The sequence below is a fragment of the Caretta caretta genome, chromosome 15 (genome assembly GCF_965140235.1).
Source record: "Caretta caretta isolate rCarCar2 chromosome 15, rCarCar1.hap1, whole genome shotgun sequence".
Classification (NCBI taxonomy): Eukaryota; Metazoa; Chordata; order Testudines; family Cheloniidae; genus Caretta; species Caretta caretta.
Genome location: NC_134220.1, coordinates 20,382,300 through 21,418,939, shown reverse-complemented (window position 1 = coordinate 21,418,939; position 1,036,640 = coordinate 20,382,300). Strand labels below are relative to the sequence as shown.

Sequence of the window (1,036,640 nt, the reverse complement as noted above, 5' to 3'; positions counted from 1 at the left end):
AAATAGCCAGTTGCAATCTGTATCATTATCAGTGAATAAAATTAAAATGTCTGGAAATTACAGTGGCATTGGTAGTAAGTTCCATAGTTAAGGTTTCACTGAAATTTACACTTAAAGCGGTTAAATTTCTTCTGTTTCTCAATTTAACAGATGAATTTTGTCTCCATGTTTAACACACGGACTCTCCAGAGGAAAATTGAATTTTCTGTCTTTTTTTGTGGCAAAATATTTACAAACTTTTGCAGTACAATCATTTTTAAAATCCCCCCTTTTTGAAAATTTGCCTTGTCTTCTACACATTTTTCTAGCAGTTGCTCTAACTACAACCACCAAGCCCTGACAGCCTTCCTAAATACCAAATTTCTCTTTCCCCTCTCCCACCCCCACTCTGATAATAGTTCAGACACAAGCCAGTTTAACCTTTTCAAATAAAGCACATGCATGACAAGTCATCCCTTCTAGTCAGGATTAGAGCTGGTCAGATATATTCAAACAGCCATTTTCCATGAGAGAACACTGTTTAGAAGTCAAAATGCTTTGTGAAATTTTGCCAACGTTTCTTTTAGGAGAAAAAAAATTCTGACAATGTCAAAAGTGCTGTTTTGACATCTTGGAATTGAACTTTTTTATTTTTTATTTTGAAACAACTTTTCTTTTTGATTTTTTTATGTTATATAAAATTTAAATTTTGTAATATCAAATTAAAATGGTCCATTTTGTCAAAATAAAATATTTCAACCAACCCAAAGTTAAATTTTGTTCAGAATGTTCTTTTGCAGAAAATTTCAAAGGAGGAGGGGGGGGTTGGAAAAAGGCAAACATTGACCTCTCAAAATCCTTCATGAAATAGAGTTTCCATCCTCTGCACAGCTCTAGTCAGGATACACAAACTGAATTTTGCCAGCTGCCCTGGCTCAATTGTTTGGATACTTTCCTAAATCCATTCCTCACAATGGCCTCCTTAGTCAGACCCTCACCATAGCTGCCCAGACAGATTAACGAGGTTGGAGGCCCAGGGCTAATGTTTTTCAGGGGCCCCTTTTTCTTAACATGGTATTAATGAAAGCAATAAAGTACCCATCTTATGACAATCAACAAGTCCTATATATTACTGAATAAAAATGAAAAGAAAATTGAAGACAATGAACAGGTTATATACTGCCTAGAAAACATAAAAATATTGAAAGTCAAATGAAATGCCATGTGTTTAAACTGGCAAGCTTTAAGTGCCACAGATTCACTTATTGTATCCTCAGAAGACAATATGTGAAGTAAATCCCATTCAATTGACATGATAGCAAGAGCAATAAGCTTTGTTTCTACCATAGTTGACCGAGAACAATTTATTAAGGCAAGTTTGCTTCACAGCTGGCAATGAGAGCAGTCTCAATGTAATGAAAATATTTGGGAAGATATTACTCAGATCTTTGACGTACAAAAATGTGATGGTTTCAGTAGCACTCTTTTCTTGCATGTTACCATCTCTTATAAATGCTAGAAATTGATACATTCTGGCAAAAAACAGAGACTCTAGATCATTCAGGAAAGTGTCGAGGAGCATCCAAGAGCATGTTTTCATGTCCTCTTCACTGCATGCTTGATCAAGAGATGTAAGGAAGCCAAATCTTGTGGATAGTCCAGCATAGCATTTATTTCTACTTAATTCATAATTTAGCTTGTCGAGGAGAATATAAAAGCTCTCAACCTCGAATTTCCTTCTTCCTCAAAGTTTCATGTTACTTTTGCCATCTGGAAATTTTTGTGTTACAATACGTTTGTGTTCTTCCCAATAGGACTCATCAGCATCACTTCCCAATTCTTTTTTCTTGCTCCTCAAAATCATCAAACTGAGACAATAAGCTTGTGACAAACTCTTGCAAGGAAGTCAGCAAATTAAAAGCAACAACAAAATCCAGGCTTGGTTTTGAAGCCTTACACTAGTGTTGACAAACTTTTCTAGTATCACATTCCATAAGATACTCATAAATACAGCTCCCAGTCCCCATATTTTCTTGTACAATGATCGTGCTTCCCTTCGAGTTTCACTTTTTGCCTCAGCATTGTCCACGGTTTCCTTCAATGCCCTCATAGTTCACTGTAATTGATTTACAGGATTCAGCATGACAAGACCATCTCGTATCTGACAGAATTTTTAGGACAAGGAGAGTTCCTTGTTCACTCTTGCACAGAAGCTGCCATCAACTGAGACAACGCCTCAAAACAAAACCAAACAAAACCAAACGTAGTTTTTGAACAAAACTGAAAAAGTTTGTAATTTCCATGCAAGAATCAACTCTGCAAGTTCCAGCTTCAGTGAATGAACTCTACATGGCATGTACACAGTTAGTGGATTTAGTCTTTTGTTCTAAGCTTGAAGACCTTCATACAATAATGCAAGCAACATGTCTGGAAAGTATGACTGACCTTTGCAGTTTTCATTAGCAATGTCATTTGCTTCCAATAAAAGGATTTCACGCTCTGGAAGAGTGACTTGCCCATGTGGCTTTAAATCAGTATAAACCCAATGAAACACTCAGATATGGCACCATGTAAGCAGGATCAGACAACAGATAACTGATTAAAACAGCACTATCAGGAGTTGAAATCTACTATCAAAAAGATACTATCTACTATCAAAAATTTTGCCTGTTTGGCTTCAGTTACAATACACTAAAAAAAACAACAACAAAAAAACAACGTATGTCCCATTAGCTCAGTGAATTCATCACAGATTGGATTTAATATGTTCACTTAGAAACAGATCTAATTCGGCAATAGCTTCAAGAATATGTAGATGAATTCTGTTCTGAGGTGAGCTGATAACTTCCTCCCTTCCTCTAAATGCTAAACCACATTCAGCAAGAAGCTTACCAGATGTCATAATATGCCTTAAAACTTCCTGCCATAAACAGTTTGGATTAGAAGTAGCTATCACCCTGTTGATGCAATTGTCACACTGTCTGGAGTGGTTCACAACCATGAGTGCCAACCCCAGGGCAGACTGTCAAAAAGCAGGGTAGATACCCCTAACTGGTGGTATGAGTTATAACTATATTTCACCAACCTAGTAACAAATGCGAACTTCTGAAGTACTGTGACAGTCTCACCACAGAGTCACAGACGGTCCCCTGGGGCACTCCAGTCAATCTTGCCACCCAGGCAAGCTGGACTGAGTGATAAACGATCACTTGCACCAAAGATCACAAAATATTAAGCTTGCTTCCAAGTCCTAAGAGACCAGTCACTTACCCCAGGTCAATTTGTACCTTAGATCTCACACCAAAGACAATGCTTGTGTAAACTAAGGATTTATTAACTAGGAAAAAAGAACATTTATTTACAGTTTAAATCAGGCAACAAATATACACAAGTGAGTTACAGTCTATTGTTCCAGACAGTGACAGGATTGTAGTAATCTGTCAGCACTGAATGTCTTTTAGAGCTAACCCAGTTTGACCATGTGGATCTCTGCTTCTGTTTCCTATCTGCAACCCTGTGGGAGTCCAAACAGCAAAGGAGATGAAAAATTTTCATGTCAGCTATCTTTATTTCCCTTTTCCAGGGCAAGCCCTTCTTCACGTAGCAAAGTCTCTGTATAGTGATGTTTCACAATGGCCTACTTTGTTTTGATCATCCTCCTTGATGGGCGGGGGAACCACTCCTCCTGCCTGAGTTCAGAGTAGGCATTCTTACAGTTATAAAGCGAAACTTACATATGACCTTATAGCAGGGATGGGCAAACTTTTTGGCTGGAGGGCCACATTGGGGTTGCGCACCTGTATGGAGGGCCGGGTAGAGAAGGCTGTGCCTCCCCAAACAGCTTGGCCCCTGCCCCCTTCCACTTCCCGCCCCCCTCAGAATCCCTGACCCATCCAACCCCCCCTGCTCCTTGACCCCTAACCGCCACCCGGGACCCCACCCCCTATCCAAACCCACCCCCCCGCTCCCTGTCCCCTGACTGTCATGACCCCTATCCACACCCCCACCCCCTGACAGGCCCCCTGGGACTCCCATGCCTATCCAACCCCCCCATTCCCTGTCCCCTGACTGCCCCCCCAACCTCTGCCCCATCCAACCGCCCCCTGCTCCCTGTCCCTTGACTGCCCCTAGGGACCCCCTGCCCCTTATCCAACCTCCGCGCTCTCTGCCCCCTTACCATACCGGAGCCAGCCACGCCACTGTGCTGCCCAACAGGAGCGGCAGGCCAGAGTGCTGCCCGCATGGCTGCAGGGGTGAGGGGGACTGCGGGGGAGGGGCTGGGAGCTCAAGGGCCGGACAGGACGGTCCTGCAGGCCGGATGTGGCACACGGGCCGTAGTTTGCCCACCTCTGCCTTATAGGATGGGATACAGACATTACAAGCAAGATTAATGCACTTACAAGCATTTTATAGAGTCTAAACACTAACACATGCTTACAAGTCTAACACCTCTCTTGATCAATACTAACATACAGGTGAGCTGGTCTGGTTTCCAACTGTGAATTTGTCAGTGCTCAGCTGACACCTACAGCTGTGGCAAGAGCTGGCACCTGATTTACCAGCGACACGGTGATTCTTGCTTTGAAAATGTGCTAGCCATGCAAATGTGGTATTGTGACGTTCCACACTGAGTTCCTGAGAACATGGCTTCTCCTTTGCTTTTCTCCAGTCAGAAAAGTCTGGGGTTACAAATGTGCTATAGGGGATGAAAAGAGTTTGCACCCAAAACAGAATACTGCTCCTGTGGATTTAGAATACATCAACCAATGCCTCTGATAATGTTCTCCTCTAAATGGAGTTTTTGTCAGGAAAGTAGAGCTGACAGAGACAATTTCTGACGTTTGTACTGCTCTCAGGCCTTTCCCGATACACTGGGTGCGAAACTCCTCCGTTATGAACTGGATAACTGGATCTTGTTTGATGCTAATAGGACCAGTATTCTCTTCATCACTGCTATTCTAGCCAACTTTGGTACGGGCATGTAATAGGAAAAGTGGGTCATCCTTTTCATCATCACTTTTGTCCTGGATTACAGGAATTCTCGCATTTTCATCCGAACTCTCCTGAGGGCACAAGTCAATACCCATGTCTTCACTTTGATCATCATTTGCAAGATGATTCTGAAGCAATACTAGCAGAGAAATAGTAAATTTGGGTAACTTGCTTACAATTTTCTCTCTCTAACTTAACTTTCCTTTTTGCTGCTCTGCTTGGAAACTCTAGACCGGACATCCCGTTGAAGCAAGGTTAAAACACTACTGAGGAATTACTGTGCAGTGCTGTCATTAGCGACCTTTATGCCTCCTTATAGGCATGTCCCTTCTCCCTCTACGTGCCCTGGGAGTTCACCATGGAGTCCCAATCTGATAAAGCTCTTTGTGGTTCATCAGAACAGAGCTTTCCCTCTGGCAAACCATGGAAATTCATTATACACAGAGGCTGCCTCAGCTGTGGAATTCAGAGCTGGAACTCCGCCTGTGAGTTTCCCCCTCTCTCTGGCACTGGCTGCCAACTTCCTATCTGCAAACTCAACACATGAAAATTTCCGAACTGGCACATAAAGATCCAAAATGAACAGCACAAAGTGGGAAGAATGCTACTCACAATACCACAGAGAAGCGTTTGGAGTAAGACAAAATCCTTATTTCCAAAATTACCATAGAAATGAAGAGGAAACGTTTACTAGTGAGACCCGTTACACAGGCGCAAGCCTGACACATGGTGCAAATAACAGAATAGAGAACACGTACAGTCAAGCTACATACACTGCTCCTCAACTGTCCTTTATTAGGGCATAGCTTACCCATCAAGGATGCAAAGGGGGTCTCAACCAAAAGTCTGGAGTCAGTCTATATTAATCCTTCCATTCCCAAAAGTTAGTCATCATTTTTAATGTGTATAGATCAGGTGCCTGCCAATGCACACTGCACATGGCAGGAAGTGTGCCCCCCAGGAGACTGCTTCTTCAGTTATAGTTTCTATCTTGGAGGAATCCTTTGAGAGGATCAATCTAGTTTTCAAGGAGGTCTCAGAGGACGAGAGATAATTTACAATTAAGACTCGTCGTAATAATAATAGGATTCATATTATACTTACACAAAATCTAAAATTTTACACACACACACACACACACACACACACACACACACACACGCACCCCGAGTTTTGTCTTTAGTTAATCCTGCAAAAGCCCCCTGGGCTTCAACAGGTTTTATCCATTATGCTTATATCTAGAGAGAGCAATCAAGAATGTCATTGATATAACACTATTACCTTAAAAGCACAAACTATTTTAATGTAACATTAAACATTGAGATATAAAGCACTCATAAAATCATGAAATCCCAGGAGTTACAGTGTGCTGGTAGAAAGCATATTTTATTTTATAGATTAAACAGAAAAACATTAATGTGAGAACATTCCATTTAATAAGGAAAAGCCAAATAGAAAATACAACAGGTGGAATTAATGTTGCAGTAGAAAACTTAACTTAGAATTTCCTAAATTGAGTGCTTGATTTACAAAGTTTAACATTGCACAAAACAATTCACCTTCGCACAATTTCAGCCTTAAAGGAATTTTTTTCAGAAGTAATCAGCAACTGAAAAGCAGACCCTATAGCCAAACCATGTAGAACCCCCACGACAGAAAGCACAGGGAGCCAAACATATTGTACAAACCTCCACAGAGCTACCATTTTTAAAGGAGTTGTTTCAGTGTTAGGCTGTGCATCACAAGAGTTTAGGCTTTCCTGTGGGATTGCATGTGCTCTCTGGAACTGGCTGGGCTAGAAATGCCAAAAAGACAGTTGCATCTCATTGTTTTTGCCGATACAAACTAATATAGCTACTGCTCTGAAAAAAAGACAGTTATGTCTATTGCTATGTTGGCACTGCTCCTTCGGGCCCTCTCCAGAATCAGAGAGGTATGAAAATGAACGGATGGTCAAAGTTTGAACCTGGGCCTCAATTTGCAAATGGTCTCTAACTTTATAACACACCAAACCAAAATCCCAGAACTTTGGGGTTTTTGAAATCAACATCGGAATTTGGTGGCTTAGACATATCTCCAATATTTAAATACCTTTGGCAGCTCTTCTAAGGGAAATGGAAGACTAGCTAGAATTCTAGAAGCAATAGGACGTCATTTATGAAAAGCTAATTTCCCTTATATTAACTAACTTAAAAACTGACTAAATCAAAGGACTTACATAAAATAACTATGTCCCCAAGCAAGTGAGTGCTGTCAACAGAACTGCATATTTTGACAGGAATCTGAAAGTAGGGCTGGCCAGAAAACAGGAATTCTATTTTGTTAATTATACATAGGTTTTGACATTTATCATTCCACATTGGGATGAAGATGAGACATTTAAAAAAATTTCAGGTCTCTCTGTCTCATTTTCTCCTGTTGCAGCTGTTCCACTTTATATAAATAATTAAATATTGATTGAAACAGAGAGAGGAAGAGACACTGGCTCTACAGCCCACTGATTAGGGCATTCACTTGGGATGTGGGCACACACTCAGCTGAAAGGTGTGAGACAAAGATTCAAGTCCATGGTCTAAATCAGGCAGAGCAGGGACTTGAATGTAGTTTCGCAGCTGAGTGCCCTAACCACTGGGCTATTGGCTATTCAGGGATAAGGCTTTCTCTCTCAGATTCCATCCTGGACTTGAGAAACTTTCCAGTCTGCAAAAAGTTAGCTTTGGACAAATTGGCATTTTCCAACAAAAATGTTTTATCAAAAATGTTCTGTCCATCCTTTACCTGCAACACTGCTGTTGCAGTCGGATGCTAAATTCCAAAGCTGGGTTATTCAGACATATTTACTATATCAGTTCTTCCCATCCCAGCTAGAGGATGGTCTAGCAATCTAACCACCACAGGATGCATGGATACTCTCCTGAAATTAACATCTTTCATTCTCATCCATTTAAACAGTGGAATGAGAAACTTGGCACACCTTCTTCCCACAGTGACAGACTGGAAGTTATAATCCAGTGAGATAGAGAAGAGTTCTGTGAACTGAATATGCTTGAGTTGACATAGTAGTAGAAGTGCCTGTTTCTGAAGCCAAAAAAGGTCTCCAATTTGAATGCTGATGACTCTACCGCTTGATGTTGGAATATTAGCTGATTCTTACAAATGGACCCTGATGTTGACCTTGAATGAGTAATTCAGTTGTTACTCTCTGGCAAATGCAATTTCCAGTCTGTGAAACAGTTCATTTTGTCATGAATGAACAGAGTTAGGAAAATTGAATCAAACTGTGATGTGTTACATCTGCTAAATCTGTACATGAATATTTAACAGGCGAGTGCTCATGAAGCATTAAAACGCTGAGTAAATGGCAGAGTAAAAAAGGGTAAGTGTTGCCAAACACTGGAATATGTATTGATTTTTAAGTGAATGTTTAATGTTTGTGAACGGTACTAGACTGAGAGCCCTGGACAATGAAAACCTCTGTCCACAGAAGAGAGACAGCCTTGGTAGTAAAGTGGCAAGCTTCCCCCTGCCCTATTGCCTTGACAATGTGCCTCAATGTTATTTTAGAAGAACCATGTCTCAATGGATAAGAGTTAAGTTCTGTCTCTGTAACCCAGGCTCGTTCCCCTCAGTCATTCCATTCTCCCCATCTCCACACCAACCCAAGCCAGATTCAGCACCTAAAGAGGAGGACCGCAATTCCTTTTTGCCCTTGCCTGAATGTCCAAGCCAACATTCCAATCCTGATTCAGCCTCTTGTGGGGTCAGAGCTCAGACTCTTTTTCTGAAGGGCCTAACACCTGGCAACCCCAGTTTCACTCTCAGATTCATATACCGTAATGCCAAGAGAGACCACTCTGGTCCGCTAGCTCAATTGTCAGATGCTGGCCTGACTCCCCAGCCCAGGAAAGGCTGACATCACACCCAAAGTCTTTCAAGCTTTTCCTTTAGGGCACAGTTGTATTCTTTCAACACAGACCTTACAACCAAAGGAGACTGCAGGGCCCCATGGGCTATTCCCTTCATATCTTTTCCCCAACACCAGAGCCTGCCACACGAGCTAAACTCCTTCCTGCAGTACTCTCCGGTTGAGCTCTCCCAGTCCTTTATAGGGACCACCTTTCCCTTTTCCAGCAGGATCTGATAACTGAACAGGCTGCCTGGCCCAGGCCCCCTTGCCTTTAAGGGGCAGGCCACCCTGTTACCCTGACGTCCTGCATACAGCCAGCTGCGGCCCCCACACTCAGTTCCAGCAATATGAAATATATGTAACAGGTTTGGGCAAACAAACAGGAAGAAACATCACCAAGAAACAGTTAAGCAGATTATTGTCACTGACCCCTCTGCCTGGCATCAATGTGAGTGCTCAGGAAGCCCACTCCAAAAATCAACAACACTGCTGTGAAAAACGATCCTGCCCACCAGGGCCCTAACTCTCCACCCTCACAAACTCTGGCTGTCTGGAAAGCTGGCTGGAAATCCTATCCCTACTCCCTGCTGCCAGCTCTTCCGAGATTGGAGAAGGGACTGTGCAGGCTGCTGGGGAAGGCACATGAGGTGGTAGCAGCTGCTGCTGCAGGGACACAGCAGGCTGAGAGGCTGAGCTCTGGGCTGGGGACTGGGCCCAGGGAGCGGCCTGAGCACGTGGACTCTGTGAACTTGCACCATATGGGGGAAATCAACCAGAGTCCAGAGGAAAGAAAGCCCCTGATCAGTGACTGAGAGACTGATCCTGCGGGGCACTGGGGCTGGGACTATTGCTGACAAAGCCGAACGTTGGTTATTGTTAGTGGTGTAGGAGTGATGTTTGGGTGAATTCTTGCCTTCTTGAATTCTTGTAGGAGGGTTTCCACCCCAAGACAAGGGGTAGGAGTTTGGAACAGATGACCACAAAGGGGCACCCCTATACATGGGCTCTTTACAGAAATTTGGCATTCTGCGTACCACAAACTCAGAGGAGAGCACTTCAGGGCTCCAAACACTAGGTTCTACAGACTCTAGCCCTTCATGGGTTCCCATTAAACACACACACGCACACACACACGAAAACAAGACAGGATTATTTGCTAGGGCTGGCAGAAAAGAAAGGCTGCAGATGCCTGAGGCTCAATGGCTTTAAGGGTTACAATTAACTCAGTCCCTAGGGCAGCCCATTAGAGGGGTACATAGGTGATCATGCTCCATGGGGCTCTTTCAGCCTAGCTCAGAGGACATCCCTCCTAGTCCATATCCCTCTCTTGGAAGACAATTAAATGCAGGTTGGTAGGTCCCGCTGGCCCAGGCGGCACTTACCATAAGCAGTGGCATGTCCCCGTCTGGCTCCTACACAGAGGCATGGCCAGGCGGCTCTGCTGCTGCCCTTTCCACAGCCGCCGCCCCTGCAACTCCCATTCGCCACGGTTCATGGCCAATGGGAGGTGTGGGGGGGCAGCGCTTGGGATGGGAGCTGTGTGTTGAGCCCCCTGACTGCCCCAACCCATAGGAGCTGGAGGAGGAACATGCTGCTACTTCCGGGAGCTGCACGGAAAGCCCCCAAGCCCATTCGCTGGCTGGAGCGTGGAGTGGAGCAAGCCCTGGACCCCCTCCCCGGTGAGAGCTTGAGGGCCGGATTAAAAGGTCCAACAGGCCAGACATGGCCAGTGGGCCGTACTTTGCCCACCTCTGCTGTAGTGTCATGTACATAAGCTCTTAGATACCTAGTCAGGTTAAGCCAAATAAATAACTTATCGATCAGAAAGCCCTTTTGCTCACCCACTTACTACCAGCCTATTTGTGTACTCCAGCCTCTCTCTGAAAGTTTGTGCTAGGTACATCTGAGCAAAGTACATTTCTCTCTCTAATTTATACTTTCTTTCCTTGTGTGTGATAATTAAGTTTTTACCCAATGTTGACTCAATCTACAACAAACCAATATAGCTTTTGCTGGAGCAGAGATTAGACTATAATCTCCTTGGGGCAGGAACGATCATTTGGTTATGTGCTTGTACAGCCCCTAGCACAATGGTGTCCTGATCCCTGACTGGGGCTGCTGGATGTTACCACAATACAAATAAATAACTAAGTTTTACCTTTCAAAGAACAGGTTTTCCTATCATGTTGCTTTAAGTGAGTTTTTGCCTGTTTCATTGTTTAGGAGCTACTGATTTGTATTAAAGGTTTGCTTGCCAAATTTTGCTGATTACATTTGACCCTCAGATATTTCCATAAAAACCCAGAGGATGTTTTCCTTCAACACCTTTTGAAATATAGTCTATCATCACTATGCAGATAGAATACAGCCTGTTTCCTGAGATTCCAGGTGGGTGACATATATTTTATTGGACCAACTTCTGTTGGAAGAGAGACAAGCTTTTGAGTTTACACTGAGCACTTCTTGAGGTCTGGGATAAGCATAACAGCTAGAACCAGAGTGAGTTAAATAACTTATACTATGCTAAGAGCTACAATTCTCATCAGACAGGCAAGGCACGAGATGCCAGTCTCAATGCATGAGGTGTTAATAGCAACGTGATCACCAGTCTATTAGGAACGGGAATGGGATCACGAGACTAATTTCAAACAGCCTGTGGACATCTAGTCACTGCTTTCTTAGTCTGGATTTGAAAAAGTGACTTAGATAATAGGATTTGGAGCATTTCACTTCTATCTCTTGAACCACTCAGTCTACAAAATAGTGCAATAATCCAGTCCACTCGATCCTGCAAACATTTATTCCAATGGGAATTGTTCATGCTCATGCTTAGTAAGTGTTCACAGGACTAGAGCCCAATACAGTGATGATTTGGTAGATAAACCTCACAATTTATGTTTATGCCTATGATTTTCAGCTCATGCCCCCACCATTTTAATGTGTAGATATTATGTGATTTAATCATAAAACCAGAACACTCTAAAACCCCATAGAAATCAGAGAAGCCCATGACATTTGAAATTTGTGCTTGTCTCATCACCATTTCATACTGATATTTTTATGGACAATGTTACATATTTAAAACATTCCTCTGCAGTGCTGAAAACACAACACAGTGCAACAGAAACAGGAAGTTTCAGGAACAGAGTATAAACCAAAGATGTAACCATCTGGAGCTAAGTGCACAGAGTAAAAAGACTAAAACAGTGAAAAATGAATTACACATTCATGTGGAAAAAGAATGAGGAGTACTTGTGGCACCTTAGAGACTAACAAATTTATTTGTGCATAAGCTTTCGTGAGCTAAAACCCACCAAATTTATGACACTAATGATTAAAAAGATAAGCAAGAGTTTTAGAAGGGACAGAAACCTTCATGTTTCAGAGCATAAGGCAACCTGTAATTAATGGGGGTCAGGAAGAAAACTTCCCTGTGGACAGTTTCATCTCACATTTGCCTACTGCAAGGTTTTGCGTGCCTTCCTCTGAAGAATCTTGTATTTCCCACTGTTAGACATCATACTGGGCTAGGCATACAAGGAAAACTATTTTTATGGGAATTCTTTAAAGTAGTGTTATAAACCAACTGTGAGAACTTAGGGCATGTGACTTAACTATAAATTTTACCTTGGTCTTCTGGACAGACATAGAGGCACTTATCTTCTCTGAGGTCCTGGCCTCAGGTCTGCAGTTTAGAGGCTTCACTGAAGTTTCTTTTGCTTCCCTGCTGTTTGTTTTGGACTGTGGAGAATAAAACATTGATCTACCATTAGGGTATGTCAAGGTTCCTTCCCCACTCTGAACTCTAGGGTACAGATGTGGGGACCTGCATGAAAACCCCCCTAAGCTTATTTTTTACCAGCTTAGGTTAAAACTTCCCCAAGGTACAAACTATTTTACCTTTTGCCCTTGGACTTTACTGCTGCTAGAACAAAGCGTCTAACAAATATATAACAGGAAAAGAGCCCGCTTGGAAACTTCTTTCCCCCCAAAATCCTCCCCAAACCCCTTTCCTGGGGAGGGCTTGATAAAAATCCTCACCAATTTGCATAGGTGAACACAGACCCAAACCCTTGGATCTTAAAAACAATGAAAAAGCAATTAGGTTCTTAAAAGAAGAATTTTAATTGAAGAAAAAGTAAAAGTAAAAGAATCACCTCTGTAAAATCAGGATGGTAAATACCTTACAGGGTAATCAGATTCAAAACATAGAAAATCCCTCTAGGCAAAACCTTAAGTTGCAAAAAGACACAAAAACAGGAATATACATTCCATTCAGCACAACTTATTTTATCAGCCATTTAAACAAAACAGAAAAGGAGTACTTGTGGCACCTTAGAGACTAACCAATTTATTTGAGCATAAGCTTTGAGCATAAGCTGTAGCTCACGAAAGCTTATGCTCAAATAAATTGGTTAGTCTCTAAGGTGCCACAAGTACTCCTTTTCTTTTTGCAAATACAGACTAACACGGCTGTTACTCTGAAACCTGTCATTAAACAAAACAGAATCTAACGCATATCTAGCTAGATTACTTACTAAGTTCTAAGACTCCATTCCTTTTCTGTTCCTGGCAAAAACATCACACAGACTGAGAGAGAACCTTTGTTTCTTCCCCCCCGCCCAGCTTTGAAAGTATCTTGTCTCCTCATTGATCATTTTGGTCAGGTGCCAGCGAGGTTATCCTAGCTTCTTAACCCTTTACAGGTGAAAGGGTTTTTCCTCTGGCCAGGAGGGATTTTAAAGGTGTTTACCCTTCCCTTTATATTTATGACAGGGTATAAAACCAAAATACGTTTCCCGTTAAGAGCACCTAGTGGTGTGACTGGCATAATTTGTCATTGCATGGGAAATCCCAAGTTTTGGGGAGTGGCCTTGAAGTCAAAAAGGGCTGATAGCACATATTGCATATGGCACTCAGCCCGTGGATGAGAACATAAGATCTTTGGGGCCAGACTCATACTGTTTGTACAGTACCTAGCACAATGGGCCCCTGGCCCATGATTGCAGCTCCTCAGTGCTACTACACTACAAATGGCAAAGAGTCCTGTGGCACCTTATAGACTAACAGACGTATTGGAGCATAAGCTTTCGCGGGTGAATACCAGCTTCGCCAGATACACTACAAACAACTCCACTCTTAAAACACCCTCTAATAGTTATGTGTCACTGTATCTCCCTACCAGCTGCTAGGAAAGGGCAGTACTTGTGTGGAGCATCTATGTGGGTGAATGCTTGGGGACCTCCAGCTCATCAGAATTGTTAGCTATGGCTAACAGGGGGACAATGGATACCCTTTGTCACATGGTCTGATTGGACTTAAGTGTGATGAGAACACACGATACACAGGGATCTGAGCCCCCTGATGCTACCCAATATAGAATGAGAACAGAAGAAAAAAAAAAGTCAGCAGCTCTGTTCCAAGTGTATTAGAGGACTGGGTATTTATTTTTGAGATGTGGTGTACTGTTAAACTGCTGCATTTAGACTTTCTTTCCCTCACAAAAACATTACTTTGCCTTTAATTTTGCTACATGCTATGCTTATGAAGGGGAAAGACATAGCATTGGCTTGAGCAGGATATTCCACTGGAAGCTGTTGGACACACACACACAAAGCTTTGCAGCGTGCTGGCATCTTGAAAGAACTGCTAGTAAGGTAATCTGGGGTGAATCATTGGAACTGCCACTCATGCTGGATTGTACTGTCATTTGTGAAAACGTATTGTGTTGTGACATCTTCATCAAGCTCCTTTCCATGTGCCATGCAAGTCCCTTGAAAGCCATGCACTTTCCCATTTCATCACCTAGCCCCCTTGATAACTGGTAGGTATGCATCAGAATTAGAGCAGCTATGCCCTAAAAACACCTCTCTCTCCTCCCCATCATGCCCCCCGCCCCCAAGGGCTTGTCTACATGAACAATTAGTTCACTGCAAGCTGGGGCATAAATCTACGCCACACTAGCCAGCTGCCATGGATTAACACTTCCCTCGTGTGCTTTGATCTACTCCCATTTCAACATGGGACAGATCAAAGCAAGCGAGGGAACTGTTAGCGCATGGCAGCAGTGTCCACATGGACACCGAGTGAGATAGATGTATACCCCAGCTTGCTGTGAACTAAATGTCCATATGGAAAAACTCTGAGCATAAAAACCTATAAAGACACTACAGTTTCAGTCACATGATTTACACTTCTATAGCATCTTTCCTTCACTTCTCTCAATGTGCTTCACAAACCATAAATTTAGCCCCATTTTAGAGCTGAGGTGACAGAATTGCAGAAAAGCTAGAGGATTTGCCCAAGGTCACACAGGAAGTCTTTGGCAAGATTGAAAATAGAACCCAGCGGTCCTGACTTTCAGACCTGTGCGTTAACCACAAGGCCATCCTTTTTCCCACATTTTTCTTATATTTAGACTTATGCAGAGTACAATAAAAGAGCACCTATATAATGCCCTGGGCACTCTTAATTTTTGTTAAAAAATATTACACTAAAATAGTAGATACATGACTAAAGAATAACAATTCTACCTTAATTGTACATTGGGACACTTACTGGAGAGCTACTCAAGTTGGGGTTCTACCTCACATACCATCAGGTATGCATATCAGAAATACGCACAATGAAACATTACACATCAAAAGGATGCAATGCCATTTCCTCTCGAGCGCTCCTCTGGTGACTGAAAGCACCCCTGTATTCACCCCCTACATGCTATTGTAAGAATCTTTGTGCAAAATATGCCTTGTGAGGTATCATTTAAAATTAACACACTGATCATCAATATTCTTGTGCAATGTATGCACAAAATACATATTAAGAGTTATGAATATAAACTGAAAGTATGACTACAATGTGTTTACCTGACAAGTCTGGGGAGTGAGTAAACCAGTTTCTCAAAGACAAAGGACAAGCTGAAACCTTAGCCAGGTGCCATAAAAGTTGATTGGCAATCACCTGTCAATTGACCATTCTTTGGCAAGGAACGAGGGGCAAGAACAGATGGATCTGCATTTTAGCAAACAACCACATGCAACCTTTTTCACCATGAAAGCTCATGGTTCTGTCCTCACAGCTGGAATGAACTTTATCTAGGGGTAACCCTCAGGAAAATGCTTTTCAAAGGGTGACTGGACTGTAAAAGTGAGTCGCAAAAACACCCCAAGCTCTCTCTCGTCACCTAAGATGAAATTTCTAGCTCTGGCAAAGACTTCCAGTGTGACCCTGGGCAAATCACTTCAGTCTCTGCAGCTCAGTTCTCTGTCTGCCAAATTAATATTTCTTCTCTTTCATCTTTTGTATGTAGTGGGGGGAGGCAGGGATAGCTCAGTGGTTTGAGCATTGGCCTGCTAAACCCAGGGTTGTGAGTTCAATCCTTCAGGGGGCCATTTAGGGATCTGGGGAAAAAATTGGTCCTGCTTTGAGAAGGGATTTGGACTAGATGACCTCCTGAGGTCCCGTCCAACACTGATATTCTATGATTCTGTTTACACTGTAAGCCCTTCAGGGCAGAGATTGTCCCTTCCTATGAGTTTGTACAGTAGCTAGCACAATGGGATTACTAATTTTGGATGGGGCCGCTAGGAGATACCATAATACAAATTTATAATTATTAAGAGATACTTGTTATCTATAGTACAGCAGTACCCAAATGTGGAAGATAGCGAATCCTAGAAGATAGAGCACTGGACCTGAGCAAAGGAGTTCTTGGTTCTGTTCTTGGCTTTGCCACAGCTCTGCTGGGTGACCTTGGGCAAGTCATGTCCTCTCTGTACCTCAGTTTCCCCATCTATAAAATAGGGATAATGATCCTATTTCCTTTGTAAAGTGCTTTGACAGTTACTGATGAAAAGTGCTACATAAGAGCAAGGTGATATTATTTATTATTAGGACAATCCATGACTCAGAGAGCTTATGTATCTAAATAACGAAAAGACAAAGCAGGGATGGGATTCAACAGGCCAGCAAGACATGTTATTCACAGAAAAGGGATTTGGCTATTTGCATGTAATACTTTGTTCACTGGCCACATCCTCCTCTGTCCCTGCCTTTGAGGAAAGTCAGTCCCTCCTCTTTTCCCCCATTTATCCTGGTGTAGAGGAAGGCAAGCTGCAACTCTTGAGCCCAAAGGACAACAATGTATGAAATGACAGAGAGGCCCTGAAATGGATAAGCCCAAAGAGATTCCTTTTCGGTCAGACTGAAGCAGCCTGCTCACAGCTAAAAGCTTGTGCTGGCCAGGGGATTCCCAACAGGAAAGCGGCCACAGGCTCTTACTACCCACTCCAGGACCTTCTACTCTCTTGACATGCTGGCCTTTCCTTACTTTAGAAGGGAAGCTGGTGTTTGCTTATCCCTTTTATAGCAGGTTTAAAAAGGCACCTCGTATAATGGAGTTCCCAGCTCTCCCCCCTTTGCATGCTGCCTGACAGTCCCAGCAAGCAGCTGTTCCTTGTCTTTACCTAACACTTAATCTTGGTTTCAGAGTAACAGCCGTGTTAGTCTGTATTCGCAAAAAGAAAAGGAGTACTTGTGGCACCTTAGAGACTAATCAATTTATTTGAGCATGAGCTTTCGTGAGCTACAGCTCACTTCATCGGATGACCAAGAAAGCAGTGGAAGAGTAAACAAGAAGCGATTGACAGCAATGTCTCCCCAGCCCCCTGATCCCCGCTCTTGAGTCAGGTGGTTCAATGATATAGGCTGAGGCTATTTGGTCACCATGACCCGGTACTTGGTACAATTTAAAGAAGATGTTGATTGAATAGTGCAGATGAATTGATCTTTATTCTTTGAACTCAGCAATAGCAAATGAGAGGGCCTATTCAAAAGAGGGATTCTATAGGCTATTCTACCCTTAGTTCACCCCCCATGATGACAAAAATAACCCATTAGAATAAGATTGCAGCAGGAAAAAAAGCAGTAAAGCAAACTGGAGCTGGAGGGAGACAATAGGAGGGGTGAGTGAACTGTTTTGAATTAAGTAAGAATCCACCTGAATTAAGTAAGAATCCACCTTTCCAAGCAGATATTCTCCAACTGTTATCTGTGGAGCCCTGGTGGTCCTTGCAGTTGCTTCTGCTACGAAGACCAACTGTCAGTCAGTCTTCTACTAGTGATGCTTTCTGCTAGTTGTAGTCCAATCTATGATGCTTTGGAGAGTTCCAGAGGCTTTTGTCATCAATTAAACTAGAGAGGGGGGTGGGAAATGCACCTCTCTCTGTACCCTGTGCATCTGCTTCAGGTTTTTATCTGATGTTACTTAGTGTAAATCCACCAAATTTGCAGAGGACTCTGAAATTGCAGGGGTAGCAAACACACAGGAGGACAGAAGCAAAGTGACCTAAAGAGATTAGAACAGGGGAGCTGCAGGCAATGAGAAGAGATTCAGTACAAATAGATATACAAAATACTTTGCATGCATTCTTATGTGTATTAGTCAGTAGTATTTTTCTACAGGCATCTTAGCTAATCATTTGCTTTGCACAGGGAAGGATAGCTCTCAGTTTATATGCAGTATCTATCTTGCTTCAAGCATGAAAATCCATTATTTGATATCATAACACTAAATCTGGATAATAAAATCAGATATCAACAGAAATAGATAGGGATGGGCTCTTGCTGAATTACATATACATGCATACATATATTATATATATAAAAAATAAAATGAACAGTGGATGCAATTACCTACCCAATGCCACACTATTCTTAGCTGGAAATTAGTAGCAGGTATTTTTAAATTAATATTTCATAATATTTTCAGGGGAGGAAATATCAGTAATTTATGGCAAACCATAAATAAGTCAAAAGTACTGAGTCTATTTGGTTTAGTAATAAACATTATTAGTATATATGTTACACAGTCACATAGAATGCACTGTATAAATGTGTAATTAGCTATACAAGCAAGAAAGATGCACTGTTATATCTTACTGTCAAGGTTTGGCATAATCTAAGCCACCTGGATCCAAAACACGTTTGAACTCAGTAAAACAGTTTAGTTCCAGATTCAAATTTATAACTTGGGCCCATCTGTACTTACTACAAACATTTAAAACAACCTTAAAGATATATCTTTCATAATCAATGCTTTCCAAAATCTAATCAATGGTGTTTATGCAAATTATCATTTGAGGCACTGAAAATGGGCCTTATTTCAGCATTTAATGTGCACCTTATGAAAGGAAGGATCTGGTTTGCTGACAAAGGCTCAGTGCATGCAGGTATCCAGGTGTAACTAATTTACCCTCCCACATCTCTTTGATCCTATCAATTGCATGGTTCTTTCAATGTTGAACAATAGAATGAATTAACATGTGATCTAGTGGATAGAGCATCAGACTGAAAATCAGAATATCTGACTCCTATTCCTAGCTGAATAGGTTGGACAAGTGATGATTTAATTTCTCTGTGCCTGCATTTCCCAGTCTGTAAAGGGGGGGATAATTATATACACTCTTCTTGGTAAAGAATTTCAAGATCCCCTGATAAAAAGCATTTTAAGTATTTTGAGTTACTTAAACTCAGAACTTTTGGCCAACTTCCAAAGTTTTTATACCCTCTTATTTCCAAAAATTGCAACCCAGTTTTCTCCTCATCTTTATGTTGATTTTAGCAAGAACAAGAATGTAAGTGTAATCCAACATATGTATTAATTTTGACAATCACAATTCTACAATGGCTCAGATCCACTTTTTGTTTACATCCCTTGTAAAGGTTAATGTGTTCAACTGAACTATGAAAATCAATATGCAGCACAGTAATTGCAGTTTAAATATGACAGTAACTGACTGGTTCTTCTTTCATCCCTTAAAGATAATTTTTACAAATGTAATTAGTCATTTCAGATTTTTTCCCCTCCCTAGAGCAAAAGGCTAGAGAGTTTTAAGAGAGCACTCATTTGTGTCTGTGGAGGACAGAAAGCATGGTGATATCTCTAACCGAAAAACCCACAGAAGCACTCTGGTTAACAAGGCTACATGAGTCATTCTAAGTGGCAACAGCTTGCCTAAAGCTTAGCAACCAACTTTATTTACCTGGCTAGGGAACAAATGCAGAGAGCAACTAAATAATATAAAAACCATCTCTTCTATATGTGGATCTCCATTGTCCCTATTTGACCCCAGGAAAAGGTAAACAGCCACTGAGCCTGTACTGTTCTGGGCCCCACTTTCCAAGCTTGTTTGAGATTACAGTAATTTCCACTGTTACCAAGAAAGATAAAAAATTGTAATTAAATATAAATTCTATGCCTCTGCTGCTCAGTCAGTGGTTTCCTATCTTTTTATCTATTTCCTTGAAGGTATGCTGTGACTAATTTACAGCTAATGGATGTACTTGCCTCCTAGCACTAGGGAAATCATCTCCGAAGACATTCTGTAGAATCTGACAAGTAGCATCAGGGTTAGGTCATAGAATCATAGAATCATAGAATATAAGGGTTGGAAGGGACCCCAGAAGGTCATCTAGTCCAACCCCCTGCTCGAAGCAGGACCAATTCCCAGTTAAATCATCCCAGCCAGGGCTTTGTCAAGCCTGACCTTAAAAACCTCTAAGGAAGGAGATTCTACCACCTCCCTAGGTAACGCATTCCAGTGTTTCACCACCCTCTTAGTGAAAAAGTTTTTCCTAATATCCAATCTAAACCTCCCCCACTGCAACTTGAGACCATTACTCCACGTTCTGTCATCTGCTACCATTGAGAACAGTCTAGAGCCATCCTCTTTGGAACCCCCTTTCAGGTAGTTGAAAGCAGCTATCAAATCCCCCCTCATTCTTCTCTTCTGCAGGCTAAACAATCCCAGCTCCCTCAGCCTCTCCTCATAAGTCATGTGTTCCAGACCCCTAATCATTTTTGTTGCCCTTCGCTGGACTCTCTCCAATTTATCCACATCCTTCTTGAAGTGTGGGGCCCAAAACTGGACACAGTACTCCAGATGAGGCCTCACCAATGTCGAATAGAGGGGAACGATCACGTCCCTCAATCTGCTCGCTATGCCCCTACTTATACATCCCAAAATGCCATTGGCCTTCTTGGCAACAAGGGCACACTGCTGACTCATATCCAGCTTCTTGTCCACTGTCACCCCTAGGTCCTTTTCCGCAGAACTGCTGCCTAGCCATTCGGTCCCTAGTCTGTAGCTGTGCATAAATGTGACCAGCTGTCAGACTCTGGGACCTGTTCAGACCCACAGAGCCATTCTGGTGCCTCGCCCTAGCAGACAGACTAGGTGGGTCTCCAACTCAGGACCTGGGGCTGAAGCCAACATTTTCAAACCTGGGTGACCTACAGTTAAGCTCCCAGGTAGTGGTCTTGTTTTCAGGAGCACTGACCACAAAGTATCGTCCACTGATTATTTGCAGAGCTTTTGTTAAAATCGGGCCCCTCATTTTGGCACCCAAATATGGTCTCTAGGGAAGCTAATCTTAGCGTTCTATTTTTCAAAATCTTGGCCTGAGTACCCATGTGGGAGGGAGAGCTATTGGGAGGGACAGGAAGCCTTTGTATTTTAAGTAGAATCCTGATGTATAACATTTAAAGACAAACCACAGGATGGGGTGAGTTGTTTGGACAGCAGTACAGTCAGTGGGTACATTGTCAGTGCAGGGAATAGGGCATGGAGCAACCATTAAGAACAATGCAGATGCAGCAGTATTACACTGACAACATCCACTAGCCAGGAACTGTATCCACAGACCATATCTGAAGCTAGCAGGGGGCAGCCAGAATTTAACTGGTTAGCTAAGGTCTCCCAAGCTCTAGGACATCCCTGCTTTATGGCACAGAGAGCCTTTGGAGGTATGATTACAGCTTCAGTGTTAACTGCAATACGCCCTTTTTGTAACCAAAAACAAGGGAGATGAAAATATTATTTATTTAAGAGGCCACATGAATGGCTGAGTTCCTGGTTGCATTCAATGTGTCATCTGCCCTCCTACAGTGTACTCAAAGTTACTAGGCAGGCTGTGAAGTGGATTAGGTTATTCGCTGGACTGAAGACTATACATTACACACTTACCGGTTTAACCTCCTCCTGCTGTTTGCTTGAGGATTTTTCCACTTTTGGAACCGACTGAGACAGCTTGGGGGATTCAAGGACAGCATTGCCATGATCCAGATCATGCTTGATACTCTTCTCCTGTAACAGAAAGACGCAGTACTGATATCACCATGACAGCATTTAAACATCTATAGAGAGAAGCCAAATTCTGTCTTTCAGGACTTCCAAAGGGACACTCTTCCATGTAAGAAGGAAATGGGGGTTTGTCTACACTATTGTTTAAGGCAATTTAAGTTACGTTGTTTGCGGTGTGAAAAATCCACCCGTCTGAGTGATGTAACTTAAAGCAATTTAAAGCAATGTCTACACCGCACTATATTGGCAGGTGACGCTCTCCCGACGACACACAAGCCCAGAGATATTACCCCACAGAAATAGCTTTGAACTCTCCAAACTACTGGAGCTTCATAATCACCATTCCTCAGGAATACATGTATGAAGAACATTAACAGGGAAATAATAAATATCAGAACAATGTGCCCTTACCCTCTCCCTCCAAAAAATTACATTGCTTGCATTTCCTCTTACGTTTTCGCACTGGGGGAGACAGCTGGACCTCATTGACATTCCCTTCAAGTAAGCTGTACTCCACAGAATAGAATTGGGAAGGGTTGCAATAGGTGGATGCACTTCCTACTGAGACACAAGAGTCATAAGCAATCCTATAGGATCTGTGTTACCCTTTCTTTTTGAGCAAGTCTACTGCAGATTAAGGTGTATGGACAGGGTGATGCAGCCTGACCATTCTGCTCAGTGGAGATTTCCCTGCTGTAGAATTCATTCAGCCTCCCAGCCCATTGAAAGACCAGGTCTGGCAGCCTTCCAGGGACATCACATTTAAACAGACATCCTCAATTATTTGGTTTCAGAGTAGCAGCCGTGTTAGTCTGTATCCGCAAAAAGAAAAGGAGTACCTGTGGCACTTTAGAGACTAACAAATTTATTTGAGCATAAACTTTCGTGAGCATCGATGAAGTGAGCTGTAGCTCACGAAAGCTTATGCTCAAATAAATGTTAGTCTCTAAGGTGCCACAAGTCCTCCTTTTCTTTTTGCTCAATTATTTGCTAAGTGGTGGCAGGTAGGACAGCTATCAGTGGAACGGCAGGTTCCAATAGTTAGACTAAAGGCCTGGGGGACAGCACTGTGCCTCCCTCCCTGCTTTGGAGAGCAGCGAGCATAATAATGTCAGTGCTCAACAGATACTCTACCCCAGAGGGGTCCTCACACTTCATTGCACCACAACCCCCTTCTGACAACAAAAATTACTACAAGACCCCAGGATGGGGGACTGAAGCCTGAGCCTCCCGAGCGCCACTGCCCTGGATGGCAGGGGGGCCAAAGCTGAACCCCAAGGGCTTCAGCCCTGGGCAGGGGGGCTGTAACCTGAGCCCTGCCATCCAGGGCTGAAGCCCTTGGGCTTTGGCCCTGGGCAGCGGGGCTCAGTCTTTGACTTTGGCCCCAGACCCCCAAAAAATCTAACACCAGCCCTGGCGACCCCATTAAAATGGGGTCGCGACCCACAGTTTGGGAACTGCTGCTCTAGATAATGGAACAAACAAAGCATCTATTACAATCTTTCCCTGCTCCCAAGAATAGATTGATTGTACTTCGCTTTTTATAAAAATTGTGCCTTGAACCCATACAGCAAGGGACGGCAAAATCAGAGGTGCACTGAACTTAACCTACAGACAGTTCCCTGGGCCAGGGATCAGCGGTAGAGCTGGATGGAAAAAAGTTTTCCCCATCCCATGAAAATTTGAGATTTTGAAAATTTTCCCCATCGCAAACTGGAACAAATAGTTGAAATCTTGAAAAATTGTTTCTTGTAATACAGTATCATCTAGAGGCCCCATTGTGCACCCATTGTGCACATCTATAGGAAGAGACACACTCTGCCCTGAAGCATTCACACTACATAGACAAGGGGAAACAGAGGCACAGAGAAGGGAAGTGTTTTGCCCAAGGTAATACAGTAGGTCAGTGGCAGAAGCAGAAACAGCACCCAGATATCTCAAGCCCCAGTCCAATGCCCCATCTGCTGACCCACACCACCTCCTAGTTTATCCGTTACAGCATAAGAAGGGTAAAAAGAACAAGTAGGATGTGCTGTTTTGTTTGGCATTACCCGGAGTTTCATTAACATTCACACATATCAGGTGCTTCCCTTCTGTTGCGGGCGCCGGGGGATGGTGTCTGGGAACAAACTAACAGCTACCTTAGGTGCTTATCTGTCCCCTTTACCATGTTATCTGAACAAAGTCTTTAACATAGTTATCCATCAGCACCTCCATGAGGTAGGGCAGTGCTATTATTCCCATTTTACAGATGGGGAGGTGAGGCATGGAGAGACTAAATGACTTGCCCAATGTCACACAGTGTCTATGGCAGAGCAGGGAATTGAACCCAGGTCTCCCGAGTCCCAGGCTCTGTCTGAATCACTGGTGCTTGTTTCCTCCCTGGAAAGTCCTGGTGGAACAAGACGTAACTGTGCAGGATAGGTTTCATGTTTTCTGGGCTGCAGGGCATGGGCCATTTTAGATGGTTTCAGTGCATTTCCAGATTGATCAGACTCGCACCACGTGTTGGCTCATTACGCACAGACAAGCTGCTGACTTCATTCTGACACCAAACAACATTTAAAACACCCTGACTGTCAGAGTGACAGCCTAGCAGGCAGCACTGGTACCCCTACTGCTTCTGATGACTTCCCAGGCCAGCCATGACGCCACGACTCCACACGGGAGCAGGAGAGAGAAGCACAAAACATCAGTCAGCCCTCCAAAAACACCTCTGGTCTAAAAATATCAGCTACCAAAAGAGAAAAGTTGCTCAAAGAAGAATCACTTTAAGGAGAAGGAAACGGGAGCAAGGATAACTTGACAGCTTACATTAGTTTATGAATTACCACTCAGTAACTTGGTAGCCTTCAGAGGTTGGCTTTCCATAGATAAAACATCAGAAGACAGCAGGCCTTAGCTTCAGTTCATTCTATCCAATACAAGACTGGTCATCAGTAAAACCAGCAGAACCCATCCCACGATCTCAGATTAAACACATGCCCTTGCATACGCCCGCCCACAAAAAGAAACGCCTAGACTGGAACAGCTTCCTTCAGCCTTCTGGTCATTCAGTACAGTGGAAAACCAGAGAAGGGAAGGGAAGAGTAGTGAGCACATTTTTCACAGATTCACAGTCTCTAAGGTGCCACAAGTACTCCTTTTCTTTTTACAGATGGAGGGAAGGATCCTAGGCAAAGAATCACACCCACAAGGTATGCAAATCCCCAGGTGCATTTAGCATCAGTACCCTAGAGAGACACAGCCCATTCCACAGTCCTGCTCCCAGATCCAATAGAACTGTCCTGCCAGGGACCCCCAAATCTGCAAGACTTCACAGACACTACATTAACTCTCTTTGCAATCTCCATGGGGTAGGAAAGATGTGATATGCTACCTCATCCCCTCCCCACCTCCTTCATACCCCAACTGCATTCCCTGATCCCCCATGCACACCTCAAACTGCACAGAAAGCCCAACTTTCAGGGTTAGGACAGTTAAGCATCTATGGGGTAATGCTTCCTGTTCAGATTCTGGGGTGGGGGGTCATGAGCTGGGTTTATACAAGCTCAGACAGACCCAGACAGGAGGGCTGTGCTTGGGGGTAACCTTAGCTCCCCCCATGTGGAGAAGAGGAGCTCAATCTATGAAGTACCACTTCATGTGTGATTGTGTGTGTTTGGGGGGTGATCTGGGCCCACAGAAGCTCACAAAAACCCTGTAAAAATGAGTCACCACCTCCCAAGCGCCTTCTGATTGCTTGGGGTGGCTCTGCAGCACTCTGCTCTCCTGCAGGGCTCCTCAGTAGCTCCACCTAGTCCATAACGTTTAAAATGCCCCCCTTCTGGAAGGGGATCCAGTTATTTAGTTCATTCTCACACGGGTCCCATCCAGGCCCCAGCCCTTCCCCTTAGTAAAGGAGCCCACAGCCCTCCTTCCTGGAGTCATGTAGTACTTCATATCACCTTCACCCAGCTGGCCCCTGTAACCACTGGTTCCACAGTTCAAACAGTTCTCTCTCCTTGAATCAGGAGCCCCCAGCCCTCCTTCCTGGAGCTGGGTCATAATCCAAACCATTCCTTTATTCCCTACAGATGTTTCCTCAAGCCAGCTGCAGCCTCCCAAGGCCTTTGCCCCACTCAAGCATCTTACTCTCCCGCAAGCCTGGCCTAAGATAGTCATGTAACCTTCTTCTCACACGAAGAAATATTTTTCCCCCCATCTAGGAGGGGAGCTGATCTTGTCACTTAATCTTGGGAGCTGAGGCCAATCTCCCATTAAGGTGGCCAGCCGGAGACAGATGCAGATAGACCCCCAACCAGCAGTCTTCTGATTCCTGTGACTTGAGCAGGTCTCAGACCTTCCTCTCCAGCCTGTGTTGTTTTGCTCAGATGGTTCCTCCTGGCACTTTTTGAGTACTAGACTGATCTTTTAATCCTCACATTTGATGGTTTTCAACCAGCCCCTGAGATTTACTAATGTTAGTACAGATAAAAATTGCTGGATTGGCAGCCCTAAAGAATGAAGTCATTATTTATCCACAGAAAACTTACAGCAGAGGCAGTGGCAACACAAAATACGCACACACTGTGGACCCGTGAGGAGTGAAGGTAATTTAGTCTCAATGCCCATTCAGTCCTTGTGCTCTCTTCCAAGACCGTGAACATGGATTCCAACAGATACCATTGATAGATGTAGGTAATAGGTCTGTTAATAACTAGACCAGTACCAGCTCAGATCATTTCATTTCAAACACCAAATGGCCATCAAATGTCAAGAGTAATTTTCATTACTCCTGGTCTGGTTCAAACCAGTGACCTAAAGGAAAGGCTCTGTCTCCCACTGAAGAAGTGACAAAACAGGCAAGCATCCCTCCTGAATTCCTTCTTTCCATAGATGCTTCAAGTGCTGTGACAGAGTGGGAAAGGTCCTAATGTTTTCTCTGAATAATGGGCGTGCCTCAGTTTCCCCTATGTATTACTCAACTATCTAGGTGGTGGAATAAGGGTGTGTGATCATTGCAGAGACCCCAAGTGGGCAGATGTGATTGCTGACTGGGCACAGAATGGCTTACACTTTGTATCCTGGCAACTGGAGCCCATCCCCTACAAGGAGCCAACCAAAGGTGTTGGAGAACAAAAAAAAAAACAAAACAGGTGACCTGTTTGCCTGAGAGAAAGATAAAGGACAGAGGAGGGGCAACAGGGGGTCTGAGGCTGGGCTGCTGAAAGCAAGTCAGTCTCGGGAGGCGGGGGGACCCAGGGCCCTGGGCTCTGGATCCCCCCCAGGATGGGCTTCACTGAGTGTTCCTGATTTCTGTGCTAACAAGATCTGTTCTACGCTGTGTTCCTGATGACTAATAGACCCTTCTGTTTTACAACGTTGGCTGAGAGTCACTGCTGACTGCAAAGTTGGGTTGCATGGCCCTTTGGGGATGTGTAATGCTCCCCAGGTGTCCCATCCAGGCGGACTCACGGCAGGGAGCTCACGGTGTGAACGGGGTGTGCTGAACTATCCAAGGTCAGACTCAGGAAGCACTGAAGCTGAGGAGGCTTCTTGCCCTCCTGAGTGTGCGCCCTGAGGGGAGAGACACTGCACTAGAGTCCTGTCTGAATGTCCTTCAGAGCGGTTTCAGAGCACCAAGGCTGTGACTCCGTGGCAAAAGGATAGCAAAACAAAAAGCAGCTTTGTCTTCAATGGCAATAGCAATAAGCAAAAAATGGGTAAATATACTTTTTATTGTGCATATTGGCCAAAGGCAGCAGCTTTAAGATATGTCACACCCTCATACGTTTTTCTGCTTGGGCAACACCAGTGTAATGTACAGAGACACTAACTGGATATGCAGTATCACTTTTGTTTTGCTAATAATTTTGATTTATTCTGTCTGCCATGTCTATTTAGACCATCAACAGTTATGGTCTCATGGGCAAGGACTGCGTTTGCATAGTTAGTATGGTACCTAACACAGCAGGGTCCTGATGCTGGCTGAGACTTCAAATCACTAGCGTGAAAATACTGAAAACCCTCAGCAGGCAGAGATTTTTCACACTAACAGATAAGGCAAGTAGCTGAAGCTAGCCCTCAATATGTAAAAAGAAAAGGAGTACTTGTGGCACCTTACAGACTAACCAATTTATTTGAGCATGAGCTTTCGTGAGCTACAGCTCACTTCATCGGATGCATACCGTGGAAACTGCAGCAGACATTATATACACACACAGAGATCATGAAACAATACCTCCTCCCACCCCACTGTCCTGCTGGTAATAGCTTATCTAAAGTGATCATCAAGTTGGGCCATTTCCAGCACAAATCCAGGTTTTCTCACCCTCCACCCCCCCCCCCCACACACAAACTCACTCTCCTGCTGCAGTTTCCACAGTATGCATCCGATGAAGTGAGCTGTAGCTCACGAAAGCTCATGCTCAAATAAATTGGTTAGTCTCTAAGGTGCCACAAGTACTCCTTTTCTTTTTGCGAATACAGACTAACACGGCTGTTACTCTGAAACCTCAATATGTAGAAGTCAAACTGAATTTGGACTAGAAGGGGGTCCAACTTTCAGATCAGATCTCAAACCGCAGCAAAGATTTGAGCCCGAGTTTTGGGCCAGCTGTATATTAGATTTACACTATTAACTAAAGATATTAATGAAGCATAATAAGCACAGACTCTCCAGATAATCATTAGCATTCAATTTCTAAAATGCCTGAGCCATGTTTCAGAGTGTCCTTTTCTCTCCAAATTTGAAAGCTTAGGGGATCTCTAGTTCGTCTCTGTTCAACTGTTCTGGCAGCATTTTATTCTGAGCTTTTCAGCTTTGAAACTGGGTTTAAGAAAACAGTGCCCATAACCTACCTTTCCAATCTGTCCTGAGCCGCAGGCACACTGTCCCATTTAGAGACCAAAAAACCAAGAGTAGGTTCCCCAGGAAATCCCCATATGCATGGAGCATGAAGTTTCACCTATATCCAGGGAAGATTCAAGAATCACAAATGCAACAGGCAGCTCCTCATCAATTAAAACACTATCTTAAGGAGCTGGCAGCTGGCTTTCATTTCAGCAGCACTCGGTACAATAAAACCAGACTTTGCTTTGCTTTACTTTACAAAAAGCCTTTTTTACAATTCTGATTGATTTAAAAATCAAAAACTGACTGAGAATAGAAATATTTTATATATATTATCCCACCAAGGGAACTTTGACACTTTAATGTCAGAACAAACCCCAAAACAATTTGCAGAGTTAATGTAGATTCGAAAAAAGAGATTTATCTATAGAAGTGCCCTAGTGTCTTTCGCAGCAAAACTGTTTCCATAAACTCTTGCAGTGCAGTGTAGCATTGGTGCTTCACTTTTAAAGGAAAAGCATCTTCTGTCTAAAAATAAAATATAAGCAAACTGTTCTGTCACCAAGCCATCATATTACACATGCACAATTCTGATCCTCATGCTGAACCAATACAGTGAGGAAAATTATCCGTGCAGTCTTTGGTCACAGAAGAAGAGGTAGAGGGGTTCCATCTAAGCTTCCTGGATCAGGTGAAGAGAGAGACAAAATACAAAATGTGACTGCTCCGACCAAGCAAACACAGAGCTTTCTACCTAATGCATTCTCAGTTGTCCATGTGGGATTGAAAAGCTGATGTCTGTGGGATACAAATTAAAGACTCACTCTGAAGATACAAGCCCGCTAATGCCCAATGAGCTGTGTCATTTAATGTGGGTGTAAACACACTTACTGACATCCCGCTGCAGTCACTATCCATTGTATCATGCATTTTGTCGGAAAGGCAGAAGATGTATGGTTTCTGGTTAGCAAATCAAAAACATTCCTTGTGAATTTGCAGAGATGAAAGACGCTGTTCTGTTGTTGAATGAATTGTGCTCAGTGGCACCGTAGGTTAATGCAAAAGTCTTTCACCTTAGGAGACCTGGGTTTAAATCTCCTTTGCATTCAGCGCCTGATCCAAGTCCCTTTGAAGCCAATATGAATATTTCTATTGAGTTCATTGGGAGCTGAACTGGACCCTTAATGCTCGCTTCAGATCTCCCTGCCTGAGTAGTACTTCCCTCACCAACCAAGGGGGATCAGCAGCCCTGAGGAAAGAGTGCTGCCCCAAGACAGAGAGCGCCCTGCCTCTGCTTTTTTCAGTGGGAGCTGCACCTCAAAAGCTCTTTCTTACTTCAGCCTCTTTTAGCATGTATAATATCTCACCAGCTCATTTGTATATGTCCAGATTTTTCAGACACACTTAATGGCCCATTCTCAATAGCTACTTGTGCTAAGTCTTCATTACTTCTTAAATGGGACAGTTTAAAATTTGGTTTTCTTGTTAAGGAATTCAGTAGCTCTCACTCATTTTAGCATCAGTCTTTAGGGCTTCTTTGTGGGTAGACAGACTGTCCTGCTGGGAGAGCATTCAGAACTATTCTGTACTCACTGTCTCTCTCCATTTTCATTGGGCTTTCAGTAATATAGTAGAGACCACATGGAATAGACTTTGATTGCCTAAGAGGTCTTGCCCATGTATAAATTCTACCATATTCTAGGATTCTCCTGCTCTACCTTTCCAATTCCCATTATAGCTCCACTCCATTACAGATTCTCCATTCTGGACATTTGCTTTAAACACATACATTGTAGGCAAGAAATCAGTGGTCCAATCCAGCTTCCACGGATGTCAATGGAGACATGCTCATTGATCTAGCCCCAGATGAGCTGCTTCCAGAAAGCGGCACTACTGAAATATCCATAAGAGAAAAAATTATTTAGCTCTCCTCCCCAAAGCAGGAGAGATGCCAGCTACAAGACTTTGGAGCCTCCCTAAGAAAGGAGATTGAGATTGTTCTTAGAAACTTCTAAACACCAGAGAGTCATAACCTCAGCTGCTGTAAGCCAGCATAGTTTTATAGAAGTCAATGAAGCTATGCTTAGTTATACCAGCTGAGCAGCTTGCCCAGAACATGCCTCCCTGGGGCTTAGGTCTATCTAATACTCTGTGAAAACACTACTAATGACACGCCTGAGAAATGTGGTGCACTTTAATGGCTATTTTTAAAACATTTATTGAAAATACCAATGAGATTTGATAGTAAAATAGATGAATCATGTCTCAAATTTTGTTTACATTCCTCACTTTTCATAAAACTGTAAAAGGAGCGATATACACATGAAAACCTGGCAAAGTTTTTGTTTTTTAAACCTAGTTTTGAAACCAAACTTTCTCCTGACCCTCAGATTTTAGAAGAGGGAAAAAAAAAAAAAGTTCCCTGTGTGAGCCAAGCTTCCTTTGAAACAAGTTTTAACAGGTATCAAGGGAAATGCTGAAGCAAATGTTACTAGATGGATGCAAATGCACCAGTAATATAGTGTGTCTATAAAACCACACAGTATCTAATAGTCTGTTTTATTTCAGCCATAATACACTTGCTCCCAATATGGAGAGTGTTGTAAGAAAGATACAAGAACTAATGCTTCCACTCTATTCTAGTCTGTGCGGATTAGGCCTCAACTGGAATACTGTGGCTAGTTCTGGAAACCACATTTCAGGAAAGATGTGGCCAAATTGAAGAAAGTCCAGAGATGAGCAACAAAAATGATTGACGGCCTAGAAAACATGACCTATGAGGGAAAGATTGGAAATAGTGGGTTTATTTAGTCTGGAGAAAAGACGACTGAGAGGGGACATAGTTTTCAAGTATGTAAAAGGTTGGTACAAGGAGGAGGGAGAAAATTTGTTCTCTTTAACCTCTGAGGATAGGACAAGAAGCAATGGGCTTAAATTGTAGCAAGGGCAATTTAGGTTGGATATTAGGAAAAACTAATATCTTAGGAAAAACTAAGGGTGGTTAAGCACTAGAATAAATTGCCTAGGGAGTCTGTGGGATCTCCATCACTGGAGGTTTTTAAGAGCAGGTTAGACAAACACCTGCCAGGGATGGTCTAGATGATACTTAGTCCTGCCATGAGTGCAGGGGCGTGGACTAGATGACTTCTCGAGGTCCCTTCCAGTCCTATGATTCTATGTTGAAGACAGCTAAAGAGGACTATGTGCATTGTAAATAAGAGATCTCATCCTGCAGAGCTCTCTGCTCCAATGGACTACTTAAGTGAGTAAGGTTCTCTCAAATGAGTAAGACTGTGCAGGCTCAAGCCTTAGGTTTCTATCATGAGATTTTTCTACAACAAAGCCATTTCCGATATATTTTTTCTAATACAAACTAAATTGTATAGCAACACCGTGATTTATTGACAGGATGGCTGTTCCAAACAAGCATAATTAGAGAGCCTAATTATCTTCTAAATACCCATTGTATATAATGCTTCAGATAATTACTTCATTAGGTTTCAAAACACTGACCTTTATTTTCCCCTGAGATTCCACCTACTATCTCTCATATAAATGGTTTGCAAAAAGGAAAAGTCAGAAGCACAGTATAAATACATGCTGGAAATACAATTCATCTTCCTTTTAGAAACCTACCTTAGAACTAACATGCTGTGAAATGTTTTGCACCAGATTTTGGGACGGTTTAAAACTACTTTGATTTTGAGCATTCCAAATATTTCCAAACAACATTCGGTCATAAATTTGGTTAGTTTAATGTGTGTGATTGGAACTTTAAAAAGTAGGAATGGCCCAGCTCCAAGGGACAGGTTAGTCTTGATTTTATCCTGACTGTGTTTTATCCAAACACCTGCAAAGTGACAGACATAATCACTTACTTGGCACAAGTGCAGGAAGAGGGATCCAATAACCTCTGGATGCCAACTATAAGAGTACATAGGGATATGGAGGAAAACAGGGATCACCTGGGTTCATCAAAAGAATATCATGTAAGGTCTCTAATGAAAGCCTGTGTCACACTGGACATCATAATTGTTGCAAAATGTGTGTGTGGATGTAGTGTAAGGAATTATGACTATATACTGGAAATTACATTCTTAAGATTTGTGACAAGCGACTGGTCACCAGAAAGGTGAAAAGCCGGTTCTCTTTCAGGCAAGGGATGTTTATCTGTCTATTTACATGTAAATTAAGTATTGTACAGCTCACAATGGGCCTCCATTTACAGTCTGAGCTGAATGCTAATGAAGGATTGTGAAATCTTCAAAGAGGAAATTTACAGGAACAAGTGAACCATCAGGGGTCACTCTTGTTTACCAGCGAGGACAATGGACTTTTCAGGGTATAAGTAAGGGATTTGAAGGCACACCCTCATTCCTTTAATCTGTGAGGACAAGCTGCCAGCTGGCTTGATTTTAAGAGAAGGGTTCTCAGCAGTGGCATAGCTGGGAATGGAAATGTGGGTGGGCCCCGACTTTCGGGTGGAAGGGCAGTGACAAACTGTGCTACCTCAGCTTCTGCCCCAATGCCATGCCCTCCTCCTAGCCCAGGTGCTCCCAGACACAGGGCCTCACCTGCCAAGCTGAGCATGTGCATGCCTCACCTTGGACAATCACCACCAGCAGCTCTTTCGCTGCCGGGCTCAGCTCCCCTCTCCTGGGGGGAGCAATGGCACCTCCTCCTCACCTGCTGCAGCACTGGGCATAGTTGAAACTGGCAGAGACTCGGCCCAGCATCCCCATGTGCCCGCTACCCACTTTCCCTCAGAGCAGCTACCTGTGGGGGCCCAACCATTCCCCCTCCAGCGGAGCGGGGAGACATAGCATCCACCCCTCACTGTGCCTGGGGGTGATTTCCCGGCACAAACAGCCCATGCTGCTTTCTGTGTGGGTGAGGGCCCAGGCCCCATGCCCGGGGTGCTGGTTCCCATTGCCTCTTTTCCAATTTCAATCCTCTCCCCACCCCTGCGTTAGTGACCTAATGGTATGGCCAGACGGAGGCAGGGGGGGTGGGATGGCAGAACAGCTAGGGCACTAATATGTCTTTGCAGTGCTGTCCTTCGCCTTTTCATTGTGTGTGGCTGCTGCGTGCGCTCCTGTGGCTGGGCAGCCCCGAGAGGTCCGGGCAGCAGGGACCCTCTGGCCCGCAGCTCAGAAAATGGCAAGGCAGAGCTGCCGGAGAGTAGCTTTCAGAAAGGCAGGTGCATAGCTCCGTCCTGGATTTCAGGTGACCAAGTGACACCGTGGGCTGCTGTGGCAGCTTGACACCTCTGCTCAGATTTGGGTGGGTCTGGCTGCTAAGTAAGTGGGCCGCAGCCCACCCAGGCTCACCCGTGCCTACGCCCCGGATTCTCAGCTGAAGGGTTGAAAATCCTGTTGAAAGAACATGTGGTAAGTGGTCTTGTGGAGATAGGATAATGTCGTGTTGGTTAAGTTTAGCATGTTATGATTTTGTTTAATATGTAACTGGCTGTTTCCAACATTCTCACTCTCTGTCACTTGAATCTCCGTTCTTTGATGATAAATTTATTCCTGTTTTCACACTCTCTCTTTCTAAGTGCTGTGTGTTCAGTTGAGCGGTGGTCCTGAGTTGAATTGTACTAGTTGGTGTGTACAATTCCTTTGGGACTAGCGGATCTAAAAGTGATGTGAATGTTCAGTCGAACAGGAGCGCAGCACTCCAGAGGGACTCTTGAAGGGATTCTTTATAAAGTATTGATAAAAAATAGAACACAATGAAGACCTATGAGTCTCATCTACAGCAGCAATGTTTTGACAGTGGGAATAAATGTCCAGTTATATTAGCCAAGCTGAGTAACAAATTAAACATCCCCTGGCTACATTTCTTGGAGCACTTAGAAGACCGTGACAAACTATTTATCTTGGAAACTATCCACAACTGAATTTTAAATGCCACCAGAAGAGGACTCCATAGTCCAACATGGTAGTGCCATTTTATCACTCTGGAATGTTGTTTTTTTAAAATGATACTCAGGCCAAAATTCTGCCCCTGGATTTCCCATAACCTTCAGCCAAAAGATTTCACTGAGAGCCACAGACGTATCTGAGGGCAAAATTTACTTCTAAATATTTTGGGATTCACAATCTAGACCATTTTTAACAAAATGGGGTCACTCTGGAACACCGTTCATGCCTTGAAATCACACATTCCATCCTGCCTAACTAATCAAAGGGCAGCTACCAAGACCCCTGATGCTCTTCAGTGTTGCCATTACCCTCTTCTGTACATACACAACAAGACATGGATAGCATAAGAGAGCCTGAATACAGTGGCCTAACCAGAGGGAAAGCATCAGACCAAGCAGATAGAATAACTTTGGAGAAAATCATCATGCCTTGAAGCAAAGTGTTAAATTGAGAAGCCTTGTCCACACAAGGAAAAATTAATGTTTTTCTGCAACAGTGCATTTCCATCAACGCTGCCAACAGTGGAAACAAATGGCAAATGTTTTTACCGCTGTGTCATGGCAAAATTTCCCTTCTATGAGTAGTCAAATTCTTACCCTTCAGGATGGCAACAGGAAAATTTGATGATTCCAATATTAATAGGTTTCATTAACCAGGAAATCATACAACAAATCACTACTTTTCCATTCTTATGTTTTCATTATAAATCTTCTATTAGAAAACAAACACAAAACCATGGTACAGTCCCTCAGAAACATTTCTCAAATCCTGTCAAGAAACTGACATAAAAAAATTTGACCTCATATAGATGAGAAAGAGAAATGCAAATGCAGTTCTGGGTCACAGAAATATAGAAAGAGTGTCACGCTTCCCAGATCATGATTTTAAAGACAATAAAAAGAACACGTCCAATTTGTAAGCAGTCTAAATCAGAACAATTTATTCCATTGTGCAGTTGCTAGGACCAGGTTTACAATTCAACAGCTGCTACTGCAGTGAGTAATAAGTTGGACAAGATGCCCTACTGCAATAGACTTTGCAAAATTATTTTTAAAGGTACTATTACTGCAACATGTAAATCTCAAAACATTTTTTTCCCCAAACCTTTTCGCTAAAATGCTGCATTCAGGCTCTTCCTGCCACTGATTTCATTTGAGGGATTACTGAAATCCTCTACTTAACACACCTACAACTGAATACAATATTTACAAAACATTTCTAGATTGACAGTTCCGAAACCTGAAATTCTTCTTTTATCTACAGAACAAGGACAGCGTGGACAACAGCAGAGAAAACTTCCCTGCCAAGATGGGAAGTGGGAGCCAGGGCAATTTTGATGACAGCTCTTTTGGTGATGTTGTAATCTCTCCACTAGGCATTGAGCCACCAGCCTATTTTTAAGAGTCCACAATAAATAGCAGTCAGATAGTAACAATTTTTTCGTCATTATCAACTTGGCTTGAATTTCATCTACAAATGATGAAAAGCTCCATAATTTTGTAAGCTTCTGAATCGCTCAGGAAGCTGCTAAGTGTTGCTGTTTTTTTTTTTAAAGGGGGATGACAAAGGACGAGTTGCCCCATATGATATGAAGCAATTTTTTATATTTGACCAGAGCTGTTTAAACCAATTGCACCCACGCATGCAATATACAGTGTGCCTAACAAGCCTAAACCCTTCATATTTACTAGAGAGTAAAATATAAATCTGCTGGTTTTGACTTTCCCAGAATTCTTCACAGCACAGTTTGTAGTTGTTGAGAAACACCTGCCACTTACTTTTTAAAAAGGATGGTAGAACGGACCGTGAAACCACATCCCATGATCTTTATTCAAAATGAAGACTTCAGGGACCTTTCATGCTACTTCATGAAGCAGCTTTCCGAGTCAACACAGAAATAAATTTGAAGCACTTTAGTGGGTTGATGCTTCTTGCCCCTGCCATGAACTTTCAAAAGTTTTTGATAAAGTTTCTCACAAGTGGCCATTAAGGAAACTAAGTAGTCATGGGGCGAAAGGTAAGGTTACAGCGTGGATTAGAAACTGGCCCAAGCCAGATATAGAAAAAACAATCAATTTTCTACGCAGTAAAGGGTTAACAGTGAAGAGCCACAATGTTTGTGTTAGAAGTGGGATTTGTTTTAATATATGAATAATTGAAAAGTTGAAAAGCGAGAGCAGTGAAGGGACAATATCTGCTGCTGACAAAATTACTACATAGAAAAGGCTGTGAGGACAGGGATCTAACAAAACTAGTTGAATGGGCAGCAGAATGGTAGATGAAATACATTGCTGATAAATACAAGGTATTGCAGATCGGAAGGAATAATTTTAACTGTGCATACATATTGCTGGGTTCTAAATTAATTGTAGCCACTCAGGAAAAGACCTGGACACCATTGTGGATGGATCCACATGCCCTGATAAGTCAAAAACACAGATACAAAGAATAGCATAGAACAAATTGAAAATAATATGCTATATATCAAATCAATAAGATATAAAAACTCACATGCTTCTGGGCAAAAGCTAATCACTAACTGAAGAGGGTGAAAAAGATTTTTTCCAGGGATTAGTTTCCAAAACTCCGGTGTAATCAGTAAACATGCAGATTTTATACAGTCTTGGTGGTTCTTAGTTTTCCCTCTTATGATTCTGGTACTGGCCAATGGTGGAAACAGGATTCTAGGCTAGATGTACCACTGGTCTAAACCAGCATGACACCATTCTACACTACAGTGGGTTACTTGTGAAAACAAGCTTTAAACTATCTTTTCATAGATGTATCCAACATTCTACACTAAATTCCCTTAGAATGCACTGAGAGGCAAGTGTTGGAAGATATGGCCCCTATGTAATTTCCAGTTCCCTTCCTCCACTAGTTTATTACACTGTTGACCACCTAATATATTAAATACTGAAGCACCACAATATTGTGCAGAGCTCAATTCTGTGAACTGAGTAATGATCGTTAAAGAATATTCTAATGACTATGGTTTAAAAATAAATTTCCAACGATATTTCAGTTAGTCCAAGACATTTAGTTGATTCCTAACATTCCACTGTCTTCCTAGTTTATAAAATAAAATTACTTCTACAGAAACCATACCTCTTCAGTTGCATTTTCATGTCACACTTGTAGCCATCATTACTTGATGACCAAGACTAAGTGGATTGGATAATTAATAATTCCTGGCTGTTTCTTTTGCTTTGAGCTAATCACAGAGAGGACTTGAGTGCTCTATTCTAACTGTTAGGGCTTGATTTAGGCTTGCAGCAACAAAAAACTGAATCTCTGGCTAATCCTTACCACCAGTTCAGCAAAGAGGAGTGAGTGACAGTTTGATATTGAATCGGCAATTTACATTCCACTTGAATTCTTGGTTGCATCAATATGAGTCTGCCCTTCATTTTAAACTGTGCGATATACAATTCATCTGAATATCATCAGCAAGCATTGTGAATATCACAGAATAAGTAAGAGTTAATATTGTATGGAATAAACCCATAAATCCTGACTTAAAGCTCAAAATATAATGCCTAGGTTTTGTTAACCCATAGGATTACCTACGTGATCCTTTGACTATTTTGCTTTAGGTGGTCAGTCTTAGACATCTTTCTTAGAATGAACCAATGAGCTCTAGTGCTAAATTTCATTGCTTTTGTTGGTTTAAATCATCCCCTTTCTATATGGTCTTTCCTCTATAAGCTTTTGTATAAGCCTAATCTTCATTCTCAAAATTCTGTCCAGTTTAGGGTCCGGGGCTCTTTTACAGCTGACTAAAGCAAAAGCCTGCCTGGACATTAAAGATCCCCTGATATTTTTTGTAAAGATAAAGGGCTTGTGATCTTATCCTTAGGCAAAACACGCTTTCCTTTCCTCTTACTGCCACAGTTCTACAACAGCTGTCCATTTGACTGCTTCTTCTCACCATAGAAATAGGAATATCATAGTGATGAGGCACTTGTGATTTGTGAAGCATTTTGGGACCCTTCAGGATTAAAGGAAGTATATAAATATAAAATATATAGCTAGCATGATCAATCAGTTCTGTTACGCATGCCAGACTACCCACTGATAATTCAGCACTCCAAATGCAGAGTGCAGAATTATTCAGGCAGTTTCCATACACATCAGACTCAAAGCAATGCCCCCAGTTCACTGGAAGTCAGACCAATTAAATGGAAATCCTCCTTCTGTCAAGGCAGATCAAATGCATTTGGGGGAAAATATTGATTTTTCTCTGAGCCCCAAGAGATTTTGAGAGTAAAGTATGGGGAACCATGCAGATTCTGCAAAGTTAATATGGCATAACCTGATAACACTTATGCCCAAAGACTCATAGGTCACATGGGATTCAAGTATCCTGCCTAGGATTCATCCTCGGGTTCAAATCCTGATAGATAGCATGGTAGTAAAGAGAATCTATATTATCACAGAAATCCACATGCCCAAAATGGAATAGTTAAAGAGCAATAAGAACTCAAGACTATGCAGCTCCCATGATACAAGGGCTTGTGAGATACATGGGACCACAATCCACCATGAGCGTGAAAGCTACTCTTAAACCATATCTTACTCTATATTGTAAATATTTGCCGGAACAGGAGTGGGAAAATAGAAGGTCCCGGGCAACAAACATCTAAGAGGTCTCATTGATCCAGCCAGGATCAGGAAATTAAATCAAGCTGCCCACTTCCCCCATTTTTAAAAGCTTTGGATTAAATTAAAATAAAACAGGCTCTTAGAATACTAAGTATCCTTTATGAGAAAAGAGGGATCATGACAGGAAGCCAGCCACTACAATGGCAGGTCAAACTGCCAGGTATTTCAGTATTCCTTCCCCATGCACATCAGCAATCTAATGCGTTATTCTGTAGAAATTCTCAGGAGTAGCTGTATAAAAAGTAATATTGTACCACCCTGATAAAAAGCTCTACACTGTAACATGCTGATTTAAGTGATTAGAGCTGTCATAAATATAAAGGGAAGGGTAAACCCCTTTAAAATCCCTCCTGGCCAGAGGAAAACTCCTCTCACCTGTAAAGTGTTAAGAAGCTAAAGGTAACCTCGCTGGCACCTGACCAAAATGACCAATGAGGAGACAAGATACTTTCAAAAGCTGGGAGAAGGGAGAGAGACAAAGGATCTGTCTGTCTGTCTGTATGCTGCTTTTGTCGGGGATAGAACAGGAATGGAGTCTTAGAACTTTTAGTAAGTAATCTAGCTAGGTATGCATTAGATTATGATTTCTTTAAATGGCCGAGAAAAGAATTGTGCTGAATAGAATAACTATTTCTGTCTGTGTATCTTTTTTGTAAGGTTTTGCCTAGAGGGGTTCTCTATGTTTTGAATCTAATTACCCTGTAAGGTATCTACCATCCTGATTTTACAGAGGGGATTTCTTTACTCCTATTTCTATTAAAAGTCTTCTTGTAAGAAAACTGAATGCTTTTTCATTGTTCTCAGATCCAAGGGTTTGGGTCTGTGGTCACCTATGCAAATTGGTGAGGCTTTTTATCCAACATTTCCCAGGAAAGGGGGGGTGCAAGTGTTGGGAGGATTGTTCATTGTTCTTAAGATCCAAGGGTCTGGGTCTGTAGTCACCTAGGCAAATTGGTGAGGCTTTTTACCAAACCTTGTCCAGGAAGTGGGGTACAAGGTTTTGGGAAGTATTTGGGGGGGGAAAGACGTTTCCAAACAGCTCTTCCTCAGTAACCAGTATTTGTTTGGTAGTGGTAGCGGCCAATCCAAGGACAAAGGGTGGAATATTTTGTACCTTGGGGAACTTTTGACCTAAGCTGGTAAAGATAAGCTTAGGAGGTTTTCATACAGGTCCCCACATCTGTACCCTAGCGTTCAGAGTGGGGGAGGAACCTTGACAAGAGCAATCACATAAAACTGTTCTGAAGATGAACTATGGAGTGAAATAACATTTTTGCCAAGCACCAAATGAACAGGAGAAGTGGCAGAGGGAAGGGCTGTGACACGTCTGAATGTGTAATTGATGGAGGATTGGAACTGCTGTAAGGGGAAAAAAATGACACTTTCTGCCTCAGGACTAGGCATCTATACAGTCAATTGCACTCCCACCTTTATCCTAGCTTGGACAGGAGCTGAAGAGATACGGCATATCAGTTTTTCCAGGAGATTATCCATAACCATCCTTTGTAACTTTCAATAGGGGACTGATTCAGCCCTAAGGACATGTCTACACTACAAGGCCTACAGCAGCAAAGCTGCAGCTATAGCGTAGACACTGCAATGACAGCAGGGGTTTTTCCGTTGCTGTAGTAAATTCTCCCCCTTGGAGAGGCAGTAGCTAGGTTGACAGAAGAACTGTTCCTTTGGCCTAGCTGCAGCTACAGTGGGCATAGGTCAACCTAACTAAGTCACGCAAGATGTGAAATTTTTCACAGCCCTAAGCGATGTAGCTAGGTCAACCTATGTTTTAGGTGTAGAGCAGGCCCCAGTTACACTCGAATGATGGCTGGGAAGAGATCTAAGGTCCAGTGATTTAATCATGAGAACACCTGCCAGCTAGCCCAGGCATTGACACTAATTTCCTCTGTGGCCCTCAGCAAGTCTCTTTACCTCTCTACCTTGGCTCTACCCTTTGTAAAATGTGGATAACGTTTTAATCACAGTGGTGTGGTGGGGATTAGTGTTTATAAAGTAAGACACTTTGAGGATGAAGCCAGAGATTTTTCAAAAGCTGCCTAAGTAATTTGGACCCCCAGTTCCCAGTAATTAATATTATTCAGTGGGGTTGCAAGGTCCTAGCTGTTGACAGAATTAGGCCCTTGGGGTTACACATGTTTCCTTCCTCCAGCTGAAATAACCAGCAACATGCAACTGCTTACTTTGAAAAACGTTTTTTAGGAAACACGGTTGCGTGACAAAGTTCTACCACTGGTTGAGCTGGGAAAACAAGAATTCTTACAAGTTCTCGGTTCCTCGGCAATAGCTGTGAGGGCGCAGTATAAATATTAATTACCTCACTAAGATTATCCTTTATAAAATTCCATCACTTTCTTCTTGCTGGCCAAATTTAGGCAAAAAAATGAGGGTTTTCTTCTAATTACAAACTGAGGGGGAAGGATGGCTCAGTGCTTAGAGCAATAGGTTGAGCCTTGGGAGAACTTGATTTAGTTCTCTGCTCTTCCACGGTTTTCCTATGTGACCTTGGCCATGTCACTTAGTCCCTTTGTGCCTCAGCTACTCATCTGTAGAATAGGGATAATAGCACATCCCTGTTTCAGGGGCGTTGTCAGGATAAATGCACTAAAGATTGTGAGGTGTTCAAATACTAGGGTAATGGAGGCCATAGGTACCTTGGATAGAATTACAAGTGAAGCAGAATGGTGCCATTGACTTCCAGAATTGAAATACCATTCTCAGACTGTAGTATCTTACTTCACAAGCCCCATTGACTTCATGGGATAAGGTATTACTCAGCATGAGTAAGGAGATCACGATCTAGTCCACAGATAGTGAGCTAGAGCTTAAAAATAGGTTTTGTTTGTTTCCAGAATTACACTTCTCCAGCTTGTTAAAAATATCAAAACCCAGTTTTTAAAAGCTATTGGTAGGTTCATTTTTCAGCGCAGCTTACATTTCTAGCCTGGAATTTGCCCGTCAGAATAACCACCTTAAATTTTTAGCTAACAAAAGCTGGTCTATGATCAGGCAAGGCAACAGGTTCTCCTTGGGGCCAGATTCTGATTCTCAGAGGTTTTAGACAAATGTCACATTACTGAATTCAATTGACATTCTGAGATCATGCCAATATAACTCTATTGATGCAATATCCATCAATAGAATATTAAGTGATTATAGTGTAAAACCTGAGAGAGATCAGAATAAGGCCTTTGAACTAATCAGCTTTACACTTACTTTTGAGAGTTAGAGAAATTCAAGACTTCATGTTTCAGGGTACACCACCATTCCCTCAATGGATTACATAATTTAATCATAGAAGCTTTTAATCCATGCATTGATATTTATTGTGGATCATGTTAAACAATTCAGAAAATAAAAAAGAATTAAAACAGAAGTCATGAACATAATTTTTGTATGCATATCAGTTCTCCTATGCCCTGCCACCTACTCTCCGTGTACTACTCCGAGACTTGATTCCCATAATAGAACCCTATAGACTTGCAAACACTTGCATCAGTTTTCTTTTGAGCTTTTTTGGAATATTTCTCTTTCAGTTTAGCTGGAAATTGATTTTATAACCATGTGCCAAATCCCAGGTGAGAACTTTTGTAGTTTTCCTTACAACTACAAAAAGCCATGAGTTTGTATATACTCCATGGCAGTACCACACAAACATATAGCTGCAGTAACCTTGAGAAGTATCTGTTTAAACTGACTGCACGTTTATTGTAAGATTGCACAAAACAATTGCAACTGTGCTGTTACACAGGGTGGTGCATCTGTTGAGTCAATATACAGGCTGATGAATATTCTAAACTCATTAACTACACTGAACTCCCTGTACTGGTTTGAAGTAGGGCAGCTCTCTGTTTAGATTTGTTTTTCTCAAGTGACAGTAGCTCCCAGGTGGTGACAATCAAACATTTCCTTGTCCTTCATCTTATGACTGAACTTGTATAGAAAAATATCACTTACACACGAATTGTACAGTTGATGAAAGGTTTTGTTCCTAACCTACAATGAAAATAGTCTGAAATATATTTAGCTATTTGTAATTGGCAATAACTGTTACCCATTCAGCAGACACTTTACTATTACAGACATAATTCCCCTTATTCTCAGTGAATTAAGTTAATCTGAACACAGTATCTAACGGCAGTAAGAAACACACTGAATATAGTAAGTACCCATCTCAATAGTTTGACAATACTTACTATTTCCATCCTTTTTTCTTTTGGAAAAAATATCTATCCACGAAGCACTTTTGTTCTTGCACACCTGAGATTTCACTGTATATTCCTCAGATTATCTGGCCTTCATCCCAGACTGCTGTTTGTAAAGAGTTTGCTGTTTGCAGATTCAGACGCTGCATGTTTGATAGTGTTAACCAAAATAGTCTGTGACTGGCACTGTGTAATTGAAGAGCCAATCACTGTACGTGACAGAAAAGTTTGAGTTGCTTCACAGGTGCACAGGCTGACCCACTGACCCGACTCTGAGGAAGGGTGCCATGATTATTTTTAGAAAGGCACATGAGTCACAAGAACACATGAGAGTACATTTAATATTAGTTAACTGGAGTCTGAAGAACTTTCAAAGTAAATGTGCCTCAATTCCCATTTTGTGCCTGTTTGTCAAAGGAACAATATCAATGGTGGCAGTTTAAGAATGATAAATTTCAAGTGGGAAACAAATCTGCTTCCTCCACACATCCCCATTCAGCCATTCTATCTCCACCACTTTCTGGATTTCCCCTTTATTTTATTGTGCTTACATTCCTGAAAACACTGCAGTGCAGTACTAAAGGGATGCTTCACTGGAAAAGCTGTTGCCCTTAGATGCAACATGTAATAGTTGCTGGTATCCATCCAGGAGGAAGTTTCAAGTCTCACCCCAAACGTGTTTCTATTAGAGCGTAATACACTGAGTACAGGTACCTAATGTATTTTTCCAAATAAAAAAACTACAGCATAAGGCTTGTGTTCTAGTTAACATTCTCTTACAAATTAGCCAGACTCAAACATCCCATGCTGTGAGCATATCTGAATCTTACAAGCCTTTTTGGGATTGAACTAAAGCTGTTCAAGCATCCTCATTCAATCGTGAGGCAAGCTGTAAAGAATTCTAGGATAATCGTAATGTCCCAAACAAATATCTGATTGCAGACCCTACAAAAGAACTTCCAAGCTTCAACCTGGTCTGAAAATGGTTCGCATTGGACCATTTTAGAAAATTGCATGGCTGGTGTGGTTGTCTTTTTCATCTTCCAAAAGTGTAAGACAATGCACGTGACTGGATGCCAGTTGCAAATTATGGGCCATATTGTAAGTCAGTGCCAGCTTGAATCATTTGCCAGTTGCATCTCAGACTTACATCAATCCACTCCCAAAGCCACGACTGGCTCACTAATCTGGACTTGGTTATTTGAACATTGCTAGTCACCTCTCTTGCCATATGAAAGTAGTAGAGCGCATCACTACTGCATTTGTCAGTACAAATGTTGCAACAACCAGGATTCAAATTCAAGTACAACCTGACACTTAGAAATACATACTTACCTGAATAACCTGATGGAGTATTCTACTGAATTCCTTGGAACTACACACCTAAGTAAAGTTCCTCAGGTGTGTGTTTGCAAGATTGTACATTTAAATATCTTGAATATGGAAGTGGCTATGTATTCTTTATTCCCACAGAGCAAAAAATCTAATATGGAAAAATGAAGTTGCTGACTGGAGACTTAACATTAATGCCTAAAGATTGGGCTGTTCAAATTTGGTAATACAGGGCACAAAGTGAAGCAAAAGAAAGACTATTAATGTTGATTTTTTAAAAGAACATAGTTCAAATATTTTCTCTAATCCATTTCTTTTAATTTCTTGTACTCTTCCACAGATGCACTGCAATGAGGAGTACCACAGAAATGCCTGTATGAACAACAAAAAAATTGATTTTCATGTTTGGTAGCGCAGACCATTTGAAGAAAAGCAAACACTACTCCCAAGCTCTGACATTTCTGCCAGTCACTCAACCCTTTTCGATGGGGAAACCATTTAGCTTAACTGAATGCTAAGTTGAAAACCATTACATTCATATCCTATTTCTGACACCAAGGAGAAATCGCTTTAATTCAGACACAAGATTGTGCTATTAATCTTGTATTTTCATCTTGAGAGTGATTTCATGGAAAAGTGTATTTTAGTGCACATCAGAACTGTGAAGAGCCAATAAAAGGCAGCACCCGCTTCGAAGTGCACAGACTAAAGGAGAGGTTTCAGAGTAACAGCCATGTTAGTCTGTATTCGCAAAAAGAAAAGGAGTATTTGTGGCACCTTAGAGACTAACCAATTTATTTGAGCATAAGCTTTCGTGAGCTACAGCTCACTTCATCCGATGAAGTGAGCTGTAGCTCACGAAAGCTTATGCTCAAATAAATTGGTTAGTCTCTAAGGTGCCACAAGTACTCCTTTTCTTTTAGACTAAAGGAGACAGTGTTCAGTAGCTGGCATAAATGAGACCTGGTTAAGCAGAAATTTAGCCCTTTTGGCTGAGGGAAGGAAAAAGTTATCTTTTCTTTTTAAAGGAAAATAAAATTTCTTCTACCATTAAGGAAAACTTCTTTGTATAACACTGTTAATGTCTGGTTTGAAAGTCACCACTAGTGGGCAGAAATACTATACCTTTAGCAACCAGCATTCTGTTCTGGTGCCACTAAATTTCTGCATTCACACAGTAAAATTCTTATGATTCAACTCCATTAATTGTATTACACACCAAACAGATTAAATCAATATTATTAAAAGTTGCAAAATCAAGCACTCAAGAGCTAGGAAAAGCTAGAATTAAGGTTGCCTTTGCAACCTTAATTCAACCTGCTTGTACATATGAATTATTATGAACGCAATCTTTAATTACATGCTCACATACAATTTTTTCCCACTGGGCCCTGCATCATTCAGGATGGCTAATGTTCACTTAATGAGAAGTGATTCAATATTGTTTTATCTTCTTTGTGCAATGGATGGCCCCAGGCCTCATTTACTGTACACTACTCAAATTCTACTCTGAAGATAAATTTATAAATTTTATTATGGGCTTTTGTAGAATGCGTCACAAATATATGTGAAGATGAGAGGGTACGAAAATTAGTGCATATTTTGACCTTAATCTCCGTGGCCTGGTCTACACTGCGAGTTTATGTCGGATTTAGCAGCGCTAAATCCGAATTAACCCTGCACCTGTCCACACAACGAAGCCATTTTTTCGACATAAAGGGCTCTTAAAACCGATTTCTGTACTCCTCCCCAACAAGTGGATTAGCACTGAAATTGACATTTCAAATTAGGGTTCGTGTGGACACAATTCGAAGGTATTGGCTTCCGGGAGTTATCCCACAGTGCACCATTGTGACAGCTCTGGACAGCACTCTGAACTCGGATGCACTGGCCCGGTGTACAGGAAAAGCCCCAGGAACTTTTGAATCTCATTTCCCGTTTGGTCAGGCGAGCTCATCAGCACAGGTGACCATGCAGTCACAGAATCAAAAAAGAGCTCCAGCATGGACCATACGGAAGGTACTGGATCTGATCGCTGTATGGAGAGAGGAATCCGTGCTATCAGAACTATGTTCCAAAAGACAAAATGCCGAAGCATCTCAAAAAATCTCAGAGGCCATGAGGGACAGAGGCTACATCAGGGATGCAACACAGTGCCGCATGAAACTTAAGGAGCTCTCACAAGTGTACCAGAAAACCAAAGTATCAAACGGACGCTCCGGGACAGAGCCCTGGACATGCCGCTTCTATGCTGAGCTGCATGCAATTCTGGGGCGGGGGGGGTCGCCACCGCTACCCCACCCCTGTCCGTGGACTCCGATTAAGGGGTACTCTCTGCCATGGCTGAGGATTTTGCAGATGGGAAAGATGAGGAGGTGGAAGAGCTTGGGGAGAGCACTCAGCACACTGTCCTCCCCGACAGCCAGGATCTTTTTATCACCCTGACTGAAATACCCTCCCAACCCAATGAAGCTAGAGAAGGGACCTCTGGTGAGTGTACTTTTTTAAATATAATACATGTTATAAAAGCAAGTATTTTTTAATGATTAAGTAGCCCTGAGGACTTGGGATGCATTCGTGGCCAGTACTGCTACTGGAAAAGTCTGTTAACGTGTCTGGGGATGGAACAGAAATCCTCCAGGGACATCTCCATAAAGCTCTCCTGGAGGTACTCTAAAAGCCTTTGCAGAAGGTTTCTGGGGAGAGCAGCCTTATTCCGTCCTCCATGGTAGGACACTTTACCACACCATGCTAATAGCAAGTAATCTGGTATCATTGCATGACAAAGCCTGGCAGCGTATGGTCCCGGTGTTTGCTGGCATTCAAGCAACATCTGTTCTTTAGCTCTCTGTGTTATCCCCAGGGGGTTAGTTTGGTTTCTGCTGCTGCAAGTTAACAGGAAAACTGCAGCACTAAATGGTCAACTCAATGGGCTTTGCTTGGTATGGGAAAGGAGGGGGCTACTGTTATGAAGGGTGCAGAAGCCGAAAGACTATGGCTTACCATGGCTGCCTGCAAGCAAATTCTGTTGCCCGGCCCTGTATGTGGGATCTTTAACACCAAAGCCACAGGCACTCAATAAGATGCAAAATACGACCTTGTACCAAAATCACATGTGCTATGTAATGTGAATAGCGTTGTTCACTGTGGAAGAGTATAGCCATTGTTCTGTAAAATATATCTTTTTAAATACTTCACTCCCTTTTTTTCCTCCAGCAGCTGCAAATGTTTCAAGCCTCCCTCCTCCGTCCCAAAGGCTATCTCAGATAAGGCGGCAAAAAAAAAACTGCACACGCAATGATATGTTCTCTAAGCTCATGCAGTCGTCCGGCACTGACAGAGCTGTGTGGAGAGACACAATATCAGAGTTCAGGACAGTGGCCGATGAACGTGAGGAGAGGTGGCGGCAGGAAGATCAGAGGAGGCATGAGGAAATGCTGGGGCTACTGCGGGATCAAACGGACATGCTCTGGCGTCTGGTGGAGGTTCATGAACGGCAGCAGGATCACAGACTGCCACTGCAGCCCCTGCTTAACTGCCCTCCATCCTCCCCAAGTTCCATAGCGTCTTCACCCAATCCCCCAAGAACATGATGGGGGAGGTTCTGGCCACCCAACCACTCCACCCCAGTGGACAGCCCAAGCAACAGAAGGCTGTCATTCAAGAAGTTTTCAAGTGGCCTTTTCCTTCCCTCCTACCCTCCTCCCACACCCGACCCGGGCTACCTTGTAAGTTATCTCCCTATTTTCATAATCAATTAATAAAGAATACATGTTTTTTAAATGATAGTGACTTTATTTCCCTTGTAAGCAAACTGTGATTGAAGGGGGGAGGGCAGTGGGCTTACAGGGAATTTAGAGGCAACCAAAGGGGTGGGTTTTCATCAAGGAGAAACAAACAAGTGTCACACAGTACCCTGGCCAGTCATGAAACTGGTTTTCAAAGCTTCTCTGATGCGCACCGCTTCCTGCTGTGCTCTTCTAACCGCCCTGGTGTCTGGCTGCACGTATTCAGCGGCCAGGCGATTTGCATCAACCTCCCACCCCGCCATAAACGTCTCCCCCTTACTCTCACAGAGATTGTGGAGCACACAGCAAGCAGCAATAACAATGGGAATATTGGTTTTGCTGAGGTCTGAGCGAGTCAGTAAACTGCATCAGTGACCCTTTAAACGTCCATATGCACACTCTACCACCATTCTGCACTTGCTCAGCCTATAGTTGAACAGCTCCTTACTACTGTCCAGGGTGCCTGTGTACGGCTTCATGAGGCAGGGCATTAAGGGGTAGGCTGGGTCCCCAAGGATAACTATAGGCATTTCAACATCCCCAACAGTTATTTTCTGGTCTGGGAAGTAAATCCCTTCCTGCAGCCATTTAAACAGACCAGAGTTCCTGAAGACGCGAGCATCATGAGCCTTTCCCGGCCATCCTACGTTGATGTTGGTGAAACCTCCCTTGTGATCCACCAGTGCTTGCAGCACCATTGAAAAGAAACCCTTGCGGTTTATGTACTGGCTGCCCTGGTGGTCTGGTCCCAAGATAGGGATATGGATTCCGTCTATGGCCCCACCACAGTTAGGGAATCCCATTGAAGCAAAGCCATCCACTATGACCTGCACATTTCCCAGAGTCACTACCTTTGATAGCAGTAGCTCAATGATTGTGTTGGCTACTTGCATCACAGCAACCCCCACAGGAGAATTGCCCACTCTAAATTGATTACCGACTGACTGGTACCTGTCTGGTGTTGCAAGCTTCCACAGGGCTATTGCCACTCGCTTGCGAACTGTGAGGGCTGCTCTCATCTTGGTATTCTTGCGCTTCAGAGCAGGGGAAAGCAAGTCACAACATTCCATGAAAAGTGCCCTTATGTATGCAAAAGTTTCGGAGCCACTGGGAATCATCCCAGACCTGCAACACTATGCAGTCCCACCAGCCTGTGCTTGTTTCCCAGGCCCAGAATTGGCATTCCATGGCATGAGCCTGCCCCATTAACACCATGATCTCCAAATGGCTGGGGAACGCGGTTTTAGAGAAAAGCGTGTTCATGGCCTCATCACTGCGCTGCCGTCGCCTCCTTGCCTGTTTTTTCAGGTGCTGGTTCTGCATAAACTGCATGATAATACGTGAGGTGTTTACAATGGTCATAACTGCTGTGGCGAGCTGAACGGGCTCCATGCTTGCTGTGCTATGGCGTCTGCTCCTGCTTGGGCAATCTAGGGAAAGAGGCGTGAAACGATTGTTTGCCGTTGCTCTGGTAGAGGGAGGGGTGACTGACAACATGGCTTACAGGGTTGGCTTACAGGGAATTAAAATCAACAAAGGGGGTGGCTTTGTGAGAAACAGAATGGCCCCCTCAAGGATAGAGCTCAGAACCTCAAGGATAGAACTCAAAACTGGGTTTAGCAGGCCGTTGATTTCATGGAAGGAGGGAGGAGAAAATGAATACAAAACAAATCTGGTCTATTTCTTGTTTTGATCCACTTCATCTATCTTTATACATCTTGCTGGCAGCAGACTGAGCAGTACGACTGCTAGCCATCATCATCTCCTGGGTGCTCCACAGAAGACGGTGCAGTATGACTGCTGTCTATCGTCTTCTGCTGGCTGCTGATTAAAATACCGTGCACTGCCGGTAGGACTGAATCGCCATGAGACGAAACTTAAAAGGGAAATGACCTGGCTGAGTCACTCCCATGTTTGCTCAGGTGCCCCGACCTCACCGAGGTCGGTTAAAAAAAAAAGAGCACCCTGGACTACATCAACGACGGCTTACCAGTGATACTGCACTGTCTGCTGCCAAAAGGCAATAAACTGCTGCTGTGTAGCAATGCAGTATCGTGTCTGCCAGCACCCAGGAGACATACGGTGATGATTAGCTGAGCGGGCTCCATGCTTGCTGTGGTATGGCATCTGCACAGGTAACTAAAGAAAAAAGGTGCAAAACGATTGTCTGCCCTTGCTTTCAGAGGGAGGGAGGCCTGACTATATGTATCCAGAACCATGCGCAACAATGTTTTAGCCCCATCAGGCATTGGGATTTCTACCCAGAATTCAAATGGGCGGAGACTGCGGGAACTGTGGGATAGCCACCCAAAATGCAACGCTCTGGAAGTAGACTGTTGCCTCGGTACTGTGGACACACTCCGCCGACTACATGCACTTAGAGCATTTGTGTGGGGACACACACAATCAACTGTATAAAAATGCTTTCTACAAAACCGACTTCTATAAATTCAACCTAATTTCGTAGTGCAGACAAGGCCACTGTGCCCCAGTTCCTGTTTGTAAGCATAATGAAACTGTTCCTCTCAAGAACTTCACATAAGTATTTCAAGCTACAGAGTTTGTGCTTTTCCAACTAGGGAATTTAGCACCCACAACACCTGCTAGTTTAACAGCCCTAACTGATAGGGTGATTTGTGGCCAGAATGAAATACCTTTACTCATGTTGCATACCTTTGTCTGCTGGACATCCCATGGAACTCAATGTGGTGTTTTCATAGACTAAGCATTGTTCAATCAATCAGAATCTGACCATTAGTGATCTAAAATGACAAAGGCTATTTGGAAGCCGAGCTACGGATCCCAGCAAGGTTGAAAGTCATTCATCTAAGTTACATCAAGTACCTGACCCTTGACTGGGAGTCCTAGGTGCTATAGTAATACAAATAAATAAATTCTATGCAGTTAACAGGAGTCTTTCATCTGAGAGCAAAGGACCTGTCTGCTGTGCGTACATATTAAAGATACTATAGCTCACAAATAGTCAGAAGGAATTTGCTTGTTGTAGTGCTTAGTCAAAATTCCCAGCTGACAGCTCTGAGCTGCCCACTTGATCATTATGCAGCCGATGCACCTACATTAACTTATCCAAAAGAAAGGTCCAAGCAGAGTCTGCAGCTTCCTCATCAATTTGCATCAACTCTGACCTATATGGATTAAGCCTCTACTGTTGTCTTTATGTCCCTCCAACCCAGGTGACTCAGACTGATCAAAAAATGTGCCAGTTCTTGTTTGTCGATACTTGCCCATTAAGAACTGGATGAGAGAAAATTAATTTCACATAGGTCACTGAACAGCCCTTAGAATGGATGGTAACACCTTCTGGTCACTGCTAAATTTAGTTTACAGAACTGCATCTATCCAAGCATGTACAACCTAATTTCTAAAAATGTAAATAAAATCAGACAAAAATCAGCTATTAAAGTCCTCCTATTCCACCAAGAGTGAACTTCTACTGCTTCAACCCAAACAACAGATTTTGGAGTAGATGCGTAATCTAACGTTAAACCAGCAGCGTAGAGGTTAAAGATTTCATGTAGAATAACAGGCCGATACCACACTGCAGAGCCCTTCAGGAACTCCCCCTCCTTCCTGTGAGTTAGTAGGAATTTTTAACTTCAGTTTACAGTAAACATTATGAGGAATTTGAAAAAACAAACCAAGCACCTGAACCTGCAAACAGGAGTACCATTGCAAAAATGAGTAGCTCGACTGACTTCAAGATTTTGTTTGATAAAAATAATTGTTTTCCAGATTTTAAAAAAGTTACTGGGATTATTTCCTCTTCTAAAGTTACTCATATGTATTCATATGTGCAGTATTACTTCAGGACCTTATCAGGGATTTTTTTGAAAGGAAGTGCTTGATGCTATGGCTTATTCTCGCTCATTCCTATATACCTGTTTATTGGAACTTTAGAATTGCTTTGATAATCATACCACCCGCATTTAAGTATTTCCAATAGTCTGTATAAACATTTACAATAAACTCACCAACATAAAAGTAGTCACAAGTGAAATACTTGCATAGACAAATTTATTAGCGAATGGGAAATGTTATTTTCCATTTATTTAACTAGAAACCAGTTATTTGCTCCTGAAGTGACAAGGAAGTAAGCACGTGCACCTGTGTGCAATTTTAAATATACTTGTATATATTTTTAAATAAAATTGTGAGGCAAGTATATGAACAAAAAATATAAAGTCATAAATGACCCTTTCAATTTATATTCTGAACGGAGAATCTCTTGCAAATGAATGAAAAAAAAGTTACACGCTTCTTTTTTGGTTGATGTAGATAATCTCCTTCTATCAACAGCACTATCTGATATTTTTCTGATATAGAATAATCTGTACATTTCTATAAATATGGTTTATTACTAAATACTAGAAAACAAAGCTATTAAATAAAAAATACATTTTACTTAAGAACTGACCATTTCAAGTCTACCAACTGTTTCAGTATTTTGCATAAAGACCTCCATAGTCACTCATGGCTGTCCACACTTAAGAAAAGGTAAAGAAATTTGTTCATTAATTAAGATGAAAATTTCAATACATTTCTTGATAGCTGATTTGTAAGAGTCCATGAATAATCTTTTACAAGTGTTTTCAGGATAAAATTACTGAATCAGGATCTCATTTAGCAATCCCAAACACAATGCAACTAAAGAAGCCTATTTGTTCCTATCTGCTTTCACCATGGATCACCATTTGCAAAATACAATCTGAAAAGAATTTCACAGTATATTTGGACAGCATCAAGCAGGAATATCCTTCAACAGATGGCATACATTGTAAATCTTGCTAAACATTAAGAGGCATTTCAATTAATTACATTTTAATGTATAACTTGCTTCTCAGACATTTTAAATAAGAACATTTTAATGCGTAATGAGTCAGTAAGCTGTAGTACTAAAAAGTTGCAACATGTAACATTATCTAAAGCAAAACGATATTTGTCACCACCTGAAAACAGGAAAATGAAGAGATGTAAGCCACGTTTTAAGAAGGCACCTTTTCTTTTTTCAATTTCACTTTAAGTGTAACTATATCTACATATCTACATGAACATATTCAAATGAGAAATCAAAACACAAATTATAAATACTTTACACAGAAATGATACAAGAACAAAAATAACCTGTAACATTAAATTCAGCTATTTTGGTTAAGTTTGAAATGTTTAAAACTTTACAAGCTGCAATACGTCTGTTATGATAGCTATTACTAAACTCTTCATACTTGTTACATAAATTCACAAAAGTAAATTTCATAACAAATCAGTGTATTATTAGCAAATCCAAACACAATGCAATTAAAGAAGCCTATTCGTTACTATCTTTTCTCACCACCACTTGCAAACATTTGAAAATTAAGTCTTGATTTTTGCTCTTTAAGGAACAAGATGAACTGTGCCTTATGGCAATCTGGTCAAAGTTGTAAGGCTAAATTGCTCTGTTGAATTTGTTTTCATATGCACACCAAATTTTATTTTGGAATATCTTCCCAAAAAGTTCAAAAACTATATCTGTGCTTCATTACTGCATTTTTATACCAGGAAAATGTTGCAGCCACTGTCTTGATTATATAGATTAGACACACATTTTGAGCAATAAAGCACAATAAATCTCAAAGTAAATAGAACAATAAACTTCATAATAGAATAACTAGTGTTTTTTTTTAAAAATCTAAGAATTCTAACATAATGAAACAAGCAGAACTGGACTTAAGTGCAATCTTCTAAACAATCTTTACTGGAAGGTTTTTAAAAACAGTTCAAGTTTTATAGTCACTATTAACAGAACGTTATTTGGTTGCTTCATAAGCTTTCTGGAAGCAGGATTTTCCCCTTGAATTAAAAACACAATTTTATAATATCTTTAAACACAAATTGATTTTTAAAATAAAATGAGGCAGCACTAGTTGAAGAGGGAATTCTTTTCCCCTAAAAAACTGGATAGAGCAAGATGACTAACCAGCAAATGTTTTATTTAAAGTTATGGCTACATCTCCTACAAAACAGTGCTCAGAGAATCAATTATTTTGCTAACAAGACCACCACAAATGTGGTACTAAAATTCTTAATTAGAATTGCATTAGAAGTGGAAAAATTATACCAAATAGCCATAACTCAATAGTTTCACAATTCCCTAATTAAATTCTGCATTTATAACACTGAAATATCAAAAAATGGAATTCCCAAATCACTTTAGTTCAAAACCATTAAAAGCAGGTTTCACACTGGCAGATCCATGTAGTTTCTGATGAAAATCCAACTGATTTCCCATATACACTTTGATTTACAGATATGATTAAACATTAGGTGCCACTGTGTTTTCACCTTTAAATCAATAATGACAGGTCAGCATTGAACACCATGTAACATGGTGTAAGGCATCTTTTACCCAAGAAAAGGTTAGGATATTTGGTTTTATTGCAGATGTGATTTGGAGCCTGAAGATTCTTAAACTCTTGGAATGTGCTTGCTATGATAATGTAGCTGCTAGGATAATTCCAAGGATCACAAGCAAGACAGTTACACAAATAATTATGAATGTCATTTTCTGCAAAAAAGAGAAAAATGTAGATTAATGTATCATATCAGATTTTAAATCTATTTTCAGTAGTACATGCACATTCTAGAACCACAGCAAATAGTATATATGGATCAAAAATGTTGACATGTATTTGAAGATTTTGAAAAGCACCCCAATACAATGACACTTATTGCCAGTATTTCTCTTCCAAATTGTACATATAACTGCAGTCAATCACAGCAGACTTAATTTAACTTTTCAATATTTGCCTAACACCTGTGTGTTTTATTTCATGGAATACTCATGTTAAAATCCATAAACAAATTCTGTTGATAAATTACTGTTTGCTACATATGGAAGCTGAGAGTTGATAAAGCATGTTCATGTCTGCAGTCATAACTGGAGATTTGCGAAAACTGCTTATGTTCTCCTTTATTTGGATACTTGTTCATTCTTATTAACACATACTGAGCTGAATAAGAAAGTCAACAAACAACTATTATATATTTGATAGCTCACCAGTAATTACTGCAGGAACAAAATGGGTTCATTGGACTACATGTGTCAGATAGGCTAATGTAAGATTAAGTGCCCCTGATTCTATGGTTTAATATGCAAATGACAGTATTTACTAAATGACAAATTGAGATGGTATTGTATTAATAACTACAAAAAACACACTCCATGTTAAAAAAGTGATAGTTTAAATAACTTTTCCTGATGAACTGTTTGAAAGAGAATGCTGCACCTAATTATTTAAATATTTCCCGGTTTTAAAGATACAGAAGTAGCTATGGGTTGTTGTGAAGGCCAAAAGTATAACTGGGTTCACAAAAGAATAGGTAAGTTCATGAAGGATAGGCTGATCAATGGTTATAAGCCAAGATGGTCAGGAACGCAACCCTGCACTATGGATGTCTCAACCTCCAAATGCCAAAAGCTTGGCCTGGACAACAGGGGCTGGATCATTCAACTGTCCTGTTCTGTTCATTCTCTCTGAAGTGTCTGGCAATGGTCCCTGTCAGAAGACAGGATACCCAGCTAGATGGACTACTGTTCTGACCCAGTAGGACCATCCTTTTAGTATACAGACTACCTAAGAACATAAGTACAACAGAGTTTCTCTTTCAAGTTCTGAATCATGGACCTTTTCATCCTTGTAGATCATCCGTGTAGTTTGTGACTGAAGAAAATATTGCTGCGTAGAGGACAGTAACTTGTTCCGCTAATATAAAAAAAGGCTGAGAAGTCTCAAACCCACAAATTTGCATTGTTATTTTAGAGTTAGTATCTTGTGCAGATGCCCACTTCTAAATATCGCCATCTCAGAAAAAAAAGAGCGGATTAGAAAGCATACGATTTAAAAAGTCTGGTTTCTAACTGGGAAATCTTAACACACTGATTGCAAAACACACTCTGGCTTCAGAGTGACATATGTAATATGGGTCTGTCTTGAAAGCTCTTTATAATTGTAAACGCACTATGTGATAAAAGTTAAACTCCATGTGAAAATGATTTCTCATATTGGGCAGGTCCTCAGCTGGTGTAAACTGTCCATGTAATAGTTAACAGGCTTATGACAATTTACACCAGCTGAGGATCTGTCCCACTGATTTTTAAAACTCAAAGATCTTACATGAGGTTGAAATCTGTAAATTACATAAAATTACCACTAGATCTCAGTTTTCATAATTCAAAAGATATCTACTTTTGAACATACATTAGGGCTTTTATAGCAACTAGAAACTGACAAGATTCACTACTTCATCAGGTCCCCAGTCCCCCTGCCTGGTCATTACAGTATTACACTATATATGTGTTAAGGGTTGGTACAAAATAGCTTGTTTGCTTAGTGAGTTCTCAAAACTAAACAATAACAATGAAGCAAATTAGTTGATTAGTTACTTACTGCCGCATTGGCAGAGACATGCATGCTGAAGTTATCCAAACATCATCGAATACCAACTGACAAACCAACAATTAGAGCAATTATGGCAACCAACACCAGCGATAGAATGACAATTATCCACTTTTTCTGCCGAAGAAAAGCAAAGTGATTAGTTTCAGAACACAGTGTTAAATAGGATCTGGATTTATTCTCGATCTTTAGAAAAGAAATTCAGTCTTTTTAGTACCACCTTAATTTTTGAAGCCTGAAATGGTCCTGGCTACCATTTTTGGACTGCCACTTGGTTTCTTAAAAGGATCTCTATCTAGTGAGGCTAGAGTTTACTGCAAAAGTCAGAGTTATTAACTTTTTTGCCAACATTTACAAGGAAACATTTGGGCTCTCATATCTGATATCTACCTCATTTTAAACATATTAACAGTTCCCAATACGGAAAAAAAAATATATTTATGTAAAGGGTATTGGGACAGAGAATATATACACCTCAAACAGACTGTGTATAATCTGCTTTTGGAATTGAAGATTATTTATCTATAAATAATCCAAGTACAATTCCACAGTCTCTATCTAGAGTCAGGTCTTTTCATACGACTTGCCCTGCTCTGAAGCTACTTAACATGCCACGAACATAATGAAAAATCTTGCTGTAGTCTCCCTTGCCACCTCCCCCCTGCCCCACTTTATTATATAACTCACAAAATTCCACTGCAGTTTTAAAAGAATTTTAATATAATGCAGATGCTAAACTGCAAAACCATTAGTGTTCAGAGGTCAAAAAGCAATTGTTTTAGTAGATTACTGACTTCATCTTGGGGGCTGAAGGGAAGAAGCATATTGAAACACTGAAGCATTTTCAGTGTCAATGCCAGTCAATTAAATGCGGCTTTTAAAAATAAATCTTTCCAGTGAGATCACATCATTTTGTTTCTTTGAACCAGGTATGATGCCCATCAATTTATGATGATTCATACATTTATAGAAGTGCATGTCTTTGATAAACTATGGTCCCTGAATCTTTGAAAATAATATGGTATGAATGGAATTTCCACTTTTGCTGAAGGAGATTTACCATGCTAGCAGAAAAATCAAATTAATTTTAAATATAGGATTACAACCACATGTCCAGATAGGTCTTTCAATTACAGAGGTTTCTAAGCCTTTATAAACATATTTCACTCCTGAATAACTTTGTGCCACAGAAGTTACTTACCACTGACACATTTTAAACACTTCTTTTGGGTGTACAGTTTCTATGCATTCAAAAATAATTTGCTTTAATGGAAAAAGTCAATCTTTACTGTATGTGAATTGTGACCTATTCCCTTCCCACAAATTTCTACCCTTCAGAAGTAATATTCCAATTCACATTAAAGCCTATTCAGAACAAAATTTGATAAGCTATATCCTGTAATAATAAATGGAGTGTATAACAGACGGGAAGAGGAAATCTGATAAAGAAATTTACTTCACTTTTTAAGGACAGAGACCACGGACAACTTGAATATAAAATTTTCCAATCCCATTTCATTTGACCCATACATAGTAACTCTAAAAGAGCTAAGCGTTATTTCTTGTATGGTCACATGCTTACAATATAGAAACACAAGTAAAACAAAAACCAAAAAGGTTATTTACCTTTTCATAAATGTTGTTCTTCAAGATGTGCTGCATATTGTCCATTAAAGCATGGGGGCGGGGGGAGTGTATGTCCCTCACGCACTGGTGCTGAGGGTTTAGATGTACCACTCGGGATAGCCACACCCATGCCTGAGCTGCTCTTGCTCTTAAATGAGAAGTATGAAAGGAAGAACTGGCCAGTGCTTCCCTCAGTTCCTTCACAGTGGAATCCAACAGTAGACTTCACTGCACTGGGAAAGGAGAGTGGGTCTTCATTTGTCCCTGTGAGTACAAAGCTTTGGGAAGAAAACTGGCAAGTATATGTAGACTGATTCAGGTGGAAATCACACACTACTTTGGAGAGAAACGTAGCTAAACTTTGTCTTTGTAGAAAACTGTATATTACTGATCAATGACCAGGGCATTCTGTTCCTCTTCCTCCTAGTGGAGATAATAGCCATTAAGAAAGCTACTGTTGGTGAAAGGTGCAGAAGCAAGCATGATGCAAAAGGTTCAACAGAAGGGTTCATAAGAGTAGACAAAACTAAATTCAAATCTCAAGATAGTGCTGGATCTCCACAGGCAGAAATAATCTAGACCTTTCAGGAACCTGGTTGTGATAGAGTGAGTAAACAGAGTCTTACCATCAATTTGAGAATGAAATGCTGAGATGGCTGTCATGTGCACCTTAACAGAGTGAGAGCTAGGTCTGACTCCTTAAGAAGTGAAAGGTAGTCTAGAATCGATTGAATCATTTTCTGAATAGGTGGCATTATGGGAAGCCACCCAGATGGAGAACTGTTGCCACTTACTCAGGTAAGCCGCTCATGGGAAAGGTTTCCTTCTGTTAAGGAGAACATTCTGGACAGCCCCTGAGCAAAAAATATCTTGTGCATTCATTATTGATGAACCATGCCATGAGGTGCAGCACTAGGATTTGATCGAGCACCAAACCATGGTTCTGGGTGACAAGGTCTCTGGTTATTGGTAATGGGAAGGGTGGTCGGTGAATGGGTTACGTAGGTCTGAATACCATGGCTGTCTCAGACAGACTGGAGCTATGAGGATCATTCTGCCATGACCTTGTTGGGGCCTGAACATGACCCTGGGAAAAAGAGGCACTGGTGGATATGCATACAGCTTGGTCCTTGTCCCATGAAAAACAGAAAAGTGTTGGATATTGATTCTGGGCTGCGACCAACCCTGAAGCAGAATCAGGGACATTTTCTGCTTTGCTGTGTTGCAAATTGATCGGCCAACAGAAACCCTCCTATGAAGAACACAAACTAGAACGGCTGGGTTGAGAGACCATTTATGGTCTATGTTGAAGGATCTGCTCAGACAACCTGCCAAGCTATTTTGAATCTCCATCAAGCAACATGCTGAGAATGACGGAGCTCTGTATGCGGAAATTCCATAGCTTGACTGCCTCCTGGCACAGGCTATCTGACCTTGGGCCACCCATTTGTTCACATAAAATGCCACTGTGGTGGTGAGCACCTGGACAGTCTTGCCCTGAATGGGAGGTAGGAAACGCTGACGCAGATGGAATATTGCTTGCAACTTGAGGATAATTTGTAACCTGTATAGTCCACAAACCCTGAGTCTGAAGATCTCCCAGATGTGCTCTCCACCCCATGACTGAAGTTTCTATTACCAAAGTCATGGAAGGAAAGCAGTGCAGAGGGGGGAACACCCCTGCACACATTGTCTTGGCTCATCCACCAGCTAAGAGATGATGCTATCATGTCCAGAACGCATACTAGTTTGTCTAGATAACTCTGAGGGCAATAGACTGATCAGACCCATGCTCACAATGCTCTGAGATGCAGCCTGGCATTAGGAATAATAGATGTACATTTGGTCATGTGACCTAGGAGCCTTAAACGATTTCTCAGTCGTCTGTGGATGATCCTTGAGGGGGACACAGATATTGTGGAGTCTGTAATCTGGAAAGAGGCAGAAATGCCCTGGCAGAAGTCGAGTCCAGGACCACTCCTCTGAACTCTATTCTTTGCAGAGGCAGTAACGTGGGCATTTCTTTGCTTTGTTTCAGGCCCAGAGTATTGAACAGAGTTTGATGGACCACAGCCTGCACCTAGTGTCCGGAGCAACCCCGAAATAACCAGTCTTCCAGGTAAGCATAAACATGGATGTCTCTCTGGTGGAGGTAGGCTGCCACCACTGTCATGCACTTGGATAAAGATCCTCCGTGACAATGATAGACCGAATGGCAGCACGGTGAACTGGTAACGATCCTCCCCTGCCACGAACCTCAGAACTTCTTGTGGCCAGGTTTGATCGTCACATGGAAACAGGCATCTTGTAAATTGAGGGCAGCACACTCTCTCCCCTGGATCTAGGAAACGCCATGCAGAACTTCATGTTCTTGATATATTTGTTCAGGTTCCGAAGGTCTAGGATGGGTCTCAGACACCGTCTAGCCGTGGGTATTAGAAAACATTGAAGGGGAACCTCTTCTATGGCTCCCAAAGAACAAAGAGTTTGCACTTCTTGCCTTAGTGCAGACTCATGAGAGGGGGTCCCTGAAGAGGGACTGGAGGGTGAGGTTGGTGGACAGAAAGAAAATGCAGAGTATAATCCTGATTCCATCATGCTTCGCACACACACTTGTCTGGGGTGATGGACTGACTGCCAGGCATGCAGGAAATGGGATATTCTGTCCAGGGGGTGCAGATGGGTGAGGGGAAGGATCAGGTTGGTCCAGGTCTGGTAGTATACTGTCTTTGACAGAAGAGTCAAACCAATACTTTGAGGCCTGGGGATGTCTAGATGAAGAGACCAGGGAAACAGAGGGCAACAGCCTTCTGTTCTGTGACCTCCTTTGCCTTCCCTTAGAGCAGTCAGCCTGATGGAAGGGATAATACTGCTGTCTAGGCTGGAACTGAGGATGATAATTTTGTCTGCTTTGCAACCAAACTGTAGAGACCCAAGGACCTCAAAACCACTCAAGTCCTTCAGTGTGTGCAATACTTTGTTTGTTTTAGGTAATGTGACAAAGTTCCTCCTCTACCTTGGTGGGTCTTGCACTTATTGGTGGATTTGCTCGCCTTGGAGCTTCACGGCAGCCCTTACTTTGGCTGTTTTTCTGAACCCACAGTCCAGGACAACTCCTCCTGTGTCTGACCAGGAGTTGGGAGGTTTGGGGGGGGGGGGGAACCCGGGCCCGCCCTCTACTCTGGGTTCCAGCCCACAGCCCCGTGGAATGCAGCTGTCTAGAGTGCCCCCTTGAACAGCTGTGCGACAGCTACAACTCCCTGGGCTACTTCCCCATGGCCTCCTCCCAACACCTTCTTTATTCTCACTATAGGACCTTCCTCCTGGTGTCTGATAATCCTTGTACCCCTCAGTCCTCCAACAGTCCGCGTTCTCACTCTCAGCTCCTAGTGCCTCTTGCTCCCAGCTCCTCACACGCACCACAAACTGAAGTGAGCTCCTTTTTAAAGCCAGGTGCCCTGATTAGCCTGCCTTAATTGATTCTAGCAGCTTCTTGATAGGCTGATTAGAACACCTGCAGCCAATCTTAATTGTCTCCAGAAGGTTCCTGACTGTTCTGGAACTTTCCCTGTTACTTTACCCAGAGAAAAGGGACCTACTTAACCTGGGGCTAATATATCTGCCTTCTATTACTCTCCTGTAGCCATCTGGCCCAACCCGGTCACAGTAAGAACAAAGCACATTCCTTGAATGGAAGGTCCTCAATTGTCTGTTGCACCTCCACAGGGATCCCAAAGGACTGCAACCAGGAGCAATGATGCATAGTGAGTGCTGTCACCACAGCTCTCAATACAGAATCCGCCACATCCAAGGAGCCTGAAGAGCTGATAGAGAGACAAGGCAGCCCTCAGCAGCAAGGACTGAAGAACCCTGTTCTCTCAACCCCTTGTCACATTATTGGCAAACAGATTGCCTCCCAGTTAGAGTAGCCATTCATCACTAACTGCGCATACTGATTGACACTACAGAACTATAAACTTGCAAAAATACACAAATGCTCTGACAACTGACATGGATGGTCAGAAGGAACTCAAGGAGAGGTGGCTCCATCATTTATACCACTTTCTTCGAAGCACGAGGAGGTTGGGAATGGTTGAGGCTGCCCCCGAATATTGTTAGGGAAAACTCTGCAGCACCGGTGCATGGGACATGCACAGACCCACAGTGGAATGGACATATGCAAGTACTCAAAGAACATCAAGTTACAGCATGTGAAGTTAAAAACAATAAAAACTACCTTTTGTTATGCCATATTAACTGAGTTAATGAAAATCCAGAAAAAAAAACCTTACCCTTCGTGCTTTACTTTGATATTTAACTGCCTTTTTTGTCTCCTCTTTAGCATGTTCTACATAATCTGATGCATTCATCACATCCTTTTCTATGTTGTTGATCATTTCACCCTTAAAATAAAATTAAGACATTTTTTTTTTTACCACTACTGGAATTTTCTGGAGCCCTGCATAATGAACCTGAGTAAACATATCAAAATGATTTTCAACATGAAAAAGCGTTATGTATTAATGGCTGAAGTTTTTATTTTTGCATCCACATGTGATGGAAAAAAGGAATGGGAAGCAAGGTCTCATAGGAAAAATATTTTAACCTAAAAAGAAAAAAATATTGGTAAGGGCAGGTAGGGACAAAATACTGATAATTTAAAGCATATTCCTAAGAGAAAGGTATGCTTTAATAGCTAATCTACAACTGGCATACTAAAGAGTTCAGAAGTATCTGAAGCAGCATATGGAAACGGCAAGGATACCTACAAAACATTCATCCAAAATTATTCACAGGTTTTCAGGAGGTGGATTCCTCCAAGCTAACTACTTAGAATGCCAGTACATAATGAATTTTAGCTCAGTTATGATTAATGAACTTTGGGAATGAAATGCAAGGTCTGGAAAATATTACAGTAGATCTGTTACCTGTGTTTCTGTCCATCAGAAGACATAATCAGCAGCAGTGAACAGCAAAGCATTAAAAATGATGCACAAATAACTTGTTCATTTCTGTACAAGTTTATAACATACCAGTAATTTTCACGCTTATTCATTTTGTATCAAGGCAACATATCAGACTTGTAGAACGTGAAATCCTCCAAAAAAGAATATGCTAAATATAGGCTGATTATTCATAGTACTACCCACTGAATTGTTTCACAGTGGATCTAACAGTTTACTTTCACAGTAAAAAAAAAAAAAAAAAGTCAGTGAATCCCAAGAACAGAGTTTATTTCATATTTTTATAAATACTGCAAATAGAGTTAATTGCTTTTAACCCTAAATGATCTTTTCTTCCCACCTCCTTATTAAGATAAGATTTATGAAATTGAGAGGTGAGGATACTGGCTATCACTCTCCCACTTACGGACTTTGCTCCCTTTAACGTGAATGGAAATTATAACCAAGTATCACTGCCAATACACTTCTCACCCAATATTTAAACAACCACCACCACCACGTTAGTCTTCTGCAATAGCTAACAAATTCTGTTGGTTGGTTTTCAATATATTAACTGCCATTATGGCCTAGCTAGACCAAATTTACTCTTTATGATCTAAATCTAGATTTGCATTCAGGTCAGTGTATTCACCCACCATATTATCTAGCCCTGATCAAGAAATTACACTATTGCACTAAAAATAGTTTTACACTTGTACTTAAATATATCCTGCAAAAATCTCATCCTTTAGCATCTGACACATAGTTATTCACTATCCCTAGCAGATGTGATCAGACATGGAGCTTAGACTAGATAATGCCTTCTGGCCTTTTAAAAAAACATCTCTGATGTGTAATCTTTAGTAGTTTGCCTTTAGTTTTACAGGGTTGTGATTACAGTGTTTAAACAAAAAATGGTACCTATAAAAATGTTGCAGTTATCAAGACTATCCTGTATTGTTTTCACAGGAAAACTACAAAACATGCAAAGCACTTCATTACTAAGACAATATTTGAATTGGTTCATTTACCTGAGTCTCAACAAACATAGCCAGGTCCATAAACATGTCATGTAGCTCCCGTATACTGGATTCCAGTTTCATAATATCTTTGTGTCGTGACTCAATTTCATTGAGAGCTTGTCTAGTAATTTGGGAGTCTGATATAATCTTTGAAAGAGGAAAATAGGAAATAACTAATAAGTATGTGATTGACATATTCCTGAATTGAAGAAATAGAATAGGTCATAGCCATAAAGTGGGCTGTGAATACGTACATCAGAAGTGAAAATAGAAGTATTACCACTTTCTAACATTTCTTCCAGTTCTTCATCAGTGGTGGTTTTTCCAGCTAGAAAGAAAGTATATTTTAAGGTTATAAAGTAATAGTACTTTATCTATTCAACATAAAGGTATTTTGCTACACCTAGAAGCCTGAGAATTTACCACGAACAATAATCACATACAGCACAAAAACAACTTAAAATTTGTTAACTAAAAATTAACTAGTTGACTCTCTCAAACCCAAGTATTCATTGTGTTTATGGGGAAGTGGTAGCAATGAAGTTATATTACAATCTCAGGAAGAATGTGCTAAATCCAGAATTAGCATACAGGAGTTGATGGTTCACAATCCTATACTCAGACCTCCACTCCACAAAAAGTAACAGTTTTTAATAACAATTAGCATCCAAACCTCTTGCCATTAAGCACAGTATGAGAGATTCTTGCAGCATGAAAACATCTGCAGCTGTGATAACAGGACAGAAAACAAGGGAAAAAACCCACCTCCTGAAGGTAATGATTCTAGATTGTTGCATGGTCAAAACAATACCATTTTTTAAGGAAGCTATTTTCCATAATAATGTATTCCCCTATTACGGTGTCTCTATAAGGCTAAGACTGGGACTAAGAAACATGAGGTTTTTAAAGACAGTTTTCTACCGAAATGTGTCCTTGTGCTATTAAACTGTTATTCCTGAAGCTATTTCTGAGGATAAGTAGTATTGCAAGAATCAAATATTTTTGCAAACACACAATAGGAGGTTAAATATAATGAAAAACATAAAATCATGAAATTCAGTTTTCATGTTTTTGGTAAGCACAATAGGAAAAATTACTTTAATATAAAATTATAAGCTATTTAACATTCATGTTTGTTCAACTCCTATATTATATTGAAGATATTAAATCACATGAATATCTAGGGAATCTATTTTCAAAATAAGAATCTAATTTTTTCTGTGTATAAGTAATGAAACAGTATTACAAAGATGAGATTAAAATTATTTTAATACAGGATTCAGTTCATATTAGCACAGGGGTTCTCAAACTTTACTGCACCGCAACCCCCTTCTGACAACAAAAATTACATGACCCCAGGAGGGGGGCCCCAAACCCCAAATCCCAGGCAGGAGGCCTGTAACCTGAGCCCCTATGCCCTTGGGCTTCAGCCCCGGGTGGTGGGGCTCGGGCTTTGGCCCCAACAAGTCTAAGCCAGTCCTGGCGACCCCATTAAAATGGGGTTGCGACCCACTTTAGGGTTCCGACCCACACAGTTTGAGAACCACTGCATCAGCATATTAGAGAAAGTGATTGTCAGTTATATTATACTATAGAAATTCAAGTACTATGTTAAAGGTTAATATAGTTTATTATTCAGCACCTATGTGGACAGGGCTCAAAGTTTGCATAAACATGAAAAAGGAACTGAAACTCAAGTGTAGCAAAAAGGAGTACTTGTGGCACCTTAGAGACTAACCAATTTATTTGAGCATAAGCTTTCGTGAGCTACAGCTCACTTCATCGGATGCATAAAAGTGGAAAATGCAGTGAGGATCTTTTTATACACACGGACCATGAAAAAATGGGTGTTTATCACTTCAAAAGATTTTCTCCCCCCATCCCCCTTTCCTGCTGGTAATAGTTTATCTAAAGTGATCACTCTCCTTACAACGTGTATGATAATCAAGGTGGGCCATTTCTGGAAAGCTTATGCTCAAATAAATTGGTTAGTCTGTAAGGTGCCACAAGTACTCCTTTTCTTTCTGCGAATACAGACTAACACGGCTGCTACTCTGAAACCTGTCAAGTGTAGCAAAATTACCTCTTAGCACGTTCAAGTAGTTCATATTGTATAATTTTGTTAAACAATGAGCAGAGAATTCAAACAGAGGTTTCATATTCTACCTATCTTCCCACAGAAAAAGAAATTCTGCAGCACCTTATATAATTCTGCTTTCCCCAATGAAAACAAAAGCTATAATATCTAAGCAGTGCCTTACACTTAAATAAAGGGAGGCAGCTCCTGGAGAGTATCTAAGTCTTCAGTGCACACAAAATGCTAAAGACTCAACTCTAGTCAGATACAATAATTTAAATAACTTTAAATAAAAATAGCCATAACTTGTGATATGTTAGGATTTTTTGTTTGTGGGTGAGTGGAGAGGATGGTAAACTGCCAAAAAAAAATCCAATCAAAAAGTGCCATTTGCTTGGCAGGAGAAACCAACAGAAAGCAGCAACTCAGTTACAAGAGAACTCAGTTACTACAATAACAAAAGGAGCAGCAACCAAGAGTTTTAATTCTCCATTGCACCATAAGATCTTCCCTCTCTTTCCCATATAGTATGGTAGAGGGCTGATCAGATTTGCTGTCCTAGATTCATCTTAGGTCTCTTTGGTTTTACTGCTTTCCACATAGCTTCTCCCACTGAATAGTTGGGTTGCAGACCTTCCACTCAGATGTGTTAACTTGTGTTTATTTTGGTTGAACCATATTGCTTCTTGCACATATTTCTAATTCTACATGCAAGTCTCTGTTTTGTTCCTCTAGACCCACTGCTCTTTGCAACACCTCCTAATCAGTGTTGGCATCATAACATGGAGGACCCTAAGCTGATGGAAGGAGATGGGCAAGGAAAACACGCCCAAAAACAAAGGCATAAGTTTCCCCCTTTAGCAGTACCACTGCCAGAAGAGGGTTGGGATAGGATTTCTAGTAGTAAATTGTTTCCTCACTCTCTGGTTTCAATGGTGCAAGGAAGACTGGGTTGAGGAGTTCATCTTTTCTTTCCCCCACTGCATACCATTCCTGAGAGGGATACAGGACCAGCCTGTGAAATGAAGAACTTGCATGGGACACAGGACCCCCAGAAGACCTTACTTAGCTAGTGCTAAAGCAAGGACTAGTTTTAATTTGCCATCATTTGAGTATATTTATCTCTTCTGGTTATTGAAGTACAAAGTTTCCCAGAGATCTTAAATGTTAAAAGTAAACATACGAATAAAAGCCAGGGATAAACTTAAGGGATATTTATTTAGTTTAAAGACTATCAATTGTCTTCATTTCTATTACTACACCAGTCATAGCACATTTTGGCCACAAATGATTGTCATTTGTTGGCTGGTTCATCCTTGAATTATTTCTTCATTCCTCACTAAAAAACAAATATTTCATTTAAAGTATACAAGTATGAAACACTGAGTGGAGAGCAACAAGTTACAATGAAGTAATGCATTGGTGGCAGCCTATTGAAAACTCACAAGAAAAAGATTCAAATGATTTAGGATACCGCAACAACCAAATGACAATCGTTTTCAAGTTCTGTATAGTATCTAGAGATGTTTTACAGGTTCAGTGCAGGGTGAGGTAGTCATTTATGATCATTCAGTGCTAGAGGCAGGTTGAAGTGTAACAAATACTGTTTGTGGTAATAAGAACAGATCATGAAAGAAAGTGAAGAGCTGTTTAGAACTTGAATTTATCAGGCAAAAGAAACTTGGTTTTTAGAGCTATATATTACCAGATTGAATGTAATAGGAATTTCACATAGCACAAAGATCCAATCCTGGATGCAGAGATTTACAGACTGGTCTGTCAAACTCTGGTGGTTTGCTAATAGGGTCATACGGTGCTGGCTTCTTCCGCCTTACTCCAGAGTCCACACAAGTTGTGGTACATCAGAACTTACTGACCCCATTATTGGATTTGGCTTTAGTCACAAAAGGAACTCCACAAAATCCTGCCCAAGCTGTGCTTCCAGGCTTGGCTTCTCCTCTCCTAAGGCCCTCTCGTTAAGGACTGCTCAGCTACACCATATCTTAATGTTTCCCACCAGGATCATTTCCTGCGAAATGGTGGGATGGTTCAGGCAAATACAGCCAGACTGCTACCAATGCATTAAATAATTTCCTCATATTACTTTTTCATATAAGCAATTGCCATAGGGATGTAACAATCAAAAACTAGAGAGAGATGATGGTCTGTAAAATCATGAATGGATGGGCAGGAAGTCCACAAGAACCTCTGTATTAAGATGTTGTCCACAAAATAGCAGAGTGTATTAATTCCTGTTCAAAAAGTTTATTCGGCAATTTCTTTGAAGAATAAAGTTCTTGATTTTTGTTGTAACTTGACATGGTTCTGGTTAAGAAGGCAGAGAAAAAAGCAGCTAGAAATTATTTCACTACTTTCTAAAGTGGAAAACTTTGCTCCTCCATTAAGGTAGGTAGAGCTACCAGAAAGCAGTGATCCCCCACAAGTTTAATCATTCTATTTAAAGCACTTACAGTAACCGATATTGTAGCCAGGCAATGATAAACAAAGTTGAACAAACCAGAACAAACAAAATCTCAGATGTGATTTATACTTCCCACAAACATGTCATCTCAATTCATAAGTTTGGATACAACACAGTGAAGATTAATTGTTTTATCCAATTCATACTCTTTTAGATCAAATATTCAATGACTTGGGCAGCATCCCTACCAACATAGCCACACTCATTTAATGCTAGGATTTTCAAAGAAGCCAAAGGGGATGTCCAAAACCTACTGACTTTCAGGGATCTGATTCCCTTTGGCTTCTTTGAAAATCCCTGCCTTAAATTATAGGAGATGTACCTAAACAGTGAGGAAGGGAAAGCGAGTAGTGAAACTCCCAGTGTTACCAAAATAGTGATATTTCACTTCCTCCAGAGATATTCATCGATGGTTTTATGAATTACACTAATTGTTAAATAGCGAATAATTCAAGAAAAGTCGAACCAAGTTTTAAAAACCCCAACAATAGGATATCCAGTATCTTCTATTTTACACAAATAACCACACTGCACCTTTCAATGCGTGTGTGGAGGGGGGAACATTGTCTGGCTTGCCGGGGGAGAGGGAATAGTGCTTTACGGGCCAGGAAGGGAAGGGGAGGAAGGCTTAGAAGCTGCTGCAAAAGGGGGAAGAGAGTCAGCTTGGCAACACACACACACACCCACCCACCCACTCACCCCCGGGACTGGAAAGGCTAAGGAGGTCAAAAGGAGCAAGCCTGGCAGAGGAAGCCTCTTTTCCCCAGACCAGGCGGAGCACCACTCACCCTCCCTCCCACTGAGGTGGCAAAATAGGTTTGGTCAGGACCTCCTGTGGGCATCGCACTAGCCACTCCTTTCTAGGGGGGCTGGGAAGGAATTTTTCCCTCGCCACCAGATTGGCCTACGTGGAGTAGGGGGTTTTCCCACCTTCCCCACAGCAGGTTCAGGGAGTGCTGTGTTATGGTGAGGAAGGAAAGGTGTTAGGCTATTATGTCGCCACTCATTATATAAGTGCGCGCGGATGTACAGTGCTAGTACTCCAGAGGGAAGGGATACAGTGACCGAATAAATGGCTTGGTAAAGGACTTAAAAAGGAGGTGTTGGTTAAAGGAATAGAATGGGGGGGGGGAGAAGAGATCGGGGCTCCTATGACTGGTATGGCAGGGAGCCAACCCCGCTTTCTTATATGCCACCTTAATCCTCATTTGAGGGGTGCGGGGGGAATAGTAAAGTCCAAGGAATAGGTTGGCTGGTGGACCTGGATGGAAAAAAGAGGGGGGCTGGCAGAAAATATTAAATGAACATGAAGTTTCCTGCACTGTATACTTATCTGCCGGGTTGTTCCAGACATCTAATAATAAAGTTGTGGACTGATTAAAACCATATCAAGTGTTTCCTGTCCTTCTTTCGGTATAGCCAGACAATACAGGCTACAATTCTAAGAAGCAGGAGTGGTGTAAGAACATTCAACAGCACAGGTTGACAACCTTTCTGGGTAATAATTTGGCAACACTACAGTGAGTGAAATTCTCGTTCACTGAAGTCAATGGGATTTTTGCTATTGATTTGACTGTATATTCAGAATCCATGAAGATAACTTTAGTAAAAGAATATGTCTAGAAGTATCCATTAAGAACAAAATCAACATTTAAACTACTGTATATACTTGTTCATTAGCCCGTTCGTTTATAAGCCGACCCCCCAAGATGGATAGGTAAAAAAAAGTAAAAACTGTATGACCCTTTCACAAGCCGACCCTATATTTCAGGGGTTGGCAAACTTTGGCTCCCGGCCCGTCAGGGTAAGCCGCTGGTGGGTCAAGACGTTTTGTTTACCTGGAGCGTTCACAGGCATCGAACCCCTCAGCTCCCAGTGGCCGCGGTTCACCGTTCCCAGCCAATGGGAGCTGTGGGAAGTGGCACGCCACTGGGAGCTGAGGGGCTCCATTCCTGTGAATGCTCCAGGTTAACAAAATGACTATGTATTAGATATTCAATTAAATGATTTCATAGAATTTAAAATCATCAAATTTTGGTGTAGACCCATTTATAAGCCGACCCCCGCTCTTTGATGCGCCACTTTTTTTACCAAAAATATTCGGCTTATGAACAAGTATATACGGTAATCATTCTTCAGGTCAAGGTAAGTTCTTCCATATCAAAGTCTATTAGACAGTTACAATTTAACCAGCTATTTATATTATGTGTAACATAAAAAACAAACAAGTAGAAGCTTATGTGTGTTCATCATCTAAGGAGTTAAGTTCCAAAGGAGCAGCTACAGAGAAGTATACAGGACTATATACAGGTTTTTAAGGTCAGGCTTGACAAAGCCCTGGCTGGGATGATTTAGTTGGGGATTGGTCCTGCTTTGAGCAGGGGGTTGGACTAGATGACCTTCTGAGATCCCTTCCAATCCTGATATTTTATGATACATTGCCATTTTATTGAAAAAAAACCTTGTCTGGCGGTACAAAATAAGAACTGGAATACAGGAAAATAAAACTAGAAGACTGGGGGTATTATTTCAATTCTGTATAAACCAAAACAACAAAAAAGATGTCAAAAAACAAACAAACAAAGACCATTAAAAAAGTTAATTCAGCCATCTATATTGGAAGAAAATTCAGGTCACTTACTTATTTCTAACTGTCGCTGTATCCGTCCTTTGCTGCGTTCTCGAAACAGGGTCTGGGTCTCATTGTATTCTGTCATGACGTCCACAAACTTCCGGGACAATACCAAGTGCTAGTTTTGAGGAGTAAAAATATAGTACTTTATTTTACAACAAAATGCATTTTCAAAAAGTATAAAATAGTACATAGGCTCCAGGAAAGTCCAACTCTTCCCTCTCCCCACCCCACAATACTGTCTCTCTTCTGGAGCTTAGTTGACTTTGTTAAAATCCTCAGATTTCCCCATGCAGACTTTATGATCATACCTGTGTTTTTCGTATCCTGAGTTCAACTGATGTTCGATTAGCATTCCCATCTTGATCAGAACTTTGTTCAATAGCTAGGAAGAATATAAGAACTCATACTGTAAGGTGTTAAGAATGCAACATATAGTAAAAGTTTTAACATAAACATTTACTATTTTATAAATCATAATTAGTACCGTTTTCCTGTTTCCTACCCCAAAAAAGTAGTTTCTCTTTAGAAAGATTTTCACCACATAATAAAAACTAAATCTATTAATGACATAGAATGCAAGGTTAAGAATATAAAACTGTTTACACAGCCAAATTAAAAACAAATTTTTAAAAGTATCTGTTCGTTGATGGGTATTATGTCATCTTTTGTGCTTGGAAGGAGCCTAACAAATTGGGGTTGCTACTGCTATCTGAATAATAAATGTTGTTTACTGGACAGAAGAATTTTATTAAATATTACCCTTAAACCTAGAAATCTATCACTGAAGAAAAGAATGACCTTAATGTAATTTAGTGGCACTAGAAAAAAAACATTGTTATGTTTGAGTTAACACATGCTGAACAATTAAGACTCCTAAATTCTAAATTAGTTGCTAAATAAGGGGCCTGATTTTCAAGAGTACCCAAGAGCAGATATATGAATTTTGGGACAGACCTCAGCTGGGGTAATTTAGCATAGCTCCATGTCAGTTTGTACCATTTGAATATATGGCCCTTATTTTTAAATTGTTGATTAAATACATTAAACGCTGGGCAAATATTTCAAATCTACAATTCTTTTCTTTCATCTGATAAAGGGGCATGTCTTGATCATTTTTGATACAATAAGTGAAACTTATTTTAACATTCTGAGTTCCAAGATTTTCTGTAATAATATATTATATTTTCTTAAAGTTTGGAACATCCCACTATGATACAAGCTATGAAAACCAAATTTGTATATACATATATTGACCCCATTAATTACACTGAGGGGCAAATTCCAACGTTCTTGAGACTGTTCGAGCTCTCCTAATATCACAAATACATATATAAGGCTCCATATAATTATTAAATTATGGGGGGGGGGGTTGCACTTACCCTTTAACTTGGCTCGAATTTTATTAGCTATTTTCTTGATTTCTTTGTTCAGGTCCTCGAGTTCTTCCTTTGTTCCTTTTTTAAAGGAATGTGAAACATAGCTTTTAGAATAATTAGTGATTGATTCTAAGACATACTGATGAGCAAGTATACCTTTTGGAAGGTATCCAAACTATCTTTTGGGTATACAACCTAAAATTGACTACAAGCATTAAAGGATGGAAACTATACAAGTGGAGGACTGTTGGAGGGGATGGGCAGCCTGAATCTTTAAGTTACCTTGCTTACTTGTAGTGGATTTATTAAATTTTATTCTATACTTAAGATATTTGTGATGTATTTTAAATTATGTTGAGGGCACCCAAAATATATTAATAAATACCCTTTTTTCAGCATTTATATGCATCTCAATAAGTTAATTAACTTTCCAGTTAGCTGGGTAAAATAAAGTTAGTGAGAAAGTGTGGTGCGTGAATTCACTAAAAATTGTATCATTTTAAAAGAACAAGAAACCTCAGTCAGCCCCATGCCAGCTGCCTAGTCCTGTGCATAAAGCAATGGACAGGGAGACGAGATCTGGATTCTATGCCTGATTTGCCACTCTGTTGCATAAACATGGACAATTCACTCCCCCTCTCCCTGTGGCTTTGTTTTCCTAGCTGTAAAATAGGGGATAATACTTGTTTTCCTTTATTAAGTTCTTTGAGATCCTCAAGTAATAAGCTCTATAAGAGAGACAATTATATAATTAATGTGGAGTTCATCACTATTGTATTTCAGCTTCTTTCCACCGCTCATATCAATTTAATCATGTTTACTTAATGCAGACATTCACTCCTATTTTCCTGTTTATCATTCTGTTAGATACGCAAGAGGGTAATACACTAATTTGTGCGCCTTTAATAGAAGAAAACTGCGAAGATTAAAGCTTCATAGCCCTTAAAAGAAAAATAATACTGGAGAAAACACATTTGTCCAGAAGCGTTTGGATACTCAGCATCAAAACCAGAAAGAGGACTCTGACTTGAACGTATTTCTAGAGAAACACCATCTGACACTTCAGATCAGTTGTCCCCAAACAGCGGGGTAACGTTCAAAGGGTGCCGAAGGTGGGTGGGTGTGTGTGTGCGCGCGCAAGCCATCCCCCATGAGGGCAGGGATGGAGCATCAACCAGCCCTGCTCAGCCCTCAGCCCCACACCTGCCCCCAGCCTCGGCTCGCTTACCCATTCACATCCTGCCCCCAGAAGCCGTGGCCCTGCTCTCGGCACGCAGGTCAGGGTGTGGACAGAGGTAAGGGGTGCAACCCTGAAAAGTTTGGGGACCACTTCTTTAGATTTAGATGTAAGAGGATTTTAGTTTATATTAAAAGCTATTACTTTGGCCCACAGCAAAGGAAATCTGAAAAGGAAGGCATCATGATCTTTGTTGTATTATGTATTAAGACAAGATTTTACATAAAGTCAATCAAACAAAAGCTTAAAGTATAGATGTCTCTCTGCCATATTTCTTCCTGAATGCTGGTACAATTATACGAGGAAAAGTTATTGAAATTACAAAAACAATTATTTGTCAGAAAATGTTTGAGCGCTGATATGATCACTTTGTGGAGCCATCCACTATCATCCACTCCCAGCTTTGGGCAGTCAGAGGCTAGGGACACCCAGAGCATGGTGTTGTATCCCTTACCATTTTGGCAAATAGCCATTGATGGACCTATCCTCCATGAACTTATCTTATTCTTTTTTGAATTATACTTTTGACCTTCACAACATCCCTTGGCAATGAGTTCCACACGTTGACTGTGCGTTGTGTGAAGAAGTACTTCCTTATGTTCCCTACTGCCTATTAATTCCATTGGGTGACCCCTGGTTCTTCTGTTATGTGAAGGGGTAAACAACACTTCCTTTTTCACTTTCTCCACACCATTCATGATTTTATAGACCTCTATCATATTCCCTCCTTAGTTGTCTCTTTTCCAAGCTTAAAAGTCCCTGTCTCCTCATATGGAAGCTGTTCCACACCCTTAATTTTTCTTGCCCTTCTCTGTACTTTTTCCATTTCTAATATATCTTTTTTGAAATGAGGCAACTAGAACTGCATGCACTATTCAAGGTGCAGGCGTACCAAGTCTGATTACCTAAAGCTTTCCTAATGGTTCGTAACAGTTAGCTTTTTTGACTTTTGCTGCACATTGAGCGGATGTTTTCACAGAATTAACTAAAATGATTTGAAAATCTCTTTCTTGAGTTGTAACAGCTAATTTAGATATCATTTTGTATGTATAGCTGGGATGTTTTTCAATATGCATTTTGTGTATTTATCAACATGAAATTTCATCTGCCATTTTATTGCCCAGTCACTCAATATTGCAAGATCCCTTTGTAACTCTTTGCAGTCTCATTTGGACTTAACTATCTTGAGTAATTTTGTATCATCTGCAAATTTTGCCACCTCACTGTTTACCCCTTTTACCAGATCATTTATGAATATATTGAACAGCACGGTAACAGACAGATCCCTGGGGGACACCACTATTTATTGCTCTCCATTCTGAAACTGACCATTTATTCCTATCCTTTGTTTCCTGTCTTTCAACCAGTTACTGATACATGAGAGGACCTTCCCTCTTATCCCATGACTGTTTACTCTGCTTAAGAGCCTTAAGGGACCTTGTCAAAGGCTTTCTGAAAAGTCCAATTACACTATATTTACTGGACCACACATGTCCATATGTTTGTTAACCCCTTCAAAGAAGATGAATAGATTGGTGAGGCATGATTTTCCTTTCCAAAAGCTGTGCTGACTCTTATCCATCAAATCATGTTCATCGATGTACCTGATAATTCTGTTTTTTACTATAGTTTCAACTAATTTGCCTGCTACTCAAATTTAGTCTTACCAGACTGTAAATTACCCGGATTGCCTCTGGAGCCTTTTAAAAAAATTGCTTGTCACATTAGCTATCTTGCAGTCAACTGGTACAGAAGCTGATTTAAGCGATAGGTTACATATGAGCTAGTAGTTCTGCAATTTCATATGCAAGTTCCTTCAGTACTCTTGGGTGAAGACCATCTAATTCTGGTGACTTATTATTGTTTAATTTATTAATTTGTTCCAAAACCTTCTCCACTGACATCTCAAATTGGGGCAGTTCCTCAGATTTGTCACTTAAAAAGAATGGTTCAGTTGTGAGACTCTCCCTCACATCCTCTGCAGTGAAGCCCGATGCAAAGAACTAATTTAGCTTCTCTGCAAGGGGTTTATCTTCGAGTGCTCCTTTAACACTTCAATCATCCAGTGGCCCCACTTGTTATTTGGCAGCTTCCTATTTTTAATGTACTTAAATCATTCTTACGGTTAGGCTTTGATTCTTCAGCGAGCTGCTCTTAAACATTCTTTTTTGGCCTGTCCAATTCTACTATTTGTCAAAAACATTTCGCGCAACTCTAGATGTGGATGATCTAGAAAATGAGTAACTAGAAGATAAAGGAATCTTACAAAACTAAAAGTCTTTAGAAAGATATAGTTGACACTGAATAATTGCGATTGTTGTATAACATTTATATTTCCTTAGGAGATGTCCCTCAGAGGCACCCAGGGAGGGAGGGGGAAGGTATTAGAAAATTATGTTGTATAAAAAACTTTTTTTAAAAACAAAAAACAAGTGTGTCTGGAGAAAACCTAGTGAAAACAAATCAGAAGAAAACACAAGGAATTCCCCAACCTCATGAAGTTTATACCAGGTGCACATGTAACTTACATTTCTATCAACTGTAAGTGATATATATTTTTGTATCTATTCCCATAACAGAAGACAGACCTTATTTGTAATATATAATATAATTTGTAGTACCCCATGTGAACATTCATTTGAATTCATATTAAAGCTATTAAAGAAGCAAATATGTTTCTTGCATAATTCTAAGACAAATTTAATAAAACAAAGGACAGAAAGTAAACATGCAAGTTACCAGATATAGTGTGATGTTGTTCACTATTTTCAAATAATAAAGCTAGCTACTTGTCTTTTACTGTGTAATTTAATTTAATAAGTTTTAGTTGTACCACTGAGTACTGTAATTTCCATAAGTAAAAGCATATAAAGTTGGCCATAAACATATTTCTCTTCTGCAGAACTAGGTTCAGGTCAGATGAGATAGTAATTAACTGATGTTTCAGGTTGCAAATAGTCGTTAGAAGAAATTTCTGGAAATGTTCAGTAACATCTTAAATTAAAAAAAAAAACTTTTTATCCTAAATTAACAATACATATGCAGAGCTAAAGATTAAAACCCATCAGGCAAATTCTGCTCTTAAGATAAAAAAACAGGTATTTATAGTTATGTAAGTGAGATACTACCTTCTACTAAGCCCCCACAAACTTGAGTTTATCATTCTTCTTTCCCTCCTCCCCTCTTACATTTGAAATTTAAACTAATGTCTTTCACACCGGGGGGGGGGGTGGGGGGAGGTGGGAGAAGGTAATTTAAAAACATTCCCCTTAGAGCAAACTATTGTGTGTTTTCGGAAACTATTTCATTGAAATTATACAGCTTTCTCCACATACTTCCTTCCCTTCCCTTAGTTTCCCATTTCCTCTAGGCATAACACACAGCTTTTCCAAACGTTACCGCCATCATAAAAAAAAGTTAAACACACTCCTTTCACACAGCAGCTTCATCACAGGCCAGTATAAATGAACTCTTTATTCTGTCATGCACTTGTGGCTCATGTAAAATCCAGTTAGCTTTTATTTTTAACTTAAAATTATTTTTCCATCTTCTACAGCTGCAATGTTATTGGAACAAAATTAAAGCAGTCCCTTACCCAAGACTGCTTTCCTTGGTGACTTCCTAGTCCCTACTAACTCTTTTCAGTACAGGGTCACCATCTTACAGAAACAGCCGCCCTCACCCAGCAGCTGTGGCCCTGAAGTAGCCAATTTGTAACTTGCAATTATTTGTTGTATCTCCTCCTGTAACAGTAACCAGTTATATTCCCCACCCACCAAGTTTTCTGCTTTCCTCTTGCTGTCATCAACTACGTGCTGTGGGCCTGAGTCACCACTGCATTACTCCAGTTTTAGTGAAGTTACATTGCCATAAAAGCAGTGAAGTCACACCAGATTAAAACAAGAGAAATGCAGAGATGAATCAAGCCCTAAATCTGCATCTACAGTGAACATTTTAGATAAGTTTCGTATCATTGCTCCAGCATTTGTGCAAATTCACTGCTGCTGGTAACCACCAGTTTGTGGGAAAAATCAAAAGGGAAACACAAACGCTTTGTGAATCTTTACATACACAGTAAATTCAGTTGGCATAGGCAGACACAGAAAAGCAAAGATTCCTTGGGTGTGACACAAGACTAGTGCATATATCATCTAAACAAAATACTAATATTATGGCAAAATTAAATTTATAGGAGGTTAAATCTATTAATATCCACATATGAGTAAGGATATTTTGAGTTCTCATATAATGTTGCTTGTGCTGACAAATGGGAAAATAATCTTCACTAAAATTATTTTAACAAGGCAAACAAACAATAGAAATAAATTATATTGCTGATAAAATTTGTTTTAAATGAGATTGATCACTCTTATAACCAAGAAAGCTGAGGGCTATGTATGCTCAAACTTGTGATGTCACAGCATTGAGATTCAATGGAAGGCACACAAAGAAGGATCCTGGATGTCCAAATTCAACATCCTTCTTCTAAGTTTCAATATTTTTTAAAGGGCCTATATGATTTCACATTAGGAGCAGGTTAGTGTTTTTTATGTTTATGTTTGTCATGGAAGGTCTTTAAGCTTGGGATACTTTACGAAAAAACTCGCTAACCAAATCAAATCACAGCAATTCAAATCTAGTTCATTAAGAAGGTTACTTTTTTTAAAGTAGGATTTACTTTTTGGTCCAAATTTAAAGTTCAACAACTTAAAGTGCACTGAGTTTTTAATTAAGGGAAATTTTCAAGTAAGTTTTTTTTTTTCCTTATAAATAGTTCATTCTATACTTCCGTCTATCACTGATTCATTGTTTTCCCCCTAATCACATCACTGTACCAGGCACTGTCCATTTTTCACTTGAGAATACTGTATACAGCCTAATAAGGAGAGATTTAGCTAAGCCTCTACAGTGAATCTAAGCACAGGCAGCTATAATTAGCTTATGAATAATACCATTAGAGACATTTAAGGGTGAGATTTTCAAAGGAGCGTAAATTACTTGAGAGCACAAGCCCCACTGAAAGTTAGCAAGACTTGTGCTAAGTCACTTGAGCACTTTGGAAACTCTGGTCAATAATGCTGAACTCGCAAAAAGGCGTGAAAAGTGAGTTGTTTTTTTTTTTAAACCTAGAATGCATAAAAGTGATGTTTTAGGCAACTGTGTTGTAACTAAGCAGCTTTTCAAAAAATATGCAGTATTACAGTTTTAACTAGTTTCTCAAAGCTTGTTCTATGTCAGCATCTTCCACTGATTCTGAAGGCAATTTTATATTTTAAAGGCTATTTCTCACCAATGACCGCACATTGACTCCTGCATGTGAAAACAGTATCTAGCTATTAATAACACTTCAATAATTACAGTAAGTGTATGAGAGAAACATTGAGTGAAAGTAAACGTTATCAGTACCATTCAAATGAAAACAGTGTCTTATGCGGTATAATTTTCTTTGTAATAAATACACAGACGTTATTGTAAATATTCAGGTTGAAAACAAAGTTTCAAAAGATTAAGGATTCACAAATGGGCAAAACAGTAATTCTTCACCACTGAAAAGTAGTTTGTGTACACAACTACAAATGCAAAACACGCATATAGGCAGTGATACTGAAATTATGTACATCTGATCCTTTCGTCCATTAAAAAGAGAGCGTTACAAACTTGACCAAAGGAAGCTTCAAAACAAATTTAAGATAGGGATTACCAATATGACTATTTTGGGCCAATTATCAGGTCCCGTAAGATCCATTTGGGCTACTGACAGTGCAAAGGGACTGTAAAGCTGGTCTAAGAGGCCAACTAAGGATTCCCCCAGTATAGAGTAAATCCTCAAGTGGCATATCCAACCCTATACCACCCCTACAGCCATTGGAATAAGGAGTGTGACCAGAGTGCTTCAGTGATCTCCAGCTGTCAGAATGGCCATCAACGGGGACAATGCAGCTAGGTGCAACCGTGGGACTGGTCTAAATTCAACCTGGAGTTAATTCAGGCCCCTGCCACCTCTTAAATGTAGCTTTGCACCCATCCCCCACCTTGATTCTTAAGTCAAATACAGCTCAGTATGATCCAAGAACTGTGCCCATCTTATTTACATATCTTCTAAAAAGTCTTTATCTTGAAGCCTGCCAACCATGTACATTGCCAGTTTATGTAATTATGTGCACCTGTCACGCTTTTCTGCATCCTCCTGCCTCCAAACATTCCAAGAGTTTGTTCAAACCCATTTGTTGACTCTCGCCTTAACTTAGAGTTCAAGTTCTTAGGGGTAAGGGCTGCCTCTAAGCTAGGTGTTTGTACTGGTTCCAGACTAATGGAGTAAATATCACTGTGATTTCTTAGAAAACCAATATGAGGAGGTTTAAACAGTTATTTAGTAGCAACCAGTTTTGAAGATTCATTACATGATGATGTGAACAGAGCCCTTCCCCATCAAGTTTAAATTTAAAAAACAAACAAAAGATTCCATGTTTAAATAAAACCCTTTCTCTCCCCCCCATCATGAATTCATACTAATTCATTTCAAAATAAAGAAAGGGGGAAAACAGAACTGTGACCAAAAGAAAATTTAGAACAGAATACCAGTTGGTAGAAAAAGCCTACTAGTGAATGGAAAGAAATTAGCTTATAAACTCTTCTACTCACATCCAAAAGTATATAATTTTAGTAGTCTTACTATCCTCTAGATAATGAATACTTATATTTACAATATTATTTATGTTTTATCCTGTGGTTTATTTTGCTCTCAGCATCACAAATATCTCTTTCCCTAAGGCCCACCTTCAATATACCTGGTAAATGTGTTCCTTTGATAGATGAGGTCAAGGTGGTGGGCAGCTTTCACTGGAGACAACGTTCTTTGTTTTGAAAGTGCACCTTTGTCTCTAAGCTGAGGGCTACTACTTCCCAAGTTGGTGCTCCTGATCTGGGACTTCACCATTACTGCAGAACAGTAAAGTAGCTTAAGTGGGACAGTAGGTTCTCATTATTGGAAAATGGAGGAAGGAGTAATCAGTCTCACAATTCCAACAATGTGTCATTTACTTGAGATGTGAGACACTTTCAGACAGAAAAGAGATGTTGTCTTTGAGTTATTTTTAGAAAATTGATCAGGTTAAGTTTTAGACTGGCTTCTTGGAGCATTATGGAAACAATGTTTTGAAGACATTCCCTCTTTTAAATGTGATCTTAAAGCTGAAATGGGCGATTTCAATTTATTTTATATCTGAGGCATAAAAAAAATGTACCCCACATTTCATAAATTTTGCAATATTCACTCCTACTGAAAAGTTCTATTTTCAATTAATATGACCGCATAGCCATTAAGAGTACTCATTCAGGATCACTATCCATACATATTAAATACCTAAAAAAGTAAAATACTTACTGCCTTCAGGATTTGATGCAGACAAGATAATGCTGTGTTTCTTTTTAACTTCTTCCACATTTTGTGCTATTTTTGCTATACTGTTTCTGAGTTCCTCAACCTACAGGGAAAGAAAAATGTGGCAATGAAGATGCTAGAAAAAATTTATTGCCAACAGATTAGGAAGAAGAAATGCATCAGAAATGCTTAAAATCAAAAGGAGTGAAAGGATAACTAGTCATTAGGATTGTCTAAAGGAAGGAAATGCCATACCGTAAAACCATATGAAGGTCAAAAGAAAAATATCAGTATTGTAGATTCTTACATTACAAACCAAAGTTATTCAGATTTGAATACCAGGGACAAATGCTGATGGGCCAAAAATGCAGACCATGAGAAAACGCAAAGAACCTTTCAGATGAGCTGTAGCTCACGAAAGCTCATGCTCAAATAAATTGGTTAGTCTCTAAGGTGCCACAAGTACTCCTTTTCTTTTCGCAAAGAACCTTCTACATCTAAGGAACAATCAGTCATGATTTGTGTCTTTCCCAGACTGAGGGTACATCCATTTATGGTTTCCCAATATAGAGAAGGGAAATCCCTTTTTTCAAATACAGACCAGGTTCTGTCAGTATTTTAACACAGATAATATAAATAATTTAAGGTTAAAAAAACTACATGCTTAACATTAAGATCAGTAGGCAGGGTCAGGAAGAATCTTTCCAACCCCCCACACCAATATTGCACAATATTCCTCTGAAGCATCTGGCATTAGTAATTGCTTAAAACAGAATACTTTGTCACTGCCGGCATGAAAATTCCTACATACCTGAAACCGAAGGCAAGATATAGTAAAGGAAGTTTCTACCAAACAAATTTGACTTATGTATTTTGGGTTGGAATTTTTGTATTGTGAATAGACTGACTATTTCAAAGATCTCTCTTTTACAGTGTACATTAAAGTCATGGGAACCTCAGGGACTTAGTGGTGAGTTGACTTAACCTGAGGAACCATTTGAAACACCAGTTCAGAAAATCTTTCCTATTCAGATCAGCACTCAATCATATCCTTAACCTTAAGCATGTTTTAAACCAGGGGTCTCTAAGTGCCGGCCAACAGGCCATCTGCAGCCCAAGAACCTCCCCACTGTGGCTCACAGAAAGTTTTTAAAAAATTATTTCATCTAGTCCTCATGGCTGCCAGCCGAAGGGTGGGGGGCAGGAGAGATTCACATGCCCCTCCCTCCAACGTTGCTGCATCCTGCTGCTCCTGTGACTCTCCCAGTGGTTGCACGTGGCAACATGTCATTCACCTGGGGTGGCTCAGCTCCCTCAAGCAGTTCTCTATCCCTGCTGTTGCCCGCCAAGCTGTGAAGGAGAGACCCAGGCAGCCACGCTGCTAGCTGTCTGCTGCAGGCACAGCCCCCCACAGCTCCCACTGGCTGGGGAGCGGGACAGATATCATCACTAGTCGCTGGGCAGAGTCAGCCATGGAGACAGCCGTCACTAGTCGCTGGGCAGAGTCAGCTGGAGCAGCATGAGGCCAAGGGAGCGACGGAAAAGAGTGGGAAATGGGCTGAGAGGTGGCGTGAACACCATCGACCCGCTGGGAGGATTTGAAGACTGGCACTGGACCTAAGGTAAATTGAGTTTGAGACCCCTGATATAGATGAAGTAGTTGAAGCTGATAAAGAAAAAAAAGTGATAATAAAAAGCAAGATCCTTGAAGCGTTGGCTTGCTGCCTTTCTTTTGTAGCTGCTATGTGTTTGTTTCATTTGTTTAATTTCATTTTTCTTTTATAACTGTTTAGGTTTGAATGCCAATATAATATTGCTAAAGAAGGTGGTAATTATTCTTTCATTTTTGAGAACTTCATTTCATTGTTTCACATTTTTTTGAATTAAAATAATGTAGTTAAGGTACTTGTTTTTGTAATTAGGCATAAGTTTAAGGCTAAGCCTATTGGAGACCATAAAATCTTGCTTTTTTTGGTAACGTTTGTTGTTGTTTTAATAAGTTAGTGCATTAAGATAGGTTTCAGAGTAGCAGCCACGTTAGTTTGCATCTGCAAAAAGAACAGTAGTACTTGTGGCACCTTAGAGACTAACAAATTTATTAGAGCATAAGCTTTCGTGGGCTAGAGCCCACTTCGTCGGATGCACAGAATGGAACATATAGTAAGAAGTTATAATTATACACACATACAGAGAAGGTGGATGTTGCCATACAAACTGTAAGAGGCTAATTAAGATGAGCTATTATCAGCAGGAGAAAAAAAAACTTTTGTAGTGATAATCAAGATGGCCCATTTAGACAGGTGACAAGAAGGGGTGAGGTCCTTAGAATCTAGAATTGTAAAATTTAACCTTCTTCCCCAGTTAAGCATGAATTAAGTTAATTTTGAAAAAAGTCATGTCCCCCCGTATATTATGCAATTTCTTTGAACATGATTAAAACATAATCCTGAACATACATATGATTTTCTTGCTGAAAGATCTCTTGCTCTATAGTATCTGTTCACATTTTTACTACAACCTTTTTGCTCTAGCACAGAGCAGCACTTCTTAAAATAAATCAAATACCTAACTACCACATGAGAGCTTCCATCCATCTATAACAACGCAAAGCTTCACTCAGTTATATGATCTACCTGAAGTACCTGCTAAGTATATGTGTTTGACACTATACACTAAAGTAAGACTGGTGAGAACGTAGCTATGTTTCTACTTTACATTCCTAGAGGGAAGTTGTGCTAGAGTGATTTTAGTAGGAAGTCCTGCAATATATTGGCAAATAGTACTCTCAGTTTTGCTATTTGTTTGGTTTTGTATAGTGATTTTAGCCATCGTGGTTATACGCTATAATTTCTGCAGTATTATTTTTATATAATCCACATTTTCTTTATATTATGATGCCTCAACTTTTCCCTCCTGAACTGACAAAGTTGGCTGATATAACAAAAAGTAAGGCTTAGTTTATTTCGGATCAGAAGGAAACAGGAATAATTTACAGAATATGGTATTAAAAACGCTTTTTTAAAAAAGTTGAATAGTAAGAGAAAAACCATTCCTAAGACTGCAAAAAGAAAAGGAGTACTTGTGGCACCTTAGAGACTAACCAATTTATTTGAGCATGAACTTTCGTGAGCTACAGCTCACTTCATCAGATGTTTTATTACACATATTTTAAACTGGTAAGTGTTGGAGAAAATTATCTGCCCCTTGTTTCATTTTACCTGCTGGAAGAAATCCTCCATAAAATGATCTTTTTCAACAACAACAGTTGTCTCTCCATCTTCATTTTTTTTACACTGTAAAACAAAACAAAAAAGTGATTTAATTTGAGCACGCCTACAAAATGAAGCACGGGGACATGTTCTGAAGCAGAATTAAACTGATTACTTCTAGTTAAATAGGCATAGCAACAAAGCTATGACTAAGTACTACCGCTTTGCCCTCTTTCCATTTACACTTTCCATTCTAAATCTTCACCATAGCAGCCAACATTAGCAGTAAACATGAGCAATATAGGCAGTCAACATGAGCAATATAAGCTAATGTTTCCTCTGCCATACTTATGATTCATGGGCAAGTAGAAATGCAACAGCTTTTGCTGCAACACAGACACATTGGGGAAATAGTTATACATCAAAAGCTCTCTTGTATAGTTACAGTTCAATATACTTTCCCAATTAAACGATTCTTAGTGTTCAGGCTAAAATCATAATATAAAAATCAAATATTTGACTTTTATATTATATTTTTCTCTTTTTCCCTTCCTCAACAGAAAACATTCCCAAAGTTAGAAGTCACTGGAAAAAAATGTTACTATGGCCCAAATCCTGCAAACATTTACTTACATACTTAACTTTCCTGTTTTCACTGAGAATATTCACAGTAGTAGTTTAGCATATGCATAAATGTTTGCAGGATTTGGGTCTATATTACACCTTAAATATGTATGAGACAGGCTGGCTAAGTGACAGCCAACCAGTGATAGGAAAAAAAATGACAACTCCTCAGATATTATATTTGAAAGTTGTAAACACCCAGGAAATGTAGATAGTACAATGGATTAAAATGAAGAATAATAGGATGAAATCAAGTAAAGTTTAGTAAGGAAAAAATCCTAATGATAATTATAAAAACTATGGAAGAGTCTCCCATAGGAATTAGCAAAATCCTGAATCCTTGAGATATGTATAAACAGACAAAGCAAAGCACTAGAAGATATATCATAGGGATCCACTATGCACTACTGTCAAATTTATTGTCCTATCTAATAAATACATAAGAACATGGAAGAAGTCTATGTGTAATATCACCCATTATGTGCTAAGTGCTTTTCAAACATTTAAGAGCACAGTTTCTGCTACAAAGGGGCTCGTAATCTAAAAGATAAACAAGTAGACACATTGGGGAAAACTACATCTGACCAGTACAAAATTTCAAAAGCTAGAGTATTTTTTTCCCTTTACACAAAATACCTCAGACCAAAAAGAAAACCTACTGTGGATTTTACAGATTTTAGGATTCAAAACCACCACCAATACCAAAACAAAACCACCCACCAAAAGTTGCAGTTTCTGTATCATAACCCACATTTTACAAAGATACTAGTGGACTGACATAAGCACTGAAGATATTTTCACCTGAGAAGGCCATTCACATCAGGAAGGATAACAGCCTACTTCACTAATTTCCAGATATGAGGGCGTGTCAACTATTCTCACAAAATCATGTACCAAAAATGATGTAACTGCCTTCTCCATCAACTAGTCAATCTAATCTCTGTCCAAGAACACCTTAGCCAATAGAAGAAAATGGTGTCAACCTCTGCCTACTACCTTTAGTTCTTGGGTGCTCCATTCAGAACTGACATCCTACATTGATTCAGATGTGTTCACTGTGCCCATCCAAGACTGTTCGTGTATTATAAAGTTTTCTATAAAAAACAATTTTAACATTACACACAGTGTCCAATGAGGCCTACACCCACTGATGACAACAAGATCTACTATATCTTTCCATCACTGCTTTATCACGTATGTTAAAAGATAAATATCTTATTCCACATAAGGACTAAAACATTATAGTAAAAGCTGTGTTATCTGGCACTTTATCAACCAGAAAGCTATCTTAACTGGCATTTCTGATCTCTCCCAATAGAAATCTTCAATCTAGTAATCGGGACTAGTATATTGCCCAGGAGGTTATGCAATTCCACATTCTGCACTGTACTTTTATGCAAAAGAGGCAGAAGACAAGCAAGCTGCTATCAGGGATTTATTCAAAAAAGCAGCATCCAGGTTGTGTCATAGGGTCATTACAGATTCAGCCCAATCTCCTACACCTTCTACATCTACAGTGATAATTGATGTTGATAATGATGACCCTGAGGCACAGCACGATCCTGAAGTGCCTTCTGAATCATAAAAGAAAGATTAAATTATGTTCAGTACAGTTTTACTGTTAAGTGTATTTTTAGTGATCTGGGTGTACTCCATGTGCTGCTCATAGTAATATGTAGTGTCATAAGATAACCTACTGTATAGAAAACTTTACCTGTATACAGTACACCTAAGTGCTTCAAGAAACCAATCACTTGGCAGTGCAGGACTACTACTGGATTGGTGAGTAGCTGTATACTTTTTATAGTGTATTCATTTTATTGTATTCTAATTCTTTGAAAATTGGTATTCCATTGGTAAGTATAACTGTTAGTTAACTGGAATTTTTGACTAACTGGCACCCCTATTCCCCCAACATGCTGGATAACAAAGCTTTTACTGTAATAGTGTCACAAATGATAAATGAAAGTTAATATTTGTATTTCTACTATGGTTCTTTCTCCCCACAAATTCTGAGAAGCCACCTGAGCCCAATGCCTATGCTAGCATCATAAGCAATCCAATTTCTACGTTCAAGGGGAGCTATAATGTCCAAATTAAAATGAGCAGAAACCTACAGTTTTTGTTATCCTCCCTCCACAAAAGAGGCCTGTCTACAACACCAACTCTATCCAGGGGCGAGATCATATTATTATAAAGGCACTAGCTCTGTCTCCATAGTTAAGGTTGAGGTTGAATCCTTGTTTCAAGGGCAAAATGGAACACAACCTGTTAAAAAACACAGCATATTCTCCTCAAAATTACTGAGTATAAAATAAATTTTCTGAAAATTTATAAAAAAGCCTGTTTATATGTTAAAACTGGATCATTTAAGAAATTTAGCATCTGAAGGATCTTAATAATGGAATAAACTATCTTTAAACTTTCCATTTAGTTAAGACTCATTGAAATCTTGTGCAAAGACTATAGGTGAAGTTAGGGTGCAACTAAGCTAATTTATTAATAACTGTGTTATAGGTAGGGTCCTACCAAATTCACGGTCCATTTTGGTTAAATTCAAGATCAGCAGATTTTAAAAATAGTAAATTTCACAGTTTCAGATATTTAAATCTGAAATTTCCCCCTTGCAGCAGGAGAGAGCTAGGCCCTCAGAGAGAGCTGAGTACTGGTGGCTACTCTGAGGAGACTAACCCAGTTATGGATTATATAATAAAGAGCCCTGTAACACTGATGCAAGTTATGGGGTTTATGGTAAAGAAACCTGTGACCCCTGCACTGTAACCAATTAAATGCCTAGTACAGGAGAGTAAGGGAGATGGCAAGTAGCAACCCCTCCACAGTGTTAAAGTTTAACGAAAGTTGAGGCCTAGTGCTTAATTGCATGCATATGGGTGTTCTCATTTTGCCACTGTGTCCACATCAGTTACTCACTGCTCACTTTTAATTCTCTCTTCTTTAAGAGTACTGTGCATTAAAATAGCAGTCCTGTAAAATTCCAGCTTGATAATCATGGATAATGATGTCCTCTGCCTATTTATGCTAGATCCACTGCTCCCATTAAAAATACTTGAGGCTGTTGGCCCTTTTAACTCTGGGCTAGGACCCATTTACTGAATCTGTATTTTAGAACATGAAAAACATCACCACATACATGGTTTAAGGCTGGTTCAGACTAGTGCAAGTTAAACAGCTTAGACAGAGAGTGAATTGGATCAAACTATGTTTAAATCAATTAACATGAATTGTTTCATACACAGTTTAATTCCCAATATGGACTTTTACCATATAGGAACTGTTTATCTCAGAGAGATGAATGGCAGGAAAGTAAGCACAGGATCACCTGGGAGCTCCTGGAATAACTATAAGCTGGGGAAGGGAGAGGAAAGAAGGAGATAAACTAAGTTTCCTCACGGTCAGGCACAAGGCCATGGCTCCCATTCTCCTTAACCTTCTGTGGCACCACATGGGCCAGGAGCTACAATACAAAGTTCTATTATATATATGCAATTTAAAAAAAAAAAAAAAAAAACTTCCCCCCCTTTAAAAAGCATAGGGAAGCTGCATACTAAAAACCTACATTAAAAAGAAAGCTATTTAGGTTGCAAAAATCAAACACTAGAAAGATTTAAGTGCTAGATTTGTGGTTGCCCATCCAACCTTAATTCAACAACCTTGTGCAATATACAGGCTAGTCATTACATGAACACAAACTATTTTTATCCTAACACCCATGCCTCTCTCAGTACATAGGACGAGCACACAAGGGAGCAGAAGAGAGGTTGCATAGGCAACCATAAAACTGGCACTTCCTATCTTTCAAGTGCCTTGACTTTGCAACCTAAATAAACTTCTGTTAACATATGTAATTGCTTACATATTATATATACATTGTAGTGTATCTTAATGTAAGACTGTAAAATATATTTTTATTTAATATTTATACTTGATTTCTCAACTCTAAGTTTTCATTAATATCAATTTCTGCCTGCAAATTTTAACAATTAAAGCATTTCTTCAAACACACCACATGAAACACTGAGAGTCAGATTCCCCAAAAAGCACTGATCCAGATATCAATCAATATGCACAGATCGGAAAGGTCTTAAATATGTGATGTTAAAGTGTACAGAGACCTATTTACACTGACACTTGAATAAAAGACTTGCCAATTTATCAATCTACAGACAGTTTAATAGGTTTATCTCTATGCAAAGGAGCAAAGGAATCCTGTCCACAAGTTGAATGCTTTTTCATGTTCTTTGCACTGTTGCAATTCTACCAGTTACCACAGCATTCCAGGGATTTGTAGTTCATTTCTTCTCTCCCCCCAGCCCCATACTCCCAAACATATTTTACCAGTCATTAGTTAACATAAATTGCTTCATGTACATTTAAGATGCATTGTATTAAGAAACTATCAATATCTTCAGTTCTGTTCACCAAGTTACAATCCCTTTATATTTTAAAACTAAAGCACGATAAATAAATAAAAATGTATTTCCCAAAGGCATCAGTTACACTGATAAAGAAAAAGACACAGGGTAGGTTTACGAAGATGGCAGGATGCATTTAACATGATGCAAACAAAGCTCAAAGCAGACATGACAGATAATAGGATGGTAAGCTTTACACCAAATTGAGAAAAAATACACCAAACATTTAGCTTCCTTAAAAAAGAGAAGGTTTATATCTAGACTTTTTAGAGTGACTTTTTAAAATAGAAAGAAAAAGGTTTGCACATTTTATTGAACAGATTATTAAACGGTCGTTGGATTTTAAACCTTTATATTGCATGTGTATTCTGAGCTTGTTATTTTAATACAGACTATAAAAATACAAGATTTCTAAAATATATTACTATTCCTTTGGTGGGGCAGGTAGAAGGAATCCAAGACTGAACTGGATTAGGGTTAAAGATATTTAACACAAAGCTTTGGACTTGAGTTCCAGTGCAGTTCAATTCTTTCCTGGGATGCAAAAAAAGATCATTTTCAGTTTTAACCATCCACAGAGCAGACATTACAAAACTGCCAAGAATAATTTGGAAATATCCATACAAGAGAAATAAGACATAACCCCCCACAAAAAACAACAAACGCATCCAGGACCGTTTTCCTCTGGAAGGACATGTGTGACTACTGGGTATTCCTCAATACAATGAGGGAAAACTATGTACATTCATATCTGAATGTTCCAGTTGCTCTTTTCACATTTGTTCCGCTTTAGGAACTGTTTTAGCTAGTGTCACCATCCTATCCAAAAATTCCATAATTTTATTTGTCTAGAGACCAGACTTACCAATAGGGAAATACTTGTTAACCGTATCAAATTAATGTACTATCTATTTAAAAAACCACGACCCCCATAAATAACTTAATATTATAGTTGACAAAAGTAGAACATTTGCTCTCAGTAATATTTAAAGAGCAACCAAAAATTAGAAGTCCTAAATTTAACTACAGAGAATCTAGGATAGAAGCTTTCCCAAGGTGGTTGAAGTACTTTCACTAAATGTATTAATGTAGACTGGATAGAACACCATGACATCTTAAATTATTTATGCAGCATATCAAGCACATTGGCAGTGGGAAACAGACTATTTTACACTAAATTGATAATTTGCTTTTTTATAAACAAACTCCTTTCCCTCATGTAGGAATGCTAAGTGATTCCTGAAGGTTCCCCAGGCTTTGGCAGGTTACTGTTTAAAAACTACAGAATATAATCCTATTACACTTCAGTTAAAATATTTATTGAAATCAAAATGCAATGAAGCTATATTAAAACAAAGACAGGCTTAAAAACATAGGTAACAACATTCATATAGCTCCCACGATTTCTCCCGGTGGAGATTTAAAAAAACAAAACCAAAAAACCCAAAAAACCAAACCTATCATTTCTGTGCTTGAAAAAAAGCAGAAATGCACTCTGACAAAAAAGCTGATGTAGTGATGAAGACACTCATTAATATTAGCAAAAACTTGTCATTTGTGATATTACAGTGAGGAAAATTTTGGGGAGATGAGAGGGTGATGACTTGGTTGTCCAAGTTTTCTCTTGAAGTTAATTTAGCCTACATGATATCATCCAGCATGTGTTCTGTTTTACATGTGTCTCAGAAAGTAAAGCTACACATTTTTAAGTGATAAAGTTTGGGTTTTGATGGTTTTTGCTCTTCGGACTAAAATAAGTGTTGAAACACTGAAAAATTGTATGCAGGTCAATCCATAACAAGCACCTTGGGATTTTAAAATGAATTTTACAGACTGCACTTGAGTTACACTAAGGCAAGTATGAAGTATTTTACTACTACACATAGTGTTTACTCTAAAGTCATAATTACATAAGTGTCATACCTGTTTCATGTGTCTTTGAGTGAAGCATTACTAGATGCTAACCTACAAACTACTACAAATGGATAGCATTTTTTTTTTAAATTAAATGTCAAAGTTAACTCTGTTCTAAATGAAAACAACATTGTTACTTCCCCTCCCATTTCCCGTCAGACTGGGCTTTGAATATGCTAAGCATCACAGATCTAATTCAGATTGTTGCTGCTTTCTTCTCTCCCTGCCCCCTTTTAAAAGTGTGCACTATATTATAATTTGACACCATATAATCTGTAGAATGGAGGTTTAGAGTTAAAAAAAAAAGGAGAGAGAGAGAGAGAGAGAGTGGAGGAAGAAGAAAATCGCCTGAAAAAAATACACTTCTCATTAGGACAAAGACAATCCTGACACACAGTCTTTTCTGGTTAAGATTACTGTAATAAGCATTCCAAAAGGCCTCCCACCTGTACAGAGAATAGAGGAAAGAGACTACTTATTCTATTTACAAGCACAATTTCAATAGCTGAGTTTTTTCTATTCCAGAATACATTATTTTTAAGTCAACTGGTACCCAGTCCTGCAAGCAACTTGGCATAAGCGAACTCCTATACACACCTGGAGCCCTGACTGATTACAGAAACTCCATTTGATGTGCATTCTCCATTTTCCCCCTTCTGAAATATAATCAAAACATTCTTATTTTGTTGGAACCATATCCTGCTGAAGTCAAACAAAAGGCATTCTCCCCAAACTCCTTCCTCTCTTCTTTTCAGGATAAGAATGAGAGGAAGGAAAAGAATACAGAAACATACTCAACTACCACTTTGTAAATATATACAAAACATACAGCTGACTTAGACATCTTATTTCTTAATGGGATAACTTAAAACAAACAAAGAAAAAGAGACAAAGCCCTTCATTTCACTCTTGCATTTACTATCTCACGGTAGATAAGTCAAGCACACAAAAATTATTACCCGTTTCCTCTGTCACTCAAATATTAACATTTGGGTATGGGGGAGGGTCTTCACCACCACCTCAAAAAAAAAAAAAAAAACCACAGGATTTGAAGTTTGTACCAGGAGCCCCAAGAGCTTTCGAAAAGTCTCCCCATCTCTCAAGAGTGGATATCCCGCCTCCTCCTCCTCCCAGAGACGAGAGCTGGAAAGGAGCCTGGAGCGGCTCAGCGACCTCGCTGCCTCCAGGGACGTGTCTGGGGCGTTGCCTAAGCGGATCTTAGCAGAGAGGCTCGCGAAGGGTCCCCATCTCTGACCGCCAAGCCCTCCCCACGGAACCCCTGCCATCGCTGTCCCTGACTCGCTGCTTTTTGTCCCCTCCAGCACCCCCTCCGCCCGCTACCCCTCCCGGCCTGCCCCGCACCCCGGCCCGGTCCCTGAGCCAGCCCCCTCACCGCTGTCAGCTCAGCCAGCCGGTCCCTCATTCCCGCAGCCGCTCGGCGCCTCGCCCGCGCTTCACACCGTTACTCGTTGGCCGCCGCCTCCTGCCTCCTCCTCGGCAGGGCTCAGCGGACGGGCCGCGCCGCCTCCCCCCACACCGTCGGTGGCTCAAATCCCCCTCTTCCTATGCCTGCTGCCAAGGCAACCACCCCAGCCCAAACCCGCTCTGCGCATGCTCCGCGCTGCTGACTCAATCACAGCTGTGGGGGGAAGCGCCAGGACCACCCGCTGTGAGGAGGGCTGTGCAGAGGTGGGGGCGGAGCTATGCAAATATTAGCTTCCCAGCGCCGAGGGTGACATCAGCAGGTAAAGGGCAGCATGACCAAGAGCTGGTTGAAGCAGGACTCCTGGGTTCTAGACCCAGCTTTGGCACTGAATGTCTTTGGATTGGAGGTCTGTGTGCGCCACTGAAAAAAGTGGGGGTTTTGCCAAGGGGAGCAGAATCAGGGACTTGGAGAGCTCCAGCTAATTACTGCACCTGATTACACCTCATTTTCTCCCCCTGAGGTATCAATGAAATGTAACATGCATTCTTACAGGAAGAGAGCTTTATCTTAGGGATAGCAAAACGCTTCATGGCTCAGACAATCAGTGCAGAACTCTTCGTTGCACTTTCACCACGTCTTCAGGGGAGATAAAGCAGAATCTAAGACTGTGAAATTGCTTCAAATTTGCTCCAGACATAGAAGGCAATAGCTGCTATGACTGGGGTTGCCGGGGAGCCACACTGAGGTTACTTAATTAGGACAATCTGCACAGAATGGGGCAGACAATTCCCAAAGCTGGTGGTCCTTCCAGTACTTAGATCCAACAAGCTAGCCTCAAAACAGCTTTTATAATACCTTACTGGTTACCCAGACACCAAACCACAGTTCCATTAAAGCAATCCAGCCTTAGGCCTCCACCCAGACACCCAAGTCAAATATGATGAGGATACTGAAAATCTTATTCATCATCTAAGAAAGTTTTACCAATCCCAAAGGATTGTATACATTACCTCCCAAGTTTCAGAGTAGCATCCGTGTTAGTCTGTATTCACAAAAAGAAAAGGAGTACTTGTGGCATCTTAGAGACTAACAAATTTATTTGAGCATACGCTTTTGTGAGCTACAGCTCACTTCATCAGATGCATCCGATGAAGTGAGCTGTAGCTCACAAAAGCGTATGCTCAAATAAATTTGTTAGTCTCTAAGGTGCCACAAGTACTCCTTTTCTTATTACCTCCCAAGTTAATGAATATTTCAGATCTTACACAAATACATGCTTATAGCCAATTCTTTTTAAATAATATTTTTAGTTAATAAGAAAAGAGTATTGGTTAAAAGATCAGCATACATACAGACATGAGTACCATTCTGAGATAGGCTTTATAGTAGAGATGGTGAGTAGAGATGGTGAGCTTTGTAAAAGAATCATTTCAGAATTGGTTCATACGTTATATTCCAATGTTCATATTCAGGGTGATCCAGGTGGGAATGGAGATCTCAGTCTTACGACTCAAGCTTCCCCTACATAAAAGCATCAAGCACATCTGAGATGAAAGGATCAGGTCCCACAAGCCTTTTATACAGTTTTCTAGCAGCCTCTTGACCATGCAGTCCTGGGTGAACAATAGGCTTTTGATGTAACCTTCTGTTTCCTAAACATCACTGGTAATTAACTGCATGGATTAACATATGGTAATTTATCCATTTTTATCACAAACTTTAAAGAGACATATGGACAATGAAATTATTTCACCTAAGATTCATCTAAATGTTAATATTCACTTTTGATATCTGAATCAATGGTAATAGTATAGTAATAGACAGGAACTATCTGTTTACCATAACCATAAGGGTAGCCTAAAATTCCTCCTTACCTGTAAGGGGTTAAGAAGCTCAAATAACCTGGTTGGCACCTGACCAAAGGAACCAATGGGGACAAAAGATACTTTCAAATCTGGGGGGAAGAGGCTTTGTTTTGGGTTCTTTGTTCATTCGCTCTTGGGGCTAAGAGGGACTGGACATCAACCCATGTCCTCCAAACTATTCTGAACCAGTCTCTCATATTACAGAAATTCAGGTTTCAGAGTAGCAGCTGTGTTAGTCTGTATTCGCAAAAAGAAAAGGAGTACTAGTGGCACCTTAGAGACTAACCAATTTATTTGAGCATAAGCTTTCATAAGCTACAATAAATTGGTTAGTCTCTAGGTGCCACTAGTACTCCTTTTCTTATTACAGAAATTGTAAGTACAGCCAGGCAAGGTGTATTAGTTTATCTTTGTTTTCCCAACTTGTGAATTTTCCCTTTGCTGGAGGGAGGTTTATCCCTGTTTTGTTGTAACTTTGAAAGTAAGGCTAGAGGGGGTTCCTCTGTGTTTTGTGCATCTTTTGTTACCCCGTAAAGTTATCTTCCAATCTGATTTTACAGAGGGGATTTTTACTTTTTTTTTTTAATAAAATTCTTCTTTTAAGAACTGATTGATTTTTTTTTCCAGTGTCCAAAGATTTAGGGATTTGGGTCTGTGTTCACTTTGTAACCAATTGGTTAGGATATTATTCTCAAGCCTCCCCAGGAAAGGGGGTGTAAAGGGCTTGGGGGGATATTTTGGGGGAACAGGAACCCCAAGTGGTCCTTTCCCTGATTGTTTGTCTAAATCACTTGGTATGGCAACATACTGTTCAAGGACAAGGTGGAATTTTTGCCTTGGGAAAGTTTTTAACCTAAGCTGGTAAAAATAAGATTAGGGGGTCTTGCATGCGGGTCCCCACATCTGTACCCCAGAGTTCAGAGTAGGGAAGGAACCCTGACAACATGGCTAACATCTAACAAGATATAAGTAAACACATACAATCACCTTTATTTTTCTAACAATACAGGTTTGCATTTCAAAGCTCTAGCCTGTCTAACATGGAATGGCCTTAATTACCATTTACATACTTTTCTAACATGTCTCTAAAGGTTGAATCTGGGTTAATTAACCTGTGAGCTGCTTAACCCTTTCTGGCTATGTGTCACGGTTGCACATTCATACCCCTGGCATATCTCGCAACTCCTTTCCACTCCTACAACATTTCTGAGGGGACTTGGTAAATAACTTCACAGGGTATCTTGCTGGTCTTCCCTTTGCCTTGTTGAATAAGACCATTCTCAGCCTCTTAGTCACCCACCTTAGTATATAACATCAACAAGAGTCAGGACAGCCTAAAGTGGATGTAGAGATTATTATCCAACTGACCCCCAGTCACCTCTCCAACACTATACAAGCAAAACTGCAAATCCAAACTGGCAACATAATTTCCCCTCCCCTCCCCTCCAAAGCACAATTGCAAAGCCAAAGAGCCCTCCCCAGGCACTTCCAACCTCTGAGGTTCCCCCAAGCCTGGGAAGACTCTCAGGGAGAGAAAGTCAGAAATTCATATACAAAAAAAGCTACGATAGCCTCTTTGGAATATGAACAATAACCACTCGGGTTTTTTCCGAGTTCCATAGGCATAGCACCTGCAGTGTTCAGACCCTCAAGGAGAGGGCCTGTATCAAAAGCTGGGAAGCTGGCTAACCTGAGGAGGAAAAATTTGACACCTCATGATGAAATGCTTGCAGCTCTCATTTCAGAGTCCCAAGGAAAAATGAGAAAAAAAAAAAAAGAAAGATGGAGGCTGTACCTGACAATGGGGGGGGGGGGGGGGGGGGAAATGGAGCTCTCCCGAGAGATCACTGGAGTGGCCAAAGACAGAGTTACAGTGGCCCAGGACAGCACTGCCATGACAAAAGACAGTGCTGAAAAAGACAGCGATGCAGAGGCAACTTCCTGAGGCAATTCAGAGTCAGAATGCTCTGCTGCAGCACATGCTGCTGTTAGGGCAGAAGGCAATGCAGTGCTGTAAACCAGGACCTAGCCATATTCTGTAGCCTCTGGAAAACACAGGGTACTGGCCACATCAGCAACTCCTTCCTGCTAGATCCCTGTTGCTGTGCTCCCAGAGGCCAATCTTTCCATAGCACTAAGCTCAGGGCAGAGAACAGCTGCCGCTGGGACGGGAGCTCAGCTCTTTAGAGCCATCAAACACCCCCTAATAACTTTGAGCCTTGCCACACAACACCAGAAGGCCCAAAACCAAGAAGCATCAACAGCAAGGCATATACTCACCTGTGACCTGAATGTCCCCTCCCCTTGTTGTGTTCTGCCCTCCACCACATTGCATCACTTTGAGTTTGTTTCATAATTGTTTTAATGGAAGGTTTATTTCTGTTTCCAAATATAAACACATTGTTTCTAAATTTTAATGGTTTTTATTATTAAAGGGTCATCATTACATTTTACACAGAAAATACTCAAAAGTAAAAGCGACAGGTATCGCTGATAATATTACCTCGTTTCCATTTTCTATTGGACACCTTGCTGGTACTTTTCTGCACCTCAGCTTCCCATCCATTGTTAAGGCTTTCACCCTTACTCTCACAAATACAGTGCAATACATAACATGCTGCTGTAATCTTAGGCACTTTTTTCCAGCTACCAACTCATTCTAATCTTCGGCATGTTTTTTCAGCTACTAACCTATTCCACAAACAACACTACCTTTCTTTTAAATGGCCAAATGCACACTCCAGTACCATTCTGCAACTATGACACAGGAGTTAAAACAGTTCCTTTCTTCTGTCCAAATGGCCTGTGAATAGATTCATTAACCAGGGAGTCAGAGGTTAAGATGGATCTCCCAGGATAATTGGAACAATCTCTACACCATTAATGTCCATAGCAATCCTAGGAACAAACAGTCCTTTCTCCTTTAAGGTAAACAGAGCGAAATTCCAAAAGATCCTAGCATCCTGGAGCCTTCCAGATCACCCTGCTTTTACGTCTGCAAAGCTACCACAGTGGTCAACCAGCCCTTGGAACACGCCATAGGCTCCACTCACCCTTACAGCGCTTCTTCCTGGCTGGTCAGGGGATTAGTGCCATCCAGGTCCAGCACCACCTTTATTTACTCTCACTGGAACTCAGCATGTTCCCTCTTCATGATTTAGTTGTTCCCTTTCTTCATGGCTTAGTCCTCTTGCCAGGTTACTATCCATTTCCACCCTTCTGGGGTATCAAGGTCCCACAGGGCAAACCATCCCAGGGAGTCTTCAAATCTATTGATCTGACTGTGCCACTTCCCCAGTGGCTGGTAGGGGGAATCCAGGCCCACCCTCTATTCTGGGTTCTAGCTCAAGGACCCTATAATTAACAGCTAAGGTCTGTAACATCCCAACTTGCTGGTGTTTCTCTGAGCCTTTTCCTATTCCTCCTCTCAGACTTCTGCTCCACCACCCTTCTGGGTAAACCCTTCATTCAGGGCCTGGATCTCCTGGGTTTCCTCCTTTCCCACTCTAATACCCAGAGAGGGGCTGCAGGCTTCCTCACTGCAGCCTCTTTCTTTTCCTGCCATTTATAGTGTAGCAGTCTCAGCATGTGAGGCTATGACCCCTACCTACTTCCATTTTCACATAAGCTAAAAAACCTATATCCTCTCCCCCAGTACTGTATCCTTAAAAAAGCCCAGTACTCCCACTGATCCTTTTGGACAATATTTTTTCCACCTTGAGGCATATCAGTTCTTCATAAAGCATCTCCTTTGTATGTCAGTTTAGATGAGCTATTACCAGCAGGAGAGTGAGTTTGTGTGTGTATGGGGGTGGGGGGGATGTGAGAAAACCTGGATCTATGCAGGAAATAGCCCGACTTGATTATGTAAAGAGTTGTCACTTTGGATGGGCTAGCACCAGCAGGAGAGTGAATTTGTGTGGGGGGGTGGAGGGTGAGAAAACCTGGATTTGTGCTGGAAATGGCCCACCTGTTGATCACTTTAGATAAGCTATTACCAGCAGGACAGTGGGGTGGGAGGAGGTATTGTTTCATATTCTCTGTGTATATATAAAGTCTGCTGCAGTTTCCACGGTATGCATCTGATGAAGTGAGCTGTAGCTCACGAAAGCTCATGCTCAAATAAATTGGTTAGTCTCTAAAGTGCCACAAGTACTCCTTTTCCTTTGTATGTAGTTCTCCCTGCATTGCCACAGCAGCTGCTCAACTGTTTCTTGGATTTTGCATGTATTGCATAACCCAGCTTTATGCTGGTTTAGTAAATATAAGTTACAATTCAGATAACAGTGACCTGTTAGTGCTCTAAATATAGTTACTTCACTTCCTCTATCAAGTACACCATTATCTTCAAGATTAGGACATATTTCATAGAACCTTCAACTTTTTGTCTCAAAAGGTCATTGTTCTTGCCATTCCTTCTTAAGTTCTCTCTTAACCAAACTTTTGAAGTCCTGTTTATTCTGAGAGATCTTTATATCAACCTCCTCATTTTGAGGGCATTTTTTTGCTGTTTTATCTACCATTTCATTGCCTGGTATCCCAACATACACTAGAATCTGTGCTATTACTACATTATACTATCACCATAGTGAAGAACAATATTTCATTGAAGTCATTTTTGCTTTCTGGGGCTACCCCTTTCTGCTGCCAACTTCCTGGCTTTATACTAACCCCACCTGATCCTTCTCAACTGGGCTCCATCATCAGTACGGGTTACTTAGGCCACTTCATTCCCCTAAGGTGTGTCCTATCTGGTAAACTAGCCCTTTCTCAGCCTCATTTACCTTTCCCAGGCTAGCATGGGGTGAACATCCCATCACAGAACACAATGGAGAAATACATCTCTCTGTTTATAAATTCTGAGGGGGTGGAGGAGGAATAATAGGCACATGGGTCCTATCAGTTGCCCCAGTACAGTTTGGGAACGACATGCATGCAAAGCCATCAGTAAACTCCTGAGCGTTACCAAGTTTTAGAATCAGGTGCAACAGTACCTCTTCTGTGGCATCACATACCTGCATGACAATGGCTCCAATAGTTGATCTCCCCTTGCAAACTGGCTGGCTACAGACCAGTAGCATTCGAGGGATGGCCAACTTCTAGATGGCAATGGTAACCGTTTCTCCACAGGTGTGGCGCACCACATGTTGGTCGGCTGCTGCTTCTGCAGCTCCAGGGCTAGTTCGGCACGTATCTCAAAAAAGATTGCCCTTGCCATCCTGAAATTCTCTTGCCACTGCTGGTCATCCCAAGCCTGCAGAACAATTCTTTCCCACCATTTGATGCTGGTTTCCCAACCCCAGAAATGGCACTGCATGGCATGAAGCTGCTCTACAAACTGCTCCTCTAGTATCAGTTGCTTGGTCTGCTCCTCATTTTCTTCATCCTTGTCCTGCTTCCTCTGCCCCACTGAAGCTGCTGCCGCTGCCACCACCACATCTGTTTGGTGCAACCAGCGAAGTCTAATGCCAAATTGTCCAGCTATGAGTGCTGAAATACAACCCAAGCAGCTTCTGCATATTCAGAGTTGCCAGCATTGCAGCTGGAACATTGTTGGGTCGATGCTGGGCAATAGCACTAACCCACTCTGAAAGGAATCATGGGGTAGAGACAGCAGAAACATGGGAATTTTTTTTTCAGTTTGAACCTTTTTGGCTTCTGCTATGCATCCCACAATGCCCAGTGAGAAAATTCCCATAATGCACACTGCTCGGCAGCAAAGCAAAGGATCATCAGATATTCTCCAAGAACACCACATGCTTATTATACAGCAAGCTGCCAGTGTATGTACACAGTGATGCTGTCATGTATCAGGCCTGCAATCTAGTCAGTCTCCAGGTAACCTGAGGAGGGCAGCTAGTAGTAGGCTGCCTAATTGGCTACACTGCATGATTGGTTGGAAGAGTCAGCAGGCCAGCTGTTAAGATCAGCCGCAGCAACAATTTAGTGGCTGGCTGCTCAAAATATTTAATCCAGGACTGTGATAGTGCCTTGTCTTGCCTCGCCTCATTCTAGGTAACCTTGTTTTGACTCTCAGCTCTGATTTGTAACTTCCGACTCTGACCTTGGACTCTGAGGGTATATCTAACTAGCAAAGAAAAACCCATGGCTGACCTATGCCAACTGACTTCGGCTTGTAGGACTTGGGCTAAAAGAACAGGAGTACTTGTGGCACCTTAGAGACTAACAAGTGTATTTGACCATAAGCTTTTGTGGGCTACAGCCCACTTCACTGGATGCATAGAATGGTGCCTTGTAGATATCTAAGCTCAGGCTGGAGCCTGAGCTTTAGGACCCTCCCACTTCACAGGGGCCCCAGCCCAAGCCCAGACATCTACACCAGTGGTTCTCAACCTTTCCAGAGTACTGCACCCCTTTCAAGAGTCTGATTTGTCTTGTGTACCCCCAAGTTTCACCTCACTTAAAAACTACTTGCTTACAGAATCAGACATAATAATACAAAAGCGTCAGCACACTATTACTGAAAAATTGCTTACTTTCTCATTTTTTACCACATAACTATAAAGTACATTGATTGGAATATAAATATTGTACTTACATTTTAGCGTATAGTATACAGAGGAGTATAAACAAGTCAGTGTCTGTATGAAAGTTTAGCGTGTACTGACTTTGCTAGTGCTTTTTATGTAGCCTGTTGTAAAACCAGGCAAACATCTAGATTAGTTGATGTACCCTCTGGAAGATGTCTGTGTAACCCTAATGGAGAATCACTGATCTGCACAACAATGAAACAGCCTGGCAGCCCAAGCCCCACAAGCCTGAGTTGGCTGGCATGGGCCAGCTGTGGGTGTTTAGTTGCTGTGTAAACATATCCTGATTTGGGTTTTGACCCAGTACTCTGATGCCTCATGTCCTGGGTGCTGACAGATGTGAACAACAACAAGACACAGCTGTTCTGTCTGTATACCATTACTGCCAGTTATGTACTGCCAGTTAAAAAAAGTGTGTCAAATGAATCCAGTTTAATCCCTCCCACCCCCAGCATTGATTAAGCCTTTAGCTTCAGTTTTGAAAATCTAACATGTAGGTGCCTTGCTTCCTGATAGACTGCACAGTGATGGATTAGGTACCAGCCTCTTTATACAGTGAAAGGGGAGTGAGGTGGCTAAGACTGGAGTTCATAAAACCTAGCAAGTTTAGCTAGCGGGAAATTCTGAGGAGAGGGGTATCTAAACTCTGGACAGGTAGGAGGTGCCTTCCTCCACTTGAGATTCACATGAGTGAACCCTCACCTATATTTAGATGCCTCAGCCAGCTCAGCTCTTCCCACAAAATGAAGTGGTTTCCTTTTGTTCAGTGGTTATTGCACTCACCCAGGATGTGGGTTTAAATTCCCCCTACCTAATTCGTTGGGCCAGAAAGAGAGCCAGAATGACTCCAGGCCCAGCTCCAATGAATATTTGTAAGTATCTTACACAAAATGGAATAGCTCCAACAGGAGAGAATGAAAATAATCCAACCTATCTTACTTTAAAGCCTGGTGGTTAGGGCATCCTGATGGGAAAACTGGGTTCAAGTCCCTGCTCCAAATCAGAAAGAGTGGGGATTCAAAGCTGAGTCTCCCACATCCCAGGTGAGTGCTCTACCATTAGGCTAGAATGTGTAAGGGAGGGTGTGGCAGCATGTTTTGGGTGATGCCTGATCTAGTAGGTGGCATCTAGTCACACTTATTGGATCAGGCTAGATAGGTGAGAGAACACCTAGGTTAAGGATCTTGCTATGTCTTAGGGCATGTCTACACTTACCGTGGATCGATTTAGCGGGTCTAGTGAAGACCTGCTAAATCGACCACAGATCGCTCTCCCATTGACTCTGGTACTCCACTGAAACAAGAAGCCTAAGGTAAGTCGACGGGAGAGTTTTTCCCGTCAACCCAGTGTGGTGCAGACACCACAATAAGTCGACCTAAGCTATGTAGCTGCAGTTGCGTAACTTAGGTCGACTTAACCCTGTAGTGTAGACCTGCCCCTGAGGGCACTGATTTGCTCAGCAGTGTCAGGATTTAGGCCGCTTTGCACATCCCCGCCAAAAGAAATTTAGGCACCTTTCTTATTGGCAGAAACTTAACTGCTCAGGAAATGTAGGTGCCCCCGAGGGTTAAACATGGGCATGGGAAATTTTGAGGATATAAATTTTGGGACTTAAATCTCTTTGCGGATCTAATGTGGGGACAGATTATCCTACAACTGCCTCCAGCAGGGTTCTCATTCAATCCTCTGAACCATCTAGAATTGGCCATTGTCAGAGACAAAATACTGGCCTAGACAGAGACTGAAGCAGTATGGCACTCTGTATGTTCCTATTCATAGACAAATGGTCTTCCTTTTCCAAATCCACACTACTGTATTTCTCTTCCTCCTCCTCCCCCCCCCCGCCCAATCAGGCTATATCCATACGTAGAGATTCCCAGCTCTCTCAACTTGAAGTAGTGTGCTAACAATAACACAATGTAGCTGGGGTAGCACAGGAGGCATCTTGGGCTAGCAGCCCCGTGTATTTATCTCACTGGACTCCCTGCATATGTACTAGGTTGGCTAGCCCAACCTGCCACCCTGGCTCCACTGCTAATGGTAGCACACGAGAGCTAGTGCAGGTATGTAAGCTGGGAATCACACACCCCAGCTCCAAGTGCAGAGATAGCCTTAAGGAAGCCTTTCGTGCTCTCTAGCTCTCTGTATGTATGACCTGACAAAATGTAATATATATATTTTAATACACCCACAATTTTCTCTCTCTCTCTCTCTTTTATATATATATATATATATATATATATATATATAATCCTAAATCAACACATCTTCTGTGAACTAAGATCCTGAAATGTATTCACGGTATTTCTAAAGCATTTCAGATCACTGAATTAACTCAGAACATCATTCAATGACTCTGTTTGAAGTCAAACAACGTTTACTAATTACTCTGGACCAGTATTTAGAAACTCATAAAATCTGTATTTAACCACCATACAAATAAAGGTACAGACTGAAATGTTTTCTGTATTCTTGTTAAAAGCTGCTATAATGTTCATGCAATTTATTGTTATGGACTTCGGGTATTAAATACTTAGCTCCTACAGGCATACTTAGTTTTAAGGAAGAAAGATGTGACTCAAACGATCATTTGGTACAGGGGAGGAGTGCTTTATAAAGAATTCTGCTGTCCTGAAAGAATTTAAGGTGAAAAAAGCTATGTATACTGAATGTGATTAAAAAAATCTCTAAAACCAATTCCTTCTTGACCTCTAGAAGCAATGAGAAAAACTACTGTAGGGGAACAAGCTCTGTAATTCTTTACCAAAGGAAAACATCAGTAACACTTTGCATTTACAATACCATCTTAAATACATGGAAATGGCAACAAACAGTACAAGGCTTTTAAAACCTTGATCTTAAACTCAGTATACGTTATATGAAAATTATCCACATAGAAAACCAACAATAAATAATAGATTATGTTTAATAGCACAAAGGATCTGAAGCACTTAATAAATTATAGAAATGCTAAAGTGGTGCTATCTCTCAAGTAGGAATATGTCAACTAACTATTGCAAAGAATAGGACAAGGAGAGTATATTTTAGCCAAAGACCTATGGGAAAACCAATACACGTTTAACAAGGTTGCTGTCGGATCTTTGACGATGGGCCTTTTGATGTCCATAATCTCAAGGAAAACCCCTTAAACTACATGGAAGTTAGTTTATGACTGGTAGAACTGATCCTGCTAAGCTTTGAATGTGGGAAATGAGCTGTCTCAAGCCTGGTCTACACCAGGAGTTGAGGTCGAATTTAGCAGCGTTAAATCGATTTAACCCTGCACCCATCCACATGACGAAGCACTTTTTTTGGACTTAAAGGGCTCTTAAAATCAATTTCTTTACTCCACCCCCGACAAGGGGATTAGCGCTGAAATCGGCCTTGCCAGGTCGAATCTGGGGTAGTGTGGACGCAATTTGACAGTATTAGCCTCCGGGAGCTATCCCAGAGTGCTCCATTGTGACCGCTCTGGACAGCACTCTCAACTCAGATGCACTGGCCAGGTAGACAGGAAAAGGCCCGTGAACTTTGAATCTCATTTCCTGTTTGGCCAGCGTGGCAAGCTGCAGGTGAGTGCAGAGCTCATCAGCAGAGGTGACCATGATGGAGTCCCAGAATCACAAAAGAGCTCCAGTATGGACCGAACGGGAGGTATGGGATCTGATCGCTATATGGGGAGAGGAATCCGTGCTATCAGAACTACGATCCAGTTTTCGAAATGCCAAAACATCTTTCAAAATCTCCCAGGACATAAAGGACAGAGGCCATAACAGGGACCCGAAGCAGTGCCACGTGAAACTTAAGGAGCTGAGGCAAGCCTACCAGAAAACCAGAGAGGCAAACGGCCGCTCCAGGTCAGAGCCCCAAACATGCCGCTTCTATGATGAGCTGCATGCCATTTTAGGGGGTTCAGCCAACACTACCCCAACCCTGTGCTTTGACTCCGTCAGTGGAGTGGGAGGTAACACAGAAGCAGGTTTTGGGGACGAGGAAGATAGCTCACAGCAAGCAAGCGGAGAAACCGGTTTTCCCGACAGGAACTGTTTCTGACCCTGGATCTGGAGCCAATACCCCCAAATCCACCTAAGGCTGCCTCCCGGACCTGCCAGGCGGAGAAGGGACTTCTGGTGAGTGTACCTTTTTAAATAGTATACATGGTTTAAAAGCAAGCGTGATTAATGATTAATTTGCCCTGGCATTCGCTGCCAGTACAACTACTGGAAAAGTCTGTTAATGTGTCCGGAGGGGAAATCCTCCAGGGACATCTCCATAAAGCTCTTCTGGATGTACTCCTAAAGCCTTTGCAAAAGGTTTCTGGGAAGGGCAGCCTTATTCCGTCCACCATGGTAGGACACTTTACCACTCCAGGCCAGTAGCACGTAGTCGGGAATCATTGTACAACAAAGCATTGCAGCTTATGTTTGCTGGCATTCAAACAACATCCGTTCTTTATCTCCCTGTGTTATCCTCAGGAGAGTGATATCATTCATGGTCACCTGGTTGAAATAGGGTGCTTTTCTTAAGGGGACATTCAGAGGTGCCCGTTCCCTGCTGTTAGCCATGCCGTGGGGGGAAGCAAAGTGCGACCTTGTAACGAAAGCACATGTGCTACGTATGTAATGTTAACAGCAAGGTTTACCGTGAAAGAGTGTACCCATTGTTCTAGAAAATGTGTCTTTCTAAATACCACTGTCCCTTTTTTTTTCTCCACCACCTGCGTTTCAAGGATCACAGAATCTTCAAATTCCCAGAGGCTAGCGAAGATTAGAAGGCTAAAAAAAACCAGTTGCGATGAAATGTTCTCTGAGCTCATGCTGTCCTCCCACACTGACAGAGCACAGACGAATGCATGGAGGCAGACAATGTCAGAGTGCAGGAAAGCACAACATGAACGCGAGGAGAGGTGGCGGGCTGAAGACAGTAAGTAGTGGGCTGAAGAGAGGGCTGAAGATGATAGGTGGCAGCAGCGTGATGACAGGAGGCAGGATTCAATGCTGAGGCTGCTGGAGGATCAAACTAATATGCTCCAGCATATGGCTGAGCTGCAGGAAAGGCAGCTGGAGCACAGACCGCCGCTACAGCCCCTGTGTAACCAACCGCCCTCCTCCCCAAGTTCCATAGCCTCCTCACCCAGACGCCCAAGAACGCGGTGGGGGGGCCTCCGGCCACCCAGCCACTCCACCCCAGAGGATTGCCCAAGCAACAGAAGGCTGGCATTCAATAAGTTTTAAATTTTTTAAGTTTTAAAGTGCAGTGTGGCCTTGTCTTTCCCTCCTCCCCGACCCCTCCCAGGCTACCTTGGCAGTTATCCCACCATTTGTGTGATGAATTAATAAAGAATGCATGAATGTGAAGCAACAATGACTTTATTGCCTCTGCAAGTGGTGATCAAAGAGGGGAGGGGAGGGTGGTTCACTTACTGGGAAGTAGAGTGAACCAAGGGGATGGGGGTGTTTCATCAAAGAGAAACAAACAGAACTTTCACACAGTACCCTGGCCAGTCATGAAACTGGTTTTCACTGCTTCTCTGATGCGCAGCGCACCCTCCTGTGCTCTTCTAACTGCCCTGGTGTCTGGCTGCGTGTAACCAGCAGCCAGACGATTTGCCTCAACCTCCCACCCCACCATAAAGGTCTCTCCCTTACTCACAGATATTGTGGAGCGCACAGCAAGCAGTAATAACAGTGGGAATATTGGTTTTGCTGAGGTCTAAGTGAATCAATAAACTGCACCAGCGCGCTTTTAAACGTCCAAATGCACATTCTACCACCATTCTGCACTTGCTCAGCCTGCAGTTGAACAGCTCCTGAGTACTGTTCAGGCTGCCTGTGTACGGCTTCATGAGCCATGGCATTAAGGGGTAGGCTGGGTCCCCAAGGATAACTATAGGCATTTCAACATCCCCAACGGTTATTTTCTGGTCTGGGAAGAAAATCCCCTCCTGCCGCTTTTGAAACAGACCAGAGTTCCTGAAGACACGAGCATCATGTACCTTTCCCGGCCATCCCATGTTGATGTTGGTGAAATGTCCCTTGTGATCCACGGGTGCTTGCAGCAGTATTGAAAAGTACCCCTTGCATTTTATGTACTCGCTGGCTTGGTGCTCTGGTGCCAAAATAGGGAAATGGGTTCCATCTATCACCCCACCACAGTTAAGGAATCCCATTGCAGCAAAGCCATCCACTATGACCTGCACATTTCCCAGACTCACTACTCTTGATAGCAGCAGATCTTTGATTGCGTTGGCTACTTGCATCACAGCAGCCCTCACATTAGATTTGCCCACTCCAAATTGATTCCTGAGTGAGCGGTAGCTGCCTGGCATTGCAAGCTTCCACAGGGCTATCGCCACTCGCTTCTCAACTGTGAGGGCTGCTCTCATCTTGGTATTCTTGCGCTTCAGGTCAGGCGAAAGCAAGTCACAAAGTTCCATGAAAGTGCTCTTAAGCATGCGAAAGTTTCTCAAGCACTGGGAAGCGTCCCAGAGCCACAACACTATGCGGTCACACCAGTTTGTGCTTGTTTTCTGGGCCCATTAGCACCATGATGCCCACATTGCTAGAGCCCATGCTTTGCGAGAAGTCTGTGTCCATGTCCTCATCATAAGGCAGGGGCGTGGAGCGGACGAATTAATGGTGGGTGGCGGGTTGCACAGCGCGCGCAAACGGCGCACGCCCGCGTTCTGAGCACGGGCCACGAGCGAGCCCAGGACCAGAGCGAGCGTTCTACGTCACATCGCGTGGGCGGGGCGCGAGCGTCTTGATTCCCGCGTCTCTAGATCCGGAAGAGCGATTGATTCTCTTTTCCCTCTGTGCCGCTAACGTAGCGCTTGCGCGTGGTCTCCCAGCATTCCACCGGCGGTTAGAAAAACGCCTCCGGAAGCGGCGCGCGCTGTCAGAGGGAGGGAACTCACCGTCCACCCCTCCTATCACGTGACGCTAGACCACGCCCTCCTCTCACTGTGTCCGCGCGGCGTCGCACTCCGGGTATTTGAACCGCGCTTCCGCCATCTTTCCAGCGCCTAGTCACTGAGGGGAGCGACACCGAGAGACGTCTCGGGAAGGTAACGGGGCCAGGCCTCCTCCCTTTCCCCGTAGGGCTCGAGGGAAGTGGGTTGGGCTTAGGAAGGGATAGAGGGATGAGCGAGGGCGATGGTAGTCGCCGGTCGCTGCCTAGGAAGGGGGCTGGGGGGGGAGGTGAGGCCTGGCTGGGGGCCGCTCCCGTCTCCTTTCTTTCGCGATGGGGTGTCTGGGCCCGCTCGCCAGATGAGGCGCGGCAGAGGCCTGGCTGGAGGAGCAGAGCAGGAGCCTGATGCGGCCTGGGTACGGGCGGGGGGGGGAAGTGGCGCGCGCTGCTCTGTCATCGTGGCGCTGGGAGGCCGCGAGGCCCGTTGGAGGGGTGGGGGAGCGGCAGGCAGGTTGGGCCCCTCCGGAGTCCCAAGCCCGGGCCGACACTTGATAGGTACCGAGATGGTCTCCCGTGAGCGGCGGGATGGTGGCGCGGAAGGAGGGAACTGGGGCGGGCACCCCCGGGGGCGAGTCCAGGCTCATCTTCCCCGGGGGGCGCCTTGCAGGCCCCGTGGCTCAGTCCCCCCGTATGGAGCCTGGCGAAAGTGGGGTTCAGGCGGCTCCCTCTCTAGGATGGGGGCGGGGGGAAATGCGGCCGCCATTATCGCTCGTTCTCGCGCCCCATGCGGCGCGGCGCTTCCTGTCCCGATGAATGGGGCCGGGACCACGCGGGCAGTTGGCGGGCTGGGAGGAGCCCGGGCCCCTGCGCCGGAGGCGGCCGGTGAGCGCAGCGCAGAGCACCGGGCCCTGCGCTGTCTGGCGGGCTGAGCTCTCATGCTGCCATTTCTCCCGCAGACCCAGCATGGCCGCCCAAGGAGAGCCCCAAGTGCAGTTTAAGGTAAGGAGCTGGCGTTGTGCGGGCAGGTCTGACTCGCTGGTGTTAGGGCAGCCGTGGGTTTGGAGCGGAGGTTTTTACTCTACTTACCATTGTACAGTAAGTTTTCACAGGCTAGGGCCTAGAGTGAATTTCCATTATGCCATGCATGTTAGCTGTTGTTCCTAATTCGAATTGTAGTTTGTTTAAACTTTTTAAATCGTTGTGGTGCACAACATAAAATCTAAGCCGATTATGAATTAAAAGTACTTCCAAATGCTTCCTCTCCCTAGTTCCTTTGTCACTTTTTTGCTCTGAGGTAGTCTCCTAACTTACCCCATTACTTTCCTGTGTTGTGTGGAAATGTCAGATGGCAGGAAAAACTAATTTGAGGTAGTTTGCTGTTTAGTGCAGTGTTATAGCAAGGAGTCTGAGAGAGTGTGTATAAATCTTGGGTGTTTGTGGTTGTCTTCCTATTTTACACAAATTATTTATTATTTAATGTCCTATTAAACACTAGGGAAGGTAAATAGTTTTTTCTTTTCTAAAAACTCAAATACTGTTGCATATTTCTTGGTTTGGACAATGCAAGTCAACTTCATGCTGTGGCTCTAATGTGCTTGTCCAACACTTGTAGTGTTTGAATTACAGGCACTGTAGGAGGGTCTTGTTAACTGATTCAATTTTTTAAAATTGAAATGGTTCTATACAACATTCTAAGAAGATGTTCTTAAAGAACCTGCACTCTAAGGCCAAATCTAGAATGTTCTTTTATCTGGATTTAATAATCTGTAACTGATAGAACCAAATTTAACACTTTTATTTACATTGAAAGCTATATGGTGTTGCATAAGGCAACTTGAAATTGAGGTAATGTCAAAGAATGAAATATATAACAAGCTGGCCATTAACTGCTTTTAGGTAGCTTATAATTAAAAAAACGAAACCATGTAATCCCCCTACATGGAGAAAATTTATAGGATTGGTGTTTTAATTAAAAATTACCTAAAAGTGGTTAATAGGTGACAGTTATTTTATAAAGAGACTTCAAAATGTGTTGGCTTGATTTGTTTTCTGCAATCTTTCAACAGCTTGTCTTGGTTGGCGATGGTGGTACTGGTAAAACAACATTTGTAAAACGTCATTTGACTGGTGAATTTGAAAAGAAGTATGTAGGTATGTTTAAACACTTGGAGAATTCTAGTACTAGTTTCAAATATTACATAAGCAGTTTCTAAATTTAATGTTTTAATTACAGCTACACTGGGTGTTGAAGTCCATCCTCTGGTGTTCCACACCAACAGAGGCCCTATTAAATTTAACGTATGGGACACGGCTGGTCAGGAGAAATTTGGTGGTCTGCGGGATGGTTATTATATTCAGGGTAAGTGTAAAACTGCAGAATATTTACAGTAACTCCCCCATAACTTCACAGGGAGGGGTCAGAAATATGACAATAGTTGTACAAAAAAGAACATCCCACCCTAAGCAAATTGTAGCCATGTCAGCATGAGGAAGTAGTCACACTATTCTGTATATTGTTTTCTAATAATCTGTGGAACTCTCCAGTAAAGTTAAATGGCATAACAAACTAATCAAGAAATCACTTGCCAGACTTAAAGTGCCCCCTTAAAGAGAATTGGAAACTGCATTAAACAGGAGTTTTTCCCTTTAAATTTTTCTAAATTCCTTATGTATTTGACTCAGTTGAGCGTATTTAATTGTTTGCAGAACATCTTTAAAGAGTTTGTCCTCTTACCTGCCTTTAGAAATATGAGAAACAAAGTCTGGCCTCTTCGTTCTTTGAAAAGCTCCTTGGACTAGGGTGGGAGACAAGGTCATCCTGAGATGTACCATAAGCTCTCAAGTAGCTCAAGGCCAGAATAGGTTGTCTGAGACAGGGTTACACCTATTTGAATCATGTTTTTGATAAATATTTGGGCAAATCAAACTTCTTGGGGAAGCCTCTGTGTGTGCCCTATCCACGTAATACCATGGTTTTCAATAGGATTACTTGCATGAATACATTTACTGGGTGCCTTAGTGTTTGTAGGATTGGACCCTAAAATGCGAGCAGGCAAATAATCCTGGGCTGGCCTAAGGAACTCCTATATTCTTTTTGCTTATTAAGCAGGAGGTATCCTGACAGAATTCTTAGGCGGAAAATTAGAAGTGTGAAATAGAGTGGACGGATGGAGGGCTGTACTTACAGGAGGACCACCCATTCATATATCTTTCATCCAGCACTAGTATACATTTCAATAAATAAATAATATGAAAGCTTGAATTATCTTTCAGCTCAGTGTGCCATCATCATGTTTGATGTAACATCAAGAGTTACATACAAGAATGTACCTAACTGGCATAGAGATCTGGTACGAGTATGCGAAAACATCCCTATAGTGTTGTGTGGCAACAAAGTGGATATTAAGGACAGAAAAGTCAAGGCAAAGTCAATTGTCTTCCACAGGAAGAAGAATCTTCAGGTATGATGGCTGTCTGTTTTCAGGAATCTTACGTTTTGATTCTCGTCTATTGACCTAAACAGTACTATTGCAGCCCTTTTATTTTGAAGGTAAAATGCAATGCTGCGCACTTATGCATTTCTCATTACCAATGATAGTTAACTACAAATGCAGTAAAACATCAAATCGCTTCTTTTTTTCCATAAGAACAGAATTGAGGATCTTAACAATTGACTCAGATAGGAGATTAAAGGTGCTATATTCCCTTCATTAGGACTAATATTGACTTCTGCCTGAGATGTAGGACCCTGACCTCAGTCTTGATATAAAGCTCTTCATCATTTAAAGAAGCTGATAACACAGTAAAAAGGGTAACATAACATTCATTAGAATTTGATAAAAATTCAGAGCAGCCAAATGTGAACCTGTTCAGGGTGGACCTCTTCACAAAGCCTTGTGCACTTAAGAAAAATAAAAACAGATTCTTATTAGAATAAAAATCAAGGTTTAGGTCCAGAAATCTGTTGCCTTGATAGACAACTGAAATGTCTTAAATTGCTTTTTTGTTACGGGACTGTTTAGTGGCCTGTTTCTATCGTGTGCCAAACCACTTTAGCTTCCCAAAAATCACTGGGAGTAAAGCAGGTGAAGACCTTGCAGTTGAGATGCTGGTCAGAGCCAAACTTAGCTGTATAACAAGGTCTGACTTTCCAACAGTAGATGTGTTAACATATTTTGTGTGTGTATATATGACCGTTCTCTTTTGCAGTACTATGATATCTCAGCTAAGAGTAACTACAACTTTGAGAAGCCCTTCCTGTGGCTTGCCAGGAAGCTAATTGGAGATCCCAACTTGGAGTTTGTTGCCATGCCTGCTCTTGCACCCCCAGAGGTTGTTATGGACCCAGCATTGGCAGCACAGTATGAGCAAGACTTACAGGTAACTGCTCAAACAAAATGGTACAGAGTTGCAAATGTTTGTCCATTTCTCTAACATTGATGCCTGAGAAATCAACTGCTATAAGGAGTTCAAACTCTATAACTAGTTGTAAATATAATTTTCTCTGTTTCAGATTGCTCAGACCACTGCCCTGCCAGATGAAGATGATGACCTGTAAGGGATGAAGCTGGAGCCCAGCGTCAGAAGTCTAGTTTTATAGGCAACTGTCCTGTGATGTCAGTGGTGCAGCGTGTTTGCCACTTTATTATCTAGCTGAGCAGAACATGTGCTTAATCTTTGGGATGCTGAGAGATGAATGGGCTTCGGAGTGAATGTGGCAGTTTAAAAAAAAAAAAAATTCCTTCATATTTTGGACCTGCATATCTAGCTGTTTTTTTGGACTGCAATTACTTCCCCCTTGAGTTTCAAATCTAACTAAGACTGCTGCAGTCACATCACAGTATTCAGTGGTAAATCTTGTTTGTTACTGTCATTCCCATTCCTTTTTTGTTTAGATCATAATAAAGTTGTATTTCAAATATCTAAACAAGTGAACTTTCATGCATTGCTAGGAGTAATTTAAATGTCTCCTATCCTTGAATAGATGCTAATATAGTATTGAATGTTAATTTGATTTTTCACACTTGGAATACGTATGCAACAAGTAGTAAATTAAAAAGTAATCTAGTAAGCTCTTACAAGCTGCTCGAAGCCTATCTGATTTAAACACTGACTTTTAAAACCTGAAGTGTAACTTAACTAGGGAAAACAAAAGCAGGGAACACCTGAGGGCTTGTCTACAGGTTAAAGTAATGTGTGCTTGGGGGGGATTAGTCTGCATAGACCATGCTTGTGCACACTAAAAGTTCCCTGGTGTACGCAACAGGGAACTTGAAATGTGTACAAGTATGGCTGACATGGGCCAACTACTGCATGTGTTAATATGCTTTTTAAAATCACCACCCCCTTGTGCACATTACTTTACCATGTAGACAGTCCCTGAAGGATTGGCAAGTGTAAATGGATTGAAACAAGTGTAAAATGCAGGTCTAAACCTGTTCCTAATAGCTGGATTTGAAATACAGATACTGCTTGCAGAGATTCTTTTCTAGGAATACAGTACCAAGCTCAACCTCCATGCTGCCTTTTAAAAAAAACAAAAAAAAACAACTAAACAATTGCAAACCAGAACTGAAGATTGATCTATTAAAATGAACTTTGAAATTCAGAGGGCTCCATACTATAGCAACCAGAAACTAGTCCTCAATATACCTGTTTATATTAAGTGATGTACAAATTATAGCAGAGCTAGTGTTCTGCTATAGTTAAGGCTGAGTGTTCCTCAGTGCATACAGTGAAATGGGCTCTTTGCTAAGCATTGTAACTCACTTTCCACTGAAGTTACAATTAGTTAAAACTTGAGTCAAATTCCATGCTTGACTGAACTACATAAGTCTTTACCAAACCACACTGCAAGTTCTAAATTTGAAAATAGCTTATTGCAGCACAGATAGTGGAAAATGTCAACTTTAACACTAAACTTACTGGCACTTATACACACCAAAATGGAAGTTTTTAAGGGAAATAATTTTCAGTAGTGTTCAATTAAGTACATGAATCCATCAGTTTTGTATTTTTGGTTTCTTAATAAAGTGGAGCATTTCATTTATTCCTCAACTTGCATGTTTATGTACATAGTTATTACTGACAATGTTTTTTAAACTTGGATAATACCAACAACCTAAAGCACCCTTGTTACCAGCAACAAGTGGACTGTCATTGTCACATTTCCTTCCAAAAACATTTAGACATGATTAGTCAGATTTCTAATGGTCTAGATTCACTTTGGAAACTAGTTTACAAATAGTTATGGCTTAAGGGGAGGAGCTGAAAAGGTCCTTCACAGGCAGGATTAATGGTAGCCTTTTCATTCTGTATTTAATTTTATCTGCAGTCAAGATACCCAGGTTCTCTTCTAAAGCTTCAGCTGGACTGGTCTTTTCAATAGCAAAGTCTGCTTGAATCAAACAGCCCCTGGACATAGGCTTCTGCCTCATGTATTCTGCCACTAAGGTTTAGGCTATGGCTACAGTTTGAGGTAGGGCTGTGATTTGATTCCTAATTTGAAGAAAAAAGTGCTAGAATTGCACCCTAAACATGAGTGGTCACAGCAGCATGAGCAATGGGATGGGCTAGTTACATGGAATGTGGCTGTCCGAGACCCTACCCCTGCACTTCAGACAACTAGCCCCTTGCACTACTGTGGCTAAACTGCATTTAGCATGGTAGTTCAATCAGAATTAATGCATATTTTGCCTTGAAGTGGCAATCACACCCCCTAAATCAGTGGTCTCCAAGCTGGGGTGAGGCATGGAGGAACATTTAGGGGGGGCATAGCTGGACCTAAGCCACTGCCCATGGCTCTGACCCCAGCTGAGGCCCTGGGTTTGACCTTAACCCTAGCCCTTCTCATGGCTGTGGCCTCAGCTGCAGCTCTGGCTCGTGGAGTGTGGACAGGTTACATTATGGCTAAGTGGGGACCACTGCCCTAAATGAACACTATTCACTACTGCTGCCAGGTTTAACCTCACCGATTAGGTTCTACAACATAGATTTTTGCTTTTAAAGTTCACTAGTTCCTTGCTGGAAATAGATGAATTTCAGTCTTCATGTCTTGTTCCATCAGTACATACAACTAACTTTATGTACTAGTTAGTTTTCAAGTTGGCCCTAGCTGCCTGCCCTTTCTGCCACTCTTCCCCTCCTCCACCAAAGTGGTTTCTTGTCACCACTTTTACCCCTTAATTGTTTTAGCAGGAGAATCCCTAGTAGCCGTGACTTCTTTGTTTTGCATGTATTGTGGCTTCTGCAAAGTAGTGGAGTATAGCTACATCAGGGGTCAGCAACCTTTCAGAAGTGGTGTGCCGAGTCTTCATTTATTCACTCTAATTTAAGGTTTCGTGTGCCAGTACTACATTTTAACTTTTTTAGAAGGTCTCTATAAGTCCATAATATATAACTAAACTATTGTATGTAAAGTAAATAAGGTTTTAAAAATGTTTAAAATTAAAATGCAGAGCCCCTGGACCGCTGGCCAGAACCTGGGCAGTGTGAGTGCCACTGAAAATCAGCATGCGTGCCATAGGTTGCCTACTCCGAGCTACGTTATAGTTTTGTCTGATGTGCACATACTTTAAATGTAAGCTATCCAAAGCTCAAACAGAACGTCATGAAATAATGATTTTTCTAAAATGCCATACACTGGATCTTTCAGTTGCTGGAGTTTGACCTCTAGTGACCTTCCCATTCATCTCTCTCAAATCTATTAGTCTTCCTGGACCTTTTCACTGCAATATCATTTGGCCTAGTAAAGTAGGCTGAAATCTTTCTTGAAGTCTTATTGCAGGTTTTTCAGGTGACTGGAGGATGGTGCTGTAGAATAGCAAAGTTATTCCATGTTTATAGGGCTGAGTTCATGCTCTGTCCACAGCATTTCCAGGGTTGGTTAGACTAGGGACCTGATCTGATCCTGTGTCAATGAGGCCAATATAGTCTTAGTGGGTACCTGCACAATTACAACTTTTGTCAGATTTTTTTCATATACCCTATTGTGATTTGTAAGAAATAAGATTTGTTTTTGCTAATGTTTCAGGATTAGTTTGTGTTCGAGGCCCATTGTCTTGCTAAATTTAAAAGCATGATGAAAGTTTTAACAGTCTTATGATGGCAGCTTGTATATGTTGTTAAAGGGCTTAACTGAGTTATGTTTTAGAGCTTCCAGCTGATAGCATTACTTGAACGTATGCAAACATATAAGAGAAAATTAGGTAGAGCATTTCCTGATCATTCAACACACTCTGTATAACCATGTCTTTAAATCATTCAAATCCACTCATCTCAGCCTGAACTACTGTGGTGCTACCGCCGGATAATATTCTATTCTTCCTATATATATATAGCACCTTTTGTCCTAAAGTGATAAACTGTTGCAGGGATACTTTTATTCTATTTATTTTCTTTGGTTTTTTTTTTTCTTTCAAATGTTGATATTGCTTGTCCCTTAATAAATGGTCAGGAAAATAAAATGTTCCTTAAACTCTATGAATACCTCCACCTAGTGGTATGAGTTACACATTAGAACACAGTACTTCACTTATTCCAAATGAATGCCTTAATCAGTTAAAGCCAAACTTTTCACTTTTTGATATTCCACTTATACAGCTGCTGAATTTTCATATTAACTTGGGATACAAGAAGGGTCACTTCATATGCTGCCTATTTCAACTTTATTTAAGTTGGCAATCTGCCTCTGTATGAGATTTCTAGTTTTTGACATTTTGCAACCTGAACCAAATATGTTCATTTTTTAAAAGCTTTTTTATTTTGTCCTTGAGGTTCTGCATTTTTGTTCTAGCTTTCAAATATAGAGTGGGGTATTGGCAAATATATTATGCCTGGTAATGTGCTGAAGCTCCAGTATTTCTGATGCTAAATCTAATGGACATTGTTGAAAATAAAACGTGAAAATGAGGCAAAGATCCTGTACAAGATTTTTCTATTAAATTTGCTAATGATACTGAGCCATGCCCTGGGCTATGCTAAGCATTCATTTTACCACTCCCATTGGCAAAGGAGAGTGAAAGCTATTGAACATTTCCACAGGAAATCTATAACCAAGCACTGGAATGCGTTGTATGCTATTTTCACCCATTTTGGGCCGAAACATGTTTTTTGAAGCTCTGACCTTTGATCTTTTGTTGCTAAAATGGGAGGTTGTAGGGCAGGGCACAATTTGGACTGTCAGCTGCTTTATAAAAATACACATGCTTAAATTAAAACTATTTTATAAATTCAAGTGCTTTGAGCATGGTTCTTCTCTAACTTTAACTTCATTGCAACAGTGGAGGTATTCCTATTTATGCAATGGAACAGAATTGAGCCAGGGTCATTTTTGATGTATAAAGTTAAAATAGCATTTAAGTCAGTTTCTCTTTCTTGTCTGGTGTCATAACTTAGTATGGAGAAACTATATAGGATTATATATAGTGGGTACCTGCACAATTCCAACTTTTGTAAGAAATAGAATTAGTTTTTGTTGATGTTTCAGGCTTGATAGGATAACCAGCCTTGTGGATAGCGGGGAAGCGGTAGATCTGGTATATCTTGACTTTAGTAAGGCTTTTGATACTGTTCCGCCTGACCTCCTAAACAAACGAGAAGGGTATATCGAGTGGGGTCCTTTAGGGATCAATTCTAGGTCTGGTGCTGTTCAATATCTTCATCAGTGATTTAGGTCATGGCATAGAGAGTACACTTACAAAGTTTGTGGGCGATACCAAGTTGGGAGGGGTTGCAAGTGCTTTGGAGGATAGGATTAAAATTCAGAATGATCTGGACAAACTGGAGAAATGTTCTGAAGTAAATAGGATGAAATTCAATAAGGACAAATGCAAAGTACTTCACTTAGGAAGGAGCAATCAGTTGCACACAACAAAATGGAAAATGACTGCCTAGGAAGGAGTACAGTAACTCCTCACTTAACTTTGTAGTTATGTTCCTGAAAAATGCAACTTTAAGCAAAACAATGTTAAGCGAATCCAATTTCCCCATAGGAATTAATGTAAATAGGTGGGGTTAGGTTCCAGGGAAATTTTTTTCACCAGACAAAAACCTCTGTGTGTGTGTGTGTGTATACACACACAGTATAATTTATAAATTTTAAACAATTTAATACTGTAGACAGCAATGATGATTGTGAAGCTTGGTTGAGGTGGTGGAGTAAGAGGGTGGGATACTTCCCAGGGAATACCTTCCTGCTTAGTGATGAACTAGCATTTGGCTGAGCCCTCAAGGGTTAACACGTTGTTAATGTAGCCTCACACTCTACAAGGCAGCACGAATGGAGGGAGGGGAGACAGCATGGCAGACTGAGACACACACCCTGTGTGTGGGGGAGAGAGAGATAGATGCATTGCCCTTTAAGTACGCTGACCCCACTCTAAGTACATTGCCTTTTTAAGTAGACCAGCAAGTTGAGACAGCAGCTGCGGCCAGCAAGCTCCCTCCGTCGTGAGCCCTGTCATGTCCCCACTCTGCTCTATATGGAGAAGGGGTAAGTGGGGGTCAGGGGGGACGGGGACACCCTGACTTTAGCGCCCCCCCTCCCCCCAGCACAGCAAGCAGGAGGCTGCCAGGAGCAGTTCCAAGGCAGAGGGCAGGAGCAGCACAGGGCAGGTGGGGGAGGGACAGCTGAACTGCCCGCAATTGATAGCCTGCTGGGCAGCTGCCCACAGGGTACTTAGGGGAGCAGGGAGCTGAAAGAGGGGCTGCCAATCCACCCTGGTTCCAAGCCCCCCACCAGCTAGCTGCAACGGGCTGTTCTTCCTGCAAGCAGTGGACAAAGCAGGTGGCTGCCCAACGTTATAAGGGAGCATTGCGCAACTTTAAACGAGCATGTTCCCTAATTGATCAGCAACGAAACAATGTTAACTGGGATGACTTTAAGTGAGGAGTTACTGTACTGCAGGAACGGATCTGGGGGTTATAATGGATCATAAGCTAAATATGAGTCAACAGTGTGATACTATTGCAAAAAAACCCAAACATCATTCTGGGATGTATCAGCAGGAATGTTGTAAGAAAGACAAGAGAAGTATTTCTTCCACTCTGTGTTGCCAAGGCCTCAACTGAAGTATTGTGTCCTGCTCTGGATGCCACTCTTCAGGAAAGATGTGGACAAATTGGAGAAAGCCCAGGGGAGAGCAACACAAATTATTAAAGGTCTGTAACACATGACCTGTGAGGAAAGACTGAAAAAATTGGATTTGTTTAGTCTGGAGAAGAGAAGACTGATGAGGGACATGCAGTGGCGAATTAGCCACTGGACCAATGGGGCCTGCGCTCAGGAGCCCTGGCCAATTGGGGGGCCCTGGAAAAATGGGCACCCCTGGTGTCCCGCCCGGCTCCGCTCACCCGCCCAGCGCTCCTGCTGGGGAGTGAGGGAAGCACCTGTGCCCTGACCCTGCTCCCCGGCAGGAGTGCCAGGCGGGTGGGTCAGGGCCAGCCCCTGCACCCCAACCCTGCTCCCTGGCAGGAGCGCTGCACAGGTGGGGTGGGGCAAGCCCCCATGCCCTGACCCTGTTTCCCCAGCAGGAGTGCCAGGGATGGGAAGGGGACGACTGCCCCCACTTGCTCTGGCCCAGAGCCCCACAAACCCATAATCTGTCTCTGGGGACATGATAACATTTTTCAAGTACATAAAAAAAAACATATTGTTACAATAAGGTGGGTGAAAAATTGTTATCCTTAACCTCTGAGGATAGGACAAGAAGCAATGGGTTTAAATTGCAGCAACAGATTGCAGCTGCTACTCTGTTTCCTAACTGTCAGGTAGTTAAGCACTGAAACAAATTGCCTAGGGAGGCTGTGGAATCTCCGTCATTGAAGGTTTTTAGGAATAGGTTAGACACCTGTCAGGAATGATCTAGTTATTATTTAGTTCTGCTTTGAGTGCAGGGGACTGATTAGATGACCTATTGAGGTCTCTTCCAGTCCTACACTTCTATGATTCTACAATTAGTGTTTTCTTGTACATTAAGCTGTTTATCCATACAACAGCTTGCCAATGGAAACTAACTAGCCCTGATTATTTTCTCTTGGCTTCCATTTGACTGATTAAGGCATGGTAGGCTGGATCATGAAAAAACAGCCTGCGCAGTGGGGTTTGGCACAACTAGTTTCACAAATGATAGGATCTTGCAGAAGGTTAAATCCTGTGTTTCTTCTTTGTTTTGGCTTCTCCAGGTCGACCCCATGTGCAGTAGTTTACAGTTCTATTTCACTGAGGCTAAAAAATTGTTTGTTCTCAAGAACATTAAATTGCAGCAGATTTTCCTGACAAAATGTGATATATTTGAACATCTAAAAATTGGAAATTGATCTTGCATTGTGCATGGTGGAAACTCCAGGAGGTTTTTTATTATGCGCTCAACCAAAGAATGATGAATCAAATTGGGAGAAATTGATGGAAACATAAGAATTGTTATACCAGATCAGTCCTGTGTTTGAGTAGTTCAGTATTCTATCTCTGACAGCCCCCAGTTCCAGGTGCTTCAAAGGAAGGGTTTAACACACAACAGCAGGCAATTATGAAATAACCTAGCCATCGGGGAAATTTATTCCTAATTCCTGGCAGCAAGTGGTTGTCTTATGCCCTAAAACCTGAGGGTTTAAATCACCCATAAATATAATATCCTAGCTAATAGAATTGTGGCCTCCCCAACCTGCTCCCCATATCATCTCCTTGCTGTTATACCAGAGGTGGGGAGAAGGCTGGTGCAGGAAATGATGGAGCTGAATTTCCAGCTTCCACCATTGGAAAGTTTTCTGCGCAATGGGAGTTCTCTACTATCTGTCAGCAGTTGATTAAGGCCAATTTGTACGCTTATTTGGTGCAAAGGGGCCTTAATGGACCAGAAAAAGGGTGATATGAATTACTTAAAAAAAAAAAAGAAAAACAAATGATTACTTTTGTAACAAAAGAGATCACTAATGAAAAAAATACAGAAAATAATAGCATATTTTAACAGTGCGTAAATGTAAAAACACAGAAAAATTATAGAAAAGCAGTCATTTGAGAGAAATGACTTTGTTCTGTCTATATTTTTTATCCAACATATTAAACAGATACAATGGGGAAAAGAATTCAGTCTATAACTATGTCCTACAGTTCTATCACACTGTAATGGGATTCTGTCCGATCTCACAAGTTGGGTAGGGTCGGGAGAGGATGAAGGAGAGATCTCCAACAAAACCTGGTAGGTGCTGGGAGTAATGTCAGTGGATTAGTAAGGTTGGAAAGACACTTCATGTAAGTACTGATCCATTGGTCCATTATAGAGCGGGGGTCCTATCTTTTGAATGAGGCATAAAAGTCCAGATCAGATGCGGACATCAAATTCCCATGGCATCTATCTTGAGTAGGTACATTAATTAATGTCTTAACCAAATTCCAACTTGGGTCAATACATTATACCTACCTAATATTGTCCCAGCAGTATTCTTTATGTCCTTCCCTAAAATGTTAGGTAAGGTAACATTGGCATGCACTGTTAAAAAGCTATATTTCAATGTTGAGCAAAGCACTTGTTCATAATTTGTACAATGTTTTGGAATCCTTTGGGATGACAATAAATATATAAATGTAGGTTTTGATGATGATAGCAACTTTATTGTCACCAGCATTAAATGCCAAGGCAACTGGTACTATAGAAATACCTAAGATGAACAATTGCTGATAAATACATTCTTCAAAAAATCAGCTGCCCGTCTGAAACACGGAGAAGGCGGGTAGTCGAAGATAATAGCAAACCACAAAAAAGGGTTGCCAGCTCTAGAGATTATATCATACGTCTTGGAATATCTGGTGTTTTTCTTTAAGCCACAGCCCTTGAAACCTTGTGATTACCTGGGAATCTCAGCTTTTTAACTCTTGTGGTTGGAAATAACACAAATATAATAAACACAAATGTCAGGGTTTCTGAGTCTGCTTTGTTTGCATGTATATTAATATTATGCTGTATTCCTTCTGGCATAGACAGAGGGTAGCTAGAATGAAGATCTGATTAGTTTGCAGGAATAATTGTTTAGAGAAGGAGGAGATCATAGACATGAAGCTCTTGGGATTCATGAGTTTTAAAGGGCACTCTAATTGAAGCAAATAACTTTTAAGAAGAAATCTTTAAAGGTGTGCCTTCCTTCATAATCCAGATGGTGAGAACACTACTCATATTCCTTCAGTGCTGCCTGGCTCTTCCTGTATAACACCTATTCTGACTCCTCTGCCCAAAGTTTGGAGCAAAATAAAAGGACAAGGAATTTGGCTTAAACACACGCAAAGCAAGCAGCCACACAGGGCATGATGTCCTTTGCAAGATCTATAGTACATGAACTAGCCCTACTGCCTTTCTTTTCTCTCCATTTTATCTTTCTGTTCTATCTCTGTATTTGCCAGATGTCTCCAGCAGCTTCCCTCCCTCTTTAGAACACTAATAATTTCAACAAAAGTAGAAAGTAACTCTGCCAATTTCCTCATTTCTCAGCTTAGGTAAGTAACAAGGCTGGAGAGAAGCAATATTTCTTGTAAAGAGTGAAAGTACAGAAGGAAGAGAACTTGGTGGAAGTTTTTTATTGGATGATGATGCATGAACCAAAAGAACACAGCGTGAGTTTTAGATATCATGTGGGGTTTGCAAAGTTGGTACAACCAAAATAATTAATCTTGGACATCCAGAATCAGCGTTGAGGCCTTTCTACCCTACACATGGCTTGGAAGAGAGGAGCAGGCATCATCTGTGAGAAGGGAGGGGCAACTCCAGGCCTGCATTTTCCCTCTTCTTCCCATGAAAGTTAAGCTAATAAAAAACAATGAATGCGACTGTGGTACCACTTTTAACCACACGATGGGGCATGACATCCATGCAACTGCTGTAGCTGGGTTGCTCCGATCAAATGAAATTGTATTAAGTGGTCAAATGCTTTCCAGGTTGCACAAACATACGTTTCTGAGGGAAAAAAATGATATGGATGCTTTTAGGTTGATTAACAATAGCAAACGACTGCAATACACTTTCACAAGTTATTCAGTAGAGAAGAGCAGCTCCACATGTGTTAGCTGCCAGGACCAGTGAGGTGAACTAGATATGGGAGTTTAAAGTGGGCGGAAGAACAGTATCATATTCTTTATGCAATATTTCTATTCTTGGAAAATAAGCTAAATATAATGGTATTTTTTCCTAGTTACTTGTTCATCTTAAATTAAATCCACCCAGATGGCAAAATAGAACAACTTAGAGAATTACTGTTCTGCCATCCCACTGCTGCTGACAAAACATGGTTGAGTTATTGGCACCTTATACTAAGTCATGTTTTCCCGTCATGCTGCAAACGTAGAGTAAAAAAATGTAGGTCAGTAAATGGAACCCATCAAATATCTTGATAAATGATACTAATTCAAATAAATGTGGTGAGCTAATAAACCCACTAAAGAACCTGCTGACTCACTAATGTTGGTGCATAAAAGAATTATCCACGATGTACTCATCAAGTTTAATTCAATACAATCTCCTATAATATCTGAGTTAAGACTTAATCTTGCAGTCAAGACTCAACACAGGTGCCAGTGACCTTGCAGGATTGGGGTCTTAAATATTAACTATTCTCTCCCACTGCTAAGAGATTTATGCAAAGGAGAAAAGTTACATCTTTAGAGATCTGAAATAAGATAGAGGGGGAAGTCACCCCTGCACAGTGTCCACTCACTCCAGCTATGTTGAGACAAAGTAGCCAGAAAGGGGCCCAGAGAATATATCAAGCACAGGGGGCATCATAGCCTACATGCAGAAGACTATCACGCAGAGAATTTATTGGGGGTGGGAGAAGGTGTAGCTGAGGTGTTCCCTCACTTTGCAGTTGCAATGAGGCCCATAGATGCCATGACAGCCAGAGTGCAAATTTAGGGAAGCTCTAGCCAGCATGGGGGCCCAATCGCTACCTGGTATCCGCTGGAGCAGGAAAGGACGGGCAGCTTCCTCTCTCTCTCTGGTCCAGGCTGAATTCAGCCCAGAGAGTCAAGAAGGCAGAGAGACACAGGAGAGTGTTCCCTTTGGCAGGGACTTTGGAATAGGCAGCTCTGGCATTAAGAGGGGTGAGATTGTGAGAAGGGATACAGAGAAACACAGCTTGGTTTACAAGAAGGGCATCCAGCCTAAAAGTCCTGTATGAATTAATATGAAAAAAGTAAATTAGGGACATAGAATAAAATATCCTTTTATCTGCTGCAAGTTGTGGCTGCCACCCAGCTGCTAATGATTAACACACCACTCAGTAGCAAAACAAATTAGTAACAATTATGCTTAATAAGAACCTGACCTTAGACATCAAAACAAACTGAAGGAAGAGTGACAGCCCAAGGAAAAACTACACAGATTAGACGAGTGGGTGAAACATTAGGGGGAGGGAGAACTCTGCCCAGCGGATTGATACCATCAATGGGAATGTTGCTGCTTTAGGGAAAAAATTAACATCTTAATAATAAGGTCAGATCATCTCCCCAACAGAAGGCAAAAGCTGCCTAAGCCACCCATGACAGGAGCTAGTCATGTTGCTTCCATGCATTGTTGGAAAGCACTTAGATACTACACTGAAGATCACAGTGTAAAAACTTGAGGAGAAGAGATACACTGTAACGCTGAAATGTAGTTGGGCTACTTACTCAGCTGATTTGGATTGGCACTGGTCGACTGACTTCATTAGAACTTTGCAGATTTACCCCAGCTGAGAAGCTGTCCCAAAATTTCCCACGAGCTAAGGAAGCCTTGCAAAAGTGAGTAGTTCTCCGCAGTTTCTTGTAGCTGATAAACTCTTTTACTTTCCAGATCAAGCATTGTTTCTATAAATGGTGTGGATGTGTAAGAACTCTTAAAGGATGAATAATGCTATTACTGTAGACAAATACTTCTGTGCTACAGTTCAAGCTTTCATTCATCCCCAAGGCCATATATTTTCCTATGTCTGTTTTCATAAGTACTCCTTTTCTTTTTGTGAATACAGACTAACATGGCTGCTACTCTAAAATATGCCTGTTTTGTTATTTGCTTCTAGTTATGTGGGTTGATCTGTTTTCTAAGTGTTCAGTGCTACATACTATTATGCTGAGAGGTACTGGTGACTATATCCATCACAAATCTCTTTGAGGCTGTGTGTGAACATTACCTTTCAATTAACAAAACTGTCAGGATGAGTTAATGAGAAGCCGCCCAGACTGTGACAAAAGTGGGTGCTGAACCCACCTAGGAGTTTGGACTGTGGGAGCTTTTGCTGAAGATGGAGTGTATGCACAAAAGCCAAGCGGTACCCTATGACTGGAAAAAGAAAGCTTTTAGGTCTGCTCTGGGCTAAAGAGGCTTGAGGCTGTAAGCTATAAAACTGCTCCCTTTTTTCTTGGCTCCTCCACTGTTTAAAAAAACAGGAATTAATGTATTTCTTGTAAATAGATATGACTGTATCAAAGAAAATACCTGACTATCCCCCAATGTTTCCTTCTCACTTGAACATTCCTAGGGCCCTGAACTTTGGCTAGCCACTCAGGTCAAAAAGAGGCTACAATATGCAGAGACAGTAAACTTGTTTGGGAAAAGCCTGTCTTTTTTGATATATGTTTATGTGTGTACAGTGCCTAACATGAGAGAGACCTGATCCATGATTGGTGCCTATAGGTATTATAAAAAACAGTGCATTTTCATTAAAATACATATCAGCCTTGTAACATTGTTTAATGAAAACAAAAATTTACCAGCCCAGGTATAAAACCTACGATCCCACTTCACAGTAACGATAGAGAAAGGTAATCTCATTCACTTGGGTTGAGTGGTATTTTGCAAAACTGTTTTATATTTTAATTAGCTATTGCTCTGCAATAGAGTGGATACTTACGTAGCAGCCATACAGTATTTACAGAAGTCTAATAAATTAGCTCAGTAAAGTTGTTCCTACAGGTACCAGTTTATGGCTGTAATACTTAATAGAATGAAGCAAGGGATAAATGAATACAAAGATGAAAGGATATTAAGTCAGCACAGTAGGTATGCTCTGGATTGCCCTGGTTTTTGTTCCTTGTCTAAGTTTCTTGCTCCCTGTCCCAGCAGGGGCTGGGATTGATGCAGAGGCAGTATGACTGATAAACCCTAGAGAATGGAAAGGAATATCTAATCTCTTTGCAAAGCTCAACATTTTTGATTAATTAAGGACAGGTTTTGATCAGCTCTGAAGGAGGACCCATCAGTCTTCTTCAGCTGCAAGGGAATGACTGTGAGAGACACAAAGTTCTATGGGAGGGGAGATTTTAAAGCAAGAAAAATAGGGGGAACTGTCATGAGTTTGGAGGACCCTTCTGGAGAGGATGTTTTCATAACAGTATATTTGTCTAATCTTTGGTCTTATTTTGAAGCATAAACTTACCAGTAGGCTTAGAAACACCACTTAGAAACAGGGGTGCTGGAACAATTTGTATAGTTGGGGTTCTGAGAGCCATTGAACCAAACTGTTAACCCTATATATATAATAGAAACCACTTCAAGCCAGTAGGTGCAGCAGCACCCCTAGTTCCAGCACCATGCCACTAAATCTATTCAAGGAATGAATACACCCGTTTTGGCTCATTGGCTTCCTAAGCTAAGTGGAATGCCAGAAATTGCCAGGATGGGCTGATAACGATAAAAAATCACAAGTTTTGAGGAACTTTTTTTTTTTGGTTTACTTTTCTGCAGAGCACAAAGAGGATAGTGACAGGAAATAGAAAAATCAATAACTTAAACTGAGGCTCCAAAGGAACAAAATCCCTTACAGCAGCAATTTCAGCAGCAGATGAACTGACTGAATGTAGTAAATACATCATTATTTGCCATTGACCAGGTGTCATTAATATACTAATCTCTTTCCTTTGGAGCCCTAGATTCTGTTGTTTATGTCGCAAGTGATATGAGTTTGGAAGACTCAGACTGGTAGTAACTGGGTGTTTCTTTATCTTATACAAGGTACCCACCAGTTTATTACTTGTTAAGCACCGCCAGGGTGCTCAGTGCAATATAAGACTAAAACAAAGACATGGCTCTCAACTGACAAAAACCAGACAAGACTATCTGACTTGGGAGACCTGGAGGGTAATGGTAACACAGGATATCTTAATAAAATGTAATAGAAGGAACAGAATGAAAAAGACTCCTCTTAAGCCTGAAGCAACAGCTTATCACAGCATTGCTTACTGTCATGATTTTATCACAAACCTCATGATAATTGCTATTTTTCTTAAAACCCCAAATCCTGGAGTCATTATTATGTGAGAATCTCTGCTTTCATTTTTTAAAAAAAGGTAAGGTTAGTTGGTTGCAGAGCAAAGTTTGAAAAATGTGACTTCCTGCCCCAACAACACAAAGGCCAGAAGAAAAATAGAAAGAACCCCAAATATATTATTTTTAAAGAATTCCATATTTTTTTTTTTAGCCAGTCCCAAGAATTTTGGGGGCCTGACTTGTAAGTTTTGAATGCTTGGGATTGGCAGTGCAGCTATCACATCTAAGTGTTTTTCCAATCATGTGTACAGACTTACTGGGGTTTCTAATAGAAATGGGTGATGGGCCCAAACTAAAACACTAGATCTCAATATGCATGTTCTTTGTGTGAAAGAAAATCTGAACCAGGACCTGAATTTCACACCTGGCCCCCTCTGTTTATAATGAGTTAAACCAACACTCCAAATTTGAATATACCCAAACTTTGTGGGTTTCAAAATCTAGATCTGAACTCTGCTGCTCAAATCCATCTCTCCTTTCTAACTCATAACTTGATTACATTTCAAGTTTGGAACTAATCAGATCTTAACAAGAGCTTGGATTTGGCAGCCACTATGCCAATATTTAAGTCATCTATCTACTCCCCCCCCCAATAACTACTTAGAGATCTATGAACAAAATGGAGTTTATAAAAGGGAAGAATCATCTTTCTCACATAATAAATAGTCTTTTTAATGTTTAGATCTATCACAGGCTCAGATGTTCTTGCTGCAAAACAGTTTGCAGATTGGCTTCTGGGTTTATACTCCATTTGTGTTAGACTGAATGGTAAATTTAATTTACAGAGCAGCTGAATGAGATTTTCATGCATTTGTTTTCACTCAGAAGGGCAGCAGAGGAGTTAACATTGCAACAAAACAGAGGTACTGGCACAAATTCCAAAGGCAAAGGAAGCTTCATCATGGTATAATATTTTTCTGATTAAGAAAATCTGAAATTCATGAGTTGATGCCAGAAAATAATAGACAGCTAATACAGGCGGTGGCTTTTGGCAAATAAAATTTGGATTTTAATCATATAAACTTTTTTAAAAATCATGTTACATTTATTATAATACTAGCCAATTCTGTGTCGGCTTAGCATGTATCTCTTATTCCTAAAACAATAAGCCCAAGATCCTCAAAGGTATTTAGACACCAAACTTTAATAATAATAATGGGATATCTGTAAAACACTTGGGGGGCTTATATGTGTGGAAGAAAATAGCTTAGCACTGGTCTAAACCTCTCAACAGTTAACCAGTTCAATCCAAACCAGTTTTGTGCCAGTATGGGTACAAACAAACTGAAATGGTTCAATTTCTCCTTCTGCTGCCCCACAGAACATTGGTGTCCTTGTGAAATCTCTCGGAATGCACTGAGATAGGTACCCAGAAGGAATTAAAATTGAAATTGTTTTGAGGCAAATCACTAAACTTGTACAGTGTGGATGCACTTAACATGGTTCACTGCTCTAATGTAGCCAGTGCCTAATGAGCCAATGTTACTCATGGAATTGGTCAAAATTTTCATTTTTTTTTTAATGAAAAGTGGCCTTTTTCATAAGAAAAAATAATTTTCCTCAAAAGTTTCAATTTTTCTCAATAGAAAACTGAAAAAAAAATTTTTTTGGGCAAAAACAAACAGATAAATGGAAACCTTTGAAAGAAACTTCAATTTTTCCTTTAATTTAAATTTCTTTCACAGAAAATTTTTAACCAGCTCTAGTTACTGACTTTGAGATGAGATTTTAAAAGTCAGTCTCCCGTCTATTCTGCATAGACCTTAAGCACGTGACATCACAATGATGTGCTTAGTTAAGCAATCTAATATGTGTTAATTTTACCATGAGCTCCATGGCACCCTTTTGCCAGAATGTTTCCTATTCCCAGTTGTTATGCAGGATGCTGGCTGGTCACTGACTTCCGTGCGGGGGGACTTTCCCTTTAAGGGACAGTCTGGTCATAATCAAGGAGTGCCTTGCCCTCCCCTGCCCGAAAAACTGGAAAAGGAAGTGTGGGGGACACAGCAGGCTTGTTAGGCTCTAGATTGTTAGTCTCAGCTAGGTTTACAGACTTGTTTTTCTGATCATAAGTGTGGTTGCTCTGAGGTAAGGGCCTTATGACTTGTAGTAAGCAGCTCCTTCTCTGACTTGATGCCTAAGGGAAAGGGATAAAGCCTGCTTGTCTCCTAGAACAATAAGAGGACTAAACTCTGCTGGCTGGGGTCAGTTTGGGGGCATTGCTAAAAGGAATGTATTTTTTTGTTCATTTGAATTTGGTCTCTCTGTGCTTTTATCCTGTATACTCTTCCCCCTCCTGTGTACGCCTGAAGTTCAGTGTGTGGATGTGTGTATCATTTATTTATTTATTTTTAAAGTGCTTTGACTCATGGCTGTATCTATAATTTTGAAGATAACAATTGCATAGGCTGACAAATGTATTAAGAGTTACCTATTGTTAATCACACTGACCAATGTAGGGTTTTGTACAAGGCCTTATGCCTCACTTAAACCCAATTTAAATCTCTACCTGCAGTTGTGTAGGACCTCATGTGAGCCTTTTGCTGCCCTCTAATAATTAATAAAAGCCTGTCAAATAAATGCTGTCTTTTCTCCCCAAACTGGAGAGTCTCAAACTCACTGTCCCAAACCCCAGAATGGGAAATATTCAGTCATGGACTCATGATAGGTTTAAGGTCTACTAGTTCACAACTCTTCAGAACTAAAACTTTAAAAAGCAAAGCTATATATAATTAGAAAGCATGGAATCCCTCATTATTAATGATAGAAGACTTTTGTTCTAGCCCTGGTAAATGTCTGATATTGCTTGCTAAAAATCATGATATTAGTGTGTATGAAAAAGCTATTAAAGGGTCAGTTTTAGAGGTTTCTCATATGAATTATTTTTCTTTGTCTCTAATACCCTTATAATTGGACTCTTGGTACTAAAGTAGCCTGGATCTATAGTAGAGAGAGAACATCAAGAAACAATTCAAAAACATTTCTAAAATATGTGGGATATATGGGCCAGATTTTAAAAGGTATTTAGGTGCCTAAAGATGCAGATAGGCACCTAAGGGATTTTCAGAAGTGCCATCTGCATGTTTAGGCACCTGCATTTGTTTAAAATTCTGGTCTATCGAGAATACATGATTTTGGGCTCGGGAGTAAAGATTTTATTGGCACCCATCCTTTGTACCCCACTTTGTACCCCACTCATACAATAGCATTTTCTCTCTCTCTAACACACAGTATAGATTCGCAAAAAGAAAAGGAGTACTTGTGGCACCTTAGAGACTAACCAATTTATTTGAGCATGAGCTTTCGTGAGCTACAGCTCACTGATGAAGTGAGGTGCCACAAGTACTCCTTTTCTTTTTGCGAATACAGACTAACACGGCTGTTCCTCTGATACCTGTCAGTATAGATTTGGCAGACCTTAACTGTTTGTAAAACTAGTACAAAATCATTGTGTAATACTTTTCCAAATGGCCCCGAAGTCAGCAGCGGATTAAGCTGCTCTGTATTTATTCTCCTTTGTGTAGGTTGTTACTCGTAATGCCGTGAGGTTGTTTTTGTGTGCTTTGGTTTTAATCTTTTTGGCCATTTCTCTCTTGGCAGTCCAAATCAATTACGTTTTGGTACTCACCCTTGCTTGACAAAGTAACATTCTGATAATTCTTTAACCTCTTGTCTGCTGAAGAGAGTGGAAATTCTGACTGTTGAAATATTTACTACTTTTCCTTTTCTAAAGGTAGTACCACGTGGTGATAAGAAAAGCAGTGAAGAGGAAGAATATGTAAAGTATGTGAATGACCTTGTTAAAAAGGATCATTATCCCAAGATAAATTGAGTGCTACTAATACTGCGTAGTGTATAATAGCATGGGTGAGAGCAGGAAATAGCAGGGCCTCACAGCGTACAAAATTGATTAATGTCCTCACTGCTCCAAGAGTTTAAAACAATGTACAGTTTTGTGCATTTCATTATATATTTGAAAATGAGCCCATTTTCCCGGGATCTTTGCCAAGTTACTTGAGAAATTGTTCTTATTAATTTAAAAAAAAATTCTTTATTATTTGTACAACACCTATGGCAATGTGGTCCTGGTCCTTGACTGAGCTCCTAAGTGCTATAGCAATACAATCAATCTCAGATTGAATGGTCTTTGGAGCAATCAGTCAATTTTTGATGGGGGAAAAATATCCCATTTCAAGAGAATTGTGGCTTCAAAAGTCAAAATATGAAAGTCAAGCTCTGAATTTTTGCATGAAACTTTAAATACAAAAATAGCTCTTTTATTGATTTTTTTTTTTCCAGGAGAAAGATGCCCTATTTTTGGTCTACTACTCTTTTAAACTTTGACTTTGGTTGAATTTGAATCAATCCTCTGGTTATTCTCCTCCTTGCTTTTGGAATGATTGCCTCTTTCTTTCTCACATGTGCATGTTTTAGCATTTTGTTATTCTCTGTTAGAACCTTAGTGTTGTCCCTGCTGTCCATCTTTTCTCCCTGCCTTTCTCTAATGCTAAAACTCTTTCACATGTGACTTATTAATTGCAAAACTTATTGTTGACTTGACTGCAAACTGAAATAACCAATACCACTGTCTTCTTGCCATCCTTACTCAGTCAAAACTTCTCTTGAAGCTGCTGGGAAAGGACTAAAGGATAAGGCTTTAAAAGTTTTACTGTTTCAGTGCTGCTTAATATTCTACGAATGTGTGGCAAATTACACCTCCACTGCTGCCCTATCTACAGGTTCCCAGGGATAGTTAATATTTAAAAGAATATTGCCGTTTTCTGAGCAGTGTAGAGGTTGCAGCAAAGTCTTATAATGAAAGGGTTAATGCAATGCTACCAGATGCTGATACAGCTGCAAGGAGAAATACTAACTCAGAGTTTTGGGTTTTTTGTTTTGTTTTTTTAGACAAGAAAACCTCAGTTATGTCTCTTGGTTTTGCTTTGAATGTGCATTCCCATGCTATAAAACCAATAGGGGGCTCGCTATGTTTTGAATTAAAATAAAACATATTGTTGACTTGATTTTTCCCTGGTAGTTTAACATAATGCCCAGCAGGACTATGTAAGGGATAATAAACAAAAGGGATGTAGAAGTTGGATGCTTGAGAATAAAGGTCAAGTATTTCTTTCCAGCACCCAAGAAGAGTTATAATATATTACAATAGGTACCTGTCCATTTTTCCACAGGCAAAATAGAGGCAACTTAAATGCAGTATTGCCAGCCTCAATAGTTCAAAATTGGGAGTTGGGTGCCCCAAAATATCCTGAGATTGTCTTAATAAGCATGAGATTTTATAAAATAATGTTGAGGGATTTTTAATTTGTCTTTTGGTTTTTGAGGCTTTAGCACTGATATTTCACACTTTTCTCCATAAACATGAAATGAAAATGAAAGCTGGGATTCTTTCAGGATTTTATTGTGATCCTCTTGGTATTTTGGTGGTTTTCTTAAAGCCCCAGCTCCTGGAATCCTGTGACTAACGGCCAGATTCTTGTGCATCTGTGTGCTTGTGCAAAGAACATCTCTTCTTCCCCCACTCCTGCACCAGGGAATGCTAGGATCATAACAGAGTTAGTCCCTGCTGGTATCCCCATGAGTATTAAATATCTGAACAGAGGCAGGGTGACAGCATGACCATGGTTATTCAACATATCTAATACAGGTTGTTTTGTTTGTTTTGACACCTTTGGAGGGGATTTGGTGCAGTGTATTTAAATCCTGGGAGGCGTCTGCCAGAACACCAAAAGGCCAGCCTCCTCAGATGAGAGTGGGCCACAGAACCCAGAATTTAACCAAGGATGGGGAACAAAAAATGAACAAACTGGGACAGAGGTGCAGGTCATAGGATCGAAAAGAGGGCCAGGTTGACAGCTCTGATGACTGAAGTCCTCTGTTTATCCATGGAACACTTACAGCCCAATCAGCAGCAGTGCCTTCCTTTCTTTGCATGTTAACATTGTTGTGTTGGTGACCTCTCCAGGGGAGGAAGTAATTCATTCACCAAGGCTTTGGTCTCCCTGTTGAGAATGACCACACCAAAAGTTGCTGATATTTGGAAGGTGGCTGAGTTGCTACAACTAGTTAACCTTTTGGCCAGATGCTGCTTTCAATGAGTGTAATTCATTCCTATGCAGAGATCCAGCACACGCCTTCTGCACCACTAATGTGAGGCGTAAGCCCTTTTTTGAGGGTTTAGGTATATCAGCATAGCTATTTCCATGTGGGAAGGAGAATAAGCTATGCCATTATATGGTACCTCTATAACTCTGTGTATGCTAGGCGATCGTATAGTGTAACTATATGGGATAAAAAAAAAAAAGAAAAGAAAAAGCACACCCTTACCCAAAATATGACCAGTACAAAAACTGTGTGTAGAGCAGGCCTTAAATGATGCACGGGTCTTGTGCTGTTCCTCTCCACAGATAGCAATTTCATCCAGTTACATCAATGTAAATCTGGAGTAATACCAATTAAGTCAATAGTTACTCTGTATTTACATAGTTACAACTGAGAGCAGAATTTGCCACCAGGTATCCCTGATCCCCACAACTGCAATTAAATAAAAAACAACTTCTTGTTACTTCTTACGACATTGTGAGGCAAGCCAGGAAATTTAACATTAAAGCTACAACTTGTCAATTGCGAGTGTGTTTTAGAAATATTTTCCTATTGGTACTGTTTGTAAGTGACTTTAATATTAATCTATTACTAATTTAGAAATAGTCTCACTGGAGAGCCATTCAGCTGGAATGTTTAATGGAGTATCAGTATAGATGGGATATTAGACAGGTTTGAGATTAAATCCAACGGCTAGAAACTGCAGAGACTTTGTTCAACTGTTCTCTTCTATAACGTTTGTTAAATATTTCAGTGCCAAATATTTACTGAGATCCCCTGGACAGCTTTACCGAGGGGAGGAGTAATTCCAATAAAAACAGTTAGAAAATTGCTTTACAAATTTTCTGTCTTCTACAGTGAAAAATAAATTGGGTAAAAGAAGCTCTCTTTGCTTCTTCTTGCACACAGAATTTCAATTTAAGGGAATTTCAACATCAGGGTATTTTTCTTTTCCTGGTGTGTGTCTATCTGCTACAAAATTAGCTAATTTTCTCGCTTCTTAATATCATCACCCTGAATGTGCCTGTTGTGAACAAGGAGAGCTGAAATTGAAAATTTAAGTTTAATTGCCTTAGCTCACCATCTTTGTTTAATTTTAAAAACTGACACCCATTCTAATACATTATAAGCCTTGCAGAATTGTTATAATTGTCCTACCTCAGGCACAAAATCTACTTGCCAGCCCTGTGACATGACTGACTGTAATGAAAAGAAGTTTACTTTAACATTTAAAAAAAATTACTTGCTCAAGGCATGTAGAATTTTGCAAGGCTGGGTGCAATTCTCTGAACTCCCATGTGGACAGAGTAATTAGGCAGTATGTACTCTGGTGAATTAAATCCATGCATTCATCTACAGAGTAGGCTTCAGTTCAGTCTCTATATGGCCCTCCTTGGCCAATAACTCCATGGAATAGCAGCACCTGCCACTAGGTGGATTAGCTCAGATCCAGTGGCCCTTCACTGTGCTGTTCCCCACCCCCCAGCATTCCTCAGTATACTAGCATATCCAAAGCGGTCATGGATTCTGCCAGTTTGGCATACAAAGAGCGTAGAGCCCCTGCTCAGCTGCTCCAACCACCTCCTCCCTTAAGGGGGTACCACAGGTGTTATATGGTGCACTTGGCTCTTCACCAATGGAGGGATTTCATGCATTATTCTCAACTAAGCTATCAGAGTGAATAATTGATTCAATGGACTGAGTTTATTTTTCTGCTCAGATTGTCTGCAAGTGATCTAATTTATCTGATGATCAAAATTATCATCCAAGTACTTTCTGTGAATTGTGTTTGGTCTGAAGGTTGTTCAAGACCAGTTCACTGTGATTATTTGCCTTTTGAAATTCAAGTTGGGTTGGTTAGTTTTGACAGGACACACAAGGTGCCTGGTATTGCTTCAGTTTCTTGGTTGGAATAGTGTAACTCTTCAAATCAGGTTTCCAATGTATCACATGTACAAGTTTAAGATTTGCCTTTTGCAGATCTTCTCTGATATCTGTTTACAGTTTGCTATTTCCACACAAATTCCTACCAGTGAACGTGCTTGCTTTGATTCCAGCAGATTTTTTTTCTGTACGAACATCTACTTTCCCTTAATAGGCCTCTTTGCAAATATTGTAAATTCCTCTCTTTCACATTTTAGCTCTTCTCATGATTTTCAGCTGCAGCTGTTTATAATTTCTAGTAGAGCTGTCAAGCGATTAAAAAAAATTTATCGCGCGATTAATCGCACTGTTAAACAATAATAGAATACCATTTATTTTAATAGTTTTGGACGTTTTCTACATTTTCAAATATATTGATTTCAATTACAACACAGAATACAAAGTGTACAGTGCTCACTTTATATTTATTTTTTATTACAAATATTTGCGCTGTAAAAACCAAAAGAAATAGTATTTTTCAATTCACCTAATGCAGGTATTGTAGTGCGATCTCTTTGTCATGAAAGTTGAACTTACAAATGTAGAATTATGTACAAAAAATAAATGCTTTCAAAAATAAAACAATGTAAAACTTTACAGCCTACAAGTCCACCCAGTTCTACTTCAGCCAATTGCTCAAACAAACAGGTTTGTTTACATTTACGGGAGATGCTGCTGCCTGCTTCTTATTTATAATATCACCTGAAATTGAGAACAAGCATTTGCATGGTACCTTTTTAGCTGGGTTTGCAAGGTATTTACGTGCCAGATATACTACACATTTGTATGCCCCTTCATGCTTCAACCACCATTCAAGAGAACGTGTGTCCATGCTGATGATGGGTTCTACTTCATAATGATCCAAAGCAGAACGGACCAACGCATGTTTATTTTCCATCATCTGAGTCAGATGACACCAGCAGAAGGTTGATTATTTATTTATTTATTTATTTATTTTTGGTGATTCAGGTTCTGTAGTTTCCACATCTGTGTGTTGCTCTTTTAAGACTTCTGAAAGCATGCTCCACACCTCGTCCCTTTCAGATTTTGGACGGTACTTCAGGTTCTTAAACTCGGGGTAGAGTGCTGTAGCTCTTTTTAGAAATCTCACACATGTACCCTCTTTGCATGTTGTCAAATCTGCTGTGAAAATGTGCTTAAAATGAACATGTGCTGGGTCATCATCCGAGACTGCTATCACATGAAATATATGGCAGAATGTGGGTAAAACAGAACAGGAGACCTACAATTCTCCCCCAAAGCGTTCAGTTACAAATTTAATTAATGCGTTGTTTTTTTTGTTTGTTTGTTTTTTTTTGATGACCATCATCAGCATGGAAGCATGTCCTCTGGAATGTTGGCCGAAGCATGAAGGGGCATACGAATGTTTAGTATATCTGACACATAAATACCTCTTGCAACGCCTGCTACAAAAGTGCCATGCGAACGACTGTTCTCAATTTCAGGTGACATTGTAAATAAGATACGGCAGTAGTATCTCCCGTAAATGTAAACAAACTTACTTGTCTGAGCGATTGGCTGCACAAGAAGTAGAACTGAGTGGACTTGTAGACTGTAAAGTTTTACATTGTTTTGTTTTTGAGTGCAGTTCTGTAACAAAAAAAATCTACATTTGCAAAAAGTTACACTTTCACAATAAAGAGATTGATTGAAAAATACTGTTTCTTTTGTTTATCATTTTTACAGTGCAAATATTTGTAATAAAAGATAATATAAAGTGAGTACTGTACACTTTGTATTCTGTTGTAATTGAAATCAATATATTTGAAAATGTAGAAAAATATCTAAAGTATTTAATAAATTTCAATTGATGTTCTATTGTTTAACAGTGCGATTAATCACAATTAATTTTTTTAATTCTGATTAAATTTTTTGTGTTAATCGTGTGAGTTAACTGCGATTAATCGACAGCCTTAATTTCTAGGAGTGGTGTTACTTAGCAGTTAATGGTTTTGCAAAAATCTTAGCTTTTCTCCTAGGCAGCAAGGGACTTCTGGCTGTTGATAGCAGGTGGGGAATAGGGTTGAAAGATGTATGGTAAGATTCAAAAGGAGGGGAGGCAAGGGTCTGACAAGGGTAGAGCCACCTGGGGGATAGAATTTCAGTTCTGCAAACAAAACTTTAAGTTTTTGCACTTTTTTTTTTTTTGTTCCAAATTGGGATGAAAGGCCAAAAACTCAAATTTTTCACAGAACTGAAATTCTGAAGGATTCCATTTTGGAAACATTGAAATGTTCCTGCAGTGCAAATGTGTTTTGATGTAGCAGTCTACCAGGTATGCTGCTGGGGAGCCCAGAAGTCCAGGGGGCTGGGCAAGAAAGCTAACAGCAAAGCAGATGGCTGGCTGGCTAGCCTAGTTTCCATCAAAGCTTTTGAGGGCAATTGACACACTTCTGCAGAATGTTTCAGTTTTTTCACATCAGCATTTTCAAATGGAAAACTGTCTGTCAGGAAAAATTGTGACCAGCTCCAGACTAGAGGCCAGGAGGGGAAGAGTAAGGTGAAGCCAAGCACCAGAACTGGGTGAGTCAAGGAGGGCATAGGTACCAACTCTGTTGGAGCTTCGGGGCTCAAGCACCCACCACAGGGCCAGATTAATCTTTTGTGGGTCCTGGACTGTGGCCCGATTTCCCCCCTCTCCTCCCCCCCCGCTCTGCCTGCACTCTGTCCAAGGCTCTGCCCCTGCTTGGCCTCTTCTCCCCTCCCCCGCCCCCCGCCGAGGCCGTACCTGCTGCTCGCACCCCCTGTCAAAAACAAAAGTCCATGCCTGTGAAGGAGGGTTCAAGATCTGGAGGGGGTGGGCCTAAAGGAAGGCATCAAGGATTAGAAGTGGCTGGTACAGGGTCTTTGAAGGGGAGGAGTAAAGGGAGGGGTGTTGGGAGCAGGAAGGGGTAGTTTTCTGATGGGGGGGTTGGTCGGGGAGGCAGAGGAAACGGTGGAGGAAAAAGAGGATGGGGGAAAAAGGCACAAAACTGAAAATTGTCATCTTTTCTCTGAGAAAAACACAGAATTTTAAAACACAATTCTGTGGAAATTTGTTTTTGAAACAAGACCATTTTTGTCCAGAAAAGTGTAAAATGAAAATTTTGACCCATTCTAGTTATCAATGTTATGTTAAATACAAAATGACTGTTAGTGCACACAGTATAGGTTAGAGCAGTGGTTCTCACACTTTTGTACTGGTGATCCCTTTCACCCAGCAAGCCTCTGAATGCGACCTCCCCCTATAAATTTAAAACACTTTTTTTTTTATATTTAACACCCTTATAAATGCTGGAGGCGAAGCAGGATTTCGGGGGTGGAGGCTGACAGCTTGCAACTCCCCCACATAATAACCTTGTGACCCTCTGAGGGGTCATGACCCCCAGTTTGAGGAGCTCTGGGTTAGAATAAAACCGAGGATCTGAAAAAGGACTACTCGGGAAACCTGTTCAGTACAATTTATTCTATCAAAACTGAGGGCGAAGGGCTTGTGGCTAACGTACACAACTTGGCGTTAGAAGCGCTGGGTTCCATTTCCACATCTTCCATAACCTTCCTGTGTGATCTTGAGCAAATCAGTTAGACTCTCAGTGCCTTAATTTCCCTATTTATACACAGGGCTAATAAAACTTCCCTATCTCTCAGGAGTGCTGTGAAGCTTAACCACCTTACATATACTAATGACTTTAGTTCCTCAGAGACAAAAGCTCTGGATAAATGCTAAGTACTATAATAAACGGTTTGTTGATTGTCTCACAAAACTTGTGCCCCAACCTATTTTATGACTTTTAAGAATTTGAAATATTAATATTTGTACTGGCTTTGTTCCTTCTTTCAGTGTGCAAACTTGCAAGAAACAATTTGGGCAGTGGTTTCTTTAATCTGTTTTCTGAACTACATTGACTTATTTCCACATGTTCCTAGCAGGCTGGTGTTAGGACCCAGAAAGGAGACAGCAGCAACATGATATAAATAGAGTACGAGAATGGGACAAAGTTTGAGAAGAAAGCATGACATCACTCAGACTTTCTCTCCACCCAAAGAGATCTTGGATGAAGGTGCAAACGTGAGTCAGACAAGCAAGAAGTTCGCAACTCATTTCAATCCAGTTCCTATCCAGGAAATAGTGGGAGTTTGCCTTATGTACAATAAAGAGGTATTTTTTTAATTGAAGAACCAAAACTGACTTCGGATCTTTCACAAAGTGAAAACAGTTGAAAGTAAAAGACAACGATAGAAAGCAAAAGTTGAAAAATAAGATCTCTCTTTTTTGGCACCAACTGCAGCAGAATTGTATGCATTTTTTCTGTGGAACTGTACATTTTTGCAACTAATAGATTTCATCTTATAATTTTGCTCCAATCATAGTAATACATTTATGAATAACAAAAGGAATCCAAGTTTGAAGGAGGCAAATATTTCTGAAGGATCTGGAAGCATATTTTGCTGTCACTGAAGGAATGGACATCTTGAACCTGTGTGGAAAATGCCTCTTTTAAAAGAAAACAAAGTGGCAAAGGAAAATTTGTGTTTGTGATTGAAATCTCAAAGGAATTTGGTCTCAGTTGCACTTTTAACCTCGAAAAGACCATGAACAATTTGTTGTCTCTGCTCTGTCATTATTCCTTGCTGATTCTATTTCAGTCTAAATATCAGGTAATATTCTGAACATGATTAACATTAAGATTTATTTGGATTTCCTTTTAGTGATATGTTCACTTCACAATGTCTTGTTTTATGTGCAGGTGTATGGAAACAATTCACGACTATCCAAACACCCAGGTAAGAAATTTTTTGTTTTATCATTATTATTACTGTACGACCATCTTGTGCTTAATTGTTACAGTATGTTTACTAAAACTTTTGCTTTCTGATATGCACATCTCATTTTCTTACATGCATGAATAAGTACCGTGCTAAAATATAATGTAGGGCAATCAGTCTAGAATACTAGACTACCGTAATCTATTACAATTGCAGTTCTCACTACACTGACATTCTGCATAAACAAGTACAAAAGGAAATGCTGCTTGCATTTACACACACTAGTTTACAAACCATTGTGTTTTGAGACTCTGTTTACAACTTTTTGTTTTAACCTTGAGCTGCTCTTGGAATCGGCGCTGTGGTAGCATGCAGCACTTCAAATTCACTGACTTCTACCGCTAGAGATGCCAGTTTGTAAACTTTATGGTGCATTTGCATAGCTTCAGTCTTTCTTTCTTTCTTTTTATTTACAATTAAGTGTAATTTGCTCAGGACTGAACGTAAGCATGTTTTTCTTCTGAGCTCCAGTCATCTGTTTTCAATGCAAAAATCACTCTGACTAATTTTGTGTGTCTGTAACTGGAAAGATCTTCCATTCACACACACACACAGTTTAACCTCATGGTGGTGTACAAGTACAACCTTACTCTTTAACCAATCCACAGACTGCCTTGTGCTTTTAATTCCTACCCGTACGTATGTACGTATGTACTTACAAAATTAAAATCCTGCTTCTAGCAAGAAAAGCTCTATGGTGCTATTGCAATATGTCTGTCCCACCCCCGCCTTGTTATCTCAGTCCTAATTACAGTATGCCTAAACTATTGCCCTTGCTCATGTGAGTTTCTTTTGTTTCTCCTTCGTCTAGCAAATGTTAATTCATGGCCTCAATTCCTATAGATAAGGCTGGTCAACCTTTAGCTGGTGAAGCAATATAAGAAACCTAGGTTTTAGCTCAACTTTATATATTGGGCAACCCGGTTATAGAACAGTTACAATTTTGTAGTTTGGAAACCTAGTATGGGGATGTAGCATCACCCGGATCCCTAAATCATACTATGGATTTGAACTATGTTGTAATTTGGTCTTCTGGCTTGGTTCTATGGATAGCATAGACAGATCCTTAATGGTGGTTACAAAACAAAAGGGATATCCAGGGAGCAGGTATAGTAGTGGTTTTCAAACTGTTATAGCCCCCTCAGGATGGATTGGTCATCAGCTGGAGTGGCAGTGTGGCTTAATGCATAAGATGCTGGACTGGGAATCGGAAAGATCTGCATTCTAGTCCTGGCTCTGCCACTGGTCTGTTGTCTGATGCTAGGTAGGTCAGTTCCCCCTCTGTGTTTGTTTTCCCTCCCTAGGTTTGTCTGTTAGGACGGTAGGCTTTTGAGGTAGGGACTCTCCCGATGCGTTTGTAGAATGTTTTGCAAAATGGGGCTCTGATCTCAGTTGGGGCCTCTAGGTGCTAGTGTAATACAGCTAACGATAATGAAGTGCCGTGTTGTGTCGCGGTTAGTTATTCCTATCTGTTCATTTTCTCTTTGGCTTTTTTGATTTTCTTTGGTAGCTCTGAATCCCTTTTCTCATTCCTCACTCATTTGAAAATTAAATTTTATTGGGAGTGGTAGATATCTGCGCAAAGGAGCATCGCAAACCAGTATGCACGCTCTATGCTTTGCCCGGTTTGCTGTCAAAAAGAGTTGGAGCTGCTAGACTTCATGGGAAGCAGATAGAAAAATTGGGTCAGCATCATCTGCCCATGTAGAGTCTCCTGGTGCCCTGGAAAGCTGCTGCCCTCATTTCCTCTGGAGGGTGCCGGTGTATGCTCTTGGAAGACAGAACTAGGGCACATGCCAAAGCTTCAGGGACCCAAAGGAAAATAAGCCCCCTCCTAATCCTATACCTCATTCCCTTGGGATCCTTTTCACACCTAAACTCCCAGGAGGAGCAGGGGCTTTGGATGGTTGTTCAGGAAATTAGTTCAGATTACAAGAGTGCGTGTGTCTCTTGTGGTTTATCTTTCTGTCTCCCAGCTAGGTCATAGGTTTTGCAAGTATGCAAAGTAATATGTGTGGCACCATTTCGCCTCATCCACACCTGTATCACTGTGTACCAATGACATGCTTTCTCAGGCTGTAGTTTCTTTGAGAGAGGTTCTCTGACCACTGCAAATGTTTCTAGGCAAGGAGGGCAGATGGGGATTCTAGTTTCTTGTATAATCAGTGGTGTTAGATGGATGGTTAAACAGGATAATACTTGGGCTGGCAGGTTAGGTGTGAAGCAGGGCTGCAGCAAATGAAGCTGCCTTAGTTACACAGGCCTAAATTTACCACTTCTGATTGTTGCACAACCCTCCCCTGCCTCTGCTGTGGTGTTTAGTAATCACATCAGCACGATTCCCTAATCCAAAAGAACCCTACAGTCTTCAACCATTACAGCTCTGAAATTGTGTCAAGGGGACAGAGAAGAGAGCAAAATCTAAAGCAAGACATTCTTTGTGCTGGCTACGGTTTCACGGAAGGGGTGGACAAAACCCTTCAAGTTTACAATGAAAATGAAAAAAAATCCCTGTGTGTCCAAAACCTGGGTCCATATGATGACAGAACCCCTGTAACACTGTCAAGGTGAATGGAGCTTTGGGGATGAGCTGCAAGTGGCAGGGAAAATCTGCTTGTGGTTTGTTTTTAACTTACACACCCAAGTTTTATAAGGTCTTTGGAATGTTTGGCTAGCATACGTACTGTATGTTCATTTGGGCAAGTTCTGCACCCCTGTTACTATGCTCACTCTGTTTTCAACTTGCCTTTCTGTTTCCCACCCCCTGTCCTTCCTTAGGTCCCTGAGAGATTGCTAGGGAACCTAAAGAAATTCTAGACGAGTGAGAGTTATTTATATGAGAGGGCCACACTAAATCATTCTGATACCCTTTTTTGGGATCAGTAGTAGTACTTTACTACTTGGGTAATCCCACTGAAGCCACTTCTTACCTTTTGTGAGCTTCTCCTTATGTGAGCAGTCCTACTGGCTTACATGGGACTACTCTTGTTAATAAGAGTTTGCAGGACCAAGTCTTCAACTGGGCCTCCAAAGTGCAGTCCAAACATAATAGCAAATATGCATCGCAATAATATATGTTAGTGTGTGTGTGTGTACACATGTGAAAGGTAGGGAGGTAGGTTTTCTTGTAGTTGGCTTGTTTTGTTTTTCCTCTCTTTTACTCCTCTCTGCTGCTTTTTTGGCGGGGAAGAAATGAGGCAAGATGCTAACATGGAAAGGTTTAGCAGAAGTACTAGGTTTTGTGCAGGGAGCTGAAGAACGATAGGGCTATCATTTGGCAAGCAAGACCAGTGAGGGGGTTCTAGGCATGGAAGAAGATATAGTGACATGCCTGGGACAAAGAGCAGTTGGGTAGGGGGTGTGAGTACATTCTAGGCATTTAGCCATTGAAGGTGACTGGAAGACAACAGTTTGTCTTGTAGCTGGTTTTGAAATTTGTTTTTGTTCTGCATTGGAAGGAAAGACTTTTGTGTGTTTTGCTCTATAGTTGGGTGGTTAGGGCACTGGCTTACGCTGTGGGACTTCTAGGTTCAAGTCCTGCCTTCCCTGAACCAGGCTAGTGTTTTTCATCCCAGATCACTCCGATACCAGCAGAGTAGGGACTCAAACCTCGATCGCTTGCGTCCCAGCTAACCAGCCAGCTATAGTCTCTCTCTCCCCCGCCTCCCCCTTCGCCACAACAGTTTATTGGAAACTGATAAGTCCCTGCAAAATGTTTCATCTTCAATGAAAGAGCATATGTTGTTGAAATTTCATTTTGGCAAAAATGTTCCAACCAGCTCTACTATTCCTGGTGTATCTGTTTTGTGGTTTAATAGAAGACTTGGCTCTCTGGTACTTCCAAACTAGCACAAAATTCAATTGAAAACACAACTGAAAAAATAGTAAAAAAAAATGTAACCTCTGTAAATGCTGGATTTGTAGATGTCTTCCCCCACCCCACCCCACAAAAAAAGCATAAACAGATTAATTTATGCCAATAGAATTATTTGCCACCATGATGGACAAAAGAACCAACGCTCATTTGCAATAGCAAGAGGGTTTTACTGTATGACTGTTTCATTCTCCTACAACTTTCATTGCTCTGGTTGATTACACATTCTTTTCCAGCACAGCTTGCTAAATTAGTTATTCTAGGAATAAAAAAGTTTCTTACAAATAATAATATAACATAAAATACAATCTGTATTTGCCTTTATTATTAATGTTCGACCCTTAAAATAGAGCATTACCTTAACACGCCATTTAATTGCTCTGGCCAATCTGTTTCTGCTCCAGCTTGAGAATTCACATCTCCCTAAAGTGTTCTCTAGTTGACATCAATTAGATTCTCTAGATAAATCTGCCATTGGAAAATGGGAACCATCAGATGTTCTTCTTTTGTCAGCTTGTCCACCTGGAGCTCAGTGTAACCATCTGCAACTGAAGAAGACGTTTAGGGAAACAAAATGTTCCTGTTAGCCATAAGATTTATTTTTCACTTTTTGGGGAAAAGAAGGTTCTGAAGAAATAGCAGCTGCTGCATGCAGAGCAGTTAACTATTTTCCAATGCCACTAAATATTCTGGGACCCAGTCAGGAAACTCCTTCCAGTGAAGAGTGTAGTTCTGACATCTTAACCTATGCACCCTCCCAAAATCCCCATGGCGTATCCCTTGCCTGTGTTTCTGCTGCTGGTTTCCACCTCCCTGGCTTGCCCCAAAACCTGGACAACATGGCCCCTGCAGAATCCATGCTTCCAGCAGTCAATTTACTGGGGTTGCTCAACACCCATCAGTAGAGGAAGGTCTTCACAGGCTAGAAGTGAAAACCAAACAGATCAGTATAGCCTCAAGGTGTGTTAACTTGTGCTGCCTTCCCCTGTGGGTTTTGGGGAGAGGGGGAAGAGTCTTAAGGCACTCAGCTGCCTCTTCCATGCGCCCCTTGAATTCTGCAGAGCTGGAACACATGTGGAGAGGCTCCCACAGGTGTAAGAAAAGGAGAAAGGGTGCTGTAGAAAGGAAACTGCCATTCTGCACATTGCCCTGTATGACATTTGGGGCCCTCTCTGGATATTGTCCTTAAAATGATCTAAACATTGTGGCTTAAGCTTTATGGGTATGTGTGGGGGTGCATGAAATATAGAAATGTATTTGTTAAATTAAAATATTAGGATCAAATCCTCAGCTGGTATAAGTCAGAATGTGACTTCAGTACAGCCATGCTGATTTCCACCAGCTGAGGGTCAGGTCTTCTATCATTATGCAACATAGAATCAGAAATCTAGGACTGGACAGGTAATGAGGAAGTAGTCTAATCCAGGACCCTATGCTGAAGCAGGAGCAAGTAAACCTAGACCATCCGGGCTGGTGTCCATCTAACCTGTTCTTAAAAACTTCCAATGATGGGGATTCCATAACCTCCCTTGGAAACCTATTCCAGAGCTTAACTATCCTTATATTTAGAAAGTTTTTCCCTAATATCTAACCTAAATCTCCCTTGCTACTGATTTAGCCCATTACTTTGCGTCCTACCGTCAGTGAACATGGAGAACAACTAATCACTGTCCTCTTTATAACAGCACTTAATATATTTGAAGCCTTATCAGGTCCCCCATCAGTCTTCTTTTTCTCAAGACTAAACAAGCCCAGTTTTTTTTTTTTTAACTTTTGCTTCCTCATAGGTCAGGTTTTCTAAACTTCTTATCATTTTTTGTTGCTCTCATCTGGACTCTCTCTCCTGTTTGTCTACAAATTTTTCTGAAAGTGTGGTGCCCAGAACTGGAGATAGTACTCCAGCTAAGGCCTTATCCGTGCAAACCATCTTCTGAGTCTGATATACAACACCCTGTTAGGCTAATATCATTCTGAGTTGTATTTTTTTGCAACTGCATCATATTGTTGGCTCATGTTCAACTTGTGATTCACTGTACCCTCAGGTCCTTTTCAGTAACCGATTACTGACTAGTCAGTTATTCTCCATTTTGTAGTTAGGAAGGGGGGAAAATCAAATGCCCAAGTCTAGTACTTTGCACTTGTCTTTATTGAATGTCATCTTTTTAATTTCAGACCAATCCTCCTATTTGTAAAGATTGTTTTAAATTCTAACCCTGTCCTTCAAATGCTGGCAAATCCTCCCAGCTTGGTGTCATCCACAGATTTTATGAACATAATATCTTCTCCCTTATCCAAATCATTAAGCAAAATATTAATAGTCATAGACCCAGCACAGATCTTTATGGGACCCCACTATCCCCCCAATTTGACAGCGGACTGTTGATATGGTCTTTCAACCAGTTTTGCACCCACCTTATAGTAATTTCATCTAGACCACAGTTCCCTGATCTGCTTATGAGAATGTCATGCCAGACTATGTCAAAAGTCTTACTAAAATCAAGATAGACAATGTCCACAAGTTCCTCTCTAGCCACTAGGCCACAACCTGTTTCTACTGCAGCGAAGGTAGAGTAAGTACACAGCTTTTAAAAACGGGTCCCCCGCAATGTGCGATCAGAAATCTTGTTGCATAACACATGGCTTTAATCCCCATTGCTATTTATTTATTTTGCTCTATTTCAAATGCTCGCTCCTTGTATGCAGTGCATAGTTTACATAAAATGTTTTATTTTGCCTAACCATTTGATCCCCCTCTCTTTTTCTGGTTTCTACATTGAAGCATCTGTGGAGACTTGTTACACTTGACCTCGAATCCTGCGTTTCTGACCTTTTAAAATTTGTGTTTCCTTGAAAGGGTTTGAAGTTTTACAGACAGCGTCCCACTACTGGCCCCTGGAAGATATGGACGGAATCCATGAGTTTCGGGATACAAATGGAGGTAGAAGCAGGACTCGTGACAATGACAGTAACATAAGTATTTGTGAGAGTCAGTAAGTAGCAAGGGAGCTGGAGATATGAAAGCTAAATAGATTAGAGCTAAAGCCATGGCAGCTGAGATCTAATTATTCATCAAACGTTTTGACAGTCCAAATGATTTTGCATTTCAAAGCTGTAATTTTTTTTTTCAAAGTATTCTCAGACATTTTATGAGCATCCTACACATTCTTACGGTTATGAAGAGAAATTGTTGTGTGTTCCAAAGTGTCATTAAAATCCTATTATTGTTAGTTGCTTTGGTGTATACTTGCCCATGCACAAATACACAGAGTGGGTGGGATTTTCACTAGTCCCAAAGGAGTTCGGTGTCATATTGATTTACAATGGAAGTTGAATGCTTAACTCCTGTAGGCCCTGGGCTAGATTCACAAAGGGACTTAGGTGTTGCGAAAACTAACCTGAAATGCAGCTCTTAATAATTAATAATAATTAATAAGAGCAAGAAATACACAGTTGAGGCTAGGAAGTGCTCTTTTTCAAAAGGAGTGATAACTGCTGAAATTCAGAAGCCATTTCAAGCATATTCAAATAGTTCAATTTATAGGGCCTGATCCTAGAAACGTTCACTCATGGTGAAAAGCACTTGCTCACATGAACGCTTCTATTGCAATCAGTGGGATGACCTGTATGAATAAGGATTACTCGTGTCAGTGAAGGTTTCCAGGATTGGACCACAGTGTGTTTTCTGGAAGGGTGCCAAAAACATCAAAAAATGTTTGTTCTTTTGTGTGATTTTTTTTTCTGATGTTGAATTCTTTCCTTAATGTTGTTGTAGATAATCCCTTTTCTTAGTTTGCAGTTGCTTATATTCTATCCTCCAATACATGCATATAATTCCCATTGGCTTCAATGGGAGTTGCATGCCTGCATCTGAAGGCTGATTCTGAGACACAAGAAAGGGTTTCTTTATTGCTGTATTCTGCTGCAGGTTACCATTTTCCTGCTTTTTGATACCACTCTATGATTATGCAACTCTTTTATTCATTGCTAGAGTCTCTCATATTATTTTTTCCACTTGTAATTTCATGCAATTGTTTTCATCCCATGTTTCTTCTCATAAAACCTTGGAGCATCATAATCTTGTCCTTCATGTTAATCCATTTTATTTGTTGAAGTCATTGTGTGGCTGGAATCCAGTTTCATACCTCTCAACGGCTCACTGTTTTGGGAGTCAGTATCACCAAATTAGGTTATTTTTGTGCACTTTCCATACTGACTGGCTGTTATCTCGGGTCTATAGTGGTAATAGCCTAATGGCAGAACTGACTGAGGAAATTAAAGGGACATCCACTGATTTGGAATCTAGTGAATTAAAAAAAATCTAAAGGGTTTAAAGGTATTTTCAGGTGCTGCATCTGAACCTTTGTCCCTCTGCTAACTTTTTTCCTGCAGTTTTACATTGATATTTTTCTATTTTAAAATAAATTTTTTTCTCTTCTTTTGCTATATGAAATACTCCACTGATTTTGGGACTGATTCAAAGTCAACAAATGTCTTTCAATTGACTTCAATGGGCTTTGAATCAAGTCTTAACTGTCCGTGCAGGACAAACAGTGAAAATGACTGCATGCAAAATGCTGTCAAAAGTACAAAATAAGCAAATCAAAACAATAGAAATATGTTTTTCTCTAATAACTTTTATAATTTAGGACTCTTAAAATTATATAGGTAAAATATCTGCAGACCAAAATATGATTTTTTTTGATGCTGTCGTTTTGAAGTTACTGATAATGTCATCTGCATGTCAGTTTCCCTTAGGCTTGGTCTACATACAGATTTTGAACCAGAATAACTATGTTGGTTTCAGGAGATGATTATTATTATTATTTTTTTTTAAAAACTGATATATTTATACCAATACATCCCCTAGTGTGGATGCAGTTATAGTTTATTTCCCTTCCCCAAGGGAATAGCTACACTGGTGTAAAACATACAACTGTGTCTACGTTGCGGGCAGTTGTACCACTTTAACTATACTATCGTTAAAGTGGAACACCCTTTATGTGCAGACAAGCCCTTTGAGGGGAAAAAAAGATGGAGGATGTTATAGAATGCTAGAATGTTATAGTTTAAAGGGCCACTGAGTAACATTTGATCTATGCTGTGTTGAGAGATATGGACTGGACAATTCATATTGATTTTGTGTTTGTTCATTGTTTTGCTTATTTTCTTTTGTTGTTCCACCCAGCTTTAAGAATCCACAACTTCACTGTGCTTCCTTCCCATAATTCTACCTTTGTATATACCAATGACTCTGCCTACTCTAACTTCTCTGCAACCGTAGGTGAGGATTCAAGTATTTTTTTTCTGCATTTGTCAAACTTGGACTAGTCTGATAATGTTGGGTTCGAAGTTAACACTGTTCGGTTCATTCTTAAATGATCCTCTGGAGTTTATGGGCCAAATTCTGTTCTCAGTTATGCTGGCATAAATCTGGAAAAACTGCTGTGATGTTATTTAGTAACTCTGGCTTTACAGTGATGTAAGCAAGCAGAATTTGGCTTGGCTATGTACTGATCATGCAGTTCTTGCTCATCTGAGTGGTTCCACTGGGTTCAATGGAACTACTCACATAACTAAGGAGAGTAGGGTTTGTCCTCAAAAGCCCAATAAACCCCAAAACCTTTGAGATGAATTGTAAACATGGGCACTGAAAAAAAAAATCAGTTGGCATGAAATTTCAATGTAATTTGAACTATCTGTTTAAAGGAGTTAAACGTACTCTGTTTTTTATAAAGTTAAAAGAAAAAAGAGCTGTTTTTCTTCAATCTGTAGCCTTTAAAGTAACGTGTTAAAAAAAGAGAAACTTCAAACAATTCTGCAGGATGCAAGGGAAAATGGGAGCTACCCATCATGACATTTCTGATTAAAATAATAGAAAAAACAGGTGGAAGACATGCAGGTGTGTGTGGTGGGTGTTTTCATTGAAAACAACAACAACTGTTTTACGTCTACATCAGCCAATAGATCAAAGGGAGAATCAGCTGAGTGGAAAATGACTACCCCGGCAGGCACTTACGATAAAAACTTATTGGGAATCTTCGCTCACTTGCACCAGTATAAACCTGGATTCACTTCACGGAATTCAGTATGGTTTCTCTAAATTTATACTAATGTAACTGCAGTTGGAATCTGACCAGCTATCTACCTCAGAATTAGGTATCAATTTACAGCTGGCTGTTAGAAAAACATTTCTTGATTCACCCAGTAGATTTTGGGTGAATCAAGAAATGTTTTGGGCCAGATTCCCTGAAGGTGTCCTTTACACCTCCCTACACCAGCCTGTCCTCTTTGCCCCAGAGTGCGGAACCGGTTACTTGGCTGTTGGCTGCCCCACGTCTTGGTTTCAACTGAATATGGACAGCTTTAAGATTAGGCTCAAGAGACATAATATCCTCCAGTCACAGGGGGAATGCATATGTTGCACCATCTTTAGGGTGATAAAGCCCATTTCCTATAGCATACCTAGCCATCTCTCTGGATAAGTGTAGAGGGAAATGGGGCCATAGCCCTGCCTCTACATCTTTGGGGTGATTCAGGGGTGCCAGAGGGTCAAGACTCTGTATTCTCCTTGCGCATGGACTGTTATTGAGTTGGACCCAAGAACAGAGGGTACATATTAAAAAGGCTCCTTATGCCTTGGTCCTTCACCATGCATCTGTGCTAGGGCCATACACAATCTTTCCGTATCTCTATTGTTACATCCTGGTGATTGCAGATACCAACCATAGCCCTGTATCTGTATCTCTTAGCAGGAACAACACCAAATTACTCTTCCCACTGCCTGTCCATTGGACAACCCTAATCCTGAAAGTGCCTTTTTCAGAATGCAGTATTTTGGAGAAGACATAAAACAAAGATCCTGAATTCTCACTGTCATTATAGATCCATGGCACTGTTTGCAAAAGTGATGTTATTAACAGTACTGTCCAGGACAAATTCCAAATCAGGCAATTACATTCTTCCTCCCTAAACTGTAAATAAAGAAAATCCATGTGGTATTTTGTATCCTGCTGTATGAAGTGTTACTAAGAACTTGTCTTCAGTATTAAAAAACCTGCGTGTTTTACCTCTGGGTAACTAACGTGCATGAGTATCCTGAGGTAAAAACACAATGAAGTCAAAGCACTTCAGTTCTATTGCAAGGTAAATTTGCCAAGGTCCGCCCTATACCCAGGTCTGAGATTATCTGCGGCAAGTTTACCTCTTGATAAACCTAAAGTGCTGTGATTTTTACCTCTGGATAGCTCACCTCCATTAGTTAACCTGAGGTAAAAAACTGTGGGTTTTTTTTTAAAAGCAGTGAAGAAGATAGGCCCTAAGAAATCACAAGGAGTTACACATGATAAATGGAAACAGAGCCTTTTTGGATGCTAATAAAAAGTCATGCCCCTGGGTCTCTCAAAAGAACATACATGTATTTCTGCCTTCTTGCTAGAGTAGGTCTAATATCTTCCTTTAATATAGCCTTTTTGATCAAAAATGGTCAAAAAGCCATTTTCTAAAACAGAAATGTTTGTGGGAGGAAAAAATAAGTTTTTTGTCAAATTTTCTGAGGGGCGGGAGAGAAGAATTTCCTGATTAGCCAAAAATACCCTATAAAGTGCCGCTTGTTTTCAGAACTCTGGATACATAAACTTCACTCAGACTATTTTCAAGTAGTAATTTCTGGCCATGCTGGTTCAGCTATACAAATGATTTAGTTGAACAGGGGATTGGGGAGGGCAGATATCAATATCAATATCATTTTTACAGACTATACATGATAAGACTGTAAGCTGTACCTTTCATTTATTTTATCCTGAAAAAGGGGGATAGAAAGATAAACATATTAAAAATGCTTGAGTCATTTGAGTCATGTCCCAAGAAGCTGTCAGTGCACGAGAATGTTAAAGGACTACATTTTAATTTTCCTTCCTTAGATATTGTAGAAGGAATGGTCAACAAAGGAATTTACCTCACTGAACCAAAAAGAGTTACCTTTCTCATCTTTGGAAACTCCCAAAACTCTTGCATTAGTAATCCAGAAATGTGTGGACCTGAAGGTGAGTGCTTTGCCATCATTATTACTATTTGTTTTTATTATGCTGTAATCCTATCAGATGTCATGAGCTAAGTAGAGTTGGGTCATATCTGTATTTGGATGACAGATCATCTAGGATCCTCAAGATACTCTATTTTTTAAAGCCATTTTTTGCTGAAAAAACTTTGTTAAAAACAGCTCTAATTATTACACAGGGAACACAAAGTTATGAGGTGTAAGTAGTTAACACAAGGTCCTTATTTTGCAAATGGAAGTTCTCTCTAAAGTTCTAATTTCTGACTTTGCCAATTATTGAGTTAAAACAGTTTACAGCTAGATATGAAAAAAACCCACATAGATTTTTTTTATTCACGCATACCAGTTTAAATTAGGAGTAATTCCACTCAAATCAATGGAATTAGACAGCATTTAACTGGTTATTGTGAGAGCAGAATCAGGCCTCCTGTGTTCCAAAACAATGTCCCTTAGCACAGAGAGAACAGAAATGATCCTGCAAGCACTGCAGCATAACAAACGGATGTGTTGTCTTGCTGGTTTCAAATTTAGGAGACTAGTGTATGAAGTCCCTTTACCAAAGGTTGCTGTTCAGATTTAGAAGGGGGCTCTTCAGCATGCTAGTGACTAAGGACTTGGTATTATAGTCATGACAGTGAAGAGGAATTTTGCATTTATCATCACCGGGTGTAGGACTGGATCCTAAAGCTGTAGTACTGAGTTATGAAATTGACTACCTGTGATTTCTACAAAGCATCAGATGTGTCATTGCTGATTTTACTTATTAGCTAGAGTGCACTCGAGAGACAGGAATGGCATGATGCACAGAAAGTGCAGGAGTGTTCCGATTCATATTGCGAGTGTCACTTGATCAGTTCATGTGGAGAAGCCAAGACTCAGGAAAGGCTGTCTTGATTTACTTCTTGTTAGTGACTTGCAAAGGCTAGGAGACTGGCAGATAAATGTCCTTGGAGCGTTAGGGACTGTTCTCTGAAATAGGTCTAAAAACATGGTTTCCTTCCACCACTCTCACTTTTGTCGTTTTGCCAGACCTAAAAAACCCAAACAAACACAAGGATTTTGCCTCCCCAGATGTTTTTTAGAATTAACTTGTGTATTTTTAAAAGCCTCTTTGTGAATCCTCCTAAATGCCAACAAAGGCTGTGTTAGATCTCACAAGCTATGAGCTGGATGTGGCCAGCTGGAATATGTCCAAGACGCTGCAGATACTGGTGCTAGCAATTAAAAAAGGTGGTATTCTTCCCTCTGAATAAGAGTCAAATCAATATCCCAACAGGACATTGCATGAGAGCTGGGTGAAATTTTTTGGACAAAACTTTTTTTTGGAGAAAAATGCAGATTTGGCAACACAAATTTTGTGATTTTTGTGTCCGTTTTGCCAAATTGTTTGTGGCAAAAAGGGGGGTGGAAGAGAGGAATCCTGTGAAGGCAAAGCGTTACATTTTGAAATTTTTAGAAATGACTTTTTTGTTTTGAGATTTCATTTGACAGGAAACTAATATTTTTCTGACTCTAAGTTCACCTGAAATTTCAAAAAAAATTTCAATTCAATTTGTCCCAAACCAATTTTTTCCCCTGATTGATTTTTTTTTTTGAACTGCCAATGAACCAAAAAATCAGTTATTCACAGAGATCTGTATAGCACTGCTGCAGATGACTTTTTTAGGATGAGATGTAAAAACAAGGTCATATCCACTAATGATCCCAAAACACTTTTCAAAAGAATAAGGGTGTCCGTTAATAGGGACTCAAAGCGGTTAAGGGCAGGATAGCTTATACCAATTGCCAGTATGTTTAATTTATCTTCCTATCTAAAGTTCCCTTTTGGCCGCTTTCAGTGGATTTTCTTTTGTTTCTTGGCCCTATACAGTTGTGTTGTGTTGCTGGTGCTGCTAATGTGTACCGTTAGTCAATGGGAACTATTAACGGATTTCTGTGGGTGCAGAATAGGACCGCTAAATCTCACCCTGAACCTGGGATTTTGCTGGCAGGGGAAGTGAAGTTATCCCTGTAAGATATGTACCCAGGGCCCAATTCTGCACTTGGTTACACTGATGTAAATCCCCCTGAGCCAAACAGGCCACTGCAGTTGCCCGGAGCTGGGAAAGCTGGGTGAAATTCAATGGCCTGTGTTATACAGGTTAGTCCTAGATGATTAATGGTCCCTTCTGGCCTTAAAACCTGTGAGTCTCTGAATAAAGGGTTGTAAATAATATTTGTTGAGAATGTTGGCATTTTTTCCATGAGCAATTATCTCTGGATAAATAGTTTTATTATCCAGAGCACCTCCACAGAAGTCTATGACATTACTTTGGTTTTACACTGCGTAAATGAGAGCAGAAGGTGGCCCATTGCTTGTAATCCCATAATGTGATCTGAGGTTTGTGCAAGGCCCTCTATTAAATGAACAAACAATAGTGACGCAAAGTAAACCAAAGCCAGGTTGAAACTTTGGGCCTGCTATGTTTGAGAGGCCCCTTATTTTTGCATTTCAGGGTAGTTCTGACCTCCCCTGTGTCCCCACCGAATACTGTGAATACCCCATCTTAAACTCTTGCGCTTCGATAAAAAGATGGACAACACAATTCCACATGGCATCCTTAACTTGGTGCCGGTTATTGTGGGTTAGTCTCCATCCCCGGAATAACTAATAAAAATACCTCATAGGTTTAAAAGGGAAGAATTTACCCAAGGCAGCCTTGCCTAAAATCATGCAGCCTAGGTTTGGAGTCAAATGATTTTTTTTTTATATATGTGTGTACAATATGCAAGATCAACTTCCATGGCTCATAGACACTGGAGAGGCTGCTACAGGCTTTGCTGTAGCTGCAAGCCATCAGCATTCTCAACCTCTTCCCCCTGCCTCTCCCCCCGCTGTGATATAACATTTAATTTTTTTTCTTTTGTATTTTGTTACTGGATTCAAAAAACTGTCAACAGACAGCTAAAATATTTGCCAGATGTGTTATAGGGTTGGTTACACCAAGTGGGGTGTGGTTTAAATAAATACTACACAGACTGGGGGCCCAATCCAGGAGTTTTTACTCAGGCTAAACTGTGCTCTCTGCTTCCTTATCTCACTATGCACTGCTCCCTATGCCATGCTCCCTTCCTCTTATCTTTAGCAACACCTTTGTTTTCCTCATCTCTCCTCCCTTCTGCTTATTTTTCTCCCACAAATCCTATCTCTTCCTTTCCTCCCACCATATCACCGACCCCTTTTCTCTTAACTCTCCTCCAGTCCTCCTCCCCCCCCGCTCCCTGCACCCTCCAAATACTATCATTGGCAACTCCCATCAGCCCCCCGCCCACCAAATCAGGAAAATTCAGGAGGATGCTAAAGGGGACGATTTCTCAGTAAGCTTTTTTCTCACTGATATTTCCCTGCATTCATTCCATCAGGTGCAGAGGGGATTGATTACTCCCCACAAAACAGGCTTCAGGCTTGCCCTCAGACCAGATGGATCTCCAAGGATCTGCTTGGATCCCAGGGAATCAAGAGGGGGGCCAGGGACATTGTTCAAAGTTTCTCATGCCTCTCTGAGAATTCTGGGTGACCAGACACCCTTCCCTACAATGGGGTGGGGGGAAATCTGTATGCAGCGCGCTTTCTCCATGCATGGGTCTAGGGGATATGATTCAGCCCGTAAATTATAAATACAGGGGAGAAAAAAAGATACAGAACCATTAGGATGGTGCCTAAATAACCAAAGGAAACCACATGATCTTTTGTGGTAGCCCTTGCCCCTCCTCTCTATCCTTCCTATTTCTGTTGTTTTAATTAGTAATGTTGGATGGGATATTCAGAAGCACTTGTCATTTGGAATGTAGACATGCCCTGGGAGCAGGGTTAAGCCAGTGCTGAGCACTCTTGAAAATCCCTCCCATTATTTCTATTCCGAGGGACAGATCCTAAACATAGTTTATTCATGTAGTAAGTACTATATGGCTGGTAATCTGATGGAAGTACTTTGGTAGTAAGTGTTTGTAGGAGCAGGCATTGGCTTTTAGTTTGCAAGCTCTTCAGGGCACAGGATGGTTTTTTATTGGTCTGTAAAGCACCTAGCATGCTTTGGGTCCAGCAGTGTTGCCAACTTGCATGATTTTTACCATGAGTCTTGCAATACTGGATGCTTTTCTTAAAGCCTGAGCTGCTGGAGTTGTGTGAATACAGTACATCAGAATCTCATATTTCATTATTTAAAAAAAAGTTCTAGCCTTTGAGGTTGAAGAGAAAAGCTTGAAAATGAGACTCCTAAAGGGTGAAACACTAGAAGGCAAATGAAAGAACCTCAAACTTTATTTTAACAAGTCTCTTGATTTTTTTTTTTTTTTGAGGGTCTGGTCCTTATGACTTTTGAGTACCTGTGGCTGGCAATACTACCCATATCCTTTAAATCTACAGCATGCAAAGGCTTTATAAAAGTTGCAATACATTTCAGTGCTTCCTGAACATTAATTAAAAAAATACGCTTTGGAAAAATTATAAACTACAACACATGGTGGTTTTCATCTTTCGGTTGTTTTCACCCGTCTGTCCATCTATTGTTTGACTGTCTCCCCTAAGCAATTTTTTCCACTGAGAATATTTTAGAGCCCTCACAGTATGCTGATGCTGTAGAAGATTAAAATGACAAATAAAATTATGGTGCAAGTCACAAATTATCTGGTGCAATCAAGGTAATGATTTAGAGGAAAAGATTGAAAATGTTACATGAATGAACAAAACAACTATAAGATTGATGAAAAATGCATTGAAACTGTAGGGATCAATGTGGAATGGTGCATGTGATTTTTACATGGTGTAACTTCTGCAATACCTAAACTTAATGGGTAAGTTAAGTGGCAGTGTTAATACTGGATTTAGTTGCTTTGTTAATTTAGGCCATTCTTAAGTTACTGACAAGACATATGACAAGATTTTATTCATTCTGGCATGTATAGCAAATACTGTGTGTTACCACTTTTAAAAAACGGTAAAAATTCATACAACAATCAATACTTAGTTGCTACCTGAAAATGGAAGAGTAGAGATTATTCAGTATTCTGCTGCAGGCATATTTCTTTACACAATACCACATTTTATGTATATTTTTCATACCAGTGGGAAATAAAACCATCAATAAATCACATTATTTCTATAACTATAGTATAATAATCAGAGTAAATTTTATTTTTTATGGTGCCATTCCCAGCACCTCACAAACAAGAACATTAAAACCATAAAATACTGAAATATTCAGAAGATAAAAATGTGAAGAGAAGAATCACATAAATAGTTAATATTGAACCACAGCAGTGGGTAAACAATCTTTTCTAAAGGAGAGGTCTTCGTGCCTCCCTTAAACTAAACTAAATCTCTGGCAGTGATAGGCTGTAATTCTGTCCAAAATGATATCTTTCTTAAGATACAATAAACGTCTCAGTGTGCATTGGTTATAGTTGTACGGATTTGCTTTTAAGTAGAGCTGGGTGGGAAATGGTTTTCCAGTCCCATGAAAATTTTTGAGATGTCAATTTTTTTTTTCCTGTCCTGAATCCAGAGGAAAAGTTTGACCTCTTGAACACTTTTTTGAAATGAAAAAACTTTGGGTTTGGGACAATCAAAACTTTTGATTTCAATTTTGATTTTTTTAAAAATCCTTTTTTTGTCTTAATATACTAAAATTTTAAAAAAGAGAGTCCTTTTGACTCAAAAACCCAAAAGTTTCCAGTTTGAAAATGTCAAAATGAGATATTTGATAATTTTGCAACTTTTTCCAAACGTTATTCTAGTTGGGAGATTTGTCAAAAGTGACCCTGTTTTGCAAATGGTTTCGTTTTTGACAAATCAGCAATTTTCGGTGAAAAAATAGCTTGTTGAAAAATTCCTGACCAGTTCTATTTCTAAGTTTGCCCTAAATGTTGCACAAGAGAGTAATCCAAGTGCAGTTTCACAAGAGAAGGCCTTTCAGCGATCAGGTGGGAATGCAATAGGAAAGGTTGCAGCCAGCTAATATACCATACCTCAGATTAAAACGAAAAACGCCAACCTGACCATAATTGACCCTTAATCTTCTTAAATCAGACCCTGGACAAGAGCTGCCACATTTACACTGCACCTTGTCTCAGCCTGATGACACTTCTCTTCATCAAAATTTAGAGGCCTCAGGCAATTGTGTGCATCTGCCTTGGGTAGGTATGTAATCTCCATTATCCTAGTAATGGAGCGCCTCAGAATCTTTAACGTATTTATCCTCACAACACACCTGTGAAGCAGGGCAATACTAATATCCCCATTTTACAGATAGAGAATGGAGGCACAGGCTGACTAAGTGACTTGCCCAAGGTCACACAGAAAGTCTGTGGTGGAACAGGGACTTGGTCTTGGGTTCATGAGTTCCAGACTAGTGTCCTAACCACTGGACAATCCTCTCATCCCCTCTCCTCACGTCTCTCCTGCCAGAGCCTATCAATGTGAAGGAAAGTTTCTCCAAGATTGAATTTCTTACCATTCATAATACATTTGCTCAAGGAACATAGTTGGGGAAATGGAGAGTTGGAGACATAGACCGCTGGGTATTAGCAGCATTAACCTAAGCTGCACCTACACCAATGCATGACTCTTCTAATAACATTAGACACTATACCTGAGATTCTTAAAGCTGCCCCATGGGATTTGGATGCCCAAATCCTATTAGTTGTAATGGGAATTGGGCATCCAAATTCTAAAAAAATCTCAGCCTATATTACACTGTAGGCTCCATCGCTCTACCCTTATTCCTGTGGGGCCCTGGCTAGTGCTGTGTGAATTCAGAACTTGTCCCAGGTCACCAAAAAGTTCATGGAGGTTTGTAAACCTGGGGCAGGACTGTGCAAACATTTAGTCCTTCCTCCCAGGAAATTTTGGGGTGGGATGGTGTTTTGATTTGGGGTTAAAACCATGCTAAACTCTACAGTGTTGGAGGAGTTTTGTCTGACCTTTTTTTGGTTTATCCTAACTAAAATCTTAAAGGGGGAAGAAACAAACTTAGAGTAGGAGGACTTACATGACCTGAAATCAAGACGGGTTAGTGGAATTCCCAGATCCTTAAAGCTGATGACTATTGGTGCAGAACATAAGCAATAACCCAAATCTGTCTCAGGACTTGTCTATACAATAAGATTGTGTGCACTCTGCGGGTATGATTTCTAAACTGCACGAACATGTTGTGCATTAATTGGTCTTTGTAGACCCTGCTGGTTCTCTAGTGCGTTTTAACATAGTGCAGTACTACATTACATGACAGATGTTAATCGCATAGCTTAATGCACTAATGGAAGGCTGTCACATAGCACTGTACGGGCCCTGAATAAAATAGAATAGAAATGTTCCTGAGGACAGTAGTACACTTAGGTTTTCTTGTTTTTTGCCCCCCACTGTTGAGGTCATGAAACAACACATGAGAAGCAATGAAGGTGCATAAAAATGTAGGCACCTTCCTTAATGGTGAAGCTCTACTCTCATCTGAGCTGAGGACATTGTGAAGATTTTGGGTTTGATCTGGGGAAATCCTATGTACAATAAGCCTGTTGTAAATGACAAAGCTCTATAGTTCAACTCTCCCATTCCTTCCCCTCCTATCTATTTCTTTTCTTTTGTTTTATTTCACTGTGGAGGGGCTCCCTGCCTGGGGTTATTACAGACATCTGTCAAGACAGGATGTCATTTATATTTGACCATGAGGAATTTTTATATGCAGTCAAACTATATGGACAAAATGACTTTCCTAAATTCTAAGTGCATTTTTGTGATGAGATTTACAATGTGCTTATTTAGTTTCACTTTTAGGTTCATCATTTCAAAAAGCGATAAAGTGCATTTAAGGAGGATTTAAGGTTTTATTCTAAACTTCTGAGCTATAATTCTTCTTCATGGTGCTTATATGGCATATACTGGATGGTTCGGTAGTTCAGGTGTTAGCCTTGGACTAAGGAGACCTGGGAGTTCCCTACAATAGACACATAGCTGACCTCTGGGAAAATGTGTGGTAAGCCAAGGTGAAAGGACTATGATCTTTCACACTAAGCAGGGTCAGTACTTAGATGGCAGACATCCAAGGGAAACCCAAATCGGTATGGTGTTTTCAGCAGGTGACTCTATTTTCTCCGAGTTAGTATTGAATCAATGCCTCCGTCTTTTGTGAGAGTGCAGGGTCTTGCAGGAGCTGCTTTTCAGACAAGACATGAAACCAAAATCTGCTCTTGACTAGAGCTGTTCAAAACGTTGGCATCAGATCTCAAAGTCAATTGAAATGAGCCTTGGGCTGGGGGTTAACTGCATTCAGAAGCTTTGGCTCGTGCTGACGGAGATTTGGCAAACACGGGCTGATGTTGTTCGCATACTGATCAATAGCTAGGAAGCTGGTAAGAGCCAGCTAATATTTTAGTGGTGGGGAAAATGACTCCTTTCTATATAAATGTGTAAGGCACATTGGGAATGATGCTTAGATGCTATGTAGTGCTGGGTGCCATTAAAAGGACCTATACAGACAGACAAAGATAGATTAAATAGAAAGGCAAAATATACATATGATATTTATTCAGCAATAACAAACGCCCATATGACAACAGGAATATTAGGATTTTTGTAATAACTTGTCACTGGGTGCTCTGTTCCCCACTGGAGTACCTCCTTCTGGCCACATCTGGGATTACCTCTGCCAGTCCGACAACCCTTACTTCAGTAGCTTACTCCAGTCTAGCTCTTGCAGTCTCACTCCTTAGCTGCTCCTGCTTCGTGGCTTGGCCCACCAGCCAGCTCATTGTATTTTTCCCCTTCCTGGGTATCAAAGTCTCTTGAGACCCACTGTCCCAGGCAGTCTTTCTGTTCATTGCCCCTTAACGGCATCACTGCCCAATAAGGGAACCCAGGCCTGTCCCCTACATTGGGTTCCAACCCAGGGACCCTACAACAAGCAGTCACAGTCTGCACTGTCCTAAACCTTACTGATGTATCCTTAGGTTACTTCCTATGTGGCCTTCTCTCACCCTGAGTGACTGCAGCCCCCTTCTACTGTCAGCTACTGGGCTTTATCCAAGCCCCTCCTGTTCCTCTCCAGCTGAGCTTCATCTCTGATTAGTGCTCATTGCTCCCTGGTTTCTCTTCCAGGTGCAGCCTAGGTGGTTAATTGGCTCACCTAACCCCCTTAACCCCGTCATGCCTTCTGTGGGGTGCATACACCATCACAGAACTGTATGCAGGCAGCTGGTGGGGGAAAGAGGGCTTTTGAACACTGGAGTGGGTTGGGGTTTGCCTGAGCTTTCCCCAATACTAATAAGAATCAGGTAAACACCTATAAACATTCTATTGCACACCATCAGACTACCTGCTGGATTCAGACCTCAGCAGGGTTACTCTGGCATGATGCTACTGGGTAGCCTAAAGTCCTGTTTTATTTAGGCAGCCTATCAATACTTGCCACTAACTATAACTAAAATAATCAAGGCAGATGTTTTCACTGCACACAGCAAGTTTCTTTCCAGTCCGGTATTTTGTTTGTGGGCACTCATCTTAGGTTTTATTCCTCTTAGCACTTCATGCCATTATTCCCCAAGACCCATGTTTTTAGGAAGCAGTTAGTCTAGCCACTTTCTTTTTAATTGCTCCTGTCTGTCTGCTGAGCCTCTTTACTGCCATGCTGAGCTGTGAGGGATGCTTCCTTTGCTGTTTACAATTCAAGCAGCATTCCTAGGTCACCTTTATTAAAGAAACACAGCTATCATTGTGACAATTTGTGCAATTTTACAGTAGAAGAATATTCCAAAACCTTCCACTGAACTTAGTGGGACTAGTTGTGAGTGAAGCTACTCACGTGCAATTGTGCACCTGTAGTCAGGAGGGAATGTTTGATTTTTGTGCTGAGTTAAGAGTCTCAGATTGGGGAAAAGAAAGGTTTCTGGTTATGGTTTGTAAAAGCTGGTATCCTTTCCTGTAAACCAGTATCCCTTCCCATCACATTGATGCTCTGGTCCCTGCAATAACCAGAGGGAAGAGCCATGATGATCATAGGATTACAGGTTCAACACCTGTAAGAACTATAGCATAACCAGCTCCTTATTTATATAAGAGTTTTTTTAAAGTTTAAAAATATTAGTGTGGCTAATCTATTTTTTTAGTTATGACTAAAATGGGATACTTGGGTAGTAATGAGTATTATCATGTGCTTGGTATGTGCCAGTTTGTTATAAAACCAAGGGCAGATCCTTAGCTGGTGTAAATTGTCATCGCTCCATTGCTGTAAAAGTGCCCCACTGATGCCAGCATGAAGATCTGCCCCCACGAGCATATTCGCTGTGTGTACTCTAGGATGTTTGATGCTTTTTAATCCCACCTGTTTCTCATTAGGCACATCTCTTCTCTCATTTGCTTCCATCAGGAGTAACATTTTCCTTTTTCTGGAAGACTCAGGAGCAGAAGGCTAACTTTCCCCCCGCCTATGGTGGACAGGTCATTTCCAGTGGTTTCAAAATCTGCTCAAGTGAAGATGAAGGCTCTCTGGAATTTTATGCCCGTGGGAATTCAATGAAGTGGGAGGCAAGCTTTAGTCCCCCAGGTAACGTTCAGTTTCACTGTTGAGGGTTCGGAATGGAAATAAAGTAGTGATGAGCACAGCTCCCTTATCTGGATAGAAAGAGAAGATGAGGAAATAGGTGGATTGATGAAGGATGGATAGGCTTTAATTCCCAAGAGAGAAAGCAGGTATTAGAATATCAGGGACTTTGTGTACAGCACAGTTACAGTTCATATCACCATCCAAGGGTCTAATCCTGCACTCCCCAGTCCCTATTGAAGTAAAATTCTTATTGACATCAGTGGAAGAATAGGGGTTTACCTGGTGTCATAAATATAAAGGGAAGGGTAAACCCCTTTGAAATCCCTCCTGGCCAGGGGAAAACTCCTCTCACCTGTAAAGGGTTAAGAAGCTAAAGGTAACCTTGCTGGCACCTGACCAAAATGACCAATGAGGAGACAAGATACTTTCAAAAGCTGGGAGGAGGGAGAGAAACAAAGGATCTGTGTCTGTCTGTCTTATGCTGTCTTTGCCGGGGATAGACCAGGAATGGAGTCTTAGAACTTTTAGTAAGTAATCTAGCTAGGTATGTGTTAAATTATGATTTCTTTAAATGGCTGAGAAAAGAATTGTGCTGAATAGAATAACTATTTCTGACTGTGTATCTTTTTTGTAACTTAAGGTTTTGCCTAGAGGGGTTCTCTGTGTTTTGAATCTAATTACCCTGTAAGGTATCTACTATCCTGATTTTACAGAGGGGATTTCTTTACTTCTATTTACTCCTATTTCTATTAAAAGTCGTCTTGTAAGAAAACTGAATGCTTTTTCATTGTTCTCAGATCCAAGGGTTTGGGTCTGTGGTCACCTATGCAAATTGGTGAGGCTTTTTATCCAACATTTCCCAGGAAAGGGGGGAGTGCAAGTGTTGGGAGGATTGTTCATTGTTCTTAAGATCCAAGGGTCTGGATCTGTAGTCACCTAGGCAAATTGGTGAGGCTTATTACCAAACCTTGTCCAGGAAGTGGGGTGCAAGGTTTTGGGAAGTATTTTTGGGGGAAAGACGTTTCCAAACAGCTCTTCCCCAGTAACCAGTATTTGTCTGGTGGTGATAGCGGCCAATCCAAGGACAAAGGGTGGAATATTTTGTACCTTGGGGAAGTTTTGACCTAAGCTGGTAAAGATAAGCTTAGGAGGTTTTTCATGCAGGTCCCCACATCTGTACCCTAGCGTTCAGAGTGGGGAAGGAACCTTGACACCTGGGAAAGAGCGAGTGAGGAGTGCAGGATGAAGCCTTTGGAGTCCTCACTCAGTGCATTCGTAAGCTGGGAGTCCAACTTACCATTTTCTTTCATTTTAAACCTCTCTGGTAACCCTTTTGGGTAAGTATTCCATGCTTACATGATACAGTTGGCCATTTGTATGGTAAGAAGGAAGTCCTGGAAATGTATTTGCATGATTATTAATAATGTATTTTAAAATGAATATCTTATTTCTGTCTTCTGATCCAGAATGCAGGTTACTAATTGAGAGGCAATGGGGTCTAGTGGTTAGAAAAGAGCACTGGCTGATAGGACTTATGGATTGTAATTATGGCAGAGAAAGTCACTGAACCTTTCTTTGCCTCAATGTATCCACCTGTAAAATGGGGCTAATAATACTTCCTTACCTAACTCCTCTATAGCTGTGATGTTTAATAGTTTGTAAAAGTGTTTTGCAAGGAAAGCTGTTGCATGTATGTAGTTACTTTAATCCATGTGACAACTATTATAAACAATGTTTGGACCTCTTCAGCATAACATGTAATCTGCAGCAACCTTTAATTAGTCTTTATTTACATATTCTGTAGTACTGAAGTCCTTATGCAACCCTCACTGAAGTGGGAGTTCTGCCTGAGATAAGACTGAATAAGGACTTTAGATCTGGGCCCATAGTATAATTTATGCAATTGCAATGAGCCTGAGGAAGGATTCAGGCACAATGTCACTAAAGCCAATAGGGGTTCTTCCAAAGTATGGAGTGTCCCTTGTGAATAAAGAGTAATGTACATGATATCATTGCTCCATAATTCAGTATTGACACTTCCTTTATAGCTCCATTGCATTGCACAAATGAAACGCATTTTAACTGAGCTAAAATTTATTGAACGAGAAAGGCTGTAAATGAGGTTGATTCATGGATTTTACAGAGTTTTAATGTTTTGCAGGTCCTTTCTGGACTCATATTCTCTTCACATGGAAATCAAAAGAAGGTTTGAAAGTCTATGTCAATGGAACTCTAAACACCACCGACCCAAATGGGAAAGTTTCCTATAGCTATGGGGACCCCAACGCAAATCTGCTGACAGGGACAGAGAATGATCAGAGCAAACGCTATGTGAACGGGGCTTTTGATGAGTTTATCATATGGGAAAGGGCACTTACCCCCAAGGAAATTGAACAATACTTTACAGCTGCTATCGGTAAGTGGGAGCATACTCTGTATAAATGTTGATTTTTAAAAAGTTCATTAATTGAGATTTCATAAAGTTCAGCTGTTAAACCAGCTGTCTTAGTGGGCGATAATCTGCAGGCATAAATGTTTATAGGAATAAATGTTCATAGGAATCACTTTGTCAGTTTCAAGGGAGGTATTTTTCTCACGCTGGGGCACAGCCCCTCAGACGTGTCACCAAAGCACTCACTGAGTCTCACCTCATCTATTGGCTGGAAGAAAACCTCAGCAGAATCCAACCATTGCTAGGACAACCAAACCACTTCCTTTTAACTAATGTCAGAATAGCAAAGGGACCTATTTTTAAAAAAGTCATTCTTGTGATGGTCTTGGGAAAGCCTTCATTTGGTGCCTGAAATAGCAATAATATTTCAGTGTTATGTTTGAAAATATTAAAAAGATGTTTTAATAAATGTGTAATGTTTTAATCAGGTTGGCAAAAATTGCGGTGGTATCTGGTTGTTGTATCTATCACAACAAACAGGAGTTACTATAACACCATCAAATCCAAAGCTATTATAAATCTCACTTCCTGGATTAATATAACACAAGAATGTTGTGTTACTGAACTCAAGTGCTCTAGACTTTTAGATTGCCCCAGTCCATCTATATGTATGTGCTGTTTCACTGTCAGACAAGTATGGCTCTTGTATAAATATGCCAGAAGGATAGTAACTTTCATGAACACTGAAGAAGTTAAAGAATACACAAAAAGAACAGGAGTACTTGTGGCACCTTAGAGACTAACAAATTTATTTGAGCATAAGCTTTTGTGGGCTACAGCCCACTTCATCGGATGCTTAGAATGGAACATATAGTAAGAAGAGATATATATGTGTACACACACAGAACATGAAAAAGTGGAATAAGAGGCTAATTAATTAAGATGAGCTATTATCAGCAGGAGAAAAAAAAACTTTTGTAGTGATAATCAAGATGGCCTATTTAGACAGTTGACAAGAAGGTGTGAGGATACTTAACATGGGGAAATAGATTCAATATGTGTAATGACCTAGCCACTCCCAGTCTCTATTCAAACCCAAGTTAATAGTATCTAGTTTGCATATTAATTCAAGCTCAGCAGTTTCTCATTGGAGTCTGTTTTTGAAGCTTTTCTGTTGCAAAATTGCCACCTTTAAGTCTAGTACTGAGTGACCAGAGAGGTTGAAGTGTTCTCCTACCGGTTTTTGAATGTTATGATTCCTGATGTCAGATTTGTGTCCATTTATTCTTTTGCGTAGAGACTGTCCAGTTTGGCCAGTGTACATGGCAGAGGGGCATTGCTGGCACATGATGGCATATATCACATTGGTCGATGGGCAGGTGAACGAGCCCCTGATGGCGTGGCTAATGTGATTAGGTCCTATGATGGTGTCACTTGAATAAATATGTGGACAGAGTTGGCATCGGGCGTTGTTGCAGGGATTGGTTCCTGGGTTAGTGTTTTTGTTGTGTGGTATGTGGTTGCTGGAGAGTATTTGCTTCAGGTTGGGGGGCTGTCTGTAAGCGAGAACTGGTCTGTCTCTCAAGATCTGTGAGAGTGAGGGATCATTTTTCAGGATAGGCTGTAAATCTTTGATGATGCTCTGGAGAGGTTTTAGTTGGGTGCTGAAGGTGATGGCTCGTGGCGTTCTGTTATTTTTCTTCGTTGGGCCTGTCCTGTAGTAGGAGACTTCTGGGTACTCTTCTGGCTCTGTCAATCTGTTTTTTCATTTCAGCAGGTGGGTACTGTAGTTTTAAGAATGCTTGATAGAGATCTTGTAGGTGTTTGTCTCTGTCTGAGGGATTGGAGCAAATGGGGTTGTATCTTAGAGCTTGGCTGTAGACAATGGATCATGTGGTGTGTCCTGGATGGAAGCTGGAGGCATGTAGGTAAGTATAGCGGTCAGTAGGTTTCCGGTATAGGGTACAGTTATCATCCCCTCAAGTCCCCCACCTGCCTCCATGTACCATTCCAAATAGAGGTTGGAGCTTGGAAAGACTTTGCCGGGGATGTTCCCATGGTTGCAGTATGCAAAGTGTTAGTCTCATATTATTTGCTCCTAATTTTGCATTCTTTGGCTTAAATTTGAAAACCATGTGAGAAATTCAACCCTGCACCTAATATTGCAATAATGCTTACAATAGCTAGTTACAGACATTACCTATATTTTTGAAGAGTTACACAGGGTTTTAACTGTGAGAGATGCCCCCGCCCCCACCCCTGCTGATGTTCTGAGAAGAGACATGGATGCATCCCTAAGTGCTGCTTTGCAAGTTTGCGCTATGTTTCAAACTCTTGTGACTTTTTAAAAATAAATTCCAAGTCTCACAATATTTAATGTTTTTTTCTCCTTAAATCCCCAGTTCCTGATGATATGAGAGAATCTTGCCTTTCATTTAGAAAACAAAAGCAAGTTTCTAGTTCTCATGGTTACAGAGAAAAGTTTGACAAAAGTGCACCGTAAAGGCTCAGAAACTGGAAGGCAAAAAAAGACCCCAAATGTATTTATTTATTCTTTTTTTTAAGAAACCTTGGGATTTTTTTGTTTTTTTTTTAAAGCCAATTCCATTATATTTAGAGGCCTGGCTCATGATTTTTGAACACTTGTGGTGGCCATTACTGAGTATGCTTCTTTCTCATGGCTCTTTTCTCTAGCATGGATAGAACCCAGTGAATTAATCAGGCATTTTTATAGGCCATGAATCTCACTTTTTTTCCTTTTTTTTTTTTTTTTTAAATTCCCACAAGTGTTGATGTCCATGCAAGTTGATTGGTGAAATTGTGACACGATCCCTAGAAATGTCAGTGGTTGTTGATAATGGCAGGCTATATAATGAGCCAAAGTTATCCTTGGTGTAAATTCAGTGACCTCAGTGGAGTTTCACTAGAACAAATTTGGGCTAACTTTATTGAAAGCTTAATTAGGAAACCCACTTTTAAAAAAATTGAATGAATAGCTGTGCTATTTTAGATAACAAATACCACTAATATCTGACGATTCTGCCCAAATACCAAAATAATGAGCATGATTAAATTCTAAGAGAGAAAGTTTTACTTTTCTGGTCACAAATGATCCATAAATCCTGACACATGCAGAGGAATCAATATGTTTAACACTGGAACTGCTGGAGGGCATCCAAAAATCTAGTTTTATACTTTTTATCTAAGTAAATCATTTATGACATACTCGTATGGTAACCTTCACTGATGTAGTAACAGTGAGTGACATTTATTGGTAAAGCCAGGCTGACTAAAAGCAGCTTTCTGTGTTGCTTGAAGTCAACTCAAATAGCTAATGGAGACATTATCTGCAATGGTGCTCAGACTTCCATATTTTAAGTGCAAACTGGAATGTCAATTGGTTTGAGGCTTTATACTCCACTAGCTTTTGTTCAGGACTCACATGCTTGCTCATCAATAGCTGCCATCCGTTTGTTACGCTCTTTTTTTCTGACTTTGGGTAATATCCTGGTCCCATTGACTTCAGTAGGAACCTTTATTGATTTCTGTTGGGCTAGGGACTTCACCGTTTGCCTAGCTCTCAAAGATTTTTGTTCCTGAAGAGCCATCCATTGATTTGTTTTTAGTGTTTCAATGCTCCGGAAGGAATGTTCCTATTACCACCCCATCAAGAAATTTAGGCTCAAAATATAAATTCTTTCTTTCTTTGTATTACGTTACATTATTACCTAGAGGCCCCAACTCAGATTGGACCTCATTGTGTTAGGTGCTGTACATACACCTAATAAGAGACAATCCTTGTTGTGAAGATCTTCTAATCTAAATAGAAAAGATAGACAAAGTGTGGAAGAAAGGAGGTAGTACTATGTGGAGTACTGAGGCACAATTTACTTAAGTCTCATTGATTCGCTGTGGCAGAGCTGGGAGTTGAACTTGGATTTCCTGTCTCCTTATCCAAAAGGCCAACCTTCTTCTCTTTGTATAGATGTTTCCATGGATTTAAAATTTCATTGAAATCAGTTTTTTGTTTTAAATTTAAAAACACTCCCTTGCAGTGTTGGAAATCCAGCCAAAACAGCGTTGGCTAGTGTATAAGGACTGGAAAGTAAAACTGACTAGAAACAGGAAATGAAACTGATTAAATACACCAGTCTAGTTTCAATATTGGAAATCGGGAAAATGCAAAACAAATTGCATAGTCTTGGCTTGAATTTCTCAGAATTGCATTGTGAATGTTTCTCACAGATCTTTTTTGTTTTAGTTTTTTAAAATATATTTATTGCAGGAAACTTTTTTTTTTAAATTATAATTCCTTTTTCCTAGGCAAGCAACTTTTGCTTTCTTCAACACCTCTGTGGCCCATTATGACAACCACTACAAATCCCATGGTAGGAGAGTCGTCCTAACTCTTTTCTTTAACGTCAACAATAACTTCCCTTCTCAATCCTGTTTTGCTTTCTTGATATCAAAATGTATGTGTAATACAGAGAGGTAGCAGCCTTTCCATGGTTTAGGTAAGATTCGGTTTTCATTTTCATTTTACTCCCCTTATAACTCATTAGAGGTATCAGAGAAAGGGGAGGGATTTTTTTTTTTAAAGTGATTTATTTAACAGACTATTAGAGGGTCAAAGGGAAGAAATCCCTCTTCTGCTGTCTCTTTTTCAAAACTTTGTGAACATTTAAATTTTGGAAATAGTTTAAAAAAGAATGGGGAAAATCATGAAAATATGGCTAAATGTTTTTTCCCCTTTTTTAAAAAAAAATGGAATTTGAAACATTTAACCAGATTTACAACAGAACTTTTTCTTTCATCTGTTTAAGAGGTATTTGTATTAAATAGATGTTTTAAAATAAATACCAAAGTGTTTTATATAGTCTAAACAAAAATAAGTTCCCTTTTCAACCTGGCTGTATGATGTTGAAATCCTATTCGTTTTCTTCTTGTTCATAGAGCCTTTCAGGAAACCAGGGTAGACAGGACCTGAATTTCTAATGAAAAGAATAAGCAGACAACAAATTAATTTCAGCAGCATTTATTGGTTTCATGTCTTTTCTAGCTTTGTTACAGTGTGTGTGTGAATATCATAATGTATGTGCGTGCTATACTAATCTATTTATCTTCATTTGTTTATGGTCTATTATTCATAATCAGAGCCTTACAATTTACTCTGCCTCAGGCTACTGAAAGGGAGTCTCGGACCAGACTTTGAGTTATCTCCTGTGCAGGAAGAGACTGGATTAAGCAGTAAACCGTTTCTCCCTTTCTCTGGCTTTACTGCTAGAGAGGCACATCAGATCAGTCCTGGAGATGCATTGCTTGCGTAACATGTAAGGATTTGGAGGGAATTAGGCCCCAAATTGCTGCTTGACTTTTGTGTAGTTAAGTATGGAAATAATGGCTGGTTACCAAGACATGCAATGATGAGACAATGTTGTTGTCTTTTAGCTCTCCACAGATGCCTATCATCCTATCATAACTAAACTGACCGAGGAGAGGGGAAACTTCCAGTACCGAGGGGACCTGCTCCGCTATCTGAAAAACATGTCACTCAGTTTACCCAACAAATCCCTGTTGGAGAATACTGCCTTTAACTTGACAGAGGTCAGTTACTTTCAGTTTTTAGGGTGATGCCAAATGATCTTGTTTTTACTTCACATGCTGGAATGTAAAATGCAGCTTTGAAAGATTTTGTTGATCATAAAATATAAATATTTAAAAAACACTCAAGACAACTATTTTAATCAGTAGCAAAAGGTCAGCTGTCACTGGAAAAGACAAGTTTAATTACAGGGCGCATCAACTTGTTAAGATGTCATGTAATATTTGCACAAAATGGTAGCATCCCCAGGCATCATGGTTCTGGGTTAAATATAAATTTTTAGTTAGACGGATGACTGAGAAGGAGACAATCACTTCTTATGAAAATCTTTTCTGCTATGTTCAAAATGTAGGAATTCTGGAATGATGATAATCCTGAAAAAATTTCATTGTCTTTCTTATGTACTCTAATTTATCAAAATCCAGGCTCGATCCTGCAGTCCTCAATCAGGCAAATTTCCCACTGAAATTGGTGGAATGCAGGATCAGGTCCATAGTCCAACTGAAAGATTTATTCTGTTTGTTCTTTGTAGATTATTTTAAACATTACATGCAGTCTGAACTAATTGAGGACAAGAGGTCACTTCCTACTAACATGAATCCAGCCTCATTTGGAATGATGGGCAGCTAATTCCCTGATTTCAGCAAGCTAGAAAGCCATTATTACAGTAATCAGTGCTGGTCTTACCAGTGATTGTTTCTCTATCCCCATGGGTAATACCAGGGGGACGAGGATTATTTGGTCAGACAAAAGGCATAATAAAATGTTTCTGAAAAAACTGGGCAGAGACTGATAGTTTCGTGTAATGGATTGGAAAATATTAAGGCTCGGTGTGTGTGGATCACCAATGAATACTGAGCAGAAATCCTTCTGAAAGGCCTCATTATGCGCCGTTCTTTGTTTCACTGAAAATTTGGGATTGGAGCTAATTTGAAAACTGCCATTCATCCTCTGCGGTGTCACATAGTCTCATTTGCCATGTTATTGCTCATTCATGCTATCCCGCGGTACGTTGTGCGGCATGGAAAGTGGCGTGCAGACCGAAACAAGGCATGTGATAATCTGTAGCAAAGCTGCTTTGGGAATTATATGGCAGAGTCCTAATCATATGTGTGGACTTCGCCATTCACCTGATTGATTGGGTTAGGTCTTTTGTTTGTCTGTAGCTAATTCCCAGAGATACAGCCACTGAGTGTGCATATCATTTTCTATCAAGGATAACTTTGGGTCAGTTGTCTCAGGGCTAGTAGTCATATGCCTTGCAGGACAAAGGATTGCGAGTTAAGTGCTATGCAATAAACTTTCTGATTACAGCTACACATATAATGCATTAGTTCTGACAAACTCTGTTCATGTGCAGTTCTAATCTATCTTAGCCCAGCTCACTGTGAGTCCAGGGTGTAGGAGGAGGCCAAACATGGCTGCGCCAAGGATCTGATGCTCTGGGAATCCTCCCATTTCTCTTGCCCACCTCCCCCTCCCCCCCCGCACTCTCAGTGGCCTGAGATAGCCTCTGTGGAACAGCTTTGGTGCATTCTGTGGCCTGGAAAAGCATTCCTCTCTCCATCCTTCTGGCATCTGACTTAGCAATGCAGGTTGTGTACTGGGCCCAGGCTTCCATTTATACCCTCAGGCTGAAATTCTAGACTCAGTTTCTCAAAGGAGCAGGATGGTTCTTGCAGCCACGGGGAAAGAGGGGCCTCCTGATCCTGGGCTGCTCTGGAGGATGGAGATGCCCCTAACTTAGGCAGCCTTGGGGGCCTTGTCTGAGTCACAGAATAATTGAATCATAGAAATGCAGGGCTGGAAGGGACCGCAAGAAGTCATCTAGTCCACCACCCCGCGCTGTGGACCAAGTAAGCCGAGACTATCCCTGACAGGTTTTTGTCCAACCAGTTCTTAAACCCCCAGTGATGAGCATTCCACAACCTCGTTTGGAAGCCTGTTCCTGAGCTTAACTACTCAGAGGACAGCCTTATGAATGTCTTTCATGGTGTTTGCACCAGGAGAATCTTTGCCCAGTCAGAACCAGGGCTTTGAGGGCCCTTTTACACGATGTAAGATAAGATGGACTGGGAGAGGGATCTCACCTTTGATCCTGAAGTCCTTACACATGCATAACACCCACTTAAATCAGTGAGAAAATTTGGTGTGCACTGTGATTTCTAGATCAGTGTGGTCTCGAGGTTCAGATATTCAACTGGGGATCAGGAGATCTGGGTTGTGTTCCTAGCTCTGCCACTGATGTGCTGTGTGACCCTGGGGGAGTCACTTCCCCTCTTTGTGCCTGTTTCCCCTCCCACTGTTGAATTCTCTATTTAGATTGGATGCTCTCTGAGGCAGGGACAGTCACTCACTATGTGTTTGAACTGTGACTAGCCTCATCTGGAGCCTGTAGGTGCTAGTGTAACATAGATAATAATCAGGTTAAACAAATGGCAGGAGCCAGAGTTATACTGTGTGCTTCCTAATGGCCTGCTCTGAACTATTGGGCAAACATGCCCATTTCCACATGGATTTAGTTGGCTTCACTGGCAGAGTAATTTCAAGCTCCACTCAATTCCAGTGTTTTCAGTGGCCGTAGCTGGGGTGTAATAGATGTAATATAGGAGATAAACTATTACTTTTAAAATATTACCATACCAAAGATAATGAGTGAACTTCCAAGCAGGGAAGTGACTTCCATGAAAATGTGTCTGTCATTGTAAAATGAATCTTGGAACTCTTAATGGAAATCTACCTTGAATGTTTACCAGGGGATGTAGTGGATAAATCAGTAATCCTAAACTAATCAGATAATGTGGTCCTATTTATCTATAGGCTTTCTTGAAAGCTGTTGAAGATTTTCATTTTTTACCCAGCTTGACTGGCATATTGGAGGTAAGACACATGTTTTAAGTTTGCAGATTAAATTCAGGTGCATATTGGACAGTAATAACATTGGTTGCATCCATTATCCTTCAGCTTTGGGTTTCCAGCAGTACGCTCTCATCTCTCCATCCAAAGTAAAGATAGCAAATGTTAATTTTGTAATGGTTTGTTGAGAGTTAAAATAAGATAACTTCTGTGTTACTGCTCTGAGATATTTCATAAGGACTGGCGAAAAAGTATAAAAAATGAGGTTTGCAAAGGAATGGGCAATGTCAGTGAAACAGGTATTTAACAAAGATGATTTTTACAAGAATGTAGCCTACTTGGCAGTTTCTTCTTGAAAGTGGCCATGTAAAAGAATTAACACATCCCCTGCATCTGGATATTTATAGGACTTCTTTAAAGCATTTGCTTTTTCTTTTCCCCCCTCTCTCATTTTAAATTATATCTTGTGCCTGGGAAGCCATGTCCATATTTACAGAATGGATACCGCACAGGCAACAATGCTTCCCGATTAACACTCTGGGAAAGATCACATTTGAACTCGGAGCTGAGAGGATACTTTCGTCGTCATTCCTGTGCAGTGCTTGCTCTCAGCTTTCCTTTTAGTTACACTGGAGTAAACCAATAGTGGTGGTGGTCTGGATTTACACAAATGAAAGTGAGAACAGAATTTGACCTATGTGTGTTTGAACAGCTCTGTTAGCTCAGTTTCTCCTTCTGTGTATCTTGTTGCTGTGATGTCATAAACCAGTACTATGACATCACTGTACATTGAAATGGAAATGATTGTAGTGTGTAACAAGTTCAGTATTATGGACAGAGCTTCAGCTAATGTAAATCAGCAGAGCTCCATTGATTCTGGCTATATATAAGCTGAGAATCTGGCCACATGACTTTATTGAAATGTTAAGGGCCCACTCCTTCAGTCCTTGTTCATGTGTATCATCACATGAGTAAAGACTCTTCACCGGATTAAGGGTGTGCAGGATCTGACCTGTGGGTGTCGTTCTGTGCAGAGGGGTGCAAATGGGAAGTGCTCCGGAGTTTCTCAGGGTTTGTCAGGATCAAGTTTTAAGGAGCAAAGAATGTGGGATTGGACCTTAAAAAGGGAGGAGAAGTGGATGGGCCGTGACAAATCACGCTGTAGTTGAATCATAAATGCCTTTGGTGAAAGATGTGGAACACCAATGAATTTAAGTTCTTAGTCTGAAACTTGGCAGCTTTCTCCAACATGAAAGCAAGAAATAACCAAATGGACTTAATGTTTTACAATGTTTTAAAAACTATATACTCACTTGGAGATATTGTATACCAAGCTTCAGCCTGGAAGGATGCTTTCCAGCCAAAATACACACCCCTTGAAAATGTGTATTTGTTAGGGGAGTGCTGATGTAACTTTAATGATGGCCAAGATATACTTAAACTCCTGATCTGATGATGATGATATCTGCTTGTTGACTTAGACAACAGTTTCTGCCAGTCTTGATGTATGGAAACAAGCATTTAAATCATTCCCCAAATAACTTCTTTAATGCAAGGCTTGATCATGCTTGGTGGTGAACATCATCCATTCAACTGATGGCAATGGGAGTCAAGGTCCATTCAGCACTGTGGCGGGTTTTCTACCTCATAAACCCCTTTGATTCCAGGGGGAGCGAGGTTATCCCAGCCTCCCGGTTTCAATGCCTCCCTGGTGGTCAGGGCTGTATGGCCCAATGGCCAGAGTCCCTCTAAATCTTCTTCCCCTGGTGGGATAGTGCGGCCTAGCGGCTGGAGTCCCTATAGTGCACTCCTAAAGCAGTGTGGCACAATGGCCAGAGTCTCCCAAAACTCTGTTCCCCTGGTGGGATTCTGTGGCCTAGCAGCTGGAGTGTCTCTAGTGTGCTCCTAAAGCAGCGTGGCCCAAGGGCCAGAGTCCCTCTAAGTCCTCTTCCCCTCATAGGATAGTGCGGCCCAGCGGCTGGGGTTCATCAATCTCCTTTGAGGTAAGAGAGGGGTCGGTGAATTGTCATCACAAAAAAGGGGGGGGAGGTTTAAAGCCCCCAGTAGGGGAGCCTGGGCCCACCCGCCTTCACTGGGCTGCAACCCAGGGCCCTGTTATTGACGGCATGATCCGCCCCGGGTCAGCGGGGAATCCTACTGCAACACGCTGCCCTCAGAGTGGCGGGAGATACCACTTCCTTCCCTTTCCTGGGTCACTTCCTACCAGTTCTTCAAACGTAGCAGTCCCTGTCGCATCAGGGTCTTCAGATTCCTCAGCCCCCAGTGCTCCCTGGGGTTCCCACACCTGCCAGTCTCTGGTCCCACTTCCTGGCCCCTTGGCTTCCTCCTGTACGAGTCACCACTGCTGCTGGGTTGGAGCCTCCGCTGGACGTTGTCCTTCCTCAGCCGCCAGCCCTGACTGAGAAGCTCTGCAGGCTTTTATACTTGACTCCCTGTTGGAGCATGCCCAGCAGCGCCTCAGGGGCGTGGCTTCCTCCACCAGCAGGGAAGGGTTAACCCTCTCCGTCCCAGTGCGGGGCCAGTCTGCCCTGTCACAAGCACCAATCAGGAGATTCTCGGTACTTCGCAGGATCAGGCTCTGAGTGATATTAAATCATGCAGTATTTTTATTTTGTGTGGCCCTGAGAAGGGGAAATAAGATGCCATTAACATAAGCTGGGCACACTTACGTGATCAATAGAAACAGGATTTTAGACCAGCACTTTGCTTTATTATTGAGATGCCTTCCTTTTTCAGACTGCTCCTGTGATTGGAAGTTTAATTGAAACAATTGACAATGTGATGGTGCACATGGCCTGCAATCTGGGAGGAAACCCATTCGTTGTAACCGTTGAGGGCTCATCAACTGTAGCAGGTAGGGTGGAACAGCAACATTCAGAATATGTCTACACTGCAATAAAAACCCCACAGCACTGAATCTCAGAGCCTGGGTCAGCTTGGGCTGCGGGGCTAAAAAATTGCAGTGTAAGTGTTCAGGCTGGAACTGGAGCTCTGAGACCCACCTCTCTTGCAGGGTTTCAGAGCCTGGGCTCCTGCTTGAGCCTGAATGACTACACTGCAATTTTATAGCCCCAGAGCACAAGCCTGTCACCTGACATTGGCCAGCCATGGCCATGCTGCAGGCCTTTGATTGTAGGATAAACATATCTTCGGTTGCCTTCTAAACTGGCTGATTGTAATGAATACTTCTTCACCCGCCGTTTCTAACTTTTCAGTGCTGGGAAGGAAGTTGAAATAGATATTTTTTTGTCTCTTTTAATCCAACAAATTTGAGTACATTGCAGAAAGTTGATTATACAGTTAGTTTAGAGAAAGGTAATCACCTTGGCTCAACAATCTGGTTTACTTTTACCGTTGGCTTTTGGGGGCACTGAGTGGGTTGGGGGGAGAATGTAAATGCTCCTGTATATTATCTCTGGATTTAGTTTAGTGGTACATGAACAGTTAAAGTTCTGCCTAAGTCTTTTACGTAAGTGTCTGAAAGCTACAGAATTTAAATTTGAGGACAAGAGAATGGAAGGGCGGGACAAACTTTCATCTATCTTACACCAATTGCAAGTCCTTCATGGGCTGGGCGGCTCTCTCATAATATGTATATGTACAGCATCCAGCACAGTGGGGCCCTGATCTCAGTTTGCCTCCAGTTCTACAAAGAGAGCTTGATGAATAATTGATTTTTTTTTCAGTTTGGTGGCAATTCTGAAAAATCAGGAAATATTCAATTCTGGTTGAACTGAATTTGAATTTTTACAGAATTTTCAGTGAATCAGAAAAGTCTATTTCATGTCTGTTCCAGAACAGGGATTTGAGTCTGTCTCTCCCACATCTTAGTGAGTGCCCTAACCACTGGGCTAAAAGTTATAAGTGAGTGGTGGTAGGGGTGATGGCAGCAACACCAAGACCACCACCATGTCCTCCACGTCCACTTCCTGCCTGTTTTGAGAACAGCCAAAGCTACTAATGTCAAATTCATAGATAGTTGTGGGTTGATGAAAGCTGCATTTTTTTTCATTGAATAAGCTATTTGTCCAACACACTGCCCAGCTTTAGCTACAAATAATTGATTAGTTCTGGTATTCTTCCCTATTGCATTGTGAGCTACGTAAGAAAAGAGAAATCATGAATCACATGCAAATTGTCTCTTCCACCACACTGTCCTGGTCACTGACATTTTAAAATTGAGCAGTAAGGTTCTAAAATACTGTCTTTAAAATGTCAGGGGGGGAAAAAGAGAGAGGTATCAATCAATTTTTCTTACCTCAGTGCCTCATTAAGCTCAGTTTGTGCACATTGCCAAATGATCCATGGTATATTAACACCTCATATACTACTTTTTCGGCTCATAAAGAAGTCAGAACTTCTTGAAAGCAATTTTATTCTTTGATGGGAGTGGGGGATTACTCTTTTCCCCCTCCTCCCCAAACAGCTGGGGGTTTACAGTCAAGATTTGCAGTAGCTATTAAAAGAGCAAACTCTAGTTCTACGGTCAACTAGGTTGTAAACGTTCTTGATTTTATCATATTTTTTCTTTTGGGTTATTGTACAGATTACTCTTTGGTCAAAATGCGTCCTCAGACTTTGAATTTGTCACACTACCGCTTCCCATCACAAGGACGGAGTTATATTTCTATCCCCAGTGAAGCTTTTCATAACAAAGGTAAGGGCAAGATTTTCAGGGAGAAGTAGAACGGTGGCAGCCAATCCTGACAAGCACTCACTCCAGAAATGCTCTAACCAGAGTTAATCCAAAGCTCACTGAAGTCACTTTTCATTAATTTCTGTGGGGTTTGGATCAGGCCCTTAGCAAGGAGAATGCTCATCAGTTCCTCAGAAGGGGACCTCTGCCAGGATTGTTTCAGGGGAAAGGGCTCAGAGTCTGGGTGGCATGTTGGGACCTTAGCAAACCTTGCACCATCTGGGATTCCTCCAGAGACTCTTCTGCAAGGGCAGGTTGGTCCTCTTCAATACTGGGTACAAAATTAGTTACTTTACATAGCAGAGTAGTTACTGAAGTATTTCCCCACCACATGTGAGTTACCTGATTTATGATGACAGCTTTGCATCCTTGCACTGGCAGGGAGCTCATGCTTGTGATTTCTCTGGGAGTTCTGAGAAGCTTGAATTATTGAGAGCACAAGGTAATTTGAAATAACAAAAATACTACACAAAAGGACCTTTCCCCATCCCACTTACAGCTGCTCCCACCATGTGGCATTTTGTTATGGGACATTATTGTGTCCACTGGTTTGGACTGAATCCAAACTGTAAGACCTTTAACTTGCATCTTCTAGGGAGTTAGTTAGAAACTATCTAAAAGTTGAAAATGCCATTAATAAGATAACAGGCTACATTGCTAGGCTGTTCACATGAGCTAGCCTTTAAAATTTATTATTCCACTTTAAGTGACTGACATTCTAAATACTTGGAACCCATCAGACCAAAAACATAAAGGATGGTTGCATGGTTGACACTTGTAAGATGGGCATCCGTCTTTTCACTTAAGTGTTGGAGAAGCTGTAAATACTTCATATGCAGACAGCAAACAAAGAATAGAAACAAAAACTACACATCTGCGTTTATGAGCTTCTTAAGACGCCAGTGAATGTTGCTAGTAGTCAAGTAGTCCTTCTGATTATTCTAAGCATCCTGGATGCCCTGGTATGTCACATGGCCACTCTTAGCTGTCTTTTGTTCTGACATGACTTTATAATGGATGAATGATTAATTTAACAGTTTAACTCTATACTTTCATGGTGAGTAGATGTCAGGCTTTCTTTCATTATGTTCCTGATATCTGTTCCAAACATTGCACAGCAGCCTGCAGATTGCCTTCTAATTTCTTTATGGGAGCAATTGGAATTCCCATTAAAACAAAGGTGTGAAGGTTTGCAGAAGTCAGGATTCTAAATCAACATGGAGTTTCATACCTAGGTGAGGAAAGTGTCTCCCTCAGGATTGTCACACTGAAGTATAATCTCTCCTGTCAACTTTGTTCACAGCTTGGGTTACCATTGTGGGCCTTCTTTACCATAACATGCACCGTTTCTTCCAGGACATCAACCCTATGGACACCAAGTAAGTATCCTACACAGTGGTGTCCTTCAGAAACAGCTGGGGGTGGGGAGGAGGGTGAAGTTGTGTCAGCATGGCTCTTCCGCCTCCCTGCTGAGGCTGCTTGAGGGGGGGGTTAGTGAGTTGGCCCCATCCTGGAGGAGGGCGGGGAGGTGGTGGGGGGGGAGGAAGGGTGGAGGCAGGCAGGGGAGTGTGCCTCATCTACGGCTAGCCCAGGGCAGGGACTAGGACCCAGCTTGCTTTGCACTCAGCTCCAGCTCAGGCAACTGCTGCTGCTTCCTATCCAGCTGGTGGAGAGAGAGAGGGCGGTAACCATCCCCCTGCCCCATAGCGAATGATACCCCCAATCTTGAACTGCTGTGATAGTGTTATGATGGCCTCAGTGGGATACTAAGTACACATAGGCACAATTGTTCTTTACAACTGGTGCATCAGACATCATGGGCCTGGACGCTACTCCCAAGGGAGTTTAGCCATTGACTTTAGTGGCAGTGGAATGAAGCCCTTTGTTAGAGATGTGTTTCCTGATGGGGAAAAAAACTTTTTTTTTTGGTGACTTGTCTGTCTCTCTGCTTTCTCAACCTCTTCCACTACATACTTGGATTTATATTGAAGATTCATATATTTAATCCTTGAAATAATGCCTTATATGGAACTTAAATTTATGTTTCTTTTCTGCTGTCTCACAAAAAGGTGACATTTGTTTGTATTTAAATAATGCAGCAGTATATAACCTTTCTCTCTCCCCGAAAAGTGCTATGAATTTTAGTCCCATAAACCTGTAAACTAATTTTGCAATAATAAATCAGACAATACATAAAAAGCCTTTTTGTTTTATATACTGTGCCAATGAAATCATTAGCAGATAAGTTAAAATAAACTCGGAGCAATATACCTCTCAGAAAGCCAGTTTCCCAGGGAATTTTGCAAGGCAGTGCTGGTCAATCATTACATTTGCCTTTTAGGCTGGTCATTTTTTCAATCTCTGCTGATTGGGGCAGTGATTCTCAGTCTTTTCCATGCCAGGACCCCCTGCTACAGCAGAAGAAAGTTTCAGGACTCCAATTTCAATCTATTTCAGGGACTTCTTCCTCTCTAGCCATGTGCAAGGAAGGGGAGATTGCAACCTGCTGAAACCACTTGAACACCCCTAAATTAGGACCACTTATGATCGTGTTGAAGCAATGTTAAAAAGTTCACAGAAGAATTTTATGATTTCCTACTCGGTTTAATTTTATAAAAAAATACCATGCACCCTTCTCCCTGCAAAATTAATAAATAAATAAAGGTAATTCGCTGGAGTGAGTGAAAGAATTATATCAGCGGCATGCAATATTTCTTACTGATATGAAGAAATAGAGGCAATAATTTATGAGGGTTTAGCTTTTCAAGACGTAGGTTCGCTATGATTTATTAAGGGAAATAGACCATAATTTTAACCTCCCACAGAGAGAGAGAATTAATGTGGTCGTGACTCACAGGTTAAAGATTAGCAAGGATAAAGACAGTGTGTAAATACCTTCAGCCTAAAATCACTGAGTTCCGAGGTATTTTCATGGCTGTCTCTACTACAGTCTTGGGCTCTGATCCTGCACAGGGATCTGTCTGCACAACAGGCCCAATTTTGCCATTTTTAAGAATATTGAGTAGTTCTGTATTTCCATGTCTCAACTCCCACAGAGAGAGAACATGACAATACGGGGGGGGTGGGGGACCCATTCTTACTCCCATTGAAGTATATAGAAGATTTGCCACTGATTTCAGTGGGAGAAGGATCAGCCCCGAACATATAATTTTTAAGGAACGCATGGTTTAAAAGTGGTCTCTAGGTTTCTAATATTAACCTGGGCTACCTGAATTATTTGCAGTGTATCTAGTATTACGGAATCATGTCTCTGGAGCTGTAGATGGCTTGCCTTTCCAGAGGCCTGTTTTGAAACTTAATAATCCAAGGAATGCTGGCTTGGCAGTTTTCCTTTGTGGAATAAAGCACCGGATATCTGAGGAATGCTTGAAAAATAATAAGTGTGCAATTCCTTCTCCCTTGGTTTACTTTGGTGCGCTTTGCTATTGCATCTTTCTGGCTTAAGTCTCACCAAAATAATCTTTTCTAATGATGTTTTCCACAGAGGAGTAGTTTTAAAGATACCCTTTAAGGATTCTTTAGTCTCGGACTACTTGGGCACCTATAATTTACAGTCTGCCTGGTTGGTTCTTCGTGACAGAATTTCATTATCCTTGTGGCACATGTTGAATTTTCTTTGCGCTTTGTTGCCAGATGACTGTTCTATTTTCAGACCGTCTAACCAGAGCTCTCTGAAAGAGTCACTTTGGTCCTTTAAGAAGGGAGTCAAAGCCTAAAGAAGCTTTGAGCTCCACTTTGCTCTCAGTCCTACACTGCTGCAAATCTGGAGTCACTCCATGGAAGTTAGACAGGTTACAGGCCCTGCATCCTGTAACATTCATTAGTGTTGGACAGTGGTTCTGGGAATGTGGTGTTGTGGAGAGAAATGCCGGATTCTTATTTGTGTTTTAGTTTTTTTCACATGTATTCAGATTCATTAGAGTACTGCTCTGGGCCTTGTATTGCAGCATTACAAAATACTAAACTGAGTTAAACGATGGGATGTAATTTGAGATGAACTAAAGCCCTGGGTGTGAATACCTTTGAACATTGGGCAATTCAGCGCACACAGTCCTGGATCCAAATATCCCCAGACTTTGGGGAAGCAAGCTCAAAATTCAGGTACACATCTGGATCCAAACTTCACATTGTGAGCCCTTCTCTGACTATAACTCTACATCCTCTGGGGGCAAATTCTGCCCTTGGTTGCATGGATAAAACTCCTACTGAGTGCAATGGGAACAGAAATAATCCCTAATGATGCTAATATCATTTAAAGGTTATAGAACAGAGTTAGAACATATATCCTACAAATCTAGTTTAGTTTGTCTCAGTCAACCCAGCTGTGCAATTTGATGACATCAGTTAATGTCTGAAATGAACGCTTCTTAGTACGAGGAAAAAAACAAGAAACCACTGTGATATGTGGTATAGGTTTTTAAAGAAGTGAGTTTTTCTGATGGAAGTGAGATTGTGATGTGGAGAGTGAGTGATATGGTTATTGTGAGCAGCCAAACAGGCTAATGTGTTTTGCTTGGTAACCCAAGCTAATGAATAGTGAGTTCACCATGCATTTGCATTTGCCATTGTAGCTAGCACTCATCTGTCTGCATGATCTAATGCTAAGGAGAGAATGATGGAAGATGCTCTGCTAATGTAAACAGTGCTTGTTCTTGATCAATGGGACACTCTCTTTCAAATTTATGTCAGAATTCTACTCTGATCGAATGGATCTCAGCTCTTCCTAAATGTGCAGAGACCCAGATTTAAGATCCACCAAGAGCAGAATTTTGCCCAGCATTTTAACTGAACATTTAAAAAAAATGTTTTTGTTTTATGTATGGTCAAATTCACCAGGGCTAGAAAAATGTCTTGGCTAGCCAGCTTCCTAATCAGATGTTCAGTTAACTTCCATCAGCATTGTGGTTTGAATTATAATATCCTTAAGAAGAAAAACGTATTCTGGACAAGGATTTTTTCATAGCAAAATGATTTTTAAAAATGCCCCGACAAATTATTTATTTATATACTTACTTACACATGTATATATGTATGCATGCATTTACATAGGAATAGAGCATCTGCTCATGTAAGTATATCAAATTTTCTCTGCAGCAGAAAGGTATCCTTCAGTTACTCAGATTCATCATCATGCATTTGTGAGAGTCCATCCCATAGTATAATTGTCTCTAATAATCCAAAACACTTTTAAAAAGGCTTATAAAAACAGTAAAAGAGATGAGCTAAGCTAAGTAGAAACGGAACAAAGGAATACCTATGGTAATATCTAGCTACTAGAGCTGTTCCTGATCCTATGAGATCTTTATGGGCTGATCCTAGTGCCCATGCAAAACTTAAATGGGACTGGAGGTGCCATGGTCTGTTTACATGGACCTAATTCCAGGACTGGGATCTTGATTTTGATGAAAGGGGACTGAAATTATTGTGATTCTGGTATCTCATGTGTATATATTTGCTTATGATGTACAGGAAATATATTTACAAAACAGCAAATTATTAATGGTACACTTTAATCTTTTAAACAGTTTCATGCAGATACATGCATGGTCACAGTTTTGACTCTGCATTATCCATCTAAAGCTATATAATGAAGAAGGTTAATAGCTTCAGTGCATTGATTTAAGGTTAATTCTATTGTACATTTGTAGCTTACCATGAGCTGATTATATAATATAATACAATACAGCACAGAGACCTGTGGACGAGGTAAGTAAGTTAAATACTGAGCTGTAGAAGTCAAAAAGAAATAAACTTTACTTAAATGTGTTCTGCTCTTTGTTACACGGGGTCAGATTGTCAGCTGTTGTAAACTGGCATAGTTTTATTGACTTCCATGGAGCTGTGCTGATTTACATCAGCTGAGGGTATGGATCATCATTTTAAACTAAAAAACAGATTTAATTCTTTGTTACACTGAATTTGTAACTGTTTCAGAGGCAAGAGGCCACACTGATCTGTAGTGTAACTCCATTGATTTAACTTGAATTAAACTAGGGATGAATTTGACCCAGCAGGTTTGCATTTTCAGCTCTTACTTTTCTTTAACAGGCAGAGACAGCATTTAATACACAGCTCACCAGACAGGGCTCCACCTCTGCAGCTCAGCTAGGGTCCTTCAATTTGGACCTTCAGCCTATCCATGGAATTTGGCCCTAGCACAAGGCCTAACTCAGTGAATTCAGAGCAGTAGGTGCATATTGAAAGAGTAACTTTCTTCTGACCAAACTTAGATCAGCCCATAACAGTATGAACTGCAAATGCTAAAATGCTGTTTTACCCACTTTCTGGTATTTTTTGCTCTTCCTCTCCAAGGATTGCTGAGGCTGCTGCTTATAAAGGCTACAAGATCTCTGCAATGAGCTATGTTATTTCCCTGAAGGTGGAGCCACCGCCAACCTTGTCTCATAATCTGTCAGGATCTCCTCTTATTACCATTCAGCTCACCCATAAATTGGTAAGTGAAAATGAAATTTCCAGTTTATACTCTTACCATGACTGGTTGTTCCAATCTTTTTGCATCTGTGGAGGTTTCTCTGCATTGATGTTGTTGTTATGGCTATGTTAGTGATGACTCAGCTGATATCTATGATTGCAAAATATTGCATTTTCCCCAACTGCCATATTTCAGGGACTGTATCTGTTTGTATAGTGCCACAAAAGACTTACTAGTGACCCATTGATAAGAAGGTTAGGTAACAAGTATTGATTTTGATCCTTTTGGATATATGCTGTTTATGTATGTATGTATGTATGTATGTAACTTACCATATGATATGAATCACTGCATACTCCCTGAGAAAGGGGTATCATTGTTTGTTAATGATCCACTGGGTTCTTTTTCTTTCACAGTGGCAATGTAGAGCAGTATGTTCTGAAGGCAGAGGAGTTAGTGTGAAAAATGCAGTGAGCACTGACCTACTCAAGGAAGCGTTGAATAATATTGTTATTAGAGAGAGGTGAGAAATGGAAAAACGTGAAAATTTCCGTTACCCCACATTTTTCATTGAGGCTTCATTTAAATGGACATTTTCCAGCCCATTTATGATGATCCATAAATGTAAGTTTCCCCTCCCCCAGTTGCTCTGTTGTAGGTGCATGAGGCTAGAGAGAAAAAGTCTAAGAGCATAGATCTGAAGAGTTATTTTTTTGTTGTGTGTTTCTGAACAGGATGTTCTGAATGATGTCCCCAGTGGCCTCTAAGAGACAGGCACTTCGGGGGTGAGGGCTCTGGCTGTTGGATTTAAAGAAATATGTCTTGCTTCATTCATTCAGATTCCTCCTGATACTTTAATATGACGATTCACAAACTGCCCAAAAACTTGCCCTGTACTTTTTCTGTATTCCATTTGTCTGTCCTGGGGTAGGATCAAGATGCTGGTGTATGGATAGAATTGTTTGCTTTATCATTTGTTTCCTTCTCTGGTTTGACAGTTAACTCATTTAACCCAGAATATAGAGCATATGACTATCTAATCCAATATCTAATCTAATACACCGTTGTTTGCATGATAGTGAACTGTCATGTCAGTGATTATTTCAGGCAGAAGAAGCAAGCATACACATAAGATAGCCTTTGTGTATACATGTATATATTGGCAAGTAGCATTGAGGTGATAGAAGATACAAAAAATATGCATGTGCTTAATGAGGTTTTGGTAAAGTATCTGCAGTTTTCCTGAGCGTGGCACTGACCTCTATTTTAATGCTTGTCTCCTATTCGCTGTACAGCTTTTTATTACAAGGATAGGTTAAACACCTTAGCGCTGTGAGTCAGCTTCTGTAGCACAAAATTCATTGCTGGCAATTTGGATGCTGGGAACTGCTGGAATGAAAGGATTACTGTTTGTTTGTACTTTGTGTGTAACACTGTGTTTGGGAATCTTTGTCACACATGGGAATGAAGTCTGAGGATTTTTAGTGTCTTGTCTGTTTGGCAAATTATAGCAGTGTGTTCAGCTGTTTTAACCTACAGGCCTAAACTCAGGCATGTGTCAATTTTGGAAGTTAGAGGACAGAGGGGGTTTCTTTTATTGATGAAGATGCCTCATCTGCCGTTTTCGATGAAATAAGGAAGAAAGTTCCAGATCCAAAGGGTGATATAGTTCAGAGTTAAATACTCTGAGAATTTTCATGCCTCAATATCATGTCTGGGAGTTTCTCAAAGACTTTCATTGCTAGACCTTAGTACCAAGAGTGATGCATGAAGAATGAGGAGGCTTCTAAAATTCTTCAGGAGAGCTGGGAGAAATTCTTCAGCCAAAACTTTTTTTCAGTTGAGAAATGCAGATTCAGATCAACTGAAGCATTTTGTGAATATGGCTTGTATTCACCACATTGCTTTGATTTAAAAAAATACAAAAACAAACTGAAAAAATCAGAACATTTAATTTTGAAAAATTTGAAATGCAGTGTTTTTGATTTATTTTTCAATTCAAAGCACTTTTTAGGTTTCAGTTTTATCCTGATTTTATTTTAAAAAAGGTACCCCAAAACAAAATCAAGCATTTCAAATTACTAAGCAATCATTTATAAGCACCTAGATGTTAACAGGGTTCTAAGTAATAGCCAGCATGGATTTGTCAAAAACAAATCATGCCAAACCAACCTAATTTTCTTCTTTGACAGACTTAGTGGCCTAGTGGATAGGAAGAAACAAGTAGACGTGATCTATTTTGGTTTCAGTAAGGCTTTTGGTACAGTCCCACATGACGCTCTCATAAGCAAACTACAGAAATGTGGTCTGAATAAAATTACTATAAGGTGGGTACAAAATTGGTTGAAAAAACATACTCAAAGAATAGTTATCAACCGTTTTCTGTCAAACTGGGAGGGTATCTAGAGGAGTCCTGCAGGGGTCAGTCCTGGTTCCACTATTATTCAATATTTTCACTGGAGTGGAGAGTATAGTTATAAAATTAGTGGATGACACCAACCTTGGAGAGGTTGCAGGCACATTGGAGAACAGAATTAGAATTCAAAACAACCTTGACAAATTGGAGAACTGGTCTGAAATCAACAAGATGAAATTCAGTAAAGATAAGTGCAAAGTACTACGCATCGGAAGGAAAAAAAATCAAATGGCCAACTACAAAATGGGGAATACCTGGCTAGCTGGTAGTACTGCTGAAAAGGATCTGAGGGTTATGAGTCAACAGTGTAATGCAGTTGCAAAAACGGCTAATATCATTCTGGGATGTATTAACAGGAGTGTTGTATGTAAGACATGGGAGGTGATTTATCCTGCTCTACATGGCACTGGTGAGGCCTCAGCTGGAGTATTGTGTCCAGTTCTGGGCACCACACTTGAGGAATAATGTGAACAAATTGGAGAGAGTCCAGAGGAGAGCAACAAAAATGATCAAAGGTTTAGAAAACCTGACTTATGAGGAAAGGTTAAAAAAACTGGGCATGTTTAATCTTAAGAAGACTCAGTGGCGGACCTGATAAGTCTTCAGATATGTTGAATATGTTATAAAGAGGACAAGGATCAATTGTTCTCCATGTCCACAGACGGTAGGACAAACAGTAATGGGCTTAATTGGTAGCAAGAGAGATTTAGGTTTAGATATTAGGAAATACTTCGTAACTATATGGGAAGTTAGTCTCTGGAATAGACTTCCAAAGGAGGTTGTGGAATCCCCATCATTGGTGGTTTTTAAAAACCAGTTGGACAAACACCCGTTAGGGATGGTCTAGGTTTACTTGGTCCTGCCTCTGCACAGGGGGGCTGGACTTTGACCTTTTGAGGTCCCTTCCAGCCCTGCATTTCTATGATTGGACCCCAAACTATTTTTTCCCAAGTTCAGTGAAAACATTGAAGCAAAAATTCAGTTTTCTGTGAACCCAAAATGGATTTTTTTCAGGGTTTTTTTTTTTGGGGGGGGGGGCGGGAGTTCAGCCACCCAACCAAAAATCAGTTTCTCACACAGGTCTAATTGTAGGTTTCATGGGGTACCCCTGCAGGCAACTAGGCTGATCTCTCACTTGTCTCTTTTTGACAGGCTTATGAACAGAGAGATTTTCAATGCATTACAGCAGGGAGAGATAAATCTGCTCCTTTGGATTGTTTGGGATTGATTCTTAATAATACCATATCAAATTTACACAGTTTGCAAACAAAATGTTGCTGGTTAGTTTTATCTGCCAGCATGGCAAATTTAACCAGGGATCAGAATGCTATTGAGTGACCTCTGGATGGCTTCTAGCTGTGAATGACAGATGGGTATTCTCCTGAAGCATTAGCTCTGAAAATGACTGTGGGGGAATATCAGTGTAAAATGTCAGATCCCAAAACGGTCCTTTTTCCCCCCACCCCTCATGACTTCTTTAGATTTGAGGCAAGTATGAAAATGTTTACATATTTGTTGTAAACTGACCCATTCCCAATCCCAGACAATCCAATGGAGCATATTTGTCTGACCCTACTGTAATGCTTTTACCTTATTCAATCCATATGTTCTAAGTTCTGCAAAATGCCTTTATACCATCATATGGTTGTTGAAAAAAGAGAGATCAGTCCAGTTGCCTCCATGGGTTTCAGTCTTGCCTTCCAAAGAGAATTCCTTATTATAGATTCAATGAAACCCAAAAGGAGGCTGGGTTGGAAAGAATATAATAGTTTGGTTTGGGTGGGGTTCAGACTTGAAGTTCTGAGTAAATTTGAACATTGGGCACAGCCCAAATTGAGAAGAGAGATTATGCTTGTCATTCCTCATTACCCCAACATCATACGTGATGTTCCTGAGCTCCAAAAACTGTAAAACAACAAAACCAGTTTCAAATACTTGCCCTCGGCATGACCCTATCACTGCATATTCTAAAGTATAGCAACTGCTCTCATGCCTCTTGGTTTCTTTTAATGATAGAAGAGAACTACAGCAAAATTAATACTCTATATCTAAATTAGAACTGTCATGTCTAATTTGAATTAAGGTTGTCACCTATTAAGATTGGATCTGAGTACTTTGTTCTACTGGGGAAGGTGTGTATCTTGGATCTAAATGCAGGCAAGAAAAAGGGAGAAGGGAGAAATAAGAAAAGAGGGGAAGAAGAAGAGGTTAGAGGTGGAGGGAAGGGATATTGCCTATTTTTTCACCATTTTGGACCCTATGTGTAAATTGACATCACTGCTAGATTTGGCTTTTAACCTTTCCTGGAAATTTGGCCCTTAGCTCAGACTTCCCTGGAAGTTTTACTCTCCATCATGGCAATTAAAAACAAAACACTGTCAACATTCCAGTTACACACAGATGTCCTCCACATTTGTCCGCCTGGTGAGAAAAGGACCAGGAAGGTTTCTTCACTTGAGATTTTCTGGTATTTATCTTCACATGGTAAAAACTGTGGGAATTTCTCAAGAATGAGCAAAGAGAAAGCAGGGTGAACAGGTGACTCCTCTCTCTCTCCTCAAAAACTCTGGATCAAAATTTCTTACCTCCTAGCAGGGGTGTGCTGGCACTAGGGATGCTGGGGGTGTGGCAGCACCCCCTGGCTTGAAGTGGTTTCCATCATATACAGGGTTTACAGTTTTGCTCAATGGCTTTCAATGCCCCCACTATAAAAATTGTTCCAATGCCGCTCCCTCTTAGCTGGCTAATATGAGAGGAAACATCTAGTGCTAAGTGAATCAGGTGAATAAAATCCACCTGCTTTTCTAAAGTTACTTGAAGTTTTTCAGAAATTTCTAGCTGGAGAAAAATTTCCTCACTGGACAGTAAATCATGACCTTTCTCTCCCACTCTAGTGTTCTGCTCCTGCTGATGGGTGTCCTATAGTACCTCTTGTTTATGTTGCCTTCCCCCACCATGTTCTGATGTCCCTCTCATTGCAATGAACAATGCTGACAACACAGTCCCAAAACAAAGACTAGTTTAATGCTGCATCCCACTCTCTAGCTTTTAGTTTTCCGAGCAAGCAACCATTCTCACTGGCTCTAGAACACTATACTATAATTAACAAAGCAGTGACACACAACCACTGGTTCTGTCCTTGAACCTCCAGGAAAGTTTTAGTTAGGATGGCTTTTGAGCTTCTTTGGCGGTTGATATAACAGCAGCTCAAAACTAGCTAATCAGGTTCCTGAGAGCTTAGTTATATGAACCTCTTGCAACTAAAATGATGTTCAACTCTGCTAGCTATGGCAAAGTTTTGTGCAAAACCATTTTGATCCTGTGAAGCTTGTGGTGAAATGGAAAGAAAACTTTTTCCTGTCTTTGGACATGTACAGATTTTCTTTCTCTTGTGGATGAGTTTCATTGTACTGTTTTGTTTATTACAATAGTTGTGACTGGTGATCACATGGTATGTCGTCCAGGGTCAAAGTAACCATGGGAAAACCTTACAAATGCAGGTACAATAAGCAGATCTTAACTATATGCACTGTTTTTGTCTTGGATTTCCCCTTCACAATATTAAACTCAGCTGAACCTGAGACTCAGGGTTAAATGATGTGAACTACAATTGATTAAAAACCCATTGTGAACCAAACCTGGCAAGATTCACATAACCCAATTCAATGCTGCACTCCCATAGTTTCCCTAAAAGCTCATCCAAACTTGGAGGAAATATGTGGACACATGAAACTTTGCTACTTCTATAATTCAAAGCATGCTACTGCTTCCAGTGTGATAAATGCATAATTTATTCACTCAGTGTGTGAATAAGTTTAAGGCCAACTTTCTAAGTTTTAGAGGCAGAAGGGGCACTTTAGAAAAAAACCTTGGGTACAAGCTTCAAAAGGAGTCCAAGAATAGTTTAAATCTTTTGTGGGCAAAGTATTGTAGTTTTGCAGGACAAGAGAGAAGATCTTTTTGTAACTTAATAGCTGGGATTTCCAGCTGGATTTTAAAAATTGCTTCGGGCATATGGATGGCCAGTTCCGATTCATTTCTAATGGGAGATGGGTTTCAAACCCCATAGGCAACTTTGAGCCTCTTGGCCTCCTTACTCTACGTATAGTGCAGAAATCAGGATCTATTGTTAACCTCTTCTCATTGGTCCACAACTGAATTTTCTTTATTTGACAGTGAAACTATTTGCTTTCCTGGGGAAGGGAAGTGTGGCATCCCTAGAGTTTGGTTGCATGCAAAATAAAATACATTCACATTGAAACTTTGTCCTATTCTTTCAGGCTCAGGATGATTCAATATCGAAACAGCTAATTCTTAGGGGAAGTATTAACTGCTTTGAACTTTTATCAGTGATGTCTGAAATCCAACTGGAAAAAGTGATCTATAGATTCAACTGTCAATAGTCTGTTTTTAAAAAAAGTTTACCTTCAGAGGGGTAGCCATGTTAGTCTGAATCTGTGAAAGTGGCAAAGAGTCCTGTGGCACCTTATAGACTAGTCTAGCTGCCAGCTGGTGCTCTGAGGAGCAGAAAGCAGTCCCCAGCCATGCTGTCAGGGAAGTGCTCCGACCCACTCCGCAGCTGCTCCTCACCCCCCTGTGTGGGTGAGATCACAACTGCAACCGTGGCTCAGATGCTGGGTGGCTTGAGGCTGGTCCTGGTAGCAACACAAGGGCTGCCAGGACTTCGGCCACAAGTGCAGTGATCCACCAGGCTCCATGCCGGTGCCCAGCCCACACCTGCTGCTCCGTATCAGGCCCCCATAGACTCTGGTACCCAGGCATCCGCTGGCCCTGCTCCAGCTGTTAGAACACCACCATATCTGGGCTGTAGAGGTGTTGCCACTGTGTGGATGTGGAGCTCATCTGGAAAGGTGAGGGGGTTTCTGGAGGCCGGGGGGGGATGTAGGGTGCAGGGGGGCATGGCAAGGAGTGTGAGCTGGGCTGAGAGTCTGGAGGCAGGGGGTGGCCGTTGCGGGAGTCAGGTGTGATCAGTAAATTGAAAATTGTTATTGACATTGACATTTTCCCCACAGAAAACATGAATTTCAGTGAAAACTACATTTTCTAATGGGAAGATTTTTCAATAGAAAAATTTCAACCAGCTCTAATTAAAACATTTTAGGTTCAGTGTACATATGCAACTTCCTTTTTTGCTTTTATTTTGCATAAGAGGACTTGCTTATATTCAGTTTGAGACTATGATCATTTCTATTTAAAATACATAATAAAATCAGACTAAATATGAAATGTTTGCAGGCAAATTCAGTCAAGCTGCAATATGAGATCTAGGCAATGGAGATATGTATTGGTTGTCTGCTCTGCCATTTGCTATGGTCTTCTATTTTTCTGCTGTTCATAGAATCATAGAATATCAGGGTTGGAAGGGACCTCAGGAGGTCATCTAGTCCAACCCCCTGCTCAAAGCAGGACCAATCCCCAATTTTGGTCCTGCTTTGAGCAGGGGGTTGGACTAGATGACCTTCTGAGGTCCCTTCCAACCCTGATATTCTATGATTCAATCCCCAATTTTTGCTCCAGATCCCTAAATGGCCCCCTCAAGGATTGAACTCGCAACCCTAGGTGTAGCAGGCCAATGCTCAAACCACTGAACTATCTATCCCTTCCCCCACTGTGACTGCATGTTTCCCCTTTACTACTGATAGCACTAAGAAACTATTTGGGGGAGTGATTTTGAGGGGTGAGGAAAATGCACCCCAAATCAACAGTGAGAAATCTGGCTTCTGAGTGGGTGATGAAGAGTCTGATTATGGGCACAATCCTACAAGCCACTCAGTGGCTTCCATTCCCACTGAAATCAGTGGGAGTTGAGGGAACTCAGCACCAGTTATTTTTGTCCTTACAAGTGTATCCAATGTAAGTGCACAGGTCAGAACTTATTGGCCAGTCTCCCCTTCCCAGTTTGATCACTGACTCCCTTTTGATGTGAACTCACCACAAAGCTATGGACCGCTGAGCAATGGATAGCTTTGAACTGACCCAAATACCTCCGCATATCTTTTGATATAGAATCAAAATCCTCGGAGTAATCTTTGGAAACAAAGAAATAGAGCAGCTAGAATTATAGTGACTGCGTACCCTCAGGGAGAGATCCAAGGCAAAGAATTGTGGATAAAAGATGCGAGAGACTCTGCTGGACTGAACTAGCTGATATATACTTTTAACTCAATGAAAAGAGCACTTGCCTGAAGAGAGCATGGCCCTGGGAATAGCATCTCTGCTGACTTTTCTGTGGAAATTAATTAGCAGGCATGCCTGTTTTTGCGGGATGGATGAATGGATTGTGCTCTCTAACGATGCATATGTAAAGACAATGGGACAAATTCTGTTCTCATTTACACTAGTGTAACATCAGTGGAATTACTCTGAATTTACCCAAGTGTAACTGAAATCAGAATGGTTGTAGTGTGTCTCTTCAAGCTTTCAGGCTGTACCAACCCACAGCTAGCTTCCACTGATCTTACACTCATGTTACATAGTGCTTTGATCCAGGAGTGGTCCCATTGACTTCAATAGGGCTACTTATGGAATTAAGGTATAATCCAATATGGGCAAGAATATCAGAAGCTGGCTGCAAATAACTAAGGTGAAGGTCATTGTGGTTTTTTTTTTTAAAGTATGCATCATGTTTGAAAGGATAAAACCCAAGGCATTTATGTAACTCTGTGAGTAATCATAATGGGTAGAGCAAGGATATTAAAAATTGGCTTCGAAAAATATCGCATTCATTAACATACGACTTTCTTGTAATGCTGAAAAACAAATTTGAAGTGGCTGCCAATGACATTGTTATAGCTACATGTTAGTTTTACAGAATGTTCCCCATGTAACAGAAAGAAAGAAAAGTGGAGTAGAAAAACAAGGAGAAAAAGGTAGTATGACAAACAATTGTTCTCACTGAAGGTTCAACTGTGGGGCTGGATTCTTTATTCCATTTACTCTGATTTGGATCCGTACTAATTCCATTTACGTCTGTGGGGTCACAGCCCTGTAAAAGTGGGCTAAGAGAAAGGAGAATCAGGCCCACTGTGATACCAGAAAGGTTACTGAAGGGCTTTTATCCTTCCTTTCCAGTGGGTATAGGAAAAATGCCAGACGCTGATCTATAGAAAAAGAGTAAGGAGGGAAATAAAATGCACCTATTTTAGGGTACAGTTACAATAGTTAATAGTCCTTGCAATAAGTAGAGCCTTTTGAACGAAGGCCAAATGGAACGATTAATATACAAAAAGCAGACAATACTTAAAGCTTCCAAGTTTATTTGAAAATTGCACCCACATTTCTGAGAGTGTGTTTTGGAAGTGGGTGTTTGTTTCCTTTTCTGTTTGAACGCAAGCATTTTTACATGAGAGAATGGAGGCCAATGCCAAGCCATTTTGCAGCAACTAGATAGGAGCACTAGAGATGCTTAACTATAATGTACTCGTTCCCTCCTGTAGAGGAACTCGGCAAAATCCTGCTTCTACACTGAAGAGCTGTACAGGGGCAGGGGAGTTGAATGGCGGGCAGGAGGTTGAATGCTGGGTGGGGTGGGGGGTCAAATGGTTGGCAGAGGGCATGCACAAAGAAGGGACCAGAGTCATCTTGATGGTGCAGGACAGGATGGCTCAGAAAGGTTAAGGGAAAATGTGCTGCAGAGCATACCTTACTGCAATAGGCCCAAAATCTGGAGCATGTGCCTATGGTGGGGGGACCTAGATACATGTGCAACCTGACAGACCATGCACTTTTTGGCCAGGGGGAATCAGTGGGTGCATTAGCTGAACCCTTTTCCTTTTGCTCAAAGGAGCTGTATGGGTGTGTCTTGCTTTGCTGTTGTGGAGGTAAGTTGGGGAGGGGAGGCTCCCTGTTCCTGCTCATCCCTCAACACTCCTGTGCAACACAAAGGGGAAGAATGGTCCAGTATTCAGTGTGTGCAAACCTAGGAATTGGGAGACCTTGGGTCAGTTCCCTGCTCTGGAACTGGCTTCCCATGTGACCTTGGGCAAGTCACTTACACACTCTAATGCCTCAGTTCACCATCTGTAAAATAGTGATAATAGCACTGCCCTATCTCACAGGAGTGTTGTGAGAATAAATATATTAAAGATACCCAGATATTACGGTAAACAGAGGCCAGACAAGTATCATAAATCGATAGATGGAGCAGGATTTAGTCCATTGCATTAAGGCAGACACCATTGACGTGAATTATATTTCCTGCATACAGACTATAAGATATGATGTTAGCTAGACAGTATTTGCTTTGCATAATGTTCATGGACTGACAGCTGGACTCTTGAGGGAGGGTTATCAATTTTCAACCAGCTTGATTATCCAGTGAAACCTTTTTTGATTGAATGTAGCTTTTTAATTGAACAGAAATTTTCATTAAGAATTGTCCATTTTCATCCAAAAAATGGAAAAAAAAAATTCTTGGCCAACTCTTGTTACCAGCATCAGGCTCTGTAAGGGCAAGATGTATACAATGATTGTACTTTCAGTAGTAGTATACCAAATTGTTTAAATTGTCAGTGTTCTAATATCAAAGACTGTTTCTTGTGTGCTGAACGCTTCCCTGAAACCAGTGTTCTTTTGTAACTTTTTTCATGCTTTTTACTTTTTCTCTCATGGAAGTATTTGAATTAGCAGGCTCAGGCATGTGTCAACTATTTGGGATGAAATAACATCCAAACCTTTTCCCAGAACTCAAATTGAACTTTCTCTGAACTCAAAAATGTGAGTAAAAAATATATTTCCCCCCCCCACCACACACAATCTGTCCTCTCATTCTCACTCATTTTGGGGCATCTCTTCTTTTCTGTGTCCCATTCAGGACTGGGAGCTGGCAAACCAGAGTTCTGTGCATGGCACAGCCATTGCCTCATTGTACAACCTTGGGCAAGTCACTTCACTGTTCTGTGCCTCAGTTTTTCCTATCTGTGAAATTGAGATAATGATACTTATCCACTTTCATAAGATGATTTAATAGCTGTTTGTGAAAAACATTTCTTATAAGAGACAGGCCTGTGATGCAGGGTTTTGGGCTATTTAAATCTGTAGGGTTTTGCTCAGCCCTGTCTCTGTTTCTTACAGTACTGTGTCATCTAAACACTACATGTAAGGGGTTCTCTTTTAGTGATCTTCCTTTCACTCCCACTGCTTCAAACAAGATTCATGGGGGAATAGACACTGGAAATAAATGTTTTGCTAATCTTGGCTTGCATCACCAGACACTCTCATGCCGTTCTGTTGCAGTTCTATTATTTAGCTCCTTCACTGCTGGTGAGCTTTTGAGTCCCTTTTTAAAAATTTTAATTTATTCTACTGAATCAGGTTTTTTTTTCATTGCACAGAGCTTGCCAGTCAAAATACACCCACACAAGAAGCTTGTTGAGCTTTCTCCACATATACAGAATTTTTTTCCCTTTTGCAGTGCAAATCTTCATCATCTGACAAACTATCAAGCAGGGGCTGTTGTGCCAGAAAACAATGTTGATCGATTCCATAAGCTCTGGCAGCTAGTACAGTCTGTAAATGTAGAATATTTAATGCAAAACTGGATTTCCCTCTAAACTTTTCAACAGCATAATATTATAACTGTCTGATGAGTCCTGCTCTGGGCAGGGGGTTGGACTAGATGGCCTCCAGAGGTCCCTTCCAACTCTGTTTTTCTATGATTCTATGAGTCAAGACGCTGGTGGAATTGAGGTTATATTTCCGAAGAGGTTGTTGCTTAAGGGTAGGCCTACAAAACAAAGGGCTGCCTCCCACCCCACAGGGTTCTAGAGTCTGGGTTCCAGCCCAAGCCTGGAAGTCTACACAGCAATGAAACAGCCCCACAGCCTGAGCCCTGCGAACCTGAGTTGGCTGGCATGGGCCCGCCACAGGTTTTTCTTTGCTGTGTAGACAAACCCTAAAGAGGTTAATTTAGAAACCTGAACATTTCCTGCCCATCAAGGAAAATATATACAATTGAGAGAAAGGATGATCTAGGGAAATGGACTGCAGGATCCACTGGTTTGCATCTAGCCAAGGTACTAATAAGATCACCTGATGACTTATTTGTGGCTTATGTGACTTGGGTTGGTGGAATACGGCTAGCTCCTAGGCGACTGGTGCCCACAACAAACCTGCCACTGCAACTCCTATGAATTGGCACACGTTGGCAATCTTAGCAGAAAGTCCAGAGCCAGTTTCTGACCTGGTGTTGAGCATCACAACTCCATTTGTGTTAGATGATCCATTTACTTCAATAGACCTATGGTGACCTTTTCCGTTCTGGCCCTCAATATTGAATGGACATAGAATACAAGGGTGGAGGCAGATGGTAATTCTGTAGACTTTGCAAAACTACTAGGATTTTTTGGAAAAGCTTTGGAATTCACAGAACTTTTCTGACGGAAGCATATTCCACCTCAATTCAAACAAATTTTCATTTAAAGAAAAAAACATTTTCACGGGAAGCCCGTGCTATGAAAGCAACTCGGAAAACCTTGTTGTGCAAGCAATTTTTGGGATGACTAGCAGAATGAAATAAAAAGAAGTACACAGCAGCAATAAGTTCCATTTTTTCAGGACTGACCTGTTCAACTCATGCGGCTCCTCCACCTTTAAATGTCATCATGCGATGACTCAGTAGTGCCACCTGTCTATACCACTGACCTAGTATATAGAACCATAGGGTTAGAAGGGATCACAAGGGCCATCTAGTCTAACCCCCTGCCAAGATACAGGATTCGTTGCATCTAAACCATACAAGACAGATGGCTATCCAGACTCTCTTTGAAAACCTCCAATGGAAGGAGTTTCCACAAATTCCCTAGGCAATTTGTTCCATTGTGCTACTGTTCTTACAGTTAAGAAGTTTTTCCTGAGATTTAATCTAAATCTGCTATGCCATTGTCTCTTGTCCTGCCCTCTGTGGCAAGAGAGAATAATTTTCTCCATCTTTTTATGGCAGCCTTTCAAGTATTTGAAGACCACTATCATGCCTTCCCTTAATCTCCTCATTTCCAGCCTAAGCATACAGAGATCCTTCAGCCTTTGCTTACATGAAGTGTGTTCCATCTCTTTTTAATCATCTTTGTCGCTCATCTCTGGAAACTTTCCAGTTTCTCCACATCCTTTCTATACAGCGGTGATCACAATTGGACACAGTACTCCTGCTGAGGCCTGACCCGTGCTGAGGAGAGTGGTAGTATCCTCCCCCGCGCTTGCATGTTATGCTTCTCTTAATGCAACCCAAAATCGCATTTGCTTTTTTTGCAACAGCATTGCATTGACTCATGTGGAGTTTGTGATCCACCACTGCTCCCAAATCCTTCTCCAGCAGTGCTGCTTCCAAGCCACTTATCCCCCATTCTGTATTTGTGCATTTGGTTTTTCTTCCCCAAGTGTAGCATCTTACATTTGTCTTTTTGATTTTAATTTTGTTGTCTATCACCCAGTTCTCCATTTTATTAAGATCCCTTTGAATGTTAGCCCTATCCTCCAAAATGTTTGCACTGCCTCCTAGCTTTGTGTCATCTGTAAATTTGGTCAGTACGCTCTCTATTCCTACATCCAGGTCATTAATAAAGACGTTAAATAACACCAGACCCAGAACAGATTCCTTGAGACAACCTTCCAATCTGACATCATTCCATTCATAGTTACTCTTTGTTTGCAGTTGTGTAACCAATTATGTATCCCCTTAATGGTAGTTTTACCACATCTGCATTTCTCCAACTTACTGATGAGGGACTGTGTCAAAAGCTTTGCTAAAGTTTAGGTATATTATGTCCACTGCATTCCCCCATCCATCAAACCAGTTACCTTGTCAAAGAAGGAAATCAAGGTGGTTTGGCATGATCTGTTCTCAGTCAATCCATGCTGGCTGCTCGTGATCACCCTCCATCCTCAAGGTATTTGGAAATGGAATGTTTTAGACGCTGCTCTAGTTGCTTCCTAGGTGTCCAGGTCAGCTTGACAGGTCTATAGTTCCCTGGCTCTTCCTTTACCCCCTTTTTAAAGATGGGCCCTACATTAGCTCTTCTGCAGTCTTCTGGGACCTCTCCTTTCATCCATGAGTTTGCAAATATTATTGCCAGTGGCTCTGAGATTTTTTTCCAGCTAATTCCTTCAGCACCCTGGGGTGAATAGCATCAGGCCCTGCTGACTTGAATTAATTCAGATTAGTCAGACGATCTCTGATGTGTTCTTTACTTATCCTGATCTGCATAATTTCCCCTTTATTGTCTGTGATAACTTTGCTAGCAGCTGGTCACATGTTACTTTTTGTGTGAAAACTGAAGCAAAGTAGGTATCGAGCAACTCTGCTTTCTTATCTTCTGTTACCAGCTCAAGTTCTCCACTGAGCAGCAGACACCCCACACCACATCTTTCTTTTTTGTCTGACGTATTTGTAGAGTTCCTTGCCAAAGGCAAACTGAATTTGAACCACAAAATTTGAGAACTATCCTAAATTTGGAATCGGTGATTTTTTGAGCGAGTTCCAAATTTGGCCAAAAGATTTCGCTCATCCCTCTGTTGGAAACAGAGCTACCTTTTTCCACCTCCTCGTGTAAGTCTCTCCCAGTTAAAGGTATTACACATTGGCACAATTGCATGAAGAAACTGGTACTGTCACTGCCTCTTATCAATAAAGGACTTGAGTCTCTGTGACTGTCAACCTGGGACCTTTCACCAGCACTAAAGAAGTATAAAGTGTGTAAAGTAAACTACATTTGGTAATGGTGCTGTAATTATACCATCCCAGAGAAACTTCATGCAGGATTCCTGACCAAATCAAAATAAAATGGAAAACAATTTGTACATAAATTGCACAAGAGCTCAAGGTAGCTGATAATTTCTGCAGTTATTGTGAGGCATCAGTGTATGAATAGCAGAAGAGATTGGTAAAGTTTTTTAGGAGATATTACTAGGCAGGCCATAAAGTAGGGTAAATCTTGAGGCCCTGACGTAAGCTATGATTCTTCTCTCCCTTACGTTGATGTAAATCTGGTATGGTTCTGTTGTGTTTCAGTGGAGTTTCCCGGGTGTAAGAGGAAGGAGAATTAGATCGTCTGTATTTTATTCAGTGCTTACTGAGGCAAAATTCCATTGACTTCATCATAAAGGCTAATTAAAAAATGAGTAAGAACTTCAGAGTTTGGCATAGTGTTCTTCAAAACCCTCTACATTAGTTTTCAGTCTTTCTTCTAGTCTGCTAATTGTGCCCCTTTAAAGAGAGTTACTTTTTTACATTGGGTTGCAGTACTTGTTATAAAATAAACTTGTTGGTTCACCTGCAAAGATGCTTCTAATCGATGCCCTTTGAGCGGGGAAACAAAGTGGACATGGATGGCACGCAGTGCTATAAAATCTACTATCCAGGAACAACTAAATGAGAAACATCGAGATTCAACAATTATTGTTAGGGATGGCGATTCTCTGCTCTCAATGCATGGCAAAACTGATGTTAAAATAATCAGCTTTGTTAGCTTCAATGTATATGGCACCACATGAAGGCTGGTAGCAGTTTGAACTCCAAGAAGATTTAATCTTAACCCCCTCCTACCAACATGTCCATTTTTTTTATATGTCTGAATCAGCAATCCATTTTATAAAATGATCAGCATCAAGAAAATCCTTATCCTGGCAAGCAGATGCTGTTCACAGCAGGAGCCATCAGAGAAAAGCAACATTTCACTTACCTGATCCAAGAAATTACAGCAGATCATAGAAATTCACAAGAGATGAATGTCAGGAATGAAAACACATGTGGTGTGTCTAACAGAAAAGTTCACACAGTGCAGTTCTATTCCAGAACGACACTGAAATTATGTGACTTCTATATGGAGATGAGATATGAAGCCAGATCTTTGGCTCGTGCCACTAGAGTGCTGCAAAATGACCTTTAAATCTGTCCTAATAGGGCAATTGAATATTCCCTTAGCCTGGGGGAGTTATGGGATGGTGTGAAGCCAGCCCTATTGACTGTAGGGGGCATGATGAAGTTGGTGAGGCCAAAAGGCACTTTCATAATTGAGGAGGTGGAACTGGAGTATGATGTGCTTCACTGATCCCTGACTAATGACAAAAATTGGAGAGCACATTGCATTATGGCTGGCAGAAGGTTCTGTTCTAGCCAGTTCATTAGAGCAGCCCTTTAGGGATACTTTACTTTTAAGAAATAGTCAATTTTGTAGTCTTGCAGAATAGGCAGCAAAATACCTTTTTGCTACCTTTTTGGCTTATGTGGCACCTAATCTATTCCGCCAGAAGCAGGTATTTTAATAAAGAATGAAAGGAGGGTAATATAATTAATGCCAATCAACATAGGTTTATGGAAAATAGATCCTGTCTATCTAGGTATCTTTTTATTTTTATGAGCGTACAAGTTTGGTTGATAAAGGTAATAGTGTTTGATGTAATATACTTAGACGTCTGTAAGCCATTTGACATGATACCGCACAACGTTTTGATTGAAAAACTAGAACAACATAAAATAAACAAGGCACACATTAAAAGGATTAAACGTTAGCTAGCTGATGAGTCTCAAAATGTAATTATAAAGTGGGAATCTAGTGGGGTTCCACAGGGATTGGTTCTTGGCCCTATGCTATTTAACATTTTTATCAATTATCTGAAGAAAATATAAGATCATCACTGAGAAAGTTTGGAGATGATGCAAAAATTGGGAGAGTGGTAAATAATGAAGAGGACAGGTCACTGACACAAGCTATCTGGATCACTTGCTAAGATGGGGACAAAGGAAGAATATATGTTTTAATATGGCTAAATGTAAATGCCTACATCTAGGAACAAAGAGTGTGGGGCGTACTGGCAGGATGGAGGAAGCAGTGACTAAAAACGATGTGCGAGTTGAGGGACAATCAACTGAGCATGAGCTCGCAGTGCAATGCTATGACCAAAGGGGGAACCCTGTGTAGCAGTAGAGGTAAACTAACTCCCAAATCGTGTCTACATGGGGAAATAATATTTAATAAGGGCTCTCCAACCGAGCAGAGAGAGATATAACATGATCCAATGGCTGCAAGTTGAAGCTAGACAAATTCAGGCTGGAAATAAGGTATAAATGTTTAACAGTGAGGGTTATTAACCCCTGGAGCAACTCACCAAGGGTCATGGATGGATTCTCCATCACTAGCAATTTTCAAATCTAGATTGCATGTTTTCCTGAAAGATAGGAATTGTGTTGAGGAATTTCTAAGGACCCTGTGTTATACAGGAGGTCAGATTAGAATAATTGCAATGGTCCCTTCTAGCCTTGTAATCTGTGAATTTGTGCATGTTCCTAGCAATATCATTTTCTAACATAGGGCCTGGGATAGATACTGTCCCAGGATTTGAGGAAGGCTCCCTAAGTGCACCCTCATGGCTGCATATTCCTCTAGAGGGGATGGGAAGCACAGTGAGAAGACAGAGCCATGGCTCTGCTCCCCTCTACGTCAGCCTGCACCAGTGGGAGAAGACTGTGTGGTCCCTTTGCATTCCAGGGAGCTAAGATTAGGATTAAGGAGCAGTTACTCCCATGGTTCTTAGTAGAGCATGGTAGTGGTGCATCAGCCCCAACTGAGGACTGTCCCTAAAGGTATCTGACTCTGATCCTTCTTCTCGTTCTCTTTTTGCATGGCCCACAAAGCTTTATGTCTTCAGGTTCGTTTAAAGTGGTTGCCAATATGAAAAACAAAGTTATGGGAAAGCCAGTTCTTTGCTCAGATGTATTAGAGACACCACAGGGGACACAAATCGATGGGGAGCCAATTTAGTTTTATGGAAAGCTAAGTGTTGACTAACTGACGTATTGACCATGGAAAAACAATGGCTTTTGCCCACATCTGCATTTTCCCCATATGGCCTTTGCCACAGAAACTTGAAGAAAATATAATTAAGAGTGTAACCCCTACAGTGTGTGTAACAATTAAGTTAAAGAAATAAAAAACCTTGTAATTTAGGAATCAATAGAAAGTTCCGTACTTTGTTACATAAATTAAATCTTTACTATAAATTACATGGAAAATCCACTGAGTTCAAGTGAGAAATGTAAATAGTTTCAGCTAATTTTCCTGCTTCTGGGCAACCGTAAACTACTGACAGCCATTATGATGATATACAACACTTCTTAATAATACAGCAATCATTCTATACTGTTAATATTATTAACTGCTACATTCTTCTCAGAGGCTCTATTTTAAAAACCTTAGAAGGACACCGTAACAAAAAAAATATAGATTTTCATTAAATGGATTCAGAATTGCCAGTTGTAAGGACCGGGATTGCATTGTGATGAGCTGTAATTCACGGAAGGTTGTATCTCCATATTAAAAGACATATCAGCAATGTTTGGAGGCACCAGGTCCTTCAGATGTTCTCAGTCATTAGTTCCAGAGTAGCAGCCGTGTTAGTCTGTATTTGCAAAAAGAAAAGTACTCCTTTTCTTTTTGAGTCATTAGTTTGTAATTATGACATCCTTCGTGTTTGTGTATCAATATGTCTCTCCCTTTGAAGCGATGTTGTCACAGTAATGCGCTAAGGGACAATAAAGGGGTCTGTCTAGCGGTCTGAATGTTTTTTAGCTACATTCAAATAAAGTTTGCACTTTTGATTTTACAGTTTAGATGCTGAGGTTTAGTGTTCTCTAGGTACGTGGGTAATTTATCTGCCTGCCTCACTTTAGCTAATAGAAATTATACTGATTTAATTTCCTTCTTAAGAAATATAGAACCGACTAGAACCAAGTATTATTGGCATGAACTGAAAAGCTTCTGTTGTTTCTCTTTCTAGTCCTACCTGCAAGTGACAGTGCATCAGCATTCACAGATCAATCAATACTGAGCTAATCTTGCTGATTTATAAACCCATAACTGAATTCCATGGCTACCTTATTTTACAGAGCCATGGAATATTTTGTTACTTTGCTCTCCTCCTTTGATTCAATATTTGTCACTCCAAAGGAGAAGAGAAGATTATAGGGCTGATGACCAATACAATCAATTGGGCCAAAAGAAATCTGATGAGGTTCAATAAGGATAAGTGCAGGGTCCTGCACTTAGGACGGAAGAACCCAATGCACAGCTATAGACTAGGGACCGAATGGCTAGGCAGCAGTTCTGCGGAAAAGGACCTAGGGGTGACAGTGGACGAGAAGCTGGATATGAGTCAGCAGTGTGCCCTTGTTGCCAAGAAGGCCAATGGCATTTTGGGATGTATAAGTAGGGGCATAGCGAGCAGATGGAGGGACGTGATCGTCCCCCTCTATTCAACATTGGTGAGGCCTCATCTGGAGTACTGTGTCCAGTTTTGGGCCCCACACTACAAGAAGGATATGGATAAATGGGAGAGAGTCCAGCGAAGGGCAACAAAAATGATTAGGGGTCTGGAACACATGACTTATGAGGAGAGGCTGAGGGAACTGGGATTGTTTAGTCTGCAGAAGAGAAGAATGAGGGGGGATTTGATAGCTGCTTTCAACTACCTGAGAGGTAGTTCCAGAGAGGATGGTTCTAGACTATTCTCAGTGGTGGAAGAGGACAGGACAAGGAGTAATGGTCTCAAGTTGCAGTGGGGGAGGTTTAGGTTGGATATTAGGAAAAACTTTTTCACTAGGAGGGTGGTGAAACACTGGAATGTGTTGCCTAGGGAGGTGGTGGAATCTCCTTCCTTAGAAGTTTTTAAGGTCAGGCTTGACAAAGCCTTGGCTGGGATGATTTAATTGGGGATGGGTCCTGCTTTTGAGCAGGGGGTTGGACTAGATGACCTCCTGAGGTCCCTTCCAACCCTGATATTCTATGATTCTATGAAATCTAGCCTGATGATGCAGAATCTCACCCCCATCTCCACTCTGACTTTTAAAATTCTGTTTAGTTCTCCTTGTTTGAGTTCCTCACCAGGGACTAGATTCTTGGAGCAGCTTTGCATGTAGTGATGGATTGCTCTAGCAGTGCCAGCTAGCTGTGCTATGGTTAAAGTCTGTCAAGGTTTCTACTATAAAACCATACATTTTTCTGTACAATGTTAATGCAGATATGCATATTAAAACTGTTAGGAAAAGAAAGCACTGCAGAGGTGTAGCAGCTACATTTCAGATGTTTATAACTTGGCTGTTTAAACTACAAACAAAACAATAAGAATAACCTATTACAAGTTCTAATGCCTATTTTGAGCAAGCATCCTGCAAAATTTATCCTGATGAGATCAAGCTGTTTTGCAATAGCACAGGTGCACTGTAGCATTTGAAACCACTAAACATTTGATTTACATTCAAAATGGCCAAACTAACTTTGTTTAAAAAAAACAAAACAACAACAAAAAAACCCCAAATGCCAATAGCAAATTAACATCTGTAAGAAACTTTGGAAGAGTATACATCCTGAAGTATTTTGTCAAATGTTTGTTAAAGATAAGGGGCAAAATCCTAGCTCCTTTGAAGTCAAAACTTCCATTGACTCCCAAGGGGCAAGGATTTCACCCTTAGGGTCTGACTCTGATCTCACTTACATTGTTTTAACAGAGAGAGAATTCCATTAATCCTTGTTTACACTGATGTATGTGGTAACAGAATTGGGCTCAGTCTCATAGCAAAAGACTGTTTCAAACCGTTTCCCCACTGATTTTGCTGTCAGATGATGATTTCAATGAACCGACGCTTAATGCTAATATGTGGTGGGTAGTCCAGAAATTAAATTGAAAATAACCCAGATAAAAAGGACCAAGAGAGAGGGAATCTTCAGTCTGAGACTTGCCTTAAACTTTGCATTCTCACTGTATAGGCACATTCCACAGACCCAAATGTAATTGGATTTCCTCTTTACTTACATGTAAAGTATAATTCAGTAAAAAATAGAACCTTGTTTGAAACTGTAGATCCAGGAAACCTGATTCTGCTAGCTGTATGAGAAGCAGCCAACATTCCACTTTACAAAGATTATACCCTGTACTTATTTGCAACATTACTTGTGGCTTTCTAAACATCAACTGTTCTGGTGGGGGTGGAGGGGAGGAGAGGTATTTCTGAAAAGTTGCTGCTTAGACCCAGCTATTTGTAGCTTTGTAAATGTGTGTTGATTGCAATGGAAGGCTGCTGTGAAACAAGTCTGAATGGCTCACATCAGAAAATGTGAGCAGGATGATTCATTTGTATATTTCAGGAAAACTGAGAGCATTCCAATGCAAAATTTTCTACTCTTTCTTTCTGACAACTTCTTTCTCTTAAGAAGCTTCTTGTGGGATCTTATTCTTGTTGTTGTACTGGGTCATATTTCTAAGGGCTTGATGTTGGCCAGAAAAACTTGTCAATCTTGGCGTGTCTGTTTACTTTATTCCATCCATTGCTTTTTGTTTAAAGCTCTTTATACTGTAGTTCGTTATTCATTGTCTGATCTAAAATGAGAGGTAGGGGAGTATGTTCAAAAGTTGCTCCTTAGTACTGTGGCATTCTTTACCAGGAAGCTCATCTTGGATTTAAGAGATGTTGCCATTTATTTAAATATCACTAGTTCAAATCAGAAATAAATGACTTCTCTAATTCAGGAGTGAGAAAGTGTCATTTATTTTTCTTTCTTATTTACACACATGCACACACGAAATTCAGTGGCTCACATGAACTCCCCAAAACAACATTATCTAGAATTGTGCACACAATACTCAGAATTGTAAGAGGTTTCTATAAGCACAATGCTGTTACCCAGCGTGGAGATGCTAACTGTCTAAGCATCTGACTGGCACTCTTCAGACTCTCAGGACCCACATGTTCCATTCGTGGCAGGGTTAACGCAGCCCACCATTCTTTCAAGACCGATTGATTTGAGTTCCAGCTAGTTTGCTGTGAGATGGTCTTTTGGATGATATCTTGCAGAGCAAAGTCTTGTTTACTTTCCTTGGATGCTAGGAGCTTAATTTTTCACAGTGCAGCTGCAAAGTATTGTGTGAGCACAAGGCAAAAGTGATGAGCATAATGGGAAGCCCACAAGAAGATGATCCTCTGATGAGGTCACAGCTGTCATGTTACCGCTTCCTAATAGCTGCAGTGAGGCACAGAGGGGAGGAGATACGTAAGCAGCCTGAGACTTGAACTGAAGCCAATATATCCTTGAATTACTGACAGATATTGTCCACATCCAGCCCTTCTCCCCCTTCAATTTTTTCCCCTGTGCACTTGTGAGTAAGGGAATGGGCATGCACATAGGGCTTGACAACTGCTCTCACTTATTGTGGAGGACAAGACCTAGCACTTAACCTTACTCCAGCCTATATTTAGCTTCCACTCCCATTGGCACTGGCGTGCAACACTGCTGTGCTCACCACTACATACTGGTCAAGGAGCTGATGATCCAGTCCTAAAAGTTCAGGTGCAACCCATGCATGAAAAGGGGTTGGACCTTGAGTCTCTCCTTCCTTCTTTTGTGGTATTAGCTACTGTCCTCCACTGGTTAGCTACTGTTCTCCACTGGTATTCCAGTGGTGGTGCATTTGTGAAAGGCTCTTCTGGGTCCTTTTGCATGAGAGATGCTATATACATGTAAGATATCCTTTTCATATAGTGCTCAACATCTTTCACTTGCCGTTTTGTGTTGTTTTTGTTTTACTGTTGCAAAATTACAACAAATCACCAAACACAAAAATGAGCATTGCTATTTCTTCTAACCTGGGTGCATTCACTATTCAGCTGTGCTTTTCTTAAGGTGTTTGTTCCTGGGCTCTGGCCTGAGTTCAACAGATCAATAACAGGGAGATTGTAGGGCGGTTTGTTTGTTTGTTTTTTAGAGTTTCCTAATTGTGCAAACTGTGTCAAGTTATGGCAATACTGTAGTGCCTAGTGTACTGGGAGAGCCGTGGACATAATGGAGCAGGTTAAGTACTGAGTTCCGGTTATGACTTTGAATTTGTCTACTGTGGGTTCATCCTGATATTATTTGAAAATAGGGCTAGCTAGCGATTTCAGTTATACTAGTTTAAAGTAAATCCCCAGGCCTGGTTTTTATTTTATACTATGATATCTAAAATTAGAATCTGAATTGTATTAAGGATATTTTCAGTATAGACAATGCTACTAATTATACAGATGACACTTCGGGCCAAAATAATCTATTTTTTTTATACTACTCTTATCGCCAGTATGGCATATCTACTGTATCATATACCTCTTCCCTTTTCTACCTGATCAACTTTACTATACCAGATTGTGCTAATTATTCTTGCACCAATGGTAATTTTAAAATGTTGGCACTAAATCCCATGGATAGCAAATTACCCCCTTACCTGTGAGTTGATGGGCCTTCTGTTTGTGGTTAACCTAGCTATTAGTTTGTGCTTTGACACGCCTTGGTTTTAAGTACCAACCATATAACATACTTTGCACTCAAAGTCCTTGGTTTCTAACATATTTGGCAGTATGCCTATGAAACATCCAGCTGTTAATCTTGGAAGCAACGATTTGTATTGCGTGAGGGACCCATGTTTAAATTGAATATAAGTAAATAAGGCTCCAAAGCAGAAAATAGTAAATATGGTGACACAGTTCTTGTCATGCCAGATTTATCTCCTTCCACTCCCCCCACCCTGCCAAATATGTAAAAATGTGCTGAAAATGATGAGGTTATGAAGGGCTAAGCTATTGCAAAGATACAGCATGTTTGAAAACGGTGGTCTTGTATGTATGTAAGATGTTTTACAGTGCTCTGCTGGAAAGGTCACGAGCCACTTCTGCATTTTACAGTCCTGGAATCACTTCCTTTCATGTGTGTTCATCTCCTGATAAATCTTAGCCATTTGCTTGCTAGTAAAGGGAAATACATTCCAATGAATATATTTTTAAAATATATCAAGTCTTTTAAATCTCTATTTTAAATAGACGGGAAAAGTGTGAGTCAGATTCTGCCATTTTCTTATCAAATATTGATCTTTGGACACATTTGATCCCTGGCTAATTTTCTTAGCTACACAGAAAAACATTTAAAAATAAATTCTTAATCACACTTTTCTAACTATAGGGCATTGTAGGGGCATATAAAAAAAAGACTATTTTAGCAATTTATAGCCATTGATTAGATGTACTTTTCACAGCACTGTACTATTAAGAAACTACTAAGAGTGGTGCTTGCTGCCAGATGAGTTTAATCGACTACAGTGGATTACTCACATGCATAAGGGTTTGCACTGTTGGATCCTAAACACACTAAAGTAAATTCCCACAAGACTCATTGCGGGCCTAACTCTGCTCATTCGGCAGCTAGCCTACTGCTCCATTGTAAACAGAGCCTTCTTCTAGAAGTTAAGGCCTGACTTGACAAAGCCCTGGCTGGGATGATTTAGTTGGGGATTGGTCCTGCTTTGAGTGGGGGTTGGACTCGATGACCTCCTGAGGTCCCTTCCAACCCTGATCTTCTATGATTCTAAGTTCTTTGTAATGGTTTACAGGATAATTTTTGGTTAAGGTGTAAGTATGTATTCCAGTAACTGTCCCCTAATGGATTTAGTCTGGCTGATTTAGATTCACAATGGGCATTAAAAAAATATTCAAAGGTCAAGAAAAATACTCATTAGATTTGGATACATTGATGATATCCATTTGCAGTCTTATCTTGACAAATGCTACAATTATTTATGCATTCATCTTGAGAATATACATCATTACAGACACGTAAAGAATGAGAGTGTGATATTTCAGGCTGATCCCAACCTCAGGAAACTTTTTCTCATAGGATACAAAAGCTCGTATATCTAAAAACATTGTGAGAAAACAGCCAATGTGGCAATGTATGTTCTAAAAGTTAAACACTTACATATGTGTTCATAGGGTCAGGGCCTAGAATATATTACTTTTGACGTATTATGGAGGTTCTCCTTTAGCTCATGTGGAAGGGAGCTCTGGCTGTACTGGCCACCATGAAGTCTCTGCAGACTCAGTCGTAGCTTCATGGCTATCAGCTTTCTGACATTGGAATTATTATGGTACTTGCACGCTGGTATGGCTTATGCACCTCAAACATTCTGGGCTAATAGGTCTAGCAGTAGTGAATTTCTACTACAGAAGCTTGCCTGTAGCAGATCTGATTAATCTGTCAGTGCTCCTAACCTCAGTCAAAAACTGAGTCATAGTTTGTTAGCCAATAAGTCTATTTCTAGCCCACTTGAAACTGGAATTCCCTACCACTTGAAAGTGGTAAGCGTCTGGTGTGATTTGGGATCAGAAAGCTTGACACTAGCCAGTGGCAATTATATATGAATTAGGATTGCAAGGAGGAGCAGAAGATGATGGTTGGATGGACAGGAGCCCTCTCAGAGTGGGTTCAAACTTGTGTATTAAAAACAAAAAAGTTCAGATCCCTGACTGATCTGCATCTGATTCAGACAGTACAGGAGATCCACTTTTGGGAACACAGAATTGCCCTTTGTTCCTTGGCTAGAGGAGTGGCTGGGCACTCTGTGGTAATACAACTCAGTCACTGACGATGTGTGTGGAGGTGGGATTTATTGATGCACCACTGTCCTAGTGCTGCTGGCCAGTGATAAAGCCCTAAGTGGCAGTTTCCAAACAGAATGATGCAGAGCAGTTTAAGATTAACAAGGGGACAGTGAAAGAAGGGATGAAAACTCCATGAGCTTCCATGTAGCAAGCTGGCTTTCCTATAATATACTCACTGCCTTTGGAGGAAAGTACCTGGAGTATTACCCTGGACCACCGGCAGTGAAAAGAAACATCTGCTCCAAATTCTGGGTGGAGGCCCAGCAGCAATTTAAAAAATATTGTGGAGGGAAGGGAGGAACACACCTGCTATTCATACAACCCCAGTAGAAACAAAATACCCAGCCTAGCCGTTGGTGATTAGGGGTCGAAAGACAGTGAGTAACTATGTACAGATTTTGGTCCAAATTCTGGCCTTGCTTACACTCCTTATCTCTTATGTCCCATCTGCAATGGACGAATATAGCTTGGCTGCCAGTAGGGAATAGAGTCCTGTAGCTGTGGAGCGAGGGTTTGGCTTTTCCCTTTCTGGCAAAATTAAATAGATCCTTTCCATTGTACAATTTTAACAAGATAAACTTAAACAATCTGGCATTGTGTTGTGGTTGTAATTGTAATTATTAGAAGGGGCAGCCTGGCTGATTATAGGTTCTCTTACCATGAAGCTTCAGATCTAAAAATAATAGTTCCATGTAGTTTACATAATAGAAATAAAAGAAGGAGTTTGGCTTCAGAAACAGCATTCATGTTAGTTCAAGGAAGGCGTAAGAGACATACTCTAGAGAAATGTCGGTATGGTGAATTTCTGTTTGTTCTTGTCTCTACCCTGAAGCTTGTTATCTAGGATGTTTTAGCTAAATTCCCTCTGCTTTGCTGCAAAGCTCATAGATATCTAATGATATTTATGGTTATTAACAGTAAGTTGGAATTGTTTTCCCAACTGGAAATATGCAGCAGCTAAAGAGGGATTTTCCCTTTTAAAAATATGAAAAAGTCCTCCCTGATTTATGAGCATAACACCCCCAGGGTCAGCAACAGGATTGCTTTCAGGGTATAGCTAGCCAAGAGGAACTGCATTTCAGTGACTCATCCCAAGAACAGCTCTACACACCTTCCTCCTCTTCAATGACTCTCAACAGATTTTAGCACTCTGTTTCTTCAAGCTATCATTTAATGGCTTCCAAGAAGAAAGTGCACTTGAGATGGATGCAGGCGCTATATGATGTGATTTCATTATTTCAGCCAGAGCATCCTACTTGAGGAGAGACAGCCTCAGATCTCCTCTCTCCTAGACATTTCAGCTGCGGGGGGCAAAACGATTCCAAAGACTATTATTACTAGCAGAACTGGCTTGAGGTCACATCCCAGCCCCCTTGCTCTTGCTCACCCTGCCCTGCCCCCTCCAGCAGACCCAGAGAACCCCTCTCACCCTACGGTAAGGCTGTGATCCCTGCCAGACTGCTGACTGTCCACTCACTGTCTCCGACCGCTTCCTCTGCACTGCTGCTGATGCCTGGATCTCATTCCCCACCCAGCTGCTTGCTTCCCAGGGGAAATAAGAGTGGAATGCGGGCAGCAGCAGCAGTGGGGATGATGAAGCATTTGGCGCCAGCGAGCAGACAGCCAGCAGCCTGTCCCTGTCCTGCACATGCCCCAGGAGGTGCTTCCTCTGCCTTTCTGCTGCCCGGGCCCTGCTCCTCACACTGCTGCCTCCTCTCCAGGGAAGTGAGAGCATGGGTGTGGTGGGGAATGTGCCTCTGGTTGCTGACTCTTCACTTGCTTCCTCTGTGCAGCTGCCTCCACCAGATCCTGCTCCCCGTGCTTCTGCCTACGGCCCTGGAGAAGTGAGAGTGTGTGTGTGTGTGTGTGCGCCTCAAGGGCATACATGGTGCACCTCAACCCACCGTTAAGGAAACCCCTGCTTTAGCGAGTGGGGAAGGGGGGGGAGGGAAGGCGATAGAGGGGACAGAAGAAAAGAGACAAATTTACATAAGTTAATAAAATAGCTACACAGAAAGAGAAATCTCCTGCATCTGTAAAGGATAAATGCAAAATACTGACTCAGGATATTAACCTGGCAGGTCCTTTTTACTACTTCAGCCGAATTACTAATTTAAGTAATTACGAATTACTTAGAATTACTTCTAATTTTGGAGCACCTTTGGTTTTTGAACATCCAAAATGAGGCATCGTAGGCCTAATTTTCACAGGTGCTAAGTACCTGCTGCTGCCAATGGCTTTTGTCATAGTTGTGGGGACTCAATGCTTCCGAAAATTGGGTCCAAGATGGCCCCTCAAAACTGTGTTTCTCAAAATTAGTGGATAGTGTTGGAAATTTTGGCCTAAGTGACTTGCTCAACATCATGCAGCTAGTCAGTGACCCGTTAGAGCTTAGGAGTTGCTTGCATATGAGTTTGCAAACTTAAAAGGATTACTTTAGATACAGCACTGGAATACTTGAACACCGAAGCACTAGGGAAGGGCTACCCAGAATCAAGAAAGAGGGATGAACAGAAGTGGCAGATGGTCATAGCCATTCACTGTCGGGGCCCAATGCTAATATAATAATAGGAGAAGTGAAAAACTATCAGAGAATTGGAGTAAATAACTTTAGGGAAAGGGGAAAGTTTGAAACTGAGGTTTAGAGTGAGAAAAGCGAGAAAGAGCTTGAGGTAGGCAGGGAGCAAGCAGCAAAGGCACCATGTTCAGAAACCGCAATGATGGCCAAATTGTCATTAGGACTTGACTTTTAGTGGTTCTGAGCATCCACAACTCCTGCTGACTTAAATGGAAGTCACAAGTGTTCAACATCTTAAAAAAAGCAGGTGGTAAATGCAGATATAAGAAGACCGAAGACAATGGAAACAGTGCATTTTTGCTGCACAAGGGGCCAGATGAGTGGAAAACACATAAGGGCCTTTGCACATCTTTGTGTCCCACAAAAGAGACTTCTTTACTGGACAGCCCAGCGGTTGTGTGGGTGTGCTAGCCATCAGTCATTCCACATAACAAATCTACATGACCAAAACCCAGACTATGGTGGGCGAATTGGCCTGTTTCACGTGCTCTTCCCATGCCTTGTTCTAGCGACTGTGGTTCTGCTATGCAAATCCCTAAGTGCTAACGTATTTGTTTGTTGGGTTTGAGGAGTCTTTTCCTTAGACAAGCTATATTTTAATGTTTGGGCTTTATTTGCTCTGTTAGGGTTGGGGCCAAAGGAAACTCCAAATGCCTAGTGCCAGTATTCAGGTTTTTAGTATATAAAAGGAAACACCATTTTAGACTTACTGTCGATCTTGGAAAGAAGCCACAGATGTTAACTAAGGCGGAGCAGCTGCGGAACATCCCAGATCTAAAGGTTATATAACCTCCTGAGCTTTGGCAATGCTTATGAAGATAGATGCAGAAAGTAATGTCTCATAGGCTCTGGGGAAGAGAAAGTAGACTTTAGGGAGATATACAAAGACTTCTTGAAAGTTGGTTGAAGATGATTCTTGTCAAGAAAATGTCTGCGGAGTGACAATGAAGAATTTTAAAAGTGAATGACCTAACTGGTACCAGAAATGCATTATCCAACTAAAAGTAAAAGGTCAAAAGAAGTCACAAGATAAATTATGTGGCTTCTCGTTAGAGGAATGGAAAGAAGTGGTTTAGTAACGAGAGCTCTCTCTTATTTTATATACAGATACAAATATTCTGTTTTTGTTTGCATTTTATAGAAGTGACTGTTCTGCTCTATTCTGCCACTAAGCAGATTGTTACAGAAGAGCATATGCTATTTTGCTGTCCCCGTGACAAGATCACTGAGTGAGAATTTACTCATATGGAGCTTAGTAGATAGGTTCAAGTAACGTTTCCAAAGATTACAAAAGGGGAATCAATTTTATCCTGTAACAGGTACCACAGTGATTTGGTACATTTCGCATTGAGAAATACTTGGTATTTATCTTGAGTAGAGATTTTTGTTAAAATCATAGATCAGATTTTCAGAATAGAAGGGGAATTAAATAAATGCAAGTTCAACCCATGCATAACTTAAGTCCCACTTAAGCCATCGAAATAGGGTATTTTTGGGGCTTGAGCTTTGGGCTAGCCCTTTGCACTGAAGTGAATTTCACTTTAGAGTGAGTCTTATTTCTTGATGTCTATTTGTGCAACCTTTCTCTCTCTGTGTCATGTACTCCCTCAATCTTTTTCACTCATATAGCCTCCAATTTACCATCCCTATTCAGTATAGTACTTAAGCATGTGCCTAAAGTTAAGCACATACTTAAATCCCATTGCTTTAATGGGGCTTATGAATGTACTTAAGTGCTTTAGTGAATTGGGGCCACAATACTGCCATCCTGGAATTAAACATCTGCTAATATTAGCATTACTTGGTGTATTGTGGGAAGAGTTTATTTGGCTATGATTGGTAACCTCCCATGAGGTCTATGGATTTAGGGATTAAATTCATCCCTTGATGCATATCTGTCACAGAGTCTAATGGGAAATGTTTGCTTACTGTTCTCTGCACTCAGATGATCAGAATTCTTAGCTGGTGTAAATCAGTGTAGCACCATTAACTTTGTTTTACACCAACTGAGGATTTGCCTCATTCTTCAACTGTGTAGAGCATGGGATAGGAACAATATGGCTAAGACTTGTCTACTTGGCACCAGAGAGGTCTGATTTGTAGAGTGCTCTAGCTACCCCATGTAGACGCTGCTGGCATGCTCTAAAAGGTACCTACTTCACATTAACATAGTCCTGTTTGAAATGGGACTACATCAACACGAGTAAATTTCCTTTGTCTCCATAGGTTGGGGAGATTATAGGAGAACCCTAACTATGACTATATATTTATTGTGATTATGAGCTAAGGTATATTCGAATATGGGATTTTTTTTTAAATGGGTGCATGCACAGTGGTGTAAAAGCTCTCTTTCTCTGTTGCATATTTACTTATGGCTTTGAATATAAAACAGTCAATCAGAGTGGGCCATTAATTGAAGAAGATTTCTTATTAATAAAAGTTTATGAGCAGAGAAATAAATATGAATCAAGCTGCGTGAAATTGCTTTTGCAAAATTTTGACATCAACATTTTTACTAGCATAAAAACATGTTTTAAATAATTTGGTTAGTGATCATTTCAAGAGTACAACAGACTTTCTGTCTTGTGCTCTTTACTTTGGTCTGTTTGTAATAATTCAGACAAAATACTGATTGTTTGTACTGAACTAAGTACTGAACTAAGAGAAGGCACCAGAGATACCAGGGAATTTGTTTTTCCTGAGGAATGTTTGTAATAATTCAGCTACACTGATGAAATCTCACTTCTTGGTTCCCATTTGTGCTGGAAGGATTTGCTTTCATCTGTAATAATCAGTTGTGGAATTTCATATTTGGAAATGATTTTTCTTTATTTTCTAAACCAAGAAAATAATTTTGCTTGAGTGTTGCTTAGTGACAGGTAAATTATTTTATTGCTTGTGGGAGTGGTAATTAAAGCCACTTAGAACTTGATATACCTGTCTTGGTGATAAAATTAGCCTTGAAAATTTTAAATACCAATCAGGCCTCACTCCATCCTCTTAAAAAGACAGTATGGGATTTTGCTTGTACTCTAATATCTAATTTGCCAGACTCACTTTGTCCTCGGATTGTATGAAATGATCAATCTCTGATTGTTTCATTTCTTAACTTGTTCAGTAGATCTAGACTCTAGTGTATCATATTTTGTATCATGTAACATAAGACACCATTTCTGGTATTATATTATGTACCATATCCTCTTGACACAGTGATATCATATAAGGCTACACATATTGGTGAGGCATGCTGACGCTTCCCCAACAAGAGGCATGCTGACTCTTCCCCAACGTATTGTTAATCTATGTGTGTGATAATTCTGTTCTTTTCTATAGTTTCAACCAATTTTCCAGTACTGAAGTTAGGCTTGCTGGTCTATAATTGCCAGGATCACCTCTGGAGCCTTTTTTTAAAAATCGGCATTAAATTAGCTATCTGCAAGTCATCTGGTACCGAGGCTGATTTAAACAGTAGGTTACATACCACAGTGAAAAGTTCTGCCATTTCATGTTTGAGTTCCTTCAGAACTCCTGGGTGAATACCATCTGTTCCTGGTGACTTATTACTGTTAAATTAATCAGATTGTTCCAAAACCACCTCTTTTGACACCTCAATCTGGGACAGTTCCTCAGATTTGCTACCAAAAAAGAATGGCTCAGGTGTGGAAATCTCCCTCACATCTTATGCAGTGAAGACAAATGCAAAAAATTCATTTAGCTTCTTCACAAGGGGCTTGTCTTCCTGGAGTTCTCCTTTAGCAGTTCCATAGTCCAGTGGCCTCACTGAGTGTTTGGCAGGCTTCCTGCTTCTGATATACATTTTTTTTTTTTTTTTAGCTATTGGGGTGTTGGGATTTTTTTTTTTGTCGTTTGCCAGTTGCTCTTCAAAATCTTTTTTGGCATGTCCAATTATACTTTTACACTTGACTTCCCAGAATTTATCTTCCTTTTTGTTTTTCTCAGTAGGGTTTGAGTTTCAATTTTAAAAAAATATTTTTGTCTCTAACCACCTCTTTTACACTGTTTAATCAGGTGGCATTTTTTGGTCCTTTTATTTTTTTGTAGTTTGGGGGTATACACATAGTTTGAGCCTTTATTATGGTGTTTTTAGAAAGTTTCTATTTAACTTGCAGGCATTTCACTCTTGTGACTGTTCCTTTTAATTTCCGTTTAACTAGCCTCCTCATTTTTGTGTAGTTCCCCTTTTTGAAGTAAAATGCTATTGTGGTGGATTTCTTTAGTATTTTTCCCCTTACAAGGATGTTACATTTTATTACATTATGGTTGTTTTAACATACCAGTTCAGCTCTATTCACCTCTTCTATCAGACCCTGTGCAGCCCTTAGGAGTAAATCAAGAATTGCCTCTCCCATTGTGGGTTACAGGACTAGGTGCTCCAAGAAGCAGACATTAATGGTGTCTAGAAATTTTTATCTCTGCATCCCATGCTGAGGTGACATGTCACCAGTCGATATGGGGATAGTTGAAATCCCCCATTATTGTTGGATTTTCTGGTTTTGTAACCTCTCTAATCTCCCTGAGCATTTCACAATCTCCACCACCGTCCTAGTCAGTTGGTCACTACTATATTCCTACTGCTGTGCTCTTGGTATTCAAGCATGGAATTTCTACCCAGTAGAGATTCTATGCAGCTGCTTGATTCATTTAAGATTTTTACTATATTTGACTCTATGCTTTCTTCACATAGAGTGCCATTTCCCCACCAGTATGATCTACTCTGTCGTTCCTATATAATTTGTATCCTGGAATTACTGTGTCCCATTGATTATTTTCGTTCCATGAAGTTTCTCTGATGCCTATTATGTCAATAGTCTCATTTTAAAAACCAGGCACTCAATTCTCCCGTTTTAGTATTTCGGTGTATTGCATTTATATACAAGCACTTATAAAATTTGTCAGTATTTAGTCGTCTGCCTTCATGTGATGTAATTGAATGGGACTCTCTTTCATTTGACTGTTTTCTTCAGTTCCTACCTGTACTTTATCAAATTCTATCCTCTCCTCTTTATTAGGCATAGAGTATCCCCTTTAATAAACCCGCCCCAAGGGATGTCTCTGTCCAAACAGTGTGCTCCTCTACAGCTGTTGTCTTTTCCTCAGTTCTTTGTTTAAAAACTCCTTTATGACTTTTTAAATTTTACATGCCAGCAATCTGGTTCTGTTTTGCTTTAAATGGAGCCCATCTTTCCTGCGTTGGCTCCTCCTTTCCCAAATGGTTCCCCAGTTCCTAATAACCCTAAATCCCTCCTCTGAACACCGTCTCATCCACTCTCAGACCCCTGCAGTTCTGCCTGTCTAACTAGCCCTGCATGTGGAACCGGAAACATTTCAGAGAACGTTACTATGGATGTCCTGGACTTTAATCCCTTACCTAGCAGCCTAAATGTGGCCTCTAGGGTCTCTATACTGATTTATACCACCTGAGGGTCTCTGCCCTAGAACACAGTTTAAGGACTCTGAAAGTGAAAACAAGCCTTAAACTGGACTCGTTTGCCAAGTGGTAGCCTATGCGTAGGACTTTTCTACATGGTGCTGTAGCCTGCTTGCTTGCCTGCCTATCTTTTCTTACAGGTTTCTTCTTATCTTCTGATCAGATTAATTGACAAGCCGATAACCCATACTATCCAAGTTAATAACATTAACCTCTTAAATCAGGCACCAGTGCTTTAGTCCACACCAGTACTGTGCCCAGAAAGTGCTGAAACCCTGAAACAGCGTTATGGTAACATGCACTAGAGAGCATCGAGTGCGTTCCAGGATGGTCCATTCAGACCAGTTAGTGCACAACACACTAGTGCAGACAACAAAATTTATAACCCTGAGGTGTAGACTAAAGCACTATATAGACAAACCCTTAGGGCAGAGGAGTGTAATGATCATCCCTTCTCTTCCTAGTATCCGAGAATGCAGCATTCTGAGCCTTTCTTAATTGTCACCATGGAACTGTGAGGTAACCAGGTTGCATGCTTTCTCCTTGTAAAGCATTATGTTGTGTTTTTACTCAAAACCCTTCAAGGAGAAGAAATGTTTATACTGAAAATCCACCAAGACTTAGAGCAAGTGTTGGTGTGGGGAAAAAGGAAGAAAATGATCAAGGGAATAATCTAATCTAGCAAAAGACAACATCACAATCAGAATTTCTGTTTCAGAAAGGCATTATTCCCATGCCAGGATCAGTAGCCATTGTGTTCCAAATAGGCATAAAAAGCAATGTTCACATGCAGTGCTTGAACATGACCCTCTGATGTGCAGAAATCTTGAATCCTGCATATCCAAAGCATTTAATAAGTGTGGTTGAGTAAGATGCTCATGACCACATTTACAAGTGAACTTGCTATGGGAACCACGGCGGCAAACTGGGTGTGAGCACACACAAACCTACAGTTGCATGCACCAGCAAGTGCTTGTACAAACAGAATGGGTAATTGTGCATGCAAATGGGCATGTATACATGCAGTTGTCTATTTGGCACATGCGTGTTCTCACTCGTAGTCATAAATGCAGGTTTGTGTAGGCTCAATGGATACAAATGCATTTTTGCAGGCTTATCTTTTGCTTCTGCCTTTGAAATTTTTACTCTTACATTCTTACAAAGAGCGGTGTTATCTGTATAGCAGGAGGCGTTTTCTTTTCATTTCCTTTTGGGGCTTTCCCTTTAGCTAGTGAAATTTACAAGAAGGTCCCAGTAGCACAGTAATGTCCAGTGACGAGGGCTGAAATAAAACAGCGTTCACGAGCTATTGCACAATCCAGCTAGTTGATCTAATAATTCTATGTACCTCTGTGTTCCTTCTGAAGGGGGAGGTGGGGAGAAATAGAAAAACAATCTCCTGGACACAGTTGAGCCTAATTATTTCTTTCAAGGAATTTGTGACCTCAGACATACCTAACCCACTTGGGTTTTATGATCTCACTTTAATTCAGTGTTTACTTCTCATCCACCCACTCAAACAGGCCAACCCAACTAAATCCTGGAAATACCCAAACCTGACGAAACATTAGAAACACACCGCCACGAAAACTGCGTAATAGCAGCTGCAGATGCTCTGATACTTTATTATGGTGGTGCAAGGTGTGTCCAAGGGAACAAGAGACAGGCATAACTTCAGTAAACAGCAGACTTATGTACTGAGTATTTCCATGCTTGTAGGCCTGCTCCTGCAAATTATTGATTGCTCTCAACTACCTTTGAATTCAGTTGAGGATGTTTAGTGTATCCCAGGATTGGGCTTTTGGGTACTTGTTAAAAATTCTGTTTTGTCTTTCTCATTGTGATAATTAGAGCTAGATCAATGTCATAACAAAGTTCCATAAATGTTTTTGTTCCAATTTTTTAACAAACTCGCTTCAACTTTGCTAGCACCCCCTTTAGTGTTTTTTGTACAACTGCTTAGCAAATAAGTGTACTAGCAGAAATGTTTGGAAAAGCAGCAAATTAAGTAATTGCAGGATATTCCTGGAAAGGAAATTTCAAACAGGTATATTATTAACAAGCACCACCATAAGAACCTGATTTTAAGAATTATACTCTTTCATTGAGGAAACAAACAATAGCATGTGGTCTGTGCCCAAAAAAGCAGAAGAAATTTGGAGTTTTGCAGATTTCGTCCTTAAAATGAGCTGCTCACAAATAATCTATAGACCAAGAATATTTACAGAAATGATTTGGTGAATAATGGATAAATTTGAGAAAGCAGAGAACTTGGACAGGTCATGAACAGAAAAAAGAAACAAATTCTGCCAGCTACATTATTCACCCAGCCCTTTTGAAAGCACATCCTTAGCACATTCTGAATGGGTTCTCCTTTCACATTCTTGGAACAGTGCTTTGTGACCAACATGGCCAACGACTCTCATCGCCTGCTTGGGCCTTCAGCCTCTCAGCCTACAACTTTGTGTTCATCCCCTGCAACCTGATAGTAACATAGCTCCCTGGGACCAATACCTCCGCCAAGGCCTCTTGACTGACACTGTAGGTGTAGGTCCTAGAAACTTTGCCTTACCCTTCAACTTGTCTCCTTAGAGGACACAGGGCTCTCTCTTCTCCAGGGATGTCTGCTTAATATTACCCATATAATAGCAATATTAACCAAAGCAAGATTTATGAAAAGCAGAGGGAAGATAGAATTACAACAAAAGCAACAGTTTGCTTAATATATCTAGATTTACACTGTCCATAAGCCAAACTAGATTCGGTACCCTCATCTTAGTTACAGAGGAAAGAGAGGCAAAGAGTCCTGTGGCACCTTATAGACTAACAGATGTATTGGAGCGTAAGCTTTCGTGGGTGAATATCCACTTCATCGGATGCATGTAGTGGAAATTTCCAGAGGCAGGTATAAATATGCAAGCAAGAATCAGGCTAGGGATAACGAGGTTAGTTCAATCAAGGAGGATGAGGCCCTCTTCTAGCAGTTGAGGTGTGAACACCACGGGAGGAGAAACTGCTTTTGTAGTTGGCGAGCCAGTCACAGTCTTTGTTTAATCCTGAGCTGATGGTGTCAAATTTTCAAATGAACTGAAGCTCAGCAGTTTCTCTTCGAAGTCTGGTCCTGAAGTTTTTTTGCTGCAGGATGGCTGCCTTTAAATTTGCTATTGTGTGTCCAGCAAGGTTGAAGTGTTCGACAGGTTTTTGTATATTGCCATTCCTAATATCTGATTTGTGCTCAGACTCTATGCCGCCAGCACTCCCAGCTATCTCCATGACACCACTGATTTCCTGAGAAAACTACAATGCATTGGTGATCTATACAAAAACCTGTCGGAGAACAATTCAACACTTCATAAAGGAATCTTTGATCTGAGGCTCTGAGGAGGGAGGTGAAGCCAGGTTACTAATTACTATGCTCTCCAGTCCTTTGAGAGTTCCCTTCCCATTTTTTGCTGTCTTGAAAGCTGGAATGTCATAAACCCTAGGGATTGCCATTTCTTTGGATCAAGCAAAATGATCAACTTTCAATCTGTGCCAATGTCCTTTTTTGTCGGAGCTAGTTTATGGCCTGCTGCTGTATAAATGCGATCTCTGCCTCTGCTGGACACAGAGGTAGCTGGGATGTAACCCTTTTAAAACTTTTTCCTTTATGAATTTATCTTGTTATGGAATGTAAATTGACAGGCCCTGGATCCTCTGTCACAGTGCTGTTGCTTCAAATCAGGGAATGGATGAATACACAGTTCTGAATCTAAGCTCCTTACCTTGCAATGAGCTCTCCAGTGGCACAGGCGTTTACCTGGGTGGAGTTCATTACAGGAGCTTTAATTAATTAGCAAATTCCATTTCTATTGGAAAATAGGATTAATCATCCTTGACAGCTAACTTTCAGTGGGTTTTTCAGCATCCCATTCCTTCTGATCAGTGAACTTTTCCTCTCACATACTCTAGCCTCTTGGTGCTAGGTATAAGACTTCTCCTGAGCGCAGCAATGATATGTGCCATGGCCGTAGGTGTCAAGGAGTTAGTCAATTCATAAATGTAGAATGGAATAGTAAGCCAAAAAGCTAGAGGTGTATTTACTCCTTTTCCTGCTGGGTAAGGATCAGACAACACTCTGCTCCCTCCTACCATGGGCTGAGAGAGAGGAAGGCACTACCCTGGGGTTTGGGACACCTGGGTTCAGTTCCCTGCTCTGCCACACACTTCCTGTGTGACCTTGGGAAAGTCTTTTAGCCTCTCTGTGGCTCAGTTCCTTATCTGTAAACTGGGAATAATAGCACTGCCCTACTTCTCAGGAGTGTTGCAAAGATAAAATACATTAAAGATTGTGAGACACTCGGATACTATGGTGATGGGAGCCATATACTTACTTACCTTAAATAGGTAGCCGAAGATCACCTTGTTGCAGAGGGTCAAAGGGGTCACCTAATTACACATTCTGTTTTCACTAGAAATTATCTCTTTTTTTCAAGCCCCTCTTGTGTGTGCATATGTACAAGATAAAGTGATTTGTCTGGTCAATGGCCTCTGTTCCCATTAGCTGCTGAGAAGACTCTCTGTCCACATTTTGGACTGAGAGTGGAGTGCAACATTTAAGCTGGGCTTCTGAGAGAGGAGCAAAAAAAATAAAGAGAAAGGTCCCAAAAGTTCTTTATATTTTATTCATATATGTTTTGCATGACTGAATCAATTTTTTAAATGTTTTTCATGACACCTCGATTGTGAATCTTCAGCCAACAGCTATACACTTATTAAAGGAAAAATGTGTCCTGGAAACACTGAAGGATCACTGAGAGCCCACTGCATTTTTTTAAACGTATGGAAAGTGATGGCATCACCTGTATATAGATGAATTGTTCCAGTCGAAAATGGTGCATCTCTTCCATTTGTTTGACAGTACTTGCAGTTGCCCTGTATTGCCAATATTCTGAAAAGGGAACAGAAAGGCAGTAATGTGCCATGATGTTTTTAGTCAGGCATGCAAGCATACAGTTGTGGCCAAAATGATGGCCTCCCCTGTGTGGGGCATGCAAGGTCACGATGTGTGGAGGATTCAGTTTCGTCTCTGCGTTTGGGGGCAGGCGTACCACTGTAAAACTGAGTCATCTAGATCAAGTTCATGTGCCCACCTACCTATGCAGAAGGGGAAGTAGCAGCCCAGTGGATGGGGTTCTCTTCTGCATGCTGCTATCCAGTATATGAGTAGCTGCTGCAGAGCAGTGACCATCTTAACCAGGGTGTTCAATGATATCAGCATTGCCTACTGGAAATAGAATTCTTCTTCTCTTCCTTCTCTGAATTTTTGTATGTTAAATCACTGCCCTATTTCAGGCCAGCAGTAATGGCATATCAGTGGTGGGCGAAATGGTTCCTCGATCCATTATTGTTCATAATGAGCTTAAGAATGAAAGGCACAATATAAATGTCGGCTATTAGCATTTTTGTGAAATCTGCTTTTGTGCCCGTGTGGACATTCTGCAAACGTCAGTAAAATGTTAGTTAAATAAATAAAAAATAATGAACCTCAGAACGTTTTGAAAGGAAGGTTGTTCAATCACTGAACTATAAGAGCTGAACTGCATCTTTGTGTCTTGTATTTTAAGAATTCAGTCTATTTAATTCTCTTTAGTTTAGCTCAAGTCTGGTAAATAAAGCAACAACTGCTACAAAGCCTTTGAGATCTATGAATGGAAAAGCTGTATATAAGAATTAGGAGGGATTATTATGAATGACTTTCAGCCTGACCTCTCTAATCCCCTAGGATTTGAACACATGGCCCTTAAGGAGGAGTAAAATGATTGACCTTGGGGAAAGGCTGCAAAGCGAGGCAATTCTCCATGAGGTTCCCTGCCCTCTCATTGCAGAAGGATATATCTGGCTGCTATTCTAGCCAGTCCATAGCTGACATGCAGATCAGTAGTTTATATTGCAATGATAATATGTTGCAGTGCCAGTAACTTTTTATAACTCTCATAAAACTCCCTACCCTTGTGGGGAAACATTCCTTCAGCATGGGCAGTAAAATGATCACTTTCAGATGTCAGGGTGGACTTATATATTGATCATGTTGCCAAATCTATATAAAGGTGACCAGATTTTTTAGGTACCAAATCAAGGAGAAAGGAGTTTTGGAGAATGGAGGGAGGGAAAGCCCTGCCACATTCAGGATAACCCTCTACATATGAGCACAAGACAGGAGTGCCCTCTGCTCCTTCCCCGCCTACTCATCTGTCTTATCTTGAAAGTCAGATGTTAAATGACTATGATAAATGGCTACTGCAGCCTGATTTGGTTTTTGTTTTCAAAATTGGTTTGGTTTATAATTTAATATTTGCCCCACATTCTTTCAGCTTAATCTGTGCAAGTATTTTCCAGGATTCATTCTGTCCCGTGCATGCCAGCTACAAAAATGTCAGGCTTTTAGCAAAATTTCAGCAATGTGCATCAGCCCTTCCCAACACTCTGGCTGGTGGTGCCAGGCCATCCTGCAGATGGAATGTAGCATGCTGGACAGTCCTGGGCAATAAAGTTGATTTCCTCCTCAAAATGTTAATGTGAGTTAAACAAACCAAACACAACTCAAACATTACATCAGTTTAACTGTTTCACTTCAGCACCTACCAGCTCTTAGTGCCAGGCTCCTGGGCAATGAAACTGGTATATCTTTATTATGGGTTCAACTAACCTTATAACACCCCAGATATTTTCCTCCATTAACTTCCTATTTTGAATTTTTTTCTCAGATGCACCAAAAGTCACACAGGAGTCAGCCCAGTCAGATCTGATTTCAGGATTAGTGCCTAAAACTAGACATTGTGTAAAGGGTTACTCTCAAGGCTGTTAGGGCCAAAATTGAACTTTCCTTTTTTTCTTATATCTGTTTCCAAAGTATTTGTCATTGTAACTTTTCCAAGAGTGTCAATATTTCCACTCCCCACCCTCAAAATAAAATAAAATACACTATGCTAAGCAACTTTACAGTAACAAACCAGTATTGTCATGTAATGAAAAGGGGGGAAATGGTAGAGTCAATTTCAGGCTGAAATCATGAAAATACTTAGACATATGATTAAATTTTCTTATGTGAGCAGACAGATTGCAGGATTGCAGCCTCAGTTTTAAGCTCCCAGGGTTATTCTAAACAGCAATGCCCCATGTCTGCCTACCTATAGGGCTTAATCCAAAGCCCACTGAAGTCCATGGGAGTCGTACCACTGACTTCCATGGGTTTTGGATCAGGCCTTTCCCAGGCATGTCACCTGATGAAGTCATTGGGAACTGGGTCCATGCAAGTGAATTGAGCCCAAAGAATAAAAGATTTTTATTTAGATTAATAAAAACATTTTTAGCAATGTCCTTTGAATAGAATAATAGTCAAGAATAAAGTACTGGTAATCCTTCTACTCGGCTATACTTTAAATATAACTGTCTTGTGGTTCATGTAAGTACAAGTTATACAGGGAACTTTTCTTAGAAATGCTGTTTTTTTTCCCTCTGTTTATGGACGTAGAAATAGTGTTTTAGCTTTACGAGCAGTTCTTGGCAATGCTATAATTTTTTCTGCATTAGACTTCCTTTGTCTTGTTGGAACTAATTAGAGTTAATTTAAAACAGAAATAGCATCTTTTGGGACTACTCGTGCTTAAAATTAAGCATGTGTATACTTTTTTCAGAATCAGGGTGTAAGTTACTAGTGTCCAGTCCAGTTTATAGTAGACAAAGAAACACTTCACAAATCCACGAACAGAACTGACACCAATTGACACTCTTATTGGCAGTCACACAATAAGGGTCAAGGATTGAAAGGGATTGAAGAATAAAACTGGATGTATTTATATTCCCTAAAGGTGATCCTCCAGAAAAGCCTTAAGTGTCCAAGAGGTGAGAAAGGAATGTGGGTTGTGACTCTGTCTTCTGTACCTGCTGTGACAGGGTCAGACCAGATGGCTACACGAGAGTGATAGAAGGCAGATATATTAGCCCCAGGTTAAGTAGGTCCCTTTTCCCTGGGTAAGGTAACAGGGAAGGTTCCAGAACAAACAGGAACTTTCTGGAAACAATTAAGGCAGACAGGCTAATTAGAACACCTGCAGCCAATCAAGAAACTGCTAGAATAAATTAAGTCAGGCTAATCAGGGCACCTGGGTTTAAAAAGGAGCTCACTTCAGTTTGTGGTGCGCGTGTAAGGAGCTGGGAGCAAGAGGCGCTAGTAGCTGAGAGTGAGAACGCGGACTGTTGGAGGACTGAGGAGTACAAGCATTATCAGACACCAGGAGGAAGGTCCTATGGTGAGAATAAAGAAGGTGTGGGGAGGAGGCCATGGGGAAGTAGCCCAGGGAGATGTAGCTGTTGCACAGCTGTTCCAGGAGGCACTCTAGACAGCTGCATTCCACAGGGCCCTGAGCTGGAACCCGGAGTAGAGGGTGGGCCTGGGTTCCCCCCAAACCCCCAACTCCTGGTCAGATACAGGAGGAGTCGACCTGGACTGGGGGTTCAGAAAAACGGCCAAGCTGAGGGCTGCCGTGAAGCTCCAAGGCGAGCAAATCCACCAGTAAGCACAAGACCCACGAAGGTAGAGGAGGAACTTTGTCACACTGCCCTGTGACTGACTGGGAGACTTCACAATCTAGTGTTGTCAACCTGGAGCTTTTCGCAGACACTAAAACTCACTTAAATGAGAAAAAAAAAGTAGTTTTCTGCTGAGATTCGGTGTAATGGAAATAACCTCAGAACACAAACCCTGCCGAGAGCTGTTAAATTTACGTTATTGGAACTGTTCTTCATAAATTGTCAACGTGCTGTGGAGGTCACTCAAACAAAAATACAAATTAGGAACAACTCTTCTGAAAGAATAAATGCTCCATGCACCAAACTAAGGCATGTGCTGAAATCCTCCTACTCTTGCTAAGGGATCTTTAATGATGATGAGTGTCAAGGATAATGGTTTTAAATTTATATTCTGCAGCCACTGTCCATAACCTAATTCTGATCTTCCAAAGGAAAGCTGTCTACTGCAAATGTGAAATGACTCAGTAGACCTCTATAAGCATCCTCCTTTTCCAGAGCACAAGTCTCTGATCCCATCCAGCTTGATCACCATATACTGTATGGAAATTAACCTCTTGTGAAGAAACAAATTGAGAGATTCCCCCCCTTCCACACATGCGCGCACACACACATCTGTGAACTTATGAGAAAAACAAAACAAAGATAATTGAAAGCAGAAAAATACCTTTAAGAAATGTCAGTTGCAACAGAAACAAGGCCATTCACTTCCGGCGTGCCACGGATGCTCTATGAACCCTGTGTGATATGCTCTCGCACCCTGTGGGCTGCCAATACCTTAGAACTGTAGGCACGAACTACTCATGGGGCTTGACGTTGCTATTCTGATGTGTTCATTTCAGCTCAATGTGAGGGTCCTGTAATGCTGCCATTTAGGCTACATCAGGATTATTGCCATGGTTTTTGCTCTTCTTTCAAATTTTGCAAAATACAAGGGTCCAGATTTTCAGCTGGCATAAACTGACATAGCTCCACTGAAGTCAGCGGGGCTACATAGATTTACGCTAGCTGAGGATCTATCCTAATGTTTTTTCAGGCCCTCTTCCAAGATAAATTATTGGAGGAGGTTTTGTTGAAATCTGGCAGCCCCTCACGAGATTCACCCTGCTTTTTTCTTTTAGCAGCACTAGAAATGAAAATATCCATTATGTTTTAGAAAACACAGGCCTGGTTCAGATGGCGCTGTAAGAACGTACAACCGCCAGAGGCTCCAGTTCATGGCAGTGCCCCACATCAGCATGGATATGTTGAAATGCTGGTGGGATATGTATTGCTCATGCTTCACTGATTGCTGGGGGGGAGCACAAGCTGCTCCGAGCTGATTGACAGCTCTGTAGTGATACTCACTTGAGCCACTGTGGACTCTCCCTATGTCTAGGCCATGGTTGGGCACACGTAGTTTCTCCTTCCTTCTTTCTAACAGAAAACCTTCATCCACTTTCTCCCTAATTCCTTCCACATGTGTGGTTTGTATTAATTTAAATGGAAGATATGGGCCAAAGATATTAACATCATCCAATCACTATCCAACTTTAAATAGTGTTTAACAAGGGGCGGGGGGGGAGGGGGTTTGGCATACAGAGACCTCAGCCTACTTTGAACCATGGCAAACACATATTAAAAATCCTTTTACCTTTTATGAAAGATGCAGAAAAGAAGGAAAACCAGTTAAAGCCTTTGAAATGTGAAGTATTAAGTAAGGCTTTTATTTTAACAACAGCCTTTGTTCCCTTTCCCTTTAGTTGGTGGGAGTTTTAGAAAAAACCCCTCACCCCCGTGTTTCATAGTGTCTTGCATGGTATTAAAGATGGCCTTACCTGTTCTTGTGGGGAAAAGAGGAGAAGTGGGTGGGGATGGACTGGAGCTGTTGTTGTCCCTACTCTTGGTAAAGCCCAGTGCTGTTTCATGCCAGGCGCTGGTTGGGATGCAGCTGGAGTTGTCATGTGGCCGCTGTAGAAATCCCTGGCACACCCACACCTTGAATGCTGTATGCAGCTGGGGTTGCCCCATCTCAAAAGAGGTATAGTGGACTTAGAAAGGTTCAGAAAAGGGCAACAAAAATGATGAGGGGTATGGAACGGCTGCCATATGAGGAGAGATTAATAAGATAGGGACTTTTCAGGTTGGAAAAGAGATGACTAAGGGGGGATATGATTGAGGTCTATAAAATCATGACTGGTGTGGAGAAAGTAAATATGGAAGTGTTGTTTATGCCTTCTCATAACACAAGAACTAGGGGTCATCACATGAAATTAATAGGCAGCAGGTTTAAAACAAACAAAAGGAAGTATTTTTTCACAGAACGCACCGTCAACCTGTGGAACTCCTTGCCAGAGGATGTTGTGAAGGCCAAGACCATAACTGGGTTCAAAAAAGAACTAGATAAATTCATGGAGGTTAGGTCCATCAATGTTTATCATCCAGGATGGGCAGGAATGGTGTCCCTAGCCTCTGTTTGTCAGAAGCTGGGAATGGGCAACAGGAGATGGATCACTTGATGATTACCTGGTTTTGTTCATTCCCTCTGAAGCACCTGGCATTGGCCACTGTTAGAAGACAGGATACCGGGCTAGATGGACCTTTGGTCTGACCCAGTATGGCCATTCTTATGAGTTGGTGAAGGTGGGGGTGTCACCTGATCCCTCTCTTTGGCCTGAGCTGGTCAGGACAGCATCCAGGTTTAGGACAAAGAAGTCCCGGAGTCCCAGGAGATGGTGGGGGAGGCAGCTATGATGTAAAGCTTACTCCAGTAGCCTCTGTCTGCCCTTCCAGCTATTCCTTTACCCCTCAACCCCCGAGCCTCTCTCTTTAAGGACTCACAAAGGGAATGGTGGGTGGATTAGCCCATCCCCTCATTATTTTCGCCACAAATTATGCCCAGTTTTCAGAGTAGCAGCTGTGTTAGTCTGTATCCACAAAAAGAACAGGAGTACTTGTGGCACCTTAGAGACTAACAAATTTATTTGAGCTATAAGCTTTCGTGGGCTACAACCCACTTCATCGGATGCATAGAATGGAATATATAGTAAGAAGATATATGCACATATAGAGAACATGAAAAAGTGGAGTAAGAGGCTAATTAATTAAGATGAGCTACTAGCAGCAGGATAATAATCCCTTGGGAATTCCACCATGATTTCAACAATTTCTATCCCACTATCAACCTCAGCCTAGACCAGTCCGCACAAGCGGTCCATTTCCTGGACACTACAGTGCTAATAAGTGATGGTCACATAAACACCACCCTATACTGGAAACCTACCAACCGCTATACTTACCTACATGCCTCCAGCTTCCATCCAGGACACACCACACCATCCATTGTCTACATCCAAGCTCTAAGATACAAGATGCATTTGCTCCAATCCCTCAGACAGAGACAAACACCTACAAGATCTCTGTCAAGCATTCTTAAAACTACAGTACCCACCTGCGGAAGTGAAAAAACAGATTGACAGAGCCAGAAGAGTACCCAGAAGTCACCTACTACAGGACAGGCCCAATGAAGAAAATAACAGAACGCCACTCGCTGTCATCTTCAGCCCCCAACTAAAACCTCTCCAGCGCATCATTAAAGATCTACAACCTATCCTGAAAAATGATCCCTCACTCTCACAGATCTTGGGAGACAGACCAGTCCTCGGTTACAGACAACCCCTCAACCTGAAGCAAATACTCTCCAGCAACCACACACCACACAACAAAAACACTAACCCAGGAACCTATCCTTGCAACAAAGCCCGATGCTAACTCTGTCCACATATTTATTCAAGTGACACCATCATAGGACCTAATCACATTAGCCATGCCATCAGGGGCTCGTTCACCTGCCCATCGACCAATGTGATATATGCCATCATGTGCCAGCAATGTCCCTCTGCCATGTACATTGGCCAAACCGGACAGTCTCTACGCAAAAGAATAAATGGACACAAATCTGACATCAGGAATCATAACGTTCAAAAACCGGTAGGAGAACACTTCAACCTCTCTGGCCACTCAGTAACAGACTTAAAGGTGGCAATTTTGCAACTGAAAAGCTTCAAAAACAAACTTCAATGAGGAACTGCTGAGCTTGAATTAATATGCAAACTAGATTATGCCCAGTATCTGACACACCAATTTTGGTTCATTAATATCACCCTTCCCCCGCATTATCTGATTTTAACAAGCATAATTTCAACAGTCCTTAGATTATGCTAACGTGACCTTTTTAGTTTAAACTAATCCAGCCTCTCTGTCTGGTTTTCTTGATCCTATTTGCATCAACATTTGTTTTGGTAGGTTATTGTGACATATGAATTTACACTCACTTTTTATAGTCAAACTCACAATTAGGATAATTTGAGGTCCCATTTATCAGAATAGTGCACACACCAGTTAGGGACACCATTCCCTATTTACTGTACCCTTAAGAGGCTGCAACATTCTTTCTCTTTGTGGCATGGTATGGAGTTAGGAGGGTGCACCCTGATTGGACCTTCCAACCAGGGCCCCCCGTCCCGTGGCTTTGCAAGAAGCACCAGATTGATCTAAGCTGACTTTATAAAACATTTTATTCACTATTGTGTAGTCTGGTCTCTTTGTGATCATCGGTTTTGTGGGCCACCCACCGTGGCTGGATAGTCATCTGCATTCTTAGGCAATGCATTGCATTCTTAGGCAGTGTATTTGGAAATAACATCGGTGGGGGGGAACCCAGATACTTTAAAATAATGACCCATTTAAATTGTTCTTAACTTTGCTGGCCATTCTAGTGATAACATAAGCTCATCTTAACAATACATGGGAGTTCAGGTTTTCAGTGATTTGGAAGTTTGCAAGATGATAGGGCCCAAGAGGCCTTGACTGAACATGGGATTCTAACGATGTAACTCTTTTTTAATTAGTTTAGGAAGGACAGGGAGAAGGGAGTACTAGAAATACAAAGCTGGAAAAGTAACAGGGAGGATGCAGCCTGAATTTTGAACTGGAAGCATTAGTCATAAATATTAGGCTTAGTGTTTAGTCTCCTAGGGCATATGAAACTCATTACTGTCCAGACCTGCACTAAAACATCTTTCACATGCTTGACGGCTGGCTACACATGTCGGTGATTTGTCAGGTCTGACAGACAGACAGACAGACAGCAGTAGTGGCAATTTTTTCTGACTCTCTTCAGCTTTGGCCTAGAACCGTCCTGTTGTCCTGTACACACAGTGAGACATCTCTCATGCTGGCACTCTCCATTAAGATGGTTGGAACAGAGAAGTCTCTAAAGATGGCTCTGGGATGTCACAGAAGGTGCCTTGCATGGCAAAGTTTAATTCACACAGCACTCCAGCTTGTGCTTCAAGCCTGCTTGTAAAGCTGCCATTGACCCCAATCCAAAGTCTTGTCTTACTGCTTCATTTTTCATCAAGATGCTAAGAAGTTGGCAGTTATCTACAACGTGAAGGTACATCTGAATCAAAATGACTCACCTGCGAGTGCCAGGGCGTCTATGACCTTTGCTCTCATTTCAGCCAAGAAACCTTAAATCTAAATAGCTGTGGCCACATTTCACAAAATACCACCGAGTTAAGATGAGGTTTTAAGCGAGGAGAGCCCATCCCTCTTTCCCTGAATGTGCAATCATAGCCATCATGGAATGGAGCTGCAGGCGCTGGATTGACCAGTATCGGTGTGAAGATGTTAGGGGCCCAGCAAAGGAAATAACTGGAAATTATAGCAAATAAAGATGTCAGTTGTTCATTCAGTCATATACTCACTTGTGGCAGAACAGACCACAATCTGTTTCATGGATTAGCGGGCCTGTTCCCAAGATACCTCATTCATTTGTTTATAACACAGAACACATCTGTGGAACTATACCGGCCCCCAGATAGTATGATTTCATCAAGAGTGGTGGATGAAGGCCAAATGGGCGCTCTTGTTTTTCAGAGAGCCTGGGACTTTTCTCTTGCAAATTGTTTCATTCAGCTCTCCCGAGTAGGGCATATTCATGGGTAAATGTTTCTCATCTTTAACACGGTTAAGTCCGCACCTGCTGCTAAAACAACAGAAGCAAATAGGCTTCAAATGACGCAACATTATTTAGAAGAAAAACAGCCCGTCACTTACAAAGTATTTGGTTCTTTTATATTTTTCTGTGCTCTAAAATTAGCCTTTTTTGACAGTTCATATCATTACAAATTATAAACAGCTTTTTCTTGGACACACTTCTTTGGATGTATTATGCTGTTTGATTATGTTAAAGTGATTTGCTAAGTCAGGAATATATATACACTGAGAATACATGTTTCTATAAAAACACATGCAGAATTAGTTTGCAAAGATGGCTGATTTTTCATCTTTCATGAGTTTTGTTTCAGTGTGTTAACATTTAAGCACCTGTTATTTCTATTTTACACATTGCTGTATACGTACACAATGCACTGCAATAGGTAGGCATGCTAAACAAGGATGGAAAAACCATAGGACCGGATTCCCCATTGCCTCACATGTTGGATGTGCAATGTGGGTGTCAAATGCTACGATTCCAACATCATAAAATTTGACACCTGCTTTGGACAGGAACAGATGATGGCGTGTGGGTTGGGATTTGAAAAAGCACTCAGCATCGGCCTGTACCAGTTCCCAGTAAAGTCAGTTGGAAGGGAGTTAGGCCAGCAGTGAGGGCTGTTGAAAAGGTGCAAGGCAGTGGAGAATTGGACTTGTCATGTCTGCCCCAAACACCTCACAAAGGGTAGGTACAAAGAGCACATATAATAAGTGGAGAGAGAATGGTCCAGTGGTTAGCGCACGTTAGTCTGGGAGTCAGGACAGCCAAGTTAAATTCCCTGCTCTTCCATATGCTGTCTGAGTGACCTTGGGCAAGTCTCTTCTTTTCTGCTCCCCATTTGTAAAATGGGGATAATAGCACTTCCCTACCATGCAGGACTGTCGTGAGGGTAAATACCTTAATGATTGCCCAGCCCTCCACTGCTTGTAGTAACGAGGGCCATAGGAGTACCATAGATAGTCCTCTGATCACTGACTGCCTTCATGAATTTTGCCTGGAAGTTGGCAAAGTATTCATAGCAAAATGGGGTTTGATCCAGTTTTGCCTATTTTTGAGTTATGAAATATTCACAAGAGAAGAGAAATTGTGTGACATGCCAGTGAATTTCACTTGAATATTTTTGGGGGCCGGTACTATGAAGTGTAGTAGCAAACTCACATGTTGCTTTTTCAAAGTTTGAGCTGGGTTGCGTGGTTATGACTGGTCATGTGGCCCAATATCAGAGGATAGAAATGGCTCAAGTGACAGATTACTAGTTCTGGTTCCCTAACTGGCTGATCTGACCTGTCTAGTTGGAGGTTAAGTAGAATCCCTTTGTAACTCTTTTATTTTTTTTTTCTGAACTGGTCTAGCTGCTTTGTTGTGTGCTCCCGAACATATACAGGATTTCTTGCACCTTCTTCTGAAGCATTTGTTACTGCCTCTGCCAGAGACAGGATCCTGGATTAGGGGCCCGATTCAAAGCCCACTGAAATAAATAAAAGTCTTTTCATTGACTTCACTGGGTTTTGGATCAGGCATAAAATCACTGGTCTGATATGGTATGGCTGTTCCTATAAGCTGGAAGTTGAAATGAAGGAAGCAGTAAGAAGAATTAACTTGGGTGAAGATCAATGAGCAGGAGTATAGAAGGAGAATGAGGGTCAAGATGCAAGCAAGAGCGGCATCAGGGAGAACATGGAAAGCAAGGAGATGAGCAAGCAGAAGATCTGAAGCCCTTGCAGAAATTCTTTCTTTGTACACTGTGAATCCAGTGCAGATTGACCAATCCAAATATAAGCCTCCTCAAAGATAGAGGGGATTTGGATCAGAGCCACTATTCCAGTTCAGGCCCTAATTGCTATACATGCCTCAGTGGCTTGGCTGAGCTAATAGAAAGAATCCAGACCAATGTTGGAAAATAACATGAACTGGAGTTCTGTACTTGGGTATACAAGTAGTCCAGGAGATATGAAGGCACTCTGCATTTTCATTTACTTAATGGCTGTCTGAGAGCTCAATAATTGTACAAAAACACAGCAAGTCAACCGAGTGAACAGACGAGATTAATTCATGAGGGTTGGTTCACTTTTAAGAGACTGATTTGTGATTTAAACCTTCTCTAACAATGATCAGCCATAAAAAATCAGAGATCCTGGTTGGAGTCCAGCGCTGACTAAAGTGTGAAGTTGGCTGAATCACAGATTAGCTTCAATAAATTCCAGACCACATTTGGGGCAGTAGGCAGTTTGTACTCTGAGGCTCTCAGCCTACAATGCATATCCATACTCATTGCACTACTCTATGGTCCCTTAGGTCCAGGGTGAGGTACTTTGCAAAACTATGTAAGAAAACTCCCATAGTGACCTCTTTTGTTTTCATGAGTGACTAAACTGAAATCTGCAGTTTAAATTGCTTGGCTCAAAAGCAGTACATCCATATTTAAAACGGAAGATTGCCATTTTAGAAAAGAGCAGTGACAGACTCAGCTGTGCTGTTGTCACTTTCAGGCTCCACAGAACTTTTTGTGCCTGGCCATTTTAGATAGGATAAAGTTGGATGATTGCCAGTTGTCTGTATTTTAATAGTAATAAAATAAAGATCATGTTCATGGAGTTTTATAGGGGAATTTCACAGTCGGATCCTGATAATGGGCCTAAATCACCTCCCAGTGAAGTTGGAGAGTCTTTCCACTTACTCTAATGAGATTTGGGATTTGGTGTGAGCAACCTTAACTTCCTGCAACTGATACTGAGGCGGCTAGTTAAGAGGAACTCAGCTCCTTGTAGGATTGACTGCAAGGACTATACGTTTTGTACTGAAATCTCTTGAGTCTTGACTACACCAGTGCTTACACAGTTGCTAGTTCTGGAACAGCAGCACTGGTGTTGGTAAACTGGTATAAAATGTATTAGTATCGATGCAGCCAGGGTGACTTTCCCAATGCTCCAAAGGAAGTCAGTGCCAGAGCCCAGATTGATTGTGCTATGTATCGTCACCCCAGCTACTCTTGGTCTCACCTGCTGTGGGTAGGAATGTGCTGGTTCTTATTTCTGTTGGAAAACCAAAAACATGACTACAACAAGGAGTCTGGTGGCACCTGAAAGACTAACAGATTTATTTGGGCATGAGCTTTTGTGGGTAAAAAACCCACTTGCATCTGAAGAAGTGGGTTTTTTACCCACAAAAGCTCATGCCCAAATAAATCTGTTAGTCTTTAAGGTGCCACCAGACTCCTTGTTGTTTTTGTGGATACAGACTAACACGGCTACCCCCTAATACTTAAAAACGTGACTGACACACTCTCCAGGGCAAAGTCCCCTACTGTGATGGGCAGCCTTGATTAGGATGATGTTTAGTGGGTATCCCTCAAGCTATGGTGTTAACTAAGTGGCAACTCTGGCATTTTCATCTGGTTTTCCTTCTTTTTTTTTTTTTTTTTGCTCTACTTAATATGATGGATTGAATTGAAACCTACACTTAAAGCAATTGATTTAGTGGTGCAGGGCTATTTCCTTACCATTTATCTTCATTGCCAATCTTCCTTATCAAGTCAGTAACCATATGTGCAGGAGAAAGGGTAAAATTAGTCTATGCTGCATCATTTATTTACAGCACTATATATGCTAATAATCATTGCTAATATACTCAGGAGGCCCCTGTAAATCATTTTTTTTCAACATGCCCCAGGATTGAGTATAAAATCAATCTTTAACAACAAGTATATAGTATATAATATAAGAGGATGCTTGAAATAGTTAAGACAGGTCACAGAGGCAATGTGCATACAAAGTGAGTAATGGAATGTAAACCTTTTTAGAGCGTGTGTGTGTAATCTGATGGCATGAAATGTACTGAATTTGTGACAGTACTGTGTAGTTTTAGCATTGGCACAGAATGTACAAGTGTGATACCTCGTTACATATTTTAAAAAGTGATTCCACACTTGGAATGAAAATTAAGTAGGTCTAGCATGTATTATAATATCTGTCTCAGTGGGGCACAATGTTGTGATCCTCATTGTAGGAGGGTTCTTCAGGGTTTTTAGAAAAATCAAATGATTCTGGAAAAATGGGGACTATTGTAATCAATGCCCACTGGCAAGAAAGAGACTAGACTACCAAATGAATTGTCCTGTTTAATGCCATCTGTACAAAATCATAGGTTGGAAAAAGGAATAGAATGGATAATGAAAGATAATTGGTCAGATAGGACAGTTGTTCAAGGGCCAAAACTTTGTGAAAAGCTATATCATGCATTTGGGAGACAACCCTTGTGTACTAGATAGCCTCTTGAAGTTCCTTAGTTTCTATGATTCTATGTGCAAACTTGCCCATGCACCTATTTGCACCTGTAGTTTACATGTGTAAGTCCCTCCATGTCCACTAACGTTTGTGTATGCCCTTTGTGTATGCCCAGTAACGTTTGTGTATGTCTGATATCTGAATGTGTGTCTCCATTTAGAAAAAAATATGGATATTTACTAAGTCATCCTAAAGTTGGTATATAGGTGTAAGACCTCCGAGGTACCAAAATGATGGGATGGATTTGTGAACTACAAATGCATGATGATTATGAAGATCAAGTGGATGGATGAAATGAGAAGCAATATAATCAGGGATGCTGTGAAGCAGAGGTGGCTGTTAGAGGTGATGAAAGATAGGAAGTTTTCCTGGTCTATGACTTGGGTTCCTAAGCACTGTGATAATACAAATACACCTCTACCCTGATATAACGCAAGCCGATATAACATGAATTCGGATATAACGCGGTAAAGCAAAAATGGTTTTCTGTCTCGTCTACAACATTGGTTCTCAAACTGGGGGTTCATGATCCAGTTATGTGGGGGATCGCAAGCCCCGACCCCAGCTTGCGGTTGCAAGTTGTGAGCCCCGACCCTGGTGTGCGGCTGTGAGCCCCGACCCTGGGCTTGATGTGAAGGATGACATCAAATGCACCCTTTCTAAAACAACACCAAGAATAAAACTTTTTCTGTCAAATACTGTATTAATAATGGAAATGCTCGAGGCCAAAGCAAGTTCGATATAACACAGTTTCACCTATAATGTGGTAAGATTTTTTGGCTCCCAAGGACCGCGTTATATCGGGGTAGAGGTGTAATAAATAATAATAAGCCACATGATAAGGATGGAAGTGGAGAAATAACTAACTATGCGAGGTTATATGGAAGAATGACTGATCAGACTAAGAGATCTATTGCAGGAGATGAAGAGGTGTAGAGAAATTCTCCAAAGGGCTGGTTTTAGATTTGAGGAATGAGAGAGGGGTTGTTAATTGTGGACAAACTGGGCCAGACTTATCCACAGGGTCAGACCATTGATTTTAATGGGGTTACCGAGGGATGATTTTGGCTCATCCTCTGTAGGTCAGCGGAGAGGTACTGATGATACCAACTAGGAACGGCAGTGAAACTTGATGTGAAAAAATAGTAGGGGCTTGTCAACCTTTTCCTTTTTCCAGCTATTACACTTAAATGTGAATTCCTGTGCCATTCCTGGAACATAGTCAGTCTTTTCTCCCCTTCCAGTTGCTTTACAAATGGCCACCCATCAGTGGTTTGTGATCTTGGTCTCACTGGAAACTGGCAGTGCCATCCTTTTAACAGAATAAGTTCAGTGGGTCATGAGGCTTTATCTCTGATTTTAAATTAATAATTGAGCCTGTTTCATCCACATTTACTGAAAAGAGGGAACTGAATGGCTGGATTCGTGGTTTGTCATTCTTGTCATTAGCTACCTCATGACAATTTTTTATTCATAGCTGTTCATTTAACAAAGGCTTTATTTTCTGCATCTGGATGATTGCCAGGCTTATTCATCTACATAAAGGAGGCGACTGAATTAATCCATTTAATTATCATTCCGTTTCACTCCTTCCCACCTGGTCTCAGACCTTAGAAAAATTGTATGTGGATAGTTGTATAATTATAACAAGCCTCATAAAATCAGAAGCCATTGTCAGGCTTTCTGCTATATAGCACATGCATTTCTAAAGGTCATCAGATATCTCCCACCAAGCTTTCTAGCTCAGAATGCCAAATAACTGGTTAATCAATGCAAGGTCTCAGTCTTAAGTCTGATGTACCTGAGTGCATTGTATTGGTGCAATATTTAGTTTATTATAACCTGCCATATTTGTATTTTTAGTCTGTGATTTTCCTAAGGTAGTTAGGTGGCCAAAACCCCGTCTGGATACAAGGAAGGGGTCCTGGATCAATGACCCACCATCACTTATTTAAAAAGAGTGAAAATTATGCATTGCCTTTATGCTGGTTTTTTGACCCTGTTGAGCAATTTCATGAAGTTAAGTGGGAGTTAGGTACCTAATTCCCTGAGGCTTCATTGAAAATCCCATCCACAGTGACTTTGAAATCTTCTGATCTCAAGTAAGAGTTGCAAGGATGGCAGAAGGGTGAAGGCACAGCACTGTCTTGGGCTTTGGCTTTGTCCGGTCCATGGACAACACTGTTTCCCTCTCTGTGCCTCCTCTCATCTGTCTGCAAAATGTGTGTGCTGTCCACTGATTTTATTTACTGCACAATGGCCTGCCCTTGCACTCTTTTCTTCTACAACTATTCCTTACTCCCACGAGTAGACTCATTGCCTTCACTGAAATGACTTGAGTAAGGCTCAGAGAATTGGGCCTGAAGTTAATGTATCAGTAACCTGTAGCATGGCTCTTTGAGGCCGCTGAACTGTACCACCAAGGTGGCCTCAGGCGAAGCTGGGGAAGTTGAGAGAGCAGCTCTAGCCCCGGTCAGGGTGCTGGCCATGGAACAGTAACAGTAAGTACAAAAGCTGGTGTTTCCTAAGAGAGTTCAGTAGGGCTGGGTTGCCTAACTTCTTTACACCGCTTTGAAAACCCTGACCTAAACCACGAGCTATTTTCAACTCCTCTTTTTTCTCTTTCTTTTTTTTTTTTTTTTCCTTTTTCTGGTGCAAATGACTTGGATCGTCCTTACTTCCTGGTGAACTCTCAGGACCAGGAAAGACCTTTAGAACAGAGCATTGACCTACTACACCTCACAGGGGAGTTGTGGGGCCCAGTTCATTGTTGATAATCTCCTCTAAATAAAGGCTTTAAGTGTCTCACCCAAGGCCCATTGAAGTTACTGGAAATACTCCCATTGACTTACATGGTCTTTGGATCAGGCTCTACGTGTAACAAATCTTATGGGCTTTAATCAGGCAAAATCTTCCTGACTTCAGTGGGAGATGGGCCTGAGGGAGCACTGCAGAAATTGGCCTTACGGGTGCAAAGATTATTTTACATCAGCTTATTCAATTATTTAGAATCAGTTATGGGCTAGGCTGTGCTATTGGCCTCTTCAGCAACATTTTAGGGGTGTGGAGGAGCCAGACTGAAGCTAGATTCCCCAGGAGGAATCCTGACTGACTCAACCGGAAACGTGTCCGGGGGAGGACTCCTGGGTAGCGCTTGGAGAAGAGATGCAGCATACTCCCCAAACTGTGCTAGTTTTGCCGTCATCCTCCTGTTCCGCCCACTGTCAGGCAGCTAGTGCCTGCACAGGCATGAGGAGGGAGCAGGGACTGCGGTATCCAGCCGTGTACTATCTTGTTCCTAGCCCAGGGTGCCAGAGGAAACTGATTCCTTTCCTTTTTCACGCGCTGCGTTATGTGATGCAGAGGCCGTTGGTCGTGGCTGTGCAGAATGATGATCTAATGCCACCTTGTAGCTTGTCCCTTCTGTAAAATCTTCCTTCGAGCCTTAACTTGCCCATCAGCTTCCTCTTGTGTCATATATTGGAAGGGTGCATATGGCTCGTTGTAAGTATGGTATATGTGCAGGATCAGTCTCGCTGACACTAGCAGCAGTACTTGGGGGAAGGATGGTCTAGTGGGTAGGGCTTTGCAGGGGGACTTGGGAGAGCTAGGTTCAATTCCCTGCACATCTATAGACCTATGTAACTTTGGGCAAACATCTGCCTCAGTTTCCCATCTTTAATATGGGTCTAGTACCGCCTTGCTCCGTAAATATGCTATGAGGACAAAATCCATTAATGACTGTGACACGAAGAGGTTCTTATAATACCTAGATACAGAATCCTTCACAGTAACCTCCCACATCTAAACATCACCTTGTAGGGCAAGTACCCAGTAATCATACCATATTTCTCCTTTGAAAAAACAATAAGGTATAGGCAATATTGAGGGGAAAAAACATCCTGGTCTGAACATTTTTTAAAACAACAAAACAAATGAAATCCAATCAGCCTTGTAAATCAGAGCAGAAAGGAATTCCAGCACTAATGCCAGATCTAATGGCCATAATAAATAAAAGCACTGAAGTAGACTCCAAGGTCTCATACCATTCAGACCACCATAAAGACTAATTCACTGGATCTTCAGATGTGACTCAAAATGCAAAGAATGAGGGGATAAATAAAAGCAAATGGATTTTCTGTTACTGCTGAAAGTGTTATTTTGAACACAATACAAATTTTAATTTAAAATCAACACAGCCAGAGCAATTTTATGTTGGAAAGTCTTTTCTAATGGGTAAGAGTACTAGCTAAAGTGTTCAGTACAATCTGTACTGAACTCTATTAGGAATTTAATAAAATAGATCATTATACTAATCAGGTTACAATAACCTAGAACATGGATCATAGCCCTCACAATCAGTCCAAGACAATGGGGACTGAACTGTAGTGGTATTTCTTAGATCTTCCACCCAGAAATGTTTATATATATATATATATATATATATATATAATATATTATTCAACGAATAAGATGAAGTAAAATGCTGCACCCAAGTTTTCCACAACAACCTCAGCTATAACAGAACTACCATCCACCCAGTACTGTATACCAAGAGACTGATACACTGAGCTGTGATAAAGAGAGTGTGGTTTGTGGCTGCAGCAAATGGGTTGGATACTAGGAAAGTTTGTGGCTATGTTCTGTTTGAATAACCCAATCGTTGTGGGTGAAATTCACCCCTGTGCAAAGGCTAGCCCAAGATCTCACTTAAGTCCCACTGAGTCCTCTCAACCCGTAATCCTTTGTCTGGCCTTCTTCAAAAGCTGACAGCTTCACTTTACTTCCCTAGTACTTATTTCTCCCTACTGTTACTCACACCTTCTTGTCAACTGTCTGTAATGGGCCACTCTCTTATGATTTCAAAAGTTATTTTTCCTCCCTTGGTATCCTGCAGTTAATTGATCTATCTCGTTAGACTGACCTCACACTTGGTAAAGCAACCCCCCACCCTTTCATGTATTTATACCTGTTCTTGTATTTTCACTCCATACATCGGATGAGGTGGGTTCTAGCCCATGAAAGCTTATGCCCAAATAAATTTATTAGTCTCTAAGGTGTCACAAAGACTCCTTGTTGTTTTTGCTGATACAGACTAACACGGCTACCACTCTGAAAGCTTCACAATGTGACTTTGGTCAAGCTACTTGAACCTCTTGGTATGGGGCTCTGATGTCACTGAAAGAAAATCAGACAGAGGGACAGACTCTGACCACGCTCTTCCCTGTAGAACTCCACTGATGTTAGTAGAGTTACTCCTGATTAATACTAGGGTAAGTGAGATCAAAATCAAACCCCAATGCAGCAAAGCACCCAAACAGGTACTGAAAGCAACACACATGTTTCAGTGGTCTCCTGAGTCAGGCCTATGAGATTTGTATTGACACATTTAATTAAATAATGTTTATATTTGAATGACAAATATGGTGGATGAAAGGATATATTTATAGTCCTTTAAATGGTTTCCACTAGAATAACTGAACTACAATCAAGCCATAATTTGCACTTCCAAGTAGATTGAAACACCTGGGTTCATATTCAGAAGTGAAATTCTTTATTTTGGAAAAAAGGGTACATGTTTATTTCATTTCGCACGTGAAATACCATTTAACTAGTCTAAAATTGTTTCTGTAAAACGTAAAAGACACAAAAATGCAACATCCAACATTTCCTTGTTAGAGGTTGGGCTGTTTGTAACAATTTATTGGCATTCTATTAGTGCTAATGGCCATAGGACCTGAGGTCTTTTCTACACCGAGATTTTGCTTTGATTTCAGCCACCAGTATAACTGTCCCAGGGCAAATCTCTAGAGCAGACAAGGTAAACTGCTGTAAGCTGCTGTTTACACCATTTCATCTTACCTCTCTTTCAAATGGGGGGAAGTACCCCAGTGCAAATAGTGATTTTGTAGCTATACAGGTGGCTGGCAATCAGGGATGTAATAGGGGAAAATCCATCGGGGAGAGAAAGCTTTGGTGCTTTACAGGATTCTGTGGCTTGGGGACAAGATTCTTGGTTAGCAAAAACCGGGGTAGCTCTTGTGACTTCAACAGAACTACATCACTTACTCCAGCTAACAACATGGTGCTGATTCTTCACCGCCTTACACCTTTGTTTAATCATTTGCACTTGTGCAAAATGATGGTTAAAAGCCATTTTGTTTTGGTGCATTTGGCCCACTCACTTTGTTCAGGTGTTAATGACTACATCTGGGCAAAGCAGTGGAGGATCGCACCATACGAGGTACAATTTTCCCTTTGACTTTTAGACAGATTTTTCACGGTTTTTATTTGTTATGGTTTTATTTAACATTGATTTCGCAAATCATATTGCCATGCAGGGCCTCTGCTAGCAAAACATCTGTGACACCACAGCATTTCACTTGAGAAAATAACAATGTAGTAGTGATCCAGAATACAGTGAGCTGGGGGGGAATGCTGACTCAGCACAGACTATCTTATAAAAAGCCAGGGAAGGTATTAAAAAAAATGTGTATTGAAAAACCTAAAGCAAACAAAACTTTTTGGCAGCAAGTTAAATTACCAGTGTCGAGATTAAACATAACTTTTCAAAAAAGTCTTTGAAGTTTTGTGGAGTATGGTTACTTTTGCTACCCTGAAGGACTGATTATAAGAAGAGGGTGTGGGAAAATGGAATAAAATATATTTAAATGAGAACTGACCCAAACCTTTACCAAGATTGGAATCAAACAGAACCTGCAATTTTAACGAGGTTCAAAGAGATTTGGTTAACTTTTAAGAAAAAATAGTGTGAGCCTTTTTGGTTTGGGCTAGCAATGAACAGAGGAAAGCTATTCCTGTGGCATTTCAGACTCATTCCAAACCAGGCCCTACAGTAAATTGAATGCAAGAGTCCTGTTTTATGAGATTGACAATGACCCAGTTTCTATGGCAGACATGTTCAGATATACTCCAGATGAACAATCCCGTTTTGGGAGCTTTGCTCAAAATCTCTGAATTTTTTGAAGTTAAAATCAGAGAAAGTAGGGCTGGAAAAGACTCAGGGTATAGTTTGTCTTTCTGCCAGTTCGTACACCACTGTTCACTATTATTACATTTACTAATGATTTATCTATTCCACTTTTAAATAGGCTTAGTGTTATTCAGCCAAAATGTTTTCTTTCTTTAAATTCTAAAGCTGGTCAAAAATTTTCCCATGAAACCATTTTCCATCAAAATGGTGAGTCAACAAAATCATTAGCATATTTTCATAAAGAATATGGAATGAAACATCACAACTGTGCCCCAGATCTCTTTCAGCAATGCTCCTTCCCAGAGTTCTCCCTTCCCTTGGGGATGACTGCCCCATAGCTTCTCCAAATCCATACAGCACTAATTTAAAGATACTTTGTAAATAGAAACAATGAGGAGTCCTTGTGGCACCTTAGAGACTAACTAAATAGAGTGGACCTCAAATCTACCCTACTTTAAAATGGTTACACTTTGTTGGGGATGAAAAATGATATGATAAGGGTTAGATTGTGATTCTTTTGACCCTGCATGACTCTCCCACTGGTCACTGCATAGACTACCTGGACCTTAAGCCCAGGCACTTCTCGCCTACTTATTCCTCCCAACGAACAGATGGGTGGGGATTGGGCAGGGATGGGTATGGAATAGCTCTGCCTCCCCAAAGCATCAGCTAATGCAGGGGGTGTTTTAATTTGATGCTGACAAATGACCAGTGGCAAACAACGATTCCAGTGGAGCAAGCAGAGAGGAAATTGTGTGTCAGAAAGATGTCTGAGTCATAATGCATCTCAGGGTTGCTTCTGGCATGGTGCAGGCAAATGCACATCCCCTGGCACAGGGTTTGACACACTGTAGCCCACAATCACTCTCCTACTTGCCAAGTTATAATAATAGATAACAGGTGTAACTTGAATGTGATGCACCACAAAGCAATGTTTGTTTCCCTGCCTGCCTGTAGCAAGTAGCTCTGTTTCAATTGCTCTGCAAATTCATGCTGCCATGGTCAATATTGCCAGTGCTCCAAAAGAGAAATAAAAGAAAGGGAAATCTGTCGGTTTCTGCTCTAGTAAAAGATGGGTGGGAAAATTTGCCTTGTGAAGAACAAACTAAATAGAGTAGCTAGCAAATTCAGGTTTTGTGCTCATGAGGGTGGGCTATGAACAATGCAAGTTACAGCAAAATAATTACTAGTGTCCTTATAAGCAGTTTTAGCACAATAGCTATTAGTGTATGTGCTGCTTATAATTATTCAATAGGCCAGTCTTGCTTTGCTTCTGGCTCTTTATCAGACAATGACCCCTAATGTCTAATGAAACTTGGTGGTTAAATACTTGTGTAAGTTGCAGGTGGAACTGTGCTAGCTAAGGCCCTGATCAAGCAAACGGTCACGCACATAAAGTATGTGTAAATGTTTGCAGGATCATGGTCTAAGGCCCATCTCCGTATGGCTGAAATGGTGTAATCTCATGAAGCTTGTTCCGGGATTTGCTAGCATGGGAATCGGTGCCCAAGTCGTACTTCACTGAAAGTCCGTGGACATTGTCTGGATTCAGTAGTCCATGGTAACAGATCTCAATGCTGGATCAGGGCTCACTATGGTTAACTTCCTACTGTATGCTACTAGCTATGAGCATTTGGATGAGAGGACCTAGAGTGGTTTTGAAAAAAAACTTCAGTGACTCCAGGATGTCACCTCAGAAGTTAATGGGCATTTTGCCACTGGCTTCAGTGGGGGCAGGTGTCACTCCAGAACTTTAATTTGTAATTAAAATAGTAGAAAATATTCAGAAACATTCAGCAAATTACCTTCCTGAAAATCTCCACCTGACCTGTGGACTGACTGTTCATATACTGTCAAATGTCACTTGTATATGGAAAGCTTATCTCACAAAAGCAAATGAACAAAATTTAAAAAAATATTCCTAAGCAAAACTCTAAATTCCTAAAAATTCCTAAGCAAAACTGTAATTTAAAATCTGCAGTTCTGCCCCCTAAAGAGATAGCGAGACAGTTGTTATGAGCTATGTAATGAGCTGTGGTCAAGGGGCTGCAATCATTAATCTCTTTGCCCTTGATGCCAAACTTCTTATCTCTTTTGACATCACTCACAACTTTTTCCATCCCTCTTCTCATAACATCATCCAACCAAAATGATTCAACATAAAGTCTGGCTTTGCTGAGTTCTCACTCTACCTCCCCTTTCTCAAGAGGGCTGCAAAGGGCCGGCATTTATTACACATTTTGAAACCTAAGAGTTCTAGTTCTGTAGGAAAATTTAGATATCTGCTCTCTAACCGGACTCAAAAGTTTTCAGAATGGCTTTGTCCCTCCGTACTCTGATCTAAGAAACAAAAGGGCATGGATGATTTTCTATCGGTTCCAATTAGCACTTGTTGTTTTTCTTATTGGCTACACACAGCTTGCTAGAGATAGTGTTGCTGAAGTCATGTATAAAAATGCTTTAGTTCATAGTTGTACCCCTTGGAGCAGATGATCCGGACTGGCCGAACATGAACAAAAACCACAAAGATTTTTTAATGTGCTCTCTGGATTTGAAATGTTGGGCTATTACTGATGAATACCGTAGCCCACTTCAGTGGTACAAATGGAGTGGTTATAATTGTGAAATGAGAGGGGGGGGGGGGATGGCTTTATGATTAAGGCCCCTGGCCAGGAACCCAGAAAATCTGAGATACATTCCTGGATCTGGCATAGACTCCCTAATATGACCCTGGGTAGGTCATTTGGGGCAGATCCTCTGCTGGGATAACTTTTCATCACTTCAGTGGAGCTCTGACAAATTACCCCAGATAGGGATCTGCCCCTTAATCTCTCTGTGTCTCAGTTCCCCATCTCCCACTTTTGTCTGGCTTGTTAATTTAGATTGCAACCTGTTTGGGGCAGGGACTTTCTCTTACTCTGTGTGTATAGAACCTAGTATATTAGGGCCTATTGTAATACTAACAAATAATAAAATGGAGTAGGGATTTTATGGTAAACTTCAGTTGCTCCAAGGGCAGAGATTAAATGCAGAACTGGAATATGTTTGAACAAATCCTCCTTTTCAAATGTTTGTGTTATTTTTTAAAAAAACCCAAACCTGTACAAAGGCCAAATCCTGGTTCCACTAAAGTCAGTGACAAGGCTCCCATTGACTTCAATGAAATGAGGACTTGGCAGTTTATGCATATGCCTTTTTGTCAATAAAAATGAGCCAAACTAGCTGAAAACAATTTGGGTAGCTCACATAGTCACTGGTTCCCATATGCCACAAATATTTTACTATTTGGTTTGTGTCCATTTCTCACCATAAATTTGAATCTCATACTTGCTATTTAGCTTGATAGTAGGCCCTTTGGAAAAGAGGCCATTAAGCAGAAAATCTGGATTGGTGGTTATGTTGTATAAGATTATGTTTTTAAATGATTTCATGTTTGTAAAGAGCCATTCCATTTGCTACATGGTGGGATACATCAAAGAAACAGGGGCTGAAGGTTTTCTAATTGGATATTTGCAGTGTTTCTATGACAAACCTTTGTCTCCTGTTCCCTCCCCCCCCCCATTATTATTATAGTAACTTTGATTTCCTGGCAAATTGCCCATTTGGATAATTATAATCTGTCTGCCAAAGGACCCAATCCTATTATTCTGTGGAAAGACTCCCACTGACTTAAAGAGAGTTGACACATTCATAGATACCCACTGCAGTTTCAACTGGTTGGACCATTCTTCCTCAATCCCTCTTCCCAAATTACTGCATATAACTGTTCTGCCACTGTTTAACCAGCTGCCAGGTGTCACCCCGTATGTGGGAGAAGAGCTCTCCTTATATTTATAGTGACAACTTGTCCTCCTCTGGGGAGGGGGAAACTGAACTGTATCGACCTTCTGAGTCATCATCCCCATGGGGCCAGGTGGGTGACCTTCCCTATGCATAGAGCTCAAGGAAAGATGGGAAAGCCTGTTTTCCACTTCATGACTTCTGATCTTCGTTCTTGCCTCTCCGTGCAGCTACCTGTGCAGTACAGCCTGCATAGAAGCCATCAGTGACTATGTGAGCTACCCAAATTGTTTTCTGTTAGTTTGGCTCACTTCTATTTTTTTTAAAATGTATATGCATAAAAGGTGCTCCTAGTTCATTGAACTCTATGAGAACTTTGCATTGACTTAAGATGGAGCAGGATGTGGCCTTTACACAGTTTAAAAAAAAAAATGAATGTGTGCATATGAATAGGAAAACTTCTTAAAACAATATCAAACATTACTGTCCCATTCTGAAATTAAGATTGTGTTGTCTCTGGACCCAAACAGACATGCTTCTGGAGAGGGACAAAGTGAAGTGGGAACTACAGATGCAACAAACAGAGTTGACTCCTAGTGGAAACTACAGGCTTGACAGGAGACTGTACCATTTCCAGTACCTGCCCTGTATCTTTGCCCCTTTCTTCTCCTTGACACACCCCCTAAAATCAGTCTTTACATGGTTTTACATAGAGCAATTTCCACCATCTAGAGGAAGGGCGAATGCAATCCCCACAAACTTAAAGACAGGGGACTGTGTCTAGACTGATGGGGGGAAAATGGTAGTGGTTTCTTTAAGAGTCACCCCTCCTTGGGGTGGCTGGAAGGAGGGGGAAGGCATCACCTGAAGTTGTTGGGCAGACTGGTGGGGCCCTGCACACCCGTGGGAGGTATATTAACCCTGTACCTCCAGCCCCAGTGACATTATATAAGCACCTCCCCCATTTTCATGCTTTCCAGCCATGGGTTGCGTGAGTATGAGAAAGATCTTTGAAAGAGTTCTTTAACTGACAGTAACCTGACTTGTTCATTGTTATCTGTTAATGAAGAGATTTTTGTATAAGCATTTAGGATATTGTGAAAAATGTGTTTTGTACATCAAAAAAAGATTAAAATGCCATGGTCATCATTTTAGCGGCAGCTACCAGACAGATATCTGAGATGCTCCACTTCTTTTGAGAATGGGTTGAAAAATTTCTGTCAAAATATTTTCACAAAAGATGTTTTTGGGAAGAAAAATCCATGGTTTTGTCAAAAAATGTCAAGCTTTTATTGAAAACTGAAGCTCCCCTTCCCCGCCCCCCATTTGTTTTTTGACAAAAACCCAAAACATTTTGAGGAAATCTTTGATGAAAACAACAACAACAAAAACCCAAAACATTTTTTGGGGATTTTTTTTGCCGCCGACCAGCTCTACTTCTTTCTTGTAACTCAGGTACTGCAGGATAGTAACTGTGTGTTAGTAAATGGTGATAATCGAAAATAAATAAATTTTGTCTAGGAATTGTATGTTTTTTTATTAGTGGCACATGTGTTACAATAAAGACTTGAGACTTCCACCAAGATTGGGGCACTTATGTTACTGTCTAAACTTACCGAGAGATGGTCCTTGCCTCAAAGAGCATCCCATCTAAATAGACAAGGCAGAAAAGGGATGGGAGGGGAAAATAAGGCACAGAAATATGAAAAGAGATGCCAAGATGATACAGGAGGTCAATGGCAGAGCCAGGCATAGAATCCCGGTCTCCTGAGTCCCAGTGAAGTGCAGTCCACTACCCACTAGACCATTCTATTTCCCACTTTATTCCTATTCCTTCCCTACTGCCATAGATGAGCTGATCTGACCTATAGTTTTTAGAGTGCAATACGATTCTTCGAGAGGAAGGCACTATATAAGTGGAAGTTATTATTACTTCTATGACAGAGTTCTCCATTACTGCTAAGTTCAGGGGCTGTCAGCATTTCCATTCGAAAGCCTGTATTTTAGGTGGCTACAGTTTGCCCATGAAAATGTGCTCTGGGTTAAAACTTGGAATACTGGGAACCAGCCTGAAGTCCATTCCCGCCCCCCCAACCAAACTGAAAACAAACTATTTAGAAACCTTCAAGCCGTAAAAGTGCAAATAAATAAATGACATTGTCGGCATCAGATCATGATTTGTCATACTCCTATAACTCAAAAACAAATGGTTTTATTTTTTTTAAACGAAGATCTTTGAGTTATTTATCCAGGGTGAGATTGATCCTGGAGTGTTTACTCCCATGAGGTCAGTGGGTCTGATCCTGTTGCCACTGAAATCAGTAACAAAACTCCCATTGAAGTCCGTGGCAGCGCAGAGCTTTCCTAATGGAACAATTCAAGTGAGGGAAGGCTGCAGGATGATGCCCAGTGTAAACATTGCATCCAGAAAAAATGATAAATATTCATGTAGAGAATAGGCTGTGTGCCCCCATTGTGACAAAGTTCCTCCTCTACCTTGGTGGGTCTTGCGCTTATTGGCGGATTTGCTCGCCTTGGAGCTTCATGGCAGCCCTCAGCTTGGCCGTTTTTCTGAACCCCCAGTCCAGGTCAACTCCTCCTGTGTCTGACCAGGAGTTGGGAGGTTTGGGGGGAACCCGGGCCCGCCCTCTACTATGGGTTCCAGCCCAGGGCCCCGTGGAATGCAGCTATCTAGGGTGCCTTCTGGAATAGCTGTGCGACAGCTACAACTCCCTGGGCTACTTCCCCATGGCCTCCTCCCAGCGCCTTCTTTATTCTCACCATAGGACCTTCCTCCTGGTGTCTGATAATGCTTGTACTTCTCAGTCCTCCAACAGTCCGTGTTCTCACTCTCAGCTTCTAGCACCTCTTGCTCCCAGCTCCTTACACGCGCACCACAAACTGAAGTGAGCTCCTTTTTAAACCCAGGTGCCCCCATTAGCCTGCCTTAATTGATTCTCGGAGCTTCTTGATTGCCTGCAGGTGTTCTAATCAGCCTGTCTGTCTTAATTGTCTCCGGAAGGCTCCTGATTGCTCTGGAACCTTCCCTGGTACCTTACTCAGGGAAAAGGGACCTACTTAACCTGGGGCTAATATATCTGCCTTCTATCACTCTCCTGTAGCCATTTGGACTGACCCTGTCACACCATTTAAAAAAAAATGAAACTCCTTCCAGATTTTTTGTATAAATGAACTTTGTGCAAATGTGTTGGCAGCTGTCTTGACTCTAGACTGTGATGGTGGTTCCTGTGTCAATCGCTCATGAACAGTAGTTAAATGTGCCTTCAACATGGAAGGGTACATTTTCTGAAAAGAGGGTTATCCCTGGAATTTTTGGGTGCTGTATTACAACAACAGCAGGTTAAAAAGTAGAGAGGGGGTGATTAGAAGGTTTTTGTTTTGCATAGTTCATCATTTTTATTCCCCAAGTTTGGAAAAGTAATGATTTTTTATTAATTCATTTTGTTTTTGGTTTTTCACATCACTCTAAAACATAAAATAAATAAACAAAAAAATCAACCTTCCCCCTGAATAATGCTTCAGTTTTCAGTTTCATTGACAAAATTTCAGAATAAACAAATCTGTGAAAATCTCATTTTGATAAAGCAAATTTTTAATTAAAAAAGTTTCATTTGAAAATTTTCTCACAATTTTCCAGTGGGTTAACTCAGAAATGGGAGATATCATTCCTTTTTGCACTGGACATAATTTCACAAAGAGGCAAATTTCTGGTTTTTGTATGTGTAGAATGTTCCAAAATTCCATGTTTTTGCTGGGGAAAAATAATAAAATACAAATGGATAATTTCATACAGCTCCATCCTCAACCATGACTGAACTGGGTACAAACTTTCTGCAAATGGTCTTTTTTTCACATTTACATTTGCACATGTGATTTTTTTTTAAAGAGCTCATGATTCTTCGTGACAGCTCTTCCGATAAACCAGAGTCCAGTTAAATTTAAGCAGAATGAGTTTGTTACTGCTCCCTTTTCTGTGAACAGAATGTGTTCTGTGGGAACATCTCTCACGGTGTGCTGTACTCATCCCTATGTTTGCATAAGATGTAAATGCAATCAAAGTACTGTTTGCATTGTCCATGGAATGTAGATACAGTGTTTTTTGTCAGCAAACAGTTTCATACTGTGCCAAAACACATTCAGTTTTTCAGCTTGAAAAGATGGAATGATTCAGCCATTACAGCCATATTACTTTAGTACTAGATGCCAGTAGATCTATTTGTGCTTGAATTATACAAACATTTTCTCAACATGAATTGCTTATAAAATGGAAAAACATAAAAGTTCCCACCAAGCAATTTCTGCTACCCAGAGAGGGAGTGCTAACAAAGCTGAGTAGCACTAATTCTCTCCTGCCTTTTTTGAAGGATCATGTAAAAAAAAAAAAAGAAAGAAAACAATATTAAAGAAGCTTTTAAAAACAATAAAAAACAAATGGCAAATGTTAAAAAAAATCAAAATGAATAGAAAAACCACAGCTTGTAATTTTAGGACATCAGCACACTTCAGAGAGGTTTTTTTTTTTTTTGGAGGGATATTTTAAACATTGACTCAGACCTCAGTGTACAAGCAAACCACTTTGTATAGCTTTGTGTCAGATGATCTACATTAGTAATTGATGCTGGGGAGTACCAGAATGCTATGTCGAGGCTTCATGATTGCTATGCTTATCAGCTTGTGTACATTATTAATGGTTTGATGACAGTCCCCTGGTCTACCCTCTATTAAAGGCTGCTTGTGTTAATTACTGGGAAAGAGCGGGCAAACATAGGTATTTGTGAGGCCATTTTGTGACAGATTAAGTCAGAGTCCAAGCTTAGTGAGTACAGTAACCTATAATATCCTCTACCACATAACTGTATGCTGCAATTTATGAAACATATATAGCACAGTCTGCCGTAATTATATTCCATGGGGTGCATTACAACGTATGCTTTCATTTGTCTTGATTTAGATTTTTTTTCAATATTTTATCATTCCCCCTCCTCACTGAGAGAGAGAGATTGTCAAGCATGTTAGTGAAAAGAACCAAAAGAGGAGCCTTGCATTCCAGTTCTTATTGTGTATGAACTTGACAGTAAAATGTAATCTAGCTTTAGTCTCATTTATGCATGATAATTCAAGGATGAGAGTGGATTGCTGCTCTCAGACCTGCCCAAGACTGGAATTAGTTTCAGTGGTCCTTCTATTTAAATAAAAAAGAATGTGTGTGTTAGTAGGATTTTATTCCTTGGGGATGGGGAAAAAAGAAGAGCAAAAGTACTGGAGGTGGGAAGTGGATTTGTGCAGAAATGGGTCATTTGCAAAGCTCTGATTTTTTAAGTGTCAGGGTGATCCGATGCACATCTGAAACACAGACTCAGTTCTTCTACGTGTAGGATTGAAAACAACCTGAATGTGTATGTTTTACATTAAGTCTTTGGCTTTATTTTTGTATTCTCCTGCGGCTATTATGATTTTGTTCTTTGTACTACATAGACTTTCCCTAAACATCTTGACTGGCAGCAAACTAAAAACTATTGAACACGTTACATACTCAGGGCTTGCAAGCCCTGAAGCATGTGCATAATTTTAGTCCCAATGGGCTGACTTCAGTGGAGCTACTCAAGTGAGAAAAGCTACACATGTGCGAAAGTGTTTGCAGGATCAGGCCCTAAGCTGTGTCATCCGTGATGTGTAGTAAGCAAGGACCAGATCCAGTGCCAATGCACATCAGCCAGGCATAGGGCCCCTGCAAGGGGTTGAGGTGGCATAAGGTAGCTGCAAACTCTCCATCACTGGAAAGGGGAAGAGACAATAGCTAGAGCCTATGGAAGAGGAATCGCGGGCAACTCTTCTATGGAGTGAAAGCTCTTCTTCTCGGACATAACCACCGAGGGAAGAGGGTGGTACAAACCATGGTAGAATCCTTCCCTGGGATACTGCAGCCTATGCTGGTGCAGGGCAATGCGTTGAATCTGGATGAATCAAGGATAAAGACGTTAGAAAAACAGTTGAACCAGGAAGACCAAAACTTTGCAGCTTGTACTGTCTACACAGGCCAAGCCTTGGTGCCATCAAAGATTCTGGTGCCAGGGAAGAAGATCTGGACTCTTGGACTACAAACATTTTGAAGCAGTGAGACCTCGCAGCATCTCAGTCTCTTGTGATGGTCATGCAGAATTTCTGTCTTTGCGATAGGAATCCAGATCCAAAGCTCATTTAAGCCTATAGAAAAACACCCATTGACTTAAATGAACTTTGGATCAGGTTGGGTAGAACACCCTAGTATCTGCAGGAGTTTGTTTCTGGTTATCTGTGAGGAAACACAGTGAGAATCAGTTAGGAACTGAAAGCTTTGCCTAGTGTTATGAGATGACGTGTGCTCTTGTTTGGAGTAAGGGATGGGGCATTGATGGATGCCCAGTACCTTGTTTTGCGGAAGGATAATAAACAAAACCACGTTACTCTTATATATAAAATGCATTGGGGAAGTCCTGGAGGTGCTTAGGTGATTCCCTGAAGTGTTCTTTGCTATCAAATTTACGTGTTGGGAAAATGTGGCTTTAAATGTTCCAGTAACTACATAGTTGGATGATGCCAGGGTTACCTATCTATATTACAAAACAATTTTTTAAATTAAAAAGACATTAGTAAAAGTCCTATTAGTGGGTAAGAGATGTTGGGTATTTTCCTGTTACTTTTAAGACTTTTTTTTTTAAAGGATACATATACTCTTCAAAAATTCTACACGCACATAAAGTCAGGTGCACAGTTGAACCCAAGAGGAAAAGAATAATCTTTTTTGTGCTCTTTAATTTTGCATAGCACTTAGAGACCATGGTGAGAGGCTGGTCATAAAAACGTTCACTAGATAAACAAATAGATTGGGTTTAAGTTAGATCCCTTCTCCCTGAGTTGATTCTCCTCAGGCCTTTTTGCTTAGGTGCTTTTAACTCCTGATTTATTAGCAGGCATAAGACTGGTTATACTGCACGTGGTAGCCACTTAGTAAACTGCAGTCTGGAGATACAGTTTTATTAGGTTGTTTGTGTGTCATTGCCATTTAACTCCAAATTTGAAAGACCTCTGTCTTTTGTGTTCAGTATAGCTCAACAGTCCTAACTGTTCCTGAATAACTAGCTATAGTCTGGGGAGAATCCCTGGATTTGGGCTTTTAATACGTTCTCGCTAAGAAGTTCTTAGGCAGCATTTTTCTTACTTTGCTTACCTGTAAATTTTGATTGTCATCTTTGGAAATATTTTTTGTGGGTTTATGTGTACAATGAAATGGTCATTTACTGATACAAATCCAACCTTCCAAGCCTAGATATAAGCATGTTACGGACATGCACTGATGATTATAAGTATCTCAGCAGGTGTCACAAATGCTATGCGCCATGGTTATAAGTAACCTGTTGGACTTGATAACAGTCCACGACCATTAATTATTTGTTAAAAGTATCTTAATCATTTAGTTAACCTTTATAAAGTATTCATAACCGGACCCTTAATATAAAGCGTGACCCTCAATGGAAATATTTGCACGCACACACTCATATGAGTGAGTTAAAAAAGAGAATTTTGGAAGAGAGAGAAATTCTCATGCTTCAGTGAATAAAAGAGCCCCTAATTAATGGGGGTCAGGAGGAAACTCTCTCTGCATGAAATTCTTGGCCCATTGGAAGTCAGTGGGTGTTTTGCCATTGACTTCATTGACACATGGGTTTCACTCTCTATGGGAAGGTTATCCATTAACTACCTACTACAGGATTTCTGGGTTTTTTAAGCAGTTGATATCAGTTAATGTTGGAGACAAGATATGGAATTAGATGGTCAAGTGGTCTGATTGAGTACGGTCATTCTTATGTACAATTCCTGTGTTCTTAAAATTGGGCTTTTTTAAAAATGATTTTTACTCACAGTGCAACATAAAGATTTTGTCCTGTACCTACTGAAGTCACTGGAAATTTTGCTATTGATTTCAGTGAGAGCATGCCCTGTGAGTCCTTTAAAGCTGTAGGAGTTCTGGCTGTGACAAAGTAGCCTGCTGAGAGGTTTTTTTTCTTTTTTTCGTTTAATTACTGGAGTAAAATGAATTATTTTAGTAAATTAAATTGTGCAGTCAGCCATGTCTGTTTGACTATCATTGCAGTTTAATTATCTCTGAAAGTATTTTCCATGGTTTCCTTTATAATATGCATTTTCCTTAAAGGAAAAAATGCTAATGTGATACGCAGTGTGACTGTGTCACAAGAACTTTTCGGATGTGGCACTCTGATCTATTGCTTAACTACTGGCTATTGCATTTTGTTGAGATGCTTTAAAATCCAGATTACTAAACACCGACATTTCACTGCAGTTAAAAGGAGGAAGACGGTGAAACACTTTTCCAATTAAGGAGGAACATAACATTGCTCAGTCCTTGCCCATTTAAAATTGTTGTGCTAAGTAATCTGACAAGAGAGCTTGGAGTTTTAATAGAAAAACTTGCCAAGCCCTAATTACCATAGCTACATTCCTCAAACAATTAGATCAGTTTCCAGAGGGACCTGTCATTGATTTCAGGAATCACACGGAAAAATTGAGTTACGGACAAACAGAGTGAAATGGGGACTGAGTAATGTTGGACATGTTAGTATTTATGGACAAGAAGCCTTCATGTAGACCAGCAGGCAATAATCCTTTATCAGCGGGTTGTTTCTCTTCCTGGGTTTATCTGGAATTTGTTGTAGTGAGCTTTGTGTGTATTTGGCTCTGCATTTTGTACAGCTGATGTTCGGATGTACACTTAGGCCTTTACTGAAGAAAGAGAGGGAAAGCTCTGCTCTGGACTTTCTCCAATTTGTCCACATCTTGTAAAACAGTAAAAGACTTAAAGGCTGCTACAGATTTGGGGGCCGGGGTGGGGGGGTGGGGAGGAAGGGAAAGAGTAGCTTCAGGATGGGCCATGTGACTGCTCCCAGGATTGCAGTCTGGGATCTGGGAGTCACATCAGCTTCAGGTTGTTTTACAAGGAATGGTGTTGTACAGACTTAGTTTTAAAATACATCATCAAGGATTTGGGGCTGAATATTTAACTTGCTTTAAAACTGTTACAGCCTGATTACTGTGAGAGGAATCATGTGCTGTAAATTCAAAGGTTTAGATGCTCAGTTGAGCCAGGCCTCCGCTTGATGTCCCTGAGAAAAAGTGGCTTTAAGGTCAAGCTGTAACTTCCCAGTTGTGGAATGGAATACAGAGCACTCTGCCCATGTGCCCTCCAGCCCCTGGTATGCCTGCTCTACCAGGAGGGCAGTGGGTGCAGGAAGGGTTGGTGTAGAACTGATTATGCCAGCTTCATGGTCCCAAAGCAGCTACAGCATTAGCAAGAATTTGGCCTTAAATATTTACATTGCTATTTTTAATGTATTACAACAGCAGCGAGAATATATATATATATATATTTAAAAAATAAAACCCCTCAATATCCACTATGTTTGTGGAGCCCCCACCAAACTGTGGCCAGATTCTCAGCTGGCACAAAGTGGTGTAGATCCATTGACTTCCATTTAGTGATTTATACAAGTTTTGAGGATCTGGTCCAATGGTTCATGTCCTTTCAACTCACCTGTGTAGCTGAAACTGACAGACAAGTACTGTTTTCAGACTGGTTCTGACCTCATTGGATGTTGCTGATGCACAAATCAAATTGTTTTGACACACTAAAATGTTCTGTAACATAAGTCTGATGCTAAACAAAGTAGGTGTGTTAGTTTCAGCCCCTTTTGTGGGGTCGGATAAAAGAAAACTCGGGGTTGAGGAGACATAAAAATTAGCAGAAGAGAAATGTTCATGTAGATTTTTTTTTCAGCCACGGAGAGTAAAACTGAAAACTTTGGAAAGTTTTGGGCTCAATCCTGCCTCAAAGACTCACACAAGGGCATGCACTCCCGTTGGTCCAGATCCTCTCATCTACCAGTATTTCAGTGGAAAAGCAATGGGAGTTAGGTGCCTAAATACCTTTGAGGAGCTGGGACATCAAGGCTAGTAAGAGATCAGGAGATCAAGATCTGAAAGATGCCAAACCCTCCAGAGATACAAAGTCCTCTCTTGTTCCATGCTTTAGTTCTATGAACTAGATTGTACCCCAAAGAGTCAGCTCATAGTGCGGTGCTGTGCTGCCCAAGGAGTTTTTCTGTGAAGGATTTTTGACTTAGGGAGGAACAATTCCCTCACTACTACCATGGAGGTAGTAATCTGCTGCTGGCCTATGCCAGCAGAAAATTACTAACCTTACTCAATTCTGCTTAGTTCTTTTGGAAATTAAGGGACAGAGTCAAGACAGTGGAGGGCAGCCTGTGGGCCGCATGCAGCCCATCAGGGGTAATCTGATTTCGGGCTGCGAGACATTTTGCTGATGTTGACCATCCGCAGCTCCCAGTGATCTGCGATTCTCTGTTCCTGGCCAATGGGAGCTGTGGGAAGTGGTGGCCATAACGTCTCTGTGGCCCACTGCTTCCTGCAGCTTCCGTTGGCCGGAAACGGCGAATCATGGCCAGTGGGAGCTGCGGGAGGCGGGGCCGTCAACGTCAGCAAAATGTCTTGCAGCCCACAATCAGACTACCTTGATGGGCTGCAGGTTGTCCACCACTGGTCAAGACTGCACCCATCTGGTCTGGTGCAGGGTGGACATGACAGTAGTGACCTTCTTTTACTTGTGTCCCTGCACCAAAGACCTGGGTATCTCATATGGGGCCATAAAAGGAGTTCTGAGTCTGTCTTATGCTGCTGCTTGGGCATGGAGACTGAGGGATGATCTATCTCCTTGTATTTCAATGTGCTACTTATATAAATAAGGACTACTCACAAGAATAAGGGTTACAGGATCAGGCCCTATATTAACATTATTACAGTATCAAAGACCCTAACACAAACATATAGCAAGGGACAGTCTCTGCCCTATGATGACCTGCCCAGGGTCACACATCAGGTCAGTAGGAGAGCCAAGAATAGAACCCAGGTCTCCTGATTCCCAGTCCAGTGGACTATGCTGCTTTGCTGAGTTGATATAAAAACGTGCCCTGTTACACCTGCATATCTTGAATATCTTGAGCCTCAAGAATAAGTTTGTGTGCAGCATCTTCTAGTCTTGTTACAACACCTTTTCATGATGGTGATTTTTGTTGCGCCCTTTTGAGAACGTTTGTCACAAAATATGACAAATTGGAATGCTTCTTATACTCTGTCATTATTTACACTGCATGCCTTCCATTGACTGGCTATCCCACCCATTCTCCAGAGGTTAGCTGAGCCGGGAAAAGGATAAAGGATGACTGGCCAGTCAAGGGACGTAATCACTGAAAGGTCAAAAGTAAAAAATGTCCATCGCTATAATTCACAGAATATGAGGCATTATATTTCAGAGGCACCATTCTCATGGTCAGGAATTTAATGAGGATGGAAAAAGCTACCATATGAATCTAATCCCATAAAACACAACGTTAGCAACAAGTATAAGGAATGGTAAATATTTTTACTATTAGGCTTGGTACCCTGTCTTTGACCTATCTGTTATGCCTCCTCCTTAAAATACAATTCTTTCTAAAGGCCTATTAAATATACACCTCCCCTCGTACAAAAGTGTTAGCTAAGGAAATTAATATAAATATATACATATAAACTGTTTCAAAACCCTGCAAAATCCTGGAGTTTACAGGGCATGCACTATGGGCCTGATCCAGAATGGAGCTGATGGAAGGACTCCCCTTGACTTCAGTGGAAGCTGGATCTCACCCTAAATCTCAACGCTTCCTCATTATTATCATTTATATCGTGGTAGTTCAAGACCCCACAGGGCCAATGTCCTGTACAAACACAGAACAAAAAGACAGTCCCCTAGAGGCATGTCTACGCTGCATAGCTACATAGCTATGGTGCTGCAGCTGAAGCACTGCAGTGTAGATGCTTCCTACATCGATTAGAAAGGGTTTTGCCATCTCTATGAGAGGCCAGAGGTAGGTTGATGGACAAATTCTTCCACCAACCTAGCTGCATCTATACCTGGGGTGAGGTTGATCTAGCTACAGCGTTCAGGGCACAACATTTTTAACAGCCCTGATGATGTAGCTAGGTTGATCTAATTTTTAAGAGTAGACCAGGCCTGAGTAAATCACCAGACTCTTGCTATATCCATAGCCCATCTAACACCCTTCATCTTTATGCAGTCTAATGAGGCTAAGATTGTGCCGTTAAGCCACTGCTCACACTGAGTGGAATGACAGGAATGCACTTCAGCAGGTACCTTTGTGCAAACCCTGGCTGAGTCAGCTGGAATTCCTAATGGGGCTCTGGGAAGTCAACTCTGCACCAGGGGTCCTTCCACTCTTTGAAAGGGGGCAGTGCACACTCCCTTCACGTGGTACCATGCTCTTGCTCTGCCCTTGTTCCATCCTTCCCTGCTCACTTCTGGGTATCTAGCACTGGCAGCCCGGTAGTCCTAAAGTTCCCAGTGGGGAATTCCCTGCTCTGCAGGGCAAATGCTATTGAATATCACTGAGTGCCTATTAAAGAGAGAGACTTCAGGGCAGGTGGAGTTTTAATTATTCAGAGCTCTACGCTGTCAGAGTCCTCGTGCTCCTTGAATGGCAGGACCACGATTTTACTTGGTCCTTGTACAAAGGAACAAGGAGGGGGCTCCTCGTGTCTTCTCTTCTTCCCATTGTGTACTGAGAGGGGAAGTACTTGCTGATTCTTTGAATGGAATATTTTTGGGGAAAAGGACAATGCCTTCTTGTTGGCCAGTCACCCACTATGCCGTGAAGCTCCACAGATATAAATATTGACTGATTCTTGTTATAATTATGGCTTCCCATCTTGTGAAAATTTTTTTTTTTTGCTGATCCAACCTGCTGAATTTTATTGGCAGGAAGCAGGTAGAACACAAAAGTGCCAATGCTTGTTGCATTTGCTGCTGCTTGTTGTAGCTTCCTGTTATTCTTGACCTCAGTGGCACATCTCATTATTGTGATGCCTGTCCTGTCAGGTGGGCTGAGCTCCCTTTCAATTTTGTAACATGGAATAGTACAAAAATACATGAATCTGGAGTCATCCACTGGAATGCAGCACAATTCCCCAAATTATCCAGTAAAGCCCTGGGTTTAACTAAAGATGCAAAGGGTCTAAAAGCCCATGCCAAGCTTTATATTTGTTTTGACTGAGATCATTGGGAGCTTTTGTTATAGAAAATCTCAGGGGCACTTTCTTGTTGGAGATTTGGGTGCATAGGGCCTGATTTTGCAATGGGCTTGAGTGCCTTCAACTCCCCACTGAAATCGGGATCACCTGAGAGGATTCTCACACAGCTGCATGGCAAAGTGGACTAAACACAAGACTGGCACTTAGCAAATTCTGAGTTCTCATCCTAATTCTGTCACTGACTTGCTCAAGCAAAATGTTTAAATTCTCTTCCCAGGGGGGCTGTGAAAATCAGCCAGTTTATTCAGCACTTTGAAGACCCAAGAGCAGTTTAAATGTTAACTCTGAGTGGCTCTCTTTTGGTTCTCTTTTGATGCAAATGTTTCTCTTCTAGCAAAATGCCATAAGAAGGAAACATCAACGTTCTGTTTTGGAGACCAAGGCTTGTGGAGATATTAGCTAATAGGAAAAGTATTTTTAAAATGTCTCCACTCAGCTCTGAACATCACTGTATGGGATTATGCTTTCTGCTCCCTGTCACAGCACTTGTCATCACATTTACTTCCTGTTGCAGAGGACTACTGTGGGAGTGGATAGATGTATTGCAAAAGAGAACCCTTCTGAAATCACATGGATGGGGAGAAAGTCTCAGTCATTTGCCTCTTTCATTATGATTTTTTAAGGGTTAGGTAATGCGTCCTTTTTTGAACAGGCTTCTTGATTTTGTTCAAACCAACTGATCCCATTTAGTAATGCTGCAGATTCCATGAGTTAAGGAAAACAAACAGGAGGGGAGAAACAAATATGCAAACCAACATTTGTTTTTATGTTATGAAACATTGCATTTTAATATAATAATGTGGAGTAGCAGAAAGTGAGTATCAACAAAAAAAATCACATTGCTTCAACTCTCTCACTAGCAATCTAACGGTTTTGCAAAGTCATCGTGAATATGTACCGCATGCACACAAAATCCACTTTCTTGCCCGTGGTCTCATCAGAATGATGAAAAGCGATTGATATTTCACTCTCCCATAAAAAAAAAGGATGTATTCTAGGTGATCAGATGAGTGGAATTTTGCAAGGCTGCTGTATATGATGCACAGTCAACTTTATAAATATTTGTCTCGTTTAAAAACTAGTTGTTTTCAACCCTGCTGTGGAGAGTACTCAATAATGTAAGCAACTTTGTTGCAAACCACAATAATAAACATAACATGAGGTTACATGAAAACTTAACCTCAACAAGTAGAATCCCACAGGATGCCTTCTTGGGAGAGCCAGGGGCTGTATAATAGGAAAACAGGGATGGGCTCACGGTGAACAAATGGGATTTGGATCTGAGTTCTGAACATCGCCGGATTTAGGGTATATTTAGGGGATTCTTTGGAACAAAAATAACTTATTTCTGCTTCACTCATTTAACTCTGAGGTGCTAAAAATGATTGCAGTGTGAAAGGTTTAAAGGGCAGTTTAATTCTGGAAAAGTGGCAGTAAAAAGGAGCCTCATTGGGTTCCATGTTTATTGCCTCACAATAAATTTCACTTCAGATGTGTTCACAAGAAAAAAGAAGGGTTTCTTTTTTTTCCTAGCTGCTATCCCTGCAGATTTGCCATGAGCTGTGACAGCCAACCTGGATTCTTTTTATCTCAAGCCTAAAGGTTCTGCAGGCTAAATTATTCCCTCAATGGCATTTTTACAGTCTGATTGCTGTCATTAGTTTTGCACAGGTGTAATTTATTGGAGATTAGGGCCTAATCCAAGATCTAATTGAGGACAATGGAAAGACTCCCATTGACATCAATGGTTTGGGGATTCATAGAATCATAGAAGTGTAGGACTTGAAGGGACCTCAATAGGTCACCTAGTACAGTCCCTTGCACTCAAGGCAAGACTGAGGGTATGTCTACACTGGCAGGTTTCTGCGCCACAAGTTATACCACTTTTATTAAACCACTGGAATTAAACAGCTGTTGCGTGTCCACACTGTGCTCCTAGTGACGCTAGAGCGCATTCACGTAAGCAGCTCTTGCGACGGCAAAGGCAGCAGTGCATTGTGGTAGCTATCCCACTCTGCAGCTGGCCGCAGGGTGCTTTGGGAAGGGTTTGCAATGCCTCATGGGGAGGCACAGCATCAAATGATACAGGTTTCCCAATCCCATTGTTCCATGGGCATCCTACTACATTGCCAGCTGCTTTTCAACTGAAGGGGCGGGCGGTGGGGAAGTGAGCAACAGGGAGTGTGTGTGTGTGTATGGAGGGTGGGGAGAGACCACGTGTTTTGAGGGACAGAGGGTGTGTCAGCATGTTGTGTTGTAAGTTCAGACAGTGGCAGGAAGCAACCAGTCCTGAGGCAGGGGAAACCCTGACATCAGCCCCCACCTCCCTTACATGGGCTCTCTGCACAGCAATCTCTCTCTCTCTCTCTCTCTCATACACACTTGTGCATGTGCACACAAAGACACACACACATGGACACCTGCCTCTGTGTGCTTTGAAAGGGAAGGGGCGCCTATCTCCAGGGCAGCCAAGTTCAAAACAGTGAGCAGAGCGGTCACTTGAGGCATTATGGGACAGCTCCGGAGGCCAATTACAGCACAAAAAGCAATCAGTTGTCTACACTGGCAAAGGAGTGCTGGAGCCTCTGCGCAAATAGCCTTATGACTCTCGTTGAGATGGTTTTTTTGCAGCGCTGCAACAGAGGAGTTTCTGTGCACAAAGTGGCTTGGCAGCGTGTACACGTCTGCAGTTGAGCGCGAAAAGCTGCTTTACTGCACAGAAACTTGCCAGTGTAGACAAGCCCTAAGTAATAACTAAACCATTCCTGACAGGTGATGAATCTACTTCTTGTTATGGCTACTGTCCAGTGCTCCTGCATCTCTCATTTATTACCATGATTTACAACAATATTGTGAGTATTATCAATCCACACTGAAGTCAATGGGAACTTGGCATGATTTTTGCACTGCAGTATAGGGTCCTAAGTAGTTTTGGCTTCTAAGCAGGGAGTATTTGGCCCAGAAGTACCTGTTGTTAACTAGTGTGAGCAAGTATCTGCAAAATACTCTTTGTACTCATAAGCCCAGGAGAGAAAGGGGATGTGGAAAGGAGAAATAACATTTTTTTAATATGTTGATATTGTAAGGAATGACAGAGAGCGATGTCAGCTCCCACCATGCTCAGAGGTGCATACTAGACAGACAGGTGTGGTTTCGTGATCTGAACAGGGTACTTTGAGCCAGGAATTCCTGAGGTCTGACTGGCTTTGAACTGGTCACTTGGGCCCCAGATCTTCCAGCACGTTTTTAATTCTAAATAGGTGAATAATCTCAGATTGAAGTCAATGGGACTAATGAAAGTTAAACCCATACATACATGTTTTCAGGGTTGAGGCCTTAAACTCTCTACCACAATTTTTCTGTCTGTGAAATGGGGATAATCTGCAAGGGTGTTGAGAGGATCAGTTAGGTAATGTCAGCAGAGAAAAGAGCTAATTATTATGTGCATGGCTACAAAAATGATCCAACCTCCAACATGACTTCCCCATCATTTCCCTCCCACCCCCCCCAGATATTCAGATACTTCCATTATGAGAAAGTATTTGGTGGATTGCTATTGCAAATCAATTAGTTTCAAGGTGTTTTTGACTTAACTATCATTTTCTTTTCCCTCGTTATTTGATGCTCTGTTGTGTGAAGTGCTCAGAGTGATACAAACTTATATAAGTTTCATCTTTGGGTGGGAGGTTCTTGGCTGTAACATTTGAAGTCAGTTGGAAACCCTACCATGACTATACCAAAATCAAATCTGTGTTTGGAGAGATTTCAGAGCAAGGAATTTTTAACCTTTAGGCTTCAGCCATTTTCCAAGCTCAGAAGTGATTGGAACCTAGGAGCTCTCATTGAGGATGATGGGAGTTGCTGGGTGCTGAGCTTTGTTGGAGAAAACTGGCTACTAATGTATTATTTTATCTGAAGTTTCATGATGTTGAGCATCTGGAAAGAAGAAAGAGAGCTAGGACCATGTGACCTTTTTTGTTTATGGTTAGTTTTACAGTAGTGCCTAGATGCCCCAGTCTGGGATTGCAGCCCCATTGAGCTAGACCCTGTACATGAAGTAAAGAGACAGTCCTTGCCCTTACAATCTGGGTGGGTTAAACAAACATATTGAGAGGGACAAGAGCACCAGGCAACAATAATATTGTCATGCTAATGCAGGTCACTTCCGTGCAGGCAACAAGCAAGTGCTCTGTGGACCAGCAGGGCTCCACAGATCTTAGTTTGAGAACCCCCGAGAAGTGAATTGGGAGTCAATATATGTAAATGACTAGATGTTTCCCTTCCAGCCCTGAGAGGCAATCCCTGGTTCAGCACGACAGGAAAGGTGACTGAGATGTTGTTAAATGGATGCCTCTCATATAAAGGGAAAGGGCAGAATATTTAATGCTGGTACATCCAGAACTCATCAAACACAGGCTGCTAGGGATAATAACTAAACAGGAGAATTTAGAGTATTAGCCCCTTTCCTCCATCCCCTCCTTTTTTTCTTCCTTTCCAACCCAAGACACTGGCTGGTACAGAACACTGATAAGATGTTTTCCATTCCACTACCCACACATCTTGTCATCACTTTTCAATTTTTGCATTTTGCCCTCCTGATACAGCAGCTGTTAAATGTGGAATTCAGGGAACCAGGGAAGGCCACTAGTGTAGCATTTTATGAGCAAAACTTCTGGTGGAAATGTGATGTGTTGACTGGTTCTTACCTCAGGCAAAGGGAAATTTGAAAACAATCTATATTCACTATTATGGCAAGCTGTTCTAATTCCAGATGTCTTTGTAGTTTCTAATAATTCATTATCAGGTTTTCTTTTTCCTTCTGTTACTTGTCTGTCACAGGCTTCAATGCTTGGCAGTGTCCTAGGATTTTTTAAACCTGTGTTTGTAGTCTTAAGAAATGGGTTGAGGAAATGTTAATTTTGAACTCCTTGCCAAACTTTTTCATTAGCATATTAAAATCCATTAGGCCCAGAAACTCAGTTGGTATGCATTGGTGTAATAGCTGCATCAATGCCAATGGAGTTGTGCTGATTTACATGAGCTGAACTTTAAGTCCTAGTGTTTAGTAAAAAGAAAAGGAGTACTTGTGGCACCTTAGAGACTAACCAATTTATTTGAGCATAAGCTTTCGTGAGCTACAGCTCACTTCATCGGATGCATGCTGTGGAAAGTGTAGAAGATCTTTTTATATACACAAAAAGCATGAAAAAATACCTCCTCCCACCCCACTCTCCTGCTGGTAATAGCTTATCTAAAGTGATCACTCTCCTTACAATGTGTATGATAATCAAGTTGGGCCATTTCCAGCACAAACCCAGGTTTTCTCACCCCCCCCCCACACACACACAAACCCACTCTCCTGCTGGTAATAGCTTATCTAAAGTGACCACTCTCCTTACAATGTGTATGATAATCAAGGTGGGCCATTTCCAGCACAAATCCAGGGTTTAACAAGAACGTCTCGGGGGAGGGGGTGTGTGAGAAAACCTGGATTTGTGCTGGAAATGGCCCAACTTGATTATCATACACATTGTAAGGAGAGTGATCACTTTAGATAAGCTATTACCAGCAGGAGAGTGGGGTGGGAGGAGGTATTTTTTCATGCTTTGTGTGTATATAAAAAGATCTTCTACACTTTCCACAGTATGCATCCGATGAAGTGAGCTGTAGCTCACGAAAGCTTATGCTCAAATAAATTGGTTAGTCTCTAAGGTGCCACAAGTCCTCCTTTCCTTTTTGCAAATACAGACTAACACGGCTGCTACTCTGAAACCTGTCATTATGCAAGGCACTTAGTGTTTAATAAATTAATCTCAACTGTAGAAGAGACCCTACAAACATTTCATTGGGTGGATCTAATTTTTCCAGTATGTGTTCAGCTTATTTCTAAGGATGAATCAGTCAAATATGTTGTAAATCCATTTAGCTTGGTGGTCTCAGCCCAGATTCTGATACACTGTGCATCTCTCAGTTCTAAACCATCTCAGATCTGGAAAGAATGTAGCCAGCCAATGGCTGGAGGATTATTCTGAATGCTTTGTTGCACTGTTGGTGCAATGGGTGGATATGTGCAGCCTGAGATTCCTATTTTTCTGGGCAATAGAAAGAATGTGAAGGAAAATGTTATTACAGGTGGTTATGTGGAGGAGAAGGAAGTGGTCATGTGAAGGTACTGGTGATAGATGAGAACGTTGTGAGGAACACAGGAAATCCACAAACTGGAGGAAATGCTGTGCTTTGTAAGCAGGGATGAGTGAGCTCCAAATGGAACTCAATGGGCCAGATATTTCATTGGTGTAAATGGGCACAGGTCCATTAAAACTACAGGGAGCTACACCCAATTACACTAACTGATCACCTAGCTCAGTTTGCTTGGGCTGAGGTTATCCTCATTTACACCATCTGAGGATCTGGCCCACTAATTTCCTTTCTTTAATACAGGAGTAAAAGTACAGAAGGGGGAGGCCGTCTCCTCCTTGCTTTGTGGCCACCATAACTCAGCTTGGTACGTGTTTGCTCTTCAAAATAAAGGAAAAAAAGAGAAATTTATTCTCACAAACTGTCTGCCTACCCCTTGTTTGGCTCCCCTTCATTGGCAATTCTCCAAAGCAGACAACTGGCTGGCTCTATTCTTTTTTCAGTTGTCTAGTACTGAGGTCTTCTGCAAACACATTTTCCAGAAGGTACCCAGCATTCATGTTAGCCTTTTAGCCTGCCCCCCAACAACCTGGGGGATTTAATTGGGGATTGGTCCTGCTTTGAGCAGGGGGTTGGACTAGATGACCTCCTGAGGTCCCTTCCAACCCTGATATTCTATGAACCTAAGCCTCATGCCTACATCCTAGCATTCTAGCATTCTAATTACCCTAGACCTCCCTCCTCCTCCTCCCTCCAAGCCATCTCCACAGACACAATGTTTTTTGTGACTTAGTTGTCAGTCTTTAAGTGATAAGAATTTACCAAAGACCACTAACTCATGTTAGGGTTGCTGTACGGCAACACTGCTCCAGGCCGCGCTTGCAGAGGGATAGTTTCCTGTGAGGCAGTCCCTCCCTGAGCTGCCTGATATCTCTAGCTGTTGCACATGGGCACAAGGGGGAAAGTCTTATTGCATTCTTTCCAGTACAAAATATAAAGGCCAAGGACTGTCTAGCCCAAAGTCTGACGCTCACTCGCTCAGTGCAGATGACGTAAACCCTCACTTCATCCATGATTTCACTTTAAAGGAACCATTCTTCATGCCACTTCCACTCCCTGCCTCTAGAATTCTGGTTCTCAACCTTTTAGGGCTCAGGGCCCATTTGTAAATGTTTATGGCCTGTGAATAGTGAATAGTCTGGGGAGTGGAGGCGTTGGAGTGGTTTTGGTTGGGTCCGGCCCCCTGGGCGGGTTAGATCCTGCCTGACACTCACCCCATAGTGGCAGCTGCTCTAGCTCCTGGGCTGTGGGGCTGCCTGGGCTTGGCTCGTTGCTCTGGGTGTTGCAACCTCCGGGGTTGTGGTGCTACTCAGGTTTGGCCCTGACCGGACCAAGTTTGTGTGAGTGGAATTGTAACCTGGCTTATGGGGTGGTAATGCCACTCGCTCAAATTTGTTCTATCTGGACTCCCGTCATCATGACAGCTGGGCCAAATCTGAGTGGGACCCCAGAGGTTGCAGTGACTGGAGCAGGGAGGCGAGCCCAGCCAGCCCTGTGGGACAGGAACCACAGAAGCTGTCATGTGACCCTTTGAAACATTCTGGCAACCCAATTTTGGGTCCTGCTCTAGAAGGTAAGATAGAAACCCTGCTCTAGAAGGTAAGACAGCCTTGCTGCACTCATTCTCTGTCCAGGAGAGAAGACAGTTGACCATTTTCAAGACCAGTGGTAATGTTTCTCCGTAAATTAATATGCTGAGTTGCTTATAGAGCAGACACTCGACTGTCACACTCTGCCAAGGTCCTAGACTGCCAGCTGCAGCATGTATCAGAGTCCCAGGAATTTCTTGTTTCCAGAACTAAGGTTCCTGGTGTGCCAGGATGCTCCCTCCAAGCCACTGGGATCTACACGAACTTCCCTTTCACAAGTTTTTATAAACATGCAAGTGACTTAATCTGCTAACAAAAAAGCCTGCTTGCATATTAAATTTTCTGATATCAATGTTATTAAATCAAATATTCTTACTGCCACAGGATCCAGGTCACGATCTAAGTCATCGCACTCAGTTAAATTTAAGAAATAAATTATTGAAACGCAAGTCAAATTGCTTCTCATGGATTGGTGGTTATTTATTTTTCTTGATGGGGAATTATTGAAAATTGATGTATGCAGTTGAGAACTTTCTCCCTATTGTAACCAACCTTTTACAGGTTGGATAGATTATTGTTTTAATAGCAGAGACTTGCATTTTGTAAACAGATGATGATTGTTATTGTCTGATCTTATCTGCAGTTATAGCAAATATTTTATTTTTTTAAGCCACCTCGTCTCTATCTGCACACCATTTTTGATGACCGTTGACTCTTGAGAGTCATTAATAATAACCTCTAGCACTTATATAGCACTTTACTGCTCGACTGAGGTTCTTTGCCTACCATGGCACTAACTTAGAGGAACCATTGTATTTAGGACCTGTCAAATCACTGGAGAGCATAGTAGGCATCTTTCAAACAGAAAGGAAGGTTCCTTTTAAGTTCTCCACAAGAACAGAGAATGTGGGGCAAGAGCAATTTGGTAACGGAGCTTATCTGTTGGGTGGAAATTTGGAAGCTGTATAACCTAGAAATGTGTGGAAATTCAGCTGAGAGTCTCCTGACTGAGACAGGAAGTTTTGTTATCAGCTGGTGAGGAGGTAACTGTGTTGCCCTGTGCCTGACACTTCATGGTTGCTCTTGTGGGAGAGAAGACAGAAATCTCTGATTCAACTTTCTTGTATGAACTTTAGTTTTAGCTCTGTGTAAATTTATTTTAAATGCTGAACAAGGAGAGCAGCACTTGCTTATTTTCTGGTTGATAGCACTATTGGTCTTCTGTTGTAATGATCTGAGCGTTGGTAATTTTCCAGTCATTTTTTTTAATGGCGGTGACTCCTGAAATGAAGAATAGTCCTGAGATGGGGTCCAATACATAAGTGCAGTGCTGAATGTCATTAATGTAGCTCTGGATGCAGGTGGATGTTAGTGTATCAGTGTCAAAAGGAGAGGATGGAACAGGCTTTTGAAATTCTTCTGGGTAGGATATTTTGCCTGATTCTCTACTCCACTGCAATTGAATGGAGTTACACTGGTGTAACAGAGTAGAGAATGTGGCCCCAAGCCTTTCTGAATGGAGAGGATTGAGAAAGCAACTAATCTGTTTGCAGGAGTTGAGAATTAAGGCCCTGTATAAATGCCAAACTCGCTTAAAACTAAAGCTTGGAGGCTGGCATTGCTTTTTTAGTTGGATTATATGTGTAGTAATAATTACCATTCTGAAAATAAAATGTTTGCTGATCATTGTAGTGTACATGTCAGTGAGACTGATCCTAAAATGTCAATTTTTGTTACATTTGGCTTTCTTGTCAGCTATCCAAAAGGTATGTTGAAGAATAAGGTCCTAAATTTGCAAAGACTAACACACATGCTTAACTTTGTGCACAGTGAGTGGTCTTATTGAAGTCAACAGGTGGAATGATGGCCCCATTGAAGTCAATGGGAATTTTACCGTTGACTTGAGTGGGATTAGGGTTTCACCCAATGGACCTAGTCATGGTGCATAAAGTTAGCATGTGTGTAAGTCTTTGCATGGTTGGGGCCTATGTGTGTAGCAGAAAGAATCAAATATAATTGGCTACAGTCTGCTTTTAGTTACACTGGTGTTAATCTGTAATACTTCTGGTGAAGTCAATGGAATAATCATGACTGACACTGGTTAAACAGAGAGCAGAATGTGGCCTTTTTTACGTTGGCATCTCTTTTTAAATTTTTCTTCTTCAGGATGTGTATTTTTTTTTTCTTTCAGACTCCTCAGCAGTACAGCCAAGCAGTGAATGAAAGCCACAAAGTTAACCTGTATTGTGCATTTCTGGATTATAGGTATGTTAAGTGCTTCTAAATGTCTTTCTTGGATGTATTGTTACTGGTTACCTATGGCGAATGTGACATCATCAATGCATGCCAGACCTGACAAATATTCCCTTTTTCTTGTGTTCATGGGAATTATTAAAGCAATGAAACCACAGGGTTTACCACAAAAATAGCTTCATAGTCAGAGGAAAGAGGAAGAGAAAACAGCTTCCTCTTATTGTAGGTGGGGAAGTTCTCATTCTATTCACTGATTTCGGGATAAAGCAGATTATTGAGAGAATGAAAAACATTGAGATGAACACATAAGGATTGATTCTGGTTGCACTTGTATTGGTCTTTTGCAAGCATAACTCAGTTCGTCCGGAAACATGAGTGTTGTAAATCGGCATAGCTCTACTGAGGTAATTGTTTCCACTGGAGTTCCTCCTGATTCACATTGCGTACAAAGGAGATCAGAATGAGGTGTATCGTATGCATTTCAGAGCAGTGAGTCATGTCTGGTACATATTCAATGATGAAATCAAATGCCACTGAATGCAAAGCAGGGCAAAAGTGCGCCTTAAGTTGCACTGTGTAAACAGCAAATATCCACAAAGAGTGGCTATTTTTCTGCTCGCTTCGGGTAGCCAGGAATAGTATATCTGATGCATTGGCGATTTCTAAACATGCTGTTGATACTGAATTAATTGTGGAACAAGTCAAAATGAGCCCTGAGCCGGGACTGTCACATTTCTGAGTCATGGTATTCCAAGCACTACGCCGTGCAGCACTGGCAAGCAATTTTGTGATACCGCCTCTCCAATTCGCCTTTGGGCAAGATCAGCGTGCCTGTTTTATTAAAGTTTCACTGTGATTGCGTTGAGCTGTCCCAGCTGTAGTCACTAGCTTGTCCGCTTACTCACAAATTATAATAAATTAGAAACATGTTTTACTAAAGCTAGTCAATATGCTTCAGGGCATCATTCCCACAGTACGTGCTCTGGGGGATTAGGCCCTGGAGGCGTTGCCTGAGGATGAAAGACGATCGTGAAAGTCCCTCCTTCCAAAATGAGAGGTTTATTTACCTCAACACACTCTCTTTCTCAGATGTATTACTCCAATAAAAGGAGTCATTTGGCATTTGTATAATAGGAACAATATCGATACAATCCCCAGCTGGTATAATTCTGTGTAGCTCTGTTGAAGTCAACGGGCCAGGTCTTCAGCTAGTGTAAATTGGCATAGTTGTATTGAAGTCAATGAGCCAGATCTTTATATTGTTTATATTGGCATAGCTCCATGGAAGCCAATGGGCCAGCAAATTGGCATAGATCCAGTGAAAAGAGGTAACTAAATGCTGAATTTGACCCTCTCTCTCTCTCTATTGTTGTTAGCCCACAATAGTTTTTTCAGACTTGATATTGCCCAGCTTACTTGAATGTTGAGTTGTGGGTGATTCCACTGAAACCAATGGGAGTGTTCAAGGAGAGTGAGGCTGGTAAAAAACTGGTCCTTGGTAGTATTATTATTATTATTTTACTACACACAGCTGTTTGCCACCCAGACTAATATATTTTACTACACACAATCATTTGCCACTCTGAGTGCTGCAAACCACTCATCATTGCAGGCTTAGAAACACACCATGCAATATGGTTTACTGTGATTTGCTGCCATCACCATTAAACAGTCAGCATTTACTATCAGTTACTGTTCCACAGTATGTCAGAAACCACAATTATTTCCTGTGCTAAGTGTAAGGAGAAGCTGCTCTATCTCAGCGGTAACTGTCAGTAACTTTGGACTTTCTGATGTACTGAAATTGGAACATGAGTGCTGAGAGCATGTACTTTGGTTTAGATGTAATTAGGGTCCTGGGTAATATGAATGTTGATTACTAACTTCCATGATCAGCACACCAACTTCAGTGCTCAGATAAAGAATACCAGGCAAACCATTTAGTTCTAGGCTGCTATTTTCTTTCTTGTGTTGTATCTTTCTGGAGTGTTTTAATGTTTGAAAGTTGCATTGAAAAGTTGTTGTGACGTGCTTCATTCTTTCTGCTGATGGCTGCATATGGTTATTTCTTTCCCTTTTAAAATGATCTTTACATTTGCAGCAGAAATGTAGACTTAACCTGCATGTTTAGTGTTACAACTGCTTTGTCAAAGTTTATAAATGGACCTGTCAAAGGAAACCTCTGGTCTTTGTGCAGATATTTGCCTGGTTGATTCTTGGTAGCTAAACTTTAGAAAAGAATTTGTTTAAGAAAAATAAATCTTCTGTTTAATGAAATTCATGTCTAATTAGTGCCACGAGAGTCAATTTTAATAGGGATCTCTCTCCATTTCCTGTGTGCTTTGCAGCAATGGAAGTGCCATGTGGTCTAATGAAGGCTGCGTGCGTGATAGCGGGGACCTCAACTATTCCATCTGCCTGTGTAACCACCTCACCAACTTTGCCATTCTGATGCAAGTTGTACCCCTGAAGGTAAGAGTAAACAACGGAGTAAATCTGGGTGGTCAAAACTGAGCACAAACCAGTTCAGCCACTTGTATGGATTGAAATACTTTTTGAAGACAGAGATCCAAATTCAGCCCTTTTTTATATCTCACTTTCAGCCACACAATATAAGGTGGCGGGTGGCCGGAGAAGAATTGGGACCATTTTGCTCAAGTATCTAAGCTCTGTTGCAAAATTCAGAGTTTGCTCTTGGAAATGTTGTGTTCATATTTCTTTCATTCTTTTTCTTTTTTAACTGAAACGGAATGTGGGATGAAAGACACTGCAGTCAGTAGGAATCAATATGTGCTGTACTTAATTCTCATCCCACTGGTATTATAGCCCTTAAATAACTGGGCAGGAAAAGCACTTACAGACATGCTCCATAGAACACTCCTATACTGGCCAAGTGGTACATAGGCTAAAAGATGAGTGATAGGTCTTTTCTATCTCTAATTTCTTTGATTCAGTTTCAAGACAGAGGACATCTGAGACATGACTGTTTAGGGTTGGGGTGGCGAATCACATGGGGTGGATCAGGGAGGATTTACAGCAGCAGAGATATGTGATAAGTTGGGATTCCTGCCTGGAGCAAGTCCCAATCTCTTCTGCTTCCCAGCTGGTCCCCGAACATGTATTCTGCTAGTGACTGGGAAGCAGTGCGTCCCCTGCACTTATGTTCCATGATGCACATGATGCTCTTTCCTCACCTGGCTGCAAAGTTGGGTCTGGTTTGAGAAGAAACAGAATGGGATCAAGAACTTGGGAGAAAGAGAGTGGAGGATGAATATCCTTATCTACAGTTGCTCATTGTATTTACTTGACTTCTTTGTTCAAAGAGTTAATGATTATATGCTTTTTTCACTGTCAATATATAACCATTCCTATCAGCAGGGGATAGGCTTTTTGCTTCCTACTCACAGTACTGAATGGTTTCACAGAACTTGTCCAATGCCAGTTGGCGAGGCAAGGACTCTCTTGGCCAAATCTGTCTCCTCACTAACCTTATTTCTGAAATTGGCTTACCGGGAAATATGATCCCTAGTGGGACATACAGAGTTCTTTGTCAGACCTGATAGCACGGATGCATTGACTATGAAGTAGTGTGTCTGACTTCTGTGTTAATGGGTATGAATGATGAGTTTGCTGTTGTTTCAGATAGTGGCTTTGCCATGAGACTGCTGGCAGGTTTGCAAATGGGTACAACATACTCATGAGAACAGCACAGAATTTGTTGCTAACGGAAACACAATACAAATCAACTGGCAAATAGTGACCCAATTTAAAGGAATTTTAATCAGTACTAAACAGCACATCAAGGTTTTCAGAAAATGAATGATTCATAACGTATCTTGCTATCTTTTCAGGAGTAGATGCTATATTAATATTATAAGAAGTATTAATCAAATCTTGCTTTCAATAAGTCAGTGACAAACTCAATGTAACTCCACAGAAGTCGGAATCAGATTCTAGAATGGCAGTCACTCTAATACTTTGCTTTTTTTAGTGTCTTATCCAAAGAGCTTATTAAAGCCCCAGAACACTCCTGAATTATTATAGCTATTTAACAGATGAGAGAAATGAGGCATGGGGGGGAAGAGGGGTTAAGTAACTTGTGCAGGGTCACATGACTGTCATTGTGGAGGTGTCAGAGTAACAGCCGTGTTAGTCCGTATTCGCAAAAAGAAAAGGAGTACTTGTGGCACCTTAGAGACTAACCAATTTATTTGAGCATAAGCTTTCGTGAGCTACAGCTCACTTCATCGGATGCATAGTTTGTTTATTGCATCCGATGAAGTGAGCTGTAGCTCACGAAAGCTTATGCTCAAATAAATTGGTTAGTCTCTAAGGTGCCACAAGTCCTCCTTTTCTTATTGTGGAGGTGGTTATTAGTTCTGTAGTTAGCGACTTAGTTGTTTATTTACAAAAGCATCTAGAGGCCCAAGATGATATCAGGGCATCACTGTGCTAGTTGCTGTACATATACGTAATAAGTTCCTGCTCTGAAGAGCTTGACACCAAAAGAGACCAGAGGAACAAAGGGTGGCAGAAAGAAACTATTATTATCCCCTCGTTACAGAGGGGGAACCCAGGGACGAAGAGAGATTAAGTGACTCTCCCAGAATTACACTGGAGGTCTATAACAGAGCCGGGAGTTAAACCTAAATATCCTGAGTCCCACCCTAGTGCCTGAACCATCGGGCTAGAAGAAAGTGAGTTAGTGAAAGAGTTGGATGTAGCACTGAAGAATCTGATTCTCAGTTCTCCTGCTCTAACTAGTAAGCCACATTTCTAATATAATTTTATTTGTAATGTTTCTTTTGTTTAGTTGAGGAATAATTCAGACTCTCAGTCAAGTCACGCACAGCAGACAGCCCCCCCCCCCCATCCCCACACAGATATGAACAGGTTTGTATCCCCAGGCTTCCCAATAACTGTAGCTGGGCAACTCTCAGATGTGTTTTTGAGTTCCCTTGAAGCATGTTCAACATTTTTAGTTTGTTGATGCTAAAATGTATCATGACAGATATTATCCAACCAGTCAAATGCTGTGTGGTATTGTAAGATTAACTGATTCTATTCTTGGAAATGGTTCTGAATGGTCTAACACTTAAATGAATTGCCCAAACAGAATCCAGGAGTTATGATTAGCCAAAAGCTGGATTTAAGTTTTAATATTGTGAAATCTTGGCAACTGGGGATCAAGCTTGTGTATTTTGGCCAAACTCCTTGCAGTTGATCAAGCGTGTACCTTCTTAAGGAGAACTCAACGACAGTAAATAGAAAAGGCTGGAACCCTGAATAAATTGTCCTATTCCCCATAGTCACTTAATCATGATTTTGTTTTCAGTATTGTCACTGGTTTGCTTTTTCTCTCCCTGAATGTTCTGTCCTAGTGTGTGCCCCATTGCCAATGTTTGCATAAGTTCTCCGTATTTGTGTTACTCTGGAGTATTTTTTTCCCCCTTCTTTCTATAGAACTATTCAAAAAACAGCAGAAATGTTCCTGAGATGCTAAATGGGTGAGTGGGATGCTCAGACCTATCACTCTGATGCAAGGAAAACTTCCCTACGTTGTAATAGACAATGTCAGAGCTCTGGAAAATCTATCTGAATAGTTCTCCTGGACATTTAAAAAATCTGATTCCCTTAGGCCTCTACTGAATCCTTATGCCCTCTGCTTTGGAATACAATTTTCGACAAGGGGCATGAAGTGAATCAATAGCTCTTTAGCAGTCAGCAGAACGAGTGACGCACTGGAAGCTGAAAGGCATTGCCCTGTGATTGTGCGCCCATTGTGGAAACCATGTGTCCCTTGTGCAAATCTGAGAGATTTGGAAATGTTTGCAGCGGTTCAGAGTGGGCAGGTGAATGATGAGCTGCCAGATGCTCATTTCTAACCTCTCCAGGATCAGCCAAGGTTCAGACTTTGTTTCGAGAATTCAGAGTTAACCACTTGCCCACAAAACACAGGTTCCAGCCAGAGGGCTCAACCATGCCATTCAGATGCAGTTCTGGATTGGAAATTGTACAGAGTCAAAGTAGCCCAGGGAAAGTCGGCGAGGAATACTACTTCCTTGGCCCGTAGAGTGAGAATGCTTGCTGCCCCATCTCTTCAGATGGTGTGGAATATGTCCTCTTGCTTTGGTGTAGGGAGGTGGGTATGGGGAGTATATTTTGAGACAGGACCCCAGCATGCAAGGCTGTGGAGACAGGGCAGTCAGGGAAGGCTGCCATAACTTAGACAAATGCCCCCCTCCACCCTGGGCTATCTAAATTCCTCTGGGGGCTACTGTAGCCCCTGGAGCACCCCAGGATTGGAAGGGTTTAAAGCTTAAAGCTGCCTTAATCCCCTTTCTCACTGTGCTGTGAGTGCTGCCTCTGTGGGGCTTGGCACAAAATCCCACCCTGGAGTCTTAGAACTTTGACCAAAGAGCTTCATTTTGAATTGATAGCCCCAAATTATTTGTTTTTATTTATTAGTTAATTAAAAACAGATAATAAATCTAGATGGGGATGTAAAAATAAGAGGGCAAAATCAGCACCAGCTGGGAAAGCATCCATTGTGCTTGTCATGAAACCAAATCTGAGTTAAAACAAATTTGGTAATTGTTTCACCCATATTAAGATATCTTTACATTGTGTCTGGGGTGAGGTTATGTGGCAGACAAAGACAAAACCACCTAGTTACTGAGCTTTATAAACAGGCGATGCTCAGTAGTATCTTCCTAAGAAATTTCCTAAAGAGTTTTATCATGTGTCAAAACAAGAGAGCCTATTGGAACCATTAAATACTGTAATATCTTCCCCTCTACTCCCTAGAAGTCTGTCAGTGAATGATATAATACTGTGGGTTATAAATGTGTATAAATATTTATTCACCTTTGGAGCAATTTGGTGCTATCAAGTGCATGATATATGGTTTAAAAAAAATGCTGTAATCTCCTGTTTGCATGACAGACTGTCGAGGCTCCAAGGGAGTTGTTCTAGTCAAAAATATGTCAGATCTTGAATATTTATATATTCTTTTATGCCCCCCCTTCCCTTAAATTAGAACTTTCATATCGGCTTAGATATGAAAGAAAGGAATGTGAGTGACAGAAAATAGTTTGACTAAATGAAAACTTTCCTGAAAAGTGTCTGCTTTCCATGGAAAATTTTGATGCATGAAAAACAAAAAAAAAAATTTGGCTGAAAACTGAAATGTTTCCATTTATAATTCATGGGAGTTTAGTTCAGGTTCTGTATGGTCCAGTTTCCCTGCATGAGCAGGACAGACTAACCAGGCTACATCTGTCAAGACAGCCAGTGACACCTCTGATGTATGTCCTCCCTGCACCAAGAAGGGAGAAAGTCATGCATCATGGGAAATGTAGTTGGCCTGAAGTCAGTCACCCAAAATCATTGGTCTGTGCATCTACTCTGCCTGGCTTAAGGTGTAGTGATCTGGGGTTGCCATTTTAGAGACCACACAGGCATGCAGGTAGGTGGGGACACAAGTGAAGGGAGCTGACCAGATATAGGGGAACCTATGAAGTTGGTGACCTGCATGTACTTAGCAGCTTCAGCATTGGGGAAAATAGTCAGGAGGAAACTACATTCTTTGGTAAGAACTCTATATATTCCAGGGCAGGAGAGTAAACAGCAGGCAGGCAGAGGAGCTGTTCAAGCTTGTGATGGAGTTGGGACTCACCACCGCAGCACCTCCTGCTGTTCACTCTGGGAATCAGCTCAGTTCATGCAGAGCACCCTCTGCCGGTGGTGTCCTGTCCATCTCTCACCCTAGATTGGCATCTCAACCCACGTTGCTCCCAGCTTGCACCGTCCTCTTCAGGACACTGCCCTCTGGCAGTGCCCACTGCCCTGGTCTCACCCCCTTCCAGGGGTTTGGTGTTATCAGCAGTTCTTCTCTTTGCCCCAGCCACAATGGCCAACCACACCCCAAAGTCTAACCCTTTTTGGCAGGGGTCCAGTGCAGTCTGTGATGGCCACTCCTAATGGCCAGGTGGAAGTGCAAGGGGGGGACCCAGGCCCACCCTCTACTCTGGGTCCTGACCCAGGGTCCCTCTGGCAGCAGCCTTCCTGCCTGCCCTCCTTCTTTCCCTTTGTCCGTCTCTCTCCCTGGGCCGTTTCCCCTTCCCCTTTACATCAGCTAGGCCCTTTTTCTCCCTCCCCCCACCTGCGCTGCACTGGTGCTAGTCTCCTCACACAGGAGACAGACCTTCACCCTCTGAAAGCCTGGGAGAGACTGCCTGCTCCCTTCATGGGCAGCCTTTATATAGGGCCTAGCCTAGCCCTGATTGGCTGGCTGCAATACTGGCCCTGATTGGCTCTCTAACAGGCCCTCCCTGATTGGCTGCCGCCTTGCACAGCCGCTCTGGCCTTTTGTAGCCCAATCTGGCATGGGGGTGGGGCACTGCCCCACCACAAAGCTAAAGGACAATGTTGGCCTAAGGACAAATGGATATACACTGGCCATGAATAAATTTAGGCTTGAAGTTGGAAGAAGGTTTCTAACCATCAGAGGAGTGAATTTCTGGAACAACCTCCCACTTAGAGTTGTGGGGGCAAACAACTGAGCTAGCTTTCAGATGGAGCTTGATAAATTTATGGATGGGATTATGTGCTGGGCTGACCGCAACAACAGGGGACTAGTCTGAATGACCCAGAAGGTCCCTTCCAGTTCTGTGTCCTGTGTTCCTATGCAGTTCCATCTCGGAGCTACTAAAACTGTTTGCCTTTCTTTGGTAGGTTTTTCTTTTTTTAGCCACATCTCAGATATTTAGAGTGAACAATTTGCCATTCACAATCTGAGAAAGAGACAGCTTCTCCAAGCAGTGCAAAGCCAGGATCTCTCTGAGCCGGCAACGTTGGAAATCAGAGACACCCCTGGGTAATAACCTGCTATGTAAATTCTTACAGTGAGTGTATCTAATGATGGAAAATGCACAGAAAGTGGAGTGAAGACTTGTTAGTTGACAGCAGAGTGCCAAAGACAATGAATGTTTCTTCTGAATTTCTCAAAGCTTGAGCAGAAAATGGCAAAGGGAAGCAGGTGTTCAAGAGACTGGATGTGCAAGCATTGATTGCTATTAAAGGCTATGGCAAGCCGCTGGTCCAGCAGGGGGATTTTTACCTGGAGAATGGATTTCTACAGTCTGCCTTCAGATTTTGTTTTGCTTTGTTTATGTTCATAATTCTGAGAATCACACTAATGACTAGAAAAGGAGTACTTGTGGCACCTTAGAGACTAACCAATTTATTTGAGCATGAGCTTTCGTGAGCATCCGATGAAGTGAGCTGTAGCTCACGAAAGCTCATGCTCAAATAAATTGGTTAGTCTCTAAGGTGCCACAAGTACTCCTTTTCTTTTTGCGAATACAGACTAACACGGCTGTTACTCTGAAACTAATGACTAGGACTGTCACATTTCTGAGCTGATGACAATGAACTGTCTCTGTAGGGGTTTTGGTTTAGACCTTTTTCCTCAATGTGATTTCAATGTTATTATCTCCTAATGATTATATTGGAGAAGAAAGCAAATTGACATTTATAAAAAAAAAAAAGACAAAGATCCTTTGATTCCTCTCAGTCTGAATGGCTGATGGGTTAGATTCCAAAGGAATAAAAGAAAATATAAAATGCCCCACTCCACACACACCATCAAGGCATTCAGGTGATACCATCAGCCCTGAGAGTTCATGTCGTGTTCTTGGCCCCAGGATCCCAATGCAGACTTATAGTCTAATATTTGACCTAAAGATTTACGTATATTAAGGTTAACATAATGCTGCACATGGTTAAAAAGCTTCTCTGTGGTTAGTTTCATTTCTTTTTAGCCTTCCATATTCCAGGTCTCTGTCTTTTGTTCTCTACTGCAATAAGAGCATGAGCCAAAGTCCACTGGCTTCAATGTACTTTGGATCAGCCCTGATCTCCCCCACCTTGATAGTACTAATCCATTTCTTTCCATACCCAATGCTTTCTGAAAGCCACATACACATTTTTATGTATACTTTTCTAGGTCACTTTATTAGTAGGACTTTGGATACCAAATTATAATAATAAGGTTGTGACGCAGGGAGCGGGGAGTGTTGACCTGGGAATGCGGCAGGGGAGTTTCACTGGGGATGGGATACCTGAGAGCCTATAACCCGAGCCGGGAGGGGGAGGGGGAGGTAACACCTCTGCCCTGGAAACCGGACAAAGGCTGCAGGAGAGAGCCTGCTGGGGGGGGGGGGCAAGAGGGGGGCGTTGGTTGGTTTCAGTTTGGTGCTGGGTGGTGGAATGCAGGGAACCCCAGGGCTGGGGTCTGAGCTCCCTGCCCCCCCCCCCCCAGAAGGACTTGAATGAGAGGTCCTGGTGGTACCCACAAGCTCTGTTTTAGACTGTGTTCCTATTGTCGAATAAACCTTCCGCTTTACTGGCTGGCTGAGAGTCACAGTGAATCCCAGGAAGATGGGTGCAGGCCCTGGACTCCCCCACACTCTGTGACAAAAGTAAAGACCTTTCTTTGTGACGGGGCTGTGCGTTTAGGTTGTGCAGGAACCTATCTCAATATTTGTGTTTGTTTGTCCAATGGACTTTATTTTGCCCCAGGGAGCCATTTACAGGGTCAAAATTATATGAGCTATGATCTTCCCACAGTGTTTTCTCATCAGGAACTGAAGTGCCATGAGAATAAAAATATCAAATGCTTCTTTTAGAGCTGTATCGGCCAGACTCTCCACTGGGCTTAGTTTTGGCTGAGCTCAGCACAGCTGGGGGTCTAGCAGGGAACTGGTTATGGGTCCTTGATTCTCTGGCTATACCTCTGCCCCAGGGCAGGTTTGACCAGCCTGGGAGCTGCTCTAACTTATGCCTGCTGGTAGTGATCCCCAAGAAACCATTCCCCACGTAGGCATGCGAAAGTATCCATATCCCCATTTGTAGATGCAGAAACTGAAACACAATGAGGTAAAGAGGTAAATTTTAAAGTCTGGAAGCATAAGCTATACATCCTGAAATGAACCAGCACCCTTATTACAGTGCCCGGGGCAGCAGTTCATGGTGAATGGGGGCTTGGAGTGCCATTAGCTGAAGCTGAGAGCTTGGCCTACAAGTGTGCTTGAGCACTATTGCACATTTCAAACTAGTTTGAGCAACAGCAAAGACACACAAAGACAAGTCTTGCCAGAGCACTGAGTGCGAAGAAGGAATACTAATAATACTGCTGATCAGCTCAACAGCCATTTATATAGTTTAGCTGCCTTCAGTGAATGCCAGGAATTAACACTTGTAACAATTTTATTTCAGGAAAGAAGTAACAGTGCTGGAAAAATTTGCAACCATGTGGCACTCAGATGTTAGGCTGGCACCGGTCTGTTAGCTTAGTGATGAATTGGCACCAGGCAAAGCTGAAATTATTTGTCTTTATCACTCTGCTGTTATGTCCGTATCATGCTTGGCTGACATTCAGGTTTGCTGACTGAAACACATTTATCATATTGGTTTAAGGTTGAGAAGTAATAACATTTGCTAGAATTTTGTAACGAGTAGGCATTAATAAATAAAAAATACCCTACAAAGATAAGCCAAATATTCTTTAAAGGCCAAATTTCCCCCTTAATTTCATTAGTGGAGTTACATGGATGTAATTAAAGTCAGAACACGGCTAGAATTTGGAACTCGAGCGAGAAAAAAATCTGTTTACCTCTGTAATCGTGTTATTAAAAATAAGGCAGCTATAAATGAAGTCATATATACGGCTTTGTCTGCCTAGATTGGGCATTCTGAATATGCTGGGCAGATATTAACTAATTAATCTTGACAACAACCCTAGAAATTCAGTAAATATTATGAGCCCCCTTCTAAGCAATTTGTCCAAAGCCACGCAGCAAGTCAGTAACAAAGCTAAGATCTCAGGAATTCCTGGCTTTGTAACTCCTTGCTCAGCCTACCAGACTGTACTCTACTGCAGGCTTGGGGCCTGATCCAAGACTCATTGAAGCCAGTGGGAGTCTTTCCATTGACTTCAGTGGGCTTTGGATCAGGCTTATAATGGCTACTACCCTGCCTTTGAGTAGTGATGCAGTGATGGCAGCCAAAGAGATCTTCCACCTAGTTGAAGAGAATTCAAGGTTAGGGTTACCTTGACTTAAGTTTGCTTTTTGCTGGCATAAACCAGAGCGCAAGGTACCCACAGTGGCAAGGCCCCCCTGGGTGTGATTGCAGTAATGCATTATGGTGGCAATCCTTCCTACTGCCTGGAGAGAGCTAGCGCAGCCTGAAAGGTGGGTAGCAGTGGCATGTTGAGGTATGTGTGTTGATGTGGGGAAGCATTTTCTCAGTACCTCTCCTCGGCAGCCTCTGTTGGCAGCACTCCTATTGAAACCCCATACGAAGGCAAGTGGTGGTGGATCTTCCTGCCCCAGTCCACCACCAGGACACAACAGTCCTTGCCAGTTAAGGCAAATCCAGCCCCAAATAATCTGACAGCTTCAAGCACAGGGGGGAGAAAGAGGAGCATAAAATATGCACATGGTGGAAAGTTAAACTGGAGCCTGATAAATCTGATGCTGAAAGAAATTCCTGCTGAGGAGGAGCATGTCTGTCACAAGGAGCTTCTCAGGCAGCAGAAATGAAAAATAATGAGCAAGCCACAGTCCAAAGAAAGCTAAGGCACAATTATTTTATTTTGGGCAGCTCCACTTAGCCTTATCAGCCAGTGGTGCCCTCTGTCAGGTGCCAAGGAACATGCTAGCTGTCTGGCAGTTTTTATTTTTACAATGATCCAACAAATACGCATCATGCCAGGCTATTTGTACCATCTGTCACATAAATGTCATTTTAGCAAAAGGAGGGTGGACACCTGGGGATATCAGTGCTCAGACACCATTTGAAAGGGGAATTGCTGGCTTCTGCAGCAAAATAGGAGCCTTTATGGCCAGGAGATTGGCGCAAGTGTGACACAACAGTTCTCTTTGCGAGTCCTAGAGTATTCGTCTGAATTTTCTCCCAAGTGGTACTTCTCCTTTCACATTCTCTCTGGCATTACTGAGAATCCAAAGGGTGTGGGAGATGAATGTGAAAACACCAGGGCTCTGTGCTGAGTAAATGCTAGTTGATAGTCCAAAGGAAATGGTGCCACATGACATGGTGACACTAAAAAGCAAGTTGACAGAGATTCCTCCATAACACACTTGAAGTTCACATGTGGATTTACATTTCTATTTCATGTGGTTCTGAGCAAAGTGCATATAAAAGCCCTGGCTGCAGATGAATTGCTTTGTTCTCTTTGCTTCTTTAATGTCTTCAGCTTGTCAGAACAAAAAGAAAAGGAATGTCATGTCTTTGTGAAGCTGCACCTGTACCAGGGGCCATTGCCATGGTGTTCCTCCCATACCAGGCTGTGGTCCAATGTAACTATTGCTGGAACTGGCATGGGTGAGCCCAGGCCCACCCCAAGCTGAAAGACCCCTCCCTCAAATGAGGGGGAGGAACCACTGAGCCCAGTCAGCAAATGATTATGGGGGACAAACAATGAGAAAACAAGGACTGAAGTGAAGGTCACAGGGCCAGCAGAAGGGATCCAGTGGGGAACACTGAGCAGAGAATGCTGGAGAGCACCACAGTTTCTCAAAGGGGTCTGAGGAGATAGTGGACGTGACCCAGAGGAGCTCTGTCTGGATGCATGAAGTGACAAGGGACTGGAAGTAGGCCCCAAAGTCACGGAGCGGTCCTCCCGTCGAGCTTCCTCCTCCTCGTATGATGAATGGCCATCTTGCCATTGACAGGGAGGAGGTGGATGAGGAGCACTTGCAACACTGTGGGGCCACGTACGGTGCATGCAAATGCAAGGAGGGGTGGGGCGACGTGCAGCAATGACACACCCTACACATATGTGCACCAAAGACTCCCTTCTGTGGCCCAGTGTAGAGGGCAGACCCATCGGCTACACTCTAACCAGTCCCACAGCCAGCCCGCAGACAAACCCCTGGAGGCCTGCAGAGCCATCCTACCTAGCCTCTGCTTTCTGCCCATTCCCTGCATAATGCAAACTCAGCATTTTTTACCATTGTAGCATCAGAGAAGGAAATGGGGTTTATCTATAAGTGATGCAAGCAGAAAGGGATTCTGTTTTCTAGTGCCCTCTACTTACATTGTGAGCTTTTTAGGGCATGGACTGTCTTCTTGTTATGTGTTTGTACAGAACCTAGTACAGTGGCGTCCTCCTCCATGACTGAAGCCCCTAGGTGCTACCTCAACACAAATGCAAACAATAATTAACACCACCATCGCTATGCCCACCACTTTCTGACAGTAGATTACTTATTAGCACAGTTCATTGATTCAGGTTTTAGACCTCAATCTGGCAAAACACTTAAAGCGTGTGTTTAATTTTAAGCATGTGGGCACTCCTATTGAAATCAATTTAAGCAAACTTAATGTGAAATTATCACCTTGATTTAGGCTCAGAATAAAGCATGGTGGATTATCAACAGCACATCATGGGGTCATTGCTTGCAAATAACCACAGACCCACACATGTACTGTATACTACAGAATTAATTGCATGTAAACAGTCTTTAATTTTTAATGATAGTTGATGATTACATCCAAAGAAAATATTAGAAATCTTCCTTGTGGAAATTCTTTGTAATACCCCTGGAGGAAGGAGTTTGTCACAGGAGTAAAATATCAAGGAGAGTTAAACAAAATGGAGCAAAATCCTTCTGTTATTCAGACATAAAGCAGGGGTAATCCAACTCATCACCTCCACTGAAGTCAGTGGTAAACCAGGGATGAATTTAGCCTAGTCTGCTTCTATAGATCCTTTTTAGGTAACCTGTAGCTGTGAGAAATTGCTTGGTACTTAATCAAAGTAATAATGTTAAAATCCCCAGTAGAAATAGGGTTCAGATGATTAAAGAAGCGTTTTGCGTTTCGCGTTTCCGTAACTAACAAATGACTTTGTTTTTCAACCTGACAGTCTGTAGTGCTTGTTCCATAATTCAGAAGGGGGACTCAGTCAGTATGGTTCAGACTATCTGTCAGGAACCACAAAAGCATGTACGAACGGGGAAAAATATGAAGCTCCAGATCCTGCAGTTGGAACTATGTTGGCAGACCCTTGTGTCTATAGGAAAACCTGGGGCACAGAGACCTGGCTGTAGGGATCCAATTGCAAAATCAGAGCCATAACATTCTCTTTGTGAAGGTAAGTGGATGGTTTTATTTTTTTACTGTTACAGGTTGATATAGGTGACGCCAGTTTTAGATGGCATGGGTCGTGGAAGAAGAACAAAGTAATCTTTAAATAAAGTGTGCGTGCGTGCGTGTGTGTGTGTGTGTGTGTAAGTAAATGTATGGGTTTGGAACGTTATTTCCTTAAAGCAGATACTGCAGTTTTTACTAATCAAATACCACACTCAAAGGACCTGAGAAGTTACAGTCTAAAATGATAGCCTGTCTTCTCAAACTTTGTAGCAAGCTGAAATTCAAATTATGTGCTGTAATGGGACAATAAGTAATGGGACAATAAAATGGAACTGTCATGGCTTTCTCTCTGATCCCTGGTGTGCTGCAATTAATACTTTTCAGCCAGTTTCTCATTGTTGGGGATGTGAAAATGTCCTAGCTCAGTCATTTTTCCTTTGTGTTGCATATTTGAAAATTAGGTAAGCATTGTCATATTTTTCTCCCTTTTAATGACCAGTGACAGTAGCCAAACAGATCTTTTCAGACAGTTTGGACAAGCCTTACCCATCCAGTGAACAAAGACAAATCTGCCATCTCCCTTGTAGTTGTTCCAGGATTCCTCTATAAACAGATTTTCCCCCCTCTTTAAATGTTATCGTTGGAGATTTGCCATTAAAATGACCCTTGGATGAAAACAAGCCCTTTTCTGAAAATGGCATTGACTCTTAGAGGTGTCTTCTGCATTTTTTCATTTTCGTTGGGATTTCTGTGTATCATGTTTATTAGATCCCAACTTTTATCCACCTACAAGTTCAATGTGGATTTTTAATTATTTTTTTTAAATCACAGGCATCATTCCTCTACCACATGATTGCAGTTCTGCACTAGCATAACTCCATTCATTTCAATGGGGGCCACTTGCCTATACACCATAAATACCTCATGTAGGGTGACCAGATGTCCCGATTTTATAGGGACAGTCCTGATTTTGGGGTCTTTTTCTCACATAGGCACCAATTACCCGCCACTTCCTGTCCCGATTTTTGACACCTGCTATCTGGTCAGCCTAACCTCATGATCCGTTCTCCTGTATTCTCTGCTTGCAATCATGATTTCCATGGAGTTATATAGAGACAAAACTAGAATAATGCATTGGTGAACTGAGCTTATTTCTCCTTCAAACGTATTTGTTGGTACTCAGATGACAGAGTGAGTGCTTGGCGAGTACTGAATTTCCAATGGCAGAGGAGAAAGCTCACTGGTTTTTGTTTTTAATTTTTGGAAGGGCAGAAAAACCTAAAAGAACTATAGTGTAGTTTAAGTAAACTCTTCTGAATTAGGAATACTGACTAAAAATGCCTTTTTTATCTGCATACTGAGCAAAATAACACGGGCGTCCTCCACAACAAGGGTGGATGGTCCAAATCAATGCACTGTATCATTTAGACAATTGTTCTTCTTGCAGACTAAGTTGTCGTCTTCTGGGTCTTCTTCCCAAAAATGTTTTGTAATATTGCGGTTTGATTCCAAACTACTGTGTACTGCATCTCATCATAAGACACTCAGTGGGTGATCTGCCCTACCTCTGGCCCTTATATGTATAATGGTGTATAGAGACAATGAATAAACAGTCAGGGATCGGGAAAATTTCTCTGGTGCAGGAGCAGCATGGGGACAGCCTAAGTGACTGTGTGCTGCTTTCCCCTGCTCTCGTCCATAAGCCCTGGTGTATGGGGGCATGCTTGAGTCAGGGCCATAGTACCAAGTGCCATAGGAATTCTGGGCTGCAGTGCAATCCATAAGCAGCTATAGGCAGGCTGTCATAAGTTAGAGCAGATTTGAGACTTTTATAAATTATGTCATGTGACGATTTGGTCTCTGGAGCAGTTGAGAATCCAGAGGCCTCAAAGATGACCTAAAAGTACCATTATCCTGACCCCCAAAACTGTGTCTTTTGTGCTGTCTCTCACAGAGGCCATAGGACTGAATCTGCCCTTCAAATTACAATGCACTGCTTGGTGTAAAGGGCAGCGTGAGAGCATCCGTATGTGTGGCTCTCTCTGTGCGGCTGGGTGTGCACTCACAGGCGTAAACACAAATTACAAAGCGGGAGTGTACCACTACAGAGACACTCGTGTCCTGAAATGATTTGTTGCTGTCTTAGAGCAGATACTGTGGAATTAAAGTGAAGATAGAAACAGTCTCTGCTACTTTGAGCTAGCATAGCTGTTGGTTTAGCTCAGCTAGTGGGTCACTTTCCTAGAAGCCCAAGGAGCCATGGTTTTGTATTTCTTCTGTCAAACTACATTATTATTTGGCACAGATGCCGGCTCCTCTAGAGATGTACCCAGCAGTGACCACATCTGCTTGTGGTATAGGAACCTGTTGCTCTTGCAGCAGAATTGAGCTCACTTTTACCCCATGACACAAGCTGGGAAACATAATGTTGCTGCTTTCCATGTTGATATTGCTACATTTTTATTGCTTCCTCCTCCCACAGAAGACTTAAACAGCGAGTGTTCGCAGAGAAACACCACAGTTCTGTTTTCTGTGGGTCTTTATAGGGCTGGCAGAACTTGGAGAAGGCTAGAATTCTTTCTTTTTCTTTCTTTCTTTTCGTCTGTCATGCAGGGTGGGCCACTGTCAACTCCTGATGGCCCTAAATTCTAGCATGTATGGTTTCTAATTGCTTGTTATTATTTATTATTTATGGATTATCAATTTGTAATGTGGTGGTACTTAGGAGCCTCAGTCATGGACCAGGACCCTATTGTGTGAGGCTCTGTGCAAACACAAAACAAAAAGACAGTCCTTGCCTCAAACATTTTACAGTCTTGATGCATGGTCTCAGCTGTCCTGGTCTCACTAATATTCAGACTTCTGTCTTCTATCTTCCCTCAAGGGAGGTAGTGTGCTCTTATGGTTAAATTAGGAGATTGGGAGTTAAAGAGATTGGGGGGCCAGATTCTGGGCTTTATCCTCCTTTGAAAACTCAGCCTAAGAGTTTTGTGAAAGACACAGCCCTTCTTTCCCCAACCGAATGGTCCCTCACTGAGTTTTCTTCCCCTTGTGGGCCTCTCCCCTGGACTTCCTTGATCTGGCCCTTAATTGTGAAGAAGGAGACGAGGTATCAAGTTTATTCTGCTAGAAGCAGAAAGGGAAGAAGCAATCAGATATATAGCTTCCTGGTCTGTGGGCAAAAGTAGCTCCTTCAGTTTAACAGAGGGTAAATATTATGCTAGATTTACTAGTAAGACCAGACTGGCTGAGAACATTGTAAGCCGTAGGCCTGAAAGAAATAAAGAGAAAAATCAAGAAAGAAGCAAAACAATGTGTGCTACATAACCAGACTTACAAGGATGGGCTTATAAATATCTGCCTCACTGCTCTTCAAACACTATAATAATCTGGTGGTAATATTTCTTTGCAACTTGGCTCCATCCTCCCTACAGCTCTTCCTTACAGCTTCATTTAAACTAAAACCTCTCTATGTGAAAAGTTTAATGAGCAGATTACCTACTGTTTGATGACATCTTTCCCAGAACTCTTTTAAAAGACTACAAGGTCTCTTAAAAATGCTAATTAATAACTCGGCAGAAACCTTTGGAGACGTTAAGATTCGACTTGTCACAGTGAAAACTTTTTTAATAAGCAGCTGTGCAGCTGGGCTGCTGTGAAGAGAATGCTTCTTTAAAACATGACAAGTCCCCTCTATAGCACTTTATGTTGATCGCTAGGAGACAGCGAGCTAATGGAGAACATGAATTCAAAAGCAGAGCTGCTGGAAACAGCTGCTGTTGAGTGTCCTACTGCATAGTGTGACTCTCAGATGCTCCTTTACTTTATTCGTTTGGTATCTGATAAATTGTGGCTTCATTAAAAGAGAGTCTCTGTTGACTCTGTGTGGTGGACTTTTTCTTCTTTAAGTAGAAATTGTACAATGCCTGTGAGTTACGTACTTACTCCTCCCAACAAATTCTCCCCACAAATTTCATTTTGTGCATGTCAAAGACATACTTATGGTCTCAGCAGGTCTATTTCCAAAGGGAGCCTTATAAAGTAAGCTCAGAATGTTAATTTGAAAATTGTAGTCCAAGGTCCCTAAGCAAAGTGCTCTGGCAAGCTGAAGGAAATCAGCAATTTGTATTAGTTGGTATTTTGTTACTGTATAAATAAAGCCCCCTCTGGATTGAAAGTCAATTTTAGCAACCTTTCTGGAAGCAATCTGAAACATTTGCCTCATCAGCCAGGGCCGGCATTGCAATGTCTCTGAAATACTCTTGCCACCAAAGTTAATTATTCATCCCTTTCTTAATTTGATTAAGATTGCATTTGAGAGATGCATCTACAATAGGGGCAATTGGTTCCTAGTTTTTAACCCAACAGGCAGAAAAAAATGGTTTCACATGACATTTATTTTTGTTGGCACCTATTTAGAGTTGATTTACACCTAGGATGCAGTAGCCAGATTATCTTGGTAGATTACAGTTCAGTTGTACAAATAGGGTCGCAAAATATGTAATTGTATGTGACTTCATGATATTAATGATTCTTTTGAGAACAAAGGTTTTTATAAAGGCTGACCAGAGGGGGCAGTGAAATATAACCTGCTACTGTGTCTGCATTCAGAGCAAGACTATAATTACCATGCCCCTCATTTCTACCAGACAGTCAAGGGAAAAAACAGCCTCATATTTTTATGTACGTACCATATAAAAGCAAAATAAACCCAACCCCGAATCCAACACAAATCTTCCTCTTCTTAAATAATTTGTCTCACCACACAAGGAAAAACACAGGGTGTATTTCATACCAGTAAGTAACATTATAAAATGCAAACCCTAGTTTTGGGTAACATTCTCTACAGATTGCATTGTGCTCAGGGATCTTTTCTTGAGATCTTTAAAATCACTATTTTTTTGGGCCTTTTTTTTTAAGTCAGGAACTTGTCTTTAAAAAAAGACACATTGATAATTGGAAAGAAAAAGGACAAAATAGTTTAACAAATCAGCAAATGCCATTGGTTTTGGTGGCTATACTTGTAAAACTGTCAGCTGAAGTCTATAGCATTACAGATGTCTTCAGGATCAAAGCTGACAAAACACGACGCAAGTCTATAAGGTTTGGAAACTCAGCTCTCTGGCACTTTGTCTCTAAAGACAAATATTTTATATTATGAGATTTTTTAAAAAAAAGAATGTTTTAATTTAGTGATTTAATTTAATTTAGTGTGAAAAATTCTGGCCTGTTTGGTCCCCGTGTACAAAACCAATAAATATCTGGGGAAAAGTCCAAAGAAAACATGGGGATCAACTAATTGTGGGGGACAAAGATTGAGAAAGAAGGGACAGGAGTACAGATTAAGGCCCAAAACAAGGGATCCAGAAAGGGGCATAGAACAGAGAGTCCTGGACAATGCCCACTGCCCTGAGAGAGAATCTACAGCAGTGGTTCTCAAACTTATCTGATTCTGCCCCCCTTCTTTGTGTCTGTAGGCGTTTACGCCCCTGCCCGCCACCCAAGCACATGTGCTGATTAAAAAAACAAACAAACCATGCAACTCTCACTAAATATTAAAAACAGTAAGGCATTGATTCAGACAGAGCCAATGATCCATTGAAATAAGAGCAAGTCTACACTGTAGTTGATGCTTACAACTAAATGTACACACTGCGTCATAGCAAACGGATTCACGTACAGATGGCAACGACTTTGTATAATGCTATGCAAACTTAACAGAAATCTGTCAAAATGCACAGCGCCATCTAGAGTCAAAGGCACAGCACCATCTGAGGACCTGCTATGTCTGGAGGAATCAGCTTTGCTAGTTAATTCATTCCTCTGGGTAAAATTTGCTGTGTGCAGTAAGATATTTTTTCTCCCCTAAAGCTCCCCTTCCCCTCTGAATACATTCTGCCCCACACTCCTGTTGAGACCTCTGATCTAGGGAATCAGTGAATGCCAGTTTGACGGCCCTGGAGACTGAATCTTCTGTTTAAGCACAGAACAGATACAGCCTGGGTAAGCACAGTGTAATGTGCCCGAGCTCTCACCTGGAGGAGCCAGAGAGGATACTTCATAATTCCACGGCCCATTCCGTCTTTGGACAGTCTGAAGGGATCCCGAACATGATTGCCAGTTAGTGCCATATGTGCTGGTGGTTTCTGTGATCTGGCACTTGTCTGTTGGGAACTAGATTTATATCAACTAATTAATTTTGTAACAATTTTTTAACCACCCTTAGCTGGATTTGAACCAGTAACACAGAGGTGAAAGATATATTCTGTCCCATCATAGAATTATAGAAATGTAGGGCTGGAAGGCACCTCAAGAGGTCATTTAGTCCATTCCCCTTATGCTAAGGCAGGGTTAAATATACCTAGACCATCCCTGACAGATGCTTGTCTATCCTGTTCTTTAAAAACTCTAATGATAGGAATTCCACAACCTCGCTAGGTAACCAGTACCAGGTTTAACTATCCTTATAGCTAGAAAGTTTTTTTTCCCCCTAATAGCCAAATTAAATCTCCCTTGCTGCAAGCTAAGCTGAATACTTCTTTTCTGACCCTCAGTGGACCTGAAGAACAATTGTTCTTCCTCTTCTTTACAACAGACTTTATATATTTTGTCCCATCACCCTTAAGCGTCTCTTCTGTGACTAAACATGCCAATTCTTTCAACCTTTTCCCATAAGTTATGTTTTCTAAATATATCTTAATATTAACAACAATTATAACTTGCATTGGGTAATATTTTTGATTAGTGAGTAAAATTGTATTCGTTTTTTCATTATCATCATCATGATAAAGATAAGAGAATAAATGTTGTGCCTTAGGATTTCCAGGTTAGTTTTGTCCTTACAAGTCTCTGGAGTCATCTAGTCCCCTGAAACTTAGAGATAAATTTTTTACAGCCATGCAATGACTTTTCTTTCTTATGAGTAAATAACTGGGAAAAAATATCAGCAGAAAATAGATGCATTCAATAGATGGATACAACTATGAAACTGTTGAGTGTTTTTGCTATAGAGTTATGGGCATTTTCAGGGAGAAAGCTGTCAACATGGGGAAAAAAAAGATGGAAGATCATCTGGACAGTGAGCTTTTGTTTTGGTGTTTTGAGAGTCTGTAAAGAGTGCCACTGGGAAACATCTGTATTTTATGTATTTATGATTACTAACACCCAAGGCTATATCAACTTTCAACTTTCTACAGAGCGTTACACTGTATGAAAATGACCCATACGGTCAGAGAAGTCATGAAGCAAAATCCGTCACAAGCAAGGAAAAATTCTTTGGTGAAATGGAACAATCCTGAGCCTTGGTCTCATCAGAATTCTTCACAGATTGCTCAGGGTTGCCCTTGATGCTCTTTAATCTTCTTTCCTTTAGTTAGCTTCTTTGGAATGAAAAAGAAAGCCTTATGGTACAATATAATCTAGCTGCATCATTAATGGAACAGATGGTCATTTTTGTCTTGGACTACAAAATTGTATAGCTAGGTATCTGTCCTTTTTGGCAAGGTTACCTGCTTGAATTTCATGTTATACAATAAGCGATATTAAAAATCTGAAAAATCCACAAAAACATGACGAGGGGACAAATTTAAATGAAATCAGTGTATTAGGAATGATACTCTGTTTCCCCTCACCCTCAGGAAACTGTTTCTTTGTAACTCATGGTGCATGGTCATTTGTGGTTCCAGGTCCCCTTTTAAAAAAATATGTATGTTATATTTCATAATGAGATCTATGTCTGGTTGGAATGTGTCATTGAGATAACAGCAGGTATGTGCGAGAAGGCAGGAAAGAGCTGGTGCTTGAAATATGGCATATCTACTCTCCCGCACCATTTTCTATGGCTATTCCAGTCTTCTGGAATAAGGCCCTGAGCCCCAGAGATCATCCCATGCCTTCCTATAGCATTGCATCCCACTCCCTGGAATTCACGTGGTAAAGAGCTTTTCTGTGTAATACCCATGCCCATTGATCACTATTGTTACTAGTTGGCATGTAAACTTCTCTGTGTCTGTCTCTGATCTGATGGTTTAGTTTGTTTGTTTGAATGATAGCAGCCCACACATTTTTTCCAGCATATCCATGTGGCTGAAGGAGTATATTAATGGAAGATTGAGTACCAGAGCTTTGCCAGAGGCAGATCATTACAAGACAGAGCTGGGGATTTATTAAGGGCCTAAGAGGCTGAGTACTTTCAAATCTCCATGGCTTCAGTGAGCTGAGGGTACTTGCCACCTCACAGAACTGGGCCCTAAATGAACCATTTTAGGTTTTAATGTATTCCTCACATCAACCGTTGTTGTGGACAGTAGTTTTCTTTTCATTCCTTGTTCTGAGGAATATAGGTTCAAGCCTGGAAATCCTAGATGCATGGAGCTCTCCTTGCCTTTAATAGGACTGAGAGGTGTTGGGTGATTTGGAGTGTATACGTCATCTTAATTCATTACTGTGGATAATTTCTGAGACTCATAAATTAGAGATGGAAAAGGCTTGTTAGGTAATTCTTGTTTATCTTTAACTTAACAAGAGTGAAAAAACTGAAGGCTTTGCCTTTATAAAAAAATAAAATAAAATAACCTATGTTTACTTACTTCCACTAGGTGGATCCTCTGGCTCTCATATATTGACTCCCCAGACATGATAATAAGAGGCTACCTTTCAGTTACAGCCCTTGTCTGCATTCCTTAATGCAAATAGTATCCCATGGTAGTGTAAATTTCAATCACTGGTGAGCAACTGTGACCTCTGGGTTGGGCATTTTCTGGCAGTTGGTGTCTCGCTGGAGGTATGGAGAGCCCAAAGCAGAGCTCTTAACCACTAGGAAATGTTGAGCCCAGTGGTCCTGTTTATCCAGTTGAAACTTACACGGTAAAATCCTAGCTCCCACAAAGCCTATGGACCGGCAGGTGTCCCATAACAAAAGACATGAATGTCCTAGCAATCAGGGGATATGGTCTGTATGTTTTGTGCATGTACATCCCTGATCCAGAAACATCTCCTAAACTTTGCCCACCTCCCCCACAAATTATTCGTATTGCAGGAGTAATCTGAGGGGGATGGCACACAAGGGGGCACAGTTGGGATGTTTTTGTAGGGTTAATGTGCACTCCTCTCTGTGGTCCAACATTTTGACTCCATATTTGGAGCTAACCAAGTCAGTGGCAAGAAATGTGTCTTGTCTCTGGCTGAAAGAGAAAATACGAAAAGGCCATATCACATTTCCTGGGGACTGTAGTATCATAGCAACGGTTGTCTGTCTCACTCCTGTGCTGCTGTATCATTTAATGCTTCACAGCCTTTCCTCAAGGGTGGAATCCATGCCACTGTAAAAATTACTGCTCATGAATTGGTACAGTTGTTGGATAATTACAGTACAAAAAATGTATATCTACAAAATACATCATTATTGACTCTATTTAGAGTGAACGGTTGCTTCTGCATAAGAATACGGGATTTTATCTCCCCCTTCCCCCCCCCCAAGGACTTTTAATGGAAAGCTGATTATTAAAGCTGGTGAGAAATTTTTTGTCAAAATGCTTTTTGTTGGAAAATGCTAATTTGTTGAAACTGAAACCTTTAATGGTGAAGGATTGGTTTCCACAAATTTCCCACATCAAAAAAATTATGCCAAAAAAGTGTCAAGATTATTAAAACATCCTTATTTTATTAAAACATCCCTATTTCTACATTTTTCAAGTGACAAATTCACTTTTTTTGGTTTGAAACAACCTTTTGTTTAGAAATATAAATTAATTTGTTAGTTTTTTAAAAAGTGAAAAGACCGTAATTGAAATGAAATGTTTTGAATTATCTAAACAAAACATTTTGTTTGACCGGATCTAGATGTGGAGTTTATGACTTTTAAACTGATTTAGGATGGGGAATTTTTTATTTTTAATTCTTGCAGGATGGGAAAATGGTCCCCTGCCCAACTATCCTTTACTATATGTTAATAGTGCCTGGCTCCCTTAACTAGATGTGGCTTTTCTTGTCACTTTTCCTCCAAACTGAGGACTTTACATGGAAAATGAGAACACTGTTCCTGAATAATTTATGATCAACAGCAGAAACAGAGACTTTGTTCTACCCTAGCACTTGTGTTGGCAAAACTTTTGTTGGTCACAGGGGGTGTGAAAAAACACACCCCTGACCTACATAAGTTTCACCAACTAAAGCACTGGTGTGGACAGCGCTGTCAGTGGGAGATTCTCTCCCGCTGACATAGCTACTGCCACTCATTGGGGGTGGTTTAATTATCCCGGCGGGAGAGCTCTCTCCTGTCGGCATAGCGCAGCTGAAGCAATACAGATTTGCCGCTGTAAGGTCCGTAGTGTAGACATAGCCAGAGTCCCTGCCCTGAGGAACTAGAGAATATCCATGTCACAGAATGCATCACCTTAATGATCACCCTGATTAACATGGAGAGGCCAAGGATTCAGTGCTTATGGAAACTGAATTCCTCCTTTGCCCCTACAGAAGGTCCCTCCAGGTCAGAGTTGAGGGTGATGTGAGAGGTTCACATTTCTGCTGCCCATGCTTTAGCTTGTTCTGTGATTCTGTGGAGGACTTCATATCACTAGTGTCAATCTGGCTTCTTTAATGGGCACTACAAATACGACACATAAAAAAGATTACAGTATTGTTTGGAAACCACCTGTAAGCAGCCATGATTTACTGGCTGCCTTGGTTTGTCAGGTCTCACTATTGCGGAGCACTGACAGCATTTATACGATGTAAGTTATTGCAGTGTGAGAGCATTTGCAAAGTGTCATAAAAGTTTTAAAAAAGCTAAACAATCCTTGCCTTTGCTTGTACAGCCTGGATAAACTGCTTTCTATTGCGTTATCTAATCTCAGGGTTGACACTATCACAGCAATGTAGATTGAACCGAACCTCTTCTGAGGAAATACAGTCGTAGGAAATACAAGAGAGGAACCAAAATGACACAGAAATCTGAGAGCCCATGGTGTTTGACTTTAGGTTCAGATAGTTCAATACATTTCTCTTGCTAGAACTTGCTGATATAGGGATGTGTGCACTGGGGTGGAGCTACAGTCTAAGGAAGAACAAAGCCACATTACCTGAATTACCACATAGAGTGGGCAGACCTTCACCAGAATATATGGTTCTCTAGCATATTAAATCAATTAATAGATTACATTTTTGTTTTCCCTTTTTGCACAGCTGACTCCTCAACACCAGATGGTGCTGTCATCCATCACTTACATCGGCTGCTCCCTGTCCATCTTCTGTTTGACTATCACTCTGGTCACGTTTGCTATACTGTCGTGAGTAATTTTAACTGTATACCTGCTGAGCAAATATCACCCTAAAAGTCTGGCAGTTTAATGCAAACATTTTCATTTCAGACCACCGAACTGGATATTTTTAGGTGTTCAAAGGTTATTAATTCCCTAAGCCCCTTTAATTAGATTCTACACATAAATTTGTAACGGTTGGTTGTTCCTCAGTTTAATTTCCCAGAATGGGAAAGTCTTTAAATAGCAACTTACATCCTTGTAATATATATCTCGTTTTGCTCTGGTTTTAGAATTTGAAAAGAGGGTTTGAGGCTGGTATCAGGGCTGATACTGAGGTCGATGGGAGTTTAGCCTGAGTAAGGACTGCAGGACTGGGACTTCACGTTTGCCTTTATGTTCATCCGAAGCAAGGCTGTATAAAGAGGCATGACAGGATGCAGGGGCAATGCTTCCTTCTTGTCGCTCATCCTCTTGTGCTGCAGGCATTTGGGAAGGGGTTATTAGAACGGCCACCGAAAGCCCAGGGAGAAGAGACTGCTGTGGCAAAAACTCTCACGGTGAAACACTGCACCTTCTGAGGTCAAGTTGAGTTTTGCAGTTGCCTTCAATGGGGCCAGGGTAAGGAATGGTGGAAGCTCCCTAAAAGTCAGGGGGCCACCAGCGGCTGAACCATGGCCCTACTCCTTGTGCCGCCCCTTCTCCCTGAGCCCCCACCTTTGTGCTGCACCTTCCCCCGAGGCCCCACTCGTGCGCCACCTCTTTCCCCCAAGACTCTGCCCCCCTACCTCCCTGCTTGCTTCTCTCTGTCCCGTCCCCTCCCCGCCATCACTCGCCCTTATGGCTGCTTTTAAAAGTGATGGGGCCATGGCCCCCGCCTTTTCCGCGGCCCCGGCGAGGATTTTACCCTCAGGGTTTAAGTGTGATGGAAGTGCTGCAAAGGACTTCTGCTGGCCCCACTGCATGGGAATGAATTTCACAGCAGGCTGGGAAGAGATTTTAATTTTTGGTTACGATGTTCTTTGCTTTCAGTCCGCTGTGAATACATCGTTGCTTGCTGCTGCCTTATTTCTGTGGAGACGCTTCCCCACTCTTACTAAAGGCAATTTTATGGGGGTAACAATATAATTGTTAATCAGCTTCTCTCTAGGATGCTGAGACAGCTCGCTAGTTTGGGGACTGATGCAGAGCCTTGCGTGGTCCTTTTCACAGGGGTGAATTCCACCCATTATTTTTTCAAAGAGCTTCGTCATCTAGACGTAGGGAAATGCGTAGTCACTCTTTTTCCAGCTGGATTTGCCTGCTCTACCATGTTTCTTTCATAGTTTAAGTGGCTGCCACTAACTTGTACCTAAAATTAGGTTGAGTCAATCTTATACTGAGCCCGAAAAATTATCCAAGAGACTTCTCAAAGCAATTTCTGAGTTGTGTTACTTGAGCCTTGACTTAGACAGTGAACAAAATACAATGGGCAGCACACTGCAGTATAGAAACCAAAAACCAAGGTGATGAAAATGAGAATAGGATGCACTCAGAAAGGACCCACATCATGCCAGCCAATTTGTTTACCACAGTGAGAATTCAGACAGAGAGTGAGACTCCCAGGGATGGATACAGAATATAATTTGGGGAGGTAGCAATTAATGCTGCATTTCCATATTCATAGATAAGTCACTCACGTGTAGATACTAGCACAATGCAGTATTATAAAAATATGGAAATGATGGGATTGATTCTCCACTCACTCACTTTGGTGTAACTCCTTTGACTTCACTGGAGTTATTCCTGGTTTACATCTGTGTAAGTGAGATGAAAATCAAGCCCAGTGTAGTTAATTGTGAAGAGCGGTAAGATGATTTGGCTATGAAAGATACCAGATACAACCACATTAACACAGAAACTAATTGTTAAAAATGAAAATGGATTAAAATGCCATTTACATATTTAAAGAAAACCCCAACATCCCCAAATTGCTTGTTACTCTTCTGAAGAATCTATAGCCTAGACCCTGATCTCAAGTTTTATTGCCTAAAAGATGGTCTAGATAATACTTAGTCCTGCCATGAGTGCAGGGACCTGGACTAGACGACCTCTCAAGGTCCCTTCCAGTCCTATGATTCTATGTAGAACTTTAGAATTGACGCTGAAATATAAAATACTCAGTAGACTATAATATATAGGAATGGGCAAGATGATGGAATAAATCTTTCCTATCTCTAATTTATATGAATTTGGCGTATATTTTTCACACAGAACTGAAACAATTATATCACATCATCCTACCTTTGTTTTCAAGCTCTTACTCTACCTCTGCTGGCCTCGTTTTCAAACAGTCCCTTAGTAGGACAAACAAATCCAACAAACCAAGTGAAATTCACTCCAGTGCTTGTGCTAAAGCCCTCTGCACAACTTCAGCCTCCTGTTAGTAATATGAAAGCCCTTTAGTGGTCTCTCTGCACTGGAAGACTTTTGCCATCGAGCTCTTGAGACAGTTAGGAGGATGAAATAGACATTTATCATTGTTTATTATTTGTATAACAACAGTATCAACTGAAGTCAGGGCCCACTGTGCTCGGTGCTGTACAAACACACAGTAAGATACAGTCCTTGCCCCAAAGAGCTTACAATCTAAATAGATAAGGCAAAGGACGGGAAGGGAAACAGAGGCACAGAGAGAGGCAGTGACTTGCCCAAGGTCACACACCAAATCAGTGGCAGAGCTGGGAACAGAATCCTTGTCCATTGAGCCCAGTCCAGGGCCTTAGCCACTAGACCAACTGCCTCCTAATCATTCAAGGGCTTATCTGTTCACTCAAGTGTAATTTCTGAGCATCCTGTTAAGAGGACCAGGTTTAGAAGCTGGATTATATGAGGCGTTTATTGCCCTACAGCAACAACAAAACACTAGTTGTCATGTTTGTTTAGTTTGTTCCAACACTGTGATATTCCTTCTAAGTCTCCTGGTCTGAGAGGCCATGCATGGACGCACTGTGCCCAGCTGGAGCTCTGAGGCACTTTGATAATATAACACATGGAAACACCAGTTTCCAAAGGGCTCCAAAGGCTACATGTGTGTTCTTGGGCAGTCAGCACCTTTGCTAGTGGGAGATCTACTCCATGGATCCCTCACTGCTTCTGACTGTGAGAGCAGAACAGCGGATGGGAGAAGGTTTGGGAAGGAAAGGAGCTATGTTACTTCATACAGCTCCCAGGAAGACACCAGGGCTGTGGAGCCTATAGGGAAACGGGAAACATCAGAAGACTTAAAAGAAGAGCTTGGACACAGCTTATAGTCACAAGGCTGAGTTACACTATTCATACATAGCATTTCTTTGAAACCATGCCATGTCACTTAAAATAATTTGATTAGTTTTTACTGGAGGACAGGACCTCATTGGACAACTGAAGGGAAATGTTGCAAACTAGTTTTAAATGGCTGTGAGCTAAGCAGAGTGGAATCTGTTGAGTTCTTAGCTTCTGTACACACTGGCAACAGATGGCCAGTGTCTAAGAGTGCTGCAGCCTTACTTGCTTTCTGGATTGGTGATGCTTCAGTTTATGTCTACATGAAGTTCATAACTAGAAAGACACTGGCACTGTGCAACGCTACGTGTCTTTGAATTACTTGTAGGACATAGATAGACAGACCTCTATGTCTCTTCAATAAACCCTTGATATTCTAAATGGGTGTTGGCTAAAATGATGACAAAAAAAGCCAACACGACAAAAAAGCTGTACTTGTTTTCCACCTAGTCTGTGTCATTGTGTCATCTGGTGGCGGGCATTATATGATGTATCATCATGAGCAGTTGGCAATGCGGCGAGATGTGTAGGAAAGATGGAAGTGCCTATCTTTGTGTACGGACAGTACTATCATTCATGATGCCAAACATCCAGCCCAGTTACTGAAAGGGTTAAAACTGATAGATAGGGACTGGCAGACATTGGATTAAATAAGAAAATCTGCTGTCCCTAAATCTTCTTCTCTTTTTAGAATCAAATTATGTTGAGGATCTGAAATATTCAGACAAGTGGAGGTTTTTCACTTGCTGGTTGTGGCTGGGAAACGAAGCAAGAGTGCCAGAAAACTTTTAAGAAAGTGTGTTGTTCTCTTAGGATTTTCAGCCTGCTTTTCTAGAGCTAAGAGAGAAAGGTTCAGACTTTTTGTATTGTGTTAATGCCCAGGTGACCCTCACCAGGGTCAGGGCCCCACTGAGCTAGGTATTGCACAGATACACAGAAAGACACAGGGCCCGCCCTGCCCCGAAGCTGGCAATCTTATCCAAGTCAAACCTAAATCTGAGCCTTTTTAGGGTCACTCATTCCTACTGAAATAGGCATAAAATGCTTGTGTTGAATACAAGTTAAAATCAAGCTGTGATGTCATTTGGGCTGGATTCTGCAAGATGTGGAGGGTCTTCTGCAAGGTGCTGATCTGCCTCTGTGCCCACTGACATCCTTCAGTGCTCAGCACCTTGCAGGATCGGGCTCTTTATTAATACTCTTCCACCCATTACTAGTAGAGCTACTTAATGTGCACCTCGATCCTTTTGGTTTGTTCAGTGTTGTGTCAGCATATTGGGGAACCTGATTAAACACAGCTTAATCCTGAAGGAAGAAAGAACTCAAAACCGCATCATAAAAAATAACCCCATGCAAATAAATCACAAATGTATTACTGCTTCTTGGAATATTGTTTTACTCATAAGCCTTTCCTCCTTCGCCCAGATCTGTCAGCACCATGCGTAATCAACGCTACCACATCCACGCCAACCTGTCCTTTGCCATCCTGGTGGCTCAGATCCTGCTTCTCATCAGCTTTCAATTCAGCCCTGGAATGGTAAGTATTTAAAAGCACATTTTGCCTTTTTTTTTTTTTTTTTTTTGGCAAGTCACCTCCATGGACGTAAATATAGCATGCCAAGAGCAAGATTGTGTGTATTACAACCTTTCTCTTATTTTAAACACACCTCTAAGCCAAATATCCTAACCCACAGCACAAGACAAAGCAAGTTAAAGGCTTTTATATCCCCAAACTATTTTATCTCTGCATCCGTCCGTGCTTGGCATTTGAAAAATAAAAACAGAGATGCTGATCATCAAATGTATGAAACTATTTCTATTCTGTTCCATTCTACCTAGATTCTCATACTGCCCTCATCACCATAGTGTCCAAACACCTTAGTGCATTAATTAATCTAACTAACATCTATCACGTTTGGTTCATCCTTTCTCTCCAGGGAGGAAATTGCATGTGCTGTAGCATTTTGTATAGGTAGGATTTTTTCCCAGTATGTGCATATTGCATTAGACAAGGAAAATTGAAGAAGTGCCCCTTGCATTTTGAGTGGAAAGAGTTGAGGTTTCTGGTGGTCCTAGTTCCTGTGGCAGTTAAGTTCTTCAGTCTTGGACTAGCTCCTGAGAAAGCTCTGTCTCCTGCACAGATGAGCTTTACTTGTGTGGCAGAAAGTTCTGTTGTGCTAAGGAACATAATTGTTGACCACAGTCCTTATCCTGGAGTTTTAGATGATTTTTTGGCTGTCATGGCCTTAGGCAATTTGAGCAAATTGAAGATAAGGACCAAGACCTTAAACTTGATTCAGTATTCTATGGAAAACCAGTGCAGAGAGTGAAGACAGGTTTGATGTGCTTGGGATAGCCATGCTGCTGAAGAGACGCGCTGCAGGGTTCTGCACTGGCTGGAGTTTCCTAAGGGCTGATGGCTCCTTGCCCCAGGTATAAGCATTGTTGTAGTTCAGGTGGAAGGTGATGAAGGTGTGCATAACCAAAGCCAGGTCATCGTCTACCAATATGGGACAGAGTTTCTTAGCCAGGCAGAGATGGTAGAGAGCATTACTTGAGGGTGCTGCTTTGTGAGTATGGACTGAATTGACCAATTGTAGGTGTGTACCTGTTTTCAGGAAGGGACCGCTCCCACCTTGAAGTTCTTATAAGACTTTGAAAGCAATGTACTAATTTTTCATTTAAAACTATGGGCCATATTGAACTCTGAGATGTACTGGTCTTCAGTCTATGGACACATCCTGCAGATGAAAAGTTCCTTGCTCCAAGCAGCTGCAGGATCAGGACTGATACCATTTGTTAGACAAGAATAATAGGGATGTGCCAAGTTACCCACAACAGATGTAATGAGCAAATAGATCTGGCTTCCCACCAGAGGAAGAACATGTAATTTGTAACCATTGATGTACTTGTGTTTGTGGCTTTTATTAAAAAAAGCTATTTAAAATTAACACAGGATCCTAAGATGTAAATTCCCTCCTGCATCAGGAGAAAACAACATCTTATTTTTAGATAATGTTCCACAGCACTTCAGATTTTTAATAGAACAAAACTTGGCTGCTTTGGAGATCAGCGGCTGTACCATACTGCTTTTGACAACCAACATGCAGGTTCTTATTCATCTGTCATTCTTTCTGTTTTCAGTACAAGCACATATGAGAGTTGTGTGCTTTTCATTCGGGCAACACAAAACATAGGTAAATTTGTATTCAAATCAACTGGCATCCTGTGGGCTTCTGGTAAGTTGTTAATATCTGGCATTTACATAGTTTTCATCTGAGGATCTAAAAGCACTTTGTAAAACTGGGTATCCTTATTTTCATTTTACAGAAGAGTGATCTGAAACACAGAGAGGGCAAAAAGTAGTAGAAGATCACCCAGTGAATCAATAGCAGAGCCAGGAATAGAATATAGGGAATCCTGATTTCTAATATCACACCATCTGGAGTCATCATAGAATCTCAGGGTTGGAAGGGACCTCAGAGGTCATCTAGTCCAACCCCCTGCTCAAAGCAGGACCAATCCCCAATTTTTAGCTGAAATCCCTAAATGGCCCCTTCAAGGATTGAACTCAGAACCCTGGGTTTAGCAGGCCAAATGCTCAAACCACTAAGCTATCCCTCCCCCCGTGGGAGGGAAGGAAGGAAGGATAGTCCATGGGCTATACTTTTCTCACTAGTGGTCCATGCTGCCCTTCTCTCACCACATCTGCCAATATGGCCCTGTGTTTCTCATGTCTTGGCACCCTTGCATTAGATGATGATGATGATTTTCAGGAGCAGTGTCATTTGTGGAGCCATGGCATTTGTCTTTCCACCCATGTGTCAGTCCCTGACGTGCACAGCTCAGGGGTGAAGGTTGACATAAAAACATGAAAGAAAAATGAACAATTCACCCCAAATTTCCTATCAGCTGAAACCTTAGCAGGTCCTGAGTGAACATGATAAGGTGCTGGGGAGAAAATGACAGCGAATGGTTTAACTTTAGATGGAAAATAAAATGCAGACTGCAGAAAACAGCAACAGTGATACAATCTGAAATAGAAAACAAGGGAAGTCTCACACTAAAATAATGCTCAATAGATCAGGAAGGCTGCTAAAACTTCACCTAGAGGACAGTCTTGGGGGAAATAAAATACATATAGGGAATAAAACAACATTGACAAAAAAGATGATCTCATTGTCATGGTCTCTCTCTTGCAATTTCCACTGATACAGGGTTTTGAACAAAAGCCCTTTGGCTCCTCACCTGCTCTCCCCACCTAGTCTTTTAAAATGCTAAGAATTCTCAGTTGCCTTTCTGGTGAAGGCTCCTCCTTTATGGGTGGCTGTTGCCAAAGCTGACCATGTTCACCAAGCTCTTGGCCTCTTATGGGACTGTGGCCCTGTCTGCACGCATACGCGGATCGTTTAGTTAAGCTTATTCAGTGAAACCGATGCAAACTCCTGTGTAGACACTAATTTCATTTTAAGAGTTCTGTATTTCAGTTTAGCTTAAACCTTCTCCAAGTTGACTTGAGCTAAACTGAACTAAGCCTGCTTTAAACCAGAATTAGAACAATGCTGGTTTAACTGAACTGCTTTAATATCACCCCTTAAGTAAAGTGGAGCAACTCTGCCTACAGACAGTCTCTAAGCGGAAGCTCTGTAGGTGCAGGAGGAAATTTGCATCCTATGGCTTTGATTCTCCAATGCTCTGGGCTTTGTGCCGTCATTTAAATGGGCATGAAGTGCTTCCAAATCAGAAGGGTAGTACTGTACACTCACTTTGCCCTGATGTAAACATAATCTAGGGCAAGGGAGAAATCAGCCTGTCAAACTGTTACTCAAGTTTACTTTCCTTTTCTCCTTTGTATTTTTAGCTTCAGGTATTCCCAGCACACCTATTTTAGTTAGACAGGGCTCTAGATAGTGGGAAATTAAAGGCGCGAATTGATGTGAACCAATTTCAAGATAATTCCTTTCTTCCTTTCAACGCCTGCAACAATTTTTTTCAACATTTATTTAATTTCCCCTTTTGTGAGTCTAGAGGGGGCAGTCGGCGCCTACGATCTAATGGATGAGCTATAGTAATGGGGTCTTATTCTTTTTCTTCATCCAGCTCATACAATTAAAATAGCAATTAAGAATAATCAATTTTAAAATTAATAACAGCAGAATATGCAGTAAGTAAAAACTTTCAAGTACACGGTATGTTATTCCATGCACAAATATCAGCCATTTTCATTCTGTCACCCAGATTATATTTATTTTATATTAAGAAAGCAACAAAGCAAGGAAAAAAGTCTCCCTAAGAGAGCACAGTGTGCTTGTCTCCTCTATAGATGGCTGCAGCCAAGCACAAAATGGCCACTGCCTCCACAACAGTTAGGGGTCTTTTCTCCATTTAAAAGTACAGGAAACAGCATGTCATATATACCATATGAATTAAGGCCTGGATTTGTTCCTGGTTTTGCCATTTACTTTCTCTGAGACCTGAGCCAATGTATGTAGCCTCTCTGGGCTTCAGTTTCCCCACCAGTAAAATAAGGATAATTATATGTACGCATCATTATAAAGATCTTTAAGAGCTATGGATGAAAAGCTCCTTGTAAGTATTAACTACATGATTATTATTGTTTTCGTTTGTTGCTGTGTTTGGATGGAAGATCCTTGGTGTTACAATTCATCCTTCTTATTATTCATGTGTCCTTGAAAGCTTTTACTTACTGAGTATTCTGCGGTTACTAATTTTAAAACTGATTACCTTTAATTGCTATTTTAATTGCATGGGCTGGAGGATACTGCACAAGAGAGAGAGAATTTACTCTCGGTGCTGTGGTTTGCTTCATCTTCTCTTTCTGCTAGAGATGGGCCTATCTAGTTAAGGCAAAAAAATTTCTATAAATCCTATATGCAACACAATGGTGTCTCTCACCCTTCAAATCCAAGAAGCTGGGACAGGATATTAGGGGAATCACCCAAAATTGCCCTGTTCTGTTCATTCCTTTTGAAACATCTGGCACTGGCCACTGTCAGAAGACAGGATACTGCGATAGATGGACCATTGGTTTGAATATTTTTATGTTCTTATATTTTCAAATAAAGTGTCAGTTAGGTCCATGTAGCCAAACTAAGTACAGCAAAGGCCTGGGAGTGGCATTATGTCAACAGATGACGCAGCAATACCTGAAATTACCACTGCCCTTGGATTTTATTCAGGATCTCTCTAACCCACCATGGAATCTGGGTGCTTCAGTTAGATACCAAAGAGAGCTGCATGTAGCCCAGTGTTTGTGCCAATCAAGCAGATCTCAGTTACATTACTTGTCCATTTGCCATTTCTACTACATTAATTTCGTAGGGTGGGCACAAGTTTAGTCAATTCCATTATAACCATAAAACAGAGGAACTCTTTCCCTTAAATGTATTTAGCTCCTTGTAGAAAATTTAATCCCTAAGATTTAAACAATAGGGATAGAGTGGCATTATATGTTCTAGAGCTCTCAGTACGGAATTAATCCTAAAGTCACCTGGGCCATTTTCTTAGAGATGATAATTTCCGCACATACCATATTTTCTCCTACTGACAGGCACATCAAGCATCTTTGCCATCCAAACAGTGGCAGCCAGAGTGGATTTTTTTAAAAAATTAAAAATTTATGTTTTCACATGCTACAAAAAAAAAAAGAAAAGAAGAAGCAGCATCCAGCAGCATCCAGAGACCTGCATGTTTGTAAGGCAGAAGCACATGTATTTACACAAAATAAAATGAAGTCTACAGTGACCTAGAGGCAGTAAATAGCCTTATGTTTTACTGGCAAAACCCAGTGTGTATCAACAATTGTTTGAAGTTCTGCAGGTGGCATATTGAGCTGTTTTTCACTCTGTGCTCCTCTGAGCAGTACTGAACCACAGACACAGGAAAGAAAGGATAAAGCGAGTCCACAAGACGAGGAAAAAACAACTACCTTTACTTAGGCTACCGTCCTACGGGCATCTACCTAAACTGAAGATCAAATGAGGAGTATAGCAGTATATAGAAACAGCACATTTTCATGGTGGTGGGTTTTTTGGTTGTTTTTCTTTGGTACTGTAACAAAACTGCCACTCAAGTTAGAAGCACCATCACAAGCTGGATTCAGACAAGTTGCCCAAACGAACCTGTATTCATACTGCAGCCATGGATTGCGTCAGTCTTAATTTCCTTTGCTTCCACATTGGTTTTGCTTCGCTCAGCCACTTGCTGTTTCTGACACATCTGGTTGGCTGGGCAGCAAATGGATAGCTCACATTTTACAGATCTAGCCTCTATTGTAGGTTGGTTTTCTGTTGCATTTATTTTCTTTTGGGGGTGGGGGCAGCTTTCTTGTGTAAATCAGGTAGAATTTAAATGGACTCCATGTTATTGCTTGGCCTCTGATATTATGATAAAGAACTTAACCAGGATTTTTTTTGTAGGTTTCATCAATGAACAGATCAGTTGTGGTCCAATGTCACCAAAACATTTCAGAATTCCTTATGTATTAGTGGTATTGTTTGTTTGTATACTGATTTGGGCGTCTTGAAAGAATAGTGGGTCAGACACCAATCTCACACCCGTTAAATTCACCGTTATTTTGTTGCAGTCAGTGGAGTTTTTATGGATTTGTTATCAGTATATCAGAAAAACAGGAACTATGTCCCTGCTCCAGTGTAGAACCTCTAGAATGCAGCTCAGATAGGGCTAGGAGAGTTCAACTCTCATTACATTATCAAGTCTCTACACACCCACATAAAGGGTGAAATGCCACAACATGGCAGCTAAGCTAATACAACAAAGGGAGCTGCTTATCCACATTTGAAAGGAGTGGAGAGAGCAGACTGGTTCCCATTGGCAACGTTATTTCCGCACATAGGCATCCAGGCAATTGAAGCATGACTGTGTGCTTTGTCCAGGTGAAGGAAGGACACTAGGAAAGAAAATAATAACTGCTCTTTTGTCTTGTCACTTAAATGGGTTGTAAACTAGCAAAGGCCCCTGTGAAATGCAGTAGGTGTCTAAAGGGCTTTTTGAGTAACGTTGTCAAAGCAAAGCAATCCAGACATCATCAGTGTGCTGGAAAAGATGCAATATGGAGATGTATCTGGGATTTATTCCAAGAAGGAGGCCTAAAATATACCTTAACCTAAAGCAGACGAAACAAGTGTGTCCTGCAGTAAATAATCTGCAGCCACATCTATCAGATGGCCATGTAACGAGAGAAACTAGGTATGATGGGACAGCCTTGCAAAGCAATTAATGGTGGAAGAGCAATGGGCTGTGTGCATACATGAGGAGTGGGGAAGAGCAAGGGATTAGGTTTTGCTGTTTTTATAAGACAGGCAGTTATGGGATTTGGCACAAAAAGTATCTCTTTGAGGAATAATCAGCGATAACAGTTACGGTGTCAGCCCCTTAGGGAAAGTTGACAATTAAAGCCCATGCTCATATTGCCTGTATTCTGTATGACGCTCATGAACATTGTCTAATTCAGCTGAGTACGACCTAAGAAGAATGTTTCTAGTTCAGCTACATACTCCTAGCGCTGGCATTTCTTTCTTCGTCAAGAATTCATTTATCTTCAAAGCATTTTATAGATAAAACTGAAATTACTATTTCTCTTTACGTAAGTTGGACTCTCCTACTTTCTGGCTGCCATGTTGGCCTGTGAGACTATTTACTGTGTCCAACTGGGCTCTAAACGTTATATTATTCACAAAAATGCAGCCTCCCCTGGACCCTTCTCTATGGTCGTCACTTTTCCTTTCCCCAGAATTTCTCTGGCTCACTCTGCTACACACACCATCAAGGAGTGTCTGAAAGAACTCAGTAGCCATGACGTCTTGTCCTCCTTCTTGTCCACTAGGCCCCATTTCCGGCAAATATGGCTTTGAACACTGGCACTGTAACTTACTCTGGCAAATTGTTGCTGTTGGACAGGCAAGTGTGTAATACACGCTAGATGACTACCATAGGTCACTTATAACTCATGACCCAACTATGGCTCATTATAAGCCAATTCTGACACTTTTTAGCATGTAATATAGTGAATGGAGAATCTTGTGAGACTTGCTGAATTGCTAATAGTACAGACACAACTGGAAATACAATAAGTTTGAGTCCAAATGTCCTATTTTAAATATGAGGAACAGCAGACTAAGGAGGGACTCACTGGCAAGATAAAGTTAGAAACTAAGGCCCAGAGTTTTAAAGGTGTTTAGGCCTTGCTGTGCTTAGCATTGCAGTGCCTAACCGATTTAGGATAGTCAGTGGGATTTGGGCTCCTAAGTGCCTAAATCATGTTTGAAAATAAAACTTAGGCTCCTAAACCAGTTAGGTGTTGTAATGCTTCACACGGCAAAACACCTAAATAGCTTTTAAAAACCTGGACCTGAGTTAAATCTGTCACTTTGTTGAGGTTTCTCCTGAAAGCCACATGCACTGACTTTCACTAAACCCTTGGAGAAATTCAGCTTCTCCTCCTCCTTCCACAAGTCATGTCACCCCTTGCTTCCACATCTCCTATTTATCTCATAGTCAGTTGTCTCTAGAACTGCCTCACCAGGGGAGTTGATTCTGCACTCGAGTGCCTCTAACTCTCATTGACTTCAGCGGGAATGACTGGTATGTTATGGGGGAAGAGGCAGAAACAGGCCTGTGGTTTGGTTCTCTTAAGTCCATCTGGTACAAATGGGTTTGGCAACTAGTTTTTCTGATTACAGCATAGGCTCCTTAGATGTGTCACTTTGAGCTGTCTCTCTAATGCTTTATTATTTTTCTTTACTATCCTTTTACTCTAGTGTGTTTTTTTGTTTACTGTGAAAACACAAAAAACCCAAACTGTTTGTGGAAAAAATTCACCAAGAATTTTGACTAATTTTTTTTTTTTTTTTTTTTGCTTCATATGGTAGGTGCCTTGCAAAATCTTGGCCATTCTCCTTCATTTCTTCTTCCTGAGTGCTTTTGCTTGGATGCTGGTGGAAGGATTTCATCTCTACAGCATGGTGATCAAAGTGTTTGGGTCAGAAGAGAGCAAGCATTTATACTACTATGGGATTGGATGGGGTAAGTGTTTAATAACAATCTCATCCTCATCTCTTTTAAACCTGCGATAAGAGGTCATATATGAATCCTGGCCACCGAATTTATATAGTACAGATAAAGCTGAACTTTGGGACAGCATTAAATAATATGGTACAATGTGATTTTATCTGATGTGCCATCTCTCATATTAAAAGTGTCTCTAAAATTGACAAAAGAAGGAAGCAGCTGTAACAGTGATCACAGTCTGTTTTGCAAATAGCAGGTCTGTTAGGTAGGAAGATGCATCTTTTCTGACCACACTTTGAAGTATATAGATTCTAATCCAAATCCCATAGAAGCAAATGGAATCAATTCCTTTGACTTCTCTGTGAGCTGGATTCGATCCTTAGTCATAAAGCCAATATTGGACTAAGTGGGGCTCTTGCAATACCCCAGTGTTCTATTTCTGGTTCTGCCACTTACTCATTTTGTGACATTGGGAACATCACCCTGTACCCCCCTATTTCCCTACCTGTGAAATGGATATAACCGTTCAGGAGATTTCATTAGCGGATGATTGTAATACACTTTAACATCCTTATGTGAAAGGGGCTACATAAGAACCCAGATTTAAGACTAAAAATGTGATCATAGGATTCAAGAATACTGAGCAGGGCCATTCACTACTTTTTCAAATGCAGGATCCAAAATATGAGCTGCATGTATGGGGAAATGAATAAAAACAGCCCACTATGCCTATCTTATTCAAAACTCTTTACACAAGACAAAAGATATCTTGCTCTCATTGTTTTGGAGACATGTGAATGATGCTCGGCAAAGCTCCACAATTAGAAGAAGAAAAGAAAGTGATATACTGGGACAAAAGGAGGCGTGAGAAAAGATAACAAAGAATGGAATACCTATATCATTATGGATAAATTCAAAAATATTTTAAAAAAGGCATTATCTTTTCTCCACTGATTCATTTGGAAGCTGACTCAAAACCAATTATAACAATAATACAAACCTACTGCAGTCATAATTGGAATATTTAACACCTATTCCACACTGCAGGCCTTGGCAGTAACAATGCCATTCATTTACATGTTTCAGCTGCTCCTACTTTACGTTTTTTCAGCATGACCTTTTCATTCTGCTCATCACTTTCTTTTCCTTTTAAAAATGTTCTTCTAATGAATTTTCTTCCAGGTGCCTCTGGATACACATTCATGGGCAACATGGTCTCCATCATGTTGGGGGAGCAAACTCTAGATTAATTAGTTAAGACTCCCCGCCCCCCTTTGCCTCCCTGCAAAAGGTTAGAAATATCAAATCCATTGATAGCTTTGTCAGTTGCCTTGGAGAAAATCCCAGGGAGAACAGCTGGTGTTTCTTGGACATGCCAGCTAATCAGGGACTCTTTTAGATAATGGATGTCCTTGGAGAAAACAAACACTCTTATTGGTTGTTGGGGCATTTAATGCTCTTCTTATCATTCTCCAAATGTTCTTTAATTGGCTTGCGTGAGCTGTGACTCCCACCACCACTTGGTTCCACTGCTGATGGCCAATGAATGTTCCCCACTGGCCAGCCTTCACTGTTGTGTCTGGGTGAAAATAGAAGTCGATTTTTCATTTTGAGTCAGCTTTCAAGCAAAACTGTTCTAAGTTTGACTTCTAGTCAATCTTTTGAAAATCGCTTCATTTCGCAAGCTTTCTCAATGGTGCTACATTGTCTCTCCACCCTGCCCCCCCGTGTGGTTCTATTGACTCACGTAATAATAAACAAACATAGAATCAGTCACCCCAACTGGAACATTGGTTACAAACAGAACTTCACTGCACATTGGACACTGGATCTAAGCTGACTTTTTTTTAGGAGAAATAACCACCAAAAGAGAGACAGAAAGGGAGAAATCCTATTCTTTGTCCTTTTCCTAACTGATCTAAAATGAATTCAACAATCAGGAAAACAAATTCAGATAAGTTTTTTTTTTTGAGTCTGAATCTGCAGGTGAATATGAACCCTTGGGATAAGAGCTCTGAGAGAGGGATGGTTGAATGCAATAGTGCATTAAGCCATTGACCCTGAATTTCCATTTTCATACATGTTTGACCTGATTGTCTAAAGATTGTTTGTTGCTGTTACTTTTTCCACTTTATAAATTATAAGTGTACGAGCCTTTTGCATCTTGAAATTAAACTTACTTTGCTACTTCATCTGGCTGTTAGTGGACTGCCCATACTGTCCCTGATTTGAGGGAAAAGTCTGCACTCCTCACAGCAGATTTGTTAAACTTGCTGAATTTAATTTAACTTAGGGCTGGGAAGATGTCCCTGACTGTACCTTCCTCCTACCTCCTATGGAGATGGTTAATGGAATTAACGGGATTGTATTAACTAATGACAGCTGTGCAAATCACCATCTCTCCATGCCAACTTTCTATGAATTAATGTCACGTACAGACTTATGGAATGCATCCTTCAATCTGATTGGTTTAAATGAGTTGTGTTCCTTAAAGAATGACCAATTTACATGCCTACAATGCCAATCATGCATCTTACAGCTGCTGTTTTCCAAAAAAGTTTAAAGCTGTCCTACAGTGTTATCAGCAAAATCCTGTGAAATATTTTCAGAGAAACCAAAGAACCACCAAGAAAAACTCCCCCATTTTCAGGTTTTATTACAAACTTATACCAGGTTTACTGGGGTTCATAGATCATGTGTGTGAATTTAGGCCCAATCACAAGAAAACCTGAGCTCATTTGTGGTCTGGGGTTTAAATCACATGAGATTCATGTGGTTCACATTCTTTCAGTGCTGATGTGAGAGAAACCTGGCAATTTTGGATTGAGAGTTGATTTGAGATTTTTGAACCCCTAATGTCAGGAATGCAAACCCAAATGGATCGAAATCTAAGAAAATGTTCTTACAAACTGTTGGGAAGTGAAATTGGCAAGTTTCACATGGTTCTTGTTTGAAGAGGCTTTTTAAAATATCTATTATTATGAAGAATAAGGATATGAATCTCATTCACAGGGGAATTGGCTTACAGCATAAGCTTTGATACATTAATTAACAAATAATTAATCATTAACTGCTGCTTGAAGATACATTCTTATGCATACAAATCACAGACAAATGTAAGTTTAGCCTTTTTTTCCTGCTCCCCTATGCTTAATATTAGCATTTATTATTTGTAAAGTGGCAGTGGTCTGCCCAGTAGTGTACCCAACACAGGAAAACCATGGTGTCCAAGTCTGCAAACACTTATTGTCAAGCAAAGATAACTCACATGAGTGTGCCCCAGGCTATTGCAATGTGACCTGAAATACTGCAATATGATTGCTATAATTAAATAAATGCTAATTATTGCACTGTGGCCTAACCTATTGCAGTGTATACACAATGACTTATAAATAAACGCCTTGAGTAGAGGTTTGTAGGATTAGGCCCATGGCCTGGGGCCTAGGAACTTGCAGTGTAAATAGACATCTAACACAAAATTCACTAGGGAACAAATGGTGGAAGGTTCTATATTAGAACAGGGCCTTTGTGCATTTTTTTCCTAGTGGTGTTGTTCTTGGCAGATAGAGTGTAAGTCAGACATGTTGGCATGCACTGATTGTGCATAGATGCCTGTGAAGTGTAGCTAAGACTCAGGCAGACAGCAGATAAGAGCGCATCCAACAATGATAAATTCCCTCATGAAAAATTTGCATTGAACATTTTTTTTTACAGGTAGCTCAGTTTCTAAAATTGGTAGATTTTGACTGCCAATCCTACAGTGTTCTGAGACAAGTGAAATCTTCCCAAGGAATGTAAATGTCAGTACAAATCAGGTTGCCAGGAAATTGTTTTGTATTGCTTTAGAGAAACCTGCACTTGAACTGGCTGTTGGGTTTTCTTAATCACATTTGACATCATGTCATTGTTGAAAATGTGTCAAAACAGCCCTGAAATAATTTAACTAGTCAGGTGTACCCCAGACTATTTATCACTTGATGAATACCAGTGGGTACTTTCATAGTCTGTGCTATGAATACCATTCACTGCCTGTAATCTGGCTCTGGTATTCACTGAGTGGATAATGGATGCTGCTTAGTGGACCTCAGTATATAGATCATTTTAAATTTCATTAGTGTGTCAGAACTATAAAGTGAATAGAAACTACAGTATACTGTAGGAACAGAGAGGTTTAATGCCAAAGAAGAAAGGGAATGCTATTGAAGTAACTGCTGCTTGAATTAAGGTGGACGTGCTAGGAGATGTAATATCTTTTATTGGACCAACATCTGTGTGTGTGTGTGTGTGTGTGTGTGTATTATTCACATTACAGTCTCTCACTTCCATACTAAACATATAGGGCCATCAAAGGGACAGAAGTGATGCGAATGAACCTATCAGTTGCTAACCCATATTACTGGCATCTTGACTTTGCATGTGGATGGAAATGTTCAAGCCAGTCAATACTGCCTTCATTTGCAATGTGTTAATGGTTCTGTGTGCTCATGTATTAATGCACATAGAGGTTCAGTTTGAGTTGTTGTGTTCATGAACACAAGGGAGGAAGTATATAATTGATGAGGGGTTTATACATCTTAACCAAGACCTCTCAGCTCTGGGAAAAGACACTTGGCTCTGAAATAAGTGTTTGATAAATTGATAAATCAAGAACTGAACTGTGGTCATGCTTGTACTGGAGACATAAAAGCAGAGTCCCAAATGGATCTCTATTAGTCAAAAGAATCACAATGTGTTATTCCTCCCAACAGCAGCTGCTCTTTCTTTTTCTGACTTCTTAGAAGCTTTCACTGGTTGATATCTGCTTGCTAGACTTCCATTTTGGAGCAGAACAACTCATTGGTATAACAGTATAATTTAATACCAGAAAACTTTGAATCCTGTTGAGTATTTTGTTTTCAAAATATTGCATCTCCATAAATATTTACTGTAGAAGCCATAAAGGTTTTGTCTCTTCATACAAATCTGTGTTCAACTGTGGAAGTTGTAGCACGTGAGTGAGTGAACCTCTTTTGACCACTGCAGTGCAAACTAGCCTGTTGCCCTCAGACATTTGTGTATGTGAATTTCCTGATGTCTGACAGCTGTGGCCAGTTTTTCACCAACTGGAGCATGATACTGACCCAAAATGAATTAAAGCTGTTGAAGAGGATGACTCATCTTGGACCAGTCAAAGCAGGTTGCCCCTGTCTTCATCTTTCAGTCTTATCTCACATGTGAAGACGACCACCCTTTGCACATTCATAGGTCCTGGAGTGTGCAAAATGTGGGTCTGATTTTTACAAACCCAAGCAAATAGTCCTTGCATCAGCATTCCCATTGAATCTCTTGTGAGAGTACAGTTTTGCAGCATCTGGATTAATGAAGAGTTGAAACTAGGGGCAAAATCTGACAGGAGATGGGAACAAGTAAGCTCTGGATTGAATGTCAAGAAATATCCTACCGTATTCTGTGATGGCTGAGAGAAATTACTTCAGTAAAATGAATTCAGCAGAGAGACAGGTTACCAAATGTTCTGAATCATCTGAAGTCTCTGTGTATTATCATCAGTCCAAAGAGTGCTAGAATTAATTTGATACCTACAGTTGTCAGTAATTCAAAAGATGATTGATTCTAAGAAGGGAATACCTTTAAAAATAGCTAGAGACTGGTTGGAATAATGCTCTGTTGCCTTGGTGATTCAGGATAACATATAGAGATCAATATATCAAAACTTTCAAAACACCTTCCCTCTCTCACCCATTTGTCAGACATTGATGATATCGGTTGTTGTGTGGGAAGTTACTACAGTGGAATGTTGTACTTAACCCGTTCCCAGCATTGCAGACATTTTTCTTTTCCCTTCGATTACTAGTTAGAATTGGGCATTTAGTTTCCATCCATTTGAATGTCGATTATTTGCTGCCACTTGGTTGAGTTAGATCCAGCGCCCTTCTCTAGGGCTGGGATAACCCAATGGGAAAAAAAAATCGCATCAGATGAGATTAACTCTACTCCTGCTAAACAAATTAGAGAATATACTTTTCCCAGCCAGGCAATAAATGGGTCTTTCCAGGAGCTTGAAATAAATATGCTTCTTCTTTGAGTAGTATCCCAATGGGTGCTTCACTGTAAGCGCATGTGCACCCCTGCGCCTTTAATCAGAGATTTTGGGTAGCAGCGTCCATTGAGCCTGCACATGTGCTCTCCCTCCCTCGTGGCTATCTAGCCCTGCGCGGGCAAATTCCCCTCACTTCCTGCTCAACCGCCCTCCCAATTAATGAGGTGATTCTAGATCCTACCAAAGTCATCTGGCAGACACCAGCCTCCATTGCATCAACCAGAAATAAAAAATAATTAAGAAAAAAAATACTACATCCCTCCCAAAGAGGCAGACTGTTTCAATGTCTGCAACACAAATCCATCACAAGGGATGTGGTTAATGCATGAAGCAAGCAACATAATGCCAAATTGACCCCATATGATCGGGCTTGGCAAGATGGTGTATTTGTTGGCGACTTTACCAAATTGTCATGGCCAAATACAATTTCATTAATTATGGGAAACTCAGTGCATTTCTGGAACATTTACGGGAACACAAAAGGAACAGTTTCAGACCATTCTTAGAGAGGGTCAGTTAATAGCCAGACTGGTGCTAGAGACAGCACTGGATGTAGCTGATACAGCTGCCCGCTCGGTCTCCATGACAGTGGTACTGAGGTAGGCTTCTTGGCTACACCTTTCTGGATTGCCCAAAGAGCTGCAGAAGACTTCCAGTTTGAAGGGCCCAAACTCTTCATGGAGAAGACAGATTCTTCTCTCCACATCCTGAAGGATTCCTGGAGCACATTACGCTCTCTGGGAATCACTGCAGGACGGAAGAGAAGATGTATCTCTCAGCCACAGCACAGGTCACAACCTCCTCAATACCCACCATCTCCACGCTGTTACGAGCCACAGTGTAAGAGGACCAGGGTTCAAAAGCAGAAGCAGTCCGCAATCTCTCAAACCGCCTCTGCTAAGCACTTTTGACAGGTTGGTCGAGGGCCTGAACAATTATACCTTGCAACATCAGCTGCCATCTACACACCTGTCACACCCCTTCAGAAGTCATCTGGCCCTACTTCACAGCAGTTGGGAGAATATCACCTCTGACAGGTGGGTTCTGGAGATAATTTTGAAGAGTTATGCCATTCAATTAATGTCCCTCCCTGATTCCAACCCTTCTTCCCCATCCCCCTTCCAGGGACCCTTCTCATGAGAACCTACTTCATCAGGAAATATATCATTTGTTATGCCTAGGGGCACCTGAACCAGTCCCGGTGCAACTCAGGAGCAAGGGGTTTTACTCTCATTGTTTTCTGATCCCCAAGGCGAAGGGAAGTTGGAGGCCCATTCTAGATCTAAAGGCATTAAACAAATACAGGAAGGTGCAGATGTTCAAGATGAACACAAGAGGCAGCCATTATTCCAGCTCTAGAGCAAGGAGATTGATTTCCAGCACTCAACCTACAAGAAGTCTACTTCCATATCTCAATATAACCATTGTACGGGAGGTTTTCTATGGTTTACCTTTGGGGCAGGACCATTATCAGTACAGACTGCTCCACCCAGGATATTCTCCAAGGTTCTCTTCATTGTAGCGGTGCACTAACCCCAGTACAGTAACTGGAATTTATCAGCACCAACCTTGATGCAGTACAAGCGAGACATTCCTCCTGCTATGCAGACTCACCACCCTGGGATGGATGCCTCCCTAATAGGCTGGGGAGTTCACCTACACAATCACAAGGTTCAGGGCAAATGGCCTTCCAAAGAAGTGACCTTCCATAGCACTCTTTTGGAGCTAAGGGCTGTCAGGAATGCGTGTGCACACTTTCTGCCTTTCATCAAGAACACCCACATAAAAGTCATGACAGTCGTAATATGACCTGTATGTTTTACATAAATTGACAAGGGGGTGCCAGATCTCCCTCCTGCTGCAAGGAAGCACTCAAACTTTGGAATTGGTGCATCCACCACAATGTTCTCATCTCAGCTTGCTATCTACTAGGCATACAGAATGTGACAGCCGACAGTCTCGGTTGGAATTTTTGTCATGACCATGAGTGGGTATTGAACTCAGAGGTCCTTCAAGATATATTCGCCCTTTGGGGAACCCTGACTACCGATCTCTTTTCTACTTACCAGAACAAGAAATGTCCTCGTTACTGCTTCAGGGCTGGCCTGGGGAAACAGTCACTGGGAGATGCCCTCATCCTCCCATGGGACGGGACCCTCTTGTATGCCTTTTCCCAGTTTCCTCTTTTATTGAAGGTCCTGTTGAAAATTCAACAAGACAAAGGGAGAGTTATTCTGATTGCCCCTCCTGGCCATGACAAGTCTGGCTCCCTTACCTGACATAGATGGCAACATGCCCTCCTGTTCCTCTTTGGCCCATTCCTTACCTGCTCTCTCAAAACAATGGGCTGATCCTTCACCCCAACCTGTGGGTCTTCCGTCTCCAGGCACTCCTTCTTAGTTCCAAGGCTTAGCGGCACAATGCTCTGAGGAGCTGAAAGACATGTTGCAACACAGCCAAAAGCTGACTACTCAACATACCTACCTACAAAATGGAAACGATTCCAAGTTTGTTGTCATTCTAAAAACATAGACCCAACCTCGTCTTCCCTATCTCTGATTTTGCACTACATTTTAGACCTCAAGAGGTCAAAACTCTCACTCAGCTCTCTTAAGGTACATCTCGTAGTAGACAGATACTCGGTGTTTGCTTACCCACTGATGCGTAGATTCCTTAAGGGCATTGGGAATCTCTTCCCACATGAGACATCACCTGCTCACACCTAGGGCCTTAACCTAGTTCTCAGGGCTTTGACTAGACCTTCCTTTGAGTCCATAGCAACTTGCTCTCTCTCACACCTGTCCATGAAGACAGCATTTCTAATTGCCATCACCTCAGCTAGGCACATAGGAGAAATAAGAACAGGAGTACTTGTGGCACCTTAGAGACTAACAAATTTATTTGAGCATAAGCTTTCGTGGGCTACAGCCCGCTTCATCGGATGCATAGAATGAAACATATAGTAAGAAGATATTTAAACATACAGAGAACATGAAAAGGTGGAAGTACCCATACCAATTGTAAGAGGCTAATTAATTAAGAGGAGCTATTATCAGCAGGGAAAAAAAAACTTTTCAAGTGATAATCAAGATGGCCCATTCCCGACAGTTGACACGAAGGTGTGAGGATACTTAATATGGGGAAATAGATTCAATTAGTGTAATGACTGAGCCATTCCCAGTCTCTATTCAAACCTAAGTTAATGGTATCTAGTTTGCATATTAATATTAATAGATTTTCAGCCCAAGAAGTTCAGATACACTTTGGGTGACATCTGGGTGCTTATCTGAACTGAACCAAATGTCCTGAGGCTGACCCATCCTGGCTTATTCCCCAGAAGTCCAGAATTTGAGGCCATGTTGCAGTGTGGTTCATACTCACTTATTAATATGCAGTGCTGCATAGCATGCAGTGATACTACAGAGGAGTGCCTGTTGCAAATGCCACGGCTTAGATGACAGACTTGTGTAGGTACAATACCCTGTGTCTGATGCTGCCCTTCCTAACGTAAAGCATATCGTGTCATGTCGTACGTTTGAAGGGTGGGGGTAAGGCTGGTGAGCGTGTTTAGAGCATCGCAACCAAGGAAACAGTCAAATACAGTATAAAGGAAGCGCAACCGGCATTTTTACATGGATGATAAACAGTAGTACTAGCATTGCATTAGCACTTTTGCTGTTGTGTTCCTAGAATTAACAGGTATGAGATGTTGTCTGACTCTAACGCCTCATCTGCAGGTTTTCCTCACAAGCCCAGGATTGAGCAAATACCCTTAATATCTTCGTGTACTATATTATCCACAGAAGTGTTCCGGGCCAGATCAAATCTTGTGACCTCCTCAGGCTAAATATGTTTGATTCCTACCTTTACAGAATATCTCAGATGGTTGGTTCTTCAGAGAACAGTATGTTTCTTTCATTGTAACAAAATCCTAATTTATTTTAGATGCTAACCTCCACCCCCATCTATCTTTTAATAGTCTGTTACTGCAGAGTGAAGACAAATACTGCACTGTAGGCTGTAGACCATTTTACATTCATTGAATTAACTGTTCTTGTTATCCAGATGACTGCACTACGCTTCATCTGTGTACGTTTTATTATCTTGCTAGAGAACTCGGTATTTAATTTTCTTCTTCGTTGCAGATTAAAATGGATAAATAATCAAGTTAAATCCTGTGACTGTCTGAAATTTGCCACAGGCTAGCATCCTGAGGGATAGTAAGCACAAGTACTTTTTGTGTACGAGACAGATTATCTACATGTGAAGGCTGTTAGCCCTGGGAAGACAACTCATACCACAAGATTATTAGCCACTGCCAAGCAACTTCTTATTGTTATTTATATTACCGTAGCACCTAGGAGTTCCATTCCTGGACCAGGACCTCATTGTGCAAAGTGCTGTACCAACACACAAAAGAAAGACTCTCTCTGCCCCTTTAGGCTGTGTATACATTCAGTTAATTGGGTTTATTGAGTTTGAGTACCGTGCCTAGCCTAGCCGTGAGCAGTCACACTACAAAGCCATACCCATTACTGGGTTCTCAATGTTTCTACACTTGCCTGTGTGTGTCTGTGAGCATATCCCATGGTTCTCTGTGTTGAGATGCTCTATGGTTCCTTTTGTGGTCAGCTGTGTCAATTGTGGGAGAATTTGTCCTTTTCTTCTGGGGGAAATGTGGAAAGGGCATTGGAAGACCATCAGCACTCTACTGATTCACCACACGCCCCCACTACAAAGTGGATGGGTTTCAGCCCAAGTTAAGGTGGACCCCAGATCCTTCCTGAGTCCCCGAGCTGGGTCAGCTAGCCTGGTCTTCAGGCACTTCCAACCCCAGGTCAGTGATTTTTCTTTGGGCGGGGGGGAGAGGGGAGGGCCTTAGGACTAAAATCTGGGTAAATGGCCAGCTTAACTGTGCAGTGTAGACGTGCCCTTAGTCAGTTGTATTTGAAACAGTAAAAACCTGGGCTTTTGTCTTTCAGGGGTTGTCAAGAGTATGGCTTAGGTAAGATGTTATGGGCCTCGTTTCAGCCAAGCACTCAAATGTGATGAATCAGGGTCATGTACAATTGATTATTCTGGGTATCACATGTTAGTGAACAGGGTTTTCCATTGTTTAAAAATACGACTGTCTACGACAGTATTTTAGACTTTAGAATTCACTTTGTAGTGCGGCACTTAGGAGACCGTGGGCCTGATTCTGCTCTCATTTGCACTGATGTAATTCAGGAGTAACTCCACCCTGAAGTTATTCTGGTATAACACTGAAGCAAGCACGTTTACTTGCTGGCTGTTGAATATTTTTGTCATTGATAAATATGTATTGTTCCTGGCAATGATCACTTAAGAATTGAAACACCTCTGCCTAAAACTGCAGGTTTCCCCTTCTGGAAACATCCTATGGAATTTAATTGGGATGAAACCAATAAGGTTCTATGGAAATTAATTTTAAAAGGTTTTGTAGAAATTACTGCAAAACTCCATAGGTTTTATTACTGAATTATCTCCCTTCCATGGTATTTTTTTAAAAAACTTCTTGTACATCTTATTCTTTAGCAGGAGTATAGTTATTAAATCTATAAAATGATTTAAAAAGCCATCCTATTTCCACATTGTTTTCTATTCGCTACATGGGACATTTATAGGGGCCTGACAGACAATCCTTTGCTAGGTAAAGAGTTCCTGCTTTACCCTGTTCAAAACCGTTGGTAGCAGAAACCTTGCTTCCTTTCTAACTACTCTCTTGGAAAACTATTAAAGTGACACAACAAGACGTCATTATGCTCTGGGCCAGCTGCACGCAGTTACCATTGAAGGCAGAAGCACAGTAGCTTGAATCTGTATAATACTTACGTAACGTTGTCAAGCGTTCCCTCTCTCCTGGCAGAAATTATACGAAATGTAATTTATTTACTTTAAGCAAATACATCTCCCGCTAGAAATCTCTCATACCTTCATATTAGGAAACATACCCTCTGAGGGCATCTGAATGGGATCTTAACTTGGTTCAATTTATTCAAGACTCTCTCTCTCCCTATCCATTTGTGATGCTCAAAAGAGTAACTGGGTGTTGACATTTGTAGGCTATCTCAGTGCTAACCCTCCTGGGAGATTTGACTCTGTTTTCTAGGACTATTTTTGGATGCTTGGATTAGGATCATTGACTCGGCATGTATGACTGAAGTAGATAAGCCTGAAGAAGAGCTCTGTGTACGCTCGAAAGCTTCTCTGTCTCGCCAACAGAAGTTGGTCCAATAAAAGATATTACCTCACCTACCTTGTCTGTGTAATTTAGCTGCACAAAGGGCTCTACGGCACATGTAACTCTGAAACCCGTGAGCTGTTCGCTGCCTGTGAAGATTTCTTTTGGGCACATTGATTGAATTTACCTGGTTTTCTGAAGGGAAGCATCAGGTGCAGGTTTGACACTGTCGCCATCTCTGAATTTTGCAGGGTGCCCACTGGTAATCTGCATCATCTCTGCAGCTTCAGCCATGGACTATTATGGAGAACATGAGAAGTGAGTACAGAAAGATCTACCTCTGTTTAAAATATGAAAACAAGTAAGATATCAGGGGAGGGCAGGACTAATGCTAAATATCTTCCCACAGGGCCTGATTCTGGGCTCCAACAACTCCTATTGACTTCAGTGGGAATTGAGGGTGTCGAGCACTATTTATCGCTTATGCATTGCACATTAGGTCTATATATTGAGGCTATTTGCACATCTGCCAGGGATGGGCTCAACTTTGAAAGTTCAGATCCATAATCAGAGCTGAGTGTGAACTTCCTCAGAGTTTGGGGATGAGGTGGTGGAAGAGATTCTTAGATCTAGAGTTCCGGTTTGGATCCATCTCTTTGGGCACTACTGTAATACAACCAATAATAGTAATAAATACACATGCGTATGTAAGGGTATTTATATATGTTCACTTTTGTTTTGAGCATATTTATTTTACTAATAAAACTGAATTGCTCAAGGATTCTTTGTTTGGACTGAAACAGCTAACCAGCTCTCCTGCTCTTAGTCTTTATTGTTGATGTACTTTTCCCCATTTAAAATGTGTTAGGAAACAGCCACCCACAAATAGTTCTCTATGAGATTGCTCAACATTATAGAGTCCTGTTCCATAAAGAGATACGGCCTCCGGCAATAGTGATGGTGGATGTTCATGCTAGGTAATCTTTATTGTTTTTAACATGTATGTTACATCTGAACTCCAGTTTTGACTAAACACACTGATCAGAGAGCAACAAAACTAACCAAAATACTTGGTGTAAGCAATGTAGTTGTAGCCTATGACTGCAGAGGTGTTAATGGGCCACTCTAGCTTGAATAGTCCCTTACAATATGTGCTAACTACTTATGTTAAACAGTCTGGTCCATCTTGCATTTTGGTGTGACATTGGGGGTACCCTTCCCAGACCTGAAGAGGAGCCCTGTGTAAGCTCCCAAACTTGTCTCTCTGACCAGCAGAAGTTGGTCCAATAAAATATACAACCTCACCCACCCTGTCTCTCAAAATACTTGTTGTCAAGTCAGCTGGGAGGTCGCTCTTTGTTTCGATCTAATGTGCAGGGACAGGAGGAGTAGTGAGGCAGGATTGGAGGACTGAAGACGCCCTGGAGGACATAAAAGCTCTCTATAAATATATCTTATTGGGGAGCAGGATTTTGAGAAGGAAGAGCAATCTACCTCCAGGAATTGCAGGGCTTGGGGGGAGGGTTACTACCTCTGGCTTTTAGGGAAAGATATGGATCTAATTCAGTGAGGAAGTATTGGGGCCATTGCTGGAGATAATGATGCATCTTTTAAAAGGTGTAGTAAATGCTGCTTCTGAACCCTCTCCACTTCTAAATCACACCCGCTCAGCATAGCACTCTGCCCCCTCTACTGCTGGCTGAGCCACAGATAGAGCTTGATTAGCCAGGTACAGCCTTGGCTAACAGAGGTGGGCCTTTTATCTCAGGCAGTTGAGGCTCATGGGTTTAGAATAAAAGATTACAGGTTCAATCCCCATGGCTGACAACCTACCCAAGGGCCCGATATTACACACCCAGCAGTCCCTAGGCAGTATGACTTTCTCTATGTGGACACAAATGTTTCCATCCATCAGTGTTATACATGCTCTGAGAACCCCTCTGGCTGTGCTTTGTCAGAAGGATCCAATAATGTAGAGGCTGGGAATGTCTGTAGTAAGAGAAAAGATGATTGACTGATTAAACAAATTAGTAAAACAGATTTAGAGATGGTTTGGGGATTAAAATTCTGAACATGGAGTATGGGGCATTGTAAGCAGAAAAAGCAAACTGACCTGAGAGAATACCATAGGGCCTGATCCTTTCGATGGGTAAAGTTTCAGAGCGGTAGCCGTGTTAGTCTGTAGCAGCAAAAAAACAAACAAACAAAACGAGGAGTACTTGTTTGTGGCACCTTAGAGACTAACTATTTGGACTATTTATGCCCAAATAAATTTGTTATTCTCTAAGGTGCCACAAGTACTCCTCGGTTTTTTTGATGGGTAAGGTAATTCATGTGTTTAAGTCATTACAGGATGATACAGGTTTTTGTTAAATGAATGGATTACTCCTTTGTTCTGTTTTTGTCCATTCCAAACTGATGATGTAAGAACTAAGCTGAAAGTTGTCATCCCCTTTCCCAATCCCTTCCTCATCCCCCAGCAGCCTGAAGAACAAGAGAGGAAGTCTTCACTTTTGTTCTTGCTGCAAAGACAACGGGAATCCTCTCTTCTGATAAACACCATATTACACGGTGCAGTTGCCAGAAAGGACAGCTTAGGTATTCTCCGTCTCCTTCACACCATCTTGAAGCACACTACAGCAGATAATTACAGGCAGACTTCCCTATGCAATATACAAATCCAAGAGAGATCCTGCCGGAGACTCCTTGAATAGGAGGAGTGGGGGGAAGCAAGAAGATGCAATTAGCTCCATCCATGTTTCCTGTTTTAGAATTTCTCAGCCATTCTGTACCATACTTTCTTCTCTTTCTCATTAAGTGCATGGCTAATTCAATGACCTCATGTTTGATCTTCCACCAGTGAGTAGATAGTAACCATTCTGCCTTCTCCCTGCAGTTGCTGGCTTTCACTGAAGAACGGTGCAATCTGGGCTTTTGCAGCCCCAGCATTGTTTGTAATTGTGGTATGTATACTCCCTTGCTGCTGCCAGCCTCTCATTGCACATGCGTTTCAGTTCCACAGTACGGTTTTACTTGAAGGCACAGGCCTAAATTCCATCCTCAGTAACACTGGGCAGCCCCACTGAAGTCGATGGTATGGCATGGTGCCTGTCTGAGCTATTTTCTTTCTGTTCACTCAAATGCCCTCATTTTACTTTGATTGACATGTTACTATTTGTTTAGGTGAGCAGATTCCTACACGGCTCATTTCACTAGTTCCCAGTGCATGTCTTCATGCTGATAGGCCTTATGCTGCAACAGCCACCAGCCACTGAAATTCTAATGGGAAAAATTACATGAAAACTACCAGTAAAGCCTGCTGTAGTCTAAATGTACCATTGTACCTATGCCCCTCCAATCAAATGCTATGGTCTAGATTCACAAAGGGACTTAGGTGCCTAACTGCCACTTTAGGTGCCTGAATCCTAGAACCAGACACTGGTATTCACAAAACCACTCCTCAGCTGCCGCTGAACCCTGGAGATGCCTAAATTCACTTCGCACCTAAGTTTTTGCAGCATGTGCATTGCTACACCCTTTTGGTGTCTGGATGCCTAAGCCCCAGTGAGACTCACAAACCAGGGGAAGAGAGCTCTTCCTCCACTAACTCCCCTGCGGGGCCCAAGCCAGGAGGTACGCTCTGGTCATGCTTACCGCATTGGTCCCCTCATCTGAGCTCACCAAAATGGCTGGGGATGGGGAAAGAGGAGGAGCAGCAGGAGGCATGCACCCGGGAATTGAACCGGGCTCTCCCATCTCTCAGAGGACTGCTATAACTCCTGCGTTATGGGATAGTCCGATGTGGGGGCTCCATCAGCCTCTCCCATTGAAGCTGTGCCACCATGAAAACGACTCCATAGCCTGGTGGTCAGAGCACTCACCCAGGATCCAGTCCCCTTGCACCAATGACTCTTATCCAAAATGGAACAGAGCCTGGGGGAGCCTCACATCAGAATATCGCATAGCCCAGCAGTTAGGGCTCTCACCTGAGAGGTGGCAAATCCCTTCTCCCTGCCAGGCAGAGCGGGGACTTGAAGGAGGTTCCCACATCCCAAGTGCTTTTCTAACCACTGGGCTAAAAGTTTGGAGGGAGGTCTACTGCCACCTTGCAAGAAATTCCTTAGGTACCTCCTGACTCCAGGAGAGGTTTCACAGCTGAGACTCCCAAGCAGAGGAAGGTGTGTCCCTCCAGCCCAGTCTTAGGCACCAAACTCCCTGATAGCAGTGAGGCTTAGGACATGCCCCCTCTTCTTGGCATCTTCCATGGGCTAGCTTAGGCAGCTACCTCCCACAGTGTGCTGGCTTTTGTGAAACCCAGACTTAGGTACTTGTCTCCTTCCGTTCATTGCACAGGAAGCCTGAGAGCTGAATTCAGGATATGTGAAGCCCAGTCATTTTCTGAGTGCCGCACTTAGAAAAATTAGGCATGTCTGCAGATCGGCCTGATCCTAGAACATGGACTCTGACCCCATTCAAACTTTGAGGCTGGTCAGATTTGGATCCAAACTTCTCAGCTTAAGTTCATCTCTCTAAGATGAATCCAAAGCTCCTCCTCCTTTGTGGAGACTTGGGTCCAAATTCAAACTTCATGGCTCATTTCTATGTATGAAGTTCCATAGCCAGATCCTCAAAGTTATTTAGGTGCCTAGCTTCAAAACAATGGGATTGTTACCATGTTATTAAATTGTCTTTAGTGTTTATGGGACCAGTAGTAGTATCAGCCTTACTCATATGAATTACTCACATGAATAATGATCTTCAGTGTGAGTAATGGATGCATAGTTAGGCCCTATGTTATTAAAATAGCAATAATATATCTTTTAAATACATGTTACCAACATATTTAAAAAATGAAAAGTTCTGTATTAGTAAAGTCTCTTTTTCCCCCTCTGGTTTATTTATAAACAACATAATATGCAGTATTTGAAATAAACTGCAAATAAGAGCATAGCTATTTTTATCAATTATAGGAAAATCACAGATACTACTATATGCAGCTATTAAAGCAATAAAGTTTATTAATTTAAAACCAGAAACTATTTTGTTACTATAGTAACACTCAAATCAAACTATGGTGGCTGCCATTAAAATCTTTATAACCTTGCCTTTGCATGTACATTACATAATTGCAGTATTCAGTGTTCCATATTTGTAGTATTGAGAATACCTAGGTAATAATGCAAATACCATGGTAACAGTAACTACTTGCAAGAGAATTTATTGGAATTTTAATGGGAACCACTGTACACAAAGCATCTCAGCTAATAGCTATAAATTAGCACTAGAATACAGTCTTGTGATAATCAACGATCAGAAATTACATCTACAGGCCCTGCAGAAATGCCTAAGAAACATATAGTAATATGAGAGAGAGAGATTTAGTGGTTTACTGAACTGGTGGTAAAAAGTTCTATATAGCATTATTATTCACAACTGCTTCTTCAGCCACTAAGCAAGCATCAGAAACAAGTCTTAGTTCAAATCTAGCCCCGGTTATATAGTGACTAACACTCTAGAGGTGCATGGATCTATGTTTCTCTCCTGAGCCATCCAGTGTTTTAAAATACATATTCAAATAATCAAAGTAAATATTTATGATCAATAAACAAAACAAAATCTTTGCCCAAATAGTTGCCTGCTGGAGGAAACAGTAACATTGTAAATGTAAAAGTTAATTAAAAACATTCAAAGCAGAGGATATTAATGAGCATGGTTGAGCCATCATTTATTATGAATGCTATCGCTGTCAAGTGTAAGAGCAATTGAAATCCTCCTTGGCCAATGTTGACATCCGAGGAGAGAGAGGCAGGTATAGAAAGAAAATACCTGCAAACCACTTATACAGTGGATGCCTATTATATTTCATGGGCCAGATTCTCTGCCCTGCTCTACTCCCTTTGTGCCACTCTGGCAGTGCAAAGGGATCAGAGACTGGACCTGTCCCTCCAGCCAGGGATACCCTAGGTAATGTAGCTAGATCCTAAGCAACCCCCTGTGGTGTAGGGAGAGAGTTATTGGTGTGGCCAGAGCCGCAGCTGTTGGATGGTTCTTTGGGATCACTTACCCCCTGGTGGAGATCAGAGCAGCCCCCACATTGCTCTTAATTCTGAAAGAGTCAATGGTGGGGAAATTTGGGCAAAGTTACTGGAGCAAGCCTCTGCTCTTATGAACAAGTGACCTGGGATCATTAATGACTGTGCAGAACAGACAGCTCTTGGATTTTTAAATGTCTTATCAAAACGATCCCCACACAGAGCAAACTACAGGGCATGGATTTTCTGCACCTCAGAGGGCTGAGTCCCTTCACTAGTACTCAAATCTATTGTTCCTTCCATGCCTGGGTGTTCCAAACGTGGGGTTCTGTGCCCTCAAATCCCATTGCAGTCAGTGGGGTTTGGGGGCACTCAGCACATTGCAGAAATGGGTAACATCACTAGATGAGCTTTCCCACCAGCAGAATTCTGGGGACAGTATCATATAGTCTGCACATGCCCCTTCCCTGTAACCATGTGTTAGAACTATGCAATGATATGAGATTCAGGCTGTTCCTTCCACTTTGGAATGGAACATCAGGCACTACAGTTTAAACACTTGGTGAAGGAATGGCTTGTTAAAGCAGGCCTGTTATGTTCAGATGGCTGCTTTGGGTACATCTCTCGGTTGTAATGATTTTAATCTTTCCAGAGAAGAGTGCAGGTTCATGACTCAGTTACTGATACATGAATGTATTACAATGGTTTAATTATGCCCACACATTAAATTATAGTGAACTGGTGCTTCATCGCTTTGATTATTCGAGGAGTCAGGGTTGTTTTCTGGGATTAAGGAGAGCATTACTCGGCCGAAAACCTCTCTACAGCACCATCCTCTGATACTGTAATCAATGAGGCCTCTCTGACTCCTGTAGTAGGGTTGTGGGATCAGGACAATAATGCAAATGAGAAATAGATAAACATATTAATAAACACATCTACCAATGTGATATATGCCATCATGTGTCAGCAATGCCCCTTTGCCATGTACATTGGCCAAACTGGACAGTCTCTACGTAAAAGAATAAATGGACACAAATCAGACATCAAGAATTATAACATTCAAAAACCAGTCGGAGAACACTTCAATCTCTTTGGTCACTTGATTACAGACCTAAAAGTTGCAATTCTTCAACAAAAAAAACTTCAAAAACAGACTCCAACGAGAGACTGCTGAATTGGAATTAATTTGCAAACTGGCTACAATTAACTTAGGCTTGAATAAAGACTGGGAGTGGATGGGTCATTACACAAAGTAAAACTATTTCCCCATGTTTATCCTCCCCCCTGCCCCTGCTGTTCCTCACATGTTCTTGTCAACTGCTGGAAGTGGCCCACCTTGATTATCACTACAAAAGGTTTCCCCCACTCTCCCCCGGCTCTCCTGCTGGTAATAGCTCACCTTACCTGATCACTCCCGTTACAGTGTGTATGGTAACAGCCATTGTTTCATGTTCTCTATGTATATAAATCTCCCCACTGTATTTTCCACTGAATGCATCCGATGACGTGAGCTGTAGCTCACAAAAGTTTATGCTCAAATAAATTTGTTAGTCTCTAAGGTGCCACAAATCCTCCTTTTCTTTTTATATTGAGTAGAGTAACCACACTTCTGTGTTAAAGGCCTTACTTTGATTTTTAAGTCATGAGTCCAGATTCTGGGCCATCTTTTCAGTGTTGGAGAGGGGCTGAGTGGCATGGAATGCCCGTGGTCCAAGAGCTCTATGCCCCTTTCCTGCATGGACACTAGCGAGGTTGTCTGTGGTGGGGACTTGCAGGAGAGAGCAGGATGGAAATTGGAATCATGTTTTGCTAAAGGGGGAAATGGGAACAAGGAAATTGGAATCATGTTTTGCTAAAGAGGGAAATGGGAACAGGGAATGGGAGTAAGGAAATTGGAATCATGTTTGGCTAAGGGCAGGAATGGGAACAGGGACACAGGTGTAAGGCTCTGTGGTGTCAGAGCTGGGAAGGAGGATACTAAGGAAGGAAACTAGAATCATGCTTGCTGGAAGTTCATCCCAATAAACATCTAATTGTTTGCACCTTTGGACTTCGGGTATTGTTGCTCTCTGTTCATGCGAGAAGGACCAGGGAAGTAAGTGGGTGAAGGAATAAGCCGCCTAACAACTGGCAATGCCAAACTACACCTGTCCCCCACAAACTGTGCCTTCTGTGCACACTAAGGAGGCACAGCACAAAAATCATGCCCCCATTATTTTCCTGGAGGAGCAGCAGAATGGGGGCATCGACTTTACCATAATGGGCTAGAATAGCAAAAGGAAAGTTCCAGTGAGATGCCCCCAAATGCTCCTGCACCTAGAGAACCTCCCACCCATTGCATTTGCAAATGAGCATTGACACAAGCCAAGAGGAGAACTGCACATACACCATATTCACCACATCACGGCATTTTACAAGCATTTAAGGGCCTACAAAGGGCTTGATTCACTCATGGGAAACTGGCCATTACAGCTACACCCAAAGGGGGATGGCAGTTGGTGGTTCCGCTGCTTCCCTCTGCCAGTGGGGCTGCAGCCAGGCATCTGATGGAGTCTGGCTGCTGGAGAGTGGTCAGGAGATCTCATGAATCGGGACATTTCATGGGCAGTGTAGCTCAGCACCGCTCCCACTCACTCTACGTGCCGTGAAAAGTCATAGGGAGTTAATATGGATGGAAGCGCTTGCTAGGACTCTAGAGACATTTAACAGGCAAGGTGAAAAAGTTCATGTCTCAGTTTTGCAAGGCTGGTATGTTGACATGGCAGAAATTGCCTGATACCAACAGCTTAATGATGAGATTAATGGCATAGCTAAAGAATCCCAAGTGATAGGTGGAAAATTTCTCTGTCATGTTAAAGGAAAGCACGGATGTGCACGTGACAGCGTAGATGGGTATGGCAGAGTTGGTCGAAGAGTCCTGGGCTTGTTTTCATAACATGTTCATTTTTTTCGTGCGTGATGTAATTAAAACTGACCTAAGCCTAGGTGTAGACATTACCATGTTGATAGGAGAATTATTCTCTTGACCTACCTTCTGCCTCTTGGAGAGTTGGATTTACTAGAGCCCTTCTGTGGCTTTAGTAAGTGTCTACAGTACAATGCTGCAGTTGTGCCGCTGTAGTGTTTCAAGTGTAGAGAAACCCATAAATGGTGAAGGACTGAAATAATCCAATAGTCAAATTGTTTCCTCATTGACTCAGCACTTGCTGTCTTGCTGTGTAGGACATGTGAGGCAATCAGCATAATCAAGCCCTCCTATACTGATGCCCAAAGACAGCATTAAATACAAAGGGGAAGATGGTGAAGAACTTACTGCCAGGGGTGAATTTTGACATCAGCGGCACTGTTCGTCTGAGTAATTGCTCAGTTAGAATTAGAGCTAAACTACTTGGCCCTAACTTTTTATTTGTTAGACAGTATTCTTGGCAGGACAAGTTATATTCTTATGTGGATTCAAATATTTGAAGAAAGAAAGAGCGAGCCAAATGGAGGGAGAATAAATGAACTGGGGTAGTGTTCTTACAATAATTTGCAAAATATTCCAAATCCAGCTCAGCCCAAAAGAGCAGCAAATAGTGCCAACTGAATATTCTACTTGAGAAATGGATTAATACCCTAGGGAATAACAGCAAGGCTAACTTGTGTTTTCAATGTGTGTGTATTTGTATTTAGTCATCCTGTTATTTAGCAGCAAAAGCTCTTTAAGTAGCAAACTAGCCATTAGCTGCCTGAAATGTTGTTTTGCTAGGAAAGTACAGCTCAAAAGGCAGTATTTAAAAGCCTGACGGCTCCCAACCACAGGGTTCCCATGTAGGGGGCCTCAGCAGAGGAAAATGGCATATAGGCAATCATTCCATGGGGGGAGCAGGCTTTTCAGCCCCCTCCCGCATGGAATGGGTGCCTCTCTCCACAAGATCGGTGCAGCTCCTATGCCTCTGCCTGCCATGCTGCTAGAGCTGCTTCCACCAGGAGCTGCCCCCTTAAAAGGGAGTTACGGAGTGATGGGAGTTATGTCTGTGGAAAAAGTTAAAGCCTCTGGTAGTTTCCCCATAAGGGCAACAAATCGACCCACCACCTCTCACACTCTGACCACGTGTGGATTCGCAGCCCCCAAAAGTGCTCGCTTTAGGATTTAAGGCAAGGGACATGAGGGGATGGTGCCATGAAGAGCTGTAGGGCACCCTTCTAATCCCTAGATCTTAGGCCTTTAGGAACATGAAGAAACCCCCCATGCAGTATCCTGAAAATATCAAACTTTGCTATTCGCTCTTTCTGCTGATTTGAAAAGCAAATTAATCTTAGTCAGACTGTGCTCAAGGAAACATCTCTCCAAAAGAATCTGTATATTTGGAGCAAGGTAGTAAAGACTTCTGGCAGACGGCTTTGTTCATTATCAGGCATCTGTAACCCTTGGTGTGTTTTCATAGATATGATAGAGTTAAGGCAATTCTAGTGAAAAACCAAACTCCTGTGCTTCCTGGGTGATGGGTAGTAGCAAAGACATTGAACAGACCAAGAAGGTAGCAATCATGCTGAGGAAAATTTTGGACAGTAGTTTGCTGGTCCTTTATGTTGCTTTGACATAAATCATTACTTTCCTAGGCTGATCCCATCCCCTGTTACAATTCTCTTCAACACCAATTTTGTAGATGAGTGTGCACATCTGAGTAAAACGTCATCACAACAAAGAATTCTGTACCATGGTGACATGGGCTAATTGCTTTTTCATTAGTGGCCCAGACATTCCTTTGGGAATTGGGGCTCTTGTCTCACTGTGCAATCCATGCCTATGAATGGTACTACTTTGTAAATACTAAACACTAAAGGCAACTTGCTGACACACTCACGCTAAATAGTACCTAGTACCCAATTCTGTAATAACAGCTAGCTCTTACACAGCACTTTCCACAATAGGTCTCAAAGCAATTTACAAAGGAGGTCAATCTCATTATCCCCATTTTACTGATGGGAAAACAAAGGCACAGGAAGGTGAAGTGACTTGCCCAGGATCACAGGCAGAGCTGAGACTAGAACCCAAGACTCCCAAGTCCCAGTACAGTGTCCTACACTGAAATGCCTCCCTCCACTGACTTCAAGGTACTCTTTATTATGAGTAAGGGAGCACCTAGGGGGCAGATCACTCTGCGGGCCCGATGTTCTGCTCTTGTTCTCATTACATAGTGCCTTGCTCTGCAAGTAGCCTCACTGATTTAAGTCAGTCTGCTTGAGGAGTAAGTGGGGGACAGAACTTGGCCCCTAATGCTTAGAGGCCCTGAAGCAAGAAGGCACTTAAGCATATGCTTAATTTTAAGCAGGCAAATAGTTTCACTGAAGTCAAGCACATGCTAAGGTGCTTTGCTGGATGGGGGCACAACTCTCAGGAGTTGAGCTTCCTTAATTTTATCCACATCAGTGCCTGAGCCCTCACATTTTTTCTCGTTTAAAATAAAGCTCCTCATTCCTTTTTTTTCTACACAAAAACATGCAGCATTTTTGAAAAAATTAAACTGATGATAAGAAATCAAATGTGAAAGACTAAAGCTAGGAAAGACGACAAATAAGGGTCTGATTAGACCTTTCCATCAGTGCTTGCTTTACTGTATATCTCCTCCATTCCCAACCCTTCTGCCATGCCCTGACCGGTGAGGCAGAACTTCCCGGTGTGAATTCTTTAAGCTGCACTTGTGAAAATCCAAAGTAACTCCCTTTAAATCAACATAATGACCCCACAATTGGTCTGGGGTCGCTGAGAGCAAAATTAGGCCCCTTCTTCTTCCAACTTTGAACATCCATCTGCTTTAACTGATTAGCAGCAGATGGAAATGCATAACATTCACTACAGATTTCCCATGTGATTTAGCGATGGACCTCTGCCACAATAACTTGAGATGTTAGTGTTGCTATTAATGATGTCGTGATGACAAGAAAATTAACTCATGTCCCCAGGAAATACATTAAAGCTAAGGATGGGTGAATCTGTTCAGTTAACCCCCTGACATTTTGCTTGAAACTCATGTGGAACCTAAAAGAGTGTGTGTTTTAAAGAAGCTTGGTCAATGGATTTAATTAACTTAATGTATTGGAAACTTTTTTTGAATGTGTCTGCACCTTCCAGGGTCTGACCTAGAGTGGATGCAAAAGTCCCAAAATGCCAGGCATAAAGCTTTGTTCATGGAGTTTCTGGACTGCACAAGAGAAGCAACAAAAATCTAATGAGATTTGGAGGGAATCTGGATGAAACATAAATAAATTCAGACTAAAATTTTGGCTAAATAAAGGAAAGAGCCTGCTCCTGCCAAATTTCCAGCCCAGCTTTGTTGTAGACTTGTATTTCAGATGAACAACCTTTGGATTGTTACTCATCTCTAACTGGAACCTAAGCCCCATTGTAGTCAATGGCAAAACTCCCACTGACTTATTTTAGAGGCAGGATCCTGCAGTCAAGCCACCCCTTAGATACCTGTGGAAGATTTGACAAAGGCTTGCAGCATCAGGTCCTGCAACAGCAGACATTCCACTGGTTTCAGAGTAACAGCCGTGTTAGTCTGTATTCGCAAAAAAGAAAAGGAGTACTTGTGGCACCTTAGAGACTAACCAATTTATTTGAGCATGAGCTTTCGTGAGCTCATGTAGCTCACGAAAGCTCATGCTCAAATAAATTGGTTAGTCTCTAAGGTGCCACAAGTACTCCTTTTCTTTAGACATTCCACTGAAATTCCAGTTGTGGGGCCAAGCCTTGCTTGCCTGTTGGGGACCCTCTTCCCTTAAACAGAACTACTTTTTCATAGATTCATAGATATTTAGGTCAGAAGGGACCATTATGATCATCTAGTCTGACCTCCTGCACAATGCAGGCCACAGAATTTCACCCACCACTCCTACAAAAAAAACCCCTCACACCTATATCTGTGCTATTGAAGTCCTCAAATCGTAGTTTAAAGACTTCAAGGAGCAGAGAATCCTCCAGCAAGTGACCCGTGCCCCATGCTACACAGGAAGGCAAAAAACCTCCAGGGCCTTTTCCAATCTGCCCTGGAGGAAAATTCCTTCCCAACCCCAAATATGGCGATCAGCTAAACCCTGAGCATATGGGCAAGATTCATCAGCCAGATACTACAGAAAATTCTTTCCTGGATAACTCGGATCTCACCCCATTGGGCCTATTTACCATGAATATTTAATTACCAAAACCATGTTATCCCATCATACCATCTCCTCCATAAACTTATCGAGTTTAATCTTAAAACCAGATAGATCTTTTGTCCCCACTGCTTCCCTTGGAAGGCTATTCCAAAATTTCACTCCTCTGATGGTTAAAAACCTTCGTCTAATTTCTAGTCTAAATTTCCTAGTGGCCAGTTTATATCCATTTGTTCTTGTGTCCACTTGCATGAATAAGGACTGCAGGATGTGGCCCATATACTTCAACTTTTCAGAAACTGGTTCTGGGAAAAAAGTCTCATAAGAGAGAAAAGTGATGCTGAAAGGACTTAGAAACAGCCTTGGTTGCCTTTGTAACTGTGGTCCCAACCCTGCAGTCTTCACTCAGGTGAAATGTTCTTCAGCCTTATCCAAAGCTCATTGAAGTCTATGAGAGATTTGCCATGGACTTTGGCTCACCTGCCACTCCCACTCACTTTGCTTAGACTAGCAGCTGCTCATCACCTCCTAGGATTTATTCCATTGACTTTAATGGGAGTTTTGCCCGAATATAAGCCCTGTAAATCAGGAGATCTGGCTATTGTTATTAACTGTGTTTTTAAAAAAGCAGTACAAGCAAGTTCATGAGTAATTATAAGCAGAATAACTGCAAGTCTGAAGTCAATTCTGGTCTTTCAGAAAAATAAGAAATAGGAGCAGCATTCAATTCCCTTATCTAAACGTATATTCCTCTAGCTTCAACATTCTAATATGTGAGGCTTCTGTATGTGTGTCTCTCATATTTGGTTGTAAATCTGCAGCAATTTTAAGGTTGTGTTATTTTGTAAGTTAAAATACAATGGTGGTTCATCAACCCAACATTCTCCTATTCATATTGTTGACAAGGTATTAATGCCAGATGTCAAAAAAATCATCGGTGGAACAATTCAGTGGCTGAATTTCAGTTTCATATTATAATTGGAGTGCAATTGCTTCCATACTTTGCTTGCTAGCACATTAATAAAGTAAGAAGTTCATATCTAATCCGTTTATTCAGGCTAGATGTGAACACTAATTTCCCAAATAGCTTATCTGCCCTAAAACTACTTCTTAACGTTCTTGCACAAAACTCATTTCTTGATTTAACCCAGTGCTTTTAGAGAGCTTTCGTCCTCTGAGTATTGTAAGAAAATCCAAACTGTAGTGCAATTAGCCTTTGGGAATACAAGACATTTCAGCAGATGCAGGGTACAAGGCACTAAAGTATGGAGCTCTGGAAATTTAAGAATTTCTTTGCTGATTTTATGATGGGTCTTCATTTTTTTTGTAATAAGATCATAGTGTTCTCTTGCTATGTGATAGCAATCTCACTGACATACAGCAAAGGGGACATGGTGATAGCGACTTCACAGGAGGAGAAGATCAAAGAATTTATAAACAACTAGCATTTCAGAAGTCCCAAAATATCAGTGAAGTTCAGGCTTCAAATAGTTTTTCATTTATATATAATTCTGAAACTGAAATTCAGCTACAAATGCTAAACATCCTGTGTTTTAGAAAACAGGTTTTGTTTGCATTTGCTTTGAAAGTGCAGTCTACTGGACTTACTCACACAAGTGGTTTTGATAACTGGATCATATGGTCCATATTCAGTGTGGGCTCAATTCTGCAAGGTGTGGAGCATTTTCTGATTGATCCCACAACTTCCACTGAAGCTAATATGAGTTGAGGACGCTCTGCTCCTCTCAAGGAACAGTCAACACCACTGGGGGAACAGACCCTTTTCACTCAGCCCGTACCAAAGCAAACCTTGCATTGGCTACAATGGGAATTTTTCCTGAGTAAAATCTCAATAAAGACCTTAGCCATTGGCTTATTGCCTTCAGTTGGACTCTCACATGAATACAATCAGTACGATTTGACCCTGTGTTTGTGTACAAATATATGAAATAGAGATAGGGGGACCAAAACAATGAAATCTTTAACACATGCTTAAAATATCATCCACGATTAAAAGTAAGGATATGCAATGCAAAGGGTTTCGGAACAGATTGAAACAGCTTACATTAAATGGTAACTAGAACTGCTTCAGTGAATGGTGTACCTGTCAGATCAAAAGTAAGCTGCTCATGACTGCCCGTTACAGCCTGGTAAATAAAATAAAATTGTATTTCCAAATGATGGGGAAGGAGACAGGGAATGTCCAAATTCCTACTGAATAATATTCAGATTATCCAACTTCATAGAGACCAGTGAATGAAAATGGTGCCAGCTTTCACAAGGAATTATTCAAATGGCTCTAGATCCAGTCCAGAGTGGGATTCTTGATTTCCTACTACCTGTTGTCCAGCAGTAATGATGGGCCAGATCCTCAGCTGCTGTGAATAATCATAGCTATGACTGGCCACAAGAGCTGAGGATCTGCACCTACGTGCCTAAAGTCCACAAGAAACAGGGCTTGGGGGCAATGAAGGAAAAGATCTTGAGAAGCCTCAGTGGCCATTAAACTTCAAAAATCTTAAATATTTTCTCATTCTAAAAATTATTAAAGCACATATGTACAAATAACTACTTCTGCTCATTCTGAGGTGAAAAATAATTAGTAGCAGCCACTACAGTCTGCATCCCCCTCCTCCTCCTCCTGTTCAGACCTATTCTATTCTTCTTCCTTCATGGTACTTACTCTATGGTAAACAACACACACTGTAGTTAGGGCTGCCCCGGCAGTAATCGGACCCCCAAGGCTCCGCCCTGCCTCTTCCCCCAAGGTCCCATCCCTGCTTCATCACTTGCCCCAGGCCCCGCCACACCCCTCCTCTTCCCCACAGCCCTGCCCCTGCACGCCACAAGCCTTGTGAGCAACTTGGCCCTGGAGGTGGTGATGGCTGCTGCTGCTGCACTGCCTCCTTCCTTCTCCTTAGGGTTGCCACAGATTAAAAAAAACGGAGCTTGGGGCTTGTCAAATGGCCCCCGGACACTGGTGAAAACTGGACAGGCGGCAACACTAACTGTAGTTGGTGTCTGACTTTAGACTAGAAGGGGAAACTGTACTTTCTCTGCCTCTCAGCTCCCTCTTTCTCTCGCTCTCAAAAAGCTAAGGTGTTTTGACAGCAAGAGTGTCCCTCCAATAGTAAAGCTTCCTTCTCCTTTTCTTCACCTATGACTCTAGACGGGATGACAAACAAGCCTTTGTTCTGTCTTTCCATGTCAATCTTTTCAAGATTCCCTGGGAATTCTTTTCACTCCATGGATGTTTTTCTGCTGGGCCTGTCATCAAATGCAGCATGCCTTTGTGTAAAGCAGAGTTCAGGCTTAACATTTTTCCTTAATTCTGTTTCGAAATGATCTCATGCCAACATTGCAAGCAAATTTTGGTAAGTGGCAAGAATTCAGCACTGAAAGGTCTAAAAGAAGGTGCTTTCTAAAACACAGACGCACACACATTGCAGTTTCCATGGCCAGTTTGTCAGGTGCTGGTAGGAACCTAAGATATTCACATATAGAATAGGGTTTTTTGGCCTTGCAGTTGTGGTCAAATCCATACTTCTGATGATGGGATGCAAAGTTTCTAACTAATGGTCAGTTCTCATTCAGCACATCTAACCCAAATCTCAATGTGCAGATAGTGGACATCCATTATAAAAACAAACAAAGTCCCCAATAAGATGCTTTAAACAAGAAAAGTGGGTCCAGATCTTAGCCCCCCACTTCTGCTGCTTTGTGCAGAACAGCCAGAGAACCAGTGGGTTTAGGTTTCTTAGAATTTCCCCTGCACAGGGGAATTTGTGGGTGGCACAGAACTGCTAAAATGGCATCTAGGGGGAAAAGAGTACAAGCTACCAGAACTATCCTTGGGATCACTGTCAGCCTAGCCTAAGTAAGAACAGACCAAAATTATAGCCCTATGGTTGGAAAGTTAATATAAAAGGCAAAAGTTACCCTTTTCTGCTGGATTTGTAGAATACATACTCAGGGCACTCTGCATCCCTGACCAGGACGGCTCTAGGTAAAGCAAAGACGTGTTTGGGGCAGCACAATTCCAGGGGCAGCATTCCGGCTCCCCCCTGCCCCCCCCCTTCTTGGACAGTTGCGCTCTCTGAGCTTGGGGCAGCAAAAAACCTAGAGCCGGCCCTGCCTCTGACATATTCCATGCTCATTTCCCTGACTAAGCTCTGTTTTTTCTTATTTAGGTCAATATTGGCATTCTCATTGCCGTCACCAGAGTCATCTCGAGAATCAGCGCAGACAACTATAAGGTGCACGGAGATGCCAATGCAGTCAAGTAAGTCATTCTGTTCACATTGCTTTGCAATAAGGGACTCACCTAGAACGAGGTTAGGTCACAGATGGCTATATCATGTGCTCATCTCTGTACATTGGTAGGATGACTCAATAGGAAAAAAAAAAAAACAGTCACAGTCAGCAAATTAACCCCCCATTTTTAATGCAGGAACTGTGCTATGGAAGGGGGAAGCGAAGCTGGAGTTAACCCCTTGTTTGCCAGGAGCTAGGTAGTTCCCCTACCATCCCATCACAATCCCCTTCACATACCGACTCATGATTGTGTCTTCTATTAACACTTTGGTTTCTTTCCCCTTAGAGAATAAGTACATTCAAAAGTACATTGCACAGAATGCAACAGTCATTTAATTAGTTTACACTGGAACATTTCAATACTCCCTGGCTTTCTGAGGATAATCCCTGATTTTGACCCTAACTCAGCAAAATATTTAAGCATGTGTTTACCTCTAAGTCCATCCCTATTGAAAAGCACCTAGGCCCATGCTTAACTTTAATTTTGAGCTTAAGTCCTAACGCTCTTATATATCAAAGCAGTTTACACACTATGGTAGTGGCCTTTTTGATGGCCTAGCCAAAACACTGCCTTATTAAAGTGCCATCCCATCGCCAGAAGCTTGGAAGTGACACTTTAACTTAGATACATCTCTGATATCTGAACACATGGGGCTAAATTCTAACCTCAGTCCAAACCCATGGGGTTGCAGAATTTAGCCCACTGAATTTAAGTGAAACACAGTATTGTACAGTCCAGAGAGACATTCTTGTATCTCCTAAACATGCTTTCCTCCAAATATAAAGAGGACAGATTTAATGTGTCTATTACTGAGTCACTCTAAAATGTGTTGACAATTTGCTTTTTATGTTTCTGAGCCATGATGCACAGTACACTTAGGATTTGGTGAGGCTGTCCTGAAATTGTGACATGAAGAGTCATTTTAAGATTGAATTACTCACCTAATTTTTAAAGCACCAGCAACTTTCCAATATTGGTGGCACTGATCTAATTAAAGTGAACTTAGTTATTGTATATCTTCTGGAGTGAAGGGAAAAACAGTAAATATGTCTACACAAAAATCTATAAGATAATTATTCTGCAATTAATTCAGAACACTGGAAATTAAAAGGACTGGTGATTCGAGCCTGGGTGAGTCCCTGTACCTTCAGAAACATGAAGGAATTACAGTACCTAAGGAGACAAATGGCCATCTCTGCCAATAACTATTTTTATTTTCCATTAGAGCTATGAAAATAAAGAAACAGTGTCCATAAGTTAATACAAGCTATATAGATACCATTGAGTACCTAGATACTTTGGTGGCTGGTAAATATATATTGAGAGAGAGAGAGAGATTATGAATCAATACATACCATAGGAAGATGTATAAATCAACACATACCATTGGTATCTTTATGACACTTGTGAGCAGTGCAGGTGGGAGCATAGTGAAGTGCAAATGAGTAGCGCTTAAGGTCCTTTGTTTAAATAACACTAGGGACAGAGTTAGAATGCCTGACATACAGACTGAAAATGTGATTTTTTTTCTTCGTCCTGCTCTAGGCCATTTAGGGGTGTGGCCATCCACGAATCCGTGCATCCAACCTAAGTCTGCCTCTGACATTATCCTTACAGTTAATAGTATGCTGATGACATAGATAATTATTTCTTATTAATTTTTCAGTGTCCCAAACTGTGCTAGGCACCTGGCAGCACAGACAAAGATGCAGTCCTTTCTCATAGCAGCTTCCAAGCTTATTTATTATCATGTGTGCCAGTGGCCTCCAGAAACCCCAGTCATACACCAGGACCCCATGGTCCCAGGCACTGTAAAAACCGAACAAAAAAGCCCCCAGAGAACTTGCAATCTACTTTCAGACCTGATATAATGAGGAGGATTTAAAAAAAAAGAACAAAACAATAAGGAGGTGTGGCAGGAGATGCAAAGCAGTAGGATTATGAAGTTATTCAGTTATGGACTGTATATCATGGTAGCACAACTCTTCGGTTAAGTATAGGTAAAATCGATATTACAGAGACTGGGTGGGCAAGGTAATATCTGTTATTTGTCCAGCTTCTGTTGGTGAGAGACAAGTAGGTCCAATAAAATATATTACCTGATGATTACCTGTTCTGTTCATTCCCTCTCTGCCCCCTGGCTTCGGCCACTGTTGGAAGACAGGATACAGGGCTAGATGGACCTTTGGTCTGACCCAGTATGGCTGTTCTTATGTTACCTCACCCACCTAGTCTCTCTAATATCTTGGGACCAACATGGCTACAATCATGCTGCAGACAGTAATGTAAAATAGATATGTCATTGTTGGCTAATTTCCTGTGGGTGTTATTGCAGAAGTGGGTCTTCCGGAGAGATTTGAATGAGAAGATAAGTGGCTTTCAGGACCAGGTCCTGGAGTCCCTAATTCAGCAAAGCACTTAATCACATGCTTAACTTTCAGTTAAGGCACAAGTTTGTGTGTTATTGCTTTGCTGAATCAGGGCTTCCATGCTTAGAAGATGTCATGGAAAAGGGCACTGATGTGGGTTGTTGGAGAAATGAGGCGTTGAACCTGATGCTATTAGCAAAATCCAATTTCTTGCCTTTGCAGTTAGTATTCCTTGCATGCTTAGGGGAGTTTATACATTTTTGTGTTAAAGGAGAGACGATCCCTTTCATGTTAAAGTTTTCCCAGGAAGAAAAAAGCTAATCCCACCAAACCGAACAGGATTCTCTGGTGTTCTCACAGCTGCATGGGAGACTTTTTTCAGTATAAGATAAGAACCAAATACCAGAAAATCCTGGATGTTGATTAGCTGATTTATTATGTGAGCATGTTGGAGTGAGTGAGCATAGCAAGCTGAGACAATGACACAGAGCAAAGGGAAATAAAAATAAGGCAATAACCTCTGTAGTTTCCGTCAAGCTACTGTCACCAAGGACTACAAGGTAGCATTTGAGTCGACAAGTTAAATCAGTGGGGGAGAAATCACTGAAGGCTGCAAAATACTTCATGTAATGGCATCCTTAAAGAAAGGGCCTGTCAGGCATCCATCTGGATCGTACACTTCATTTGACATTAGCTGTGGTGGAAAGCGGATGATGTTAGAAAGAATTCATCAGGTGTATTTTTAGAAAATCCAGCTTGATTGCAATGGGACAAGGTGGGTTTTGCAAGACAAGGAAGCACTGAAAACAAGTTGAAATTTTTGCTGCAGTTATGTATTGTCTCGGGGGATAAGGGGATTTTGCAGGCACATAAAGTGCTCAGGGTATCAGAAACCATCAGACAAAGGTGAAAGGATAAGAATTACAGTACAGGGGAAATTGTGGTACCAGGGAAGGTCTGCCCAGTGCGGCAAATTGCCCTAGCTAAGGGGCAGAAAAAGAGGGAAGGATTTAACTTGTGTCTTTTCAAGATGGGAAGAAATTAAAGACAGGGAAGCCCAAGGGTGAATGCTGAGTTTTTGTCTGAAAGAATTTGGATGATGATATTTAAATAGAAAGATTTCTAAGTTGGCAGGTGATAATGAACTGGATGGCACAGCGCAATGAATGAAAAACAAATAAGAGGTGGCAGAAGGAATATAGCAGGGCTGCCAAATGCTTGCTCGCTTCTCCTTGGTAAGAAAATAGGGTCAACATTTACAAGTGTGGATGTGTAAAATATATCTATCGGCACCTAAATAAGTGGCCTGACTTGCAGACATTCTCAGTACCTACAACTCCCATTGACATCAGCATGAACGTAGGTCCTTAAATTTCGACATCCGAGTCTGAAAATTCTAGCCTGCAATTCTTAAGCCCACCTTCTTCCAGGTTTTGCTGCCAGAGGAAAACTTTAACCAGATTGAGGGGAGCTGATGTGCTATGTGAAAAGAAAGCCAATTAAAGGGATGCTATATTGTGGTCCAAAGAAAAAAATATCAAGTGATGGAGCCTCATGACAAAATGTAAAAGTTAACAAAGACTAACTGCACTAGAAGCACATTTTAGATGGTACATGGAACATAAAATAAAAGAAGAGATATATTTCTAGTTAATACAGGGCCTAATCTTCCAAGGTACCAAACACACTGGTTACAAGGTCTTGAGTGTTTTACACTTCCATTGAGTGCATTAGGACTGGAAGGCACTTAGTGCCTTGAAATATCAAGGTAGAGATTATCTGAAGTACTTGATAGACTAAGAATGCAATCATGATCACGATGATACCAGTCAGAAAGGATAATATATTGGTAGAGATGCGTTGGTTTGTCCATGGTGTATTTAGGTTCCCTAAAGATGAGGTTACTTGGCAATGCAAGTGGATATTACCAATGGGAGCCTGTTTCTCTTGGCAACAGACAGTAACAAACTGATGTAATTATTTATAGTAATTGATCATGATTTTCCATATGGCAGTGATCTGAGTCAGCATGCTGATTGGATTATGACTACAGAACAGCATATGCCAGCTCTTTGCTGTAAGTGCAACATGCATTGAAACCATATACAAGTTGGGCAGTTTGCTAGCTCTTCCTGCCTATGAAATACCCCAGTATAGTTCTTGTTCAGAAAGCTGGCATTTGCTTTTGGCAAACTGAATTTCCTCAAAAATTCAACTTTATGGGAAAAAGTCCTGAATTTCAAAACGAAAACAGTAGTACAAAAAGGGAGAAGGAAGTTGCTTTCTGTAATATTCAGAGTCTAGCTGTAAAGTGAATCAACTCCATGTCTTGTCCAATATTTAAATTCCTCTCGCAGCATGGTGCAATATGGGTGAAGTGACCTTCTCAGTTCCAGTTGTTGCATGTCCCACTGAAGGGAGCAGACATATCCTTAGCTAATCAGTTTACTCTAGTTTCAAAGACACAAGGCAGGTGCACATTAACCAACCCCTATGAACTAAATAAAAAAACAAAACCCAAATTAAAAAACTATTGGCTGAAGTTCAAGAAGAAACATCAAAGAGAAAAACTCATGTGTCTTTGGGATGCAAATGTGCAGGAATCATAGTAAAATTACCCATTTGAAGGTCCAATGCTTAAGACATTTTTTTGGAGCAAAAGGGGGGTTAAATTCAAGATTTCTGGAAATCTGATTCGAGTAGCAGTCCAGATATTAAATGTTCAGTAGGTAGGTTCTTTTTTTGGTCACAGTCTGGGCTTGTATCAAATCATCTATTCCTGCATGTGAAAATACTCAGAACTGGTCACTTTTATGGACATCTAAGGGGTGGCTGAATTCTAGCACAGAAATACAAACTAGTAATTAGGGCTGAGTGAAGAATTTCCCACAATTGTTTATTATCTGAATTTATTCAGTTGTTTCATGAATTATTTAATGATGTATGGTTTATTTACAGTTTCAGTAGTAGCTATCAGGAAAGGTGAGCTATTACCAGCAGGAGAGCTGGGGGGGAGGGGGGAGGGTTTGACCTTTTGTAGTGATTATAGCCCCCCCGCTCTCCTGCTGGTAATAGCTCACCTTAAGTGATCACACTCGTTACAGTGTGTATGGTAACACCCATTGTTTCATGTTCTCTGTGTATATAAATCTCCCCACTGTATTTTCCACGGAATGTACCCGATGAAGTGAGCTGTAGCTCACAAAAGCTTATGCTCAAATAAATTTGGTAGTCTCTAAGGTGCCACAAGTACTCCTTTTCTTTTTGGTTTATTTACAAATATTCAGAATATGAACTCTGTTGCTTAGTTGTGGTTGGTCAAACAAATCACACAAGCACTTCCAGCACAAATAATTTTGTGTATGAATTCAGATGTTGTGTTCCATGAATAATCTTGTTATACCTTTGTGATTTGCTCCCTGTGAACGTTTTTGCCACTGAAACGTAATCACCGTTCATAAGGAGCGAACACAGAATGGGCACAAGCATAGCTGAAGGGAATGCATTAAAATATCTAAAGGAATATTGATAGACTATTTTTTGCATTTTCCACCTAGCTCAAATAGGGTGAATTTTGGGAAAGTACTTAAGCATGTGCCTAACTTTAAGCACATGAATAGTTCCACTGAGTTCAATTAAATAGATGAGTTCAATGGGAGTACTCATGTGCTTAAGTACCTTCCTGAATCAGGGTCCTACTGAACAATTAAAATAAAAACCTCTTGTCTTTATTTATTCATGCAGTATGCAACTTCTTAAATGCAGGGTTCACACAGAGACACTGAGTTTTATTGCCTTTTTGTTTTATACATGTATCCACTTTATAATACATGATGTTAGAGCTGACTGAAGATTTGTAGACAATAGTTTTCTGCTAGAAAATGCTGATTTGAGAAAATTGAAATGTTTAATGCGAAGTATCAGTTTTGTCGAAATTTTGGTGGGAAATTATCAAAATGTTTGATTCCAATGAGGGTGAAAGATTTAATTTCAACATTATCACTTTTACTTTTATATTCTATTCTACCTGAAATTATTGTCAAATCAAAGCATTTTGACATTATTGAAAGGTCAAAAGAAATATTTCAAAAATATTTCATTTTGCAAAAAGTCCAGAGATTTAGAATTTTTGGCCAATTCAGGTGAAAACCAAATTTTTCAAAATACTGAATTTTGACGAGCCCTACATGGAGTAGTTGATCTTGGATGCAAATGTAAGAGTTCAAGGTCTCAGCTGGGGGAAGTTTGGGGTGAAATACTGGATGCTGAAAGAGAGATTTCCCCTAACGAAAACTTCAGTTTTTGGTGGGTTTACTGTAGAGATTGACTCCAACGTTCCCATAGCCTGCTGGGCACAGGACATGATTTTACAAAGCATTTAAGCACGTGCTTAAGTGTTCTGCTGAATTGGGGCCTTAGTGGAGTGGACATACTTCAGTTAAGATCCCACTTGCTTAACTGAACACCATATAAGCACCTTGAATCTGTTATAAAGCCCATCATAGTCAATGGAAAAACTCCCACTGACATCAGTGGGGCTGTGGATCCACTTTTCAGCACCTCATGGATGGAGATTGGGTGAGGGAGAGTTGCCTTCCTATGCTTGGGTGAGGAAAGATGTCCAGTTTGACTGTATTGTCATAAATAAACTTGATCAGAGAAAAGCCTCCTTTATCACATGTAATCATTTTCATCATATAAGTGGGGTGGGGCTTCTGAATATATTTGGGTTAAAAGAATGTGCAGTTTTTCAAAAAGACTTAATTACAATACTTTCAGGAGACATAGTGGACACACAAAAGTAAATACGAAATACAAAACGCCTTTCTCCATCTCTACTTCCACAGAAGTGGTTTTAGGCTTGAAACAAAGCTACTGGGCGTAGCTATATCATTGGGCTTCCCAGCATGCTCAATTTTACACCACATTTGTCCCACAGATAGAGTTTCATTAGCTTGCTCTCAAATAAACAGCCAAATCAAACTCTTGCTGACTGCTTCCCCACTGTCTTCTCAGAAATGGCCCAATGAGTTGGAACAATCAGTATCATTTATATAAAATGTAGACTTCATAAGCTAGTGAACCAGAAATGATAGCTATCACAATCAGCCAGGGAGAAAGCAATTACAATATAATTAGAAAATTTCCTTAGCGTTTTACTTTGTTTCACTATACACATTCTCTTTGTCCTGCGAAGCTCAATGTTCACTCAATAAAATGATCAAAACAGTCCCTTAGATCTCTAGAGAGGGAATAAGTTTTTTCCCCCATTTTGTTAAATTAATGATTGAAATCAGGAATACATGAAAAAATGGTTTGTTTTCCCATGATGGCTTGCAGTATAGACCCAATTCCGCTCCCATTGAAGCGAATACGGATTTTGCCATCAACTTCACTGAGAACAACTCATATGTTCCCTTTCCCAGAAAACTGTATGACAGATTTAGGATACATGTATCCATTTGGACATGTTTGACACAGGAGTTACATGTGTGCTATTATGTGTTGTGATTCACATAACCTTGAACCAAATTTTTGAAGGAATTTCTAACTCCTACATGAGGTGCTATTGCATTAGCAACCATGCAGAATTTTTTTTTTTTTAAATTAAAGAGACTCTTACTAAATTCTACAAAGCTAAACAGGCATAAAGTCACAGAAAATAAAAGCCAAGATATCTAATGTTGTTAAATCCTCCAGATAAAAAGAAAAAAAGAGGTCACTGGCTTAATTAAGTGCTTTGTTTTTTCTACTTACCTAAACAATAATAAAAAAAAAGGAAGCCTTGCGTTTTCTAATTTAGAATAGCTGCTCTATTATCTATTTACATTAGCTAAAGATTTACAGCTAAATCATTCACATGCTTTTCATTTCCTTGAACTATGCATTCTTATTTTCTGATAGGAGATACCCACACGTACCGTCTGCACACAGACACCCTCATTGATGGCACAGCTATTTGCGAGGGTTTTGCCAAACACACTGAGTTGCTCTTGTTCAAAGGCCTCCCAAATGTTTCTAAGAGCGCTTTTGTTGGTACATAGATATGTTTCCGTTTACTGTGGACAGGGCAGCGGATAGTGGAGTCTTTTAGTGGTCTGCACGCCAACAAAGGGAGGCAAGCACACTCTGCCATTTACCATTTGCTAAATTATTTGCACGTTCTTGTACACAACAGAATCCATTTCAGAGACATTTCCCTTAGAAGAAAAACAAGAAATGGATCCCCTCTGCTCATTCAAGTCCTATGTTTCTGTGTTTTGGATCAAGGCTGGAGTTCCTGGTGGGATGCGATGCCGTGGGAACCAGTTAATATAACCCCTTTGCTGGAGTGGGAACACGTCCCATCTACCTCTCCCCTGCCCTAAATGTAGTGCTGGTAGAAAGTGCCATATTGTTATCTGAGGAAATCTCCTGTGCACCACTGAATCAGATTACCACAGCTGTCATATTGATTTGGTGTCACTACTGAGACTTCCAGCACAGCTTCCAATGGCGCCAGCTGAGGCATGTAGACCTTCATCCATTAGGAACTGTGCTGAAATCCACTAACTCAGTGGTGCCCAACCTTATTACACAGGAGGGCCACATAAACATAAGCACAACCTCGTGTGGGCCAAACATATTAAGATTTAAAGTCACCTGTAACAATTCATATTTTAAGTTCTGCTTGTTTCGTATATGTTTAGATAGGTTGTTTTTATGTACAGTATCGTCTATTTACACACTTGCGTAAACTAAAATGATATAAACATGAAAAAACGCTAAAGAATCAGCTGTTAGCATATTGTGTTGAAGCAGGTCATGGGCCTTATGAAATGCTCTGGTGGGCTGAGTATGGCCCATGGGTTGGGCATCCCTGCACTAACTCATTGAGATCCCAGTTTTCAGGCCTAGACCACTGAAGAATCACAGAGGTCACAGGAAAAACATACATTTACATGGCTTTTAAATGTAATTTAACCTACTTTTTGGTTGTTTCAAAGAATAAGCAGACAAAGGGCTTGACCCAGTGCCCATGGAAGGTGGTGGGAGACCTTCCTTTGACTCAGATGGGAGCTGGATCAAGCACCCAATAAGCAATGCTGACTAAAGGTGCAAAAAACTCTTAGAAGGTAGAGAAACCAGTAGGCATTAGAAACATAGAGCATCCAGCATTTGCTGCAAAAACTGTTCAGCCACGCTGAAAACATATTCAAAGAGGTGCATGACACCTGGAAACGGCAGTTTGTTTTTTATTTCACCATGTACAAGGGCTCAATGTGTTAGGAATATGGAAGCGGGTACTATGCAACAGGATACATGACTGTGTATGCACACAAAGCTATTCCTCTCCCATGTCAGTTTTTAATTATGTTCTACATTTTAACTTTTGGCGTAGCAGCCACCTTTGCATTTGCTTTGGGTTTTCCCTGCATCTGTCAGTATTCATTGCTAAAGTGTTTCTTGCATGATCGGCTTTGGTATGCTTCACACAGAAAGTTTTCCTATCTATATAGATAGATAGCGATTAGTAAAGTTATCTTCTAACAGATGTAAGTAAAAGTGGGCTCTGCTCCAGCAGCTCACAATGCTGCACACATCCATAGGGTTTGTCCGTGGACTCGAACATTCCAAAGCACTTTGCAAAGCCATAAATTATATCCCAGAAGCATACTGATTGCATTAAGGCAAATTGCACATCCATTTTGTGAATGGTACATTGCCTGTCATGTTCTTCATGCCGGCCTCCAGCAGTGCACTCTGCTTATAAAGATTCCCCATCTTTCTTTCAGCACAGACACCTTTTGTCTCAGATCAGCGTAGAGGATGCCAAGTCACCTGATTATTTTTGCCAGCTTTGTTTTTTTCTCTAAGCAGGCATCAATCAATGAGGTACTGCTCTGTATATTTGTCTCCTTTTTTTTGTAAATGCTCCCACAAATAAGATGAAACGGGAGCTGGAAAACTTCTTTAAAGATTATCTTAATTCATCCTTTGCCCAATATCCACTGGTCAATCACAGCACCTCTTGGAAGCGGTGGATTGACCAATAGCAGCGTCTCTAGCGTCTGCATTGGCCAGAAGGTGCTGAGATACCACACTGTGATTGAATCCTGCCCCTCCGTGACAGCCATCTGTGAAATGCCTCTTCTGTAAGAAGATTAGCAATGAGTCTGGGTCCAAACTTTCTCATAGGGTTCAAGCTGTTTAAAAATGATCTGTGCCTCACTGGGCAATGAAAACTACAGATGCAACACTTAGTGCATTTAAAAAAAAAATTATCTGAGTTCCCGCTTATATTTGTTCCTTTAAAAATGAAAAGCAGCTTTTCCTGTTTGCTGAAGGAAATCTATCCACTAGAAAGAGCGCTCTGGCAAGTCAAATCTGCTTAAAGCAGCTATTTTTCTTGACAATTTCTAATGGCATGGAATCACATTCCCCACATATGGCTTCAAAGGGCATGAGGAATGTATCTCATTGAAGCTCTCTGAAGGGAGAGTAAGGGGGAGGACTATAAAGAAAATACATTGATGAGAGTATTAAGATGTTAATTAGTGACCTGAAGTCCTACTACTGATGATAATGTCTTAAATCTAATTAAATCTTTGGCTCATTGGATATGACAAAATAAAAATGCTGTTTGGGTCATATTTGATTAAACACATGGGGAAGAATCCAGAGATAAGTAAACATACATGAGTTTAAACATGAGCAATGGAAGAACTACCAGTGCAATGTTAATTTGCAAGGGACAGATTGAATTTATAAGTGTTTCCAGTTTGTCTATTTCCATGAGCCAAAATATTGAGTTATCACCATACTAAGGCTCCAGTTCAGCAAAATGTTTACGTATGTGTTTAAGTCCATCTCTCTTCAGCACTTGAGTTAGGTTTATGTTGAGAGAGCAAAACATTTTCCCATCCTAAATCAGGACCAAGAAAATCAATCTTGACATTTTTTGCAAATAAAATTTTTGAAAAAATTCAATTTGGATCAACTGAAATGTTTCATTTTTGATAATTTTGAAATGTTTTGTTTATATTTTGACTATTTAAAAATATAAGCAGCTTAAATTTCAAAACAAAGTTATTTTGTACTGTAAAGCTGGGATTTTCTACTTTAAAAATGTCAAAATATTTTGAAAATTTCAAATCTTTTTTCTGAAAATATTTTCAAATTGAAAAATTGGTCTAAACTGATCTGTTCCTGCAAAAAGTTTCAATTTCAACGAATCAGCATTTTCCTACGAAGAAAGTGTTTAGTGAAAAAATTTCCCAACCAGCTCTGTTTAGCACAGCACTTAAGAACATGCTTAAGGGATGTACCAAATGAGGATGGATTGCAACTTAAGTGTCACCAATGACTTAGCTGGAATTCAAACTGCTGACTTCCCCATCCTTTGAGTCATCCAGTCCCCTCTATCAGCGTGATAGAGTGATAGTTCTTACTTTAATACAAAAGGCTGGGATTTTCAAAGGAAACCTGTTAGGTGCCCAACTCTCATAAAAATTGAACAGGCGCTGGTGCCTAATACAAGGCCTGGGATTTTAAAAGGAATCATCTAATAAAGTTATTTTAAAATCTGAGTTTTCAGGGCCTGATCATATTGACTTAAATGGGCTTTGGCTCTGGCCCTTTATTTCTAAATCCCATGTGAATTGTACATTTTTGTAGGTAATACAACATAGCAACAAAAATAAGCAAGTACAGTGGATCTAGCTGAAAAATTTTGCTCTGCACAATACAATTTAAGACATACTATAGGAGATCTCCATTGTAATACACTGCGTACCATTCACCACAGAGATGACTGGCAGATATTTCTATTTGGTGTTTCATAGTTAAATGACTCCTATTCATCAGAGCTGAATGTAGATGAATTACAAGGAGGGTCACTGATGGAGAGAGAGTTGTTTTGTATGACTTTAGTACTGACAGACACCTGTACGTACAGAATGTACCAGCATGATTAAATATTCATGAAGCACTGGATTGTCTGAATAGAGAAATGTTGTAATTTTCATCAGGACTGCTTAATGTGTGTCTGCTTTCATATTTTAATGCCTAGAAAGAGCAGATTTTGTTAAAATTTGGTTAATTACATCCCTTTTATGAACCCCACAAATTGCTTTTGGCAAGGAGACAGAAATGGATGAGGACACATGCAAATTTAGAATCAAAGTGGCCAAAAGACTGCAACTAGAAGATTTGTTCTTGCAAGATGCTGAGCATTTATTGCAGGTGCTGAACAAGCTAAACTCCCCCTGAAGTCAGTGGGAGTTAAAGGGGCTCAGAAACCCAAAGGTGCGTGCAGGACCATGCCAGATCAATATCTTATTGAGCTGAATCTGGTGACCTAATCAGTGGGGACAGATAGAGGGCAAAGATAGAGAGGGAGCTTTCACCTAGCACCACTTTATATGGGTACGGCTGAGCCACCTGCCAGCTAGCCCTCACCTTTAATAGCTGGAGAGCACTGCACTACCATTCCTGGGTGGAGTCAGTCCTTTGATACAGACCCAACAATCAATAAGCTGTTGGTAACTCTGATATTACACCCCTGAGGGTAAAACAGACTCTCTGCAATTTGTCAACACAAAGCCTATGCACCACTTAAGACAACATAGAGTTTACGTGGCATTTAAATGGTAAGTGACCCTTGTGCTGGCCCCTTGCTGAAGCTGAATTGCATCCTGGGAGATTTGCTAAAACTCCAGAGGATTCAGCAAAGGAAGGGATCCATATTAAATTCCAGGGTACACATGACAGCTATGAGTGTTAAGGTTTCACCAGAAATCTGAAATTGTAATATTGGAACAAAAACCAACATGTTTTTTGAAAAAGAAAATTAGGAATAATCTTTAATATAATTTAAGTTGGATGGTAAAAATAGTGTGACTTTTTTGGCTTTTCTCTCATGATTTGTTATATTCAGAGCTTGTGTAGTTTCTCCAGATTTAACTGCTAGCATAATGATTTTTTTCCCCTTGGTGGAAGGTGCTCATGCTGGTTTTGCTGGCAAATCTCCCTTCAGTTTCACAGATAGGGAGTATTATTTTTGTTCCAGTTGAAGGAATCAAAGGCTTGGGATGGTCTGATTTATAAATAGTTCACTGCTTGATAAGAATAAATGCATTAGTGCAAATCTGCCCTCTCTACAACATAGCGTACATCCACGCTAGAGCTGGAGTGTAATTTCCAGCTCGGATAGACATACATGCATTAGCTTTGATCGAGCTAGCACACTCAAAAGAGAAGCATAGCCTCGGCAGCATGGGCAGCGGGATGGCTAAGTACTTAAGGTCCTAAGTGGGATTGTACTTGTGGTGGCTAGTCCATCCTGCCCTCTGCACCATTACGGCTTCATTTCCTTTTCATTATGGGCCTGATCTAAAGCCCATTCACTTCTATAGGTTTTGAGTTAGGCTCTGTTGGTTTATAGAGCATCCAGCGGAATATGATCCCAGTATTGACTGGGGACTCTAGGCACCACTGTAATACAAATAACATTTTAGATGTTAAGTATCAGAGGGGTAGCCGTGTTAGTCTGGATCTGTAAAAGCAGCAAAGAGTCCTGTGGCACCTTATAGGCTAACAGACGTATTGGAGCATAAGCTTTCGTGGGTGAATACACACGTCATCAGATGCATGTAGTGTTGAAATCTACAATGCATAGTGAAGGCCTTTGAAGCTCACATTCCTTTTTCACCCTAATTGGATTTAGTTTTCAGTCCTGAAGTATCCTGTTATTTTTTTGTTTATTACCCAAGAACTCTGATTTTGAGCTATGGAAATTTCAATAGGAGAAGGACAATGTTATATGAGGTGTATCTCTATGCATGGCACCACAATTAAACACTCATTGTTCATCGTGAAATGGTGCAACTCACGGTGAATAGCGATAACTTAAAACTTTGCTTGGAGTGTTACATTTACATTCTTGGCCCCATTTATAATCCTAGAACTCTATGTCAGCTTTATGCAGAATAATAAGACAAATATTAAAGTTATTCCATCACATAAAGTAAACACTTATTCAAACAAGCACCTTGTGCAGCACTGTAGACAACTACATAAATCACCCCAGAAGTCTGAAAAAGCTCTTAGCTACACTGTCTGATTTGCATATTTCCCCCGCACTGCTCTCTCAAAATAAGTAAACGAAAAACAGCAGAGAAAAGTTAATATTTTAGCATGAAAGTCCTTTCAAAGTCTTATGCCTTATTTTTGGATAAGTAATACGACTCCATTAACGGTAACTATTTTATGTGGGTTTCAGAAAAGAAACAGCCATGTATACATTGAAAATAAAATTCCCAACTGCTGCAAACTCAAAGAATAAAAGCAGGAACATTTATTTTACTGAAATATTGAATGAAAGCATTTTTCATTAAAGCCCATATTAGATATAATTCAGTTAAAAAAACAATTAATCAGAACATACGGATGCCTGATACGCTGGGATTTTCAAAATGGCATGAGGAAATGACTCTGTGAAGAACCATATTCTTTAACCCTACATTGGTTTTTCAAAGGTGTGTGTCACATCATTATGGTTTCACTCAATATATTTTCTACTTGAAACTTAGGGTCTGTCTACACAGCAAAGAAAATCTACAGCCGGCCTGTGCCAGCTGACTCAGGCTCTTGGGGTTCGGGCTGTGGGGCTGTTTCATTTCTGTGTAGATTTCTGGACTCAGGATGTACCCAGGCTCTAGGACCCTGCAGGGTGGGAGAGTCTCAGAGAGCCCATGATTGGAAGTCTATGCACCAATGAAACAGCCCCGCAGCCTGAGTTGGCTGGCACGAGCCAGTGGCGGGTTTTTCTTTGCTGTATAGACATACTCGTAGTCTCTTTGGAATTTCAGTTCTGGAAAGCAGTGCAGAGAGCCAAAGTTTTCAAAATTGAGCATGAGAACCAGCTTTGCCTGCAGTACTTCTGCATTTTTCCTGCAAGTTGGGAATTAAAAATGCAGTGGCCCCTGAAAATCACAATAACGTTTTTAATGTTTTCTAACATCTTTTGAACCTCATGACAATTCTGTCAGCTTGGACATCAGGTCTGATGAGAGTTGTGCAATAGGGGTTTAGGTTGACTCTTGTTTTGTCTGAACTGGTTCACCAGTCCCTAGGACCAACCTCCAAGAGCTGGAGATTGGTCACTGCTATCTAAACATAGCTTGGTAGGTTATTTTAGCAAATCCAGACGTGTTTTGAGGTCAAGATAGGAGACAATGAACAGATCCAGTCTGACATAAATAGACTTAGCGTGAGATATCCTCCTCAGTTCCACGTAGGGTCTGATCCGGCTCCCATTGAAGTCAATAGAAAGACTCCCATTGCCCTAAAGAGCAGTATGAGAAATCCTGATTTGTAAGCAAACTCCCCTTAAAAACAGAAGGCAAGCTTTTCAAGACTCAAACGTACCACCCTCTTCTTTTTCTTCTTCTTCCGCCTATGGATAGTATCTGACTTTTTTGTTCCCACTCTGGAACTATTTGGTGAATATTCACAGCTTCTCCTAGGGATCAGTGTTGCTTCACATTGATTGCAACAGACTCTGGGACCAGCCTAGAGTGCACTGAAGCTGTTAGCAGCAACAGTCCCTCCAAGTAGTACTGGCAATGGACCAGCCTGGTCCTCTACTGCGTATGCAGCGAAGGTCCCAGGTTGGCCACCTCATCTCAATAAAAATCCTGCTGAAACACGGAACATCCAAACTGAGGTAGCAGAACTAAGCAAAAACCTTGGGAGCTTCCATTTGAGCAGAGATTATAATGACTAGGATTATTTATTCAGAAAAGTAAGAGTGACCGGTAATGAGACACTGATAAATAAATAGGGAATGGAATAGAGAAGGCTGGTAAGGAACTGTTTTTGACCTTTTCTATAGAATAAGAGAATCAGTTGATTCTCTTTAGACTTAAAAGGCAAGAAATTAAAAATGAATGTTTAGGAAAGCTTTTTTTGTTTGTTTTTGCAATATGTAGGAAAACCTGTGGGACTCTCTGCTGCAGGATTTTATTGAAGCAAATAGCTAATAAAAGTTCAAAATCTTCAGACAATTATATGAATAACTTAGCATCTGCAGTTACACCAGCTAAGATAAATAATAAAAGCTATAAATTCCCATTTTTGTAATGTTTTTTAAGAACTGGGGTTAAGAAGAAACCCCCCTCCTTACATGCTACAATATTGCACAGTTAGATGTATTTATTTGGGTATATGTCACCCTCTGAAGCACTGGGTACTACTGATTGTTTTCAGAAACAGGGTACCAAGCTAGAAGAATTGTAGGACTGTTCCAGCAATTTTTTTCCTTATGTAAATTTAAAAAAGAAAGTTCAAGCAAATATATGCCTAATAATTTAGCAGCACTGCAGTTAAAGCTCATATGAGCTATTACATAGAAAATTACTTTCCTTTCTTTGTCAGTTTATATGCCTGACCTTGGTATCTTTGCTATTTACTAGCGCTGTTGTCATGGAAATGCAAAACCAACATTTTTGCTGGTATCATTTCATTAATAAAGATCATTAAGGCTGTTATGGTCAAGAAATCATTTTCAGAGTTCAGCTCCTGTGGCTGAGGTGTTATTTCTGCAGAAATGTCAGGCACAGGCTAAAACGATTTTTACTCCATTGGTCAATCTACAAGCATCATTGACCTCAAGGTAAGAAACAGAAACATTTGCTAAACCTATAGATTTCCAATAAACAGTTTTCTGATGCTTCTCTGTGAGGCTTTTCTCTCTGTCTTTTATTTCAACAACCTTTGCTGTTCTCAGATAATTCCCTAGCTCAGTTGTTAATCAACTGAGTAGCATAAGTAAGAAAGGAACAAGATGCACATTGTCTATGAAGTCTTCTCTGAGCACAATATTACAGATCTTTAATACAGGTCTGTCTACACTGTGATAAAAAACCTGCGGCACCGAGTCTCAGAACGCAGGCCCGCTGACTCAGGCTCATGGGGCTCAGGCTTGTGGGACTAAAAATTGCAGTTGTAGATATTTGGGCTCAGGCTGCGCTCTGAGCTCTAAGACCCTCTCCCCTTGCAGAGTCTCAAAGTCTGGTGTCTACCCCAAGCCTGAACATCTACACTGCAGTTTAGCCCCACACTCTAACCCCTGCAAGCCCAAGTCAGCTGACCTGGACCAGCCATGGCCCTGCCGAGGATCTTTGTGTAGACATACCCTACGAAATTTATACCAGCCTTGCTCTCCTCTGACTTATACCAGTGTAAATCAGTAGTAACTCCACTGAAACCAATACCATCACACCCACGTAAAGCTGGACTGAGTAAAGAATGAGGCCCAGAGGGCCAAGTATACAAGTGATATAAATGAATCTAAGCTGGTGTGATGTGCATTCTTCTAGCCACCTCAATGGGCTTATTTCACCAACATAAACTTCCTTTAGAGCAGGGGTTCTCAAACTGGGGGTTGGGACCCCTTAGGGGGTTGCAAGGTGGTCGTGAGTGGTCAGCCTACATCCCAAACCCCACTTTGCCTCCAGCATTTATAATAGTGTTAAATATATTAAAAAGTGTTTTTAATTTATAAGGGGGGGGTTCGCACTCAGAGGCTTGCTATGTGAAAGGGGGTCACCAGTACAAAAGTTTGAGAACCACTGCTCTAGACCCTGACTCAGAGTCGCAGGCAAACAGCTACTTATTGTGCATTGTACTCTTTCCCCCCTTACGTATCACCTATGGCCTACTGCCTCTAATTAGGTCTGATCGCACGAGAGCCTTAGGGATTATCGACACTACTGCTTACGTCAATGTAACTTACGTAACTCATGGGGGTGAAAAAATCACACACACACACACACACCCCCCGAGCAACGTAAGGCACACTGACTTCAAGCGGTGTCTACACTGCACTATGTTGGTGGGAGACACTCTCCTGCCAACATAGCTTCCATCTCTCGTTGCGGTGTAGTAATTACATTGACGGGAGAGCGCTCTCCCATCACTGTCTCTTCATCAGATGCACTGCAACGAGGCAGCAGTGCCAATGTAGCGCGATAGTGAAGACAAGCCCTAAGTTGGCCGCATGAGGAAGGGGCCAGAAGAGAGGCGCATAACAAGAAAGTCAGTTACCAGGAGAGTGTAAGAATATGCAAATTAAGAAAGGCCCCATCCTGCTTTAACATACATCTTTTCCCAACTCCGCATTGTGTAAGCTACACAAGCATAAAACTCCCTTGCACATGACTGAGGCTATGTCTTCACTTACCGGAGATTGACGCTGCTGTTATCGATACAACGGGTCTGGTACAGACCCGCTAAATCAATGGCAGAGTGCTCTCTGGTCGACTCTGGTACGCCACCAGAAGGAAAAGAGTAAAGTAAATCGATGGGAGTGTCTCCCGTCAATGCAGTGCAGTGGAGACACTGCGGTAAGTCGACTTAAGCTATGTCGACTCCAGTTAAGTTATTTACATAGCTGGAGTAGCGTAACTTAGGTCAACTTACCACAGTAGTGTAGACAAGGCCTAAGTGGCTGTAAAGGGTGTCTAACTTACACCATCTTACATGGTTCCTCTGAATTTGGCTTGGGTTCCCTGTCTTATGGTATTTTTCAGCATGCCCTTTGTGTTGAAACCTGCGTCACTGTTAGGTTTGATGTCAGCTGAATGCTTTCAGATTGCAAATGCCCTGTAAAAGGTAATGGCTTCACAATCACACCCTGTTTGTTAGAAGGAGAAAGGAGAGCACTAAGAGGTCTTTTTATAAAATAAATCTATAATTTGACAAGTCGTCTTTATGAAGTCTGGGTCTGCCATTCTGGTTTACTGCATGGAAACTAGAAAACAAAGATTTGTACTCCTGGTATAACAACTATAAAAAAGATTCAGATGGTTGTAAACAGACCAACTGTAAATAGCACAATGGGCCCAATTTCAGGATATCCTTTCATGATGACTCACAGAGATTTAGCCAATTTACTTTAATTAAAACTAGTAAGAATAGAGCTGCTACAGATCCATTCTTCAAACTGAGACTACACCCAGACAATAGAGAATGGATAGGGAGCTGTGATGAGGCGGAAGCTTCACCTTGAAACCATTTGATATTAGATGGGATAAAGCAAGGAAGAAATATATTGCAGGGAACTTATCCTGCAGAGATGGGGTAAGGAAGATGGCTCAGATAACCTAGAATGTTGTTTCCCTATCTAACTTTATGGTTCTATGATGAAAATTGTGATGAACAAACCAGATTTAAATTAGCTCTCCATTGCCTTGCCTTTACCAAGCAGCTCTCCTAATTGATGTAATGATTCTGGGCCCGATTCTCCAGCCCTTACTACCCTGAGACTGATAGCCCATCCCAAAAGGACATACATCCTATGCAAAATAATCTAAGTACTGTACTTTAATGCAAACAAATCCTCCTGCATATTTTTTGTTGTCTGGGCTGATAGAGAAATGTTGTACCACTCTGGAGTGCTTGCTGTGCAAGGTATAATCAGCCTGTGGAAACATGACTAATGATAATTACACATATTGCCTCCTACAAGATAAAAGCAAGTTGACCTATTGAAACATTGCAGTTTAGTTTTCTAACAATAAATGGAACCCCACTTCCCTGAGAAGAACAAAGTACCCCTAAGGAGAAAAAGGTTAATTTTCTTCTTGTCCTCTTTGCCTTATTTGCTACCTCCCCTGGCAGAAATTCCACTGACCGCTTTCGAACAGGGGCAAAACAATCAAGCTGGGGAAACAAACAAACAATGGGTGCATAGGAAATTAATAAATCTTCAACATTCTGAGAAACAGACCCTGTCCTGTTAAAAATTGCTTTTAGATTTCATGTGCATTTCTGAGCACTTGATTACTCTGACTTCTCGCCACCACCATCACTACCAGCTGCTAGGGGAATTCATACTTCTGTCACCCAATTTCAAGTCTCCTAATAAACTTCTCCATGTTATTTGCAACCACCATTGCACATTATTTGGACTCATGATTAACTAAACATGTTGCTGTGCAATAAAAAAAAACAGCCTGACAAGTCTGTTTTAAAGAACCATACCACTGATGACTGATTTGCTGTAAATGATCATTCCCTAAAAGTGGTATTCCAGTGGTAGCCCAACAGGGTGCTAGACAAACCTTGAGTGCTTTGCATTGCCCATTCTTGCAGTGGTCGGTATGGGGACAGGGAAGATGTATACTCAGTTACCCTGGGGCTGAGTCAGTGACTCAAGTGATTAGCAAATAGAGATGGGGCATGATAGGCAACACTATGCAAACACAAACACAGCTCTTGACTGCTTAAAGCACAAATATATGGCCAGTCTCCAAAAGGCTCAGCTCCCTGTGAGAACAATGGAGACCCTCCCCCCTTTCCACCTCATTCGTAACAATGCAAGCGGTTGGGTGCTGAGCTCTAGAAAGTCTTGTCTAAAGGATACAGAGTGGCGCAAAGACCCAAAACAGGAAACGTCATCAATCCCACCCTCCTGCCATGACAGACCCTATTGTTGGAAGCATAACAACCTCTGTGCTATGAGATTAGGTTCTTCAGTGTTTTCTCCCAGACCTTTCTTCAAAGGCAAAGGTTGGTGAAAAAGGAGAGTCATCCTTAGGCTTGGGTGCTGAGACCCAGGGAGTGATACAGAAGCTCACGAGCAGTAAGAGAGAGATGATGTCAGGAAAGCTGAGAAATGAAGGCGCTGTAGAAGCAATAGAAAAAGAGATGGAAAAGTCCCAGTTCAGAAAATGGATTTGCCCAGAGAGCTAACCCTTGAAAAATCCATCCAGCCAGGACAGTAAATCTGAGTGTTTGATATTCAGTTCCTGGCTTCAGATGGACAGAAGCTGGGGGGGAGGGGGGGGGAAGGAGGGGGAGTATTTTATTGCAACAAACATGACTTTCTGTGAAAAACAAGATTTGTGTTTTGTAGTTGAAGCACTGGGATGGGAGCGAGCAGACCTGGGTTCTATTCTTACCTCTGTCACTGATCTGCTGTGGGAACTTAAACAAGACTTTCTAGAGCTCAGCACCCAACAGCTTGTATTGTTACAAATGAGGTGGAACGGGGGGACGGTCTCCATTGTTCTGATTATATCACATATAATTCCTAATGTCTGTGTCCACACACATACACGTGCGTGCGTGCGGGCACCACCTTATATTGCTGTCTATACACATTCTAGAGCATTTTGGGGAATGCCAAAATGTTTGTCATCAGCAAATCAGCACTGAAGGGCTCCTGAAGATGCACATCACATCACATATCAGCAAAATATAATCCTCTGTAGTTCAGTTCAGACCAAAGAACTAATGGCAGCTTATTTCAAAGAGCAGGAGACTGAGTTCCTGCTCTCCCCAGCCAGACTCCAGTTGCAGGGAAGGAACCTTTTTTAATTTCATGTGTTGGACTGGATGCTAAAAACAGCTTTAGGTTTCTGGACACTGTGTAGGAACAGCCAACACTTCAGCAGAGCATCTGCTTTCCTCTGGATTCCTTGGTGACATGCTGGCTATTGTTCTCAAAGCCTCCCCAAAAAAGAAAAAAACAATTTCAGGAGCAGGTCCAGCAAGGGAAAAATTCTTTGCAGTTAGAAGCTGTAACAATTTGTACTAACAGCACCTTTCAACAGCACAAGCTGTGGGCCTGGGCCCTAGAATGCAGTAAGCAAAGGTTTTACAGTGTTTTACAAACATTATTAATTTAAGTCTCACAACACCCCTGCAAAGAAGGAAATAGCACCTCTCCCTGGGGAAACTGAGGCATAGTGAAGTCGAGGACCTGATTTTCAGAAGCACTGAGCATCTGCTACCAGTGACTTCATATATGGTTATTCTTTGTATTACTGTAGTGTTTAGAAGCCCCAGTCTTTCTTCATGGAGCTTACAGGCTAAATAGACAAAGGTGGGAGGGAAAATAGGTGCTAAAACTTGCCCAAGATCACCCAGCAGATCAGTGACAAAGCCAGAATTGAAAGCCAGGTCTCTTGATTCTGAGGCCAGGACTCTATCCACAAGACCAAGGGTCCGGGGTGAAAATAAGTCGAGTGACTTACCAGTATGCTGGAGCCAGCTCTGACCCCCGGAAAGGGCGGGGCCTAGGGCAGAAGGGGCGGAGTTGAAGGGGTCAGAGCCCGCCCCAGCCCACCCTATAATGTAAGTGCCGCCCCACCACCACCTGGGTAGTAGCAGCAGCAGCCCGGGGCTCTGGGGGCTATTTAAAGGGCCCGGGGCTCCCCTCTTCTACTGCCCCAGTCCTTTAAATAGCTGCTGGAGCTCCGCCGCTTCCCCAGGTAGAAGCAGGGGAGCCGCAGGCCCATAAATAGCCCCCGGAGCCCTAAGGAAGCAGTGGGGCTCCAGCAGCTATTTAAAGGACCGGGGCTGCAGAGGCAGCTGGAGCCCCTGCTACCCCAGGGCTCCGGGGACTATTTAAAGGGCCTGCGGCTCCCCTGCTTCTACTGCCCCGGTCCGTTAAATAGCTGCTGGAGCCCTGGGGAAGGAGCCCTAGCCCTTGAAATAGCGCCCGGAGGCCCCTCCCCACCCTACGGCTCTGGGGGCTATTTAAAGGGCCCGGGGCTCCCCTGCTTCTACCGCCCCAGCCCTTTAAATAGCCCCCAGAGCCCTGCAGCCACTACCCCAGGGCTCCAGCAGCGGGGTTCTGGAGGCAATTTAAAGGGCCTGGGGCTCCAGCCTCTGCTGGGAGCCCCAGGCCCTTTAAGTTGCCCCCTGGGGAAGCCGGGCTGCCCCAGCATGGCTCTTGCCAGTATCCCGTACCGGGGCGTACTGGCTTACTTTCACCTCTGCCAAGGGGTCTTCCAGAGTTCATAGATTAATTTAATTTCTGAAAATCATGCTCCAGTTGACTTGCTCAATGAGTTGGTGGTTGAGCTTGGAGGAGAACCAAGAAATTTTGACTCTGAACTCTCTCTTTTGACCCCTAGTTTACGTTCCTTGAGCTGGTCAAATTATTCATTGTGACTATTTTTGGGTGTGAATTTATCTCATTTTTTATTTTTAGGTCATAAAAGGCTTGGTCCCAAAGATTCCCATTGATGGGAACCAACTCTGGCTCAGGTCCAAATGGTTTGTAAATCTATCCACATTTCTGTGAATGTGTTGTAGCAACACACTGGCTAGGTTGCTCGAACAATTTCCAGCAAATGTTTTTTTCTAATACTGTTCAGCTGGACTATTTGTGGTGGGTAATTTTGCTCCCTGACTAGATGATTGAATAAATAATAGCAAACAACAACATGCTCTTGTTCACTCATGACTCCCACTCTGTGAAGAATAGCCATTCCTCATGCATCAAAGGGGATAAAATCCTGAAGACTGGTGAATACCAAGCATAAAAGGAGGTAAGAACATAGCTGAATTGAATGGCAGTTCTGACTGTGAAGGAAAGTTTGCAAACACTGTTTGTTTCACAGATTTTAATCAGCTCTTAGGTTGGAGTTTGGTGATTACAAGTTGTAGCAAATTGGAAACAGTCCAAGTTCATCTCCTTCCAGTATTAATCTGAACTCTGTTAGATTTTGAGAGACCTGTAAACCGCAAAAAGAGAAAATTCAGTTAAAAGGACTATTCATCAAAGTAACAATGTGACTTGCTATGGAAAAGTGTCTGCTTTTATAGACCATACCTCTTCCTGCTATTTATCTTGGTTTATGGGTCTCAATTTAGTCCCTAATTTAGCAGACAGGATGTCTGAAGTTGTGGAGGTCAGATGCCTTAAACGGATTAGCTCCTCATATATAACTAATAAAACTGATTCGTGAGTTATAGATCCCATTCTTAATAGCAATACAGTTTGCTTCCTGCAAGCAGTAAAGTTACTTCCTAGGGGCTGCTAGTTCAATCATCAGTATTTGATATGGACAGTGTCCTCAGAGCAGTAGGAAAGAGGGAAAAATTAAATAAGGGCAAGAAAAAAGCTATAGTGAGTAGAATTGTTCCAAACCAATTGCAAATATAATAAAACTATAAGGTCCGACCCTGCTCCTTGGCAAAAGTCCCAATTAATTTAACAGTAAGAAGATTGAACGCCTATTTCATATTATGTCGTTGACAGAAATGATATTCCCCAGGACCTGACCCCTACATTTCTTGCACACCTTGCCATCAATGCAGCAAAGATAGATTACACCAGCTCCAGGATCTTCCCCTCATGTTCCTATTAACCAGAATTTGGGACCAGGATTTCAGCTGGTATAAATAAGTGTAGCTTCAGTGACTTCACTGGAGCTACACCAGTTAGCACCAGCTGAAGATCTGGCATTGCCTATGCAAGTATTGGACGTTATGCAAAGTTGAACCATAAATAGGAACCGGAGAGTAAAACGAAGACTTAAGTGGGATGTCTCAGATAAGTAAGGTTACTCTCTTGAGTAAGGGTTATAGAATTGGCCCGTAAGGGGAGCAGGCAAAGGAGACAAGATTTTTGTTTTTTTAGATGGAGATTTAAAGAGATGGAGAGTCACTTAGACAGAAAACCCAGGAAAGGCTGATTGAGGCATCAGGAACTATAAAGAAAGTTGCAGGGTTCATACAGGTAGGCCCAGTGAATAGATTTTGCACAATTGCCAGCAACTACCCTGAAGGAACCCCACTGATTGTAAGGGACCCAGCTGCAGCATGATGGCCGTATGTAGTACAAGTTCGTTGCTGTTGGCTCTTAAAGTCAAAACCATTCTTTTGGCTCTGCATAGGAATTAAATCAGCCCACATCAAAGCATCTATTGCTGAATGATGCTTTGCACAGCTTGTGCCTTCTGTGTAACTTGTAACCCATCCATCCAGATTGTTATCATTTTGACACAGTGAGAAACAAGTCCTAGCAGTAAAACAGGCTGATAGATACACTGTGCACAAACAATAATATTCCAAAGGCTGCGAAACACAGACTGGATATACAAATGTAATCAGAACAAAAATAGCTCTGCAGTTTCCAGAAGTCACCTGGTAACGAAGGAATAAGTGGTACATATTTGTTAGAAGAAAACTGAAAAAGAAAGTAAAAAGGATGAAGAAAAGCAAATTCCCCCTTGGTGCCTGCTTTGTCTGCCTCCCAATCAATTCAGTGCAGGGCTGATCAACACACACACACACACGGAAGCTGGAAGCAAAGACAGTTTAACAGAGCTAGACTGCGAGAGAGCAATAGTGATTGAACTTTTATCAGCTTGTGTGAGAAATAAACCATTATATGGCTTCTAAAATTCTGTGGGCCAGCTCATCATCACCTAGAATGTGACCAAGCAGACGTCTAAGGGTGAGTAAGTCCTCCCTTTATGCTGCCTGCCCACATTTCTACTGCAAGCAGGGGGAGAAAGAGGAGGTTAAGGGCTAGATTCACCAAGGAACCAGCGATGCTTAGCGTGGCCACGGCTAACTTTTCAGCGCCTAGAAAATCACTGGGATTCACATCCTTGGGCTTCCTATCCAATGAATGCGGAACATTCACAAAGGGGTTCACAAAGGCCAGCAGGCTAGGTGGCTGCCCGCCTAAGATAGACAATGGGAGATGTTGAGGAGAAAGGAGTGTCCTAAATTCTGCCCCTCTCCGGGAGTTTGGCTTTTAAATCCAGGCTGCAGGGAGGCGCCTCCCTCTGCTTGGGATTCTCAGCTGCAAACTCTTGTTTGGAATTAGTCATCTACAGCATTTCTTGCAAGAAGCGGTGGGGCGGCACTCTCCCCCTATAACTTGTAGCCCAGTGGTTAGGGTACTCACCTGGGATGTGGGAGACTACGGGTTCAAATCCTCCCTCTGTCTGAGGGGGAGAAGGGATTTGACCAGGGATCCGCCAGTGCTCAGGTGAGCACCCTAAATGCTGGGCTATGAGATATTCTGATGCTCACAGTTTACCTGTGGGATTAGGCCTCACGGGCATGTTAGTCAGAAGAACACCTATCATCCCTTGGTTCATGCATTGCACTGGGGCAAGGCATCCAAACACCTGCTGGAGTGCTCATGTGCAGAGGCAGAAATGGAGGCACCTAAAGAACTTTGCAAAGAGTTAGATGCTGAATGAGCCTAGGCTCCTACTGGGTTCGGTTGCAGTTAAGTGGGGGTACTGTGAATACCAGTGGAGCCTAACCCTAGGATTTAGGTGTCTAAGTCCCTTTGTGAATCTAGCCCGCCATTGTCCTGTATTCCCTCCCTCCCCCTGGCACAAGATTCTATATTTGTACTGGCCAGGGGGAGTAGTGATCTGCTATTGGCATGGGAAAATAAGATAGTTAACCGTTCCCTGGGTTGTGCCTCTGAGCAGCATTCCTTACCTGGACTGCTTCTGGGGACAGCCAGCTACATGGCTACCTCTTTCTCTGCACTAGTGGTAAAAGACAACCTACACCTATATTAATTGCACAGGACATTGCTTATTGTCATCCAGCACAGCTGGGTGACAGAAATCAGGCTTTCCCATTCAGTATCTTGAGGTATCAAACTCAGTATTACATCATCCTCGTTACCAAACTTCATAGACAGCATCAAATCCAAAGGACCATGTTGATGCATTGTTAAAGTTGCTCAATCTGAATATTCAAACACTAGCTAAAGTTCCAAAAGCAACATGTACTTGGCTGTGTTGTATGGTTTAAATTATTAGGGCTAGTCTCCTCAACTATGCATGTAGCCAGAAACTCAGGAATAAAAAATAAGAACATATAAGTGCAATGCATTGGAATTAACATAGCTACGGGACCCATATCTTTTGCAATTTCTGAATTGTTTTGACCTTATTGTTGCTTAATGCAGCTTTTTGCATTTAATTTGCTACGCATTTTTTTTAAAGGTCAAAGAGGCAATGAAATGAAGTTTGGGGAAGTGGGGGCAGAGGAGGAGGGAAGAAAATAAAAAAGGTCAAGGAAAAAATGCTGCCAAGCTTCTAGCTTGGTTAGTGGAAGCTCATAACTCCTTGAACCAGTCATTCACACTTAGGGTGAAATTCACCCGTGCAACAGACTGGCATAAGATCTATGCAGCGCCTAAGCAAAATAGGTCTTAAATTGGATGCAAGTGACACACAGACCTTGTGCTGATCCTGTGCATGGGGTGAATTTCACCCCTAAACAGCACCCAGTCTAAATGGATGTGCACTTACAAAGATGCACATGTACCGAGTGCCTTCCTAATTAGTGTTCCTTCATCTCTTGCCCTCATACATTTTTCTACTGCACACGGTCAGTGTTCAGTCTTCAAAGGCCTATGATCTTTGTTAAATCAAAACCTGTTAAAAACAAAGGGCCAGATTTAGTGTTTAGGTGACTAAAGCCGTAGATAGATGCCTAACAGATAGGGATTTATAAAAGCACCTAACTGAATAAAGTATTTAACTCCCATTGACTGTCAGTGGGAGTTAAACACGTGACCTGCTTTGATGCTTTTGTACATTACACTACATGACTATCTATATCATTAGGCACCTTTATCACTTTGTAAAATCTGGCCCAAACTGATTAGTCCTCAATGAAAACTCTGTCTAGCCCACGTTTCAGTTACAGTTTTCATGTCATTCACTATTACTGAAGCATTGTTCGGATAGTGTGTTTAGAATAGTTTGCAATGGGAAAAGTGTATTTGTTGTGGTCTAACGACTCCAAATATGGCTGAAGGCATTTTGCTCAAACTTAAAATAAAAATTAAAACAAACTCCCCTTTATCCCAAAAGGCAAATTTCATAAAAATTGGATGTGTCTGAGACAGCAGAAGGGTAAGAGTGATGGGTTCATAATGGAAAGTGTTTTTCAATATCGGATTAGATGAGAGACCTAAAATGTCTAAATGCCCAGATTCCGTTTTCCACATGTTTGCTATGGCCCCTCTCCTGCAATGAGTCCTATGCAGGTGGACCCTCATCGAAATCAGTGGGGCTTAGCCCAGTCACAAGGTTTTTGTTTGGTTCCCCTCACCCCAACAAGAGTTCATTGCATTGGGTCCTTGGCATTGTGTCAGTGGGAAATATTTCCTGTGTTACTGTTGAAGTGAAGGACTTTAGCCTTGGGGAAAAAATATCATCCTTGCATTATGAAATAATTCTGCACCATTGATTAAGTTGCTCTCAAGACCGGATTCTTTGAAATGTATATTGTAAGTGAATAATAGACCTCAGGGTTTATTGTATTCCTTCAGTTCCTGGCTTTTGGATTTGGAGGCAGACCCTTTACAGATCAAAATGAATTGTACTGAAATATTTGTGGCTAAGGACACCAAGATTCTCCTCAATACACACATTTTAAGAAATCTAGGCTTTCTTCGGTGACCCATATTTTCCAGCAACCCTTGACCCCATGGCACTCAGTATTTAAAGAGATTTTTCCATTGAGTTATGTGATACGGCAGCCTCATTTTTCTCCTGTTGTTTTCTGTAATCATCATGGAGCCTTGCCCTAACAAAAGATATGCAGATGTAGGCACTGCTCTCCTGCACCTACACCCTAGCCCCACCAAAGGGGAAGTTAATATTGCTTGAGACAACATGATCTCCTGCATGGATTTCCTACTAGCAATCTGCAAGCTCCTCAGTGATGCAATAGTTGAGAGGGTGGGCTGATCCTTGGCTCCACCCTTCCCTCACTCAATATGCCCCCATCCTGACCTACTGATCCCCAACTTCACCACAGCCCCAGTTCAGTAAGGAATTTAACTTTAAGCATGTGCTTAAATCCCATTGGCCTCAATAGGAGTTAAGCATGTGCTTACATTTAAACACGTTTATGGGCAATGCTCACGAGGAATTGGATTACTCACTTGCTCTGGGGACTTGGGGCCATGTGCCTTTGTTAGGACTTAGACAGCTCTGGGAAGGAGTCTTTTTTCTCCACTTCCACTCTCCCCACCCCGGTTCCACCTGCTTTGCTTCCTTCTGCCAATGGAAGGCAGCATCTGGTCCTTGGTATCTTTCAGGATTTCAGTAATTTGAGGCATAGGGCATGCAAATCTCCTACATCCTTCCACCTTGCATAATAGAACTGCACAGGTACCAGTTAATAGGCTAATAGGCTTTGTGCCCATGGAGAAAACTAGGAGGTTTTGCCCCAATGACTTCCATGAAAGTTCTGAGTGAGCAAACCCTTGCTGTGGGAGGAGGTATTGTTTCATGGTCTCTGTGTGTATATAATGTCTTCTGCAGTTTCCACGGTATGCATCCGATGAAGTGAGCTGTAGCTCACGAAAGCTCATGCTCAAATAAATTGGTTAGTCTCTAAGGTGCCACAAGTACTCCTTTTCTTTTTGCGAATACAGACTAACACGGCTGTTACTCTGAAAAAAGAACAATATTGATGAAGTTCTTTCTTTGTGCTGTGAACATAAATAGGTCCTACTTCATTTTTTTTCCAGTGATCAAAAAAGGCTGACACAGCTACTCATTTATACAGCAATAAAGTTGAGCAACCATCCGATGGCAGTGTCTGTCAGAAGACTTTTTTTTTTTTTTTTGCACAATCACTCGTATGCCAAGAAATAATTGTTAAAAATCTCCCCTTGGATGTGTTAAAAACTTACTGTTTGCCTGGCAGTTCTGTTAAATTTCCTGTCATTTTATCTTTCAGGTTGACAGCTAAGGCAGTTGCTGTATTGTTACCTATCTTGGGAAGTTCATGGATCTTTGGAGTTCTAGCTGTCAATGACCATGCCGTAGTATTTCAGTACATGTTTGCAATATTCAATTCCTTGCAAGTACGTATATAATGCAGGCTCTGAGGGTTCAGACAACAGCTGTAGAGCACCACAAGCTTGCAACTGACAGATCTTTAGCAATGTTTTCATTTGTGTATATTTTTCTGATCTTCCATACCCCTTTATCTCATAAGCCTGTACAATCAATGATATTTCTCCAGTCTCTGCATAGACAGTGAAAATACTGAGCAATTGATTAAGGCTTCTAACAGCCACCAGATAAACAGGTACTGAACACTGCCCTTGACAGAGTTTATTCAAAGTTCATTTTCAAGAGTGAGGCATCAAGGACTAGATTTAACAGTGGATGCACCGCTGACATTTCTCAGGTTTGTAAAGTCAACTTAAGATTCTGTGATCCAGAAGGAGCCAAATAAGACAATCCTAAGTGGCTAGGTAGATCTCATCAGGTCGAGCAACAGGGTATGTGTGTTGCATTTGACAAAAGTTAGTAGAAAAGAGGCCCACTGATGCAGCATACAGCACTTGTGATAGGACGACAAGATAGAAGGGTCCTGATCCACTGAAAGCATCCCTAGCCAGGAAAGGACTTAAGAATCTGCCTAACTATAAGCAGGTGCTTGAGTACAGACATACAGTTACAGGCGTGTTTAAGTTCTTTCCTGGATCAGAGAGGTAAAAGCAGCACTTGTGAATTTTTTGCCATCTCACAAAGTAGTTCCACAGATAATCAAACCAACACTACATCAGAGGGTCCCAGCTAGAGCTGGTTGGAAAAGGGCTTTGATTGCCAACGACCAAAACATTTTTGATTTTTAAACTTTTGGATTTGGAGGCAGATACTTTCTGTGAAAATTTTGTTGAAAACCCAAGTTCCTTAAAAATAAAGTAAAAGTTTAGATGGAAAAATTTTGACCAGTCCTATCAATAGCCTAATGTTGTCACTGATTAAGTTAGGGAAGAATTTGACCCATTCGTGCTCAATTGTAAATCTCAGACTGTTGCACACATGCTTAGTACAATACTTCAAGTAACCTGTAATATTATTCTTCCCTTTTTTGTTTTATTTTAGGGATTTTTCATCTTCCTGTTTCACTGTCTTCTGAATTCAGAGGTATGTTCTTCCCTTCTCCCCCAATAAACATCCAGTAAGAGCTCCTTCTGTAGTAAAACCAAGAGCCAAATGATGCTAAAATATTGTTAGGATGGTATAAAGTTTGTAAATCAGCTTTGGTATTTTAGGAAACCCTTATTTAATGCTGTTGCTTTAAGTACTGCCCTTTATTCCTCAGTCACAGTTGCTTAGCAATGTGATTTTTTTTTATGTAGTCACTGTTATTACAATTTATGACATCTTCAGGAAAGTAGGAACTCAGTAAAAAACTCTAGTGCTCTGGGTGTAAAATAAACAGTGAATGAACCCATTATGGGCACTTTCTTTGTCACTGATATTTGTAAGTTTCTGTGTGAGAAACATGAAACTATCAGTGATTTTATGGTTCAGAGGACTCCTGGCCACACATGACCCCACTTTGTAGCAATGTATGTCATTTAGTGCATTTAACCTAAAGAAGCAGAGTTTCCTGATATGTGATAACAGATCAGAATTCAAGTCTAAGGGGAAAGATACTGCTTGGGCATGGATGGAGACTAGCATTCTATGGGCAACATTTCTGAAGTGAGAATTTTTGGGTTTCAGAGCCAGAAGGGAAAATAAATATTAATCTCAGCAAAACAAACTTTTAGAATCCCTTTATTAATGAGAAACCAGAATAGAACATTTCACACTTTTCTTGGCAGGATGCTAGGTCCTTTACAGTGGACTAAAGGGGGATCTTTTCATGTAAGGATTGTGTCATTGGATTGACTCCTTTAGAGCCAAAGCTTTAGCCAGATAAGTAGGCCTTGCACAGGAAATCTCTACATGGACTGGAGCTGCCAGAATGCTCCCCTCTCCCAGGGCACTGGGCACAAAAGCCCAGCAATATGCCATTGTTACTGTAAATCAAAGGCGGTGATGGAAGTCGCTGTCAGCACCATGTGGTTGTTTTAATCAGTGGATCAGCATATACACATATACCTCCTACTGACCACTCTTCTGCTTGTCCCATGCCTCTTCCCTCCATGCCGCACATAAACACTGGAACCATTCCATTCTGCAGCGTTAAGGGCCTTCTCTGCCAGCGCAGGAGCAGGCAGGACATGGTGTTTGCAATAATCAGGTATTTGCTGACCACCATCATCATGACCATTGTTGAATGGTCTCTGCCCCAGTGACTTCATAGTGCTGGGTACTGAATTCTCTAGCTGCACTGGGATCAGAAGGAGACACCAATATGTAAAGCTAGGAGGGCTGGTAAAAGTTAAGAAGGAAAAATATTTAAATATCCTATTGTTCCCTGTGCTCAGAGAGCCTCCTTCTCTCCATGACCCATCTGACTCCCAGACAAAACAATCCAATGGCCAGATATAAATATCTGGCCATTGGATTGTTTTGCTGACACCTACTAAGGAAGGGAATTCATAAAGTCCTCTGAGTGCTCTTAGAGGCACTAGGTACTGTACTTCAGAGTCTGAATCCCTGGCAAACAGCAGAAATGAGCAATTGCCTTTTGGAGAATATTTCTTACTAGCTCCACTGTACAGTCTCTGTGAGGTGTCTCTATTTAAAATACACCTTCCAAAAAAAAATTTTTTTAAATGCCTTACTCCTCAAAACTTTGTGTAACAGGGAATCCCAGACATAGGAAAGCAAAACCGCTAGCAATATTTCAAATCAGTAGGGTAAAGCAGAGATATCGGATTTTACAAGCAATACATAAGACCTGTATGAAGAAATACTGTGAAAAATGGCAGTACTTTTGATTGCCTGAGGACCTTGGCAATGCCAGAACTACAGAGCAGACTACATCCCTCCCCCCCCCCCCCAGTTATTTTTTGTTTTGTTTTTCAAAGTAAAAAGGAGAACAACAACAAAAGTAGAGGGAGAATATAAACAACAATTATCGCATGCAATCATAGTGGGAGAAATATAAAAAGGTGCATATACAGCACCACAGGAACTACAAATATACAGACCACCTTACCCTAATTTTAATTGTACCTGTCAGCAAAATAAGAATATGTTCACTTGTTTTAAAAATCCCCAACAATTGGCTCCCTTCTGCTTTCAGAATGGCAAAACTGCCACTCACTTCAAAGGGTGCCAGATCAATACAGTGATAATTAATTCTCTCCAGATTTACTAAATCTCACAGATTGACATGCCACTGAGCTAGTTAGTTAATTTTCCTGGTTTTTCTCCACTAGCAATTTAGCAATTAGCATTTTGTAAATCATGCTAGATTCTAACATCTAGGGGCAGTATGGCTTACTGACTAGAGCCATTCCTGGCTCTGGTTCTATTCCTGGCTCTGCCACTACCCTGCTGGGTGGCCTTGGGCAAGTCACTTCCCTGTTCTGTGCCTCCATTTCCCCATCTCTAAAATGGGGATACTAATATTGCCCCCATATTAGCATTTAAGGATCACATTTAGTTGCTTCATCACTGCCTTCTAAAATGGAAGCACAATAAACTCACATACACCCATCACCACATTTCTGGGTGGCGTGGTTTTACTTTATTCAACTAGAGAGGAGTTGAATTTCATTGGAAAGCATCATGTAGTTCATAAATATAAGGGTACATATAAAGCTGTAGCTAGGGTGGTGAGTATTTTGTTCCCTGCCACAAATGTGATCACTCAAGTGCCAAATTAAAGGCAATGCTTTTAGAGAACGACAAGGCAGAGCTAGGGCTTAATGACATGGACAGTCCCATTGACTTCAGGGGGACTGTTTGAATGAGAAAGGTGAGCTGGAGTGGCGTGGGGATATGATCCCTGTATTGTCACTATGAGGACATACTTCTTTAGAACTCCAGTGGAGTGGTGGGTATTTGGAGGATCACGGTGGGTGAGTTTTTCATTGACTTCAGTGGGCCAAGATTTCACCCTGTGTGTGCAAAGTGAACATTATTGTTAAAGTGTGAAATTCACCTCTGTCTGGACTGGCCAGCACCTTTAAGTCCCACTCAGGCTCTCCAGATAAGTGGTGCCTAGGCCTCATGCTGGAATTTTAGCTATGCCGCAGCCCTGCTCTGAAAAGTGACTAGATAAGATGGCACCTTTTGCTCAACAGATCCCTCTGCATTTCAGTGACAAAAATAGGTACTTCTTCCCATTTTTACTTCCATGGAGCTGACACAGCACTGGGGGAGCAGGCTGCATTCGAATCTGGCTCACAACCATCAACAGAATTATTTACTAAGCTCCCAGTGCTGGACCAAAGCCTCTCTGCACAGACACCTGTGCAGCCATAATGTAGAAGGTGATGGAATTGCACTCGTGTTACTTGATTATTAGAATCTGCAGGGCTGGCAGTTTGGAAAAAACAACAGCCTGGATCATCTCCCGCCAGGGAAAAAGTTGTCAGGATGGCTTCTGGAGGAGGAATTCCGCATGCCAGATCCCCTCATCCCATCAGAGAGGGATGGGTGTGCGTGTGCATTGTCAGAGTTTGCATCTAGTGAAAAAAGCCCACAGGGCCCACCACAAAGTTGGTGACTCACATAGAACCTAGGGGCTCCCCGGAAGGCCAGGATAAACTGCACAAGCCCCTTCGGTCTCTGGGGGTGCGCCTAGAGGCCAGAGCCATTGCTGGTTCCTGGCAGAGCAGTTATTTTGGGACTGCATGGAGTCTGGGGAACTGCCCCCCTGAGTGCACAGATTAGCTGACACAATCGGAGCTTATATTTTTACTTATTAAATGTGCAAATCTGATCATGGACCTATTGGACCTAAAATGGAACCCCATGATATTATTATTATTATTATTACACAGTAGAACGGCAAATATTCCACAGTAACATATGCGTATGAACCCTCGTCCATTTATAATGGAAAGACAATACTTTGTACCTGAGAAATAAATAAAACCAGATTAGGATCATCATTTCCTGACTGCCTTCTAATGCCTCTTTCCAAAGGTTAGAGCCGCCTTTAAGCACAAAACCAAGGTGTGGTCCCTCACCAGCAGTTCAATTCGAAACATCAATGTGAAACCCTTCAACTCCGATATCGTAAGTACTCCCATCAATGCCATTTTTATCCTATTGTACTGGCTGGAAGGTTGTAGAGCAAAGCTGTGAGACTAACTGATTTTTTGGTTCACTGGCAGTTCTAAAAAATCAGAAGAATTGTGTGATTTGGTCAAGATGAAGTTAAAAAAATATATTTTGGGGGAAGAGTGGGGGATTTTCAGCAAAGTGAAAATGTTGGGAAAACTTCATTTTGTGTGAAGGAAACGTTTTTGTTCAGCCTGAAACTATGTTTCATTTTGAACATAAGCAAAGGAGTTGAAGGGCTGCATTCACAAAACCAGGGAGCAGGAGGTATAGGATTCAACAAGAGATAGAGAGAGGCCCAATCCAGAATAGCCAATAGCCTGGTGGTTAGGACACACACCTGGGAGGGGAATGATGGGGGGTTGCAGTCCCTGCTCCTGAGCTGGGATTCAAACCTGAGTCTCTCACACCACCAGTGAGTGCCCGGAGCACGAGGCTAAAAGTTATGGGGGAGAGAAGGATGGTGACACCACCTTCTCCTTCACAGCTTTGTGTAGCCCAAAAAATTGAAATGTTTCATGTTTTCAAAATATTAAAACTATTTGTTTAGACGTTTCCAAACTTTTCTTTTGTTTTGACTGAAACATTTTGCCCAAATTGACACAAATTGTGGCAAAATATTTCATTGGATCCGGATTTGCTTTTTTTTTTTGGTGGAAAAAAAAGTTTCAGCTGAAAAATGTTGCCCAGCTCTGGAGTGATCTTGTGCAAAGAAAGATGACATGACGGGGGCACAGGAGTTAATTAGCACTTGTCTCTACTGTGTGTTCTACAGCCAGTTGCGATGGGCAAGGGTTGTGTGGTGACTATAGGAGATACTCTGAAAGCAGAGGACTAAATTCTGTTCTCTGATAAGTCAGTGCGTAAAATTTCTAAAAACATCAGACATGGGGCCTGATCCAAAGCCTACTGAAGTCAATGAGAGTCTTTCCATTGACTTCCACGACCTTTGAACCAGGCCCTTGAAGAATGTTCTCGTTATTAACTTCAGCTGATGACCATTGTTTTTGGTTAGGGTTAGAGCTGGTTGAAAGTCAGAATTTTTGTTTCATGGGAAATTTCGTTATATCAAAATTTTTGAAATTTTCAACCAAATGGAAATGTTGCAATCATGTTGGTTTCAGCCATCAGCTGGCAAGACTTCCAGGATCCGTGATTCCAGGGCAGCCCTGCCATGCAGACTCCCCCGAGGCCAGGGACTCCCTAGCTTCCAGGCTCCTGGGCCAGCTTGCTCTTCAATGCTCACAGTAGTTGGCTCCCCGACTGCTCAACTCTGACAACCTTGGAAGCCATCTGCCCCAAGATTTGGACAGGCCAAGGAACTGGCTGGCCCAAGATTTTGGAAGCTCGGAGGCCAGTCTGCCTGGTGGGTATGCCCTGGAACCACAGACCCTGAAGTCTGTTCCAGGACCTTCCAGACTCCCAGTTTTGTGGCAGGGAACCTGGAAGCCCTGTGCGCCCCATCTAGAGCCTGGCTGTCGGGCTTCTGTGCCAGCTGATTCCCCAGGCTGCCTGACTCGCAGGGCAACTGGCTCCCCAGCCTGCAGGGGTCAGTCAGTCCAGGGAGCCAACTGGCCTAAGAATCTGGAAGCCCTGGCATCCCCAACCCTGGGGACGGTCACCATCGCAAGGCTGGCCTGGAGCTGCAAATCCTGGAAGATCTGGAGTTCCGACTCCAAGGCAGTCCTTCAGATGTGTGGGCAAGGTAGCAGGGAGAGATGTGAAACCTGCCTGACAGGCCGGGTTCTGCCGGTGTTCCTTCATGAGACTTGTCAAAAGTGACAGGTTGGCGTGAAACATTTTGCTTTTGACGAACTGGCATTTTCTGATGCAAAATTGTTCCAGCAGACAATTTCCAACCAGCTCCAGACAGAATACCTTTACATTTGAGTCCCACGAATGAACATTTATATAAACAAATTAGTGTGTATATATGCATTCCCCTCTCTCTCCCCGACTCGAGGACAGCTTAAGATGTCTTGAGACAAAATAAATTTATTTTATGAGAAAACTGGCTATTAGAAATGATAGCTTCTGAAATGATTGGCAATGATCACTGAATAATACCTGACAATACATGTTAAATGGCTCCTTTATGGCTTGTGCTCTCAAGAGTCTAAGGTAATGTGGAGTCTAGATTGATGCTTTCAGGCTTTCATGTCCTCCATTCAATGGTGATTTACCAAAAGAAGTAAATCCAGTTTCAATACTATTTTGTCTTCCAGATGACTGGGAATAGGCCAGGTACAACTCCTACGAAGATGAACACCTGGGACAAGAGTACCAATTCAGCCAATCAGATTGATTTATCAGCAGTCTGATATTAGACCCAGATTCTCTCTGAAAAATCAAGCCATACCTTCAGGATCTCCAGTACAGTGCCCCCCCACCCAGTATTTTCTCACCATTAATGCCAGTAGGAACTGCTCTTCTAATCAATGCCTAATAAATTGGAATTTGCCATATTGCTTTGCCGAGTATGTACAAGTCTGTCTTCATCTGCCTCCCTTCCAGGGTGTAATGCAATCGACCATCAGCAATAGCTGCAGAGTAACTAGCACTACTGTACACTGGATGGTTTTGTCAGTGACGATGACAACACTAGGGATGGGACGGTTATTGCGATCTAAATCTAAAGGTCACGTATTTCAGGAAAAATGCATTTTTATGCTCTGAAAATGAAATGCTTCCAATTGTGATGTTGTAACAGGGCTATTCTTGTTTAGCTGTGCACTCTCTGTTTACATGTAATATCTTAAGTAATCCAATTATCCCAGAGAAACTTATTAACACCACATACTGCCAACAGGCATTTTATGGGAACACTGTAAAGAAGCCAGACCTTGAGGGGAAAAAAAGAAAAATTCCAGCCATTCAGCCCACTCTGTAGACTTGGGACCAGTGAAGCAGATATACACTAGGTCTACATACACACAAATCACGTGTGCACACACACAGACTGCTAACTTTTTAGATATTCCTTTTTCCAGATCTGCAATAGATATAAATGGCTCTGACTGCCCTGCTCCAATCCGCAATGTTAGTTTCATTTAAAGGGTGATTTCTGTCTGCTGACTAACCGTAATAGAAGCTAGTTGTCTCAGTCTTTCAGACAGATCAACAATGGTCCATCACACGCATTTCACAAATGGAATTGACCTGTAGCTTCTGGAAATCAAAACCCACACTGTGACTTATCTTTCTCCTTTTAGTGGTCAGAATGAGACACTGAATTCCAACAAAATACTGTGAAGGTAGCAAGACTGAAGATCGGTCTGTGTATTGGTATCTACAGACAGCTTTTAAACAGACCTCAAGACAGTCTTTTGTGGTTTAGACTCTACTCAGCATTCAGCAGCTTTTGCTTCTAATACAATTATGTGGTATCTTCATGGGGGGGAAAAAGACTCATTTTTCACTGGAGCAATGTCTTCCTGGTTCTTGTAGATTGTGTCAGTGGGTAATTCACTGAAGGTAGTTTGGACACACTGAGGCAGACCCTCAGCTGCACTATTATTGTGCCCACCCAGCGGGGTTGGTGGGGGAGAACAAGGTGGGTTTTGCCATGAATATGCCCCTATTATCTTGAGGCTGCCCAGGGGCTAATTTGGCCTCAAAAACATGCATCTTGCTCTATTTGCTCAGCAACAATGGTCCCAAAGGGAACACTCCACCAGCTCAGTCTGCTCAGACAAAAACGCCATTGCAGCCACGTCTTTTCTCCTCGCCATATTTCTAACACCCCCTCCCCATGCTGCCCCCATCTCACCCGGGGATTCCCCTTCAGTAGGCAAACCCCTAGGTAGTTGGTGCTTGCTTTCCCAATGCTTTGTGTCACCAGCTGTAAGGGGGCTGAGGATTTGAACCAGTATTTTCAAAGTATCTTTCCCTACTTAATTTAATGTTTATACCTTCCAAAGTTAAGGCCAAGGCTGATCCACTGAAGTCAGTGACAGTCTCCCATTGAAGTTAGTGGGAGTTTTATCATTGGTTTTAGGGGACCAGGATTTGTTCCCTAACTAACTAAAAAGTTAATCAAATTCTGCAGTTATTGCATTAACTTAAACAAATTTACTCCAGATTTACACAGGCAAAACAGAGCAGAATTTGGCCCACTGTGTCTATCATAAATACTTGTAAATACAACCATTTATTAATTCTAATCCTGTGAGCAGAATACTTCTATTTTGTTGACAGCTAAATGTAAAAGCAGGGAAAGAAGAAAGCTAAATATTTAAGTGGCTCTCTCTCTCTATTGGCTTTTGTGCATAGGCTTGCTCTTAGCTCTTTGAGCATTGGAATAATTATCACAACTGTGTAAATATAGCAGACCCTTCTGGAAAGAGAATGTCTGTTCCAAAAGATACAATAGAAAGAGCGACTGGAATATATGGAAGCAGGTTCTTGTAACAGAACTGTACTGTGATAACAGGGTTCAGAGTGTCTGTGTTGTGTGCTGATAAAATATTTAAACATATTTTTGATACCGGAGGACATTTTAAAAAAAAAACCTGTGACCATGGATATAGATTTTAACCCTATTAGGCGATTTCTATTCTAATCATTATGTTGTAGTAAAAGCGATGTTGTGAATGAGTCATAGAAAATACAGGGGTTTTAAGAAAAACCTGGATTTTAAAATATTTATAATTCCCACTGTGCCATTTCTCACTTTGAACGTTACTCCTACGCTAAATTTACAGCAGTCACCTAAGTTACTGTCAGTAACAATGATTATCATAGATCCATTTGAAAATAACATTTGACATACAGTACAACAGCATCTACTATAAAGGGTTAAGTCTATTTTTTTTACCCAGGTACAACATATAACATGGTCCCCAAAATACATCAGCAGACTCAATGAATCATGAACATGATTTTTTAAACATTTTGGACTATGACATAGATGTATTATATAAGGAGTGAACATTCATTAACCCATATGTATTGAGACCTATTGTAGATACTGCAATGTTTTCCAGTACATAACCTGTGTCCCATGCTTTATCTGTGCATTTTGAACATAAAGTAGTATATCTTGGTTATGTCACGTGAGTTTAGGAGTTAGAACACTGTATTATTAGTAATGGCAATGGAGTTTCTTTTGTTTGCCTCTTTAGTTTCTGATAAAGTAGTAAAAAACCCACAAGCATACTGTAAATGTCCATCCCCACCTAAGTCTGTTCATCTTGTTTGATTCTATGTATTTTTCATAGTTTTACTGAATGCAGAAAATATACTGAAATAGAAATGCTTGAAATGAATCTTATCCTCAGTCTTTTAAAGCATGAAAATCATGCAGTTTATTTATGGGCTTGCATATGGCAACTTTTGTAGTATTTCTTCAGGACAGCATCATTTTCTCAATGGTATGAAATCTTAATTGAATGAGATGTGAGTTTTAAAGTAGATTATGTAGCAAGAATGACTTTGCAAGTAAGTAATAATTAAATGTTTTTTTCCAAAATAAAACAAAACATTTAATTTTCTAACAAGATTTTGTGTTTGTTCCATTTATTCACATGGGATAAAGAACATTGGAAATATACAGTTTCTTAGGGAAGTACAAACACTGTGCCTTAGCATATCAATCCTTACTCATGTGAGAAATCCCCCTGAAGTACTCACAACATGTGGCCTAGTACAGTATCACCAGGATACTGTGTAGGCAACATTTTTGTTTTAAACTTTATATCCACAGAATATACTGGGGAATGTCATTCCCGCACCTTAAGAAGGAGCGTGTTTGCCGAGGCTGCAGTTGAAGGATTACTTTTTGTAACGTGGTCATTCCAATAGCCGAGCCAGGACTGATTCCTAGCGGGCCAATTGGCCTTCACATTGCAGGTTATGTTTGGATGACCTGATACCACTGAGATGATGGATAGTGATTGCTGTAATTGCCCTCATTCAGACAATGGGTGTGACAAATAGCATTCTGGTTTGTCATAGTAGGGTAGAGCGTCATCGTCCGTGGTAAAATCCGGAAAGGAGGAGATTTCTAGATGCATGAAGCTGCTCGGTGAGTTGGGACAGTGACCGCTCAGATGGTGGAGTGCCAGTGGCTCTGCACATCCAGCCAGCGATCTCTGAGAAATGTAGGAACATGCCCTGCACATACCTGGCTGGATACAACGAGCTCATGGCCCTTCTCTTATGCTAAAGCTCCCTGATCTCTTGTAAGCCCATTCTACCCCCATGCCATTGTCTCCCCCACAGAGACTGGAAACACCTAGCCTCTCCACTAGAGAGAGAGAGAAGGAGACAGAGAGGGTGTGTGTGAGTGTGTAAAATGCTACAGAACAGGAGAAGACTGATGCAAGGAGCACCAATTAACATTCCATGGCAATTTGCAGTCTTACTCCGGGGAGCCATCCCTGTTTTCCCACCACTTCCCATTCCATTTCCTTAGCTCCTTCCCCTCCTCTAGGCCCTGCAGTGAGAGAGAGAGCGTGCACCTGTTAACCACTGAGGGAGACACATTCTCCCTAACTTTTTACTTTGCTGTGTACATCCCCCCGAGGTGGCGGTCAGACTAATGAATGCACCATAGCACGCGAGCATGGAGGAGCAGGGCCCAGTAGATCAGCAAGGAGCCGTTAAATTTCCCACTACAGGAGGTCACAGAAGCAGCAAAAATGTACAGGTTTCAGAGTAACAGCCGTGTTAGTCTGTATTCGCAAAAAGAAAAGGAGTACTTGTGGCACCTTAGAGACTAACCAATTTATTTGCGCATAAGCTTTTGTGAGCTACAGAAGTGAGCTGTAGCTCACGAAAGCTCATGCTCAAATAAATTGGTTAGTCTCTAAGGTGCCACAAGTACTCCTTTTCTTTTTGCAAAAATGTACAGAAACCTATAGAATCAGCAGAGTAATGCCTGATGGGAAGGATTCAATGATTCCAAGGCCAGAAGGAACCGCTGTGATCATCCAGTCTAATCTCCTCTATAACACAAGCCATAGAACTCCTCCAAAATAATTTCTTAAGCATATATTTTTTTTTAAAAAAAAATCCAAACTTGATTTTAAAAATTACCAGTGATGGAGAATCCACCAAGACCCCTGGTATATTGTTCCAGTGGTTAATTACTCTCACCATTAAAAATGTACACCATATTTCCAGTCTGAACTTGTCTAGCTTCTAGCCAGTGGATTGTGTTATACCTTTCTCTGCCAGAGTGAAAAGCCCATCAGTAACTATTTGTTCCCCATGTAGATACTTACAGACCGTATTCAAGGATTCCCCTAATTGCTGCAGAATTCTCAACACGCAACCCCTGTGCTCAGGCTGTGAGCTATGCAGTGAAATTAAGGTGACCAGATGTTTCGATTTTATAGGGACAGTCCTGATACTCAGGGCTTTGTCTTATATTGGCCCCTATTGCCCCTCACCTCCTGTCCTGATTTTTTACACTTGCTATCTTGTCACTCTAGGTGAAATTCACCTGTGCAGAAGTGCAGCACAAGGTTTAGGTCTCACTTGAGCCCTCAGAAGTAGGACTTCAGTGGCACATGGGCCTCTTGCTGACCCTCTATACATGACAGAGTTTCATCCTGGAATGAGGATTCAGGCCATAACAAAGTATATCACAAAAGCTACAAGCTTTTGCCACCCCTTACTACTTTCACATTTTGGATCCAGTTTCTTTTTCCTCCTCCTTATTTTAAACAACAGATAATATAAACGTAGACCAGAAATACAATATCTCCATGATCAAACTCATACAGCTGCAAGAAGCTTAATCATCACACAAGTGCAAAAGCAGAGATGTCAAATGGTTTCAAGGTTAGAGAGAGATCTAGCATAATTAATACACCACACTAACTCAATTCCCACTGGGGGCTGTGTGGGTGTGTGTGTGTGTGTGTGAGAGAGAGAGAGAGAGAGCGCATAATTAGAGTGATTATATTCCAGGAAGTTAAAATGGAAGTTTGGGCTTTAGATGACAAGGATTCTACTGTAGGGACTGAAATACTCTCTGTATATGCTACAAAACCTTACTTCTTTTGCCTAAAGCAAAGCAGCAGGGAATATACTCTAGGTATCTTTTCCTTCTATCTTGTGAAATAAAGAGATTTTCTTTTACCTTTATCATCCCCAACAGAGTAATAAATGATATTATATTGTGTCTGATTTACAGCATGTTTGCCTTTGAAGTATTTTCATTACATCTTAGGTTATGCTTGTATGACCTGATACCATTTACGTCATGGATAGTTATTGCTGTAATTGCCCTTGTTCAGACAATTTTCTTCCTCAATAATTCCTTATGTTCTTTGAATTGGGAGACTATCTTTCATCTTGTGAGGGTTGGTTGCAATGCTAAATATGCTACAGACATCAGCATTTTCCCAGAGCTCGAATGCGTTAAATAAATTCTGAGTTGAAAGGATGGTTCTTGCTTACTGTTCAGCATGTAAATAACCAAGCAGCTTCCTTGATTGGATGACAATTCTCAGATAATTAGCCAATAAGAACCAGAAGAGAAAGGAACAGATTATCTAATTTACCCAGATTTTTGAAAAAAGGGTAATTTATCTTCCCCCACTATTCTCCGGTGCTTGTTGTGTGAAAATTGGATCGACTGGGAGTTTCACTTTCCCATTTGAGCATTCCCCTAGATGGGTATTTGCCTAACACCAAGCAAGCAGAATGATGCGTATAGCAGGCAAGGCACTAAAATCCGAAGCCAAGATTTCACTAGTGATTCTGAGCGCCCTACTTGATACTTGATATAAAGGGGCCAGATTTTCAGAGGGTGGGTAGTCAGCACCTTCTCAAAATCATGCCCTTTCAAGGTGTCTCAAGCTGGCCAACCGAAAACAGAGGCACCCAAAATCACTAGCCCTCTTTGAACATGTTGGTCTAATTTATTAGGACCTTGACATTTTAGAAAAAGGATTAGGACAACAATAGTATTGCTGCTTTCTGCAATTTTGTTTTTAAGACTCGCCCCCGACGACTTGACCAAGTGTAGGGAAGGCTTATCACTGAGCCCCAACCATTCATGCTCTATCCTCTAAAAACCAGTTATCGGGGGAATAGAGGACAATAGATTATTGGGAAAAAGACTCCAAAGCCCTGCTGTCACTGACTTAGAGCTCCAGGTTTTAATCTCTGGAGACAACAGAGTTGATGGCTGTTACAGTAACCTTCCTCACAGGAGGCTTAAGTAGTATTTGTCAAGGTTTCAGGGACGCTTAGAGGAATGAGAGATTATAAAAAAAACACCCAACTTTGTGCCTATGCTATATTTTGCGCACAATAAACTAAACATCGTGCATTAAGACTTGCAGATGACTAATAGAGAGCACTCTGCCTACATGCGATTTTATACATCTTTGAGGCAAATAAATAAATAAATCAGAGAGGCAAATATAAAACGCAGCATTTAGGGACACCCTGGAATGTGTCTTTCTTAGGGATCATTAGGTCCATGCATGAATTAATGTCCTGTGTTCGTTGATATGTACTTTTCCACTCTTGACAGTTCTCATAGGGAGATTATGCTTCAGTGATGAAATGCAATCAAAACAAGTTATTAATACAAATTTAAAATATTGATTTAATTATTTTTAAAAAACCCAACAAACCCACCCATAACACTTTCTGCTTTTTAATGCCTTTCATTTATGTGACTTGTATGCTACAGGCCACAAAATGCAGCAACCATTGCCACTTCATTTGGAACCTAACCTCTGGGACAGTGCGTGAAATTCGCCTATACACCACTTAAATCCTCAAGGTTAAATGCAAGGTGGAACAGATTATTTAGCATATTCTAAGTGACCATTCAAGGTAGAGTTGCCCTTTAACATCTCTGCAACAGACACACCAAACCCGCAAAAAACCCCACAGAAATTGGGCTTGTTTTTGGCTTAATTGGCTTGTGTGTTGCTTGTTGGCTAGTTTTTGGATTGTAGCTTTCTGCTTGTTTGGCTTGTAGCTTCTTTTTTTTGATCGGCTCCCGGAAAGCAGGGACAAAGGTGGAGGGGTGAGAATCAGGGGTGCACGGCAGGCCCACCACAGTCCCAGACTGCATGCCGGGGGATCTAATCACAGAGTGTTGGGGTTCTTAGGGATTGGCTTGTTTTGGCCTTGTTTTGAAATGGGATTAGCTTGATTTCTGGTTTATTGTGAAAGTCGGGGTGCTTATTTACCACGTGAAAGTTGGCAACTGTGCTCTGCAGTCATAGGACATAAAAAGTGGGGTAGTGGGTTCCAGACCTTGAATGGTCCATTAGAATATATACTAACTACTTATGCTAAACAATCTTTTCCACCTTGGATTTAGCTGCGATGTGGGAGTACCTTTCCCAGATCTGGAGAAGAGCTGTGTGTGGCTCAAAAGCTTGTCTCTCTCACCAACAGAAGTTGGCCTAATCAAAGATATTACCTCACCCACCTTGTCTCTCTCTAATATCCTGGGACCAACATGGCTACAACTATACTGCATACAACTTTTGGTATAGACTGTTTAGTACGGAATACATATGCCAGATTGACATCCTGTAGAGCTTCTGCAGAAATAGAACTAAATTTCTGATCATAGCTTCCAGCTGAGATGAGGAGCAATTTGCATCTGCAACAACTGTAAGATGAACACAATGACCTCAAAACTGATATAAACATCCCATTCCTGTGAAAACACAGAGAGAGGGGTCAAATTATCTCATTTGTGCAGTTTGTCTTCAAAAGGGTCAGATTTGGCCCGTGTGTTTTTGCAACCAGTTCTGTGCATAGAAGGGGGTCACTGTTGTCAATAACAGAGATCATTTGTCTAAATCTTTCAAGTCTGACTTTGAGAAATAATTCCCTCTTGTAACATCAGACTGTTCCTTTTTTGTCTGTCATCATTGCTGGGTTGGAGGTGGAAAGTGTACTATGCGTGGGTGTATCTAAAAAAACCAAACATGCAGAAGATTGCTCAACAATATGTTCTTCCAACACCAACAAGTAAATGCTACATTTAATATGCAGATGATCACTCAGCATCAGCCTTAAAAGCCAAATAATAAACACCACCCATAATTATTTTGTAAGATCACTGTATATAAAACAATGCCATACACACAACAGACTAAATGTTTAAATCGGAAAGCTGATTAACATCCAGCAAAATCAATTAGGTTAGTGCTGGCAAGTGTATACGCAACTTGACTAAGCCTTTGCCATTATTCATGAATTCCAGCTTGAAATAGAAGCTTTCGTAATGTTTTTGATTAGCTTATCTATGTCAGGCAAAATAGCCCACAGAGAAGTTTCTTGATCTAAAAGATTTGCATTGCATAAATAAAATAGTTTCTGTTCACTTCTAAGTAGTAACACATGGCAATCACATAATGAACTAAATATTACTAGTTTGAAGATCTGCATCTATAGATGAGTGGATAGATAATGAGGTGATTGAGACTCTCTAAATACACAGGGATGGGAAGATAGATGGATGTTTATTTTATAATGTTCAATGGACCATTGAGTGTGTCTAAGGGCTGGATCCAAAGCCCACTGAAACGAAGAGAATGACGTCCACTGACTTCAGTGGGCTTTGGGTCAAGGTTTAAGGTAGCAGCACTTATGACTTTTTAAAATTGCACAGATCTCTTGGTACGGGTCAGGCTGTGGATGGAATTTCCAAACATACATGCCCACTGTGCGTTCCTTTTGATACGTTTTTGTGCATTCCGTTCAGACTGCTCAAAAACCGGCAGCTGCTCCAACATACGCAACGCAGATAGGGGCGAGAAGTATGACCATTATTCATGATGATGAGCTCTATACCACTAATCCGTGGGCATAGACAACTGTGAGGCTGGGGAGGAGCTCTAGTTCCTCCTAAAATTTAAGGATAACGTTAAGAAAGGAAATCCTGTGTTTGGAACAGAAGCTCGTTTATCTCATTTTATTAAAAGTGGGAAAATTTAGTTATGGTACAAAACTACTCATTAAAGTGATGTCCAAAAGCTCTCATGTTAGCACATTTACACTAGCTCCCCCGGAATAAAAGAAAAAGGTTTCTTTGCCTCCATCTATCCAGGTGACTTCAAGTGCTGTACCTGAATGCAAGTGTTTCTTATTGTGAGTCCAGGTTGCACAATGGGTGCTTATTGTATCCAACTGTCCCCTACCCCCTCAGTTTGTATATCCTTATCATGAGTGATTCTCCCCTGCTCCCCCTCCCCCAAACCACTAAATACATGCAGCCCAGCAATACATGACCAGTGTGTATTGCTTACATTTTGTAGTGGGGATCAAGGCATATCATGGTGTGACACATCTGTATAGCAGGCATGTATCTACTTTGTTGACTGCCATAATATACATGCGAAGAACCTCTGCAATCCCTTTCCCTATTTTCTCTAAGCAACCTCCTCTCCATTGTGAGCTCTCTTTGGTAGCAGTTAAGGAAAATGAAGAATGATATCAATATATCTGTCACTGCTGAGAAAAAAACCAAACTATGTTTACGGAGCAGTGTAATCCAGTCATTGATTCTGGGACCAGGGATCCTCCAGGGAGCGCCACAAATCCACACAATGTTCTAGATTTTTTCACTTGGATCTGTGATTTAGCTGGAAAAATGTATAAAACAGCTCCCCATTGGTCTGAGGTGGCTCAGGAGTACAAGTCATTTCTTCCAAAGTCAGTGATATTTTACACTCCCTAAATTGCTGGATTCAGACACTGAAATAGGAATGGTATTTATTGTACAAAAACGAACAACAAAATAAGGGACAAAACCTGCCCCATACTCAACTATCACAAGACCAACGCTTATTTGGAGCAGAATAGCCACTTAGAAGGAAGCAGTGGGGTCTGAGCTAAGAGTCAGGAGTTAGCTCTCTCTCACCTGCTGTATGAACTTGGGCAAGTCACTTCACTTCTCTGGGCCTCTGTTTTCCCTCCCACCCGCCATCTGTCTTGTCTATTAAGACTCTGACATAAGCTCTTTGGGACAGGGACTCTCTCTCACTCTGTACAGTCTGTACAGCGCTCAGCACACTAAGTGCCGCTGCAGTACAAATCATAGTAACAATGAACACTGAGCAATCTAGGTCTGCTGAGGAGGCTACCATCAGCCTCTTGAAGGCATGACGTATTCCAAAGTAATGAGAGACGGTTCCAGTGTGAAAGACCCACCTGACTACACACAAAGGACACGATCCAGCTAATGCTTAATCACATGAGCAACGTTAAATGCATGAGTAAATCCTATTTAAGTCCGAGATGGTTGAAGTCAAAAGGAACTGCTTGTGTGCTTGAAGTCAGGCAGTTTGTTGGATTGAGCCACAAGGGCTGTTCCATGCACCAAATAACGTGAAAGAGAGAAAAACATTTCTTCTTCAATCTTTGTTGTTACTTTAGGTATTTCCAGACAAATATGCTTTTTATGGGGACATCATGCCCCTTTGGTTTCTGTGCGGTGTACATAAAACAGTGCTTTCTGCAAGAACAAAACAGTCCCTCTTGGATGTACAACAACTTATTGTGAAAAGAAACAGAAGAGAATTTTCTATCTGGGTATCAAAACTCTTAATGTAATAGAGCTGCTCTTCAGGTAATATACCTGGTGAATGGAGCTGTTTCTCTATGAACACTTCGGACAAACTGCCTAGAATTGGGTTTCCAAACAAATATGAAATTTGGCCCACACTTTCAAAAATTGGGACTTTCCAGTTTTGAGCAAATTTGGGCTGATGTACAACTGGCTTATCAAAAGCCATGTGAAATTTGTGTGTGTGTGGAATCTGCATTTTATGTCAAGAAAAATCATTTTGATGGAGAATTCCTCTACGCTGTTGATTCTAGAAAAGGGAGCAGCCACAATTCATTACAGCCCTGACTGATATCCCCCTATTCTCCACCCTGATGACAGCCCCCTGCATGTTCTGCCCTCTCCCGTGGGACAGGAATTCATGACAAGCAAAAGGAGCTAGCTGTATAAAGGTTAATGCTGCTGATCCTAGTGGATGTTTAATGTCCACCCTTGGGAAGAACTTCAGAGAGAGTTTGTTATGGGGAAGAGAACTGGAGGCCTGGTGCACATTGCTGTACATCTTGCTGGTGAGGGGTTTTGGTAGGGGCTCAAAAAGATCGGGCTGGTGTTCCCACTCCCTTGCTGCTCTGCAGCCCCCACCGATGGTTTAAAGGCCAGCCCTAGGAGGAGATCAGGCTGCTCTATGAGGGCTAGCACTGGTCTTCTCATAAAAGGCTAGAATTTGTGATGTGAAATTTCAACTTGTTTGGAGTTTGGGCTTGGCTTGGACTAAGCAGGGTGCTTATTCAAAGCTTGGCCAAGACACCTGAGTCTGCCAAATTGAGCTGGAAGTCTTCTGGGAAGAGTCTCTTCCACCAGATTTATGCTGTTTCTCATTTGTTGTTGGGATGCAAGAACAGCTAGGTGAGTTTTGGCCCTTCCAATTTCAGTTCGAGCCAGCACCTATAAGGCCCCTGGGCATAGCGAGATGAACAATAATGAAAACAAATGACTGACATTTAACACCCTTCAGTGCGCTTCAGTCCAATAATGGGTTTGGGCGAGAGGAAGACACAGGCAGGCAGACAGAGAGAGAATTAATAATTTTTCTGCCAGTAGGTAGTCTGCAAAAACTCCAGCATTCATTATAGTTATCTAGTCTCACTCATTTCAGCATAACTGGGAAGTCTTTGTGCAATAATTCTGCTGCATTTCATATACCCGCTACAGATGGTTCTTTTACTCCAATATTAATTTTACGGATTGATGGAGGCAGTTTAAGACAGTGGAAAGGCTATGCTCACAATGCTTCTACCTTCTGCTTTTTTGTTCCTACAGATGGTGTTTTTATACAGTAAAATCAATTACAAGGTAAATGTTGACCAACCAGGCTCTGTTCATGGTAATCACATTTATTTACAGTTCTTGTCCCCCTGTTCATTCTTTCAGGTATGAACCTCTTGTTATTTTATGTAACTTGCTCCCAGACACTTCTTCCTCCCCCACCCCCACCTTACAAATCAATTAGTTAGCCATTGTGGGAGTGAGTGTTAATAGCAGTTAGACTCCCCCTCTCCCTCTTTCACATTTACATCCATTGTTCTGCCACACAAGGGAAACAGATGTTGGGCCCCTGTGATAAAAATCTGAGGATGTCTATGAAGCAGATTAAGTGGTTTATTAGTAAAATGATTCATTTACTAATATAATCCTTGTAATTTAACTGGCCTTGAGTTTCCTCAAAATGTTGTCCTGATGAACCAAGCAGACACCAGACTCTAAGGTGTAGATCCTCAGCTGGCATAAACTATCATAAGTTCATTGGCTTCAGTTTATGCCCTTTGAGGATCAGCCCCTATGTAATTTGTATATTGATTAACAAATTGTATGTCCCTTATTTATTTATTTACTTACTCACAATAAATAACTGTGGGGCATAAAGAGAAGTAATGTATCTACCAACCCTAGATAAACTGATTAAGAACAAAGGGCCAAATCGTGATTCGGGGATTACACCATATCACTATCTTTTGTCCCCCAACAGAAGAAGGCAAAAGTCTATTCATTTAGGTCCCCTTTCTCCATACTGTGCTTGCTTGCCAAGTGCTGATTACTCCAGTTATTCAGGACCCAAACACTAAATGGCAGTCAATGCTTTGTGTGACACACCTTGGTGTGACATTGGATAGGTCATTAACGTACCATAACCATTTGAAGAAGATGGCAGCAAAACTCAGCACTAGAAACAACCTGCTCAGAAAATTGGCCAGTTCAACCTGGGGCGTGAGTGCCCAGTTGCTTAGAACACATCAGCCCTTGCCCTCTACTATTCAACAGCAGAGTACTGTGCTCCTGCCTGGTGTCACTTGTCTCATTCAAGGCTGGTCAATGTACAGCTGAACAAAGCTACCTGCATTGTTACTGGGACGGTACGTGCAATTCTGTTCCCAGGGCTACCAAAACTTAGTAACATAGCACTGCCCCATCTTCACTGTGAGAGGGCCTCTATCATGGTGCTGGCTAAGATCTGTGAGAACAGCGACCTGCATTTGTACACAGACCTCTTCAACCACCCGCCAGCTCGCCTGTCTTCTAGGCGCCCTGTATGGTCATTTATGCCACCACAGGACATGACGGTGTATCTGCTTGGCGCAACGAGTGCTCAGCGACAACAGCTGTTAATCACTCTCTCGTCACTGACCCAATCATCTGGCCACCAGGTTTTGCTCTGCCATGGTACCTGTGGTCATCTCTGAACCGGTTTTGCACAAGACAGGGCAACTGCGTGGCCAATCTCTTTAAATGGGGTTTTTCTAATGACCGGCGATGCCCCTGCAGTCAATTCAGACTATGTCACATTTCCTTGACAAGTGCTCACTGACTTATTTTGATGGTAGGCAACTGACTCACCTCCTGGCTGATGATGATGCCATCAAATGGCTGAGTAAATTGTGCCTATGCTGAGGTAGCTCATATTCAGTTGTGCAGTTTTGTATGAAATATGTTACAGATAGTTTGGACTCAGATAATATCAGTATCCAGGAAATGTATTTCTCCTGTACAGATGGATCTAGGACATATCCTTGCATTCAGTTGATTTGAACTGACACCCCCTTCAAAGGTTAAAAGTGCTGAAATGTCATAAACAAGGCACTCAAGCCTAGATTCACAAAAGTACTCAGCATCACAACACCTAAAACTTTAGTTGCATAGAAAAATCACAGGAATGCACTGCAATTCACAAAGCCTGAGTTGGGTGCCTGGCTCTCTACACAGTGAATGCGGAGAGAGAGGCATCAGATTGCAATTTACAAAAGCCAGCATGATAGATGGGAAGCTGCTTAAACTAGCCAATAGGAGATGCCACTGAGAGGGGAGTGTTCCTTGTGATGGCTGGATGGTTTGTAAGATGAGAGTTTTGAGAATTTATCTACAACTAAAAGCTATTCTTTGTAAGACTTCTTATCAGAGATTATTATTAATCTTCTCATGTGTAAATGACACAAATCGAGACCAGGGCTTCATTGTGCTAGGCTAACAAAATGATCCCATCTCCAAAGAGCCCAACATCTAAATACACAAGACCAAAAAATGGTGGGAGAAAGAAATGTTAATATCCCCATTTTATAGATGGAGAACTGAGGCCCAGAGAGATTAAGCTATGCGTCCAAGGTCACACAGGAAATCAGAGAGACAGCTGAGAATTGAATGAAGGCCACCTGTATCCCAATCCAATGCCAAAGGTATTGTTTATAACAGAGGTTTTTCTGAAGGGGGCAAGATATAGTCTTTCAGTAATCTAGTAATGGAATACATTAATATGAATTAGAGTTACTGGCTAGTAAATTCTCTTTATAAAATGGCCAGGAATGAGAAGGACGGTGGGGGAATTGACTTGTTAACTAAGGTTCCAACTTGTGTGATTACAAGAGAGCAATCATGAGGATTAGAACTGCTGAGTTTTATTTTTCCCCTTCCAGCACTAAAAGTCACTATTAAACTTCTCCATCCAGGATTTAGCTGGTAATTAACTGAGCCTTGTCTACACTGGCAATTTATAGCACTGCAACTTTCTCGCTCAGGGGTGTGGAAAAAAACACACCCCTGAGCACAGCAATTTTCAGTGCTGTAAAGCGCCCGTGTGCACAGCGCCCCAGCGCTGGATGCTACACCCCTGGTGGAGGTGGGTTTGTTTGTTTTTTATAAGAGTGCTGGGAGAGCTGTCTCCCAGCACCGCACTGCAACCACACAAGGCACGTGCTTTAGCATTGCTAGTGTAGACTAGCCCTGAATGTTTGTGACTGAAATTAAATTATCCAGGGCAGGGGTTAGTTGAAATCCAGAGTTCAGTTTCACTGTAGGTTTATGTTAACATATGTATAGTGAGAGAGAGAGAGAGTGTGTATCACAGTGGTGTGGGAAAAGATCTTCCGAACCTGTTCTCTTCCCATCCATTTTTCCCTCTGGGTGTCTGTTGGACGCCCCATCCTCTGTGCCACACGCTGCAATGATCTTCCTGGTGGAGAGCACTTAGAAGAAGGCCTTTTCAGAACCCCTTAGTGTTACTCCTTCTGTAGAATGACACTACCATCTCTTGGTTTGGGGGGCACTTTTGGAGTGAAACAATGGACCTAGGAATCAGACCCAGGGGCCTCGTGGTCCTGTTTCACAACAAGATTTTGAGCCTGATCCAAAGGCCATTGAAGTCAATGGAAATTTCTCGCATTGACTTCAGTGAGCTTTGGATCAAGCCATACCTCACGTTCCCTTCACTGGAATAACTTGCTTCACTAATACAGTGGGACATAACACTGACTAGAGGGCCCCCATGTTAAAGGGCCCAAAACTATCACTCTGAAAAGCAAAGGAGAATAAAATATTTTTCATTCCTGCTTCTTCTATTGCAGTATGAATTTATTTCCAATACCTCACTGAATGCCTAAACACTTTGTGGAAAAAGAGCCACCATGCATCCAACAGGAAAACCCTACCAGCCATTATATTATCCAGTGTTCTTGGGGGGTGGGAGGAGACACTGTTTGGGTTTATGATCCAAATACAGATAGGAGCTGGCAACAAAGCAAGTAGAATAAAAAATGTTCTCTCTTATAAAGCGCGGGGGGGGACTTTGTCAGTCATCTTGCTCAAAGCAGCCCAGTCCTCTGTCAGAAAAGGGGACGCTTATAATCGTAAGGAAAATGAGAGAAAAATAAGGGATGAAAAATAGTTGAAAAAAAAAGAGATGGGTTGTTCCTTCCCTGTGTAAGGCACCAATTCAGGAAAGCATCAACAGAGCACTTTCAGCATATGCTTAATTTTAAGCATATGGTTAAGCCCCATTGAAGTCAATGAACTTTAGTGATGCAAGTTCAGGACCTTCTTCTCCAAATATATGACACTGTTTGAGGCCCAAATTCAGCAAGGCACTTAAACATGTGCCTGATTTCAAGCACATGAGTAATCTCATGGAGATGCTTAAAGTTAGGTATTTGTCTAATCGGGACCATAATAAGGTTAAGGGTGAGCTGCTTTGGATAATGAAAATTGACCTGAACCTCCACCTCAAACTCACACTTGGAGCTTTGATTACACTGAAAAAGCTATGGTAACGTTTGATTTTTATGACATGCTAGGGCTGGAACCAACCCCCACTGACATGAATGGAAAGACTCTTTGCCTTCACTGGGTCAGTTAGGCTCTCAGTGCATCCAGCCAATTATAGCTGTCTCCTGCACATGTACATCAGAGGAACAAAAAGATTTCCTATTCCTTCTCCAGTTAGTGAAATTCCATGAGAGTGGTTATAACGAAGCCTAAATGTTCAATGTAGCTTTCACCAATTCCCTATTCCCTGGGATACTCAGTCTGACTTTAAAGTAGCATTCTCTGATATATATCCAAACATTTTCCTAATCTTATTCTATTACTCCTAGCTATAACACCACAGACTTTTCCCTTCCTGGTGTCTACATCTTTCAGATATCTGTAGCTGGTTATCATGTCCCTCTACTTTATAGTTAGGAGGAGGAATTAAGGGCTTATGTCCTGTTGGACATAACTGAATCATATAATATTGCTCTCAGATTCTGTTCAAATGAGTGATTTGTGATCACCCTCTCTTGGCCTCCCATCCAGCCAGAAAGTGTTAGGGAAGATTTAATCAAGAAAGAGTAACAAATTTGATAGAAACTAACCAAACAAACAAGATAATCATTTGACTCCTGCCTGTTATGCTCTCTGTTAAAAGAACCTGGATATTTTTAATTAATGTCTACTTTTTATATTAAGTTAATACAGCTTCCATTGTCAGTTTGATATGAACTCTTGATTCCAATCCATCCATAAGTCTGCTCTGTTACTCTTTAGATTTATTATATTTATATCTATCTTTCACACACACAAAATATACATATATATCTTTTCAATTACATTTAAGCTTGTGGCTTTAAAACCTGAGCTATATTAGGTCCTGAAAGATCAGTGTGTGTTATCTGAAAATCCACCCTGGTGCAAATCACAAATCCAGAAGTGCGGTGATGCCAGCACAGGATGCTTATGTAAGCTGCCAGGATTTAGAATGTGCAGTTTTTTCATACCAGCCAATCTTACTTGGCAAAAACTTGGATCTGGTGTTTGTTTGCTAAATAAGAACTGTAGGATTTGATTAACTGAATCTGACCTTGATCCATCCAGAGTAGTGTCCTGCCTCTTGCTACAGCCAATACCTGATGCTTAGAGATGGGTGACATATTCCCCACTTCCATAATCATCTGTATGGAAGGGTCCGCTACACAGTAACAAGTGCATGGGGATAAGAGCCTCTAAGAGCTTTCCTTCATGGAGTTTCTTCCTGATTGTTTTATTGGAGGTGGACAAGGTTTGTTCTGCCTATGAGGGGTCAGCCCCCAGATCCCCTGGCTCTAAGGTGATCCTGCAGAAGCCCTATGTCTCCACACTGCCTCCCAGCTCCCTGAAGCTGTCCCCATCCTTACCAGCACAGCTCAATAGGAGCCATTCTGACTGGGTCTATCCTGCTAGTAGCTTACCCAGGTACCCCCACTGCATGGGAAGATGCAGAGGGCAGGTCTGCATCAAAGCGGATACAGACTCAGCTAGTATTAAGTTTACCAAGGATTCTCTGCCAATTTCCAGAGGGACAATGTATGCAGTGTACCAATCCCACCCTTCACACAAGTCCTTCAGCTCAGAGGCAACATGTAACTGTGGATGGGAGGGTAACAACTGAAAGATTTTGGGGGTGCGTCACCGCCCCATGACTTTTCTCTGCCTCCATGCCCTGAAACTCGATATGTATGTAGACAACATACATTAGCAACTACCTCCTCCTCCTGCTCTCTGTCCTGCGGCTACCCTGCCCCTTGCAGGCAACCTCTCTGCCTGAACTATTCTCAATCAATTTAGCAAGAGTTCAAAACAAGATCAACAAAAGGGGCAACACAGCTGGGATGCACAGTCCTCCATGGACCATCGGGTGGGATGGTGCTTGGGGCTGGATCATCTCCGTTAACAAGAAGTCGGAGAATTATCAGTCACTTTTTTTTGGAGGGGTGAATACGACAACCCCAAATCGCCTTCACCTTGATAGACACATTGGAGGGTGCTACTGTTTCAATGCACCCTCAGCAGTAGCAGCAAGCACTGAAGCACCCAGCATCAGGATCTGTCCCCCCCCTTCCCTCTCTGTCCCCCGGGGCTCTTGTGCTGGATGGGACTCCCCCCGAGCTGCCGGGAGCTGAGCACCGCATTGCAGCTCCCGACCTTTTCCCAATCTCAAAGATCCCCCCCCCCGCCCCAACTCACCTCAGTGGGCAGTCTGCAAACCAGGCAGTGGGAAGCGCTTGGACTTCAGCGGCAGGGAAGGAGAAGCAGCCCCGTGTAGCAGGGAGGGGAACTCAGCCCGCAGCCAGCCTCCCTGCTGCGATCTCAGAATCCTCCCTCCCCACGCTGCATAGTAAATGCCAGCACCGCCAGGGGGAGCCTCTGCCTCCTCGCTGCTAGGCATCCCGGCTAGAGGTGGCCTGAGAAATCTGGGGGGGGGGGCGGCATGTGACCCCCGCTAGGGCAACCACCTGTCCCGGATTGGGTGGGACAGCCCCGAAATGCAGAGTTCAAGTACCAGTCCCGTGCTAAATGGCTCCGGGAGAGCATTTGTCCCAGATTTCCTGCAGTGTTGTTTCAGGCCTGCCCAAGGTTCAGGGGTGGCACCAGCCTCTTCCCAGTGGTGGTGGTGGTGGTGCGGGGGGGACACAGAAGGCTGAGGTGGGCCTTCACCCCCTGTCATAAATATAAAGGGAAGGGTAAACCACTTTAAAATCCCTCCTGGCCAGAGGAAAAATCCTCTCACCTGTAAAGGGTTAAGAAGCTAAAGGTAACCTCGCTGGCACCTGACCAAAATGAGCAATGAGGAGACAAGATACTTTCAAAAGCTGGGAGGAGGGAGAGAAACAAAGGGTCTGTGTCTGTCAGTATGCTGCTTTTGCTGGGGATAGACCAGGAATGGAGTCTTAGAACTTTTAGTAAGTAATCTAGCTAGGTATGTGTTAGATTATGATTTCTTTAAATGGCTGAGAAAAGAATAGTGCTGAATAGAATGACGATTTCTGTCTGTGTCTCTTTTTTGTAACTTAAGGTTTTGCCTAGAGGGATTCTCTATGTTTTGAATCTAATTACCCTGTAAGGTATCTACCATCCTGATTTTACAGGGTTGATTCCTTTACTTCTATTTACTTCTATTTCTATTAAAAGTCTTCTTGTAAGAAAACTGAATGCTTTTTCATTGTTCTCAGATCCAAGGGTTTGGGTCTGAGAACAATAGGGTGGTCACCTATGCAAATTGGTGAGGATTTTTACCAAACCTTGTCCAGGAAGTGGGGTGCAGGGGTTGGGAGGATTTTGGGGGGAAAGACGTGTCCAAACTACGTTTCCCAATAAACCCAGTTAGAGTTTGGTGGTGGCAGTGGATATTCCAAGGACAAAGGATAAAATTAATTTGTACCTTGGGGAAGTTTTAACCTAAGTTGGTAAACGTAAGCTTAGGAGGTTTTCATGCAGGTCCCCACATCTGTACCCTAGAGTTCAGAGTGGGGGAGGAACCTTGACACCCCCCTTGCCATGGGGCCCTGTCCCCTGGCTTGTCCTCTTTTCCGCAAGACCCTGCCCCCTGACCAGAGTGGTGTGCCCTGGGGGGGTGAGGACATGGGCTGGGGGCTGCTCTTGGTCCCCCATGCCTTCTGCCCATGGCAGGTAGAGGGTTCGGGTCTCCCCACAGAAACCTGGGGTCCCTGGGCAGCTCTTACCGTGGCCCTGCTCTGGCTTCCAGCCTGGCCATGGGGCGGGGCCTCAGAGGACGAGGAGGCGGAGCATCAGGGGAAGAGGAGAAGTGGGAGAGGGGCTCCTGCACGTGTCCCACTTTTGCCTTTTGGCAAGGTGGTCACCCTAGACCCTGCATGCCCCCCGCCACATGTCACCTCTGCCTCAGCTCCATCCTTCCCAATACACAGATCCCTGACCCTACAGAGAAGCGCTATTGGCATGGTCCAGACACAGCAGGTTAACAGCCTTCAGAGGTAACTGATCCCTTTTCGTACCCCTGGCTGAGCATCTAGTGGTGTTTTTCTCCCCATGCCTGTGGTTTGGTGCAATGTGGGGCACTGAGGCTGCCCATTTACGGCTGGTTTAGCTGTTGCCAGAAATGAAGCAGAGGACCTAGGACACTTAATGTGTCCATGCTTCAGGGAGAGCAGGCAGCTCTACCATCCGTGAGACTGACCCACGCTTCACTTGCTAATTATACCAGTGCTGTCTTAGTAACAATCCTCCCTTCCTGGGCAATAGGATAACCATTTTTGTACTAGCTCAATGCTTCAGCAAAAGTGCCAGCTGGACCAAATTGTGCTGAATGACAGCAATGCTTTTGAAATGCCAAATGTTATTCACAAGAGTCTGGCAGAGAGGTTATAAAGCTAATTTCACATCTAGTGGGTACACAGGCTGGAAGGAAACAGGCCATTATCCCAGAGGTGAAAAGCTGGTGGTTTGTCTGAAAATCCATCTTGTTGCACATCATAAAAACAGACATGCAAATGATACCGGTACTAAACTATCTCACTGCTTATGTAAGCTGAAAAACCTGGATATTTTACGGTACCACCCAAACTTGCTGTCTGGCCCAAAACCTCAGATTGAATATTTGCTGTCTAAATAGAAAGCATAGGATTTGCTGTACTGGTCAGTTAACCATTCAGAAAGGAATATTCAGTATGCGGGCAAAGAATAATTGGGCTGTTGTCAAATGCCAGTTAACACAAATTCCCTCTTGCTCTATTTGTTTCCAGGAAACAGAACTTTAAAAGATGGAGCCTTGTTTTTTTTCCTGCTCATAACTGCAGCAGTAGCATGTGCCTGGTGTGACCAGTGAAGATCATTATTGAAAGTGAATAACGTTGAACCAACAACATTGTTGAGCAATCAAAATGCTAGCGTCGAGTAGCAGAAGTTACCACATTGTTAATCTCCTTTTAAAAAGGTAAAGCCCTGATTCTGTTCTCACTTAGCCAGTGTAACCCTTCTGATTTCAAAGGGGTCATCCTTGGTTTACACCAATTTGAGAGCACAATCAGGTACTAAAGATCTAGAAGAGTGGGAAGCTCAGATCCAGGGGCAAGCTCGGCCCAGATCCAGGAAACTCACAATCTTAGGCCATGTCTACACTAGCAAGATTATGATGGCACAGCTGTATCCACACAGCTGCGCTGCTGTAAGATCGCTCCTGTTACCACTCTATGCCGATGGGAGAGAGCTCTCCTGTCAGCATAATACAACCACCTCCACGAGTGGCTATGTCGGCGGCAGAAGCTCTCCCACCGCCATAGCGCTGTGCACAATACCAATTATGTCAGAGAAATTGATGCCACTTCGGGAGTGTTATTTTCACACCCCTGAACGACATAAGTTTTGCCAATGTAAGTGGTAGACGTGGCCTAATATGTTCTCTTTAGGCCTCAGCTGAGCACTCACAAATTCATTGTTGGAAATCAGTCAGTGTCACCTGTGTGTTTGTATTGTTAAGATTGTTACAACTTCTATACCTATCTGTTTAGTTATCTAGTGTTTAGACATTATGAAAAGATTGTAAATTGCTGCATGCATTAATTTCACTTATAGCATGTGATAAAGAGATTATAACAGGCATGGGCAAACTTTTTGGCCCGAGGACCACATCGGGGTTGCACACCTGTATGGAAGGCCGGTAGGGAAGGCTGTGCTTCCCCAAACAGCCTGGCCCCCAGCCCCCTATCCACCCCTCCCACTTCCCACCCCCCTCAGAATCCCCGACCCATCCAACCCCCCTGCTCCTTGACCTCTGACTGCCCCCTCCCAGGACCCCTCACCTCCTATCCAACCTCCCCCACCCGTTCCCTGTCCCCTAACTGCCATGACCCCTATCCACACCCCGGGACCCTGCCCCCTATCCAACTCCCCCTGCCCCATCCAACCGCCCCCTGTTCCCTGACTGCCCCTGGGGACCTCCTACCCCTTATTCAACCCTCCCGCTCCCCGCCCCCTTACCATGCCGGAGCCAGCCACACCACCGTGCTGCCCAACAGGAGCAGCGGGCCAGAGAGCTGCCTGCATGGCAGCAGGGAAGGGGCTCCCCAGCCAGGAGCTCAAGGGACGGGCAGGACAGTCCCGTAGGCCAGATGTGATCCGCGGGCCATAGTTTGCCCACCTCTGTATTATAAGGTAGTATTTAGGTTTTTGCTTTATAACTGTAAAAAATAAGTTTACTCTGAAACTGTAAACCCCATCATGAGGGATCCTCTCCGGTCCATCAAGAAGCACTATCAAAACTAAATGGGCCATTGTGGAACATCATAATACAAAAACTTTGTTAATTGCTCCCTCATACCTCAAGAAAATGTTTAATCGCTTTTTCTGTTTGGACTCTCACAGGGCTGGAGCTATAAAACAGAAGCAGAGATTCCCCAGGGTCAACCTGGATTAACCCTAAAAGACATTCAGAGCTGACAGATAACTGTCACCTTTTAAAACCATCAACTGCAACTCATCTGTGTATATGTGTTTGCTTGCTTTAACCTAGTAATAATTCATTTCTTTTCTTCGTTAATAAATCCTTGGGTAGTTTACAATAGTATTGAATATAGGCATGGTTTTTGGTGTGAGATATAAGGTATAAATTAACCTGGGGTAAGTGACTGGTCTCTTGGGTCTGGAAGCAATCTGAATATTTTGTGATCTTTGGTGTAGCGCAATGGTTCTCAACTCGTAGCCCAAGTGTGTGCTTTAAAAAAAAAGAAAAAAAAATCTGGGTCCCCGCTGCCTGGCCCTGTGCATGGTGTGTTCCAGGTCCTGGCTGCCTGGCCCTGCTCTATGGAGGGGTCTCTGGGTGGGGGGCACTGGGATTCTCAGCCTATGGCCCACAATGATAAATAGGCTGAGAACCATTGCTGTATAGCAACCAACTATCACTAAGTCCAGCTTGCCTGGGGAGCAAGATCGACAGTAGCCTTGGACATTCCAGTTTGTGAGCACAATTGGGTACTAAAGGTCTATAAGAGTGGCAAGGTCAGCCCAGATCCAGGGAACTCAAAATCTTAGGCCATGCCTAGACTAGCAAACTTACAGTGGCACAGCCCTACCAATACAGCTGCATGCAGTTACATGGTAAGACGTTATAGCGCTTTCCAAGTTCACACTTGTTACTGGGGTGGTGAAATCTAATGATCAACACACAACCAGCTTGGGATCTGTGCCCTACTTCCTGACAGTCTGTCCTGAGGTTGGCACTTATGGTCATGAACCACTCCAGGCAGCATGACTCCCATAGTGAGGTCCAGGGTTCCCTTGAAGAGTGTCCGAGGACTTAAAGATAGAAACAGGGACAGATTAAATAAGAACAGCCCAAACTTGAATAAACTCTGATCCAAAATTTTACTGATATTAATGTATTTGAAGGGGATTGTGAAAATTCAGAATAATGCACTTCCAGGTTGCTGGAGAAAACAGGAGAAGATACAAAATTGGAGCTGTGTGGAGAAAGGTAATTCTGTTTCATAGAGGATTTCACTGGTTTTGAAATTTGGCTTCAATTAAGATTTGGAACCAAAACCAAAATCTGTGAAATTCTTCATGGAAGCAAATAGAGCCCTGTCTCTGGGGAAGTCTGCAACGAGGGCTTCCCCAGACCTGCAGACCCTGGAAGCTGCTAAGAAGCTACAAGCCTGGGAGCTGGAGCTCCCAGGGCTTTTGGGCTCCTTGTCCTCCTGCCTAATGAACTGGAAACTTGGAAGCCCTGAGAGTACTGGCTGAGCTGGGATTCTCAGACTTTGGCAGCTGTGGCTTGTAGGCCTTCCAACTAGTGGGTTGACAGGGAGCTGGAAATCTGGAACTCTCACTCCCCCTCAGCCTGTCAGGCAGGTGGTTGAAGAACTGGACAGGTTGCCTGGCAGGAAACCAGGCAAGTTTTGAAACCTGCCTGTGTTCTCTCAGAACTTCCTGGAAATTGAGCCATCTCCATAAAATGTTTCAATTATGACTGAACAACATTCCGCCAGAGAATTTCTGAGCAGCCACAGTGAAAATGCGATGAGAAAGACAATTCCCATAGCCTGACTGGCAGCATGAAGCACTTGAAATCTCATGGCATCTGTCATAAATATAAAGGGAAGGGTAACTACCTTTCTGTATACAGTGCTATAAAATCCCTCCTGGCCAGAGGCAAAACCCTTTCATCTGTAAAGGGTTAAGAAGCTAAGGTAACCTCACTGGCACCTGACCCAAAATGACTAATGAGGGGATAAGGTACTTTCAAATCTGGAGGTGGGGGGGAACAAAGGGTTCTGTCTGTTTGTGTGATGCTTTTGCTGGGAACAGATCAGAAATGCAAGCCTTCCAACTCCTGTTAAATTAGTAAGTAAGTAATCTAGCTAGAAAATGTGTTAGATTTTCTTTTGTTTCATGGCTGGTAAAATAAGCTGTGCTGGAGGGAATGTATATTCCTGTTTTTGAGCCTTTTTGTAACTTAAGGTTTTGCCTAGGGGGATTCTCTGTTTTGAATATGATTACTCTGTAAGGTATTTACCATCCTGATTTTACAGAGGTGATTCTTTTACCTTTTCTTTAATTAAAATTCTTCTTCTAAGAACCTGATTGATTTTTCATTGTTCTTAAGATCCAAGGGTTGGGGGTCTGTGTTCACCTTTACCAATTGGTGAGGATTATTATCAAGCCTTCCCCAGGAATGGGGGTGTACTGCTTGAGGGGGATATTTCAGGAGAAGACGTCTTCAAGTGGTCTCTTTCCCTATTCTTTGGTTAAAACGCTTGGTGGTAACAGCATACTGTTCAAGGACAAGGCAAAGTTTGTACCTTGGGGAAGCTTTTAACCTAAGCTGGTAAGAACAAGCTTAGGGGGTCTTTCATGCAGGTCCCCACATCTGTACCCAAGAGTTCAGAGTGGGGAAGGAACCTTGACAGCATCTGTGGTCCAGTTTTGCACATTCAAGAGGTCCAGACTCTTTGAATGCACATCTCATCTTTGGGTGCTTAAACAAACCTGAGGGCCATTTCCTGTGTTCCTTGCTTTTCCCAAACATCCATTTTGCAGGCTTGGGTTCCTGAACCCTGAATTGTTTAAGTAATAATAATTTGCTACAAACAACATATTCAATGAATATGGACTCCCCCGTTTTTCTGTTCCATTAACACCACGATCCAAAGCCTACTGAAGTAGATGGAAAGACTCACATTGACTTTCAATAGGCTTTGGATCATGCCCTAATTGTTGACAGAGCATGCCATTCTATTACTAGGATGATGCCATATAAACACCTAAAAACAGACTGAAATTTTCACTAATGACTTTCATTAATAATTCTTTTTCTGCAAATTGTTGCAAATATTCACAATTTGCAGTTTATGAGTTACATAAGTCATGGGGTATTTTCTATTCCTTGATTTTGATGACATATGTAATGACAGCACACACAGTGAATACTACAAATGAATACAAGCTGTGTCAGTTTCTTATGGTACATAACTCACATGATATTGCTTCTATTCCCTGATTGGATGATTTATATGACTAAATAGCAAAGCCTATTTCAAAATTTGCTCTTAGAGCTAAATAACTTTTCTTGAGCATTTGTGCTATTTAGGTCAAATACTTGAGTGCTCATACAAAGCAAACACAAAAGGGTCAAGGATACTGTTGAACCAAAAATTACTGCTAAATTCAAATAAATAAACTTAGTCAATTTTCTTGCATCATTCACCTTAGCACTATGCTTATATTTCACTCATTGCTATTATGGACTGCAGAACGAGCCATTTGGGCTTACATAAGACATCCATTAAAAGTCTGTTGCTTTTTACTTAAGAAAAAAAACATGCAAGAGCCCTTACAGAGAGAAGCAGTTTCCAAATGGAAATGTTAGGGGGAGGAGGGAAAGCATCAATAGAAAGCAAGCACAGGACGTTAAATCTTTAGAATATTGCTATACAGGATATGAAAGAATCTCTCTTTCTAGCTCAATATTAAAGGAGTACTTGTGGCACCTTAGAGACTAACCAATTTATTTGAGCATAAGCTTTCGTGAGCTACAGCTCACAAATAAATTGGTTAGTCTCTAAGGTGCCACAAGTACTCCTTTTCTTTTTGCGAATACAGACTAACACGGCTGCTACTCTGAAACCTAGCTCAATATTGTGCTTTAAAAACATTTCACCTCTCTTGATGCATATCCTGTTCTAGCACTGTGCCATGCTGTTCCTTTCCAGTCTCTAATGAATGCATTAGCGACATTACTGAGCAATCTGGAAGTTCAGAGGTGAAAGAAGAATCTTCTGTTGTGCTCAGGTATTTATTCTCCATAGTGCCACTTCTTTTCAGACCACATTTTATCATGAAGAATTCTCCTTCAGGACAAGGTCTTCTCATCTCAAAAGGGAATTACACAGCAGCCCAGCAGCCTTAAATCAGTTACTTTACACAGATAGATCTGTCCTGGGAACCATTCAAAATGAAATGCTTCCATTTGGGGGCCTGAATGATTTGGGTAAAAGGCAGCATTAAAGTCAGCATTAAGGAAGTCAATACTGGCTCCATATTCTCCTCAGACTCCTACTAGGCCAAAACAATTCAGAGAAAATGCAGTCTGTGCAATCATGCAGACACAGCAGAATATTTACTGAGTATAGGGCACTGGACTGGGAATCAGGACATCTGACTTCTAGGTCAGCTCTGCCACTGAACTGCTGTATGATCTGGAGCAAGTCACTTCACCTCATTCTGCCTCTGTTTCTCCTACCACCTTATCTGTCTGGATTGTCTATATTGAATTTGTAAGCACTTTGAACCAGTGTTCCCTATGCATTTTCTTTTACAGCACAATGTGTTTACAGCATAACACATTTTCTTTTACAGCACAACCAACCAATTTTAGTTGGTGATTCTAGACACTACCATAATACCAGTAATAATCACTCCCACAGAGACCACTGAAACCACATAATGCTATTCTACCCTTCTAGATCTCCTTCCAGAGGAGGATCTCAAAGCACTTTAAATTTATTAATTTGCCACTGACTTCAACAGAAGCAGTGTAAGGCCCTCAATGACATCCATCCACTAGGTAATTCACATAAATAAGAGGCAGATTTCCCCCCTCCCCCATGTCTTGCAGAACAGACAAGTATAAATTATTGGCTCAGTATCAAGTGTTACTAATGAAGGGATGTTATCCCTCTCTGCCTCATATTGTGGTAGTAACAAGATCTTCTCTTTCAGCTATTTGTGTTTCCTTAATCAGATCACGTCAAACAGTGTCAGTCTATTTTATTTCCAGGATGAACAGGAAGGAATAGACCTTGGTTACATTATCCAAGTAATAAACACATGAATTGGCCATTCTGGATACCTGCTCGGTGCACGATAACTATGAGGCACAAAGCCAAGTGCTTTAACTGCCTGAGAGAAGTGTGGGTGGCTGGTATCTGTGAAAACCTGAAGGACTCAATTGCTTTAACAAAATCTCTCTTCCATCTTCACTATGCTCCTGTCTTGTAAAAAGCACATCATACTAGAACCTCTCCTCCCTACCCCCACCATTCCCACAGTGGGAAGTCTCATCCACCAGCTACATTTCTTCTTTGACAAAATTCAGAGGTGTATGTGTGTGTGTGTGTGGGGGGGGAATAGAAATTGAATTAACCAGTCACATTTAGCTGTGCTAATCATTATTGTTTGATTCTTCACCTTACACACCCCAATTTGTTTTATCCGTCTCTAGTCACACGTAATGATCTTTATTTTGTGTGTGAACAATAGGACCCAGATACAGGAATAGCACCAAAAGGCCCAGATTCTTATTCAGTGAGTGTAGGTGCTATTATAATATAAATGAATTAAAATACTACTAATAATTTCCGAGTAATTACAAAGGTGCAGTTAGGGTTCATTTCTAGATATGATGCTTCCATTTCCCAAACCAGTTCACCACTCTTTAGCAGTGATCCTTTTCAACTTCCTTACAAAATACCACCCTTTCACTTGGTCCAGAATATAGAGAACCTGGGTAGATGTCAATCACAGTATGGATAGAGAATGGTTTTGGATTCACTTCTGCAGCAAGTGAAAGGGAAATATTTGGGCAGGGTGGCAAACCATCTCCATGCACTATAGACTACTAGGCAGTAACAGTACATATTGCTTAAATCTTCAGGAATGAATGGAAAACTGCCTATGGGGTACTTTTGTGGCCCTCATCACCATAGTACCTGAGCACCTCACAATCATTAAATCGAGTTTATCTTCACAACAACCCTCTGAAGCAGGGAAGTACTACACCCATTTTACAGATGGGGAACGGAGATATGGCGTCAATTAAACAATTTACCCAAGATCTTAGGTTTAGTGTGTCACAGAGCTGGGAATTAAACCCAGGTATCCCAAGCCCGCGTCCAGTAGCTTAACCCCAACACAGTACTCCCACTCCACCCTCGTCCAGTTCTAACATACATAATACAGCACATGCCTGATTGCCAAGACATGCACAAAGAGCTCAGCAGCAGAAACAGGGACAAGAATGTATTCAAACAAAGGCAGTTTTAATCTTGGGGAACCTTGTAGGCAACAAAGAAATTTTAGAAATAAATGAAGGCACCAAATACTTGCAAAAATTGCTCTTTGGTCAGAAATGGCAGCTAATATATTGCCTTTCCTTGCCTGGGTGCATTTGCAAATCTCTCATTTGAAACATAGGCAGCACTGAACTATTTTGAAGGAAAACTGTAGCACTCGTGTAACATATTGGAGACCTAGAAAGGATAATGTGGCTGGGTTAATAATTTATATTAATGCAGTTCTTTACTCTGAGAACACTCCAAGGAATTAAGAGTCACTTTTAGTGAAGTTTCTTATACTGTTATAGAACCTAAACAACAGATTTTTGTATACTTACTTTTTTTATTAAAGGGAAACAGAATTGTTGACAGTTCATATAATTTTCTTAGATAAGAAGCAAGAGTGGTGACAGACTGTAAAGAAAGGATTGTATTTATATAGCTTGATCAGGGGAACCTGAATTAAAATCCCCAGTAAAATATCCTGAGAATGTTTTGTATGTTTATGTGAACGGTGTGAATTCCTACTTCACGAAAAGGCCTGATTCTCAGTTACAATTAAATCCCTTTTACATCACTCTGTCCAAATAAAGGGGCTTTAAATTAGGCAGATATGGCCCCGAGAATACCACACGTTGAGATGGCCTCCCCAGCTTATGAACAGCTGGTCTAAGGGCTCTGTTCCCAGCCTCCACCACAGGATGCATCAGAGACATGGCTGGAATGCACTCCAATATGGCTATTTTCTTCCAGGCTCCAAAGGGAGCCATAGCATGCAAAGTAGAAGTTAAAGCAGCCCTGCGGTTTCTCTAAGTTAGAGTGGGGGCCTGGCAAGTCCCTCCACAGCTTCAGAACACGGGGGAGCACAAAGGGGACTTAAAAGTCATATTAACCCCTCCTCTCAGTCGCTGATGCTTCTTCCTACCCCTAAAAAGCTCCTGAACAAATGCAGAACTCTCCAGTCAGCAAAACAATAATAGAACAATTGATTTATTACCACCCAAGTGAAAGAGCAGACAGAACTTGCAGGCCAAAATGTTAGCATGTGCAACAAGTCGTCTTCCAGGTGAGCATGAGTAATCGAGATTATTGTGGATAACACCCCTATCTATTGCACAGTGTTCTGTTGTAATTTAGAAAGGTAGCTAAGGATGTGTCTACCTCACGATATGTCTACTCTGGAACTAGAGGTGTAATTTCCAGCTCAGGTAGAAATACCCATGCTAGCTCCTATTGAGCACTAAAAACAGACGCATAACCAGGATGGTACAAGCAGTGGGATGGACTAGCCACCTGAGTACATACATAGGGTTTCAGACAGGATCAGACTTGGGGTGGCTTCCTCTCCTGCTGCTTGTTCTGCTGAAGTTACACTGATATTTTGGGCGTGCTAGCTCGATGAGAGTGAGGATGGGTACACCTACCTGAGATGGAAATTACACCTCTAGCTATAGTGTAGACATACTCTTAGAAAAACATCACACATAGTGAGCCATGGTGGCATTAGATGGTCCCAAAAACATTGGAGATGTGGAGCATACAAGGCAAGGCATTCCTTTCTGTGCCTAAACGGTCCTCCCTGCACTTTCATCTCAAACTGCTGTCAAACAAAGCAGGGAGAAATTCACCATTTGCAGGATGATATACAGAACCTGATAACCATCTCAGATTCCTGTGATGGATTAGAGACCATTAAATAAATACCGTGATCACTTCTGTAGTTTACACTCAGACTTGAAATCAATAGGAGTTAGGTGCCTAACCTGCGTAGGTGCTTTTGAAAATCCCACTGCCAATATTAATCTTTAGATTTCTAAAGATCTTTAAAAATCTGGCTCAAGGTCTAAATCACATTTGAAAAAGGGACTTAAGCTCCTTTGAAAATGTTACTCCTAATCTCTGTTCCCACTCTGTAAAATGGGGATCGTAATGATACTTACTTTATACTCGCTATGTCTCTCACTTCTGAGGTTGTATTTATTTGAGCTGTAACATTCTTGAAAGGTATTATGCACTGAAGCCACAGCTAGGTGCCTGCAGATTTAACTCCAGTCTGGTAGAGATTTTTGTGTGGGAATTTATTTTGTATTCTCTTAGAGCTGTGTTTTATTTAAGTCCCTAAAGGAAGGGAAACTGAACTGCACTGCATTCAGGGCAGTTCATTTATTTCCAGAGCTCTTTGTATATCCTTTGAAAAAGGAAAATAAATCTTGTTCCAGGAGAAGAGAAAAGGGTTTTGTGATAGTTTCATTGTCTATTGGTCTGTGTAACCAAAACCAACCACCATTACCTATTATCTTGTGCAAGAAACAGTCCCTTTTCTCTCTTGAGCTGAACTGTCAATCCCTCTATGACAACAGAAATAGCATGATTCAGACTTGTTGGCCCATCCATTTGCTGTGGCAGAGCTGTGAGTCAGTCAAAGGGCAAGTTGCTGCATGATCCTTGGTGGTTTACTTTGAAGTCAAAAGCAAAGAAGGTGCATTTGTATGAAAGACTTAAAAAAAATCATTTAGATTCAGAAAGCCACTTAACTTACTCACTTAACTGGAAACCTGACTGTTCCAAAACATTGTGTGTGTTGGAGACAGGGGAGAGAACACCCACCCTTAGATGAAAGAGAGCTCCATTCCATTTCACAGCTCCTGTGGTCAGGATGACCTTACAGTAACCAGACTCCAGACGGAGATACATAGTGTTGAGCAACAGCATCTGTGTTCTTAGCCTGCTCATATTTAGTAGAATAAGTCTACTTTCAGACGAGGAGTCTTAAGCAGAGTTAAAGAAAATAATACAGAAGGGACTTGAAGGCAGTTTTCTTATTTGTTTGTTTTTAAAGAAAGCTTACAGTTCTAGATAATGTATTTTATACTAGTCTTATAATGTAACATATCAGAAAAATTACTTTGACTTTATGGTAATATGTAGTGTTACAACAACACAGTCAAAACAACTTTAGTTATTGGTAGGGAATCAATCCTGGCCATACAGGAACAAAGACACAGGTCTTTCCCTCTTGAACAAAAAAGGATATAAACTATATTCTATCTAGTTGGGGCTGGGAAGAAACTGTCCCAGTGGACGGATTATTCCGTAACTAACTATTGTAGGATTACATTCATCTTCCTTTGGAGCACCTGCTACTGCATGCTATTTGACACAGCGCCACTTACGCTATTACCAATGGGGATTTTATTCTGTATAGAATAGTGAATTTTAAAGACAGGACCAAATAATAATTTAGGATCTTAACATTCATACTCTGTGGAAGAGCCAAAACTAAAAAAGAACTTTGTTAAATTTTCAGGTGTTTTTCTACCCTGAAAATTTTTTAGCAACATTTTGCAACAAAACGTCATTTTGAAATGAAAAGTCAAAACATTGGATACAAAAGCCAAAATTAAACATTTTTACTTGTTGGGAATTTTTCTCCCCATATTTTTGGTGAACTATGCACCGAATTTGATCCAAATTTGCAAATAGTTTTGGCTGACCTGTAAACTGCATTTTTTGGATGAATCAACTATTTGTCTGAAAGTTTTGCCCAGCTCTAGATACGAACACGTTCAAGGCTCAGACTGATCTTATTCCATTGTCAGGCGCCTGCTACTGAAAACACTCCTCTTGCTCCCAGAGCCTGAATCTTGGCTTGTCTGGTTTCAGCATCCCTGTGCAATAAAGCTGTCTTTCTGGGTCGTGGATGGTTAGGTCTTCTCTGAGGTAACTGTAATCTCTTAAGGGCCTTATATAAAATGAAAATGACTTTGAATTGAATCCAGAAATGGGTAAGTAGCTAGTGCAGTTCACATATTCCTGCAGGATGCTCACATTGTCCGTTGTTGCTCGACAGCAAAAGGCAGCTAAGTGCTGTTGTAGTTTTCATGTTTCACATACATTTAATCTCAGACAGAGTGAAGCTCAGTGGCCTAAACTGGAGGCAATGAAGGCATGTATCATAGTGGCAAGGACACAGTGAGAGGAAAGGTCTGACTGAAGCGGGTCGAGAAAATTCCTTGCCAATGTTGAGATCTGTGTCTCTGGGCACATTTTAGCCCTCCTCCCCATGGGAATTTTTCACACCTAAAAAAGTGGTTATAATACAAACTGGTTTGCAACCTCAGCAGCAGTCACTACCACCCACGGTTACACTGTCCAGACTCTCCAGCCATCAGCTCGTCCTGATACTTCTTCCCAGCTGGATGGGCTTTCTGCCACCCAGGACCCTGCACCTAGTTTTCTCCCAGCAAAAGCCAGTGGGACCTGTTAAGTCAAGCCCACTGCATGAAGAGTAAGAATTCCAGCAATCATTAGTTTGAAGATGTGTCTTCACTATTTACAGGTATTTACACAAGGAACATCTGCATAAGCCAGACTGTCAAAAACAGCAGAAAATTTAGTATGATTCAATGTATGGTGGGGAAAACTGCTTCAGGGAGCTAAAATTGATTTCTATGCCCATTAATCTGGGAAAAAACAAGGAAAATCAATCAATAGTGGGAAAGACTTATGGCAAGTAAAACAGGTTTTTAGCTAGGTAAATTAAAACACAAGCTACTTGAGCAAGGCCTTTGAAAGAAAGTTACAGCAACAAGTCACAATCAATGTGACCACTTAGGGAACAGTCAGGTTTAACCTTCAGTTCTCTGCCAGCTATTTTGTAAAAATCAAGACGTTAAATCATGAAACTTGAACACAGGTTGAAAACACTTTAATTTCTGCAGAATCTGCAGGAGGGGGGAATAGCACTATTGTTAAACTGCTTAACCATCTGTGTTCCTTAGGTCTAGGACACACAGCTCCACACCTGAGAGAGGGCTTTAGAGTTGTTCCATAGAGAGGAAATACAAACACTGACCTGATTCCTCTGCCCTACTCTGTTAAAAACCACCATGCACGTACACAAAAAAAGAATAACTAATGGTCTACCTAGACATGTGGTATGCAAAACCCAGAAACAGCATAACATGGAATGTTGTACTTTAATAATGATGATAGAAGCTCCGATGCTAAAGTGATGAGTGCCAGAGAAATGCCCACAAACCAGTACTTTTACTAAGTGTATCATCTGGAGGCCTCAGACTGCTGTATAAACATTATCAGCCCTAATTCTAGAAGGGCTGTAGCTGTGATTTTCACAAGTCCTGGACAATTGCTATGCAATGGACACCCCACAAGGGTTAACTCAGGGAAATTCCTTGTCATTCTTCTCTCTGAGGGTGAAATAATCCCAGTAACCCCACTCCTTCTAGAAGTGGCTGAAGGGGGGGGGTGTTTCTGAGTGGGATCTGTTGGAAACAAGGAATTCTGGACCGAGGTCCCTTACCTCCATGCTGCTGCTGCTGCCCAAACCATCCTTTGCTGAACTCACTTCAGCCTCTACACCAGACGACTCATACAGGAGCTTTGCTTCCAGGACTTTCTCCTACTGCCAAATACTGCAAGAACTTCCCTCCCTGAGATGGGATCTAGACAGTGAAGGAGAAAACAGCATAAGTCCCTGTTGACTCCATCTATAGTCCCTTAAACTGGTTTCCCCCATTGGTTTATGGGAGGGACAATGAGGGAGATACACAAGACCACCACTCTCTCCATACCTGCAGAGATCCCTGGGAGTGCTTCCTGAGGGGCAGAGGCAGCAGTCTCGCCTTCTCTGCACAGGATTAAGGAATTTAGGATATGGCACTAAATGAATAACTACTACAGAATTTAGTAAGTGAATAATTCTGCTAAGTGCAGAATTCTCTATCTATTAGAGGTTTAACTATTATGCAATTTTGATTTACATTTAAATTGAAGTGGAGCCATTCAGCTCTGAGACAGAGTCCATAGAAGTTGTTAAAAGCATTTGCAATATTTCCAAATGCAAGGTAATAGTAATATTATGCTACAAAAGTACTTTCTGTTCCCGAGAGTAGCAATTGACAGTGATGTCTTTAGTGATCTTTAATTGATATGCCATTACCTCTACTATTTCAGTTTCGCTCAACAGGAGCATAACCAGATGTTGTATTTTCAGAACAGGAAAATGAGGTGTCAAAGCGAAGGGGTGGGAAGATGATTGCACCAACTCCCCAACACAGTAAAAGATAAGGTGAGAGCTGAGATCAGGGTGAAAGACAAAATAGCATAAGAAACATAGGACTTGTTACGAATTATACCTGGTAGGACATGCACAGGAACTGCTGCGAATTATACCTGGTAGGACATGCACAGGAACTGCTGTGAATTATACCCGATAGGTCATGCACAGTTCGAGTCTAGGCTGAGCCACGCGAACAAAGTCCACAACTGCAGAGTTCCCAAAAATACTAAGTTTATTACGCTCGAGCGTGGTGCCCCCCTGCTAATCAGGAGGGGACCCCGAATGCAGGTTATACAGAGCTTATATACCCTTTAGTAAAGCATGTTGCCCTCGTGCATCGGAAACCTTAGCCAATAGACAAACCCTTCCCTTATCTACCACCTATCCCTGCTAAGTGCATCCCCCATGCTAAACCATTACTTCAACTACACAACATGGTCCTAAAGCAATGCACCAGTAGCCTTTCTTATCAGGATGGGAGGCTCGCATCAAGGCCAGGAGGCAGGGAGTTAGGAACAGACAAAGAACAGAAACCGGGAGTCGAGACAGGCTGGAAACAAGGGGAGGGGAGTGTCACAGGAATGCAGTATCTAAGGAACACTCCTCCTGGTGCATGATGTGTTTGCTTTTCGACAATGGTGGGCCCCAAACCAAAATGAAGTCACATATGCACATATGCTAACTTTTCCTTAACAGACTGCTGCCTTTTGGTCAAAGCACAAGCCTGGGGACCAAAATATTTAGGTAGAGCTGTGTACAATGTCCAGCACAACACTCACTCGTGTTTTCGGATTCATTACAAAATTGAATTTCAGAAGAGGTTTAGAAAAATGGATAAACTAAGGTTCAAGTAAATGGGTCCTGATTTCTTGTGAACTCGGGCTGGGGAATGGTTGTGCATTGAAAATAACATGGAACTGAGGGGAAATACGAAGCACAGAGAGAGGCATAAAGCATTCACTACTTTTGAACTCTTAACTCGAAACAATTAAGACTTGATTTGCAGAGTGACTGAAGACTAGCATCTCAATTAGAACGAGTGCTCAGTATCCCTGTATAACAAATTGGGCACTCAAGTTTTGAGGTGCTCAGACTTAGTGGACATTTTTGAAAATGTAGACCTCTGTATGCCTCCCTTTGACATGGTGACAGGTGACTCTTCCGTGTGTATATGAATCTGGGAAATGTTTTTTTCCACACCTCTGAGCGATGTACCAGTAAGTTATGCCACCAAAAGTGCTAGTGCAGAACTCTCATAAAACAGAGGAAACAAGAAGCTCCCCAAAGTAAACATACCAAACAGGACTTCTAAAAATACCATTATCATCAGCTGGTTGTTAGATTTTCTGTCAGCCTCTTACTTTTTTTCTTGTCATATTAATAATAAAGGACGCAGGGCCAATCTTTATGCCCAGTTATATCAGTGTAAATCTAGAGTATCTCCATTTGCTCTTGTAACTATGAAATAACTGCACTGATTTCAGAGGAGTCACTATAGATTTACATTTCTGTGGCTGAGAGTAGAATTCCAAGGACACAATTTGGCCCACTGCATGCAAACAAATACACGTAAATGAAATCATCCTGCATTTATTAGCAACCAACTCAATTTGTGCCTTTTTAATGGTCATGTATTGCTCCATTACAATCCACAATGATGTCTTAACATTTAAGCTCTTGACTTTTTTTTTTTTTTTTTTTTAAAGTGGAAGACCAATCTAGATTTAAACTTGGGCAAGTACACTAGAGAGATTCATGCTTCAAGTCAAAACTGCAGCTCGCATTTAACCTATTTTTTTTTTTTAAATCTAAATAGGAAAGGTGATCACAAAGTTTTACTAGAACCAGGAAAAAGGAAGAATTGGAAGCAGCTTATTTTATTTAAACCATGTGGATGTACTTGACTCTGTCTGCAGGTCGAATAAAAATAATTTAAAGTGGTGATGAACGTGTACAGTAAAAAGAGGAATGATCTAACTAGAAGAAAATTGCCTCATCCTGCTTTCGTCTCAGAAGAAAGGACTGCAGCCAATTTTACTGCCACAATCTCCGCATCTACTTTTGGTTTAAAAACACACGCTCTTTAGCAGCACTGAAGTTTCTCACATCAGTGGTCATTTGCTCAGTCTATGCAGTAAACAGATTTAACCTATATTTTCTTTTCATTTCCTAGTTATAACATCAGCTCCTCATTCTCCTGTCAATTGCCAGCACGAAACATGAACTGGTCTCAATTCTATCTGATCCTTGGGACAAGCATAATGCTGGGACCCATGCATAATATACATCTCCATTCAGCTAGAAATTCTCACTATTTATGTACCACTTAAGTCCTATTGTGAGGGCTTCAACTGGACATCTGCTGAATGCTGAATTACACCCCAGATGCACTGTATGGGTTTGTATTTTGTGTGCCATTATCTAAAAGACACAGTCTCACAGCATGGACTAATTTTCATATCCAAGGTATTTGTTGTCACATCATACAATCTGGTTTTGCTGCTACTACGTTTATTCCTGTCGGAATATACATGCTCAGAGACAAACATAGGTGCTAGAGAATATGTATTCGGGCTATAGAAGTTACAGGCATCCAGGTAAGAAAAATAAAACCAGTGGCATGGGTTTTCCCATGACATGCGATGCCACAGAACAATCACACTGCTCCAATAACCAATAAAGAATACTTGCGATCAACAGTTCATAAGCAAAACAAGCCAGAGGCTGAATTTGGTCTCATTAATCACTCACAAAACTATTGTGAATAGCCAAAAAAAAAAAAGAAAAAGAAAAAGAAAAAGAGGCAAATCTAAACCAAAGTTACCAGACAATTCACCAAGCACTAACTTCATAGAATAAGTTATTCAACCAGCTCTAGTTTGATTTATCTATCCATATTAGGGTTTTTATAGAGCCCACCAACTTAGTATCTAAGCTGCTGTATTCTTTCCAGTTAGCTGACATTACTATGTTTTTCATTTTCCCCAAGGCTCATCATTCTGTGCATTTATAAGGAGTCCCTTCTGCCCCTCTGAATCTGGAATTATAAAATGATATATCTTGTTGTTTGATCAATACTAAGAAACGCTCACTTGTGGTTCATTATATTTTCTATGACCAGAGAGGGCATTTTATAATGCCAGAAAGAGACAGGCCTTATAATGATATTATTAGGTGTTGAAACACAGACAAGATAATGTCATTTTGTGAACAGACCAGGAGGAGGTAGTTATTTTAACATCCTGCAGTTTCTGCTATATTGGAATGTTCCAAACCAAATGCTCCTTATCTGTCCATTTGCCTCTTTTCAGTGCTGTTTTGACCACCACACCTTTTACAACTCTAACCTCCATATGAAGATTCTGTTGCATGAAATATCATTTCTTGGATATGAAGATGTACTTACAGTGTTAATGGTGTTGCAATTTGTGGGATTTCTCCAAGAGATTTAAAGTGAAATAACTTTACAAGAATCTGCATTTTGTTACTTTCAAAACCAATATACAGCAAGTATCAGCAGGTTCATGTCTTTTTTCCAAAATATAGAGAGTGCTCTATATTTTTTGAAGACTGTCAAATTGTTGAATTGGTTTATAATCTTTAACCTAAATACCTGTGTCATTTGAATAAGAGATCGGCAAGCCATTTGCAGCCATTATAAAAATGAATCCAAATAATACATGCTATGTTGGGAGCCATTACAACTGGACTACATTTCACTTGGGATTGATTTGTTTCATTTGGAATTAAGCCACAATCAGACTTTTCACTGGAGTAAAAGGAAACAGAGTGGGGGGGGGGGGAAATAAATAAAAAATGTATGTCTTCTGAAAAACCATCTGATTTTGTTTCAAATGAGCATAATTAGATTCAGTAAAAATGCCCTAGTGCTTTGACTGTTTTGTCCTAGACGGATAGTTCCCTGTCAGATACGCAACGCACTGGACCAGTAGAGGCAATCATGGCTGGTGTCTGGTGGCATCGACTATAACAGCTTCCCCACTAAAGGAGCTCTCCATTATCTCAAATGGTGTAACCGTGTGTTTGGCACTGAAGGTCACCGGATTCTGCTGATGAATGTGGTGTCTGTACGTGTATGGCCATGGAGCATTACAGATACACAGGGCCCAAAGCTTCTACTTTGCACATCTGTTTTTCCATATTCAAAGGGACAGCTGAACACATATTGGTTAGTTCAGGAACACAACTACCAAGTTTGCATGGGCAGATAGCCATACGCATGTATGGACAGTTTAGCTCATACAAATAAATACTCAGTCATGTTTTGGGGGCACATTAGTGTAAAATGTGAAAACTTGAGAACTGTACTTTACAGGCTCATATAAGCTATGAAAGTATCAGCAAGACTAAAGGCCACTGCAATATATGGGTGTTACCACTGGATACCTCAGCGTTGCCAAAAAGGCTGCACTGAAACTTGTGGACAATGTAGAAAGGAAGGCAATTTGGAAGCCAGCTGCAATCATGGCCATCTAGTTGCAAAATAAATAAATCCCAGTTTGCATTCCTGGCTGAGGCACTGGCTGACTGGGAAAAGGCATGGGGTGCTTAGTGTTTGGAAGCCCTATGCATTGTATTTTTGAGCTATAAATCTAAGCTATTTGATGTCAAACTCCAAACAGGATTGATGCAACTCTGCTTTTTAGATTGATGTCTGTGCAGTGAACATTGCATAAAATGATTAATGCATCTTGTCAAGTCTGAGGCATATTACTGAACTTATACTTTTAAGGGCCTGACTCCACAAGTCCCATGTCCTGCTTACATACTGTGAAAAAACAACACAACAAAACCTTCATAAAACTGTATATGACTCAGAAAATCAATTTCTGGAGCTCACAGATTTCCCTGTATAGAACTCAGAGTAAGCTTTTTTGCAGAAATGAGCCCTGTTACTTAAATCATCTGAAATGGCAATGGGAGGATGGCTATTATGCAGCTCTGCTGGCCAAAATGGGAGAGTGCAGAACCACAACACAAGCTACTGCAAAGTTCAGGCTCCATTAGTATTTGCAGAGCAATTCCACTTCCATCTTTGTCCATCCTTTAGATCCTTTCCACCCTGGCCGCTCACAAAATGAGGAGAGACCCTGCAAGGGGCCTGCGAGGTCATCCCCTGCTCAGGAAACATGGAAGAAGATACAGAGATAGGAGTGGGAGAACAAAAGACGTGTGGTGGTGAGGCTGGCAGTGTTGCTAAAGTGAAAGAGATGACGGGGAAGTAGCATAATTAATGAGCTCCAAGAGGTAGCCCAGGCTGCAAGGCCAAGCAAAGCTGCACAAGAGATTTGAGATGGTGGACAAGGGGGTGACATAGTCTAATTTCTGAGCAAAAAGGGCCAGCAGCAGCAGCAGAGAGAGAGTGTGTGTACACGTACGTACACGCACAGGCAAAGCAGAGAGCTGTACTTTGGCTGTAAGGATCAAACACGCCATAAACTGATAAAATATAAAGGGGAGACTATTATTATACTATTAATTCAGTATTACATCTGTATTTATTTAACAAGATATAGCTTTACTCGTTGAGGTTGTGAAAAAACAAAGTTGCTTCTGACACCTGCAGAATAGGAGCTTTGGAGGAGGGAGTGGCATTTCCACAGCAGTGCAGATGGAAAATAGCATTCTGATGGACAAGCAGACAGATGAGAATTTTATTATAAGGATCTGGTGTTTGGTTTGGTTTTTCCTCCGCCCCGCAAAAATGGAATTTACAAGATAAATGGAGGCTTTTGATCTTAAAAACAGATTTATTCTGATATGCAGTCTTCATTCAAGGGAGCACTACCAGATGGGATCAATCATTCTGAAAAAAAACTTCCAATTGTTCACTAATCAGTCTGTGTCTTTTCTTTTCCTTTTTCTTATTTTTATATGAATTTAGTACTGGTGTCAGCCTGAGAGTCATGGACACTGATGACATCTATTTACCAACAGAACAGGTAAAACGCAGGCAGTAGCAGTGCATGCTTCCCCACACTGAAATAAGCAATATGCTTCAAGCGCAGCTTGGTTGGATCATTTGTAAGGTCGAGAGGTGACTTCAACCTTCATGTCCATTGAGTCCTTGATGCCTCTGAGACGACAAACAGGCTCCAATCAGTGACATCAATCATAACTGTACATTAGCAACTGCTGCGAAACAGCTACCTCATTTCCCATAGGCCGCTAAATAGCCAAAGATGGCAACTAGTAGCTTGGCTTTTTCATATTTGGTATTTGACCTCAAAATAATATTTACTTGGTGTAAGGAGTATTGTTTGACAGATGCACCTGATAAACTATCAGCCGAAAAATGAAAGAATGATCCAATCTCTGGAATAAAGTGATGACACCTTTTCATTAAAGTGAGATTTGATGAATATGGTTATTATCTATTAAAACACAAGAGCATAATGAGAAAGCATTAGAAGACGGTGAACAAATTAATTTATAAAGCAGAGAGGTTGTTGTTATGATGGGGAGAGACAGATACAAATGGCTGGGTGCCTTTTCTTATCAATATGAACCTTTTGGTTTTAAGATTTGTGTAGAACACATTTCAGCTTTCAACTGGGTAGCAAAATGCTTCTTGCTTGAAAAGCTGAAGAACATATTTTGGAGAGAACAGATCAACTCATTCAGGATTTCTTAGCAGTTCTGATATTGTGATGGGTCTATAAACTCACTAATAAATGTACCACTGAAGTGGTTTGCAACAACAAGAGGTCCCTGAATTGAAGTTCTCAATGTAGACATAGTGAGATTTAGTTTGAAGCATGTCTCAAAAAAATGCAACACAATTTATATTGTGCAGAAAATATTAAGAAATATCCAAGGTGTGAGCTCAAATTCCTGAATGTTGATCCCTCCCTCCTGTACTTTCATGCTACTGCTCTGGGACGTAAGATACCAGCCTACTTGGATGAGTGGTTTGGTGGATAGAGCACTGGACTGAGCTCAGGAGACCTAGATTCTATTCCCAGGTCTGCCACTGACCTGTTGGGTAGCCTTGGGTAAGTCACTTCACCTACCTGTGCCTGGGTTTCCTCATCTGTAAAATGGGGATAATGATACTGACCTCCTTAGTAAAGTGCACTATAAAAGCACAGTATTATAACATCATTATCCTTCAAGTGCCAAGTGTGATGTAGTGCCCAGTTTACCCATTTTAGCAGTGTGCCACGGTCCCAAGAGAGTGTGGTAAGACAAATGCAAGGGGATAATAGAAGCTGCCAGCAGCAAGTTTAGAGGAAAGTGCATGGTGCTCTTTTAGGCCCTCCACTGACTTCAACGGGCTTTGGGTCAGAGCCCTGTGGAGCAGTAGTCAGGGTGCACTGCCCCCATGTCTTACCGTGCACATGCCAGATGGCTCAGGCATTCTCTGTGTAACTACGTTCACTCAGTTGTCCTGCTCACCCCCTCCATGCCTCACACCCAGAAGGGCAGAATTTTGCCATCAGTTCGCACAACAGTTCTACTGCTCTTGCACGTTAAGACTTCCTTGGAGGTGCTTTTAAGATGGTAGTTACTGGATTATGAATGCATTGTATTATTTTATTACCTACCGTGCTGGGACTGTTCCTCCAGACAGTCTACAATAACATCACTTCAGATTGTTTCAGGGTTGTAATGGTATGCTGTACATCATTCCATTATGAGCCCATATTCTAAGGTGCTTCTGAGTTAAGAAACTACATCCTGATTGAACTATATTCTGCTATGAGTTATACAGGTTTAAATCATGACATTACTTTGGATTTACACCAGAGTAAATCAGCCCCAAACCTAGCCCACTATCTTTTAGATATTGCTTATTTTCTGAGCCCAATAGAAACATATTTTTTAAAGTCTGATATAATTCCATTTGACTTATCAGATTGGAAAATGGCTTAGCCACTGAAAGCCACCATTTTTATAGAGACTTTCTTTTTTGGGCTCTGGGCTAACTTAAGAAATGGCCTTTTAAAAGCATTTCAAATTCTCCCCAATGCACACAAGTGCCTGTGGTGCAAATTAAGGGACAGATTTTCAAAAGAGCTTAAGAGCGAAAGTGCTATTGAAAAAAATAATCAATAGGATTTACACTCCTAAATCAGTTTGGAACTTTTGAAAGTCTCCCCCATAAGACATTTATTTTGGAAATAAAGTTACAATTTTAAAATCATGTTCTACATATACACAGCATGCTATTTCCAAATGCATTTTTGCTGACACCTTGATCTCTGGATATTCGCGCATGCAAGCGTGCAGGTATCTGGAGCTGTGTTTTATTTCAGCAATGAGAATGCTCATTGCCATGACAGGGTTAGTGCTCCCCGCCCCCACCCCACACACAGACAATTCCACATACATGTGAGATCATTCAAATAGATTCAGCCCAGTCAACTTATTTGAATCTCACCACAGAAATTTACTGCAGTATCCCCACCACCTCTCATACAAACACACCGTCTAACTTGACGGTAACATTTTCAGTTAACAGTAAAGTGTGCCCATCTCCTTGGTTACAGTAGATGGAATTTTTCAGATGCTGCATCAACACATCATTTGCTGAAGTCATTTAAATGCAGGTCGTTTTCTCTAAACTATTTCTTTAATAATCAAAATTGCTAATGCAATGCACTTCATTCTCCTTTATAACTTCCAGAGTATAAAATTAAAGAGTAATAAAACTAGGACATGCCATTATTTGACCAAAGAAGAGAAACCCCAGCTGGCCCTTGGCTGAAAGGCTGTTAGACTGTGCCAGTTTGCTATACCACACTACTCGGAACGCCAGACGTTGTCCCTCCTGCCTACGAGTTCTTGACCTTCACATTCCCTGCATGCTGTTACAACTGCATTCCTCCCTTACCAGTAAAATAGAGTAGATTCTGATACAAGGCTGAGGAAAGCCTATTGTAATGCAGAAAATCACCACTCACTACAACATATCATTTCTTGGTAACTAGCATAAATTAGTCCTCAAAGATATATTTACTTACGAGACAGCTGTACAGGAACAGAAGTGGCATGCCTCTGCCCATAGGTGGTGGTAAAAATGACATGCTATGTATCATTAGACTAGTGGAGGTTTAAAAGAGGAAAAAATGAAATTGTTCTCTGCAACGCTTTAAAACCATAGATAGTGCCTTTGCTAAATTATAGTGGGAGGCAAGATGCCAGACTAACAAGAAGTGCTGCTTAATTCATCTGCTGTGCCAGTCAGTACAAACGCATTAAAACAAAGGGGTCATTAAAATGCAATTCTTCAAATCTCTGTAATTAAAAAACCACCAAACAAAAACAGCCAAAACATTGTTAATGCACCTGCAAGAAGATTAGGGCCATGTGGCTGTACCACGGTTCTTGCCGAGTAACAGCACACTGCCGTGCACCTTGGTGTAAGAAGGTACACTGAATCTCCAAGCAGAACTTTACATTAAATTGTGACTATGTCCCAAATACAAAACTCACTTCCAGAGAGGTAATTGGGATTAGATCTTGTAGTTCTGTGCCTCTTTATCACCTCTGCTTTTACCCCTACATCAAAACATTTGGCCTTAATTGGCTAAACTCTGTGTCCCAGGTCCACAGCTGCAAGCCCTCTGACTGCTCCATCAGAGAACACAATTTGGCTCTCTCAAAAGGTTGCGAGAAAGGATTAACTAAGATAAGGGGCAGATTCTTGACTTGCTTGAAATGAAAATGTGCCAAGACAGACCAGGAGCAGAATCTAGGAATACTGAAAGCTAACAGGTTGCATGCACCATTAATTATTTACATAATACTACTGCTTTGTAGTAATAAAAATGACAATTCAATAATAATCAATAGTCATAATAATTTGTCCTTATGTAGTGCTTCTCATCCATGGATCTCAAAGTGTTTTGCCAACACTAACTGGCACTCTGATTTGGCAAAGTATTTAAGCACATGCTTAAGTCCATCCCTAGTTAGCAAAGCATTTAAGCATGTGCTTAAGTCTCATGAAGGTCACTGGGATTTAACCATTTGTTGAAGCGTTTTGATGAATTAGGACCTAAATCTTTCGACACCAGAGATCATTTGATCCACTGCTCACATGCAGAATACTGAGCATGTAGTCAAGAGAAGGAGAATGAGTGATAAACAGAACTAATTAATGTTGTGGAGGCCTTTCCAATTTCAGGGTTTCACTGGAATTTATGTGGATATATTTTCTACCAAGAACACAGTGTTCAAAGCCCAATTCCTACTGCTCTGAGCTGCTTCTTTGTAGGAATCTGGAAAGATTAATATCCAAATAAAGTGCATGGTCTTTATCATGCCTTGGGCCAATATTCCAGAAAGCCTCCATGGCTTTTATACTGTAGTAGTACAAGGGGAAGTATCATGGGGGTAGCCATGTGTCAAGGTTCCTCCCCCACTCTGAACTCTAGGATACAGATATGGGGACCTGCATGAAAACCTCTTAAGCTTACTTTTACCAGTTTAGGTTAAAACTTCCCCAAGGTACAAATTAATTTTACCCTTTGCCCTTGGAATTTTCACTGCCACCACCAAACTTTAACTGGGTTTACTGGGAAACGTAGTTTGGACACGTCTTTCCCCCCCAAATCCTCCCAATCCTTGCACCCCACTTCCTGGGGAAGGTTTGGTAAAAATCCTCACCAATTTGCATAGGTGACCACAGACCCAAACCCTTGGATCTTAGAATAATGAAAAAGCATTCAGTTCTCTTACAAGAAGACTTTTAATAGAAGTAAAGGAATCACCTCTGTAAAATCAGGATGGTAGATACCTTACAGGGTAATTAGATTCAAAACAGAGAAAAAAAAAACTTCTTCAGATGCATGGAGTGAAAATTACAGATACAGGCATTATACATAGACACATGAAGAGAAGGGAGTTACCTCACAAGTGGAGAACTAGTGTTGACAGGGCCAATTCGATCAGGGTGGATGTAGTCCACTCCCAATAATTGATGAAGAGGTGTCAATTCCAGGAGAGGCAAAGCTGCTTTTGTAGTGAGCCAGCCACTCCCAGTCCCTATTCAAGCCCAAGTTAATGCTGTTAAATTTGCAAATAAATTTTAGTTCTGCAGTTTCTCTTTGAAGTCTGTTTCTGAAGTTTTTTTGTTCAAGTATAGCTACTTTTAAATCGGTTATAGAATACCCAGGAAGAAACTGCAGAACTAAAATTCATTTGCAAATTTAACACCATTAATTTTCAGACCAGAGCTGGATGAAGTTTTTCCATTTGACCTGAAACAAAATGTCATTTGACTTTTTGGTTTACCAAAATTTTGAAAAATTTTCATGATGCTCTAGTGAAGACGGAAAGACAGATGCTCAAATTTGGCACTTTGAACTGTGGTTCGGTGCATCAGGTGCAAGCAGCAGTTCATCTTCTCTCTAATATAATTCTGCCCCTGCACGCATCTCTCTCTTCAAAATAATTGGAGAAAACCAGATCTTTTTATTGTGTTAGAAATGAAGAGTTTTACATTAAAACTAATCTACCTACATTCTAGTTGCTAGCTGTCCTAAGAAAGCACATATCCACCTGCCTCTCAGCTGTCCCTCATTTTAAGAAACGCTTCTTATTCTAGTCCCAGAGTTACCTATGTTCCACATCAATCTGGTGTTCTTCTTACTTCTATGCTGAGGAGTACTTACATCAGAAATACAGAATCATGAAACAGAGTTATATAATGACTCCCGCAACATTTTAACTTTCCTGCATAAACAGTTTCCCTCATTTTGAGTGTTTTTTCCATATGGAGTCTCACATGTGAATCTTAGCTGGTTGAGAGGCATAAGTATCCACACTGGAATGATTAATTTTTGCCAATCTCAACTTATGATCCAAACTTTGACCAATCTGCCAATTATTCCTAGAAATTTTCAGCCTGATCTTTCTGTATTTTGAACACACTTTGATAAAGGCCAAATACTATGAAAAATGATGAGTGGAATTCAGGTTGGCTTAATTGATGTATTTCACAAGGGGAAAAAATAGCTGCACATTAGGCCTTTTGATCTTTGCCTGGTTACTGACATATAGTTTCATTTCATATGCCATGTCGGAGATTGTAGATTTTCTAAGCATAAAAATAAAACTAAGAAAATGGCACGACTGATATTGTCTGTTTAAACAGACATTTGCTCCTGGGTTTTAAATGTAGTAGTCCTTTTATGTCTTTACCCTGGAACTTAGGCTCCATTTAGATGTTATTCTTTTAATGGGATTCTGCTTTGCCCAGTTTCTAACAGGGTTGATTTAGGCATAAAGGCTGAAATTTTCAAAGGGGTTGAAGGGAATTAGGCACTTTAGTCCCATTGAATTTCAGAGGCAATTGGGCACCTTATTCCCTTACCCCTACCCCCACCCCTCCTTTGGGGCCCCCATTGGCCACCCTCAACTTCTGCATAGCCCAGTGGAGCCAAATCTCACAGTGCACTCAGCAAACAGGATGGACCTGCTCTGGGAACAGATTAGGATTGTGTCGTAAAGCAGACTGTTGTCTTTAGGACTCTTGCTCTATTTGTTGCAGAAGTTGTAAGGTATGTTGTGAATGAAGCAGAGCACTGAATGGGTCAGGAAGAATTCCATTGGTCACCTGAACCTACAATTGGTCAGGTGAATTATTTAGGGGTTAGGGGAATTTGGTTTCCTCTGAAGCTTTAGGCCGTTTATACTGTAGCGTTTTAAGTGTAGACATTACCTATGCTGATGGAGGGGTTCTGCTGTCAGCAGAGCCATCCCTTGTGTAGGGCGAATCGGGGCACCCACCCCAGGCGATGTGCTTTGGGGGACCCCATGCTTTGATAAAATTGGGACTTGCCCAATATTTAGCCCTTTGTCCCGAATGATGTACGATCATTGCTCCACCTTTTGGGTGGTCTGAGCCCTAGGGGTGTGCAGCAAGGAGCATTTTCCATTGAAAGGAAAGTACAGGCACTCTCCTATTGCAGTTGGCCTCTGCCTATCCATGCAGGGACCAGCCAAAATTTGGCCCTAATATATTTTCCCTTTAGTACATCTTCTTCGAACACTTACACAAAAAGATGCTCACCTGCCATGATTACTAGTAGGCAGCATCTAAAAATCTCATGGATTTTAAAGAACAAACAATTGTCATAGCCCTGAGCAGGATGAAAAGAATCCTGGCCATCACTCCTCTGTCTTCTGAAAACCTATAAAACCCTCACCTATTTGTTCTGACTGTCAAAGAAACAAATCGTAACTTTCCTGAGAGTGTCACAGTCCTGTTTTAGTCATCATGATCCCAACTGCTTTGAAGTTTTGTCAGGCTCTTCTGGATACATTCTTCCCACACTATCATCATAACTTCATTTAGCAGGGCTGTGAGACATCCATCTGCTGTAACGTGGCTGCAGCTGTAGGTTCATGGCTGACAACTTCATCTTATGCCTTGAAGTGGGGAGAAGAAGAAAAAACACAACAGAAGAAAACCTTGTTCCAAACATGATGTGAAGACTTAGGGCAAGATACACCGATAAATGTATGCCTTCCTTATTTGCTTATTTCAGCCTTCTCACTAGTGCTTAGTATTTGGCAGATGGTCTGGATACTTAACATATGAAGTGTAACATCCTGACAATATCCTCTCCAGCTTCTGAACTAAGACTTTGGAACAATCAGAGAAGAGATTGCCCCCACAAAATTCTCACCAGGTTTTACACTGACCATAGAGCATGCGGGCACAGGACTGGGAGCTTAGAAAAGACTCACGAGGCTATGGTGTCAAATACCCAGCTTCTGCCGGATCTGGCCCACTTGATGTCTTTATGTGGCCCATGTGGTGTAGTAAGCTCTTTGGGGCCGGCACCATTTTTTGTTCTGTGTTAATACAACGCCGAGCACAATGGAGTCCTGTTACCGGGTTGGGGCACCTAGACGCTACTGCAACACAAAAGCATAAATAAGATTCTCCAGAATTTAAGTTTTTATTTAAGAATAAAAACATGTGCCTTGCCTTTATAGCTGCAAAGGTCACCTTCCAAATGTGAACTAAACTTTCAGCAGCTTGTTTAGAGACACTTGGATCTGAATCTCATTTACACTAAGGCCCCTTTACACCAGCCTGGGTATTAGAATGGGAGTACATCTTTACTTCCACTTTAATGTTCCTTACATGGCCTGAATACAGCTTCAATGTAAATGAGAATCAAACAATTGTCACTTGTCAAACAATTGCACACCACAATAAAAGGCACAGCTAAGGGCTTGTCTACACAGGAAAGTTAGCGTGCAGTAAGCTAGGTTGTGAATTTAAAGTGCACTAGCTACTCTGCACTAATTCCCCATGTGGATACACTTAAAGCTCACTAAGAGTGACCTTGGGTGGCTTAATGCACTTCTTTAAAAAAAAAAAAAGAAAAAAAAACATATATAGTGAAATTAACGGCAGTGATAAGAAACTGGAAGAGAAAATCTGAAAAGTTGTCATTCAATAAGTGACACAAAAATATTTGTACTTGTACTAGACTTTGGTAATGAATCATATTAAGCACTGTAAAAGGAAAAGCACAGAGGGAGGATACTGAAAACCTATTTAGAAGTAAAAAAAAAAAAATCCAAAGAAGATAGAAGCTTTAGCAAACTACTGAAGATAGGTGACTGATTTCAGTCTTCTCTCCAAAGTTAAAACTACATCTGACAATCTGCTGCTGGAAGAACTATGAATGAGGCTCATGTCAGAATGATGGATAGCAGACAGAGGATGAAGAGATACCCTTGCCTCTTCTCTCAGATTTAGATAGTTTGAGAATAAACACTAATGATGGCTCAGTGTATGAAGATGCAAAGCTGGAAGAAGGAAGAAAATACAGAAAGCATTCAAAAATAATTCAAATGTCAAAAGAGAAAATATATATAAAAACAGGCTCCATTTTACATGTGGTTTTAAAAAATCAGGGTTTATGGGTAAAGTCGCAGCACTTTATGGGTGTTTTGGATGAATATTCTGAATTGCTGTAGGTTAGAGTATGGATTATTCAAGAGCTGGAAGACAAAGTCATTGGCTGAAACCAGAGACCAATGGAGAAATTAAGGCTAATGGAATCACATTAGATCAGAAGGAAACTGCATAAGAGGGTAAGAAAGAGAAAATAGAAGAATATTAAGAAATATGAGCCATGGGCTGGTCTTCGCTACGGGGAGATAGACGCTGCTGTAATCCAGTCAACCCTGGTAATTCCAGCTCTCCGAGAAGAGTAAGGGAAGTCAACAGGAGAGTCTTTCCCGTTGACGTAGTGCAGTGAAGACACCGTGGTAAGTCGACCTAAGCTACGTTATTCATGTTATTCACGTAGCTGGAGTAGCATAACTTACCCCGGTAATGAAGACAAGCCCTGAGGAGGCCAAAGGGGCAGAAAACAAGGAAGTGCAAGGAAGGGAAATGTTTCATTAAAACTGGACCTCTGCGGTCAAGTATTTGTACTGCTGCTTGCAGGAACAGTTGGCCCGAGAGTTACCAAAAGAAACTACAGCATTTGCTCAAGAAACTCCCTGAAAAAGCACAAGATCAAATCCGCACAGACACACCCCTGGAACCCCGACCTGGGATATTCTATCTACTACCCAAGATCCATAAACCTGGAAATCCTGGGCGCCCCATCATCTCAGGCATTGGCCCTCTGACAGCAGGATTGTCTGGCTATGTAGACTCCCTCCTCAGGCCCTACACTACCAGCACTCCCAGCTACCTTCGAGACACCACTGACTTCCTGAGGAAACTACAATCCATTGGTGATCTTCCTGATAACACCATCCTGGCCACTATGGATGTAGAAGCCCTCTACACCAACATTCCACACAAAGATGGACTACAAACTGTCAAGAACACTATCCCCGATAATGTCACGGCTAACCTGGTGGCTGAACTTTGTGACTTTGTCCTTACCCATAACTATTTTATATTTGGGGACAATGTATACCTTCAAATCAGCGGCACTGCTATGGGTACCCGCATGGCCCCACAGTACGCCAACATTTTTATGGCTGACTTAGAACAACGCTTCCTCAGCTCTCGTCCCCTAACGCCCCTACTCTACTTGCGCTATATTGATGACATCTTCATCATCTAGACCCATGGAAAAGAAGCTCTTGAGGAATTCCACCATGATTTCAACAATTTCCATCCCACCACCAACCTCAGCCTGGTCCAGTCCACACAAGAGATCCACTTCCTGGACACTACAGTGCTCATAAACGATGGTCACATAAACACCACCCTATACCGGAAACCTACTGACCGCTATTCCTACCTACATGCCTCCAGCTTTCACCCTGACCACACCACACGATCCATTGTCTACAGCCAAGCTCTGTGATACAACCGCATTTGCTCCAACCCCTCAGACAGAGACAAAACACCTACAAGATCTCTATCAGGTTTCAGAGTAACAGCCGTGTTAGTCTGTATTCGCAAAAAGAAAAGGAGTACTTGTGGCACCTTAGAGATTAACCAATTTATTTGAGCATAAGCTTTCGTGAGCTACAGCATCCGATGAAGTGAGCTGTAGCTCACGAAAGCTTATGCTCAAATAAATTGGTTAGTCTCTAAGGTGCCACAAGTACTCCTTTTCTTTTTGCGAATACAGACTAACACGGCTGTTACTCTGAAACCTATAAATACATCCTGATTCAGATCCAGATATCACCAGCATCCAGATCCTGGGTCTGCGTCCAGGCCACTCTCTTTGTTTAACTGAATGAGAAAAGTTATCTGTTCATGGAGAAGAGGGATCAATAGACAGAGGAGGATCGATAATAAAGAAGACTGAATGCGCTGGTGAGAGCCGATGAGCTATACAAGATTTAAACGCAGAAAGAAAGTAGAATTACCAAGCATTGTACTAGGTGAAATACCCTAATCTGAACAACAAGGATGAATAATGGGAAGGTAGCAGGGGGGAAATGTCTTTTGTGAAGGCACAGCTGTAATTACATCAGCAAGCAGTATACAGCCTTGCTAACCTTTATATACTGCATGTACAATTAGACGATGCTATTTCATTCTTCTAATCCTTCCTCACTACAATTACCATCCAAGGCAGAACAGTTTAACAAACAGGTACTATTGTAAAGTGTTATAGTGAGGAGGTGTTATTGAGATGACTAAAAATCTTGTTCATGATGGCTACAGTCCCCTTGGGGCAGAGCTGATTCACTGCAAAGTCAATATCCATAGGATGCTGCAAATCTTTCTCACAGGATTACACAAGGAAACACACAATGCCTGAACCAGTGCCCACTGAAGCCCGTGCAATCACTTCCATTGGAATTAATGGGCCATGAATCAAGGCCCCATTCTGCTCCCACCGAAGTCATACCAAATCTCCCTTTGACTTTACTGACAGCAGGATTCAGCCTCATGTATGCATAGATTATGATAGGAGAGTCAATGGGAGTTGGCACCTCACTCACTTACAGACTTTTGTAAATCCCACTGAAAGGAAAAGTTCCACTGCCATATTTGAGTATTTCCAAATACTCTAGGAGGACCCTAGAAGTTACTTGTACGTGACAGGAGAACATAACCTGGTATTTATTCAAGAGCTAAAAAATACTGTTAAATAGCACTTTGCCTCGGAAGTCAGACGGCTGTGACTCAGCAGACAAAGGCACAGACTGGTCACTTTAGTATTTACTTTTAGTGCTGAGAACAAGACTAATAGGTATTAGTTGGCTTTGTGAGAAAACAGGAAGGATAGTCCCACCATGTTGCTCAATATTTTCATGTTGTTATCCAATAATGGCAAGAAGCACTAGCTTTGTGCTGTTTCTTATGTGGTCCTGCTGTGCGATACCACGGTCAGCCACTCTGTATTGTAGCAGCAATAATCAGTCTGCCCTCTTGCTAACATTAGATTGGTGTCAAATAACCTGCAGAGTCTGTTTGCTTTGCGTTTGGAAATGTATTATGTTTAGGACTAAGCTTTGATTTACACTTGTATGATAGTTGCAATGAGACATCAGTGAGATACAGAACAAGATACAAAAAAGAAAGTGCGCTAAATCTGAACAAGGGTAACCCCATCTTACTCTCCCTTACCCATGACTACTCTCCCCCTCTTTCATCAAGTTTTTCTACCGATATTTTTGCCAACCCCAAACACAATGAATTAGCCCAGCTCCCCAAGGTATTTTTAAAATCTCATGACTGTAAAGAAATAAGCGTTGGTCTTTACATTTGTCTTCTGGCTTTTGAGACGTTAGGGTTCACGTTTTCAAGCTTCTTACCCTAACCACGAAGGCTAGAAAAATACTGTTGTGCCTTTTGCTCTTTACACAACATACGAAATATGAAGAAATCATATAGAATCATATAGTCATAGAATCATAAGGTTGGAAGACACCTCATGAGGTCATCTAGTCCAACCCCCTGCTCAAAGCAGGACCAACCCCAACTAAATCATCCCAGCCAGGGCTTTGTCAAGCCAGGCCTTAAAAACCTCTAAGGATGGAGATTCCACCACTTCCCTAGGTAACCCATTCCAGTGCTTCACCACCCTCCTAGCGAAATAGTGTTTCCTAATATCCAACCTAGACCTCCCCCACTGCAACTTGAAATCATTGCTCCTTGTTCTGTCATCTGCCACCACTGACAACAGTCTAGCTCCATCCTCTTTGGAACCTCCCTTCAGGTAGTTGAAGGCTGCTATCAAATCCCCTCCCCCCAGTTCCCTCAACCTCTCCTCATAAGTCATGTGCCCAGCCCCCTAATCATTTTCATTGCCCTCTGCTGGACTCTATCCAATTTGTCCATCTCCTCTCTGTAGTGGAGGGCCCAAAACTGGATGCCATACTCCAGATGTGACCTCACCAGTGCCGAATAGTGGGGAATAATCACTTTCCTCGATCTGCTGGCAATGCTCCTACTAACGCAAATATCCAAGTTTACTAAACATACAAGGTCTAGCTACATATATACATCTAACTGCTGTTGTAAAGTTCTTGTGTCTCCAGAAATGTAGTGAGGGCCACTAAAAGGCTCGCAAATTATTTAAAGGAATATTTCCCAATTGCTACACAACACTTTACTGCTAAGAGTCTCATATAATTACATGACTCCATGGGTTGGGGCTTTTAGGCAATTGTCAGAGATTGTAATACTTGCAACGATCGTGGGAGTTGGCAACACTGGTCTCCTCCTAGTTGCTGCCCTCACCTCTGTGGGGCAAGTTAAGAAGAGCAACACATGAATCTATGCTAATAAACAGAACATGTCATCAGTTGGCCACACGGTAATTTTCAATTTAATGTTAACACAAATAAACAGTCACCCAAAATTCAACCAGTTCCATTGGTGTCTTAGTTTACACCGCATACTCTATTCTATGCCCAACTAGTCCTACTACAGAGAGCTAAGGCTGAGCCAGTATATTGTGCACCAAATGTATCTACAGTGGGTTAGCTGGTTTGCTGCAGGGTGGAGGGCTGTGCTGCTGACTTTTACATGGGCACCCTTTAGATAGATCACTTATGTCCAGTCTGGGTACAAATCCTGCACCCAGAACCACCCTGCCAACAACAAGAAAAGAGCCTGTAGCATAGAGCGCAGGGCAATAAGTAGTATTCAGGCTTGTAATTCCTAAAGCTCCAATTCATTAAGTTATTCAGGGTACCTGAAGTCAACAGACTACACATCTGCTTAAGCTAGTAGTCATGCTGAAATACCTTCCTGAATAGGGCCTAACCACACACTCAGACAACACTGTCCTCAAGTCCAACAAAAAGAATCTCTTTCACTTTAATTGCCGACCTCCAAATCAACTTGCACAGGTAGAGTAATGCATGACAAAATATATTCTTAACATTTATTTTCCCCCTAAAATGTGATTTCAGTTTTTCTTTGAAAATGCGCCATTTCCATTACTAGAGAGAGACAAGGTAGGGGAGGTAATACCTTGTATTGGACCAACTTCTGCTGGGGAGAGAGACAAGCTTTCGAACCACACAGATTTGAAGAGGAGCTCTGTGTGGCTCAAAAGCTTGTCTCTCCCCACAACAGAAGTTGGTCCAATACGAGATATTATCTCACCCACCTCGTCTCTATAATAGCCTGGGACTGACACGGCTACAACTATCGTGCACACACATTTCCATTAAGTCTTTTTAAATGGAAAGATAATCCATCAGATACAATCACTCCTCTGATTAGAATCATAGAATCATAGAATATAAGGGTTGGAAGGGACCCCAGAAGGTCATCTAGTCCAACCCCCTGCTCGAAGCAGGACCAATTCCCAGTTAAATCATCCCAGCCAGGGCTTTGTCAAGCCTGACCTTAAAAACCTCTAAGGAAGGAGATTCTACCACCTCCCTAGGTAACGCATTCCAGTGTTTCACCACCCTCTTAGTGAAAAAGTTTTTCCTAATATCCAATCTAAACCTCCCCCACTGCAGCTTGAGACCATTACTCCTCGTTCTGTCATCTGATACCATTGAGAACAGTCTAGAGCCATCCTCTTTGGAACCCCCTTTCAGGTAGTTGAAAGCAGCTATCAAATCCCCCCTCATTCTTCTCTTCTGCAGGCTAAACAATCCCAGCTCCCTCAGCCTCTCCTCATAACTCATGTGTTCCAGACCCCTAATCATTTTTGTTGCCATAATCATAATTACTCTCCCTCTGGTGTGTTCTTCTATCCTCAGCATTCAGAAGAGTTACTGCATAAAAACATAAAACTAACAATAAACATGTACAACACTCATGGGTGTCTGGCTCTAAGTTTCTCCTTATCTAATCAACACTCAGCTCCCCAGCTGAAGCAAGACATAATATTCACTTACCATAAACAATCCAATTTAAACACCATTTAGATTCCTTTGTATTCAAAGCTTTATTTTTTTTACCCTCTCCCTCCCCTCACTTAATAGGAATTTCTTTTCTTTTCTGCTCACAGGAATTCTCCATGGAACTCAGTCAAATAAAATGGCTACCCCTTGATTTCTCCTGACCCTTCCATGTCCTACTCCACATATCAACAAGGTAACCTTAAGCACATTAATAACTTTAATCAGGAGTAGCTCCCACTGGAGCGGATGGAACTGCTCATGTACTTCAGTCCTTTGCTGAATCAGAAATTTAATGGCTTAAGGCCTATCTAGAGTTGAAAGAGCCAATTTGGGAATAATTTTTAAAGAGTGAAACCCTCTGAAAGTTTTCATACCATGTTGATGTATGTTTCATTAAGTTGAAATTATTTTAATTGAACTGATTTGACAGTAGGTTCCTGATTTTCCACCTAACTGTTCATTTTCTCTTTCATTTGTGTGGTTAGGACTTGTTAGATGCCAGAGAGTGGGCAACGTCCAACCCATCATCCAGAAGCAGCTGCTTTTCCACCCAACAGATATTCTCCCAAATCCCTACTTTGACACTCAAATGCATTCATCGCCCTTTCCTACAGGGTCAGGAGATGAGGAGCTCTGACTAAGGCTGAAATTAGTACTGCTCAATGGGCAAGCTACTGTAAGTGGTGAGGAAAATGGTGTACTACACTAATCTGAGAAGCAGCCAGGATAGCCTATGTACTCTCCAGAGACCAAGGGTGAAATCCTGCCCTCACTGAAGTAACTGGCAAAACTTCCATTGACTTCAACAAGGTCAAGACTTATCCTGAGGATATGGTCTTCATGGAGCATTATTTCTACCAACAATGAGAACGAGTCTTGTACTTGTTCCTCAAGATGAGCCTCCAACGTATCTAGAGAGACCTTGTTTTTTCAGCATACTACACTATGATATGTTCCTTATTCTAAAGATCCAGAGAATTAATCTTCTGCTCCAGGTAATCATGTAGGCTCTGCAACTTTCTCACACAAGAAATAAAATGTGCTTAAATAACTTTGCAAATGTGCCCTTTGATCTAAAATTCCTGTTAGGTTCCATTATCCCAAATAGAGATGGTAATAGCTCCCCTGGGCACCATTATCTAACATATAAATGGAAACAATATATTGTTTTACTGTCTCCCTAGAGATTTTGTGAAAAAGATACTTCCACTGGAAAATCATTCAGCAATTGCATGTCTCATCATTATAGCTTCAATTCCGTGGGACAGTTGGTTAGATAGCTGATGACAAACATCAACACTTAGTTAAAAAATGAGATGACACAGATAAAATAAAGTGCAAATCTCCCTATTAAACCACATTCATTCATCATCCATAAGTAACAGTGTTTCTACTCCACCTCCTGTACCTATATGGATAGCTGCTTGTTTTGCTTTATGCAAAACAAGCAGAGGCTGGGAGTTTTAAAGACCACCTTCATTTCACCAGAGGGACTTAGCTAATTGTTATAACTACTCATGCCAGTAATACTAATGAATTCCATTCTGACTGGCACTGTAATTGCCCATGGCTATTTGACAACATTCTACAGGTGTTCTGTGAATTGCTCTGCAAACCTATTTCCTCAGATGTTCAATGTAATGAAAGAGGGTTTTAACTTATTGGTATTGGGGAAAAGAATTTTTAATGAAAACAACACTTCTCCTGTATCTTTCCAACTAGAGGATTCTTTTATCCCTAGGTCAGGAACAACAAACCCTAGAGCCTTTGTCACCTCTGCCCTCTGTCACTTATTAACATCCAGATACTGTATTTGTCATAGATTTGGTTGAAAAAGGAGGATTCTTGAAAAGTGATTCTTATTGGAGCAAACATTGATATGCAAAGGGTGCTTCTTTTAAACTGGGCTTGAACACTGAGCAAGCAGAAGGCTGGTCATATGGTTAAGAGACTAGATATGGAGATCAGAGATAAATTACAAGCTCTGTCACACACCAACTTCTGCAAAGCATTTAACCTTTCTGCAACTCCGTTCCCCACCTGTAAAGTGGGGATAATAGTACTTCCTTTTGCTAGACTTACTTCTCATAGTTTACCAGGCGGACTGGAAACCAGTGCTTCATATTTAGGTCCAAGTATGATGCCTGCAAATTGATTATTATGACCATCAGCTGCATAGCTACATTTTGAAGTAAAAATTCAAACATCAATATTAGCTTCTGTTGAAAACTTCAGTAGACAATTGTGACCTTGGCAGCATCCCAGTGCAAGAGGTTCACTGGTATATGGTGGTATGTTTCAGCTGGCCTGTCCAGTTGAGTGTACCCCAACTCACTGATGTCATAACTTGTATCAAATAGGTGTCATGAGAGATATCTATAGAAAGCTAAAATCATACTGATCATTATTATTATTATTATTGTGTGTATGAATAGAGGACAAATTAAAAATTACAAACACGCTGTAAAGTTTGTCTGCCAGGCAGGGCTAAAGTTACCTCAGCCTAGCAAAATCAATGTGATTTTGCCACCTTGAAACTATTTCCAAGGTATAAAGAGACAATGGGAATGCAATGTACGTAGAAGGTAAACAGGATCATCAAGGCAACAAGGGCAGGAGAAAGCCACTTAGTATCACAGCCTGGAGGAGACTGCAGGAAACAGATCAATTTGCATTTTAGCAAACACTAGCAGGGGAAGAAACCAGCATGAAACTTCCCTCACCAGGAGACTCCATGTCACCTTCCCCACAGCTTGAGTGATCTTCACTTTGTGGGGAAGGGTAACGGTCCAAAGAATCCATTTCAAGAGAGGGACAATGAACTGCAAGGCGTCCTTCATCTAAGACGACAAAGGAATTGAGCACTTTGGACTTTGTGGAAGATCCTGACCAGAGGGGTGGTCAGCCATCTTGCTGGAAGGTAGATTGGGAAGGAAACTACCTTGAAAAAAAATGTTGTTGTGTTAAGTCTTAGCACTTAGAAATGATAATAAAATAAAAGTGAAAACACTTGCATTTTATTATTAATCATTTCTAACTGGGGGACATGGATCAGTGTTCATGTTGCACTCCCCCCGCCCGGATCAGTACCCGGCCCAAGCTGGGGAAGTTAATGATCCATCTAGTGGACCAAATTCAGTGATGAATCCTGGTCATGTGCCACCTGAGGCACATATGCTAATAAGATTTATAACTATCTTTATACTTGACGTTAATTAAAATTCTATCTCCTTCTGTTAACGAACGTTTTACTTTTAATCTAAACCAACCCAGTGCTGTGTTTGAATTAAAGTGAATGTTAACTACGGTTGCTAACTCACTCCATCCCCCCTCCCTCAGTCACTCGCTCTCCCCCATTCTCACTCATTTTCACTGGGTGGGGCAGTGGGTTCAGGTGCGGGGGGGGGATTAGAAAGGAGAGGTTCAGGGTATGGGAGGGGCCTCCGGGCTAGGGCAGGGGGCTGTGGTGCGGGAAGAGGTGAGGGCTATGGCTGGGGCCGGGGATGAGGGGTCTGGGCTGTATGAGGGGGTATGGGGTGCGGGCTCTGGAAAGGAGTTTGGGTACAGGCTCTGGAATGGAGTTTGGGTGTGGGAGGTGGTTCCGAGCTGGATCAGGGGTTTGGGGTGCAGGCCCTGGCTGGGTGGTACTTATCTCACATGGCTCCCAGTTGGTGGTGCAGCATGGCTAAGGAGGGCTCCCTGCCTACCTTGGCACTGTGCGGCTCTCGGAAGCAGCCGGTACAGCACATGCCCACAGGTGCTGCCCCCACAGCTCTCATTGGCTGAAGTTCTCAGCCAATGGGAGCTGTGGGGGCAGCACTCAAGGCATGGCCACCCTGGCCCCTGAGCCTAGGAGTTGGACATGCTGGCTGGTTCCAGGAGCTGCTTGAAGCCAGAAAGCCTGCTTAGGCCTGCTGCGCCACCGACTGGACTTTTAGCGTCCCTGTCAGTGGTGCTGACCTGAGCCACCAGGGTCCCTTTTTGACCACGTGTCCCGGTCGAAAACGAGATGCCTGGCAACCCTAATGTTAATTCCAGTTAATGTGTCAAGTTGTTGGGCATTGCACCTTTAAAGGGCAAACAAACCTTAATCTCTTTTCCAATGGTCCAGGAGAGGGCTGGACATTGTAGAACATATGGCTTTGGGGAAATTTGGGACTTGGGTAGGGTGTTGGGGCCATGTTACTAGGTGTAACCACAGCTGGTGGAAGCCAGAATGTGGAAGTGGTGTAACAAGCAGGCCTCTGTTATCAGAGTTACTGAGTCAATGCTGCTTAACGCATGTGCACGTGCACACACCCACATGACTGTAAGGTGGCTGGAAGCATCCAGACACTGGTGGTACAGCAGCTGCGCACTGAGGCACTTAAGGTTACAGGACTGGCAGTGACATAACCCCTCACTGGTGCGACTGCATTCCAGAGGATGTCAATAAACAAATCAATGTTAACGCACGGTAAAGAAGAAAATCTCTTCAGAGGGCAAGGGAGAGAGGAAAGTAACAATAATTGTGTGGCCCATAATATTTGGCGTTAGCGTGCCATGAAACTACATTATGCGAAATCTAGGCAACTTGAAAAGCAATTCTAATTATGTGAGCACACTGCCCTGTATAATTAAGGGTCAAGCATCTTCATTGGTTTAAAAATTATTATTACTGTTCATGTTATACAGTCATATCTGCATGCACTCAGATCCTTTCAATAAGGAAATCAGTCTTAATTTACAAAGGATAATTTAAAGATGTCAAGTTTCCACATAGTTTTGTTTGACCTTTAATTAAAGACTAGTCTCTGTAAGGAACCAATTTTTGCTGGTTTATCAAACTGGCAGATGAAGAGGTGCACGAAAAACTGTTTTTTCAGTTCAGTAGCCATTCGAAAAAATTGTCGAACATGTTTTGTGAATTGAAGTCAAAACCAAATTTCACACTGGATCAACTGAAACACTTTGTTTCCATTTCAAGTACTTTTAAACATTTTTGAAGTTTTAAAAAGGTAAAAATCAAAGGAATTTCAAAATAAAAAGTCATTTCAAACAGAAAAAAATACTTCATAAAAAAAAGTGTCAAAACAACAGCTTTCTGGTTCTGTTTTGTCTTTTTCAGCACAAACAATTTGGTGAAACAGATAAGAATTCATGAAACATTTGGCGTTGCCAAATCTGCATTTTTCATCCAAGTGTTTTGGACAAATTTTTTTTACTCAGCTCAAGCCAGATGTTTCACTGTACTTACATAGAATCTCTGATCCTGCTATGATTTACATACATACCATCGTTAAACAGATTAATAGCCCCCTTGAGTTCAGTGGAGTGACTCATGTTTAGGCCTAAGCATATGCATAAATCTTTGCAGGATTACAAATGTCTATTTTATGCTTGTTAAACATAGAACCACAAACCACAAGTAGAATAGCTAATCTTAAAGCTACAATCCAACCAGGCTGAGTATCAGCTCTCTCATTCCTGTTTTTACTGGTGAGGGAGCCCAGTGTTAATTTTCATGTCTTGACCTTTCAGCAATTATTAAGGATCATTTTATTTAATTTTACAGACTGCAATAGTCTTTGCTTCTCACTCAAATTTTGGTACCTAGTCTGTGAGTTCCTAAGCAGAAAGCTCCATATAAAAAAAAAAGTTCAGGTCTGGAATATTAAAATAAAGCTTATTGACAATTGCCCCATGCCTGTGAGCTTCTTATTGGTTAAGTAAATATACAAACAAGCCAAAGTAAACAGTGAAACTGAAAGTTTTCATCTTCAGGAAAAGCTGTGGTACATTTAAAGAAGCCAGGAGTAGAATGGACCTGATAAAATGTTACATTTTCAGAAGTTATATATATTTTACTCCCTCACCAGATTATGCTTTTTGATATATTTATTTCCTTTCAGTTTAGAAGAAGATGCGTCCATACACAAGCTCTGAATGCTCTGCCAATTATTTAATATTAAAAAAAACTAATATAAATTTTAAATCAGCTCACCACGTCCACCAAGCAGCAGCTCTACATACAAACTACAGCACATTGTCCAGTACTTCAGTCTCCCTTAACTCTCTTCAAAGGCCAAGTGGGCCCTGCAACAGGACCTAAAAGTACAGTGTCACTTTCATAGTGTAACTAATTTTTTTTATTCATAAATTTTAAAGTCAAAAGGAAATACTGTGGTCTAATTTGACCTTCTGCCTGACACAGGCCATAGGACTTGAATTAATTGTTGTTTGAACTAGACCAGATCTTTTAGAAAATCATCAAATTCTGATTTAAAATTTTCTAGTGAAGGAGACTCCACTGTGCCCCTTGGGAACATGTTCCAGTGGTAAATTACCCTCACTATTAAAAATTTGCACCTTATTTTTATTGTGTTTGTGTCTAGCTTCAACTTCTAGCCATTAGATCTTGTTATACCTTTGTCTTCTAGACTGAAGATCCCTTTAACATCAAGTTTTTCCGTTCCCATGTAGGTAATTGTTAGACTGAACAAGTCACCCCTTAAACTTCTCTTTGTTAAACTAAACATATTGAGCTCCTTGTGTCCTTGTTGTTGTTGCTGCTTTCATGGTATAGAATGCAAGTTTGAATTAAGAAATTCTGAAAGATCATCTTCAAAAGTTGAATGTCTACACTACAAATTACTTTGGTATAATTTAAGTCGCTCGCGGTGTGAATAATCCATAGTCCCTGAGCGATATAAGTTATACCAACCTAAGCACCAGAATGGACCGTGCTAGGTCTATCACCATATCTAGCATCTCTTGCAGAAGCAGGAGTTAAGCTGATGGGAGAGATCTGTCCGATCGGTTTAGAACAGCTTCACCAGAAGTGCTACAGTTGTAGCTAGTGTACTGCTGACAGTCTCAGTGGGGGCCTAGCAGGGCCATACTGCATATTGCCATCTATCTCTTAGTAGCTCAGTGCGGGTCTGCTGGTCTATAATTTTAGAGGATACCTACCTGCCTTTGCAGGTGGTTAAAGGCCAATTGATGGCAGAGGCAAGATTCCAGTATATTTCCATGGGCTTTGAATCAAATGCTTAAAAGCATATTATTTTTATTAGTAACTTTACACAGCACGGTGTATATGCTCAGCAATTAAAAGGAAATGTCACACCATGTTCCTGAGAGAATGAACAGCAACTTTATTACTTAAGCCATTTCAAATTTTTAAATGAGGATCACCCTCCCACAGTGCCTGAATACCCCAGTGACTGTCCTTAAGAACTTGATTCTTCAACCATTTCCCAATCTTCCTTGGCTCAGACCCGGAATTCAATCCAAATTCGTTCCCTGATTTTAGGTCCAACCCTGTAGCCATACCAGCAGTCAAATCCAAATGGTAGCTTTTGAAAAGACAACTGCCTCTAGCTTGTAACAGACACAAAGTCCACAATTAATTGTGTTGCAATAATGCCAAGAAATTGGTTTTGAGTTTGCATGTAAAACTAAAATATAGATCAGATGTGTTGTTTTAACTCCAAGAGTGAGCCCACTATGACTTACATGATTTCAGATAGGGTAAAACAAAACAGTGTGTCATCTAATTTCACCCGAAGTTTTTTTAAAAAAAAAAAAAAAAAAGTCAGAGCTTGGAGCTGTGTGGGTTACACACTTCCCCTAACTGAGGAAACACGTCCCGAGATTCAGTGTCTTCCCAGCTGAAATCTCGGACGAGCCCCCAATTGTAACACTGACCTACAGATACTGGTCATCGACAGGGCGGGATTGAACTGGGGACCTCTGGAGCTTAGTGCATGAATCTCTACAAGATGAGCTAAAAGCCAACTGGCTGCTAGGTAAGGCCATAGAGCAGACTCATTTTATCTCTTTTTCTGAGTGGTCTCGGTGCCACTAGATGGGACAGAACACCACACCCAGAAGGTGTGTGGGTTACACATGTACAGTGCCCACCTCTGTAGTCTACACTGCATCCCAGTGTAGACAGCCTGTTAATACCTGTAAGGAAGTCTCCTGCGGGGGAGGGCAGCTGGCGGAAGGATGAAGTTGGCTGACTGGAGGAGGAGCGGGAAAGCTAGGATGATCGTTCAATGGCTCCCCAGTTACGTGAACAAGCCAGCTCCCTACTCGTCAAATCTTCACAAGCATGGGATAAGGCAGTGGAAGGGCCACAGGAGGCGCCAGCTGTGCACCTGTTTTATATCCTACCACACAATCGGCCTAACGATAAAGGCATTGGAGCCTGGGCTGCTGCTGGCCCTGACACATTTGGCCTGATCCCTTACTCACACATACTGGTGGTAACACCACTGACATCCATTTGCACTGGTGTGGTGGTGGAGGAGGAGAATGAGGCAACAGAGTGAGGCTTGGTAGGAGTCATCATAAAGATTCTGCTGGTCCTCCGAGTGCCAATGAGTTTGATTTGGGTGCAGGAATAGAAAGGCACGTAGGAGTAGAGAGAGAAAAACGTAAGAGGAATAAAGGAGAGAGAAGAACAAAAGCCAGAGGGAACCTGCCCTGGGGCTGGGATGGACTTCAGTATAGAAGCTATAAGAATCAGACTCCCATCTTCAGTGTCTGTGGGTCACACTTGTGGTGCATAGATAGGAGCGGATAAATACTACATAGCCACCACACTGAACTGCGCAGTCCTTTATATCCACTTTTCTCCAGCTTCAAAGAGGGGAGGCGGTTCAGGTGGGGGAGCAGGCACTTGTAGCAACACGCTGCAACTCACGCAACAAATTATCTCCTGTTGCAGCCACACATTTCCATCTGAAGCTTCCACTCCCACCACATCGCGGAACCATGCACAGTGGGGAATCCAATCAATGAGCAGCACAGTAGGGGAAGGTGCTCTACAAAGGAGCCCTGAAGGCTATGGGATGGGGACTGGCCTTCCCTGCCGGTTCTAAAGCTCTACATGGTAAGAAGGCCGCATCACCTCCATATCACGCACTCCTGTTAATCCCACTCATAGGACGGGGTGGGGCAGAAATATCCATGCCTGCCATCGTGTACATTTTTTGATGTAGGATTTTTCAGTAGGAGGGCAGGCAGACACACTCAAGAGACCCAAGTTCTATTTTCGGCTCTGCCACAGATCTACTGGGTAACCTGGGGTAAGTCTCTTCTCCGTCTCTCAGTTTCCCCATTTGTAAATCCGGAATAATGATCTCCGTTGTAAAGTGCTTTGAAAGCTACTGATGAAAGATTTTAGGTATTCTACAGCCGTATGAGTCTAATGGATGGATTGGGATCTCACTCATAGCAGCACAGCTCAAGCAAAGTCAAAGGTGTTATATCAGGGTAAAACGGGTGTGAAATCAGAGTCTGAAATTGCAGTCAGCAAAGCCCCATCTTCACTTCAACATCTTAACTACAAAAAAGCAATATATGGCTACCTACTCTCCAATGCATTTACCCTTTTAACTCCTATTAATTGCTAACTTGTATATTACAAATTAATTATATTATAAATCCATAAATCAGTACCTTTTCATTGTATTATAACAGTCCTGCAATAATTACAAACAGCTATAGAAAGAGCTCTTTCTGGTGGGAATTAAAATTGAAACAAAACAAAATAAAATCAACATTGTTTGAATGGCAAAACAATGTAATATTGTAGAGAAAGCAGAAAAGAAATTCTACTTGTCCTGCTGCATGCTTTTGCGCCCGTAAATCCAATCTATCTAGGTTGACCTACATCCATTACCATCGCTCCTGGTTAAAATTCCTTTCAAGGTTTTGAAAAAAAATGAAATATGTATTAACTTCAAATGGAAAATATCACAAACCCTAAACTGTTTAAAGCATTCAGACCATTAGCGTCTCGTTCTACCATTCTTTCCAATTTCTCTTCAGTCCTGATGTCTTTCTGTTGTCAATTTAAATCATTTTATTATATATATATATTTTAAAGCAAAAATGCCTAGTTTGTGCATACATTTTCTCTACCAGTTGGTATCCTAGTGTCTTCCAAATGTCACTGACACAGTCAACAGCGGCTTTTTATAACCCAAAACACTTTCTGCAGGTGTATCACATACTGTCATCATTCTGATTGCAAAATTAGCTCTTATTGGAGATTTCCAGCTCAGCCACTTGGCAAGCAATATTCTTACATAATAGCAAAGTAAAGGAACCATTCCCCAGGGAGCAATGAGGGAAAGAAAAGGGAAAAAAGGTGAAAATTAACACGCACCAAAAGGCAGGTTCCAAACGATGTCAATCAAGGCAATTCCTCTGTCTCTTAGGTCACCTGTTTGAGTCAATCCTAATCACACAATATTCCCAACTGTTTTCAAATATTATTTTTTAGCCCCCTCAGGATGAACTCATCAATGACCTAAATAAATAGTATTAATTAACAATAATCCTGTGTGGCCAGAAATTATAAGAATGGAAAGTTCCACTGCTCCATTTAGAAAAGTCTTGCCCTCAATCCATCCTATGCAGTTAAAAACAAACAAACAAACAAAAAAAAAAAAACCAAACCACACACACACACACCCCAAATCACAAGTTTCACTCTGAAATGATACAAACTTGTAAGAAAATAGCTCATGGTTCCTGTTGGGACCACTTCTGCCAGATGTCAGGGTTCTGGGAAACCTTTTAGAAAATTCAGGCCATGGGCTGACACTATGAACGTGTTCTCCTGCAAGTACACTCCCCAGTCAGTGAAGCTGATGGTCAGCAGGGTGATTTCAAAGAGATACAAGATGAGTGAATGTCCTTGCTACCAGCACTCCAACTTAGAATAACGTGCTGCGGAGTCATTCCTCCCCAGTCATGGCAGGAATCTGGAGAAGGGACATGAAGGTCTCTGTGTATTTTCACATCTTTACAGTGTAAAGGTTTACTCTGGGTTGAGTAATAGGAAGTGAGGGTGGGGGGGTTATCTGGCTTACAAATCCCTCATTTTCTGCCAGGTCTGCTACAGTAGCAAATAGCGTTGCCAGGTGTCTGGTTTTCGACTGGAAAGTCCTGTCGAAAGGGTACCTGTGTAGTGTCCAGTTACTACTGCTGATGGGACACCAAAAGTCCAATTACCACAGTAACTGCAATCGGCCTCTTCCACTGGCAGGGTGGGAAGACCAGCTGTGGCTGGAGGAGGAGGGATCCCAATGTGCATGTGTGGAGTTTGAGGAGCTGGGCCAGTGGCTGGGCTCGCCACCTTAGACAGCCTCCTGACAGCTCTCTCTGGCCCCTCCCTCCATGGACTGACCCCTCCCTGTGAACGAGAAAATAGTGTCCGATTTTGAAAAATTGGCAACCCTACTAGCAAATAGGTCTTTAAACCAGCGGGAACCAGGGATTAACTCTGAGATTCAACAAAGCACTTAAAAGCACATATTAAGGGCTTGCCTACATCAGAAGCTTAATTCAGATTAAGGCAGGGTGTGAATTTAAAGCATAGGAGCTATTCCAGAATAATTCCATGTGTGGACAAGCCCTAAGGATTTTGCCAAACTAACTCAGATGACTGGCGCCCAGGTGTGAGCAGCAAAGCCTCCTCACTGGTGATGCACTCTCGTGTGCATGTCACGAGCACTCCTAGGGGCATATCCCACGGGTCTTTGTGCTGCAATAAGATGAGCTGCTCTGATTCTTTCCCAGTGAATCATGGGGCAACAGGTCTGTCCTTCTGGGCACAGGAAGGGGAAACTGTGGGAAAGCACTGGAGGACTATCAGCACTTGAGTGTTTTAGCAGGTGTCCTCACTGCAAAGTGGGAGGGTTATCAGCCTGAAGGAAAGTAGCATCCAGGCTCCAGCCTACACCCCCAGTCAGGCCAGCAAGCCTGGGTTTAAAATTCAGGTGCAAAGGTTGTTTGTGTGGACAGGAGAGGGGTTGGGGCAACATCCGAATAAGACCCTGAGTTAACTCTGCAGTGAAGACAAATCCCAGGTGCTTTGCTGAAGGGGGGCCTCAGGAAAAGGAGAAACTGATCCATTCTCTCTCTCGTGCCCTTTGCTACAAATATCTTTGATAACAGCTAGGCAAATGTAGAGCTGTTATTGCTACTATCGACTAAGAATAGGTGTATCCTCTTACATTTCATTGTTAGCCCTTTTACCCCGCTTCATCCCAGCCTGCTTCTTTGTCTCCTCACCCATTTGGTCTTGTTTAGACTGCAAGATCTTTGAGGCAGTGATTGTCAATGATCATGTGTTTGTCTAGCACCTATTACAATGGGGCCTAATCTGCTTGTGGCCTGTTGTGTTAATTTTGATGGAATATGTGGGCTCAAAGAGTCAGTGTAAACATGATCCTGTAACTGTCCAACATTAAACAGGGTTAAACAAGGTTCGTGGATTGTTATAGAGACCTCAACCTGCGTAATACCATGGCAAACACAATATTAAAAAAAACCCAAACATCTTTTCAACCTTCTATTAGAGATACTGAAAAGAAGGAAAAGCAGTTAAAGCCGCTGTTGACTGTGTCAGTGACATTTGGAAGGCATTAGAATACCAACTGGTAGAGAAAATGTATGCATACAACTAGGCATTTTTGCTTTAAAATATATAGAAAATAAAATTATTTAAATCGACAACAGAAAGACATCAGGACTGAACTAGGGATGTTATGGAGTATTAAGTCAAGCTTTCATTTGCAAAAATCAGTAGGAGCCACAAGTATGTAAAGAACAAATATGCAAAGTTATCACGGCTTGAAAAAAGGTCATACTACTTGGTAGACTTCATATTATAGGTGATCTCAATAGCGCACATCCCCCCAGTAACGTAGGATTATATAAATTTCACTTTTAGAACAAAATTTGTGCGTCATTCACAAAGTAGTGGCAATAGAAATAGGGCAAGAGTCTGACTTAGCCTGCACACCCCTTAGGCTAATTAGACCTTGGGTACAGCGCAAAGGGGTAAGGTAACCTGCATACATTTGCTTTATAAGTGGACAGGAATCGGTGGAGCCGTGGCTATGCCTTCCAACATTCCAGTCAGCACAGCTGAGCTGGCGTGCTGGTGACTTGCTGCTGGCATAAGCCCTGCTGGTGCAAACAGGGGAACAGAGAGGGGATTGAGTCTCCATATAAGCTGCACCCATAGAATTCAGTCTAGACCCTAATAAACTGGTAGAACTGAGCTCAGCTTCATATAGTATTGGTAACGTAAAAGGTGTGTTTAGTCCATGAGAGTGTGCATTAGACTAAAAATAAAAAAGTCCAACAGATTGGTGTCCCAGGAACTGTAAGGTCAAGCACTATAAAGCTAGCTCATTTTTCCTTCTTCACATCACACCATTGCAGGAAGACCCCAAGTGTTACAGAACATGGCAATATTGGCCACGCAAACCCACTAAAAGCAATTTGAGGAGGGTTCAGCTGTGCGGAGCAGGTCATATTGCCAATGCACAAACATTTCACAAGTGGTTTGGCAACTACATTATTAACAACAACAACAAAATTGAGCCATAGGATAGAATTATGCTTTCAAATCAGGGAGCCAGAAAAGCCTTCTACATATCGTAATGTGCTGAATTTCAAGTCTCTGTTTGGGGGCCAATTCGTATTGGTCCCATTGTTGATACTTATTTAGGGATTTAGGAATAGCTCATACCCTATGTTTGACAGTGACTAATACCATATCCTTCAGAAGGAGGCTCTAGGGTCCACATAATGCACAGGCAATTGCTTCCTAAATCCAGCCAGTTAGTTGAAGCAGAGGTTTCATATCCCCTTTTTTACTCTAATTTACTCTGCTCTATTCGGTCCTTGCGTCAGTGGACGTCAAGCCAGTCACTGTAGTGGACTGTTTAGCTCACCGCTGGTGTCACACTCTGGATTAAGTCACTACATAACAGCACATGCTCAGCATCTGATAGTGTTTCTTCTCTGAAATCTCTCTGCAGCACAAAACAAAAAGAAAAAGCCCAGAAAAGTCAATATGTAGGTATGGTGACCAATTCCACTCCAGTCCAGCTTCTCTCATGAAATGGAACCCGCAGTCCCTAGTTAGATAGAAGAGAGAAAAACTAGATCCCCTCTTATGCCACAATCCAGGTGGATAGCTCAGGGACCTAAGAGAGTACATCTACACTACAGCATAGCCGTGGCCGGCACAGGCCCGGAAACACTGTGCTGTAGGTTTTTTATTGCAGTGTAGATAACAGAGGTGCAGCAGTCTGGCCACATGCTATCAACTGTAAAATTGGGACCTAAAATAGGATGGGAAGTGGAGGGACATTGTCCTGGTACAGAACAAATTCTATAATTATTAATGGGATTCCACCCCCCTCCCCTCCAATTTTTCCTGGAGAAACACCTCCATCAAAAGAGCATAGGGTTTGGCAAAGGTACAAAACCCCATTATAGGCCAAAGAAAATGACAAGAAGTCTATACCCTAAATGCCTGAATTTCCAGCTCTGCATGAGTGATGCCCTGGCATCCTCCTCCCTCCTGTATGAATCAAAAGCAATCCTTGAAACCAGAGCCTTCTCAGAAACAGTGTTGTTTTAGCTTTGGGTAAGTAAATACACTCAAGGACTACTAATAATTCACATTTTTAGAACCCAGAGAAAGTAAGGTACTCCTGTGTTTTTCTGCCCTCCGGAGCACACCCAAGTAGATTTGATCTTTTATTGTAGAATCATTTATTTCTCTGAGTTATTAGAGGGCTTATAAAAAAAATGAACCAGTTTCCCCTTTCTGATTCTTCTCCTCATGCTCCTAAACAATCGTTTGACTCTGAAAGTCTCTTTTCCTCCAGAAGAGACTCTTTTTCCTTCTGACTAGAAAAGCATTAAACCTTAACAGAAAGTGACCTTACTTCCCTCCACCCCCCAAAAAGGTTACATTCCTGTCAGTAAATAAAAATTAAAACTCCAGCACTGGCATTTAAGAAAGAAAATTCTCATTTCATCAGATAAACATTACTTGCCACTTCTGCAGTGAGCAGGTACCAAGGGAAAGCTCAATAAGATGTATTCTGTATGTCAACATGAGTTTTCAGAGTTCACTTGCCACATCTCAGGTACACACAGAGACACCCCTCTCCTGCGGTTATGGAGCAGTGGGCATTGTTTCATTACCTGGATCACCACCTGGAAACCTCATGACATTCTTCTGAAAGTAACTAGCTGAAGCCAAAGAATAGGATGCTGATTTTCTGTTCATGGAGGTCACAGCACACCTTTATACTCTGTGTTGACATGTAGCTACACCACCTAGGAGCAGGCCAGGTGATGTTCCTTTCTGCTCCTCCTTTGCTGCAATGAGGGAGTAAAGATACTTCACTGCTGTCTGTGAAGCAGTTGTGTGCACAGTCAGTTTCTCTTGCTGATAAGGAGGAGGATGGGATCAAGGCTCCTCCCACTTTCCATCTCCTTCCTTCCCATAGGATGGGGAGCGGCAGGTGAGTGGACGCTGCTATCTCCCGCAAAACAGTTACTCCCCAACTCTTACTTCTCTAGGTCCTCGACATGGTGACTACATACCCCCAAAAACAAGCATTAGGGAAGGAGCAGTTAAATGGAAGAGTAGAAGATCATCAAGGAAGGGTACTAAAATATCTTTAATACGGCTTTTCAGAACAAAAGCCTCGCTTGTCATATAGGAGAGGAACTAAGTCAGTGACACAAAGGGAGTGGCACAGTGCAGCATAGTCTAGTCTCCACTCCTTGCGGAATTTTATCCAGGAAACATGTTGGATTAAAAAGAGGCAGCTCTCTCTTTGATTGCTCTTTATTTCCTTTTTGTGGCTGAATCTCTAGGTAGAGCCTATGCTCCTGTCTGATGTCACTGGGACATTTGCAAACAATCTCAGCCTCTCCTGCTGCCATGAAACTGTATCATTCTGACACAGACCTATTACTGACACGCCCTTTAAAGCCAACACCAGGACACTGACGCTTATGTTTGTGATTTACTTACTGAGCACTTTCTGAAATTAATGGTCCCAAGCAGTAAGCATGCCGAGATACCAATCCATTAAGGGCGCTGCCAGCGGCTCATTTTTTAAGAGGAATGGATGGAAACTCCGACAACAGCTGAATTGGTTGAGGTTTGTTTGGTTTTGAAGTACTGTGTAATGCAGTCAGCATCCCATCCCCCGATTGCTTTGTCCAGGACTTTGCTCTCTTGTGCTGCACACGGTGCCTCCGTGGGGTGTGCCTCAAGCTATGGGCCAGAGCGCCAACAATTTCTGGACCAGATTCTTGGTGGGTGTAAAAACCAGTGCAGCTCCATGTACAGTAATGGATGACAAGAGGCTTAACTTGAATGATTTACACCCGCTGAGCATCTGGCTCTGTGTGACCAGCATCCTAAGTAACATACGCACACTGTACTTGCTACACCCAAACCCTGCCAGGGTGTTTGATCTGGGGGTAACTGGTAGATCTGTTTATTTGTTAGTGAATTTTAAGTGCTTGTTAGAACAAGACACTCCTAATCCAAAGTTGAGGAGTATAGAAAAAGAAAAAAACCACCAACCCCCCTGCAAACCCATATATACATACAACTGCTCACCAGATGTCTGTTTCTTCATACAAACCCATGTGAAAAATTAAAATCCATCAGTAGGAAAAAATAATAAAAAGAGGAAATTCTGGAAACAAATATACAAGACAGAATCCCAGTTTCCAGGAGAATTTGAAGACTGAGGCTTCAAGGTTTGTCTAATTTCAAAGTGCTTAAAAGTCTTTTGTAAATACGCTGCGACTGGGATTTATTTTGAAGTTAACCGGACACGCTTCTGCAGTGTTTGTTTTCCTAGTCAAGGGCTGGAACGTTTCATGCCATCAAATCAGAGCAAGGGCTTGGGGATTTCAGGCAACATGGTGATGAACCGGATAGGGAGCTGTAGCTCACGAAAGCTTATGCTCAAATAAATTTGTTAGTCTCTACGGTGCCACAAGTACTCCTTTTCTTTCTGTAGATAGGGTTATGTGTACCGCTGCCCTCTGTTGGCTAGAATCAGAACTGCTCCAGCGTACTCACATTCTCCTTTAGCTTAAGTGCCAGGGGTCTGTGCTTTTGGAGCACAACATCGTGAGTTCTATTCCCACTTTCTCTATACAGTTTCAGTGGTGACACCTAAAAGATGTGTCTGTGTCTCTTAAATCGTTAGAATACGAGTTCCTTGAATGAAGGGCATAATAGCTCAAAAACCATGGTCCTGTCCAAAACAGCCTCTGACATGAACCACAATATGCTGTCAAGACAATAAAGAAACCGGCCCTATGGTAACTGGCAGCAAAAAAGCATTCCAACTGCAAAATAATTTGAAAGCCATTGTGCTGCTTAAAAAGGAACCAGTCATGACAAAGTTCCTAGATGGTCATGGATTTGTTACACTTATAGTCTGCCTCTTTCTTGGGTAGGAATCATTAAGAGTCTCATAAAAATAAAAAAAAAAGCTTAGAAGTCCAGCAGGAGTCGACTGATCTCTGCTGCAGCAGAATCATCAGCCTTTCTGCATCATAGCCAGTCTCCAAGCCAGCATTCTCATCTAGCTGATGCAGAAATTCTTGTTCTTTCATTTGTTTAATCCCATTTAGAGGATTTTAATGTCACTTTTACTAGTCTCTGTGCACACACAATTAACAGACTTTAACTAGTAATGCTGCTGCTGGGATACTGTCTGGCAACAGATGAAGTAATCACGTAACTCCAGTTCTGGATCAGTTACATGGATTGCCCGGGGGCAGGAAGGTGCTTTAGTTTCAAGATGCACTTCTGAATCTCCAAATCCTTCAGAATCTCAGTCCATTTTCTCTTGCTCAACCTTGCTTTCCTAAATGCAATCTTAGACGATCTTGGGAGTCTCTAGACATGCCACCCTAGGGGGGCTTTACTTCAGACTCTATCTTCCCTGAAGCCTCCTGTCTAAAGATATTGAGACACTGCCACCCTTCCTTTCACTCCTTAAATGAAAGTGGGATTTTTGTCATAAATATACTCAGGAATGCCAGCTTCTATGGCTCATAAGTTATATGGTATTAGGCAATCCCAAACATTCAAAAGCGAGAGTCAGGTTCCCAAAATCATAAGACTGGTTTTAAAAAAGCACTAAATGATTTTAACATATAAAATGAGATATATATATATATATATATATATATAAATAGGAGTCTTTATTTATGTAAGGGGACTGTTGCCCCTTTACTAACATTCAGTGGGGGTGTTTTAGTTGCTAGCTTCCAGTACTAAAAGGGGAAGGGTCGATGGGAAATCAGGACCCTGACACTGACAGCCCCCAGGAACAATGGGGAGAGGCCAATGCTCCAGGTCAGCCTGAATGACAGGGCAGGCAGGCTAATCAGAAAGTCAGAGGCCAGGGAGGTCCCAGCCTCGTCCTCAGTATGAGCTGGACTTGCCTGGGTCAGACAAAGTGGGGCCGAGCTAAGGAGAAAGCAGGGGTCCAAGCTGAGCTGGGGAGCAGAGCTGGGCCAGATCCAGAGAGAGCAGATCCTGTCCTGGGAGCAGAGCTGGAGCCCCAAAGCCAGAGGCACAGCCAAGAGAGAGCAAACTTGCCCTGGGAGCAGAGCTGCAGCAACCAGAGCCAGAGGGGCCAGAAAAGCAGCCCAGGAAGCAGGTCCGTGCTGGGAGCAGAGTCACAGAAGCAGCCTGCAGAGCAGACCTGTGCTGGGAGCAGAGCTGCAGCAACCAGAGCCAGAGGGGCCAGAGAAGCAGCCCAGGGAGCTGGAGGCAGAGCAGCAGCAGCGCCGAGACCGAGTGGTGGAGCTGGGGCTGGAGCTGTCCGGAGCTGGGTGCGGTGAGCAGCTGGGGAAACCGAGGGGGACCCTGGGCAGCGGCCCCAGCACAGGGAGACGCCTCAGCCAAGAGGCTCTGCGGGCCACGCTTGGATCGTAACCCCGACAGGAAGGGGGCGACACTGGGAAGAAGGGTCCTACCACTTAGAGCCTGAGAGCGTGTGGCCACCACCAGAGCAAGTGTCCAACCCACAGCATCCCTGCAGCACAGCCAGGGCCTGAGCAGGAGGCCTGGGACTTACAAGGAACAGACTGTGAACTGCCCGGACCTTCCAGAGACACTGTTTGTGAGGTTCCCTGCCACAGAGCGGGTCGATGTGTTTCCTTGAACCTTTCCCATTTTTCCTTATTCTTTTTCAAATTAATTGTTGATTAAATAACTTGCATTTGCTTTAAATTGTATGTAATGGTCAGTGGGTCAGAGAAGTGCCCAGTGCAGAGAGAGTACCCCAGAGAGGGGACACCCTAGCCCCTGTCCTAGGTGACCACAGCAGGGTTGGGGGTCGAGCCCCCCAGGAATCCTGGGCCCAGCCTTATTGGGGTTACAAAGACTCTGCCAGGCAGGAGAGTGGAAGGGGAGTCCTCAAGGGCAGGGAGGCCACTGGGTAAAGGAAGTGGGAGTGAGAACTCAGATCCTTTCGCTAGCCCACTTCACAGGGTAGTGCAGAAGCTAGGAAAGTTCCTCACAATAGCGGGACTATTCCCCCGCTTACATTTACCTTCTAACTTTGAGCCTTTAGGATTCAAGTTTAAAAGCTTTTCTCTGCAACCTTGAAGGCTAAAGCCTTACTCTTAAAGAAAATGAAAGCTGAGATTCTCACATAAAATCATATGACTCCAGGGGCTGGGGTTTGATGTAAACAATACAATCATTGTAATTAGCAATGTTGAGCTACAAGTGAGTGAGCATCCCCTTTTCCTCTGACTCCCTGAAAAAGGAGGAAGAATGGAAGCAATGGACTCAGAGGCGTGCTTCTAAGTCAGAATGTTCTCTAGACCCACTGCTGGGACAGGGCACAGTTCCATGCCTCACTCAGAGACATGCACAACCAGGGCCTAGCCCTAACTACAAAGTATACATTTCATGGTAAGTAAATAGGCTTGGTACAATTTGATATTTATACTTTTGACTGATATTGACCATTTTTTTTTAAAACACAACCCCCTTTTCTTTACATGTGCACACCTGTGGAAAATTACAGAGGGATCAGACAATTATTTAATGACAGATTCTGAACTGCAAAAAGTTGCATCTTCCTCACTGTTACAACACAAATCATCATCACTCCATATCACAACATGCAAATAAGTGTCCTTAAATCAAACCAAGACATTCTAAAGCAGCATTTTTCTTACTTTGCCTATCTGTAAAGGTCACTTATTAGCGATGAAATTTGTTTCGGCCGTGTGTGTGTGTGTAGTTAAATTGATGTTTACCAACATTTACTGATAAAAATATCTTCCAAACCTAAATATAAAACATAACCTACTGTGTATTTCCAAGGTTTTGGGGTACATTTTATTTTGGACTCCTTGATTTCCACAAAAAATGAGAAGCAACTCTATTGTGCAGCCTTAAGAAAACACTTGCTCAGGAGTCTTCAGACAGGCCATTTGAAGTACTCCATTACTGTTACTGCATAGAACTCCAGCTAGCATGCATACATGTTAATGTTAATAAGGGAATTGTTAGAGGCTTATCCATATCACTCCAGATAGATTACTGAAAATCTCAGTTTTCTAGTCTCCTAGCTCCACTGCATGTCTTTTATGAAAGTTCAAATTCTGAGACTCTACTTCTATCTATAGCTAAGACTAGGTGTCCCACTAAATGACTCTAGCAATAAAGGAACTTCACTGATTCCTGTTTAGCAGCACAATGGCTTTCAAATTATTTTGCAGTTGGAATGCTTTTTTGCTCCCGTTTACCATAAGGACTGTTTCTTTATTATCTTCGCAGCATATTGTGGTTCATGTCAGAGGCTGTTTTGGGCAGGACCTCGCTTTTGTGGTATTATGCCCTTCATTCGAGGAACTCTTAAGTTGTCAGAATACCAGACCCAGACATATATTTTAGCTGTCACTTTTTCCTTAAACTGTTTTGTAAAGTGTCCTGTGATGTTTTGCAGGCATAGTATAATTCGGACTGATGGATTGAAACTAGCAGCCTGGGAAGCTGAGCACATGTCTAGTTATCCCTTTTATATTGGGTAATCTGTTCAAATCTAACCTAAACACTGGTAGAAACTTTGCCTATTTAGGCCATAAGCTCTTTGGGCCAAGACTGTCATCCTCATTCCCATCTGTACACCTGGCACCTAGTACATTGCCAGTGCTATAGAAAATCCCAAATAAAATAAACCATAAGTTAAAAAAAAAACAATTCCAGTAAAAACTTGAAGCCCCTTTTAAGATGAGACCCTTCTTGTGCTATACAAACACATAGTAAAATAGTGTTCCTCCCATGAGGAGCTGATAGTCTGAAGAGACACCAACAAGAGAAGTATGATCCTTTTTTTACAGATGGGGAACTGGGGCACAGAAAGATTATTGGTCATGTTTTCAGAATTGCTACTCACCCACCAGCCCCCTCTGTTCCCAACACAGAACACTTTTGGAAGTCTGGCCGTAAGTGACTTGACCAAAGTCACAGAGCAAGTCTGTGGCAGAACCAAGAAATTAACTCAGATCTCCTGAATCCCAATCCATGGTCTTAACCACAGTAATATAACAATATCACATAGCCCTCTACATCTGTAGATCTCAAAGCAATTTACTAAAATGGTCAGGATCATAATCTCCCCTTTACAGATTGGGAAACTGAGGCAAAGTGAGTTGTCAAGGTCACTCAGGAAACCAGAAGCAGAGCCAGGAACTGAACGCAGGTCTCCTGAGTCCCAGGCCAATTCTTGCCAATATTTTTTATATATATATATATAAGAGAGAGAGAGAGAGAGAGAGAATATGAATATCTTTCCGGGGTAGTTTGGAGTTTTATGTGCTTAGTATGACCTCCACTAAAAAGAAGCGTTCTGTGTTTTCTTTATAGATGCCATACCAGCATGGCACATTATACAGCCTAAATATATATTTAAAATACGTCAACGGTGTCTTAATATACTAGGATGTTTGCAAATTATCTGATATTTTAAATATTTTATGCAACACCATATATTTCAGATAGACACTTCATGCAACAAGTCTCATATGTAGCGCATGGATAGTGTAGCATTACTCCACATGAGCGGTCACGAGGTGTACAGCAAAAAGCTGTACAAGCTTCCCAACTTCACAAGAATCTGCATTCACAAGGGTAAGGCAGCATGATGAAGAGCCTAGAAAAGGCACATCTCACAGGCCAGGCAGACAGGAACTGACAAGCAGCGTGCATTTGCTTTAAAGAGTCATACCAGCTGTGCTGATTTGTCAGTCAGCCAGCCTCTATGAATATCCTACCCCTACTTCACTTTGCCTTTGCCTTCCAGGGGAGACTACCCATTCCCTTATGTAAATCAAGACAGAAAGGACTCTCAAATATAGATCCTCCCATCTTTGTTTGCTTTATGGCTGATTGCTTTAAGCACTCCTCAGGCCACACTAAACATACAGATAAATCAGGGCAACAGTAGGTATGTTCAGACGATACTTTAAAGCATCATCATGTTAAGCCACTCTCTGGTCCAGCTACCAGCACAAGTATGTAATTAACCCAGAGACAGGTAGAGGGGGATATTGTTTAGTTGCTCAATATAAATTATTCCATGGTGTGCTTGTTTGCAATTTAATTTATGCTCAGTTGCCTCATCTGAGAGAAAAATCCATTGTCAGGTCAAAATGCAACAGTTAAGTTTTCACACAGACCGTGTGCTCAATATCACACTCTATCTTAGATAGTTCCATATTGTGAACCCCTTACTTGCAGCTGTTACTTACAAGAAACGTCTCGTTGCCTAACCTGCATGCCCTACGAATGCTTGTATCAGCACTGATATGGGATTACTACCGCAAACACAAAGGCATTTCTGATTATTTAACATTTATATTGCAATAGCACCCAGAGACTTCAACCCAGTTCCTGCCCCATTGCACTAGGTACTGCACAAACATACAGGAAGTGACAGTGCCTGTCCCGAAGAGCTCTTCTTACTAATTTTAGTAATTTAATTAAATGTGGTCTAGTTACTGGGGGCAAAATTCATCCCTGCATAGAGAACCTGAGAAAGACCCTGGGCCATGAACTACTTCAGACTCAGGGCACAAGTTTACATACACACAAACACTCACACACCCCCACCCACCACAGGCAACTTGAGTTTGTTTAGGGCTGAAAGCGTGGTTTGCAGCTCAGCCCAGCTGGAAAAAGCTGGCATTCAGTGGGGTGCTCTTGCATAGTCCAATGCAAGCTTCATTGAAGTCTAACTGAAAGTAATTAGACTGACTGAGATGGCATGGACTCTTAACTGGATCATTAGAATGGTTAAAGGGGAGTTGCTGAGAGCTAACATTACTAATTGGAAGTACAAAGTTTTGTACTAACGGAAAGTCTCCCATTACCTGTCCTAGTCACAATGAGAAAGTTGTTAAAGTAGTGCCTGGGAGTGGAAAGACCCTAGGAACTGTGACAGAACAACACAGAATTTCAGCCCAAAATGATTTTTAAGGGGACTATACCCACTCTGAAAATGGCGATTTACAGGCAACAGACATTTAACTTAAACCAATGGCCTGATCCTAGAATCCTTGTGTAGCCCATGCCAGATTCTGCGCTGTGCCTCTCAAGACATGATGCACAAAAGGCCCCAAGGAGACAACACAGGAGGCTTTAAGCCTCCCAGATTCTGGGCCATTGTGTCCAGTTCAGCTGTAGCTTAAGTTAAAGCAGCCATAAGGGTTTCCCTAACTTACAACAGCCTAGGCTGCCTATGGAATTGATCAGAGTCTATTCCCATCCCAGTCTTGTCCAACTCCTGGTATAGGGATAAGCTGCCAGGGGGTGCTCTATGCTGTCCCAGTGCTGGGGGAGTTACCCAGGGTGCCATTCTGCTTCTCACCCCATCCCATGGCCTCCGTACACCACTGGAATAGCCTAAAGGCTTCTGATTAAATGGGATTTTTGAGTGCTCAAGGAATGCCAATGGGTCTCCCAAACTGCATTACTGGGCACCAATGTAGAAAACAAAACTGGCACTCAAAATGTAACTTTTCATTGGTCTAGGAGGTAGACCCCATACAATTGTTATCTCATCAAATCAAGTTTGGGATTTGCATAAATGATCCCCATTAACCGAGTGTCAATGTTACTACATACATCTGACGAAGTGGGTATTCACCCACAAAAGCTTATGCTCCAAAACATCTGTTAGTCTATAAGGTGCCACAGGACTCTTTGCTGCTGTTACTCAAGGGAAATTCACTGTCATAATCACTAAAATACACCCTCAAGGAAATCACAAGTTGAGGCAACATTCACATTATTTCACATGCTATGCCATCCCAAGAATGTATGGGGGGCGGGAGGGTCAAACCCTTGGCTTTTCCATAGTAAGATGAGGGCTTCACTCTACAAATTACTGATATGCCAGTGAAAGAGGTGCACAGTACAAAATTTCTTGCAAATGGATGCTCAAGGTTTCAAATTGAATCTCATAAAAACAGATAATAGAAGAGTATCACTCAAATTCATTGCTAGGATTGTCCTGAATGATTGCAGGTAGGATGCAGAGCATCTCAAGTATTCAGCAATATCATGGTAGTAATGAGAGAATTATAGCTATATTCCTATACTTCATTGAAGTTATTAATAGAAAAGGTGTTCTACACCAAAGGAGTCAATAAATAAGACAACTCTCTCTGGACCAAGTATGGCAAAAATCAAATTTAAAATTACTAAGTGTAGAAGCACTAAGTGAGATGCATATTGGTAGACACTTACCTACCTAGTCTCACGTACATTATTCTTGAAGCATGTTAAAACATTCTTTAAGCACTCCAGAATTGCTAAGGTTTCCTTTATTTTCTCTCTCTCTCATAACTCTAGTGCTAACCAGGGGAACTTTGTTTACACAAAAAGAACAGGAGTACTTGTGGCACCTTAGAGACTAACCAATTTATTTGAGCATAAGCTTTCGTAAGCTGCAGCTCACTTCTTCTGTATTTTCCACAGTATGCATCCGATGATGTTTGTTTTTATACACACAAATCATGAAAAAATGGGTGTTCATCATTACAAAAGGTTTTCCCTCCCCCCACCCCACTCTCCTGCTGGTAATAGCTTATGTAAAGTGATCACTCTCCTTACAATGTGTATGATAATCAAGGTGGGCCATCTCCAGCACAAATCCAGGTTTTCTCCCGCACCCCCTCCCCAAACAAACCCACTCTCCTGTTGGTAATAGCTTGGGTTTGTTTGGGGAGGGGGTGCGGGGCGGGGGAGAAAACCTGGATTTGTGCTGGAAATGGCCCACCTTGATTATCATACACATTGTAAGGAGAGTGATCACTTTACATAAGTTATTACCAGCAGGAGAGTGGGGTGGGGGGGAGAGAAAACCTTTTGTAGTGATAAACACCCATTTTTTCATGATTTGTGTGTATAAAAACAAACATCTTCTGTATTTTCCACAGTATGCATCCGATGAAGTGAGCTGCAGCTCACGAAAGCTTATGCTCAAATAAATTGGTTAGTCTCTAAGGTGCCACAAGTACTACTCTTTTTTTTTGCGAATACAGACTAGCACGGCTGTTACTCTGAAACCTTTGTTTACACAGCAAGCATAGCCAATGAATTCTTATCTACAGTGTGATGGTAAACTAAGGGTACCCAATTCTATTTGTGCATCTGACCTTTAAAATTAAAAACAAGTTGATTAAGGTTAATGAGTCAATTAATTTTGCACCTGGTTTCAGGACTAGTGGGTAACATTCTGTGCTTTTTGTCCTAGACAATAAACAAAAGGACCCAAGGCTATTCCTAAAAAGAACAGAAGAATGAGAATGGATAAACTGGCTTAGGAAAAAGTACTGCTATCCCTACCTCTCTCAAACCTGGAACCATACCCAAATCACAGCTTTTCAGAACATTCCGATGATGGTTTTGTGTTTGTTTTTAAATCACTATTATTTCCAGTACCCAGCCAGTCCACACCTGAAAATGCAAAAAAAGGAGAGAGAAAAGCTGTTCCATCTCCAGCCATGTCAGAAATCTCATGAGAAAGTATAATTTCTTTAGTTTTGCAGTCCTTTTCTACTGGTTTATATGGCCAGATTCTCAGCTCGAGAAAATTGGCATAGTTCTATGACCTTAATGGGGCTATGACAAGTTCTACCATCTGAGGATCTGGCTTATAATATTCCTGTAGTTTGGAAAAGTATTAGAAAAATTGGCTTGTATCAAAATAGAGAGGTAGTGGTATTACAATACTGTCTCAAATCCCAGCTGCCATAGCCCCAGCAGTGCTACGCATTGTTCAAATAGATAATAAACACTCCCAGCCCTACAGAGCTTACAGGACAGGAGTCATGTATCAGGTCAGCGGCAGTGCTGGGATTAGAGCCTGCCTTGTGCCCTAGACCATTCCAACTCTGGCACTTTGTCCATTGCTACTGCAGACTGCATATTGTAATGAACAAGACTCTCTTTACTCTAAAGTACAGAAGCATAGAAATCAAAGTGGGAAAGAAAAGGATTAATAAATAAAGAGAAAAAGAAAAAAGTGATAATGAATTAAACGAGCGAGCAAGAACTAAACAATGCCATGTCCTTTTAACATAGATTTGCATGAGGGGTCTGAGCCAACATCTATGAATTAAACTGAAGGACTTTAATGACGATTAGATCAGGCCCAAACTGCAGATGGAAGCAACTCTCTTCTAGGAAATCCAGAATTCCATTAATTTCCAAATGCTGTTCGAGTGCACAGCATATGAATAATTTCTCAAATCTTATGGACTCGCGTCACTCATCTCCATGAGCCATTCACATTAAGACAGCTGCATAAAACCTTTCATTTCAGTGATATATACAAAACTCACCTCCTGCTCAAAACAGATTTGCAAATACAGTAACAGTCTTAAAGTACCAATATTGCAGACTTAAATTTTACTAGGACTAATAGCTAAATCAATAAAGCAATTTTAATTTGATTCCCTTGGGATAAATATTACAAATCATTATCATGGACAGTCTGTAGTTCTTGCTTGCTTTTTTTTTTTTTAAATTGCTTAATCCTTTAAAAAAGGAGGCTTATATTTGATGGGTGACTATTCATAAATGAGCATGCAGCCTTGGACAAAACAGTTATGCAGGAGGCTAATTTATAAATGCATCTTATGTTAGATAGAAATCGGAGTTGCAAATGATGTTAATGCATTCAGAAATATAGAAGGCTTAGGAATCCTATTTCTTAAAGTATCACTGTACAAAAGGCATTATGGAGTTCCATGTTGATCTCAGTGACATTCTGAACAGATTTGCTTTAAAACTGTTCTCATTATCAGCCTTGTACATTTAACCTGTAACCTAAGCAAGGTTCTACCCTTCTCATACGTCATAATCAGCAGCCCTCACCAACCTGAGGTGTATTAGAGGGTAGGGGAGTGCAGCAGAGTTTGTCAGCTCTAGTGAAGAATAAAGAAATCTTTGCCAAGCAACTAAGCTGACTGACCTACAGAACGGTAGGGAAGTAATTGGAACTGCTGACTGACAAAAACATGAATGTCTGATTCACAAGAAATGGGCTAGATTTGTCACAATCTTCCACTGTGGCAACAGCAACATGGAAGATGAAAGACATACCTCTCACCAGCTGGTGGAAACACAAATTGGAATCCAGAATATAGAGCTGATACCAGCCTAGGCAAAACCCCCCCTAAAACTCTGAATGTCCCTGAGGCTAGGGATGCAAAAGTTTAACCAGCTAACTAATAAGCAATCTTATTGGTTTCGGTTCACAATTAAACCCCGCTGCCGGCCAGAGCCCAGGAGTCTGCTGCTGCCTCGAGGAGCAGCATCCAGTAGGGATCCCTGGGCACAGGGGGTGCTGCAGCGGGGATTCCCGTGTGCAGGGGGTGGGTGGGGGGTGCAGCACCCCCCGCACCCATAGTTCCCCAGTTAAATGTTTAACCATGTAACTGATACAATTTTAATCGGTTACATGGTTATTTTTTTTCAAACCGCTATTTACATCCCTACCTGAGGCCAGTATATCCAGGGGCTTATCTTACCTATATTTAGACCCATGACAGGTGTATCCCCTCACCTAGTAGTTTGGCCAGAATTGACTTGTGCAGCAGCCTCCAGTGCTGCCCAAATCTCAAGGTAAAAAGTTGATTAACTCTCACAGGAGACTTGACTAAGAGGGAATATTAAACCTGTAAGTGAACAATTGCTTCACTGAAAAGTTTCTCTCTTGTTCCACATCATACTGTTTTTGGACCGGGGGGGAGGTGTCTCTGAATTCTCTATCTTCATGCCTCAGAACGTCAACTTGTGGAACTCATTGCCAGAGGATGTTGTGACGGCCAAAACTATAACAGGGTTCAAAAAAGAACTAGATAATTTCATAGAGGGTACGTCCATCAATGGCTATTAGCCAGGATGGTCAGGGATGCAACCCCATGCTCTTAGTGTCCCAAGCCTCTGTTTGTCAGAAACTGGGAGTGGATGACATGGGACGGATCACTCTATGATTGCCTATTCTGTTCATTCCCCCAGTGGCCAATGCCAGGTGCTTCAGTCAGAAGACAGGATATTTGGCTAGATGGACCATTGCTCTGACCCAGTATGGCCATTCTTATGTTCTTCCTTTTTCCTATATCTAGACTTGCATCATACAGAGTGTGGTTCACAAGAACTCTCCAGCTGTTTTCACTAGAAAGCTAAAAGAGAGAGAACCACACAATTTGTTAAAGCCAATATTTAAAAAGACCAACATTTCTACCACTGATCTACCTTCTGCAGTTCTCTCTAGTTGGATTATCTGAGACAAAAGATAAACAGGAAAGAATATAACTTTGTAGAAGGTCAAAGCACAAGTAGCTGGAATTGTGACTCACAAAATAGAACAATTCAGTGTCCTCCCCTCCTACTCACTTTTTTAGAATTGTATCTGCCTGTGTCATTGCACTGCAAGATTACTTCCCATTAACTCCACATGCTGCACTTGGCCAACGTAACCAGAGCCTAACCATGGTTCGTGTGTTTTTCAGGATGTTCAGTCATGGTGAGGGATATTAGCACAGGAATACGAGATCTTTCCTCTCATCCCTCTTTTGGTAGTCCCACTCCCCTCCCCTCCTTCTCAGAGAGAGAGAGAGAGAGAGAGAGAGAGAAATGGAATTGGTTCTTCCTGGGATCTCATGCTGCTTCTTTTCATTTAATGCCTAACAAGGTTCAGTGCATAAAGTTTCCTTATGTCACAAATGGGGTGGAGCAAGCCCCTTTGTGTGAGGAGAGCACATCAGAAGAATAGCAAATAATTTTGTTTGGTTAAAATAATAATACTATTTAGCATTTATATCGCTTTCCCGCACCCCCTCAGAGCTCCCAAGCACTGTAATGAGGCCAGCAAACATCATTTATAAAAAAGGCAAGTGAGGTGCAGAGAGGCACCACCATTTCTTGAAGACTGTATGGTGAATAAGATGTAGAACAATAAATGGAACTCAGAGATCCTGACCCCCAGCCCCATACCCTATCCATTGAGCCAGGCTGTCCCCCACAAGCAAAGGCAAAGCAAAAGTGGGAAAAAAAACAAACAAAACTCCACCTCAAAGAGGACACTTAGAGACATGATCCCTAGATCAGGATCCATTATGGGGTTTGACACGAATGGTCTCAAAATTGTGGGGTGAAATTCCCATCCAAATGTTGTACAGTTTAGTCAGCATTCAAAATCTGGCCCATTATTAAGGCAAATTGGAGATGTGAACTCGGTCCAATCTGATAAAGAAAGAGGCTTGGGTTGTTGTAGTGGAGGAGACATAAAGACTGTCGGTTGTTCACAGCCTGAATGTTAAGTACATTGTACAATAAAGGAGCAGGTGCAGGTATCTGTGCTCAGCATATCCTTCTACTCCATTTCTGGGCTGTGAACAGCAGTTTATTCTACCCAGTTTATTTATTCTACCATTCATCTATCCTTCCCTACAGGGACACACACACACACTTCTTCTTTCTCCTCATCGTTACAGGGAGAAGAGAAGACAAACAGCGAATCTCACATAACAAGCAGCAAAAGAATACTGCACAAAGGGAAACTTTCTGTATCATTTTTTCCTTTACATGTTCCTGTCTAATGCTGAGCCCATTCATCTGTCCTGAGGCTCTCTCCACCTGCCACCCCCTCTTTCTCTAACATTCAACAGCGTAATTCCAAAGCAGAGCTACTCTATTTACTGAGAGACAGAACGTGCATTAGTGAATTCATCCAACTGAAATGTGCTGTTAAATAACAGTAAGTAGACTAATGTAATGGTGAGCACAAAAGGACATTATTGAAGTTAATGATCTGTTTGCATTACCACTTCGAAGTTAACATAACTGTAATAGTGAGGAAACTGAAGAACACAGAGTAACTTGGCTCTGAATGTCAAGAGCTACATTTTTGCCATGCATCTTATAACACCCATTTATTTAAACAACTGGACCTTTATGAAGGGCCATAGCACTGTACTAGCATGTTAGACAAGACTATTTGCTTTGGGGATTCATTCAGCCCTCAGCAGGAAGTAGTGCGTAAGATGCACCATGCCAGGAGTAGCTCTAGGAAGTGATGCTAAGCATGGTACGGAGAAGTAGACAGTCCCTACCCCAAAGGGCTTCGGGTATGTCTACCCCATAGCTGAAAGTGAGCCTCCCAGCCTGGGTATTCAGACTCACGTTAAACACTAAAAGTAGCCGTTTGGACGTTGTGTTGAGTGCTAGCCACTCCAGCTGGAACTGGGGAGGTGGGCTTGAGCTCGGGTGGCTAACCTGAGCCTCTGCCAGGGCAGTGATGTCCACAGAGCTATTTTTAGCATGAGGCTCACTAGCACAAGTCTGTCTACATGGGCTGGGAGGCTCGTTGCAAGCTGCAGTGCAGACACACCCTTAAAATCTAACTAGCCAAGAAAAACACAGGGTAGGGGAAGGGCTAGAACGCACAGGAAGAGTTAACAATGTGATGGCAGCAAATGCCACATTAGCTCCACAAGTTTTTCCTGTTTAATGGTGGGGGGGGGTACTTAGGAGGGGTCAACTAACTGGAATGGGAAAGTAAGAGGGGTAACAGGGACAGAGCAGGGAGTGGAAGAGAAGGAGGAGGCAGTTAGAGCAAACAGCCAGTCAGCACAAGGCACAGAGAGTCCAGTCAAACCTGTAAAATGTTCCTCAAATCGTCAAAGATCTTTGCTTTAGCTGCTTCTGCGCCTACCTGCTCTCTGCAGTTTTAACCCAAAGTCACAGGAGAGTAGAGGTCACTGTGACCTGGGTCCTGTTGCCCCCAGAGTTGGGGAGGGGGGGCTCTCCCCTGGGTCCCGAGGTTTGCTGGGAAAGGTGGGGAAGCCCTGACTGGGCACTATTTTTCCCCCCTCCCCCAGTGCAGCAGTTTTTGCTTTGCTATATTACAGTAAGAGAATAAGTACAACCTCAGTTAAATGCTCACATGCTATGGTTGTGAGTGCAGTACAAATACCTAGGCCTAGTCTACACCTAAAACTTAGGTTGACATAGCTACGTTGCATGTAGACACCACTAGGTGGATGGAAGAATTTGTCTGTCAGCTTAGCTACTGCCTCTTGAGGGGCTGGATTTACTACAGCAACAGAAAAACCCTTTCCATTACTGTATAATAAGTGTTTACACTACAGTGACACAGCTTAGACAGGAGAAGAATAAGGAACTAAATTCTACTCACAGTGAAAACAGATACAGCCGTTTTAGCCTCAATAGAGTTATGCCATCTTACAGCACAGCTGAATTAGCCCTCATCCAGGGGTCCTTTCAGCAGCTGTCCCCTTTCACTAGCCTAGTGAAGTTTTCCCCCATTCTGCCAATAATCATTTAGTTCTGTGTCTGGTGGTTTCTTGTTATGGCTCCAGCCAGGTCATTCGTTGCCTCTCTCCTTCCAGGGCAACAAAAAGAGTTTGATGTCCCAGGGAGTCTTATGTGCCCAGCAAAGGGTCAATAGTCCTAGGCTCCCACAGGGTCTTGACCCCTTTTCTCTAAAGTCCTTACTATCCCCTCTGCTAGGGATGGCAGGGGATCCTAAGCCCACCCAATTCTCTGGGTTTTAGCCCAGGGATCCTGTATGAAGCAGCTGAAACCAGTTCCTCCCAATCCTTTGTTGCTTCCTTTCTTATCTCTCCTTTAAGCTTTTCCCAGACTCACAATCTGAATCTCCCACTCTGGAAGTCCAGTTCTTGAGTATCTTCTTACCAGTCTGTTGCTAAAGGAGTCCTTTCTTAGAAAACCCTCATCTCTCTAGTAGCTACAGCTGTGCTTTGATCTGCAGTCTTTATATCCCCCCAGCTGTTACCAATCCAGCAATTAGCCTCAGCTTAGGCAACAGCTAATTTCTCAGTTAACCCCTTAGTGGCTGGAGTAGCATGGGGAATACACCCCATGTCAAGCCCATTGGGGGTTTTGGAAGATAAGTGACACAGAGCCAGATTTTCCCTGGTACTTTCATGCCAAAAGATTCAGACAGGCACCTTCTGGGATTTTTAAAAGCACCCAAGCAGGTTAGGCACCTAAGTCCCATTGTAATCATTGGGAGTTAGGTGCCTAAGGCTTTTGAAAATCCAGGTAAGCACCTATCTGCATGTTGAAGTGCCTAAATATTTTCAAAATTCCCTAAATGACTTAAGGGGCTAAATGCCATTGATTTTCAATGATACTCTCAGTTGCCAATGTCTCTTTTGAAAATAGGATTTAGGTGCCCAAATCACATAGACACTTTAAAAAAAAATTACCCTAAATCTCTTCAATTATTTTGAAAATGTTTACCAACGGAAGACTGATCACTCAATAATTGCCCTGTTCTGTTCACTCTCCCTGGGGCATCTGACATTAGCCATTGTCAGAAGACAAGACACTGGGCTAGATGGACCATTGGTCTGACTTCATATGGACATTCTTATGTTCTTACATCAACAGAGAGAGACTATGAGTGTTCTAGTCCACCTACAAATGTGACCTGGAATAAGAAAATCAAGTGATATACTTTCTAGTACTGAAAATTCTGCAATCAGAACACATCGGACAATTCTGTTGATGATGGACAAAGTGGAAGAGAATCCAGCTCATCCTCCCATGCCCTATGTTGGCTCTTCTTTGAAAACATTAGGTGGAAAAGGTATGTGTTTTGTCTATAAAGCAGAGTAAACAGATGTCCTGCAAAGCCACCCAAAGAGCTATTCTGTTGAGTGGGAACATGTCATTTTAGTATAGTTACTTTTCTGACTGTAACCACAGTTCAGAAGACAAGGGGTAAAGTCTGAAGCATATATACTTTTAGATCTTTTGTGCTTCTCTAGATGGATAGATAGATACCGGTAGATCGATAGATAGATAAAGTGGGCTTTTGAAAACTGTAAATTTCAACAAGTCACTTCAACACACAGTGCTTGTAAATAGACAAGTTAAAAAATGCTGTTTTAGGTGTCCTACAGCTGAGAATATCTGGTGATGCACTTTTGGTTCACTGCTAATTAACTTGGTTCAATATAAATGTAAGTATAAACAATACATGAGTTTAAGAGGCACAACCGTTAAAGTAACAAGTGACAACTCGCTTGCATGACACATAAGCAGCACTGGGATTTGTCAATAATAGCCCTGATTCCTACATGCATTAGCTATCAAGAGGTCCATCCATTGTGCAAATGAAGCTCATCCATCCAGCCTTGTATTTTGCACAGTTCTATTATTGGATACTCATTCTGAGATCAACTGTGATTCATTTTTAGCTGATTTAAAGTTTCTTTCCAGCTACCAGTCAGAATTTAATTTAGACAAAGAGACTGCTGCTGGGACAGACTCTACAGCTATGTCTAAACTACTAGCTATGTCAGCAAAACTTATGTCACTCAAGGATGTGAATATTCCACCCCTGAACTGGAAACCACTTGATCTTACTTGCAGCATGAACTAATAGCCACGACTTCCAGCAACGAGTCAGACTTTAAAATCTAACAGTAACTGTTAAATGCGGTTGAAAGATAAACACATGAAGGAATGCTGCTTTATTTTCACTAGTACAATACTCAGCAGATATTGCAATCTAAATTATTTGTCCCTAATTATTTCCAGTGTATTCAGAAAAGTGGAGTTGGAATTGTTATAATAAAATAATGATAAATACCTAGCTCTTATACAGCACTTTTCATCTATAGATCTCAAACTGCTTTATAAAGCAAGCCAGTATTATCTGTATTTACAGATGGGGAAATTGAGGTACAGAGAGAAGAACTGACTTGGCCAAAATCACCCAGCAGGCCAATGGCAGAAGTATGAATAGAACATAGGTCTCTTGAGTCCCAGGCTAGTGCTCTCTCCACTAGGCCATGCTACGGCCCATTTTATTTGATACCCTTCTCACTCTCAGCATGGCCATGCTATATAACCCCCAGCTATAAATGGCTCCTCATTGACAGACCTAGAGAACTCCCATTAATTGACTGAGCATAGGGACTAAACTCCTTTTTCATGCTTGTGGTTATCCCTCCACCCTGTGGTTGAGGCACATTGGTGGCAAAGGTTAGAGAAGCTTGCACTGTCCTGTCTCATCCTGTAGGAGTTCTGAGGATAAAGAGATGACTGCTTTTTACAGGTGTCAGTCATGTCCCTTTCACAAGTAACACAATCTCTCTTTTGAACAGAGCATGGAGGGTTGTTGTTTTTTTTTTAAAAAAAAAACAGCCTCCATTTTAATTCCCTAAAAATGAACATTTTAATGACTGCATCATGTATGTGCTCACACACACATGTAATCCAGTGGCCATAGGCTAAGATGGGTTGAAAATTTTCAGTCTAAATAGTTTTTCAGTGGATAATTGGGTTTTCAATCGAATAAGGTTTTTTCTTCTGAAAAGTGTCTGCTTTCAGCAAAAAAATTCTGTAGAAAAATGGAGTGATGAAAAATCAAAACGTTTTTGGATTTTTGCCCCCAATATGAAAAATTTCAGGAAAATACCAACATATTTTGGTTTGGACATACCAATGTTGGGCCTTGTGGGAATTATAGTTCTGGTGCTTCATGCCCCCATTCTCCTCTATGGAACATGTTTCCTAGCTGGGCTATATCTCCCATGGCATATCATGGCCAGGGATACACATGAGGCACTGCAATGCTCAGCAAGAGGGGAGGATCATGGTGCAAAATGGGAGATGCAGTCTGGCCAGGGAGTCCAGCCCAGGAAGGAGAATGGGGACATGAGGCACTGCAGCTGGCATTTCAGAATCTAAATTTTTGATTTTCCGCAGAAAGATTTTAGCTTTTGATTTTTCACTGAGAAGTCAAAATTTTCCAGACAAACCCCACTCCCCATTTCCCGACCAGCTCTACTACATACATACTCACAGCATATTCATTGTATATAAATAAAGTAAAAGGGCAAATACATTATGAATGGCAGTTGCTCTAAACAGTGATGCAAATATAAGGCCTAAAACCACTATCCTGCTGGCTTTCACAAGGAGGGGAAGAGAAGAACAGTGAAGTACTGCAAAATCCTATCTGCTCCTGAACAGACAGAGAGAAGGGAAAAAACCCAGTCTCTACGAGTATATTCTCCTGGGTTTATGTAATTTTTGCAAGGTGCTCAGTTACCATGGAGACAGGCATGAGACAGAGGAGATTATTTCTCTACTCGAGGAAAACTCCCATTAAAGGCACTGGCAATTTTGCCAGAGTTCAGACTGCAGGGTTTGGCCCACAATTATTATTTTTGTCTTGAAGAGACCAGAATGCACAATAGATTACGTTTCCGTGAGCGTGTTCAGATGCAGGGCAGGGTGATAACGCTGCCTAGGAAAGAGATAAGGAGAAGTCTTAAAGTGTGCTGCTGATTACGGCCTTGATCCAAAGCCAGGGGTGAAAGTAATTTAAAGGACTTACCAGTACTCCGGAGTCCTGAGCAGGGGGCATGGCCTCGACCGGAAGAGGCGTGGCCTCAACTGGAAGACACCACTGGCCCTACAGGCCACAACAATCCATCATATTCATTGTCTCAGTAAAATTGCCTGTGTAGAAAGAATGTAAATTCTGTAATATAAGTAGCAATAGCTGAACATGTGTTTAGCATACTAGACATATTAGTGTCATAATCACAGGATAAATAAAACCATATTACTGACTGCACCGCACCAAATTTGCTAATATAAACTTTTCCTACCTGAAAGCTACAGGGCCTAAGCAAATATGCTTCCATTTGAAAGATAAAGTGAGGGAAAGAGCAGCGTGAGCTGATTTATAATGAATGTTCAGTCATGAAGTGAAAACAAAAGGGAAGCCGGCAAGCAGGTAAACAAATGTTAAGACAAGTACAGGGACCCTTTTAGGAAGCCTCTGAAACTAGATGTAAAATGGCACAAGGGGGACTACTGCATTAGAGTCTGAAGCAGTTTAGAATCGTGATGCTAATAGAGTACAAACACTACAGTCTGGAAGTAGACAAATGAGCGGAATTAGGGGCAATCTACACTAGCAAATTTTGCTGCTTTAACGCTACTGGTATCGTTAAAGTGGCAAAACCCAACTAGCACAGATGTAGCTGTACTGGTATCAAAAGTGCTTATACTGGTATCGTTTATTCTAGTTCAGAAAGAGGAATAAGTTTTACTGGATTAAGGCATCTTCATAGTGGTTTAGCTGCATCCACACTAGGGCTTATATGAGAATAAATGTATCAGTAAAAAATCCACACCACTAACCAATATTTTTATCCTGGTACTACTTTTCTCGTGTAGACCAGTGCTTAGGTGACTTGCCTTCAAAGTCTTAGGCTACACTGATGGACAGTTCAGGCTACTCATCCAAATTTGATATAAAGGGAGACATCACCAGAACAGGGCTGGATCATGCTCCCAATACCTTTAGTGAAAGGAGGACTAGACCAACGTTAGGCAATCTGGGGATGTATAGATTAGACAAAGCTAGTATAGACAGAAATTAGGTAACTATTCTTAGAGAAGAAAGAGTGTTGTGTGGTTAAAGCACTGGAGAGATTCTTTGGACACAAGGGCTCAGTTCTTAGCTCTGCCAGAGATTTCTAAGGGACTTTGAGCAAATCACTCTCTCTCTCTGTGGCTGGGTTGCCCATCTATAAAATGGGGAAAATAAGACTTCCTTTCTCTACCTCTTTGTCTGTCTTGTCTATTTAGATGGTAAACTCTTCAGAGTGAGGATTGTCTTTTACCATGTGTCTGTACAGCACTCTAACACAGTGGGACCTGGTCTTGGGAGACCTGCTACAGTAATATATATAAGTAATAAAATATATCCTGGCAGATAATTTATAAATGTGTTGGGGCTTGATTCTCCACAAACGTGTGCTGATTTAAAACCAGTATAAACCCATTGTCTTCCACTAAGTTAATCTTGATTTACCCAGTTTGTGAGATCCCTATGCATGAATTTTGATAAATAAAAAGCTATTGTTTAAGAACATCAGAGAGAAAAACAAGTATATACTTGTTTAAAGTGGATATTAGTTTCTAGAGGCTTGAACCACTCTTCTGGGGGACTGTCACCACCTGAATGTGTATTTATAATGGTTTGTGAATGAATACTGCTTATCCACTACAGAACAGGTCTGTAGGGTAAATGAAGGTTTGAGCCGATCATAAAAATGCCTTCCAGAATTCCAAGGAAAAGACTGCTGCACACATACATAAGACCATTTTAATATCTTTGCCATTATACATGATAGCTTAATTTTTAAATCAAAAGAAAGAGAAAATCGATATATTATGGAGGGAACTTATTGCCAGGCCAGTTTGATTATTTTACTGATTTGGAAATTAAGAGTTTCCAAACCCAGCAAAATCCTTTTATTTTTCTTTAATGATATTGACAAATGAACAAACACTTGTGACTTTTAGCCAGATCCTCAGCAGGTGTAAACTGGGATAGCTCCAACACTGGAGAGATGCTGATTCACTCCAGACCTAGGATCTGGCCCTTTATTTTTAAATAGTAGGATGAAAGTAGGAATTAGGAATAACAGAGAAGTTTGGTTAGCGAAGAGGAGAATAATAAATAGTAATAAATAAATAATTAAACATTACTTCTTTTTATGCTCTTTGCTACTCCTTCCTTGACTATGAGCCTAATCCAAAGCCCACTGAGATCAAGACAAAGAATCCATTGACTTCAGTAGACTTTGACTCAAGTCCAACGTCACTACTCTTATTTCATCCTTCATCCAGTGCCTCTAAATCCTTGGCCCCTTTTGTAGTCTCCTGTTCCCATTGTCAGTTTCATGCATTCTCGTATCCCAATTCCAGTGCTTGGAATAGCCTTGCACTGTCAGTGAGCCATTCAGCTTCAAATAGCTCTTTAATAGTCTCCACTTATTCAACAAGCTTCCCTATTGATCTCATCACTGATGATGCCACCACATATTTGGCCATGTGCCCTATTGGCTTCTGTATTGTATTAATCTTGGCCAGGGCCTGATTCTGGTGCTGGCACTTTAAGGAGTCAGGGGGACTCCTCACAGTAATAGAAGCTCTGTGCCAGCTAGTACGTTTGTGCAGGATCAAGTCCGCTGATTGTAAATTCCTTGTGGCAGGGACTTTGTCCTTTTTCTGGTTTGTAAAGCAGGCTAAAAATACCAGTGTGGGTGCTGTGGCACGCGCGGCAGCTTGGGCTAGCTGCTCAAGTCTAAGCCTGCCCAACCTTTGGGTCCAAGATCGGGTGGCTAGTCCAAGCGGCCGCCTGTGCTGCAAAGCCCACACTGCTATTTTTAGCATGATAGCTTGAACAGAGCTAGCAGACATCCGTGTCTGTCTGCACCGGGAATCACACCTCCTAGCTCAGCTGCTGTTTTCACAGAGAACTAGAAGACTGTCTAGTCTTGAACGGGTTCAGAACTATAAGCGTATCTGCCTGGATTTTATCTCACATGTTGTTTCCAGGCTGTATTCAAAACAAAACACACTGAAGCTGTGTTCCCTAATGTATAACACACAGCTCAAGCTTACATCTAAGGGGAGGTATTATCTCTTCCAAGAAAGACACTGAGAAAACTTCCAGTGGAGCATGTTCTTTTGTTGTATGCATCACCATTTTCTACAGCCATAGAGGTTAATTCTCTTAGGCTTGTACAAGAAAGGGGTAGGGACAAAGGTTGGATCTGTTTTGAATGTTGATCTCATAAATGGATAATCCAATAATACAGTATATGGATGTGAACAGGATTGTAGTTATTCTTCAGCTGCTTTGGAATTTTTAAAAATCAATGCATTTTGAAGCAATAGGACTCTGTATTAAGTAAGAGCAACCTTTTCCAAATGAGTTAGAGTTTTATGTTTAATTTCTTCTGAGCCACAAATGAACTCACAGACCAAAATTAAAATATGTAAAAATCCAATCCCATGCCAATATTCAGACCTCTCAGATGATATTTTTAGGAAATGGATTTTTCTCCTCAGGTTATTTCATCTTTTCTTCTATTTTTATTTTCCCATACAACTGCCCCTCCCTCTTCCTGTCCCTCTCCCTTTCCCTTCCCCATCACTTTTATCCACTTTGAAGGCTTTGATGCAGTCCCCCGTCAGTCTCTGGGGCTAGACTGACACTGCTTTCAAGAGGCATGGAGTGGTAAGACATGATGCTAGAAGTCAGGATGTCTGGGCAAGCTACTTCACCTCTTTATACCTTGGTTCCCTCACCTACCCTTTGTCTGTTTAGAGTGGAAGATCATCAGAGCAGAGACTTTGGGTACAATGTGCTGTGCATACAGTGCCTAGCACCATGGGGTTCCAATCCTGGTTGAAGTGCTATTGTTATACAAATAATACTTTGTCTTTCTCCTTCCCCTATCGCATTTGCAGCTTGTCTGTCTCTCCACCAAAGCACATAAATGCTGACTCGTTACCATTCAACTGTGAGCACCTGGCAGCACTGGGCCGATGACACACAACTGAACCCACAATAATGGATATTTTCTCCTTCGAGTGAGTAAGGAGAATTTGCTGATGAATAGGTAATTGATCTAAACATCTTACTGTGGTATCATGCACTAAAGGCAGGCAAGCATTAGCAAGATCTTTCAACAGGAGTTGTGCTCCACAAATCAATTAGGCAAATCCCACCTTGTGCCTTTCTTTTTCAGGATTAAGAATCCAGGCCTTCCAATGCTAAGAGTCTCACATAGTGAAAAATGAGAGAAACTACTGAAATCATAGATAGTCCTTTAGATGATGACAAGGTCCAAGGGAAATCCACTTTACACTGTGATTTACAACCTTAGCAGATGGGTTGAAAGTCAGGTCAGCTTATTTTATTGTGGTTATGTTAAGCTTGTCATTTTCAGGGTCTCTGTCTCTCTCCCCGCCCCCCCCGCCCCCCCCACACACACAAATATATTCCCTTCTCTGTACTTTCTCTGCTAAGTGCTAAGGTACTAAGTGAAGCAGTGAACATTAAAATGTCATTTTGAGATGAACAAGAAAACTGGCACACACACAAAATTCACAAAGCATTTTATGTTGCTGTCGATAAATTTAGCAGAGATTCTTTCCGTTGCTATGTGTATTCTTTCTAGCTAACCTGCTTCAAAAAATATTTAAAATTCCCCCCTTCTCCTTCCAAACTAAAACAGTGTGACTCCTCCCCAGCCCCCAATAAAGGATAATACAAATAAGCTATGATGTTTTGGCTAGTTGAATTCACCAATACTCTACCTATTAAGAGCTGGATATCCTAGAGCTAGGCATTTTATCCATATTTAGGCACCTAAATAAGTAGCTTAATTTCCAGAGGTGCTGATTAGCTCCCAAACCCAATAACTTTCTAAGGAGCTGCAGATATTCCACCATCTGAAAACAACACAATGTATAAAGAATTTGGGCCTGCTGTTCCAGGAAGCCTAGGTAAACCAAAGTAGAGGTTTACACTTCTTATCTGAGGGATTTGTGTGAACAGACTACTAAATTACATGCCTTAAATGCAGAAAAATAAGCCAATTTTGCATTGCTCAGGGGTCGTCCTTTTGCACAGGGTGAGGGTTGTACCGATAATACTTACACAAATAAATAACAAGAATGGATACTTAGTTTTATAAAGGTGAGGAAGTATTATCCTCATTTCAGATATATGGAAATAAAAGCATTAACTAGCCCTTACTATGCCCTGCTGGTCTCCATTTTGCAGAAGGGAAGAATGGTGCAGCAAGGTGAAGTGACTTGCCCAAGGCTACACAGCAACCTAGCAGTCACATGAAGATAAGAACTCAGACCCCAAATCAGCCAAGTTTTCAAGCACATGCTTTACTGAATCAGTGTCTCGGGAAGGTCTAGTCCTCAACCCTGAGCTCATACTTGCAGACAGCTTTGCCTCTTTTCTGAAACCAGAGACTTTACTTTTGATACTTGTTTTTTCCTAAAAATCTAAAAATGTAATCTCTGTGGTATATCTTTCTTTTAAAAAAGCCCCATGCTGTGCAGTGCTGAGAGCCCTCACCTCCTATTGGAAGCAATCGGGTTGAAGTGCTCAGCACTGCATAGGACTGAGACCTAAGTGCTTAACAAACACCTTGCCTGCTCCTCGGAGATGCCGAGAGAGGACAGCTCCCATCCTGCTGAATGATAGTATCTAGTGTCTATTGACTTTGAAGGGAGCTGTAGGGGCTCAGCTCCATTTAGGGCCAGAATGACTGTCTTTATGGTTGTCTTGCTACATAGCCATGCACTTAAGATTGTCATTCTATGTCAGCACTTTCCAGCTAGGACTGAAGTGAATCGGGAAGAGCAGAAGGGGCTGTGAAAATGAAAAATAATAAGGGAAGTTCATACTTTGTCAAGCCTCTAGTACCCTTGTCAACACCCCTTACACTCACACCCACGCTTGGCTTCACTTTAGCTTTTGTACAAGTTTTGGAGAGGCTGTTCTGTAATCAAATCAGTGTGCCTATCCCAGTCCCATAGGTAACACTCTGTTATTCAGTATGATTCCTAAACATTTCTAGTAAAGGCTGCAATCAAGAGTATGGCTCTGTTGTACTAGGCACACTACAAACACTGATGAAGAGACAGTAAGCATTGCAGCACAGGAACTGTCATCTGCTATGTACCTCATCCTACTCCGACTAAAATAAATGACAAAATCCCACTGATTTCAATCAAGCAGAATTAGGCCCTATATGGCAGTTTAAGCAGTAAGTTGCTGCTCTGATTGAAGTCAATGGAATAGGGTATTGGACTGGGAATCAGGAGAGTAGGGTTATATTCCCAACTCTACCGCTGACCTGGTGTGAGCTCTGGCAAATTGCTTCCCCTCTCGGTGCCTTCATTTCCCCTCCCACCCTTTCTCCCTCTTGTCTAGATTGTAAAGCTCGCAGTGCGTTTGTAGAGCACCCAGCACAGCGGGCCCCCTGTCTAAGCTAGGCCCTGTAGGCACACAGCTGGAGTACAAAATAAACAAGGAAGAAAAGGATCACATGAAACATCCTTTGCTATTCTCTTTAGCATCTCACTGTCTCCAACAGAGAATCTGGTTCCCCATTTTTTGCGAGACTTGAGGGTTGGGGCGGGGGAGATGTGTGTGTGTGTGGGGGTCACTTCATGGAATTAGCTAGCTCTTTTGCCTATTATCTACAGGGGAAAACAAAACACCTTCATGGTGGGAATGTGGTGATTGCTACAATCTGGTCTCTTTGAAATACTGTCACGGAGTCCCTGGGCGATGCTCTGGAACTGCTCCCCATGAAGTCAGTCAGGACTCTGGGGTAGTCGCCTTTCTGTGAGCAGACTGTCTTCAGGACACACAGCTCACACAGCTTCCACCTTCCTGGGTCTGACCTCGGAGCATTCAGCATCCTCTGCCTCTCCGTGCGCTTTCCCCCAGCGAGTCCGCTCAGGCGGGGCTCCTGGGGAAGCCAGAGGGACCTGCACCCCAACTTCGCAGTCAGACGTGACTCTCAGCCAGCCAGTAAAACAGAAGGTTTATTAGACGACAGGAACATGGTCTAAAACAGAGTTTGTAGGTGCAGAGAACGGGACCCCTCAGCTGGGTCCATTCTGGGGGGCAGTGAGCCAGACAACCACGTCTGCACTTCACTCCATGTCCCAGCCAGCCCCAAACTGAAAACCCCCTCCAGCCCCTCCTCCTCTGGGCTTTGTTCCTTTCCCGGGCCAGGTGGTCACCTGATTCCTTTGTTCTCCAACCCTTTAGCTCTCACCTTGCAGGGGGGAAGGGCCCAGGCCATCAGTTGCCAGGAAACAGGGTGTTGGCCATTCTCTGTGTCCAGACTCCTGCACACACCTGCCCTCTAGGGCTCTGCAATGATCATACACCCTTACCCCACCCCCTAGATACTTAAGAACTGCCTAGGGGAAACTGAGGCACCCCCACACTATTCAGAGGAAACATTAAGAACAGTCCCACTTCGTCACAAATACCATAAGAGAAGATGCTTCTGTGGGGTTTCCCTTTGAAACGCTGCCAGAGAGCTCTATCTTGTGACAGTTTGTGTGAGATGAAAGATAGCAGAATCAAGCATAGTTGCAGGGTCTAAATTTTTTTTCCTGTTACTTCTGTATTTTAAACACACAAATTCATCAAAGCGAAGGTCATTTGACTTTCAAATAAAATAAAGTTTCCTTAGAGAGCTCATGGATGGAATCTCTCCTTGCAGGAGGCCTGCTGTGGATGATGGTTTCACAAGGGTTTAGAAGGCTCTGACAAAGACCAGTCCCCTTTCAGTTTTTAAGCTGAACATGAAATATAAAGCCCTTGTTTACTGTTGCAAAGGAAAGAGATCTTTTTCTGTCCTTGTTTTATAGTCTCATTTCATCCAGGGCTCTGCAAAGCCCAGTGGTTTCTCCTCACTGAAACATTTGCTTGGCCTGATTTTCAGTGGATTCGGACCCTCAGTTTAACATTGTCCTTTGGATTCAGACTGATGTTTCATGCTGAAACCATGAATGTCACCCGATTATGATGTAGAACCATAATCAGCCCAGCACAAAAGTGGGCTCAGGGTCATTCAAAACTCACTCAAAAAGGTGTCTGAACATAGCAAACCTTTAGACAAACATCACACACATTTCAAACTTCCAGTGAAGAAGGAAGCAAGTTGAATTTTGGATGGATTCACATTTCTTTCTGAACATTTTCCACAGTTCTGATTTTGGTATACTTGCTCTGAATTCTACAGTTTGTTCCCCATAGGCATGTCACTTTTCAACCTTTGTGAGATTTCCTGTCTTATTGCTGCTAAATTATATATGCCAAAAATAAGGAATAAAAGAATGGAAACACTGATAAGATCCTGAAGTGCAGAAGCACCTGAGAACAATACCTTCGGTATAGAGCCCCAGCATCACACACAATTTGTAATCAATACTATTATACACAGGTAATCAGACATAATTAATTGAATTCTATTAAATGTTCCCTGTCCTAAAGGAAATGCAGGGAGGTTTCAACTGAAAGGATTTTATTAAGGCAGCATTCATTCAGTGCTCTAAATAGTCAGTCAGTTCTCATTTCCAGTGTAATTCTGAGGCAGCAAAGGTGGTGAAAGCCACCTGGGATGACTTAACCAAAGGAAGTGTCAGCCCTGAAGGTGGTGCTACTCCAGGAATGGGAAGACAGCACTAAACAGGTGTTGTCATAACCTATTTGCTCTAACCAGAAACAATGCTCCTAGTTTGAACCGTTATGTTAACATTGCCCTAGTGATGTTCAGCATGGTGTTACCATATTTCTAGTGCATGCATATATGGAATTATATGGCCTACTCATGGCTTAGGGACAGACTTTGATCTCATTTAGACTGGTGTAAGTATGGAATAAATCTGTTGATTAAAATGAAGTTGCTCTAGATTTAGACTTATGGTAGTAAAATAAGAATCTGATCCTTAAGTTTTTATTTTGCAATGTGCAGAGGACGGAAATTCTCTTTTGTGGAGGATTGGAAGATTTCCAAACTTCGCTTTATTCTTATTTGGGTCAAAGCCTGAAATTTTTGAAATCCTGTTTCAAAGAAAATTCTGGGAAAAAATGGTTTTAGAGAGGATCTTGAGAAGGATTATATAATTATTACAAATAGAGGACATGAGAGTGACTAAGGAAACATGATGGGCCAGATCCAGCTTGTGTTGGCCAGGATACAGGGCGCCCCAACGGATCACTGTAAGGTGTTCACAATACCACTTTGCTAGGCATGATTTCAGCCAGTCAGGAAGGCCTCCAAAGAGGGTGGGACGGGTCAGCAGGAGCAATTTATCTGGCAAATGTACGGAATTATGAACAGCTGAGTCAGACATGCTGAAACAAGTAGCCTTCACTGACAGGGCTCTTGTGTAAAGCTGCCATCTCACAGTGGAGCTCTTTAGAAAGAGGCAGTAGCACCAGCTCACAAGGGGTGAATGCTCCTTGCAGTGTAGCTGCCCCCTGCTGGTGCAAGAGAGGTGCATAGTTTGCATCCCTTGGACCAAAGGATAAAAAAAATCAAGTGTTGATTGTATAGCTCTGATAATGAAGGAATAGTATAACTGACGATATTTGCTTAAGAGGTACCAGTATAAAGGAGGGGGATGGGATAGTTCGATCTGCTGTTGAGACTATCAATATGAGAAGAAATGGCTGAGAACTAAAAGAAAGGAAAGCTTTTAAGTAAGAAATCAGAAAAAGTTTCTTACAAGTTTCTTCAAACAACAGGATGTTAGAGTGGCAGCTGTAGCCATAACCCCCCAAAAGATTAAGAATGGAATAGATAAAACACAGCCATGTGGAGAAAATTGAAGCTCCATAAAAGAACTTTGGACTGAATAACCCAGGTGGTCTCTTCCAGCCTGATGCTCTGTGGAAGACTAAGCATCATGTTCATTGTCCTAGGCCTGGTTTATGCTCCAAATGTTTTAGCTGGTGCCTGTTTATATACCAGAGCCTGGACTAATCACTGCCCATTTTACGTTATAAAGTTCCCAACTCTGATTCCAATACAATCAATACAACCTACAATTATACTACTAGAGATGGTTAGAAATTTTCCAGCACAATGTTTTCCTGCAAGAAAATGCTTATTTGTCTAAAGCAAAATGTTTCACAAAAATGTCAGCTTGGATGAAATTTCATTCTGGGTAGGGGGGAAAGGACCAGAGCATTCTGATAAGGCTGAAATGGAGTCTTCTGACATTTTCCAAATGGAATGTTTCAAATTTTCTGTTTCAAAATAACATTTTTGTTTCAATTTATAATATATAATGAATGAAACATTGCAATGAAATACTTCAGTCTACTTTGCACAATTATTTCTCTGGTATTTAATTTTGTTGGAAATTTTGAATTTTTTTTTGTTTTGGATCCATTTCAGAATGGGAAAAATTTTGAAATTATGCAATTTCACATGAAATGGAAATCTTGTTCCTGCCCAGCTCTATATACAGTGAAATCATAAACAAGTTAGGAAAATAACTAGAGAGGATGAACAAAAATAACTATGAATGATGGTCTAGAACCTCAGCTGTTGGAAACTGGTGTAGCTCTATTAAAGGCAATGGAAATCCTCACCTGCTGTAAATTAGCATAGGCAATGGAACTATGCTACTTTAAGGCAGCTAAGGATCTGGCCCAGTCTTGCTAACAACTGGATAATGAAACATGTCTTACACCCAAGCTGATGCAGTATGCAAGACAGAGAACCCTTCCTCCCTCCCCAAAAAAATAGAAAAGGGGAAGGAGAGAAAGTGGCCAGATTTGCCCCCAAAATGATAGATGGTAGGATTACATGGAAGTATCTCAGGAAGTATCTTTGCTTAAAGATCGTTGTGTATGAAAACTGAGAGTCTCATGAGTCTGTATGAATTGATTCCAGCTCCTATAGGATGGCAACTTTGTAATATACTTACTGCTGCCAAAAATGAGGAGGGTCATTAATGCTCTCAGGAAAGTGCCTCTGCGTGGAATGACTACTCTAATACCCAGCTGCAATGCATTAAGATTTGAAGACCTAGTGAGGAAGAGAAGCAGCTTATTTCCTTGGATGATCAAAGCATCCAGTGAATTAGTTTCTGCAGTCCCTACTCAGACAGAAATCCCATTGACCTGGAGTAAGTTTCTCCCAAACTAAGATCTAAGGGCATAATCCTAAAGGTCGATGAGCTCTCTGCCCCAATCCAGTATTTAAGTGTGTGTTTAAATGTGAGATTACTCACATTTGGAGCTGGGTGGGAAATGGTCCTGTGAAAATTTTTGAGAGCTCAAAATATTTCCTGTTCCACATCAGGATAAAACCAAGGTTTACCAATTTTTTTTTTTTTTTTTTTTTTTTACAGAAAAATAGACAGATTCCCCATCTCAGAGTCATTAATAGATTCATGGTTTGGGCACCCACGTAGGTCTCCCACATTGTAAGTGAGTGCCATATCCACCAGGCTATTCTGCTCTCTGGTTTTGATCAAAAAAGTCCATTCTGGACCCAAGAGACCTTTCCCGACAAAATCTTCATCAAAACTGACCCTTTCCCACAAAAAAGTTTCCCACAAAACATTTTGTTGAGAAATGCCTGAGCAGTTCTACTCAATGTTTAAAGTTAAGTGTATGCTTTGGTACTTTGGTGGATGTCAGGTTTGTAGGTTTGAGCCCTTAAGGCCCATTTCAACTCAGATTGGAGTTGGAGCCCATCAGAGTCAGTGGAAAGATTCCAATTGGTTTCAGAGGGGGATGGGCTGGGCTAGAAATCCTATGGCCCCAATTCTCCCACCCACAGGACAGGAATAAGCCTGGATGACTCCTAACAGGAATTATCTGTATCCTGCAATGGAAGAATAGTGCCTGTAAGATTTTGTACTTGAACCAATTACTTAGTAGATTATATTTTTAAAACAAATATGAACAAAGACCGGAAGATAGAAACTGGAGATGGGCCAACATAGGAAAATACATAGGCCCTAATAGAATTGATTATTCTGGCATCTGGAAACCCCAAAACCAAATGATGTAGCTTGGCACAACCCAAAACTTCCTCCAATTTGCCCAACAAACAACAGAAAAGGGAGCAAGGACGCGGTTGTCAAATGCATGTAAGGTGATTAGGTGCCCACCTCTCCCTGAAATAAAAGGGGAATTGGATGCTTACATCACATCAGCGTCTTTGAAAATTGTGGTCTATAAGAGTTAGGGTGGAATGTTGATTTAAGAGTCCATTTATTTGGCCAATACTGACTATACATTAGTTTAATCCATACACATATACACAACTGGAATTTGTAAACTATCTGGTAACCCACTTGTTAAATATAAATGACTTCAAACGCACCACTGAGATTTTCAATTTAATGTTCTATCGAAAAGCAGTTTGGGTGAAACTACTGTGATTCACCATAAAAGGAGTGCTCCAGACAAAAGGTTAATTAACACATGAAACACATTATCACACAGATTCAACGGAGCAAAGTGTTTTAATGAGTTTGAGAAGCAGCCTGAGCAGTGCTTAAACAGTGGCAAATCAGAAAGTATGGAGTAGAGAAGAAGTTGAGGATTAATCATTTAGGCAAGGTACCCCACATATTGCTAAGCTGGCTCCATTCTACCGGCTTCTCTGTATAACCTGCACTCTGATATAAAGTTCAGTTTCTATAGACTCCAGCTGTGACCCTGATCCTGTAAAGATTTAAGCATATGCTTGAATCTAGGCACATAAGAAATCCCACAGAACTCCTTGAGGCTATGCGTGCACTTAAAGTTGAGCACATGCTTAAATCTGCCTTTCTTATTTAGAACCTCTTTGCAGATCCTTTCAGCAACACTTTTCTATAATCATTAAAGCACTTGGCTCCTGTAGATGCTATTATGGAGTGCAGTGCAGCAATCTGGTGCATTGAGCACCAATTTTTATGAGTACTTTGAATTAAGAATAAAACCAACATAAGTATAATTTTGATCTGTGTTTAGCTGAGCCGCACTGTATCCTAAATCTGATTGCTGCTCATTTGTATATTACAGTTAATACACCCAATTGTATTCCTGCTCACTGCAATAGTCTATAATGAGGGAAGTGAACTAGCTTTAAAAAATAAATGCTTCTGAAGGACACAGAACTCAAGGCCAGGTCCTGATCCTATTGAAGTCAATTGCAGAACTCCCAGTGACTTCACTGGACCAGAATTTGGCTCTCATTGCCTGCAGGTCAGGCTTAACCCTTTGAATTTCTTCCTAGAACTTGGGATGTCAGCTCTTCTATGAAACAGCTGGGAACTGGATAAGCATTTGGAATAGCAGCATACAAAAACCCACTATGCATCCACTTTTCTTTAAATATCACAGCATCTGTCTCATTGTCATCAGTTGTAAAGCTCACCTCGCACACTTTCCCAAAGAAAGTAAAAATCCTCCTACAGTTCAATGCTCTAGATTTTCAGCCCCTTCGATCCCTGCTTTCAAAATACACCAGCTGATTCAGACCTTGGGCATTTAAATTAATTAATTGAAGTCAGTAGCAATTTATTGAATACTCTGCCTTGATTCTGTGTGATTTTTACATTCAAACATTTTTCAGCAAGCATTTAAATTGAACAGTGAGTATGAGCAGCTATCATTACAGCAAAGCCATAATAAAGGTCACACATTGGTTAGATTGAAAGCGACATTAATACCTTTCAAATTCTTATTAGAAAAGTTCCATCATGGTTCCATTTTCCTGGGGAGTAATAGGTCACCTGTCAAATCTATCACCATGTCTGTCTCCATTCTTCCTACTTTAAAGCAAGGATCAAAGAAAATAGAAAAGAATCAAAAGAAGTACACTTCTCAAGAGCGTCAATTTGACAAGTTTCATTAAAGTCACGAGTTCAAACATATGGTAATCCATTACCTGAAATCCTGGAGTAGATACTGCATGGTACACTGACCTAAAGCAAATGAATGCGAAGACTGAGGGAGCACACTCAGAGTCCCTATCCTTACGTACCTAACTGTTCAAATAATATGAATGAGAATCAGTTCTGTGACACACTGTGTTGGGTTTTTTTAAACAAAGAGCTAGATTGTGTGAGATTCAGACTGAACATCTGCACAAGGGAGTGAGATCCCACCTCTGCATCCCTATCTGCGCTACCCAGGCCTCAGATGCAAGCACGTATGAGTAAGAGGGCTTATTCTCCTTCTTACTCCCTCCCTGGATCAGGTGGGCAGGGAGGTATGGAACTCTTGCTTCACTCTATACCCATTCCCATACAAACCACAGTCCCTTAATCAGAGCAGGAGGGGTGGTCATTTACTGCTCTATTACTGGGGCGAGGAGGATGTGCGGGTGAAACCAGTATGTCTATGAGCAACAGTGAAGCTTATTCACACCCCTTCTGCTTCATGTCACAGACTAACCCTAATAGCCAGATCCTCAGCTCACATAAACCAACATAGCTCCATTTAAGCCAATTGAGCTATGCTAGTTTACCCCAGCTGAGGATTTGACCCTTTATGTCCTACCATGACTAAAATGGGCCTCACATGCCAAACACTGCAACATTTGGTCAACAGATCAGTACATTATTTTTAAAAAGTGTTTTTATAACATGAGAAAAACAACAAAATGGAAAACACCGTTTAAAAAGACATATTTCAAATAAACAGCTGTGCTTCAGATTTTAAACGTCATGACAATTGGCAAATGATGTTGTATATTGTTACCTGTATTTTATGTTTATCTGCATGGTGCTTTATGGAGCACATAAAATTATATAGATGGAAAAATATATTATTTTTAGCAAGTAAAGACAAGTCAAGAGAGAGAAGAAAAGGAGGACACTATTTCTGAATCACCTGTCATTCAAAGGTAACTGCTCTCCTCTTATCAGTAAATATAGGGTTTTTTAAAAAGGCTTAAGAGAAGAAAATCCATAATTTAGAAGGAAGATTAGGCACCTCTGAGGAGAAATAGAAGGGATATACAGATGCTGATCTCAATGTCTCTGACCTTAATATCTGTAAATATCTATGTCACCAGTATAAATCTGAAATAATTTAACTGACTTCACTGGCCTCTCCTCTCATTGTTCTTGGGGACTGTCAGTCTCAGGGTCCTGATTTCCCATCGATCCCTCCCTTTTCTTTTGGTACTGGGAGCTAACCAGACCAAAAAACCCCGCTGAGTTTTAGCAAGGGGCCAACAGTCCCCTTACATAAAGTATGATCCCTTGCCTGTAGGTTTCACAGACATCTTCTGGAATTCTGTAACAGGGATGACATTCTACAGAATGCTTTAAGCAACTTCTAAAAAGGTTATGATTTTCTATTCCATTCTATGAGACTTTTCTATAAGGGGAGAAGGAGGGATCAGTTGGTATAAATCAGTGTGACTTCAATGGATCAATCCCAATTTATAGCAGCTGAAGTTCTGGGTATTTATTCTGTAATAGATCTGAACCAAAACCCCATAGCTCAACCACCCCAAAATCCAAATCCAGACTTAAATTGTGGGGCTAGGTCCAATTCTGATATAGAGAGCCATTTGGGGCAGTAATCTGAATGCTTGGACATAAAATTATCTGACAACCTCAGTATAAGGTTGTGATTTAGTGAGAAAATATATTCTGTGTCCCTTCAGCAGCAGCACGACCCTGAAATGTTGACACTGACAAATATAAGATTTCTAAAAGCTGTAACAGAAAGAATCTCCCTTATAAAACCTGTTTTTCCTATTTCTGACTACAGGCTATACATTTAGTTTCTTTATATCTGAGACAATCTATTAATAAACTCTTTCAAAAATAAGGTGAAGTTGAATTTTGGTTAGCTAAGCAGTTTGAAATGGTTTATAATTGTGATGCACGGAAAAGGGAACATAAAGTTGGCTATTTAGGGATATAAGTTCCCTGTAAGCTGCATGGTCACACAGCAGCCTATTTAGCGCCATGCAGGCGCTCAGAGAACCCACCCAGCCGGAACCTGCCGTGGCCGGGTGAGGGGCAGCCTGAACGCAGCGCCAGCTAGACCTACCACGGCCGGGCACCCCTCCCCTGGCCCAAACCCAGCCCTGGTCAGGACCTGCTGCGGCCGGGGGAGGGGTGCCTCTCCCCCCCAGCCCATGTGCTGTGGGGAGAAAGAGCTGGGGGGAGTCCTCTCTACCTACTGTAGCCCCAGAGCACCCCAAACCCCTCATCCCCAGCCCCACCCCAGAGCCTGCACCCCCAGCTGGAGACCTCACCTCCCCACACCCCAACCCTCTGCCCCAGCCCTGAGCCCCCTCCCACACTCCGAACCCCTCGGCCCCACCCCGCCACATGCATTTTTTTATGTGTACAAATGTGGAGGTGATGTGTCACATATCGCCTCCATATTGGTTCACATAAAAAAATTCATTCTGCACATGTGTGGGGAAAAATTAGAGGGAATACTGGATACAAATCATTTGAATGAAAACTTATATGAAAAAAATGGCTTCTCTAAGAACATAGATAGACGGTCTTCCATATTACGTAGGTATGAAGGTGTTAGACAAATAGGATTTATTTTTGACCCAAATAATCTAATATCAATTTAGAGATTCCTTTGATACACATGTATGGTACAGGTTCAGCTTCCAGGAATGCAATAGACATCTTCATAAAGTGCCATATGGGATTAAGCTGTTATCGACAAAATAGACATAAGAAGGAGAAAGGATGTAATGAAACTAGAGCAAATCTAGTGAATAGGCATGTAGGAGAAAGAAATTCTTCTTAGAGGCATAAAGAATTATAGCATTATAGTTAGAGTTGTGGAAATATTTCCTCTCTCAAGGGTTTAAAGCCCCCACTACAAAAATTCAGGATTCTGTTCTCTACTACTCCATAAAATGACCCAAGAAGCAAGGAGACTTCGTATACCTTTAGCGTGTAGTAATTCCAGCAACTTCTGCGGTTCAGCCACTACAGGATGCTACACACAAAGCCTCTACTAAGCTATTGCTACTTTTCTTTCCAGTTGTTGAGCACTAATGCTGTGACACTACTGCAAAACCTCTTTGAGCTGGTGTAGATTAGTATTATAGCATCAGCCAGACGCTTCCCTTGCTTTAGTTGAATCTTATTGAGAAACAGCAGGTAGTTGTATTTCATTGTAGTACTGTGTGTTTAAAAATCAAGCAATACATATTATTTGTCAGGTTCCCCATGAGGTGGATGTTACTACAGGTCACCCACCAAAAAATCTTCTTTTATTTATTATATATAAAGAAAGGCTGAAATCTGTCATCTGAGCAAATTCTACTCTTATGTAAATATTGATCAAACAATCATGGCCAATGATAGAACTCTGTAAGTGAATTAGACGAATGTTCCCACGTGGCTATCAATTTAATTTCTGAAGCCATTTTAAGGAAGATAAATTGTTCAGTGACACCAATGTCCATTACAATTACTACTTTATTCCTGTGCGTGCTGTTCTGCATAACATACCTGGACTTTGCGAGGGTATTTTGTCAGTATAGGGTGGTGAGTTTATAAGGCACTGTCCACATAGCACTGACCTTGCTATAAGTTATTTTTATCCACTGTCTCTAAAATCTGTAAAAGCTACAGTAAATGGTGTCCAGTTATAAACCAGAGTAATCCCCCTCTTGCACATCTTTAAACATAGCAGTCCAAATTCATCTTTGCTTGTAAATCCATAAATGGAATTGGACTTACACCAGGGACAATGAATTTAGCAGAATCGTGTTTAGAATTTAAAACAGAAGGTCACAGTAGCCAGCTGAATGTTAGCTCATAAAAATGAAAAGCCAGAAAATTCTAAAATGACCCTTTACCAAGGAAGAGAGAAGAAAAGCAGATTGAACACCTGTAAACAGTAACTAGTGGGTCATTACAGTAGCTTTCTTCAATGGAAACAAAAGTGCATTGGGATTTAGCTGAAATGGCTGTTGAAAGGGAGAATCGATGCAGTTGACATCTGAGGAATCAGTCTGTTCCTTTTCTCACGCTTGCTTTCCCCCTCAGGACCGGATTCAGTGCCCACTGAAGTCAACAGGAGTCCTCCAATGACTTCTGTGGACTTTGGAAGACCCTATGTGAAGTCTTGTATCCTTTAATATTTATCAATATTATTCATTAGTGATGATTTATTGACTTTGGAGATGCAGAAAGGCCCCTTAAAATGAGTCCTGGACAAAGGACCATGTATAGAGGTACATTTCAGAGTTGTAGGAAGCTTTGAAGGAAAAGAAGCAAGATGTACAACTCTGTCTCATTAACTGCTATGTTCACCTATGGAATTATAGACATGATGCAAGTATATAGTAAATTTTAACAACTGGAGTGATCTGAAAAGCAGAGGAAGGCAAGTACATAGACATACAAAAGTCTAGTTTATGTATGGTTTCAGAGTAGCAGCCGTGTTAGTCTGTATTCGCAAAAAGAAAAGGAGTACTTGTCCCACCTTAGAGACTAGCACATTTATTTGAGCATAAGCTTTCGTGAGGTACAGCTCACTTCATCGGATGAAGCCACAAGTACTCCTTTTTTTTTAGTTTATGTATGAAATCCTGGCCCCACTGAAGTCAAGGGACTTCACCCTGTGTAGACATACTGACACGTAGGAATTGCTTTTCTGGATTAGACCAGTGGTCCATCTAGTCTAGACAGCTTGTCTTCGATAACGGCCAGCCCTAGATGCTTCACAGGTAGGTTCAAGCAACCCTGCAGTTGCAGTTATCGGTTGACAACTATGGGATAATATGCCTCAAGGAAGAGTGAGTCTTTTAACAGTTAGGGGTTGGCTTATGCACTGAAGTATGAGCTGTTATGTTCCTTCCCAGACGTTTTTTGCTTTTACCGTTTTAACTCTGGATATGCTCGATATCTATATACATGGCCAGTCTTGTTAAATGTTGCAGCATTTTTTTATGATAAAGCTCACTGTATTTCCACTTGTGCTACCTTTCAATGGCAATTTGAGAAGGGAGTAACCCTGCCATCCAGCACAAAGCTGTGCGTGGAATCTCTGTTGAATTGCAACGCACATAATTCACTAGCGGAACTATTGCGCGCTTAAGTGCTCTCTTACCATCTATGAATCCCAGATGCCAACATATTCACAGGCCAATCAGAGCTTCTTTAGACATTGGACTTCACTCACCTTCCCTGAATGGGTTAGCTCCATCAGGCATATGGCTAAGAGTTTTACTGGTTTGGTTGCATCAATGTCAGTAATGGTCAACCAGAGCGATTGGAAATTGTGTCATTAAATTCTTCGGACCCTTACATTAGTCTTAACAAAAATCACAATGTACTGGGTAGTTTTGAATATACCTTCTACGCCATACCTATTTGCTTGCCTAGCTGTTTAGAAAAATCACACATGTGAACACCGAGTTTAGAAACAATTGGCTTGACCTTGGGCAGGGCTAAGCCCATAACTCCCAATAAAATTCCTAGCACCTCCCAGAGTCAGGCCCTTGCTATCACCTGGCAAGCAGACACTATTCCCAGCCTTCTCTGCAAACAGTCCACATGTTATCCAAAGTCCAAACTCCTTCTGGAGCTTCACTTCATTAACATGGAAAACAACAGTAAGATGAAAGCTTATCTCAAACCTCCTCTACACCCCTGGTGGCTCCTTCTAGAATTCCCTTCCTAAGGCTTGGCCTTACTAGATTCACTCTCTCTCCAAAGCCCCCCCTCTACCTCCCTTATCTCCAGGGGGGTGTTCTGCCTTAGTGCATCAGCAAACCAACGTAACCCTTTCCTGGCATGATCACACATACTAACAGGGAGGGGGTTTCAGGACAAAACTGCAGCCTTGTTATACAACTTTCCAGTGAATCCTATATAGGCACATCTCTTACTAGAAAGGCATTGGCACTTTTTTTCTGGTCAGTGTAGGAAGGAACTATACAATTATCTTATAGTTTATAGACAAGCACTGTAGCCACATACTCTTTCTCCTTCAAGAGACTTGCAACTACTGTTTAAATGACCAAGTCTTACATTAAAAAAAGAAAGTTTTACCACTGTTCTGTCATGTCAATGCATGTATGGATCTCCTAGCAGGAACAGAGCACAGCATGCATCTCACAGCCTTGTGGTGACTTTATGCAGAAGCAGAGAGTAAAAAGGGAAAAGGTTATAGAGGCAATTTGTGTATTGCATTTACAGTTGAATGACCCACTCCTTTGTGCGGCCATGGCCTTCATTTCTACTCCATTGTATTGTGACAATTGTTATTTCAAGGACTGTGGTATCTGGACATTGAAATGACTAGGGTTTAATTCATAAGCAAGCTGACAATTGTTTCTTTTATTAAAGCTGCCACATATCTTACCATGTTGCGTACACCACTCACTGCTCCAGTGCACTCCCTCACAGCATCACGGGGCCCTGCAGCAGCTCTACCTCAGTTTCCCTTTAGTCAGCCTTTGGCCTAACCATAGCAGTGACTTGACCCTCCAGTCAAGTCTCCTTAAAGCATTTAACCCCTTCTGAGGTAATGGAGTCCTTTAGATGCAGTCCAATAAACAAAATGCAGAACCAAGTGATTCTTTGGCCCAGCCAGGCTCCATGCCCAACCCCCTACAAAGGGCTCCAGCTAGCCACAGTCCTCAGCCATCTTCCTGGCCCTCAACTAGCCCACCTCACTGCAGTCTTTTCTCCACTGGTGTAGCAGGGTCTCCTGCAGGCGCCTTCTTGCTCTCTGCCACCCTTACCACCATCTACTGCGGGGCTTTTTTCTTTTTATGTCCCACACACTGTCCTGGGAAGTGGGTGGGGTTAACTGAACAGGGCCAACTGACCAAAAGTCTCTTGGCCCTCAAAGGAGCAGGACATCCAGTTACACGTATATATGACCCTCTTGTCAAAGGCCACAACTACACTGGGATTCCAGGCAAATGCATTAAGAGATCACATTGCTGGTTGAGCATCTAAAAACACACCAAGCAAAGAGCATCTGGAAATTCACGTGAGTTTCAGGCAACATCCCTGAGATCAAGCACTTCCCAGATCAACTGCTAAAACCATGTCCCTAGCCTCTGTTTGTCAGAGGGTGGAGATGGATGGCAGGAGAGAGATCGCTAGATCATTACCTGTTAGTTTCACTCCCTCTGGGGTACCTGGCATTGGCCACTGTTGGTAGACAGGATACTGGGCTGAATGGACATTTGGTCTGACCCAGTATGGCCATTCTTATGTTCTTATACTTTTTAATAGCACTGCAGTGTAAACGCTAGCAAAAATGGTAATCCCTTACTCTGCATCACATGATTGTAAATAATTCAAACATAACCCCACCAGTCAGAAAGGCAGGGCCTAATGAATCTTTCTGTCTCCTGGGCAGTCAAGATGGAGCTGTTATATAAAGATCCAAGAGTGGGATCAGGAACCTAGAACGCCTGAATGCTAAGCCTTTTGGGCACGGACTGGGTCTAATTCTGTGTAGTTAAAGCACCTTGTTCAATGGGGCCTATTCCTGATTGTAGCCACTAGATGCTAGAGTAATATAAATGCTAACTATTAATGACTGTGGAAACCCACTGTCAGAGTGCATTGTGTGTCCCTCTCTTGTACCAGATCCACAGAGGATGCAAATTTCCTCCAGCTGTCTTCCAGAGACACTGTCTATTTAGCTGAAGTTGTAGAGACTCATGCTTTCAGCTTTGAAGGTCCCAGGTTCAATCTCTGGTATATTAGCCTACACAGTATGTGACCCATTGTATCTGAGGCAGCCTACACTGGAAATGCCAAGGTCAGGGCAGGCTGCAAAAGGGAGAGCAGATACTCCCAAGAATGATGGGTAACACTGAAGTTAAACTCCTCAACCAGTCACAAACTGTGCTTCTTATCCCTCACACTGGTAATCAAGAAGCAAAAAAAAAAAAGATATCACACAGCTCTCTTTATTGTATTCCAGTCTCTGGCTCCCAATCAGCACCTAGATCTAGTACAGTGAGAAGTTATTTTAAACTCTGCTTACATATACAAAATGTTCTTCCAACTCCAAAGGGTCAGCCACATTACCAGGTCAGTATAGGTTTGGACCTTACCCAAAATACCACGCTGCCAGCCAGTCCTTTAGTGTCTAAAACTAAAGGTTTATTATAAAGAAAAAAGAAAGAACGAGAAGAGAGATGTTAAATGGTAAAGCAGTCACATACGTACAAAGACTTCAAAGTCCATATAGCAGGTTCCTAGCAGTATTGGTGAGTCTGCTGGCTTGAAAGTCCCTTTGGAACACATCCATGGCTTTGGTGGGTCATTCAGTCCTTTGTTCAGAGCTTCAGTTTGTAGCAAAGTTCTTCCAGAGGTAAGAAGCAGGATTGAAGACCAAAGGGAGAAGATGCAGCTGCCTTTTATAGTCTTTTGCCATGCAGCCTATGATTCCTTTGTTTCAAGCACATGGCTTGAAAGCCTTAGAGTTCTCTCCATAGGCATGCCCCTACATGCCTTGCTGAGTCATAAGGTGTATCTGCCTTCTCTCAATGGGTCAGTTTATAGCTGATGGTCCTTAATGGGCCATCAAGCAGGCTAGGTAGTGCCGATGCCAAACTGTCTGTGGGTGTCACCCAGAAGCATAGCACAAGTTTGAAATACAGACATACATATCTATAACTCATAATACAAAGGTGATACAACCACATAAATGAGGTTATCATATCTGCTAAATTATAACATTTTTGCAGATACCTTACATGGCCTATCTGGCATAACTCATTACAATTTTTTAATGTTAATATTCATAATATCCTCAAGTGTCGCCCAGATGCCATAGAGCATCACATGGTAGCCATCAGAAGTGCAGCCATGATAAAGATTCTTTGAGCGAGCCTTAGAAAATTATGTAACCTTTCTACTGTGGATACTACCACCAGTTTCACAAGGGTGCCATGAGGCTGAATTCATTCAAGTCTGTAAATTACTACAGCAAGTATTGTTATTATATCCCTACTAGAGATCATCTGAAAAAAGGTGTTTCCTTTCCGCAGGAAATTGTGACGTATCAAAATCTGTTTTAATTCCCAACTGGAACAAAAAGCTGAAATACTGAAATTTCCTGCAGCACAAAAATTCAAAGTATTTCTTTTTGGAACCATCGAAAAAGTCTATATGGAATTAATTGAAACAAAATTGAAACAAAATGCTTCAACTTTATTGAAATGAAACGAGAAAGTCAAAACAATTCATTTGAACTTTTCCTGTCTAAACCGACATGTTTCCGTGAAACATTTGGATTTGGATGAAAATGCATTTTCTGGTGGAAAACTGTCCTATCAAAAACATTTGGACCATCTCTACTTCCAGCGCTAGCAAAAGAATAATCCTGTAGGGGCAGGCCAAAGGGGAGGTTGATTCTGACCCACTAACCTCAAAATGCAGTCAGAGCATGGAGGCTTTATATGGTGCACTTCTCTTTTAACAAATTATTTCAAATTGAGATTACACAACTGTGGCTTTTGCTGGTTTTATTTTTTTCATTTCTGTCATCCGCTAGCTCATCCATTTCAACAGATATTATTCAGCCTCCTAATCAATTTGATTTTTTTTCATCAGCATTATTATTTTCTGGCAGGTCTGAGGCTTGTTCACATACATAATTGATTATGTTTTCCATAACAGTACATAGAAATTAATTTCTATGTAATCGTTCATTTCCTTTTTAATTTTGGAATCCTCCATACCACCAAAATATTTCTGGTCTCTTGGGTGTGTTAATATCTCTGATGTGATTAGGTGAACAAATTATAGGATAGCATTATCGTGCATTCCTGACAGCATGGTTGGTAGCCAATCGGCCCTCTACATTGGAAGCCGCATGATATGATTCATTAATCCTGGGTATTGGCTCTGATTCTGATTTTCTGTTACTGTTGGACATCTCTGCACCTTACTTTCTCTATCCATAAAGGGAGACAATACTTGCCAGGACCCAACAGGGGCATTCTGAAGCTTGATCCATCAATGCCTGTGAAACTGCCTTAAGATTATTGGATGGAGCGGAGGGCATTATAGAAGGTCTAATTGCTATATGATTACGATGTTATTAATTAGTCCAATCTGGCATAGAAATTATGCACCAAGTCTTTGGCCTCGGCTTTCCTTCCTTTGCACCATTCCTGCAGCACAAAGGGAGCAATTCCATCCTGGGCCTCCACTATGGGGGAGGTGTGACAGATGCGAGATCCCTAAGATATTATTGCAAGTGAGCACAAGTTAGAGCAATTCCGAGGCTGCTGTAACTTGAATTTAGGGCAGAACTGGCCCCCCAAATCAGAAGTGTGCAAAAGCGGCTCCCTCACCCTGTGCACTGAATGGAGTGCTCTGGCATACCTAAAGATATAGGCAATTTTTGTAACTTCTTCTTTGCTGTGCACTTGTCTATTTGTTTTTAATTTGTCCGCAAGGAATAGCTAAGGAAAGTAGCCTGCCATCTTTTATAATATAGTTTCAATAAAAAAGGAAGAAAACTGCTCAGGTTCTTGACACAGAAAATAGAATGCTGCAGTTAATGTGCAAGACTGTAAAGATGTGGTCATTGAGCAGCAGCTTGAAAAAGAGTATTTGGAAAAGGCAACTTTCAGAGACTGATGGAATTAACCAAAATTAATCAAGATAATTGAAAAAACCAAAAAGGCCAGATAACAATAATTAGTTTATTAACCTAGCCAACCCTTTGTAGCTCCCTCTTCTTTGGGCTAGCTGCTCCATTTATCTTGGATTGGTTGCCTATGGGTTAGATTGGATTTTTCAAACTTGGTCCAAAATGGATTTTTTAATATGCAGTACATAAAATCATATTGCATGAACTTAACAATACTCTAATGTAAGTGGCATTCCAAGACCTTTCAACACACATTCTGTGTGAATTTTCTATTGACTTCAACAGGAACAGAGTTAGGCCAATGCTGAATGATTTTGAAAAATCCCATCCCACGTACACAGAGTACACACACATTTAAAAATGCCATTGTGATATTCGCAGGTGGACCCATTTGTGTATGCAGAATGCCACAAACTACATACAATGGAGGCATTTAAGCATGGTAATTGCGTGACTGAAATACAAAAGGGCCAATATATATGAAAAATCCCCACTTTGGGCATGAGCAATTGCTGGCTTAAGAGCTGCAAAGTGATGTGGCCACAAACCCTGACGGTAACTTTTTAGAAACTCTTTGGAAACTTGGCTCTGAAAATTCAAGATGGAAGGAACCAAGGATCCATCGTCCTCTTCTTTTTTCATCAAGAACCCATATTTAGTAGGTGGTCCCTGTGATACTACTATTCCTTAAACAGCTAGTTTGGGTTCACACTTGCTTGCAGTACCATTATCACTATACCATACAGTAGAGCATTCCACATGCTAATCATTTTATTAGTGAACAAAGGTTTTACTATATTGGCACTCAATTCTTTGATGGGATAAACTGAAGTACCAGTGAAGTCAGTAAAACTGCATCAATTTACACCAGCAAAGAATTCAGCCATATATTCTCAATCTCTCCTCCCTAGCTCTCAGTTCATAGCCCCCAAATTATTCTCCTATGCCATCTTATAAATAGATCATTTTGTAGGCCATTTTAAACCTGTTCATCCTTTAATCACATGTTTTTCTTGATCAGGTCACCATGTAATTTTTTTTTTTTGAGCAAAATATTTTTAGCTTAATAAGTCCTTAGTCATAAGAATTTGATGCTATTGACTTCACAATATTCATGGAAGCTCATATTGTTTTCCCAGCAAATGCTCGCTGTTTTAGACAATTTAGAGAAAGCCCCCAATATTACAATGCACGGAAACACATACAAATCAACTTCAGACTGTAAAATTCTTCAGTCAACCCGCTATGAAGCACATAGGTTGATAATAACTGACAGCATAGTAGGGAGGAATGATCAGAGGAGGGGATGAGGGGAAGTTAGGGAAATCTAAGATCTAATCTTGGCTGCCAGTGACTTGTTGTCAAGCCTTGAGCAAATAATGTAACTCTTCTGTCTCAGTTCCCCTTTTGGAAATTGGGCAAAATGATACCTGTATCTCAGGAGTCGTGTGTACAGTGTTTTAAGCATGTAAAGCACCAGAGCGTGGCCAAGTATTTTTGGTATGACTATTAATTTTTCAACTCCTGTTTTTCCTATGGGCCCTGCAGAAGTGCTATGTTCAACAGCTTCATGTTCCTGAGTATCAAGGTAAAACTTGCTTCAAAGGAGCCAAACAAGCATACATATATTGTAGAGTAGAAGTACTTCGCGTAGACCACAGTGCCGTTGTTATAGCACAGTATAGCTTAAGAATAGTAAGTTACGGAGGGGAAAAAATGGTTTCTAAATAAACAGCCTGCCCTCAACATTTGGTATTTCCATTAGTAAATATTTTTTAAAGGTTCTGACTTGTAACTGGAAGTGCTGAAATACTCAGTGGATTTCCAGCATGTTTAAATCAGCTGTGCAAACCTGACCAGACCTTTGGGTGCTTATTTAAACCAAAACTCCCATGCAACATAAATCCAAACTTTTGCAGAGGTGATGCATTTGAGGCTGGCATTGAGTACGTGACTCAGAATGGCACTGACTGCTTGAGTTTGGAAAAGGAAGGAAGGCTGTGCCCACTGCAAACACTACAGGGACACAAGAAGTAGTTCCTTCACTGTAATTAATTCTTCTCAAGTATTTCAAAACGTATGTTGGAACTCCGTAAAGGGACTTGATCAAAATCAAAACAACTTTAGGTACAAGTCCCCTGTCACTCATAGGTTACTACCAGTTTCTAATTTCAGTCTCAACCTCACTTATAAAACAGCATAAATGTAATCACTGAATTTAAATTGCATAGTCCCTAAGGTTTTGGAGCAGCAATTGTTGTTAATTTAATACAGAATCCAAGTGCTTTACATGAAGTCATAGCGCTTCTCAAAAACCCTAAAAAATGTTATCAAACTGTATTTTACTTTCTAATGATCCTTTCCATGCTTACATTATCTTATTATTCGTTTCAGAGTAGCAGCCGTGTTAGTCTGTACCACAAAAAGAAAAGGAGTACCCGTGGCAACTTAGAGTCTTTAAGGTGCCACAAGTACTCCTTTTCTTATTATTAGTATTAGGCATTTCACCAGCATAAATGTCTTTAATAAGATATCACTCGTTAAAATACAACAAAATTAGTTTTCAAACTGCAAAAGCACTTCCAATTCTCAAGATTCAGAACTATTCCATTAGAGTAAAAATCTAGATAGAGTATTCCCAGCTCTTCCCAGTAGTACTCTGAGCTTTCAGTCTATTTCCATGTTTAGTTGCCTCGCTGTATGAAGACTTACATTTGAAATGATATTTGAGTCTCTGAAACTAAAAAAAGACAACGAATTCAGTATCCAAAGAGTGTCTCACTGTCTGTTAATCTCTGTAGCCCGTTGTAATACCTTGCTGTAAATTCTCAAATGTAGGAAGCATACATTAATTATAGACCTTTCTAATTCAGGTGATACTGGGCACCTTCCCACATAGAGATACCTATCTATATCTGCAAAAAAGACTGGAAATCTGACTCCTCTGTAAGATCAATACACTAATTATCTTTGAAAATGATAGCGTATGTCATGGCAATAGGCATCTTTTATGCAGTCAGAAATATGATGTTATGACTGAAAGGATTGGTATTGTGGTGGTATTTGTAAGTGATATCACAGAAGACAGCAATTCCAAACACCCAGCATAGCCACTGGTAAACTAAATATTTGTAACATAGATGGATCCCAAGCAAAACTTCAGGGCAGTTCAGATTTGGAGCTAGATCCTAATTTCCTGTATAATCCAAATCATTATAGTGGACAAAATCAAAACTCTAGGTCCAAACAGCCCCAAAACTTCAGAAAAGTTCAGCTATCTATTGCAGTCTGACTGTTGTAAATCATCTTTAACTTGTAGGCAAGCTTAAAAGTTGTCTAATGGACAAACCTGATAGGTCAAATCTTGGTTAATCTGTCTGTCCAACTTAAATACTCAGCAAAAACGTAACAGGCCATGGCAGAATCTCAAGCTCTAAACATCTGTCATGTTAATACCCCTGCAGAGTCACAATTTGTTTTTAAGAAGGAGACCTAAAATCCTGTTTCCACAGCAGTTAGTTATGGGATGATGCAGATTGATTATATGGGAGACATGAACACATAGGAAGCTTTCAAGCATTGGACATGTGTGACGATGACCAGTGTAGAGGAACAAACGAGACAGTAAAAAACAAACTTTAAAAATAAAATGATGTTATGAATCAAATAAGATTCAGCATGAGCTTTGGTGAAACAGCAGTGGTTATAACGTATGTGCACCAGCTCTCTAGTTCACACACACAGAGATATGCAAAGCTGTCTTCCACCTTACATAGTCATTTGTCCCTCTGGAAAGTGCATGTACAATGCTACCATTCTTTTTTCACTATTTGGGTACAGAGCTGTAGAAAATCAGGCCCACGGATACGACAAAGCAGTTAGCTTCACAGAGAGGGATCCAGCTGAATTTGCTATCTGATAAAGAAGAATAAAAAAAGGCTAGAGAAAAGTGATACTTAAGCGATCTCTGAGCTCTAAGAAAAAACACTCCAAAAGGGTGACCCCAAACATGCCCCATGTCAAATCCTAGTGGGATAAATATGATGGGCCTGGCAAGGAAACAAATGCAATCAATGAGGAGGTTTCAATTTGTTTTAAAACAGTGTCAAACAAACAAACAAATCAACGGTCCAGAACGTTTTCTGCGAAAATAAATCTAGCACCATTGATTTTTCTACAATTGCTGTCTGCAGGTAGAAGGAAGGGCCTTAGCTGTGCAAAATACTTGCTCAGTGTGACCAACTGCAAGCAGATATGCTCCAAACATTAAGCATATGGCATAGTAAAGTCTTCTAGCATCCTGGGGTTTTTGAGAAGTAGGTCACAGCACTAGGACAGGTCAAAAAATTCCATTTTTTTAAAAAAACAGAAAATTGGATTTTCAACTAAATAACTTTTTTCATGGAAAGTATCTGCTTTCTGTAGAAAAATTTTGCTTTTTGTCAAAATAAGGAATCAAACAGTTTTTAGTCAAAACCCAAACACTTTTGGCTGAAAACCAAAATTTTTGCGTAAAAAATGCCACTATGGGGCCTTGCTCCCCCATTCTTCCTATAGGTCAGACTCCCCTGACAGACTATGTCTCTCATGATGCACCACGGCCATGATGAGTACCATGATGCACTGTGGTGGCTCAGCAAGATGGTTCAACATGTGAAATGTAGTCTGGCCAAGGAGCCTGGCCCACAGAGGAGAATGGGGGCATTGGACTGGCAGTCAGGAAATCAGGGATCTCTTCCTGGCACTGACCTGCTCTGTGAAACTGGGCACTTCATTTTACTTCAGTTTCCTCTCTCACCCTTTGTCAGTACTATTTATTTAGATTGTCAACTCACAGAGGCCGGGACTGTCTCTCACTATGTGTTTGTAAAGGGCCTAACACAATGGGGCCCTGATCTCAGTGACAGGAATCACTGTAATACAAAATATATATATATGATATAAAAAGATCTTCTACACTTTCCACAGTATGCATCCGATGAAGTGAGCTGTAGCTCACGAAAGCTTATGCTCAAATAAATTGGTTAGTCTCTAAGGTGCCACAAGTACTCCTTTTCTTTTTGCGAATACAGACTAACACGGCTGCTACTCTGAAACCTGTAAAACAAATATAGCAATAGTTCCACTAGAGTCACTTACTGATTGATTTACATCAGTACGAGGATCCAAGTGCTTAAAGTTAGTCACCTGTGTAAGGCACCAGGTAAATTTTGGCAAAAGACAATCACCACCATGCACAAGGAAAGTCAATTAGTCAGGAGAGGTGGCGGCCCAAAAGCTGGAGCAGCACAAGGACCACGGTAATTGTGAAGAGAAAGTTACAGTCCTTGGGAGGGATGCAAAGAATGAATTTCATTCACTTGCCACATTTAACTAAAAGTATTACTGTGGCAGCTGCTGTACCTGCCTCCGAGAAATATTAGAAATGCCACCACAACAGTTAGGAAAAGTTCAGGATCTAATGATGAATCTATTTACAGCAACAACTGCCCTTTTTTCAAAGAAATACACTCACATCTGGAATTAAGTTTCTGCGACCCCCGAAAGAAACCTATGCTATTGCAGAGAAACATAGATGACCACTCTGGTGTTCAGTCTGAATCTCCTGCAGTAAGATCATAAAGATATTGAATATTTTGGAAGTGTCTATCCCAGTCCAGTTCCAGTGGTCAGACCTTCAGACACCAGCCCCCCCACTGCCAAAAAAACCAAAACAAAACACACAAAACCCCCACCATTAGAAATTGCATTTTTGTTGGCAATCTTAGCAAAGTATTAAGGCTAAATTTTTCAAGGATACTGTACCTAAATGATTCGGATGTCCAATTTCCATTAAAATTAAACCGGGTGTCCAAATCCCATCCTAACCATGACTCAGGGAGACTCACCTTTAGAACTGTTTTTTTGCATATCAGAGTCAAGTAGCGTGGGCTGAAAAAACAAAATTTCATTTGAGGTTTCAACATTTTGTTTCTATTCCAATGCAGAATGAATCTAGGGCCTTTGTTTTTCTTTTGTAAACAAAAAAATTCAAAAAAGAGACTTAGCCCAGGGTCTCCCATGTTCCAAGTGAACCTTAACCACCAGTCTATAGAGTCAGACTCTCCCTCTGTCATTCTCTTCTATTGGAGCTGTTCCACTTTGCACAAATAATTAAATATTCAGTAGGGCAGAGAAAGAGAGAGTGCTCTCTAGCCCAGTGCTTAGGGCAATCTCTGCTCTGCCTGATTCATACCAAAGAGTGGACTTAAACCTGGATCTCCTATCTCCCAGGTGAGCGCCCTAACCACTGGGCTTTCGACTATTTTGAGGTGGGGCTCTCTCCCTGGTTTTGACCAAAACATTCATCCTGGGCTTTAGGAAAATTTAATCAAAATGGAAGTTCTCAGGGAATGCAAATTACTGCAGTGTAAGGTTTGTCTTTATCTAATGGCCACTCTTTTGGAGTTTGACTTTAATGCTTTTTCATTTGACGCAATGTACCACAAAAGCAAAATGCAGCTGAAATAAATTGCTCTAAGAGAGGAACTTGAGTTATTTCAGCTTTGTGATGCTTACTTCTTTCAATCAGGTAGTTCTCAGCTTTGCAGATAAAGTTGTCTCTCATAGCTACGTGGCGGTTCTCCCATAAAATCTTAGTGTGTATGGTTTCACAGCACCACAGTATGAGTGACAGAAATTATTTCTTAGATCATCTAGTCCATTCCCTTTTCAATGCAAATTTATATCCTTAGTCTCTAATGCTTTCTTGAACAAATGACTCAAGCAATGGGAACCCCATCTTGAGAGACTATGGGCCTGATTCTCTCGCCTACACCACTGTAAATCCCCTGATCAACTATTCCTGGTTTGCAGAGATGGAAGGGACAGGAGAATCGGCTCCATTACTTCAGGACATCTATTTCAGTCTGTGATAAAAAAGTTCTGGTTATGGATCTAGTGTTTCCAGCTCTGTTTGTTCGACAGCACAACGAGAACCTGAACATTTTCAGTGTGTTAGCTCACCTCCACCATCACAGTTCACCAAAACAATTAACAAATGACAAGGCACATGTCCTTCAGTCTTTACAATGTAGATTTCAATCAGCTGTGATGTAATGGTAAATGAAGGACTTTTGTTTGTACAGACCATGAAAAATTTTATCTCAATCTTCTGAAGATTGGGTTTTTTCCTTTGAAAGTTTCTGGTACAAAATAAGCCTCTGCATCTCCCGCTTCCCCACCCCCACACCTCTCTGGAAACAATGACAGACTCATTATCCCAGGAGAACTGTTTTAATTTGCAAGGCTATCTTTGTGAACCTTAAAATAGCATTCAAATTATGTGCATTCCTTTTCATCCAGATTTGAAATGCAGAAAGGAGTTGGCCTTTTTCTCTTGGGTTTGCAGTACTCTGCGCCTCAGTCCCCACATAAATAAGACAAGGGAGAGAAACAAATGTAAGTGGGAATACAGCTCCTAAAAATCCTAAATATGTCATTCATAACAACCCTCTCAAGATTTTAAGAGCCAAATACATGGAGATGACAAAGGATGTTATGCTTAAAAAACAAAAGCATTTATCTGAAGCTGGATTTTTTTTCTTAGCCAGTGTGGGGTAAGTCATTTTGCACCCCAGTTTTCTTCCAGGCCATTTGGACCTGGCCAATATATTTTCAAAGCAGAATTTTCTTTTCCCCTTGAAAGACATGGGATCCTCAAATGCCAAGGGCAGAGTGGAACTCCAGTGAATAGCCATGACGTGCTTTTTGTTCTGCACCGATGGAAGCTCATTCCATAGAGGAAGAGAGTCATGGCACTTGCACTCTTCTGGCTAATTCTCAGGGCACCACTGGTGACAGCTTCACCTGCCTCTGCCTTCAGTGAGATGTCAGCAATCCAGAGAGGGAGACAAAGAGAGGAAAAGAATTCAAAACAGACAACTGTTCTAAAAACTCCTCTGAAATCATGGTTGGCACACCTGCCAGGGCAATCCCAGAAATCTGGATTTAACTCTTAGCTCTGCCACAAACTCTCTGTTTGACCTTGGGCAAATCACTTAATCACTCTGTGCCTCAATTTCCTATCTGTAGAAAGGGGAAGATACTTCCTTTCTTCCACCCTGTGTCTATCTTGTCTATTTACATTGTAAGCTCTTCAGGACAGGGACTGCCTGTTATTCTGGGCCAAATTTTCAAAACTGCACAATGGCTGTATACTGGGTTAGTCTACGCAACAATTGAACTCCCGCGACTAACTCAAGTCAGCTGACTCAGGATTGTGGAGCTAAAAATTGCTGTGTAGACATTAGAGCCTGGACTCCAGCCCAAGCCTGAATATTTACACAGGAATTCAGAGTAGCAGCCGTGTTAGTCTGTGTCCGCAAAAAGAAAAGGAGTACTTGTGGCACCTTAGAGACTAACAAATTTATTTGAGCATAAGCTTTCGTGATGCATCGGATACATCCAATGAAGTGAGCTGTAGCTCACGAAAGCTCATGCTCAAATAAATTTGTTAGTCTCTAAGGTGCCACAAGTACTCCTTTTCTTTTTACAAAGGAATTTTTAGCCTTGCAGCCCAAGCCCCATGAACCTGAGTCAGCTGACCTGGGCCAGCCACAGCCAAGCAGCAGGTCTTTTATTTCAGTGTAGATGAACCCACTGAGAGCTAAGCTCTTTTGAAATCTGCCATAGGAGTCACAATGGGAGCTGCTGGATACTGGGAATTTTGGAGTATCTGACTCTTATTTAAATATCTGAATGGCAACTGAGATCTTTTCAAAATCTGGCTGCAATTGTGGTTGCAAAACCCAGGGAAATCCAGCCCTGAGCTGTTTTGAAAATCTGTTTCCTTGTGTTTGTGCAGTGCCTGGCACGATGGGGGCATGATGCATTCCCACAATATGCATAATAGTAACAAAAGGGTTTTGCAGGCATGTGAGCATTTCAGTGGTGCTCAAAACTGAGTTAATCACCACTGGCTCAGAAATACTGACATGTTCAGTTTTACTTTAGCTTGGGGGTTGGGTTGGAAGTATAGGAAAGAAAATATGTATAACAACTCCTCTCTCTCGATAGATAGATAGATAGACAGATAGATAGATAGATATTCTGTCTACATTAAAGCAGAGTGATTCTGGAGAATTCATATTAATAATGTAGGACAAATACATCTTGAGTTCTCATTTAAGTACTACCATTCCTGAAAATTTAAAAAAGAAAAAAAATCAATGTTAATTGAATGTGTTTCTTAGAAATACTCCATATGACTCTATTAAAAAACCCCCACCATGTCTGGGGAAGCAGACCCTGTTGTGAATATTAATAGACTGTCTAATAGTGCTACTCTCTGTTTATTATCTCCTTTATTCTCTCTCCCCATGTTTCCACGTGGAAACTCTGCAATAGTGAGAAAATTGACTACATGAACTCATTCTGTCTTAATCTCTCCTCATTAGGACTAGGGATAAAATGTATCTGTCATTTTTGTAGGCTCACTCTCTCTCATCATTATGGCCTCTATCATCCTCTTTAGTACAAAAATGTAAGCAGATGTGCATAAAGATGTACCACTAATGAGAGTCATGACCTACAGATGACATTCACCCCTGATAAGCTGGGATAAACTCTCTATATGCAGGTAGGAAGAGGACAAGTTCTTTGGGGCACTGTAAGATAGCACGAGGATGAAGGGATGCAAAAGAACAGACATACAAGATGGTAGCCACTCAGCTCGACCCAGCAACTGGAGATGGAAATCATACGAGACTGGTTGCCAAGCAGTTAAGTTTGTGGCCCCACATCACCTGTTGCTGAACAAGTAAGCAATAGGAACTATGCATGTGAGAAAGGATAACCTCAGTGGGAGTTTCACAGATTCGTTAGTCTCTAAGGTGCCACAAGTACTCCTTTTCTTTTTGCGAATACAGACTAACACGGCTGTTCCTCTGAAACAGATGGAGTGTTTGCAGAATTCATAGGCTGCAATAATTCAGTCTGACCTCCTGTATAACACAGGCCATAGAGATTCCCCAAAATAATTCCTAGAGCAAGCTTTTGGATCAGGATATTTACTTAGGAAGTGCTTCTTCAATGAGCTTGGGGAGACCAACCAGAGGCTCAAAAATGCAGGAAGTCCACTTTTTAAATTGCGCAATCACTCCAAAAGGAGAGTATCCAGCTCTTCAATATCATAGTGTTAAGTACTATATTAATATCAATAAGCACAGATGGGTTGGGTATAAATAATGAGGGTCAAAAATACATCTGACAAAGGTAAAGCGTTTGATTCTTATTTAAACAAAGGCCCCTTTAGACCTCTCTGGCAGCGTAAAGGGACCTTAAACTGGATGTTGCATAAATGAAAATCAGGTTCAAAATATCTATGTATCTTAGGTATTTATAGGCACCGATCACCTTGGTGTATAAGCACCAAGTGGCTAAAACCCAGAGTTTGCAAAGTCACAGCATACCTGACCAGACCACAAACGTGAAATGGCATTCTCCTCTGATCCTTGGGGAACCACCATCTGTGAGGCAAGATGCTTCCTGACCAGCCCATTAGTGCCTCTGCATTGCAATCAACCCTTTGCTAACCTTTGGGCTGTTCACTAAATGAGTGTGCATCACAATGCATCTGTAGGCACAGTTTGATTGTGCTCTCTCTGGCTGATCACCTACTGCTGTGCTCAGTATGGCTCTGTTCTATTGCAAATTTGCTGCTTGTATGTGCGGCTGCTGGGGTAGGAGGATGCAGAGCAGGGTTATCCCTCAAGTCAAAGGAAGCTCTGAGCATGAAGCTTTTACCAGACTAGACTGCAGTGTTTATACCAGGCTAACCTTAATTGCAGATAAATATTGTTAGGTTCAACAATTTCCCACCTCCCCCTTTCTTTATTCATGTTGCTAACAAGACACGATGACTTAAATGGGACCATAATATACTATTCAATGAGAGTCAGGAAATCAGACTCTGGTCCTATATCCTTTAGCCATAAAAAGTTACAGATAAATCCAAGCCATATATCCCAATCTCCCCACTTCAATTAAAATATGACTGCAACAAAACCAAATCCCAACCGACAAGGTTTTATAAAACCTAACACAATCCATTCCCTCTCTCCCATAACTATGGTAATAAAAACGTACATCACACTCAGTCACATGAGCTTGTGGGCAAGTCTCATGGGGCTGTAAACTAAGCAGAAATAATAGTGCAGAACATTCCTGCCCACCAATTTTTGCTCAAATTTAACAAGGAAGGGCAAACAAAACATTTTTAAGGGTAGTCCAACTGTAAATATAACTGGTGCATAAAAGCAGCTGCTGTTTATGGTTGTGAAATACTGGGAGGTTTTTTTCTTTTTTCCTTTTTACCATACAGGAGAGAATAATTAAATCCATTTGAACAGAAATAGGTACTATAAAAGCTACCCTCAAAAATGACATAAAACTGAATCTGTCAGGAGAAAGTCAAGAACGTATTATTTTCGCCATGCATCTTCATTTCTACAGTGAAAATTCCTGAAATGCAGCAAGTGGCATGGGAGAAAAAAAAAAAAAAGACACCATCGCTAGGATAGCAAACCCAGAACAAGTATTTGGTATATAACATGTTCAAGCTGAACTAAGCTGTTCCCCATAAAACAGGTCTATTCTAATCAATGGTGGGCACGAAGAGATGTCCCCATCAAAACTACTGTTATTGGAAAAAAAGAACATAATGTAACCTCAGGACAGTCAATTCATAAACTGACTCAGAATACTTAATACAGATCCAGTGAAGGATGAGTTTGTCATGAAATTGAATCGTGTCTCAGGAAAGGAGGAGGATTGTAACAGCTGCCTGATGGCCAATTTATAGTTTGTCATTGCAGCTGACTATAGAGGAAGGTAAAGAATGATTTACTGAGGGGTTTTTTTCTCCCACTAAAAAGAAATATAAAATGCTCCTATAAAGGGAGTTAGTTTGTCAGTGAAAGATCCACTGCGAGCTTACAAACCAGTTTTCCTTCTCTCAGAGTAGAGGCTACCCCCAAACTGTGTAATAGGGGAGGATTAAATTTTGGAGTAAATTAGACCAGTAATGGTATCTAGTTGGCATATTAATTCAAGCTCAGCAGTTTCTCGTTGGAGTCTGTTTTTGAAGCTTTTCTGTTGCAAAATTGCCACCCTTAAGTCTTTTACTGAGTGGCCAGAGAGGTTGAAGTGTTCTCCTACCGGTTTTTGAATGTTATGATTCCTGATGTCAGATTTGTGTCCATTTATTCTTTTGCGTAGAGACTGTCCGGTTTGGCCAAACCGGTAGGAGAACACTTCAAATTAGATACCATTAACTTGGGTTTGAATAGAGACTGGGAGTGGCTGGGTCATTACACTAATTGAATCTATTTCCCCATGTTAAGTATCCTCACACCTTCTTGTCAACTGTCTAAATGGGCCATCTTGATTATCGCTACAAAAGTTTTTTTCTCCTGCTGATAATCGCTCATCTTAATTAATTAGCCTCTTACAGTTTGTTGCTAACTTCCACCTTTTCTGTATGTATATATGTAATCTTCTTACTATATGTTCCATTCTATGCATCTGATGAAGTGGGCTGTAGCCCATGAAACCTTATGCTCTAATAAATTTGTTAGTCTTTAAGGTGCCACAAGTAACCAGGGGTTTGTGATTTAATGAGCAGCTGCATCAATGAAAATAAACCGTGAAATGCTAAAGGTTCAGCACAACAAATACCCTCCTCCCATCTCCCCTGGCAATGTATAATGATTAAAAGAGGACAAAGAAGAAAGAACAAACAAACAAAAAACCCAAGCTAATCTGCAAATAGGGAGAGGAACTGAAATGTACATGCCTGCCTACAGAAAAGGGATGTGAAATAAATGGGGAAGTAAACACGGCTGAGGAGAAAACAGAATTGAACGGCTAGAAAGGAGAAAAGTAGCACAAGGTATGTCAGGAAATGAGAATAATGAAAAGGAGATTAAGAAATTAAAATAAGCGAGTGGGAGCACATAGCATGCAATTTAAAATGTAAATACCATGCAGATGCAACACAGCTCTGCAGAACATCCAAAGGGCACTGACTGATTAGAAACAGAAAGCCCTGTGTATTCTGAACATCGCTACTTTTTGACACACAGCGTAACAATGAAATAGCCCCACACATCACTGGGTTCTGTCATTTTTGATCTGGAAGTGGAGTCTTGCGGCTTGCTTCAAATATGGTGTATGCTTTATAGCAACAGCACCCTACCCATCTGGGGATCGAGGCAACCAGGCTAACATTCAGCCATGCCAGCCATTTCCCCAATGCATCCCCTTCAGCTACATGTGACCTGACCTGTGATGGAGCTTGGGGTCCTCAAAATCTTGAGACTAGCATTTGGAGCAATACTAGATGAATTTTGAATTGAGAACCTTAACAACAGTATTAATAAATTATTATATATAGTAGCCATATTATGGTAATCCCTCTCTAATTTGAGGTAATTAGTACGGTAACTGGGGGTCGTGTATTTTGAGTACCTCAAAAACTTATTTAAATGAATTTATCCTCACGACAGCCCAGTACTATTATTCCCATTTTACAGATGGAAAACCAAAGCAGAAAGATAGACTAACTGGCATGGCGAAGCAGGGAATTGAGTCTGGGTCTCCTAGGTCCCAGGGTAGCAGCCTAATTACTGAACCATCCCTCCTCTCCAATTTTTAACAGTACAGTACCAAAGGCGCCAACCTAAAGGCACCAACTGATATCGGGACCCAGTTATGCTCGTCACTGTATGTACAGATAGTGAGAAACAGACCTTGCCCTACAGAGTTTACAGTTTAAGGGCCAGATTCACCAATACTCACAATGAATAGTACCATGCTTCTGAATAGCCCCATTAATTTCACCGAGGCTCTTTGCAGTGTAAAGTACTACTTGATGTGAGTAAGAGTGGAATAATTTGGCCCTGAGTTAGCAAAACAGACCAAGGATGGGAGATAAGAGGTATATGCTGGCTTCTTTCTCTGATCCTCAGAACCTTACATTTCACATATAACTCATTCCCCAAAGCAGGTGTTTTTCTAAGGACATCAACAAGTGGCAGCTAGTGTTTTTCCTAACACAACTGTTACTGCTTGCACTAAGGACTCCACTGAACCTGTGTGTTTCTGTAACATCATGTTGTTGCCGTTCAGTCTCTAAGCAATTATAGTTTACAATCCTCTGCTGAAGTGCAAAATTACACACAAGCAAGAGTTAGCTGTGCTAATTTATGACTGTGCGTCAAAGTGAATCATTCCACATCCTCACCCACCCCTCTCATATTATGTTAAATTAATAAAACAATCTGCAGTGACACTATTGATTAATTTAATAGCTTAACTCAAATGTTATACAGTACTGAACTCTGGGAATTATGTTAAAAAAAAGAGAGACACACAATTACCATGATGGCAAAGGTGTAGTTTTCCTTATATGAACCACCACTGCATGAAGCAAACATAAAACCACAGCTCTGCACCTCTTTCCAGAGCATTATTTCACTTCATATTATTTGCAATTAGGGCTCAATTGAGTAACAAAGTTTTCAAGCTGGCTGTCCTGCACTGTATATAGATTTGGTCTGGGACGTGATGGTGGTGGAGAGGCTTCTGCAGCTGTTCATAGTATAAAGGGGTGGATGATTTTTAAAAAATCCATTCTAATATTTTGGATCGAATTTATCTCCTGACTAATCATAGATTAATACTGTGAATGGAAAGAATACTATGTCTTTGCTGCATTGGTGTACCTGCGGCCATACCAACTTGGGCTGAAATCCACTCACATCTTAAACCGTCACCAAGGTAGTGGTGGGTCAGGATTTCCCTGGCCCATCTTTGAGGAACACCTGGAATATGTGGCGGTTTCCCTGTGCGTTGAGACTGAGCATGTTAGGGTGGCTGTGCTGCCATCTTTCAGATCAGAGGGTAACTGAGTTCCTGAGCCCCTGCAGTCATTAAACATCATGATATGTTTTAGAAGTGTAGCCCAGTGTGCGTGTTAATTCCTCTCATAGGCATGTCATCCAAGTACCGCCTAGCCCTTTGTGAACTTGGAAGCTGAAAGGGGCTATGTGTGGCCTAGATTCCAATAGCTGCTCTGCAGTAGTTCCATATCAATGTTGCATAGTAACTGTCAGCTTCCAAAGTCACAGAGTGCTAGACTGTTACTTAGACTTAGACAACAAGTCCATAGAGGGGAGTACGAGGGATTTAAAAGGTTTGAGTAGGGAACCCTAAACATGCTGCCCAGCGCAGCTGAGCCTGTGTGGAGGAGGAAGTACTTTGTTCCTGGTACGAACTCCTAGCCATTTACTTCTGGAGCAAAAGAGGAATCAGAGAGATCATTCTGATTCTCAGTGTCCATTTCCTGGTCTGCCCCTGGAGCAGTGCAACTACATATTGCCCCTAGTTTCGGGCAAAATATCGATCACCTGGTAAACAATACTCTGTGCAAACCTAGCTCAAGTTTGGAGGCTAGCTGACCAACACTGTCAGACGGACCAATAGCATCCCACAGTTTCCTTGTGCTCCCCTGTTTACCTGTCTGCATCCACCTGTTGTCCTATATATAGATTGTACTATTGGGGCGGAGACTGTTTCTGTGTTTGTACAGCCTCTAGCACAACGGCATTCTGGCCTGTGACTGGAGTTCCGCCGCAATACAAGTAATAAATAATGATGCTGCACAAACCAAATTGGCACAGTCAGTCTATGTTCAGGAAAAGTCCAAGGCTGGAATAGCAGGGATGATGTATGTTGGGAGCAAAGGACATTGACAGATCTGTTCAATGGCTTTCCTTTGACCATGTGATCTGTTTCTGACTTTTATGGGCACCAGAGTTCCCTCCCAGTATTTAGTCCTAAATAAATGGCAAGGAGAATTACTTTTTAAATTATTTATGTTTCAGTCGCTGGATGAGAAAAATGCACTGCTGCTTGGGAATAAAACGTCGCCTTCAAGATGCCAGGCAGTTCTCTCGGTGTTTATTACAGATATTATTATTACTTGTGAACAATGAGACCAACTGCATGGCTACAGGGACCAATTTCTTGGTTTTTATTAAATGGGTTCAATGCCATTTATCATATCGGTTAACATTATGGGGTAAATCCAGCTCTACAGTGCACAAGGCGCTCGCTGCATTGGAACTGGAGTGGCTCCTCTTTGGAGGGGTGGCCATGGGGGAGTAAGCATCTCTAGCGCACTGCGCTGATAGAGGCAGGGGAGTGGACCAGTCTCTCCCCAGGAAAGGATGGGAGTAAGCTCAGTGGATCTTGGACAGGATCTAGGACCAGCCACTCCCCCGCTGGAGTGGAGATGTAAAACCAGAGCAAAAGTTACTGAGGACCTATAACTGTAAGTAGTGGCTACAAAGCAGCTATGGAGTGGGGTTTGGAATTATTTCCCCCTTTCCCTCTCCTCTGACCTTCACATCCCAATTACACAAATGTAGGTTGTCCTCTGAGTTCACTGGCAGCTCTAAAGTCTAAATTCCCAGACTTGGCAGATGTAAGAGGCAAGAGTTGAAATGTATAGTTCACATTTTAGAGGGCTCAGTGACTGGATAAACAACATAAACCAATATTATCTAAGTCTGTGGATAGAAAACCAACTCCACAAAATTAACTAAATATATGTGTTGTGTAATGCTTGTGGAGAGGAAGATTGGCTGTATAAATATTTGGATTATAAACACTGCTCTTGATTCACTTAAAAAGAGCTCTTTGTATCTTTTTAACTTCTTCCTCCCCGCCCCCAACCAATGCTATCAAAAAATACTAAAAAGGCACTATTCCTCAGCAACAGCTACACAACAAATGAAATGTGGAATTTTTAGGCCAAGTTGTTTTAGAAATATAAGACTAAAAAAGAGTCATTACAATTTGAACTAGTAAACTACAGCTATACTTCCAATAGGAAGGATGGTTTTGCAGCTAAGACCCAGGGCTGGGGGTAAGAAGAACTAGGTTCAATGTTTGGCTCTGCCACAGACATACTATAGGACCTTTGGCAAATCACTTCACCTCTCTGCGTCTCAGTCCCCATTCATAAAAGAGATAATAATAATAGTCTGTGTCTGTCTTGTCTATTTAACAGCAAGCTCGTTGTGATAGGGACTGTCTCACACTCTGTGCTGAGCTGTTTTGAAAATCCAGCTGTAAGCATTTGCATTTTCCTCAGTCTCAAAACAGGCTGAGCCATTTTAGCTCAAATTTTACATAAAGAGAAGCCAGGCCTGGAACGTTTCAGTCTGAAAGGAAGAGCTAAGCACCTGGAATGGGACTTTAACATGACCTCTCACTCTGTAGTCCAGGTATAAGATAGAGCTATGCATAACAGAATAGGGAAAAGGCACTTTATATATATATATATATATATATATATATATATATATATATATATATATAAACAACATGCAACCATTTGAAAGCAGCCCAGTCAACTTTCATGACCCTAGTAGGAAATTCTTGGGTCAGATTCTGCATGACTAAATCAATGACAGTTTTGCCTGAGTAAATACTGTGCAGAGAGACAAGGTGGGTGAGGTAATATCTTTTATTGGACCAGCTTATGTTGGTCAAAGAGACAAGCTTTCAAGCTGTTGTATAGATCAAAAGCTTGTGTCTTTCACCAACAGAAGTTGGTCATACAAGATGTTACCTCACCCACCTTGTCTCTCTAATATCCTGGGACCAACACGGCTACAACAACTCTAAGTACTGTGAAGTCAGTCACACCTATAGTCCTTTTTATTAAAATGGGCCAGATTCTTGATACACTCATTCATGACGAATACCATCTTACTGTGCAAGTGGCCCTATGGAAGCCTACAGTCTAGATTCTGATGCATCCAAGGTCTCTTGGATCGGAATGGAACTCCTAGCAGACACAGGTATTACTCAATGTGAGCATGGTTAGTAAATTTTGACCAGTGGTACCACTTATGGCATAAAGTAATAATCAATGTGTGAACAAGAACCTTGAAATCTGACCCCAGAATCTTTTCTAAGAATCTTTTCTAGTTCTCTTCAGGAGGGGAGGCTCAGCAACGTAATAATTCCACCAGAGCTCAAAGGGCTCCTTGTTGGATACTACTTGTGAAATGTTAAAAAGCACGCACGAGAACAAGATCTTCACAACACAACCACGAAATCTGTCTATACAACTGTCCCGATAAACAAAAATATTTCAGAATTAATTAACACAATTCAGAGACTAGCATTCCAATTTCATCCCTGATCCATAAATTTAGTGTTAAAGAAAGTGTTCAGTACATTATATTTAGATTAAAATTTGCAGTAAGAAATTGCTGCAGAATTTGCAGTAAGAATTGTCAGAGAACCAGTAGCACCGATCTTGTATGCTAAAAGCCACCAAGGGACTAGCAACATGACAGAAGCAAAATGCATTGATTAACGTTGATGAGTTTCAGAGATACTGTGGTTTTTCCATAGATAGGAGTGTTTGTAATGTAGGGTTTAAGGATATAATTCTTAAGGATATAAATCAGTATAATTATATATGGCTACTGCAGTGGAGAAGCTGAGAAATCTTTTCTTCCACCCATCCAGGCTTTCACAGACTGGTAGATAATTGTTACGTATTTGTAGGGTGATCAGATGGCAAATGTGAAACATCGGGACAGGGTGGGGGGATAATCGGTGCCTATATAAGAAAAAGCCCCAAATATCGGGACTGTCCCTATAAAATCGAGACATCTGGTTACCCTACATATTTGTATTGTATTCTAGGCCTCAAGAATTAAGAAAATATCACATCAGACTTAGTTCACTTAGGAGTTCCAGTTTCACAAACAAAAAAAAACTAGTTTCAGAGGAACAGCCGTGTTAGTCTGTATTCGCAAAAAGAAAAGGAGTACTTGTGGCACCTTAGAGACTAACCAATTTATTTGAGCATGAGCTTTCGTGAGCTACAGCTCATGCTCAAATAAATTGGTTAGTCTCTAAGGTGCCACAAGTACTCCTTTTCTTTTTGGGAAAAAAAAAACTAAAAACAAAAATCACTTAGATGTTGACTGGTGTTTGCTGAAAGGTTCATAAACCTTCTGGGAAATCTGAGCTAATTTTTGGTTATTTAACAAAACCTGAAATCAGGTGAAGAGAACCCCTTGTTAAGGAACAAAAACTAACCCTTGTTCTTTTATTCTCACTCCTACCTTTTATACCCTGTATCTGTACCAGGTGCTCTGCAGAATGAAGTCAGTTATAGCGAGAGAGTGTTTTTTGAGTTCTGGAGGGGAAAATTAAAGATGAATTATGGCAACACTTAACAAGCCTCTTGTTATTTGCCTAATTTTTCAGGACTAAGACTTTTTACCCAGAGCTCTCTTGATATCCTGGTAGCATGTTTAAGGGGCAGTCATGGAAGATTGCTGCCCCCTATCTTTATTTAGCTTCTCTTTACAGTTACCAACAACGGACATTTGGGCTTGGGTCCAGTCTCCACTGAAGTCAATGGAAAGGTTCCCACTGATTTCAGTGTACATGGGATCAGGCCTCTGGTAAAGAAGAATGACAAACCAAGTTTACTCTTAAATAAAAAAAACCAACTATGAACAGTATATTTCAGTCCTTTGGTTAATAACCAACAAGGACATTTCATGATGTTTACTGTTCCATTAATCTCTCCTAAAACGTTTAAGATGCACTCTGAAGAGTATTCAGGAAGGCACTTACGTATATGTTCAACTTCAAGCATGTGCTTAACTCCAATTGACTTCAAAGTAAAGCAGATGTGTAAATGGTTTCCTGAATAGGGATGCTTTCCTGAATCAGAGCCATACATTGAGACCTTTGAAAAGTAAGTAACTGTACAGCATCCATCTATAAAGCCTTAACACTAGTGATGAGCCAATCTCAAAAGCTTCCAATGTTTGATTCTGTTTGATTCGGTAACCAACCTCTAGGGACAATAGACAAAGCTGGAAATCTTAAAGACCAGAGTTCTTCATTTGAACAGAGTTTTTAAGACTTCCTGGTTTGAGTCCAGTAAAACATATTTAGGGCTAGTTTGTGCCACAAGGACATTGCCCATAGTAAGGGACAGCATACTGGATGGTGCATCACCCCAGGAATGCTACAATTCCCTTCTTGTTCTTCCGCTTGCTCCAGAGGGTAGTGAATTTGCTACTGTCTGATGCCTGTGGGGAGTGGCAGAGTAAAGGTTCCATCCTTCATTACCCCTCCATCTGCTCTGGGAAGGGGAGTAGTGGCTGTGCATGGACCCAAGGCTAGAGTATATAACACAGGGGCATGAGAAAGGTTCCTAATCCCCACTATGCCCCATCATAGGTGTGCAGTTAGGGTACAACCTAGAACTTAGAAAACACTTGACTCTGTTGTTTCAGTTCAGTGAAAGGTTTGGGTGGCTTGTTATTCTGCCCAATCTGGCTTATCCGTCATTACTTAAGACACAATTCTGATCATTTGCAATTGCCTGCAGATGGAAACTATGACATCTCTTACCAGACCCTGGATACTGAATATCAATAATTCTATATCTGATTGTATCACTTTAAACACATTTTGAGAATTGAAGGTTGGCTTTTAAAAAATGCTTGATTTTATATCAAGCAGAATGAATATTTGACCATCAGAGTACATGTGTATTGACTCATGACTGACAGAGACAATGAACTATCTTGCATGATGGGTTTCCATCCCTTTTTCTTGATCGCTTTACAGTTTTAATTTTAATAACAATGTTTGGCTTTTTACAATATTGGCTTTTAATTTTAGGGTTCAAGTTTTTGAAAATTCTGATTTGTTCAAAACTCTTTATTTAACAGGAGAGCCAGATAGACATAAGGATCGCATACCTCTTTGTCTATCTTCCCCCATCTCTCTATAGCCCCAGTTCAGCAAGGTAATGTGCATGACTTTAACCATAGAGTTAGTTCCAATGAAGTCAATAGGCCTACTCATGTGTTTAAATGTATGCATGGCTATATACACATGCAGCTGTGTGGTGTAGTGGACAGAGCACTAGACTGTGACTCAGAAGACCTGGGCTCTGTTCCTCTCTCTGCCACTGGCATACTGAGTGACCTTAGGCAAGCCTTTCCCTCCTCTCTATCTCTGTTTCCTCACCAGTAGAACAGGGATAACAATACCCATCTCCTTTTGTAAATCGCTGTTGAAAGAAACTGTTTTAGAGCTAAGTATTATCATCATGTGCTTAAGTGCTTTACTGAATCGGGTCCATACTGCGCATATATTATAACTGGGCTACATTCTCTTGCTTTGTTCTATAGAACCAGTCTGAGCAGGTCTTGACAATATCCCCTGTCCAATACCCAGTTTGCATCACTGCACATTTAATAATTCTATAGAATATTGCTTCTTTCAATCAGTTACTCTAGGCAAAAATTCCTACTGGGAGACAGTACAAAGCATGCCTTTGTCAGCTTTATAGTCAGTTAGGGAGAAAAACATGCATCAGGAAGAAATGTATAATTCTATAAAGTGATAAAAAGTAAAAAAAATCTATTCCCCTCTCCCATTCTCTTTGTTCTAATAACTTGAGAGATGTCAGTTAAATAATCTATAGACCAATTTCTGTCTTCAAATACACACATGCACACTCCTCTCATTAACTTCTAATTCCGTCTTCAGCTGTTATTGAAATCAATAAGAGGTACATACTTGGGTCTGTAGATAGGATTTTGCCCCATACATAAACTAGACAACATAATCCATGGGAATATCGCCACAAACACTGTGTAAACAGTATAATATACCAGTATGCAAAGAGATTTACACATGCTACACGTTAGATGTATATAAGGTCAGCTCCTGCCCTCAAACATATGCCACTTTCCACTGATTTTGATGGGAATTGTGCATGCATATCTGAAGACATCATGCAAAATCAATGAACAGAATATGGACTCAAAATTATGACTTTCAAGTTATAAAAATGCAACAGTTGTACGGACAGTGTCTATGTCTTATTCCGTAAGTTACAGACAACACAGATGAAGCAGCACAGGGAGGACTGAACATGAATTCAGAGCTGGGAGCTGTAAGAAAGTAAATGCCACCAAGATTTAATAATATTTCATTCTCTTCCCTCTCCAATTTGTGGGTTATATTTTCACAAGGTGCAGGCAGTGTGCATCTTTGTACAGTGCAGTATAAAATCTTTGTGCATCCAAATACCAGTGCAATATAAATTAAATGGATATTTGGCACTTAACGTAAATTTGTTTTCAATTAGTTATATGAGAAGGTGGAGTAATTACTCAAATGTAGCAGAAAAGGTCCACTTCCTATGATTATCTCAACTTACTAATGGCCCCTGGATTACTTCCGCAGACTCCTTAAAATAGAGTTTAATTTTTTGTTATAGAAATAATTAGTCCACTAAAAGCTGTTCCTTTCTCCAAATTCTTTATGGGTCACCTAATCTTGCCATGGAAATGGGAAGCCAAACTCATACAAGACAGAACTCAGTACTGAGTACAAACAATAAAACCACAGGTATCATAGAAAGGGACTCTGCCAGGGCTGGGTGAGAGGGGGAAAGCATGTTTCAGGAGGTCACAAACATTCTCTTTGTTTTCTTCAAAAAATTAAGGTGGGAGTGGGGTCCCAATTCTTTTTCTGCGGAACACGGGGTCACAGTATGAAAAAGGTTGAGAACCCCTGTATTACACAATGACTATGAAAGAAAAAAAGGAGGGGACTGAAAGAGAGCAAAAGATAAACAAGGAGAGTGGGGACCTTATTCCACTCTTTAGCATCTCACTGACTTGGGTTATGGTCTCCCTGTGTCAAACTGAGAAGTGGATGAAACAGTAGCCGTCAGGCCAAGCGGTTGGAACAGCAGCGGTCACACCGAGTGCTCAGGCTGGGGACCAGAGCCAGGGGTCAGAGCAAGAATCAAGGACAGGGTTAAAACAAGGCTAGGCCAGGAGAGAGAATGGGCTGGGCTTGGGATGGAGCAGGAACAGTCTGCCAGAACCACCACGTGGCAGGGGACATTCCCAGTGAGATAGCAATGTTGAAGAGATGAGAGTGGCTGCTCTCATTGGGCCTTGGGCTCACCTGCTGAAGCTCTGTGTCTGTGGATTGGCTAAGCCCTGGTGGATTGCCGTGGAGCCCTCAAGTAGTCAGGCTCAGTGATGACTCATTGCCCCCTGTGCTCAGGTGGGAGCTAACTTGAACAGGCTAGTTTTGCGAAGCTTTCCCTTCTCCAGTCTTTACTAAGCCCTGCACAGTGTATTGAATTTTCACTTAAAAACGTACATTACCTCACGCATCAGAGGAGAAATGTCCAGTTACCACGTCCTGTTGTCAGTAGTAAAATTGCCGCAAGTCAGCTGTTAGAGAAACCATCAATGAGATTTACTACAATGGCTGGGTTGTGAAGTGTTTATGACTCAAATAACTTAAAACAGCATTCAAAACCTCAAATAACCCCAAAACACCTTTCCCGTAATGAAAAGCTACCTTTGATCTGCACTTACTGCTGCTAACTGAAAATACTTTGTCAACCCCCCCCCCCCCAATCCTAGCATAAATACTTTATTTTAATCATTTGGGCTAAACAGGTTATTTAAAGTATTAATCACATACATTTGACACTTCAAACTTGATGACAGGGGAGAACTATCAAAATATCAGACTGCCACTTGCATGTTTCTTTAACTTAGAACATTTGCAGCAATCTCAGACACAGTCTGGTTTCATTGAATTGTCCTTGATATGATGATTACGGCTGCAGCATGCAATAACTATGGGGGAAATCTTATTTTGAATGGTGGAGATCCAAAAACACCACCCGCTTTTTTGGACATACACAAGGGAAACAGATCTTCGTAGACTGAGATTCTCTAAGTATTTTTAAATGTTTTTCTTGAGTTCAGCTACATTTTTAAAAATGTTTTTGCAATTTATGTTTCTGTTCTTTATGTAAGTGATTGGCCTCCCCTTTCCTGAATGAAGCATTTCTCCTAATCATAATGCAGCTCCTAAAACCCATTAAAATCAGAGAGACAGTGTTAAAATGTCAAGTGTGTAATTGATGTGTGAAATAAATGGACTCTCAGGGCTATGGGAAGGGTGAACAGTCATTCTGAAGGGTACTTCAAATCAATGCCACAGTAGTGTCTATTCAAATACAACAGAATTACATTGCAGGGAATGTTTTTAACCACTCTTTGCCACCATCGTTCTTGTTTCCTCCCTGACAACAGTTCTAAACAACAAACAAAAACTCAAGAAATATAGTATTTCACTTGCACCAAATTCTGCTGCAAATCCGTTGCCTTTCTGAAACAGATGTAAGGTGACAAGAGGAGCAGGAACAGATGTCTGGTCAGGCAGACACTCTATATCACCCTATGCTAATGGCAGCTGATCATGAAATTTAAGTGTGCTTCACCTTCCTTTTCCCCCCAAGATTGTGCCTTAATAAAAAACTATCAATAAATGCTACAGCACAAGGGATGGGAAGGAAGAAATACGAAGTCAGTTAAACGGTAACTTTGAAGAAGTTCAGTTTACAGTTCTGTCAAAAACTGAGTAATAAATATTGATCTTATTCAAATGAAATTTCTATCTCTCAGACATGTTTTGACCTAATCTTCCAACACTGCTATAGCAACACTGCAAACAACTTGTTCTCTTTCGTCAGTCCAGTAGGGATATTTTTCTTTATAGTGGAAAGCTATTAAATACTTATGATTGCCTGCGAAGCATCAATTCTATATTTAAAAGATTTAGAAATTAATTTCTATACTCAAGCAAATCCTTTCCATTAATAAATATTCTTATATTTTAAGGAGTTCATGCCTTTTCAAACTAAGCTAAAAAGAATATAAGCTATTCTAGTTTCAAAGGCACAGATGAATGCCTTTAAATACCTCAACAGGATAGATAGCTACAGGGATAATGTATAGATGGATGGATGGATTAATGGATATTAACCTTGTTCTAATCAGTTTGAGAATTTTAATTTCCATTACCACCAGCAGAATCCAAATGTGTGATTAACTGCAGAAATGATGACAGCTACCATACTTTCTATCGCTACACCCTTTATGAATATTCATGAAAGAATAATGACTGCAAATAGATTGTCAACGGACTAGACAGACAGTCTAACATTCTCCATCATCATCATAAACGACACTTTCATAGCATCTCCCATCCAATGTCTGTGATGGCTCTTCCTCCTCAAACGGAAAGAAAACATTGGAATACTCTCCCATTACTACAGGGAAAAGACCAACAGAGGAAGGATGGTCTCTGAGCAGAAAGGATCGGTCTTGTAGTTAAGCACTGAACTGGGATATCTGGGATCAATGCTTAGCTCTGGCAGAGGCTCCTTGCATGACCTTGGGAAAATCACTCTCTCAGTTCCACACACTATGGGTGCTAAAAGACTCATTTTCGTTTTCCTGGCTTCAGTCGCCTAAAAGAGGGGACACCTAACAAAAGCTAAACATCCTATCACATGACACCAGTGGATGCTGTTACGGTAAGGAAGAGAAACTGAATACACAGAGTTTGTTGATAGAGGACACAATCACTTTAGTTGTTGGTCTGCATTCAAGATTCTTTCATTTTAAAGAAACATGGAATGTAGATATTTCAAACACGTCAGTGTTTGTATCTATCCTGACACACAAATCCCCACCCCCATTAACATTAATGGGAATTAACATGATTAAAGAGAAGAACATAATCTCTCCTTCTTCAAAATCCACTTCAACCAGGACACCTACAAGGAAAACAGCCTTTGTCCATCTCTTGTCATCTTAGACAGAAAGAACTTTGGGGCAGGGATTGTGTCTTCTAAGCAGCGGTGAGCACAATGTGGGCACTACTGTGTCACACAGCCCTGATAACACTCTTCCAGCTGGACACTCACCAGGCTGCTGTGTTCGGGTCCCACCTCACTAGACCCATGTGCTCTCATACTTCCTTTGGTCGGAATAGGCTGCAGCACTGTCTTTTCTTGGTCTCCCCGGCATGTTTCCTGGGCACAGGCTCTATTTGTTACCTTTTCACCAAAATGGGACCAAACAACCCAGCTGCCCTAGGCCTCAGGACCAGTGCTGACTCCCCACTAGCTTAAGCACGGCCTTTGCCAGACTTCCTGCCTTGTGGGAGTTCAGCTCTCCAGGGATATGTACTAGTGAAACACACAGAAACTCAAGCTTGGGAAAGGTTCCCTCCAAATCAGTCACTCTTTACTTCAGCTTGCACAAGAAATATACAGATCTAGACAAAATAATAAAGGCCTACATCCAGTTCTCTGCCTCAGTTTCCTCACCAGTGGTGGTGCTAATAGGGTGCAAGGGCAGGAGGGAGTGGTGCCTTTTCAAACACATTATGCACAGAGGCTGCCTTAGGCATAAGCAAGCTAGGCAGCTGCCTAGGGCAGCAGATTCACAGCAAGATGGGGTGTGACCTGCCCCACACTAGCTTTCAAGGGTATTGACTAACTGTCCATGTGCACCCTGACATGCATTAACATTTCCTTAATCTAGTCCTCTTTGAAATGCAACCAGATCAAAGTGCACTAACAAACTCTTAATGCACATCAGCTGGGTGCACACAGTGTGTACATTAACACATGTGCAGAGGCCTTAGACTGGACCATGTGGCTGGAGGTCCTGGCCTAACAGGAGCAGCCTGGGGGGGAACCCACAGACCAGACCAGACCAGCCCTGTCCCTGGCAGCCTCTTCCTGAATGAGCCCAAGCCCTCCCCCCCATTTATTGTGTGGAGAATGAACTTAAGGTGTCATTTAGAATTAGAAATATTCTGAACTGTTTTTTGTTTTTTAAAAATAATCCTTTGAAAGAAGCTACACAATTTTAGCAGTCAGGCTTTACAGCTTATCTGGAAGCTTCCATCCATAGCAGCGGTCATATTAATCTTTTATGATATCATTAAAGAAATTAAATTAATGTTGTAGTTTCACATTAAACTAGGCACTAATGGATACATACATAGGTAGTAACTTTTAAAGGTATTTTAAATTTTTAAATGAAAACATGATGATATTATTCTTCCCTTCACAGCCTGCTGTCATTGGCACATGTTGAGGAAAACTCACCTCTGCTTTTTATAATCTTCTCCACTGATGAGAAATGCAAAGCCTTAGGTATGGCTGCTATATCCCTTTCAAAAACCAAAAGTTCTCTAAGAAACAACCTTCTCGGATTACAGTGGATTAAGTTGCACTGTATGTAACAGAGCAATATGATTGCTCAGAGCTCCAGTCTGAAACTGGAGAAAAGCCTGTTGAGAGTCTTTTGGTTAAGTTTAGAGGCGAGAGCAACAAGGGTGATGTCGTGGTGGGCGTCTGCTATAGACCACCAGACCAGGAGGATGAAGTAGACGAGGCTTTCTTCGGACAACTATTAGAAGTTTCCAGATCACAGATCCTGGTTCTCATGGGGGACTTCAATCACCCTGACATCTGCTGGGAGAGCAATACAGCAGTGGACAGACAATCCAGGAAGTTTTTGAGGCTGTTGGGGACAACTTTCTGGTGCAAGTGCTGGAGGAACCAACTAGGGGCCGTGCTCCTCTTGACCTGCTGCTCACAAACAGGGAAGAATTGGTAGGGGAAGTAGAAGTGGGTGGCAACCTGGGCAGCAGTGACCATGAGATGGTTGAGTTCAGGATCCTGACAAAAGGAAGAAAGGAAAGCAGCAGAATATGGATATGGACCCTGGACTTCAGAAAAGCAGACTTTGACTCCATCAGGGAACTGATGGGCAGGATCTTCTGGGAGACTAATATAATGGGAAAGGAGTCCACAACAGCTGGCTGTATTTTAAAGAAGACTTATTAAGGGCACAGGAACAAACCATCCCCATGTGCAGAAAGAATACCAAATATGGCAGGCGACCAGCTTGGCTTAACAAAGAAATCTTCGGTGAGCTTAAACACAAAAAGGAAGCTTATAAGAAGTGGAAACTTAGACAGATGACTAGGGGGGAGTATAAAGATATTGCTTGAGCATGCAGGGATGTAACCAGGAATGCCAAAGCACAACTGGAGTTGCAGCTAGCAAGGGATGTGAAGGGAACAAGAAGGGTTTCTAAAGGTATGTTAGCAACAAGAAGAAGGTCAAGGAAAGTGTGGGAGCCTTACTGGATGAGGGGGGCAACCTAGTGACAGATGATGTGGAAAAGTTGAAGTACTCAATGCTTTTTTTGCCTCGGTCTTCACAGACAAGGTCAGCTCCCAGACTTTCTGCACTGGGCAGCACAGTATGGGGAGGAAGTGAGCAGCCCTCAGTGGTGAAAGCACAGGCCAAGGACTATTTAGAAAATCTGGACATGCATAAGTCCACGGGTCCAGATCTAATGCATCTGAGGGTGCTGAGGGAGTTGGCTGATGTGATTGCAGAGACATTGGCCATTATCTTTGAAAATTTGTGGTGATCGGGGGAGGTCCCAGAGATTGGAAAAAGGCAAATATAGTGCCCATCTTTAAAAAAGGGAAGAAGGAGATTTCAGGGAACTATAGACCAGTCAGCCTCACCTCAGTCCCTGGAAAAATCATGGAGCAAGTCCTCAAGGAATCCATTTTGAAACACTGGGAGGAGAGGAAGGTGATCAGGAACAGTCACCATGGATTCATCAAGGGCAAGATATTCCTGACCAACCTGATTGCCTTCTATGATGAGATAACTGGCTCTGTGGATATGGGGAAAGCGGTGGACACAATATATCTTGATTTTAGCAAAGCTTTTGATACGGTCTCCCACAGTATTCTTGACAGCAAGTTAAAAAAGTATGGATTGGATGAATGGACTATAAGGTGGATAGAAAGCTGGATAGATTGTTGGGCTCAATGGGTAGTGATCAATGACTTAATGTCTAGTTGGCAGCCAGTATCAAGCGGAGTGCCCCAGGGGTCTGTCCTGGGGCTGGTTTTGTTCAACGTCTTCATTAATGATCTGAATGATGGGATGGACTGCACCCTCAGCAAGTTTGCGGATGACAGTAAGCTAGGGGGAGAGGTAGATATGCTGAAGGGTAGGGATAGGGTCCAGGGTGCCCTAGACAAATTGGAGGATTGAGCTAAAAGAAATGTGATGAGGTTCAACAAGGACAAGTGCAGAGTCCTGCACTTAGGACGGAAGAATCCCATGCACTGCTACAGGCCGGAGACCAACTGGCTAAACAGCACTTCTGCAGAACAGGACTTGGGGATTACAGTGGACGAGAAGCTGGATATGCGTCAACTGTGTGCCCTTTTTGCCAAGAAGGCTAATGGCATATTGGGCTGCATTAGTAGGAGCGTTGCTAGCAGATCAAGGGAAGTGATTATTCCCCTCTATTCGGCACTGGTGACGCCACATCTGGAGTATTGCATCCAGTTTTGCACTCCCCACTATAGAAAGGATGTGGAAAAATTGGAGACAGTCCAGTGGAAGGCAAAGAAAATGTTTAGGGGGCTGGGGCACATGACTTATGAGGAAAGGCTGAGGGAACTGGGCTTATTTAGTCTACACAAGAGAAGAGTGAGGGGGGATTTAATAGCAGCCTTCAACTAACTGAAGAGGGCTTCCAAAGAGGATGCAGCTCGGCTGTTCTCTGTGGTGTCAGATTGTCAGAACAAGGAGCAATGGTCTCAAGTTGCAATGGGGGAGGTCTATGTTGGATATTAAGAAAAATTATTTCACTAGGAAGGGTGGTGAAACACTGGAATGGGTTACCTAGGGAGGTGGTGGAATCTCCCTCAGAGATTTTTAGGGCCCAGCTTTACAAAGCCTTGGCTGGGATGATTTAGTTGGGGTGGTCTTGCTTTGAGCAGGGAGTTGGACTAGATGACCTCCTGAGGTCTCTTCCAACCCTAATCTTCTATGATTCTATGAAATGCACAAGGGGCTCTGATCTGCACTGTTAATGATCAAATAAAGTTTGTTTGTTTTTTTGGTCCTGATCTTGTAAACACTTATTGACACAAGTAATTTTAAGCACATGAAGAGGCCCATTCACATTACTCATTTGTGTAAAATTTCTCACCTTCTTGAAGAGCTTTAATACTTCATTATGCTGTTTTTATCTTTGTCTCAACCTCACATTGCAATGGTAGTTTTTGACCTGTTGCTCTGAGGGTAAGCAATGAGCTGTCCCTAAGGACAAATCTTGCACCGCCTTTATCCCCTACATTTTAACAAGTACAGATAGCTCTGGAGACAATGGAACAGGGGCAGTTCCATTGTATGTGGCTAGGGGGCAAGATGTTTGCACTCTACTGGCAGGTTCATATACTACATACCCTAAACTGTGAAGTCCAGTTATGCGTGGCCTCCCTTCTGCAGTGCTACAAAAGAAAGCTTAGGGGTGGGGCAGCCATTTTCCCCCCTGAAGAGGGAACACAGCAGTCATTAGGGACTACTGCAGCTCTGGTACAGCTTGTGGGGAGGATTCTTCACCTTCTGATGCCTGTGAGTTGGGTCCATCTACTTGGGGTTTGGTGCAGGATTTGCCTCTTAATGCTTGTACCACAACTCATATGAGCAGACGTATGCAGTGTTGTTGTAGCCATGTTGATCCCAAGATATTAGACACAAGGTGGGTGAGGTAATATACTTTATTAGACCAATGTCTGATGGTGGGAAACAAGCTTTCAAGCTTACACAGAGCTCTTCTTCAGGTCTGGGAAACGTATTCAAAGTGCCACAGTTAAATACAAGGGTGGAACAGATTGTTTAGCATAAGTAGTTAACACATATTTCAAAGTTACCCATAATGATTATTCCTATCCATCAGGCTAAAAGTTTTACTCTTCATGGACTAAAATCTGTAACCCTATTTCAAAACTGAGTCTGAAATCCACCCAGGAGACTTCATTTGCCCGTGCGAAAAGCCGTTGACTTAAATGGGAATTGACATGGGTGTAAGAGTCTCCCAATCTCTATCAGACATAAGATTGGGTCCTTATAGTACATTATAACCCATGCATTGCAGCATCTGAGCAATAAATGTCACCACGCTGCCTTTGATTTTTCAGTCATGTTCCTTAAGCCAACTCATTGATTCAAGCATTGAGAATCCTTATTCAAATCTGTAAATTCACCCTTCTATCGAGAGAATCTTTAGCTCTTGTAGTACTATGTGTAGGGCATAATTCCTCTTGAATAGTCTTTTCCCATTAGGCAGTCATTGATTTTTCTCCCCAGTATCTAATGAAACTTGAAATTAACATGACATTTCTGTTTATTTGCTTGTTGGTATTACAACAGCAACATTGCGGCTCTTAAAATAATTTGTGTTTTTTAAATTAACTTACACTCGTTTTGCAGCAGCTGAATGAAAAGCACTGTAGGTTCAACCTAAACAATGAAGGTTACTTGTATGAGTTTTATTTTCCTTTTTAATAAAAATTCTCGGTCACAAAAAGAGAGGATTTTTTTAAAAGGTCACACTTAGGTTCAAAATTATGTGTGATTTTTTAAAAGCATGAACAGGGATACATTTATATCTAAAAGCTTCCTGGAATACAGATAAAAGGTGAGATCCTCCCCTGTGAAAGTCAGCATGACTCCACCGACATTAATAAAGCTGGGCTGATTTATACCAGCTGAAGACGTGGCACTGAATGCCGGACAGTACCTGAAATATGATACATTTCCTTTTGTTTTTTAAAAAAATCCTTTCTATGTTTATAATCCTTTGAAAGTTACTATAAAGTGTTTACTTGCCAAGAAGATATGATATTTTCCAGGCAAAGTTAATCACATTTATTGCCTTTAGTTTTGAGATGATGACATTACACTGCTGAAAATAGTGTGGATGGGGGAGGCGCTGCTTGGGTATGTAGGGCCAAGTAGGGTATGTACTTTAAGGGTGCAGGCCTGTCTGTATTCTACTCGCGCAAGCAGTGCCTCACTGCCTACACTGCTATTTATACTCATGCTAGTGGGGCACGTAGTGTATGTAAGAAGTATACAGCGTACACATACCCTCTGAGACACACTTCCCTCCCTGCTTCCTCTTTGCTCAGGGATTTAGTCATTTGCTGCTGGCCTATGTGGCTAGCAAGGTGTGTTAAGGACATTATGCAAACCCATAAATATCACTTTGTAGCTGCAATTAATTGTTATGCATGCTAGACAATATGTTGAGTAGGAACAGCAAGTTGAAGCAATGGACTCCATATATAAGCCTTGGAAGGGTCAGGTAGAAATGTTGTTGAGGCAAATAGCACAGATCTGATCCCTCACTGCCATGTGGATGCACAAACAACACATAGCCAAGAGCCATAATGTACACTGGCTAAATGTACATGCATCGTGTAACACAATGTCAGGGCTGTTCATCTGAATTACTATTTAGGTTTGCTTTGTTTGCAAGATTAAGGTGGAGATTTGTGATCTGAATTGTGGCAGCTGTAACCAATTCAAATATAGCTAGAATAAAAATATATATATATTTTAAAAATTGGGTTCTGTTCTTTTTGGATTAGGTGATACTGCTGATGGTTGCTGTTAGTGCCAATTTATCGGCTGCAGGGGTCTGTGACAAATCTGGTTTGGCCAAATTAATTTAGTCAATTGCTTTAGAAACCTGCTTGTTTTCAGATAAACAAGTTTTTTTCCATCTCCCTCTGACTTTCTATCAGCATTTCTAGGAATTCTAAGAAATTTATGTCAAGCCAATTTCTTTCATTCTCTCCTGAAAAAACTGCCCCTTGCTTGAAGAGCAGCTTGCAGAAAAAGTATTTGATCTTTGTCTGTGACATAGTTAAGGATTTTTTTTTGCACTCTTCAGTTATCAATTCCCCTGGGGCATATAATGTTCCTTCTGCATCTCTCCTCTTTCTGATATTTTTAAAACACTGAGCCAAATTCAATCTGTAGTATAACAGCACTGAAATCTACACCAGTGATGAATTTGGCCCACTGTTTCTTGTTTAACAAGTAACTGCTGATCCTTGAACAGACCACTGATACTTCCAAGAATTCAAACTAGATTTTCATGTCCCCTGAAAGTATAAAGGTTGATCTCATTATCCCCCTAGAAAAGATGGAAGATATCCTGGGGTCTATTAATTTGAAGAATTAAAAGAAGAGTCATTTAAAGCTAGATCTGTTATTTTATTATGAACCTAAATTGCCTGGAACACACCTCCCTTCAGATTTTGTTGCTAACCTGAAACTCATCATGGGTGCATTAACAGTTTCACAGCAGTCCTTGCACCTTTCAAGTGGAAAAGTTGTAGTTTTGAGAGTCTAATTAATGCTTTAGTGTTGTGGTCAATTATTTTGAACAAGCTTCACCTTGAGATTTTGATTCCACTTAAAGCTGAAACTCAAAGTGAAATTGGGAGATGCCAGTCCCCACAAATGAAGACAAAATACATTATTTCCATGAACCCCTGAAATCACAGCAGCTGCACTATATGCATGTCTTTTATATTGAACTACATAAAGCACTAGAAATGATAGAATTCAGAGCCAGGGATTAGACAATTTAGAGATGGGAACTTTCCTGATTTACTCTCCCCCCTGAAAATCAAATGCACAAAATCATAAATGCACAAAAATCAAATGTACAACTACAATATAATTGTACAACTACAATAACTGGCTGGATGGTAGTACTGCTGAAAAGGATCTGGGAATTATAGTGGATCACAAATTCAATATGAGCCAACAATGTGATGTAGTTGTGAAAAAGGCTAATATAATTCTGGGGTGTGTTCATGGGAATGTTGTATGTAAGACATGGGAAGTATTTGTCCTGCTCTACTTCACACTGGTGAGGCGTTTGCTGGAGTACTGTGTCCACTTCTGGACACCACACTTTAGGAAAGATGTGGACAAATCGAGACAGTCCAGAGGAGAGCGACAAAAATGATAAAAGGTTTAAAAACCCTTACATAGGAGGAAATGTTAAAAAACCTTGGCCTGTTTAGTCTTGAGAAGAGAGGACTAAGACCTGACAATAGTCTTCCAATATATTAAGGCCTGTTATAAAGAGGACGGTGATCCATTGTTCTCCATATCCACCGAAGGTAGGACAAGAAGTAATGGGCTTAATCTGCAGCAAGGGAGATTTAGGTTAGAGACTAGGAAAAACTTCCTAACTATACGAATAGTTACACTCTGGAACAGGCTTCTAAGGGAGACTGTGGAGCCCCCATCACTGGAGGTTTTTAAGAACAGGTTGGACAAACACCTGTTAGGGATGATCCTGCCTCCGCACCTAGGACTGGACTTGATGACTTTAGAGATCCCTTCCAGCTCTACATTTCTGTCATTCTGTGATTTTAATTAATTTTAATTGAAAGTGCAGACACCAAAGATGTAGCATGTATAGGATATTAGAGGTGGTTTAATATGTTACTTAATTAATTGTTCTCCTTAATTTATTCAGTGAGCAAAATTTTCTGGCATTTGAAGAGCTCTATGAAACATCCAAGTCAATGTAGCTGGAGGTCAGTTAGAGAGGAAGTACAGTATAGTGAATAGGACACTGAACTAAGAATCAGGAGACCTAGGTTATATATAAATTTGTTAGTCTCTAAGGTGCCACAAGTATTCCTTTTCTTTCTAGGTTATATGGGCTCTGCTACTTGCCCACATCTTATCTATTTATATTATATCTTTGCCTCATCTGTTTAGACTGTTTGGACTGTCTCTCATTATGTGTTTGTATGGTGCTTAGCACAATTGGGCCCCACTTTTGTTGGGTCCTCTACGCGCTACTGTAATACCCAGATCACTGGCTGAGCTAGTAGAGAAGAAAAGCCCAAGCAAATATATTCTCTCTCTCTCTCTCTCACAAACACACACCCTCACTTGCAATCCATCATTAATTTGCTGTTTCAGTTTTTCATCTCCATCCCTATCTTGTTGCTTTTGCAAAAGGCTGGGGCTCACTTAATTAGGCCTGCAATTGCTTGGATGTTTGTGTTTAGAGGGAAGAGGAGCTTCAATTTATATAAATCAAACTATACAAAGATCAGGACAATTGAATACCCTGGTGTGAAGTATTCAGACAATCACTACAAATATCAATTAAGCTGGATGTTAAAATTTAGCATCGCAGACACACAGCCTTTTGTTTTCAAGCCATCAGCAAGACAACTCAACAGCAAGGGAGTTAATGATAAATGAAATTTGTTCTTTCGGGGCTATGGAATAAATGTTAACTCAGAGAGCGTTTCAATTTCACCTCTAATGAGGAACCCTGTTTTCCTCCCTACCACTTTGGAAGGGGGAAAGTGCTGGCATTTCTGCTCTTTCCCAATACCCTGTCTCAGAGCTCATTCTTTTGTATCAGTCCCTGGCTACTGGGCATCTTACACATTTTAAGCTTCACCACCACCAGAGCTGCAGGAAGGGAAAAAGAACATTCTGTCCCACTCCCTCCAGAAGATCTTGGGTGTTGCAAATGGAGCAGGTCACCAGTATCCTGCTCTTCTCTCAGACACTTGGCAGCTGCAAGTGGGAGCGGAGGGATGGCGGTACCCAGTACATCCTTAGCACCATTTTGCAGCTCCCCTGGTGGGTATAGCCCTGTAGTTTTAAAAGTGCTCACCGTCGAGGGCTGCAGAAGTTTATAGTCTACGCATGTGTGGGTTTTGAGTGTGAACTTGAATTATTTCCCTTTCTAAAGGGCTTTTTCTTTAAGTAAGTCCCAAATCCTGACAACTGCAGTACATAAAAGCTTGTTCAAAGGAGATATGGCTACTGACAAGTCAGAGTAGGTAAGTATTGATCTACATAATGAATCATGGAGAGATTCGGTTGTAACTCTGCAACAGATATAGGAGATAGCAGCTCTTTTAATAGCCTTAACATTTTTAAATCAAGACCCTGGCCATGTTCAATTACATGGAGTCCTGAGCTCTCTGGATCTTTCTTATCTCGTAAACATCTTTGTTGAGCTTGTGACCCAATGTTGAGCCATGTTGCCATTTGAGGGAACCTTTGGGCTACTCCCTCACACTCCCTTTAAGCTAATTAGCATTGAACTGGAGGTTTCTCCAGTACCCACCAGTATGTTAGATGAAGATCCTAAAGATAAAATTGTGGACAGATTTTATTCAGTACTGTGCACTAAATGGTTACAGTATTGCTAGGAGCAGTAATCATACCAGTGCTCTCAAAGGTAGGCATTCTTAATGGTTGTGCATTAAGATGAAATAAAAATGATTCAGCTGATAGGCAATGCTTTGCCCTACATTTACATCTCAGTGCATCTGGTAGGAGGAGGGAATTTAGATGATTTCAGCTTCACTAATTTCTGTGACCCAATGATTCCTGTGAACCTAGAATGAGTTAATTATCCTTCCAATGATATCATTCAATCTCGGAGATGGAACATTACTATCCTAACCTTTCTCTCTCTCACAAGGATGTTGAAACAACATGAACTAGTCATTCAAAAACAAAGGGGTATCAAAGAGCTCTGGTTGAAACAGCAGAGTGTCAGTCTGAGAAAAATATACTTCAGGTAAACTGAGGTTTGCTGATTCATTCAGCACCTAAAGGGAGACTAACCACTCCAGTGTTTTAGACTTGGCCCATCATCTGAGCTGTACGTGGCACTTGGTGTTTGTCACACTTGCAATATGAGGGTCATATGATCTGCTGGCATAGCACCATTGATTGACATGGAGTTACACCAACTGTAGATTTGGTCCACACAGGGACACTTTTGATTAGTACCGAATTAAGGGATCTACAGAGTTGATGGCCTAACAGAATTGAGCCTTCTAATAAAGGCAGAGCACATTTGTACACAGTGCATTTAGGAATACTTTGGGTGAGCTAGTTGAAAAAAGAGCTGGCATAATGAGGCTGGTCTCATGTACTGAGGAGAAGGATGGTTCAGTGGCTAGCGTGTTAGCCTGGGACTTTGGAGACCTTGGTTCAGCTTTCTGTTCTGCCACAGACTGCTTGTGTGACCTTGGACAAATCACCATGTTCTTTCTGTGCCTCCGTTCCCCATCTGTGAAATGCGGATAATAGCATTGCCCTACTTCACAAGGATACTGGGAGGATAAATACAAGACTGAAATGCTTAGGTACTACTGTAATAGGAGCCATATAGGAAGCAGGTTCAGTTCTCCTGGCACCCCCAAAACTACCTCTATTAATAATAGGGTTGTTTACAAGCTAGAACTCTCACATCTAAAATTCCACCTACCAATTTCAACTTGTTTTTCAGATACCATGGTGTACCTCTCATCTTTTGTTGCAGCCATAGCATTCCAGGTACTAATAGGTATGAGGGTATCTCCTAAGTTTATACCTATGGCAGAACATTAATGTATTTTGTCTTTGACAGCTTTCCAATTTTCTAATAGAAAAGCTGAATTGATCTTTGCAAAGTATGGTGGGATACTTGACATGGGTGAACAGAATTGTGGGACTGGCATAATACTTTCAGTTAACAACTTCACAACTGTGTGTGTGCGTATATATAATGTATAATAATTAGGGTTGCGCGTCTGTCATGCAGGTCACGGAAGTAACGGATTCTGTGACTTTCCATGACCTCCCTGACTTCTGCAGCAGCCAGTGTGGCTGATTCAGGGGCTGCCCCTCGGGCAGTCCCGGGCCAGCAGCAGCAGCAGTTTGGGTGTGTGGGAGGGGGATCAGGGCTGGGGCAGGGTGTTGGGATGCAGGGCGGCGTTTACCTTGTGGGTTGAGGGGGCTCCCACTGGCATGTCCCTACAGCTCTTAGGCAGAGGGGTCAGGGTCTCAGTGCACTGCTCTTGCTCACAGGCGCCGCCCCTGCAGCTCCCATTAGCTGCAGTTCCCAGCCAATGGAAGCTGCAGAGCTGGCGCTTGTGGGGGGAGCAGTGCGTGGAGCCCCCATGGCCACGCCTCCCACTTGGAGCTGCAGGGACATGCCGGTGGGAACCGGGTACGGAGCCAGCCCTCCCACACCAGCACCAGCATTGGTCCCGAGCCACGAGTCATGGCCAGCCTCCCCCCACACCAGCAGGTGTCCTGGGCCGCCAGCCACCCCTCCCCCCACCAGCAGGGGTCCCGGGCTGTGCGCCGCCGCTCACCTCTGCCCCAGCACCAGCAGGGGTCCTGGGTCAACACCCCCCCCCAGTACCTACGGCGCTCCCAGAGCGCCCCCCCAGAGCACCCGCAGCCCGCCCCCCTGGCCAAAGTTTTAGTTAGGGGTATATAGTAAAAGTCATGGATAGGTAATGGGCCGTGAATTTTTGTTTACTGCCCGTGACCTGTCCATGACTTTTACTAAAAATACTCTTGACTAAAACATAGCCTTAATAATAATATATATCATGCATAAGATAGGAGAAGGGATGTATTACCACCCACATTTTGCAGATGGGAAACTGTAGCGCAGAGTTTAGGTGACTTGACTAAGATCACAGAAGGAGCCTGTGGCAGAACTGGGAATTATATCCAGATCTCCTGAATTTCAGCCCAGTGCCTTAAACACAAGACCTCCTCCCTCTCCAATGGGAGGATAAGTAGAAAATTTTAACAAAAGAGTAGATGCAGCCCATAATTACCTCAGTTTAAATGATACACACCACCCATGAGTCATAGACCACCATATGGTAATGAGTTTAGGTTCCTACAGATCTAGCTTGTATTTGAAAAGATGATGTAGAGGTGAAAGATGACAATTTTATTTTTTTGAGGACAGCATTATATTTCTGAGAAAGAAACTGATATTTTTCATACTAGGGCTGAAGCTGGCCAAATACATTCTCTCTAAAATATTATTCTGCTCTAGACAGGGACTTGTGCCAGGTGAAACTATCTAATTGCATCACAATTTCCCATTCTATGGGAAAGAAATACTGTAACTTCTATTTATTGCCTGTGTCTCAAAGCACTTGTTATTTTATCATATTTGATAGCTGCATATTGTGTTGCTGTCACTTCTAACAGAGCATGCATAAATATTCCAATGTTGATTACTTAAAACAAACTGCTAATAGCTTTAATCATCAAATAATGTGCTATTACGTATAATTCTGTATTGTGGTCTCTGCTTCTTACTGGAATCTGTAAGAAAATTAACAGATTTAGAATAAGATATTGCATGGAGTCACACCACAAATTAGGATTGGGTATCACTGATGAAATGGGAAATGTAGTCAATAATTCCTATTTTAGGCACTGAAATACATCTATGAAAATACAGTATACATCCATCAGACTGCCGTTTTCAGAGAATAGTTATCTCACTAATTTTTACTTTTATAAAACAACAAACAGCCAGATCAAGCTCCCCCAATCCCATTTCTGCCAAAGCACTGTGATTCTTATTTTTACCACCACTACCCAGTTACAGTCCAGCCCGCAACCCAACCCAACCCCCCAACACTCTCCGTCAGCCCTAACAATTGCTCTGCCAGTCCAGTGTCTGATCTGCAGCACTCTTGCTAGGCTACCTTCCTTGTGCCAAACTATATGGTGATTCTGTGAAGTGCACATATTTGGGATATGTGTGAACTAGGATTTCAATGGCTAGATCGCTACTTGATCTGTGATACAATCAGAATTTCTGTCCCAGGGAAAAATTTGCTTTTCCAAAAAGTAATGAAAGCAAAATTTTCCACAGAACAGAATTTTTTGAACAATTCCATTTTGGAAGAATTGAAACAGGTTTTTTTTTTTTTTTTTTTTTTTGTAAATTTCCTGACCAGCAACCTCGGGAACTAGACTGCAAGGAGAGACTGGGATATCAGGGGAACAAGCTGGCAGGAACTGGTCAGTCTGTCTACCTGCCTGGTCTTAATCAAAAATTTTGATGGAAAGAACACTTTTACACAGAATATTTTGATTCCTTCACTACAGCATTTTCTGACTTGCTCCCTTGCTATTATGCCTGTCATATAGCAACATCTGGAGCCTGTCCTACTTTTATTTCTTCTGTGTTTTTCTTGGACGTATTTTCACAGTGGTATACGAAACTGCTTCTGGGTCTAATTGACCTCTTCCTTGCACTGGGGTAAACCAGAAATAGCTCCCTTTCAGATAAAGTGAGAGGATGGCCAAGCCCTCTGTCTTTGTGTCTTATTCTGTATGCTGTATGTCTCACTTTTAGCCTTTTCTAGTTGTTCTCTTGCAATTGTGATTTGGCATGTTGAAGACAGCCCGCTAATTGCCCATTATGAGAACAAACATGTTTTTAGTGATGGGTTATGTTTATTTTGGGTGCACATTCAGAACATCCAAAAGGTATAATATGGTTTTAATCTATACATCTTAACTCAGTGAAGGCAGATAGCTTATGTAGTGCATTTCCATTTATATTATCTATCCCACTTTGTTTGTGCACAAGCATTCAGAAAAATCCAGTGAGAAAAGACCACATATAAATACATTCAATACAAACAGCTCCAGCAACAAAAGCTATTGTTTTATAAATATATTGTACAAAAAGCATGATGTATATACAATGTTAGATGTAGCAAGAATCATAGGTGATGAGTTGCATAGGACTTCATGTGCCAGCTAGTCATTTCACCTGAAGGAACACTTTTGCTGTAGGTGTCCAACCCCTCCCCCCCCCCCTCCCCCCCGCGCAACCCCAAATATAGAGTCTTTCACCATGGCATCTGAGCACTCTAGGCCCATTGAAGTGAATGGAAATATTCCCAAGAGCTTTGGATCAGACCCTATATGAAACTGACATAACAAACAGGAAACACTTCAGATGGCATAATAATATATAGGGTAATGTCTAAAAATGCTATATAAAGACATGCATGAAGGTAGAAGTAGTTGAAATGGTTAATGTTGTTCAAAGATTTTAAGGTCAATAAAAAGTTAGTGATGTTTTCTCAAGTAAAGCAAAGGTGTGCACATTTACAGAGAGGGTAATAGGTGGATTTATCTGTGAGTACCACCAGCATGTCAAGTTGCAGTTTTCTTTCAGACAGCACTTCCTTAGTGCTGGTATCTCTGTGAATAATAATTTACACCAGTCCAAAGTGAGTACATTACCATTCTGATTTCTAAAACCCAAGGAGCAAAAATTCAAGTTCTGTTCAAAGTCCAATAAATCCAAAGTCTAATAAAGAGAACATAATGGATTTGTTTTTTTTTTCAGACTGACAGAAACCCCAAACTAAAGCAACTTTTGAGTTATGAAAGAAATGTTGGGTCAGACCCTCAACTGGTGTAAGTTGACCATTTTTAATGCAGCGAGGCCAATTTTCACCAGCCCGGGATATGGCCCATTGAGTTTTTTAGGAAAATGCTAAAGCTTAGGAGTATGACACTACTAGCTTTCTGGAGACTCCCAAACTGTGGGCTTTTTCATGAGGAGCCACTTCTTCTTGCTCACAATGTGCCTGTGTTTTAACATACACTAAAATTTGCTTCAAAAATTAGAGTCATTATTATTAGCCAATACTCAAAACAGAGTTTGACAAAATAGTTTTTTACCCAATTTAAATTATGCAATTCAGTTTAAACTAATTGTAGTTTAGTAGGTTAGTTTTCTAGAAATAAAAATGTGAACATATCTGTCTCCATTTGCAATCATTCTGACAATTGGATTAATTACCTCATGTCATTCTATTACACATAAATGGTTTTGTATGTCTTTCTTTAGGGAGTTGCGTCATCATTTTGTCTTATTAGTCTTGACATTTCAGTCACTGTATTACAGTATGCTCCAAAGAAAGAATAAATAACTTTTCCTTGTCTCCTTGACAGGAGAGCACTTAGTGACTGATGAGATTAGTTGGTGTCTTTAAAAACTGCAGGGAAAAAAAGCTCCTCAGTGAGGAAGGTCTGAAGTATCTGGTCATGATTTCTGTATCACATGAAAACTAAGTGTGATCTACAAATCTTGACAGTGAGGAACTCAGTCCAATCTACTTGGTATGTTGCCAGCAGAAACAAACATATCTGTCTCAGAGGCTGTGATGGCTGCTTACCAAGCCAATGGAAGGCAAGTTGCAGCTACTTTGCACTTACTCAGGCTCCTTCTCAAATGGACTTTCTTGCAGAGACCTCTGCCAAGCTTTCACTGGCAGGGATCTGGGTTCAGTCTCACTCAGTAATCATGACCTGTGATTTGTGGTCTAATAATTCAAAGGTTGCATTTCACCTATCCAGGAACCTGTACAACTCCTAATTAAGAGTGGGATGCTATTCTCAAATGAAGAGGGTCTGCTGGCTGGTGATCAAAAGTATCATCACAGAAGTCACTAGGAAGCAATAACACATAAATGAGGCTTCTCTGTTCTATTATAGCTTTCCAGTTTTCTCAGTGTTTTCACTTCCACAAGGCATCCACACTAAGGATCAGTGAATGCACATTAATGATGATAATGGATTATTATAGCTAGGCTTGGTAGAATTTGATTTTTATTCTTTTATCATTCTTATGGATAATATCCATGTTTATTTTAAGCATTCTTTATTTTTATCAATTTAAATTTTCACAGTTGCATGAAATTATTCAGGGGTTAGGCAATAATTATTTAATGACAGTAGATGTTGAGATTCAAAATGTTAACATTATCTGTTAAAATATACAAATTAAATATCCCTAAATCAAACTCTGAGTTCTCAACAGCATTTTTCTTACTTTGTCTCACTGTACATCTTGATTATTACTGATAGAAATATTTTTTCATTGGTTTGTGTGTGTATGGTAAAATGGACCTATATTGACATTAACTGATTAAAATGGAATCCTTCCAAGCCTACTTATAGTATACATATTTCTGAATTGCCCAAATCACATTGCCAAAGGCTCAGCCATGTGTGTTAAGAAACACATTGTATAACTACAGGACCCTGGCACCCTTCTCAGACAACACTGCATTAAAGGCATGATCCAACTTCCACAGAAGTTCCATAGTGTTCTTCCATTGTTTTCAAATCTGATTTGGATTGGGCCCTAATTGATTTTTTCACACTGCATTACATGGACCTAAACACAATTTACTGACTGTATAAGTAAGCAGTCATGGAATAAAAAAGAAGGTCCTCTCATGGATCAATAACTGATTAAAAGATGGGAAACAAAGGGTAGAAACAAATGGTCAGTTTTCAGAATGGAGAGAGGTAAATAGCGGTCTCCTCCAGAGATCTGTACTGGGACCAGTGCTGTTCAGTATATTCATAAAAGATCTGGGAAAAAGGGTTAACAATGAGGTGGCAAAGTTTGCAGATGATATAAAATTACTTGATAGTTAAGTCCAAAGCTGACTGCACAGGGACTCAAAGAGATCTCACAAAACTGGGTGACTGGGCAACAAAATGGCAAATGAAATTCAGTGTTGATAAATGCAAAGTAATGTATATTGGAAAACATAATCCCAACTATACATACAAAATGATGGGGTCTAAATTAGTTGTTACCACTCAAGAAAGAGATCTTGCAGTCACATAGTTCTCCAAAAACATCTGTTCAATGTGCAGCAGTGGTCAAAAAAGCTAATGTTAGGAACCATTAGGAAAGGGATAGATACCAAGACAGCAAATACCTTGCCACTATATAAATCCATAGTATGCCCGCACCTTGAATATCACATGCAGTTCTGGTCGCCCCGTCTCAAAATAGACATATTAGAATTGGAAAAGGTATAGAGAAGGGCAACAAAAGTGCTTAGGTGTTTGGAACATCTTCTGTAGGAGGAGAGATTAAAAAGACTGGGACTGTTCAGTTTGGAAAAGAGATGACTAAGACGGGAGATAACAGAGGTCTATAAAATCATGACTGGTGGGGAGACAGTGCATAAGGAAGGGTTATTTATCCCTTCACATAACACAAGAACCAGGGGTCACCCAATGAAATTAATAGGCAGCAGATGTAAAACAAACATAAGGAAATACTTCTTCACACAATGCACAGTCAATCTGTGGAACTCATTACCAGGCGAGGTTTTGAAGGCCACAGGTATAACGGGGTTCAAAAAAGAATTAGATAAGTTCATGGAGGATAGATCCAGCAATGGCTATTTGCAAAGATGGCCAGGGATGCAAACACATGCTCTAGGAGCCCATGAGCCTCTGACTGCCAGAAGCTGGGACTGGACGATAGGGGACAGATCACTTGATATCACTGTTCTGGTATTGGCTGCTGTCAGAAGACAGGATACTGGGCTAGATGGACCATTGGTCTGACCCAATACGGCCGTTCTTATGCTGCTGCAGTTCTAGCTTTCAAACCTCTTGCTTCGTCAATGAAATGCCATGCCATGATTTAGTTATTTCCTTACCAGTTTCATTCCACCGCTGCAAGGCTTCTACACCTTACAAGTTTATTTTTTAAAAACTTCTCGACAGCTATTCAATAATCTAGAAATTCTTCTTCTGGTCCTCACTCTTTAAATATTTCTGGGCAGCAAGTTTTCACTTTAAAAATACTATTTCTGGGTCAGACCCTTAGCTGGTGTAAACTGGCATATCTCCATTAGAGTAAATGGGTCTATGTAGAGATGCACCAGCTGAAGATCTGACCCTCTGTGTCTTTTTTTTTACCCCCTTGATATTAACAGAAAAGGGTGAGGGGGAGAGTTTCAGTTCAAATACATCTAAAAGGTCAGGTCCTTATTCAAAGCTTCTCTGAAATTCCTTTGGCTGGAATCTCATGAGAAGTGTATGTATGAGGATTTCTAATATACACTGGTTTTATTTTGACTGGGTAGGAAATGTAGTTCTGTAAGAATAGGTTCTTGGATGACATTGCCATGCTTTAAACCAACAAATGCAGCAGTCTGTGGTCCATTTACAATGACAACAAACAATTAACAAAACTTTTCAAACTTAAACAAAAAAATTTGTTTGGTACTGCACAATAGATGGTGTAGATCGTATCCTATCCAAACTGTTTTGCCCATCCTTGATTGCTATAAACCTCACTTGTGTCCAGATCTGTAGAGAGAAGAAATAAATATATACAAATCCCCCCACCTTTTTCCTTGCAGTGGATATGTGTAAAAATGCACCTGAATAAGACCCTGATCCACCCAAACATTTAATGATATGAGCAATTTCATTAAATGCATTGAAAGTGTTCAAGTGCTTAAAGTTAAGCACATCCTTAAAGTTAAACACGTAATAAGTGTTTTGCTGGGTCATGAACTCATATATTTTCTGCTTCTGCTAAAGAGGCAAGAATTCAATATTTTTTCCTGGGCTTTGCCTAAAATGAGTTGGTTTTTTTGTTTGTTTGTTTGTTTTTAACAACAACCCTTTGTGTCACTGTAGCATGCATTTAAATTGTCAGGATAAAAAATGGAAGATCAGCTCCGTTGGACATGCATGTATTATTTTAAAAACAATATCTTACTTTTCCCCACTGTCCTTGGCATTCCTCGCTCATCTCTTCACTCCCCAAAACCCTCTAAACATGAATCATTTGTCAAGCTAGGAAATAAGGGCATAAGTGAACAGCAATAGGAAATGTTTTTTAAACATTAATGCACCACTATCAACATTTTATACATAATGGCAGCTCTTTCTTTGTGTCGTATTTACAAAATTATTGAGCACCTTACAAAGGTTAACTTTTTTTATTTTTAAGAAATAAAACTGGCAGGTGGCACAATTCAAACACAAACATCTCAGGAGAGAACAGAAATTAGCCATTGGTCTGAGACAAAAAAACTCCAAAAACAGACTCCAACGAGAAACAGCAGAACTGGAATTAATCTGCAAACTGGACACCATTAAATTAGGCTTGAATAAAGATTGGGAGTGGATGAGTCATTACACTAACTAAAAACTATTTCCCTATGCTAATTTTCCCCCTCCTGTTACTCACACCTTCTTGTCAACTATTTAAAATGAGCCATCCTGATTATCACTACAAAAGTCTTTTTCCCCCTCCTGCTGATAATAGCCCACTTTAATTGACTGGTCTCATTAAGAGTTGATATGGCAACCCCCATTTTTTCATGTTCTCTGTGTATCTATCTATCTAATCAATCTATCTATCTTCCTACTGTATTTTCCACAAAAGCTTATACTCAAATAAATTTGTTAGTCTCTAAGGTGCCACACCGCGTTCTTCCCCCAATAACTAGCTCACCTCTAAGGAGAGAGTGCCACATTTTATCCAGACCAAGTTCCTTTGCTTTTTCAGTTCCTGGGTTTTTTAGGTCTGCTTGGTGAAACAGGTTTTATAACCTGGCTGGAGTCAGGCGATAGAATCATCACAACTCGTAGCTTGGGCATGGTCTCTTAAGAACCCTGAAGTGTTTTCCTGCGGGAGGGTGTTTTACTTTCAGACATTGTTTCCCCTTCCTGCTTGTTTCCCAGCAGCCCTTGATGTAACACAGTGTTTGCATACAGCAAACATCCCAATAACTGGGTCAACATACAGTATTAATAAGTTATTGCAGAGCCGCTCTACATCCATCACACCTCCACTATGTGTAACTCATCCTAATAATCTGCTGCTTCCTTCTTCCTAAGAGACAGTTCAACTGTGATACTCCCTGAGCCTGTTTAAGCCTGAGCTACTGCTAAGTCTGAGCCTCCTTAAAACGGGTGATTCATCCCTGAACTACCTCTGAGCCTGAGTTTGCTTAAGCCTGATGAGCTATCGCTGTGGCAGAGAATGCCCCTGGCAATTACCTACAGATCTTGTGGGAGGCCTCATGCCATTCAACCAGAGTTCAGCCAATCCACAGGTATGGACCCCCACCTAGATGATCACAAAGCAGATATATGGGTCCCTAAGAGGAGCAGTCTCTCTCCAGTCTGCTCAGTGACACTACTTGGCTAGGAACACAGGTAGTTTCAACCACCTGTCCCTGCCAAGTCTGTTTCCATGCCAACCAGTCTCTACTCCAGCCTGCACCTGCTCCTCCCTCAGCATAGAGCCAGTGACTGTGACACAAACCCCCAGTGGAAATGGTGTTAAGTCTAGTGCAAATCATATGTAGCTGGTGGTTTGATAAGAGCAGTTGAAAAAGGATCACTTTTAGTATCAATGAAAAGTTTAGATTCAGATTTGGGGCCCTTCAATGCCTGCTTGGCTTTATGAACCTGGAAGGCTCCTGCTTCTCTGAGAAATGGAATTCAGCACCATGAACAGTTCAAAGACTCTCATGGGGCTTTCGCTAGGGCTACTTCTTCCTCTTAGTTAAGTTTACATATATTATCTACTTCCCAGTTGACTACAACCTTGAGTTAGTGTTTCTCTATTTTATGAAGATCCTTATTTCACACTCATCCCTGTGGTATCTAACTGCCTTCCCTTATTTTGCCCTATTTTTAAAATGTCCTCAAATACCTCCCTCCACCCAACACTTTTAATATTAATGTGAGGTAAGGATATGTTAAGTGTGTTTGAAAACTTGTCTGACCTGTCATACACATTCTGTGAACACTGAAAAATATTGTACCAACAAATGCTGCTCTGGCAGGACAATGATGTACGTGTGCAATGGGTCCTTTTAATGATTCTATAAGAGATCATTGTCATAAAATTGAAGGCCAGAAGGGACCACCAGATCATCGAGTCTGTATATATCAGAGGCCACTGAACCCCACTCAGTCACCTGCACGCTGGCCCAACAACCAGAATTGGACCAAATACAGGCCTAAGGAAACTAAATTATTGTGTGTCATTTGCAGAGAACAGGAGGGACCGAGGTGCACCAATGTCTGAGGCCCCTGCAATGGCAGGGAATTGATTATGTGAGATATGCCCAGATGATCCTAGCAAGTGACTCACACCTCATGTGGCAGAGGAAGGCTACTCTGCTCCCTCCCACCCCCCATCCCTATCAATCTGACCTGGGGGAAAATTCCTCCCAACACCACTTATGGTAACAGTTAGATCCTGAGCACGTGAGCAAGACCCATTAGCCAAGCACCTGAGAAAGAGAATTCTCAGGACATCAAAGCATTGGCCCACCTTTTCCAAAGTTTCAGGTTCAGCTGTGACCATCTCTGATGCTTCGGAGGAAGGCTTTTAGGAACATAAGACATGAACTAGAGGTGACTCCTCTCCCTAAGGGCTGCTGAGCCCAGATCCCAATCACCACAGGCAACCCCTATTTTTTCCCTCCTTTTCAAAAACGATGATGAAAATTACCACCAGAGGAGATATGAGAGTAAAACAGAGTCTGGTAAAGTTGAATCTGTCTTCTATCCACCAAAACCTGATTGTTTACTGTTAAACCTTCTAAGTTCTCATTCCATCCTTAAATATCTCAGCAATGTCAAATCACCTAATGACTTGAAAATTGCTGAGCTGTGTCTTTCTCTTGATTCAATATTTTAAATGAAAAATTAACTACTGGACTGGACCCTTGTATATTTTTAAATATTTTTTAAACTATCAATTTAACAGAGTCCTCTAAAAAGTGTGGTTTATTATTACAATGGCAACATTAGCAGAAGACGATAGCACTGCTAGCTGGGATCAGAACACCACCACCACAAATCGATCACTAAGAAAGAGTCAGGAAGGTGATGTACTTAGGATATTTTTCTTCAGTCAAGCATTTTAAATGTTTAAAGAGGATGTAGAATGCATTTGTTTTAGGGACATTTAATTTTCTTTTCCAAAGTAAATAAAAAAATAGCAGAGACATTTATTACATTGTGCTGTTTGATCCATGCTAAGATCAGACGTTTTTCATTAAAAAATGCTAATGATAGTTACGTTGAAGAACGACACATGAGCTATTGCCATAGAATCAGTTGCTGATATAATGTCACTCTTCATTTATCTTTATCATAAGTAAATCTACTTAGGAAATCAGAAATAACCCCCTCAATTTTATTAATTTCTGCCAAAAATGATGACATTAATTGTGAGGTTACTTTTTTTTTTTTTAAAGAAAAAGCTCTATATTTTCCTCAACTAAGAACCGCAACAAAACTAGGAGAAGTGAATGCTAAGAAAAACAACAAAGTACAAGGAAAGCAGTAATCCTGCACTGGGCAGGGGATGAGCTGGATTACTTGAAAGGCCTTTTCCATCTGGAATGTCTTTGTTCTATGAAAAATTAAGAATGAAATCTATCATGAAATGAATTCTGCCTGTAAAGGCATCATATTTGCTGTGGTCAAAATAAGAGTATTTTAGAGTCTAATGACAAATTAGAAAAACAACAATAAAACCTGATTTTAATAGAAACTGCACAAGAGGAGAATTCCTTTATCTATTTCAATCCACTGAAACTTCACCTACCAGCAGGAGATCAATTTAAAAGCATTGTATTATTAACATAAATTCTCGTTGGCTGACCTTAATCCAAGGTATGACCATGTGGAATCAATACCTTTACACAAATTAACTCTTTCATAAGAAGAAAAGGAGTACTTGTGGCACCTTAGAGACTAACCAATTTATTTGAGCATAAGCTTTCGTGAGCTACAGCTCACTTCATCGGATGCATACTGTGGAAACTGCAGAAGACATTATATACACAGAGACCATGAAACAATACCTCCTCCCACCCCACTCTCCTGCTGGTAATAGCTTATCTAAAGTGATCACTCTCCTTACAATGTGTATGATAATCAAATTGGGCCATTTCCAGCACAAATCCAGGTGAGTTTGTGTGTGTGGTTTTTGGAAAAAAAGGGGGGGGTGTGAGAAAACCTGGATTTGTGCTGGAAATGGCCCACCTTGATTATCATACGCATTGTAAAGAGAGTGGTCACTTTGGATGGGCTATTACCAGCAGGAGAGTGAGTTTGTGGGGGGGGGGGGGGGGGCGCGGAGGGTGAGAAAACATGGATTTGTGCTGGAAATGGCCCAACTTGATTATCATACACATTGTAAGGAGAGTGATCACTTTAGATAAGCTATTACCAGCAGGAGAGTGGGGTGGGAGGAGGTATTGTTTCATGGTCTCTGTGTATATAATGTCTTCTGCAGTTTCCACAGTATGCATCTGATGAAGTGAGCTGTAGCTCACGAAAGCTTATGCTCAAATAAATTGGTTAGTCTCTAAGGTGCCACAAGTACTCCTTTTCTTTTTGCGAATACAGACTAACACGGCTGTTACTCTGAAATCTTTCATAAAGTGTCACATAAAATACCATAAAACATCTCAATGCATATGATCTTAAGGGAGAAAAATAACATCTGCAGGGTCCAATCCATCTCTCACTAAAGTCAATGGAAAGGTTCCCATTACTTTCCAGTTAAAGTTGGGTTTGACCCAAACAGTACAAGATGGCATTCTGATTCCATAGAGAGTCAGGTTTGAGGGGAGGCACTCCAGTCCCTCCCTCCATTAGAAAATGGGCCATTCAGTAGTTACCAACACATACTTTCATGGATTAATGTCATCCCAGAGTCCTTTTAGGACAGAATTAATATATATTTGCTCAGTCAAGATAAAACCCTGAATATAAATAAAAAGATAATATTTGATTTTTTTTGGTAATTCTTCTCCTAATACTAATGAACAAGATTATTTGTTTCATCAGATTAAAATAATGGAAGATTTGCAGAACTAGACTAAAAAATGCATATGCCATACGTAACTCTTCTTAAATATGAATAGAAAGAGTGTTATTTTTGGTTTGTTACCAGTAGATGTCTCAAGTCCACTAAAATATATTATTGGAAAACGTCTTAATCTGTAGGAACATTTTTAGGCCAGTTGAAGATGACCTTTCTAATATATTTTAAATATTGTTTAATAATTTATGGCTGGGGATTAATTATTCAGGGGCATATTTTATGTACACAGTGCTTCAGAGAATCAAGAAATCTGTTAATTGGAGAAATTATGCAATTAAATAATCAGAAAGGGAACACCCACAAGCAACCTTCCTTCGGAGACAACATCATGGAGACTGTCCACTGCTTGTTTGATAAACGAATGTTAAAGTTTTAAAAGGAAAGTCTTTGTCTAAGATTTAATTAAATCTTTAAAATTGAGGTCGAAAAAGCATCACAATTATTCCCCATCATCCATTTCTATTGCAACTGCCACATTGAATCTGGAAGACTGGAGCTTATCTGACAATTAACTTTTTGCACTGAACAGTGTTAAAAGTCTGTGGAAAGGGAAAAGTTCCTGCATGAGCAGTCAGAGGACATTCATGTCACCTTCCATTTATGCTACAGCCACTAGGGGTGGCAGAGGCAGATTTACAGTGAAACACAGGGTGCCCTGGCATGGGGCCCCCCAATGACAAGGGGCCCCAGGGCTGGGCAGCTGCAGGGGGAGAAGCTCGGTTCATCCAGCTCCTGGGACCCATCAGCAGCCAAGCTCCCCCCTCCCTTCATCGTGCCGTATTCCCGCCCCTCCCCCACCGCCGAACAGCTGTTTGCCAGCTCTCGGGGCACTATAGGAGGGAGGGGGAGGAGCAGAGCAGCAGCGCACTCGGGGGAGGAGGTGGAGACGAGGTGGTGGCAGGGCCTTGGAGAAGGGGGTGGAATCGGGGCAGGGCGGAGCAAAGGGGGGCTCCCACACTCCCCCTACACATACCTCCCCCAGCACCCTGCCGTGAGCCACTCAGGGGGGCAGGGGGCAGGGGGCTGGGAGCACCCCACACACATCCCCAGCCCCCCCCACACCCCATGCCCCGATTCCTGTACCCCCCACATCTCCACCCCACCGCCCGAGCACCAAATAGGAGCTCCTGCATCACCCCATTCCCACCTGCACCCCTCGCATCAAATGGGAGCTGTCCCAGGTAAGTGCTCCACACCCCAACCCCTGCCCCAGCTCTTTGAGCCCCCTTCCGCACCATAACTCCTGGCCAGACCCCGTACCCCAACCCCCAGGCTGCTCCTTCACCTAACTTCCTCCCAGACTCTGCACCCCCAGCCCTGAGCCCCCCCCCACACCCTTAGTCCTGGCCAGACCCTGTACCCCAACATTTTTTTACATTTTTTTTAATAAAGCACTCTAATCCAAAGCGCTTTACAATAGATAGCTAACAGTACAAACAATATTTGGAAACATCATTAAGTGATCCGCCCAGACCCTCAGCGATTTTCAAGTGGTCTGTGAAAAAATAAGTTAGAATACAAAAACAATCAAGGTACCTCACTTTATTTTCATTTACTTCCTATTACTTATAGGAGGAGGATGAAAAAAAAAAGAATGAAAAACGTGGACGGGGGGAGCGTGGTGAGACCAGAGAGAATGTTCTTTTTCTTGGCTGGAGTCCCAAGGAGGGACCCCAAAAATGAAGCTGAGCACAGGGCCCCACTAACTCAAAATCTGCCACTGGGGGGTGTGGTACATTGCTGCCTCTTTGAAAAACACAAGGCCACCATGACAGATCGGGCGTGTGCAGGAAATGAGCCGAGGTTGGCTGTCATCATTCCATTGGCACGAGCACGACAACAGACAAGAAGAATGTTCCCTTTGCTTAGCTCCACATTGTACTGACATTTTGACCCAGAGGCGGTAGTTTTGTGCAGTCTGAAAAGGAGCTCCTTAATTGTTTTTACTATCACTATTAGCAACGTTTGGTCGTGCTGGAGAGAAAATGTCATTTTCCCTAATTTGTGTAGCTTTATACCTTTTTACAAGGTTAGTTTAAGAGAATGTTTCATCCAAGACTCAAATCCCATTCATATTGAGAATCAGTGGAGTTCCGCTACAATATCTTTCAGAGTAACAGCCGTGTTAGTCTGTATTCGCAAAAAGAAAAGGAGTACTTGTGGCACCTTAGAGACTAACCAATTTATTTGAGCATGAGCTTTCGTGAGCTACAGCTCACTTCATCGGATGCATACCGTGGAAACTGCAGCAGACTTTATATATACACAGAGAATATGAAACAATACCTCCTCCCACCCCTTGTTTTCTATCTGCTATGATGTTCTCTGTTGTATTTCTTATTTAAACATATGTTATAGAATTGGTTATTTCAACAATAAAAATCTCTCTTATGGGAAACTAAGAATGATGGGGGCGGGGTGAGGGCTGGAAAGCACACAATTAATGGCTCCAAGGGCCTTTGATAAATCTGTCAATTACAGCTCATATAAAATGAGTCTCCTAAACCTTCATGGCACTTGTAAAACTCATAACAGTATGCATCCGATGAAGTGAGCTGTAGCTCACGAAAGCTTATGCTCAAATAAATTGGTTAGTCTCTAAGGTGGCACAAGTACTCCTTTTAATTTTGGAGTTCGGAGCTGTTCAGACTTTTTCTCTATGCCTTGCTATATTGGATTCTAGCTGGGTGTGGGACTGGAAGTGGATTTCCTGAAAGTATTGTGAGAAAGGCTGTTTGAATGAGATCTCCAGCTGAATATCCAAGTTCAGACAGTTTGGCTTATGCATCTGCTCTTTTGTGTGCATGACAGAAATGACCCCCAAACACCCAGCGTGTTTAATTGAATTTTTACTGATGAGAGATGTCAAATTGAAACTGTGGAGAGCACGGCCTTCTGTTCATACACATGACATGTACAACCTGGGCAACAGCAGTGCACAAAATGCCCCACCAGTGTCCCTCAACCTTCCACTAGCAGAACTGCCTCAGGGATGAGAGAGGGTAGTTCAATCTTCTCTGGCATCTCTGCTGAGGTTGCCGACATGTGTGTAATGATGGTGGATTTTGTTACTTGGACCCCTGTGCACTCGGACCTCAACTAAGACACACTATCTCATTTCACATAGGCACAGGCTATTAATCGGCTGTCAAATTGGAACAACTTTCAGTCACTGCATTACAGCCAGTGGCACAGCTATAAAAGGATCTATATCTCATTGCAAGCTCCAGGAACCATCAAGTATTTGAGGTTTACTCTACACTTCTGAAAATATCACATGAAATAATGAATGACACACTCAGTCTGTTAGTACCAGACCCAACACGTTTGCTGGGCCCCACATTGCCCAGGTCAGGTGTCTGTTAGATTGTTAATATATTACGAAAACATGGAACTATTATTGCATTTCCTTCATGATTATCCCAAATGAATTCAGTGGATGTAGTGAGTTTTTTTTCCCCAAGCACAGAAGGATTTTTTGAATGACCCACTGTGCCAGAGGTGATTGTATATGCTGCTGATGTTTATAATATCCTCTCAGTTTCACACCTTCTGACTGTTACAAATCTCTGAAAATGTATTTGCAAAACAGAACAAGGAGATTTTCAGATTGTAGTGGGGAAAAATGATTAGATTCCCTCCCCCTCTTTTTATAAAACAAAGCTTGAGATGTAGGCTCCTCTACAACTGATGGCAATTTCCCTTTTGTATTAACTTTTCAGATCTCACATATGCATTATATCAGGAATTTGCTGCCAGTGATGATCTGGAAGGGGCTCATGGGAACCTCTTGAAAAAAGAGCTGCTTTTGGGCCCCATGAAAGGAAATCTCAGCTTTTATTTTAAAAAGACTTAGCCCTGGTGTTGTTGACTCCATTGACTGAAAAGGAGTTGCAGCTGTTTACCCCAGGGCTGAACTGGGCTCCTTTCTCTAACTGTAGGCCATTACAAGGAAGCCTGTGCTGACAATAACTGTGATGTATCCACTGTGTTAATAAATAAAGGATATTGGTTTTCAGGGCCTTCAGCACGGCACCTTCTATCAACGCATAATCCACTTTAAAAAACTTTCAGAGAATTATCTGTCTGGAATTGACATAGTGCTACACAAAATTACCCAGTGAGATTTGGAGAGGACTGACACAGGAGCTGCAGTTTAAATCTAGAAAGATCTTTGAAACAAAATCTATTACTGGGACAAAATTACTTTGGGACAAATGTAACCAGCTCTAGCTTTCAGTGTAAGTGATAATGCCATTAACTTTTAGATGCAAGATGTATAACATTGAAGGATGATGGCGCCCTGAGCATCCCATAAATACTGGTGGAAGACCTAGTCTGCTTCCTTATTTTTTCCCAACAGTTTACCTGGCTTGACTTCCCACTGGATGCAACCGAAATGTACATATTGATTTTCCTCTTTGGAATTTTAAAATGAACAAATAACGTGTGTGTTTGCACATGCTTGTGGGAGAGCAATAAATATCAGAAAGGTTATGTGATAAATTCATTCAAGTTTGTTCCATATTGGACTTATCAGCCAACCAAACTTTTTTCGAAGTTTGGTGAGTCTGACTTCAAACCCTTGCTATACTGCCTAATGACAGAATTAAGCCAACATGATGCCACCCAATCCAATTACAGGGTCTTGTTGCACATTAAAAATGAGCAGTAGCAAAGGAGAACAAGCAAGTTTTGCTGTCAAGTAATACAATTAGCAGAAGAACAGTAGTTATGTAGATGCTGGTAGCGCCTGACCTTAAAAGCAGATCAAGGGACATGAAGTGAATGGGCTAAATGGGATAGTGGGGAAAGACATAGAGATAGGAAAGATGTGCAAGGTGCATTTTACAGGCACAAAATGTGACCTCACAGAAAAATGACACCAGAGTGAAATGTTCATTAAAAGTCGTCTCCTTTAAACTTGTTTTATAACTGTTATGTCCAAGAGACTGGAAACCTCACAGAATGTACCAGCAGCTCATACCAATACTGGCTAAACAAAACTCCCTGTGCTTACTGTCAAAGGGGCAGTCTCTACAGTCAGTTGCAGGCATCTACAGGCAGATAAAGACCCAGGAGCATGACACTTCCCTGTTTCTGGGGAGATCGAGGAATGGCAAAGATGTGGAACTAGCCCTCTAACTTGCTTATTGGTAGGCCTATAATAAAAGAGCAGTTTCTTCCATGAGTGCCCTCTTGTGAGATTCTGAAAGGTCAGCATTAACATGCTGGACTGCAGCCAAAAGCTCTCCACTTCTCCAGAAGAAATATATATCCCCAAAACCTCCTACAGCATCTCTCCTGATGCCCCTAGGTAAATCCTAATCTTTACTCCCTACCCCTATTGCCCCTTTCCTAAGTATAGCTAACATGCAGCTTTTCCTGCCTCACTTGCAAAGGGCTTAGTGTTCTAAGTTGCTGTTTACGTAATTGAGAGCTATGCTCCTAACTCCCCCCGGTGTTTTGAAAAATCCCACCCTACGTTTATAAAAGGGGCTAGCGTTTTGACAGTTATTGCTAGGGGGAACGAAGAGCATTCACTAGTAAAGAGCTTTCTGTGAGGGAAACCTTCACAGGGAGAGGGGTTTTGTTTGTTTGTTTGTTTTACAAAAATTGAGCCTAGTGTGGTGTGGAAATCCTGAAAAGGAGGCTCTTCTCCCACCCAAAGGAGTAGGAAGGATCTGAAGAAGGACACTTCAGTATAGCAAAGGGATGTTGCTCTCTGCCATATTAAGCCTCTCATTGGAGACAAATTTACTCAACTAGTTTATCCTGGGATAGGCTCAGAAATAAACCATATACACTCCTGCTAGAGTTAAGGGTCACTATCGTCTATATGATTATAAGGGGTGGAATTGTCTGACTTCAATCCAATAGTAACAGTTGGTTTGATGCTGGGTTGATGCTCTTATAGAGCCAAGCTGTCTTGTTCTCTTCTTGTCATAGTCATAATGCAGGCACTAGATATTTGGTCTATGTTTGCCATCTCATCTGCTTTCTGACCATGCTCTGAGGGGCAACCTTCATTTCTGTTTGATCAACAATTTCCTTAATCAATATCAAAGGCAAAGAAAATTACAGATGGATTACAGCTCTTAAGACACGTTCTACCATCAATAAATGCCATGCCAACATCATAATTTTCAACTTAACCCTGATTCCTCCTTGCACTTAATAAAGTGTTTAATACCTTGATTGCAAAGGATGTCTCTAATTAATTTCTATAATCTAATGTATTATTAATCTAAATAGATAAAAACATCTAAATTATTTGAATAGTCTGATTCAATCCACAAAAGCAATAAAATTTAGAGGATTTGAGTTTGTAGCCTGAGGACGATGTGCAATGAGTTGGTGGCCTTAGCCCACATGCTAAAGGGCAGATACCCACCACCACTATTTGAACCCTCGCTAACATCTCAGCAGAGAGGACAAGAATGGATTAGGATTGGAGAACAAATTTTCCTCGCTCCTAGAGATGGCCCCTCCCAGGTAGGATTGAGACACATTGGCTGGGCAATGTGTGGAAGCTTGGACATGTTTTACCTTTGATGTGGATAATTTAGGATCTCATTCTCTTAGATGGCCATTCTAACATCATAACCACTACAGTTACTTTAGGGGAAGGATGAGTCAAGCAACAACAAACTCTCAGCTGTACATATAGGGGTTCAGTTTTTTAGGGAAGGATATTTTTGAAAGCTACCACTGAGAACACTCTAATTCCCTGATTTCTATGTCTGACACATCCGAGTCCTACTACTTTACCCCCATCATCCACAGTTGAAAATGTAATCTGTCTTTGCTTTTTCTGTAGCAATCTTTGACATCAACGGACTTTGGATCAAGCTTTAAGTGCTAAATTGAATTAAGATACTTGAAATTAGAAGACACTTCAAACTCACACAGAGTGAATCTTCTCTTTGGGTTCAGTATAAGGAAAATGGCACATTTTTTGCATGCTGCACATCAAGTATGAATATGATTTTAAGTAACTACCTCCTAATATGCCAAGGAGACGGTCTAACAGTTATGGGGCATTTCAGTTCTTAAAATTATATTTTTATTATTTTGTGCATAAAACTACAAATATGTCCACATGCAATAACAATAATGCACCAAGAAATATATTATAGGAGTATAATCTTTTCTAGGCTGTCACATTAACGTAATAAGATAAAAAAGAATGTAAACTGAGGATAATTATGTTAGTCACTGCACCAAAATCAATTTTATACGTTGGTATATAATTCTAATCTCATCTTCTCCATAAACCAAATATCTTTATTTTTAGAGCCAACCACTTCATTCAGGTGTGACATTTTGCAGAACTGCTACTTGTACTGCTACAGACACACAGAAGACAATGATAGAGGAAATCTGCAAAGCAATTGAGAAAGAAAGCACAGAGAAAAAGAAAATATTAGACAATAGAGAGAAAACAACAAAGAACACAGGCTGCTGCAAGCCAGTGCCCAAGATGCCATTAACCATTATGCCATCAACTTGTGTATCAGTGGTGTTTGTTCTAATGAAATTTATACATTTCCCCCAAATTGGTTACATTTTGATAAGTTATCTAGTGATTTATATATCAAACATTACTGACAGATCAGTGTAGCTTTCTACTTGATTATCTTCTGCCTATTTATGTAGCCCACCATGGTACCAGAGCATCGCCTCAAAACCATTCATTGGCTGCTGCTTTGCTTTTACTTCAGGTTCAAGATCCTCTTATGCTCTGCATCCTAGCTGCCATTTCAGCTCCACTTTCTAGCTTTACTCCATGCTACCTCTAACAGGAACAGCTTCCCACTTCTACTTTATCAAGCACTATCAAGTCTTCCTATACTGATTTGCTCACCAACAACCATTTCATACCATTTCTGTGGAAAAACTTTGGCTCTTAGTGTCAAAGGCATCTAATGATTTTGGGTGCCCAAATTGAAGGGCCTTATTTTCAGAATGCTCTTGGCCCTCAAACTCTAAAAATCAGCATGTCAAATTGAGCATACAAAATTTGAGGCACCCAAAATACAAGAGCCGGGCAATTTACTTCAGTGAACGGAATTTTTTTTTTAAAAAGACTTCTTTTAGGTATGAATAAGAAATAATTTCAACTGAAAAAACGCTGACTTCCTTTGGAAAAAATTATAACATTTTGTTTCGACTATTTCAAAATGCTGACTTTTTGTTTCTAAATTTCATTTGTAGTCAGACTTGGCCAGTTAAAAAAACCACACACACACACAAAGGATGAACACCCCCTTAGTGGACAAATCAAATAGAAATACTGAAATTTTTAATTTCGAGTCAACCTGAAAAGCATCCATAAGCAAACACACAATCCCATGTGTTTTGAAGACATTTGCCTTTGTATCCAACATCCTTGTGAACACAATGTCATTCACACAAATGTTTTGGAAAAGGGAACAAAAGAGTTCTAGAAACTGTCAGAACGAATTAGCAGTGCTTATCAGATCTAATACCTACCAACATTTTGGGAAATATTTGCTCTGTGTCTGAATTCTCATCTCCACTATAGCACGGACAGCCATAGGCCTGTCATATAATTTTTATGCATTTCAGTTTCCACATCCACACAATGTTCATAATTATATTTTCTTGCCTAGCTTTATAAATTGATATATTTAATTAAATAATGATCTCACTTCCCAGGATTGTTGTGAGCATGAGTTAATTAATGGTTGTCTACTTCTTTAAAGATGTTAAACACTACATATGATTATTATGTAGGCATAGTCAAGTGAGTTTCATTACATTAATTAACTGTGCTCTGATTTTATAACACTAGAGAAGAGAATGTTTAATGCCTATATACATGTCTTCCAGTACACTAGCCCTAGGAGCCAGCTTTTCCATTTTACTCACTATAGTTCTGAAGAGGTTGAACCTAGGATTAAGGATAAGCATGCCAATGTAATGATGATTACAATGTGCAATTTAGAAATGGAACCAAATCCTGCTGACCCTACTTGGACAAAATTCCCATTGCAGTCAGTGAGAGTAAAATCAGATTGAAAACAGACTAGAAACTTTAGGATTTGACCGAATCCCTCCAAGTACAAGTAATATTTTTTCATTATGTTCTGTGTTTGTCCCAAATTATTAATTTGCCACAGAAATCTCAACAAAAGGAGACTGACAAGATTTGCACAAAAAGTCTAAGAACATTAGTTCATGTATACTAGTCCCTGAATACTATACTAAATGGACTATATTTATTTGGTCAAATGATCCCAAAATAATAAGGATAGGATTGTGAATCAGAGTTTAACTAGACAGAGAAATTATTCCAATGCATATCAACAAACAAAAAAACTGTTAGTGAAATCAGTAACAGTAACAGAAGATAAACAGTTACTTTTCCATTATAGTTTAACACATGGAGAATACATCTATACTTTTATGTTAATGGAATTTGCCAAGGATATTTGACTCACAATAAATACCCAGATAAATGTCTGATGTTAATATGCCAAGTTCCAATGTATATTAGCTGGCAATAAACTGCTTTTGGTATTAAAATGATTTCCATGTCTATAGCTTTAAAAAAAGATTATTTCTCCAGTTAGATGCTTGATCAGTATGGGACATTAACTTCGTAGTCAATTGGGGCCTGTCATTTCATTGTACAGTATTAATGACATTCAGATTGGCCACATATTCATTTCATCTAGCCCCAAAAGTGCAATCAATCTTAACAGCAAAGCAATCATCTATCATTTTCCATTAGAAAATCAGTTCTACAGACTGAGCTCATGTCACAGTATGGAATATACAGTAATAGCTGCCATCAAAACTGCTGCTTTATGAGCAGATGAAGAGCATGTTATGTAAGACACCACTCCATTTATTCAACAAATAAAGGCTATAAAGGTGTTGGATCATATTAAAGAAGTTCTGTATTAAAATCACAAATGAGTTTGATTCCCCATAGTTTAAATTCCAGGGTATTACTAATTAAGAGGTCTCTTGGTTTTTGGTACTGTTTCTCTCCCTCTATGTGTGAAACTTGCAAGCTGCTAATTGTGTTAGTACATTCTAAGACACAGTCTGTTCTCAAAGCAATTCTTTGTAACAACAACTACTCACACAGAGAGAGACTCGAAGCAATACTCTGTAACAACAGAAACAGCATCCAGAGACTCCCCGTCCTTTTGTTGTATTCATCTCGCTATGTTAACAATTGTGATTAAAATAGAGCTAGAGGATGTATGTGGATGGATGCTTGGTGTGGATAATAACTGAATGATCAGGGAGGTGCCAGCCTAAGAATCCAGTGTCCATCGGCTGAAGAAGGCGTCAAGTGGAAATAACCAGAGGACCCCCGGAGGGCAGACTGGAATCCACCCAACAGCCTCAAGAATAGGAGAACCAAAGAACAAGATAACATCTGGCAGCACGGAGCCGTCAGGAATGTGCCATCTGCTGATTGATTCAGCAACAGCATGATGAAGCAATGCCCATAGACTGGCATAGGAAGAAATTCCTATAAAAATGGACTCTAGGAAGTGAGAACTTTGGGGTCTGATTCCGCAAACCAACTTCCAGAAGCATCAGATGAGCATCTGACAAGGCCCTGCTCCCTCCTCGTGTCCAGGCCACCTGGCCAGTGGCTTTGCAAGAGCAACTCTAAGGCTGGTAACTATGATAACAACCTTGCAGAACCTGTGTGTGTACGAATGAATGTGTGAATATGAAATTGAATGGAATGTTATAGCTGTAACTAACTGCTTACTATGATTCTTTCTGTATTCACAATAAATGTGGTATTTTGCCTTTTCTTCTTTAATAAGATCCTGCTGGTTTTTATTTTATTGGTATAACAAAGGGGCCTGGATTCTCCTCTCCAGCCTGGCTTCATGCCAGTGCAACTCCGTTGATTTCAGAGGAGTTACTCCTGACCACTGTTCCCTCTAAGCTGTGTGTGCACACACAGATCCTAAACCCCGCGCAGATGGCAAAACACCACGCGCACAAAAATTTGCACAGAAGCACAACAATTTGCACAGAAGAAATTTTTTGCGCACATGGACTGTCAAAAATTAGAGGGAACATTGCTCCTGACAAACACAAGTGTAAGTGAGAAGAGAATCTGGCCCCCAGTCTTTTATTAAGGCTTTATTTTATAACTCTGAAATGCACTAAACGCACATACATACACACAGAGAGCTGGAGAGCAGTGGCTCTCAACCTTTCCAGCTTACTGTACCCCTTTCAGGAGTCTGATTTGTCTTGCGTATCCCCAAGTTTCACCTCACTTAAAAACTAATTGTTACAAAATTAGACATAAAAATACAAAAGTAGCACAGCACACTATTACTGAACAATTGTTGACTTTCTCATTTTTACCATATCATTATAAAATAAATCAATTGGAATATAAATATTGTCCTTACATTTCAGTGTATAATATATAGAGCAGTACAAACAAGTCATTGTCTGTATGAAATTTTAGTTTCTACTGACTTTGCTAGCACTTTTTATGTAGCCTGTTGTAAAACTAGGCAAATATCTAGATGAGTTGATGTACCCCCAGAAGACCACTGCGTACCCCCAGACGTACGCATACTCCTGGTTGAGAAGTACTGCCGTAGAGGGAGGACACACAGAGTTGAAGCTTTACAAAACATAAAATATTGATGAAAATGGCCTTTGAGGGCAGAGCCATGGTGAACTATCACAAATGTTTTTTACGTCTGTAGTTGTAGGTTCAGATCTGGTGCATTTGCCTCTCTCTATTAACAAGGTAAAAATTATATTAAAGGTCTCGCAAGTATTCAGAAGCCAGCTATCAAAAGGAAAGAGCCTCTTCTATCTATGACTAAAAGCCAATTTATTTTCTGATGTCACTTTTATAGAATGGGCTTATGGGTAAAAGCTCAGAGATGCATATATAAAATTTGAGAGAAGCACTATGGGAAAACCCATTCTCCCCTCACGTTCCTCTGTGTAAACCAGGGGTAAGTCCACTGCAGGCAATGAAACTACACCAGTAAAAAACCAGCCCTGAGTGGCATAAGAGAGTAGCGTAAGAGATTTTACCTGTGGTTTGGGTGAGAACTGAAAAATATAGTGACTCTATCCCTTGCTGGAGTTATCACATTCAGCCCTTGAGGGCCTATAATAGTTAGAAATCATGTCAATCGCTTTTTCCTCGGGTTAGAATTTTCTACATTTTTGGTTCATCGTGATCTTTCGGGAAAGACATGTCTGCAACAGCAAAAGGGAGTGATTTGAGGAGAGGACTGAGAACCAGGTCTCCTGAGTTTTATTTTTGGCTTTGTCATTGTCACATTGTCTTGGACAAATTGCAAACTCTCTGAGCCTCAGTTTTTTCCATCGGTAAACCAATCATGATGATACTGACCTACCTCAGACAAGTATGATGAGGCTCCGTTAATTAATGTTAGAAAGGGGCACTTGGCAAGCCCTGGAAGAATGGAACTGAAGAAGATCCAATAATTTTTTTAATAATTTATTGTTGTCTTAGAATAATTCAGTTACCATCCAATCATGATTTTTCAGCTTTATCAGAGGTGAAAATAAAGGGAAGGTTGGGGAACCCTAGCAATATATGCTAATTAACGTATGATTGATTTGTAAAGGGACAAATTTTCAAAGTGGGCATGAGAAACACCCCCTCAAAACCCACATTTGTGTCCATAAATGGGTATTTCATTTTGCAAGCCAGGCACTTATGGACCAGCTCCTGCAATGTGCCATACTCTTTCCTCTCAGTAATACTACTGTGCATAGAATAGGTAGGGGAGCAAGGAATTCATTCAACTGTCCCCATGAATGAAGTACTGCACAGTGGGATGCCCCAGTGGGGCAGGGAGAGATGGTTTACAAACTCCTCAGTTCAGGAAGGTGGAGGTCTGCGTGTCTATTGATCCCTTCTGTACATGTATTTAAGACAAGTGGGTAAGTATGTGGGGTGCACATTGGCAGGCCAAACTGATATCTGTTGTTTGAGAAAGCAGCAAACTCTGTACAAACGTATGTGATGTATGCAACTCATACTGAGTTGAGAGAGGGTGAATCACTGACTGAGGTCATAGCCACTGGCAATGGAAAAATCTGACATGATCGAGTGAGTGGATTGTACATGGATACTTACCTTACGGCACAAACTTCAGGAGGGGTATCCTGTATCATCTTTTGCTGCCTCGGGCTCAGAGCTGTAAGTTGGGAGGCCGAAAACATTGAATACTGTTTTTCAAAATCCACTTTACTTGAGCTGGAAAAGTTGAGAGAAACAAAGAAGTAGATAGCTATGCCTCCCCACCCCCACCCCGTAATAGGTATTTTTGCTACTGAATGAACATTTAGGTAGGATTATTGAATATATCTGATGCGATGGATAATGGTGGCTACAGTTTCCTCAATCAATGAAATTATGCATTCCTTGAAGAGGAGATCATCTGGACAACATGAAACGTTTGGTGACCTCAGTCCAATTCCAAGTGGTACAGGACCCTCACCGCACAAAACACTACCACACCTGGCACCCTTGTTCGCAGTCACCAGACAGGAGAAAGACTGGACTAAAGCACTGCTCCATCTCTCTTGGTGATTTCTCCTGGTCCGAGATGAGGCAGTTTGAGAAACCTGCTGTGGCAGAGACAGGAATGGAACCCTGGTCTCCGGACACTCCGCCCTGTCCTGTAACCATTAGTTCTCCCTCTCCCACTTATTTACTCTGAAGGATGATACGTTTACTTCCACGTTTTAAAGGCAGCAGCACAATGCTGCACCTGATCAGTGGACAAGAGGACTTCAGACTCCAGTGCTGTCATTTTGGTACCTTTCATCATCACTAAAGTGTTTAATTTGTGCATAATATTTTAATTCATCCAAATAGAAACAAAGAGAAAAAGAAAAGATTTCCCCCTCCTCACTCCTTACACTGGAGCATGAGCTGCAGTCTCTCAGTTGGGTAAGTTGCCTTTTTACAGTTGCATGGAATATTGTTTCATCGATTAAACATCCAAGACAATTAAAAAAAAAGATTTTTTTAATCAATGCAGCTTTTCCCTGTGCGGTTGTTCTGTCAAATTGAAGGAGGGAAGGATCCTAAATAAAGCCATAATAATTGGACATGTATAATAAAGCTAAGCAAGGAGGAGGTGCTGGAACTGAACATCAATTAGCATAGTCTAGCAATGAGGGAGGAGATCACAGAATGAATGGACAGAGCTGCACAGACAAGCAGAAGGCTACTGAACTCTGATTAATCACAATGTAGCTTTCATTAGTTCTACTCAGCAGAACTGACATTGTGGCGGAATTATCTCATTATTTTGCAGCACAAAACATGAGACATCAAGACAAATCTGAAGGCCTTCTGTACTGCACTTAACGTCTGTTGGGGAACGGGAGGTGATATATTTCAGCAGCTGGCCATCTCTTATACAGATGTTACTGTACAGGTAACGTATTTGATTTATGGCCTGTTTAATCAACCAGGACAAAAAATGTTTTTAACTTCACAGACATACATCTTCTCAAGGTATGTTATATGTCTGATGGCTGTTAAAAATGCTAGCTTTTTTATCGTATGCTAGTTAAGGGATAATATTATGTCTGTGGTTGTATCCCTGGGAACCATGGGCACTTAGCCTGGGCATTTGAAAACACTAAGTGCTCGCTGGATAATGGCAGTAAAGGAATCACATGCTTCCTTGTAAAGAAGTTTTATGCCACTTTATTCCAAATTTGGAAATGGAAACTGAGCTCTTTCTTCAGAATATATAGGGGGCAGAGAGAGGGCTCCTGGTTCAAGAACAGGGTTCAAAGTCAGAAAGCTCTGTGGTGAAATCCTGGCCCACTGAAGTCAGTGGAAATTTTTCATTGGGACCAGGGTTTCACCTCCGGATACTATACCTGATACTGACATGCTGTGGGATCTTGGACAAGTCCCTTAGCAGCTCTGCACCTCAGTTTCCCCATCTGTACAATAGTGAGGACAGAAAGTATTTTCTGAACCTGAGATGGAAGGTGGTATATAAGAATGATCCATCACTATTATATCTATGCGTACATGAGGACATTCAGATTGTGCTTTGAATCTGTAAGGAACATTTAGCAAACCTTTGCAATAAGTGGCCAACCTTTTATTACAGTGCTGACAGGTGTGACACATGGAAATCAATTGCAGTGAATGCTTGAAACAGTGTATTTTGTGTTAAACAGAAACTCCATAACATAACCAAGATCCCCAAAGACACCAGAAACTGCACTGTAGTGTCCTGGTTGCCTGAGGCTGGCAGTGAACAACTCCCATTGACTTCAGTGGAAATTGCTCATACTGGTTGAAATTCACTGTTGTGTGCAGAGGATCCAGACAGGCCCTATGACAGATTAGGAGGGACTTGTGCTGGACCCCACTGCAGAGACACAAAATTTTGCCTTTAGACGATGCGATCTTTCTTACTGAACCATTTCATCCTGTGTGGAAACACCTGGTCCAGCATTTATTGGGGATCATTTAAATGAGAAAAGGTAGCTAACAAATTTCATATTTAATGGCATTTCTCAGCCTGGTAAGTCATCTCAAATAAGAAAATTCATCCCCTTTTGTGATCACATGAAATAAGTTCAGAGGATGTAGTATTTAGACAATATTATATAATAGGCAGTCAATCAATTTTACTTCCTAAGACAGGCATTGTAAGTGAAAAACAATTCAACAATTGCTACATTGAAATAGAACTGCATGTCTAAACCTTACTCAGGCAAAATCCCATTAAAGCCATTTTTGAGTTGATAATACAGCATCTATAACCCAGCCTGTGCTACCTAGTCACCTGTGTCCACTTTCCACCAACAAAGCAAGGAGAGAGACACTCTGATCCCAAGCATGGAGTCTGCAAAGCAGAGCGACCCTCCACTGAGGTTCTCATTTAACCTCTAAGGGCCATTGAACAGGACAGGAGTAGTCCTGAGACTGACCACTGTGCCTGGTAATAAGCATCAATCAGATTCCCTTCGTTTGACCCTTTGACCGCACTTCTGTTCCTGTTATTTTATTAGTTGTCCCACGAAATCACTTGGCTTCCAGGTCCTGTGGATCCCCCCTTAGGCTGGGGGGGGGATCCTTTAGCAGTGTGCGAGCTTCTGCCCGCCCACTTCCTGGATCCCAATAGGAATAAGCATTTGCAGGATTGGCTTTTAAAGCAGTATTAGTGACAAACGTTTGGCTTTATATACATGGATATCCAAAAACTGAGATAGTGTATTGTATATGTACACGTTATTGAAATCAAGCCCTGGTAGTTGGACTCTCCCTTTGCAATTTTGTTTTCACTTTTGCATTCAAGCAGTACGTTTTTGCTTAGTCATAATTTACATGGGTTACCATGGTAACACCTGTAGGGTGTAATTCCCCTATTCATTAGAGGAATAGCATACTTTAGAATTATTAGAAGCTAATTAGTATTAGAAGATAATTTTCTGTTTACATTTTCTTGCAACTATTTTGGTGCCCCATAGATTGTGACAAATATTTGCAAGCTCAAAATCCTTGAAACAATTCCCCTTCATGCCCAAGATCAAGCAACCTCTTGAAATCTGTGAATAAAGCACAGTTCACAGTGAAGTCCTGATCAATTATGATGGGCTCCAATTATATAGGGTTAAAACCCAAGGAATCTAACAAGACTATTATCTGCAGGTAATTTAACTCAAGCTACAGTACATAGAACCCAATGCACTGAACAGCCTTGTAAAAGTGAGTTATTTTTATAAATGAGAATGTCCTAATCCCAAGATATATAAGACCCAGGAAAAATATGATCTACCACTGTAAATCCCTTTAAAAGCATACAACTAAGTTAGTTACTTACATTAAACAGAAAAATATACCTCAGAGAAGCTTAATTTAAAATGAAATTGCAAAGCTATTTTTAAATCAAAGGTCAATACTGAAAACTATCCCTTAGGAGTAAAATTAAAATCAATAAAAAGAATTTTTGAAAGGTTTTTAAAATCAGCAACTATTTTTAATGTCAAAGTATAAAGATGGAGCAAAGGGAATAATTCTTCATGTTGTGGATTTGCAATGAACAAATACATACTTTGCAACAAATAATTTATGAAATACAGTTTACTTCTTTTTCTGCTCCTGGAATATCTGCAAGCAAACTTTGATTTCCTTGAATTTCTTATTTGAAGTTATGACACATTTTAAAAAAATTCTATCTATGAATTGTTTATAAATAGTTCTCTGCACGGATTTTATTTTATTTGTGTTTGCCCTTCAAGTTGTACTTATTAGATTAATCATCAATGTCTATTAAAGTCTTTCCATTGACTTCAACTAGCTCACAATTAGGTCCAGAGGATAAGTAAGCATTTCAGAGGTGAATATGTGTATGTACAAATTTAAGACCCAGATGCTGTAAACACTTGTGTAACTTTACTCCTGTGAGTAGTCCCATTGACTTCACTGGTGTATAAAGTTAAGTATATGCACAAGGGCTTGCGAATTGGGGCCTAAAATACAGTTTCTCTGAATATTTGCACACGGATCTTTAAAATTCAAATTCCAGAATCATTTGTGTCAGTAAGAATGAAATGTTCAAAAGTGGAAAGAAAACTGGAAGGAATATGCCCACAATTAATTCACTTAAAAATTAAAATGAATAACTGCTGAAAGTATTTTGCATCTAGCTCAATTGGCAACATAGTAATTCACTTTGCCCATGTGATAGAAAAGGGGCCCCTTTTGATTTAAACATTAGTAAAATGCAGAAAATTCAGAACTATGGTTCTGAATCGGGTTGAAATGCAAAAAGATCAAGTTTTCCCCTTTTCTTCTCTTGTTACACATATTTCATGCCCTTCCAGTATTTCTGATTAAAGAATGGGATTGGAAAGAATTACCCTATAGGGTTCTATATTTTATTTTCTCTCTGAGAATTTAATATAAAAAACATTTTGCTTACATGTCTAAAAAACATTTTTGTATCTGACAAGCAATATTGTCAAGGAGTGCTGTCTATCAGACAGATTTGTCCATCTGACAAACAAATTCTCTATTGCAAGCTCCATCTGTTGTCTTGAAAATCAAGGTGTGTTTTTACTTCTGTATGCATCATCAGCTATCCAAATTCTGAGAGCAGCAATCATTTGCACACAAGTCAGGAAACAACACAGCCTATCCTGCTGCTATTATGCTGGTTCTGCGGTGAAGACTTCAATACAATTCAGCAGTGGTTCTGCCATTATAGGGCACTGACCACTCAGGAAAATGAGAAAATAAAGTCAAAGTAAAATAAATGCATCTTCTTCCCCACTTTGATACTCATCGATTTAACAGCAAAGCTCTCCCAGCTGTATTTCCCATTTTATGTTAAGATCAGCCAAGATTTGACAGAAAATATCTATATTAGAGTTCAATAACAGTGTCATCATAATGTTATCGGAGGTTTTCTGCCGTAGTCTGGCTCCCTGCCTCAAACTCTAGAGTAGCCACTATTCAACTCCCATGTGATAGATGCTATAAAAATTTGTGATAGGGCAGGACCTAGGGTCAGGGATTTAGCTGGGCATTTATGCACCCAACCTAGCAATGGTCACTACATTCACACACTTGCCAATGCAAACTCTCTCTAATTACATTCTCCTTCTTGGACAGAGTGGCTCTTTACCATATTAGTCCAACACTGAGTCTGTGCACAACTGTTTGGTGATTTTCCAGCAACGTAGGAAGCTCGTGTCTGACAGTCAAAGTCCTGACACCCCCAGGAGAGAACAGCAGGTCTGAATCCCAAAGAATAAGCAATTGAATCAACTAGTTGTATACGTTATTGTGTACAAAAATATGTTGAGTAAGGTCTTTTATGAAAGCTTGTAATGTTCTGAACTTGATGATCATGAGATACATATACAGACTGTAGTTATGAATCTATATATTTCTGTATATAGAAAACTGTGCTCATAACTAAGGCTCTGTGTTGGTCACGGAAGTCACGGATTCCGTGGTTCCCAGCCAATGGGAGCTGCAGAACTGGGGCTTGGGGCGGAGCAGAGGCAGCACGTGGAGCTAGGAGCTGGAGGTCATTATTTCCCAGAAGCTGGGTAGGGAGTCTGCACCACCAACCCCCCGCCAGCACCCACGGCATCCCTCCCTAGGCTGTGCCGCACCCTTACCCCATGAGCACTTGTGGCATCCCCTGGGCCGCCCCCACCCCCCCAACGCACCCTGCCCCAAGTTTTAGTCAGGGGAATATAATAAAAGTCATGGACGGGTCATGGACAATGAATTTTTGTTTACTGCCCATGACCTGTCCATGACTTTTACTAAAAATACCCATGACTAAAACATAGCCTTACAATCTGAGGTACAATTTGAATTATACCCCGAAGCAGTAAGGGGGCACTTCCAAGTCAGGTGTTTGCATAAAGCCAGATGAAGGTAATTATCCACTGAACAACACAGGAAAAGGCAACAAATGTTTCATCTTTGAATCTGTGATTTTTCTATTAAATAGACCTTTTTGTTTATTTACCCCAAGTAGGTCTCTGTTGTGCAAATGGTATGAAGTGTATGTGCCAAAGCAAGCTGATGTCTGCAGGGCTGGTTTCGTGCCTTTCTGGTGATGAACCAGAGGGGAAAAGTCAGAGTGCCTGGTAGCTAAGAACTTGGAGTGGGTGGATTTGGTGAGACCTGGGACTGGAAGAGCTGTTGGAGTCCCCCTGCAAGGAATAATGAGGCTGGTGGAAGTCCAGGTGAGACCTTGTATTTGTGAGCAGACTACTCATGTCAGAGCTCTGAACCAAAGTTGCAGAGCATAAAGGCACCTGAGGTTACAAGGCAGGCGGTGACAGAAGCCCTACTGGTCTGGGGGATCCCCAAAACATCATGTTGTGGATCTCACAAGACATCTAGAGGAGTGGGAGGAGCTTGTGGTCATGGTATACGTTGGTACCAATTATGTAGGAAGGTGTAAAAGAGAGGTCCCGTGAGTTGTTTAGATAATTAGGAAAAGGGTTTAAATCCAGAGCTTCTATAGTAGCTTTCTCTGAAAAGACCCTCTGGCCTGCTCCATTGTGGGTATTCCTGTCATCCTCTTACCTCACGCACCAATGTAACATAGTGAAGTAAATAGGTTCGGTTTAATAAAATTTAAGTACAGTGGCCAATGTAAGACATTACATAAATGATGGTGACTGAATTTAAACTAGTTCAGTTAATGAAGAACATAGCCACTCTGATGATTTCTAATACTAAGGGGTACATGTGCACAGCCTCGTGCTCTTAAGAGAGACTTTCAGTCGTGGAGCTACAAACCATGTCAGTGATTAATAGCAAAGTGCTGTGAGTTTCTCTAGCTCAGTATGCTAGATGCTGTTGAGAACAGTGGGGATCTAATCAGAGGTAGGGAATATTGAGTCCTCAGCATGTTTGAGAAAGCCTGATCTTAACTAATTCTGATACAGAGCTGCTAATTAAATGCAGAAGATTTTCCCTTTGAGAGCGATGCCTCCTATGGTTCTCTATTTGATTGTTGTCATGATCACTACACTCCTGGGCCTGTTAGGACAGAAAGTTTCATAAGATAACACAGAAACACCATGAGCCAGATTCTGTCTGCAAATTGCATATGTGTAAAGCTGGCATAAGGGGGAAACCTGGGGGAAGTGGTGGAAGGCATTTAAAATGTTAATGCTGTAGGTCTTATTACATCCAGACACTGCAAAACAAAATACAACAGGGAAGAAGTGTTGGACCCATGAGATGGTTATGCAACCCTTCCACAGGTGTTCTTCAAATGAAGCTGCAAAAGGACATTCTGGGACAGACTGGAAGTCTGCACGTTTTAAGACATGAATCCATTGATCAAAGCCCATGTGCCACTACTCTATTTGGTTTCCACCTGCACCTATCAGGAGTAATCTGCACAGGCATATTGTACATGGGGCAGGGCTGGCCACAATATACAATACCATACTTGGGACCAAGGCTGGTAGAACACAGACTCACAATTGTCATAATTAACATGTGCTGAAAGAATGCCAGAATTTGGCCCTTAATACAAGGTATTAGGTACAACAGTCATAATGTTGGAGCACAGCCATGCTTTGGTTGATTGCATAGTAATTGCGTCTGCCACACTAGTACTTAACATAACAGCATCTGAGTAATAGATGTGAGGGCAGCAATATGTGAGAATTAAAAAAGAAACTAAATTACTTTGATAACATGGATCAAGATACATTAAAAATAACTAGGAGAGTGAATTTAATCTAAAGGTTAAAAGACAGCTGACAAGGTCACTCTCTACTGTTCTCCCAGTGAGTTTGAAGCATGGCAGAGAAATTCAGCCCTTTGGGTTGTATTCTAAACCCTTCAGAAATCAATTGCAGAGCAGAAGCTAGAATATGCCAAATGAACTGTATGTCAGAATGATACAGAGCCTTGCATACAGTTTACATTCCAAAAATTCTGAAGGACTCACATACAGAACCATATTTTCATGGGAGGTTGACACCACTATTTGGTTTTAGCTTTCTGATTATTATCACTGTACTATGGGAATGAATCAATAGTTGTCTCCAGAGACAGTATTTCTCTTTTTTGTAGTGCACAGTACACAAAACAATTTTTTTGTTCTTGAAGCGTTTATTTAAAAAAATAGAGAAGTGAAAAGAGAAAGACAAGAGATGAAACTGCTTTCAGTGCTCTATGCACTTGCTTCACACATCTCTGATTAAAGTAATTTGTACACTATGCATAAGTTGTAAGTATTATTGAAACGTATGACCTTCAAAGAATTAATACATATTGATGCTGACGAATTATAGCCTAGAATGAAAAAGAGGTTTATAGTAAATTGCACTATTACTGCAATCAAAAATTTTAGCTTTTGAAAAGCAAAGGTGTAGAACATACAGCTAAAATAATTGAGGTTCTTCTGAGAGGAGAGTTTGGATGCTTTATGAATGCAAAGCAACCTTTCTGGTGGCATCACATTTAACACAACAGTAACAAAAGTAATTGATTTCATATTTTCTAGTCTTCATTTTTCATTACTGGCCAAAGGCATCAATCATCTCATTTCAATACAAAAAATGACCATTATTACTTATTACTACAAGCAATACTAAAAAGCTTATAGTTTCTTTAATTATCTGGATCTCTCTCAAGTGTTCCCAGAAGCCTTTTTAGTTGTAAGTCAACATTTCACATATACTTGAATGGGTTTTTGTCTTCCTGACACGTTCTACTGCACAGATGGATGAATCCCAAAAGTTCTGAAGTGCAGATTCAGTTAGAGTCACGACCCAAAGCACAGGATGCTTATTCAAATATTATCTCAACTTCCTGATTTTACCAGTCAGTCCTGGAGATCTTAGGAGTACAGATTTCCTTGTAAGATTCTCAGCACTGGTACATGCCAGAAATACTCTTCTGATAAGAACAGCATTTCTTGGGGAAGATCCTCAGCAAAACACTTAAGCATGAATGGAGTTAAGCATGTGCTTAAGTGCTCTGCTGAGTCAGGACCTGAAGGTGGGATTTTCAAAAGCACCTAAGTGATATAGGAGCAGATGTTCCTTTGACTTTCAGTGGGACTCCCAGCTCCTAAGTCACAGAAGCATTTCTGAAAATCCCAATGTTAACCATCAATCAACCCATTTTCATTTTCTTTGTTTTTCCAGAAAGATCATTTTAAAACTGTCTAAGGGAATAAAACCCCTACCTGATGGGAATAAATTATCCATGAAGGTAAATTTACAGACAAGAGGGTTATAACAAACACGTAGCTCGAGAACTGAAAACAGCTGATAACTGGCAAAAAGTATTCCTTAAACCGATTATTTTTTAAAACGATGACACAATTGCTTCTGTGTCAGAGTAGCTTCTTTGTTATATTTGAGTAGAATATAACAAGTGAACGAGTCAAAAAGCAATAATTAAAGTTAAACAGCATATGGGTCATGGGTCTCCTCTCACTCTTGTTTTAGGCTCATGTACCTGCATCAGCTTCAACTGAGTTACTATGGATTTAGGCCCAGATTCAAAACACAGCGCTTAAGCACGTGCTTTATTTTAAAACCCATTCACTGTGTCCTGTGCATTGCCAAATATACTTTCTGTGTACAACAATAAATATTAGTGGTAAGAATGTATGGTGTGGAGCCATAAATTGTCTGCTTTATAATACATATCCACTGCACTATTGAAATTTGGTTAACCATGCATATATATTTTTACCAAAATAGTACACAATATGTCACAGTCACTCAAGAAATAGTGTATTGTGCACTGTATGTACAATATGATTGATAATACTTTCCCCCAAGAGCATTATCCATTCTTTCCTTCATGCCACATGTAAATCCAACTTATGCACAGTGGCTGAGTTTCTATGATTTGCTCTATTTTGTGTAGAGACCTTACAATTCTCTGTAAGCCTGTCAATAGATGAATTGCTCCATTCTGACTGGGATAAAGAAGCAGAACTGACAAAGCTAATATCTTTTCATCTTGATAATGTGGAAATAGAATAAATACAACACCACTCAACCTGCAGTATGCAACCTATCAGATTTGTTTTAATCTACTTTTCCCCCAAGGCAGCACACAAAAACAACCCTGCAGCCTCTCAGCCTTTAATCTTTTCTAATAAAGCATCATTTGAGGGGAATAGCATCAACGCAACAAGACACAGAATGTATTTTTCAACAGGGCTGACCTTCTACCATTTCTACCTTCTAGAAATAACTACTCTTGAAGCCCTACTAGTTGATTAATTATGTCTTACAACTGGAGTCGTCAATTTGCTTTAGTCAGGCAAATAGCAGAATTGAATTCTTGTCAGTATTTTTCAGCCTATCATGACCAATAGTGATAATTTTATATTTGGTTAACAGATTATATGCAGAGCTGACCACGCCATTTGTCATGATACTCTCTCCATGATAAATGTAATCCCTTTGGGGTTTGTAAATGGTTCTCTAAGCAATCTGGATTGCCTTCACATGTATTTGTAATTTGTAAGTGTTCACTTGGGTGAAATTTGTCCCTGTGCAGAGGGCTAGGGCATGGTCTATACGCACCACCTAAATTCACCAAAAATGGCTTTAATAGAAATTTAAGGAGTGCATAAACCCTGTGCTGGCCCTGTCCATGGGGTGAATTTTATGCATGCTAATTTGGACAAATAATTTTCAGAGTATGGGAGACTCAGTTTGGCTATTTGCTAGTGTTATTCAATGTGTGACTGGTCATCAGATTATCTTCATGGCAAATCCCAAAGGGACTCAGCCTCCTTGCAGATGGAGCACCACCCAGATTGATCTCTAGCTAGATCCTTAAGGGGTCTGGATGGGTATTCAGTTTATGTCAGTCACTGGCGATCTTATCTCACCACTGAAGCTTTGGTGCCCACGTGATTGCCAGTCATGTAGCAGCATTCCTTGGTAAATGAGCTTTGGAATTGGTTGGTCTTCCATTCTAATACGTCTGAACCAAGAAAGCCCCTGAAACCAAACCAGTGCTGATGGAGGTGATTGCTGGGCTTGGCTGCGAACATTCTCATTTGCTGATCCTATCCTGCCACTTAACATGGAGCAACTGACAAAGATGATGAGAATCAAAAATGTCAATCTGCTGCTCTTCACCCTTCCTCAGTGCCCATTTTTCACTGCTGTCCATGGAGTTAGTATAACCATGGCTTTATAGAGCCCACATCTAGTAGCAAGTTTGACGCCATGACATCCCCCTGGAGGCTCCTAAAGGGCCCGAAACATTGCAGCAGCTTCTGCTGTAGGAGTCATCTAAGTCACATGGTATCTTCTTACTATTAATATTGAGGTAGCACCTAGTGGTCAACTGGATTTAAGTACTTAGGTGCTTTGCCAAAGGAGGACTGTAATCTATTGCTGTTATAAGACAGTTATTCTATATTCTTCCTTTTTCAGACCACGTCTATGGACAAGCTACTGGCATAACTGATACATCATTGACCTGTCCACACTTTAGTTAGGAGAGCTCAGAGGAAGGATGTCATCCATGGGACGGAAGGACAATATCCTATGATGTGACTCTTTAAGGGAGAACGAACCACCGGCTACACACTCTCCTTGCATTGTAATAACAACATTTGTATTTTTGCACTGTGGCATGCTGAATGCTCCTTTCCTACTAGAGCTGCAAGAGCTCTGCTTTTAAATTATACTGAGACATGCTATACTATAACAGGTCTTTATGGTATTTTTACAACAGAAAGTGATATGGTTATAAAAAGCAAGGCTGACAGGAGAAATAACTTGACAGGCATCTGTTTCCTCTCTACTGGCCAGTAGGCACTGGTATAGTGTAAACAAGAAAAACAGGCTTTGTGTACTGTATTTACAGGCTCTAACAGTTATTTCTATACCACAAGGACCACCTGTTGTTTTGTGAACACATTTGTTCAGACTAGCACTTGTAATGGAAAGATAGATGGTTAGCAATAATTTTGTGACACTTGCCTACTGCAGGGTTTTTTGCACCTATCCCTAAAGCAGCTGTCTAACAGAGACAAAAAACTGGAATAGAGGGACCCCTGGTCTGATCCAGCATGGTAGTTCCTTTATCTCTGTATCATATGATCCCATTGTTATAATCGGAGAGACCAACAAGGTTACAGCAAATCTGTTTACTGCTGCTTATTATTATGGATTGCTAGTTCTTTTGCTAGTATTCAAAAGCCCCAGTCAAGATCAGGGCTCCATATGCTAGCTGCTGTACAAAACACTTAGTCAGCCAATGACGCAACCAGCTGGGCAAAGATGAAAAGATTTTTCTTGAATATCCATTCAAGTTTGAAAATTAACTTTTGATTGGACCATTTTTGCAATCCATTTGTATTTACTTCTATTATAAAAAAGCAGAAGTTTTCATGCTTTTGGTGTTTGCAAAAACAACCTGTCTTTGTAGTTTTCAGGTGTTTAACCAGGGTCAAAACAGGGACAGAAAGTGATGGTACCAGTTTCAAGTTCCACCTCAATTTCAATGCTTGGATGTTTTTGCTGAAGGTATCATAGGTTACTTTTCAGAGGAACAGCCGTGTTAGTCTGTATTCGCAAAAAGAAAAGGAGGACTTGTGGCACCTTAGAGACTAACCAATTTATTTGAGCATGAGCTTTCGTGAGCTACAGCTCACTTCATCACTTTATCGCTTCTAGTTTAATGCTAAGATAAATCACACTTTTCACACTTTATTTAAAACCATCGTTCCAGTATATATGCAGCCTGAAAACAAGTGCTACACTAGGACATAGTTGGAGGGCTTTCTTTATAAACAGAAAGACTAGAAACTCTCTGAAGAAATACAGGACTTCTATACAAGCGTGTCAGGATAGCATATCACAGTGAAGTAGATCAAACTGACCTCTGCTTATAAGTAAGCTCAAGAGAGAGCTACTGAGTGCTTTGTACATTGCACAATAATGAATATTACTCCTTAATTACGGAAGCATTTCAAATGGCCAATGAGATCAAAGATAATTTTATTATTAAGTCCTAATTTTGTACTGCTGTGGTTTTTCTTTATGAGTCTTTGAAGAATATTATACAAAACAGATGGGAAGGACCTCATACCCACTGCCATAAATAAGTTTTATGTCCAAACTTTCTGAACATTTCACTAGAAAGCACAGTGGTAATTCTACCAGACGTTAAAGTTTGCTTAAAAATACACAGCAACATTTTGAAATGCCTTGAGAGGAGATTTAATGAGAGAAATCAGAAAGAGAAGATTAAACTAAAAAAGAGAAAAGGGGATACTGAAACGTCTGCCAAATGGTTTATTAGTGGTGTGGGGTGAAGGGACGGAGAGAGAGAAAGCTTTGCTTTCATAATGTGGTTCCAAGAGGAAACACTTGATAAGTAACTGCAGTAGGTAAATGTGGCAAAGTAAAATATTTAAGTGATCACTCTACTGCACATATTAAGTATAAATGATGCATTGTAATGTGCCATGTATTTTTAATGACTGTCCTCTGGTCAGTCATAATAGTTTCGTAACAGATGTAGCTTATTTGAACAATTCTGGAAGAAGAGGAGGAAAGATTTGTCCTTTGTCGAGATGATAAGAAAAATAGGACCGAGGTTGCTTTACTTTTTTCAGATTAAGAAAAGACATGATTAAGGGATGCAATAATTTCAAAGAAGTTCCTGAGCCTATGTCAAGGTACCTTCCCCACTCCGAAATCTAGGGTACAGATGTGGGGACCTGCATGAAAGACCCCCTAAGATTATTCTTACCAGCTTAGGTTAAAACTTCCCCAAGGTACAAACTTTTACCTTTTGTCCTTGGACCTTATGCTGCCACCACCAAGTGTGTTAAACAAAGAACAGGGAAAGAGACCACTTGGAGACATCTTCCCTCCAAATATCCCCCCCCCCAAGTCCTACACCCCCTTTCCTGGGGAAGGCTTGATAAAAATCCTCACCAATTTGCATAGGTGAACACAGACCCAAACTCTTGGATCTTAAGAACAATGAAAAAGCAATCAGGTTCTTAAAAGAGAGTTTTAGTTAAAGAAAAAGTAAAAGAATCACCTCTGTAAAATCAGGATGGTAAATACCTTACAGGGTAATCAGATTCAAAACATAGAGAATCCCTCTAGGCAAAACCTTACGTTACAAAAAGACACAAAAACAGGAATATACATCCCATTCAGCACAACTTATTTTATCAACCATTTAAACAAAACAGAATCTAACGCATATCTAGCTAGATTGCTTACTAACTGTTTATAGGAGTTCTGACCTGCATTCATGCTCTGGTCCCGGCAAAAGCATCACACACACAGACAGAACCTTTGTTTCCTCCCCCACCTTCAGCTTTGAAAGTAACTTGTCTCCTCATTGGTTATTTTGGTCAGGTGCCAGCGAGGTTATCTTAGCTTCTTAACCCTTTATAGGTGAAAGTGTTTTGCCTCTGGCCAGGAGGGATTTTATAGTTTTGTATACAGAAAGATGGTTACCCTTCCCTTTATATTTATGACAGCCTATTTCATTGCAGCAGGGATAAATAGGATAACGGATAGAGATGGTAGAGACTGCAGGATGATGAGAATCTGAAGATGGGAGCTGAGAGAAAGTACTGGATTTTAACTGCATCCTCAAACCATAGATGTACACTCTATAGGTACAGGCATAAAAGCAGCATCTATTCTTAGGAGTGGTTATGATTAAGTTAAGCTCAATTAAAGTAGCCATTCTACTGAAGAAACTACCAACATTTGGTACCTCTATGTTTCTGATTGCATATTTGTTTCTTGTCTAAAATATCATGGCCTACTAAAATGACACAAGAAAAGGAAAAGGTTGTATAATGGAGACTGGTTTCATAAGGTTAAATGCATAAAATAACTTTCCACTGAAAAGTCACCATTTTTGCTCTCTTGTTGTGAAGTTTAGTCCAAGTGTTTTAAATTTAGCACGCCTAGTAAATGATAAACATAAATGATAAACAAAATGAGAACCTAAGTAATAAAATGCTTCTCAACCTTGGATAATTCTCTCATAGTGAGGAAAACTTAAAGCCATAATTAAGCCAAATTCACCCATATAGGCCTATTGTCTCTCTCTACATAGCTGCTGAAATCTTTGGCTCTTGGGCAGAAACTGCATTTATTAAAGTAGGATATAAAAGGTTCTTCCAAGTAATAGGAAATGCTGGGCTCTGCCTGGATTTTGTTTGGAAATTAAAGCTGTTCCCTGAGTTCACTGGTAGTTTCAGTTTTGCTGGGAAGGCAGTATCAGGCTGAAAATGAAGTGGCATCAAATCCACAGTGGCAAATCTCTCTCTCTCTAATTGGGAAAATATAAAGTTCTTAGAAGAAGTAAGATGATCTTACCACAAAAGTATCTTTCTGAATGATAGAAGCTATAGAAAAGTACATGGAGAAAAACCTATTTAAAAGGAGAATAGCGCCCATTTTACCCATTTCTGAAGTGTGCAAGTTTCACACTTTAAAGTACTATTCACCAAATATTTTTTTAAAAAGACCCTGATTCTCCATTGCCTTGCACCTTGGATGGTCTTTTACATATACATAAAGTGGGTATAAAATGCTAAAATGCTAATGGGTGGAGAATTCTGATTTGATAACATTTTATACTCATTTTGCACAGATGCAAGGCTCCAACTCAGCAAAGCACTTAAGCATGTGCCTACTTTGAAGTATGTGCTTAAGACCCATTGGCTTTAAGATGAACAATACTTTTCAATATTTGACTTGGGCCTTTGACTTCAGTGGGACTTTTAAACAGAGGCTTATGTGTTTTGCTGAACTGGAGTCTAAATGACTAAGGTTAAGGTAGTGGAGAATCAGGCCCAAGATATTTAGTTACACATGTTTTTCTGAAGTTGTGGTTGAAAACTGATATCATTTGTGACACCTGCATTAGAATCATAGAATAACAGAGTTGGAAGGGACCTCTGGAGGCCATCTAGTCCAATCCCCTGCCCAAAGCAGGACCAATCCCAACTAAATCATCCCAGCCAGGGCTTTGTCAAGCCTGACCTTAAAAACTTCTAAGGAAGGGGATTCCACCACCTCCGTAGGTAATGCATTCCAGTGTTTCACCACCCTCCTAGTGAAAAAGTTTTTCCTAATATCCAACCTAAATCTCCCACACTGCAGCTTGAGACCATTACTCCTTGTCCTGTCATCTGCTACCACTGAGAATAGTCTAGATCCATCCTCTTTGGATCCACCTTTCAGGTAGTTAAAAGCAGCTATCAAATCCCCCCTCATTCTTCTCTTCTGCAGACTAAACAATCCCAGTTCCCTCAGCCTCTCCTCATAAGTCATGTGTTCCAGACCCCTAATCATTTTTGTTGCCCTTCACTGGACGCTCTCCAATTTCTCCGCATCCTTCTTGTAGTGTTGGGCCAGAACTGGACACAGTACTCCAGATGAGGCCTCACCAGTGTCGAATAGAGGGGAACGATCACATCTCTCGATCTGCTGGCAATGCCCCTACTTATACACCCGAAAATGCCATTGGCCTTCTTGGCAACAAGGGCACACTGTTGACTCATACCCAGCTTCTCGTCCACTGTCACCCCTAGGTCCTTCTCTGCAGAACTGCTGCTTAGCCATTCGGTCCCTAGTCTGTAGCGGTGCATTGGATTCTTCCGTCCTAAGTGCAGGACTCCGCACTTGAACCTCATCAGATTTCTTTTGGCCCAATCCTCCAATTTGTCTAGGGCCCTCTATATCCTATCCCTACCCTCCAGTGTATCTACCACTCCTCCCAGTTTAGTGTCATCCGCAAACTTGCTGAGGGTGCAATCCACACCATCCTCCAGATCATTAATGAAGATATTGAACAAAACCGGCCCCAGGACCGACCTTTGGGGCACTAGATACCGGCTGCCAACTAGACATGGAGCCATTGATCACTACCCTTTGAGCCCGACAATCTAGCCAACTTTCTACCCACCTTGTAGTGCATCCATCCAGCCCATACTTTTTTAACTTGCTGACAAGAATACTGTGGGAGACCGTGTCAAAAGCTTTGCTAAAGTCGAGGAATAACACGTCCACTGCTTTCCCTTCATCCACAGAACCAGTTATCTCATCATAGAAGGCAATTAGATTAGTCAGGCATGACTTTCCCTTGGTGAATCTATGCTAACTGTTCCTGATCACTTTCCTCTCGTCTAAGTGCTTCAGAATTGAGTCCTTGAGGACATGCTCCATGATTTTTCCGGGGACTGAGGTGAGGCTGACCAGCCTGTAGTTCCCAGGATCCTCCTTCTTCCCTTTTTCAAAGATGGGCACTACTTTAGCCTTTTTCCAATCTTTCAGGACTTCCCCCAATCGCCATGATTTTTCAAAGATAATGTCCAATGGCTCTGCAATCACATCCGCCAATTCCTTTAGCACTCTCGGATGCAACGCATCTGGCCCCATGGACTTGTGCATGTCCAGTTTTTCTAAATAGTCCTGAACCATTTCTTCCTCCACAGAGGGCTGGCCACCTCCTCCCCATGCTGTGCTGCCCAGTGCAGTAGTCTGGGAGCTGACCTTGTTAGTGAAGACAGAGGCAAAAAAAGCATTGAGTACATTAGCTTTTTCCACATCCTCTGTCACTAGGTTGCCTCCCTCATTCAGTAAGGGGCCCACACTTTCCCTGGCTTTCTTCTTATTGCCAACATACCTGAAGAAACCCTTCTTGTTACTCTTAACATCCCTCACTAGCTGCAACTCCAGGTATGATTTAGCCTTCCTGATTTCATTCTTACATGCCCGAGCAATATTTATATACTCATCCCTGGTCATTTGTCCAATCTTCCACTTCTTATAAGCCTCTTTTTTGTGTTTAAGATCAGCAAGGATTTCACTGTTAAGCCAAGCTGGTCGCCTGCCATATTTACTATTCTTTCTACACATTGGGACGGTTTGTCCCTGTAACCTCAATAAGGATTCTTTAAAATACAGCCAGCTCTCCTGGACTCCTTTCCCCCTCATGTTATTCTCCCAGGGGATCTTGCCCATCAGTTCCCTGAGGGAGTCAAAGTCTGCTTTTCTGAAGTCCAGGGTCCGTATTCTGCTGCTTTCCTTTCTTCCTTGTGTCAGGATCCTGAACTCGACCATCTCATGGTCACTGCCTCCCAGGTTCCCATCCACTTTTGCTTCCCCTACTAATTCTTCCCGGTTTGTGAGCAGCAGGTCAAGAAGAGCTCAGCCCCTAGTTGGTTTCTCCAGCACTTGCACCAGGAAATTGTCCCCTACACTTTCCAAAAACTTCCTGGATTGTCTGTGCACCGCTGTATTGCTCTCCCAGCAGATATCAGGATGATTGAAGTCGCCCATGAGAACCAGGGCGTGCGATCTAGTAGCTTCTGCGAGTTGCCGGAAGAAAGCCTCGTCCACCTCATCCCCCTGGTCCGGTGGTCTATAGCAGACTCCCATCACGACATCACCCTTGTTGCTCACGCTTCTAAACTTAATCCAGAGACTCTCAGGTTTTTCTGCAGTTTCATACTTGAGCTCTGAGCAGTCATACTGCTCCCTTACATACAGTGCAACTCCCCCACCTTTTCTGGCCTCCCTGTCCTTTCTGAACAGTTTATACCCATCCATGACAGTTTCCATCCTATTTAAATAGTTTAACAATCAGAAGAACGTAAGTATTTAAACATTAAGCATTTCTGTTAAATATTTAACAATAAGAGTTATCCTCTTGGTTCTTTTAATCTGTATTCAGCTTTCATAACATTAAAAATGAACTAAGAAAGTTTCAGCATGAAATATTTACATCGCTTAAATAGGAAACAGAAATTGGGAGCAGAACATCAGGGACACCACCTCATTTGTGTAACTATTTCAGACTGTGACTGTAAAAGAAACTATGACAGGTTTCTAGAATGGCTGGCTCACAGTCTCAGATAAGCATCATCTCTGACACAACTGATGAACAAACCACAGCATGGACAGAGGATCAATCTGGTTAAAACCCCAAAAGTTTAGGTTAGTTCATTTTGAGCTGTGTGCAAACAGATGGACAAGTTCATAAATCATCTGAATTGGTTCACCCGGCTCTAGTTAATAGTTCTAGCATTTGTTTACTTTATGATTAAAAAGGAGATTTTGATTTTAAATTCTTTTTAGGCTACAAATGCTGAAACGGGTAGTGCAGGTTTCTTTGGGGGAGTGATAGGTGAAGTTCAACAAGTTCAGTTTGGATAAAGCAGCCAACAGTTTGGAAGCCTGTCTGATAGGGCTTGTCTACATGGCCCCACAGTTCAGACTCTGGGAGTGCAAATTGCTGTGTTGTAACTCCCCAGTGTGCATGTAACAGGCATGAACCAAAGGACCCAAGTTCACATTAATTTAGTCCTCTTTAAACAGGACTATATTAATATGAAGTAGGTACCTTTTAGTTTGCACCCACAATGGCCACAAGGGAGAGATACTGTGCAACACACTAGTGTGTGCTGCAAATCCCCTGGTCCGAACTGTGGGGCTGTGTAGACATAGCCTAAATCTTTTAACAGTGAAGAAATCAATAAGGAAATCTCAACAGACCAAGCTTTCACACAAAGTTACTTTTCAATTTCAGCCAACTGGAAAATCCTGAGAAAATAGCTTCTCAATGGGCCATATTATACCATCACTTTGACTAGCATGTCAAGTTCTAGGTAACTCATCTCAAAAAGGATATAACTGAAAGAGAAGCTGTCCAGAGAGGACAATGGCAATTATTACAGGCCTAGAAAGATTGCCACATCAGGTGAGATTTTAAAGACTGGATCTATTTCGTTTAGACAGCTGATTACTAAGAAGGGACATAGCAGAGGCATATAAAATAAGAGAGGTAGAGAAAAGGTCTCTTGTACATTTTTGTTCATCTTTTTTCAGAATAGGAAAATAAAGGGGAACACAATGAAATTAAAAGGTGACACGTTTAAAACTCATAACACAACATGTAATTACCCAGTGGAACTCAAAGCCACAAGATATTGAGACAAGGACCCAAGTAGGAATCAAAAAAGGATTAGCCCTTTGTATGAATAATGCAAATATCCTCAGCGGCATTCATTGGGATAAAAATATATAAGGGATATACATGTTTGTGGTTCAAGGCTTACGCCAACAAAAGCTAGCTGCCTGAGGTTAGGTGGAAACTTCCCCATGGGCATGTTACAGCTTAAATGTCCATTATAAGGGGTTTAAAACCTTTCTTGCAAATATCTGGAACTGGCCAAAACCAGACAAGATATTGGACTATATGCAGTGTTGGCCTGGTCTGCTATGGCATTTCCTGAGTTCCTGATTTGAAATGGAGTCTCCTAGAGATAATGTGGAATCCCCCCCCCCCCCCACACACACACACACACCATGCTGCTTTTTACCAACTCACTTTTTAGAGTATAACTGCCCAATACCGCAAGACCAGGGCAAGCAGGAACCCTCACACATGAACCCTGGCTCCCAGTGGTGTACACTCCAAGCTCATGCACTAAGCAGAAACAATAATTTCCTCTCTAAATCACAAAACGAGACCTTTATCTATCAGAATGGTGTACAAAAATTCCTGCATTTCTTTTTGAAGAGAAGCTTTGTAAGCATGGTCTCATTCTGATACATAGCAGTCTAACGTATATTGCTTATTCCCTGCCCATAAAAGAAATGATTATGCCCTAGGGGGTGACACCAGCTATTCATGACCGAAAAGCCATCAAGTCAATGGAGTACTTCTACTAAGTCAACCCAGTGAGTAATCCCACCATGACACAAAGCGTCTCATTAACTGCTGTATCTACTGTATCTTATTTCAGAGGACTGTTCACTGTTATGACAACATTTTGGATCCATGTTTTGTACCGTCCCTCCTTATTTTTGTAACAGATCTCTCATTGGGAAGTAGACCCAGGAGTCAGGAAACCTAAGCTCTATTCTCAGCTTTGACTTCAGGCAAGTCACATTAACTCTCTATGCCTCAATTCCCCTATGTGCAAAACAGGGACAATGATACTTACTATCCTTTGTAAAGTGCTTTGACATGTATGGACAAAAAAGTGCTATACAGCAGCTAAACAACCCCCTGCCCTGTTAATCTCTTTGGATTACAGGAGGCTGTGCTATTATGATGTTATTTCCTTGTATATTTTAAATTATTCTTTATCGTTTTCTCCAGGATCTTAAGTGCCCCAAAGTGGGCTGCGCAGCTTTCTGAATAAAACACCAGCCGGGGCCGGGGCTGGGCCAGGTGCACGCCGCTGCCACCCCGGAGCCGCTTTAGGTAAGCGACGCCGGGCCAAAGCCCGAACCCCTCCTGCACCCCCGCCCCACAACTCCCTGCCTGCAGCTTGAACCCCTCCTGCACCCCAGCCCCCTGCCCTGAGCCCCCTGCCTGCACCTCGTACCCCTCCTGCCCTGAGTCCCTGCTGTGCCCCGCACCCCCATGCACCTCAACCCCCTGCCCTGAGCCCCCTGCCTGCACCTTGTACCCCTACTGCACCCAACCCCCTGCCCTGAGCCCTTGCCACACCCCTGTGCACCCCAAATCACTGCCCTGAGCCCCCTGCCGCACCCTGCACCCCAGCCCCCTGCCCTGAGCTCCCTCCCGCAGTCTGTGCCCCTCCTGCACCCCAACCCTCTTCCCTGAGCCCCCTCATACACCCCACACCCCTCCTCTGCCCCAATCCCTTGCCCTGAGCCCGTTCCGGCACACTGCACCCCCTCCCACACCCCCAACCCCCTGCCCCAGCCCTGCATACAATTTCCCCACCCAGATGTGGCCCTCGGCCCAAAAAGTTTGCCCACCCCTGCGCTAGACATACAAACAGTGTTTATCCTGATAAAGGAGCAAGGAAAGAAAAGTGTGTGTGTCTCACTGGCAGGTTCACATGGTCCTCCAATGTTCATTGCTATAGCTTTTTCCCTCCCCCATTTGACACTTATCTTTATCTGCTTTAGTGCACATTATCCTGGTGGCTGCTAGGTTTAAAACTGTCAGTTTTATGAATAAAGAAATTTCTTCCCTTCCATTTGTCTTGAAGAGGGGAATATTAATATGCAAAAAGCACTATAAATTACATCTGGGGTTTGGAAACTAACTTACCCAGTAGTATTCTGCAATAAAATTGGAAATATATATTATAAATTTGGGTTAAAAAAAAAGAGGGGATGGGAGGACAGGACTCACTTTTCATTAAAGCTGCAGTGATGGATTTGGCCACAGCCTTCCCATCAGTTACTTGAGAGACTTGAACTTCAGAGGATGAAATAGGGACACTCCATCGGTTTGGAGCAGTGGGTATCCTATCACATGGCTGTATATCCAAAGAAAAACCTCCATCCCGATTGAGGTTTATCTGTCACTAACCTTTTAAAATCTTACTGATATCATAGGTTTCAGAGTAACAGCCGTGTTAGTCTGTATTCGCAAAAAGAAAAGGAGTACTTGTGGCACCTTAGAGACTAACCAATTTATTTGAGCATAAGCTTTTGTGAGCTACAGCTCACTTCATCGGATGCATACTGTGGACAGTGTAGAAGATCTTTTTATACACCCAAAGCATGAAAAAATACCTCTTACCCCTGTAAATTTATTTGAACAAAAATACCTCTTCCCACCCCACTCTCCTGCTGATAATAGCTTATCTAAAGTGATCACTCTCCTTACAATGTGTATGATAATCAAGTTGGGCCATTTCCAGCACAAATCCAGGTTTTCTCACCCTCCTCCCCCCCCCCCAAATCCACTCTCCTGCTGGTAATAGCTTATCTAAAATGACCACTCTCCTTACAATGTGTATGATAATCAAGGTGGGCCATTTCCAGCACAAATCCAGGGTTTAACAAGAACGTCTCGGGGGAGGGGGGGAAGTGGGGGGGTAGGAAAAAACAAGGGGAAATAGGTTACCTTGCATAATAACTTAGGCTTGAATAGAGACTGGGAGTGGCTAAGTCATTATGCAAGGTAACCTATTTCCCCTTGTTTTTTCCCTTCCCCCAGCCAAGCAAGGGGCTCTTTCCTTTAGTCTTGGAGTTGAGAGCTGAGGTGAAATCTGAGGGTTCAAAGGGCACCCCCAAAAAGCCAGGACTCTTTAGCAGAGTCCCAGGTTCTCCACACAACTCCATGGATCTTTCCTTTGGTTCGCCACCTCTACTATTTCACTCAATATAATCAGAATGATTGACACCTATCGGATACCTTTTATCCAAAGATCACAGTGATTCATATAAACTTTATCCACTAATTACATACTTTGGCCTAAATTCTCTGCCTTAATCCATCTTCAAAAGATACTCTGCTCTTCTTACATGTACAGAATCCCCATGGGCACTGCCTTTAAAAGATGTACAGCAGCACTACCTAATTCCTGACAGAAAGCAAAGATCAGTGCTTCCAGTGGAAAACATCCCCAGTTTCTCAGTAGGGAAGATGTGAAATTAAGAACATAAGATTGTTTCTCTTCTTAATGCATTATTCAACATGCTGGCCTAATTGTACTCAGGTACACCCATTCAGCCCCATTTGACTTCAATGGGGTTAAATGGGTGTAACAGAGAAGAATAGTAGGGTCAAATTCAGGGGTGACATAAATGGTGGTATAAATTGATACACATGGTGGCACAGCAGTGAAGGGGCAAAGCAGGGCTGAGTAGAGTGCAATCCAGTGACACTCTAATGCCAACCAGAAGAGGACACAGGTGGCACATAGGGTTTTACAGAGATTCCCTGAGTTGGATAGCTGCATAATAGTTCATCGAGGGATGGCATGCAAGGTTTCTACTCAGAGCCAGTAGCCCACTGATCATCATAATCATTTCAAAATGTGTACATGGATAATATTTAAGGAGTTATGTATTTATACTGAAAATTATGCCCTTAAAGTCTTGGAGTTAAGGCAGGTCACCAGGAGATGACGTACCTCGGAAATATTCTTTTCAGGCAAGAGGAAATGGACCCCTGTCTGGCTATTTGGGTACTGTGCATTGTACAGCTCAAGCTGCATGCCTATTTACATATTGAGCCAGGCGTGAACTGAGAGATGGCAAAATCCACAAGAAAGGAAATCTACACGATGAAACAAACAGCGGTAGAGTGTATTGTTTATGCATAAAGACAATGGATTGGTCTGGTATATCTTGGAGGGCAAAGAGACACAGAATCCTTCACCTAGAAAGCAAATTGACAGAGTAATGTCTTATGAAAGAAGGGTCACAACCCACCTGGCTTTAAAGTATTACAAGGATCCTTTAAAGGCAGTGCCCCTGGGGATTCTGTATGTGTGAGCAATACCTGGTTAGATTTGAGAATATCTTGTTAATTAAGCCTAGTCTCTAGAATGCATGTCACGATTTTATTTTATAGGTAGCCATTTGTTTCCAATACTTCTACTTGCCCCCAAAATCTCTATGCTTTATTAAACAAACGTATATTTGATTTCACAATAAATCTAAGTGCTGTGAGTTCAGCAGAGCAGTGATCTGAGGTGGAACTGGCAAGCTAGGGGATGCACTATTTTTTGGAAGCAACGGCTCAGTGAATACTGTGAGTATCCAGCAGACCGGGGGCTGGACACTCCAAGGGGACACTGGATGGGGTTGAGCATTGGAGTGTGCCTATCACTAACCCGCAGAGGGATTGTGGGTCCTGCTAGGCCAAGAGGAGGATGCTTGCATTGCCTGTGGCTGGTAGAGTTGGGGACCTGACCCCCAGCAGGCACAGACAAGGCTTTCTTATGCTAAGGGCAGGTGGTAGTGAGGTGCCTCACAGGCCTGGGTACTCCCAGGAAATGTCACAGACCGTAACAGAAAAAGAAACTAATAGGAGAAGGTAAGCAGCATCCCCTTCCCACTAGCACAGCCTCAGCCACACACACAGTGAGTTACATCCTCCTGCTGTTTGTTTTTTCTGCCAATTTACAGAAGTTACACGCACTCACCCTGATTTACTTACATGTAATCTCTCTGGATTTAGCTCTAGGGACAGATCCCCAGCAAACATAAATCGGTGTGACTGCATTGACGCCAGTAGACCTAAACCACTTTACAGTAGCTGGGAACATGGCCCCAGGCATCTTAAATATGCTTTTTGAAAGTTTCACTCAAAAGTAATTTCATCTGAACTTTATTTTATTAAAAAAAAACATACACTCAAGTCCTAGGTGGCTCATTGAATGGGAGCTTCTGTACTTTCATCCTCTGTGGGTCAGAGGCGCGTTGGGAGCTGAAGCATGAGATTAATACTGGAAGGTCTGGGTCTCAGCAGGGGCATTTCAAGAGGTCACTTCCCTCGCAAATGATGATATGGACTAGCCACTGCCACTGGGGAGCAATGGAAAACTGAATTGAAAATCATAGCATGAGCTGCAAGTCCTCTCTGTGGGGAACCATAATTCTTGAATTTATTAAGATAGCTGTTGAGACACCTACAATTGAGCTTTCCTCTTTCCTTCATAAAAAGGATGCTAATGGATTAGATAATCAGCATCTGATACATTTCTGCATGAGATTGGGAGTTTGTTGCCTTTCTCTCTGGTTCTATTTTACAAAAACAAACCAAGAAACAAAAAAACACACCCTTTTTAATGTGAAAGCAATTTGGAATCATAATTTGTTTTTAAAATATATGACTTGCTGTATAAAAACAAACTCCAGGCTATACAAATATTTAGTGGATCACATGTTAAACATGAGTCAGCAGTGTGACACTGTTGCAAAAAAAAGCAAAGATCATTCTGGGATGTATTAGCAGGAGTGTTCTAAACCAGACACGAAAAGTAATTCTTCTGCTGTATTCTGTGCTGATTAGGCTGGAGTATTGTGTCCAGTTCTGAGTGCCACATTTCCAAAAAGATGTACAAATTGGAGAAAGTCCAGAGAAGAGTGACAAAAATTATTAAAAAGAAAAGGTGGACTTGTGGCACCTTAGAGACTAACAAATTTATTTGAGCATAAGCTTTTGTGAGCTACAGCTCACTTCATCGGATGGACTAGAAAACATGACCTATGAGGAAAGATTGAAAAAATTGGGTTTGTTTAGTCTGGGGAAGAGAAGACTGAGAGGGGACATGATAACAGTTTTCAAGTACATAAAAAGTTGTTCCAAGGAGGAGAGAGGTAAATTGTTCTTATTAACCTCTGAGTATAGGACAAGAAGCAGTGGGCTTAAATTGTAGCTAGGGGGTTTAGGTTGGACATTAGGAAAAACTTTCTAATTGTCAGGGTAATCAAGCACTAGAATAAATTGCCCAGGAAGGTTATGGAATCTCCCTCATTGGAGATTTTTAAGAGCAGGTTAGACAAACACCTGTCAGGGATGGTCTAGATAATACTTAGTCCTGCCATGAGTGCAGGGGACTGGACTGATGACCTCTCTAGGTCACTTCCAGTCCTACGATTCTATGATTTTTTGCATCTTCCTGTGTCAATTGTACAATTTGCTCTGGTTCTAGTACACTGGTAGTAAGACAGTGGGGAAAACTTTCAGAGTCTGATCCAGCAGTGTGTTACTCAAGGTATATGGTGGCATAACTATTGATTTGAATGGAGTTGCTCCAGTGTAGAACAGGGATAATGCTGTCGTGAACCAAGTCCTGTGTATTCGTGTTGCATGAACAAATCATTGGGTTGTCTGATCAGACTGCTCTTTAGTTAGAACCTGCCAAGGGAACTTCCCACTATACTTTGCTACCCATTATCCATTGCTAGTAAATAATGTGGCTAAAGCCAATATATTGTATGTGTTAGGTTCTTAATTTCCTGTATTTTTCATCTCCCTGAATATCTAAATGGTATTCTTTAAAACGAATGCCTAGAACGGACCTCTACCATTATCACCGATAGAATTCATATTCTAGAGCTAGAACAGACCAAGAAGCTATCCAGTCTGGTATCCAGTCTTTGACTGCAGTCAGTGCTGGAAAGCATAAAGTCCACATAACACACACACTTGGGCTAAAGGTTAGGCCTGGTCAGCAGTACTTGGACGAGATATCTCCAAGGGCAACCCGTGTGCTGCGGACAGTGACGCTGGTGATTCAGCGGGTGGCCTGGAGTCAGAATCAGTGCTTCACAGTCTGAGTTCTATGGCAACATCCAGCACGCTTGAGAGCATGCATATCTAAGTACATGAGTGTTCCCATGGATTTCAATAGGGCTATTCAGAATGTGCTTAAGTGCCGCACTAGATTGGGGAAGTGCTGTCTTTTAGATCAGATATAAAACCCAAACAGGGTTACACAGCACAGGGGTCAGAGTGTTTGAACTCTGTCTTCACGCATGGTCCCACCTGCACGGTAAGCTGTGGGGAGCTGCACCCGTGGTAACATAACATGGGAACTTTCCGGAACAGTTCCAGCTTGGACACAACCTTATTTAGAGCAGATATTGTAGCCACTAGTAACAATCCCAAGGGAGTGGCAGACTTTTTCCACTGCCATAAAAAATTTCAGTACCAGTGCCATAAACCTAACAGCTCTGAAGGCGGAGTTCTTATTTTCTCTTGTACATAAGTTCAATATCTAGAGGGAAAATAAAAATAAGCAATGCCCATCATTTGACCTACTGTCTTTGTAGTCAGACCAAACTCCTTTTTTCTTTTAATATTGACTCATTCTGGCTCCATTTCACTCTCTGTGTGAGAGAAATGTCATTTGAATTGAATTTCAATTAATTGAATTAAAACATTTCCGATAATGTTTAACTGTGCTCACTGCTGCTGACCGTGCTGCCCTCATTTTAATTACAATCTCGGGAATTTTTCTTATGGTTATTCTTCTTTCTGGCTCCAAACTTTTCTGAAGGTTGGGACATGGAGAGGATGTAAGAGAAGGGAAACAAATACATGGCTCAGTCATAGGTATCTAAAGACTATTTAAGCCCAAGAATTGATTTATATCTTTGCAATATTTTAATGCACCAATAGATAATAAAAATGACATTCTCTAAGGGTATAAATCAGGAAGTCTTGAAAATAGCAGCCATGATACCAATTCTTCTTTGTGCCTTAATATTTTTTGAAAGTTTAGATCACTAGGAAAGCCTGAGGAGATATACTTCTCATTTTTATGAGACTCGCAGGTATACAATATAGGCTGACAAAGGGAATTTGAAAAGCCAGATATTTTCCTCTCAGTTGGCTTCTCCCCAACCCTTGGTTTTCTCTCTACCATTTGGAGATTAGGATGATAGATGGATAGACAGATAGATCTAACCACTTTTAAAAAAAATCAGGAAATAAACTATGCCTTACTTAGGTGAATTCAGACAACGACGTGACCTACTAACTTAAGTACTGACTTCTTTGTGGTCTACCTTGTCTCATGCTCAAATAAATTGGTTAGTCTCTAAGGTGCCACAAGTACTCCTTTTCTTTTTGCGAATAGAGACTAACACGGCTGTTACTCTGAAATCTACCTTGTCTCTGTATTCCTCTCTACTCTATTAATTGCCTATTTATATCTCTTTATTGCACCACCAAGAGTTCTGAGAACCAAAGTAATCCTCCAAAAGCCTGAGACTAAAAAAACATGGCCCAAAGAGGGCACAATGGCAATTGTGCAATTTTGCTCCAGCAGGAATTGGTTGGACTACATGTAATGACATTTTTAAAGAACTTTCAAATAAATCAGTAAAGCTGAGGTATATGTCTCAGAAACACAGTGACTGGCGTACACTAACAATATAATGCAGGATGTTGCCTAAAGTAGCAAGCAACAGCATTGAGCAATACCAATTTCAGTTACCTGTAATAATCCTAGATTGTTTTATATTGGATCTTTGGAAAGAAAACAAAACAGTAGGTGCTCCAGGCTTTGCAATGCTAGGGTCAAATCCTCCTCCCCTTACCTATGCAAGCACTCCTGGAAGTGAACTGGACTGCTTGCATGAGTGTGGTGAGCATGATTTTTGCCTTTATAACAATGTGCTAGGAAGGAGGATTTGGGGCTAGTGCTTCAGTGTAATCTGAGACCTAATGGAACTTCAGTCCAGAGGGTTTTGAGAAAATTGCTGTTATTTTCTTGTTTATTTCACAGGTGACAGCAAAAAAGAAACAAAGCCATCAATTCCCACCTACTTAGCTATGTGTCTTATCTAGGGCTCACTGTAGAGCCAAGTGCCTCATAGTGCACCCAGTAACTGAAAGCAGTGGTGGCTGGAGTCGGGCTTCATATATTCCTTTGTTTCCTTGGAGTTTACATTCAGAAGAACAAAGTGATCCTCAACCCATATAGGGAATGGAAGATTTCAGGGATTAATCTTCCTGAACTTGTATGCTTATGCATGGAACCTTCACTGGAAATAAGGGAAATTAAAAAAAAACAAACTTTGAAAGAAAAGAGATCAAGCCCTGCGAGTAGGCAGCTGCTTTATTCTTTCCGTTCCTGCACTAGATTTTTTTGTCCATTTCTCTCTTTTAAATTCTCCAGTGATTTTAATTAAATTCACTAGGTTTGAAAGGAAGGGTCACCACCTCCCACATCTGACAGGTACCATTAATGGCGACTTTGCAATACTCCAAAACAGGGTTAATGAACACAGTGAAGGAAAAGCATGCTCCTGATCTTAGCAAGAGGTAGCGTGGAGATAATGTTTTAGTCTCTCCCTTAGAAACTTAATTTAAATTGCTGTGTGCTGGAAACACTAATGGGGGGGGGGGGAGAGACGACAGGAAGGGAGGTTAAATACTTGCATTCCTTCCTTGTGCACAGCTAGGCAAGATGGATGAAACTAATCATGGTGGGGTTGTTGTGTGTTTTTTGTCGGCTTATTTTTATTTTTTCCTTCTGAATTGTCAGGGAAAATACACATGGCCAGAATAAAAGTTGTTCCTATCTCTTCACTTAGTACTTGACCATATGTCTGTCCCCCTTTTATCTCCCCATTCATTCTCCCTTCCCCTCCCAGTCTTTCCCCTTCCCTACTACCTATGCTCTCTTTCTATCCTGGCCTTTCTTTCTCCCATTAATGACCAAATGAGTTCTGCAGCAAGCTGTGACTGTCACATTACTTGTCTTTTCAGATAGTGTGGTTGTTTTCTCCAGGCATCCATTTACCTCTAAAATGTGTGTCAGTTTTGAGAATGTTTTTACCCACCAGGAGATCCACATACACTTCTGAATAGAAGCCTATAATGCAAATTGTTTGTCCACCGGTTTATTTCTCTGAACATGAAGAAAAGGATATATTGTCTATGCCAAGCCATCATGTACATGCCTATCAAATTCTTTTCCATTTACTACTGGTTTTGCAAAAAATCCTGTTTTATATGCTGAATGCCCCAAACTTATGGGCTGGATGAACTATAAGCAGTGAACAACTTAGTCCTCAAACATAGCCCTTTTACTGACCATCAATTATGATTTTTAAAGACTGGTTTATTATCTGAAATGGTTCAAAAATAATTTGTATAAACCAAAAGTAGTTTATATGAACCAATTTTACACCTATGGAGTTTGTGTCAAATGATTACGATGAATATTTGCTCTTTGTCACCTAAGTCGCATGGCATTCTTTCAGATTTCTGATTCAGTGACCTAAACCTTATACAAAGGCTTTTTTTGTGCTCTCAGTTAATTGTACAAATCTATTCTGTGAATAAAATAAGAATATTAAAAGTGAAAAAAAAAGTTTGCATAGCCCTCTGCCAGCCAAACTTTTTGCACAGCTCAGATTGCAACGCCTCCAGATACTAAGAAGCAGAGGCTGAAAATCAAGCAAAATACAAAATGTAATGTAAGAAAGTACAATTATGGCACTTTCATAGCAGTTTCCATTAAAAGATTTAAAGTGCTTTAAGAAGAAGGGTTTGATTATCCATGTTTTACAGATGGGGACACACAGAGGATAAAGCACACATCCTCAAAGAATGATCACTGATTTGGTTTTCCCAGTTTTGCGATGGCCAACCTGAGACACTGTGGGTCCCTTTTTCCCCAGAGGTGCCAGCCTCCTGCAGCTGCTGTAAACCTCAGTGGAGTTACTGATGTTCAGCATCCCTGAAAGTCGGGCCTTAGACGTCTGAAGTTGGGCACCCGAATTTGGGGACACTTCTTAAATGTAGGCCTTAGTTCCGGGTGGGAAAACTACAGCTGTCGGCCCGCGAGCTCCCGCTGGGGAGTGGCGTCTGGGGCTTGCCTCGCTCCGGCACTCCAGCTGGGGCGCTGGGTGGGGGGCCATACCATACAGCTCGGCCCCGCTCCGGCAGTCCAGCCAGGGCACAGGCCGCACCACGTGACTCGACCCCTCTCCAATGCTCCGGCCAGGGCGAAGGCCGCACCACGCGGCTCGGCCCCGCTCTGGCGCTTCAGCTGGGGTGCAGGGTCGGGGGCTGCACTATGCAGCTCCCAGAAACAGTGGCATGGCCCTGCTCCGGCTCCTATGTGCTCCAATGGGAGCTGCAGGCGCGGTGCCTGTGGATGGGGCAGTGTACAGAGCTGCCTGGCTGCGCCTCTACGTAGGTGCCAGGGAAGGGACATGCCACTGCTTCTGGGAGCCGCTTGAGGTAAGCGCCGCTCGGAGCCTGCGCCCCTGAGCCTCTCTCCACGCCCCAACCCCCTGCCCAAGCCCTGATCACCCTCTAGCTCTCCAAACCCCTCGTTCCCAGCCTGGTGCACCCTCCCGAGCCCCACCCCAGAGCCTGCAGCCCCAGCCAAAACCTGCACCTTTTCCCCCACCCCTGCCACAGCCCTGATCCCCCTCCCGCCCTCTGAACCCCTCGATCCCAGCCCAGAGCACCCTCCTACAACCCAAATTCCCCATCCCTAATCCCACCCCAGAGCCAGCACCCCCAACCCCTCTCACACTCCAACCTCCAATTTTGTGAGCCTTCATGGCCCGCCATACAATTTCTATTCCCAGATGTGGCCCTCTGGCCACAAAGTTTGCCCACCCCTGCCTTAGTTACTTGCCCCCAAATCATACTGCAAATCAATGGCAGAGCTAGGAATAGAACCTAAGTCCCCTTATTTCTGCTTAGGCCATGCTGCCTTAAGTAGGGAAGAGCGGACTGCTGAGAAGTGTACCACACAATCTTTCTAGAAACTCATTTTATTACAAAAAGGGTGTAGCTGTGAGCTACTGTGGCTCTGAGGTGTATCTACAATAACCCTTAGTGTTACCGAACTATTCAAAAGTTGCTTCAAAGCATCATTTGTGTATATTCGCCCAAATTATTTTATTGGTAATATAGAACTAATTCTCATGTTAGACAGAAAAAGTGTAATATTAACAGAAAACTGAGATGTTCGGAGTTCTGTTACTGGATGAGCCACTTGGTGTGTTTCTTAATAACCAGATACAGTTAACTTAAATAATGCATCTCAAGGCAATGTGAGCAATACTAAAATGGTTTAGATTATGTATCATCCCAATTTAAAAAGCTATAGATTATTTATTACCTTAATTTCCCTCTTAATGCAGACACATTTAATAATACATTTTACCTATATTAATTTCACGCAGCTGTTTGTGCATTGCATTGATCCCCAAGTTGTTTTGTAAATCCATGGTGGTTCTCACAGCAAAGAAATATAATGAGAGCAATAGCACTGAAGGATAGACAGTTCAAAAGCCAAAAACATTATCCTATAGATAGTAGTATCTCTAAAAGAGTGGAGGAATGCCTCTCACAAACACTGAAAGATACAGACTGGACAAGAGGAGAGGCAATTCAGATGCATTGATGAAATGAAAAACCATGAACTAATTAACTACCAGCAACATAAAAAGAGGTTAGGTTACAGAAACTAGAGAGTCATTGAAAAAGCCTGAAGTAGAGACACACGGTGTAATTTTCAAAAGCACTCAGCACTGGCTGATGGGCAAGTTGAACACCCCACCAAAAAGAAAAAAAAAATCAAGACACCCCAAATCTCCAGTCACTTTTACTAATGACCCAGAGCATTTTGTAAGGGTACTTTCCTCCGGTGTTGGTGCTAGGTCTTTACGCTCAGTAAAACAAAACAAGAGAAGGTGCAGCCACAGAGTAGGCAAAACTTAAAACATGTTCTGCAGCTAATGCATAATAAACATCCCTCTGTCACCAAACATCCATTCATTAGCAATGACCCATCAACCAATTATTACAGATCTTTCCCCCTTCGGCAAGATTATTAATCTAGGGATTCGTGCTTGCTGGGTTTTTTTCCGAAGCAGGTCACGGGAATGGAGGAGCAGACAGCGCTGGCATTGCCAGTAAAAGACCAACAGCTGCTATAAAATTTTGAGGGAGTCTCCATTGCTATTGGCACATCACAATATAACATGGTCTGTGTCTGTGTACACATACCTACATATACACAGACACGGCCTACAAGCTTGATTGTGGATTTTTTTTTCCTGACAGAAAATTATGTTTTAGTAGCTGAGACTATACTTTGCCTAAAGTATGTCTGGCAGCCCTAATGACAGTTAATGTTAGTGCTCCTGAGAGTATAGCAGGCTGGGCTACAAGTGACCAGCAGAATTGGGAGGATTTCCCCTGGTGAGCACAGATGAGGTACTCTCACACTAAGAAAAGGAGTACTTGTGGCACCTTAGAGACTAACCAATTTATTTGAGCATGAGCTTTCGTGAGCTACAGCTCACTTCATCAGATGCATACCGTGGAAAATGCAGCAGACTTTATATACACACAGAGAATATGAAACAATACCTCCTCCCACCCCACTGTCCTGCTGGTAATAGCTTATCTAAAGTGATCATCAAGTTGGGCCATTTCCAGCACACTTTGGATGGGCTATCACCAGCAGGAGAGTGAATTTGTTTGTGGGGGGGAGGGTGAGAAAACCTGGATTTGTGCTGGAAATGGCCCAACTTGATGATCACTTTAGATAAGCTATTACCAGCAGGACAGTGGGGTGGGAGGAGGTATTGTTTCATATTCTTTGTGTGTATATAAAGTCTGCTGCAGTTTCCACGGTATGCATCCGATGAAGTGAGCTGTAGCTCACAAAAGCTCATGCTCAAATAAATTGGTTAGTCTCTAAGGTGCCACAAGTACTCCTTTTCTTTTTGCGAATACAGACTAACACGGCTGCTACTCTGAATACTCTCACACTGTAAGCAGGTGGCAGTCATTCCCCTTCAGACACCTTGGGTAACCCTGAAAAGTATCAAGGGGGGGGGGCGGGGTGAGTTTTGTATATTCTTATGTAATGGGCCATAACACTGACTTAGCAATCAACCAAGGCAGCAAACACCTTCCAATCATATCCTAAACAGGAGTTATGCCAATTAGCCCTACAATGTCAGTGAACCACAGTCATTGCCCTGTGCTTTCTTCTGCACAGCAAGCTTGTCATCCAGGACATACAGAGATTGATGGCAAGTAATACTCTGGTTTTTACATTTGATGTGGTTCAAGGCATTTCTGTTTATTAGAATTTTATTATGCAACAAGGTGACTTATACATCAGGTATATTATACAATGGGCCACATGCTTACCTGATGGAAATCAGATGGCTCCAATGACTTGTTATCCTAACTGACGAGCTGTCCTGTTGTATTTGGTGCAGCAGCTGCATTATCCATCTCCTCAAAATATGGAGATTAAGGAAGCTATTGCCAAACTATGACATTCACATTATCAAAAATAACATAACTGTCTAGTTCCATGTACCAGTGGCACAAAGGTTTGTGCATATGTATTATAGAGATGCTGTCCTGTAATAATGCTACAAGGGAAAACCAAATGAATGATTCTTTAAAAATCAGTTAAATCTAATTTGGGATTACAAAAACACTAAAATGCATTAATCATAATTGTTTGATATTGCATGTCATCACTCTAGGACAGAGTTGAATTTGTGTGGGTGTCTTAGCTGTGCATTTCCTACCTTAGCATGTCTGGTTTACTTTTGCATGTAACTTTAACTCTGAATTACCTTGGTTTGTAATGCTTGGTTTCGGGATAATTACAATATCCCTGTAATGTTTTTACCCTTAAATTACTGCTACATACTCCCAACCATAACTCCACCCTAGTGTCGTTTTTTGTCTGGAAATACACAATGAACACACACCAAGGGAATGCTTAATGTTACCCATGAGGTACCCCATCAAATGAAAATGATGGTTTTTCTCTTGGCAGCTGTCGCACCAATATACTCAGTTAAAACCTCTGATACTTTTTGGAGGGCAGTCTCACAGAACACTAGGAAATCTCCATTTCCTTTAACCTTACCACTTTTCTGTTGAGAAAGAGCCCACAGAGAAAACATATTGCAAAGTAAGTAACATAATCAAGACAAGCCCCTGCAGGAGTAGTTGGTTTTAGATTCCCAAGCAGGATTAGTTGGTTTTAGAGTCTCTTAATTTATTGTTTAATGCTGAGTGTGTGGTTAGATATGTATAAGACAAAGGAATATGACCCTGGCCCCAGGATGTTTGTAATCTAAATAGACAGACAACAGACGAATGTACAGGGAGATCCAGAGGATGCATTAGTTTAGGGCTTGATTGCTGAAGGCACTGATTGTTTCCTAAGAGATGCTGCCCAGCTGCAACTCTCATTGAACTAAATGAGACTTTGGAGGATTCAGGACTTCAGTGTCAGCCCTTAGCCTGAAATATACAGTGCTACGTAAGGAATCTGGTCACCCAATTCAAAATTAATGGCGATTGGGTGTCCAAATCCAATAAGTGTCTTTGAAAATCCCACCCATGACAGTTTGTGTTCCTATCTTATTTAATGGAGTGGAGGCATCTCTTTCTAAAATGGTTAATCCTTTGGGAGTCTCATGGAAGAAATGAGACTGAAGGATAGATTTGTTTGAAAGAATGGTGGATGGCCATGGAACTGTACCCGTCTTTTTTCAAAGATCAGTAATAAGTCAGATTCCAACATGGGCCAGTGCTGATGTTCCAGGATGGCTAGCAACCCATGATGATAGCATAAGTCAGTACACCAGCAATGGTCATTCAACCAATGAGTGGATTAACTTATTATATAAATGATGGACTCCATTTTAGTTGGTTGAAAATGCCTAGTAATAGTAATACTATGCCTAGTAATATTATATATTTATCAATATATCCTCACATTACTATTAGGAGCAGTTTATTATCCATGAGCATTGTACATCTTCCCTCATCATTCAGGACAATTTATTTATTAAAGAGAATTCTTTAAGGAGCACTGTTTACTGAGGTGCAAAATGATTGTGATATTTCATGTGTTGGTGACTGGCTTGACATACTGCACTTCTCTTTCCACACAGCTTTATATTAAAAGAGTTGCCAGCGAGTTGACCTTCACTTTTCAAGGTTAATGGATTGTAATCTCTAAATTAGTTTTTGCTTTATGCCTTGGGTTATGAGCTCCAAAGCTGGTTTTTGTGCTCTCTCCTTCCACTTTGTTTCAGAAATCAGGTAAAAAGCACCTCTCATTGCAACACGGACTGAACCCACAATGGGAAGAAGCACTGCAGAAATAAATGGAATTGACATTGGGTTTTAGAAACCCTTCCTCTACAGAGCACACACGGTTGTTTCTGTCAGCATGGTCAAGGCTTTGCTAGAACTTGCTGTGATGTCACTGTCTAGCAGAGCTGCCAAATGCCCATATGGCTACAATCTACAAAGCACTAGGGTGACCTCCCTTGTCCAGCACAGAAAGATCTAGAGCAAAGGGACTGAATGGAGAGAGTGGCTTTATTGATTAATAAGGTACACGTAATTATTGTAAATGCTGGAAACAACTTAACAGTAGGATAATTTTATAATATGTGCCTTCATTATCATTATAGAGCAGCCTGTGGCTAGGAGCTGATTATCCAAAAGCCACTGCCCTGACATTTTTCATCCTGTTACAGTGCAATGAGAGAAAACAAGAGCTAATACTGCGTTTGATCTTGGGAGGGGATGTGCAGTCTCACATCCAGCTGAGGACAGCGTGAGCTGAGAGTGTTCAGCACTACCTTGCAGCATCGGCAGAAGGTTTTCCTATTTTCTAATGGTGTGTCACTTAAGCCCAGATTTCTAAAGGTAACCCAGGCATTGCTCCTCTCAGCATTTCAAGGCATAAGTGATTTAGATGGCTAAATCCCACTTTCAAATGTGATTTACACACTTGGGTTTGTGTATGCTTCAATGAGCAGCAAGACAGAATGTGAATCTATAATGTTTAATGATGTCGATTTTGTATTTAGTGCTTTTCATCAGCAGATCTCAACATGCTCCAGTCTTTAACATATTTAACATCACAATGTGCCTGTGATGTAGGGAAATGCTGTTATCCCCTTTTTACAGATGGGGAGCTGAGGTGAAGAGAGGCTAAATGACTCGCTCAACATTACACAGGAAGTCAATGTCAGAATAGGGAATTGAACCTGTCTCTCCCATGTCCGAAACCAGCACTCCAGCCACTGTGTACTAATTCACTATGTGGATAATGCTTCAGTGCAATAAAAGTTCTGGTGTGCAGCTTGTCCACATGGCACGTTAGTGGCAATAACTGGTGCACTGTAGATTCACACCCTGGCTTGCTGTGGACTAATTTGCCATGCAGACAAACTCTTAGGCACATAAGGAGAGCTCAGTGAAATAAAGGATTTTTCAGTTTGTTTGCCAACAAAGAATATGAAAAACATATGAAAATGTTTAGTGCAACCTCAAATTATTTTTTGTCAGATTTTTCATTGTCTCATTTTCAATTTTTTTTTATCATTTTGTTTTTTTAAAAATAAAACCAGCTAAACTTTGACATGCAAAATCAAAGCCTTTCATTTATAAAATGTCAACAAAACATTCTGATGTTTTAAAAAGTTTTTCATTTTTTCCCAGCCAACACAATTCACCACATTAAACCAAAATTTGTAAATAGTTTCAGCTGACACAAAAATCCATTTTTTGGAAAATAAACTATTCATCTGAAAAATGTTGCCCAGCTTTATTTAGGAGCCTAAGATGAATTGAAAATCAATGAGACTTAGGAGACTTAAGTGTCTAAGTCGCTTTTGAAAATGAGACTTAGGCAATGCTGACCAAAGAAATGCCTAAATGCTTTTAAAAATCTGGGAGGTAGTTCTTTACTGGTTAATTCATACTTCCCCCTAAAACTATGGTAGAAATTCATGGCTCGTAGATGACAGGGGTTTAATGATGTATTACAGCTCTCTAACTGTACAAGTGCTTTGGAGCTATGGGATACATTAGAGCAGTGGTCCCCAACATAGCATATTGCTATTTCCAGAAGACTGTGGCGGGTGCCGGACACCCCGCCAGAGAAGCGTCGCCGCCGAAATGCGCAGAGTATTATAAATTGTTAATTTATTTAATTTTGTTTAAAAGAGATTTTATCATGCTATTTTGTTAGCAAACAAAGCCATTATGAACTGTATAGTTGCCTGATTCTCCTTTCACATCAGTGAAAATCAGGAGTATGTTCTATTAAAGCCAATGTAAAGCTGATATAATAGAGAGGAGAAACAGTTCATTAACAAGGAATAGAAACACAGATAATAAGAAGTTACCAGTATGCTGAACTGATGTTGTGCGCAGCAAATATGCAAAACAATCATGGATTGTACTTTGCAGCTGAGTAAGCAAGTTTGGGAAACACGTTTAGGAATAAATTGTGACCTCAGATACTCAATCACATCTTCTAATGAAGTCAACAGGAGTTATTGTTAAGTAATAAAGGACAGAATGGCACAAAGAATGGAATGCTACAGGTATGTGTAAAATCTACAGTAACTCTAGTACCTGCTCATCACTTTACTAACAGGTAACTCTTTAGATATGGTGGGCTAGATTCTTTGTTAGACAAAATAATGGACCAAATTCGTTGTTACTGTAAATTAACACAGCTCTATTGAAGTCACCAAGCAGAACTGGAGACTTGAAGTCAATGGAGCTAAGTAGATGTATACCCACAGAGAATTAACCTTTAATATAGCACCTGTTGGAACGCATCATAAATTTTCCTTTCCTTCACAAAAAAAAATCCTATGCATTTTCTTCCTGTGGTCTAGTCAGCTATCTACCCCGGTTCTTATACTGATGGCCATCAATATAAAGATCAAAATGCAACTATATTTTATTTTTGCTTTTTAAAGATTTGGAGGTTCTCAGCAATTGTCGTGTTTTATTTCTTCTCTTTCTGATTATGGAAAGCAGTTTTCAGATCTCTACTTAGATACATATTTGTATTATCTTAAAGTTCCCTCTGTTCAATTTCATTTGTTACTGTTAGGATTTTTTTTTTAAATCTTAGGATTAAAAATAAGACCAGATGGCCATGCTTTCCCATCATTGTGTTTTTGATTGCTTTGCCTTCTTTATCGATTTTTATCTTACAGTTATTTTTTTTGCTTACATTTCACTTCCCTTCTATAGTATCACTATTATATACAGTGCACTGTAATTGCAGGTCTGATTAATCAAAATCATTGACTTATCTCCACAAGATTCTCATGTTACTTTCCAGAAAAAAAGGCACCTACTTTCAGTGCTATCTGCACTATGTAAGTGGGTTTTGCCATAGGAACATATGACTGGCTTTGAAAATATGTAACCACATGAGCCATTGAAAGTCAACCAGGGTCTGTGTACTTATTAATTGTTAAAATAATTTGATTCTAGAGTAACTTTCTCTCTTACAATTTATTGTTTCATTTCCCCTGAAATGAGAAGTACAAGCTTTTGGCTATTCAATATATACTATTCTCCTTTCTTTCTTTGTTGAAATTCCTTTTCTTACAGACACTGTTCACAGAATCACAGCAGATGTACCTAGGACTCCTACACTGCCAGTAAATTACTGGAACTGTAATTTGTCTGTCTACAGCAGGGGAAGGACATCAATGCCACACCAAAGGTTACACTGAGGGCAATGTCCCGGTCTATTCTGATTCTAATCATTCTTCCACTTAGGGTCCCAGGTTAACATTTTCAAAAGCACCCAAGAGACTTAGGAGCCTCCACCCCATTTACTTTCAACAAGAAGGCCATGATTTTCAAAAATGATGGGTGATTTTTGACTGCCTCAGTTTGTGGGGCCCAGCTTCAGACACTTCTAAAAGCACCCACCTTCTGGGGGAAAAAACAACCCCTTTAACGCATCTTGGTGCATCTCAGGTTGGACAACCAAGTTATGAGGGGCCCAAAATCACTAAGCAATTCTGAAAATTTAGACCAGGGTCCCAAATGCCTAGGTGACTTTTGAAAATGGGATTGAGGAGCTTTAGGAAGAGTTGCCTGCAGTCCTGATCTCCTTAGACAAAACTCCTACTAAATATAATAGAAGTGTTCTCTGAATAATAAGCCTGAGTAGGAACCCTAAAATGAAGGCCTAAAAGCATAAATGGTCCATTTATGATGCTGAACTTGTAAAGAAGACAAAAAGCTTTGGGATTAAAGAGAAAGAATTCAGCACTGCTAAATTTCCATCAGAATAAGTCAAGCTGGTAAAACTATCATTTCTTTTGCCATTCTACAAAATGTAAATGGGTTAAAGAGACAAGACTTTCATTATCTAAATTAAAATTATACGCTATTTATTGCATCCCAGAAAGCTAGTGTGCTGTTATATGCAATAGTCTTGTTATGGAATATTAGGTTTTGTATTCACACAGTTTCACACTGTGTTATTAATTATATGTGTATAAACTCTGACAAGAAATATATATTGCAGATAATGTTTGTTTTAGTGGTCTCTGTTTGTTTTTTGGGGGGGAGTATTTTTATTTCTACTACCACTACTACTGTGGATGCACAGAGTTTATTCTGTTAAACAATGTTTTAAAGTTGATTCTCTCAAGTTTCTCATTCAAAAATGTTTTGTGATGATTATTCTGAATGTCAAAGTCATCAGCTCCTTGCACAGCTGTTTAGTACAGTGGATTTCAAGACCGGGCAGAGTATCTTACATTTTAAATGCCTTACCAAGGTAAGAGTGGTATTATGTAGTGGTGATCCTTAACAGATTTCAAATACCTTAAAGACACAAAAAAAAATTCTGAATCTAAAGGACCAAATCCTGTTTTTTGGTACTTTGTCTGTCCTCTAGCTTAGCTCCCATGGATTGATAAGGAATCTAAGGCCAGCAAGATTTACCCTGAAGTTTAAAACTTATCTATTTACGTGATTACTGTATTACTCTACCCTACTTCAATACAGATATGGAAGTATTTTAAGTGTCATAGGAACAGCTGGTCAAACCTCAGAATTTCCATTCCACGTGAAATTCTAACATTTTGAAATTTGTTTTAATTCCGAAGTGTAACAAAACCATTTTAAAAAGATTTCCTATAACAGCAAATTTGAAAACAAAAAATTAGTTCAGGTGAATCAAAATGTTTTGTTCCAATTTTGAATTTTATTTTACGTTATAATTTATAACGTAAAATAAAACAAGGAATTAAATCCTGAAGTGATCGTATTCTGATTACTAATCATTTCTTTAATGATTATCACAGCAAATAATCTGGTTCACTAAGCTTCTCTGTAGCCCCTCTTGTTCCTAGCACATGTCGAAGTTGACTGACTGTTGGTTGGAAGTAGTCGGGGAGCATGGCGAATGGGAGCAGGAAATAAGAGAGAGAACATGGATGTGCAATGGACAGAGAAAAGAGAGAGAACAGCAGTGAAGAGAGGAACAGAAGGAGGGCAAAGGGATAAATTACCATGAGGAGAGAGCAACAAAGGAAAGTGGAAAAGGGAGAAAAAAATATTTTCTACCTCATTTTACAGAATTGTGCCTGTAATAAGAACTGCCTCTGCAGAGCTGACATAAGGGAAAAATTACTTGGTCTGTTCATTCATTCCATAAGAAATCATTGTTCCAACTCACAGGGAAGTTTTTCAATATGGTTCTTAGGGATATGTAGCCACTTGAATCCCGTTAATGGTAAAACTGCTCATAAGTGACTCTGACCCTCATGGCAATGGAAGTCACTTAGTCAGGCTTCTGCTGAGACTCCAGATATTGTGAGCCCCTCAACAGAATGTTAATGTTATTTTGGCCCAGAACCTTGCATAATATTACAGCTGGGCAGGGTGAGGGAGAAATTTGCACCTTCCCTCCAAGGATCTCACCACACTTTAATAGATAGGAAGTTAGCCTCAACATCTCTATGAGGTAATTATTACTATTCCCATTTAACATGAGGTATTAACCCAGGCACAGTGAGATTAAATGATTAACCCAAAGTTGCATCAACTGTCAGCAGAACCAGGAATAAATCTGAGAACATCAAATCTCCAAAATGTCAGCATGTGCAAACCCTGATGCAGGAGCAGAAGCAGGTAAATAGCCTGTATGTGGACCAGCCATTAAAGGGAGCCATAGCACATTTAGCATTTCTATAAAGTGTGATAAAATGCATACATTAAATATAGAGAGTCCTACAATAAAGAATCCTACAAAATACAGAGTCTTATACAATATATAGAGAGTCCTATATAAAGAGTCCTACAAAAAGTGGAAACTAGGTCAAATTACAAAAGGATGAAAATAAGGAAATAACACAAGTATGTAGGAACAAAATTAGAAAGGCCAAGTCACAAGATGAGATTAAATTAATTAGAGACATAAAGGGTAACAAGAAAACATTCTACAGATACACTAGAAGCAAGAGGAAGACCAAGGATGGGGTAGGCCCATTACCCAATGGGGGAGGGGGGCAATAACAGAAAATATAGAAATGGCAGACGTGCTAAATGACTTTTTTGTTTCAGTTTTCACCAAAAAGGTTAGCAGTGACTGGGCATCTAACATAGTGAATACCAGTGAAAATGAGGTAGGATCAGATGCTAAAATAGGGAAAGAATTAAAAGTTACTTAGGCAAGTTAGATGTCTTCAAATTACCAGGGCCTGATGAAATACATCCTAGAATACTCAAGAAGCTGACTGAGGAGATATTTGAGCCATTAGTGATTATCTTCAAAAAGTCATGGAAGATGGAAGAGATTCCAAAGGACTGAAAAAGGGCAAATATGGACAACCCAGGGAATTATAGACCAGTCAGCTTAACTTCAGTACCCAGAAAGATAAGGGAGCAAATAATTAAGAAATCAAATTGCAAACACCTAGAAGATAATAAGATGATAAGTAACAGTCAGCATGGATCTGTCAAGAACAAATCATGTCAAACAACCTAATAGCTTTCTTTGACAGGGCAACAAGCTTTGTGGATGAGGGGGGAGGCAGAAGATATGGCAACCCTTACTGAAGTCAAGATATTTGATCCTGGCTCACATGACCTACTCATAAACAAACTAGGGAAATACAACCTAGATGAGCTACTATAAAGTGGGTGCACAACTGGTTGGAAAACCATTCCCAGAGAGTACTTATCAGTGATTCACAGTCATGCTGGATGGGCATAACAAGTGGGTCCCGCAGGGATCAGTTCTGGGTCTGGTCCTATTCAACATCTTCATCAATGATTTATATAATCGCATAGAGAGTACATTTATAAAGTTTGTGAACAATACCAAGGATAGGATTAAAGTTCAAAATGAGCTGGACAAACTAGAGAAATGGTCTGAAGTAAATAGGATGAAATTCAATAAGGACAAATGCAAAGTATTCCACTTAGGAAAGAACAATCAGTTGCACACATACAAAATTGGAAATGACTGCCTAGGAAGGAGTCCTGTGGAAATGGATCTGAGGGTCACAAGCTAAATACAAGTCAAGAGTGTAACACTTTTGCAAAAAAAGTGAACATAATTCTGGGATGTATTAGCAGGAATGTTGTAAGCAAGACACGAGAAGTAATTCTTCCGCTCTACTCTGCACTGATTAAGCCTCAGCTGGAATACTATGTTCAGTTCTAGGTGCCACATTTCAGGAAAGATGTGGACAAATTGGAGAAAGTCCAAAGAGGAGCAATAAAAATGATTAAAGGTCGAGAAAAATGACCTATGAGAGAAAACTGAAAAAACTGAGTTTGTTTGGAGAAGAGAAGACTGAGAGGGGACATGATAACAGTTTTCAAGTACTTAAAAGGTTGTTACAAGGAGGAGGGAGGTAAATTGTTCTCATTAATCTCTGAGTACCGGACAAGAAGTGAAGGGCTAAAATTCATATGCTGTTTATGTTACAACCTGATATATAGCCAGTGACAGCTCTTTTTACAGGCCCAAAATCCAGAGTTTGGTCAAGAAGACAGAGGCCTAGCAAATAGAGAACAATATTAGCTAAGAAGCAGAACAAACAAAGGACAACCTTGCTTTTTGCTAATATAAGCTTGGTCAGCAAGAAGCCAGGTAGAAATTATAATTGGGGGCTTTATCTCAAAGTTGCAAACAGACCTAAGGAATGAAAGAAGCCCTGTTTCTTCTGTAGAAGAGGTGCCTTCCTACACACCAACCTTGAGTTTATGGAAGAGGTTCAAACATGTCAGTATGAGATATGATATCCTCCCTCTCACAGATGTGCACCTCTCCTCCAAGCCATTGCCACTGCCTGCCTTAGAAACACAAATGAACTAAAAGACAATCTTTATTGCTATATACTTTTTATTTGTCCTTTTGCTTGAACTCCTAGGTGTGTACCTGTCGGACAATCAGGGGAGCTACTTCATTCCTATGGACCCCAAATCAGAATTCAACGTATATATTTTATACTAACACACTCTATATATTGTTTAAAGGAAAACACCTGTGTACTAATTAAGTGTCCTGTGTTAACCTGAAACCATGGGCGGAGACATTATGTAACCTTTTGACCATTGACTACTGTGATTATCTTGCCTTGCTACTAGACCTATCCAGGGGTTTGGGACTGCCTACCCCGTCATTTCCCTCTGCCCATGGAAAATCCATATAATTCATTGTAATCAATTGTTTGGCAGTGTCTCTGAGCCTAATAAGCAAGGTGACACTCCACCAGCACTGTGCGTAATAAACCCACGTGCTTGATTCTACCCTGTGTCCATATTTTGTTCCTTCAAGAAGCAAAGGGCTTAAATTACAGCAAGGGTAGTTTAGGTTAGACATTAGGAAAAACTTCCTGCCTGTCAGGATGGAATAAGCACTGGAATAAATTGCCTAGAGAAGTTGTGGAATCTCCACCATTGGAGATTATTAAGAGCTGGTTAGACAAGTACCTGTCAGGTATGGTCTAGATAATACTTAGTCCTGCCATGAGCTCAGGGGATTGGACTAGATGACCTCTTGAGGTCCCTTCCAGTACTATGATTCTATAAATATTTAACACACTAGCTGAGCGTAAAGGATCTTTTAATGAAAAACAAATCAAATCAAGAAGTAGTTCATAATGAAAAGAGCTATAAACCTTTTGGGACAGGAACTGTAATGTCTTGTGTGCGTGGTTCCTAGCAACACAAACCCAAACCTAAAACCTAGGTGCCCTAGAGAGTGCTGATCTCTCTACCCTTTCCCCTGCACATTGCACTTGTGTCCTGGAATGAATATCAATAATTCTGACTCAACAGAAATGTTAGAGACAAAAGACCAAATGCTATGCCCAAGGAAATACCCAGCCTTTAGCAAGCAACATCTGATTACAGAGTTACCCTGTGTTATGTTGATCTGATTCAGTGCTACCACCACATGCATGGTGACTACGTGGCAATTGTAATAAATATAATTCAGCCACTGATTCACAGTAAATAGGCACTTAAATGCATTTTTGCCTCTGGTTAGATGTTTGTGGTGGAGAAAAGCTATGTGGGAGCATTGACCCCAGTGCATTTACTGAATTACTTCTGAAAAATTACAGTCTTTCCTTTCCCACCCAATTCACACACAATCTCTTTCTCTAACACACACACTCATACACAGCTTTGTTTGAAGCCAGATGCTTTTTAAATTTCTCTTATGCATGCTCTTTGAAAAGTGTGGGTTTTTTAAAATATTCAATTGAGCTGGATTTTGGCACCTGAAGATCTGTGTTTAAGGCCTACCTCCGCAACCGTATGGGATCTCCCACATGTGATATAGCCGCAAATTAAGGGACGATCCTGTCCCCTACTCTGCAGGGTTATGGAGGGACCTACTGACAGTGGAGCTGACAGCTCTACCAGGCAGGGTCAGGAAGAATTTGTGGAGCCAGAGCAGGTGTGTGAATACCTTGTGTGTGCCACATAGAGAGTACTTGTGTGGGTGAGTGGGTTGGTGGATTTACAGTGACATGCATCCACTGGATTTTGTCCCCCCATGGATGGGTGATGCAGCTGGCACAAAGGCTATTCCAAGCCCGGCAGCTGAAATAGTGGGGATTAGAGTTGGCTGGAAACTTAAATTCCCATTCAGCAGAAAATTCAAAAATTAAAAAAAAAATGTTCTGAAACAAAGAAAAATGAAACTGTGAGATTTCCTGCAGAACTGGAATTCCAAACTTTTCATCTTGAAAAATTAATTTTCATCTTTCTGAAATGCTTCCAAGAATCCCTGGACTGCCTGGAGCCCCAGCAGCCCCCAGACGCCAGACACTGCACCAACCAGACAGCCCCAGAGCCAGGGACCCTGGGCTGCTGAGGAGCCAAGAACAGGGAAGCCCAGGTTTCCAGGCTCTCAGCTCTCTATCAGCCCACCAGGAAGACTGCCAAGAAGCCATGCAGGTGAGCTGGCAGGAAACCAGGCAGGCAGGTTTCTGTAGCAAACCTGTTTGGTTTCCATCAGAATTTCCTAGAAATTGACACATTCCTGTGGAATGTTTTGAATTTGACAAATCATCATTTTCCAATGGAAAAAATTTTCTGCTGAAAAATTTGCAACTCTCTCTAGTGGCCTTTCCGTAGCCTGTTTCTGTGGTCTGGGGTTGTGGGGTGGACAGCGCCTTTCACTCCAGCCCCAAGGAGGTCTCCAGGACACAACTTGGCTGGGCCAGAGAGAGAGAGAGAATTTGGGGATATATAAGGGACCTGGGGCTGTTGCTGCTCAGGACAATAATCAGCCCTCTGTTAGGCAGAGAAAATAGGAGAGACTGTAGGAGATGACAGAGAAAATGAGGAGATGCCACCCCCTCCCTCAAATCCAAAAGCTAGCCCTGATCACAGGCCAAGAACAATTTTTACACCTGGCTTTGAAAACATAACGATGTCCTAAAACTTTCCTTGTGCAGAAGAATACATGGCTAGTGTGACTACAAAACTGTAATTCACTTTTGGGGCTCTATAGACATCATCAGCCCTGTGATTTATAGACCCTACCACAGTTCAGAGAGTGAACATGGCCTCCTAATCAGACTAGCACCACCTGCCATTATTTATCCAAAGCACGTTTCAATGCTGACTGTATAAGCCTTAAGTTTCTTAAACTGATGTAAACCATTCATGATTCAACTGCTTCAGAAGAGGCATTGAAGAAAGTGTGTAACAGGGCAGGTCAGGGTGGACTGGCCCAACCTCAGCCCAAATCTTGACGCAAATCCAGAAAATAGTTTTCTTAAATAATCTCCCACCAGCTGACAGAAAATGCTGTGCCTTTACTAAAATCTGTCAGAGTTGTGACTTGATAGCAACTCTGGAAGCTTTTGCAGAGCTTACCTGTATCAAATTCCAAATGTGTTGGTTTGCCTCCAGTCAGTGTGGGGTGTATCAGATCTGGACAATCCCTGGGGTATGAGGAAGTGGAATTAGGCAATAGGGAAGAGATCAGCATAAAGAGCAATGGAACTAATATACCCTCCCTATTCTGCTAGTGGAAAGTCATCAAATATAGGAGCCCCGTCCAAGGGTCCAAGATAGGAAACTGGGAGACAAGTGAAAGAAACAATTGGTTTGGGGAAAACAGCTGTCTGAGTGGAGAGAGGGAAGGATGGACAATGCAGATATTACAAGAAGAGGTAATTAGATTAGGGTCTAAGTGATCGCTATATGCAGGGTGGGGAAGGAATCTTCCCCAAATCAGATTGGAAGTGACCTTCTGGGGTTTTCACCTTCCTCTGAAGCTTGTGGGTGTGGTCACTTGCCAGAATTATCTGGATATATCGCAATCATTTCCCTGCCATTACAGGGATCTCGGGCACTGGTGCAACTCAGACCCTCCTATTCCCTGCCTGTGTCACGTAATAGTCTAGTCTCCTGTGGGCTGTAATACTTTGGTCTAGTTCTGGTTGTTGGGTTTAGCATGCAGATGCTGGGTGGCGTCGGTGGCTCCACAGGATGGCAGACTAGATGATCTGAAGGTCCCTTCTGGCCTTAAACGCTGTGACTCAAAGTTGTTTTTTGAACTGTTAATTCTTTCTGAGCTCATGCATTGCTAATTACAAATCACGTCCAGTGCTGGCACTGAGTGTTACACATATTTGTCTCTGGGATTAAAAGCTACTGTCTATTTCCCGCAGCATGTAAGAGAGAAGTAAAGTGGTAAATTGTATAGCAACAGCGAGCAATAGCTAAAGGTCTGTCAGGATTTGCATTGCAAACTAAAGAGAGCCTTGGCTGCTAAATCCAAATTCAGATTTTGAAACGTTAAAGACTTGCGGGTGTTCGGAGTGTGGGGCAGGGGGAAGAGGAAGAAGTTGGTTTGGGGCTCAATCGTATTATAAAAGCCAGCTTTCTGGAGCTTTATATTGTCGTTGGGGGTGGAGAGGAGAAAGGGGAATATTGCATATTTACCTTGAAGGAATAAGTCCTTCAGAAATTAATAGGGATGAAGCCAATAAGGTTCTGTAGAAAGTACTTTGAAAACCTGCTTGCTTTAATAGAGAATGATTTTTGAACCATCCTATACAATTTGACAGCAGGAATAAAACTATTAAATTCTATTACATGTTCCCCACAAAACCAATTACAAAGTTATGATTTTCTATTAAATTCTCATAAGGGTATAACTTCTTAAAACTCAAGAGTAACAGTCTTTCTCATCCAGTTTAGATAGAAATCAGTTTGGATAATTTCAACTTCCTTTCTTTTTTTTCATGTTCAACATTAGAAGCATTCTGTGGGTATTAACACATGCTTTGCCTGCAGACTTTTAGCTACTGCGTAATGCAAACCTGATCCCAATCACACCAAAGTCAAATGACAAAAACTCCATTCAGTTAAATGATGCAAGAGTGAGATCCTGACACCATGACTCTGCAATCAGTTTCATGTATTTACCTTTATACTCAAGGAGGCCCATTTACTTCACATGTCCAGTTAGTCATGTGTGTAAAAGCCTCTGAAAATATATCCTAATGTTTTATTTTTACAATAGTTTTTTAGAAGTTCAAACAATGTTCAGATTTTTATTTTTTAAGTTTACAAAAGCCAAAGATCAGTGTTTTTTTCTGTCATAACCAGCTGGCTTGTCCTCAGCTTTTATGTCTTGGAGTTCTAGTGGATTGCTTAAGTCAATTTCATGGAACACTCTAATGGCATAAACTTTAAATGTTCCAGCAGAATTTAAGAAGTTCAAGGTTAGTTATGGGCATTCATTCCAGGAGGCCAGATCCTCAGCTGCTCTAAATTGGTGTAGCTCCACTGAAGTTTTGGGCCCCACACTTCAAGAAGGATGTGGATAAATTGGAGAGAGTCCAGCGAAGGGCAACAAAAATGATTAGGGGTCTGGAACACATGAGTTATGAGGAGAGGCTGAGGGAGCTGGGATTGTTTAGCCTGCAGAAGAGAAGAATGAGGGGGGATTTGATAGCTGCTTTCAACTACCTGAAAGGGGGTTCCAAAGAGGATGGCTCTAGACTGTTCTCAATGGTATCAGATGACAGAACGAGGAGTAATGGTCTCAAGCTGCAGTGGGGGAGGTTTAGATTGGATATTAGGAAAAACTTTTTCACTAAGAGGGTGGTGAAACACTGGAATGCGTTACCTAGGGAGGTGGTAGAATCTCCTTCCTTAGAGGTTTTTAAGGTCAGGCTTGACAAAGCCCTGGCTGGGATGATTTAACTGGGAATTGGTCCTGCTTCGAGCAGGGGGTTGGACTAGATGACCTTCTGGGGTCCCTTCCAACCCTTATATTCTATGATTCTATGATTCTATGATTCTAAGTCAATGGAGCTACTTAGTTTACACCAACTGAGACTCTAGCCAAGCCTTTGCATTTACAATGTATTTGAAAACTGTTTACAAAACTTTAAAAGCCCATTTTGCGTTGTGATCACTCTGTAGATTATGATTACGAGTTACACACAAAAGTACTGCCAGTGTTGAATTCTGATGATTGAGAGTTAGGAGAGCTGGAGACTGTTTGACTTTCACCTTTTACATCAAACCTGGAGAATAGCATCTATTGAAAATGAAACATTTCTGACTTGATCACTACACAGAAAATACATAGTTGACCAAACAGCATTCAGGCACAATTGCCATTGAAATCTCTAGGTTCATTAGTTAGAGAGTTAGTAGCACTTACCTATTACACCAAATCCAATTTTGGTCCATGGTATCATTAAAAGGAGAACATATTCTGTAAAATATTTTTGCATGAAGATGCTAAAGACCTGATCCAGCTGGGAATGTTTCTACTTCCTTGCAGTGAAATTGGATCTTGTCCAATTCAGCAAAGGATAATTTATTTTTATATTGAAAGTAAAAAGAATATATTAGAAATACTGAACAGGCTACCTCAAACTTTGGCCGCAATTGCAGCTAATATTGCCATAGCTATTCTATTATCAAGTTTCATTTTGAGACCGCTAGTATCTCTGTCATTTTGAATTGCACTGGAATGAAACTTGGTATTAAGAAATTGTCAGCACAAATGTGAATTACTATTATTAACAAAAATAGTAAATCCATTAAGCTACATTTTACTCAGAGGCTGCAACAACATCATTTGGAACAGGGCTCACTCATATATTTTGCCAAACTCTCAGTGTAAAAACTTTAATGGGAACAAACGAAAAATAGAAATGCAGTGTTCCATGCATTCAGCAAGCCTTTTAAGCAATTTCAAGGCAAAAAAAAAAAGATTGAAACACCAGAAATATTTAATGGTGAATAATTAGCTAATGTGTTTGATAACAGCAGTATTTTTCATAACAATTTTTCTGCAGTACAATTTCATTATTCACGGAGAGTGCAGGTCACACTTAAGAAAATTCAGACTTCATGGATTCAGCGTATGGAGACAATGTTCTGCTTGGTGACGGACAATGCTAATAGTGTCACAGTTTTACTGAAGATAAGCAATCAATATTTAGGTGCTTGTCTGAAAGTCTGTTGAATTCAATAGGCTTTCGGTAGCACTATATATGAATCAATTTTTCTATCCAAACCTCTTAAGGTGCAAAAATTCAGCTAAAGGTTTCATAAGAAATCTATTTGATTGCAAGATTCCTAATGCTTCCTCCATCATGATTTGCTGTAAATATCACAACAGAATCTGGCATGCCATTTCTGCATGTATAGCATCCCATCAGAGGAAGGAGTGAAAGCTGTTAATGGTGCAAACGGCCGAACAAACTGAGACCAAAGACCTATGATCAGAACTAAATTACCTGATGTTAAACACTTTTATAAATGTTTTGGGAATAAAGAATCAGAATGAATTTAACTGTTTCTGAAGGATCCTTAACTTGGTCCGAGAGGGTTCTAGCACTTTTGAATTTACTGTCTTCATATTCATATTTACTTTCATATCCTTTGGTCACAATAGTGAGCTTCCCTTCATGCATACTGCTCACATTCCATGTTCCTGTTCTGATGTTTCACTTAGGAAGGTTCAAGTCAATCTTTTCCTGAAGGATTTGATACAGCACCATCATAACCACAGCCTATACTCTTAATGGTCATTGAAGAATACAAACAAAAATTACTGGGGATTATTCCTTTAAAAGAAAATTACAAGTTGTTATGCCAGGGGAAATCTGTTTTTGAGAAAGAACACTTGAGAGATGAAGAAGCTTCTCAGCAGAATTAATGTAGACATACCACCCTGTTCTCATAAAACTCTATGGTGTTTGCAGGAGCTTAAAGAGCTTTCTGTTTTATTATTAAAATTTAGGTGAAATTATGCAAAACCAGGTTGAGAAATCTGGCTCATGTTTTTTACATGAATATATGGAATGAATCTTATCAAACTCTCACTTATAAAGCCTTCTGTAAGTGTTGGAGATACACAATGATGTTGTTCGCAAAGGAGAATGAATAATTTCCATCTATTACTCTGCCGTGCTGTGTTTTACTCTGCTGGCAATATTTATAATGGAAGCACTTGAGTTCTAAAACAACTGGTTATAATTGCTTTTGCTACACACCAAAGCACATCTAAAAGTACAGCAGGACAATTCAGGAAGCCCACAGATTAAGCTGGTTATTACTGTACAATGTCCCAGCCCCAGCACTGTCTTCAGCAGGGTTCACTGTGGGTGCCCACTGGAGAATTGGTGCCCTTTTAGTTCACTTGGAAAACCAAAGTCAGAGTGATAGGGTTACAGCAAGACAGCTACTGGAACCCCTAGCTCACCATCTTGGGGCTTACAGTGCTGGTAGATGTAACTCCTGTAGGCCCACAAATGCCTTCTCTCTCCTGCTGCATAAAGGGTTCCTCTGGGAAGACAGGCCTAGGAGACCCCATAAGCACAGCCCTAGGACTGCTCTCAGAAGGGGGTTCCTAAATGTCACTCAACAGCCTCCTGAACGTGAGGCATGTATCACTGAAATGGGCTTCCTTTCCCACCTCCCCTGGTTATCAGGGTGGGGAGATGGGAGAAAGGATTTCAGCACAATGTTCCCCATTTCAGGGCTGCCTACTGTGGGGCTGCATGGCCCAAACATTCAGCTCACTATCAGTCAGCTAGTGCAGAACCTATCTCCCTCTTGAGATGACAAAGGAGGCACTGCACATGCTCTGTGCCTCCCCCTAACAGCATCCCCACAAGGTTGATTGCCTTATATAAGGGTCAGCCAGATGGATCCTCCATCACTGGGTAAGGAGACGAGAAGCCGTGCCAGCAGTTACCCAACAAAAAGAGGAAGCAGCTATTTAGATAGGCAGTGCAGAGACAGGTTAATAAAATGAACTCACACTGGTAATCTGTTCTTAGTGAGTGATGTGCTTCATTTAGCTAAAATTATCTGATCCAAGAAAAATTACCATGTTAGTGCTTGTCTTCTGGTTGCAACTCGTCATCTCACCCAGTACATACATAGTAGAGGGAAAGATCATTATTGGCTGGGATTGAAAATCTCACACAAGCACCATCAAAATAGTTACACTCCCCACATCCACTACTGCTCTGGAGGAAATCGACCTGTTATAAGTGCTTGGCCACTACTTCAACAGAAAAAATTAGAAATGTGTACAATAACTGCCTGAAGAAAAGCGAATGCACAGTAATCACCCAGTGTAGCCAAACAAAAGAGGAAAATGTCTGTGAATAACAAGTTACACACAAAAGAAACAACTCACGGGATAGTGAATTTACTCATTGGGAATAAAGAAAAAGCCATGACACAGATAGTGAAGGGTAAAAAAGAAATGTGCTACCCTAACACAGAATTGTCTTAAAGGTACAGAAGCAATGTATTCCTTAACCTTCTGGCCCCCTTAGCAACATTATGCTTTTAACTTACACATTCCTTGTTACCAAACATCAGAGGCAGCTGATATTGAAAGAGAAAAATCAATACAACTTTGTGTATGAGACATCTTTATCTAGCTACACCTCAGAGTAATCTTATTTGTTTTAATCCAGTTGTTTGCTGTTGCAAAGCTTTCCCTTTTCTTTCTACTTAAAATTGAAAAGGAAATTGCTTTTGAACCTCTATATTTATCCGTACATAGATAAACATATGTTTTTTAATTCTGACTTTTTCCATCTCTGGATAAAATTGTTTTGTATGTGTGAATGGTCAATCCAACTGCTTCTACAGTGCTCAAAAGAAATAAACAATATATAAGAAATATGCCTAGGTTTACCTTGCTAGACCTATCCCAGAATTTACAGCAAACTACACACCCATGCCCGGTGCCCCAATTCAATGTCTACATTCAATGCACTAATGCTTGAAAAGTCTAATTTGCTTACAAAGTAAAATATCTAATATTCCACTGCTACTATGAAAATGATTTCAGCCATCTGTGCCAAGAAATTAAGCCCAGTCTATCCATTGCAAAGCCCAGAATGTAATGACAAAAAGTACATTTTAAACACACACAAACATGCCCTTCAGCTATTCCAGAATACATTCTTATGTATGCACCACCACCAAAAATAATGGGCAATTATTTATAGTAGTGTCCGCATTAGTGAAACTTGATTAAAAAAATTAATGGAGAGAAAAACAATTTCATATGGACCTACTTATTACTCTTATCACTGCTAGAGAGAGACAGAGAGAGAGAGACCACTCGCACATCCTGGTATTCTTGCAATTTTATTTTGTTTTGCTGTTGCTGCACAATAAATAGCCATCCCACATACCACATTTTAGCATAAGTGAAAATCTAAACCAGCATGATAAATTGATATTTCTCTTAAAGTCTTCTTGAGAAGCTACACAGCAGAAGTGACCGGAAAGGGCTGTTGGGCTTGTTTTTACTCTTAAGTCATAGTCAGCAGTTATGCCACATACAGCACATTTCCATCCAAGTTGCAAGGCAATTTACTCAGTGCCATCCTGACCCACTGGACCGAAAATCCCCACAGCTTATATTTCCAGCAGAAGTTTAAACTTCATTTACCAGGTTTTCCAGTGAGATTGCCTCTCCCTCAGATGCAAATCAGAACACAACTAGCTTTTAGTCTAATAAAACGTTAGTAGCAGTGCAAAGACTATTAACTCCATAGATTAAAAAAAACTCAACAGAATAAAAAACTTTAATGTTGTCATAAATATAAAAGGAAGGGTAACCACCTTTCTGTCCACAGTGCTATAAAATCCCTCTTGGCCAGAGGCAAAACACTTTCACCTGTAAAGGGTTAAGAAGCTAAGATAACCTCGCTGGCACCTGACCAAAATGATCAATGAGGAGACAAGATACTTTCAAAGCTGGAGAGTGGGGAACAAAGGGTCTGGCTGTCTGTGTGATGCTTTTGCCGGGAACAGATCAGGAATGCAGCTCAGAACTCTTGTAAAGAGTTAATAAGTAATCTAGCTAGAAATGCGTCAGATTTCCTTTTGTTTAATGGCTGGTAAAATAGCTGTGCTGAATGGAATGTATATTCCTGTTTTTGTGTCTTTTTGTAACTGAAGGTTTTGCCTAGAGGGATTCTCTGTGTTTTGAATCTGATTACCCTGTAAGGTATTTACCATCCTGATTTTACAGAGGTGATTCTTTTACGTTTTCTTTAATTAAAATTTTTCTTTTAAGAACCTGATTGTTTTTTCATTGTTCTTAAAATCCAAGGGTTTCGGTCTGTGTTCACCTGTGCAAATTGGTGAGGATTTTTATCAAGCCTGCCCCAGGAAAGGGGGTGTATGGCTTGGGGGGATATTTGGAGGGAAGACGTCTCCAAGTGAGCTCTTTCCCTGTTCTTTGTTTAACACGCTTGGTGGTGGCAGCAAAGGGTTCAAGGACAAGGCAAAGTTTGTACCTTGGGGAAGTTTTTAACCTAAGCTGGTAAGAATAATCTTAGGGGGTCTTTCATGCAGGTCCCCACATCTGTACCCTAGAATTCAGAGTGGGGAAAGAACCTTGACAAACGTGTAGAATGTTCTGTACTTTCATAAAACAAAAGGTCAGTGTAGGTCCACAGTAGTTCTCATATTGGTTCATACTGGGTAGAATTCACCCTGTTCAGAGGGACAACCAAAGGCCAATAGAACTTCAGCAGGACTTTAATGGTGGCCGGCTGATCCTCTGCAAAGGGGTAAATTTCATCTCACGGAGAGTAGTTATGACAACATTCAGGTAACTAACCTAACTCCTCCAGCTGTCAGGATGATAAATAGTGACTTTATGAAGGTCCTGATCCAAAACTCTCACAGGGCTTTGGAATTGGGCACAAATGATTTTAGGGTGGGATTGTCCAAAGTGTTTTCATATGGCCTCATGTGAAGTCAATGATCAAACTCTCATTAAATTAAATGTTAATGCAACGGGGTTCTGAAAATTCCACCCTTAATGTTTTAGGAGCAGTGAAGAACTATTACAGTGCTGTTCTAGCTGATACTTATACTTGGTGTTTTCAGCAATAGTGGGACCGATTCTGACACACATATCCTATGTAAATCAGGATTTGAAAGGTATTTAGATTATTGACCATGGCATCGTTTTATTTTTACCCTGCCAGTTCCATCTACAGGTGTGCTAATGCAAGTTCAAACTATCCCTTTATTGTGGCTGTTGATCCTTGAGAAGCTGCTACTGTAAGGGATTATGAAAAAAAAGGAATTAGATGCTGTGACTGAATAACAGTGCCAGAAATGTGTGACCTATCACCTCTGGTGTGTGGTACAGCATGCAGTTATGATTGAAGACCAATTGTAATCCACATGGGGCCTTTCAGATGCTAAAGGTTAGTTGACGCTAAGAAACTGGATGGGATTTTTCATGGTAATAGTCATATCCTATGCTGATTTTGGGAATGCTCAGCATTACCAAGAATCAAAAGAAATAAAATAGCTCTTTTGCCAGCAATTTTGTCATTAGTGGGGATGAGCCTGTTTTTAAAAGTTATTTCAAAATATCAGCTTCAATTTGAAACAAGGCATCTCAGATCCGTCAAGGTCTTAGGCAGTCTATCAGCGCTGGGATATTATCAGCAGATTTCAACTTCTGCAGTCAGAACACTTCATCCCTTTTTCTCTGCAGTGTCAAAATTACAGTACAGCTTGTTACTTAAAGCAAGCACATCTGCATTTCTAAAACGCAAATGAGCATGACTAAATTAGGAGTCCAATTGTACAATTTCCAATTAAATATAATGTAAGTGCTCTGGAGTCCTTAGTTCTAAATCTGCAGCCTTCTCCATTAGTAGTAGCAGTTTCTGTAGTTTTTCTGATCAGCTGATTCATGCTCAATAGTTTCTCTGATGTAGTGGATTTATTCACACCATAAAGAACTAAAGCCTAAAATCATTAGTTTTCATTTTGTAGTACAGGTGACGATTGGTTGTTTAGACTAATGTGCATATAGTATTTAAAGTGCAGTTTTTATAAAAATGATTAATGGTTGGATTTTCTCTCTGAAACGGAACAGAGCAGCTGGCCAGGCATTTTGACTCTTCTTTTTATAACGCTAATAGGACTGCAGTTCTATTCTTTCTGTTGGCAAATCTCAGACTATTCAGACTGATGTCTGGTTAATCAGAATCATTACAAGTACCACAAGTTTCTCCACAAATGATCAGAGTCACCTAAGCGTTGATAGTACTGTTTGCTTTTAATGAATGAATGTTACGATGATCAACCATGAGTCTCTTCTCTCACTCCTGTAATTCACTGGACTTAATGGAGTTACACCAGGATAAAATGGGTGTGCGATCAGAATCACACACCCTGAGAGTAATAGGCAGGAGAAACTAAGAAACTCCAACCTGGACCTCCTGTTTTTATGAAGCAGCAGACACAAGGGAGTTAATGCTCTGGTTTTTACCTCTGAATTTTATTAAAATCTGAATATATTGTTCAATGGAGGTCATCCACCCTCAGCTTTTCATTGAGGCAACAGCTTCTTCAGCAAAAAGCTAATTGAACCTTATTGATGTGCAATAATTAGCTGTGAGTTTAACTTGACATGGGTTTGTGTCAATGTGGGAGAATATTTTGCATAATGGAGAAAAACCATGTTCTTATTAGAGTGAATAATCCTTTGTATTCACAGAGGGCCAGATGGAACACTGGTCACAACTGCACCTAAGTATTTTCAAAATTACTCGGAGCAAGTGTAAATTCCTTTTTATTACAACTGTATTTTTTGCAATGTAGCAATGACATTGAATGTAATTTCAAAGGTGTCTTGTCTACCTTACACTGTTCTGTCCCTCATTAACAAGTAATCAGGATAAACTGTAGGAAGCAATTGTCACTGTCCTTAGATGTTTAACTTTGGGGGAAAATTGTGATTTGCTGGGTACTCTTAAGATTGCGATCTAATGTCTCAGATCTTTACCTTATTAACATAAGCAGATCAAAATGTAACACAGAATTAAACAGTTCTTCCTTTTGTGAAAATTCAGGAACTCAGCAGGGATAAAATTCTATTTATTCCATACCATACTCATATTGCAAAGGGTTTTGTCGTCATCCTGACATAAAAAATAAAGTGGCTGAGAATTGTTTGATCTTCTGCTCTGGCCTCAACCATCAACAGCATTAAAAAACACACTGTAATCACAGTGGAGTTCAGTATGATTGCATCATAAGCAGTCCTTCTACTAGTTTAACTTTTATCACTTCTGATTTGCATGGAGTGGGATCTTTCTCTAACATTGTGTATCCAGCACATTTGTCTGGCTTTGAGTCAGACTCAATGTTTCTTTATTTTAAGATTTTGTGACAGAAAGTGTGTGTGTTTTTAATTAAAAATGCTTTACTCATACTTTAAAATAAAACAAATATTATATTAGGCTTGTGTGTGAATCTTACATACAGTGAAACTTGTCTTAAGCAATCCCAGAAGAGACCAAGAAAAATGGTTGCTTAATGGAGGTAGCCTTCAAACAAAAATGGAGCAGGACTGAACTCATTGGTCAAGGTCAGATTTATCAACTGATGTAAACTGCTGTAGTTGCATTCATGACAACAGAACTGTGCTGATTTACACCAGCGAAGGATTTGGCCTGATATGTTTAGAGATTCTTTGCAGTAGTCTTAAAGTAGATTAATATGAGTCACCTCTTGCATAGATTTAGCTGTGTACTTATCTCATGTACAGTATTTCATGGTAAGATCATTATAAACATTGCAAAATGAAGTACTCAAAAGCAAGGAATTTCAAAATTAAGGTTGCATGGGCAAGCTTAATTCTGTCCCATTATATATATGTAGGGCTCCATGTCAGTCACAGAGGTTGTGGAAATCACGGATTCCGTGACTTTTTGCAACCTCTGTGACTTCTGCAGGGGCCAGTGTGGCTGACTCCAGGGCCACCCAAGCAGCTGGCTGCGGGGGCCAGATGCTCAGGTGGCCCCTGGGAAGAGCCACACCAGCCACTGCTCCAGTGGCCCTGGACAGTGGTCCCCAGCCAGCCAAAGCAGTCATGGACTGCAGCCCCAGGCAGCTGGTGCCGCTGGTCCCGGGCGCCCCCGTTTCAGCATCGCCTCCCTCCCCACCGCCCCAGGCCCTTTCAAGATTTAATCACAGGTATTTTTAGTATAAGTCATGGATAGGTCATGGGCTGTGAATTTTTGTTTATTGCCCATGACCTGTCCACGACTTTTATTAAAAATACCTATGACTAAATCGTAGCCTTATATATATTCATATTGATGCAGTCTTTAATTACATGATCACGTGCTATTTCTTTTTCTACAGGACCCCTGCCTCATCCAGTGCACAGTGCATCCAGCCTTTGTCATCTCCCAGAAACAAAGCTCTACCCTATTCAGAAAGATGGTCAGGGTAACTAGAATAGGAAATGCTTATCTCACAGGTGAAATGAGTGGCCTGGTGTGTATTGTAAGGAATTCACACGTGAACAGGAGCAACCCAAAGTCCTTCATATTGTCTCCCTTCTGCCCGTTGGTAGCAGGCATTTGGGATTGGTAGGTCGACATCTAGTTTGGAGGAGAAATCAGTGATGTGGAGTCTGAGTATATTCTTTGTGTAACTTGTTTATTTTAAGCATATACACCAGTCCTTGAACAGAATGGTCACAAATAGCATGCAGGCAATCTCTTCTTTCTGGAATAGAACCAAACAGCAAAGCCTAGTTCCCAGGGAGCAATTCTGCCCCCTAAATTGACTCTAGTTAGGGAAATTAAAGCAAAGAGCAACCTCCCTTGATGCTTGCCACTGCTCTCCCACAGAAACTATATCACCAAGTCAACAGGACCACAAGCCCTTCTTCAAAAGATAGCACTCTGCCTGCCTGCTTAGAAAAAGAATTTATATGACTACCTATAACAGCATCATCTGGTTGCCCCTGACATAAATTATACAGTACCTTGTTAGTCTCACTCCACTTCCACTTGCCTTTAACCGTCTCATTTCAACTATTCCTTGTCTCAGTTCTTTGCAGGCTGAGAAACACTGGCATAATGAAAAAAGAAAAGGAGTACTTGTGGCACCTTAGAGACTAACCAATTTATTTGAGCATAAGCTTTCGTGAGCTACCGCTCACTTCATCGGATGCATACTGTGGAAACTGCAGAAGACATTATATACACAGAGACCATGAAACAATACCTCCTCCCACCCCACTCTCCTGCTGATAATAGCTTATCTAAAGTGATCACTCTCCTTACAATGTGTATGATAATCAAGTTGGGCCATTTCCAGCACAAATCCAGGTGAGTTTGTGTGTGTGGTTTTTGGAAAAAAAGGGGGGGGTGTGAGAAAACCTGGATTTGTGCTGGAAATGGCCCACCTTGATTATCATACACATTGTAAAGAGAGTGGTCACTTTGGATGGGCTATTACCAGCAGGAGAGTGAGTTTGTGTGTGAGGGGGCGGAGGGTGAGAAAACCTGGATTTGTGCTGGAAATGGCCCAACTTGATTATCATACACATTGTAAGGAGAGTGATCACTTTAGATAAGCTATTACCAGCAGGAGAGTGGTGTGGGAGGAGGTATTGTTTCATGGTCTCTGTGTATATAATGTCTTCTGCAGTTTCAACAGTATGCATCCGATGAAGTGAGCTGTAGCTCACGAAAGCTTATGCTCAAATAAATTGGTTAGTCTCTAAGGTGCCACAAGTACTCCTTTTCTTTTTGCGAATACAGACTAACACGGCTGTTACTCTGAAACCTGGCATAATGAAAGACAGCCCTTATTACCAGCTTTATAGGTCTAATTATTAGGTCCCTAATATGGAGAAGATGGACTCATCGTGTTAATTTTCTTTCACTCCATCTTACCTCATTGCTTAAATGTACATGCATCACTGCTAAATGCAAGAAGGTTAGACATGCAGAGCTACATCCTGCTTTCACTTCCCCAGAGTAATCCCAGAATGACTCCATTTTCGTCAATGGAGCTACTCCATATTTACAGTGGTATCTGCTAGAACGGTCAAGGTTTCGGTTTTTCTATTCATTTCGGACATTATGTATTAGTAATCCTATCATTTGTCAGTTGTGAATGAGCATTAGACTATATTAAGTCACTGTTCTTTATCCATTCCTAACTGGCCTCTAAGCAGATAATGCACACCCTGATTAGTAAATTCAGACCATTTCGCCAGACAAACTCTCTCTGTTCCTGCCATCTAATGTTAAAAATGCTTACTTTTCCCCACCCATCCAGTGAATCAATAAATATACTTAAACAATTTGACTAAGACCGAATATTGAAACAACTAATCAAATTCCATCAGTGAACAATGACAGATGCAGAATTTCATTGAAACGAGGGTTACAACCAACACTGAGTGAAGTTAATAGAATGATCCCCACTGGCTCCAATGGGTATTGGATTGTGCTCCATTTTCTTTATGTACCTGGAACCAGCTCTGAAAAATGGACACTGTACTAACAGAAAAACAAAAGTTGGAGAACATGCAGAGGCCCAGGCGGTAGCCAGCCAAAAAAACCATCCCAAATATGTATTAGGCTTGAGCTGTGTATTAATTGTTATTCCAAGCTATATACATTCTGAGCCAAAAAGACTGTGCTAATTTTGGCAGAGCAGATATAATAGTTATATACTATGTTATGGCAGTTTGTTTGTTTGTTTGTTAATTATAAACAAAATGGCAGCTATCGCTGTATTAGTGTATCAGAAACTTTTTTAAAATTCCTCTCTTACAATTAGTAAGTTGGTCTGCTCAAGTATTTGTTGTTTTTTTCTGGAAATGAACACTGCCATATTAATATTGAGCTAAACAATAGCATCGACAAGAGGGCTGAATGTGATTCCTCTCATTTTCTGCTAACTGAATTTCAGTAATAAAATTGGTGACTTTGCAATACATGCTCCTAATATTAAATCTTTATACAGGTGAACCTAGAGACATCTTTGCAATGCATGGTAGTAGAAGGCACTTGCATTGTGTTCAGCTGTGCAGCCAACTGGAAATTATAATCCTGCTTAGTTTAGTAGATATTTAATTGAATTGGAGTTAAAATTATCACTGTGATGAGTAAATGGACTACTTACTATAATGACTGCAAGTCACCCAGGATTTTGAGGAAGGGGTAAATAAAACTGTTTTAAAAGTTGCATATTAAAATGGTTTGCTTTCATGGTTCATCAATATTCAACAGACTATTTCATGATTGAACAAAAACATTTTAATGGTGTAAATTAACAGTTTGTAACATACTGGAAGAGAGAGTTTATTGCAAAAATAAAAAAGGGGGGGGTTGCTTTAAAACGTATCCAACTAGAAAGCAGCTGATTTGGTCCCAAATGTGAATCCACTCTCTTACACACCCACAATTACAACACAAGCTGTTACAGCAACTACTGTAGCCTACAGGGGGAATAGGGGATTTTTTTTTGTGAGTCATGAGATTTCAAGTCCAATTTTGCAAACTCAGAAGTTTAAGCTAATGCAGTTGAGCTTGAGATAAGAATCCAGAAGGAAGAACTCTTGAGATTCACAATTCATTAGGTGTTACATAAATTGAAATCCCTTTCCTTCTCCCTGTACAGGCAAGTTCTCAGTGCCCAGCTTTCATTTTCTTTACCATATTAGATTTAGATTTAAAGGATGGGAGACCCACATCTGGAACTCAGAATTGCAGCCTCAAATTCACAGCGATCATATCATGCAGAGTTGTGACAAGCATGAAGTGCCTACTGGAACATGGATTTGTTAAGGTATCTAATCTTTATTTATGAACTTCAGGGGGTTTTGGCTAGAGCTTTGCAGAGTTTGCCTAGGTTCACAAAGGTTTGTGCATACATTTTATTTGGTTTGAATCAGATGGGGGTCTCATGAACTGAGTTTCACTTGAATTTTGGTTTCAAACAACCCCAAAACCCCCCAAAGGAAACTGAGTCCAAACTGCTGAATTCACCTGATTTTGATGTCATGCCATAAACTTAACTGGTCTGCAGATCTTAGCGAGCCATTCACCCTACTCAGAACTTGTAATAAAACCACAATCCAGACAAGTTTCATACAGGTTCAGGATTTAGTGGAAATATTTTGCACAACTCTTATATTCCTCATCACTCTGCTGTTATGGTCAAGGGACTCAATTTCCTTTTGGGGATTTTGGGGATGTTTGAAACCAAAATTCAAAGCAAAACTTGGTTCATGAGTCCCCATGTGGTTCAAACCAAAGAAATTGTAAGCACAAACCTTGCAAACTGAATGAGTTGGACTTGTACGAGTGACCACAGTGAAAGGTTTTATATGCCATTACTAATATATGAGCCATCCAGTCCCGCAGAGAACACTTCCATGTGGAAAATCTGCATGATCAGTAACAAGAGGAATGTATAAGTTATGGATGCCCTGCAGTACAATGCTACCTGCGGATCAGCTACAAATTAGTTTGTGTGAATAATACACAGAATCTCATCCATCAAAGAGGCATGTCTGGGAAAAGGTGTCACAGCAACAAAAATGCTAACAGGTTGGGGATAAAATTTAATCCTTTCAAGCTCCAGGTTTTGGAAGCAAAAGCATTCCAGCATAGCATAGCCATGCAAGGTCAGCTATTCTGATATTTACAACACCTTAATCTACCCCTTGCTAGCATTTCAGTTTCCATCCATCCATCTTCCAAACATACTAATATATTGAAAACTAATTCTGAAGGTGCAGCAAACAGGAAAATAATACAAACTCACATGCAGAGGTCTGTAAAGTGGTTTTTCACTCTCTTTTTCTCTGGGTGTACCTGACAATATATCACCAGCAAAAATACAAATTCACCTTCACAATGCCAGTCAGTCTAGATTTCTGTCAAAGCACATGGGGAAACCTAAAACTGTAAGCTCTTTGGGGCAGAGATTGTCTCTTTGTTACATGTTTATTAATATGGAATGGATGGGTGGTCCATGAACCATATTTTCCCCCTATTGAGAATGGTAAGTGAGGAGGCAGAGATAGAAGAATAGTGAAGACAACTGTCTGCTATTGTTAGTTTATTTTAAAAAATAAACTAAGCCTAAGGTTACTTAAATGGTGGATGAAGTTTTGGAACCATCTTAAAGATGAAAAGCACTATATTGATTTTAAATATTATCATAAAACAAAAGTCTGACTTCATTCTAATGACTAAAAATATCTCACTAATGGCTCTATCATTCCTGCTATGAATTAGAAGGCATCCAGCACATTCTCTTTAAAAGCATTTATGGCTTGAGAAGAATTTCAAGGTGGATGTTTTTGAAGAAATATTTTCCAATGAACATTGCATAGGACTTTGGACACAGTAAGTCTCAGATAACAGTGCATGTCATTATAACATCTGTTACTTCTCTTGCACTTGATTCTTATTTTGATGTAAGGTTCATGGGTGTTTTATATTATGTGCATGGAGAGACTGTGGGTGTGAAAAGTTGTAAGAGTTTTAATGGACTGGAATGATTGTGTAGTGTAGGTGTCTCTCACCAGTGCACAGAAAACTTTTATATTTCATTATATTGCTGTGTACTTTGTTTATGCCACATGGCACTGAAAAACTAACTGGAGGAATGTTTTGGAGAGAATTTTTTTAAAAAGTGTTATTGGATTATTTCTTGTATCCCACTGCATACAAAATCAGGTGCCTTAGTTACCATGAGTCCAACTATACTAGCTTTAGTTTTTCTCTCTGAGCCCTGTAAACACCTCTGAAAGTGACGTCAAATAGCTTTGCTCTACCTAAAAATGCAACGACTTAAAAGGCTGATACCCTGGGGGCTTCTAGGGCTAGAAATAACTGCTCATTACTGTGTGACTCATTAGAAAGATGTAACCTCTTCTTTTCAATAGTGAAATCTCATGTTTCTAACCCGTCAACAGATCTCAGACTTTTTTAAAAAAATGATATTTTGTATTTTTAGAGAACTTTGACTCCGGCCTGAGACTGAAATTTCCCAGAGTTTCACCCAAGTGTAATTTGTGGGGGGAGTGGAAGAAGGGGATTGCGAAATTCTACATTTTGTGGAAGAAGGCAAAAGCATTCCCTTAGCAGTTAATTTTTTGGTTTGTTTTTCAAAGAGCAACCTTGTGAAGATGCTCAGGGGTCTGGAGAAATGGAACAGATCCCCAGGAACTGGATTAATGGAAAGCAATATCCTGTGAAATTTGCCACATCTTTCAACTCTGCCTATAATAGATTAGATATATATCTTCAGGAAGCCTGAAGTGAAGATTAGCAATGGAATGCAGAAGAAAGGAGTGAGTTTTGAGATGTCTCATTTTCCACTATAGAACACTACTGCTCAAACCACAGGAAGCTGTGGTAATTTTAATAATTGGGCCTGTATTTTCCAAGGGCAGCTGCCATTTTGGCTGCATTTCCTGTCAATCTTGAGGAAGAAGAGAGAGGCAAACCCCTCTCCCCCTCACACACACACATTATCAGGATCAGATGTGCCACGCAGGTAAAGCCTGTGTTTATGAATTCACATAGGGGAAAGGAAATACACTGTTATTGCTAAGGCCTTGTGTACCTAGGGGATTTGCCCCAATTCTAGCCATCCATACAGTTGCACCAGTGCTCACACTTTATACCGAAAGGCACTTGGGAGCTTACTCCTGCTTGAAACCCGGAGCTCCAGTATGCACAGGACTAAAGTGTCTGCATTATCCTATATAAATCCTATCTGCATTAGGGATTTACGCCCCTACCGCTAAAGCAGTATTGGTCACTGATGGCTGCCACTGAGGCAAATGCCCAGCATAGACAGGGTATTCTAATGCTGAGAGATTACAAACCCCCATGTAGTTTCCTGCACTACTGCAATGAGATTGAAGGCGTGGAACAGTCACCGGAGGAGAAGTGACACTGCCTTGGATAAACCCCAGCACTAGAACAGTAACAACCACCTCTACTGCAAGGCAGATCAGCATGGAAAATGCTATGCAATTACTTTGTATCCATTAGGAGACAATGCAAGAATAATGCATACAATTAACACAAAACACAGCACTAACTGGCTGTCACTTATATAACTACCTGTTAAGATACCAAACCCAGGAGTATAAGAGGGCTTGGAACATCTCTCTGAGGCAGACCCTAGGGGCATGTAGGGGGGGTCCTCTCCTCTCTTATTTTGCACTATACCCAGGAAGGAGTATAGGCTGGCCTCAGCCAGTTTACCTAGCAGTAAAACTGAAATATCTTCTCTTCACTGTGTTAAAGGTAACAAACAACAATGAAACACGAACCTCAGCATTAGCTTTCTTGTGCACTTGGCTGCTCCTGGGTTTCTCTGCAGGATCCCTTCCTAACTGCCCCTAGTTCTGCCTCAAAGAGGTGCTCCAAGCCCTCTGTAGAGCCAGGCTCTGAGACTCTCTGCCATAGGGTTGTGTTTTTTGCAGTGTATACCCTTATACTCCTGGGTTTGAACAAACAGGGCCTATCTGACCTGATATCAGAGTCTGCAAAAATATACATGGTTCAAGCACTGATACCAAACTGAATAAGCAAAACAAATGAACCTGCCACCCTGGTACACCAATATATGTACTAGATGGCCAAAGGGGACTCTTAATTTATTATTTGTATAATCATCTACCAGTGTTTTGTATGGTGATTTTCTAAATCTAAACCTTGAATATCAAGGAGAGATTTTACTTTTCATCTGCAGAAATCTAATTCTCCCAGTGGCTTTGAGGTTTATTAACTTTGCAAAGATGTGCATCAGTAATTTTTGTTGTATTAAATTTTCATGAACAAAAAATAAGCGTATTCATTTGACAATCAAGTTAAGAATTCAAACATCAAGAAGTGAAGAATTCAAGTTTGAAAGCTCAGCTTTAACTCTGCAGTACTTCCTTGTGCTTATGCCTTCACATATGGTCTCTCTCTGTCATTGTACATTATTTGTTAAAAGCAGAAAATGCAAACTGAAATGTTATATACCTACTATCACACTGTAACATATACACACCTGCACATGAATTGATTTTTAAGTATCAATGCGATCTACTAAAAAGCCATGTTTGAAAAAAATTTGTCGATGTGTTGTATAAATTTGTTACTGATTCTGTAGATTAGCAAGATATTGAAACAGAAAAGAACATGAGTCTGAAAGGGCCAATGCTACCTGCAAAAAAAAGCTATCAATGCCATGCACTGTAGAGATTTCAATTCATTACCATTTAAAGAAATTGGCTCCTTAAAATTATTCCTGATAATTGCATCCTTTATTTCAATTTCAATTCAAGAGTTAAAACTAAAAAGTTCTTCTATCCTAATGTTCACTCTTTGTTCTAATATGAACCATGCTTTACTACAGCTACATCTACACCACCTACCCCTAGTGGCGACGTGTAGTCTAGGTGTTTCTACACGTCCGTGAAAAGCACACCGTGCCCACACAGCAGTGTGTAGCTGGACATGGCAGTGAAAAGCTCTTGCAGCAGGGGAGAGTCTTCAGTACCACCTTGCTGCCAGATTCATTCCCCTCTGCTTCAGTTTTTCCATGATGTGGAGAAAGGCTCCTGCAACAGGGAGCTGGCAGAGCCTTTCTCCGCAGTTGGAGTCTTTCCCCACAGCTGAGAAAGACTCCAGCATCAGGGAGACAGTGGGACACCACACAACTAAAAATAGCAATATAGACAGAGAGACATGACAGGGGGCAGTAGAGAATGATTTGTCACATGTGTTTGCCATTCTATTCTATCTTATCCAGTTTCTTGCATCACTCACATCACTGGAGTATTTGTGCACCCTCCTATTGTGCATTAAGTGAGATACCAAGCCTGCATCTTGCAAGCCTGGGCTCCTAGCTAACCAGGCTATGAAGAACTAAATAGTCATTAACTTGAGCACTTCATCACTAGAGAACTTTAAACAGATACATTTTTACAATTCTGGAATTGAAAATATGTGGGTGTCTGGCAATATTCGCAGCTCTGACACAAAAACAGCTTTTCTTCACTTTTGCACTATCAACTCAAATTCCAATATATAGCAGCTACCGTGCTCTAGGGCTCAGGCAGTCAAAACATAGTTTCTGCTACTGTTCATTGGTTGAACTCCAGGGGCTCAGAGCTCTCAGGAGGAGGATGCAATAATTCAGCATTCACCTGCCAAATACCGAGTCCTAAACTTCATTCCTCACCACCATTTGCAAATTCAGGGCCAGAAAGCTAGCTGAAATTACGAGCCAGAGGGTTGGGAAAAGAAAAAGCAGACACTGAGGAAACATAGATTAGACAGGTATTCTGAAGGCTGGAGATATAGCATATGAAGAGAGAAAATCTGAAGAGTGCTGGGAAGAAGACATACAGGAAGCAGGTAACTAAAATAATGAGGCGCGCATGAGAGAGAGTTTCAGAGTAGCAGCCGTGTTAGTCTGTATCCGCAAAAAGAAAAGGAGTACTTGTGGCACCTTAGAAACTAACAAATTTATTTGAGCATAAGCTTTCATGAGCTACAGCTCACTTCATCGGATGCATGTCTCTAAGGTGCCACAAGTCCTCCTTTTCTTTATGAGAGAGAGTGTGCATGAGCGTGCCCCAGCAGAATAAGGAAGGGAGCTCAAACAGCTACTGCTGTACATTCTGAAGCAGGACTGACAGCAAGAGCAATCAGTTCAGACCAAGGGAGATAAAGGGTCAAAGGAGAAAAAGAAAACCACTTCCAAGTTTGCTGACTCTGTTATTGCACTCAGATGACTTAAGTGAGATGAGGACAGCTGAATAAACTCAATGATGTGCAGTGGTTCCTGCCTACTTGTACTTTCCCAAGGCAAAATAAAAACTCTAGTAGAGATTATGTATCAGTCACTTCAAGGCCAAAAATAATTATAAAAATGTTGTAATTGTCCCCAAAATAAGATTAAAAACTATAGAACTTCAGTCAAAATGAAATGTACAAGAAGTCTAAATATTTTTAAGGTTCAGAAATGCAAAGTGTAGACATTCAATCTTGACCCCTAACTAAAAGTTGGAGGCCAATGTAGATTTGTATGTGCCCTTCAGAACAGAACCATTCAGCTGCTCATCTAAAAGATAATTTCTCTCTAGGTTTAATAATATTAAAAAACTGTAAACTCAGTATAGTCCCCAATGCTGATGACGCTTTGGCATGTGAATTTTCCCACTAATGATGGCCTAAGGTGCTATGTACAGTATAAAGGAATTACTAAATCTAAGGCAGAGACTCTACTAAGATTACAAAACTACAATGAAGGTCCTTGTTTGGTGTAATTCAGAAGTCTATTCTCTGCTTTACTGGGCCGGGAAGTGGAGACTGTGTGTTCTCTCCTCCCTCCCCCCAGATATCGCTTTGGACAAATCCTTCTTCGCAGTGTTCTTGTCACATCTCCAATGGACTGCTTTTGTTTATCTGTTTCTCAGTGGAACCTGACAAGTGTGTCTTAGGCCTGGTCTACACTACGAGTTTATGTCAGATTTTGTAGCATTAAATCGAATTAACCCTGCACCCGTCCACATTTTTTTTCAACATAAAGGGCTCTTAAAACTGATTTCTGTACTCCTCCCCAATGAGGAGATTAGCGCTGAAATCGACATCACCGTTTCAAATTAGAATTAGTGTGGACGCAATTCAAAGGTATTGGCCTCCGGGAGCTATCCCACAGTGCACCATTGTGACTGCTCTGGACAGCATTCTGAACTCGGATGCACTGGCCAGGTGGACAGGAAAAGCCCCAGGAACTTTTGAATCTCATTTCCTGTTTGGCTAGGTGAGCTCATCAGCACAGGTGACCATGCACCCAGAATCCAGAAAGAGCTCCAGCATGGACCGAACGTGAGGTACTGGATCTGATCGCTGTATGGGGAGAGGAATCCGTGCTATCAGAACTACATTCCCAAAGACGAAATGCCAAAAATGTTCAAAAAAATCTCAGAGGCCATGAGGGACAGAGGCCACAGGAGGGACACAACACAGTGCCACGTGAAACTTAAGGAGCTCAGACAAGCATACCAGAAAACCAAAGAATCAAATGGACACTCCAGGACAGAGCCCCAGACATGCTGCTTCTATGTTGAGCTGCATGCAATTCTAGGGGGGATGCCAACCACTACCCCACCCCTGTCCGTGGACTCTGATGATGGGGTACTCTCTGCCATGCCTGAAGATTTTGCGGACGGGGAAGATGATGATGAGGAGGACAAGCTTGAGGAGGGCACACAGCACACCATTCTCCCCGACAGCCAGGATCTTTTTATCACCCTGACTGAAATACCCTCCCAATCCAACGAAGCCGGAGAAGGGACCTCTGGTGAGTGTACCTTTTTAAATAAAATACATGTTATATAAGCAAGCATTTTTTAATGATTAAGTAGCCCTGAGGACTTGGGATGCATTTGTGGCCAGTACAGCTACTGGAAAAGTCTGTTAACGTGTCTGGGGATGGAGCGGAAATCCTCCAGGGACATCTCCGTGAAGCTCTCCTGGAGGTACTCTAAAAGCCTTTGCAGAAGGTTTCTGGGGAGAGCAGCCTTATTCCGTCCTCCATGGTAGGACACTTTACCACACCATGCTAGTAGCAAGTAATCTGGTATCATTGCATGACAAAGCCTGGCAGCGTATGGTCCTGGTGTTTGCTGGCATTCAAGCAACATCCATTCTTTATCTCTCTGTGTTATCCTTAGGAGAGTGATATTGTTCATGGTAACCTGGTTGAAATAGAGGAATTTAATTAAGGGGACATTCAGAGGTGGCTGTTCCTACTGGGCTGTTTGCCTGTGCCTGAAAAGAAATCCTCCCCACAGTTAGCAATGCGGTGTGTGTGGGGGGGGGGGGGGGGGCATTGGCACTGAGCTGTTCACCTTTGGCTAGCAGGGATCTTCCCCGATACCAGATACGCGGTGGGGTGAGGGGTAAAGCAATCATCCCAGAGAACTAGATGGCAGGGGAGGGTTAGTTTGGTTTGTGCTGCTGCACGTTATCAGGAAAACTGCAACACTAAATGGCCAACTCAATGGGCTTTGCTTGGTATGGGAGAGGAGGGCGCTGCTGTTATGAAGGTTGCAGAAGCCAAAACGTTATAGCTTACCATGGCCGCCTGCAAGCTGAATTCTGTTGCCCGGCACTGTATGTGTGATCTCTAACACCAAAGCCTCAGGCACTCAATATAAGATGCAAAATGCAACCTTGTGTCAAAATCACATGTGCTGTGTAATGTGAATAGCGTTGTTCACCATGAAAGAGTGGAGCTATTGTTCTGTAAATGTATCTTTTTAAATACTTCACTCCCTTTTTTTCCTCCAGCAGCTGCAAATGTTTCAAGCCTCCCACCTCCGTCCCAAAGGCTCTCTCAGATAAGGTGGCAAAAAAACGCATATGCAATGAAATGTTCTCTGAGCTCATGCAGTCGTCCGGCACTGACAGAGCTCAGCAGAATGTGTGCAGGGAAACAATAGCAGAGTACAGGAAAGTGGCCGATGAACATGAAGAGAGGTGGCGGCAGGAAGATCAGAGGAGGCATGAGGCAACGCTGGGGCTACTGCGGGATCAGACGGACGTGCTCCGGCGTCTGGTGGAGGTTCATGAACAGTAGCAGGATCACAGACTGCCACTGCAGCCCCTGTTTAACCGCTCTCCCTCCTCCCCAAGTTCCATAGCCTCCTCACCCAGATGCCCAAGAATGCGCGGGGGTGGGGGGGAGGGAGGGCACCCAACCACTCCACCCCAGTGGACAGCCCAAGCAACAGAAGCCTGTCATTCAAAAAGTTTTAAAGTGGTGTTTTCCTTCCCTCCTCCCACACCCCACCCAGGCTACCTTGTTAGTTATCTCCCTATTTTTTTAAAATGATAGTGACTTTATTTCCTTTGCAAGCAAGTTGTGATCAAAGCGGGGAGGACGGGTGGCTTACAGGGAATTTAGAGGCAACCAAGAGGGTGGGTTTTCATCAAGGAGAAACAAACAGAAGCGTCACACAGTATCCTGGCCAGTCATGAAACTGGTTTTCAAAGCTTCTCTGATGCGCAGCACTTCCTGCTGTGCTCTTCTAACCACCCTGGTGTCTGGCTGCGCATATTCAGCAGCCAGGCGATTTGCCTCAACCTCCCACCCCGCCATAAACGTCTCCCCGTTACTCTCACAGAGATTGTGGAGGGCACAGCAAGCAGCAATAACAATGGGAATATTGATTTCGCTGAGGTCTGAGCGAGTCAGTAAACTGCATCAGCGACCCTTTAAATGTCCAAATGCACACTCTACCACCATTCTGCACTTGCTCAGCCCATAGTTGAACAGCTCCTTACTACTGTCCAGGGTGCCTGTGTACGGCTTCATGAGCCAGGGCATTAAGGGGTAGGCTGGGTCCCCAAAGATAACTATAGGCATTTCAACATCCCCAACAGTTATTTTCTGGTCTGGGAAGTAAATCCCTTCCTGCAGCCGTTTGAACAGATCAGAGTTCCTGAAGACGCGAGCGACATGAACCTTTCCCGGCCATCCCACATTGATGTTGGTGAAACCTCCCTTGTGATCCACCAGTGCTTGCAGCACCATTGAAAAGCACCTCTTGCGGTTTATGTACTGGCTGCCCTGGTGGTCCGGTCCCAAGATAGGGATATGCGTTCCGTCTATAGCCCCACCACAGTTAGGGAATCCCATTGCAGCAAAGCCATCTAGTATGACCTGCACATTTCCCAGAGTCACTACCTTTGATAGCAGCAGCTCAATGATTGCGTTGGCTACTTGCATCACAGAAACCTGCAAGTAGATTTGCCCACTCCAAATTGATTCCCGACTAACTGGTAGCTGTCTGGTGTTGCAAGCTTCCACAGGGCTATTGCCGCTCACTTGTGAACTGTGAGGGCTGCTTTCATCTTGGTATTCTTGTGCTTCAGGGCAAGGGAAAGCAAGTCACAAAGTTCCATGAAAGTGCCCTTACACATGCGAAAGTTTCGGAGCCACTGAGAATCATCCCAAACCTGCAACACTATGTGGTCCCACCACTCTGTGCTTGTTTCCCGGGCCCAGAATCGGCATTCCACAGCATGAGCCTGCCCCAGTAACACCAGGATCTCCAAATTGCTGGGGACCGCAGTTTTAGAGAAATCTGTGTTCATGTCTTCATCACCGCGATGCCGTCGCCTCCTCGCCTGGTTTTTCAGGTGCTGGTTCTGCATAAACTGCACGATAATGCGCAAGGTGTTTACAATGGTCATAACTGCTGCAGTGAGCTGAAAGGGCTCCATGCTTGCTGTGCTATGGCGTCTGCTCAGGCAATCCAGGGAAAAGCACGTGAAATGATTGTCTGCTGTTGCTTTCATGGAGGGAGGGAGGGTTGACTGATGACATTTACCCATAACCACCCACGACAAATTTTTGGCCCCATCAGGCATTGGGAGCTCAGCCCAGAATTCCAATGGGCAGCTGGGACAGCAGGAACTGTGGGATAGCTACCCACAGTGCACCGCTCAGAATGTCGATGCTTGCCACGGTACTGTGGAAGCACACCGCCGAATTAATGTGTTTAGTGTGAATGCATGCACTCAACTTTATACAATCTGTTCCCAAAAATCGACTTCTGTAAAATCGGAGTACTTTCGTAGTGTAGACATGGCCTTATTTTCTTTTTCATTACCCCCTTTACTTACATCTGTTCCTTTTATTTTTATATTCAGCTCCATTTCCCAGGTGAAAATAGAAGCCTGCAAAAAGAGCTAGCTTGCCCAAAGGGGTCTATAGAATTCAGATACCTTTACTGTTTGATTTAAAAAGCGATTCCACCCCCGCCCCCTTTTTAAGTTCTCAGAAGTTCTTAACTGACAGCTTTTTCTTTTAACTAACAGAACGGGGGCAGCACATTCAGCAGCAGGGCAGACTACCCAGATTGCCCTTTAGTCTTATTCTGGATGTACCATCTTGGTTGAGTCCCCGTACCCATTCAGGAGCCCTGACTGTTTCCTGAAATGTGTTCGACACCCTCCATAGTTAAAATGAGTAGATGACGGAGCTCAGCACTTTGCAGGTGGTACTCTGCATTTGGCAGAATCACACCAAGAATCTGTTGCTGAGACTATAACATGGATAGCTCTAAGAGGTGGTACCTCCAGGTCACTGCTAAGGTAGACTGTCTTCAGCCCAGAGGAGCTTACACGGTTGCTGCCCAGGCTTTACTTGGTTTGTTAATGGCAGTGATCAAGCCTGCCAGTCTAACACTCTTTTTGGGAGCTGCAACAGGACCTTATGGCACTCCCGGCACTTTTTAAGTACAGGACTCACTCACTGGTTGATGGACAAGGGCCTCTCAAACCAGCACCATGCTCAGACAAAAGCATATCCCAAATTAGATTACACAAAAAGGCATTTATGAAAGCCCAAGGCAGCTCTTTCCAGCCCCACGTGAACCAACAGTTGTCATTTACATATCCTGAGTTCACATCACTGGTACAAGTTTGTCCGAATGATTATTTTTAGTACTAGGCAATGAAACCTTTAATAAAAAAGTAGGTATTGATATGCAAACAAGCAAACCTATCAATGTTTTAATCTTGCTTTAAATCTGTCATCTCCAGATCAAAGAAGATTTACTTTTATTTTATATGCATATCTGCCAATGTATAGAGCATTTCAGCTCTTTGTCTTCCTCCCCCCACCACCAACTCTTCCCCACTATCTCCTTCCTTGATCATGGTGGACAAGCCCACCATCCTGCCTATCACTCAGGCCCATACACTAGGTATCATCTTTGACTTGGATCTCTTTTCTGGATGTGAGATATCTCTCTAAATCTTGCAGATTCTTTCTGCATGATGTCGCTAAGATACAGCCATTCCTATCCATCCACACAGGTGAACAACTCTTGTCTAGGCATTCATCATCTCATGTCTCAGTTACGGCAACATCTTTCTCTCTGGCACTGACAAATGAAATTGTGCCTCACACATATCCATGCAGAATGCCACTACAGTGATCATTCTTAGATAGCCCATCATTTTGATTGTGTCACACCTCTCTTTTCATCCCCCCCATTGGGTCCTCCCTGTCTACTGCATCAAACAAGCTACTTGTTTTCACTTTCAAGGCCCTTCGTGGCATTTCCCCACTCTCCCTCTCACGTCTCATTTACTATGTGGCTTGTGCGGAAATCAACATGTGGAAATATTTGATATTGGCAGCAAACGTTTCAGAAGCCACCCCACTCTCTACCCGTCATGGTGCATAATCAACTGGAAACAGCCCCAGGGACAAGTCAAGACTGTTGACTATCCCAGACCTCTGCCACCAGCCATTGGAGCAGCAGCACAAGGAAGCAGAGAGAGAGGAATTCTCCATAGTCTTACCCTCCAGATGTCACCTAAGGCATGTGGTCACCATCATCTTCCTGTTACATAATAAGAGACCCCTCTGCTATCCCACCTCAGCTTTCTTAGCTCTCTGTCCACCTCACCCCTTTCCCCAATGCCTCCATCATCCATTTCCTCCACTCCCTCATTATCCTTTCCTTCTCTGCCGACTCCCAAGGCTGTCCCTTTATCCTTTCTCCCCCACATGCCCACAGAGAAGATACAAAAGCAGCAACTATTATCATATCTGTTCTTCAAAATCCTAACTAACGGCATTGATCACGCTACTTGAGCCATAAACCTAAGTAACATAATAAGCTTCCCATTGCAACCTTCTTCCCCTTCATCTTGCCTCCTCCATTCTATTCAGCTTAAATATACTTATATGTATATTTTATACAAACAAAAAATTACATTTGGGCACATACCTTCCATTAATTTCAAAGAAAGATATCTACATATCTGTTTGCCTCAGGTACTTATACGGTCCCCAAATACCACAGTGTCTGAGTGGCTCACAATCTTCTCATGTATTCAGCCTCACAACAGCTTTATGAGGCAGGGCGATGCTATTATCCCTTCTCTACAGATGGGGCACAGAGAGACCTAGTGACTGGCCCAAGATCATACAGGACATCTGTGGTGGAGCAGGAAACAGAACCCGGGTCTTTCAAATCCCAGGTTAGCATCCTAATCGATCTCCCTTCCTCTTTCTGTCCATACTATATCCTCAGCTGGTGTAAACTGGTGCAGCTCTATTGAAATCAATAAGCTAACCCTTAGTCTCTACATCCCCTAGAAACATTTGCAATTTCAACCTGTATTTTTTTAATTTGGCTCTACAGCACCTCTGGTGCTCAGTGAAAGAATAATAATTTACCATTCATTCCTAAATAGTATAAACGATTACTTTTATTACGCCCTTTTCTGATATTGCTTTTTAATTACATTAAATACTGAATAATAACGCTATCATGAAATGTTTGCTGTTACAGGCATAAAAGATTACCTCTTATATCTACATATTTTCACGCTAATGGAGTACAGTAACCATGTTTCATGCAGTGGGTGAACTATTACTATGTGTTTTAACATTATTGAAAGGTTATGAAGAGAATAGCAAGTATAAATTATAATAAAGGGAAAAGCTATCTGCTGATGTTTATTTGGCTTCTCTAGGCAAGGAAATTGGCAACAGCAGACAGAAAGACAAACAGTGGTCTCCCAAAATAATTGTTTTACATGTTTGCAAGAAAGGGAACGACAACTATGATATGTCTTCCAAGCATTAATTCTTTCACTTTATTTACTGTTGGATTTCAGTTTATGGATTTTTTCCTCACTTTGGTTTTAAACAGAATAAACAGAAGTTGTGATTTATAGCATGTAAAATCGTCAGGAAGAGACTTTACAGAATAGGATCAGTTCATGTTTCTGATCCATTTTGATTAATAAAAAAGCTTTCCTGCATTGACTCTCTGGAGCTATCTCCTCTGTGTTGGTTTCTTTGTGCTTCAGTGTCCAGTACAAACAAATGGAGGAGAATTTTATGTGAATGCCAGAAGCTGTGGGACTTGGACATTTTTTCCCCGTTTTCTAAAGTTGGCTTTCTGAATTATTCTGGCTGCTAAGCCTTCTGCTTTTTGCAAAGAGATTTTTTTCTTGAGCAGAAAATGGATGAACATTGCATGAAACTCCTTTCGCTGGCTCTTACAGAGCCACTAAAGGATTTCTTGTAACTGTTTAACGTAATTATTTTTCCCATTGAGTGTTTCAACAATAATAGAACACTCAGTGGAATTGCTGTAAGACAGACTATTGGGGAGAGTTGATAAACACCTTGGCCTGCTATTTTGGTGGAAGAGAAGACAATTAACATCCTAACCAACACACTATCAACACTTAATTATTGCTAAAAAGGTGAGTGATTTTTCCTGGGGTATACACATTTGAAATACTAGTCCTACTGTACTATATTATACTTTACTTACAATTATTAGAAAATTGTTAGGTTATTAGAAAAGTAGCCTTAAAGATCTCTTTCCAGCTGCCTCATTTGGATTCTCAAAATAATTTACTAACTGAATATACCCTCTCTAGTCACCTCAGGAACCTAAACAATAGCAGACTTGAATTACAGTTTAAAAGAGGCAATCTCTCACCCCTTTTGTTAGTTCAGGCAAAACTGAAGCTGCCTGGATTACTTCCAGGTTGGCTCTAAATCTGTTTGAAGAGGGAAGGGAGGAAAATGGTGTTTGCATTTTAATAAAAGTGATTCCAGCTAAAGAAAAGTTGCGACCCCTCCATAATTCATTGGAAGGTGATTTGCGCACTGAGGAGGAACAGCTCTTCAATGTCAATGGTGAGAGCCTCGGCCAGGAGCACCAATGTATTGAGTGGACTTTTATTATGGTAAGTGTGGGAGGTAACTTTGAAGCTTTTGCAATCTGACACAAATAAAGGGTCTGACCTTACTCCCAATGGCAAAATTGACATAGATTTCAATACAAGCAGGATTAGGCCCCTGACTAGGTCAGATTCAGAAAGGTGAATAAAGATACAGATGCGTAGTGGGATTAAAAGAGTTGGGTGCCTAACCCCCATTGGAAATCAATGAAGTCATTGGTAGTTAGGCACCCAACTCACTTAGCTGCTTTTGAAAATCCCAGGAGGTGTCTGTCTGTATCTTTAGGCATCCAAACCCCTTTGTAAATCTGGCCCTGGGGCCAAAATGGCAGACATCTGACCCAAAGAACTTCCCCTCCTGACGACTGTCCCTATTAAATGGCTTCTTTCTTAATAAATGGTATTCTGCATATTTTATTCCCAGTCAAGTCAAGTCCTGACAGTAACTAATAATTACAATGATTGGCTGCTACCGTATCTAGCGCTTCGCTTCTTTAAAGCATTGCATAGGTATTATGTAATCCTCACAACCCCCCTGCAGAAGAGGTAATATTGATATTAGATTTAGGCTACACGAAATGATACGCATGCATTATAAATCTAAACAAATACGAACTCTGGATCTGAACTGCCCCAGAGTTTGGGGGTGGGGGATCCAAGATCTTGATTTAGGTCCAATTCAAAATCTGAATGGGACTGTACCTTTTTGAATGATGAAAAAAAAATAACGTGCATGGTTTTATCTCCGTGGCCTATAATGCCAACCAAGGCATGCTGTCGTCACCCAGGAATGCCGGATCTGTCAATCTGTTACTTAGATCAGTTCCTACTCAATAATAGGAATCAACAATTCACTGCAACGAACATTTGGAATTGAAATGTCACAGTTTCCTAACTAACCTGCATGGCTGTTATTTGTTGGCTTAGCTTTCACAGTTCTACAGTCTCACTTACTTAACTGCTTCTTCTCAATAACTTAATAACATGCCGTTACAGTATTGTCATGCCAGGATGGATCGATAGTAACAAGAAACCAAACTTTCAAACAAACAGTAAATATTAAATATTCAGGATACTTAAATATAAAATGGAAGGTTTCAGGTGAATGTAACGGCAATGCTGGAGTCCTTGTAGAGAATATCTGACAGTTGATAGGATTTCACAAAACACTTTCAGTAATTAAACATGATTTTAACTTTATCATTCATATAGCTGAGAAAGCAAAGTGTCCACAGGCATGTGTTGGTGCAACACATAAGAACAGCAGGCACAGAACAAAGGACTGGATTTTCAAAACTACCAAAGGGATTCAAGAACCCACATGTGATGATTTGGAGAACCAGTCTGTGCAACTTATGAATGCTGGTTGATGCTATGAAATTGTTCTTATGAAACTGCCGTACAAATTAATTGCCTCTTGTGCATGTGGAATCCATCCTTTTGCTGACAAGGGCTGTGTCACGTCCCTTTCAGTCCATGCACAATGAAGGGTTGTTACACACTTATTGGCCACTTTTTCAGGTGGAAGCACCTTGAGACAATGGATGAATTCAAACCTAGGAGAAACACTTTTCTCCTACCTCTCTGCAGGGGGCTACCATTTGGAGAATGGAAAATCCCCAAACACAGGACAAAGAAACCAAATTGTTGATGCTAGCCTTCACCAACCGCATAGGCGGGGTGGGTCGTGGGAACACTCATGGAGCCATACAGAAAGTTTTGGGTAAAAGCAGGAAAGAGGTGGACTGGCTTTTGTAGCATAGGGGCAGGTCCTGTTTAATTATCTATCAACCGAGACCAGAAAAGGCTCCATAATTTGGAAGAGGAGAGAAGTTATGCAGCTGCAGGGGAAGGATCTTGGGCACTGCAGAAGACCCTGCCCAAGCCCAAAGAACTCTCCAGAGTGGTGAGGAAACTCAGGCAGGGTAAATGCATATAGCTGCGCTTTTATAGTTTTGTCTAGATTTGTCTCTCTTGTTCTGCTAAGTAAAGAGCAAAGGTATTTTAGAATCCTGTGCAAACTCTGTGTCTAGTTACTTTCACTATCCTATGTCCCTGAAGAGGTAAACTGTAAAACCAGAGCACCCACAGAGCTGGAGTTCTGCCAGAGGATGTGTTTAAGCTGTGGGGGAGTCTGAAAGTCAGCACTGTCCCAGGGCTAGGCAGTTGGATCATGGGGGGTGGCAGAGGGAGGTTCTCAGGAGGGGATGCTAGATAGAGGATCTGCAGTCCAAGAGTGTGCCTAGAGACCCCATGTCAGGGACAGTGCCTGGAGTCTGTTCACACTCTGGAGATCTAAAGTACATGAGGATTCAGCATTTGGATCCCCTCACCACAGTCTGGTGAGTGGCCAAGAGGGAACTTAATAGATCTGTGACAACAAATTCCATTGAAAATCAAAGGAACTTGTGCTCCTATATTAGGCTCTTTTGAAAATGCCACCCACTTATGTGCTTAACTTTAAGCCTCTGCTTAAAACTAGAGCTCACCAAAACATTTTGATGGAACGGTTTTCCATTCAAAAATGCAGTTTCATCTAAATGTTTCATGGGACCATGTTGATTTATTGAAATGTTTTGATTAATTTATACTTTTATATTATTAATTTTAATATTATATGTTGCAGGTACTGTATTTACTATTTCAATATAATGTAAAGGTCTAAATGAAACATATCAGTGGCCCCAAATCAAAACATTCTGGAATTTTCATTTCTCAGGAAATTGTGAAATTTCAACTTTTCATTCCGATTCAGAGCTAATTTATTTTCCTCCAGAAATATTGGAATTTCTTGCAGAACACAAATAATTTCTAACAGTTCTGCTTAAGAACCACATGTTTCATATGCTTAAATGACTTCCTGAATTGGGGCTATAATGCCTAAGATTCGATTATTAAATTAATCAAGAGTGTAACTCCACTGAAACCAGTGGAGTTCGTAAAGTCCGTGGGGTTACAACCTAATGAACTTGGCCCGATTGCTAGGCATCATCTAACTGCCAGTAAATTAAATGAGAGTTCCAGGTACTTGGGCATCTCAGGATGATATCCTATATTTTAGGAAGGAACACACAACATTCCTGCTGTTCATATTGTTTTCGTGGCACCACCTTTCACTTCGACAATCAATTACTGAAGCAATATAAAAATGGTTTAATTAAAACATGTCACCCCTGTTCAGATGGTATTATGGATGTTTCTCTGAATTATCTTGGTTAAAGGCCATTCATAATAAACAGTTCAGGAACTCTTCAGGCTATCAGTGAAATTTTAATTACTTTATTTAGCCTTTCAGACTTTATTACTCCAATTTTACTATGCTTCTTTTCTGAGTGTTCACTGCTAAAGCATAAAGCAAATGACTCTGGTCTTCTTAACATTGCATGAAAGCAGCATTTACCTATAGAAAATCTTGAGGTTTTAAAAATGATGAACCAGATCCTCCGGTACTGTGAACTGGCACAGAGCTCCATTGGAGTCATGCTGATTTATATCAGCTGAAGATGACCTATTATTTTAAATGCGACACCCAGACATACTTTGAAATTTTCTCATAAAAACTCAGTTATAAAACAAACAGCTACTTCTTTAAGATCTGAAAATGTGTGTAAATTTAACCTGAGACTTTTGTTAGTATAATGCAAACCACTCAAGCACTACTAATACACTTCAAGTCTGATCTGACAAATGGTGCTATTCTGATGTTGGCCCTTTCATGAGCAGATATTTTCCAAAATGTCAAACTGTGTAGTCACTGGGGATTTTTTTGGATGAGGAAAAATATCTGCCAAGAACAACAGAGTAGAGGATCTAAGGGTGAGTGCAAAAGATAATAATCATATTTGTTTCAGATTTAAGTTATCAGTCAACCCAAACTCTTCCCCTAATTTGGCCAAATAATCACTGCTACCTAGAGCAGGCCTCGAAGGCCTGCTGGAAAAACACTGTAAAATAAGCCTTTGGGGTGAAATCCTGACCCTGTTGAAGTCAATGGTGAAGTTCCCATTGACGTCAGTAGGACTAAAGCATCATCCTCCATTTGAAACAACATGGCCACACACCCGGCTGCCATCACAGTCCTAAATAACTAGCAGTCCTTTGAAACACTCTAGTTGCCCTGAAGGCCTTCTAGTCAACATAATTTTTGAAGGAAATTTCTGGGGGCTTTGGCACGTGGGATGTAGAAGTGGAAAGGAATCTTCCCTTCCCAGTGTTCATTTTTATGCCTTCAGTTCATCTGAGTACTTGAGACAGTCTTACAAAAGTTGCCAGGCAGTCAACCAGGCACAGGTCCTACACCCTATAAAAAGTTTTGGGTGTTTTTTCCTTCTTTCAATTCTAATCCCAGTCTGTCAAGTCTATGGGGACTGGTCTTCATATGTAGGCTGTGCATATATTACCATATTTTGCAGTAAAAGTGCCTGGAGTTTTCTGTATCTGTTCAGCCCAACACTGCCTGGTTATATATCCTGTTCTATTCATGGAATAACAGCTTAAGACATTTTTTATAAAAACGTGTACAATTGGAGGTTATGCCATGCTTCCTTAAATAAGTGTGGTATAAATGTGCATGAATAAATTACAATATTATTATTATTCATATACTGTACTACAGTAGAGTCCAAGTCCTCAGTAAGGATCAGGGCCCTATTGTGCTAAGTACTGTACAAACCTGGAGGTTAGGCACAGGCCCTGTCCTGAAAAGATTTAATGGGACAGATCTGTGCAGATTCATTCATCCCCAGTAGTATAATTGGGGTATGGAAAGGGGCATTTGGAGGTCTGAACTATGGGAAGCCTATAGACTGGAATAGTGGGGACACAGGGACTGCACTGCCTCTGAATTGGCAGGGTGGATTTCACTTTCCTAAAACCTCTGGGTTCCCACACACGAAGCCTGGATTAGTTGGGCTTGGTGTGGAAAACAATGAAGTGCACTCCTAATCACTCATATTACCCATCATTCCTTAAAACCGGAAAAGAACCATCCTGCTGAGAATGGTCTGAAACCATCTATTGTTAAAATGGAGCTAACCGTCTAGTCTAGTCTGGCATAGCATGGACATTTCCATGATGCAAAACTTCCCCATTTTATTCCACTGAGGTACCTAAACCAACCTGTAAAGCTCGTGCTCTGCTGGCTCTGAGCATCCCTGAAGCCGAGACTGCTAATTATTACAAACAATGCAGTGGTTTGGAGACATGGAGCAAGTGCCACTATTAATTAGAGGCTACAGCAATACCATTTTACACAGAATTGCCAACCCCACAGGGCCCAAAGGCTCTTACAAACTGCTATACAAACCACAGTGCAGAGAGAAATCTATCGCCCACTGCATTCAGCCACCCCTTGGATGGAAACAGTAACCCAGAAGCTGTTTAACAGCATGCAGCAACATTACAGAGCAGCTTAGGTCAGGAAGGGATGCCATATCCAGGCTCAAATCACAGAGGTATAGTACATGTAGCAACTATTTAATTAACTGAGCTGAAATTGGACTAGCACCCCAGGACTTGAAACCCTGCTCTTTCCTCAATGATCCCTGTATCTTTAATACCCACCAACAGTTAGTATGTTAGTCTTTCAGCTCCTCCAAAACACATGTGTAAAGGTGCAGTGCTTCCCAATTCAGGACAGAGCACCATTCCCTACCAACTGAGAAGGAAAAGTGCCTCTTGTTAGCCTCACCTTGCTTAGTTGGTGCACTACGGCTGTGAAAATGTTTGAGGCCACTAATCTCCTTTTTAGTGACATCCAAATTAGTACAATTATGGAAAAAGCTGTGAAGAAATTAACAGAAAATGATAAACTTTCTACAATGGCTTTAAAATCATGCTATAGAATTTATTAGACATTTATATCCTTGCTATAGAATTCTAGATGGTTCAAATAACCTATAGAGTATCTGATGGATCCTATTCGCAGTTAAATTATATAGCTCTTTTAGGTAATTTCTAAAGAATGCCATTACATTTATGTAGAATTCCATGGGTTTCATCAACATTAAATTCTTAGGGATTTAGGCACAAGGGTGGACCTGATCCCAGGTCACAAAAGGAGATCTTAATTAACATGGTAAAATGAACAGAAACATCTTCTCGGTTTTGATTAATACACTCATGAATCCACAGCAGATAAAATTACAGTCAAGGAATAACTTTTATATATTACCTCAGTTCTGCTAGAAAACTGTACTGTTTTCTATCACTGGAAGCAACCTTTATGCACCAGTCAATGCCTCACTATAGACAGAGGTGCTACATATTAAATTTTCTGTTTGGACTAACATTAAGGTGTATTGGTTTTTAAAGTCCGACCCTGACTGCCTTCACCCCTGACAGCTTAATAACTTTATATTAAACATATAAAACCACAGAAATGAAATTTTTTTTAAAAGAGAGAGACTCTATTTGTTCTCCATGCTGGTGCAGCCACATAGGTTCTCACCAGGTTACGTGAAAAGAACTTTTAGCTGTTGGCTCACAAATAATGTTGCTCGTATCAATATTTAAAATGAAAAAAAAAAGTGGGAGTGGGAGAAAGAGGAGGTTTATGAGCTCCCTGTTTAACATGGGAGCCAGAAGGTTTCATTTATCATCTCTTTCCTGTGGTGGCCAATGAATACTTGAATGTCTAAGAAAAGAAAAATATGGATAGCTGAAAAGCAAACGGAAATAAACTGCATCCATCCCAAAGCGAGTGCTGTATTTATTATTATTTTCACAGCTAGTTTCAATAACAAGCAATCCACATCTCATGGGCAATGATTCACAAATTATAAAGGCTTGTGGTAGGCTACAGCATTAAAGAAAAATGTGGAAGTTGTCCAAGAAGTATCAGGCTCCTAGATTTATGAATGACATAACTGTATTTAATAAAATGTAACCTGGAAGTAAATTAAATCCCTTAACGCTTGTGTGCCATTGAGACTGAAGAAAATGGAAGGGATAAGATAGCTGTGTTGCTCAATTAGACATTGAAGAATTAGGGCACAGACTACAGAAAGTTACAATCATGTACATATATTAGAGATGGATGGAAATCAAATCCCATCCAAACTGATCTTAACCCTGTTACTGAGGAATTCTTGACCCTACCAGAGCCCTAACTGAAATTAGTAACCAAAGACCAGACCTAGTTCAGCAACTGTGGCTGTCCCACAGCTCTTTGTGAGTCTGTACATCCACCTTCCCAGATTCTTGGTACACCTCACCACTGAAAGTGGAGAGAGAGAAGGGAGAAGCCCCATGAATAGTAACACCCCAGATAGCAACCAGCACCTAGTCCCAAACACCAATCTCCAACCCCCACATACTGCCAATCAACCACTTACTCAGCACAAACTCCTATACCTCAACCCAACACTAGTTCCAAAAATACCATGGTTTGCTCAGTGCACAAAGCCAGCCATTTATTTTTTAACCACAAAATCCACCCTATAATCCTCTACAAGGGATAGGATGGGCTGCAGCAAGAAGCCACAATGATTTTTTTGGAGCTGTAGTGGAAAAAGTCTTAGTATACTTTTTAAGCTCGGGGTTATCTTAGGTACTTCTACAACCCACATTACTGCAGCATCTAAGCATCTCACAGTCTTTAATGTATTTATCGTCACAACATTCGTGTGAGGTAGGGCAGTGCTATTATTCCCATTTTTACAGATAGGAACTAAGGCACAGTGAGACTAAGTCACTTGCCCGAGATCACTCAGGAAGTCTGTGATGACGCAAAGTCACAAGCTACCAGACTTGAATTCTCCCTCGAATGTAATACTGTACAATGTACAACCCAAACAAATTAAGGTTTTCAAGCACTAAAGTAAACTTCTGCATTTCCTGGGTTTTTGTCATTTTAATTGCGCAGCAGCAAGTGTCGCCGTAGCACTTTTTTGTGTATTCCTCTTTTATGTACACAGTACCATATAAACCTATAAAAGATTATAGTTTATTTCCCCCACCCCCCTCAAATATGTGAATATTTAAATATATCCATTTTAGGCACAGGCTGCTGTACTGAATCATGACTATGTGAATTTTCTAAATGAGCAAAACTAGCATCCACATAATATTACTAATAATGATCAGGATGGAAAATAGATAAGCAATGCAATTTGTTAGCTTCTTCTATGTGCAATATATGAAGTCATATAACTGTTTTGCTAAGCAAGTTGTGTCCTCTTAGCAAGGTTTCCAATACCAACTTACAATGCTGACAGCATTCCCCAGTCACATTTCCATGATTATATGTAAATATTTCCTAAATTAGACATGTTTCAAGCTCTATTTTAAATTTAATATAATGGGGTTAGTTTCAAAATATGCAAGGCAGAAAATGGCTATGGGGAATCTACCCATTTATATAAAGTTTATGAATTTTAATTTCCAAGGAGAGGAACAAAAAGTATCTATTCTAGATAATGTCTTCAACAATACAGCATGAAGCTAGTTCCGGTTACACTGTTGCAAGTAGAAAAGGAGTACTGGTGGCACCTTTGGATTGTAATGCGTCTCTTGCGTAAAGTTCACTTCATGAAATTCCCTGTAACCTTGGAAGCTATTCTAACAACTTATTCTGAGTGCCAAATGCTAATATGTAGCCTCACTTGGCTTCAAACTAATTGTGATATAGATCACTGTGTCCTTTACACGAGTATGATAAATTAAGCCATTTAGGCGATAAGAACGTTAGATGTAAAATAATGGCATATGGATGAATGTGTTAATAATAAAACCCTCAGACTTTTCTATTGCTCTGTGCAAAAGTCCCAGTCGGTATTAAAAAAAAAAAAAAGAGGTAAAGCTCTCCATTTTGGACTCACATTTGTTTAATTTACTGTGAGTTAAAGCCAGAGTCACTTTATTTCTGAATATTCAAACTCTTCAGAGAAGTGCTAGGAAAGTATTCAAAAGGACTGGGTCAACCGTGAGAGTCTCAAACTTAAGACAGTTTTGCTCTGGGCATAAAAGCATGAAGTAAGAATTCTTCCTTATTTCACCAGTGTGAAAAAAAACAACACCAAATAATAGATAGTATAGAGAGCAAAACCTTTTTCATGACAGGAAAAGAGGGAAGATGTTAAATACTCAGGAAAAGACTTGAGAGAAGCCAAATGTTTGGGGGTGGTGGGTGGAAAGCTGTACAGTAGGAGCGAGAATGCAGAACTAGCTGGGCTAGTTTTACAAGGTGGTACTGCCCTAACTGACATTCACACACAGCAAACACTGAATGGCCGGTTTTGAGTCATGGCCAAGGACAGGGCAAACAAGCTAGAGCAGCAATATTACTCCCTACACCAAATCCGCACCCATTTACAGAATCATGTTTTTGAGTTTCCTGGTGCCAAAGACGACCAGGAGCACCCAAGTCTTACAGCCGGACTGGAACTCTTCCCAGGATTCCTGAACTCTGAGAGTAGACACGGCGCTCAACATCTATCCTTTTATATCATGGTACCACTGGGCCCAGGGATCCTCGATCCTGTTTTACCACTCTTCCTATCTTTCCCCCCCCCCCCCGTTGTTTTTCTTCATTCATTCATTCCTCTGTAAATAAATATGACCCTTTCCTATATTCATTGTACTATTCTGGTCTCTCTGCTATTTTTTAAACATTTCTTCAGCTTGCTACTTAGTGGGGCACCCAGGCACATTAATTCCACGCTGCCACTTGCTATTATATCTTACTAAAGATGATGCACCAGACCACTCTTGGAAAGATTTCATTACTCATGATAAGGAGAGAAAATGTCAGCTGAAGAGCAATGTGATAAGGATCTGTTCTGATGAACAGTAAATTACTGTCCAGGACACGAGGTGGACCTTGGTGTTTGGATTTAATGGTCAGAGCTGTGGGGGTAGTCGGGCTTGGCGGTTCGAGTGGAACTGACCTGGAGTCATGGAAGGCCGTGGGACACCTGTGGGCATAGTCAAGAGCACAGCTGAGGGCCAGAACCAAGGATCAGAAGCAGAAAGCCAGAGCCAATAAGTGAGCTGGAGACTTGGTCAGGAAGCAGAGCCAGGGGTCAGAGCCATTGGTGTCAAGGTTGGAGAAGGGTAGGGGCTGAAGCAAGCACAAGAGCTAGTGGGGCAGGAGCAGGTACAGGAAGCAGGAGCAAGCACCACTGGGGGCATGGAACATGCTGAGCAGCCAGCAAGTGCAGCCAATCAAGCAGCCTGTGTAAGGGTCAGCTGTGTCCAGTGTGCTGCTAGGAGACTGCACCTGCTGCAGCTGGCTCCCTGACAACTGCAAAGGCCGGGGTTGCAGTCAGGTTTCATTTTCAATAGGCAGGAATTTCAATGGAGTCAGTTCACCAGTTCCTGTTGGGTTTTGAAAATAAACAGTTTTAATCTTTAATCAAATAACCTTGTAGAACTATTGGCATGCTAAAAGATTACGGGAACTACAAGTGCTTAGTACCCTCTTGCTGATAAGCAAACTCCAATGGGACTACTGCATAACTTCACTGGTATCTTATTACTGGCCTTTGAATTAAGTGATAATAGCAAGCAGCCCGCATGCTAGACTTTTAGGTGTATTACACATCACAGCCAATTCCATCATCAGATCTTCACAGTATGGTGGAGCTCAAAGAAGAAATGAACAATCCCTTAAATGATCCTCGAATGAAGCATAAAGATCACTTGTTTCATGTATTATTTGTCCCTAAATAATGTGTCTTGAATTATACCATCTGCTGTTTCAAGAACAAATTCTTTCTTCATTTTTCATAAATTTTGTTTTAAGGACATCTAGGAAGGTGGTTGCCTCTAATAATTCTACATTTCCAGGACAGATGCCAGCAAACATTTATCATGGCAATAATAACCCACTGGAAGGCCCAGGAGCACAACTTTACTTTATAACGTTATTCTGAAAAATGGAAGGGAGAAATAATCAGTGTGAACCAAAGGGAAGTGAATTCACTGTAGTTATAAAGTGAATAGTGTCAGAAACACTTCGCAAAGGCTCTTTGAGTTGATGATACAATTTGCCTTTACACAGTAGTTAAAAGAGAATATAGTGTGCCATGTTCTTAAGAAAAAATATTGTGCACAGGGGAATTTTTCCTGGTCTCCTAATGTTTGCCAAGCTTTCCAGGCTCAGATATCTTGCTTACATTTTGTGATGGATGTGATTGCACCAAATAAGGTTTCCCTACAAGTGATCCTAGGTTTTTGCCAATCCCAAGAGTTCAAACACCATGAATCAGCTCTTCCCCCAATAATGAAATTGCATTAAAATAGATTTTATTTGCCTTCTGGTTTTTGAGCATTTAATGTTCATATTTTCAACGTTCTCTCTGAAATCATGGGGGCTAGATATTTTTAAAACAAAAAGTTCAGATCCTCACATAATTACCTAATTCTAGGAACTGGGCTTTAAAGAAAAAATACCAAAAATGAAAAGACTTGCAGCAAAAGTCATGAGAGTTGGGGCAACACTGGAAAGCAATGAAATGATTATCCAAGACAACAGGGATGATAAAGCCTTGCACATGGCATAAAGTCAATATTTTAAAAAGACTGAGGGGGACCAAAAAAGGTGGGGCCTGCTGTATGATGGTTGATGAAGGCCTGTGCAGGCAGCAGAAGAATCTGTCTCCAATGATCCCCTAAACCACACCTCCTCTCCCCAAAGATATATACTTCTAGCAGACAGATGTCCCAAGAAAATAATTAAAAAGTTATTTCACACACAAGAGTGCTTCAGGCTTGCAGTGTGAGAAGCCTGTCCATTTGCCAGTGAAGGCTTGGCTGCTTAAACAGACAAAACTGAGAAGGCCAAAGAATATTGATTGACCACTGAAATGGATAACAAGGAGGTAATCTCTAAATACAAGATTTGAGCAGAGAAGGGGGATAGAGTATCTGGGCTGGATGCTCCTTTTGATTACACCAGAGTAACTTCTGTGGCACAAATGCACTTATACCATCACAAAGAAGTGTGAAAAGAAAGTTAGACCCACTGTGCTGGAAACTGATTTGGGAGAAACAGCAGAGAGAGAAATGGATCTGCAGCTCCAAATGGACAATACAGAAAATGGAGAGAGAAGAAACAAATTCAGAATCGAGGGGGTCTCTGAAAATAGTGAAGGTGGAATTCCTACTCGGCATGCACAAATCTGCATGTCAGCAAGCACAAATTAAGGAGTTGTTGAATTTGACCTCTGTTCAAGAGGTGAAAATAGATGGAACACAGGACTGGTAATAGACTTGTAGAAGATTTCAGGAGTAACGTCTCAAAGAGGAAAATGAAAGAGTTCAATGAAGGCTGGGGAGAAATTTTTTAAAAAATAAAAAACAAAAAACAGACAGGCTATACATAGCCTGGTGGATGTTTCACTAGCCAGGGAAGGGAAGCAACTCTGTGCCCAGGTCCTTTTTATTCACAGACTTTAAGGCCAAATAGGACCACTACACAAGTCTTCCAGAAAGGCATCCAGTCTTGATGGAAAGACATCAACAATAGAGAATTCACCACTTCCCTTGGCAGGTTAAGTGTTAGATCACCCTCACTGCTAAAAATTTATGCACTATTTCTGCTTTGAATTTGTTGGGCTTCAGCTTCCAGCCATTGGTCATGTTCTAGCTTTCTCCTCTAGATTAATGAGCCCTTGAATACATACTTTTTAGGACCCTTTCCTCAGGGCACCATTTATTGTTTACAACAAAGGTCACAAACTAAACAAAATAACTGAAAACATGACTCGTAGTCGCCAGAAGGTTTGCTCTGCCTTCTTGGAGAATTCAGAATCTTGGAGCAAAATTATCTGTTGATATAACTCCACTGACCCTGGATCTTGAGCTGAATTTTGTAGCATCAGTCCCCCATTGGTTTGGAGTGGATCTGCTCTTTTTTATAAAAAAGAAGAAAAATCCCATAGGCTTTTCAATTTTATGTATTATTTATTTTTTCTTCAGAAAAGAAAGTCTGCAGAATCTTTTCACAGATTTCCAGTGGCCCTAGCAAAGTGCAAACCTCAAAGGATTTGGTTCAGATAAGCCTCACAAAATCTGGACGTTTACTTGTATATTTGGGGGTGTTTCCACCTTTTTCCATATCCCAACTAGACCGATGTGGAATGTTGATGACAAAATGCAAAACTATTCAAAACCAAAGATTCACTGTATTTCATCACCCAGCGCAGAAATGATTTCCATAACAATCTTTCGTAAATAATAGAAATGTTTGAAGAAAATAAATCACAAAAACCAAATCATCATACAACCTTCTCTCACAAACTGATCCATTTTTCAAGCAAAAGTTACTTTTGCACTAAAGACCATGCAGAAATATGTCCACGTTAGATACCAAAACACTTATATCATTGGAATTGTGAATCAAAGGTAATTTGAGGAGCTGAAAAGTCATGCAAAAACAAGAACAACTTTTGTGGAAAATTCCACAAACCAAAATTATAAATGTCATTCAGCTCTGATACCATCCTTCATCCTCCTTCTCTCCCTAACTAGGTCTTTCACAGTTACTTAAATCTCCAATTCAATATTCTGTTTGAACACACACACACACACAGACATAAATGAAAGGCAAAGAAAGGGATATGAAATAAAGAGGTGCTTAAATGAATGTTTCTTTCTTTTCCTCCATTGATCTGAAATATGTGCTTAATGAATCCAAAATGGAGCTGCAAAGCTTGAAGCTTATTTTCTCTTTCATTTTTTTTTCTTCCAAATCTCACTAGTCTGACCCCCAGGACCAAGTTTTGGCTCTCACTTACAACCATTAAACCCCTATTGATATTCAGGGAGTTGCACAGGCATAACTACAGGCAGAATTTAATCAACAGTACCTGTGCTGGGTTCAACATACAGTTATACTGGTGAATTAGACAGCCACCTCAAATTTTACATTCCTTTAACTCAAGATAATCCATACAATTACCTAAATTGCCTAATCACAGGTTCAGTTCTGAATAGATTAGGTTCTTGTGACTTTTCTCTAATGTAATAGAGTAATTGCAATGGTTCCTGGTGAATAAAAATAGAAATCTACGGAAGTTATTGGGGAAAAAAATCTTCTGCACAACATGTTCTTCACAGTACACCATCAGACATTAAGAATTTATACAGGACAATCAATGTAAAAGGAAACAGTGTGGAAATGGGACATGTGCAAAATAGTAATGTATGTATTAATTTAGGAGACTAAAGAGGACTTTTTTTTAAATTAACGTATTCGAATTATTATATGAACTGTCCAGGAAGATCCAAAAGGTCAACAAGGGGAAGACATGTGGCTGTATCCTTCCCCACCTGAAGAAATCCAACCACTAGCTTTTGTGCTATATCTTCCTAAAATCGTATATAACTGTTCAAATATTTCACACACACACACTCCACAGATTTATGTACTTATGACTGTGCTTGGCCGTTACAATTTCTGCTTGTGTAGGGACAAATCCTGTAGTCTTTTTCCCAAAAAAGAACTTTCAGGCTTACTTTTGTCACTAACACCTGCAGGAATTGAGTAAAAGGTAATGAAAGGCTTCCATTAACATCAGTGGGAAATCCAAATATGAGCAGCTGGTGGGACTGACAACAGGAGGTCTGTGCACAAAGGAATTGCAGGATTGACTCCCCAAGGTGACAGAAATACTCTGTTTTTGTTTTTTCTCTTTCTCATATTGGATGAATCTGCTGAGCAGAAGACTCTGTTTTCTCCCTTCACAACCCAGGGTCATATCAGGATCCAGCCAATAGAATGAGCATGGTGGAAATGCTTTAAAAGGCTCTGTCATAGGAAGGGAAATCTCTCTGGGGATCCAACAGTACCAACAGGAGGCAGCCTGAGCCTAGGGGACCAGATGAGAAGATGATAGCAGAGCAGTGGAACCAGCAGCTTCTGCCAGCCATATAACACAAACCTGTGAAGAAGCAGCAGAGAGTAGGGCAGGGACCATGGAGCCAGACCGCTGAAAAGACTAGTCCTGAAAGGGGTTCACAGGAGCACATAGGCAACAGCCTTCAAAGGCTCTTAAAGGGGCAGTTATTGGAAATAAGCTGAGATAGCCAAGAGAACAAAGGGGATTGATCTAGAAAGTGTCAGTGTGATCAGACAGTACATGAGGCCCTAAGGAAAGAGGCCAATGTATTGGGCATCCATAACAGGGACTGTAGGGTGGGGCTTGCAGCTGACTTGTCACCACAGGGAAAGCAGCCTTCAGGCAAGAGATACGTGTCAGCTGCTATATCTGGATAGCCGTTTGAAGAGGCCCCGAACAAACTAACAGAGTGAAGAACTTGACGCTGGTCAGTGGGACCTCAGGGTGATTCCTAAGTATCCTTGAACAGAGGAATGGACTAAAAGAGGCACTCAAAGTATTTGGCCTCAGGAGCCATAACCATCTTTTGGGCTGTGTGACAGGGTGTGCATACCCCGCACTAGGCAAGATAGCGTTAATCCCACATTATAGGCAGTGGAAGTCCTGCCCCTCAGACCATGCTGGGCATGCTCCAGCTGCTGCCTCTGTATAAAAGGGAAAAGCCCAGCTCATTCTGGGCTGACCGTTGTGGAGAAAGGATGCTCAATGGAGGCTCCATCCCAGGAGCCACTTCAGCCTCTGACTGCAGGAACCAGAGACCCTGAGGCCCAGACAGGAGACCGGTTGCCTACAGCCAGCCGACAGGACTCAGAGTCCCAACAAACTACCAGCACTGGGAAGCTCGGAGACCCCGATGACGAATGGACCCCAGCTCCAGGACTCACGTAGGAAGTGGCCCAGAGAGGTGGAGTGAGTGGCATCTCCCATCCGACGAAAGTCAGCGTGTTGTGGTAGTATCCCCAATGACTGGATGGTGACCACACTCACTGCCGACAGGCCCCTGGGCCGGAGCCCAGTGGAGAGGGAGGGCCCAGGTTCCCCTACCCCAGCCACCACCCACCCCTAGGTGGGGGGCCCACCTCACTGACTCTGGCCATTAGGCTGCACAGCCCTGAACTCAAGGGCAGCTGCACTGACTCTGGCCACTAGGGCAGCTATATAGAGTCCAGAAATTAGGCCATCAGGCCCTTTGCCTGAGGGCAGCCATCTTGGCTCTGACCACTGAGCAGTGCTGCCTTCAGCCTAAGGATCGTCTGAAAGATAGTAGTCGCAGTGATATCTCAACTCCACCTCACCCTGAAACAGGACGGGGTATGCATACTCCACTACAGGCTGCCTCCCAGAGGCCAACTTAGAAATCACTGTCTTAACTCTGTTTAAGCCACTGTACCTAGGATACTTACGGTATATAGATATGAGGGATGGTCCAGTGGTTAGGGACCTAGCTCGGCTCTTAGGAGATCTGCATTCAGGTTCCCACTCCACCACAGATTTCCTGTGTGATCTTGGGCAAACCACTTAGCCTGTCTGTGCCTCACTTCCTCTCTGTAAAACGGTGAAATAGCATTGCCCTATCTCACAGCGGTGGTGTGAGGATAATAAATACATTAAAAGATTGTGAAGTTCTCAGATACTATGGTGATAGGAGCCACATATGGTAGGTATTATCAACCTTTTCTTTCTGCTACACCTAATAAGCAAACCATTCATTTGAGCCAGGCATCTTAGCGCTCACTGGGAGAGCCTGCTAGGTTTTAGAACATAGAGGGCCTATTAGCTGAAGGGCCTTCAGGATTTGCCTGAGTGTCATGGTACACAAGGTATGCTACCAAGTTCTGCATGTGAAATAATTCTGGTGTACCACACTAGAGCATCAGTGCCATCAGGTAGGCACATTACAGTACCTGAAGTTTTGAACATGCCACTAGATACATCTGCAAATGCTAGTAGGATATTAATGTAAACCATCTGAATATTAGTCACAGTAGCTTTTGTAAAAAATAAGTGACTGTATTGATGGGAATGGATTTATTACATATCATACATTTTGTGCCTTCACTACTTTTGATAGTTTTCTTGGGTTAGTTTTTGCTTCCCCACCCCCCTCCACCTCCCAGAAAGACAGCAAAAAGAGGTAGCTATAACAGTTAATGAGAGAAGCATATTTTCTGCAAGTTCTATCAGTTGGGAATACAAAAAGAAGCCCTTCTGAGCCAAAAGTAAATGAATAAGAGTTTAATTATCTAATATGTTAAAAAGCAAGGCTTCATTACAGCCTGAAATGTATATTCACATTCTGCACCTATACTTGTGAATAGATCTATTACTAACCTATCAAGTACAGACACACAGGGTAAAAGATTTTAAAATAAAGGGCATTAAAATATCAGACAGTGCCCTGATAAAACTATCAATCTCATTAACTGAAAAAACCAGCAAGATACGATACTTAGGTGGAGAAATAATTTTACTACAAAACCCTCGTCATGTTAATGATCTAAAAGCTACACAGCGGGGCCATTTAGACAACAATGATAACGGCACGGGAACAGATGAAATGCTTTGAGACACAGCCAAAGTGATAAGAAACAAAATAACAGAGAGATCTGACACACTGAAAACAACAAACAACAGCTTTCCAAAAAAAGAACACACAGTAGGTATGAAAGAGCTAAGACCTTGTTTCATCTTAATGATCTGCAAGGGCAAGTAAACCTAACAGAGCTGGGCAAAAAATTCTGGAGTAGTTTAATTGCCAAAAATGCAGTTTTGGTCAACCCCAAACTCTCCATCTTGGAGAGCAGATTTAATAAAGAAACCTGACCCTACCTAGAAAAGAGAAGGGAATTCAAAAATGGAGGACATTTTTGGAGAATGAGCCCCTCTGTAGAAGAGTATCTCCCTGGCTGGCATGCTCCCTCATGGCTGGGCATGGTGTACTGAGGCTCTCCTCCTCTGGCACCCCTTGCCAATAGCTACTCTGGCCCTGTGGTAGTCATCTACTTCTTGGCCATGTGGTCAGGTCACTTTCAGTCCCACACCTTTGGGATAACAGAGTCCCACAAATAACGACCCAAGAACCTTACGCCAAGTCTGGGCCCAGGGTTCCTTACAGCTCTTGCTCTCGGCTTTCAATAGCCCTTATCCCCTTATATCAGGAGGTTTCACATCACCTTTTTCAGTGACTGATAGGAAAACCTAGGCCCTCCCTCTGCTCTGGGTTCCAGTTTAGAGACCTGTAGCAAGCAACTATGGTCTGCTCCCTCATATTCCTTGCTGCTTCCCTGGATGACTTCCTACCTTGGTTATTGCTAGGATCTTTTCCCCAGCTCCTTTCTGGGTTCCATAGAGTTCTTTCTGGCTCTTATAGCAAGCCAACCCTTCCAGTCCCAGGTTTTCTCCCTGGAGGTCCAGTTCCTGCCTTTTTATCAAAGCTCAATGCGCTCAGCCAGGTTTATTGTCAACGAAACATGGTAATAGCACTTTATACTAAGACATGTATGCCCGTTACAATGGACAAACTCAGTAAGTTGTGGGACTTTCTGTTCTCCCCTAGGCCAAAGGTTTAAGGCAAGGCATCCCAACATTTATAGATTATTTGTCTCAATCTGGGATAAATAGCGTACATCCCACCTTACGTGTTTCATGACATTTTTGTTACCTCCCCTTGTACCTTTCTCCTTATGTTTCAGATGAAACATCCCTATTCATCACTTCTGTCAAACCATTTTATCTTGCACTAGGTTGGGGTGTACTTGTGCTAGCCTGTTGGAATGTGTTTACATATTCAGTGTGTTTTAGCAATGTTACCAGTTCCTGTGCCAAGTTCACATACTGGACAGTGAACCTGCAAGCAGACATCTGCTTTGTAACAGGGCCTGACTTTTGCTCATAGTCTGACTCTTGCTAACTTTGCTTTATATTAGCAGGACCTGACTTTAGTTCAGGCCTTAGGCCTCATACCAGGCTCTCTCTCCTTACTACAGCCTCTGTAGAGTACCGACTGTTTGCCAGCCTTTCAAATGAACAGCTAAGATGAGACCAAACTTTCCCTGTGTTGTGCTACCCTTATAAAAGTAAGACAGGAACTAAGGTGCCAAACACGGTCTTTACTGGAAATAGTTCACAGAAGATATTGGAATGCTATAAATAGTAAAGACAAATGGGTAGTGATGGCATGGAATAATCTGTTGTATAATCCAGATGTTGCCTCTGAACAGCAGTGTTCTATTGCCTTATACAAAATATTTATTAGGGGGAAGAATCAGACATTGGAGTACAAGAATGTGAGCTATTGCAATGGGATTTTCTTTTCTTTAAAGGAAGAAGCAAATTATTTATACATGGATGAGAGCGAGATGGCAGAGGTAGGGTGGAACGGAGCTGGGAATTTACTGTGATATTAATTATGTAGCTCTTGTAAGTTTTATATATATATATATATATATATATATATATATGTTGTAGTACATCTGTTTGCTGGTTTGACATCTGGATTCATATCTCAAAGAAGACAGGGAGCTGATAACAGTAGAGGCACTTGTATTTCTGGATTCTGGAGGATTCCCCCAGGAAACACCACAAAGCTGCTACATGTACAAATTTTTGCAAAGTCTATCTTCTACAGTACAACTCCACTTTGTGCTCTAAGTGGTATTTAACCATTGCTTCCTCACAATATCCATCGACAAAAATAGAGGAATGCCAATAAATGAAGTAGTGGTTTGCTGCCCCAGATAGCAATGGATCATGAGAAGGATAGTGAAAAAGCTGAGAACAAGCAAGCCATCTTCATTTGTCCCCTGCTGTCTTTTATATCCAGTAGTTCCTCCTCCTCCTCTTCTTCTAAACTGTAGGGCAGAGCTAAGAGGCACTGAAGTGTACTTGTCAAAAATACCCTTCAGAAAACAAACATCAGGCTCCTTGTCTCCTTCCTGGAAGCCTACTTAAGGAACAAGAAAATGCTACCAGCATAGGAAGGTCCCCTGTGTAACACTTTCCGAAACAAGACACTTAGCTTGCCTTGTCAAAGTAGGCAAGGTATGCCTCCTCCAGAATTTCTTTGCAACACTCAGCAGGGCTGGGAATAGTGGCACAAACCCAACAAGCAAGTAATATGGAAACAATGGACACAATATTAATGAGGTAAAACATAGGACACTTTCATCTCAGAGATTCAACTGCTGCTACTGGTTGTACAGTGCAGATATTGATACAGTTTGACCCTGACAGTGATAAGCACAGGGGGCAATGTCAGTTCAAGGCAGGAAGGTATAACACAGGACAGAACCCTCTTAATGAGAATCCCACAGTGCTGTAAAATGCAGCACTCAACAGTCCAGAATGACTGCAGAGATGTCTCTCACAAACCTGATATTGCAGTAAATTACATTACTGAGAATCTGGTTACAATTTTTAAAAAGTTTCTACCTAATCCCAGGCAGTTTAGCGGATGCTTGAAACCCTGAAGCATCACGGTTTATATCCCTTACCAATTGTTGATCCTGTCTAATGTAACTGGCTTAAAAAAAAAGAAAGAAAGAAAGAACCCTAACAAACATCTATTGAAGGAGCATTTCTAGCTTTCTTGTCAGCAACATTACACAAAGTGACCAAGCATATGGTGTTATGCTCTGCTGTTCAAAGGGTAGTGGCCCATATTTCCTGATGGTAATTCGCACACACTACATTCATTAATGATAGGAAAACCTCAGAGTAGGAATGTACAAAAAGGAGAAACTCTCACAAAGAAAGTTTTTATATTATTTTATATTTTCAAAAATGTTCTAATTTAGTTTAAAAAACAAACTAGGAAATCAGTTCTAAGTTTTGATTGGAAAAAAATTCAAAACGTTGCAATTGAAAATATGAAAATTTAACTTTGGAAAGAAATCAGTTCTTGTTACATCACAGCCATGCAACATTTTGAATTTCACATTTCTCGGGGGGCAAAGGGGGATGAAAGGATTATTTCACCAACCTAGAAAAAGCATGACCCCCAAGTCCCAGGTCTTAGACCCAAACTTCTGGAAAAATTGTATCTAGCTCTGTAGGTGAGGTTCAAATACATCCCTAATCTAAACTGTTATCTACCAGGCAATCCCTATACTTGACATGCAGAATCACAACCCTGGAGTCAGTGTTGAACAGCAACATGCTTGTCCCGAACACTTCTGCAAGAGCCAGAGCCCCAGCTGGTGAGAAATTGACATAGCTCCACGGAGGTTTAAACTAGCTGAAGGTCTGGCCCCAAATGTTTTTATTATTTCACATCACCTTAATTTTTCCATGTTTAAATCCTTTGTTGGTTTTAATTAATTTGTCCCCCGAGGCGCGTGAGCTGGAAATTCTTTATTTAAAGAGCAAGAGCAGACACCTGTACACAAGGCAGACTTTTTCCCCCAAGGTCAATCAGCTTTAACAATTCTAGCTGAAGGGGAGTTTCAGGTCACTGAGTAGTCTCAATGTTGTTATGCATTTTGTTTTCTTCTTATCAGCGCCATGTATGCTATCTTTCGTCTGGGTATTTTGAGACCTTTTCTCAAGTGTGCTTGAGACTTGAGACTGACTGAGTTTTCAGTCTTTATTCCACAAACATGCTGAAATGAATCCAAGGCAAGGGGAAAAATCCTACCAACACTACCTGCACAGGACTGAATCAGGGTACAGGTATGTTCACCATGTTCTTTACAGTAGCTAGCTCTAGACGCTTCAGCGCAATCTAGATCAGTCTTCACTGCAGAGTTAGTCTGGGCTTTTACTCAGGTGTTATCCCTAGCCCGACCTCTCAGCCACAAACAAAAACCTCTGAGGCGAGTTTGATGGTGCTTTCCACCTGAGTTAGCAAGCTTGTCCAAGGCTATAAGCTAATGCCGAGGTTCTGCTTTCCCTCAGGGTGGTTAACCCCTCACCCCCAATTTGCAGTGAGGACACAGGCTAATGCCATGTATACACTACAGCAGCACAGCTATGTGTATCTGCAGCTCCCCCTGCATTGACAGAAGGGTTTTGTTTTTTTTCCTGTTAATGTCGGTAATCCACCTCTCCAAGAGGTGGTGACTAGGTCGACTGAAGAATTCTGCCATCGACCGAGCTGTGTCCACAGTGGGCGTTAGGTTGACCTAACTACATCGCACAGGGCATAATATTTTTCGCAGCTCTGAGCAATATAGCTTTTGATCTAATTTTTAAGTGTAGATCATGCCTAAAATCATTTAAGTTCTGATCTTCCATCGTTTTCCTACAATCCACCCCATATGCCCAGAAAGACAGACAAGTCGTCCCACAATTCACTGGGAAAGAATCAAAGCAATTCAGATTACTGCAGCATGAGTAACCATAGGATGTGCCCCCCAGAAGTCCTAGTGATACACAGAGGTGAGTGCAGTGCCGGTGAGGACAGAGCGATTTGAACATTGTACTGTGGCTGATTACACCAAGTGCTGAACACCTGGTTTAGCTCTGCAGTGGAAATATGCCGTACATGGCTACAAAAACCAACCCCCAAAATAGATTAGAGTAGTTAAAAAGTGACAAATGAATAGTTTTGTGAGGTCATGAGGACCTAGATGCATTTACAGCCTTATTCACAGTTTGTCTGTTTAAGTTTGAAAGATCATACAAGATATTACACAAAAAACATTTTGACTGAAAACATCCACAGCACGAAGTGTGCCCTACTCTTCCACATGCTTGTTAGTTTTGTATGAAATGTAATCGCTTAGGCATTTCTTATTAGAGGAACAAGAATTGGCAGATTTTTCATATGTACTTTTTTTTTTATTTCCATGACAGCTATGGAGCTGCTGCTGTTGACTATGAGACAGGAGCAAGGTCCTAAGATACAGCTAAGCAAATAATCAGCATTTATTTTATTTATTTACATACATCAACCCTGTTGGTTAAAATACAAAAGTTGTTTAGGTTTTCCCTGTGCATAAAGTCATTTATAGATATGGTGTCACAGATATGAAAATAGGATTTATTTTTTCATCTCCTGGGCCTTCTGCTGCCTTCCTGAAAGTTTTACCACAGAAATGCAAAGTTATTCTTATTTATATTGTAGTAGGACCTAGTAGCACCAGGACCCCATTGTATAGGCACTGTACAAACACAGAACAAAAAAAAAAGTTTCTACCTGTATTTGGCTAGTTGCTAAAGGTCTTTCTTTCACAGACTGTGGCCTGTGCAGACTCTGTGGTATAACAAAGGAGGACTTGTGGCACCTTAGAGACTAACCAATTTATTTGAGGATAAGCTTTCATGAGCTACAGCTCACTTCATCCACTTTATGCATCCGATGAAGTGAGCTGTAGCTCACGAAAGCTTATGCTCAAATAAATTGGTTAGTCTCTAAGGTGCCACAAGTCCTCCTGTTCTTTTTGCGAATACAGACTAACACGGCTGCTACTCTGAAACCTATGGTATAACAGATAATTAAAGTCTTATTTCAAGAAGAATTGAGTTAAGAATTAACTACAACCACTCTCTGATGTTTGAGGCAGTGCCAACAGAAGCTGTTTTATGCTTTGTTTCAATTCCAAAGCAGATGGCTATACTAGGAACTGAAACACCAAAGTTATGAAATATCATTGATCCTTCCATTCCAATGAGTTTCCAACATCTGCAGTAGAAAAAAAGAAAGTCTGCCCTCAGGACAGCTCAAACCTAGCCCAGTAAAGGTCTGATACAATTTCTATTAAAGTTTAATTGCCAGAAGTTTTATTGAAAAGGTTCTCTCTAAATTGGCTGAAGTACTGTGAAGTACAGTGGATACAGTCTATTAAAGAACAGTTATACTTTAGCTTGCAGGTAACACTGATCGCACAGTTGTACTTTGTTTGTAATGGTGGAAATGGTTTATTTATATTACCAAACATTAAAAATCTCAGCTAGATTTATCAGCAAACATGCGCCAACACTTATCTTTAGGCTTAGGTGTTCAGCCCCTTTTATTTTTCTATAAAGGTCGACGTTTGGAGAAAAGCATTGAGTGTTACAGATAACTAATAGCAGGAGAGGCAAATACCACAAAAAGTGGTTCACACAAGTACTAGAGCAGTTCATTTCAAAAGCTCGCCTCCTGATCGTTCCAAGTCATTCTCTTCACAGTAGTCTCAATTTTGCCAAATAATATCCAGTGGGACTTTGTACTCATACCCTGGGCACTACAGCACGACAATCTGGAAAGCTGGAAGTAATAGTTCAAAGCTATTCACCACATCCAGTTGACTTAGATAGTTCCATACAGTAATAATACAGTTTGCCTGTAACTCCATAACCTTTTGCTTCCTTTTAGCAGGAAAGTATAATGTGAAACACCTCCTTTAATTTTTCTGAAATTGTGACATTATGAAAAGCCAGTAGAGCAATAAGACTCCCTGTGTAATTAACTTTGCTTCGATAGCAATGAACAGCGATGTAGTATAATTATAATGCAGAGCAAAATTCCTAAAATAATTTTGCTGAGGAAATGCTCTACTATATTGGGAAGAATTAATACTGCAATATAATGTTTTATGTAATACGAGTGCTACAAGATGTTACTAAGTCCAGGGCTTAAATTAGAAGTTTTATTGCTCATTCAGTAGTTTTTAAAACTTAAATCCAATTTACATAATCTTTGTAGGATTTATATTTTTTATGGCTATGTGGCAATCAGAATCAAATTTAAAACTAAGGAATAAGACTATCTGAACTGCCTTCTTTGCTGCTGCAACGTGGATCTGTTCTGGGAGCAACAGAAATCAAGAGATCCAAGTTATGGCCAGTCGTATTAGGCAGATACATTAACTGGCTGGATCTGGAATGTTGCTGAGCAGAGGTTAAAAATGTTGATCTTGAAGCTTAAACTTGTAGGTTCTTGAGTCTTGACTTCAGAAAGCTGGTACAATAAAAGCAGAGGTGCTAAGCCAACTGTGTGACCAGCAAAGGAGTTATCCAATGATTACAGCATAAATTAAATCTTTTTGCCTTTGTGCTGATTTAGCCTGCAGAAGAGAGGGAAGCAAACTGTGCCCCTTTCTATAATGCAGCCCATTCAGTAGTGTAGTTGACAGGAAATGGAGTTCCCCCATTTCCCATTTGGGGAGTATGGAGTTTACCCACTGAGCCCATTGACTTCATGAATTTTTGGCTAGAGCTAGAGTATAGAATCATAGAAGATTAGGGTTGGAAGAGACCTCAGGAGGTCATCTAGTCCAACCCCCTGCTCAAAGCACATAGGAAGTACACAGGAAGGTCAAGAGGGGGAGGAGTAGAAATGATACATAGACAGTTTTCACCGTGTGACACTCCATGGCTTTCCCCAAAGTTTTACCCCCCTAAGCATAGCGTGGCAGAGGGAGACAGTGCAGAGGCATTAAGTTTTCCTTGGTGAATAAGGGATTGCAGACAGATGCTCAGTGCAGGGTTTATAACAGTGAAAGCTTGGGAGACACAGCAACAACAATGCCTTTGGAAAATCCAACTCCTGGGCTGATAGGAGTGCGTTGAACCCTGTAGTGGAGCATTTGTTCTTTGTTTATTTTAGTCTTACTTTGCTTTCTTGTTCTAAACAGTCTTTAAAGGAGAAAACCCTGCTGAATGCCACTATGTTTTTTCCTTCTGGGTCATTTCATCATCTTACAGGGCCCATGGTTCCTTTGAAAGAATAACCTTATCCCTGCCTCAGCCACTCCCAACAATTTGTGGATCATGATCCTCCACGAGGAATAATTGAGTTCAATTAAAAGGAGATTCATGGAACTTTGCTTTAAGGACAAACCCAAAGCTGGATATGGTAACTGTTCTTCCTTTACTCATAAAAAGTACATGAAATCTTTGAAACTCATTTGATTATTGCCTAAAGAATCTCTACAACCTCAAGTGGAATAGCAGAATTACTAATATTTCAGCCAAGTTCAAGGCATACCTCTTGGATCTCTTTGCCTCTATGCAACAAGCATTTCTCCACTTTGATGTCACTCACATGTAATTAGTTCCCCAGTCAGCACCTCCAATCATTAGTCTGGTAAATCTGTTTTTTGTCTGCTCTAACCTATTGTCTGCTTTAATCATGCACATTATAAGTGAAGTGAAGTGTAATATGATAAATTACTAGGTTGCAATGGCAAATCTCTAATACAGTAAATCTTTAATGTCATATTAGGAACACAGTCTTGGCATTATAGAACATAGGACTAAAATGTCCCTGCACATTTTGAATAGAAATGAGTAAACAGACTATGCAGGGGTCACCAAAATTCTCATGGGAAAGAAAAAAAAAAGTGGCACTTGAAAACTCTGTGTTAAACGATTGGAAATTAACAGGTGAATGAGCTTGCATTGGTGGATTTGGTACCTTGGATCCAGACTGATAACTTTAATGTTACCAAGCAACCATAGCAGTGAGCTAAGGAGACATGACTAAAGATGACATGACTAAACACATAGGGAAGAGATATATGGGAAACTGAAATGACAAGGGTGCTGAGGTAGATTGGTTACTGTTGTAATTGGGAGGTAGCTTGTCAGTGCTGTGTTGTGATTTATAAATACATAATAAACCGCTACGTTTACACAGTGCTCTTCAGAGACAGACCCAAGGTGCTTTGCAGTTCAAACGCAGCTTAAAGCAGCAAACACCAAGATACCTTTTCAATTTTTACTTTAAAAATAAACTACCACAAAAACCACCACTCTAGAACAGATCCAGCTTCACCAGTATAGAAAAGGAAGATGATTCCTTAACCAAAAGGGAATAAAACAGCACAATTGCTAGCCTCAAACACCTTCAAATTTCAATTAGAACAGACCAGAGGATTGGCTGACTTTGGAAGTTAGTAATAATCTATTAAGCTGGTTCAAGTCCAGCCAGGTTTGAAGTGACCAAAAGTGACAAGACAGATATTTGTACTGCTATGTATATGAAATTAGTTCATTACAATTTAAGATAGCACCTACCCACGCTCAAAGGGTAGTTCTACACTGCAATCAGAGGTGTGATTGCTGCTAGCTTTAATCTAACTAGCACAGCTAAAAATAACAGTGAAAATGCGGCAGCAGAGACCCCAGAGTGGACTAGCAATGCTTGTATAGCCTGCGGCAGGGTCCATGCCACTACTTCCTCACGACTATTTTTAACCACACTCGCTATATTAAAGCGAGCAGGAGTATGTCTACCTGAGCTACAATCAGAAGAACTTCAGTGGCAGAGCAGATATACCCTAAGCACCATCCAAGGATTTGACACAATATCTTTAATCCACACAAAATACAAACACAAAGATTCGGCCAGGCCTCCATACAACACAGATCACATGGAAACAATAAGAGGTATTAAACCCCAGCACATACCTCTCATGGAGCAGGCCCTGGAATGGGTTCTTATCCTTCCTGCAACAGGGTTCAGACTCAACTGGCACCTCTCGGTCTTGTTCTCCAGTACTTCGGCTGTCATTACAGTTGTAAGCCTCTAAGCTGTTGCAGTGGTGAAGAACATCTGAAAAAATATGAACCAGCTGTAACAGATGCACAGGAGTCTAAATGAGGCTGCAGAGAGTCTGGGACAGCAGCTTTGAGAGGTGCCAACTTCCCCATTCATCCCCCATGAGCTGCTAATGAAGATGCAAAACTTGCCTAGCCCTGGTGCGGGAAATGGAGAGGGCTGCCTGAGGTACGTTTTTAGGGCTTGGAGCTCATTAGGGTATAGGAGGTTCCTCCATGCAGTCTATTTTTTCACATTTGTTTGACTACTTTTGATTAATGCTGTGGTTTACATTTTGTACCTTCCTTAGAAAGTGCCTTAGAGTGTGCAGATAAATGCAAACAGAAACAAAATGTAAACAACACAGGTCAGAAAACTTAAAAATAATGAATTTCAACAATCAAGCAACAACAAAGGGAATCAATTAACATCTCTCAAGGTCTACCAAAGTGTCTACTTGCTTAGAGATCAAGACCGAACAGTTAAGGCAGTATTATACAGTTTAGGAAAAGGAAAAATTTTCAGACAGTATTTTCTTCTCTTTCTTTTTAGTTTGCAAGTTTCATTGGCTTTTGCTGTTGTTATTGTTTTTTAAAATCAATTAACTGAAGTGATCAATTCATTGAAATTCTAATCAGGCCTCAATATACCTGGCTAACATAGCGTTTACAAACAAACAGAAAAAGGAGACTTCATCTGTAATCATTAATATGAAATTAGAAATGTTGCAGTGCTAATTTAGCCTTTTTTGTTAGCCAGCTGTTCACTGATCCTCCCTGGTCCTTCAATATATTTGTTATCCTCATATGTCCACCGAGTGGTTTGAATGAGTAATTTTCAGACCATGAGTTGTATGTGAACTGGTCACTTAGGCTGTTTGCTATGCATTAATTGTGTTGTGCAGTTGATCACCCATGTCACATGGATGTTGGTTTTGCCCTCTGATTGGATGGCTGAAACTTTTTAAGTGGGAGAATAATGAATAGCTAAGAATTTTTGTAGGAATAACCATTCATTGCTAACTTTTATGAAGATATTGGGATTCACAAACATTTTCCTGAATTAAATGGGGTCTTGAGAATCCTCACAAAACCCAAATAATAGTCCTCCATCAAGCACAGCAAACTGAACTCAGCACTTTTAGTTGCAAAATTATCCAGTCATTTTGTTGTTGTTATTCAGACGGGTCTACTGAAGATTACGGATTAAATTCATGCCTTTGTAGTGGGGTCAGCACAGCTATCCTAAGCCCTCAAATATTGGCATGATCAGGATTTGAGTGGCACATGAATGTTGATCCTCAGCAGAGGGGTGAATTTCACTCATCGCTTATTACTACACCATGGTGGTCTGTTGTGTTACTCTGGGGCTCGGTAATGAAGAGCAACGTCTCTAGTACTTATCTGGGATTACAGGACTAAAGAGAAGCTCAAGGAAAAAAGTTCAGCATCAAATTTATTCTTTCCCAGAGTTTCAAGGTATGTGGCTGCACAGGTTGGTTCAGCCCATGAGGGACTAGCCACAATGATCTGATCTGGCACCAAACTTCCAAGCTGAGGTGTGCTTTGAGTCAGGGTTTCAACTGGGGCTCATCTCTAAACAGACCCATTAAAAAGCACAACACTTAAAGGTGACCTAATTTTTCTTAGTGCATTCATTCTAATTCTGATTCATTCCTCTCTAAGTAGATGAGGCACACTCATATAAGAATAACAGCTGGTCTTTAACCACAGAGAAAGAAGTCCAATAGCCAATTTGGGAGATACGCTACTCTGCTCTCTCTGTTGCTGACAGGATAGAACTATGCTGGTAACACTTTAATAGAAACCTCACTTTTATCTCATTTCTTTAAATTTAAAGTCTGAAGTTTGGCATTCTTCCACTGCTGCTTCATTATCATGTGCATATTACCAGCAGACAGATGGGAGAATGACACACAGGGTTGAGCTGTTAAGTGGGTAGAGTCACATAGCTAATGCTTCTTCTGCATTTGATGTGTACTTGAAAATCCAAGAGGACTGAATATTACCAATGGATGAGTTTGAAAAAAAAAAAAACCATAGGAGAAGGAACAGGGATTGGAATAAAGAACCTGACATGCCTATTAGCTAATACGAATACTCTGTGCACAAACTCTTCAGTGTTTATGAACAAATACGAATTAATTCAGCCTTGAAACACTCCCAGGAGGTTGGTGTTAGAGTTGATCCAAAATCCAAATTTTGAAGTTTTTCCAACAGGAGGAAAAAAATGGAGATTTTTGGGTGAAAATCTTCATAAAAAGTATCTCCATTCTGTGACAGACACTATCCTCATTTTGTGTCTGAAGAAACAGACACTGCCACTCTCATTTGCCTTGCGTCTTGCCTAATTATTTACATTTGTGCAAAGCAAATGCCAAGCACGAGTAACTGGATTAGAATGGTAGTTTTGCCACTTCCCCTGGTGGAAATGGCTACATAAGATGCAAAGCAGTGGAGACAATGTCTCAGCTGGCTTATAACAGCCTGATTTTCAGAAGTGCTGAAATCCCACCAATTGCAGTTGAGTTACAGGTGCTGAACGACTCTGAAAACCAGGCCTTGCTTTGATCAAAGCTATACAGAAGGACAAACAAGATTAGAACATAGGATAGGAGGTTCATAGTCCTCTGCTCCTCCACAACCCTATTATGGCCGCACTGCTAGCCATCAGTGCAATAAGCCACTGTTACAGTTTCAGGATTGCTTTAAAATAAATGCAAATGGCAGATTTTCCCCTAAGGAGCTATTGATAGACTTCTATAAATCAGCCTTTTCCTCTGTACACCTATAGATTACTCTTGATAGAAGGAGACTCATTTGCCCTCCAGTTGTTCAACTTCCTGGCTGTGTCAAGAATCTGAAGTCACATAGCCATACTATGACAGGAACTGGGCTAGTCAAATTTCTGTTGTGCACTGGTCCCCAATTCAGTGTGTCCTTTCAATCTTAATTTTATCTGATTTGACCAACAGATTCTGAGCTTGCAGGATCCATGTTTCAAAGTATTCTGTGGGATATTTGCCTTTTCCCCCCTCCAGCAACCCGAATATCTTTTCTACAGCCCCTATTTTTCAGATCTTCCACTTTTTCAGTCAATGTTTTGACTTGAGACTCCAGGGCTGCAAGTCTCAGGAATGAGAGCCAGGCTCTGGGCAACCTAACAAGCCCAGCTGGACTGTAGTAGGCTGCCTGATTAGCTATACCACCTGGTTGGTTTGAAGGGTTTGCAGACTGTCTCTTGAGCCCGGCAGTAGCAGATGATCGGTAGCTGTTCAGAACATTTGTCCATGGCTGCCAGAGCGCCTGTACCTGCTTGTTCTCAGCGTGGCTCCCGCCCCGCCTTCGATCCAGCCCTGCTCCTGGACTCTGATCTCTGACTTTGGGCCGTGACCCTGGACTCTGGCATCTGGCCTCTGATCCCAGTTCTGACTCTGGGGTCCAACTTCTGGCTTCTGACTCTTAGCTCAGGCACCTGACTGCTGACTCCTGCTCTGACCACTAGGCCTGAGTGACCACCTTCCAGTGACTGATAGCAAATCTGTCCTCCTGACTCTGCCTGTCCTCTTCAATGCCGGTGATTCTAATCTCCGTGTCTGCAAAGGCTACTCCTCGTTTGACTATTCACTGTGTGCAGTTTGTCCTTTACGTTCTCTTCAGACTTGCTGAACTGTGTTTCCAGCACCACACTTAGGCTGGCAGTAATCTGTGCCACTATTTTATTAGCAACCCCCATGGCTGCTGAGTCATCTTCTTCCAGCTCCGACACCTTGGCTCACATTTATCCTCTTTTCTTTTCCTTTCCTTTCTCCTTCTTTGTGTTTTTCCTCCAGAGTTGCCAGCCATTGCCCACATTTCTGGGATAGACGTTAACTGTGAGGCCACCTGCTGTACCCCTCAGTCCTACCCTCTATATATTCTGGCACAGCTGCTCTCTGGAATCTCCAAGTAGGGTAGTCCTCCCAGTCCCTCCACTCCTCAGCTTTCTGACAGGAGAACAAAGCAGGCTCTTGCTGGCTGCAGGATCAAGAAGTTCTGGAGGAAAAAGGGGAAGAGAGTCCTTGCAGTCCTGTGGAGGGAGATGGGCCATGTGTTCACTTCTTTTTTAAATCTTCCCAGCAAACAGGGAGAGCTTGTCTCAGAGTCCTGCTACCAGACTGTCAGGTAAGGGTGGGGGTGAAACCACTGCCTTTCCCTATATATCCCAGCTGCAAGTGGGCCTCTTGTTCGCCTCCAGCAGCGCTGACAGTGTAGCTCCAGTTAGTGGCTGGGGAGGAAAGGCCTCCACCCTACTCTGATCTTCTCTGGTCCTGCCCCTTACACTCTATTCTCACCTGTCCCCTGCTCTCCTGGACTCCCTCAGATCTAATCAGAGGCATTAGATCCCATGGCAGGTCTCTGCTGCAAATGTTGCTGAAAATTAGGGAAGGGGTGAGTCAGAGCTCACGGAGTCCAATTCCTCACTCTACCATGACAGTCATGTGACCCACAATAAGCCACCACTAAATATATTGGCATTTACATGCAAAGGGTTATTTTCACACACCATTAATTTTCAGGGCACACCCAGATCTACAGTAAAGCAAGACATTCAAAGACAAGATTGAAGCTTTGCTTTTAGCTCATTTTTTTCTGCTTCCTTTTCCTAAGCATTCTGGGCAAGAAAATAAAGCATCACTAGCTACAAAGGTAACAGTCATGAGGATTTGCCTACATGAGTCTGCTGGGGGACCTAAGTATGCTACCAGGATACTGCATGATTTTGGGACCAGATCCTTGGGTCTGGCCAAACTTTGAAAAGTGCAGTTTGGGCTGAGGTGTAGGGGAGGAGTCGCAAAGTGGTGCAAACATTGCATAAAATCTTACTTTTGTACTGTCTCAGCACTGAAGAGTCTATAGGGCCTATCCCCCAGTATAAATCAGACCAGCCTAAGGACTGCTGTAATGAATACACAGGTTCCAATGGACAACCCTAAGAGGTTGAAATGGTAACTGGGGAGTAGCATTGGGGCTCTCCGACCCCATTCACTTTGACCATGAAATATCCCATATGCCAGCAGCAGGGAGAGGTATTGGAAAGGATCCTCTACTCTGGCTGTACTCCAGCAGAGCATCCCCCCTTGCACCAGGTAATGATGCAGACACTGTCTGCCAATGGGGCAATGCAAAGCAGCCCAACACATTGGAGGATCTGACCTACTGTTTTTCTATGGGTAGATCAACAGCATGTTAGAAAGAACGTATTTAAACGTCCACACTGACGGAAAATGTACTAGACAAGTTCATGAAATGCACATTTATTTAGACTTTTCCAGAAACACTAGGTGGTGCTGTCCTCTGTCTTTTGTTTCGTCGTTCACTCTCAATTGACTGAACACTGCCCTGGTGGAATCAAATTCTTATATCATCTTTTCTATCTGCCCTTTGCTCAACCACAAAAATCATACTACTATATATGTGGGCAACCTTATTTCCATGCCTTCCTACCTGCCAATATGGCCAATGTTATCTAGCTGGATGCCTTTTTTTTAAACCATGACTGCATTCCTAAAAATATAGCTTCCCTGCCCTTGGCATTTGGAATGGAAGGGAGGAGTCTGCATTGTTGACCGCTGACCATTTCAGTAAAGAAAACAGGACAGATGACGGATAACTAGGTAACAAACAGTAAAGAATCACAGGAAATCATTTTCTTCTAACACTGAACAAGGAATTTTATTCTCATAGAAGAAAATATAATATGCTTAAAGCTACAGTCTCTCTCTCTCTACCCTCCCCACGTCCTCACAGTAGAGCTTCTGCCTAGGACCTTTCCCAACTCCTCCTACCTGTCATTATTTGTATTCCAGTGGTACCAAGAGGTCACCACTGAAATCAGGGCCCCATTGTCCCAAGTGCTGTACAAATGTAAAAGGCAGTCCCTGCTCAAGAGAGCTTTCAATCTAAGTAGAAAAGACAAAGGCTAGGAGGGAAAATAGAGGTGAAGCAATTTGCCCAATCCGCTCGACCAGCCACATACCTAAGGCAATAGTACACTTTTTCATAACAGTTTCATATGGGTCTTCTCTGAGATATGGTCCAGACATACCTTTTTTATGCATATATGGGGTCTAACATATTATCCTAGTATGGGATCAATAGCCCTTGGAAGCTGAACTGATCAGAAAAAACTTTGCCAAATAAAAAAATATAAGGCATTTTTGGTCTGAAAACTTTGTGGGGTTTTGAAGATGTAAAAATAAATTATTACTGTGGCATAAGCCCTGAAGAGATTTGCACTGATATGATAAAGCTGCTAGCCATACCAGTTGTACTTAAAGCAAACAATGTACCATGGAGTAAAAACTGTATGTTTTAAAATAGCACACACACGAGACATAACTAATATAGCGGAGCAGGAAAAGGTTTTCCCATCCCATGAAAATTTTCAAGATTCTAAATTTTCCCCCCTATTCTACTTCAGGACAAAACCAAAACCTTTCAGAGTTATTCGTGAAAAAAAGGAAGAGACAGACATTCACCTCAGAATAGCCAAAGATTGGTAGTTAATACAGGTGAATGCACTATCAGCATGAACCTTTTCCCAGGAACATTATGGCAATTTTAATAGAGATTTTTTTATTCTTTTCTGAGGGGATGGTGGTAGCTTCTGATAATATTGTATGTGATGTTTCATCTGCCCTTTTAAAAAAATATATAAACTCCTTTAAGCAATTTTTTGTATAATTGGAACATATGTGAGAATGTATGGCTGAGGAACACCATAAATATGGAGAGAGATTGCACAAAGTAAAGGCAATTTTATTCAACACCCTTATTTTTCTGGAGGGCTTACAATAGTCTGCTTGCTTGGAGGTCAGAAGAAAAGTAAGAGTATGCAGACAAAAGTATATTAGCAAATATAATCGCATTTCAAGGACAAAGGGAACCTTTTTCTTTATATGGCACTATATGCTCAGATTCTGAAAAGGAGGAGGAGGGGGAAAGCAACATTTCTAATGATTCCTGATTCAGTCGTTGCTTTATGAGATCCTGTTGTGGCAGAAATGTTATTTTTGTATTACCGAAGTATTTAGCTGATCTGATTCAGGATATGGTTCTTCTAAACTCATGGGCTCAAATTTAGGCTCTTAAATCCATATTTAGAAGCCTAAGTGAGTGGCCTGATTTTCATAGGCACCCAGCAACTCTCAGTGAGGGTATTGGTATGATTTTAGAAAGATTCTAAGGGACTTAAGAGCACAGTTCCCCTTTCAAAATCAATGGCTCTTGTGTTCTTAAGTCCCATATCTACCCGTGACATTATAATCATGTTTTTAACTTGTATTAACACACACAAAATCAAATTCTACTGTAGACGGGACACAGATGTCTGTTTCTAGTTGCACTTAATTCTAAGCTGCAGCATAAGTACAAAGGTTTGAGTTCTGTCTAAACTAGATTTTACACACTAGCCTCGTGTTAAACTTTAGTAGACATACACTGGCACGAATGGGACCTTCTGGATGCTCAGCACTTTGGGAGTTTTGGGTCACATATATAAGTTCCTAAATATGGACTTCGGAGAAAAATGTTAGACATCCTTTCATGAAAATCTTGGCATGCAACTTACTCCATCCACAATGTAGCTTAAAAAAAAAAAAGTGGGGGGCAACTTTCCACTCTCCTATAGAATTTTTTTGGCACTTCTTCCTCTTGTATAAGATGTACAGGTTCATTAAATCCTTTAATTACAAAGAAGATTTTTTTGGACCTTAATTTTCAGACTTTCATCAGTCTCTGTTAGACAGTTGTATTAATAAGTGATTATATTCAAATTCCTCAGCCATTAGCATTTTATTTTTAATATTAGGCATCTCTTCAGGACTCCTGCTGCAAGAGTGAGAAAATGTTGTTGGTTATGAAAAAGCAAAATCTAAGTGATGATGATTTAATACTGAGCTTATGTGGTAGAAAATGACAGATGCTACCTTGTGAGTCAGTGATCCTATGATAAATTACCCTTTTAAGCAAGTATCCAGCTTTTACTAGCTGAAATCAGCAGATATAATCGGTTCTCCTGCCAATGGCTTTCTGGCCCTTCCCTTTAGGAGTTCAAATGACATAGTTAACATGGTTAGTATTGTCCTTGTGATCATTAAGGCCTCAATTATGGTCTCCTGTAAGTCTGTTCTTAAGGATGTCCATTAGTTGCCTTGTACATAATGGCATTCTGCACCTAACTGGAAATGACACCAGCATCATTGTGGGCATTTTTTCCCCCCAGAATATACATTACTCTAAGAATGAAATTCAATAAACATGGGTAATCCAATTGTATCCTGAACACTCGTAACATCTGCCCCTTCTAATCAAAACTTGTAATTAGAGATGATGGCTTGTTCAACAGGCAGCAAGCATCCTCAGTATTTAAACAGAGGTATTCTTTATCCCTAACAGACATGATGGCAATAGGGCTCTTTGGGGTCCATTTAATAGATTTTAGGATCAGAAGCATGGAAGGACATAGACAAGAAGATCAATCCATTACCAAACTCAGAGAAATTAACTCCACCTTAAATATACTCTTCATAAAACACTTGCAATGAACCAAAAAAGTACATGAAGCAGAAACATTACAGACAGGTTGGTAGTTTTTGTTTTAACCCCTTTCTAGTAGTGCCTCTGGATTTGATTTTGCAAGATGCTGAGCTCTCTGGCCCCAACCCAGGAAAGTTTTAAAGCACAAGGGATGGATTTCAGTGGAACCAAGTATTCACATATATTAATTATATGATGATGTGCATGGCAGGATTGAAGTCAGAGTGCTCAGTGCTTTGCAAGACTGAACTCTTTAAATGTATCCGGACCTGAATATGAACATCTCAGGAGAACCCAGTTCCAGGAGCCCTCAACAAATGCTGAAGCCCTCAATGAAGATTTAAGTTGGTGGCAAGCACTCGCCTAATAAACTGTGCAGATTCTACTGTTAATGTTAACAATAAAGAGTTTGGGGAGACAAGACAGAAGAGGACATCCTCTTTCCTCCTTGCAAGCTGCAAAATATGAGCAGGACATTGTAATAGGTTAGAACACAATAAAGAATTCTGTTTTCAGCTGAAATGCTACGAAAAACATACATAGGCTAAAAACAATACAGAAAACTGCAATTTTTATCCCCCTCACAAAAAGGGCCACAGGTGTCTTTCATGATCAAGTGGTCAGGAACTTGACAAGGACATGGACCTCTTCCCCCAAAAAAGCCTCAAGCAGCACACTGTCCCCTACACACCTAGCTGGGACACATACATCAATATAGCCCCAAAAGAAAAGAGTGACACCAACACCTCTTCTTGTAGCGCCTTGGTATTTCCTCAAAGGTCTTCCACCGAAGCACCAACCAAGCATTTATCGGACTCCACTCTCATCTTGTGAGATCTGTTGTGATCACAGCTTAAGGTAGTTGGAGAAGATATAGTGATAAAAGAGAGAGCATCTGTTTTCAAAAGCAAAGTTGATAACTTTAAAAATCAAACTGTTTTTTTTTTACGGGTCGGATCAAGAAGAGAATGAATTTAGAAATGTTCTTTTGCCTCAACACCCAGATCTTGATTTTTATGGAGATTTCACACCAAAATCTTTGCACACCCTAGGTAAAGAGCTCTTCAGAACTGGGCTTTTCAGACTTTTTCAGACTTCTCTCTCAACAGACTATGTGCAGCATTTTTTGTCTCCTCAGATCAGCTTTAACAACAACAAAAATAGGAACTGGCTCCCTGTCCTGCATTGTATACATCATGGCTATCCATAACACAGTGAGAACAAATGAAAATGGCATATCAAGTCCAGCTACTATATGTATTAAATTACTTTTTAAATTTTATGATCTTTAAAGCAAAACAAGATAGACTGCTGCTTCTTAAAAGCTTTTTATATTTACTGTAGTCACATAGAAAGAAATTAAATTATCAAGATTTGTTGCTTAACAGACAAATGCAAAGGAGGAAGGGAGATGGTTTTTCCCATTTAATTAAGAGGAGGTTTTTATGCCTCAGTCACCACTGTATTTCAGATGATGTAATTCCTGTAAGAATTTAAAGCACTGCGTATTCAACTAAATCTACATAACACTTACAAAACTCATAAAATTTACAACAAACAAAACCAAATTTAAATAAGATGTGAAACACCTCTATATCTGATCAAATATTTCCATTACAGTTTAACTCTTATTCTTTTTCTCAAGGCTCTATTTAGGTACTTAATTGAATCCTAAAGCAGCAGTATTAAGGATTCAATCACTTATTAAGAGAACAATTAAAATGAAATATAAGTTATAGTGTTACTATCAGTTTCAAAATCAAAGCACCAAAACTTTGGAAGCCTACTTATCCTTTGCCTGAAAACAACAGCGTTAATCTCTATGTAGACATATGCACATGTAGTAGGAAAGCACTCTACACATGTCGGAATTACAGAATTAACTACCACTTGAGGACTGTCCCACATTCATCTCCACCGGGTGTCCAGCTCTCACTTGAAACTGCTTGAACAGCTGTGCCACCATCTGTTCCACTGACTCAGCTAAATGCACCAAAGTCACTAGTGACGTTGGTTGTATGTTGTCTGTTTAGGAAGACTCTTGCTGCGGGACTTCTGCAAGAGACAAGTACCATCTGCTAGCATTACATTCTGCGTGTCACTCATGGCACTGGTCCTAAACATGGACTTGCTAGGAGACTTCTAGACTTTCCTCAAGTGATCTTGAATTTAATTGGATGATAATTTTTCAGCTCAGCAGCTACCCTATGCCAATCCATTCACATACAGTTGGAAAATGTAATTATGGAATTGGGGCTTGAAAGCCCATTGGAGACGGATGAGTTACTTCTTATCATGTCCTAGTGCTGCTTCCCACCACATGCATGCGCATGTCATTCCCCTATTATTGCACTCTGCTAGGTCACTGGAAAATAATTTGCATTCAAGCAGCTGGCATCGCAGGAAATGCTTCATATTTTGAGGTTCTCTGCTGCAGTCACAGATATTCAGGCCAGTGAGGTAGCCCCACTTGATCATCGCATCTCTAGACTGGCCAACTCCAGTATGGCACGTCACTAAATGGCCAGTGAGGATGCTATTGCAAACTAGGGGCCAAATTCCAGTTCTTCACTCTGGAAAACTCCTATGGAAACCAGGTAGAGTCTGCCAGAGCAAGGATTGAATAACAATCTGGGGGTTTGGTCCTACATATGCAAAACAAAATAAAATGATCTAGGAGCCCAGTGGAGAATTGAAGTGGCAACGTTCTGGATGACTGAGCAGCCTTTTATAAAACCATCCGACGTATAAGAATAGGAAATGTACCTTGAACATTGTCCTTTTCCTCACAAAGTAGTCGTGTCACAGCTGACTGGTTATCTTAATGAGGCAAAAATGTTAGCAAAAATCCAAATGACCTCTGCATCATTGCATGAAACAGAGTATTGCCCCTGCATGCACACAGGCTGATTCTCTCTGCACCACAATACAGTCCCCATCATTGCGATATGTAAGCAACACACTTGACGCCATGAACAGCTGCAGTTATCAGTCGTAACAAAACAACATATACATATATTCTGCCTGTCTTAATTTAATCTTCCCAAAGTGAAGAGCCAATAATATTTAAATTATTCAGTTATACATGGGGAATAAGATTAATATTAGCAAAATGATATTTACACTATATCCCAATTAATCTGTGCGCAATATGCACATAATACATGTGTCATGACTCATGACCTCAGGTTTGCTACGCTCCGGGCTTAGGTACCTGCTGCCACCACCACCTTCATACTTGGAAATTTTATATCATGTCACCCCTCATTCTTCCCCCTTATGGCAAAGACACTGACCCCAAGGGTGGGAGGCTCGTTGATGAAAATGTTGGGTCTTTTCCTAGGCCACTGCAGGAAAACTCAGTCACCACATCTCCATTCCAGATTTGAGTAACAATCAAACACTTACTTTATTACAGGTACACTCACGAACTAACTCATTTACCATTCATCAAGAGGTACCCTCTTTACCCACTCAAGCACAGAAAAGTCTTATTATAGATCCCAGTTCAGACTTTCTACTCAGAAGCTGTTGGATCCTATGTCCGCTGAACCTGGTCTCAGTGCCACCTTGTCAGTAGCCTGGACTCCTACAGTACCATGTAGACTTGCCTGGGGTGTCTTTTTAGTCCAGTCCTGGCACCTTCAGCAATATCCTGGAAATAAATCAACTTCTAGCTTGCAAGCTTCAACTCACCCCTTCTCACTGATACTTGCCCACCTGCTAGCATTTGAACCAACAATCTAGGGTGGCTTCTAGCAAACAAATGGGTCTTTACAGAGTCGAGCCAAAGCTTTTATTCTCAGAACTCCTTCTATAAAAACAACATTAGCTACCTGCATTACCTAACATTTTCATTGCATGTATGATTCAGATTTCCAAACACTGGACTGCAATATTGTAAGGTGTGCTTCTACGCAAACAGTCACTCATTTTTGGAAAGTGTCCCAAACATATTGCCTCTCTTTTCCAATTCTGTTCCCCTTAAGCTAGTCTTCTGAGAAATAGAAAGCCCGTTTGCCTCTAACAGCAAGTGAGGATTTTACAAATGATGTTAAAACTAAACTGATTTGGGGGCGGGGGGTAATTTAGTTTCTCTGCATTGCACTTTGCAAATGCTGGATCAAGTCCATGACTAGGGCTCCTAGGTGCTATGGTAATAAAAATAATAAATAATACATGTTGTGCTGAAAAGCTGTTAAATCCCAATCATTTATCCCTCAATTAGCTAGCAGAGAATAAATAATAAAGGTAGCCAGCAATTCTCCAAGCTAGCTAACATAATGGGATCAGAAAACTTTTCTAGTTTGAAATAACCTCACATTTAAGATACTGCTTTAACAGATACAATAGATCTCATTACAGCTGCAGTTCCTGAATTTCCAATACTATTTCTTGTTTTCTGTGTAACAAAATAAGTGTGTCCTCATTTTCTTTTGGGTATCAGCTGGCCTTATATCAGAGGTCTGGAAAGTCTCACAAAACGTAGCTATCAGAGTAAGATCATTTGTTCAGCCTGGAAATTGTAACTCCTTTTCACTAGGCGTAACTCATATGACACAGTCACCTAGCTTTTAAAGGGCCTCAGGTTGACACAGTTAGAAGTCCACATTTAAAAATGCAGAAACTAAGGCCATGTCTATAGGCACAGCACTGCAGCGGTGCAGCTGTACCAGTACAGATGTGCCACTGCAGAACATCTGGTGAAGACATTCTATGCCCATGGGAGCAAGCTCTCCCATCGCATGATAAAACCACCTCCGCGAGTGGCAGAAGCTGTGTAGACAGGAGAAGCTCTCCTCCTGCCATAGTGCTGTGCACACCAACACTTATGTCAGTGTAACGTAAGTTGCTCAGGGGTGTAAGTTTTTTCACACCCTAGAGGACATAAGCTATGTCTACACTACAGCCTAAGAAGAAAACTTTTAAATGTTTTAAATTTCTCCCCTTTTCATGCAAAGGCAGGTGAAAAATCATAAATATTGAGCAATCTGTATCAGAAAATTTCACCAATTTAAAATGTGAAAAGACATCCACAGAGATCCCCTTGTTCACATTCATCCCTAGAGTGAGTGCATGCCATCAGTCACAGCTGCTCCTGCTTACAGCAAGTTAATATTTGGTTAAGCAAGTGTAGATTTTCCAGATTTTTTAATTTTTTTACTTTCCAATCTCCATATAATAGCCCGGAAAGAGAACAAATGACCAAAGTAAATGATACCTCTCCTACCACTTTCGTCTTCCAATTCACTTTGCTGCCAGACATGTACTTTAAAATCCATATAATACACTGGTCCAGTGCATGTGAATATCTCTCCTGTTAATTATTGTCCCCAGTGACTATAACAGCCTGCTATTTTCTCAAGCTAAAGGTGTTCCCCTTGAGCTCTAGTGGTAAAAGCTTAGCTTAGCTTGTTACTATTGATAGTTTTAGATTCAATCCTTGTAAATGATAGCTCTGTATATGCAGCCATGGTTCATTACATACATATAAGCCGGGAAGTATATATTTAGGCTTGTAATCATGCAGAATAATAAACAACAACTACATAAAGAAAAATAGAACACTTTTTAAAAAAAAAAATTTCTCGAGAATTATTAAGGCAACAGTAGCAATTTTTAAGCAAACAGTAGTCCCTCCCCCTACCTTCCACCTCCCACCCCGATCTACTATGATTCCTAAATGAAACTTATTGGAAAATGTTCCCCCATCCTTATGGAAAATGTTGCCGTTTTGGTGAAAAATGGAAAACCAAAATATTTAGATTCAGAAATGGTGTTTCATGGGAGTTGTAGTTTGGGTGCCTCATGTTCACATTGTCCATTATAGGCCAGGCTCCCTGGTTGGACTACATGTCCCATGACATACCATAGTCTCCCTCTTGGGGGGCACTGCATAGAGTAATTGGATTTGCATTTCCTTTCCCTACTCATATGAGTACAAACTTCAAAGATGCTTTTGCTTCCTACCTTCATTAGGAGCCTAGCCTAAGCACTGTACTTAAAACAGCATGGTTGTGCCTTTGCAATAGATAGGACTGAGCCACCAGTTTTGTTTCCCAAAGCAGAACATTATGGGATAACTAGATTTGCTCTATAAGCCCACAGCCACTTGAATTCAGAGAAAGATAGCAAGCAAAATATTCAAAAGCACCTAAGTGACTTAGGAGCCTAAATATTTTCCAAAGTGATGTAGGCACTTGGAGGAAGTCTTTTGTAAGGCGTCTTGATTCTGGTTCCAATTCAGGAAAGCACTTAAGCATGTGCTTGAGGTCTCGCTCTAAATGTAGATCTTAGATATTTATATGGCCCCCATTACCATCATATTTGAGTGCCTCAAAATCTTCAATGTATTTATCACCATAACCCAGCTCTGTGAAGAAGAGAAATACCTTTCATCATCATTCAAATGTATCTGCTGAAATATTCTACTTTTCCTCCTTTCAAACATTTCAAACAATATTTGACTAGCGAACCTTGAACCCATTTCTTGTGTTGCATAAACCTTTAGGGAGTTTTGAACATCACTTGCATAGGAAATCATTCAAAAATTGGGATGATTTGCAAAAACAACGTGGATACAATATCAAAAGTAACCACTTCAGCTCTTAAAGTGACAGTGTGCTATTAATATATACACTCTGTGGATATATAAAAATATAACCACTGTTATATATATATAAAACCACTGTAATAAAAATATAACCACTGCATGATTATGCAAGAACTGTTAATTCAGCATCAGTATTCCAGACAAAATTTTAGAAGGTTTTCTAGTCCACACATAGACATTAAAAACAATATGAGGAAAAACACAGCACAGAAATGAGACAAAATGTGAATCTGGTAAACGTGCTCTCACCATCAAAATTGCTGCAAACGTGTTTACTGGGAGAAGAGAATAAAGGTTTTATACATAATTTATGCTTCCACTTGAACAAAAAAACACAACATAAAAGAAGTTCAATTAATTGATTTTCAGTAGGTACATTTAGGGCTGAAAAGTCAGCCCTTATGAAGACTGAGATTTTATTGACACAGAATGAGAAAGATGCTCCACTCCTAAGACACCAGTACCTCTCTCTTCAGAGTTATACAGCCACCCATCCTGTAGTATCTGAGTGCCTTCCGTGTAAAATCATAAGCAATATTGAAGTCCCTAGTGGGTTTCAAGGAGTTTCTGGATCACTTCCCTTTTCAGGGTAAAAATTCTGCTTGGGGTATTTTGGGGATTTGGTTCCTGTTTGAAGAGGACTACACTAATGCAGACTAGGAACTTTTTAGTTCACGCCCACAGCGTCACATAGGGGAGTTGCCAGCACAGCACTTTGGTGCAGACTGCTCTTCATACCCCCATAGTCCGAACTGCAGGGGATTGCAGACAAGGCCTATGAGAACCTTATGAACATCTCCCACCCTTCAAACCCTTACACTCTTCCTTTCCAGGAGTTAGTGACTATCCATTTATTGTATCAAGAACCATCCGGAGAGTCCCATAGTTCTGAATATGAAGTACACGTTGACACTTGAATAGATTGGATTGCTTTGCGTACAGCTACCTACAACTATGATTTGTGAAGTCGTTCCTGGGGCCAAGAATGTGCCCTGAAATACAAAAGTTCAAGATGGAACATGATTCAGACACAAAGTAGATGAAGGCAGTAAGGAACTGAACAGCTATTCATCTGCACTCCAATTTCCTTTAGGATGGTTATTTTCTCCAGTGTCTGAGATGGCTCAGTTCAGAAAGCTCTACTATAAATATTTCTAAACACTTGTTCTATCCCGGGGGGTAGACGGGGGGGGGGGGGGGCGAGAGCCAGAGAAAGGGGGAAGGGAAAGCAGCTGTGGCTTAAATACTAAAAGGCAACTACAAATTAAGCTCTAAAAGCTTAAATATTATTTAATCAGCAGCAGACAGAAGTTTCCTTTCAACACGCATCTCGCTTACAATCCATTATAACATTATGTTTCACGTGCGCCTTTGCTTTGCGTGATCATTCGTCAAACCAACATTGCAAACCAACTTTTCTGGATTACGTTATTCTGAGGGCTTGTCTACATGGTGGGACAATGCGCACAATAGGGAATGATTTCTGAAGCGCACGAATGTGTTGTTCATTAATTGGCGCATACTTTAAATGTTCACTGGCGCGCTACAGCACTATATAAAGTGCAGCAGGGAACATTTAGTGTGCACCATCAGGACCTACCTGGACCAATTAATGAGCAACACATTAGTGCACTTTAGAAATCACACCCCAGTAGTGCACATTGCCCCACCTTGTAGACAAGCCCTTAGCTGTTTCATAGTAGTTTCCTTCAGAGTATTTCCTTAGCCTCGTCACAAAGAGCTGCATTCCTTTCCCACCTAACGACGATGTCACTCTATCAACATAGAATCATACTGGTGTAAATGAGAGGAGAATTTTGCCCACAGTGTAACAGCATAAATTAAGCCAAAGTAACAAATCCCCCTGGAAGTAATGGAGATTCAAAGACATGATCTGAAATATGGTTTAACACGATTTTTAAATGTGTGTTTCAGCAGCCAGGGATTCAACACTGAACAGAATGGCAATGCATCACCTCTCAAAGGGAAGAAACTGAAACCATTTCTGTAGAAGCTGAATCGTGTTCCTCAGATATGTGGAAAAGAATGTAACCACATTCAATGGAATCTGACGGACATTAATTTGCATAATAAAAGACATGAGGGGCTGCCAAAAGAAACCCCAAACTGTATATGCATATTAGAAGCCAATAACTGGTAGAAGGTCTTGTAGGTTCAGGCAGATGTTAATGAAACAGCCGCTGGGTCAGAGGATGGCTGTAGAAGTATGCATTTTGCTGTTTATCATGCTGAGGTCTGTGTGCATCTGTTCTGTGTTACGAAGAGTCTGACTCAAAGGTCACCGAAGCCCGTGGGAGCCTTTCCAGTGACTTCAATAGCCTTTGGCTCAGGCCCTAGACCAGTTCAAAGCAAGAGTGATGACCTTTGAATTGAAGTTGTGTGATGTCCTTTGGGACCCATGTTTACTACACCTGCCCATATTACTTCACTCAAATTGTGCTATCCCATCAGGAGGAAGTCATAAATAAGGTGTCTCAGTACACTATGCATCACTATGCCGTAACAGTTAACATTATAATGTTATAGCTGTAGGTCAGAGTTATGCATTAAAGCTCACAGATTGCACATAATTATTATTGAATTATCTGTGCACAGTGGATTTCTAGTATTCCTTTCATAAGCCTGCTTCTTATGCCAAAGGACAAATAGGTGGCTGTACTTATTGCAACTAATATATACGTGGCAGTTAATTATCTTAAGTGTGAATATATGTTACTATAGTGAAGGAGGAGGGAGTATCACTCATTTCTAAAAATGATAATGAGATTCATACTAAAGACTCCTGCTTTCAAAAACTTGGACTTTTAGAGTTGATCATGGAATTCTTATTAGTGCAAGTACACCGGTCCTATTTCTTCCATGGGTAAGGTTATGAGGATTGAGCTCCTACCTAGTCAAGTGTCTGCTTCCTTGTTCAGCTGATAGATGAATATCAGACCTGCTTATTTACGATCAGCAGAGGGCAGTGATACACATGTACACAAACCAGTAAGATCATAGGAGAATGAGAGCCAGTGGCTATCATAGCATTTTTCCCCATATTCTGATTCAAGCAGGAAGTGCTTGAACAAAACAAAGTTAAAAAAAACAAACTATGCCTGACTTAAAAGAAGCCTCATCCTGAAACATTTATGAACAGTGAAGACTTGTTCCTTGTAGGGATTTTGGCTGTTCCTTGGGGGTGAGGTTGGGAAGCTTCAGAATAAAAGCAGTTTTATTAGATTATCATCTATGATATCAAATAAGTCACAATTCAGAGGCTGAACCTGGGCTTTTCAAGAGCCATTAACTGTGGGGGTCTGAGATCAGTCGCCTGGAAACTAGGCACACTGAGATGAGAAGAGATGTTTTGACATTGAACCTACACAAATAAAAAATTAACAAAACCAGGTAATGATCTCCAATAGGCACCATATAGTACCATACAGAAACAGATTTTAAAAAGAGATGTGAATCAGGCAGTTAGCATTTAAACCATGGTTTCTTCAAAACCATTTAGTTTAAATCATACTCCTATGTCTTTAAAGTTCTGAAAGGGGCTCAGACAGTACTATTCATGCCCTGAAAAAGAAGAGCTAAATTACAGAATCCAGCTAAGGGCTAGGAGACTTTCTATTACATCATATTGAATTCATCTGATGTAGCTTCATTATCTTAGGAAAAAACTGTGCTAAAAAAAACCTCTTTTATTTGACATGGCATTTGGGAAACAGATTGTGAGACCTTCCTTCCATGTTTGGAAACTTAAAGACAAGTTCAAGGCAGAATATTACATGTTTTGGTTTAATTTTTAGTGAAAGGTTAAGACACTTGAATGGTGATTTTTGCCACAGGACTATTTGGTGAGGATGTGAGGGCAATATAAGGCAGCTTGCAGCTTCTTTTACTTTATTTACAGGGCTACAAACTTTTGCTGGATAGAATTGGCTTGAATTTCTTTTATTTCTTTTTTTAAAAGATATTGTTCATGTTCATTTGATGTAAATATGAGTTAGAAATACCACACAGATGGCAGTCTTACCTTGGGAATTGTCACACCATAATAAATTTAATCCCACCTAGTCCAGCATCCTATTTCTGAGTAGCCAAAAGAAGGTCCTAATCCCCCTCTCCTCCCAGTAATGTACCCAACTGAATAATATTGTACCAATGTTGGGAAGCTCCTCAGTCCATCTCCCCTTAAATTGAATTGGAGTCTTTCTAACAACTTTGTAGATCATACCTAAATTGATCAAGTTAACACGTTAAGCTTTGAAGCATGGGGACTGACAGCCCTTAAAACAGCTATACTTGCTAGTATCATAGTACACAATATTCTTTTCCACATCTAGTAAAGACCAGATACTGTTGTCATTGAAGTCAGTGGTGAAACTCTCATTGGCATCAGTAAAAGTAAGCTTCTGACCCTTGTTGTAAAGTTTAGTAAATTTCTGAAATTTATCAAGTTACATTAACTCAGTAATATCCTGCAGCAGTGAATTCCACAGATCAAGCACTTCAAGAAAGCATTTCCTTCTATCCATTTAAAATGTAATGAATTTTCATTGGATTAAGTGCCCTGTTATTTTGTATTATAGGAAGGGGTAAATATAAGCAGAAGTTTATCCTTCTTTATACACCATTAATTATTTTAATATTAAAAATACTATCTATCCACATGGGTTCCCAACACCACAGCACCTATGTACATTTGCACTCTGGATAGCTGGGTGGAAAAACAGAGGAAGGGAGCAAGCTGGAGGCCATGAGGAAGGGGAAAGTAAAGAGTTGGAACAGCCAAGGGCCACAGGGGAGAGAATGTTTGGAGTGGTAACTGCAGAGAGCAGCCCAATGACCTTATGTGTGCTCTACGGTCCTGGCTAAATTGCAGCTTCAGCTACTCTGCTTGCTCCAGGCTCTGGCTGGCTCCCTCCTGCAGTGTTTTTCCCAAAGCCTACATGGCATGGGGTTGGAGAAGTGCCGTATGGCTTCTGGTGCCCCCATGGTGTCCTCCCCTGCACAATTCTGGTCCACAGGTCTTGCGGGGAAGGTGGTCCTGAATAACTCCCATTTTACCCTCTCCCCACCTAGCGCAATACTACGGGCTTGAAAGGCTATTTGCAGCTGCTCAGCCTGCTTCCATTAATTACATAATCTGTTACAGACTATAACTGAGACACTGTTCTTTTGAATCCTAAAACAGGAGTACAATATAACATAACAGGTTGTCATGTAATGGATATTGCATTCTGGATCCAGTATCCATTGTCTATTTATGCCACACATATCCCATCTGAACAGATGAGTAACCTGGTGCCCTTGAACAATGTTCAAAGACAGATCTTATCTCCTTGCTTCCAGAAAAGGCCTACGGGGAATAGTAATTTTTGAGTTTAACAAGTATGGGGAGGTTTAATAAGAAAGGGCAAGTGAGGATGCATAGCAGATTCCTTCTATCCAAGAATGGGTAGATGAAGCCTGCAGCGGCATAGAAGCAGATACTGCAAAAATCAAGAGCAAGATAGATGTTAATGATGACCCCATCAACTAAGATATTATTAAATTCATATCTTTTATTGGACCAACTTATGTTGGTGAAAGGCACAAGCTTTCAAGCTTACACAGAGCTCTTCTTCAGGTCAAAAGCTTGTCTCTTTCACCAACAGAAGTTGGTCCAATAAAATAAATTACCTCACCCACCAGGTCTCTCTAACATCCTGGGACCAACATGGCTGCAACAACACTGCAAACATTAGTTTAAATATTCAATTTTAATCAATGAGACCTAAACTAAACTTTCAGATGCAAAAATGTTTCCCATTCAAGACATCAACCAACTAAAATGGCAAGACTTTTTCGTGCCTAGCCATCAGTCTGAGAATTTTCTCAGCATTTGCTGAACCATCTCAGTAATTTTTAAAATTTGAGGGTCAGAACTTTTACAAAGCAAAGACAACAATATTTCCCCAACTCAGCTTTTCTCCTGAATCTTTCAGCACAGCTCCCCACAGCGTTCCTAGCTACATTAATCCCTAAAAATCTTTCTATTTAGTTTTGGCACCTTAGAGACTAACAAATTTATTTGAGCATAAGCTTTCGTGAGCTACAGCTCACTTCATCGGATGCATTCAGCGGAAAATACAGTGGGGAGATTTATATACATAGAGAGCATGAAACAATGGGTGTTACCATACGCACTGTAACCAGAGTGATCACTTAAGGTGAGCTACTACCAGCGGGGGTAGGGTGGACACCTTTTGTAGTGATAATCAAGGTGGGTCATTTCCAGCAGTTGACAAGAACGTCAGAGGAACAGTGGGGGGTGGGGGTGGGGATAAACATGGGGAAATAGTTTTACTTTGTGTAATGACACATCCACTCCCAGTCTCTATTCAAGCCTAAGTTAATTGTATCCAGTTTGCAAATTAATTCCAATTCAGCAGTCTCTCGTTGGAGTCTGTTTTTGAAGTTATTTTGTTGAAGTATTGCCACTTTTAGGTCTGTAATCGAGTGACCAGGGAGGTTGAAGTGTTCTCCAACTGGTTTTTGAATGTTATAATTCTTGACGTCTGATTTGTGTCCATTTATTCTTTTACGTAGAGACTGTCCAGTTTGGCCAGTGTACATGGCAGAGGGGTATTGCTGGCACATATCACATTGGTAGATGTGCAGATGAACGAGCCTCTGATAGTGTGGCTGATGTGATTAGGCCCTATGATGGTGTCCCCTGAATATATATGTGGACACAGTTGGCAACGGGCTTTGTTGCAAGGATAGGTTCCTGGGTTAGTGGTTCTGTTGTGTGGTGTGTAGTTGCTGGTGAGTATTTACTTCAGGTTGGGGGGCTGTCTGTAAGCAAGAAGCTCTCCTACCGGCATAGCTACTGCCACTCATTGAGGTCATTTTATGATGTCAGCAGGAGAGTTCTCTCCCATCGGCATAGAGCGGCTACACGAGCGATCTTACAGCAGTGCAGCTGCATCGGTACAGCTGTGCAGTTGTAAGTTCACTAGCATAGACATGGCCTAAAGTTTTCATTTATTTTAGATATCAGTCACAATTAAGAACTGCAGGTCTCCCAGAAGATATTGTTCTGGTCTCAAGTCCCCTGGTGGGCTGAGAGGTACTGGTGACTGCATGAAGCACAAACCTCTTTGAGGCTGGACACTTCAATTAATATAACTGTCAGGGTGAGTTAATTAGAATCTCATCCCCACCCCAGGCAAAAGGGGGTTGTGAACTGGCCCAGGAGTTTGGACTGAGTGGGTGGAGGGGTTTTGTTGCATGGGTGTAAGTAAAAGACAAGCTGGAAACTGAGCAAGACTTGTAGGAGGAAGAAAGCCAATCAGCAGCCTGTGAGCATAGTGTGACCCTGGAAAAAGCTAACGACAGTGAGCTTTTGCGTCTGGTGTTAGCTGAAGAGTGTTCTTGGTGATGTGAACAAAAGAAGTTGTTTCTTGCTATTTGATGCCTTCTGCGTTCAGAGGCATAGGATTTTGTACATTCTTTGTAAATAAACAAAACTGCAGAGAAATATCTGATTATCACCAATTCCTACTCCCAATTGGAACACCCCCAGGACCGCAATCTTTGACTAGCTGCTTGGGTCAAAATGGGGCAACATTATTGCCAGTAGTGGGATCCAGTTTCCAAGGAGAGAGATTGTAAGCCTGGTGTTCCTGTTGAACAAGATGGAACAAATAACAGAGATATTTGCAGAAATCAGAAATGGCCAACAGGAATTAAAACATGAGCTGGAGATTTCACAAAAGGAATTAAGACACGACCTAAATTAAAACAAGAACTGGAGGCTTTCCAGAAAGGGCTCAGAGAGGATTTCCAGCTGAGATGAGATCTCTATTGGAGCAGCAACTACAAAGTGCCTGGACAGATTCAGAAACCCAACTGCAACATACCAGGCTGGAATGGTAAAATGGATTGATGAGATGAGAACCAACCTGACTGTCATAGACTAGAAGATCTTCCATGAAATAGCAGAGACCAAGCAGGCTTTGACCAGTTTGAAACCTGCTAACCAAGATGGGTTGCAGCTTAAGGAACTAAAATTTCAGCTGCAGGATATCAAAGGGTCACAAGACCACAGTGGATGGCAGCTGCCTGAATGAAGAATTGGGCCAGTCAGAGGACTTGGACAACAGTTTTCTACTCCATTTGTAATTTATAGGGACCCAGAAGGAAGAGGCCAGGTTGTCACAGCTCAAGTGATGCAAAAACTCTGGGAGGCTTATTTGGCTTAATTCAACTTTATACATTAAATGAATGGCTGGAAAGAAGGACAGAAAGGGGGGTTTCTATCAGCCAATTTGGGTGTCCCTGGACTGATAGCACTGCAGAAATTACCCACCCAAAGGAGAGATGGAGTTATCCAGATGTGGTACAAGCCTTTGACATTAAGTTTGGAGCTAGCCATCAATCTCAGCTGGCCAGGGCACAGCAAAGAGGTAGAGGAGCGGGAAAGAAGAAAACCCACCTGAACTGGAAGAGGATCTGTGGAGACCTGGGCTTCTGGCCTACCCAGAAACTACTGAGGCCTTCCAGGATAGACTGGCAATGGACCAACGTATAGATGCTGGACTTCGGCTTGTAGGAACAAATCAGCAAAAGGTGAACAACACCTCTGAGAGGCTGTGGATTTTGCCACAGAATTTTAATCTTTTCTTCCAACAGTTCACTGGAAGCAGCTGCTAATGAGGAAGATGGAAACTGACTGCCGTAAGTCCTGTAAGTACAACTGTCTCTAATGTGTATGATGAAAGAAGGGATTCTAATCTGGTTCATGACTGTATTGAACAATTAGAACAAATGATAAATTTAGTTTGCAAAAGAAGGGAAAGTGGCAATAAACTAAAGAAAGCAATTCAGTTAAATGCTGGTACTGTAACAAAATTGGCCACAAAAACAATTGTTAATTATTTAAGACAGATCAAGACAGGGTGTCACAAATCTCTAGTGATAGTCTCTTGCTAAGTTTGGGAAATGGGGAAACACCAAGCTGAAAGGGCAATGTTTGGAGGCACAAGGGTCAGCCCCGCAGATTTTGTTTAGATCTAGGCAGTTCAACAACAATATTGGGAGTTTGGCTACTGAGTGTATAATATGATCTGTAAAATGCACAGTGGTGATTGACATTGGCTCAAACATAGCAGTCATCAAACCAGACATGCTAAAAGGCTAGAGAGTCGGGGATCCAAAGCTGAACCACCTAATTGGTCCCAAATGGAGACAGTGACTGGGGCAAGGGCATCCATCTAAAAATTGGGTTTGAAAATTGGACATCTGGAATTAGTGCTGGAAGTCTGGGTGGTTGAAATAGTGGATAAGCTAATAATTGGGTTGGACTTCATTATGGCTAATAACTGCATAATCAATGCCAGGAAAGGTGTCTTACAAATTCAGTCTATGGAAATTCCCTTTAAAGGTGGGACAAATGGTTTCAGCAACTGGTTTGCTGTGAATGAAATGTCCTGCCCTGGGAGAAAAAAGTACGGTCAGAAGAAACCATTATAACAGCTACATGCTGTGGTAGGTTTCGAGAGAGGGAGAGATGAGGAGTGGTTGAAACCTGTTTTGAGATCCACGGTCTCCGGGGAATCTTAGCTGCTAACGCTTTTGTGGATGCCAAACAAGAACCGATCCCTGTGTGTTTGCTGAATGTTTCTGATAAGCAGCAAAGAGTAAGAAAGGGAAATCATTTCAGTGGTCAGCAGGGGCTGATTTAGCACTTTCAAAGTTGAAAAAGGCTCTTTGACTGCTTTTGTCTTGGCCTATCCATGTTTCAATACCCATTTCATATTGGGCACAGATGCTAGTGCTTATACTTCAGGAGACAAAAATTCAGTTTGGCTGCCCCCCAGAATCTGAGGCTGTAGCTGTGGGAGTTGAGGCTAGAAAAATTGCTACAGAGATGAATACCCCATTCAGATAGAATGGGTGGGGTCTGCCTCAGCCAGCAAGTTCCACAGAATCCATAGCTCTTCCTCAGGGGCTGAATGAAAGGGGCGGCTCCTTGGTGATTGAAAAAGTCCTCTGGGAGCATAAGATCCCACAGGAATTTGGGTGGGTATAAAAATCAATTTGGGTTGTGGATATGAAAACATCTTGACAGAAGGATATTGTACCTTTGTAGATAGTTAAACTTGTATAATTTTTAGTTGGCTAAACAGTTTATTTTCTTTGGGATGGGTCACACAGGGCATCACCATTTGGGATGCCATCGGGGTGATGGGTGGAGCTAACGTAAGGGGCAGTGTTATGCCAACAGGTACTGGTGACTGTCTGAATCACAAACCTCTTTCAGACTGGGTGGGAGGGAATGCACCCTCCAGGTAACATTACTGCCAGCCAGAATGACTTCATCAAAAGCAATTCCCCCATCTAAGACAAAAAGGGACTGTGAATCCACCCAGGAGTTTGGACAGAGTGGGCAGTGGGGTTTTGCTGAGTATTTCATGAGAGAGAATAACAGACAGAGAGGCTGGAAACAGAGAAACTCAGAGGAGGAAGAAAGCCAAGCAGCAGCCTGTGAGTACAGCGTTATCCTGGAAAAAGAGTGAGAGCTTTTGGATCTGGTGTTGGCTGGTGGTGCCGGAACAAAAATAAAGCAGTTTTCTGTTATTTGACTGTTTCTGTGTTGAGAAACACAGGTCTTCATACAGCCTTTGTAAATAAACAAAGTGGCAAGAGAAATACCTGGCCATCACCAGTTTCTACTCCCAACTGGAACATTCTCAGGGCTCGAAACTTTGGCTAGCGCTTGGGTTGAAAAAGGGCAGCCATCCTCTTCAGCTTGCAGTGGCACTGTACACACTTGTAGAACTTCCCTTGAGGTTTGCTAAGCTGATTAGGAGAGTGTTTTAAGGCTTTCTAGCATTAATCAAGCCTTCCTTACAGTATTTTGCAAATATAGTGTCTTTTCATCGTGTCTGAAATTGAGCCCTTCAGTACTTACAAATGTATTTTTTTCCTGTCTTGGAAATTGGGTTTATATTTGGGTGAAAATAAACTTTATTTATAAGTCATCCTTGATATAATCAAGATTTTAATCTATCTTATGTATGTAATTTATATTCTTACATAACCGTTCATATTTACATCTGAAGAGTTTTGTATAGTTCATATAATATATTTCACTCTGTGTGTATACAAACACCCCCAACCAACCTAACAAACCTATGGGTTTTGTGTGTGTGTGTGTGTAAACACATGCTCATGCAGACCAATAGGGTGCTACAGAAATTATTCTTAATAGAGACTAACTTCTATATTTTAATCATCCCAGAGAATTCTATAGCAGGGATACAATTCCCTTAAATTCTACAGCATGGTTCATCAAAACTTAGAAATAATGTTTTCTATTAAATTATATAGAATTTTTCCACACAGATGGTTTAACAAAATACACTGAAGTTTCTAGGAATTCAGTTTAGATTATAAAGACCGGATGTTCAAGAGCTCAGTTCTCAACTGGGCATCTACAGAAGCTACTGGACTTTAGAAAGAAATTGAAACCCAATATGCTGAGCTCTTTGAAAAATTTGACCTAGTTGTAGGCTAAGCAATTGTAAAATCTACCCTATGTGACCACAAGGCAGCAGGAGAGTGATTTAGGACAGATATGTAAGTCCCAGGATGAGAAGAAGTTTTATTCCCTATAGAGGGAAGAAAGGTTTCTATAGATTAATTAAAAGCACCTGAAGCCAATTAGACCACCTGAAGCTAGTCACCTGATAAAAACCCCCTTGCTTCAATCAGCCAGGGAAGGAGTTGGAGCAGAGTGCAGTTTGGAGAAGTGCTGTGGCTGGCTAGAAGACCAAGACCCTAGGTAAAGAAACACCCAGCTTGTGCAGAGAGAGACGGCAGGAAGCCCCACAAGCTGAAGAGCAGGAAAGGGAAGTAGCCCAGGGGAAGGAAGCACTTCAAGTGGTTTACCACTATGCCTAGGGCCCCTGGGCTGGGACCCAGAGTAGAGGGCAGGCCTGGGTCCCTCCCTCTCCACTACCCTTCTCTGGGTTACTAGTGGGACAGTAAATACCTTAGTTCAGGGGGCAGGAAACTGTGCCCTGAACCCCCTCCCACCCCCAAAGAAGAGGAAGTGCAGGACCCATGATAATCGTACCGGCAATTTGCCGCACCTAGTATACATACGCCAATGTGTATGGGTGTAAAGTGAATAAAAATAAGGTATTATACATTTGTATATATAGGACATGTATTATTTTCTATTCTATATTCTGTACAATAACAAGTTTTTGGATCCATCCTATCAAATTTAATCAAAAATTATATTCTGGGTATTCGCAAAAAGAAAAGGAGTACTTGTGGCACCTTAGAGACTAACCAATTTATTTGAGCATGAGCTTTCGTGGCTCACGAAAGCTCATGCTCAAATAAATTGGTTAGTCTCTAAGGTGCCACAAGTACTCCTTTTCTTTTTGCGAATACAGACTAACACGGCTGTTCCTCTGAATTCTGGGTATTAAATTCTAAAACATGGTTACAAAAAATGAATGAAGGGGTATATACACTATTAAAAGTAAATAAATTTCCAGGAAATTTTATTGGTTTCATCCCATTACATTCTACAGGACTTGTCCATAAGGGATACAAACTCATAAATGTTGTCTGAGGTAATAGGTACAAGATTTCCTTTTTAAAAATAGTTGCTTCCCCAGTGGCATTCTGCTCTGTGCTTTGGCAGCAGTTGAATGAGTTTGAAAGAAGAATCTCAGTCCCCAGTGGAGAGAATGCTAGCAGTGTTCAGACACACAGTACTCAATGCTCTCTCTCTGCTTTCTTGTGCATGACGGGCAGTCACACAAAAAATGATGCAGCACTTTTCCAACTAGGTAGAGAGGCCAAGACCTGATTGTGAAGGGAGAGAGAAAACAGCAAGATACCAGAAAGAAAGGTGAGGGGAAAAGTAGTTTTAAAAGGTGATCGAATCAGTGGAAGTTCTGCATTTAGCTGATTAAAAAAATGGCTTTAAGCAAGTGCAAATCTTGTCAACATAGTCAAGACTCCCAATGACTTCAATGGGCTTTGGATAAGACCTTCACATTTTTGGCCATTTGCCTACTTTTATTTGACTCCTTAGCCTGACAGAGTGTTAAATTTTCCATAATTTGTTTCCAGTCCAATGCTGTCTCCTCCTTCACTCCAGCTGTAATTCCTAACCTATCCTTTAATGCTGGAGAGGGAGATAATTTTGTTGGTGATATCCTTAACAGATGGCTTCATCCAACCAGAGTACTCCTGAGGCTCTGCAACCAGCCCCCAGGTCCTAATTTCATGCTCCCAAACATCATCAATGTGCCAGCCTTGTAGCTCCACTTTTCTTATGGTGAAGCCCCGTCCCTTCTGCACAGCGTCTCCCAAAGAATTACCCAGTACCAAACAGATTTAACTCCTTCCGTATGCTTCTTTCTTATCCCTGGATTGAAACATTAAAATTCATCCTGTCCAGTTTACCCTATACATGAAAAATGGAACAATTTAAACCTAATGCAAAGGCCCTGGATTTAAGCTGTCTTCCTAGGACTATAAATTTAGCTTTCAGTACCTCTTTCTTGCACTTTCATGTATTATTGGTAGCGATACATACCATGACCATGGTCTCCTCCTCAGGATTCACTACAGGTCTCTATAGATGCCTCATGGATTGTCTACCTTCACACCAGGTAGCTAAGTCACTGAATAGTTCTTACTGTTATCACGTACCCTGTACAACTATTAAGTATTCTATGGTCTCAGAAATGTAGCTACACTGGATAGATAGTATAGCCTTGTGCATTTGGAGTATTCAGTTCTAAGAATTTAACTAGTCAAAATATAGTGGTTTAAAGAAAAACAGCTGCTTTGTACAATTAAATTTTCCATCATACTTTTTAGCACGCCAACACATATACTGGGCATTGTTTACCATGTGGATTTGAAACTCTATATTGATATCTATAGCTATAGCTATATATGGCTATATATAGCTATATATGGCTATATATAGCTATATATGTATATATAGCTATATATGTATATATAGCTATAGATATCAATATAGAGTTTCAAATCCACATGGTAAACAATGCCCAGTATATGTGTTGGCGTGCTAAAACGTATGATGCTATAGCTATATATATAGCTATATAGCTATATATTAAATATCTTCATGCATACATATTTGGCAGAGCCATTCCTATGTGAAGTAGCAAAAGCATTGATTCAATATCTTTAGGTACTTATTGGAATGATAGAGCATAATATGGATTACTGCACTTGCAACTTCCTGATTAAATGGTTGCAAAACACTAATCACAATGAATTGAAATGGTATATTGTAGTTTATCCGAATGTCTACATGCCTTGACTCCGAACTGAAACCAAAGACTCCCGGTTACAACCACAAAAAGTTAATGCCTTAAAAATAGTCATAAAAATTAAGAATGGCTGAGATGATGAGCATTTTATATGGACAGATTAAATCCTTAAACACTTCCACTGAGATAATTTGCTTTCTATTTATTAAAATCCCATTATAAAAGAAATTAACACCAAAAAACAGTGTTAGAAAACACTAGAGCTGACATAATGAGCAATAACTAACTGTACATGACTAACAGAACTATGCTTCTGGAAGGGGGATCTCAGACAAAACATAAATATGAGGACCTGACCACTTAAGGTCATTGCAAATCCTACAGCAGTTTTCACAAGACTGTCTCAATATCCTCCCCAAGTTCCAGGTTGCCCACCACTGATGTAAACGCAAGGTATTATCTGAATGATTTTATTAAAATTCCAATATCCCATTTTCGAGGCTGATTGTATATTTAAGCACCGAAACACACGTACAAATACAACATAATCGCAGATCCCTACTATATCCTGCTCAGTTTTAATGCCTTGTTATATTTAAATTAGACCTTTAAAAATAATTGAGAGAAATATTTGCAGTTTCTAAAAATTGAGTATCTTATTATTTTCAAAGTACCAGTCATGTCACCATCTGTCTAAGTCTTACTATTGATAAGTTTCAGAGTAACAGCCGTGTTAGTCTGTATTCGCAAAAAGAAAAGGAGTACTTGTGGCACCTTAGAGACTAACCAATTTATTTGAGCATGAGTTTTCGTGAGCTACAGCTCACTTCATCGGATGCATACTGTGGAAACTGCAGAAGACATTATATACACAGAGACCATGAAACAATACCTCCTCCCACCCCACTCTCCTGCTGGTAATAGCTTATCTAAAGTGATCATCAAGTTGGGCCACACACACACACACAAACTCACTCTCCTGCTGGTAATAGCTCATCCAAAGTGACCACTCTCCCTACAATGTGCATGATAATCAAGGTGGGCCAAACCTGGATTTGTGCTGGAAATGGCCCACCTTGATTATCATGCACATTGTAGGGAGAGTGGTCACTTTGGATGAGCTATTACCAGCAGGAGAGTGAGTTTGTGTGTGTGTGTGTGTGTGGCCCAACTTGATGATCACTTTAGATAAGCTATTACCAGCAGGAGAGTGGGGTGGGAGGAGGTATTGTTTCATGGTCTCTGTGTATATAATGTCTTCTGCAGTTTCCACGGTATGCATCCGATGAAGTGAGCGGTAGCTCACGAAAACTCATGCTCAAATAAATTGGTTAGTCTCTAAGGTGCCACAAGTACTCCTTTTCTTTTTATTGATAAGTTAATTTTCAGGATTAGCTTTGTAATTTGCTGAATTTCCTCAAGATCTATCTTTGATAAACTGATTACTTCAAACTTACTGGATACTCAGCAGTTTAATTACCTGATTTTCAAGACTGAACAGCTAGTGTAGGAACCATCTATTGACAAATAAATATCTGGGGGAGGCTGGTTTGAATGTTTTCTCACTCTGTTTCCCGCACATTCTTTTGGTCTCGGACAGCATCCAATGGTCCAGGGACATCTACATCGAACAAATCACTGGCCACCGACAGTACCAGGAGGTGTGAGCCGGAATGATATCATGATATTTTTCTAGCATTTGTGAATCCTGTGTATTAATGTAAACAACAATTCCTATATTTAGCATGCTTTAGCATAGATGATGCACGTGATTATAGAAAAGGGCTCCTTCTGTTCAAGTTTCTCCCTGGGAGACACTGTTAAACTCCCTACATTTCCTGACCCAAACATTTTCAGCACTGAAGACTATTCCTCTAAATAAAAAATTTTAGACGGAGTTTGGGCCACACTTTATTACTCAAACCTCCATCCACTCACAGGCACCGACTTTCCAATGTGCCGGGGGGAGCTCGACCCCAGCTCTGCCATAGGCCCCACCCCCAACTCCACCCCTTGCTCCGCCTCTTCCTGTCCCCACTCCTCTGCCCCACTTCTTCTCAGCCCCGCTACACCCATGCCTTGCCTCTTCCTGCCCTGTTCTGGTCCCTCCCCCAAGCATGCCATACTCTCGCTCCTCCCCTCTTCCCCTCTCCTCCCCCACAGCCTCCTGCATGCCGTGAAACAACTGATCTCGGCGGGTGGGAGGTACAGGGAGAGACGGGAAAGTGCTAATCGCCAGGATCCGCTGGCAGGCAGAAGATGCTGGGGGGGGGGGGGAAGAGGGGAGCTGATAGGGGAGTTGCCAGTGGGTGGTCAGCACCCACCACTTTTTCCCCAGGCCTACGGAGTCGGCACCTATGCATCCACTACTTTCCTTTTCCCTTCCTTTGCTTTCTTTCTTTGGTTTTCTAGCTCTGCTTGATGTACGTGGCATGCTTTTTGAACAGGGACAGTCTCTTTTTTTAACTCTCTACAAAAGCACCATGAAAAGTTATGTCACTATATCAATATTTAATCATCATCCTTAACTTTTATTACATCTGTCACTACTCAGCGAAGCCTATTTTTTTAACCCTCTGCCCAGGTGTTAGCTTTCCTGGCTATTTCACTTGCATTTACTTTTCAAACCTTTTATTATAAACAAATATTTTTAAAAACCCAATTTTCTTCCACCTCCCTCATTTACAGAGATGAGCTGAAGAAAAGTGCCCCATCCAGGGTAGATGCAAGCCCAGGTTGATTTGCACTAAATTACATTGCACTCCTTTAACTCTTTATTAATCAAGTCCTGAATCAACCTCTCCATTATCTTGCACGGGATCAATGTCAGGCTGACAGGCCTATGACCACACAGGTAATCCTGTTTCCCCTGTTTACAAACTGGCACCACATTAGCTTTCTTCCAGTCTTCTGAACTTCCCTAGCAAGCCAAGACTTATTAAAAAGCAATATTAATAGTTCAGATAGCTCTTCAGAGAGATTTTTGAAAACTCGAGTGCAAGTTATCTGGACCTGCTGACTTAAAAATGTCTCACTTTGGTAGCTTCTGTTTAACATCAAAGCCCACCAATTCAAAACCCTCGGAATGTTGAATCCCAGGTTTTCATCCAAGGGGTCATGAGACCACCCTCTCTCAATCTGGGACATTAGAGATGGGGCCACAAAAGTAATTACTGTTGTAGCATGGAGTCATAAGGAAAAGGTTGACAACCACCAAGCTTGACCTTCTTGGGGTTGGGGGGTGCAGTTTTTAAGAGCCTGATTTCAAGAGGTACCAAACACATTCCAGGCTTGTTGATTTAAGTGGGCATAATGGGCTCTCAACACCTCCCTAAAATCAATGGGAATTAGGCACCTAACCTGCTTGGGTGCTTTTGTAAATCCTACTAGGTGCCTATCTGCATCTGTAGGCACCGAAGTACCTTTGAAAATCAGGTTTTCAGTCCTTTATCATTTATCCAGTCATGCCACACATTCATGCCCTGCTCAAAAATCCTTTTTCTGTCCTTTCTTTCAAATCTATTTTAGAACAGAAAGGAACTGCCTTTACTTTACAGAATTATATATGTCCCTTGAAGAGGAACTAAGCAGTGTAAGTAGCAGAGCTGTTTTTAAATAATGGACTTTACCCATGTATATGTGCCTTTATTTTATTAATTAAAACACTTTTTGCCAGGGCAGGTCCAGAGGGGCAGTTTTATCAAACACATCACAAAGTCAGTTGTAGGAAAAACTGAATTTAATATGATCAAATGATAGCTCTCTAATGGATTCTCTGACTGCAAATTTAAATATATATTTCCATAGCTCTAAAGACAAAGAGCATAACTCGAGTCTCCAAATCCCAAATGACACTGGCCTTTTTAATGTGTCTGACAAAAACCACAAAGTGAAGTACACAGATACAAAAACAACAGGAGGAAATTTGAGAGGCTTATTCTTTTAACGGAGACTAAGATTTCTGTAAAAAATTGTTTCTTAAATGTTGCATTTCTGATGTTCATAATTTAGTGGGGAAACAGCAAACAGCAGCAGATTTGTGTGGGAGGCAGATAAATTTGGGAACTAAAAATCAGTGTTGTTCCTACTAATGAGACACAGCTGAGAGATAAGATTGTGAGTCAGCTCTCATGCTGAGGACTGCGGTTTAAAGATTATAGCTTCAATGTACATGCATGGGCACACACACATGTATTCACACTACAAGTGATATAGTTTTTCTTTTCCTTTTCAGTTAGAAAGGGTCTAAATAAGGGTTTGTCTACATCGTGAAATAAACTGGAATAGTTACTGAGGTAATAAGCTCCTTGAGCAGACACACACTTCAACAATCAAAGCCTTTTTTTCCTAGAATAATTAATGCACTTCCAAAGCGGAATAATTATTATGGAATACAATATTTTTTATCCTGGAACAGAGGGTCCACACAGAGAACTGTTTCAGAACAGGTATTGTGGAATAGCTGATTCCAGTCAATTTGCTGTTGTAGACAAGGCCTAAGTGAAAATGTGTTGATCAGGTGGATCCAGTGTCTCAGACGACAACCTCTCTTATGACACATTTAAAGATGGGAAGTCTCCAGTCAGTAGTAGGTATCAGCAAGTAACTAATTGGGAAGAGTCAACATGCAATGATCTAACAAACGCTTCTTATGAATATTAGTGGCTAATATCAGTACTATCAATGGCCCAGGAATTTGGACTAAGTACAAGCTGTCTCATCTGAAAAGAGTAAAGGAGATGGAGCCAGAGGCAGGCGCAGAAGGAACTGAGGATGTGGGGAAGTGGCCCATGGAATAGAGACAGTGAGCTGAAAAGAAAAGGCAGCTGGAAGCTGCTGTTTGCAGGGTCCTTGGGCCAGAGCCTGGAGTAGTGGGCAGGCCTGGGTACCCCCACCCCTCAACTTGCCACTGAAGGAGTGGCCCAGCTGTGGTCTGCCAAGCCGCTGCGAGGAGTGGCTGGACTCTTGTTGGAGGAGTCCCCCGGCATAGAGAGAAAACCAGATGGTGACACGGCCGGAGGGCTGTGCCATGAAGCAGAGGCTGAGAGAAGGGAGCCATAACAGGTCTGGAGACAAAGACGGGACAGCCACCATTACCTTAGGACATGCCCAGTGGGGCTGAACTAATTCCTGAAACACCCAGCAAGAGGTGCCAGTGTGGTGAAAGACCCCATGTCAGTGGCTAAAAATCACAAAAATTGGCAGGGGAACTCAAACAGGAATGTGTGTAATGACATTTGAAGTGTTGTAGCCATGTTGGCCTCATAATATTGAGACACACGGTAATATCTTTTATTGGACCAACTTCTGTTAGTGAAAGAGACAAGCTATAGATCTTACACAGAGCTCTTCTTCAGGTCTGGGAAAGGTACTCAGCACATCAACAGCTAAATACAAGGTAGAACAGATTGTTTACCATAAGGAGTTAGCATGTTGTAAGAGACCATTCAAGGTGAAGTGGGACATTAATTCTGCAATCCAAGGACAAAAGAGGGTTAGTGGGTTGTTGTAATAAGCCATAAATCCAGTGTCTTTATTAAGTCCATGATTTTTAGCATCTAACAAAATTATGAATTTAAACTCTGACTTGTCTTTTGAAGGTGTTGTGCAGGTTTCCTTTCACGACAAAGACAGAGCTCAGATATAGAGTGATCGTTTTGTGAGAAGTGTTTGCCCAGAGATGATATGGTGTTTTTATCTTATTGTTTTTCTGTATGCGCTCATTCAACAGCATAGTGATTGTCTGTTTTCACCCACACAATTGTTGAGGCATTTAGTGCACTGGATGAGGTATACCACACGTTGCGATAGGCACATGTGGGACCTATGGATCTTGAAAGGCATTTTGTGGGGGGTATTGATCATTGTAGTAGAGAAGAGGTTAGCAGGTTTTGAATCTGTTATGGCAGGCTCTGCTGCCACTGGGCGTTGGTGCATTCTGGTCCGTGGGGAGTTTGCTTCTGATAGTGAGCTTGGTGAGGCTAGCGGGTTGTTTGAAGGCCAAAGTGGGAGTTCAGGAAAGATTTCTTACAGGATGCGGTCCTCATTGAATATGGGTTGTAATTGTTTAAATGATACCCCATAGGGGTTCCAGTGTGGAGTGGTAGGTGACAATGGTGGGATCTGCAATCCAAGGTTGTTTTTCCCCCCCATATTGAAACAGGTTCTCTCAGGGTATTTGTCTGGCCCATTCCATGATGCGATCTACTTTTCTGACAGTGTCCTTCTTTGGAGAAGGTGGTTTTAAGTATGTTAAGGTGTGTATATTGAACTTTCTTTTTAGAGCATATTCTGTGATATGTTTAATTATAGTATGTTAGAGAGCCCATAGATGTCTCTGTGCATGCTGAATAGATTTACAGGCAGGATGTAGTCTCTGGAAACAAAGGAGACAGAAAGGAAAGGAAACTGTAAAGCAAACCTATTTGTGTGTCTATTTTGTATTTGTTGTCTTTAATAAATGCCTCCTGTTTGAGGCAGGCTGAGATTTCATGTATCATGACAATGCCTAACATTTTTTACTCATATTTCATTCTTGAATAGAATTCAATTTGACAGGATCCCTTTAAGTCTTTTCATGTTAAACAATTAAAAAAAAACAAAACAACTTGATCCACCTGAGTAGAGTTCTGCTGATCAATTTTCAGTGGGGGGTGGGAAAAAAATCTAATTTTCTGCTCAGATAATCACAATTACCATTGTTCCGTGTCATCTATCAATGAAAAGCTGCCTAAGTATTTAAAGAGGCAAACTATTCTGGTGTGAATATAATTTTAAAGTGACAGCCTTATTATTCTCTATGGATAAATATTCTCTGGCGATTTTTGTCTAGAGGCTAAGTTTCAGTTACATGTTTCACATTATTTAAATTTATTTTTCATTTGAAATTTAAAGTAAATAGTTTCTTGTTCCCCAAAGGAGTTTAGAAGTGTCAGCCTCTATTTCAGAGTGCAAGAAAGAAAGTGGATTCTTGTCAGTTAACAAGTTCTCAGTCCTTTGATTTGTCAATTACTCAACAAACCGTACTCCATAATACACACAGAATTTCACTTTAGCGTTTACTTTTCTTGATCCCTTTTAAACAAACATTCTCCTGTCATGCACATCTTCCCCCCTCGCAACCCTACAGAGTAGTGCAAGAGGAAGAAATTAAAGTGAAGGGAAGGGGATAGGATCCTTTGTAATGCTTATACTCAAGGTAAAAGCAGAACACGATAGGAAGCTATGCTCCCAGGATGCTGGAGCTTATTACCACACAACATGACAAAGTTGTGGTGATTTGGGTAGGAGGAGGAGTCTTGCAGACAGGAACTAAAAAGGGCAAAATTATCAAAGAGAGATGAAAGAATAAGTTTTCCTGTATTGATTAAGCAATTCTTTTAAAAGGAAGAACCTTTCTGCCATGCTGTTCAACATAAAGATCCAGCCGAAGCCATAATGACTAGCAGCAGAAGTACAAGAAAACCACAAAGAAAACCTTTTCTTTTGAGATTCCCAGCCCCAAGATGTTCAGGTGGCTTGGGTACGTCTCAGGTAACCATCTGAACTGAACTCCAGATCCCTCATTGTTGGCATTCATAAGAATTGCCATGTCAGATGAGATACTATACTAAATGGACCCAGGTATCCTGTGTCTGACTGTTGGCAGAACTGGCTGCATCAGAGGAAAGTCCCTGCTGTCTGCAATTCAGGTGACATTGACCTAGAAAACTAGACATATGAACTTCTCTCATTTTCCACTATTCTACCCCATTTCAGTTTTAGGCTAAAAACAAAAAACAAGCCCTCACAAACCAGTGACAATTATCCAGAACTGCTGACTTGTCCTCATCCTCTCAACTTCTTAAAGTGGTTAGTCCTGCTTTCAGCAAATCATTGGCATGCCAGCTCAGACTATGCCAGCCTTGAACGCTGGTTTGCTTGGTACCTCACCAAGCTTTAATTATTCCATGCCTGAGTAAGCTTCTACACTCAGTATTGGAGTTTGGCTGCTTTCCACTGAAGGCTTCCCATTTCCCCCACCTGTTTATCTCATTTCACGCATACTCTCATTTCATAAAATAAAAGTGAACAATACCTGATTACACATGCATCACTACACCACAGTGCTCTCACAACAAGCATCTAACTTAATGAATAAATAAAGCCAGAAATCAAAACCGTAGCATAAATGCCACTATATGCTCTCTTTATTTGGTTGGAAATCCTATGTCATAATGTATCTGCCAATTAAAATTAGCCATTTGCAGTCACTTCGATGTGATTCTCATAAAAATTAGGACAATTTCTTGTAGCTCCCTATTTCAGCTTTGCCTTGTAAAAATTTTTCTGTTTGCTTCTGAATTTAATCTACTTCTCCAAGGTTTCCTCAGAAATATTGTAAAGGACAGTAACACAAACAAGTGTGCCATGTATGCACTTGTACACCATTGAATCAAGCTGCAATTGTTAGCCAATAACTTTTGTTAGATTCTTCTTTCCAGTTATTTTCATGAACTTTTTGTCCTTTTTCCAATAAAAAGGAAACTTTGGAGATCTCACTCTCTCCTGGCTAGGCTATATATACACACAACAGGCCGATTTTTAAGATCAATATTTAGGGTTACCCAAAAGTGTCATTTGAACAGGTAAATTGTTACTTGGTAAACAAGATCTAGTTTACAGCCTAATAATAGGGGTATTTAAGGGCTGAAGTACCAATTTCGGTGCCGAGATTCAGCATGGAAGAAGAATTTTGCTTTGTTTTAAGGAGAATCAGGAAATCTGGCTATAATTTATTACGTGTGGTGGCTATTCTTTCTCAGTAGTCTGATCATTACCAGCACATATTTAAAGTTTTTTAAGTTGGGAGGGAAGAGAAATTTGGGATCTTGCCATTCCCACATTTTTTCTATCTGCAAAGGCCCTCCCCTCTTTGTCAAACCAACATGCACTTCATTCAAGCTGAGGAGGCTAATCCAGATTTCGAAGGCACACTCCATGGCTCAGCCACAGGGATTTTGCTCCACACAGCCAGAGACATCTGCTCAAGAGCAATTCAGCTCCCGGGGCCCTGCTAGCTAGCAGCATTTGAATTTGCACTGCTGGCAGATAGACTGCAGGAGGACTCCTGTGGCTTTAATGATCTCTTCTAAAACACTGACTGACCTTTAGCTGCCAAATTGACTTTAATAAAATGGTCTGGCTGGATTTGTTTAACCGGTACTTTCTGAGAACCTATAATCAATATGCACTAAATCTGCACTTGCTGAGGTAAAGGGCAGCCTCCATGTGGACTAACACCACCAATGACACTTTTCCCTTTCTGGATACCAGCACGAGGAATCAATTGCACACATAAGCCATGGAGGAAACGGAATAGCAGTAAGTAGCATGCAAAACGTAAATATATGAATCCTTGTAACGGCATTGGCACCCACTTTTTGTGAGTGCCCCCTTCTGGTTGGGCATGTCTGCATTCTTTAGTTCTGGTGACCCCTTTCAGTGGTTCTCAGGAGGGTTTGTCAACAACACATTGCTCTGGCTGAGTTACACTGTCTGCATGTTAACCAGCACAAACCCTTTCCGTGGTAAACGGTCCACCACGGCCTATCTTAGTATCCCTCTGGTGGTGCCTCTCCCCAGCCTTCCCTGCGCTGTGGTGTTTAAGAAGTCCAGCCATGGTATATAGGGCTGTATCCCCAGGGCTTCCTCCCTGGAGACACTATCTTCCTGCAGTCCTCCCCAGGCTCAGTCCCTACTCAGTCCTAGCAACCAGCCAGGCGCTCCCTCAATGCTCCTCCGGTGCCTGATAACAAACCGTCCACAGCCCTGCTGCTCTTCCAGGCACCAGGCCTGCAGTCCTTTCTTCTCCTGCTCCAACCAGCAACTAACTACTGCTCCGCAGCTCCTTTTATATGGCTTTCCTGGGCCCTGATTGGCTACTTCCTCTGCAGCCACTTTAGCCTGCTTGGACCTCTCCACTGCTCCTTCCCTGGGATGGGTGTGGCAGAACCGTGAGGCCTCCAGCAGGGGACCTCTGGGCCTAGTCCACACCATGACAATCCTGGCATGTAAGAGTTTTGTGGGATAAACTTTATTTATACAAAGTTGCTGAAGTAAAGACATAGTGATTAATTCTAAGGGAAATGTGATATAGGAGTAACAATACATTTGTGTATGCACTATCCCATTAATTTATCTGAGAATCTATGGATTGTCTTTTAGACGTAGAATCCTGCCAATTCCTTTTTTTAAAAAAACCTATGTCGATTTCACAAAATGATGGCACCACTAGCCTGTAAACCTCCAGAATATCTGTCGCAACAAAAGAAAAAAAATGGAGCAAAGTACGATATTTATAATGACTTTACTAAGCAAACAAAACTTTTTCCTTCCATATGACAACTGATCTCAGAAAAGAGACAAAGATCAGTGAAAGAAGCATCAAATAAATCTGCTACAGAGTCAATAGAAAGTAACAAGAAGAGGGGAAATAAGTTGTATTGCTTCATTAAGAAACATCTTGAAAGCTGTGCTCTGCAGAGGTGGGGCAAGAAACGAAGTTAAAGAGCAAAATTCTGAATTATGGGAAACACATACACATTAGAGATGGGACCATTCCAAAGAGATCAAATCCAGATTTGAATTCAGGGTGTTCAGATCAATGGAAATGATTTGGGGCTCACTCTTATTTGGCTTTACTAATAGTATGCACTGATTGCACTTGTACATGGCACAAATACATTTGGGGCAAGAGTACCCCGAGACATAATTTTGACTCCAGCAATGCACTTGTACAGGGGATTAACAGGGTGCAAGGAGCCCCCCATGCACTACTGTAATAATTTATCTGTATTGTGGGTAGCACCATGTGGGACAAAACAGCCTCCGTGGGGAAGCTGCATCCCCTTCTCCATGTAGGGAGAAGCCTTGATTCTATCCCGGTTGCACCAGCCAGCACAACTGAGCAGGTGCAGAGTGACAGTAAGCTGTGCCAAGTAAAGGAGCAAAGAAGAAACCTGGCACCAGACTATGGCTCCCAGGTGTCACCATCTGATCCCCTGTACTTGGGGCAGTGAAGCTTCACATTGCAACATTCCTGGGACTTGTGGCAAAAGCACTACATAGCCCCTACAACGTAAATTGTACAAAGCATTGATAGAGACTCTCATAATGCGCAGTATGAGAGAGAGAGAGAGTCAACTGTAGGATAACAGAAAGAAAGTTTTAAAGAGAAGATTTAAAGAGAATAATAATAATACCACCCCCTCAGACTTACATAGCACTTCTCATCAGTAGATATCAAAACACTTTATAAAAGGTAAACACTGAGGCACAGAGGTGCAGTGACTTGCCCTAGGTCACCCAGTAGGCCTGTGGAAGATCAGGAGTAGAACCCAGATCTCCTGAGTCCCAGTCTAGTGCTCCATCCACTATGCAACACAACCTCAATTTATTTAGTTTGGGTCACAGTCTGCCAGTTTCACAACCACAGATCAGCTTCTGAGCTTACAGTTGTGTAAAAGTGGAGAACACCCCACCACACACACAACACCACAGGGAAGACACAGGAAGATGGCAAAGAAAGATCCTGTCGGTTGCCAGCAGGAGGGGAGGGAAGCGAAGCAGGTGGATATCTGAGGATTCCTGCACCAAGTGCCTCCTATAGTGTAAAATCAGCTGGGTGTTTTGGTTTGTTTTTGGGGGTGGAGGTTGTAGGATAACCCCTCCCGCACACTCTTAACTTAAAACAAAACTGGAAAAGAAATGTAAATGATAGTTTATGGGCCCAGTACTCATGCAGGGATAGTGGGCAGTGCAGAGCTGCACCATGCCTTGGGCAGCCCCAGCAGGGACTGTGTGCTCAGAGGATACCCAAGGCTGCATCAGCCCCATCAGATAATGCAGTACAATCCACTTGCTGCTCCACAGGCTGGGGCTGCAGGGGTATGACCTCCCTTCTCCTACACATCCATGTGGAATGCCCCTGAGGGTGCCTGGAGGGAGCAGTCCATGCACTCGGAGGAGTTTGTTTGACTACAGATTGAATATGAATTCAGTACAGACTTAAATATGTGGTTTTCTGTAGGTCATCTCCCTCCTCATGCCATCACACTATTTGTATTAGTTAGCATCTTGGGACCCCAATCAAGATCAGGCCCCATTGTACTCTGCTGGCTGAGTTTCTGGGTGGGTTACTTTGGCAAGGTCCCAGGTCCCCATTATAGCGCAGCTGTATCTGCTTCAGGTGCTTGTGTCTTCTCCACACTTCACCACCAACACTCCTTCCCTGACTCACTTTATTATCTAACATTATAACGTATTCTATTGAAGCACCCTAGGGAGTGCACTGTTTGACTATAGCATGGCTTCAGATCACAGTTTTAACAGAGTTTGGAACCATGTTTGGTGAGGACTCTAACCCTGCATTAGACTGAAAACACTTTCAGTCAAGGACTGTATGCTACTCTGTATTTGTACGGCACCTACCACATTGGGGTCTCTAGGTACGTCTGTAATAATGATAATAAATATCACCACCCTCCTGGAATCTGTAACCATGTTTGTATGGTAAGAAGCTACCATCTTCACAATCTGGTGTAAAGCAGGCTAGAGAGAATGCAAAACCTATTTGAACAGGTTATGGAGGACTTATAAGTAGTATGTGTAAATGGGTGAAGGGTTAAAGAAAAATTGTTGTTAATTTAAAAGTGGTTTTGGTCAATTCGTTTTTTTTTTTGGGGGGGGGGGTTTGAAGGCACAAGGGAAGAATCTTAGAATACTGACGATTCAAAAATCAGTTCATTATTCTTAGTCCTTCTCTAGAACAGGCTAAACATGACAACTCACTGATTATCTTAAATATAATACAAAAGAAATTAGCACTTAAACATTTTCAGTAATGCACCCTTCATTGTAATTAGATGTAGTGATCAGAATATGCTTTCAATTGCATGGCAGTTTTCCCTTAATATCAAAGCTCAGCGATGCTAGTTATTTACATAATTATCAGCAGCGGTAATACAACTTAACACACAGTTGCCATTTTTTCCAGTGGAGCTTCCATATAATTACCACGTAGCTCCTGCCAAATACCCTGAAGTGTTGTGGGGTGACTATGTAAATAACCTGGTTCACTCTTATCAGTAGAATTTATTCCTGCTCTATTAAATACACACCAATGTTTTCAAATAACTTCTCTATAAGCACTTGTAACTGAGATGAGCTGATCCTGTAGGAAAGAACCCCTTCTGCATCATCAAGAAATGGCAAACTACTACTGACAGCCTGTCTCGCAGAGTGTCTCTATAGTACTTAGGTTTTAGTCACATCCTAGGCCATGCCATCCTCCGCTATCTGCAGGACTGGGAAGTGATTTTAGCATTTTTGGCTTACCATCAATGTTTGATGGAGAATTAATGATAGGCATGGGTAAATAAAAGTGCTCCCCCACCAGTCCTCCCAAGGAGGGCTTTAAAAAAAAAAAAAGGTAGCTAAACCATTTGTCAACATTTGTAAGCATTTAGTTTCCTATTTTCTGCAGCAATCTGTCCTTTCTTAATAAGCTATGCCAAAAAAAAGAGTCACTCGGAACAGTAATTTGTGGAATGATTTTTTGCTTACTAAATTTTTCAAAATGGAAATCATGTCAGCACATGAGTTATGTCCCAGCAAAGCAATATTCCTCAATATCTTTCTAGTCACATCCTGTAGGAAAACAATTTCAGCTTCAAGAAATATGGGTGAGTTTCTTAGCTTCTGACTCTCAGTGTCTGAGTGTAGCTAAATGACAATGATGCTCTTGATCAAGGTCTAAATTGTATTTTGCTCTATGTGCTCTGTATCTAGATTTCCTGGACCATAAGATAAGGCAGGCACTTTAATACAGATGTTTTACCCCTATCCTCTTGGTAGGATCTCTGCTAATTTATTCAAATATTGTTTTCTGTTTGACCCATTCATAGTTCCAATGGTACCAATTTCTTTATCCCAAATATCAGTTCAGGCCAACAATGCTCCTATGGGGTTATGCTTGAGCTTTCTACTATTAGAAGAGTGGATAAAATATGCCCACCATGCATGACAAGCTCGATTGGGCACCCAATTAAGAATGAGCTGACAGAAAATATTTAAAACCCTCTCTCCACAAAGGTGGGAGTGGATGACGGAACAGAAATGAATGAGGACCGTGTGTTATGCACAGGATATTTTTTCTGAATAGGACGGTCAGTTCAGGAAAGACGACGACAGAGTCTTGCACAAAGACCGACCATTTCCAGAACCAAGCAGTGAAAAGATGAGGCTGCCCAGAAGACAGGAAGAGATGATGGAGATAGCCAGGGACTGGAGCTGAAGGAAAAATAAGGACAAAATGTACAGGACACAAGTCAGGGGAACCCAATTTCCATTCCAGAATACTGAAAGAACTAGAACATGAGACTGCTAGTCTGGTAGCAAGTATTCTTAATACATTTATTCACGGATAGCACCATCTAACTGCAGAATAGCTAATATTGTACCTATATTTAAGAAAGGGAAAAAATGTTCCAAGCAATTACAGATCTGTTAGTATAATCTCAAGTATGCAAGACTTTGGAACAAATTGTGAAGGAAAGAATAATTAAATTCAAAACAGTAAATGGAAAAGGGGATGTAATGCATCATGGTTTACCAAAGGTAGATCAAGCCAGATTAAATGGATTTCCTCCTCTGATAAAACAACTGATTTATTTTAGATAAGGGAAATCTTTATGGAAATCCAAAAATCATTTGACACAGTACCACACGAGAAAATATTAGTTAAATTTGAGACGATGGGGATTAGAACAAGAATTGTAGGTTGGATAAGGAACCAATGAAAAGGGAGAAGGCTTTAGGTTGTGCTGAAAGGTGAACTATAGGATTGGAGTGAAGTTACTAGTGGACTTCTTTGAGGATCAATCTTGGGACCAATCTTGTTCAGTATTTTTATTAATGACTTTGGCACAAAAAGTGAGTGCACTTTAATGAAACTTTCTGATGATAAAGTTAGGGGGCATCAGTGATACAGAGGAGGATCAGAAATGATAAACTAAAATGAACCATTTCAGGAATGCCAAAATGTTTAAAAATGAAATAAAAAATAAAATTTATTTTGGAAATGTTTTCTCAGCTCAGCATTCCACAAAATGTTTTAATATTTCAAACTTTCATCCCAACTTGGGAGGAAAACAAATGTCAAAATACCAGAATTTTCCGCAGGCTGGAAATTCCATATTTCAGTCTGCTCCTGCATTTTGCATCATTGAACACGTGTGTGCGAAATTGAAATGCAGCTCTGTATTAAGCCTGCTGAAGTCCTGCAGCGGATATGAGCATAGCCAGGGTGAGTCTGTCTGAGGATTGGGGAAGTAAAGGTGCAAACTTCTCCATATAGAATTCACAAGATTTCTAAAATTTCATATTCATTTTAGTGCTTGGGCTGAGGTTTACAGTGGGATCCCTAGTTGCCCTTTCAATCAATGTCCCTGAACAGAGAATTGTGGGACAAGAAGGGTTAACATCCCAAATGTGTTCTTGCAATTAAGGCAATAGAATGGGGCTTAGGATATCTATATTCATTTCCTGGCTCTGCTACAGACACCTTGCTGTGGGAAAAGCCTGCAGGTGAAGGGGCCACAGGGACAATCTGGCTGCTGCTCCCCACAGCTCCCATTGGCTGGGAACAGAGAACCATGGCCACTGGGAGCTGCTGGGGGCAGTGCCTGAGGATGGTCAACATCAGCAAAACGTCTCATGGCCCACAATCAGATTACCCTGATGGGCGGCATGTGGCCCATGGCCGCAGGTTGCCCACCACTGCTGTAAACTCTTTGGGCAGGGACTGTCTCATGCTATAGTGTTTTCTACAATGGACCCTGATTTTGATTGGGAAATATAGCTTATACTGTAGTACAATAATAATAAGCTATTGTTGCTGATACAGTCTGTGCTCTATTGTAGCTTTCCCTAAAGCTCACTTCACAAAGCACCTGTTAAATGTCAACATACCCACATTACCATCTCATCCCTGCAGTGCCACCATAGTCAATAACAGCAAATCAAAGAACAGCATGATGCTAAATGAAAACCTTATTGCTCAAGACCTTTCTTTACTCTTGGAGTCTAGGTTTAACGAAGAGGCTATTTGAAGAAAAAAAAAGTTCATAGGTTTAAGGGCATTGCCTATAGAGGCTTCAACAACTGACATACTGCTATGCCAGCTTCTACTTTGTAATCCAAACAGCTGAGAGTGGGAAACTCTTATCCACATTTATCAACTGACAAATGACGTGCAAAATGAAAAGGTAAAGCACTTACTGTAATTGCAGAGAGCAACATGATTTTCATGTGACAACTTGGGAATTTTCCCCATGGATTCAGCACTGTATCCCCATCTGCATATATTGATCTCCTTTAAATCCACATAAGAAATTAACACAAGCCTGATTATATACATTTGAAGGCAGTTTTTCGGTTCCCATTTACGTTGATGGTTAGTATTAGTGTAGTAAGAGCAAAATGGCATTTTATAGCAGGCACAGAAAGATTCAAGCACTCCCTAAAGCTTTTTATACTACAGAACCAAGTATCCCTTCTTTCTACAAAACCTATGACCCCGCCCCCTTCCATGGGGCCACCCTAAAGGTTACTGACTGAAAGCTTAATTGTGAGTAAGAGGCAGCACCTAGTAGCATTGCCACAGGATTATATCAAGAACAGAATGTGACTCAGGCCATGTCTACACTACAAAATTATGTCAGGCCATTAAAAGTCCGGTTGGTGGCACAGCGGAACCAAGGCAGCTCCTGCAAGCAATTGGCATGTCCCTGTGGCTCTTAGGTGCAGGGATAATCAGGGCAACTCCTCATGCTGCCCGTGCCCCAAGCTCCGCCTCCGCAGCTCCCATGGGCCGGGAACTGCGGCGAATGGGAGCTGCAGGGGCAGCACCTACGGGCTGCAGGGACATGCGGGCCGCTTCCAGGAGCTGAGCGGAACCAGGACAGGTAGGGAGCCTGCCTTAGCCCTGCTGTGCTGCCAACCAGGAGCTGCTTGAGGTAAGCAGCACCAGGCTGGAGCCTGCACCCTGAACTTCCTGCCGCAGGTCAGAACCCCCTCCCATACCCTATCTGCCTCCCAGAGCCCGCACCCCGCATCCCCTCCCTACCCCAATCCTCTTCCCCAGCTCTGAGCCCCCTCCTGCACCCAAACTCCCTCCTGGAGCCTGCACTATGCACCCCCTCCCACAATCCAAACCCCTTGGCCCCAGCCTGGGGCCCCCTCCTGCACCCCAAACTCCTCATCCCCAGCCTTTTCCCAGAGCCCGCACCCCAACCCCATCCCAGCCCAGAGCCCCCTCCCACACTTGAACTGCTCATTTCTGTCCCCACCCTGGAGCCGCACCCCTAGCTGGATCCCTCACCCCTCCCAAACCCCAACCCCCAGGCCCACTCTGGTGCGAGTGAGGGTGGGGGAGAGTGAGCCACAGAGGGAGGGGGGGAATGGAGTGAGCAGGGGTGGGGCAGGGATGTTCAGTTTTGTACAATTAGAAAGTTGGCAACCCTAATATTTGGAAGGGACAGGCAAGGCAAGTCTATGTCCCCTTCCCAACCCTGCTCACCTCTCCTCACCGACCTATGCAGGAAAGAAAGTAGCAGCCCCACAAAGGTTGCTTCATAGAATCATCCTGCTTCTCCTCAATACGCATAGCCCATGCAAGGGAGCACAGGGATACTAAATTAGATCCAATTAGTACCCTGCACAGGCACACAGGCTGACTGGAGATCTCACTCTGAAACATCAGTAGTTCTGCTATCTGAGTTGTATCTGACCAAAGTCATCCACTCTTACACAGTACACCCCACATGGCAGTAGACTAGAGCTGGTCAGGAATTTTCCAACGGAAAATGTTCTTTTCACAAACAAATAAAAAATAAAATAAAATAAAATATTTCTGCTGGAAAATTTCAGTTTTTCCAAAACATGTTGATGTTTCCAGTGGGAAAAAATCAAACTGATAGCTCCTTGGCTTCCCTCCTGGAAGGCTGTCAGTTTCACTTTCTGCCTCTCCAGCAGGGCTGGGGGAGAAAGAGGGAGCCTACCAGCTGGAGACAAGGCAGACTGAGTGAAATTGACAAGGACCTTCCATGCAGGCAGGCGCAAACTGAAAAAGTCCTTTTCTGTTTTCCCAAAATGGACTTTTTCCAGAAACCCCTTCCCATGAAAAACTTCACATCTTTGACTTTTCATCAGGATTCAGGATGGAAATTGATCGTTTTTTGCTTGCAGACATTGCCATTTTCTAGGGGAGACCCATAAACAGGAAAGTGACTCTTAAACATTTTCTTTCTTCCATCATCACCGGTTTCCTCAATCTGTCTGACAAACTCTGTTGTTGGGGTTTTATTTTCTTTAGTTCAAAACCTTCCCCTGTGGCAGAATCAGTTCTGAATGCTGTGAGAAACATAACTATGCTTTCTTTTTTTAACCATTCTATTCTTCAGTATTGTTATTTTTGGTCCCAACTTGTAGAATCCTGAGTTTCCAATATATTAGACCAAGCAGTGGCCGCTTGTTCACCTCTGGCCTTTGCTTCCAAATCTATGGATATCTTGGCTCAAGTCCCAGCATTTCACATTAACCTGGCTCATTAGGGAAGGGAATCTGTTAAGCATTGGAGACAGTATTGAATTTGGCTTACTTTCAGGCACCCTAATAAATTTGGCCCCTCCACACACTTTTTTTCATTTGCACACAGCTGAAAGTAATAAGCATTTTATCCCAGGGCAATATCTTTAAGATGGTGGTGTCTTCCTAGTCTCATATCAATCTCCTCTACACCTATCTGCCCCATTCCAAATGGAAACACAAACCTTTGAACACATCACTTCTGATCCTCTGGGCTGAAATTACAATATATTAGAGAATGGCCACACATCTGTGTATTGTCTTTTAATTCAACCACACTAAGACAATGGCCCTAATTCAGGAAAGCATAATTATTCAGGAAGGGCTCTTATGCACATGCTTAAGTACCACTGAAGTCAATGTAATTTAAGCACTAGCTTAGAGTTAAGTATGAGTATGTATGGACAAAATTAGAAAAGCCAAGGCACAAAATGAGATCAAACTAGCTAGGGACATAAAAGGAAACAAGAAAACATTCTACAAATATATTAGAAGCAAGGACAGAGTTACTCAATGAGTGGGGGAAAGACAATAACCGAAAATGTGGAAATGGCAGAGGTGTTTAATGACTTCTTTGTTTCGGTTTTCACCAAGAAGTTTGGTGGCAATTGGACATCTAACATAGTGAATGCCAGTGAAAATGAGGTAGGATCAGGAGTCTAAAATATGGAAAGAACAAGACAAAAATTACTTAGACAAGTTAGATGCCTTCAAATTACCAGGGCCTGACGAAATGCATCCTAGAATGCTCAAAGAGAATCATAGAATCATAGAATATCAGGGTTGGAAGGGACCTCAGGAGGTCATCTAGTCCAACCCCCTGCTCAAAGCGAGACCGATCCCCAATTAAATCATCCCAGCCAGGGCTTTGTCAAGCCTGACCTTAAAAACTTCTAGGGAAGGAGATTCCACCACCTCCCTAGGTAAAGCATTCCAGTGTTTCACCACCCTCCTAGTGAAAAAGTTTTTCCTAATATCCAACCTAAATCTCCCCCACTGCAACTTGAGACCATTACTCCTTGTTCTGTCATCTGCTACCACTGAAAACAGTCTAGAGCCATCCTCTTTGGAACCCCCTTTCAGGTAGTTGAAAGCAGCTATCAAATCCCCACTCATTCTTCTCTTCCGTAGACTAAACATCCCCAGTTCCCCTCAGCCTCTCCTCATAACTCATGTGTTCCAGTCCCCTAATCATTTTTGTTGCCCTCCACTGGACTCTTTCCAATTTTTCCACATCCTTCTTGTAGTGTGGGGCCCAAAACTGGACACTGTACTACAGATGAGGCCTCACAGTGTCAAATAGAGCTGACTGAGGAGATATCTGAGCCATTAGCAATTAACTTTGAAAAGTCATGCAAGATGGGAGACATTCCAGAAGACTGGAAAGGGGCAAATATAGTGCCCATCTATAAAAAGGGAAATAAGGACAACCTGGAGAATTACAGACCAGTCAGCATAACTTCCGTACCCGGAAAGATAATGGAGCAAATAATTAAGCAATCAATTTGCAAACACCTAGAAGATAATAAGGTGATAAATAACAGTCAGCATGGATTTGTCAAGAACAAATCATGTCAAACCAAATGGATAGCTTTCTTTGACAGGGTAACAAGCCTTGTGGATAGGGGGAAGCGGTAGATGTGGTATATCTTGACTTTAGTAAGGCTTTTCATACCGTCTCGCATGACCTTCTCATAAACAAACTACGAAAATACAACCTAGATGGAGCTACTATAAAGTGGGTGCATAAGTGGTTGGAAAATCATTCCCAGAGAGTAGTTACCAGTGGTTCACAGTCATGCTGGAAAGGCATAATGAGTGAGGTCCCGCAGGAATCAGTTCTGGGTCCGGTTCTGTTCAATATCTTCATTAATGATTTAGATAATGGCATAGAGAGTACACTTAAAAAGTTTGAGGACGATATTAAGCTGGGAGGGGTTGCAAGTGCTTTTGAGGATAGGACTAAAATACAAAATGATCTGGACAAACTGGAGAAATGGTCTGAAGCAAATAGGATGAAATTCAATAAGGACAAATGCAAAAGTATTCCACTTAGGAAGGAACAATCAGTTGCACACATACAAAATGGGAAATGACTGCCTAGGAAGGAGTACTGAGGAAAGGGATCTGGGGGGTCATAGTGGATCACAAGCTAAATATGAGTCAGTGTAATGCTGGTGCAAAAAAAAGTGAACATCATTCTGGGATGTATTAGCAGGAGTATTGTAAGCAAGACACAAGAAGTAATTCTTCTGCTCTGCTCCGTGCTGATTAGGCCTCAACTGGAATATTGTGTCCAGTTCTGGGCGCCACATTTCAGGAAAGATGTGGACAAAGTCCAAAGAAGAGCAACAAAAATGATTAAAGGTCTAGAAAATATGACCTCTGAGGGAAGATTGAAAAAATTGGGCTTGGTTAGTCTGGAAAAGAGAAGACTGAGAGGGGACATGATAACAGTTTTCAAGTACATAAAAGGTTATTACAAGGAGGAGAGAGAAAATTTGTTTTCTTAACCTCTGAGGATAGGGGAAGAAGAAATGGGCTTAAATTGCAGCAACGGCGGTTTAGGTTGGACAATAGGAAAAACGTCCTAACTGCAGAATGATTAAGCACTGGAATAAATCATCTAGGGGGGTGGCAGAATCTCTGTCATTCGGTATTTTTAAGAGCAGCTTGGACAAACACCTGTCAGGGATGGTCTAGATAATACTTAGTCCTGCTTTGAGTGCAGGGGACTGGACTAGATGACCTCTCAAGGTCCCTTCCAGTTCTATGATTGTATAAGCTTAAGTGCTTTCCTGAATCTGGGTCTTTATCTTTGCCACCAAGAGACAGCTGAATGTTCTAACCATGGGGATGTAGCCCTCAAAAATGGATCACACTTGCTGTATCACTACACCATGGGCCTGTCTCCCATATATATTAAGTCTCCTTTTAAACTGCTCTGCCAATGTAAAGGGGGCGTAAAAGTGCCCACTTTAAGTCCCATTTACACTTCCCTACTAATGGGAAGGGACCTTAATGTAAATGAGAAAAAGTCCCTGCATCATTTTGCAATAGGATTCAGTTTAACTGGAGCAGAGCCTAATGCTAACAATGGATGCTGTTTCATATTAAAAAGCTCTTTCGCTGCCAAGTTCTCAGAGATATCTTCATTTTCTGTCCTTTTACTAGTTAGTGGCAAATGGTGTTTCCCTAGCAACTTATACACCCTTCCCTCAAAACATTTCCCATATGTGTTCTATAAGCAACTGATGGAAGATGACAGGTTAGATAACAATTGCTAGATACAACACTTCACCACACTGCAAAATGTCACTCCCCATTTATGGTTCAAAAAGGGCATGCTGAATGTATTAGTTCTACTAATCAACAACATATCTCTGTGCGCTTCCATCATTCACAGAGCTCAGAGTGTAGCTATTAACCTAACTTACTTTCCTTTGGAGGAAAGTTCCTTTGTAGCTTTACGTTATTCAGGAACGTCCATAAAGCGTTGACTGGTAGCTCCCATTCTTTATTATTAGAGTTGAGCAAACAAACAATTTACTCATTGAGTTTCTCCTTTTTTTTTTTTTCAAGCGTGTCAGACATTTGTGAGCAGGTTACAGTATTGCTCAGATTTCTCAGTTCTCTAATACTATTCACTCTGTTTTGTGCAACACATTTTCCCTTGCATCAATAATTCAACTGCAAATATTTTAAATTTGTGCAGTGGTGGTAAGTTACATACTGTACATCATTCCTGCTCCCTGACTGGGTCATTTATGTAACCAACCAACATAGCTCCAAGTTCTAACATTATAATAGAATAGTTAATTGGAAGTTTGCTTTTGCTGAATAGTTACACTTAGTTCACCTTTTGCAAATGTGTGCACTAGGCAGTACAATACATGCAGGCAAACCTTGTACAGCATTAATGAGAACGCTGCTGCATAGCAGGCAAGTTACTCCCACCTCGTGGACTGAAGTCAGACAATGGAGCTTGTAAATAAGTGACTTATTAGCATGATGAGGATCAGGCTTCAAGAACACATCCTCTCAGAACTGCTCCCATAATGCCCTTTATGCCCTACTGATGTTTGAAGATCAGGTGTGCAAAGAAATTGAGACTACAACACACAGAGGAAATAGGTAGGATGATATTACTCAAGATGAACTTTAGTCAGGGCTCCAAAGTTCACACACAATGAATATGCTTTAGTCAAACACAAAACAGGGGGAAATGGGTGAAATTCTATGGCTTCTGTTATACAGCAGGTCCGACTAATCATCTAATGGCCTCTTCTGGCCTTAAACCCTGTGAATCTTACAAGTAGCCATGGGATCATTAGTGAATGCAAATGGATCTCTGTTTTACATCTGTTCAAAAGACAGCACCCGTGGCAGCGCTCTGTCCTCTATTGCTGGAATATTGGCTCAGTACTGAGTTAGAAGGATGAGCACCAACTCCGCAAAACCCACTTCCCACAAGACTTAAAGTGTTCCTTGGAGACCTCCCACCCAAGTGTCGACTCACTCAGCCCCATTTAGCCAACTTCAGTCATAGCCCAAAGGGCAGAAACACACGAAGAGTAAATGCATTATGACTGGCTGGATACAAACTGCAGATACATGCTGACAATTCTCCAGCGTGTTTTTGCTGAGGGAAGGTGGTCAGTGAAAGACAAACAGATACATCTAGGGGATGAACAAGGCCACATGGCATTTACAGAAGCTGAACACACGCTGGCAGAGAATTATTGACAAAACTCCTGCATGCACACCGTGGCACCTGGACCCCACCCCAGGAAGGCTGGTGTCCAGTAGCACTGTGAGGTTTCACCAAGGAAGCCTTGCACCTGCTTGGATCCCAAGAGTTTCCCACGAGACCAGCGACCTCTGCTGAGGCACCACTGCTAAATGCAGGTAAGGGAAGAATACACCAATTCAGACCTCCACGTCCGGGGTGGAGGCAACTGGGGCACAATGGTGTGTATCCCTGGCACAGCCTGTTCCTGTGGGAGAAATGGACAATGGTGCAGGTGCTCCCACTACACGTGAGGGATGTTATTTTCCAGCCCTCCCAAAGGCACACCCAGGTTTCAAGAGTGAATGTTCTGCCTCCCCGCTCCTTTCTACTACAACAGCTTCTTTTTATAGCTGCCTGTCGAATGAGGGACCTAATCCCAAACTGCTCCCCTCTCTTATTGGTCTAACTCTGTGGACTTGTAACACAGTCCAGAGCAGCCCCCCAATTCAGGAGAGCACTTAAAGTTAAAGCATGTGCTTTCTTAAGCACATGCTTAAGTGCTTTCCTGAACTAGAACCTCTACGTGGAATTGCTAATACATCTCCACGAGACAATCCAAGATCCCTGTATAGGCCAGGCAGTCCTAGTCACTGATTGCCAGAAGTCAAACCTCCAGGTTCAGGATGTACATTTCCCTCTTTGTAGCCAACAAGCAAACTATCTCCCCAGCAAAGATAGTGAAATGCATCCGTGTTTTCTGTTCATGGTGCTACTTGCTCTGAAGTGGCTAGAGTGGGGTGAGCAAACTTTTTGGCCCAAGGGCCACATCTGGGGGGGGAAATTGCATGCAGGGCCATGAATGTAGGGATTGGGGCAGGGAGCTGGGGTGCAGGAGGGAATGCAGGGTGTGGGAGGGGGTGCAGGAAAGGGCTGTGGCCAAGTGGTTGGGGAAGAGAAGGGGTGCGGGGTGTACGATGGAGCTCAAGACAGGGGTTTGGGGTGCAGGAGGGGGTGCAGAGTGTGGCAGGGGGCTCAGGGCAGGGGGTTGGGGTGCAGAAGGGGTGCGGCAGGGGGCTTAGGGCAGGGGGTTGGGGTTCGGGCTCTGGCCTTGCACCGCTCTCCTGGAGCGGCTCCAGGATGGCAGAGGCACACAGCAGGGCTAAGGGCAGGCTTCCTACCTGCCCTTGCCCCTCACCACTCCCGGAAGCGGCCGGCACCATGTCCCTGTGGCCCCTGGAGGAGGAGGATGCAAAGGGCTCCTCACGCTGCCCTCGCCTGTGGGTACCTCCCCCGAAGCTCCCATTGGCCGTGGTTCCCCATTCTTGGTCAATGGGAGCTGCGGGGGGCAGTGCCTGCAGGCAAGGGCAGCGCGTGGAGCCCTCTGCCCTCCCTGCAGGGGCCATGGGCCGTAGTTTACCCACCCCTGGGCTAGAGGGTGGGTGAGCCAAACTAAACACTATAGGTCTAAGTGGAATAAGCTAGCATCCAGACATGGATGGGATTCAGTTTTAGCCATGATTTTATAGTGTTTTCCATATCTCATTGATTTTAAGTTCAGTATGCCTATGAATCTTTTAACCCTGGAAGAAAGTTATCTAAGGAAACAAGATCCATTTAAAGAAAGCCAGAGCATCCTTCCCTTTCCTTTCCCCTCCCTGCCACAAAAAAAGGTCTGGTAAAAGTTTTAAACCCATATTGCTCACAGGCACATTTTTAAAATGTGTGGTATTTGGTTTTACAGTTTGGTGGGGGGCTGAAAGAAGGGGAAGGAAGAGCTCTGCATCTTCCTCGACATACTGAAAGATATGCTTCAGAACATCAAGCTCCATGTGTCAAAATGGTAACAATTAGTCAAGATGAGACATCACATGAGTAGCCTCTGCTCTTTAACGTCTGACCCTGTATGTGGATGATCCTCACCTCTTAACAGCAGTAAACCAAAGCTATATTTTACGTACACACAGTGCTTGATTCTTCACCTCCTGCTTACTGATGAGAAGAACTGATCAGGGGAAAAAAAAACCCAAAAACACTCTTGGTCCCAGTCATCGTGGAACTTACACATGCAAACAGTGCCAGCGAGGTCAATGGAACTACTCAAGGAAAGGACAACAGAATGAGGTGCAAAGTACATGTAATCTACTTTGATTTTTACTATGCTAGGAGAAAAAAGACCCTCTTGCACCATTAAGTTTGAGAATTCTTCCTTTCAGATTAAAGAAGCTTTTTAGGACTGTTTCAATTATGCTTCTAAATCAGCTGTTTCACATATGATGAGATAATCAACTCTTCTGTGAGATTTTCTTTGATTTGCATTTTAATATGCTCATCAACCTAATGGGGACTGGGGAATGTATGTGTGGTGGGGAACCACATTTCCGAGAAATAGGACAATAAGAATGCTCAATGTCAAATATAGTGCTCTACTTGCATAATGCAAAAACCTTTAAATCCCCCCAACCCCACAAACTGTTCCTCACACGTTCTTGTCAACTGCTGGAAATGGCCCACCTTGATTATCACTACAAAAGGTTCTCCTCCTTCCCCTCACCCCCCTCCCGCCCCCCCGCTCTCCTGCTGGTAATAGCTCACCTTACCTGATCACTCTCTACAGTGTGTATGGTAACACCCATTGTTTCATGTTCTCTGTGTATATAAATCTCCCCACTGTATTTTCCACTGCATGCATCCGATGAAGTGAGCTGTAGCTCACAAAAGCTTACGCTCAAATAAATTCGTTAGTCTCTAAGGTGCCACAAGTCCTCCTTTTCTTTAAATACTAGGTTCTCAGTCATCCAGTGAGTAAACATTCATTCCCACAGCCCTTTGCACCCACCTTTAATGTCAATCAAGCACTCAGAGTTTTCAGGCATTGTCACCAAACCAATGGCAGCCTGAAATAGCTACCTTCAGAGCAGAGCACACATTACTAAGTGAACAGCAATTACAAAGCAATGAGCAAGGTTCATTTCTACTCTTGTTTGGGGGTGGGAAAGCAATTATTTACAAAAAGTACAGGTTGTTCTTAATACTTATTTCATTTTAAATTGCCAACATGATTCTAATGGAGTTGCCTTAGCTTTTTGGATTCTACTGTCTAATATATTGAGTGTCAGTCATTTCCCCCCCTCCTTCCTGCCAAGACTCTTGTATTCAGAGTTGGGTTTTTGTTTGTTTTTACACAGCGGTTCTACAAACCCACTGCTCTAATCTGAGTGTTGTACATAATTCCTTGCTGTGAAACAATCCCTGCTTCTAGGGACTGCGTGAACAGCTGACGTTCATATTTAAGCTCTACCAAACAAGGGTACTTAGCTAGTATTCTTCCAAATTTCCCTTTTCTACTGTTGAGCTACCTGAGTCTTTGAATTGAAGTCCAGCTTTTTTCTGCTTGATCCTGCAATGAAACTATAATTCTGTTCTTAAAACTGCATAGTCTGTTGCCAGGGAACCTGTGATAAGCCCTTGCCATTATATCATTATAATAATACTTTGTACTGTTCAACTGAAGATCTCAAGTCACTATACACACACCGATTAACTGAGCCTCACTACATAGGTCAGTGTTATGGTAATACCCATTTAACAGGTGAGGAAACCAGAGTCACAGAGAAGTTAAGCGAGTTGCCTGTGTCACAGTGGCAAAGTCAGGAAGATAACCACGGGATTCTGATCCCCCATTTCCTACTTTCATAGAAGATTAGGGTTGGAAGAGACCTCAGGAGGTCATCTAGTCCAATCCCCTGCTCAAAGCAGGACCAGCCCCAACTATATCATACTTTAAGCACTAGACCAGTCTAATTTCAGAATTATGACTGGCTCTGTGCAAATATTGACAGTAACACTTGTGACATCTTTGCAGAATTTCACTTCAGGAATTATGTTGCCTCAAGCATTACTAACATGCAACTCACTCTATAAACAAGAAGTTAGGAAGCAAACAATCATGTGGTGGTGGTAGGGTGAGGGCTTGAAAAGGTGAAATTTCACAAACGTTTGTTTGCATCCACCAGCAGAACTAGGAGGGTGGCCATCACAGAACATTTCTGTTGATGCAACATGAGACAAGAGGAGAGAGGTAGTTTATGTACCACCCCCTCCAGGAGAAAAGGGAGGGGGAGACAGAATTTAGCAACCTCTCTGAATCCCCCTCCCCCCCACACACACACACTTGACACATTTATGGTGAAAGATGGAAAAGCGGCAAGGACATGAGCAGCAAAGAGAAAGAGGCTTCCACCACTGATGTGGGTGAAGATGGATAAGATAGTCAGAATGCATCATACCCTGTAAGCAGGACAGCTGGTTGTGTTCTAAGCATCAGATTTCAATACTTGGTTGCTTTGGTACCACATCCTGGCAGGGTCATCTCAACCCTTCACCCTTCTCAAGTTCACTGCATCTAGGACTTTTGAGGATGACCTTAAAAAACATGTTTGTTTGCTCTGAATGGGAATTAATGATCTTGCAGCTCTTTTCATTAAGAGGTTTGACCTAATGTCCTCAGCCAGAACTTCTCCCCTCACTCATATTTAGTGCACTATATGCCAGTGTATTGTTTAAATGCCACTCTCCACCCCAGAGGTGGCCATATTTCTGGCAGTGTAGGCATGACACTGAGACAAAATTGTCAAAAAAATTATATAAATAAAAATGATTTCCTTTAACAGAGACATAACCAACCAAGCATGAGCTTTTAGTGAGCTAAGAACAGAAATGGAGGGCAAGACAGCAGATGGGAAAGTATAGTCTCTCTTCTAAGCTCCCTAAGGAATACCACCACCAAGCTCAGAAGCCTTTACACATCTGTTAGCAATGCCCCTGAGGCAGGAAGGGAGTGACTCCAGTATTACTGTAGACTTAGCCTGGAGGAGTGACAGCTGTTTTTAATCTCTCCCACTCACCTACAAGGCTATTCTCACACACTGTCAACGCTATTCCATTGCAGCAATGTCATATCCTTCACAGGCTAGAGATGTACCTGCAACATATGGTGCATGTCCTAAAAAGCATAGCTTGCCTTGGTTCCAATCCATTACATGAGGGATAAATAATTTTGTGTTATCTCTTCTAATTAACATATGAAAATATTAAATATGCACCATAAATCTTTAGCCAAAACAAAATTCCAATTGAAGAGTCATGCTTGGCGTGTTTTCATGGTCAGAGTCTATAATCTGGGATGAAAAAACCAAACACAATAACTTCCTATGCTCAGTATGTCCTGAATTCCATAATCATTTTACTTATAATAGGTTTAGTGACAAGCTCTGGTTGGTTATTGGTAAGCAGAGCACACCATTAGCATCCCTGTGCATGCAATGCTAACCTATGGGATTGCTTTTACTCTTAATCAGAAACAGAGAGAATTAACAAATCATGCTGTCGATGGCGTTTTCCCTCCCAATGGAGGAAAGCAGTGTACTTTTAAGAGCAGGGAGGGGAATGTTCAGATCCATAATAGGTTTCCAGAATATTTTCTGCTGATACTTGGCATATGTGGTCACCCAGGTCCAGGTTTTAATGATATGTGGGCACTTAAAGATGTAATCATCCTCTGAGGAGATTTTTTTCCAAAAACACCTGACAGGGTTAGGCATCTAACTGATTTAAATCAATAGGATTTAGACCTCTAAGACACTTAGGCACTTTTGAAAATCTCACTAAACCCCTCATATGCATCTTTCAGCTCGTAAATACCTTTGAAAATCTGGCCCCCTCGCCCAGCAAGGTTTGCTGCTATAAATGGGCAACTCCCTTACCCTAGCCCTGTGCGCTCCGGGTAACTCTCAGATCCATGTTATAAAGCAGAAGTGGGAGCAGCATATTCCAGTTAATGCCAGTGGGGCTGAGGAAGAGAACAGGATAGTATGGCTATGTTCCCCTGAAACACTTTACCAGGGAATATTTTAAGCTTGGGGGAGAGAGAGCCAACATGGCTGCAACCCAAAATTGGCAGGATGGGGTTGGTGAACAGGCTAACAGGTCACTCTTCAAACAGTCCTGAGCCTTCCCCAAAAGATCCAAGAAGGGGAGGAAGGATGGTCTTATGGTTAAAGTGCTGAGCTGGAACTCTGGAGATGTGGGTCCATTTGCCAGCTGTGCCCCAGAGTCCCTAGGTGACCTATGTTAAGTCACACAGGACCAGATTTCCGGAAGAGTTCAGCTCCCATTTATGGCCAGATGTTCAGAATTGCTCAGCACTCAGAAAAATGGGAGCTGCTGTGCACTTCTGAAAGTCTGGCCATTCATCTGTGCCCCGTCTATAACATGGGTAGAGCAATGCCTCCTTTCTACCAGCCTTTGCCTGTCCATGTTGTCTCATTAGATTGCAAGCTTTTGGGGACACACATGGCTTCTTCCATGTGTGCGCACAGCACCTAGCACATTGGGGCCCGATCTCTATGAGGCCTCTAGGTGCTAGCTTAATACAAGCAAGCGAGCAAAACAAACATGCAGTGATGTGCTAGACAGGTTCCCAGCAGTCCCTTGTTAAACTTCTGCTGCCAAACTGTAGGGAAGGTTGAGATATTTCCCTGTGTCTGGCAGAGTCCTTCCCTTTTATATGCTGCTACATTCTCACTGAAACAGGAGTTGTCTGTTGAACATAGGCCAGCTGGTGCCAAATGGCAAGTATTTTCTGTATATTTTCTGGGGTGCAAGGAGCAAGGGTAAAATGGGAAAAGATATGGCCTTTACACAACCTCCCTGTTCCACTCTGCACACACCCTTGGGGCAGCCATACAGAATTCTTTGCTTCTTGTGTGTCCCTTTTTCCTCCTTCTATTCCTTCCCATCTTGAATGCCACATCCATTTCATCATCTCAGCCTGACTAAAAATACATATCCATCCATCTCCTGAATAACCCAGCACCATATCCTCTTACCAGTTTTTAAGCACAGCTTCCAGTGTCATCAATGAGGAGTTCTGCCTAAAAACGGATGACCCCAAGTTATTCATCATCAGCCTCAATCATTTAAAAAAAAACTATTTAATCAACCAGACACCACCTGCAGGTGAAAGCCAGATGGATGGGGCAGGGGAAGAAAGAATCACATGCCAAGCCAATAGCTCCAGTAGCTTAACTGTATTCCCCAGTTTAAGCTGGAGTTACTCCCTGGGACATCTTATTCTGTAAATTAAAGAGCAAGTCAATTAATTATAAAGTTTCAGTAAACTACCTAAATTAAATTTGACTTGTATAGCAGAGAAGACTGTCAGATGAAATGATGAGGATTTATGTTAGATACTCACTTGAAAAAGTCCATATCAGCATGATCTGTTGATTTTCAGGGAGAGATGTGCCAGATCGTTCATTACTCTTTTATTAGTATTCCACTCAGCACTCTGGGTTTGCAAGTGGTGCAAACATTTTCAGAGCTTGCATTTCTTGAGCAGAAAAACCCAACATTCTTTTCTAAAAATTTATGAGGCTGAGCATCACATTACATTTTGAGCCACAATATGTAATGAGTCAAACTTTTTAAAGCATTTTTTAAAAAAGTATTATGCACTGTATTTCATTTCATCTCCACTTATCACTTAGTTCATGAAATATTATTTTCGAAGCATGCATTTTTTCCCCTTGAGCAAATATTCACCTATTAAAGTGGGTTCCACAGCCTAACTTCTTATCAATTCAGGTATCACTGGAAATAAATACTCAGCACTTTTCCCATCCATGGATCTAAGGCCCTAATCCTGTAATCACTTATGCACATGCTTAACTTTGCATATGAGACTAGATTTAATTAAAATCAACAGGATTGCTTATGTGTATAAAGATAACCAAGGCCCGGATTTTTTAAAAGGTATTTAGGTATTGCCATGCTCAGCATGGTCACACCTGATTTAGGAGCCTATGTCTCATTCTCAAAGTGATTCAGCTATTTAGAATATTGATTGTTCATTGGATTTAGGCTCCTAAATCCCTAAATCACCTTTGAAAACGAGACTTAGGCATTGTGACACTGAGCATCGCAAAACCTATGTTCCTTTAAAAATCTGGACCTAAGTATAGTGAAGAATCGGGACCTACGTGTTTTAACAAAGGAATGTATGCTACAAATGAGGAAACTGAGGCACAATAGAGGTTAATGCTAAGATTTGCAAAGGATCCTAAAGGATTTAGGTGCCTCTCTCTCTCTTTTATACAGTACACCTATAACAGCTATCATTCTGACTTGATAGCATTTCACTCTCCCTTTGCAAATAAATACATAAAGGTGCAAGGCAATGAGCCCCTGTTATTTTGTTGTTTAGAAAAAGATAGTGGGAGAGATTCTTAGCTGGTGTAAACTGGCAGAGATAAATTGATCTACATTAACTGAGGATATGACCTATTGCCATTATCGATGCAAGCTAGGGTTTTTCAGCAGGAACTTCAGCAAAAGACAGAAACAGAACTGAAGAGAGGCTCATGGAGAATTGGATATTTGGACATTCTGTGTAGTTACAACAGATGAAGTTGAAATGTTTCTCATACCCCCTTTTTTCTTGTTAACAAAAACACTTTATTTAAAAGTTGTGTGTGTGTGTGTCTGTGTCTTAATTTTTTGGTTTACTGGGCACCTTGCCTTTCTCTTTCCATACTTGTGAAGAGTCCTTATTCATTATCTGGGCTATTCCGAGAGAGATGCCCTCAATAGAGCCCATCATCTATGCAATAAAAAGGACACTAGATGCCAACAAGTTGGATCTACATTTAATTTCTTACCTAGCTGGCAGTTCATTCAAACACCTACCCCTTGAGAAAAAGTTACTAAACTTAATCTGACCTTTGGTATCTCAAGTTTAATGCAGTGCTCAGCTTAATCTTCATCAGGTTTTGCTATTACCTAATTGTTACTAATGGCATGGGGTAGTGCTAATTAAATACAGCTTAATGTCTTTTAAACACAGATTCAGTGGTGCAGTTTTTCACAAATGCTTAAGAAGAGAGCCTCAACCAAATCTCAGTTCAAACAGATGTCTGTCTGCCTTGCAGGCAAAACATGAATTTTAGTCTGAGTTTTAGACTTTGAGCTATTTTTTTTTTTAAAGCAGATCATCACCACATTTTGTGGGAAATTAAATCAGTCTGTCCCAGGGTTTACTCATAATGCCAGTTCATCCACCGCTGTCCTGTGAACACATTACCCTGACAACCTGCTCAACCCCTGGTGTCAGAACACAACCAAATGTGCAGTACTGGTCACCAATCTGGTACTATTCACACAATCCCTTTGAAAGCTGAAGGGAACACTCATTAACCTGTAGTCGTCCATTCCGTATAGCACTTGAGGCACTTATACCTATGTGTTTCCTGTTCAATACTTTTTAAACTGCTATAAATCTTTGCCATTTACCATGACCATGAGATCTCTAGGGATGTTTGAACTATTTATTTAAAATATTGATTGCAGTCACTGAATTATTTATAACTCTTTTCGAGAATTACCACCACAGAGACGATAATGCATTAAGTTAGGCTCAGCTCCCTTTCTATATCCAGGTCTACAGCTCCATTGATAACTTAACAGAGTACAGGGATTTGATTTTGTTGTTGTTGTTCAAGAAGAAGAATGAGATCTGCAGGAACACGGTGTCCTTTAACTCCATGCCACACAGTAACAGCCAGATTAATTGGATTCTTGTTGACTGTTAGCATTAATTGTGTATGGATTTCATTTACGGGAAGACCACAAAACAGCTATTATTTTACCTGGCTGCTCCTTGTTAAAGAAATTTCATGAAGACTGATTAAAAGGGGGGGGGGGGAGGGAGAATTTGTTCTTCAGTCTTGGTGCTGCTGTCTCATCTAATATTTCTGAGAATGTGTTCAGCCAATCCTTATTTTTACGTTCATAGTGTAAGTGCATTGATTAGTTCCAGAGAAAATTTTATCCTCTTCAAAAGCTATGCGGTTTCAAATGACTTTGAAATACGAGATTGGAAAATGGATGCCATTTTTTTCTGCAGGGGAGGGGAGAGAATAAGTGTGTATATGAAATGTAACTTTTGAATCAATACAGTAAATCAACTTCTCCTTCCATTCCCCATACCTGACATTGGCAAAATGCCCATCTGTACACACAGAGTGCAGCTGTGCTTCCTGGAGATGCTCCCTGGATAGCCTTGGGAGAACAGCATCCCAACTATTTAATGTTTCCATATCCACATGGATCTTAAGAGTTATGCATACAAATTCAGCTACCCTAGAGAGCAGCCTTCTACTCAGAAGCCTGGAAACCATGTGAGAAAGGCTAGGAATCTCATCTCTACTATCATTATCTATTACTTAGGAGTGCTTTCAGTCAGTGCTAGAGACCTCCTCACAGGAACCACGATTGGTCCTTGACCAGTGGGCACTGTCTTTAGTGAAAAGGACAGAGCACAGTTCCATCTTGACTCTTTCAGCTTTTATTGTGTGGTAGCATGCAAGTGATTAGCCCAGAAGTGAAAATTCATTAGCGTTGTAATTAAGTTAATCTAACTAATTTCTTCATATCTCTGAATGCTTTTCAAAAAGCTCTAGCAATAACAGCTTAATTTTTAGAATATAAAATCTCTGCAGGTAGTTAAGACCTTAATAGTGCCTGATTAAAAAACAACAGCAGTATTTAATTATATAAAAATTAGCTGCTAAGCATGCTCTCCTCATGACTTCTTTAGTGCACTTCTTCTGGTCTCTGTCTAATGGTTGGATCCTCAGAGGAATGCCTGTCCCCAGGGTCAATAGGCCCTTGACTGACCTGTTGTACTCGAGTGTCTGCTTTTTGGCCATCGCTTTGTCTGCAACAGGTCTCGCTGCATTGGTAACAGGGTTTTGGTCCTCTGTCCCATCAGTGCCCACACTGGACAGGTTTGGCACCTCTGGGATGGGGTCTGAACAAGAAGAAGCTGCCTTGTGTAACAGTCTCTTAGCTGTTTTCACAGCTGATTCCACCTTATCATTACTCTATGTGTATACTAGGGAAGAGGTGTGGTGGTCAAACTCCCATTCATATGCAAAATCCTTGAATTTGTCCAAGGCAAATTGGGGCCCATTGTCAGTGAATATCATGTCTGGAATGCCATATTTCACAAACTAGGTCTTCAGTTTGCCAATCACTGATTTGCTTCTTCTATTACATAAGGCATCAACCTTCCAAAAGTTTGAATAGTAGTCCACTGAAATAAAGTCCTGATTTTCTCTGAAGGTAAAAATAAGTCCACCCCCACTTTCTCCCATGGTTTGGCAGGCAGCTCATGTGGTAACAGTCTCTTTGTGCTGGCAGTTACCACATGACTGGCAGATGTAACACCTCTCTATCAAGGAACAGAGTTGTGTATGCATTCTTGGCCAATAAACATACTCTTGAACCCATCTAAGATATGTCTTACACCTGAACATTGACAGTATTTTTGCTTGACTTTTGTCTTCTGGCCACCCTGCTACTGTTGTTCTCTTAACTTCCTGTACTTGGATGTCCTTTTCCAGAGCCTCTTTGGTTTCCAACAGCTTTGCTGATGAAACTGAGAGACTGAATCCATGAACATGCTGCACTGTGTCCAAATCCCCTTCCCACAACTCACTAACACTTGGTTTATACATATATCTCCTGCTCAGCAATCAACAGCAAGGGTGTCAGCAAACAACAGTGATCATCCTGGACAATACATGGCTATCTGACCTCTATCTGGTTGTGCTGTAGGTGCATCAACATGTGCCGCAAATCTCTTTGGAGCACTAAGGAGGAGCTTTGCCATGACTGTCTTTAGGGGGCTTTTGGGCTGACTGTGTTAGTACTGTATGGCCATAGGTGTGCTGATGGAATCATTCCATTCCCAATACCACAAGCCAGAAGCTCTTTTTTTATTTGGGCGTAACCCTACTCAATCGAACAGGGCTGTGCTGGGATAAACAACCAGCAGATCCTGCAAAAGAGCTCCTCTCCTCTCTCTAATATATCATGCAGGCGTGTTAATGGCTCTCCTGGCTGGTGGTACTTCACTGCCCCCTTTTGCTTCTTGCACTGTAGCTATAAAATTCTAATACTGCATTCTGATCAGATCCATGGCTTGTATGGCTGTACTCCCTAGAGGGATCTGTGGTGCTTACCATCCAGTACCAACTGAAGTTTGTAGTAATGTTTTATTTCTCAAGCTAGTTACCATGAGGTCACATTTTCCTATGGACTGCATTATGCTCTAATTGTAAGTTATTAGATTGCATGCACCTACTCTTTATAATGGGTGTGCTTGAGTCCAATTCACCCAGGGAATCTCAGTGCAGGAGGACTGTTATCCAGCTGAAATCTCACAGGATGATTCCCTATTAACCTCTGTGCATGCAACAGTTTTCGTATTGTCCCTTGGTAGTTTGTTCTAGCTTAGTTTAGACATATACAAACACACTGGAGAAGGGCTGTGATATGGAAAAGCTAATTAGCATATCACTTTCACAGCTCAGACAGCCCACTGTTCTACTTCTCCACCAGACTGATTCTCTCTTTGCGACTGTGCTTTAACTCCTCCCCAAACACACAAAACTTTTCTGGTGGAGTGCACACCCATACTATCACTGAAAGTCAGTCATGGACACCAAGCCATTTGAATGGGCTTCATCCAAAACTACATTGAGGGCTGGCATATCTAAGGATGTGGTGTCTTCCAGGTGCTAAGATACGGGATGTAGACCTGAGGTTGAAAAGGATCCTTAAGGGTGCAGGAAAGAATTCCCTAATTATCCTTCACGTGGGAACAAATGATATGGCTAGATTCTCGCTAGAAAGTATTAAGGGAGACTATGCTAGGCTGGGGAAGACGCTTAAGGAAATCGAGGCTCAGGTAATCTTTAGTGGGATTCTGCCTGTTCCTAGAGAAGGGCAACAAAGGTGTGACAAGATTATGACTATCAACAGATGGCTTAGGCAGTGGTGCTATAAGGAGGGCTTTGGGATGTATGGCCACTGGGAGGCATTCATGGACAGAGGACAGTTCTCTCGGGATGGACTTCATCTGAGTAGGGAAGGAAATAGACTTCTAGGATGGAGGCTGGCACAACTGATTAAGAGAGCTTTAAACTAGGAATCTGGGGGAGATGGTTGGGAGATGTCCAGGTAATCTCCACGCCGGATTTTAGCATTGCGAGGGAAGAAAACGAAGTAAGAAAGGATACAGCCGTGGGTAGCAGAATGGCTATAAGGAGGAAGGGCAGTGTGGACACCAGTCTAATAGGTGATACTGGCTGTAGAGTGACTGTGCCTAATAGGGTACAGAATGTGAGCCAGGCCAAACAGCCAAAATTAAGATGTTTGTACACCAGTGCGAGGAGCCTCGGTAACAAAATGGAGGAACTAGAGCTACTGGTGCAGGAAGTGAAACCATATATTCTAGGGATAACAGAAACAGGGTGGAATAGTAGTCATGACTGGACTACAGGTATTGAAGGGTATGTGCTGTTTAGGAAAGACCGAAATAAAGATAAAGGTGGTGGAGTAGCATTGTCTATCAACGATGAGGTAGAATGTAAAGAAATAAGAAGCGATGGAATGGATAAGACAAAGTCCGTCTGGGAAAAAATTACATTGGGGAAGACAACTTTTAGAGCCTCACCTGGGATAGTGCTTGGGGTGTGCTATAGACCGCGGGGATCTAATTTGGATATGGATAAAGCCCTTTTTAATGTTTTTAATAAAGTAAATACTAATGGAAACTGCGTGATCATGGGAGACTTTAACTTCCCAGATATAGACTGGAGGACGAGTGCTAGTAATAATAATAGGGCTCAGATTTTCCTAGATGCGATAGTTGATGGATTCCTTCATCAAGTCGTTGCTGAACCGACTAGAGGGGATGCCATTTTAGATTTGGTTTTGGTGAGTAGTGAGGACCTCATAGAAGAAATGGTTGTAGGGGATAATCTTGGTTCAAGTGATCATGAGCTAATTCAGTTCAAACTGAACGGAAGGATTAACAAAAATAAATCTGCAACTAGGGTTTTTGATTTCAAAAGGGCTGACTTTCAAAAATTAAGGAAATTAGTTAGGGAAGTGAAGAACTTATGGATCTAAAGATAGAGGAGGCCTGGGATTACTTTAAATCAAAGCTGCAGAAGCTATCGGAAGCCTGCATCCCAAGAAAGGGGAAAAAATTCATAGGCAGGAGTTGTAGACCAAGCTGGATGAGCAAGCATCTCAGAGAGGTGATTAAGAAAAAGCAGAAAGCATACAGGGAGTGGAAGATGGGAGGGATCAGCAAGGAAAGCTACCTTATTGAGGTCAGAACATGTTGGGATAAAGTGAGACAGGCTAAAAGTCAAGTAGGGTTGGACCTTGCAAGGGAATTAAAACCAATAGTAAAAGGTTCTATAGCCATACAAATAAGAAGAAAACAAAGAAAGAAGAAGTGGGACCGCTAAACACTGAGGATGGAGTGGAGGTTAAGGATAATCTAGGCATGGCCCAATATCTAAACAAATACTTTGCCTTAGTCTTTAATAAGGCTATAGAGGATCTTAGGGATAATGGTAGCATGACAAATGGGAATGAGGATATGGAGGTAGATATTACCATATCTGAGGTAGAAACAAAACTCAAACAGCTAAATGGGACTAAATCGGGGGGCCCAGATAATGTTCATCCAAGAATATTAAAGGAATTGGCACCCGAAATTGCAAGCCCATTTGCAAGAATTTTTAATGAATCTGTAAACTCAGGAATTGTACCGTATGACTGGAGAATTGCTAACGTAGTTCCTATTTTTAAGAAAGGAAAAAAACGTGATCCGGGTAACTACAGGCCTGTTAGTTTGACATCTGTAGTATGCAAGGTCTTGGAAAAAATTTTGAAGGAGAAAGTAGTTAAGGACATTGAAGTCAATGGTAAATGGGACAAAATACAACATGGTTTTACAAAAGGTAGATCATGACAAACCAACCTGATCTTCTTTGTTGAGAAAGTAACAGATTTTTTTAGGCAAAGGAAACGCAGTGGATCTAATTTACCTAGATTTCAGTAAGGCGTTTGATACCGTGCCACATGGGGAATTAATAGTTAAATTGGAAAAGATGGAGATCAATATGAACATTGAAAGGTGGATAAGGAATTGGTTAAAGGGGAGACTACAACAGGTCCTACTGAAAGGTGACCTGTCAGGCTGGAGGGAGGTTACCAGTGGAATTCCTCAGGGATTGGTTTTGGGACCAATCTTATTTAATCTTTGTATTACTGACCTCGGCACAAAAAGTGAGAGTGTGCTAATAAAGTTTGCGGATGATACAAAGCTGGGAGGTATTGCCAATTTAGAGAAGGACCGGGATATCATACAGGAGGATCTGGATGACCTTGTAAACTGGAGTAATAGTAATAGGATGAAATTTAATAGTGAGAAGTGTAAGGTCATGCATTTAGGGATTAATAACAAGCATTTTAGTTATAAGCTGGGGACGCATCAATTAGAAGTAACGGAGAAGGAGAAGGACCTTGGAGTATTGGTTGATCATAGGATGACTATGAGCCGCCAATGTGATATGGCTGTGAAGAAAGCTAATGCGGTCTTGGAATGCACCAGGAGAGGTATTTCCAGTAGGGATAAGGAGGTGTTAGTACCTTTATACAAGGCACTGGTGAGACCTCACCTGGAATACTGTGTGCAGTTCTGGTCTCCCATGTTTAAGAAGGATGAATTCAAACTGGAACAGGTACAGAGAAGGGCTACTAGGATGAGCAGAGGAATGGAAAACTTGTCTTATGAAAGGAGACTCTCAAGGAGCTTGGCTTGTTTAGCCTAACTAAAAGAAGGTTGAGGGGAGATATGATTGCTCTCTATAAATATATCAGAGGGATAAATACTGGAGAGGGAGAGGAATTATTTAAGCTCAGTACCAATGTAGACACAAGAACAAATGGATATAAACTGGCCACTGGGAAGTTTAGACTTGAAATTAGACGAAGGTTTCTAACCATCAGAGGAGTGAAGTTTTGGAATAGCCTTGAAGGGAAGCAGTGGGGGCAAAAGATCTATCTGGCTTTAAGATTAAACTCAATAAGTTTATGGAGGAGATGGTATGATGGGATAACATGATTTTGGTAATTAATTGATCTTTAAATATTCATGGTAAATAGGCCTAATGGCCTGTGATGGGATGTTAGATGGGGTGGGATCTGATTTACCCAGGAAACAATTTTCTGTAGAATCTGGCTGGTGAATCTTGCCCATATGCTCAGGGTTTAGATGATAGCCATATTTGGGGTCGGGAAGGAATTTTCCTCCAGGGCAGATTTTAAGAGACAGCACTACTTGGAAAAAAGAAAAGGAGGACTTGTGGCACCTTAGAGACTAACCAATTTATTTGAGCATGAGCTTTCGTGAGCTACAGCTCACTTCATCGGTGTTGCATCCGATGAAGTGAGCTGTAGCTCACGAAAGCTCATGCTCAAATAAATTGGTTAGTCTCTAAGGTGCCACAAGTACTCCTTTTCTTTTTGCGAATACAGACTAACACGGCTGTTACTCTGAAACCTGTCATTACTTGGAAATGACTGTCATAATATATCAACCAATTCAGCACAGTCATGATCTTCATTTATACAGCATCTTTCATTCAAAATGAACCCAAAACACTTTACAACCTACATACAGGCATCACTTCATCCACTGCTGATTTGCACTGGGGTGGGATCTGACTCATATTTAACAGTGCACACTAACATCACACAACCATTTTATGGCAAAGCTATATTCTGCTTGAGACTGCAGGGGGAAATTAGATATTCAGATTTTAGTTACCAAGGTCAGATCTGGTACAAACACAAGGGTGAGCAGCCTACTCATGACTTTTTATTGACCACAGATGCACAGGAATTGAGATGAAAGTTTCATCTCAACTACAGTATTGTCAGCAACATAGCACATATTATTGATCCATTAGTTCAAAACTGGGGGATGAGTAACACCTACTGAATCACTAGTATTCTGTTCCTTACAAGTCTCATTATTCATTGACCTTTCTTGTGACATTTCATAGAATCCCATTGCAAACTGTTATTGCTGTAGATTATGCAAAGTATTCATTGCAAAGAAGCTTGGCCACTATTTAACAGAGAAAAAAGTGACATTTTCACAATAAGTTTGTGTAGAAGTCATTCGCAGTAAAGATGTTCTCCATTATGGCATTTACTCTTTTCTTAATTAGCCCAGTTGTGTTTAGAAATGGCAGCTCTCACCGCCACTATTCTGTAACCATAAAACAGTGGGCGCTGACTCATCTCATTTTTTGCTTCTTCTATTTACATATCTTTCAATACAGGATTAAATGAACTGGAGTAACTAGGCATGAACAGAAGGGTTCAGGAGATAGCAGCCACTTTAAGGAGCATCCCTTCCCCCTTTCTCTGTCTCACTAGTAGAAAAACTGAAATCTCATTTCACACATTAAGGTAGCCTAGAATTGCTGAGCCTGTTCATTGCCAAATTGGAAGAAACAAGGTCAGATTATAAAATCTTAAGGATGACTGATTTGCCTTATGTTACCAAAAAGACAGTTGTAAATTGTGCCAGCATTTCAGGTCAAATGCTGAACTGCAGTAACTTCCACAGAGACAAGATGAATGAGAATTGTCACTGTGTGAATAAAGAGGACACACCACACATCTTGCAAGCTAAAACTGGGGTTCTTCTTAGCCTCTGTAGAGCGTCCAACCCATCGCACTTTAGCTTGTCCTAAATTATTGTTTCCTCTGGAGTTCCAAAGGCTATGTCAAATATCAGCCAAAGATGAAATATTACCTGCTTTACTGTCAACGGGTACCCTTCAAAACCAAGCCTGTTTCCTCCACTGCCTCCCACCTTGCACAGTCATTTGTACCTGTGCAAAGTGGTTATGAAACTCTACCATTCAGACTTGGCAGTTTTTACCCTCTGCTTTGCATACGTCTAAGCAACTATACCAAGTGCGAGGCAGTGGAGAATCAGGACCTATATTCTCTCATCACATTGAAGTAGTGAACTAACTCACTCATTGAAGAGGATGTCAGAGAATCAAAGTACCACTTTATTGGCAGATTTTCCAAATAGGACATTGACACCTGCCTGAGGTGACCTCTCAAGGTCTTTTCCAGCCCTATATTTATATGATTAGCTAGTACTTTAGGAGGGAGATCACATAAAGGAAAATACCCATCATACTAGCAGTCTCCCACACAACCCTGTTTATGCAAGTGCCCGAAGAGAGCACACAAAGTAGAACAGAGTACACACAGTTTATGAAAACACAACTGTGAAATGTAAGTTAGGTGCCAGATAGTATGGTAAGGAACACTGTATTAGTGAATAAATCAGATAGAAAAGAAAAGGTTTCTAACTTTCCTACTGTCCACTACTGCTTCCTAAAGAGATGGGAGTCAGGACAACTTGTCCTTTTCAAGCTCATAGTCACTCATGGAACAAAAGAAAGTTCCAGCATGACTGAATTGAAAATACACCTGACTGAATCCAGATGCTGAACCTAACAAGTGTTACATTCTCTTTCAGGTCAGATTTGTCATCTATAATAACTGTGTATTTCTATTATAAAAAAAAAGTAGAGATCCTCATCTTTGACACAACAGTAAATTAGAAACTGAACAAACAGATCTGAAGAGCTAGAACATTCTGGATACCTAAAAAGAAGTCAAGTCAGGTTTATTAGGACTGCTTCTACAGAAGGGGAAATTGTTGTTAAAGACAATGGCCTGTTGGGTGCTGGCATACGTAATGAGAAAAAAAATGCACTACGGTCAGAATTTTCATGTTAACATTCAGCAAAGGTGTGCTGATATGGTACGGCAGGACTAATAGCTGGAGCTGTGCAAAATCTTTCAGAGGAATAGTTTATTAAACCAAAACTGCAGTTTTGGTCAAACCAAAACTATTCGTGAATTTGACGCTGTTAGCGTCGGCCATTTACAAAACTGCCACAGGAGGATGAGGTGGTTGCGCTGACCCCTTAAAAGCTTTAGACCAGTGGCTAGGGCACTCCCCTAGAACATGGGACATCCAAATTCAAATTTTGAACATACTCAAAATAGACTTCTTCAATTCACCAAAGATTCAAAAAATTTCCAGATTCAATTCAGCCTGAACCAAAATTGTTTTTCAATTTTTCAGAACTGCCACCAAACTGGAAAATAAGTTATTGTCCCAGCTTTACTCATAAGGAGGCAATGAGGTAAATTTCTAGATTGTGCCAAGAAAAAAAAAGTTTTGACTCCTGAACAAAAGGGAGCAGCATCTACGGTGAGTAGAAAAAGGCAGCATACCCAAAGCCTTTCTGCCTATGCTATAGGAATGTGCAACAACAACATAGGCTGGAATATCAACAGGACCCTAACTCCCCTGAGGATTTACAGCCTGCCATATGACCTTGCATTTGTGCAGCATATTTAGTCCAAGAGTTTCCGAGCATTTCACAAACAAAGGAAGTAAATCCCATAATTCCCCTATTCGGATGGTAAATATTATCCCATTTTACAAATGAAATACAAATGTTTCTGCCACTTTATTTATGCTGAGTAATACCGTACTCTGCCAAAAAAAAAGAAAAGAAAGAAAGAAAGAGAGATCCAGAATAATTTTGTTTATTTTTGAATGGACAGCAGAGAACATTTTACAAGAAGCATTAAATATGAATATATGCACCTGCAACTCCCAAGTAAAGTCAAGAGATGAAAGTGTAATGAGCATTTTGGGTGCATATTTAAACATAGGCTCTTGCCCACATTGTTAACTTTATTTAATGTAAGGTCCTGACTGAGGTTCACTTGCCAAGCATACATACACACACACACACACACCCCTATGCACAGAAACTACTTGTGAATCTGTATGAGTGGCAGAGTTATAAGTTAGCCTCCTTTACTAATGAAGAAATATCTCACACAAAGATTATTACCCTTTTCTACATTGTCATCTAGTGTACAGTTTGAAGGATTATTCCCATCAACTGCTGAAAACATGTCACTTCTACACTGAAGAAAAACTCATCCTATGCTGACAATATACATTATGGCCAATTTAATGGTCTTTTGTATTTTTAAAGATGGATCATCTTTCTCCACATATCCAAATGCCCAGCATTCAGTATGAACGGATCACTGTCTGTTCAGGTTAACGAGAACATAAATTAAGACCCGTGAACCATTTCAGTGGAGAATAACTTTGATTTTAAGGATGGGAGAATTTTAAAAGGTAGTCATGTTCCAAATGACTTTGAAAGTATTTGCACAAGTAGTTTTGGAGCTTCATGAAAAATTGAGAAGGGCAGGGGAGGGGAAGGGGGACTAACCTGGCAAAATGTTTTCCACGTAAGAACGTAAGTGAGAATGGAGTTGGAAAAAAGAAAAAAAAAAAGCTCTCCTCTAGCCTATGACTTTACTGTATTCTTATCTAGTAACTGAAGACACCTCCCAGTAGATATCCAGATGAATGGTTCAGGTATTCAGCTTGGCAGCTCTCTCTCTTATCCCTTAAGAATATGTCTATACTGCAGGATTAATCTGGATTTTTATCTGGGTGTTAGCCCAAACACATAGAAAAATCCCTGACCTAGGTGCGGAGGTGCTTTAAGCCTCCGCTTACTTGGCTAGGGAAGGTGAAGTAGAAAGGGAGGAAAGCAGGGTTAGAACCCAGGCTCCACTTTAAATCAGGCTGGAACCTGCCCACTTTGCACTGAGGGTGCAGGCAACACCTTCTCCACTCCCTGCAAAGGACCCAGACACGTTCTTGAAAGTGCGTCTCAGCACAAAGAATCACTGAATATGCCCCCAGGCACACCTGGGCAAGTGCAGAAACAGTAAGAACCCAGGAATACAGGTAGGTCTTTGCTGTTAGTATGCTCACACTTGGACTAGCCTAACCTGGGGGGCCACACCTGGGTGCCAATCACCTGTATTAGCTGTGCAGTGAAGATATACCCCAAGTCTTCTTTCCTTTCCCCTCCCTTCTCCAAGGTCTTGCTTCTACCCAACGTCTGGAAAGCTTCAGCAGAGATTTTAAGGCCAAATGCTCATACCCTAGTTTGTGTCTGTCATGCTTTCTATAACAAAAATACTATGAAGGAACTGCATGGGCATGGTAGGGTCCAAATAACTATATTTACTAATGATATACAACATACAGAGCCTAGCTATATACACTTTGCTGCTCTGTCTGGTTTCAATCAGCTTCCAAAACACAGCTAGCTCCGCTGGAGGGCTCACAGACTACTTGCAGGAACACTGCCCTATTCCTATATACTACATTACTTATGTTGAATAGTACCTTATGCCAGAAAACAGTTTCACTGGGTGAGTTTTGGCCAGGGGCATTAGCCATTGACTTCAATGGGGCCTGGATTTTGCCTGCTGACTTCAGTGGGAGTCATACAGAGAAACTACTCAGCACAAATAAAGGTGACAGACTCTGGCTTGCAATGAGACTCCTCACCAGGCAGAAGCTGCCCCTGAACTTACAACCTCAACACTTTGGTCCGTTTCAAGCCAGGTGTTGGGCCCCTCCATGCTTCCCCAGCTATTACGTCTCCTGACAGTAAATGTGTTGGCTAGAATGTTGACATACAACACCACACACCGCAAGGGGCACGGTTACGGACTAAGTGAATTAGAACAAATGTTCTCAAGTGCTTTTTGCCAGCATTCACCTAGCTCTGCAGCATTATTTTTAAAAGCATTTTTAAATATACGTTTTGGTGTGATCAGAAATTCTGTTTAACATTCTCAGTCAGCTAGTGGAAATTGGCATATGCTTTATTTTATATTCTTTAGCTTAAGGTAAGCAACCCAAAGTTTTATATTCCACATTTTAGGATGAAATAGAGGGTAGTAAAATATTGGATGAGATATGGTATCCCATAAGTCTCATCCATTAAAATGCTTTCTGATGAATCTATCACAAATTTCACCAGTGTGAAGGGTTGATTTCATAGCTCTATGCCTCCTCTAGGGAGCTTGTGTCATAGTACAAGGATCTACAGCTAAGAGGAGAACAGATTTAACAAAAGGTGTGTTTCCCAATATCCATATTGGATGAGTGATGATAAAAACCACTGAGACTAATGAGACAAGGTGGATGAGGTCATATCTTTCACTAGACCAATTTCCGTTGGTGAGAGAGACAAGCTTTTGAGCTTACACAGAGCTCTTCTTCAGGACCACCTATAGATAGGGACTAGTGATTAGATTACAATGAGAGACTATCCAAAATGGCTTGAAACACTATCAGATATGCAGCTTGACCCAATTAATTTTAAGATTAAATTATTTCCGCTTTGTCTCTCAAATGGCTCAGACAATGGGACAGGAGGGATTTTAGCTTCATAAATACAATAATAGAAAATGAAAGAAACTGTCTCTGATAAGTATTTCAATACAATGCTCCCAGAAATTACTGGGGGGACGGGACTTTTTTTTTTTTTTTGCATGAATACATTGGAAAAGTTACCAAGTACACTGTTAGTAAAAGAAACTCAGGACAAAGGTTAATTTTATGCAAGCTATATCCCGTAACTGTTACACTACAGAAAATCAATGCCCGTAACCATATGAGATGTCAACAGGACAAATGAAATTAGGATTTTATTCAATAAGCATTTTGTAACTTTGATTCTGAACAAGTAATAGTTACAATCAAAACTGATTAAGAGTGATCAGATTTTTTATTTACTTCTGATCTACATGTTTAAGGTCTTCTGTAACTTTAATGTTCAAAAGAGAGCACCATAGTTTTGCAGCCAATGCAGTGCATCTTAAAGCAGTGTAAGCTACTTTCCAATTTATTTAAAGTGCTTTATTCAGTCAGATCTTCCCTGTGTAATGCATTCAGTATCCAGAAAACTCCTAGATACTTTCGGAAGTGCCAAAGATATGTCCAGATAGGACCAGCAGATTCAAAACCCAGCCTCCCTCTCCTGTGAACATTGGGAACGTTTGAGCCTCTCTCTATAATGAATGGAGCTAGAACACCAAATCCAAATACCACCAAGTTTTGGTAAAGTTCAAATCAGATCTGGATCTTAAGTTCAGAACTCAGGTCCATCTCTATTCCAAAGTGAGGTTTACACTGAGGAACTGTGACAGATGTTAGTCGCAACAGTGAATACACTCAAACACTACAGTGATGAGCATGGCATGAGAACCTATGTAGGCTAGAACAGAAATCAGGCTATGCCTCATTTTAATCTGTGTATGCTCTTTGTACCATGTGTGTTAGAAATCCCCCTCCCTCAAAAATGACCAAATAAAATAAAAAGAAGAATGACAGAAGGAACACCCTAAAAAAAAAATACTACCTTGCTGATTCAGGGCAATGCAGCTTTGATGGATCAGGGCACTGGAAAGGAGGCAATTTCCTTTTAAATATTTTCAAGCTTTTTTTTTTTTAAAGGAAATAAAATACTATGCTGGATAAAGATACAAGAACAATTGTATTTGCTACCTTTCATCTTTATTTAGCAACATCTGTATTAATAAACCAGAGTTCACAGTTTCATACCTCTGACACCCAATGTAACTCCTAACATCTGCCTGATTACCACTACAGCACTTGGCACTAGCTAAATGAAACCCCACTATGAAGAATGTTTGCTGACATTGTACCAAGTAAGTAAAAGTCATTACTGTCCACTAGCATTGGGCTAAAGCTGCTCCTTACCGGATGCCCCAGTAAAGTTGGCATCACAATTCATTTATCTTCCTGATTAAGGGAAGTAATACTATCCGTACTGTTGAAATTGGGCAATATTGGTGGAAAATTTCAAAGAGGGATTCTTCTCCCACCTCCAATAGATAAGCACTTTGCAATCTATTGCAAGATTTATCCTGTGGCAACAAATCAGTCACATCTGAATTATGAAGTTTCAAAAATATCAGTCTTTACAGCTGCACAAGTAACAGCAATTTCAATAACCTAGAAGGACACATCAAGGTCTGTAATACACCATTTTTATAAAGTTCATTTTTTTCCTCCCAGCAGCCATCTGTTTGTACATCAAGAAGACCAATGAAAGTGACAATGGCATACTTTTCACTGACAATCTTTAAAAAAAAAATGATGCAAGTTAGTTTACTCTTAAAGCTATAAATTTAGTTTATCATAAATATTGATGCCCTAAGGGGACACATTGTTTTGATTTCACTCAGTGGAGGCCCTGGACAGCGACAAAGACCAAGGGGATGATTTTGAAAGCGGTTTAAGCAGCTGCCACATCTCAGCTAGTGGCACAAGCTCCAAAGGGGACCCCAACTCACAGATTTACCAGCTGGAGAGATCAAAGCACCAGGCAGCTGAAATAAGGTCTGATCCTGGAAGGCGCAGAGTGTCAAATCAATGGGTCATGAGGCCAGTCAGTGTGCAGCCGTACGTGCGCAGCACCTTGCAGCATCAGGCCGCATGGAGACCTCCCTCGTTACTGCCAGCCCATGATCAAAAGAGTGGTTTAGATATTGGCTCTGGTGAGGGGGCTGCTCCCGCTGGATTCTGGATTCTGATGATGGGCCAGCCGTTCATGGCAAGTTAACAGCTGTGCCCATCCCACAGCTGATGCAGCCTCTGATGACCTGGGCTGCACCAAATTAAATCTGAATTTCTGTCTTTCAGCAGAGGTTTCCTCTGAAAGGATGTGATTTTTCCAGGGAAGAGATAAAGCTGGAGGATATTACTGACACTACCATCCTCCTCCCCACCACAAGGCCCCATCTGTGGGCCATCATGGACTCCTCCCTCCACTCCAAACTCAGGCTCTGGCCAAATCCCTTTGCTCGCTTTTCCACAACATTTATGGAACACCCATTCCTTCCCTGACATTCTAATGACCACATTGCTTTTCCATAAGTCATCTCCTACCTCAATTGCTGCACTCTTCTCCTCTCGAGTTCTTATGACATTAACCTCTTTCTCCTCTACTCTATCCAGAATGCTGCTACCAAAAATCATCTGTCTCACCCACGGCTGTGACCATGTCACCCCCTCTCAGAGTGTCTATACTGGCTCCCCTTTAAGTTGGCCCTCACTTTCAATCTACTCGCCTTTGCCTTAGGTCACAGAGCCCTTACCTAAATCTCTAACCTGGTGTCCTTTCATGCTCCCTCTCTTTGTTTTGCCAATGACACCAGCCATGATTCCCTCTTTGCTTTTCTTCTCCCAGGTGTGTCCGCATCTTCTGCCATGCTGCCTTTCACACTTGGAGCACCCTCTCCAAACCCATTTGCTGGCCACCCTCCTTATCACATTCAAATCCTTCCTGAAAACTCACTTCTGCTGATTCTTGCCTACCAGAAGGAAGGAGTGGAAGCAGGAAGACTAGCGAAAGAGTAATAAAATAAGAGAACTGACAAGATGCATCTATGCCACGCTGAGCAATTTTGTTACATGAGTGGCCTTCCTCTAATTCACATTCATCTGGTCCCCCCATCCCCCATTTTATCTCACTTGTGGCACTGTCATATTTAGATTGTATGCACCTAGAGACAGGGACCATGAATAAAATTTTCTAAGGAGCCTAACTCCTATTTTCAAATGTCACTTCGGAGCCTAAGTTCCACTGAAACATCAGCTCCTAAATCACTTTTGGAAACAAGACTTAAGTGCGTTTGAAAATTTTGCCCCATGTCTTCCTATATTCTGAGGTGCACAACATCTCATCAGGTGCTTGAAAGCAATAATTAGGATGTAAGAACTTACGAGCAGCCATGCATTTTTACTCTGACCTTCCTATTAGAATTAATTGTAAGCGTCTTTGAGAAGCCCCACAGAGAAAATCTGCACTATAATTAATTGTGGCATTTGACGAAAGAAAATAATGTATATTTCTGTTAACTGAGCTCAGTGCAAAGAGAATTGATTTTTGATGTTATTTGATGTAAACATACTGCATTATCTTAATTAATCTTGCTTCTTTCCCCAGAACACACATCAACAAATAAGCTGGTTTTATCTTCACTGCCTCAGATATGACAGGAGAGTTTAAGTGTTTTGATCAGAGATTCCCTGGATCCGAGACCCATCAACCCTGCACACATCACCCCGTGACCACATCCCTCAACAACACTTGCATCCCAGGCACACTTTAAGGGTGTAGTGTAAATGGGCCTTGGAGCTATCGTCCATTAGTAAAACCTTTGGCATACTCCTCCTATCCAGCACACTGGTTCTCGGCAACTGGCACCCAAGATGATTATAGGATTGTGGCCCCCGCATGCCCAAAACCCAGTCCCTTCTGCATGGGCCCTCATAGTTTTCTGCAGTACTGTTTCTAGAACTTGCTGCAGCCAATCTCCATCTGCCTTGCTACCGCAGAAGAAATTTCTCTACCTCCCCACTATGATCTCCGTGAGGCGCTTAAAAAATGAAACAGATGCCAGATGATTTCATAGGCACAATCCTATTTACCTCTCGCCAGCACACCGGCTCTCGTCTCTTGGCTGTCAAACTACATATTCATTTTAAAGATTAAAACATTTAAACCCAGTTCCTATAGTTGTGGGACTTTACCTGCCTCTCGTTTACACAGATTATAAAACTTATGCAAACATTGCTCCACTAAGCATTACAAGGCCTAAGTGATTTAGATAGCTACAAGCCATTTTCAAAAATGACTTAGAAGCCCACATCTCATTGAAAGGCAACAGGCTTTAGCTCCTTATTTACTTTTGAAAATGGGACTTAGCCTGAATGGAGCAACGCCTCCAGACCTTTAAAAATCTGGCCCTTCTCCTGCTCCATCACTGCACAGCACAGAGATGAGCAAGAGAGCATTAGTCACCCATACAGTGAGGTCCACGCAGAGCGGTGAGGCAGTGACATGGCCTGCCACCCCCAACCCATCAATCCTTCCGCACCTCTCAGCATGCAATGCTCCCTCCTCCCCATCCTCTCTAGGAGGTAGCCCTACCTGGAAGCTGTTCCCAGCAGCTGCGGTGGCAGACAGGTTGTCCTGCAGCCTCTAGCCCTTTGGCAGTCGCTTTGCTGAGGAGCAGGACCCGCCTGGTGGTGGTGGCTGAGAACTGGACCCCTCCTCATTCTTGAGCCGAGTGAGTTGCCCTGGCTAGTGGTGTATGTGTGAGGTGAAGCCCAGGGAGTTAACGAGGCTCCAAGCACCCTCAGCGTCTCTCTGATTCTAAACAAACAAGTGGGGGAGGGGTAGAGGTGGCAGCGCTCCCATTCAGGGCAGCAGCTTGGCCCCGACCTCCTCCTCACAGGAATGGCCAGCGCAGGGGTGGGGCAAGACTAGATATGACACATTCCCCCTGTTCCGGTGTAGGTGTAGGAGTGGCCCTTTGCCGCAGCTGCTGTAGCATTAGCATCCTTGCCTACAACACGCAGGCTCAGCCTGCGTCTCCCAGGCTATGTCGACACTGCAACTAGACACCCACGGCTGACTCATACTAGCTGACTCGGAGATGGAGAGCTAAGGAGATGTTTAATTGCAGTGTAGAATAAATTGGTTAGTCTCTAAGGTGCCACAAGTACTCCTTTTCTTTTTGCAAATACAGACTAACACGGCTGTTCCTCTGAAAAGTGTAGACATTGGGGCTCAGACTGCAGCCTGAGTTCTGGGACCCACACAGGGTCCTAGAGCCCAAATGTCTACACTGCAAATAATGGCCCATCTTGATTATCATACACATTGTAAGGAGAGTGATCACTTTAGATAAGCTATTACCAGCAGGAGAGTAGGGTGGGGGGAGAGAAAGCCTTTTGTAGTGATAAACACCCATTTTTTCATGGTTTGTGTGTATTTTCCACAGCGTGCATCCGATGAAGTGAGCTGTAGCTCACGAAAGCTTATGCTCAAATAAATTGGTTAGTCTCTAAAGTGCCACAAGTCCTCCTTTTCTTTTTGCAAATACAGACTAACACGGCTGTTACTCTGAAAACTGCAAATAAATAGTCCCTTAGCCCGAGCCTGAGTCAGCTGGCACTGGCCAGCCACGGGTTTTTATACCCAGAGAGGGAGGAAAGTTTTATCCTGCAGAACCAGCTTTAGGATTTTCAGGTGGGCCTGCTAATCTTTTTTGCCACCATCCCTCCCTGCTCCACTCCAATTTAATGGCCACACCTGCTGCTCCCTCCAGCCACTCAGAATAGATGGGTGTTGGTGGAGATAATACAATACATTTGATGTGGCTATCATGGGCTCTTACATTTTGCTGGTTTACAGAGAAAGGTTCAATGTAATCCTTCATACCAATGTGTTCTTCACACCTAAGAATTTGTTTTCTTTTTACTATGGAAGGGAATGTCATTTGGTGCTTAGAGCAGACCACTGGCAGTCAGGACACCTGGGTTCTCTTTCAGGCTCTGCTACTTATTCACTGTGTGACCCTGGGCAATTACTTAACCTCTCCACCTGGGTTTACTCATCTGTAACTTACCTCACAGACCCTTTCAGTTTAAAATGAATAAATATTAGCACACTACACTGTGTATCAGTGAAGGATTTGAAACTGAACCCCCGCCCCAAAAATGAAATTGAGAATGTGAACTTCGAGGCCCCTTTTAACTGATTAATACTCAACCTAATTAACACCTTTACTTGAAAAAATCCTTAGAAAATTCAAGCTTTACTTGTAGATTATGTGCTGAAATTCTAGGGTAAATGCACAGTGTTTTTTATACAGAAACAGAGGTGGAACTCCCGCTTTAAGTGCAAAGGAGACCCCCCCAACCCTAAGCGTGGTGTCCTTATTAACCTTCCAAAATGTACTGCGTGCATTGAAATGCTTTAATGAAAGATGTTATTTGCATATTATCCAGTGTGCTAACTAAAAAAAAAAAGTAACATTCAGGCTTTATTCCTTCTTCCACTAATATTGTTCTCTCTCATCGAGTATGTTCTGAAAGCAGAGAATCATACTCCATCATATTGTAGTCCCCCTGTTGTGAAGCTATTTATTGTAACACGTCAGCCTTCCCCTATTATCTTTTCGCATTAATATTGACGTGGATGGGGGTGAAAACGATGGTAATGTGCCATGTACTCACCATCTGCTAGATTCCACATTCCCTGCCACATCTTTTAATGGCAGCTGAGCAAATGTCACATTAATACAGAAAGTTGAAAATTTTGATGACAGTAGAAAAAATGAGAATGAGATGCATAGGCCTCTAAAGTACAGATAAAACCAGATTCAATTAGTTTTATTTTTCTTAAGCAATATTTAAAGTAGCAGATATTGCAAGCTGTCCGCTAATTTGGAATAAAATTTGCTTCCAGTAATTTGCCTTAATCAGCCAACACTTAGTCTGCACTTTTATGGTTTTGACCTTTTAGAAACTGCACAGAGTGCCACTGACAGTAGCAATTCCATCGTGAGGTTAGATTGAGGCTACTTATTTACAGTAATTTTCCACCCAATCTCCATTTGATTTTATAACTGTTACTGTTTCATTCCTTCCCCCATTTGAAAAACTAAGTGGTAACGAATAAGCCGTATCACACCGCACTGTTGAATGAGCCGATGTTTAGAAGATTGAAAGTCTTGAAAGCTGTAGTAGTAGAATTTTAAAGTTAATGGGAATTATGCTTGAACAAGGGGGAATACAATACAAATCTTTTGTTACTAAGAATTCTAGCCACTTGGGATGGTTAAAATCTTGTTTGTAGTTCAACGGGGTTTGGTTATATTTTCTTTTGATTATTATAGGCTGAACAATTTTTCCAATCCAGTGTGCTTATTAAAAGATAAATTTTACCTTATGGGTTGACAAGAACCACCACAAATATTATGACAGTAACTGTTCTTACAAGCTTTCTAGTTAGATTTTGTGGTCCCAAAGAGGTTTGTAGAAATAAAGAACTTCTGGATGGTGACCTAAACTGAGTATTTTGGGGTTCACTGGTCACCTGTAGTTACAGGTGTCAAGGTAAGCAACCAAAACAAAGGAATGGAACTCCATCCTAAGTGCTACCTTTTCAACACTGCCACTGACTCCCCTCTGTGACCTTGGACAAGCCACTTAGGCCAAGATTTTCAGAAGTGATTCTAGGTGTTGAATGTAAGACACCTTAAAGGAGCCTGGTTTTCACAATGTGCTAAACATCAACACTCTGAACTTCAGGCTCCTTCAAGCAGTCTCAATTTGGGCAACCAAAAATGAAGGTACCCCAAAATCACTTGTCACTACCAAAAAAAAAAAAAAAAAATCTAGGTCCATTTTTATCTCTATTTTCCCTAACTGTAAGATGGAGGAGAACAATATTTATCAGCTCCACGGGGTCCAGTGAAAATTAACTAGCGAATATAAACAAGGCACTTGCAAGACGAAAAGCATTATCACCATCTTTTTATGAATGTGTGACATATTTAAAGCCTGTTTTCACCAGCAGTGCCAGCCTACCCTAAAAATACATCATTTTCTATCTACGAGCCTTCAGATAAGGGCTCAATTCTCTGGTAAAAACGAGGTTTGCAGTCACCTCATGAATTCTTGAAAATATAGCAGCAGACAGAATTGAGAGCACTTGGGCATAGTTCCACAGGGTTCAGCTTCCCCTTCAGCTCCATTCCCCTTGGAACGGACTTAAAATACCACTAGATGGTAAGAATGAGGATTTGGGTTTGATGCATTTGCCAGGCTGTTTAAAGAGAGAGCTGCTGTGCTAAACAAATCACAATATTTGTTTCTAATCATTGAGCAAGTCCTCAAAACCCCCACTATAACTCACAAAAGGAAAAATACAGGATACCAAGAATGAGAATGTTAATGATCATAACCTGACCTGCAGTATGCTCATTGAATTCTCCATGACCTGGACAGATTCACAGCACCCGGAGACAATGGGATGAAATAAGACATTTTCTGGGTAGTAAGACAAAAAACTGCCACATCCATTTCATTTAAGACCCATACCAAATTTCTGCTGAGACAAAAAGCTCCCACACAGACTCACTTAGACTGCTTTTCTTTTAACAACAAATGGAAAAAAGGCTAAAGGCACACTGTCAAGATTAAAAAGACATGATTTTTTTTTTTTTTTGGTAAAAGTTTTCTTTGCACTGCTAACAAGAGCTGCAAGAAACATGGGCCTCAAACCTGCACTGAGCTCCTTGTATGTAAATTGTTGTGCTCACAAGGAGGCCCACGGAAGTCCATAGAGCTCACCTGGGGGCAGTGCAGGATCAGGGCTATCTTGACTTTAGTTTACACAGATTTTTTCTTCCAGTTAATGTCCCAACTCCCCAGAGGTTCACTTTGAAAGTTTATGTTTCTTTGAACCCAAAATTCAAACTCAAGCTCAGCCAAAACAGCCAAACTTCCCTGGTTTGGGGGTAAAACAAAAACACAACCCTGTGGTTGCCTCTTCTGAATTATAATTTGATCCAATTTTACCCTAAACTCATCCCAGATTGTTCATAACCCCAAGTAACTAGACACAAACATCAGCTGGTAAATGTATCCCATGTCTATTCAGAAGAATGTTTATAAATACTCTACTGTTCGTCAATTTGGGCTCTTTGTTTTGCATCTTAGCTCAGACAAGATACTGTAAGTAGAGGGGCCCATTTGTCTTCTCAGGCACTAGCAAAAGTACTGTTGTGTTTGGGTTCAAAACATCGCAGATGGATTTCCTGTAGCCAGCCCCCTTCTCAGGAAACAAACACACACACAATCCCCCATCCCACCAACATTTCTATTCATTTGGGCTTACAAAAGACATGTTGGTGATGCTGATATGCTATTGGATAGTATATTGGCTCTTGTAAAGACTGAAAAATTTTCTTTGATTTTTATTTGCCAGACACTTCTTTAATTCCAAGTATCACTGTTCTTCATAGCTGGTAAGGCTGAAATTTTCAAATTGCCTATGGAATTTGGATGACAAATTTACTATCAAAGTTAATAGATACTGAGCATCCCAATCTTCATAAGTGGCTTTGAAAAATCCCACCCCAAATCCATTTTTTATTTACACTCAAAGACATTGACTCAGACCTTCCGCTACAGCTAAGTGCGCACTGCAGCCCAGAAGGGTGGCAAGCAAGTGGCTTTTGTATTTTCCCCACTCCTGCACTGAACTGAATTCAGGCTACTGTAAGACCCTAATGAAATTTTTCAGCTGAAACTTTTTTTTGCCCCTCCTCTTAAAAAAAATGCAGCTATGGGTCAATCAAAACATTTCACCAATTCATTCAGAGTTTGCCAAATTTTCAGAAAGTAAACAAATAAATAAATCTCTCCCCCCCTCCCATTTATTTTTGACATTTTCAAAATGGAATGTTTGATTTTTTTTTCCCCACTTTGAAATTATTTTGTTTAAAAATGTACTTCAATGTTATTTTTATTTTTAAAAAAAGAAAAAATGTTTTAACAATCTCAAAACCTTTGCTTTGGGCCAAAATGAAACATTTTATTCAACCCCATTTTTTTTTATTTTACTTTTAGGTTTGCGGAAAAATTTGGAAACCTTTCATTTTGGGTTGACCCGAAACAATTTTTCCCTCCTGACTTTTTAGAATGCACAGCAAGCAAAAGAAGCAGTTATTCACATAACTGTAGTTCTAAGTTATCTTTACAGTTATAGAGGTGATATGGCAGCTCAAGATTGTCTAGGTGGGAGGAAGCTCCAGCCTTGCTCAGCTGCACACTAATTCCAGCCATGTATAGGAGCCACTAGACTCATGAGAGCATCCTTCTACACAAGGGTGACCCTCCAATGACCAGCTATGCCAGCTCTAAATCTGCTTTACACTGGTGAAGCAGCACAAAGCAGGCACTCTGCAGCATTTCAGAGTGGCAGCCGTGTTAGTCTGTATCAGCAAAAAGAATGAGGAGGACTTGTGGCAAATTTATTTGGGCATAAGCTTTCGTGGGCTAAGTCTCGTTCTTTTTACTCTGCAGCATGTTGGCCACCTAATCTCCTTTGTGATTTCACTACGGACACCACCCCTGGGTCTAATTTGTGCAAAAATACACCTGGGAATTATTTAGCCTTTGTGACCAAATCTTGAAAATTATATGTTTGTTTTGATAGCACTAATCTTAACACATGTAATGAAAGAGTGCTGACTTATAAGAGAAATAATTTCTCTACTGTTTACGTCAAACATACCTAGTGAACATCTCTGAAGCCTTTATTCATAACAATTTCATTCATTCAAATGCATAATCATCATCAATCTCTTGCTCTCTCTCAACACCAAAGGAGGAGGGAATTCATATAAGACCAAAGTAACACAGAAGGATTGTTGTATAATGAGAAGAATGAAGGCAAAGGGAATTCATTGTGAAAGGATCACCTAGGAGGTCATCATTACACATGTGATTTCCATATCATTGGTAAGGATCAGCATTTTAATACCTTTTCACCTATAGGTCTCAGATCATCTATCATTATCTCCATTTTATAGATGGGGAAACTGGGGCACAGAGAGGGGAAGTGACTAGTAGGGTTTATGAAAATTTTCCTTTGAAACTGTTTTTCAATGGAAAATAGGATTTTTAACTCTTTTTTTTTTTAAAGGGTTTTGTTTCCATAGAAAATTTGGATATTTGGTTGAAATACTGATCTTTGGCTGTAAACCAAAACTCTTAATGAAGGGAGTGAGTGCATCATGGGAGTTCCTGCACATGGTACATCATGGGAGATGCAGTCCAGTCTGAGAGCCTGGCTCCTACAGGAGAATGGGAGCATGAGGTACCCAAACTACAACTCCCAGGAAGGACTATAACACCATTTTTAATACAATTATTTCAGTTTTTGGCCAAATAACGTCACTGCAAATTCAACGTTTTCCAAGGAAAATTTTGATAAAAACAAAATAATTTTCTCTATTTTTTCCCCACAGGAAAAAAAGAATATAAAAATAACTATAACTATAATATTATCTATAATAACTAGATCTGGTTGGAAAATAAGTCTTCCAGCCAGATCTAGCAATTCCCACAATCCCCCACTGCTGACATACTCTAAGCTACCATTGGCTCAAGTTTTGGGTTCAACAGAATTCAGGACAGCATAAAAAAAAATTTTTTTATCAATTCATTCAGACAATCAATCAGACAATCAAGACAATCAAAAGGCCAATTTTGGTTTTAGATTCCACCCAGAAGAGAAGAGCAACAAGCCAATTTTGGATCCAAATCCCTGTGAAATTTGAAAAAGTTCAAATATCAGGGTTTGGCTTTGGCCATGCATCTCCATGTAATGTTAGAATAATTAAATTTTACACTCTACAGAGCAGGATCAAGCCCATATACTTCTAGCCTGAAAGTGATGACTAGTTAATACTGTAATAAAGCTGTGACATACAGCTGAGCTGGCAGGAGACCTATCTTTATATCTTGACCTCAGTTATAAGACATGTGTGAGGGTTACTAAATATTATACCACCCCACACCATGGCAGAGATGTGGAGATGGTATAATAGGGAGATGACATGACAAGGGCCTACTATTAACAGATTCCACAAGTCATATAATATATATTACACAAAAAAATCTATGTTAAAACAACATTAAAGTTGCAAAGACAAGAGCTCAAAAGTTAGAAAAAGCCAATACAAAGGTTGCCCATGCAACCTTAATTCACCCCTCTTGTGCACATACATTGTGATAAACTTTTAATTACATGATTACATACTATTTTTTCTACTAGATGCCTGCCTCATTCATATTGTTTTTGTTGAACAGAAAAATTCAGCATGAAGCAGATACCTGGCATGTAAACTTTCAGCTCAGTTTGGCAGTTGTAAGCAACTGAAAACAGGGTTTTATGATGAGAAGTGTGGGGAAACCTTCTACCAGCTACACCTAGAATTACACATTTTAAGTACATAGATATACCCGACAAATAGAATTTCACTGCTAGTGTTGAGGATAACATCCGAGGTTGAACTGAATTTTCTCCTTTTTATGGGCTTAAGGCAGGTCATTTGAGGTAAACTCAAAAGCAGGGCAGAGAGATTTAGCAACACAGATCTCAGGGCATGATCCAAAGCCCATTGAATTCAGTGGGAGCTTTTCCATAGACTTCACTGGTCTTGGGACCAGGCCATCTTTACATTTAATAAGAGCCAAACTGCTAAATCCCTCTGCTCATTGCTCAGCTGGATTTTGTATCTTTTAGAGGGCTGGGCCATTAAATTGAGAGTGCAGCTTTATGTGGAGAAATACAAAATAATAAATTGAAGGACAATAAATCAAAATAGAAAGTGCCCATTCAGTGAAACCGGCTTTCAACAGAGTGGTCAAGAAGAGATTTATGAGACATTGACGCCATCAGCCTTGTGAATGGTAGCGACAAACAAGGCTCATTAGCTGAGGAAGAGAATACAAATCAGACCGATTGTTATTAAGCGAAGTACAGGCTGGTTTCCCTTTGTCTAGGACACAGTGTTCGGGTTGGATTCAGTTTCAGACAGAGAACATTCTAGTGCCCTCTGGAGAAGATAACACTTAAAAATGATCTTGGATTTTCAGAGTATTTGTCCTGAGGGTTGACAGCGAGCACAATTCTTAAAAAAAGGAAGAGGAAGGATTTTGAGGGGACCTAACTGAAAGAGTTGAAAATGATCAAGGAAAACAAGTAAGCTGCTCTCACAAGTAAAAGGTAAAATCCTAAGAGGATCTAAACATTAGGACTCTAAGAGCAAATGGTTGCAATACTTGACAGAGGTTTATGAGTGATATGGAACAAGCCGTAAGCAGTAACACTGAAAGCAATTGTGCAAAAGAATCTTACAAGCAGACTAGAATAACAAAGTAATCGGAAAAGCTTGATTGCAATAAGCCTTTAGGAGAAGGCTTGCTTGTAGAAGAAATGGCCTTTTAATCTATTCAAACAGCTCCTTTATGCCATAATTTAATTAAATTTACCCATGACCCTGGACTCACCAGAGTCTGGCAATCATGGAGATTATACACAAATCTTCTGTAAATTGTCATAGCTTTACTCAGAATACATGGGTGGTGGATACTCACCTCTGATCCCAGTCCTGCACTGAGCTCCCTCTATGCCCCGTACCCATCTGAGGCCACTTTGTCTTTGACCAATCTAGGGACCTCTATGGACTTCACTGGTGTGGTATCTGAGCATCTCACAAAGATTAATGAATGTATCCTCACAATACCCCCCGGGAGGTAAGGAAGCATTATCCTCATTTTACAGATGGGGAACTGAGGCACAGAGCAGACAAAGAGATGTGCCTGTGGTCATGCACAAAATCTGCGGATGAGCCAGAAAGTGAACCCAGGTTTGAGTTTCAGTCCAGTGCCTTAACAAGACCATTCACCCTGTCCCACCTCAGTGGGGTATTATGCTGGTGCAGGGGTCCAGCTGCACAGATCTCGTTGCTGGATTGGGGCCTAAACCATTAAAATACCATGACTGCCCTATAAAGGGTACCTTACTGTTGTTATATCCTGAGTCTCAAATGAGAAAAGGCTTTGCATAGATGGTAAAGAGAACACAGGAAAAAGTGATATACTCACATGAATGGAGATGTGTGTTCTGGTGACCTTATGGTAATTATGAGGGTGAAATTCAAGTGGTTTGTGATGATCTCAACAGGATCATGAGGGTGGGTATAGTGGGATGTACCACTTTAAGTCTGGTTATATCTATGGAAAAAAAACCACACTCCTGACTGACATAAGTTTCACTGCGAAAAGCGCTGGTGTGGACAGTGCTATATTGGAGGGAGACACGGGAGACCTTACAGCTGCACAGCTGCAGCGGTCCACCTAATCTGCTACTCATCGAGTAGCACCTTACGTAATGGTATCAAAATCTGCACCTATTGATTTAAAATGATTAAATGTTTATGTTAAGGTATCACCCAGAAGTCCCATTCAAGAACAGGGACACAATGTGGTAGATACCACACAACACACAAAGACATTGTCCCTGACTTGAAGAAACCTGCTGTAATAAAGTTCTGAGGTTTCCTTGCACTAAGCAAGAAAGAAAGAAGAAGAGGAGAAACTTTGCAGCTCTTAAACAGGACATTTTTGCTCACTGGCAGTGGGAGATTTGCTTTTGGGAATATTAAATGTATAATAGTATGGAAGTTTGGCTTTTCTAGATAGATTCCCCTCGAGGATTCATAAGGGTAATTTACCTAGGCTTCTATAATTCATTTAACACTGCAATACCAAAACTGTCATGCCACACTGGTTTTCTTCAAGAGCTTTACAAACTGCACTGACAACGAAGAAGTCTTATATACCTATCAGAATGTAAGGAAGATTTTTTTTAAACTTATTTAAAAGTTCAGTCCAGGTACCAGGAACCTATTTCCATTTAATTTCATTTTGAGTCAGCATTGACAGAAGAGTTCCTTCTCTCTAAGACAAAAGTGAAGAGTTGTGTAAAGAAAAATACTGTTTTCAGGGAGCAGTAAGATAAAATGTGCCCACATCTCATATCATTCTATTTCAATGGAAGACACTTCTATATCTCCATAGCTAACTAGTCCTCCTGCCTCAACCACCAAACTATCAACATCAGCGTGTCATTTCAGCCTTGCACACCCTCTTCTTTGGTGGAGAATGCTGTAAAATCTCATCTCCCAGCCCAGCCACAGAGGCCGGTGTGTAACAAAGCACAATGACCAACAGAATGGAGAAGAGGAGAGAGGCCTGCAAGGAAAGGAAAATGGTTGTCAACAATTCCAGAAATCTGAGCCTCACTTGCTTAGTGGGTTCTTCAGTTTCAATTATACTCAACCTTGCCCTGGTCTGAGGATCATCCCATTACCTCCCTGATTCTCACAGCCTCAACCAGCCTGGACTTTCCCACTGACTTGCAATCTGCCAAGTCTTCAGATCATTTACAGAAAATTATTCAATCAACTAAGAAAACAAGGGTCATAATTTATAGTAGTGGTGGTTGGACCCCTCAGCTGGGATCAGAGCCCCTGTTTCACTAGGTGCTGTACATACACGAAAGCTGGGTCTACACCGTAAAGTTTTGTCAGTATCATTATGTCGGTCAGCAGTATGAAAAAAAAACCCACACCGCCTAGCCAACACACCTGTGCCAGCAAAAGCCCCAGCTCATGATGGTGCACTATGCCAACGGACAAACTCCTCCTGTTGGCGTACATAGCATTTACACTAATGGGCTCTGGCAGCTTAGCTATAAAGGCATAGTTATACCAGCAAAGCATTTGTGGAGTAGAAAGACCACAATAAATGTAAAATCTAAATAGATACAACAGACAAAGGGTGGGAGCAAGACAATACTATCCCCATTTCACAGAACTGAACTGAAACACTGAGAAATTAAGTGACTTGCCTAAGGTCACACTGGAATTTTGTGGTAGAGCTGGGAATTGAACACTCATATTTGGAGTCCCAGCCTAGCAATCAAACTAGTAGCCCACGCTTTCTGCTCTATACTTTGCTCATATTAGAGGAGTATTATGAATAAGTTTTTACCTGGCATATGTAAAGCTGAGGACTAACACAATCCATGTGGGCGATGGAAAAACACATGCTCCATTCTGATGTCAGAGGTACTGACCAGCTGGAATAATTATTACTTTTTGTGACACGATACAGAACTTGTGCCTGTATAGTGGCAGGCATGGAGCTCATTTTCTCCTTGCTTATATCTTCCACACATGCACTAGGTTTAATAGTGAAGTAGGGCCAGAATCATAGGTCAGAAATTATCTTTGAGGTTTGATATCAATGACGACTTATGCAAGCTCTGTTCCTTTTCCTTGACAATTATTGTCACATCCTGGGATATCAGGGACTACTTAGTGGGGAGACAGCTATTGAAATTACAAGAGGCTTGTGTTAGAATGATCAAAGGAGTTCCATTGGCAGGAATTCTACAATTTGATTTACAGAAGAGCCCATCATCATGGGAGTTGACTTGTCTTTCAACCACAGTGGATCATCAACAGTGTCTTATTACAAATCTTTACATGAGAGTGGCTTCCTGATTGATTTAACCAGGTTTAAGGTTCAGTACAGACACACGCTGATAACTATTCAGAAAAGGTAGAAAGGTAATTGTCATCTTATGTATTTATAGAGTTTTCTATGGCAATGACTATTATGGCATCTATAAATTTACCCTTGCAACACCCCGGGAGGCAGAGAAGTTTTGTTACCCCTATTTTAATGGAGAGGGAAACTGAGGCACAGAAAAGCATGTGATTTCCTAACGGTCTTACCTGATCTAACAAGAGCCTTCCATTATTTGGGCTCTGTTGCCACTCAGCTCTTGACCCCTTTGCTAAGTCTGGGAGGTTTCTTATGGGTGTCAGATGCTCATGATTTGCAGGGTTGGACTTGAACTGGTGCCCCAGAGAAGAAATGCTCTAGATCTTATTGCCAATAATATGAACCATCCAATTTAACAAGGTCTCTAGCCCACTAATTTCTACTTTATTTGGGGGGAGGGAGTGAAAAAACAACAGAAACTGGGTTCCAAAAGTATAGTGGGGTTTGTTCTTTGGGACTTCTTTTGGTTTTACTTCTTAAATAAGAAAACTGAAAAATGTAATCATTTAATTAGTCATACGACTTTCAAAAAAAAAATCCAACCAACCAACACCGAATTACAGCTTTGAAGGGATGTCAATTAAATTGCGCTTCAGAATCCTAGGATACTTGCCGTCTTCTAAAGAGCAAAGCAAATAACTTTCAAAAATACAATCCTTGCAAACAAATCCAGAATGGTCAGGGCAAATCTGGGTGGAATTGTGACAGATTAGAGCCTTGGGAGTCTGTGGGGTTGACTTTAGTCCTTGGAAGGGGTGGTACCAACCCACTTTTTCTCTTCCACACAAGGCCTCAATCCTGCCATTTACACCATGTGGGTGGACTGCTGCACTAGTATGTGTTCCAAGTGGGATACAGCAGCTCCACTCCAATTAAAATAGGAGTAAATTGCAAGATCAGTGCCCAAATGCCACTTCCAGCAGCTTTTCTCCAAATGGGGAGACTACTCTACACCTTGCAGTAACTATTAATTAGCAAATACATTATTGAATAGGAAGATACAATTAAGATAGTCAGTCAGTAATAAACCCTATTTACCACTGCATTCAATGTCAAATACATAATTAATTCTTAAAAATTAACTATGTAGTACCTATCACTGTGATTCATTTACTGCTTGAACTTGTTAACCTTCCTTTGCTCCCCCGCTTGTTGAAGTCAATGGGAGTTTGCCTTGATTAAAGAGAGCTGAATAAGACCTTAAATAAACAATGTTATTGAACCAGAAATATTCACTAGCACTAGCTACTTTATTATGAATAGTTAACTACACATAATACAGAGCATAAGGTAAAATGTTATCCAGCCAACTGTAATTACAAAGATGTGACACATCCAAATCTTAAGTTGCCAGAAAGATTTCTTGTGCAAACAATGCCTGATATTAACAAGGGATTCAATACAGAGAAGAAAATCCATTCCTGACCCTCCTTATCTTTCTTCTATCACATTACAGTATCTAATATGGGCTTCTGGAACAGATTCCTGTTTTCACAGCTCTCTTTTGGGGTGGTGAAATGCAGTAAATATCCTTCACAGCGGAGTCTCAGAGTTTCAGCATTTACTGGAGCTGGTTTTGCTGCCAATCATATTTGTTTTGCATTTATTGTTCTCTGCTTGTCACATTTAGAAGGCTGCAAATGGCTAAACAAAACAATGAAAAAGCAGCCAGAACATCTGTATGATTTTAATTAAAAGGGAGAAATCAGAAGAATAGCAGCCAGCCAAGGAAGTGTAAGTGAAAAATTTGCTACCTCTGGAAGTAACTCTCAGTATAAGGTAACAAAATATCTGGCACTTGGGGTTTATTGTGAAATGAATCATACGTCTGCTGCTGCCTGCTGATCACGGCGCATCTCTTCCACACAGGCTTCAGTCAATAAAATCACCGCCTTCAACAGATGCAAATGGATCTCGTTTTAGGCTGACTAACACTGCCTTCACATTTATCCCCTCTAGCTGTCTAGACTCTGCCAGGAGACTAAAATTCTTGCTTAAGCCTCCTCTTGTTCTTCTTGTCACTGGTGACAGAGAAAGCCAAGATATCTCTGTCCTTTGAGACTCGGACATGCTGAGCAGTTCTTGCAGCTCCTTGGCTAGGGAATGGATTTCATCTGTCATTTACATGATACTTAATCATTCTCGTCTGGCTTTGAAAAATAAGTAAGGTACTAAACTAGCTTTAATCGTAGCAGGCTGTGAAACTGACAGGTTTGTTTGTTTGTTTGTTTTTAAAGGTAGTAATAAGGGCACTGCAAAAGTGCATTTAATTATTTCTGGTGTGGTTGCTTAAGATCCACAGACAGGGATTAGGGTCCCATTGTGACACTGCAAACAAATACCAAAACAAAAGTCCTTGCCCTGGAGAGTTCACAATTTAGGCTTTACGCCACACTCAACGAGAGCCTGATCCAGTGCCCATTGAATTCAGTGAGTCTTTCCATTGATTTCATAGGAGTTGGAGTAGGATATCAGAAAGGTTGGATAATCCAGTGGTTAGCATGCTAGCCTGGGAACTAAGAGACTTGGGTTCAAGTTGCTGCTCTGCCACAGACTTCCTGTGTAATGTTGAGCAAGTCACTTTGTTTCTCTCTTAAAATGGATATATAGTATATCCCTACCTCACTGGGGAGACAGGAGAATAAATACATTAAAGATTGTGAGGCCTCCCCTCAGACACTGCAGTAATCAGCGGCCCTATTCGGAGAGGATAAACAGGGGGTTCCTCCAGAACAGTGTGGAGGCATGTTTGCAGGACTGCTGCTAGAAGCTTGTACGGTTATCGCCAAGGTGGCAAAACGTGTAATCATTCTGTGGAAAGAATGAGCAGCGGAGCTGGGCAGAGAAAGGTCATTCCATTTCAGGGAGGATTTTGATACTTTGAAATTTGATTTCATTCCTGTTTGGAACAAACCTCCAATTTTCACAGTTCTCCACAGCAGGAAATGAAGCCTCAGTTCCAAGCCAGCCCATGTGGCAGGCTACACTGGAGTGGTGCACCCTGGAACTCTGCGGCCCTGGAAGCCTCGGCTGCAGAGGAGCCAGAAGTCTGGGAGCTCAAGCTGTCATGGTTTCCGGGCTAGCAGCTCCCCATCAGACCTTCAGATTGGATGCTGAGGAGCTGATCAGGTGAAGTGAGGACAGGAAAGTGAGACAGATTTCCAAGAAAACCCCGCCTCAAAATCCATTGGAACTGCCTCAAAATCACCCTCTCCACACAGCATTTTGATATTTACTAATATGTCAATTCTAATGAATAAAAGGTGTTGTCACACTTTCTCCATCCAGCTCTACTGAGCATTTCACTGTTCATGACTGTGTGCCGGGCCCTTTTACCATGACTACTTTGCCATGCAAAAACCCAGTGAGAGCTGAATTACCTCGCACTGAGAATTATGTCCATACAGCAGTTATTTGACTGCGAAGCTCACTGCAGCTCTGTAAATAATACGAACTTTTAACTGGGTTTCAAAAATAAATTCTGCTAAAATACTATTGTCTCAGGCTGCCGCAATATAGAAAATTGTCCACAGAGGTCTCAAAATCCATTTGATGCTTATCAAAGACCCCATTGTGTGCTTCGTACAGGCTCTGCAAGGATCCAGTCAAATTACTGCCAGTGACTGGCTTTTGAAACTTTTTGTTACAGATCATAAACAGCGGGACCTCTGCTCGCATTGGCTGCAATGCCAATTACACAGCAGAATGAGGAGCGATGGCCGACGATTATCAGTACACAGCACCAGTACCTTGTGCACTGAGATTCTGAGTCTGTGATGGGATAGAGAAGGATGCGTCTTGAACACCCCCAGAAGCAGGCCACTTGTCCAACACTTCCAGTAAGCAAGCAGGTAGCTTGCAGTGGGTACTTCACATACTCAGTGTTTTTCAAGACTTGCTTAATTACTGTTGTTCCTTGTAGCTCTTTGCAGAAAGGTGACACTGAAAGCAGAAGGTGGGGGGGTCTTTAGAAGGCACATGGAGACAACTTGGTATGCTGTACTCTGAATTTTATGCAGTCAGTTTGGAAGTCTAATAATCACTGAATTCCAAAATGCCTGCAAAACCTGCCCTTAAACAGTTATTCCTGATGAGGGTTTGCCACTGAGAGATGTCACAGATAGATAAATGCAAGATGTCTCCCAGATCAGCAAGTTACTGCATTCTGATCTGAGGCTTCCTTCTAATCATTACAATTTCTCCCACTAGATGTGAGTCAGGCTGCTAAGGTTTCGCTCAGTGGGGGGTGCACCATGGAGTGGGATGAATTATTTTTCAAAGTGCTGACGGATGGGTCTGGGGAAAAAAGCATTGCTCACTGACATTGGCCCAAACTGATGATCTTTCTGAACAAGACTTCCTTCGCTGCCCCCAAAGGCCTTATTATGAAGGCAGGAGGGGCACCCAGGTTTGACACTTCTAAACATAGTGTTTTGAACCTTCATCCTAGGAATTTCAAATGCTTTACAAACACTAAATACTCATGAGTTCAGATTCTGGCTCCCTGTGTAACCTTGAGTCATTCAACCTCTGGGTGCCTCTGTTTCCTCGCCTATAAACTTGTATGACAAATTGACACCTACCTGCTTGCCTCTCTGGTGGTGCTGCAAGGTTTAATTAATGGGAAAGTGTTTTGAGATCTCCCATGAAATGTAGTAGCCAATGCAAAGCATTGATTATTGAACGCTCTAATTCACCAGCTGTGCTCTCAGGCGCAAACCTTTTGCACAGCTCGGGTATTAACCACTCTTGCTCTTTCTGAGCAGCAACTGTGTGTAACTCTGGACCTTTATTCAGGATTTCTGCTGCTCAGTTACCCCTCTAACACGAGCTGAACCACCCTGTGGCAGATATGCTCAGCTGGTCTTGAGTTGCTGATGATCTAGCCATGGTACACAATTTACCACATCCCAAGTGCTTTCACTGTTGGTGAATTGAGAGGGAATTTAATTATGCTCTGAGCATAATTACAGAAACCACATTTATTTCCGCTACTGATACAGTTTTTCCCCTATCCTTAATATAATTTTACCATCTGATCTGTCTAGGCTCTCCCTAGGCTTGAAAGCTCAGATATCTTTAGTAAAATAGAGCCTCCTGTTTTATTTACAGGCAGTTATTCCCAAAATAATCCAGTTGCCCCCAAAGGGACCAAGTATCTCACTACCATCTATGCTTTGTCATGGCAATATATTGGAACTGTTACTTGGCTTGGATTTTCTAAATGCTCAGGTCAGGTACATCCAACCCAAGAGAATTTTGTTTTAATTCCAGCCACCATATGACTTAATTTCACTGTTTGCACACGGCCCCTTTAGAACATCAACCATTTAAAAGTAATGGATCAGACTGAAGCCCTTTGCAGACAGAGAAACAAAATTAAATGTGTTGTTTCTTTTAACTGTGTTTTGTTATTTACCTCTTGGTAGATTTCAATTAATTAAATCCTTCAGAAAGCTACCCCTTGTGTATGTTAATTATACATAACTGCTTTGAGTAGGAGTAAGCAAAAGAGGTTAATTAAGAAAAATATCCCTTAAATTGACCTCTTTAATTATTGAGGCTTGCATTGTCAATTATGTATTCTGCTATGGATTTGTCAAATTTAAATTTAATAGTCAAATATTCTAGATGGGATTCTGGAACAATAAAACATAGCACTGCCTCATGCAGCCACAGGCTAGAGTTATGACTGAGTTGCTTCCTTTTATCTTTTTATTTATTTATTTTATGGTTAACCTTATTTTACCAGTCAACCTTCCCTTTCGCCTCCCCAAATAATAAAAGGGACTTAAGAACACCTGAGCTGAAATCCTGGCCCTACTGAAGCCAATGGCAACACTCTCATTGACTTCACTGGGAGCAAGATATGCCCCTTGGATCTTTATTGCTCCTGACATATTCAAGACAATGTTGTGTTCTCTATAACTGTAGGCCTTGACCAAGGGCCTGCTCCAGCTTCCTTTGAAATCAAGCTGAGTCTTCCTAGTGACTTCAAAGGGGAGTCAGATCAAGTCTCTCTCTCTTTTTTTTTCTTTTGCTTTTGATTCACTAAATTCTTTTTGCTCACTAAAGGTACAAGTCTGATCAAACATTCATTTCTGTAAAAGGACAAAGAGAGAATAATTGGAAGACCGCCGAAAAACTCATGCATCTAACAGGTTTCATATTCAGTGAACGAAAGAGGTTACAGCTGACTTTACTGGTCTGCTTGGGGTAGGTGAAGGAGCAGCCCAAATTAAACATATCTGAGAAAGTGTCACACTCTTTTCCCATTACTACTGCTTAAAGTCATTTGTACTTACACTTGAAACAGAAAGCTTATAAAATCTGTATCTATTTTGCCACATATTTAACACACCTTTGGTTAATAGTAAAACTTAGATTGCGTTTCTTGTATTATACTAGAGAAATTGATTTTTTTATCCAGTTAACATTTCTTTCTTTTCAAAGGTTCCATTAGAGTATAAATGGAACCTTTCTACAACTTTGTTTTCCACAGGGCTCTGCCTTCCTAGGCTTCTTCAGTCAGTTTTTAAACTCTGTTATTCTAAAAAAGTATAAAACTGCTTTCTTTCTCATTCTCACCTCTTCTGGAGGATATACAGTGGGTACAATTCTGACCTCCTTACACCACCAAAACTTCTGTGGCTTTTAATAGATCAACAAGAGCACTAGGCTCACTATCCAAAAACTAGATCCGTGCAAGCTACGAGTCCCAAACGGATACCAGAGTCACCTGGATTGAATTTTTGTTACCAATTAAAAACTCAAATAAATATCCACTTAAGAGTGGGATTTTCCAAAGTACCTGAGTGATTTAAGAGCATAAGTCCCATTGGCTTTCAATGGAACTTGTGCTCCTAAATCATGTTGGTGTTAACCCCACCCACTAAATGGCTGCTAAGGTTCACAGCACTCTCCAACTAGCCTAGGAGAACATGGGGATGAGTGCAATATAAAAGCAAAGAGCTGTGTGTGACATCCTCACACACCCTTATTCACCGCTGCCATATAATTAGGATATGTTTTGCACAAAGTATGCCTTGTGAGGTATCATTCTAAAAGTCTTGATCTGATAGACAGTAATATCTCATTGGATTGTATGTGCTACCGTCGTATGTGAAGTTATGAAGTTTGACTAGGTATTTGTTACTGAAACATGTTGTGAGGGTGAAAATACCCACAAGCAACCTTTCAGGTACAACAGTAAAAAGGCCAAACACTGTTAATGGCGTATTGAGGAAATGCACACAAGGATTACCCCAGGAACTGTGTACAATAGAAACCTCTCAGAGAGAGCACTACACAATGGGAACTGTTTGACCCAGGTCAGAGCAAAAGAGTTTTCCAGCAAGTGGGAAGAAGATATAAAAGGGGGAAATTACATTATGGGGGACCTCACGCTTCCTACAACAACACACCTGGAAACACCTGAGGAACAAAGACTGAACTGAGGGAAGTGATGGTCCCAGGCTAAAGAGATTTCTATACTATTTATGAAAACCTGGGAAACCCAAGCTGCAAAGCAAAGGCGGCTTGTGCCTTAAGAATCTGCCAGCCTATTTATCACTAAAGATGAGAATTTGCTAATTCATATCCTACCTATCTAGTATGTTAAGCTCAGTTTGCGCTTTTGTTTATTTACTAGGCAATCTGCTTTGATGTGTTTGCGATCACTTATAATCACTTAAACTCTATCTTTTTGTAGTTAATAAACTTATTTTGTGTTTTAAATCCAAACCAGTGTTTGACTAAGGTGTCTGGGGAAAATCTTAGCTTGGTTACAAGTGTGCATGGTCCTCTTCACATTGGAGGGAGAGGCGGACCAGGTGCTAAATCCATATACTGGCCAGCTTGGACCAGGGCACGACTGTACTGCTCTGAGGTCCACTGCAGTTGGGTGTGTCCCTACCTGTGCGAATGCTGGTGAAAGTGCAAGCTTGAATGGCTTTGCAACTTGTCACAGCAGCACAGTGAGAGAGGGAGCCCAGGCTGGAGGCCGGGGGGGCTCAGCGGTACCCCAGTTCCAGGTGGCACCCCAGGGAAACCCGTCACAGTGGGATTTTACAAAAGGGCTCAGTGTTGGCCTAACTCTGGTCGCAGTGAAGTCAGGGATAAAGCTCCCATTGACTCCAGTGACAGCCCCGTTAGGTCAATGCTGAACCCTTTTGAGAATCTCACCCGAGAGATAGAACATTGGTCTCAGTAGATGTTTATGGTTCTTATTTACTGTATTCAGGTTGTTATTGCCTAGGTCTGGCACAGTGGTGTCTGAGCACAAATCTATGTCACAGCTGGGGTTTCAAGGTAAAACCATTTGGAATTCACTAGTTTAATGTGATCTGTACCTTTAACATTTGGAGTTCGGTCAAGTAGAACACCAGACCCAGAACCCCGTGCAGAAGGTGGCAATAGAGTCACTAAAATGAAACAAACAGGATTTTGTTCTGACTGCATCAAATAGTAGCGGGAGGGAAACTGCAGTAATGGGATTAATGCTGCTGTTCACACTAACGCTGCATCAAATCTCCCAGCTCTCTATCATGAACTGAAAATGCTGGGTCCACTTTTTCTCTTTAGTGCGACAAAGAAGTTTGCAGATTAGCATCCCCTGCTACTGCAGCAATCACTCAGAGGGGGAGCTCAGTTTGCCTAGATGGACAAACATGAATCCCCTGCCCTTCTCAGGCACTTCACGAGAAAGATTTAATGCCCAAGTCAGTGCAATCTTCTGACATGTCATTTGTCCATCCCCCCGCACACCCACACGCTCCAGAGATATAGAAATAAGGTCTTATTACGTTGCTGTTGCTTCTCTTGTCTATCATAGCGCACTGAAGCCCTAGCAGGTTTGTGGATTTCTTTTTTGGCAGGTTCCAGCAGAGTGGCAAGAAGAGAGAACCGCATGTGTCCACCAAAACGTGCAATTCATGCACATTACAGTGTGCTCAGAGAAAGCCCAAGGGCTCTGGAGGCAGAATACTGTGCAACAGAGACAGAGGGAGCCAGTTGAAATATCTTCACAAAAATCCACCCCAGGTTTTTCCCTTTAAAAAAAAAAAATCCCTTTTCTTTGCTCCTTTGCTTTGGCTCCCACATTCCACTGTCAAGCAAACTATCATACCAGCTTTTGTGTTGATTTATTGGTTGGCTCATGGGAAACTGGAAATGAGTTGGATAATGTGTAGGTGCATCTTCTCTGCGTTATTTCCTTCATACGTCCATGGCTAGTGAGGAAGATACCCACTAAAGGGTAATTCCATCTGCCTGCAAAAATGTATGACATTGATTCTTGACTCAGCTGTTTCCTTGAGTGAACAAGGATGATATTATATGAGCCTGTAGGAAGAGATCAGGCTTTCAGAACATTATATGCGCTTAGTTTCCCATCTGCAACTCTGTAAGAGATTACATTAACTGCAATCTACAAATGGAGGAAGCTGTGACATCCCCTATTGAGTGGGGGGAAACAAATGATCCAAAAGGGAGTTTCCCTGGTTGGGTACCTGGGATTGTCTGATAGAGCTTTTCATGGCACAGGTACTAGCAGACCTGCACAGGTCAGGATTTAATAATTAATGGTTAAAAAAAGTTTAAGTAACAAGGAACAAATTTCAGGGAGCGCAGCTTCATGAGGCAGCCGAAGTTAAAAGACAGAGCCACCTGCCTTGCAACGCACCAGTGATGCGTAAGTATTAGCTCAATTGCACACCGGCTTTTGGTAGATCGTCATCACATCCTTTTTAGAACCTTAGACATTTTTGACATGTTGATTAAAGTTAAAAACAAACGCAGAAAATTATTTTTGTGATGTAGCCGGATGGTCTGCTGTGCTGAGAGATCTGTCTGTACAACTTATATATCCTCACTGATATTATGAAAGTGTAGCTATGAAATTCACTGTTCCATGAATGCCCCTCTGTAGGTGTATCCACCATGAGCTGCCAGATCAAGGAGAATAGTGGGTCATAAGCACTCAGTGACTGCCGACTGAAGTAGAAACAGCTTGGATCAAGAGGCGGCTCCCTGCCCTGAAAGAACAGTTTTCTCTTACCCAGAGTTCGGAGAATTAGAAGTTACAAACACAGAACAAAGCAGACAAAGTGTTGGTGCAGGCATATATAAACCTTCTCACAGAGTGACACAGGGAAGCTTGAGGTGAGACAGACAGGAAGTTTGTTTCAGAGTAGCAGCCGTGTTAGTCTGTATCCGCAAAAGAACCAGGAGTACTTGTGACACCTTAGAGACTAACAAATTTATTTGAGCATAAGCTTTCGTGGGCTACAGCCAGTGATGAGCTGCCAGAAGCTGAAGAACTGGTTCCTTCAGTCGCTCCAAGCCTTCAGCGGCACATCCTTCAGTCACTCCGGGTCTTCAATGGCACTGAAGGACCCGCCGCCGAAGTGCCACCGAAGGCTCAGAGTGCCGCCGGGTGAGTAAAAATTCACAGGGGGGCCTCCCCAGCCGAGAGCTCAGGCAGGACGGACAGGACGGTCCCGCGGGCTGCATGTGGCCCGTGGGCCGGAGTTTGCCCACCCCTTTAACAACCGGTTCTAAACCAGCTTCAAAATTTAACAACCAGTTCGGCTCCAGCTCACCACTGGCTACAGCCCACTTCATCGTATGCATAGAATGGAACATATAGTAAGAAGACATATATATACACACACACACACACACACACACACACATAAAGAGAACATGAAAAGGTGGAAGTAGCCATACCAACTGTACGAGGCTAATTAATTAAGATGAGCGATTATCAGCAGGAGAAAAAAATTTTTTGTAGTGATAATCAAGGTGGCCCATTTAGACAGTAGACAAGAAGGTGTGAGGATACTTAACAATGGGAAATAGATTCAATATGTGTAATGACCCAGCCACTCCCAGTCTCTGTTCAAACCCAAGGTAATGGTATCTAGTTTGCATATTAATTCAAACTCAGCAGTTTCTCGCTGGAGTTTGTTTTTGAAGCTTTTCTGTTTGTTTGGAAGGAAAGGCATGGACTGGCCAAGGTTGGAGGAAACAAGCTGACCAAGGGAAAGGCAGCTCCACATTTCAGCACACAAACCACACCATGGAGCAGGACGAGTGTGGGTGGGCCCAAAGGAACATGGCCCTGTCCTAAGAATGCCCTGGAGTAGTGAGGAAATGCGTGTAGCGTTTATAGATAGATCGGTGTATTTCTCATGTGATTAAGTAAAGTGCAGTAATGTGTTAGACTTCTGTGCCAAGTGTCTGTGTGTGTGTTTTATGCTACATCTACCCCTTGAAGAGGTAAACCAGAAGGCTTACACTTTCAGTGTGATTCTGGGAGAGGATGTGATTCAGGGAGAAGTCAGCACTGGTGCTAGGGGCTGGGCAGGGGACCACATGGTCACAGCTCTGAGGATGGGGTGTTAGACAAACTTCACTGTGAGTGGGTGCCTAGGGACCCCAAGACAGGGATAGAACCTGAGCGCTGTTCAAACTTCACAGGCTTAACACACCTGGGGATCCAGCAACTGGGCCTCCTCTCAGCAATCTTGTGGGCTTTCAGCCAGGGGGCCTGACCAGATTTGTGACAGCAGCATACCTCTGCCTCAGATGTTTTGTGGTCTGTTTGTTGTCTACTGTTACCCTTTTCTCTCAATATGAGGCAACCCCCTTGGCTCGGTTGGAAGGCGGCAAAGGCTAGGGAACCTGCCACAGCCACATAGGCAACTGCCATGATCAGATAAAACAGCTAACAGAGCCAGTCCCAATGCTGACCACAATTGGCTGATGAAGGGGTGCAGTGACACCCATAAAAAGAAACAGGAGCTGGACAAAAGCATCTCTTTCCTGCCTTGCCCACTTCCTCCTGCAGCGGTAGCCATTCTCCCATACTTGTGGTTACCCCCACACTATAACAGAACGCTGTTGTTTTACTTTGATCTCCCAGTGTGTTTTGTTGTATGATTGGACTGTGGATGCGGCTTGGAGGTTTGTACAATTCCATCTGCTTTGTGGGGTTTGAGACTGGTAGGAACATGGGTGCAAGTCACATTGTGTGGTAACAGGTCAGACTAGATCAGGGGTTCTCAAACTGGGAGTTGTGGCCCCTCAGGGGGTCATGAGGTTCTTACATGGGGGGTCACGAGCTGTCAGCCTCCACCCCAAACCCCGCTTTGCATCCAGCATTTATAATGGTGTTAAATAGATTAAAACATGTTTTTAATAATATAAGGGGGGTTGCACTCAGAGGCTTGCTATGTGAAAGGGGTCACCAGTACAAAAGTTTGAGAATCACTGGACGAGATGATAATAATAACCCCGCTTGGACTTAAAATTCCTTGATCTATGAAATGTAAACCACCACTGATTTCAAACCAAGATTGTATTTTTAAATGGATGCTTAAAGCCAGACTCCTCAGTCCACATGTAGGCATCAGTTGTCCTAGCTAGGGTGACTAACAGAGGCCCAGTCGCCACTGGGACTGGCCTGGTTTTCAGAAGTGCTGACAACCTAGCAGCTCCCACTGAAATCACTCAAACCCTCTGCATATTTTTACATATCTGTAAAAATGGGGGTGATCATTCCTATTGTCTCCCAGTGATGTTACATGGCTCCAATATTCAACACCTGTAAAGTTCTTGGACAGTTTCCTATAAAACCCACTGGGCAAATGCAAAGTATTAAGGTATGAGAAACACATGTAAAAGCAACAATATATATATATAAAAAAAGAGCACTTGCCTTCCACGCAGTATATTTCTTTGCATATTCCTCTTCCAACTATGTATGCCAGCCTCCAGCCAAAAAACCCTAAAGTGACTATTGGATGGACTTGGGTATCAGATCCATGCCCACTGTTACATCCATGAATCATTTGCTGTCCATTTGGGAAGTGTTCATTCTCCCATCATTGATCTAACAAAACAAAAATAAGGAGAGAAGCAAATTAGCTGCGAGCCCATTGCTAATTTAAACTTAGATACCGCACGGAGTATAAAAGTTTTGATTATACTGTTTGATTCATTCATAGCAATATGGATCCAGGCACTGCTGTGTATTTTATGGTTGTGTTGAAGTGATGCCCAGACTCCTGGTATTTTACAGCTTTCTGCAACAAAAATTGCTAATTAAAAATGAAAATACAGTTCTTGTAAAATCTTTTAAAACAAACATACAGTATTAATATTATTGTACCTTTAATATACATAGCAGTGTGGTTTTCATGGGAGTGATCAGAATATTCATAATAGGACAGTTGCAGCAAGTGAGTGGTACAATAGTCTCCATTTTGCTTGTACAAATCGAGAAGGTTGCAGAAGAATTATTCTGCAATATTTTTAAAGGCCTGCTCACGGCTGGAAGCCTAGTTCTACTTTATATGTTTCAGCTAGTCAATACCTCTAAAACTCCTAATCACTGCTCGCATAAGTTGCATATTAAGGGGGTTGGTTAACCACTGGAAATAACAGACATGAGCACAACTCAGCAGGCAGAATGCTTGGGAGGAGGCTTGAAAACTCAAAAACCTAGTGCCATAGGACGACACCTTTACTCATGCTGGAGTAAGGTGATACTCTGAAGTGGTCTTATTTAAGTTAAGGGGACTATTGGCAGAGGGCTAAATCCTGTGAGATGCCGAGCGCCAGCCATTTCCACTGACTTCATTTGGGATGATGATGGTATGTGTCATGCAGGATTGAGGCCAGAGTGGGGTTCTATTTAAAGCGAGTAAAGCCTGCCATGTGGTGTCCATCCCAATAGCACAGTACCTGCTGGTGTTGTGGTGTTGTTTCTGTGCACGAGGAGGAGAAGAGAAACTTCTGTGTATAGGTGCTAGAACTACTGTTGCACCTCCTGGCTTGCAGTGGTTTCCAGCATATCCAGGGTTTACAGTTTGGTACAATGGCTCTTAGCACCTTCCCTGCCACTATACAAATTGTTCCAGCCCCTACTTCTGCATAGTCACCCACACACATAGCTCCTTCATATGCAATGAGGCCCAGATCCACAGGGATTTAGGGTTTGCAACATTCAGCATCACGGCACCTAGGAAATCATAGGACCAACACTGCGATCCACAACGCTGAGGTAGGCATCTAAACAATGAACGGGTAGCAATAGGCACCTTAGAATGCAGTCCACATAGCCAGCATGCTACGCGAGGAGCGGCCTGAGCTAGCCAATGGGAGATGCTGATGATAGGGGTGTGTGCTAAGCTCTTGCGGCACTGAGAAGCCCAGTATTCATAGCCTACACTCGACTGTAATAATCTTTGTACAAATCTTCCTTTTTGGAGGCATCATCTGAAAGCAAATTAACAGATCGTTAATATTCTTGCATGAGGTCTGTACATGATGTGCACAAAGAGTTATGAATATATGCTGGAATTATGACTAACATGTGCAACCACCAGATGTGTCGGGGGAGTTGTTAAACAAAGAACTTGGTGTCTACCTCAATTTGCATATAAGCAGTGAACAGGACCATCAAGACAACAGCAGGAGGAGGAGGGGGCAGGAAACAGAACAATTTGTATTTCAGCAAAACAGCACCAGAGGAAGATAGATCACGGAGCTTCCTTCACCACCAGACTCCATGTCACCTTCCTCACAGCGTGAATAAACTTTACTTTGAGGGGTAACCCTCAGAAGAATCCATTTCAAAGGTTTACTGGTCTATAAAGACCAGGGGCTGAACCTCAAGTGATGGGCAATTGAATCAACTGTTTGTATACAATATTACTCTATTATAAGAATGTATCATGTGAGGTGTTTTCTGAAAGCACATGACACATTGGTGATTAATATCACTGTGAAATATATGTATTAATACTAAATATCGATACTTTATGATATTGTTTTAAATTTTGTGGCCAAACAGGAAGAAACAGGTTCCCTCCCAGACAGCCGAGAAGGCAGCTATCTATCTGTCTCCTATATAAATTAACTATGGTGGATTCAAAACAATGGAAGCTTCATTTACATGCAGTGGAATGGGAAGCCCTCAAAAAGGGGAAAAACAGCATAACATCATCCTGCCTCTTGAAACAAACCACTGAACTTCGGAAGATATAAGCAAAGACAAAAACCATCTTTGGCATCCAACACTAGACAGACAAAAGGGAACCGAGCTCTTGCAAGCTAAGAAAGACGGGTCCTTCAGCTAAGGAGGGAGGGGGTTGAAGTCTCTGGAAACTGAGTGTATGTTAGAAACCATCTTGACCAAAGCCTGTATCTTGCTAGATTAAGTTTTAGACTTTTAGATGTGTTTTCACTTTTATTTGCTTATAATCCTTTTTTAATTGGGGTGCTGTACAAACAAGGCAAGATCATATGAATGCAGTAATAGGAAGGAGTCGGTGGGAGGGAGTGACAGTGATAGGAACCTGCTTTGAACACCAGATTCATAGAACTTGATGGTTCTGATGTTCCAGAAACAAAAGTAAATATAAATCTATTTTTCATAACATTGTTAAGTCACTGTTTGTTAAGCAGGTTTGCATACATCTGTAGGAACCCTTGGGAAAATATACCCTGGATTCCAATTTGTTACAATGGAGGCTTCTGTCATTGTAAACAATGAGCTAAAATTTGTCTTTGTTGTAATTCAGCTGACGTCAACAAGTAACACCAGAGATTCGTCCGGGTAAATGTGAATTATATTTCCCCAGCTCTTGCTACTATAATCTTATATTGAAAGAGAACAGAACAACCTTGAGTTTGATTGTTGCAAGTTAGTACAGAAATAACCCTCCTGCCCAATGAAATACTCAGCAGGTACTGCACACAAAGAACCAAGGGTAAAAAATTTTCTCATTAGCTGAAAGCAGCAAAAATGAACTGGGAGCATCATGGTATATTTGCATTTTACGACCGGAGTTTCACGGACACCCTAACATTGTTCCATGTTATGCTCACGTCTTCCCACGTGCATTTCCGAAGTCAGGTTCCGTTCAGGTGTAACAATGTGCAATAGCATTAGTGCAGAGCGAAGAGATTTGTAAAGGCTTGCAACAGATGCCATCGTCAGTGTCTACAGGGCAATCGGGGAGGTGGAGATGGGGGTGATTGCAGCTCATGTAGACGTTGCTTTAATCTAGCTAGTTTGGGTACCAATAGCAGTGAAACCATGGCAACACAAAGGGCTAGAATAAGCCCATCTGAGTAAATATTAGAATGCCAGGCGGGTTTGCACAGTCAGGGCTGAACCCACACTGCCACGACTGCACTGCTACTCGTACCCAAACTAACTAGGTTAAAGCCATGTGTACAACGATGTCCGTTGTTTTGTTCCTTGTAGGACAATGTCTATACTACACAGCTTCTAGCAACATGGCTGTGTCTCCACAGCTGTGCCCCAAAAGTCACGCAGCGTAGCTGCTGTTTGTTGGCTCTCCTGCCGACAAAAAACTTCTAAACCAACGAGCAGCGTTCGTGTTGCCGACGGGAGAGCACTCCTGCCAACAATGCGCTGTTCACTGGCACTTGCCACGGCAAATCTTTGTCTTTCGGGGGGGGGGGGGGGGGGGGGAGGGGAGAAGGAGTTTAACATCTCTGAAAGACCAAAGTTTTGTCGTTCAATTGCCAGCGTAGACATAGCCTAGGTCTTGTCCCCCTTTCCTCATTCAGGGTATACATTTATCTAGTTAGTTTCTTTGGGGCATGATCTGAAGCCCACTGAAGTCATCACAATGAGTTTTGGATTAGGGCTTTCCTTATTTGACAGATGAGAGTTTATTGTAAGACACTGCGATTGCATTTCATACAGCATACAGACTCCAACAATTTGTTACATGGCCAGATCATGAAATTCATACACACACTTTCCTCAGGCAAGATTCCCCACTGAAGCTAGGGGACTTTTTACCAGAAAGAGGGCAGATCCTCAGCCTATTTAAGTCAATAGAGCGATGACAATTTATACCAGATAAGGATCTACACCATGGGATACAGGATTTGATGCATAGTATTATCCCATGCTGTTCTGAGTTAGTTTTTATTTGCTATATTCATTCTTTTGGAACGTACTCCACATTTCAGCTAGGCATTGAGGTCACATACTTAGACCCCAATCCAGCAAAGTACATACTTAACCTTACGCATGTGTGCAACCCCATTAAAATCAACAGGACTTTAAGTTAAGCATATTCCTATGGTGGAAGTATCTCTTTAGCTACTACAGCAATCAGTGCTATGGAAACAACTGAGAGAGACAGCATACTCCCATATAGCATCAAAAGATCAAAGTTAGAATAAAAACCTGTCAGAACTAAAGTTTAAAACAGCAGAGAGATGTGCTGGCACTAAGGGAAGCATTTTTGGCTTTCAGAGTAGCTTTTCCCTTGTGATTCCGCTTCACCCCATTTATATGTTCCTTTTATATCTTGCAGCATTTTTTCCTCTTTTTATTTTACTCTGATTCTTATAGTAACCGCATCCCTCAGCTTCTTGTTTTACTTCTTATATTCCCACCTTGCTTTTTACCTATCAATTTGCTCTTTTCCTGCAAGCAGGACAGGTAGGAAACCAATGTAAAAGTTACAATTTGCCACAGTCTTAAGCACCTAATTTATCTGCTGCGTAATTTTTGCTTGTCGAAAGGCTCCGTTTTTCCTTAGTTTCACCTCCCTTCATTGATTCTGGGGTCCTGACAGATTCTGGTTACAGGAACTTGCCAGTGGAATGACTTCTTAGGCCTTGTCGACACTACGGGGGTAAATTGACGTGAATACCGTAGCTGGGGTCAACATAGCTTAGGTTGACTTAGCGCAGTGTTTACACGGTGCTGAGTTGACGGGAGACACTCTCCCGTCTACTTACCTTATGCTTCTCGTTCCAGTGGAGTAGTAGAGTTGATAGGAGAGTGATCTATGGTTGATTTAGCAGGTCTTCACTAGACCTGCTAAATTGACCCCTGGTGCATAGATCGCCGCAGCATTGAGCTCCAGTAACCGTAGACATGCCCTCAGAGAAGTTCCTGTTCCATCATAAATACCATTATGGCTGCTAGGAAAGTGAAGGTGCTATATGATTTGCTTTTTCTGTGTGCTCTTCCCTTGTTTCTCAAGAGGAGAATTCAACCACTTCAGGAAGCCGGCACAAGGCTCTACAGAGCTGTTATTCTTTTTGTAAATCTTAGGTTTCTAAACTAACTGTCTCTCTCTCTCTCTCTCTCTACACCCTAGGATGTGAACTCCTCAGTCATTAATGATTGAGGCAGGGCATTATTATCTCCATTTTCAGATGGGGAACTGAAGCAGAGCGATAACACATGGTTTACCTGCGGTTACCTAGGAAGTCTATGGCTGAGCCAAGGAATGAATCCGGATCTCCTGACTCTCAGACCAGTACCTAAGGCACGAGATCATCTTTCCTCTTAGCAGCTTGTATGGGCTGGCTGTTCTGGAGGCCAAGGACTATAGCATTCAACTAGGCAGCTGCTCTCCTGATCATGAGACAATGTCATGAAAGGGCTAATATGGGCATGAGGGACCACTTAACCTGCCTGCTTGCACCTGGAGAGTGGGCCAAGCCCAATTGGAGATAAAGCCCAGCTGCAGGAGAGCTGGATTCGCTCCCCCACACACCCACCCCAAAAAAGAGCTGAGAGACAGCTTGACACAGCAGTGCAATGTGAAAGGGAGCCCAGGCTGGTGGGTCAGGGGGCTCAGTGGTTCCCCAGTGATAGGTGGCACCCTGGGAGGAACCCGTCACATGGCATTACTACTTCTGTTCCTCACTTGAGTGAAATTGAGAGAACAATGGAAGACTGAGCTGTAGTGACTCCCGCAGTTGCGATGGCATTCAGAAGCATGCTTTGAAGGCAGTGATCACTTTGGATGTCTCATTACACTTTGGCATGTCCCTCTGCGTCAATAACCGTTCTCTCACTAAATCCATGGTTACACAATGAAAGCTGCAAAGAAAAGGTGACATGCTTGATAGTTCTTAAAGGCAATGGACATGAGCGCAGGGAGCCAGGGGAACACAGACAGGAAATCCTTCAGAGAGATTTTGCTTTGGATTATACAGAAATAAGCCCGGCTTAATGAGATGATGCTCCAGCCTGCTGGATCCTTGCAATAGGGCTATGTTCCAAATGCCATCGTTAAGACAAATAGCGGGCTGACATTACAGGAAGTCAGTTTCACTAGCTGTCACTGGGAAAGAGAACTGTAGTATCTTTCAACATGGTAGACTAAAAGCATGTGTTACAACAGAAAAACCAGACTGACACTTGCACCATCTAGGTTCTTATACTAGTGCCCGTCACGGTAGTGTCTGAACACTAGTTTCATCTCCTTGATGCCTATAATCCATCGTGCTGCCTATTCCGATTTCTTGATTTACAGCCTCACCAGCCTAGGTAGAAGAAATAGCAGTGTATCAAAATAATTTGAGGTCAATTAAATGAAGCATTAAAGTTTTTGGATTAGAGGATGGTCTTGTCCACTCAAAGATGGCAAGGAGAACAATAACTAGCCTCACAGGGCTCCCGCTCTGAGGCCAGAGAAGAACAGAATCAGAACATTTGAAATTTTCTCCTCATTGAACATGCATGGGGAAAATTCTTCTTTGATGTTACTGGGGGAACTCCACTGAAGTCAATGGAGTTGCATAAGTGGAAGTGAGAGGAGACTTTGATCATAAATAGGAAGTTTTATTCCCTTGTCTTGAATGCACATGACAGTTAGCCATTTGAAAGTGTAAAAGGATTCTCAAAGTTGATTGAAGTGAATTACTAAGTCCTTAATTGACCAAAAGCTCACTGTCATCAACATGGTGGTTGTGCTCAATGTTTTTAATTAAATAAAAAAAAGGAAAACACACACACACACAAAAAAAAAACCCACAGAGCACAGATTTTGGCCCTAAAATTTCAATAAATTGCTTTTTCTCTTCAATATAATTGTACAGTTATAGATAATGTTGCAATTAAGTTTCTAGGTTATCTACCACACCCTTTGATTGTATGCAGAAGTATCCTCTGCTAGCTTCAAGATTCCGAGTCAAAGCTCTTCTGTAAGATTATATGTATTCCATGGTGCTCTTACTGACGACACGCAGAGTTCTACCATTTCTGAAACTGATCTTTGTAATTTTACAGGCTCCTCATTTTGCAGTCTCCAAAGCCTAGCAGATACATTTTCCATACTCTTGCACTAATGCTAATTGAAGAACTAGAGTGGATGTGAGGGATTACACAGAAAGATCTTGTACAAGCCTCTAACATGCTCCCGGCGTGTCACTCTTTCAATTAGATATATAGCTTTACCGGCTTTTCAATTTTATCAGGTTAGAACTACACAAATTGATTCTAGCTCCTTCTCCTATACTCAAGTTATACAAGAGAAGTTGTATAAAGATCAAGTGGCAGTATCCATGGTGAGCTATACAAAATTTATTGAAACAGTAAAATGGATGAGGTAAGCTATAAAGGAACTATAAAGCTATAAAGATTATTAGTAACTGTATTGCAATTAAAATGTTGTTCTTTGCCTCGTTATGGAACAGTAGGAAGAATGTTCAGAATGATGAGAGAACGTTCATGTCTATGGGTAACCAGGCTTGCATATTTTTTCCCCAATAAATATCAGTCTATAAATGTATTTACTGACGTTTTACTGCTGTGTCATGCTTTATAACAGGCTGTCACTGTTATTACTCCATTTTAGGGTATTATAATATATAGTATTTAAGCACCTTCCATTTAAAATCAAGAGCAATAGTGAAATCCCAAATGGATTCATGCAGTCTCTGTCATTTCCCCCTTTACGGGGGAAGGTTGTTGTGGTTTTTAGGATCTTTATCTACTTTCTGTAGCTATATCTGTACCTATCAATTGGTCCTGAAGTCTTTGGTCATATGAAGAGATGCCACGTGTTACTATGATTAATGTGCCAAATTCAGTGGGGACATCAAATGGCAGTGGACGTTCTGTGGTGAGGTCAGAGGCAAAGCAATGTATAATTAACAGATTTTTTGTATTCTCTCAAAACCACATTCAGCCCAGACATAAGTGGATGCGACTGTTATTGAAGTCACAGAAAGAAAGACCAGTACACATAATGTGCACTCTCAAGCCATCAAGAGCGGGCTTAATGGTGCATAGGTGTGTTGGCCCTCTGTCAGGGAGGGAATTTCACACATGATGTGAAAGTGATTTCAAGAGTAAAAGAAGAGGTTGGGTTTTTTTTATTCACTTTAAAAAAGTCATTTAGTTCTGTTTAGTCATAGGTTTTATGACAGCAACTTTATCATTCAATCTTTCAGAAATAGGGGAAAACACCTTTTAATTTGAGTTCCAAATAGTCGAGCAGCAAGATACTACTTGTATACTACTTCACTGAATTAACTGGTACTTAAGTAAGACTCAGAGACACACCAAATCTGTACTTGCAGCACTGAACTCCTTTTCATGTACTGCCAGAAAGGACAACGTGTCCTTGTTGCTAACTTGTGAAACCTGCAGTCTGATTCACTGAACTTTGAAAGGCTTCACAATCTTTATTTACCATCTGCAAACACATCTCTACGGATTATTTTCTCGCCCTTTCAAATGCTAATTGCAAATGATAAACACAAGAACTACATATCTATTAACTGGGTTTAAAAATGAGGGTGATTGTATAAAACAGGTGACAAATGGCAGAAAAGTAATATTCTAGCAGAAGGACCCAGATGTGGCTGTCAGTTGAAAACACCACGAGAGAGACAATGTTTTCTGCTACAGCTTTCATAAATACAAAAAATAAAATAAATAAAGACCAAAAGCTTCTTTCCTTGACAACAGTGAAGTTTCTGTACAGTACCAATTTTCTCTACTGCTAACAATGGGTCCCCAGTCACACACACAAGCCAAGTAATGAATATGTCATTTCAAAGCAGTATGGAATAAAAGTCCTTGTGCAGTACTGTTACATGAGATAACTCAAGTCAACGGGAAGCTCATGGGCTTATGTTAAAAAAATGTAAGCCTTCCAGTTAAAAAAAATAGTCTCATGCTACTTATAGCTGAACAAATGAAACTCCTCTGAATGCTAAGTGGGCACTGACACTTTTGGCATAACATCCCAAATCCATGAAGTGACATTTGGTGGTTCAGCTACCCCGAAGAGGAGGTCCATTAAACATCCTGTCATTTAAGCCCAGTTCCTCAAAGACACCTAGTTACCTCACTCCCATTGATTTAGATGGGAGTGAGATGCCTAAATACGTTTAAGGATCTGGGCCTTAGTGTGTTCCCTTCCAATTGTCTCACATCCTCTCCCACTTTGGTTTGGTTGGCTATAGGCCTCATTATTCCTATTTTACAGGATAGATAATTTAAGGTATAGAGATGTCAAGTGACTTGCTAAAGACCACACAAAAGACAGTGGCAGAGCAAGGAACAGAACCCAGGTGTCCGGACTTCTAGCCCCTATGAACTCATTTCAATGGCTTGGTTCATCTCTTTACATCAACATACTATGTGTAAATGCCAAAACAAAAGCAAACAAAACAGGTCCAGAGAGTGTAATCAACACCCTCTAAGAGCTCCAAAGCCATCTATCCAACCTTATTGAGCCTACTGCTTTGTGTACTCATGATAAACTGCCCCATCGCTCAGATGAAAGGGTGAATTTGGGATCCATTCAGCATTTTGAATTTCCCCCAATGCATTGCAATTACAGAAACACCTGGTCTGAATAATTTCTGTCAAACTCTATTGTCAAAATTCAGCGCTCAACAGACCTAAAAATTTCACATCAGTCTTCAGTATTAATAATGCACATCCAATGGTCCCATGTGTCTTTAGTTAGTATCTTAGGCAAGGCACAACTGAAAAGGGGAAAGAGATTTGTAAAGCTGCTCATGATGAAGCAATGGGAATTCCAAATATGGATAAATTTAGGGCTTATACAAACCTTTTTGTTCTGGTTGTAAAGCTGGAATTGTCTTTTTGGAACCGAGTAGTTTTCACCACTGACATGAGAGCTCGTTATCCAGCAGTGTGTGGTGGGACTAGCAACAGCCTTAAAAGTATATGAAGAGATTGAATAAAAAAAGCTGGCATAAATGGACGATGTGGCATTGAGGGGATTCTCATACCATATGACTCCAACACGGTATACTTCTTACTTCTTATAACTTCTAAGTTATAATTCTTAGTGCATCATAATGGGTGTGTTGATATTATGACCAATGAGGTTCTCTCATATGGTAAAGAGAAAGGGGTGTGTTCATAAGTAGGAGTGCCAGAAACTCCCGAGTTCTAATCCTGACTCTGATATCAATTCCACTTGAGGCATTGGATAAATCAGCAAAATCTGGGGTTTGACACACTGAATTGGGAGTCAGACAGAATGTGCTGGATTTCCAGTTCTCCTCAGACATGCTGTCTCATCTTGGGCCAAGGTTTCCAAAGGAGTCCACTCATTTTGGATGAAGACAATATCGGAAGGCAACAGCAGCCACACAGGGTCTCTGAAGAGCATCCTTCTGACATCCCCTTCTGAGCACCAAAAGTGGAGACAATTGTAATTAGTAGATGTTTGAAAACGTTGGCTTTCACTTCTGTTCACCTCAATCTCCCATCAGTTGAGCAGGAATAGTACTTACCTAGTTCACCTGGGGCCTTGTGAGAGCAAACATTTGTGGAGGATTACTACATTTAATGCAGGTTTCATGAATTAATGTCTATTCGCTCCGATTCTATCATGGAGGGTGATAGAGATATGCGGGTTTCAGAGTAACAGCCGTGTTAGTCTGTATTCGCAAAAAGAAAAGGAGGACTTGTGGCACCTTAGAGATATGCAGGAGTAATATTGCTATACAAGCCATTTACCCTCAGTCTCAGCTCTCCCTTCCTGATGGAGATCACTACAGGATATTGTACACTGGAGACAAAAACCTACTCCAGCAGTGAACAATGTATTGCTTACCGGCATTTTACATAATTATTACAGCAATAGAATGTATAATGCTGTAACATACAGCCAAGATTGATGTACCCTTTAAAAGCCAGTAAATAAAATAATTGCAATAACTAATTGACAACTGATGACTGCAGTTATTTTGATGCACCAGTGTCAGGAAGAGGAATCCTTTCTCTAATATCATAGACTGAGAAGGAGCCCTTTTCTGGGTTGCCTTTTTTTTTTTTCCTAGCAAACGTACAGAACCTCCCTGATTACCACTAGTGATGAAGAAATCCATTGCAAGTTACTGAATGTTATGATTTAGCAAACAAATCTAAGAAATGCACTGAAAGTGCCTCAAAGTGCATCTTTGTTCATTGATTTGATGAGAGCAGCTAAGTGTTAATTATGGCAGTATTCTAGTAAGTGGTCTCAGATATTTTGCAAAAGTAATAACGCTTTAATAAAGCCCTAAGTACTTTGGAACCTGAGAAACTGCCTCTCTCCTTGTGACAGACTGCCATAGCTGCTTTCAGTTGAGGCACTGAACGGGGAGATACAAATAAAGAGATAGGGTATTCTTTGCTTGGGAAGTCCTCTACTGCAGAACTCACTGCTCTCTTTGGTCAGCCAGAGCCCAGATTTGATAATCTTCCAGACGTGCTGCAAAGCCCATCTTATGTCTCTCTTCTCTAAGGCTGTTGGGGAGAGTATGAGCTGGAAAATTTATGGGTAGATCTTTTTCCTTATGCTGTGGTTTTAATTTATGACATAGGTGCTCAGAACAGAGCTGGGGCGACTAGAGTTACGGTTTAGAAACTTGACCCAGGGACCAGGGGGACAAATAAACAAATAAATGAGGTCAGACTGTCTCTATCTATTTAGTCTACTCTGGGAAGAAGGGGGAGACTCATTTCATGTAGGCAAGTTGTGGGATGTACAGATTAGCTAGGTGCAACTAGCCAAGTTTTTAAGCGTACTCTATGAGACTGATTTACAAAAAGTCAAACTTTTCTTCAGTCTTGGAGCCCAAGCATGTTTAATAATTGCTTCATCTCCCCTGTTCCAATGAGGCAGGGACTAATGGCTGTACAAAACCCCCATTGATCATAGCTGGAGCAGCTACAGGATCTACATCCTGTAACTTCAGATTCCCTTGGATGATTCAGAAGTGTGGTGAGACGTTTATCTCCTTTCATTATCCAACATCACTGATCAAGCCTTAACTCCAAGTTCATTTGATAGTCAAAGCCATTGTCTGTTTTTCTTTTTAACATTGCAGAGAGGCTCAAGGGCTGGACATTTCCTGTCATAGCTGAGGAAAAGTGATAGGAATGGACAAACTACCAAGGATTCAGGGTTTGTTCAATAAGAGATGGACAAACATCAAGACACCTCCTTCTCCAAAACAGTCCCTTCCCTATAAAGTGTTTGAAAGCCAGATCTGGACCCCTCTCTAGATAGCACCCAAAAGTTCAGATGGTGGCAGAAGCCAGCAGGCTTCCTCCTTGTTACTGATCCTGGTTCTTTCAAACTTTAGATTCTGCTTCCACTGAAGTCAATAGGAGTAGGCCCTAGGTTTTGTAGCATTCATCCATGTCCCGAAGTGCATGGCAGACTATGCAACTGAAGTCCCAGAGCTATTCAAATCTGATTAGCACTAATGCTTCAAAGAGTCTCTAGACTCAGCATTATGGGGATATCCCCCCAATTTAAACTGATATTGACATCACCACCATAGAACTAGACCATGTGCACATGGTACCAGCTCACCCTAGAAAATCAGTTCTGTGCTAGAGATGAAAAGAGGACTGAACTATTATGAAAAACAGAACAATAGACAAGTTAAGATTTGGCTTGAGGAGAGCCAATCAGGCTCTGAATATGAGACAAGCATTGCCTGGCATTGATCCGAACAAACGCTTCATCTGAACACTGCAAACAGAGAGATTCCTATGGCTTTCTTATGATGTACTTGCATGGAGAGTGGACAGCAATGATTACTTACTACAGAGTTTAAATGTGCTCAGAACCAGGGGTTTGATTTGGGCCACATCTCTGAGCTGGCACATCTGAAAGAACAGAGGTGTCCACCCTCACCGTGAAAAGCTCCGAGAGAGAAAAATCCCTTGAAGCATCTTTATTAAAAGAGAAAGATACTGAGGCAATTGTTCTAGTCTATGGACTAGAATAGCAGACACTGCCCCACTTCAAGGGCTGCTAGCCACTGGATTCGCATAGTCCAGGTCCAGTAGTCTCTTCCCCAGTGTTGTTATATTCTGAGCCCGCATGGAGCCTGTCCTCCAGCATACAGAGACCCATTCACGTATTCACCCTACTTGTGTGGCTACTTCAGCGGTGCCCTAAGCCCCTGTACAAGGAAACTATGGGGTTCAGTATGGTGCAGGCCTTTTGTGGGCCTATCAAGAGGAGAATTCCACTTGGGATAATGGCTAATAGCAGCCAGGGACAAGTCTACAACCCATAAACATTGACTTATGTCTCTTTTGGATGGGAGGTAAGATGCCAGCTGACTAGAGCTGGGCTGATGCTGAGTGCTTTTGACAATCCTTCCCTAATGGTCTTTGAATATGGATTTTCATTTTTTTAAGCTTGCCTTAATTAGACCATTATTTAATGTTTCCTTACCTCCCACCCAAAATGTTCAAAGCCTAGCACTGTTAAGATGCAATATGCATAAGAACCCATCATTTAAAACCAGACAAAACAGCATTATTAAAAAGGTACCAAGTTCATCCAAATCGGGGGGCAGGGAGGAGAAGGGAAAGGAAAGAAGAAAAGAGGGAGGAGTCAGTATTAACATGGCTGCATGGCTCATGCTAATAAGCTGCTTGGTAGAGTCATCTTTGAGATGTTCCTCCTCTTCGTGGTCTAATCCTACAGTTCATATGCAGGTAAAACTCCCATTGACTTGGATTTTACTCCTATAAGGAATCTAGGTTCAGGCCGATTATCTACTTAATTTCTTAGCCCCCAAAATACAGGAGCTCTAGTACTCAGGCAGCAGGATGGCTGGAGGAGGTGCACAAGACCTCTTATTAATTGCAAAACCATGGTTCAAATTCAGTCTGCTCAGGCTTCTGGAAATGTTTGGTTCACACGGAGCATGCTCAGGTCTGGAAAGGAAGGATGGGTGCCAACTTTCCAGTGTGTCACGGGGGTGCTCGACCCCTGGGTCTACCCCAAGCCCCACCCCCATTCCACCCCTTCCCCCAAGACCCCACCCACCTCTTCCCTCTCCTGCTCCGGCCCCGCCCACCTCTTCCAGCCCCATTCCACCCCTTCCCCGAGCGTGCCATGTCCTTGCTCCTCCCCCCACAGAGCCTCCTGCATGCCACGAAACAGCTGCAAGTTGGCACCTATGATGGGTGCAGTGGTAAAGGGACTAGCTTAGGGCATGGGCATCCTGAGTTCACTTCCCTGCTGTGCCACAGACTTCCTGTGTGATCTTGGGCAAGTCACAGTCTATCTGTAAAAGGAGGGTAGTAGCACTGCCCTGCCCCACAGACATGTTTTGAGGATCAGTACATTCAAGATTGTGTGGTGCTTACTACAGTGATGGGGGCCATATAAATACCTAAGATAGAGAACATATATATTAGCATATTCATTCCCATACTAACATATCATCTTATTTGCATAGTAACATGATTCCTTTCTGATTTAGTTTCTCTCACCATACACTGACTTTTTCATTTTAAGCACCCCAGCCCCCAAAAAAACAAAAAGCAAACACAGACCTGCTACAAGCTCCCACTCATATATATACTCTGAGAGGATGCTTATGCACCTGAAAACGTACTCCTGTTTTCACTGGACATGAGAAACACACAGAGACCAAAGGATTTATTCAAAGACTAAACTGGTAACAGGGCCAACATTTGACTCAGGCACAGATAAGCATGCACACTGTGCAGAGAATGAGCCTATGTTTCCTTAATAATAGAAATGTAGCTTTGTGCAATGCTACATGATGGAACGGGACCTGTCAGTCCATTTACAAATGACTTACAAGTTCAAGGTTATTTCTTTCCATGTAAGTCAGCCTTGCACTGTCAGCAGCTTAGACAAATGTGCTAATCTGCATATGCAGCCATTCCATCAGGACATTCTGCCATGCTCAGGTCTATAAACCTCAGAACTTTATTAATGCTTAGCTGGGAAAAAGTCCCCTCCCGTAACCATCAAGTTTTTCACCCATGTACTCTCACCTTTATCAGATGACAAGTTTGCAGACAACACAAAGTTGTTCAAGACAATTAAGTCCAGAGCTGACTGCGAGGAGCTACAGAGGAAAAATCAAACTGAGGAAGAGTTCGTTGTAGCTCAAAAGCTTGTCTCTCTCATCCACAGAAGTTGGTCCAATAAAAGATATTACCTCCCTTACCATGTATGGGCAACAAAATGGCAGATGAAATTCAACACTGATCAGAGTAAAGTAATGGACACTGGAAAAAAACATCCCAAATAAACATCCCAAATATATATAATGATAGGTTCTAAATTAGCTGTTACCACTCAAGAAAGAGATCTTAGAGTCATCCTGGATAGTTCTCTAAAAATTTCAGCTCAACGGGACGCAGCAGTTTAAAAGACTAACAGATTGTTAGGAACTATTAGCAAAGAGAGAGAAAATAAAACAGAAAATATCATAATGCCACTATATAAATCCATGGTGTGTCCTCCCTTTGAATACTGCATGCAGTTCTGGTCACTGCATCTCTAGAAAGATATAACGCAACTGGTAAAGGTTCGGAGAAGGGCAACAAAGCTGATAAAGGGAATGGACTGGCTTCCGTACAAGGCTAGACTAAAAAGGTTAGGACTGTTCCGTTTAGGAAAGAAATGATTATGGGCAGATATGATAGAGGTCTATAAAATCATGAATGGAGTGTAGAAAGTGAATGGAGAAATGTTATTTATGCCTTCCCACCATCCAAAAAAATCACAAAAATTAATTACCCAATGAAATTAATAGGCAGCAAGTTTAATACAAACAAGAGGAAGTACTTTTTCCACACAACACACAAAAATATTTATCATACATACACCATAAGCATTAGAATGCAGCTACCAGACCGAAAAGCAAGATACTTTCCCACACTATTTTACTTCACCTGTAACAACCTCCTGTTTCTCCTCTGAGGCTTAGACACCTGCCCTGAGAGTCACCAGACCAGCTCTTGGCTTGGGGACTGGCTGGAGCCTAGCACAGAAATGACTCATCAATGCATGTGGCTTAATCAGGCTCTAGTTCAATGATAACTCATCATCTTACAGTTGACCTAATTATATTCCCCTTGAAATCATGGCACATAATTAGGCCAGTTCTCTCTGCTATTAAAAATCCCATCCATAGCCTTTTACCCCTTTATTTGGCATATGCACTAAGGGAACACATCTTCCTTAGATGTATTCATATTCAAAACATGACCATTCTATTGCAATTTGTTTAGTACAAATTGATTGTGAACAATCCTGTGAATATCTAGCCTTTGCTGCTCAAGGGGTGTTGAGTAACTGCTATTGATCAAAGAAAAAAGAAAAGGAGTACTTGTGGCACCTTAGAGACTAACCAATTTATTTGAGCATGAGCTTTCGTGAGCTACAGCTCACTTCATCAGATGTGTACCGTGGAAACTGCAGCAGACTTTATATACACACAGAGAATATGAAACAATACCTCCTCCCACCCCACTGTCCTGCTGGTAATAGCTTATCTAAAGTGATCAACAGGTGGGCCATTTCCAGCACAAATCGAGGTTTTCTCACCCTCCACACAAATTCACTCTCCTGCTGGTGCTAGCCCATCCAAAGTGACAACTCTTTACATAATCAAGTCGGGCTATTTCCTGCATAGATCCAGGTTTTCTCACATCCCCCCCCACCCCCATACACACACAAACTCACTCTCCTGCTGGTAATAGCTCATCTAAACTGACCACTCTCCAAGTTTAAATCTATTGATCAGGTAATTAACAAGGCTTTGCTTCCACTCCCTGAATGGAGAGTGCTAAAGCTTTTCTGGTTTAGATACTCATGACTGCACATTTCTAGACTGATCCTAGGAAACAGATGACCTTGAGGTTTCCTTTTCTTCAACCAGGAAGACTTGATCATAGGAATCTTCATAGAAAGCAAACACAAGGAGCATAAGCTTGGCTGAAGCAAATTCATTTTTAAAATAGAGGAACATAGGAACAGCCTTGCAAGACGAGTGCTTCACCTAGTCCAATATCCTATATTTTAATAGTAGCCGATACCGTCTGAAGCAGACGGTATGTGCAAGAAACCTTGCAGTGAACAATTATGGAGAAACTTATTTATAGGGGAAATCTCCTTCTAACTTCCCAATGGCTAGTGCTTGGCTCAAGCCCTGAATCACCATCCCCTTCTCTTTTAAGCCTGATTTGGGCATTTGCATGGCTATAAACAGGGATAGAAGATTTGGCCATTTGCATGGCTATGAATAGGGTCCTACTAAAGCTCATAGCCTCAACAATATCCTATGGCAGCGTTCCACAAGTTAATTATGTGCTCTGCAAAAATATTTTCTGCTGTCCATATATATATATATTCCTTATGTTGGGCTTGCACACTGCTTCCTCAGAGGCTGATAGGGGGACTCAGGCCCACCCTGTACTCCTCTCTGAGCTCCAGACCAGAGGCCCTGTATTAAACAGCTAAATCTGCTTCTTCAGACATGCTGTTGTATCCTGGGCTGCTTGCTACCTCCAAGCCCCCTTGTGCTGCTTTTGCACAGCCTGTGCTTAACAAAGCCTCCCTTTGGTTCTCATGCCTGTGCGTAGGTCCTCCCAGTTTCTCCTTTCTCTGCTGAACTCTTCTGCCCATCTCAGGCTCCACTGAAGGGCTTTTACTGATCCTACCTCAGGGCCTCCCTCACAGCAGCCTAACCTGCTCCCTGTAGATCATCCTGCCTGTTAAAATCCTATTTGAGGGCTCCCTCCTGCTCTCTGTGGGTTTCTCTCCATAGGAGAGTCCCATTTGTTCTGCAATCCCTCCCCACCCTCAGTTCCTTCCAGTTTCTAATCAAGCCAAGCTGTCTAATGATTCTTACCTAGCTCTTCCTCCTCTGGCCAGGAGGCAATCCCTCAGGCACAGGTGTGCTCACTGCTCTTAACCTCTTGCCTAACAGGTGATGGGAGTATGCCCCATCACAACGCCCTTTTTCACCCAGTGCAAAATGGAGTCCAATATCCCCAAGCAAAGACAGGTCTGGCTCATGAGTGATCTGCAATTTTATTTCTTTGGCACCATTTAGACATGCTGGAAACAGACTTGGTGCTCAAATTATTGTGAGCAACCGTGCCAAGAGATAAACATTGCAGACCATACGTTGCGCTGGTCTTGCATACACAACTCCCAGTCACGTAAAGAGGAATGGTGGGTGTGTGGCTCTGCAGCATGGGTCCTGCATGAAGTCACACTGTCCTTCCTATGACACTCAGTCTTGGGAGGCACTAAGGTTCTAGAGGGATAAGTGCCATAGAAATACGCACAATTCAATAACCGGACAAGAAAGACACATCCCTTGCTTATAGCTCACATGAGTTATAGTATAGTTTTTAACACCAAAGCCATTGGAGACTCTTGTAGGGGCTGCATTGACCATGCACCTGCTCTCTTTGCATCATTCCTCAGAGCGTCTCTGATTCTCTCTAATTCCCTGCTTACACAGGAAGTTTCTTGATGCTGTAACTTTCCCACTGAGGAGGTTGCCTCCTTCAGCACTCCTCTGATCATGGATTCCAGCATCTATATTCACTGCGACAGATGGCAGCATCTCTGCTTCCTGGCTGTGAGCTTGCCATGGGATAAGCAAGACGTGAAGAAGTCCAGTTTGGCCAGTTTATAATTTGTTCACTGCCAATTTTTCTTGCTAAATCCTTGAGCTGAACCCAGCCTCTAGCACAGAGAACACTCATCTTGGATACTTAACCAAAGATCTTATTGTGCCCTGATGCATGCCTCATGTAACCTCATTGAGTTCAACAGGGTTACACAGGGTGTAAGTTAGAACCCAATTTTTGGCCTCAGGTTATTAAATCCTTGAGCTATCACATAGTTTGGAGCCTATTTAGAATACATGATATCTTAGCTGGTTAGCTCTCTTCCCACATGAACAGGGAGGCAGGGCGGTGTTATTTCAGCTAACAATTGTACATTCAAGTAAAAAAACCTTAGTTAACAAGTCAGTTTAGTTTCTAGACACTCAGCCAAGCCCTCGGTATCTCTCTTCTACTGAGGCTGCCTTCAGAGGCTACTGACAGGTGAGAAAATGAAAACTGTAAAGGGAAAAAAACAATTTAAAATGCAAATGCTGTTTCATTACATTGGGAGCTGGGGGCTGCATGACGTGTGTCTTTTGCTATGCAAAGAGCTTCACACCAGGAATGTATTCTTGAGATATTTGCCACTGTATGTGCTTAGAGTAACGTACATTTTACTGTGGCAGGATTAATTTTTGCAATACGTCTGATATTTAATTTCCATGTCTCTTGTAATCCATAGAGATGGTGATCTACCTAGTGAAATACTTAAAGCCAGCACTGTTCCCTGTTTCACCTCCTGCAAAATGGGGATTCCCACCTACCTGCAAAAGGGGTTTTGAAGATTACAGACAAACTGAAGAGTTTTGCCAACGAATAATTGCTAAGTGTTATTACTCGTGTACGTGCATACCGTGGGGTCTAGTCACTGGATACAGCACTGGACTGGGAGTCAGGACACCTAGGTTCTGCTATTGATCTACTCTGTGTTCTTGGGTAATTCATTGGATTTCTCTATGCCTCCATGTCCCTGCCCATCCTGTCTCTGTCTTATACAGTTCTTCCAGACAGGGGCTGTCTCTTATTGTGAGTCTGTACAGTGCCTAGCAAAATGGGACATGATTTCAAGTTGGGCCTCTAGATTCTACCAGGATACCTGCAGTGGAATCCATTCCATCAAAATGCTCTCTTTTTGATTACGTACTGTGATATGCTAACTGCTCTATACCTTGCTGTGCAGTGGGTAAGTCTAACAAACAGCCTGATAAACATTGAAATAGACAGAATCAGAGTTCAGATCTCCAAAGTATCTGAACTTCCACAGTAATCTGATCAATATTGACATTCAAATCCTGAAGAAAAACATCCTTTCTCTTAGAAAACTGTATATTTTCTTGTCTACAATGATACAAGAGGTAGTTTGCATGAGCCAGTCCAATTTGTTGAATAAGTTGAATGTGTTTCTCCAAAATTTCACTTCTGAAAGTAATTCCTAAGGAAATGTCCTTGTCTTAATAACCAGTTTACCTTCTTCCCCTTACCCCAGCCTCCCAACACTCATATTCTCTGGAACTATTGTTTATCTAGTTCCATGATTCTGACAGATTAAGGAAACTGCTAAACAGTGTCCCCAATATTGGGACAGGAGTAAAGAGAACAAGAATGAGCAATGAAGCCAGAATGGACTAACAGATTGATCCCAGGGCTAAGAACCAAGAATGCCTGGGTTCTAGACTTATCTGTGCCATTGACTTGCTGTGTAGCCTGGGGTAAATCAATTAATCTGTGCCTCAGTTTCCCTTCACAGCAACTGTAAAATGGGGCTCTTCACACTTGCCTGCATTCCTGTGTGTTCCAAGGATGAATTAGTTAATGTCTGTAAAATCTCTGAATGTTGAGTGGTAAATATTGTTATTAAAAGCCTTGCAGCTTCAAAGCAAAATTACCAGTGTGGGTGTTTATATAGTTCTAGGCACAGAGCCTTTGCATGGTAATCAACAGCAGCTTCTATTAGAATAGCTACCACTCAACACTGTATGCACAATTATTTTAGCTCCAAGCATCCACTCTACACTAAAGATTTCCTGAAGGCTGGTTAGCAAAGTCCATCTTGAATAGGCAGGCTTCAGACTAATCACGTTCAGGGCTCAATCATTCTATTACCTAAAATCTTGCAAGAACCTCATCTCATGAATATTTTACTCCCTGTGATATTAATAAGGGATGCTATGACACAGAGAGCTGGCAATGGGAAATTTCTAACTGTACTTATCATAGAATCATAGAAGATCAGATTTGGAAGAGACTTCAGGAGGTCATCTAGTCCAACCCCCTGTTTAAAGCAGGACCAACCCCAACTAAATCATCCCAGTCAGGGCTTTGTCAAGCCAGGCCTTAAAAACCTCTAAGGAAGGAGATTCCACCACCTCCCTAGGTAATCCATTCCAGTGCTTCACCACCCTCCTAGTGAAATAGTTTTTCCTAATATCCAACCTAGACCTCCCCCACTGCAACTTGAGACCATTGCTTCTTGTTCTGTCATCTGCCACCACTGAGAACAGCCTACTCCATCCTCTTTGGAACCCTCCTTCAGGTAGTTGGAGGCTGCTATCAAATCCCGCCTCATTCTTCTCTTCTGCAGACTAAATAAGCCCAGTTCCCTCAGCCTTTCCTCATAAGTCATGTGCCTCAGCCCCTTAATCATTTTCATTGCCCTCCACTGGACTCTCTCCAATTTTTCCACATCCTTTCTGTAGTGGGGGACCCAAAACTGGATGCAATACTCCAGATGTGGCCTCACCAGTGCCAAACAGAGGGGAATAATCACTTCCCTCGATCTTCTGGCAATGCTTCTACTAATGCAGCCCAATATGCCATTAGCGTTCTTGGCAACAAGGGCACACTGTTGACTCATATCCAGCTTCTCGTCCACTGTAATCCCCAGGTCCTTTTCTGCAGAACTGCTGCTTAGCCAGTTGGTCCCTAGTCTGTAGCGGTGCATGGGATTCTTCCATCCTAAGTTCAGGACTCTGCACTTGTCCTTGATGAACCTCATCAGATTTCTTTTGGCCCAATCCTCCAATTGTCTAGGTCACTCTGGACCCTATCCCTACCCTCCAGCGTATCTACCTCTCCCCCCAGCATAGTGTCATCCATGAACTTGCTGAGGGTGCAATCCATCCCATCATCCAGATCATTAATGAAGATGTTGAACAAACATACTTTTGAGGTGGCCTGACTCCATAGCCTCCTTGTAGTGAGGCGATGTGGTTCCCTGTCACCCTGGAGAGAGACAAGCCCCTCCAGACACCAGAGTGGGCAGAGCCAGGGAGCTCTGAGCTTGCCCCCTAGAGGGTCAGGCGCTGCCCCAGAAGTATAAAGGCCCGACCTCAGGGCTCACTGGAGAAGCAGCCGCTGGGGAGGCCAGATGCCTCTGGCCTAGCTTGCGAGTGGGAAAGCCCAGCAGTCTGCAGAAGATCTGAGGATGGGCCTGACCTGCCCTGCGCCCGCTGCCTGGAGAAGTTGCCAAGCCTGCCCCACTCCAGCTACCCAGAGGAGTTGCTGAGCCTGCCCCATGCCAGCTATCCCAAGGAACCCATGTGCTGCATCCCCCTGAGGACACCACCCTGACCCAGGTACCTCAAGAGGGGGAGTCTGGAAGTAGCCATGGGGCAGCCGACCCTACTCTGGCTGCAGCACTGCCAGAGTCCATGTCAGTGTGTTGCGGCCGGGATCCCCACTGACTCAGCAGAAGGTCTTCTGCCGCGGCTAGGGCCCCGGGCTGGGACGCAGTGGAGCGGGAGGGCCTGCGTCCCCCCTGCCACCCAACTCACGGGTGGCCGTCTCCCCCTCTGCCAGGCCCTTTGGAACCTAGGACCTGGGTCTGTTATTATATACTGTTACTGCTCAGCCCCTGCCTGAGCACCTGACTCACCAGTGCCCCGCCCTGACCTAGGATCTGGATTTGTTATCATACTGTTACTGCTCAGCCCCTGCCTGAGGGCCTGAGCTCCTGACTCACCAGTGCCCCGCCCTGACCCAGGGCCTGGGCTCACTGTGTTCATTTGTATCTTCACTTAGGCCATAGACTAGAGAAAGACTCCCGCGGCCCGACTAATTCCCCACAAGAGCTATTCCCAAAGGGAGTGAGGCGGTGTGGTTCCCTCCTGCCCTGAGAGAGAGACGAGTCCTGGCTTAGCCTCTCTACACTCCTACGTACAGTTAATAAGTCATCTAGTTGCCCAGTGGACCTCAATCCTGTGCAAAGGTCATCAGGTGGCAATGCCGTAACTTGATACTTAGGAATCCCATAGCTGTTCGTGGGTCTCCTCATTAAATAATCAGCAAGGTGACATTTAACACCCGTGTGTTGGCTTTATTATTAACAAAGCAGGAAGTGTCCTGCCATTTTAAGGTCCTTAATAGGAGGCCAGACCTGGATTCTTTTTTTCATCAAACATTAGGAGTTCCTAATATCCAGTTTCTCACTCCTCCGCTTTACCCCAAAGTGGTACAGTTTCTCCATGCAGCAAGGGGATAAGCTGCAGCCGTTCCTCCCAATACCTGTGTTCTTTCTTTGTAGGAGCCTCCCAGTAGAACAGAAGAGGAAAAATTCTTTCTGAGAAAGACCATCAGCTTGTGACCACCTCCCCTTAATTTCCTCCAACCTTAAAAACCATCAGCTGAAGGGTGCTCTTTTCCCACAAGTGGCAGCACTAGTAGTTTTGCCAGAGCGGGAGGCGGGTCCTCTCCCTTTCGCCACCTTCCTGGCCTAGGTGCAGAGTAAGCACACCTCATGTTCTTTCCCTGGTGGTGTCCCTTTAAGGTTTTCTCAGAGTGTTGGGTAAAGCACTTCTGGGTTGCAAAATAAACACCCTGGAAGGCTTTGGAAACTAGCAGTGAAAGGTCCATTGAGATAAAGCAGGCCAATAACTCAAGTGGCAGCCACTAGCTCAAGGCGGTAGCAGAGAATCACCAGGCGTACATCAATGACCCTACGTTCGCACAGAGTCAGAGTCATCATTTACTCAAGAGGGGTTCCATGGGATAGGGAAGAGCATGTCTCCTTCTCTGGCAACATGCTCCCTGACTGGAAAAACCACAGCCCTACTGGAGAGCAGCTCTTCAGGTCCACGCTGGACATTTACTGTGGGACTAGTTTTGAGCATCACTGGGTTTTAGAAACAGCTGAAAGCTATTTAAACATGAGTCCCTGACAGTGTTTCGACACAGGCTGATGATCTCACTAAATGTCAAGGTAACACTGATAGTGGGGTGCTACAGGAAATGTCACCTTTTGGGTGCCCTGACTCATTTCTTGTGACACCATACAACATGTTAGAACTGGATCAAGATTAGTTTTGCTTTCCCAAGCATACTTCTGTTTGTGGCTCCTTTTACAACAGATTTCCTGTATTTAATTAAACTGTAAATTATATTTAGGTAAGGTGTAGTGGAAAGGGGGTGGGAACCAGCAAACCACAGCATGAGGGGAAAGATTAGAATAGCTATTGAAATACGTCATGGTTTGTTATCATGGTTTATCTGTCTATTTTAATGGATCATCAGTTTACAAATCCTCTTAGTATAAATTAAAATGGGTTCTGAATCAATGTATCATCCATTATAAATCTGTACATAAGCTCTCAGCCATAATTAGCAAGTGAATTGAGATTTAGGTAGGAAAACAATATTTAGAAGTTAGGCAGGCTGACAAGCTCAGTATTCAGCACACGACGTACTTGTTAATCATAGCAGGTATTAGAACCATAAGAGGATATGAGATTTCTTATTTTTCTGAAGCAGCACCCACAAGTCACATTCTCTTCTCAGACTTAAAAGGAAATAACAGCTGAATTCTTTCCCTGACTCTGGCCCGTGGCCTCCCTCCACTCCCATCCATTTTTATGCCAAGCGTAGCTCATAATTCATCCGGAATAGAGAGTCTGGCCCAATGTAATTCCACTGGCTTCAGTGGGATTAGTCCCCAACAAGGGGATAATCACGTAGCCATGGCTTTAGTTAACATCCTGACCCTGCCACATGAGTAGCTCCACTGGAGTCCCGAGAGACAGCATGGTCCAGGGAACTGGCACTAGGTCTCCAGGGGTGCCATTTAAAGTATGTCTACATGGCACAAATCTAATGGTGGCGTGTAGAGTACATACACTACATGTCCCCGTAGCACAGGTATAAATAGCGGTGAGGCACTGCTTAGGCAAGTAAAGATGCCCCAGACCCTGAGGTTATGTACCATACATAGCCTTCTACACACCTAAGCAGTGCCTTCCCCGTCTACACTGATATTTTTACCACTATAGTATTCCACTATCTCTGCATCACCGGAGCCTTTTCTCACTGCCTCTCCTCAGCCAGAGCCTTTCACAGCCACTTATAGCTGCATGCTTTTCATTGTGCCACGTAGCTACACGTACCCTACACGATGGCGCCAGTGTAGACAAGGCCTTAGGTCAGGCGGGGGTGGGGAGAGGAGTTGCACCCAAGGCCCCCAAGCTTCATACCCTCTGTTAATTTTAGTTTTAAAAATTGTCTGTTTGTCCTGTGTTGGTAATTTTGTTGTAGTAAACCTATACACGTGTTGTTATTTCCTTTATTTTTAATAACAATAAATGCTCCCAAAATAGACTGATTTTTTCCAAGAGCTTCAAGGATCCTAAATGGCCCCTGGAACCCCCTCCCCCACCCCCCGAAAAAAATTGCCCCCTCTATTGAAATCTGAAATGGCACCACCACTGGGTTCTGTTGTTAGATCTTTTATTGACCATATGCAAGGCACAACCTGCTCTGTGGTTCTGTTTCCCCTCCCTCCCTTTGTTTTGTCTTTTTAGATTGTAAGCGCTATAGGGCACTAAGTTTTTTGGGTACCTAGAACAATGGGACCCGATTTTCTATTCTCACCTCTGAGTGCTACTATAATAAAAACAGCAGATGATGATGATGATGATGATGTCATCCATGGGACTACTTGAACTTAGAGTTAAACATTAAGGCTTCAATGTACTTCTCAATATCAGACATTTTGGAACTGGGAAAACATTTTGCAAAATTTTGTAGCTAATGATTTTAGTATCCATTTATTATGTGATATTATGATCAATCAATATATATTACATAGATTCACTGTATGTTAATTAGAGTTGATTTGTAGGATTATAAAAGTGTAAGATTGATCAATATTTAGAGGAACTATGTAGTGGACATGACTAAGACAAGCTGAAATGCAAAAGCCTGTAGGCCGAGGCCTGCAAGACTGTAGCTTAGCTATTTTAGGCCTTGGAGACAAGAAATGAGGGAGCCAGTCAATGACCGAGAAATAACCTGAAAGATGATGGGAAAGTGGTACTAATCAGTAACATTGCAAAAGTATAGTTGGGAAGATTAAAATTAAATCATAAAATACTGTAACATCATATATTGTCTCTAACATGTGTCCTAACTGCAGACAAAGGTGGTACATCAAAACCTACCCAGCCTATAGAATTTGGGGTCCCTTGTGTTTCCAGGGGACACAAACCAATAAGAAAGAGAGGGCTGACACTTTCATGTACATATACAGAATGTAGGTATAAACAGACTCACAGTATAAAAAGAGGTGCCCAGAGCAGGGAAATTGGGCTTCCTATGGGAAACTCCAGCAGGAACCACTCCCATATTGATGGTCAATTCATGAGAGGGCCAACAGACTCATACTCACATCCTCCTAGATGGATAGATGCTCTTGTAATTGTATGTGTTATTTACCTATGGTTTCATGTGTTCCTATGAACTCTAAATCTAGAACAAACCGAGGTAATTCTGTTGAACTTGAGACGGTAGCCACCAGAGCCAAACTCACTGAGATATGATTAATATTAAACAGAATAAAAGGCTACAATTTCATATCTTTTAAAAATGTTTCTTAATTTCATTTGAAAAGATCTAACTAAAAACAGATTTTGTTTTTCAATTCAAACATCTCCCTGTAGTTCTGTGAACTTAACCATGACATCAGTAGGCTAGTACACATGAACCAGACTAGAAAAAGCTGACTGGTTTAATTAATCGTCTCAGTGAAACGGTAGTCTAAGACCCCAAAACAATATTGAGAAATAGAAAATATAAAGGCCTGGTTGCACTTAGAGCTATTTAGATAGTCCCTGGGACAGAAAGCTTACAATCTTTTTGTTCTATGTACAGCACCTAGCACAATGGACTTGTGGTCTCTGATTGGGGCTCTTAGGTGCTACTGAAATGCAAATTAATAAAAATACTGGTAATAATAATTCACTGCTGCTCTGCACCTTGTGCAGTCATTTCACCAATACAAAGTGAGTGTAGGACGCTACTAGATCACAATGATAGTGTTTTATATCCACATTGCATGAGTGTAATTGACAAGACAACCAAAAGCTCAGACAAGCAAGAGTTAATTTTTTTAAAATATTCAGTTCTATTAAGCTAAAGTGTAGTTAATAACTCATGAATGTCTTCCAACTATTTAAAATACTTTATTGATTTTTTTTCATAAAAGACACGAACCACATAAAAGTAGAACCCAGATACATATTAGAAGCCATTCGCTATGCTACATTATGTTTTTGTACTAATCTAAGAGGAAGTCTTATGGATTTAATTTAAACCTCATGAGTAAATACTGACAGAGCTAGCTGTTCATGCTGTCGCTGCTGGTGGTGGCAATTTTTCTTTTCTTGGCACTATCCCTTTAATATCTGACCTAACTCTCATTGAAAATCAGCGGCAAAATTCCACTGAGTTCAATAGAAACAGGAATCGGCTCCATTGCATTTAGTGTCCAGGGAACAGGATTGTAGTTTGATAAACATGTAAATGGACTGTATTAATTATCTGCTTTATTTCACTGTCTTCCTTAAAAGTTACCCTAAATTCCTGGATGCTTTCTGTAGAGAATTTGCTTCCTATTGTCTGTTTAAGCCAATAAATACATCAAAGACATCTGCAGTACCATCACTGATGTCAGTGACAGAAGACTGCTGAACTAGTAAAATCAGTGGTACAACTAGATATAGGCTGGAGGACAAGCGCTAGTAATAATAATAGGGCTCAGATTTTCCTAGATGCGATAGCTGATGGATTCCTTCATCAAGTCGTTGCTGAACCGACTAGAGGGGATGCCATTTTAGATTTGGTTTTGGTGAGTAGTGAGGACCTCATAGAAGAAATGGTTGTAGGGGACAACCTTGGTTCAAGTGATCATGAGCTAATTCAGTTCAAACTGAACGGAAGGATAAACAAAAATAAATCTGCGACTAGGGTTTTTGATTTCAAAAGGGCTGACTTTCAAAAATTAAGGAAATTAGTTAGGGAAGTGGATGGACTGAAGAACTTATGGATCTAAAGGCAGAGGAGGCCTGGGATTACTTCAAGTCAAAGCTGCAGAAGCTATCGGAAGCCTGCATTCCAAGAAAGGGGAAAAAATTCATAGGCAGGAGTTGTAGACCAAGCTGGATGAGCAAGCATCTCAGAGAGGTGATTAAGAAAAAGCAGAAAGCATACAGGGAGTGGAAGATGGGAGGGATCAGCAAGGAGAGCTACCTTATTGAGGTCAGAACATGTTGGGATAAAGTGAGACAGGCTAAAAGTCAAGTAGGGTTGGACCTTGCAAGGGAATTAAAACCAATAGTAAAAGGTTCTATAGCCATAGAAATAAGAACAAAACAAAGAAAGAAGAAGTGGGACCACTAAACACTGAGGATGAAGTGGAGGTTAAGGATAATCTAGACATGGCCCAATATCTAAACAAATACTTTGCCTCGGTCTTTAATGAGGCTAATGAGGACCTTAGGGATAATGGTAGCATGACAAATGAGGATATGGAGGTAGATATTACCATAGCTGAGGTAGAAGCGAAACTCGAACAGCTTAATGGGACTAAATCGGGGGGCCCGGATAATCTTCATCCAAGAATATTAAAGGAATTAGCACATGAAATTGCAAGCCCATTAGCAAGAATTTTTAATGAATCTGTAAACTCAGGAATTGTACCGTATGACTGGAGAATTGCTAACATACTTCCTATTTTTAAGAAAGGAAAAAAACATGATTCGGGTAACTACAGGCCTGTTAGCTTGACATCTGTAGTATGCAAGGTCTTGGAAAAAATTTTGACGGAGAAAGTAGTTAAGGACATTGAAGTCAATGGTAAATGGGACAAAATACAACATGGTTTTACAAAAGGTAGATCATGACAAACCAACCTGATCTTCTTTGAGAAAGTAACAGATTTTTTAGACAAAGGAAACACAGTGGATCTAATTTACCTAGATTTCAGTAAGGCGTTTGATACCGTGCCACATGGGGAATTATTAGTTAAATTGGAAAAGATGGAGATCAATATGAACATTGAAATGTGGATAAGGAATTGGTTAAAGGGGAGACTACAGCGGGTCTTACTGAAAGGTGGCCTGTCAGGCTGGAGGGAGGTTACCAGTGGAATTCCTCAGGGATCAGTTTTGGGACCAATCTTATTTAATCTTTTTATTACTGACCTTGACACAAAAAGTGGGAGTGTGCTAATAAAGTTTGCAGATGATACAAAGCTGGGAGGTATTGCCAATTTAGAGAAGGACCGGGATATCATACAGGAGGATCTGGATGACCTTGTAAACTGGAGTAATAGTAATAGGATGAAATTTAATAGTGAGAAGTGTAAGGTCATGCATTTAGGGATTAATAACAAGAATTTTAGTTATAAGCTGGGGACGCATCAATTAGAAGTAACGGAGGAGGAGAAGGACCTTGGAGTATTGGTTGACCACAGGATGACTATGAGCCGCCAATGTGATATGGCCATGAAAAAAGCTAATGCGGTCTTGGAATGCACCAGGAGAGGTATTTCCAGTAGAGATATGGAGGTGTTAGTACCATTATACAAGGCACTGGTGAGACCTCACCTGGAATACTGTGTGCAGTTCTGGTCTCCCATGTTTAAGAAGGATGAATTCAAACTGGAACAGGTACAGAGAAGGGCTACTAGGACGATCCGAGGAATGGAAAACCTGTCTTATGAAAGGAGACTCAAGGAGCTTGGCTTGTTTAGCCTAACCAAAAGAAGGTTGAGGGGAGATATGATTGCTCTCTATAAATATATCAGAGGGATAAATACTGGAGAGGGAGAGGAATTATTTAAGCTCAGTGCCAATGTGGACACAAGAACAAATGGATATAAACTGGCCATCGGGAAGTTTAGACTTGAAATTAGACAAAGGTTTCTAACCATCAGAGGAGTGAAGTTCTGGAATAGCCTTCCAAGGGAAGCAGTGGGGGCAAAAGACCTATCTGGCTTCAAGACTAAACTCGATAAGTTTATGGAGGAGATGGTATGATGGGATAACACGATTTTGGCAATTAATTGATCTTTAACTATTCATGGTAAATAGGCCCAATGGTCTGTGATCAGATGTTAGATGGGGTGGGATCTGAGTTACTACAGAGAATTCTTTCCTGGGTATCTGGGTGGTGATTCTTGCCCACATGCTCAGGGTTCAGCTGATCGCCATATTTGGGGTCGAGAAGGAATTTTCCTCCAGGGCAGATTGGAACAGGTCCTGGGGGTTTTTTGTCTCCCTCTGTAGCATGGGGCATGGGTCACTTGCTGGAGGATTTTCTGCACCTTGAAGTCTTTAAACCATCATTTGAGGACTTCAATAGCTCAGACATAGGTGAGAGGTTTATTGCAGGAATGGGTGGGTGAGATTCTGTGGCCTGCATTGTGCAGGAGGTCAGACTAGATGATCACAATGGTCCCTTCTGACCTTAATATCTATGAGTCTGTGATTTCTGCAAGACAGGATCTGACCCTAAATGTAAACTTTTCCAAATTTTGATTTTAAAAAATTGTTTGAAATTTCAAACTTTGACCAAAAAAGAGAAAAGATGTCAAGAAAATTATTGCTAAACTTTTATTCCATTTTTCAACAAGCTGTAATACACAAAGGACAAGGACCATCCCACTGCATTGATCTTATTATTGGGGAAAGCACCATGGTAAGTCTTCAGGTGGTAATGAGTTCCAAGAGGGTAGATATTTGGTTTTAGGGTGGGTTAAAGTTGCCCTATGTTATTTGGCTGACAATGTTCTACAGCTTGGGCAGAGCAAACATGCAGCTGTTCATAGAATATCAGGGTTAGTAGGGACTTCAGAAAGTCATCTAGTCTAACCCCCTGCTCAAAGCAGGACCAATCCCCGATTTTTGGCCCAGATCCCCAAATGATTGAGGTCACAACCCTGGGTTTAGCCGGCCAATGTTCAAACCACTGAGCTATCCCTCCCCACCCCCCCCACCTTGCAGAAGATTACACACTTTCAAGAAGCTGACAGCAATAAATGAGCTCCTATCCCTAGTGTTCACATATCAGAGTTTACAGTGTATCTTCCTTACCTGTTATTCAAGATGAAAGAAAACAAAAACAAAAACTATTCTCGAGGCCATCTGAAGAATATCGTCTTGAAAGTATCATTATCAGTGGGGTTTTCAAATTTTTCACAGCCTGCTGAGCAGCCAGGATGATTTCATAGCATGAGTTTGTTTGGAAATACATAAAAAGGGCTTTCAATGCCGTGAAAGTTAGATAAGAAAGTGCAGTGTCACATCACTTCATCAAAATATTGTCAAACACAAACCAGGTCTCCAGCCGAAGAGACGAAACATGAATGCACAATGGTGCTTTAAAACTTTTAAATATTTCAAATCTGTGCTATTTTGAAATGACAGAGAATGCATCATTTTAAATACAACTTTAGTTCACATGCACAAAAACTGTATTACAATAGTTTAGCCAATTATATATAATCATATAATTATGTAATCAATGTATAGGTAATAGATTAGATTTGAGTTGTAGGTTTAAGTGGTAAAGTGTAAGTATGTATTTCTGATGAGTGTGTATTAGGTATGTAAGTCAGATAAGGCTGTAACACAAGGCCTACAGGCTTTAGGTCTGTAACCTGAAATGGGTTGACATAACTAATTGACTGTATCAGTAAATTGTAAAATTAAAGTAAAAGATGAGTTAAGTGTTAATGTTCTGGAAACTGTGAAGCAATAGACTGGAAAATATGTCGCAATGGATCAGTTAATATTGCAAGATGACCAGTAGTAACATCTTGGGAAATTTTAACTTTACCACAAGTTGCTATGGTAACTATTTGACATAAAATGAGGTAAAAAAGGCATTAATGAGGTAGCCTATGAAAATAGGGCAGCCCTATTAGTGGGGTATGGAAGTATGGATAAGTAAATAGGGGTAGAAGGAATTTTAGTAGGTATATTTGTAACTCAGGTGTTGCATGTCCTGTGTACTGGGGGGAGGGAAACGCACAGGGAGATGCCAGGATGAGAAGGACAGGTGATGACAATGACAATGAAGATGATGATGATGAAGAAGAAGATGACTGATGCTCCTGGGTCCCCCAGCAGGAGCTGTGAGTGATGCCAATTGTAGGGCTTTGCACTCTTTCTCTCTCTGCTGTTGTATTTCAGCATTTGTGGGATTGTTTATCTGTTTAGCAGATTTGTTAATAAAGGGACTTTGTGATAAATTCCAATTGTTTCTTGTGTGCTTCTAGGACCTCTCATTCTAATGTTAGTGATCATAATATTCCCCATATCTGTAGACCTCAGGAGACCATACATTTATTGATCACTGAGGTCTAAGAGATTAAGCAATAATCAATATATCAGCCCATCAATCAGGCTACAATAGCAAACCCTTGCTGTTGGGTAGGTGTAACCCATGCTTACACTATGTGTTTCTTTGTCCCCCATCTAGTGGCTACAACATGTATGGAGCTTTATGAGCTTGTTACTGCCTCTGAGCTAATGTGACCCTTTACCTCCAGCAGTACAGGCCCTGGCATTTAAAACCTGGATTCAAAGTGCTTGTAGCCCATCTGACTGTGGGCATCACTACACTGTGGTAGGGTGGGCTTCACAAGCATAGCGTTCTGAGCCAGAGTTATCTTGCCTCTGGCTAGTCCCTGGAAAGAAACTCTGCTACTCCTGCTTGTCCTATAATACTTATCTTCGTGATCCGCAGATGCTTAAGCAAGTGGATTGGTTGCTGACCTTCAGTTGGCTCCAGGAGCTCAGAGTCCAACCAGCAAGTAAGGACTCTAGCCCACACAAAAGAGCTGGGTGATTCTTCTGTGTGTTGGACTGTTTATGTTTCTTTATATACACAGACATACAAGAGTCCTCCGAATTGGGTCCCTCAAGAGCACATTTGCAGTTAGTTACAGTCTTCCGGCATGGCCATCAGTGCAGAACATAGCCTGAAATACACTCATTATGGTTTCATCTAAACCAATTGGTGCTATAATTTATTGTTTTTTCTGGGTTACAGCAGAATGACTCACAAATTAAATGGAACCCATAATAAACAAGTGTCTATTCCAACCCCACTTCATGGGCTCTTAAACACCTCATCACATTTAGCTTCAGCTTCATGTTTGGAGAACGTCTGTTTACATTTAAGCAAGACTATTTGTTATTAAATCTAACAGGTGAGCAATGAATGTGCTTAGGCTGATTGTATCTTGCGCAGCACGCAAATTAGCATTAAAACAGGCAAATAAGTGTTTTGCATTTATCATAGCTGGACGTGTGCAGCTCTTGACGGCCAAGCGTTAAGAAGTACAAAGATGTCTAGGTAGGCACAAGGGTTTTGTTATTCTTTGCAAAACCTACATCATCCATAGATTAAAGCCGCAAATGGGTTGATTTATTAGGAAGCAAGGAGCAAAATGTATATAGATCAACAATGCTTAAGAGTTCATGATTACAGTCAAAAAGTGCTAAGGGATGCAAGTATTAGGTAAGGAAGGAGAGGAATTCTTTAGAAGTTATGTGGTCAGTACAAGGCAATGGGATGAGGAGTCAGGACTCCTGGGCTCAATTCTGGGCTCTGGCATTCAACTGCCTGGGGATGAAATTTACCTCTGTATCACAGCATGACATTTATACACCATTCACGCCCTGAAAACCATCAAAGCAGGACTTACATCATACATAGGACTTAAACTAGCCCACTGTGCAGGGGTGAGTTTCATCCTGAGTGACCAAGGATGAGTCACTTCACTGTGCTTCTGCTTTCCCCATGTGTAAAATGGAGATAACATTTTCCCATCTCACAGAAGTGCAGAGGATTTAATTAGCGTTTGCAAAGCATTTTTTGTTTTGTTTTGAGATCATTGAAGGTGCTCTGTGAGTGTATAACCAGGAGTTATGCAATAGTATTCAGAAAAGGCTGAATATCAGGCAAAATCATACTAAGGTTGAAAGCTATGAAATAATCTCCTCTGGGAAATAGTGGAAATTCCACCATCCAAAACATTTAAAATTAACTAGACAAAGCAATAGAAAAAGTGTTTCAGGGAATAATCCTTCACTGACAGGGGAATGGATGTGTGATGTGTGATGATGCAATGTTCCTTGCAATGCAAATGCAAATGTGATGCAATTGTTCCTTCCCATTGTGACCCAGGGACTCCTGGTCCCAACTGGCAGAAGGCACAGGGGGCTCATGGGGTCCCCGGGGTCAGGTATATGTATAGTAGTTCTCCAAAGAATAGCATGTGAGGTCTCTACTAAGAGCCAGAAGCCCACTGGTTGTCATGTTAATTGCTAAATGTGTGTGTGTTTATGTAACTATAATGAAAACTATACTCTACTTAAAGTCTTGGGAGATGACGTACCTCAGAAATGTTCCTTTCAGGCAGAAGGTAACAGACACCTATCTCCCTGTCTCACCATTTGTGTATTGTGTGCCTTATGACATAGGCCCATTGGCAGACTAAGCCCTATGGAAAAGAAGAGATTGTGAAATCTAAAGGATGTAACAAGCAGCAAGGTGGTGTCCTGCTTATGAATAAAAGCAATGGATGTCCTGGTATATCTTGGAGTGCAAAGCAACACTTGGGATCCTTCATCGAGGATGCAACTGGCAGAGTGCTTGTCTCATGAAAGGATGGTCACAGTCAACCTGGCTGTAAAGCACTGCAAGGATTTTGGGTGCACAATACTTCATTAGACATGAGAGTATCTTATTAATTAAGTCTAGGCTCTAGCATGTGTGTTATGATTTTATTTCATATGTAACCATTTATTTCCAATACATCTACTTATTACTAATTGAATCTCTGTGCTTTGTTAAATTAACGTAAACTTGATTTCACTATGAACACATCTAAATGCTTGTGTGTTAAGGGGACTGGTGGTCTGAGGTGTGACTGCTAAACTGGGTTGGGCTGTTTCTTTGGAAGTAGCGAATCTACCAATACTGTGAGTGTCCAGTACATCCGAGGCTGGATGCTCCAGGGTGATGTTCGGAAGGCTCAAGGGTTGGGGTGTGCCAGTAGCTAATCTGTAAAGTAACAGCAGGGCCTGCAAGGCCTAGAAGAAAGTACTCGTGTTGCTCATGGCCAGTGCAGTAGGGGAGCTGACTCACGATAGGCACAGAATGGGCTTTATCATGCTAAGAACAGTTGGTAGCAAAGTGTCTCACAGCCCTGGGTACTCCTGGGAAGTGTCACACCCATCCCCAACTGCAATGATTCCGCAATATTTGGCCCTATGAAATGAGGCCCTACGCTCAACGTCATGGTATGTCTCTGTTTGTCTGTCTGTAACATGACAACTTTGGAATGTCATATCCAATCAATTCTAAAATTTCAGGGAATGTTGCAGGCATCGGTAGACAGAACCCTATTGATTTTGGCAAAAATCAGAAGACTAGAAAAGCCTGAATCAGAGGAAAATCAGGGTCCCCCAAACAGCAGGGCAGTGCAAGCCATGGATTTGATTGCAGTACAACACTAGAACATCCTCAATGTGAGAGGCTCTGTGGAAGGAGATTGAGTCTATCAACATGCTACAGTACCTTGGCACCTCTGATGGGAGGCTCCAGGCAATCCAGCAAAGCACCAGACGGGATGGGCTGCTACCTGCAGTTAAATAATCCATGCCATTGGATCACAAGAAGCAAGTGTCACAGGAGTTTACCCCTGCAACCTAGTAAGGGATGAGCTGTGTGTGCAAGGTGGGATTTTGTTTAAAGGGGACCAAGCAGTAATCCCAGAAGATATAAGAGCTGACATAATGAGATGGATACACACGTCACACTTAGAGACAGAGGCATGTCTCAGACAAGCCATGGAGAGTATCTACTGGCCAGGCACTAATGCCCAATTGACCACATATGTGGAACAGTGAAAGATGTGCAAAGTGTGTAGTGATTGACAACAGAAGGAGACGCCGCTTCCCACAGCTCCCATTGGCCGGGAATGGCGAACCGTGGCCACTGGGAGCTGTAGGCGGCCGTGCCTGTGGATGGTCAATGTAAACAAACTGTCTCGCGGCCCCCCAGCAGATTACCCTGATAGGCCACGTGTGGCATGTGGGCCGCAGGTTGCCCACCACTGCTCTAAATGCAGTGGCAAAAGACAGCATCCAAGCTACAGCAGGATACAGGTGATGAGAGGTAGCTATAGACTCAGGAAGTGAAAGTGAAACAGTGGCAGTGAAACAGAAGACAATTGCAGAGTAGTGGCTGGCATCTGGCATGGCCAGGACTGAGAGGACTTAGAGTCTCAGCCATCAGCTGGCCTGGCATAGGAGAGTCAGAAGAAAAGGGGTATATGATCACTAAAGAGGACCAACAGGAAGCCACCCAATAGAATGCAGACATCCACAACGTGGAAGTAAGTCCCCCTCCATCAGCAATAACAAACACAAGAAGTGGGAGCTTGGCTCAAAGCCCAGCAAACTTGAAGGGCAATGAGGTCTAACAAGCCACAGCGGGACAGTAGTAAATGTCATGTCTCTGTGGTGCACTACAGACTATTAAGCTCTGGTCCCGGCGAGTCAGCAAACACTTGCACGAAAGACACAAAAATTATTAAAAAGAAATATGCAGCAACCTGCGTGGAACTAGGAGGGAGGGGTACAGGTTCGAGGAAAGAAGAGTTTGCAGGAGGAACAGTACCAGGAAGTCAATCTGTAGACACAAGGCTAAAATACTAGCTGCAGTTGCATTGTCTCTGTAAATAATTCTCTTAATAAAGAGCCAATTTAATTGTAAAGAGTCCCCATGTAATCACCCAGCACCTGGTATATTCAATAGGAGGAACTAAAGGCCCAGAGAGGAGTTGGAGGGAAGCGGTGGTGATAAGAGAAGCAGGGACCCAGAAAGGGGGAAGTGGGTGGATAAGGGGGTGGAAGCAGGGATCCAGGGTCTGGGTTTCTCAGCTCAACCATCAGAAATATTGACTTTGGAAGGAGAAAGGTTGTGTATTGGGGGTAGAGGGGTGTAGTGATTCCAAGTCAGGGTTGAAGGGTGAAGGAGAGTTCTGGCGGGGAAGAGGGTCCATGTTAATGAGTCACTGGAGGGTAAAACGCAAAGCAGCTCTGAATGCAGAGGCTGGCTGTGTCTAACTCCCATGATCCCTGTATCCGCTCTTTTAAGTGCTGTTACCCATCCCCCAGACCCTGCATATCCCTTCCCTCCACTCTGCATACAGAGGAACCTCTCTGCCCTGCCCTATGCATATCACTTGCAGCAGCTTAATGTATTGCTCTCCATGGTGTATAATAATCAATTACAAGTTTGTATGTATATGTCCATATTCATGGGATCGCTCTAAAGACAGCACAATAATGCAGCTAGTTTTAAAACCCGAACAGTCCCGTCAGACGGATGGAACTAACCATGTCAGGTCAACAGAGAAAAGTAAGGAATGGCCCTGCTTCACTAGCAGATGTCCTTGAAAATCCCTCTAAAATACATTCAGATACTCAAATTTATACTTTACCTTATCAACACTGTCTCCTCAGAGTAAATAAATGCATTTCTCATAGGTTATTGGCATGCTGTAGAATAGAAATCTGAAGGAGATGTTCTAGAATTCATATGGTTAGAAATAAATAGGATAATCTGGATGGTTGCTGCAGTCACTAAAACAGATGTGATACTTTTATCTGTAATCCTATATGTATGTTTAGTTTATCAGTGCAATTACAGGCAAGAGAGATTATATTTATCTTTGCTTTCTCCTGAATTGGAAAAGGAAGAAATTTTTTATCTTCTAAAAGACTTGAATTAGATGGAAATTGAAAATATACCTGTTGTGATAAATAGGCAAGGTTTATTTTTTAATCTGGAATATCAAGACAGAACGGATAAACAACAGCTACAAACTACACCAAGAAACCAGACAATTGAAGTATATTAAAATAGTTCTCTCATTTATGCAAAACAAAAGTGGATAGTAAATGTGGATTTATAATGCTTAGCATATAGCCTGTTGTGAGTATCCTGGGTTATCCGCCAGGAAGCTTTAAGTGTTATCACTTTTTGTACACCTACTAGACTGAGTCACAACCACATTGCAAGGCAGGGAGTGAGACTTGTCTCCCACATCCCACAAAGTGGCTGCAGTCAGCCAGTGACAACCCTGACTTGTGAGGCCACTTCTGCTCAACTAGCTGCATGGCTGGATGGCTGGATAGCCGGTCAATGGATCATACCTTATATAAGGAAGTTTTTGGAAAGCGTAGGGGACAATTTCCTGGCGCAAGTGCTAGAGGAGCCAACTAGGGGGGGCGCTTTTCTTGACCTGCTGCTCACAAACCGGGTAGAATTAGTGGGGGAAGCAAAAGTGGATGGGAATCTGAGAGGCAGTGACCATGAGTTGGTTGAGTTCAGGATCCTGACACAGGGAAGAAAGGTAAGCAGCACGATACGGACCCTGGACTTCAGGAAAGCAGACTTCGACTCCCTCAGGGAACGGATGGCCAGGATCCCCTGGGGGACTAACTTGAAGGGGAAAGGAGTCCAGGAGAGCTGGCTGTATTTCAAGGAATCCCTGTTGAGGTTACAGGGACAAACCATCCCGATGAGTCAAAAGAATAGTAAATATGGCAGGCGACCAGCTTGGCTTAATGGTGAAATCTTAGCGGATCTTAAACATAAAAAAGAAGCTTACAAGAAGTGGAAGGTTGGACATATGACCAGGGAAGAGTATAAAAATATTGCTCGGGCATGTAGGAATGTTATCAAGAGGGCCAAATCGCACCTGGAGCTGCAGCTAGCCAGAGATGTCAAGAGTAACAAGAAGGGTTTCTTCAGGTATGTTGGCAACAAGAAGAAAGCCAAGGAATGTGTGGGCCCCTTACTGAATGAGGGAGGCAAACTAGTGACAGAGGATGTGGAAAAAGCTAATGTACTCAATGCTTTTTTTGCCTCTGTTTTCACTAACAAGGTCAGCTCCCAGACTGCTACGCTGGGCATCACAAAATGGGGAAGAGATGGCCAGCCCTCTGTGGAGATAGAGGTGGTTAGGGACTATTTAGAAAAGCTGGACGTGCACAAGTCCATGGGGCCGGACGAGTTGCATCCGAGAGTGCTGAAGGAACTGGCGGCTGTGATTGCAGAGCCATTGGCCATTATCTTTGAAAACTCGTGGCGAACCGGGGAAGTCCCGGATGACTGGAAAAAGGCTAATGTAGTGCCAATCTTTAAAAAAGGGAAGAAGGAGGATCCTGGGAACTACAGGCCAGTCAGCCTCACTTCAGTCCCTGGAAAAATCATGGAGCAGGTCCTCAAAGAATCAATCCTGAAGCACTTGCATGAGAGGAAAGTGATCAGGAACAGCCAGCATGGATTCACCAAGGGAAGGTCATGCCTGACTAATCTAATCGCCTTTTATGATGAGATTACTGGTTCTGTGGATGAAGGGAAAGCAGTGGATGTATTGTTTCTTGACTTTAGCAAAGCTTTTGACACGGTCTCCCACAGTATTCTTGTCAGCAAGTTAAGGAAGTATGGGCTGGATGAATGCACTACAAGGTGTGTAGAAAGCTGGCTAGATTGTCGGGCTCAACGGGTAGTGATCAATGGCTCCATATCTAGTTGGCAGCCGGTATCAAGTGGAGTACCCCAAGGGTCGGTCCTGGGGCCGGTTTTGTTCAATATCTTCATAAATGATCTGGAGGATGGTGTGGATTGCACTCTCAGCAAATTTGCGGATGATACTAAACTGGGAGGAGTGGTAGATACGCTGGAGGGGAGGGATAGGATACAGAAAGACCTAGACAAATTGGAGGATTGGGCCAAAAGAAATCTGATGAGGTTCAATAAGGATAAGTGCAGGGTCCTGCACTTAGGACGGAAGAACCCAATGCACAGCTACAGACTAGGGACCGAATGGCTAGGCAGCAGTTCTGCGGAAAAGGACCTAGGGGTGACAGTGGACGAGAAGCTGGATATGAGTCAGCAGTGTGCCCTTGTTGCCAAGAAGGCCAATGGCATTTTGGGATGTATAAGTAGGGGCATAGCGAGCAGATCGAGGGACGTGATCGTTCCCCTCTATTCGACATTGGTGAGGCCTCATCTGGAGTACTGTGTCCAGTTTTGGGCCCCACACTACAAGAAGGATGTGGATAAATTGGAGAGAGTCCAGCGAAGGGCAACAAAAATGATTAGGGGACTGGAACACATGAGTTATGAGGAGAGGCTGAGGGAGCTGGGATTGTTTAGCCTGCAGAAGAGAAGAATGAGGGGGGATTTGATAGCTGCTTTCAACTACCTGAAAGGGGGTTCCAAAGAGGATGGCTCTAGACTGTTCTCAATTGTAGCAGATGACAGAACGAGGAGTAATGGTCTCAAGTTGCAGTGGGGGAGGTTTAGATTGGATATTAGGAAAAACTTTTTCACTAAGAGGGTGGTGAAACACTGGAATGCGTTACCTAGGGAGGTGGTAGAATCTCCTTCCTTAGAGGTTTTTAAGGTCAGGCTTGACGAAGCCCTGGCTGGGATGATTTAACTGGGAATTGGTCCTGCTTTGAGCAGGGGGTTGGACTAGATGACCTTCTGGGGTCCCTTCCAACCCTGATATTCTATGATTATATGATTCTAAGTCTGACTATGCTGGGTAACTTCCCCTTCCTCTGGCAGCCAGTCAAAAACTTTGTGGTAGCTACTATGGACAATATTCTGTTCTTGTACAATTCATCTGCATTTCCCTACCATTCCTAATGGTTGCAGATTTGTTGGTATTAGGGATCCACTGAGTTTCCCGCCTCTTCCTATCCCTGTTCTGACCCTTCCTATCCCTGTTCGGACCCTTCCTGCAGGCTCCCACCACAGCTCTTATTTGCAATAGCAAATACACTATAACTATGTGGGAAATTACTGGGACTTAATGCCAAAGGAAAGGGTATTGCCAATTGCCCTTCTTTCAGCGAGTGTTAACTATAGTGGGCACTCAGATACTACAATGGTGAGGGCTGTACAAGTAACCACACAGATGGACCCAGCTCTTTTAGTGTATTCCACAATGTCTTTGAAGCCAATTTTCACATTCGTGTCTCAATAGCACATTCAAAAGGTGCATTTGTACCCGCAAGATGGCACTTCAGCATGAAAACACCACTTGCTTGTGGTTAAATCTATTACAGTCAATGGGACAAGGAGGAGCATTCTTTCTATTGACTTCAGTGGGTGTTGGATTGGTCCCTTGAGCACAGATCTGAGTGTCCACAGTGAAGGATTTGAGAAGCCTGTTAAGGAAGCCATGTTAGAAAGATTCTCTCGTAGTGGGACTGATAGATACTAGGATGTCTTTTGGGGAAGTACTATATCATGGATCGACAGCTTCAGATATCAGAATCTGCCACATGGGGTACCCTTAACCACCATTCAAAGGTAGCTCTGACAGGCAAAATGTCCCCCTTTTAGTCAGAGTCACCGGCTCAGATATGAAGTGTAGAGATTAGTCTCCCCAGCTCCTGTTAACAATGCATATAGCAACACACACACATATTATATATAACTTCACAAGCCATATTATTTAAAAGGTTCCTAAAAATGTCTTAAGCAGCTTTCACTGCATGGCATTCCTAACCCAACATAAAATCTCCAGCAGCCCTGCGTAAATACTTCTCACTTTTATCTGCTTGCACTGGAAGAGTCATTCAAGGCTTGGTAGGTTTGTTCAGATATTGCAGCAAGCTGTAAAACTTCAGTGCACAAGAAATGCATTTGTTTACCACTCTTGCTGCCTTAAAAGGTGTTCATATCAAAGGGCTCCCTGCTAGTACGCACATTGTAGTTTTTGTTGCAAATGCCTTTAACAGTCAGCTTCCAATAACAGATGTTTTCTGTAGGGAACTCGCTATACTGAACAGATGTATTCCTCTTTAAAACTCTTCGTTCTGTAATTGAGTCATTTTTGTGTCTGTGTTTCTGGGAGATCCTGGATCAGAAACCAGAGAGACACTATTGAATGTCACAGCTGTGAGCTTTGCTGAACACCCTTGTACTGCACAAGTATGGGTGGCCAACCTGTGGCCCCCACATGCGGCTCTTCAGAAGTTAATATGCGGCTCCTTGTATAGGCACCGACTCCGGGGCTGGAGCTAAAGATGCCAACTTTCCAATGTGCCAGGGGTGCTCACTGCTCAACCCCTGGCTCTGCCATGGGCCCTGCCCCCACCCACCCCTTCATGCCCCCTCCCCTGAGCCTGCTGTGCCCTCGCTCCTCCCGCATGCCCCCCCCGAACCTCCTGCACACCACGGAACAGGTGATCGGGAGATTTGGGGAGGGAGTGGGAGCCGCTGATCAGTGGGGCTGCTGGTGGGCAGGAGCCGCTGGGAGCCAGGTGTGGGGGGGAGCTGATGTGGGGCTGCTGACATATTACTGTGGCTCTTTGGCAATGTACATTGGTAAATTCTGGCTCCTTCTCAGGCTCAGGTTGGCCACCCCTGTGCACAAGTATCTACACAGCACTGCCTAAGGCAGAGGAGGGCAAACTATGGCCCGTGGGCCACATCTGGCCTGTGAGACCATCCTGCCCGGCCCCTGAGCTCCTGCCCTGGGAGGCTGTCCCCACTCCCCTGCAGCCACGCCGCCACACAGCACCATGCTCTGGGCAGAGGGGCTGCAGAGCCCGGCTTGACCCGGTGCTCTGTGCTGCGGGGCACAGCACGCCTGCCTGTCCTGGTGCAGCCATGCTGCCAGCCACCGCGGTAAGGGGGCAGGGAGCAGGGAGGGGGGTTGGGTAGAGGGCAGGGGAGTTCAGGGGGTGGTCAGGAGCATGAATAGGGGTCTGGGCGGTCAGAGGGTGGGGAACGGGGGTTGAATGGGGCAGGGATCCCGGGGGGGGCAGTCAGGAAGGAAAGAAGAGGTTGGATGGGGCGGCGGAGGGCGGTCAGGAGACAGGGAGCAGGGGGGGTGGATGGGGCAGGGGTCCCAGGAGGGGCAGTCAGAAAGGAGAGTAGGTTGAATGGGGCAGTTAGGGGTGAGGAGTCCGGGGGGCAGTCAGGGAGAAGGGGTGGTTGGATGGGACAGGGATCCCATGGGGGCAGTCAGGAAGGAGGGGGGCGTTGGATAAGGTGACAGGGGGCAGTTAGGGGCGGGGAGTCTGGGAGCGGTCAGGGGACCGAGAGCAGGGTGGAGGTGGATGGGGCAGGGGTCCCCGGGGGGCTGTCAGGGAATCGGAGGGTTGGATAGGGCAGGAGTCCCAGGGGGGCCGTTAGGGGGCGAGAAGTGGGGGGGTCAGATAGGGAGCAGGGGCTGGGCCATGCCTGGCTGTTTGGGGAGGCATAGCTTCCCCTAACCAGCCTTCCATACAATTTCAGAAACCCAGTGCGGCCCTCAGGCCAAAAAGTTTGCCTGCCCCTGGCCTAAGGTAAAGTTTTAAAAAGTGACCTCTTCTCTTGGCTACCCTGTATTAGACACCTGGGGCCAGATCTTTAGGAGAGCTCAGGGCTAGATTCTCAGGACTACAGCACCCAAAACTGGGACCAGATTTTCAAGACTGCCTTGCTCCCATTTACTGAGCACTTTTGAACATCAAGTCACTTAGGTGTTTGAATGGGAGCCAAATACTTTTGAAAAATCTGGCCCTAATAGTGGATGTTGAGCTCTTTCCAAGATTTGGTCCCTAAGCTGGATATTTCAAAACTGAATAGGCACAAGTAGGGAGAAAGGAGCGTAGGCCTTGATCCAAAGCCCATTGAAGTCAATGGAAAGACGACTATTAACTGCAGCAGGCTTTGGATCGTGCTTATAATTAGGCATATCCGGGAACATCTTGTCCCTAGAGAATTTGCAAAATGTTGTTTAGGTACTTTCAAGGCACTGGGTTGTGTGCCTGGCTTTGGTGCATTATGGGAATAGCCAAGAGGTTAGACACCCTACAGAGATTTCCAAACTAGGCGGTGGGGAATTCACATGATACGTTTCATGGACAGATAAGTTAGGACATCTTAGGGCAAGCTCATGTAGTTAGGTGTTAGCTGGGTTTTCTCCTTGGTGCGAGGGCTGCAGAGGCTGCCTGTGGTGAACTCCCAAATATGTCTGGTAACGGGGCAAAGAGGATTAATCCAAGAAAGCACAGACAATGACGAATGATCTTTATCTGGAAAAAATAATCAAGGGGTTGCAGAAAACAGGAGGTTAAAGTCACACCAGTGAATATAAAAGTGACCAGTATGGAAAGTATGGGCTCATTTCTGTCTCAACAGCTCTTACACCAGCACGTTGGTACCCAGACCTGAGCTGCTGCCTCTTGGAAGCTGAACCGGGGAATTTGGCTCTCCCGGTGCTGGTGGCAGTGAGGAAAGACTTTAAAGGCTACACTTCAGCCATGCTGAGTTGTAGGGCCGCTGCCAGAGCATGAGACGGACTCACTGAACTCTTTGCAAGTGGAGCAGACGCCAGTAGGAGTGTCTCGTTGCAGGCTCCCCACAGGGCCTGTGCCACATTGTATGCAGGAAGCTCCACTTTGGGCCTGCAAGACGGTGCAGCATCAGTTCACCATTCTCCTCGCAAGGGCCACCTGCTCTTTGACCCCCGCCCTGCCTCAATGCTCCGTTTCCTGAAGGATCTAAATCCAGCACCTCCCTCTGTCATGCATTAAAGCCTCTGGGGGTGCAGGCACTGGGCCCTGCTGCCACTTTCTGCTTAGCAGCTACTGAACCCCTTGACTCCACGGGGAGATTCCCCACATGTAGTGGAGTGGAGAATAGGCCCTACATGTATGTGGGTGAGGGAGAGGAAAGAAAGTGATAACAAAGCACAGACAAGTGAGCCATTCTAATGGCCACTCCTGCTAATATGCACTAGCTGAATCCTGGAGTGATCACCTAGAAGAGATGGTTTTACCACTTCTAACATTGTAGGGCTATCCATGACTCTGTAAAACTGTTTTCCCTTCCCCCTGTTCAAGCAGGGTACCCACACATCATTGTTTTTTATATCCCTCATTCAAGCTGACTATATCAATTCCTGCTGTATGGATTTCCAGCATCTCTCTCCCTACCCTTTTACTTAAGGATTTTATTTGATTTCTTATTGTCATGTTTAATTCCATACTGTCAGGTTTATTTTGTCTTAATTGCCAAGAATTTCTGAGCAAACCATTCAGTTGCATCCTTCAGTTTGCAGATATGCTGTTTTAAAATTGATTTCTTTGTGCAGGGACTTAAAAACAATGGTATATCAAAACCATCATGGCCATGCCTTTAAAAAAGGAATGATGGCTTCATGCCAAGGGTGAGGTTGCTATGGATCCAATCACACAAGATTTTGCATTGCTACTTAAGACAAGAAAGGGAGCAATATCAAAATAAAAATATTTGGACCATACAATTGCTTAACACATTGATTTTTATAAAGCAGGTTTGAAGAAAGTTGGGGCAGTTTTTAAACCTAGATTATCTGCTGGAATGATGTGTACCTCAATATTTCTGTGTATCCAACAGAAAACCCATTAGAAAAGAGCAGGTGTCCTTATTTCATTCTCTCTCTCTAGACAATCTTATCATGCCAGAGCCTCTGTTGGCGTAAATCTGTGTGGTTTCATGTGACTTCACTGAAGCTATGTTGATTTGTACCAGCTGAGTATCTGATCTATCGAGTCTACCTGTCACGCCATGTCCACCAATGGAAACAGACCAGCAAGGCCAGAACTGTTGGCAGTCCCTAGTCTAGGATGAACAGGAACTAGAGCCTTCTTCATCAGAGGACCATGGCTCCAGAATCCTTCACCAGACACCTTTCCAAGGCTCAAGGATTTTCTTTTACTTCTTTAGCTTGTGCTGTAATTAAGCACCTGTGTGGCACTTTCAAAACATTAGATCGGCTCAACCTTTTTAAATTTCAAAATTGTTAACATTTCAAATTTGGGGTAGGGGGGAACCAGGAAAATGTACTGTGATATTTTTCCCCTTTTTTGACAAGTTCTAACAAACATTAGTTAGTTATTAACACTTTATATTTTAATATGCCTTCCATCCAACAATCTAAATCCTTTAGAATATCACATCAGCCTCATAATCCCCTGTGGGGTAGATGTGTATTATTATGTCCATTTTATAGAGGAAAAATGGAGATAGAAAGAGGTTGAGAGCCTGATTTGCAAAGATGCCAAGCACCTACAACTCCCATCGTTTTCACCCCATGTAAAAATGAGATCCTTTAAGGCACATGGCTGAGGTCAAAGAGCCAGGACCTTGTAGCTCTTAGTCCCATAATCAGTCCAATACAGAATGATATGTATTATTTGTTGTGTCACTTAAAGCCAAACTCTGCAATCCTTACTCAAACTGAGTAGGATTTACTCAAGCAAGTAATGCCTTTTGATCTTCAATAACACTACTTACCTAAGTAAGTGCTACACAGTGTAAAGGTTGCAGAATCAGACCCTCCTTGCATATTGGAGACTGATAGCTGAGGAGTGGGATGGTGGTATTTTACTGCTTCTGGACTTCTTGAGAATTGCCCATTGGAAATTAAAGGCCTTTGTGCTTAGGCATTTATATTGATTGTGTATTATTTATCATTAAATTATTTTTTTTCAACTGGCAATAGTTATAATTGTAAACAAACAGCACTAGGTATGCTCAGTTAGGTTTATAAGTAGGTAACAGTATCCTAGAGATCAACTCAGTCACTACTGATAGTTTGTTAATTAAATGGCCTGATGAAACGTAACAGTAGTCACCTTACCACTTTGATAAACCAGTTATAGGTCTTGTAGCAATGAAGGACAATTTGAATAAATCATTGCTGTTTACTCTATCCTCATTTAAAATTCAAAATACCTATATTTCACTATATTTCTGCAATAGGAAATGAATGTGCTAAAGTTTTAAAGCTATTGTGATTTGATAGCATTATATATCATTCAGTGAAAACTGGCATGACAACAGATCACCTGGGAAATACGGTGAAAGCATGCTAGACCAAATTCACCCCTGCTGCAAATCCTAGAATCAAAGTCCTTAGAGATGAAAAGACCTATTATATCTCCAGCTCCATTACCCAATCAATGTAAGGTTTCAGAGGAGCAGTCGTGTTAGTCTGTATTCGCAAAAAGAAAAGGAGTACTAATTTGTTAGTCTCTAAGGTGCTACAAGTACTCCTTTTCTTTTTGCCAATCAATGTAAAATTGTCACCTAGTACAGACTTCAATGGGTATGAACGTAGCCCATTGTCTACAAATGATTCCTGTTACTGTCCTGACTCCCTTTAAGGATCCCACTGAATTTCTCTTGTAGTCCTGCAGGCAGGTGTATTTGTGCTGGCTGTCTAAGCAAATGAAAATGAAGCTTGACTGCTAAAGAAATCATTCCCTCACTGCTAACAAAGTCCTACACTCCCCCTGCATTCCTAAAGAGGGAATACTGTGCCTTGCAAGTTACCTTGATACATGAGGCTGAAATTAACAATGACAGTACATTTTCCATTGTAATTATTGTGATAGCAGTAATAAATACAGGTCAGGCACCTCCTGGGCTGAGATTGATGTGCTTGATTTTAAACAATAATTTAGTTTTCGTTAATGATCCTTGTAATTTTTAAATAGCACCCTTTTCTACCACAGTAAGTGGTGCAAAAAGTTTAACATGTGATTAATTTTAAAAAATGACAGTGGCTCTGGGATCTTTCATCAATTCACTGGACAACAGTGGAGCTGGGGCTCTGGCAAAGATTTCCAGTTATTAAAAATTACAGTCAATTAAACAGGCCAAAGACAACTATTCATTTTTTTCTTCAGTTCCAGAGTGATTCATCATTAAATATTATCTAGTCTGAAGCAGCTGGTATCCAGGGGCTGGGTTGTGATAAAGACCTTTGCATTTTTTTTTCCCCCACCCAGAGCTGGGCAGTCTTCAAGAACTGTAGAAGAACTGAAGACAGTCTCTGTTCTCCTCTCCTGCCAGCCTTCCTCATGAAAGTCACAATTTGTCTAATGAGAAATCACAAGCCACATGTCTTTGTTACCACACAGGGCTGTGGAGTTGTCAGATGAGTGATGCAATGAGCATTTGCAGTGTGTTAACACTGGATTCTGAAAACCATAAAACCTTTGTTCCTTATGTCAGGGGAACCTCCGCATTGTTCCATCAGAGCAATTACTTTTTATTGCCTCAGGTTAGCTCTAAATCAACCCCTTGTATTCCATCTTGGCAGCTCAGATCAGACCTTTCTTATTCCATCCAAGCAGCCCCAATCCATCCCACATCTTTCCACCTACTCAGCCCCTTATCAAACAGTCTTTTCAATCAACGAAATTCCTTCTTACCTAGTAGGGTAGCCCTGGACAAGCCAAGTAAATCCTGTATCTTCCTTCCAGGTCAATTCCAGTTATCCCACTCTCATTCCATTAGGACTGTCCCACCCAAACACATTGTACCATATTTCATCAAGCCAATTATTATCTACCATTTGGCCATTTAAGGACAGAATGTGGATTAACCAACCGTGGCTGCATTCAGGGAGTGGAAGCATACCATATCAGAGGCAGTTCCTGGAGTTGTTCTTCCTGGGGAAAACAGAAACAGGTAGGAGTTTTTCCAGGAGTACTGGAAGACTGATGATTCCTACACCTTTATAAAGAGTCAGTGTACTATACGCCTTGCCCCCTCATCCCACTGCAGTCACCAGAACCAGCCCCAGTCCTGGATCTTTAGCCAAATACCGATAGAGACATGATCACATTATACCCTACCCCTTCAGCGTTTCCACTGCTACTGGAAAGTACTATGTTCAATTCTTTCCCTGTGCCAAGCTTTACAACCTTAAATGGATGTGCAGAGCTATTCTGCTGACTCACCCTGGCAGTCAGACCAGGTAAGTCCTTTTATATCCAACTCAGCTATGTAAGTCTGAGTAGCTCTCAAAGGTGGAAGGAGCTAAGAGGGAAGACCCAACAACCTGCCAATCAGCCATTGTAGGGGTTTGTTACTTCATTTATAAATAAAGGCAAACTCCAGGAAAGGGATTAGTATTTGGATAACACCTGTGGCAAGTATGGAGGAGACAACATGAAAATGCCACCTGCTTACAAGACCTAAGTTGCAGGTAGGATGGTCAAGGCTTCCCATTACCCCCTTCTCTCCTGTGCCACCAGCTCCTTCCCTCATAAGCCCCCAGAATATGGTCCTTAACATACAACCTATATTTTTTCATGTAGTTTAATGAAATTTGTGCTGAGAGCAACAAAATATTTCAATAAAGCACAGTAAAATTAAATAACTTCAGCTTTAACACATACAGTGCTAAGGCAAAAGAAAGGGCTTGACTATTCATCGCTTTAGGAAAGCAGTTCTGGTCTTTAAGTAACCACATCATGGGTGAGGAGGGAATAGAAGGCCCTGTGTCACAGACATTAAATGTATTCCTAAGTACCCCATAAATATTCCATTATGAATAAATGTTGCCAGTCTGGCATAAGATATCTGACTACTCCAATATATCATTCTTATTTACTAAGAACTCACAGCTTATACCTGGAAATTCCAATCTTTGTAGCCTCTCTCCACTTCTCTCTAAATAATCGCTGCATATCCATTTGGTTGCAACTATTCCATCTATATAATTATCATACATTGTTCATAACCTGCAGTGGTTCTTTTGAATGCTGTTCATTTTCAAAAAGTCCCTAGCATATAATCATAGCAGAAAAACAGCTTGATTAAGAAATCATCAATTAGAGCTGGCTGGGAAATTTTTGTTGAAATAATTTTCCTTCGGGATACATTATTTCATAAAAGCAGAATTTTTGCAAAATCATATCAATTGACAAAATTTCTCCCAAAACCAAATAATTTTCTAAATGAGAAAATTTTCATTTTGGAAGAAGTCATTCAAGTAAAACTTTTAAATTTCATTTCTAAATTAGAGTTATTTTATTTTACATTTTTTTAATTTTGTTATCACTTGCGTAATATTTACATTGTTTCATGAAGTGTGAATATTAGTGTGCATAATATGACATCATATGCCAAGTCATATCATATTCATGACTACTATTCACATCATGAAACAATGTAAACATAACAAAAGTAATCTCAAAATGAAAGAACCATAAAATAAATTTCAAAATAAAAAATTAGTTTTGAAATGAAATTCCAAATTTCTGAAACAAAGTTCTCTACATGAAATTTTTTCAGAATTTCCAATTTGAAGAAAATGTGAAAAATAATTGCTTTCGTTCCAATTTGGAATGAAAAAAAAGTCATTATTTCCTGAGAAAGAGAAATTCTGAATTATGACCTGCTCTAGCCCTAACGTAAAGATAAACTCATATCCTCTAGGTCTGATACAAAACAATATGTAAGGTGATTGATGGGATCAGAAATAACATTCGAAGTTGCCCTTTGAAAAAATGGTTAACACTAATGAAGCTCTAAATGGTTACCAGCCAACAAAATGCTAGGCAATTTGGGAGTCCCATGCAGTATGACAGAGGTTCCCAGATGGGGTCGCACCATCAGTAGATGGGAATGCAGTGATCCTTAGTGTGCAGAGAATGCCATTTTGCTCTGCACAACATGACCTCTTGTGTACGGTGTGTGGGAGGTCACGGTGCATGGAGGACGCCATTTTGCTATACAAAATGGTGTCCTTGCACAGCGTAACCTTGCATACACCATACGTACAAGGTTACGCGGAGCAGAGGATTCTATTTTGCTCTTCAAAATGGTATCCTCCATGCTGTTGGGAGTTGGGAGGAAAAATATTTCTTAATATGTGGTCATGCCAGCAAAAAGTTTGGGAACCACTGTAGTATGAGGTGAAGGCATGGTTTAAAGCTAAATGCAATCATATTCATAGCAGCAGAAAGAGCTTTGTGCTTCACTAATTCACCATTAATACCTAAAACCGGCCTCTTACATTTGTTTTCTTTACAAAATACACAGTCTTTATCTTTATTTTTTCCTCTGGCCTTTGTTTGACCCTTGAAATAACAGGATTATGAAAATTATGTTGCAAAACAAATTGAGTTGCCCAATTCATGCAAAATCTCCAGACTAATAATCCAGCAAAAAGTTTGCAAGGAAACAGATCTTCAAACCAAACATAATAAGGGAAAACTGTATTGTGAATTTCAATTCCTGAAACTAGCCATGGCAAAAGGACAAGGAAGATTATTGTTTTTCTTGTGATGTAAGTCATCTCCATCAGAACAGCTCATCATAATGAGCTTTTACAGTGGACCCTAAATCTGTGCACTAGAAAATATAAAATAAGGAATCTAGGTGTTTGAGTAGGGTTGCTCCCAGAACTGTACATGTGTATTCAAAACATGCAATAATGAAGCAAAAACAGCTGTAGACTCTTTCACCAGTGAATTTGTCACCATGTGCATTTTAGATACCATTGGCTTTACTATACAAGATCAGAACGCTGGTTTGTCCAGTCCAGTATTCTGCATGGCTCATCTGACATGCCTCAGAGAGAGATGAGTCTCCCATATGATCTATTTGAAGTGATTAGGATTTTCACAGCCCTGACAACACCTAGCTAATATTCTGCAATGCTGAAAATAGAGGTGTGTGTTGGGGCAATTCCTTCATGACCCTTACAGTAATTGTCTCGTACCCTGAAACATGAGACTAGTTTCCCCTTAACATATGTCATAACCAATTAACATTCATGACTGTATAAAATTCACACCACCACACCTACACATTAGAGCATTCATAACAGTGAACAAACTTGATGGTGATGATGACGATGAGTTGAATTACGTAGCATTACGTTCTTTACACTGCTCTGTCAGTGCAACTCACTGACAGAGCATTAACCTATTCTAGGGATACAAGAAAAGTTCAGTCTGCAAGGTCCATTTACTCCTTGGCCTCTCTCTGGCACTACAAACTAGAGAGTGGAGGTCCTTATGATGCAGACAGCTGTCTATGTCAAACTAGAAGCTGCTTGATAACATTCAGTCACCACAAACCCTGCTTAGAGTCTAACTGGCAACCTAGAGATGAAATGTCTCCTTAACTTATTACTAACCATCTAAATCACCCAGCCCTTGAAAAGATTTTTTTTACAGGGCATTTTAAGGACATTTCAGACAATTGCTAGATTTGCTGACTGAAGGAACAAGACCTCTTGCTATTGCCAATGACTGAGCTGTGTTCGTCAGTAGATCTTATATTCCCTGAATCATAAGTTCTGTAAAGAGAAGAATTAATTACAGCTCATATAATAATGATCTTGAAGAAAGCCTGTTTAGGGGATGACCACTAACCTTAGATCATAGAAATGTGATGGGGACTCAGACTCAAAGGCTAAACTGGTGGAAAGAGAAATATCATTATGAAATGGGATTTTCCCCCCCTCAAATCCAAATTGTAATTAAATAATAACAAAGCCAAAGCATCATGCAGGAAGTTGCAGAAAACTGGTAGTTTCAGCACAATTAAGTGGAACATTTAACTCTGACTAAAGACAGATAATGCTTAGGCCAGATCTAAAATTAGAGGGAGGGTGAACAAAAGAAACTTTAATTATATTAAAAGTGCATTGTTAATGTGATGTTAAACCTCAGAATGTAGGGGGGTTTTTTTGCAGGAAGTAATGGCTTTAATGTGAAAATAAATTGCTCTGTCCCTCTTCTTTTTGTGTATCTGTCGAATGCTTGCAGTAGTAATTGAGCTAGCTAATTGCATCCCTTTATTAGATGAAAATGTGGCCAGGCTGTTAGCTCCCCTATTATCCAACAACTTGATAGAGTAAAACTCACTTAATTTTCCTTTGTAGTGTTATTTTTTTTTAAGTTTGATGAATTTACTGAGGATTGCTCTCTCTCTAGCTTGTTGTGACTCCTTTTCAAAGAAATATCCTTTCAATTGATGAGACTTGTTTTAAAAGTGAAATCCCTAGATATCACTTGAAATGTGATAATCAAGGGTCTTGTACAAAGAACATTTAATTTGTCAGTGGAACTGATCAATTGTGCTGGGCCTCTGTCCCACCATGTGGCTAATTTGGTAATGATCACCATATGAAAAAGACAGTAGAGTAATGTGTTCCTCTTCACTAATTTCTTATACAGTAAAGGACACTAGATGTTATGAAACATTTCTTACTGTTAAGGCAATTTGAAGACGAAAACAGGTATATATGGTAAATGCTACAGGTTAGTCAGCCATCTTTATGTGGCAACATTGGTCAATAAACCCTTTTCCACTGGTTGATGAGGTTGTAAGTGGAATAGGAATGGTTTGGCCCCTAAGCACATAGGACAATGCAGATATCCAAAGGCAGTCTGTCAGAACTACCAGATGTCCAGGAGTATCCTCAGGAAGGTAGCAGCACTGAGCAGACTGGAGTGGCTGCTTTCATTAGGAACTTATATACCTGCCTGGGGGACAACTCGTTAGACCCTTACTTGTGGATTTGCTGGACCCTTAGGGCTCAAAGGGAATTACCTCAGATGACTCATCAGGCTTAGAACACTCATTATGCTGGCCATGTGTGGCAAGGACTATCCCTGAAGCCCATATGAGCAGCTAAATGCGCCCTTCTTTTGCTGCCATCTTAAAAAAATATATAAATAAACAAACTTTGCCAACTCCACACACACACAAAATGCATCATATAAGAACCAATATATAGACAGGAGATGTCATCCCTGAGTTAGATGAGGTGCAGCTGTCTTTAGTAGCTACAAGCCATAGTACGTGACATTATTCAGCCAGCACTGAGAGATTCATGCTCTGTGTTCCTATGGGAGTCTGAAGACAAAAAGAGCATTTCTAAACTCCTCATTCTTTCACTAATATACTGTAATCCTTCACTGTCGGGGAGTCAAACACCATCACAAATCGTTTTCCTTTTAAACTCCTAGGAAAGGAGGTGGAGGAAGACAGCAGAACTATATAAAATGACCATTGGCTTCCTTCAGAAACACAGCAATAAAGCCAACCTAAGAACAATATACAGAGATTTAAAGCTGAATGAACACACACTTTGGTATTGACTTTAATTTGCATATCAAATAAAACTGGTTTCCTCTAGAAAGACAGCAAAAAACACATTCCCATTTCTAAATGTAATTTTCATTACTTAGCTGAATGTGACACTAAACATTTTTACCAATGTACTAAATAATTTTACCCATGGTGCATCTGTTTGAATTATCCCTACCCAGAGCATGAGGGATAGTCACATCCTGGTTCCTACAGTAGCATGTTGTCATGAAGGTGATGAAATGCACTCGTGCTTTTAAGGGTTTAGCATTAATATTAGATGCCATCTAACTAGGTCACCTAGCTGTGAAAAAATATTAGGACACAAAGTTAATCCCAGCAAACTTACATTCATATTAGTTTAGCAGAAGGGCAAAAGTGTTACAATTCTTTGACATTCTTATAGATATACATTAATAGGAAGAGAAGAATGAATTTAGAAGCACAGGAATTACCATGTTAGATCAAACCAGTGGCCACTCTAACCCAGGCTCCTTGATTCAGTAATGGACAGAATAAGATGGTTCTGAAGAAGAGGCAATAAAACCTCCAAATGGATTCCATAACTACTTAGGGGGAAGGCTCTTCCTAACCTCAGGCAGTCAATGATTGTCTCATACCATAAAAACTCCCAATTTAACTAATCACTTAAATAAGTTCTTGACTATAAGCAAGAATGAAGTCCTATTCAGGTCAGTGGGACTACTCAAATCCTTAATGTTAGGCATATGCTTGAGTGCTTGGCTGAATCAGAGCCTAAAGCCTGAGGACTTGTATTCCTTATAATTTTTTATCCTATTTTGTGTAACTGAGAATGTTCTTATCCATTTAAGCCTCCAGCACTCTTTTTAATCCTACTAAACTCTTGGCCATAACAACATCTGGCAGCAATGAGTTAAGAGTAATGAGAGTTAAGCGTCGTGTAACTAAAGTATTTCCTTTAATGGGTTTTGCCTTTGAATTTCATTGAATGCCCCCTTGTTCTTGTATTTTGAGAAAGCACAAATAGAAACACCTATTTCGCCCTCTCTAGACCATTCATGAGTTTATACACATCTATCATTATCCTTATTTATTCATCTGCTTTCCAAAGCAATCCTAACCTTTCTAATCTCTCCTCATGTGAAGTCTCTGCATAACTTGAAGCAGTAATTGAAACTGCAGGAAATGAAATAATTATTCAAATTGGAATTTGGCTAAGACACTGGAGACAACACCCCGTCGCCTGTGAAAAGTGCATAGGATCTTGAATTCACAAAACTATATAAAATGAGGTCTTGTCTAATCATAAAGACAGCACTTCCAGAAGCACAGTGCCCTTAATATGTGCCAGAGCATGGAATCAGTAATGACTCAGAGAAGTGTAGACTTGCCAACATCATCCAGAGTGAAAACAAAACTGGTTTAACCCAAAGAAATTCTGTCTCTGAACAGGGAAACTGAATTTTTTACAGGTAAACACCAGTGGGTAACTTCAGCTTGCTGTGTCACCTGGTTTCAATTAAAAAGATATGCAAACTTCACAGGGTTCACTTCTAAAAGGGATCCACTGGTGATGAAAGTGAATCAGTCCCTGCATGTTCAATGAATGCTGATGAACCTGTAGCATGGGGTTAAAAAATGCCCCCTGACCACCTTCAATGAAGCCCCCTCCCACCCTTCCACCAGAAAAAGACCACTAACCATACCCTTATCTAGAGAAAGATACTGCTGTCACAGGGGAAGTGCAGTCCCATCCCTTCCCTCTGCCACCATGCCAGCACACATGGTGCTGCCTTTGGCACCACTGAATTCAATGGGAGCTGACCTCTTGGACTTGAGTAGGTGCAGGGTCGAGCCCATGGAGAGCAATTCTAATGCAGTAGGGCTATGGTTGGTATGTATTTGTCCTCACATTAGCCACGCACTACAGCGATGAAAGTTACAATGGCTTGAACGTTCACCTAGTAGGCACCCAACTCTTACTGACTTTCAGTATGCTTGCCCATGACCCCCATTGCTATGGTCTCCAAGTGCTTCCCAGGCTTTACTGTATTTATCTCCACCCCACCCCCATGGGGCAGGGCAGTGTTATTATTTCCATGTCACACCTGGGGAACTGAGGCACAGAGGGTATGTCTATACAGCTGCTGGAAGCGAGTCTCACACCCCAGCTGGACATTCCAGCTCAGGCTCTGCAGCCCACCCTCTCCCTAGGCTTCAGAGCCCAAGCTGGAACATCAAAGCAACCTCTACACAGCTATTTTTAGAGCACTAGCCTGAGCCTGGCACAGCAAACCGTTGGACCTGGCTCCAACTCTCTCCCAGCAGCTGGGTAGACTTACACAGAGAGACATAAGGACTTGCCCATGGTCCCAGAGAAATCTGTGGTGAAGCCATGATTTGAACCTGTCTCCCCCAATTCTAGGCTAGTGCCCTAAACACTACACTGTCCTTTCTTTACCTAATATCTTTAGGCACTTATATAAATCCTCTCCAACTACCCCCCTCCCTCCCCAAGTTTGCTCTGTCACCTAATACATAGCTGTTTGTTCAGTTCAGCCCATGTCAGTGTTTTATCCTTAACACCCGGTAGATTTTGAGAACAGAAATTAAAGAAAACAAGGGGTTAGAGTGGAACCCTGGTGTTGCCTGTCCAGAAAACCAACCATGCAAGATGCTGAATGCCTCCTGTGAGCTACTCCGCCTCTGTAGGGATTGAGCCTCATGCACACAGGCTTTCCTTCATACATTGGTTTTTTAGGTGCCTTACTGTCTGCTTGCTGCTGCAGCAGGATGATGCCCCTCTCCCCAAAACCAAATGTGTCTCTCCCAATGCCAGGAAAAGAAACATGGTTTTAATCCCTAACTTGCCTCTCAGCGGTTTTTGGTGGATTTTGAAAACTTTGCTGGAATTTAACTCACTGCTAATAATGTTTCCAATGTCTTTGTAACTTAAAAAAAGAAAAGATGCAGAGAAAAGATATTTGTACCTACCTCTATTCCCTCTAAATTTCTTATACGCTATTGGCAATAAATTCAACTGGCTAGTTTTCAGTTGCATCAAAACACTAAATTACAAATCTAATGACTTTTCCATTGATTTTCAAGGCAATTTTTTTCCTGAGGAAAGATATCTTGCTTTCAATAAACCATAATAAACAGTGCACTGCAGTATTGTATCTACATAATCGCTATCTTTCTCTTACGAATCTGTAACTAGAAGATCTATGGTTGAGCTGTAATCATTTGGATGGATGATTATGTAATAAATGCTATAAAAACCATATGTTACATGCAGGTAGCACTTATCCAGAATGATCTCAAGGTGCTTGACTAACTATGGGTGAAATCCTCTAGTTCCTTATTTCGTTGCACAAGGCCCAGTGATGCAGTAGATCCACCATGGAAACAGGAGCTGTGAAGGGGAAGACCATAGGTGAGATAGTACAGAAGGGGGTTGTCAGCAGACAGGCAGAGAGCTGTGATGGTTTGAGTATTTGCTTGAGCTTCAGCTGTGCTTATTCACAACCCACTAAACCCCCACTCAGTGTGAGGGTCACATAAGATCAGCTGTGTAGATACTATCAGCATTGCCTCTGGCTTGGGCTGAAGGGAGCACTATAGATAGACAGAATACACACAAACCCTGCACAATCTCCTCTCCATTTATACATCTGGTAAAAGGACAGTATTTTAACAACTAATATGTTTCACGTTAGTGGGAGCTCCCTAAATCAAAGCACTGAGGTGCCATAGAGAGGTACATGGCTATTAGTTTTGTTGATCATAGGCCAATTTAGGAACCTAAAGACGCACATAAGTGAATAGTGGGATTTACAAAACCACCTAAACACATTAAGTGCCTAATTCCCCGTGAAAATCAATGGGAATTCAGCACCTAATTCACGGAGGCGCTTTTGTAAATCACATTATTTGCCTATCTGCTTCTATAGGTGCCTATTTACTTGTGAAATCTGGCCCCCTGAACATTCACACACCACTAACTAGATAGCCCAATGTATGCTAAGACATCATTTTTGGTTAATGCAAAATCTGGGAATGATTCTCTAGGGAAAGCCACCTCTTTGATTTTTTCCAAAGTCCTAATGCAGAAACTGAAGGAGATTTCTCCAGATCTTTTTCAAATAAATGCATTTAATTACTCGTTTAAATTATGTCACTAAATTAAGCTGATGTTTGTACTGCAAGCTCTTCACAATGTATTTTTTGTTTTTTCCCATGCCATCACATGGTCTTTAAATAGCCATTAAAATCAGTAATGTGCGTAACATTTATTTAAAAAAAAAAAAACAGAAAAAGCTGAAGTGCAATACAGAAATGTGATTGGCACTCTGCATAACTTTTGACAAGGTCAGGTTTTCACTGAGTTCAATGAAGAGTTCTGGAAATCCAGGATTTCAGAAATTAATAAATCCTCCCAAAATAGATTTTAGTGGATAAAGCCAGACACTGTCTCCCCAAAGCTCAGTCATTTTCAGTGATGTCAGCCTCAGAGAGGATTTGGAACTATAATCAGCTGCCACACTTAGTAGATAGAGTGAATGTTAAATATCTAAAACCAAAGTGTTTAAGGGAAAAAAATATTTTCTCAAGCATTTAGCTCACGGCTGGCTAAATGCCATGACACATTAAAGAGTTGTCATGTTGGTCTAGGTATTCACACCAAACTACAATTCAGTGGTTAGTATCACTAATCAGGTCTATCTCTAGAATTGTCTGCTATGGATTTAACCATTCAAGACCCAAAGCAAAACTATTGATAGCCATTTAGGTTACTCAAGGTGACAGTTTAAACAATTTTCATTGGGCATGCACGTGAAGCAGATGAATGAAAAGTTAAATGTCCTTGAAATATGAGGTGTTGAAGGAAATGAGTTCAGGATCCAATTGTGGGGAAGGAGAAAATTGAAGGAATTGGTATCGTGGTCAAAGCTGATACCCTGGAGTAGCTCCATCACCAAGATGTCTGCAATACAAAAGTCTTTTGGCAGCAAATGAATCTCCTTCCCAGCTAGTAGCTGCAACATACTGTATGCTATGGCATTGTTAAGGAAAAGTTAGCACATGTGACTCCATTTTGGTTTGGGGCCCACCTTTGTTTAAATGCCAGCACATCATACACCAGGAGGAGTGATCCTTAGATACTGAATCCCTGTGAAAATCCTCCTCCTTGTCTCCAGCCTGCCTTGACTCCCAGTATCTGGTTTTTGTTAGTCTCTAACTCCCTGTCTCTTGGCCTTGATGTGAGGCCTCCCATTCTAATAATAAAAGTGTCTTTTGGGAACTCTGCAGTTGTGGACTTTGTTTCTGTGCCTCAGCCTAGATTCGAACTGTGCGTGACCTATCAGATATAATTCGCAGCATTGGTGTGCGTGTCCCATCAGGTGTAATTCGCAGCATTGGTGTGCGTGTCCTATCAGGTGTAATTCGTAACATTGGTGTGCGTGTCCCATCAGGTATAATTCGCAGCATTGGTGTGCGTGTCCTATCAGGTGTAATTCGTAACATTGGTGTGTGTGTCCTATCAGGTGTAATTCGCAGCAGTTGTATGCGTGTCCTACCAGGTGTAATTCGCAGCATTTGTGTGCGTGTCCTACAAGGTATAATTCGCAGCAGTTGTATGCGTGTCCTACCAGGTGTAATTCGTAACAGTTTTGGCGACCACGAAGGGACTCTAGGCTCGCCCCAACAAGCGAGACTACACTCCTCCTCTCGGACAGCTCCAACCGGCACAGGGTGAGTTCACCTTTGAGAACTCCGGGGGGGGGGGGGGGGGGTGAGCTGTCGCTTAGGCGATAAGGTGGCACATTTTGTGTTCTTTTGGTAGCCCATTATGGGTTCTGGGCAGAGTATAAGTAAGGGGACCCCTTTGGCTGAAATTCTCGAGAATTGGGGGAATATTTCTGGCACCCAGGGGTTAGGTAGAAAAAAAGCTGTTATTTTATGTAAAGTTGAGTGGCCAGCACTAACAACTCAAACATCTGTTGAATGGCCACTGGATGGGTCCTTTGCTGGGGATACATTAACAGCGCTTAGAAAAAGGCTGGAGAACAAAGCTCCAGCCCAGATGAATTATTGGTATGTATGGGACAACTGGGCTTATGCGCGTGCGAAAGGACGTCCTCTTTCCTCCTCCTTTTCCTATTTATCGCAGGGGTCTTCAGCCCCGCTCTGTGCTGTGCCTGTTTCTTCTCCTCCCCGACCTGCTTCTGCCCCTCCCCCAGCTTACCCTCGGCTTTCTGACATATGCCTATCATCTCCTTGCTCGTTACCCCCCTGTCCGTGCAAGCCCACCATTGACCCACCGGTTACTCTGCAAGCTCCCCTCATTCAGCAACCCCTTGTTACTCATGGTACGGACGGGAGTGAACGGTTCGCCTTTCCCTGTGTTCACCGCCCCTTTGGCCCAGGCGATTTAATAACATGGCAACAGCAGATGCCTCGCCTGCGTGACGATCCAGAGAAGGTTCTTCAGACCATTCGGTCTGTATTTACCGCATTTAATCCTACATGGGGAAATGTCCAGGTAATCCTGGACACACTTTTTACCCCTGACAAGAAATATTCCATTCTGGATGCTAATAGGCGCTGGGCAGGGGAGGACAGTACTCGGACTTCTTGGCCCCTGACTGATCCCAATTGGAATCCTAATGCGCCTACTCAAATGGGCCTTTTAAAGGCGGGTAGAAACGGCCTTTTAGAAGCTGTACATAAAGCTGGTAGTAAAACGGGCTAACTGGTCTAAAATTCGCGAATGTCGGCAAGAGCTTACTGAGCACCCCTCCGCCTTTTTGGCCCGGTTGTCCAAACAAGTTCGTGTATATGGGGGCAGTATAAACCCTGAGGCAGAGGAAAACCGTCCTATGATGGTCTCCTTTTATGTTAATCAAGCAGCATCAAATATAAAAAAATATTTTTCTAAGCATGTGCCCGATTGGCCAGGAAAACCCCTCCAAGAGGTAGTCCGCCTGGCCACCTTTGTATTTAACGGCAGGGACGAGAAGAAAGCACGGGAAAAACGTAAACAAAAAAAAAAAAAAAGGTAAATATGTTAGCTGCTGCCTTGCAGGCCCCTTCGGGAAACCAGCATTGGCAAGGGCGCGAAGAGATGAGGGGAAGGGGGCATGGACGGGAAACAAACAAACAAAAATTAAAATAAAATAAAAAACAAAAATTATAATTATTGTAAGCAACCAGGGCACTTGAGGAGGGAGTGTCCCCTGCTTCCCCGAGGGGCTCCTTTGAAGAGCCAGGTAGAGGCTAATCCTTCTTTTCTCCCTAACGCCCCCCAGAACCTTGTTAACCCCCAGTGACTAAAGGCGGAGGTTTTGGGGACTTTGGGAGAGTTGGAATGGGACTAGGGGTTACAGTCACAAATTTATTTAAAAGTTGGGGAACACCTTGTGCCTTTCCTAGTAAATACTGGGGCCACCCTCTCCACTTTAACTTTTGTTCCGGGCTCTCTGTCCGATACCAGAGTTTGGGTGCAGGGTATAGAAGGCAATCCCTGCCTGGCTCCTTTATCCTACCCTGTCCTATCGAGCTTGGTTCTTTAAAGCTATCACATAGGTTTGTTGTAATGCCAGAGGGCCCCGCGAACCTCCTCGGGTGGGATGTGCTGGGCAAATTGGGGGTACACATATATTGCGCCCCCGAGGGGCTCCGCATGTCCGTCCCAGACTCGGCAGTTGCTTCTCTTATGGCATCAGTTACCCCTATTCCTGGTGTGCCCTCTGAATTGTCCAGTGTTCCCCACACTTTGTGGAGCACAAATCCTACTGATGTAGGTCTTCTTAAATCAGCAGTTCCAGTGAGTCTGAAAACAAGGGGCGGACCGCCTCCGTCCGTAAAACAATACCCGTTGCCGAGGGAGGCGAAAGAAGGCATCTCACTTCTTATGGACAGCTATTTGACTCAGGGGGTTTTAGTCCCCTGCAGTTCACCCTGTAATACTCCCATTCTTCCAGTAAGGAAGCCTAAACCAGGACCAGACGGGCGTCCAGTCTATCGATTTGTTCAGGACCTACGGGCTATAAATAGTTATGTTATAGCCCCCCATCCAGTTGTCCCTGATCCGAGCACTATTCTGACACTGATTCCTCAGTCAGCCACTTGCTTTACTGTTATAGATTTGTGTGCAGCATTTTTCAGTATCCCTTTGCACCCTGATTCTCAATATTTATTCACATTTACCTGGAAGGGTCAGCAGCTAACATGTACGCGTCTTCCCCAGGGGTTCTCAGGATCCCCCACTATTTTTTCCCGAATTTTCACCAAAAATTTAAAAAATATTGTTTTGCCTAGTTCGTCTGTCCTGGTTCAGTATATAAATGATTTGTTAATTGCTGCCTCAAATCATAACGCATGTTTAATTGACTCTGTTGTTTTGTTTACTGCATTAGCTAATAAGGGTCATCGTGCATCTCCATCCAAGTTGCAGCTGTGCCTAGATCAGGTAATTTATTTGGGCTTTGTAATTAGGCCTGGGGAGCGCTTACTCTCCCCTGATAGGGTGCGGGCAATCCAGGATTACCCGCGTCCGACTACCAAAAAGCAGTTACGGGCTTTCCTGGGGGCTGCGGGGTTCTGCCGACCCTGGGTCGTGGCTTTCGGGAAATTGGTGAAACCGTTAGTTCAAGCTACTACAACACTAACCCTCAATCCTGTCTCCTGGACCCCGGAAATAAAAGACACTTTTAAATCCATTAAAAAGGCTCCGATCTCTGCGCCCGCCTTGGGATTCCCGGATTACGGTAAACCATTTTCTCTTTTCACTCACGAACGGCAGGGGGTGGCTAGCGGCGTCCTTTTGCAATACCTGGGGGATCGCCCACGCTCCGTAGCCTATTACTCAGTACAACTGGACCCTGTTATTCAGGGCTCTGTCTCCTGTGTACAGTCTGTTGCTGCTGCTGCTGTCATGGTTAAACGGTCACGACCGATTGTTTTGGGGCACCCTCTGACTGTCTGGGTCCCTCATGAGGTTGAAATTCTTTTAAAACAGCATTCTACACAAGCATTGTCTCCACAGCGGGCTCATAAATATGAACTAATCCTGTTGGCCGCTGACAACGTTACTTTACGCCGCTGTAACGTCCTCAATCCAACCACAATGCTACCCCTCCCAGAGGACGGTACCCCTCACCATGTATGCATGGATGTCGTCACGCAGGATGGTAAGCCCCGCCCGGATTTAGCGGACTCCCCTTTAGTTGAGCCCGATTTACTTCTTTTCACAAATGGGTCCTCGTACTATTTAAATGGCCACCGAGTCTCGGGCTATTCGGTTATCTCTCAAGCAGACGTTATCGAGGCTTCCCCCCTACCACCTTCCTTCAGCGCCCAGGGTGCAGAGTTACACGCGCTGACCCGGGCTTGCTTATTGTCTTCAAAAAAAACTGTTACCATCTATATGAACTCTAAGTATGCTTTTGGGGTTTGTCATGCTACAGGCCAGCTCTAAAAGCAACAAGGATTTTTAAAAAGAAAAGGAGTACTTGTGGCACCTTAGAGTCTAACCAATTTATCTGAGCATAAGCTTTCGTGAGCTACAGCTCACTTCATCGGATGTGATTTTTAACCTCCTCAGGCACAAACATCGCTAATGGCCCTCTAATCTCTGCCCTTTTAAAAGCTATTCAGGCCCCTCGCCAGGTGGTGGTAGTTCATTGTTATGCGCACAGGCAGTCTAACGGTTTTGTATCTCAGAGCAATGCATTAGCTAATTCAGCCGCAAAGGCTGCAGCTCTACAGCCCCTTCTGGTTTCGGCTTCCCTCCGCCTGGATCCGCCCTTCCCACCTGCTGACTGGACGCTGCTGTATGCTGATGTATCCTCGGAGGAGCTGCACGACTGGAAATGCTGGGAGGGATCTGAGGGCCCCAATAAGGTTTGGCGAATCGGGAACAAACCTATTCTCCCCCCGCCATTATTTACTTGCAGCTGCTCATTATTTTCATTCCCTAGGTCACGCTGGTATTCAGGGCACAGTGGCTGCCATACTAAAGTTCTGGGCAGCACCGCATATTTATCCAGCGGTAAAGCGAGTTCTTGGCTCCTGCCCTACTTGCCTGGCCTTCTCTGCTAAAACTCGGCTTGATGCCAACTCAAAAGGGGGGAGACCCTGGGCAAACTTCCCGTTTCAGCACTTGCAGATGGACTACGCAGAAATGCCTAAATGCTCAGTTTCACCACCTCCTTGTTATAGTGGACCAACTTTCCGGATGGCCTGAAGCAATACCAACCAGAAAGGCAGATGCAAGATCTGTGGTCAAGTTCTTAATGAAAGACATTGTACCCAGGTTTGGTGTCCCTGAAGTCACTGATTCAGATCGGGGCTCACACTTTACTGCAAAGATTTTGGAGGAACTGTACCGGTGCTTGGGGATTACTCGACAATTACACACCCCGTACCACCCCCAGTTTGCAGGTCAGGTGGAACGCATGAACCGAACAATAAAGACAATGGTAGCAAAGTTTTGTAAGGAAACTGGACTTAAGTGGCCAGAGTTTTATGGCATATAAGATGAACCTTGCCTATAGTTTTATGGCATATAAGACGAACGCCACGCATGCCCCTAGGCCTGTCCCCATTTGAGGTGCTGTTTGGGAGACCAGCTTTAGTCCCGGGAACTTATGTTCCTGTACATGCTAGCGTCTTGGATGGAGATGAAACTTTGGCCAGATACGTTGCTAGACTGCAAAAGGAGCTGACTGACAATCAGTCTGAAGCTCAGTTGTTTCAAACTGCCCCCTTAGGGTTACAGGTTCATTTCTTTAAGCCAGGGGGTGGGTAATGGTAAAAAAGATCCCCCGCACCAACCCCCTGGAACCCCGGTGGGAGGGGCCGTACCAGGTTCTGTTATGTACTTATTCTGCTTTAAAAGTTGCAGGTAAAGGTTCCTGAATTCACCATAGCTACGTCAAGTTGGCGACAGGAGCCCCACCTGACCCTGGCGAGCCAGCAGACGAGCTACTTCACGAATGAACACTACAACCAACCCATGGACTGAGCTTTCCAGCTACTGGGACCTTCACAGCCCACCAGGACTTTTTGTGTTCCTGTTTATTGGACTTACATTGGGGGTAGTGTTTTTTGTATGGTACAGGGGAGAATGTCGACATTGGTATGGTTTGCCTGGGGGGTCCTCTCCCTATTCCCAAGTCCAGTACAAGGATGGGAGGGCAATAGCTTCTTGAATTTAACCCGTGCTATCAAATAGGGTGTAAATCGAACGCAGTATTGGATTTGTATTCATACCCCCACATATATAGGTCAAGGGGTCCCAATGGTAGGGGTACCTATCTCCCTTAATCGAACACTCCAAGCTAAGCTATGGGCAAACACTACATTTAACTGAAATGTTACAATCCAAATATGGTCTATTAATATGGTGGCCCAGGGTAATTATGCTTTATGTGTGTCATGACATAAGGGCATAGAAAATACAGTTTTTGTAGGGAATTTTGTAGGGTGCAAGGACACCACCCAAATCAGCTCTGGTGCAGGAGGCCCCTCTACCTACTCCAGAACCCCGTGGCCGGTCCCCGAGGGGTCTGGCTGGTATTGGTTATGCAATCACACAGCCTATAAGGTTTTCCCAGCAGGATGGTGTGGTACATGTACCTTAGGGGCTATAGTACCCGCCGTGACAGTATACCAGAACCTGACCCGAAAAGAGTTCCGCAATCTAGTATGAAGGGACCGACAAAGTATTCCTTTAAACCCCCTTTCTTATCGGCCCAAAGGCTTTCACTCCTTTGTGCATTGGTTTCTGCCGTGGTTGAAAGTAAGCAAGCTAAAAAAAGCTATAGTTAACATTTCAGCTGCTTTGAAACTAATGGCAAATGCTACTGCAGATGCTCTCTCTGCCCTTCAAATTGAAGTCACCCAGCTATCCCAAACTACATTGCAAAACCGCCTAGCCCTGGATTATCAACTTGCAAATCAGGGCGGGGTTTGTGCTCTGGTCAATTCAAGATGTTGTGTATTTGTAAATCAGCACCATAGGGTGGAAACTGACATCCACATCCTCAAGCAACAGGCAGCCCTATTCCACCACATCAGCCTCGACACTACCAACGCCGGATTCCAGGAGTTCTGGGACTGGCTCACCTCATGGCTACCGGATGTGGGGACTTGGGGACGGCGTATTTTGTATTTACTTTTTTTGACTGTTATTGTTTTTGCATTATTTTTTGTATGCCTACAATGCTGCAGTATGTGCTGTCGGCAGTTGCTAACCCTGCAGCGCGGTTACTCAGCCCCAATATAGCTTACTGATGTACAAAAAAAAAGGGAGGACTGTTAAGGAAAAGTTAGCACATGTGACTCCATTTTGGTTTGGGGCCCACCTTTGTTTAAATGCCAGCACATCATACACCAGGAGGAGTGATCCTTAAATACTGAATCCCTGTGAAAATCCTCCTCCTTGTCTCCAGCCTGCCTTGACTCCCAGTATCTGGTTTTTGTTAGTCTCTAACTCCCTGTCTCTTGGCCTTGATGTAAGGCCTCCCATTCTAATAATAAAAGTTACTAATGCATGGCTTTAAGACCATGCTGTGTGTCATAAATATAAAGGGAAGGGTAAACCCCTTTGAAATCCCTCCTGGCCAGGGGAAAGCTCCTCTCACCTGTAAAGGGTTAAGAAGCTAAAGGTAACCTCGCTGGCACCTGACCAAAATGACCAATGAGGAGACAAGATACTTTCAAAAGCTGGGAGGAGGGAGAGAAACAAAGGGTCTGTGTCTGTCTGTATGCTGGGTCTTTGCCGGGGATAGACCAGGAATGGAGTCTTAGAACTTTTAGTAAGTAATCTAGCTAGGTATGTGTTAGATTATGATTTCTTTAAATGGCTGAGAAAAGAATTGTGCTGAATAGAATAACTATTTCTGTCTGTGTATCTTTTTTGTAACTTAAGGTTTTGCCTAGAGGGGTTCTCTATGTTTTTGAATCTAATTACCCTGTAAGATATCTACCATCCTGATTTTACAGGGGGGATTTCTTTATTTCTATTTACTTCTATTTTTTATTAAAAGTCTTCTTGTAAAAAACTGAATGCTTTTTCATTGTTCTCAGATCCAAGGGTTTGGGTCTGTGGTCACCTATGCAAATTGGTGAGGCTTTTTACCCAACATTTCCCAGGAAAGGGGGGGTGCAAGTGTTGGGAGGATTGTTCATTGTTCTTAAGATCCAAGAGTCTGGGTCTGTAGTCACCTAGGCAAATTGGTGAGGCTTTTTACCAAACCTTGTCCAGGAAGTGGGGTGCAAGGTTTTGGGAAGTATTTTGGGGGGAAGGACGCGTCCAAACAGCTCTTCCCCAGTAACCAGTATTAGTTTGGTGGTGGTAGCGGCCAGTCCAAGGACAACGGGTGTAATATTTTGTACCTTGGGGAAGTTTTGACCTAAGCTGGTAAAGATAAGCTTAGGAGGTTTTTCATGCAGGTCCCCACATCTGTACCCTAGAGTTCAGAGTGGGGGAGGAACCTTGACACTGTGTAATTAATATACTGGTATAGCACAAAAAATGCACCAAGCAGGGATAGGTGGTAGATAAGACAAGGGTTTGTTTGTTGGCTAAGGTTTCCGATGCATGAGGGCAACATGCTTTGCTAAAAAGTATATAAGCTTTGTATAATCTGTATTCAGGGTCCCCCCCTGGCTAGCAGGGGGGCACCATGCTCGAGCGTAATAAACTTAGTGTCTTTTGGGAACTCTGCAGTTGTGGACTTTGTTTCTGTGCCTCAGCCTAGATTCGAACTGTGCGTGTCCTATCAGGTGTAATTCGCAGCATTGGTGTGCGTGTCCTATCAGGTGTAATTCGCAGCATTGGTGTGCGTGTCCTACCAGGTGTAATTCGTAACAGCATGGACCAGAGAGTTGAGAGACCTAAGGCACAATGGGATCCTAATAGGGCATGGGGACAAAGTAATTCCCCCAAGTACTGTTGTCAATTCTCCCATTGTTTCACTATGCAAGTTTGGACAAATTGAGCTGGTTGGAAAATGGGTTTCTTTTCCTGCGGAAAATTTTGGGTTTGTGGTGAAAAATCAAAAATTGAAATTTTTTTTATAAAATGCTACTGCCTCGTGGGAGTTGTAGTTCAAGTGCCTCGTGTTCCCAATCTCTTTGATAGGCTGGGCTCCCTGGTTGGACTAAATCTTTCATAATGCAGCAAGGTATTCCCTGTTTAGTGAGGGAAGGTTGTGTCTCATAGCAGTTATGTGGCCATGGCGCATTATGGAAGAGGAAGTCTAGGCTGCATTGTGGTTTTCAGGAATTCCACTTTTTGACAAACAAATTGATGATTTCCAGAGAAAGCACACTGTTTAACAAAAATTTTTGTTTTGTTGAAAATCCAATTTTCATTGAAATTTTTAACAGAATGTTTTTGACCAACCCTACTTATGGAGCCAACCAGTATCACTTAAAAAAATCAATTTTAATTTTTTAATCAGATTTATTTATTTAAATTAAATATATTTTTCTTTTTAAAAACACACCTAAGTAAAATTAAATTTGAAATTATGACAACCTATGTTAAGGCCTAAACTTACTATAATCTATTAAAATAATTTGAATACAAATATTATATTCAAGTAGTAAGTGTTTTCTGGTAAATTTTTAAAGAAAGTCAAATGACTAAATTGGTAGAAGTTACCAGCTAAGCACCTGGAACCAGAGTTTGCTGATTATGCTAAATCAGAATTTGACAGCAGTAGCTTCTTCTGCAGGTGGAGAGAGAATATTTGCTTAATTTCAGTTTATTTAATAGTTCATTCAAAGTTGAGAAACTGTTGGGAGTTGAACAGACAGGAAAGCTTGTTTTCCTCTGCCAAACTATAAATAAAAAATTACATGAGAGGATGAGATTTACTAGTTTTAAAATCTTGAATGACATGGTGACCAGAAACAATCAATTCAATTGATTAATTACAGCTGATACTTCCTTTGTTTAATACATCAGTAAGTTTTAAATATAAAACCTGTTTTGATAAATTTATTTTCCCTTATGTATACAGCACAGTTAATGTAGTTTTATTTAAGTACTGTAGTAAATAAATTTAAAATTTTGCTTTTGTGCTATTTTAATTGCAGTCCTATTTCTATCCAAATGCTGCTTAACGCAAATCTTTAGTAAAACAATCATCATCTAGTAAATAAGAAACATGCCTTCCTAGTTTCTACCAGAATAAAAAATATGAAAATTAAGGATCTGATTGAATGTATGTTAAGCTATATATAACTGCTTAAACAAATGTGTGTAAATGTAGTGTATCCTCCTAGTTAGCAAAAAGTAGTACCAAATTACACCAACCAGTGAGAATAAATTTTGCTTTAGGAAAATAACTAAAAAGTACAAATGCAATATAGGGTTAAAAATTAATGATATAATCACTTATTTAAATCAACTCAGAACACAACCAATACTACTGCATAATTCCTTTGCCAAAAATAAGCATTTCACCTTTCTAATGAAATCTGACTTACTGATTAACCATATGGTGTGTATAAGAAGAAGCAGGGCCACACAATGAGGGCCAAATTCTGGTCTTAGTTACACTGGTGTAAATCTGTAGCACTCCTGAATTCAGGGATTAGTATTAGGCCATGTATCATTTATAAATTAGAAAATATGGGCCAAACTCAGACCTTGTATAAAAGGTGCATCTCCATTGACATCAGTAGATTTGCACCCTCTTGCATTAGGTCTGAATTTATCCCCATGTTGATGGTTAACACAAGCTGAATCTTGCATTTTATCTTTCCTTTTAAAACTACCTTGCAGGTCTTCCACAGCATTTTAAAGAAGACTACCATAACAAAAAACTGGAATGATTTGATTAATCGCATTTCAAGGTTCACACACTAACTGCAGCAACCCTTCAAGGTTTCTTCTCTTTCTAATTTGCATAAGTAATTAATAGTTTCCCAACAGCAGATTTGGGCAAATTTATTCAGCTTAATTAATAACCAACCCAAACTGTCATCCAGAACCAAACTTCTGCCCAAATATTCAAAGAAATTCATAATAATTAGAAACCAGGGTGGGAAAGTGTTCTTTGTTACTACAATGCAAATAAATATTAACAGCAGCAATTAGTGATTCTTTACCAATCCCATTATTTTTCCATTTTCATATACTTATTGCACTTCCTGGCTCTGGAAGTGGAAATGCCAAAAATACTGTGGGAGATTTCCAGGCCAATTTTGCAGACCCCATCAAATTGAGATAAGGATGCAGACTTTAGAGTTATTATCTCAACTGAGCCATCAGTCTTCCTGAAGTTCATTCCTCACTGTTATTATTAAGTAATATTAATCTATTCCTCGCAACTCCACATGGCACTTGGCAGAGACTGATAAAAACACAATGCCATGCCCTTCTAAACCTGGCCACTAAGTAAGATGGGTACACAAAAAGGAGAGTAAAGAGAAATCAACTGACAATTATGTGAGTCCTAGTACAGAGCATGTAAACTGTAGAAGCCCTGATATTTTGAAGAACAGGCTGAGGTAGGGTAAACGGGCCAGGAGATAGCACACAGTGGAAGTCGCTATGAGAGGAGGCATTTGAAGGACAATGAGGATGGTCCTGATCAAAAAAAGGGATGTCATTCGAGATATGTGGACTAGAATGAGACAGAACTTTGAGGCAGGAGCAGAAAGGCAGCAGGCAAAGGCGGGAAGTGATGGGAGATGAAAGATGGGACAGAGCTGAGCCGTGATACTTAGAAGTGAAATTGATGAGTCTGAACTTTATGTGGAAAGAGGGCACCAGTGAAAGATCTTGAGGAGTAATGATAAGGTCAGAGTAGCAGGAGATCTTGTTCTGAATGTCAGAGGCTATGGTAGCTCAGGTGAGATAATGCCATTTGATGAAGGAGGTTCTGATTATGGACAATCACATGCCAACAACTCATGCATAACACACGAGGCACAGTTGCTACATATCAACTAGGGGCTTGATCCTGAGGTTTGAAGGTGGTGGGAGTACTATATTTCTACTCAGGATAAGAGCCCGATTAAAAACCAACCAACAAAAAAATTCCAAACTCCACCCCTCAATAAATAATAAAACAAAACCCAAACAAACCCATTACTGTTCACTCGCATGGGGCCCAAAACAAACCCCCAACTTCAGCCACCTTTGAACTTCGCACACACTGTGGCTTGGGCTCAGCTCTATTGTACACAGGTGTATAAAATCGGCCTGAATGTGATTAGATGGCTATTAGGTGACTTAGAATTCTAATGCAGGTTATGCATTTCAAGAGTTCTGAGATGTGAAATAGCTTCTTCCAGAAGGCTGAGCTCTGAGACCTCAGAAGCATTACAGCCCTGTGTCCGACTTATATGATCCATCTTTACTTGCCTTCCTGCTCCGGACACAGCTTTTCTTATTGAACACCAGATTGCTGGCATAAAGTGAGAACTTGACATGCTTTCTGGCTCTGTACTCTCTTGGCATGCCAAAACAAGCAGTCAAAGGGGGTAGGTCTGACAGAGTTCAGGGTGCAATCCAGACCAGTGAGAGGTTGTCCTGCAATCCTGGGTACCTCACAAAGCTTTGCTGCTGTAGTGCCCTATCTGGGAGGCTCACAACCAGCCTAACAGCATGCACTGAATGTCTGTGTGCTAGAAATCCTCGCTCAGCAGCTCTGACCCCAGCAGCCTGTCTACAGCCCCACAATCACACTCTGGCTTCCACCAGCCTTGGTTACAACCAGCAAGGTGACCCCAACACACTCCCAATCCCAAATTTTCCCCAAACTGTGTACTCTGCAATGTCCTGCCCTCTCCTGGACAGTTCAAAATAATAATATTGTTCATTTGTCCCTCTAAAGACACAAAAACACATCACAACTTGTTAGCTGGGGTCCATTTAAACACAGCACTGAGTTGGTTTATAAAAAGAATAAAACAAACTTATTAACAACAGGACATAGGTTTAGTGATTCCAAATAAAAGGAATACGGTAGAAATGGTTACAAGTAAAACAAAAATGAAACCAGGCATCTAAAAGTCTACAGCTTAATTTGGCAAAGGACAATCTTTTCCTAAGCAGGTTTCTCATCTATATTCATTTCGCAGAAACTGCAGTCCCTCCCTTGGTTGAAGGACTTATCTTTCTCAGCTTGCAAGGGCTCTGTTCCCTTGTGACTATCCAGTGACAGATGCAAAAGATGGCTTCTGTCTTTGCTTATATCTTCCAAAGTTCAATGACTTTGTTTCAAGAGGCAAGATGACCTCATGCTGTTCTTCCCGTCCTGTTGGCTGCACTTCCCTGTTCCCGGACAATGGGAGCTTCAGGGGAGGTACCCACAGGCAAGAACAGCTCACAGAGTTCTCCGCTTCCCCTCCTGCCGGGGCCATAGGGAAGCGGTGCCCACTGCTTCCCGGAGTGATGCGGGGCCCTCAGCACCATGGGGTTGGCAAATCCGCCAGCCGGATCCAAAACCCTGAGGGAGATGGATGGAGGGGGCCCAAGGGGAGCTTGGTGGGCCACGTGTTTGAGACCCCTGATCTAGTGCAAACCTGTTTACAAACTCCCTCTGCCATACCTGGTTTACACACACACAGTAATAAATCACCATATCTTGATAACTCTTAATACACATTGCATACATATGTCAAGCAAGAATATTAATGATCAGTGAGTTACTAGTTTTCACATGATACCTCACAAGGCATATTTTGTACAAAGGTTATTACAAATAGTGTGAATACAGGGATCTTTAGTGTCATGGGCGGGGGGTGGGGGCTGGTAGGAAATGCTGATGCACTTTAGTGGGGGAATATGAATGGAGCTGCTCAGAAGCTCCTCTCAAGGTCATTGTTGCTATACCAGACTCCTATTGCCATACAATAACAGCTCAATGCAGCTCCCTCCAATCCCTGTCCCCTGCAGCTTCCTCTGGAAGATTTTCATCTGTCACTTTATGGCTTCAAAGAAAAACCTTGGCAGAATTAGCTTAGCTCCCTTTAGCACCCAAATGATTTATAGCCTTCTGAACACAAGGCCTTACAGCTGAAAAGGTATGTGTATTCCCTGAGATCTCAGACAACAGGAGAACATCTAAGGGTCTGTGTTCAGAATACATATTTGATCCACTGTCATAAGACATTAGGAAATGTGTGAGTCAGTTGCAGCTTTGTTTTCTGAATAGACCACGCCAACCACATCCAACAGCATAATGATGGGTGAATGTATCCTTGTGCATTGGATCAAGATGGCCAGTCCTACACAAGGCACGAGCTTGATTGAAAAGGGATCCAAAACTTTGGGGGAGGTGGCTTGCTATGTTAGCACCCTTACCTAGGACCCCCAACACCTGCTGGCTCACCAGGACCCTTCCCAATCCTATATATATACATATATATAAACATGGCTATTAATCCACCACAGCTACCTGATCTAGTTCTTTCTCCAGCTGCCAAACTCTGCCTGCTGCACAAGTGTAGATTTCCTTCTCCTCATGAGGAAGACTTCACACAGGGCCACCCTGAGGATGAGGTACCTAAAGCACAGGGACAGCTGTGAGGATAGTTTCCTAGTCTCCTGCAATTCAGAGCAAACAGTGCAAGGAACAAATTGTTCCTTGATTCTTGGCATGGAAAGGGACTAAAGCCATGAAACATTTTAAAGTTCAGTTTGCAAAGCTGACCCCTGTCTCATTCTTTACTTGCAGTTCCCCATCTGTCTGTATCCATCTGTTGTTTCTTGACTGACTTTTAATTTCCTTGAGGTACGGACTGTCTTTTTGTTCTGTGTACAGTGCCTATCACAGTGGAATCCTGGTCCATAATTAGGATTCCTAGGTGCTATGGTAACACAATTAATTAATTAACAATGATTTATATTCCAGGGTTCCAGGGAAAGAACAAGGCAACCACTGGGAAAGGGGTAAGTGGTGTTTGTTATCTGTCTGTGTGAACACCATCAGACCACATTACCTGAACTTTCATGAATATGTACTTGTGTGTAATGACTAGAGAGCACTTCAAACCCAAGACTTAGCTTAAGGGTGTTTGAGACTTGATCCATGTGACTAATTCACATAATTGTGAATTGTGTACAGTCCCTAGCACAATGTCAGGGTGACTGGGATTTCTAGGTACTATTGCAAAACAAACAAATAACAGCAAAATGTTAGCAGAGCACACTTAACTGGCAGGTTAAAGACCAGGTGAGGACAGAGACAGAACACTGAAGAAGCTAAAAAGGGTTGAAATATGGGCAGAGAATGAAAGGATGCAAGCTCATGTATCTGGGAGAGCACTCTCAAGTGCATATGCTCAGTGAGCAAGAGACATCTAGGGAGCAGTGACACTGGAAGAGACCTAGGAATTATAAAGTTAGACACAAGTTATATGACAGCAGCAAATGTCAACGCAATTTAGGGCTGTGTAGACTGAGGTTTCATTCACATTACAGTCCTTGTTCTCTCTGGGTATGTCTAAACATCCCCCGCTGGCCCATGTCAGCTGACATAGGTTCATGGGGCTCAGGTTGTGGAGCTATATAATTGCGGAGTAGACTCTGGGGCCCTCCCCCATTATGGGGGCAAAGCTAAAATACAGAAAGCTTATGTTTAATTTCAGGAAGAGGTTTGTGATGACAAGATCTATTTCACAGTGTAACATTCTCCTCAAGGGAAGCTGTGGGAGTCCCATCATTTGGCATGACTGAAAACTCGGTTGCGGGAAATCAGTAGGAAAATTCTGCAGGGAGAATTTGGCTCTGTGATGCTGCACAGGAGAGAAACAAATTGTGGTATTTCAAAGACTGTTTTTCTATTTCCCATTCTTGTTGGGGGGGGAACATTTCTTCCCTTGCCTTCACACTTTTTTAACTGTACAAAGACTTTTTCTGTGCTAAAACACTTCTTTAATGAAGTGTCCAGTTCATTCTCGACTCCTCCTTGACACTGCACCCCATATTCTTCATAGAGATATTATTATTATATGCTTATGGCATAATTATTATGCATTTTATGCAAGATGAGTCATATAAGATGTCATTGGAAAAGTTATGATTTGCTGAATACAACTATCCTATTTGTATGCATGTATCATTTTTGTATCTGAAGTTCTGAATATTGACTATGTATCTGTATTTCAAATGTAATTACACTTGGGTGACACCCACTCGGCAAGATGCTTTCAGTCTAGACAGTGGTGGGGAAGGGCCTATTCTGGGTAATGGGCCATTAGGAAAAACAATAGGCCTTAGGAGAAGTTTATCCCCCACCTGGTGAGCCTTCCTGAGAATGCTCCAGACAGCCTGTAAGGAATGGCTGCTAACACTGCAAGGGCATGACCAGACCACATGTCTCTGGACTCCATCTTGGGATGTCAGTATTTTTCCACAAACCGGTCTGGGAACCAAGTTGTGAAACAAAGGGTTCCTGCCATATGCTAAAGCTATATAAGGCAGGGAGTGACATCATCTGTGGGTCTTCACTCCCCACACAAGACGACTCCTGGAAACACCTGAGGAACAAAGACTGAACTGGTTGAAGTGCTGAACCCAGGCTAAAGAGATTTCTAGCCTGTGTATGAAACACCTGTGGATTCCAAGCTGCAAAGCAAGTGTAGCTTGTGCCTTAAGAAACTGCAGCCCACTTGTATCATCAGCCAGGGTGACAGATTGTTAATTCAAATCTGATCTTTCTAATATGTTAAGCTCAGTTTGTGTTTTTGTTTATTTACTAAGGTAATCTGCTTTGATCTATTTGCTATCACTTATAATGACTTAAAATCTATCTTTTGAAGTTAGTAAATGTATTTTATGTTTTAATCTAAACCAGTGAGTTTGGAATGAAGTGCCTGGAAATCTTAACTCAAGGGGCAGGGGCTGTTGCATATTTCTCTCCACACTGAGGGAGAGGTGAACTGGATAATAAATTCCTACTGGTTGGGGTTTGGACCAGGGCAGGACGGTACCGCTCTGAGGTCCGAAGCTGATGGTTATTTTCACTGTAGCCTTTCTATTGATTCACATGCAGTGGCTGGTCAGAGAGCCTGCACGTAACTGCAGCTGGGTGTGCCCCTACCTGTGTGTATGCTGGTGGAAGTGTAAGACCGGGAGCGTGTCTGCATCTTGTCACAGCAGCACAGTGTGAGAGGGAGCCAAGGCTGATGGGTCAGAGGGCTCAGTGGTACCCTAGTTCCAGGTGGCACCCTGGGGGGAACCTGTCACATCCTCCTTCCCTTAGTCTGAGCAAAGAGACGGGAGTTATTTGCTCAACTGAGTCCATACGGAAAGACTGTCTTCAGCTGCCTTTTTTTAAGGCTTGCTGCAATGTGATCAAAACAGTTGATTGATTTGTGCTTGTGTCGCAGCTTTTCAAAAGGATTTAGCTTATCCAAATAGTTCATGTTTTGAAACCCAGCTCACAAACAGCTTTTACACTGGTTTGATATCACTATCCTCTTGTTCTTTTCATGATGCTTCATCAACTTCTGGTTAAAATGAGAAAGAATTCAGAGAAAAGTTTTCTGCTCTGAGGAAAATATCCCCAACTGTTCTTTTGATCTTTGTTTTAAATGGCTTAATTTCCCAACTCATTATCGTCTTCATTCAAAACTGAATTTATTTCTATTTCCTGGAAAATATTGGTTAGTTTCTTTCCTTTCCTTTCACCACCAAGTGTTGTTTCTTTACCATGTCATGGCTTCAGCAATCAAGTGCAACTCTAGTGATTTTCTTACATGTAAAGCTACCCACCGATGTCTTGGGCAAGGTCAAAATTTCAATCTATTTTATTTTGTCCCAAGAAGTTATAATAGTATCTCTGGGACTTTTCAGCTGTGAGAGCCCAGAATTTCACGATGAACTGCTTCCTTGGGGTCAGATTTGACGTAGTTTTCAGTGAAGATGTCCATGATTTCTTGGGTACTTTGAGATCCCATCCCCCTTGGAGTTCTGGCCCCTATTTACCTTGGATGCTCAAAGCAAATGCTATCTATATTGCCTTCATTGACAAACATTATCACTACTTTTAAGACTCAATCCTCTTAGGTACCAAGAATTCTCTGCTGTCACAGGATTAGGACCCTAATTCAAACTCAGTAGAACTGGCCCTGAGCAATGTTCCCTCTAATTTTTCCCATGTGCACCAATTTGGAGTTGATGTGTGGCGGGGTGGGGCTGAGGGATTTGGAGTGTGGGAGGGGGCTCAGGGCTAGGGCAGAGGGTTAGGGTGAACAGGGGTGAGGGTTATGGCTGGGGGTGCAGGCTCTGGGGTGGGGCTGGGGATGAGGAGTTCAGGGTGTGGGAGGGGCCTCAGGACTGGGACAGAGGGGTTTGGGGTGCAGGCTGCCCAGGAGCCATGGTGAGGAGAGAGGACTCCCTCCAGCCCTCTCTCACCACAGCAGCTCCAAGGCTGGGGCCAGGGGAGAGGCACCTCTCCCCAGCAGCAGCAGCAGCTCTGGGGCTGGGGCAGGGTGGTGCCTCTCCCTGCCACGGCAGCTCTGGGCTGCTGCGTAGCCACACAGCTCGGAGAGAACTTAGGCCCTGAGTGAGGGAAGGGAGCCAACCATCCTCAGACATAGGGGGTTTTTTCTTTCTCCTCAAGAAACCATCATTTCCTGTGCGTGAGCTATTGAATCTGTGTCAAAATTAAGCCTCCACTTTTTGGAGAAGGTGACTGGAAGGACAGTAGCTCTGTAGCTCCAGCATCATGAAGACAAAGAATAACATAGGTAGGTTACAGCCTACATTCTGGCCTCTTTCTCAAGAGGAGACTCTACTTTGCAGAGTCCCACATTAACTGACGCTACCTTCAGTTGAGCTTCCTTGACAATCCTGCTCATACTAGACCTGTCAGCAATATGACAAGGGTCTGTTGCTGAAGCAATTAAGGAGCATGGTTGAGGTCTCTGGAATGACGCTTAACTGGCTGCAATTGGATGTACAAGATAAGAGTAAATCACTGCCAATGGCCCATCGTGTGTCACTCACCACACAGGGATTTGAAACGTGGTAACCCTCACAGATCTCATATTGCTCAAGCTGTGAGGCTTCTAGCCGAGATAATTTCTAATCACAGGGCAGAAGTTGTCACCCTGTTTGGAGTGGCTCACGACCAGGAGTGCCAACCTCAGGGCAGACTCTCAAGAAGCAGGGCAAAAACCACAAACTGGTTGTATGTTCTATAGATAGATTTCACTAACCCAGAAACAAGGGTGAACGCTTAAAGCACTATAACGTCTTACCATGGAGCCACAGACAGTACCCTTGGGTATTCCAGTCTATCTCGCCACCCAGGCAAATTGGACTATGCGATGGATGGTGACTTACACCAAAAATCACAATATTCAGGTTACTTCCAGTCCCAAAGGACCAGTCACTTACCCCAGGTCAATTGTATCTCAAATCTCAAACCAAAGACAACATCTGTAGCCAACCCTGTAATAAACTAACTAAAGATTTATTCACTAAGAAAAAGAAATAAGAGAGTTACTTACAAGGTTAAAGAGGGTATCACACACACAAATGAGTATCAATCTTGAGTTTCAAAAGATAATAGAAACTTCTATCATAAGCAGACTCAATATGTCCTTTGGGGATAACACAGGCTAACAGGTCTTCTGCTTATGCTTAGAGATTCTTGCTCCTTTAGAGTCCAAGCAGCAAAAACAACCAAGTTTCTCCTTGTCAGGGATTTTTATCCCTGGCACTCCAGAGTCCAAGCTGATGGGATGAGCTCATGTGCAGGTCTCCCCTTCCTGGAGGTGGTGAAGAATGTAATCAACAATGGCTTATTTGTTTTCAATGGGCCTTCTTCTGTGCAGGATAAGCCCTTTTCTTTAATTAGTGCTTTTTTCCTCTTCGGTGAGTTACACAATTATAGAGGTTTACAATGCAACATTGGCTATTGCTCTATAACATGGGGTTAGTAAGACTAATACATGCAGCATCCTACAAGTCACGCATAAGGTCTAAACACATTCTGACCAACTCAACGTCCATTTTCACAATGACCCAGACTGGTTTCCAGCTATGCATTTGCCAGTGTTCAGGGAGGCCTGAGGCCTGTGCATGAACTGGGACTAGTCTGCCAGAGTCACAGAAGTATCACCCACACATTGGTTCCCAGCTGTGTAGCTTTTTGCCTTGTGAATCCTGCAAATGCAGTCTCAGGTCTGGAGAAGTGTTCACCTGACATTGCCTGCTGGTGCCTCAGAGCTATCTCCTCCTCACCCTGAGAGACAGAAATGTCACTGGTGGAGAGAAGCTTGCCATCGTACGGATGCTGTCTCTTCTTTTGGGTCCCCATTTGGGGCCTGATCCTAAAAAGTCCTGAGCACCTAAAGACAGAGATACTCTGGCTGTGTGGCTGAGCGATTTGTATGTGCTTAGTAGTGATGGGTCATTTTGTTCATACCAAATAAGTTGCTTCCCTTAATTCCACCTTACCAGTTTGAAGCAGAATGGCATTTGGATGCTGAGGGCTGGGAAGATGTTATGGGGCCTCATTTATTCTGGCTCTTTCCTTTTATTCCAGCAGTTTCCTTCCCTTCCCCCCAACCTCCTTCTGGTCTTAGGTGTTAGTTTTAGGCTAGCTCATTGCCTTTTAACTTTTAGAACCCAGTTTCTAGATGTTTAATTGTGGCAACACAATTTTGAGCTCAGAGCAGTTCTTGCATTAATCTTTGCCAGCTACAAAGTTTACCAGGAAGCAACAACACAGGTATTGTTGGGAGCCAGTGTAACCTAGTGTAACACTGGCCCAGGACTCAGAAGACTTGAATTCTGTTCCAAGCTCTGCTACTGGCCTGCTTGGTGACTATGGATAAGTCATGTCACTTTTGTGCTTCAGTTTCCACACCTGTAAAATGGAGATAATGACATCTACTCATGAGAAGTTCTAGGTATTATTAGTATTGCCACTCAAGTTCTGGAAGTTTAGTATTATTTGTAAATACAAGCAGCATTGAATAGCCTGGAGCTTATCTCCATGAACAGGGAGTAAATGACACTTTAGTACTCACTTTAGGGGAATGTTGCCATTTTCTGGTCCTGTTCAGTGTTTATTTTGTAAAGAGAGATTATTAAAAATTGAGGATCGCTGCACCTTTCAGTTTAAATTGAAAGCCATCTCTATTTATGATAAAATTATTATATTGCTTTGTGCATAGACCTCATGTACCTTTTGTGCTGCGATAAACTATCCCCAACTGTGCGTTTTAGATAAAAATTGGCTTAATTTCCCGCCTCACAATCTATGGTCCTCAGCATCTTCATTAAAGATTGAATTTAGCTTTTATGCAAAAAATACAATGAATTTGTTTTCTGTGTCTGCTCTTTACTCTTTAATTAGCGTCTCCCTCTCTGAGGTCTTTTGTACCTCTGCCCACAGCCTCACTTTTGGAGTAACATCTGAGCCCCATCAACTCCAGCTTTGGAACCAGCCACTGCTCTGTGCTGCCACAGTGGTTCAGAGTAGTTCAGTGGTTCAGTTACAATTTGTTTTCTTCGTGCTAGAGACTTACCAGTAGCAACAGCTGCTGTTCAGAACTTGGGCCCAGAATGCCCAAGACAGATTCGCAATAGCGATTCATTGGTCTTGGCTTGACTCTGCTTTCCAGCACCTGCATTTCTGCTGCTCCAGATTTAAGAGGAACTTTAAGACTTACTCACCCCTTGAAAACTCTACTGACTTCGGGGTCACTCGTGATGATATGCCATGCACCCTCAAGGAAAGGAAGGGGTACACACAGATGGAGAGGTGGGCTAGATGGACTCCATTACATTATGATCAGACCTTGCTTTCAGAGCACATAAGACAAAAAGAAAGAAAGCTCTTCCCAAGAGCCCTGAGCCAAAGGAGAAAAACAAAAACCAGTGGAGCCTGAAAGTGGCTGGACCAGAGATAAGAGCTCCCTGGAGTGGGTGAAACCTAGCTAAAGACAGAGCTGGCTGGAGCAAGCCACCCCCTTCTTACAAGGGAGAGGCAATCACCTAGTAACAGAGGGGCCACTTTGTCCTTAAAGTCCTTCATTAATTAATCCTTAGCACGCCTGCAAGATAGGTAAGTCTAGTCATACCCATTTTACAGATGAGTAAACCAACCCACAGAGAATTTAAGGAAGGGATTTTCAAATAGCCTGAGACACTTAAATGCCAAATGCCACCAAAAAAATCAGTGGGAGTTGGACATCTAACTTCTTTCGACTGCTGGAAACACTAGGCAGAACTAGGGCAAGAACCCAGGAGTCCTGACTTTCAATTCACCCCCTTCCAAGTGTGACGGGTGAAACAAGCTGGGGAAGGCCACGTAAGTTCATATTATTCAAGATGTCCTTAGCTGAATCGGTTTCCCCCAGCTTGTTTGTTTAGTGTTCCTGGATGACACAAAATACATTAGGTATAAACCTTATCTACCGCGGTTTTAATACATAACATACAAGTCTCTCCTCACTTGGGACACATGCTGCATGATCAAACGCATCACTAATGCAACAGAAAACAAACAGGCAAAAATATCTACTCTGGAAGCAAATAGCAGAGTAATGTGGGCAGCACAGCTCATGAAAAATTATATCATGATTAATTTAATATGAAACAGTTTCCCCATAAATTAAAATTAGAGCTAATCTCTTAGCAAAATTGAGCAACTTTAATCTAATTAATTAAAGGACAAAGCAGACAATCAGAGGTGGTCTAATTCTATTCATTAGTTGGGGGGGGTGGGGGGTTAAAAATATTTTAACACTCTCTCCCCCCTCCTAGAATGAGAAATTCTATTAAAAGCCTTACTGGCACCCATTTAAATAGCTAATTATATCTAACACCAGTCAAAATGTCTAATTACTCATTTATTCACTCTGAGTGGTATATAATGGGACAAGAAATTATTCAGAAGAAATTAGATCAAGGGATAACGTAAAAGTATTTTATAATATCATAGATGAGAGAAGATGAACAGAGGAAAAAAAGAGAAGAGCGAGACAAGATAGCTACATCTCTAGAAGCATTCAGCATCTGTTCCCTTTAGCCCTCAGCCTCTTTTATCTCTATATATTCATGTGTGTTATATTTTTTGGAGAACCATGGCAGACTAATACAGTCAGAGTATTTAATAGGCTTTCATAATGCACCAAAAGTTGGATGCCATTATTCTTATTGCATCTAGAAGAGTAAAATATAAAACCCCAAGCAAAAGGCAGCAGAAGAATCATAGGGAACTATATTAAAACCAAACCAATGCCACTATTTTCACGGGGCTGTATGTTATTCCTGTAATAAAAATCTACTACATAAATGTGTGTGCAACAGAAGGGTAATAACTGTTTATCTCATTATCTTGCAGCAAAATGTTGTTGTATTTAAATTCATGCCTATAAAAGTAAAAATGAAGCAATTAGCATTGCTATAAACTTCTACTGATTCTTAATTTGTCTTGGAACTAATGTAAGGCCAAGCTTAGTATGGTGCTTAGAATTTTGACTTGTGGTGTCTCAAGGCATCTATTCTAAGTTGAATAAGGAGGAGGAAGCAAGCAGGTTAGAGAAAGCTATACCATCTATCTTTTTTTTTCTTTTCATTTTCTTCTCATTTGCAATCAGTGAGCAAAAGCAAGAGCAAGGCAAGTTTCTTTTTTTGCCTGTATTGGCAGTATACAAAAGCATCCTGGCAGCTCCGAAGTTAGCTGCTGCATAGTTATTACTTTCCTGCCCGGTGCAGATGATGGGTTTAAAGATGCATGAACAGAGAAAGCTAGGTGGGCCTTAATTTTAGGGCCTGAGTCAAATGCCATTCAAGACAATTGAAAGGCTTCCTCTGGCTTCATTGGCTGTTGAATCAAGTCCTTAGTCAAAAGCAAAGCTCCCCTTGGCTTTAATGACAGCAGGAACATGTCCTTAGATTTGTTTTTACGGAAAGATTACACTGCTACTGTTTGTGGCCTTATTTTCGAAAATAAAGTATGTTGGCTGTGTTTTCCCATGCGGCTGCAATATATATATCATTATGACTTTATCCTCACCACTTACACCTTTATTCCTGATAGCCTTCCTTCTGCCTCTTCCCCCTCCCGTAGATCCAAAATGCTGCTGCCAAAGTTATCTTCTTTTCCCATAGCTTATCCCTACTCTCACCTTCACATGCCCTCAGCTCTACCATTGAATTTAATGCCGTAAGAGACAGGAAGCCAAGATCTTGAGCCTGAATTTTAAGTCCCTATGTAATCTTGTCCCGGCCTACATCTGCTCTCATTTCTCCCTATTCCCCCACTTCCTCCCAAGCCTTTTGCGTTACTTCCATATCTCAGTCCTTCAACTCTTTCACCCTCTCTCAGCCTCATTCTGCTCCTATGCCTAGAGCAGCCATCCAGACCTTCCTCACCGAGCATCCATTCTCTTCTCCGCCAACTGTCTCTTCAAACCCAGTCGCAGGAATCCTTCCTTCCTATGGCTACTCTCCAATCATCTCTGCTCACACTTTCCTGAATTAGCATTAGGTGGGTAGGCTTTGTCCCATCTACTTTAGGCCTCAAGTAGAGCTGGTCAAAATGTTTTCAATAGACGTTTCCCACTGGAAAATACAATTTCATCAAAATTGAAACATTTAGCAGGAACCTGTCCATTTAGACAACATTTTTGACAGAAAAATGTCAAAAAGAATTGTTTTGATAGGGTAAAGCCATTTTGCTTTGACTTTATTATTTTGGTTAATGAAATTAACTATATTTTTATGTTATAATGTCTTGACGTTATTGAAACAATGAGCATTGAACGTGAAGATTGAAAAATTTCATTCAGAACCATTGTTTCAGAATTTCTGTTCCAGGAAAGATTTCAACTTTTTATTCTGATTCAGAATGAAAACAAATTTAGAAATATCAGAATTTCCCATGGGGCAGAAATCCCATTTTCCTACCAGCTCTAGCGGTAAGATCTCTGAGTCAGGATGCAAGTCATTTTCCATTCATAAAACCCCATATCCATTCATAGTGCCACCTTAGGCTGTGTCTACACTTAAACCACAAGAGCCATACAGCTGCAGTAGTGCAGCTGCACCACTGTAGCACTTTAGTGTAGACATTCACTAGAGCAATGAGAGGGGTTCTCTCATCGCTGTAGTTAATCCACCTCCCTGAAAGGTGATAGCTAAGTAGATGGAAGAATTCTTCCTTTGACCTAGCGCAGTCTACCCTAGGGGCAAGGCTGGCTTAACTTCATCACTCAAGGGTGTGGATTTTTCACACCCCAGAGCAACAGAGCTGGGTCGACTTAACCTTTTAATGTAGACCTGCCCTAAGTGAGCATTAATAAAAGTCATAACTGCTACATATCTTAACATCAGGGTTTCTCAAAATTGTTCACAGCGGACACAAGCAGGCACCTCTCCCAAACACAGTCCATAAACTATGTGAAGTCCAAACTCACTCTTTTCACAGGGGTTGGCTATAAAACACAAATGAGTTAAATTCTCTCCCCAAGCCTGGCTGCTCTTCTTAGGCTTCCTCCCTCAGGACTGCTCAGCCCACACCCTAGATCTTCTCTCCTTAGAAAGTTGCTCCCACTTCCATTAAACCAGGTGGATTAAAGACTCACCTGCCTCAGAGCATCAGCAGAATCCACTTATCCCTTTCCTAGCAGTATCAACACCTGCTAACAGAGTAGGCGTGTTTCACACAAACACTACAAGATTGTTATTGTGGAACACATCATTGAGAGAGATTATTTCATGGAACACCTATCCTCTAATAAGGGATCAAATAACATCCCCAGGGCAATACCTCATATGGAAAATATTAGGAAAGTAATGTATATTTGCCCTTGATTTAACCAGGGGGAAACTTTTCACTGTGCATTCAGCCAGACCTCCATAGACCACAGCTCAGGAACATTCTGCTTAACCCATCACTGTCACAGTATGTGCAACATTCCCTTCCATCCCCTCTGTGTCTTCTTTGAGATGCATCAGTGTAAACATTTTGTTTCAGTGACTGGTAGGAAATAAACAACCACGTGCCCTTCATGCACCAGAGTTTCAAATTAATTAGAGGCAGGTCATGAGTTATACAGACAGTTTGTAATTCATTCCCCTTAGATTATAAAGCTAATTAAGAGCAATACTTTTCCGATGGACTCTGTAATTATTCTGACAGATGCTAACCAAGCATTCTATGCCTGGCCAGCATGTTCCATTTCAGAGTTAAAGTCAGTGGAGCTCCATGAATACTGACACTAGCCTGAACTGTGAAACTCATAGTTGAAACTTCCTGTTTATTGTTGACTCTCTCCAGTCTCCTCCTACCTCTCTTCAGTGTCCTCCTGTGAGACAACGAGCCTCTCTGGAACACAATCACCCCATGGTAAGATGATGGGAAAGGCCACTTAATGAATGACTAAGACTTCAGTTGCCCAGTGGAAGATGGAAGAGAGAAGTGATGCTGCTTGCTTTGTGTTATTTATCTGGGTACTTAGATGATCCTCCTCATTGCAGTACCTGAGTGCCTTGCAATATCTATCCCCTGTGAGGTAGGAACACATTATCCCTCTTTTACAGATGGGGAACTAAAGCACAGTAGGTAAAGAAGTTTGTTCAAGACTGTATCCAAGTCAGGAATTGAACTGAGGTCTTATGCATCCCACTACAGTTCCCTAATCACTAGGCCCTCCTTCCTATTGTCACTAGCCTAATGCAAGGGTCTTAGAATGAAGCAAATATCAGCTTGACAAACAATATGGCCTTTTTTTTAGCACTCTTCTTTCCAAGTTACAGTATAGCTCAACATCTGTTTTCTGCTGCAAGGATGGTACATTTTTAGGAGAGCACAGAGCAAGGGGTAGGGGGAAGAGGAGGAGGAAACAGAAAGGTGAGGAGAGGGTGATGTATGTTTTTCATTCCACCCTACTCTTGCCAGAGATAAGGGAGAATCCAGTTAGAAACCTCAACAAAATGTTCCTTAGGCTTTTTGCTGCTCCTCCCTCTATTTGTCACTTTTTGCATGAATGAGGATTTATCGCCCTCCTTTAAATCGTTCTCATCCTGTAATTCTCCCTGGTCTACATGCCACTTCATTGACTCTGAGTAACAGTCTTCATTCTGCTCATTTGTCTGAGCATAATGTGGTCAGCAGAAAAAAAAAAACCACACACACGTTGTTGCCATAACCCTGCAGAACATTCTCATTTCAGTCAAGACCTTTCACATTCCAAGGGCCCCTCTTCAGCCTACTGGTTTTTCCTAGATGTAGCCTCAATCCTCTTAAGCAAGATAAGGCTACTTCCTTATTCTCTTGTATCTAAAATATAAAGCCGCACACACAAAGTATGACTGCTGCTGACCTAAATATATACCACTGTGCCAGACACCACTCTTCTGTCATGTCATCATGTGTGGCATTATCACCAAACCAGCACTGTACATATATACAGATGTGTCTGAGCCATGTGTGGGAAAGTCTACAACTGGAGACACCAAAAGATGCCCAAGTTTTAGCCTTATTGACCTTTTAATTCCTGCTCTATATGCATGTTTCTTATAGATGCCCAGAGAGATGCCATGCTATCTCCTTGTTAACAAAACAAACCTGACTGCTGCTTAACTATTTTGATTAGTTTAAGAAGACAGTGGGACATTTTATAAACGCATTGTTACCTGGTGTATCAGCAGGAGCCTATGTGAGCTAGGTGTCTATCATCCATCGAATTTGAATGGAAGTTGGGAACTTAACTACCTTATGCACCTTTGAAAGTCCCAGCCTTCATTGTTAATTAAATCACTTAATTGAGGAAAGGCACATTTTCCCATCACTTACACCCATGCGCCTGGTGGCCGGTATCAAGTGCTGCTTTGAAAGGAAGCAAGGAAGCCAAGAATCTGCCTTATCGTGTTTTGGGAAGATTGTCTGTGCATTAGTTGGGACCTGTTGGTCTTTGTTAAAGGAATCATTTTAAATACAGAGTTGTTTTAAAATCTTGGGGTCGCTTTGAGCCCTTTTTCTCCTTCAAATATTATGCAGACTACAAGCAATCTCTGTTCTTTGTGTACATAATCTATTTCAAGGGGATGAGTCCTTGCCCTCGGAAAGCACAAGAGCAGCAACAGATCTGAGTAATGCCTTTGTCATCCCACACATTAATTAGTGTCCTTCCATTTCTTGGTCTCCCTAAACTAAAAACTCTTCAGAGGACACTATTAACCCAAAATGTGATGGCATGCATAACATTAAAGATAAAAATCTCTTAAGAAAGGGACAGATAATTAGACAGAAAATATCATATTGCCTCAAGGGTGACCATATGTCCCAATTTTATAGGGATAGTCCCGATTTTTGGGTCTTTTTCTTATATAGGCTCGTATTACCCCCCACCTCCAGTCCCAATTTTTCACATTTGCTATCTGGTCACCCTAATTGCCTCTAGATAAATCCATGGTATGCCCACATCTTCAACACTGCGTGCAGATGTGGTCTCTCCATCTCAAAAAAGATGTTTTGGAATTGGAAAAGGTTCAGAAAAGGGCAACAAGCATGATTAGGGGTATGGAACAGCTTCCATATGAGGAGAGATTATTAAGACTGTGACTTTTCAGTTTGGAAAAGAGACAACTAAGGGAGGGATATGACTGAGGTCTATAAAATCACGGTGTGGAGAAAGTAAATAAGGAAGTGTTATTTACACCTTCTCATAACACAAGAACTAAGGTCACCAAATGAAATTAATAGGCAGCAGGTTTAAAACAAACAAAAGGAAGTATTTCTTCACACAACGCCCAGTCAACCTGTGGAACTCCTTGCCAGAGGATGTTGTGAAGGCCAAGACTATAACAGGGTTCAAAAAAGAACTAGATACATTCTTTGCAGATAGCTCCATCAATGGCTATTAGCCAGGATGGGCAGGGATGGTGTCCCTAGCTGCTGTTTGCCAGAAGCTGGGAATGGGTGACAGGGGATGGATCAATTGATGATTACTGGTTCTGTTCATTCCCTCTGAAGCATTACTGGCATTGGCCACTGTCAGAAGACAGGATACGGGGAAAGATGGACCTTTGGTCTGACTCAGTCTGGCCGTTCTTACGTAAAAATCTACATCTCTCACATCACTCTCATTTGGATTCAGTTCCATCGACCATTCCCAGTTCCAATGGAGAGAGTTCATCTGATTCTCCATTGCCTTGCACTCTATGTAGAAATTTACACCTGGGAAAGTAGATGCCTATCACTGGAAGCATGTTTTATGTCCACTCTGTATTCACCGTACACATCAACAGATGATGTAAGGCAACAGACAAGTTGGTACCCACATAGCTGTGAGATCATTTAGACGATAAATTCTTCAGAGCAGGGGCTGTCTCTTACTATATATTTGTGCAGTGCCTAGCACAATGGGTCCCCAATCTTGATTTGAGTCTCTAGCATTACTGTAATAAAAAAATAATTCATTGTGATCATTAATAATGTGGGATAAAACTCTTGGGATACTGATACTGACTCACTGTGTGACCTTAGACAAGTCACTTAACCTCTCCCTTCTGTTCATTACATCACCCCTCTGCCAAACAGGGATATATTCATAAAATCACAGCAGTCATAAAAATGTAGGGCTGGATGGGACCTCGAACAGTCATCAAGTCCAGCCTCATGAGCTGTGTCATGACCAGGTAAATCTATACTATCCCTTACAGGTGTTTGTCCATCTTGTTTTCAAATGCTTTCAATGATGGAGACTTCATGACCTCCCTTGGAAGCCTATTCCAGAACTTAACTACCCTTGTAATTAGAAAGTTTTTTCCTAATATCTAACCTAAATCTCCCTTGCTGCAGATTAAGCCCTTTACTTCTTGTCCTACCTTCAGTGGATCTGGAGAACAATTGATCCCCATCCTCTTTATAAAAGCCCGTAACATATTGGAAGACTGTTATCAGGTCACCCCTCAGTCTTCTTTTCAAAAGACTAATATTCATTGTACTTCATAGGAACATTGCAAGAATTAACTTTTGCAAAGCATATTAAAAGCTTCAGATGTAGTGCTAAGCATCAGGCCACTGTAAATTCTCTGCCTGACAGAGTTTCTTCCTAGATTACTACTTTTTTTTTAAAGTCTGTTCTTACTACAAACACATTGTTATTCACCTCAATTATTACCTTCTATCACTTATTCTGCTGACTGCTCCTCATTACTCAGCTTCTGTTGGGGAACATGATTGCCTGTCATAGCTCCTTGCTAGTGGAATCAGTCACCCTCCCCTTTAATTCATTCTCTGGAGACAGTCAGTTCTGAAGTCTCCTCTGAAATGGCACTTTCTTCTCTGACATGCTGTCCTTGTTGTTTCATGGCAACATGTAATACATTACTCTATAAAGCATGCTTTCATTTGCAAATGGAGGGACAGCAATCATCATCCCCATTATGTTACAGTGCAGCTAAGTAATCCACACCCACTTTTAAGAGCCTGAATGCTGGGCAGATGTCTAGCCTAATTTCATCACAGTGTTCAGCACCAAACCACAACTAGACAGCACACAGTGTTAAAAGGCATGAAAACAACACATACTCCATATCGTACCCATGTGCACAAACAGCGCGGTCCCTCGGCCCCCATGTTCTCACATTAGACAACTGTCTAATCTTAATTAATTGATATTATATAGCTCTAGAAAGTGTCATCTCCATGGTACCAGAAAGATAAATGTACCAGTCAAAACATGTCACCGGGGTGTCTGCATCTACCAAAGATAATATGCATTCTAGCAGGTTTCTGCAGTATAATTCTTTTTTCCCCAAAGCACCACTTCTGAGCAACAAAGGAGGAAGAGCATCAAACATATGGCTGCACTCAGAAGAGTAAGCACAGAAGGGAAAATATAGTTATTTTACCCACACCCAAACATGCTGAGAAACCAACAATTTTCTAGTCCTATTTGGGCCCTCTGCTAATTGAAGCACAAGTCCTCAAGTGCTTGAGTGACCGGACAACAGAAATCTGTTCATGATACCTCCGTTTGTAAAAGACAGGCAAGGTGGTTAATGTGAACAAAGGTTAGGCTAGAGATCAGATAGACATATGCTCTCCATTTGAGATAACCCTGTGGAAAGGCAGTATTGATGGTGCATTTTTAACTAGCTGCTGTTTCTTATCAGGTATCTGCACCTTTTCCTCAAACAAATAGTTTGAAAACAAAGAAGCTGCTCCTGCAGTAATGCTAGCAGGAGGCACAGCTCCCAGAGAATTAATGAATCCTTGGCTTAACGATATTGCCTCATCTGTGTTTCAAGCACAGGATGGAAATCATATTTTCAAGGGGTCCAGGTGTTGATCAACATCAGGTTTTACAAGATAACAGTCTTTTCAACCCTTGCAGTAACACTCTTCTTTTTATCTTCCTCTGCTACGTCTTTTCTCCCCTCTCTCTATTTAGAAGTGGAATCTTTTTAACAAAAAGACAAGGGCCACAGTATTCAGAAGGGGCTACGTGATTTTCGATGCCAAACTTGAGAGACCTTACAAGTGCCTGTAACAGGGTGGCTTGCCCTGGAGGGCTGAGGGCTAACCAACTCTGATAACTGAAAGAGGCATACCTGAAAGGGGTCAGGTGATTCCCCTATAAAGGCCAGCTAGATGCTGCAGTGAGAGAAGATGCTCAGTGAGATCAAATTGCTAGGAGTGAGCAGGCTCCAGCAGAGTCCTGGGATTTGGGACTAAGACTCCAGCTAGGAAAGGCTGGGAGTAGCCTACTAAGGCAGACGAGACCCTGAGCAAGTGGGCTGAAGAGCTGCCAAACTCTCCAGGCAGTGAAGCCTGGGAGTAAGACAAGAAAACGTTTGCTTGTTGGACTTTAATTTGGGACTCTCAGTGGGTTTTCGAGTTTATTTTCTGTCAATAAACCCAGACCCCAAGGAGGGGTCCTGAAGAGGCCCTGAAGAGAGGGAAACAGAAGCAAGGCAACACAGTGTGACCGCTGGCCACAAGAGGGTGCTCAGAAAGCTGCCAACCCTGTTATAGGGCCCAATTTGAGGGTGGCAGATGCTTAGCACTTTCAGAAAATCCGTCCCCTTTAAGGTGTCTCAGGTTGGGTCCCTACAAACTTACAATTGTTGAAAATCTTGTTTGAAGAGCAAAAAGAAAAGGAGTACTTGTGGCACCTTAGAGACTAACCAATTTATTTGAGCATGAGCTGTGGCTCACGAAAGCTCATGCTCAAATAAATTGGTTAGTCTCTAAGGTGCCACAAGTACTCCTTTTCTTTTTGCGAATACAGACTAACACGGCTGTTCCTCTGAAACTTGTTTGAAGAGCCTGATTTTCCGCTGTCTTGTTATTGTAGCCATTTACTCTTCCACAGAGTGACTTTTCTCAGGCTTTTGAATGATATGATGCTAAAAGATCCATGGTCCTGAAGATTCACGTAAAAGCAGCATCTCAGCGGCACCAGATCTCCTGACTCAGAATGAAGAAAGTTGCGAGTAAAACTATGAAGGGTGGGGGAGGGGAGAAAAGGAAGGCCTGGCTTTTGCACAGCTGTAATAAAGATCAGCCTAGTGAAAGAATGTCTGTATGTTAGCAAATCTACCAGTCAAGCCATTTGAAAGGAGAGAAGACAACAGTTGTGCCTATCTTTGGTTGGGGGTCAGAGGGAGAGAGTCTGCCTGAGCTTTCTACCACCTAATACTATTCACTCCCAAGTGTAAGTAGCAGTGGGGTTAAAAGATTAGCCTTACTCAGTAAGGGAAATAAAGGTGGGAAACCATCACAGGTTCTAGCCTCTTTCCCTCTTGGTATGTCTAGTTATTCAGAGGTGAAGCAGAATGAGGAAATGTGGTGAATACTAAAAGGACAGAATATCAAAATCTGTGTTTTTATTCTACAACCGCAACAACTGATGCTTAGGGAAATGATTGTGAGGTCATTTTCTGAGCACACACAATTAAGGATTAAAAGAATCGTGTCTCATTGGCCATTAAACTGTTATTCCTCAGTGTTTCAAAACAGGTGGTCACTGACCTAGAAAATCAAAATAGCAGCAACATAATTGACAAACTCAGAATATATTTTGCATGGTTGCCTGCGTATTGTGTAAGTGCAGTTATTTTCAAAATATGGGAGCAGTCATGCGATGTGCAGCAACTATACAACTTGATATACAATGTGAGGACTGAAAGTGAAGAGCACTACAGAAATAGTGAGAATTGTTCTTATGCTACAAAGGAGGGGGGGAAAAAATCACCTCAGGTGGGGAAGATCTTGCCCAAGAGCATGTTCTGAGTAAGATGGGTTGAAAGTAAAATTTGGTTTTTGACTAAATATGTTTTTTCCACAAAAAGTATCTGCTTTCCATGAAATTTTGTTATATTTTGTAACAACAACAAAAAAGCCTGAAAGTTGAAATATTTTTATTCAAAATGGCATTGTAGTGTCTCATGGGAGTTGCAGGTCAGGTGTCTTTTGCTCCCATTCTCTTTTATGGGTTGGGCTCTCTGGCCATACAACATCTCCCATGATGCACCAATGCCACAGACTCCTAGGATGTACTCCCTTCCCTCATGAAGAGGGGAGCCAGTGGTGCATCATGGGAGTCATAGACCTAGCTAGAGAATCTGGCCTATAGAGTAGAATGGGCACGTGAGCCACTGCAATGCCGTTTGAATCAACATATTTTGGGTTTTGGCTGAAATATTTCAGTTTTCCATATTTTATCAAAAAGTGAAAATTTTCCATGAAAAATATCATCATCATTTTGGTAGAAATTTCCTGCGGAAACTCCTCCCTCCCAAGCTATTTTCTGACCAGTTCTAGTTCCGATTTTTTTTTTTAATAACTCTTTTGAAAACTTTCTTAGAAGGTTTTTCCAGTTCCCTGTGAATAGTTGTTTGGGTGGTCTAAAGGCAATCCCAAACACAACTGGGTCCGCTGTCCCTCCCACTTTCCTTCCTCTTTATGCACACATCTGCCATATACTGGGCACATCTCTACTGGTGAAGTTACCTCAGTGCAAACCTTAAGCAAGTCTAGACATGCTGTGCTAGTGTAAGAGGGCTAGCCCCAATTTGAATGAAGCTTGTGATATAGTAAGTATTTCCAGAGCACAGTTTGTTAACTGCAACCACCCCTCTCCCAGAAAAAACACCACAAACCAGACACCCTTGGAAAAGAACAAGATGCCCAAAAGTTTCTGAAATGGTAACAGCTCACCCTCTAGTGTCCCTGGAGCAGCTGAGTAGCTTTGTTGATTATTTTGTCTCAATACAAATTGTAACATTTTCTGCATAGCCCTGTACTAACATTGCTTTCATCTTGCTCATCAGGCATTAATTATAGTACTAAGCTAAGTCCCCATGTCTTATGTGGCACATTAGACCTAACTGATGTACAATGACCCATGCAGCAAGAACCACAGAACTACACAACACTGTCCCCACCAGGACAATGGCTACTACAATTAATAAATTAACACCATCACCACCTAGCTCATAGGGAGCTTTTCATCACTAGATCTCAAAGCACTTTACAAAGAGGGGCAGTATCTTTTTCCGCATTTTACAGGTGGGGGAACTGAGGCATGGGAAGATGAAGTTGTCATGGGTTGTGAGGCCCCTCACTACCACCTGTCCTTAGTGTGAGGGAGCCTTGCCTATGCTGGATGTGGATCAACCCGCCGAAACCACCAGCCTCTGGCAACACAAGCACTATCTTCCAGACTTCTCTCTGTACAGGTCAGTGATAGGCCTACACCAACCCGAGTCCTCCAGGCATCCCTCTGGAGAGCTCAGCCCCTGGTCCACTGGAGACTCCCAGAACACTCAGATGTGCTATTCCCAAAGCAACAGGACATACCAGTTTGTAAGATTCTACTCAGGACCATCACTTTGCTTAATACACAGCACTTAGATAGATAGCTAGATATAGGGAAAATAAAAATAAGTTTATTATCAAAGAACGGGGATTCAGTGATAGGAAGTAAAAATATTGGAAACAAATGGTTACATATAAAACAAAATCATAACATGCTTTCTAGAGACTAAACTTAACTAACAAGGCATTCCCCTGTCTCCTACAAGATAGCTTACCCAAAACCCTACCCCACCACTTTCAACAAGTTTGGTTGAGAACCCGTTCTCCTAAGATCAAACCCCCGGCAGCTTGTCCTCACAGACACCTGGGTGTTCATCTGTATCCTAGATATAGTTTAAAGGTTCATTGTCTTAATCCTAAACAGGATAACTCCTGCTGGTTTTGTTTTTTTCCAGTGGCTCCTGCAATCTATTGATTAGCATTTTGCTCAGACTGTAAATGGGCATCTGTTGTGAACCACACAATCCTCAAATTTGCATAGGACCAGCCAGAGCGAGATAGAGACCCCCCACCCCACCTGACAGGATTATGTGGATCACTTTTGGTGAGAGTAAAACAATGTATCAGTGTTAACACAGCTAACCCTATCTAATTTGTATGTGTGTGTTTCGAGAGATGGACAGAATACTTGACATGATGGGTATGAGATTTTCTTTGCTTTAGACTGCAGTCAAATTTTCAATGCTTCACAACCCCTCAAATGTCCTTTACTCACCCCTACACGCCCAGGGGTCATGAACCACCAATTGAGAAACACACTGAGAAACACTCCTTCCTCTCATATAGTAGATTTTTAAATAATCTTCAAAGCACTTTGTAAATATTAATTGCCATGCAATGACATGGATTTTCCCATCCCATCCCTACTACTTTCCTCATAGTCTGCAGTCAATTTCCATTGCTATAGAATCATGGGCAATTTAAGGCCCTTAGTGCAGACAGGATTACAGGTAGGATATTTGAAGTGTCAATCATGCATTCCTATCATCCTCATCACATGCCAGTTAAAAAAACCAAAAATCTACATGTGCTAAGATAGTACATTGTTCATCTCCTGCCCCCAGCCCTTTTCTTTTCTTTTCATCATGTGAGCAATGGCGTAAAGTGCCACACAGCAGAATCCACACAATTCAGATTAAAAAAAATTAATGAATCTTATTCAGCCCCAGGGGGACCTAAACTCAGGTGGGACAGTAAACGTGTTTGGTACCGCTCCAGATACACTGAAGAATCCTAGCGACTACATTTGCACAGTGACATGCATTTGTCAGAGTTATTTAGGAGAACGTCACCAAAACAACAAGTTGAGCTATTCATCCCTGAAATCCTTGATCTGTGTCGTTTCAGAAAATCTGTTCAGTGCATCTTGTTGTTCTTCCATTTTGTTTTGTTTTGGTGGGGGGGGAGGTTGTTTTGTTTTTTTGGTCATATCAATGTGATGCAGGACCAATTCCAGCTATGAAATGCAAATGAGCTGCACAGTGCTTCTATCACCAGCAGGCAGGTTAGAAAGAATATATATTTATATATGTATAAGAATGGCAATGTTCCTGACCCTTTCGCAAAAGGTCTTTGCATGATTAATACCAGCAATATGTTGGTCTCAGCGCTGCTGCAGAGATTGGTAGGTATTTCAGAGATGGCGTAAATTAATTTTCTCTCCCATTGAACATTTGGATTTACAGTGTTCCACCTGACGCAGGCAATGTGATATGATGTGTTTCTAGCCAGAGCACTCTCCATGCTGCTAATATGATCCAAAAGTATCTATTTAATCTGGCAATGGAAGGAGCCACACCCTGGAAGAAGACTGAAAAATTCAGTCACAGAGCTGAGATTAGCTGCAGGAACAAGAAGTCATAAAATTGAAATCAGAAGAAGAGATGGAAAGTGCTAACAGACATCAGATAACTATCACAGCGATCTGCGGCCACCAGGGGGCAGAAGCCACGAGCCCATGAGCAGAGTTGGAGGTAGCACGGGGGCTGTTGTCACCCTCCACAACTGCAGTGTCTTAACCAAAGTGGAGCCGTCGTGGGGGCAGCTACACACGCACACACACACACCCCTCCTACTCCCCCAACACACACCCCCTCCTTTTCCTCCCACTGTCTCCTGGCCAGCTTGGAGGCAGGAAGCCCTCAGGGAGCAGGGACCGCAGGGTGCCCCTCCTGGCACACAGACCCTAGGTACCCCCGCCCCCCCCATCTGTACTGAGCTACCCTGCCTGCACACAGCCCCTAGCTACCTCCTCCCTGTACCCTGAGCTACACCCTGGCCCACACACAGCCTCTAGCTACCCTCTTCCCGGCACCCTGAGCTACACCCCTGCTCACACACAGTCCCTAGCTACCCCCTGCCTGCACCCTGAGTGGTTTGCAAACTTAGTGAGCTGAGCCCCCCGCCCTTTTTGAGTTATAACTTTTGGTTGCACTCCCAACCCAACTCAGACAGCCGGGGTGGCCTGCTGAGGTGAATTGGGGTGGAGGTGGCACTCCCTCCCTTGGCTTCACCATGTGGAGCTGGCCCAAGCCCCACCGGGCCCTACCCCCATAACATAGAAATCAAACTACACCTATGGGGCACGGCGGTCAGAGCCCTGGCACCCCACAGGACTAAACCCCTAAAGGCCCTCCCCGGCCCAACAGCTGAAGCCCAGAGCCCTGATGCCCTCTCCCCGCTGGGCCCTGGAGATTTTATAGCATGTTGTGGGGGGTGGATCAGAAAGAAAAAGGGTGAGAACCCCTGAACTATCATGTCTGTCCCTCTCCACTCCTCCCACAATGTGCATGTATACTTTAGGTATAGAGAGGAACCTCACAGAAGGACCAACAGGAATTGTGCAAGAAGTCACACAAATCCTAGACCAAGCAAGGAATATATTAAATATATTAGAAGACAGTTATGAAAATTGCAAAGTCAAGCACTCCAAAAGTTAGGAAATGCAGGAATTCAGGTTGCCAGGGTACCATTAATTTGACTCCCTTCGGCATATGCATTATGAGACAGTCTAATTACATGATCTTATACCATTTTTTCCACAGGACCCCCACCTCGTTCACTGCACAAGGATAGACAGTTCCCACTTAATAAGAAACTATTCAGTGTTCTGTTTTACCTTCATTGGTCAGTTTACCACCTTACTTACTACATGCTATTTAAATCCTTGAAGACAGAATTATTAGGTTCCTCTTGGGTTTCTCTATGGCGCTCATCACTATATCTGAGTGCTTCACAAACATTAATGACCCCCTACTCCCAACACCCCTGTGAGGTGACAGGGTGGTCTTGTCCCCATTTTTCAGATGGTGAGCTGAAGTACAGAGAAATTACGGTCAAAAGCATCCACTAATCTTGCGCTTACTTTGAGACACCTAGGCAGTGTTTTCCCTTGAAATTAGGGGGGAGGGGTGTTCGAATTTACAGGGGGACGGGTCAGGGCCAATGAGGGGTGAGACCGTGAGGGTGAAGGTGGGCTTTATGGCACCACAGTAAAAACTGAAAAATGTTTCATAACCATTTTATTAGATTTAACTCATGTTTTAAAATCATCACACAAATTAAAGTTGGCTACTCAAGCCTTCTATGAAGCACTACATCTACATCCTTCTTGGTTTCTTGTTATAATTTTGCACAACTCTGTTAATGAACTTCTTGAATGCAATACATTCATCTTTGGTGGCTTCTCGTGTGTCCGGTACTTCCATTCCTTCGAGTGATATGCTCATTAGTTCATTCACTTGATCAGGCAGAAAGCGACTTCTTTCAGAACACAAAATTCTATGGAAAGATGAAAAAGAACGCTCAACTGAAGCTGTTGTGACTGGTAGTAGCCAGAGATGAATTCCTACTTCTTTCAGCCCAGGAAACATAGCACAAAGATCGGGTCGAGACACTAGTGATGATAAAAAAGAAGTTGAAGTCAAATCTTCATTCATTCATCGTATGATATTCCACTCTGTGTTCAGATTCTCTATTCTGTCCCGAGCACATGGCAGCCCCATTGCTGGTAGTGCCTCAGTCCACTCAACTGTCGGTGTTTTATAGGACAGGGATCTGTAAAAGCTACATAGAGGCTGAGTAGAATCTAGAAGTCGTTGTTGTAGATTTTTAAGAATCAAGTCTGTGTACTTTTTCAGTTGTCTTAACAAATACTTCTTGTCCTCTTCACTAAGGATTCAATATAAATGCCTTCATTAGTCAACTTCTGAACTGAAGTCTTTGCTTCTTCCAGTACTTTTTCAAAGGATAGCTCTCTGACTGATCCAAATGTAGCTTCTATTTCTGGACAAAGATCAACTACTCTTGTAGCAGATGCCAGGATGGCATTGTTTAATGACCCAAGTGGTTTCAACAGTAGACTTACAAGAAAGAGAACAGCAATAGTCTTCTCTGAATGTAGTAGCAAAAGTAATCCACCAGCCTCACTACTTCGATCCATCCCATCTTGGTAGATATTTTCCAAAGCCAGTAATAATGGCTGGAGTAATTTTAAGACAACAGCCAAGGATCGCTCATGAGAAAGCCAAAGCCAGAGAGTTTTCTCAGGTTGGACTAATTTGAACTTCAGTCCCAGTGTATCTTCTATATTTTCCAAGATATTCAGTCTTTTTGGACTCTTGCTGAAAAAAAGAATATAATGAAGACATTAAATTTATAGCTTTTTAAAATGTCTTTTGAAGAGACTGCAGCTCGTACTAGCACTAGTTGGAGTAGATGGCCTCTGCAGTGTGTATAGGAGATTAGGGTTACACTTTTCTCTGAACAAAGTTTGTACTCCACCATGTCTTCTAGAGAAGTTTTCCGCTCAATCAAATGCACAAGCAGCCATCTGTTTGGGGTCCAACTGACAAGCATTTAACTCTTCTAAGATGTGGGTTGTCATAGATGTAGCCGATGTGTCTTCTATAACTTGAACATCTAGAAATGCATCTACTGGCCTACTACTGACATCAAGATAACATACACAATGACTTAATACTTGATGCCCACTTGCATTGGTGCATTCATCAGCCATGTATGCACATTTTTTGAATGTGGTGAGAGAGTTTTTCACTTTTTCAACTGTTGAGTCTTTCACTGTTGCACACATGTGTCTAGCCAGGCAGTTGAGTTTCTTGAAGAAAGATAGTGAGCATTTGCTGGTCTTGTTCGGAACCAGTGTTCAACTTCAGGATGAACAAGCGACAATGCACTTAACATTGGCCTCCAGTTTGTAGTGTGTGGTATCTCTTGCCTAAATAGAAAGTATGATGCCACAGCCATGTTTGTTCGCATGAACCGTGTTCTGTCTCCAGCATTCTTAACAGCCTCATTAACACTCACCGGTTTTGGCCTTGGTCAGTGGAGACTCAGATTTCAGAGGTGCTTTCACATGAGTTCACCTCGCAGGTGGGGAGCAAGAAGGCACCTTGCTCGTTTCTCCAGCTGCTCACTGTTCACTCTGGCCCCTGTTGTTCATTGTGCCACCGTTCACTCCATCGTTCTGTTGCCAATGGCCCTGCGCCATCACCTTCTGCTGCCACCTGCCACTGTGACGTCTGTGAGTTGGTCTCTTGAGGTTCCACCCAGCTCTCAGTGATTTCAGCTGAGCTCTCAGTGGGGGAACCTCGCTGCTAGTGCAGGCTGGGCCGTCTCTTCCACAGAAACACTGTCCCACAGCAGGTCTAAGCACTTAGACCTGATTTTCAGTGATCTCAGCTGTAGTGGTCACTTAACAGAACAAAAGACTATCTATGGAGCCTAAACCAGCTCTGTCTTTAAACAGTGGAGGGGGCAGGTCAAATAGCACTTGTGACTCAGGCAGACCATCAAGCAAAACACCTGTCCCCACCCTCTCTCTTGATGCCCTCAATCAGCACAGGCTGAGTACAGTTCTACTGCCCTTTACGCATACAATAAGAACAACATTTCATTTCCCCCTCCCCCCCGCCCGCATTCAAGTGATTAGTAACCCAACCCCAGCCAAAATCTATCACTTGGGCAACACAGCTCTATTTGCTGGATTCCTAGTTAGATTAGGTGTGAATGTAAATAGAATCTGGTCCTGAAGTCTTTCCCCCCAGGCCCCAGCTCATCACTAGCTGTCAGGGAGAGCTCACTTAGACCTTGCTTACAAATCATAATTTGAAATTATTAGGTTGGCCAACATCACCTAAATGAATGCACTGACATGGTCATAAAAACAACAGCTGTATAAGGAAGCTAGTCTGTGTTCATACTTTTCAAATCTATTATACTTTTTCAGATACACATATTTTATCATACACTTTATATGCTTTTAAAGTGTGTATTAATGTTTCTATTTCAATTCAAATTTCCAAACAATCACTAAATTGGCAACACTGCATGTAACTAGTTCACAAAACTGGGGCCAGGGGGTTGGGAAATTCAGGGGGGGTGTACACTCCCCCTAGGGGGGTGTAGGGAAATCCCTGCACCTAGGACCTGATTTTTCAGAGCATTTAGCATTATGCAGGACTTTATATATTCAAGCACCACTCCCACTGACTTCAACTGAAGCTGTGAGTGCTCACCATCCCTGCAGATCAGACCCCAGGGTCTCTAGCTGACAGCCAGATAATGAAGCACATACCTGTGAAAAGTTTGGTTTAAGCAGCTTGGCCCGTATCACTTCAGGAGCTCTGCGACAGAGGCAGGGATAGAATCCAGTTCTCCAAGACAGCATTCAGCTGCCTTAACCATGAGACCCACCTTTTTCTTCCTTCCTGCAATCCCCTGCCTCATTCACTACACACCTTCCAACTTCTGCAAAAAATGAGGCAGGGCTCCTATGCAGGGCCGTCCTTAGGATTTATGGGGCCCTACGCAAGTTACCTGAGGGGACATATTGAGGGATGGGGGAGAGGAAGGCAGGGAGCTCCACTGAAGCCAGTCCCCAGCCAGCACTGCTGACCCCAGTGTGTCAAGGGGCACAGCCACCACCCCCACCCCAGAACACCCCCCGCTCGGCACCACCCTTCCCTCCGCCACCCCCCGGCGCAGCTTCTGCCAGGGAACCCAGGCAAGCTTGGGGCTTCTTCCACCCCGCAGCTTGGGCTGTCTGCTTGGATGCCCATTTTTCTGGAGGTCCCATATTGGCCGGGGGGGAGGGTGGTTCTGGGCACATGCCTTGTTGGCCTGTGTGTTAATCTGCATGGGCGGGATGATGGAAGCTCTGGCCAGGGCCCCCCGCCCATGCACCCAGCTTTGAGAAGAGATTCCGCTCTCCAGCACGCATGGCTCCCTCCCAGCACCCATTGCCCCATGCCCGCTCCTACCTTGCTGGTATCCCAGGGCGTGGAGAGGAGCCCTCCAGCCAGCGGGCAGGCTGAAGGGAGTGAGCAGTGGGCGAGGGGGAGGGCCCAGGGGGTTTCTTCCACATCCCCCCTTTTTTTTAAATTTCCCACCCGCGCTGCAGATTGGTTGTCCTGATTCACTCTGCACATGTGCAGCAAAGAAGACGCCGGGTGCAAACTGCACACAGCCCTGGCCAGCCTGCCTGTGGGTAGGGACAGCACAAGCAGAACAGGCCGGGGCTCCACAGGCTGGTGGTGTCCCAAATTTTCAGGTGCCCTACGCAGCCGCATATGTTGCATATGCCTAAGGACGGCCTTGCTCCTATAGACAACAGACCCCTTTATTACACGGCCCTGATTTGTCCCCAGAGCAGGTCCATCCTGCACACCACAAGAAGCAGTCCGAGTCTCCACTCTCAGGCTTCTTATCCCAATCTCCTTGCCCACCCATTCCTAAACTTCAACCCTGTGTTCACTGCCTGAGCCCCCTCCCCAAACCCAGTCCCAGTCTCTTTACCCATCTAGTCCCAATTTCCCCCTCTCAGCTCCTCATCTGATCTGTCCTTTCCCAGCCCCAGTCTCCTACCCCAATCTAATCTCAATCCTGGCTCCCAGGCCCAGTCTCTTTGTCCGGCCAGGCCCAGTCTCTCCTCCCTACCAGTTCTCAGGCCCTAGTCTCCTTGTCCAACTATACGAGCTGAGAAAGGCTAGAGCATGCTCAGTGAGGACAGACTCTTCAGAGACTTTGCTTGTTAAGCTCTAGCAAGTCTCTACTAACCCTATGCGAGCTATGACTTTTCAAAGGCTATTCTGACACAAAAAAGCCACGCCTGCCAAATTTCACTAGCTAGCACAGTGAAAAAATAGCAGTCAAGAAGTTGCAGTGTGAGCTTCAGTGCAGGCTAGTAACATGACTACACACCCAGTGGGGCTGGACAGGCTTGTGCAGCCCACACCCAGGGCTGGTGTAACCACTAGGCGAACTAGTCACAATCAACATTGCTTAATGGGGGACGGGAGGAGAAGGGGAAGGGGGAGGGGGAGGCGCAACTTGGAAGTTTCGCCCAGGGCGCAAAATATCCTTGCACCGGCCCTGCTCAGGTGTCTCGCTTCTAGTCTGGGGATAGAAAGACTGCCCCTAGGAAAGCACTTTGGGAGTCTCAGGCTGTCTATGCTGCAACTGGAGGTGTGCTTGCAGCTCAGGCCGGCTTACCCACACTAGCAGCGCTAAACGCAGCAGTGAGGGTGCAGTGGCGTGGGCAGGGCCGGTGCGAGGATACTTTGCGCCCTAGGCGAAACTTCCACCTTGCAGCGCCCCGCCCCCCACCCATTAAGCAACGTTGATTGTAATCAGAACTACACCCTTTTTAGTCACGTATACTTCCTTCCTCCATTCCTTCAGATCAAAATCTACTACATTTTATCCTACCTTTAGAATATCCAATTATTGTTATTAATAAAATTTATAAAATTAGAATGGCGGATACTCCGTCATACAACAACAACTGACAATATTAATATGACAAATTTCAACAACCTACACACGCATGTTCGCACATGATAAACATATACACTCAGATACTGAACATACACACACAATGGGCACAGAGTATCAGCGAAATGATGCAGCAGCACTTGCCAGAGTCTTAGATCTGAAACAACTCAACAAAAATAGTTAGTCTCAGTCGACAACCTCCAAAAACAAGTCAACTTAGCAGTATAACCAGCACGTCAGAACGGGTGATGGCCGCGCGCGAGGAGAAAAATGGTGTCATTGCCACTTTGTACCGTAGTGAAGCAGTACACAGTACACGCAGAGCTGGCGTAGGCTATAGCTGTAACGTATGAGAGAACAACAAGTTAAAATGCAAGTTCAACGACGTTTCTCTTTTCTTTATTCATTCGTTTTCCAGCAATAGTGTAAAAAAAAAAATTGGGGGGCACCGCTTTTTGGCACCCCCAAATCTTTGCGCCCTCGGTGGCCGCCTAGTTCGCCTAGTGGTTGCACCGGCCCTGCACCTGAGACATAGGCCTTGTCTACACTGGCAGTGGCTCGTACAGTATGCGTAGCTAGACACTGCAGTGAAAGACAGGCTGTTGTAACTACACATGGCAGTGAAAGTCTCTGGCAGGGGGAAGGCAGTGGGGAAAGGCTCCAGCATGGGGAGCTGCTGGAGCTTTTCTCCACTGCCTTCCCCCTGCTAGAGCCTCTCTCAACTGCCAGATCTTTCCCTGCAGTGGGGAAAGGCTCCTGAAGTGGGGAGGCAGAGGGACATTATACTTCTAAACATGGTATAGACATGGGAGGCACTGCTTGTAGAGAGCCATCTAGGGTTATGTACCCTAAAGTTCTGGCATGTCTTTACTCACCTAAGCAGCGCCTTACCATCTACATTGCTATTTATACCCATGCTAGGAAGGCACATTGTGTATGTACTCTACACACTGCCCTAAGTATAGACATAGCCATAGAGATGTTATGCCACTTGTCCAAGAATACAGCGAACCACATGCAGAAGTGGAAACAGATGCCAAGCCTCCTGATTCCCTGTCCCCTGCTTAAGCCCTCGAACCATATTGCCTCTCAAAGGGTACCAAGGAAACAGTTTGGGGGAAAGGATGCAGGAAAAAAATTAAGCACAGCAAAGTTTCCAAATAAACAGGACACTGCTCCATCTCTCATCAACTGGAAGCTTGTAGTGTTCCAGTCTACCTATAATTGCTACAGAGTACAAAAGAAATCACTGCTAACAACATGGTTTATACTTCACAGCGGGTTTAGGATAAAGGTCTAAGGTATGAAAAGGGTACTTTACACCTGTCAAACAATTATAACAGGAGGAAACGGGGACAAAAGAAAAGAGAATAGGATAAAAAGCATCTCTTAAAGACTGTAATAAGTTATGGTTCTCTCCACTGCTCATTTGAGGTAATTCCTTAGCAATTTTGCTCTCTGCAGGTAATCTACTGAGCTCCAGCATACACTGCAGCGGGATTTCTTATGTGAATTTCCAGAGAGATATTCACCAGGTAATATGAGTTATGTGCTGTATACTCACCTTGCAAACTGCTCAATTAAAAGACACAACAGGCCTGTTGTAGACTACACACGTATAAGCCAAGCAAATGCAAGAAGTATCATTTTCATCAACCTAGAGATGTTTCTGAGACATGCTGGGTGCACATTCAAAAAGAAGATAGCTGTGAGCACAGGGAACCTGGCTGCTTTATCATAGAAGGGCCTTCTTGGATATGGCACCGCAAGGGCTTTGAGGAGTGACAATTAAGGAAAAATAGCATCCAAAAGGAATAAACAGCTGAGACATGCCAACAACAGACTGGCCTTCCATCACCTCTATAGGCAGCTCCATGACTTCCACAGCCACCATACAGCCTTCAGAGAGGGCAAGGAGAAGGTAGCCAGGAAATCAATCACATGCAGATTGCCACTACCAGAAAACTGTGCTCATTTCAATTCACAGCCACCCTGCCTGAAATGCAAATGAAAAAGAACCAGGACTAGTCTGGCTCATAGCCACAGTAGTTCTGGGGGAATGAAGCACAGAGGGCATGATCCCACCCTCATCAAAGCCAATTTGCTATTGATTTCACTGGGGCTCAGAGAAACAGGGATTGAGCAGATGAGTGGGTAAGAAAAAGTTCAACAAATCTTCGTTTACAACAAAAGCAAAACTATTTTTCAAGGGTTCTGTTTGCTTTCTAATAATTTCTGGTATGCAGCTCTGCCAAATGCTTACCGGCCTGTGAATTCACCCGGGTGGTCTAAAGCAAGGGAAGGTTCTGTGTCTACTGTGAAATATGGCCCTTTCCTCTGCAGAATAGAAAGCATTCAGAACAGGAGACAGAACTTTCTTTGAACAGAAGAGTGGCGTTTCCAGCCAGGTTGTTTATCTGTCAGGACAGTTCTCCAAATACAGAAACACCAATAGTCCAGAGGTCACAGCTGCATGCTCTAGCAGAATCTGGTTGACTTCCCTGAGATCCAGCGTTTGGAAGCCAAACAAAATAAAATACTCCATAATAAAGAATAGGACTACAAAGAACAGAAGCGTACTGTACTACTCCACTTCTTGCTAGCTGGGTTTTCTAGTTGCCAAGTTGCTCTTGCTGAAAGCCACAGCAGCTGGCTTTATTTCCAAAGCAAACAGGGGAAGACGCTAACTGGGATTCAGCTCCACACGGCAGTCTAAAGAAAGGCACAAGCGTGCATTGCAGCAGTCAGCATACTGTGTAATAAATGTATCTTGCAACTGGGCAGATATATGGAACAACAGTGTGCACAGCAAGATGAAACAAAGTGAAGCAGTCAAGTGTGGATTTGATTCTGAACATTGCCAATACTCAGCGATGATCAGATTCTGTATTCCAATTTGACCACTGGAGACAGGCATGAGCCACGCAGTTTGGATCCGGGTTGGGGTCCAGGTTTCAGGCCAAGTGTATGATGCATAGCTATTACCAACTTCACCATATGTCATCATGATCCCAATTTAAAGTCTCTAAAAGGTTATTCTGTTATAACGGCAGCATGGAATTCTGAGCAAAATTTTTTTGTACAAGTGGTTATTTGCTGAAAAATACAGTTTCGTTTGACACAAATTTGCCAAATAGTTGCAGCCATTTTTGCTTTCAGAAAAGTGACATTCAAAAAACAGCCAGAGGGGCAGTGGTTATCCTTACTCCCTTTAGCCCACTGGTTAGGGCACTCCCCTGGGAAGTGGGAGGCTAATGTTCAATTCTTCCCTCTGTTTCACTAGATACTTCCATATTACAGCATACTGCCTTAATCACTGGCCATTATTGGGGGAAAGGGCTCTCTTTTCTCCTGTTGAAGCTGTTCCACTTTGTATAAGTGATCATCAGAGCAAGGACTTGAACCGGAGTCACCCACATCAGTGCCCAAACCACAGGGCTAGCGAGTCATTCTCACTTGCTTTCCCTAGCCGAATGATGCTCATTGTCATGATGAATGAAAGTGAAAAATTTTCAACCTGAAATAGATTTTTTTCAATTTGCCAAAATTTTGCAATTTTCAGATTTGGTTCAGCTCGAACTGAATTTTTCCCCCAAATTTTCAGAACTATCAGTGAATGACCCCTCCCCCCTCCAAAACCAAAACATAATCAGTTATTCACTCAGGTTTAGTTCCACGTTTATCAGGGTTTGCCAACTTTATATCAAATGTATCTAGAAAAACATCTTGCAACTTGCAACCCAACTGCCAGCCCTGAAAAGTGAAACTAGGATCTAAGAGACACGCTGAGATCTTTCCTTACTACTGATGGTGATGCATTAGAGAAAGATCTTGCAGGTGAAAACATGTCCTCACTTGACACCTGTGCAAGCCCATCAGCCATCAATGGGGATGTACAGGTGGGACTGAGAATTTGGCCTGCAGAATCTTTATTTCTATGGTCAGAATGCATCAAAAGCAAGAAACAACTTTAGAACCCATTGCAGCCTTGATCCAGGAAAGCACTAAAGCATGTGCTTAAGTCCCACTGAAGTCAATAGGAGTAGAGCATATGTTTTAAGTGCAGTCCCCAAAACAGATGCTTTACTAAATCAAGACCTACATCATTTTTACAGGGTCACTTTTCAGAATGGACCCACACATTATAACCCTAGATTTACCTCTGTTTTTGTTTTCAAACTCAAAGTTGCGCTGAAAAGACGGATGGATGGAATGTACTTGTTGCAAGGAGAGGGCTGGTAAAGAAACCAGTTTTTCTATCAAAAACCTTTTCTGTAGTAAGTACCTATTCTAATCCATCTCCCAATAATTCTGATCTGACATAGTAGCATTTCAAAGGATACAACCCTATAGCATAGTCTAATGTTCTATTGTATTATTTCTCAACCCACAAGCTGAGATAAACATCTGAAAGAGAGAGTGTGTGTGTTCAATTATTTTGGATTAAACTAGCTATCCATTTGCATTATAAAAGTATTAAACTCAAAAACAGATGCTCTGGTCATACTTGATACATGCATCAAATACACCCTAATAAAAATTGAATTTAACTGGTCATCCAATTATGGGAAGAGTTGATCTTTTCAATTGCTAACAACTTTCCCTTTCACTCTGCTTCCCCTCAATATCACCCATCTCATTAGAAGATTGAGATTTCAGCTGACCCCTTGAGGAATTCAGTGCACTATAACAAATGAGACTATGGCATAATCATCTTAGAAAAATCACACACCTGTTTATGTATATGAACCAGAGACCCGTGGAAGCTGCTGGAGGGTGAAGATTTACTCATTTGCATTGTGTGGTAGGCAAGGTAGGGATTCGCCGCTGGTCTCAACGAGAGCTGCTGGTTGCTGAGCACTTTTGAAGAATATAGCACCAAATGTGGGTGCTGAGCACTCTGAAAATCCAGCCCACAATCTCGCTCTGGCTCCTTTTCTCTCATCTTTACAATGGGGATGGCGATGCTGAGCTGCCTTGTGAACAGCTTTGTGAGCTGTGGTTGAAAAGTGTTGTATTGCGTAAGTGCACATTATTAACATACTAAACAAATAAGCTTTGCTGTGTGAATGAGGTGGTGTGCCCACGCACATTCAACATCCCTCCGCTGCTTACTCTCTGTAGCTATGTTCTTTCTGAAGTGTCTATCATTGGTATCTATGTGCTGAACAGCTACACTGCATTAATGTGGGACAAATCCCGATTTGATCACTCTCCATAATTCTGGGATTTGTAATTCCTTTATCTCCTCCTATTTTTCCTTCTCTCTGGATCACTCGCACACTCCTGTGCAGACAATAGGAAGACTTCAGTGAATGCATGAGTCTTGTAGTTTTTAATATTTATTCATGTTGCAGTGGAACCCAGAGGCCCCCAACTAAGATCAGGCGCCGCTGTGCTGGATGTGGTAGACACGGTCCCTGTCCCCAAAGAGCTTACAATTGAAATATACAAGGAAAGGGTAGGACAGGAAACAGAAAAGTGAATATGACCAAGATGTTCGAACAGGTGAATAAGTATGCATACGCTCCAGCTAAAGATGTAATTTCCATCTCAAGCGGACTTACCCATGCTAGCTTTGATTGAGTTAATGCACTAAAAATATCAATGTAGCTGCTGGGATAGTGGGACAGGCTAGCTGTGCTGTGTACAATACTAACTGAAACTCTAGACATATGTACTTGGGGTGGCTAGCTTGTGGCACCGCCTGCAGGTACACTGCTATTTTTAGCACACTAGATTGATCAGCACTAACACAGGTACATCTACTTGATGTGGAAATTACACCTCCCATGGGAGATGTACCCAGTGACTGAGCTGGGATGGAAGCTACATCTTTTGACTACGAGTTTAGTGCTCTATCCTCCTAACCACATTGCTGCCCCAAACTACATGTCTAATCTCCTTTGCTAAAAAGGTCTGCAGCTGGAGACCCACTTTAAGAACACCTACCCCAGGGCCTGAGAATCTATACATGGGTGTCTTCCTATGCAAAATGTCTTGATTTTGTCATAGTCTTAAGCTTTACAGGTCAATTCAGTGTCATGCCATAATTCATTGTCAGTTTCTCAGGTCAAATATGCAAACTTGAAAGAACTCAGAGATCTCCAGGTGGCTTGGGCTCACTGGTCACTATTTTCTATACATTTCTCTCATTGCTATTTTACACCAGTTACAGTAGGAACATGGCGCTGGCTAATTAAAATGGACTTTAGCAATTATATTAAACAGTGCCTTAAATGGCTCTGCTTCATGTAATTTTCAATTATGGTTCTATCTGAAGAGGACATTCTATCATGTGTGTATGTTTTTCTAAGATGATTATGCCATAGTTTCATTTGTTTTAGTGCACTGAATTCCTCAAGGGGTCAGCTGAAACCTCAGCCTCCTAATGAGATGGATGATATGGAGGGGAAGCAGAGTGAAAGGGAAAGGTATTAGATATTTGAAAGACATAGCAAAATACAATTGAAAAGATCACCTCTTCAGATAATTGGATGACCAGTTAAATTCAATTTTTAGTAGGATGCATTAGATGCATGAATCGAGCATGTCCAGAGCATCTGTTTTTTTAGTTTAATACTTTTATAATGCAAATTGATAGCTAGTGTAATCTAAAGTAATTAAACAGCATGTGCCAGCAATGCCCCTCTGCCATGTACATTGGTCAAACTGGACAGTCTCTACGTAAAAGAATAAATGGACACAAATCAGATGTCAAGAATTATAACATTCATAAACCAGTCAGAGAACACTTCAATCTCTCTGGTCACGCAATCACAGACATGAAGGTCGCTATCTTAAAACAAAAAAACTTCAAATCCAGACTCCAGCGAAAAACTGCTGAATTGGAATTCATTTGCAAATTGGATACTATTAATTTAGGCTTAAATAGAGACTGGGAGTGGCTAAGTCATTATGCAAGGTAGCCTGTTTCCTCTTGTTTTTTCCTACCCCCCCCCCCCGGGTGTTCTGGTTTAACTTGGATTTAAACTTGGAGAGTGATCAGTTTAGATGAGCTATTACCAGCAGGAGAGTGAGTTTGTGTGTGTATGGGGGTGGGGGGGATGTGAGAAAACCTGGATTTGTGCAGGAAATAGCCCGACTTGATTATGTAAAGAGTTGTCACTTTGGATGGGCTAGCACCAGCAGGAGAGTGAATTTGTGTGGGGGGGTGGAGGGTGAGAAAACCTGGATTTGTGCTGGAAATGGCCCACCTGATGATCACTTTAGATAAGCTATTACCAGCAGGACAGTGGGGTGGGAGGAGGTATTGTTTCATATTCTCTGTGTATATATAAAGTCTGCTGCAGTTTCCACGGTATGCATCTGATGAAGTGAGCTGTAGCTCACGAAAGCTCATGCTCAAATAAATTGGTTAGTCTCTAAGGTGCCACAAGTACTCCTTTTCTTTAAACAGACATGCGCTCTCTCTGAGATGTTTATCTCAGCTGGTGAGTTCAGAAGTAATACAATAGAACATTAGACAATGCTGCAGGGTTTTACATTTCAAAATGTTCCAGTAGCTCCTATTCTGGTTCAGAATTCTTCCATCAACCTAGCCCCCACCTCTCAAGGAGGTGGATTAACTACACACAGCAGGAGAACCCTTCCCATCACTGTAGAGACAGTGTCTACACTGAAGAGGTGCTGTGGCTGTCCCACTGTAGCATTTCAGGTGTAGACAAGCCCGAAGCCCTAAGACTGTGAAACCATAGCTATCTCTGCTCCTGTGCCTTACCCTAATTGCAAAGAGTTTATATGTGGAGCACATGCAAGCATCTACTTATCCATTAAAAAAAAAAAAAGTATCTTCAGAGGAGAGTAAAGCCAGGCATTAAATCACTAGTGGAAGAGAAGGAGGAAACCAGAGGGAGGATTATGTCAAAATAACCTTTGACATGATGTCTTGTTAACAGCCAGCTAATGGATTCAATGGGAGGCGGGAGGAAGAGGAACAATCATATCTACATTGGTTCAACTACCAGGGCCTCCTTCAGCGATTCATCTTCTTTTCTTCAATACCATGTGCTCTGCTTCAGCTCGCTTTATTACTGTGCCTGACTGGGATGGGAGGTGGAGGGAGGATAAACTTGATTGGGTTTTTTAGTTCAATTTTTGAACAAAGTCCTAATCTTTATGGACGGAGAAGCACATAATGGATGGATGCCCTGCAGCTACCAGATGTAAAAAGGTGCTCTGCAGCAGGACTTGCAGCAAAGGCAGGGTAGCGTCAGGTAAAGAGTAACTTTCTGCTTCATAACTCTTGGCGTGTGCCTTTTAACATAAGTGTAGCACTGAAATAAATTCAATGAGGTATTCTTGGCATAACCAGCTATCTAGGTGTTGCCAAAGCATATAATAATAATACCTACTCAGCCCCTTTGATAACATGAAGCACCAGGTAAATTATCATCATTGTATTTGGGTTTTAACACAAATAAGGAAACGGCATTTAAGAACAAAGGATGGATGATGATAATTTAAAATAGATACTTGCATTGAAATCTCAGTTTCATTGCATGGTGACTCAAATGCTGAAGTCCTTAATCAGGCAAACCACCCGCTGAAGTTGGAAAGTGTTTTCTTTGAGCGAGGACACAGTAGAAGTCACATTAGTGACCAATCTTTAGTACAGAACACTAGACAATGACACAAAGAAACCTCCCAGTGCTTCACTAGAGCTGTTGCAAACTTGGTTCTAGGTCTGTTGTACCAGGTGAGAAGAAGGCACAGAGCCAATGTCAATGCTTCAGTCGATAAATGAATCATTAAAGAAATGGAACCAAATATTTGTTCAGACCAGAAAATCCCCAACAAAAGCAAAGCATTTGTGGGCTGGTCACACCACTAATTGTGTGATGATGTACAATCTGTGGAGACATTTAAGCACAATTGAGATTTATTGGTATACAGTTTCCTAGGAGAGGGCTTGGTATGTATAACTCAGGGTGTGAAGAAGGGAACCATCACAATAATCTGATTTCACCCAGAACTCATACCAACCTTTTCCTTTCCCCATTTTCATCATTTTCACCTTCACCCAAACTCCTGAGGGGGACAGGATGCAGTACTGGCTAGGTACTATGAGACAGGTGATCTGTACAGTTTTTTAAGCATCAAGAGATTCGGGTAGTTTAAAAATACGTTGATATATTGGGAGCCAGATCCTCTAGGTCCAGGTGAACTGTTCTCCCCTGATCTTTGGCCCCAGAGTAATTTAGCTAGACTGGATGCAACAGGTCCTAGGAACCACTCTGCTAGCTAGGACTATCTGGAGCATATTGTACTTCAGCTCTGTCCCCACCCTGCCCAGGAATCCCCCCACCCTATTCTGTGCAAGCGTGCCTGCAAGAAGCAGGTGGCATAAAGGCAGCTACAGTGGCTTTTACGCAACATGGTGATTCTCCTGGAGTCAAGGGCTTCCCCTGACAGGGAAACTGTATATCTCCTTTGTGTGCCAAGAGCAACTATGGAGCTCTCACTCACACATGATAACTGAAGGAAGGCTTTCAAGTTTCCTGCATCAGTATACACAAAAAATGTCAACATTCTTTCATGGAACAAGCAAGTATTGTTTGCGCCCTTCCCCCAGTATTGGTGACTCTCCTTGGGAAAGTTGACATTTCTCCACTTGCTAGTCAGGAGAGACATCTGCTTCTGATATGACATAAACATCAATACTTGTGTCTCTTCCAGCCTACAGCTTTCTTCACATCAAGACACAAAAACAAACCCTCTCTGCCATGCATTAATAGCAACAGGAAAAGCCAGATCTGTGCAATCTGTTCCAGCCCCATGTGTCCAGAATCCAACAGTTCTACGCAGTTACAAGGCAGACGCTGGTTCATGTCAGTTTTCTGTTGGAGTGGTGTTACTGTGCTTCATGCTTTACTCTGTATATATTAGGCAGAGTCAAAGAAAAAATCTGTGTGAATATTTCAGAGGCAAAACTTTGCTTTGAAAGTGAGTAAGAAACATTGCTTGAGGCAACTAATGGGCCTGCATCACCTTCAGTGCATCATGTTCTTTCCCATGAGACATGAAACTGAGGACTGGATCTGCTGTACTCAATACAGCCTCATCATGCACTTTTAAAATCAAAGCAGGGATGTGAGCCCAAGTGCCCCGGCCAAACTTCCAGTGGGGTTAATTATGTTTTGCCTATTTAAATTCATGCTATGGTTTCAATTAGAGACGTTTTCTTCACCTCAACTCTGTTTCACGGGGCTGGTACAGAGTGGCTGCTGTGCTCCACGCCAGAAGGGGATGTTTTTAGTCGTGCTCTGGGGGTACAGGGCTTGTGCTGGGGTGAAGATTAGATAGGGCTGTTGATGAATATGATCTGCCCTCTGTCCCTTAGAGATGGCGATACAGATCAGGCTGAAATCTCCCATTCAGATCAATAGATCAAAATCCAAGCACTGTTAAACACCTGCAGTTCCCCCACTGAAGTCCCCTTAGCATCTCACCCAAAAGGAGTCTGCACTAGCAAGGATTTGGCCCTATACCCTGTACTGAAATGACACTAATCAAATCAATGTAAAGTAAAGGGAACTTGCACTAGCTAATATCACTAGCATCGCCACCTTCCCATTTAACTATAGTGCACTAAATAACACAACTGAATGAAAGCTGCAACATACAGCAGGGAGACTTTGCTGAAATAATTAGTACCAGCAGCCTATGATATTGATTTATATATTCAGCATTCCAGGCAGCATTGTGCATTGTAGGTTATTAAGCTCAGAAATCAATGTATTCAACTCCTATGCAAAAACAAAGGAAAAAAGTCAAAGGAACTAATTTGGAACATTTACAGTAGAGAACGGGAGAGATATGGAAGAAGTGTGTGTGTGTGTGTGTGTGCATGTGTGGTGTGAGTGAGTGATAGGAGGAAAAACCTATTGAAAAAATGAATTGGAACAGAAAGAACAGTAAACATGAAGGATTGCACAACTTGCAACAGAAAATGTAAAACTACATTCACCCTTTTAATGATCTGGAGTGTACTGTCTTATTTTCCCTTTCTGATATTATTCTAAATGCAAAGGTAGAATTTTAAATATATATATTATAAAACACTAGTATATGGGGAATTAGCATTGGGTCTCAGGGGAACTAAAAGTACCAAGAGATAAAGACTTCCCTGTGCCTGTAAGGTTATTTTATTGTAGTAACAATATTGTTGGTTAAGGATAAAATAACAATTTGCATTATTATGCACTGTAATGCAAATAGTTTTTTTTAACCAGCAAATATATGGCTTGCTTTTGCCTCGGTGTCAGGATGAATGTTAAATCAGAGCTGATGAATAATTCATATGGTCTGATTTAATGCAACTGCTCATTCTAGGATTCATGTTTGAAGAAAAGCTTATCTTGGGTAGATGCTGTTTAGATTCTGGGCCAGCGAATGCTCCTGAATGACCTGCTTGCAGCAAGATAATCATCTGCTGGTGAACCAGTTGGGTTATCATTAAAATTTTACTGAGTTTCCATAACAAACATATCAAATATATGTGCAGCGATTCCAACCACTAGGTAAAGTGATCTCATTGTAATATCTGTACAAAGCTCACACTCTCTAGGGGCCAGATTATGCCAGCATAGTATGTGGCAACATTGCCTAGTGGACTGGGAGTCAGAATCCTGCATTTATTCCCAGCACTGTTGCTGACCTTAAGCAAGTAAGTTCCCCTCTCTGTGCCACCATTTCTCTTCCTACTCTTTGGCTTGTTTATTTAGGTTATAAACTCTCTGGGACAGGGACTGCATCCTACTACGTGTTTGTGTGGTGATTTTGGTTGTAATACCATTTCATCATAAAGTCCAGTTTGTCTGGGTGGTAAAAGGGGCTGGAGAGGTTATGGGAGACTGTCTGTGTCTCCATGGTCAGGCGAATACAGTAATCCAGGACTACACTTTTGTTACTGGCTTGGGTAAATCTAATTATATATTATACCACCAGTTTGGATGAGTCTGCCCTGGTTTCTCACAGTCTGACCTGAGACTGGCACTCTCAGTGGTGACTCATTCTGAGCACCATGACACATCCCTTGAATTAAAAAAAATTCATAACACAATCACCCTGTGGAACTCATTGCTACAATATATTGAGGCCCAGAGCTTAACAGAATTCTGAAATGATCAGACATTTATATAAGTCACCAGTCCATCCAGAGCTACAACAAGAAGGATTTAGAAATAAACAAAAAAACAAAAAAAAACACAAGAGTTTTGGAAGGGACATGAATAGAAATGCCTCAGACAATAAACATAACTAGTATGGGTTAAGAAGTAAACTTTTTTTCTGTGGGCTGGTTATTCCATTATTACCTATTGCAGGGTTTCTTGCACCATCCTCTGTAGCAGCTGATGCTGGCAACTGTTGAAGAGAAGATACTGAATGGGCAACAGGTCTGATCCAGCCTGGCAACTCCTACGTTCTTCTATTACAACACAGATAAATGAGGAAACCATCCAAGATCCCAGCTACTCTCCACAAAACTGCAGGGAAAGGTTGGGAAGCTGGGTTACCCTTAATTGAGTCACGTTGTAAGGTTGAGAGTGAGATTTTTTTCACTTGCATAATAACCCATTTCCAATCTCAGTAACTTGCTGCATGGTTTTAAGAGTGTAACATTCAAATAACTGGATTCAACAAGCATTTTTCAGCAAGAAAAAATTATTCTTAACATAAAAGGATATAATTTCTCTCGCCTTGCCATTGACCATCAGAAAGAAACTCCTGAGAGTTCCTAAAATTCTTATTAGAGAGAATTAAAAAAATACATGTGCACAGTGGGGAACTAATTTATGCACACCTCATGCCTTGGGTAGCTGATTTATGACTGTCACTGAGCGTAATAAATTCAGTCTCTGTGGGCTTGAGTCTTAGCTCTCAAAAGAACCCTATAAAAGTCAACATGTCACAGGTGAGATTAACTCCTTGCTGCCAGTGTCAGTCAAACATCTAATGTAAAATGAAGAGGGGCAGCATCATTTTCCCCAATTTAGAATCTACCCCAAAAAATCACTGATTTTAGATGTAGTACAGAACTCAGCACTTCTGAAGTCCAAATTTATTCAGCTCTTACAAACAATGAAAAAAGAAAAGGAGGACTTCTGGCACCTTAGAGACTAACAAATTTATTTGAGCATAATCCAATGCATGCATCCGATGAAGTGAGCTGTAGCTCACAAAAGTTTATGCTCAAATAAATTTGTTAGTCTCTAAGGTGCCACAAGTACTCCTTTTCTTTTTGCGGATACAGACTAACATGGCTGTTACTCTGAAACCTACAAACAATGAGTTTTTCACCTAATCCAAATGGTCTTAATTATATTTCTTTGGCCATCACCCTAGGAACAGACCAGGAATTACTTTCAAAAGTAATGTTAAATGGAAACGTGCAAAATCAAACAATAAACTGGAAGAACATGTCTTTTAAATGATAGTTTTCCCTGCAGAACATTGGTTACATTAAAAGGACCATATATTTTGTGACAGTTATGAAACCCCAAACTTTTTTGGAAAAAGTACTCCAGTGGTTTTGGTGAAATCCAAGAGATCCATCCATTTTTGCCAAAAACATGTGAAACTAAACTGACTGCTGCTCACAAACCGGGTAGAATTAGTGGGGGAAGCAAAAGTGTATGGGAATCTGGGAGGCAGTGACCATGAGTTGGTTGAGTTCAGGATCCTGACGCAAGGAAGAAAGGTAAGCAGCAGGATACGGACCCTGGACTTCAGGAAAGCAGACTTCGACTCCCTCAGGGAACGGATGGCCAGGATCCCCTGGGGGACTAACTTGAAGGGGAAAGGAGTCCAGGAGAGCTGGCTGTATTTCAAAGAATCCCTGTTGAGGTTACAGGGACAAACCATCCCGATGAGTCGAAAGAATAGTAAATATGGCAGGCGACCAGCTTGGCTTAATGGTGAAATCTTAGCGGATCTTAAACATAAAAAAGAAGCTTACAAGAAGTGGAAGGTTGGACATATGACCAGGGAAGAGTATAAAAATATTGCTCGGGCATGTAGGAAAGTTATCAGGAGGGCCAAATCACACCTGGAGCTGCAGCTAGCCAGAGATGTCAAGAGTAACAAGAAGGGTTTCTTCAGGTATGTTGGCAACAAGAAGAAAGCCAAGGAATGTGTGGGCCCCTTACTGAATGAGGGAGGCAAACTAGTGACAGAGGATGTGGAAAAAGCTAATGTACTCAATGCTTTTTTTGCCTCTGTTTTCACTAACAAGGTCAGCTCCCAGACTGCTACGCTGGGCATCACAAAATGGGGAAGAGATGCCCAGCCCTCTGTGGAGATAGAGGTGGTTAGGGACTATTTAGAAAAGCTGGACGTGCACAAGTCCATGGGGCCGGACGAGTTGCATCCGAGAGTGCTGAAGGAATTGGCGGCTGTGATTGCAGAGCCATTGGCCATTATCTTTGAAAACTCGTGGCGAACCGGGGAAGTCCCGGATGACTGGAAAAAGGCTAATGTAGTGCCAATCTTTAAAAAAGGGAAGAAGGAGGATCCTGGGAACTACAGGCCAGTCAGCCTCACTTCAGTCCCTGGAAAAATCATTGAGCAGGTCCTCAAAGAATCAAGACGCACTTGCATGAGAGGAAAGTGATCAGGAACAGCCAGCATGGATTCACCAAGGGAAGGTCACGCCTGACTAATCTAATCGCCTTTCATGATGAGATTACTGGTTCTGTGGATGAAGGGAAAGCAGTGGATGTATTGTTTCTTGACTTTAGCAAAGCTTTTGACACGGTCTCCCACAGTATTCTTGTCAGCAAGTTAAGGAAGTATGGGCTGGATGAATGCACTACAAGGTGGGTAGAAAGCTGGCTAGATTGTCGGGCTCAACGGGTAGTGATCAATGGCTCCATATCTAGTTGGCAGCCGGTATCAAGTGGAGTACCCCAAGGGTCGGTCCTGGGGCCGGTTTTGTTCAATATCTTCATAAATGATCTGGAGGATGGTGTGGATTGCACTCTCAGCAAATTTGCGGATGATACTAAACTGGGAGGAGTGGTAGATACGCTGGAGGGGAGGGATAGGATACAGAAAGACCTAGACAAATTGGAGGATTGGGCCAAAAGAAATCTGATGAGGTTCAATAAGGATAAGTGCAGGGTCCTGCACTTAGGACGGAAGAACCCAATGCACAGCTACAGACTAGGGACCGAATGGCTAGGCAGCAGTTCTGCGGAAAAGGACCTAGGGGTGACAGTGGACGAGAAGCTGGATATGAGTCAGCAGTGTGCCCTTGTTGCCAAGAAGGCCAATGGCATTTTGGGATGTATAAGTAGGGGCATAGCGAGCAGATCGAGGGACGTGATCGTTCCCCTCTATTCGACATTGGTGTGTCCAGTTTTGGGCCCCACACTTCAAGAAGGATGTGGATAAATTGGAGAGAGTCCAGCGAAGGGCAACAAAAATGATTAGGGGACTGGAACACATGAGTTATGAGGAGAGGCTGAGGGAGCTGGGATTGTTTAGCCTGCAGAAGAGAAGAATGAGGGGGGATTTGATAGCTGCTTTCAACTACCTGAAAGGGGGTTCCAAAGAGGATGGCTCTAGACTGTTCTCAATGGTAGCAGATGACAGAACGAGGAGTAATGGTCTCAAGTTGCAGTGGGGGAGGTTTAGATTGGATATTAGGAAAAACTTTTTCACTAAGAGGGTGGTGAAACACTGGAATGCGTTACCTAGGGAGGTGGTAGAATCTCCTTCCTTAGAGGTTTTTAAGGTCAGGCTTGACGAAGCCCTGGCTGGGATGATTTAACTGGGAATTGGTCCTGCTTTGAGCAGGGGGTTGGACTAGATGACCTTCTGGGGTCCCTTCCAACCCTGATATTCTATGATTCTATGGTCTCTTATACCAGTGAGTATTCACCAAATTACTCCATTAGTAAAATGCAGTGGAGTCCACTTAGAGTGAACTCAGACATAATTAAAATCCATTGATAGTGAACAGGCATGAAAGACCCAAATCAGATCAGTCCATTTCAGGTGTGATTTTTGTTAGTGAAATTGTTCTAGGGGGGAAAAAATCCTACCCTCCTATGGGCTTAAATCCTGAAGTTCTTACTCAGGTTTCACGTAGTCCTTTACTCTTCGATTTCAATGAGGTTTTCTTCAGAGGAGGCTGAATAAAATTTGAGTAGGGGCTTCTAAATATGGCCCAAATTCCTAACACTCCTATTCATCCGAGGCAGATGGGGCTGTAATGCCTGTTATTGTGGGTTGCCTAATGCTTTCCATATTAAGAATGTTGTCAGTTGCTTATAACTTTGCCAAACTAACGACCTAGGTGGATTTTTTTTTCTTTAAAGCTTCAGCAAAAATTCTTCAGACACTTTTGAGAAAGGGCATAGAGAAAAATGTGCTCTCAGTGTTTTAAAAACCACGACCCTTTTCCTGAGAAGCTGTACTGCCTCTATGCTTTGGAATTAGGACTTAAAATTTGGCAAGGGCATCTCGCTGGAGTCCGGGAGGTGCCTTTTGTTGTGCCCATGAAAATTCACCCACATCGGGCATCATTAAAGGCTCTGAAAAGTGCTGTTTTCACATACTCAGAGGTTCATTACAAGCTGTCAGCAAAATAGGCTGAACATTCCATCTGCACTGAGATGCTCCAACCCCACAGAGTTCCTTGCCCTGGGGGGGGGGGAACCTTCTTTAATCCCTTTCAGCTGATATCAGGAAAAGGGCAGTTGGGCGTAGTGGTGTCAATACAGGGACGGAACAGCCCCATGAAATCAAATAAATGGAATATGATGCACATGCAAATCTGTTACAGGGCCCTTCGGGTACGTCTACATAGCGAGTGTCCGCCTGCTGCAGTGAAGCGTACAGCCCAGGTCGACAGACTCGGGCTTGTGCTACAGTGCTAAAAATAGTTGCATAAACTCTTGAGCTCGAGCTCTGAAGCCCACCTTTCCCCCTAGCTGCAACATCTACACAGCAGGTTTTTTAATGCCTTAGTGTGAGTCCTGCAAGCCCCAAGTCTGTCGACCCAGCCTCTGAGAGTTCCTGCTGCAGGCTGTGTAGATCAACCCTTTGAAGCCGGATGCAATTCAGGTGCTAGAGGAACAGGTTGATAAAAAGATCTGTACTGCTGATGCCTTAATGTTCTTTCCAAAGGTATAGGAGAAAATCTACTAAAGACTAATGAAGCTCAGTTTCATCTGTAGCAAAAGGCTCACTTCTGCAGGGCGATATTGCCCAAGTACTCAAGAAGTCAGAAATCTCCATGCTAGTTTAGTTCCTTCTATGAGGCCTCTTTTTGCGTACTAAAAACCCAAGATGAGAACAGATAAGCAATACATGTTCATTCATGAGGCTACGTGTGTGCTGCTTCTGTGGTGTACAATGGCATAGCCGGTAATATACAGCCTGTTTGGTAATTAGTTTGCTAGTTATAGCACAGAATGAATGAAGACTTTGCAACACCGTTTTTTTTTTTTCTACTCAGGTAGACCAGCAAGTGCCATTTTGCTTCCCTTCAGATTTGCAAATTTTGCAGATTTGGAGTAACATCCTAAAGTTCAAAACTCATGTTTTGTTCCCTGTGAAGTACATTGGGAAACTTTACTATTTGTACTATTAGCAAAAGATCCAGTTTAGCAAACTGAGCCTCACGTTCATTATCCATATTCTGAATATCATTGGAAACAAGATGCTCACTTTTCAAAGGACAGAGCTTTGTTTAGTCTAGAATTACCAAGACTATTTCTTTTTCCCAGTTATTCACGTACATATTCAATAACAAATCCTTTATAGTGAAATATTTTTAATTGGCTACATAAAAAACTTGGCTGGATTTCCAGAAATATGTGAAGCCAAATACTGTAGTTAATAACTAGTAACATCAGGGTTTGCAAGAGCATTGCTATGAGAAACACTGATGCAATTTAATGGCACTTTCTAGAACGTACAGAAAAAGACAGTATTTCCTCATCTTAGCCTGAATCAGTAGAGGTTCAAAAGACACAGTTTGCTGTGAGCTTCCCACTGGCAAAAACATTTTAGTTAAAAACTAACATATAACATAAACATTCAAGCTCTTGTACTTTTTTGATAACATCCTTCCCAAGCCCCTGTCACAGAACAACTTCATTACAAGGGTAAGGCAAGGACGTATTTGCCAGCTTCCTATACGGAGGCAGGGAGGTTTATTTTAATAACTGTATGGATCAGCATTGTTACAGCATCTACAAAAATCCAGCACCTTAGAAAATATCTGAAGATTGTGGCTTTATTGAAGGAGGAAGACAGGCAGAAGATCTAGATAAAACAATGGATTACCCTTTTCTTTTTCTTCTTTAGGTGAAACATATTATCCTTAAATTACAGATTTTTAAAAACCCAGTTTCTGTGCACCAAAGGATGACATGTCATTGTAGTCTGCACTGTGGAGAAAATATTATTAGTCCAATATGTTTTCTCTGCATCAAGGGATCGGATACAACTTAGGTTTTTTAACTTTTTAAAAGAATAAAGCTCATTCTCCTTACTTGAGCTAGAATGCAATCAAAACCACAAAAGGAATAAAACCATTCAAGAAATGCTTTCTTCTTTGTCACAAGGTTATGCATTTAACAGCTTGCCACTGTTTTTCATTTCTGGTGGAGTGTCGTGCAGTCTATTTGTTTCCCCCCCACGTTCAACATTTAAAATTAAAATGGCTTTGAAAAACAGTCTGACTGCTCCCTATTTCAGGACCACAGCTTTCCTCAGGTCAGAAACTGACTTAATTATGTGGGTGAATTAGGTTTCCTTGCTTGCTCGTCTACCACACCATTAACATTGATGGGGATGTGAAATGCTTTAATTCTAACCAACTTCCCTGTTCTTCTGTTGTTGAAATAGCATGCATATTCCAGGTAATCTTTGTATTATAATGCACTCTTCAAAATATTTTTAAAGGCATAACAAAGTTCTTAAGCAGAATGATGCAATTTAAAAAAAAATAAAACCCTCAACAGGGAAGTGCAGGAAAGAACAGCTTTTAGTATCCGAGGAATTTTTTTTCTCTGTACTTGTGGCACCTTAGAGTCTAACAAATTTATTTGAGCATAAGCTTTCGTGAGCTACAGCTCACGTCATCGGATGCCATTGTTTGAGCATAAGCTTTTGTGAGCTACAGCTCACTTCATCAGATGTGACTAACAGACTAACACGGCTGCTACTCTGAAACTTTTCTCTGTACATTGACTGGTTCTGATGTAATGCAAAGTTTTGAAGCTTTCAGGTGCATGTTCATCTACGTCTAACCAGTATGTTAGTATTAATGGATATACAGGGAAGTATGGCTGTCAATTCATCTGATCAACAATTTAGTCACATAAACAAAGGATTATTTATAGAGAGTTTTGTGCCTCTGTAAAAATGCAGGGATCCTTTATATTGGGGACACTGAAGCTCATGAAATTTGAGTTAGTCTAAAAAAACTGGGGCAGTTCAGAGATTAAAAAATTAGCATCTATTTAGAATATTTAAAATGTTGTTGAAGTTTTGTCTGCATTGCAGTGTTTGCTTTTTAAACCAATAGATGAAGTTTCATTGATTGTTATAAACAAAACTTAACACTTTTTTTCTTTTGTGAAAAGTATGTTTTATGATTTCATCAGGAAAAATAATTTCCTTGATGGTTTGTTTGTTTGTTTTTTACAAAGTTTTGGATTTATATTCTGTCTTTTGTTATTGCTTGACCTCCTACTTGCCACCTCCATGTTTATTCTGCAATTAATAATGTCACACTTTGTGATCCATTGCTTTCAAAGTAGCACAAATTTAAGGACTGGAGTGAATATAAAAGTTCAACCAGCTTATGATTGTGTATTAAATCACCACTATAAAATATGTACTATGCAAATTTTGTAGCTAATTTTCTGTTAATCTCAGTGATGGCTTTCAAACTTACTTTAAGCCAAAAATTTACTCTTGAATTAATTATTTAAAATTCCTACCTTCTGCCCAAAGAACAACAAAAAAAGGGAGTTTAGTTAATTTTAGGGCCTGGTCCCATTCTCAAATGAAGTCAATAGGCCTTTTGGCCTAGAGTCTTTAGTGCAACTAATTTTAAAAATTAAAGCTATTTCACAGTTACATTTTTTCCCCTTAAGGCTCTTGCGTTGCTGAGAGCTTCTCTTTTTGATAACACAAAGTGAAAGGGATTCATTGCTAAGGAAAACTTGCCTTTTGCATGCAACATTTTGAAACATGGAATAAAATGTCGAGTATCAACAAGCCAGGCAAATGCTGTAATCATCGTGTTGATAAAATAAACAAATTAAACTCGCGAACAGCTCCAGCTACATTTGTAACCATAGCTACAGCATTTCAAACTTTTGGAGGGAAAAATACAGAAAAGTGTTCAGGGAACTAAAAAAAATGAAATTGTGCTTTCAGCCAGCTAGTAAGTGTGCCAACAGAAGATCATATCTCAGTTCATTGATCCAAATGTGTGATTCATGCTTTTGCAGAGACCTGGCACAAGCCCTCAAAATAGAGTTTGAGAGAGATAAGTGGCCTTGCGCTGAACATGGGTGAATCTCTCCCCACCATTAATAATACAATAGCGGAGCTCAAACCATTCCTGTATCTAGCCCCTGTGATGATTTAACATGGAGAAGGTGTCCAATCTGCCATTGCCTATCGTGCACAACGTAGTTCCCTTCAAAGTTTCTTTGTGTGTAACGGTATTTATCCAAACTTTATCTTAAACAGTGGGATTTAACAATGAGAAACTGTTGACTATTTGAAGACCCACTCTGTGTGTCTGGATGACTGTTTACCTGTCTACAGAACTAATGGTCTCACTGAAATTGCTGCTACTGGTTGCATGTGCAGCTGGTTGCTGGTAAATGGCGCCAGCCCAACGTCGCTTTCTTGGAAGGATGGTTAATTAAAGTCTCAGATTCACAGTCTGTGAAAGAAAACTACCAGCTTTAGACAGGATCTTTTCAATCACACTCTCCCCAGTTGGTACCTTTTCATTTCCAATAATGAAAGAAGCTGTGTTGGAAGTGTGCCCTGCACACTTGCTAGTTGGATGAATCACAGGTTTTTTTAATTCCCCAACTCTAGTACAGTCATCCTCCCCCCGCCCCCAATTTTGGAATTCTATAGCTAGGGTTCCACATGTAACAGGAGCTGTTAGGGTTCAGTCTGCTCAGCCTATCAGAAAAAAAAGATTCAGAAGTGACTTAATTATAGTGTTTAAATACCTTCCCAGGGGGAGCAAAATATGGGCAACTAAAGGACTCTCTTATCTAACAGAGAGAGCAGAATAAGAACCAGTGGCTGGAAGCTGAAATCAGACATTCAAATGAGAAGTTAGGCACAAATTTTTAACCGTGAGGCGGATTACCCACTGAACCAAACTACCAAGGGAAGTGGTGGATGCTCTATCTCTTGGTGCCTTCAGATCAAGCATGGATGCCTTTCTGGAAGACATACCTCATCCCCTCCGCTCAAATTATTGGGCTTAATTCCGGGCTAATTGGGTGACATTTAATGGCCTGGGAGACAGAGGAGGACAGACTAGATGATCTAATGGTCCCTTCTGGCCTTAAACTTTGAAGAATGAAATATAGGGTATGAACTGGTGGTAGGTATAGGGTACATGCCACTATACAAGGATAGTTTCTCAATAGTTGAGGAATAATGTTTATTGCTCCTGGGTCAGTGTCACTTTGTGTGTGTGGGCAAACTCGGACTCTGCATGATTTTTCAGAAGAAATTAATTATGCCCCTGCAATGGAGGTTAAGCCCCGGTGAGAAATTTACTGGTATTTCTACAGAGGCGTAATATGTGTTTTAAATACACAAACATGCTTTCTTATAGAATAATTGCATCCTATTTAATTGTATTACCATAGCACCTACACAGGCTCCAAATGAGACTGGTGCCCCATTCTTCTAGGTGCTGTCCACGCACATTGCAATTCGAAGTGTGATTGCAACCTGGCTAGACTTGTCTATGCTATCACCACTGCCAAAGCAGTGTAGAAAAGCTGGCACTGGCTTCAGCAATACAGTGTACATGCTCATCCCATACCCCAGGTACTGACTTGCGTTGCTGAAGCCTGTGTTGCTACCTTGACACTTATTTTTAGCGGTGCTAGCATGGGCATGTCTACCCAAACTGCAATCACACCTTGGATTGCAGTGTAGATATACTCATAGCGTAAAACAGTCCTGACTGCAAGAAGTTTGCTATCTAAAGATACAGGACAAAGCCTAACTAGAGGAGAGGAAACTTTAGCCCCATTATACTGATGGGAAATTGAAGCATAGAGAGATTTTGAGTTGCTAGATGCCTGTGGTAGAACTGGGCATCAAACCCAAGTCCTAGTTCAGTGCTTTATCCACAAGACCATCCTTCCTGAATATTGCTCATGACATGGGGTGTTAGCTTCCTACTGATGAATCTGCTGCCTATACTGCAAAGACTTCAAAAGTTTTAAAGAGATTTTAAATAAGAGGCCAGATTAATTCTTGGCACAAGTTATGGATTGCAACTTCCTTGAAGCCAATGGAGCTGCTCCTGCTTAGGCGCAGCAGTGAATTTGTTCGAACAAATTTGGATTTAATTTGGGCATTCCCCACGGTGGGCTCTGGATTGATATGTTACCCACAGAGCCTGGGAAGTGCTTGATAACATCTTTCTTTTGAAATTTTAACCCAGTAACATGTGCCTGTCACTCTGAATTGGGATCAGCAGGTCACACAACACATCACATTTCCTTCCCTCTTGAGCTGAGAAAGTAATATTTCTGTGATAGACAGCTGGCACAAGTTTCGAGAAGAAACTGTCAGTAAGCAGTTCTTTGAAGCCCAAAGGAAATATTAATGTAACTCAGAGATGGGGCTAAGCAGCAAAGTTTGGATCAAGAGCTGAACATCCCCCAAAGTCTGAGGCTGTTTAGGCCTGACCCCTTATATGGATCAAGGCAAGACAGGAGTTTTGCTCCCCAGCTATACTTCACATGAAGAAGGGCAGTCTTGGGGTTAAAGTACAGGTGCAGGCTTCAGAAGGCCTGGGTTCAGTTCCCACCTCTGGGCAGACTCTGTGGGTGGCCTTGGGCAAATCACTTAATCTCTCAGTATCTCAGTTTCCTAGCTGTAAAATGGGGGTTAATGCTTCTCTGCCTCACAGAGTGTTGTGCAAACAATGATGGTGAGGTGTCCTGGAAGAGTGGGAGGAGCCTTCCATAGATAGATTTCGATAAAAATGTTACAGATAGAGGTATACAAACATATCTGTCCAGGAATTATTAATTTATTTGTATGGCAGTAGCCCCTAGGCGCCCCAGTCACAGACCAGGACTCCATCGAGCTAGGCACTGTACAAACAGTGAACAAAAAGACACTAAGCTCTTTGCGGCAGCATCTATCTGCAATTTTAACATATATTCTTAATAACTTTAGCAAAAGCAATAACAGGCAAAACAGCTCTCAACATTATGTAATAACACCTTTAAAAAATCACCAAACGAGGGGAGTGCGGGGCCGGGGACATAGGTGCCGAGTTTCTAACCTACCAGGGGGCTTCCCCTGGCTCTGCCCAGACCCCACCCACACTCCACCTCTTCCCCAAAGGCCCCACCCCTGCCCTGCTTCTTCCCAATCCCACCCCGCCTCTTCCTGCTCCGCCCCACCTCTTCCTGCCCTACTTCTTCCCCACCCAGTTCTGCCACCTCCCCCTACTGCACTGTGCCCTTGCTCCTCTCCCCTCCAGCCCAATGCCTCCTGATGCCACAAAACATCTGATTTGCAGCAGGCGGAAGGTGCTGAGAGGGAGCAGGAGGCACTGATCGGTGGGGCCTGCCAGTGGACAAGAGGTGCTGCGGGGAGGGGAAGTTCTGGTAGGGGGGCTCCTCCTCGCCTCCCCCTCTGCCAGCCTGCTGCTTGCTTCCCCGTTCACTACCTGCCCCCCTGCCCGCCCATTTTATCGAAGCGCAGGGGCCACCCAAAGCACGCGGCCCCGGGCGGTTGCCCCGATTCGCTGTACCTAAGGGACGGCTCTGCAAAGAAGCATAGGATTTTCCTCATCTCAAATGTTCAACAATGAGTCTCGTTATTCTTCCTCCAAGCAGCTGCTGTGCTTACTAATTAGGGAGAGAAATGAAAAGCTTTTATTTCCGAGTTTTATGTTTTTAATGCGGCAGTGGAAGATGGGGGCTGCCAAAAACAAATGGGAAAAGGAGATGTGCTTGATCTTGAGGAAAACCTCTCTGCTGAGCTAGCTAACTCTCCTTGTAATAACAAAGGGTGTAAGCTTGCACACCTGGTGAGAACGGGCTTCCTCTTTAAATTATGCTGCTTTGGGTTGCCCCCAGCATGATAAATCAACAAGCTGATCACTTTTTGCTCTTCTCCTCCCAGCAGCAGATTCCTACCCCTAGTAAGAACAGTGGTGTATTGCACACCTTACAAAAATAAGTCCCGATCCTTATGTTTAAGCAAAGTGTGTGCTTAACTTCATTGTGACTACTTGACTTCAGTGCAACTACTAGTTTTGTTAAGATTAAGCACATGCTGAATTAAATATTCTGCTGGACTGGGGCTAGCATGCTCAGGTTGCAGAATAAATCCTACCTGATGCCTTTTTTTCACAGACCTAATACTTGTCACTGGTGCTATACAGATAATTATATAATCTAGTGATAATGGCATTCTAGGATATCTGGGTGGTTACTCATCAAAAAATGTTCAGCTAGTTTAAAACAAGAAGTTACCAGTCAACAAATCCACAATGTGTCTGTTTTTAGTGCTGCTTGTATTAGACAGAGCTATTGGGCCAATTTCTTACCTGTGTCAAGATCTGCTTGGCTCCCCAGAGGCAGAAAAGGCCCTGAGGGAGCTGATTATGGTTCCCTAATTCTCAGTAAGTTAGAGCTCCCTACCACAGCTGGCTGTGATCCCTAATGCAGGCACATGCCTTTACCACCCCAACATGTCCCCTCTGCCAGATTGGATGGAGAGGTTGGCACAGGAGGCCGCTCTGCTGCCTTTATGCCAGTTGAGAGTACCATTCTCCTGGGAAGTGAATACCGACATACAAGCAGAATAGGAAGTAAAACTCAAGGAAGGATCATTGTAGAAACTGGTATCTTTGAGTCTTTCTCAGGGAAATAACATTCCTGAGTGGAGAGATCTGCTTTTTTGGTCAGGTCAACAAAATCGATTGTGTCTCTGTTATGTTTGTGAGGTGCATATGATAAATGCTTGTTATTCGGTTAGTACTTAAGTTCAATCTTTTCCATGCCCATCATAGTGTAGCATTGTTACTGGAGGGTAGGTTGTGGGAGACTTGGGAGCATGTTACTAATCATCAGAAGGTCTGAGTTTGGAACAAAATTACCCAAGAAAGTTCATTCCATTCTGCATCAACCCTTCCCCCCAGCAACAGCCTGAGTTCATCTCTGCAGGCCAGCAGGGAGTCCTTTGATACCCAATAGCTCCTGAAGAAAATTGTATCACTTATTAGCCATGTTCCCCCTCCCTCCTTCTATTGAGTGCAATCTATTATTTGTGCTCCCTTCACCCCCCACAGGTCCATATTACTACCATGTACCGTTCCCAAAGTTCAACTCCTGGTTGTGTGTGTCACAAAAAAGAAAGCAAAAAAAAAACAAAAAACCCTCAAACACACACACAAAAACACATATGGGGAAATGAACACGGCTGGGGTTTTTTTGTTTGTTTTGTCGTGGTAGTGGTGGTGTGGTTTTGTTCAGCAGAACTGAGAAATTTGGGTTGCAATTAAAGCATCAGCTGAACTATAGGATTTTAAGTTGTCATAAAGAAAACCCTTCAGGATAATGTAACTCTACTATGTCTTTGTTGTATCAATGTGCTGCTAGACATATAATAACAGGGGTTTTTCTGGGTCTGGTACACGAATTGCCTGGGGATGCACTAATTGCAGCAGCACATTTATCTCCTCCATAATTCTGTGCCCACAGGTCACATATCAAAGGGCACCACTGAAGTACCTTAGTTAGAGAAGACGGATTAACTAGGCCACTCACATGGATTCGGACCGTAATGTGGATGATTATATGGTGCAGGGAGTCATTTCAGCTCTCTGAACAGTTTTTAATCCCTCTTTAGATAGCTTCCTTTTGCACCTCCAGTACATGGATTGCATTAGTCACCTCCAACAGTGGCAAGACTGTGATATCCTTGTAATTCACTGGCATGAATGATCTCAACTATATACAGTAAGGGCCAAATCCTGATTTCATTTAAGTCAATGGCGAATTTTCTATTGACTTCAGTAGGACCAGGATTTTGTTTCCAATGGGATGATGATTTGGCCTAAGTGTTTCTTCTATAAATATGCAGAATTGCAAATAAAACATTATTTTATAGGTTCAGATACAACTTGAATATATGTAATTTCTTTCCATTTTTGCCCCATATAATGTTAAATAACCTCCATATGATGACACAAATGTATTCACAATTCCTCCCAAGTAAGATACTTGAAAATACAACGTATTTAATCTCTTTATGGGTGGCCACATGGGAAAAAAATTAGCATCCCATGTAATGAAGCTGTCAGTGATTTTGTAGAGTGGATGAATACCACAAATCAGTACAAGTTGTTCTGCTTGACAACATTCAGGAAACAGGTGTGTTAAAACTTGGCAGTACAATCTTAAAATATGGATAGAAAGAAATTGAATTTTAAAGCTATTAATTTCCTGGTCTTATACTGACTTGATCTAGCCAGAACGGATTCTCACCAACCAGATTAGTAGCTGCTGGGAGGAGAATTATTGAATTGGCAGAAAGAGTTTTACAGACTAATCATGTGAATGTGACGAAGTCCAAAATTTCCTTAAGGGGGACCAAAAACCTTTACAAGTGTGGGCAAATTCAGCTTTAAAACAGCCATCATTAAGTAACTGCACCAGCTTCAGGCTCAGGATGGTCATTGGCAGGATGAATACCTTTCGCTCAAGAGCAGCTTTTTCCAGCTTGCAGCTGCAAGATGACTGACCAGATCTCTTTCCCCTGTCAAGGCCCAACTGTGGGATGCCAGGCATAATGAAGATCCAAACTGAGGGGCATGGAAAAAATGTACACAGGAAACTTTTAAGTGATGTGAGATTCTGTCATTCAGTGTAAATCTTTCTCTCTCTCTAAACTTCGGTTTCATGGTTCTTTATGTAGATAATGTGGGGGCACCAGATTTGTGTGCAGCGTAGGGAAATTTGGGACTTAAATGAACAACATCCCATGAAATGACATTTGAATGACTCAGCAGAAAAAGTGCAGACGCAGTCAGCAAGCACTTTTCTTCCAAGGATGATATTTTTATTAAGAAAGAGAACCAAATTATATGCCCTGGGTGTCTCCAAAAAGCCAGTTTTGGTGAAGGAGTGAATTGAGCTGATGCTGGGGCTCAGGTAGTGCCTCCATCCCCCATCTCACTGTCAGCATTTGTTGAGTATAGTCGTATTCCAATGAACCACTTATGTTAATCTACTGTTTGGGATACAGGTTGACAAACTTGCTTTTGGGATGCTTTGTGACCCTTTGCCATACCTCAGCAATGTTTAGTTACATTCAGAGAAAGATGCAAACAGTAACCATAGAAGCTACCATTGAGAAAAAAGAGGAGCAAATAAGAAAATCAGTGAGGTGACTGTCACTTGCATAATCCAGCATACAAGACCACTGCCTCATAGTAAAGGTAGTTAAATTGGGACTCCAGCGGTCCCCACAGGTGAACATCAAATGTCTGTAGCCTGGCAAACTACAGCAAAGAATAGCATCTGACCTTTTAATATGATGTGCAAACAAGGGACCCATTTTACAAATGCTTTGTTTGAGTTTGAACAGAAGCATTAGTAAATGGGTCCTTTATTTGCAGGAATGATTAACGAATTTTGTTTTGGAGTAGCTCCTTGCTAATGGCATATTATATCTACACTGACTGAAGATGTAGTGGTTTGATCCAGTCCTTATGCTCTGTTTTAGGGTTACATGGCTTCTGAAAGGTTTTAATGTGCATTTAAAAACATGGATTTTCTACAGAAAATAGCATATATCAACAGACGCTTCCTTATTTTAATGCCATGACGACGGGCAGGACTTCTGTACCACTGAAACAGGAGTTAAAAGAAGTTATTCTCAGTTATGTCTTAGGAATACTTAGTAAGCATTATGTAAGGCCTTGTCTACACACAGCTTGCACTGATTTAACTAAAGTCATGCTCACTCTTGGAACCAATGTATATTTAGTTACACAAAGTGGAATGGCTTCAACAGGAGAGATCAACTCATCTTGGAATAGCCCAGAGCCTAGTGGTTAGGGCACTTACCTAAGAGATGGGAAACCCAAGTTCAAATCCCTTTTCATCAGTCAGAGAGGGGACTTGTACTGGGGTCTCCCCCATCCTGGGTGAGTGCGCTAACCCCTGAGATAAATGTTACAAGGGATGCCGCCACCTCCTGCCTGTGCCATCCTCCTAGGCTCTTTTGTGAGGCGTTAATGTGCTCTGAGCATGTCTGTCGGATCGGGATCCATGGCAAGATAGGCAGGGGTCTACAAAAACACTACTTAGTTTGGGAGGAATGAAAGATTCATAGCACAGAATGGTAGGCTGCATGGTTTAGACAAATTAGATACTTTGCTTTGATAGGGGATTCCCCCCACCCTTGGCCTTGTGTGTTTAGGAGTTATATATAGCACTTTTTTTTAAATGGGCACACCTGTGACAAAAGCAATTATCATTTTGTCAGTGCGTTCGTCTGAATTGAAAAGACAGTTGGAGAAAAATGACAAAAGCCGTCTGTACTTCACTACAGCTGAACCCAAACAGTACACTCTTCATCTTGTAAACGTATCCATCTGTACCCGTCCCTTCCCGCCCCTGTCTTCAGAGCCACAACCACAGACCAGCTGCTCTACCACAAGTGGAGGGCATATTATGTGACATCCAACTCATACTCAGATCTTGAGGTGACTTACCACCGACCATATAAAACGCCACCTATCCCGGCCTGTTAATACAAACTACTCTACAATGTATGCCACAGCTGATTGTGTAACTGGGAGATCTGCAGTAACGCAGCATTAATTATGAGTTTTTGGTGTTTTTGTAAGTCTGGGTAGTTGATTTACCCTCCTCCCCTCTTTATTCCTAAGTGGCAGCTTGTACTGATGGTAAAGATGCCATGAGCGAATCATAATCACGTAAGAAGCGAGGTTGCTGAGAGTGCTCACTGAATAGCTAAGGTGCTCCCATCAAATGGCATTTAACTGAAGAGCCAAACTAGACATGCCATGTCCCCGTTAAGGGCTGAGACAATCCTGCCTGTAATCTGCTCAACCCTGCTCCAAGTGCTCTGCTTTTGTGGTGGAGAGAACAAAGGCTAATGAAGTGACATTCTGTTCCCCCGTCAGGATGTGGGCAGGGAGTGGGAGAAGTCTTCGCTCTGCTCCCCCTCCACCATTCAAAAGCGGCTGGCTGGACTCATGGAAGTGCGGGGGTAAGCTGCTCTATGAAAACGGAAGTAATTTACTTCTTACACAGAGCAAAGAAGGCATTGGGGAGGAATTGTGACTGAGTCACTTTTCGTTCTCTGGCTAGCTCCTGGGATGATGCAGTTATGTACTGTCCCTATTTACCGCCTGTCCCATCTAAGGCCTTGTCTATATTGAGAATTTGCCTCAGTTTACAGCTGTAAGTAGCCAGCACCGATAAAACCTCCTAGCGTAGCCAGACTAAGTTGCAACTTGCACCAGCACCACTAATCCCTGCGTGAGCCTGGAGAAAGCTGCAATGGTGCCAATGGGGTTTATAGTCATTAAACTTGTCTACGTTTGAGTTTTCAGTGGGACAGCTACACCAGTGTGGGGGGTAATAGCTATTAGCAGGGTGAATCTGTGCTGACAAGTGCTAACCTTTCTCTGCCCATTCAGGGGGAGCTGTTGCTTGCTTTAATATAGTGGGAACATTGTGGATTGCTAGCTCCCCTTTCCTTTTATGCTACTAGCCAGGAATGTCATAGAATCATAGAATATCAGGGTTGGAAGGGACCCCAGAAGGTCATCTAGTCCAACCCCTGCTCAAAGCAGGACCAATTCCCAGTTAAATCATCCCAGCCAGGGCTTTGTCAAGCCTGACCTTAAAAACCTCTAAGGAAGGAGATTCTACCACCTCCCTAGGTAACGCATTCCAGTGTTTCACCACCCTCTTAGTGAAAAAGTTTTTCCTAATATCCAATCTAAACCTCCCCCACTGCAACTTGAGACCATTACTCCTCGTTCTGTCATCTGCTACCATTGAGAACAGTCTAGAGCCATCCTCTTTGGAACCCCCTTTCAGGTAGTTGAAAGCAGCTATCAAATCCCCCCTCATTCTTCTCTTCTGCAGGCTAAACAATCCCAGCTCCCTCAGCCTCTCCTCATAACTCATGTGTTCCAGTCCCCTAATCATTTTTGTTGCCCTTCGCTGGACTCTCTCCAATTTATCCACATCCTTCTTGAAGCGTGGGGCCCAAAACTGGACACAGTACTCCAGATGAGGCCTCACCAATGTCGAATAGAGGGGAACGATCACGTCCCTCGATCTGCTCGCTATGCCCCTACTTATACATCCCAAAATGCCATTGGCCTTCTTGGCAACAAGGGCACACTGCTGACTCATATCCAGCTTCTCGTCCACTGTCACCCCTAGGTCCTTTTCCGCAGAACTGCTGCCTAGCCATTCGGTCCCTAGTCTGTAGCTGTGCATTGGGTTCTTCCGTCCTAAGTGCAGGACCCTGCACTTATCCTTATTGAACCTCATCAGATTTCTTTTGGCCCAATCCTCCAATTTGTCTAGGTCTTTCTGTATCCTATCCCTCCCCTCCAGCGTATCTACCACTCCTCCCAGTTTAGTATCATCCGCAAATTTGCTGAGAGTGCAATCCACACCATCCTCCAGATCATTTATGAAGATATTGAACAAAACCGGCCCCAGGACCGACCCTTGGGGTACTCCACTTGATACCGGCTGCCAACTAGATATGGAGCCATTGATCACTACCCGTTGAGCCCGACAATCTAGCCAGCTTTCTACCCACCTTGTAGTGCATTCATCCAGCCCATACTTCCTTAACTTGCTGACAAGGATACTGTGGGAGACCGTGTCAAAAGCTTTGCTAAAGTCAAGAAACAATACATCCACTGCTTTCCCTTCATCCACAGAACCAGTAATCTCATCATAAAAGGCGATTAGATTAGTCAGGCATGACCTTCCCTTGGTGAATCCATGCTGGCTGTTCCTGATCACTTTCCTCTCATGCAAGTGCTTCAGGATTGATTCTTTGAGGACTTGCTCCATGATTTTTCCAGGGACTGAAGTGAGGCTGACTGGCCTGTAGTTCCCAGGATCCTCCTTCTTCCCTTTTTTAAAGATTGGCACTACATTAGCCTTTTTCCAGTCATCCGGGACTTCCCCGGTACGCCACGAGTTTTCAAAGATAATGGCCAATGGCTCTGCAATCACAGCCGCCAATTCCTTCAGCACTCTCGGATGCAACTCGTCCGGCCCCATGGACTTGTGCACGTCCAGCTTTTCTAAATAGTCCCTAACCACCTCTATCTCCACAGAGGGCTGGCCATCTCTTCCCCATTTTGTGATGCCCAGCGCAGCAGTCTGGGAGCTGACCTTGTTCGTGAAAACAGAGGCAAAAAAAGCATTGAGTACATTAGCTTTTTCCACATCCTCTGTCACTAGGTTGCCTCCCTCATTCAGTAAGGGGCCCACACATTCCTTGGCTTTCTTCTTGTTGCCAACATACCTGAAGAAACCCTTCTTGTTACTCTTGACATCTCTCGCTAGCTGCAGCTCCAGGTGCGATTTGGCCCTCCTGATAACATTCCTACATGCCCGAGCAATATTTTTATACTCTTCCCTGGTCATATGTCCAACCTTCCACTTCTTGTAAGCTTCTTTTTTATGTTTAAGATCCGCTAGGATTTCACCATTAAGCCAAGCTGGTCGCCTGCCATATTTACTATTCTTTCGACTCATCGGGATGGTTTGTCCCTGTAACCTCAACAGGGATTCCTTGAAATACAGCCAGCTCTCCTGGACTCCTTTCCCCTTCAAGTTAGTCCCCCAGGGGATCCTGGCCATCCGTTCCCTGAGGGAGTCGAAGTCTGCTTTCCTGAAGTCCAGGGTCCGTATCCTGCTGCTTACCTTTCTTCCCTGCGTCAGGATCCTGAACTCAACCAACTCATGGTCACTGCCTCCCAGATTCCCATCCACTTTTGCTTCCCCCACTAATTCTACCCGGTTTGTGAGCAGCAGGTCAAGAAAAGCGCCCCCCCTAGTTGGCTCCTCTCACACTTGCGCCAGGAAATTGTCCCCTACGCTTTCCAAAAACTTCCTGGATTGTCTATGCACCGCTGTATTGCTCTCCCAGCAGATATCAGGAAAATTAAAGTCACCCATGAGAATCAGGGCATGCGATCTAGTAGCTTCCGTGAGCTGCCGGAAGAAAGCCTCATCTACCTCATCCCCCTGGTCCGGTGGTCTATAGCAGACTCCCACCACTACCATCACTCTTGTTGCACACACTTCTAAACTTAATCCAGAGACACTCAGGTTTTTCTGCAGTTTCGTACCGGAGCTCTGAGCAGTCATACTGCTCCCTTACATACAGTGCTACTCCCCCACCTTTTCTGCCCTGCCTGTCCTTCCTGAACAGTTTATAACCATCCATGACAGTACTCCAGTCATGTGAGTTATCCCACCAAGTCTCTGTTATTCCGATCACGTCATAGTTCCTTGACATCACCAGGACCTCCAGTTCTCCCTGCTTGTTTCCAAGGCTTTGTGCATTTGTATATAAGCACTTGAGATAACCTGTTGATCGCCCCTCATTCCCAGTATGAGGCAGGAGCCCTCCCCTCACAGACATTCCTGCCTGTGCTTCCTCCCGGTATCCCGCTTTCCCACTTACCTCAGGACTTTGGTCTCCTTCCCCCGGTGAACCTAGTTTAAAGCATATTCTACAGCATATAAAAGCACGTTTTTCTCTGTGTAAATGGTTTGGTCTCTGCATACATAACATATGCAAGAGAGATATGGCAACTAGTGAGGGGAAAATGAAAAAAAATTCTGCAATGCATTAAGGACAAGAAAGAAAAGGATCTTCTTATACAAGACTAATTGAAAATGCAAATTGGAGTTGATGGCTGAGGGGATGAAATGCTCCTGATTTTCTGTGTCTAACAGAACACCAGGAAAGACTAAACTGATCAGACCTCAAACGGGAATTACCATAGGAGTGGAAAGCACAGAGTGGAGTCATTAGATTTTTGGCAGCCTGAATTTTAAGACTCATAACTGAGAGGATCTTCCTTTTTGGAGAACTACACGCATTTTCCAAAGTTTTATGCTCACTGAAAGACACTGATGGAATTGGCAGTAAAAATAATGAAGTGAATGGATCTTGGGGGAAAGCTGCACCAAGAACAAGAGACTTTGTAGGTGGAGGTTAGCAGAGCAATTCTTCACATGTGAGCCAAGACAGCAAGAAATCTTTCATGAGGATGACAACTTTAATGTAGCTACTTACATAAGGAATATATATATATATTTAAGAAATGGTTTTCAGGGACAGGTCCTAGCTGATGGGAACTCAAATTCCTTGCTTTTCCAGATAAAAATATTTGTCCATACAGCTATCTATATAAGGAGAACCTGACAACATTTGCTTGTTGCAGTAGGGAAAAAACATATTATGCTTACCTTTCTATACACCTAATTGTTCTGAACTGTAATAACTACCTAGCAGCCCAGAAGGCTATTGAACATGGAATTGAGAAATAAAAAGCACAGGACTCTACAACAGCCTTTTGATGCGGCCTCCGAGTTTTGGACTGCTTAGGAACAAATACAATTAAGGCTTCTCCTAGCCAGAACTCAGTTATCATAATTATCCAGACATTAACTCCCAAGCTCACATTTAGGGCTTGTCTACACTTGAAAAACTACAGAGGCAGAGCCGCAGCTGTGCTGCTGTAGCGCTTCAGTGTAGACATAACCTACCCTGATGGGAGGGGTTCTCCTGTTGGCATAGGTCATCTATGGCCATGTCGATATGTAAAGCACTGCAGCTGTACCGATACTGCTGCAGTGCATCTGGGGAAGACATTCTATGCTGACAGGTGAGAGCTCTCCCATCGGCATAATAAAACTACCTCCAAGAGCAGCAGAAGTTATGTCAATGGGAGACATTCTCCTGCTGACATAGTGCTGTGCACATGAGCTTATGTCAGTGTTGCTCAGTGGGGTGGTTTTTTCACACCCCTAAGTGACACAAGTTGTGCCAACATAGGGTATGTCTACACTAAAGCCTACCTCCTTGAGAGGCGGTAGCTAAGGCAACAGAAGAATTCTTCCATTGACCTAGCGCTATCTACATTGGGGGTTAGGTCCGCTAAATTACATCACTCAAAGCTATGGATTTTTCACACCCCAAGCGATGGAGTTAAGCCAACCTAATTTTCTAGCGTAGACCAGACCTAAAGGTATGTTGATATCAGGATTAGTTTTCCAGGACTTGGAACATCTTGTTTAATTCAGCAGCCTACAGATTGGACATAAAGTAACAGTAGGGTGACCAGACAGCAAGTGTGAAAAACCGGGATGTGGGTGGAGGGTAATAGGCATCTATATAAGAAAAAAGCCCCAAATATCAGGACTGTCCCAATAAAATCGGGACATCTGGTCACCCTAAATAACAGATACTTATGAATTGTGCTATAGGGGAGGTTTTTGAACAAGAGAGGCGCAAAAAGCATTTTGGGTACTAAACTTTGATCTTTGCTAACAAGATGTTGCTAACTCATTTGAACTTAAAGGTGGGGAAATAAGTGAATTTGTGAAAATATTGGACTGAGAGACCTGAAGAGCAAAGTTCTCTCTTTATCCAGAAAACAGGTAGAATGGCAGTCAATGGCAGTGCAAGCTTCTCCAAACTAATGTGCCCCAATGCTGATCTTGAGTGACCATGCCCCCAAACCTTTGCCTCTTTGTTCAGACTACCGGCAAAAACAGTCTAGTCCAAAGGGAACTAGACTGAGCCCATTGAACTTATTTCACACAGAACGCCATCAGATTGGTAACCTTTTTCGTTACTGACCTAGGATCAATTTGAATATATAACCTAGATGTTAAAGATTTAATGTTTCGTTACCAATCCCTTAAGCCATCCAGTAGAACATTGTGAATTTTATCAGTTTGGGGCCATGAGAGATTTGCCATCTTGACAAACACTGTTTGTGAGGGTGCTGAAACTTTGAACACGTTCAGGTCCAGCTGGAGCTAAAAAGTGAAACTATGCAAATCCCACACCATGTGAGCCTAGGGGCTGAGAAATTTCAGAGTCCTGTATGTGGTAACTTCGGAAAACATTCTGAGGAGTTACTGGGAAGTCTGGACATCTCAGATCCTTCTTAATTATCCAGAGATAGGAACAGGAACCTTTGCTGCAGCAACTTAAAGAATCAATTTTCTGCACCAAAAACTTGACAGGAGAGAAGTCAAACCAGATGTTCTCTGAAGGGGGAAAGTGTGAAGATCTTTGGGAAAGTATTTGCGGGAATATGAAAATGCTGCAGAGCTAGTCAACCCTCAACATGATGTCTCCTTATGGTAAGCGTGGAACGGAGGCTGGAGATCCTGAACAGGGCAGCTACGAAGAGCACAGGGGAAATCTGAGCACTTTCCAGTGAACATAAGCCAAGTTCTGGCTTCATGTCAAAGCCAGGCAAGTTTCACCTGCTTTTGTGGGTCACTGAACATTTCATACAGCCCTACCTACTCAGATCCCTTTAAATGCCACTTGTAATGAGTGGGCAGAAATAGACGGTACTTCAGCATCTCCAACACAACATATTCCACAAAGCACAAGAATAACCCGAGGACATGTCCTCTAGTAGAATTATAGCTTCATATACATAGCAGTTAACTAGCTTTCATAAAAGGAGGGCAACTAGCATTTTCAGACATAGTCATCAGATCTGTGGAAGAGGGACTGAAATCATTATAATATAGAAACCAAGCAAAGTAGCCTTATAATGAGCTCTGGCTGGAAGTCCATGCAATTGTCATGAAAACCCGGTAATGTGAGCTGGAGGTAATTTCCAACAGAGACCTTGAGCAACAGAATCCAAATTGCTTGGAAATCTGCAATAAGTTAGTTTGGAAGACAAAAGAAACCATAATAATCCAGCAGTAAATCAGATGCATAAATCAATGTTAAAAGTCCCAGAAATAAGTAACTTTTCTTGAGATTGTGAAATATTCACTTTATGGGTAAGTGAAATAATCATTTGGATTGTATAGCACAGCTTTCATCTCAGGATCTCAAAACATGTGGTAAAGATGGCTCATTATTTCCATTTTATAGGTGAGGGACTAAGGCATAGAGAGGCTAAAGCAGAGGTGGGCAAACTATGGCCCATGGGCCACATCCGGCCCACAGGACCATCCTGCCTGATCCTTGAGCTCCCGAGGGGAAGTCAGGGGACAGGGAGGAGGGGGCGGTTGGATAGGCGGGGGAGTCCCAGGGGGCCTAGCGGGGGTGTAGAGAGGAGTCGGGGCAGTCAGGGGACAGGGCGGGTTGGATAGGTGGTAGGGTCCCGGGAGGGGACGGTCAGGGGACAAGGAGCAGGGGGGTTTGGATAGGTCGAGGGCTCTGCAGAGGGCAGTCAGGGGGCAGGAAGTGGGAGGGGGTGGACGGGGGCAGGGGCCAGGCTGTCTGGGGAGGCACAGCCTTCCCTACCTGGCCCTCCATACAGTTTCAGAACCCTGATATGGCCATCAGGCCAAAAAGTTTGCCCACCCCTGGGCTAATTCTTCTAGACTGTCCACATGAAAGGTTTTCAGCAGTGAACATCCATAATTACTATTGAAGACTACAGGAGCTAGGCATTTGTACTCAGCTTCTCTGAAAGTCAATCACTAGGGGTCTCAAACTGGGCACCCAGAAACTAAAGAAACACAAAATTAAGTGGACAATCTTGATAGATTTAGCTCTTCACCTCTCTCTGTCTCTGCCTATAAAATGGGAATAATAACTGGAGTAAACAAATATCAGGTACTTTTCCAATTGGAGTCAACATCCAGTCCCCCTTTATCATAGGCTTTGAGATCCTCTGACAGCATTAGAGGAAACTTTTGAAAATGTAGGCCTGTGATGCCACCCCCAGGTCACACTGAATCCCTGGCCGAGTCAGAAACAGAACCCTGTTCAAACTTGTGATTCATACTGTATGGTTTTAAAGAGCAAGACAAGAATCTGATAAAAGTGTGAAACACTCTACAAATGGGGATGGTAAAAAATAGTCAGATTATTAAAAGTAGGGGTAATACTTAAGCGATACCAAGTGCCAGACAAAACTGTTGTCTTTTGTTCTTTACTCAAACACATGTAATAAGAAACACATGGGTACAGTGTGGTCCAAGTCACTTGTGTTTATTAACTATGGAGAACATGCTATGCCTAGCTACACATATTCACTGCTGTGCTGGCAGGGTGCTGGTGACTTCTGAAATACAGAAGACAGCAAAGGCCACTAAAGTGCTCCCAAATAATTTAAAGGAATAAATCCAATTCCTGTGCATTACTAAAGGTAATTGGGTCTCCTGACATGAAGCAATAAACTAAAGCTCAGACATGCTAAAATTAATGACCACGTGAAAGTGAAGACATACTCAGAAGATTGCTGGCCTCAATCTTAAAATAAACTTGAAAATAATGATGGGCACAAAAATGGAGAGAGAGATCCAGACCACGAAATGACAGAACAAAGCGGAGGTATCTATAAACAAAGGTAGACTGGCACCAAAACAGAAGCCCTTGGTGATATATTAAACAACTGTAAGAACCGAAAAGGAACCAATATAGCTAACAAAGTAATAACAGGCTTCAAACCAATATAATGAGGTACTCCTAATTCCAACACAGAGGGAATCAATCCAGTTCCCACTGAAGTCACTGGAAAGTCTCCTATTGACTACAGGAGGACTGTAAGCCAGAGCAACATAATCCCATGGTCCTGAGAATTAACAGCTGCTAAAATGAACAAGGAAGATGAGGCTTTTTCAGTGAACTGAGGCAGATTCTTAACACTGCAGCTTGACACAACTTTATTGCTGCAGTCCATTCCAAACCCATATTGGCAATTTTCAGATAAAGTTCTTAGACAATTAAACCATTAATTGATTCAGAATGGCATGCTCCAAAACCTGGGCTTGTAAAGATGACAAATTGCCTGGAGTTAGCTGTATGACAAGTCAGAGAGCAGCAAAAGTTCCACCACAACCCAGCACTAAAATCCATTCACTTTCTGCCCAGCAGCAACTGTAATGGAACAAAGACCATAACTTGAAACATAAAATGCGACCCTAGTTACTAAAATTCTCCAAAGTGCGGGGCCTCTTCCACAGGCAGTGGAGTTCCGGGTGCACAGTACGTCACCGGATTGGCTCTATATGCTAAAGCAAAATATTTGGTGGGATAATACACACGACTGGAATACTTGTATAGAAGGGTACATCTTGCTCAGGAAGGACAGGCAGGGAAAAAAGGGAGGAGATGTTGCCTTATATATAAAAAATGTATACACTTGGACTGAGGTGGAGATGGAAATAGGAGACAGACTTGTTGAATGTCTCTGGGTAAAGACAAAAGGGGTAAAAACAAGGGTGATGTCATGGTCAGGGTAGACTACAAATCACCTAACCAGGAAGAGGTGGTAGATGAGGCTTTTTATAAACTACTAACAAAATCATCCAAAGCACAGGACTTGCTGGACATGGGGGACTTCAACTACTCAGGCATCTGTTGGGAAAACAATGCAGTGGGGCACAGATTATCCAAGTTCTTGGAATGTATTGGAGACAATTTTTTTATTTCAGAAGATGGAGAAAGATACTGGGGAGAGGCTGTTCTAGATTTGATTTTGACAAATAGGAGAGGAACTGGTTGAGAATTTGAAAGTGGAAGGCAGCAGGGGTGAAAATGATCATGAAATGATGAGTTAATGATTCTAAGAAATTTCAAGATTTCAAGAACGCAGATTTTTGCAAACTCAGGGAGTTGGTACGTAAAATCCCTTCAGAAGCAAGTCTAAGGGGAAAACAGTTCAAGAGAGTTGGCAGTTTTTCAAAGAGACATTATTAAGAGCACAAGAGCAAACTATCCCACTGAGTAGGAAAGATAGGAAATATGGCAAGAGACCACCCTGGTTTAACCAGGAGATCTTCAATGATCCAAAAATCAAAAAAGAGTCCTACAAAAACGAGAAACTAGGTCAAATTGCAAAGGATGAATATAAACAAATAACATAAGTATGTAAAGACAAACTTAGAAAGACCAAGGCACAAAACGAGATTAAACTAGTTAGAGACATAAAGGGTAACAAGAAAACATTTTACAAATACATTAGAAGCAAGAGAAAGACCAAGGACAAGATAGGCCCGTTACTCAGTGAGGGGGAAAAAACAATAACCGAAAATGTGGAAATGACTGAAGTGCTAAATGATCTTTTTGCTTTAATTTTCTCCAAAACATTAGTAGTAATTGGACATCTAACTTAATGAATGCCAGTGAAAATGAGGTAGGATCAAAGGCTAAAATAGAGAAAAAACAAGTTAAAAATTACTTAGACAAGTTAGATGTCTTTAAGTCACCAGGGCCTGATGAAATACATCCTAGAATACTCAAGGAGCTGACAGAGGAGGTATCTGAGACATTAGCGATTATCTTCAAGAAGTCATGGAACATGGGCAAATACAGTGCCCATCTATAAAACGGGAAATCAGGACTACCCAGGGAATTACAAATCAGTCAGCTTAACTTCAGTACCTGGAAAGATAAAGGAGCAAATAATTAATCAGTCAATTTGCAAAAACCTAGAGGATAATAAGGTGATAAATAACAGCTTGGATTTGTCAAAAACAAATCATGACAAACTAATTTAACAGCTTTCTTTGACAGGGTAACAAGCCTTGTGGATGGGGGATGGGAAGGAGTGGTAGATGAGGTATATCTTGACTTTATTAAGGCTTTTGAAACTGTCTCACATGACCTTCTCATAAACAAGCTAGGGAAATACAACCTAGATGGAGCTACTATAAGGTGGGGGCACAACTGTTTGGAAAACCATTCCCAGAGAGTAGTTATCAGTGGTCCACAGTCAAGCTGGAAAGGCATATCGAGTGGGGTCCCACAGGGATCAGTTCTGGGTCCAGTTCTGTTCAATATCTTCATCAATTATTAGATAATGGCATAGAGTACACACATAAAGTTTTCGGACAATACCAAGCTGGGAGGGGTTGCAAGTCCTTTGGCGGATAGGATTAAAATTCAAAAAGATTCTGGGCAAATTGAAGAAATGGTCTGAAGAAAATAGGATGAAATTCAATAAGGACAAAAGCAAAGTACTCCATTTAGGAAGGAACAATCAGTTGTACACACTCAAAATGGGAAACAAGTGCCTAGGAGGGACTATTGCAGAAAGGGACCTGAGGGTCATAATGAATTACAAGCTATGGAGGAGTCAACAGTGCAACACTGTTGCAAAAAAAGCAAACATCATTCTGGGATGTACTAGCAGGAGTGCTGGAAGCAAGACACAGGAAGTAATTCTTCTGATCTACTCTGTGCTGATTAGGCCTCAACTGGAGTAATGTGTACAGTTTTGCACACCACATTTCAAGAAAGGTGTGGACAAATTGGAGAAAGTCCAGAGAAGAGCAACGAAAATGAGTAAAGGTCTAGACAACATGACCTATGAGGAAAGATTTAATAAATTAGGTTTTTTAGTCTGGAGAAGAGAAGACTGAAAGGGGGCATAATAACAAGTACATAAAAGCTTGTTACAAAGAGGATGGAGAAAAATTGTTCTCTTTAACCTCTGAGGCTAGGACAAGAAGCAATGGGCATAAATTGCAGCAATGGTAATTTAGGTTGGAAATTAGGAAAAAGTTCCTAACTGTCAGGGTGGTTTAGCACTCGAATAAATTGCCTAGGGAGGTTGCAAGATCTCTGGCATTGAAGATTTTTAAGAGCAGGTTAGACAAACACCTGTCAGGGATGGTCTAGCTAATACTTAGTCCTGCCATGAATGCAGGGGATTGGACTAGAAGACCTCTCGAGGTCCCTTCCACGACCTACCATTCCGTGATTTCTGACCAGCTGATTATTTAGAGAAACACACATTTAAAAGGACAAACTGCTCCCAGTACTGAGTTGTCAGGCCCAAATACAGTCAATCACCAAGGCTGCCTCTGATGCTCAATTGACTGCAAAGCTCAGACTTACTTGCTTTACCCATTCCCCCAGTCCATATTCTCAGTCTGAAGCTCACTGACTGACTCCGAGCCCTCCAGCATAGTCTGTAATACAACACAGCCCAGAGCCATTCAGAAAGACCGGTATCATCTCTACACCTTTCCCTCGAACGCTCCATGTTGAGACCATTCAAGACAACTCTTTTATCAGGCTGTTTTGGCTTCTGAACAAAAACAGGGCCAGAAATTCCAAGGAATTGCTCTTTATTCTCTGCCCGTTAGGAACACACACAGTTTAAAATTAAAAGCTTCCCAACAATCCAAACACCACACAGTTGTAGTTAACACAGCTCCATATTGCCTAACTTGCTAAATTAACACTCTTCTTCAAGGACTAGCCTCTCATTCTTGTCTGCTGGCAGTTGCAGATCTCCCAGCAACTGCAACAGGGGAAGAGCAACAAATTCTATTTAGAAGCAGTAGAAATGGGCCCCTCCAGCACTGGCAGTTTCTTATCTCAATCCACATTTGAAGCATAAGAAGCGCTGGCAAAAAAAAAAAAAAAGCAGTAGAATTAGTAAGAGTTGTCAAAGCGCTCTAATGGAATACCCACTGGAGGAAATTCAAGACACATTGGTTTCACCACTAAACATCTTGAGCCTGTATCATCACTTATCTCATTTTGCATAGCTCTTAACGACATTGCTGAATGACCAACACTTCTACGCCCCCAGCTCAAAGGTACTGAACAACAGTTCAACCATTTGTGAAGTGTGGAATTCCCTCCAAGACACAAGTGCATTTCCTGGACTGGAGATGCCATCTCTCAATTGTGAAGTAATATAATGACAGAGCAATGCTTCTTCTCTGTCACCTATCAGTAAACGAGTCAGCTTTACAGGCTGACATTCTTTGCTGCTGTAGGTTTTTTGTTTGTATATGAACTTGCTTAGAGTAACAGTCAACTGAGCTGCCCAGATAAGAGGTTCTGTCCCTTGCCCTCTTTGGAACAATTTACAGCCCATTTTAATTTGTGTCAATTTTAGTTTTTCTATCCATCTCTCCTAAACTTCACCATCATTTGGATTTTAAAGCCCCTCCAAGGATTTAAAAAGTACTGGTGAGCTTATTTTCCTGTAGGAGGAACAAAGAACACCACTGACTACTGCAGTGAGCACCTGGCAAGCATCTCAAGCCACCATTTTGTATTTTTAAATGTACAAAAGCATGCACATTGTCTTTATGGTAGCTTTAGACAACTCCTGTCAATTTCTCCAGGTGATTTGGGGTCTTTGGAATAGATTCTGATCTCAGCTGCAACTGACTTCACTGACATTATTTCAGGGTTACTCAAGTGTAATTGACATCAGAATGTAGTCTTAAAGACTTTCAATTATATCAGTTCAGCATTGATCAGGTTAACTCACGAAATGGTAAATAATATAAAATGGTGTATACACATCAGACACAAGCACTTTTAAAATTTTCTATCCCCACGAAGATTTATGAATTTATATCTCATGCTTTATAGTTTCTCTGAAAGGGAGTGCCAAATGGATTGTAAAATAGCTGGGACAAGGCACCACATCCTTGTTTTGTATACTATTGAGCACAATGACAGAGCTTACAAAAGAAATTATCAATCCATAAATAAAATTCATCTCATGAAGGCTATGGTCCCTTCCCCATCTCTCTCTCTCTCTCACATACACACACACACTCTAGAATTCCCTCCCCCACCTCAACCTGGGCTTTTCCTTTAATCTTAGAGCTAAGGAAAAACACAAACTTTGGCCTAAGCTTCCTCCTGAACTGGTTGTTTCTAGGGCTTTTCCTGCAAGGCCTCTTGTCTCACTCTTTAATTCCCCTTTGCATCAGACATACATACACACATTCTTGGACCAGAGTAAATGGGAGCCACCTAATCTGATTTCCAGCACAAGTCAGTTCCGCCAGTCCACATGAAATCCTAGAACTGGACATCCTGTCAAAGCCTTTGAGCTATTTTTGTCCACTGCAATTCCAGGAAGACACCCTCCTCTCCAGAAATGGGAATCATTACGATATCTGATCAACCATCCCAAACTGTTCTAAAAAAGGGAGGCATGGAGAAGAGAAAGATCAATGAGAGAAACTCTCCTCTAAAAAAGGATTACATGCATAAAATTAATCAGCAATATAGGCCGTTACACACACACATATACTACAATGAAAATACTTGGAAACCTGGTCCAAGTAGCCAAGTGTTAGTGTTTATCCCACAAATCAAGCATCATCTCACAGAAACTAACGAAACTCCCCCAAATGCACAAAACACCCATGGTGTATGATGGGAGCGTTTCATTTTCTTCTGGAGCACGGACCAGCTGTCAGATCCAATATGCCTAACTCTATGTTCTTAACCAAATGACGCTAAAGTATTAGATGTAGATTACTTCTGCTGAAAGGAACTTAAGGAGTGAATGACTGCCTGCTGAAGAGCATTCATTTTGTTTTTGTTTTAATAGCATTTGGACGTACTCTCCTTCAGTATGACAACTATTTATCCCCCAGTAAAATTTACTGTACTTCCATATGAACAAGATTGTACAGAAGAGAACAAAGGGAACATATGAAGTTTATACTGAGGGCATGTCTACATGGCCTTGGAGTTTGGGCAACAGGGGGTGTGAATAACAGTACACATGAAAGTGGCATGCTCTAACTCCCCCCTTGTGGATATTGCAGGTGTGAACTAAAAGGTTCCTAGTTACTGTAGAACAGCTGTAGTCCGAACTGCGGGGCAATGTAGACATGCCCTAAGTCACTGTGCTGTGCCTAAGGATATGCCTACACTGCACACTAAGCGTAGTCTGGGACCTGGGCTTGTGGACTCTGTGTTTCCAAGCCTGTGCTTGAGTGTTCACACTACATTGTAAAGCTGGATTTACAGTTGCTGGACCCAGGTCTCACAGCTGTGCTAATGAATCCACACTGCACTATGGAGGCCTTCCAATTCAGGTCTGCAGCTTGAACTATGTCCACACTGCTGAATGACAGGATGTGGACCAGAAAATCAGTAGGAATTAGGCTCTGACCCACGACACTCAAAGTCCTAGGACATGGTACTGAGTGCTTCTTGACCGAGTCAGACTGATCTGTGCGTGGACAGAAGCAGGGCTTGGACTCAAGCCTGCGTCAGAGCCTGGGCTTCCTGTGCAATGTAGGTATACCCTGAGTGAACAACTTCCTTCATCAGCCTTCCATTGTAAGCCCCTTGGAAGAGGGCGTGTCTGTCTTAAATATATGGAATATCTCCAGCACATATTTGTTCATGTTATTGCCCACTAATAGCCATCATCAGAGAATCACATACAATCTACATGTACCTTACTTGAATGAACATACCTTATTCAGTTTGGTATTTCCCTGGGCAGCCACAGGTTTTTGGGTTTTTTTTTTTTTTAAATGAAGTTATACCTCAAGCTTCGTGCACAAAGGATAAGCCAAAAATAAACCTAATTCACTTAAATTTCCTCTTATCAGCCCAAGGCAGATTTTTCTCATTGGGTCAGCATTTTAAAGGGTTTCCTTCCCCGCCACCATGTTCCAGAATATGGTGCTAACTGGAATGCTTTTATGAACAGACACTTCCAAATTGGTAAGGCACAAAAATATTGCATCAGACAAAGATTGTCTTTGTGCACCCTCAAGATACCCTACAGTACTTTGCTTCTGTCAGTACCTGGCAGCTGAAAATTTTAGTTTCCTAACCAGAACAATGATACTCTGGGCCTCCCATATAGACTTCTATTTCATATTAGGAAAAGGGGGTGTCCAGGGTGGGGCTCGAAGACTTTGGAAGAATAAGATCATGCCCCCGAAGTGAAAGCTCAACTAGACGTGATTACTCAAACTAGCAGTCTCAACACGGATGCCCTTGAGGCATTTTAGATTCTCTGTGAATCACATGCCATTCCAGGAAATCTTATCCCTTCTTTCCACTAGTGACATGATTTCAAGAGTTACGAGCCCTAAAGCAGCAACCAGAATGAAACAGAGCATTGTCAAATACTCTTTTGCACTCTATCAGTGGTTGAGCATGTCCACCTGTGACTACTTTCAAAAACCCATGAAGTGATTACTTAACTAGTGACGTTAATGGGTCAATTAATGTCTGTGGTGCTGCCCAGCTTGTAGAATTTGTGCTGTATGTTTGAGGTGCTGAAGATTTGCTTTTAAAAAGCTGTACCATGACTCAAAACAGCAGAATATTTTTTTCAAGCCAAACAGCTGGGAATTTGATGAACTTTTGTTGTTGTTGAAAAATGTCAACTTGTTGAAACAAACTTTTTGCAGTAAAGGCGCCATTTTGACAAAATTTCCTGACTCAAAAATTGTTGAAAAGTAGTTTTAAAAAAACCTGTTGAAATGAAAAATTTGATTTCCTGGTTTGAAATGACTTTTCATTTCAAAATTTAAGCAAATTGGAGTTTTAAAAAATTGGGTTTTTTTATCATTGAAATTGAAACAAAATGTATTGATTGATCCAAACTGAATTCCTCCTCCCCCCAGATTTTTAGTTTATACAAATTTTCAACATACATTTTGACTTTTTGTCCTCGTTCAGCATGGAAAACTAGATAGAAGCATTCATCATAAAACTTGGAAATTGGTCTTCCAAAGTACAAAGATGAAACCTTGGTGGATTTTTCTTATTTCATACTTTCAGAGAGCCAGTTGGGAGCAATCACGGACTGACAAGCATCTGAAGGAACTTCAGACCCAGTTGTGAGATTACTTTCCTAAAGACCCTCAAAAACAACTAATCCTTTCATCCAAGGTGATCTTGCTTTGGCAGTACTGATTAGGCTGTTAGAAGACAAACTGATAAAACAAAACTTTTTTTTTTACAAGACCCTGCAGTTAAGTTTCTTGGACCAGGAACTCAGCTGATGGTGGCTGTCTCTGAAGGTGGAATACCCATGCTTAGTCGCAGAAACCTTGAAATTATTCATCCCATTTTTGTCCTTGTATCCATGCAAATCAGATTTCTCATTTACAATGAGGATAAAAACAAAGAATCACAGTCAACTGCATGAAAAATGACTTAAGACTATTTTCCCAGGTCAGGCTCCAGTGAAAGATCTGTCATCACTAAGACAGGCACACTTACCACATTGAATTTTGAGTGGATTGGAAATATTTTACTTCCTTCAAAAATTAAAATCTCTCTTCAAAATTTCATAGATATTTCTGATATTGTTATAGTTACAATATGTCATTCACTCGCTGTTAGGTTGTGTGGTCTTGGAAGAAAGCAGCCATGGAATATTTCTGAGTCTGAAAGCAGCTCATCAGCTCTGCAAGTTTCCAGTGCATCCTCTTTGTACAGTACTTTGAGCCTCAAATACAAAGGTTAGTTACAGATAGAAGCAGAGACAGCTTTAAGGATGGTCACCCGGGGCACCCAATTCCAGGGTGGGGAGTGTGCCATATCACTTGAAAAAAAAAAACAAAAAAAGACACAACTCTGCTACTTAAGGAGTATCAAAAACCTTTTCCACCTTGGATGGCAAAACACTTCAGGCTGGCCAGAGACAAGAATTTCTGGTAGTGGTTTAAGTTCTGTAGTACCAAATCAATCAATCAAACCCTTGAGTGATTTCCTTTTTTGTTGATTTTTTTTTTATTGAATGTTTGTTTTTAAAAACATCTTTCTGTTCAGTTGTCACACCAGACTACTCACCTGTTACTTCCTGTCATCCAACAGTAAGTTGTACAGCTCTTGGTGTTTTGTTTCATGCTCTGGAAAACTATTGCAGTCTAGTAGCCAGAGCGAGGTTGCACCCAAGTATTTTCTATTATTCGTTTTCTTGACTGTGTGAGGATTTTACTCAAAGTATAGTATGTGCAGGCTCCATATACATTGGAATTTTTTAAGGTGAGGCACATAAGACTTCACGACAGTTAGTCTATTCCTAATATCATTGAAAGTGAATTTTCCCCATTAACGTTGTGATGAATGCAGACCATGAATCTGGTAGTTTCTGTGAGATCACCAAAACACCAGTGTTGCCAATTTTCCTGATTTTGTCATGAGTAAGGCCCTACCAAATTCATTGTCATGAAAAACACATCACAGACTATGAAATCTGCTCTCCCCCATGAAATCTGGCCACTGTAAGGGAGGGGCAGTGCTGGGGGTGCCTCAGCCGGGGGCTCCTTCTATGGGCTGGGCTTCAGCTGCTAATCCCAGCCTGGATTGGGGAGGGACAGGACTTCCTCTTCCCCTACAGGGGCCACTCCAGGAGTCACCCCCATGAACCTCCCCCAGCTGCAGAAAGCTCAATGGCTACTGGCTGGGACAGGCCCTGACCTGTACGGCGAGGCTAATGCCCGAGCTGTCAGCCCCCGATCCAGGCAGGGAGATTGCAAGGGGAATGTGGACATATGGTAACCTACCTCCTCCCAAACACTGTGACACTCACTTCTATGCTGCCGCTGGTGGTGGCGCTGGCTTTAGAGCTTGGTGCCCAGCCAGCAGCTGCTGCTCTCTGGCTGCCCAGCTCTGAAGATAGTGCCCTACCAGCAGCAGCACCGAAGTAGGAGATGCAATCCCACGAGCCCCCTACAATAGCCTTGCAACCCATCCTCCCCCCCCAACTGCCTTTTGGATCAGGATCCCACCGTTCCAACATCAGATGTAACATCTGAAACCATAAAATTGACTTTTTAAGATCCTATTACCATGAAATTGACCAAAATGGACTGTGAATTTAGAAGGGCCCTAATCATGAGCCTTACAATAGTTGGTGATTTACTTAAAGCCCCAGTTCCTGAGTCATGTAATTATGTGAGAATATCAGCTTACATTGAAAACAAGAACAAAAGAAGTTTCTAGCCCTCACTGCAGTGGAGAAAAGCTGCACAATATGAATCCTAAAGGTTCAAAAAAAACTACAAGGTAAGCAAAAAAAACCCCTAATATTTGTTATCTGAAAAATCATTTTTAACCCAGTCTCATAATTTTGGGAACCTGACTCATGATTTTTGAATGCATTCATGCTGCAAAATGATACACAAAAGCATGAATTCTGCTTTTATGACTTCTATTTTACATAGAGTTTTACTCCCATACCTCCAATATACCAGACCTTCTTTGTTATAATTCAGAAGCCGGGAGATCCTTGTCTGGATCATACCCCAAAGGCAGGTTCTGAAAGTTGTTCCTTCTAAAGATGCTAACCAAATGGTCAATCTGTTTCCAGATTAAGTCTTTGAGTGACATACCACAAAATCTGTGAAAATTCATGCTGAAGTGGATATCAACTAAAATGTGTTGGTGGTTTTAATTATTTATTTAAAGGAAATTCACCCTGCATGAGCCTCCGAAAGGCTTTTGCACCACTTTTGCCATCAACATGAGCACAGAAGAGAATTTCACACTTGCATGGTTGTGGAGAGCACTTTACAGAAAAGTTTAGACTGTGCCCTTCTCCAGAGTCTAAACTGAGCAGCTGAAATACAGACTATTAAAGCTGAACAGCAAAGAAAAAATGAAAAGGGAGTTAAGTCCAGATTTATTCATTAACCAGCATCTCTACTTTTTATAATAGACCCCTTCCCTCTCTCTCAGCCCTCTTCCCGCAAATTCAGAGGGAGTCAGTGAACCAAGAAGTAGCAACAATATTTCACAAAGAGACTTCTCCCCAACATAACCCAAAAAAGGCTAGCTAAAGCTTATTCCAACACACATACACCCTGAGCCAGGTTCTCTGCTGCATCTTTCAGGCTTTGAGCCACCTTTGTCCCCCTCTTCTTCAGCTTACTCCAGCAGCCAACCTCCAGCACTAAGGAGAGTAGTCCTAAATGCTTCACTAATTCATAACAGCTTTGGGCTGCCCCACAGCTCAGACTAGCCAGAGAGTTCTGTACTTTGGCCACTCCCACCCTCAGCCTCACTCAGATTCCAGCAGGAGTTATGATTTCGGTAGTGTAAAGCTGTTGTGCAAATGCTATGCTGTTCCTGCCCTGAAGGGAATTCCCCAAGGGTGCCAGAGCCTGACCCAGTAACTTCAATGACACCTGCACCTACAACTCTGAGGAGATAACTTGGCCTTTTGAGCTGGAATAGGAAGTGGCCTTGCCTGGACAATTCAAATAAACCTAACACTCCACATAACTGCAGCTGACTCTGAACAACAATTAAAGCAAATCTATTCCACGCTACAAACCACTGGTACCCTGAACGCAGTTAGACACACATATAGATGCTCAAGCTGCAGAACTGGTCTGATATATCTCAGTGTTATAAATCCACTTAATTCTGAAACTGACAATAATAATCACCTCATTTGCCACAATAATATCTATCGAGACCCTTGGGAAACAGCGCATTTTTATTGCGGCACAACTTAATTAGCACAGCTCAAACCAAAACTCAGCTCTAAATGGCCAGCCATTTACCAAACCATCACTTTCTCTGATGCTGTTAAGGATTTCCTGAAGGCAGTTAGAGAAATGTCTCATACACGTGAGACTTTGATACTGATATCCGTGAGACAAGCAATTATACTTCGGTCAACGCTAAGGGACACACACGTCTCACTGCTTGGTAATGAAGCACCCCATTGTAAAACTTTACCCCCACAATATGGCAAAGCGGGTTTGTAGTTTTATGGGGAAGAGTAAACATTTTAAAAGGCAAAGGCAAAAGCCTGCCCTTCTTTGTCCTTGTCCAACCTGGGGATTTGTCCCAATTATAGCTATAAAGTAGCCAGCCACCAGAATGGCTGCACTCATGCCTTAGAGTAGGCAGGCAGCAGAACCAGTGCAGCTGATCCTTGCTGGAAACAGGGGTAAGCCCCACCAGTACAAATAATTGCTTTTCCTGTTTGCTCCCTCCAATATGCTGTGCTGACCGCCTCACTCTCTGTGGAGGCAGGGCCCTAAACAGGATATACGAAAATACCTACTTTTAAGATACCATGAACATGGCATTTATAAATTTAAAATTTTAAAACATGCATATAACTGAGTTATTCTATAAGTGCTAGAGAAAATTTAGGAGATTAACAGCTGCCTTACCTTCATAAAATAAATTTCACTTGATATTTGTTATGCAAACGAAAGATTATTTGCTATTCTGTAATCTGGAATACGAAGGTGATAAAGAGGCAGGTTATGTATTTGATCAGTCACTAAACAGCCTTTAATTAATTAGCGAAATAGCTGCTCACCACCCAGATCTATAGAGATCCATACTGGCTCGAAACTGACAGAATTACGTATATAGACTACACACTATCTGTCTTTCATTCGTAACTAAATGGAATTAGTTCAAATGGTCAGAGGCTGGTATTTTTTATTGAACTGGGAAATGCGGCCAGGATATGTAGTTTAAATATGAGCAGGCTGCCATTTACAAGAAATACAAGATGGTACAAAAGTGATACTGTACTTTGCGGACTATTCTCAGACAAAATTAGGAGATTTGAGGCCTGCAAAGCCCAGTGTTCACACCGGTTCTTGAAAAAGGGAAGAAGAGAGCTTCAGCCGCCTGGACACAGTTATTCAACTGCACAGTATCTGGAAATCAAGGGCTGTGTACTGCCATCTACCTGTGGTGGAACTCCCACTGATCAAGGGCAACTGTGTAATAAAAGGCAGTCTCTAATCTTTAATATATCCGTCTAACTGTATGCACTTATTTAGTATATAAATGTAGGCACAAAAAAGGCATTGCAAATAATTTCATTATGCATTTCTCTAACAGAGAAAGACCCATTTTATATAACTACCAATAAGGGTTGTTTACAACATAGTGTAAGACTGCTTTAGTGCACTTATAGACAAAAAGATTTATTCCCCCACGGGTTTCGACTTACATATTTTTAAACTATTCATTAAACTCCTAGGTAACCATCCAACCAAACAGAGCAAACAATAGTGATGTTCTAGGCCCCAATCTACATGGGTAGAACTTTGGGCCTATTAGCACCTAGGATTGCTAAATTTCTACTTGCAAAAAACCAAACACTCTTGTCCCACCACTTCTCTGAGGCTATGTCCCTGCTCACTCCATCCCTCCTCCCTCTATCGCACGCTCTCCCCCACCCTTGCTCACTCGCTCATTTTCATCGGACTGGGGCAAGGGGGTTGGGATGCGAGAGGGGGTAAGGGCTCTGGCTGCGGTTCTGGGGTGGGGCCAGAGATGAGGGTTTGGGGTGCACAAGGGGGCTTAGGGCTGGGGCAGGAGCATGGGAGGGGGTGTGGACTCTGGGCGGCGCTTACCTCAGGTGGCCCCCGGGAAGCAGTGACAGCTCCCTCTGGCTCCTAGATGGAGGCACAACCATGGGGCTCCGCGTGCTGCCTGTGCCTGCAGGCACTGGCCCCTCAGTTCCCATTGGCTGTGATTCCTGGCCAACGGGAGCAGTGCGCAGAACCCCTGTGGCCAACCTCCCCCTAGGTTCCAGAGGGAGATGCCAGCGGCTTCTCACGAGTCGCGTGGAGCCGAGTAGGGAGCCTTCCTGTGCTGCCAACTAGACTTGTAAGGGCCCTTTCTGACCAGATGTTCCAGTTGAAAACACAACTGGGGCTCAAACACAGGATAAATTGCTAATTGTGAATATTCACAGCTAAATGTTTGCAAGCCATGTGCAGATCTGAAGAAAGTTATGAATATGAATATGTTGGAGAGTATTGTTTATTGTGATCTGTTCGCTAACAACGTGCAAACACAATGAAAAGGCAAAACAAGTTTTTTTTATTTGTAGCGATTTATTTGCTCAGCTACAAATAGATTATTTGTCCGCCTGTCCTTTACAGTGTAGTCTTGTCAATCTTCTGAATACTAAAATCTCCAGCAAGGATTGTCTATCCTCCTTGGACAGTTTGAGAATTCTTTGTGGGCAAGCTTGATTCTCTTATGGGTTGGGTGAGCTGCCATCCACGTGTGTCCCATACATCTATCCGTTCCCTTAGACCTGCTGGATCTTGAGAGGTATCTTCCAAATTTGTCACAGAGGACCTGATATCGATTTGAAAAGTCTAGTGACATGGAATTCCTCCTGGTCTTCTTTCGGATGGCTACAACCTGCCCATCTGCATCTGTCGCCAGCCAGCTAGAACACTGCCATGACCTCCTGCCTCTGGTGATTACAAACCATCAGGCCTCCTCTGACTCCCTTTCTTTCAGATTCCTGGTGGCCAGCTCCATTCTTCCTTGAACCTGGGGTACTGGTGTTTTCCGAACATGGTTGCCTACGAACTCCTCAGCTTTTCAGTAGCATCTTAACTTGCCCCTGCGATCCAACAATCTTTTCCTCCAGCACAGCCACCAACTTGCACTTCATGCACATGAAATCCCTTCGATTTTCAGGCAAATCACTATTCCATCTCTGACCATCTTTATACCCAATGTAGTGCTGCACCTGGAAGGGAAGCCTCTCTCACACTCCCTCCAAAACTCCTCTTTTCACTAACCCTTGAGTTTGCCTACCAGTTGGCTTTTTATACCAGTCTTCCCTGCTTAGCTCAGCTCCGCCCCTCACCACCAGGAAGCAATTAACCACCTGGAGTCTTCAAACAGCTGGGCTGTTCAAAGCTCCAAGGGTTAGAGCCTTGCGGCGTTCAACAAGGCACCCTGGATCTCAGTCCACTTCAACAGAAAGTGTGTGTGAAATATGTCCTTATGTTCATCCTCCCCTTCTGTAACATTTCAATATGTAATCAGTAAGTTCACTGCTGCTATCGTGCGTTACTACAGCTGTTAAACAGAACTGCAGTGCTCGGTATTGGTTGGTTAAGGAGTGACTTGTCGGTGGTTTGTTTAGAGAGCCAATAGGGTTTGTCACTGTTGAAAAATCTTGCTCTTAAAGGCAGGACACTCTGTTACAGTTGTAAAGTGCTACATAAATGCCAAGTATTTGTATGTATGAAGAGTGACTTTCTTCTTGACAATTGATCTCATCCTACTTCGTTAGTTCAGTAACATCATATCACTAGCTCAATGATTCTCACGAATATTCACCAACTAACATGTACAGCGGGCAAGCCTTGCTTAAGGTAAAAGGTTTGTTTTCTGAATGTACAAAACCTGCTGAGCTATGACTTTCTCTTCTCTTGCAAACAGGATTCAAAGACACAAATACTGTTTGCCAGATTGTAACACAAGGCTGGCTGTTCTGTTGCACTTAGAATTTAACGTAAAATTTCCTTGAGGCAAGACAGCAGGGTTACCAACTTTGAAAGTGTGCCCTTAAACATATTGCTGTGTTATCTACCAGAGGCAGTTGATTCTGATTAACGAATGTGTATGTGCAAGACAAAACATTACTTAAAAAAGTCAGAATGTAAGCAGCAATCCATTGATAACTCACTTTAAAAAAAACAACCAAAAAACCCACATTCATTATGGATATTTTGCCAAAATGTAAATGCCATGTGTTTCTATAGTAACAACATAAAATCAGATCCAGAAGATGAAGGCTGAATATAAAGTATTTGTTTAATTATAAATTGAATACATTATAAAACTGTTAATTTCCAGTGCTGTGTGCAATGTTACAGAAAATTCTCTAATCACAGTATATATTGTCCAGTAGCGAAGCATGTTTGGAAAAAACAACTAAACAAGAAAACTGGTGTTATAAGCAACACAGAAACAAATCCAAACATCAACTCCCAGGGGTATGTGTAAACTAGAATTCACTGTTTTCAAACATGCATCCATAGAATGATGTCATATATGTCAGCAGTGAAGATATTAATTGCAGTTAAAAACAAAAAACACACATTGGTTTTCAACAGCTTGCTACTATGGCTCTCTTCCAGCCACAGACTTATGATGCAGCTTTGTAGCTCTTGTCTATTCCAGCATTTGAAAAGAACAGCCCAGGTATTCAGATTCTGAGTAGGGGTCTGGACATTAGAAAGGTTCTCAGCTGTGGCCTTTAAATGGGAAACAGCAGCAGGGTGGGAGAGGACGGGTTGGAGGCATGCTATGGAAGAGCAGGCCTGGAGATGTTTTTGGAATGAAGACAGAAAAGGAAGGGTGGGTGGGTGGATAGGGAAAGGGAACAATATCATTTACCCCGACTGGGGTCTCTGGGTGCTACTCTAATACAAATATTTTATAATGCTAATATCACCATGTCATGGGGTGCGCGCACCACTAGGGCACCTCCTTCTGACCACATTTGGGGATTAGTTCCACTCTGGTCCAAAACCCCTCTCTGCTGCTTGCTGCAGGCCCTGTCACTGTGCTCTCTGTCGCTCTCTGCGACTCAGGGTGCTGTGTCTTTATGCTTGGCTCTCTGGCTAGGTCACTGTGTTTTCCCCCCTTCCGAGCGTATCAAAGTCTCTTCCTCCAAGATGGCTGTCTTTCCTTCACTTCCCCAATGGTGCGCTTCTCCAGTGACTGGTAGGGGAAGCCAAGCCCACTCTCTACTCCTGGTTCCATCTTACAGACCCTCTAATCAGCAGCCACAGTCTGCACTCCCTTAAGCCTTCCTGCCTTTCCTCTGAGCCTTTCCCTACACCCTCTCCACCTAGTTTCCCTTCTTTCCCTCTCTACAAACTAGAGAGTGGCTACAGGCTCCCTTACTGCAGCCCCATGCTACTGCCAGCTTCCTGGCTTTATCTTAGCCCTGCCTGTTCCTTTCCAGCTGGGCTCCATGTTCAATCAGGCCTTCAATCCCTGGCTCTTCCCCAGGTACAACCCATCAGGTTAATTATCCTAATTTAACCTGCTCTGCCACCTTGTGTGGAGGTGTACACCACATCACTCACCACCCCAAGTTCTCTCTGAAAAATCCCCCTACCCCAGGGGTTCTCAAACTTCATTGCACTGCAATCCCCTTCTGACAACAAAAATTACTACAGGACTCCAGGAGCGGGGACCAAAGCCTGAGCTCGCCCAAGCCCTGCCACCCCCAGTGGGAGGGGAGAAGAGTCAAAGCTGCACTACCCCAGGCCAGGGGGCCAAAGCTGAAGCCCAAGAGCTTCAGCCCTAGGCAGGGGGCCCGTAACCTTAGCCTTACCACCCAGGGCTGAAGCCCTTAGGCTTGGGCCTTGGCCTTGGGCCGCAGCAAGTCTAAGCCAGCCCTGGTGACCCATTAAAATTGGGTTGCGACCCACTTTGCGGTCCTGACCACAGTTTTAGAACCGCTGTCCTACCCAATGAGAAGGCAACATAAGAAAGTTGATAAGGTATAGCAAAAATGTACAGATGCAGATTTTTTTTATATGTGGCAAAGTAACACAAGATGTTTCTATTTCACACAATTATATCTGCATCCAGAGTTTTTGGAACTCATTATTCCCTTTACACACATCAATAAATGGAATCTTTACCTCATCCATGGGGACTCATGATGCTCATGAAAGGTGAACAACTCATGGAAACAAAGGGGTAGAGCAGCTAAACTCATGAATCAGTGCACATTCATACCAGTGACTTGGAAAAGATCCTAAACACTGGGAAGCACAGATTGCTGTAGGTAAAATATCCATAATTTATCTACCCATGGTGCTCTTATTACTACCATGCACTTTATGCAGTGTACTGCATTGAAAAAGTGATCTCAGTCCGATATATTTTTGGATGTGCTATGTTGTGGATCCTACTGCACTGGCAAAAGTGGCTATAACTTGAGAAAGTCAGAATTATTTAGAGAACTTTTCTTTTTTGATAATTGAATTATGAGAAGTTTAGCAGCCTTGTAAATGAGGGATTTTAACATAGGCAGGCTCTGGTCTGGGCAAGTTTCCTTAACAAATCTACAACTCCCTTGCTATTCTAGCACAGGGCTGTTTTTTAACACTGCCTGTTAATGATGCTGACTTGTGCCAAACTGTGAAGAGAACAAATGGGAAACAAGACTGGAGACAAACGCTTTTCCTCGTGTATCCTGAACCAGGTTTTAAAAAAGGACTTCAAAGGAGAAAGGCAAGTGCATGAGGCCATTGCACCAGCAAGCACCTCCTCCCCCAAATTGCTGTTAGCTATGCTGACTCTAGAAGGAGATAAAGAGAAAGGAAATCTCTCTCTTCTGCAAAACAGACCCCTTTAGAAAACAAAGAATATACATTCATGGTGTTGTCTATAACACATATCAATACTTTCTCTAGGAAGTGATTGTTTATTCCAATTTCTCTTGCTTTCAAAAAAACAATATAAACACTTTCAAATAGCTGATGACTGTCAAAGTTATTCTAATCTGGAATGTCTTTTGTAGTCTAAATAACTATAGTATTTTAAAATAATTCTATAATATTATTGAAGAGTAATACACAATCTCAACATTCTCATCCAAAAAACATTGTCCATGCTTTGGTTATATCCCATTTTGATCAAGGCAGCCTCCTCTCTCGTATGGTCTCCCCATATATCAGGGGTAGCCAAACTTACTGGCCTGCCGAGCTACATATGACAATCTTCAGAAGTTCGAGAGTCAGGGCACACCTGCCAGGAGCCACGAGTTGGGACTTCAGCCCTGCTCCTGCTAAAGCCCCAAGACCCCCCTCCCCATACCGCACCACCCTGCTGCAAGGCAGAGGTCCTGATCCCCCCCATACCCCCAAGTCTGGTAAGCGGAGAATCGGGGGGGCCTGTGGGGCTCCATGAGCTGCACTTTAATGATAAAAGAGCAGCATGTGGCTCACGAGCCACAGTTTGACCACCTCTGCCATATAGCATAGATTCCTCCAACCTTCTGCACTAAGATGAAACTTCATGTGCTCACCTGCACAACTCTGCCTTTCCCTCGTAGTCAGATATTTCCTCCTATTCCTGTCTAACGGTCTCCATTCCCACCCCATCACTCTCCTAAATGTTCTTTTTGTAGCTTTCCCCAGCATCCACATTTGCACCTTTTCTCATGACTGCCTATGCTGGAACCCCTTCTATTTGTGTGCACCAAACAACTGCCTTCTCTTCCTTCAAATCTTCCCACGTAACATACCTTTTCCACTAAGCCTTTCCATGATAACATACCAGGGAAATGTTTAAAAGAGAAATCTGCACCAATCTGAAATGGACCTTCCTATGATCATCCACTGTATTGTGTGTTTGAACTGCATTATCATTCTAATTTGGGGGACACGACTTTGGAAGAGAAAGTCGTCCTCTGCTTTGTGCACCACAGTATGGTGCTTGGATTATTAATAAACAGCCAGCATTAAAGTACTATATACACAAAGCAAAACACATAAAATAACCTTTTTTACTTGTGTGGGGGAAAAAAAGTTCTGCATAGGAAGAAATGCAGTTTCTCCTTAGTTTTCCTTTTCAGAGGATCCCTGATAAAAGAGCCTATGAAGACACAGGATGAGAACATCACTCCTTCCCTGTTCCGAAAGCTTTTATTTAATTACTTCTCTGCACCATGAATTCCTTCTTATGGAGTGTGTGAGTGCATATGATACAGATAGGATATAAACAGAGGTGGGCAAACTATAGCCCATGGGCCTCATCCGGCCCGCGGGACCGTCCTGCCCAGCCCCTGAGGTCCCCGCCGGGGAGGCTCATCCCTGGCCCCTCCCCCACTGTCCCTCCTCCCCCCACAGTCATACTGCTGCATGAGCAGCACTCTGGCCCGCTGCTCCTCTCAGGCAGCATGGCGGTGTGGCTGGCTCCGGCCTGGTAAGGGGGCGGGGAGTAGGGTGGTTGGATAAGAGGCAGCAGATCCCGAGGGGCAGTCAGGGGACAAGGGGTGGTTGGATGGGGTGGAGATTCAGTGGGGGGGGGCAGTCAGGGAATGGGGAGCAGGGGGAGTTGGATAGGGGTTGAGGTCCCAGAGGGCCGTTAGGGGCAGGGGTGTGGATAGGGTTGTGGCAGTCAGGGGACAGGGAGCGGGGGGAAGTTGGATAGGGGCTGGGGTCCCGGGGGGTGGTTAGGGGTGCGGGGGTCCTGGGACGGGGCGGTCAGGGGCCAAGGAGCAGGTGGGGTTGGATGGGTCGGGAGTCTGAGGGGGGCAGGAAGTGGGTGGATAGGGAGCAGGGGCCAGGCTGTTTGGGGAGGCACAGCCTTCCCTACCCGGCCCTCCATACAGTTGCGCAACCCTGATGTGGCTCTTGGGCCAAAAAGTTTGCCCACCCTTGATATAAACAGTAGTTAATTATCTTTCTTCTTTTTTGTAAAATCAACACAGCATGCTTTCTTTTGAAACCTCCTTGCAAGCACACAGGAATCCTTTTTCTCCTCTGATTTAAGGGGAAACTGAACAGGGCCATGTCCACCTCTGCTAAACTAGGGAGAAGAGACAGGTGTCAGTCTCAGAGTGGAAACTTTATTTTAACTTATTTTATTGCTTCTCTCCTGCCAAGTAAATGAAAGTAGGATATCTTACCCAAGACAAGCTGGAGAAAATAATAAATATTCTTATCCCAACTTCATCCAGCAAGAGAGAGAAACTAATTCTGTCAGCTCCTGCCTGATAATTGGCTTCTTTGCGGTCCAGCAAGGCCAGCTGGGGCTAATTTAAGGTATAACACTGCTGTGATAATCATCAGGAACTGAGGCAGCATGGGCATTTTGCTATATAAAAGCTTTGTGGCAGAAGCCTGTAGTTTACCTCAGAGTATTTTCTCCCACTGGTATTCAGTTACAGTCTGCTGAAGTTAAGCAGTTTGGCTGAGTCCTGGATTTTGTAGACACTATGTCTTGTGGTTTGTTTAGCTCTTCCCCTTAATAAATGTAGTTCGTTGGTCTACTCCAATATCTGTTCTGCATCACTGTTTTCCAAGACTGCAGTTATCTGGCCAATGACATCAATTCTATTCCCTGGAGTGTTTTTAACATCAGTGCTGATGCTGGTGCACACAAAGAAGAAAATAAAAGTAATCAGGTTAACTTTAAACTTCATTACAAACACTGAAGGAAAAATAATTATTGTTGCCCAGTGGAAAAGCATCAAGAGCATTGGTTCATTAAGAGCCCTGAAAGACTGCCTAATGGTTATAGTCCTAGCACAGGAATTGGGAGACGCAAGGTCTGCTCCCAGTTTCACTATATTCTTCCTATATGACCTTAGGCAAGACACTTGCCTAAGATGTGCCTATGTTTCTTTCAGTGTAGTCCTCTCTCAAAACCTAGGTTTTCTGCCAATGGGTGTGTGCAAAGCCACCTCAGTCCTGATACCACCAAGCTGTTTGACACCTAATTCATTCTTAAGCCCCAATGGGATTTTAAAACGATAGGCATTCCCCTGCCTATCTCACTGGCTGGGATCAGTCCAGTGGGCATGCCTGGAGCATGCCTAACACACACAAAAGACGCAGGGGGCAACCTGGTTTGCAGTTTTTGTGACTTGCCGTGTGCACTGCAGAATACCACAAAGCTCCGTGGTTAGAGAAGGCCCAAGGTTAAACCCCTGCACTCTTGAGTTAGAACATGTCTTTCACCGCCCAGCTACATGCCCTAACCACCCAGCTACAGGGTATTCCAAAGTGGGATGCTCTCTAGCTCTCCTGTTGATGCTGTTTCACTTTGTATAAATTAAATAGTTATTAGAGAAAGCACATGAACCTGACTCTCCTATAGCCTAGGGGAGGACCCTGCCCATCAGGCTATAGAGTCACTCTCTTTCTCACCCAATGAATATTTAATTAGTATACAGAGTGGAACAACTTCAACAGTAGAGACTGAGGAAAACCCACCCCAGAATACCCAGTAGTTTGGTGGTTTAGGCACTCACCAGGGAGACGTGGATTCAAGTCTCTGCTCCAAAGCAGGCAAAGTGGGGATTGGAAAGCAGGTTTCCCATCTCCCCTGGGAGTGCTCTAACTGTGGGGCTGTTGGCTTAAATGGGGTGGGTATGTCTCTCTCTTGTTTTTCATTAGAAAGGGCTGACCTGGCTTAGCTGCCTCACTCCAGAAGAGAGTTCATAGTTGTGAATCCTGAGCAGAGATAGCAGGTGCCCAAGTACTTTCCCTCATCAGGGATCTAAGCCCTGCCCCTTTCCTCTGCACAAGAGTTCTGGCTAGCTTAGCTGGCTTCTAACTCAGATTTCTGTGAATCCCTTTCTCAGGAACCTGATGATCTCCGTGAATTGGGAAGCCAAGGTGTCTTAACTCAGGACTGTGAATTCCACTGGATGGCAGGTCACCTAGGAGCTAGGCATTGACACATGTAAGTCCCCTTTCCAAACCAAGCCCTTAGTCTCTCTGTGCCTCAATTCCCCATCTGTAAAATGGCGGTAACAGCACTTTCCTAATTCATATCAGCGTTGTAAGGAGAACTATGTTAACAATTGTGAGGTTCTCAGACACTAAGTTAACACCCTCTTCAGGATCAGAATGAAATGGGATGGCGTTAGAGGCCACTGATCCCCTTTTCCGCAGATCAAGTATCAGATCGGTGCATGGATCCCACATATTGGCCCTCAAAAAATTGCTTTAGTTTTTCATTATTTCCTGGTTCTGCCATACACTATAAGGCTAAAATGTTTAACCCATGCTTTAATCAATGTTTAACCAATGCTTGCAGAGTAAGCTAGTCATGAATGGTGTAGATGTCAACAAATAGACAGCTTCTGCTAGCTGTGTTCCATCATAGCACATGACAACTACCATGGGGAGCTGCCAGAGCCTTTCCCCCCGTCTCCCCATGCCAGAGACTTCTTCCACTGCTGGAGTCTTTCCCTGCAGCGGGGAAAGGCTTTGGCAGCAGGACACACAACACTTCTAAAAATAGCAGTGTAGCTGGAAGATGCACTGCTTGGGCATGTAGAGAAGCACATAGGGTCCATACTCACAGGGTTCAGGCATGTCTTTATTCTACTCATCTAAACTTACTATCTGCACTCTTATTTACAGGGCAGTGGGCACAAAGAGTGGGAAGTGTAGATGTACCCTAGAAGATGTCTTTCCAGTGCCCTATCATCTGGCCAGAGGAGCACCCCAGGGATCTGGTTAACCACTAGTGTGAATCATGTAAAGAAAATGATTTTGAGAAAAGCATCCAAAATCCTCATGTGTCTGAGAACTTCTATAAGAGGCGGGAAGAGATGGGAGTCAACCTGACTGGTGTCCAGTGCAGAGAGCACATCAAACACCTAAAGACCCTCTATTGCAGGGGTCGGCAACCTATGGCATGCATGCCAAAGACGGCACGTGAGCCGATTTTTAATGGCACGCTGCTGCCTGCCGGGTCCCAGCCGCTGGCCCCGCTCAGCCCGCTGCCGAACCCAGGCCGGGACCCCGGCAGGCAGCAAGCAGCGTGCCATTAAAAATCCTGCCCGCCCTGGCCCCCTCTTCTCGGCCGCCCCCCCCCACAGAGGCAGGGTGAAGAAGCTTGGTCCTGCCGGCTGCTGCTGCAGGGCAGGCAAGGTTCCCTCCCTCCCCCGCCATGCTGGGTTCCTGTCCCTCCTCCTCTCCCTCCCTGCCACCGATCAGCTGATGGCCCTTGAGCGGGAGGGGGAGAAGCCAAGAAAAGAGGTGGGGATGTAGGGATGGGGTCTTGGGGAAGGGGAGTGGAATCAGGGCATATCCCCTCCAGCCCCTTGCTGTGAGCCGCTTTGGGCAGGGGGCTGGGAGCACCCCCATGACCCTAGCCCACACCCACACCCCGAGCCCTCTGCCCTGACCCCTGTACTCCCCACACACCCCAGCCTCCTGCCCTTACCCCTGCACCCCCCACAACCCCAGCCTTTACTCCAGCCCCCCCACACATACCCAGCCCCCCCACACCCCCAGCCCTGACTCCTCCACCCTCCTCACACCCCCCCAGCCCTGACTCCTGCACCCCCACACATACCCAACCCCCACACCCCATGCCCTGATTCTTGCACCCCCACGTTCTCACCCCCTACCCTGAGCACCAAACGGGAGCGCCTGCACCCCTTGCACCAAATGGGAGCTGCCCAGGTAAGCACTCCACACCCAAACCTCCTGCCCCAACCCTGAGCCCCCTCCCTCATTCTAGCTCCTGGCCAGACCCTACATCCCAACCCCCAGCCTGCTCCTTCATCCCCCGCCCTGTGCTCAGTGTACTCCCACCCTCAGCTCAGTGCAGAGAGAGAGGAAGAGAATGGGCTAGAACCAGGGAGAAGGTAGGTACCCACTCTATGTGGGCAGGGCCGGGATCCCAGGCCGGCAGCGGGCTGAGCGGGGCCGGCAGCCGGGACTCTGGCTGACAGGAGCCGGCGGACGGAACCCCAGACCGGCAGTGGGCTGAGCGACAGTGGGCTGAGCCGCTCAGCCCACTGCCAGTCTGGGGTCCCGGCCGCCAGCCCGGGGTCCCGGCCGCCAGCCCCGCTCAGCCCACTGCCAGTCTGGGGTCCCGGCCACCATCCCCGCTCAGCCTGCTGCCAGCCCGGGGTTCTGGCTGCCAGCCCCTTGCCTGCCGGGGTCCCGGCCGCAGGCCCCGTTCATCCTCCTGCCGGCCTAGGTGAACGGAACCCCAGGCTGGCAGTGGGCTAAGCGGGCTGGTGGCCTAAGATCAGCATTTTAATTTAATTTTAAATGAAGCTTCTTAAACATTTTGAAAACCTTGTTTACTTTACATACGACAATAGTTTAGTTATAATAATATATAGACTTATAGAGAGAGACCTTCTAAAAACATGGACTTATAGAGACCTTCTAAAAATGTTAAAATGTATTACTGGCATGAGAAACCTTAAATTTAAGTGAATCAATGAAGACTCGGCACACCACTTCGGAAACGTTGCCGACCCCTGCTCTACTGCAAGGCTAAGGATGGCAATAGCCATCCTGGCAAATCCCTGTCTACCTGCTCCTATTAGGAGGAGTTTGACTGACTGCTCACTCGACCATGTGACTGCTTTTCACTGGTGGGTGAAATTATGTGTGTATATAAAATTATATGCGCGTCTTACTTAACTAAATGGAGGATTGTGAAGCTTAATTAGGTTTTGTAGTGCACTTTGAAAGGCACTACAGAGACACAATGTATTATTATTCAATTTCACAGCTACAGAAGCAGATGAAATGCCCAAGGGATTTTCTAGATTTCTCCTTAAGTAAATTCACATTTTGGCAGGCTTCCTTCAGACACAAAGATGCAGCCCAACTCAGCTCTGTGTCAATATTTGTGCACCACATAATCTTTAAACAATGTATTAAATCCTTTAGCTACAGTAAGTACAAGGAAGTCAATGAGTTGTCATTATGGGCAGAACTGGTAGCACTGTCTATAATTAAGTTTGCCTGACACTTCCCATTATAGGACATTATAACTTTACCAAAATTTAATCATTGGGACTGACATTTCGAAAATTCAGGTGAATTTTTTTTTGAAAGTTTCAGCAAAAATAGTTCAACTGTTTCCACAAATGAGATTAAGGAAAAATACATTGTTTTTGCCATGCTAAAATAATTCTTACAACTGTTTCATTGAGAAGCTCTACTGCCTACATGCTTTGGTGCAAGGACTTGAAATTTGGCAGCCTGGATTGCCCTGGTGTCAGGGTTAGGGTTGCCAACTTTCTAATTGCAGAAAACCAAACACCCTTGCCCTGTCTCCATGCCCAGAGGCCCTGCCCCCACTCACTCTATCCCCTCTCCCTCTGTTGCTTGCTCTCCCCCACCCTTGCTCACTCACTCATTTTCACCAGGCTGGGGCAGGGGATTGGGGTGTGCGAGGGGGTGAAGGCTCTGGGGTGGAGACAGGGATGAGGGGTGCAGGAGAGGGCTCTGGGCTGGGGCAGGAGGTTGGGGTGTGGGAGGGGGTGAGGGCTCCAGCTGAGAGTGCAGGCCAGGGATGAGGGGTTTGCGGTGCAGGAGAGGGTTCCGGGCTGGGGCTGAGGGGTTGTGTGTGTGGGAGAGGGCTCGACCGGGGCAGGAGGTTGGAGTGTGGGAGGGGGTACGGGCTCTGGTTTGTGGGTGTGGGCTCTGGGTTGCGGCCAAAAATGAGGGGTTCAAGGTGTGGAAGGGGGCTAAGGACTGGGGTATCGGGTTGGGGTGCAGGAGGTGGTGAGGGGTGCAGGCTCTGGGCGGCACTGACCTCAGGCGGCTGCCGGGAAGCAGCGACATGTCCCTCTGGCTCCTAGGTGGAGGAGCAGCCAAGGGCTCCGTGCACTGCCCCTGCCTGCAGGCCGGGCCAGTGCAACCACTAGACAAACTAGGAAGCCGCCTAGAGCGCCAAGTGGTTGGGGGTGGCCAAAAGTGCGCTCCGGGGAGGCAGTGAAGTGGAGGTGAGCTAGGGAAGGGGGGGCGCGGGGAAGGCTGCCAGCAGCAAGTAACCGCTCCCCACCCCAGCTCACCTCTGCTCCGCCTCCTCCCCTGAGCACTCCGCCCCACTCTGCTTCTCTCCCTCCCAAGCTTGCGGCGCTGAACAGCTGATTGGCCCCGCAAGCCTGGGAGTGGGAGAAGTGGAGCAGTGGCATCGTGCTCAGGGAGGAGGCAGAGCAAAGGTGAGCTGGGGCGGGGAGCTGCTGCATGGCTCCCCAGGCAGGGGGACAGTGGTGGCGGGGAGCTGCCGCAGGGCTTCCGGGAGAGGGGGGGAGGCACAAGGTGGAAGTTTCACCTAGGGCGCGAAACATCCTTGCACCAGCCCTGCCCGCAGGCCACCGTTCCCAGCCAATGGGAACTGCGGAGCTGGCCCTCGGGGCACTGCCTGCTAGGAGCCGGATATGAGTCCGCTTCGCCGGAGCTGCACACGGAGCCTGCCTGCCCTGCTGCGCTGCCAACCGGACTTTTAACGGCCCGGTCAGCAATGCTGACTGGAACCACCAGGGTCCCTTTTCAACCGGGCGTTCCGGTCAAAAATCGGATACCTGGCAACCCTAGTCAGGATGCCTTGTGGTGTATCCAAGAAAATTCACCCAAATTTGGGCAAGTTACAAACCTTTGAAAAATCTCAGTTTACATATGCTCAGTAGAAACATATCAGAATTTGGCATCTAAATTTTCCAGTCTCCATCTACACTAAGTATAACCCTGCCCAGGGATACAGGACTGAGCAAGACTTTTGTTGCAGTTGGTATTCCCTGCTATGCACAGGAATTGGGACCACAGAAACTCTCTCTCTCCTGGGCTTTCAATGCGTTCCCATGGGCTCGGGCCAGGCAACATGGAGGAGGAAGACTGGGACAAGAAACCTGAGATCAGGCAGACTATGATGAGGACATGGGTGGAAAGAGACAGGACTGCGCTGTGACAGGGACAAACTGGTGCATATGGGGCAGAGGAGAGGAACAGGTGTCAGGGCTGGGGCAGGAACGAGGACAAACAGGCTGCATGGACAATCACTGGCATTTCCTAACTATTGAGTGTTAGACTTTGCAATTTCCACAGCAGCCTGGACATGGAGTCTCTAGGCATCACACATGCCCCAGAAACAGAGGAACTAGGGCACTGCTCTGCTACAGGGAAATAGCTTCCTCCCAATGGCCACTGCACCCTCACCTGACTGCATCCAGGGACCCAGCACTCAATGTGGCCCAGCCCCCCCTCGCCATGGCTCTGGCTGCCACCGCACTGTCACTGACCCTCCCACCGCTCTCTCTGATGCCCCCACAGAGTCCTCACTTGTCTCTCTCATTGCCACTGCCCCCCAGCTCCCACTAATGCTGCTCCCCATAGCCCCACTGCCCCGTCCCGCCCCCTCCCTCTGATGCCCCTCCCCATAGCTCTCCCCGGCCGCCCCGCCACCGCCCCCTCCCCACAGCTCCTTCTGATGCTTCTCTTCATAGCCCCCACCTGCCCCCCACTGCCCCAACCCCCCATTGCTCCCTCTGATGCCCCTCCCCCCATAGCCCCGTCTGCCCCCCTCCTGCCACTGCCCCAACCCCCCATTGCTCCCTCTGATGCCCCTCCCCCCATAGCCCCGTCTACCCCCCTCCTGCCACTGCCCCCCCGTTTCCCCCTGCCACTGGCCCCCTCCCCACAGCTCCTTCTGATGCCCCTCTCCAGAGCCCCCACCTGCCCCCCACTACCACTGCCCCCACCCATCGCTCCCTCTGATGCCCTCGCCCCACAGCCCCGCCTGCGCCCCTCCCCGCACCCGCGGCCCTGCCTACCCCTCTCTCCAGCTGCCCGCCCTTCGTTCGGCTCTCCCGCGGCCCAGCCCCGCAGTTCCCGTGGACAGTTTCGCCACTCTCGTGTCGCAGCTACCCTGCCTGGCTCCAGTCGTTCCCCGCCCCGGGCCCGTTGCCTGGCTGCATCTCCTCCCACTCGGCCCCAGGGCGCGCAGAGACATTAATCCACTGGTTGGTGCGTTATGACGAATCTGCTGCTTACCGGAAGCCAGACGTTTGTTTACCCCGCCTGTGACCGGAAGCGGAACGGCCACCATTTTGTCTCGGGCGATGGCGACCGCGGCGTTGTGGGGGTGGGGGGTTTAGTGGCCGGGCTGACTCGCTTCGTTCGCTGTTAGCGCGCTCCTGGCCTTCTCCTCGCACCCTCCCGTGATGTTCGGAGGCGCTGGCGGGCCGCGCCGGACTGTGGAGGAGGCAGGGCCGCCGCCGCTGATGTTGTTGTCCGGCGGGGGCGCGGCCCCGGGACCCCCCGGAGGAGGCGGTGGGGGCAGCCGCGTGGAGCTGCTGGTGTTCGGCTATGCCTGCAAGCTGTTCCGGGACGACGAGAAGGCCCAGTACCAGGAGCAGGGCCGGCACCTCATCCCCTGGATGGGAGACCCAAAGATCATGATCGATAGGTCGGTGCAACCCAACCCCCAGCCTTTGCTGCGAGATCTCCTGTGATAGCCTCTTTCTGCTCCTCCCCCAGTGCTGCGGGGTGTGTGGGGGCCTCCCTCTGGCAGGAGGAGTGGGGGAGTGCTTCGTCTCTGGCAGCGTTAAGGGAGGCCCTTCTCCCTGGCAGTGGGTTTGGGTGTCCCCGTGGCGATGTTGGGGAACCCTTTCCTCTGGCAGGGAGTATTGGGGTTTCCCTCTCTGGCAGGATTAGGAGTCTCTCCCCTTCCTCTGGCAGATGGTATTTATTGGGGTCCCCTCCCCCTGTCAGGGTGGGTGTATGTGGGGAGGGGTGGGAATAATCTGCTCCTTTTCAGATCAAACCCCAAGCAGCTTCTCACCTCAAAAGAAGGGGGGCTCTTGCTATAAGGGAATGCTAAATTAGAAACTTAAATCGTGGGGTCCATAAGCAAGAAGGGGGGGAGGTTATTTTGCACAGAGAGGGAAATTAGGCTGAGTTGAATTCCTCCAGTTAATTTAGACGATAAAGTGCCGATGGGATCCCCTAAAAAGCAGTTCCTGGCATGATTGCTCCCTAGTCATGCCATGAGTTGTGGCAGTTAGGCCACTTAGCTTTCCTTCCCAGGAATTTCAGACTTCTAACCTCAATTAGGAGTTGCTTTTTTGGTTGTTTTTGTGATTTGTAGCAGTTCACAGTCTGAGGGATTAACAGGATCTGGCTATTTGATTTTTTTCCTCTGGTCTCTGCAGTAGATTCAGCAACTCAGGATCAGATGGAGGAATATATTAGTTCAAAACCTGCTTTTCAGTGGCTCTTGTGAGGGGGGGGATGGAGAATCAGGTCAGGAGTGTTTTGTGGGGGCTTGAAAAGCACAGTGCTTTAAGCAGTTGTGGTTGGACCTGAAGACTCAAATGGGAAAACCTGAAGGGCTTTGGTTTGAAAAGGATCACATCACATACTGTAGGCATTTGCTCCCTCAATTCCCACTTCATTAGGCCTCTTTCAGTGGTTACATGTGATTTCCAGGTCCTAGGTTCGCAACCATATCTACTCGATTGGAATAAATATTCATTGAAGGGAGGTGGTGGGGAACCCCATTATGTGAAACTGGACTGGCAGAAAAGATTCACAGATGCCTTGTTTGGAGTAGTTAACAGGTCTTTCCCATTTATGATTTCACTAATTGAAATCAAACACCTAAATTGGAAAACAGATCAGAAATTAATTAGTGTATAGTTGTACGTTATTGTTGATATGGAAGTTTAAACTTAGTGATGGGGCCTGTCATCTGATGGTAGTTTATTTTTGTGATGAAAAATTTCATTAGCCAGTTCTGTGGTGTAAATTAAGGTATTTGTGGTTTCATACAGTAATGGCCTGAGATAGAACAGCTGCAGCAATTGTTGGGAGCAAACTCTAAGTATGTGTATGTATGTATACATAACATTTAAAACCAATAACAATCTACATTTGTAAGTTAAGGAGGTTTGCATTTATGAGCAAAAGTTAGAATCAGATGAAACATTATGCACTAACCTTATCAGCTCCTTTGGAAATTCAGATTTTTATCCCCAACAGCATGAAATCTTTTCCCCCAGTTGAAGAAAGCCTATTACTGTGGGAAGACTGGGGCAGAAATTTGCCTGTGGATAAACACTTTTGATTAACAAGACCAACATATCTCAATAACATTTTCTATTAGTTATATGTACTTTCTTTGTTTTTGATTTAGCAAGATGGCTCAGTCAAGAATTGTGTGTGTGAGGACTAACCAGCGGAGTGAAGTTTACTATCTCTTTATTATCTATTGGTTTCTAATATTGACACATAAAGGAGAAATATGTCAAACGTTATCTTAATGCAGCACTTTTTCTGCACACAAAACCATTTCTGCTTAGGAGATGAAATCACATCGTTGGTTATTGGTGCCATTTTTATGGTGAACCTCCTTAAATTGCATGTATATGTTACTGTTCCTATGTATGTTTGTCTCTCTATCACATAACCCAGAACTTATTTCCTCAGCCAAATGGCTAGGGGTCGAGCCTAGCCATGATTTTACCTCCAATGGACGCAAGTTTCTTTGGTGAAGATCTCTCCTGAGAGTTCGGGACTAGCAGAAAGAAGCGAGAAAATTTCGACCGTTTGGTTCTTACGGATAGGTATTTATGTATTCGGGTTTGTGTGAATGTAAGCTATTTGACTTTCCAGAAAAAGTATTTTGCAAGTGACATTGAATGGTTGGTTGAACCATATACGGTAAGAACTATTAAGGAAATGGATCCCATTTAAACTATTAAAGGATACTTTTGCCTTTAATTGTACTCTTTATTATTCTGTTAGAGAGGAATTTAGACTATTAAAATATTTCATTTTGATAGTTGGTGTGAAGTGAGTAGCAAAATTAAATGTAACTTCTAAAATGAGGCATGTTTTAACATATTAGTGTTTTTTTCATTTTAATGGGTAAGTATTTTTAAGTAGTCACACAAACCCAAACCCTAAGTTTTCTGCATTGACCAGCTTTTTCATCTTGCAGGTATGATGGACGTGGTCACCTCCATGACCTCTCTGAATATGACGCTGAATATTCCACATGGAACAGAGATTATCAATTGTCTGAAGAGGAGGCTAGAATAGATGCCCTCTGTGATGAAGAGAGGTATTTAGCCTTGCATACGGACTTGCTTGAGGAGGAGGCGAGGCAAGGTATTGCTCAAGGAAACTTTCCTGAGTTAGAACACATTTAATTAAATTTAAATAATTAAAACATTAAATTTACTCCCACTCATTTTATGCTCATTCTTTCTGATATTATCTTGACAGTACCCAGTGGATTCGAAAAACAGGAGTCTTTGCCTGTCTGAGAGGACCTCAGGATAGTTTATATATAGATCCACACAGAAATTGCCCAGATTTTGAGGGCAGACTGGGATTTGAAAAAACAAAACACCCCCCACCATCCTTTTAACTGTTCTTCTTTAACAGTATTGTATAACTGAACGCTCTTGCATTTTCCTTAATTATATTAGACTGTATAACCACTAAAATCTTTATCTCAGCAGGAGGAAATGGTCAACAAAAGGCACATGCATTCTGTTATCTTTGGTTTTCACAAACTTGCTGGCAAAAGTTACTATGCCTAAAGTGTGAAGAATACAATTTTTATCTAAAAGTTAGGTTGAAAACAATGGTATAGTTCGGGGGGGGGGGGGGTTGGTTTCTGTTTTGTTTTGTTTTTTAGAAATAGTGTAGCTTAATTATATTTCATAGTAGTAATTAGAATTTTCATTTTTCTTCAAGAGGAAGAATATAAGAGACTGAGTGAAGCTTTAGCAGAAGATGGTACATATAACGCCGTGGGATTCAGTTATGGCAGTGATTATTATGATCCTTCAGAACCCACAGAGGAGGAGGAGCAGCAGGCCTCCAGAGAAAGAGGTGAGGAATCAGAATAAACATTGGGGATTGGTAGGGAAAGGTAAAAGCACCTTCACCTACCCTTACTACTTTTACAGTTGCAAGTTGTGAATCCATACTTCATTACAATGTACATGTCATAATTTGAGGGCTTTTTTTAAAAGTTGGTAACGTCTCAGCAAAGCTCTCATAGGAGATGCTTCAGTGAGTTCTCATCTTAAAAAGATTAGATTATTTTTTTCAAAATATTAATTTTCCCAATTTACTGCAAAATATTATAATTAAAGCCATAATTGTCAAGATAAGGAAACAATAAATTTGGTGATACTTTATCTTTGTTTTTTTTAATTGTGTTCTTATTCACAAAATTCAGTAATGCACAATGGGTCTCCCAGTTCTTTTATGCACATTACTGTAATAATGTGGGCTATAGTTGTCATCGTTTGGCATTCATTTTCTCATGTTATGATAGTAGTTTAGGGAAGATGGTTGTCATGTTGGAATGTCATTGAGCCCTCAAAGACCCCCTTAATTGGCAAGGGTTTCATATGAAAGCTGGAAGAATGTTTCACTGTTTTAAAAACACGTCAACTGAATTAAATGCAAAATAGTTATGTAAACTAAACATAAAATGATGTTGAAGGGCTACATTCAGTTTGAAAATCATATTTATCTGAAAAGTTTGTACATGATTGTTACAGCTAAGAACTAGAATTCAAGAAATTAGAAAAAAATCTTATTTTAGTTTTTTATGCAGTTTGTTTATAATCAGTAGGAGGAAACTGACTAACCGAAAAGACCCCTAGAAACATAAATAGGGCAGCTGAAAAACCCTCCTACAATTGTATTAGAAGAATTTTGAAAAATTAAGATGTATAATTTGTAGTCTATTAATAAATGTTTTTTAAAATTTGTCAGTCTACATTTTTTTTAAGTTGTTTTTCTTTAAAGTGCCATTACAGGAGCCTGTAACAGGCATACTCCATAAAATTCAGAGTTGTAGTCTTTTATTTCATTTTCAATAAAAATACTTTGCACTTATAACAAAATCCACTGTGTGCTTTAAAAATATTGCTGTATTGAGTGTCTCAACACTCCTGATTTTTACCGTCATCTGTTGGGGCATCTATGAATGTAACTACATTACTTAGCAATTTGAAAAATGATTTCTTATTGCAGCGTGTGAGAGAGTCTGGTGTTCTGAGACCCAAGCAATAGAAAGGGATGATAGAATTAATCAGGGCTGAAGAAAGAGCTCTTGATCTGTAAATTTCCTGTCATTTGTCAGTTTATACTTTGGTCTGTAATGTTTTTAAAAGTTTCCCCTATTAAATCCTTTTTGCAGATCCCTGTAGAAGGTTGTGTATGTTCTTACACTTGACTGGGGCTGAACTCTCAATCCAGGGCAGTGTCACTGAAGGGCCTGCCTGCCCCTTATTTTCTAATATAAATTTTTCTTCTGTTTTTCAAGGCAGAGGCTGCAAGAGCTTTCTCTCACTCTTCTGCCTATTTAGCACTAGTTTTTAATCACTATGAGACAAGTGGGCTATCAGCTATCTAAGGAAATAGCATCAAAATTTGTGTATATGTAAAAAGTAGCTTCAAGTAAGGCTCTTTTCCAAAGGCACCTTTACTTTTTCTCAGTGTGAGCACTTTGTAGTGATACTGTGACTTGATGAAAACATGTATGCCTAAGTCTCTTGAAAAATCCAAGGTGATCAAGAGCAAGTTTGAGGTTCATCTGCATCCTCTGCCTCACATGGGGGAACTGTGCACAGCCTAGTGAGGTGAACAGCAACTACTTAAGGTCATTATCTGAAAATCTATGGAGATCTGTTACACGTGCTCAAATAATGAGTGGGATTCTAGGTAAAAGAGGTATCCGTGCAACTGATCATGTTGCAACCTGAAAAATAAGATTATGCTAAACAAACACTTGCTGCTTTGATCTATTCGTGATCCCAAAAAGAAACTCAAAATAAAAGGCAAGGCATATATTACCCAACCAATTTGAGAGAAGAATATTTGATTTGCTGTCATTTCTGTATTGGAAAGCTTATTAGGGCTGCAGGGGGGGTAGTGAACCCATCAGCAGGCAGACCCAGGAAGCGTTTGTAGTCCCCAAAGGCAAACTTTCCAGCTACCTAAACTGGATACAGCTGTTGCTTCTCTGTCTGAAGGTATTGTAATCCTTTCAAACTTGGATTTCTTTTTGAAAGAACAAGCTGAAGAAAGTGTCAGTACTTTGAAACATCATCTGCAGATGCCAGTGATAAGTTGCCATACGCTTGAAGTAGACTTCATGTCCTGATGTGATAGAGCAGTTCAGACACAAAGGTTCACTAATATAAGATTACCCTAGCAGGTAGATGTAGACTAAGTAAAATTTTCTGCAAAGGCTTATGACATCAGTCACAGGATGCACACGTGGAATGCAGATAGCCTCAAAACTGCTAATGGTGTCAGCTAAGTTTAAGGTAAGTAACTTTTCAGTGAGAACCATTGCAAAGCATATGGAGAAGCAGATATTCAGAAAATGCAGAGTCTTAACATGTCACCAAGATAGACAACTGTGGAGGAGAAAAATACTGGCACAGAAGAGTCCTATTTTGTAAGGTTTCTCAACCCAGTCAACAACAAGACAGCCACAAGTTGGGTGGAACAGAGCCAGAAGGATGCACAGCTTGGCTGATTGTGCACTGAGGCTAGGATTTAGGCCTTAAATCAGAGATTTGTATAGATTCAGAATGTTTCAGGACTGCAATTTACAACTTATTCATGTTTGAAAGTTTTTGTTCACAACTGTTAGGACCCTTTCCATTTGCCAGGGAACGTTTCTTACGCATGATGATACAATCCTGCTTTCTCATTCCAGTAACTTTAATAAAACATGCCCAGTACAGTAGAAGGGCGAGGCTGGCAGTTAAATGGGAAGAAAAACATCTGTTGTCTCCCAGTGCCTATACACATCTGAGGGAAATATAACGTGCTGACTGAGCTGGTGCAACATGATGCAAGGAAATGGAACCTCAATGGTATTTAGCCAGCCAGTGGTTCTATGGGAAAAACCACTGGTAGAATTATGTCAGAAGAGAGTTCAGAAACGAAGAAGTTCATTGGAAGGAAAATACATGGAAACCAAAATTAGCCAAACGGAAATTCCAGCTTTGTGTGTCTACTCATTCTGTGTACCCTGGAGAGAAACCATGATGAAGCAACTGAGATGATACCACTGGTACCTCACTGGCCAAGAAAACTCAAGACCTTTCTAGATATTCAAACTCTTAGTGGCAAAGATTGTTCAGTGCAAGATCCAATACTTTATTAGAACTTCGTCCTTCTCAAGTAGGCTGCGGAGTTTTTGAGAGAGTCAGACAAAGTATAAGGTCATTTTAATCACTGAAAAAGATGTTATCTTGACTACCAGGAAAATCTGTAATGGAAGCATCAAGAAGGATTTGGATTTTTAAAAAAAAATATTTTTGAATATCTATATATAGAAAGGCAGAAATCTAGATGCCACCAAAGTCACATTACCAGTCATTTTGAAGTTCTTACAGATTCACAGTTGTACTCAATGTAAGTTCTGTCAGTCACTGCAGACTATCTCTTGCAGGTTTCTTTTGGTCAGCAGGACCACCAAAGTTAACCAAGTGTCCCCTTGTGAATCAAGTAGAACCTTTTGAGGTAGAAATAAGGTATGCTTCTTTGAAGCGTAACTTGCTTTTCAGTACTCTGATATCACATCAGTTTGAGCCCATCATTTCCATTCATTTTTCATGTTGTTGCCTTTCTGATCAATGTAACTCGGCACAGAGACTAGCTGAACTATTGTAGCTGTATTGAATGTAAGTGCTGCACAGAGACAATTTTGAAGGTGTGTGCAGACCAGAGTTTCACAGAAGGTGGATAAGGAATTAATTTCCTCTTAGGAAATATTCATCCTTTTTGCCAGTGTTCAGAAAAATGAAAATTCCTGGCTTACACTGAACATCAGAAAGGAAGTCGCAGGCTATCTGAAATCTTCAGCTGTTGTCTTTTCTCTCTCTCTCTCTCTTTCTCTGTAGATGCAGGGAGGAACACTTCCTATTCTGTTAAGTAGATATGAATGCATCTTGGGGAAAAAAAGGCAAAAGGTTAGACTCTCCTTGGGAATTAGGACATATTCTTTAAGTTTAGTGGTCATTTTATGGTCTGAAAAGGCCTCAGCAATTTGATTAAATCTGTAAAGAAGCCACATGATTATCGGTTCACTTCTGAGCAGCATTATGAGATCTATCTCTGGCTATGTCTCCACTGCAAAGTTCACTCAGCTCAAGTGACAAAATCCAACATTACAAAATAACAGTGGCTGCACAGAGTGATTATGTTAGCAGCTGTCGAGTTTTACTAACTTGACTTGTAGCCTGCACCCCATGACAAGCCAGCCAACTTGTCATAAAACCGCTTACTGGTGCAAATTAATTTGGCCGCTTTCTGCAGGTGCATTATATTAGTCTTTAATTACATGTTCACATATTGTCTTTTCCACAGTACCCTTGTTTCATTCACTGCATAGGGTGGACCTGCTCTGGGGATGTATCTACAAAGGTCATCAGCAGGCCTGGAATCTAATTTCAAGTCCCTTCTCAAAAGTGTGAGGGCACCAGAACATTCAAAAGAAAAGGTTGCCAGAAGTTTTTAACGTGGGTAAAACAATGTGTTTTTCCCTAGCCTTATTCCCAGAAATGGCTGAACCATTTTGGCTGAATTAAAAAAAATAAACAGCCTGAGCCTGTATCAAAAATTTCAGCCCAAATGGTTAGTTTTGCAAAGTTATAAATAACTGAAAACAAGGTCTTATAATGGGAAATGTCAGACAATCTCAATAGGTCTTGCTGCCAGCTCTGCTTAAAATATTAATTTCTGAAGTTTTATCAGTTCACTAGCCAGTTTCCTTCTGTGCCTCTGTAGCTAGCTGCATTGCTAGCTACAATATTTTCATTTAGTTGTTGGCAAATGGGCTTAAGCCCAAGAAAGTAAAAGTTCTTTTCCTCACATAAGGACTATTTGCTACTCTCACACATTCTGAAATATTTTTTGAGGTTAAATAGACCTGCATTAACATTCACATTCCTGCAAATTCAATTTTAACACACCAAGGTTGGAATTAGTCTTTAGTCTGGAATGTTCTTTTGTTAAGTAATCATTGGAGTTTTGGAATTAGCCATCTGTTGGGAAGATGAAGGGGTGTTTCTGCTGACACTGCCCTGATTGACAGTTCTGCTTCAGTTGCCTCTGTGTAGCATGAAGAATACTAATGAATTCTAGGGTTGCAAGTGCCTCAAAATAGAGGTTTTGAATGGAAATGCTATTTCAGTCATAGCTGTAGCATTGCTGTTGTTGGGCTAGAATGAAAACTTTGTTTGTTTTTACTAAAGGGGTGCAATATCCATAGGAATTGCCATGCTGATTCAGAAATGAGGTCCATCTAGTCCAGTATTCCATCTCTGACAATGGCCAGTGTCATATGCTTGAAAGCAGCAGCTCTCAAACGTTATTGGTTCACATATCACCTTAAAAAAGTGAATGGATGGAACTTGAAATTCATTACCATAGTACATGTACTGCAGTTAGGGAATCCTTGCTCTAGAGCAAGGATTGGCAACCTTTGACATGCAGCCCACCAGGGTAAGCCCCCTGGCGGGCCGGGCCAGTTTACCTATCTTTTCATTGTTACTTCATATGATCACTGAATCATTCTTGTAGCCCTTCTTTGAATCCCAATCCTTTACTTTTAAAACAGCACATCCAAATACAATCTCAGTGCACATTCTGAATAACTCCTAGTATTTTAGTATCATGCCACTCTGAATTTTATTTTACTTTCAATTACTATAGATAGTTTTCAAGTATTTCAAGGGAGCCCAGCTCTAACCGAGGAACTGTGGTTTAGCATGTTGACTCTGTGTCATTGGAAAATGTTTTACTATTTTACAAAACACTTAAGCTCCACTCCTGCTTTCCTAAATATTATTTCTAGCATGCTTGATTCTCTCTTTCTCTCCATAATACCAGTAAATTGATGTTTAATATAGATAAAGACTTAAAATCCACTTTTTCCTCATGGTGTACACTTTTGTCTTTGTAGTTGAGTGTAGACAAATTACTCTAATTTCATTTAGTGTATAATTGAGCTTGTTCAGAACTGAACTTTTTTTTTCGGAATACTTTCACTTCATCATGACAACAATTGAGTAGGACGTTTTAGTGTAAGGAACAAACTGAAATCTCTATCTTGCTTGGTAGAAAACCTGTGCCTGGTTAAAGCTGTTGATCTGGCTTACTCTTAAACTGGTATTTTTTCTAATGGAAAAAACATCAGAGAGCTATTACATTCTCTTACTCAGTGTTCAAGTTTTTTTTTGTTTTTTTGTTTTTTTTTAAAGTCTTTAAAAAGCCCTCTTTACTAGTGGTATGATTTCTGTCAAAAAGAAAACATAACGCTTCCCTTCCTCCCCTGCCAGAATTCTTCTTAAGTTGAAATACCTTTAAAATTTTATAATGCTAGAGTACATTGCATCAGATCTTGTACTGCACTTTCAGAGTCAGTACCACTGAAGGGAAATGGATGTTCTTAAGGCAGTTCATTAAAATGGAATTCTGACAGTGAAATCACTTGTTTAAATGTACCTTGCACGAAATGCTTTTGTAGAAACAGACAGAGGTAGCAAAGTAGATTTTCTAGTAAGGCTTGATTATACTTGGAAAAGGGCTGACAGTTGTTACAGCAGATGAAAAGATCTATCTTCTGTAATTTGCTGTATTTTACCATGCAATAAATTTTCAACAGAATGGTGCAGTTAAGATTTCCCTTAATGTTGATCTGTGAATTGTAAACATGCCATATTTACAAGTCAGTGTGGAGCAGAAATTAGTTATTGGATTTGGACTGTATTCACCAGTGTAACCTGTTAATGTGAACTTTAGCAGTCACTTTAAAGAAAGCAATTTTAATCTAGTTCTCTTTTGGAAAAGTACATAACATGCTCATTACTTTAAAAAGCCAGTTAATCACAATTACAAATTTACAACTCTGCTAGTGTCAAGATGTAGCCTAAACTTATTTAGTATAAGTTTGCTTCCACTTCCAGGATCTTGTTTTTCTTATGTGGAACATTTGACCTAAAATCCCCTATACTTTTCCACTTGATTTTTTTAAAAAAAAAAAACAAAACAAAAAAAAAACCTGTAATTTATTTTGGATTTTTGGTAATTGCTCGTTCTGAACTATGGATGCCAAATAAAGCAAATAGTTTATAGGTGACGAACCTGTAACCGACTTAGACCCCGATCCTGCTGACTTTCCACACAAATAATAAAGTAGTTGTCAAAGCCATCATATCTGCATCCCATCAAACATGTCTTCCCAAGAGGCCTGAAAAAAGTGGACTTTGGGGGCCTCCTCTGAAGGAGGGTTCTTATTTTCACAGAAGTTTTATACTTTCCTATTCTGGCTTTTCCCCCGCCCCTACTTTCTTTGTTATTTCCACTATAAAGTAATCTATTTTTATTGGGATTAAAGTTTATATCAGAGGGTTATTTTATTCAGAATGAAATACCTCAACAGTTTACTTTCTGGATTTTTCTGATGTACATCTAGTACAGTAAATGACGGATTCCCGTGTGCTGCAGGATAATCTGGAGGAGCAACACTTGCTTCAGTTCTAAAGGTTACTAAATAGAATAGCATTGTAATGTTGCAGTCATGCTCTTCTTTGTACTTTTATTTCTTAAAGGAAGTTAATTTTCAAAAATGGTATTATACATAAAATAATCAAATGGACAAAACATTTATTAAATATACAGTAAAAATAAATATTTCCTGTATTGTTGCTTCCTTTTTTATATTTGTGCAAAATAGTTTGTATAATGTAAATCTATTAAATATCTACAGTTTTATTCCAAAACTCGATATGAAATGAAAGGAGCGGAGGGGAAAGAGACCTTTACAATTCTCATCCCTCTCTGAATTGTAAGAGATTAAATATCTTTTCTTGAATCTTCCACTTAAAGTATGTTCCGCTAGAGGGAAACGTTACGAGTGTGGCCTACAACTGTTTGAAATCAGATCTGCATGTCTCCATGCATCTTTCTCTAATGTCTGAAACTGTGTAGCATTAACATACCCTAGCAGAGGAGAACTGTTGCTTTTTTATATATATCTGCTTTGTTTATCTCTTCATATTAGCAGTATTGCACATCATTTTTCATAGGTCACTGAAGCTAAACACCAATAATAAAATATTGAACCTCACTGTGCTGGTTGAACTGCTTGGAAGTACAAAAATAGAATGCTGTGTATGTTGTCCATTTTCTCATTCAGTCTTTCTCATTGTTTGCATTCTCTAGTTTGTCAAGGTGAGAGTGGATTCAGTCATGTGTTGAAGCTATTTAAGTCTAAACTAGTAAAGTGGAGCCTACTAAAATAACTACTAGTTAAAATACAAATTTTCTGTGCAAACAGTAACTACATTTTAATAAAATATTTAGTAGAGGGCAAACGTTTTTAGTCACATATACTTATATTGTTCCACATAATGGAAAGCAATAGAAACTCGCCTTTGTGTGTAATACAAACAAACAAAAAAATGAACACTTTTTTTCGCATTCATGCTTGTCCTGATCCTGCAATGCATTGCATATGGGTGGACACCTGTGCCCACACTGAGCCTTACTGAAGTTAATAAGACTACTCATGTGAGTAATTTGCACATATGAATAAATGTTAGTGGCATTGGGAACGTAGGAGCTCTACAACTTGCCTAGTTGCAGAAAGGAACATCTCTATCCACTGCATTGAAAAATTGCCCCTTAATTTTGGAAGAGAAAAGCTTATTTAAAAAAATAGACATGACATAAAATAGTTCAAGATATAATGGAAGTTGTCTGCAATATCAGACTTGTTTGTTCACTACTGGGTCAGGGGTTGATGATTTGTCAGATATTGGACCTTTAATAAGCCATTGGTACAATATCCTACAAATCAAGCACTGGTCCAGTGCTGAATATCTGCAGGTTCCATATTGCAGAGAAATTCAAGATAGTAATTAGTATAACTTGATTCTTAAGGTCCAGTGCCTTTAGAAACCCTTCGTGGTGAGTAGTGCAAATACTTTCAGTACTTGTCCTGGCCCAGCAGTTAAGGAATACTGATAGGATCTGTGGTTCAAGGAATCAGAATTCTCTATTTAAAATTTTAATACATATTTTGTATGTCTCATTTTTTTGACTAGTTCTGTACTGTAGCATTTCACTTTGTCATTTACTGTAGAAGCAGCTCAGGCAGAAAATGTTGAAGAAAATGAAGAACCTTTCATTGCTCCCTTGGGACTGAGCGTACCTCCTGATGTAGAACTGGTATGTGTGTATATTTAATATTGCCTTTATTGCTATAAACTTTCATAGCCAGTCATAAGGTTTTAACTGCATTTTTCCATTGTCTTTGAGTTAAAATCTACCCAGCTATTTTAAAATTAGTGGGTTAATTTCAACTGACAAAGGTGGTAAAGAATTAGAACTGTCATATTTTACTTGCTCCATTGAAAAGGGTATAATTTTTAGTGTAATGTGCTTTTAGCATCACTTACAGTATTGATTAAAGTACTCTGGAAGAAAACGTAATTTTTTTTGTAGTGTTTATTTTTAAAATTCCAAAACGCATCAGCCAACAAACTAGGTTATGTGCCGGTAAAATGGCAAACTTTTGCAAATTCTTTGAAATAAAAGCATAAAGAACCACATTAATATAATTTTTATCTGTCTTTTCATTTGGAACAAAGACAAAACCTTGAGCAAAAATATATTAAAGTTCAACTTTTTACAAAAAAGAGTGCAACACCTATTTTTAATTTTTTCCCCTAAGTAAGCAAACAGCAACTATAGCCATGTTAGAGAGGACTTTTATGAAAGAGTGATGAAAAATTAATAAAGTCTAAGAAATATGTCCCCTTATTTTGGGAATATCAGAACCACAGAAGTTTTCTTTTCATTCCATGCTGTCACCACAATCCATGCAATGTAATTTTTGAACTTGATACAATTTACCTATTTTCTATAAAAACGTAGGCTCAATCAACTCTTCCTTCTTCACGGAAGTTTGATTTCACTGAAGTGAGGTACCATTTGTGAATGTTTGGAATTCAGTATGTTTCACGTTTTGTATAAAGACAGGTTTCAGAGTAACAGCCGTGTTAGTCTGTATTCGCAAAAAGAAAAGGAGTACTTGTGGCACCTTAGAGGCTAATTTGGTTAGTCTCTAAGGTGCCACAAGTACTCCTTTTTGTTTTATATAAAGACACAGGGATTCTTTATATCATAAAAATGTATTATAGAATGTTTTGAAAATGTTTCTGTGGACTTGCCTCATCTCAGAGGCAACAGATTACTTAGCAATTTGCTGATGAGCTCTTAATTGGCAAAAATTACGAGAACTCTTAGTAAACGCTGTATTCTTAGTGCAGTAAATACTGGAACACACAGTATACCATAGCTTTGTCTTCATTAGATATTCATTGAAGGATTTCATCCTGTTTAATGTTGGTATCATGTGGTACATATCGGAGCTATTCATTTAACAGATCTTATATCCTTGTTTTACAATTTTGAATTTTTTGTTTTATTGATTTCTTGTTTTTTCCAAAGGTTTCTGTGAAATGTTTGTGTAATGAAACTATCGTAGACGTATAAGAGTGCGCCATAAATATACTCCTTCAATGCAGTTATCTTTGCAGTAGGGTTTCTTTGTTATAAATGTTGGAGGTTGAGTTGCTGTCAATGATAGAACCCTATTCAATTGTATTTTCCCATTGGTACATTAAGAATAAATCCAGATGAACCATTCTGATCACAGTGGAATCTCTTTATTCTGGGCTCTCCATTTCTCTCCCCTCTCATTATCTTTTTTTCCTCATCTGGTAGACTGCAGTTGTGATACTGCTCTTTGCATTTATGAGGACATACAGATGGCTGATGGTGTGCCTCCAAGGACCTTCTAGAAGTTGCTAGGGTCCTCTGTTAAGTTTGTGACATGCGCCAAGTGTCATCAGTCCATTTATCAAAAAATCCAAAGTTACTATCCAAAATGCAAGTTTTCTATTTTTGACAGTTATTGTCAATCCCAAACCCCATTTTTAAAAATACATTTTATTTTATAGGCCAGTAGTACTAATAATCTAGTTATAAGTTTCCCTGTCAGCATAGGAGTAATTGATCGGCATATATTTTTCAGGAGCTTGTTATGAAAGGGATACCATTAATTTTAAATCTAGTGTATTTGAAGAAAGAGTTAAAAATAGTTTCATGTACATCCTCTGCCTTTTGAGTTCTCCTGCTGATATTTATGGTTTCAGTAATATTTTCCTGTTCTGTTTCTCTCCCCTGTTGCTGCTCAAAAGGGCCACCAGAGACCAACTGATTAAATGATTACATTGTGAAATTGGCTGTGCACAAAGTCTGTCAGATACACAAGTAAAGAAACTGATACTATAGAGAGAACTTCTTCGCTAACTTTTAATTATAATAACCTCAGGTGTTACTTGGAACGGTTGGGGAGGGGAAAAATTAGACAAAAGTGTGATTATTTTTCAAGTTAATATTTTAATAAAGACTTCAGTAGAAATAAACTTGCCAAAATAAAGGTCCTTTGTGTTTACATCACCTTCAAACAAAAATATTTTTCCACATTTAAACAAATGGCACCAATCTTAATATGGTTTGCCTTAGCTGTTTTGAAATGGAATCTTGCTATGCTCTACTCAGACTTCTGTATCTGTCAGTGCAAAAAATCTAAAAACATAGAATGAACCATCGTGGCATCTAGTTCTTCTTGGGTATCAATTATTTTAATTGTAGAAATTCATCATCTGCAGCTAAGAAAAAATAGACTGAGCTGAGTAGCGAATTAAATAAAGACAGTGAGCAGTATTGTTTATGAAGCATTTCAATTCTTAAATTATGTTCTTGTTCTCCAGATGGTTTGGTTTTATTTGGAAGGGTGGTTGGCAGCTTTCATTAGTCCCCAGTAGTGGGTGAAAATGGTGTAGTGCTGTTTAGCTTTATTGCTTGAAAAAAGCATTCAAACTTTGATATGGTTGATTGTGGCAGCACAGAGGAATTGCCGTTCAGAGGACACTGCTAAGATATTTTTGCGAATACAGACTAACACGGCTGCTACTCTGAAACCTGCTAAGATACAGTTTCCTGGAGGAAGTCTTGCTACTTACTATCAATCTCTCTACCAGTCTAGGACACTATTTGCATACTTTGAGAGTGATGTTAATTTCCCCTAGCAGAAATAATGGTAACTGTATTGAGAGAGACTAGTGGGAGAAGTTTACAGGAAGGAAATATGGTGAATCTTCAGGGTTTCTTCAGATATGGAAGCTTGGAGGCTCTTCCTTTGTTTAACGCTAGCCAGGTGTCTCGCTAATTTACTTAATTGTTCATGGATTGATTGGTAAAATGTGTTCATAAGTATTTTTATTTTGTTCCCATAGCCACCAACTGCAAAAATGCATGCAATTATAGAGCGTACTGCAAATTTTGTGTGCAAGCAGGGAGTTCAGTTTGAGATTATGCTGAAAGCCAAGCAAGCCCGCAATTCTCAGTTTGACTTCTTGCGATTCGATCACTACCTCAACCCCTATTACAAACTCATTCAGAAGGCTATGAAGGAGGGACGATATGCTGCTCCTTCCGAAAACAAAATGGAAGAAAAAAAGAGTAAGTTATTGTTTGATGTAAAATGCGTGTCTTGATCATGTGTGGTTTTATAAATGTTCTCTGGTTTATTTTGCAAAACTGAGGCAATTATCTGAACTGGAATAAGGCAGGGCCACATGGAAGTTACTGCATTCTGTCTCTGTAAATTACTCCCAGCAGGTTCATTTGGGTAAGGTGGTGATCACTTCCTGTCCTAAACCGTTGTGCATTGCTGCTATGTACTTTAACAGTGGCTGCTTATTACCCCAGAAGTGGCTGAACATCATGGGTACATGAAGTGATCACTGTGTATAGCCTGCTTTTGGATGGAAGTTGCCACATATTTTAAAAGTGCTATTGTTTGGCTTTCTTTCTGCACCCTTCTGGTAGCATTTGCTTTTTGTAGAATTAATTGCATGATACTGTGTTTTATAAATATTTTACAAATGTAAAAGAAGTGATGTCTTCATTGAAATTATTTACTGATTTTTGTTTCCCAGAAGGGGAATACATTGGGTAGAGGGAGAGCAGGGCAATCACTGAGAAAGCATTCAGCTAATTAGTACACAGGAACTAATGGCTTACTTAATGTTGACAACTTCAAGTTATATGTAGCACCAGTATGTGTGAGCTGCAATATTTGCAAGTAAAATTTTAAATATGTAACTAGTACTGTCAAAATAAAATAAAGTAATTTAAAAATCTGCCGGGCACACACACCGCCTTGCTCTAATATGGAATGCACACTCTACAAAGAAGAAAAGAAATAAACAACCATATTTCATTTTTTTGGAGAGTTGGCATGTTAGTATGATAATACTCTGTCATCCTATAATTGAGATTGATAAGGTGCCTCAGAACAAAGGAAGTATATTTTTACAGCAAAAGAATTCCAAAAAAAATCTCTAAAGGGAGAATATTTTATATTATTCAGATCTAAGAGCAGCTGTGGTCTTGGAGCACCTATAATAAATTCTATTAGTCCATTGGAAAATTACCCCATGCAACTAAATATTAGTCTTAATTTGATGGCTAACCATGCTTGTTTGTGTCTCTTATTTTTACTAGTCTGTCTGTAAAACAGTAAAGGGTTTTAAGGCTTCAGTTTGTCCGATTGATTAATAATTTGATAGCTAGTAATGCTGCTGTGACTCTTCTGTTTTAACCCTTTTTTCAGGGTTTTTAATTATCTGTAGCCAGGGGCTTGGCCTACACTGCTGAAACAACTTAAAACATTGTAAAGCCTTCAACCATGTATACAAGTGAGAGTGGAAATTTACTTTACACATAAATTTCATTCAAACTTGAACTGCTATAAATTATGCTTGGTTCAAATATGTATGTATCTGTGTGACGTTATGTAAATAATGCCAACTTTTAAATGGTCACAAGAGAACATTTTAATTTTATTGTGTAATAGTTTAGTTTGTCAGGATTCATTAGGCTTTTCAGTTTTGTTCTGTAGCTGTTATTGGAAAATAAAAGGAGATATAAAATACCAGATTTAAAGAAGTCAAAGTTCATTCACACGTTAGAATTTATGTAGCTTATTCCTTGAATGACTGAGTTTCTTAAAGCCGTAGTTTCTAATGGTGTTCAAAATTAACTTTATTCCTGCTTCCTTTCTCCCTACCTGACACCTCTTAAAAGAGAAAGAGAGAGAGAAATCGAACTAACCCCCCCCCCCCAACATTTGCTTTTATGTAGATTCAAAAGTTAATTCTGATGATGAGGATGATGATGAGGATGATGAAGATGGCAACTACCTGCATCCGAGTCTCTTTGCCTCAAAAAAGTGCAATAGGCTTGAAGAGCTTATGAAGGTAAGCCCTCTGGAGAATGGGCTCTCTCTTTTTTGCTCTCTGTGTAGTGTACCTATCACAGTGGGGTCCTGGTCCATGACTTGGGTTCCAAGGTGCTACTGTAGTACAAATAATGATAATAATAATAAAAGGTGTTTGACCATATTAAAACTACTGTTCTAGGTTGAAATGCTTCAAATTGCAAGTTGTGATTTGTATATAGTACAATCTTTGTACTGCCGTACTTCCCTTGCTTTGTTGACACAACCAGAAAAAATAGAGCTTACATATTGGTAAAACCTTTGGAATATATAACTTCAGTGCTTCAGTTTCCCTGCCTTATGCTTTCTTAATTTCCTGGACACCCTTGCTAATTGCGAAGATTGGTAGTTTGAATAGTTCTGTTCCCTCACAACCAGCCTTCTCCTCTGTTACTTTATAGCGAAGTAGTTGTGTTGAAATTGTGACATACTTTTAATGACCAAAATCTTATGTCCTAAGCACAAGGTCTAGAAGCTTAAGAAGCTGGGTTGTGAAGGAGAAACTTCTCAATCGGAGATCTGCTACAGTATCACAGTTGATTTAGAAAATTATTGGAGGGAAAAATTTGCTTTTTATTTTCAAGTCAGGTTTTCCCTATTAGGAAAATAGTTTAACATTTATTTCCTGATCACTTGAATAAAAAATCCTACGTGAACCCTGACATGTAAATCATATTATTTTTAGCACTCTGCTTTTATCTTTGAGGTGTTCTGGCTTTGAATACACCTTTTTGTGTTGCATAACAATAAAGGATTGTTTCCATATTAACTATTTATCAGCGGTAAACAGTTCTTTAAGAGATCCTGTCCCTTCATACATTGTCTCAACTTCATGTTTTCTTTTTACAATTTAATAGAATCCTAGTATCTAATGATGGTTTAATTGAATAACATTTTGACAATTAAATGTTATCCATTTGTCTTATTTTTACAAGATTGTTAAGCATTTTTGTTTCCTGAATTTATTCAAGATACCTTGCTGATGGTAATGACATAAACAGCCAGAAGAACATAATGAAGACTAATCTTTCATTTATATTTTGAGGATGTTCAAGGGGAATGGCAAAAATGCTAACTGGTCAATGATAAAAAGCCCTGGCTGGGATGATTTAGTTGGTCTTGGTCCTGCTTTGACCAGGGGATTGGACTAGATGACCTCCTGAGATCTCTTCCAACCCTAATATTCTATAATAAGATACCTCATATTTTCACAAGACCCACCATTGATATTTAATGATAGCTTTGATGGAATGTTACTCGTAGGGCACTACAGAATTCCTCATCTTACAGATCTATTTAAAAATATACAGATATGCTGTTTTATCATTCTTACTGCTCACTTCAGGTATGCTTTTGTGATAAATATAAGACTTTTCAGCGGGTTGGTAGCCAGGGTGACGTGAGAGGTATAAAGGATCTTTTAATGTGTAAGAGATCCATTCAGACTTGTGTTCCAAACGGTGTGTCAGTTTGTTGGTATTTCTCTAAAGCACAATGATGAGACATTCTGAATCCAGTGGGGGAAAGGGGTAGTTAAATTGCTGTTACTCTTCCTCAAATTCAGAAATTCTAAATGCTTACTTAAAATTGTTGCTCAAGTGTTAAATTGATGTCATCACAATTTCTGCAGCCTTTAAAAGTGGTGGATCCTGATCATCCACTTGCAGCACTTGTCCGCAAAGCTCAGTCTGACAATAACTCATCTACCCCACAATCGGCAGATGGTGCAGCCATACAGACGTCACAAGTGGACTATCCTGCAGATTGTAAGTACATTGTGATACTAAGATTATTGTAAATATGAGAACTGTCCTCTTTATAGATGAAAGTAATGAGAGGTGATAGTATTGGTCTCTCAGTAGACCATTTTTCCAAGATGGATAGTCCTTGTATCTAAGGACTGGTAACTTTCCAGTGTAAGTTTTACACCAATTACATTATTTTTCTGGTATCTTAATTAAGCCTTGAAGAGATTAAGTTTGTTTTTATTTTGAGAGAAAATGGAATTTCTTTTATACGATATGTAACGATGCTGGTTCTGGTGGGACCCAACTGGGAGTGCCAGTTCAGGACAAATTGCTTAAAGCTGAGCAGTTACAGCACAAGGCTGGGGTTCCTATGCACACCAAGGTAAACCAAACTAGCCAAACAGAGAAGACTTCAGTTTCACACCACTAGCTAACCATAAGTCACTCAAGCAATTCCCTTTGACGCTCCAGTTTCCCAGTATCATCACCAGTGCCACTTGTTATGGGGACAAATGGTTATGAAAACCAATACCCCAGGAAAAGAAAAAAGGTTCTCTCGATCCCAAAGGACCAAGCCCCAGATCCAGGTCAATATACAAATTAGATATTACCCACAAATCATGCTGTTGCCAACCCTTTAGAATCTAAAATCTAAAGGTTTATTCATAAAAGGAAAAAGATATAGATGAGAGCTAGAATTGGTTAAATGGAATCAATTACATACAGTAATGGCAAAGTTCTTGGTTCAGGCTTGTAGCAGTGATAGAATAAACTGCAGGTTCAAATCAAGTCTCTGGAGTAGCAAAGTCCCTCCAGAGGTAAGAAGCAGGATTGAAGACCAGATGGAGGAGCTGCAGCAGCTTTTTATAGTTCTTGCCATGTGGTCTCTGCTTTCTTAGTCCCAAAGACAAGCTGTCCATCATGTGGCATGGAAAAACCTCAGAGTTCTAGCCATAGGCATGTCCCTGCATAGTTGAGTCACAAGGTGCATCTGCCTTCTTTCAGTGGGTCAGTTGTATAGCTGATGGTCCTTAATGGCCATCAAGCAGGCTAGGCAGAGCTGACACCAACTTGTTTGGGGTGTCACCCAGAAGCATAGCATAAGTTTGAAATACAGACAGTATAGAGCCAATATTCATAATTTCAACTACAAAAATGATACACATATACAGATAGCATAATCATAACCAGCAAACCATAACCTTGTCTTAGACACCTTATTTGACCCCCTTTATACAAGATTTGGTGCCACTACAGGACTTTGGTTGCAACAATGATCTATACGGTCCCAGTTTATGTCAATAACGTCACACCATATAATGCCAGGAATCACAAATTCAGTACCTTTACCTGATTTCCTTGGTAATGTGGGCATATGGGATCTCAAGATCAAGCCCCATACTTTCTTGCATTTCGTGTAGTTGGTAGTAATTTATCTTGGGATCACTTAATAAAGAATGGAAATTACTTGGATTTGTACTACTAGTATACGCAGATGGATGTCTAGTAGGAATAAAATCTTTAATGTGTTCAGTATGAAGTACACTAACAATATTGCACGTAACATTGATGGCATAACTAATGTATTTTAGACTTGCCATTCGTGGGTGCTCACATAATAACAATAGAAAGAAATGCCTCTTCCCACCTCCCTCTGGACACTTCCTTTCCATGGTTTCATCACCCCCTATTTGAGATCATTCTGCATACGGTTGACTAATGCATTTGAAACTGCAGCTTATTTAGCATCCACCAAATTGCTTTCTGGTCAAGAAAGACCAACGTTAACATCTCACACCAGGCCTCCTGTGAGTTTCTCAAGCTCAGTGTCCAATTCCAGATTCAGTTCAAAGTGCTGGTACTGCCCCGCAACAAGTACTCCAGTGGGTTGGGGCCTACTTATTTTAGAGACAGATGAACGTATTGAGGGAGAGAGAGAGTGCTCTGTTAATTGCTGTTGATTGAATCAGAAATGGTCAATCTTCATGCTGGCTCAGTTGTTGACATGGGCCAGTTTCATTTCCTTGTCGGTCATTCTTACCAGAGGATAGATTTCAAGGAGATTCAGAGGACAATTACTGTTGTTAGATCAGTCATGGTACTAAATTTGACACTACACAAAACTCTCAGAGCTCATAACCTTCTGTGCATGTTACTATTTTTTCCTGAATCAAAATGAGAAATACAGTTGATGTTGCAAACAACGTACTTGTCCCACCAAGAAGTTACCAGTTCCCTGCCGGCTGTGCTTCATGATGTTCTAGTGGACAGTTCCAGGGAACACCTGTTAGGTCTACTGTTTTCTCATCTTCCTGCTAGTGTTGTCACAAATGCATCTGCAGCTGGTATTTTTTGATTGGCTAAATTGATCAGTTTGCTCAGAACATCCCAAAATGCAGTGACTGGCTGTCTGCATGACACAACTTGTTCAGTGCCTTCCAGCATAAATTTCAAGTGACTACCTTGGGAGGTATAAGCAGTACAACTTTTTAAAAATCTGTGCCTGAATAAGAGAGGCTTTATAAATTTGAAGTAAGATTCCCTTTTGAGCCTGGGAAATGGAAAACTTTGAGGAAACTTATTTATTTTGCACATGCCTATAAACAGGGAATTAGAACCTGTGAAGTGTTTTCTGTATTACCTGTCTCTCTTGATTACCTTTAGTCCGGAAGTGGGACAAGATTCATCAGCTGAGAACCAGAGAATTGGCACTGTGTAAAGTTTTAACCTATCCAGTGTGCAGCTCATTTGCCACCATAAAAACAACCCTTGCTCGTCTCCTGTAGAAACATTCTAGTTTGGAAAGGACAAATACGATCATTCACGGCCTTCCTTATGGAAGTCACATTTTATCAGAATAGTGCAGATATTTGTGAATGTGACACAGCGTGTTAACTATCTTCAGCTACTATGATTTATTTATAAACCTTTGGTGTACTATCAGCTATTAGGATCTGCCAAGTTTGCAAGGTGGGAAACTTTTTTGAAAGGTTGTTCAATGTATTAGAGTGAAACTGCAAAATAGTCTACCTTTGAGCATGCAGCATGTGTAACTATCTTACACATAAACGCTGTTTGTTATTGTGTACCATGTTGTTTGTGCTATGCTTTTGAACTGTTATGAAGAGGATTGAGTATTGATTTTGCTGAAGGAATCCCAGTGTCAAACACTGCATAAGGTTCTTTGTTTTCATTTTGGTTTTATTTTGGTTATGGGTTTGGGGGTTTGCTTGGGGTTTCTTGGTTCTCCCCACCCCCAACCTCCAAAAATATGGCTTTGGAGAAGAATTAGTTAGTAATTTGCTTTCACTCTGAGCTTCTTTTAGGTTAGCTCCACAAGAAATACTTACTGTAAATGCAGTCGGGCAGCATTTTATTGCCAATAAGCCTCATTAAATACTCAGCTCATTGTCCTTGGTTTCCCTCTTTGATTTATTGTATACATTTAAAGAAAGCAGCTCTAACCATGGGTTGTATATGAGAATTGACTCCATCTTCCAGTCTACTTTTCAATAGACTAAATGCACAAAGTTGCTGTCTAGATGGCTTCAAGCTTTTATCAAAGTAAAGCACTTACCCGGGTTAAATAATTTCTGAAGTGTTTTTTAGTGATCATAATGTCTCTTAGGCTTTCTTGGTAGTAAAAATTATCTGGTAAATTGTTCAAAAAGGGCATAAAGCTTACATTTGAATAGTAGTATAAGGCTTTTTTATTGCAGCTATTGATACAAATAATTTTATTATTTGTATTTATAAATCTCCATGCAATTTGGAAGAAATAAAACTACCAATTAAAAAAAGAAAATAGCAAGGTCTTAATAGTAATTTTGGATGATTGCACTTCATTAACTTTTTCTTACAAAATGGCTTTTCCCTCTATCTCAAAATAGCATAGAAATAAAGATCCAACAAAAGGTGATTCTCTCCTAGGAGAGACTTTAAAAGTGAGGTCAAGTTAGAATGCAGAGCAGTAGGAGGAGATAAAACAGAATGGTATAAACTGTATAACTGAAGAGGAAGCATTATGCATTTCTGTGATAAATAGAAGACTACGAAGGGATATGGTGAAACTAAAGCATCAAAATTAAAATATGTAAAACAGAATAATAGTTTGATGCAATATAAAATTAACTTGTGGAACTTGCTGTTGCAAGATATTGTTGAAGTGGATAGTTTTAATCTGAAAACAAGATTACATATAAGAATAGGCATAGCATAAATTGTTGTACTACCTAGAATTAAATTACAAAGGGCTCTTAATCTTCATATTCTGACCATAAAATGATCTCTTGGGTGTCTCTTCATGGCATGGTATTGTTTAGTTATGTGTGTTAGTTTTTTCTTAACTGTCATTAACCACTGTTTTTGGCAGTATCCTAGTAGTACATTCTGGTGATGTCCTGTTAACTCAGATTATTTGGGTTGCTGTAACATCATACTGATGTTAAAGCCTGTTAAGACATGACTGTTTTCTTGATTAAGATTTTATAACTAAAGCCGTAGTGGTGCATTTTTTTTCAAGGGGTTTATAGTGAACTCTTGGTGGTTATTCTTTCAGACCCTGATCTTGGAGTTGACCACTTTCAGCAGCCCTGCGCTCATGCAAAGCATTCATTTACGTCAGTTAAGGATTGACGTTTAAGTGTTTTGCTTTAAAATGTTTCAAGTGTTTTGTAACCACTTGGGACAAACAGTGTACTTCTATCTTATTGCTTAAAGTTCACGAGTTGTATTTTGTCTAGATTTTTGTCTGCTTTTGGAAGCTGAAAAACCTTCAGCTTGTTGATGCCATCACTTAGTAAAGAACCTTTTGCATAAATGTCTTAGCAAGCTGAGCCAGTCCTACACAAACGGCGTTTAAACAGTGAATCTGTAGGCTGTTAATGAATTTATATATAATTTTTTGGGGCATTAGCTACTAATTAGTTACGTTCTGAGACCTTGCCGCGTGTGGTAGTTGGAAAAATTCAGATTCCCACAAAACCTATATAAAAATCATCCACAGTTCTTGTACAGTATTCATTGGCACAGTCATTGGACCAAATTAAGCTCTGGCATAAGAGGATACAGGTTTCACTGAAGTGAAAGGGAGATGTGCCCCTTCATGTATAGAGGATCCATTGTAGAGTTGTGCTAATCTTCTTTTAAAATGTTTGCTTTGTAATAAGTAGAGAGGTATAAAATATTTAGGTAGGGCAAAGTAAAGGCTAGAAATTTGAGGGAAATTTGTCTGCTTCCACAACGCAGTGGTAAGAAATTGAACACCTGTCTTTCTACTTTATGATGCATAAAAAAAGCCCTTGTAAATTTTTCTTATCGGGGAAGTGAGGGGGAGGGAATATAGAGGTTTTTTTAACATTAGAAATTCAGATGGTGTCCAGCTTGAGTATTCTTTGTGGTTATTTATGTGATAATTCAAGATAATCTATGGATGTCTTCTGCAATCCATTTCATAAATCTGAATATATCATGGAGGATGACATGATTGTTTCATGCTATCTACACAGTAACATCATGGTAATTTTAGGATGGGTTGTATCTGTGACTAGTGTTTGATGTTTCTAGAGAGGACTGAATCAGCATCCAAAACACTTGAATCCAAATCTGGAAATTTGTTTTGATGGCAGCAGTCAGGCTCAAGTCTTTAATACAAGCGTAGCTAGGTGTTTGGTAAATTCATTGCCTTGAGCCAATTCCTTGTGGCCTAGATTCTCAAGAGTGGGTAGTGATTTGAGGAGACTGAAAAAATTTCTATGATTGGTTTTTGGTACTTCCAGGATCCAGCTGTCATAATTGCTACTTAACAAAATCAGAACATAGCAGTGGCTTTTCTGTAAATGTAGAGGGGGGAAAAAGGAACATTTTTGTGTTTATATTTTTTTCCATCTAAATGACATCTTTATTATGGTGGAGAATATATTATATATGCTTGTGCTTAAAAGTTATATGTTAAAAAGGGGGCGATAGGACTAATTGGGGGATTTTATTACAGTTATGTCCTTTCTTGTATGAGCATTGAATCTGTTTGGCTATATCTGTACAGACAGGGGTTTTATCTTGTATATCGGTAATTTAGCTTAGTAAATTGCAGTGCGGTGCAATGAGTTTTTCTTCAAGACATATTCATGAATTTGATAAATTTTAGAATCACATCCCTCAGAAGCAAAGCAGTAGCAGCGATAAATTTTCCTGTAGATTGTTGGTGTCTCAGAATCTTCTAAACACGGTGCCCAGGTAGTCACCCTTTTGCTCATCTATAGAAGTGAAGTTCTTCGGTGGCGATTTAGTGCTAATAAATTCAGTGCATTTAAGATGCTGAAAGTGAATCTTTTTCCTCATGCTGTTTTTTACTGTAAGGGAATATCTGGAGATGTGATAGGCTTTCTGCTAAATCAGCCATTCTCTTAAGCATGGTTGGGAGAAGTCAGATAATTAGACAATCAAGAAATGCACCAATCTTTCCAAATACAGAGTATTGGATGCTAAAGGTTGGTCATAATTTTCAAATCTGTATCAAGTTCTAAAAATTTATGCACAATCCTATTTGTATTTTGAAAAGTTCTTACTGAAGTTGCATTTGAAATTGTTGCATGGATTTTTTTTTCTGTTCCAGTCTTGTTTAAATTATACAAACACTGCTGCATAGTAATTGATAGAATGCATGTTTAAAGTCAGATAAAGATTAAACTAAAATTTTGAACTTTGGGAATGTGAAATCATTGCACTGAATTTCCTTGGTTTCTAAATCTGTTAAGCAATGTAACCAGCCTTTGATAAATCACTAGCTAAAAGGTGTATCGTTCTTACTATGTTGCGCATATCATAAGTAAAGTTTGGGGTAAACGATAGGGGAAGGATTGTAGAATTCCAAAAACTAGACATTGCAATTTTCTGTGGTAAAATCAAGAACCTCACGGAATGACAGGAACCTCTGAATTAAAACCCTGTTGAGCTAGATGGAGGTAGTTCATTTATAGAAGAACCAGGGCAGTTCTCCTTCACAGGCAAGGGGCAGTGTTTGAGGAGCCTGATACGCTCTGTGCATGGAAGTGAAATCAACTGTGTGGGGGTTTCCTGTTGTCAAAAATGGGAATTGCGGGAGGCCTGCTGAATTGAAGGTTCCTCATTCTGATCCCATGTGCATTTACCTGTAGGCATCTCACTCAACTTCAAGCCCTGGTTCTCTCTTCTGTTACCTAGAAGATAACCTCTTTGATCTGAGATACAAGTCTAGCTCATCTATTACCATTCCTATGCTGTTTCATTATGGAGCTTGCATCTTGAGTTGCCATGTTTACCCCTGCAGTTCTCTTTTGAGAATATTTGGCTTCCACTGGATGCCATTTCTTTCCCAATACCCGTTTGTTTATTCCTTGGTACAAGACAGAATGCAAGGGACAGGTGTAGTAATTCCACTGTTAGATTTTAAATATGGGTGAAATACAGGGCTCATGAAAGTGAAGGATTTAAAGACCTGGCTTTACAAGTATGGGCCATTCAGGCTTTCTACACAGGTCTATCAATGCATGTCAAGCTTAGTGTACAGTGTCACTGCTTTTCGAGTCCTGAGCCTTTCGAGACCTGCCCTTCACCCAAGCCATCATGCAGTTTGCTATGGATAGAGACTTGAGATAAGCTTAAACCCTCTCTCCAGGTCTAAACATCTCTGAACTTTTTGGAGTTTGTCCTCTCTGCTGTAGAGAAAAATCCACTGGCAATCGGATGAGACCAACTTATTTTCACAACTGAAAATTATGCTGCTCATAACTGAACACCAGTGGCATGTTCAGCTGGTGTTTCATAAATGAGGGATTCGTACATCTATAATTAATAGAATAACACATTAACAGCTGTGAATTTTGTATTTTTTTGTCTCTTGAGGGTAAAATCTTAATTTTGTTGTGCTAGTAGTGCCTATGAATTATGCAGGCTTTCGCAGCCCATGGCAGTGAGGCTATCGGCTACTGCTGAAGTATTCTAAATAGACATGCCTCTGTAAGGCATGTTCCAGCTACAACCAAAAACCCTTGCAAACCTTAATGTTTCAGGTTTTGTGCATGAATGTATAGTTTTAAAGCTAATTAATTGGGCTAATTGTTTCTTATTCTACATGACTGGATACAGATTAAATTGTAACTTTAAGTCCGAAAGTTTGTACTGCAGCTATATCTTTAATATTAAAAAGGGGGAAATTGCTTAACCAGGCAACCTGGATTTTTGGCAGTTTATGTAAACTAACATTTTACTTGTCCTGGGTAACCTGGAAAGATTCATTAATCTTTTTTCTAAAAGTATTTAGAATTAAGTAAACCTTTGCTAGAACTTTTCTGTATTTAAAATTAATTTTACTCTCATAGTACCTCTCAGATTAATGTTCTAATTATCTTTCCTCAAATTAAAGAAGCTGATTTTGAGTATAAAATACAAATTATTTTTCCTAATATTTACAGTGTACACATGGTTTTAATTTAGCTAATACCTTAAGTATTAACTTCCATGAAGAAAAATTACATGTTAGCATTCTTTTCATGTGCCTTTAGTGGTTCACTTCACTGCTCATGCCTATTTGGTTTCTATTTGGCCTTGGATGTGCTCCGATACCACCTTCAATATGTCTGCCTCATTTAACCTAGCTGTGTTGATGTGAACCATATCTATTTTCTGGTGTAAGAAAAGGAATAAAACATTACTTGATTTGAAATGTGAATCAGTGACATTCTAGTTATGGTAGCAGTGCAGAAAATCTATTTTTTTTACCATGTGTTTTTTCTTCAGACTTCCTGAACTGTTGATCTTAAAACAAATGTTTGAGGGGTTTTTTTTTAATTTATTTATAGCAACAGTGGCAGCCATGTATTACAGTTACTATATGCTACCCGATGGAACCTATTGCCTGGCACCTCCACCACCAGGAATAGATGTTGCCACCTATTACAGTGCACTGCCTGCAGGGATGACTGTGTCAAGCACTACAGGAGTAACATCAATGCCTCCACCTCCTGGTACTACGCCTCCACCTCCCCCAGATACAACTGATTCCAATAGCGGGTTGACATCTACTACACCTGCTGCAAGGTACCATACTTTCATGTTACATGTATATTTCCTATATTCGGCGTAAAAAAATATTTTTTTTTAAGCAATGAAGGTTTAATTTTAGTTTCACCAATGTAATGGAATGCCTCTTATTGACAGTATGTAGGGGCGATGGTTAGTTTATAGTTTGGACTCAGATGTGGTCAGGGACACACTACAAATGCATTATAAATTCCTAGAAATATAATTATTACCACACATAAATTCCATTTAAAATATTAAATGTGTTCTTTTCCTGCATAAAATTGATCCATATCTGAGGCATGTTTAATTTAGCTGTGTGACATTAAAAGCATATGAAGTGAGATTGCTTTTGATTAGTTTAGACACTTGTAACAACTGTTTTTGTTTAAAGTAGCTTGGATTATGTGCACCACTACTGTATAAACCAATGTAAAATGTTTTGTAACACTTTTATTAATCACTGTATTTGTGATTGTTTCCAGAGTTTCCTCAGATAACATGGTGCAGAATATCTCATTTTTATGAGACTTGGTGAACCAAAATGATCCATTGAATGTATGGTTTTTCGTAATTTATGGTTTATTGTAATTAATTTTTTGCTTGAAAGCAAATATTTAATCTGTAGAAGTACAGGGCAGCCCAAAGAGTGGACTTCTGTATAAAATTTTTGGTAAAACAATAATTAAATAGAAATGTGTTCATATCGCCTATATATAAATAATGGACTTCTGATGTTTGCAGCACTATTGCGCCAGTGGTTGCCATTATCCCCCCACCTCCAGATATCCAGCCTGTTATTGACAAGCTGGCTGAATATGTTGCTAGGAATGGAATTAAGTTTGAAACCAGTGTTCGTGCCAAGAATGATCTGAGGTGAGAAAGTCTTCTCTTAACTTTCATTTTATATTCTTTAAAAAAAAAAAAAAATTAGCTGGACTGTTTGTTTTATTGGCAATGCATGCATTTCTGAATAAAAGTGTTTTAAGGAAGGTATTTGGTAATTTTTTATGTTAAAATTCAAGGGACTACTTAAAGTTAACGCTAAAACATAAATACTAAAACTCGGAATCCAGAAGCTGTGCTTCTGAATGTATATATCCCCTGGGAATTTAGGCATAAGCTATTATATTTCAGAATACCAAATATTGTTCCTGTGCCTGAGGTAGTGAGATGGTAAATGATTGTTGACATTTGTTGTGTTCATGTGTATATTTCACAAATTACTTTTCCTACACTCTTAACAGGTTTGAGTTCCTGCAACCATGGCACCAATATAATCCCTACTATGAATTTAAGAAACAATTCTTCCTTCAAAAAGAGAACAGTGACAACTCTCAGGTATGTTTATGATAGGACAGGTGGTGGGGAAGGTAGATCATTTTGTTCTCTTTTGTATTCTACATTCAGAGAGGAATACGTAAAACTGATTCCTGTAGAGAGCGTTTGTGTTGGGGAGGGACTTGGATGCCTTTTATTTCATGTAACATAAATCCAGAAAGTGTCATCAGATTTGTATCTTTACTCTAGTATATCCTAAGCAAACAATGTTTGTGGTGACAATGTGAAAAGTTAAACATTCTGAGAACCTTTTGAGCTCCACATATGGGAGTCTAACAAGAACATAAGAACGGCCCCACTGGGTCAGACCAAGGGTCCATCTAGCCCAGTATCCTGTCTTCTGACAGTGGCCAGTGCCAGGTGCCCCAGTTACCAATCCACGAGACCACCTTCCCTCTTATCCTGTGACAGCTTACTTTGCGTAAGACCCTTTGGTGAGGGACCTTGTCAAAAGGCTTTCTGAAAATCTAAGTACACTATATTCACTGGATCCCTTTGGTCCACTTGCTTGTTGACCCCCCTCAAAGAATTCTAGTAGATTGGTGAGGCATGATTTCCCTTTGCTAAAACCATGTTGACTCTTCCTCAACAAATTATGTTCATCTATATGTCTGACAATATTGTTCTTCATTATAGTTTCAACCAGTTTGCCCGATACTGAAGTCAGACTTACCGGCCTGTAATTGCCGGGATCACCTCTGGAGCTCTTTTTAAAAATCGGAGTCACACTAGCTATCCTCCAGTCATTTGGTACAGAAGCTAATTTAAATGATAGGTTACAGACTACAGTTAGCAGTTCTGCAATTTCACATTTGAGTTCCTTCAGAACTCTTGGGTGAATACCATCTGGTCCTGGTGACTTATTGTTGTTTAATTTATCAATTTGTTCCAAAATCTCCTCTGATGATACCTCAATCTGGGACAGTTCCTCAGATCTGTCACCTAAAAAGAATGGCTCAGGTTTGGGAATGTCCCTCACGTCCTCAGCTGTGAAGTCCGATGCAAAGAATTCATTTAGTTTCTCCGCAATGGCCTTATCGTCCTTGAGTGCTTCTTTAGCACCTCGATCGTCCAGTGGCCCCACTGGTTGTTTAGCAGGCTTCCTGCTTCTGATGTACTTAAAAAAAAAAAAATTTGCTATTACTTTTTGAGTCTTTGGTTAACTGTTCCTCAAATTCTTTTTTGGTCTTCCTAATTGTATTTTTACACTTCGTTTGCCAGTGTTTATTCTCCTTTCTATTTTCCTCACAAATTACGCAGCTGCTATGTGGAGATCCAAAACCCAGAGTGGTGCTCTGCTCCCATGAGGCTTAGGAGCATGGCAGTAGCAGTTACCTCCTCCTGCATGTCTCAGCCTGCTGTCCTTAAGGCAGCTCTTTGTTTTTCTGATCCACTGCCTTTCAGAGAAACTTTAACTGAGAAGGTCAGTGTAATCTGGCAGCTGTCCTGACTGTTCTGAATTGAGAAGACGTGCTTCTTTCTGCGTCCCACTGAATTTCTGCTTTTGGAGAAAACGCAGAACCCACATGATTGAAGATAGAGAAGCAAAGTGGCAGAAGGCAAGAAAATTACAGTTTTTGTGGATTTATGAAGCTTTTTGGCTAAGTAGCAAATTGCCACATAACCAGGTTCAGTATTCTCACAGGCTGTGGATATAATAGGACAGAGCAGCATGTTGAAAGTGCTTCCAAAAAGGACTTTTAAATTGCTCTTACCGAACTACCCAGTGAAAAACAACTTTGCCTGTCAGGCTCTTAGTAAGCTGTCCGTAGAGCAATGGCAGCAGCAGGAGGACCCTTCTTAGAAGCAGTGATGACATCCATATAAGTGAATTACAGATCAGTAATTAAACCCAAACCCTTTCTTTAGAGCATCTGGCCGAGCAGTTTGGTCTCATGGCTCTCAACAGATGCCTGGTTTTTCCTCTCATTAGCCGTCTACAACTGCTATAGAATCTTTCAGAACTTTGTCTTCAGATATCTTCTAACCAGAAGCTTCTCTTAAAGTGACAGTAACTTTGTACATAACTCGGTGAAGCACATGTAAGGATTAAATATATGCATTTCTATTTTAAACTATTTTAGAGAGTTTACAGTGCAAATTCAAGGGTATGTGAGCTGTGGCTGTATTGCAGCTAAGGACTGTTCTTACTAACAGACTTTCCATTACACAGTGTAGGCTGCTCTTAAATTAGTAGACTTTGTTGGAATGAATGTGCTGCACAGTAGTTCTGGTTTAAACAATTAACTTTGGCATATAATTAGTTCATTAGTACATAAAACCATTCACAGTTTGAAGATCTGCCGCTAATGGTGAGTAATGGGCAGTGTTGCTCTTTACTAGCAATTTCCTCCCTTTCATGGATATAGATGAAATTCTTAATATAGTTCTAACATAGTCCAGTTTAATTTATTAGCTAGCTCAGGGATTGGCAACCTTTGGCACGCAGCACGCCAGGGAAAGTAGCTGGCTGGCCGGGCCGGTTTGTTTACCTGCAGCATCCCACGGGTTCGGCCGATTGCGGCTCCCACTGGCCACGGTTCGCCATCCTAGGCCAATGGGGTCTGTGGGAAGGGCAGCCAGCACATCCCTCAGCCCGCGCCACTTCCCGCAGCCCCCATTGGCCTGGAGTAGTGAACCAGAGCCAGTGGGAGCTGCAATTGGCTGAACCTGCGGACACGGCAGGTAAACAAACCGGCCTGGCCCGCTGGTGGCTTTTCCTGGTGGGTCGCATGCCAAAGGTTGCTGATCCCTGAGTTATTGTGTGCTAGTATTTATAAGGCATAATTTCTGTACTCCAGAAAATTTGTGAAATTGAAACAATTTTCTAGGAAATTGTATCAGTTGTTATACTTAGTAAGATTTTATCTTGTGTAGTATTTTCACTTCTACTGGATTTCAGTAATGAAGTGCTTTTGAAAACAATTTATTTGTAAATTATTCATAGACTATTAAAACTACAAGATTTCAATAGAAACTAATAATTTTTATGTAAGTTTCTTTTTTTAATACCCAGCTATTCTTCAGTGGGCTTACATTCTATATTAGTTGCCTAGATTAATAAGCATTAATTAAAAAAAACTTTGAGGAAATGATGTGTCAAAGAAAAGTGATATTAAGGATTCCCATTTAAAGTTGAAGTATTGTAACTTTCAGACCTGGTGATGAGTATAGCGAAGAAGCCAACAGAACATGATTAAATAAGTTCCTTGAGATTTTGTGTAACTATGCAAACTTTTCCCTGTGTAGTTGTACAGATAATTCCCTTACTTTTCTAAAAGATGAAAGCTATTTGTGCTTTTAATAATACGGATAACAGTGTTTTCTTTGCATAGTTTATTGATATAACCAAATATAAAGCTTTTGATACCTGCTTCTGCATCATTTTAAATCATTTTTTACCATTGACTTCAGTAGGTACAGGATCAAGTCCTCAATGCTATTTTGTTATATTTTATCACTCTAAACTGTTAGATTAGTTCATGCTTGGCCAATGAATGGCTGCAGAGGGAGGGAGGGATGAAAACCTCTGATGACTGAGATATAAAATATGGAATGGGTCCCTCCTTAACATCTAAAATCTTTAAACAAGAAGTATATTCAGAATAATCTATTAGGGAAGGGTTATTGAAATAGTTTGTTTTTGCTTATGTAATTTTCAGACCCTTAAGTCTTTCAGCTCTTTTTTTTTTATGGAGAATACTCCAAATAGCCTTCATTTAATATATATTTCTTACCTTGGCATTTTCCCATACCCAAATAATTGAATTTTATGACAATTGAATCTTATGACTTATGCTTCTAATAGTATCATCCCTGTTGCGGATTTCAAAGCATCTAGGGAGTTTCGTTCTCACAGTTTAGTTCACAAATACCAATGGCAGCTCAAAATATCCATAGTAAGAAAGAGGATTCCTGTTTCTCTCTCCTTATTGAAGTCTGTAGCTGATTATTTCACATGCATCGTTAGCTTAAAGTGTTGCACACAGCCAAAACAATTGTGCTCTAATGTGGAAAGCTCTTAAATAATTAAGCCCCAATCTGTGTTTTTAATTTCCATTTATGAGTTACTTTTTACCCTGAGTTGGTTTCTTAATAACCCTGTGTTCACTTTCTGATTGAGGGGAAGGGCTGGGTGATCTTTGAGACTCAGACAGGAGGCTGTCAGATGGGAGGCCTGACAACAAGCAAAGTCCCAGCTTATGTGCTGTGACCCTACACAGATGTCTCCTCCCTGAATCAAGCAAGGAGCCTCTCAGGTGGTATCCCTTATCTCCCCTCCTACCTGCCTTTTCTCTTTTTTGCATCCCAGTAACTTTTGTGGGAGTTATGGCAAAAAGTAATGAACAAAGGAGGTTTCAAGCCAGTGATGGGATGAAGAAGAGGTGCTTCTGATGCTGCCATTGCTATTATGGAAGAGGGTCCAGGAGTGCATGAAAACCAGCCCTCTTCTTGAGAGATGGTTTGTGAATACTTCCAGTCTGCCCTCAATTATTGCTAAAAGCAAGGAGTTCACTCCTTAACCCACTTCTGGTTAGTAACAACCTCACCTCTCTCCTTCTCCCTTTAGGGGGCTTCAGAGCAAGAAGTGGTAATGATGTGGTGCTGCTGCTGATAGGGAAATAAATTGTTTTTCCTATATCAGCAGGAGCAGCTTGGAGTAGTTTAAAGTCACTAATTAGCTTCACCCTGCTCTTTGTCAAAGAATGACAAATTAAGAATTACTAAACAGGATATTGTATGTTAGAAGTGGCATGATCTTTCATTCTGATCACTGTAAATAGTCTTCATTGATTCTGCTGAAGGCCCCCCAAGGAGCTTGAGACCAAGAATAATACAAATTGGAGGGAGGGCAGCTTTGGGCATTAATTTTGAAACTGTACCTCCTTAAAGAAATAGCTGAAGTAATGCTACTGGCAAAACAAATTAATGGAAAACCATTATTCTTTTACATCATCCCATATTACTTAGGCATTGCAGGCAATTTGTATGTGTAATTTGTGGCTTTACATGTGTAATTTAATATCTGATATATTCAGAATTAATCAGGAACAACAGAATGATTTAAGAATTGTGACAGCCTTGCCTCTATTTTCACTCATATTTTTTCATACATTTTAATACATTGTTTTTGGTTATTAAGTTATTTAGATTTACTTTAAATTCAAAAGAAGCAAAAGAGACATTAGATCTGGTTATTACCACCAGGGTTACTGATATATAGTGCAGCTAATCAGACTACTCTTGAAATGGCTGGAAGATTTCGAGCTCCATCATATTACAGCCGTTTTGGGCAGAGGAGTTAATATAAAATGCAGTCTATTGGACAGCATGAAGGGTTATATGTATAACAAATAAGTTATATGTTGGGTATCATCTATGCAAAATTGTTGGTGAATTGACTTATATAGTTATTCTAATTTACATATTTATTGAAGAGTGAAGGAATGGGTTTTAGGTAATACCTTACAATTAAGACACGGAAATCTAGTTTCTGTTCTGTTAAATCAGCGAAGAGCTTATATTTTATAGCAGTTGTACTTGATAAAATGTTTTAAAAAAATAGATAAAATGTTCGAGTGCAGTTTCTCTAGTTGAGGGAAAATCTTACACAGCATGCATCCATTGTTTCAAAGAAATACTTAGAGAAAACACGTTTTTTCCACTTTAATTGATTTTTGTATTGAAAAGTTCAGCTCTCTCAAAAATGTTTGTTTCCTTTTTCCAAAAGGTTAGGTGGATTTTCATATATAATTTGTCCTGTATCCTTGTATTATATAGTAAAGCACACTGTCTAAGTGAAAGGGTCAAGAAAGGGGCAATGTACATGAACAGAATAAGTCTGCTTCAACAACAGACTTAGTATGAAACGTTTTTGACCACCTTGCATAGTTAATGAGTCACATTAATTTGCTATCTTTGAATATCTGTATTCAAAGGAAACGGGTTATAAAGCCCTTGCCTGTCATTCTAAGAAACTAAATACATGTGGGGGTTATGAGACATTTGGGGTTATGTGTATTTGGGTTTTTTCTTCCATTTCTCTAGTGTTCCTGGGTAGCTTCTCTGGAACTGGTGAAGAAAAATATGTTGACCTGATTTTTCACTTTAGTTATTGCAGTGGGACAACAAGAGAATGCTAAATACTTGCTATTAATTTCATTCAAGGTGTGGGCAAAAGTAAATTACAAAGTTTATGTTGCTATTCAAACTGATACATTATGAAGACTTGACCTGCCTGTTTAGCATTGTGAGGCTTAACAAATTTTTTAAGTAGTTTAGATATCGTTTTAGAAATATATTTTTATTTACAAGTCAGAATATCAATAGTCATGACAGAACAAAATTTATATTAATTTCAAAGTTTATTCAGGTATCTTGGACAATGCTACAACTGTGTATTATCAGACTTTTAAATCAATGAATATAAAATTATTGGGTTTTCTTTGCTAATGTTTACCTTACAGTTGTTTTCTAGTTTAAACTTAAAACCAAACGTGGGAACCTGAAATGGGAAAACATTAAAGGTGTTTGATTTTAAATAAGTTACATGAACTTATACTGTGTTGCTTTTTCAGTTCTCACACTCTCACAGGATTAGTATTAGAGTGAAAAATATTGACTGAGTTTTACTATTTAAAAATAAAATGGTACAAATAACTTCTTTCTTGGTCAACTTGACCAGTTTTTAGGTTTGGCTTTATAGTCCTCTAGAACAGGAATAACCAAGGATTGGCCTAAGCACCAAATGTAACACAGTTCTACAATGTGGACTGTAGGCTCCCTTATCTTAAATCCGTCAACTTGGCATGTACTGTCTGTAATGCCAACTCAGTCTCAGGATGGTGCATCTGATTCCAGTCATTGTCAGTGGTTAAGCAAACTGAATAGCTGTTAGGTCCACAAAATTCACTAGGGACAAGTAATTGGCAACAAGATAGATAATGGAAGTTCCCCCTCCATGAGTGTTTTTTGGGATTTTTATGCATAAATAAGCAAAGAATGAATCCAAGCCTTTTCCCCCCTATATTAAGTTATGCAGCTGTTTTAATGCAGTAACAGCCTCTAGATTCCATCAGAGTTAGAGATAAAGGGATTGATCTAGTTCATTCGAAGGTGGAAACCAAGCATCTGCTTGTCAAGTCTTCCAAATCACTCCAGTATGATGAGAGGAACCAAAGCTTGGAAACTTTCCCCAGTGCCTGTTAGCATTAACATTTAAAATGACCTTTGTTCTCAGGTTTCCTGAAGACCATGTGTATTTAAATTTCTTCATTCACCAATCAGTTCTATCTCAAATCAGTTGTCTTCCCTGAATAATTAATTCTACCCTTCTCTACTTCATGGGAAGGCATTCTTAACAAATAATCTAAGGTCACATCTCTGGCTGTGTTTTTCTTTATTCTTGCAACAGGTATAAAGTTATTTACACCTGATTTATCTCATGGAGCTGCATGCCATACACCAACGTAAATTCTAATAATGTCACTAACTGTATCAGATAAAAGAGAAACTGAATTTGCAGATCTTTCATTTCTGAAATGTCAATATAAAATCAAATTATTTTTATCCTTCAGCTTTCTTTATATTTAGAAAATACGAAAAATTATATTTATTTTATGTCATCATAAAAATGTTAACACTGCTATTTTATGGCACTGTCAAATGTTTACCTTCAGCTTTCATTTTATAATATTGTAAACAGTAACTTGAATAAAATATTTCCATAATTTTCTGGAAAACTCACTTTTACTTGGAGAGAAAATCTGATAACTAATAAAGGTAAATAAACTGAAACTGCATGAAAAATAAGTGGAATAGAACAGGCATCAACCTGTTTAAGTTTTTGTACATATCAGGAACCGGGTCTGCTACTGCATATCTATTGACAAATTGCTATAATTTGTTTACATTTAAGACAGCTGGTGAGGATAATTTCAGTTAAATTCAATTTTGTTGAAATGTGCTGTTTCATCAAAGCTGAGAGGTATTAGTTGTGGTGATTTTCATTGGGAAGCTTTTTTGGTTCAGAGCTCTCTGGTGAATTCTAGAGAGTGAGAGACTCAAATCAAAAAGCTCATGTTCTTCTGAATATTGTCCCTATGGGTGCTCCACTTCAGTGGTGCATGCATCCCCTGCATTTTTGATCGGAGTCTTTTGGTGGTAGTATCCATTCCCCCTGTCCAAGTGACCCATACTATGGATATGTAGGATTGCACAGGCAAACCACCCTTGGTTTCTTCTCAACTGCCTTCAGCTTGATACGGAGGGTTGAGACTGCCAGCTTCACGTTTACTTAGCATAGTTTAGATAGTTTTAGTTTGGGGTTGTCATGTCTGTTTGTGTTTCATCATTTGAGGGGTTATTTTGGACTTTTTGTCATCTGGGGTATGCCAAGATCCTCAGGCTTTAAAAGTTGTCTTTCCTATGGGGAAGCTATCCCAGTTAGAGGTGGACATTTTTGGATCTTCAGTGTTTGGGAGATCCCATATACCGGCAAAATATAAGATCTGCTCCTCATTCAAAAGTAGATCTTGTGAGAGCAAGGAAATAAAATTCGAGCTCTTGATGACGAATCAAGCTCTAAGACCAGCTTCTGACCCTGGATCCAAGAACTTCCTTGTACATCAGCTTCTGAACACACTTCGTGCCCTGTCTACCTCTGGGTCCCGGTCACTGAGCGCTGAGGGAGGTAGCTGGAGGTGGGTCTGATTTCCCCCTGAGAGTGGCCATTCATCGGAAGAGGAAGTCCTGTCCCTTCCTAGACCAACCAGGACGAGCAGCTAGGAGCTCCTGGCGGGGGCGCTCCCAGCAGCATGGGGGGGATCAGACCCAGCTGCAGAAGTTCTGCAGCTGCTGCCTTCAGAGTCCAGATCTGAAGGCAGCACAGAAGTGAGGGTGGCAATCACGCAGCCCCCCTACAACAGCTTTGTGACCCACCATGACCTTTCTTTGGGTGGGGGACCCCCATGGTTACAACACTGAATATTCAGATGTAAACATCTGAAAACATTAAATTGACTAATTTTAATGCCCTCTGGCCCTGAAATTGATGAAAATGGACCCTGAATTTGGTAGGGCCCTACCCATAAGGAGGTGACACCTCATACTAATATCTCGTCATCTTCTGAGACTGCAGTGCTCCCACCACCTTTCTTGGTAATTGACTTCAGGCAGTTACAGAAGCTGATGAAACACATAGCTGATATGCTTCAGATCCCTTAGTAGAGGTCCAGGATTCCTTTCGTAAACTGGATGTTTTCCATACTTCTGTACATATGGCCCTCCCTGTCAATAAAACTTTTGCTAGAGCCTGCCAATACCATCGAGCAGATTCTACCTACATTACCTCGGACTTGTAAACTTGCTGGCAAAAAACAGTGTCAGCTCAGGATTTAGAGTTTTATTTTCACATCCAACATCGAATTCCCAGGTAGTCGATGCAGGTTAATGAACATGGTAGATGACCCAATATTAAGCTTGACTTCTTTGGTCATAAGAGTTATTCCTCTGCAACGTTACAGTTCAGAACAGTGAATCATTAAGCGCTTATGTCAAAATATGACTCTCTGAATTACAATGAGTTTAACAGCTTTATTGAACTTTTGCTAGAGAATCAGCATGAACAATTAAAGACCATGAAGTGCAACTATTAGCGAAAACACTATTGCAGGCCTCCTTAGATGTAGCCTGGACTGCAGCCTGGACCGTTTCCACTGCGATCATGGTGCGAAAGCATCTTGGCTCCAGTTGTCCATCTGCATTAGGGAGGTGTACAGAGAACTGTAGAGGACCTTCCCTTTGATGGTCACTAGTTTTCAGAATGTACAGATGGCTCACTTGACATCTTGAAGGATTTGAGGGCCATGCATTGGTCCCTCAGATTTTTTACACCTGTAGATAAAAGAGAACGTAGCAGGTCTCAAACAGCACAGCGATCTCACCCAGTTCCCTTTCCTGATTTCTGTAGACCACCTGAAACACCAGCTAAGTGACAAGCTATTCAAAAAAGCTGCTGCCACCACCAATTCATCTCAGCCACCCATGTTATCTAAACGTTTTGCATTTGATGGTTTGGTCGAGAGTCTGAACTCTCTGCTTGATACCATTCTTCAACCTGCCTCCCCTCCCCGGGACGCTTCCTTGTTTTCAGTCTTCATGGGGAAGAACAGCATCTGATATATGGATATTGGAGGTCATAATATCTGGTTATTCTGTCTTTCATCTCCATTCCTTTCTCATATTCCCTGTTCAGGGACCCATATGACGATCAGTTGCTGAGACAAGAAGTCACCTCCCTTCTATGCTCCCTTCCACTTTCTTCCCCTGATCACAGCCAAATCTGTCAAGATCATGACAATGTGGCCTTTGTTTTTCATCAGTAGTCAGAGTGGGGTGCGCTCGGTCTCTCTCTCTCTCTCCCTGGAATTGAGACATAGCTGACCAGATAGTCATTTCAGCTTCTTATGTTCTGCGTATACAGAACACCATGACTGATGACCTCAGCAGACATGTCTCCTAGAGTTGTAAATAGGAGGTGGATTCGCAATTCCTCAAAATATTTCTAACCTTGGGGTTTCCAAATTGGATCTTTTTACCATCACAGCCAACTTGTGGTAGAGCATTTTTAGTGATGGATGTGCTAGAACTTGCACTTCTCTCCCTCTTTAAACAGTGCTCAGGATTGTTGGTCTTCAGAGCACTTGATTTCCTCGGCTTTTCCTGTGCGGGTTAGTTAATAGGGTGGGAGTGGATTGAGGAAGAAGACTAAAATAAAATAGTTAATTTTAATAGATCTTTCAAAGAAATAAATAAAGCAACAATAGTAAAAGTAGTTGCGTGTGTCCTTACCCAGAGGAAAGATGCTGGAGTCATGAAAGCTGTACATAAGGTCAAACGAAAGAGTATATTCTATTCCTCTTGCAACACTTTCTTGTTGTTTTCTAGAAAACACTGAACTTGTCTTTAAAATGTTGTATCAGAGGATGAAGCCATTTGGATAGTCAACTTTATGCTGTATATTGTAAATGGATTGCATGTCAGACATTGTTACTTTCAGCAATTAACTGTGGTCATTAACATTTTGAATTTCTCTTTGAAAAGGGTGTATCTTTACCAGAAGATGTTCCAGCAGATACTGCTTCTGACACACAGGGTGAAACTCAGTTTCTGGATGATGACACTTCTGAAGATGCATCTGAGATGAGTGCTCCGGGAATTATAAAGGATTCACCTGTCAATAAAACTATCAGCGATGGTAAATTGGTGAAAGGTATGTTGAGACAGTTGGAAGATGAAGTCTTTGTAGGCATACATTAAAAACAAATCTATAATTAGCAAGGAAAGGACTTCGGTGTAAAGGCATCCAAAAGCACCAAACTGAATAATTTGATTACTTTCATATTTCAGTGTGTCAAACTTTGAGTTTGAAACCCAAGAGGATAATAACTTGAATGTCAAAAAGTTAGAAGAAAGCAGACTTTTATATGGCTGAAAAGTAGTATGTAAAATGAACTGATATCTATAGACCAGTTACTTAATATTTGTGGATCTTCATAATTTTACATATCTATTCTGCACTTCCATAAAGTATAATTTCTAAATGTTAACAAATGGTATGTTCTGGCTCACTCTTACGTTTAGAAATCATGGTATAAATTTTCAGATAGGCAAAGTCCTAGCCTCCATATTTGTAGGCCTTCTTTGTTTTCAAAACTAATGCTAGGTTTAAGGCCATGTCTACGCTACAAAGTTAAGTCGACTTCATGTAAGTCAAGATCGAGTCTCTGATTTAAGCAAGTCGATCTTGCGTGTCCACACTACACTCTTCGTGTCGGCGGAGTTTATCCTCACTAGTAGGGCTTGCATTGACGCACGAAGCACTGCACCGTGGGTAGCTATCCCAGAGTGTACAGAGCCAAGAGGAATTTTGGGTTGGGCTTGCAATGCCTTATGGGACCAAAACATTGGCACGGGTGGTTATGGGAACATGGAGTTAGTCTCCCATGATGCACTTACCTCCCTGAAATCAACAGCAAACAACCCAAGCCTTTTTCGTAAGCCTGAGTTACCCGCGCAGACACCACAGCATGATAAGCATGGACCCCGCTCAGCTGTACACTGTTTGTGAGCATGACAAACACCTTGCGCCTTATCCTGCACTATCTACACAGCCAACACAGGAGCTGCCACACAGAACAGTGTGATGCCACGCAAGCAGCCCTGCTGGAAGACACAGAACAGAGCAATTCACGGTTGCTGGCGACAGTCATGCATCACCTTGAAACAGTGGAACAAGCACTGACTGGTGGGACATCGTTATGCAGTTATGGGATGATGAGCAATGGCTGCAGAATTTTTGAATTCTTAAGGCCACTTTCCAGGAACTGTGAAGCTTTCCCCAGCTTTGAAGTGCAGCAGTACTAAAATTAGAGCTGTTCTGACAGTGAAGAAGTGAGTGGCAATAGCTCTGTGGAAGCTTGCAACGCCAGACTGCTGCCAGTCAGTGGGGCATCTATTTGGAGTCGGTAAATCTATCGTGGGATCTGTTGTGATCCAAGTTTGCAGGGCCATCAACAGACTTCTGCTAAGAAGGGTAGTGACTCCAGGCAACCTGCAGGACATAGTGGATGGTTTTGCCATGGATATCGCCCCACTGTGGTGGGGCAATAGTGATATCCATTCTGTCTATCTTGGGATCAAGATCCCCTTGCCAAAGAGTACATAAGCCGAAAGGGGTACTTCTCAATGATGTTGCAAGCGCTAGTGTATCACGGGCCGTTTCCTGACCATCCAATGTTGATGTCGGTGAAAGGTGCAGGACAGGACATGTACATCTTTAGGAACACCGGTCTATTCAAAAAGCTGCAAGCAGGTACTTTCTTTCCAGACTGCAAAATAACCATTGGTGATGTTGAAATGCCAATCGCTATCTTGGGAACCCAGCCTATTCCTTGCTTCCGTGGTTCATGAAGCTGTACACAGGCAGCCTGAACTGCAGTAAGGACCCATTCAACCATAAGCTGAGCAAGTCACTAAGGCTCCTGGGAGATATCCACAGAGCATTTTGGGGTAGTGGTGGGGTTGCCACCAAGATTCACATGCAGCTCCTCATAAAAGCAGCATGTTTGTGGGGCAGAATCAGAAAGCCTGTTTGTCTCCCTTGTCTTCTGGTACATTTGAAGAGTGCTGCATGAAAATAAAGGCGCTTCAGCATGTCCTTGGTGTAGTCCTTCTCTCCCGTGCCCCGATCTTGGCATAGATGTCAGCATTTCTTCTGCTGGATCGGAGTTCTACCTACACAGACTCTTCTCCCCACACAGCAATAAGATCCACCACCTCCTGTGTGCTCCATGCTGGAGCGCGTTTGCGGCCTTGAGTCTCCGTGATCAGCTGTGCTGGTGAGCTCTCCATACTGGTCAAACAGGAAATGAAAATTCAAAAGTTTCCGGGGCTTAACGGGGAGCAGCTGTTTCCTGTGTACCCGGCTGACGTGCAGTGAAGTTGAAAGCGCTTTCCAGAGCAGTCGCAGCAGAGCACTGTGGGACACGTCCTGGAGGGCAAATCATTCAAATTAGACAATGCAGTTGTGTCAGCCCATGGATGTCAAATCAAGTGCTGCACCTCTCGCAAAGGTGGAGTACAGAAGTTGACTTTACAGGCTACTGAGGTTGGCGGAAGGGACTCAGTAGTGTAGACACATACGGTGTTAGATCAACTTAATGTGGCTTATGTCGACCTAAGTTTGTAATGTAGAGCAGGCCTAAATCTGACTTCATGTGCTTCTAACTACCTGATTTGTGCCTGCAAAAATAACTCAAATCTGTGGATGGTTTGTGCATTGGCAAAAAGGCTACCCTTATGAAATGTTCTCTCCCCTCCCCACCATTGATATCTATGATATATTACCAACTCTTCTGTACAAGAAACTGTGCTGTATTGTTTTATGAACAATAAGAAACTACAACTAGCCTCAAAATTTCTAGTGATTGAAACAGTTTGTATCTCTCAGGATTAGTCTATTTCAGATGTCTACTCTTTGACCATAAATAGCATAGAATTTTTATTAAATTGAGTTATTCAGCACTAGACCATATTTTTATATGGTAAGTGTTTTAACTTAGTGGAACCTTATTTTTGCCATTGCTAACTAATTTAAAAATATCAGGACATAAGTCTGTTTTGTTTAAACTAATAATTGAAAACACTGGGCAAAATAGGGTTGTGGATAAAATGGAATCTTTAAGACTTCTGCTTGATTATTTCATCTGGAAAATGCTGTAGTCTAGTTGAAACTGCAAATATTGGAAGTATATAGAGGTCACTTTCCACAATTACTTATCTCTTCCTTTGCTGGAAGAAAAAGCCTTGCTGAAGGAGAGGTCTATTTAATGCTAGATGAATTTTCTGCATGTGAAATTTTAGCGGTTTGAGAACAATGGGGAAAATATGTTTAAGACCAACCTTGGAAAGTCAGCTAATGGAGTTGAAATGCACTAAGTCTGTGTGGTAGACATATTTCCTTTGAAGGGCCTGTTTCCTGTGCTGTTGCCATCTATTTACTTGATTTATTGGGAAAGGAAGCAAAAAATTATTTCCCCCCTCTTTTTACAGCTTGCTGCAATGATAAAAACACATTAGGTTATAATTGTTCTTGTTTTGTTGACATGACTCTTAAATTGTTTAACATATGAATTATTTCTAATGTACAATTTAGTAATCTTGTTTAGACAGGATCCTTGAGCCTCCGCATAATTTATGCTAAACAAATGGGCAAATAGAACAACTAAACTTCTGCCAATGACATCTAGTATCCTTAAAGAAAAAATGTTAATCCGAGAGTAGAGAGCAGATCATGAACCACAGGTGTCTTCAGAAATCTGAAGTCCTTTTTTTATTGGGGTAACTGAAGGCCTTACACAATTGTATTTGGAAGACCTGGGCTTTTGAAAAATTCTCTTCCACTAGATGCCAAAGGGCAGATATCAGACCCAAACCATAGAACCTTCTGGGGGCTAGAGGGAATAGAAGCAATATATGGCAGTGAACACCTTCCATCTCCATACCACGGTCTTTTAACAGGTAGTGAGTAATGGACCCATGCAGACAACCCCCTTTCTTCCAGAGGCTCCAGGTAATTATTCCTATTGACCTGTGCCCTTCCTCTTCTAGCGCTGCTTCACTCCCAGAGCTTTTTGAGCTCCCATTGGGATCCTAGATCCCTTGGTCTTTTCAAGGAGCCACAGTCACCTCCACTCCAGGCCTGCCCCAGAACTAACTAATTCAGGTCTGCGTCTTTTACCCCAGACCCCAAGTATGGCTGAGTTCCTGTCCAACTACCCAGAGAGCACCTCTGCCACTGTCTGCCTCCCTTAGCAGATCCACTTAAGACCGAAAGTGGCTTCAGGAAAAAGACAAAAAGATGTCCATGTGGTCCAAAGGCCATCATTTGGCCCCGTTCCCTCCAGTGAGGAATGACTAGCCTCTCCTTCCCCACTGACGGGACCAACCCACCCCCTTTATCTAGGTCCTGTCCTTTCAATCAGCAACTGTTTCCCTTTTCCATTCAGAGCCAAGTCTAGCAGATTTTTCCAAACTAGACATTCTGAAACTGTTTTATAGCATAGATCACAGACTAACAGAGAAGTAGTTCTCAAACTTCAGCCTATGGTCTGCACAGTTATTTGTCATTGTTAAAGCCTCTGCCATTCTGCGAGAGATGGCGCTTACTGCCAGCTGTAGCCTAGTCCAGGAATTTATTTTGGAGTATGTCTATAGAACAGCTGGGAGTGTGCTTCCCAGCATGGGTAGACAGACACAGGTTAGCTGTGCTTGAGTTAGTGCGCTAAAAATAGCAGCGTAGCCATGGCAGCACAGATAGTAGCTCAGGCAGACTATCTGGTACATACTCGGATGACTAGCCCAATCCACCACCTGAGCTGCTGTGGCCACACTGCTATTTTTAATGCACTAGCTTGAGCACAGCTAAACTGTGTCTGTCTCCCCATGCTGGGAAGCATGCTCCCAATTGCAGTATAGACGTATTCCAAGAGAGAGTCCTGGACTGGACTACATACCCCCTTAGGAAAACTAAGGCTATGTCTACGCTTACAATTTTACAGTGGCACAGCTGTACCAATACATTCCACCATTTGGTCACACACTAAATTTAACCTAAGTATAGAGTCCCTAGAATTGTAGACCTAATAAGTAGACTTATAGATACAAAATACTTTGATTCATGCACAAAATATCAAGCCCTGGTGCCTGCGGGCAGAGGCAGCACAAGGAGCTAGGAGCTGAGGGAGGGGAGTTGCTGTTGCCCTTCCAGGGAGATGAGACCCCCCCCCCCCCCAGTAAGCACCGCCCTGCACCCCAGTCCTCCGCCCTGAGCTCCCCCACACCCAAACTCCTGATACTGGGGGGTGGGGAGGGCTGAGACTGCAACAGCAGCAGCTAGTGCGACTGGCGCAGAGGCTGCCCAAGTTGCTCAGGTGGTTCCCGGGCCAGCCGCACTGGGCTGCTGCAGAAGTCACAGAATCCGTGGCCTCTGTGATAAATGTGCAGCCTTACGCATAGATAATAAATTTTGCACAGCTTTTTGCTAAGTTTGTAAGGTATACAGCTAATGAAGGCTGTATTACAAATGTGTGCATTGCTTATTTAGCCAGGTGAAAAATGCACAGGTTGGAAGTGACTAAGGCTGTTTGCTTAGTAAGAGGCAATACTGCTCTCATGGACATTCAGACAGGAGTGGGAGGTTTTTTCCCCTGGGGTCTTCACAAGGTGCATTCTAGTGGTATCTAGCCATTTATTCCAGAATGTAGCTTTTTTGTATTTTTCCCAGTCCTTTTATTTATTTTACCTATTTGTATATACACACGCAGATTTATTTTATTTATATATATATATATATATATATTTTATTTTTATATATAAAATACACACACAGATATCAATAAATAAGTTTTTTTTCCCCCTAGGACATCTACATCTTAATATTAAGGTTGTACAATTAAGGATTTAAATCAGGGACTGTTACAGTTAGGATTGTGTGAGCAACTGTAACTCATTCCCCATCTGGGGTAAACTCTTTTGTTTAAAACAAAAACACATAGAGAAGATAGGACCTAAATAATGTCTGATCCAAAAGACCCCAGAATGACCTGCGCAGAACTCTACTTACATTTCTTGGAAGGGTAAGAAAAGTTCAGATTGTGGTAAGGTCAGCTCATGTTTCTGAAGAATCAGGGTCTTCCAGATCTGATGTTAAGACTGACCCTATTTGGCAGATATTTCTGTCCCATTATCGATACCATTCTAAACTTCAGCATTCTGTTTTATAAAATGTCCTGTTTTGTCCAAATGACAAGTAGAAATTGCATGCTATTTCCATTTCAGTATTTTGACTATACTAAAGGTATTTTCAGTATTATTCTATTTGTAGAGTGCTATACTGTTATGGAAACAACTATTTCATGTGAACTTTTTCATTTGCCTTGGAATTTCATCCTTTTTCAGCTCATCAGTTAGATTCTTTTTATAACAAATCTAAGCATCTGAAAAATTTTGCCTTATCTTTTAGCAAAAAGAGTTTTCTGTTTATAACTTGCTTGTTTATTTCTCAGTAATTTTCATTGGGAAATTCCAGCTGCTGATACCAAAGGGTTATTAAAAGCTTGTGTGTTCCGTTGGCCTCATGTCCATGTGATTTTATCGTATTTTTTCAACCTGTGACTTGTAACTGTTTTTATACAATTGATCCAATGGACTGAGCGTGGTCTTTCTGTCAAACCTGGTGGCAGGTCAGAAAAGGCAGCTCAACAACTAGCAGATAAATACTAAACTGATGTCTTTTCATTGAAGTTTGAGCTAAATGAACATAAGAGAGGCCATGTTGGTTCAAAGCCATGGTTCATCTAGCCCAGTATCCTGTCTTCTGACAGTGGTCAGTGCCAGGTGCTTTAGAGGAAATAAATAGAACAGGCAGTCATTGAGTGATCCATCCTCTGTTGTCAACTCCCAACTTCTGGCAGTTATAGGCTAGGGACACCCAGAGTTTAGGGGTGTATCCCTGACTATCTTTGCTAATGGCCATTGATGGACCTGTTCTCCAAGAACTTATCTAATTCTTTTTTGAACCCTATTATAGTTTTGGCCTTCACATCTTCCCCTGGAAATGAGTTCCACAGCTTGACTGTGCCCTGTGTGAAGGATTACTTCCTTATGTTTGTTTTAAACATGCTGCCTATTTCTTTCTTGTGTGAAGGAGTAAATTACTCTTGCTCATTTTCTCTACACCATTCATGATTGTACAGACGTCTTAGTTGTCGCTTTTCCAAGCTGAAAAGTCCCAGTCTTTTTAATCTGTCTTCATAATGATTTAACAGTGGTGTAGTGTAGTTATTGCCTTATACAGGCTATTTTTGTAATGAGATTGAAATTTTGGTAACCACTTACTTGCTTCAGTTTTAAAGTGTCAAGTTGTATGAAAGGCGGAGGAGGAATGTATTTTTACCCCACGCAGCAAGGGTTTTAAGATGTAAAGTAAAAAAGCACAGCTTAATACTACAAATCTAGATGTTTGATGCATTTCCAGACTACAAACTTCATGAATGTATTCTTAAAGTTCTCCTAATTTCAACTGTAGCACACAATGTATAAATCATGCCTAACCTTAAACAATAGCATTATATGAGTGTAGAAAACGTTAGCATGTGCTGGTCTTAAGCACTCAAATGCTGCATACTAAGTTTTGTGAGGAAGAGATTATATAAACAATGAGGTCTTTTTATTTTGGACCAGATATAAAAATTAATTTTAGTTCTGTTTAACTTTTTTTGTGATGAATACTGAAAACAAAATGTAAATGCATCTCTAATGAGAAGGCTGAGCAATTTATAGAAGCAGCTAGAAAACATTGGTGGGGGGAGAATGATCAGCTATTTTCCCTTTCCCCAGAGTAGAGTGTACTGCGAACAGCACACTGTGTTTTGAGCGAGAGGATTGTAAAAATGGGGGCGTCATGTTTCATCTTTCAGAAGTTAATCTGCAGAGGTGGTAATTAACTAAGCAGAAGAATTTAACCTGCTTTCCACAGTAGTGCTAGTGATATGTAAAAGTGTTGTTGTTCCTTTATCCAACAGCATCATTTGCTCCAATAAGCTTTGCAATCAAGGCCAAAGAAAATGACCTCCTTCCCTTGGAGAAAAACCGTGTTAAACTAGATGATGACAGTGATGAGGAGGAGGAAGAGGGCAAGGAAGGCCAAGAGAATGCTAGCAACTCTTCAAATAATAATCCAACGCTCGCCACTCCCTGTACTGCTGCTGAAGAGAGAAAACCTCAGCTTACCCAAGAGGAGTTGGAAGCCAAACAAGGTATGCTGTATAATACTGAAAATGATAAATTGCCGAAAGGAGTCTGAATTTTTCAGACCTCAAAAGCATTGTAAACAAGACTTGGTTTTACTTATTTTGGATCTTAACTATGTTTTCTGTTTTTGAAAATGTTCTGAATCACTGTTCTCTCCACTTCCCTGCTAATCTCCTCACATAGACTTCCCATACATTGCTGTTGTCAGTTTAGAATGTAAGGAATCAAGCTGGCATCCCTACCAGCCACAAATTAATACACTGGAGCAGAGTGACTTTATTAGTCCATATGATATTTCTTTGTTTTGGTTACAGCTCCTGAGTGAAATGTTAAACTTTTAGTTTTAAGGCTGTATTAACATGTATGGACATGCCTTTCTTTGTAGGCTTTCTCTGTAGAACCCTTAATGCTTCCATCTTTCTTTCAGTTATGTATCATACTCATAGTCTCTAAAGACAATGTGTTGCTCTTTTCTTACTGGTGTAGTGCATTGCTATAAGCTTTTGTCTGTTGCTCTGTTTATTTTGTGTGTTTGGGGGCAGAGAAGATTTGAATGAAGTGATCGTTTAAGGGGATCAGCCACCCTCAAGCTATTTCACATTAGATGTTAATTTTAACAAGTGAATGCTGACAATGTGTATGAACAAAACACTGATGAAGCTTGTTTTTAAAACCTTGCTTTTATATACATGTCAGTATTCGTGGTGTCTCATCTTTTTATCATGCAAATGAATATTGTTGCTTCAGAAAATGTATCCTGGAATCGCTTAATAGCGTGTCCTTTTTGCAGTATGCATTATACTCTACTGCAATGATGCATATCTGTCACAGATACTAGGCTTTTGATATAGTAACTAATAAATATAAACGTGGAATACAGTTGTTTAACAACAAGAATTGTGTACCACATAGAAAATGTTAGTCAGCCATTAAAAGAAAATGCATACCAAAAACTTGGCACAGCAAAAATATCCATCCAGCATCTGTGTAGAATGCAGGAAATGATAGTGGAAACTGAAAATAACTATACAAACAGTTATCAGATTCACACAATACATTAAAACTTTTTTCTCTCATCATCAGTGAATGTTGCTTGTAACAGTCGTATGTTTAAAAAAAAAAAAAGTGGCAAGCTGCAGAACATATGTTTACACAAACTTTGAGGAGTGTTGGGTATAAAGAGGGGTGAGAGTCAGTGCTGTGATGAGAGTAACATGGAGTGTGGTTTGCTTTTGTTTTTTGCTTGGATTATTACTTTTATCTGAGAATAAACTACTGTATTTATATTGGCATGTTTCATTTTTCATGGCTGGCAAAGGTAGTTGGAGAATGTGATAGGTGTTCTTTTATAAATTCTGTATTTGTAACTGCAAAAATATAATTTAAAATAGTGTTATGGAATGATGTATCTTTCCCCAGCATAAACTCCAGGAGATATGGTGCAATCTGAAAGAGAAAAGTTTCTTATGGCAGGTGGTCTAACTGCTGTGGCTTCTAGTACAAACCCCCAGCATATAAATATTTATGCCATATGTTACAGGTCATGATATTTAAAATATATATTTTAAATCTTAATTTGCTATTGTACAAACAAAGTTTGTCTCTATTTCAACAACCTATTTCAATGCATCTTCTGTTGTGGTATCTGCAGTAGTCTAATCCTTATCTTTGAATGTATTTAATTTTAATTGAAAAAAGTCAGTGATCAGCTTTAATGTGCATGAGAAAAAGGGTATTTACTTTTTGTGGATATGAAGACTATTTTCACTTATAGGAATGAATTCTTTTCATCTAGCTTTTTTCTTTCTACCAAGGCTTATTAAGTTTTGATCTAAGGAAAATGTCTCCATAGAAGCAAAGGACTGTAAAGTCTTTCAAGAAATGGGTTTCGCCCCTTATAAAAAGTTTCAAAGTATCTATTATTAGTGATTAAGCAACTACATTTCTAAACTAAAAATCACTTCTATTTTGTAATCTCATAATGGACAAATGCAGTTAAATTACCATTTCATTTGTAGAATATCCTTGAATATATAATAGTAATGAAGATGATAGCTCAGACTTGCATTTGGCTACTTTAAAAGCTTGTCAGAACATATTAATATAAAGCTTTTCAATTAAACATTTCAAGCGTACAGGATATTCCCAGACACCATTTGGCGTTCCTGTATATGTATTATATGGAGGACTTTCCGCTAAAGAATGATGATACCACATTTTCTTTTTCTCCTTCTGCCTAATCTCTTTCCTGAAATCCCCTCCCCACTTTAAATTTAGCCAAAAATAATCTAAAAATTAATATTTTAACCCATTGTATTTACATTTTGTAACTATTTTCATCTTTGAGGCATGCATTGGGACTATTTGATTCCTCCTCCCTTCCATTCCTGTACCACAGGGGAATTTGGATTACAGAAATGCTGAATTTATTCTTATTGTAAGAAGTGAGATCTTAGTGTACAAATGATGGAAAGAAAATTGACTTAGAGATTGGTCTTTTGAGCTAAAAGTATTGGAACATACAGTATTTTACAAAATAATTTGTCGTTTTTGTGAAGACTGTAATCAGATCAAGTTAAGTAAAGGAATAAACAATAAAAATATTACTGAGTTAGCCCAGTTCAACTCTCATAAAAATGAGTGACTATTAAAGGAGAGTTATTGCAAGAGTAAAAACTTCATAATGTGGTAGGTTACAAATAGAGAACTCAGGTTTATTACTGGTATATTTGACATTTCCAGCCATCACGTCCTCAAGATTTGAGGACTTCAGTACCTCAGCCAAAGGTTATGGGCCTGCTACAAGAGTGGATGGGTGAGATTCTGTGGGCTGTGATGTGCAGGAGGTCAGATAGATGATCATGTTAGTTCCTTCTGACATTAAAGTCTACAAGTCTGTTATCCATCAGGAAAAAGCTAACTACTGCAGAAGCACCCAGTTGAATAAGGAGTTATTTGACGATCTGCTTGAGAATTCAATGCCTTTGCATTTGAAGGTATTACAAGCAGACAGCTGAGCTTTGGGCTAATATTTGCCCTGCAATATGCATATGCATTGTACTTATACATTTGCACATAAAATTTGTCCCTGTGTTAGGGAAGGAGATTCATTTATACCCTTTTCTCTCTCAAAGCCAGGTTCTCTTTTCAGGGCTAGGACTGATGCCCTTCATAGTGCTTTAGAAGTTTTGAACCCTTGGTTAGGAGAAGAACATAACACACTCACTTGCACGAGTTAACTTCTAAAAATCTGCTTTTAGATGTGAGTATATAGCTTCGCTGACTTGGAGTTAGAACTGCTTTTTGCACTTGCTAGTATAGAGTGCAGTATTGCCTTCCCTTCATAGCTACAGCTATAGAAAACAAACATTATAGCTTCTTCGCTTACATGTCCAATTGAATATCAGTTAAATGGCAACAGTGCGGCATTGATTCCTGCAGCAAAGGCAAAACAATTTAAATTTAAATATTAAGGGATTACTACCTTTTTCTTTTCCAACATAAAAATATGGGCAAAATCCCTGTGCTAGGCTACACTGGAAGAGGTTTTAATTAATACGTCCATCAGAGCAGAGGTCTGCTGTCATTATATTTCCAGTGGGGATATAAATCTTATTAGGAAGTCATTTGTAGCATGAAAATACAAAATACACTTGTTCATTAAAAATAAAATTTCAGAAAGACTTTAGACAAGTAGACCTCTCCTTCTGAGAGGATTATTTGCATTTTGACAGTTTTTGTGTTTTGCCCTCAAGTTATTATGACAATCATTTGAAAAACTATCATGCCTTTTGTTATACAGTGCACGTTAAAGAGCTACTCTAACATATTTTTAAATCAAAAATACCTGAAAATGAACAAACTGTGGAGTGCACTTAATAAAGCTCAAAATTAACAGAATTAAATAGTTTGGAATTTTTTATGGTGCTGACCTTATTAAATTGATCCTATTTGAGATATTGACAATATGAGAGCAGTGTATACAAGTGAATAGTTTTCCTGCTGTTCTTTTTCAACTGCTTATCAGTAAATGTAAATAAAACTTTCGTCCAGACCAACTTTGATTTAAGTATATAACGGGTGACCAAACTTTACTGGCCCTCCGAGCCACATATGACAATCTTCAGAAGTTCGAGAGCTGGAGCATGCCTGCCTTGAGACCCCCCTCCTTGCTGGGCAGAAGCCCCAACGCCACCACCCCGCTGCAAGGCCGAGGTCCCAAGCTCCCCCCAGTCTAGTAAGTGGAGAGGGGGTGGGGGGAGGAAGGCAGGGCTCCGCGAGCCACACTTTAACAGTAAAAGAGCTGCATGTGGCTCACAAGCTACAGTTTGGCCACCCCGGATATATAATTTGTTTTTTTTTTCAAACTACAGCTATATTGTGCACTTTGATCCCACACACTTTATAGACAATATTCCTGATCTAAACTAACATTAAATAAAAATTATAAATTATTCCCCATGAAGAAAAATCTGAAAAGTGTCACTACATTTTCTCTATGTATACCTCAGTATGATTTTGCATTGTGATTTACAGAAATTCTTTGTGATTTATAGTACAAACCACAAAATTTATCATATAAATGAGAAAAACATAGGAAATAAAAAAGGAGCGGGATAAATATTACAACAGTAAAGGTGTGCATGGGAAGTTTGCTTTTTGGTAAGACTAGAAAGGTAAAGCCATATTTCACTAGTGGAGGTCACTGGCTGTGCAAGAGGGTGAGTTTTGAGGCTATATTACAAAGAGTGGGTATGCTTGGTGAGAAGAGGGAGGCTGTTACAAGCAGAGAGGCCTCTGGGGAAAGCATGGGATAGCAGAAGAAAGACAAAGGGAACAAGAAGCCTAGAAGAGTCAACAGACCACAAGACAGGGACTAGGAAGAAACAAGGGAAGAATTGTAAGCAGATGCAGTCTTATTAAGGCCTTTAAAAGTGAAGGTGAAGGGTTGGAACTCTATACCAAAAGTCAGTGAACAGACACAATAGGGGTGTGACATGGTCAGGGCCGTGAAATTAACATTATTTTGGATGGTTGAAAGGAGTTGGGGAGGGTTGGAAAGGAGGATGTTACTAAACTTCTGACAGCCATATACATAAAAAACATGTGTATATATATTATGATGGGGCAAGGCCAGATGGCTATAGAAAAGTAGTGGGAGATAGATATATTAGCTCCAGGCTAAACAAATCCCTGGTACCAGGTTAAGTGAAATGGAAGCTGCTCCAGGTCAATTAAGACACCTGGGGCCAATTAAGAACTTTCCAGAAGGCTAGGTTGATTGGGACACCTGAAGCCAATCAGAGGCTGGCTGAAACTAGTTAAAAGCCTCCCAGTTAGTCAGGTGGGTGTGCATGTCAGGAGCTGTGGGAGGAAGTTGTGCTGTTGGAGAGATTGAGTAGTACACACCATATCAGGCACAAGGAAGGCGGCCCTGAGGTAAGGGTGAAGTGGAGCTTGAGGAAGTGAGGGCTGCTGTGGAGGAAGTAGCCCAGGGAATTGTACATGTCATGTTTCTAAAAAGTCAGCTACCATAGCTGGTACTATTAGGGTCCCTGGGCTGGAGCCCGGAGTAGAGGGTGGGTCCAGGCTCCCCCACCACCACCTTTGGCCCCTGATTAATCACTGAGACTGGGAGACAACAGAGACTATGCAAGGAAGGATAACTTCTCCTCACCTCCCTTGCTGGCTTATGATGAAAATGGCTCAGTAGACTGTGACCCTTGTCTCTAGAGAGAGAAGGGTTATGTGGAGGGTCACAGTGAGCCTCTAAGGCTAGCGAAATCCGCCAGGAAACGCGGGACCCACGGAGGCAAGGACAGAGCTTTGTCACAACATGAAAAATATATATACCACTTATATAAATACATGTTAACAGTTTAATCAATTTAAAACTTACATATTTCCATAATACAGTGAAATCTGGAATTGTAATTTGCCAAAGACTGTATCTTAAATGCATAACACTAGAAACTATAGAATATGTGTGTTGCTTTCCCTTTGCCTGAACGTGCTTTGTTACTATGGCAGTGAGATGCAAAGGCTCAACCTAAGTATTTTTGAAAAAAACTTATTGTTTTCAGTAAAATTCTTTATCAGAAGTATTTATATGAAATCTTCCCAATTAAACTCCAGGTGAATATTTTTGGAGTGGCAGGTTAATGAAATGAGTAGAGGCTAAACTATTTCCTACTTTTAGGTGAGGGAAAGTTGCAAGATGTTGTCATATTCCAGGGGAGTTTTTCTTTGCCTATCTTGTGGACAGATAAAATATATTTTTAATATATTTACTAACATTAGTAAACATATAAGTTTGGAGAGAGTAAATTTCATTTAAAGGAGCAGCAGTCTGAATTTAAGGAATTATGATCATCTTTCTTGGGACCCTCTAGCTAGTATTTTTTAATTGAAACAAATTTTAAAACGGGAATTATTCTACAGCTAATAGGTATTGATATTTTGTTAGAAGCAGCCTATGTGCTCAAACTCTGCTGGTTACGTGTTAAATTATAAAGAGGGTTTTTTGTAAGATTTCTAAATCTGTATGAGTTTTTGGTTTAAATACCTAAATCGGTTTTTCTGCTAATAAAAACTAATTGTTCTGAATCCTGTAGAATTAATTTTGCCAGAGTTTGAAGGTATCTGACTTTCATATTTTGAGACAGTGAAATTTATAGCTGGTATATCCATGTTTATAAAATGTGAAATAGAGAAATGTATCACTCAAACCTCACTAAAGAGGTAGTGGCAATATAAATTACATTGCAGGTCTTAATTAGTTGTCATTTGCAATTTTTCTATTATCCAGTTTAAAAGTATGTATTTAATAATTTTAAGGTTACTTAAACAGAATTAACCAAATAAATCTGTTTTTTAATCAGGATGCTTTTGTAATCATAGCACATTATCATAGTATGCTTTGCTTAATTTCCTTGAAGAAATAATAATCTATAATTCCTAATAGTCAGAAGTACTTTGTTTTCCTGAAGGTAGTAAACAAGAGTTCTTTGAAGAATAGTTGCTCAATAATACTTAAGAATTCTTAGTGAAAGTATCAATTCTGTAGGAAACATTGTAACTTAATTTTCATTAAAAAACCTCTTTTGTGATGTCTTTCCCCCTTCCTCTCTCCAATTTAATTTCCTCATGGGCATATGGACGTGAAATTTCTCCTATGGTCTCTAGCCAAAAGACAGTTTTATGGCAAACTGATGCTATTTTGAAAAGGTATTTTGGAGATACGAGATTTTATTAAAAAAAAAGTTATGCTTTTCCCATTTGAAACCTCTTTTTTTTCAAAGTAGTATTTAAAAAGATAATCTAAAGAAAAAAAATTATTTAAAATATTTTTTTTCTCACCAAGCATCAATAGGAACTACTGCATATTGAAAACAGCTATAAAGGTAGGCAGAAGCATCTAGCATTAGAAGCTAAATTTCTTAGAAGCTCCATCAGGTCTTGGCTGATATTTATAGCTTGACTGGTCAAGTCAATGGAGCTTGAAAGGGCCAAATGCCATATAGCTCTGGTTCAAGGGATTTGGAGGGACTGCTGACACTCCTGGTGGAGCTTGTAAAGTCATCACTGTGTCTGCTCGGAAGAACTCTCATGTTTTCCTGATTAATTTAGGAATTACAACATCAAATAGCTGCTTATTCATCATTTCTGGACAGAACTTTTTATGCAAGAATAAACCTGCAGAGAATCGTTCAGAAAACATGTATGCACTACAATATGAACTACCTTGCATCACTAATTTATAATATAAAATAGAAACAACATTTAGTTGCGTATTGACAAAATATTTTATATATTGCCTTCATAATAATGTATCCACTAAAAAAGTCTTAAGTACCTTCACCAGCAGAGATCTTTAAACTAGAGTTCTCTTTCAAGATAAATATATTATAAACAAAAAGATCCTCATAAGAGCATGGTTAGTCTCTAAGGTGCCACAAGTACTCCTTTTCTTTTTAGTTGAACAAAAACACTTAATTCTAAATCTTCTGAGATCCAAATATTTAAAGTTCAATGGTAAATTCAGTTCTGACCTGATTAACCTACATATCTACTTTACGCCATGTACATTTCCCTGTCTCTTCGCTTGCTGTGACTAATCATCAACTTTCACATATTGGCTACAGACCCAATTCCTTTTGGACTTACAGGCCATCAAGAGCCAGAGATATCAATTTCTTCTCACATCTTTGTCTCCACAGAGATTAGAGGTAACATCTTCCCATTGCTCATCTTACTGCTGTGATGTAAAGATCATGATGCCATTCTTGTACCTCAGCCTTTAGATAAAGTCCTGAGGAGAAAAAACACCCCTTTTACCATTCTATAAATTGGATAACTTACATATCCTTATCTACCTTCTTTATACAGACTAGAAATCTCACATGCACCTGATACGGTTCAGAGATTTTTTTTTCTCTCCATATACGTGCCAGATATACACATCTTTACTCCATTCGCTCTTCATATACTTGGTGCAAATGTGAGAATACTACATCTGTTGGAACAGGTTTGGGACCTTGCTTCTTCCCCATGGATGGCAGCATATGTGTAGAATGTTAGATTTTCATTTCTTTCAAACATCAGTGATATCAAAAGTTTCTGAAAGTTGTAGCTATACATATCCCAGTTAGGTTGACAATGAGCAGGAATACAAGTTGAATTAATTTTGTTTTGGAACGTTAGTTTGAAATTAACTGTCAGATAGAACACTAAATATTAATTCAGAAAATACTATCTTCTAGTTGTTTAACATGTATACATTTCCAGTTTTAACTCTCAAAGTATTTTTTTCTCTAGGAATTCCCTGTGGTCTTCAGGTCTACTGAAGAGATTTTATTTAAATGTTCAGTTATTGTGAAATTAGCTCGTTTCTTTGTGTTTTTAATGTCTAGTCAGAAACTTGACGAAATACTGTACAGAGTTGAAATAATCCAGTTCATTTATAGGACAACATTTGAAAATATCTTGATGTAGAGGAGAGTGTTTTTATACAATAATTAATCTATTGTAGATGAAAAAATGCTGTTCAGATTTTCCTTTTATCCAAAAAACTATTGAAAGAATATATATCTTGCCCTTCACTCCTAGAATATTAAAGATGATACATCTGCACTTGAAAGTAAATTGATGGTATATTTGCAGTTAAATGCGGGGACATGTCTGTATTTTGTTAGGTGTGAAACACATCATATTTAGTGGCATTCTATATTAAGAGTGTGTAACTAGTTGATCGTCAAAGGGAGCCACTTTCATAATGCTACAGAAAAATTATTCTCTGGGGTCATGTCCTAAACTGCACAGTTACAATGGTTGTACCTCAGAGAAGTGCTGTTGGGGATCTTGCAGGACAGGAAATGATGTAAATGAGAATGAAGTTGAACTCCTGGGAATATCTTCTGAGTAGATAAGAAACATACTTCTTAAAAAGAAAAAAAGATCTAATAAAAACTTCATGCACAAGAAGAAAAATTCCCTCCTTCCCGCTCTCCCTTCCCCAAGGTGGCTGTGCTGGGCTGTGAGCATCAGTACCCCTTCTGTCTCCAGCTTGAGTCGCTTTGGGGAAGGAAGGAAATGGTAGGCTTTCACTCCCTAGGACAACTCTGCAAATCTTGCATTTGGAAGTGTGGGAAGGGTTTTTATCTGAGTTTAACCATTTAGTATAAAAAGCAGTCTACATTGAAAATGGTAGCAGCAACACAAAGCCTTGTGCTGTCACTGAATATGTTAATGGAGTGAGGGGCAGGAAAAGGATTAGTATCCCTATGCAGGTTTGGTGGTTTTAGGTCGACCTCTGTCCTTGTTGAGAAGACCCTAATAATCCACAATAAATAATGTTTGAAGAAAAACAGCCATTCTTTCTATAGGCTAACAGTTTCACAGACTAATGTGGCTTCATATTGTGTATCAATACATCGTTCCCAAAAGAAATGTGAAGATACTTGAGTTAGACACAGTAATTTTTTGTAAATTCCTTGCATCTTTGTATGTTCCCCCCATCAGCAAAGCAAAAACTAGAGGACAGACTGGCAGCTGCAGCAAGAGAGAAGCTAGCACAGGCCTCCAAGGAATCAAAAGAAAAGCAGCTTCAAGCGGAACGCAAACGGAAAGCTGCATTGTTCTTGCAGACCCTGAAGAATCCTCTGGCAGAAGCAGAAGTTGAGAAAATTGAGGAGAATTCCTTTAATATGGAGGTAAATTAAGAGTAAATTCCATGTATCGTAGTAGTTAATCGAGAGAACCTATGCACAGAAATTCTTTGACTACGTTATTTTTTAATTAAGCTGACTTAGAAGTTACGAGCTCTTCCTGGATAACAGGCACCTCAGTTTAGATGTCTGTTAGTCTTTTCAGATGTCTTGTATATTTTTTAGATCAACAGAAATTTATTGATCACAATTGGTAGATATTGGTAATAATATTTCTCAGATTTGTCAGTTTGTATGTTCTATACAATCAAATAAAAAAAAAAGAAAGCATGGTGTGATTTAAATCTAACGCTGCATTGAAAATCCATGGATCAGTATCCGACCCACTCAAGATTGAAGTACAATATTATAGTATTTTTCATTTTCACTTTATTGCTTATTAATCTATATTTGGGTTTTAGAAGAGGCATTTTGAGGTTTCACCTGTGGTTTGCATATATGTGGTTTATTTAGAGAACTGAACTGAACTGAAAATTGAGTTAAATTTAGTGTAAAACTACGCTGCTGGAAATTCTAATACAAGACCCAAACAAGGTGTGTGCACAATAAGCCACGGGCAATTGGACACTGAGTTATAGTGAAAGGCTGACAGTGAGAGAACCCAGGGGTCTAATCATGCTGTCAGTTGCGTATCGGTTGACTTCAGTGGAAGTTGCACAAGCACAACTAATGGGATCACATGGTCCCTTGTGTTTTATTTTTGCTTTTTCTCTTTTCCACTGAGTCTTTATATAGTGTAAGGAACCTGTATTTTTGGTACTGGAGGAACTTTAAAGCAGCTACATATCTGTAACAAGTTGGTTTGGAGTATCAGGTTGCACATTTCTTATAATGCTCAGTCTTTGATCGGTGGGGATGATTACCTCTTACTGCCTGTCTAGAATGCCAGCAAGAAGATTATGGTTGGTCTACGCTGAAAAGTTAATCAGCATAGCTACATCTCATGGGTGTGAAAAAGAGACATAGTTAAGCCGACCTAACCCCTGGGATAGACACTTGGTCAACAGAAGAATTCTTTGGTCAACCTTGCTGTTGCCTCTCATGGAGGTGGATTACATACAGCAACTGGAGAATCCCTCCCATTGCTGTGGTGTCTACAGTGAAGTGCTACAGCATAGTAGCTGTAGATATTCCATAGTAGTGTTTTAAATGTAGACATAGCCTTAGACATGTGGCCCGTGAGAGGCTGCTTTCCCGCCTCTCTCTCGTACCACTAAAATACTTGTCTGCTGATATGGTTGTCAACCTCACTAGATCTAATACAAGGCAAGAATCAGTTGGGGAGTTTTCAAAAATCTTTGTTTGAGTGAGTCAGTACAGTATTGTTCTCATACAGGTAAAGGCTGAAAGTTGCTTGAATGTTGATAATTTAAGATCTGATTCTGGGGAATAATAGAACTAGCAGTAGTGTCCCCTCACTGCCCTAAATGCCTCTCTGGATCATTGTCACCAAAGAAATTAAGGGCAATTGTCTTGTAAGTGTGAGCAGGTTACTGGAATTAACTATATCTGGATTAAAGATTACTGAATCATTAACCAGTTTTTTTTTCAGCAGACAGTAGAACGGCCAACTAATTTATCACTAGTATAAAACTATTACACGTTAGTCTACTGATAACAGGTGAGCATAACAGTATCTTACTGGCTTCTTAAAGCCTGTAGCTTTAAGAATTATATAAATCCTTTTTTATAAGATTTGCATTTTAAGTAGCCAAGCTTTTAAAGAAGCATCATAGATCAAAAGAAGTTAAATGTTAACACGTTCTAAAAGTATATTTGTTTTTAATTATCAGGAGACTAGCCGATTGATTTCCCTTTTTTTTAAGGAAATGGACTAAATTAAATAACAGGAATCTATCTCATTTTACAGAATCTTGCATTTTTATTACAGCCATGTAACTGTCTTTTGAGTGAAAATGTATTTGCTCTGTCACTGCATGGTATAATTATCATAGACAACAGTAGTCATCAATCTTTGGTTCATAATTAAATCATGAAATACTGATCACAATGTATGTTACATCTTATAACATAAATGGCAGCTAAAATTTTACCAGGCTAACTGTAGCTTTCTTTTTACTCTAGGAGTATCTTTAATTTAATTTTTAATTGATTTTCATTTCTACGCAATAATAAAGGCTTAAAGTACATGTATAGTCCAAATAAAAAAGAATAACAGGACTGAAAAAATGCCATGATGGCTAAACAGAGTAAAAGAGGCAGTTAGAGACAAAAAACATGTATTTTAAAAATTGGAAGTCAAATCCAACTGAGTAAAATAGAAGGGAACATAACGTTTGGCAAGTCAAGTGTAGGAGTATATTTAGACAGGCTAAAAAATAACTTGAAGAGCAATTAGCAAAAGAGACACAAACTAACAGCAACATTTTTTTTTAAGTACATCAGAAGTAGGAAGCCTGCCAAACCATCAGTGATGGCACTGGATAATCGAGAAGCTAAAGGAGTACTCAGGGAAGACCATTCCATTGTAGAGAAGCTAAATGAATATTTTGCATCGGTCTTCGTTGCAGGGGATGTGAGGGAGATTCCCACACCTGAGCCATTCTTTTTTGGTGCCAAAGCTGAGGAACTGTCCCAGATTGAGGTGTCAATAGAGGTGGTTTTGGAACAAATCAACAGTAATAAGTGACCAGGACCATATGGTATTCACCTAAGAGTTCTGAAGGAGCTCAGATATGAAAGTGCAGAACTAACAACTGGTATGAAACCTATTGCTTAAATCAGCCTCTCCACCAGATAACTGGTGGATAGCTAAAGTAATGCTGATTTTTTCAAAAAAGACTCCAGAGGTGATCCTGGCAATTACAGGCCAGTAGGCTTAACATCACTACCGGGCAAACTGGTTGAAACTGTAGTAAAGAGCAGAATTATCAGACACATAGATGAACATGACATGTTGTGAAAGAGTCAGCATGGCTTTTGTAAAGAAAAATCATGCCTCACCAATCTATTAGAATTCTTTGGGGGCTGGTCAACAAACATGTGGACAAAGGTGAGCCAGTGAACATAGTGTACTTGGAGTTTCAGAAAGGCTTTGACAAGGTCCTTCACCAAAGGCTGTTGAGCAAAGTAGGCAAGGATCAGTAACTGCTTAAAAGATAGGAAACAAAGGGCAAGAGTAAATGGTCAGTTTTCACAGTAGGGTCCCCAAGGATCTGTCCTGGGACCAGTGCTGTTCAACAGTCATAAATAATCTGGAAATGGTAGTGAACAGTTAGGTGCAAAATTTGCAGTCAATACAAAATTACTCAAAATAGTTAAGTCCAAAGATGTCCGCAAAGAGTTACAAAATTGGGTGACTGGGCAACAAAATGGCTGATGAAATTCAGTGTTGAAAAATACAAAGTAATGCACATTTGCAAAAATAATCCCAGTTAAACATACAAAATGTTGAGGTCTAAATTAGCTGTTACCTCTCAAGAAAGAGATCGTAGAGTCATTGTGGATAGTTCTCTGAAAACATCTGTTCAATGTGCAGCAGCCATCAAGAAAGCTAACATAATGTTAGGAACCATTAGGGAAGGGATAGGTAATAAAACAGAATATCATATTGCCTCACTCACCTTGTCGCTCTAATATCCTGGGACCGACCCGGCTACAACAACACTGCTTTGCTTTAGTTCCTGACATAGGCAACAATCCTCTAGTGTCTAGATATAGACCTATCTACCTTGTTGATGAACTGTGATTGAAAGTGAAAGCTAAAGCCTTAGGGGAAAAGCTGGAGAAGTACATAAGGATGACCATACTGGGTCAGACCTATGGTTCGTCTAGCCCAGTGTCCTGTCTTCCGACAGTGGCTAGTGCCAGATGCTTCAGAGGGAATAAACAGACAATTTATCAAGTTATCCATCCCTGTTGTCTACTCCCAGCTTCTGGCAGTCAGAGATTTAGGCACTCCCAGACCATGGAGTTGTGTCCCTGATCATGCTGGCTGACTATGTAGATAGATTCAAAGAATGAGCAAACCCGTTTTACCTCTATCAAATGGTTTTTGAAGTAATGCTAGTGCTGCATTTTATTTTATACCTTCAAAATTGATTCCTCTAGTACCACATGTGTAGGATGTGTGACGCTATCGAATCTAACTGATGTTTTTAAGCCTTTTTGCATTAAACTGTACCTTGAAAATAGTCAAATTGGTTTCTGCTGTAGTTGCATTTTTACTCCTGTTTGTATGGTTCTCTTGTAGCCTCTAACAGCTATAAAAATAAGAGAAACAGAAAACTGAACCTTACAGGTGGAATGCAAAGCAGTGTAATTTTTTTAAAAAGTTTTATCTTGACTTATGACTACAATATACACGCACATCTCTTGAGGCAATTAACACCAGAAACAATTTAGGACTTTGTGAGTAGAGACCCAGTACCAAAAGTTACCGAGAGCTCTGAGTGACGCTGGTAGCCAGTGGGAATAAAGGGTTCTATAGCAAAAGCAATATCTCTTTTGGTCTTTCATTGTCTTAGGCTTGAAGATCTGTTCTTTGTTCTTTTCTTTTAGATGTTTGTTGTTTTTGTGCTGTGTATGACAATATTTTTAACTCTATGGAGGGTAACATGTTAACAATTGAAATGAAAATTCATAATGCAGTCTAAAAGTAGAAAGCTATTCAAAATTTGTCAAGCCTAAGAGGGAGATCTAAATCAATGTCTTGCACACATTTTTCATATTTACTAATATAGTCAGGAGTATGACAATTAAATAATATACAGTTGGGGGTTGCTTGGATTTTTGTATGCTGCTATTCATTTCAGTTTTTTATTAAATGGATAATTTAAAAAACATAAATTAGATGTTGTCACCTGCTTTGGTTGTGGAATGGACTTTAGTGTCATAATTGATCACATAATATCCATCGCCTCAGGTAAAATGTGAGTCTTTTCAGGGTCTTCTGTTTCACCTTGTAACTAATGCATTTTTCAAAACATTCTTCTTTAAGGACTGATTCCATACTGTGGAAGTCCATTAAAGTTTTGCCATACAAGCAGTATCAGGGACTTAATCCTCAGCCATTCTTTTAAAAAAAAAAAAAAAAAATGAAAAGCATAAAATATATTTACTTACTTAGTGACAGGTTTCTGTGGAGAAAAAATGTAAATAAAATCTACTAATTAACATTTTGAGTCGTGGTCTTTTGGCCCTAGTAATAGTTCAAAAGCTTCACAATGTACCCAGATGTTAAACGTTTTTTGGTAGCCTTCTCTTCAGTTCCAAAACCTTTCTCTGTTCCTTCTGCAATGACATGTCTCCTCTGTGATTCCATCAACTGTAGAGCTGTAAGAAAGTCACACACAGCAGTTTTGTTGTGGTAACCACATGACGGAGGAGAGGCCACGCCAAATTTGAGTAAGTGGCATTCTGACCTGGCACATGAGGTGAGATGCTGTTTCAAGCCAGGTGGTTCTCCTTATTGGTGGGGAGCAGAGGCACACAGAGCCAACTGTGGAGAGTCTGGTCCTTGCCACTGGCAGTAGCATCCAAGGGATGACCATGCTGAAATGAGCCGCCATTAGGGAGCAGAGGCGCCGGGGAGGCACTGTGGGGGGAGAACCTGAGCTGTCACTGTGGTAGCAGTGCCCGGTCCGTGTGCCGCTGCCCATTCTGGGCTGTGATAGCAACTCTTTTCTGGGGACCCTAGTGGTGGGGAGTAGGACTGGATGTGGGGCAGTTTTGTGGTTTTGGTGTGACTGTATCAAAACCACAACTTTTGTATAGCCTTGATTATCTGCACCTTGGGAAAACGTTTGACTGTTTTTTACGAAGAGCTCTCATCTAGTCTGCTAGATGAGGCTCCCATGTGGATTCATTGGTTTTATCCTAGCCCTTCTTGGAATTTAGCTGTAAAACATCAGAAGCTACTGTTCAAAATGAGGGTCAGTCTTTCTATTCCTTTCATAAATCCTGTAACTTAACTGCGTTGTCTCTGATTCCTGTTTTTGACACCCTTCTGCCCTTTGTGATTTCCAATATGTCATTCCAGTTGTGGTCATATACTTATGACCAGTATTTTGTCCCTTCATTTCAAAGTTAATTTGTCTCATAGTCTGTCCTTCTGAGAAGATCCCACATGTTTGTTCTCACTGTAAGAAATGGCTGTAATTTGGGGCCTTATGGCAAAAAAATTGCTTGACAGTTTTGCTGAACAGTCAGTACTGAAGTCAAGTGTGTGCTCTTTCTCAAGCTGCTGTGTTTTTTGGATTTTTTGTGCTAGAATGTCTTTCAGATTTTGTTTTCATGGATTTCAGATTTTTTTTCCCACATGTTTGGCTACTGGCTTGTATTTATACAATAATTCAATGGTGAGGAAACATGAAATTAGGTAAATTATACTTTAAAAAACAGAAGCACTCATTCATCAGTAGTATTTTTTGTCTTTATATATAGTTAAAACAGCACTTCAGTGAAACCTCACTCATTTTGCTAGAGGATGTCAAAATACAAACACATACAATTACATATACAAAATACACAAAACTTTGCCTTGATAAAGTTTCCCCCCGAAAACCCATCATGATAGTTTTCTTCAGGTGTTTTACTTTTGTTTATTGGATGGAGATGAAACTTCAGATAATGCCATATTATGGAATTTATTGACGACAAAAGGTTCTCTTTAAAAAACACCATAAAACGTACTTGCTACAAGATAGCTCTGTTGAACATGACGATACTCATCTCCACCCTACGAAGATCTAAATTTAGACGGTGCATAGTGTACTGTGCAGTGAAACCTGTTTTAAGGCTCTAATGAAACCAGTGAAAGTTGTCAGCTGCATAGTGATCATCATATCATATAATTATTGAATTTAGGAATACTTTAAAGTGGTCTCTACAAATATTTACTGGAGGGGAAATTTACTACAACTACTGTTGTACACACTGTAGATCTTTGCTCTTTAATGAAATAAACAGGACGGTTAAACTCAGTTGATGCATCTTTATGTACAAGATATAGAATTTATAATTCCAAACTTTTTACTGTTAATGGCTTTGGACCAGGATATTGTAACCAGGGAATGTGCCAATATAATGTTAGTCACTTTTCATATCTCCATTTTAATAACCTCAACCCACAGCCACATTTGAATCTCTGTACAGCACTTTGGTCTACTCTCTGGATTATTTTGAATTTAGCAGTTTCATTTACACTTCCAATGAAAGGTTGACTTCAGACCATTAATCCTGCATATGATGTACTGTGCAGACCTAAGGTGTGCAATAAGTAATACATTCATTTTCCCACCTGCCTCTGACAGCTAAAATCTTGTTACATAGATTTTTAGAGCAGTGTTGTGTTTACACCTCTGAATTGTGGTAGCTGCATGAAAAAATTAAGTGATCCAAAGAGATGTCTGAGTTGCACTGATGGAAAATGTTTGATGCTTATGACAGCATTTCTTTATGAGTTGGATGTTTCGATACTGTAGTTAATAAGTGTATTGTTTGATTTTTCTGTTCCAGCTGCGGTGCTTGTTTATATATTTTAAAATTTGTGTATAATTTAAGGCAAAGGCATGTCAAGTTGCCTAGTTGTATAATCCTACTCATCTGCTGTGTAGAATATCATCTACAGAGTAGTGAGAGGCCAGCTAATTGGTCCTATTTTCTCTGGAAATATTTTGTTTTTTAAATATCCAAATTATGATCTGTGTTGCCTTGAAATGTAGCAAGTGTTAACCCTTTTTGTTCTTATTTTGCTGTTGTAGAGAGTTGATAAATTGTGGGTTTATTGCTGATCAACAAAAATTGGTTGCTTGAGTTAATCTATTAAGGCGAAAGACAAATCGAGTATATATCATGGTTGTGTGCATTAATTTGTGGTGAATGAGAATTGATATGTAAATTAGATACACCCCTCAAACTCTAACAGATTACTAGGGCTGTGCTAGGTGTTAAGTGTGGGTAGCACAGTTTCAACTTGTTTTATGTTAAACATTTTCTGCAAATGTAAATTTAATTTCAAAGTTATCTCTGTTTAAGAATAACAGGCTGTTTGTTACATTGTTGAATGGTGTTTTATTATGGCATTATGCAGAGCTTACTCTTGTTTTTTGGTTCATATATATATTAGATTTGGGATTTCTGTGTATAACTTTAGGTAGTTGGAAAGGTGATTCTTTAAAATTCTCTAATTTTTCAGGGTTGCTTAAATAATACATTTAAAAACATAATTTGTCATAAATGTTTCTGACCAGCCATCACACACCAGCAAGCTTTCTACTGAGTGCGCAAGTATTAAATGAAAAGCTTTAATTATATAATATAGGGCCTGAATTTCCTTTCTTCTACACCAGTATTATGCTAGTGTAACTGATATATAAACAGTGATAACTGTTCTGGATATTCAGGTCCATAGTGTGCATAAGCTCATATATATGAAAGACATTCTCTCTGTTCTGAAAAATGACTAAAGAAATTAGCCTTAAAAATTCAGCAGTTCTTGTCTACAAGGGAACTGCATTAAATAGCATAGTCATACTCCTCTTGATACAATAAAAGACAAGTTTAAGTTCTTGTGGCAAATTACATTAGAGCTGTTTCTCCCAACTATTCTTCAAACAGTGTTTTGAGTTGTGAATGCTTTTAACTTCCAACAGGATTTCCCCACTATCGCAAATGTATAAAACTCACACAGACTGTCAAACTTAAATCTGTAGAATCTCAGCAAAGGGGGTGCTACATTAATGTTGTTTGAAAACTAATTCACTCACCTGAAAATTACTTTTAAGGGTTTACCTGATGCATGTCATTTGCTTCTTCTTTTTCTTTTTCTTTTTTGTAACATGAGGAGCTACTTAACGTGATTTGGCTTGTCTGGTTTTTAATGTTTAAGTTTATATGTACATTTTGTTCCCAAGATACATTGCCTTTTTCAATAGCTAAATTTAAACTGCATCTAGGATTCTCTTGCTCTGGGTAGTGTTTGGTTCGCGGCTTTTTTGCCCACATGTCACTGCTTTGATATGCATCGGACAGCTACTCTATTTCCATTCTGTGAAATGAGTTGTTGGTGTTAATTGAGTGCTTAGTCTGTGGATATCTACCTCATGCAAACCACCAGAACATGTCACCCAGACCTGAGGCAGCCATGGTGATCATAAGTAAGTGGTGTTCCTTGTCACAAGAGGGGAACAATTGCCCTCCTGGATTGTCAGCCAAAAACTTGGAATTCTTTATTTCAGAAATGCCAAGAGGGGAAGTGTCATCAACCAGGGAAAAGAGTCAGAAGGCTCTGCCATGAGTACTGTAGCAAGGTAAATTAATTTAAGCCATACTAGTGATAGGGCCATTTGGAATAATTACATAGTATTTAATACTAATACCTGCATTCACATCCTGTTTAATTACAGTTACAATCTTGGTTGCTTCGTCCTTTTGGCATCTGCTTTCTCACTCAGCTCCTATTTAAAATTATGATACAACGTTCTGAAAATGCCTTTGTGAAATATATTACAATATTGGAAATTATAATGTATTCTAAAACCATGAAGGAGAGCGAGGAGCCGCCCATTATTCTCAGACCGGGGGAGCTTTCTCATAAACACTGAAATGACTCTTGCATAAAGCTAGTAAAAGATTGCATAACAATGTTATGTGCCTGATAGCATCAAAATGAAGCAGATAGTTTAAGTGTTTAAATGATTAACTGAGCTGTGTTTATATTTTTAGTTTACATGAACTTTTTTTAGTAATTCGGAGTTGTACAGTTGAATTGTACCCATTATTAAGGGGATATTAAGCTGTTTTCTGCTGTTCTTTTTCTCAGGTTTTCTTCACTTTTTTCAGCTTCTGTTAGTTTCCCAAAGTTTTTCTCATCCCTCCTTTTGGAAAGGCATTTTGTATCTTATGTTTTTAATGCTTATTTGCTGCGCTGGTTTTTTGGGGTTGTTTTAGTCTGGGATTAAAACCTTGGCAGAGTCAGTCGGTTTTGTTTAATACACACAGCAATTCTCATGCACTCCTACAGTTTATAGATCACAATTGCTTATTGATTTGGTGCTTTGGAGAGCTTAGACATAAGCCTTGGGAAGCTGAAATGAAGAAAGGTGACATGGTAGGAGGGAGAGACGCTAGGAGAGTCTCTTACATAATGGTTTATGTTCAAAAAGAAAATTGGGGTACTGCACTTGCTGATGTATGAAACATGTCCGGAGAACAAAAATAGGCCATAGTAGTCTGCTTGGAAACCTTAAAGATTCGAGATGATAAAGCTGTCTGAAGTAGCGCATAAATTGTAAGGGTAGCTTTATTTGAAACGGGTTTCTAGTAAACTAATCATCTTGAAATAAGAGGAGCAGTCTCATTTTAGTTCAAGTGTTGATGCTGTCGTCTTTATGGTCTTTGAAGCATACTACCACAATACAGCTTTATTGCCATGTTTTTTGTAAATATCGTTGTAAAATAGCTACTGTCAATTAAAGTTCAGAGAGGAAACTGACTTTGGCATAATATTTGACCTGAAACAGAGCGTCCAATTATCCAAATGTCTTGAAGTGTTGACTTGACATAATCACAGTAGAGAAAGGAGGAGAGCAAAAAAGATTACCAATTTCTGATTTGCTTATCCTAAGTTTTAACATATTAGTTGCTGTTCAAGTCACAGCAGGTATCACAGTATCAAATGGTGGAATTGTCAGACCAAGCAGAGTGGAAATTACGGTGGGATTAATCTGATTTCTCCAGGTGCCTTGAAACAGCAGTTTGAGGATTGACAGAATTTGAAATAAGGAGCAAACGTACAGTGTCTGACTTGATTTGTTGTCAACAAGCCATTTCAGCAGAGTTCTGAGGCAAAAAATGATCAATTGAAATTTTCTTGGGGTGTGCAGTGTTTAATTGACTGCAGACTAAATTATTAATTTAGCATGAATTCAGCAATGACCCTTTTGATCCTTAGGGTAAAGGTAGTTTTATGGGCTTAGAACCCTTTTTATACAAAATGTTTACTTTACAAACTAGAGAAGTGATTTGTAATGGTATTTTTTCTTCGTTTTGCTACTTTTGTGAACATTGCAATCAAACTAATACAGTGTTGGATGAAAGGTTGCCTTGTTGCATTAATACTGAATGTTGAATGTATACAGGGATTCCTTTTTTAGAGTATATGTGTCCAGTTTATCCCTTTAAATTGAGGGCATAAACTGAGGAGAACCTGTCTATCTGATACTACCAGATTCTTCAGAACCATCATTAATCTTTTAAAACCGAGGTTGTAATCTTCAAAATTGTGCCCAGATTAGGCTCGCACAAACCTGTTTGCGTGAGAGTATGGGGGGCAATGTCGGCCTATGTTAAGCTCTGGCCGAAGCATGCATACATTTTGAAAGATTTCAGCCTTACCTCTCCAGACTGTTTTATATAATGTTTCTGCAGCATTTGAAAATGTAAAGTGTTGATGGGGTTATGTTTTGGTAGCTCTTGTGGAGTTAGCAGCTAATTTTGATCTAATTTATGTTGGGGTGCCCAGGGCTTTTGCTAGATGCTTCAGTTTATATTTTCATAACTCAAAAGAAATATTTAGTAAAATAAATGAGTGTTAATTTTTAATATGATTGCTGATAGACTCCTCCAGTATTCCTTCCCTCAAAGGTCAGTAAAGTACATATAGCAAAACCATTACACGGAGATGCTAAGTGACTTTATCAAGGCTACACTGCAAGTAAGTGGCAGTCCCAGGATTAGACCTGAATATCTGGCTCCTAGCTCTTTGCTCAGTGTACTCTAGGCCAGTCTGTTTCTAACATGCATATGTGTGAGATCTGATAGATTTCCTCACATTGAAAATCTTCATAATCTTTGCTGAAAACTGAAAGTCATGTTAATAATTGATTTATTTCTTATTTCAGGCTGTCAGTAACATGCCATATCCTTTATTGACTGGAGTCAGAACTTTACCCACCGTAGAAGTGAAATCATCAGAAAGGCCTTCAATCCAAAACAAAGATCCTCCCAAAGATGAAGAAAAGGAAAAGAAAAAAAAGAAACACAAGAAAAGATCTCGGACAAGATCTCGGTCACCTTCCAAATATCATTCGTCGTCTAAGTCCAGGTCTAGATCACATTCAAAAGCAAAGCATTCACTTCCCACTGCCTATAGAACTGTCAGGCACTCAAGGTGGGTTTGGAAGTGGAAAGTATGCTTTACTATTCTATTTGGGCTAGTATTTAATTTGCCTCTGCACCTTTTTCTATACACATTAGAAAGAAAATCCGCTTTGTATAATGTAGATAAGAGAACTGGAAAACTTTTGAGTCAATATATAATCTTTATATTTGATAATGTTATGAAAGATTTCATTTAAGTATTTCCAAGATAGTTTCTAAGCACAATTTTAGAGTGAATCTACTAAATGATTCTAACTGGTCCATTAAACACTTGTTGATGGTCTGTGGTTGTGTTAAGTCATAGGGCGATGACTCCCTCTATTTCCAACTATTTCTACAGGTGTTTTTATTCATTTCAAAGAGGAGCCTGGACACCTGTAAAATAGCTGGGAACAAAGGTGGGGAGCCAATGGGGAGGGGGGTCTGCAGCTACATCAGCAGAGGAAGAAGTATGAGCTGTCTTCCGTGACCAGGGCCACCAGCAGGACAAACTGCAAGCAAGAGTGTCAGGAGCTACCAATGGCTCTGCAGCTAGTACTGGGATAGAGAAGTAGAGCAGAAGGGAATAAAGAAACAAGGTGTCATGTCCAGATAAGCAGTGGAAAAGAGAGGAACAGGTGGTTGAGCAACACACTCAGGAGAGCAGAGAACGAAACTAAGCAGTTGGGCAGGGGATCAGAGAGAGAGAGAGAAACAGATTAGACTGGAAAGGGAGCCAAAAAAACTGTGTAACTAACTTGGTTAAAAAAGCCCATTACAGTCAGTTAAAAATACAGAACTACATTCCTGTTATATTACCACATAAGCAAATATTGCAGTCAACACAGGAAAGTTGCGTGATTGCAAATGGGAGAGGCGTGTCCATGAGACACTTGAGATGTGGTCCACACTGTGAAAAAGTCCCCAAACCCTTTTAGTACCTTAGAGTTCTTTGGGTGATTTTCCACGCAGATTCCACTCTTAGTGCTCATGTGTCCTATGCACTTCATCGGAGTCTCTTGGCTAGCTGTTTACCTTGGGGGATGCTTGCATCCTAGGTGCCCTGATGCCATGCCCTCTCAACTCACTCGTCTGAGGGCATAAAGGGCAGAGCAGGCCCAACAACCTCTCAGGCCCTTCTTTACTGCCTCTGGCTGTGAGGTGGAACTCCTGGCATCATTGCTCACTCTGCAGTTCACCTTAGATTTAGGATAGTGTTAGTGTAGTTAAGTTTCCGTTGCTTGTTGACATGTATATAAAACCCTGAATTTGATCCTCTTTCAGTCACTTGAGTTTCATTTTGTTGAGGACAGTCCCCCTGCACTCTATATAGCGGTGCTATGACCACGGCAGAGGCTAAATCACTAGGGTATTAAACATGTCTGTCAGACATGTCCCCCATCTAACTCTGCTGGGCCAGTCAACAGTGGACATTCTTGGTGCCTGATGTGCCTTGGGGAAGGACACATTCTGCAGCATTGTTCCATGTATCATTTCTTCTCCAGGTGTATCCAGAGAGTGAGGGAGTTGAAAATAAAACTTCTCCTTGTGGAGAGGTCAGTGCAGATCTTCTCAGACTCTGAGAAGTCTTGGGAGAAGCCTCAATCTGTGGATTGGTCAGTGTCCTGGTGAGCCATGACTCCATTCTGAACTCACAGGCCACTTCTTAGCCCTTATTCATCCCCCACTACATCAGCAATGACATCCAGTAGAGGCAAGAAGTGACCAGCCAAAGTACAGGTTGCCTTTCTCAGGACCTAGCAGGAGGCACATGAGTCGTCATGACTTGGCCCCAGGCTCAGTCAAGAGTCATAAGTAAGAGAATACCTTTGCCACTAGGTCAGTAGTGACATCTATGGCAGCTCACGTGAGACTGTTGAAAGCTAAAGATTGCACTGCCTCCAGTACTGGCGCCTCAGCACAGACTTCGGTACCCAGTATGTCCTCATTGACTCCCACATTCTTGGTGGTGACTGTATCCAGTACATCAGTACAGACTATCTCCTTGGGACCTGAGGCATTAGTATCAACTTATTTGGCACTGAAGCAATATAAGCTGCCAAGTGATGTGTTGGTTGGCTCAGTTCTGGAGTTCCAGAAAGATTTGGGGAGGTTATTACAAACCTGCCTACTGTAGAGTTTCCACACCTGGCCAGTGAAGTGTTCTGTATTCTAACCCGCTGGTTCATAGGCACTCCTGATAGGACTGCCCCTTTCTTAGAGGAGATATGTTCCTTCTCCTCCTTCCATGAACATAGCAATGAAATATCCCGTACCTATCCTTCATCTCCTCCCAAGTAGCTCAATGGGAATCTAAACTGGGAGGAATGGTAGATACGCTGGAGGGGAGGGATAGGATACAGAGGGACTTAGACAAATTGGAGGATTGGGCCAAAAGAAATCTGATGAGGTTCAATAAGGATAAGTGCAGGGTCCTGCACTTAGGACGGAAGAACCCAATGCACAGCTACAGACTAGGGACCGAATGGCTAGGCAGCAGTTCTGCGGAAAAGGACCTAGGGGTGACAGTGGACGAGAAGCTGGATATGAGTCAGCAGTGTGCCCTTGTTGCCAAGAAGGCCAATGGCATTTTGGGATGTATAAGTAGGGGCATAGCGAGCAGATGGAGGGACGTGATCGTCCCCCTCTATTCGACATTGGTGAGGCCTCATCTGGAGTACTGTGTCCAGTTTTGGGCCCCACACTACAAGAAGGATGTGGATAAATTGGAGAGAGTCCAGCGAAGGGCAACAAAAATGATTAGGGGTCTGGAACACGTAACTTATGAGGAGAGGCTGAGGGAACTGGGATTGTTTAGTCTGCAGAAGAGAAGAATGAGGGGGGATTTCATAGCTGCTTTCAACTACCTGAGAGGTGGTTCCAGAGAGGATGGTTCTAGACTATTCTCAGTGGTAGAAGAGGACAGGACAAGGAGTAATGGTCTCAAGTTGCAGTGGGGGGAGGTTTAGGTTGGATATTAGGAAAAACTTTTTCACTAGGAGGGTGGTGAAACACTGGAATGCGTTACCTAGGGAGGTGGTAGAATCTCCTTCCTTAGAAGTTTTTAAGGTCAGGCTTGACAAAGCCCTGGCTGAGATGATTTAATTGGGATTGGTCCTGCTTTGAGCAGGGGGTTGGACTAGATGACCTCCTGAGGTCCCTTCCAACCCTGATATTCTATGATTCTATGAATCAGGGAGAGAATCCAGAAAACAATAAGGGGAGCTAGGAAGATCACTCCACTTAGCATCCTTCACTGTGCCACTATCCCCTGCTTTCTGGGGTTTTCAACCCTACTATAGAAAACTAGTGTCTTCCACTGTGTTTAGAGAAAGGTCGTCTCACTGAAGAAGCAAATTTAGCCTCCATACGCAACTCCATCCATGGCTGCTGCAGAGTCAAGAGGAGAGTGGAAAAAACCAGCAATCTCCTGAGCAGAATCATCATTATACAAGAGAAGGAGCATAAATGCTTTGCTTTGATGATCTCTGATGTGCAACTCCAGAGAGATTGGCCATGCCATTCGATCTGTTGGAACCCACCAAATCAGTTTGGCCCACAGCAAAGATGGATGCTGCTATCTCAAAAAAGCACAGAGAAGATGTTGGATTCCTGCTAAGGGGTTTGAATACTTGTACCAAATATCCTATATCTGGCTCTCTGCAGGTAGAAGCTTACAGGAGAGGATAAAAGAACTAGTCTACAGCTCGTGAGACAGACCCCAAAAAACTAGAATTTTCTGGTCAAAAGGTGTATTTGTCTGCGAACCTATAAAGGAGGGAAGCAGACTGCCATGTGATACCCTCAAAATATGATTTTTTGAATTGGTACAAACTATCCAATGTGGTGGATAAATTATCCAATGAGAACCAACTGAAATCTCTTATGACTGAGGGCTGCCTAACTGCCAGAACATCTCTGCAGACTGTGCTGGATGTGTCTGTCACTCATCTGAACAAAGGCCACTGCAGCTGCTATGAGGAGATTGTCAGGGCTCAAGTTGTCAAGACCTCCTCATTTGAGGGCAACAGTCCCTTTAACAGTGGCACTGATGAGGCGCTCAGATTTCAGGGCAGCTTTGTGCAACGTGGGGTTCTGTCTCTGCTCCAAAAAGAAAGCTGCCAAGACAAGCCATGCTTCAGGCAGCGTTCTTTGATACATTTATCACTAGGATCCTCACAGCCTCAAAGGAAGAGGCAGATATTAAAGTGGAGGCAACCCTCTGCTCTCCTCAGCTGCTCCACAGTTGGCGGCTTCAAATAGGCCGAAGAGTCAATGCTATTGTTAGGAGCCTGCTTGGACCAGCATGGGATCTGTTTTCTTTTTTTAACCTCTCACAAGAAACTCCCTTACCTTCCCCCCCACCCCCACAAGAAGCAAGAGGTAAACTGCCTCTTACAACTGGGAACAATGTAAGAGGATCCCCTTGGAGTTCAATGTGTGAAAATTCAATTTAGATTATTGATGAGATGTCAGATAATCCAGGCCCAATCAATTTATTAATCAAAGTTTATTAGTCAAAGGTTAATCAGCATGATGAAGAAAAGCAAATACAATACTGATCTGGGGAAGCAGTCCTGCTGCCTGGTCTATTCCAACTAGTGTTCAGAAATTTATCCTTGTATATAACATATATGTCTACGAAAGAGACAGAATTCCATTCTCATGCTCTGTTGAGCCATGGAATTCCCTTCATGGCCTGTTAATTTACATAATATATAAGCTAAAGACAGTATCACAGAAGGGATCTCTAACAATAGGTATTCCCTTTCTTGGTTTTCTGGACATCTGGACACAATTTTCTAAGTGTCAACAGGTCAAAGCAAGAGGACGCACAATCTGTCAGTCAACAACAACACTAAGATTTAGATGCAAAGCATTGTGGGACTTTGCTTAATCTATAAAGGCCTCTGGGAGTCTGATTCATCTGCTAACAAGGAGCAATGGCTTTTATTCCCACTACCTCTTACTCTCAAAGAAGAACAAGGCTTCTGAAGGCTCATCCTCAATCCTCAACATCTCAACACCTTCATCTGCAATTTTCAAATTTAGAATGGTGACTTATTTCTGACTTTTTTTTATAAATTCCTTCATTAGATCCTATGGACCACCAAGGTACCTAGTTTCCATATCACCATATATCCAGCTCACAGGAAGTAACAAATTCCTTCTAGGAACATCCTACCGCTAATAGAGTTCTGCCCTTCATCTTCTTTACCTTGCCAAGTTTTTATCACATACCTTTTGGTTGTGGCAAGTCATCCAAGGAGACAGGGAATCCAGCAATACTCTTACCTAGATGACTGTCTAATTCAAGGGTGATCACTACAGGTAATTAATTCAGTACAGACAGTCCTGAAAACTTTCACCTTGGTAGTTCTCAATTTAAACAGGGAGAAATTCTCTGACACCATAGCACTAACAGAAGCATTGTTAGACTCCAGATCAGTGAAATCCTACCTTCAGAGTGCTGGTGGACAACTCTGCAGCAATGCACTGTATCAACAGGCAAGGGGCAACATGATCATCCCTACCATGTCAATATGCTGTATGCCTGTTGGAGTGGTGCATTCAGCACCAGATAATGCCAGTAGCTCTGCACCTTCTGGGTCTTCAAATACTCTAGCAGACCCGCTTAGCAGGGACTTTTCCAAGAAATAAAAATGGTCTGTCAAGGAGTCAGTTCTGCACAGTGTCTTTTGCAGGTAGTAGATCTGTTCGCAACAAACCACAAGAAGTGTCAGAATTTCTGCTTCAGAGGAGGCACTAGTCCCAAGTTCCCTGTCAGATGGCGGCTTCATTTCTTAATCCCTGAGGATAATATGCCTTTCACCAAACCCCATGATATCAAGTTCCATGAAGAAATTGAGGCAGAACGCAAGATGCATAATCATAGTAGCCTCAGCATGGGCCAAGCTGTTCTTCAGATTCAGATTAGGTGACTGTTAGCACAACCATTTTACCTCTTCTATTCAGGTCTCCTAGAACAATGGTTAGATCCTGCACCCACACCCAGCATCCTGGCACTAGACAGCTTGGATGCTGGTTGAATGAATCCCATAAATAGGACCCTACCATATTCGTGGCTGTGAAAAATGTGTAATGGACCGTGAAATTTGATCTTTTGTGTACTTTTATCCTATATTATAGTGTAAAAGTATACAAAAGTACACAGTGTTTCTCAAACTGGGGGTCCTGATCCAAAAAGGGTGTTGCAAGACTATTATAGAAGGCGGTCACGGTATTGCCACCCATACGTCTGTGCTGCTGGCAGCAGCGCTGCCTTTAGAGCTGGGCACCCAGCCAGCAGCTGTGCAGAAGTAAGGCTAGCCTTGCAACCCCCCTTTGGGGTTTGTATTTTACTGTTTTTAAATACACGCTCATGTTTTGTTACAACACCGTGAAATTTAAGATTTAAATATCTGAAACTGTGTAATTCAGGATTTTTTAAATGCTGTGACCGTGAAATTTATGAAAATTGACACTGAATTTGGTAGGACCCTACCTATAAAGCAAAGCTATTTTGCTGCAGTTCAGAACATTGTGCTCCAGAGCAGGAAACCTTCAACTAGACTTATTTGCAGAGCTAAATGGAGAAGGTTTTCTATTTGGGCATCTCAGCACCAGTTTTCTTCCCTCACAGCACCAGTGTCAGTTTTGGACTGTCACCTTGAAGCAGTCTGGACTCCATCCATTAATAAGAATCCATCTGGCAGCAGTATCATCTCTCTATTAAGGGCCACACTGTATCTTCCCACATTACAGTGACAGAATTCCTGAAGCAGCTCATATATGTCTTTCCCCCAGTTCAAGAGCCCCATATCCTTGGAACCCAAGGCTGATGGGTTGTGCACTCCCTCCCTACCCTCTCAATTGTAGCCAGGGTAAGGAAGTAAAGCTGGGAGAGTCAGACTGTTATGCCAGGTTCTCCATATACATTTCATAAAGAGATGGTTACTCTTAGACCTTACCCTAAATTTCTCCCCACGGTGGTCTTGGAATTCCACGTAAATGAGTTTTCATCTGCTGGTATTCTTTCCTCAGTCTCTCCCTACCCTGTGGGAAGCTTGATGTAGTGACAACATTATCTTTTTATTCAGATAGTATTAAGAAATTTAGGAACACCCATAAACTTTGTGTTGCATTTGCTGATGGGCCCAGGGCAACCTATATCCTCGGCTGTTATCCTAGTGGGTCTCAGACAGTATAAGAACTTACTACAAGTTAACCAGGAAAGAGCCATCAGCCATATTAGAGCTCAGACTTAGGTGCCTGTTAGGTGACTTCCACAAGGGCTCAGACTTAGGTGCCTGTTCGGGTAATATACCCATACCTGAGGTGTATAGAACAGAAGAATGGAACTTGATCCACACATTTACTATGCATTCCCTAGTACAGGCCTCCAAACTGGTTGCCAATTTCAGTAGATCAGTCCTGCATTGGCCTTTAGGCTGGACTCTACATACCCACTGCCAAGCAAGTAGACAAGTACTTGTTAGTCACCAACAGTGGAATCTGTGTAGACAATCACTTGAAGAAAAAAGAACAGTTACTTATCCTACAGTAACTGATTCTTCAAAATGTGTTGCCCACACGGGTCCCCTGGTTCACCATCCTTCCCTGCTAATGTGGAGACCTACTCCTGTAGGAAACAGTTTTGGCAAAGGAACTGTGGCAGTTGGCCCCACTTCATCCCTTGTATCTTTGGGACAGAGGGTACAGCTGCAGCTCCAGTGAACATAGAAGAATCTGATCTCAAGTGAATGGGTCTCAAAACAGTGTTTTGCTGTCTCACAGTATTTTCTAATGTTGATCGTAGGGTTTTACATGTATGCTATGTACCTATTTAAACGCACATATGAGTGTACATAACTTCAGCTTTCCTCATGCAACTCTGAACAGGCCTTGGCTTGCTTTCCTTGTCACTTTCAGGCTAATGTAAGCATAAGGTTTATTTTTCCAGGCTCGTTTGCTTACAAAGAGGAATTCATTTATCTTTACAGAGTATTTAGTAAGAAGATATTTTTAAAAAAAAAATCTTCTGGGTACAGTGTCTTCCCTTTCTTTGCCAAGTTCTAGACAGAAAAGGATTAATTGAAAGACAAGAATCCTTTAAGTAGGCATTGCTGGTTTGTTTTCGTTAAAGTTTAGAACCAACTGACATCAAAATTTTATAAATCTTGTTGAATATGCTTGGTACTTGTCACCTTCATAAAATCTTTTTTGTAAAAATAGCTCCCATAACATGCGGATAGGCTCTGCATGCATGACACTGCAATGTTGAAACAAAACATTTCAACCGTAACTGTAATTGTGTGTTTATAGATGCTGTGATCCCAATATGTTCGGAAGACAATGATTTAGATACACAACAAAAAGAGGGAAGTGCCTACTTTAGGTCTTTGTACCCTTGACGTAACTGTAAAAGTACACTGACAAAAATAACAGCTCCCTAGAACAGAATAACCAGTCAGAAATGGCAATCCAATCCAGACCTATCAAATTGCCCTGATGTTCATCACTCCCCAGAAATCTGGGTAAAAAACAAGGCTTTTGTGTCATGTTGGAATGCTTGTGGCTACAATTTTACAGTATCAGGACAATGGCAAATCATTATCAATGCAAGCCTGTAAAGATAATGATGACATGACCACACTGGTAAAACAATTTAGCTGAAAGTTTCTCAAGACAATATTACAATGGACAGTATTACAAAATGATTTCAGCGTAAGTTTATGGAGACGTTCCTGTGTCAAAATGTTAAATATGAGCTTCGACACCAATGTGAAATGGAAAAAAATTAAATTGAAGTAACTCACGGTCTGTGACCTAATACTAAAGCAAGTTTAACACCTTTGCAATTGAATTGGTAGATAAGTCGGAATCATTTCAATAGAGCTGTTAAAGCATTGCATTGTCATGTTGCATATAAAATGTGGCTTCTCACACATCTTTCTTGTTTTGTATGCCTTGTTTTGTAGCAAGAAGCATGTTGCTCAGTCTTTAGATTCCCACAAGACCCAGTGTTATGACTTCCTACCATACCATACCTTATTTAGATGTAGAGACTAATTAGAAGTATATTGTTTCCCACTTGTAATCCATTACTCAAAACTATTTGTAAAGATTGATCTATGATGAGTAGCCCCACTCAGTGACCTGGGATAAAGGGCTACTTTCGTATAATGCCTGGACACTGGTATTAAATTACATAAATTCTAACAGCCTTAGGCTCTGTCTACACTAGCAGATTTGTCAACAAAACTTTTATTTGTCAGAGGTGTGAAAAAAACACACCCCAACTGACATAAGTTTCGCTGACAAAAGTGCTGGTGTGGACAGGGCTATGTCAGTGGGAGATGCTCTCCCACCAACTTACCTACCGCCGCTCGTTGGGGGTGGTTTAATGATGCTCGTGGGAGAACTCTCTCCCTCCAGGATAGATCCGCCACACAGGAGACCTTACAGCAGCACAGCTGTGCTGCTGTAAGCTCCATAGTGTAGCCATACCCTCAGTTGCTTTATTTGTCTGTGTCAACCTTAAAACTATTTTAAACAGGTGTGTTATGCTTTTGTAATCTTATTTTGTGCTGTGCAGGCAGCAGTTCCTAACCTTCAGATTTTAACAGCAGTTGTCAGTGATTACTTTGCCCTTGGAGCAGATTAGAATGATAGTAATTACGGAGAGAGAGACTTCCTGTTTAACTTTTTTTTTTTAAGTTTGACTTACGACCCTGTTCAATAAAGCACTCCAGAATGCGGATATCTTTTCAGAATTACCAAAATTTCATAGCTTTTTGACAGACCAGCACATTAAACTTGATGTATCTACACAGGAGAGATTTGTGTCTTGGGTCTGAAGCTGTTTAAATTAGTAGTTTAAATTAATTGTGACAGCCAAAAGAGAAGCTGTACTTTTTCCAAAATTACTGATTAGGATATGTTTTAATTGGACAGTAATGAACTCTATGTTGTGAAATGTGTAAACAAATAATGACCTATTGGCACACATTTCACTTCATTTGGAAAACTATTATTTGTTTTGGTTTAGATCTTTTCAAATGTTAAAGAATGTGTGTATAGGGGTTGATTTGACTTTCCATGTACCTTGATATTTGAATTACAGGCTCCTGAGTTGCTATTGCTTATGTAGTTGTAAAAATACATTGGGGCATAACATCCTCAAGGGATAATTTGGTACAGCATAATAATTGTAGTTAATTTGTTGGAGCAAGTTAATAGGGGATGAGCTGAGGGAAGTGAAGCTAAAAATATATGTTTGTTTAACTTTTCAGAGCATATTTAATTTTTGTTTTGCCTTTTTTCTTGTACGAGTGATAGGCCAAATTTGCCTCACAAGCAAGTGATTTTTAGAGGCTTTTACATAACTTTAAAAAAATCCTTGTGTGGTGTTTTATTTTTAGAAGGGTAGCAATTTGCCAGTGCAATTTGCTATTTGGTATAAATGAGACTAAGAGTGCAATATATTTTTTTGTTCTTACACTGTTAACATACTAGAGTCACAGCTTAGTAAATATACATGATGCACCATTGATGTTAATACAGCTTAATTTTTAAATAGTTTACTTAATTTAATCTTGTACCTTACAGTTGAAGTTGCAGAATTCACTTCCTGTTCAAATAACATCACTGATTCAGGCTGATGTAAGATATTTAACTAGGTATTGCTTAAACATGTGATCAAAGCAATTCTCCTAGACAAGGTAAAAAACTGTAGATATGTGAGGAACCCAGCTGTATCAATTTTATTGCAGGCCTTGTCATGTTAACAATGACTCTTCTACATAAATATGTATTCCTTCCATTACTCTTCCCAAATGTGTATCCTGAAACTAGTTCCTAAAGCTCTTGATATACCAAGGATTTGATTGCAGACCAAGAAGATGCATCTAGAGTTTTAGAAAGCAATAAAGCATGCACAATAGCCCCATAGTGTGTTGCAGCCCTGCTTCCTGTGGACATTTTAGCTCCATAAAGATATTTCCTCAAATTCACAAATTAATAATTAAAGTCTAATCCAAACAGATGTGGGTGAATTTGTTAGAACTATTTTGGAAAACAAGTAAGTTTTGGGACCCTCTTGTTTATCTGTAGTCAACACTCCATCAATGCCCTTTTTTTCTAATAAACTTCAAAGCACCATAACAAATTTGACATAAATTGTGTCTGATAGTGGTGCTCTGTTTTAGTAGCATAGAATGTCAATCACTGAAGTTTTGCGCATGATGTTCTGGCTGAGAAGTTTCAGATTTCACAGTTGATGACCAGTAAATGTAAATAATGACCATATTAATGAGAGTCTGAATCTCCCTATTTTGTATGAAATAGATCATCATAGAACAAAATCTAGGATAATGCATGGGGCATGAGTGGGAAGAAGGGAGGAGAAAAGGGGCTGCAAAGCAACTCATTACGTAGTGAATGATTTAATGATTTTGCAGATAAAATGTAAGTCTGCATTTTGAACTTGTGAGTAGAGCTGGAAGCTCTAAACTTCCATTTGATGTTAATCACTTTCCTGGTGTACTTTAGTAATAGCTTACTGCTAAGCCACCTACTCCATTTATCCACTTAATGAACCATGGGTAGTAATTAGGAGCAGGATGCATCATTAAAGGGTTAGTTTGTAAACCAAGTTGGATGGAATAGGTAAATGTGTGCTATGTTTTTCATTGGCCCGGTTTCAAAAATTGAACTAAAATTTACCTCAAAATAGCAATCCCTCACCTAATTTGTAAAATGGGTGTTTCCTGTTGCTCCAGAATTCATCTATTCATCTTGGAGGCAATATCTATTCAATTACTTCCACTTTCTTCAGATATAATGTGACTTGACAACTTTATAGAATAATGAACTTCTAAGAGAGCCTATTAAACAATATGACTGGTATTAACTTACTTTATTTAAAGGAGTACAATGCCTTAAGAATGTCTCATGAATTCTAGTTAAAATAATAATTCCATATATTCCAATGAGAAAGTTAAGCCATTTTTTAATCATTTGAAGGCTAGTGGCTAAATCTCTTCAGGTTGAAGTGATTGCAAAAATGTTATAGAACCAAAACAATCATACCCAATTCATAAATATTTTAAGCTAATGCGTTTTTCTGATTGTTTGGACTTTTGTAGGCTGGTCCATATAAGCATGCTTTCACTAAGGTTCAGCTTTGGTTAAGGGATTAAGTCTTTTCAGGATTCTAGTTAATACCAAAACTAGCACATTTATTCTCAATGTGAAGTGTGTGCCTCCATATCACAGACTCACAGCATCCACAGGGACACTGAGCATGGAGCCGAGTCTGAGCAACTCATCAATGGCAGCAGGAACAGAGCGAGAAAATTATCAGGCAGCTTCGACAACGAAAAGATTTGACTGCTGGAGCTCTTTAGAGGGAAATCCTGGTAAAACGTCAAGGTGTCTGACTGACCTCAAACTTTATAATCTGTTTTTTCCTTTAATCCTTCTGAAAGGCCTGGTAAAGGTCAGATTTCTAAGTGAAAAAGCAGTTAAATAGCAATACAGTACTTAACTGCTGTTGTGATTTTCCTTTCAGTAGGTCTGTTTGACTGTAATAGGATCTATGATTTACAAATGGCTTGTCTCTTAGTCATTGCAAAGTTAGGTTTTCTGAAGAAAATGAATGCTTGAGGTACATAGGGTAAAGTGTCTTGTATAAAGGAGAGTGGAGTAAAAATTCAAAATCCCTAAGCAAAATGATTAGATCTACATATCTTATTGGGAACAGAGCTAAATAAAGGAAAGATTTTTGCTTTTTTCTTATTGTATGTATTCTCTATTGGGAAATGCTCAGGTTTTACTTTTACAAACATTTAGCCTTAAATCTTTGAGATAAGCGTGCGCTCTTACATTGATCTCTGATCTTAACTGGGCGCGCTCTGTTTCTCTCTGTAGGGCAGACATTTCAAGTTGAAGTGCTAATGCTAAACAGTCTTGGTCAGGAGTTAGTCAGTTGCATAGGTTGAAAGTATTGAATAATCAGGATTTTCCTGCAGCATAAGGAACAGAAGTTCTTTGACTTGTCAATATTCAGAGGAAACTTACAAATTTCAAATCAAAATGATCTTTTTAACTCAGTCTCTTCACTGTTTGTTTTCAATTTACCTGCATGATGCAGCAACACTAGAGCATGCTGCTAATTTGGAAAGGCAAAGTCAAGTCTAACTTTAAGATTTTAGGCTTTAAACCAAAATGGACTTAAGCATAACAGTTAGCAAACTGTCTCCCATGAGAGGTAACTGACTAACTGCACTGACATCCCAATGCAAATATGAGTTGAGAGTGGTTCACGTGGCACCTCTTCCCCTGTTGAGAGTGAAGAGCAAGTAATTCATTCTCATAAATATAAATAAAATATTTTGATGGTGAGAAACCCTCGTGACCCTGGCAAGCCTTAGAGACTGGGAATATCCCATGTTGATATGAAATCAAATAAGCATTTGAATGGCACCATAGTTGGGTTTGATGACAACATATTCCACTGAAATAAAAATAATACAACAAATTACGGCAATAACAACAACAAAAAATAAAACTTTTTTCCCTCCCGGTCAGGTCACGATCGAGATCTCCACGGAGAAGGGTCCACTCACCTGAAAGGCGAAGAGAGGAAAGGGCTGTTCCAACAGCTTATCGCATTAGTAACAGTCCTGGAATGAGTAGGAAACGCACACGTTCCAGGTATGTGCACCAGTCATGACAAATGCCCTATTTGGAGTTTTAAATATTGTGTGTTGCTTTGTGTGTACTGTTTATGTAAAGCTTGTTTCTTTTGTGAGCTGAGGCTTTGGTTCAGCCATGCATTATACAATGAGTAACAAGCCAACCTGTGAAAAAAGTTTGCAGTAGAAACACTGGTCCCTCCTGTATAGAATGTATGTACAGGTCTACATCATAAAGTGATGAGCATGTACATGCTTTGGATGTATCTAGTACAGTGACAGGTTATTTTACAGTTCATGGTTGCTGCTTGATGCACTGTAGTTAGAGTATTCTAACCCTTTCCCAGTCTGAAACATCTTTGCTGTGCTTTCCTTCCTGCAAATATTGGAAACCGTTCAGATTTGTACTTGGAATTCCCAGTGTCTGGCTACCGTCCTTCCCCCATGGGAGACCATGCACTCTCAGTTTAGATGTGCAGATATTTGTGCAATGTGTGCAGTCATCAGCTTGGGAGCACACACATGCATATGCACTCACAAAGCTAAATTAGATGCGCTCTTTGGGGTAACTGCATCTAAAGTGTGCATGTCACAATTTCATATGCCTGTCTCTGAATCCTATTCAGTCCCAAATTTAGGTTGCCTCTCTGTTGTGGGGTGGGAAAGGAGCAAGTTGTTTTCATTGTTGTCCATGTTTGGTTAAAAAAAAGTACTTGGTCTCCACTTGTCTTATTTTTTAAAAAATGAGAATAATCCCTATAGAATCATAGAATATCAGGGTGGAAGGGACCTCTGGAGGTCATCTAGTCCAACCCCCTGCTCAAAGCAGGACCAATCCCCAGTTTTTGCCCCAGATCCCTAAATGGCCCCCTCAAGGATTGAACTCACAACTCTGGGTTTAACAGGCCAATGCACAAACCACTGAGCTATGCCTCCCTGCCTCCCTCCTATCATGTATCCCATTGCAGAGCAGCAGTGCATCCAAGTTGAGGAATAATACGTCCTTTTACTCTCGTACTGATAGCAAAAATTAAAAACCTGGTAGAATCCAAGTTGCATACTCCTGCAACTTATTAATAAAGGGGGTGATCGCACAGTTCAAAGCAGCGGTTCTCAACCAGGGGTCCACGGGCCTGTATGGATCCATGAGGAGAAGCCCTGAGCCCATGAGTTAAGTTGCAGTTCCTTAACCAAAGTGGAGCAGTCCGGAGGCACAGATACATACCCCACCTCCTCCTCTCCCCTGCCTCCTGGCCAACTTGGAAGCAGGAATTTGGAGCCAGGCAATGCAGGGCAGCTGCTGCTTTCGCTGGTACCATTGGGCGGGCAGCTGCAGCACACCCCCATCTCCTGCTGCTGGTGCGCAAAGCTCCCCAGCCCCCTTTGACTGCTTATGCAACCAGTAGGAGCCACCTGGGTGGGGGGACCTGGGAGACCAGCAGAGCCCCTGGGAGCAGGAACCACAGAGTGCCCCTGCCGGCACACAGCCCCTAGATTCCCTTCCCACCCCCACCCCTGCTTTCTACACCCTGAGCTACCCCCCTGTGTGCACACAGTTCCTAGCTGCACCCTGCCTGCACCCTGAGCAGTTTTCATACTTTTTGAGCTGACCACACCCTTCCCTTTGAGTTATAATTTTTGGTTGCACCCTAACCCAACTCAGACAGCCTGCGTGGCCTGCTGAGGTGAGTCAGGGTGGAGGTGGTGCTCTCTCCCCTGGCTCTGCTGTGCAGAGCTGGCCCAAGCCCCACCGGGCCCTGCCCCAGCAAAATAAAAGTCAAACTACGCCTATGGGGCCTGGCCAGAGCTCTGGCACCCCACAGGGCTAAAGCCCTGAGGCCCCCTCAACACCCTCTCTCCTCTGGACCCTGGAGTTTTTATAGCATGTTGGAGCAGGAGGGGGGCTCAAAAAGAAAAAGGTTGAGAACCCCTGGTTTAAAGGAAACGTCACCAGTTTACTTCATCCGGTGAATTCGTTTTCCATATTTATTGCCTCATAGTAACAAAAGACCCTGTTGCAGACTCCTGGTGGATTAGGTCAAGTAGATCAGAAGACTCAACATTCATAAGTCTAACCTTCTCCCTTTCCCTGAAAAACCAGAATGTCAAGTAAAATGAATCCTTTCCCCCAAGTCATGCACTAGGTGTGCATACACTTAAGTTCAGAATTTAGTGGTATGAGTGGCTGACCATTCAGTAGTTTAAATGAATAGAGGATTCTTACAGTTGCTACACTACTAGGGGTGCTGAATTGTGGCTGCTTGGTTTGAAGGGCTCCATGATTCAAGAAGGAAATCTGTTTTTATCCTTTAAAATTATTTTAAATAGCATTATACTCTTAATATGGCTAGAAACCATATAGCAGATCTCCAGCACAAAGCTGAAACTAAGGTCTTATGGGTATAGTTCACTGAACAATGCATAATAAAAACTGGCAGTAAATGCCAAAAATTCAAACAACTGGGGAAACCGTATTAGACAGAAACAAACATGCAGCCAGTTCTGGGAGCTTGCTAGTCATATTACTAGGGTTCAGCGAAGGATTTCTAGGCAAAAAATCATGAGTGAAGCTGGCCTGTAGGATTTTTATGAATGGAAAACATACTACCTGCAAGGACCCAGAAGCCAGCTTTCCTTGTGTCAACTTCAATGAATTAGCGACCTCTTGTTCATTAAGTATAGTAGGACATATTTCTAGAGTACATCTGATTGCCTTTTCCAGTGTAGGTCCTCTTTCTGTATTTCTAAATTGCATGTAATAATCAACCTACAAAGAGCTTGGTGAAAAAAGTAGAGTATGTTCAAATCAAAAAGTGACAACAAGAAATGGCCTTAGTTTAAGAATGTGTATGGTACGTCCACTCCAGATAGAGAGAGAGATTTGGGACACTGTTTATAAGTACATCCTGTTTATGGTATGTGCTGTTGAAAAATAAGCCATGGAAAATTGAGATGTGATTAGTATAATATTGTTTGATATTTTACTACCAGTGTGTCATTACATGTTGTTAGAATAAAAACTTATAAAATAAAAAAGCTTACAGTGAAACACATTTTTACTTTTAGAAAAGCACTATTCAAAACTTAATAAATACTCATGCTCTATGAAATATTTTCATAGCACAAAATTATAGTTTGCTGCTTAAGAAACACAGCAATTAAAATACCGAGTTTACTAGTCAAGGGATAGCTGATTCCTATGGCTTTGCTCCTTATGGTAATGGAGAGCTTAAATAGGTCCGTGAACTTGTCTGATGTTCAGTATCACTTGGTAAGTATAAGTAATTAATGTATTTGTTTTTGTCATGAATATTGTTTTCTGTTTTAAAATGCAAGTAAAAGTGTAAGAGTTTTGTAATTATAAGATTGGGGGTTTTTTTACTTCTGAATGTTAACTGATATTTCAAAGGTGAAGTATCTGCCTGGATTAAGTCTTAAGCTGTGTACAGTACTTGTTTGCCATTTTTCATATTATATTGATACAACAAAATTGAAGTTTTATTCCCTAAGCAAGTTAGTGTTTAATGTTATCAATTCTTCATTTTATAGAATGTATTAAGTACTATGTGCAGTCCGAAAGTAATCATCTAAAACATAATAATTATTCCACTGACTGCGCTGAACAATACCTTTTGGTTACTAATGTTAACTCGCTGGAAATCTTACCCAAAAGAATAAGATGTAGAGAATGATGTGGGGTATATATAGTGCTTTAAAGACTGTACTTTTACAACTTTTACCACCATTTATCCTGAAAAATACTAAGCACAGAAATGTAAGACACTTTTTTCTTTTCTCATCTTCCAGAGATGTGCTAGGCTTTTTTAGGAAATCATAAATTTTCAAGAACTTCATTCCATACATTATTATAACTTTCTGATTAAAGATACTCTTTTAGGCTAGTAAATACACTAAAAAGTACATTAATTGGGCTATTCAGGGGTGAAAAATTCCATGGAAATTGGAGTGAGTTAATAACTGTGACATTTAGAATGTGGCTTGAAATGTTAAGGCACAGTAGAAGCATCAAGCAACTCATAAGCTACTTCCAATGGTAGACTGTAAAAGTTATAGCAAAACTTTGTGGATTCCCTAGTGGACATTAATAGTTTGTTTTTTGTTAAGCTTTTAAAAATGGAGAGAATGTAAAGTAGGAGAGTAGGGGGACAGGAATACAATGAATTGTTGCATGGAGGTTGATTCAGTAATCTTAATTACACAACTGAGATGTTAGTCTGTAAATTCATAGTCAGCTATAAAGATCTAGATTACTCAGTCTCCAGTTTTACCAGGAGAATTCAACACTAGAGTTCAGTGCTGGATATAGTTTTAGAATATTTGTGTAGTCCCCTTGTTTTGTCAACAATAAAAATAATTTTATGTATCCATAAGTCTACTTTGTTCCTGTTTTTATAGTAGTGATTGTCAGTTATAGCGAACGGTCATATTGTCTGCTCAAAGCAATCCCAAGCATATTGCTTTGGGTAGGACTATTGGAGATATACAGTAGCTCAGTTGTAATTTTGTTTCGGACTGAAGTTTGTCATGCAGTAGGTTTGGTCACAGAAGCAGATTTGTTAGCTTAGAAGGAAAATATAAGGTATCAGTTTGACTTTTAGATGAGACTGTCCATAGTTCTTTTAGAATGAATTAAAAAATAAAGACTGTGAACACTCATGCTTCAGGTCATTAGGGAGTTAGAATCAAACTTTCCCTACAGCCAGGTTATTTTATAATTGTCCATTACAGGATTTTCTTGCACCTTCCTCTGAAACATCTGATTCCTGATTGGTATGTTAATTCCTGTGTTTCTGTGAAGGTCAAGTAAGGGCTGAGGCGCAAGTACTCTTAATGCTCAGGTACTGGGTTGAAGTCTGGGAATCATAATGTATAGGTTAAGTATGAGGACTCCTGTGAGTTTTTCCTTCCTACTATCATAGGACTATAACTACCCATGGTATGATGGTTACAGTGCGTACTCGATGCACAAGGAGCACCTCATCCAGGAGGCCTAGAAAATCTGTTAGAAATGTCTAATATGATTTCTGCTTAAACTGGTTAACAACATATAATTTTAAATCTCCTCCAATAAAATGCTTCCTTTTTCAGAAGCCCACATGAAAAGAAGAAGAAACGACGGTCTAGATCATGTACCAAGTCCAAAGCTAGGTCTCATTCACCATCCATGTCACCAGGCAAACAGTCCACACAGAAGAACTCTGTACATTCAACTAGTGTGTCTCCTGTGGAGAGTAGGGAATCCAGCCAAGAACGCTCCAGGTAACACTTTCACAAGGGCATATGGTGATACTGACAGCTTTTGACCATGAATGTATCTTTTGATTGGATTTGTGCATGGAGAGTTGTAATACAAGTTATGCAGAGCTCCAAGAAGTTAGGGCTGTGAGTCAGTGTGGTTGCGGGGGGCGAGGGGGTACTAGAACTGTGCTGGGGACCTGAGATTGTGGGGAACCCTATGAGACTCTCGGGGCCAACTTTCAAAAAGGGTGAATTTTCTAAAAAAATATTTCAGGCGGGAGAAAATGCTAGAGAACTCAATTGCCCAGGGAAGAGTGAGTGTAAAATGTGAGAGATGAAACAGTCATTTAAGGGAGACACAACAGGAATAGCGCTCCTTTTCCATATAGACATCTCAGTGCAACTTGAACCAAAGTGATGCTACTGAGACCGCCATAATCATACAGTTAAAAGGTGATTAAAGTTACTAAAAATCATAACACTTTGTTGGGATGGATTTCTTTGTTTTTCCTTTTGATTGTAATTGTTGTTGAGGATTCCTAACTGAATTACCCATTGAGTAGAGTCTGTTCACAGTTTCTGCACTGATACTCAGAGCTTTCTATAGCAGTAGTTCTCAAACTTTTGTGCTGGTGACCCCTTTCACACAGCAAGCCTTTGAGTGTGGACCCCCTCCCCCCCCAATTAAAAACACTTTTTTATATAGTTAACACCATTATAAATGCTGAAGGCAAAGCAGGGTTTTGGGTAGAGGCTGACAGCTTGCAAAACCTGCCTCCCCTCCCCCCCAATGTAATTAACTCGCGACCTCCTGAGGGGTCCCAACCCCCAGTTTGAGAACCCCAGCTCTATAGCATTGGCCACAGGTATGTGAGAGATGACCTCTGTGACAGTGACCTGTATTGATTATAGTCCAGTGAAACATAAAAACTCTTGAGCAATATGAGGGAGGCTTATGCACATACAAGACAGAATTGTTGCCTGAGATATAGCTAGAAAATATATACATTTCTAATTCTTAAGTTTTAATTTTTAGGGGCGTTTCTCAGGAAAAAGATGGCCAGATCTCTTCAGCAATCGTGTCTTCAGTGCAAAGTAAAATAACTCAGGTATAAATTAAGACGTTCTTTATTATTTAATGAAGTGTATTACCATCATTGTAGCATGCTCCTTTAGGTATTTTGTATAATTGTGTGATGTAGAACTTTAAGTATGGTGGGAGTCCATGCTCTTTGTTTTAATATTAAAATAGTTCATTGTACAATAAAATAGTTTTTCCAACTGCTATGCTTGCAAACTTTACCTGGCCTTATATTACACCATAACCAGTAATAAAAGTACAACAGGCTGAATTATGCTTTGAATGAGACTGTGCAATTCAGTCATCAGTGGCAAAAATTACTGAGTCTAATTTGCCATGCAGCATCTTTTATTGAAGAACCTATCTTGACACCAGGTTAAGTTTGCAAAGCTCGTGTGGGGGCAAAATCATTTTTCTTGTAAACTGTCAATATTTAATATTTATGTCACTGAGACCTAATAAACATGGATGCCATTTTTACTGAGACCTTTTTCAGAGCAGAACTGCTTCTGTTATATTAAATATTCTTTACTTTTGCTTAAACAGTTGTCATTGGTGGGGAAGGCTTAACCAGGCATAGGGGTGATAAAATAAAAGTAGAAAAGACTATTTCTAGAAACTGTTCAGTCATTGGCAATATTGTTCTGCATAAAAATATCTGCCAGCTACAGCTAGAAAATTTGAGTGAACGCTGGGACACTGATCTAGTATCATACTGTACTATCCAGACGAGTGAATTTCAACAGTAATAGGATCACCCAGTTTTTGGAAAATCATCATTGCAATGCGTAGGCATAATGGAAGAGTTAAAAAGAGTTGAAATGGACTTCCAATTGAAGTGCATTCTGTACTGCATTTCACAAGAAATATAGATGGAATGTAGAGGTGTAAGAGATGTGAGTGTGGTGCTTGGAAATAGGAAACATTTCATTCTGAGCTCTAGGGAGGAGTTTTCAGCTGACCATGCTTCCCTCGCCCCATTTACCCCACGGTTTGCTGTAGGGTTTTGTTTTGTGTTAACAGACTTCATTCTCCGTGTGTGTGTGAGAGATGTGTATACAGAGGGGTATGTAAAACAAGAAGTCCTAGTAGGTAATGGGGCCTTCATGTCTGCAGGGGCGTGCTTATCTCTTTGCATCTCTAATTTTTATAGATTAGGGTGGTGGTTGTTTTTTTTACTACTGTGTCTGTGGATGCTACACATCCTATTAAAATTTTGGCTGAAAATAGACAAAAATAATACTTTCTAAAGTTTTTCTTCTGGTACTGAATTATAAATGTAAAAATAGGTTATTTGTAACAGGAAGTCCCTTAAATATAATAGTACCACAAGAACCACTTTTTTTTTAAACAGGTGTAGTAAGACTTATTTGCCATTTAGGCATAATATAGATGTACGTTATTTTGCTGTGGATCACTTCATGACTTTAACATCATGAATGGTTTCATCAAAGGCTTGTTTCTTATGCTAATCAAAATGATGTTTTAAAGCTATTTAATACATTTATTTCCTTTAACACAATTAATATTAAGAAAATATTGAGTTGATATTCAAACTATATTCCATTTCTTTTAAAAAAGATAATCCACATAAAATTTTAATTTGATTCAGTAGCTTAGTTTCTAAATGAGAGTATTTAACTTCCTTTGTATATGTCAGTTTTGAGGAAGACTGTTATAATGCCTTAATTACAGTTTTTATCATTTTCAGAAGCACAATTGCTATGGAGAAATTTGGCCCTTGATGACTTTTGTGTGCGTGTGTGCGCACGCTATTTGTTTTTCCCATTTTGTAGAAATTGATGATTCTTCCGGAAAATGAAAACTGTTCTTAAATGTAATTCCTTTATACACAAGTGGCTAGTACTTTACCCATTGCTCTGTCAAAGGAACACACTTCCAAAATACTTTTTTACTTTTTGCTGCAGAAAGAAAAACCAAGAAAGGAATCAGAAATATAGCAACCAGAGGGGGAAAATAGAGACAGTTTTCTTAGTACATAGCTCTTAGTAATCTGCCAAGTAACTAATTATTAGTTAGCTATAAGAGGTGCTAGGGTCCTTGGAGTGAATTAAGTATCAGTTAGAAAAGCATAATTGAGACAGGTTTTTATTGTTACAAATAGCTCCTAGATAGACTAAATTGTTTCTGTGACAAGCAGTTTGTATTTGAGCTTTTGCTCAAAACACAATCGTAACAAGAGAAAAGGTATTATCTACAGCCTTTGATGTCGGCTTCTCAGCTGCAGTAAATGTTAAAATATGTCTGAAGGACAGCTCCAACATTTCAATAGTAGTTAAAACAGTTACTGTTTGCAAAAAGAGGAGGAGTGTGCTTTTGTTAGTGGAATTTCTGTGCTGTTTCTCCAAATCAGACTTACATTCAGGTCTCACAGATTTCTGAAACACAAGTAAATTAATTTTGCCAGTGGATAGAGCACTTTATTGGGACTCGGAAAAGCTGTGTTACCTGCTGGGTAACTTTGAGCAAGTGGTGGCCCTTCCTGGCCTCAGTTTCCCCGTCTATAAAGTGACGATAATGATATTGACATACTTTGTAAAGTGTTTTTAGATCTACAGATGAAAAGCAGTCTAAGTGCTAGATATTATCTTTTAGCCTATGTATAGCAAGTCATCTTTTGACATGCATTATGGAAGATGGATATTACTCTTTCAAAGTAAACACATTTTTAGTAATTTTGCATTTGGTATTCAGAAGCTTTTTAAAAATATTTTGTAGTCATAAAGCTTCACAGAAGCCATCAGGCTCAACTTACATAAAATTACATTTCTTTTGTGAGGAACTGCCTCTACTGGATATTGGCAGGACCGAATTAAGTGCTGTGACTCTTGACAGGAGCTCTCTTATATTTCATTCTGACTTTGTGGAAGTACTTGTTTAAAATACTGTATACTAGTGTTCTAAAGGTGAATTTTAATTGCTGCAGCAAGAGTCTTCTCCAAATTCTCTTTTTTGGGGTGGGGGGGAGGGCGGCTTGGTACCATTGGAATCAGCGTATCATGAAAATGAAAGTTCATGCTGCAATGTATGCCCTTCATCTTGTGTTGTATTGTGTATAGCCACTGCCTCAGTTCCATTCTTTCCACCTACTCAGCTCACACATGTTCTACCCTATCATTTGTTGTTTCATTTCTCTTTCCTATTGAGATTTTTTACAGTGAGATTTAATTCTTAGCTATTTAAAAAGTTTTCTTTTGTTATATATATATATTAGTTTAAAATTATAGTATGTGGTTTTGTGAAATCAAGAGGCCAGTGCTTTTAAGTCCTGACTGAGTGTATTCACCCTCTGGGAAACTTACCAGTAGGACTGCTGACTTTAGTGCAGACAGTTCTCCATTTCAAACTCTTGATTAAAAACTAAGGAAACTTCTGACAATTTTTCCTCTCTACTCCCTATAGGATCTAATGGCCAAAGTGAGAGCGATGCTTGCGGCTTCCAAAAACATACAAACTAGTGCCTCCTGAGACTTGTTGAATTGACCATCAAGAAAACGGTGTGAAGAGGAACACTTTAAAAAACTGCCTCATCTCAAATGTACAGCCGACAAATTTAGCTCATTTTGGTTCAGATCTCTTTTGTCTAAAGTTATCAAAACCTGAAGAACTAAAAACCTTATCTGTACAGAACTGTTCCCTAGGAACTTCAATGACTTTTTGCACCCAGAATCTCTCTTGACAGCTTTTGGTTTTTGTAAATTGATTTTTTTGACTAATTCTTCAGTAAGATTTTATGATCAGCAGTCTGTATATATGTAAATATCATGTTTCTGTGATAAAGTATTACACAATAAAAGAGGAGAGAAACACCTTTTATTAGCAACACACTTGTTGGCGGGTGCTTAATTGTTTGAGTGGTTTTTTTTCTTTACTGTCTTTTAAAGCAGTTCCTCAGGCAACGCTGTTGCTAAGCTGAACTGAAAAACACCTTTCAGTTTCTTTTGTGCATCAGATGATCTAAACACATACATTGCTCAGCATGTTACACCACAGTTGGTTTTCACACGGAAAATTTTTTTCCGTGTGAAATTTACAGAATTTTTTTTATCCTTTGTTAAACTCCAGTGTGCAGAGCACATCGGAAATATCTGTTGTTTTCAGTAACAGCCCCCTTCCTTCTTCAAGATGAGCCTCTGCATTTTCCCTCTTAAGGGATAACTGTTCCTGCCTTGTGAGCATCTGGAACCTGGGCCAGTGGGGCCACTCGCCCCTCTCTCTACCTCCCATCCTGGAAGGTTCCCCGGTAGTAAAAAGAGGAGTGACCACTCCTCAGTTGCTTCTAACAACCAAAGGTGCAGTGAGCTCGGATTACATACAAACGGTGTCCTTGTTGCTTTCTTTGTTAGTTTTTTTTTTTTAAATCTTTCTGGCTTTTTAGAGAAAATTTTGTTTCCACTTAGTCAATCTGGCAAAATTAAAAAATATTTAAAAAAATATTCCCCTCTGGCACAAGCTTTGTCAGGTCCCTGAGTTTATCCATGTTGACTTTTAGAGACCTAGCTATACACTGAAAGTGATTCTTTGGCTGTTAGATCTGTGCTCCAAAGGAGTTAGATCTGCAGAGAGTGGATCCTGCAACAGAGGATAGATACAGGGATGCAAAACCCAGATATGGATCCAGAGGAAAAACAACAAAAATGCTGAGTATGGATATCTGGCTGACGAGTATGGATCTGCATTCAGAGCCAAGAGCAATCCTGCATTTGGATCTAGCAGGTGAACATGAATCCAGGGTCATCGCGTGAGTTCAGATTCAACAGCCAAACTTGAAGGACTGCCAAGAATGAATCAGTTTGTCCAGGATCCAAACATCGTGAGGATCTGATATCTCTGTGAGCAATTTGTCTAGTGATTCTTTATCACTGAGACCCCCCCCTGAATCTACCCAGGTTGGTGTGGTCCGCTACTGCAAGTTCCAGAATCTTTGCAGAATTGTTTGCCTTTCTGGTTCTATGCCCAACATAGCAGCGTTAGGAAGCAGATCCTCTGTGGCAGTCCTCACAACACGGATAAGGGAAAGTACGTTAAAAGCTTCTGATCAGACCTGGAATGCTAGATTCTGTTACAGTGCAGAGTTTTAATGTTGTGCTTCCTCTGTGGCCATTGTCAGATGCCCTGCTTGTCTGGGAGAGGGATTTTCCCCTTCTGGTGCCCC

The 1,036,640-nt window shown here is 41.4% G+C and overlaps 4 protein-coding genes and 4 long non-coding RNA genes across 18 annotated transcripts; 4 read left to right on the top strand and 4 right to left on the bottom strand.

Moving 5' to 3' along the window:
- Positions 1-52,805: 52,805 nt before the first annotated feature.
- On the bottom strand, positions 52,806-93,797 carry STX2 (syntaxin 2). 3 transcript variants are annotated; one of them, XM_048821730.2, is made up of 11 exons: positions 93,596-93,797; positions 85,241-85,315; positions 82,026-82,125; positions 73,408-73,482; positions 72,337-72,410; positions 72,035-72,143; positions 65,089-65,162; positions 64,844-64,981; positions 63,162-63,272; positions 57,235-57,360; positions 52,806-55,352 (listed from the first exon to the last, which is right to left on the bottom strand). In XM_048821730.2, exons 1-10 carry the CDS (start codon positions 93,623-93,625, stop codon positions 57,277-57,279), a joined length of 870 nt encoding a protein of 289 aa, XP_048677687.1. In that variant the 5' UTR covers positions 93,626-93,797; the 3' UTR covers positions 52,806-55,352; positions 57,235-57,276. The 3 variants fall into 3 exon arrangements, with proteins under 3 accessions (XP_048677687.1, XP_048677689.1, XP_048677688.1); XM_048821732.2 differs by lacking the exon at positions 93,596-93,797 and adding an exon at positions 93,162-93,184; XM_048821731.2 differs by lacking the exon at positions 57,235-57,360 and having other exon boundaries at positions 93,596-93,796.
- Positions 93,798-108,956: 15,159 nt separating this feature from the next.
- RAN (RAN, member RAS oncogene family) lies at positions 108,957-115,010 on the top strand. The gene is made up of 7 exons (XM_048821735.2): positions 108,957-109,110; positions 109,910-109,952; positions 111,020-111,104; positions 111,187-111,312; positions 112,227-112,414; positions 113,163-113,333; positions 113,467-115,010. Exons 2-7 carry the CDS (start codon positions 109,917-109,919, stop codon positions 113,509-113,511), a joined length of 651 nt encoding a protein of 216 aa, XP_048677692.1. The 5' UTR covers positions 108,957-109,110; positions 109,910-109,916; the 3' UTR covers positions 113,512-115,010.
- Positions 115,011-140,247: 25,237 nt separating this feature from the next.
- Positions 140,248-380,317, top strand: ADGRD1 (adhesion G protein-coupled receptor D1). 2 transcript variants are annotated; one of them, XM_048821726.2, is made up of 26 exons: positions 140,248-140,941; positions 141,031-141,067; positions 147,838-147,921; positions 150,169-150,264; positions 152,903-153,025; positions 163,437-163,613; positions 165,775-166,029; positions 170,329-170,393; positions 171,454-171,609; positions 174,428-174,487; positions 177,221-177,338; positions 179,031-179,141; positions 180,484-180,559; positions 185,514-185,655; positions 272,424-272,497; positions 274,834-274,957; positions 298,850-298,953; positions 303,652-303,763; positions 312,138-312,291; positions 324,827-324,893; positions 327,472-327,538; positions 341,941-342,032; positions 371,957-372,083; positions 373,117-373,158; positions 377,071-377,163; positions 379,434-380,317. In XM_048821726.2, exons 1-26 carry the CDS (start codon positions 140,876-140,878, stop codon positions 379,527-379,529), a joined length of 2,718 nt encoding a protein of 905 aa, XP_048677683.1. In that variant the 5' UTR covers positions 140,248-140,875; the 3' UTR covers positions 379,530-380,317. The 2 variants fall into 2 exon arrangements, with proteins under 2 accessions (XP_048677683.1, XP_048677682.1); XM_048821725.2 differs by lacking the exon at positions 150,169-150,264 and having other exon boundaries at positions 140,249-140,941.
- On the bottom strand, positions 224,192-665,110 carry LOC142069314 (uncharacterized). Its single transcript, XR_012665074.1, has 10 exons — positions 664,970-665,110; positions 519,435-519,503; positions 471,520-471,644; positions 414,173-414,314; positions 326,689-326,754; positions 326,409-326,564; positions 324,763-324,872; positions 320,700-320,806; positions 320,440-320,571; positions 224,192-224,474 (listed from the first exon to the last, which is right to left on the bottom strand). It is a non-coding gene; the product is annotated as an uncharacterized LOC142069314 (long non-coding RNA).
- Positions 560,792-591,390, top strand: LOC125622990 (uncharacterized). The gene is made up of 4 exons (XR_007352870.2): positions 560,792-561,037; positions 571,539-571,707; positions 581,266-581,370; positions 589,121-591,390. It is a non-coding gene; the product is annotated as an uncharacterized LOC125622990 (long non-coding RNA).
- Positions 665,111-769,746: 104,636 nt separating the features above from the next.
- Positions 769,747-939,250, bottom strand: LOC142069313 (uncharacterized). The gene is made up of 3 exons (XR_012665073.1): positions 939,162-939,250; positions 818,546-818,577; positions 769,747-769,915 (listed from the first exon to the last, which is right to left on the bottom strand). It is a non-coding gene; the product is annotated as an uncharacterized LOC142069313 (long non-coding RNA).
- LOC125623200 (uncharacterized) lies at positions 930,302-939,120 on the bottom strand. Its single transcript, XR_007352916.2, has 2 exons — positions 938,942-939,120; positions 930,302-931,769 (listed from the first exon to the last, which is right to left on the bottom strand). It is a non-coding gene; the product is annotated as an uncharacterized LOC125623200 (long non-coding RNA).
- SFSWAP (splicing factor SWAP) lies at positions 939,202-1,035,308 on the top strand. 8 transcript variants are annotated; one of them, XM_048822214.2, is made up of 20 exons: positions 939,205-939,576; positions 942,112-942,281; positions 942,876-943,013; positions 952,306-952,391; positions 955,529-955,754; positions 957,441-957,556; positions 959,207-959,342; positions 968,162-968,399; positions 969,126-969,257; positions 969,629-969,722; positions 980,826-980,994; positions 988,868-989,101; positions 999,117-999,307; positions 1,008,523-1,008,594; positions 1,011,187-1,011,455; positions 1,023,704-1,023,859; positions 1,025,018-1,025,143; positions 1,030,234-1,030,404; positions 1,031,420-1,031,492; positions 1,034,888-1,035,308. In XM_048822214.2, exons 1-20 carry the CDS (start codon positions 939,332-939,334, stop codon positions 1,034,951-1,034,953), a joined length of 3,108 nt encoding a protein of 1,035 aa, XP_048678171.2. In that variant the 5' UTR covers positions 939,205-939,331; the 3' UTR covers positions 1,034,954-1,035,308. The 8 variants fall into 8 exon arrangements, with proteins under 8 accessions (XP_048678177.2, XP_048678171.2, XP_048678174.2 ...); XM_048822223.2 differs by having other exon boundaries at positions 939,440-939,576; positions 942,112-942,234; XM_048822221.2 differs by having other exon boundaries at positions 939,502-939,576; positions 941,598-942,234.
- Positions 1,035,309-1,036,640: the final 1,332 nt, after the last annotated feature.

Excerpts from the sequence above, each read along its gene's own strand:
- STX2 (XM_048821730.2), bottom strand. The coding sequence starts at position 93,625 with ATGAGGGACCGGCTGGCTGAGCTGACAGCG. Across the intron at positions 85,316-93,595 it reads GGCTGGCTGAGCTGACAGCG|TGTAAAAAAAATGAAGATGG; the intron begins GTGAGGGGGCTG and ends TTTGTTTTACAG. Across the intron at positions 72,144-72,336 it reads TCAGGATACGAAAAACACAG|CACTTGGTATTGTCCCGGAA; the intron begins GTATGATCATAA and ends CCTCAAAACTAG.
- SFSWAP (XM_048822214.2), top strand. The coding sequence starts at position 939,332 with ATGTTCGGAGGCGCTGGCGGGCCGCGCCGGACTGTGGAGGAGGCAGGG. Across the intron at positions 969,723-980,825 it reads AGAACAGTGACAACTCTCAG|GGTGTATCTTTACCAGAAGA; the intron begins GTATGTTTATGA and ends CTCTTTGAAAAG. Across the intron at positions 1,011,456-1,023,703 it reads AGAACTGTCAGGCACTCAAG|ACTCACAGCATCCACAGGGA; the intron begins GTGGGTTTGGAA and ends TCCATATCACAG.
- ADGRD1 (XM_048821726.2), top strand. The coding sequence starts at position 140,876 with ATGAACAATTTGTTGTCTCTGCTCTGTCATTATTCCTTGCTGATTCTA. Across the intron at positions 153,026-163,436 it reads AGAAATGTGTGGACCTGAAG|GAGTAACATTTTCCTTTTTC; the intron begins GTGAGTGCTTTG and ends TGCTTCCATCAG. Across the intron at positions 185,656-272,423 it reads TTCAGCTCACCCATAAATTG|ACTCCTCAGCAGTACAGCCA; the intron begins GTAAGTGAAAAT and ends TTTTTCTTTCAG.
- RAN (XM_048821735.2), top strand. The coding sequence starts at position 109,917 with ATGGCCGCCCAAGGAGAGCCCCAAGTGCAGTTTAAG. Across the intron at positions 109,953-111,019 it reads AGCCCCAAGTGCAGTTTAAG|CTTGTCTTGGTTGGCGATGG; the intron begins GTAAGGAGCTGG and ends ATCTTTCAACAG. Across the intron at positions 111,105-111,186 it reads ATTTGAAAAGAAGTATGTAG|CTACACTGGGTGTTGAAGTC; the intron begins GTATGTTTAAAC and ends TTTTAATTACAG.